This window comes from Symphalangus syndactylus, chromosome 2 (assembly GCF_028878055.3).
Source record: "Symphalangus syndactylus isolate Jambi chromosome 2, NHGRI_mSymSyn1-v2.1_pri, whole genome shotgun sequence".
Lineage (NCBI taxonomy): Eukaryota > Metazoa > Chordata > Mammalia > Primates > Hylobatidae > Symphalangus > Symphalangus syndactylus.
The window spans coordinates 105,389,139-106,283,788 of NC_072424.2; the positions used below are offsets into that span (position 1 = coordinate 105,389,139).

At 35.7% G+C, this 894,650-nt stretch overlaps 2 protein-coding genes and 1 pseudogene across 32 annotated transcripts; 1 reads left to right on the top strand and 2 right to left on the bottom strand.

Annotated features, from left to right (window-relative positions):
- Positions 1-43,406: 43,406 nt before the first annotated feature.
- LOC129462301 (F-box-like/WD repeat-containing protein TBL1XR1) lies at positions 43,407-43,917 on the top strand (annotated as a pseudogene).
- Positions 43,918-67,163: 23,246 nt separating this feature from the next.
- On the bottom strand, positions 67,164-278,317 carry THEMIS (thymocyte selection associated). Of its 21 annotated transcripts, XM_055263667.2 has the most exons (8): positions 278,150-278,298; positions 260,621-260,860; positions 215,117-215,275; positions 207,337-207,363; positions 194,176-194,634; positions 176,925-177,973; positions 78,670-78,805; positions 67,164-68,983 (listed from the first exon to the last, which is right to left on the bottom strand). In XM_055263667.2, exons 2-8 carry the CDS (start codon positions 260,709-260,711, stop codon positions 68,952-68,954), a joined length of 1,953 nt encoding a protein of 650 aa, XP_055119642.2. In that variant the 5' UTR covers positions 260,712-260,860; positions 278,150-278,298; the 3' UTR covers positions 67,164-68,951. The 21 variants fall into 21 exon arrangements, with proteins under 21 accessions (XP_055119642.2, XP_063477383.1, XP_055119632.2 ...); XM_063621313.1 differs by lacking the exon at positions 207,337-207,363 and having other exon boundaries at positions 278,150-278,317; XM_055263657.2 differs by lacking the exons at positions 207,337-207,363; positions 278,150-278,298 and adding an exon at positions 171,291-171,407 and having other exon boundaries at positions 260,621-261,186.
- A 55,613-nt stretch (positions 278,318-333,930) lies between these two features.
- On the bottom strand, positions 333,931-894,046 carry PTPRK (protein tyrosine phosphatase receptor type K). 11 transcript variants are annotated; one of them, XM_055263595.2, is made up of 34 exons: positions 893,322-894,043; positions 771,763-771,885; positions 694,219-694,490; positions 615,680-615,761; positions 613,196-613,311; positions 591,537-591,711; positions 552,739-553,032; positions 459,399-459,701; positions 453,430-453,539; positions 452,139-452,340; positions 448,510-448,615; positions 436,399-436,672; positions 434,384-434,420; positions 378,647-378,782; positions 377,567-377,608; positions 375,537-375,566; positions 370,268-370,428; positions 368,374-368,409; positions 363,894-364,078; positions 362,079-362,166; positions 360,578-360,654; positions 360,365-360,382; positions 357,767-357,803; positions 356,395-356,492; positions 355,866-355,982; positions 350,837-350,991; positions 348,360-348,495; positions 347,956-348,105; positions 346,252-346,425; positions 342,066-342,197; positions 341,803-341,928; positions 338,802-338,965; positions 338,160-338,295; positions 333,931-335,426 (listed from the first exon to the last, which is right to left on the bottom strand). In XM_055263595.2, the coding sequence occupies exons 1-34, from the start codon at positions 893,416-893,418 to the stop codon at positions 335,373-335,375; spliced, it is 4,443 nt and encodes a 1,480-aa protein (XP_055119570.1). In that variant the 5' UTR covers positions 893,419-894,043; the 3' UTR covers positions 333,931-335,372. The 11 variants fall into 11 exon arrangements, with proteins under 11 accessions (XP_055119570.1, XP_055119561.1, XP_063477301.1 ...); XM_055263586.2 differs by having other exon boundaries at positions 378,647-378,785; XM_063621231.1 differs by lacking the exon at positions 377,567-377,608 and having other exon boundaries at positions 378,647-378,785.
- Between the last annotated feature and the right edge of the window lie 604 nt (positions 894,047-894,650).

Below are 894,650 nucleotides of genomic sequence, written 5' to 3' on the forward strand. Positions count from 1 at the left end.
GATTGCTTCAGTTTTCTAAGTTCAGTCCATTCAGTTAGCTTGTTTTGCTTGATGTTCATGAACATTTTAGCTCTTCATGAGTCCTGTACATCTTTCCTTTATTCCAATGTCACAATTTCCAAAGTTATCAGAAACCTATATTTGAGAGCGCCTGTCAAATTTCTATAGGTTGTTATAAACCATCTTTTAAAAAGGATTAAAATAAGGCAACAATTGTCTGAATAACAGAATGTCCAAGGTAGTTACAGTTAGAAACACATTTGACAATGATGTTTGGTTATCTCTGTGATTTACAATAATTTAACATAACCACCTTAATTATGAGGGATAGCATATATTTTAGACATTAGAATTTTTGCAATTTTGGAACATATATTAGTATTATTCACAAAAAAAGAAGATTGAACACCATTTTGGCAATCCCATTTACCTGTATATGTACCTCCCTTTGAATACTCCAGGGCTGCTCTGAAGCCTCCAAAAGCCAGGCATCAGGAAAGACAATTTTGAAACTGAAGTTTCATTTTGGGAAGCCTGTTTAATATATTAGAGATTTAAAGCACAATGTTGTGATTCTCTGGGACCGACAGTCGGTTTTTTTCAGCCTTCAGGCTTTTTAGGCTTGAGGGTGGGGTTTCACCGGGGGATCCTTAGCTGCCTCCTGTCTCTATCACTATTGATTTTTCCCACATGTAGTAGGCATCCACAAAAAGCAGAAATTGTCATAATAATTGTGTTTAGATATGGATACCTGTTCTATTGGTGGAGCAGGAAAAGTATCTCTGATGAGCCAGGACCATGAGTAAATTTTGTTGAATTCACAAACACACAGATGATTTTCTATTAGCTGTAGATAATAGAGGCAGTGTAACAAACACTCTCCAAATGTTCCCAACCCATGTGAAATGTCTATACACAACTAAACCTTCATTATTACTTGAAGACAGACAATGCTGAAGCAGCAAATAACTTGGATTAAAAGGAGAAAAATCAACAAATACCAGTGCTCCAGTCCCATTGGCTTTCACTTCATCTTAGCAAGCAAGTGGGGACTGAGAAAAACTGCAGATGAGGACTCAGGAGAGAGAGACACTTGCAAAGTGGTCTGAGTGTGGGATGGAGTGAAAGATTAAATCCACCAGAAAGATTATTTCTAAACCACCAGAAATCCATTCTAAACATACTAACATATAATAGGCAGATCAGAGCACATCAGAGCACAATTGTAGAAGACAGATTTCAAAGTAGAGCATCTTAAAGGGCCAGACCTGTGACTTAAAGGGAGGAACTTTATTTAAAGGCACAAGTTTTATTTAAAGGGGAAGGCAATTTCAAATGACAGTTTTCCAAAAGCATAACTTCTATGAGAGGAGAAAGGCAAAAAGGAAGGGATGTAAGTGTAGAAAACAAAAAACAAAAAGCACAATATAAAAGTACTTGGAGAAAGTATGGGTGAATTCCTCTTTAACTTTTGTTGGAGCACAGGCCTTCTGAGGTTAAGTCAAAACCTATAGGCAATAAAAAATAATTGATTTGATCACAACAATGAAAAACTTTGCATCACAAAAACAGCATAAACAAAGACAGAATATAATTTATCTGGGATAAAATATTCAGAATATTCCAAACACAGACCATGTTTAAATGGCAAATATCTCTAATATATAAAGAACTCTGAAAGCTTGAAGAATAAGGCTGGGAGCAGTGGCTCATGCCAGTAATCTTAGTACTTTGGGAGACCAGAGTGGGTAGATTGCTTGAGCCTAGGAGTCTGAGACCAGCCTGGACAACATGGCGAAACCCCGTCTCTACAAAAAGTACACAATAGTTAGACACGTGCAGTGGCATGCACCTGTGGTCCCAGCTACTCAGGAGACTGAGGTAGAAGGATCACATGAGTTCAGGGGTAGAGGCTGCAGGTGAGCTGTGATCGTGGCACTGTACTCCAGCCTGGGTAACAGAGTAAGAGCCTGTCTCAAAAAAGAAAAACAAAACAAAACCAGAAACAAACAAACAAAACTTGAAGAACAAATGCTAAAAACCTGATAGAAAAACTGGGAAAAGACACAAACAGGCATTCACCAACAAGATACAACAATGATATAAAAGAAATTCAAAAAAGATTTTAAAAAAAGCCCTCATATGAATGTTTAAAATCACTCATAATTTTAGAAATACAAATTAAAATGTTGAGACACTATTTCTAAGCTATCAGTCTGATAAAAATTAGAATATGTGATAACCATGCCATTGGTGAAGCTGTGGGGAACCAGGTCTTATGATATATTGCTGGTGGGAATGTAATTTGGTACAACCCTTCAGTAAGGAAAGTTGACAAGACCTAGCAAAACCAAACATGCACTTATCATTTGACACAGCAATCATATTTCTAGGTATCGATCTTGAAGATACACCTACATCAATAACAAAATAGAAAGATATAAATTTATGTGTCATACCATTACTTGTAATTGCAAAATATTGATAGAAAAGTGGTTGCATTAAAAAAGGGAGTATTATGCACCTGTGAAAAAGAATGATGAAGATTGCTATGAACTATTATGGGATTATTTCCAGTTGAGAAAAAAAGCACTTCACTAAAAAAGAAAATAATCACCTTAAATAATGACCAAGCTAAATATCTTCAGTAAAAACACATTGACATTAAGAACCTCTTAATGGTGCACTGAGAAAGACACACAGCTTTTCTGTTGCATTCTTGTCAAAAATGGATAATTTTAGTTAATAAGTTATTATACCTGGGACCACATGCCAGCTTCTCTGTGTTTCTCTTTGACTATTTTCTTTGTTCATCTTTGGCTATCTCTGGTCTGTCATTCGTGCTGTAGTTACACCTGACTCATCATCACTGCTTTCAAAATGTATTCTAAACTGAGGAATTCATGTTATATATAAGGTCATACGTCTACAAGAATGTAGCCCACATGAGTAACCTACCTATGTCAAAATCTAAATTTACGTGATAGAATTGGTTGATCTGGAAGAAAACTATGAAATTGCTCTCCTATATCAATTGGCATCCTTTATCCAATCAGCTACATAACTTTGCTTAGAGGCCGCTGTTGTGCAGAGTGGGCAGATGTCAGACTCTGACATCTATCAGAGAGTATAGACTGAAAGATATCCAGTTTCATCTTTCACTAGCAGTTTCTGAGGAATATACTGCAGTACTAACCTCTTCCAATAAAGAATACTGGTAGAACTGGCAGAATGACTTATAGTGAACATTACATTTATTGAATTATGCAGGAAAATAATCAAGAACAGGTATGAAGAATAATTTTAAATGATATATATTCTGATATATAATCTTTAATGCAACTAATGAAGGAGAAGCAAACCTGAAGGGGAAATTAGAAAATCCTCATTGATCATCACATAATTGGGAGTTAAATGATGTCATTTAAACCTGTTAAACCAAATATGAGAAAGTTAAGTTGGAAAAGAGTTTACCAAAGGTATTCAAAGGGTGTTTTATAAATGTAACCACTAGAACATAAGATAGATAAGATTACATACCAAAAGATAAACATAAGCAGATGAGAAAGATGTGGGATGGAAAGTTGGAGTGGTTGCAGGTGGAGGGAGGAGGTGGGGAGAGAGAGAGAGAGTAAGATTACAAGATAAAAAATATTACAAAGTTAAAAACAAACATATAGGCATATCAATGAATGTTAAGAGACTTGACCCACCGTAAAATGAAGAAAGTTTATTAAATTGACTCACAGAGCAAAATCTAGCTCAATGATGCATACAATAGAAACATCTAAGCTCCACCAGACCATCTTAAAGGCAACTCTACCATGGAAAGGCAGGCTGGATTTTCTCTCTTGAAAAAATAGCCATCAAAACAATCTCCTTTCCTTTTCCTGAAAGAACAATAGTATATTTATCTAGATAAAGTTATAATATTTAATATATTTATGGTACTTCATAGTCCAATGTGGTTTTGATCTGTATTTCCTTGATAGTTAGTGATGTTGAGCACTTTTTAATATACCTGTTGGAAGAATTTGGCCGTGAATTCATCTGGTCCTGGGCTTTTTTTGGTTGGTAGGCTATTAATTACTGCCTCAATTTCAGAACTTGTTATTTGTCTATTCAGGGATTCGACTCCTTCCTGGTTTATTTAGTCTTGGGAGGGTGTATGTGTCCAGGAATTAATCCATTTCTTCTAGATTTTCTAGTTTATTTGAGTAGAAGTGTTTATACTATTCTTTAATTGTAGCTTGTATTTCTGTGGGGTTAGTGGTGATATCCCCTTTATCATTTTTACTGTGTCTGTTTGATTCTTCTCTCTTTTCTTCTTTATTAGTCTAGCTAGCAGTCTATTTTGTTAATTTTTTTAAAAAAGCAACCTTTTGGATTCATTGATTTTTTTGAAGGGTTTTTCATGTGTCTATCTCCTTCAATTCTGTCCTGATCTTAGTTATTTCTTGTCTTCCGCTAGCTTTTCGCTTTGCTTCTCTAGCTCTTTTAATTGTGATGTTAGGGTATCTACTTGAGATCTTTCTAGCTTTCTGATGTAAGCATTTAGTGATATAAATTTCCCTCTTAACACTGCTTTAGCTGCATACCAGAGATTCTGGAACGTTGTGTTTTTGTTCTCATTGGTTTCAAAGAACTTCTTGATTTCTGCCTTAATTTCATTATTTACCCAGGAGTCTTTCAGGAGCAGGTTTTCAATGTCCGCGTAGTTGTGTGGTTTTGAGTGAGTTTCTTAATCCTGAATTCTAATTTGATTGCACCATGATCTGAGAGACCATTTGTTATGATTTCCGTTCTTTTGCATTTGCTGAGGAGTGTTATATTTCCAATTATGTGGCTGATTTTAGAATAAGTGCCATGTGGCACTGAGAAGAATCAGGATATCCCTTGCCAGTCCAGCCTAGAACCTACCTAGAACCAACCTAGGTAAAAAACAAAGACCACTATGGAGATAGAAATCCATCACACTATCACATGTTTCCTCAGGTTTCAAGTCCTACAAGAAATTCCATCTGATATGGTTTGCCTGTGTCCCCACCCAAATTTCATCTTGAATTGTAGCTCCCATAATCCCCATGTGTCATGGGAGGGACCTGATGGGAGGTAATTGAATCATGGGGGCAGGTTTTTCCCATGCTATTCTCATGATAGTGAATAAGTCTCATGAGATCTGATGGTTTTATAAAGGGCAGTTACCCTGCACATAGTTTCTTGCCTACCACCATGTAAGAATTGCCTTTGCTCCTCCTTCACTTTCTGCCATGATTGTGAGGCCTCCCCAGCCATGTGGAACTGTGAGTCCATTAAACCTCTTTTTCTTTATATATATCTATAGATATATAGATATATAGAGATATATCTATAGATATATATCTCTCTCTATATATATATCTATATATATAAAGAATATAGATATATATATCTCTATATATAAAGAATATAGATATATATACCTATATATAAAGAATATAGATATATATATCTATATATATACCAGAATATATATATAGATAGATATATCTATATATGTATATATAAATGTATATATATACACACCTTTATAAATGTGTGTGTATGTGTATGTATATATATATATATACCTGTTGGCCATTTGTATTTCTTCTTTAGAGAAAAGACTATTCATGTCTTTTGCCCGTTATTTTAATTAGATAATAATAATGATAGTAATTATTATTGCTATTGAGTTGTGTGAGTTCTTTATAAATTCTGGATATTAATCCCTTGTCAGATGTATGATTTGCAAATATTTTCTCCTATTCTGTAGGTTGTTTCTTTATTGATTGTTTCCCTTGCTGTGCAGAAGCTTTTTAGTTTGATGTAGCCCCGTGTGTTTGTTTTTGCTTTTGTCACTCCTGCTTTTGATGTTTCATCTGAAAACTTCTTGCCCAGACTGATGTCGTGTAGCATTTCTCCTATGTTTTCTTCTAGTTATTTCATAATTTTGGGTTTTACAATAAAGTATTTAATCCATTTTTACTTGATTTTTTTAATATGGTGAGCGATAAGGGTCACATTTTATTTTATTTTATTATTCTGCATGTTGATATCTGATTTTCCCAGGGCCATTTATTGAAGAGTTTGTCTTTTCCTCATCTTGTGCTTGGCGACTTTATTGACAATCACATGGCTCTAAGTGTCCGAATTTATTTCTGGGCTTTCTGATGTGTTCCATTGGTTTATGTGTCTGTTTTTATGCCAATACCATGATGTTTTGATTATTACAGTTTTAGAGTCTATTTAAAAATCAGATAGTGTGATGCCTCCAGCTTTCTTCTTTTTGCTATATATTACTTTGGCTATTTGGAGTCTTTTGTGTTTTCATGTGAATTTTAGGATTGTTTTTTCATTTCTGTGAAAAATGACTTTGAAATTTTGATAAAGATTGGATTGAATTTGTACATTTCTTTGTGTAGCATGGACATTTTAATAATATTAATTTTTCCAATCATGAACGTGGAATATATTTCCATCTATTTGTATCCTCTTCACCCTTCTTTCAACAATGTTTCATACTTTTTATTGCACAAACTTTTCACATATCTTGGTCAAATTTATTTCCAAGTATTTTTTGTGGCTCCTGTAAATGGGATTGCTTTCTCGATTTCTTTCTTAGATAGTTCACTCTTAAGGTTTAGAAATGCTACTGATTTTTGTATGTTGATTTTGTTCCCTGCAACTTTACTGAATTTGTTTATTAGTTCTAACAGCTTTTTGGTGGAGTCCAATTTTTTTGTCTATATAAGATCATGTTGTCTCCAAACAGGGAAAATTTGGCTTTCTTCTTTCCAATATGGATGCCTTTTCTTTCTTTCTCTTGTCTAATTGCTCTGGTTAGGACTTCCAGTACTATGTTAAATAGTTGTGAAAGTGGGCATTCTTGTTTCAGATCTTAAAGGAGAAGGTATCTAATCCTCCATTCAGTATAATGTGGGATGTGGGTTGATCAAATACAGCCTTTATTATGTTGGGGTATGTTTCTTTTATACCTAATTTGTTAAGAGATTTTTATAATGAAGAGATACTGACTTTTGTCAAATGCTTTTTCTGCATCTTTTGAGATGATTATGTGTTTTGAATCCTTTGTTCCATTAATGTAATATATCACATTTATTGACTTGTGTATATTAAAGCATCCATGTATTTCTTGGATGAATCCCACTTGATCATGGTAAATCATCTTTTTAATGTGCAGTTGAATCCTGATTTCTAGTATTTTATCAAGGATTTTTTGCAGCTATGTTCATAGGAATATTGGTCTGTAGTTTAATTTTTTTGTTGTGTCCTGGTCTAGTTTTGGAATCAGGGCCATACTGGCCCATTAGAATGAGTTAGGAGAGTTTTCTCTTTTTCACTTATTTTGGAATCATTGCTGAAGTACTGATATTTGTTCTTCTTAAACATTTCGTAGAATTCAACAATGAAGCCATCACATCCTGAACTTTTCTTTGATGGGCAGATTTTCTAATTATTGCTTCAATCTTGTAACTTCCTGTTTGTCTGTTCAGATTTTCTATTTCTTTTTGATTCAGTCTTGATAGGTTTTATGTGTCCAGGAATTTATTCCTTTCTTCTAGTTTTTTCAAATTTCTGATGTATAATTGTTCATAGTAGTTTCTTATGATCTTTTGTATTTTTGTGGTATCAGTTGTAATACTTTCTTTTCCATCTCTTATTTTATCTATTTGAGACTTCTTTCATTTTTTCTTAGACTGGCTAAAGATTTGTTGATTTTGTTTATCTTTTCAAAAAAACAAATCTTTGCTTTATTAATATTTTATACTATTTGTCTCTATTTTACTTATCTGTGCTTTAATCTTTTTTTTTTTTTTTTTTTTGAGACGGAGTCTCGCTCTGTCACCCAGGCTGGAGAGCAGTGGTGCAATCTCGGCTCACTGCAAGCTCTGCCTCCCGAGTTCACACCATTCTCCTGCCTCAGCTTCCCGACTAGCTGGGACTACAGGCACCCGCCACCATGGCTAATTTTTTGTATTTTTAGTAGAGACGGGGTTTCACTGTGTTAGCCAGGATGGTCTCGATCTCCTGACCTACTGATCCACCTGCCTCAGCCTCCCAAAGTGCTGGGATCATAGCCGTGAGCCACCGAGCCTGGCCTGTGCTTTGATCTTTGTTTTTTTTTCCTCTACTAAATTTGGGCTTAGTTTGTTCTTGCTTTTTTAGTTTCTTGAGGTGTTCTGTTAGTTTATTTGAGACATTTCTTCTTTTTGGATGTAGATGTTTATTGCTATAATTTTCCCTCTAAAAACTAATTTTGCTATTTCCCTTAAGTTTTAGTATACTGTGTTTCCATTTTCATTTATCTCAAGAATATTTTAGAATTCTCCTTTAATTTCTTCATTGACCTATTGTTTTTTAGGAGCATGTGTAATTTCCTTGTATTTGTACAGTTTTCAAAGAAGTTCCTGTTGTTAATTTCTAGTTTTATACCACTATTGTCAGAAAAGATAATTGATATGATTTTGATTATTTTTTGAATTTGTTAAAACTTGTTTTACCGTGGCATAACATGTGATCTATCCTAGAGAATATTCCTTTTGCAGCTGAGAAGAATGTGAATTTCTATAGCTGTTGGATGTTCTGTAAATGTCTGTTAGGTCCATTTGATCTTGAGTGCAGTTTGAATCTGATATTCCTTTGCTGATTATCTGTCTAGATGATCTGTTTACTGCTAAAAGTTGAGTATTGAAGTTCCCTACTGTTACTGTATTGCTGTCTCCCTCTTTAGATCTATTAATGTTTGCTTTATATATTTAGGTGCCCCAATGTTAAGTGCATATATATAGTTATGATTGTTATACCTTCTTATTTGTATTGACCCCTTTATAACTATATAATGGACTTGTTTGTCTCTTCTTATAGTTTTGACTTGAGGTCTATTTTATCTGATATAGGTATAGCTAGTCCTGCTTTCTTTTGATTTCCATTTGCATGGAATATTTTTCTCCATCCTTTCATTTTCATTCTGTGCATTCACTTACAGGTAAAGTGCATCTCTGTAGGCAGCATGAAGTTGGGTCTTATTTTTTAATCCATTGAGCAATTATATGTCTTTTAATTGGATAATTTAATTCATTTACATTAAGGGTCATTATTGATGGGTGACGGCTTGCTTTTGTTATGTTGTTTTCTGGTTGTTTTGTAGAATCTTTGTTTCTTCCTTTTTCTCTTACTGTCTTCCTTTGTGATTAAGTGATTTTCTCTATTAGTATGTTTTGATCTGGCTTTCTATTTTTAGTGTATCTATTAAATGTTTTTGTTTTTTGATTAATGCAAGGCTTACTAAAGACATCTTATGGCTATAACAGGTTATTTTGAATTGACAGCAATTTAATATTGATATAAGAAGAAATCCACTTTACTTTTTAGTTCAATTGCCTCCTCACATTTTGCATTTTTGATGTCTTAATTTATATCTTTTTATATTGCTTATCTCTTAGCAAAGTTTTGTAATTATTATTTTCATTTGTTTTGTCTTTTTACCTTCCTGTGATGGATGTAAATGGTTTATATTCCACGATTGTTTTGTTAGAATATTCTGAATTTGCTTTATATCTTCACATGTTATTGTGCTAAACATTAGCATTTTTTGGCTTCAGTGTGAAGAACTTCATTTAGTATTTCTTATAAGGCAGGCCTGGTTGCAATAAATTTCCTCAGCTTGTTTGGGAATTTTTTTTATTTCTCTTACTTTTCTGAAATTTACTTTTGCTAAGCACAGTATTCTTGGTTGTATGTTTTGTGTGTGTTTTGTCAGCACTTTTTCTTCATCTAGTTTTCAATGTCTGAATTTGTGACCTTTCTATTTCAGTGTGCTTGTTGAGAAATTCTGAGCAAACTGTCTATTGTATTCTATTTAAGCACTAGAGGGCACCTGATGACTAGGTTAGAAACAAATCTCACAATGACTCCACCACTAAAGCTGTTCCAGCTGGATGGGCTGATAGATTTATGGAGGGCCCTCAGGGCCATGTGGGAGAGCCATTCAGGCTCTAGATTCCAGAGCATTTCTGGACTGTGCTTCCTACAGTGTGGCACCCATAAACAGCCTCTCTGGTGTGGGGTATCCTCTGGCAGGGATGGTGAGCCACTGCCAAGTTCCACTGCTGGCTGCCCCTAGCCCCACCCCTCCCTTTGACTCGAACTGACTTCTGGTGGTTCGGCCCTGCATCTGTACTTGTGATTCTCCCTGTGGGCTGATGCAGAGTGAATCTCTCACTGAAGAACCCAGGATAGTGAGGAAGCCTAGTGTTCACCTCCATCCAGCTCACTTTTTCACTGTAGAAACTGTGAGTCCAGGGGGATTTTCTGCATGTGTTTCCATAATGGCTTGCGGGGGACAAGCACCACCATCACAGAGAACCAGTTTACTATTCCACCACAATTTTATTCATCTTTGCAGTCCAGGGGGCTTCATAATCTCACTCACATGTTCAGGTTCCCTTAGCTCTTGTGAAGGTTCTTGTGGATGGTGGTTCAAATTGAAGTTCCTGTGGGAGTAAGATGGCTGGAGAGATCTACTCTGCCATTTTGCTTTGCCTGCCAGCCAGAAATAGCATTTTTGAAGAGAAAATAATTTGTGCAAAAGTGTGGAGATACAAAAGATGATAAATTATAAGAAGTATTTTGACATGTCTAAGTCTATGTGCAGAAATTGTTACAAATAAGACTGTTAAGGTGGTTGTTAACCAGATCATGAAAGCTGACATATAACTTGATGAGGAAAAGGGAAAAAGAGTAAGAGTTTTAGTGATGGGGCTGATATGAGCCAATAAAAGTATATGTTATACTTGGCCAATATATTGTAAATTTTATCTAGATCAGGGGATGGCAATCTATGGCCCTGGGCCAAATCCAGCCCACCACCTGTTCTCAAAAATAAAATTTTACTGAACCATACCATGCCCATTTACTTACATATTGTCTGTTGCTTTTTGCCCTACAAAAGCTGGGTAGATTAGTTGATAGAGACCTAATGGGCTACAAAACTTAAAACATTACTACTTGTAATTTTACTTAAATATTACAAAAAGTTGGATGCTCCCCAATGTAGATTAATAAGCCTGTACAAAAACCCAGGAAGTTTTTTTCTTAAAAACCCCCCCAAACCAGGATGGGGCTTCTCTAAACACATACTAAAATGTGTCATATAGCCACAATCTTTAGACATGCGAGCACTGAGTGATGCACAAGATGGACAGATTACTAGCTCATTGGAGCAGAATTTAAAAAACAGAATTTCTGAATGAAAAAATAATCTAGAGATAGATTTTTTGTTTTTTAAAAATGCTATATGATAAATGTACTTTGGAACAATGGGGGGAAAGGATTATTACATTTATGTAATTGGGTTCATTGACTAAATATTAGGAAAAAAAAGGTGTATCTTTTTCTCAACTGTATACCAAAATCAATTTCATAAACTGTATTCAGTCATTCCACTTTTGATAATATCATTTAAAGATGTAAAAACACCCATCGTATTACAGCTTACACAGGAAAGATATTTTGCAGCAACTTTACTGAATGTTCATTAATGAATTAATGGTTACATAAATAATGACATATTTATACGATGGAGCTTTATACAACAATTTTTAAAATGAAATAAATTGTAGATAAGTAGGTGATGATGCATAGACAGTTGATGGATAGTTAATAGATAGTTGATAGATCTAAAAAGGGAAGAACACGTTTATAATAAATCTCTTGGGAGCCTTCCAGACCTGGGAAGTAACTGCACCTTCCAGGGCTAGCGAATTTCTGAGAGTGTTAGACAGCTAGCCTGAAATGTGGCTTTCAAATGCAGACAGGCCATTTCAAGGCCATCCCCACTTATGTTCTGATGTGACTCTCAGGCACCAAGCCAATATTTTCCTGGCCCTAAATCCCTCTAAGGCCAGGTACTAGGCAACTAGAGAACATCCTTACAGTTCTGAGCTTGCCAGAATTGTTCAAACTGGCCAGTCCTACACTGTTCACTCTGCCTTTTCTGTGGAAATCCCACATAAAGACTCTGGCCTTTGCCTTCTCCTTGCTCCTGTCATCTGCCTCTTGACCATCCTCACATTTCCTTTGTGGCCCTGTTCCCTTCTCTCAGGTGTGGCATGATCCGTTCTCTCAGGAAATGTAAGTAATAAATTATTCTTTTAGTGCAACTGGACTTTCTGTATCATCACACAGATATACCTCTATAAATTAAATACTAGGTGTAATTTCAGGTCAGAGATGTCTGTGTAGAACCTATCCAGCCATTCTGGTTGGACAAGCCTGAATACCAAACAGATTCTAGCAGATGCCCGACATAGCGACAGAGGTATACATACCCAGGGAAGTAGGTAAGAGGTACAACGAGTGACTGAAATTAAACTGTCAAGTTGCACCTGCAGGAAGCAGGCCAAAAGCCTGTTTAAATTAGTCATAGCACAGTGAGGCCCAGAGGATTTAGGCTTGATGCACAGGAGATGGTTAATTCAGAACCTCTGCACTACAACCTGATTTGTGGGCCCAGCCCTTCCCTGGATGCCTGTGCTTTGTTTTTGTTCTGGTCACAATGAGTTTTCAGAAAACTCTGTCCAAGCTTCACACTTAATTCAACAGATATTTTTTGAGCAGTGACCTCATTCCTGGTGCTGCATCAGTACTGGCCTATGATGATGAACAAGGTGGAAAAGATCTCTGTCTTTGAGATGTTTAATAAAGGATGACTATAAAAATTTAATCTCTAATGAAAGCAAGTAATTTGAATATGTAATAGAAGAATTTTGTCCTCAAGTTGACTTCTTATTGTAATTTTAAAAATAATTACATAGAGAAGAACCAAACACATAAGCAATGCTAGAAACCACTAAAGAAGAATACACTATTTTAATGTCAGTAAACCCTGTCACTGGCATAAGGAGGGTTATGTTGTATTAGCAGGGCAGTGAAAAATTTGTTGTTTTTATCATCAGTTATCACATTTTTACTAATACTGACTTACAGCAGAAGTGGCAAACCTTTTTTGTAAAGGGCCAGATAGTAAATATTCTACTTTTGGTGGGCAACTCTATTATTGTATCCTAAAACCAGAAATAGACAAGATGTAAACTTATGGATGTGGCCAAGTTCCAATGAAACTTTATTTACAACATGGACAAGATTAGGGCCATAGCTTGCTGACCTGTGCCTTTGAAGTCTTTTAGACAATACTGACAACACTGATATTTAGAACTCAGCTTGGCCTATCTAAGAACACGTTATCCTATCATTCTAAATTCAATAGAAAGTTTCATTTTATTGTTCACTGCTCTTGGACATGATACATTGTATAACTTCTCATTTTTTTAAAAAACTGTTTACTGGGCCGGGCGTGGTGGCTCACGCTTGTAATCCCAGCACTTTGGGAGGCCGAGGCGGGCGGATCACAAGGTCAGGAGATTGAGACCACGGTGAAACCCCGTCTCTACTAAAAATACAAAAAATTAGCCGGGCGTGGTGGCGGGCGCCTGTAGTCCCAGCTACTCGGAGAGGCTGAGGCAGGAGAATGGCGTGAACCTGGGAGGCGGAGCTTGCAGTGAGCTGAGATTGCGCCACTGCATTCCAGCCTGGGCGACAGAGTGAGACTCCGTCTCAAAAAAAAAAAAAACTGTTTACTGAATATCTATTAAGCATAAAACTTATGTAATTATCATGAATAAATAAACATTTTCATTTTTAGGCAGATATTTTTAGAAAATATCTTAATATTCTTAGGGATATTTCCTTAAGAAAAGTATAGGTTACAAATTATCAAAGTTCAGATAAGACAGTGATATCTCTAGGTTTGGCATAGCAGCAGAATGAAGGGAAGATTTTATGAAGGATGTGGCATAAAGGTTGGAGCACATTTTTTATTTATACGCACAGCTGGTCTTTCTATGTAACTTGTTCTATGCCAAATACTGGTATTCAAGACGCACTTGGAAATGTATTGAAGGAAGACAACTGAAGCAATAGACACAGTCAGAGGCTGTAAAGTAATTGTTCCACAGAGAACAACTACTTCCAGCTCTTCTTATTGTCCTTTGAGCTCATTAATTTTATTTTTCCTATTTAAGTTTCACATTTCTGAGTTTTACATACCTAAAATAAAAGTTAATTTGTGTGGTATTTTTATTGAGTAAAGAAGTGCTTAGAAAATAATTCTCCAGGAATATTTTTGTTTCTTCACAGTCCAGAGGCAGTTGGTGTATCTATTAAAGGATGAATTAAAGACAAACATGACTTGGATGTTAGGTAGCACACTGCTCCAGAGAGTAGTTCAACTCTTATCCCTGCTGGAATCACTTGTTTACAGTACAGAGTAGCGATCACTCACCCCACCCTCTAGAGTAAAGGTAAGAAGGATGAGATGTCTCTCATTTTGTTTCTCTCTCTCTCCCACCTTTGTCTCTCGCATGCACACATGCAGAATAGAATGATACACCAGCTGCTCCATATATGTTCCAAGTCTTACTTTAGGGTTCATCTCCTGTGATGCAATGCTACTGCATGCGAGAGTGAACATCTGTCATTTATTGCATTACCCCATGAAAACTGAAGAATGGGTAGCTGATGCTAAGGCAATCTGTCAGTAATGAATGGTCTGTTCTCTGATCCAGAGGCATCTTCTTTCCTGCTAGAAATTACATATATATGAAACAATGATACTTGAAATTACATATATATGCATATGTAAGTATGAAATAATTTTTGTATATTATGAAGAAATTCTGTAAGAGGACAGAGGGCTGATGGGAATAGATAGCAGACAGATTGTCCAAACCTTATGGTCAATTGGGCAATATATGAGACTTCATTTCCTTTTCAACATTTCAAGGGATGCAATCACAGCTGCCAGGAGGTTATGAATCTTTCATGAAAGTACAAAGTTTGAGTTCACTCACCCTTCTCTAAATCATTGTAATAGAGTATTGTGGTTCCAAAACAATTAAAAAGCACAAATAAAAACCTATCAATAAATCACAGGTGCCCACTTAAATCCTCATACACAACAATGTTATCTCTCCTAAATGAGCTTTAACCTGTCAACTTCTCCCTTTCTAAGAGTGGTCCAGCATTTCCAAGTTTTCTAAAGGAATATCTATGGAATCCAGGACAAATATAGTGTTATCTTTCACCATAGAAGAAATGGTGATAAGTGGTTGTATTCTGGATATTTGAATGTAGTACCAACATAGTTTCTTTATGGATCAGGTATAGGGTAGAAAAGGAAGAAGGATGTTATAAGTGATTCCATGATAATTCTTTTTCTTCACTTCCCACTTTCCACTTCTTCACTTCTTTTTCTGAACAATTCAGTGAAAAATCTATTTGGTAGACAAAAGTAAAAAATTGTGGGAAGGGAGTCATGGTGACAAAACATGGAGATCCAGAGCCTAAGCAGGGTGAAGAAGTTGTGCTCACAAAAGGGGAGGCCATGTAGGAAAACAGAGTATAAACCTGGATAGGAAGGCATTGCCAGAGAGGGGAGGCCCAGCATGGGGAGTCAGAGGGCAAGCAGAGTGAAGAGGAAATTCAGCGATAGAGGCCATGTAGTATAAGATATTGGAGCCCAAACAGGGTGAGAAGGCATCCATACAGATGAGGAGGTTATGGCACAGATGATGCATGGATTTATATACAGAAAAATTAAACATGTGCATATTTAAAGCGGAAAGAATAATGCTAAAGAAGAAAGATTCAAACATTGAAAAGTGTGATAACTAAAGTAATTGCTGTGCTATTGTATTGGAATTAGCAATATTGGTGTGAACTCATAATCTGCAATATACATAGATTAGATAGATGATGGATTCTAAATACATAAATGGTAGACACATAGATAGATGGATATAGAGGTGAATATATGCATCTACTGAGAGCGATGCATGAATATGAGCAGGAATATTCCAAAAGTTGTAAACAAATCTACTACTCAGACCTTGACTTCTTCAAAATATTATTTTTCAATAAATGAAACAAAAGTGCCTTAGAGAAATGGATAATTCTAGGGATAAGACAGGTAAAGGATATAATAAGCTTAAGATACATTCTTGTGCCAGAAAGCAATAAAGTGTTCAAACATAGATGGATATATTGCCAAAGGGAGCTTCCACTGGCCAAGACTGAAACAATGGAGTATCAAAATAAATAATAAAGCATGGACATCCACTGAATAAAATGAAAAACATGAATAGAGAGATATAAATAAATAAATGAATGTTTTAAATTTTGATGAGAAACAGGATAGATTCAAAGTATCTTCCACATATACATTTACAATACATATTTATGCTATATAATGTATAAATACACATGCAAATACATCTATAATACATGTACATAAGATATAGAGTATAACAATACATGTATAACATATAAACATATTAAATATAAAGAAATATAACAAATACAAGTAACAAATATGGGACATAAGCAATAACAACAAATAATAATATACAATATTAATACAGATATAAATAAAACATACAGTATAACTGTAGTTAAAATATTGTCCTGCCATTACCTCTATAGTTCACTCTCAACAGAGAAGCTAGATTTGGTCACTCCTCTGCTCAAAAGCCTTCTCTATGTTCTCCATTCTATTCCAAGGTTGAAAAAAATGTTCTTACAATGGATTACAAGGGCTTACCCAAACCTATTGCTCTAATTACATCTCCTATTTATTTTTGCCTTGTTTAATGATCTTGCTGAAGAAGCCAGATCAAATCCTAATTTCCAACTGCTGTGCTTCCTCTTCCTCTTTGCCTCAAATAATCTTACTCTAGTTATCTTCCTGGCTCCTTCCCTCTCTTCCTTCACATCTCTGCTGAAATAAATATCCCTAGCAAGACCTCACTAACAAACCTTTTAAAATTGAAGGTGTTCAATATCTTCTAGTATTTCTTGTTGCTTTACTTTAAATTGTTTTTCCCTTAGCATCGTGTATTTACTAAGTCTTTCATGGGAGTATAACCTCAATGAGGTCACAGATTTCTATCTTTTTTTTTTTTTTCCTGGTACAGTATAACTAGGGCCTAAGACAGTGTGTCTCACAAAGGAAGTACAAATTAGTAGTTATTGAATAAGTAATGTTTTCCAGATTAAATGGGATAAAGTTTCTTATGTGTAAAATATATTCAAAATATTAAAAACAGCTTTCTGTCTTATCTCCTTTGTTTATTAAACTATAAACCAAGGGATCATGCATTATTCATTTGTTTTCCCCACAAAACCATTGTCATTAGAGTCACATTGTAGCATTCAATGAATATTTATTTTAATTGATCAATTAATAACTTCCTGAATTAATGACTTAATGAAAGGCAAGTCTGAATTCTGTAACATTTAATAAGGTTGCCTAGCTGTGTTTTCTTATTTAGTTCTTACCTCCCTGATACATGTGGTATCAGTGAGTGTCCAGAGATTTTTCCTGCAATTGACAGTTAATAATAATTTCATTGATACAAAAAATAAATCATTCTTTTTGCTTCCTTCCTTACTTCTTTCTTCCTTGCTTCTTTTTTAATTACTTTCTCTCTGCCTTATTTAATTTTCACTCCCTTAGATCCCTTTCTTAGATAGATTGTCTTCAACTTATGACGGCTTGATTTAAGATTTTTCAACTTTACGATCGTGCAAAAGAGATACATGTTCAATAGAAACCATACTTTGAATTTTGATATTTTCTTGGCTAGTGATATATGGTGCTATAGTCTCGCCTGATGGGGGTCAGTGGCAGCGAGCCTCAGTTCCCAGTCAGTCACACAATCACAAGGGTAAACAGCTGACATTCTACCATGTACTATGTTACCAGTATTCAGTTTATTAAATATTGTGTTCTGTTTTTGCATCCCATAATGTCTAGAAAATGCCCATCTGTGTATAGTATTCAATACTTTATTATCAAATAAACTTTGTGTTAGATTATTTTGCCCAGCTGTATGCTAATGTAAGTGTTCTGAGCATGTTTAAGGTAGGCTAGGCTAAGCTATGTTGTCAGGTAAGTTAGGTTAAATGCATTTTTGACTTACAATATTTTCAACTTATAATGGATTTCTTGGGACATAAGCATCTGTGCTAAGTAATTTGATTTATAAATTCTATTAATTTTTTTAGTCCGGTTCATTTTGGTTATGAAATAGAATAGGCAAATATGTTTTTATTCAGCCATATTAAAAACGGAAAATAAGTTAAAAATTTAAAATTTAAATTCTGAAAACATTTTGAGTTGAGTATTTTGGATTTATATACTGAGATGGAGTTCGGTGCACGATGTATTTATAGAGATTGACACCCTGGAAGGAAGAGGGGGAAAGAAGTATAATTGGACAAAGGCACAAGTTGAACTGTGATGCAGCCCTACAAGGCCTTAGCCAACTCAGCAGGGAGCTCTGGAGGGAATACTGCTGAGTGTGAGCTAGCATGAGGAAACAGCACGACAGAGCCACACACATAAAATCACTTCTTAAAATAATAGTAGAATGTTCTTCTCCATGGACCTTACTGGGTATTTGCTGGAAAGTTCATGGACATGTGGGGAACTAAAAAAGCTTCTTTCTTGGTGTATATGTGGAGGAAGAGAAAAAAGCTGAAACAGTGCACCCCACCTAGATAATTCTCCCCACATCTCCTCGATGGTACAAAGTATTTAAGCTGCTCATAATAAGGTGGCAAGTCCAGTTGCCCTACTTCATCTGGGAAAAGGGTACAGGAAAAGAAAAATCGTAACCCTGGTGGAGGGGCAGGAAGCCAAACAGAATTCAGATAATTAGAAATTCTGTACCTCCAGAAGGGAACACAGTCACTGATAAAGTCCTGGGTTGGAGAACTAGTGATATATAGAGCCTGATTATGACTGAGGATGAAGTAATAGAACTGAAGATGAACAAGAAAACAGAGGATGGCCCTGACTACCTACTCCAGGCCAGCAAGCATCAAATAACAAGTGACAACCTTCTAACACTGGGAGAAGAGGAAACACCATGGAGAGAGACCCTCACTGAGGCATAGGCTGATGCAGAAAATACTTGAAGCTGAGGGTGGAAAATGAGCGTTAGAACAATCCTCCAGCAAGCTAGATTTCACCCTAAGTGTCAAAGAACACAAGAGACAGATTAAGCTAGTGATGCACTGAGAGTAATAATAGCAGCAAAACACAAAGCCAGCTTCAATCTCCACACGATTTTCTCACCCCTTCCAAACTAAAAGCCCATCAGAATAAGACACCTGCCCCTTACAAGCATAAATGTTCTTTACCATGGTTTTTACTGTTCTACATGTGTTGGTTGGCTTTCAACCAAAAATTATGTGTCATATAAAAACGTTAAAAAATTAATAACCTACTGTCAAGAGACAAAAAAAAAATAGCAGAACCAAAGTCATATATGACCCAGATGTTGAAACTGTCTGGCAGGGAATTGAAATTAGCTATGATTAAAATATTAAAGGTTTTAGTGGAAAAGGTAGATAGCAGCATGAATAAATGGAAAATTTCAACAGAGATATAAAAACTATCAGAAAGAATCACAAAGAAATGTCAGAAATTAATAGTAAGACCCTCAAACAGTAATAGAGGTGAAAAATGTCTTTAATGAGCTCATCAGCAGACTCTACATAGCTGAGGAAAGATCAGTGAACTCAAAGATAGGTCAATAGAAATTATTCAAAATAAACCAAAGAGAAAAAAATAGTACAAAACCAGAACAGAGAACAAAGGATCTGTAAGATAATATCAAACAATTTAACATTTGTATAATTTAAATCTCAGAAGAAGAAAGGAGATAAAATAGGGCAGAAATATTAAGAAAAATTGATAAAGATACTTTTCTAAAAATAAGGAAAGATTCTAATCCCCCAGAGCTAGGAATCTTGGAGAACACCCATCAGGACAAATATCTTCTTCCAACATAGCTAGGTATATCATACTCAAACTGACATCATCTGAAGATAAAAATAAAGCATTAAAGGTTAACAAAAGGCAAGTTACACAAAATAAGTGATAGTGTTTCAACAGATATCTCATCAGAAACTATAGACAGGACTAGACTATAGAGTAAAACCTATGTACTAAAAAAAGAAGAAAGAAAAATTTAATGAGAAATACTTTTTCAGTGAAAAAACAATGCAAACACTACCACAACTGCTACCACGAACATCATCAATATCAAAAACAAAACAAATAATTTGCTTCTTGCATAAACATGTTACAAGAAAATGTTAGAATTTCTTCAGGAAGAAGAAATTTAGTACCAGACGACAACTGAAAAAGCCAAAGAATGCTAGATATAATAAAAAGCAAAGTAAATATAAAGCTCACATACTTATAATTTTAAAGGCCGTTGACTATGTAAAGCAAATATGATAGCAATATGTTTATTTCCTATGCAAAAGTAAAAGTAAAATGTTCCATATATAAAAGTAAAATGCTGCAATCCATAGACAACCAATATGTGTTTTTAAAGTGACCTGAATGACAGCAAGCTATTTAGATAAAAGGAAATAATAAAAAGTACTAATTGCAGAACAAGGCAAAAATAGAGAAGGCGACAATAAAGGGACATACCTCTTTGTTGTTGTTAGATTCAATCTAAACATATAAAATAAGATTAAATATAAATGACTTAAACATACAAGTTAAAGTCTGTGATTGTTTGGATAAAAAAATTAAGACTCAATTATATACTGTAAGCATAAGATAGCTATAAACATAAAGACAGGATAATTAGGAGATTAATTTTGTGAGAATTCCAGTCTCTAAAATTTTCTACTTAGAAATTTAATTTTCTGAAACTAATAGTTCAAATATGAGAACACAACACACATAAAAAGCATTTTTAAACTCATCTTTCATGGACTTTTAGGCTATATATCCTATAAACGTAACTCTCATTATAAAGTTTAAAAAATAATTTGTCCAAACAAATAATTCACTTCATAATTTTTCATTACTTGATTTGAACCTCAGGTATGGTTGGGCATCTGTGAACAGTTTGGACATAATTATTCAGTTTTCATATTCCGCCAGAAAACAGTCCATAGATTCTCTGAATAAAGTGGGGCATTACGGTCGATTTTTCTAGTCTGTGACTGTGTGAGTGTTAGTTCTTCTCCATAGCTCATTGGAGCCAGTGTGCACACCAAACATAGGGAAACTAATTCAGAGGCTACATTCTACCAGACCAAATGTATCTCCAGGGAATCTGTGTTTTGAAAAAGATGAGTCAGTTTTGGGCTGTGAGCCCATAACTTATAAACTGATGTGGACTCTAGAACTTTGGGCAGAAATGATGAATCACATGCACATAGAGCAAAGGAAGCCAATCTATATATATATATCAGGGAAAGAATAAACACAACGCACAGAGAGAAGTGAAAATGAATTTTCATGAAGCTCGAGAAATATAAAGAGTATTTTATTTTGGTTCCAATGATTTTTCAGCTTTTGGTTATAATATCCAGTGAAAACTGTTTGCTCTTTCATCCTGTTATTTCCATGCAATATTATTGTAATCTTCGCATAAATTCTCTCCTTTTGTTTCCGAATTTGCTTTACTTATTCACTTCATGAAACTAAATTACTGTAATCTTTAATTTAATTTAATTACTAATTTAGATACTGCCAACTGCCATTTCCAGTACAAAAAGAACAATTCCTATTGTCTTAAAGCCATAAGTAGAAAACACATACTGTTGACCTTGAACAACACGGGGTCAGGGTTGCTAGACCCCCTGCAGTCAAAACCTATGTATAACTTTTGACTCCCCCAAACTTAACTACTATAGCCTATTGTTGACCAGAAGCCTTATCAATAACATGATAAATATGAACACATATTTTGTATCTTATATGTATATGTTTTATATGTTGTATTTTTATAATAAAGTAAGCTGAAGAAAAAATGTTATTAAGAAAATCACAAAGAAGAGAAAATATATTTGCTATTCATTAAGTGGAAGTGGATCATCATTAAGGTCTTTTTCCTCATCGTCTTCATGTTGAGTAGGTTGAGGAGAAAGAGGAAGAAGAGGGGTTAGTCTTTCTGTCTCAGGTATGACTAAGGTGGAAGAAAATCTGCATACAAGTGAACCCATGCAGCTCAAACTTGTGTTGTTTAAGAGTCAACTGAATATTACTTTGTAATGAGACACTCAGAAATTTATCATATGTATTTTATTACAGTGCAAGTACTAAAGTACATTTTCTTATATCTATCCTTGAACATATACCAAGCAGAGGTAATCTTACGAATGGTTTGGCAGCAGCAATAATGGTCCCCTAAAGATATCCATGCCTAAATACCCAGAACACATGATACGTTAACTTACATAGCAAAAGAAACTTTGCAGATGTGATTAAGTTAAATATTGTAGTGGGAGATCATCCTGGATAATTTGGGTTGGCAAATTACAATCATGGTAGTCCTTATAAGTGAAAAATGAGAGGCAATGAAGTCAGAATTAGAGAAAAATCTGAAGATGTTTTCTACTGGCTTTGAGGAAAGGGATCATAAGCCAAAGAATGAGCATGGCCTCTAGAGGCCACAGAAAGCAAGAGAATTGATTCTCCTCTCAAGCCTCCAGAAGCATCTTAACCTCATCAACTTTTTGATTTTCATCCAGTGAACCCATTTCAGACTTGGGATCTCCAAAACTGTAATATATTGAATGTGTGTTGTTTTAAGCCTCCAAGTGAGTGTTAAGTTGTTATAGCAGTGAAAGGAAACTAATACAAATGTTTAAAAGTCATCAGGCTTCTATTAATAGTGAAGTTGCTATAATTTGATATGAATATGTTTCATGTTCTTTGATTCCTAGAGTTGAACGCTATAGTAATAACTGATTTTTGATTCAACACAGTTATCTTATTGGTATCTTGTTTATCAAACGTGTACTCTGTGTAACAATTACTATATAGTATGTGTTACATTGGATGCTCACTACCTTCTGATTATTGAACTAGTAATTTTTTGTAATCAAATCTTGTGGACTCTTCAATAATGTTAATTTTTTCAATAAGTATGTTGAACAGGCAAATTTTATAAGTTGCTTAAGTTTAACCAGCTGACACCAGGTGGAAAATGGCAGAACATTAATGCAAACTCGTCTTTCTGACATCAACACTTGTATTATTTTACTACACTATTTACCCTCAGGCTCAATTTACCCTTTTATTTTTTCCAAATAGTTTGTTAGTATATTTTGCTTCTGCTTAGGGCTCTCTGTAAACCTGTGTAAGCAAGCTTTGTAATAGCTATTGAAAGAAAGTTACCAAGAAGACAAGCAAGAGGAAGAGCTACCTTTTTGTCAGTGGACACTGTCTCTTCTTAATGGAGAGAAATTTTGCCCTCTGTGACTATGAAGTACTCCAAAAAATATGTGTTAAAAAAGCGGATATTCATAACATAATTTTTGGAACTTTGAGATAACTGATGATACAGGCAGAAGACAGCCAAACGCTGCCCAGGTCATTGTGCACAAGGGACCCGCCTAACATACCCATGGTGAAAAATTCCATCCCTTAACTTATGCTCAGTAAGGGAAATAAATCAATGTGGAGTGGCTTAGACTAAGGGCCCGCATATGCACTGGGAGAATAGGTGGAGCCACCAGGAATTCCTGCTTTATGCTGGGGAGGAGCTGGGCCTTTTCAGCTTGTGTGTGGTGTTCTGGTATTCAGTTTTGTGAGGTGGAAAACCTGCGTGCAGGACTCCTCTCTTTTTTGAGAGTTTTCCTTTAGCCTAATAAATCCACTCTCCTAACCCTTCAATGTGTGTGCGTGCCTAACTCTTCCTGGTCGTGAGACAAGAACCCAGGTTTTAGCTGGACTAAAGAGCAAAAAACCCTGCATCACTGACAAACTCACAAAATAGTGATAGATCGGGTGACAAGAACCCAGATTTTAGCTGAACTAAGGTGCAAAAACTCCTGTATCACTGACCATCTCTCAAAATATTGATAAATCAGTAGTATATTCTAAACTAACAGTTCATTGTTAAGTGTTTTAGAATCCAAGTTCATCATCCAAATTTTTATTTAAAATGTGCCTTTTGACTCATGACCATAAAATCTATTCCTCCAAATTTCATGAAATTAATTTAGGCAGAATAACACCCCAAGGCCCAATTAGGTTTTATGACTTTATTAATTTATCAGCACTTGTGAGTTATCCAATTGAATCAACATTTGATAGTAAGCATTTTATTTATTATTGATGTTAACCCAATAATTATTAATTTTGCAAATTAACAGCAACATCAGTTTTAATTTTAAAATACAGGCATAAATAATGACAAAATTACCTAGACATGAAAAGCCAAGGACAAATTTTTGTGAGTATTGTTCCTCAATAAATTACCTTTGTGGAGTTTTATTTCATTATAGATTTCTAAAAGTGTTTAGTTTAAAAAGTGAAGGATAAATTCCAAAATTGCTAGAAAATGTTTTCTTGCAACTGTTAACTCCATTAAAGTTTTCCATAGGTGAGAAACAATGTTGCTAGAAAAATGGTAAATTTATTTAAATGTTGTAGGAAAAATTTCTATTTTGATCCCAAATGTTGAAATTGTTTACAACAAAATTCAATGTAATTAGTATCAAATTAATATATATTCATATACATTCTGTAATAAAACATAAAATGTTTTGCTCTTTTAAATTATATATTATGCCTTAAAATTCAAATTGATAAGATTCACACATAACTAAAAGGAATAAAAGATGATACAGTGATGATTAAATAAAAGAAAACCTGTAAAAAATGAAATGCCTTTTTTCACATTTTAGATTGTTGCAAATTAAGATAACTGTGTGCAAATTAGTTTGCTAATACTAACATTTGATATCTATATAGAAGTATAAATCTTAATAAACAGTTTGCATTGTTTTGTCATTTGTTTTTGTTTTGTCAAGAACATAAACTATAGCATAGTCTTTAATTGCCACTTGGCAATACCTGATCCATGAACTCATTTTTAGTATTTTACTGTGTAATTATTCCAACAAGTTAAGCTAATAAATGTACACATTAAATGACAATTTCCATTGTCTCAAAGTGGAAAAACATAAGTCCATTCAATAGAAAGTTATGTATCATTTATGAGAATATGTGTAAATATTTGCCAGCTTACTAATATCCCAAAGATACATGGTTAATGAAAAAATTATAGCACAGAGCAGTGCCATATATATTATTTATTTTATGCAAGCACAGAAGTTTTTATCAAATTATTTATTCTGTTATTTACATTCATTAATGCATATAAGATTTTTTATACAAGTGAGCCCCAAACATAAAAAATATATATTAGTCAAGAATCAACATATGAAGGTTAGGAGGTGATGACGGAGATGGTAAGTTTTATTTGCATTTAATAATTTTCTGTAGCAATTAAGTTTGTGGTAACATATATAGAATATATTTTTGAAATAAGTAAACTTATAGTCACAAAATGAAATGTTATTAAAATATGGGGAAAAAGTATTTAGTAATGGTATGAATTTTGAGTAGAAGAAGTGAGGGTGGATTGATCAGTCAATCTGTAAGAAGGAAAGATACAGAATTCTTGAGCACTTCTGGTCCTGGGCCTTTAAAAGATGGGCTCCCTTCTTTAACCTCTCTAACTCCATTTACGTTTTGCAGGCGGCATGCAATAGTGAAGCTGTGAAGACTGATGGAACAACAAATAGAAGGGTCCCAGGTCCCAAAATTACCATGGAAGAAAGTCTCCTGCCAACTGGGTAAACATCGTGAATAATTATATGAGCCAGAAATAGAATCCTAATGAGTTATGCCATTAACATTTGAAGGTTTATTTATTAAAACAGCAAATTTTGCCCTAAGTAATACACACAACTGTTAAATTTAATGTACAATATATTCACTTTAATTTTGACTCGTACCTTATTTCCAAATTTTGCTTTAGGGAATAGAAATTATACACATGCACACATACCACATACACACACATATTTTATTCCCTCAATGGAGAAAGGGGTGAATGATATCTGGAGAATCTAATGAAAGTAACTTTCAAGTTTATTATTATGTTCTTTCTTTTGTGTTTTCTACAAATAATTTGTAAATTTTGGAGAAATGTAACCTTTTCTAAGACCAGAATTTTGAGGGTTTTTTATTTTTGTTTTTATGTGTGCAATCAGGAGAACTGGATGAGGAAAGTCACATAACAGAACTTATTGTGTGGTTCTGTTAGTCATGGGGAGTGTCATTGTTTTGCTTATTATATTTTTCATTTAAAAATAGGGAATGAAGTAGAATAAAATAAAATAAAACTTGTCCAAGAAAGAAGTAAAAATTCCCATTATCTCTTTGCCAAATTAACATGCTGTGATATTGATCAGCTGTATTTGCACAAGAACCCTGCAGAAAAGTACATGCCAAGTCAGGAAGGGTCCATAATATAAGCCCATTATATGAAACCTATCTTAAACCCGCAAGAATTATTGTTAAAACCTTGAAACAGATACCTATAGGAACTTAACATTTCCTTCTTTAGACAGCCTATCGTAATAATTTATAATTCTGATTCCAGGTCTGTCCCGTCAGCTAAGATATCAACACAACATATAGAATTTACAAAACATAAATTATCCGTGTCTCTTACCTGTATGCTTATGCATTTTGTATAGGAAATTTACAGCAAGCAAGACTATGTTCTGAAAGTTGGAAAGTCACCGATGAAGTGAGCTTTATCCCCACTAACAAGTATTCGTGGTGGCAGGTCCTTCTGGAATTCATTCATTCTAATCAAAGTTGTAGGAAAGCGTGTTGGAGCTAAATAATCCACAGATAAAACCCAGTTTCTTTCACAATCTGCTTCTTGCTTAAAATAATATTTTAACCTAATAAAAATGTAGGGTAAAAGTATGCATTTAAAATTAGTCTACTCAGAGTTTTGCCAATTCAATTTTCGAAACGGATAATCTGTCCAAAAGCTACCTTATTCTACTTTTTAGAATACAAATTGTATAAACTTGCTGTTGATTTTAGCCCCTAGATTTGAAAATGTGAAGAGACATTACTAGAATTTTAAACTTGGAAAGTACCATCCCAGAAATTTTGTAATTTTTAGCCAAATGTTTTTCCCTTTTCAAGCGTGTTATCCTTGCACGTATTCTGAAATGTGACCAAATATTATTTTAAAATGTGGAGATGAAGATCAAAAGTGATGAGGCAAAACTTCTGCTGGATTTGGACATCTCTTGAAGAACAGATGATTTTTATGTTAGGTGACCACTGAAGATGAAATTAAGATAGCTTTTCTTGATTTTTAGGTAGTTTGGTATTTTTTTCCTCATGAATTATGCTAGAAAGCAAACTCCTCTCATCTTACTGAGGAATAAATTTTAATTTTATGTTTGTAGTGAATAGTTTTATATCTATACAATCTGCACCACCTGTTCCAATCAATCTTCTGAGCATGTAAACAGCTTGCTGTTTTGCAGCATGCTTGTTCCCTCCAAAATGATTTCCACGTCTCATTTTGCTCATTATGTCCTATGTCCTTCAAGGCCTATTATGGAAATTATATGGTTTGTTAGACTTCCCTTGGTATTACTCTACGTATTACAGACATAGGGGGCTAGTTGTTATGGATTCAAAAAACAATTAGAACATATCCTCTTGTCAACACTGTGAAAGAAACACACCTGTATATATGTGGTTCCCATGGAGTTGTGGGAGTATAGAGTATGAAATTATGAAGCCTGTCCTGGATTACAGAAAAATTGGTTAGAACTTCACACTCTTATCAAAGCATCTAACCAATTCTTAGGTTTAAGAAAGAGAAGATTTGAGGAACAAAATATAAAAAATAAAAAGTTGTTAATGTCTGTCTTTTAAACTTCAGCCATTCTAGTGGTTGTAAAGTAGTAGCTCATTGTGGTTTTGATTTATATGTCCTTAATGATTAATGATTTCGACCAATGATTTTGAGTATCTATGTACTTACTAACCATTTGCATATCTTCTTTGGAGAAATATCTGTTCAAATCTCCTTTTCCTATTTAAATTTTTTTTATATCACTGAGTTGTAAGAGTTTTAAAATATATTTTAAATACAAGTCCCTTATCAGATATATGATTTGTAAATATTTTCTCCCATCCTGTGTACTATCCTTAACTTTTTCAATAGTAACATTTGCAGCACCAATTTTTTAAACACTATATGAAGTTCTATTCTGTTTTTGTCCTTTGTGCTTTTAGTGTCACATCTTAGAAAAAAACATGTCTAACCCTAAGTCAAAAAATTTATTCTAAAAGTTTTGTAGTTCTAGCTCTAACATTTAGGTTTATAATGCATTTTAAGTTAATTTTGTTGTGTCGTAGAAGACAAACTTCATTCATTAGCATATGGATTTTTAGAAGACTAATCCATTTCCATTGAAGACTAATCTCACTCACTGAATTGTCTTGCCCCCTTGTTAAAAATCAAGTGACCACAAATCTAAGGGTTTATATCTGGCCTCTCAATTTTATTCCATTCATCTATGTCTCTATTATTATGCCCTTACCACACTTGGTTACTTGTATGTCTTGATTACTGTAGTTTTGTACTAAGAGATTAATAGGGATTGCATAGAATCTGTGGATCAATTTAGGAAGAATTTCCAACTTAACAATATTAAGTCTTCCAATCCATGAACACAGGAAGTCTTCCACTTTAAATGGATCTGTAATTTCTTTCAACAATATCTCGTATTTTTTCAGGCTATCTAAGTTTCGAATTTCTTTCTGTTAAATTTATTCCTGTGATTTTTTTCCTCTTGATACTGTTATAAATGTATCTGTTTTCTTAGTTTTATTTTAGAGTTTTTTTTCATTGTAGTGTATAGAAATACAATTGATTTCTGTATGTTGATCTTTCATTCTGCTAGGTCAATGAACTCATTTATTAACTCCGGTAGTTTTTTAGTGGATTTCTTTGAGAAATAGAGTATTATTTTATCTTTTCCAATGTGGATGCTTTTTATATCTTTTCTTACCTAATCTCACTCAGTAGACCCTTCAGTACAATGCTGAGTTTCTACAGTGGAGAATCTTGTCTTGTTTCTCATCTTACAGGGGAAAAATTCAGTGTTGCACCCTTATCATATTAGCTGGGGCTTTCTACATGCCCTTTATCAAGGTGAGACACTGCTCTATTCCTACATTTTTGAGTGTTTTTGTTTTTTAATCATAAAAATGAGTTGGGTTTTGTCAAAGGCTTTTGCCGTGTCTATGTGATGATCATGATGATCATGTGGTTTTCGTGCTTTATTCTTTTAATACGTATACTATACAGATTATCAGATGCTAAACCAACATGCATTCTTGGAATGAATCCTATTGGTGATGGTTTATAATCATTTTTATATATGGTTTGATTCTGTTTACCAATATTGTGTTGAGAGTTTTTACATCTATATTCACAAGAAATGTAGGTCTGTGATTTTTTTTTCTTGTGATGGCTTTGTCTTATTTTGATACAATATTTGGTATAATATTACCATTTTGCTATTTGTTCTTGTGTCTTATGTCTTTGCTTCTATTTTCCTTTGTTACTGCCTTCTTTTGTGGTAAACAAATACTTTCTAGTGTAAGTTTTTAATTACCTTGTGGTTTATTTTACTACATACATTTTTAGTCTACTTTGCTATTGCTCTTAGCTGATGGGATTACAACTACCACCTCAACTTGAAACAACATACTTCAGATTAATACCAACTTCTTTCAGTAGTTTACATAAACCTTGCTGCAATATAGTACCACTCCTGTTTCTCTCTCTTGTGCTATTATTGTCATGCTAATTACATCGTTCTACATTATAAATGCATCAGAACAATTTTATAATTATTGCTTTATGCAGTTGTATTTCAAATAAAATAGAGAAGAAAAGTGACATGATACTATATATTTACAATCTATTTTAGATTTATCTATGTAACTCCTTCGTTAGTACTGTTTATTTCATCATGTGAATTTGAGTTACCATTTACCGTTCTTTCATTTCAGCCTGAAAAACATCTTTTATTATTTCTTGAAAGTATTTCTGCTAATAAATTCTTTCAGTATTTGTTCATCTGGAAATATCTTAATTTCTCCATTTTTAAAGAATAGTTTTACAGGATATATAATTCTTCATTGACAGTCTTTTCCTTACAGCACTTCCAATAGGTCTCCTGGCTTCCATGGTTTCTGATGAGAAATCAACTCCTAAACTTACTGAGGATTCCTTGTACATGAGGGTCATTTTTCTCTTTCTGCTTATCAGATTCACTCTTTGTCTTTGGACACTTTGACTACAGTTTGTCTAAGTGTGGCTCTTGTTGAGTTTATCTTATTTAGAGTTCACTGAGCTTCTTGGATATATAGATTAATGTTTCTAAATTAAGTTTGAAAAGTTTCTTGCTATTTTTTTTCAAGTATTATTTCTTCCCTTTTTTCTCTACCCTTACTTCTGGGAATCCCATCGTATATATCTCATATGCTTGATGATTTCTTATGGATCTGTGAAGCTCTGTTTATTTTTCATCATTCTTTTTTTCTTTCTGTTTCTCAAACTGTATAATCTCAATTTACCTTTATTCAAGTTCAGTGATTCTTTTCTCCTGCTAGCTTAAATCTGCTTTTGCATATCACCCCCTTGGATTATTCATTTAGCTATTACACTTTACAATTTCCGAATTTCTATTTTTTTCTATAGATTATATCTGTTTAATCATATTCTCTTTCTGGTAAGACATTGTTGTAAGTTTTCATGTTTTTTTTTTTTTTTAATTCCTTAGACGTGGTTTCTTTTCTTTCTTTCTTTTTTTTTTTTAATTTTTTAGACATGGTATCTTGTTATATTGCCCAGGTTGGCCTCAAACTCCTAGGCTTATGTGATTCTCCTGCCTCAGGCTCCTGAGGCAGGGATTACAGGCATGACCTATTACACCCAAGCTATTTCTATATGTATGTTCATAATAGCAAATTAAAAAATGTTATCTAGTAAGTCCATCATCTGGTCCCACTCAGGAAAACTTTCAATTGACTAGCGTGTGTGTGTGTGCGTGCATGCACACATACAAGTGTGCAAAATAGTTTTCCAGTTCTTCACGTTTCTTTTATCTTTTTCCCAACACTTCCCATTTCATTTCATTTCAGAAAATATAAAGTAGCAACTCTGAAAATAAGATGCTCTCACCAGGGTTTGTTGCTCGGTTCATTTGTCATTGTTTGCTTAGTAACTTAGCAACTTGCCTGGACTACTTCTACATATTCACTGTATATTCTCTGTAGTGAGTCATCATTGAAGTCCCTGCCCAGTAAGCTTAGTGGTCAGCTAATGATTGCTTAAAGATTTCCTTAAGTTCCTTGAACGCATCTTCAAGGTCTTCGGCATCTTTGCCTTAGCCTTTACTTTTCACTTGTTCAGGGCCTCAAGGTCAGCCAGAGGTGGGAGATTTGAGCCTTCTCAGTTCTTGCCTAGCTTTGTCTATAGTCCTGCTCATGTGAGTGGCCTTATAGATCCCCAGGAATATTTCAGAGCTTTCCAAGTTCTCTTTGGATATATTATATCACAGATCGCCCTTTTAAGCTTTTAGCTCAGCTCTTGTTTCCCCCAGCTGCTATGGCAGTCTCAGGTAGCTGAGGTTTTAAAAAAAAAATTGATGCTAATTGTATCTTTTTACAAATACCTTGGGTATAAGAGTTTTCCCACAGAATGAGTAGCTCAAATAACTACCACACCCTGAGAAGGAAATTTTTCCAGGTAGCTGTGAGACAGGTTAAAAAGTGACTCTAAATTGCTGTACAGATAGGGCTTTTAAAGAAGCTCCAAACACAAATATACCCTTTTAATGGCTGCAAAGCCACAGGAGTTGCAAGGAGCTGGTTTTCAACGCTATTGCAGAGCTGGGTAAAGTGGAATGAGATAAGCCAACTTAAAATACCACAGACCCTGTTCTTACCTACATTCATCATTTCTTTGAATAAATGTTTTTGACAGTTTTTGATTGATATAAACCATTGGCTAATTCCAATAATTCTTAAACTGTTTATTTTGATCATTTTTGTTAGTGCTTTGTTGCTTTTATGGAAGAGTGAATTTAGGGATATCCCTACTCTGCTATTATGGAAGCACCAACCAAATTAAAAAAAATATATTAATAGATGAAGAAATGGAATCACGAGAAACAATTACTCAATTTTCTATAATATGCCAATCCAGGATCTAAGACTAGATGTTCTGGTTCCAGAGTCTTATACTTAACTGCTACCTTATTTCCTCTTAAAATAATAGAAGCTATTTTGTATTGATTTCTTATTATACTGTAGGTGTTATGTTATAAATGCTATATATATTGCTCAAAACAACCTTAAAAGTTAGGTGCTGCTATTATTCCCATTTTACAAGTGGAAAACTAATAAGAGATTTCACACATCTGATAATTCAAGATTCATTATGCAGATTTGCCTGACCCTTAATGGAAATAATTTTAAATTCTATAAAATTATTTTATATCAAAGAATGATTAATATTTTAATAAATATCAATATGAGGCCTTCTAAGATTATAAACCACTATACTCATTATCAGGGTTTTGATATTTTTATAGTATTAACATGCAAAATACCTTCCTTCCATTAAGGGATGTGTTTGGAAGGATTCTCCTTGTCAGGACAACTGTTTTTCTGTGAGGTAAAATTCTGGTGATATTTTAAACAAAACTAATACTAAATAACTTCATACACTTATTCATGTTTCAAAAATATTACTATTAAATAAATTTTAGTATATATTCTTAAGTATAAAAATGAGAGAGGATCTTTCATGTAAAGCTGGGCATTTGAATACATGCACTTCTTTTTTCTCCCTTACCATATCAGAAGCAATAATACTGTGAGTACATTTGGAGAGGTAGCTACAACATTTTGGAAATCAAATGGATGAGTAGCAAAGGATTTAGCAGATCCAAGAAGTCTGAATCCTAAACTAGCAATGGGGAAAGCTAACACTATATACTGTGTAGAATTCTCCCAACAATTGTGTGTTTGGTTACAAGCACTTCTGGAAATTGGGGTGAAAGGTATATTCCTGAAAACGGGAACTGTTGCTTGAAAGGCTGATAAAGAAATAGGCAGATTCAAAGACTACCTCTGATCCTCCACACAGTGATGAGTTAATTATTGACAAGGCAAAGGAGTTTCTGAACTCTAGTAAACTGAGTGAAAATGAAGGCAACAGTACACCATGCTGAAAACAGAGATCTTAAGTGAAGACCTGCATACTGGATACTCAGAACTCCAATATTCTTCTCTCACTAGACTCTGAAAATGCTGCAAGCCGTGCCTTCTCTCTTGAAGCATAACATGGAAAATTTCTGGTAAATTAGACCAGCTAGTGAAGATAGGCATACACTTAATAAAACAGGAATTAACCAACTAAATTGCCCAGTCACGTGCTCTGCTGTACAGCGGTAAGCAAGCATTAGTCATACCCACAGAGTTTCAAATTAGCTCCTTACTGCCCCAATTTTAAATACCTATATATGACAAAGATTACAAGGTAGTTAAGAATGGTATCTTGAATAAGAGATACCATGAATAAGAAAAATTACACAAAACAAATGAAAAAGCCACTTAGAATATACTGTAGGATAAGCAACTGCGTTTAATATTCTAATACTGGCCGTGTGCAGTGGCTCATGCCTGTAATCCCAGCACTTTGGGAGGCCGAGGTGGGTGGATCACGAGGTCAGGAGTTCAAGACGAGCCTGGCCAAGATGGTGAAACCCCGTTTCTACTAAAAATACAAAAGTTACACTGCACTCCAGCATGGGTGACAGAGCGAGACTCTGTCTCAAAAAAAATGCTAATATTCACAGAGAGGTGAGAAAATGTATTGCAAAGAAAAAGCAGTAAGAAGATACAATAAGAGGATTCATTGAAGATCAACTTCGTTGATCTTAATGAAATCATAGAAATAGTATAGTAAGTAACCATCAGCAAAGAGATTAGAAGACAAAGTTGAGGAAATTAGATAGGAAGTGCAAAAAGCAAAAATGTGGAACATAAGAGAAATAAAAACCATTAAAATTAGATCTATTGTGTAGGAGATTCAACATAGAAATAATAGGAATTCCAATAATGAAACAGAGATAATGGAGTTTTAGATAGACTATGCGCTCCACAAAATGAATGAAAAATAACATAGTAAGTCACAACTGCTTGAAATTTAAGAAACTTTGTGGAAAAAAGCACCTTACAATATTTCAGAAAGATAAAAATTATACCCGAACATTTTGATCAACATGCACAATAATTCAGACTTTGGAGCTCAAAGAGACTGTCTCTGACTCTTTTGGTAGAAAGCAATAAATTCAGTGTTGACTTTTTATTTTATAAAACTAAAACAGTTTTATTATGGAAAAGCTGCTATTTTCTAAAGCAGTTTAGTTTTGCATATGACTGGGAAAATCCACAAATGAAAAAATAGTATTTTTGAAACTATTTTCTATGATTCTAATGACTTGCTCTCAGTTTCCGTCTTGATGTTGACAATTCTCACTCTACCAATAAGTTGTTATGATGATTATGATCCTAATTTATCTGACAGATATACCAAGGGGATGAACTGTTCCATCATCTCATAAAAATATCCGGCTTTGAAGCAACATAAAGAGAGAACACACGCAAGGCAATGTGTCTCCCGTCTCTGATTTATTCATCTCAATTGGAATGAGGTCAATGGGAAATATAACAGCAGATATTTAACAAGAACTCTTCAAAAATATAGGCCTGTGTTTATATATGTTTTAAAACCAGTCACCCATTCTTTCTTTCTTTCTACCCCATGTCTCACTCTGGATGGCAGAGTTGCATTTACATTTATTATAAAACACAGAGTATTTTGACATTATTTTTATCTAGCTGGCATAATAAAAAAGATGTGTCCTAAATATTTTCTTCCAAATATGTGGTAAACAAACCATATTCTTTGATAAAAATGATGCAGAGATCCTGTATTACTTGTCACTACATCCTTTTGGTTTACAGACATGCCAGTTCATGTTAAAATATCTCTTTAAAAAAACCCTCTCCTTGTTCTTTCGGTTAAATTTTGTTTGATTGTTTTTAATTTTGCTATGCTTTATGGTACAAACCTATTTTTCTTCACATTTTTACCTGCCTACTTACAAAATATGCTTTGAACTTTATCCAGTAAAAAGTTTTCTTGTCAGTCTTCCTTTTATCATAGTACTGCCCATGGTTGACATCTTGGTAAATAGGTAAATTGAAAAAGATTTCAATAAAAAACATAGTATATGATGGAAAGATTGTTACCACATTAAAACAAAATAACTTTGGATTTATTCTTACCTATTGTGAAAAATTTTATGAGCAGTCTTCAGGGATGAGACATGTGCAGTCCGTAAGTACTTCAACAGGTCGTCAGAGCTACTAGATGGTGACTTCACATGCTATCCAAGAAGGAAAATGTTATTAATATTAAACAATTATTACCATCTCTCTTCTTGAAAATCAATTGTATTTATAAATATAAATTTTTCAACATCCTAAATGAGAGGAGAAAATCTTAAGAGTTAGGATGTGAAGAATATAATGCCTAATGCTTCCTGGAGAGCTTAATATTAGTTATACTAATTACAAGTAACACTGAATGCATTTGAAAGGAATAAACCAAGTAATTTTTTGTTTTTGAAATACTCGTAATTTTATATTGTTCAGAACTAGAGCTTTAGTATTCCATTTGCTTATTTGTTTTTCTCCTGTCATGCAATGAGCTTTCTATAAAGCAGTAAGAGTCAGAAATGGGGACAGAAGAGGAGTGGGAAAAGTAACAAAATTTGATCTAACCATATGCAATATAGTGAGTAAATTCTCTAAAGGGAAACTTTATCTTTGGTCATTTACTCTTCCACCCATGACATTTGACTTTGAACATCAATATTTGATTCTGATTGTCAAATGATCATTTCAAGCAACTCATATGTAATTGCCTAAGAAGACAGTTGAAATAAATTGATCAAATTCATCACAATCTATTCTATAATTATATTTCTATATGTTATTAATCCATTGACCCAAAGTTAGGATTAACCAGAACATTTTCTACACCATTAAGCCATAATTTCTCTGTGTTCACATGTCTGTGTATAATTTATTTGATGTGAGAGGAGTGCATAGGACTGCTTCAATACATATTGGAAACAAAGGTGCTAATGAGATAGGACATCATGTGGCAATCTACTCATATTAATACTGCTAGCATCATAATACACATTTTCATATTAGGAATTATTTATTGGAACATATTGTTCAATGCTTTAAAATTATACATAAAGTATTATACAAAATTATCTGGCTACCTTCAAAGGTTATTAATAAAAATATTAGAGAAAAACTTGGTAAAATTCATGCCACATTTGTATTGTTTCTGGAAAGGATGAATGACAGCTAGAAACGTTATAACAAAAATTCATCTGATCCTTAGATGGTGGTAGAAGGATGACATTGTCTGATGATATCCCCGTTATGCCAGAGTCGATCACAGCAAGACATAGCAGAAAGATAATAAAGTCTGTATAAACAAAGTTATTATTAATATTATTACTATAGAAAAGAGGTTGTTTTTGAAGTAAAGAAATCTATCACAAAAGTAAACCCCACAGATTTAGAAACAGGTAGTAAAACTTAAGCAATAGCTCTGGGCACTTATCCTTCACAAATTAACACAGGAACAGAAAACCAAATACCACATGTCCTCACTTATAAGTGGGACCTAAATGATGAGAACACATGGACACACAGAGAGGAACAACACAACACACCCTGGGGCCTTTCAGAGGGTGGGAGGGGAGGAGGGAGAAGATTGGGAAAAGTAATTAATGGATGCTAGGCTTGATACCTGGGTGATGAAATGGTCTGTGCAACAAATTCCCATGACACAAGCTCACCTATGTAACAAACCTGCACTTGTACCCCTAAGGTGAAATAAAGGTTAAAAAAACATTTTGTTAGAAATTTCCTTGAGGATCATTTGGAACTCAAATATGCTTCTCTTAAAAACCCAACTTTCATAAAGCAAAATTGATTTATGTTGTAGATATATTATTTTAAAACATAGATAATAACTACACTGAAAATTTAAATACTAATTAAATTCCAAAGCACAAAATGTAAAAAGGAAAAAAAGTTAATAACTCTATAGAGTGCTATACTTTTCTTTTATCAGAAGGTATTTTTTCTAAATTTGAAAGTCTGATATGTCTTTAAAATATTTCTACTATTTATCTAGATGCTTTTCTTGTAAACAAAGTTTTATTTTATAATATGAGATAAATTTCTACTTCTGTCTTAAGCATCTAAAGCAAGGTTTGAGGTTACTAGTTTCTTTCAAATGGCATTTCAATAATTGGATACACTGATTAGTAGATTTTAAAAATATGTATCTAATAACATTTCAAAACATTTAGGCTTTAGGGTCAGAAGATTTAGGTCAAACAGATTGCTTTTGTAAAAGCACTAATTCCGGTTTTTGTTTTGGTTTTGAAAAATGGCATTTTAGACTGATTTAGTCATTTGTGAAAAGATAATCAATTCAAGGTTTATTATTACAGCATTAAACTCACCAGCCCACCAACTGTTCACGGAGATGCACAGATGATCCCCAGAGTCATGGCCACCATCTGTCGTTTGGGTGGGACCAGCTAATCTGCCTAGTAGAGAGAACATGCAGAGTCATAGTTATTAGGCCATTTCTAACCTGAATACACAAAAACTTAAGTAGATGTTTTTTTTCAAAAATAAGAAAATTCGTATTCTCTGAAAAATTATTTCTCATCACTTTCTTTCCTTCATGACTTTGGCTTCCCATCTGCAATTCTTATTCTTTCATTTCCTATAACATTCCTACTCTCTGCTCCCTCTTCTCGGCCTTAATTTGCTTAACCTCTGTAGCTGTTCTCTCCTTTTTTTTATTATTATACTTTAAGTTCTGGGGTACATGTGCAGAACGTGTAGTTTTGTTATGTAGGTATACACGTGCCATGGTGGTTTGCTGCACCCATCAACCTATCACCTACATTAGGTATTTCTCCTCATGCTATTCCTCCCCTAGCCCCCCACTCCCTGACAGCCCGTGGTGTGTGATGTCCCCCTCCCTGTGTTCATGTGTTATCATTGTTCAACTCCCACTTATGAGTAAGAACATGCGGTGTTTGGTTTTCTGTTCACTAACTCTTCCTCTCTTCATTGACTCAGAGTTAGGAGTCAATATTCATGCACGTTAAACAGGATCTATACTTTGCCTAAAATCAAATCCCTATTCATTACTTATCTATTGTGTGATGCTGGATAAGTAACTTCTGTTAAGCTTCAATTTTTTAATCTATGTACAAGGAATACTAAAAATAATTACCTCATAGAAGATCGGGAAGTGTTAAATGATGATAAACATGGAAAGTGGTTAGTGCAGTGAACACATACTCCATAAATATTAGTCATTATTCTATCTTATCCCCCTTTCTTTCTGAAATTCTCTCTTATCTCCTAGTTTCAAAACTTCCTTTCCTGGTTCATTCCATATACAACTCTGGTAACTTCTATGTATACTTCCCACATAGTATGTCCCTTCAGCTATCTTATGACCCTGTGCCCATCTCTCTCTCTCTGTCAACCATTTTCATACCTGGCATATTCTCTCTGCTCTTGCTACCCTCCTCTTTTCTCCAGCTCCCTGTAGTGTTTTGACTCTTCCTTTGCCCCTCCAGCCTCTCCTGTCTAGTCCTAACACACTGTCTGGGGACATTCCCTTCTTTTCTCCAAACCACCTTTTTCTGCAATATTCAAGCTTTCTTCCTTCTCATTCTCCTCCCTTACACTCGATGTTTCCTTTCTTTTCACCAGTCCACCTGTCTGTTCCTCATAATTCTATTTTGTTTCCCTTTTACTTTCTTACTTAAATTTCTCACTTGGTAATTCTTGGTGGCCAACAGTAAAGATATGGAGAAGTCTGTTAAAAGATTTACATTTCCCAAAATCAATATTCCTTTTTAAAGCTGTCATCATATTCAGTTATGTAAAGCATCCCTCTTTTAGTTCTTAGGTTTTGTCTCACTGAGAGTGTTTTGTATCTGCTTCTGAGACTCTCTCCTTTTAAAGCCACTCACGCTCTGAGAATGTTCACCCATTATACTCATCTAAGAACTGCTGTATGTTGCTGACTTCCATGTCTAATGCCTTGAGTCCTCACTGTGCTCCAGTTCCGTTTTTGTCAAATTCCCACAGAGCTCTTCTATTGGTGATTCCAAGCCATCTCCAACTGAGCATACCTGAGACTGAGCTCTTGATATTGATAGCCAAGCAAAGCTGCTTTATACACTTTCTGCTGTCTTTTCTTTTCCTGTTTCTTTGGCGAAAGGGTTTTATTACTCTTTTTGATATCTTCCGCACTTCTCCTTTACAGCTAACATGAACCTACCTTCTGTTGTCTTATTCTCAGAAGGTATTTTCTTGTCTTCCCATGGAAAACAATACATCTATCTCAATGAACTGTATCAAAAGCTGTATTTTGTCCTACTATTTTTGTCAAGAACATAATTTATGCTATATTTATTGCTATTAAAGCCTAAATTCTTGCCTTGAGTTTAACTTATTTTTTAATTATATTATTCTCTGGCATAAGTTACGTGTGACCATACCCCCAGCATTTCTTTCTCTCTTCCTGTCTTTTTCTCTCACACATGCCTTCTCAATTTCAAACTCTTCCCTTTAGTTCATTCTGTTTATTTCTTTATGGGTTGCTTTTATTTTAAAAAACTTTTCTGCTAAGCAATAAAAGGGAATGAACTATTGACTTATGCAATCGGATGGATGAATCTCAAAATAATTATGGCTACTGAAATGCACCAGAAAAAAAGAGCACACAGCTGTTGATATGAAAATTCTAGTTAATGCAGTCTAATTTGCAGTGATTAAAAAGCAGACATATGGTTGCCTGTGAAGCTAGGAAGTGGGGTGTGGTGAGTGGTCGGAGCAGTGTGGGAATGGTGGGGACAGGGGAAAATAGACAGAGGAGGTAGGGAAGTTCCTGAAGATGAGAATATAAAGAGAAAAAGAATACAAAGAGGAAGAGAAAAATTTTTTAATGTGTATATGGTTGTTACTGAGGTGATGTGTTCCAGGCCATATATATAATTAAAACGTACCAAATAATACGTTTTAAAATGTGCAGTTTATTATATGTTTATGACACATTAATAAAGCTTAAAAATAACCTCTTCTAAGGAGGCAAGAAGCAAACATTTAAGTTGCTTAAGTACCGTACAAGCAGCAGGCCCTTGCTGCTAAACCAAACCATATTGCCTAAGCACCCAGTCAAAACTCCTCAGTCTAACTTTGAAGATATCTCTTAAACTGGCCCTAAATGATTTTTTTCAAATTCACCATTCATTACTCTTTCACATTTTAATTCTCCTGCCAACCTGGCAACTTGTTGCCAATATACCCTGTTGCTATCGCCATCTTTGTAAATATTATTCTAGCAATGCCCCCAGCAAGCTCTTTGGCCCCACTCCCACCATTATCTCAGCTTATGGTTGTCACTCTTTTTTCTCAGCTATCTTTGTACTTATGGTATTTATCTTGTCTTTGAGTCTTAACACAGTGTTGAAAAATATTTTTGTGGATGATTTTCATAATTTTTAATGCTGTTTTGATTTTCTGTTTATGCCATAGAGGTCAACTCAGTTAAATATGAAATAAAATCAACCACTTAAAAAAGGGAAGCCCATGTATTGTGCTGTTGAATGATAATGAAATTTTGAAAATGTCCAAACTAACATTCCACCTTCCCATTTGCTCACCCCTGGGCCCAGGGTCAAAAACTCTCCTAGGAATGGGCAAGTGTCCTCTTTAGGGGAGTTATTTATTGTTCAAAGTGGACCTTATGTTTGGGCTTCTCCAGAATCATATCTAAGAACTTCAAATATTACTCTTCTCCATGCCAAGACAGCCTACAAATGGGAATTATACTGGGTGTCAGAGCATTCCCTTGATAGGCCCAGATGCAATGACAGCTCAGGTGTCCTCACAGGATCTCCTCCTCTATCTTTTCCACAACAGAACTCATTTTATCATTGGTTTCTTTCTTCTCGATACCATTTTTAGCTTTAGATTTATGATGTTTTTGTTCCAAGACAAATCTCTACTAATTCTTAAGTGTAGACACTATTTTCAAGAAGACTTGAAAGAAATGTTCCCCCACAGAGGTTTTTTTTTTCTCTTGTATCATTCCCATCTACATAATTATCAAATCACATTTAGAACTGTAGATATGTAAGCTAATCTTATACAACCTTGTATATTTAATGAATGTTTCCTAAACTGCAATTTTCAGTTCTAAGTTAATTGTTTTATAGAAATGGCTACATTCAGACTTTCCAAAATAGCCCTTTATGTTCATTAGGGCTCCTTGTTATACACCAGTTCCACAATTCTTAAAATAAAACTTTACTTCCTTGGCACTTGTATTGGGTAAAGACATTGGCTTTGGAAGGACTGGCTAATATTTATTGACCAACTCAATATATTTCTCAATATATAAAACCAAAACTACTTTGCTCCTTTTCACAATAGTGCACATTTTTACCATAATTTATTTATGGCTACAAAACATCAGATTTTTTTTTTTTTTTGAGATGGAGTCTCGCTCTGTCATCCAGGCTGGAGTGTAGTGGCGCGATCTTGGCTCACTGCAACGTCTGCCTCCCGGGTTCAAGCGATTATCCTGCCTCAGCCTCCTGAGTAGCTGAGATTACAGGCGCCCGCCACTGCACCTGGCTAATTTTTGTATTTTTGGTAGAGATGGTGTTTCACCATCTTGGCCAGGCTGGTCAAGAACTCCTGACCTCATGTGATCCACCCGCCTCGGCCTCCCAAAGTGCTGGGATTACAGGTATGAGCCACTGCGTCCAGCCAATTTTTTTAAAATGTATTTTCTCTATGGTAATTAAAAAAAACAACAACAACATTTTGTGCCCTTCTAGTCTTTAACTGGTAGAAATATGTCCCCAAAAAGAAACTATTGTATTTATGCCACATCACCAAAAAACAAAAAACAAACAAAAAACCAAAACCAACAGAACATAATACACCTTTGACTGATGTGTCTTACAGACTGACATGACCAAAGTCATGTTTTCATTTAATTTCCAATTTCCCCTTCCACAACATGCACCAATTGAATATATGCTCTGGGAGCCATAAAATGGACCAAACATCTACCTCTTCAAAAGAATGCATTAAAATATTTTAAAGAATTTTTTGTTGTTTAAAAGGTGAAAAAATATAAACAGAAACTGATTCATTCCCTTACTTCATGCATCCATAATCTAAACCAAAAACAAAATTTTAAAGCGAGAACAAACTACCACTGCAAGTTTTTGTGTCCATTTTCTCTGTACATACAAACTGCTCACTACCGAAGGGAAAAAAGAATATAATCCTTGGTGTCTGTGGATTCAAAGGGGAGAAACGAGGCTGTCATGTAGTATCCAAAAACTGGTACATGTATGTTCTGCTTTTATAATGTGTACTTTTCTCTCTTCTGTTTTTCATATCCAAAACTTCTAAATGCTATATTAGGGGCACAGTAGATTAGCTTCCAGCACTTGGTGAACAGAATTCACAAGCTGTGACAAAACTGTCATCTTCAGGGTGCAATTTTGTTTATATACATTGTATGTATATATTTCTTTCTTTCTTTCTGTTTTTCTTTTCTTTTCTTTTCTTTTTTTTTTTTGAGAAGGAGTCTCACTCTGTTGCCTAGTCTGGAGTGCAGTGGCACAATCTCTGCTCACTGCAACCTCCGCCTCCCGGGTTCAAGCGGTTCTCCTGCCTCAGCCTCCCGAGTAGCTGGGACTACAGGCACGCACCACCATGCCCGGCTAATTTTTGTATTTTTAGAAGAGACAGGGTTTCACCATATTGGCCAGGCTGGTCTCGAACATCTGACCCTTGATCCGCCTGCCTCAGTCTCCCAAAGTGCTGGGATTACAAGAGTGAACCTCCGCGCCCAGCCTATATTTCTTTTAGATTTGGCTGTAGTCGACTGGCCATGGTTCAAGTGGGACTATAGCAGTACGTGGGTCAGGGACAGTCATTTTGGCTATGTACACATTCATAGTTGGTCCACGGCTTCCAACTAGCAGCGCTATTTCTGAAAGTCTAATACACAAACTGAAACATCTGATGCACTGGCTCCAACTTTGTCTCCTGCTGCATTCCAGCAAACTTCAAAAATTCCATCTGTTCCCCTGTAGTGTGAACTAGAGCACCTGTCTGTGTGTTCCAGATGTGTACAGATTTGTCAAAAGAACTGCTGGCCAGATACCGGCCATCAGGACTGAAAGCTACACTGTACACAGGCTCTCATTCAGCATTTACCTTCGGTATAGAAAGCCGTATCAGTCAGTCCAATATAAATGGTGCCCTCGTCCCACCTGCTGCATTGATTTCTATCATCCAGAAAGGTCTACAGTATGTAGAAGCAGAAGTTAGTATTAATGAGGAAGGTACCTTGTTTGATGGTCGACCAATAGAGTCTGTCCCTGATAGATGCCTTAATGCCTGATGTAGTACAAACAAGACAACAAGCTTATAGCGATCAGCTTAAACAGCAACAGGCAGCAGCTGCCGCAGCCACAGCCAACAAACAAGGATCTGCAAAAAAAAAAAAAAAAAAAGGAGAAAACACAGCAAATGGGGAGAAGAATGGAGCACATATTATAGCAAATAATCATACTGATACAATGGAAGTGGATGGGGATGTCGAAATCCCTCCTAATAAAGCAGGACAAGGATAAGTTCATGTCCTTTGCAGGGACATGGATGAAGTCCTGTTGGACTCCATTTGATAGTATAAATTTCTTTATTACGTGCTTGCAAATCATGGACACAATTGTCTTGTTTCATACTTCATATCTTTAAAGTCATGTCACCAGAACAAGAGGCCAGGAGATTGCCAGTTGGGTCCCATTTGATAGCATTTACTTCATTCGTATGTCCCTGGAATGTTTTAATAGGTCTGTCTTGTGACCCAGTGATCCCATTACTCAGTATATACCCAAAGGATTATAAATCATGCTACTATAAAGACACATGCACATGTATGTTTATTGAGGCACGATTCACATTAGCAAAGACTTGGAACCAACCCAAATGTTCACCAATTAGGAAAATGTGGCACATATACACCATGGAATACTATGTGGCCATAAAAAAGGATAAGTTCATGTCCTTTGCAGGGACATGGATGAAGCTGGAAACCATCATTCTAAGCAATCTATCCCAAAGACAGAAAACCAAACACTGGACGTTCTCACTCATAGGCAGGAGTTGAACAACGAGAATGCATGGACACAGGGCGGGGAACATCACACACCAGGGCGTCTCGGGGGCTGGGGGTATGAGGCAGGGATAGCATAGGAGAAATACCTAATGTAAATGACGAGTTGATGGGTGCAGCAAACCAACATGGCACATGTATACCTATGTAACAAGCCTGCACGTTGTGCACATGTACCCTAGAAATTAAAGTATAATAAAAAAATAAACAGTTCTGATACAAAAAAAAAAAAAAGAAAATGAGACAATTGGTGTAGTGACAGAAGATTCTTTAGGAATATAAGTAATATTAAAACAATGATTGGTTTCTGCTTATACTGGACAAAGGTAGCCTATCAAAGTGATGTCTTAGACTGTGGGTGTGATCATTGAAACTCTCTCTTTACCCTAATGAAAAGGCCATCATTTTGGGACTGGCAGAGAGGACAGCTGGAGGTTGCATGGCTCCCAGAAGGTTGTGGAGCCAGGAGTGATGGCTGATTTTCTACATATGAGTTTTATCTGAGGGAGAAAAAATCTTCTATCTTGTTTAAAACATTGTTATTTTGAATCCCTCTTACAAACAGCTAAACCAGTTGCTTTTGGTGTTTTAGACTTGAAGTCCTTGCCCATGCCTATGTCCTCAATGGTGTTGCCTAGGTCTTCTTCTAGGGTTTTTATGGTTTCAGGTCTAACATTTAAGTCTTTAATCCATCTTGAATTAATTTTTGTATAAGGTGTAAGGAAGGGATGCAATTTCAGCTTTCTACATATGGCTAGCCAGTTTTCCCAGCACCATTTATTAAATAGGGAATCATTTCCCCATTTCTTGTATTTGTCAGGTTTGTCAAAGATCAGATCGTTGTAGATAGGTGGTATTATTTCTGAGGGCTCTGTTCTGTTCCATTGGTCTATATCTCTGTTTTGGTATCAGTACCATGCTATTTTGGTTACTGTAGCCTTGTAGTACAGTTTGAAGTCAGGTAGCATGATGCCTCCAGCTTTGTTCTTTTGGCTTAAGATTGACTTGGCAATGCGGGCTCTTTTTTGGTTCCGTATGAACTTTAAAGTAGTTGTTTCCAATGCTGTGAAGAAAGTCATTGGTAGATTGATGGGGATGGCATTGAATCTACAAATTACCTTGGGCAGTATGGCCATTTTCACGATATTGATTCTTCCTACACATGAGCATGGAATGTTCTTCCATTTGTTTGTATCCTGTTTTATTTCATTGAGCAGTGGTTTGTAGTTCTCCTTGAAGAGGTCCTTCACATCCCTTGTAAGTTGGATTCCTGGGTATTTTATTCTCTTTGAAGCAATTGTGAATGGGAGTTCACTCATGATTCGGCTCTCTGTTTGTCTGTTATTGGTGTATAAGAATGCTTGTGATTTTTGCACATTGATTTTGTATCCTGAGACTTTGCTGAAGTTGCTAATCAGCTTAAGGAGATTTTGGGCTGAGACGATGGGGTTTTCTAGATATACAATCATGTCATCTGCAAACAGGGACAATTTGACTTCCTCTTTTCCTGATTGAGTACCCTTTATTTCCTTCTCCTGCCCTGATTGCCCTGGCCAGAACTTCCAACACTATGTTGAATAGGAGTGGTGAGAGAGGGCATCCCTGTCTTGTGCCAGTTTTCAAAGGGAATACTTCCAATTTTTGCCCATTCAGTAAGATATTTGCTGGGGGTTTGTCATAGATAGCTCTTATTATTTTGAGATCTGTCCCATCAATACCTAATTTATTGAGAGTTTTTAGCATGAAGGGTTGTTGAATTTTGTCAAAGGCCTTTTTTGCGTCTATTGAGATAATCATATGGAATTTGTCGTTGGTTCTGCTTATATGCTGGATTACATTTATTGATTTTTATATGTTGAACCAGCCTTGCGTCCCAGGGATGAAGCCCACTTGATCATGGTGGATAAGCTTTCTGATGTGCTGCTGGATTTGCTTTGCCAGTCAGTATTTTATTGAGGATTTTCGCATCGATGTTCATCAGGGATATTGGTCTAAAATTCTCTTTTTTTGTTGTGTCTCTGCCAGGCTTTGGTATCAGGATGATGCTGGCCTCATAAGATGAGTTAGGGAGGATTCCCTCTTTTTCTATTGATTGGAATAGTTTCAGAAGGAATGGTACCAGTTCCTCCTTGTACCTGTGGTAGAATTCGTCTGTGAATCCATCTGGTCCTGGACTTTTTTTGGTTGGTAAGCTATTAATTATTGCCTGAATTTCAGAGCTTGTTATTGGTCTATTCAGAGATTCAACTTCTTCCTGGTTTAGTCTTGGGAGGGTGTATGTGTCGAGGAATTTATCCATTTCTTCTATATTTTCTAGTTTATTAGCATAGAGGTGTTTATAGTATTCTCTGATGGTAGTTTGTATTTCTGTGGGATCGGTGGTGATAACCCCTTTGTCATTTTTTATTGCGTCTATTTGATTTTTCTCTCTTTTCTTCTTTATTAGTCTTGCTAGCGGTCTGTCAATTTTGTTGATCTTTTCAAAAAACCAGCTCCTGGATTCCTTGATTTTTTGAAGGGTTTTTTGTGTCACTATTTCCTTCGGTTCTGCTCTGATCTTAGTTATTTCTTGCCTTCTGCTAGCTTTTGAATGTGTTTGCTCTTGCTTCTCTAGTTCTTTTTTTTCTTTTTTTTTTGAGACAGTCTCGCTGTAGCCCAGGCTGGAGTGCAGTGCCGCGATCTCGGCTCACTGCAGGCTCCGCCCCCCGGGGTTCACGCCATTTTCCTGCCTCAGTCTCCCGAGTAGCTGGGACTACAGGCGCCTGCCATCTCGCCCGGCTTATTTTTTGTATTTTTAGTAGAGATGGGGTTTCACTGTGTTAGCCAGGATGGTCTCGATCTCCTGACCTCGTGATCCGCCCGCCTCGGCCTCCCAAAGTGCTGGGATTACAGGCGTGAGCCACCGCGCCCGGCCTTCCTCTAGTTCTTTTAATTGTGGTGTTAGGGTGTCAATTTTAGATCTTTCCTGCTTTCTCTTGTGGGCATTTAGTGCTATAAATTTCCCTCTACACACTGCTTTAAATGTGTCCCAGAGTTTCTGGCGTGTTGTGTCTTTGTTCTCATTGGTTTCAAAGAACATCTTTATTTCTGCCTTCATTTCGTTATATACCCAGTAGTCATTCAGGAGCAGGTTGTTCAGTTTCCATGTAGTTGAGCGGTTTTGAGTGAGTTTCTTAATTCTGAATTCTAATTTGATTGCACTGTGGTCTGAGAGACAGTTTGTTATAATTTCTGTTCTTTTACATTTGCTGAGGAGTGCTTTACTTCAAACTATGTGGTCAATTTTTGAATGAGTGTGGTGTGGTGCTGAGAAGAATGTATATTCTGTTGATTTGGGGTGGAGAGTTCTGTAGATGTCTATTAGGTTTGCTTAGTGCGGAGCTGAGTTCAATTCCTGGATATCCTTGTTAACTTTCTGTCTCGTTGATCTGTCTAATGTTGACAGTGGGGTGTTAAAGTTTCCCATTATTATTGTGTGGGAGTCTAAGTCTCTTTGTAGGTCTGTAAGGACTTGCTTTATGAATCTGGGTGCTCCTGTATTGGGTGCATATATATTTAGGATAGTTAGCTCTTCTTGTTGAATTGATCCCTTTACCATTATGTAATGGCCTTCTTTGTCTCTTTTGATCTTTGCTGGTTTAAAGTCTGTTTTATCAGAGACTAGGATTGCAACCCCTGCCTTTTTCTTGTTAGATCTTCCTCCATTCCTTTATTTTGAGCCTATGTGTGTCTCTGCATGTGAGATGGGTTTCCTGAATACAGCACACTGATGGGTCTTGACTCTTTATCCAATTTGCCAGTCTGTGCCTTTTAATTGGAGCATTTAGCTCATTTACATTTAAGGTTAATAGTGTTATGTGTGAATTTGATCCTGTCATTATGATGTTAGCTGGTTATTATGCTCGTTAGTTGATGCAGTTTCTTCCTAGCCTTGATGGTCTTTACAATTTGGCATGTTTTTGCAGTGGCTGGTACCAGTTGTTCCTTTCCATGTTTAGTGTTTCCTTCAGGAGCTCTTTTAGGGCAGGCCTGGTGGTGACAAAATCTCTCAGCATTTGCTTGTCTGCAAAGGATTTTATTTCTCTTTCACTTATGAAGCTTAGTTTGGCTGGATATGAAATTCTGGGTTCAAATTCTGTAACCTGTAGTATGGTTTGAAGTCAGGTAACATTATGACTCCAGCTTTGTTCTTTTTGTTTATGATTGCCTTGACTATTCAGGCTCTTTTTTGGTTCCATATGAATTTTAAAATAGTTTTTCCTAGTTCTATGAAGAATGTCATTGATAGTTTGATAGGAATAGCACTGAATATATAAATTGCTTTGAGCAATATGCAGTTTTGGTAATATTGATTCATCCTATCCATGAGCATGGGATGCTTGTCTATTTCTTTGTCTTTTCTGATTCTTTGAGCCATGTTTTGTAATTCTCATTGTAGAGATCTTTTACCTTCCTGGTTACCTGTATTCCTAGGTATTTTACTCTTTTAGTGGCAATTGTGAATGGGATTGCCTTCCTTATTTACCTCTCAGCTTGGCTGTTCTTGGCCCCTTTAAGGTTGCTTTGCTGAACCTTTTTATAAGAAATATCAGATTTGGCTTTTAAAAGCCTCTCAAGGCTATAATGTCAAGCCAAGGACTCATCATCAAACTTTGCCTGCAATACTTATAGATTTTAGTGAATTCCTCTTGTCTTGGGCTCTTCAAAATATCCTGAGGTTCCTGGGCCTGCCAGCAAGTGAGAGCCACTATGAGGCTGAGAATCTTTGAAGCTAGATGTTCTTTGTATCTTCTCAAATATGGTATCCCAGTCAGAGTCTTAGTAATATAACCAGTATTTCCGATTGTGTCCTATTATAAAGAAAATAGAGTCTTATTGAACTTTTGCAATTCACCATATTGCCAAGAAATAAGAAAATCAACAAGTGGCTTTGTGAATTCTGGAAGAATCAGGTAGGGAGAAAAGGTAAACATTTTAATTCTGTTTACAAAAGTGTATGTTAGCAACATGCTATAGATAGCTTAAGAGAAAAAATTTTAAATTTCCTTAGTTCAGGAAAATAAAACATTTAAGAACCTCCAAAATTTTGAATAGAAAGTCAAAAAACATTATCCTCAGCAGAATGAACATCATGCAAAATGAACATCATGCAATTCTTGTTTTGCTTGATCTTGTTATAGCTGTTGCATGAAGCCATTAGGTTTTTCATTAGAGTTTTAAAAATTCTTACCCAGTCCAATGATAAGATCACAAAGTTATCAGCAGCAATCTGTATTTCGGAGTACCTGTCAGAGTCTTTTTCATGAATGTCCTTGACGATAAGGCAATTTTAAACTGTAGCTGATTACAAACACTTTCAGAGAAGAATCAAAGTAAAACAATTAACTGTCCATGAATGAAAAGAGTTAAATTGCCCATTGTTAAAAAATCTGATGACAGTTTATTATAACAATAATGTAATTACAAGGAGATTTGTTTTTTTTTGTGACATAACTATATTTTAGACTTGGATGTTACTACCTTTTAGGATGTAAAGAAAAAGAGATTGAGTGAAGTTAGAAGCAATTTTTTTAAACTTGAATATTACAAATGTTAACTTTCTATATGCTCCAACTTAACTGAACCTTAGAATTGAATTCTATATTGTGTTTAAAAAACACTGGTGAAAAAAAGGGAGAAGCAAGCTTTTGAGAAATGCAGCTGCTTAGATTTATAAACTAGACAACTAGCAGCATCTAGTGGTCATGCTCATGATCAACCCCGTCTTCATTTTCATTGTTGCTTGGAATTAACTTGCATTTCAAGGCTTGGCAGATATTTTGAATTAGGTAAAAACCACATGTGAAAAAAACAAAAAACTTAAACTAAACATCAGTTTCAATGTATATATGGTGTAAACATACAATTCATATACTGTTGTTTATAATTGTGCTCAATTTCTGATGAAATTTAATACATTGAATAAAACTTATCTTAGACAGTGTTCAGCTGCTTTATTTGTCTTAAGAAGCGTTGTGATTTTGCCACATTCAGGGGACTGGACTTAATTTTATCAATTTTAATATTAAATTTTCAGTTTACATTTTGGAACTATTATGGAAAACTGTATTATTTTAACTGATAATATTGGCACGGATTTTGAACAATTATTTATTGTATTCATTTGTTTGAAACTGAGTTATAAGCACAACAGTTTTCCATCCTTGAAAGCACATGACAGTGAGGTTTATACACATGGTTAAAAAATGATAATAGGTAATAATTACTTGGTGGCAAAAGAAAGGTAGCCGGGAGTTTTTATGATTCTTATGACCAATCTGCAAATAAATAATCAAAAGTTGAATACAGATTAAAAACTGTCAGGAAATGGTTGATTTCTACTAACATAATTCAAATGCTCTAAAAATTATCTATTTCACATGCTGATAGTATGTTATATGGATACTAAAAACACCAGGATTATAAGCAAAAAGGCAGGAGGGGAAATGGAAGAAAGAGACTAATGATGTTTATGCACCTTTCAAGTGCCAGGCACTGGGTTATGCTTCATGTGAATCCATCATTATCCTTCATCTCCATGACAATTCTACAGGCAGGTGTATTTGTCCCCCATTTAATAGATAATGGAATGGAGTCCTGTTCCTGTGATCACACAAGTAGTAAGTGACCAAGGTAAATTTGATTTTGACCAAATCTGACTACAAAATTGATGTTCTCAGAGTTTATCAACTCATTATATACACAAAATATATAATCTGGGAAAAAAAGTCTTTTTAAAATATCAGCATTTTTTTAGTCCTGTCATTGTTTTGCAAGCCCTGAAAAAACATAACTCAGAGTAAAGGAGTGAACAATGTGCCATCCCCAAATATGCCTAATTGGTATGTTGATTATTCTGAGTTAAAAACATTAGAGAAATAATTTCAGAAAGGCTGAGCTGACCTATCTCTTTCCACCTGCAGCAAATGATAAAGATTCCTCTGGAAGGGGTACTCTCTCCGTATCAGGGTGAGAAAATAGCCCTTATCACCAGAGACTTGGAATTGAAGGCTACGGTGGACCTAAATAAACATAATTCATGAAGTAATTCCCATCCTTCACCTGTTTTACACTTTCCTATGTATTTCCTAGTGACTCCCCTGGAAAACTTACCACTGTAGCCAGATTTTCTTTGTCCTATCATTTCTTCTCAAATCTATCACTCTATGTCTAAAAAGTATCAAGGCATCTTGCTTTGGCCACTTCTTTTGACTTCCCTCTCTTGTGAAGAACCCCATGTGCATGTAAAACTAATAAAATTTTATTGCTTTTCTCTTATCAACCTGCCTGGTGTCAATCTGGTTTCTGCATCCAGCTGAAGAACCTGTTAAGAGTTAAAAGGGGAGTTGGAGGTGACCTCTGGCTCCCTACAAGTGTCATTTGTTATCTTGAAAGATGCTCCACTGGTCAAGCATGACTCTTACTGATCAGTGAACAAACCTTTTCGTTTTACACATTTATTCAACTATTCTCTCAGGTACTTGTAGGAATGGAGAACAAAACAGGTAGGACATTGCTTTCATGGATCTTATGGCCTAGTTGGGAAAGGTATAACAGGCTTCAAAGGTAATACAGCTGTGCTAAACATGAAAGGAGCAAATACACAATGCTTGGAAATGTTTTGAAACCTCCACAATTAAAGATAGGGCTTAAGATAAAAATCTAAGTTAGAAGTGGTATTACAAAATAAATGTATATAGCATTAGAGATTTATTCATTCAAAAATCATACATTGTGCACCTACGATGTGGTGCTGTTGATATCAAACAGATGATACAAACAGCCTAAACACCAAGAACTCAGTAAAAATATATGCAAACCATTATTCACAATACTGAAGATACGCTAGTTTAAAATATATACTATAGTGGTAGAGGAGAAGAAGGAATGATGGTGTCTGCTTTGATGAAACTTGCAGAGTTCACAAAGGAGATGTTCAAACTCTGTTGGTTACTATCCAGATTAAGGTGGAACAGAAGATAATGACAGAGGAGTCCGCATAAAGGCAAGACAGAGATGGAGAGAAGTAGATGAATTTCAGATATATTTAAAGGCAATAATACATTAAAGGTAACGACTCCTCATGATGATAGAATAATACATCCTTCCAAGTAAGTAAGGAGAAGAAGCTGTTGGCTGTGTCTGGCACACTAACTGGTCTAAACTGACAGGTTCCCTTTCCTTGAATCCTTCTCAAATGGTCAATAATTATTCATTTCCTATTTTGGCAATACTGTTTAATATAGTTATAACACTGGTCCTTAGTTCTTTTTGAAAGTATATTTATTGTCAAAAAGTTAAACTATATATACCTCCATACTTTAGGCCCGCAACAAGAAAAGGCACTTTTATACTTTTTGGTACATAAAGTCATGCACACACACACACACACACACAGGCACTCACACACACACACTTAATAAATGAGAACATACTACTCACAACTCCACTGTCCCTCATTTATCCATCTGTCTGTTTGTTTGTCTGATAGTACCACATATCAATCGTTATTTAGATTGTTTGCAATTTTGCACTATTTAAAACAGTGCCCATCTGTGTTTATTTTTCATGGCCTAATTTATGATGATACCCTAGAATAAATTCCTGGAAATGAAATTGCTGAGTTAAAAGACAAATAATTTTTAATCGATATTGTCAAATTGCACTCAACCATTTTGTTTTACTTTATATTCTCGCCAAAAAACGCATTAAGTTCTTGTTTCTGCACACCCACACTCAGTTTAGGAAAGCTTTAAATCTGTGCTTCTATGATAGATGAAATATGATACTTAAATGTCAATTTGATTAACTTATGAGTTTGTGTACTTTACCCATTTTTTATTTTATTATTTTTGTTTCTCTCATTATTGTATATGTGTGCTTTGAAATTGAAAGTATAAAACAGTTTTAATTTCAAAACCCTTATCTACATTAAGTCCTATGTATAAATATTAACTTTTTATTTTAATTAAATTTAATTTGTTTAAAATTATTTTAAAACTTGACTATGTAGTTTAAATTTTAACCATCATTCATATGTATGTATGACTATATATTTACATATCTACATCATGTATCTTACAATACAGTGGAAGAATTGTCATACTCCTTTCTAAGTTTGTATCAGATGCCAACATTGTATCTTCCAATGATGTGAAATATCTGAGAGAGTTTCTTTCAAGTGAGGTATTTGTGCTGTTACCACCATCTTGTCTTCAACATCTTTGTCCTTTTTGTCAGAACCACTTTCCTTATGCAAGTCATTAAGTGGGAACTTCACTAAGTTCCTCTGGCTGTGTAATTAGAGTCTCTCAATAGCAGCTATTTTCCCATAACTCCATTCATGTTTGATTCACATTTCCCTGCTGGTGTTACAACATTTGTTTTTTTGCTGCACTTTTATGTATGTTGACTTCTTTAATTCCCTCTTTGGATTATTCACTTTTATAAAATGTCAGGTGGGTTTATCAGTAGGAGATCAGGAAGCAACATAACAAAATGCTTTGCTGTCTGTTGGAACTGAATTACAGATGTGCAGTGAACATTCACTAACAAACTTTAAAAGAAGTGACATCATTGGCCACTGGTCACAATGTATCCATGTTATTTACATAGGGATTTATGGTCTGAAGAGCTAGCAGCAACATTTGTACTTTGTTACTCCGTTAATATACTGCAAAAACTAAAATTTGAACTGTGTTGTTGGGGAATTATTATTACTTGGTATTATTTAACTAAATCATGGTAATTGAAATCTGTACATATTGGAACTGGGCAAGGAAGGACTATCTGTACACACATACATACAGCCTGAATCTATAGAACTCAAAAGTTATCAACTTACTACATGCAATGGTAGGGCTGGCATACAATAAACATCCCATTTCCAAAAGGGATAAATCAGAAAGAAGAAAGGGGTCAGAGGTCCCAGACAAGTCCAAAACCTACCAGGGCAAATTCCAGTATATTTTAAGGCTCAAGGATAATCCTTTTTATTTTAATTCTTTGTCTTCAGGACCCACTAGGGAGGTGACCCTGCCCCCCAGGGCATCTGGGCTGTCTGTTTTGCTCCCTTGGCCGTGGATAATGGCAGCCTGGCCTGCTGAAACCAAGGCGGTGGCCCCACCCTCTGAAACTGGAGAAGAGACAGCCCTGCCACCCAGGCCTGAGACTCTGAGCCCATGGTTAATAGTGGCAGTCCCACCTTTGGAGTTATTTTTCTCTTTTCTTGAAGAATAGCACAGATTTTCAGCCAGATACCCCAATTGGCCCATCCTGTGGAATCTCAGAAGTCTGGTGGCTTTCCTTCACTCTCTCTCATCGCTGTCCCTTTTACTCCAAGCTGGCAGTTTTCTGCTGATATAAAATTCTCAAAAATAACCTTGTTGACTTATAGGGATCCAAGCCATCAGACAAGAGTGCCCTCCATAGATCTTTCCTGGATAATCACATCTCTATTCTTGCCTTCTGCTGAGATCGTTGATTCAATCCATGTGTCACATTCATAATTTCTTTATGAAATGAATGACCAGTCACACCCTTGTCTTCTGTTCAGAACAAGCTTTCTCATTTTTTGGCCATATAAATAAACTGATAATTTTCTAAATCTCAAGTTCTGATTCCTTTTTCTTAATGATCCTTTGATGTATCTCTCTTCTCTTGCATTTTACCATAAGCATCAAAAAGAAACCTGGCTACACTTTCAAAAGTTTGCTTAGAAATCACCTCAGCTAAAGACCTGGGTTAATCACAAGTTCTACCTTTCATAAAACACTAGAGCACAATTCAGTCATGTTCTTTGCCACTGTATAATAGGTATTGCCTTTGCTCCAGTGTCCAAAACATATTTCTCATTTCCATCTAAGGTTTCACAGTAGCACTTTTTAAATTTTTTTTTTTTTTTTTGAGACAGAGTCTTGCTGTGTTGCCCAGGCTGGAGTGCAGTGGTGTGATCTCGGCTCACTGCAACTTCTACCTCCTGGTTCAAGCAATTATCCTGCCTGAAACTCCCGAGTAGCTGGGATCACAGGCATGTGCCACCATGCCCAGCTAATTTTTGTATTTTTAGTAGAAATAGGGTTTTGCCTTGTTGGCCAGTCTGGTCTTGAACTCTTGACCTCAAGAGAACTGCCCACCTTGGCCTCTTAAAGTGCTGGGATTACAGGTGTGAGCCACTGCACCCGGCCCCACAGTAGCAGTTTTAATGCCCATATTTCCACCAACAGTTTCTTTAAGGCAAGCTAAGCTTTTTCTAACATGGCCTCATCAGTTTTCCAGCCTCTACTCATTACCCATTTCCAAAGCCGCTTCCACATTTATTGTTATTTTTACAGTTGGCATCCCACTCTCAGTATCAAAATCTGTATTAGATTGCTAGGGCTATCATAACAAAAAACAAAATACCATTTACTGGAGGGTTTGAATAACAGAAATTTATTTTCTAAGAGTTCTGGAGGCAAGGAGTCTGAGATCACAGTGTCAGCAGAGTTTTGTGATTTGTTTTGTTTTGGTTTTTATTTTTTATTTTTTTAGACTGCCCTCCATAGATTGTAGATAGCTTTCTCTCTGTCTTTACATAGTCTTTCCTCTGTGCATGTGTATGTCTAATGTCCAAATTTCCTCCTCTTATAAAGACACCAATCTACTGGATTGTGCCCATCTTACCCTTTTTACCTTAATTACACCTATCCCAAATACAGTCACATTCTGAGGCACTGGGTGTCAAGGCTTCAATATAGGATTTTGGACAGGCACAGTTCAACTCAAAATATATGATAACACATGCACACACACACACATACATGTACATGTATACGTATACTACTATAAAATTTGTTTCTACAGCCTAGACCCCTCTCCCGACTCATATATGAAATTGTGTGAGGGCTAAAAGGCATACAAAAATTAATGTGTCCAAAACTGAGCCTCTGAGAATCATTCCCAAATCAGCACTTCCTGCACTATTCCTTATTATAGTCAATGGTAACTCCATTTGAATGGGCCAAAAATCTTCAGGTCATCCTTGACTCCTCTCTATTTCCCACAACTATATCGATGCCTTCGACAAATTCTAATAGCTCTATCTTTCCAAAATACGTACAAAATTTGATTCTCATTCTTACCACCTGGATTCCAGCAACTGTCATCTCTGGAGGATTGTTGCATTAGCCCCCTCACTGATACTACTGCTTCTGCTCTTCCTCACATATATTGTACCCTCAAGCAATAGCCATAACAGTTCTAGGAAAATAAGAAATCATCACTTTCTCAAAACCCTCCAGTGACTCCCGTCTCATTCAATGAAAAGCTAAATTCCTTAATGTTACCTCCAAAGCTCTCTATTTTCTGGTTTTCTTTACTTTTCTTACTTTTTTCCCTAGCTATTCTCCAATTCAAGAACCCCTTGGTCCCACTGAACATGTCATGTATGTTTTGACTTCAAGTCTTTTGCACTTGTTAATCTCAATGCCTTGGTACTCTCTCTCCAGATGTTCATATGACTAGTGTGATCACTTCCTCAGGATTTTATTGAAATGTTCATTTTCTTTGAGGCTTTTACTGCATATCTGATTAGCACTGCCACTTCTAGAGCCCCTTTCCTGTATTAATGTTTCTCCTTAAAAATTATCAATATCCCTTCTACTATATATTTGATAACTTATAAGTTATCAAGAAACAGTAGATTTAAAACTAATTTTGTCAAAATCAAGTTATTCCTCCATGTTTAGTATCCTGGGCTTATGCATGTTTGGTAGAATGCTATTATCTGACCTTTTACAATTTCAATTAATGTTGCTCTATACAACTTGCCAATTAATGATTTTGCTTTCATAATTGGTAATTACGTAGATTTTGTGAGATAATTATAAACTTCTGAGAAAAATTAAAAATTGCCATTCAACTTAATTGAATCATTTATGGTTGTTATTGATAACTTGATCTTATGAAATTTTTAATGATAGTCTTTGACAACCTATTGTGAATAGGCAAAACCTTTTAAAATAGTGTTCAGATGATTTTTTAACAATGTTTAGGTTTTGAAAACTTTTAATCTTGATATGGAAAATAGAGTACACCACCTGACTCACCAGACTTTTATAACATTAGTGCATATAATCTTTGAACTACATTATGGACAAGATAAGAATGTTGGTCCATACAGCTGTGAGGTCAAGGCCAGGTTTGCTGTCTTTTAGGAAGAATGTAAGGACAATAGGAGAATATGCCCTCTTTCGTTAATATCCATTGTCTCAGAGGCCATATTAAAATTGTAGTATATTACAGAAGTCTATAAGGAAGGTTACTCTTTCTGGCTGAAAAAAATCTGTGAGTTTTCTCCTCCTGTTATAATGTCTATCCTTAATTCAATTGACAATGAACAAGCAACAGCACATTCACTCAGATGAAACAATCATACAGGGCCTATTCTGCTGTTGTGGGTGTGGTTTGACATATTTCCTAGAAGCTATATACTACATACTGACTGAAAAGATACAACAAAATTCCTAATGGGTAGAACTCCCCACCCAGGCCCAGAAAATAGAAAGAAATTTCTCTACTAAGTTATTAATTTGGAAAAGTATTTCTTCATTTTGTGAGTTCCTAAACTGTATGGCTTAAAAAAAATCACGCCAGATAATTTTAAAAGTATTTTGACTAGTTGCTATACTGTTGTTAATTTTTCACTTTTATCTGGAGAATTAATTAAAATTTAAGGAGATAATTCTAGAGTCTAGAAATTCCACAGCCTTAAGTTTTGCAGCTGATACATTTTTTTTTAAAGGCCAAAGTTTGGTACAAACCTAGTATCTCCACTCTCTTCATATTTCTAGGTTATTCCTTCCTTATTATAATCCAGTAAAAAAGAGACTTCTCTTCTCACAGGATCAATAGGAAATCTAGTCTCTTTCAAGGTCTCCCTCCCCAAGTCTTTGGGAGGAGGGGGTGTCCTAAAAAGTGCCTATGAGATCCACAAATTTATCTAATTTATTTCTCATCACAGTAAATCTGTCTACTACTTCAGGTCTTCTACTGGTCACATTTTGTAGTGTCATAACCATCTTTTTTGGCTGTGTGTGATGTCTATGTTTGTATAACTTCTCACCAAGTGTAGGCTGCTTTTCTTCCATACATTATTTAATTAAGTAACATCTCAGATGTAATATTTCAATACACTTCATTGAAAGTTTTTGACAAAAGTAAATAATTAAAAGCTAGGGTGAAAAGTACATTGTACATACTAGATGATGTGGCTCCTGAATTTCACAGGACGTTCTTCCACTAAACATTCCCCACTCTCTTCACTCTTCTTTAGTCTAAAAAGTGCCACCATATTGCTAGAAAAGAGATTGATAGAACAGAGATAGCAGAAATAAACCGAACTGTACATGATTAATTGGATGTCAATCAACTTGCAAAAGCCATTCAATAGAAAAAAGAAGTCTGTTTAATGAATAGTGATGGAAAGCTTAAATATCTATTTGGGGGAAAAAGGAAGGAAAAAATAAATGCAGGAAGGAAGAAGAAAAAAGGCATCTTTACAACCATGCCTCCTCATACCATATATAAATATTAACTCAAACAGATCACATACCTAAATGTAAAATCTAAAAATTTTAGAAGAAAATACAATAGAAACTCTTCATGACTTGTGTTAGGCAAATATTTTTTTAAATATGACACACAAACATGATCCATAAAATAAAATTATAAATCAAATTCCATTAAAATTAAGAACTGTTTTAACAGACTATTTTAAGAAAATGAAAAGATAAACCACTGATCAAGTAAAAATATTTGCAAATCACATTTCTGATGAAGAACTTGTATTTAATATTTACATACATATTTATGACTCAAGTTTCAATCATAATAAAAATGAAAACCTATTCTAAATGAGAATTATTTAGACAAAGTTAATTATTTTCATGTAATGGGAGAAGGAAAACATTAAAGTAGTCTTCCTCTAATAGTGTGCTATTTAGTCTAATTAGCCTATGAGCACTATAAATAAATATTTTTGCTAGTATTTCGCTACTAATCTCTAATTTAGAAATAAGAGCTCTTCATGTACCTTTCCATGAATTGGAAATATTCAGCCCAGCTTGAGATTTCCTCAGAATGCACAAAAGCAAAAAAAAAAAAAAAATTAAATGTCAGGGTTATGTCTAAAAAAGTATAAATATCATATGCATTAAGTACCTCAAGTACTTCGGTAACACGGACTAAAGAGTTCAGATTTTACTTTGAATACTGCAAAAGATAAGAACTTGACATACAATGTAGAAAACATTTATTTTTAACAAAACGATTTGGGACATTTTAAGGAACATGCTGAAGAAAATGTACTTCTTATCTTTTATTAGCATGTGAGATAAATATAAGAAAATATTTATGAGATCATCCCAATGGAAAAAATGCATTCTAGCAAGATAGCAGAGCTAAAGTATGTGCCTAACAACATTACATTTGATGAAATAAACGGCACACAGGGGATTCTAATATGTATTTTATGGGAGGTTTGCTGAATATCTGTATTCTTTGTTGGCCAGATCGAATAGCAATGTTTCCCTTATGTCATTTTTCCTCCATTTATTTTTGTATATATAAAATATTTATATGTACAAAACATATACTACATATACAATCAGAAATATAACATTGTCAATACACTTTAAGTCCCTTAGGCTCTCATCCCTAATCTCTCCTCAACCTTTACCCCAGGGTAAGTACTATTTTCAAACTTGTGCTTACCGTTCTGTTGCTTTATTACACAAAGGCAGTGAAGTGCATAATTCTACAGTGCAAACCTTCATTAATTAAAACCTATGTATATTTTGATATAACCGTAACACAGATTAATATATGGAACATTCGCATCACCCCAGAGACCTCTTTTGTGCCTACCCAGCCAGTCATAACCAAACCAAATGCAAACATCATACTTCTTTCTATTACCATAGAGCACTGTTGCCTTTTCTTAATATTTATATAACCAGAATCATATAGTAAATACTATTTTGTGTCTAATTTTGATGAATCATATGGTAAATATTATTTTGTGTCTAATTTTGATGATTCATACAGTAAATACTATTTTGTGTCTAATTTTTATGATTCTGGTTTTTAAAAAACATCCATGCTCTTGCATTTTTGTGTACTTTATCCTTTTTCATTGCTACATCAGTTTCCATTGCACGGTTACACTACAATGTGTTTGCCTATTCCACTACTCCTGGGTATGGGTTGTTTCCAGTTTGAAACTACTTTGAATAAAGTTATTAGGAACATCATTGTGCATGTCTTATTGGTAGCTAAATTAGTTTACATTTAGTTTTGTTGGATTTACACAAATAGACATTCTGGGTCATAGGGTAGGTGTATGTTTAGCTTTAGGAGACAGTGCCAAACAGTTTTCCAAATAGATTTATCAATTTGAACTCCCACCAGTAATACGTGAGAGTCCTGGCTGCTCCATAGTTTCTTCAAAACATGCTCATTTTTTGAAAAAAACTTTTAGCCATCTGGTAGGTTTATAATGATATATCTTGCTGTAGTTTTAATTTGCATTTGCCTAAAGATTGCTGTGATTTTGAGCAGATTTTTATGTTCATTATCCTTTTGAATATCCTCTTTTATGAAGTGCCTGCTTAAGTTCTTTACCCTTTCTTAAAATTAGCTTGTCTGCATTTTACTTAATGATTTGAAGCAGCCTTTTATACATTCTGGATACCATTTTTTATTAGACATATATATTGTAAATATCTTCCAGTCTGTAATTATTTTTTAATATCCTACTCATTCTTGATTCTCAGATTTTTTTTTTGCTGGACTTATTTTCTTTCTTAGAGTATGCCCTTTGGATATCCTTTTACCAAGAATTTAATTGACTGTAAGCCCCTCTGTTTTTGTTTATCTATAAGAAGTATTTTATTCTTATTTTTGAAAATCTTTTAACTGGATTAACAGTTCTCACTGCAGAGCCTTTTCCCTTGGCACCCCATCTTCCAGCTGTTGTATTAGGCTTAGAAAAGTCAACTGTCCAATTGATGTCCCAGTCCTATTTTGTATCCTCCTTCTGAAATTTCACTATGAGTTGTAATGAAATTACTTCTTTATTCTTCTTGAAATATGCTGCTGTATTTCCTAAATCTGAAATTTTGTATTATTTGTTATTCCTGGAAAGGTCTCCGACACCATCTCTTTGAATATTACTTCACTTCTGCCTTGCATCACTCTCTGAATTTCTCGTGCTCTTACTCTAATTAAGTAAATATTCTGCCTTCTTAAACTCTTCTCAGTGTTTTTTTAACACCTCTTTTCCACTGTCTTGTCTTTTCTTGCTGCATTCTGGGTAATTAATTAAGGTCTACCATCTCAGCAAATTTCTCTTCTGTTGTGTCTAACCTGGATTTGTTTTTTTCTTTTTAGCTATCATATTCATCATTGTATTAGTCCATTTTCACTCTGCTGATAAAGACATACCCGAGACTGGGCAAGTTACAAAAGAAACTGGTTTATTGGATTTACAGTTCCATGTGGCTGAGGGGGCTTCACAATCATGGCAGAAGGTGAAAGGCACATCTCACATGGTGGCCGACAAGAGAAGAGAGCTTGTGCAGGGAAACTCCACTTTTTAAAACCATCAGATCTTGTGAGGCTTATTCACTCACAAGAACAGCATGGGAAAGACCTGCCCCCATGATTGAACACACATAACACGTGGGAATTCAAGATGAGATTTGGGTAGGGACACAGTCAAACCATATTCATCATTTCTGGCACTTTATTTTGTAATGTTGCAAAAACAAGACCTTTAGAATGAGTTTTAATTTCACATCGTCAATCAAAGATACAAGAAACAATAAGTACACCAAACACTAAGTTTACTTAGCTTTAATAAGGGTATGAAGCAGATAGCAAGTACTATGTGGGGCAAGAAAATCCTGGAGGGCTCAGACACCAAGCTGCAGCTTCCTATGTACCCAGTCATTGCACTGTTCTCAAGAAATGACAAGAATATGTTGAATGAGGGTCACATCAGCAAGCACAAACCACAGGGACTAGGGACCCATAGCTTAAGTAGCTTGATAGTCACCTAAAAGGGTATGTATCTAGCTCCCATTCTTCATTAACACTTTGGCACATTAATAACAGAATAAATAATAAACCAAACCTTGCAAAAATACAAGATGTGGCCATATGGATAAAAATTTTAAGATTCCAGTGAGCTAAGGAAGCTAGGATATCTCCTCAGACAAAGAACAGGTTATTGCACTATCTTTATTGGTTCTGGGCTGCTGTAACAAAATACCTTAGACTGGGTAATTTATAAAGAATAGAAATTTATTGCTCACCGTTATGGAGGCTAAGAAGTCTAAGATCAAGGTACCAGAAGATTTGAGGTCTGGTCAGGGCTTGCTTTGTTTCAAAGATGGCACCTTTTGCTGCATCCTTACATGGCAGGAGGGAGCAAGGACACTCCCTTACAAAAACTCTCTCTTTTGTAAGAGAACCAATCCTGTTCCTGAGAGTAGAGCCATCATGACTTAATTACTTCTTAAAAGGCCCATCTTTTAATATTATCACATTGGGTATTGGTTTCCAACATATGAATTTTGGAAGACACCGACATTTAGACCATGGCATGTCCTTTATACCTCTTTCCACTAAGACAGCATTTAGTACGGCTTTTGGGGTTGGATAGGCGCATATGCCACAATTGAGTGTACTGCTCTGAATCATGTATGAGGTAACACAAATGACTGACAGTTTTGTATGGGGCCCAGAGGAAGGAGGGCTGATATAGGAGGTCAAGTCTGTGGTTACAGCAGACTTGCGCCTCTGCCATGTTACTTGAAAGATCTGTGGTACTATGGGTATCTAGATATATAGCTGATGGGTATCTAATAGACAAAGATAGTGTATAAAATCTCTGGCAAGCTCCAATAGGAGAATTACTGTGCAATCCTTGGAACATGGCCATGACGTTTTATCATAGAACTATACAACATTTGAAAAGCTGCTGTCACCATGCTACTTTACCAAGTAGGAGACTGATATATGACAATAGAACATTGTATAATCATATAATTGAAACTGCCCTGTTGAGCTGGTTGCTATCAGACACAGGAATCCATAAGATCAAGTAAGCCCAGCAGCAGCACTTTGCAAGATAGAAGCAGCACATACAAGACCGGGGTGGAACAGGTCCAGATGATACAAATGAGCTGTGCCAATGAGTGACTGATGAGGCCCACAAGTCACTCACCCACCGTTGTTGTACCTGCACTTTTTATTTGGCTTGCACTTCCAGAGCTCATGGTGAGTTTCTCTGTAAACAACTAATAAAATGAAGTGGATCCATTCATGTATGGGTCAACTTGGTGTATTAGCAGAGGCCCAAATGGATTACTGTTGCACTAGAGCCTCACTTAGGAGTGGGTCTGAAAGACAGTGGTGAAGTGAAATCCTCCCAGTGGACAGAGTTGCATGCATCTGGTTGTCCACTTTGTGTGTAAAGGGAACAATGGCCCACAATCAGGATAAACATAAACTCCTTGGCAAGTGGCTTTAATAGCAAATGACTTAGCTGGTTAGTTAAATACTTGGATTCAGATAGAGTTGAATATGATGGATAAAAATATCTGCAGAAGAGGATGACTACACCTATGAAAATGGGGAAAAGGTGTGAAAATTTTATATAGCAAATTGGTGTTCATCAGAAGACATCTGTACTATAAAATCAATTAGACAGGTTGACTCAAGTAAATATCAAGTAGTCTCTGTCCTTATTCACCCCAGTACTTGCACAATGGACTCATGAGTGGAGTAACCATGATGGCAGATATTACTGTAAGTCATGGGCGAACAGCATGAACTGTTTCTCACAAAGGCTGATCTAGTTACTGTACTGTTGAAGCTTCAATTTGCCTGTCACAAGGACCAATGGTGTTTGGCCCTCTCCCTGATAAGTTACCATCCGTTGAAGAAACAACCTAGTCAGTTGGTAAGAATTTTATTACATTGAATCCCTTTCATCCAAGAAGAATCTATGCTTTCTCATAACTGAAATTGAAATATACTCCAGGTATCAGTTTACTTTTCCTTTCCACAGTGCCTCAGCCAGCACTGCCGCAGAGGGGTCACAGAATTTCTGTTCTCCCAACATGATATCCTGTGTAATATCATCTCAGACCAAGTGACACAATTTGTCACAAGGGAGACGCAACAGTGGGATATACCTATGGGACTCATTTGTCCTATCATTTGGTACACAATTTGGAACCTGCTGGCCTCTTGGATTTGGAAGAAATTTTCGAAGTTTCAGCTGAGGGATCAGCACAGTAGTATAATCCATGCTCCAGGGTACCCTTAGGATCAGGCTGGAAAGATTAGGTTGGAGTTCTTATGAAATCATGTATTTATCTAGATCCTTCTCCTATCCTGCTCACTTCTTCCACTTCCATACAGATTCCTCCTAAGAACACTCCAATAAACCACTGAACGAGTATCTTCCCCTTTAACCTGTGCTTCTAGGGAACCTGAGCTAAGATAACAAGGACTAGGTGAGTATTTGTCATGGCACATAAGAGTGGACGTGGGAAATAAAGAAAACTCAAAGAAGAAAAGATGCAAGACTCCAAAACTAAAAAGTCTTGATGTAATATTTTACATCTAATTTAGGACATATATATATTATAAAATAACAACACATAAATATATTGAGGACTTATTTTTTGCCAGACAAAGCTCCAAGCACTTTACATATGTACATTCATTAAATTATCACAACAACTCTACAATGTAGAGTCTATTTTAGTCCCTATTTTACATATATGTGGGAATTTGAAGCAGAAGGAGGCTCACAAACTTATCCAAGGCAACCCAGCAAACAGGGAGTCAGTATTCAGACCTGGGCAGTCTGGCCTGAGTTCTCATATTCCTAACTTTAATCAGTTATTCAGCAAACATATATTGAGTGCCAGATATATGCCAGACACTATTCTAAGTGTCTAGGTGTAGTGCATAAACCAATAAGAAATCCTGCCTTCAGGGGGTTTACAGTCTAGTGTAAAGGAGACAGAAAAGAAACAAGACATGTAAAAGACATAACTTGTTAGATAGAATAAACTATTATGGAGAAAATTAAGGCAGGGAAGGAGATAGAAAGACCAATAAGAGTTGAGGTTACAGTTTGAGATAGAGTGGCCAGAGCAGGCCACATTGAGAGGTAATATGTGGATAAAGCCTGAAGGAAGTAAGGGAGGGACCTGTGCGGAGAGGAGAACAAAATTGTTCCAGGCAGGGAGAACTGCAAATGCAAAGGCCTCAGGGTAGGACTAGGCCTGGCACGGTTGATGAATAATGATATATTAGTCCATTCTCACACTGCTAATAAAGATATACCCAAGACTGGGTAATTTGTAAAGGAAATACGTTTAATTGACTCACAGTTCAGCATGTCTGGGGAGGCCTCAGGAAATTTATAATCATGGCAGAAGGGGAAGCAAACACGTTCTTCTTCACATGGTGGCACCAAGAAGTGCCAAGCAAAAGTGGAAAAAGCCGTTATAAAAGCCGTCAGATCTCATGAGAACTCACTCACTATCAGGAGAACAGCATGAGGGAAACTGCCCCCATGACTCAATTACCTCCCACCAGGTCCCTCCCATGACACGTGGGGATTATGGGAACTACAATTCAAGACCAGAGTTAGATGGGGACACAGCCAAACCATATCAAATGGGAAGGTCACCATGACCTGAGCAAAACGAATAGGAAGAGTCCAGAGAGAGAATGGGAATATATTGTGCACACCTTTCTAGATCATTTTAGGAATTTTGGCTTTTACTCTGAATGAGGTAGGACATGACTGTGGTGTGTAATAATAGCACATATTTTAATGAGATCATTCTGGTTCTCACAATCAGAATAGATTGACAGGTAGCAAGGGCAGGAACAGGAAGAATTGTTACAGGGTTTTTGCAATAATCCAACAGAGATGACTGAAGCTTGGACCACAGCAGTAGAAGTAGAAGCAGTCAGAAATGTCACAATTGTGGAAATATTTTCATGGTAAAATTAAAAGAATATTTTTATTCTGTTGGATTTCATTTTTAGTATTCCAGCCTACCGGGGTTATAATTAGATCCTAATTCTGACTCTCCCCAGCGTTTTACATGTTATCTTCCTTTTACAGGCAACTTGAACCAAGAATCATTGGTTAAACACCTAAAAGTCTCATTACATGTTGACTCTAATCTTAAACAGTTTTTATATTAAAATCCTGTATGTAAGAGTTGAGCTAGCCCATCTCAACAATCACATTTTCCTCTTTCCATTTCTCACTCCTTTCTGACAGCCTTTTCCAAAACTGCTTGACTGATTCAATTAGGAAGAGGCCAGTATTAATAATTGGTAGTTTTGGCACCTATCTACGCAGCTTGGCCATGCTGTGAAATTTGGTCATTATGATTGAGCTCAGCACTGTAAGTCCATAAGGGATGGAGAGGGCAGGGAGGACAATCTCTCTCCTCATGGCTTTTTTAGCACAAGTGGCCCCCTCCTTAGTGAACAATTTATTTCAATTCTAATTAAAGAATATTTTAACTTAATCATTACAGGAAGATAGTTATTCTAGAATTAAACATGGTAGAGAACACATACAAATAAAAATTAGGAAGTTTATTTTCAACCTTCCCAAATCTCCAATAGGTGAGCACTTTTCAATATCATGACAACTGGAAATGCAGTATGTGAAAGGACTTATATTTAGAAATGTTATATATGATTTCTATCAGAAAGCCCTTGATGATTTACAACCAAAGTAAGATATGCATTCTCTTAATTTTCTAATCAAAGAATGGTACTTACTGAAAGTACAAATTTAATTGTTCTCAAATTCCAAACAAAAATATTAATTATTCACTACTATTTGAAAAATAACAAATTATATGATTCTAAAAACACCTGCGGTGCAGTTTGCCAAGGCTGTTAGGTTAAGATTTGCTGTGGCCTTCAATAACCAAATGTGGGTCTTAGAAAAGTTTCTGTTCTTATCTGCACAAACAGGCAAAATAAATAAAAGAAAAACTGTCCCATAAAATTTTAGACATTGTAGATAAGAAATGATATTACCACAATCAAATCACTAAGCAATTTTTAGCACATTAGAAATCAAGATTCATTGTTACTTAGAAAAAATGTAAGGTAAAGTAAGCTTAATCAGAATATAAACATTGAAAAGACTCTAAGTGTAACTTTTTTGTTCTAAAGTTGACTCACAATTTATTGTCTTCAGAAACACTTTGGTACAAAATCAACAAATTTCTCCACATAACATAAAATAATTATGAGATAGGATGTTAGCTAACAGATTTTGTACAGAGTATGATCTATGGATGAAGTTCAAGTGTTACTATCAAATTCCTATGTAACATTAACCAGATAGCCTGTCTCTTCATTTTGTTAGAGGAAAAATAATGTTGTTCCTGTATACTTAATACATAATGAGATAAATTATTAAAATGTGAGAGCCCTTAAAGTAATTTTGATAGATGATACAACTATAAGAGCATCATTCTAATGTATACTAATTAAGAATCACTTTGGTTTATTGTCAGCCAAATTTATTATATCTCATTACAATTTTATTGTCTTTTTCTTTCCATCAAATATTATGATTAACTAGATAATTTTCCTACAATCCTAAGAAACATTCATCTAAAGAATTATCTGCTATATAGTACATAGAATATTAAGGCATTGTCTCAGAAATCTGGTGAAATTTCAGTCATGAACTTGTTGTTGGGTCATAGAAGAGAAGGTTGCGGAAAATTCCTATGACTCTCAATGGCTTTGACTGTTGGAATTCAAACATATTTATGACACAGTGTATTTTGTAAATACACTGTGAATGTGAAGTCAGACTCTTTTCCATAGTTCCAAGGGATTTGGATAAGAAACCTGGACATTTTAAATCACTCAGATATAATTATTTTTCTGTAAGTTAGTCTTCTTAGGAATGATGATAGCACTAAAATATGGCAAAACAAATTCTGGAAAAAAAAGAAAGTATTTGGTGGGCTTTTATCCTATTTCAGACTGGTTTTACTCAGAAACTGAAATACAGAATTATTTCTCAATTACTTAGTTGCTGGTAGTAGAAATAAGAACCTGAAAAAATGTACAAGTTAAATAAATATGTCCTAAAGAACAACAAAACAATACCTACAGATTTAGACACAACATAATAGACTATATGAATTCTATATCGTAGGTTTCTGTAAGTTTTATCTGTTAAAAGTTTTAAGGTTGTTCTCTCCTTTGCAGCGATGAGTCAAGTTTCTTCTGGAGTCCATTGGGGAATACTTGTTTTTCAGCTAGAAGGCTAGCTTCTTTTTTCACTGCAACATTTATGTTTGCTGCCTAAGTGGCTTCTGTCACATCTTGTTATTTTTGATGTTTTTCATTTTTGAATGTTTCTATAAATAAAAAAAGAAGGGTTTATCAGAAATAAGTATTGAAAATAACCAGAAAGGAAACTGCCTGCTTTCAAATACTGTTGACACTCACATGCATATGGTTTTTGAGAAACGGTTGGAAGCAAAGCAGAAAGAGCCAACAACAAAAAAAAAGAAACAGAAGAAAGTAAGCTCTTCACTCTTCAGAAACAAGGTAGATACTTGTATGAGGTAGGAGATAATAGCTTACATGTATAAAGTATTTTTCCATGGACGAAATGCTTTTCTTTGTGTTTCAGTTCATCCTTATAACAACTCTATCATATGGGTAATGTAAGGTAGAAAACTGAGGCCTCAATGAAGTTGAGACCTGCCCAGCAGTCACATAGCTAGTAAGAAGATGAAGCTGATTGTGTCTAAAAATGTCTGTTTCCAGACTCAACAGTCTTTGGCTGTGGCACTATGCCTACTGAATAGAATGTAAGCCTATTGGTGTTCTAAGAACTACAGAGGAGGAAAAAGGTACCTAATAATTGTTAAATTGAGGAAAAATCAACAGGCCTCCAGCATCAGCTGTACTATCTAAAGCTCCTAGTTAACATATACACAGTCCTGGCATTAACACAACATCACGTCAGACTCTCACATAAAGCAAGCTACGCTACGAATAGGAATTGTGCCTATCTCCAGGCAAGACACTTTATTCCTTTCTACTATGGCTTTATGGAGTGCGATGGATGGGTAATTAAAAGAAGCCCTAAAAGTAAGCACTACAAGTGGTCAAGAGGAACAGAAAACCAGAAATCTCTCTGACCCTCCCCTGCCTCTATTGTACTAGAGGTTAGTTAAGTGCTAGCTGCCAGGACCTGGAGAGAAAGTCTCTGTTGGTCTTCCTTCTGAGCACTCAATAGCCTATAACTGCCTGCCTCCCTCCTTCCCTCCTTTCCTCCCTCCCTCCCTTCTTTCTCCCCTTCCTTCCTTCCTTCCTTCCTTCCTTCCTTCCTTCCTTCCTTCCTTCCTTCCTTCCTTCCTCCTTCCTTCCATTTGTTTTCCTCCCCTTCTTCCCCTCTCCCACTTTCCCTCACTTTCTTCTTTTTTTCTTCCTGCTTCCTTCTTGTTTGAATTATTTTTCTGTCACACCAGCTGTATAACCTAAAGTAATTTACTTTAGGTTACTAACCTTTATATGCCTCATTTTCTCATTTTTTTTAAAGGAGAAGGAGAAGGAGGAGAATAATGCTTATTGAATGGAATAGTTGCAAAGATAGAATATGTCAATAAATGTAAAAAGACTAAAATTATCTCACTATCTCAGTGATTTTCATGATGTGTGTGAAACACAGAAACAAAATATGCAGTTTCGTGGCTCCTGAGGAGGTCACAGACTAATTGAGAAAGAAGAAAGGTAATGTCAAAGGAGAAAGGAGAGATTTCTCCACATACCATGTTAATTCCCCTAGTCGTCTGAATTTACTTTCGTCTGTCAACATTTCCATCAATGTTAACTGGGACTGGGAGCTGGAGTGGTCAGTGGGTTGATGGTGAAGAGAACCTGTACTGCATACTCGCCTAGATTTCCTTCCCTGTCCTCATGATTCACTGTCCTCAAAGGCTGCCTTTAGCTTTTTAGATCTTCCTTATATGACAAACAGTAATAAAACCACACACTGTAGAATATACATTTTAGATATAAGAACACAAGATTTTTAGGCAGTATGCCCAGATTTAATTCCCACCTCTATCATTTACTATCTTTGTGACTTTATCTATAAAAAGGAATAACAGCAATATTTCTTCCTTACAGTGCTGCTTTTCTTAGGGAGCAGGGGGATGGGATGAAGGAAAATGAAATAAATGAATTGTAGTACAGAGAATTGGAATCTGAAGACCTAAGTCTGATTCCTGAGTCTACAACTTAACTGGCTGTGTATTTTGAGGAATCTCTGAATTCCATTTCCTTATCAGTGGATAAGTTTTCATTATAATAACTGAATCATAGAGAGTTGAGGAAATATCAGATGAAATAATGAGCTTGCAATTACTTTGTAAAATGTAAAGTGCTACAGAAATATTACTTGCCATTGCCATCTCAGAGTCACATAAAACTATTATAAGCATGCAGTTTGAAAGTTCAATCTGTCATCTTGACAGTTATTAGTCTAACTCTCACTTGCCAATAAGCTGATTTACGATAGTATGCAGTTAAGCAGAAAAATGGGAGTTGAGATAATTAAAATAATTAGATTATTTTCAAATAAAAAACTGGGATTTAAACAATCTTAGTTTTAGAAGAGACCTTATACGTCAGCTCACCCTGCCTGATCTAACCCAATCTTCACCCAGTGCAGTGGTCCTCTAAATTACATCTATGCTCTGGTGGCAAGCTCTAGTTGACAGAGCAGGAGATTCCACATTGAATAGAAACTGTGTTTCTTGCATACTACCTTTAAGGAATCTCAAAATGTGCAAGAACTGTTTTTTCTGACAATAATTTAGGTTTTAAAATCCAAATTGATTTAAAGTCTTTATCTTTTTGGCATTCACCTATTCCTTTTGGAAATATCACAAGTTCAATAAAGACGTGATGATTCTCATGTTGAAATGGATATTCACTGAACCAGTTACTCAGTTGATCAGATTAACTGAGGTATTTGGAATCATGTAGACAAGCTTCCTTGGAGATCAAGTAAACTATTTCATTCATAGAAGAGTAGACATAGGATGGAGTTTCATTTTGCTTTTCTTTCTCAAAAATACAGGCTAAAGAAGTGTCCTTCAATGGTCAGAATTACATCTTTTTAATAATAACTTACAAAATGGAGTTTTAAGTGTAAAATTACATGGGTAATTATTAGAATAAGAAGGTTAAAGTGAGAGAAAATTTCAGTTTCCTCATATTTTGGAGGAATCAAGCTGAAGTATGTCTAAAAGTAATTTACATTCTCTTATAAACCTGATGTTTCCTAAAGTGTTAATTTGAAGGAAAGCTATTCCCTTTTCACTTTTCTTTTGGGAAACTTTGAGTGCCAGTCCCCTGAAATTGCTCAATGTGATGGTGAACACTCAAACCTGCCATGAACCATCTACCTCTTTTAGGATGCAACTTAATTGTGGTTTCTTGGAGTCTCTTCTGAACAGTTTCAACTGGATTTTCATTCATGTTTTCATATGTGTACCCATCATTAATTCCCTTTCCTTTGTATCTTTTGTCATCAAATTGTTGGCTGAGACTGAACAAACAAATAATACAAGTTAATAGCTGCTTTATTTCCCCTCTCATTTGAAGTGATTAAGTGAGTATTGTATCACGTTTCAGAGATGAGTCTTCTATTTGTACTCCAGCAACTGTTTTTGCATACAGAAAATGTTTGATAGAATCCACACATAATCTGTCAAGCACAAGATAGGAGTCTGGGGTTCATTTTTGTATTCAAGAAATACTTACTGTGAACCTTTTATGAACCAGACACTTTCCTATAACCTAAGGATAGAGCAAACTGATAAAAATCCCTGCCTTCATAGTGACATTATGTGGAGTAGGTGACCAATAATCAAAATAAAAAGGACACTGCAAAATATGTTAGAGAGCACAAAGGAGGCAGATAGTGCCAGACAGAAGGGTTATAATTTTAAAATAAGGTGATCACTAAGAAGGTAACCATTGAATGAAGACCTAAAGGAAGTGAATCTGAAAGCCACTTGGATCTCTGGGGAAAGATTATGGCATTTAGATAAAATAGTCTGTGCCAGCCTTGAGGATGGAGCTCTCCTAGGGTTTTTGAGAAACAGCTATGAGGCCAACATATCCAGAGTAGTGAGAAAGGAGAAGTAGAGAGGCCACTGGAGGATATTGAAGAGAGGAGTTACACAATCTGACTTAAGATTATTATACACTTACTCTGGCTGTTGTGTTGGGAATGGACACTATGGGCCACGTGTAGGAGCAAATAGACTAGTGAGAAAGCAAGTGCAAGAATCTGGATGACAGACAGTGGTTGATAGCAGCAGATAGCTTAGACTTGGTTGGTAGCAGTAGCCATGGAAAGAAAAAATGGGCGTATTCCAGATGTTCTTTGAAGATAAAGCCAATCAGACTTTCTGGTAGAGTGGGTGTGATAAGTGAGAAGAAGCGAAAGGTTGTTCACAATTCTTCTAGTGCATTATTTTTCAAAGTGTGATCCATAGAACCCCTACAGCAGACTCACCTGAGATACATTGAAACACATCCCCGTGGTATACCTGAATCATACTTTTTCCCTAAAGGGCTAGACAGTAAATATCTGTTACCATTACTTGACCGTCCTGATAGAACGCTAAAGCAGTCATAGACAATGTTTAAATAAGTGTAGATGTGTTCCAATAAAACTTTATTCATGGACATTACAATTTGAATTTTATAAAATTTTCACATGTTAAAATACTATTTTTAAATATTCTTTAACATTTGAAAATGAAAAATCAAACATTCCCGGCTCCCCAGCCATAAAAAATCAGGCAATGGGACCTATTAATATTTTACCCATAGGCCATGATTGTTTTCCAACTCTGCTCTAGAGAATAGATCCCAAGAATATGTATTTTTAACATACACATTAAGCGATATTTTAAAGCACAAGAACTTTCTTGTAAGATAAGTATTTTTATTCTAATTTTAAAGATAAGAAAACAAAATCACAAACAAATGTGACATTCTTTGAATTAGAGCTTAGTCTTCGGTCCGTCTCATTGCAAAACTTGCACTTTCTACCATCCAGCACCTCATGGAATAGTTTCCCAGGGGTTAATATTTCTGTTCAATCATAGATGGAGCAGAGAGCAGAGTAAAAAGACAAGAAAAAGGTTGCTTTGCCTAGAGAACTGTTTTTCCCTCTCAATATGGCACACGGGTTTGCTTTCATAATTAGCATTCTGCTGATGAGATCTCCCATTGGTGAACGCTTACAAGTAAGATTTCCATGAAGAGCAAGCACTGCAGGAAATAAATTAATCTCTAGGGAAGAAGAGGGGCCAGGTTGTCAGTGCTCACACAACTTCCTAATAGGAAATGATATTTCAGAATTGTTCAAAGAATGAAATGACTGTGGGTTCTCCTTGCAGCACATTCTTAAACATTTAAATCTTCTGAGAAGAGGGAGATAGGTTGCTATAAAATGAAGAGCAATCTTATAACATTTTTCTTTAGGGTGTCAGTATTTCCAAACTAAAATAGCCTTATCTAGAAGTGTAAAATAAATTCTACTAATATCATTATTTTGTTTATATTATAAGAAATCTGCATTGATGTTAAATATAAAGATGAAAGGACAGATTTTTAAATCATCAGTTGAAAATTATACAATATTTTAAATAACAGGTTTTCTAGACTTCGGAATAAAAGTAATTTTTGCACTTAGAACACTACTTAGGATAACATTGAATTATTGAGGTGTTTCTTCATTAAAATTAAGAAACAACAATGTGTTTTATGATCTAAACTACCTACCTCTTGATCCCATATAATCAGCCTTTCAATTAAGGTCTTTAATATAGAACCTCTGACTTCTCTAATCCTCAAAGTGGTCCTGATAGGAAACTACTTATGTTTTATTTTCCACGATACAAATAGGATCTGAAGTTTACACTAAACATTTAGATCAAACTAAAGCTACAGAATCATTCTTTATTCTCTAGCTTCCACCTTGGCCTAAGAGGAGAGCTTTCCCAGGGAGTTTGTTTTTTTTCTGACCTGTTTAAATTCCCAAATTAGGTAGGATCTTAGATGGGGTGAATCACCTGTATGTGAGTCTCACTTAGAAATAAGACCGTTTGAGTCCAACAATTTCAATGCTCTAACTCAGAGTAAGCCATAGGATCACAGGCTTTCAGAACTGACAGGGCATACAGATTATCTGGTATACCCACTATTTTGATGGAGAAAGTCAAGCTCAGAGAAATGAAATGGCTTCTGAAAGGCTATGCATCCAGGTTGTGGCAGAACTGGGACTCAAACTTGGAGTGCCGTGGGTTTCATTTTCTAGCCCAGGGTTGTCTTACTACTTGACTAGTCTAATTTATGAAGGACAAGCAGTGACACAGATTTAGTGTAAAGTTGTAGGGAAAATTCAAAGAACATAGACAAAGCTACAATAGGAAGAAAATTACATTAGAAAATATGGATCAGGAGAGTATAACATTTGCTCATTAGAAAACATTTATGTTTACGTAGGACAAAAACGAATAAGCATATTTAAAAGGTCATCCTTCCTGGCAATGATTTGAGTTTCTAGAGAGACATAAGGAGGAATAAGGAAAATGGCCCCCTGTTTAGCCAGGAAGATAACCGGAAGCAATGGCAGCAATTAATGAGTGACCCACATAATAATCAGATCCTCCTCAGAACTAAATAATCATCCTCTTGTACCAAATGGCTGTGCCCTTGGCTGAAAAAAGCCACATTGCCCATAACCACAGACCCTTCTCAGGGACAGCTGCATCCAATGATTGTTTGATGCAGGGGGTATAAAGTCTGTTTCCCACCCCCTAATTCAGGACAACCCTAAAGAACCACGCCAGGTCCAGAGCTCCCTACGGGATCAGTTGAGGTCTTTGTTGTGACTGTATCGTGATTCAATTTTTCCCTCTGCTCAGACCTGCTTCTGGGACTCTGCCTCAAGTACTGTTCCTGAGAGCACTTCCCAATCAACTTTGCACATGTAAATCAACCCAGGGAACTGGATGCAACAAATAGTTCAATGAAAACATTTCCACTTAACACATGTTATTACTAAAAATAGACCTTAAGCTGAATAAACATTGAAGCCCTGTGCTCCTCCTTAGCTATTGCTGCTGAGGTAAGATGGGGAAAAAGTCCATTAGAGAGCGTCAGGGCATCCGTGTCTCTACAAAATTTGAGTGTTTCTTTTACTCTGTGGAATCAGTGACATTACCAAAGAGGGTTTCTCATCCCCTCCAATGTTCATAGCATTCACAAAGGCTATAACATTTCCAAGAGCATACTGCTCTCAAAGGCAAAAAATGCAGACAGAAACTCAGAGACTGAAAGATCCATAACATCAAGTGGCCACAGCCAGCAATTTACAGAGCATATCGTAGGAAAACAGTTTTCCTTAGCAATCAATTCATAAAGATTCAGTAGTTAATTATTATAGCTTGACTTCATTGTAGTTTACTATGTACTATACTAACTTTTACCTATTTGATCTAATATAATCTTCAAAAATAAAAAGCCCATGGTATAGCACTACTAGTAACTCAATTTTACAAATAAAGGAATAGTCTTAAATAACAAATCGCTCATGGTACATAGCTACCATCGGGGGAACCAAAACGTAAACCCAGAAATCTCAGTGCACCCTCTGAAGGTCTGCACTTTATCATTCTATCACTTAATCATCCTACTTTCAGAGAACTTTTTTTTAGTAATTTATGGATAAAATAACACGTAGAATTAATAATAATGTTCTTAAAATAAGGCATGGGCATCACTAAGCAACAAGAGTGAATCAAGGACCCACAGAAGAAGGTCATCTAGAATCTGGTGAAATGTTTTCATCCGTTTCTTAGTGAAGACATCAGTGGCTGGCAGCACTGATCCTGAGTGAGGGTTTACTGTACTCTTGGCTGGAATGGAGTCTTATTACACAATTCGTGTTCAGTCATTCACAGCAAAATTTCAGTTGTTGACATTGAATACCAAGATAACTAATTTCCTTAGTACAATTGTTAGATACATATTTGAAAATGTTCCACCCCATTTAACTGGGTATCCTGAAAGAGCAACATTAGAAAAGCAAAGCAGCACTCCATCTTAGTTAAGCTTTTTTTTTTTTTTTTTTTTTAAGTCGGTGATATGCTACAAAGTCTCTCCAACTGTTACTCTCGTCAAAGAGAATTTAGGAAATGACTGACTTATGTCTAAGCATTAGAAAGAGGAGAAAGCTCAGAAAAGGCCTACTCTACCCATCCTGAACTCAAAGAAGGCTACTACATATTCCATGAGCTGTCCATGTGAAGTGTGGTAAATGTTAAGTATGGCTCCATTGAGTCTTTTTTTTGGAAATGAAGAACATATACTATATTATATAAGATGAAAATTAAGTTTGAAAAATTATATTTTTGCTCTACTCTACTTTTGTATTTTTATATATAGAATTATCACACAATTACAATCCATAAGGAAGAAAGACTGTAATTATTGCATTTACAAATGGGAAAGCAAATAAAAATATTGCCAAGATGTTCATACTGGGTAATCTCTAAATAAATGCATGTTAAAATCAAATTGTTCTAAGAAAGGAGATTCCATTTTACTCTCTTGAATGAAGTTAGGGGGTCTCACTTGCCTAGAATCACTGCTTTAATTCCAGGTCATCTTTGTCCCTAAAATCATCACTTATAAGTAATATGTTCAAAGCAGGTGCTGCTCTGGTCTGTAACATACACTGTACTACTCACTCAAGGCACAAAGCTGGAACTACTGCTGTACCATCCCAGAAAGATTCACATACAAGAGAAGATTAGATAACGTTTCCCTCTGATTGAAACAAAAACTTTGATCTCAGGAATTGTGTTCTCTGGTACTTTTTAGAATCCACAATCTTAAAGAAAGAAAAAAAAAAAAACAAGTTCCAATGAATTAATAATGGCTTGAGACTCAATGCGCTGCAGCAATTTTCACTGCAGTGGTTGTTTCTCTTATAGTCATACTTGATTAGTATTAGAAATTTGGAGGAATTGCAATATGCATGATTTTCAAAGCCCTTTACAGAATTTCATTTTTCTCACTCGGAGAGAGTCAATGAAAAGGTAATAAGGAAAGCTCTATGGGACGTTTTTATAAGAGTGTCAGAAGCCAGTAAGCTAACTACATGAAAGAACCCAGATTGTGCAGACAGCGTTTGGAGCAGAAACACTTCAGAGACTTTATCTAGTATTTTGACTTTTATATGTCCTTGGTGAAGAAAGTGTGCTAGCTACAAAACCAAATAAGGAGGAGAAAGGAGCAAATCGAATGCTTAAGAATAATTACAGTTTCAATTTTTGTATGAACTAAATGTGAAGTTTCAAAGATAAAGTGTAATAGAAATTGAGGGGGTTTGGTGTGTCTAAAATATTGGCAAGAAACAAACTTCTTATTTCCCTTGCTAGCTCATCCCAAATTTCTGCCATATGGAAGTTAGTCTGGGTAGCTTAATTGAATGCTATCAACTCCTCCACAAGTCCGTTTGCTTTTGTTTTGCACTCAGTAGAGATGAAAAATATCAGATCACAATCTCTACAAACTAAACCATCATAATTCAAGCTTGCATTCAGTGACTTATCTGACACTTCTTTAAATTTAAAACATCTCATTTATTTTAACCTCTTTTCAAGACAGTAATTATTCTTGTTCATTGTTCTAGGAAAAATATCAAAATATTATTATCACAACAATACAAGCAATCTTGAAATATTTCATTGCCATGAAAACCATAAATGAGGTGAAAAATCTAATAATGGAAAACAATAAACATTACTATTATTATTGTGAGTGTTCAATATCATGCTTCACATAAAACTTCATTTCAGTGTGATTGGCAGAGCAGGGTGATCACTTGGGCTGAGTCATATATTCCAAATAAAATAATAGTAAGAATCTGTCCATTGCACCTTTGTCATGTGGACAGTTAAACCACCGTGGTTTAACTGACCTATAGTCACGTAAGTACCTGCTACTGCTGTGGCCCCACGGTTGCGCCTTTCTTTCTCTTCATTCACCAAATCATTCTGACTACCAACCAGTACTTTTGAATCCAGGCCAGCTTGATTTGGGTGAGGTTTCTTGGTTATGTCTACGTGATGACGCTGAAATGACATGGGTCAGAGTGATTGATTTCACAAGTAAATTATCAGTCCAAAATAAATGCTTCGCAGAGATATGAAAGATTTATCACATGACAATTCATTTCTGTATGTCTGAAACAGAACATTTGACATGTCAAAGCAAGCTACAAATTATACGTTCATCAATATATTTTGGAAACTGAGGTGTACAATTTTTGAAGCAATCTAAGTAACTAGAATAAGAAGTCATTTTAGGCATAGAAAACCATCTTCAAAGACCATTTGTGTATATTACTTTCTTCTTGTGAAGCTTATAAAACATTTTTCATTTAGAACATTTTTACTTAGTTTTTATTCTTATAGTTAACTAATCCAGCACTTCATTATATATTACATAATTACATATTATATAATCAAAAGCAGATTTCATTTCTGTATCATCTGTACTCTCTATATAAAACAAATCATAACATCTACCATAAATTAAACCACATTTTTTATCAGCATTATGCAAATTTGACAAAGCTCCTTTAGTCAATTTCAGAGTAATAATTCATCATAACAATGAATTATTAAGGCACAGCATCAATGGTCCCTGTAACTCATCTCACATGTAAGAGATGTCACAGCATTTGACATTATACTGACACACTGTATGCTTCAAAAGAATCATCAGATGGGAACAAAAAGTGAAGACTTCAATTGGAGATTAAGCTTCCAGCACTTAATTAATTCATACCCAAGTCCAGACTAGAAGTTTGTCAGTTTGAATAAGATTACAGAATATGGCTGGGCGCGGTGGCTCACGCTTGTAATCCCAGCACTTTGGGAGGCCGAGGCAGGCGGATCACGAGGTCAGGAGATCGAGACCACGATGAAACCCCGTCTCTACTAAAAATACAAAAAAATTAGCCGGGCGTGGTGGTGGGAGCCTGTAGTCCCAGCTACTCGGAGAGGCTGAGGCAGGAGAATGGCGTGAACCCGGGAGGCGGAGCTTGCAGTGAGCCGAGATTGCGCTACTGCACTCCAGCCTGGGCGACAGAGCGAGACTCAGTCTCAAAAAAAAAAAAAAAAAAAAAGATTACAGAATATGTGAAGATTCTCAGGGTCAATATTAGCTAATCAATTATGGCCATTCGGACTAGCCACGTTGGCTCACTAAAGGATAGTATAATGGACAACTTTCCTGTAAAATTTCTCCTGTAGACCATATATTGCATGAAATTCATTAAAAGCTTGAATTTATAAAATCAACCACTTTTAAAGCTTGAGAAAGGCCAATAAGGAAATTAGGCTTTAGAATGATTAAAGAATTCACTTGAGTTAACAAAATGAACAGTGCTGAGCCTTATGATATGAAACCTGAACCTTGGACAGTGTTCTTCATGATTGATTTCTTAAGATTTTTAATGTGGTGGACTGGATGTACGGATAGCCCTCACTCTTCACCCCTCTCTGTATCCATGTCCTTTCTATAGAATTTTGCAGTGCCCTCCTACTCTGACTTTTGGCCTATCAGTGTAGCTTCTTCTGGCCCAATAAGATATTGACACAGAGGCTTGAAAGAGGCTTGCACAATTGTTTTTGCTCATTCCTTAACTTCCACTATGCCATGAGGCTATGCCTAGACTAGCTGGCCGCAGATTGAACATCAGATGGGCAGAGTTAGGTCACCCCAGTTGTCCAAGCTGAAGCAACCAACAGCCAGAGGAGCCCCAGACGTTTGGGTGAAACCAGTCTAGATCATCTGAGACCAGCTCAAGTCAGCTGAATTCCACAGCTTCATGAGCAAAATCAATGTGATTTTGGTTGTATGCCATTATGTTTTTCCGGTGGTTATGCAGCATTGTATGCTGACAGATAACTGGTACATTCAACCACCATCTATCTATAGTATCCCAGATAATGGATGTGGTGTGAGAATACAAATATAACATGACATTCTCTCAGACTCCAAATTATTCAGACACAATTTCTTACATTGTTTATGCAGATAATTAAAATAGAGTGTGGTAAGTCATTTGTAGATATTTCTCAAATTCGTTTTCTAATGGAAAAGGAAGGGATCTTAGCAATACTACAAAAGACAGCTCAAAAGATCAGTTTGGATGTTGGTATTAACTAGAACTAAACCACCCTGCTTGTTTATTTTTAGCTCCTCCACAGCCCACAAAAATATAAGCCCATCACTGTAATTTTTAAAATTTATTGTCAGGCCTCTATTATCATGTAGTTTTTGGAAAGAAGCAGATTTCAGCATCCAACTACTTTCCTGATTCTGAATTACATACCTTTGAAAAGTATATTATTATTTCAAGTTGTGACATGAGTATTAAATCATAGTTTCTCAGAACTGAGAAATGCAATAGATTAAAGAAGGAATAAGCTTCATGTTTGTTCATACCAAATTCAATTGAAAATATTAAAACATTGAGGGAAAGTCAAGAATTCATGCAAGTTATGTATATTCTAATATATTCCAGACTGAAAATAAAAGAAATGCTGAGTTTATTTACTCAGGAAAGGATTGTTGTGAAAGCCTGAGAGAGAAAATAGCCCCTTGATCAGAATAGGTTCTGTATTATAAAGGTCCTGTGCTTCCTGGTGCAAACCTCTGGCACATTGGACATTTTATAAACATACTAGTGTTTCAGTAACTAAGAGCCTCATTTTCCTGAAAACAGTTTCCACAGTGGAGTCTCTTCTTAAGCAAGCCCTGTCAGATTTTCCAACTTCTCTTTTACGTTACATATTATAGCTAGGCTGCGGTTCCCAGGTCCTAACATAAAGGGAGGTAGGTGTCTCTTAAGTTACTGACCCTGCCACACTCCCTATTCCTTGTTTACTTAGCCCCTCCTTCTAGTTCCCTGGGTCTGCACATTATACCCTGGCATCTCTTTTCTGCTACAATAAAATTCCTACAGTGTTTCATTCTTAATTGCCCAACTGCCCTCCACTAACCCTCAATTCTCTCTCTTCCCTCTCCCCTTTCCTACCTCTCAAATTCTTCCACTGTGCCTTGATGACTTTGCTTTATGGTTTGCAAACTTCACTACCTGTTCAACTTCTTTTCTGAATATTGTCTCTACCTTCTTACTCTGACTAAAATCTCATTCTTCTTTGAAGACACCTCCTCTTCTGTGAATGATACTGGCTGCTTATTCTTCCTCATCCCTGTTACCCTTAAGTGGACTATCCCCTTCCTTGAGTGTTGTCCGTTGCAACCTTACCTCCTTGCAAAACATGTCTGCTACTTTGATATTCCCATCGTCTAGCTATGTGCCATTTCCCTTCTTGTTGGTATCATCTATCTACTAATATCCATGCATTTTTCATAAAAAGGCTTTGACACCTGGACTGTTGTCTTTTCTAGCCTCAGCATCACCATGATCTTGGACAATATCCGTATCTACATAAACATTCTATCCTATTCATCCCTGGATCTCCTTACTACAAATGAACTTCTCATTTTTTCTACCTCATGCTTTCAGTCCCAAGATCACATCTGAAGTCTATCATAAGCTGAAATGTTTCCACCTCTAATATTAAGTATGTTCCTCTTTCACTTCATCTCCTATCCTCAAGTTTATTCTCTCCACTCCAGCCAAATCTCCAAGACTGCTTTTTCCAGTTTCTGCCAAGGCTATTTGTGGACCTCACTGGGATCTGAGATCCACTGATCCCTCTACTTTCTCTATATCCATCACCCCCTTGCTCTTTTTCCTTTCTTCTCTATCCAGCATCCATTTCTGCTCAGAAACTTCAATCTGGCCAATAACCTGCCAGACTTCAACCTGTTTTACCTCTCAGCAGCATCTGACATATCTGGTCACCTCCTTCTTTTGGCTTCTGATGTTCCTCCTTCCACTCTGAGTGCTTATTCTTAATCTGCTTTGCTGGAGTATCCTTCTTTACCCAAACATTGAGTGTCAAGAGGTCTCAAGTTTCTGTTATTCTCCCAGTTTTCTTTTTCCATTCCTAGATAATTTCAGCAATCATGTGGCTTGATCTACCACCTGTATGTTTATGACTCCAGCGGGGAGGTAGAGATTTATGAAATGAGATGAGGTGTAGAGAGGCAGGAGCTTGCATGCCTTAGTAAGCACTCTGGACTCTAATTCTAATGTCCTTTCAGATCCACAATCTCATCACTCTTCCTTCCTATCTGAAGGCTTGTCTATTCTGTTTGCCTAGGACATTCTTAGTAAAATTTCTGCCTTAATATTATGAAGTCTTGGGTTCCTGCAAGTGTCACTCACTATATAAACCTTAGCCAGTGCCCTATTTTCTAGTCTTTGTGCATCTTGTACTTCTACTGTAATGCAATCTTTATAATTACAATCAAATAATAGCTGTTTTCATGTTTAATGTCTATCTCCCTGGCTAAAATAAAACTCCCTGAAAGTAAAAACTATGCATGCCCTGTTCACTGTCTTGAGCTCTTATCTCAGAGTTTTAAATATAGTAGGCATTAAATAACTACATATTAAATAAATAGGAAAATTCATGAATAAAACATGGCTTAATTTTTATGACTTTTTCTTTAGCCAGTTATCAATGTCCACTGTATAGTCACACTCACATGCATAAGCAAGTTTGTGTGTATCATCACTCCTAACAGTACTGCTTATCATTATATAGGTAGATAAAATGCAATTAAATTTTATCTTGTTTTATCCATAAAAAATATGTAATTCAAATCCTGTGCTTTTAAATAAACTCATTACTGAAATCATGCAGAACTGTATTCATACAGTATCCCATATAGCTCTGAATCAAATTACATCAGTCAACTGTCTATGGAAGTTATAAATCTGAGAATTCTTATGTTAGAGAAAGTGAGAATTGAGAACGAAGTTTCTAAACACAGTGGCCCCTATTACCCTAGGCATGAGAATGTGGCCTGACAACAGCTGGAGAAATAAAATCCTCTGTCAGGTCCTGCTTCTGTGATGTCATGTCTTCAACCTGAAGGTTGGGTCCAGAGGAAAATGGGAACATTAAAATGTTTGCAAAGAATGGAGAGGAACATAGATAAATTTGAACTGCCATGCATCAGGCCTCTGTGACCACGCTGTAGTTGTACTTTAAAAATAAGATTCTGTTTATTCTATGTAATTTTCATTTAACTTGTTATTAGAAATGAATCATTACAATCCTGTCTGCTAATTTGAAATGACTATTAAATTATTTTTATGTTATTCTTGGCTTCTATTTTGCATGTTGTTTTTAATGTTCCTGCTAAAGGTAATGATGCAATTATAATGTACTGAATATTTGTCTCACAAACAAAGGAGCAAATAAATATTACCAAAAATCTAACCAAGATGTTCACAAAAAAAAATTGGAAAGAGCTCTTCATATCTATCTTTCATCTCATACCTAAGGCCAAGCTGTTGAGTAAAATCATACTTTTTCAATTTATTGAGATTCCTAGTTCATGATTGTATTTATTTATGCCCCTTCTCCCCAAGGGCAAATGGGTTTGTTTTTCCTTAGAGAGCTACAAAGGACCTCTCTTAGCCAGGGACTAAACATCACTCATATTTAAAGCAACATGAAGTATCCTAGATAATGTACTTTACTTTTTATTTTGTAAAAAAATCAATCCTCTCCTGACTAAAAAAAGCAACCTCCCTCTCTGCTTATATAAACACTGCTACTTTCCACTGCCTATACTTTTTCACTTCAGAAAGTACACTTAAGTGAAGAAATTTCAAGTGATATTTGAGAAGAAATCTCTCATTAACTAACTTTTTTCCAGAGAATTAAATTCTACTTAAAATAAGAACAATGACAATAATTCAGAGACTATACATAAATAAAAGAGAATAAAAATCAAATCACATCAAATACAGGCTTGCTGGGGATATGCAAACTATCATTCTAGAAAAGCATTCTGTATGTAATCTGTCTCCTACTGCTTGTGTGTGTGTCTGTGAGTGTGTTCTCTTCTGTTTGTTATATAGTTGAATCACCATAAATAATTTAGAAGATGATCAAGTGTTTTTTATAAAAACTAATTAATTCATCATTGTGCGTTATAAAGGTCCATAATATAATAGAGGCAAATATTTTTTTAAAAAGCAAGAATATAAACTGTGAAAAATAATCTAAAACTGATCATCCATAGAGACAGTCATCTCTTTTGGGCAATATTCTGAGGTTTCCTACAATGATCCATACATACTCAAACTGCCCTTTCTGCACAGAATGTCTTCTTTATACCAATTCAAAAAGATGCTTCTGAGCTTGTTCAGCCCTATCCCAAAGACATGCTATCTTTTGACACTTTCCTGTCCCTTGCAGCCTTATGTTGTTTACAGAGGGTTTGCTCAAGTCTGTGTTTGGCAGGCCTTGGTTCATCAGCTCATCAGAAGCTCACTTCCCCTTTCCTGCTCCTCCTGGACCTTTAGGCTGTGACCTTCCCAGGTGAGAGTCCTTGCTGGCATCACTTACCCTCCTTGGCTAGTGCTCCTCCTCCCTGGACCATTCACACTCTCTTATTCAAATGTGACCTTGCTGGCTTGGTCTGGGCTGGCAGTTGATCAGGAACTTCACCAGCAGTCACAGGTGTTTGCGTGTGGCTTAACACTAAGACATTCTTGGGCCCAATAGTGGTTAACAAGAGGGACAGAATCTTTCTTCTGTGCTTATTCCGAGTACCTCCAGAAAGTCAGACATTTAAAATAGTTGGTGTCTACCTTGAACTTTTCTTGGGTCGGAGGACAGACAGTAGGCCTACGGAAAAGAAAGATGCCTGAATCTATTTCCCTAGTTGCTCTAATAAGAGAAGACAGCACCCCATCTCAATCCTACAAAGACCTCTTCTTCCTGGACTGGCTGGGACCAGACCCAAAAAAACCACCCTTGCTCTAACTGATTAGAAATCGTCTCACATATAATATATCAAAGATCTTACTGTGTCCTGTGGGAAAGAAATTCTTCATTACTATTAAGATTATTTTATACTTCACTTTCAAGTTATGTTTCAAGAATATATCAAGCATTAAAGAAAGAGATTAACAGTACTCATATTTGAGATATTGATTTCACTTGCATCTTCCTCTATTTTCCCTGATGAAAACTGGGATCTAGGTAATTTGATATCTAGAAGTCCCACCATCTTGATTTATGTTGATTTAATCACTCTCTTGGAAAAAATCAAATCCTAGTTCATGGATGCGGGAAGAACCCAATATAATCACACACTTTGATTGAAATGAGTTGAAGAATTTTCATCTACAATACTTAGGTGGAGAACCTCTTCACATACTTCCATCAAGCTCAAATCAATGTGCTTCTTGCTACTCTAATGTTCTGTGAATTTAGCCAAAGATGAAATGAAGATTTGAAGCAATGCTTAGCCAACACTTCTGACTTTAAAATGAGAACTGAATAGACAGCTAATCTGTACAATTACTATTCTTAAGGAGATAAACAAAAATTCCTTCTACCCTCAAAGATGTTAGCCTTGTCACTCCAGATATTGGACAATCATGCATGCAAAATAATTTGCGATTTTAGAGACGCTATGGCAAGTGCCTCCTCTTCAAAATGCCGAAGTTGGCTTACTCAAAATGCTGATGTAATGCACACTGGAGTAGCTCTTTGTGTAGAGATAAATCTTCTTCCTTATTTTGTCTTCCTGAAAATTTGGAAGTAATTAATTTGCATGATTATTGTCATAACTTTCATAGCTCCTATTTTAATGGGAAATCATAACTCTTAGAGTCTGTAAGTGTAATCTGTGGCCAAAGGGCAGGAAAATTAATCTTATTTTAAATTATGAAAACAGAAATTACAGTGGAATCAACTATGTGACACATTTTTTGTTAGATGAGCTTTTGGTGAAATTAGTTTTGAATTAGTGGACATATGAATAGCATTTGAACAGTGTCCAGCAGGGCGACAGTTGCTGCAGATGACAGATGGGAACTGTGGTGTACTTTATAATAGGTCTGTCTGTATCTAGGAAAATTATTTTCAATTCATTTCTTAAAAATTACCTTTGAAATCATCTTAGCCTTCTGGGTATTAAAATACAGGCTTTCACATGAGTCTTTAAAGGGTATTATGTCCTGGCAATCTGATTTAAAACATTGCTGTATTATTATTTGAGCTAGAAATGATTTTGATGAGTATGACTCATCTCACTATTTCTTCAAGCCTTCAAATTACTGTATATAAATTATCAAATGGCATTCTTGCTACCAAAGTGTTGCTAAAATATAAAATGCGTGCTGTGTTGTGAATAGGTGCTCCACATAGGATGTGGTCCTTGGAGCCTGCTTTCTATCTCCTCAGCTCAACTTAAGCCTGGCAACATTTCTTTGAAACCCCTTCCCATAAAGGCTGCTCTTCTGACCTCCTCCAATTCACAAGCCCTATTTCTGATCCCCCTTTTAAGGCATTGTCTGGCACCACCAACCAACACCTTTTCGAAATTTCTATAGACCCAGGCATGGCCCTTCATCTTCAGGATCCTTCTCCATTTTGCTCAGAATGGCCTCTAGCTCATGTTCTCTGGTTTGCTTTCCCTCTCCAAACATGACATCAACAGACCTTAATGTTCACACCACTGTTGAACTTCTTTTTAGTCTTTTTTAACCTCTTGAAAGTACAATCAGAACATGGACCTCATTGTTCGTCAGAATTTCTCCATCCTCACGATCTTGGATTCTAACACTCTCCTCTATGCTCTCACTTGCTGCTACTAACACTGCTCTTCCCTTTAGGTCTTATTTTTTGGGGGCATTGTTTTGGTTTTATTTTTCATCAAAGCAATACATTCACGTTGTAATAAATCAAACAGTGCAGAAGACTTAGAAGGGAAAGCAAAAGCCTCTTCTCCCAATATTTCCAGTCCCCCAAAGCAACTTCTTTCTTACTATTTCTGCTTTTTAGTTTTGCTGGAGGACTACATCTGTAACACTTACTTTGCACATCATGACTTATCTGCTTAAATTACTAGCTTTCAAATATTAACATAAAAGATAAAGATTTAGTTAATTTATACCAACTCATTCCCTTTCCATTGTTGTATGATAATTCATTCATTCAGCAAGTATACAATGACCAACAACTATGCAAAGGTAAAGGTATTGGGGATATGGTACTAAGAAAGAAGAGGCAAAGAATTCCCTGCCTTCCTTGCATTTACATCCTGTATGAGTGAGTTGGGATTGGGGGTGAGGTGGCAGGGAGGAAGAACCAATAACAAATACATCAGGAAAATACACAGAATGAGTTCAATGGGAAAAAATGAAACAGAGAAGTGGATAGACAAGGTAGAGTAGGGCAAGAGGGTTGCAATTTTAGATAGTTAGACATTTGAGCAAAGATTTGAATGAGAAGATTTTTCATTATATTTGAGCAAAGATCTGAATTAAAAACATCTTTTTATTTGATTATATTTGTATCTTCAAATACACTTGAAGCCCCTCTCACTTTTTCATTTATTTTTACCTATTGGCTTCTTCCTTGCCTCACTTGTTTCCCTACCCAAGAGGCTTTAAAACCTGCATATTATCAACTTTCTTACTGTGGCTATCAGAAAGCAGATCCTCAATTTCCATTCTACTCCCTTTGCCAATTTCTTCTCTCTCTCTCGATCTCTCTCACTCTCTCTCTCTTCACTCATCTCCAGAGGTAGCAAGCTCATTGCTGGTTTAAAAGAAAAAAAACCTTGAAATTTTCTATTTGTTTCTGACATACATTCATGTTACCTGGTGACATGTGGTTCCTCAGTGTTGCTCAGTTTTTCCAAGGATCTCTGCTTCTCTTCATTTCGAGGGGTCTATGGAAGATATTTCAAGCCTTTTTCTCTTTTATCAAAGCTCACAATGGAAATCCGGCATTCCTCATTTTAGAATGTTACTCAATCACTTAATTCATTGAGATGGTGGCCATCTGAAATCAATTCCCATAGCTCTCCTTCTCTTTCCTTAGAAACAACACTTGATTTGTTCTGTTTCTTACTGACTCACAAAATGTCCAGTCCTTTTTCCAATGTGAGTGCCTCCCCCTTGGAATATGACCCTTTCTTCTCCACTCTTCCCATGACATACTTAATCAATCATTCTTCCAACCTCTCATGTATTCTCTGACTCTCCTCCTCCATTGCCTCATTCATTTTTCTGCCAAACTTTAAAAAGAGCAATCTGCTTACTGTTCCTTTTGTTCCCTCTCACTCACTTATCTGGGTATTTACAGAGTAGAATCTGGTTTCTGTTCCCACAACTTGACCAACAATACTTTCACCAACAACTTTCTAGTCATCAGTCATAAATCCCAAAGTGCCTTTTCAGACCTGGTGGTTCGTAAGTTTTCTACTGCATATAACTCTGTTAACCACCTCATCATTTTTAAAAGACATTTTCCCCTCAGTCTCCAGTATTCTGTCTCTGGGATCCTTATGCATTCATCTCTCTTACTATCTTTTCTCTTTCTTCCCTAACAGCTTCTAAATTAGTGATCTCTAAACCGTTCCGATTGCATGTTATTAATAAAAATTTTAAGTGTAAAACATAAATATGATACATGTATATAAACATAAAGTTATACACATGTATTTATCTAACATATATGTAGTTGTATACATTTGCTTTACTAATATAGCATATGTATTATAAAACAAACTCAGAGTAGAAATTTCTGAGAGGTAAAGTTGAAACAAAATATTTTTTTTAATGCGAATATTTATTTTAAAATATTTAAGGCAAAAATTCATTTCATTTATTAATAATATATTGAGAAAATGATGGAATGGTTTTAATACTTTTTTAAGTTTTGATTTAACACTTTATGATACAGCAATTCAATTGTTTGCTTTATAATTAAGTTCACTTGTGTACTGAGTTTTCATGGCTGTCACCACTGAAAAGAAATGCCACAGAGATATGTGGATCCAAACAGGAAACGTATATTGTTAATCACTCTAAGTCATGATGCATATGTTTCAAAAATATCTACCAATTTTGCACAGATTTGTTAAAAATGGGTGGTACATTTTTATCTACCTTGATGTCAAATTATTTTTAAAAGATAAACTGGCTGAGCATGGTGGCTCATGTCTGTAATCCCTGCGCTTTGGTAAGTTGAGGCAGGAGAATCACTTCAGGCCAGGAGTTTGAGACAAGCCTGAGCGATATAGTGAGCCCCTGTTTCTAATAAATAAATAAAAAGCCAGGAGTGGTGGTGGGTGCCTGTAGTCCCAGCTACTCAGGAAGCTGAGGCCGGAGGATCGCTTTAGTCTAGGAGTTCAAGGCTGTAGTGAGCTATGATTGTGCCACTGCACTCCAGGCCTGGGCAACAGAGAGAGACGCTGTCTCTATAGGAAAGACAGAAAAGAAAAGAAAAGAAAAGAAAAGAAAAGAAAAGAAAAGAAAAGAAAAGAAAGAGAAGAGAAGAGAAGAGAAGAGAAAGAGAAAGAAAGAAAAGGAAGGAAGGAAGGAAAGAAGGGAAGGATGGAGGGAGGGCGGGAGGGAGGAAGAGAACGAAAGAAAGAGAGAGAGAGAAAGAAGAAAGAAAAGAAAGAAAGAGAGAAAGAAAGAAAGAAAAAGATATGAAGAAAAAGGAAGGAGGGAGGGTGGAAGGGAGGAAGGAAGGAAGGAACGAAGGAAGGCAGGCAGGAAGGAAGATTTGAGATAATATATTTAATCATTTAATATTTTTATTATTGAGTTTAAAATTCACTGCAATTCTTTGGAAGATTTTATCAAAATTTAGAAATTTTGCTTCCATGTTTTTAAGGTTTACAACATGAGAAGCTTCATAGGTTGCACACTGTTTTCAGCAATGAAAGCATATAACATCAAAAATATTCCAAAACAATCCATTTTCAAAATATTCTCCATAGAATGATTCTTTTATTAAAGTTATGTTTTTATCTTTTAACTAAAGGGCCAGCTCAAGTGTGTATGTGTGTGTTCCTGGCTACTAACAGGCACTTATCCTGGATGAGGTAGGCAAATTTGAATGCTCACCATTTTGTAAAATAAAACTTAATACTAGTACATCCCTAATTTTATAAAAAGTGTTCTTTCATGAGATTATTAGCAAATTTTTAGATGATGCAAAACAATGCCATAGTCATTCCCCTTCTCACAGAGTATCATGAGGGTGCCACCGTATTTTTAAAACATTACTTCTATAAATTAAGCATATTTAGTACATCCTGCAGAATTTGGTAAACCTCTGGTTATAATTTCTTTGCTGCAATAACACGTCTATAATGACACTGGGGATTTCATATGTGAATTTATTTCTCCAGGCTTTTTCAAGAAACACTTTAAAAATTCTGGACAATGCAGCTACTGTATCAGTGGTTGTACTTACTTAACTTATCCATAAAGAAATGCTTTCACTAAAGAAGTCATTAAGGGATAGAATAATGGCTTCTCCAATGCATAAAAAATGCTTCTTTGTGTATTTCATTATTGAAACACAGTCACATAAATATAATAAACAGATATGTCAGGGAAAAAAAAAACAGAACTCTCATGCAACTTATAGAAAAATCTCCCTCAACTGAGTCATTTGTTCATGCAAACTATAATAACAGCTAACATTTATTTTGTGCTTACTAAGTGTCAGGCATTATTCTAAGCTGTTACATGTATTAGCATATTGAAATCTTCGGCATTTTTTTTTTCTAAGCATTTGTCAAGGGCGTTTTCAGAAAAAAAAAGTTCTAATTTGTCACCATATTGTTATGTGATTTTCACCATATTTTGGAACAACCAGTGTACTTCCATAATATGTAGCTTTTTCTTTATTGCTACTTTTTTTTTTTTTTTTTTGAGATGGAGTCTCGCTCCGTTGCCCAGGCTAGAGTGCAGCGGCGCTATCTTGGCTCACTGCAACCTCTGCTAGCCAGGTTCAAGCAATTCTCCTGCCTCAGGTTCCCGAGTAGCTGGGATTACAGGTGCATGCCACCATGCTCGGCTAATTTTTTTTTTTTTTTTTTTAGTAGAGATGGGGTTTCACCTGTTAGCCAGGATGGTCTCGATCTCCCGACCTCATGATCTGACCGCCTCGGCCTCCCAAAGTGCTGGGATTACAACCGTGAGCCACCTCGCCCGGCCATTTTTTTTTTAAACTCGTAAGAGTTAACATTAATTTTGGTGAATCTTAAATGTTACTCAGTATTGGGTTGAGTATACCATAATTTTATACAGTGCTGAAAAACTATAGACAAGTATCTTCATATTCTCATTGCTTAGTTTTAAAATATATTGTTAATCATTATGGTTTCATTTCCCCAGTGGCTAATATCACATAACATGGCGAAGTTTTTTGTCACTATGAGTGTTTGTAAATTTTCATTTCAATCATTTTTATGATTTCAAATTTTTGCCTTACATTTTGATGGGTATGGTTCGTTCATCTGTTTTTTTTTTCCTCCGAATACCAGAAGTGTGAAAACTGTCAGGTTTTTTAAACGGTTCTCTTTTACTTATAAGTACAATATTTTATTTACAATAGTATATAATACTTTCATGAAATGCACAAATAATAAGGACACAGCTCAATGACTTGATATAAATCGAATGTACCATGCAACCATTACCCAGATCTGGAAATAGAATATTAGTAACCCCAGCAGCTCCTTCATGCCTCAACCTAGCCACATTTCCAGTGCCTTTCCCGCAAAGCTAATCCTCGTCCTGACACCTAGTATCGTAGTTTAATTTTCTCCCCTGTTTGGGAACTTTATATGCTTTGAATCATATAATATATTATTCTGTGTCTGGCTTCCTTCTTTATTTCCATAGCATCATTCCAGCATATGGAAAAACCAAAATGCATTTACTTACTCTACTACTGAAGAATATTTGAGTAATTTCCAAGTATTAGCTGTTACAAATAATGCTGTTGTGAATATTCCTGTTCATGTCTTTTTGTGCACATGTCACACATTTCTATTCGGTGCACATATGAATACGTTGCTGTAGACATGTCAGTGCTGGGTCACATGACAGCTTTAATAGAGCCTGCAAACAGTTTCCCAGAGTAATACACTCTCTACACGGGTACGTGAAGTAGCAGTTTCTCCATATTCTTGCTAAGACTTGGTACTTTCAGCCTATTTAACCATTCTAGTGGATTTGGTGGTGTTCGTGTTATCTCCTCATTGGTTTAATTTGCATTTCCCAGATGACTGATGAGATTAAATAACTTTTCAATGTTATATTGCTCATTGGAAGCACTTATTGTGAAATACCTAATTTGTGAAGTAACTATTTGAGTTTTTGCCCACTTTATTTATTGTGCTATTTGTATTTTTGTATTGACTGATAACATTTCTTTATATATTCTGAATAAAAATTTTTTTTGGTATCCCTTATCTATTTTGCAAATAGCTTCCTCTGCTTTGTAGCTTGCATTTTCACTTCCTTAATGTTGTCTCTAGTAATCTTTAATCCGCAGGTTTTCAGTAATTCTAAAAATTGCTTGTCCATCTTGTGAGATTTGGTTTTGTTTAAGCTAGTTAATACAATGTTCAAAGAACTTAACCATGTTCATTGAATCTGCAGCCTAACAATTCCCTGACATCAAGGGTGCCACTGTGTACTCCTAGGTGGGGGTTCCAGCCTCAGAGACACTCAGTCTCTGGAAACTAAAAACAAGATCCAGTAGCCACAACTGCCCATTAACTTTGAGTCAACAATGATTATAAACAGCTACCAGCTTTACGAGAAAGAAAGAAACAACCAGACTTTATGTAACTCCTGATGAAAATACATCACACTCTCTATGGAGTAATCTTCCTAAAATATCAAATCTGAACCTATCAAGCCTCAAGATTTAACTGTCAATTCTCAGGAAAATAAGACAGAAGAACATTTTGGGAGGAAGACCGCTCACAGACAAAACAATCCTAGAACACATGATGTCTAGAAAAGACTATATCTAGTATATATGACATGTAGTAAACAGAAAATAGACGGATAAATAAGAAAATCCTGTAAAGTGTAAGGAATCTAGTAATAGGAGATATTTGGAAAACAACAAAAGGCATTAAAATATCACCAGTTAATTCTAGTTTCTGCACGAGTGGCTGTATGTAACTGGCAAAAGGAAAATCATTTCTACTCCTGTTCACCTGTGTCCATAGGAATACAATCTGCAACATTCATGCTGTGGTAAACTCTATAAAACAAATACAGTTTCTCCAACAAATTGAGAAAAAAAAATAGGAGGAAACCTATAGATTAAAGAAGATTTTAAAAGATCAACAATTGCAACATATGCACCTTATGTAGATCCTGATTGAGACTGTAAGAAAACATTTATGAGACAACCATTCAAATTTGAATCTTTACTTGATAAGTTTTCAGGTGTGACACTATATTGTTTTAAATAATCCCTACATTTTAGAGTAGGGATTTGCTGAAGAATTTGCTGATTAAATTATGTGAAATGGTATTTGTTTTGTTTTGTTTTCCAAAAAATCCAGTGGGGGCAAAGAATGAGGAACATGCATGAAGCAAAATTGGTCCTGAGTTAACGGTTGATGAAGTCAGGTAATGAGTACCTGGAGGTTCATTATGCTATTCTCTTGCTTTTTGTGTATTCTTGAAATTTTTTGTAAGAAAACTTTTGGTCTAAGGCTTGAAATCAAGACAGTAATTTGCTTGTGTAAGACGTGAGGGTGCATAAAAAATGGAGGCTGAGCACCGTAGCTCACGCCTGTAATCCTAGCACTTTTGGAGGCCTAGGCAGGCCGATCACGAAGCCCGGAGATCAAGACCATCCTGGCTAACACGGTGAAACCCGCTCTCTACTAAAAATACAAAAAATTAGCCGGGTGTGGTGGCACACACCTGTAGTCCCAGCTACTCAGGAGACTGAGGCAGGAGAATCACTTGAACCTGAGAGGCTGAGGTTGCAATGAGCCGAGATTGCACCATTGCATTCCAGCCTGGGTGACAGAGCAAGACTCTGTCTCAAAATATATATATATGTGTGTGTGTGTGTGTGTGTGTGTGTGTGTGTATACTGGAGTTCAGGAATTAAGATATTGTTTCTTAAATAATCTCTCCCTTCTAAAGTCAAAATTGAAGATCATTACTAGATTAGGATGATATTGTTAGATCTATAGTCTCAGCAGACGAAAATTTTAGAGACTTGATTCTGTACTACTTTGGAAGCTAAAACAGAAGCTAGAGTTTAGACATTATTGCAAGGAACAGACAGGGACTAAGGTGGCAATCTAACAATGAGACTGAGCCAATGAATGCCGGGCGTTTAACCTTTGTAACTTGCTCTCAGAAACATCTGGATCGTTAAAGACTAAATCTGTTACAAATAGGGGCATGTGTGCATGTGTGTGTGTGTGTGTGTGTGTGTGTGTGTGTGTGTGTTGAGAGAAACCATTAGTCTGTATCTTTTGTAGCAACTTCAGCTTTCCTGAACTTCATACTATATCTGAAGGGAGCAATGGCTTTCAGTGAAAAGATAATCCATAGTTAGCACATGATTTGGATGCACGTGATTTTTATTTAATATTGATTGCATATTGGGGTTATATGTTTGGGATTCTTAGCCTTTAAATAGAGGATACATGGTGTTTTCAAAGTCAACATTGTGGATCATGAGAGGAACCTGGAAGAACAACTTCTGAAGCAGCTGACACTGCGATCAAGAAGCCCAGGTACTACAGACCAGGAACAATCTGCCATGTATGTTTACAACTTCAGAAAGCCCTGGAATGACAGTTGCCAGGGCAGTTCTTCTGAATTTGCAGGTCAGCATTAGTGGATGATGAATTTTTTTCACACATGGTCAACTCTGTGCCACCTGCTACAAGATGTTGGAACAGGTATATTTATTTAATAATGATCAATGATTCTTCCAAGGAACATCAGGGAAATCAGCTAGCATATGCTCTTTTTGAGGATTTTCAACTCCAAATCCTGAAAGCATTCATGAAACTACATAAATTATTTTTGTTAAGCAAATAATCATAAGTACATCCGGTCATATGAATCTGGAAGGATTTGCTGGTGGGCACTAACACTGACCACATGTTTCCGTGTGGCCAAGTTTACCATCCATCATGGATTTTGTGCTTGGTGAATTATAGGGAGTGAAAGAGAGAAGGATGTTTGGCCCAGTTGTCTTTTTTACCTATATCTGAAATTCTCACTTAGTCAAGAACAAAACATTAAGACATTTCATTTCTCTTTTGGGGTTTCTTTGATACGTGTTTAAAATTGTATCAATGAAAATTGAGAGAAAATTGTTTTTATTATATATAATTTATAAATTCAGTGGAGAGACAAATTTATACTGAGAAAATATTTAGTATGAAGTATAGTTGTCTCTCTCTCACACACAGACAAAACACAAACACATATACAGCATCTGAAACTCTGCAGAAAATATTTCAACCCACTCCCACATTCACTTTGAAGGGAGTGAAATTTAGTAAAGTAGGGAATAAAATTGATAATAGGGGATATTTAAGAGCTGAGTATTTATTGATATGGTTTTCTAACACCCAGATCTAGCCCCCGGATCACATAAGCACTTTAAGTACATTAAAATCTCTATTCAAGTATGTGATCTAGCATTATCATTTGCCAAGGTGACACCCAGCTCACAGAGGAACCATAAATCTATCAAGTACAAAAGGATTAAACAATATCCTCAAATGCAAATCAAACTGGAGTCCAGGCTAAAGACTCATCATTTTCAGATCTATGTTTGGATTCCTTTCATTATTTGCCGTTTAATTAATTTCTCTATATTCTTCTATCTCCTAATGTAGTCTGAGTTGTGCACCATATTGCCCTTTTTGTAACAAGAGGGATTATCCCAGTTTTGAAAACTATGACGTAAGTAAAGGAAAACCAAATGATCAAAAAAAAAGAAAGAAAAATATTTGTCAGCTTCTCCTTGACATGTCATAGAAAAGGTAAAATAACAAAATAATAGGATAAAACTTCTAAAACAATAATAACTATTAGTTATGAGTTAAAATGTTGTTCATTTGATGCCTGTAGTGTTTGGTTTAAATTTTCATTTCACTCTTGCCTTTAAAGTTAGACTGTAAACAAATACCTTAATAAAGCAACCAGGAGATTGTGACTTGTGTTTTGGTAGTAATTATATATTCCCACCAGATGGCAGTCTTCCCTGGCTCTTGGCAACTACCTTTCAGAGTGTAGCTGTTCCTCGCTGAGGAAGCAGTGTCATTGTATATATGCACTTAGTTTGAATATGGGAAATCTGCCAGGAATTCATGGCTTTAGGATTAAATGTCTGTCATTTGAAAAGAGACTTCCATGGGCAAAGGTTTTTATTTTTTCAAGTCATACATATATCTTCAGGACAAAGGCTATTCACATAAACTCCAGGCTTAAGTTGAGCCTCTCAAGATCACAGTTGGCACCTTTTCTTGATATTCAGGACTCCAAGAGGCTGGTAAATGCGCTAGTGAATGTTTCAGAGTATTGTGTTTCTTAAAGCAGAGCCAAGTAAGTATTCAAATGCCACCCATATCTCAAGTATTCTCATCTAATCTTAGCTCCTGGAATATTTACTTAAAACATTTTCATTTTCTTGGCAAAGAGCTATGTAAATACATTTAATTTTACCTTTTTTAATACATATTTCTCTGAGATCTTGCCTAATGTGTTAGATTTGAGGATTTTACTCACTAACTACATGGGCACAAATATATCATAAACTAATTCAAGAATAAAAGTTTTATCACAATGATGAGTGATATTTGCATTCAGGAGTCATAAACAACTGAGAATTAATCAACTCCCTCTTTACTACTAGAGAGAACCTTAATGTGTTTTTTAACTTACTTATTTTTAATTTTTACCTCTAACAAATTCATACCCCTGACATGGATCAGTATTAGTGGATGGCTTTTTCAAGACAGGAATTCACACAATCTTAGATACTGTTTATACTTTATACAAGGTGCTTGTGCAGGGAAAACGGTGGGGCTTTAGGGAAAGAGACTTCAAGGAAGGGCATGATGGTGACTCAGACAGATACATCTGAAGTGGGCCTCTATCCTTCTCACCTTGGTTTTGTTCTACTTACAACTAATAGAAGCATAAGCTATTGAACAAAGCTATGGGTAAATCCTACCCTGGCCTAAGGTCTCATTCTCTCCCCCTCACTCCCACTCAATAATATAGTATGCTGTAATTCTAGAGGATATAAGCCATTTTAATATGCATAATATAAAGCAAGAATTCAGTATAAATTTAAGTAAGAAATACTCTTTACCCAGAGCAAAATTCACTGTGATCCACAGAGAATCAGACTGTAATCCAATCGCCAAATAATGTAGCATATATGGATACAACCATGCAATAGAAAAGGAAAATTTTCTATGGCTGGAGAATTTGAGGCCAAATTATTTAGGCAAACAAAGCAACATGGAAAGGCCTTAGTGTGGTTTAGGGAAGTTGAAACTGAGGAAGTTCTATCTTATTTCAACAGCAAAGAGTTACAGGGTTTTTCATATACAATTAGAGTTGTCAATTTAACTTCTCTAACTCCTCTATAACTCCAGTTCTATTGCCTACACTGTAAATTCCAGACTACTACCTATGACCTTGACGATTATTCTGCAACCCTATTTCACCCCTCTCCTTCTATGCTTTGCTTTGTAATTGCCTAAGTAAGCCCTGACTTTGCTTATTTTCAAGTCTGTCCTGCTAGATGGTGTGCTCTTGGAAGTCTTTGTACTTGTTCACCTTGGAAATTTCCGTTGAGCCCTTGATACATATGTGGTGAATTAATCAGTTAAGTAACTCATGAGAGGTTTTCTGTCTAGGACATTTCTGTACAATTTCAAAATGCCTGGAATATATATAAATATTCATATTGATATGAACTGCTATGTTCATAGCTGATAATTCCAAGCTAATTCCTTGGTAAGTCCTGTGTATTATATTAGTTTCCTAGGGTTGTTATAGCCAATTACCACAAACAAGGTGGCCTGATTAAAAATATATATATTCTCTAAAAGTTCTAGAGGTCGGAAGTTTGATATTCCTTTGCTCATGGCTGCACCATTGCAAGCCCTGTCTTCATCTTCACATCGACTTTTCTGTGCTTGTGTGTGTCTAAACTCCCTCAGCCTCTCTCTTCTAAGAACACTGTGATGGCATTCACAGTCCACCCACCACTCCATGACAAACACCCCTTCTCAAGATCCTTAATCACATGTTTTGCCATATAAAAGAATATTCAAGAAGAGTTAAAAGAGAAGCATTTGGGAACTAGGTCAGAAAGTGAATAAGAAGCTCAAGATAAAAAATGAATTTCAATTCCACGGAACAAAAGAGTTGAGAGAGAGAGACAGAGAGTAAGAGTGAACAAATTATGGGAAAAAAATAAGAAATTATTTCCAGGCCGGGCGCAGTGGCTCACGCCTGTAATCCTAGCACTTTGGGAGGCCAAGGCAGGCGGATAACGAGGTCAGGAGATTGAGACCATCCTGGGTAAAGTAGACCATCCCTACTAAAAATACAAAAATTAGCCGGGCGTGGTAGTGGGCGCCTGTAGTCACAGCTGCTCGGGAGGCTGAGGCAGGAGAATGGCGTGAACCTGGGAGGCGGAGCTTGCAGTGAGCCGAGATAGCACCACTGCACTCTAGCCTGGGCGACAGAGCGAGACTCTGTCTCATAAAAAAAAAAAAAAAGAAAAAAGAAAGAAATTATTTCCAGCTGCCTTTGAGAGCTCAGAATAAATGAAGAACCAGCCAGCTGGGAGAAGGAGGTGATCATGTGAAAACAGAGGTGGCCTAGGTGGCCTATTTAATGCTGTACCATAAATCGTGGCAAGCATGTCACTTAAATTAGATTTGGTATGAATCAGCAATTTGCTACTTTTCTGATATTCCTGTCTAAGGTTCCACTATATGAACAGTCAAAAACACAGGGTGGTTCTTAATACCATTAACTGCGGGGCTGACATTCGCTGGTGTGCACTGTTGCAGAGCAGACATGCATCCATTCTCAATAACATGGGCTCTGATTGGCCAGTGCCCATGTCAGTTTTCTCCAGAATCATCTCCGGCTGTATCCAGGGGCATGTAAGGACAGGGTTGGAAAAGAGCCATTGGAGAAGAAAGCCCTGGACCTTGAGGTAGAAATAATTCTTCCCTGATTCCTCCAGGGAAAGAAGTAGGAAATTAATTAGAGCTGTGGCAACAGGAACCTAATTGATTTTTTTTTCCTGCTTTGTAGGTCTTTTCTGGGCAGATGGGAACAAAGGACATTTAAAATCATTTAAAATCCCTGTGAAATTAAGTGTTGGAAACTCACACACCTTCAGAGCCCATGAAGCAGGACTCAAGATAGAGAATGGAGAAAAAAGTAAGGATCATATTTGTGACTGATTCTATGGCTGAAGTCACCAGTTTGTGACCCCTGATAGATAGCCTCTAGTGGATTTGAGTGTTGCTAAAAAAAATCTTTATTGGATGTAAAATTCAAACTGTCCATAGTTGTATCCCAGTGATTATTTTTAACATGCAACAAACGTGATTTAATCGAACTCAACTGCATAGTCAATCCAACTGGTTTTCCTGAAAGTGGTTCTTAACTGGCCTGAAACTTCCCAATGTCATCAAAAAGGGTGACCATATATAAGTCCAGGCTTGTTTTGCTGGCATGCTTTGGACTACATGAGAACATAAATAACAGCCATATTTTTCTTTAGCTATCCGAAAATAAAGCTAGTATGTGCTTACAAATAGCTGTAGAGAAGAAGAGAATTTATATATTGAAGCAATCTGTGATGAACATAGCATTATACCTCCAGAGAGCATTTATGAGTTACTAGAACTCCACTATATAAACTATAAACCACTTGCTACTATCTTTTCTTTTCTTAAATACAAAGAAATAAAAATTTAGGGGACATTTTGTGACATATATTTTTTATATTACCAGCAAGTGCTCTAAAATTCAAAAAGCTTTTTAAAAATTTTGCTTTTGTAATAATGTTTGAAAATATTTCCACTTCTCTCTTACCCTCCATCATATACAGAGAAATGTTTGCACATTTGCTTCCCCACGCCTGAAAAGTACTTAAATTTTATAGATAACATCTATTAGAACCCAGTAAAACCCTACAAATACTGTAGCTCTGTAGGCAATTCTGTTTTAAATCTGCAAACATAGTACCCAACTTTACTATTTCTCAGCACATAGGTGGTTTATAGGCACAGAAGCAGCAAAAGCTAGCAGTTCACAACCTATAAGTTATAAACCTATGAGTAAGCTTACCATTTCCTTTAAACTTGCTGTTAAGTTTTCTGGTGCATTTTCAATACCTTTTAAGGGTCAAATAATGGTGTGTACATCATTTAAAATTAAATAATTATTTTTATTTTTCTTGATGTCTCTTCTGATCTTGAAAATAGCTGACAGAACAGCATTGTTTGATGTTGCTTATCAAATTTTATTTGCAATATTATAGACTTAGAATCATAGGAGGAAAAAATCGCTAGATATATTATGTGCCTCACTCCATAACAAAATAAAGATGCAAAAATAAACCGAAGGAGGAGAATAAGCCAACTAAGGATATATGACAGCTTCAGAATGAATTAAGATTTGAAGCACACAAAAATCCAGATGCACAGCAGAAAGTGTTCAACTAGGTATTTAGAAACTTTGATTTCTTCAGTTATCTAAGTGACCTGTGGAAGTCACTTATGGTTACACTGCCTTTCAGTTAATCCTTTGCTGCAACAGCTCATTCTCATAACAGAGATCAAATTAATTTCTTAATCTGCAATATAAGAGTAACAGTTACTGGCTGGCCAAAATAATGGGTCAAGGTTACATGAGGCTGCTCAGGCTAGATATAAGAGAAGGAACCATTAAAACCCATTAGGTGACAGTTGGTCCAAGCAACTGGCAGTAGCAAAAATGATAAAAGATGTTGCTACAGAACAAGTGAAAACAATTTAAACACGTTCTAGATGGGACAGTCAAGAGGATCACATGAAATACAGGGAGAGTGGGCAAGGAGGATATGAGCCATTGTGGAAAACAGTATGAAGGTCTGTCAAGAAATTAAACACAGAATCACCAGGCTGAGTATGGTGGCTCACACCTGTAATCCCAGCAATTTGAGAGGTTGAGGTAGGCAGATCACCTGATGTCAGGAGTTTGAGGACAGCCTGGCCAACATGGTGAAACCCCGTCTCTATCAAAAAATGCAAAAAGTTTAGCTGGGCATGGTGGTGTGTGCCTGTAGTCCCAGCTACTTGGGAGGCTGAGGCAAGAGAATCACTTGAACCCAGGAGGCAGAGGTTGCAGTGAGCCGAGATCACGCCACTGCGCTCCAGCCTGAGTGACAGAGTGAGACTCTGTTTCAAAAAAAAAAAAAAAAAAAAAGAACCCAAAACAAAACAAAGAATCACCAAATGATGCAGTAACTCTGCTTCTGCTTATGTATATTAAAAAAAAACTTGAAAGCAGAGACTCTAACAGATATTTGTAACTAATGTTTACAGTAGTATTATTCACAACAGCTAAAATGTGGAAGCAGCCCAAATGACCATTCACGGATGAATGGATAAACAAAATATTTTGCACAGATACAATGGAATATTATTCAGACTTAAAAAGGAACGTAATTCTAACACATGCTACAACATGAATGGACCCTAAAGACATTATAGTAAGTGAAATACACCAGACACAAAAGGTCAAAGATTGTTATGATGTCACTTACATGAGATACCTAGAGTAGTCAAATTCATAGAGATGGAAAGTAGAATGGTGGTTGTCAGGGGTTGGGGGTGGGGGAGAAATGAAAAGTTATTATTTAAGGGGTACAGATTTTAGTTTGGGAAAATAAAAATGTTCTGCAGATGGAGATGGTGGTGATGGTCCCATAACAATGTGAATGCCCTTAATACACTGAAACTGTATACCTTTAAGCATTGTTAAAATGGTAAAAATTTGTATTATGTATATTTTACCATGAATAAAAAAGAATATGAAGAAGACTCCTTCTTGGATCTTGCAAAAATCATTTATTAAAAAGACCAATATACAGAAGAACAAATTATTTTAGAAATAATATATAGCACATAAAAGGTGATTCATTAAAGAAAGGTGAGAGAGAAAATGGGCTATTCTCCTGAGGAGGGCAAGCAACCTAACAAGTAATTGGTCCAAAGAAGACTAAAAGGCAAAAACATCACTAGGTGACTGTCTTTTCCAGGTTAAAATAATGATATCTCAGATCCAGTGATGGTTTTACATTAGAGCCCCTTAATTTTATCACTTGACTGCTACTCTTCTGGGCATAAAACATGCCAGATACGACGCCTAAGCCTAGGAAAATGCCATCACCCTCAATTTTTCTCCCACCAAAAGCCAAGTTAAATAAAAAAGTCTGCTTGACATTTAGAAATTTATAGATGTGGATGAAATCGAGGGAAGAAGTTCATTTAGAAATATGACTGGTATTTAATGGGAGTAAGAGAATGAGATTTCTGGAAAAAGAGTAAGACAGAATGGTGATGTTCAGAGGATATACCATTCAGTCCTTAAATGTAATGGGAGTATAAAGGGTTTCTTAGGATAGAGTCTTTTAAGAAAAATGTACAAGTGTTTTTTTAGTTGCTATGGTATTAGCTTTGCAGGCAGATGCTGAATTCAAACAAAACTATAGACATCTTATTGTGCCCCAGGCTGCTTCACATATGTGTGATGATGAAAAGGATGATGATTAAAACAAATTCTTTTATAAATCTTATCCCAAATTCCTGAGGTACACAATGCATCATAAATGCAAATCATTTATTAGGAATTATTTCTGTTGAATACAATATATAAATAGTAAGAAGCAAGTCTGTTTTTCTACATTTTTCTAGTCATTTCTATATTATGACTACAGGTATTTCCCTAGGTTAAAGAGCGACTCACTAATTTTACTTTGAGCAATAAAATATATTATCCTTTAAAATGCTTTTGGTCCAGAAAAAGTAGATAGTAAAGACAAAAAACTGAAATCTGGAAATAAGACTTTTATTAAATATTGAATAAATGTTGACCAACTTTTCAACATCTGATATCAGGTACAAAGATCAGTGTTGACCCTGGGACAGACTGTTTATTGACTGCACCAGGAAATTATTCTCCAATGAGTTGCAGAAGCTTCAAGTGTCTTTATTGGGTTTACCAGAGTCTGGTCACTTTGTTCAGGATGTTAAAGAGGGGTTTATTCTTTGGAAATTTTTGGTGGAAACAGCATGTGTCTTTTATAGTCTCTTCTTGATCATTTTGTCTCTGTCAATTCCTCAGCCTCTCTTAATATCCTTATGTTACCCCCAGGCTCTTCATACTGCATCACCTCCAAGAAATGTACAATTGAAAATAATGAGAGTGAAGACTAACAGTGACATCTGCACTTCCATGTTCATTGCAGCATTATTCACAATAGCCAGACTGGGGGACAATCCATATATCCATCGACAGAAGAATTAAGAAAGAAAATGGGACATATTCATACAATGAAATATTATTCAGCCTTTAAAAAGAAGGAAACCTTATCATTTGTGACAACATGGATGGACCTGGAAGGCATCATACTTAATGAAATAAGTCAGTCACAGAAAGACAAATACTGCATGATTCCACTTATATGAGGTATTTAAAATGGTCAAACTTGTGAAAACAGGAAAAAGAATACCGATTGCAAGGGGATAAGAGGAGACATGAGGTGTTCTTGTTCAATGAATATAAAGTTACAGTCACGCAAGATGGGTAAATTCTAGATATATGCTGCACAATATAGTGCCTATGGTTAACAATACAATCCTGTGCATTTATAGATTTAAAAGGGTAGATCCCATGTCAAGTGTACTTACACACACACACACACACACAAGCAAAAAGATTCAAGGAGACTCTTGGAGGTGATGAATATGTTTATCACCTTGAGGTATAATTATAATATCAAAGGTGTTTACTTATGTATATCCAGACTCTTCAAATTGTATACCTTAAATATATACAGTTTTATTGTATATCAATTATGTCTCAAAAAAGCTGCCAAAAGAAAAGAGAAATGAAACAATGGAACTTATGTCAACATGGCTCCTGAGCTTAGAGCTATTTAAACAATACTCTCTTTAATGCCACAAAACAATCTGCCAAGTTGATACTAATCTAACTTTGAGGATCTTAAATTATTTCCCAACCCTTATAGAAAGCATTTTAAAAATGTGTTTCGAGGACTTTAAATATGACTGAACCCTTGACCAATAATTCTACTGGTGGAAAATATGCCTAAGCAATTAATCTTAAATCTAAAATGCTTTATAGAGAAAAATTAGAAACAATCATTCGATTGACAATCAAAATGCCCAAATAATGCAGAATAACTAGGGAAATTGTGGTGAATTCATAAGGTAGACACTTAAAGTCATCAAAAACTATGACATATGATGTTTATAAATATATTTATGCTATAATTTTACATGGAAAGAGCAAATAACAGTATGGATATGGCATTACAATGTACCTTTACTACGATATCAAACCACAAGTACTGGTCTGTTGCTATCAACGTAATATATTGGTATCATGCCCTGTGGGTGAACTTGGGGTCCAGTTCTATTTCAACATATTCAACTATGTTCTCTTTAGTGCTATGGAAAAAAATTAGTGAGACTACAGGTTGTCTCCTGACAGAAAGATGAGTGAAATAACATCCACACCAGTTCAATCTTCTATCGTTAGTCTTTATTTTTGTTTTTGTTTTAGTTCTATAGTTGTGGAACATAGATAATTAGCTAATTGCTATACATGTTCAAAAATTTGGTTACTCTACAGAATATGTGCACTCACAAAAGACCTGCTTGGTTTCTATTAAGGTGAGAATCATACCTGTGAATTCTCTTGCTTTGAAGAATTTAACACATTATGTTTACTTAAAGGGAAAAGTTTTTAACTTATTGTTTAAACCTATTCTCCTTGATTTATAGATATGAGTAGAATTCTCAAAGATTATTCATACTATTAGAATAAGCTTTAGAGGCATAAATTGTTTGATATTAATACGCATGTTTAGAACATTGAAACTATTTGTTTCCAACTCAGTTTATACCCAGCTATTTCTCCATATCTTCCCAAGTATTTCTTTGACTTGTTCTACTTCCAAGGAATAATTATCTATTAAATATCATTAAGTTTGAAAGAAAACCCAAAATAGTAATGGCTTAATGAAGATACTCAATTTCTGTTTCACTGAAAAATAGAATAGAGGTAAGCTGTCCAGGGTAGGCTGCAAGGGATGCTGTGAAAGATAGTATTTATGCTAGAAGCCATACCCTAAAAATCAGGGATTCTATACTACTAAAGAGGAAGCAAAGAACAATTAGGAAACTATTAGCAATCCGCCACACAGACACTGCTCTTTACTATATTCCTATAGTGTCTAGCACAGTGCTTTGCACAAAATAAGTGCACAAGAAATATTTGATTAATATTACCTTTAAAATTTAATTCAACTGAGTTAAGATTATTCAATCACAAATTTGGTAATATGATCTAGTTATTTATATCAAGTAACAAATCAACGATGTGCTAAAAGATTTAACAAGGGTACACTATATATTAAGTTATTGTTTTTAACACTAAAAAATTAAATTAGAAACTAAATGATGAACAAGATTGATTATATATATTAAATACATTATAGATTTATTATACATATAATGTATTTTATTTTATATTGTGGATATCTATAATTATATTAGATATAATTATATATAGATATCTATAATTATATTAGATATAATTATATATAGATATCTACAATTACAGATATTTATCATATCTGCATATTATATTATATGCACATTATATGCATTTATAGCTATCTATAATTATAGCTATCTCTATATTACATATAGAGATATCTATCTGTTAATGGTATATAATTATAAATATCTATATATAATATATAGATACAATTATAGATATATATTATATTATATATTATAGATATAGATTTATCATATATTATAGATGTAGATATAAACTATAGATATATTTACAACATATCTATAAAATTTATTATGCCTAGACAAGGTTAAATTTATATTAAAGTAATCAAAAGGAGTGAATTACAAATCAGATTGAGCAGAAGGAAAGAAACTGAAAGAAGATTCATCAAAATTATTAAGGTAATTAACCATCTATTGAATTACAGGGAAGTTTATGTTCATGTTTGTTTATCTCTTTTTAAAAAATCTTTTCCCATGATAATCATTTTTGCACAAAAGACTACTCATATGATAAAGTTATTTTTAAAAATGTATTGGGATAATATGTAATGTTAGCATCAAAAGAAGATAGTGTTCATAATTCACACTAAATATTTTTCAGAGGCCAGCCAAAGGATACTTAACTGACATAATAAATCTGTATCTTACTTTCATTTATTATGTGTGTTTCCCTGATTTTCTCCCATTCTCTTTTAGACACTTCTTTTTTCTGAAACGTCCTTACAACACACACATACACTTTTGCACGAAAAGCAAGTTAACTGTAAATGAAGAAAGGAATAAAGAGAATAAACTTCCACGGAAACCGTAACAACTGTTGAAAATGAAAGTGGTCTCAAAAAATGTTACATGTTATGCAGATAGCACATACAAGAAGACACTCAATTTTTCCACTTCGTTTTTTGCAATTAGCAATGATGCTGAAGTGGAGCTAATGGCTGGCAGAATCTGCTGCTGTTAGGACAATAGTTTGCCTCTGTTAGGTGGGTTACATCCATTTGAGTTTATTCACTTGAAGAATGCCATTTTCTGTTGCTATAACAGTACCTGAGACTGGATAATTTAGAAAGGAGAGAGTTTTATTCTGGCTCATGGTTCAGGAGTCTGGGAAGTCTAAGAATGAGTGGCTGCATCTGGTCAGCTTCTGGTGATGGCTTCATGCTGTGGCAAAACATGGAGAAGAAGTGGAAAGGGGGAAGTGGGCACTTGTGAAAAGGGGCAACACACCAGGGGTATTCTCACTTTATAACAACCCACTCTCACAGTAACTAATCCAATCCCATGAGAGCAAGAACTCACTCACTCTTAAGGAAAATAACCCAGTCCTGCAAGAGCAGTATTAATTCCTCTTAATGACCTAATCACCTCTTAAAGTCTCCACCTCCTAATACCATCACACCAGAGATGAAATTTCCAACACATGAATACTGGAGGAGACAGTTAAATCATAACAAAGGCTCTGCTTTACCAACACACATACTCAAGATCTGATAGCCAAATGGAGGTATCATGGATACTGCAGCAAAATGGGAATCAAAAAACAAGACTTTAAAGTTTTTAATCTCAGTTCTGTTACCACTACTACAGAACCTTGAGAAAGTCACAATCTCTCAGAAACTCAATTTCCAGGTTAACCTATAATAATATAATTACATACTATTTAGATGCTTTATTGAGTTAAAATTCGATATTCATACCTCAAATTATTTAATAGTGAAAGCAGCCCTGGTTGAAAGCCGGAAGATGTAAGCACCCATCTCAGTTCTATTCTGAACTTTTATTGATATTAGATTAGACAGTGTCAGGAACTCACAGTGTATCTATAAATGAGGGAGTGGGATAAGATGAACTTTAAGGTCTCACTCAGTTTAAAATTCCACAATTCTTCATGAATGGCCTCTATAACAATTTTGTATGCCAGAATATTGACTTTGGCAAAAATCTCATAGTAAAACTTGATTCAGCCATGAGGATATTATGCCTTTTGGATCTAGAGCTCTCTTTATGGTGAAAGCTATTTTTCTTTTATCCAAAAAAGCCCCTTATTGTTATGGCTATGCCCTTCAGAGTATAACTTCCTTTGTATACATTTTTCAAATCTGACAAGAGCATAAAGATACGTGGTGATTATAAACTGACTGTAAGCAAAGAAACTGAGCTCAGTATTTATTAAAACCCTATGATTGATGCTTTCTATGTTGCATTAGTGGGGAAGGAAAGTCTTCATGAAACCAGATACGAAGTATTGCACATCAGCAGCTTATTTTGAAAGAAAATTTGGAGCAGAAAAGAATGGTCATATTTATTTTTTAAAATGTTCTATCACATTTTCATTTTTCCCTTACAATTTTTGCTGTGTGTGCTATATGCCTTCATAGGATGTGGCATCCCTAATGTAACAGTAAAATTACAGGTAAGTCTGAAATAGATGCTATGACAGGGCCAGTGACTTTTTAGAGAATTTGTGAAAGGTGGTGAAGACCCCAGTTAAATAATCTTATTCTATAAGACCCTGACAAAGCATTACTGGGCCATAGGGTTAAGTGTTTCTGGACCTTACTAGATTGAAGATGAAGTTTAAGCCATAAAACAGGCCTTATCCCCTGGACATATAGCTGAACTGAAAGTTTATTAGAGTAAAATACATCCTACAGAATTACTGCTAGCTCCATTGACCACAAAAACACCATCTCATGAGTTTTATAGAATATAGGAGTAGATTAGGAGTTTTGAGTAGAACAAGGTATTAATAGACAGGCACTTTGCTAGATCTTCTCTCAGGCATTAATAAAAAGTCATTCCTAACCACTGCTCATTTCTGTATAGAATGGGGACATTGCATACTAGATCAATTAGAAAGGCTTGTCAGACATACTCTAACAAATTAAATGTTAATGGATTCGTTATAATCATTGTTATTACGGAGTTATTATCACAACTCTGTCCAGGTCTCAATCAATTGGACCTGGGTTGTAATAAGAAGGCTGTCCTTACAGAAGTGAGAAAAATTACTGATATTTCTACTCTAATTAGTAACATATTCTGGTCACCTGTGGCTGAGAAAAGATATTTTCCCTTGAGTATGAAAAAAAACAAGAAAATGATATGGTTTGCATTTCATTTTATTGAGTCAGGCATGGGTTTTTTTTTTTCTTCATAGTCTTGGCCTATAAGTAAAGTGTCCCCTCATGTGGACATTACAAGCACTGATTTTACTTATTTTTATACATACCTCATATAATATTTTGTATGATCAGTTTGAAAAAGAAAACACGAACCAACTCATTAATTATAGGCACAGTTTAATCCATGCCTGATCATAAATTTGAAGCCAGGAAGTCAATGCATTATTAATACAAGAGCTATTTTTTTAGTAAAGGTATGTATTTGGATTTCCATAACAATGGCACAAAACATAGTCAAAGGAGATCTTTTTACCTGATTTAAGACAGCAAAAATCTGCTTGTTCTAACATTGACTACATAATTGCTGATGCAATTTTAAATAATTAAAGTTTATGAGAACATTAAAATAGAATAAAGAAGCTGCTTAAACAAGGGAAAATCCTTGTGACATATGAAAGAACATTCGTATGACTATCACTGGATTTCTTAGCAGAAACCCTACAGGCCAGGAGAATAAGATTATATATTCAAAGTGCTGAAAACATTGTCAGCCAGGAATACTTCACTAGGCAAAGATGACCTTCAGGAAAAAAAAGAAATACTTTCCCAGGCAAACAAAAGTTGAGAGATCTTATCATCTCTCGACCTTACAAGACATACTGAAGGGAAGTATTCAAGGTGAAATGAAAGAATGCTAATTAGCAACATGAAAATATGACAGTATGAAACTCACCAGTAAAGGTAAGGGTATAGTCAAATCTAAAATACTTATGTTACAGTGGAGGTACATAAATAATTTTTAACTCTTGTATAAAAGTTAAAAAACAAAAGTATTAAAAGTAACTATAGCTATAATAAATTGTTAATAGAAACACAGAATGAAAGTAATAAATAGTGACATCAATAACATAAAATGTGTGTCGGGGAAGAAGTAAAAATGTAGAGTTTTTCTTTGTGATCAAAGTTCATTGTTATCAGCTTAAAATAGACTGTTATAACTACAACACGTTTTATGTAAGTCTCATAGTAATAACAAAGAAAAACCTTTAGCAGATACACAAAAATAAAGAGAAAGGAAAGAAAGCATCTCACTATAAAAATAATCAATCACAAAGAAAGACAGATCAAAGGAATAGAAGAACTCACTTCAGCTTTAAGGACAAAGTGAAGTAATCAAAGAAAGGTATTCCATGCAAACAGTAACCAAAAGAATGTAGAAGTTATGGCAATACTTTATATGAGACAAAATAGACTTTAAGTCAAAAATTATCACAGGAGACAAAGAAGACCATCAATAAAAAATAAGTGTAAATTTATTGAGAGATTATAACAATTGTAAATATATATGCACCCAACATCTGAGCACCTAACTATATAAAACAAATACTAACAGAACTGAAGGGATAAATAGACAGCGATACACTAATGTTAGGGGACTCCAATACTACACTTTCAACAATGGATTTATTATCCAGACAGAAAATCAGTAAAAGAATAGTGAACTGAAACAACTATAGACCAAAAGGGTCTAACAGTAATACTCAGAACCTTCCATCCAACAGTAGCAGAATATGTATTTTTCACAATCACACATGTATCATTCTCCAAAACAGGTCATATATTAGACCACAAAACAAGTCTTAATACATTTAAGAAGATTGACATTATATCAGTTATCTTCTTTAATCACAAAGGTATGAAATTAGAAACAAGAAGAAGATTAAATGGACCACTATTGAATAGCCAATAGGTCAGAAAAGAAATCAAAAGGGATATCAAAACATGTCTTGGGACAAACAAAAATGAAAACACAACATATCCAAACTTATAGGATGCAGCAAAAGCCATTCTAAAAGGAAAAGTTATCACAGTAAATACCTACATTTAAAAAAGAGAAAGATTTGAGTATACAACCTAAATTTACACCTCGAGGAACTAGAAAAGAAGAATAAGATAAGCCCAAAGTTAACAGAGGGGAGGAAATGAATTAGAACAGAAATAAATAAAATAGAGACTAAAAAAGTAGGAAAGAGTAATGAAACTAAGAGTTTTTTTTTTGGAAAAATAAACAAAATTAGCAAATCTTTAGCTAGAGTAACTAAGAAAAAAGAAGACTCAAATAAAAATAAATATAAATTAAACAGAGAGCATTACAAGTGATATCACAAAAATACAAAAGATCACAATGGACTATGATGAACAAATATACACCAACATATTGGTAAACCAAGAAGAAAGAGATTTATTCCTAGAAACATCAAGTGTATGGTTGCCCTCCTAGAAACATACAAACTACCCAAGACCCAATCATGAAGAAAATAGAAAACTTGAGCCAAACAATTATGAGTAAGAAGATTGAAGTAGTAATCAAAACCTCTCAACAAAGAAAAGTCTAGGACCTGATGGCTTTACTGGTGAATTCTACCAAACATTTAAAGAAAAATTAACACCAATTCTTCTCAAACTCTTCTAAAAAATTGAAGAGAAAGAAATATTTTCAAACTTATTTTACAAGACCAGTATTACTCTGTTACCAAAGTCAGAAAAGGACCCAAAAAATAGAAAACCACAGGCCAATATACCTGATGAATGCAGAAATTCTCAACAAAATATTAGCAAACTGAATTCAATAACATATTTTTAAAATCATTCACTATGAGCAAGATTTTCCCCTGGCATGCAAGGATGCTTCAACATATGCAAATCAATAAATATGATACACCACATTAATGGAATGATGATTAAAAATCACATAATCATCTCCACAGATTCAGAAAAGCATTTGCCAAAATCTAACATCCCATCATGACTTAAAAAACTCATTAATTAGGTGTAAAAGGAACATACCTCAATATAATACAGATCACATATGACAAGCCCACAGCCAACATCACACTCAAGAGTAAAAAGCTGAAAGCTTTTCTTCTAAGATCAAGAACAGGGACTGTAAAGACTCCACTAAAACACTGTTAGAACTAGTAAATAAATTCAGTAAATATGTGGATACAAAATCAATAAACAAAAATCAATCTCATTTCTATATACTAGCAATGAACTTTCTGAAATAGAAATTAATAAAACAATCCCTCTTACAATAGCATCAAAAATTATAAAAATACTTAATAAAATTAACCAAGTATGTGAAACATCTGTACACTAAAATCTATAAAGCATTATTGAAAGAAATTGATGAAGGCAAAAATAAATTAAATGATACGTACATTCATGTATTAGAAGAAATAGAAGAAAGTTTTCACAGAAATAGAAAAAAAGCAATCCTAAAATTTATCTGGAAGCACAAATGACCCTGAAAAGCTAAATCAATCTTGAAAAAGAAAAACAAAGCTGCTAACAAAACATTTTAACATATATGTTTTGGAATATAATAGAATATAGACTATAATAGAATGTTGATTGCCAGGGGCTGATGGGAGGGTGAAGTGGGGAGGTGGTGGTCAAAGGGTACAAAGTTTCATTTTGCAAGTTATGTTCTGAAGGTCTACTGTACAACATAGTGCCTATAGCTAACAACACTGTATTCTTATATTTAAAAATTTCTAAGAGGATAGATCTTATAATAATAATAACAACAATAAATGATGATGATGACGATGATAATAATAATAATATAGAGGCCAGAAGAAACTTTGGGAAGTGACAAATATATATCTATGGCCTTAATGATGGTGATGGGTTTATGGGTTTATACTTATCCTCAACTCATTGAGCTGTATACATTGAATATGTGCATATTTTTACATGTCAATCATACCTCAATAAATTATCTTAAAGAAGTTGCTTAATATTTATTTCGCATTTTTTAAATGCTTTACAAAACATACATTATACAAGTAGTCACAACTTACAAAAGGGTTGTATTTCTACATTTGGATAAAAGGCTTTTGAAGACTTTTTCTACAAAGCATTCTCAACCATGTGTCTAGGTTTCCAGCCTCTTCCACAATAGTTGCTTTAATGTAGCTGAGCTTTAACACAAATAATATTTTCAAACAAACTCATATTTAGTACATAATTCTTATGGTAAAATTGTGAAATATGTATACAGTTGAAACTCAGGCTGCTGTGGCCTAATGATGCTGTGATGGACCCAGATTCTTACTCTCTCACCACTCTGCCATTCTTGGCATGCCAGTTTTGTCCATTGGTCATTTCCTCTCATAGTCACAAGATTGCTACCAGAAACAGCTCAGCAAAATGCTTCTTTGATCATATATACACTGGAACACAGGGAAACTCTCCCTCGATGAAATAATATAATTTCCTCCATTTGGTCTCACAGGGCAAACTTGGATCATGTGCTCATCTTCAAACTAATAATAGTTGCTGGGGAATTGCCTTAAATTAACGAGAAAATAACCCTAAGAGTCATGATAGAGGTATAAAAAAGAGGAGTTAATGTAAGGAAAAAGGGGGACAACAATGTATTCTGGGTATCAGACTACAAAGAGATTTGGTGACAGCAGTGGAGACAATAAAAACAGATGAGCAAAGGGTGAATGGTGGCAACGGTTCAATTAGTAAACTGTCTATAAATTATCTATTGATCATTTAATAGATATTCATAATATTCACACAAAATATGTACGGTAGGTTGCATTTCTAGAAATTATTGCAACGCATTGGAGAACTTTCCCAAGAAATCAGACAAGAATTAGCATAAAGCTCCGTCACACTCATTCTTTTTTTTTTTTAAAACCCTCCTTTAAAAACTATTTGGCAGCTTATTATTAGGGTAAATTCTTTAAATAAAAATCTTGGTCTGCTGCATGCAAGGCATCTTTTTTTGAAAACCACCAGCATCTACAGAACACGTGTTCCAAAATAATGTCATGCTCTTGCACTATATCTAGCTTTAGTGTCATTATCATAGATTAGATTTGAAGACAAAATTGGTGGCTACAGCCCATGTTAGGCATTGAATCCCTGAATTTAAAAAATACTTAAATACTTTTAAATTAAAAGTTCTTGTTAGGGATTGGTTAGTTTGGCTTCCCAGCCTAAAGAAGCTTTGGATTTCTACTGAGAAAACAACAGAAGAGTCAATGAACAAGAATTGTGAAGCTTCCAATAAAATGCTTAACATTTCACATTTTGATCCAAAATACGCATTTTTTTAAATTACCCTACAGAATGCTTAAAGTAACCATCTGGCATATCAAGGCATCATTTTTAAAGATTTTTTTTATTTTGCTATCAATTTACTATAAGTTTTAATTCTGTGTTGTATAAACATTTTGCACAATTAAAGTAACAGTAGAAAATAACAACATTCTCATTCTCCATACTTTAGCAATTAATATTCAACCCTAACCCATTCAAGCACAGAAGAGGATCCATGTAATCAAAGTGTGTCATTTAGTAACTTTTTGTTTTTATAAAAAAGGGTTTATCATCATTGTCTTTAAAAAATTAGGAATTTCAGTTGAACGCAGCGGCTCACACTTGTAATACCAGCACTTTGGGAGGCGGGCAGATCACTTGAGATCAGGAGTTGAAGACCAGCCTGGCCAAAATGGAGAAACCCTGTCTCTACTAAAAATACAAAAATTAGCCCAGCATGGTGGTGCATGGCTGTACTCTCAGCTACTCAGGAGACTGAGAAAGAATTGCTTGAACCGAGGAGGCGGAAATTGCAGTCAGCTGAGATCACACCACCGCACTCCAGCCTGGGCCACAGAGACTCCATCTCAAAACAAAACAAAACAAAACAAAACAAAACAAAACAAAACAAAACACCCAAAACCAAAAAACCCAGAAATTTTATTTTAACACTGTTTAATTTTCTAAAAATCTACATATAAATGTATTGGTATGCAAGTAAGTACTTATTTGCATTATGTTACAAGTATAATTATACAAGGCTGTCAGGTAAAAACGGTAGGACACAAACATCTCCTTAATCTGTAGATCAATGCCACAAATGCAACTATAAAATCATGGTCCAATTTTACTATACCTAATGTCATTTCTAATCAATTTCACTTTTTTGCAGCAGCACAAAAGATGGAAACAATAGTTTGTATGACAGTCTCTAACAGAATGCTTCCATGACCAAATTCAATTTTATTCAAGGTGGCTGTATACATATTTCCTCTAAACGCTACTTTTGATAGGATAATAATAAACATAAAGTGATGAAAATGATCAATGTAAAAAACCATTACAGAAACCATTTTGGTACTTTGAACTGAAGCTTTTGTTTTTTTCCTCAAAGTCCTCTGTCACTCAGCTGCATCATCTATTATTTTTTCACTAATTATTAGCTGTTTACGAATATGACAGCTACTGTACATAGCTGAAGAAATACAGCCTAGAGGGATTACGTCTTTCTAGTATTTTAATATGCAGGTCAAATTAATTCCAAAAGTGAGTTTCATCAGAGTGGTTCATTGCTTAGCTTTTATGAGGCTGCAGTAACGTCAATTTGAACTCCAAAATGCAACTAGTTTGCCAACCAATTATTTATATCCTAATAAAAAATGCTACCACAATTAATCTGGGATTTTTTTCTGATAAATGGACAACTTATGATTTTTCTTTTCTTTTTTTTTTTTTTTTGAGACGGAGTCTCGCTCTTTCACCCAGGCTGGAGTGCAGTGGCGCAATCTCGGCTCACTGCAGGCTCCGCCCCCCGGGGTTCACGCCATTCTCCTGCCTCAGCCTCCCGCGTAGCTGGGACTACAGGCGCCCGCCATCTCGCCCGGCTAATTTTTTGTATTTTTAGTAGAGACAGGGTTTCACCATGTTAGCCAGGATGGTCTCGATGTCCTGACCTCGTGACCTGCCTGCCTCGGCCTCCCAAAGTGCTGGGATTACAGGCATGAGCCACCGTGCCCGGCCTATGACTTTTCAATTCATATATTTTCTCATTAGAACATTTCTGTCAATTTGTGATTTTGTGGCAAAAATAATAAATTAGTATTGTACATAATAAAAAATCACCTTATTTTAAAAAAAAGTAGAAAATCAAAAATATCTGTACTTCAGGTAAAAAAAAATTCTTTTATTCCATAATAAAGTTTTTCAATACAACTTTCTCTGATGATAAAAATGTTCTATATCTGTGTTCTCCATTACACTAGCCACATGTGGTCATTAAACTCTTGAAATGTAACTAGTTCAAATAAATAAATAAAATTTTAATTTTAGCTAATTTTAATGTTAAAAGCCCCAAGTGGCTAGTGGTCATATTAGTCATAATCTACAGCGTATTATGCCACGGATTTCTGCAAGTATTGTTGAAGTACTGACAATGTATCTAAGCCTTGGGTAAATATACAAATTTTTTCTTGAATAGACAAAAATGTACTAAAAATGTTATAATCTCTAGAGATACTAATATGTTTAAGTACTTTGTATGTGAAAAGAATTTAATTCACCCATGCATAGATAAGTGGCAGATAGCTATAGATGTAGAAATATATTTACATATATAAATATGTAAGTGAAAGTGACATATGTCACACATGTCACTTTTTTTTTTTTGAGACAGAATCTCGCTCTGTTGCCCAGGCTGGAGTGCAGTAGCCCTATCTCGGCTCACTGCAAGCTCTGCCTCCCGGGTTCACACCATTCTCCTGCCTCAGCCTCCTGATTAGCTGGGACTACAGGCACCCACCACCATGCCCAGCTAATTTTTCGTATTTTTTAGTAGAGACAGGGTTTCACCGTGTTAGCCAGGATGGTCTTGATCTCCTGACCTCGTGATTGGCCTGCCTCGGCCTCCCAAAGTGCTGGGATTACAGGTGTGAGCCACCGCGCCCTGCCCATATATCACATTTTATTGGCCAAGTCAAGTCATATAGACAAGTCTAATATCAGTATAGCTAAGAATATTATCTTCAGGAATTACCTGGTAGAGAGTGATCAGGTAATAAAGGGCAGTAAATATTTAGACAATAATTATTCTCTATAGATTGATAGGTACATACATACATAAATATAGATAGATAAATTATATTCACCTACAAATATGTATATGTACACACACCCACACACATAGATATATGTTATATATAAATACACATATATGTGTATAACAATATATATTTATATACTTATACATGTTCATAACAAAAGAGATTTGAACTGGTTAAAAATTATACGTAAAATTAACAGATTACAAAAATAAAGAATTAAGAATAAAATAAAAATAAGATGTAATTTAAAAGGAGGGAGTATACAAATATCAAATCATAAGATCTTTTATGGTTGATACAGTTGGATTGTACATTGGGTTCTGAACTTCCTAGTATTTCCCAAAAGAGGAAATACATAATCAATTTCTACACTTATATTAATCATAACCCACAAACAGATCAATTTCTTAGAGAAACATGGCTTAACTGGAAGAATTTATGAAAATACCTTGTAATAATGAAAAACCCATTTCTTAACAATTACCTTATAATAAATATATATTATATATATAACATATATAATATATATTATAAATATTTAATACCACAGTAAAAGAATAGCCCTAATGCCTCATAGGTGCCCAATACATATTTTTTGAATGAAATATGTCTTGAATGGAAAAAGAAAGGCAGAAATGTCAAATTCCCTATAGCAGAAAGATAAAAAAGTGACTTAATGTAAGCTAAAGGTGTAACATTAAAGTTGAAAAAAGTAAAAGATCTTTTACAAGAAGGCAACTATATAAATATGTGTATGCATATCAAGATTTCTAATTGTGTGATTTAATACAAAAATGTTTAGAGTATATAGAAGAATGAATGAACTACAGGTGATACAGGTAATCACTTATGAAAGAAAGAAAGAATTATTGGATCATTTTGTGAAAAAGAAACTGTTTCTCTGTTGGGCAAGTAACACAATCAGAATTATAATAAAAGTTTACAAGACTTTTGAGTCCAAAATTGTGTAATTTAAGCCAGTTACTTAGGTAATTGGTGCAGTATTATGTACAATTTATGAACTTACAAAATAGTTAACCAACATAACTCAATGCTAGACATGTCAAGAAGTCTGGAAAGAATTATATTACAAGACAGTCATATTAGATATTCTATTTTGAAATGGCTGTGTATTACATACAGAAATTGGTTGTGTTTTCAGAACTCAAGAAGAGTACCTTTATTTTAATTAGTAAAGAAGAGGAGTTTGCCATTTAAGCATAAATTTATACAGGGGAATGAAGTAATATTTTTAAATAAAGATGCTTGATTATAAGAAAATTTCATATACTAAACTTTTAGAACACAGCATTTTGTTTTCAAAATGTTAAGCAAATTAATCAATGAATAACATTTATAGGTAAATTTTGAGGTTTGCTCAGTCCATATTCACAAATATGTAGGCTGATGACACCAAAATCTACATCTCTGACTGTAACCTCTTCCCTAATCACTGGACTCATATAAATTGAATATATTCAACTACCCTCCAAGGGGTGAAGTTGGGTGTTCAAAGGGTATGAACGTTTAATTTCAAATTTAATATTTCCAAAACTTAATTATTCATTTCTCCTCAAACATACTTCCATACTAGTCTTCCCCATTGCAGTAAGTGGAAAATTTGTTCTTCCAGCTGCACATGTTAATAAACTTGGAGTCAACCTTAACACTTTATCTCACATATGTTCATCATTGAATTATGTTGACTCTGTCTTCAAACACATCCAGCATGTAACCACATCTCATCACATCTATCCCTACATCCCTGGTCCAAGTCACCACTCCCTCTTCACAGGATTATTTAAAAGGTTTTTCATATGTTGTTTCTTTTCCTTTCCTCCTTCCTTCCTTCCTTCCTTCCTTCCTTCCTTCCTTCCTTCCCTCCCTCCTTTCCTTCCCTCCTTTCCTCATTCCTTCCCTCCTTCCCTCTTTCCTTCCTTCCTTTTTCTCTTTCTCTCTCTTTCTTTCTTTCTTTCTTTCTTTCTTTCTTTCTTTCTTTCTTTCTTTCTTTCTTTCGATCCCTTTATAATCTCTTGTTCATAGGGTAACCAAAGGGATCATTTTGAAATGTAAATTAGATTATGTAGCTTCCCAACTGAAAACCCTATGATTTTTAGTGTTAAGTCTTATGTCTAAGTTTCTCATTCATTTTGAGCCGATACTGATGTATAGTATAAGCTAAGAATCGAATCTCTTTTTTTTTTGCATGTGGATTTCTAGTTTTCTCAACACTATTTGTTGAACAGATAATTCTTCCTTATTATGTATTCTTGTCATCCTTATCAAAGATATATTGACCATATATGTGCAGATTTACTTTTGGGCTTTGTATTCTGTTCCATTGGGCTATATATCTGCCTTTATGACAGGACCGTACTGTTTTGATTATTGTAGTTTTGTAATATATTTTGAAATCAGGAAATGTGTTGCCTCCAGCTTTATTCTTTCTCAATAGTGATTTGACTATTCATGGCCTTCATGGTTTCATATGACTTTTGGAATTATTTTTTCTATTTCTGTACAAACTCCCATTGAAATTTTGATAGGTATTACATTAAATCTGTATTTCATTTTGGGTAGTGTGAATATTTTAACAATTTAAAATCTTCCAAGCTCAGCATAGTGGCTCCACCTGAAATCCTAGCACTTTGGGAGGCTTGGGTGGGAGGATTACTTGAGGCTAGGAGTTCAAGAACAGCCAGGGAAACATAGCAATACTCTATCTCTACAAAAAATTAAAAACTAGCCAGGCATGGTGGTGTATCCCTATAGTCCTAGGTACTCGAGTGGCTGAGGCCCGGAGGATCATTTGGGCCCAGGAGTTAAAGGTTGCAGTGAACTATGATCATGACACTGCACTGCATGCTGTATAACAGAGTGAGACCCTGTCTCTTAAAAGAGAGGGAGAAAAAAAAGAAAATTCTTCTAGACATAAATGTAAGACCTGAAGCCATAAAACTCCTAGAATAAAACATGTTAGAAAAGCTTATTGACATTGATCTTAGCAATTATTTCATGTATATGACACCAAAAGTACAGGCAGCAAAAACAAAAATAAATGGGTCTACGTCAAACTAAAAAAGCTTCTGCAAAACAAAGGAAACAATTGACAAAATAATAAGACAACCTATAGAATGGAAGAAAATGTTTGCAAACCATATACTGATAAGGGTTAATATCCAAAAAAAAAACTGATTAAAAATGGACTAAGGACTTAAGGAGACATTTCTCCCAAGAAAACATACAAGGAAATGCAAATTATAACCACAATGAGATAACATCTCACACCTGTCAGGATGGTTATTACCAAAAAATCAAAAGACAAGTGTTGGCAAGGATGTGAAGAAAAGAGAACATTGGCACACTCTTGGTGGAAATGCAAAGGTACAGCTGAGACAGGCAAGCTCGCAGGCTTGATTTTGATGTAGTTTAGAGAAAAAGAAAAAACGCCTCTCACTCAAGCTATAGCTGACCTAACTTCTAGCCAATCATCAAATAAAGACCCAAGAAGCTATTAATTACGGGTTCCTGCTTTAGGGGGCTAGGGACTTCCCTGGGACTCCACATGTGAAGACAGACTTGAACTTCAACTCACAGTTACCCCTTCCTCATTTTGATGCTAAAAATCATACCCAGGGGTGGAGATTCAAACTGCATATGTTCCATGCAATGTATTAAGAAGTACATAAGGCCACTGAACAAACACTAGAGAAACCCCTGCTATACGGGACCTGATGAAACCCTTCCCTATAGAAAGGACCTATAAAACTAATGCACATACTACTCTCAGGGAGCAGCCCACCCTTTTCTTTTTGTAGTGCTGACTTCCTTGTGCACAAGTGAAATAAATCTTTCTCTTTCTCTTTGCTGCTGTGTCTAGTGATCTCTCTTTATTTCTATCCTGGGAGATTACAAGAACCCAGAGTGCCAATAGCACAGCCATTGTGGAAAACAGTATGGAGACTCTCAGAAAATTAAAAATAGAACTACCATATGATCCAGCAATCTTACTTCTGAGTTTTTTATCCAAAAGAACTGAAATCAGTATCTCAAATTGATAGGAGCACTTCTATGTTCGTTGCAGTTGTATTCACAATAATCAGGATGTGGAAACACCCTAAACGTCTACTGATTAATGAATGGATAAAGAAAATGTACTCTATATATACAAGGGGACACTATTCAGATTTTTTTTTTTTTTTTTTTTTTTTGAGACGGAGTCTCGCTCTGTCCCCCAGGCTGGAGTGCAGTGGCGCAATCTCGGCTCACTGCAAGCTCCGCCTCCCGGGTTCACGCCATTCTCCTGCCTCAGCCTCTCCGAGTAGCTGGGACTACAGGCGCCCGCCACCACGCCCGGCTAATTTTTTGTATTTTTAGTAGAGATGGGGTTTCACTGTGGTCTCGATCTCCTCACCTCGTGATCCGCCCGCCTCGGCCTCCCAAAGTGCTGGGATTACAAGCGTGAGCCACCGCACCCGGCCAGATTTTTTAAAAAAGAAGGAAATTCTGCAATATGTGACAACATGTATGAATTGGAAGACATTATGCTAATTGAAATATGCCAGTTATAGAAAGATAAATATATCATGATTCTATCATATGACGTATCTAAAACTAGGCAAATTCATAGACTCCAAGAAAGGGATGGTGGTTGTCAGGTGGGAAGACAGTGAAATGAGGAGTGACAAATTAAGTTTCAGTCAAGGAAGATGAATAAGCTCTAAAGATATTCTATATAATATTGTATCTATATTCAACAATATTACATTGTATAGGTAAAAATTTGTTACAATGGTAGATCTCATGCCTTCTTACCAGAACTGAAACAATAACAAATACAAAAATGAATCCTCTATTGGCATCCTGTCTTACTCAGAAAAGAAATCTAAAGCGCTTATCATTCCTTATGCACTCTGGCTCTCTGCCAGCTCTCAGATAAAATATACTACCACTCATCTCGATTCCAGCCATGACAAGAAAGTTATTACCTCAAGGCCTTTGCATTGTCAGTCCCCTCCACCTGGAAAGGTTCTTCTCTCAGAAGTAGACATGATTGTCTTGCTCACTTCATTCCCTGGCCACTCTAATTAATTAAAATAACTGTCACCATCCGCATTATTTCCTCTACTCAATCTAAACAGTTTTCAATACTCATAATGCACTGAAAACTATAATTAGCCTATGGAATTGGCCTTGACCTTGCTTTAATTTCTCATTTCTATCATCTCCCATGTATTACCTGTTTTTGCTGCCATTGTTCTAAGTATTTTTAGGCTATGTACACAGAAGTAATACATTCAGTGTTGTCTACCAAGTTACTAAATTTCATAAAAACCAAAGAAAGATTTAATCAGCTGTTTATCTGCACTGAAAAAAAGATAGCTAATTGGAGACCCATACAACCATTATATAAGTATGAAATAATTGGATTGGGGAAATAACAGGAAAGACAAAGGGAATGCTTTTAAGTATTCCCTTTGAAAAATTAATCCCAACCAGGGTTTATTCTCTTACCTATTAACTTGAGACCTAAGAGTTTAAGAAAGAAAAGAATGTGTCTGATTTCCATGAATAACTTGTATAGGGAAAGTCAATTTAGAAAGGAAAGGGAAAGCATCATATTTTAATTTAGGTGCACTCACCAATGAATTCTCTATGTGATTAAAATAGTCTTGATCCTCACTATGCATTTGTAGTGCTTTATAACTTACAGAATGCTTTTGTGTATATTATCTCATTGAACCATCAAAAATCAAGATTCGTGTTGTGGCTATGACTAGATTAATTAACTAACATCATCCTAGACACAAGTTAATTTTGAATACTCCAAAGAATTGACGGCTGTTTGAGACAGGTGTTTCTGCCCAACTCTAGACTTCTGCATAATAAAGTAGGTTATAATTAGAAGTGATTTAAAACAAAAACAAACCAAAAGAAAGGTCTTTGTCCTAGCTTTGCTACTCTCCTTACTTATCATGATCCAGAAAAAAGTTACCTTATCCACTTGCAAATGATTGAAAATACGTAACTAGAGATAATTTTCTTTATTGTAAACTTCATTTTCTCTTCATATAAAACTACACTGACCAGGTAGCTGTTGAATTATCGAAATGTGGATAGTCTGAACTGAGACGTGTATAATATAAGTACTAGATTTTTAAAATGTAAAAGTAAATTTTGTCTAATAATTTTACATTGATTACATGTAAATCAATGAAACTGATGATATTTTGTAAATATCATGCTAAAGTATATCACTCAAAGAAGTTTTTCCCTGTTTTTTTTTGCTTTTTTGATACAGTTACTAGGAAAATTTTAATTACATATATGACTCAAAATTGTGGCTCACATTATATTACTATTGAAGAGATCATTCAGAGATGCCATATAACTTATGGATTCCTAAAATCTGGTTTAATTAGATGTAATTAAGGAAGAAACAAATGAGAGTATCATGAAATTTATCCCAAGTTTAGAAAGAAAGACACAGGAAAGTGTGCAATATATTTTGTATCAGAAAATTGGTAATAGAAGGCTTTATGATTGGTAATATTTACTGAGTGTTTACTAGGTACCTGGCATTGCACATACTTTATCCCATTTAATACTTATAAAACCCCTATGAGGTAGAGACTAAATAAGGTGAAACCCATTTTCTGTATTTTTTGTCCACAGTCTTTTGCCAAAATTGAGCTTCTCTTTCTCTTTCATTTGGTTGAACTATATAATCTTGAGGTTTTTTTTTTTTTTACTCTAGAAACATCCATTTAATTTTGGTATAGAATTAATACTAAAGAAACATTAAAACATTAAAAAAGTGGTTATGAAATGCATGTCTGCAGCAGACTCCTATAATCAATAAGAATAAAATATAAAAGAAAATGTTTCTTAAGTTTATACAGAGATATCATAGCTGCAGAGAGGGCCTAAATGGGACACTAGGCCACAAACACCTCTCCTTATCCACTCCTTGACTATTTCAAGCCTTATTTCCTAAAATAATGCAGTTGGTAATAACATTGATCCAAGACAGGTGTTGCATGCTGGCATTACCCTAAAGCACTGGCAGTCATTGATAATCAGACTGTGGCTGAAGAACAGTTTGTGTATTATCCTCCCATTACTTTTTCCTATCTATCATTAGATTTTTGAGTATCTTTATTTTCTTATCTATTACTTAAAATATCTAGAAGTTATTTTAACTCTGCTTTTCCTGAAGATTAACATAAATGTTGTTATATGTTTTGCTCTCTCTCTCTCTCTCTCTCTTTCCACATTATCATGAAATTAGATCCCCCCAATTGCAGTAGGAGTTTATGCTTCATTTTGTTCTGACATCTTCATTTGTATGAGCCACCACCAGGGAAACCTCATTAACTGTGAATTTGAAGCTTCATATAAACTACAAGTGTCTCATAAATCTAATCTTGTTACAGGAGACCCTTACATTCTCCAGGGATACCCCTTGAGACTTTCAAGAATTCTCAAAGTCAAGAACACTATTATAGCACATAATTTCTTTCTTAAAAATTCAGTAATGCAGAATAAAAAAATATATAAGAGGTCTCTTCCGACTCTCAATGGTTCTAAAAACACAAAGCCAAAATTGTGTATAAAGCCATTTGAGAGATAAGAATTGCTATTTTTCTTCCACCTCTTTATTGCTCACCAACTGTATTGGTTGACTACTGTCTGTGAAGTATTTCACAATGCAACAAAGTTTTCATCGTGTCATGAATGTAGCTGCATGGAAGATGATAAAGAGAATAAAAGCCCAAATTGGGATGAATTTTCAACTAGAAAAAATGGATGAGGAAGCTGACACCAGGTCACTAGCTGTGAAGCATGGAGATTCAATTGCAGTTGTGGTAAATTATGAATTATTACCAGTTATTGCAAATGAAGATTGTTTATAAACAATGAAAAGTTTGTAAACATTAATGCCAAATGTAAGGAACTACTACTCGAGCTATTTAATCAAAATTGAACTGATCGGGTATACAGTCATGTGCCACATTACATTTCAAAGAACCACATATACAATGGTGATTCCATAAGATTATAACACTGTATTTTTAATGTGCTTTTTATGTTTAGATAAGTTTAGATACACAATACTTAACACTGTGTTACAATTGCCTCCAGTATTCAGTACAATAACATAATGTACAGGTTTGTAGCTTAGAAGCAATAGGTCATACCATATAGCCTAGATGTGTAGTAGGCTATACCATCTTAAGTTTGCTTAAGTACACTCTATAATATTTACACAACGAAATTGCCTAATGATGCATTTCTCAGAACATATCATAGTCAATAATTGGTGCCTAGATGTGTTTGAATGCTAGTTGATCAATACAACATTCCTTGGAAAAAATGTTCAATTATTCTTAAATTTTTATTGATTCTCAACCTAGAGCAATACTTTCTTGAGTGGCTAGTGGCTAATGCAGAAGCAAACAGATCAAAATTTAGCACCCCAAATTCAAAGCATCTGCATTCCTTTCAATTGACAGTATATATTTGAAATCGCTGTCTAATATTCTCTGTCCATGGTGCCTTAATATCACAATTCTAACAAACTCTCAATCATCATCAGTCAGGTCCATTATACTGCAGTCTTACCTCCTTTAATAGCTGCTTATATCTTTACATCTTTTAAATGTGTACCAGAAATCCCCAAAGTGAATTTCACACATTCCATGTATCCTTTTTGTCTGGTTGATGTTGTAACCAACAGTTTTGCTGAATGAAACATGAAGCATGAACTATTAAGTAGCATTTGAAAATCTTTGTTTTTTAAACATGTTTAATTTGATGATACTTTTGATACAAATAATGAGTTACCAGAGTTAGCTTCCTTTGTATTCTACTTCTATATAACACAATTTTCTTCCTCACGTAAGTAAAAATGTAAAATACAGTCACACATCACTGAATGACAGGAATACTTTCTGAGAAATGCATCGTTAGTCAATTTTGTCATTGTGCAAGCACCGCAGAGTACACTTACGGAAACATAGATGGTACAGCCTACTACACATCTAGGCTAAATGGGATAGCCTATTGTTCCTGGGCTATAAACCTGTATGTATAGTATGTTCCTGTACCGAATACTGTAGGCAGTGGTAACACAATGGTAAGTATTTTTGTAGTTAAACATATATAAACATGGAAAAGATACAGTAAAAATATGATATAAAAGATTAAAAATTGTACATCAATATGAGGCACTTACTATGAATGAAACTTGAAGGACTGGAAGTTGCTTTGGATGAGTCAGTGAGTGAATAGTGTGAGTGACTATGAAGGCCTGGGACATCACCGTATTCTACTGTAGGCTTCATAAACACTGTAAACTTTGGCTACATTCAGTGTATTAAAAAAATTTCTTTCTTCAATAATAAATTAAACTTAGCTTACTGTAACTTTATTACTTTATAAATGTTTTAATTTTTTGACTCTTTTGTTAATAACATAAAATGCAAATATGCTGTACAGATGTACAAAAATATTTTCTTTCTTTCTTTTTTTTTGGAGATGGAGTATCACTCTGTCACCCAGGCTGGAGTGCAGTGGCACGATCTTGACTCACTGCAAGCTCCACCTCCCAGGTTCAAGTGATTCTCCTGCCTCAACCTCCCAAGTAGCTGGGATTACAAGTGTGCACAACCACACTCGGCTAATTTTTTGTATTTTAGTAAAGACACTGTTTCACCATGTTGGCCAGTCTGGTCTCAAACCCCTGACCTCGAGTGACGTGCCGGCCTCAGCCTCCCAAAGTGCTGGGATTACAGACCTGAGCCACCACACCAGGCCAAATATTTTCTTTATATCCTTGTTCTATAAGCTTTTTTTTCAATGTTTAAAATTTTTATTTTTATTTTTACTTTTACTATTTAACTAAGACACAAGAGCACACATAAACATAGGCCTACACAGGGTCATGGTCATCAGTATCACTGTCTTCGACCTCCACATCTCGTCCCACTGGAAGGGATTCAGGGGTAGTTCACATGAAGTTGTCAGCTCCTTTGGTAACAATACCTTTGTCTGGAATACTTCCAAAAGGACCTACCTGAGATTGTTTTACAGTAAACTTTTTTTTTAATAAGTAGAAGGAATACGCTCTAGAGTAATGATAAAATGTGTATTATAAACCATTGATATTGTCATTTCTTATCATTATCAAGTTTTATATACTACATAATTGTATGTACTATACTTTTATACAACCACCAATGCAGTAGGTTTATTTACACCAGCACCACCACAACAAGTGAGTAATGTGTTGCACTGCAAAGTTTTGACAGCTACAACCTCACTAGGTGATACAAGTTTTTCAGCTTCATTATAATCTTATGAGACCACTGTATGTATGTAGTCCATAGTTGATCTGAAGTCCTTATGGGGCATGTTGACCATTTGTTCAGTGGGTCTGATACAATCTTTCGTGAGTAGCTATTGATGATTTATGATAGAGGCCCTCCAAAATATTCATTAGTACATGTTCCCCTTTCTTCTTACAATCACTTTCTCTGAACGATACACCCACATGCACACACACAATTTACTTCTGAGCCTAGATATTTAATAATTTTTAATTCACACAGATTATAAATTAATGAACAACACGATACTTCTTTAATTGAAGAAGTGTACTTTCAGAGTAAAATAAATGTTAACTAACCTTATTTGTATTTCAGGGATTCAGCTTCCCTCCCTTCTAACTAACTTAAATGCCACGCTGTGTTTCTGGATTCGTTAACAACTCCAAGCACATTTCCCTCCCCTTGCCTCTGTCAACCCTGCAAGCTGTTCCTTCTGACTTCAAAGTGCAAATATTTTTGCTTCATCATCAGTTTTCTAGTCTGAAGGGAGAGTTGGCTCACCTAAAAAGAAACAGTACTTCGCAACAAAAACAATAGAATAGAGATGCTAATCAAGGCTTCCTTTTAAAATATGTATGCCTTTTCCTCCAAAAATAAAAAAGGAAAATTTCTTTTATAAAAGAATAAAGGCAACGTGTGAAACAGACCTTCAAATATTATTAATCATATTTTTAAAATTCAAGTTATTGAAATCAGACAGCACAATTAGCTCAATTGTTTATGCATTCAGACAGTTATTTAGATCAGGTATTTAATATTTTGCAAAAATTAAAATGTTTGTAAACAAAAGTTCCCAAGTTACTCTCATCATTTGTTCCCAGTTACCTCGATGTAGCTGGATGATGTATGCAAAAGTATCACCTTTTAAATATTGGCTTTGCTTTCTATTAACAGGTTCTAATCCTTTTGGCATCCCTGTTCTTAGCTTTTAGTGCACATAGTCAATCTTTCCTGTTTATCCTGAAGATCAACACTGACGGTCTTACAACCTGAGACAATATAATGTTGAGCTTAATCTAAAATGCAAATGTTGCAGTGTTTCAAACACATCACCAAAAGACAATATTCATTTCCTATTTACTTTGCAAACTTCCTTTGCTAGCTGGCTGGCTGGATTCTGGTCAACTTTGGACTCTGCAGGAATATGAAACATTAATTATACTTGGGTCCATTTTTTCGATTTCTTAAATCCACACTTCTAATGAAAGACGTGAAGAAGAAACAGACTTCAATCAAACATTTTTAGGATGCCATTTAATTGTGTAAGTCATTTGAATTGGTTCTACTTGGTTTTCTTCACATTGTTCACATTGTTCTAGTCAGTCATTGAAGGAGTTGCTTTAAACTTCTAAGATTGTTGTATTTATTGTGAACAAACGAAAATAGACCAGTTTTTTTTTTTTTGTATCTTGCTTGGCAGTGTATTAAGCGTTGTCCTACAATATGTTCTTTGCTTTTTCCTGGGAACTTACTAAATACATTTCATCCCTCATTTTACAAGTGAAGAGAGAGTGGCACAGATGAAGCAACACACTAAAAGTCACAAAGCTTATGCAGTCAGACATTGTTCTCTACAGCCGGTCATGCTTGTTGTTCTGGATTATGAAAATTTTATTTCTGCTCCATTAGACAAAGGCCCTTAAAAATTACCTTTATATGCTTACATATATATATATATATATTTATACTTTAAATTCTAGGGTACATGTGCACAACGTGCAGGTTTGTTACATATGTATACATGTGCCATGTTGGTTTGCTGCATCCATTAACCTGTCATTTGCATTAGGTATTTCTCCTGACGCTACCCCTCCCCCATCCTCCCACCCCATGACAGTGTGTGATGTTCCCCGCCCTGTGTCCAAGTGTTCTCATTGTTCGATTCCCACCTATGAGTGAGAACATGTGGTGTTTGATTTTCTGTCCTTGTGATAGTTTGCTCAGAATGATGGTTTCCAGCTTCATCCATGTCCCTGCAAAGGACATGAACTCACCCTTTTTTATGGCTACATAGTATTCCATGGTGCATATTTGCCACATTTTCTTAATCCAGTCTGTCATTGATGGACATCTGGGTTGGCTCCAAGTCGTTGCTATTGTGAATAGTGCCACAATAAACATACGTGTGCATGTGTCTTTATAACAGCATGATTTATAATCCTTTGGGTATATACCCAGTAATGGGATGGCTGGGTCAAATGGTATTTCTAGTTCTAGATCCTTGAGGAATTGCCACACTGTCTTCCACAATGGTTGAACTAGTTTACACTCCCACCAACAGTGTGAAAGCATTCCTATTTCTCCACATTGTCTCCAGCACCTATTGTTTCCTGACTTTTTAATGACCATCATTCTAACTGGTGTGAGATGGTATCTCATTGTGGTGTTGGTTTGCATTTTTCTAATGACCAGTGATGATGAACATTTTTTCATGTGTCTGTTGGCTGCATAAATGTCTTCTTTTGAGAAGTGTCTGTTCATATCCTTTGCCTCCTTTTTGATGGGGTTGTTTGATTTTTTTCTTGTAAATTTGTTTAAGTTCTTTGTAGATTCTGGATATTAGCCCTTTGTCACATGGGTAGATTGCAAAAATTTTCTCTCATTCTGTAGGTTGCCTGTTCACTCTAATGATAGTTTCTTTTGCTGTGCAGAAGCTCTTTAATTAGATCCCATTTGTCAATTTTGGCTTCTGTTGCCATTGCTTTTGGTGTTTTACTCATGAAGTCCTTGCCCATGCCTATGTCCTGAATGGTATTGCCTAGGTTTTCTTCTATGGTTTTTATGGTTTTAGGTCTAACATTTAAGTCTTTAATCCATCTTGAATTAATTTTTGTATAAGGTATAAGGAAGGGATCTAGTTTCAGCTTTCTACATATGGCTAGCCAGTTTCCCCAGCACCATTTATTAAATAGGGAATCCTTTCCCCATTGCTTGTTTTTGTCAGGTTTGTCAAAGATCAGGTCAATCAGGCAAGAGAAAAAAATAAAGGGTATTCAGTTAGGAAAAGAGGAAGTCAAATTGTCCCTGTTTGTAGATGACATGATTGTATATTTAGAAAACCCCATCGTCTCACCCCAGAATCTCTTTATGCTGATAAGCAACTTCAGCAAAGTCTCAGGATACAAAATCACTGTGCAAAAATCACACGCATTCCTGTACTCCAATAACAGACAAACAGAGAGCCAAATCATGAGTGAACTCCCATTCACAATTGCTACAAAAAGAATAAAATACCTAGGGATCAAACTTACAAGGGATGTGAAGGACCTCTTCAAGGAGAGCTACAAACCACTGCTCAACGAAATAAAAGAGGACACAAACAAGTGGAAGAACATTCTATGCTCATGGATAGGAAGAATCAGTATCATGAAAATGGCCATAATGCTCAAGGTAATTTATAGATTCAATGCCATCCCCATCAAGCTACCAGTGATTTTCTTCACAGAACTGGAAAAAACTACTTTAAAGTTCATATGGAACCAAAAAAGAGCCCACATTGCCAAGGCAATCCTAAGCAAAAAGAAGAAAGCTGGAGGCATCACACTACCTGACGTCAAACTATACTACGAGGCTTCAGTAACCAAAACAGAGATATAGACCAATGGAACAGGACAGAGGCCTCAGAAATAACACCACACATCTACAACATTCTGATATTTGAAAAATTACCTTTATATTCTATAGCAAATACCAATGTCAAGTTGGAAGTTAGAACTATGAAAATCATTAATTACAATTCACTTAAGCGTGGATTATTTAAAACCAAAGATGGGATTATTTCAAGTTACACCACGAATTTTCCCCCATCCTTTTTACTTCTCCATAATTACAAAGTTATTATATGCATAGCCCTTACCCCACTATATCTTCCTCTTCCTTCCCCAAGGGTTACTGCAATCAGTATGGTACATGTACATCACACCATATACATATATCATAAGGCATATATGATCATATGGAAATGTATGATTTAGTTTTATGTTTTTAAAAAATGGAAGACCGTATTTTGTTTTGTAACTTGCTTTTTTACTTAATAATATATCTTGGGCACCTCTATTTCAGTATATTTAAATCTGTCTCTGCCGCATTCTTCTAAAATGCTTTATAGTATGGGTTTTTCTGATTTATTTAATCATCCTCCTATTAATAGATATCTAGATTTCTTCCATGTGTTAATTATGTGAGATAGTGCAACAATGATTATTCTCATGAGTGCACATATGGTTTTTTTTTAATAAGACAGATAATGTTAAGTGGAATTGCTAGGTCAAAAAGTACACATACAAGGCACAAGATAATTTTTTTCTCACACTCTCTGCTTAATTAAAATATTTTTTTCACTTTTGCCCCTGGTGAATTAAAATATCTCACTTTAAATTTTGAATATTCTTGAATTTTACTGAGATTAGGTAGGCCTTTGTGTATTTATTGGTCATTTAGATTTCTATAAATTTTCTATTTATTGTATGTTTCTCCTCAACATACAGTGGCGAAACAGGATCATTTGTCGACTTTTCAGAATCTTCATTTTTAAGGAAAAGTTCTAGTATCTGAGCTAAAAAAGCATTTCCTTTCAAATTTAATTGCTTAAAAATCAAGGTCTTGGTGTTATCCTCTGGAAAGAATTTGGATGTGATGCTTCATTTTTGTGCAGCCAGAATCACTCACATATCTTCTTGTTTCTGTCTTGCCAAAGACTACACACTCAACCTATTTAGTAGGCATGCTTGCCAACAGATTCTAATTCTGATGGCTCTTCCCTTAAAAGAAAAGTAATATCTCTCAAATCCGATAATATTATGATGTCTATACTTCCAGAGAAGTCTGAAAATGTAAGAAATTCTGGTGGATAATTTAGAGGTTTATTCTTTTCATTTTGAGGGCGTTTGGGGGGCAGCTCAGTCTTAAAAGAATTCTTACTCTATAGAAAGTAAACATTTGTTTATTAGACTTCTTTTGGCTCTGCCAGTCATGACCTACTTAGCATAAAAATGAAGTTATGTTAAATCAACTTGATAGAACTGGATAAGTTCCAGAATGCAATGTCTGTATGCATATAAAGATATGCTGACTCAAACTAAGTACCTAAAGCTTCTAAGTAACTTTTTGCATGATTTTGAGGATAGAAAAATAATTAAGAAGCTAGAGATAATCCCAAGATTTTGCTGATAAGAGAATAGAATTATGCCCTGGAATGTACTTCCTTGGGGAGTAAGACAAAGAACGTAGCTCTTTGTAACAGTCTCATATAATTAAACTGATATGGAAGCATTGAGACCTATCAGAAAGTTTTTAGTGTGCCAGCTTATTAAAGAATCACCATTTTGATCATCACAAAGACTCCAGATATATTACAGCATGGCTAATATGCCAAATTCTAATGCTAGAAACTTCCAAAAGAAGAATTTATATTTTTAGAGAGTATTTGAACCTTTTTATCCAATTTTTACCATTAAAATTAGAATGCTGTTAAAAATGTTTAGAAATCTAAAAAATACTTTATGTATTTAAAAAATTATGTTTTCCTATGACTGATAAGCCACTACATATCTAAACTTCTGCTAAAGGATTTTAAAAATATATTTTCATGACAACAAGAAGATTGTGGATATTTTCATCACTTATATGACATCTGGTATCTTCTTTGCCGCCAAGATCTATAAATGGCTTAAACTGTCACTTAACTTTGAAAAAAGCAACCTTAATAAACAAGCCAAAAAACCTAAAGTATAATAATCAATATAGCAACAACTGTACAAAGCTCTAATATTGGTGGCTACCGAAAATAAATTTATGTCAGAGAGAAAAATTTAAGGTTAACTAAAATTCAAAGTAAGAAAATAAAAATTAGCAAATTTATTCATTTGATTTAGTATAATCTTATGGTCTCATACAGTTAATGGCTTATATTAGAGGCCCAGTTATCTATTGCTGAATAACAAATCACCGCAAAACTTAGTAGCTTAAAATGACATCATTTTATTATCTCCACCATTCTGTGAATCAACTAGGCCCAGCTCCATGTGATGCCAACTGGGTCTGCTATATCCAAGATGGCTCACTACACGCCTGGCACTTTGGTGAAGAAAGCTGAGTATCTCAGCTCAGCTGTTGGGATGCTGTGACAACTGCATCTCCAAATCCACTCTCCAACAAAATAGCCAACATTTTTACATGGCAGCATGGAGCTATCCTAAAAAGCAAAGCAGAACCTACCAGGCCTTCTTAATTTTTAAATTTTTATTATTTTTTTTTGAGATGGAGTCTCGCTCTGTCGCCCAGGCTGGAGTGCAGTGGTGCCATCTCGGCTCACTGCAAGCTCAGCCTCCCGGGTTCACGCCATTCTCCTGCCTTAGCCTCCCAAGTGGCTGGGACTACAGGCGCCCGCCACCATGCCTGGCTAATTTTTTGTATTTTTAGTAGAGACGGGGTTTCACCGTGTTAGGCAGGATGGTCTCGATCTCCTGACCTCGTGATTCGCATGTCTCAGCCTCCCAAAGTGCTGGGATTACAGGTGTGAGCCACTGCGCCTGGCCTGAACCTGCCAGGCCTTCTATGGCTTACACCAGAAACTGGCCCAGAAACACTTGTACTACATCTAATTGCTTAAAGCAAATCACAGAGATAGCACATATGTACTATGGCAGAACTTAGACTAGGACAGCTGGTTCATTGGGGCCATTTTTGGTGAGTAGCTACCACACTTAGTCCTCTAGCCAAGGATGATGCATTTTCCTTTCACTTTCAAAATAACACTTACCAATCTCCCTAAACCCCCAAATCTCATCACCATCAGTATTATACTTTAAGTTCAGAATCTCATCATGTAAATCAAGTCAAGCTGCTGTATTTAGCAACTGGCTTCTAAAGCAAATAGATCGAGGCAAGTAGGGTGAGGGTGGAACTTCCTCTTGATCAGAAGACCATCAAATAAAGAAACCAGCTATAGGCCCCCACATTTCCACCTTTCAATGAGGAGACATGATCAAGAGAACCACAATACATACCTCCACTTAAAAAGAGGCAGGACAATGTGAGTGACATTGCAGTCACTGGGATGAGAAAATTCTGAGATCCAGTAGGAACAAGCTACCATTTCACCTTGCTCAAGAGGCAGGGCTTATGTTGATTAGGAACCATATATGTTCCCTGGGGTGGTTCTTCTTGACGCCTGGCCGCACACCATGAGCTCTTCAATGACATATGTTTGCAGCTGCATAGTGTTCTTAGCCTGCTTTCTGCCCATAAGAAGTTGGGGACGCAAGTGTTGTTATGTTTTGAGCAGTATCTGTTCCTTTCAGTCCAGGCTATTATAATTCCTTTTAAAATATGTGAACTTGTGTACAAATTATAATCGAATTCATTAGACAAAATTGACATCCACCTATTTCTCTGAGTGGAGTCTTTCTCTATTTGGGGTTACTTGTGAAGACCCTCACAGCAGAGAGGGTCAAAGAGTCTTGTCCTTAAAATTCTTAGAAGCAATTTCTACTGAGAGGAAAATGAGACACTCTTCCACAATTTCCTGAAATCTCAACCAAATTACAACCATAGCTTTGGTTTGATCGTGAGCCTGAGGCCACAGATTTTACTGGCAGCACCCTGGGTTTGACCTCATTCCCTGAATTTTTTCCCATAACCACCAAAAATTATTTCATGCTTTTCTTTTTTGCAGTGAATGTTCCCCACCCCTGGCAAAAAATGATCTTTTGTTTTGCCTTTCTATAATTTAATATAAATGAAATGATACAGTATTTACTCTTTAATATCTGGCTTCTTTGGCTAAGCATAATGCTTTTGAGAGTCATTTATGCTTTTTTGTAAAATGGTTGTTCAAACCTTTCTCTCTCTTTTTAATCGTTTATTTGTCTTATTGTCAAGCTGTCAAGGGTTTTTTTGGTGTATTACAAATACAAGCACTTTGCCAGATATATGTATCTCTAATATTTTCTCTCAGATTGGCACTTTTGTTTTCATTTTCAATAGAATGTTGTGTTTTCTTTTCAATTGGTTTAAATTGTTTTCTAATTTTCCTTGTGATTTTTGTCTTTGACCCATGTATTCTTTAAAAGTATACTGAACAAATGCCAAATAACGGGGTATTTTTTTCCGTATAACTTTTTGTTATTTATTTCTAATCAATTCATTCATCAATGAATGTACCTCCATAATTTGTCTACGCTTCTAAATTTGTCAAGACTTTTTTTTATGCTCCAGGATATATTCTGTGGTAGGCAGCTTTTAAGATGTTCCACCTGTAATCACTGGCTCCTGCATTTAGGTCCTTGTGTAACCCCGGACTTTGATTGTAGGCGGATTTAGCGACTAGCTCCTAGGAAATAGAATAAGGCAGATGTGATGGAATCTCACCTCTGAAATTAGGTTATAAAATGACTACAGCTTCTGTCTTAGATACTCTTTCTTGGACCTCTCATTCTGGGGGGAAGCCGGCTGCCATTTTGAGAGACAGTTCTGTGCAGAGGCTCATGTGACTGACCTGGATCAGAGCATCTGGGGCCTGCTCCAAGGCGGGTGAATTATTTTGAAAGCAGAACCCCTCTGAGTCAGCAATTTTGATGAATGTAGCCCCAGCTGACACATTGACTGCGGTAGCATCATAAAAGACCCATAGCTAGAACCACCCAGCTAAGCTGCTCCCAGATTCTTGACTCACAGAAACTGTGCAATAATGAATGTTTGTTGTTTATACTTATTAAGTTTTGGTAAAATTTGTTATGCAACAATAGATAACTAACATAGATATTGGTTATACTTCTTGGTGAATGTTCTGTTACTTGTAAGGAATGTGTATTTTTCATTCTTTTTGAGTGCATTGTTCCATAAAATCAATTAGGTCAATTCAGATAAAAGTTTGCTCAATTATTCTATATGCTAACTTCTGTTTTCTTTTACTTTCTTTTTCTGTCAATTACTGTTGTAATGTTGAAATTTTCAACTGTAATTGTGAATTTCCCTGTTTATTTGTTTACATTAATAGGTTTTTATTTCATGTATCATAACATTCTCTTATTAGCTGCCTACACATATAAGAAATGTGGTATCTTCTTGATGAATTGATCATTATTGTTGTAAAATTTCCACCTTTATATCTGGTAATATTCCTTGCCCTAAAGTCCATTTTATATGACCTCTCCAGCTTTCTTTTGAACAATGTTGCAATTATATATATATTTTCCCATTCTTTTAACTTTTCTGCATTTTTACATTTACAATACATTTTCTGTAGACAGCATACAGTTGAGTATTTTTATTCACGTTGAAAATTTCTGCTTTTAAATTGGAGTATTTACCCATTTACATTAAAGTGGTTATTGATGTGTTTGAGTTTAAATTTAACACCTTGGGGTTTTTTTTCTGTTTGTTTCATTTTTACATTTTTGCTTATTTCCTGCCTTACATTAATTGCAAATATTTTCAGATTTTGTTTTATCTACACAATTTCTTATTAGTGTTACCTCATTTATCTACTTTTAGAGGTTGCTTTAGGTTTACAATATTGATTTGTAATTTGTGGCACAGATGTTTCAAATAATATTATGCCACTTTGATATATAGGCCATTCTTCATAATAATATCCGAGACATTACATTCAGGAAAGCACATTTTTCAATGAAAATTTCCAGGGCTGAAAATACAAGACAGAGAAAAGATTTGTCATATGAATACATAGCCTAATAAGGACTAAGTCTTTATTCAAACAATTATATTGTTAATTAAAAAGACAATTTTGGCTATCTGGGAATAGCATGCTAATTACTCTTTTAGACTATGAAAATTATTTTTAGTGCTGGACTGAGAGCTGGAAAGCAAGGGCTGCTTACCAGATAATGGACAAACACCACTGTGCTCGGTTATCTTTACATTCTTCCAGGCTTCCATATTCAATTAATAATTATTTATATGATAAAAAGAGTGGTTATTTGTTTATTATTTTTAAAACACCATTTGGGTTCTCTGAATAGAATGATTTGCTAAAAGATTAGAGTACATGTGGAAAGGCCATAGACATCCAGAGTTCTATAATTGTTTCCAGAGGGGTGACTAGGTTCCCCAATATATGAATCACAAGAATCTACTCTTTGCACAATCAAGAGTGTAGGAATGCTATTCTACTTACTATTACAAAGCCTGGACCTTGACAAATGTACAAATGCAAAAACACTACTGGGTTGGTTTCCAGAATTTGGTTAATTGAGGATATACCTAAACTGAGTGTAGAAATCTCAATGCAGTCTCAGTGCTGAAGGAATTTTTGAGCAAATGCTGGAGGAATTATATGTGTGTGTATGTCTATTTCAAAACCAATGCTCAGAAGTAGCAAATCAGTCAGTACTATCTAACAAACAGAAGCAAATATAAAAAGAAAGATGCCTTCTGACAATCTTCCCTATAGCACAGAATATAGGAAATGAATTTGGAACTGAATTGGATTTTTTAAATGAGCTAGTTTTCCTCCTTCTCAATGGTAGATTTATATATAATCAACGAACATCTGTTTCCATTCTTTTACTATCAACATGTGTTTTTATAATTAAAATACATTATCTGTAGACAACATGTAGTTGGGTCTTAATTCCTTTTATTCAGTCTAACAATTTCTGCCTTTTATTGAAGTGCTTACCCATTTACATTTAATGTGATTATAGACGCCGCCTCTTTCAGGGAATCTACTTATTGGATAAATTTGAACATTTCTCATGTTTAACTCTTTTAAATTTGCCAGCCCATTTAGAGCAGGCAGACATCCTAAGGTATATCACGACAGTGATCTGATCTTTTTTGTCATATATAAGCCATGTCTTCATTAAAAGGAAGTTCCCAGGGCATAATGTTTCATTTTCCTTATGTGTGCAGTTTTGTATTTTATTTTTAGTAAGTTATACACGACAGTACTTCATCCAGTTCGACTATACTGAAGTGTTTATTAAAGTCTAGTCCTAAAAGTCACTCAAGTGGAATTTTTTCTTTTGCTAAAAAAATGGAAGGAATTGGAGAATAAAGAAATAATACCTATTGGGTTGCTTGAACCCAGGTTTTCATTTTATGATGCTAATTTTATTATACTGCACAGAAGCAGATTCATCTAATTCAGGAGCAAGTTCATGTGTTATATCTGCAGGATGTACATACTTAGTTATTACAACATTCTCTCTCTCCTGAGGAACATAGGCAAAGATTCCATGAAAGAAAATTTCTGCAGAAAACTGAAACTACAGACTGCCTACGTGTGATGATAAGTCAATCTGTCAAAAAGGCAGTTACTGAGCACATTAGGGGTTCAATGCATTCCTCTAAGTGCCTGATCTCACTTACTTTTGACTTTATCATCTTTCAGAAGGAATTAAAAACCCTTCTCCCTGACTGATCCTTCTTTGGGCATTAAACAATGATAAAATATATCTTTAAATAGAGTTTAACTTCAGATACCCCCCCTTTAACATCACACCCTCCTCAAATCTCTCAGTGGGTTAACATCGAGTTTGAATTTATGCATTATTTTCCAGAGACAGAGACATACAAGTAGGTTTTTCAAGTCAGTATTGGAGAAGAGATACTTAGATTAACATAGTCTTCTGGATTTGCCAATCATATAGAGTTAATCATCACTCATTACTTCCCTCATTTTATTTTGCTCGTTCATTTACCAAATAAAATTTTAAGTCACTGAAAAATATACTATATTGCACAGAATAAAACACTGTCTCTGAATTGAAGAGCGCCAATGACAAATAGTATTTCTAATGTGGTGTAGGAAGTGCTATAATATGGGTATGAATTGAAGCTCAAAATTCATTTTTATCAAAAATAGTGGAGCTTGTCAATCTGCAAATCAAATGAGTTAAAGCTGTGAAATATAGGAAAAATTTCATAACCTCTCTTGGCCTTTAGTTGCTCCACCAGTAAGAGACATTTAGAAGCGACCACCTGTAAAGCTTAATGTTCTAATTATACTGTTTTATATAGCTTCAATTTTCCTAATAGTTCAAAAATTTCTGTTTCATAAAGAGCAGCTCTAAAGGTATATTTCTTCCATAACTTTTTCTTTCAAAAATTTATCTCCCCTGCATATCCTTGTTAATTTTCTGTCTTGTCGATCTGACTAATATTGACAGCAGAGTGTTAAAGTCTCCCAATATTATTGTGTGGGAGTCTAAGTCTCTTTGTAGGTCTCTGAGAGCTTGCTTTATGAATCTGGGTGATCCTGTATTGGGTGCATATATATTTAGGATAGTAGCTCTTTTTGTTTCGTTGATCGCTTTACCATTATGTAATGCCTTTCTTTGTCTTTTTTGATCTTTGTTGGTTTAAAGTCTGTTTTATCAGAGACTATGTTTGCAGCCCTTGCTTTTTTTTTCGTTTGTTTGTTTCTCTTTGCTTGGTAAATATTCCTCCATCCCTTTTTTTTGAGCCTATCTGTCTTTGCACATGAGATGGGTCTCCTGAATACACCACACCGATGGGTCTTTACTCTACCCAATTTGCCAGTCTGTGTCTTTTAATTGGGGTATTTAGCCCATTTATATTTAAGGTTAATATTGTTATGTGCAAATTTGATCCTGTAATTATGATGCCAGCTAGTTATTTTGCCCATTAGTTGATGCAGTTTCTTCATAGTGTTGATGGTCTTTACAATTTGGTATGCTTTTGCAGTGGCTGGTACCAGTTTTTCCTTCCCATATTTAGTGCTTCCTTCAGGAGCTCTTGTAAGGCAGGCCTGGTGGTGACAAAATCTCTCAGCATTTGCTTTTCTGTAAAGGATTTTATTTCTCCTTCACTTATGAAGCTTAGTTTGGCTGGATGTGAAATTCTGGGTTGAAAATTCTTTTCTTTAAGAATGTTGAATATTGGCCCCTACTCTCTTCTGGCTTGTAGGGTTTCTGCAGAGAAATCCACTGTTAGTCTGATAGGCTTCTCTTTGTGGGTAACACAACCTTTCTTTCTGGTTGCTCTTCACATTTTTTCCTTCATTTCAACCTTGGTGAATCTGACAGTTATGTGTCTTGGGGTTGCTCTTCTCCAGGAGTATCTCTGTGGTGTTCTCTGTATTTCCTGAATTTGAATGTTGGCCTGTCTTGCTAGGTTGGGGAAGTTCTCCTGAATAATATCCTGAAGTGTGTTTTCCAACTTGGTTCCATTCTTCCTGTCACTTGTTTGGTCTTTTCACATAGTCCTATATTTCTTGGAGGCTTTGTTTGTTGCTTTTCATTCTTTTCTCTCTAATCTTATCTTCAAGCTTATTTCATTAAGTTAATCTTCAATCTCTGATATCCTTTCTTCCGCTTGATCGATTTGGTTATTGATACTTGTGTATGCTTCACAAAGTTCTTGTGCTGGTGTTTCAGCTCCATCAGGTCATCATGTTCTTCTCTAAACTGGTTATTCTAGTTAGTAATTCATCTAACCTTTTTTCAAGGTTCTTAGCTTCCTTGCATGGGGTTAAAACATGCTCCTTTAGCTTGGAGGAGTTTGTTATTACCCACCTTCCGAAGCCTACTTCTGTCAATTTGTCAAACTCATTCTCCATCCAGTTTTGTTCTCCCTTGCTGGTGAGGAGTTGTGATCTTTTGGAGAAGAAGAAGTGTTCTGGTTTTTGGAATTTTCAGCCTTTTTGTGCTGATTTCTCCCCATCTTTGTGGATTTATCTATCTTTTGTCTTTGATGTTGGTGACCTTCAGATGGGGTTTCTGTGTCTGGACATCCTTTTTTCTTGATGTTGATGCTATTCCTTTCTGCTTATTATTTTTCCTTCTAACAGTCAGGTCCCACTGCTGCAGGTCTGCTGGAGTTTGCCTGGGTATCACCAGTGGAGGCTGCAGAACAGCAAAGATTGCTGCCTGTTCCTTCCTCTGGAAGCTTTGTCCCAGAAGGGCACCCACCAGATGCCAGCTGGAGCTCTCTTGTATGAGGTGTCTGTCGACCCCTCCTGGGAGATGTCTCCCAGTCAGGTGGCACCGGGATCAGGGATCCACTTGACGAGGCAGTCTGTCCCTTAGCAGAGCTCAAGCGCTGTGCGGGGAGATTTGCTGCTCTCTTCAAAGCCAGCAGGCAGGAATGTTTAAGTCTGCTGAAGCTCTGCTCGAAGAGAAGCAATCTATAGAGGCAGTCTGGCTATGGCAGCTTTCCCAGGCTGCAGTGTACTCCACCCAATTTGAACTTCCTGGTGGCTTTGTTTACACTGTCAGGGGAAAACCACCTACTCAAGCCTTGGTAATGGTGGACAACTCTCCCTGCACCAAGCACAAGCATCCCAAGTCAACTTTAGCCTGCTGTGCTGGTAGCGAGAATTTCAAGCCAGTGGATGTTACCTTGCTAGGCTCCATGGGGGTGGGATCCACTGAGCTAGACCACTTGGCCCCCTGGCTTCAGCCCTCATTCCAGGGAAGCGAACAGTTCTGTCCCACTGGCATTCCAGGTGCCACTGTGGTACAAAAAAAAACTCCTGCAGCTAGCTTGGTGTCTGCCCAAACAGCTGCCCAGTTTTGTGCTTGAAACCCAGGGCCCTAGTGGTGTAGGCACCCAAGGGAATATCCTAGTCTGTGGGTTGCAAAGACCATGGGAAAAGCATAGTATCTGGGCCAGGATGCACCATTCCTCATGACACAGTCCCTCATGGCTTCCCTTGGCTAGGGGAGGGAGTTCCCTGACCCCTTGCACTTCCCTGGTGAGGTGATGCCCCGCCCTGCTTTAGCTTGCCCTCCATGGGCTGCACCCACTGTCTAACCAGCCCCAATGAGATGAGTGGGGTACCTCAGTTGGAAATGCAGAAATCACCCACCTTCTGCGTTGATCTCGCTGGGAGCTGCAGACTTGAGCTCTTCCTATTTGGCCACGCTCCACCTCCTCTTCCATGCTCATGGATAGGAAGAATCAATATCATAAAAATGGCCATACTGCCCAAAGTGATTTATAGACTCAATGCTACTCCCATCAAGCTACCATGGACTTTCTTCACAGAATTAGAAAAAACTACTTTAAATTTCATATGGAACCAAAAGAGAACCTACATAGCCAAAACAATCCTAAGCAAAAAGAGCAAAACTGGAGGTATGATGCTACCTGACTTCAAAGTATACTACAAGGCTATAGTAACCAAAACAGCATAGTACTAGGACCAAAACAGAGATATAGATCAATGGAACAGAACAGAGGCCTCAGAAATAATGCCACACATCTACAACCACCTGATCTTTGACAAACCTGACAAAAATAAGCAATGGAGAAAGGATTCTCTATTTAATAAATGGTGTTGGGAAAACTGGCTAGCCATATGCAGAAAATTGAAACTGGACCCCTTCCTTACGCTTCATACAAAAATTAACTCGACATGGATTAAAGACTTAAATATTAGACCTAAAACCATAAAAATGCCAGAAGAAAATTATTGCAATCCATCTGACAAAGAGCTAATATCCAGAATCTACAAGGAACTTAAACAAATTTACAAGAAAAATCAAACAACCCCATCAAAAAGTGGGTAAAGGATATGAACAGCTACTTCTCAAAAGAAGACATTTATGAGGCCAGAAAAACATGAACAAAAGCTCATCATGACTGGTCATTAGAGAAATGCACATCAAAACCACAATGAGATACCATCTCACACCAGTTAGAATGGCGATCATTAAAAAGTCAGGAAACAGCAGATGCTGGAGAGGATGTGGAGAAATACGAACACTGTTATACTTTTGTTGGGAATGTAAATTAGTTCAACCATTGTAGAAGACAGTGTGGTGATTCCTCAAGGATCTAGAACCTGAAATACCATTTGACCCAGCAATCCCATTACTGGGTATATACCCAAAGGATTATAAATCATTCTATTATAAAGGCACATGCACACATATGTTTATTGCAGCACTGTTCACAATAGCAAAGACTTGGAACCAACCCAAATGCCCATTGATGGTAGACTGGATGAAGAAAATGTGGCACATATATACCATGGAATACTATGTAGACATATAAAAGGATGAGTTCATGTCCTTTGCAGGGACATGGATGAAACTGGAAACCATCATTCTCAGCAAACTAACACAGGAAAAGAAAACCAAACACCGCATATTGTCACTCATAAGTGGGAGTTGAACAATGAGAACACATGGACAGACAGAGGGGAACATCACACACCGGGGCCTGTTGGTGAGTGGAGGGCTAGAGGAGGGATAGCATTAGGAGAATACCTAATGTAGATGATGGGCTGATGGGTGCAGCAGACCACCATGGCACGTGTATATCTATGTAACAAACCTGCATGTTCTGCAGATGTATCCCAGAACTTAAAGTATATGTAAAAAAAATTTATTTCCCCAAATTCCATTTCCCTTTTTTCCAGCAAAGTCCAGACTCTCATTTAGGCTATATCCCTCTTGCTTCTCAGTCTACCTGAACTGAATGAAGTACATACCTATCTCCAGAACAAATGTATAATCTTGACTGGTCCATCAGCACATTAAATCCTCTCACACACAATTCAGGGATTCATACATGACACAAAGCAGGCCAATCAGGGGAAACAAAACTCAGTTCTTTGGCTTCTGAGTCACTACTGAAGCAGAAATGTTTCTTTTGTTTTTTAGTGTCATGGCTCTGAAGATACTGAGCACTGTAATGGAACTGTGAATGGAACTACCCAGATGAGGTAGAGCTGAGATGGAGTCTGTGATGAGCTCTTTAATCCAGCACTTCTGAAAGAGCTCATCCCCTGGACTTCTCAGATTATATGTACACATGGGTACTTTTTAAAAAAACTTAGGCCTGTTTGAGAGGAGATTTCTATTTCTAACAACTGAAAGAGGCTTAAATTTCATAAGGTTTATCTATACAGGCATTCTAATTCCAAATTTTCAGATAGCAAACCCAGTCACTCTATCTATCTATCTATCTATCTATCTATCTATCTATCTATCTATCTATCATCTATCTATCAACCTATCTATCATCTGTCTACTTATCACCTATCTACCTGTCATCTATCTATCTGTCTGTCTTTCTATCTATCTGATATCCATGGTATACAGGAACAATTGCATAAAACTGAATTGAAATTTTGATCCTTAAGAAGCAATACTTTCTGCAGCACACTAACATGGCACATGTATACATATGTAACAAACCTGCACGTTGTGCACATTGTGCATGTGTACCCTAAAACTTAAAGTATAATAATAATAAAATTTAAAAAAAAGAAACAATACTTTCTCCAGATTGATACATTTAACTAGAGAGTTTTGTGTGGACTATATTTCTCTTCTTTAGATCTTATTTGGTTTAATCTTTACCATATAAAAGGATTATAAAAATATAATTGTTAAAATATCTCAGTTCACTTTTAAAGTTAAAGAACAACTGGTGAACCAGGTTAGCCATCTTTTCCTGCTTATTCAAAAATCAGAGCCTTAAGAATACTACAAATATAGACAAAACAACCTAAGAATATCTTTAATGAAGTGACTCATTATATAAGTACTATGCTTAATATTATCATAAATAATATTAATAGCATTTAGAAAAGAGGGCAAAAGACTACTTATTTTTCATAATTAATTATTGTTAAATATTTTGAATTAGCCATTGTAATTACATATTATACCAATTCATGAAATTCCCATTTTCTTTTTCTGACAGACTCAAGTTTGCTGACATTTAAGGCACTGAAAGTACCTCATCTTCTCATATGTACTCTATCTTAGTAGGAGATCTTTTTAGGAAGCAGCTTTATTTATTATTAAAAGTTTAAATATTTTATAAAACATTAATGACTTCGATAGCTCTAGGTATTCAATAAGATATTTTGCACTATTTGCACCCTGGGACAATCCTCTCAAAAAGTGAAATTTTATAAACCATATGGATAAAAGTACATAAATAAATGTGGCATTCTTATTTTTCTCAGGTAACAGAAAGCAAAATTACCCTGTTCTAGCCTACATATTTGAACAGTAAGTAGAATCATAATATCTTCAACAGCTTGGCCATCTGTTATTGTTCCAAAAAGCTTCAGGGAATTGTCTGTGTAATGGAATGTAAAACATTATCAACTGCTATGGTCTGAAATGTTGTGGAATAGAATCTGTAAAACTTTGTAGCCAGATGAATCAATTCAGAAAAATAAAAAGTGAGTATAAAACCAAAATTTGGGAAAAATAAAGGGTAGGTTTGTTTATATCTAAATTTAAGTATTTAAAATGAATATACTGATACTGACAGCCAGTGTTGGTTGAGTATTCATTACGTACCAAGTACTATTCTAAGTGCTTTTCTTGAATGAGCATTCTTAAGCCTCACAACAATTCTCTGAGGCATGTTACTATGCTTGTTTTATGAATTAGAAAATTGAGAAAAAGGGAGATTAAATAATTTGCCCAAGACCAACAGTTAGAAATGGCAGGCTAAGGACTTCTGAAAATCTATTTCAGCATAAAAGCAATGACCACTAGCAAAATTTGTCAGAATCAACTTTTGCAGAGCTCTAGAAATTAACTAAAAGGAAATCTTTTTTTAAAGAAAAGTGACTAAATCTTGATAAGAATGTGAGCTTTGTGACATTTTGAATTGTCCTATAGTAATTCTTCTCAGCTGCATGACAGCCTCGAAAACCAGCAGCCTTGCAATCACAGTAGCTGTGAGGAAAAGTAACTTTGCAACCACCGAAGAGGAGACACTTGGTTTGGAGCTCCTAAAAAAACTCGATTCCAAGAGCATTGCCACTATGTTAGCTGTTAGGAATCTCCCTGAAAAAGCACCCTTTCTAGGATTTGTCTTTACTAGAGCTGACTCCCTATTGTCCCCAGGAAAAGCCATATCAAAGAATCAGCAGCAATTATTAACCATTGCATCTTCCAGAGGCTGTGATACTAATTGTGGCAAACAGGAAGCAAGATATAGGTTTTTTAAAATATATTCTAAATTTTCCCAACTTTCCTGTTTATCTTTGTCTCTTTCCTGCACCCTAGCATGCACATGTGTGCACGCACACACACACACACACATACACAAACACATGCACACACCACCTTCTTCCTTTAGCCAGAAAACTTGCATGGATCTACTCATGCACATAAAAGGCCTCAGATATCACTAGTCCATTAGGTCTGCCAAGATGAATCTAGTCTGCTCCTAGCTGACACTCTGCTTTACCCATGTCACCACATTCTTTGCATGGCATCACCTTATCTTGATATGTTTCAAAGAAATTCAAACCTACCACTGGCACCAGGGAAATGCTTTTATCTCAACTGTCCTGCAAGTATGTGTGTGTAAAGAACTCCATACTGTAAACATATTATTACTGGGATCTGTTTTTTGAATGTATCATAGAGAACACATGATATACACAATGTCTTGACAATCAATACCATAAAATGATTCTCGTTTCTCATCATTACAAGCATCAGCATGGCATGTGGTTAATAAAGGAATGACATCTGTATTATCTAAAATTAAGTCTACCAACTATATTTATAAGCTAAAACATCAGCCTGCCACAGTGATAGATAGGTAGATAGGTAGATAGATAGATAGACAGATAGACAGATAGATAGATAGATATAGATATAGATAGATAGATGATAGATTAGATAGATAGATAGATAGATAGATAGATAGATAGATAGATAGATACTATTATGGTAACAAACACAAAGTCTCTAGATTAGAAAACAGATAGTTGAATATTCACAGAGCATCTTAGCACTGAGGAGGCTATGAGAGCCTAATGTTATCCTGCACAGACAGAGTAAGTATACCACCATGGACTCACAAAACTATGACACTTGGAGTTTGGCTGGCACATTGACCCACCCTTTCCTCAGGTGAGGGAGAGTCTTTTATTCTGCGATGTTAGCAAATGTTTACAGGGGAGATGTCTCTAAACCTCTCTGAAGCAACCTACTATTTCTATTTTCCAAGATGCATTTGCTATTCAACCACACTTTAACCAAGTTTGCCAGTGGTCTTTCCTCAAAAAGATTGGACTATGTGGTAATCTGAAAATATTTCATGGAGAATTGCCCCTCAACAATCAAATCCAGGGACTGACACCAGGCTAGTGACTTTCCCTGATTTACTCTACAGCTTTTGGTATTGAATAATGAAAGGTTGAGGGATGAACACAAAGGAAGCTTCTTATCCCACAGGAAAAAATTAAAATGCTTTATTTGCCAACATTGACATTTTCATTAAACAAATGAATGACATTCATAATTATTACCTTAATTCAAACTACCAGAACTTTTGAGAGTATTCATTTACTGACAGTAAGAAGGTACTCAATTATATTTTCAGATTATAGTACTCTATTTGAAAATAAGTTATTTTAACATTTTAGCCCCATATATTTTCTTAAAAAGGCACAACAAAAATGATCACATCAGCAGAAATTATTTCTTTCATCATTAGAAAGGCAATACATTATTTCAGTGAATAAATTCTACTCAGGCTATTTCACTTAATCCTCACTAACCCCACCCTACTCTCCAGGAAGACAAAATATTACATAAATACAATGAACTTTATTTACCTTAATATAGTCAAAGCATACCATAATCTCTGGGACACAGCTAAAGTAGTGTTTAGAGTGAAATTTATAGCACTAAATGCCCACAGGAGAAAGCAAGAAAGATGTGAAATCAACACCGTAACATCACAATTAAAAGAACTAGAGAAGCACGAGCAAACAAGTTCAAAAGCTAGCATAAGACAAGAAATAACTAAGATCAGAGCAGAACTGAAGGAGATAGAGACATGAAAAACCTTTCAAAAAATCAGTGAATACAGGAGCTGATTTTTTGAAAAGATTAACAAAATAGATGGGCTGCTAGCCAGACTAATAAAGAAGAAAAGAGAGAAGAATCAAATAGACACAATAAAAAATGATAAAGGGGATATCTCCACTTATCCCATAAAAATACAGACTACCATCAGAGAATACTATAAACATCTCTATGCAAATAAACTAGAAAATCTAGAAGAAATGGATAAATTCCTGGACACATACACCCTCCCAAGACTAAACCAGGAAGAAGTTGAATCCCTGAATAGATCGATAACAGGTTCTGAAATTAAGGCAGTAATTAATAGCTTACCAATCAAAAAAAGCCTACGACCAGACGGATTCACAGCTGAATTCTACTAGAGGTACAAAGAAGAGCTGGTACCATTCTTTCTGAAACTATTCCAAACAATAGAAAAAGAGGGACTCCTTCCTAACTCATTTTCAGAGACCAGCATCATCTTGATACCAAAACCTGGCAGAGAAACAACAAAAAAAGAAAATTTCAGGCCAATATTCCTGATGAACATCAATGCAAAAATCCTCAACATAATACTGGCAAACCAAATCCAGCAGCATATCAAAAAGCTTATCCACCATGATCAAGTCAGCTTCATCCCTGGGATGCAAGGCTGGTTCACCATATGCAAATCAATAAATGTAATCCATCACATAAACAGAACCAATGACAAAAAACACATGATTATCTCAGTAGATGCAAAAAAGGCCCTCGATATAACTCAACACCCCTTCATGCTAAAAACTCTCAATAAACTAGGTATTGATGGAACATATCTCAAAATAAAAAGAGCCATTTATGACAAACCCACAGCCAATATCATATTGCATAGGCAAAAGCTGGAAGCATTCCCTTTGAAAACCAGCACAGGACAAGGATGCCCTCTCTCACCACTCCTATCTAACATAGTATTGGAAGTTCTGGCCAGGGCAATTGGGCAAGAGAAAGAAATAAAAGTATTTAAATAGGAAGAGAGGAAGTCAAATTGTCTCTGATTGCAGATGGCATGATTGTATATTTAGAAAACCCGATCGTCTCAGCCCAAAACCCCTTGAAGCCGATAAGCAACTTCAGCAAAGTCCCAGGATACAAAATCAATGTGCAAAAATCACAAGCATTCCTATATACCAATTATAGACAAATAGTCAAATCATGAGTGAACTCCCATTCATAATTGCTACAAAGAGAATAAAATACCTAGGAATACAACTTACAAGTGATGTGAAGGTCCTTTTCAAGGAGAACTACAACCCACTGCTCAAGGAAATAAGAGAGGACACAAACAAATGGAAAAACATTACATGTTCATGGATAGGAAGAATCAGTATCATGAAAATGGCCGTACTGCCCAAAGTGATTTATAGATTCAATGCTATCCCCATAAAGCTACTTGTGACTTTCCTCACAGAATTAGAAAAAACAATTTTAAATTTCATGCGGAACCAAAAAAGAGCCCATATAACCAAGACAATACTAAGCAAAAAGAACAAAGCTAGAGGCTTACCTGACTTCAAAGTATACTACCAGGCTACAGTAACCAAAACAGCATGGTACTAGTACCAAAACAGATATATAGACCAATGGAACAGAACAGAGGCCTCAGGAATAACACCACACATCTACAGCCATCTGATCTGTGATAAGTCTGACAAAAACAAGCAATGGTGAAAAGATTCCCTATTTAATAAATGGTGTTGGGAAAACTGGCTAGCCATATGCAGCAAACTGAAACTGGACCCCTTCCTTACGCCTTATGTAAAAATTAACTCAAGATGGATTAAAAACTTAAATGTTAGACCTAAAACCATAAAAACCCAAGAAGAAAACCTAGGCAACACCATTGAGGACATAAGCATGGGCAAAGACTTCATGACTAAAACACAAAAAGCAATGGCAACAAAAGCCAAAATTGACAAATGAGATCTAATTAAACTAAAGAGCTTCTGCACAGCCAAAGAAACTATCATTAGAGTGAACAGGCAACCTACAGAATGGGAAAAAAGTGTTGCAATCTATCCATCTGACAAAGGGCTAATATCCAGAATCTACAAGGAACTTAAACAAATTTACAAGAAAAAAACAACCCCATCAAAAAGTGGGTAAAGGATATGAACAGGTACTTCTCAAAAGAAGACATGAGGCCAACCAATGCATGAACAAAAGCTCATCATCACTGGTCATCAGAGAAATGCAAATCAACACCACAATGACATACCATCTCATGCCGGTGAGAATGGTGATCATTAAAAAGTCAGGAAACAACAGATACTGGAGAGAATGTGGAGAAATAGGAACACTTTTACACTGCTGGTGGGAGTGTAAATTAGTTCAACCATTGTGGAAGACAGTGTGGCGATTCCTCAAGGATCTAGAACCTGAAATGCCATTTGACCCAGCAATCCCATTACTGGGTATACACCCAAAGGATTATAAATCATTCTACTATAAAGACACATGCACATATATGTTTGTCGGAGCACTGTTCGCAATAGCAAAAACGAGGAACCAACCCAAATGCCCATCAATGATAAGCTGGATAAAGAAAATGTGGCACATATACACCATGGAACACTATGCAGCCATAAAAAGGATGAGTTCATGTGCTTTACAAGGACACGGATGAAGCTGGAAACCATCATTCTCTGCAAACTAACACAGGAACAGAAAACCAAACAATGCATATTCTCACTCATAAATGGGAGTTGAGCAATGAGAACACATGGACACAGGGAAGGGAACATCACACACTGGGACCTGTTGGGGGGTGGGGAGGTAAGGGGAGGGATAGCATTAGGAGAAATACCTAATGTAGATGATGGGTTGATGGGTGCAGCAAACCACCATGGCAGGTGTATACCTATGTAACAAACCTGCACATTCTGCACATGTATCCCAGAACCTAAAGTATAATAAAAATGCATATATATATATTTTTTTCAGACAGATTTCAAAATCAAAACAAAATGGCCCTAATATTTAGATCACATTATAGAAACAAAGCTTCAGTATCGTAACCAACATGGATATTAGTCCTTTAGGACCCTTTTGGAGCCATAGTGATGCTTTTAAAATATAAATCATATCATGTCACATTTCTGCCCCAAGCCCTTTGATGGCTTTCCAAATCAGTCTAGAAAAAAATCAGAGTCCTTTCAGTGTCCCATAATATCCTACATGGCTTACATGTCCTGGGTAACAATTGGTGTTTCTGTTTGTTTTGTTTTATTACATCTACATATTCCAACCAACTGAAAGATCATTTGGTAAACAATTGAGTATGATTAGCATGCAGCTTAGAAGTAAGTCTTAAAGCTTTCTAGCTTTGCAGTGAAACTGGATGAATTCTGTATATAATTCAAATGTTTTCACTGGGATATTTGTCAAGTGTGAAAATTTGTTATCTTGTTCAACAGTAGACAAAGACTTATTGAGTATCCTTTGAGGATAGTCAGGCATGCATTGAAAACATAGTATGAGGTGTACTGAATATCCCAGTCTAGCAAGGAGATACGACATGAACATAATTATTAATATACCAAATAAAGCATCAAAAGAAATAATTAAATGCTAACAAATTCCATCCAATGGTGGTCAAGATCACTTGATCTAAACAGGAAAATTCTCATGAGTAAAATAAGGAATATGCAGAAACCTAAATCTGCTTAGAGGAAGATAGGGAAGATATGAGTTATGTTAATTTTATGAAATTAAAAAACAAGTTGATAGTAATGTCAACATAGAATCCAGATGTACTTGCTTAATGCACAGCCTTGGTTTAGCTGGTTAGCACACAGAACTATAGAGACAGCTAGGAAACTGGTATAAACCTCTGTCTCTCCAACAGTTTCAGCAACACAATTTTTGAATGAAAATAAAAATGCACTTGTTTCTAAACTGTTTATTGATGTACCTGATCACAATTCCTTTCACTTAGAAGAAACAACTTCATTTTAAATCATGACATATACATATGAAACACAAAAATTAAATTATCTTTTATGTGAGGTCATCTTAATTTTCTTTTGATGTATATTTTTTGACATATATTATTTCTGCCAATTTTGTCTTTACAAGCATTCTGTAAGGTAGATGCTCTTCTCATAGGATCCTTCAGGTGTCGCTTTTCTGTCCAGAAACCTCTGTGGCCGGTGGTGTCTTTGTCTGAATTTTGCTTTGGCCCACTGTACTTGATGTGCCCACTCAGCCTGGCAGCCTGCACTCAGCTTGCATGACAAACCTGGATCCCATGCCTGCCAAGGGTGAGCCAGGCACAGAGCAGTGAGGGTTGTGTGAGTGAGCAAGCATGGGGTCCAGCCACTGCCCACAGCCAGGTACTCTGGCTGCAGCAGGGCAGGCAGCACCAGGCACCAGCTCCCTACAAGACTGTGGCTGGATGAGTCATACTGCAAGTAGCTTCCATGGCTGGCACCACAGGGAATGTGGTGGCACCCAGAAACTTGGAGATGCCAGGAACCACAGAACCCCAAAAAGGGCGTCACAGCCCTGGCTCAGGTTGTTCCCAGGTCTGGGTTGTCTGAAGGGCTGAAGCTCTTCTCTCCTTCTTTCTTATTTTTTTCTTGTTGCCTGCAACATGGCAAGCAGGGGGTGTATTTCAGCCCTGTTTGTGTTACAGGTCTTTCAGCCCCACCATTCGGCAGGTCCCAAGTTCTTGTCCTGCATCCAGGAAGAATGAGGTATGCAAACAAGTAGAGGGTGAGCAAGGTGAAGAGATGCTTTATTGAGCAACAGAACAGCTCAGAGGAGACCCACAGTGGCTAGCTCCTCTCAGTAGGCAGGTCATCCCAATATCTGTTCAGCTCTCAGCAGAAAGGAGACCCACAGTGGGTAGCTCCTTTCCATAGGCTGATTGTCCCATTGTCCACTCAGCTCTCAGGAGAGAGGAGACCCACAATGGGTAGTTCCTTTCTGTAGGCAGGTCATCCCATCATCTGCCCAAGTCTGGCTGAGTCCAAGGTTTTTATGGGCTTAAGAGGGGAGAAAGTAGGTGCTGATCGGCCCATGAGCAGTGATGGGAGGCCCCAGAGCAAGCTCCGTTAAGTTCTCACTCCATGGCAGTCCTCCCGCAGGCTTCAGGCCACCCCTGGCCTGAAGATGGGGCTTTACTGGGGACCCGCTCCTTTCTGCCTAGGAGCCTGTTTGCGTCCTACCACCATTAACCTGCTGTCCATGGTGCCTATGGTGCCCTGGCTCTTTGTGCCAAGCAGTGCCTGCAAGACTGCGCCGAGCCACCCTTAGCCCCCACCTCACCCTCCCTCCCATGTTTGTGGGCACCCAAAATCTGGAGGGGGCTGAGGTGATAGGGTGCTGGTGTTTCAGTGCTGCCCCAAGCATGGCACACACCTGGCCAGGTCGTGAGAGCCCCCAGGCTTGGCCACAACTTTGCTCTGAAATTGGAGTGGGCACTGGGAGTGGGCAGAGGCCAGGCAGAGAGAGCAGGCACTTTTGAGCCTGAAGAGGCAATGGTGTTTCCTGGAGCCCTGAGAGTGCACAGATGCCTGGGTCCACAGCTGGCTGCTCTGCTACAGCTGCCCCTGGGAGGGCAGGGCTCCAGCTCCTCCAACTTGGAAGGGGGCATGTCTTCCACCTGTTGCCGGCTCCTACCAGTTCTCTGGAGCACTCAGCCCTGGCTGTGCCTCCCCCATTGTAGCCAGTGTCATGCAGCGGCCACTCAAGGTGGGCCACCGCTGCCATCAGTATTGCTCTGTCAATGATAGAAACAGTAAACATGGTGTTCACGTAAGGAAAAAAAGCACAGTGAAGTTGAAAAAGACACTCTTAAACAGCTTTTACAGCAGGCATCATGGGACCATAAGTACCCATGTTCTGTTGGCAAGAGACCAGAGAGACAGGATGGCCAAGACACTGTAAACCTTGGAAGTTTGGGTGAGTTTTCTCAGCTATAAAATGGTGATAATGATACCTATTTCACAGGGTTCTGTTACATGGGTCAAATAAGAAATACACAAAACCATTATTTTTTTATTATAGTTTCTGGGAAAGACATGTTTCTAAAATTTTGTAATATGGTTTACCAATAACCTGATGTTAGGAAAATTCTGAGAATCATCATTTGGGATTGTATTTCTGGCCTTCAAAATGCTCCTCATTTTTAACCATTCCCTGAAAAACTCATGTTGCCAATCAAATCTGAATTACTGCCTGCCTATACAGGCCACTCTCCACAAAACTGACTGCCTTTTAACCATGATTTGAGATTTAGTTTTCATAATAGGAAATAACAGTTTTGCAGCATGGTCTGGCAGGGCTTTAAAGAACAGCTCATTCAGGCTGACATGTGCTTTTACTAACCATATTTCCTGTAGCTGCACAGACAATGAGAAAGCACTTCTGTGAGCAGAACCAATTATAAGTGAACAGGTATACTTTTTCCCTAGCCTGGTCATGATGTCAAATGCTTAATTAGAAAAGTCTTGCGCTTTTAGCTAAATGGGGGTAGATTTCTTTCCATTTGCAAAAACAAGCCATTTCCACCTTTCATTCCACAGCTTCCCAACATCTATATTCTCATTTCTCAATGGCAAATAGAGTCACAAATGTAACCTTTTGAAACAGGGGAAACAATATTGTGATATTTGTTCGAAAACAAATTGAGTTAGTTTCAGGAAGGAATAGTCTGCACTATTGCACAGAATCAAAAGCATTGTGTGATCCTGGAGAGAACAGGGACAAGCTACATGCAGACAATGGGTCCCAGTTGAGGAAACATTGGGAGGGATTTGGCAGCCATGAAGAGTAATCTCAACAAGAGTGACAAATAAGGGAACAATTTAAGATCAAATGGATTAAAAAGCTAGTGGGGAACCTCCACGTGCATATCTAATGGAATGACACAACCACAATAAATCAGGTTTTGGAAGTGCAGGACTGAAGTGGAGGAGTTGTGATACTGAACAGAGGCAGCTCCTGAGAAAATCCTCCCAGAGAAGGTTAGAAAAGATGAAAACAGGAACCAAGTTTCTACTACATGCAGGATTAAGAAGAGAAAGCAGGCCCCATGAAATCAAGCATTACCGACAAGGACTCCTATTTGGGTGACAAGGACAAAGAAACTTACAGGGAATATCACCAAGAAGACTACCATCCCTCAAAATACCGCGGGCTCACTTGGGGTCTTTCCTGTTTCCTGTCTTTAAAATTTTTCAGCAATAACAAAGCAACCTGTTGATATTTCAAGGAACTCAACTGAAATTTTTTGTTTAAAATTTATTATTCAACTCTTAGCTGGCCGGTGCATAAGTACAGAATCACAGATTGGTAGAATATTTAGCTAGAAGAAATAGTACTGATCATTTACTCTAACCTCATTTTATAAGCAAGGACACTAAGATGATCCCAGACCACAGAGCAAACTATTTACAGAGCCAGGACGAGAACCATATTCTCCAAACTTCCAGATAAAGTTGTTGTTGGCTTTTCCACTATAGTTATCTAACTCCGGATTAAACTTTCAACATTTTCCCCCCAAAAAAGCATCATATTTAAAGCCTAAAAGAAAATCATTCTGTTAATAACAGAACCCAGGTAGAAATAAGCTGAATTTTAAGTCAGAATTGGAAAAGTAATAAAATGAAGATTACTTAATGAGAGTAAGAGGGAAAATGCAACCAGAAAGAAACACTTTTGGCTTTGCACTCAAAGCAGATGTAGAATTAACCATTTCTTATTATCTCCATTGCTATCCTTCTAGCCCATGGCAGTATCAAGATGGCAATGTTCTTCTAACTGGCCTTTCTGTTTCCATTCTTGCTCCACTAGTGTTTAACCTCAACACAAAAGCCAAAATGAGCCCTTTAAGATGTAAGTCAGTTTGTGTCATTTCTCCACTCAATTCTCTAATTGTTTCATCTTTCATGAAAAATTAAGCCAAGATTACTACAACAACCTCAAGGACCTACACAATCTGCTCCCCCAATTTACTCTCTGATGTCATCTCCTTTTATCCATTTCAGTCACAATATTTCAGCCTTCTGACCTGCTGGCTGAATCATTTTTATTTAATACAGGGTCTTAGTATGTTGTCCACACTGGTCTTCTACTTCAGCATCCTGAGTAGCTGGGACTGTGCCACTATGCCCTGCTCTGCCTGTCTTGAACACATTAGACACAGTCCTGCCTTAATGTGTTTACTATCTCTTTCCTCTGTCTGGAACATTTTCTCTCACTATGCATGTCTCATCTTACCCATTCATGTCTGTGTACAAATGTCATCTTCCCAGTAAGGTACACCTTGACATTCTTTCAAAAATTATTCTACACCCCTCAAACTCTTAGTCCTTCTCCTCTTGCTCTATTTTTATAGCACTCTTAATGCGCTAACATTTAACTGATCATTTAGCTGTATCATTTACTTCCAAGACAATGTAAACATTAAGAGGAGTATCAAACCATTTACTGAGGTGTTTTGTTACTGATGACAATGTAACACAAAAAAAGTGTGTAAAATATAATAACCAACAGATATTTGCAGAAAGAAAGACTTGACTGAAAGCAGATGCTCATCATGTTAAAATACATAATCTCTGGTTTTATTCAGATGTGAGAATATAAATTCTGTACCATAGACAGTTCCACAGCATTGAAAGTTCCTAATGCTCAAGGAAATGACCTGATATCTCCCACGAGTTTATAGATATGTCAGAAGTACACCAGAAATTGTTAGAAACATACACATGGCTTTCATGAGAAGATTTAGCTAAATAGAATACAAAACCATTTGCCAAGATTGGAAAACCAAATATCATAAAAATTCAAATTCTCCCAAATTAATATGCTTAATATAATTGCAATAAAAAATCTCACCAGATTTGTATTATTATTATTATCATTTGAGACGGAGTCTCGCTGTCTCAACCAGGCTGGAGTACAGTGGTGCAATCTCGGCTCACTGCAAGCTCTGCCTCATGGGTTCACGCCATTCTCCTGCCTCAGCCTCCTGAGTCACTGAGACTACAGGCGCCTGCCACCACCCCTGGCTAACTTTTTGTATTTTTAGTAGAGATGGGGTTTCACCCTGTTAGCCAGGATGGTCTCAATCTCCTGATCTCGTGATCCGCCCACCTCGGCCTCCCAAAGTGCTGGGATTACAGGCGTGAGCCACCGCGTCCAGCCACCAGATTTTTTTTAGAAGTTAATAAAGTGTTTTACAGGCTCATTTGAAAGAATAGGAAGCTGAGAATCCAAGTTATTACTGATAAGAAAAAGATGAATACCAAAGAGAAGAAGAAAAAAATTAAGTTGGTGCAAAAGTAATTGCAGTTCTTGCCATTGAAATTGCTTTTGCGCCAACCTAATACATATCCGTATCAGGATGAACTAGAAAGTCCTACATTGTAAGTAACTGATACTGGTTTAAGATAATTAGGTAAATCAAAGACACAGAGTAAAAAGTTGAGAAACTGCTTCCAGAAAAGACAGGTAAAGGATTGTTTAGTCAATATGTGGTACTGGGGAAATACATTAACCATTTGTGAAAACAGTTTGATCCTCATCTCATACTATATGCAAAATAAATTTTTTCACAGATTAAAAAGTTAAATAAGAAAATAAAAATTTAGAATATATTATAGTGGATCTGATTTCAAGGCAAGTAAGCCTTACTAAGATTAAAAGTACAGAACTAAATATGAGAATGAGCATTTTAATGCATTTGATTTATTATTATTATGAACATTATTAAGCAAAAAACCAATGTGGGTTGATCCTGGGTGGAAAAGCATTGATTTTGTGAGATGAAAAACCTTGAAGAGGGTTAAGGTGTAGAGGTAAGGGCCATCAGACATTAGGGATTAGAACTTTTACTTCCTGTTCCTAGCTATCATCACCAAACCTTCGCCAAATTTATGTTCACCTACAAGTGCGTTTTTAGTGGTTCCTTAAAAAATAAAAAAGGACAAATTTAACTGATAGTTTGAGCCACTAAAGGCCAGAGCAACCTTATGCAGTTGGAATGCCTGTATTGAAGTGATCCGAGGTGACTGAAAACTAAAGAAGAGTGAAGAGCAAGAAAGCAAAGGAGACAAAAGGAGAAAACATAAAGATCCCACATAACTTTTTGGAAATAATGGAGGAAGGATTGCCAAAATTATAAGAAATTGAGAGCTTATTTGATGTTATTTAGATATTAAAGCAAAATTTCACGTTCAAAGAATGACTGGAGATAATTGCATTGCACATACGTACACAGAAACACTAATATGTATAGACATACACACATAAATACATGGGTATATACAGTATATACCCATGTTCGATATGCAGAACACATATACATGCATACTCATCAGCAATTTATTGAGTAAGCTGAACTTGACAGTGTCTATACAAGAGCCACCTTGATTCTCACTGTTTTATATCCCTTCAAATCTCTGTGAACTAGTGGTTATTCTAACTGCATAAAATCATGGAGAAATCCCATAGTCTTTAGTGGGTACATGGTTCATAAAAATCCATTTGACTCCAGCTCAGTTTAGCATAATAACAAAGCTCAGAATCTTTCTCTAAGTCAAGGCTTCTTCCTGCTGTAGCTTAATCTCACTTGAGATTTTTAAGTCTATAGAAGAGAAGCAAGTATGTTTGGCTGCTTAATGATGTGCTCTCTTCAACTCCTGCATCCGTGCACTAACTTTTCTTTTTTGACTTCTCCAGCTTAGGGCCTTGGGAGAAAGTGGAATAAGAAGAAAGTATATACACTCTTGAATCACTAACATCTTTATAATGTTGAAATGGCAGGAGTCAAAAACTAACGCTGTTTTTCATAGGTCACTTCTTCAGATTAATGGGAAACCATCCCATTGAGAGCCACACAAGTTTCTTTGACTAAGGCTAATAATGTACCACTACCACCCTCAGTGCTTCTACTTCAGGAAATATATGCACTAGTCAAGGTCCCTTTCCATCTCTCAAGTTCACACCTTGTCTTCAGAGAACCCACACCTTCATTCTGCTATTGACAGAAGTGCAGTTTTCTTTCAAAATAACTTACCCCAGGCAAAGGGAAGCTCTAGTCACAGCCTCTTACCTTTAGATTTTGCAGATATGGGTCAAAGGCCAGCTCCTATTTTCTTCCAGCTCCTACAGCCCATTGGCAAGACCTCCAAATGGATCACTTGAAGATCCCATCACATAACTTGAAGTGAGGGAGAAGAACCCAACTTCTCTTACCCATAATGCCAGGGACTAAAAATTCACAGGATATGGTTAACAACCATCTGTAAAACAATCTTCTTTCTTTATTTTGCTAACTTCTCAATGTTTCTCTAATTTATCTGAGGTGACAAAAAAACACTTAAAGAACACTCACTCCTTGCTTCCAAGATGGGAGACTAGCTAGTACTGCTGGCATCAATTATAGGACCTTCACCTTCCAAGTCCTGCATACACAGTTCTGCAGCTCACTTTAAAATGTGGGGGTTCACAGGCATTTTGTTCTCAGGCTTTGGGTTCCCAGAGTCCCAGAGTCAATGAAACGATCTGTTAGACTACACACATGTGTACATACGCATATGTGTTCATATGTCACTTTATCATAGACACAGATGAATACAGAATCATGCACGTATGTGTGTCTGAGTCTATATGTGTATGAATAATGGAAATATAATATTGACAGCACAAAATATTAATATGATGAAATTGCTCCTGATTTTATTTTCCTCTTTCATTTTTTTCTCTTTTCTAAAATAGCATGCCTTACTCTTAAAACCACAAGTGTATATTTATATGCAAACACATAACAGTGGATCTTATTTTAAAGTTGTGATATTAGTTCAAAAAAAAAAGATCACAGAAAATGACTAAGTAGTTAAGAAACAGACTTTTATATAAAGAAATTTTTCATGTGATTAAAAAAGCATCAGAAAATTGAGAAGAATCATTTAATAAGTGATATTGAGATATTTTGGAATCACTTTCATAAATATCAGATGAGTTCAACAGTGTATAATACATACACACAAGTACACACATATACATACCCACATGCTCTACATGAATGTGTATATATGTATGCGTATGCCTATGTGTCTGCATGTATATATATGTGTGTGCATATATAGATAAATTATTTAAGAACTAGAAATAAATGTATGTGGTGCACATGTTATTCGTTGAAATGAAGATAAGTTTAAAAGCAATTTAGAAGCAAGCACAAGTGAAAAGTTGCACATAAATTTAATACTTCCATGTGCCTAAGTGGAAAAGATCCAGTTTTCTGGAAATATCCCAAAATGTGACAAATTTTCAGACTCTTTTTAATATATGGTCTGTGAAATAATTGAATTGGAAAAAAATAAAAGAAATTATAACGTTATTTCTTCTTCCTACAAACATTTACTGAGTGACTGCTATGTACCAGAAACTTTACAAAACGCTAAGGAAGCAAATGCAGCCATGTGCTTCATGACAACATTTCCATCAAGGACAAGACCACATATACCACTGTGGTCCCATAAGGTTATAAAGAAGCTGAAAAATTCCTGTAACTTAATGATGTCATAGCTGTCATAATGTCATGGAACTAACGCATTACTCACTGTTTTGTGGTGATGCTGGTGTAAACGAACCTACTGTGCTGCCAGTCGTATAAAAGTATAGCACATACAAGTATGTATAATGTTTGATCATGATAATAAATGACCGTTATTGGTTTATGTATTTACTCTACTATACTTTTTAATCACACTTAAGTGTACTTCTACTTATTGAAAAAAAAGAAGTTAACTGTAAAACAGTCTCAGGCAGGTCCTTGAGAATGTATTCCAGAAGAAGGCATTGTTATTACAGGAGATGACAGCATCATAGTGATTTTGCCCCTGAAAACCTTCCAGTGGGACAAGACATGGAGGTGGAAGACAGTGATATTGATGATCTTGACCCTGTGTAGGCTTAGGCTAGTGTGTGTGTGTTTGTGTCTTAGTTTTTAGCTTAAAAAGTAAAAAATTTAAAAAAAACCTTAGAAAAAAATTTATAGAATTAAAACAATTTTTATTTATATCTGTACAAGGGTTTGTTTTAAGCTAACTATTATCAAAAGCATCAAAAAGCTTAAAAAATTAAAAAGTTTATAAAGTAAAAATGTTACAGTAAACAAAGGTCAAGTTATTATTGAAGAAAGAACAAGTTTTTTATAAATTGAGTGTAGGCTAAGAGGATAGTATTTATAGTCTACAGTAGCATACAGTAATGTCCTAGGCCTTCACCTTCACTCACCACTCACTCACTGACTCACCCAGAGCAACTTCCAGCCCTGCAAGCTCCATTCATGGTAAGTGCCCTATACAGGTGTGTATTTTTACTGTATGTTTTCTATTTTTAGATACACAAGTACTACTATTGTGTTACGATTGCCTAGGATTGTACCATGTAACAGTATTCAGTAGAGGAACATGCTGTACAGGTTTGTAGCCTATAAGCCACACGCTATAACCTATAGCCTAGGTGTAGTACAGGTTATACCATCGAGGTTTTTGTAGGTATGCTACACTCTATAATGTTCAAATAACACCTAAAGATGCATATCTCTGAGGTATTCCCATCGTTAAGCAATGCGTGACTGTTTTGAATAGCCCATTATAACACTTTATAGTAAGAGCTATGGTAGTAATTTGTAAGGCCTGGAATGGAAACCCACATTAAGAACACCAAAATCAGACTTGCAAGCTATGGGTTGAGAGGCAGAAGAGCACCTGGGAAATTTCCTAGAACAAGTAACAACAAAGAGTGCTCTAAATAAAGGATAGTTTCAAATTCTAGCTCACACTGAGTAGTAGTTCTCTTTCCTCAGATCTTTCATGAACTGTGATCGCACATTTAAAATAAGATTCATAATTATTCTCTGAGCTTCAGTGTTCGTGTCTTGGGAATATTAATAACACTCATAGGGATATGGAAAGAATTGAATGAGAACTATTTAGTTACTTAAATGTTAGTGAGCTCTCAATAAATGGTTGTTTAAAAAAGTAACAAAATTCCAATTGAAAAATTAAAGACTCAGAAGAGAATAAAGTATTTGTAGGCTGCAAATGTTTAATATAGCCAAATACTAAATATATAAATGTGAGGCAAGGTATGGAGGTAGAAAGGCTTGAGAAATAAATAATAGACAGATGATAAACTATTGAAAAGAAAGCCACAACAGGTTCTCAGCAAGAGAGATACATGGTAAGATTTTCTTTTTAGAATGATCAAATTGTCAGTAATGTGGATAATAAATTTAAGTGTGGTGATCAAAAACAAAAAGACTAGTTAAGAGATGGTCTCAATAATCCAGATAAGAAATGATGAAGACCTGAAGTAAGGAGGTATATATATTCAAGAGATGTCAAAGAAATGGAATCTACAGGATTTGATGATTGACAAAATGGAAACAGGAATAAAAAAGGAAGGACTGTTCCTACATATTTGGTTTAGGCAAGTCAGTAGATGGTGGTGGCGTTTGCAAAGATAAGAAATAAGAGAAGGAAAATTACCATCCCATTGGTAATCCTTTCTTTCTTTCTTTCTTTCTTTCTTTCTTTCTTTCTTTCTTTCTTTCTTTCTTTCTTTCTTTCTTCTTTCCTTTCTTCCTTTCTTTCTTTTCTTTCTTTCTTTTTTCTTTCTTTCTTTCTCCTTCCTTCCTTCCTTCCTTCCTTCCTTCCTTCCTTCCTTCCTTCCTTCCTTCCTTCCTTCCTTCCCTCTCCCTCCCTCTCTTTCTTTCTTTCTTTCTCTTTCTTTCTTTCTTTCTTTCTTTCTTTCTTTCTTTCTTTCTTTCTTTCTTTTTTTTCTTTCTTCTTTCCTTCCTTCTTTCTTGCTGGACTGTGTAATAGTTCTTATATCGTTCACTAGTACCCAGTTTCCCTCTACTTTCAGGCTTAAGGGAAGGTTACACTTTCACACTCGAACATACACATGGACTATGATTTTCTCTTGCCAATTAAATAAGTGCAATTGATAGAGATAGAGATTTCACATTTGTGCATTATTTGTAGTTCTTGATTCTCTACCATCCTTTACCCATACCATGATAACAAGTCATATTCCAGAAGAAGGAGCCAATTGAGGATGATGTATTTCAGAAAATTTTTCTTTGACAAGTTATAGATCCATGAAATCTTAAGTGACCAATTTAGTCATAATGATGTTCACAATTTTTATTAGGAGAAAAAAAGCATCAATTAGCCATGGCTTGAATTTTGATTCTAAAATCACAAACGTTCTTCATAGTACTGAGTCCCTCAAAATGTTGTTCACTATTTATACCTGAAAAGCAATAATCCATACATGTGGTCTTGGAAAGTTATCTATTGTTGATGAGCTTTTTCTCATCTGTAAAATTGGGATAATAATAATTATGGAATTAATTTCACTAGTTTTGTATGAGGACTAAATGAGTTGATGCATATAGAAAACAGAATAGTGACTGATTCATTGTTATCACTCAGCCAATAAAGCCCTCTGGTTCTTATATTTTAGATTTTTTAATATATTTCCTTTGTTCCTTATATTTTGGACTTCCTCAGAAAAAAAATTCCATCTTCTTCTCTCATGGGCTACCCACTCTAGCTTCATCTCACCTTCTCAAAGGACATTATTTATCACATATTTGTTGACACTTGAATCATTGTCCTTAGCTTAGATTTCTTTCCTAAAGTACAGACCCATGGTAAACATCATACTAGGCATCTCAACTCAGAAATTTCAAACCAAACTAAACTGTAACCTTGCTTCTGTAAAACCATTTGCGATGGTTAATACCGAGTGTTAACTTGACTGGATTGAAGGACACAAAGTATTGATTTTGGGTGTGTCTGTGAGGGTGTTGCCAAAGGAGATTAACCTTTGAGTCAGTGGGCTGGGAAAGGCAGACCCACCCTTAATCTGAGTGGGCACAATCGAATCAGCTTAGAGTGCAGCAGAATACAAGGAGGCAGAAAAACGGGAAAGGGGAGACTGATCTAGCCTCCCAGCCTACATCTTTCTCCCATGCTGGATGCTTCCTGCCCTTGAACATCGGACTCCAAGTTCTTCAGTTTTGGAATTGGACTGGCTCTCCTTGCTTCTCAGCCTGAAGATGGCCTATTGTGGGACCTATATTCCGTTAGTTCTGTCCCTCTAGAGAACCCTGACTAATACAGATTTTGGTAACAGGAGTGGTTCTAGAGGAAGAGGAACAGAATATTAAGGATGGAGTTCTTTAGTTGGTTTTGGGGTTTCTGGAGTTGGCTGCATAATATGATTAGATCCAAAAATGCTAAGGACTCTACTTCTAATAGTGTGGAGAACACTGATAGTCCTTGGCATGAACTATTTAGAGAGTTATGCAAAATAAATGCATTTGACATTCCTGATACATGCTCATAAGAGGCAAGGAGTTTAGTGACTCTATACATAATACCTTTGACCGTATGTGGAGAACCAAGGAACCTTTAACCATACGTGGAGAATATAATGAAGCTCCTTGGTTGCTCCTAAGTTCAGTGGGCAAAGTGACGAATGAAATCTAGGATTCTGTCTCCCGGCTTCAGAAGTAGATACCAAGCCTCAAATCTGCTAAGATTGCCCTGAGTCTCCTGTACAGAAAGAGCTGAAATTGTGGAAAAACAGACACAAGCTCTTATCATGTGAGTGGCTGACCTACAACAAAAGGTACATGCACAGCCTTGCCAGGTGTCTACTGTTAAAGTGAGGATATTGACTGGAAAAGAATGGGACCCTGCAACTTAGAATGAGGACGAGTGGGAAGACCCTGAAGAAGCTGGAGACACTGAGTTTGTAAACTGTCATGAACCTTTTTTGCTTTTTTGCCAGAAGAAACAGCTTCCCCGTCCCCAGTAGTGACAACATCCCCTCCTCAACCCATGCTGCCATCAGCCTTTCCACCTTTGTCTGAGGAGATAAACCCTGCACTGCCTGAGGCAACAGTGATGGCCTCCCCTGAGGCAGTTGCCAGGCAAGATAATGTTGATTCTCCTCAGGAGCCACCCCCAACACCCCTGTTTGCTTCTAGACCTACAACTAGACTAAAGTCCTGGTGGGCCCCTAGAGGTGAGGTTGGGAGTGTGACCCATGAGGAGATGCACTACACTGGAAAAGAACTGCTTGAGTTCTCAATTTATATAAAGAAAAATCTGGAGAACAGGCATGGTAATGGATATTAAGGGTGTGGGATAATGGTGGAAGGAATATACAGTTGGATCAGCCTGAATTTGTTGATTTGGGCCCACTAAGTAGGAACTTTGCATTTAATGTTGCAGCTTGGGGAGTTAAAAAAGGTTCTAAGAGTTTATTTGCTTGGTTAGGTGAAATATAGATTAAAAGATGGCCCACTGTGAGCAAGTTGGAAATGCCTGATCTCCCTTGGTTTAATGTAAAGGAAAGGATCCAAAGGCTTAGGGAGATTGGGATGGTGGAGTGGATTAGTCACTTTAGACCTACTCATCCCAGCTGGGAGGGTCCAGGAGATATACTCTTGACCAATGCCTTGCAAAATAGATTTATGAGGGCAGCACCTGCATCTTGAAGAGCCCTGTAATTGCTCTTTTCTGTATGTCAGATCTAACGAGGGAACCACCATCACTCAACTACAAAATTTAAATGTAGTGGGAATAATCGGATCCTGAGGTGGCAGGGGCCAAGTGGCAGCACTCAACATCAAAGCAAAGGTGGGCGTAGCTACCATAATGGACAGCAGAGGCAAAGTGGCAATCAGAATAATCTGACATGTGTAGAGCTCTGGCATTGGCTAATTAATCACAGTGTTCCTAGAAGTGAAATTGATAGGAAGCCTACTGTATTCCTACTTAAATTATACAAACAGAAAACTTCTAGGTCCAATGGGCAAAAGACTAATTTGAATTATAAAAAATAGAGAATCATGGCCCCTCAATCAATTTCCAGACTTGAGCCAGTTTACAGACCCAGAACCCCTTGAATGAAGGGGAGACCAGCACTCCTTGAGGAAGGACCCCACTACATTACCGACAATTCATGCAGTGAATCTTTCTCCCATCCTTCCCCAAGGAGACCTCTAGCCTTTTACCAGGGTAACTGTGCATTGTGGAAAGGGAAATGTTCTGTCCCTCTAGAGAACCCTGAATAATATGCTATTCTTCTATCTATGTTCTGTGTTTTTTATTTTAATGAATTTTCTGAATGTGTTTTAATCAATTTCACCACCATCCATTCTGATGCTTATGTTAGAAATCTGGATACTTTCCTTATCTTGTACCTTTCTTATTTTCTACAATTTATCAACCATACAAGCTACACCTACCGTATGATAAAATTCTCTTGAATATGTGTCTTCCATTCACAGAGGCAGGCATCCTCTTATATTATTGTTTTAGCTTCCTAACTGGTCTCCCTGCCTCTGTTTGAATTGATTATCTAGGCTATAATTAGAATATTTTAATAGCTGTATTCAGGTATGATTGATGATTTTAAGTGTACAATGCTATGATTTTAATACATTTATAGATCTGTGCAACCATTATCATAATCCAGTTTTAGAACCTTTTCATCACCCAAAAATGTTCCTCTTGTTGTTTGTCATTCAGTAGGCAGTGTTATGCCTACTTGTCTCTCTAGGAAAACACTGATCTGCTTTCTCTTTTTTCTGAATCTTTCTTTGCTTATTATTAAAGTGTTCATTATTCTGTGCTCCTGAACACATTAACCCTTTATTAATCTTTTCCTGTTATACATCCCTATCTACTTTAATGAAGAGAAGACTGCATATTCTCTCTGGATCTTATATTATCACCTACTCAATATGATATTCAAATTAATAGTCCTAAGTTCTACTCCTATTCTTAGTTCTACTTCCTGAAACTTATTTCAGCTAAATCCTGAATTGTTACTAAAGAGTTTTTGCTGATGCCAAAGTTCATCAGCTAAAATTGTAATGTCTCATAGAGAGTTCAAGATATTCTCAACTTTCTTCTCATCACTGGATCAGGAAAGAAAAGTCCTAAGCATGATAAGCCTACATTCATAAGAATAGCATGTCAGCAGGAAGGCTGTTTCCTTACCTGATCACTTTCCCTGACCTTCGATCTCTTCCAGAGGTATAGTTGAAAACTGTAACTGCTACAGAACAGACATAGTGATACAGCTAGCATCTCCCAAGAGCTGAACTCTCCTTAAAAAATGACATTTACACATATTTAAGCAGATTTTAACAGAAAAATATGACACCATTTCTGGTTGCTTTCCTTAATGAATCCATATACATGAATAATTCTACTGACAGACATTTTATATGCATAAAATAAGAAATTTGTGAGTGTGGATAGGAATTTTAAAAGTAGGCATAGATAGAAAGGAGACCAAAGACTGAGCTCAAGGGCACTTGAACATTAAGAGTTAAGGGAGATCGGAGAAGAGCCACCAAAAAAGATGAGAGAAAAATACAACCACTATAGTATAAAGAAATCAGGAAGGCATAATATTCCAGAATTCTAAGAAAGGGTTTTAAAAAGTTGGTAGTGTTTAACTGTGCCACATACTACCTAGTATTCAAATAATATGAGGACTGAGGATTGACCATAAAATCTGGCAACCTGAGTATCATTGATAACCATGACACACCTTATATACCGCTTAGCCTAAATTACCTTATCTGCAAAATAGAGATGATCACAGCATCCATCTCATGGAGCAATGTGGAAGATTAAATAAGAGATTAATACATGTAAGCACCTGGTATAGTGCCAGCTCAGTAATGAGCAGCTGGTGTTTTTATTACAGAAGATTGAGATCAGTCTGGATCACAGACCTTTGGATATTTTATTATTGAACACAGGATGTCTGACAACCTTGTGAGAATTTGGTTGGAGCAGAGTCTAGTATGAATGGAAAATACAGAAATGATTTTACCTCAGGAGAAAAGCTGAAATCAGAACCAATGAAGAGAACAATATCTCGGATAGGGTGGTTCTCAGCCTTGGATAACAATTGAGAAAACAAGTCTTACATGACTTTGTGTTTTATCCTATTTCACAACTGGTAATTGCATACTTTTAAGACCTTAATTACAATTTTTAAAAGCATTTGATAACAACAACAAACTTTTATTAAGGACAAATGGTATGTAAAGTTAGTGATCTGAATGAGCATAATGTCACAAGTCAGAATAATATTGGTATCTTTTCAGTTACACTAAAAAAACAAATATTTATTCCTTTTATATAGTGTGTGACTTCACAATTTTATAATCAGCCTTTTTTGATTTTGTGTGCACCTTCATAAATAATAGTGGATTTATTATACATTTCTTGTGGTCTTTAATGTACAATTTGGTTCTTGTTTGGCTAATTTTGTAGTCAATAGCCTTCTGATTTTATAGAATTCCCTCTTATTTTGCTCTCATGAGATCTAGAATTGTCTGTGTAATTGGCTCATGGTAAATATCTCAAAGGAGACCAATGGTAAATATCTCAAATGAGAGCATTAGAGATATTTCAGCCTCTTACAAAGAGGCTAAAAGCAACTTGTCCTATTAGAAGTGTATCTTAATTAAGTATTGCTTAGAAAATTTCTAAGACATCATGATTATACTGAAGTTAGATTCTGGACAAAGTATATGAAAAAGTTTACGGCTATAAAAGGTTTGCTGAGAGTTTTTCCTTAAATAACGCATACATGAATCTTTTCTTTGTCTATGAATTTTTAGAGTATTTATGGGCCCTCTCGTCTCTTAAATTTAAAGTTCATTTTCACTTTCTACTCTCTTCTATTTCTAAGACAAATCTGTTTCTTCTTAGGTTTTTTACTTTTCAAAATTTGGGAAAAATACTGATTTTTGGAAGCCTATTTTTATGCATTCTTTCATAGCCATCTTGTGCTCATTTTCTGTCCTAATATTTATCCAGGAAAATTTGGTTTGGGAAGCAAAGCATTAATATATTTATTGATGTAGTTCTGATATCAATGAAAATATCACCGAAGATTAAAAGTAATGGTTAACTTGCAAGAAACTGGGGAATTGTAGCAAAACTTATTTGCTCAAATATATAGCTTATGTCTTATCAATTTATTTTTAGGCAAGGTTTTTATTCTAAAATAAATTCACAACTGACAAATATAGTAATGGAAAATTCAGATAAATCTGTTTCAAAACTGCATAGCCAACTGGAACTTATCTCCTCTACTTTTCTTCAACTGCTCTTTTGATTTTTTTTTTTAAAGAAAAACTGAAGGTAATAAGCTCAAAGAAAGGAACATAAATATCTAGTGAGCCCACACTCAACTTAGTGATTACAGGCACTAAAACTTCTATAGAGATTATAGGAAGTTGGCAATTCAAATGCTCTCACTTAATACATACTGTGCAATGAACTGATCATTTTTCCATTATTGCTATCATTTCAAACAGGAATTTCCATGTAGTGGACATTTAAGTAAATGAAAACTATTTAATTTTCTTAAAGGCCAGAAATCTAATGCAAAATAATTTAGTCCAAATTTTGCTCAAGCCTTTTGCTAATCTATTGAGAAAATAAATAAATTTTATAAATTCACATTTTTTTTCTGCTAAAAAAGTAATAGTAACACCGAAAATATGACATCACATATTTGGTGGTATTTTTGTTCTTGACACTATAGATAAGGAGTGGGGGTCAGTATTAGCTAATGTTTTTCATCATCGCCCCCCAGGTGAGAACATTCTCAGGTGTTAAAAAGTTCAGAGAGGGCCAAAATTTTAGTTTATTCAAATATTTCCAATTGAAAGTGTACTTCAATCATGCCATAATGAAAACCATGTTCTTTAGCCATAAATTATCCAGAGAAAATCAATATTTTATTATTAGTATGAAGATTTGTTCATTGTTTCTTGAAATTTCCCTAAAATCAGGTGATATTGAGAATATTTTAGCTTAACCAATTCTTTTTCATTTAAAACTCAATTATACCAATTCAGCTATCCAGATAGAAGTATCAACACAGTACATGTCATGCCTAGAGCAAAACTAAAATTCAGATCACTCCTCTCCCATTCCAGAAGCACAAAAAGAGCTTGTAAATATTCCGTACATGCCATTGGGCACAGATTTGTACCTTCAAGGTTTCAGCTATAACTCAAGTTTGGCTAACTTTCAACCCAGCACTTCCTTTATTCATCCTTTGCCCTCTTCTCCCGTCTTTTTCACTTGCTTAGTTGTCTGTTTATAGCCCATGCCATTTACTAGACGACAGACCTCAGGCAACTCAAAAACCATGATTTATTAATCTGTACATGTCTTACTCTAAGGAAAGCTCAAATAGCTACCAAAAAAATGCTAACATTGGCTGCGTGCAGTGGCTCATGCCTGTAATCCCAGCACTTTGGGAGGCCCAGGTGAGTGGATCACAAGGTCAGGAGTTCAAGACTGGCCTGGCCAAGATGGTGAAACCCCATCTCTACTAAAAATACAAAAATTACCCGGACTTGGTGGCGGGTGCCTGTAATCCCAGCTACTTGGGAGGCTGAGACAGAGAATTGCTTGAACCTGGGAGGCAGAGGTGGCAGTGAGCCAAGATGGTGCCATTGCACTCCAGCCTGGGCAACAGAGTGAGACTTCATTAAAAAAAAAAAAAAAAAAAAAAAAAAAAAAAAAAAAGCTAAAATTGTATCTCACAGTCAAAACAGCTACAATTGTATCTCACAGTCAAATTTTGTCAATTTTTTAAAGGAAGTTCAAAAGTTTCCTTTATTTTTCTTATTTTCAGATTCGAAAACCCAATATTTAAATATGTCCATATTCCATCTTCATTGTGTTGGGTCTTTGAAAAACTCTCTAACAGTAATCTTCCCTATTCAGAGGGAAATCAGTACTACAGCTTCCATGTTACACGAAAAGGACCTACCGTGAGTAGAAAGGTGTGAGTGTTCAGAAGCTCAGAGTCAGCTACACATTCAAACACTCTTAATGTATTTATATTACATCAGGTTAACAAAAACAAAAAGTCACATTGTTTGTGACCAAACCCTATCGATAACAAACAAGTGGGTATAATACTACTCTCTAATGATCTAGATTTAGCCCAGTAACGTGGGTTTCTCTAACACATTTCAGCCACTGTAACTGTCACACCAGATCAGAAGTGACAATTTAGCGCCAGCAGCAGCTGCTGAAGTGTTCTCTCTGCACTCCCCAGGAACCATTGCTTTCCTTCTGCCCTTTTCAGCCCTCACTCTAATTCTGGTGCAGGATTTTTTTCTGCTCATTTCACAGTACCTTGCCATTACTGCTTCCCTTGCTCTTTGCCTTAATGTCTCCTATGGGTGTTCTGGTCCGACAGAAATCTAGAAATTCAGGCAGCAAAGTGGACACTTGGGCATGAAATGGTCAAACAGAGTTAGTGAAATACAAGATTTCTGGTCCCAGCTGCAGTCTCTGAAGACATGGAATATCTCATCTTTCAACCAAAGGTTTGTTTTTCTGTCTGGTTATAGGCCCTTTCATCAGAATACAGAAGTTGCATTTCTCCTGTGTGGCACTCAGGAGTCATAGCCATATATATTCACGACAGGCAAAAACCCCAGTGAGTATACGTTCTTCTGAACTATCTGAAACCACTTCTAACATAGAAACCAACCTTCAAGGAAGGAGAATCTACCTGACAACATTTCTATTTAGAACACAATTTCAGGCCCAGCTTCATTTATTTAGTCAATTTATAATATTGTTTCCATCAGATTAAAAATTCAGATACACAGATCCTAAAGACATTATTTCTGCATTATGTCATAAACCTAAAGGAAATTTTGAGGATTCCCCTGGCCTATTCTCACTCCTTTGTTTAGATTCCATACATTATTCTTATAAACAGTTAACTAACACATTTAAAGAACAACTATAATATTATTTCACATAAAATCTCATAGGTCTTGAAGTAGGCTATAATCCTGTTGGTAACCATTGGTGTAGTTTCTACACCAATCTATTTTTTTTTTCTTTTAACGTATTGCTAAAGCTGGAGAACAGTTGCCAATCTTACCTTGGAAAACAATTCTTTCTATTTCTCCTAGTTCCTGTAACCTGTCCTCATATATTCTTAATTTCCAAACATTTTAGATGAGCTTGTAGTGTTCATAACCAACAGCAGATACCTGCTATAGGTTAATTTGGCTAATGCAGAGTGAATTTTAGATTCTTACTCTTAGATTGCCCATACATCTGTCTGTTACTTAATGCAAGAAATGGTTTAGTAAAGTTAACAGTCCATTGGGAAGGCAAAAGTAAATTCATATAATTAAGCATCTAGTACTCTTCTTTGTGCATGTAAAACTGCATTTTAATGAGCTAAATGAGTTTGAATATTTAAACTCTGAATAACCCTTACTATTTGTTATCCAAATTTAAAGCAATATTCCATATATAAGCCATAATCTTAGAGGCTGTTTTTTAATGGCTGATTCCTACCTACGAAGTATAAAAAATGTTCTTCAAAAGCACACATGATAGAAGAGACTTCATGTAAATATCAAAAGAAACATAAAAGGAATATATGAAAGGATGACTTTGTGAGAATAAGAAATAGTTGCAAAATTTTTGGAGTAGATTATGAAGAAACTGAAAGAGCTTCTGTTTACATTCTATAAACAATGTGTTAAGCAGATTCCTGCCTTCATGGTAAAAAATAATTGCTGAAAATAAGAAGGTTAGTAGGTCTAAATACAGGTGAATTATAGCATCCACTGACATTTTAGAGTGTTTTCAGAGAAAATATAATGCTTTATCTATCACACTAGAATTAAAGGAACTATTCATAAACAAAGAATTGTAGACTCTTCTCAACTGTCTGATAAATTCTCAACCAAAGCAGGGATTCCCTGACAATATCACTGACATGATTTCCTATCTTCTACCATAAACATTTTGGGGAGAAGAAACCTGTTCCAACATATTACACCAAATTTGTCCTCCCTTTAACTTTCACCCAGTGTTGAAGATGTTGTAATGGAATATGAGTCTGCACTCTGCCACAAAGCAAGTATTTAAATGTATAAAATAACTAATATCATCTAGTATCAAGTCTTCCAATTTTAGATTATCACTCAATGTTTTCAACTATTCCTCAAATGAAAATGGCTCCAGAACCTCTTAACATCTTTAACAGCTCTTTACATACTCCAGTTAATAGTCTCTAGAGTGGGACTCAGGATTGAACACCAAGACTCCATGTGGGGTCTGACCAGTAAAAAAACAGTTAGGAATTATTAAGTATCTGGAATCCCACATGTACGGGTTTAGTCAAAGATTGCATTCACTTCAGTTTAGTAATCTAGGCGTAATGTTGTTCTGTGAGTTTCTCTCCTAATAAAACACTTAGATCATTTTCATCTAATGCCTGGCAAAGAACAATTTTTAAAAATTTTAACCTTTTTTTTCCCTATGAGTGCTTTCTTTCTGATGGTCCTGGACATCTACTATTTGTATCTCCATATCTTCACATCCTGCAATTCTGTATTGCTAGATACTAGAGGCAACCACACCTCATTCTCCTCCCAACTGCTATGGTTTAAATGTTTTATTCCCTCCAAAATTTATATGCTGGAAACTTAATCACCAACAACAACATTGTTGGAAGGTGGGTCCTAATGAGATGTGTTTTTATTATGTGGGCAGAGCCCTCATTAATGGATTAATGTTGCTAAGAAAAGGGTTTGGGGAAAGAGTTCCTCCACTTCTGCTGTGTGACAACACAACATTCCTTCTCTCCAGTAAATGGAACAATAAGAGGCCATCTTGGAACCAGAGATGGAGCCTGCTGGCATTTTGATCTTGGACTTTCCAGCTTCCAGAACTCTAAAACAATAAATTTCTGTTATTTATGAATTACTGAGTCTGTGGTATTATGTTATAATAGCACAAACAGGTACCCTCCAATCGTGCATCTAGTTGGAGTAAGCAAAAAATTGGTTGAGTCAGGAGATGGGCATTAATCCATTCAAGGCCCTTTCATTTTTAAATTTTGAGCCAAAGAGATTATCTTCTTCTCTAGGGATGAAAAAATGAGATGTAAGATGCAGGAACTCTTAGCAGTAGGTTGGAAAAAAAAAAAAAAAAACTGAGAAAGTTTGCCTGGGAAAAGAAAGCCAATATGTAACGAAAAGTAAAAACAACTTAGGCTGTTTTCAAGATCCTGGTTCCAATTATTCCTGAAGCTTAGCTGTACCCTTAAGTGCTCTATGGGTACGTGTGCTAATAAATTCATTTAAAGCAAAAACGAACAAACAACAACAAAAAACCAACAACAACAACAACAACAAAAAAACCACGTTTCCAGCAAAACAGGTAGTGACTTGCATATAGATTTGACTGTCTATGGTTTTTAAGTATTCCTCCTTCTCAACTTGATGTTTTATATTATCTTTCTATTGTTACTATAATAAATTACTATCAACTTAGTGGCTTAAATAATACAAATTTATTATTTTATAGTCCTATAGGTTAGTAGCTGACGTGGGTCCCACTAGCTAAAACCAGTGTTGTCTGCTGCACTCCTTCCTGGAGACTCTGGGAAAGAATCTGATTCCTTGTCTTCTCTGGCTTCTAGAGGCCATTTGTGTTATTTAGCTCAGGATTCCTTTCCTCCATCTTCAAATGCAGCAATGTTGGATCTCTGACCGTTCTTACGTAGTTACAGTCCCTCTAACCCTGGTCTTTTCTGGGAAGGTTCTTGTAAGGACTCTTGTGATTAAATTGGACCCACCTGGATAATCCAAGATACTCTCATCTTGATGTCCTTAATTTTAAGCACAGGTGAAAAGTCTCTTTTGCCATGCAAAGTAACATATTCATAGGTTCTGGGAATTTAGGCATATAAATATTTGAGTGAGGGGGAAATTATTCTGCCTACCACTAAAAAACAAAGAAGGCATTTCACTTCTCATTTCGTTTCTCACTATTTAGTTCAGTAATAAAAATATGTTAAATGGGAGAAGCCAAAGATACCCTTCGAAATAATAGCAACACGTTAATCAACATTATTTGGAAATCATCGTATTATATCAAATGACTCTTTCCAAACTGTTTGTCTGGGAAGAAAATTTCTGCTGGTTTTATCTTTTTCTAAAGATGCTTTTGGATATCCTTAATGGATTTCCCTAGCTACAATCAGAATGCAATATCTGAGATGTAGAAATAAAAGTATTTCCATATCCATATACTTGGAGCCTAAGGCTGTTATTATGTCTAAGCATAGAGAGTAAACACAGCATCTCTTTGTTTTACTAATTGCTTTGTTTCCCTAAGCTGCAAGTACAACATCTGCCAGACCAGAATGCACTCCTTCCACACACCACAGAACCACGGCTGGATAAAGAACCTACGCATCATGGTGTAAGGGCAAGCGCTTTGCAGGCAGCCAGAGGGCAGTTTTCAAGAGGCAAAGACCTCAGGTGGAAATGAAGCTGAATCACCCTCCAAAATCTTTAGAGTGGTTATGGAGTTGTTGATTCTGTAATGATTTCATACTGTCTGCAATTTTATTGATTTTGTTTTTCAATAGAACTGTTAAAGATTACGATTCTAAGATAAGCAGAATGTGGGCAGATGCTCACATTCTCACACACTGTTCTGCCAAGATATTTTTACATTTTTCTGCACATAAAACAAAATGAAGACATGTGCTATATATGCATACTACCAGTAACCCCCCATCCCAAGAAGAAGAGAGTTTGCTGTATGTTAATTTCCTGGATGAGGTATTAAATTTTACTTAGAAAAAAATTAACAGAACTTCTAAAATAAAAGAGGTTTGCTTCTAAGGCACTTTATAAAATATTCTTAATTACCAAAACCCACTGAAAATGCAATTTGGGTCATCATATCCAAATGTCATCTCTGCTATTTCCAATTCAATATTAAACTTCATGCCACATCAAAATATAAAACGCTGCAACAGCTTACGCACTTTCGATGTTCATTCATCTACTGCACATCAGAAAAGCTCATTGCAAATATGGCATGAAAGAAAGAAAAGTAAGCAAAACACACTCAGAAAAGACTTGAAACAAATTGCCTCAAGGAACACACTCCAGAGGAAAGATTGCAAAACATAGCCTTACCTTGGGAGACTTGGGCAGGTCCACCGTCCTTTCTTCTGCTAAGGTTAGCAGGGTTAACTTTGTTTCTTCTACTGAGGGGTGTTTGGGAGGGCGAGGTGGGGGATGTGAGGCTGAGCTTTCATATCTCCGCATCATGTAATATTGCTCTTCAGTGATCTCTTCTACCAGAGTCCTGACTAGAAATGGTCCTGTATCCCTAGAGAAATTACTAACTAACTGAACAGTCATATTCAAGCGGCCCACAGGAATTTCCCAGCACTCCGTGGGGTTGGCAAAGTCACTTATGAGTAGGTAAGAGTCTGTGATGTCCTCCTCCAACTGCAGTCCTGGTGTGGCAGCCAACACGTCCTCTTCAATGGAAAGATCCCTGACAGACACCTTTACATTGAAGGGCAAGCGGAACTGCTTACAGAGCTCAGAAATCGGGTACTGTTTCTTATCATGAATCACCTCTACAAAACCTCCTTCCATGTACAAAGGGAGCAGCGCTGCCTCATAGGACTTTTTGAGGATTTTTTCACAGGCCAGAACATTCACCACTTTTTTTATTCCCTCACAGAGGACTTCAGTGGTCTCTGACTGATGTACCAGAAACTGGTCCCCAACAGATACGGATGACAGCTTGTCATGAGGGGAATGAAAGGCTTTGGTGGCCACCACGTGAAGAGGCTCCTTTTCACTCTTAGCGATCTCTAGGTCATAGGCTGTTGGGAACTCCCTCGGTCGCCGCTTGAACTTGCCTTTATAGCTAGTGGGGATCAAGAAGTGTCTTTTAGGAAAATTGCTTCTAATTTCTGAAGCTAAGATTCTTGATGCCAGGTACTTTTTGTGGATCACAATGGTTTTCCCAGGCTGTAAAATGCTTTGGGGCAGGTGATTTCCTTGAGGTGCTTCTATGACTTCAGTCACTATGGGGAACTCTTTACTAGTCATTTCAAAAAGATCTTCTGTTGATAACAGCTGAAGAAACCAGTTAGCATCGTAAGAATCAGTGATGTCTTTGACTTCGACATCTAGACTGGGGAGGATGCGGATTATATCTTTACGAACTGAAAAGAAAAAAAAATCACTATGATACTTTGTTCTTCAAAATGTTTGCTGTGAGATACTCTCCTGATGCCATAAATAAATTTCTTTTACAAAATAAAGAACTCAGATGATCATCATATATCATTTCTTATGTGCGATTTTCCTTTTTTCAAATTTTAAGATGAAAGAGATTGAATATAAAACCAATACCCATAAGCCCATACTCAGTTTAAGAAACAGACATCAGCCAGTACCTTGGAGCTCTAGGGAACCTACTCAAAATCATATCCTCACTTCTACTGACGTACAATCACTGTCCTGATTCTCATGTTAAATATTCCTGTGCTTATATTTACACTTTTATCATCCATAACATACATGAATATAGATATGTGTGTGAATATGTATGTAAATGTGTTCATAAATTTTATATGAAGGTTTATAAGTTATTAGGTCATTTTAAGTCATATTCTTGAGGGCCAGACTTTATATATCAAATTATCATAGAAGAAAGTTTTGACCCAAAACATACCTTTATACCAAATCATATCCTATGAGATGAAACAATATTACAAAATCATGAGATACAAGATACTTGAGATTAATATAAGAAAATAAATACCAAGATGCAATATTTTTCCAATGTCAAAGTTCTTTCTTTCTCCACTGGTATTATATTATACCTGCCTACCAAAGGAGTGGTGCAGAGTGGGTCACAATCAGGGGAGCCATCAAAGAGCCCTAGGTATGCTGGTGAGTGCTCACCAATGTATTCATTGCCTCATGCGTCACTGGGGTTAATGGATAGCTGTATTTTTTCCAACCATCCACTGTCTCACGAGTCTTCCTTTGAGACTACAGAGATGCTTAAAATATTGTCCTGCATTTATTTAACTGTTCCTCATATACTACCCAACATAGTATCATTATAAATGGTCCTGAATTAATAAACTTATGTATTAGCCAGGCACTGTGTCTCATGCCTATAATCCCAGCATTTTAGGAGGCTAAGCTGGGAGGACTGCTTCAGCCCAGGAGTTCGAGACTAGCGTCGGCAATATAGTGAGACCTTGTCTCTGTAGAAAAATTAGAAAAAATTAGCTGAACCTGGTGGCATGTCCCAGCTACTCAGGAGACTGAGGTGGGAAGATCGCTTGAGCCTGAGAAGCAAAGGTTGCAGTGAGCCATGATCATACCCACTACATTTCAGCTTGGGTGACAGAGACCCTGTCTCAAAACATAAAAATAAAAAAAAGATACTAAAGTTATGTGTTAATATTAACGGGGTATTATAATAGTCCATATTTTCTTGATAATTTACTAACATAAATTTTATAGCATTTTCATGATATGGCATTGATTTTCAATATCTGCAGCCACCCTTCCATCATTTTTTTCTTCCTTCCATGCTTTTAATAACGAACAATTTGGAAGATTTAGAAGACAGAATATCCTCTTATAAAACATTACACATATATTACTTTTAATATTATTAACTGTTTATGCAGCATCAAAAAACCTGTGTGATTTATGTAATATTACTTATATGTCCTGTGTAATTATAGAGTTTCTGAAGATGCAGCAATGAAAAAGTATTATTTTCTTGTAAAAAAAAAAATCAGTGGTTGCCTATAGGTTAAAGGTCTGCAAAATTGTAAAGATTTTTAATTTTTAGAAAAAAAAGGAGGGTTGAAAGAGCACTTCTTACATTAATAAATTATTTTATAAAGTTTAGCATACACTAACTTTTGACATTATACCTACTGGCTTCCCTGCACCTCAAGGTAAGTTTAGAAACTAAAATTCTGGTTGTTTGAATCAAAATGAGCTAGGTTTAAGAATTCTAGAGCTAGCTCTAGATAGGCTCATGCTATTCCTCAAGTCTAGGGAAGAGCTAGAGATTAGTAGAATAGATGCCATCAAGGACTTCCTGAGAACTCAGAATTGATCCACCAGAACATCAGTTTCAATGCAAGCTAGATCCCAATCTTTCTTTGTACATGGTGGGTGCTGTGGGCTAGGAATAGCTTTAATGCATTGGAGGACTTTATCGCTGCTGGAGAAATCCTACAGGCCGTGTTATTCAAACTCTTAAATTTTTTGTATTCAATTACTGACCTATCTTCAATACTTCTATGCCTAAATCCACTGAAATGATGCTAGCCTATCTTATTTTAGTTAAGATCTCAGCAGCATTTGACAAAGTAGATTAGATTCCCTCCTCTTTGGTACATTTTTCTCACTTATTTTCCTCTTACGTCACTTGTGATTCTTCTCAGTTTTGCTGGTTTCTTCTCCCTATTCACCACCCACCCCTCACACACACCTTTTAGGGTGTCTTGGTTCTCTTTTTCCCTCTATCTACACCCACGCCTACACTGATCTTAAGTGGTCTCATGTCTTTAAATATCATCTTTATGCTGATGACTACCCAAAGTATAGCTCCAGCCAAAACATTTTCCTGAAGGCAGTATGTCTACTTCAGATCTCCACTTGGACATCTAATAGATGTCTCAAAATTAACATGCTTAAACTGAAATCTAATCTTCCCCCAAAACCTAAGCTATATGCTCTCTTCCCAAACTCAGCTATTGGAAACTCTCTTCTTTCAGTTCAGTCCAGTCCATAAATCTCAGAGACATCCTTAGCTTTTCTCTTTCTTAACACCTGAAATATCTTACATCAGGACTATCCTGATCTAAGCCACATTGTCTCTTGCCTGGCTTGTCGCAGTGGCTTTCTTACCGGTATCCTTGCAGTCAAGTCTCAATAGGGAAAGCAAATATTATTTTTAAAATTCTAAATAAATCATGTCTGTCTTCCGTTTATAAGGCTATAGTGTCAGTCCTTTCACTTAGTATAAAAGCCAAAGTCCTTACCTGGCCCCTGGAACCACCTGGGTCTCATCTGCTAGTCCTTTGTCTCACTCTAACTCCCCACTGTCTCCCGGACCTCCTCATTGTCAGTCAGATCTTTGCACAGCCTGTTTCCTCTGCCTGTTACATGCTTCAGCCAGATATATTCACAGCCAGCTCCTCTTCTTCTTCAAGTCTGCTTAAATATCATCTTGGCAGTGAGACCTACTCTAAATGCTCTATTTAAAATTGCAAGCTTCTCTTCTATTTGTCCTTTTCTGTTTCTCTATTTCATGTCACCCTTCACTTTCTATCATTCCACATAACTTGCTAATTTATATTATGATCATTTTCTATTTTTGTTTCCCTAAACTGAAACATATGCCTTCCCAGAGGCGGAAGGCTTTCATGGTTTTCTTCATCAATGTCTAGAATGTCTAGAATGGCACCTGGCACATAGTAGATACTCAATAAATGAATTAATGCATAAAAAATAATTGCCAGAACAAAGTCCATGAGTGAGCACTAAAGGAAGCAATTCAGTAAATATATTCTACATAAAATTTCACTGGAAAAAAAAGTTTTCTATGTTAAAATTCCTGCTACTATTCATAGTAGCTATTGTATATTTTAAGACACGTCTCTTAAGGTTGCAGTTTAACTTAATCAATGGCCTGTTCAATGCAATAAATACTTGTATTTAATGTCTTCAACATAATAGAGAGATCAAGGTATAAATATATGAGCAAAGTAAAATATTTTCATCGAAGTTTTTTAATAAAAAAGATTAGGCAAAATCGTGATATAGATGCCTAAAGAGAAGATTCAATACAAGGAAATGGCACATGCAGTGAAAATCAACAAATCCTAGATTCACCAGAGAATTGAGGTCACAGGGCAAACCACCACCCCAAAAACTAGACAGGTGGGCAAATACAAACAGTCATAGCTCACTGGGGGCAAAACCACTGCTGGAGCCAGCACCTGGAAGAATACAAGGGTAACTGGGGACTAAAGGTAGAATCGTTTAAGAGATAAAACTCCCATGGTTGGGGAGCGTGTTTAGGAGGACCTCCCACACTTTTCTGAGTCTTACTTTTAGGGGCCCATTGAGGTTCTCAGGGTGAAAATGAGAAAAATTTCCTTGTGCTTCTGGCAGGGTGAGAGAAGAAGCAACCATTCTGAAATATACCCAGAGCATTCTGTTCTCCTTAAAAAATGCCTGTCCTCAAGGAAAACTATTTTAGCACAGCTTAACCAACTTGTGCTTTACCAGAGCCTAACTATCATGGGGGAAGGGAATTACCCAACCAAGCCACCTCTAATATTCTATGTGGGGAAAAAGCAATACCCAACTCCAAACTTCTCTGTGCTTCTACATAAAGGAAAGGGAACACCCAACTCAAGCCTCCACTAGCCATTCTGTCTCTCCCAAAGGGAACAAAAAAGCTGAGAAACACTTGTGAAGGTCACGGCCTAGAGACACAGGCTCACTAATAACTGAAACCTAATCATAAAATTATATAAATCCCTCCTCCATACCATAAGACCACATCAACAGTACTCCTGTATAATAACAGGAAACTACAACTCAAAGAATGGCATTTAAAACTGTACCTAAGAAGAAGTCTCTAGAGACTAAAGTCAACAGGGCAGACAGAAGAAAGAGCACTACATGAAAATGTAGCCTCTGACACCTATCATTATAGTAAACTATAAACACAGCCTAACTTCTAGATAGATAAACATAAAATATCAAGTTAAAAGAGAATTTATCACAGTTTCTTTTATCTAAAACATCATGTCTGGCTCTCCAAAAAAAAAACCAAATCTACAACATATATTATAAGGCAAAAAAGCACACTCTGAAGAGACAAATCAAGCATCAAAGCCAGATTCACATATAGCACATATTTGGGAATTATCAGATCAGGAACTTAAAATTTAATAATAATGCTAAGGAGTATAATGGAAAAAGGGGACAACATGTAGGGAAAGATAGGTGATGTAAACAGAGAGATGGAAACTCTAGGGGAAAACCGAAAGGCAATGATAGAAATTAAAAACACAGGACCAGGCGTGGTGGCTCACGCCTGTAATCCCAGGACTTTGGGAGGCTGAGGCAGGTGGATCATGAGGTCAGGAGATCAAGACCATCCTGGCTAACACAGTGCAACCCCATCTCTAATAAAAATACAAAAATTAGCCACGCGTGTGGTGGCATGGTCCCAGGTACTATGGAGGCTGAGGCAGGAGAATCGCCTGAACCCGGGGGCTGGAGATTGCAGTGATCCAGGATCACGCCACTGCACTCCAGCCTGGGTGACAGAGCGAGACTCTGTCTAAAAAAAAAAAAAAAGAAAGAAATTAAAAACACAGAAACGCAATAAAGTCTTTGGTGGGTTTCTTACTATACTGGGCACTGCTGAGGAAAGAATCAATGCACTTGAAGATATGTCAATTAAAAACTTCCCAAACCAAAAAAGAAAAAGAAATGAAAAAAATAGAACATAATATAATATCCAAGAAATGTGAGACAACTGCAAAAGATGTAACATGTATGTCCTGGATATACTAGAAGGAGGATACAGTGGTAAAAGAAACATTTGCAGTAACAAGACTGACAATTTTCCAAAATAAATGCAGCTGCAAAACATTAAGCAGGAAAAATACCAAAAAAAAATCTACATTGAAGAGTATCATATTCAGACTTCTTCAAATCAAAGACAAAGCAAAAACTTGAACCAGAGGAGTAAAAACACCTTACCTATAGAGGAAAAAGCACAACATTTACAGTGGACTTTTCTTTGGAAACCATGCAAGCAAGAAGAGAATGGAGTGACAAATTTAAAGAGTTGGAAAAAACCCACCAACCTAGAATTCTGCATCCAGTGAAATCATCCTTCAAAAGTAAAGGAGAAATAAAGACTTACTTATATGAGTAACAATTCAGGGAATTTGTCACCAGTTCACCTACCTTGCAAGAAATATTTTTAAAAAAATTCTTCAGAGAAAAGAAAAATGATAAAGGTAGGAAACTCAGATGTACACACAGAAAGGAAGAGTGTTGGAGAAGAAATAAATGAAGGCAGAATAAAACGTTTTATTTCTCTTATTCTTAATTGATCTAACAGAAAACAGTCTGTTAAAAATAATAATTGTAGCAATATTTTGGATGATTATAGCTCACAGATAAGTGAAATGAATGACAGTACTGTTTTAAGAGACAGGAAGGAAGAATGGGGAATACTTTCTTATAAGGTAACTGCAGTACTCATGACGTTATTCGTGCTATTTGAAAGTGACGTATATTAGTTGTAAATATATATTACAAACTCTAGGGTAACAACTAAAAATGTTTTTTTACAGTATAATTGTTATGTTAAGAGAAAAGAGAAGTGGAATAATATAAAAGCCTCAATTAAAATTACAGTAGGCAGAAAAAGAAGGGGAAAAGTAGTACATTTAATTTGACGATGAGGATAAAGACATTTTATGAAAGGCATGGCCACAACATGAGACTTTAAGAATGAAAAGAAATTACAGGCTAAGATAGAATAGAAGCGGGTATAATCCAGACGGCAAGGACACCATGATCAATGATAAGAAGGGAAATTGAGAATTGTCAGTAATTAAAAAGAAATCCGGCATCTCAGGATTTTAAATTAGAGCACAGGGACTGGACAGGAAACTCACTGAAAGAAACACTATGGAAATGAATTGACACTTTGAATGCCAGGCTATGTATAACTACTTCAGGAGGAAATCCAAAATATTTCAGATTAAGAAAGACCAAATTACAATTAGGAATTTGGCAGATTATCTGATAACCCAATGGGAGGAGAGATTGAAATCAGGGAGTCTACCTTTCTTTCTATACTAAGTGCCATGAAGCCCACAGACATCCAATTTACTGGCAACCCAATCTGCCTCATTACTTTTGCATGAACTTTGAATTTTTGTATTATTCTCTCATGTCTGTTAATACATTAAAATGGAAACTTTTTTATACTATTCTGTTGATTTTTGTATGTGTTTTAAGTTTTCCATAGTCAAAAGTTAAAATAAAAACTCATTATTTGCTTAAGGTTACCGACAATTTGGCAATGATGTCCTCAAGTTTTTAAACTGAAATGGTTTCATTAATTTTTATGGCAAATATTATATCTAAGAATCTCTCCTAGAGAAAGATAAAGACACCAACACTTATAGTGTTGTTTTTCTTATAAAACAAAACGTTGCCTGCTTTTATAGAAATATTTTAAAATATAAGAGAGGAAAAACAATTAGAATCTTTTATAGATTTATAAAATTTTAGATTACCGTTGCTTATGTTGTGGTATATATAGCACTTATCATGTGTATGTGTGTCTGTGTGTGTGTGTGTGTGTGAGAGAGAGATCAATTTTTTAAACAAGCATTTGTTATTTTACAATTGGGAAAATGGAATTTCCTCCCCCCAAAAAAGACCAAAGAGTACAAGCTAAATTAGAAAATGTCATTTTTCCAAAAAAGTTCTTTTTGACTCTAAAGTGTTAGATACGAAGGCAACACCTGAGAGCATGAGACTGAGAAACATTCCTGGAGGTTTGTATTACAAGTTTTTCTGCTCCAAACTAAACCAAAGTAAAAACACTATGTACTTATCAAACTTTAGTTTAGACTTCCCAGAATTTCTTTGTGAGTGAACATGAATTATCCTTGCTGGGTGTGTTTTCTCGTTATCCAAAGAGAGCTCCCGTGAAAAACAATTTCCATTCCATTTTATCTGAAAGGGTAACGGGTTACTTCTTTATGCTGCTGAGTTGTTTCACTAAGTTCTTTCGGGTAAAGTCCCTTCACAGGGTGAATGCTAATCATAATGTGGTGCTTTCCTATATTTGCCACTGTAACAACCCTTAACTAAGTTTGAATTTAGGGGACACCACTAAAATTGTCTTTAAAGAGAAAATAAAGAGTTACCTTTAAGCTTGGTTGGTGATGGGCAACATATGTTTCCCTGGATATTTAATATTCAATTCTAGAACACTCTCGGTCTCAACTCACTAAGTGAGAATCAATCCTTTGCGATTGGACCTAAATTAGTACAGGGATGGAAATCCGCTGAGACACTTTTATTCAAGACTTGAAGACAAGATGATTGTTTCTACATATTTTTCTCCAAAGAAATTTTATAAACTCTAGTGCTACAATTTCTCCCAACTTCTAGTTCCTCCTACATTATCATTTAATAATAATAATCCATATATTTGTTAGACATTTTTACTGTTTAACCTTTGTCATTTACTTTCTAAGACTACAGTTATTTTTCTCAAAAGTAGGAACTTCATCTTCATCTCTCACCCACTCAATGAATTGTTTAGTTACATATTTGCATTGCATTACAATCCTTATTATAGTGCAGTCATTAGATTTACTAATGATTTCTGAGCTCTGCCTTGTTCCAGATTTTTAAATTAAAATTTGCTTTACAGTTATTCATTTGATCTCAATTTTCTTTATGGATATTCTGTGAATTATTTTTTTAAATTTATTTAACTTCATTTCAACTTAAGAAAAGTTACACTGTGAATTTCTATTTTCTTAGCTGGTTCTCCTCTGGTTCATCTGTTGTCCATATTTCTAAACAAAGAGAGCCTTTTGAATGGCTCTGTAACTTTTATATTAGAAAAAATCACCATAACCCTCACTGAGAAATTGAGAGTTATTTAAAATGAATACACTTGCATTTGATATGAGTTTATTTGTAACACTACTTTGCCTTTTACATTTTAATTTAGTCCATAAAATCTAAGAAAAGCAAATAAACACTTTTTTAGACACTTTTAACATGTATTCCATTGATGTTTGTAATGGTTAGTTTTACATATCAACTTGCTTAGGCTATATTACCTAGTTATTTAATCAAACACTAACCTAGGTGATGCTGTGAAGGTATGTCATTCGTGTAGCTGTCATCTACAATCAGTTGACTTTAAGTAAAGGATGTTACCTTCCATGATTTAGGTGGGCCTCATCTAATCAGTTGGTGGTCTTCAGGGCAAAAACTGAGAATTCCCACAGAAAAGGAAATTCTCCCTCAAAACTGCAGCATTAACTTATGCCTGAGTTTTGAGCCTGTGCAGCCTGTCCTACAGATTTAGATCTTTTCAACTCCCATACTTGCATGAGCCAATTCCTTAAAATAAACAAATAACACTGTATATATTAATGTATAATTAGGTATTTTTAGCACACATATATATTCTGTTTCTCTGGAAAATCCTAATAAGGCATTAATAGTTGGTAGTGTAAAAAATAAATATATACATAATACCAAACAGGTACCTTCCTCTGCTAGCTGCATGATATTTTTTTTTTTTTTTTTTTTTGAGATGGAGTCTCACTGTCTCTGAGATTGTGGCATAATCTCGGCTCACTGCAAGCTCCGCCTCCCGGGTTCTCACCATTCTCCTGCCTCAGCCTCCCCAGTAGCTGGGACTACAGGTGCCCGCCACCACGCCCGGCTAAATTTTTGTATTTTTAGTGGAGACGGGGTTTCACCATGTTAGCCAGGATGGTCTCGATCTCCTGACCTCGTGATCCTCCCGCCTCGGCCTCCCAAAGTGCTGGGATTACAGGTGTGAGCTACCGCGCCCGGCTGTTGCATGATATTTCTATTAGCAATAAGACTGCAGCCTAAAGGAACAAAATGAAATGGGAGCTGACTAGAGTATCCACTGGTTATAAATATCATGTTGTCAAAGTATTTTCATGAACACATTACGAAAAGCATCACTAACAAAAATTGAACCTGTTATATGAATATAAATGATATAAACTTTGGTACCATGGAGTTCATATTTTCCTTAGCTATTGAACTCATAAATATGTCATCATAATAAATCAAATCTGGATATGGTGAGTGAGAAAACCCCCTTGTTACCTAAAGAGGAGCTTTGTACTGTGAAACATAAATATACATGCATAAACAATGTGTTACTTGCTTTATTCATTCTTTCATGTACTTGATTTATTGAATGTTTATGGAACATTTATTCTATCTCAAGCATTGAGAAGATACAAATACATACGTAAGAAATTAATGCGATTTTTAAAATAAAAATCAGTAATTTATATTACTGAAAATTGTGTTTTACTAAATATATTCAATTTATAAGTTATACTTATTATCATTTAGCAGGAGTAGCAACCAGTCCTTTGAGAGATTATAATAGATCCAGGCAAAACTCTGGGCTAGAAATAATTTAATTAGGTAGTGAGGTTTAGGGCTAAAATTATACCTTTTCAATCCTTTCTCCCATCAAATTTACCACAGGGGTAAAAAGTCAAAAAAGAAAGTTTTTTGGCCGGGCGCGGTGGCTCACGCTTGTAATCCCAGCACTTTGGGAGGCCGAGGCGGTCGGATCACGAGGTCAGGAGATCGAGACCACGGTGAAACCCCGTCTCTATTAAAAAATACAAAAAATTAGCCGGGCGCGGTGGCGGGCGCCTGTAGTCCCAGCTACTCGGAGGCTGAGGCAGGAGAATGGCGTGAACCCGGGAGGCGGAGCTTGCAGTGAGCCGAGATTGCGCCACTGCACTCCAGCCCGGGCGACAGAGCGAGACTCTGTCTCAAAAAAAAAAAAAAAAAAAAAAAAAAAAAAAAAAAAGAAAGTTTTTTTAAAAAGGTTAAATGAATCTAAAAGGTATCTGCAATCCTTAATCTAAATGAAGACAGAAATCAGAGGGAAGAATGATAAATTACTTGACAGAATAGAAAAAGGAACACCTATGTGCCTGAGGAGGCAAAATCCAAAGAAAAGTGAACTGTTGCTGGCCCATAAGACCTCCAAAGACAGAATTTGGAGACATAAGGCCCCTGGAAAGCAAGGTGAAGCCAGGGGGCTAAAAATACCGGGATTATTCAAATGTCTGAAGAATGGTTAAACCCAGGTCTCCACTCTAATCTAGGGAAGATAGGTGACCACCTCTTCCACCTCTCCCTCTGCAGGAAATAATATATACAGGATCTCAGAACCTCCGAAACCAGGCATAGGTGAGCAGGAGGGAAGCGTGGGACTGAAAGTGAAGGAGTTAATTATAAATCTGTAAGTGGGAGTGATGAGATCTTCAGCTCCGTTCCCACTTTGCTCCAATAGTCTCATAATCCCCAGAAGATACCACAAAGATTCTTCTCAGGTGAAACTGAACTCAAAAAGGAAAGTCTCACAAAACCTAAATTTGAGGAGTGCTGCAGTGAAAAAGCTGGTATGATAATATCTAAAATTCATAAACACAGAGCTTATATAGAAACAGTGCCTTACTTGTACATTTTTGTTTAAACTGACCCCTGTAAATATGAACATATTACAAGTAATCACAAAGCATTTGATAAAAAAATTTAACAAGAAATGATACATCAAAACTTAAAAAAAAAAAGAGCCCCAAAAGAGGGAGATATTTTGCAGTGAACTCTTGAAAACTTAAAAAAACTATCTAAGATATTTTTGGTAGAGACGGAGTTTCACCGTGTTAGCCAGGATGGTCTCTATCTCCTGACCTTGTGATCCGCCTGCCTCGGCCTCCCAAAGTGCTGGGATTACAGGCGTGAGCCACCGGCTGGCAGGTGCTTGTGGTCCCAGCTACTTGAGAGGCTGAGGCAGGAGAATGGCGTGAACCCAGGAGGCGGAGCTTGCAGTGAGCCGAGATTGCGCCACTACACTCCAGCCTGGGCAACAGAGGGAGACTCCATCTCAAACAAACAAACAAAAAAACAAAAAACTATCTAAAATATTCTCAGAGAGATAAGATGTTGTATTTTAAAAACAAGAACAGTGTAAAATATATAAAATGATGTAAGAAATAACTCTTGGAAATTAAAAATATGATAACTAAAATTAAAAATTCATTAAAACAGTTGGAAATGTAGTTACGAAAATTTTCCCTGGAGATAAAAGACCAAAACACATAAACTAGAAAAGAAAAAAGGCCCTAGAAGATCAATATGGGAATTTCAGTATGAGATTTGAAATTAAAGACAGAGAGAAGAGAAAATATAATTGAGTGGACATTATCAGAGAAATTGTTCCAAATATGAAGCACCTAAATATTCAGATTGAAAACTGTCATCACAAAGAAAGAACAGACCCACCCCAAGTCACATTACTGTGAAACTTCAGAATACCACATACAATATCTCCAAGACAATACAGGATAGTGGAAGATAAGGGAGTAACGTTTTCAAAATTCTGAGGGGAATTTATTCTCAACCTGGAATTCTGTAAGTAGCCAAACTATCAATCTTTTATGTGTATAGAATATTTTTCAAACATTCAGGCTAAGTACTTGATATTCCATGCACCGTTCTCAGGAAGCCCTGCATAAAAATTGGAAGAAAGTCAAGACAGAGGGAGTTAGTTATTTGATTTCAGAAATAGCTAGTCAACACAGACACAAGTCAACAGGGAATCACCAGGATGATGTTAAATGGAATTCCCAGGGCAGCACCTATGCAGTTGGTCTCAAGAATAAGCAATTCCAATTGGAACATGAGAATGAAGAGTTACAAAGGAATACATTCAGGAAAATAAATTATTAGAAAAGGTAGCCTTCCTGACAGTTTGGGTTCTTTGAAAAATTACACTGAGTGGCCTTTTTTTATAGAGTTGAAGAATGCTCTAAGACTTGGGATAAAATTGAAGAAAATCAAGCAAAGAAAACAATAAGGTCATCATCGCAGAAAAACAGTTATGGAGAAATGGAATTCTACTCATTATACATCACTTGGTTGAGCAGTGAATTGTCACAATATAACATAATATACTGAGAATATAGGGAAGGGGAAGTAGGAATATAAGATAATTAAGTCTTCATTGTCATATGTGAAAGTCAATAGTTACTATCTTAAAGTTGATGACTTGAAAAAGAGCAATATTCCTTTATTATTTAAAATGTGCCAGAAAGTAGGGGAAAAATATTTAAAGGCATTACCTCAGAAGAGCAGAATATGAGGAAAATTTGGCCCTCGTGTCAAGGGCATAAAGGTTTGCTGATAACATTGTTATAATTCTTTTTACTATTTGACTTTTTGGACTTTGATAAATATCAAAATTATTTTTAAAAATTAAATGAGAGAAAGAGGAAGTCTCAGTATTCTAAAGACCAAAGTGTTATTTTTCTGCTATTCATGTATCACTGATTATACAGTATGCAGATACAAACTTTCTGATACCACTTTTCACTTGTATGATTTCAGCCCTCTGCTTATAAAGTGAATTAATTTTTTTACATATCTGGGCTAAAACCATACCCTCAAAATTTGAGAGGCATTGAGGTTTTTTCAAAAAAGAAAGAGAGTTACACAACTCTGATGTTTTCATTTAGGGAAGAAATAATTATCAATCTAGATGTCAAAACATGACACTATTTTAAAAGTTTTAATGGTCAAGACCTCTTTCAGAGGCAAATTTAAATAGCTCACTCAATTTTTTCATTTGCAAATATTATGTATTCCATTTACTATGCTAATATGAATTTTATCTTCCTGAGAAAGGCACCATACATATCATGAAGTGACTTATATAAGACTAGTAGTTTGAAGTTTGCACTGTTCTGTGTATCTATTTTCCAAACAGGGATAATTTTTTCTAAATCATTAAATGTGTGATGAGGGTTAGGGGGGTTCAGACCTATTACAGAGATTTTGGCCAAGTTTCCAGAAACAAATACTTTACTTAAACACTTTCATTTTTTATGGAGCCCAAATTTTCACATTAATAATTAAAAACTAGTAATAGGAGTGGAATATCTTATATTCTCTTATCTCTATTAATTTGTTATGTTCTCTTTCAGCAAATCAATATTTCATGGCTCCCTATAGTTCTCAGTATTTTTCTTCTTGCTGTTTCCCCTAAGGTTTCTATAAAACTTCCAATTCCCTGCTCAGAACTACTCTTTTTCTTGTCACTTTGGAAAGGAAGCATTCTAGCCACGAAGGGTTTGGACTGTGCTTGACACTCAAGGCCTGTGGAAAGCAATTTAGTAACATTTCTTGACATCAAGTCAAATTTGAATCTTCAATTTAAGAAAGAATCATGTAAAACAAAACCACAATGGATTCAAAACATGGTCTACATTTTATATTCAGGGCAAAAATGCCTACAACAATAAAAATACTTTAAATTAGGTATTTGTGATAAGACACTCATCCTCTATTTCCAAGGAATATTCTGCAGTCAATACACATGCAATCCAGTCTCATGCAGTATCTGTCCTGAAATTTCTATACAATAAGAACTATGTTTAAAATAATCCCTATGAAATTAATGTTCCAGTATAATTAAAATGGGAATTTAATTTAAATAGCATTAAAGAATGGGAATTAGACTAAAACATTTTGTAAACGGTATTATTTCAGCCAAGGGCTTTCTTCTGGGTCTTGGTTAACATAAATTCACAGTTAAGTCCTACCTAAACAAATATGTTAATATCCCCTGATCTTCTGATGATTACATTCAACAGACTGTAGATCAATAGACTGTAGATTCCATTCAGTAGATCAAGCCACGAGGCTGGGAACAAGTTTGACTTCTTTCCCCTTCCAATAGATCTTCAATTTGCTCTCTGTACTTCTTAAATACCCATAAAGCCCAACTATGATTCTCTGTCTTTCCCATTGATGTCTCTACTGTATAAATTTCCTGTACCTGGCACTCAACTGGCCTCACTACTATCCTCTGTTCTTCTCTCCCTGCTTAAAGCCCTTTACTGATTTGCCCTTATGACACATTTTAGCCTCTCAGTATACACTTCAAGACCCTCCATGATTGATTCCACTCCCCATTGCATGTGTTCATATTTGTTGCAACCTGCTCTCTCCGTTTTTTCTCACACCAACTACACTAGAGCTCCCATCCCTTGCTCACCTGCTGCCCCCATACCACTCCTGCCTTCTCCAACCTTGTTCCTTTCTTCTTTGCCTGATTACCTCCTATGCATCCTTTGAGCCTTCCATTTAAATGCCATTTCCTTGGAGTAGTCTTTCTTGCTTCCTAATTTATTAAATGTTGTAACCACTTTATCCATGTGCTTAGGTTCTGGGTTTACCCTCATTTGTAACTATGCGATAGGCAGGAGATGCCAATAGTTTTAGAAAATAACAAATTTTAAAATGAGAAAATACTATTATTTATAAAAATCAAAGAAATCTCAATTACTCATCTCAACTGCACATTTAGGGATCGCTAACAGAACATTAATGTGGGGTCTACAATTTGCCATTGCCTCAATATTTTGTAATACTAAAAACTCAAAACTACTTTAAAAGGTAGGCAAAAGAATATCATCATTTGCTTTGCATAAACAGGGAGTTTAAATGGTGCACTGAAAACCAACACCTATTAAGTTATTGACCCAGAGTTAGAATCTAGGACTCCAAGTTCAGAACGCTTTACTATCCATCCTACTCCTGTCATAATCCTGAAAATTCAAGGTATTAACACCTTCGAAGTAACAATGCTCTCTCCAGATATTCCTATTTCAAAATGCAAATAATTCTATGAAGATTGCATATTAAAACATGTCGGGCTGGGCGCGGTGGCTCACGCCTGTAATCCCAGCACTTTGGGAGGCGAGGTGGGCCGATCATGAGGTCAAGAGATCGAGACCATCCTGGCCAACATGGTGAAACCCTGTCTCTACTAAAAATACAAAAAATTAGCTGAATGTGGTGGCAGGTGCCTGTAGTCCCAGCTACTTGGGAGGCTGAGGTAGGAGAATCACTGCACTCTAGCCTGGCAACAGAGCAAGACTCCATCTCAAAACAAAAAAACAAATAAACAAAAACACCACGCCTATGTGTGAATTAATTTATCATATCATTTTCCTTTAAGACAGAGGGGCTCTGGGATAGTAGAGATTTATAGCCAATAATGGATGGCTGGAAAAAGAAATAGACTGTCAGAAAAATAGAAGTAAGGGACGCATTAAGGAAACTCTGCATATTTACCTCTTTTGTTGACCACCTCCATACAAGAAAGCCTCATTCTAACTAAATATGTTCTATTTTTTAAAAGTAGCTCTTTTCTAGTCATATTTAACTGGCAGTAATAAAAATAAATTTGTAGTTTGATCTGTCTGTTCCTGATATTTATAGCACCTCACATGTGAATAGCACCATACAATTTACAACATACTTGTATATTCATTATTCAATTTGATCTTTGGAACAAATATATGGTTTGCTTATTGATTGATGAGGAATCTAACTCTCAGAGGCTCAATAGTTGAAATAAAGACAGACTCCCATTCTTCAGGCTCTAAAACCTTTCTTTCCCAAACCCCACAATGCTCATGCTCATAGAACATCATTCTCAGTGGATACTCACATTTCATCACACCTTGAATTTCATAAACAGGCTTGAGAATCAGGGTACCATAAAAGTCTTTAGGAAATGGATTCATTGAGTCCCACTTATTTGAAAAATCTGTAAGTTTTACAGTTCTTGTTCTGTTCTTAGGAATCTTCCATTCAACAATCTCCTTTAGAGTATAAATACGTTCATCTTCACACTCGTAGAATTCTCCTTCTTGTGACAAAGGCAAATTAAATGAGTGATTTTGATGATTCCTTACTACTGCACAGCTCACCATTATTTCTCCATCAATCTCTTCAACCGAGTTGAGCATGATTTGCTCACCCTGCTTTATGATGAGGTTCTCTAGTTTTATATCCTTCTGATGATAGAAGCAAGGATGCCCTAGTCTACTTGGTCCAATATGAATGGTCCTTGTGATTTCTTCCATGGTAAGGTATGGAGTTTTATCAGCCACAATCTTAAAAAGACCTAAGAACAGAATTACGTGAATTAAAAAGAGAGTTCTTACAATGAAAGTTCTCACAAGAAAATCACAAGGAGAGAGTTACAACACGAGTACTGTGTACATTTTTAAAGTGATATCTTTTTAAAGATTAGAGATGCTTGTTTTAATCCAGAGTTCTTCTAGGTAAAATTATGAAGTATTGCTTAGAGATCACTAGATCATAAGACCAGACAATACAAATGGAGACAAGGGGAAAATACCTTGAAATAGAAAAGAACCTGTTCTCGGAAATGGGAAATCTGGATGACACTGGCTCTGTTCCAACTAGTTTGTGATCTCAAGCAAGTCATCTTACTTCTCAGTCACATTTAAAATTTTTATTTTTAAAATGAGAAGATTGGATTTGGTCAGCTTTTTTATGAATATATTCTCTAGATGCACTAAAATTAAAAGATATTCCCAAAGGGAACTGATTTGTAGTCACATTCATGATTAACAAGCTATATAGCTGGGCCTGTAATCCCAGAACTTTGGGAGGCTGAGGTGGGAGGATCACTTGAGGCCAGGAGTTTGAGACCAACCTGGGCAACGTGGCAAAACCCCATCTATACAAAGAATACAAAAATTAGCTGGGTATATTGGCATGCACCTTCAGTCCCAGCTACTTGGGAGGCTGAGGTGACAGGATTGATTGAGGTCAGGAGGTAGAGGTTGTAGTGAGCCACGATCGCTCCACTGCACTCCAGCCTGGGCAACAGAGTGAGACTCTGTCTCTCCACAAAAAAAAAAAAAAAAAAAGCTATATAGCTTGGACTATATAGATAGTATTGATGGTTGCACAATATTCCAAATGTACTTAAAGCTACCAAACTGTACACTTTAAAATGGTAAAGTTAATGTTATGTGTATTTTACCGCAATGAAAAAGTATCTGCATAGGTCCAAATAATGTAAGACTTCTCAGAAACTTCAAATACACTGTGACTCTCAAGAGAAGAATATGAGATGCAGAATTTCCCAAATTTCTTTGATTATAAAACCCTTGTGGAAAACACACATTAATAAATCACAACATAATATATCACATAACCCTCCTTGAAAATACCAGGTTCTGTAGTTGTTCTGGACTGACTGCTCTTGACTATATGTCAATTGTTCTTCTCATTTTCTGTCGTTACTTCTCTAATTTTTCCATTAGAAAATTGCACTATTTTCACTATTTCATTGATGTCTATTTCACTAATTTCAGTATTTGAAATGTTTTCTCTATCGGGGTAAACAACTACTACAATAAAATTTTACTACTTAAGATATAGCTTTTTGTACATTGTATGTCTAAGTGGTTCTGTTTGATTTATTTTATTTTTATTTTATGGGCGCATCTGCTTTGTATCACTTTCAGAAATGCATTTATTGAATAGATTTTAATAAATTCCAGAGAAAATGAGGACAAAGAAGAAATTAGTTAATTGCTTTCTTAACCCAAAAGTAATTAATAATATTATATACTAGCATGCTCTGATAGTGTATTTTTAAAAACTTAGTAAAATTATATAGCTTCAAAAAGTCATTTATTATTTTGTCAACAAGTGTATTCCAATGAAATTCATCTATATATCAAATCATTTTTAGCCAATTATAGTGTCATTTTTGTATATTTTTGGTTACTGTTCAAAGATTATTTTAATCAGTTATTTTTGAAGTCATTTATACTCATGCAAACAAAAGGAATTTTGGTGATTTTTAGATATAAACTTCCTGAAAAACTGACTGATGCAATCTTGGCAGGAATGAGTAAGGTAGCAAATGCAACCTATCCTAAAAACTTTTAGAAATGGAATAGTGTTCACTCACTGTACGGTGTGCTTGACTAAAATAAGGGAAAGACACATTTACTTTGAAGGAATTTCTCATTTTATTATATCCTGTATCAGGGAGAATTCAATAAAATAGTGTTCTTGAATTCACCACAGTAAATGAATTTGTGTGTGTGTGCGTGCCTGTGTGTGTTTAATCTCATTTGTCTGTGTGTGAAGACATATTTCTAAGAGTCCACAGTCATTATCAGGGTATAGAAAATTCAGCAGTTTTTGTGAAGTAAGTTTTTTAAAAAAAACCTACCTAAAATCTCATAAAAGGTAGAGACACATAGTTTTATTTTTATCCTAGCTATATCGATGACATAAGTCACAGAAGAAGTAATTTGGCGTCATCTTTCTTGGGGAATAGAGCTCACCTAAGGTAATAACAGACCTAAAATATTATGAAGTAGGAAAAGGCTAAAACCGTAAGGGCCATCATTATTTCAGTTAATCACACTATTCAGAGCTGTCTTGCTGGATGTCTCTACTGCAAGAATAATGTGTCTGTGAATCTGTGTGCTTTTCCTTAAAAGATGATGTACACAGTTTAGCATACTAAACTGGCACAAAATAGGAAAAATATTTGATTAACTTATCTCTTCATATACTATTGCAGCCAATCCAAATCATTCCTTTTTAAAAACAGCCATTGGAAGCCATAAAAACTAGGACATGTTGTAGTTGTTGTTTTAATATGATGCCATATTGGAATTTCAGTTTCACAATGAAGAAAGTTAAATATAAACTAAAGCACCACTGGGACTGATTAGATCTAAATGTGACCAACTTTTTTTTCATCTTTTTCTCAAAGTGTACAATAGTTTTATACTGGGATAAATATGCTTTGTTATTCTTCCAAAGAAAGACAAGACACATTCCAAGACTTGAGTAATCAAGTTATTAAAATAAGCCAATATGCAACCTTTATAGAAGAAGTTAACAGATGAAAATAGATGTCTATTTCCACCTAGGATTGTCAGATCTCTTTTTGTTTGTTTGTTTGTTTGTTTGTTTGTTTTTTTGAGATGGAGTCTTGCTCTGTCTCCCAGGCTGGAGTGCAGTGGTACAATTTCGGCTCACTGCAACCTCCGACTCCCAGGTTCAAGCGGTTCTCCTGCCTCAGCCTCCCGAGTAGCTGGGATTACAGGTGTGCACCACCATACCTAGTTAGTTTTTGTATTTTTAATAGAGACAGGGTTTAGCCTGTTGGCCAGACTGGTCTTGAACTCCTGACCTCAGGTGATCTGCCCACCTCAGCCTTCCAAAGTGCTGGGATTACAGGTGTGAGCCATCACACCTGGCATGTTAGTTCTCAAAGGGAATTTTATTGTTATTTTTGAATTAGGAGACATTGTTCATTAAAAAAACACGTCACTTAACTAACAAAAATCATGGGAAATGCAATAGATTGAGCTGTTAAAAATTAATTAACAAATGAATGTAGTCTTTCAAGTCTTTTCCTTGAATCTTAGGTTTTGAGTGAGTTCATATTTTTAACCCATTCTTAATGATTTGCAGTTGTTATTAACAGTAATTGCAACAACTGAAATTTGTTTAGAAATTTACAAGTTTGAAAACTTTTCCATATGCATCATTTATCCTTACAATAATCTTCTGAGGACAATGAAAGAAATATTATTACTATAGGGGGATATGAAAATAGTTACAATTTTTACAACTGGTAGTCATAGCTCTGAAATCTCAATCTGAGCTTTGACATCCAAGTTTTGCATCCTGCCACCAAGCCAGTTTTGCCTCCCTGTTGCGTGTATGACTTACAAGGACATTGCTCATGAGAATAACATGTTTATGGGTCTCACTAGCCAGCCCTCTCTTTACATGGATCAGCCTTCCCTAGATGCCACGGTGTGAGAAGAACAATAATAATATCTGGTCCTACTTTGAAGGCTTTGATAGGTTATTTCATGCACACCATTTCAATCTAAAGATGAATAGAGATGAGCTAGAACTTCTAATGGAAACACTGGATTTGGGGTAGTCTTGAAAAAGACACATTTGTAGAATATACAAACCTAAAGCTTGTCTTGGGAATGTAACACAGTGATAGAAAACCCACAAGAAACATGTGAAATGAGAAACATATATGACAAATATATAATAACCAGGATGTTTAAGTCGGTATATTCTATAAATCTATCAAAGCAAAAAGTTCAAAATCCTCAAAGTATTGGACTATAAAATAATAATAGTCTGAACGGAGAAGAGTCTCCAGATTTTGGTGTCAATTATAGATCGTTGAACATCATCAACTAATGAGTGACTCCAACAATCTCCAAAGAAGAGTCTTCAAGAGCAGAAATAAGCAATGTGGGGGAAGTTAAAGTGTGAGATAAAGAAATGATACACAGTAATTTAACTGAGTATTTGGGAGGGCAGAGCATATGTCAAAGATGGTGAGGAAGTTTCTTAAAATGTTGAGGGAAACTAAGTGAGACTATAGAATACCTATGTTCAAATGTCTTTACATTAATAGTTGACTTGGGGCCAGGCGTGGTGAGTCAAGCCTGTAATCCCAGTACTTTGGGAGGCCAAGGGGGGGACAAATCATTTGAGGTCAGGAGTTCGAGGCCAGCCTGGCCAACATGATGAAACCCCGTCTTGACTAAAAATACAACAACAACAAAAAAAAATAGCTGGGCATGGTGGTGCACGCTTGTAGTCCCAGCTGCTAGGGAGGCTGAGGCACGAGAATTGCTTGAACCTAGGAGACGAAGGTTGCAGTGAGCCAAGTTCATGTCACTGCACTCCAGCCTGGGCAACAGAGTGAGACTCCATCACAAAACAATAATAGTAATAATAATAATAATTGAATTGAAACTGTCTGCAGTAGCTATTAATAGTTTTTCATATTTCTTTTACCTGCAGAGGTAAAAGAATATTTAATAAAATCTTTCAATTCACTTTTACCTCTTTGGTTCAACCATTGCATGGGGAAAACAAACAAACTTTCCCAGTAACATTTAAACTCCTTGAAAGGAGTGACTGCAAAACCTAACACATTTGGGATGCTTAACAAATTACATATTAATGATGTTAGCTCTTAAGATCAAATGATATAATCTGATATCTAGGCCTAAAGCTTTATTGTAATCGCAGCTTATTAATAAATGTGCCATACACTTGTTCATGTTAAAACTTTCTCTCTCCCAGGCAGCGAGAGTGAGTAATAGACCTACGATGAGGCGAGAGAATGTGAGAAATTGTTATTTTCATAACGTTGCTGGCAACACAGTTCCCTAGATGCTCATTAGTTCTGCAGAGCACTGCTCCTCGTGTTTTGAGAAGACACATAGAGGTATCAGGGCTAGAAAGAACCTCCACAGACCTTAGGCACCCCCAAACCTCTCACAAAGCACTGTTAAGAGGATCTTCACAATACCACATATTTGCTGTTCCTAGCCCTAGGTGATTTTAGGTAGAATTTTCAGGACTCTCGGTCCCTAGGTGATTTGGGGCAGTAGAACTTTCAGGATAAAGGGAACACAAATAGAGTGGGGTGGTTAAGATTATGGCTTGACAATTCCTATTAGCCTGGGTTTTAATTCTGGCCTCGGCCCCTTCCTTAATGTGTATACTTCAGAATTTAAAGTCTCACGGCTACAATTTCATTTTTCATAAAATGAGAAAAATTCTATCACCTACCACATAAAGTCATTGTGGTGATTAAATAAGCTAATACAGGTAACATGATTAGATAGTACTTAACACCTAGTAAGCACCAAATGATTAAAAACATAGTGGTTATTAAATCTCCTCATTTGCCTTTACTCTGGGATTCTAAGCCATTGTAGGATGGTTATAAGGTCAGAAAAATTAGTACCTATGTAAGTTCAGTGCCAGCGAGGACAAGCTAGATATTCTAGGCTGGATCAAAATCGAGATAACAAAATATATGGAATCTACAGCTCAGCATCTGGCACAGATTGAGCAAAAATTTCCAGCATTGATAATTTCCACAGATTTCACCAGCATGTTTGAATATGGAAATGAGCCTCAGGTGACCTCTTTAGGTGGACTGCCTTTGGAGAAATATTTCCGGGTTACTTTGAGGAGCTAGTCCGACCCCATGCTTTGATAAATTACTTAGAATTTAACCATCATAATTTTATGCCCATAATGAGCAGATTACAGGGAGAATAAAAGATGTAAGCACATGTTAAATGCAAATATTATGCTGCTCATTGTTATTCACAAGGCATACATTATACACAGTTACTGAAGTTCCCTTGAACAAAGGAAACAGCAAAATGCCAAGGCATTTTTGAAAAAGTGTTTTATTCATGACTCTGAAAGGTAGCTGAAGCCAGTTGAGGGAGGACTATACTCTCCCTCTATTTTAATGATCTTAATTTTGTTAATGGAATGTTAGTAGAAAGAGTTTGGGAGCCATGTGGAGCTGATTGTGTTGTTCAGTATCAATGTTGCCTGCAAATTAAATGTACCTAAGTAGCCACCTGTTTATGCTTATGATTATGTAAAGCCCCATATGTTTCTCTCTCTACACATGGGAGGTAAATATTGAAAAAATTATTCTGGTGTGAAGGGTGAAAACAGCAGCAATCCTTCTATAACTGTCAACATATGCTGTGGTGTTTCCTTGTAACATTGTGCTTTGTCTGACATACTTGCTGATTTTTATTGTGCAGTGTTCAAAAAAATCTGTTACCCGTGGTTATACAAAACAATTAAAAATCAGTTTACATTAAATTTAAATTAGAAAGAGGTATAATTTCCCAATGTAGCCATAAGTATTAAATGAACGTTAGGGCTTAGGATTTAAATAGATTTTGATTTGCACAATAAAGAAAACTGAACTTTTGTTTTTCTAAATTCACCAGTATATAAAAAGGAACATTTTCTCTCTAAGCACATTCTGTTGGTTCCATATTACTAGGCAATAAAACTAACTTCAATAGCATGAATTTGAAAATCCTGCCTAAAATCAGCACTGAGCTCATGAACTGGCTAACTCACAATTCTCCCAGTGGATCTGACTTGGACAGGAGCTTACTGGCCCCTGACGGTCCTCTCTGGAAGCTTTGACCTGGTACCTGGTCAGCGCAAACACCTGAACAGCTCTGAGATGAATTTCTTCAGAGCACTGGGGGATCTCGTGCAAGTAACTCCTATGGAACTGCCTCAAAACTATTCAGAGATTGGCCCAGACAGTCACTTCCAGGAAAGAGCACAGCATTTGGAACTGCTATTGTTGATCACTTTGGACACTGCAGATAAACAAATTGGGGTTTTCCAAGGTTTGTGTTTGATTAAGAGGGGTTTAAATGCTGGCTGTCTGGCAGCCCTGGACATGGCCGTCCCTGACCTTCCAATATAAGGTATACACAAAAAGACACAGAAAATGATAGAAAATGATGAAAACTTACCACATCATCAAAAACTAAGAATAATAGACCAACTACTGCAAAAAGCCAGAGGGAAGTTACTTCATAAGAAGAAAAATAGAGCTGCAATGAGAAAATTCAAGGCCTACCCATGCTGGGGCTCATGAAACAGAGGAGTCCCTCCAAATTTTTTTTTTTTTTTTTTTTTTTTTTTTTTTTTTTTGAGACGGAGTCTCGCTCTGTCGCCCAGGCTGGAGTGCAGTGGCGCGATCTCGGCTCACTGCAAGCTCCGCCTCCTGGGTTCACGCCATTCTCCTGCCTCAGCCTCTCCGAGTAGCTGGGACTACAGGCGCCCGCCACTACGCCCGGCTAATTTTTTTTTTGTATTTTTAGTAGAGACGGGGTTTCACTGTGGTCTCGATCTCCTGACCTCGTGATCCGCCTGCCTCGGCCTCCCAAAGTGCTGGGATTACAAGCGTGAGCCACCGCACCCGGCCTGCCCCTCCAAATTTTTAAAAGATAATAATAATGAGAAAAACAATATTGACACTGTTATTGGGTACATGTTATGTGCCATGATCTGTCGTAGGCTAATCTCCCCATTTAATTTATTTGATCCTCTGAAGAATTTTGTAAGATAAATGCTATTGATGTTTTTCCTACTTTATATAAGAGGAAATTGTTAAAGCAAAGCACTAAAACACACCAAGCAACCCAGCCTAAATTTTTATTTGTGTGTTTGTGTTTCTCTGTATGTGTGTGTAGTATGTGTATATATGTATGCATATATATATATTCTCAAAAAAAAATCTAACAAATTTAAAATAAAATTAAAATCACTCATTCTCACCGGACTGAAACAGCTGCTTTTACTGACATTTTTCAACTTGATATATATATATATAGAGAGAAAAATGTTTTAAACAATGTTGAAACTCTACTATAGACACTTCATTTGAATCCTACTTATCTCATTTAATACTGAACCATGAATAAAACCCATGCTTTACAATATTTTTCACAAATATAGTTGTTAATAGATGAATAATATGTTGTAACAAATGTATCATAATTTACCTGATTCCTCACTGTTGGGCATTTAAGTTGATTCTATCATTTTCCTATTACAAATAATTCTAAAATGATTATTTCTTTGGAGTTGATTCGACAAGTGGAAGCACTGAGTTAAAGCTTTAAACATTATAAAGGCTCTTTTCTCAGCAGAGTACTAGTTCCAGGATGGCAGAACCAAGACTAAATGTACCTGTGTCATCAATAATTATCTCTGTACATGCATAAGATGTAGATGGAATTCAAAATATATTACATGTATTTTCAAAGAAGCTACTCAATCTATTATAAAATTTATTTTCAGGAAGGATACACTCCTCAGTTAGGTTTAAGGGTAACCCTTTGACAATATTTTTCCCAGCTTCATAAATGCAAAAGCTTAGATAGCTATATAGGTGGAAAAGTTGTTATTGTGTTAGTACAAACTAATTTCTACACAATTATAAACCATTTGAATTTCTTCTAAGCTTTGTCCATTTTCCTATTAGTGTTCTACTAGAATTTTTATTGATTTTTCTGTTTGTCATTTCAGTGACATTTAGTCTTTTAAAAATTGAGTTATTTTCCTTTGCTATTAAACATTTCTTCATTTTTTTACTTTATGGCAGAAAGTTTCATTTTATGTATTCAAATATATTGTTTCCTTATGGTTGTCTATTACATTTGCAACTTGAAAGTTGTTTCAAATATAGACATAAGATAGTTTTCCTTAAAATGTAGTGTTTTCATCTATTTCAAATTTCTTTTGCTATGTGGTACAATGTTGATGATCCAATCTGATCTATTGTTGGCTACATTATTAACTATACTAGAACAATTTACTAAATAATTCCTCCCTTAAACCCAGATGTGCAGCAGTAAAAACTTTATCAAACAGAAAATAATACTCTACATTAAAGTCTGTTTCTGAGCTATAAACAAATGCTTAAGTGCATGGCACTAGAGTCAAATTAAAAACATTGCTGTGACGCTTCTATAACAACTAGTACCACTATTGTTAAAGTAATTTATTGATGCAGTTCTTTATTTTCTGTAAGCAACATATAGTACCATTTATTATAAGTTTGCATCAGGCATTAATGTTGGCAGGACAAGTACTCCCCCATTATCCTATTTTTAAAATATTTGCTTGAATATGTTCACTTGTTTATTCTCCCAAGTGATTTTTACAATTACTCCCTCAAGAGGCAACATAGTAATAATTATGATTATAATATGGAAATTTTATTCTGCATTATGTTGAATATAAATTAATTCATATGTAATTGATATATTTATAATATTCAGTTTTCTGATTCAAGCACATAAGTCTGTTTATTTTTAATAAATAAGTAAACTTGTATAATACTTTTTAAGTAAATAAATGAGTTAAAGTTATAAAATATGTTACCCCTATATATTCTAAGTGTTTATAAATGGAAAATTATAGCTATATGTATTCTTATATATAAGAATATATTCCTTTATGGACATAAAGTTGTTTTACATATTTGTTCATCTTGTCATCTTACCAAGTTTCAATATTTTGTCTCATTTGACACTCTGTTTTTCAGGGTAATGTTACTATTTGCAAATAATGATTATCATCTCTTTTTTTAATTTTCAATTTGTTTGAGATGGAGTCTTGCTTTCACCCAGGCTGGAGTGTAGTGGTGGAGTCACAGATCACTGCAGCCTGGAACTCCTGGGTTCATGCCTTCCTCCCACCTAAGCCTTTCAAAGAGCTGGGATCACAGGCATGAGCCACTATGCCCAGCCAATTAACAACTCATTTCTAAAAATTTTTTATTTCATTCATTTCTGGCCATGTTTACTTACTCACAATTCTAGAAAGAAGTTAAATAGGTCAAAACAAACACCCTTACAAGAACAACTCTTCCCTTGCATGACTCACCTAAGCACTGCACATCTTGGTTCCCCTACCTGACTACAGGGCATCATTGACAGTGTGACCCTCTGCCAGGTCTGTCAGGCCCTGCCATTTTCAAGGATGCTGAAGATTTAAAATTTCATGTTTCCAAAAAAATGGAGACAGGGATACTAAAAGCCATTTAACTGTATATTTTAAACAGGTGAATGTTGTTATGTGGAAATTGTTATAATGCTATTAACTCAAAAAATGAGATGGGAAGGACAAGTTAAGTCACACCCTTAAAAAAGCAGTTAGAGGCCGGGCGCGGTGGCTCACGCTTGTAATCCCAGCACTTTGGGAGGCCGAGGCAGGCGGATCACAAGGTCAGGAGATCGAGACCACGGTGAAACCCCGTTTCTACTAAAAATACAAAAAATTAGCCGGGCGTGGTGGCGGGCGCCTGTAGTCCCAGCTACTTGGAGAGGCTGAGGCAGGAGAATGGCGCGAACCCGGGAGGCGGAGCTTGCAGTGAGCCGAGATCGCGCCACTGCACTCCAGCCTCCGTCTCAAAAAAAAAAAAAAAAAAAAAAAAAGCAGTTAGATTGGCCTTCTCAAAAGTTCCTGGTTGGAATGCAGATTAGTAGAGCCTTTATGAAATGTGATTGACAATATGTATCAGATCTTTAAAAACATTTTACTTCTATGTATATAAAATTATTATAATAATCAGAAATGCAGACAAAATTTTAGTTTAAAAGGCTGTTCATCACAGTACAAATTGTATAAATGGCCATGTTCAGGATGGATTGAATACATTATGGAATATGCATGTGAGGGACTATTATCTAGAAAATACAAATTATGCTTTGAAGAATATTTAATGACACAGGCAAGTCCTCAGAATAAGAATTTTTCCCCTTATGCTAAAACATGTGTCTATATGTATGCATGTGTACAATGTACTGGAAAACAGCAGAAATAAATATATGTAATGTTAATGCTAGATGACTCTGGTGATGATATTATAGTGAGTTTTATTTACTTCCCTGCATTTTCTCCCATTTTCTAATTTTCTACAACGTGCATGTGTTACTCAAAAAACAGAAAAATAAATACACCTTATAGCTTTAAAAACTCGGGTTCTTTATCTTCACACAAAATCCTGCATATGAATGTTTATAGCAGCCTTATTCATAATTGCCAAGGCTTGGAAGTAGTAACGATGCCCTTCAGTAGGTGAATGGATAAACTGTGGCACATCCAGACAATGAAATATTACTCGGCACTAAAAAGAAATGACTTATTACACCATGAAAAGCCATGGAAGAACCTTAAATACATATTAGTAAGTGAAAGAAGTCAATCTTTAAAGTCTACACACTATATGATTCCAACTATATGACGCTCTGAAAAAGGCAAAATATGGAGACAGGAAAAGGATCAGTGGTTACCAGGGATTAGAGGAGAGAGGGGAATGAGAAGGTGGAGCACAAGGGATTTTTAGGGTGGTGAAACTATTCTGTATGATATATCAAAGTGGATACGTGTCATTCTACATTTATCAAAACCCATAGAATGTACAACACCAAAAGTGAACCCAAATATAAACGATGAACTTTGAGTGAAGATGATGTGACAATGAAGGTTCACTACTTGCAACAAATGTACCACCCTAGTGTTGTATGTTGATGGTGGGGGAGGCTGCCATATATGGTGTGTTGGGGGTCAGGAAGTATAGGGAAACTCTGCTTGCATTCCAATGGTAGAACCTCTAAATCCCAAAATGTAATTGTGTATAATTATAGAAATGTGCTCTACCAATGTTCAGTTAAGATGCAAGAAACAGAAGATCTAATTGTTTAAAGGCAATCTAGTTCCTCTCATGAGAGTCCTTCCCTGCTGGTACTGTTAAGGTAACATCATAAAAAGCTTTTAGAATTGTGCCTGTAAGAAAGAGGGATGGTAAGAATCAGGATTGATGACATAGATTTTAGAAGATGGAGATAAAACATTAATACTAGGAAAACTTATAGAACAGCACCAGCTGTGGAACAGCCTCCTTTAAAATGATCTTTCTGACAGAATTCTGATCTGATATTAAAATGCACATAGGTGAGTAACAGAATCATTTTAACCTAGAACTGTAAAATCTGTTTGTCTTTTGGCTAATATACATGGTAGTTATCGAAAGACCAAGGATGCAGAGAAAAATCTGGTCATGTACTAAAAAGCAAGAGAAAAAAAATAGGCCAAGAAATAGATCTTAAAATTACTTTAAAAGCCTGAATTTCTTTTGCACACTGATTAATTCACGTTTTCTTGCATAGTTTATACAAAATACCCCTTTTTGTCAAGGAAAAGATGTTGTAAGGTAGACACAGCTGACTTTACTTTGCTTAAGTGAGCACAGTGGGAAATAGGTACCTTAAGAGAAGTTGACCCAGAAAATTTGGAAAAATAGCCCCTGATTCCTTGGATAGTGAATTAGCTAAAAGGCAGGGAGCTCTATTTACGGCTGCTCTGAGTCATGTTTTATCATAACATCCAGATGGAAAAACAGTAGCAACTTCTGACTTACATTCTTTGCTTCTTTTAACAAAAGTCCCTAAAAAACAGAAAATTGAAAGGTTATTTAAAGCTAGCAAATGTATACTATTTTTTGCATAATAATTTTCCTATCAGGTCCTTTAGAAACATATTTTAGTCAAATAAAAAAATCAGCTACAATCATTAAATAGTTAAGGATGAAAGCTAGATCATTGCAATAGTAGATGAAAATACAATGAATGACGATTGAATGTAATACATATTTTCTGTTAATGGAGTATATAATTCTCCAAACAACAGTCATTGTTAATGTATTAGAATTAACAATGTTAGTGTATTACATATTTGGTACCCAGGCATGAAGGAGCAGATTTTATAAATTTTAGCCATTTAGTCTTAATTAATTTCTTACAGAAACAATTCTATTAATTCAATTTCTGTCATCAGTTATTTTAATATTTTTCTGAAGTTTTCACATGTATAATAAAAATGATTTTTTTTAAGTCTTATGGCTTAAGGGATATAATCATGTTGGAATTCCGAGAATTCTCCGTGGCATTTCTATATGCCTCGGGAGCTAGAGGTAGCAGGTTTCTTTTCAACTAGTATAAAAATGATATGAGAATGTCTCCCTCCCCAGAGACATTCTAGGATAGTAAAGTCTTTCTCCTCACCTCAAAGGAATTATTTTACATTCCAGGGTAATAAATATAATTTTTCATGGAGGGCAAAGGTTGGCAGTTCGCCAGCAACCCCTTATATGTTTGGGGTTTGTAAGCTCAGGGTTCCCCAATTATGTGTTCAGCAACCGCCTGTGTCACCCTGGGGATCTTGGGGGTCAAAGACAACCTCTGAGACATGAAGCTTATGCTGCCTGCTGTGCAACTTGGGCTCACTGTCTCCTTAGTGATATAATTCATGGAAGGGTGGTATCAGCCTAGTAGCTACCTGGCTACTTAAGAGTTTCTTGACAACTTGATAGATGAAATCCTCTTATCTGGTAGAAATTAATTTAAGTAGGAAGCATGGCCCAAAGCTTGTTTTTAATACATGGTTTAAATCCATGAAACATATGAAAGAAATTTTCTATTTAGTGAATTTAGTAAATTTTCTAACATTCATCTAAAAATTTCTGTTTCCTCTTGTTCTAGGAGTGATATTAGTTCAAATCTTTTTAACATTACAATGCTACTGCATATAGTAGAAAAATTCCTTATTATGGCATTAATGTTGATTGACTAAAATATCACCTTTTTTTTCTATGATTAAGCAAGAAGTGCTTCAGAACACAAATCTGGACCTATACATATTGTTCAGATCTGTTATTTCCAATAGAGTACCATTAACATAGCCATTGTGCTGAGCATTTGAAATGTGGCTACTTGAATTTGGACAGTCTAAATGGAGATGTACTATAAGTGGAAAACATATATCAGATTTTAAAGGGTTAGCATGAAAAGAATGTAAAATATCTCGATAATTTAATATTAATAAGTTGTTGAAAGTATAATATCCTAGATACACATTTTTAAATAAAACATACTAAAATTAATGTCACCTTTCTTTTTTAATTTTTAAAGAAAGATATGTGTGCTAGGTAGCCTCCAAGATGGTACCCAGTTATTTCTCCCTCCTGGTAGTCACACCCTTGTTCAGTCCCCTCCCAGATTGCACTAGCATTGATCTGTATGATCAAAAGAGTATGGTAGAAGTGATGGTATGTCACTTCTGAGATTAGGCCATAGAAGACTGGTTTCAGTCTTGGGCTTGCTCTCACTCTCAGATCACTAAGTCAGTGATAACCCTATGGAGAGGACCATGTGGTAAAGAACTGAAGCCTCCCAGAACAGCCATGTGAATGAACTTGGAACTGGATCTCCAAATCACAGTCAAATCTTCAGAGACTGCATTCCCTGGCTACGGCTTCAAGGCAACTCCATAAAAGACCCTAAGGCAGAACTATAGCATCTAAAGCACTCCTGATTCCTCAACCTCATAAATTATGTGAGAAATGTTCATTGTTTTAAGTTGCCGAATTTAGACACGACTTATTATGCAGATATATATAAGTAGGAAATGTGGATATTGAACATTTAAAATCACATATGAGGTTCATATTATATTTTTATTGGACAGTGCTAGGGCAGACTCAGCATAACCACTTGCTATGTGATTTGGGGAAAATTACTTGGTGATTCTGTTTTCTCATCTGTGAAGTTGAATTCAATTAGTAATTTATATACACATAAAAGTGTTTAGAAAAGTTTTATATGTAAAAATATTAAGAACAATGTCTGGTACATCATTGGTATCTTCATTTGGGTGTGTGTTATGGACAGGATAGGGTAAAGGGTAGTAGAGGATGTTCCATCTCAAACATTTCCTTCATGTCTGCTACCTCCTGAAACAAAATTCCTACACAGCAACAAAATTCATATAGTCTAAATATTAAAACAGAAAAATGTCTTTATCTGGTCTTATAATTTTAAGGGTGGTTTTATAGATGCAACTACAGTCTTCCTTCACCATATCATTTAGAGACAATGTGAACTTGCTGTTTGGGAAAAAAAAAAATCAATGTTCATCATAAAAATGGTATTGAAACACTCTCAGGCTATTTCTCATGACTAAGAGAATATATTTATTATTCATGCTTCATAACACTGAAAGAGGGACAAATCTTTCCAGGAGGTAATCCAGAAATTTGGAACTTCACTATAAACCACACATGACATGATTTACCAATCTGTGGAGACAATGCAATCAACTACCAAATAGGATATATTTTTGTTGTATTTGGCAAGATTGGCATGTTTTCTAGCTCATAAAATGATTTGGCTAGAAGGAGTGTTTTCTAAAAGAACAAATTGTGCTTCTAAAGCAGTATGTTTTGTTTCATTTATTGCTGAAATGATTGCTTATTATTTCTTTTAAAATAATTGAACATTTTTGAGGTGACAAAAGAGATATATGGAAATAAAATACTAATATAGGATGCAACCAGTGGTGTATATATTTGGAGTTTAGTTCCCCATTCAAATTTTAGTAAAAAAAAAAAAAAAAAAAAAGGCTCCAGTATGTCCCCTGAAAGTGTGCTTGTCAAACTCCGCAAACCTTTACCTTCTTGACTTTTTCTTGAGCTTGCATTTGCTGAAGCCACATACTAACAGTCAGGTGACGATCAACAAACCTCATCTCTACTAAAAATACAAAAATTAGCTGGTCGTGGTGGCAGGCGCCTGTAGTCCCAGCTACTCAGGAGGCTGAGGCAGGAGAATTGCTTGAACCCGGGAGGTGGAGGTTGCAGTGAGCCAAGATTGCACCACTGCATTCCAGCCTGGGCAACAGAGTGAGGCTCTGTCTCAAAAAAAAAAAAAATGTAATACCATTTACATTATCGTTATCACCCTCCCCAATAAAATACTTAGATATAAATCTAACAAAATATGTACAAGCTCAACATGAGGAAGACTAAAACATTCTGATGAGAAACATCAAAAACTGAAATAATGAAGAGATATTTTATGTTAATCAATAGAAAGACTCAACATTGTCAAGATGTTAGTTATTCCAAACTAGATCTATAGATTAAATACAATCCCAATAAAAATCCCAGCAAATTATTTTGTGGATATTAACAGATTACCTAATTTATATGGAGAGGCAAAAGACGCAGAATAGCCAACACCATTTAGAAGGAGAAAAATAAATTTAAAGGACTGGCACTACCTGATGTCAAGACTTACTACTAAGCAACAGTGATCAAGACAGGATGGTATTGGTGAAAGAATAAACAAATAGATCAATGCAACAGAATAGAGAGCCCAGGAATAGTCTCATGCAAATATGGTTAACTGATTCATGACAAAGGAAAAGGAAATATAATAGAAGTAAAGATACTATTTTGAACAGATGATACTGGAATAAGTGGATACCCATTTGAAAAGAAATGAATCCAGGCACCTATCTTATGCCCTTAATAAAAATTAACTCAAAATGAATCACAGTCCTAAATGTAAAATGCAGAATTCTTATACAATAATATAGGAGAAAACCTAGACTACCTTGGATTTAGTGGTGACTTTTAGATAAAACGCCAAAGGCACAATCCATGGAAGAAAGAATTGATAACCTAGACTTCATTAAAACTAAAAACATCTCTGCTAATGATACTCTCAAAAGAATAAGAAGACAAGCCACAGAATGGGAGAAAATATTTGCAAGAGTCAAATCTGATAAAGACTGTTACCCAAAATATGTAAAGAACTCTTAAAACATAACAAGAAAAACAAGAACTCAATTTTTAAAAAAATGAGCAAAAGACTTGAACAGTCACTTCACCAAAGAAGATGTACTGATAGCAAATAAGCATATGAAAAGCATATCCTGAATACATGCCATCAGGGCATTGCAAATTAAAACAATGATATACCATAGGCATCTACTTATAAAATGTCCAAAATCCAAAATACTGACAAAGCCAAATGCTGGTGAGGGTGTGGAAAAAAAGAAACTCTCATTTATTTTTTTGGGAATGAAAAATTGTACAGCTACTTTGGAATATAGTTTGGCAGTTTCTTTAAACTAAACATACTCTTACTATAGAGTCCAGTAATCACACTCCTTGGTATTTACCCAAAAGGGTTGAAAACAAAACCTACCTTAAATGTGCTCAGAACACTTACATTAGCCTGCAGTTAGTAAAAGAAAAATTCAAAATTTGATGTATGCTTTCTATGGAATGCATATTGCTTTTGCATCATTGTAAAGTTGAAAAATTATAATCATGTCATCATACATCGGGGACTGTCTGTAGTTTGAAAGTAAAAGAATAAAAGATGAGATACCTTGCAAATATTAACTGAAAGAAAACTGGAGTGACTATACTAATACCAGACAAAATAGACTTTAAAACAAAAATTGCTACTAGAGTCAAAGAATACTATATAATGATAAAAGGGTCACTCCATCAAGAAGAGATAACAATTACAAATACATACGCTCCTACCATCAGAGCCCACAAATGCATGAAGCAAAAGCTGACAGAATTGAAGGGAAAATAAACAATTCAGCAACAGTAGCTGGAAAAGTCAACACTTCACTTTCAATAATGACTAAAACTAGATAGAAGATACACAAAGAAATAGAAGACTTGAACAATACACATAAACCAACAGACATCTGTAGAACACTTACCCAACAAAAATAGAAAATACATTCTTCTCAAGTGAATACAGAACATTCTCTAGATCACATATTAGTCCAAAAAAACAAGTCTCAATAAATTTAAAAGGATTGAATCATACAAAGTATGTCATCTGACCATAATAGAATAAAATTAGAAATCAATAGCAAAAGGAAGTTTGGGAAATTTACAAATGAGGAAGAATGTTTTAAAATACCATTTGACTTTTTAAGTTGAAAATCTAATTGGGAACTTAAATAGTTTTAAATATAGTATAAATAAAGAGATGCTGCTATTAAAATTTTTGAATAACATTAGTGTCCTTGATTTCTCTCTTTCTCCCTAGTGCTGATGTAGAAGAATTATCTTTGTATCTGGATCCCTTTCATCAATGTCTAGGAGTTCTCTTTGAAAAAAGAAACTATACCCTGACCAGTGCCAATCACTTTACCTTTCCATTTTCACTCTGTTCTTTACAATAAAACTGTTTTATAAACATCATTTTCAAATTGTTACTTAATAGATGCAAGGTTATCATGCCAATTGGAAGTTCAAAAGAATATTCTAAATAGCAACTCCTCAAATTAAACTGTTAGCCAAAAACTGTTTTCACTATTCTAATAAGAAAAATTCCTTCTACCAAAAGATTCTAGTCATTTTAACTTACTAAATATTTATTATGTGCATGTTTTTCTAAATACCATGGGGATTATTGTAATAAATAAGATTCAGATTCTGCCCTCAGCAACCTTGTGATCTATTAGACAGATGGTGGTAGTCAGACAAGTACACAAATAGCCTCAATTACATGCAAAATGTGATAAATGCAATGATTAAGGCACGAAAAACTATAGTGATTTAAAAAGGGAATTGTTACATCTAATTAGAGTACTTAAGAGAGGCATCTTATAAAGTAATGGTTCTCAACACTGGCTGCTCGTTAGTATCACGCTGGGAGCTTTAAGAAACCTTGATGACCAGACTTTGCCACAGAGCAAACAAATCAGAGTATCTCATGTAAGTGGCCTGAACATCAGAACTTTTTAAAGCTCCCTAGGTGATTCTAATGTGCAGCCAAATTTGAGAATCATTGTTATAAAAGACGAGTCAGAAAGAAATAGAATTGAACAATGTGTAAAGTTTCATTTGAAAGGGGACTGGATACTAGAGCACTTGAAAAAATCCTCACTTCAATATAGCTAACATCTTTTCATTCTTCCAACTTCAGCTCAATTAAAACATGTCCTAAAGAGCTTTTCCTGACTCCTCCAATGATGGTAATAATATCTTAATAATGGTAATAAAAGCTGACACTTTTTAATGCACCTTGCTATATGCCATGCACCATTCTAAACACTAAATATATTTCAATACGTAGCCCTCCCAATAACACTAGGAGATAGATAGTATCATTATTCCCATTTTACATGAAAGGAGGATAACTTGTCAAAGTTATCCAGCTAAGAAGTGGCAGAGTTGGGATTCAAGTACAATGGCTGCAGAATCCCTCTTCTGAAACACAACCAACTATAGTCTGATATTCCTTTTCAAGCCCCACAAAGAACACAAGTATACTTCCATCAAACCATGAAACACATTATATTGTAAAGATTTATGAGATTTTTCTCTTCCACTAGTCATTCATTCATTCATTCAGTTAACAATTATTGAGCACACACTCCGTGCCAGAAATTGTGCTTTGTATCAGAAATACAAAGTCACATGTTCATATTTCATGTCCAGGAGTTTTAGTCTAGAGCAGAGGTCAGCAAACTACAGTTGATGAGTCACCTGTTTTTGTCACCTGTTTTTGTAAATAAAGTTTTATTGAGCCATAGCCATGCTCATTGGTTTATGTATTATCCAGAGCTGCTTTCGTGCTACCACATAAATAGCATAGAGAAATAGGTGTGACAGAGACCCTCTGGCCACAAAGCCTAAAAGATTTACTATTTGGCTTTTTATAGAAAAAGTTTGCCAACCCCTAGTGTAAAAAATATGGCAAACGAGAAAGTCATCAATGACTATCCAATGAGGTGTACGCTATGAGGCCCAAGATACTATGGGAACATAAAAGAGAAATCTAGATTAGGTTAGAAGGTCAGCAAAAGTCTTCTAGATGACATGATATTTGAGCTAGTTTTGGAGGGCTGAGTAGAGTCAATTAGATAAAAAAGACCGGGCCGACTTTTCAGTAATATTAGACAGGCAAGGTCAACGGTGATCCAAGGAGCTAGAGTAATGACAGTAGGAATAGCAAAGAGGGTAGATAGGCTTAAATGATGTTACTTAGTTCTACAGAATTTATGAAAATATATCTTTGATTTCTTGGTTCTCATTATTTAGCACACTGGTGGTGTGTATATAGTTGGAACTTCACTAAATGTTTGTTAACCAAAAAGATTAATTCTTAAGTACAAGATAAATATCTTTCACTTTAAAAAAGGAGAAAATAGTTGCCTTCCATTCGTTCTTAAAATGACCAAACTATAACAATTCTGGATTTTTCCCCCCCATTATCCTAGAGTGAAAAAAAGACCATTTTTTTCTTGTTTTTGGTTGTGTATATATACATATTATTAACAATATAGTTGTAGAAATGATAAGTGGTTGCAATGCGCTGTACCTGGAAAATTCATAGGCAGTTCAAATGGCTGTAGAGACTCACAACCTTCAATCTGCTCACAAATTTCAGCTATGATCTTCTTAATTTTGAGACCAGTAATTTTAATCACTTCTCCTGTTGAAAAACAGCATTCATTTCCAAACATTTCATAAATAGAGCCTAAAAGGAAAGAAAAGTTAAAACAGCTTTTTAAAAAGAAAACAGTAAGAACAAAGTAGACTCAAAAGCTTAATACAAAGTGTTTTAATTCAGTTCCTCTCTTAGCTACCTGCTAAACAGGAATTTAATCAAGCTTGGCAAAATGTACAGCATAGACCAGAAAAATATTAGATTTTCACTTTATCCACTGGGCCAAGTATAAATAAATCTTATTTTCTTTATTTTTGTAAATTGAATTTATGATTTCTTCAGCACCCTTAGCTCATCTTACCATGGTCAAACTACAAACGTATCTTCCACTACTGAGATTTATGATCTGTTTTTGCTGGGTCACAAAATTAAGCTTATATGATGCAACAATGATCTAAACAATGACTGCAAACAAGGTTGTCATACAATTGGGCATGAAAAAGAGGGTCTGCACACCAGGGCTTCATATTAAGAGGATCATATTTATTTATTAGATCTGGTTCTCTTCATTAGCATGAAAGTAAATCTTTTTGCCCGTTTTTATCTCTTGGCTTTTGACAAGCTAGAAACCATTCTGAATATCTTTGTGGCGATAGGGGGCAGACCAACCCAGATAAACTGAAAAGCTTCATTTTAGTCAGGATTTCAGTCTCTTCTTGACAAACCTTTTATCATAGATGCTACAGCTAAATTTTAATTCACTTATTTTCCTTTTATATTCCCTGATGGAAGGACAGTCAGGAGTAAAATAATCAGAAGATGAGCAACAGGCAAGAGCAAAGGCAAAAATTCTGGATAATCTACCCCCAGTGAAAAGGAAACAACCCAAAAACTATATCTCCGGCATATTATTGCTTTACAATTCAACACTAAACTTAAGGCTGATATAAATAAACATTAGAGAGCTGTGAGCTTTTATATATATCAATTTTTCCTGACCTCCAAGATGGTTTACGTTGCCTTTGCCATACTAAATGTAAAGTATATGAGCACAGAGTTATAGGTTTGCTTGTTTGTTTTCTGAATTTTTCTGTATTGAACCACCTCCTCATAGAATTGTTCCTGATATATAGCATGCATCTAGAATATTTTTATGGCATTAATGTTTGTCAGAAAAGTTATTAAGCCTGGCGTCCAATCTAGCTCTAAACAACAACTGAGGTCATATCAGAGTCCCAATAGGTGACAGGGCACACTCAAATTAGAATAATTTCAGGAGGTTTATCATAGGGGCCATATTTAAAAAGAGGCACAGCCAGTTCTAGGCAACTAAAGAAAATAAATGTCCTGACCTCACTCTTCTCCACAGGCATCCCATTAGCCAAATTCTGCCAGAAGCCAGAGGACAAGCGAGCTGCTAATGTTCCCACAGAAGTCAGCTTCCCAGGCAGAGTGGGTATGAAAATCCAGCACACCCACATTGCTGTCCATATCTGAGCAAGAAGCATTTTTGCAGACAAGAAGAATATGTCTAAAGAATACGTCTTAAGGATAGTCTATCCATTCCTCAAGCTTCTGGTACATATTTCCATAACCCTCTCCTTGTCTCATACTATTCCCTTAACTACGTATGTGCTCATATTTTCATTAATTTTAATGCATAGTGTTATCAGCAGGCTCAAGTCCTTTGTGGAACAAATTGAGGTATTAAAAATACTAATAAATCCACAGTGACATTTTTCCTCCAATTGACTCTGAATGGTTATTTGCTATGATCCTCATTTGGCAATTAATCACATACTAACATTTTGTATCTTTAGTATTATCTCACCCTGTACTTAATTTTTTATGGGTTTTAGTTTGTATGACTCCCAGTTCAATTTTAAACTTCATGAGAAGAAATATTGCATTACATTCTTGTATGACTACAACACATCAACTTCCCCTCTTCATTCATTCAGCAAACTTTGATTAAAAAAAAAAAACCTACCATGTTGGTGATTGGCAATAGGAACCAGAGACAAAATGCATTATTCCTTCCCCCCAGAAGCATTGTCTTTAAGGGAAAGAACAATTAAGCAGACAATTGCAACAGATTATGAGAAAGGTGTAATAAAGGAAATACAGGGCATTGTGGGAGTATACTGAAGGCATTTAATTATGCAATTACATGAAAAAGAGATTAGAGAAGGATTCCTGGAGGAGATGACAGCAGATTTGAGTTTTAAAGGAAGAGTCACAGGACACCAGGACAGGCAGAGAAAATAGTATTTGAAAAGGCACTGAAATGTGAAAGAGCCTGATACATTCTGGAAACTTCAAGTACTTTGTTATGTCTAAAATGTATGTAAGAAAGAGGAAGTGGTAAAAACAGAGACTAGAGAAGTAGAGGGAGTCCAGATGGTTCAGAGCATTCATTATTGATTTATTATCAATAAATAAAAAAGCAATTTAAAGTATGAAGCAACCTCAAAGTCAGAGAATCTACATTTCCAGTTATCATGGTCCAAAAACACATCTAAAGACAGGTCATTTGTACTGTGTTTGCTGTACAAACCTTGGTCCACCACATCACCTGAGAGCTTGTTAGAATCTTAGACCCCACACCTGCTGAATCAGAACCTGTGTTTTTAACAAGATCCCTAGATGATTTATAAGTACATTAAGGTTTGCAAACATTGGCCCAGGCAACAAGTGGATAACAATATAGTCTCTGTTTTGAAATTGTTGCAAAACTAACAGAGAGGGGAGAATGTGTTAAGCAGAGAAAGTACTGGGCATCATTGAGTTAGAGGATGTTATAAGTGGAGAGAGGGAAAGGGAAGGATTTTAAGTAAAGAAGCAAATAGTAAAATTTTTCTTTGTCACATTAAATGGAACATAATTTAACCTAGCCCATTTCAGCTGAAGTCTGTCGGGCTTAATTTCAGTGCAATGGTTATCTAATTGTAAATGTAATGTATATCAAATAGGCTGAGTTGGAATGTCATCTTTCTTTTAAAGATTCAACTGGAATTCAAAATAAAAAGATAAATTTGTGTGAGATTTCATATCAATTCACATGGAATAGAAGCCAGAGAATCCTACAAAAACAAATTTCATGAGTCTTGTCACCACAAGAAAAGCTTTTGACTCTTCAGGTCTTTTTCCAAGCAAGTTTTTCCTTTTGGAAGAAAAAAGCTCACTTCTTTCAGTCACATAAGGAAAAGAATATCATGTAAATGCTAATCTTTTATAATTTCTCTTTAATATTTTGTGACTTCCAATTTTCTTCAACCAAGAAAGCTGTTAATTCATTTTTAGTAAAGAAAGTGTTCAGAGACATCTAGCACTAGAAAGTTATGTCTATGATAGGTAACAGGGACATACAGCAAAGCTCAAGTTGCTAAAACTGGAAATCTTCTTGTATTTTGTTATCACCAATATAATGTGTCTTAAAATACGTTTTTTCTTCTTGATAAGTTAAAATGGTGAATTTTAAAAATAGCCAACTTTCAGTATCTTAAAACAAACACATAATATGTGTAATTGCTTTTAAAAAAATTGCTGAGATATGTGTCTGAAATATATCTGTGTATATATAGACATGCATATTAAAATGGTTTTCATTTCATTTTAACCATAAAATATGTATTTTGAATATGCAATTTTCAAATCTATTAAATCTTTACAGACTGATTCTATCCAAGTCAAAGCATATGTATTCAGGATAATGCCAAACATCAGAGAAAGCTGGAACAAAGCAGCCTGTTTTCAGTGATCAAACATTGCCCCTGAAGGCTGTGATGAAAGAGCCATGTGCCTTTGAAATCACCTTTTCTGTAATGCTACTTTGCTCAATAAAAACGACACATTAATATCCTTTTATGAGCTCATCCCTTGTTTGACAATCCATATAAGCAATACTGTGATCACATCAGAACAGCCAAAACAATTGGTTCAATAGATTTTCTTCCATCTTCCCTACAAAGTTAAAAACGTGTGACAATCAGCAAAGAGGAAACTACATTGGATGTTTCTCCCCTTTACTCAAATGCACTCTCCCTCCATTACTGCCTGCCCTCCCATCCCCTGACACTATACCAGGCCACCCATCCCTTTACATTCTTATCAACTTGTCAAAGTCCAACCAATTCCAAAGCTTCAACCCATATTCATCATTTTCTTCAAAGCCTTCCTTGATCCCTACACCTAAGTAAGAATTAATTCTCTCCTCTATGCTCTGATAGCACTTCATGTGTATCTCCATTATAGCCTTATGTGATTATTATCACTGCTTCCATTGGAGTGTTATGTATATTTTGGAATTTATTATGCTTTCCTAGAGAAGAGACATTATCTTAACTATATGTATACCTCCCCCACAGCTAGTAAAACAGTTTTTTATCACTTATTAGATGATTAGTGAATGTTGTTATAATTTTGTTTCATTGTAAAATGACAATTAATTGTTGTGAATATAATAGTGGTCCTTCTACATAAGCAGTTTAAAGCATGGTCAAGTCAAAGGTTTTTGCATGGGTTATGTCTTTATTTGGTATGTTTGATATCAAATACAAAAGTGAAGTATATACAAGCTGGCCACGTTGTGAATTCTCTAGACAAGGAGTAATGAGGGTAGTAGTTCTATAATACGAATCTCTACTTGTTAAGTTTGCATAAAGAGTGAGCTCATGTGATCATCTGAGATATATTTTTATAAGTTAGGAAATTATATCTGCAAAGTATGGCTGATAGTGTCTGATAGAACCATATCCACTGGGGTTGCCAGTGGAGATGCATCTTTGCTCATTATAAATAGGCGTGATTATTTTTTGCTTCAGGATAGCACAAATTATCAAGAAGGAGCATCCCTCTAAAGGAAATGTTTAAGTGTAAAAGTAAAACTATTTTATTGGCAATTGTGTACCTAGACATGGCAGTTGATGTGGCATTGAGACTATTATAGTGATAAATTCAATTTTCCAAATGAACCTCTAGATAGGCGACCACAGGAATGAAGTTCAAAAGAGGCCATGGTTGCAATAGACATTTATATGGCCAGTCTTCCATAAAGAGATGGTCTACATTTCCTGTAAGGCAGAGACAATGTCATTCCCACTCTATGAAGAATGTGCCTAAAAATAAGTGAGCGTGATATTTTAATGCAGGGCACATATAAGTAGACATGAAAAAGCAAGCTTTCAGCTTTACTAAGGGTGGATTCTCCCAGTTGGACACTAGATACAGCACTAAGAGGTACATCTGAGAAATGCTAGGAAATGATCTTTCCAGGCCGTAGAGACTCTCTCATCCCCAAAAGATCAGTATTAAGAAGGCAAAACATTGAGATTACATAATAAGAAAAGTTATGGCTGTGCTAAGAACTAAGGTAAAATCTCTCTAACCTCTAAGAATATAGGATTTTTCTTGTGAATTGGGGGTTTAAGTATTATCCAGGAAGTCAAGCCTAAAGACTGAAATATGCAAAAGACTCTAGGAAATGTTGGTGAGTCTTACTTAAAACATCTGAACATGGGGAAGCAATAAAAGTTCCTACAGATTGGAAATGCTGGGGCCTGAGAGCCAAAAATAAATAAATAAATAAATAAAATCAGATTAAATAAGTACTAGGGCTAAAACCCAGAAAAGCACAACATTTCAATCACTCTGAGTGATGTGCAAGAAATTCAAGTGACTAAGTTTCAGTGATAGAAGAATAAATCACTGTTTCATGCATTAGCTAAAAACGTGTTTGTTTAATGGTAAATTTATTAATTTAACAGATTAAATAAAATTGTACTAAGAGGGCTGACAAGTGGTTGTCATGATAGAAGTCATCATTGTGGTTCATTGAGTAAACATTATCAGAGCAAAGGGATTTGAGGGTGTGTGTATGAAATAAATATCCCTCCTGTGTATCCACAAAACATTTCTCTATGATTGTGGAACAAATCAGTGATTGTGCATCTTCTGATACTATTATTGATCAAATATTTCCCATATTTTACCCAAATTTTAACCCTCAAAATGACATAAATAATATCATAATTTCATGTATAAACAATATTGCATTGGGAGTTGGCTTATTGTTTTAGGAAGGACTTGGTTTCAAGCACATTTTATACACATCAACATCTGCCTACATTTTATATCTTAAATGTAAAATAAATTTAATATAGACATCTAGAGCCATTTAAAATCATAAACTTGTTCTCTATTTTCATTTAATGAATACAAATGTACTGATTGCATTGATTACACAGGGACCCTAATGGATTATAGTGTGTTTGCACAATACATACAAAATAAAGCTTCATGCTATTATCTATTTCCCTAACTTTGTTAGCATTAATTAAACACTCCATTAGCTATTCTGCTTGTGAATTATAGTTTAGAAATTGAGAGTAAAGACTGGGCACAGTGGCTCACGCCTGTAAGACCAGCACTTTGGGAGGCCGAGGTAGGTGGATCACCTGAGTTTAGGGGTTCAAGACCAGCCTGGTCAACATGGTGATACCCGTCTCTACTAAAAATACAAAAATTAGCCAGGCATGGTGGTGGGTGCCTGTAATACCAGCTACCTGGGGAGGCTGAGGCAGGAGAATCACTGGAACCCAGGAGGTGAAGGTTGCAGTGAGCTGAGATTGTACCACTGCACTCCAGCCTGGGTGACACAGTAAGACTCCATCTCAAAAAAAAAAAAAAAAAAAAAGAAACAAGAGAGAAAGAAAGAAAGAAAGGAAATTGAGAGTAAAGGCTTAAAATTTTTAATAAAATTTTGGAGGTCATTCATTGAAATTGTGCTTACATTGTGCATTTTTAATTTTATTTTTTATAACTCATTTTTATTGTATTTTATCAAAGTACTAATTCATGATGATCAGAAAAGGAAAATGAATTAACTCTTCACCACAGATAGTTTTGGAAGCACTTCCAGAAGGAATTAAGTGCAAACATATGACCACAGTCAAGGCAGGGAACGAGGATGTAGTCTCAAGGAGTTAGAAAGTTAGAGTAAAATTTAAACATCCTGAAAAAGGAAAGTTATAACCTAATACACAAAGTCTTAATCAGTATTATTAACTCATCTATCTCAATAACACAGCAGCCTGAGTGCCCTAGCTAAAAGACACAGGAATTTTAATCAACTTGACAGTAATAATTATAATTGCAAGTTATTGTACTGGCATTCTGATTTCTACCTTATATTCTTCTGAGTTGTATGAGTTAATGCTGATCCTAATTGACCATGGATGCTTTGAGTTGCTGGATCTACACAGCTCAGTTCCAAAGCCATAAGCAGGTGAAATCTCCTAGGAAGTATTTTTTTTTTTTCTCTGTTGCCCAGGCTGAAGTGCAGTGGTGCAATCTCAGTTCATTGCAACCTCCACCTCCTACATTCAAGTGATTCTCCTACTTCACCCTGCCAAGTAGCTGGGATTACAGGCACTCACCACCACGCCCAGATAATTTTTGTATTTTTAGTAGAGATAGGGTTTCACCTTGTTGGCCAGGCTAGTCTTGAACTCCTGACTTCAAGTGACCCACCCACCTCGGCCTCCCAAAGTGCTGGGATTACAGGTGTCAGCCACCCCACCCAGCCCCAGGAGATGAATTCTATGCATTCTACCTAAATAACATGCCAAGTAGTCTCCATGAGAGAGACAGCAAATATGTGCAGTATATTCTACCATTTGTCCCTCTCATCACTAATCATCCAAGGTATATTTTGAATTGAATCCAGATATGACCTAATAATCCTCAACATCAAGTTCTAGGTGACTATCCATCAGTTGAAAATGGCATGCCAGGTATTGACTATGTCCAGCCCAGTCTTTCACTATGACTTACCTTGCTTTATTTAAGCCCCCTTGGCTAATATTTTTAAAGATTTTAATCCTCAAATTGGGCTAATTTACTCCCAAAGGCTTAGTCAAATGAAATCTGGCAGAAGAATACAGAACCAGAACCCCTCATTCAATCATTTATTCCAAGTCAGCTGTCTGAATCGAGGCATAAAACTCTAACTTGATAGTAATCACAATTGTATATAACCCAGTGGCAGTTGTAGAATGAGTTTAAATTTCACTTACATCTCTAAGTGCTAGAAACTTTAATGATCTCTCGAATCATTGCATCTCAGACGGGAAAATTTAAATACTCTTTTATCCTATTAATGTATTATGATAACTGAGTCCCCATACACTATCTGTAGCAAGCAGGTGTCCAAATTTTATTTGAACATCTTCAGTGATGGAATTCCATTTACTTTAAGGTGATCTGCTTTACTTTTGAGCAGCTCTTACTGTTAAAAATTTCTTCATTTTATTAACCTTTATCTGTGCTTATCTGGGATATACACACTAGAACAGTTTTTTAGCCTTTGAAATTGTACAGAAAACAATTATTTTAACTCTTCTATGTAGAAGCCTTAACATATTTGAAGACAGCTGTTCTTTCTAACAAACAAAGCTGTCAAACAATTGGAGTATATTCAGGGCCACTGCTTACTGCATAGGTTGCCCATTATAAAACTACTTGAACCATAACTTACGTGGCATCCTTGGAGTTGTGGAACATGGAATCCTGCTTCTCAAAAACATGTGTACTTAAGTGTTCTAGGAAAGACTAAATAGTAGCTGTCAGAGATGTCCAAAGAAAGTTTCCTGCCAGAAAACTAAAAATCTTTGTGTGAGGAATAACCAGCCATTTCATGCTATCAACATTTGTCTTTGCCAACCAATGGTCAAAGTAATACCTACAGTAGAAAAAGTACAAATGTCTTAAATCTGAGCAGCAAATGCAGGGAAATAATACCTCATCAATAGCTGGATTCTTCCCCTGTGTCCTTTCTACCATTAAAGCCAAGACATAAGGATTATTTCCCCAGGGAAGAAAGGAAGTTTTAGTCATTGTTTAGCTCTGAGACTCAAAGACATTTTGAATACTTAGGGAGAAAATTGTCTTGACAAGACAGGCTTTACTAAAATTGAACAATATTTTCCACAATTGTCAAAATCTTTTCATATGAATATAAGAGTTAAATAATGAAAGATGATCTACAGTAGATTATAGACCAAGGGGGGCACAGTGCATGACATAAAGGAATTTACCACCCTGCTGAAAAAAATTGGGACTTTTTTTAGTACAAAGAGAAAAAATAAAGAATACTACGTTTTACTTCCAAAATCTACTCTGTGCCAGATCAGAAAAAAAAGTTTTAAAATCAAAGCTTTTGATTTACAAGAGCTGTTTCTTATTGAGAGAAGTAAAAGCCAGGTCTTGAGGAAGGTCATAGAATTTATGCTTTGCAGTTAGTTTGAAAGGGAATAAAAGAATCTTAGACTATCTTCTGGGAGAGTGCCAGGGAAGCAGAGAGGTGAGTTCAATAGAGAGGCATCTTGGAGAAGATGAGTTGGGCCTGATTTGAAGACATCATGTGCAGAAGTTCAGAGATTTCTATAAATAGCCTACTCAGCATCCCCTGTGATCAGATTCAGGAAGCAGTCACTGCAGATTATGACAAATGACCATCCTAACAAAAACTAAATCAACTTGAAGATACAAGATCAGTGTCTCAGCCTCTCAGTTCTGGTTGTTGAAGGCCTCCATCAACACTTACCTGAACGTCCAGCAAAATTATGTTTATCCATATGTATCAAAGGTCCGCATATCCACCCTCAGGTTAATGATTGATTAGGACTCATAGAAGTCAGAAAAGCTGTTATACCCATGGTTACAGTTTACTCAGAGAAAGAATACAGATTAAAATGAGCCAATGAAAAAGGTGCACAGGGCAGAGCCCAAGAGAAACCAGGCACAGGTTTCCAATTGTCCTCTCCCAGTGGAGTCACATGGACAGAGCATCATTCTCCCAGCAATCATGAGTGACAACATGTACAAACTGTTGCTAATAAGGAAAGTTTACCTGAGCCTTGGGGTCCTGGGATTTTACTGGAGGTTGATCACAAAGGCATGGAGTGCAAACACAACTGACCTTAACTGCTAAATATGCAGCACCCCCTCAGAGGTCAAACTCATACAGTGTGGCCAAGGACCTCAGGTGAAAAACAAAACAAACTAAACTAAAAAAAAGACATCCACCAAAAATCACCTTGTTAGCATGAGCTATCCATGCTAACAGATATTAGAGTGGCCAAAGGTCCAAAGTATACAAAACACTCATCCGGCAGGATGATCCAAGGTTTTATAAGGTATCTCTAAGGAGCCAGTAAGAGCAGTGCTTTCTTTGGAATGTACATAAAGTTTGAACACCCAAAGCCTGCTGAGTTAACCCTTTACTAAATATCATGTTTCAAGACTTTGTTAAAGCTTGTCAGGAAAAAAGTTGTCCAAGACTTGAAAAGTACAAAAAAGATTACTACATATCCTCTCAGTGGAGAGCTAGATATTGTCTAGCAGACCTTTTGGGAATTATCTGATTCTGCAGAGGTATACATCTCATACTGCCTTGTAGAAAATTAATAGAAATGTAAATTACTATTATCCATAGTAATATAAACAATTATTTTCCACTGTAATAAAATGATTTTTTCCAGTAGATATGTAATTGATCTATGCCTTGTAGAAAAGATACACTAACATTACATGTTTGAGGTTGATAATCAGGTTTGACTATACTGTAATTCATTTTGGCATTTCTGATTTTACTTATGCTTGTGTGTATGTATGTGTGTTTGAACTGGATTTAACACCTCAATGATTCCCTCACTTAATGAGCTAAAAATCATCTGCACATTCATTGCATGTTTATTTGGCAGTGAGATTTTTACTTAAGTGAAAGAATTGTATCAGTCTCATATTAGTTGCACAGCATTTGAATGTTCTTTTCAATAAGTTTAGTCGTTTGTAACAGAATGGAATCCTGGAGTCCCAGAAATGCATTGATAATATAAGGAAGATCTCCAATATTTACATTTGAGTGTAAATGCAGTGTTGTAACTCACACTCCTTATATTTGTAAAATATTGTAGTTGATTTATACTTTAGATTTTCTTCCTTATATCTTTTTTAGCTTTGCTTTTTCTTCCTTCGTTTTTTGATTTATTGAAGTCTTTAATTGAAAGAATAAAGATAGATTAATGATTTAGTTTGTTCTTAAAATACATTAAATTTTATCATATTCATTTATAAAGTGCACTATTCACTATAAGCTAGCTACATATAGTGTCTATAGTTTTATTCAATAACTAAAAATTCTAAAACAAATACTGACAAACATCATTGTATAGTTATGCTACTTAATAGTTTATTTTTGCAGTCAAATTTTCTCTTTGAATGCTTTTCTTAGCAGATCAAGTCCAAAACAGATAGAATTTCATTATCATTTACTTTGAAGAATGACAAATATTTTAAAACTTCATGCTCAAAAGGGTCACTGAGAAATTTTAAAATAAATAAATTCTAAAGATTCTAAAAAATTAAATTGCCCTTTGGTTGATGAGCTCATTCTCCCCATATTTCTGTATGTTTGAAACCAATGCATAAAGTTTCATAACAAATTGAACAGAAAGATATAATATTTAAAAATACTCAATAATCACTCTTATTGAACAATTTCTATCATCTACTGAGGATCTAATATCATCCAATTCAGAGCACAAAACCAGATATTATCAAAAGATATACACACAAAGAAATAACCAATAAAAGCCAAAAGATCCCTTTTCTTGAGAAACTTACATTCTAGGTAGCTGGAGACAGAAGGCACACACAAATATATAAAGAACAAAAACTAATAAGCTAGTAGACACTAATGCCAGGCACAAAGAGCTTTGGCTAAGGCTACTAAGATTTTTATTTTTATTTAATTTATTTATTATTTGTTTGTTTGTTTATTTATTTATTTATTTTACTTTTGATAGAACTCAGTAGCCAAGAAAGAAAAAAAAAGTTTTCTGTGCTATAGAAAAGGGGATGTAGGTACTCTTTTCTAAAGACTGTTCCTTTCTTTCTTCTAGGGGGAAAATCCTAAAGAATTCTTTTAGTTATATAAGCCATTGTATTCTTGGGAAAACTTCGAGACAATTGATTTGAATGCAGCTGTACTTAGGCAAGCAATTTCTCTGTAATATCAACTGATACGTTTGATTATTTGGGATACAAAGTAGTAGATAGAAGAGTTGCTTATGAACTCACCGCCACCAAAGAAAAACCTAGTTCCACTGCTAAAATAAATCCCCAAATAGTTGCTTAAACAACAAAAGAAAATGCTTATTTCTCTCTCTCAACCAGCAACCTAGTGAAAAGTAGTCAAGGTTTATATGGAATTATCATAGGATCTAGGACTTTTTATGTTGCTCTCTTCAACAGATCTCCCATCTTATGTGCTAAGATGACTGCTCTATCTCCTACCATCATGTCTGAATTTCAGCTAGTGAGAAAGAGAAATGGAGAAGAGAAAACATTCCATTCATTTTAGTAGCTGCAATAGATATTTGACACATCAAACACCTCACAACCCATTGGCCCAAACTTGATCAAGTGGCCACATTAAGGTTCAAGAAAGCTACACAATATCATCTTTAGCTGAAACTCTGATATTACAGAAGAAACGGAGAACAGATATAGTTAGGGAACAGCTAACAGTGCCTAACCTAAAAGGTGAGGGAAAGGCATGTATATTTCATTATTTAAATTAAACTATGCTATGCTTGTAAATTTTACATTGTCTTATCGAGGAAAAATCTATATTTTTATTTGAAACACCAAAGTTAAGAGGTCTGTTGCTGAGTCTGAGGCCGCAGAATGAAATTTCAAGACTGATGTTTATCTCCACTGAAGGAATTACTATTAAACACACACAGACACACACACACACACACAGACACACACACACACACACAATTTTCTTTCTTCAGTCATTCCTAGGCATTTAACTAGTTAAAAGTCACAGATGACAATGCCTTCTCTAGAATTAAGTTCAAATCCAGAATCTCCATTTAATAGATTTGTGACCTCAGGTAATTTCTTCACCTATAAAATAAAGATAGTGCCTCAACTTCGTTATCTTTAACATAAGAAAAATAATATTACCTCAAATGGCTTTTTTGAGGATCAAATAAAATTATTTTAAGTGCATAGCCCAGCCCCTGGCATCTATTTAGGGCTTAATAAATATCAACTATTATTATTTTACCATTATTGTTTTACATGATGTTTAAGACTGAATAATCCAGTATCATATGATACTATCATATGCTGGTGGGATTGTCTTGATCAAGATGTAGGGCAGTGTCCTCCTATGGATGGGGATTTGCCTTCCCTTAATAAAAATTGGTATTTTCTTTGCCAATAATTCTGAGCGAAAGAAAAAAGGAATGGAGGAGATGGACTTAGATTAGGGATAAAGACACCTTCAAGATCAATGTTTCCCAACCTTCCACGAATGAACTCTGGTGTGCCACAAATTGGTTATAGATGTGCCAACATATTGAACTTCTCATTGCTCAAAGTGACCAGCTCAGGTGGGTCTGGGATGACTGGTAGCTTTGGCTGGTGATATCTGGCTACAGGCTACCTTGTCTATTTATTCCCAGTGTGCCAAACAAATATTCATATTGTGTATAGATATATTTGTGATAATTTAAAGGGTTGAGAGGAATGGTTCAGGAGCACTCCTAATGGAGACGATAAGCTGTTGTTTTTCATACAGTGGTTGGCTGAGAAGTAACTATTATACCAGGCAAGGGTAGAATCTAGCTTTTCAGAGAGGACCCATGAAAAATACATAAACTTCATTTGTTTATGTGTTGACTTTTAAAAATCTTTGCAACTAATTAATTAAATATATGATATATACCAAACAGAATAACAGTGCTATGTACTACTGATATATTGGTGAGAAAATGATGTTTTCTGAACCTTTATGAAATTTTAATGTGTTAGAAGAAAATATATTAATCAAATAATTATACAAATATAAGATTGCAAAGTGATAATAACTATGAATGAATATTGCAAGACACTAAAAGAAAGGGTCTAAGCTTCTGGGTTCTGAAGTATATATGTATGATATTTATTAAGCTACTCAACAAGTATTGATATTTATTAAGCTAGTCAACAAGTATTGATGTTCCTCAACTTACCATAGGGTTACATCCCAATAAACCCATCATAAGTTAAAAATATCTTAAGTTGAAAACGCACTTAATAGATATAACCTATTGAACATCATAGCTTAGCCTAAACTACCTTAGACATGCTCAGAACGCGTAAAGCACCCCACAGTTGGGTAAAATCATCTAGGAACACAGTGCACTATAGAGTATCAGTTGTTTGCCTTCATGATCATGCAGCTGACTGGGAGTGGCAGCTCACTACCACTGCCCGACATCCAAAGAGAGTATCATACTACATATTGTGGGAGCAGGAAAAGACCAAAATTAAAAGTACATTTTCTACTAAATGCATTCTGCTTTTGCACCATCGTAAATCAAACTACTAAGTTGGGGGCTGTCTGTATTTGCGGAGTTCCAGGCATATTAATCTCAAACTTACAGTAAAGTTTTATTCAAAGGCTTCAGCTAGGACTTTCATTTCTGGGAAGATGGAGTAGATATACGTTCTCCTACAATCATATGTTCCAGATTTGAAGCTGAAAAAGCTGATAACCTGGAAATGCCAGTGGACACAGACCAAGAAAACCCTCAACAAAAGCCTGTTCTCTTTAGCCAAAGGGCTAGGAAAGGAACATCCTATACAACAACAACAGAAAACCTGTTAAGCAATAATCATTCTAATCTAGCCAAACATCACAGAAAAACAAAACAAAACAAAACACCATTGTCTCTATGCCCACCCACATCAGTAAAGGCTGAATAGAGAACTTAGGCTTCGTTCTTTGCCAGGCTGTAACAAGGCACTCCCCCATTTTTTGCTTGGGTGGTGTCAGAAAAGGCAGAGTAAAGAGCTGGGTCTTACATCTTTTCAAGGCAATAACAGTTCCCCAACCCCTGTCAGGGAAACCAGGAGGAGAGCCTGGACTTCCACTCCCATTCAGAAGCACTGATATGTCCTTTCTCCCTCCCACTGAGGTGATGTCAGAGGATGTCTACTGAAAAATCAGGGCCTGTGCCCAGCACAATCAGGCACTTCCCAGCTGCATGATGTAATTACTGGGCCAAGTGAGGCCAGTAATAAGGCAATGCTCGTACCCCTCCCAACATGGGTAGTGTCAATGAAGTCATAGTGAGGGGTCAGTACCCCCATTCACACAATAATAAGGATCCTCACTTCCTAAAGTGTCACAGAGCCCGAAAGAGAAACCTGGGATTTCTACCCCACTTGGCAATAATGAGACACTGCTTCCTGCTGTAGCAGTGTCAAAGAAACAAAAAACAGAGAACAAACAGAAAATGAAAAATAAAACACGAGAGGTAAGCCTTGCCATATCAATAGTTACATTAAATGTATATGATTTAAATACATTTTTTTAAAAACAGAGATTGGTAGAGTGGATTAAAAAACATAACCCAAAGACATGCTATGACTCACTTCAAATGAAATAGGCAGATTGAAAGAAGATGGATAGAAAATGATATATCATGTGAATATTTATCAACAGAAAGCAGCAGCAGCAATATTAATACCAAATAAAGTAAAAATTAGAGCAAATGAAATTACTAGAGTCAGAGAAAAACATTACATATGATAAAAGTGTCAATCTACCAGGAAGATAAGGAATCCCAAATATGTAAACACCAACAAAAGAACTAGGCTGAACAATATGTAAAACATAAACTGTTCTAACTAAAAGGAGAAATAGACAAATCCACAATTGCAGTTGGAGTCTTCAACACCCCTCTTTCAACAACTGATAGAAGAACTAGACAGATTACCTGTAAGAATATAGAAGAACTCCACAACATCATCAAACAACAGAATCGAATCTTCATTTATAGAACACTTTACCTAACAACAGCAAAATACACATTGGTTTCAAGTACCCACAATAACGTATACTGAGATATCCTGTGCCATAAAACAAATCTCAACAAATTTAAAATAATTGAATCATAATATTCTATGACCACAATGAATTAAACTAAAAATCAGTAACACAAAGATACCAAGAAATTCCCCAAACACTTGAAAATGAAACACAACACCTCCAAATAATCCATGAGGCAAAAATAAACTTGAAAAAAATTTTTATATGTGCATATAATTCATATTTATATCTATATGCATACACATGCACATACAGACATATATTTATATACACAGACACTGAACTTAATAAAATTGAAAATACAACATATCAAAATTGTAGGACATAGCTAAGGCAGTATTGAGAGGATAATTTTTAGCACTGAATGGTTATATTAGAAAAGAGCAATAGCCTCAAATCAGCAATCTAAGCTCATAATTCAAGAATATGGGAAAAGAAACAGAAAAAAATAAAGAAAATATATGAAGCAAAGAGAAGATTCTTTGAAAATATCAATAAAATCGACAAAATGCTAGCAACTCTGAAAAAGAAAAAAATGAGAAAAGACACAAGTTATCAATAAGAGGATATCACTACAGAACCTTCAGACACAGACATCAAAAACATAGTAAGGGAATCAACTTGACCACATAATTTGACAATTTAGTTGAAATAAACCAGTTCCTCCAAAAAAAAAACCCAACAAAATATACTACTTCTCATCCACTATGAAATAGATAACTTGTTCAGTCCAATAACTATTAAGGAAATTTAATTCATATTATAAAACTCCCAAAAAAGAAATCTCCAGGCCCTGATTGTTCCACTGGAAACCATCTGCCAAACTTCTAAGGAAATATTTTCAACAATTCTAGATGATCTCTTTCAGGACATAGAAGGGGGAATACTCACCAATTTAGCTAGTGAAGCTAGTATTGCCATTATACCCCAACCAGACAGACAGCACACATCAAAAAAATAAAAATAAAAAATAAAATAAAATAAAATAAATAAACCAATTCATTAATATAGACAAAAATCCTTCACAGAAATTTAGCAAATAGAATCTAGCAATATATAAAAAGAATTATACACCATGACCAAGGATGGTTAATGCCAGGAATACAAGCCTGGCTTAATATCAACAAAGCAATCAATGTAATCTACTATACTAACAGGCTAAAAAAGGCGTGGCAGGGGGGCGCAAATGATCATTTCAGTTGATGCAGAAAAATCATTTGACAAAATTTTACACCTATTTATTTAAAAAACAAAACTCTCACGCCGGGAGTGGTGGCTCATACCTGTAATCCCAGCACTTTGGGAGACCAAAGCCGGTGGATCACTTGAAGCCAAGAGTTTGAGACCAGCCTGGCCAACATGGTGAAACTCCATCTCTACTAAAAAGACAAAAATTAGCCGAGCACGGTGGCAGGCACCTGTAATCCCAGTTACTCAGGAAGCTGAGGCAGGAAACCCAGGAAGTGGAGGTTGCAGTGAGCTGAGATTGCACCACTGCACTCCAGCCTGGGTGACAGAGTGAGACTGTGTCTCAAAAAAAAAAAAAAAAAAAAAAAAGAAAGAAAAACTCTCAGAAAAACTAGGAGTACAGAGAAATTGCTCAAATTGGTAACAAGAATCTATAAAACCAACAAGCATAATAAAAACAAAAACTTTACAGAGAAAATTATACTTGGTGGTCAAAACCTGAATGTTTTCTCCCTAAGATCAGAAACAAGTCCAGGCTATCCGCTCTAACCACTCTTATGCAAATAGTCCTAGAAATTTTAGCCAGTGCTAAAGTAAGAAAATAAAATAAAAATCATACACCTTGGAAAGGAAAAAATAAAACATTTCCTATTTCTAAATGACATAATTATCTACACAGAAAATCCAAAGTAATCTAAAAACAAAACAAAACAAAACACTATTAGAACTATTAAGTGAGTTCACCAAAGTTGTAGGATACTAGAATAATATTCAAAAATCAGTTTTATTTCTAAAACTAGCTATGAACATGTGAACAATGAAATTCAAAATAAAATATTTGTTACTGCTCAAAAAATGAAATACTTAGTCGTCGATGTAATAAAACATGTACAGAACTTGTATGCTGAGAACTAAAAAATGTTGATGTGAGAAATTAACGATCTTTAACAAATGGAGAGACATACTGTTTTCATTCATTGAAAGTCTCACCAATGTAAAATGTCAATTTTCCTCAAATTTATATACAGGTTAATGCAATTCTTATCAACATTTTTGTAAATTTTTTGTAGATATAGACGAGATCATTATGAATTGCATATGGAAAGACAAAGGAACTAGACAAGATAAAACAATTTTGTAAAAGAAGACCAAAGGAGGTAGGAATTCAACTACCCAAGTCAAGTCTTATTATTTAACTACAGTAATCAGAACTGTATAGTTAGTGGCAGAGGAATAGATATACGTATCAAAGGAACAAAATGTTCTCCCCAAAAACGGAGCCACAGAAATAAGCCCATCTGATTTTTGACAAAGTTGCAAAAGCAATTCAAAGGCAAGCTTTTTAAAGAACAAAAAAGTACTGGAAAAATTGGATATCCATAAAATTAAAATAATTAACCTAGTACAGGTTACCCTTAAACAATGTAGGGGTTAAGGGCACTGGCCTTGTGTAGTCAAAAATCCATGTTACAATATTTGACTTTCCCAAAACTTAACTACTAATAAGCTACTGTTGACTAGAAGCATCCCCAATAACATAAAGTCAATTAACACATATTTTGTGTGTTACATGTATTACATACTGTATTTTTACAATAAAATAAGCTAGCAAAAAAAAATATCACTAAGAAAATCATAAGGAATAGAAAATGCATTCATAATATTGCATTTATTGATACCATAAATTTACATCATTTATTTATAAGATCTGTTTGAAATGGTGGGCAGCCATGGCTGCAGACCTCAATCTATGGTACATATCAAGGAATTCAACTTTTTCTTGCAATGTTATGACTTTACTTTTTGAGAGTACCAGTAGCATCACTAGTAGCACTTTGTAGGTCTCATGCTGTTTTCAAGGTTTATGGTATAGCACTGTGATGGAACGTACATGAGAATGAGCTCACTTTTTACTACAGTTCACAATTTGTAGGAGAGGATGAGTGCTCAAAAGGATATGATTAGTGTAACAGGGTGTTTTAATCGGATACTTCCAGCACTTGAGCTCACCACAATAGCAACAGAACAGGGCTACAAAATTATTATGGTAGAACAATATTACTATAGTTAATTTTATGTAGTTGTGATTTAACATTGCATCTGTTACATGTGTTTACCTTTCTCTCAACTGTGACTAGCACCATAAACAGTCTGTAAAGGCATGTGCAAGTTTTGAAAAATGTTAACTTTTTATAATAGATTTCTGTATATTTTATGGTAGTATATGATAAAATAGATTAGTAGCTACATATATTGTATAGATTCATGACATACCTAATTTTCTTAGTTTTTTATCTTAAATATTTCTAGGCTACATTGTGAGTTTTTTCAAATTGTTTCAAATCTCCAAAAAAACTCTAATATATTTATTTTTAAAAATCTGTATATAAGTGGACCCACAAAATTCAAACCTATTTTTTCAAGAGTCAAGTGTACTAAACTTCACATTATACACACACAAATATTGACTCAAAATGGGTTATGAACTTAAATTTGAAAGGAGTTAAGAAGAAGGTATGGCTATAAAAAAGCAATGTGAGTGATGTGATGATATAAATATTTTGTCCTTGACTGTCACAATGTCAATATCCTGGTTGTAATATTGTATTGTAGTTTTGTAAGACCTTACCATTGAGGGAAGTTGAGTAAAGCAGGGGTCTGCAAAGCGTGGGCCACAGACTGGTGCTGGCTGCACAGCAGGAGGTGAGCAGCTGAAGAGCCAGCAAAGCTGAGCTTCACCTTTTGTCAGATCAGTGGGCATTAGAGTCTCCTAGGAGCAGAAACCCCATTGTGAACTGTGCATGCAGGGGATCTAGGTTGTGTGCTCCTTATGAGAATCTAATAATCTGATGATAAATGTAGTGCGTACTTGAAACATCCCAAAAACCTCTGCCCTGCAATCAATGGAAAAATTGTCTTCCATGAAACCAGTCCCTGGTGCCAAAAATTTGGGAACCACTGGAGTAAAAGATACATGGGCTCTCTTTGTATTATTTCTTACAACTGCATATGAATGTGCATTCATCTCAAAATAGTTTATTTTATTTGTTTAAATTAACTTAAATAAATGTGTGTGTATGTGCAACTTTTGACACTAGTGACAGAGAAATTCTTTGTCAAACACAGAAGCATGTGCATACAAGGTGAAGTAGTAGAAGAAGCCTCAGCACAATGTAGAACCCCTCAAACTGCAGAAAGCCATTAGGGAAGTCAACATAGCAGAGAGAAAGGCAAGTAGGTTTTGTTGATATTGGAAATGTGAGTCTCTTCCCACCTTGAGACTTCCAGAGGGACTCCACAGTGGAACTGTCCAGTAAAACTGTCTGTGATGTTGGAAATATAATCCGAGCTGCCCAATACTGCAGCTAATAGCCACGTGAGGCTCTTGAGCACTTAAATGTAACTAATGTAATGGAGGAACTCAAGTTTTAAATGCATTTACTTTTACTTAATTTAAACTTAAACAGCCACGTATGACTAGTGACTGCTGTATTGAACAGCACAGTGCTATAAAAAGATTAAAAACAAAAATGACAGCTGCAGTTTTGCCATTGGTAGATTGTTTCAGAGCTTTGGTAATTTGGTCATCTATGTGTCATGTGTCACCTTGATTGTCCTCTCATGCCTATGAAGTTAGCAACAAACAAATCGAAGTATAATCCTCTACATAGTTGACATGTGATTATAGCTAAATGAGGTCAGTCTGGATGTCTGGTTATTAATATTGATAGAAAGGGCATTCCAGAAAGTAAAAATACCACTTTTAAGATTTATCAGTGGTTGGAGAAAACTCAAGAAGAATATATTGGAAATGCAGGCAATATAGCATTATTATTGTAAGAAATTTTTCCTGCGTTGTCACAGAGTGGCAAGAGACACTAGAGGCAATGAGATGTGTTACAAAGAACCAGGCACGCATAAGTGTCTAAATAAGATGACAGCTGCAAATATCAAAATGATCCACCACCAGGCACTGGCACTGGTGAATTTCAAGTGAAAAAACTAAGATCAAACTGACTTCCAGATTGAGGTGCTGGGGTATTAGGAGAATGATAGGGCACTAAGATTCATTGATGCAGAAAAATAGGGAAGGAAGCAAAGAGTTCATTTCTTGGTATATTGTTTCTTATATCAAATGGTCATCCTTAAACAGAGATGGTCCTGTCTAGTTCCTTTTCAACAATTGTTTGCATACAGACTGCCTTAGAAGCAATTGGGGAAAGTTTTAAAACACAGATTCTTGGGTTATCTTCCAAAATTCTCAACCAGATTCTCCATAGTGAAACCCACAAATATGTAGTATTTTAAAGTTCCTTAGTAAATTGCAAAGTTTGGTTAGGTTTGCAAATATTGCAGCATATTAAGCAGGTAAAGGAAAGTCAGGAGACAAATCAACTTGGAATAGCATATGGATTTAGGAGTTAGTTAAAGCCATAGTGTGAAAACAAAACGAAATGAAAGCAATTAACTATGGCTAGATCTGCCTCCACTCAGAGTGACAATAGAGCATCTTGGACATGGTGGAAATAAATGTTTAAGATTATTATAATACCCTTACAATTTACTTAAAATACTTCAGCTAGATAATGAAATACCTCCAGGCATATCTCAGAGATATTGCAGATTTGGTTCAAGACCACTGTAATAAATGAATATTACAATAAGGCAAGTCACACAAATTTTTTGGTTTCTCAGTGCATATAAAAATTATATTTACAGTATACTGTAGTCTATTAAGTATCCAGTAGAATTATGTCTAAAAAATAATGTATATACCTTAATTTAAAAACAATGTGTTGCTAAAAACTGCTAACAATCCTCTGAGTCTTCAGAGAGTCGTAATGTTTTTGCTGGTAGAGGGTCTTGCCTTGACGTTGACGGCCTTGATCTGAATTAGGATTTGGCTAACAGAATGTTGTGGCTGATGTGATCTTCTATTCACACCACTAAAACATTCTTCATATCAGCAATAAGGCTGTTTTTCTTTCTTATCATTCATGTATTCACTGGAGTAGTACATTTAATTTCCTTTAAGAACTTTTCCTTTATAACAACAGCTTGACTAACTGCTTGGCACAAGAAGCCTAGCCTTCAGCCTATATTGGCTTTCGACGTTCCTTCCACACTAAGCTTAATCATTTCTAGCTTTTGATTGAAAGTGAGAGAGTATGACTCTTCCTTTCACTTGAACACACATTTAAGAGGCCAGTGTAGGGATTAATTTGCCTAATTTCGATATTGTTTTGTCTCAGGGAATAGGCAGACAAAAGGAGAGGAAGAGATGGGGAAGAAATGCCTGGTTGAGGGAGCAGTTGGACACACAACATTTATTAAATTCTCCATCTTATATGCTCACGGTTTGTGGTGCCCCAAAACAATAACAACAGCAACATCAAAGATCATTGATTGCAGGTGATTACAACAAATATAATAATGAAAAAGTTTGAAATACTGCAAGAATTACCAAAATGTGACACAGAGACACAAAGGGAGAACACATTGTTGGAAAATGGTGCCAATAGAATTGCTCGATACAGGTGAGCCACAATCCTTCAATTTGTTAAAAAAAAAAAAAAAAAAGCAATATTTATTTGTGAAGCACAGAAGAAATGAAGTATGCCTGTATGTATCTGTTCAAGAGTTTTAACCACAGGAAAAGGATCAGGAAAATGCTAGTTCACATTTGAATAATCAGAAATAAAACCCAGGGTGGCTACACAACATTCAAAGACTAATCAGAGGTCCACGCTCTTAAAACAACTACCACAGATATCACATGCTTTTGTTTCCTATTAATACAGGCTTTGTTAATTAGAATAATGATTTTTAGTAAGGCTGGTGAAATCAGTGGTGTTCAAAATGTGTTCATTAGTTGCAAATATAGGCATTGCTGTTCTTGCAAAGTGATGTAAGAATCTTGTGAACCCAAAATGGGCCCTATGCTCTACAGTTCCAGCTCAGCAGCTGATTCAAAACAGTTTTGTTACCTGATTCTAACTAGAAGGGTAGCTGAATCCTGCTGCTGAAACACAGTTGCAGAAGTCTCTAATGAACTTTTCGGGCAAGGTACTGTCAGAGAGCTTCAAAAGACAGCTGGGACTACATCAAGCTGACACGTGGCCATATAGCTATTATGTCTATTTGCAAAAAAAAAAAATGCTTTTTACATTTGGCAAAATTTGATGTTCGACTTTTTTTGGTTGTACTAGGCCTTCAGGTTTATGGAGTAAGAGACTGATAGCTATCATCTGCTTTCAAGAACTGAAGGCTGTATCGACCAAAAATAACCAAATTAGGGTGAATGACAAAATGGATTCTGGTCAGTTGGGACCAAAAGTCGTTTTCTCCAGAAAGTTTGGCATGAATTTTTTTCTAGTGACTCTTAATAAATAAGATGAGATTAATACTCCTCAATAAATTACTTTAATAAATAGAAATTTCTGAATATTACTGAGCAGCGAGCCTGTGGTTTTCTAAAAACGTGATGTTTTCTTGAATAATTCTGCTTTGTCTTTCAAAGGGATCTGAATTAGAAAAGCAACTAGCATGAAGCCCAACAGTAAAAACAAAATGCTATGGGTCACTTGTCAGATGAATGGCATCTATCAGTAGTTAATTTCCACTGTCAGGTTTTTAAGGAATTGCTTATTGTTCCTAGTAAGAACAGAAAATTCTTAATGGCAGAAATTAAAAATTGTATTCTTGTTTATATCTTTGTGGATTAAAATGCTCATTTAAACGGTAAAGCCTCTGTTACAATAAGAAGTAATTTGCTAGATGTCAACTTAGGAAAAAAAAAATCTTTTTCAAAAGAATGCTATTTCTAATGCACGGAGGAAAATGTTCTCTGAGGTATATTACATGAAAATTTAGGTGATCTAATTATTGTTGACAGAAACAATATCAATCCAGGAATGATCCTCTAACCTGTTGAGCATATGTTAACAAATAGATATCTTAAAATGCCTTTATAACTCTTATGTCTAACTCTACAATGGAGGCTTGGACTTTTCTGATAGTTAGGGCCATGATGATTGTGTGATCTTTATTGCTCCAAATTCAGCATCTTGACAGGTATTAGGTAGCCACTCAAAGAGTGTCAGCTGGATAAATGAATATTCTTGGACATTCATTTACTCATTGATTATCTGTTTCCTTATATTTAAGTATCATGAAGAAAGATAATTGTTGATCCTGTTAATATGAAAAGAAAGTTTTATTCTTTTCTTTATTGATAATGGCTGAATGAAATAGTTTTCTAAAAATGTGTGTAAATGCCTCTGTAAAATGAGATTAGTTTCAGTGATCTAGAATGCTATGTCACTCTGGAAAAAAAAAAAGAGCAGATTTACTAGAAATGTAGAACATTACTTCAAAAAAAAAAAATGAGCAAATTATTTGCGGGCAGGGTGTAGAAAAAGAAAGAAAAAGAAAACAAGGACTTAGTGCAGTTGGGAAAGAGGGGTGGAGAAGCTGCTTCTGGCCTTCGGTGAGCTGGAGCTGCTGGACTGGCTCCTAACCCGAGGTTTTACTGAGCTGGTCTTCAACTATTTACAACCTGGCCTGCCTAGGTCACTTCCACAGTTTGGCATTTTCCCTACCAGCTCCGGGAAATGCACCCCCACCTCGGGCACCTGATTTCCTCCCAGATGCGAAGCCCACCCTGCCCAGACTCCTCCACCAGGTGTAGCCCAGTCACGCGGGTTACAGCCACCCCGTTTTCCTCAATTTTTAAGGCATGCAATGCATGTACAGTTGATCTGCCATTTTTTAGGTGCCATCTCTATTATTATCCTCTAATTATGTGTCTTTTCTTTGAATGAAAAATTTGATGGCTGGGGGTTTTATTTTATATGTTCCCCTTTTCCATGTATCATGTTTCACCACAGCATACAACAGGTGCTCAAAGTAAATTTGCGTCAAAGAGTACATTAAAATTATCCAATCTCATTTGTCTAAAGTAAAAAGGAGGATGGAAGGGAGGGAGAAATGGAGGGCAAGCCTGTATCTCATCTAAGATTAGTTCAAATTACCTTTATTTCAAAATTCCATAAATGCTTTGAGCAAGCCAAATAGTTGCTGATCTTTATTTAATTACTGGAATAAATATATATGCTGTGTTTAGATAGATGGGTTAGGACAACTGTTAGTAATTTTAAAAATCAGGGTGGTTTCTGCTAATGAACGGTTATTTCTGAACTCACATGATTTGATTTCAGGAGTCCTGAGGAAAAAAAAAAAAACTTTTTTGAATAAGTTTTGAGCTTTTCCTGATGCCAAAAGACAAGTTAAAAAAAAAAAAAAAAAGCACTTTGGTCTGCGGTTAGAAGGTTAGAATTCACACATTGTTTATGGGGCAGGTGTTCTTTCCTTAACTGACATAAATGCTGAATCACTAAAACCAACCCTTCTAATGTAGACAAAAAACCTCATGAGTCCTATCTATTTTTTGTAAGAACTAGAAAATCAGACAGCTAACCTATTTATGTAGAGTAGTTGAAAATTGCCTCCCAAAAAACTTGCCCTAAGAAGTTATTTTTAAAAATAACAACAAAAAAGTATTTTTAAGTAATGACTGACCATTTCCATGTAAAAAGCTTTATTTCCTGTGAAAAAGTCTTTCATTTAAAGACATTTCATTTCACAACTTTTGTTAAAATCTTTGTTTTAAAAGATGCGATGATTCCAAGTATTTATTGAGTGTGAAATAAATTAGATGTTCCAACTAAAATGTCAAGTTTTTAAATTCAAGAGCTTGAATATTGCATTAAAGCAGACATTTCTAAAATCCAAGTTTTATCATCTTTTTTTGCACACTAACTTGTAGTCACTTTCTTTCCCATCTCAACACTTATTCACTAGTCATTTAGCAGTGCCTAACAAAATCTACCAGTATAATATACAAAACCACAAAACTACTAATCTTAAAGCAAGCCTTGCTTTTTATTTTTTTAGTGAATGTTTTAATGTTAAATAATTGACCAATAATTTGTACTTGTTAAAAATGAATTTAGCCAATTAATATCTTTAACCAAAATTTTCATTTCACAGAATTTGAAAATCTAGCAGATAATAAAAAATAAAATTTTACTTAATCTCTTGCTCATTATTTGTTTATACTTACAAAATGAAGGAAGCACATATATAATCTATATTTATAGGATTATAGGAAAAAATATTTGCCAGTACTGCATTTTGTAACTTTGTATAGCATGGTCAAAATTGGTACTTAACAACAAAGAACTTAGGTATCTTTAAGTATGAACACTCTATTATAAATGTAAGTCATATACTCCATTGTACAAAAATGTCCACATTGTGGCACATCTTCACTTAAGTAAATAACACAGAGTATTCTGGCAGTTATTTTCCTCTGCAGCTTTTGAAAATAATACAACTGGAATTGCTTTTATCTAAGTTTATTTGCTTGTTTTTAATGCACCTGTTTTAGGGCTTTTTGCTACAATAAGGCCTGCTTAAGCTTAAGCTAAATTTTAGGGAGAAGTATGTTCCATTCAAGCACATAAACAAAAATGCACTAAACTTTTAAACTTCAAATTTACATTCTTAAACTTCACATTTTTATTTTTATTTTTAAAAATATAATGGCTACACTAAAAGGTTAACTTTTTATTGACTTCTACTGTATATTGCTTGAAGGCATTCCAGTGGAGAAGTTATATAGTAGCTGAAGTGTCGTCTAATACAGCAAAAAAAAATAGTTTCAAAGTTTTTAAAGAAAAAAAAATCTCTTCAAACAAGATTATCTTTTTAAGTAAGTAGCCAAAATTACCATCTTTGCATGTAACTGAAATTGAACATTTAAGGTTTCCAAATTCTATTCTGACAGTCATTTTAGTGTCCAACCATACAAAATTGACACAAATAGAGCAAATTTAAACTTATTTAAGTGTTATAAGTTTCAGGATATAATAAATTTTACATATGTTACAAGCTTAGATATAAAAAGTTTACAGTTTCCAACATGTGTGAGTTTAGGTAGTCCTGCCTATCTGCATGCAAACATGTAAAAAAATTCTACTTTAGAAACGTAATGTTTGTCTTCAATGAATCTTTACAAATACAAGCTCATGTAGAAAAATACTGATGCCCTCTTTTCATTTAGTTGAAATTATTTTTTTAAATGTGATAGGCCATATTTCATTAGACTTTAATTTCATTCCACTTGAGTCTATATGAAACAATATCAATGTTGTGGATTTTAAGAACTTAAAAAAAGCTTTTGTTTTGTCTAAGTATTTAAAACCTGTGAAATATGAATACATGCGAGTAGAATACAATACTGTGATTTTCCAATTTGCCCTGATTTTACTACCACATCACTGCTTGGTTTAATTGAGCCCAAAAAAATTAAATTCATTTAGCCATAAAATAATTATATGGGCATTAAAGTAGGCATGATTTTTGCTGTATGAACTCTCAGATGCATCAGATCCATAAGAGTCATGTTCATATAATACATAATTCACTAAGTATCATTATTCAATACACTTATTTAATCAGTTGTAGAGTTAATTTTTCAATGTCATATTTATCAAATTGCAATTAGTAATAAGTTATTAAAAGACAACACAGACGTAGTTACTACTAGTTATTTCTTATGCATGTTTATTTCAACAACTAAATTTGTGTAGCCAAATTGCCATCAATAAGTTGTCATAAAATATCTTACAAGACATTGTTGGTTCTATGATGATAGCATTTCCTATATGATTTCTCATTTAAACTCTTCAGTAGAGCAGAACAATAATAAAGTTTACTGTAAGTTTTATCCGTATGGCAGAGGTAGGTGATATGACAAACAGGAGACCCTAAAAAAATGCAAATAATATTAATAATCTCACAAGAGATCTTCAAGGGCTAAATAGCTTTATAAATAAAATTAATTAACTAATTTAAATAAAAGTAAATATATATGTCTACCTATATACATATGAACATTAAATTTACATGTAGCTTAACATACAAATTATTTAATTACATATGTTGCATTATATAGATATATATATTTACGTATAGACATACACATACAAAATATATATACAGACACTCCCATACTTGATCTGACTTAGCAATTTTTTGACTTTATGATGATGTGAAAGTAGTACCCACTCAGTAGAAACCATACTTCAAGTACCCAATACAGCCATTCTGTTTTTCATTTTCAGTACAGTATCAATGTGTTACATGAGATATTCAACATTTTATTATAAAATAAGATTTGTGCTCAATTATTTTGCCCAATTGTAGGCTAATGTGAGGGTTCTGAACACATTTAAGGTAGGCTAGGCTACGTTACAATGTTTAGTAGGTTAGGTGTGTTAAATGCAGTTTTGATTTATGATATTTTCAGTTTACAGTTACAGGACATATCATCATAAATTGAGGAGCATCTGTGTTTTATATATATATTATATGTGCTTACACACCCGAATTTATATAAAAAAAGAACATGGCACACTGCCCGGTCTATAGTCAGCCTTCAATGTATACAGCTTTAATAATCATTAATACCCTACTACAAATCACCTGGTAAAAGCAAACATTTATTCCTGACATTCTCTCAATCTGGTGCTCTATGCCATTTCTTTTCATCAACAAACTACCCCCTACTCTCTGCTGCCTCTCTTCCAACACGGAGACTGGTTGTTCTGTTTGTTTGTTTTGCTTTACAGGCTGCACTTTGTCCACACCTCCCATGTTAGTGTTCTTTGGGACCCAAGTATTTCTTCTGATGTGGCACATGGACAATAGGACAATTCGTAAAACCACAAGACTTCTTTCACTCATTTACAAATCCATAATGTCAGCCCTGACAACTCTACCATTCCTTTTGCTTTAGATGTGCATTTTCAGCTATCTAATGTTCTTTTGCATGTGAATGTCCTATAAAGGCCTCAAACTCATTGGAATATAACTGAATTATGCACCCCGTCTTTTAGTTACTCTTTCAATTAATGTTTTTGCCATCTACCATACTACTAGTCTAGACTCTTCAACTCCCCCTCTTGCTCACTGCCTTTCATAAGCTGTCAAGTTCAGAATATTCTACCCAAAAGGGACATGGCTTCTGTCTCCACAGCTGCTATTAACCCCTTGCTGATCTCTTTCTCATACACTTCTAGTAAACGTCTACTACAATGGATGTCTAATACACTCATCTGAGATGACTTTTTGGCTCATACTGCCATAAAAAAATACCATAGACTAGTTAGTTTAAATAATAGGAATTTATATTCTCATAATTCTGTAGAACAGAAGTTCAAGATCAAGGTTTTGGTTGATTCAGCTTCTGGTGAGGCCTCTCTTCCTGGCATGCATACTGACGCCTTCTCTCTGTGCTCACCTGGACTCACATGGCCTTTCCTCATTGTGTGTGCACACACACACACATATGTGCATGTTTACAGAGAGCTTTCTGTGTCTCTTCTTATAAGGACACTAATCCTATCAGATCAGGGCCTCACCTGTTTTACCTCCTTTAAACTAATCACTTCCTTAGAGGCCCCATCTCCTAATATAGTCACACTAGGGTTTCAACATATAAATTGGAGTGGGGGAGAATACATTCAGTACATAACACATATTATAAAAATAATGTATTTTTATAGTTGCCTATTGATTAGAAATTCAAAATCCTCATTATTATTCAAAAGCCATTTAAAATATGACCACAAATGACCTGATTTTCTACTATTCCCTGAGAAGTTTTTGAACCCCCTTTTGAGCTTTAAAACTTGCATAACCTTCTAAACAATTTTCTCTCATTCTGAAAGTTTCTTAGTTACCAGGTTATCTTCTATCTGGGCTTCAAGCCCTAGCAAAATTATCACTACTTCTTGTTAAGCTTTCTCTGACTTTTCTGAGTGGTGAGTTATACACTCTCCAGTGTTCTCAAACAGTTTATGACAGAGCACCTTTCACACTGTATTATAAATACTGATAAAAAATAAAAATAACTATCTACTTTTACTAGTCTTTGGAAGTTTTAAGGGTAAAGATCATGCTTTATTCATTTTCTAGAAGAAACTAAAGAGGGAAAGAAGAAGAAAGAAAAGAAGGAAGAAATGAAGGGAGATAGACAAACAATATTAGGGAATAATTTCCATGATTTTAACATATTTTTTGCAGGAACAAGAAATAGTATAACATTTAATACATCCAAAATACAGTACTTAAAAATCTTAACTCTGAAGAAGGGAATGACAACTTCTTGGCATTTACAAATTGTTACAAGAAACACTTTTGAGCATCATACTTTTGGGCTGAGTTAAACACAACTATGCTTTGACTCTTACAAATGTGTGTGTGGCTTCATCAACATTTTTCTTTTTGATAAACAGTAAAAATTAGTGGCTCATGCTCTCTAAATTCATAGTTAAGAAAAATGTTCTACCACTAGATTAGGTGGTTTTGGCTGATTTACTTTGGTATCTACAGTTTCCCCATTGGACATTGCAATGTCCAAAAGAGCCATATGTGGTTCTCCATCATTTTGTCTCTCATATCATTTCTGATCACTCTCCCCCTCCTTCCAGGCTCATTGGTTTCTCACTTTTCCTATAACATCACAACGCCTTCCTACCATAACGTTTTGCTAAAGAGGTTTCCCTCAACTTGAAACACCATTCACCCAGATATTTCTTTGGTTAACTCCCTCACTTCTCCCAAGTAGAGACAGCCTTTTCTACCTGAGTCATTCCCAGCATGCTTTGTAAATGGTTTCATAATTGGGTTTAGTTTTTCCATTAGTTGGATTTACAGATCAAGAAAATTCAGGCTAACTCAAAATGGATTATAGATCCAAAGATAAGAGATAAAACTCTCCCAAAATAAAACCATGCAGTAAAGGGTTAATTCCATGGACTTGGAGTACTCAACCCCCATATATTCCAAAGAAAGAGTTAGCTCTTGACAGTCCGTGGAACATAAAAGTGTTTTTGTGTATCTGGAACATTGGGCCACATCAGAAAGTTTATGCTAACAACATGACTTCTGGTAAATTCCTGTTTTTGTTCACTTGGGGTCCTGGACCACACTGTATAAGTCTGACCTTAGTAGGGGCTGGAGACTGAGAAGCTGAGGTCAGTCCCATGGGCACTCCATGTTTATGAGGATTTCCACACAAAAAACCTTGGACATGAAAGTATAGATGAACTTCTCTGGTTGAAACTACTTTGTACATGTTGTCACGCATCATTGTTAAGAGATTTAAGCACTGTCCACATGTCTCCACTGGGAGAGGATAACTGACAGCTCATGTTTGGTTTCTCCTGAACTCTGCCCTATGCTGCTGTTTTCCTTTGCTGACTATCTTTTCCCTGGAATAAATCGTAACCATGAGTATAATAGCTTATGTAGTTCGAGTCCTTCTAGAGAATTAGTGAGAGTCATCTTGGGGACCCCCAACAGAAAAACAGAGGAGAAAAGTTTTGTGCTCTCAGGTTAGGTAACATGATACCAAAAGCATGAGCCCTCCCTCGCCCACCCCCCAAAAAAATACATTGGATTTCATCAAAATGTAAAACTTTTTGCTTCAAAAGGCAACATAAACAAAATGAAACCACAAGCCACAAAGGAAAGAAAATATGTGCAAATTGTATATCTAACATATTTGTAAATCAAATATCCAGAATACAAAAAGAATTCTTATAACTCAATAAAAGGAAGACAATGCAATTAAAAATGGTTGAATGATTTGAAGAGACATGTGATCAAAGAGGACAAATAAACTGCTAATAAGCATAAGAAAAAGTGCTCAACATTAGTTGTCATTAAGGAAATGCAAATTAAAACTACAATGAGATACCACTGGCTATAAAAGGAGAAAATACCAAGTCTTAGTGTGGATGTTAAGAAACTGGGATCCTTCTACATGAATGGTAGAAATGTAAAATGACATATTATTCATAATACTTCCAATCATGAAACAATCTGAGTGTCCATCAACTGGTGTTAGATAAACAAAATGTGGTATATCCATACAATAAAATACTATTTACCAATAAAAAGGAACAAAATACTGATGTATGCTACAATACAGATGAACCACAAACACATACTAAGTGAGAGAAGCCAGATAAAAAAGACTGCATATTGTATGACTTACTTTATATAAAATGTCTACAGAAGGCAAATTTATAGACAGAAAGCAGATCAGTGGTTGCCTAGGGCTGGAAATGCCCATAGAGATTAATGGCAAAGAACCCAGGCTAATTCTTTAAGATGATGAAAATGGTCTTAAATTGATAGATTATACAACTCTATCAATTTACTTAAAACCATTCAGTTGTATACTTATAGTAGTTGAATTTTATGGTATATAAATTATACCTTGATAAAACTATAAGAAAAATCTAGTAAGAGAGGACATAAAAATATGCTATACCAAACTTATACATAAGAAAGAGCTAGGTGCTTCAGTACAGAGGAAAATGAAGACCAGAATATGGAAGACATGGAATCCAGGGAAAGGGGAGTAGAAAAATTGCAGGAATAAAGAGGTAGCTGGGGTAAACCTCATAGAGAAGAGAGTTAGTCAAGTTGATGTCCTGAAGAAGAGCTCTCCAGGTGAAAAGTGTGAACAAAGCTTTAAGGCAGGAGAATATCCCCAAATTTGAGGAACAGTGAAATGGCTAGTATGGCTAGGAGGAGAAGCAGATTAATAAGCAATAAACTCAGATAAATAATGCAACATGGAGACAATGTGGGGACTTATTACCCATATAAGGTTTTTATTTTGAGAAAAAATAGAGGGCTTTTAACAGAGGAGTGACATAATCTGACATCCATGATTCTAGATGCTATGTTGAGAATAGATTTTAGAAATGAAAGAAGGAAGAGCATTTAGGAGATTTTGACAATCCTAGCAGTAAATTTTGATGGCTTGAACTAAGGGAATAAGTGGAAGCTGTGGGAAATGATGAGGTTCCCTATAAAGCATGAGGAAAAGGAATTTGGGCATCAATTTTCTTTTCTTGAAAGTTAATTCATATTTTTATAAAAAGTACAAGAGAATACATCAAAATATTAACCATATTTCTCTCTGTTTGGTGGCATTATGGGTAATTTTGCGTTTCTGCATTTATAAAATTACCAACCATGCACATGTGTTTTTCTAAAGCAAAAAAAATTAATATCCAGCTCTTCAAAAAAGATCATAATGCAAACCAATTTTGTTTTTTGCTAAATTTTTAAATCAACACCAAAATGGCTACATGTACAAAGTCAACAGGGGTAAATGGTAATGTTAGCAACATCAAGAGTAGTTAAAGAAGCAACAGATGCTTCCTGAATAGAGTGCTAAAATCACTTTCTTATGAACATGTGGTAGCATTATTACCCAAGTAACTTCCCTGATATTATATGACTCTCTTTAGAATATGCCTGGTTTTGAATTTTTTGAAGTTGATAATAACTTCACTTCCAGTCATAATAAAAATAATTTATTGTACCAGTGAGAGAAGTGTAGCTTATATTAAGATAACAGCCTCAAAATCTCAGAGATTAAACAATAAAGTATATTTCTTATTTCACTACATGTCCAGTACAGGTGGGTGAGGACATAGTCTCTGCTAATTGTAGTCACTTAGCAACATAGGCTATTGAAGATTTCATTTTGACATAGTCTACCATGATGAAATATGTTTAATTATGAACTAGTTCTTAAAGCATCTGTACCAAATTATACACATTATTTTTGTTCTCAGTACATTCACCAATACAAGTCATGTAATCTTGTGACCACAAAAGGGTTGGGAAGTACAAGCATACCAGGTACTCAAAAGAGGTGGAAAAGTGGAATAAATGAACACCATTTTTTTTCCTCAAATTTGTTCTTTGGTTATAAACTGCTCAGTTACAGAACTGAAGAGGACAAGTTAGCACAAGCCAATTTATCTATGGCATATGTCATACATAACTATCCAGAGCTTTAATCTGAGAGGGACTCATAACAGCAATTGTGTTAGCTCCTTGCAGGGATCTCTAAATTGGGCCACATATTCCATAGAGTATTACAAGATATGAGGTTAAAGTGGAAAATATTAGAACTTCGTATTCATTTCCACATAAAACAAATATGAAAACTAAACTATACTAATATTTAACAGAAAGAGTCACTATTATTTAATTTCAAAGTTGCTAGTATTTAATATTAAAAATCCTAATTTATCTCTGCATCAAATAGTCATATGACATGTATGGTAAGTCACATACTAAGACAGATTGGGAATTTCAAAAAATGTAAGAATGTTATAATCTAATTTTATCTATACTCACTCTCACAAAATAGACATAACGTCACAAGATGCCAACACAGACATTTGAGAATTAAAGACTTCAGGCCCTATCAAGAAGAAAATGACAGAGTGACACGTCTTCTATTAGCACAATCTTGTCATTGTCTGCGTACAACTGCTATCTAATGAAACTGCCAAAATCAGATTTGGAAGATTATTTCATAACATGAAATTTATGAAGATTACTTCACATATAGAGTGATAGCCACAAATATTAATGATAAACCTGCTGTATGAGTAGATTACATATAATGTGTATTGGACCTTGATGAGGTATCTTCAATAGCTGTCATTCAAAACAAGCACTAAAATAAATTAATTAGAACCATTTGAATCACTGGGTCACATGATAATCAGCATTTTCCAAAACAGTATTCAGTAATCAAAATATGTAATATTTTCAATAATTTTCAGTAATATGACTTCTGCTAAAAATAGATTAATAGTTAATATGTTTTATTCTCATTCATATGTGGTAGCTAAAAATATTGATCTCATGGAGGGAAGAGAGTAGAATGGTGGTTACCAGAGGCTAGAAAGGGTAGAGGGGAGAAGGGGGTGAAGTGAGGTTGGTTAATGGATACAGAAATACAGTTAGATAGAAGGAATAAAGCCTAGTGTTCAATAGCACAGTAGGGTGACCACAGTGAATAATAACTTATTGTCTACTTCAAAATAACTGGAAGAAAAAATTTGGAATAGTCCCAAAACAAAGAAATGATCAATGTTTGATGTGAAAGGTATCCTAATTACTCTAACTTGATCACGCTGTATGCATGAATCAAAATATTACATGTACCCCATAAATATGTACAATTATTATATATTAATTTAAAAACTAGTTGTTACAATAGAGTTAACAGCTTTTGTGAGAAAAATAGTGGATATTATTAACAAAAATTAAAATTGTATAAGATATTATCAATTTTATCTTTCTTTTTTATAATTTTATTATTATGTATGCTTTGGAAGGAATATAAATATCAATAGAGAAATACACGTATGGAAAGCGGCATCCTCTTTTTTTAAATTGATGAGGTTTTTGATCAAATAAAGTCCTGATCAATTAGGTAATGGATAGGGCATTCCAACCACAAGCGTCCTCTGTGCCCAAGCTGGATTTTTAATTGCCTAACTTGAAATATCCACTTGGCTGAGTAGTAGATATTTATATTTAATATGTCCAAAACAGAATTTTTTTTTTTCTCACTAAAACCTCATCTTCCCCTGGGCTTCATGACTCTGTCAAATACCAAACATTTACCCAGTGGTTTACGCCAAAATCTTGAATTCATCCTTTAGTCTTTTCATTTTCTCACCTCAATTTCAAAACCATTAGAAAGTCCTGACATTTTGGCCAGGCGTGGTGGCTCACACCTGTAATCCCAGCAGTTTGGGAGGCCAAGGCAGATGGATCTCCTGAGGTCAGGAAATCAAGACCAGGCTGATCAATATGGTGAAACCCCGTCCCTACTAAAAATGCAAAAAAGTAATTAACCAGGCCTGGTGGCGAGCACCTGTAGTCCCAGCTACTCGCGAGACTGAGACAGGAGAATCGCTTGAATCCAGGAGGTGCAGGTTGCAGTGAGCCAAGATTGCGCCACTACACTCCAGTCTGGGTGACAGAAAGAGACTCCACCTCAAAAAAAAAAAAAAAAGAAGAAGAAGAAGAAAGAGAGAAAAAGAAAGTCCTGACATTTCTACCTCCAAAGCATTTCTTGAACTGTTCCTTTCTCTTCACACTAAATCAAGGCACCATCACCTCTCCTCTAGATTATTGCAGTCTCCTAATATATCATTCCAATTTTGCCTCCCTATTGCCTGTTCTCCCCAAAGTAGCCAGTGATCTTCCTCAAATGGCAATGAGGTCTTGTCAGTCTGCTGCTCAAACTGGTCATTGGCCTCTCATAAAACCCAAACTCCTTGAAATGCTCTTGCCCATTCCTTAAACCTCTTCTCATATGATCTTCTCCCTGCTTTATACATGCTCAAAATACAGGGATATGTTTTCTCTTCCTCAAACAGACAAAGTTCCTTTTGGTCACCAGATGTCTGCACTGTCTGTTCACTCTGGAACACTCCAGAACCTAGATCTTTCCTTGGCTGATTCCTTCTCAATATTCAAGTCTCTGCTCCAAAATCATTTCTTCAGAGTGGCCTTTCCTGACCACATTATCTTACAGGTCCTACGGGTTTCCCAGCCCCACTCTGTACCACATTCAGTGTCACTCTGGCCTTCAAGGCCTACAAGGTCTGGGCCTGCCCAAGCCCCAGTCTTTCTCCCACCAGCCTTCCCCCAATTCCTTGCCTTCAGCACCACTGGGCTGCTCCCTGTTTCTTATCCAGACAAAACAAGCTCTTCAGTAGTTTGCACTTGTTCTGTCCTCAGCAGGGATGTTTTTCGAGACGTGGGCAAGGCTTATTTCCTCAGTTTATTCAGGTCCCTGCTCAAATTTCATCAGAGATAATCTGCCCTGGTCACCCTATCAAAAGATCACCTTTCACCTCACCTTGCTTTACTCTCCAGTCAGTGCTTCATGACACTTGTATATATTCTAAATCTAGGTTTGTCATTTGTCCCATTTACTAGAATACAAGCTCCAAGAGGGGAGGGCTTTACTTTTTTTCCCAACTGTAATTCTAGACCCTTTGACAATGCCTGATAATGCATTATTAGGGTGTATGTAAGCTATTCCATTCTAGGCTTGCTTAACGTTTTTCTATAAAACATGCTTCTATGAGCATTCAAATACAATCATTATTTTGCTTTTTGTAATTGTATTTTAAAATTAATTTCTAGTGATTGGATGTTTGCAAACATTTTTCTCTGTAGATAAATAGTACCCAGTTGCAACCTAGAAAGTCTGTAACCGTTTACACATTACCAAGTGTGCCTCGGCTCCTTTCCACACATTCATGCCTACGATAACTTTTGTGAATCTTTTAATACCTATGACCTGAAAGAGAAATAATGATTTATTGTTTAATTAGCATTCTTGATAGTAGATTTGAATTTTTTAATATTAGTATGGTATGTGAACTGCCTTTTACATCTTTATGTTCACTTTTGTTTATTGTTATTTAGTAATTCCTTATACATTCAGGATATTTATAGTCTGTCTGCTCTATATTATGTAAATATTCCCCTAGTATAGAGTTAGTCTTTCTTCCACATTTATGTAGTTTGGGTTTTTTTTGGAATAAGGAAGCTTTTTATTTTATAAATTTAGTTTTTTCACTTTGTAAAGTTTCAGTTTCACATTTTTATGTGGTTTATTTAAATGGTTTTATTGTTAATGTTTTACCTTTTACTATTTTTCTTCATATTCAATTTATGTTGGTGTATGTAACAGTAGACAAATTCAAATCAGTTTTGTTTTAATTTTTGAAATAATTGACCAGTTTCTTTACAATATACCAGCATTAAGGTAATAATAATAATAGTTATGATTTACTGAAAGATTACTCTCAGCCAGTCATTTTGCTAAATTCTTTATATGCCATAGCTCAATTAATCTTCACATCATACCTCAGGGTTATGATAAAACCTATTTTTTGTAACAGAGGACAAATGTTCAATGTTTTAAGTTGACCATGGAATCACCTCTCATTTGTAACTTATCCAGGAGGCAGAGTCCTGAGTTTATAACCCACAATCCTGTGCTTCACTTCAATAGGGCATAAATGCGTCACATCAATAGGGCTCCTAAAATAATAAATGCTTGAGCAACATGTTCTTGTGAAGAACATTCTCCCTATTACCACTGTGGTTGTCAACGGGGAGTATGCAATCCAATACCACAGAACCTCACATGATTTGACATCAGCCTTTTTCAAATTCCCTTAAACCTCTCATCCCCCAAAATTTGTCAGAGTCATCATCACCACAGGACGGGTGGAACCTGGCTCCACTGCCTGAACTGAGACAAAAGGCAGAAAGAGGACAAAGAATATGTTTCCTTGCACATAAAACAAAAAATAGAACCCCAAAATATTGGAAACAAATGCTTAGAAAATGACATACCAAAAGAAAGCTGGAGTAGTAACATTGTCTAACAAAATAGATCCTAAAGAAAAAAAAATCATCAAGGAAAAAGGATGATAATACAGAAAAAAGATGTAACTCTCTAACATAGGCACATGGAGCAACTGAACCTCAAAAAAAATTTTGATGAAATAAAAGACAGAAATGAAGAGTGAACCAGATAGATGTACAACTGATAAAGTAAATGACAGATTAAGCATATGAAAAATAAGCAGTGAGAGAAATGATCTGGACAAAACAAATAAAAACTCAAGCTATTTGGCATATAAAGAGAGGTGTTATACCAAAAAACAAAGCATACATTTTTTGAGCACACAGGAAGCATTTCCAAAGTAGAACATGTTTCATACCACAAAGTAAAGGAAACCACAATCAATACCAAAGAAAGACTATCAATCTCCAACAAAATACAATAAAATTATTAATTAAAAGCAAAAGGATAGCAAACAAAGTCTTATATGATCACTAAAAAAAACAAAATTAATAGCTATTGGATTTAAAAAGAAATACATTATAATTAGATCCGAAGAATAATGAAAATGCTGCATGGCAAAAGTTATAGGAAACAGTTAAAAAATACTTAGAGAAAAATTGTAGTTTTAAACACATTTATCAAGAAGCAAACAAAGTATTAAACATGGCTGCCGATTCAACATAGGAGGCTGGAAAAGGAGCAAGAGACAAAACAGACAAACAAGAAAATAAGTGAGACTGAATCAGAAATAATAAAAGAAACAAAACATAGAGAATATTAACAAAACCAAATTCTAGCTTCTTTCCAAAAAAATTCCATGTTTAGTAGGTCATCCAGGAGCACTCTAACAAATTTTTAAGAAGATTGTTAAACCTGCTTTTAGAAAATTATCTCAGAAAACAGAAATAGCAAAATTTATGTAACTCATTTTCAGAAGCTAATGTTATCTGAAATCTAAAATGAATAAGTCTATTGGCTCATTTTAATTATGATTAAATGTAAAAATCCTAAATGTAATATCAAATTCCTACATTGTATTTCAAAAAGTATATTTATTTTTAAAATACATATATTTATATGAAAATATATATATTTATATATAATATGTATTTATATGAAAGGATCCTCTAACATTTGAAAAATCTTTAAAGTTAACTCACATAAACACACTAAAGAAAGTAAATCACATTATTATCTTAATCAATGATGGAATAACATTGATTAAGTTCAATACCTCTTTATTATGAAAACACCTAGAAAGCAAAGAATAGTTGGGAACTTCCTTCGCTGAGTAAAGGTTAAACACCAAAATTTGGTACACAATATATTAACAAGGAACTTTAAATGATTTTCTTTATGACTAGGAATAAGACAAGGATTTCCACTATTGCTTGATATAATACTGAAGGCTCTAGCCTATAATAAAAAGGTAAGAAAAAATATTTGTGGTAAGAAAGAGACACAACTTGATGTTTCTGACATTAATATCTATTTAAGAAAATCAGTGAAATAAAAAATACAAACTATTAGAATTAACAAGGGAATTTATAAATATTACTAATCATATTTAACTGCATTTCTTCACTTTAGAGACAACCAATGGGAAAACAGACAAAATATGATCTCAGTATAGCAATATATATATATATATACACACACACATGATGTAAGTGTGTGTGTGCATTCTAGGAACTAGCCTAGGATACATAAGAACTCTATAGAGACACTTTTTTAAACTGTGATAAATTATGTAGAAGATATTTTATCCTCTTGTTTAAATGAGAGATAAACTATGCTCATGGATGAAAAGACTTTACTATTAAAAAATTAAAGTCATAATTTAAAACATTTCTATATGAGAAATCTCAGCTCAGAAGGCCTCCACTGAAAATTCTACTAAATATTTAAATAAGCAATAACACCAAAGTTACATAAAATCTTTAGGAAAATAACAAAAGACTCTAACCAAGAAGTTCCATAAGTTCAACTAACTTGATAATAAAGCCTGGCTAGGATATTACAAAAAAATAAAAACTATAAGCCAATATCATTCCCTAAAAGAGATACAAACATTCTAACAAAAAAAAAAAAATAGTAGGTCAAATTCAGTGAAATATGACCCCATTGGTTGTATTCCACAATTAAAAGCATGTTTAACACTTTTTTAATGTAAAAAAAACCATGTAATTATCATAAAAGTTACAAAAAGAATATTTGATAAATGTCAAACATATATTCAAGTTTTTAAAACCTGTTAGAAAACTAGAACTAATTTAACCTAAAACAAACATAATGAATGGTGAATTACTGAAAATTGCTCTCAGTGGTCATGAACGAAATACAGAGATCTTTTTTTTATCATTACCTCTATTCAGTATTATAGTAGAAGCAAAATCCATCAATATTCACAGACAACGCAAATGTACACATAACATATCCAAAATAAGTTAAAGATATATTCTTAAAATTCAATAAGTACAACAAAGAGAAAATGATTTTAAAGATATCATTTAAAATGGCATAAAAAATCAAATAACTAAAAATAAATCCGAAAAAATACAAGATCTGTACAAAAAAATATAAAATGTTATTGACAGAAATAAAATAGACTTAAATAACTAGAGAGCTATACCAGATCAGTGGTCAGAAGACTTAATTTAAAATGATGCCGATTTTCTCCAAACCAACGCACAGCTAATCAAAATTCCAGGAGGACTTTTGAGGAAGTTGATAAGTTAATTCTAAAATGTATGTGAAAATTCAAAGTGCTAAACTTAAAGAGGAATAATAAATTGAGAGAACCTGTTCTAAAGTAGTAGTTATCAAATTTGGCTGTGTGTTATAATCATCAGGAAGATTTTCAAAAACCTGATGGTGACGCCTTACCTTTTACATAATTGAATCTTTACCTCTTGAGGAGAAACCTAGGCATTTATATTTTAAAATCAATCCAGGTATTTTTAATGCACAACCAAGTTTGAGAACCATGGCTCTGTAGCATATTATTATATATAATCTAATAGAAAGTATATATTAGATATTGCATATCCACATTATTTAAGACAGGAAAAATTGATGTAAGGATAGCAAGTAGATGAATAGAACAGCATAAAAGGGAAAAGACCCAGGCATGTATGGACACTATTTCTAAGTAAGGTTGACAGAGTAAGACGATAGAGAAAAGGCAGCTTTTCAATAAATGTCACTGCACCAATTGACTCTATGGAAGAGAAAAATAAATATTGCTCTCAACTTCAAACCATAAACAAAAACATAAACCCAGGTAAACTGCAGATCTAAAGGTGAGGGTAAACAATAGGATTTCTAGAAGATAATAGATATTTTCATGAACTTAGGGTAAAGAAAAAAATTGTTGACAATACAGAAAAAGGAAAATACAAATTGACTACACTATCACTAAAGTGGAAAACTTTCGTCCATTAAAATACACAATTTTGAAAATAAAATTTGAAGCTATAGACTAAGAAAGTAATTTGCAACACAGAAAACTGACAAAGAGTAAATATCCCAAATATATATATACACATAAACTCCATCAAATCAATAACAAAAGTGTATAAAATTCAACAGAAAAATGAGCAAGAAATATAAACCATCTCTGCGAAAAAGAGTAACTCCAAAAATCCAAGAAATACATGAAAAGTTGCTCAATCTTATTAGTCATCAGGGAGATGAAAACTAAAACCATGAGCTACCACTATACTCTTGCCAGAATGACTAAAATTAAGAAGACTGATAATATCGTGTTACTAAGCATATGAGTTAATTGGAACACACATATACTGCTTGTAGGAAAGTAAATTGGATTACTTAAGAAATTTGTTTTTCATTACCTTCCAAGGCTGAATGTACACATACAATATGACATAGCAATCCCACTTACTTTTATGCCCTACTTAATGCATATACATGTAGGCACACATGTACAAGAATTTTCATGACAAGATTACTGGAAACTCCAAGCCAGAAATAATCCAAATGCCTATTAGCAGTAGAATTAATATATAAATTGTAGTATATTCATCCAATGGAATAACATACACTGAAAACGAATGAACAATATAAAACAGCATGGATTAGTTTCACAAATATAATGTTAAACAGATATACCAACCAGAAAAGAATACATACTGTAATTTTCCATTTATGCAAGGGTCATAAATGGACAAAAGTCATGATAGTGGTTACACTTGAGGGAGATAGTAGAAAGCACAGGATAGGGCTTCTGGAATACTTGGAATTTTCTATTTCTGGACCAGGGTGGCAGTTACATGAATGTGTTTATATTGTGAAAATGATCAAGGTATTTAGTTTTTTTTCCCTCTTAATTGAAGTACAACATAGTAGTAAAATAATAAGGTATGAAGAAGATGGTCTGGACACATAGAGGGACATACTAAGTTCTTTCTTAAAACAGTATAAAATGTCAATTCTTTCCAACTGATCTCCCAAATCAATAAATCCAATAAAAATCCCAGTTAGATTTCTTATAGAATAAATTGATTTAATAAAAATTAATTTACAAAGTCATGAGATATTATCTCACTTCAGTTAAAATAGTTTTTATCAAAAAGATAAAAAATAATGGATGTTGGAGAGGATGTGGAGAAAAGGGAACGTTTATACTCGATGATGGGAATGTAAATCAGTACAGTCACTGTGAGAAACGGTGTGAAGTTTTCACACACACAAAAAAAAATAGAACTACATACAACCTAGTAACCCCACTGCTGGATATATATTCAAAAGAAAAGATATCAGTATATTAGAGATATCTGCATTCACATGTTTTTACAATAGCCAAAATATGAAATCAACTTAAATGTCCATCAACAGATGAATAGACAAATAAAATGTGGAATATTATTCAGCCATAAAAAAGAATGAAATCCTGTCATTTGCAACAACATGGACAGAACTGAAGGACATTAGGTTAAGTGAAATAAGCCAGGCACAGAAAGACAAATATCACATGTTCTCACTCATTTGTGGGAGCTAAAAAAAAAATTGATGCCATGGAGATAGAGAGTAGAATGATGGCTACCAGGTGCTGGGAAGGGTAGTGGGAGGGGGATAGAGAGGGGTTGGTTGATTAATGGGTACAAAAACACAGTTAAAAGGAATAAGATCTAGTGTTTGGTAGTACAATAGGGTGACTATAGCTAAAAATAATTTACTGTATATTTAAAAATAACTAGAGTAGTGGAATTGGAATGTTCCTAATATGAAGAAATGGTAAAAGTTGGAGGTGATGAATAATATCCCCATTACTCTGACTTGGTCATTACACACTGTATCAAAATATCACATGTATCCCATAAATATGTATATATATTATGTATCTATAAAAATATTTTCAAAGTCTATGAATATCCAAGCCAATTTAGGAAAAAAGGATTGAAAACAAGGGATTGGTCTATACATCATTTCTATATTAACACGTATTCCAAGGCCATAGTTACAAAAATAGTGTGTTTGGGGGCAATTAAGAAAAAAATAAACTAATGGAATAGAAGAGAAATTTTAGAGACAGACTGATACAGAGGTGAACATATAATATGATTTAAAGGATGCAACAAAAATCAACGGCAGAAAGATTGTCAGCTTAGCAAATGGTACCTGGAAATCAGGTGAACTGTATAGAGAAAACTAAAATTGGATCCCTGTACAATTCATAACATTGTCCTCCAAATAGACTAAAAACTAAATGCAAAATACGAAACTGTAAAGTTGATAAGAACAACATAGGAAAATATCTTTTTAAAGTAGACATAAAGAAAGACTTTTTACATAAGGCCTAAAAACACAAACCATGAGGCAAAAAATGATTTGGGGCTGGCTTAGAAATAGAGACATTGATAATATGATTATACATGGCAGAACATAGTCCGATTCCAAAAATCAACTTGCAAATTAGTTAAATAAAACTGTACACTAAGCTGATAACAGCCCATATCAATTAATCACCTGACCTGCAAGTATGTGTGTGTGTAGATATATATACATATATATAAAAAACTGGAGCTGACGTGTTAATCTTTCTTTTACTTTGCAACATAATATATAATACATTATTTTGTCTATGAACAAGAAAGGCCTGCCTACCAACAGTTAAGTTATTTTCCTGGTAGTTTTGTCTTGATCTGATTCTACAACTGCTTCACTTCTACCATTCTTGAGGCCAGAAATACACCTACAAAATTATTCATTGTATTCTATGTATTCAAACTAACCACGTAAAGATTCTAGGTTGTATATTGGAGGTTTTAATGTTCTTTTACCTGAATTAACATAGTGAGTTACACCAAAACTCACTATCTTATTATTCAATAAGTTTAATTGAACTCTGAGTTTTCAACATCAATTTTTTAAAAATTACCTTGTAGCAATAATTTCTATACCTTCAGATTAAAATTTTCATTATTTAAGGAATTCAGAGTTACGCCACTACAGAGTGAGAAAAACATTGGTATAAGCAACATTTAGAAGCTAAAAGTTTGGGAAATATTTGGAAATACTTCTTTCTAAACACTGTGCCTTTGACAGTTGCTTTTGTTTTAGCAAGCTAAATTTTATTTTTTATATTGTAGAAACATAAATATTGATAACTAAATTTATTATTCTTGATTACAACCAATTTCATAGCAAAGGCGGAAATAGCTCACCATTCAAGGCCTACAGAAAGCTCAAGAAGCTTCACTCAATTCCTTATTTCTGTCTGTCCCAGAGTCCTGTCTAGTTTCTCCCCTCTCCAACACCACTGGCTTTTGACCATTCATTCATTGGTCGGTTCATTACTTTCTCTCTTTTGTGGTCACCTTTCCCTTACCAGAACTCACATATTCGCTGTTAAAATTCCCCCCCTCCAATTTTCAAAAATGTATACTTTACAAGAATGTTCTAGCCAGTAAAGGTATTGGAGAGTGCTTACCTTCAAAATAGATGCCTGCCTGGATTTCTAGAACCCTGGGTAGGGTCCTGAGGTCAAGGGAGTGGACGAATTCTTCCAGTGATAATGCCATTGCTATGCCTTGGGTAGTTTGTAGACCTGGTGCTCACAGAAACTTGTGGCTTCTGGGTGACACTTGTCTGCAATTGCAGCTCCTGCTCACCATTTCTTCCTCAGGCAGGCAGGAATGTCACACTACAGCCAGAGTGGGGTGGAGTAGCTCTATGTGGGGAGGACAGTGAAGAGGGAGGAAGGAAGCAGGAGACAAAAAATGTTATAACTCTTTTTGTTCACATTGTGGCTTCATTTCCTTCTGACATTGAAGTTGAACAGGATGGGGGTGGGGTGAACAGACACTGCCCAAAAAATGAGACGTGCTAAGTAGCGCATTCTGTCCTTTGTTAATCCAGGTGTGCATCTACTGTGGTAGCAAAACTGAGGTCAGAGTTGCTTGTGGCTTGCCCACCAACAAAGAACAGGAACGTAGGACTGAAGTCTAATCTTAAAAATGGCACCGTGTGAATTCATTCTCTCTCTAGTTCATTTCTAAAGCTTGGCTTTGTGCCTTATTTGCATACTGTCAGTGCCTTTAAATTAAAATTGGTAATAAAAGTGCTTTGTGTCAGCTCTTTTTAGAATTCTGGTACTATACTCTGGAGAGAGTATTGAAACCACTTTTTATTCTTCCACATTAAATATTTTGCTGAATCTTAAAGGAGGGTAGGGTAGGGATAGAATATGCAAAATGATACAGTAAATTAACAAAGTACATTAAAATGAGTTTTCTAATCTCTACACTATAGTAGAAAGTATTAAAATTACTTGTCAGGAAACCTGGGTTTTCTGGGTTTAGTTGTGCTTTTGATTTACAGGCTAACGTCAGCCTTGTCTTCTCTGATTTTCATTTGTTTTATTTACTAAATGGAGATGAAGTAGAAGAGTCCAATAAATTTTATAATTTCTTACAAGTTCACAATTCCACAATTCTGATCTTGTTGTTGAAATTTAGGAGGGGAAATGATCAGCGTCAAAGGAAGCAGGAGAAACCTCATGAACATTGATCTCTTCAAAATCCTGCCCCTCTCTATTTTTTTGCATGTAACTGAAACTATTTAAAATATATACAATTAAAGGTGGTAGTTCCTAAGTCTCTTTAAGGTAAAGTAAAAGAATATTGGTTGAGGCTGGGTATGATGGCTCATACCTGTAGTCCCAGCACTTTAGGAGGCTGAGGTAGGAGAATTGCTTGAGCCCAAGAGTTCAAAACCAGCCTGGGCAACATAGTGAGACTTTGTCTCTACAAAAAAATTAAAAAATTAGCCAGGCATGGTGGCACATGCCTGTAGTCCCAGCTGTGAGGGGGCTGAGGAAGGAGGATCACTTGAGCCCAGGAGTTTGAGGCTACAGTGAGTTGTGAACATGCCACTGCATTCCAGGCTGAATGACAGAGCAAGACCCTGTCTCAAAAAAAAAAAAAAAAAGAATACTGGTTGGTATGTATACACTTGAAAGATGACAGGAATCTACACGTTTTCTTTAGTAACCAAACTCCAGGTGCTTATCTATTAACTGTTTTGGCCTTAGGTTGCAGAGAGCATAGCCAGATACAGAGGGTCAGGGGACATCTCAGTTCTACCATGGCCATCATGTAAATGACCTAAAAGATAAATACTGCCTAGTTTTGATATGGAGCTTATAAAACTGTTTCAACTCTTTGTAATCCTGTTTGACATTTTCAATGATCAGTCAAGCTTCATTTCTTTCTTTATAAAAGTAGAATTTACGATTGACCACATCAACAGGTTTACTATCATTAGATTCAAATTCCTCACTTGCAACTTTTTTGTCCAAAAAGTTCCTACCCTTAATCTGTCTGCCTTCCATACCCCTCCCCAAAATTTACAGCCTAGTAGTGTATTTCATGTGGATGAATATATGAAAGAGGCTTCTGTGGACTGCTCCTTAAAAATTATGAATCCGTTAGAATTGATGCCACGATAAATTTCATTTGATATCTAATGCAAGCTGGATTTCACTTTTTTTTTTTAATATTCCCAAGTCAAATTTCTATCCTACTAGCCAAACAGACATTTCGTATCACCAATCTCTTACAATTACCTAGGCTCCATCTGCTTCTGCTCTCGCGACAGATGATGCTCCCTCTGTGATAATCTTCTTTGTATTCTCAATCTTAATTAATGACACTACTATTCTCTTAGTTTCCCAAGCCGGAAGGCTTAGAATCATTTGAGATGCCATTTTTTTCTCTAGCCATTAAATCCATCAGGCCCTATAGATGGCAATATTCGGTACCACTCACTCTGTCTTTGCTCTATATCCCCACTGCTACTGCTTTAGGACAGATCGTAATCACTTCTGACATGCAGGCAAACAAATCCTGATGTGAGCAGCCAAGATAAAGTTGACAAAAAAGAGCAATGAGAAGGTACTTGAACCATCAGGTAGTAAAATGAATTATTGGAGTTCGGTCATTAGAACAGCATGTTATAGGTGTAATAATAGATTAACGAGAATTAAAAAAAAACTAGACTGTATATAATAATTTACTATTTGAAAAAGGTGAAATTCCAAGGCAGTGGGAAAGAATGTTTTATTCAACAAATGGTTGTTAAATAATTGGGGAGAAAATTTCTCTAACTTTCCATGCAATAAAATTAAAGTTAGATACATTTTAAAATTAAATTTTAATAAAAATAAACCAGACGGGAAAAATAGGAAAATGTCTGGAAAAGGGTAAGAAAATAACTGTTTCTGAGTAGTAATTGAAGCCTTAAAGGAAAAAACTAATAATATATGACAACTAACTTATGAAATACTCCTGTAAATCAAAAAGGAGTTTGAACGAAATAGAAAAAAAAAAAAGCACATCCTTCAAATAAACAATGGTTTAGGTGTGTAAAGGCCACTTATTAGTCAATATGCAAAATAAAAATATTCAAAGACTTCTTTTTCTGGCTATGAGCTTGTATCTGACCACATTTCCTACCAAAGGCACCTAGAAGAGCGGTATACTTTTTAAAAAAGCTGTTTTAGGAAACAAGAGAGCTGTCAGGGCGCAGAACATGAGAGGCCAAGATCCCGTAAAGCAGAGCAGAACCATTAGAGGAACTCCATATTCTGCACTTCTTTTCCCTCAAGGCTTTTATGGGTTAGTAACTGGCAGCAAGAGAGAGTCTGAGAAGCAGAGCAAAAACTGGTGGCTCAGGAGGAGAGAACCTGAGTTGAGTTTTTGGCAGTTTCACATAGCAAAAGAGACCAAAATAAATTGGACTTTGGGATGTCGCAAGTCCTCCAGGCAACGTCAGAGAAACGTGTTGCTCAGCAACACTCTTTCCCCTTAAAAATTTTTTGCTCGTTGAAAGCACTACAGGGTTGATTGTATGAGACACAAACAAGAGCATGATTGGTATGAAGCTGAAGAAGCCAAGGAGTGCTTTCAGCAGTCTTGCAGAACTGGAATGCCAGGGCCAGCCAAGGAGGGAGCAGGAGTCCCAACAAATGCCTGTGTTCTCAGTTGGGGCTCCTGAAGGCTGCTTCCTAAGAGAAAGAGTTGCCTATAAACAGAACTAGCTTTACAAAAACTGAAGCTTAGACTAAAATTAGCTCAATCCCTCATTGGATTAAAGTGGTCTGCCCCTATTCTTGCTGCCAGATAGAAGCAAATGTAAATCCTCCTGTTGAGGAAAAGCAGTCAGAACTTCTATAATATTTAAAAATACAACATCTATAATTAAGTATGAAATGAATAGGAATGCCAGAAGACAGGACAGAGAAAGACAGAGAGAAGGGAGACCACAGAAACAAACTCATGGGGTGATTCTGATATTGGAATTATTAGTCCTGCAATTTAAGATAATTTTGATAAACATGTTCAAAACTAGAAGACAAGAAGGAGAAAAGAACTGCCATCTGTAGAAAGTATTGGATGAAAATTCTAGAGTCAAAAAATACAGTAACTGAGATTAAAAATTCAATAATTGGTTTTAACAGCAAATGGGACATACAGTAAGAGAGGATTTTTGAACTGGAAATGGGAGCGTAGGAAAGATCTGCTCTCTCTCTCTCTCTATCTCTGTCTCTCTCCAGAGAGATATTTCAGCCATAGTGGAAAGATCTTATATGTAAACTGAGTCCCAACATGAGAGGAGAAATAATAGTGGGAGAAGAAATATTTTAAGAGAGAATAGCTGAAGATTTTCCAAAGCTGAAAAAGGCATCAATCCATAGATTCAAGCCTTGCCAACACCACCAACGAGGATAAATGCAAAAGAAGGCACACTAAGGAACATCATACTAAAACGTTAAAAAGCCAAAGTCAAAGAGAATATCTTAAATGCACTCTGAAGAAAAGAAATCGTCACTTTCAAAGGATCACCAATAAGATGATAGCTGACTTACTAACAAAAACAAATAAGGGTAGAACACAATGGAATAGCATCATTAAAATGCTGAAAGAAAATAACTACCAACTTGATATTCTAAATCCAGAGAAGCATGAAAGCAACAGCAAAATAAAGACATTTTCAGACAAACAAAAACTAAGAAAATTCATCACCAGTAAACTCTCACTAAAAGAAATATTATAAAGGGTGTTCTTCAGGCGAAGGTAAAATGATCTCAGACAGAAAGTCAAGACCACAGGAAGGAATGAAGAGGGTGAATATGTCAGTGAATTTAATATATTGAGTTCCCAAAACAATAATTAATGGCTTGTGGAGTTTTGAATATATTTGCACTATATATAGTTCATGCAATATATTGTAAAATATAGCAGTAATGCAAAAGCAAAACTGATAATGAAGTTAAAATGTTCTGAAGCACTAGGCTTCTAGAGAAGTTGCAATAGTAATGTTTAATATCAGAGTTAAATGAATAAAAACACATGTAATTTCTAGGAAAGCCACTAAAAATAGTTAATGGATGATAAAATTAATTAATCCAAAAAAGACAAGAAAGAAAAGAAAAAGAACCTCAAAATTGCTAGCAAATAGTATGATGGTACACATAAACTCAATTATACTCTTAAAATAATTTAAATGAAATAATATGCAAATAAAAATTAAATAGTTTAATAGTTCAAGTAATAAACTAATGTTGGCAGATAACATTTAAACACATAAATTTACTTAAAAATATATAATTTAATTATAAGTTTATAGAAAGTATAAAGATGAAAAAATGGGAAAATATATACCATAAGACATTAAGCAAAAGAAAGCTCATGAAACTACATCAATATTACATCAATTAGATTTGAAGACAAGAAAGATTATAAAAGATAATAAGGTTATTTGTTTAATAATGAAAGGGTGACCAATTCTTGAAGAAAATTCACAGCTTTCAATAATATAGCTTCAAAATATCTAAAGCAAAATTAACCAAATGAATGGAATCAGACTAAAAACAAACCTGACAGAAAAAGCAAATATTTAATTCATAAAATTCATACTGTTAGCAGTGCAATATTTAGTCACTCATATATATTACAAACTGTTGTGATCTATCTTGAAATCAATTTGATGTAGCAATTTCACATTTAGATATAATCAGATACACACAAAGATTTATTTATACCATCAACTGAAGCATTTATTACTTTAATGACCAAAAAAAGGAGGAGAAAAGAAAAGAAAATGCATTTCACATTACCCTAATAATTCAAACAGGGAAGTTCCTGTTGAAAAAAAATTCTCGTCCTCACACCAGGCTTGCTACTACTTAATACATCTTCTTAAAATTTCTGCTAAAGAACAGAGATGGACTTGGCTATGAAATGATGATTAAATTGTAGTTAGTATCATTATTGCCAGTGATTTCTATCCCAAGAGAAGTATTGTTGAAAAGAAAAAGAAAAGAAAAATGGCTCAAAGCAAACTTTACATAAGATACCAATTCGTTTGCTAAATTCTCTGTAGCTGCTTTCCTAAAAAGTAAGCAGAACTGGCTGAATGTTAAAAAAATAAAATTCGCAAGCAGAGAAATAAACTTCAACAGTAGAGGCTTAAAACTATATTATAATATTTCAGTGCAATGTAATATTTCTTTGAGTAAAGAATAAACCCTTATCTCCAAGTAGATAGTATCGGAAAAAAAAAAAAAAGAAGAAGAAATCTTAGAGTTTATTCTGACTGGTATCTAAATCATTCATTCTCTGAAACTTTCTTTTCATTGTTTATTTCTAAAGAAGAAAAAATTAGGCTTATAGGAATCATTCCTGTGATTTTGGATTAGCCAAAATGTGCCATTTATTGGTTGATCATTGAAAGGTTTACAGCATTTCTACCTACAAAATAAACTTGCTCTGGGGAATCATACAATATCATTAGGGCATTAGGCTCGGCTTTTTTTTTTTTTTTTTTTTTTTTTGCATGAGCAACATTTCAGGGATATCCTGCTGTTGTGTGACACCTGGCAGCTCAAGATTTGTATCTCATAGATTCAAGTGCAATGGAAGAGACTACCTTCTCCTGGTTATACTGGGAAAAGTCCCAGAATAAGCTCTGATTGATCCAACTTGGCTCACATGTATATGTCTCAGCTAATCATTATGACTAGAAAATGAAATATGCTAATTTCCCATAATTTCAGGTTCATGGGCTCTACTTTGGATTTTATTAGGCAGTTGTCTCAGCTAAATCACAAAAAGTGTTGGAAGAGGAGATATCTGAAAGGGAAATAAGTGAGCTAATTACCCAAAAGAGAAGGAATGGTGTGTGATAAACAAAATCATAGTACACCCACCATAAATGTTCCCAGTGCCATAAATGGCTTCCATTTGAAATACCTTGATCACCATTCTCTTCTGTCTCCAACCATATGTACATTCTTCTTCTTGTTGTTTTATTTTGTTTTATTTTATTTTATTTTATTTTATTTTTTTGAGATGGAGTCTTGCTCTGTTGCAGCACCCGGCTAATTTTTTATATTTTTAGTAAAGACGGGGTTTCATTCTTAATTTATAAGAATGAATATGAATGATTTTAATAACCTTGAAAGGAAATAAAATCCTACTATACACAGCAATTTGTTTTGTCAAAATGCAACATGCAAAATGCAACAGCCTATGAGTGTGTTCATTCATCACTACCTGGTTTTCAAAGAAGCTCCTGCCTCCCAGCACTTTTAGTTTCCTTTTGAATGAAACTCAGTGTAGGATTCATGTTTCTTCCCATGTAGGTTTCTTTTTTTGATCATCCTTTTTTCTAAATTAATGTCTAATTGTCCTTTCAGCAAACCACTGAACTCTTCCCCTATGCTTGTCATTACACAAGGCACTGAGAGTATAAGCCCTTAGAGACATTACAGTTTAGCCGACCATGCCCACAAGTTAAGAATCACAATCCAATGTATACAGTTCAGGAACTTCAAGAATTAGGAAGGGGTCTCCCCAGGAAGAGTGTTCCTCAGATTAATCTTAAAGGGTAAAAAGCAGTCAGGTAGATGAGCCTGCTCGCCATGAGGAGACTTGACTCAACTGAGTCGATCTGCATATTTTTTACACTCAGTTCTGCCTATTGCCCTGTGCCACAGAACAGGAGCACAGGTTGAAATGTCTTGCAAAGTGCAATGTGCATGTTGGTGTTACCGTATAAATTCTGCCCTGACATTTTCCCTTGCTGTAGGACTCAACCTTTCCTCAGAACCATGAAATAAAAAATGAAGCCCTTATATTCATAAGAGATTTTCCAGTTTTTCTCTTTAAATGGTGGAGGTCCTGTGATGTAACTCTAACATTTGCCTCTGACTTTTATATAGCATTTGTGAAAAGCTTAACTGCAATATGCCTGTAGAAAGGGTATGCCCACTTTTACAGCTCTTTTCTCTTTTCTTTTTTGTTGCACATTTGTTATCTCTTGTAACTGAGAGAAACTCAAAGATGCCATTTGCGTTTTGATGTGCTAACATTTTAGAGCCTGATAGAAACAATTCAGTCCTGCATTATTAAAAATAGAGCTTAAAACACTTAAAATAGTTATCTATTACAAATTAAGCACTGATAAGTTGCCACATGCTTACAAAAAAATCAAGTTTTCCTTTTAGATTTCAGACCTAAAAATTAAATAATGTATTAAGTATATATATTACAAAAATAAAATATTAAAATATGCATTAAATACAAATTATCTAGTTTAGTAAATTCAACTTAGGATATGTATTTATTTAACCCAAGTTAGTTTATTGGGCAACAGACCATTTGCTTAACCTGACAAATGTATACATGAAACTGTGAGTTACAAATAACTTTTTTTCACCCGGTGCCACTACACTGAGTCAGGGAAGTTACTCAGTGATATGGTTTGATTCTGTGTCCCCACCTAAGTCTCACCTTGAATTGTAATAATACCCACATGTCAAGGGTGGGACCAGGTAGAGACAATTGAATCATGGGGGCAGTTTCATCATGCTGTTCTCATGATAGTGAGTAAGTTCTCACGAGATCTGATGGTTTTATAAGGGGCTTCCTCCTTCAATTGGCACTCATTCTCCTTCATGCTGCCATGTGAAGAAGGACATGTTTGCTTTGCCTTCCATCATGATTGTAAGTTTCCTGAGGCTTCCCTAGCCCTGTGGAACTGTGAATCAATTAAACCTCTTTCCTTTATAAATTACCTAGTCTTGGGTATCCTTATAGCAGCCTGAGAACAGACTAATATACTTGGTAACCAAAGCTTTGTAATATTAACAGCATATTTAACAGTCCCAGTCAAATGGATTACTGGGAAAAGTAATAGAGATGGCAACAAAAACAAACACACAAGCATAAAACAACAACTATACACACACAAGGGAGAATGGTGATGGATGCAGGTTAGTCAGGATTCTTATTTCCAAAGTGTTTTAAAAACCTGAAAAACCTACTTTGTTTTCTGGATACATCAGCAATACATGGTTGAGGACATTTTGTTTCTCAAAAGTGCTTCTATTTTACAAACTAAGATAATGATACACAATTTGCCTGAGATAATTTTCAAAGTTGGAAAAGTCATAGATCCAGTAACAGAAAAACCTAGGCAGGAACTATTACACTTACCCACAAAATTTAATCTCTTGAGAAACTCTCAGTAAAAAAAAATCTCAAAGGGATTGAAAAGGTAGCAACAGAAGAGATTTATAGATTCACTTTACAGAAAAATAATAGCTTTAGCTTTCATTACTTTCTAGTGCATCTAATTTCCTTTTTAAATATATAAACTAGCTAAGACTAAATTAAGTAAAAGTCTTGTTATAGATGATTTTTTTTATAAAGAATTATAGTCATAGTTCAGACTACCTTCTCAGTGTCTCTGTTTTCCGATTAAACTCTGAGAGCATTGCAACAACCCTCATCATATTGTAAGCTCATTGTCTTAGAAGATGTATTTATTTCATTCTTAGGAATTACATATTTATCTTCAAGAATTTGTTATTAGGGAAGAAAATTCTTGCTATAAACAGTTACAATTTCATTACATAAATATTGTTTTCTGATAGCAAATATTCAAAAGTAATTGAATATTTTTATCCATTCCCACAATGTTATTTCCAGAATAAAGCTCTCTAAATAGAGCCAGGAAATGGAGAATCTGTTTCTACTATCACCATGCCTTAGGGAAGATAATTAGATGACTGACTGTACATTTGAAATGGAGTTTATAAAATACAGCAACCATAATTTTTTAAAATAATTATTTAATTTGAGGATAGGTTATAGAATCATAGAAAAGTTGCAGAGATAGTATAGAGATTTCCTGAATACCCATACAAACACCTGTTTCCTTTATTTTAACAATTTACATTATGATGGTGCATTTGTCACAACATAGAATCCAATATTGAGATATTATTATTATTAGCTAAACTTCATACTTCATTAAAATTTTATTAGATTTTGCTAATATCATTTTTCCTTTCTAGGATCCCATTCAGGATACCCCATTGCCTTTGGCCATTATGTCTCCCTAGGCTCCTGGGGACCGTGGCAGTTTCTCAGACATTCCTTGTTTCTGATGACCTTGACAATTTGAGGGATACTGGTCAGGTATTTTGTAGAATGTGCCTAAATTTCAGTTTGTCTGATGTTTTTCTCATGGTTCACCTTGGGTTATGGGTTTGGGAAGGAATACCACAGAGGTAAATTACAGTTCTCGTTCTGTCATATCAAAGTTATAGGCTATCAACATAATTTATCACTGATAATGTTAACTTTATTTGACTAAGGTAGTGCTTGCCAAGTTTCTCCACAGTATTGTTACCTTTCCCCTCCTTTCACACTGTTCTCCATGAAAACAAGTCATTAAGTGTAGCCTACACTTAAAGGGAGGAACTTACACTGTAGCTACTTGAGGGAGGAATATCTACATAAGTAATTTGGAGAATTTTGCAGGAGATATTTCTGTCTTCTCCTTCATTTATTTATTTATTTAATCATGAGTTTATTTATATCAGCATGGGTTTATGGATATATATTTTATATATATCCATGAATATTTTATATATATCCATGGATATATATTTTATACTTAAAGTTATAATCTAATACTACTTTTAAAACTTATTTTGTGCTCAAATTGTTTCAGCTTTGATCACTGTATACACCACATATAAATATTCCTACACGTATTCATCTGTATTTATATAAGAATGTAAACATAAGTTCATACTGATATTGCCTACTGTAATCCAATACTACGTGGTTCATTCTAGCCTTCCTCCTTGGCTTATTTCTATCCTTCCACTCCAGTTGTGGGGTTTGGGAACCTTTGCCTACATTTCAAAAGATGTATGGAAATGCCAGGATGTCCAGGCAGAAGTTTACCATGGAGGCAGAAGCCTTATGGAGAAACTTTGCTAGGGCAGGGCAGAAGGGAAATGTGGGGACGGAGCCCCTACACAGAGTCCCCACTGGGACACTGCCTAGTGGAGCTATAAGAAGGGGGCCATTATCCTTCAGACCCCAGAATTGTAGATCCATCAACAGCTTGCACCACACACCCAGAAAAGCCACAGACATTTTGTAGAATGTGCCTCAATTTCAGTTTGTCTGATGTTTTTCTCATGGTTAGCCTTGGGTTATGGGTTTGCAGCTGGTGAAAGCAGCCAGAAGATGGGAAGTACCCTGCAAAGTCATGGGGCAGAGCTACCCAAGATTACAGGAACCCACCTCTTGCATCAGCATGACCTGGATGTGAGACACGGTGTCAAAGGAAATCATTTTGGAACTTTAAGGTTTAATGACTGCCCTATTGGATTTCAGACTTGCATGAGACCTGTAACCCCTTTGTTTTGGCCAATTACTCCCATTTAAGATAGGTGTATTTACTCAATGTTTCTACCCCCATAGTATCTAGGAAGTAACTAAATTGCTTTTGATTTTACAGGCTCATAAGTGGAGGGAACTTGCCTTGTTTCAGATGAGGCTGAAACTGCTATTGCAAAATTGTAACTGAGACAGTGAAAGAGATTTGGCTAACTCCATCTTGCTTCTAACCTCCAATCTGTCCTTGTTCATTCCTGGGAGTAGGCTGAGTTAACTTTGGGAGGAAATTTGGAAGTCAATCTGCGTCTTACTCAAGTTCTGAGTCACATATGTACACTGAGATAATTGAAGAGCTGTGTAAGTTACCTTGTTATTTCCAAGCTTCCATATTATCTTAGACCCAGGGATGCCTTGTATCCAGAATTGGTCTGAGAAGTGCCACAAGAAACCCAAACCTGTCTTTGAGAATTCTCAAACCTCTTAATCTGGAATATGACCTACTTCTATGGCCTAACTTAAATTATTAATACACATAATACACAACTTAAAAAAGTTTAAAGATGTTAAGCAAATGTAAGAGGAAAATCTATAATCTTCCTGAAAATATGACAAATTTTATATACCTCTTTGTATTTTATAATAGTGCCTGTAGGCCAAATGCTGTTTGTTTTGCTTTACAAAGTCCAACTGCTTTAATGTTGAAGTTAAAACCTCCAGATCTTAGCCTGAATTCCAGTGCTTCTACCATGAATCTTCTTGTCTAAGCAAAGTGGATGACTTGCTCTTCCAGATCTGTATCCCTAATGCAGTGAGAAAAGATTGTTATGAATTACTTTTCTCAGGGGTCTGACTAGGATATTTTTCCATGCCTGAATGACATCAGTGGCCAAGTGAACACAATGCTCTGCTGGCCAGATTAGGTCACAAGACCATTATGACATTGGACATGAAATGCTTGGACACGGAGCGGAGCATCAAGTAATCCCTCATAAAAGGGGAAATAGATACTGGATGGAAAAAAAAGTCTCTTATACTCATCATTTAAGTTCTAGTTCTAGTTCCTTTAACTCCATGAAGCCTTTTCTAACCTTTAAATTATTTTCAAAATTCTCTCTTCCTTTTCAGAGTTTCCATTCGCTGAATATTTATTATGTGTCCATTTGTATGCTTTTTCCTCTGTTCCTGAATTCTGCATTTAGGGAAAGGAGATTTGGGTCTACTTTGGTTGGATGCACTCAATAGCTCCAAATACCTTCACCAGCACTATGCTAAGAAATGTTTTCAAAAAAAAAAAAAAAAGAAAAAAAAAAACAAATGAATGGACTTCACATATTTGTTGTATTTAATTGAATAATCTGAAACTAAACCAGGTTAAATTCTACCTACATTCTTACCTTCTCCTCCCCAAGATGACAGAATAGAGTCATGACGAGAGCTGGACACAGACTAATGCTAGAGTGTTTGTCTCACTGAGAGATTTCTCCGTTGAAGTAAACTGTAAATTCAGGCTTTTGATCACCAAAGCATTATTTAATCTGTATTTGAAGTAAATATCGACCTCATAAAGAAACTGAATATTTTTCTCTTGTATAACATTTTATAGTTCATGCATTAGAATTCAATCACAAGTACTCTATTTTAGAACACCAGTATTGATTGGAAATGATGATCAAGGACTGTGTGCTTGCTAGAACTTAATTGGGAGAAAATACTGCTCCTAAACTCTTTAGCAAACAGCACATAAAATGGTGGAGGCCAGGTCTTATACAGGTTGAGAATTTATCTGATATGCTTGGGACAAAAAATGTTTCAAATTCTTTTAAGATTTTGGAATATTTCCATATACATAATGAAATATCTTGGGGATGGGGCCCAAGTTTAAATACAAAGTTTATTTATGTTTTATAGACACCTTATATGCATAACTTGAATGTAATTTTATACAATATTTTTAATAATTTTGTGCATGAAACACAGTTTTGACTTCAACATGAGGTTAGACATGTAATTTTCCACTGTGTTGTCATGTTGGTGCTCAAAAAGTTTCAGATTTTGGAGCATTTTGGATTTTTGGATTTCCAGATCAGAAATGCTCAACCTGTGTATTGCTCTCCTGGAAATGCATGTCTGAGAAGATACTAAGAGAAACAAAGATTTTTTTTCTTGCCACTTTGTAAATTCCTAAGGGACGATTTCATTATGAAACATAGTCATGTGTCACTTAACGATGAGATATGTTCTGAGAAATGCATCCTCAGGCAATTTCATTGTTGCATGAATCATAGAGTGTGCTTACACAAACCTAGTTGTGTACTTTTACTTCACACCCAGGCCATCGGGTATAGCCTATTGCTCCTAGGCTACAGACCTCTATAGCATGTTAGTGTCTGAATGATGTAGGCAACTGTAACAGTGGTATTTTTGTGTCTAGACATATCTAAACATAGAAAAAGGCACAGTGTAAACATGGCATTATAATCTTAAGGGACTACCATCACATCTGTAGTCCATTGTTGACCAAACATTAATATAAGGAATGAAAGGAACTTTCAAATGTACGTAAATACCATTTGCCACCTTTGTTCCCACTTTATAGTAAAGTTACATGCTTTTCTACAGTAGAGCCAAGAGGTAACTATATAATCTTCATAAAGTTCTGTTTTGTTTGAAACAAAGTAATATTACAGATAAAGTGCCAAGTAAAATATTTTATGTGTACATGCTATGGTTATCACAACAGTAATTGACTAGAAACACACTTTGATCTGATTTTACATATTACTAGTGAATCTGAAAAGCTGCTAATTATTGATATTGAACCATTTTTAGAATCAAGTTTATGTAATTTTAATCTTACACAGATTGAGGTCTCATTGTAACAGTTCTTCATTGATGGATCCATTTTTGTCCTATTTTTAGGAAATTTACTTTTAGAAGAACCACAGAAAACACTTTTGAAGCTCTTATTGGGATGTGGAAGGAGGTTTACCATACTTCCCCTTTGGAAAAAAAACAAAATTGAAAACAGACATAGAAGCAAAATGATGACAGTATAGTACCATTTTGTTGTTGTTTGTTTGTTTGTTTTGGTACAACTAGGCTAAAGAACATGCATATAATCATGCGCTAAAGATCATATATGTAATCATGGGCTAAAATTGGAGCTTCCAACCACTATTCCCTAAGTTTGTGGCTTGGTATTGACAGCTGAAAGAGCTGAATTTCCAGATTCTACACTTAGGAACATTCACAGACTTCACAGGCCTTGTTCGGGCCTATTGCTATTGGGCCCTGATTTGGTCATGCTTACTAAGTAAAGGCAGGGCAAATAAAGATGATGGGCTCTGTACTCTGCTTGGGGCAGGAGGGGGCTAGGGGTGGGGAGAGAGAGGGTCAGAGAGAAAGAGGGAGAGAGAGAACTTGAGCTACACATAAACCCTTATACCAATCGTGCCAGTAAAGAAACTTCTCAGGTAGAAGCACATGAGAAAAAAGAATGAGCAGCTGGATGTGGTGGCTCATGCCTGTAATCCCAGCACTTCGGGAGGCCAAGCTGTGTGGATCACCAGAGGTCAGAAGTTTGAGACCAGCCTGCCCAACATGGTGAAACCTCGTCTCTACTAAAAATACAAAAATTAGCCGGGCATGGTGGCACACGCCTGTAATCCCAGCTACTTGGGAGGCTGAGGCAGGAGAATCGTTTGAACCCAGGAGGCAGAGGCTGAAGTGAGCCAAGATTGTGCCACTGCAATCCAGCCTGGGTGACAGAGCAACACTCTGTCTCAAAAATAATAATAAAAGAAAAAAGAATGAGCAAATTTGTTTTTTCCCCCTAAAACTAGATGTCAGAACTTTCTATTTTTTGGGCAATGTAAGTCTGCCCAAAGTTACAAAATTAGCTCTATATTTGTTTAACTAAAAATATGATTTTATATTATGAAACCTAGAGAAAGAGTTAGAAAAAGTTTAATTTTTTAATATTATAATTAAATACTTTTATGAAAAAAATAAACCTAGGGAATGAGTTAGAAATAATTATACAAATATGTATGTATATGTATATATGCACATATATGTTTATAATAAAATACTTTTATTGAAAACAATTATGGCTATATTACAATAAAAAATCACTGCCCACCCAGTCTCCACCACTGTCCTCCATCAAACCCCAATTTTTGTTTGTGGTTCCTCCTGTCATGGCGGAGAGGCAACTGGAATTCTGCCTGGGATAAGATGAAGATGAGTAATGGTGCCTTCCTATCCCAACCTCTGTTCACTGCAACGGTTGACACAGAGGTCCTTCCGCCTGGCTTAAGAGGGGCGTGATCAAAGCTAGAACCGTATCCTGTCTGTGGAAAACGTAAATGTTGAGTACAGTAAGACAAAGGAGTAAGAAAAATAAAATGGATAGAATTTATTCATTTCAATGGTTGACAATGTTCAGACAAAATAGTGAATTACTGCTTGCTGTGCTGTTAGATTCTAAATCTCATACCTCCACATTCTGGCAGAGCCAGTGAACTCTCTAATATCCATAAAATAAATTTGCTTTTTGCTTAAGCTGGAGTCGGTTTCTGTTGCTCGCAGCCAAGGACCTCAAATAATATACTACCAGGGAATTATTTCTGATTGCTTTGAGTCACAGGACAAGCTATTAGGCTGGTGCAAAAGTTGTTGTAGTTTTTAAAACACATTAAAAGTAATGGCAAAACTGCAATTACCTTTGCACCTACCTAATAGAAGCTGTTATGTTAATGGACAGTACACTTAGGCTCAAGTCCACTGATAAGCAACAAGGACTAGAATCAAAGAGTTTGCTTCTGCAAAAGCATTGATATTAAAATTTAGTCTATAAGGTCTAGGAAAAGGGAATGGAGAAAAACAAAACAAAAAAGCTTGTAAGAGTTGTATTTCCACAGAAAACTAACCTAGACAAAGTACTGGATTATTCAGTTGCTAAGATTTTCCCAAGTCTCACAAACTATAGGAGAAAGATTACAAAATGGGTTGGTCCCCAACACTATCTGAGATGTAGGTGGAAGTCAAAGACAGCAGAACGGAGTCAGTCCCCCAGTTACATTTTGGGTCTATAGGCAGGAATAGGTGCTTCTAGTAACAACTTCTGTATCAGTTAGGATCCTTTGGTTGCAAGCAACATAAACCAACAATAACTAAAGAAATATGGGGAATTTATTGGATGAATAAGATATATAGAATTGATAGGATGCTGAAAACAGGACAGGAACTGGGGCAGTAGAATCTGGAACGTGTGAGTACTGAAACTAGCCTTTCACATTAACTCCAAAATCAGTAGTGAGAAGTGCTTCCCTGTGTCAAAGTTCCTCTTGATGACCATTGTTTTAGGTACTTTTAATCTATCTGCCCAGCTCCTAGTCATGAGAATTCTCCTTCTCTTGGAGTAATCAACAGGGATGTCCCTTTCAGCCACAGTTATATCATCTGATCACTTTCAAGACCATGGTTAGTTGAAAAGAGACCAACACCTGAAACAAGCAGGGCCAATCACATTCTCTTCCCCAGAAATTTAAAATTTGAACTAAAAGATATACTGGAAATCAGAAATTGTGTCATTAAAGACAAAACTTCTGAAGAACTAGCCACAAATTCCTGCTTCTGAGGAAGCTGTTACTTTCCCTGACCTCCTCATTCTAAGAGTCTAGTGGTTCAGCATTTCCTTGGATTCCATGAGATATTATAATAGGTTTCTAATAAATTTATCCTGTCTACTTACATTTGCAGATGTCAGCTTATTTCACTCTTATCTAAGAGAGCCCTAATCAATACACTCTAGTGAAAGTCCTCATTGCAAGGATAAGTATTGATTTTTAAGAATCATGTACAATTAGAGTAAATTTGGAAGCCGTTCTTCTTTAGCTATATTCTTGGATAGGTCCTAATCCCAGCATAGAGAGTGGCCCATTAATAACTAAACACTGAAGGCTCCAACACTACTTGTTAATGTTGCAACACAGACTTGCAACATTAAAAATAAACAAACCCAGGCATAACGCATGCCTGTAATTAGCATTATAATCCTAAAGAAAGATAATTTAAGGATTATCACCTTGACCCTGCTGGTAACTAATATTTTTCAGAGAAATTTTCTTCTAGACTAAGTCTTTGTAACTGACCATTTAAAGCAAGAAAACCCTGAGAGTATATACATAATTAGAGATAACCCTGGCCCATAAAATCTTATGCAAGAGGTATTATCCCACAAAGAGCTGTACCTTTGATCAGAGAGGCTGATATTAATGATCATTATCTGCGTAAGAGCACTGGAGCATCCTAGGTGTTTTCCTCCTCTCCTGTAGAAAATAAGGGATCCAGGAAGAGCCTCTCACCCCTACCCACCAGCCAAAGAGACTAATGCAAATATAAATCTCGTAATTGTAAGTATAAACCTTGAGTCTGCAGAACACTTTGTGAACCTGTTGTGCCTACAAAGTGGGTGGGGATTCTAAATTTTGATGTGGTTAAACCCCTGTTGTACCAGATTCAGTATTTCCTGCTGTGCTAGCTGGAAATAACAGCAACCAATTCCAGTTATTTAACCTAAAGATTAAAATTATTACAAGAGTTCAGAATTGTTTAAAGGCAAGCATGCTGTTGTGGATCGGGTAAAAACTGGAACCACAAATTGAAAGCCTTCTGGAACTTGAAGTGTGTTTTCTCTATCTTTCTTTTTTGTTTTCTCTGTATGTCATGAAAGAGGCTAGGTAGCTCACCCACATTCACTCAGCTAGTTTGTAATAGAGCTGAAACTGAAATCCAAACCTTTTGACTTTAGTGTTGAGCAATTGCTACTTTCCTTTACTTTCCACCTTGAGGGCAACTATATAAAATCAGCTATGCAAATCTAACTCCTTCCATGTTTTACTAAATGGTAAATTGCTCCAAATAAATCGGTACTAAATGATGTTGATGAGTAGCTGCACAAAAGCTCACTAATTCCATTTTCCCTCCTGTCTGCTTGTTTTACAACACGGTATGTTGTAGTAGGTAGAGTCCTAGACGATGAAGCCATATAGTCCCAGCTCTGCACCTCACTAGGCAGACCCTCAGCAAGTCATTTAAACTCTCCAAGTCAGAACATTGTGCTAAGAGAAATAAGCCAGGCACAGAAAAACAAACACTGCATGATCTCATTTATATGTGGAATCTAAAAACGTTAATCTGGGGTGAGCGTGTGGGATGGGATAGGGAGAAGAGGATAGATGGGGAGGGAGGGATCACTACTAATGGTTATGGTGTTTCTTTTTCCTGTGATGAAAATATTCTCAAATTGATTGTGGTGATGCTTGCACAGCTCTGTGAACATAAGAAGAATCATTGATTATACACTTTAGATGGATGAATTGTGTGATACATGAATTATGTCTCAATAAAGCTGTTTTTACAAAGAATAAAATAATACTAATAAACTCTCAAGTCTTGGCTTTCTCCTCTTTAAAAAAAAAGATAATAATTGTTGTCCCCCAGGGGAGATACAATTTATGAATGAACATTTACAAATGCTTATGAATGCTGTGAGAGTTAAATGAGATAGCATACATCCATAGTGCACCAGTCCATGGTAAGCCTTTGCAGGGTAGTAGCTATCAGTATCACTAGTCTCATGTCAGTCCTCTAAACAACTCTGCCATCCCATCTCCAGTTCAAAACGCATACGCTATGGCTTTGAGGATTCTCAAAGCAGGGATCTTTATATTGATAAAAACAGTCTTCTAGTGCTTTTGTGGAGGAGGAGTTGAGGTAAACAGACAAATTGACATTCATTTTGCCTTAATCCAAGTGTCCAAGTCTGGCTTCCCAAAGAGAACGGCCAGTATTTTTGGGGCAGCTGTCAAGTCTTCCCAATTTACACAGATGCAACAGCACCTGCTGAATTAACCTGTGGCATTTACCAAAGCCAACCCCTGCCAAAAACAAATCTCTCTCCTCCTGGTATACTGAATAAGAGATAGGGATGCATTAAACATTTACGAAGACACTTCAAGAGCGTCTCAGGTAACAGGAAGTGTTCTGAGATTGATTTGCCATGCTTTGAGTGCACAGAAGACAGAGGGAGACACACAGGGAATGTTCCTGAGACTTTTTCTTTTCAATCATCCTCCTCTGCGACTTTTACCCTATAATTTATTTTTAAAGAGGCATCATAGTTTTCTAGGTGCCATAACAAAATCTAAAATAAATGTTTTCACCTAGATAAGCACTATTAAAAGGAAAGGATACTGAATTCATTTGAATACATTTGCAGAAGATTGATTTTCCCAAGGGAATGTACCTATCCTATTTCTTTAATTATTCTTGAAGTTTTGCCTATCAACTGACAATTTCTTACAGAAAGGAAGCAAAACAGCCTGGCTTTCCTGACAGCGAAGAATTATAATAATATTAGAATAAAAACGGGTTTGTCACTTTCCTTATCTCTTCTAATGTCTGAGTTACTGGGAGTCAGAAATGTAATAACTCCATCCCAGTAATACAGTTATTCGAATATGTTAAATCAAAAGGTAAATTCAAAGCCAAATTTCTCTAGTTTTTGAAGATCAGTATACTCATTCCTAACTACAAGCATCCAGTATGATTAGTTATACAACATTAGAGAAAACATGGTAATATTCACTTTATTTTTTCAACTGATTATCACCTGATTAGAGAGAAGACCATTTTGTTTCGCATGATTTACTCTCAGCAACAAAACTGTTTACTTAAGCACAGGAAGGCCAACTTTTGTACTAAAAGAGAACTGAGAAGTTTAAACAGCCCATGATCTTCATTGCTTTGGCCTCTGCTGCAAAGCGTCACTGTGAAAAATTGGTCCTGCTCCCAGCAACCAATGCTTTCCCACTGCACAGGGATGGCCTGGCGTCATTGTGCCATTGTGGCTGCTAAGAGCAGAGTTCCTTAGCAATGCATAATGGCCAGAATAAGCCCTCCTAAACCCTGCACTAAGGGCAGGCCCCCAGTCCCACATCGTTTCCCCATCTTATTCCAGTTTCTCTTTGGGAGCTGTGGTTTCTTTCTGTGGTTGAACATGGTTCAGCTCTTCCTGAACCTTGTCCTCCCCCAAAAATAATTATCTGTTGGAGAGTGGTGGTGGTTGGACAACGTTGTGAATATAAAATACCACTGAATTGTGCATTTAAATGGGAAAGTTTATGCTATGTATATTTTACTACAGAAATTATCTCTAATATGTATTCCCAGGTAGCAGAGAGGTTGTCTTCTCAGAGGACTCTGAGCTGCCTTTTTCAGCAGGTCCACCACCTCTGTATCTTTGAGTGCTAACAAAGGCTTGTTTTTTTTTTGTTTGTTTGTTTGTTTTGAGATGCAGTCTTGCTCTATCGCCCAGGCTGAAGGGCAGTGGCATGATCTCAGCTCACTGTAACCTCTGCCTCCCAGGTTCAGGCAACTCTCCTGCCTCAGCTTCCCGAGTAGCTGAGATTACAGGCACATACCAACACACCCAGCTAATTTTTGTATTTTTAGTAGAGACGGGGTTTCAACATGTTGGCCAGGCTTGTCTCGAACTCCTGACCTCAGGTGATCTACCCGCCTCAGCCTCCCAAAGTGCCGGGATTACAGGCATGAGCCACCGCGCCTGGCCAACAAAGACTTCCTGTGCTAATCACAGATAGACCAAATGAAACTGTCCCTTTCTGCCCTTTCCCTTCTCTGTCAAGGGATGAAATTATTTTCCTCTCCTTGAATCTATGTAGACTTATGACACACTTGACACCAATCAAATGTAGCAGATATGATGCTGGACAACTTCTGAGGCTCAATGATTACAAGCAATTAATTCATCTTCTTTCTCACTTGCTTGAACTCCCACATTGGATCTCTGAACTGCAATTGCAGCAGTTCAACTGCCCTGAAGCCACCATGCTGCAAGAAAGCCCGGACTAAAGCACACAAGGAGACCAATGGAGAAACACTAAGACTACATGAAGAGTCAGAGAGAGGTGCAGCCCTCTGTTCCAGCTTCCGTTGCCATCTGACTGCAACTTATAAAACCCACAGGTTGAACTACATAGTCAAATCCTTCCCCAATTCCAGACTGGCTGAAACCATGAGGTAATAAAATAATTGTTATCATTTTTTATGCATAAATTGTTATGCAAATATAGATAACTGGAACTGAAAGTGGAATGCCATAATATACATCAAAAATACATGACTTTGGCTTTGGGATCAGGCAAAAGCTGGAAGAACCCTGTGAACTATTAACGAAAGCCTAAAGGGCCTGGAGAAAAACTAAGCAGAATTTTAAAATGTCTCAAGGAGGCTGTCAGTCAAAACCTGGAGGAAAGTGAGAACATTATCAGAAGGTTAAGGAAAAGAGATCCTTTCATGTGGTGAGAGAAACCTAAGCACAGCTGTCATCTGAGGTAACATGGAAAATAGAAAATGTATCTAATGAATTGGGTGATCTATCTAAGGAGATTTCCAGGCAATGTTGAGATGGCTGCCTAGGTTCTTCCAGCCACCTACAATAAAATGAAAAGAAAGACATGAACTAAAAAACAAATTATTCAGAGTTTGAATTGAATTTGAAGAATTTGCAAAGATCCCAAAATTAGTCTTTTCAGCTCACAAAATTTTCCAAAATAAGAATGTCTCAGGCCAAAAATCAAATCCAAAATGTGACTATGAGATTATCAGAAAGAGTTAAAGCAGACCCTCAAAACACTTTTCAGACAGACAGAAAGGATCCAAAGGGCCTTAAGGGCATGCCTCATGGATCTTTTCAATTAAACAAAACGGTTTTTAAGAACCATAAAAGCATTGCCCCTCAGCAGCCTCACAGGTAAACCCAAAATATAAAACGGTGTATCTGAAAGAGATATGTGGGTATGGCTTTTGTCAAATGAGGTAAATCGTAAATTAATGCACAGCAAACCTATACAATTTTAAGAATTGTATTAGAGAAAATTCAAAATTAAAAGAGGCCATTGGACTCTGAAACTTCTAAAGGCAGAAAGCAGGAAGAGAAAACTAATCAACAGCAAACAAAAGAGACTTTAATTAGATGAGGAAAGATGACTCCAAAGATAGAAACAGGAGCCTAGGTAGAGGACCAAGTCACATAGAGAACAACTCACAGGAAGTAGAAATAAAATCTAATCGAAGAGCTGTAATTGTGTGTCTGGCTAGATTCCAGAATTGCCACGGATCAGTGACAGCTGTGTGCCTCCCTTTTGCCCCCTCTTTGAGTGGGAGTGTCCACTGCAGCTCTTGTACACCTGTTCCACCACTGTACATTGGGTCTATGTGGGGAAGAGAAGACCTCTCTAGCTCATAGGTTTTCACTGAGAGAGCAGTATTTAAGGACCAAATCCAAACACCTGACAACCTTTAATTGCCAGTGGACCTGATTTAAATGAAGAGATCCTGACTTTTGAGCCAAAGCTTGGTGCTGTAATGGGATGAGAATTTTGGTAGGTCTTGGGAGGTAGGATGAGTGTATTTTGCATGTAGGAGAGATGTAAATAGAGGTCAGAGGTCACTCTGTGGCAGACTATACTTTTCAAAGATGACTGCAAGGATATATTTCATTCCATTTGCTCTTATACAATCCTACCACTCTTCCATCAAGAGGAGAGGTCTGGTTTCCCTTCTTGTGAATCTAGGTGGGCTTGTAACTCACAAACTCACTTAAAACCAATAGAATGATGTAGAAATGACATCAATGACTTCTGAGTGTAGGTGATACAAGATTTTCAGCTTCAATCCTGTTCATTGAAGGCATAAACTGTTCTACAAAGCAGGTTGACTATACTAAGGTTGCCGTACTGGGAGGAAGTCCAAACTAGCCCACACAGAGATATCACATGGAGAATTCCTAAGGCCTTATGGAAAGAGAGAGAGAGAGCTAGTTAGTCTCAACTGCTTTAGCTCTAGCCACCATTTGACTGCATGCAACCACATGAAACGCTGAGCCAGGACATCCCCTTCAAGCCCTTCATGAATTTCTGTCCCACAGAAACAATGTGAGATAATAAAGTAGTAGGTGAAAGACACACTTTTTATAGCAACAGATACCTGACTACCCAGCCTTCCTTATCTCAACAACATTACCAACCAAGTTTTCTTCTTACTCCATATGCAAAGCATTAGAAAATACAGCCCATTCAACTTCTAAAATATAAACTGAAGCCTAATACTTCTCATTTTCTCTCCTACTTCCTTAGTCCATATCACTATGATCTTATCTCTGGCAAACTCCTATTATTCTCCCAGCTTCCATACTTGCCTCCATAAAATCTATTCTTCATACAGCCCACAGAGTAATCATTTAGAATGTAAGTTATGTCACTTATCTTCCTGCTTAAAACCTTCCAAGTTTTTGCCTTGCAGTTGAAATAAAATCTTAATTCTTTTTCTGGTCTAAAGGTGTTACATGATCTGGCTGTGAGTCACATTGTAACCCCATCTTATGTGGCTCTCTTCCTTGTTCACCCTTATCTAGCTTTACTCAACTACTTTGTGTTTTCTGAACAAACCAAGTGCTTCCCTAGCTTAGGGGTTTTCATTCATTTTTCCTTTGGAATGGAAATGTCTTCATGTAAATTCTCCTGTTGTTGACTTCTCCTTATCATTCAGTACTAAATTCAAAGGGTATCTTCTTAAAAAGACTTTCTCTGACTGCTCTTTAATGCCATCTGCTCATATCTCACATCCATCTCAGTCACTGTTTCATTACTGCATTTTATTTTCTTCATAGTGTGCTTGACAATTTGAAATTATTAATTTATTCACTTCATTTTTGGTCTCCTCCTAAATGAGATTATATGTGTCATGAAAGAATATTTTCTTTTCTACCTACCATTTAGAATATTGCCTAACATATAGCTGAGACACATTATTTGTTAAGTGAAGGAAGGAGTGAATGTTATTCCCATGACCTCCACTCTTTTAGAGTAACCGTAGTGGACACTGCTAATTGGCTGACCCTAAACCAATTAACAAAATCTTACTTCCCACCTATTTCTCAATGATTGCTCTGCAGGTAGCCATGTGACCCAACTCTAGACAATGTGAGGTAAGTGGATAATACCGCATGGCAATTCTTAGAAAACTTATTTAAGGATAAAATTTCTTTGACAAAAACTTTCTAGTTTTTCACTCCTTCTTGTTCTTGACAAGAATAAGTAATGTAAGACCAGGAAATGGAACAACCATCCCGCAGCCATAAATACAAACCCACGTGCTAAGGATGGCAAAAATGAATAATGATATAAAACAACCCTCACTGAAGGGGGCAAATGTACTGACCTAAATAACTTTGGAAATGAGTGGATTCTGTAAGACTAAAAGCGAAAGGAACTGAATATAAGCACTATATTTTTGAAGGTAAAGTTGTTTCTCATAGAGGTGTTGCTTAACAAATCTGTTATTGTTACATATGTATACTGGTATTGAACAATTAAGTAAATAGATGGCAGATGGTAGGAACCAGGTTTCTCAATGTTGGAGTAGGAAGCTAGAGATAAGCAAAGGGAGGAAACTATAATGATCCATTTGGTAATATCCTTACAGACTCATGTTTAGCTTAATATATGCAGATACACACAAAAATATTTATAAATGTGTGTGTGCATATGGGATGCTACATATGCATATATTATTTTTTGCCCTGACATCTGTAAAGGCCTACAAGCAAGAACGCCCCAGTAGAAATGAGTACATCTAGGCTTCAGATCTTGGTTACTAACACCACTCTCCAAAAGAAAAAGGGTTCCTTGGAGAAATGGTTGCTTTTAGGACTAGGATAAAAAATGTACAAGAAGCCTGGAGTATTCTGTAATGCCAGAAAGGAAATATTTGAAAAAACAAACAAAACAAAGCACACACAAACATTGATGGGGTATGTCAACAGTACATAGGACCCAACTGAAAGAGTCTCAGTGACCAAATCTGGAAACATTTGGAGCAAAAACTTAATAACATAGTATCAGATTATAACCCTATGTACAAAATATTCATGAATCCGGGGGTGGTTCCAAGATGGCTGAATAGGAACAGCTCCAGCCTACAGCTCTCAGCGTGAGCAATGCAGAAGATGGGTGATTTCTGCATTTCCAACTAAGGTACCGGGTTCATCTCACTGGGGCTTATCAGACAGTGGATGCAGGACAGTGGGTGCAGTGCACAGAGCATGAGCTGAAGCAGGGCAAGGCATCGCCTCACTCAGGAAGCACAAGGGGTCAGGGAATTCCCTTTCCTAGCCAAGCAAAGCTGTGACAGACAGCACCTGGAAAATTGGGTAACTCCCACCCTAATACTGCACTTTTCCAATGGTCTTAGCAAACGGCACACCAGGAGATTATATCCCGTGCCTGGCTCGGAGGGTCCCACGCCCACGGAGCCTCGCTCATTGCTAGCACAGCAGTCTGAGATCGAACTGCAAGGTGGCAGTGAGGCTGGAGAAGGGGCGCCCACCATTGCTAAGGCTTGAGTAGGTAAACAAAGTGGCCAGCAAGCTTGAACTGGGTGGAGCCCACCACAGCTCAAGGAGGCCTGCCTGCCTCAGTAGACTCCACCTCTGGGGGCAGGACATAGCCAAACAAAAGACAGCAGAAACCTCTGCAGACTTAAATGTCCCTGTCAGACAGCTTTGAAGAGAGTAGTGGTTCTCCTAGCACAGAGTTTGAGATCTGAGAATGGACAGACTGCCTTCTCAAGTGGGTCCCTGACCCCCAAGTAGCCTAACTGGGAGGCAACCCCTAGTAGGGGAAGACTGACACCTCACACGGCCAGGTACCCCTCTGAGATGAAACTTCCAGAGGAACAATCAGGCAGCAATATTGCTGTTCAGCAATATTCGCTGTTCTGCAGCCTCCACTGCTGATACCCAGGCAAACAGGGTCTGGAGTAGACCTCCAGCAAACTCCAACAGACCTGCAGCTGAGGGTCCTGACTGTTAGAAGGAAAACTAACAACAGAAAGGACATCCACTCCAAAACCCCACCTGTATATCACCATCATCAAAGACCAAAGGTAGACAAAACCACAAAGATGGGGAAAAAACAAAGCAGAAAAACTGAAAATTCTAAAAATCAGAGGGCCTCTCCTCCTCCAAAGGAACACAGCTCCTCACCAGCAACGGAGCAAAGCTGGACAGAGAATGACTCTGATGAGTTGAGAGAAGAAGGCTTCAGACAATCAAACTTCTCTGAGCTAAAGGAGGAAGTTCGAACCCATCGCAAAGAACTTAAAAAACCTTGAAAAAAGGTTAGACAAATGGCTAACTAGAACAACCAATGTAGAGAAGTCCTTAAATGATCTGATGGAGCTGAAAGCAATGGCACAAGAACTACATGATGAATGCACAAGCTTCAGTAGACAATTTGATCCCCTGGAAGAAAGTATCAGTGATTGAAGATCAAATGAATGAAATGAAGTGAGAAGAGAAGTTTAGAGAAAAAAGAATAAAAAGAAATGAACAAAGCCTCCAAGAAATATGGGACTATGTGAAAAGACCAAATCTGTGTCGATTGGTGTACCTGAAAGTGATGGGAAGAATGGAATCAAGTTGGAAAACACTCTGCAGGATATTATCCAGGAGAACTTCCCCAACCTAGCAAGGCAGGCCAACATTCAAATTCAGGAAACACAGAGAATGCCACAAAGATACTCCTCGAGAAGAGCAACTCCATGACACATAATTGTCAGATTCACCAAAGTTGAAACTAAGGAAAAAATGTTAAGGGCAGCCAGAGAGAGAGGTTGGGTTACCCACAAAGGGAAGCCCATCAGACTAACAGCGGATCTCTTGGTAGAAACTCTACAAGCCAGAAGAGAGTGGGGGCCAATATTCAACATTCTTAAAGAAAAGAATTTTCAACCCAGAATTTCACATCCAGCCAAACTAAGCTTCATAAGTGAAGGAGAAATAAAGTACTTTACAGACAAGCAAATGCTGGGAGATTTTGTCACCACCAGGCCTGCCCTAAAAGAGCTCCTGAAGGAAGCACTAAACATGGAAAATGGAAAGGAACAAATGGTACCAGCCCCTGCAAAAAGCTGCCAACTTGTAAAGACCATCAAGGCTAGGAAGAAACTGCATCAACTAACACGCAAAATAACCAGCTAACATCAAAATGACAGGATCAAATTCATGCATAACAATATTAACCTTAAAAGTAAATGGACTAAATGCTCCAATTAAAAGAAACAGACGGGCAAATTGGATAAAGAGTCAAGACCCATCAGTGTGCTGGGTTCAGGAAACCCATCTGACATGCAGAGACACACATGGGCTCAAAATAAAGGGATGGAGGAAGATCTACCAAGCAAATGGAAAACAAAAAAAGGCAGGGGTTGCAATCCTAGTCTCTGATAAAACAGACTTTAAACCAACAAAGATCAAAGGAGACAAAGAAGGCCATTACAGAATGGTAAAGGGATCAATTCAGCAAGAAGAGCTAACTATCCTAAATATATATGCACCCAGTACAGGAGCACCCAGATTCATAAAGCAAGGCCTTAGAGAGCTACAAAGAGACTTACACTCCCACACAACAATAATAGGAGACTTTAACACCCCACCATCAACATTACACAGGTCAACGAGACAGAAAGTCAATAAGGATTTCCAGGAATTGAACTCAGCTCTGCACCAAGCGGACCTAATAGACATCTACAGAACTCTCCACCCCAAATCAACAGAATATACATTCTTCTCAGCACCACACCACACTTATTCCAAAATTGACCACATAGTTGGAAGTAAAGCACTCCTCAGCAAATGTAAAAGAACAGAAATTATAACAAACTGTCTCTCAGACCACAGTGCAATCAAACTAGAACTCAGGATTAAGAAACTCACTCATAACTGCTCAACTACATGGAAACTGAACAACCTGCTCCTGAATGACTACTGGGTACATAACGAAATGAAGGCAGAAATAAAGATGTTTTTTGAAACCAATGAGAACAAAGAACACAACATACCAGAATCTCTGGGACACATTTAAAGCAGTGTGTAAAGGGAAATTTACAGCACTAAATGCCCACAGGAGAAAGCAAGAAAGATCTGAAATTGACACCCTAACACCACAATTAAAATAACTACAGAAGCAAGAGCAAACACATTCAAAAGCTAGCAGAAGGCAAGAAATAACTAAGATCAGAGCAGAACTGAAGGAAATAGAGACACAAAAAAACCCTTCAAAAAATCAATGAATCCAGGAGCTGGTTTTTTGAAAAGATCAACAAAACTGATAGACTGCTAGAAAAACTAATAAAGAAGAAAAGAGAGAAGAATCTGATAGACGCAATAAAAAATGATAAAGGGGATATCACCACCGATCCCACAGAAATACAAACTACTATCAGAGTATAGTATAAACACCTCTACGCAAATAAGCTAGAAAATCTAGAAGAAATGGATAAATTCCTTGACACAAACACCCTCCCAAGACTAAACCAGGAAGAAGTTGAATCTCTGAATAGATCAATAACAGGCTCTGAAATTCAGGCAATAATTAACAGCCTACCAACCAAAAAAGTCCAGGACCAGATGGATTCACAGCCAAATTCTACCAGAGGTACAAAGAGGAGCTGGTACCATTCCTTCTGAAACTATTCCAATCAATAGAAAAAGAGGGAATCCTCCCTAACTCATTTTATGAGGCCAGCATCATCCTGATACCAAAGCCTGGCAGAGACATAACCAAAAAAGAGAATTTCAGACCAATATCCTTGATGAACATTGATGCAAAAATCCTCAATAAAATACTGGCAAACCGAATCCAGCAGCACATCAAAAAACTTATCCACTATGATCAAGTGGGTTTCATCCCTGGGATGCAAGGCTGGTTCAATATATGCAAATGAATAAATGTAATCCAGCATATAAACAGAACCAAAGACAAAAACCACATGATTATCTCAATAGATGCAGAAAAGGCCTTTGACAAAATTCAACAGAACTTCATGCTAAAAACTCTCAATAAATTAGGTATTGATGGGATGTATCTCAAAATAATGATAATGTTATTTTATTAATATTAATAATTATTAACAAATTCAATAATATTGACTTTCTGTCTCGTTGATCTGTGTAATGTTGACGGTGGGGTGTTAAAGTCTCCTATTATTATGACAAACCCACAGCCAATATCATACTGAATGGGCAAAAACTGGAAGTATTCCCTTTGAAAACTGGCACAAGACAGGGGTGCCCTCTCTCACCACTCCTATTCAACACAGTGTTGGAAGTTCTGGCCAGGGCAATCAGGCAGGAGAAGGAAATAAAGGGTATTCAATTAGGAAAAGAGGAAGTCAAATTGTCCCTGTTTGCAGATGACATGATTGTATATCTAGAAAACCCCATTGTCTCAGCCCAAAATCTCCTTAAGCTGATAAGCAACTTCAGCAAAGTCTCAGGATACAAAATCAATGTGCAAAAATCACAAACATTCTTATACACCAAAAACAGACAGAGAGCCAAATCATGAGTGAACTCCTATTCACAATTGCTTCAAAGAGAATAAAATACCTAGGAATCCAACTTACAAGGGATGTGAAGGACATCTTCAAAGAGAACTACAAACCATTGCTCAAGGAAATAAGAGAGGACACAAACAAATAGAACATTCCATGCTCATGGATAGGAAGAATCAATGTCGTGAAAATGGCCATACTGCCCAAGGTAATTTATAGATTCAATGCCATCCCTATCAAGCTACCACTGACTTTCTTCACAGAATTGGAAAAAACTACTTTAAAGTTCATATGGAACCAAAAAAGAGCCCGCATTGCCAAGTCAATCCCAAGCCAAAAGAACAAAGCTGGAGGAATCACGCCACCTGACTGCAAACTATACTACAAGGCTACAGTAACCAAAACAGCATGGTACTGGTACCAAAACAGAGATATAGACCAATGGAACAGAACAGAGCCCTCAGAAATAATACCACACATCTACAACTATCTGATCTTTGACAAACCTGACAAAAACAAGAAATGGGGAAAGGATTCCCTATTTAATAAATGGTGCTGGGAAAACAGAATTGCCATATGTAGAAAGCTGAAACTGGATCCCTTCCTTACACCTTATACAAAAATTAATTCAAGATAGATTAAAGACTTACATGTTAGACCTAAAACCATAAAAACCATAGAAGAAAACCTAGGGAACACCATTGAGGACATAGGCATGGGCAAGGACTTCATGTCTAAAACACCAAAAGCAATGGCAACAAAAGCCAAAATTGACAAACGGGATCTAATTAAACTAAAGAGTTTCTGCACAGCAAAAGAAACTACCATCAGAGTGAACAGGCAACCTACAGAATGGGAGAAAATTTTTGCAATCTACTCATCTGACAAAGGGCTAATATCCAGAATTTACAAAGAGCTCAAACCAATTTACAAGAAAAAATCAAATAACCCCATCAAAAATTGGGCAAAGGATATGAACAGACACTTCTCAAAAGAAGACATTTATGCAGCCAACAGACACATGAAAAAATGCTCATCATCCCTGGCCATCAGAGAAATGCGAAATCAAAACCACAATGAGATACCATCTCACTCCGGTTGGAATGGTGATCATTAAAAAGTCAGGAAACAAAAGGTGCTGGAGAGGATGTGGAGAAATAGGAACACTTTTACACTGTTGATGGGACTGTAAACTAGTTCAACCACTGTGGAAGAGAGTGTGGCCATTCCTCAGCGATCTAGAACTAGAAATACCATTTGACACAGCCATCCCATTACTGGGTATATACCCAAAGGACTATAAATCATGCTGCTATAAAGACACATGCACACGTATGTTTATTGCAGCACTATTCACAATAGCAAAGACTTGGAACCAACCCAAATGTCCAACAATGATAGACTGGATTAAGAAAATGTGACACATATACACCATGGAATACTATGCAGCCATAAAAAATGATGAGTTCATGTCCTTTGTAGGGACATGGATGAAGCTGGAAACCATAATTCTCAGCAAACTATAGCAAGGACAAAAAACCAAACACTGCATGTTCTCACTCATAGGTGGGAATTGAACAAATTGAACACATGGACACAGGAAGGGGAACATCACACACTGGGGCCTGTTGTGGGGTGGGGGTAGGGGGAAGTGATAGCATTAGGAGATATACCTAATGTTAAATGACAAGTTAATGGGTGCAGCACAGCAACATGGCACATTATACATATGTAACAAACCTGCACGTTGTGCACATGTACTCTAAAACTTAGAGTATAATTTAAAAAAAAAAAAAGAAGAAGAAAATGTGGCACATATACACCATGGAATACTATGCAGCCATAAAAAATGATGAGTTCATGTCGTTTGTAAGGACATGGATGAAACTGGAAACCATCATTCTCAGCAAACTATAGCAAGGACAAAAAACCAAACACCACATGTTCTCACTTATAGGTGGGAACTGAACAATGAGAACACTTGGATACAGGAAGGGGAACATCACACACCAGGGCCTGTTGTGGGGTGGGGGGAGGGGGGAGTGATAGCATTAGGAGATATACCTAATGTAAATGACAAGTTAATGAGTGCAGCACACCAACATAGTGCATGTATACATAAATAACAAACCTGCACTTTGTGCACATGTACCCTAGAACTTAAAGTATGATAAAAAAAAATAAACAACACAAAATATTCATAAGTCCATACTGAGGTAAAGAAATGATTGAATAAATAAATAAATAAGGGAAAACAGACAAATATCTCAGGCAGGAGAATTCCAAATATTTTATGTAGATATTGACCCCTTCAAGGAGATGGACCATAATTCCTCACACTTTACGTGTGACATGTGCATAATGACTTCCTTCCAAAGGGTACAGTATGGAAAGGTGGGAAAAATTTAGCTTTCCAGTTGAGAAGCTTAGCAAACACTACCTTAATCAGGTAATCAAAGTCAACATCAAAAAGTGATAAGTCATGTGGATAGCATGTACCATTAATATTGACACAGGATTTTTCTTGGCCACTTTCCCTTCTGGAGACCTCCAGCTGGCAACACCTCTGCCCAGGCCCTCCTCGGGCCCAGTTTCATTGCTGGAGATGCCCAGTCTACTCAGGCCGCCGGGCTGCACCTGGCTTGCACTCTAATGCAAATCCCGTGGCCACTACAACTGCACACTCAGCCCCCTGCGTTTGATGGGTCCCAAGTTCTTGTCCCATGTCCAAGAAGAATAAGGTTACACTAGCAATTAAAGGGTGAGGAAGGTGGAGAATAGTTTTATTGAGCAGCAAAACAGCTCTCAGTGGAGAGAGGACACAAGGGTGCGCCCCAACCCAAGGTTGGGTGGTCTCACTCTCCTTGTGCCTGGGCCAGGGCTTTTATGGGCTCAGAATGGGAAGTGCATGCTGATTGGTTTGTGAGTACACAAAAAAGGCTAAAACAAAGGCGCCATTCAAAAGTGGCCATGGCAGTGTAAAAAACTAATTAGGGAAATGTAGGTATATGTAAAATAGGTGAAGGGTGAAGATCAATCAGAGGAAAGCAAGCCGAATGGGAAGAGAGTTTCTCAATCTGGTCTGTGGATTTGACTCATGGCTTGGTTTTCAGGCTTTAAACTGTCTTCAGCTTGAAGGTCAAGATTCACTGGGGACCCGCCCCTATCTGCCTACACATTTGTCTGCCTCCTGCCACTATGACTATGATATGATGTGAATAGCACTTTACCGCTGTAGTCTTCCTCCCAAAATTCCATAACTCCAGTCTAATAATGAGGAGAACATCAGACAAATCACAATTGAGGAACAATCTACAAAATTCCGGACCAGTGCTCCTCAAAACTTTCAAGATCATCAAAAATATTGTAAATCTAAAAAAAATGACAAAGTGAGTGTAATATGGTATCCTGGAACTCTAATAGGACATGAGGAAACAACTAAGATAATCCAAATACAATATAATAATAATAATGTATCAATTTTTTTTTAGTTGTGACAAATGTGCATACTAACATAATACATTAACAACAGGAGGAATTGGATGTGAAGTATATGAGCATCCTCTGTATTATCTTTGCAATTTTTCTGCAAAACTAAAACTATTCTAAAATTAAAAATGTATTTAAAAGAAAAGCAATTATGGAAGGAACTCAGTCCTGTTGACATCATAGAGTTGCTGTACCAATCCTGGGTTGCCTGTCGCTGTACTTCTTGCATCATGTGAATTCCTATGTTGTTAAACTACTTTGATAGAATATTCTAATTCTCCCTGTTAGAGCAAAGCAATGATAAATGAATATACTGAGTCTCAGAGGTGTGAGAAGTGAATGGCAGGACTGAAAAAAAGGAAGAGGCATAGAAAAAACAAAGTTTTTTCAGAAGCAAGGCCATTGTCTCATTTACCCAGATTCTAATGTCATAATTATGACTAAGGTACGTTTTTTTTTAAACTGAAAGAAGTAGTCACTTTCCACAGTTAAAGAAAAACTCTAATTGTTGTCTGTTGTATTATTAAACGTGATATGAAAAAACATGAAGATCAGAATCTAGAGATTCTAATTTGGAGGTAGCAAATGGGGTTTGCTGAATTATTCTTGTTTGTCAAGCTTGAAGCCCTTACTATCTGCAGAGCAAAAGGAGGTGATGAGCCCTCCTGTTTGTTTGCTTATCTTTGAGATATTATGCATCTCTAAACAGGAGCTACAGAGGCCCAGTTCATGAGTGGATGTCTCATGAGACTCCCCAGAAAGGGTCTAGGCCCCTCTTGCTAACTGTTTGGGTGGTTCAACCAAGGACAAGAATGCCACACTCAAATCATCACTTAAAGAAGCAAAGCAATGAGCTTAAGTTAGGAACAAGATACCTCTATCTGAAGGGAAGTATAATCAGCAAAAGAGAAACACAGTAAGATCAGAAGTAGAAAAGCAGAATGTGGTAACCAAGTGAAGCTCGAGGTAACCCCAGCAGTGAGGGTGTGGTGAAGCAGAGGGATCATGATTTTTGTTTCTGGGCAAATAAGGAAGAACACCCAAAACCAGATCCCGGCAAAGAGTTAGTATCTGTTTGCTTTCGGTTATACTTCACCTTCTAGAAGCCTGTGAAGATCATCCCCACATCATCCTCATAAGATTTTAAAGGGGTGGCTATGGAGGGGCAACTGTGGTCCAAAACTTTGATACCCTAGGAATGGAAGGGGTTCTAGAGACAAACTTTGTATTTTACTTCCTTTCTCAGAAAGCCCCATGGCTCATTTCATAAATTATAAACTTGGCATTATATATTTAATTGTAATTTCTTCCTCAGCCTGTGTAAAGTTCAATCTGAAACAATTTCAGAGTGTTTCATTTTAATGACTGAAATGTGTATTCAATTCCTATAAAAATCCAAAGCTCCATTCCAAATGTAGTTGACATTCTCCAGCACATCATTTAAATTTCTCTTAGTAATTTTGTGCCTTCTGTGAGACAGTGATATTACATTGCCTCAAGGCATTTTGCATATTTTGTTGATTTTAACATTTAAAGTCCTGGTGGTTTCTACGCTCTCATTATGCCCCTGTTCATGTCCCAAATTTCCCTCCACTCCTCACTAGGAAGCAGTGAGAAGGTTTAAATAATTTGTGTGATGTTTAAAAAGCAATTTCTCTGGGATAGGGACAAGTGAGAGTCTGAGATGGAAGCATTGATGAAGATATCAGAATTCAGGGAAACTTGTTCTGGTTATGATGGCTATGAGGAAAACTAATGGGATCATTCTACCTACGATGTAGATGTCCGAAAAATAAAATGGAAGCCGAAGACTACAATCACTTTGAGCATTTAGGGAAAGGAAAAAATTAAAAATTAACTTAAACTTTTCTCCACTGTTGAGTGGAGAATAAATATTTGGATGAAAACAGCTAACAAGAATATGCTAATTTGACCCAAAGGCAGTGCCAAGAGCCATTATGTCTATCAAATTTTTCTAGGGAGCTCTATTCCAATGTATTAGTCTGAAAAGCAAGGCCCTAGCTCATGTCTGCTTGTTACTTATACATATTTTACTTTATATATTTTATATTATAATATCTAGACTATGACTATAGTTATATGGTCTATAATATGTAGATTATGTTTCTAAATAGTACGTAGAGGGGAGACATTACGAGTGGGTTCAAATCCTATCCCATCTTCAATAAATAAAATATTTATCTAACTTAAGAAGTCACACTGAGAATGAAATGGATGATACATTTACACTCCTTAAGATGCACTGTTAAATAAATGCTAGTCATTATTAATGATTATTACCACTGGCCAGTAGAAGTCATACAGTTCAGGTAACATGCTAGTCATTTTTATATATTATTAATAAGCCATTTAAACCACCCTCAAGTGTAGTCGTTACCATTTCTAGAAAAAAAATTGAGCTTCAGAGAGTCAAATTACTTTTCCATTGCCACCTAGCAAATAACTGATAAAGTCAGATTTAACTCATATCTGGTTCATTCCAAACCTCATTCCCTTTCTACTATGTCATTGCTTCTTCAAAAACAATACAATTTAACATAAACAGAAAAAAGCACAAATATTCACCTTATTAGGGTGGGCAAATTTGGTAAGTAAAAATAAAAATTGTTGTCTGGGTGCAGTGGCCCACGTCTGTAATCCCAGCATTTTGGGAGGCCAAGGCAGGTGGATCACTTGAGGTCAGGAGTTCGAGACCAGCCTGGCCAACTTGGTGAAACCCCATTTCTATTAAAAATACAAAACAGCTGGACATGGTGGCGCATGCCTGTAGTCCCAGTTACTTGGGAAGCTGAGGCAGGAGAATGGCTTGAACCCAGGAGGTGGAGTTTGCAGTGAGCCGACACCGTGCCATTGCACTCCAGCCTGGGCAACAGAGTGAGACTCTGTCTCAAAAACAAAATTAAACAAAGTAAAATAAAAATTGTTCATTGTTTATATGAAATTCAAATTTAACTATATATATTGTATTTATTTGGCAACTTTACATCTCAAAATATTTTTAGCTGTTAAACCTAGATGCTTTTTTGCTAACTACTGAAAATCAGGGATCTCACTTTTCAGTATGTGTGTCTTCATTTGTTAGATGAAATTTAGTTAAAGGAGGGATCTTGTTCTTTACTAGACATCTCCCACCCATAGACTCACAGACTAATACCCAGACAGGTCAAAAGTGCTCCTTGGAGACTCTGCTTTATTCATGTTTGTGTCTCCCAACACTATATATAACATATACGGGCACCCAAAAAATGGCCATGGAATGAAAACAGCCGTCGAGTGTTCTTAGGAGTACTTGAGCAGGGAAGATTTGTGTGGCAAGAAAACATTTAGCACATGGTGTGTGCAGCAAATATGAAGCAACAAGAGCTTTGTGTAGCTCTTTGGCAACTTAGAAGTTAACACTTTTCTTTCTTCTACAACCAGAATAAACTTCAAATTCATCTATCCAAGCCCCATGTAATTATGTTTACTACTATTTTACTGAGTTACAGCTCAAAACAGAGAGAAGAGACTGATACTATTATATGTGGAATGTAAAATACTATGAATTGGTCCAAAACTCTATTGTAGCAGAAATCATCATCAACATCACCACCACCACCATCATCATCATCATCAGTATCATGTTACACCTAGTTGCTCACTGCATCATCTTCTGAATTCCATTCAGTGAGAAAATTATAAAATGAGAAAACCTTTTGGAAAAGGCAAAGGAAGCCCGGCTTAAGGTTTTGTCACAGGGAAGGGCAATCGAGTCTCTAAAATAAAATTATCACAAGAAACAGAAGCAGTGGTTTGGCTTGAAGGAAAAGAAAAGAAAATAGTTTTTGATCTGTGAACTGGAAAAACTGGAACAAGAGCTGACCAAGAACAGACTCGCGTTCTGGGAGAGTAAATGCACCTAAAGAGCTGTACCCCTCACAGCCCTGGCCAGTTTTTGCATGGAGTTCTTTGACAGACTGTCTCTGGAGGGGTGGGCTTATCCCTTCTTGTGATGCTGGAAATATCTGCACTAGCAGCCATCAGAATAGCGGAAATTGATTAATCCAACCGGACTCTCTGAACTTGACCATTAGCAATGCTAATTATTTACTATGAGCAATTCTTCTGCCTTCTATGTTCTTACACAATTTACTTAGCATCTCTGTGTCCCTATTTTCTCATCTGTAAAATGGGGTTAATAATGACTCCTGTGTCATGTCTGTTGCACAAGCTAAGGTACTCAAATACTCACTGTTACCATCACCTATTTTTCACTGTACATAACATATCACGCAATGACAGTGATTTAGTATTATAATTTTAAAAATGCTTTAGCCTTTTGAGCCTAAAACAGTTTTGGCCTTGAACTTCCCTAATTCCATACTGAGGAAGTGGGAGGGGATTTTTCTCTTTAAAGACCGATCTCTCCTGGGCTGTAGGAGGAAAGCCTTCCCTCTGTTTCTGACACCAATTCTCAGGCCTAGTGACCTAGAAAGTGCCAGAGCGCCTCAGAAACTGACAATGTGATGGGTGCAGGTCATTCCCCAACTTCAGGATATGCACTTGGGTGTTAGTACCAGCTCTGAGATCTGGGGGTGCACGGGATGGCTACACACAAAGATTCCTGGGCACACAGAGAGAGTTCTTGATGAGGGTAGGCACCTGCTAAACCATTAAGTTTTAATCACATCCCCATGTGTAATACCCCTCACCCAATGATGCAGGCACAGAAAAATAAATAGTAGCATTAAATATTTATTCCATAAGGAGCAGAGGTACTTTTTTATAAAGGGCAAAAAGAGGAGCATTGCCAAGGTCAAGAGAGGAAAACAACATATAATTTTCCTATGGACCACTGATAATGAATGTCTCCTATATGTAACATTTTGATCAAGGAAAAAAGGACAAAACCCCTACAAGTTCTTTTGCAGTACTAGATCCTTTTTTTCCCCTAAATTGTGAAACCTATAGATTATTTTATGTTTTAGTATAGCATGTTTTAAATTTTCAGCAACTCCTAATTATGGTTAGAGACAGGAACTTAATAATAGAATAGCAATGTGTGACATTTGATTTTTTTCAGAAATATAAACGATATCTTTGCCCTTTGAGTAGATTTTATTTGTTTAAATTCCGAAGTATTTGGAAAAATGTAAAACTAGAAAAACAAAAAATATCCTATATCTGTTCATTATTTCATTCCTCCTGACGAGTCATCTTGTTTTCATTTTGCTGACTCACTATTTCTGTGAGTGTTGTGATCCCAAGGCAACTAACTCTCATATCTTTTGGGTTTTGCTTTTTTTTTTTTTTTTTAACCCCACAGCCTCCTGGTTAAAGCACATTTACAGCTATTTATTTTCTTCTTTTCCCCCATCAGCTCTCAACACAAATACGGTAGTTACAATTCATAAAATCACAGTGTGTTCTGCTCTTTTCAACACTTTTGGAAATACATTTAGTGATATGTTTGTCGATGGCAAAACAATGTCAACGCATTTATCCATCTGCCTTTCTACTAAATTGTAGATGGACTCGGAGTGTTTGATGTATACTGTGGATTATAAGTGTGGTCCTTAACTCTTCTGAGAATGGGTTATACCAAAAGCTATAAGTATGAATTCATCATACTTTATTTACAGTGGGAAATCTACACATCTCGAATACCTTAATTCTATATTGATTCTACTTTAGAGGAAGTATAATCTTTGGAGATTGTTATGGCTAGAATTTTCTCTCTAAAAAACAAAGCAAACAAGATAATAGTAACCTCTTTCTTACAGAAAAGCCATTGTAAGTTTTCCTAGGAACAAATAAATAAAAGCTCATCAAATAAGACTTCCGTGTTCACTTCTGTCACATACACAAGCTGTGTGACAGCTCAGCTTAGGGCAAACCAGTTCTTCCACTGAGAACAACTAGAATCGTCTGGATTAAATAAATAAGTAAAATATTTTTTGAAGGCTCTGGAGAACTACTAAGACGCATAGAACTTGAGGATCTGAGATACTGAAAAGAAGGAAAACAGATATTTCTTTCGGGGCATTTGCCAAATTTGAGAGCACAATGAGAGGCCAACTGGGAGGGGGCAGAGAACCTAAAACATTTTTGAAAAGATCAAAGTGCTAGAGAAACAAAATTTGGAGTTCAGGAGTGCCCAGAACTAACACTTATAATTGACAGATTTCATTTTGCTGACTCTCTATTTCTGTGAGTGTTGTGATCCTAAGGCAACTAACTCATGTTTTATGGGTTTTGCTTTTTTTTTTTTTTTAACCCCATAGCCTCCTAGTTAAAGCACATTTACAGCTTTAAATGTAAGTTTTTCTTCTTAAAAACAGGTAAGTTTTTAATTGTATTGACTGCTTTTTCCACATCACAACGGCTAAACTGAAAAAGACACAATACCAAGTATTGGTGAGTGCGCAGGGTGACTGAAACTCATATGCTGCTCAGGGGTGTTTGAAGTATTACCGCCACTTTGCAAATCTGTTTGGCCTTCATTATTTACTAACGGCAAACATGTATATTCCACACCTAGGTATATACTCAGCATTACCCTTGGCAGAAATGACTACATACGCTTATGAAAAGGCGTGTACTCTAGTGCATAGCATATTATTCTTTTTTTTTTTTTTTTTTGAGACGGAGTCTTACTCTGTCGCCCAGGCTGGAGTGCAGTGGTGTGATCTCGGCTCACTGCAAGCTCCACCTCCTGGGTTCATGCCATTCTCCTGCCTCAGCCTCTGGAGTAGCTGGGACTACAGGCGCCCGCCACCACACCTGGCTAATTTTTTGAGCAATACTATTCTTAATAGACAAAAAACAAGAAACGATCCAAATGTTCATCACAATAGAATGGACAAATTACATTATATTTATCCAATGAAATCCTATGCAGTAATGAGGAGGAATGAACTACTGCAAGATGCAATAGCACAGCTTACCTTCACCAACATTATGTTGATTGAAAGAAGCCAGCAAAAAAGGAATGTTTCCTGTTTGATTTTATTTATATAAAGCTCAAAACAGGCAAAAGTAAGCTATGCTGTTAGAAATTAGGATAATAGTTACCTTGGAGAGGGTAATGACTAGAAATGCTCATGAATGAAGATCTGGGATGTTGCCAACATTCTACTTTTTCATCAGGTTGCTCGTTACATGTTTTTTTTTCTCTTCATGAAAATTTATTGAGCTATACATTTACCATTTCTAAATATCTGTATGTAAACTATACTTTAATTAATAATTACTTTACAACTAAGATCTTGCCCCTATAGTTTAATGGGTTTTACCTCCAGAAACCTTATGGGGTTTCTACAGTGAAGAGCCCAAAAATATCCCATCCTGGTTCTGATATGGGGAGGAAGAAATGTAACCATTAGAAATACACTTAGGGTATTCTTTTTAACAAAGACATACTCCCCACCAAAGGCAAAGACTTTCCCAGAGCCTTATCCCAGCTAAGAGAAAGGGAATTTATCTGACTCTAGCTCCTTCTAGTCTTCTTGTTCCATGTCAGTGGAAAAGAAGAAAGCCAGGAAACATTTGTGAAGGTCAAAGCCCAGGGACACAGTTTGAAAAACTGAGATTTAATCATAAGATTATAGTCCACCTCCCCTCGCTCACACCTTACTGCCACACCAACAGAACTTCAGTATGGTCACAACAGATTACAGCAGAAAGAGCTGCAATGTGCAGCTCCTATCTAAGGAAGCATTCTTAGGAAGGCTCAGAAACAACAGAAATATAAAAACAAGGACACAGGAGGAATCTAAAGGTGTGGCACCTGCAACTATAGCAAACATTAAACACAGCTCGACTCCTAGCCGGATTAACACAGAGCCTCACATTAAAGTCCTATTTCCCTCAGTTTCTATTACTTCATATTTGACTTTCAACAAGATATCACTCAGCATGCTAAGAAGCAAGAAAATTATGTTATGTATTGTTATGTTATGTGTTAACTTATGTATGTAGCATAAACCATGTCCTGAAAAACTGAATTAATTTAACCAACTTAAGATAATTTTTCTTCATTTGGTATAAGGCTTAGTTACCTGTTTAAGTTATAAATAGTACTTAACTTTCGGAGGCTGTACTACTGAATTTAATGAACATGTTTTCTGCTGACACGCTGAATAATATTATCTACCTCCCATCTCTGCTCAGATATCACCTCATCAGTGAGTTCTTCCATCACTTAAAATAGCAGCACATCTCCAAACTTTTAACCTACCCTCTCTGCTTTATTTTTCTCCATAGCATGTGTCTTTGTCTGATATATTATATTCTTACATTATGGTTTATTAGTTGACTCTCTCCTCTAAAATGTAAGCTTCAAGGAACTATCTCTTTAAATTCATTACTCCTCCCAAAGTTGTTACAACAGTTAAGTGTTTTATAAATCTATGTTAACTAGATTAATTAATATATATGTATATTTATCAAAAGTTATGTTTGGTTAAATAAATACACCATATTATATAATGGTAGCTAACACTGATTGAATTCTTACTATGTCATAAAAACTGTGCTAAATAGCTGTGGGTTTTGCATGGATTACTTTGTTTAAGCTTCACAACAACCATAGGTACTACTACTGTTCCTTTTTTAAAAACTGAGAAAATTAAAGAAAAAGATTAAATTATCCAATGTCCTCCACAGATAAACTGGACCTTTCTTGATTTCTCATAATTTTGGCTAAATTACCAATACAATTATCAAAGTTATAAACTATAAATGGTAGGAACCCACTCATTCCAAAGCAGGGCCAATATACACATCTCTGTAAAACTTTTTGGAAGGTATATCAGTCTTACCATCTTTATTAGTCCATTTCCACGCTGCTGATAAAGACATACCCTAGGCTGGGAAATTTACAAAAGAAAGAGGGTTAATGGACTTACAGTTCCACCTGGCTGGGGAGGCCTCATGATCATGGTGGAAGGCAAGGAGGAGCAAAAGTCACATCTTACATGGATGGAAACAGGCAAAGAGAGAGAGCTTGTGCAGGGAAACTCCCCTTTTTAAAACTATCAGATCTCGTGAGACTCATCACGATCACAAGAACAGCATGGAAAAGACTTGACCCTATGATTCAATTACCTTCCACCTGGCCCCTCCCATAACAAATGGGAATTCAAGATGAGATTTGGGTGGGGACACAGCCAAACCATATCACCATCATAAAACAAATACCTACATCCAAAGTATATAAAGGGAAGACTAGGAATTTGGAAAGTAAAGAGCTGTGTTGTCTTTTCAGGTAGTCAGTAGTAGATTGGTAAAGAGGAATGTGGCTTTTGCCTTTTCTCATCTTCCCTGTTCCTTCTCCCAACCCCCTTCCAAGGATTATGCTGCCCAAAAGAAAAATCCAGAGATGACCCATCTTTCTCTACACTTGCTGAGCTTCAGAAACTCACAGACAAGCTCTAGCTCACTGCACCAAGATGAAGTGCAGTGAGAGAATTCTCAGTAGCTTCACTGGTGTCCTCTGAAGTTTGGGAGCATGCATGACCATAGAACGAGACATCTGCCTCCCACTGCATAATGCTAGAGTTAAACTGATAGCTGAAGCGGCCCCTGATGGCAGAACTTGAAGACAGGGAGCCATACTTGGCTACCACTTTAAACAATTTGCCCTGACAGAGCCAGGATTAATCTATTTTGAAGGCCTCTCTTTATTAAGGTAGACTGCTGGGTCAATGGAAGGTCAGCAGGTAGAGACCACGGGAAAAACTCCCAGGGGCTGGATCTGAGTTAGGTATGACCAGAAGTCAGCCAGAGAAGACATCATCAATATCAGAAAACTGTGCTGTGCAGAAGTCCCCACAAGTCCTCCAAGGATCTAAATGTGCCAAAGCAGGCATTGACAGCCTATCGGCTGTTGGTAGCCAAGGCAAAATAAAATAGCAAGACCAAAGAAGTAAAAATAAATAAAACATTTACAATCTTGTTTCTAATCTCTTCTCTCTATTATGCTGCTTCAGATTTCCTTTAAGTCAGGTAGGAAGGAGGGAGGATAAATGAATGGACCTTCCACCAATGCAAGGCCACAAGCCCCACAGTCAGCATGAGGTGGGATAGAGAAGATAGTTGCTTTTAACTAGATTAATATTTAAATCAATTTGTTGCAGTCTCTTCTGAAAGGTATACAGCTCTTTTAAAAATTTCTTTTAATCGAAAGTTATCAGAAATCTATCTGTCTGTTCCAGATATTACATAATCAAGGGATGAAGAAGGCAAGATCAAAACAAACATGTTAAAAGCAGGCGGAAAAATTTTTCTCACTTTTACCCTAAGATTAAATTACCCTATAAACAAGTTATAACGATGATGCTCATACTATATATACTTTAATGCATTATAAAATAAATAATTACAAAGGAATATAAAATAATCCTCATGATCTTTATTTTATTATTTTTATTTTATTATTATTATACTTTAAGTTTTAGGGTACATGTGCACAATGTGCAGGTTTGTTACATATGTATCCATGTGCCATGTTGCTGTGCTGCACCCATTAACTCCTCATTTAGCTCCTAATGCTATCCCTCCCCCTTCCCCCCACCCCACAACAATCCCCGGAGTGTGATGTTCCCCTTCCTGTGTCCATGTGTTCTCATTGTTCAATTCCCACCTGTGAGTGAGAACATGCGGTATTTGGTTTTTTATCCTTGCCATAGTTTGCTGAGAATGATGGTTTCCAGTTTCATCCATGTCCCTACAAAGGACATGAACTCATCATTTTTTATGGCTGCATAGTATTCCATGGTGTATATGTGCCACGTTTTCTTAATCCAGTCTATCATTGTTGGAAATTTGGGTTAGTTCTTGTCTTTGCTATTGTGAATAGTGCCACAATAAACATACGTGTGCATGTGTCTTTATAGCAGCATGATTTATAATCCTTTGGGTATATACCTGGTAATGGGATGGCTGGGTCAAATGGTATTTCTAGTTCTAGATCCCTGAGGAATCGCCACAGTGACTTCCACAATGGTTGAACTAGTTTACAGTCCCACCAACAGTGTAAAAGTGTTCCTATTTCTCCACATCCTCTCCAGCACCTGTTGTTTCCTGACTTTTTAATGATGGCCATTCTAACTGGTGTGAGATGGTATCTCATTGTGGTTTTGATTTGCATTTCTCTGATGGCCAGTGATGATGAGCATTTCTTCATGTGTTTTTTGGCTGCATAAATGTCTTCTTTTGAGAAGTGTCTGTTCATATCCTTTGCCCACTTTTTGATGGAGTTGTTTGGTTTTTTCTTGTAAATTTGTTTGAGTTCATTGTAGATTCTGGATATCAGCCCTTTGTCAGATGAGTAGGTTGCGAAAATTTTCTCCCATTCTGTAGGTTGCCTGTTCACTCTGATGGTAGTTTCTTTTGCTGTGCAGAAGCTCTTTAGTTTAATTAGATCCCGTTTGTCAATTTTGGCTTTTGTTGCCATTGCTTTTGGTGTTTTAGACATGAAGTCCTTCCCATGCCTATGTCCTGAATGGTATTGCCTAGGTTTTCTTCTAGGGTTTTTATGGTTTTAGGTCTAACATGTAAGTCTTTAATCCATCTTGAATTAATTTTTGTATAAGGTGTAAGGGAGGGATCCAGTTTCAGCTTTCTACATATGGCTAGCCAGTTTTCCCAGCACCATGATCTTTTAAAACACTAATATACCTTAAAATCTGAGCTGGGAAGTCCAGTTTTCTAGCTTGATACCAAGGATCTAGATTTCTGGTGTCAGTCCTGGCACAAATGAACTATTTTGGACGCAGACTCCACAGTTAGTCTCAATTTTGCATCTGCTTCAATAGTTATATGTGAAATCTGAAATATACAGCAAAGAACAACTTAACAGAAGACACACTTAATAACATATGTATCTGCTAAGAGACCATAAGATCACCAAGATTGTATACGAAGGTACAGTAAAACATCTCCATAAATGCGAAATGATGACCACTATCATTGACTGAGCTATGCCAGTCTACTAAAAAAGTATTGTGGTTTACTTTTTAATTCTCACAACAAACTCATGAGGTAGGTTTATTATTATTCCTATTTTACGAAGAGGAGACTGAGGCATGAAAACATTAAGAAAATTGTTATCAGCTAGTAGGTGGCAGACAGGATTTACTCTATGCTTCCTCTTATATTTATGTAAATGAGATGTCTTAAGTGGCAAAACAAAACTAGCCCAAATTGTTCAAAAGTTGAGATGAAATTATAAGAGAGTTCCTCCCTTGTGTTTCCTTAAGAGCCCAAGACTCCTAATGCCAGAGGTGTCAGTTTTGAAAAATTTCCTCTGTCCAAAGTTGATTATAACATTATTATAAAATTCTCAATGCCTGTCTCTTCTGGGTTTTCAAACACAGTATGGTGGGCAGGGATTCCTTTAAAGTCAAATTTAGCTGGAGGGAAAATATTAATCATTAAAGTTGGACTGGCCCCAAAGATTTGGTGTTTCTGTTCTTTAATCTTTACACTTACTTCTTGTAATACTAATTTTACAAGAATACATATTTCTGCATATTTTTCTTATCCAAAAGCTTGAATATATATTCTGTCATGTTTTTGATTATTACTTTAGTAACACACCAGTTGATATAAATGTTAAGTGTTCAGAACTAACGCATTAGCTCCCTAAGCTGCTAGGAGTATTACTGCCAATGGCTCCCAGTTGAGTTTATCTCTAGGAATTGTCCTTGGTTGAAAGAAGTTGTCTCAGTCAAGATTAAGACACTTCCTTGAAGGCTGCTTGAATTTAATGAGTAGTCAGAGTTGTGGTACAAAGATCTTGATCCCCTGACTCAATAGAGACAATCATGAAGGGCTATCCCAGTTACAGGAAGCTCCACAGGATCAGTTGAAGCCTCTGGTGCAATTCATTGCAGTTCAATTTTATCTTCTGCCCAATCTTACTTCCCTCATCCCTTACTGGTGTTGGTCTCTAGTAAATGCACTGAAAATAAATCTGCACCTAAATCCCAGAGTCCTGGAGTCTGTTTTCTGGGGAATCCAACATAAGAGAGTTGGTTCTGGGAATGTTCATAGGAAGCAAACCCCATAATTGTGATTTTAGAGCTAGACTCGCTGTGGGTCGTATGGTAATAAGGACACCATCACTGGAGGTAGATGAACCACTCACAGCCCCTGGCTCGTATTTGCAGTACTAGTAAAACTTATACCAGTGATGAATGGGGATGAGATACTTATGAAACGTGATGCACTGGCAGGTGTAATATATTAGGATTTTTAGATACTTGGGGGAAGTAATAATTATAAGAATGATAGGATCAGATAGTTACTGATGAGACAAATGACATATTGGAAAAAGACAGTGGAAAGATGAAGGTGATTAATCACCAACATAAGGTAAAATGGTAAAGCCCAAGAGTTTCCTTGACATCACATAGAGGCTTTCATTTCCCTCAGCTACAGAGTACAAAAGGCTGAGCATGAGACCCAGGAATTAATTATAAGAGAACCTGCTCCAGAGTAGGTTGCATTCTCAACCTTGTCAGGTCTGATATGCCAAGGTCAAAGCACTGATTGAGAAACAGGGGGACCCTGAAACTTGGAATGGGAACTCCTGGGACAATGTACTAAAGGATCCTGAATTTCATTAATCCTCGGAACCCATAGACTGCAGAAACGTCTCACTTCTCACCCTTAATAACAATCACTCTCCCCTTATTTTGAAGACAATGTATAGATTTTTGATTGAAAGACACCAGTTTCTCTACTCAAGATATAACACCACTTTCTCTACTGATTGATAGAAAAATAACTGGGATTGGGTTATAACCCAATCCATAATCCCTAGCCATAACTAGGCCAAGAAAGTGCAAGGCCTTCTAAAGGAAGAAAGTCATTATATACCAAAGGTACCAAAGGACCTAGGCAACATGTATGGTTTGTAGTTGCAAGATTACATATGAGCCTGAATATTGAGAGCGCTATAACAAGAGGAATGGAAGGCAAAACTGGGCAAGGATGTGTTTATCATATGGGATCACTCTCCAACATAAGATTTAATACACTGGCAGGAACCCTGGAAGATGGTACTGTTATACTGCTAGACTGGCCCTAGGATGCTTGGAAAAAGTGATGACTCATACTGAGTGAAGTGGAAACTGTCAGAATGAATGGTGAAGGAAAGAATTAAAGAGCTAAAAAATACCATGTTAGAGTTCATAGTCAACCCTGATAACAAGTCACAATTCACTACTCAGTTTCCAGACCTAAGCTAGTTCTTAGATCTGAAATCACCGACTGAAGGAGAGGCTGACTGACCATGAGAAAGGAACCTGCAGCACCTTGGCAGGTATATAGATAATAGTTTCCCCAGTCCCTCTCCAAAGGGAACCACTACCATTTGCTCAAATACTTGTACATCAGAAAAATGGGAATACTCAAAATATTAGAGGACTGTAGGAAGTATCCACATTCCCTAACCTCATTAGATTGATGGGTATGGGAGTAAGATGTTAAGTGTAGTCCTGTCCTGGATCCAACTCACAGTGAGATCACTTATTCCATGGACACATCCTGTAGTCATTTCTCTAGTCTCCAAATGTCTGATTCAATGGATATCTTGGTGGCTGGAAAAAGCTCCACATTAGTTTCTTGATCTGTGAGATGAGGACTATGTGTAGTGGGGGAAATCAAGAGAGTAAGTCAAGACTAATATTGCCCAACTCAATGAGTGTACTAAAATACATTGAATTATGCAGTTTAAATAGGTGAATAGTATGATATGTTAATTATATCTCATTAAAGTGTTTAAAATTGCAATTTGGGGAAATGGCATAAAGTAATGTTACCTTTAGACACCTAGAAAATGCACCTTATCATATCTCTATTTCATTTACCAATCTGGCACCTAGAGAAACCAGATACATCCTCTTGGTAACAGTGGTTACTGCAAACTAATTAAGCAGCAACTCCAATTAAAATTGGCATTTCAGATATATTATCTTTACTAGCACAAATTAACATGGACTTGGGAACATGGTATATAGCCATTGACCTAGCAAATTTGTTCTTTTCATTTCTATCAGGGAAGAGGACCTAAAGTAGTTCACATTCACATGAGATAAGCAACAGCATATATCTGTGATCTTGCCCTGGAGCTGCAGTATTTCTGACACTCTGTTGTAATATAGTTGGAAGAAACCTGCACATTTGGACATTCCAAAAAAAAATGAATTCATTCAATTCGATGAAAAAATGCTAATTAGACCTGATGAACAAGAAATGGCAAATACATCGTAGGCTTTGGTAAGAAACAATCACTTCTGATGGCAGCAGAGAAACTCTACAAAGAATCAGTGACATGCCACATCAGTAAAGATTTTAAGAGTTTAAGAGGCAGGCCGGGTGCAGTGGCTCCCACCTGTAATCCCAGCAATTTGAGAGGCCGAGGCGGGTGGATCACGAGGTCAAGAGATCGAGACCATCCTGGCCAACATGGTGAAATGCTGTCTCTACTAAAAATACAAAAATTAGCCAGGCATGGTGGCGGATGCCTTTATTCCCAGCTACTTGGGAGGCTGAGGCAGGAGAATCACTTGAACCGGGGAGGTGGAGGTTGCAGTGAGCCAAGCAAGACTGCACCACTGCACTCCAGCCTGGCGATGGAGCCAGACACTGTCTCAAAAAAAAAAAAAAAAAAAAAAAAAAAAAAGAGGTAGGGATTGGTTGGAATCCTGTCATGACCATCATTTTGAAGAAAAAAAAAAAGAGTTTAGCGGTGGGTCAGACTGAGACATACAAATATAAAGAACAAAGAACTGTCCAAATTAGAGAACTAAGAATTGCATTTTGAGCTGCTAAAGTAGAAGGATGTGTAATGCCTAGCAGAACTCTCCCAATTCTGGAGGCAGTATATATGCCATACTTGGGAAAACTGTATCATCCCATTTACTGAAAAGGAAGGTTGCTGACTTTAAACGGGGTCCAGAGCAGGAAAGGGCACTGCAACAGTTCCAAGCTGCAGTGCGTACAAGCATTCCTGCTGCTTAGGCCCTGTGATCTGGCAGACCATCTTATGTTAAAGTTATCTGTGTTGGGAAAGATGCCATATGGCATTTAGGGTACCACCAAATAAAAGAATAAAAGTATGGGTTCTGGAGCAACAGTATGGGTTCTAAACATCTCCATATTGTCTGATGTTTAGATGATTGAGCATCATTCTAAAAATAGATGTTGGTTTTTGACTGCATCCTGGTAGAAATAGAGCATCTGAACCTGGATGCACAGTGACAGAACTACCCACGTTGAGTTGGGTTATCTCAGACCCACCAAGTCATAGGGTCAAGCAGACCTAGCAGTAATCAATCCATTGTAAAATGGAAGTGGTATCACTTGGAGCAAGCAACGGTAGTGAAGACAACTGCACAATCAAATAGTTCAGAAGTCTGTGCCATCCACTACTGTTGCACCAGTACCCTTCTCTCATCAAACAGCTATAGTAAATGAGAAGTCTCTTATGGCCAGCTGACACAAGAGGCAGAGAGCCAAGCAAAGTTCATAAATTGGTTAGTTCAGCACATGGGTGCACGTTGACAATAGATTGCTATTCTACTGCAGGTCCACTTAGTGGTGGCCTTGAAAGACAGTGGCTAAAAGAAATTATAGCACTCAGTAAAGTTTTGGGCAGTGCCTCTGGTCATGTACTTCTCAGGAAAATATAAGTAGCCATATATGCATCGGTTCATGGATAATGACCAGTGGCTTCGATCTTTGTTTGGGGCCCTGGAATGAAAAAAAATTGTAAGATTGCAGACAAGGAGATTTGGGGAAGATATATGTGGGTAGAATTATCAGAGAAAGCATATTGCATATTAATACTAGAGAATATCCACCAAAACGAAGTGGACAGAATTATATAGCTAATTGATGCTTACACAGCTTCTGTTCTTAGCCACTGCCAAATGGCTGGGGTGACAGACACTGACAGGTGGTTGCAAGTTCAGTACATTGGATTTCATCTATGCTAGAATAACCAGTGATTTATGTTGATTGGAATCAACAGTTATTCTGGGTATGGGTTACCTTTTCTGCTTGAAGGGCTTTAACCAGTAACATTCTCCAAAGGTTTATAGAGCTTTGATCCACCAGTACAGATCCCATGTAACAGTAAATAAAACCAAAGGAACCATTTTAAAGCAAAGGAAGTTCATCAGTAAGCTCATGGTCGTGGGATTCACTGGTCCTTTTACCTTCTATACTACACAGAAACCATCACATGATGGAGTGATAGAGTAGCTTATCAAAAGTACAGATGAAGCACCAGTTTGGATGTAAAGATGAGGCACCAGCTTGGATAATACGGCACTATCTTTCCTGATGAGACACTTAACACGTTGATATTCATTATATTGTGTTGTGCTCCCAATATGTAAATACACTGCAACAGGAACCAAGGGTGCAAGTAAGAGTGGCCTCAATGATCATCAAGCTGAGTGACTTACTTGGAAGTTTGTATTCTGTACCTTTAACTCTAGGCTCTTTTGGCTTTAGAGATTTAGGAACACTCCCTCCCACCAAGGGACAAAGTGAGAGTCCCATTAAACATTAAGTCAAAGTTGACCTCTGGTCACTTTAGTCTCTTTACACCCAGAGCTCGGTGGGAAAAGAACAATGTCAACAACATCCTTGCAGGTATAATTGATCCTGATCTTCAGGGGGAGACAAGGCTGATGGTATACAATGTGGGCAGGGAAGGATTCATTTGGCATCCAAGTGATGCACTGGAGTATCTGTTGGTGCCCACTATTAACAGGAAATAGTCAAGTATAGCAGCTGCACTTGAGAAATACATGGGGATTAGGAGCTCTCACTCCCCATGGATGAAGGTCTGCATCACTCCACCACGTGAGCCATCAAGACAAGCAGAGGAGCTAGTTAAGGGTGAAGCAAATTTAAAATGATAAATATCCTTGAAATTAGCCACAGCACCGGAGTTTGTAGTTTGTACTGTTAATCTTCCTCTTGTATGTTTCCCTGGTGGTAGAGACCAACCATAATCTTGTAGGAGCTGCCTCCAGACAGGGTGAATTCACTACATTATATGAAGTAAAAGATCCAGAGACACACAGGAGTGAACTGTAGTGAATGCTATAGCGTTACACACAGAACTTTCTTTAAGGCCATGCACCCATCATCCAGCTGCAGGAATTGTTGACTATTGACAGCACTTAGCTGAATGCCCCTTCAGATATCACCCATGGTTGGTGGAAGCTTCCTCATTTAAGGTTCTGTCCTTTGCCTCTGGGAAGGCTGCAGCCAATGACCAGTTCATGGAGCAATACAAAGGCCTGGCCTCTGCCTCAACGGAAGCAACCCTGAAGAGGCATCTGAGCCCTGTTAGAACTGCCTGGTGGTTAAACTCCTTCTGCTCAATCCTGCTTCCCTCAACCGGCACGTGAGTAGTTCTCAGGAACACTACCCAACACACCGCCTGCATGCTAATCTCCATTTCTGGTTCTCTTTTTGGGGAAGCTAACCGGCAACATTTGCCAACTCTGGTAGAATAATACTTCCTTTTTTTCTTACCTAGTCATTGTAAATGTATACGTGATGTTATTCTTTCTCGGACAATAAATAGTACTTTTAAACTTATGTTTAAATGATTCTTTCATGTCTCCTGAAGGCCTGGTGTCAAATTCCACCAAACCTTCTTTCCTTTGCCTTTTTCCTAAGATTGCCAGACTTGGGTACCTGCAGGCACAGCTGAGGAGACCTGGCATTTTCTCATCTACTGTTCAAAAGTGCCATGATCTAGTTCCTCTATTGCTACAGCAATGGCATAAAGACAAACCTTGCAATGGCCCCTTTTAATATGAAACAACTCAGTTTTTACTTTACCAAAGCCACCAGTTTCCTGTACTTTTAAGCCTTTGTCTCACTTCAAGAACCACAAAACAGAATCATTAACAAACGTCAACAGTATTTCTCAATCTTAATTCAAGTTTGATGTTTCAGTTTAAGTTCTATCACAGAAAAAAGTCTCCAGAAAAGTGCCCTTTTTGGTTGCCTGGATAACTTTTCATTGACAATAAAATAAAGTCCAAACTCCAGTCAATGTTAGGTCCTTCGTGCTTTATCTTTAAATGAATCTCCACTCTGATCCTGCTAAACTGATTGGCATACAATTTATATCTTGTCCATTTTTTGTAGTACTCTCCTCTCTCACGGCTCTTCCACCTATTAGTCAAGCCCCAACTCTTATGTCATCTGTGATGAAGTTTTGTATGACCAACAGAGAGAAAAACAGAGTGGTGGGCCCCCATTGCTTATGGGAGAAAGATCATAATCCCTCCCACAGCTTGGAAGGTCCTATATGGGACAGCTTCTCTGTCCAACTCCAGCTTTCTCTGGCACATTGCTTTCTGAGTTTCAGTCCCATTCACATTTTTCTCTTTGTAGTACTGACGTTCTTCCTGCCAAAGGGTTATTTGGATGCCTTTCCTCATACTTCTAACATTGCCTCTGTCCTGGAAGCTCTAGTCTTTTGCAAGAGCTTCCTCATATTCTTTCAGATCTAATATCAGTTTTCTTTTCCTCAGGGAAACTTTACCTTATTTCCCAGAATAGGTAAGAATTCCATTACGTGCTCTCACAGAACACATAATTCTGCTCCTAGCTGTAGCTATGTACTAATTACCCTGTATTTCTTATTTAATGCTTTTCTTATTAACTTAGTCAAGGTTTGGGTAGAAAATCAGAAATAGGCACTTTAGGCCAGGCATGGTGGCTCACATCTGTAATCCCAGCACTTTAGGAGGCCGAGGCAGATGGATCACTTGGACCCAGGAGTGTGAGACCAACCTGGGCAACACAGCAAAACCCCATCTGTACAAATAATACAAAAAATTAGTGGGGCATGGTGGCCTGTGCCTGTGGTCCCAGCTACTCAGGAGGCTGAGGTGGAGGATTGTTTAGCACAGGAGGTCGATGCTGCAGTGAGCCATGTTCATGCCACTGCACTCCAGCCTGGACAACAAAGTGAGACCATATCTCAAAAATAAATAAATAAATAAATAAATAAATAAATAAGACATACCCACTTTAGGCCAGGCGTGGTGGCTCACACCTGTAATCCCAGCACTTTGGGAGGCTGAGGCGGGTGGATCACGAGTTCAGCAGATCGAGCCCATCCTGGCCAACATGGTGAAACCCTCTCTACTAAAATACAAAAAATCAACTGGGTGTGGTGACGTGTGCTGGTAGTCTCAGCTACTTGGGAGGCTGAGGCAAGGGAATCGCTTGAACCCAGGAAGCGGAGGTTGCAGTGAGCCGAGATCTCACCACTGCACTCTAGCCTGGCAACAGAGCAAGACTCCTTCTGAAAAAAAAAAAAAAAAAAAAAAGACATACGCACTTTAGGTATGTTGAGGAGGAAGGGACTAAATATAGGAATGTAAGGCTTACACAAGACTTTGGAAGGGAGGAAAAGCAAAGCCTGGGAGGAAACTGACATCAGAATTCAGGAGCCCATAAAGTGCAGGAGTCACTTGTGATCTGGGCTGAGCCTCTGTGGTGAATTTGCAAGCTAAGGCCTAAAAGCTGCTGGCAAAACTTCCTATGAGCCATCTGCCAAAGCCCATGCAGTTCTCTTACACGCCGTAGGAGATCACTACCTTCTGCTTCTTTTCTTCCTTCTAAATCTCTTGCAAACCTCTCTCATTACCAGAATCTAATCTGCTGGTAAGCATTTTAGGCAATGTAGTTTGGCGGCTTCTAGAACAGGTTTGACAAACATTTCTATAAAAAGCCAGATAGTCAATATTTTAGGCTTTAGCTATTGTAATATAGATTGCACCCAAACTAAAATTTGAGTTTGGGATAATGATTACACATGACAAACTCCTAGTTTTCATTTGATTCTTCCCCAAAACCTTTTTCTTTTTTTGAGATGAAGTCTTTCTCTGTTGCCCAGGCTGGAGTGCAGAGGCATGATCTCGGCTCACTGCAACCTCCACCTCCCAGGTTCAAGCAATTCTCCTGTCTCAGCCTCCTGAGTAGCTGGGATTACAGGTGCCTGCAACCACGTCCGGCTAATTTTTTGTGTTTTTAGTAGAGATGGGGTTTCACCATATTGGCCAGACTGGTCTTGCACTCCTGACCTCAGGCAATCTACCCGCCTTGGCCTCCCAAAGTACTGGGATTACAGGTATGAGCCACTGCGCCTGGCCCCGCTAAACCATTTTAAAATGTAAAAATTATTCTTAATTTGTGAGCAGGACAAACAGGTGGCAGGTTAGATTTGGTCCATAGGCAGTTGTTTGACAACCCTTGGTCTAGACCCTGCAAAACATAACTAACAAAACTACAATTGTTTTAGCATCTCAGTGGTGTCATAGATGTGAGTTCAGGAAGAGGAGGTGAAGAGCAGGAACAGATGCTAGAGGATTCTGAGCCACCACTCCTGAAATATACTTGTGGTTTCTTGATCTTTTCAAATTCAGTCCTATATTCGTATATATCAATTACATTTAATCACGAAAAACTGCTGCACACATCCCACTTCGTAATTCTATGGGTCAGATAGCACTCAGTTCTTAATGGTAGCTCCATTCCTACATCACTGGTGTTCCATACCACCATTAGCTGCTTCTTTTCTACCAGGGCCAAGTAGCAAACTAAAAGCAGCCTTACCAAGGCAGGATAGTAGTTTGAAGAAGAGGAATTAGCCTTACTCTAAAACCTCAGCGGTCTGGTGATGTCATTGTTGCTGGCAACAGATTTTATCCGTTTCTGCCACAAATACTTCAAGTACAATTCACTTTGCTGGGTCACAGATCTAAGTGATGGGTCAGCTTGCGCAGAAGCCTGGACCTGCTGCATAACCCCACCTTGCTCTAAATATCCCTTGGAACAGGTAGCCATATAGGTTACCTGGTGGATGGGCCAGAGTAGTATATCCGAATATGGAATTCGTTGTGTCTCAGTTTCAATGAAACATACTGAATGCTAGAGCTCTTTCTTCTGTGGGCTGTGCAAAGTGAGACAACTTGTCTGTAATTTGAAAAGGAATATTCTGCCATTTTCACAGCATTGTCACACTAGAAACCTCATATGATCACAAGTCTATGAACTTTCACATGGTTTTTCTCCCTTCCTTGGTCATGTGTTTGTCTTCCTAAAGTATCAGGTTGTTAGTTTCTTCCTGATGACATGGTAAAATTAATATGCTCCAACATGGCATTCTACTGGGTATCAAGACAATCAAGCTCCCTCTAGACCAGGAAGCAGCTATTCAAAGTACGTGCCTGCAACAGTGAGGTAAGGAGCTTCCACCAGAAAACAAATCAATGCACTACTCCTTCATCAAAAAAGTCTTCTGAGAAAAAAATTGTCAGCTGAGCCAAACGGTGTGCTTAGTGGTATAGTTCACATTCTGGTGCAAACTTCCTAATTCATTGGGGATAAATAAGAAACATGGACCAGAAACCAGTTCACAGATGACACTTTGAGGATCACTGCTCTAGTCTAGACCTCAACATGACAGAGATCAGATATTGTCTTGGTAAAAGACAGCAAAGTTGTACTGCTGACCCTCTGGGCAAAGGTGAGGTGTTGTAGGTTATAGTTACTGATCGAAACTAAAAAGAAAGCATTTGCTAGGTCAGTAGGTTCATATTGCATTCCAGAGGCTGATGTGTTTTAGTAAAGGTACCAGCCATTTCTTGCCTCAGATTTCCAGGTTTCAATTTCCCCAGGGCAAAAAGTCTGTCTATGCAACTCATCAAATGTATAAGTGACTCAACTCCATATATGATTTGATGAACTGTGTTTTAGGGGAACTTCTGGAACCAATTACAGTATAAGTCAAGAGTTCAGCAGGAAATTGATGGTATACTCAAATAGTTAATTGAGGGATATGTTTATTTTTTTAAAAGACTATTTACAATAGTACCAATAAGGGTTGGTAAAGCACCCAGGAAGTAACAAAGCTGTAAGTTATTATCATCTCTGGGCCTGAATGGAGACAAGAATAAAGCAGTGTTACTGGAACCTGGAGAGCTGAAGCTATGGGGCAAATGCCTGCCTCCCAGGACATTGATAGAAGAATTGCAGCCATTATAAAAAATGTGGACCAGTATGGGGAATGTACCACCTCCCTTTCCTCTCACCAGCTGTTCTTTTTTTGGTATCTTGCCTTGGTCAAACCAACTCTAAGGCAGAGAGCAAGGGACCCTAGGCGATGCAGATCCAAGAGGTTAGCTTCCCATGACAGAGAGCCAAGTAGAGAAGGGCAGAGACTGATGCTTAAGAGGCAAATAGAGAATAACATTCATTCATCCATAGGAGAAAGTTTTTGATAAAACAGGTTATATCTCTACAATCAAATATCATACAGTAATTTTTAAAATGAACTAGATATCCAATGTAAATAAATCTCAAACACATATTAAGAGAAAAACAGTAAGCAGCAGCAGGGTACCCAAAGTCTAACATTTACATAACATTTAAAATCCAGTAAAACCATATTTTATGGATATATAAATATGGAGGAAAAAGATGTTCTTGCAGCTGAGAATGCAATTCTGTATACATTAGTGTTATGGGTTGAATATGTCTGAAAATATCCCCATTCTACCCTTACAACTTGAATAATTTGGCTGGGTGTGTTTTATATTGCTGTATGTTGTGGGTTGGGCTGTGTCTTCCAAAAATATATGTTGTCTGAATCCTCAGTACCTTAGAAGGTGACCTAATTCGGAAACAGAGTCATTCCATATACTACTAGTTAAGTTAAAACGAGGTGATACTATGTATGACTTATATCAGTATGCAGTATGACTAATATCATAAGAAGAGAAGAGACATTGGGAGAACAGGATGTGAAGATGGGGGCAGAGATTGGAATGACATGGCTACAAACCAGGAATGCCAAGGATTGGAAGCTAGGAAGAGGCAAGGAAAGATTCTCCCCCTACAGGTTTCAGAGGGAAAATGGCCTTGCCAATACCTTGATTTCAAACTTCTAGCTTCTAAGAACTGAAAAAATAAATTTATGTTGTTTTAAGCCACCCAGTCTGCAATACATTGTAATGGCAGTGCTGGAAGTCTAGTACATTCTCAGGACTCTTAACCCAAGATGAGTGACATGCTTCGAGGCTATCCAGCTCTGATGGGTACAGATGGATGACTCAGTCCATCTTGATCTTTCAGTCAAGGGCATCTATTTGTTTCCTGGCTGGTGTGCTTCAGGCCCCAGCTGTGCAGACACAGTTTGGCTCTATTCTCTGCCATCTTCTCTGGCACCCCCTAGGTCACACAGTTTCAGCCCCCGCTCACTGCTATGGCTTTCTCCATTTTTCTTTTTGGAAAAGCCTTTCTATTTCTGATTTATGAGATTTATCTTTCTAGTTTTCACAGTAGGCTCTATATTTATAAAATATGTTTGTGTGTTGCTATCATTTATGAGTTTGGACTGGAATGGAAGGAGATTTTGTTTATGTTCAATCTGTGATATTGAACTGGATGCATGCCATAGTCTCCTTAGGCCCAGATTTATTTTTTGTTTCTCATGGTCCTGAGTCAATTTACTTACTAAAGAGCTCATTGAATTCAGAAATACTGTAAATGAAGTGCCAAAGTACTTAGGGGAATGAGCTATCCAGTGTACTCAAAGGATAATCCTGGAAAGTTCCCAGGAGCCGACGCCTTGGGGTTTCATTTATTTGTCTGCTTTTTTAGAAGCAGAAACACTGTATGATGTAGTGGGGAAAACACAGGAGAAGAAGGAAGCATGGATTCTAGGCCTGGCTTAAACTATATCTAATAAACATTTATTGAAACTTACCATGTGCAATGCAATGCATTAAGCTCTGGATTATGCAGTGCGAGGATGTAGAGAATGGAAGAGAGTGATGAATAATATATTCAAAATCCTGTCTCTGGCTTGCAAAGCTCCGGGCACTGTGGACCACTTTCACTGACCTCATGTACCACTGTCAGTGTGCTCCAGCCTTACTAGCCACTTGCTCTTTCTTGTACACCTCCAACCTCTTACTATTTTCAGGCTGTGGATTGAAAGGATCCTTTCCCTTATTCTTTTAGGAGATCTAGGTCACTTGTCGAAACATCACCCTTTTTGAAATCACTCTGCTTAGCACATATCACTATCAAACATTTGTCTTGTTTATTTAAAGTATATATTTTGTTGGTCTTTCTGCTTTCCTTCTCTGGTTTTGTTTCCATGGGCATTGTTTTAGACAGCACAAGATTTTGATTTAAACACTGTTTCATATTCCCTTTCCTTTGCATACTTCTGTTAGGTTGGTGCAAATGTAATTGAGGTTTTTGCATCATTAGAATTTGCCATTTGATATTGGAATACATTCTTAAATAAATGTGGTTATGTCATACATCATTTTAATGGGCATTTCTGGCTTTATGTTTTTCTCTTTTTTTGCTAATGACTTGTTACTTGCTGTTTATTTTAGACTATGGAAATGATGTTAGACAAAAAGCAAATCTGAACGATTTTCGTATTTGAGTTCAATACTGGTCATAAGGCAGTGGAGACAACTTGCAACATCCACAACGCATTTGGTTCAGGCGCTGCTAATGAACGTACAGCACAGTGGGTGTTCAAGAAGTTTTGCCAAGGAGAAGGAAGCCTTGAAGATGAGGAGTGTAGTAGCTGGCCATTGGAAGTTGACATCCACCAATTGAGAGCAATCGCTGAAGCAGATCCTTTTACAACTGCAAGGGAAGTTGCTGAAGAACTCCATGTTGGCCATTCTACAGTCGTTCGGCATTTGAAGCAAATTGGAAAGGTGAAAAAGCTCAATAAGTGGGTGCCTCATGAGCTGAGTGAAAATAAAAAAAATCATCATTTTGAAGTGTCATCTTCTCTTATTCTATGCAACAACAATGAACCATTTCTTGATCAGATTGTGACATGTGATAAAAAGTGGATTGTATATGACAACTGGAGAAGACCAGCTCAGTGATTGGATCAAAAAGAAACTCCAAAGCTTCTTGCACCAAAAAAAGATCATGGGCAGCATTTGGTGGCCTGCTGCCAGTCTGATCCACTATAGCTTTCGGAATCCCAGCAAAACCATTACATCTAAGAAGTATGCTCAGTAAATCAATTAAAAGCACCGAAAACTGCAATGCCTGCAGCTGACATTGGTCAACAGAAAAGGCCAAATTCTCATGATAATGCCCAACCGCACATCACATTGGACTACGAAGTTTTGCCTCATCCGCCATATTCACCTGACCTCTTGCCAACTGACTACCTCTTCTTCAAACATCTCAACAACTTTATGCAGGGAAAACACTTCCACAACCAGCAGGAGGCAGAAAATGCTTTCCACTACAGATTTTTATACTACCAGAATAAACAAACTTATTTATCATTGGCAGAAATGTGTTGATTATAATGGTTCTGATTTTGATTAATAAAGATGTATTTGAGCCTAGTTATAATGATTTAAAATTCATGGTCCAAAACCACAATTACTTTTGCACTAAGCTAATACCCCAATAGTAAGAAAAGGACTATACTGCAAAAGGGTACTTTCTCCATTTGAAAAAGAGATTATGGACTCAGGGGTTAAAGGTTACATAATATTTTTTTTCTCTAGATTCAATACATGGGATTTATTTATTTGGATCATCTACCACTGGAAGGTGGTTCAAAAATTTTATAATTTTATGTTAGATATCATTGGATGATCTGGTGGGTCATACATGCAATGGGGCGTATCTTTGGAAATATGTTAGAAGCATGTACCCAAACATACAAACACACGTGCATGTGTATCCCTGGCTTCCTAGAAATGGTGGCTTCCTGGATCCAGATGGGTCCCTCACATGGCTGTACCTGTGCTTCCTGGCCCTGGTTGACTGGACCAGTGATACAGGCAGCTGAAACAAAGAGTGAAAGTAGGAGAGGTTCTTCTCAATATTACAGCCAATGAAGCAATCACAGTTTTCTGCTTTCCATCTCTGACATTTTGGCTTTATTGATCTTGGAATTTTATTTCTCAGAGGACCCAGTAATGGCTTCATTGAGCTGGATGTTGACTCTGCTGCCTGGGTTTCAAGGCTCCTTTTGAGTTAAACAATAGACATGGGAGTGGACAGGGGTGTCGGGTTTCTGTACTGATTGGGTGATTGGTACTGATTGTCAAATATATGGTTGCTGGGGCCAGGATAACTGTTTAGAATTCAAGGGCTTTTCTGGAGCACCTCTGTTGTGGCTTGAATGGTGCTCCCCACCCCTAACCCCGAAAAGATACAGCTATCTAGACCTGTGAATGTAATATTATTTGGAAAAAGGGGTTTTTTTTTTTTTGCACTTTTAATTAAAGTAAGGATCTTGAAATGAGATCATCCCAAATTATCAGGGTGAGCCCTAAATCTGATGACAGATGTCCTTGAAGAAGACATGGATCAGAAGAGGAGAAATGCAGAGGAGTAGTCCATGAGTAGGTGGAGGCATAGATTAGGGTGATATGTCTACAAGTCAAGAATGTTAAAGATCCAAGGAATGCCAAAGGTCACCGGCAGCCAAAGAGTCTTGGAGAGAACCATGGGACAGATTTTCCCTAGGAGCTTCAAAAAGGAATCAACTATGCCAATACCGTGATGTCTGATTTCTGGTCTCCAGAACTGTGAGAGGATCAAGTTTCATTGTTTGAAGCCACCAAGTTAGTGGTAACTTGTTATAGTAGTCACAGGAAACTGAAGAAACCTCTCTGTATTTTCATGTCCAGTACTAATGGTTAACAGGAAATAAAAGCAGCCCAATAAAAGTGGTTCTAGATGCTTCAGATATTAAGATTTGGGCTACCTCACTCTCAGGTGCTAGTTGAGGGCAATGGGGCAATGGGCCTGTATCCCATAAAAGGGGAACCATAAATACTAACTGCGGTCTCATGGCCCGTTACAGAAATGAGGATTATAGGAGCCATGTATATTTTCTTCATTGTTTGTAGTGTATATTTTTATATACATTAATTATATTTTTTCCACTTTCACTTCCAGAGACTTAAAAAACAATATACATATATGATCTCACACTTTCTGTGGATAGGAAGTCTAGGCATGCCTTAGCTGGGTCCTCTGCAAAGCTGCAATCTATGTGCTTTCCTGTCCAGATCTTGGAAGTCCAAAAGTGTTTCCTCCTCTTCTATTTTCTTGGAAAAGATTGTGTAGAATCAGTGCTAATTCTTTACATGTTTATTAGAAATTTCCAATGAAACAATCTAAGCTCAGATATTTCTTTTTTGAGATTTTATAATTATAAATTCAATTTCTTTAATGGTACTGCTTTTATTGGGTTGCTTTTATTTTCCATATTTTTCCAGAATATCAATTTTATCTTAGTTGAGTTTTAACAGTAGTGTTTCAGAAATTTGCCCTTTTTTTGTAAATTGTCCAATTTTTTAATATAAAGTTTTTTTGCAGTATTCTCTATCTTTTTTTAAATTTCGACTTCTACTTTAGATACAGTAGGTGTAAGCGCAGGTTTGTTAAATGGGAATATTGTGTGGTGCTGAAGTTTGGAGTACAGATCCTGTCACCCGAAAAGCGAGCATAGTACCTGATAGTTTTGTAATGCCCCGCCCCCCATTCTCTAGTACTCCACAGTGTCTATTGTTCCTGTATTTATGTCCATGTGTACTCTATGTTTAGCTCCCATTTATGAGTGAGAACATGCGGTATTTGGTCTTCTGTTCCTGCCTTAATTTGCTTAGAATTATGGCCTTCAGCTCCATTCATTTTGCTGCAAAGGACATAATTTCATCCTTTTTTTGTGGCTGCATGGTATTCCATCATGTGTATGTACCACATTTTCTTTATCCAAGCTATCATTGATGGACCCCTGGGTTGATTCCATGTCTTTGCTATTGTGAATAGTATAAGGATGAACATACAAGTGCATGTGTCTTTTTGGCAGAATGATTTATGTTCTTTTGGGCATAATGGAATTGCTGGCTCAACTATCTTTTTAATGTGTGCAGTATCTATAATGATGTTCTGTTTCAATCTTGATATTTATTTTTTTCTTTTAATTTTTGTCTGTCTTGTCAGAGATTTATCAATTTTATTAATATTTTTGGAATTTTTTATTGATATTCTCTAATGTTTTATTATTTTCATTGTCATTGATTTCTGCTCTTATCTTTATTATTTCCTTCCTTCTGTTTGCTTTTGTTTTCCTTCTCCTTTTAGTGCTTTCTTGAGATAGGTTCTTAGGTAATTGATTTGAGAGCTTCCATCACTTCAAATGTAAGCATTTAATGCTATAAATTTCCTGCTCAGGACTACTTCAGCTGTCTCTCAGAAATTTTGATACTACAGTTCTTCCAGTTCTGTTCTTAAAAAGTTTTCTTTGAAACTTTTTCCTTGACTCGTGAAATACTTGGTAGAGTATAGCTTAATTACCATGTGTTTAGAGACTTTCTACTGTCTTTCTGCTATTTAATTCTCGTTTGATATCTTTAGACCATACTCTACAGAATTATTTTAAATATGTTTTGTTGAGGTTTGTGTTATGGTCCATGATATAATTTATCTTGGTAAATGTTCCATAGGAACTTGAATAAAGTATATTCTGCTGTTGATGAGTATTCTATATTTCATCAATTAGATCTGGTGACTGATTGTATTGTAGATTTCTATATCTTTGTTGATTTTCTGTCTAGTAATTCTACCAGTTGCAGAAAGGGGGCATTTGAAGTTTCCAGCCATAATTGTAGATTTCTCTAATTTCATCTCTATCAATTTTTGATTCACGCATTTGGGGACTCCATGTTTTGGTATGTATAGTTAGCACTATTATGTCTGTCTTGTGGATTGATCCTTTTATCATTAGTTAATCACTCTCTATGTCTGCAGTAATTTTATTTTTGCATGAGTCTACTTTAGCAGATATTACTGTAGCTACTCATGATTTTTTCAATTCACTGTTTGCATGGTATACACCATTTTCCTTCCCTTTACTCTCAACTTACCCATTTCATTGAATATGAACTGATATTCTTTTTTTTTTTTTTTTTTTTTTTTTTTTTTTTTTTTTTTTTTTTTTTTTGAGACAGAGTCTCGCTCTGTCGCCCAGGCTGGAGTGCAGTGGTGCAATCTCGGCTCACTGCAAGCTCCGCCTCCCGGGTTCACGCCATTCTCCTGCCTCAGCCTCTCCGAGTAGCTGGGACGACAGGCGCCCGCCACCACGCCTGGCTAATTTTTTGTATTTTTAGTAGAGACGGGGTTTCACTGTGGTCTCGATCTTCTGACCTCGTGATCCGCCCGCCTCGGCCTCCTAAAATGCTGGGATTACAAGCGTGAACCACCGTGCCCGGCCTGATATTCTTATACATATCGTATGGTGGGTCATGTTCTTTGTAGTTGGCTTTTATGCAATCTGTAAAATTATATGTTTTATTGGCTTTTTAAAAAAAACTTTTAAAGTAATTAGATAGTTTAGCAATTGTCATTTATTTGTTTTCCATTTATTTTCTCTGGTTCTTATTCATCTGTTTCTCTTTCCTTACCTTCTTATGGGTTATGTGAACATGTCTTAGGATTCCATCTTCATTCATTTATTGTGCATTTGAGCATATTTTTCATATACTTTTCTCAGTAGTTTCTTTGGTGATTATACTGTAACATGTGATGTATTACAATATAGTGGTATCAATATTTTACCATGTCCAGTGAAGTATAAAAATCTTACTTCTCCTAACTAAAGAGCTTCTGCACAGCAAAAGAAACTACCATCAGAGTGAACAGGCAACCTACAGAATGGGAGAAAATTTTTGCAACCTACTCATCTGACAAAGGGCTGATATCCAGAATCTACAATGAACTCAAACAAATTTACAAGAAAAGAACAAGCAACCCCATCAGAAAGTGGGCAAAGGACATGAACAGACACTTCTCAAAAGAAGACATTTATGCAGCCAAAAAACACATGAAGAAATGCTCATCATCACTGGCCATCAGAGAAATGCAAATCAAAACCACAGTGAGATACAATCTCACACCAGTTAGAATGGCCATCATTAAAAAATCAGGAAACAACAGGTGCTGGAGAGGATGTGGAGAAATAGGAACACTTTTACACTGTTGGTGGGACTGTAAACTAGTTCAACCATTGTGGAAGTCAGTGTGGCGATTCCTCAGGGATCTAGAACTAGAAATACCATTTGACCCAGCCATCCCATTACTGGGTATATACCCAAAGGACTATAAATCATGCTGCTATAAAGACACATGCACACGTATGTTTATTGCGGCACTATTCACAATAGCAAAGACTTGGAACCAACCCAAATGTCCAACAACGATAGACTGGATTAAGAAAATGTGGCACATATACACCATGGAATACTATGCAGCCATAAAAAATGATGAGTTCATGTCCTTTGTAGGGACATGGATGAAACTGGAAAACATCATTCTCAGTAAACTATCGCAAGGACAAAAAACCAAACACCGCATGTTCTCACTCATAGGTGGGGATTGAACAATGAGAACTCATGGACACAGGAAGGGGAACATCACACTCCGGGGACTGTTGTGGGGTTGGGGGAGGGGGGAGGGACAGCATTAGGAGATATACCTAATGCTAAATGACGAGTTAATGGGTGCAGGAAATCAACATGGCACATGGATACATATGTAACAAACCTGCACATTGTGCACATGTACCCTAAAACCTAAAGTATAATACTAAAAAGAAAAAAAAGAAAAAAAAAAGAAAAAAAAATCTTACTTCTCCTTAGATGTCTTTCCTTTCCCACTTTTAACTATCATTTTATTGAGTTTCAGATGGTGTTGGAATTTTTTTGTTTCAATCATCAAAAATGACCCATGAGACAAATACATGTAAATAATGTTTTTGTAGGTACCCATAATTCTACTATCCATTGTTCTTTCTCCTTTCCTGATACTTGAAAATTCCTTCTTCTATCATTTACTTCCTGTTTGAAGACCTTCTTCAGCAAATCTTCAAGGGAAGGTCTCCTGGCAACAAGGTAACATAAGCCAATAGCCTGCAAAGCTTAAACTATTTACGGGATGGCCCTCTTCAGATAGACATATGACTTCACTAGGTTTTAATTTCTTAATCTTAACAACAAGGGCATGGGATTAGATAATTTCTAATGTCCCTCTAACATTCTATAATTTCATGAGAAAAATGTCAATCCTCTAATTTCTTATGAGAAAATGAGATTCTTTTTCCTCAATGATCACATTTGATCACAGGCAATAAAAAACTTGACACTGAAAAATAAGTAATTAATGAATACATACTTTATCACTCCAAGAATATAACATGAAGGTGAAGAGAAATCAATTTCGGTCTGCTGACTGTGCTTCAGGTAATTCGATGTATAGAACTAGAGTTCAGGTTCCCATCGTGAGCTGGCAAGAGCCCACACTGCTTTACACCTGCCATGGAAGTCAGCAGGCATCATCACAATCTGGAAATGCGATGCTTCCACAGATGCTATTCTGTACTTGTGACTAAAATTGTTCTGGCCATCCCACGGCTCACAGAACAACTGCTCCCCTTTTGAGTTCTCAGTATTATTATTTCCAGAAGAATTATCTCCTACTCATCATTTTGGGGAGTGATTACTAGGTAAAATGTGTGAATTATTTTCTGAAACATGCTCTTCTGAAGTTAGTCCAGGTACAAAGGAGCAGAAAGAGAAGCTGATCTTGTTTTAGTTATTGTTTTGTTTTTATCTTAGGCATCAAGATTCATCTACATGTATTTTTAAAACAGAAAAATATGTAAGGAAACAAGGCAAATAGGAAAAAAGAACATGTATGGAAAACAGTTATGATAGCTGTTTTAAGATAGCTAAAACTCATATTTCTTTTAAATGATTTAAAAAGGTTAAAACAGTAAAACCAGTTATTCCATAATAGAGGTCACAGACTGGGAGCCTGAAGCTCTTACACAACCACAGCAAGTGTAGCCTTCAGACAGGGTTTGTTTGTTCTGCACAGAATTGGGCCAGAGGTTTGTTTTCATCTATATTTCTAAACTTAATTGGTTACCAACATTCGAAAAATTTCTAAATTAATCTAAACATTTTGATTTCTACATTCTCTTGGGAAATGGGCCATGCTTAGGTCCATATTCCTGTGCAGCAAAGGCTGCTGGAAGGTAGTGCTGCTGCAGGTGTTGAATGTGCTTTCGAGTCCCAGTGGGGGCAGCCCTCCCCACATTGCTCCCTTTTGTCCCCATGTCAAACAGCAGGTACCATTAATTATCACTCACTTTTTTTTGTGTTTCTTACAGTATAGCTGAATATGGCAGAATATCTAGTATCCATTTTTGAATCAACAGTGGGAAAATGCAAGATTAATCAATAGGAACATGTGTTTTAATAAAACTAGGAGGCAGAATTTTTTTGTAGAGATGAAAAATATTCCTATTAGGAAACACACAAGCTAAGGACATTCGTTGTAATAATATGACCTGAGTGAACATTCTTAAATATACATGGCTCACTTCCCACATGCATGGTCCCTGCTGGTCTTGCAGGCATGAATTTCCAACTCCTTTCTCAACAAATAGTAGGTGGATGCCATGACATTCATATTTTTCTCTACTTTCTCAGTTAGATTTTGTCTCCCCAACCATGCAGCACTGTCTAAATGCATGGACTTTGCCTATCTGTACATTCTAATTTCTATTTAAGAAAAGAGGCTAGGCATGGTGGCTCATGCCTGTAATCCCAGCACTTTGGGAGGCTGAGGCGGGTGGATCACGAGGTCAGGAGTTTGAGACCAGCCTGGCCAACAAGGTGAAACCCCGTCTCTACTAAAAATACAAAAATTAGCCAGGTGTGGTGGCGGGAGCCTGTAGTCCCAGCTACTCGGGAGGCTGAGGCAGGAGAATCACTTGAACTCAGGAGGCAGAGGTTGCAGTGAGCCGAGATCATGCCACTGCACTCCAGCCTGGGAGATGGAGTGAGACTTTGTCTCAAGAAATAAAATAAAATAAAATAAAATAAAATAAAATAAAATAAAATAAAATAACATAAAATAAAATAATAAAATAAAATAAATATAAAAATAAGAAAAGAAGTCATTGGTGACTCAATTTAGACATTCCTGTCCTTCATATTCTATATCTGAATAGACTGCGTAGATTATATCTAAGTACTGAGAGTTGCATTCTTATGGCCTCAGTGCTACATATTCCTGACTGAATCAAGACTAATATATCCTAAGACTAATCAAATCTGCCCAGAGAACGTGAGAAGGAAGGCGTTTTATGACAGATGACATCTCATGATGATGGACTTGCCAATTGTATTAAATGATCAACAATACTTAACATCTAACACAGAAAATTGAGTGCTGATTTATTCTGATGTAGTTGATTAGTTTCAACATAGTCTAAACATTAAAGAGGGAGCTTTCAGATATTCCATAGCGACCTACATTTGCTTCAATGGTTTAGAAACTCTCCGTTGGTGTCTTTCCGGATTTGATAACAACAGGGTCTCTGTGTTGTTCGTTATCTTCCAGGTTAGCATTTCAATTCACTTTGGAGGAAGCTGGAAGTTCAGAAGTGTCATATATATCTACCACATTTCCACTGATTTTTGGCCAATTTATATTCCAAAAGCCACTTATAGCTACTTAAAGTAGATCCCAAGACAGAGTTTTTCCTTTTAGTTTCAGAGAGATATAATAATACTCGAATACTCTGCAGACTGCTTGAATAGACTGGAGTTGTGAACAAATTCAGGTATCTCTTCTACTCCAAACCTCTCTAAGCTGTGAGACTATGAAATAATATGTAAGTAGAAATGATTGAGGGAGGCACAGCCAGCTGCCTTCTATCTTCGCTTAGTGTTGAATGAAATGGCACACAGACTCTACACTAAATAGGGGTGTTTACTAAAACACTGAAATAAGTCTAGGAAGGATGTGGAGTCTCTGCCTATGGAAACATTTTATAGGGTAAATATTACATATTATACCCTGGGTACGTGATGGATTATTGATTTCTGGCTATTTTGTTATTAAAAAGAATGCTTGCCAAAGTGCACAGAAATTAAATATAAATGCTCAATTGTCACTCCCCTATGAAAGTTAGGCAAATCTCTGGGCATGGTGGCTTACACCTGTAATCCCAGCACTTTGGGAGGCCGAGGCGGGTGGATCCCCTGATGTCAGGAGTTCAAGACCAGCCTGGCCAACATGGCAAACCCCCGTCTCTGCTAAAAATACAAAAATTAGTGGGGCGCTGTGGCAGGTGCCTGTAATCCCAGCTACTTGGGAGGTTGGGGGAGGAGAATTGCCTGAACCTGGGAGGTGGAAGTTGCAGTGAGCCAAGATTGGACCATTGCACTCCAGCCTGGGCAACAAGAGAGAAACTCCATCTCAAAAAAAAAAAAAAAAAAAAAAAAGGCAAATCTCAAAGGTGGTCTTCCAAAGCTAGTAGACTGCCCACCTCATATTTTCAGCTGAGCTACAACCAGCCCCTGCTCTTCTGCATTTTAGTATTTACTGGTATCTATTAAGTTCAGATGCCCAAGAACCTCTTCCTTTACACCATTTTCTGGGAAGAGAGTAGATATGAGAAGAAGCAGCCGTTGGTTTCTGACTTCCAAGTTTACGATATGAATGCCTGGAACTCAAGAGATTCTTGTGGTAAGATGAATACTGAATGAGCACATCAGCACATCAGTGTGGAGATAAACATGTGGCCTCTCCACGTCCAGGCAAAAAATATCTCCCCTTTTGTTTATCTTTCAAAGTCAGAGATCATTTGGCTGCAACACAGCAACACCTTTATCTAAAGACTCTGATGGTTAATACTGAGTGTCAACTAGATTGGATTGAAGGATACAAAGTATTAATCCTGGGTGTGTCTATGTGTGTATGCCAAAAGAGATTAACATTTGAATCAGTGGGCTGGGGAAGGCAGATCCACCCTTAATCTGGTGGGGACAATCTCATCAGCTGCCAGCAAATATAAAGCAGGCAGAAAAACGTGAAAAGACAAGATTGGCCTAATCTCCCTGCCTACATCTTTCGCCTGTGCTGGATGCTTCCTGCCCTTGAACATCAGACTCCAAGTTCTTCCGTTTTGAGACTCAGACTGGCTCTCCTGCTCCTCAAGCTTGCAGACAGCCTATTGTGGGACCTTGTGATCATGTAAGTTAATACTTAATAAACTCCTTTATATATTTATCCTATAAGTTCTGTCTCTCTAGAGAATCCTGACTAATACAGACTCCAAAGCTTAAGTATTAGAAAAGGCTAGGAGACAGCTCTAAGAGAGATAACACTTATTTCCAAGAATGGTTTTAAAACTCAAAAATTCCCAGTTGCTGGTGTGCCTCTGGCCCACACACTTCCAACATCTCCTTAGTGATAGTTATAGAAAGGGGGTCTGTAAAATTCAACGACATGACAGCCATTTAAGGAATAACTCAATTAGGAATAGGAAGCCCTGAACTATGAAAAGCATGTAGAGCTCTGCCAGTGGAAGAGGACCCTACCCCCAGCCAGCACCATGACATCTGCCCAGAGGGACACGGCTGAGGGTGTCCCAGAACCTAGTCATGCACAAGACTACTTAGGGAGCCCTTAAGGGTATAAGATACGAGCTTTTGAATATGAGTTTTGAGAGCAACAGGCAACCCCTCTCCCATTGTCTCCTGATAAAGTGGCTTCTGTGGTGCCCAAACAAAGCAAGCATGATAGTTCAATTTCCTGTCACAAAGAAAGAGAACTCTTGTTCTTTGAATTTCAGAGGCTGCACAGACCTTGGAGCTTTGTGGACAGTTGTGCTCATGATAATTTTGCTGGTGTGTGGTGCAATTATGAGCAGAAATGAAGTCAGGGTCACACAGTGAAACAGAATTCTATAGGATAACATAATAAACATTACTGGGTAAAAAAAATATTGGGCGAGTTTGTGGATTTTTTTGTTAAATGCCTCCATGTTTAAATGAAATTCAGCTTTCCTAGGAAAAGGTTGCTTTATCTGAATTTTTTTAAAAGTCACACATTTTCTAATAAAGTACAAAGCAAATGGGAGATTGAAGATGTCCATGATGATAATAATACTTTAAGAGAAAATTGATTAATGAGGAACAATAGAAATGAAATTCTAAATTTTTTTGTCTATCTTTGTGACATTTGGGAAACAATGTGTTTAGTGGTAAGACATAGCTGCTAAGTAAGAATGAATCTGTTGACAAATCATGTACCTTCTCATTAGCTTCCATTTCATCATCTGTAAAATAGAGATCATAAGTACCATTTGTCATGTTGGTTACAAGAAAAAAGTAAGATATGTATTACATAAATGGATAGCGACATACATAAATGGAAAATGTGTATTACATACATGGATAAATATAGAAACCAACAAACAAAAAATGATGTCAATCTCCTGGCCTTTTCCATCTCCACCTACTGGACATTTTGGCATTCAATTAAGAAAATAAAAATAAAAGAAACTAGAGGTTGGATGAATCCAGCAGCACATCAAAAAGCTTATCCACCATGATCAAGTGGGTTTCATCCCTGGGATGCAAGGCTGGTTCAACATACGCAAATCAATAAATGTAATCCAGCATATAAACAGAACCAAAGACAAAAACCACATGATTATCTCAACAGATGCAGAAAAGGCCTTTGACAAAATTCAACAACCCTTCATGCTAAAAACTCTCAATAAATTAGGTATCGATGGGACGTATCTCGAAATAATAAGAGCTATCTATGACAAACCCACAGCCAATATCATACTGAATGGGCAAAAACTGGAAGCATTCCCTTTGAAAACTGGCACAAGACAGGGATGCCCTCTCTCACCACTCCTATTCAACATAGTGCTGTAAGTTCTGGCCAGGGCAATCAGGCAGGAGAAGGAAATAAAGGGTATTCAATTAGGAAAAAAGGAAGTCAAATTGTCCCTGTTTGCAGATGACATGATTGTATATCTAGAAAACCCCATCGTCTCAGCCCAAAATCTCCTTAAGCTGATTAGCAACTTCAGCAAAGTCTCAGGATACAAAATCAATGTACAAAAATCACAAGCATTCTTGTACAACAATCACAGACAAACAGAGAGCCAAATCATGAGTGAACTCCCATGCACAATTTGCTTCAAAGAGAATAAAATACCTAGGAATCCAACGTACAAGGGATGTGAAGGACCTCTTCAAGGAGAACTACAAACCACTGCTCAAGGAAATAAAAGAGGATACAAACAAATGGAAGAACATTCCATGCTCATGGGTTGGAAGAATCAATATCGTGAAAATGGCCATACTGCCCAAGGTAATTTATAGATTCAATGCCATCCCCAACAAGCTACCAATGACTTTCTTCAAAGAATTGGAAAAAACTACTTTAAAGTTCATATGGAACCAAAAAAGAGCCCGCATCACCAAGTCAATCCTAAGCCAAAAGAACAAAGCTGGAGGCATCACGCTACCTGACTTCAAACTATACTACAAGGCTACAGTAACCAAAACAGCATGGTACTGGTACCACAACAGAGACATAGATCAATGGAACAGAACAGAGCCCTCAGAAATAATGCTGCATATCTACAACTACCTGATCTTTGACAAACCTGACAAAAACAAGCAATGGGGAAAGGATTCCCTATTTAATAAATGGTGCTGGGAAAACTGGCTAGCCATATGTAGAAAGCTGAAACTGGATCCCTTCCTTACACCTTATACAAAAATTAATTCAAGATGGATTAAAGACTTACATGTTAGACCTAAAACCATAAAAACCCTAGAAGAAAGCCTAGGCAATACCATTCAGGCCATAGGCGTGGGCAAGGACTTCATGTCTAAAACACCAAAAGCAATGGCAACAAAAGCCAAAATTGACAAATGGGATCTAATTAAACTAAAGAGCTTCTGCACAGCAAAAGAAACTACCATCAGAGTGAACAGGCAACCTACAGAATGGGAGAAAATTTTTGCAACTTACTCATCTGACAAAGGGCTAATATCCAGAATCTACAATGAACTCAAACAAATTTACAAGAAAAAAACAAACAACCCCATAAAAAGTGGGCGAAGGACATGAACAGACACTTCTCAAAAGAAGACATTTATGCAGCCAAAAAACACATGAAAAAATGCTCATCATCACTGGCCATCAGAGAAATGCAAATCAAAACCACAATGAGATACCATCTCACACCAGTTAGAATGACGATCATTAAAAAGTCAGGAAACAACAGGTGCTGGAGAGGATGTGGAGAAATAGGAACACTTTTACACTGTTGGTGGGACTGTAAACTAGTTCAATCATTGTGGAAGTCAGTGTGGCGATTCCTCAGGGATCTAGAACTAGAAATACCATTTGACCCAGCCATCCCATTACTGGGTATATACCCAAAGGACTATAAATCATGCTGCTATAAAGACACATGCACACGTATGTTTGTTGCGGCACTATTCACAATAGCAAAGACTTGGAACCAACCCAAATGTCCAACAACGATAGACTGGATTAAGAAAATGTGGCACATATACACCATGGAACACTATGCAGCCATAAAAAATGATGAGTTCATGTCCTTTGTAGGGACATTGATGAAACTGGAAAACATCATTCTCAGTAAACTATCGCAAGGACAAAAAACCAAACACCGCATGTTCTCACTCATAGGTGGGAATTGAACAATGAGAACTCATGGACACAGGAAGGGGAACATCACACTCCGGGGACCGTTGTGGGGTGGGGGGAGGGAGGAGGGACAGCATTAGGAGATATACCTAATGCTAAATGACGAGTTAATGGGTGCAGCAAACCAACACGGCACATGGATACATATGTAACAAACCTGCACATTGTGCACATGTACCCTAAAACCTAAAGTATAAAAAAAAAAAAAATTAAACTCATAGAAAAAAAAAAGAAACTAGAGGTTGGAAATTAGTTTCACTTTGAACAGAGTTTTTGTGGCCTACTTGTATCAACAAGTATAGGAGTAAGCTACTCATTTAGTAGTGAATGCATGAACATTAAGAGGAAAAAATGATGTGCAAACAATAACTGTTTTAATTATAAAAACTTTATTTCATTCTTACTTTAATTAAATCTTTATAAGCACCATGTCATGAGCTGGCAATCTAGAAAGAGGATACTGGAATGCTTTAGTCAATTACAACCTGCAAGCTGATGATGTGAAGTTACAGCTACGTGGAGCATGTGAACAAGACCACATTTAGAAAGGTTCACTTAAGAATCCCATGACAATGCTCAAAACAGGAATCTGGCATTGATTTGTTCACACTTTATATAGTCAGAACCCAAAGCTTGTGCATGTAAACATCAGGAGAAACGTTTTATCACCCTGACAGTTTACAGTTTGCTAAAATTTGACCCTGAAGGCATATATGTTGCCATCTTGTTTTCTTGACCAGTGCTGGGCCACAGGCTGAAAAACTCAATTCCTTTAAAATTTAAATGATGCTTAAAGGCTACGTTCAACATTGTGCAAGTTGTCAGCAAGGCCTTTTAATGTGTACATTTCTCATGTATGATCACCAAACCATTATTTATCTAATGAAATTGTGAAAAACTATACATTTTCAGCAAAATGTTTTAATTTGGTCCTATATTAAAAGACCCAATTGCCAAGGGATTTTACACAAATTTAATCCACAAGCATGTACACAAGAGAATCACTATAAAGAACATTGCTTCCTGGTTTATGAATAAAAAGTTTATCCTCTACTTACACTAAAACATACAAAAAATAATCTACAAAAATCGTTTACAATTGATTTTAGCTAAAGAAAAGCTTTCTTCAGGAAAAAAAAGATGATTGTGTGGTGGTAGTATTTTAGCCATCAAAAAAGGAATGTAAGTAACCAATAAATATAATGTGCTTTCTCCATATAGACATATTTACACTTGAGTCTTTGGCTTATGTTATTTTCTAAAAAGAACTTTAAATGATCCAGCCATCATTGCACATTAAAAGAAAATAAGCCAGTTATATATATTTATATATTTATATAGAGATCTGCTACACTGGAAACATATTAAAAATGAACTTTACTATGATTTGCACAGTTTTTCCTTTCTTCTTCCTTTTAAGATTCATCAGCTTTCATTTTAGAATGGGAGAAAAATGCCACATAGAAAGTATGAACTCATGCAACATGTGGTAGCTGCTCTACTGAAACCATGAGAAAAAACGTGGCATGTTCACTGTACAAACACCAATACGTTCTCATTTCAATCTGGTTCTTATTAAATATAATTTATGTGGCATGAAATGTTGATGCTTTAATATAGTAATAAAAACTAATTCAGTCCTTTTTATTAAGATACACAACTTCATAAGAAAAATACTTTTACCTCTCAAATGTAAAAGTCTCCCACCCCCCACATTAAAATCTTTCTGCACAAGTGTAACAGGTACAACAGCTGCTGGCTCAATAGGTGAACAGGTTTCTTCATGGATGCACTTTAAAGAGTCTCACCCAACTAAGATGATTCCAGGTACTCCAAAGCTACATCATAGCAGAAACGGTATTGCTCCTGAAAGATGTCAAAACACAAAAAGTGAGAAAACTTAAGAAAGAGACTAATGTTGAATAACAGTTACCAAATGAAACTTGACAACCAATTTAGATTACTCAAGGATTACAATTTATTTTTTCTATATATGAGATTAATATCTAGGCATACATATTTTATACTTGAGTCTAATGATCCATTGAAGAAAAAGGAAATTTATCTTAAAAAGACATTTTATCCTTGCCGCATATTTTCTATCAATGTTTTAAATGTCTAGAATTTTTTATCTGTTTATAATAGTCAAACTTGATCATTACAGAACAATTCTGTACAAATATAAAGAATATACAAATTCTGAACAAATATAAAGAATGAGAAAAAGAGCTATAATTCTATCATCAGAGGAAATTGTTAACATATCACCTGTTTGCCTCAGTTCTTTTTGTGCATGGCTGAAATAATTATCTTAGAATAAATATAACTATGTATATCTCAAAATATAATTTTAAATGTAACTTTTAAAATTTAACGTTGTTACAATTCTTTTTCCATGTTATTTAACATCTTTTAATACCACATAAAAATCAAACATAAGTATTGTTTGACTATTAAGTTGCTTTTTTTTCCTCTATTTTATAATGCTACAATGATAAACTGCAAATGTTTTTTCTCCATATATTTCAGATGATTTCCTTGAGAAAAAAGAAGCCAGCCATTTTAAATAGCCATTTATATAATTTCAAGTTCTTAATTTTTGACACTGTTTTTATCCATCAGAGTATTTAAGCAAATTTTTCAAGAATGGTTAGTGATCCTTAAATTTTGAGCCTACTTTTACCTGAAGATTTATTTCTGCTGTCTTTATATGTTTAAGACGACATATTGGCAATAAAATTTTTGAGTTAAAACTGCCTTTCCTCTAAGCCCATCTATGGACTTGCTCCATAATAAGAATTTAGAAAAATTCAGAGACCATATCATAAACTATTACTTATAATATGCAATTCATTTATAAATTCCCAACTCAGTTCATTCAAGTGGGTAAAATTCAGGCTGGAGAACAGTCTAAAATACATATTATTTTGGAAGAGAGGTTCGAGGTGTCTCCAGCAATAAACTAGGGTAATAAAACTTTCCTTAAGAGGTCTTTATCATTCCAACACTATTCGCCAAGTAGGTATGATTCAAATTCACCTACCACTGTGGCGAGTGCATTCAAGGAACCAAAATATGCCTAGAAATAGTTATGTCTCTTTAAGCAGTCTCCAGCAATTTTGCCTTCACTCTAAATCTCACCAAACTCCTCAGCTCAACTCCACAGCTCACTAAACTAATCATCAACACTGATTAAACACAAATCAGAGGGCAGGGTGTTCAGGATTCATGGGACATGAATGTAAAGGAAAATAGTAACTTTTTGTAAGGTTCCAGAATGGCAGAGTTTAACAATAGATTATTTTTTAGTTAAAAAATGTGGGAAATCAGTTAACTTTGAAGGTAAAAGTTGAATTCTGAAGTCAGAAGTGATCCCACTGATGATTTTAAGACTTGTTCTGAAAAATGGAGGCAGAGTTTACATCAAGGCATCTTCAAATGGCAAAGAGTTTAGAGACATAACCACTATTCATTTAGTCGCTAAGACGATCTGAGAGTTCCTCCTTAAAAATCCCTCCGATTCATCCCCCCTTTCTCATCTCCACAGCCAGCACCCCAATCAAAACCAATGTAATCTCGTGTAGACAGCTGCAACAACCCAGGGAAATGAGGTGGCGTAGAGGAGTTTGAGGGCACCTGTAGAAAGGGTGGAAGTCTGGTACCGCTTGTAAATGTGAAACAGTACAAAGCTAAGTCTTCAGATTTTGTCTCAGGAAGCAACGCAACTCTTGTGCGAACAATCCATGAGCAGGAAGTGGTGAAATACTTTAAAGGTTTATTGAATTGCTCATTCTAGTTATCTGATCATCTTGATAAATGTAGGGCAAGCAACAATGATGCCTTGGTTTTTCTGGTTTACTTTTCTGTGAGCATACACTACACAGCTGCTCCCAACCTGATCCCACCATGCACATACATATGTGTAACCCACAGATATCTCTCGTTAGAAGTAAAATGTGTTAGATAAGTGTAACTTTCTTTCTTACTCTGCATACAGCTTCACCTAGATGAACTGTCACACACACACATACCTATCAGCTCTTATTTTGTAAGCTATGTTCTGACTTTACGAGCCTTGACAAGCTCAAGTAGCATGATATGAACTGCCCTCTACAGTTGGTAAAAGCTGAAAATTTAACCATGAGAGTTTAACCATTTATAATTTGATCAGAAAATGAATAATTATAGATAATGACAAAACTAAATTTCAGTTGCCCTTTAAAAATACCGGGTGTTTGAGGTACCGATGAAACCTATATCCCTTAGACATACAGCCTTGATACAGGATTTATTCTTCTTATAGGACCATTTGCCAAAGATTACTACAGCAAATATTTTTTGGCTATAACAGAAAAAAAATCCTACAAATTTCCCAAATTAAATGAAAATAGTTTCATGATTAGCAGTTTATGTGATATGTGATTAAGTGTCTGTGGGTAGAGGGGGATGCTCAGCAATGTATTAATTAGGCAGGAAAGTCCCCACAACGTCTCATTTTCACATCTGATTCCCTATGTGTGTATGAAGTCAAATCAATAAGTAGGTATATGACTAACTAATCTCTAAGATGCCTTCCAAGTCTAAGATTCTGTGACTCACCGGGGCTTCCACCATGTTTGGCTTGCTGTTCCTTAGTGTCTTTACCGCATGGAAAACATCGACAACATTTTGCCGTTTCACCATTTCAACAACGATGCCTATAGCACAGAACATGCCACTTCGCCCGCCACCATTTCTGAAAACAAAGAAAGCAAAGGCATTTTAGATAGCAGCACCAAGTGACCACAGGTCACACCATCATATATGTTTGGGAAAATAAGACATTGTAGTTTTAATTGTTTTCCATTTGTGTCTTAATTTTGCTTTATATGTGTACAAGACAGAGAGGAGGAAACTTGAGGATGAAATTAGATCAGTAGCTCATACTTAGGAAAATGCTATAGGCATAGATTGCTGCAATCTAGACTTTGAGATTCTGATATATTTGTAAACTGTGTAAATCAGAAGTTGTTACGAGTAGTGTTCCAAAGAGTTTAAATAATATAGCTATGTAATAATCAATATTTAGAAAATATACAAAATAAACTTAGTAGTTAGTTATAGGCTCATGAGACAGGAAGACTGTTTAAAAATAACATCCATGGGAGGGCCATAAGATGCAAGCCAGATAGTCTTTAACATTGAAAATGAGAAAATAAGCACCAAGTCCCCATGAATGACAGGCTGAGCTGCCCCACTCACAGGCAGTGGATAATCGTCCGGCCTTCCCCTTCCTCGCATTCCTCTTGCCACTTTTCCACCTGCAGTATCAGTTTCAAGAATGACCTTTTGGATCCAGGCACTTCTCGATGAGAAGCCCATCCTAGGTACTGAAACTGTTGCACCATCAGATAACCTTCCTGTGGCTGTAGAGGGAAGTGTTTTTATGTAAATATGCTGGGACTACAATTTTTACTAAAAAGTAAAAGGTGCATATAATTTACAATACAAATGGCATCTACACTGGATTGAGTCTAGCTGATATAAATCCTCAATATGTACATGCTAGTAAAAAAACATTCTAAGTGACAACAGCAGGAAACATGTCAATCATCCATTATACCTGTTTCTCCCTCGCACTATGTATCCAGTAATTCATTACTATGATTACATTTCCTAAATAACTTTCAGATTCATTGCCTTCTCTTTATCACCACTGACATCAATACACTACTACCAGTCACAGGTTCTGATAATTACCTCCTAGCTCCCTGACTAAACTTTGATCTCCTTCCAGTCCATTCTTACTATAGGCATCGTGATTATTTTGAACTGCAAATGCAATCTTGTCATTTCCTGCTTTAATGATTTTCAAATGATCTTAGCATAAAATCCAAATTGTTGTCATGGCTTAAAAAAATTTATGTGATCTGGCTCCACCCCCTTCTTCACCTTTCTCTTTGTCTTCTTTTAATCCATTTATCAAGTCACTTCTTGCCTTGGGGACTTGGCATATACTGTATGTACCCTTTGCCTTGAATACTTCTTTCTTGCTTGCTCTTCTCAATCCCAAACAGAATGACCAACTTGTTCCAGGTTGCCCTGGGGCTACTCTGGTCTTAGCACTGCAGGCTGTGTGTCTTGGGAAAGCTCCTGCCCTGGGCAAACCAGGATGGTGGGTTACCACAACCCCCAACTAATTTCTATTGATTCATTAAATTTTGGCTTAAATACTACTATCTCAAAGAAGTCATCTCTGATCACACAGTTATGCCAGATCACCCAGTTAAACACTCTACATTCTTTACTCTTTGACTGTAAAACGCATCACTTTTATACAAAAAGGATTATGCAATTTTCATGTAATGCTTTTCTTCCTGAAAAAAAATAAAGATTCCTTAAGTACACGGAAATCTTTTATTCCTACACTCTTTATCAGTAGAACTTTGCGTAATACTTCCCCAAAAGTAGTACTGTTGAAAGAATGAATCAAAACCTTAAACCTTGAAATACAAATATCGGGAAGAATACGTAATATATGAGTAAATCATATCAGATTGGCAAGATCCCATGCATCTTTTGGTAGTTTACAAGCCCTACATAGTACTCTACAAACTTGTTGTTGGTACATGTTAAATATTTGATGCAGTGAAATATATTAAATATATTAAATGATGAGAGTGAGAACAGAAAAAAAATCATGTACTAATAAGGACCAGAATACCAAATACAGAGGCAGTTCAATAAGTAAGCAAACAAATAAATAAATATGCTGACAAAAATGTAACATTTCAGTTCCTGTTCCTAGAATATTTTTCACATAAACAGCTCAATTAACAGACAAGCCTTACTGTCTTCAGCAGTTCTGTTTTTTTCCAACTAAAATATTACTAGAACCATAATGTAACAGATGTGCAGACATAATGAGATTCCATTTAAATTAACATCTAAGATATGCATGAATATTATGAGATGATTGAAGTTACCCTTTTTTTCTCCACTGAAATGAGCAATAGGAGTCGATATGATTCCAGTCCCTGCTCATAGTTATATACATATAGACTTATTAACCAGACACACACGTAGTCATTTCGATATGAGAGACACTGAAACATGACAATCCTAATCACACACTTAAAATACACAGCCACAGAGCTGGTGCTTTAAAAAACAGAGTAATGTTTCTCTCTAAAAAGAGCTTAATTCCATGAAAGTTACTAATATTTTCTTTTCCAATTCTGCTTGTTATTTGGTTACATAATCTAAATCGCTTTTATTAATACCTTTTTTTTTGGGGGACGAAGTCTCGCTCTATACAGGCTGGGGTACAGTGGCGTGATCTCGGTTCAATACAACTTCTGCCTCCCGGGTTCAAACGATTCTGCTGCCTCAGCCTCCCCAGTAGCTGGGACTACAGGCATGCCGCCACCACACCCAGCTAATTTTTGTATTTTTAGTAGAGATGGGGTTTCACCACGTTGGCCAGGCTGGTCTTGAACTCCTGACCTTATGATCTGCCCGCCTTGGCCTCCCAAAGTGCTGGGATTACAGGCGTGAGGCACTGTGCCTGGTCTTTATTAGCACTTTTTTTTTTTTTGAAGATCTTCCTCACCCATATTGAATTTGTCATGTAGTGGAAAGCAGATGAGGAGTCAGAGAAAGACGATACAGTTACTACTTTGCTGCTGGGAAAAGGCATGGTGGTAGCAGCACTGATTCTACCTTTAGATCTGGGTAGAGCCATAGGTTGAGACATTTAGGAAGATGAAATTGCAGGTAGGATAATCAATAATGAACTTGGAACAGTGACATGGAACCCTTCTATAATGGTTGATCCAACATGTCTCTTTCCTCCTGCAGTACAGCTTCTCTGTCATTATTGTTATTGCAATGTTCTTATTTTTTTATCACATGCCATTTCTGGGCTGGATGTCAATACTAATAAAACATGCAGTCATCCTTAAGATAAGTCTACATATACTCAGAGGCGAGGCCTAGGCTGTTCAACTTGACTGAGCCAGTGCATCTGTATTTCCTGAGGGAATATGTTAGTCTAGTGACTGACCAAAAAACCTAGCTTCCAGCGTTTCTGCTTTCCTGTATTTTTATTCTAGTACTAAGGCATAAGATGGTTACTAGCTTTGAGGTGGATGATATAGTGCTTATTAATTCTAGTCTCCCTGTTGTCTGAATAAAATTATACCACATCTTGGTTATGATTGACCTATTCTAGATCAGCTCAAAGGATCCGATAGTGACTTACTCTTGTTAGATTGCATATCCTAAAAATCCGGTTGATCACATCACAATCCATTGAACAAGACATACATTCCACTTGGATGGGGCCATATCGTAGCATCCCTTCCTCTGGCCAGTACTGAGGGCAGCCCTAAATGATGAACGTTTTGAAAGAAAAAAAAGAGTATTATTTTTTCTAGTTAGGATAGTATAAAGCAGATTTTAGCATTTCATTACTACTCTATTAAGTTGTACATAAGTACACAAAAGCAACCCATAGCCATTAACCTGGGACAAGTCGACTTCGTTTAACATCACAATGGAGGTACAGCCATAATCATACACTAATCTCCAGAAGTCTTTTACAGTGTTTGGCAGAGGGTATTGTGTGACGATGAAAGCAGCTGGTTGCCTGTAGCTCTGTGAAGAAACAAGGTAGATGGTGAAACATAAAAACTTAAAACGCATGATCAGTTGTACAAACAGATACAATACACTTCAATGTAGGACCAGTAAGATGCAATAGCTTCACATGCAGAGGGAGCCAGAGTGATGCTTAAACCATGGAATAAGAGATTCAGACCACTGGAATGAACTGAATTAGTACAGTAATGAATCAATTTGGTGGAAGATTTCAATGCCTCCAAAGCAATTCAAGTCAATAACTGAATTTTTACTTTACTGAAAGATGTAAATACAGGACAAATACAAAAGAAGAAACTAAAGAGCTTCTGAGGTTAACATCCTCTGTAAGGTACCTGTTGGGCTGTTTCAATTTTCCAAACGTAATCAGTCTCTGAGAGGCTGAAGGCAAAGTAAGCACAAAACCCCTGGTATGTCTATCAATCATCTGGGTATGTGTATAGTGTGTGTGTGTGCAAGTAAGATTGTTTTATTCTTCTCTACTCCAAATAAGAAAAACCAGAAGTAGCTTAAACACTTGCGCTTTTACATTATGTGGACACTATCAGGATATTCTGCACATCCTGCAGACAACCCACTTTCCACAGCTTCCTGGGCATTTCTAACATATATCAAAGGTCGTAATGACAGTCTCAACCATTTAAGATCCTGAAGCACCAAAGAGTAACAGCAATATACTTCCTGTCCCCACATAAGTGGGGAGATAGCTCCTTGTTTACCAAGTCCTCCTTGATTAGAACACAAGATATTATCTCTTTCCAAAGAGAGTAGTAAAAACAACATTTATCTGGACTGGACAATTGCCATTTGATTTAAACTAATTGTTTGCAATAATAATAATAATTAGTAGATTATAGAGTTCCCTAATGCTGACAAAAATTTTCAATGATCTTGTAACTCATTTGTATCATACTACTATTTAAGTCCTTCAAGAATCTTAACATCAGCACAGGAACTGGTTCTTGGACTACAGTGATGCTACCACCATTTGGGAAATGCTGCTAACCATGGCATTCAGCATTGGCTGAAGACTGCAGGATAAATCTGAGTAGATGACAATAATAATTTACCTGGCTACTTCCAAATGACCTCAAAACCTTACCAAGTTACATGTGCAGCTGGGATGAGTGTCTCCTAAGAAAGGCACGAAGGTTCATGAGTAATATTGTTTGGCTCTGTGTCCCCACCCAAATCTCACCTAGAATTGTGATAATCCCCACATGTCAAGGGTGGGACCAGGTGGAGATAATTGAATCATGGGGGCAGTTTCCCCCATGCTGTTCTCCAGATAGTGAGTTCTCATGAGATCTGATGGTTTTATAAGGGGCTTCCCCCTTTGCTTGGCACTCCTTCCCCTTCCTGCCACCATGAGAAGAAGGACGGGTTTGCTTCCCTTTCTGCCATAATTGCAGGGATCCTGAGGCCTCTCCAGCCCTGTGGAACTGTGAGTCAATTAAACCTCTTTCCTTTATAAATTACCCAGTCTCAGGTATGTTTTTATTAGCAGTGTGAGAATGAACTAATACAATGAGAAAAGTTAGAAGAAAGTAAGCTCTTTTTCCAATCAAATGTCTGCTCCATGCAAAGGTAAGTCAAAGCAGACTGATGGCTATCTACTCATTTTTTGAGCCACAGGGGAGGGGATATGCATGAGGAGGAGCTGATAAGAGAGAATAAGACTGAAGATTTCCTATTCTTTTTCCCTCTAAATGTAGGAACATATGTAAGGCTTTGAAATTACAGAATCCTTGGCCTTAGCTCCTAATCCCTCATAGACCTGGCAAAAGGGTATCACACTAACGATGGGGATAAAGGGTAGGGAGAAAGAGGTGAACAATAAACCCTGTTCTTGTAAATCAAACCAGCTTTACTTCTCCAAAGGTTCATTTGCACTACTAAATCCCCAGAACAGCTTTAACTATGAAATGTCTTTTTTTGAATCACAGGGGATTAAGTAGACAGTAAGAGCAGGTGGATTACAAGGTTCAAACTTCATACACAAAAGAAGAGAAGCTTGGACAAGAAAGCAAGACCCCATCTTTACAAAATAATAATAATAAAAAAATTAGCTGGGCATGGTAGCATACATCTTAGTTTTAGCTACTTGGTAGGCTGAGGTGGGAGGATCACTTGAGCCCAGGAGATTGAGGCTGCAGTCATCTGTGATCATGCACGACACTCCAGCCTGTGCTACAGAGTGAGACCTTGTCTCAAAAAGAAAAAAAAAAGAAGAAAAGAAAAGGAGACAATCTGGACATTGAGAAAAATTTGACAAAGATGCCGATGGCAAAAAATTCAAAGGCATCAATGCTTTTCTAAATATTATTATTTTTTCCTTTTCTTGTTCACACATACTTTTTTTCATTCCATATTTAGATGCAGAAATGAAAAAGTATTGTATGCCATCTCTGTATTTAGTATATTTGCCTTTTCAGACACCTAATATAAAAAGAAAAGGTATAATTAGGATTTAATGTGATTTCAGTGGATGTGATTAATGGCCAGGCAAGACTCCGATCACAGCAAGGATGAGAGCTTTTCACAGGCAAAAGCGACCACAGCAAGGATGAGAGCCCGCCTTTAGACCATTCTGCTTTGCAGCACCAAAAAGAGTAAAGTAACTAAAGACTACTCATAGAAACAGAATGTGGGCTTAATAGGAACAATAACTTAGAAAGCCTGATTATAGTCAGAAAGAAATGAACCGTGGCTTCTAATTTCTCCTCGCTATGGTTTCATAGGAGAAAGGGCAAAAGCTAGAAATGAAGGCAGTAAACTGTTTAAAAAGATTCTAAACCTTGATAGCTTTCTTGCTTCTTTCCAAGGTAATCAAAGTAAAGTGGCCAAAGTCATAATTTAAAACTTTCTTTCCTTGGGAGGCCAAGGTGGGCAGATCATGAGGTCAGGAGTTTGAGACCAGCCTGGCCAATGTGGTGAAATCTCATCTCTACTAAAAATACAAAGAAGGACCGGCACGGTGGCTTACGCCTGTAATCCCAGTACTTTGGGGGGCCGAGGTAGGTGGATCACCTGAGGTCAGGAGTTCGATGCCAATCTGACCAACATGGTGAAACCCCGTCTCTACTAAATACAAAAAATTAGCCGTGCACGGTAGTGCATGCCTGTAGTCCCAGCTACTTGGGAGGCAAAGGCAGGAGAATCACTTGAACCTGGGAAGCGGAGGTTGCAGTGAGCCCAGATCGTGCCATTGCACTCCAGCCTGGGCAACAAGAACGAACTCTGTCTCAAAAACAACAACAATAACAAACAAACAAAATAAGCTGGGTGTGGTAGCACGCTCCTGTATTCCAAGTTACTCGAGAGTCTGAGGCAGGAGAATTGCTTGAACCTGGGAGGCGGAGGTTGCAGTGAGCTGAGATCATGCCACTGCACTCCAGCCTGGGCAACAGAGCGAGACTCTGTCTAAAAAAAAACAAAAACAAAAACTAAAACAGAAAACTTCCTTTCCATATTGTTCTGTCTATGGGCTATATAACACCCTGCAATTTAAGATTTTAGAATGGGGCAAGATTGTTCTTTCATTATGATGGATGTGTTAACATAATACCATCCATCCCTTCTCTAGTCACTTATAATAGTCTGTATTGATTAATGGCCAACAAATTAATTGTAAATTATTGAAACATTAAATGTCAGAAATAAAAATTTCCCAAATTAACACAATTTTTGTAGGATTTGGCATTCTGTGATTTAAAAAATTCATTTCTAATTATATTCAAAATAGATAAGGCATGATTTTCTTTTCTGGAAATAATTAAGATGAAATTTATAACTTGCAATATTTACTACATGAATATAATAACTGACAATCAAGCTCCAAATCTACAATAAAGCTATCAAAATGACAGTTCTTAAGAATCTCTATAGGGAAAATCTAAAATCATTTTCCAAAAAAATGTGTTTCAGTAAAAGTTTCCACTTTTCCTTTTTAGGTTATTTTAATTTCCTCGAAAAGAAAACTAGCCAGTGTTCAGTTGCATTATGTAGCTTTTCACAGCACTCTACACTAACAAAGAGGGCAGTCTCTTACATCCATAAGAGCAGCATTGATGTAGTTACTGCTCTCCCCATCAATTGTAATTAAAAAAGGCAGACATCTGTCAGGTGGCAGCATGTCCATGAAACGGTTCTTGTCATGGTTCCTTGGCAGGCACGCTATACTGCAGTCTTCAGCTTGTAGTCGAGGGGTGACTGAATTCAGAGTCTAAAAAGAAAAGAGAACCCAGGTTAAAAGACAGTGTGACCCATTTAACAGTATAACACAGATCCATCAGGAATTTAGAAGGCCAAGTAGAAAGTGAAGGATTTGTGCGAGGCAATGGCATTTGCTACTATGACAGGCTGATAGACTTTGTAGTTAAAGCTAATGAAGCCTGAGAAGTGACAAAGAAACAAGACCCACATGGTTCAGGGCTCCTCTTCTTAAAAGGAAAAGGTACGCTAAACAACACTGCTACCTGCAAAATGCATCGCCTTAACCAAAGAAAATACAATTGGGCAGTCCATTATGATGATGACCCTTCATCACAGTGGGAAACGGTATCATTTGTACTAACATCTGGGCTTGCCATATTTGAAGATAAGCTGTGGCATGTTGGAAAGAGCACTCGATCAACAATCAAATAATTTGGTCTCTGCCCTTGATTTTATTTTCACCCACCTTCAGGGATGTTTTAAGGGCAGTGAAAACATTTAGGGCTATTTTGAAATAATATGTACTACAAACTTCATTTATTATTATTATTATTATTATTATTATTATTTTTTGAGACAGGGTCTTGCTCTGTTGCCCAGGTTGGAGTGCAGTGGCGATATCTTGGCTCACCACAGCCTTCCAGGGTTAAGCAGTCTTCCAGGGTCAAGCAACCCTCCCATCTCAACCTCCTAAGTAGCTGGGACTACAGGCATGCATCACCATGCCCGGCTATTTTTTATATTTTTTGTAGAGATGAGGTTTTGCCATGTTGGCCAGGCTGGTCTTGAACTGCTGACCTCAAGATCTGCCTGCCTTGGCATCCCAAAGTGCTAGGATTATAGGTGTGAGCCACTACTGAACCCAGACTCAGTTATAACTAATGTGCTTGATCTCATCACATTGTGAGTGACCCAGGTCAAAATCTGTATGACTGCATGAAAAAAAGGCCACAAATACACACTAAATACACACAAATCACCACTAATTTTGACTTTTTTTTCAGACAGAGTCTCGATCTGTTGCCCAAGCTGGAGTGCAGTGGCGCGATCTCGGCTCACTGAAAGCTCCACCTCCCAGGGTCACGCCATTCTCCTGCCTCAGCCTCCCAAGTAGCTGGGACTACAGGCACCCGCCACCAGGCCCGGCTAATTTTTTTTGTATTTTTAGTACAGACGGGGTTTCACCGTGTTAGCCAGGATGGTCTCGATCTCCTGCCCTCGTGATCCACCCGCCTGGGCCTCCCAAAGTGCTGGGATTACAGGCGTGAACCACTGCACCTGGCCTAATTTTTGACTTTTATGATACCTTTCCCCTTTGCTCTTCCCTAAGTCTAACTCATTTGTCATTTTGGTTATAGTAGATACAAATTCATCAATAGAAAAGTGACTATATAATATGTATAATGAAAGAGATACGTATTGTATTTAAAACAGGATCAAACGTTGTAAATTTGACTTGAAAGACCTTCCTTGAAAGGATTCCTAGTGCCCAGAACAAATGGTAGTAAGTCATAAAAGAGGTTTTAGAAATAGTTAATACCTGAAATTCATCCTTGAGATGCGAAGAGTTAGTCTGGGAGTCTATTCTAATCATATCAAAATATGCAGCTTTAAATTCACAGACAGGTATGGCAGTTTCTCCACATAAGCAGGCTTCTAAAATGGCATCATGAATAAAAATGTATTGTTCCTACCAAAAGAATGAAAAAGAAAATTTTGTACTAGTTTTAGTATCACTTTTCTGTCATCAAAGTTAAGGAATACAGAAAATTTTCTCTATATGGAAATATGAATTAAAACACCAATATTTTTCTATATGATTCAGCTAATATTGATTCCACATGAAAAACATCTACTCTTTCGGCTGAGTAGAGTGTATATGAGAGACATCTACACTTTGTTTGCAAAAAAAAAAAAAAGTCCACTACAGGTAAATCTACATACCTCTGTCTGGACCATATTAATACGTCGAGATCTTAAGGCTTTGACACAATTGTAGATATCAACAACACCCTCTCTTTCAGCCATGTCCAGCATGATGTCAATCACAATGTAGCAGCCAGTTCGTCCAGCACCAGCACTGAAAAACAATTAAATTTAATGAATTGTAAGAAGCATGTTAGTCTTCATAACCTTAAATAAGGACTTTTTCCACTGTCAGATAGGTAGAATCAAATTGATTTAACAAACTGCAAGGCACAACACTTGTCCCTGCTGTGTAAAAGCTTATTAATGTACAAATAGCTTCATGCAGAGTATCTGCTTTGGTATAAACTAAAGATTGGAACAAGAGTTCTAAATTATTTTCAAATTGAAAATAACGCTGTTTAAGTTCCATACCTCTCTCACAATTTTCATTTTATGTAAATTTAATACACATAATTTCAAGTTCATAGAATTGATCAAGTGGCAGATTCACGCTTCAAAATTTAACTGCAGATTGAATATTTTTAGATTCATCTAGTTGTGTGTCCTCTCGCAACAATGTGAGAATATTGGCTCACTCACTGTCTTCACCTCTTGTAAATACCAACGCAAAAGAAAATTAATTCCCAAAACTTTAAATGGGAAATCTGAGGAGCCACACTTCATAGGAAATGCAAATGTTGGGGGTGGGCAAGAGAATGATGGTTATCAAAGGGGAGGAGAGTAACAGTGTAAAGACTATTAGAATCATGATCTGAAGAGAAAGATAAAGGAATTATTAGGTGTAGAATACGATTCCCAGCAAGTCACAAGGCTAGCGACTATCTTACTATATTTAATTCTAAAGTTAATTTTTAAAAATACTTTAAAAAATTATATTTTAGTCTTTAATTGGCAAATAATAATGTATATATTCTTGGGTACATAGTGATATTTTAATACATATAATGTAGAGTGATCAGAAAAGGGTGATTGGCATATGCATCCTCTCAAACATGTATCATTTATGTTGTGAACATTCAGTATCTTCCTTCTAGCTCTCTCAAACTAAACATTATCATTTACTAGACTCATCCTACAGTGGTATAGAACACTAAAATGTATTCCTCTATCTCACCATATTTTGTATCCTTTAATTATAATACACTGTGATTATTTTGCCCCTGCGGAATGTTTCTCCAATTTTATATATAGAAGTCATTGGGGAAAACAAAATAAGGATTTTTTGGGGGGAGTGGGGAATTCACTTTGTAGTCCAGAGATGCTTCAGTGTTAAGTGGAAAATGACACTTCTGTTTCAAGAGAGTATCTGAGAATCTTGGAGCACTTTTGAAGCAAGCAATTCATAAGAAAGTAAACCTCTCTGATAAATCAAGAAATCCTTAAGTTGAAAACCTATTTATCTCATTTTCTAAGTGCTTAGATAGGCTAGTAACATTATTTCCTTGTTATCCAGATTTGGTCACTTCTCTTAAGCTCACTGTCCTTTTAGAAATTTAAGCAAAAGTTATTGTGGCTATCTCTATTTATTTTTGTCCCCTACCATCTTCTCAATCACTGTTCCCAGAGTTGGAGACAGGAATGTAATTTAAGAGTACATCAGATTTCATGAGGAGGACCGAAAGGAAATTTTTTTTTTGTTTTCAGGGTACATAGTATATGATCCTATGGGATATTTTACCTTTATTTCATTCTTTGCTTTTTTTCCCCTCTTTTATACATGGTTATTTAAATCCTGAATAGGTTGGATTTTCAGAAAGCAAAAAATGCTTAGGTACAACCTATTATGTAGCTTGGAGGGAAGAGCGTATGAGAATGGTGTGCAGCATCATTTAGGAAATGCTTTTCAGATTCAGTACTTATTTTTCTGGTCACACCTCAAAATGAGGCCATGTAATTTGCTTTTAGTATCCTAAATGCTTGTTTTAGAGAAGTTTCTAATTAGAAGGAAGTCTGGATATAATGCTTGTGTTTTTTGGCATATATTTGCTGAATGTCACTGATGCAGTTTTCAAGGTTCTCTAATGTGAAGTCTCTAAAAAATTTTTTTAAATAGCTGTTTTGCAGCACAAATCCTTGCAATTTAGGCCATTTAGTAACTCTGTATGTCTGAAATTTAGTTTTAAAGCTGGAATTCTATTGGGAATTTTCTAGATTGGCAAGAAATGTCTATTTCAACCTAGCATTCTATACAATACGGGATTTGCAAAAGTGATAAAAACAAAACACAGATGTTGCCACTAAAAGGCAGAGTTTCTATACTTTTAATGGTGGATAACACTACACACATTAGGATGAATGTATGCATTTCTTAAGTTCCTGTTTTATAGACTACTTATAGCCAACTTTTATTTTATTGCTGTTTTACTTTATCTATAATACAAGCAAGCTGGAACTTTGTAAGCACACATTAGTTTTTGTGCTCATAAGCCTTGTCTTGATACTCTAAAAAAAGCTGATTACATACAGTCAACACCATTTGGACCACCACTTACCTGCAATGTACAACGATGGGGCCGGCACTGGGAGGGTTGGATAACTTGACTCGCCGGATAAAGGAAAGCAGTCCTGTAGCATGGTAGGGCACTCCATGGTCAGGCCAGCCCGTGAAATGGAACTGTTTAACTTCACGGATTTCATTGTATCCCCTCTGTGCAAAGATGGAAAGAAATGTTTTCAAAAGCCATTTTAATGGCCAAAATAAAGCCATTAAACACAATTATGGGTACAGACCCAACTGACAATGATAACAATAAAACCTTTACCAAAGACTATGCCTTTTCTTAAAAAAAAAAAATAAATAAATAAAATGAAGGCCTAACATGGACTAGGAGCTTACCTTTATTGTCAGACAACTGCCAAAGAAAGAAAATTATAAGTTCTTGCTCAGTTCTAAAAGTCTGGGTAAATTTTATTTACTTTGACAGCTTGTTTCTTGCTGGGAGTGACAACACATTAAATTATTAGGGGAAAAGAAGGAAATGGGAAAGCTAAAATGCTGCCCTATTGACCCAATGCATTGAGTTCTCAAGTAGTGTATAAAAGCAACTTTCCAGCTTCTCACCCCACAAAGAGATTTTAATGCCTTGCTTAATCATGTTGAAAATGGTTTTGAAGCATAGCATGTAGAGATTTTCCAGGACAATGCTGCTCTAGATTGGCTTGTGAAAATATACAGGCAGCTAAACTGTTCTTTGGGCAAACTATTTTTCTTAGCTCTGTGAAATAATTCAGCACAGTATTATTTATAGTAACAAAAATACAAAATGAAAGAAGTGAAGCATCTGCTGTTGTGCTGCTCTTCTATTGGGTTAATTTAAGAGAACCCTATAAACGCACATTTCAAAGCTTTTTCCTTCCTTTCTTTAGAAGAAGTCTGTAGATTGAGGTAGCACAGCTTGGAAGGTATAGATGAAATATTGCAGAATTTATTTTTAAGAACTCACATTTGTAGCAAAAGGAAAAAAATCCCACTATAATCTATATAATTCAAATTCTACTGTGAACTATCTGTGAACTCTCAATCTCACTTGTTCAATCAGAAGAGGTAGACACATTACATGAAATAAACAAAATTGAGAAAAACAGTTTATCTTTAGATTCAGTCTTATACAGACCAATACCACCAAAACCTTGGAAGTTGTGATCATTTCTTAAAGGTTTTCTTAATTCCAATTCCAATTCCTAGCACAATACCCTACACAAAGCAGGGATCAATAAATAATTCTAACAATCACAATGATAAGCATCACCATGGAATCACCCCAGTGGAAAATCACCTTTTGCTACTTTTCAACTCTAGTGAGGAAGGTCAAAAATTGTTTCAAGGCCTGATTTTAGGTAATTACTTTACTCCTTCTATATTAATTCTTTTATTAGAGTTGCTGAATACGCCTTGCTCCCTTTATCTTTCTATTACATGTATAGGATTTGCTCTTTTTAGTACATTTTCATATGTCAGCACCTATTCCCTGGATTTTTTTAAACATTTTTCTGAATGATTTTCAAATACATGGTTAAAAAAACAACCCCCACCCCCAATTTTCTTGTTTTAAATAACAAGAAAAAAAATCCAATGACTTTCCAAATAGGATTGTATTAAATCCATACAGTGATATTAATATCAAGTACTCCCATATTCTGGAACATGGTGCATGTCTCCACTCATTCACATATTATGTGTATCCATAAGTATACTTTTGTGTTTTTATTCAATCAGGAACTATATCATTCTTATTAAATATATTCTGAGATATTTTGGCACTTCGTATTTTTAAAGATTATTTAGTAATATTTTCTTATTTCTGTTTATCACTAATATAAAGAAAAGCTATAACTTATGAATATTTATGCAGATTTAGTTATTTAAATAAATGTTTATACATCCCATTTAAAAATATTACCCATACTTTTCTTGGTATAAATCCTTTAATCTGAAAATAATTTGTCTTTTCTAGTAGTTACACAGTTTATTCCTCTTGCTGCCTTATTTCATTTGCTAAAACTTACAAAAATGTTTAAATATTAGTGAAACTGATTATCCACATAACATTCCTGATTGTAGAAGCAGTAATATAATCTTTATACTAGTTTTTAATGATAAATGAATAGTCTTTAGTTCTTCATTCCTTAACATGGCTGCTACTAAGTATTGTTGAATCACCTTTATCATGTTTAGGATGCCTCTTAATTTCCCTAATTAGAGTATTACTATAAATATTTTGAAAATAAAATTAAATGCATTAAGCTATTAATAAAGTCATACAGTTTTGGTACTTTAATGTACTGACATAATGAAATATCCTGTTAGATTTCCCACTACAGTTGAAATATTCCTGCATTCTTAGGGAAAAAATAATAGGTCATGTAGTGATATTTTCTTAATTCACTATTAGATCCAAATTTTCAATATTTTATTTTGAATTTTTTCATGTTCTTGAATGAAATTGGTCTGCAATATGTGTGTGCATGGGGAAGAGAGGAAGAGAGAGAAGGAAGAGATCATGAAAGAGGGAATGAGAGCTCCAGAGAATGCTATCTTTATCTGATTCTGTTATCATCATACTAAGCTTTTTTTTTTTTTTTTGAGACCCTGTCTCCCTCTGTCGCCCAGGCTGGAGTGCAGTGGCGCCATCTTGGCTCACTGCAACCTCTGCCTTCTGGGCTCAAATGATTCTCTCGCCTCAGCCTTCCAAGTACATTATGCTAACTTTTAAAACATAGACATTAGCTATTCCTTAAAGTATAAAGGAACTTTAACTTTAAAACCATAGTGCAATTTTAATGATAAAGTTTAACAATCATTCTATTTTTTTCTACCATCTATTCATGCTTCTAACTCTTCGTGACCTAATTTTTGAGAATTAGCATTTGCCAGAAAATCCGTGTCCTAGACTAAAAGTTATATTTTTAAGTTTATACATAATATTTTCTATAGCTTTTCTAATAGCAAGTATAATGGCTATGTCCCTCTGTGTTTCCTAATATTGTATATTTTGTTTTCATTGTACCTCATTTAGAATTAATAGTGGTTTAATTACTTTATTGATCTTTTCAATAAACAAGCTTTTTCTTTTTTCTCGTTTGTTTCCTTTTTATATTTAATTTTTCCTTTGTTCTAGTCTACTTTTTCTGATTTTCCAATGTTAGAATTTTTCACATGATTTCAGAGCACATTTCAAAACAGAAATCACTTGTGAGTATAAATTTTTCTTATAGAATAATGAGGTAAATTTTGATGTAAAACTGTTGGTCTATACAATATAATCTTAGTTTTGAGGAAATCTATTCAGCAGAGGATTTGGTGACTTCTAATAGGCTAATTTCTGGGGTCATTGGTCAGCGGTTTGTTACCGCTTTCTATTGGATTTTGGCAATATCTCAACTTTTTGTTATGTATTCAGGTTTTCCTTATTACTAAGTTCATCATTGATTTTTACAAGACTTGTATGAACTTAAGAGACTGCATATTCCACATTTCCCTTTTAATAATATGAGCTAGTTATTCATTAAATCAAGCTTAATGGTTCTTTCTGAAATCTCCCATATCAATTGCTTATTTTATTCTACTTGATTTGTCTAAGAAATTTTCATACATATTTTACAGTTATAATAATCATGATTATTTTGTTCTGTATAATGCTATTTTCAACTTAATATTTTGCCTAGTTTTTTCATGTTGGTAGGATAACTCACAAATATTTTTATAAAATACTATTCAATTATTTATTGTTGGAGATGTATGGTTATCTATAAGTTTTTAATACTATAAATGAAGTCATTGTATTTTAAATAAATTCCTTAGGAAAGATTCATGAAAGTTAACTTCTCAAAGGACAAAAATATTTTAAAGCTCTGGAGATATACTGTTTTACTGATTTAAAGAAGGTTTTTAGCGATTTAACTATGATCAGTAATGTATAGAAATATGTTTCAACATACTCTAACAATCAATGAGGATTATTCTTTTTTAAAGTTCTTGCTGATTTGAAAGGACAAAATGGTATATAAGTACACTAGGTTAAACATTTTTAATAGGCATGTTAACAATTGTGTTTCTTCAGAGATTCTAGTGTTTTTTTTTTTTTCTTCTACTGGTATTAACATTATAAATTAAGGACATTAATAAATAATCGCAAGGTTCTTTTGTGTGTATGTAACTTTGATATTTTTTGTGCCACAGGTAATTTCACAATTTTGTGTGGTCAAATCTACCAAGCTTTACCACAAAACGTATTTCACTGTTACTATATTCCACTTTAGTCTACGACACCAGCCACCTTACATTATTCTTTGCAATGTAACACTTGGAGTGATCCTTTTAAAAATAAAATTCAGACCATGTTATCCCTGGGCTCACAAACCCTACAATGGCAGCCTAACTCAATTTTAGTATGAACTAAAATCATCATGGCCTACAAGGCACCACTTATCCAATTTTGTGATTTCTCTGCCTTCATTTTGTATTTCTTTCCCCTTCACTTAGGGATCTCTGCACATCTTGGCCTGCTGACTATCTGGCATTCTAACAGCTTTACACATGCCTCCAGGCTTCTGAAATGACTCTCCCCTCTGTCAGAAACATTATTGCCCTGGACATAACCCGTCACTCCCTCACTTACTTCAGGTCTCTACTCATTACTTTCTCAACAATGAGTTTTTCTTTGATCATCCTTTCAGAATTGTAAACCATTTCTTCCCCTGCCTCAATAATATTCCCTACTTCCTTCCCCAACATTATTTTTCTCTATAGCACTTGTCATGATGTATGATATATTAGTTGATTTATTTATTTTTATTGCTGTCTTAATTCAATCGGCTATAAGATCCACACGAGGAGATTTTAACATGTGTCCCAGGTTTAGAAACATGTCTGGCACATAGTAAACTCTCAAATAAACATTTGTGGAATGAATACATGAATGAATGGATTTTATAGCATCATCAAAACAGAACTTGACAAAGGTTTTAAGAGAAAAAGCAGTTTTGATATAACTTTTTAAAATAGAATTTTAGAGTACTTACCCTTTCCAGGGTGAATGTCCTAACTACATATTCAGCAAGTGGTTCCATTTCTACACAAGTTACTTTGAAGTCACCATAAACTTCAGTATCATCAGGCCAATATTTATAGCATTTAACCTAAGTGACAAAAAGAATATATAGACAGACCTGAATATATAATACTAATTAGCCAAGGTGATTTAATTCCAGCAATAACTCTTTAGGTCACAATTAAAACTCAGTTTAAAAATCTATAAATGAGAAAAAAAAATCTATTATACAATAAACAGAGTTTATATAGTCTCACAAAAAATATACAAGCCTGATAATGCAGTTAGATTCTAGTACAAAATTAAAGCTTATTTTGTTACTCAATGAGAAATCAAATAATTTTTCAGCCATTCAAGGTCTACTTAGAAGTACTCAGTTAAAATGCTGTGCTTATAATTTTTTTTAAACAATCGGATGATATTCTATTTTGAGTGTCTTATATGTTGCTTCTCAACTATATTCATTTTTATGACAAAAAAATTCTTTTTCTTCCTCTTACCCGGCCAACCTCAACTAAATTTGTAACCATCACAATGCAAGCAGATTGTTCTTGCCAAATCATCCTCCAGAAATCATATACTGTTTCATGAACGGGACCTACGAAGAAATTAATTTGAATATTATGTTATCAAAGGAATTTTGTAGTTAGTAAGAAGTTTAGCTAAGATAAGAAGCAGGGTAAACTAAGTAATTCCAAAAAAGGTCTAACACAAAATGTCACTGAAAATACTTAAATTCAGTGCACATCTAAATTCCCACAATAGGCAAAAACACAGGCATATATATAATTTTTTTTTTTTTTTTCAATTTGCCCTCTACACTTCCCAATTTAGAAGAAACTATCACTAGTTTCTTGGGTATTTTATATTTGTCATTAAGTCACTTTAATGTGTCTTCAAATATATGTAAAACATAGAACTCTTATGCCACCATCAACCAGACAGCATATATTACCAATTAAATAAGTGCCCACTATTTATAAATAGTGCATGTTTAGGGATCAATAAAAACATATCCTTACACGTAAGGGCATATCCTAATCTTATCATAATATCTCCAAATGCAAAAGCATGTGCTGGGCTATTCTCTACTGCATACCATAAAACTGAATATTGTTCACCACTATGGTTGATCTTTCTAACTTTAAAGAGTATACAGCTGAATTCAATTACTCCAAAGGTATGTGAAAACACAGAAAAATGACCCCTGTCAAAAGAGTAAACCTAGCTTTTGTTTTACTTTCTTTTACATAAAAAAGATGTACAGGTTTCTCTTCTGAGGGCCAGTAGTCAATTTAGAGAGATAACTACAGATGCTTTTTTGTTGTCGTTGTTATTTGGATACTTTCACTCCCCAGTGTACCACTATAACAAGATCTCTCTACTTTCTTATTATTTTCCATGAAGAATTAACTTGACTAAGTTCCATCTCTTTGTTTTGTTTCAGTCTTGACTTGTCAAAACATTGCTCAGTATAACAACTCATTATAACGATATTGGTCTTGGGTGCTATTAACAAACTTGCTGCAAGAAGACAGGCCTCTGACATGAGACTTCTTTTTCCTTTCCTCAAAAATGAGTAATTCCTCTGGCTGGCACTATTGACTAGTGCTCTGACCTATCTGTATAACAAGGATCAAATCCTAATAACCACTACCAGCTTTTCTTTTACTTTTAATTAAAAGTAAATCAAGCTTAAATTTATAGAAGCTTTACGCACACAATAAATTTGTACTATACAAATGAGTAAGGAGCAGTGTTAATCAGAAGGGCTGATTTTTCTGTTACTAAGACAAAAAAAAATAAAAACCACCATATAGATGAATAAGCAAGTTTGTTTTTTCTATAACATTTAACAAGGCAAAGTTTTACCTTGGGTTGCAATGTAATGACTTGGTCTCTGGTAGCCCTAAAATAAGAGAACAAATTAGTTATCATTTTACATCAATATCAGAAATAAATGAATGAAGGCATAAAAAGATGAAGACAACCACCTGTTAAGATTAAGTTATAATAAAAAGTCCAGAAATGAGTAGTGAACACATAGTTCACTTCTCAAACCTACGTTATCTGAAAGGTAAACATAAAACAAAAATGAAGTATTTTAAAGGCTCTGATTAGAATATATAGTATAATTAATTTTTGTTTGCCATGGAATAACCTCATAGATTTTGTTTGGTTTCACTAAAATGTTTATGCCTTCATGTTAATGTTTAGTCATTCATTCCTGGTAAAATAGTGTTTAAAAATATTAATTCTCATTTTATCATCCAAAAGTACAACACACTGCATTACAAATGGACGAGGACATATTAGAACCATAAAAAAAATAACAGAACATTCCAATGTTAGAGCTGGACAATGCATGTGTGCATCCAATCAAAGTCCTGCTGAGATTTTTAGAGAATATTCCTGTTCTATAATACATTCAGGGATATGCAAAAACTATTTTGTGCGTGCTCACAATGTTAATTTACACACACATAATTATAGATACACACATATATATATATGGAAAAGAAGAGTTTTTAAAAATGCATCTTATCTTGAGTAAAAATTTAGTATTTTTTTTTTCAGTGTGCTAAAAGTTCTGTTGAGGAGGAATAGATTTTTAGTTGCTCTCAATTGGTTTGAATAACAGCAGAGCATAAGTTGTAAAAATGTTGATGATACGATCCTAAGTTCTGAATTTGTTGCATATTTACCAATGAGCCTTAGTAAAAGTCTATGGTACAATTTGTCCACATACTGGTGTGGGCAACTCAATACACATATAAGTACATGTGAACTGAGATCTCCAACCTAAAATTTAATAGCATGAGTATTACACTGTTGCAAATTTGGAAGATTTCAAATTTTTAATATACCACATTGTTTTATAGAAAATAGCACAATGTTTTATGGAAACATTTTTTTCCAAGCTTTATAAGTATTTCATTTCCACTTCTTAAAAAAAATACCAATTGCAGAAGTATGTACTTATATCTTTTACATATAATGAACTAATGGGAGAGGGAAAATTATGAAATTGTCTAGAAATAGACCAAAATACACTGGGGTCTTAACAGAAAGACTGGATAACGAGTCTTATTTAAAATACAGTTCTACCACATGAACCATGAAATAGTTTTATAACAAGGCTCCAGTGTACATATCCTGGCAGAAAACCCAGGTTAAACTAAATAGGTAAGAACAATTACAAATTTGTCATAGAACTGTTGATCTTTTTATTCTAAAAATTAGACCATTAGCTTAGTTTTACATAATGATGTTTGATAAATTTATATAATGAATAAGAGTAAGATTATGATTAGAAATTGAACCCACATACTCATATACTATGCTTTATAAAACATATTAGTTCAACTAAATACATAATTACAATTCATAACTCTAAAATGTGAACTTAATAAATGTGACGAAAATTATTTTCTATTTATGGAAATTATAAAATGTTGGGTCCTAGATTTCATATCTTTTATGTCTATAAAAGTATACATATGCTGCAATACTTAATACCTCCACCTTTTGTCTTATAATTATACATATTATGAATCAATTTAATTACAGCACACCTAGATTTTAATTGTAAAAAAAATAGTTGGAGTTTAATGAGTGCTAAATATGTGCTAGGCATTGGGCAAAATGCTCAACATGCATTACTTCATTGAATTCTCACAGCAAAGTGATGAGATTAGTACTATTATTATTATCCCCACTGCAAAGATAAGGAAACTGAGATACAGGAGAGAAGTAACATTCCCAAGATCTCCAGGGTGATTATGAACCAGGTGGTATCACAAAGAGCCTGTCCTCCTTATAGGTAATGTAATATATTGCCCTTTAAGAGTATATTATATTTTGTTTGATAATTACTTCCTTTAAATAAAGAATTTCCATGTAGATATGTATGTAATCAAAATTTAACAGTGAAATATATGATCAAAGCAAACTTTTTCATTTCTGTGATTCGATATATATGTGTGATAAGTGTATTTTACAATTGAAATTTAGTAATTATTTTGCCTGAGTAATTTTATTACTTTAAAAGCCAATACAACACATCACAAAATAGTCTCCCTACTCATTTTAACGTCAGAAGTCAAATGTAAAAAGTAAAATTTCAGTAACACTAATACACATCATACTATCCAGCTTCTCACATATGCTTAGGGAAGGGTAAGAATAAAAGCCAGAAACAGAAATCATCAACAAATAAAACTCGAGTACATAATAAACTGTCAAAGCTAAAAGTGGTCCTGTTTTTCTACACAAGAAAAGGGAAGGAGGTAAAATAGATCTTTACGCATGTGAAAGAATTACAAAAAAACGAACAGAGATATATTGTATGAAGCTAATTAGGTGAAGCATGCAGAAATAACTAGTAGTAAGAGAGCATTAGTAGTAACTGTAATTAAGAATGTTTGTATTTATAATAGGGTGCTGTTATTTACATATAGTGGTACTTACATCCCTGTACAGCCAAATCTACAGCCCAAACCAAAGTCAGGTGTGAAAGAAAGCACAACAACGTCAGTAAGTACTAGGACGCAGAACAAGGAAAAGTGTACAGTTTGTACTTTTATATTTTAAAAAGCTAGCAATCACTTTATAGGTAATAAGCAAAAAGGTTCATATATATAAGCCAATAAAGTAGACATACTTAACTATAGAAATACTTACGTCAATATAGTTGGCATTAATATAATCTGAGGAAGGATCATCCTCTACGGGTTGCAAAATTACTCTGGAGTGATCATCTAAAATTTTTAAATAATAAATATAAGCTGTTAAATTTTCCCCCTGTTCTGAGGCAATGTCATTGGTAGAGACTAAAAAATTCAGTGGTTGCCCATAGTCTGTCCATAGTATACTACTACCAAATCAGTCCTTTGAAGAAATATAAGAATGTTAGTGAGCCTTGCTATTACACTTACAATATTGTGTGACTTAAGTTTCACTGACTTGAACCTTCATAGTTAGTGTTTAGGAGACATGAAATTGTCTGGTAAGTAATCATTTGAGTCATAGAATTGTCTACATAACTGAACTAGACGTAACTTCTAATTTTGCTTTTTCGTCATGACTTTAAATGGGCTGGATCCTTTTCTTCTGCACTTTACAGCAAATAAGCCACAGAATTAAAAAGTGAATTTTGAATTCCCGCTCTCAGTTTCTTAATCCCTGAGAATCAAGGTTAGATTTTGAGCTATTCATAAGATACTTTAAAATAATTTAAATTCAGAATAGAGTGGTCTAGGTAAATCAGCAGCTAGTTACAAGTTAAACTATCTGCTACTTTCTTTACTGATCCTTTGGTTTTGTCTGATAATGACTTATTATCCCGTGTATATCTTGAGGACGTACTCAGGAGGAAGTCCCTAATGATAAATAATATCGAACAACTGGATTTTAGACAGTGGCTCCAAGTAAGAATTAAAGGCATGTGGAAAGAATAACACCCCAATTTTGAATATGTTTGATGGGAGTGTTAAAACAATTTATAACTGAAAAGATCTTACTTTTTCATTATCCTGATAGTCTTAGCTGTTCAGTAACACCCCATGCATTTATGTAGAAACATGAAATCAAACAGCAAGTTATCTCCACAGGGTGAAATGGCTGAGTCAATTTAATTAATGAGGATGATGATAATTTCAGAATCACTGCTAATAGCCAATGTTTTTTTTTTAATATATTTTTTTAAATTATAATTATACTTTAAGTTTTAGGGTACATGTGCACAATGTGCAGGTTTGTTGTTTTTTGAGACGGAGTCTTGCTTTGTCGCCCAGGCTGGAGTGCTGTAACACAGTCTCTGCTCACTGCTACCTCCACCTCCCGGGTTCAAGCAATTCAATTCTTTTTCCTTAGCATCTTGATTAGCCAGGATTACAGGTGCGTGCCACCAAGCCAGCTAATTTTTGTATTTTTAGTAGAAATAGGGTTTTGCCATGTTGGCCAGGCTGGTTTCAACCTCCTGACCTCAGGTGATCCGCCTGCCTTGGCCTCCCACAGTGCTGGGATTACATGTGTGAGCCCCCAAGCCTGATTGTAAATGCCGTTTTAATATTAAATAGATTACTTCATAAACAGACACACCATTCTCTGGGATTTTTCTTAAAGTTTAGAACCATATAAGCATATAATATTTACATTCACCAAGAACTGTATAGGAACTTACATGCTATAATGTTTCCATATCGGTTTTTTGCTCTATTTTGATCTTTTTTAGCTACATCCCAAGATGCTGACTGTCCTTCAAAAAAGCTCTGGGAAAACAAAATGAATAAGCAGACTGAATTTAATTCCTTTTTAAAAATCAGGTTTATCTGTTCTGAAGCCCCAAATAGTAAAAACCACTTTCTCAGAGAGGAAAGGAGTCCTACAGCAGTAACCAAGTTTCATTCTCAGACCTCAAAGCCGCTTTGTTGGATTCATACTTGTTCATCTTAAATTGGATTCAGGTCAAATTAAAGACAAAAAAATAACTTTAGAGAAAAAAAATGGACCTTGAAAGTATTTTAAATTTAAGATCACTATAACGGAGGTAGAAGTAGAAAAGTATCATTCTTTTCAAAACGTATTGAACGATAATGCATCAAAACTGCAAAAAAACTTTTAATGAGTATCTTTCAAATGTGCATAATTAGCATTTATAACAGTAGAAAGAAAACCTGCTTCCCTCCACAATTATTCATTAAATTGTGTGCAATACATGACATTTGAGTTTCTTTGAAGATCATGAAAAAGAGTGAGTCTTTACAACAAGGGACCATAAAAAAATTAAAATAGAGTCCCCTTCTTCAAGAATCTGGGAACAGATGAATTTGTTGACTAGTTTAATTACTATATGCAGCAATTTAAAACGGGTGTAAATTTCATTTTGCAAAAGAACTTAAACTTTGCTCAACACAGGAAATGGGGTCTTCAAAGAGCCAGTGGTCTTTGAAGGAAGGTACACAGGAATACACATGAAATGAACAAAAAGAACCAGCTCTGGCAGAATAGTCTAATTCCTTGTACTTATTTTGTTACCACGGCATGGTGTTTCTGGCATATATCTAAAATCAACTTTCAAAATTCAGAGATAATTAACACGCCTAATTTAAGGTATACAAGTAATCCATAGATAAAATATGGAGTTTAAAAGATTCTTCATGAAATTGGATGTATTTTGGATGGTCTTTTCAAAGCAAAATATTACTTGGATTCTTTCACTTTAAATGTGTGCGTACTGTGATGTGTTCATGGGTAGTGGACTGGCTTCCTTCCATGCCCCAGATTGGTATTTCTCAGTAAGTGAAGGGTGGCAAAGGAACTATTTCCCTTTTGCTACATTATGTTTGTTTGGAATGTTTGGTTTTAAATCATTGCCTTTGTGAGATAAGTCCTGGTATTTTGGTTTGAGTAGGAAGGGGAAATAAGGTTGGAAGAAAAATTTCCCACTGTCTTCTTTTGGCTTCTCAGTGTTGTTTACTAGATTTGCAGTGCTCTATTTTTTTCTCAGCCACCCTCAACCAATAATCCATAAAATTAAACTGAGAGTGGCAAGTAGTACATTTAGAGCACAAAGCTTCATCTGATTTCTCAATCATAAGGTCAACAAAAAAAGGGGCAGAGAAGTACCTGCTACTTGATTCATTCAAATGATAGAATCTGTAATGGAACAATGGGACCCAAAGTGTATTGCTACTTGATTTTTTCATGGGGAGATACACAAAGTGTTTTTTAATACCATGGTAAAACAAATTATGGAATCCAACATTAAAGATTCTTGTAATAAATTTAGACTCAGATATATCTCTGGGAAGTTCTTTTTTCCCCATTCCCTTCCCATTCCCATGTACACACACTTGGTTGTACACTCATAAACACTAGATTAGAGAGCCTACAGAGCAATCCCCTCCTTGTTGTGTTAAAGAGAGGGAAAAATGTTAAATTCCACTGAGTATCATAGTTCAAAATCAGATTCAATACAGTATCGAAACTTATTCACCTCATATTCCTCTTTGAACCCATAGCTGTCTGATGTCTTCATGAGATTAATGTGCTGCAGTAAATCCGCTACCCTGATGGCTGGATGCAGCTGTCCTGTCTGGTAAGGGGATTCTGTCCCCTCACAGAGGTAGCGAGGTACGTCTAGAAGGCGACTGGACTCTGCTGTAGCACTGTGGTTCTCATCTGGCATTTTTCAGATTTCAGAAGATTAAAAAACAGACAAAGTTATCTGGTTTAATATATGTATCTATGCAATGAAGATTTTAAGACCTTAAGATCTTTCTGATAACAAGAGGAATTCTGGGAAAGAAATATACAGTATAGGCCTAGGCAGTATCCCCAAAGACAAAGCTCAAGGTTTCAGGTGAGAGTATATTATGTGTGTATCAGCAAGACAACAGATGCTGTGAGATGCAGGGAGACATCTGATAGACCTTTTAAAAGCTTAAGTGGGAAATTTTGCTGAGTTGTTTTTCTTGCATCTGCAGTCATAGCAGTATAGAGTGGGACCAGAGGACCCAGCTGTCAAGTGGAGGTGTTTTCATGGTCTATTAAGTTGACCACACTCCTTTCCACCCATATCCCAACCTCCCTCAGAGATACCTGATCTATGTGACCCATCCCCAAAGGGCTGCTCTTCTTGTTCTTGTGGCCCTATTCTCTGGGGCTTTTTACCACAACACAGTCTGCACTGGGAAACATGGGCATTCCACATGATCACCCCCTGATGTCACTCTGTCTGCTAGCCAGACTACATGTGCATTTATATTCAACCTCTGCCACCTTGACTTATTACTATTATTGTTTTTATTGCAAATGTATTTTGAGTCTCCTGGCCATGCTGCGAGAGAAATCAGGGTGTGCTTCTGGAGCAAAATGTGGGTTCCTCCCCTGGAAGTCTTTTCTGGCCCCTCCAGGTTGAGTTACAAAGCTCCTTCTTTATGTTCCCATGACCTCTTATTCATTTTTACATGTCATTTCACTTGCTCTATATTTTAATCATTTATTTACTTGGCTATTTTCCTCACTAAATTCCAAACACAGAGTACAGAGACAGAATATTTTTCTTTCTTTTCCTAGTGCCTGATGCATAACAGTCACTCAATAAATATTCCAATGAATGAATTAAAAAGTCAACTGAATCCCTGACCACCCACAATTAAGCGTAAGTCCCTTCCCAATTGTCTTATTAGCTTAAAAAGAAAACAAACTTTAAATTCTTTTTCTGTCATAAGAAGGAGGAAAAGAACAAGAACATTTTTGCCTATGAAGAATAAACAGTATTTTAATGACCGAAGTACTAAACATTACAACGAGAAGCATGCTCATATTTATCACATTTAAACTTACCACTTAAAAAAAAAAAACATGTTTTAAGGGGTGTTACTTTGAAAAGCATTACACCATCATACTCATTAACAGAAGAGAAAATACAGTCTTAGGGGAACTTTTTATTTAATGATAATGCATACTGTAGAGAACGATATTTAATTAACAGTTAAACATATTTGAAGTGCTAGTACATTTGCCTGTTCTATCACCAACTCTACAAATAGGATATGGCAAAAAATGAATTGTTGTCCCCATGATAAACATTTTTTCTTCCTGGAGAAGGGAGAAAAAAAAAAAAGAACCCTACAATCAGATTTGTGTGCCTCTGTAATTTAGCTTGATTGCATTTATCTTTACTCCCTCTTATTAAGCTGAATGCTATTTTTTTGCATTCATTCCTAAAAATACCACATTGAATCAAAAAATCCCTGATAAATTCTGTTGTGACCTAACCACTCAAGTGAATTCATGTCTTTTACTCAGATTTTGCCCACCCCTCTACACAAAAACATTGGCTAGCAAACATGATTCATGAGAGTTTCCTGTTCTCACTATAAGACCAAAGTCAATGGATCTACTTCTACTAAAATATTACAATCAACAGACCGACATAAAGAACAAATACATCTCCCCAGAAAAATTAAATTCAGAAGCAATTGATCTGGGCACTGCCACAGAATATACAGTTAAGGATGAGAAGTAAAGAGAACAGATAATGTCAGAGAGACAAAATGCAATCACTCAAGCTGGAAGAAGGTAGCCAGGGCTCAGTGGAGCAGCCCCAGAGCTCACTTTTACCTGCTGGAGTAGCAGAATATTTACAATTGAAAAAGGCTCAGTGAGAAACACAGAATTCACCCATATTCCAAATCTTACAGACGATTGTGTCCTAATATAAAATAGACAGTGCCTTTTGTTTTGCATTAAGCTTTAATACAGTAGTACAATGAGCAGTAAGGTCTTTAAAATAATCACATATGCATTATTAATCTCAATACATTTCCACCTCATTAAACCACCTAATAATGTGACTAGTAGTGAGGGTACATGTACTAATCATTATCCTAATTATACATTTAAGAATAATAACTTGAAATACATCCTTGATTGAAAGGTTTTCTAGAGTTCTTTGCAATACACTTACCTGTTATAGGAACTTAAACCCAATGAAGCAGTAAAACACAAAAACCAAAAATACGAATCAATATGAAAAGTTTCTAAATCAGTAAGTATTAGCATTTAATAAATCAGTAAGTATTTTTTAAATCAGTAAGTATTAGCATTAAGCAATATTTGAAGTGATTTCAGAAACTGCATTATAAATACAAAAACGATTGGATGCAAAACTCTGAAGACCACAATCCTAAGAATGATGAAAAATACAACAAATCATTTCTACATCAAATATGATTAATGAGATATTTAGCTTTTAAAGAATGACAATATGTTTCTAAAACCAGCTTGACTTTCAAAATTAAATAAAATGTGTAATGAATGTTTATATAACTAGACTTTATGACTCTACTGTGTTAAATCTAGCTTTCCTTAAACATGAATATCCTTTTTCACAGGGAAAATTACTATGATAATTATTACAGTTTATAAAACTCATACACATCATCTAATTTTCTCTTTATAATAAAACTCCGTGAAAAAGGTATGGTAGGAATTATTATACTGTTTTACAGATGGGAAAACAAAGATGTAAGGTATTTTTATGAGTTCATATTGTAAATCCACAGGAGGACTGAGACTTGGACTTTACATATGTGTAAAAAATTATTGTAACGAAACTTTTAACATTTAGGCAACTAATTTTTTTCCAATTAGTTATCAATATTTTAATTGAAATTTATTTATTAACTTTATACTGACAGCATTCTACAGTGCTTAGCAGAAGATGACATTTTCAGAGGCATCTGATGTCTCCTTAATGATCCCCAGTGATCATGATTTATGGCTCCTCCCTGTGTGATCAGACCACTCCCTGGGGCAAGTCCCCAGTTCACTTCCTAACCATTATTGGTGGACATTAAAGGGAGACTGCAAGTAGAGATGAAGAACATTGACTTTTCAGATTATTTTAGAATATATAATTATAATTTTAAATATTTATTTTAGTAAATAAGAGATATATTTTACATAACTGAGTTAGTTGTGTTGTTCCAAAATATTTTAAAAATGCAATTGAACATTGATTGTATGTATAACAAAAATACAAGCATAAAATATAAGTTAAAGCTTTATGTTCACAAGAAATATTAAATATAAATAACAAACGTGACATTTGGGAATTTACAAGATATATTTATTTGATAATTTCCATATTTCTTTGGTTAAAGCTTAACTAGAAACACTGGTAAAATTGATATGGAACCTGTGAACATACAGGCAAGCTGATTACTAATCATTGGTGTATAATTAGTCAAGGAATAGGGTACAAAGTGAAATGAAACCCATTCCATTCTTAAGTATACAGGTAGGTTTAAAAATTAATATAATTTTACATCTGTAAAAGCCTTGTCATTAGCAATGGCATTGTCTTAGATGTTATATAGTGGTAACCCAAGTAGCTTGTTCTAAATTTCTTGAAAGATAACACTACTTATCAGGTAAGGTTCATGTAGAATGTCAAACCCCACATCAAGATTTTAGCAACTTTACCTACATTAAAACATTCTTAATAAAGACAAAAGCTAAAGCAAATGCACATAATCTTAATGTTCACTTGTAAATTTCTTTTGTGGTTATAAATTAGGGGGATTTAGAAACATCCCTTTCCATTAGGTAGACTTTTACATATAAACTAGTTATTCAGGCAACACTGCACCCTGAGATGTATGCATTTGGCTTCATTCTACTAATTTTGACACATTAATATTAGTCAGACATTCAGGGCCATTGTACTTTTGCTCCAAATCTAACAACCAAGAATTGAAGAATACATTAAATAGCATGCCTTGCTAATTTGAAATCCACTAGATCTGATATTGGGTTGAACACAGTTGCTCTCTTTGATAATACCATGTCTATCTATTTTCAAAATCAAGCTGCCTCCTGCACTGTAAATAATCTCTATGTGGGCAAACCCATGCAAGGAGGTGTGATCCATGCAATGAAAAGATGATAAAGATTTAGGGCCTCACCTAACACAGCGGTCGGTACAAGTGGATCATTGGGCACTGCAGGAAAACAAAGCTCATGAAGGAATATATTGCTCTAAAATTGTTTTTTAAAATCTTTTTTCTTTAAAATAGATTTATGCTTTCTTAAGAAATATAATTATTAAACTTTCTCAGATTACTGTATTCTGCAAATGTAAAATTTTCTCTCTCAACTTGGGTTATGTCTAAACATCAAGAGAGGTGTATCTATAATTATAGTTCAGAACTCTGTTTAATTTAAGAAGCCAGAAGATTCAACTTGACATTAAAAAAATTAAGAAAAAAAAACCCATGTATCTTAGATCTATCAAGTGTAAGGTATTTAAAGAAATAATTATCTCATATTCATTCCAAATAATTTTTTTTTCAGTTATCTGTGGGAAATAGATTTAATCCTTTCTCTAAGTTCATAAGTGGATATTTATAGTTACACTGCCGAATTCAAACTTTCAAATAAGGTCCTAACATAGGCAATAGATAGACAAGTTTGGGAGGCATGAATGCTTTGAAACCCTTAATTGATTAAATATTAAATTAAGTAGTTAAAGAGATGATACATCTTTATTTTCCGCAAAACTTACTTTCAACAGTAATAGTATTTTATGTTTTTCTCCATCATTTATCTATAGTGAAATAAAAATAAAATAGATCTGAAAGGCCCTGTCATGATTATAACTAAATTCCAAAATGACTCATGTATAGCATTCCTAACTACTAATTTGGTATACATATATACATAGAAAATTATGGGCTTCATTTTAGATCCAATAGTTACTGAAAAATTTCTCCAAGCTGAACAATTCAGAAAAAAACTTCCCTCTCAGAAAAGACATATAAGCATACAACCTACAAATACTTTGTTTTCAATCTTACTATTACATATGTTCATAGTTTCTACAGGAGATAATACTTATATTGTTTCTTTGCTTATACCCATGTTTTCCAAACCGGGGTGAGCATATCTCTGGGATCTGAGCCAAATGCCATAAGACCCAAGTTATACAAGGCCAGTATACTCAAGAGATATACCTGATTTGCCTGCCTCAAGCATCAGTTTTACTTGAGGATTTGAAGAAACAAAGTTAGGCAATTTCACTTAAATTTAATTAACTTAAACAGATGCACTATAGAACAGAATATAACATTCCTATGAAATTTGAAAATAAACAGTAATATTGATTCTGGGGTAATTATTAAAATCATCTGCTTTTAAATGGTACTTTAGTGGAAATATTTGAAAAGCCTTGCCTTCATAGACCAACATTAGGAATTTTCAAGACAGATGGATGGATGAATTTCACTATTCCTTGCAAATCCCCCAATTCAAGTATACTTTTGGACTTCACACCAGATACTTAAAAGCATGTAGACTAATGTTTCCCTGAGTTGAGTTTTTGGTATTGCAATTCTCCAGGAGTCTACAATATACACTTTAATGGAATGATTTTACCTATGTCAGTAATTCCCAGAAAGAATTACTGTTTCCTCTTATAGCAAAAGAGACTTTCATCTTACACAAAGGAAGATGCAAATGGAAAAAGAATTATAAATTCTGACATGAACTAACTTTTTGTAGGCAATCGTGTATTTCCACTTGAAGCAATGACATGTGCTATAGACTAAGTGGTATATGTTTGGAATATCCCTTGTGATACAGTAATAAAATTCACAGAGTTTGAAGTTAAACTAAATCTAGTATCAATCCTGATGAGAATCCTTCTTGTAAATTCCATAATATCCTCCATCTCTTTCTCTTCTTTCTAGCTGCTTCTCCCCTCACTTTCCTACTCTCTCTCATTATTCAAAAGGTAACGTGTAGAATTCAAAGTGAATTGAGTCGTAACATCATTTATTAAAATTTTAATGAAAAACTTACATCTTGGACTAAAGTTATGTTGGTCCATGAAGGTGATGGAAAGAGGATCTTCTGCATGCAGAGTGCTCTGATCAGCATAACTTCGATCCATTGCATTCACCATGTGAGTCATCTCCTGCCGGGTATTCCCCATGGCATCTTTGCGTTTTTTAGCAAGTTTGCTGCCAAGGCAAATACAAAAGGGAATCCTTAGTGTTTGAGGCTTGCAGGAGGGTTAACACCAGCAATAAGTAGTTCAGGTGAGCCCAAGGATAATGTTACGAACATGGTTTAGAAACCCCAAGCACTGGTCACAATTTCAGGAATTAAGTTTGACATTCAAACAATTATATTTGTTCCTTGCTATAAAAGTATTTTGTCAGATGCATATTTCAATATTCAAGCTGTCAACCCAAATCTCTCATCATTTCCTGTTCCCTTAAATATCATAAAATATAATTGTATTTATTAAAAGCAAAATAAATACCTCCTTACTAGAGTAATTCAATAAATATTCAAGCTAAAGCCAAGTTTTTATATTCCTCCTGGGTAATTAATTCTTTTGATCAACTTTTAGTTCCTTTTAGAAATAACATGACTAACTTTTCAAGTCTGTTTTACTGTAGCCACCAAATTAAAACAGACAAAGACATGTCCCATTCTTCATTCTCTGTGCTATTATTAAGTAAAAATGCAATGTGTAGCATTAACATATTTAGCAATATATTTATAACATTAACCAGAAGCTAATTTGAGGACTTTTAGAATAAGCCACTGCTAGAAAATTTCAAGTACACATGAATATATGGGATTAAATCATATACTGTGTAAGAAAAGTACTGAGAAAAGTTTTAAAATATGGTATGGAAAGACATGAAAATCATCATCTTGGAATATTCACATGGTCAAATATTAAAAATGTGTTTTCTAATTAGAACCACATGGCATACTATCAACTAACTACAGCAATGCTTTATAAATGCAGAAAGGCATATGATTTAAGGGATTGGCTATTAACAGCATTAGAATTATGAACTACTCAAATATTGGCATGTTTATCTTACATATCATGGATGTAAAATATATTTTAGTTCTTTGTGAATGTTACACATGAAACATCCAAGAAAAAGGGCTATTAAAGGCACATAAAATATTTAAATCACACTAACAAGAAAATCTATATATAAATAAAGGCCCTCTAAAAGCCTGTAATAGGCAAATTATGTTACTAAGTTTATGGCAGCAATTTATATTGCCTTGGAAATATTCTTTAGTTGTTTTAAGAACACCATTCCTCCACTAGATTATAAGCTAAGCCATTCTCTTTTGATCCTTATTAATATCCAAACCAGAGTAAATGTACTACAAATACTACAAAGGCTCATTTAAAAGATTGAGTTTATGTATAAAGGCTTTTCCTTTACAACCTTAATCTAGCAGTTGGAGGACTGCTCCAGTGTAGGATATTTTTTCTCTGAGAATTACAGTACTTGGCCTCAGGGCGGTACATACACAACACACACGACACATGTACACAGCAGATCTGACACTATGTTGTTTAAGATGGTCGGTCATAAGCTAAGATTCGAGGATAGAGATGGCTATTTTAGAAATAATAAATAATGATAATCACAGAATCACAGTATTAGTAATAAGAAAACAATGACAAAGTGTAACAAGAACTATTACCACCACCAACATAACTACCACTACACCATCACCACCATCATTTATTAGCATCATTTGTGCTATACATTCAAAGAGCTATTAATCTTTTTCTAGGCTTGAGGGTAAAAATCCTTTATGAATATGTAGGTTTCAGACAGGTAATATAAATGAGTGCTGCTGTCAGTGGCAAGATACCATAAGGAAGGGTAATGGCTATGAAGAACTGGAAAGCAGTTTAGGGGCAACTTGCCTAAGTGACTACTGGCATTTGATCCCAGTGTTGAACTTTTTTCTGGCTTAATTTTTTTTTTTTTTTTTTTTAAAGACAAGCCACGAATCTGATTGATGTTAATTTTCTTGATTTTTTCAAGTGTTTTTATTTTTTGAAACAGTGTATGGGCCACATGAAACATCATAAGGTCACATTTAGCCTATGGACTTTCACTTTCCAAACTTCTCACTAGGCCATCATACAAGCTGTTTGTTCTTTAACCTGCAACATTTTTTTGCCTGTAATATCTGGCTAAAATCTATCTGTTCTGTCTCATTGTAATAGACACTTCATCAGGGAGGCTTTATATGACTGACTCCAAAGCAACCTTTCTCAAGTTAGGCTAGGTATTTTCTATACTACCACATTCTTCCCCTGTAATGAGTGTTATTGATTGATAGGTGCAAATATCTTTCAATTGTTTTCCCCACTATGTGCTCCACAAAGAGAAGGATAATCTGCACAGCCTTGGCACTTGATGCAGTGTCTGGCACATAGCAGGTTTCAATAAATACTTGTTGAATAGATGAATTAGGCCTGTTATATACTTGGCACTTTTCATTTGTTAACTCAATTCTCAGATCAGTCTGCTGAAAAAGGCACAAGGATTCTAATTGTATAGATAAGTTCAATGAGGCTCAGGGGAGTTAAATAACTTGCTCAAGGTTATTTACCTAATAAGCAATGAAGAATGACCTGGTTCTAAAGGCTAAGCTCTTACACTATATGTGGTTGCTTACACTTTTTAAATTGACACATTTCAAAGTGGCACTACTTACTCTAGTAGTTGAACACTAGTTAATATACACCAGTATTTACTCTAGCAGTTGAACACTAGTCGTTATAAATTTCGGCAAAATATATAGAATAAATATTTTGCCATTTGTAAATTTTAAAACAGCAAAAATTGCTTTAGGAAATAACTTTCAATCTTTGTTTCTGGGATAAGAAGAATAAATTCGTTTCTCAAAAAATATGAGAGACTGAATTGAATAAAAATAGCACAAACTGAAATTTGGATTCAGAACAATGTTAAAATTTTGAAGATGAGCAGTTCAAAGCCAATAGAAAAGAAAAATTTAAACCCTGAGGGTTTACTTTAAAATATGTGTAATTTATATGTAGTTCATGATTGGAGAAAAAAAAAGAAGTAATGAATTTGTCAAATGCATGACAGGTTAAAATTTTCATGCAATGAAGGACTTTAACTTTGCAGATTCACAAACCTAGATTAGTTGACAAATTATGGGGAAATATGACCTTTGTTAATATCTGCCAGCTATGAATTATCAGCTTGGTTTTTATACCTCAATCCTCACAACAACCCTGTGAGGTAGGCTTTCATTGAAGTGCTTCTAAAACAAAGAAAAATTGACATCAGTGTTAAGTGTTTTGATCAAAAACAGATAGTTACTATGACAATGCCAATGAATATTAGCTCAAAGATCACATCTGGTTTTCTTTTAAGCTCTTCTGTAATTTATATCTATTTCTATTTTTAAAACCGGGGACTGTTGTGGGGTTGGGGGAGGGGGGAGGGACAGCATTAGGAGATATACCTAATCCTAAATGACGAGTTAATGGGTGCAGGAAATCAACGTGGCACATGGATACATATGTAACAAACCTGCACATTGTGCACATGTACCCTAAAACCTAAAGTATAATAAAAAAAAACAAACCAAAAAAACCCCTCTAATCCAGATAAGCATCACTAGGTATGGTTAAGCAGCCTTTAAAAGCATATCTCTGTGATAATCTCTGTAGTTATGATTAAAATTACCAGTAGCCCTATGTACTATAATAATATTAGTATAACCTGTTACATTGTCTGGAACACAGAAATGTTGTCTATCCACCAAAAACGGGAATCCCATTTTAACATCAGAGCTACATCAATGGTTAATGTTAAGCTTATTGACAGTCTCATAATTAAATACTTAGTGATTCCAGTATGTTTGATGCTTTGCCTCCTCCTGAGCAACTAGCATACATAATGTGCACTTCAGAACAGTTAAGCAATTTATTTTGCAACTACTTTGAGTTTGACAGATGTGCAAATGACTTTCATTATCAAAGCAGCCAACAGCACAAACTTCTGCAGGTGGATGTATGGGTGGGCCATAAAGGGGGAAAGTGCTCCATCATTGTATGAAATGGTACAGTTGATTATCTCTGGCTTCATCAAACATAATTTAACAAGGATATTATGATCCATCACAATAAGTTAGGAGCACTGTTAGTGTACAGCTGCTTGGTTTAGCAGATTTTAGGAAGCAAAACGTTTATAATATTTAAAATGTTGGCAGAATTGTGTTATAGTCATGGAAAATGGAGACTCTTATAAAGGTTTTGTTGTAAAGCTAGCTTGAATTTACCTAGTGATTTAAATGCTGTGGGATATGTGCCCCAAACATACTTAATTTCAATCTTTAAACCTTCAGAGGTGGTGGATCAAATACTGGTCAAGCAAAGTCCAAGAATGCTTTGCTGTAATGTTCCTTTGATTTGGATGAAAAACTACTCTGGCATAGAAGGTGATAAGCTGAAAAAATGACTCAGGAAATAGAATGGACCATCAGGAACATACCATGCTTGAGTTTCGGAAGAGTTACAGACTCTGGAAGAGAAAAGGAGCATGTGATGCCTATATCTGTTCCTAGTTGATGAAGGTTTTCTTGGCCGTAGTTTTAGAAAACATTTGTCCTACTTAAGTTACAATAAACTCATTTTTTCCTCTAAAAAGAATTTTTATTTCTTCGTTGCTGCAACACCATGATTTTTCTACTTTTTTTTCTTTAACAAAAGCACAATGATTGCCTTAATGGCCGGACCAAAGATGTTCTGAAGTTATAACCCATCCTGGATTCCTAGAAATACGGAGAAAGATGTTATCACATGCAGACCTGAACTAATTTGCATCCTATAAAGGCATTTTGAGTGTTCCATAAATACACCACTTGTCTCATTTTGTCAGACATAAGGATGCTACACAAAGATAGTGATCTGTGAGTTACAACCACTATCTCTTCTTTACCAGATGAATGAAGTGCCATATTGCTAAGATAAGGTACAGGTTTAACTTTAGTAAATAAATTATGTTTTTGGCTCTAGACTAAAGCTACTTATGGAAAATTATAACTAAATTAAAAGTAGCTGGACATACAGAAATACAATATCCCTTTTTAAAAAGATTGGCAAAATAGGTAATAGATAAAGTTTAAGTTTTAGAGTCTGAAAAAACTTTTTTTTGAAATGTCACCAAAATTGCAAGCATTCCGTTTTGTTTTTGAAAAGGGATACTGCATCCTTAATACATGTAAAGTTGTACATCACCCATTTTCTACTTACAGGTAGTAGGAGTAAGAATAGTAGCTCCTCCTGGCAAGCAAATCACAGACAGTGGAAAAAGAGAAGCAATGGTGAATGAAAAGCGTGACTCTGTCACATTCAATAAAGCAGAAAAATGTGCGTTAAAAAATAAAATAAAATAAAATAAAATTCATGTTTTTTTTGCTTTGCATTTCAATTTGCTCATGCATTGTTAGTTTTTTTTTTTGCCATGCAATTAAACAGACAGATATGCAATATAAAAATAAAATTTAAAATACATAATTTGGAAAAAATAACATGCTGATATTTCTTATTGCCAAAAAATTGAAAAATTAAATGGATTGTGTATTTTCAACATGCAGTTAAGCATAATATCATCCATTACCATCTAAATATGACAGATGGAACAGCTGTACATAGAACTTGTGTACTATATAGATTATTTTTCTTTAGATACAAAACATAAAGATCTATTATGTTAATATATCATATATACAGAATAACACCTAAATTTCTACAAACAAGTTATCATATCTTAATGGTACATAGGTATATACATATGTTATGTGAATATACATATATACCATATACTATATATACACAAAGATACTTCTACAGTAGATGCATGTGAACATGATATCATACACAAACATTTACTGTATTGAAACATAATTTCAAATTTATGTTTGAGTTATTAATGTGTTCATGCTGTGCATGTAAAATATAATACACAACCAATGAAAAAATGGCATACATTTGGAAATAATTGAATAGCGATTAAATTAAAAAATGACATTGCGTTTTGAAAGATGCAATATCCCTTTTCTTAGCCTAAAAACTTACTTTATACATATCCTTAGCTGTAAAACTTTACTCAATTGAATTTCACACCATTCTTTTGCAAAACAACCAAAAAGACATGGAACTGTTTTCCACATAAGAAATGTATCTACATGTATTCATCCCAGTGAGGGATAAAGTCAAACTTAACAATTTCCCACTAAAATGTAGATAAGAGGCTAAAGTAATTTCCTTTTCCATTATTTTTATTATAAATTTATATATTAAAAGGGAAACATTTTATATTAATAGTTTTAAGCTATATTTGATGATAATATCCAATGCAATGCTGCTATATCTATACTTTTTTATATGTATGATAAACATACTTGTCATTAAAGCCTACATGGTACATGTGTGACACACGCTACATATGAGTAAAAGTCATTACAAAATTGCTTTGGTAAGTAAGAAATTCAAGTAATGTAGATCTAAATACTATATATTAGAAGGTAACATATCTAAATAATGAAACCTGATCTATCTATAAAAGTGCAGCTTTTCCTGGATATAAAGGTGATGGTGAGGAACAGAAGCAAAAGCCCTAGCATACTTTCTATCAAAAGACAACCAAAGCACAATTATGAAAGCTCAAATGTTAAATATTTTAATAGAGAGGCTCATTAACTTAACCATTTAATATATGAACCAGAAAATCAAGTTGTCATACTGCACAATTTTAGAGAGCTGTCAGAGCATTTTACCTTCCCCCAAAATCTTGCTTAGTGATGGTTTTAGCATACTTTAGGAAGTTAATTATTCAATTTTTTTATTATTGCTAAATCAGAGGCCTGGATAGCGAGAGTTATCAAGACAAATGAATGTTTTCAAATAAATAACAAATAAAACTGAATAGTTTAGCCCAATTCTAGCTGAATGAGGACATAATCAGAAGCCACTTTCATGTTTATATCCAATCTGAAGTGACCAGAACATTGTGAAGCAATGTTTAGTTAACTTTACTCTCTAAACTGTTTACTTAAGTCTCCAAATACAAATTTAAACTAAACAGAGACATAACGTCTGAAGGTTACATTTGGTGATTTTTATTGATCTTTACTGGCAAATTTTTATTGCTAAAATACTTAAAACTTTTGCCTCACATATGATGTATTTTCCAACCACAGAGGGAGACAACAGCAAGAGAAAGCACTATTTGGGGAAAGCACGTATGTAGCTAATTTAACACAAAACACTATAATGCATACCTAATGTTTCTAATGCAGATGTGTCTTCTCCAACATATATATCTCCAGGGGATAATCGTAAAGAGGCAATATATTAAAATAAACTCTGACGGAATCATTAAAACATGTAGTATGAGTCTTATCTATAATGTTAATGCTTTATTTCAAGTATAAAATAACTATAATAGTAAACTAGATAATTTAATGTAATATAAGCAACATCATTTATTATAATTTTCAATAGAATTCACTGATCACAACCACTTCTATACACCAAACTATTTTAGGACTGTACTTTTGCTTATAAATTTTTTTTTAAAATTCCTTCCAAATTGCAGCATTATCCCAAATACATGATGGGAAGGATTAGAGTGCTATATTAGTTTCCAAGACAATGCCTTACAGATTTATGGCATTTTATATAAAGTACAAAAGCTCAAATTATAAAAACTGTGTACTTTGAAATGCTTTTCATCAGGAATGTACTTTGGTCTCCAGAGCAAAGCTCAGTTTAAATTCCAGTAGGTCTTAGTATCATCAAGTAACTTCAGAAGATGGTGATGTTAGTTGATATAGTATAAAAAATTAATGTTCAATTAAAACAATTTACTCTATTTTAAAAGGCTAAAATTTTTAGTCAATGAATATTTAATATACAATTTTACTAAATAATGTTTATATTCTTCCCATATCTTATTTGTAGCCAAGAGGTAGAAAAATACAGAAAAAGAGCACAAAATAATTCCTAGACCACAGCCCAAGTATCACAATAAATCCATATTTTGCCATTGTTAATAATAACACTTCAAATATAAGATAAATATCTCAAGTACCTTTGCATTTGAGACATTTAAATTCAGACATTAATTTCTAGGTCAACTTAACAAAAAGCATATGTTTATATCCAAAATTAAACTGCAAATAACCAAATAAGAATTTATTAGAAAGCATGTCCAATAGACTCAGATGCTGACAACACTGTTAACATTAAAATTTTCTTCCTGTTGTTTGTTCTAATTTAAAGGATCTTGAGAAAAATAGGTTTTTAAAACCAGTGACATAAATGGTAAGTGAGCGGGATAGGACAATATTAGGCCTTACCTCTTTTTTACAATTAATATGACAACTAGGAGAAGGAGGATGAACACCAAAATTCCAGCACTAATTCCTGCTATTTTCACCACTCTGTCTGTCTGCTTGGCGGGATCTGGGATCACTTCTGGTTCTTCTGTTGCTGCTGCTAAATGAATAAAAAAAAAAATCAGTTACTGAAAAAAGCTAATAATCACAGAAAAAAAATTATTCCCAGTAATTACCTCCAATAAACACAACTTGTTTATTGTATATTAATAAAAATAATCCCACAACGTAAATACAGAAGCATGCTAAAATACAATATGAGATTTAGGGTCGAGGTAAGGAAGTCTTTCTGACAAGAGGTTTTGTTAACACAAAAAATAAAACAAACCTCCAAAATAAGTATCAAAGAGAATGATGAACTAGTTTTCCCCAAGTGTCCTTGAAAGTCAGAACATAAGGTTTTCTAGCAACTAGTGCATTGGAAAGAGATGGGGTCAGATTTAGAGGTTTATCAGTCAATTCAGCAAATGCTTCTTGACTCAAATGCCAGGTGGTATGCTTGGTGCTTTAAGGCAGTATTAATGGTACTTGTCTGGACAGAAGGGATTAGGTTAAATAAATGCCTAATATAACTGCTAGAAGCATGTGTCTATGATTTAATATATATAATTTGAGATGAATAGTTGAGTTGGCACAAGAGAAGAATAGGCAAAGAAGAACAGACACATCAAGAAATATTTCAAATTCTTTTATTAAATAAAACCTGGATAATAAACTTGGGAAACAACTTTGAGAAGATGATTATTTTTAAAAACTTCTTTGTATGCCCTAACTTCCTTTTTTTCTCAAAACCATCTGACTACTCATCATACACACAATCAATTAAAATTATAAACTTTAACTCCTTCACAAGCCCCAGTAACTCTCTAAGGACATTTTCCTTTTACCTCATTTACCTTGAAAATTGACAAGGAAAGTATTATTACCTACACTTTATCGATAAAGGAACTGAGGCTTAGAAAGATAAGGATAGTTTATAAATCGCTCAAGAGCAAAGAAAAAATCTACTATATCTTCTGTCTTTTAACACAAAATTTCTCAATGTCTCCAGATCCATGGCTCCCACTGCTAAAAATTGGTGTAACAAGAGTCCAGGTGATTCTCAGGATTAGACACATTTGGGAAATTGCCTTGAAGCTTGGAGTCAAGAGATGGTGTCCACATGAACATATACAAAAAGAAATCTCTAAACCTAATGTCATATCTTTCCAGTGGACAATTTGTTAATTAGCTCTTAAAAATGAATCATTTGTCTACATTCTGATCATTTCTTCTTTACCTTCTTCTCTTGGCTTCTCTACCCCGCTCCCCGCAACCCATAGTTCTATACATCCAAGTATCTGCTCCACTTTTCCCAACAGCCACAGATTCTGCCAAAAGGAGACTGTTGAGGTTAATTATTAATTTCTCAAAGTAAGAAACCTGGAAGAATAAATATATCTAATGTAGATATCATTATATAAAATGGTAATTTAAAGCTAAACCTGTGAGAAAGACATAGTTCAAATAAAAGCGTCAGAACAGTTAACTCTGTAAAACAATTCACTATAACTGTCTTAATTTACCTTATTTCAATTGCATAAAAACTTCTCCATAGACTAGTTTCAGTAACTATTATTCTCAAGCAGAAAAAGCAAGCCCTTGCCTGGTGTATTTTGGGAAACTAAGGGAGATTCCCTTTCTGACTTGACACTTTCCATATATTCCGGCTGTAGGGAATTTCTAACCTCATAATTATGAACAGAGATACCTCAAGGCTTTCAAATTATTTTATGGTTGAATTTACCAAAACATGTAGTAAATATGTTAGAGGTCTTTTCCTTTCCAGGGCGACGTTAGAAATATATACATATATCTATATCTCTATATATGTAGATATTGAAAACAGGTGGAATATATTACAAAGTTGAATGAAAAAACCTAAAAGGAACATAGTCATTGCTTGTAACTCAAATTACATTTGTTTGGCACAGATACTACTTCAAATAGGAAGAGAAACAGAAGTTTGATGTAGAAATCCCTAGAAAAAAAGCTTTAGTCCGTGCAACAAATCATCATTATTCACTACTTTCTTCAGGTTCTATGAGACACTTGGCTTGCAGGGGCTAACGATAATGATCCCTTAGTGATTTTCTGACATATCTGAGTTATAGGATCAAATATTTCTGAAAATTCTCTGGAAGAGCAGTTCTTGCTTAATGAGGTCAGTATTTTTCATAACAGTTTAATTAAATAAAATACATGCTATTATGGTATAATTTTCTAAATATATTATACTATGAGTCGCATATGCTACATTTTACAAAAATCTTCAGAGCCGCTAATCCCCACCAGAAGCAGATAATGTATACGGGCACAAATATAATATATATAATGTATGTAGGTGCAAATATAAACTATCATCATGAAGTAAGAACAGCAGCTTTAATACTGTTACCTAGGTTTAGTAATAAAATAACAGAACTGACGTGAGGGTGATGGGTAAAACAATTTCAAACTCAGGGGATGAAGAAATTTTTAAGATCTTACAAGTAATATAGATAGGTTAATGAATTCATGTAAACATATTTCCAGAAATAAAAAGCCAAATCTGAAAGTAACTTTTTTTTAACATAGATAGAAACTAAAACGCTTGCAGGTGTATCAAGAGTACAAAGCATTGAGACTTTCATAATCTATTATGTAAATCAGAGATATTAAAGTCATAGTCTATATGTCTTTGTTAAAGACTGGACTTCAATTCACATTTACCAAGTGGTTAATAAAGAAAAAAAAAAGCCCATTAAGTTATTTATTTGAGTTGGGTAAGGCTACCTGTCTGTCATGACAATTCTTGTCCCAAGAGTTGTTCACTAATCTTCAACATAATTATTAAACTTAAGTATAGAAGTCTAATCAAATTCTCCAAATACATGTGATTTGGTGGTTGTTTTCCTTGACTGTGAATTCTCCTCAAAGTCTTTAGCTGTGGCATTTATTATTATCATTACTATTACTACCATGAACAGTAGATTTTACTAAATATGTCTGTATAAATTTATTAGTTTGGATATTTTAATCACATGTATCTTTTTAAGTTCTTGGCCTGCTATAACCGAGGAACATAAATATTCTATTTAAAATCATTCAAGCTTAGAAGATTCATTAAAGGAAATACAAGCAGTAGCCCTTAAGTGAGCATTTTCCATTTTCTTCAAAGAGAGCAAAAAGCTATTACAGTGGTGGTACCCTTGAGTTCTGTTTATAATTTATGCACATACACAAAGTCAGTGTGGAGCACCTTTTTCAGAAATGCTTTCCTTGGCCATAAATCTTTACCATTATTTTATCTGCCAAAGAACATATAAGGGATCCCCAGTGTTCAGAAGCCAAGAGCAGCATAATTCTTTGTACTGTGAGAAAAAAAACTAAGGCACAATTTTATTTTTATTGGGCAAATTTCTAGGATGCATTTTGGGGGGTAAAAATAGCTAAAGTGACTTGATCAATTGTGTCCTTGCTCCCACTACTTAAAAATGAAATAGCTTTAAAGTCACACAAATTTACCTAAAAAATTAAAACTATCTTAATAGCTGTGATTAGACAAATTCATTCTTCTACTTTCATAATGGACATTAGAGATAGAAGCCTCTAAGTACAATGTATTAAGCAATCTTATGGTGTCTTCAGAGACATTATTGTCACTCAAATTCTGCAAATCCTCCCGGTATTTCATTAGTGCTTTCTTCCTTTTTCAGTTACAGATCTGAGAAACTGTTCCCACTCATGTCCCAATCATTCTTGAAAATCCTACCAGCAGCCTTATGTCTCCCATCCACACCAAGCCACCATAACAATGTTTCTAACGACTTGCAAGTTTCTGAATTCAATGTGTACTTTTCTAGTCTTATTTTACGTGACCTATTAATAGCATGTGACATTCCTGTCTACTCCCTCTTTCTTGCAACACCCTTTTCCTGGGACTTCCATGAACTTGGGTACCTCCTAGTTTTCTTAGGACTCTGATCTCTCCTTTCCAGATTTTTGTTTGCTCATCCCTTAGAAATAGGTGCCACTTTGAGTTCCTCAGGGACCTATACCTCTTGACACTGTGTTCCATACTTTCTGGCTTGGTGATCTTATCCATTTTCATCTCTTTAGTTACCATCCTGATAACTGATCACTCTCTAATTGATATATTTCTGACCAAAAGTTGCAACCCGAATTCCTGACTCATGGAGTCATGTGATTAATATGTCTTCACGTCAGTATATGACAGTCACCTTAAGCACACCATGTCCAACCTGAACTCATAATCTTATCTCATGCCAGTTCTTTTCCTAGTGTATCCCCTTTCAGTGAATGGCAAAACTATCCATATAGTTCTTCAAGCCAGAAACCTATGCACCATTCTTGAATCCTCCACTTCCCTTATCTCTAGGATTAACATTTATCATCCAAATTTGGATGCTTTTGAAGGAAAACAAAAACTGGAATTATCTTGGGCAAACTGGAATGCACTGTCACTTTCTCACACAATTAGTTACAAAACTACTACTTCCTAAATATTCTTTGTCATCACTTTTCTCATCCCCACTGCTATTACCTTCATTCAGATCAGTATCATCTCAGCCAGATCACACAGCAGCCACCTATGTTAAATCTCTGAATGTACTGTCTGCCTGTTCCACCTCAAAACCCACATTGTAGCACACGGTATTTTCTAGGATTTCAACTGTATCATATCACTCCGCTGATTAGAGCCCTCCAATAGCTTCCCATTGCTGTTAAGGTAAAGCCCATGAAAGCAGAAACCATATTTATTTTGCTCACCATTGAATTTCTAGTAGGACCTAAAAAGGAGCAACACAACAGAAAATATTAGTTGAATAAATGAAAGAACGCCACTAGGCCTGCCTAAGCTAGGTTGCATTGGCATATAGAAAATCAGTTATCTCCTTAAAAAACACAAGGATGTCTCTGACCAGACATATCTCTTACTGTTGTGGATATTAACATAGGATGAACTTGATACAAACATTTCTGAGTTGTCTCTGGAAATTTCAAGCCCCTTTGTTACATTCCTTTATAGAGCTAACCGTTTCCACCATCTGTCACCACCTATCACCAAACCAATGTGCAAGAAAAGTCCAGTGTCACCGAAAGCACAAGGGATTGGATCAGCAAGACCCTGTTTTAATACTTAGCTTGTTCTCTTATCTGTTGTGTGACAATGAGCAAGTGAGAATCTTTTAGAGTGAATGCTTTCATCTATAAAATAAAATTAATAACATTACCCATCTTGTGTAGCTTTTAGGAATACCAAGTAACATAATGGTGTGAAAGGTTTTTGTAAACTAAAACACATGTGATAGTAGAAATAGTAGTAGATGCTGCTGCTCTAGGTAGAGATAATCTAGATGTCAGTTCTTTGGGTCCATTACATAGAAATGAAAAACTATGAATAGGAAAAATGAAATTACTGAAAAACAGCTTTTAAAAAATCTTAGCTGCCTATTATATAAATATACAATGACAGGTTTTGTAAAGCACATGTTATTTATTACACAGGCTGCCACACTGGACGCCTAAACCTTATGGGCGTCTTGAAGTATGTATTATTTAACTCAATGATCTTTTGAAGTAATTTGGCTTCCTCATTGCATGTGATCTTATGAAACTTGCCCAGTATTAGATCACTGACTAAGACAGGGTCTACCAGAGATTTTACTGGTGAGAAAAGAGAGCAGCTAAATGCCACGTGCTTTAACAGTAGTTGGAAAATAATTTATTCTCCTTTAATAATGATATGGGTGTGATCCAAAGATTTCTGATGTGGAAAATAATGCAAAAGTCTATGAAGACTTTGAACAACTAAGAAATAAAATTACAGATTAATATTGCAGATATTGAACATTAATTTTACACTGCTTAAGGCATCTCCTTCTAGTCTTAGAGTCTCTAAATTTGTTTTGGTTTTAAAAACACAGTTCAAAACGCTGTACAAAATTCTGAAGTGACAGAAATACTTTTTAAGAAAGCAATAAAATAAGTACATTTTAGGAATGTATATAATGGTAAAAAAAGTAAAATATTATTTTGTTTCATAGTAATGAAGAAGAAATGTTTTAATTTGCATATTAATTTTTCATCAAGCTTCCCACTAAATTCATTCAATTAGGTAAAATAGAGCATTAGTGTACTGTCTTACTTCTTAAACACAATTGAGTCTATCTGCTTAGTTCTCTCTGAAACTAGTTCTGAATTCTCCACCCCACCTTCAACTGCCTTCAAGACCCAATCTTGTTTTTTCACTAGTCCTCCTGCTTCCCATGTTGGCTACGTCAGATTTATCCTATATATTGCTAGTTGGATGAGTTTTCTAAAAGGTAAATGTGAAGAAATGACTTCATTGCTTTACATTCAAGAGGAAAAGGCAAAAGTTATGACACATACGGCTTTTCACAAGCAGGTGCCAATCAACATTTTCAACCTCATCTTCTGAGACACTTCCATTCATATACTCTTATCATTAAAATCCTTTCACCATTTCTCAAATACTCTTTATTTTAGGAGTTGGCAAACTGTGGTCCTTGAGTTGTATCCAGCCCATTTTGATAAAACAAAGATTGTAAATATTCAGCTTTACAAGATAATAACCAAACTATTACCGATTTACATACCCACCAGCAGTGTATGCCAACCCCATTTAAATTATATCTTACCACTTTGTATTATCAGCCTTCTTGATTTTTGTCACTTGAGCAGTAGAAAATGATATGTAATACATATTTGATTACTACTAAAATGACCTTTTGAGATACCTGAAATATCTCTACCTGTTTTTTTCTCTGAAATGCTCAGTATATAGCTTTGATTGAAATTTGTATTACAAATATCTTCTCATATCAGACTGTATAAGGGATGAAAACCATCCTTTCAAGATGTTAAAAGTTCATGGCTAGGACGCTTATTACAAAAGACAGATTAAGAAGAGAAAAATACAAATTTATTAATATAAGTTTTACAAGACATGGTAGACTTCATAAGGAAATGAAGAACTAATGCAACAGTTAAAACAGTGTTTTTATAGCAGGTTTGATGAAGGGTGATGTTACAAAGGACTATGATAGGGCGAAGAATATGAGCTAAGTATAGTAAACTGCAGAAAGCTTAGCAAGGCCTGTTTGTTCAGATTCTTCTCTGTGTCCCTTATCTTCGGAAAGAAGGGTGCTTTTTATTTCCCCCCCTAGCTATAAGGAGGACACTTCTCATATGAGGGTCTTATGATCTGCTTCAAGGGAAGGTCAGAGAGATCTTCCTGTTTTTGTCACTTTCTCAAATTTTTTTCAGGTTAAAATATTCAGTATGCCAAGGTGCCATATTTTGGGATAATGTGTCCTGAAAGCCATCAGTTGCTTTTCTTCTTACTTTACTTACGGTATGAATAACAGTTATTAATTTTAATGAAGTCAAATATATCAATCTTTTTTTTACGGTTAGGGCCTATTGTTTAAGAAGCCTCCTTCAAACCTGAGTTTTTAAAAAATCCTCTTTTTTATTCGAAAGTTTTAAAAGAGTCCAAGATGTATAGTAGAAAGTTGTTTCAGGTCCTCCTCCCTCCCCACATATATATCCATTTACCTATGCATAACTTTTGAATTGATCCAATGATCTACACAGCCACTTCTGTCCTATATCAAAATTACATAAGTACATGGGTCACTTTCTGGATTTTCCATTTTATTCTTAGAGGAAACATATTATTCTGTGCTGACAGTACATGATTTCAACTACTATAGTTCTGTAACATATTGTATATATGATGGAGATATTCCCAGGCCTCGTTCTCTTCTTGAGCATCTTAGTGCTTTTTTAGGTTTTGTTCTGGGTAACTTCTTCAGATTTAAACTCTAGCTCATAAATTATCTCTTTATTTTGTCAAATCTGCTACTAAGTCCATCCAAAGAGTTATTTTTAAATTTGAACAATTATGCTTTCCCTTCCTACAAGTTCCATTTGGTTCTTGGTAAATGGATCTTTGTGTAGTTATTCCTGATAGCATCTTGTTAATCTTTATGATTGGCACTTTATTTCTTTAGAGGTTTTGTACAAGGCTATTTGTATTTGACAATCCCAACACCTGCAGTTTTTTTGAGGATTTACATCTGTTGTTTCTGCTAACTCTCACAGTGAGTTACTTTCAAGAATCCTTGGTGACCTTTGATTGTGAGTTAATTGCTTTATGTTAGTCTGTGGGAACCCTGCAGGCCTAAATTGATCATGCTTTCATCTCAAAGATAACTTACATCTCCTACCAGTAGCTATGAGGTGTCTCAGACCTCAGGCCACCTCTGCCAGCTCCATATGGGAGTCCCAGGCTAGGCAACACTCTTATTACCAGTCTGAAGATAAAAGTCTCAAGGGCAATATAGTTTTAGCATCCCCCTTCAGGGATTACCAACCTCTCTTTCTGCCTGTTGCTCACTGTTTTCAGCTCGCTCTCACTCTCTCTCTCTCTCTCTCTACATATATATATGATATATAAATGTATATATACATATATAAATAAATATATATAAATATATAAATAAATATATGTGTATATATAAATATTTGGCAGAATAGTGAGTCCTGAGATATCTCCACCAGCCACTGTAAGTCCAGCAATGTATCCACAGATGTGTCCTAGCCAGGGTAGGACTGTTCTGCAGAGGTCCTCTGAGAACCTAATTTGCCAGGCTTCCAAAATGGGAAGTGGGATCATGGGCTTTTATGTTCTTTAGTGTTCCTAACACCTTTCCCTTAACTACCCTCCCACCTCTAAACACCAGTTAATCATTTTCCCATAACCCAAATAAAAATTGTATCGCATATATTTCTCAGCAAGTCTACAACTCACACTAGGTCTGGAGCGAATCGAGGGCAAAGATATAATCTCATTCATGTCTTTATGGTTAATGATTTTTACATAGTTACCAACACATTATAAACTTTAATATATATTTGCCCAATGAATAGGTAACATATTAAAAATGCTCATAATTTTGTCAAGGTGTGTTACTTATATAAGAGCATTTATCAACTGTAATATACTGTTTAAAGTTTTAAACTTTTTTTTAAACAAATATATTAATGCTAGGGTTAACTGAACTAATTTATAAAATCTAAAACATTCTTTAAGAGAAAAATTCTGCTTTTCATAGCATCAATTGGTAAAGATTTTCAACATATCTGGAAAAACACTAATAGTGAACATTCTCGTCAGGTGGCCTTAATTTTTTTTTTGATTAAAAAAACCCATTAATCAGAGTTTGAATTCCAGCTTTGCCACAAGTTGACCTTAGGTAAGTTAACCACTGCTCCTCACTTCTTATTGGTAAAATAGAGATTGAGTCTACCTTCTAGATTGACTCAAAGATTAAATGTATTTAAATATGTAAAGTGCTAAGGACAATATCTGGTACTTCATAACGCCTCAGTAAGTATTAGGGAATGTATAAACAGATTCGAATAAAGTTCTCTTTCTAAATCTAGATTTCTGCACCATAAATATTATTGCATCACAGAAGCAGCATTAGATGGAGGGAAGTCTATTTTCTAAAAAATACAGAGATAAAAATCTGTTATTGTTTATCATTTAGTAGGTATTTGTTGAATATCTGATGGGTACAAAACACTGTACTAGGCTAAAAAACCAGAAAGATGAAAAAGTGTTCTTCCTTTAGAGAGTGTATAAACTAGAAGAAGAATATGGTAAGTACTCAAATGACTGTACTTATTAGCAGCATACTGCAATGCATACCATGGCTACTGGTATTACAGAAGAGGCACAGTTAAGGCTCCTCCACAGGCGGATGAATTTGTATCTGATTTCTTGACATCCTAAAACATTTCTTAGAATCATTCAACAAAAAAAGTCCAGCTCTGGGTTTCTTTTCTTTTTTTTTTTTTTTTTTTTTTTTTTTTGAGACAGAGTCTCGCTGTCGCCCAGGCTGGAGTGCAGTGGCAACGATCTCGGATCACTGCAGGCTCTGCCCCCCGGGGTTCACGCCATTCTCCTGCCTCAGCCTCCCGACTAGCTGGGACTACAGGCGCCCGCCACCTCGCCGGGCTAATTTTTTGTATTTTTAGTAGAGACGGGGTTTCACTGTGTTAGCCAGGATGGTCTCGATCTCCTGACCTCGTGATCCGCCCGCCTCGGCCTCCCAAAGTGCTGGGATTAGAGGCGTGAGCCACCGCGCCCGGCCCCAACTTTGGTTTTCAAATAAAGAAAGACAAGCTCAGGAGCGGAAAGTGGCTTTTTTATAGTTCTAGTATTAACTTCTGACATAATTAAAAATACAGCTCATGCTTCCTGACTCCCATCTGGCACTTTCACTTGGGAGAAATGTGATTAGCCGCCTATATTAGGAGTGATGTTTAACATTGCCTTTTCAAAACACGGGAGTGAGGTGGGGGATACAATAGAGGCATCAACCTCAACTACCACCTAACAAAAAGAAAGGAAAAGTTGGGGAGATATAAATACACACAAATTGGCAGTCAGTCACATCACATCCTTCTGGGGAGAAATAAAAGAAGACTTAAATGGATAGACAAATGAATGGAATCTGGGAGAGTTCTGAGAGGATGCCTTAGAAGCAAAAAGAAAAAAAAATGCATGTTCCATGTCCCATCTTAAACCCACAAAGAAAACATTTACTTTTTCGTTTCCTTCGTTTCATTAATTAAATAAATTATTTGCTGTCCCTGGCATGTGCCTGGCACACTTCTAGGGTCTGAAGAATCATCGCTGAACAAAACAGAGAATATCTCCACTCTCGTGCAGTTTACATCCCTGTGTTGTCTAGTAAACGATAGAGAAGTAAACAAGGATCACCTGATAGTGAGGACTTCTATACTGAGAATTAAAATAGAAGGACAAGGTGGAGTGCCTTGGTGACTGTGTTACATTTGGAGCTGAGAGATGACCTTTCTGAAGAAGACATGGAGGTAGATGGTGTGGATTTTTTTAATAAGTTGAGGAACTGTATCATCTCAAAAGCAAAAATGCTTTAAGTGCCTTGTCTATGTAGTAGGTGCAAAAAGGAGTTCAGTGATTATGGAGTTGTTTAATTGACAAATAAGACTTTTTTGCCCACCTGAAATAATAAAAATCAGAGAATAACAATAGGATGAAATTAAAATTTAATTTGGGGAAGTAAAAAAAGAAATACCCTGGAAAGTAATGAGCTGGTTCACATTTATGCCAAAGGTAAAGGAAGGAAAGGAGTGTAAATCACAAGAAACTACACCTTCCACATACTGATTATTACATGTGTGACATCCAAGTGGTAATGGCCTATGAAGAGTAAAACAAGCTGAGCTGGACATTAATGGGAAATAAGAGAAAGAAGTTCAAATAAACAGTGCGGAATTATATATCTAAACATAGTGTTTATAGCAAAGTAGGCTACAGAACAACTAAACCTGACCCAAAATGAAATTGTTCTGAAATGATAAATGTGGATATATGGAGATGTTAGGGAGAAAAAGCTTCATGATAATGTCAGTGATATTTTTTTCCCTCCCACAAACTACAGGACCAGAAAAGTCTCTTCTTCAGGGAAAAATCTAAAATATTAAAATCCAGGCACTGTATGTAATTAAAAGGCAAATGCACTTGACATTTTTAGTGGCACAATCTCAGAATGCCAGATCTGGGCCAGTCATCCAAACATGCCATTCAAAGCACAAACAGGAACAAAATCACATTTGAATATTAGAGAAAGAAATATAAAACAAATAAAACCTTTACTAGTGCTCAAATTATAAGAATGTGATGTGATCTAAAATAGTAAAGATGGTCTACCTTTTAACCTATTCCCACTGTTCTTATTTACGAAATGAAGGGTTCAGACTAGCTGTTTTTTGGGATGCTTTTAGTTATGAATCCCATTTTCATTTTGAGCAGGTCATTTTCCACCCAGGCTTCGATAATTCCTTAATCTGGCATATCTCAGGAGAACACATAACATGGTTTAAATCATATTAATAGAGGTTGCACTGCAATTTTCAGAGGTGTTTATTTACTAAATTAGAGACTGCCTTAATATTAAACAGATGAACCAGATTTTAAAAATGATTTTAGTTGAGCTCTAGCTTTTCCAAGATAATTTAGTATAAAGTCTAAATTATTAATAAATATTTTAGAGTTTGAGATTGGCGTTTAATCCTAAAATATTTTTTGGCCTTCAGTGAATAAAAAGATGGGAGCTTTATTTTTAAATGGTTCTTGGCTGTCTGAAATTATCTAATAACTACATTTCACAATTTCTAATTCTCAAAGTATCTAACACTTACATCCAAAATACTTCAATGGGCTATAGATTGTCCAATTCTAGATAATCAACCTTTTTATACTCAACATCTTCCCTTGTCTAAATTGGACCCTTTCAGTAAGAAAGTTTCATCTCTTCGGCCGGGCGCAGTGGCTCACGCCTGTAATCCCAGCACTTTGGGAGGCCGAGGCGGGTGGATCACGAGGTCAGGAGATTGAGACCATTCTGGCTAACACGGTGAAACCCCGTCTCTACTAAAAACACAAAAAATTAGCCGGGTGTGGTGGCGGGAGCCTGTAGTCCCAGCTACTCGGGAGGCTGAGGCAGGAGAATGGCGTGAACCCGGGAGGAGGAGCTTGCAGTGAGCAGAGATTGCGCCACCGCACTCCAGCCTGGGTATCAGAGCGAGACTCTGTCTCAAAAAAAAAAAAAGAAAGTTTCATCTCTTCCACAAAGCCTTTTCCAGCCCTCAATCCACCAAGGGTCTTCAGAATTTCTCTGCACTTGTTGGCTGTGTTTCTCATTTGAACTTTAAATCACAGCCTAATAGAGGTAGGCTGGAGTTTTAGAAGGAGCAAGGCTTTCTGAAGTGACCATTCACCAATGTATAGACTTGGGGAAGTTACATAACTTGAATCTCAGTTTCTTTGTCTATAAAATGTAGTAGTAATATTCTTTTATATATATTCTAAGGATTATATGAGATAATATTGAAGAAAGCTTATAAAGGTTTGTTTCCTGTGTGTGTTTTCCATTTATTTCTTCTTGGAGGGTACATACCAGCACCTATCTTGACTCTCTAGCAAAGAGTAAGAATTCAGGAAATATTTGATCCCCAAATCCCTCGCTTACATTAGAGATTTGACCACCAACATTCTGTACGCCACGGTTTGGAAAACAGAGTTTTACAATGTAAATGCAAATTGGCTTTTGCTTGCTATTTCAAAAGCTAGAGTAGTTGGTATAAATTAGTTCTCAGAAGAAATTAAGTGCCTGTTAGTGGCACAGTTGGATCTTTCATACTCCTTTCTTCTTTATGGCTGCTTCAGATTCTCCTGCGACCACTTTATAAAACACTGCGTGTGTTGGTAGCGGGGCTGGAAGGTCGGGGACAGAGGGGTGCTTGTTTTGTCTTTTTGCCATGAAAACTTTTGGTCCCTTACGTTTCTTCTCTTAAAATCTAATACTCAGCAGCCTTTAAGCAAGTGACTTCATTTTTTCTTGACCTTTAGTATATTTACTTTTTCGATTATTTTCAAATCCACTGAATCCAAGTGGTTCATATATTCCATGTAGAGTTTTGAATTCCTAAAAGCCAGTTTCTATGCACCTCACTCCAAATGAGTCCAACTACTGTCAATGACCCCTAGCTTATGGAGTAAAGGAAAAATCTTCATTGATTTTGAAGGGATCGCTGAGGCACCGTCCTCCAGTATTGCCAGATCAAACAGCTGGCTGGGGGTCCTCAGTATTTCCTGGAACACCTAACCCACCTGGATGATCCAAGTTATTCCTCTTCCATCTGCCTCACTCTGAGTTTGCTCTTTCCATGGATATCACTGAATTTATATTTTATGAACGTATTTCTTTCACAATCTGCCCCCAGTATGTTTTCACAATTTGGGAGACTAGAGAGCTAAGATATTTAAAGGAAAATTGTGTTCTCTATCAAGTTTACACATACTTAGTAGGTTAAGATACTGGAGCCTGCCTCATCTCAGCTACTTGGGATCCCTGCATGAACCAAAATGCTCAGATACAGGGATTAAAAACTTAAATTACAAAATCCCATCCTCACCGCATTTTCTGCTTTAAAAATATTGAACAGTTCTCTGACCTGTAGTGAACTCAGTAGTGGAGCTGGAGCAGCCAAGAAAAATGGGCAAAAGAAGAGTCAAACCAAGGGCTAAAATCTGTAAAACCAAGTATAATTTGAGAAACAGGATTCATAAAGCTATCCAATAAATTGTTAATAACATCACATGTGACTATTAACAGTTTTCCCCAAATCTTAGCTGAAGAGTGATTTCTAATTTTCTTGAAATTAGAAACTTCAAGCTGAAGTTACAAGAATCAGGTGAAACGACAGACCTTACTCTGTTTTTCTTATTAGTTTTTTGCAAGATAATAATTCCTTCAGATTTGCAAGCATAAAGATTAGTCTTCTAGGCAACATGCCTCAGAAGTAATAAAAGTTTTTTGCTCATTCTGCACAGCTGAGTGAAAAGACCCAGTTCTGGGCAAGAGCAAAATGGGTGCCTAGCCATAATCGTGTTCCAATTTAGAATGGAAAGAAGGCAAAGCTCCTCTATCTGCGATCAGTGGTTACAGTGGTTACCAGTCTCTTGGGAATTTGGGTGACCTAAACAAGATGTGGTAACCAGCACCCTTTTTTAGAGGGCAGCAGACCTCAGACACCACTCCTCTGTTTTTAAGATGTAAAATCCTTTTCTACGCATAACTCACTTTTGACCTTAAATTCACAACTCCCTAAAGTCAAATTTTCTTCATCAAACCTCTCTGGATGCTAGATTGGCAGTGTCAGCCCCTCCTAACTTTCTCAACTCTCCTTCTGCCCTGGAGCTAGTGTTGCCTCCCTTTTCTTCTTAATATTCAGATTATCTTCACCACTGAATTTGCCCCCAGCATGTTCCTTATTTTGGTATGGTTTCCCAGTAAAACTCTACTGGGAAGTATTCTTTTAAACAATATGATTAAAACAAAAAAACAAACTATCATTTTTCACCTAGATGATTTTAAAACAGAACTATTCGATCTCTTATTTTATTTTATTTTTTTGAGACAGGGTCTCGCTCTGTCTCCCGGGCTAGAGTGCAATGGAGCTATCTTGGCTCAGTGCAGCCTCACCCACCTGGGCTCAAGCAATCCTCCCAGCTTAGCCTCTGGAGTAGCTGGGACTATAGGGACGTGCCACTATGCCTGGCTAATGTTTTCTTTCTTTCTTTTTTTTTTTTGGTAGAGATGAGGTGCCTCCATGTTGGCCAGGTTGGTCTTGAACTCCTGGGTTCAAGCAATCCGCCTGCCTTGGCCTCCCAAAGTGCTGGGATTACAGGCATGAGCCACCACACCCAGCCAGTCTCTTATTTTTAACTCAGATAGAGACATCTCTAGGGCAATCAGATAATTCACATATTTTAATCTCTGTTCACTCATATTATTTTTCTTTCCCAAACAGGCATTTAACATACTCGCACAATTCAAAACTACTTAAATATTCCAAGTCATCACAGTAACTCAATCCTTTAAGCACATAACATTTCAACCCAGATGAACACACTAAAATAATTTAGAAACAGACTAAAATAATTCCTTCTAAGAGCTTTGTAAACATCTGGACAAATCTTATTCTATAATATCACAATGTACTTTAATAACTAAGTCTATTGTAAGCACATTGCCACAACTACTTGCATTGTAACAGATGATGTTCTCAATATAAGATTATGTTGCTATGGCATCAACAAACCATGATCTTACGAATCAATTCTCTTATTTACCAGGATCATTTTTAAGGAAAATAAAAAATTACTGGTTCTCTATTACATGTTTACATTTATGATAAATGTAAATTTAGCACTAAGTATGAACATTAGTAATTTGACATTTTCTTAGTGTACAAAATCAGACCTATGGCCAGGCATGGTAGCTCATGCCTGTAATCCCAGCACTTTGAGAGGCTGAGACAGGCAGATCACTTGAGGTCAGGAGTTCAAGACCAGCCTGGCCAACACGGTGAAACCCCATCTCTACTAAAAATACAAAAAATTAGCTGGGCGTGGTGGCAGGCACCTATAATCCCAGCTACCTGGGAGGCTGAGACAGGAGAATTGCAACCTCCCGGGAGGCAGAGATTGCAGTGAGCCGAGATCGTGCCACTGCACTCCAGCCTGAGCGACAGAGCAAGATTCCTTCTCAAAAACAACAACAACAACAAACCAGGCCTATATTTTAATCACTGATAATTGCTAGAATTTATCATTAGATTTTTCAGGATCAGCAATACAGTTTTACAATTTATTAACATGTACCAAAAGAATGAATATGAGAGAATAGAATGTAAATTGTAATATTTACCTTTTCAACTAAGATCACACAGTACTAGTTTATTTTGCAGTACAACAAGTTTGTCTTTGACATATGTGGAATAAATTCCACAAAGCTGAAAGAATTTGCCAGTCCTTTTAAATTAAGATTATCTCAAGCTATTTCCAAATCCTCAACAAACTGAAACATGGTTTTTGCATTCTGCATGTAGGACTGTGGCTGACAACAAAGATTTGCATAAGACACTTCACTCTCTCCCTGTGAGGCCAAGTTTTGTATTCCTTCATTAGTTTGTATGAATTCATATTCCGAAGTCTCCGGCTCAGATTGTTTTCTCTAACTTTTGTTATATCAAGATTATTTCAGCTGAACCTGAAAGGAGACACACATTCTTATACATCTTTTGCAAAATTGTCCTACTTTATAGAGGAAGAATAAGTAAACACATTTAAATCAAGATGAAAATCAACAGTTTGTAGATTAGAAAACCCTGGTTCTATCCAGCTCAAATAAGATCAAATGCTGACTTAACAACTGCATCTAAAAGAAAACGTCTTAAAATAATTTTCTATGTCTGTATTAGTTTCTCAAGGCCACTGCAGAAAACCGCCACACACTTGAGGGCTAAAAACCACACATATTTACTCTCTTACAGTTCTGGGAACTAGAGGGCCCCAAAGCAGTATCACTAGGCCAAATCAAGGTGTCAGTAGGGTCACCCTCGCTGCTGAGGCTCTAGAAGAGAACTCATTCCTTGCCTTTTCCAGCTACCAGTGCTGCTGGCCTTCCTTGACTTGGGGTTACATAACTCCAGTCTCTGCCTCTGTGGTCACATTGACTTCTCTGTGTGTCAAATCTTCCTCTGCTTTGCTCTTATAAGAATACATGTAACTGGATTTAGGGCCCACACTGTTAATCTAGTATAATCTACCTTGTCAAGATCCTTTACTTAATCACATTTGCAAAGACCGCTTTCCCTAAAAGATAACATTTACAGCTTATTGGGATTAGGACCTGGTATCTTCCAGTAGCCATTATTCAGCCTACTAAAATCTATATGCTTTCCAATGTATTTTTTAAACAGAATTTTTCAAGGTATAGGCTTTAAAAAATTAAGAGAACCCCAAGAGATCTAAATGGTAAGAGAGAGAGGCCTAAGTGATGATATTGAGTGGTATTGAACAAAATAAGACAAAGGAGATCATTTGACAGATGTTGGTAGACAACATCTCTTCATGTTCCGTTGTTTGTTATTTGTTTTTACTGCTACCAGAACCTCTTATAATTCTCTACTCACTCATGTAAATACTAGCTGCAGAAGGTCTGGCAACTTTCTGCTATTTGTATATGTGTAAAGTGGTCTTTCCCTTACATCAAGTTAAAGAAAAAATACAGTTGTAATAGCTACTTCCCAATGGCCGAAGGGTTGTACTTGAAAGAGGGATTAAAATCACTCCAGGTACCAAGAAAAACTACTGTGTGATCTGAGACAAGTTATCTGCTTTTTTTGAGACCCACTTTTCTCATCTTTACAATGAAATAACTAAATTCTGCTCTCTAGGCTTGTTCTGAAGATTACTGAATATACGTTTAAAGTACCTAGAAGTATTTGACTTATAGCAGGAACTTAATATACAATTACTGGCATGACTATTAGGGATTAAGAAAGCACTGGTATGCAACATATTATATATTTGACAAGATTACATCATCTTGAAAAAATATAAGAAGGATTCTTTTTGTATAGTACTTTAAGGAGGCTATTATTCATTTTATATCATTTTCCTTCTCACTGTGATATGTAGAATATATCACACCGAAATTGTGGTTGACCCAACACTCCAACCAGTGTTCTATTTTATTCACTCTGTATTTCTTAATCTATTCAATAAATATTACTAAATCCACTTGCTGTGCTAGATGCTGAGGGAGGTGTAAGTGTGATACAGCCTGTAGTCTAGTAGGGGAGGTAGGCATTAAATAAATAATTAACTCCAGTCAATTTCAGTGCTATATATGAAAAAGACAATTCACTCCTTTTTATGACTTGACTTATAGCTCTCAGTGCCCAGAAAACTGGGATTCTTGATAGAACGCACCACATATCTCCTAATTAGCAACAATCACTAGTTTGGCCCCATAGTGTACATACCTAACACACACTTTCACTGGCAAGAGAAGAAAATACCTATCACCATCTTATGATTAAAGTATTTTTACTTCCTTATTATTTCTTAGAATACTGCATATAGCAATTCCTTTAAAAGCAGACTCTACTAGCATGTTTCCCACTGAACAGAATTGTTTGTCCATTTAACCAAAAGGTATTTATTGCCTGGGAATTCATTAGTTCATTATTTGAAGGAATATGTATATTGGGCAAGAATGTAAATCAGGCAGTTTAGTTATCACATGAAAATGCATAAAACAGTACCCACATTCAGAGAGTTCAAAGGGTCCTTCAGGAAATCAGGTGCCTAAAAGTCAAACTGACCTTTAAAAAAAACATGTTCATAGCTTCCTCTGTTAAATGAATGATGATTTCAGAGCTTTGTAAATGCCAAACTCTTTTAATATATTATTTCAATTAGCTTTCACAAACACCTGTGAGGCTTGTTGTATGTTTTTTTTTTTTTTCTTTGAGACAGAGTCTCGCTCTGTCACTGAGTCTGGAGTGCAGTGGAGCGATCTCAGGTTACTGCAACCTTCTCCTGGGTTCAAGCAATTCTCCTACCTCGACCACCCAGGTAGCTGGGACTACAGGCATGTGCCACTGTGCCTGACTAATTTTTGTTTTTAGTAGAGATGGGGTTTCACTCTGTTGGCCAAGCTGGTGTAGTACTCCTGGCCTCAAGTGATCCGCCCACCTTGGCCTCCCAGAGTGCTGGGATTACAGGCATAAGCCACTGCACCCAGCTGTATCTTCTTTTACAGATGAGGACACTGACAGGTTGGTATCACCTCTTTCCTAGTCTATATTTCAGCCTTTCCCTTATTGAAGTTTCTGACTCCAAGTTCTACTCATCCTAATCTACCTGCAGCTTTTAAGGTGTCATTTTTCTAAAACTTAAATATGATCCTATCATTGTTCTGCTTAACAGCCTACAAGGATTTCAGGGAAAATGAAAATGAGGAATACAAATTATAGTGCACATACTATAATAATATTTAGCCACTTAAAATTAAAACACACAAAAATGTGGGTAAAGCTCATGGTAAAATAGTAACTACAAATAATTACAAGTCACAATCTTTGCAATTACGAGAAATGTTTAAGTAAGCACTTGATAAAAGAAAGGAAAAAGCAAAAGTGATAACAGTAGCTTAGAATATTGTTTCAGAACACCTTTTAAGGTTTCTACACTGTTTTAATTTTTAAAGTAGAAGAGAAAGTGCTTTAGCACTGTCGATAGCTGCCACCCTGCTCTCAAGATAAAGTGAATCTTGAGTCTTACAGCCCTTTCTCATATCTGTATCAACATACATTTCAGCCTAATTTCTTACTAACTCCTCAATATATTCTTGAACACTGCATTAACTTTCATGTCTAACTGCAAACCTCTGCCCATGCTGTTACCAGTGTGGATATGGTCTCTGGTTTTTCTACCCATTTAAAATGTCACTTTGTATGGAATTCTATTTCATATTTAGGCACACTGCATGAAATTATTACTTCATCTATCAGGCTCTTTCACAATTCACAACTTCTTGAGAGCATGGAACATATCCTACATATTTTTAGTATTTTCTCAATGCCTAGCGTAGGACATATGGCAGAGAGTAAGTGTGCAACAAAATTGTGTTAATATTCATATTTTTCATAAGTGAAAACAATTTTTTTATTTGATATGATGCTTTGATGGTTTCTGATTTAAGGTTAGAATGTTAAACGGACTCTATTTTTACATGACCATAATTCTACTCCCCAATTCTGTTCCTAAATCTTTAGTGAGCTAAGAATTCAGATTCATGGTAAGGTTAGAATTGTGCTGGACTGCTTGTGACTTCAACTATCCGTCTTCTATGGTCAGTTCTTGATCAACTGATATAGTTTGGGCGTTTGTCCCCTCCAAATCTCATGCTGAGATGTATTTCCCGATGCTGGAGATGGGACTTGGTGGGAGGTTTTTGGTTTTGGGGGTTGGCTCTCTCATGAATGCCTTGGTGCCATCCTCACAGTAATGAGTGTTCTTGTGAGATCTGGTTGTTTAAAGAGTGTGGACCTTCCCTCTCTTGTCTCCCTCTCTTGCCATGTGATACATGGCTCCCCTTCACTTTCTGCCATGATTGTAAGCTCCCTGAGGCCCTCACCAGAAGCAGATGCTAGCACTACACTTCCTCTACAGCCTGCAGACCGATGAACCATTTAAACCTCTTTTCTTTATAAATTACCCAGTCTCTGACTGCGTGCAGTGGCTCACACCTGTAATCCCAGCACTCTGGGAGGCCGAGGCAGGTGGATCACTTGAGGTCAGGAGTTCAAGACTAGCTTGGCTAACATGGTGAAACCTGATCTCTACTAAAAATACAAAAATTAGCTGGGCGTGGTGGCACGCACCTGTAATCCCAGCTACTGGGGAGGCGAGGCAGAAAAATCACTTGAACCTAAGAAGCAGAGGTTGTAGTGCCACTGCACTCCAGCCTGGGTGACAGAGTGAGATTCCATCTCAAAAATAATAATAATAATAATTATCCAGCCTCACATATTAATTTATAGCAATGCAAGGACAAACTAACACACCAAATGAAGGCCAAATTTCTTACTTTGCTTACTCTTCAAAATACTTGTAAAGCATCATGATCCAGATGTGCTGGAGATTGAGGATGAAAGACAAAAGAATGAAGAATCTATGCTCTCAAAAATATCACTGTCTTAGGTTAGGCTCCCTAGAAGCAGAGCCTAAGATAAGGATTTGGATGCACATGATTTATTAAGGGAGTGTTGTCAGATGAAAAGGGGAGAGGAAAGTAGGGTAGAAAAGGGAAAGCAGTTAAGTGAGAATGTGGTATTAGTGTAAGTCTAACTTCAGCCTGATGTCATGGGGAGCTGTAGAGCATGAATTGCCCCAGAGTTGACCTAATCATGAAGTGAGGGCACTGGCCTTTTGTATTCCCCATGTCAGTTAGTCATCAGATATGAGCTGATAGTGCTGGGAGGTGGGCGCATAAGGTTTGGGCAAAGTAAATGTTTTTCAGCTACAAGTGATTCTGAAGAGAAGTGGGGGCTGTGAGCCATTAGCAGCTAACACTGACGGAAACTGGGCATTTTACAGCCTTGGTAAAAGGGATCTGGCCAGGGCACCAAAGGTGACTAAAGTCACAGGAAAGCACAACCTCCAAGTGACAACATACTTGGCTCTTTTAAAAAAACATAAAGCAGCAAGGAAAGAGGCATTTTGAAGGGTAAAAATAATAAGATTTGTAACTTAACCAGCAGTGTTTCTAGCTCAATGAGCAGTTGCTCATATTTATCTGTACATCCTGACATTACCTATAGATGGTCCTTAAAACCTGATTCTTCCCTTAGCTATAGTCCTGTAAGATATGAATATTTCTTAGCTCTTGTTTCTAGCTGTGCATCTTGAAATTGCATTCTTGGATTATTTTAATCTTATCAAAGCCTTTATATGCGTGACTGCGACTGAAAATGGAGGGCTTCTTCATTTCCACAGAACAAGTCCTACCTGGCCGATCAGATAGCAGCTGGATTATTCCTTTAAAAGCAGTTGATTCCCTGTATAAAGCTTGTGCACATCAGGCTTGCTTTTTTTCCCCCAAGTCAGAAATCAAGTTCAAGAAGAATTTCAAGCTGACATAAAAATAATTCCCCTCAAAAGTCTAAAATATCATTCTCTACAGCCTATACTAAACTTTTCACATGGAAATGGTTACGAACATCTGAATATTGCATGATTGAACCATAGCATTCATTTTTTTCCCCAACAAATATTTATTAGACACTAACTAGGTTCAAAAAATACACTAAATGACATGATAGATAAAATGATTAAATCAAATGAAGCTTCAGGTTTGAAAGAAATACTGGACACCATCACATCTGTGAAACTTTTATCAGCAGTAGAAATTTAAAAAGTAAAATCATACGTAGGGACCCAATATATGAAACACTGAAAGCACAGACACAGTAGCTGAAACAGAAATAAGATACCACAGCCTTGAATGCTCTGACTTCATTTTGCCCCACATTCTTGGAAAATCACTCATTCAAGTGCATTTATAGTTTGGGCAACCTAGATTTGAACAGGTGATTTGGCTAAGGGTACACGACTGCTTTGTAGAACCCAGGTCATCCAACACCAAGCTTGGTACATTTTCTTTCAAACTGCAGCTAAAGATATACTTCCTGTCCTCTGGCACTTTGCACTTTGTTTGAAAAGAAAATAAATGTTCAATAATGATAGAAATTGCATGACACTAATGCTATATAAATGTTGCAGACTAATTTACATAAGACTGGGAAATGTGAAATGAATCATTCACAGAAGAAACTGATGAAGTAATTTCAATGTCTACGTAAAATTTCTCAGTGTTTCATGTAAGAACAGACTATGATAATTATCTTTTGTTGTTATTGTTGGGGAGGAAAGTAACTAATGAGTAAATGACAAATAACCAAACTCCAAATCCATTTTAAAAAATCAACTACGCTCCTTTCCCCTGACAACCCAAATACTTCCAAATGTTTCTACAATCAAAACTGCTTGAGCTGGGCTTTATTTATCCTCCCTTCTTTAGTTTTCAATTTGTAGATCTTGAACTAATTTAGAACAGTTTAAAGAACACTAAAAGTTAAGTGACAAAGACAAAGAGATGCACTGCCTCCTACACTCTTTCCCTGTAAGAAAAACATTGGAATGGACCAGTGACCTGTCTGAGTCAGCATCTTCAATCTCATGTCCTGTCTTTCCTGCACCCTCACCCGGTGTCAGGGTCCTCCGGCTGTGATAAGCTCCCAAACTGCAAGCGTCACAGGCTTCAGTGGACCAGTGTATTCGCAGTCACAACAGCAAGGACTTGCTGTGGAAGGAAGGTGCTATTTGAACAGTTCAAGTGCTTCTAGTTTGCTGTGTCTGCTCTGATTGCAAAATTCTATCTGATTTTGACCTGCGACCTATCTCTAATGTCCAGCTTCTTGTACAATGCAGACTCCTGTGGAGTCCTCAGGCTGCCGCCTCTCACCTTCAGACGCCCTCTGAGCCCTGCCTCCTGACTTAATCTTCCCTTCCAATCACTGCTGGTTGGTTTCTGCCCCACCTTACCCTCTTACTTCTGGGCTCTATGCTGTGTTTTTCAGCCCCTTTGTGGTTTTCTTCTTTCTGGCATCTGGTTCTGTGTGAAGAATCATGCTGCCTGCACTAGTTTAGCCAGCTACGTGGTTCAGATCAGCAACAGGAGATGGGTTATTCTGTTAAAGGATTGTAAAGGCCACAGCTCTAATAGCTTCAGCTCGCCACACTTCTAGGAGAGTAATTCTCGATTCTGATTATAGATAATCCAGGAAATTTTTAATCAAATATATGAGTCATTATTTATTATGTGTTAACAGCCTATACGTTTATTGTAACTAGATATAAAAAGTCAAGTAAACATCGCATATGAACAATCAACTGTAAGAGTGAAAACATTCCCCTCTTTAAGAAGAATGAAAAGATGCAATAATTCCAGCTTCCAAGGATGAAAGGCCTCCAAGGTTTCGTAGATTCTACGTTTAAAAAAATATTTTAGATCAATAACATGAAGAAAGGAGTCAGTAGCACCTGTCACAGACTTAGACATGGTTACTGAAGCAGTATCAGCTTAGTGCATATTATATCATATGTTACTGCGGGAATATCAGCCACATGAAGAAGAAAAGCACCTTCAGGACAATACTGCCTGGACCTGACCCCAGATCTTATTTTCTTGAACGACAGATATTTTTAAAAAATCATTTTTGGTAACCCAGAGGTATACCCCAAGCCAGTTCTAAATTATGTAATCTTCCCAGGAAGAAAGCAGTTGTTTTTATGTCTGAATAGCTGATAGGAAGGTAGGTGAAGATACAGGGCTCTTTGGAAAGTTGGTAGGGATAGATGTAGGAAATCTAGGAGAACATGCTTGTAGTATTTCTAAATGTTTTTCCAGTTGGTTATACTCCCTGAGTAATAACTTGGAAAAAGCACTACTGATTTTGGAATATAAGGGTAGCACTTGGGGTCTGGCACAAATGACAGAACTAAGCTTTTGACAGTGGATTTTGTTGGGGAACATCAGGAGATACTGAGGTATAATGGATACATCTTGGCAGAAAGTGAAAGTTGTTCAAGTCAGATTTAGAGCATGAAAATCCAGCTGACAAATCTCTCATTCCAAAGAGTTTAGGACTATATTCAAACTTCATGAGATCATAACTATCTTCACAGTTTCCACTGCCAGATTTCTGAGGATTTTAGAACAGCATATGTCTGCTATTATTGCATTCAAATAAATTTTTGTTTTATTTTACTGATACATGGATTTGGAAGTCAAATGAAACAGTGGCTTTACATTTAATGAAAGCTTTTGTGTTTAAAAGGTAAAATTGGGGTAGCTGAGCACAGTGGCGCACGCCTGTGATCCCAGCACTTTGAGAGGCCAGGGTGAGAGGACTGCTTGACACCAGGAGTTTGAGATCAGCCTGGGCTACATGGAGAGATCTAGTTTCTACAAAAAATAAAATTATTTAATTAGCTGAGTGTGGTGGCTTGTGTCTGTGGTTCCAGCTACCTGAGAGACTGAGGGGGGAGTATTGCTTGAGCCCAGGTAGAAGCTGTAGTTAGCTATAACAGTGCCACTGCCCTCTAGCCTGGGTAACAGAATGAGACCTTGTCTCAAAAATAAAAAAAAAAAGTTAAAGTAGGGGATAAAAGACGAATTTCACAAGTCAGGAAGAGTTTAGTACACAACATTGGGTTTGATTAGAGTCCTCTGAGGGCCAAAGAGGATGTGGACACCTCAGATACCACTCATATTTCTATTCTTTGTATCTTCATATGAAAAGATATACTTCTGTACACTTAAGACCATCTTCTTGAATCCAAACTGGTCCTCCAGTAAAAGCTGTACCTCTTGTCAATAACTGTGTAGACTAAACCATTCTCAAACTTACATTATTATCATTATTATGCTTTTTATACAAAGGGCAATACACTCTTTTCACCAGAAACATCTATGTGCACAGTTAGAGGGATTAAAGTCTAAATGCCTCTCACTATAGAAAAAGGCAGCTAAGGCAGCCCAATCAACTTCTCCCTTGTGTTTTCAGAAATAAACCAACAACATGATTGAAAAGCTATAAGATGTATTCAAATCGATGACCAATTTTTGATTAGCAGCATTTCAACCATCATAATGTTTAATACAGCTTCCCTTTGCTAAGGAAAAAGAATCCGTAAACTCTTCTTTGAAGAAATATACTTGCATGTTTAAAAGCTGTATTCATTCACACATTTATATCTTCATGCAGTCAGTACAAAATTATTAAATATATGCAGTACTGTAAATGTTTTGGTTTAGGGACTGATACAGGGGAAAAAAAATCAAAAGCAAGCACTCCAAGGTTGTAAACCTATAGTCCCTTTAGATTTATTAAGTAGGCCATCAAAGAAAAAATAGGACTGTTAAAGTTTTATAATTTACAACTTCTCTTTGGAGAATGGAGTAGTTGTATGAGACAGTCGTTTTCATTTGTTTTGTTGTTAATTTGAAAAAGAAGGGTTGGTCAATCAGAAGTAGGTGTTCACGATTTGATGACTGAAACAACAATTGGTGTTATGTCAAGTACGTAAGTCCTTAATAAATACTTGTGGATTGTGTGAAATGTTTAAACTGAAAAGTGAAAAATCTGTTGAAGATACACATTTTAAGTAATATTAAATGTTTCACAGCAATGTCAGAAAACATATTACCAAGGAGAAAGATAAAAGTGAAACAGACATGAAAATTTGCAAACTACTTAGTTTACATCCATTTATGCTGGTTAAAGAAAATTTAGACAGTGGTCATTTTCTGATGTTTAAAATGTCTTTCTATTCAAAAGATGTTGCGTATTAAAAACAATTACATTGGCTGGGCACGGTGGCTCATGCCTGGCAGCCCTTTGAGAGGCTGAGGCGGGCATATCACTTGAGGTCAGGAGTTCAAGACCAGCCTGGCCAACATGTTGAAATCCCGGCTCTACAAAAAATACAAAATTATTCGGGCGTGGTAGTGTGTGCCTGTAATCCCAGCTACTCAGGAGGCTGAGGTGGGAGAATCACTTGAAACTGGGAGGCAGAGGTTGCAGTGAGCTGAGATTGCGCCATTGCACTCCAGCCTGGGTGACAAGAATGAAACTCTGTCTCAAAATAAATAAATAAATAAATAAATAATTACATTAATGCTCTTTTTATCAAAACATTACTGAATCCTTCACTGCTTACTGCCAACGTCATCTGGACAGAAAACGACAACATGGTAATGATACAATATAAGGCAAGCTGGGATTTCACATTATGATCTGCCACTTGAAGATATACTCATAAAAATATATCATATTCCCAAGCGTGGACATATCTGTGTTCTATTTTAGGAAACAGAAAAAAATATTCCAAGTTTCTGTGTGCTCATGGAAGATTGAGAGCAAAATCTTCTTCAGAGCCACCAGGGACAGATGTTGCAAATAAGAAGTGGTATCGAAGGTAAAGTTCTCTAGCAATGGTTCTCAGTATAGCAGATAGTGCCTTCTGGAGGCATCTAGGAAATGTGTAGGGATACTTGGGTCTCCCAGTTAAATTAAGGCTCTATAGTATTTAGTGGGAAAGGGCAGGGCTGATAGACATCCTGAGATCTGAAGGACAGTCTGCATAATTAGTAGTTGCATTTGGTGATTCTCAGAATAGTGGCAAACATCAGAGTATTCTTTATGTCTTCTAATGTGGTTGCATTCAACAGTTTAGGCAATAAGCATATATTTTATTTCCTTTAGCTCTTTTTAATATTAAAGTTAGGTAAATTTGGTTATCTTTTGAAATTATGTATGTTGGTAAATGGAATGGAATGGATTTTTGCTTTTTCATAGTACAGAGGGTCTTACGATCAGTTGTTATATTTGGGGTCTGATAGGGTTGGGAAACCTCTGTTCCATAAGCATGCGTCAAAATACGAGAAAGAGACACAGGCAACCAAGGCCTCTCCCAGGGCTGTGAGAGAATGAGCCCAATAAGACTATTGAGTTTTATATGGATTCATATTCCATTGTAGCTATATCATCTTCATGGGAGCAGCTATACCCAGGAGATGTTTTAGAGACAAAATTTGATCTTATGGATAACCAAATTGTAAGACGGTTGCTAGCAACAGAGCTGTACAGAGAATAGTAACTTTGTAGGTAAGAAATGATAACAACAACAATAAAATAATTTGTTAAGAGAAAAAGTGATAATTATTAGCCAAGAGCAAGAGAGAAGATAACCTTCATCAATGGAAAAAGGTAAAAAAAGGAACATGGACAAGTACTATGATGTGAGTGTCCTAAAATTAATACACATATCTTACTCATATTTCTATTCTTCAGTCTATGTTTAATAACATTGCAAGTACTTAATAAACTAAAATACTGAAATAAAGAAAATAAAGAGTTGATAAAAAAATAGATACATCAAAAATCGTAAAGGAACCTACCACTCATCCTTGATCATTTTGGAAATAAATGAAGTGATTTCTTTCTGTCTCCTCCCTCCTTTTTTTTTTTTTTTTTTTTTTTTTTTTTTTTTTTTTAAGATGGAGTTTCACTCTTGTCGCCCAGGCTGGAGTGCAATGGCGCAGTCTCGGCTGCAACCTCCACCTCCTGGGTTGAATCGATTTTCCTGCCTCAGTCTCTCGAGTAGCTGGGATTATTAGCACGCACCACCATGCCCGGCTAATTTTTGTATCTTTAGTACAGACGGGGTTTCACCACATTGGCCAGAATGCTCTTCAACTCCTGACCTCAGGTGATCTGCCTGCCTTGGCCTCCCAAAGTACTGGGATTACAGCCATGAGCCGCTGTACCCAGCCCTCCCTGACTCATTCTTTTAGTTGTGCTTGGGTGCAAATCTGTTCACTATGCTGCCACCTCCCTCGCCTTTCTCCTTTGGATTAATCAGATTTTTCTGCCTCTTCTCAGTCAACAGGACTATATACTTGATCTCTAGACTTAGGCCTCTGTCACTGAGAGACTCTCTTTTAGAGAAACAAGAGACATTATATACTAAGTCATTTAAGTCATCCCAGATTAAGACTGAATCAATTTAAGTCTCAGGGGGAATTTAAAACTGGATTCTCCTATCCTGAGATTCCTCTACTTCCTGCAGAAAAGTTAATTTAGGTCATTTAATATTACCCTGCATGATGGGCAACTGTGCCTGTGAATGAAACCAAACAAAAGCATGATGCAAATATATGCAAATATGGAGCAGGTCAGTCCTCTGAGAGAGTTACCTAGAACATCTGCCTATTAAGATTTAAGAATTCATATCTTAAAATAATATTTACAAAATCAGATTTGGAGTTTATTATTCACTTAACATAAGACATTTGGGAAATAAGTCTAGCATTATTAGAATTTTACTATGTATTTATTTCACTGAAGTCTTGATTAGCAAAAGAAAAATGGAGCGAAACCCAGTCAGATTTGGAGTATCTGTAGAAAACCTCTTAGCATCATGTCAGTAAATAAATTTCGTGCTCATGACAACAGATCAGAGAGATGTACACATTACTGGTTATTTGGTTAAATCTAAAACTGAATTCTTCTAAAACTAAAAAAAGGAAGTAATCCTGAGTTGAGCAATGTATAACATTCTTTTATTTGTCTCTGTAATAAACTCCTTAGACAGCTGTACATATCATCATGAAATTTAACATTTTTTTTTAAAGATTTTAAAAACAATTATTATATTGAGAGTAAAACTGAATTTTTCGCTTTAAAAATTTTCATGTGGTTTTAACACTGATTTTCAAAACCATATGTTATTTATCAAAAAACAGGATATATAGCTGATATTTCACAGCAGTGTGAGAAACAGGCATCATAGTGAACACTGAAAAAGACTTCTATCAAAACATCTGGTAAGCAGAAGTCAAACTGAACTCAACTGGTAATATGCATATTTATCTAACTTTTTTTTTCTAACTTGGTTATATATCTTGGAAGAGATGTAGCAATTTTTTTTTCTAGGAGAAATTTAAAATACTAATGTACTTTATATACATTTTTTATGATTGTGATGACATTTGTCTTACTGTCATTCTTCAAAGCATTATGCAAATTTTAAAAATAGCAACTTTAAGTTAACATTTTTTAAAAAAATTATCTAAGTAGTGAATTTAAAAATATTCTTCACATTTGCCTCTACCAACTAGCTTATCTAATGAATCTCAATTTATTTTGTATGGCTACTTATGCTTTCTTCCACTTCGATTATTTTGACACACTTTACTTTTTATTAAGAGCAAAAAGTACAATTCTTATAACTTCTAGAGATACCGCTCCACTTAATGACAATGTCTGCGGAATTCTGAAATCAGAGACTGTCAGTGATTACAAAAAAGCCTATCTTAAATCAAGATGATTTAAAATCTACTGCAGCTCAGGAAATGCGACAGGACCACTATGCACTTAAAGACATTCCAAAGCAAACTAAAATATTTCCAGGCTTTTCTTAAGGAGCAGCCATCAATAAAAAATCTTTATATGTTTGACTTTTTTCATTTTTCAAAGTGCAACAAAATGCACCACACAAGTTGAATAGTTAACTGCATTTGTCTCTTCATTCTTCATGCAACAATTTTACAATGATCTCTTCATTCTTCATGCAACAATTTTACAACAAGCAGTGTTATCATTAACTGAATCATGTTATGATGAAACATCACAAAATGTTAACCATATCTGCCCATCACATAAGCAAAACTTTTAAAGACTGGCACTAATTAGTAGTGATAAGGATATGGAGAAATAAGTATTCTAACATATTGTTTGGAATGTAAATTTGTATAATTATTCTGAGGGTGATTTGGCTGTAATTATTTAAAATATATACATATTATATGACCTACAATATTGCTTCTAGGAATTTATCCTGTAACAGAGAATGTAAAGATCTTAGCCAAGGATGTTTATTGCATAATTGCATGTAATCCCAAGAAATTTGAATAAACTAAACGTTCATCAATATAGGAAGGATTAAACATACACTCATGCTATGGAATACTTATATTTTCTTACTTGAAAATAAGTCCAAGACACTATTTTAAGTTCAAAAATGCAAGCTTCAGACCACTATTTTAGGATAACAATTTAAAAAACAGTGTATTTTTCTATATTCAGGTAGATGTAGAAATATAGATAGGGTCTACGACCATAAATAAGTCTGAAAAGAGATGCCCACATTAAGTAAATATATAATGAATGCCAACTGAAATTACATACAGAAAAGTTTCTATTTAAAACACAACATTGGATTAGCGATTTGTTCTATAAAACTGGAATCAAAAAAGCCTATATACATTTTGGATAATCATATACTTGTTTAAAGGAAGTGTTAGTAAATTCTAAATTATAGGATATCTATTACTTGGACTGTAAATATTCTACCCAAATGAAAAGTGAAGCAACTTCTTCCAAAGAACGTATCTTGGCAGAGCTGGGGAACTGTCATGAGAAGGGTCACAGCTCATGATTGAACACAGATGTGGCCAATGTCTATTTTTATCCCAAGCCTGCTCTGCATAGTAACTGCACACAGGTGTGATGCCTTCCCTCCCACAACCCTCTTCTTTGGAGCACAATATCTGATTTAGTGCATTACAGACAGGAAGCACATAATACTTTCCGAATGGATGGCCAATAGTCCCAATATTTAGCACCTGGTGGAAGAGTTAGGTGTAGCAAATTAAGCAACTAACAAAGCTATATTCAAGCAATTACAAGCTTGCTTGAATTGAAAATATGGAAGGCACACCTGCACACATGAACATCTCTCAGGAAGAGTAACATTGTTAACTAAAAGATAATCTGTATTTGTACATAAGGTTTAGTAATACTCATACTGTAAACCTCTTCCTGCCACTACTAACGATATACAAAATGTGATGAGGATCACTTTGTCACCTCTACCATCATATTTGCAAGCACCTGGATTTCTACATTTTGTTAAACAATGAAGAATATAGAGTGAATACATAAACCAAGCAGAAATGATAACCTCTTTACCAGTTAATATAGAATGAGCTCTTGAATACAGAATAGGAAATATAAGAACTGGAACAAGATTCCAAAATTAGAAGCTTAGTTGAGATCTGTGTCAAAAACAGAAGGTGGCAAATCTAGAACTATGCAGATGTTTGGGGTAAAATTCATTTTCTCTGCCTGCAAACTAAAAACGCAATAAACTACACATGTGTTCCAGTATGTGGCATTTTTTATAACCCATTTTTACAAAATTTAAGATATTTTTATTTTAAAATGAATTAAAATTTCTCCATGATTTTTGTAAGTTCAATAGGGGTTACATAATTTATTTGAGAAAACTGATCACACAAAAATTAATTTTCTAACCTAGAAGTTTTAAATACATAAAACAAACTCAAAGAATATCATATTCTATCTTTCCCTCCTATCAATCACACATAGTGGTCACCATTCATTCAAAAAAGATCCAATTAACTTTCTACTCTAATGCATTTATTAAATCAGATAGATAATCTTTGAAGTAATCCACATTTCATTAAAAACTGAACGGAATTCATAATTTCCGTCACTACACTGATAAAGGATAAAGAATACTTTGTTTGTCTATAATAGGGCAATAATCATAAATCAATGCTCTATAACAGTCTGCAAATGTGCTTCAATGTGGCCAAACTGGATTTTAATACTTTTTCCCTGCAATTGGATAAATACAGAAAAAAGAGAGGCAGAAATCATGTTACCATAATACTGCAATGAAACTAATGTAATCCTTTTCATGTAGAGATTCAATATAAAGGCCTGTTTTTAATTGCTAAGTATAAAAATACTTCAGACTTTTCTGTAGCATTTGCTACTCCATAATCAAAGTGAAGGTTGAACTGCCACTACATAAAGATGATAGTATCAACAAATTATATATTATATATATGTTGAACTGCCACTACATAAAGATGATAGTATCAACAAATTATATATTATATATATGTTGAACTGCCACTACATAAAGATGATAATATCAACAAATTATGTATTATATATATGTGTATATATATGTGTGTATATGTGTGAATGTGTATGTGTATATATACAGTTTTATATATCTATAGTTTTACAAAAGTGTATATATATGTAATACACATTTGTGTGTTAATGTCTGTGTATACACAGCTATATATATAGTTTTATAAAAGTGTGTATATATAATATAGATTTGTATGTGTGTCTGGAAAGGCTACACCTTCAACATTGCTTGGAAATCGCCTTACCTCATATCCAAATTCATAATTTATAATTTGGCTTTCCCCAGAACTGCACAATTCAGCTAAATTTCTGCCACCTAAGAAGAATCCCCTCTCCTCCAGTTTCCAATATGTTCTTTATTTTCTTCTGCACCTTTGCCACACAGACTTTAACATTCGTATTTCTAACAGTCTGTTGAAGGCAACCTAGGCCATGTATCATATGCCTCAAAATTCTTCCAAGCTTCTGCCTACTGTCTGATTCCAAAGTCATTTTCATGTTTTTAGATATCAATTACAGAAAGACCACACTTGCAGGTGCCAGAATTTGTATTCATTAGGCATAAGTGCTATAACAAGTTACAGCAAATTTGTAAGTTAAAACAACACAAATTTATATTTTATATATCTGAGAGATCAGAAGTCATAAATGAGTCTTATGGGACTAAAATCAAAGTGTTGGCAAGGCTTTCTTTTTCTACAGACTGAAGGGAGAGAATCTGTTTTCTTGATTTTTCCAGTTTCTAGAGGCTGCCTGCATTCCTTGGCTCATGGCCCCAGTCTTCTTCAAAGCAGGTCATTCCCACTTTTGCTTCTGTCATCACATCTCTTCTCTGCCTTTGATTCTGCTACCTCACATGTACCAGCACTCTTGTGATTACACTCGATCCACCTGGAAACTGCAGAATAACTTTTCCATCTCAAGATCCTTAACTTAAGGACAATAACAAATTCTCTTTTTCCATGGAAATTAACATCTTTACAGCATCTGGGGATTAGATGTAGACATCTTTGTGGGGGGACATTATTCAGCCTATTGCAGAGGCCCCAACCAAGAATTATCATGATTACAAATAACTTATCTATTTGATAAAATATGATTCTCTAGAAATGGTAACTGGCTCAGTTTTGATCGACAGCATTAAAATAAAGGTTGTGTAGGGGGGATAATCTCATTATCAAGTATTTTGCCATCTTTGCTGTGACATAAATGTCTATGAAGGTGTTACATGGGCAATAGTTATTTCTGTTTCATTAGTCACTTAATGCGACATTCCTAGAATTAAAGGCAATAAGTAATTTAGACTTTACTGTTGATATTATTTGAAAAAAACTCTAAATTATAAAATTCTCCCTAATAAACAAATGGCATCCTCAGTTTGATGCTATCAGTATACTCTATCAGATAAAAATCTCTGGCTTGTTCTTTAATCACATTAGAGAAATTATTATGATAGACCTCTGGTAATTATATACTCATATTATTCTTGTTGACATGAAAATAGGGATTGAACATATATGATCATTTTAACTGATGATTCTACATGGACAGTGTGAAATAAATGTGGTGCATTGAAAAAGGTAGAGGGAATTGATTTCTGTTCCCACACTTTCAACTGTCTGTCCTGCCTCAGAAAATCAAATCATCAATGAACACCAGTCTTCTCATCCATAGGAAGAGGGCATCGACTTAGGTCAAGGATTCCAAACTTTTTAGTATGAAATCATTTTGAAAAAGAAATATGACATGGAGTATAACTATTTTATTAATAAGTTTGTAAGTTTAAATTCACTTATGACCAATATCATTTGCATTTCCTACTATAAAGCCAATCAGTGAAAAGAAGTGTTCTAAATTTGAAACCAATGGTTAAGAAAGATGGTTGCATAGGGTTAAAAATAACACATTTTGTTTCTTGAAGGGGCAAAAAAAAAGAGAAAGATAGATGTCATATTATAGAAACTATTTAATATTCTATTTGTTTGCATGTTATCAATATATGGAATCTGAATGTTATTACATACTATCATCTCAGTAACTAACATTGCAATTTCAAGTTATACATATAAAAGAGTTAGAAGAAAACTTTTTTTTTTACATGTGTTCAGGCATAAAGAAACTTTATGGCAAAATTTAAGGGACCATATTTTTTAGTATTCTGTATATGACAGATTTGTATATTTAAGAACTGTTTTTCAATTTTAAAAATAGTTTATTACAAAAGTAGGGCAAATGCTCTTGAAATCCCTAAAATGCCTACAAAAGAAACTAGGAAAATATTTGGAATATATAATGCTAAGTAACTCAAATTGGAAAATTCGATAATTCTATTTTCTAATGACAATAGATTTTTCTACTATATCAAATCCAACATTTTCAATCCTCATCCTATCTGAGAAAGAATAGATTTCAACTTACTTAGATTTCAAAGAGCTTATTTTTTGCACAATGTCACAAACCCAAATAAAACAGCAAATTCATCCACTTAGTCGCACATGCCAAAAACCTATCGTTCTTCATTTTATTTTCCTTCCTATATTACATTTAATCTATCAACAAGTACTATGTATCTGTATCTAAAAGTATTAAATACGCCCATTTCTCTCTCATGCCACTGCCACTCCCTTAGTCCTAGCTACCATTGTAGCAGTATGTGCTCTAAACACAATCTGATGAGCTTACAATCTCTTCTCCATGGCGTATCCAGAGTGATCCTTAAAAGCACAAAACAAATCATGATTCCCTGTGTATATGCTCCAGTGCTCTCCTTCACACTTAAAACACAAATTCTCTACCATGGTTTACCAGGCCTTCATGATCCTTTCTATTCCTTGAATATCCAAAGTTTGTTCCTACATCAAGGCCTTTGCATCTGCTGTTCCTTCTCCTTGGTAAGCTCTTCTGGCAACTTATAAGACAGGCTAATTTTTTTTTTTTTTTTTTTTTCATTTAAGTCTCAGCTGAAACATCAACTCAGTGAGGATTTATCCGAAATCCTTTCAAAATTAGTTTTACTCAGGAAACTCACTCAAAATCACATTATACTGCTCTTTTTTTCTTCACTGAATTATGTATCAAAACTTCAAAACTATCTTGATTACTTAATTTGTATATATGCGTGTGTGTATATATATATAGTATACATATAGTTGGTTTCCCCATCCGAAATATAAGCTCCTTGAAGTGATATGTCCTGTTTACCATTTTAATGCTGTCATCTAGAATCATGCCTGGTACACAGGGAGTGTTTAAATATTTTTTGTTGAATAAATGAATAAATTTGTTGGGGAAAATCCTCATATAGCTTGTCCGTCACAACTTTTCTGCCTCTGCTTATACCCAGTCCCAGTTGAAAGTTCAACTGACTTCTTAAGATGCAGATGAGAATTAATGACTTCTCAGAAATTTTCCACAAGTCATCATTGCTGTTCTTGAAAACTTCCTATCTCTTTAGTAGAATACTTACATATAGTATACATACTTATATTACACACACACATTTTTGAGGTGTTTTATCTAGACTTTACTTTTTTTCAGATCTGTTTATGTGTCATGAGTTGGACCATAAACTTCTTGAAGTCATGGGCTTCTATGTCATTTCTTTCCTCTATTTACAGTAATGACAATACTCTCCATCTAGTAGGTGGAGGCAAGGTAAAAAATGAACTACTTTTTAAACCTATTTTTCTCACAAAAAGGTGAAAATTAATATAAGATGTAATAAAATTAAGAACTCAGGTAAAAGTTTTCTTCCTGTATTTTGTCCATTCTAAGAGGGTATGTGGGGACAGAAGCAAAAGCAAAGGCAGAACTTCTATTTATAAACACTTCTCTTATTCTGTATTAGATTAAAAGAAAAATGACCACTCCACATTGTTTCTAAATTATGTCAATAAAATTAAAATATAGCAGAAAAAAACACTGATATATCTTCAGGGCATTGAAAAGAATAATTATGAATTATTGTACTAAATAATATTCTGAATAACAATATTAATTCAGCCATTCCAAAGAGATTAATACATATCTTTTAAATATCAGGCACCGACAATTATAAGGAGGCTGATACCCATACCCTCATGAACTTTACAGTCCATCCAGATAGTTCTTCATTTCAATAAGAAATTTCTGAATAATTAACAATTTGACCACTCGTTAGCCTTTAAATCCACTGTGGTAATATAACATTTATATTCTACTTGAGTTTTTCAAAGGCAAAGAGAGACTTCAGCCTTGCAAACAGGTTGAAAATAATCTATTAGCTGTTAATTTTTTAGTACCTTTATATTTAAACGAAAAAGAATTTACAATGATAAGGATGTTGACAGAAAAGCAAGAAATATTAGTGCCTAACAGAAGTCAGTTCTAAGTCATGAACCATTGATTTAAATTTCATTAAAATTGTACTTGTTCGTGCCTTGGCTTCACTTAGATATGCTTTCATTTCCCTCAGGCTGTAGTCTATTACTCTATTACTAATATACTTTTCTGTAATTTCCTCCCTTCTGAGTTTAGGAAAAGAAAAACCTTAAATCAGATTAATTTTTGACAACTTGTGCATAGATCCAACAGGCAGGGAGAATGATACACACTTGTTCCCTTGCAGGAGAAAAGAGTGTGATTATCAGCAAGAGTGCTTAGGCACTCAGAGGAAAAACTACAAAATTCTGCTCACTGATTACAAGTTTTCAGAAGGGCTAGCAGCTTTCCCCAGGCTAATTCCATCCTAGGGACCAAGAAAAGCCACATCCCTGCCCAAAGTTTCTGAATGGCTAGGCGAAATCTACCACAGCTGATCCTAACTTCCTTCCCTTTAAAAAAAAGTGGTAAAAAAAGTATCTGAAAATTTATTGCTAATGCTTTCCTATTTCCTTCAACGTGCAGCAGGCTAAAAATAAAGCATCTTAGTACAATTTAAGAAATTAAGACTAGGATTTCAGGCCCTGAAGCCCATTTAAATATAGATTTTTTTTAACTCTTAATTTAAACCACCCTCCACTTTTGTAAATTCTGTGAGGGATGAAACACAAGAGTGCAATTTAAGAGTGGAGACTGTGGAGTTGTTCAAGTTCACCAGTGGTGACTTTGATGGAAATGAATTCAAACAGTTTCTAAACACATGGAGTACAACCAAATGCAGCTTCCACAGTTTTACTGTAACTTCTTGACAGATAAACTGTTCTTTTTCTTCTCATGTTTGTTATTTTTGAATGTCTGTCACTTATAAAAGCATTTCATCCATCTGCACAGAGAAAAGGGCACCAATGAAAGATTTGACAAAGGCAGCATCAGACAAAATTAAGATTATGAAGAAAATGCTTTTAAAAAAACAAATTCTTCATCAAGTAATTAGTGAATAGACCACAAAAGAAAGAAGAGTGAAGAAATTAGACAAAACATGATCAGTGCTGGTATGTCTTATGTATTTGGATTTTGGATAAAATCTTGCATGTACTTCTACTCTTTTGTAACAAGTGATTGTTTCTTAATATTGGAATACATGTTTAAAGTGCAAGCTAGCACTGAAGTCAAAGATTTTTAGAGGGAGTGAGGAAGGACTTATATCATCATTGCTTACCATAAGTAATATTCTGAGTAAATAATAATCTGACTTAGACATTCCCAGGATATAAATATACAAAATGAAGAGGTAAACTCCAGAGTATATGAATCTTTAGTAATTATACATCCACTTTAGGTTTCTCAAACAAATGAAAAATGAATGCACATATGTATGCCTTAGCTTTTGGAATTTTTTTCTTTCCATGGCTTCTCGGGGTACTGTCTGTGTTACTGATTTCCAGCTATATCTGGTGCCAGTGAAGATAAGTTCCACCAAAGTACCTATGGCAAGGCAGCCAAAGTGTTTCTGGTATTCTAGACTGACACCAAGAAGGAGATTCACTATTTAAAAAATATCATGGTAATGATTAGGTTACATGAACTTTAAGTGCTTTCTTGCAATCATTTGTGAAATACCTGAAACTTTACACTTCATATCGGAAACTAGCCACTATTTTTATTAAAATTCCTAAGGGAAAATAAAAACCTAATATCAGTTCAGACATTATATGGTGCAAATAACAGATTACATACTAGTAGTGATTTCCATAATGACTTTTTTTTTTTTTTTCAAATACAGATATCTAAAATTAAGGAAGTCCAGCAATGGATATCTCAGAACCTCATGGTTGTTAGGGCTCTGAGTTGGCTAATTTGTTTAGACAATATGGCTCAACTTCCTGAACACCATATCCTGATAAAACAATGCCCCTAGGTAATAGGGACGAGTTGGGGGCTGTTCTTACCACCTCTCTGTTTATAAATCAGGAAGGAAAACATTTTTTGAAGGCCTACATTCTAAGAAGATGTAGCCTTAGATCTCTCATGCCAAGGCAGGATTACATCTACAACGCTAAACCAATCACTGGCAGAGGGTGAATGGGACTTGCTTAGACCAGTTGTTGACCTGACCAGCAGTGTCAGGGGTAAACTTGTTAGAAATGCAAATTCTTGGGCCTCTTCCCAGGCCCAGTGATTTAGAAAGTGTGGAGTTGAGGCCCAGCAATCTGCTTAACAAGCCCTCAAGTGATTCTGACTTAAGCTTAACTTTAAGAAGAGCTGATTTAGAACATTCTAGCTCGTCCCCTGGATTTGACCCACCTTCTCTGAGCAGATAAGGAAAAATTCTCCTCAAGGTTCCGCATATGTTCCCTCTGCCTCCAATGCTCCTCCCCTACATGGGTGATGCCCTCATTCCCTCCAGGTTTCTGCTCAAACATTACCTCACCAACGAGACTTTCTCTGATAACTGTATATAAAGTAGTCATGCCCTAGACACATTCTTCCAGTATTTCCTATCCCCTAACCCTTTATTTTTCTTCAAAGGATTTATCACCATTTACCATGCCACATGCAGTCAGCCGTCTGCATTCATGGGTTCTGCATCCAAAGAGTCAAACAACCACAGACTCACATTGTATTTGGTATTATAAGTAATCTAGAGATTAAGTATACAGAAGGATGTACATAGGTTATAGGCAAACACTATGCCTTTTCACATCAGGGACTTGAGCATCCCTGATTTTCGTATCCTCAGGGTCCCAGAACCAGTTCCTCCTTGCATACTAAGGAATGACTGTACTTATTTGTTTGTGTTTGGTCTATTTCTTTCAACTAGAATTTAAGTTCCATAAAAGCAAAGGCTTTACTCTATTTATTCACTTTTCTATCCCCAGGGCCTACAACATTGTCTGGTATACTATGGACATAAATATTTGCTATAGAAATATTGATATCCAAATGAAATTAGAAATCAAAAAATGGTTCATGAATAGACAAGCAACATTATTGAATTAAAAAAAAAAAACCTCTTTCACCATAAATACTATGTTCAAATAAATTTACCTGTATTAGAAATTTTTCCATTCTATCAGATTTCATAGCTTTTATTTATGGAAATGTCAGGTTTTTTAAGAAATAGATTTGACTAACATACAAACTTCTGCCAAAACTAAATGCTAAGTAACAAGGTTTGTTCTAAAAAATCCAGAAATTCACAGGATGGGAAAATTAGATACGACCAAAGTAGTTTCAAAATATAAACTACTTACATAAACAGATTACAATACTTGCAATTTCCCATGCCATTGGTTTTCTTTCTTAGTTTTAGTTTAAGGATTATTCAGCATCTTGATTTCTTATCAATGCTCGCTTGCTTTACTTTAAGAATAATTTTATGTAAATAAGTACATGGTTCCACAAATAACTATTTATATATTGAGAAACTTTTAAATGACATAATATGCTAAATATTATTAAATAACATAAAATAAAAATTCAATTGAAATGCCTCTTTTGTTAGTTTGATATGGATAAAGCATATTTCTAGTGAAATACTTTTAAAGATCCTTTAAGTAAATTTTAATATAATTTATATATTTGCATGATCCAGCACATTTAAATCTAACCATAAAAATGTTACTTGTTAAGATAGTTTCCATAAGAAAAAAATAATCGCAGTATAAATTCTTGATGGCATCATGACACAAAATTCTTAGCTGCTAATTTACAAATACTTGTGTGTGTGCATGAGTGTATAATGAATTAGGGCACTTTATAAATTACATATACAAAGATAGGCCGGGTGCGGTGGCTCATGCCTGTAATCCCAGCACTTTGGGAGGCCAAAGCGGGTGGATCACCTGAGGTCGTGAGTTCAAGACCAGCCTGACCAACCTGGAGAAACCCCATCTCTACTAAAAATAGAAAATTAGTCGGGCGTGGTGGCGCATGCCTGTAATTCCCAGCTACTTCAGAGGCTGAGGCAGGAGAATTGCTTGAACCCAGGAGGTGGAGGTTGTGGTGAGCCGAGATCATGCCATTGTACTCCAGCCTGGGCAACAACAGTGAAATTCCATCTCAAGGAAAAAAAAAAATAGAGCAAATCAATATCAAACAATCTCAAACAGTATTTTTTCAGTAGAGAGAACTGAACCTAAAGACAAAGAGCATGCAAGTTACACAATGATCCTGTCTCATTGTACAAGTGACTCTCTAGTGTTGCTCCATGTTCTTAATGTATCACAAACACCTTTCTTGAGACGTATTCTCCTTTTTGCTTTCAAATATACAGCTAACCGAATTCCCTTTCATATGTTAGAACAATTGTGGTTTTGAATAGGCTATTTTATAAATGGAAAGGCTTTCTCGATTTCTAGTACAGTTTAGATAAACTCTTCCACTCCATTCGTGAAGCATATCTTCTCAGTGACTTCTTGCCTCAAGGAGTCAACAGGCAGAACCATTTGTCTCAACTGCAATGAACATAACTCCCAGGATATCTCTTCTCTTGCATCATAATATGGAACCACATGACAATTTATTTTAAACACTATGATGCTGATTATTTAATTCATATGTTTAATAGTCAAGCCAATGTCTTTATTCTCTTTATGTGCTGGCTGCCACCAGAGATATAAGGCAGGAAACAAACTATTACACGAAGCATTTTTAATTTTTAATTTAAGTTTTTATAGAAATAGGTCTTGTTATATTGCCCAGGCTGGTCTTGAACGCCTGGGCTCAAGCAACCCTCCTTCCTCTGCCTCCCAAAGTGTTGGGATTACAGGCACGAGTCATGGCATACAGCCTATACTGGGAATTTTTTAGAATGATTCTCACACGCTGAAAAATTTTCAAAATGATGTTATTTCAGTATGTATGCTAATAGTTCTTAGATTTAAATTCTTTCACGTTGTCCTTCAAGAATTTTCAAACTTTTAAAAATTTCCTGGTCTCTTGTTCCACATCTGATACTTGTACTCTCTGCACAGGACTTCATTTAATTTGTTTAAATGGATAATCTAATACACTTCTCAATTTTTTCTGTTGGTGTCACTTGTCCATTTGCCCTCACAGGTTCAATTATTCCCTATTGTTTTAAAAGATATGTTTCTGCATTTGTTCAATTATATCACTGCCTACTTCCTCTAGAAATGTATTCTTTCTTATATATATTCAATATTTTTTGCTCCATTGGTAGGTTTCCTCTGATAAATAAAATATGCTCAAGTCTCTACCATGCTTAATAATTCTTTCCTAAATTAAAATCCTAGTAATCTCCTTTTTATCAGTAATGCATTTCTGGAAAAGAAAGTCTCCCCAACCACTTTATTTTCTCAGCTCCTGTTCATGCTAAAGTCTTGCTTCTATTCGCTATCTTTTTGCCCAGTCACTCTAATTGGGTGCTCCCTTTTCTAAACTCAACCATAGACATCCCGGTTTGCAAACCCAGTTGCCTCTTCTCATCCTGTTTTATTTGAGCTTTCTATGCTGCTTAAAATACTAACTACTGTTTATAAGCCCCTTCTTGGTATATCTTCCTTTCCTCAGTGTTGTGACAAGGCACTCCACTGGTTATGCACCTTTCAATCCAGTTGCTTCTATTCTAGCTTCTCTCCTACCTCACTTTCTTCCTCCTACTGTCTCAACATGGGTATCCTGCAAGGAGCTCTCCTCGTCTTTCTATATTATCTTGTTCATATGTTTTTACCACTCCCAAGTTCTAAGTTCTCTAGTTCCAGACATTCTCCACACTTTTATTTATAGTTTTTCCAATTACATTTATGTTAGGTATTTTTTGGTACCCTACACCTGGCTTTTCCAAAATGGAATAAATCTTTTTTTTTTAATCTCAGCCTTTGTTTGCAGACTTTTCTGTCTCTGTGACTGACATCACATCTTCCTAGTGTGGTTGGCTCAGGACAGAAGTTCAGCATCATATTTAAGTCTTCAGCTTCCTTGTTCCCAGCTGATACACACCAAGACATGTTAACTTATACTCCACCATCATATCCTCCATATCCTTATTTCTTATTCTTTAATGTAATCACTCATCTGCTCCCCATATTTTAGTACAACAGCTTTAAAATTCACTTGTATGTTGGAAAAACACACAAACTTACAAAAAATTTGCAAATACACTACTCCCTTGTTTTCGCTTTACTAAGCATGAAGGGTACGTTACTGCTCTAATGCCTCCATTATCCAGAATACTTTAGTATTTCCCATAAACAAGGACATTTTCCTACAGATCACAAAATGACGTTAAAACTTAAGAAAATTAACTACTGTCTAAACTTCGGATCCCATTCAAAATTTGCAATTGTCCTAATGATGTTCTTCGTATCTAAATGATCTAATCAGAATCATGTACTATATTTAGTTGCTATATCTCTTTGGTCCCCTTCAGCCTGCACAGTTCAGCCTTCCCTTCACTTTCAAGGCCTTACAGTTTTGAAAATTATAGCTCAGTTATGTTGTAGAATGTCCTGAATTTGGATTTGTCTCATTTTTTAAATGTTTAGATTAAGGATATACATCTTTGGTTGGAATATCACAAAAGTGATGCTGTGCTTTTCTTGCATCCTAGTGGGAAACCATAATGTCTTTCCCAACATGGATACTGTTCACCTTCATCATTTGGTCAAAGCATCTGCTAGGCTCTTCCAATGTGAGGTTTATCTGTACCCTTTTATAATTATTAAGTTTTGGGGAGCTACTTTGAAACTATATAAATACCTGGTTTCTCATCCATCTTTCTCTCTATATTTATTTATATCAGTAAGGACTTGTGCTTTCCTATTTTATTCAGTGTTATAATCAATCACCATCTTTATTTTCATTCTCAAGTAATAGGCCTCTGGTTCAGCCAATGAGGGGCCCCCTTGAGGTTGGCAATTGTGTCCTCTTGCTATGCCCTCATTATTTTTTTAGCACTTTCTGGCAAATAATAATAACAATAACAATAATAATAATAATAATCTAGCTTCATGTTGTACTTTCCTTGTTCCAGCCCTGGAATAAGCCATTTATCCAAAGAGCCCCAGGTACTTTTATTGGATAATGGTATTTCGACACCAACATCTGGATATTAGGCATATTTTCCATCAGTATGTTGTTGCTCCCAGGCTCTCTCAGTGGACTATGTGTATGGAACACATACACACACACAGACACCTATACACACAGTTTCACCTGTGTTTTTTCTTTAACTTTCTCCCCCCACCCCCACCCCGCCACACATGTAATCTCTGCCATCTCTGCTGTCACCTCCTTCCCTGTGCGGCTGTGCTTCTCACTCCATGCAGACTCAGGCACCCTGCACATGACCAACCTCTGCCTGGAAGTTCACGCACCTGATAAGGCTCTGACACACTGCATGGGCCACCCTCTTGCATGGACACCCTCTTAACCTCCCTCAGAGTCTGACTCCCCACCCTCAAGCTTTTCATCTGGTTTGGACTCTGACACCTCACACCATGCTATGCGTCCCTGACAGGTCCCCTTTTCACCACACTTGGGCTCTCATTTCCCAAGGTGGATTGCCTACTGTGTTGATATTCTACTCACCTTAGTTGGGCTCTAAAACCCCAGCAGTTCACCTCCACATGTGGACACTCTCCTCCCTGCTCAAGCTCTGACTTCCCACACGGGGTCGTGCCACCCACCGTCCCCATGAAGACAAGCTTCTGAATCTGACTGACTTCTGAAATGCCACACGAGGCTGATACTCTGTGAGACTGCCTCTTCCATCCGGCTCAGGCTATGACAAGGTCTGTGGGGCCACTGCTGCTTCTTTCCTCTCCCACTGGTGTGGGTCCTACCATGCTCTGCCCCACCCCAATTGTTGTGAGATGAATTGTTAAGGAAAAAAGGGAAGAAAAGAGAAAAGGCTGAGAACAAAGAGCTATACCAGGCTTTCAGCTTGTTTCTTCACCTCGACTATTTTACTGCATCAATCTAACATATATGCTATTGAGATTTTGTTTAACCCAAAATGTTACATATAGCTGGGATTCACTTCAAAAACTTTCAGTGATTTGCTGTTGCCTTTGCAATGCAGTTTGAATTCAAGGTGCTGTCCAATATGAACATAAACTTTCCAGCTTTTATTTCCCTGCATTGATATGAATGAGACAGAAAACTTTTATTCTTTAGATGTAAAGCATGTTTTCCAGTCCTATAGCTTTTGTTCTACCTAATTACTTCTAATTGGATCATCTTCCCTTTCATTTCCAACTGTCAAAATAATGTCCATCTTGAAAAGTAAGATTTAATGTTGATTCCTCCATAAAATTCTTCTCTTAGCTTCTCCACCATAAGCAATTATGAATAATAGTAATAATAGCAATGAATTATAAGTATGTATTAAAAATGTCTCACATGTACTTTACTAGAAATTTCACATCTATTATCTCTGCTCTTCTGTTAGTTCTGAAAATTAATAATTTTCAACTCCAATTCCATTTTATATACAATAAGAAAACATCAGCACAGAGAGTTCAGATGACTTGTTCAAATCCTAATAGCCAATAAATAGCAGAGGGGGAATTTGAATCTAGAATCTAGTCTGAATCCACGGCTAATGCCATTTGCAGTGGGACACAAGCATTGCTCCCTACACTTTTCCAGCCACTTTGTCTTTTTTCTTTTGAACATAGCACATTTGTATCATACTACTTAAGTTTCACATATTACTTAAAATAATAAAAACTCTTTGAAGACAGATTCATTTATGTTCAATTTCATATCCCTACCATCAGAGAGCCTTGACCATGGAGAACATTTAGCACAGAGAAGAATGAATCATGGACTAGGGGTCAGGAGGACCAGCTTATAATCCTGCTTTGCCACAGGTCATGAGGATATGAAATGATACTTTAAACAGACACTTAACTTCCCTGATCCTAGGATTCCATGTTTCTAAAAGGCTGTGGTGGTGAGACTGTATGACTTTTATTTCTATCCAAATTAAACCCCTGAGTTGTTTGATTTAACAAAGAAATAAATAACTTTAAACATGAGAGTAAAAAAATGTCCTATCACATCCATCTTTCTCTTTCCATATATTCGAAAGTTTTTTGGCACTTTCAATTTTAAGAAACTATTTCATTAAAACGTCAAATTTGATCATTATCTTTAGAGAACTGAAAAGTTACAAAGTTTATTTTGGCAAAGAGCAATTTGAATTCACTTTTTCCAGTAAACAGCCCTCAAAGCACTTTCTAAAGGACTCAAAGAATAAGAAAAACATACTAAAATAATAGCAAAAATTAAAAAGGGGTAGTTTAAACTGAAAATGATCTACAACCAATATATATAAATGAACTGGCCCTGTGATACTTGGTTTCATATTTATAATTTAAATATGGCTTAAGACCTAAGTAATGGTGTAGAGTTGGATATATTTTTTATATTAGATTATAACCATTCATGAATTTGGGGTTACTAAATTCCTTAGCAGTGTCCTTTTCCATTTATACATTTTTTTTCCTATCTCCTCTTCATTTTCTTAATGTCTTTGTATTTGCCATGATTGTTGCCTAAACATTTCCTGCATTGATTATTGTTTTTTGTTTTGTTTTGTTTTACAGACAGGGTCTTGCTCTGTTGCCCAAGCTGGAGTGCAGTGGAGTGATCATGGCTCACTGCTGCCTCGAACTCCCGGGCTCAAATGATCATCCTGCTTCAGCCTCCCAAGTAGTTGTTACTATAGATGTGTGCCACCATGCCCGGCTAATTTTAAAAGTTATTTTGTAGAGACTGGGTCTCCCTGTGTTGCACAGGTTGATCTCAAACTCCTGGCCTGAAGGGATCTCTTGCCTCAGCTTCCCAAAGCACTGGGGATTACAGGCATGAGCCACCATGTCTGGCCATGCTTAAAGTGTCTTTAAATTTTTTCTGGCTCCTTTACCAGAAGTGTCCATTATTCAGGAAATAAGCCCCCCCGCCTTTTTTTTTAATCTTGGAATTAGGCTTGTGTAAGCACCGGCAATGTGGCCTTTCTTTTCCTTTCTTCTCCTTTTCTTCATTTAGATTGTTGCTAATAGTGAGCATAATACCATGGTTTTGGAATGACCTGTGAATACCTCTGTGAAGCTTCCACTTTGTTTTCCCCTCCCTCTTTCCTCTTTAATTTCTCTGGTTTCCCAGCTTTTATTCAGCACATAGCTAATGGTTAAGGAGTAGTCAATGAGAGGGGCCTAAGGTCAGGTTTTTAAGGGGCCTAAGGTCAGATTTCTGTACTTTCTTAAACTTCTGTTCAATGCTGTATCTACTTATCACCACAATTCACAGACTTTATGTCATCATGTATTTTTATTTCTTAATCTTTCTGTTGTTTTCTTTATCCATACCTGAACATATCTGAAATATGCTTTTTTTTTTTTTTTTTTGAGATGGAGTCTCACACTATCGCTCGGGCTGGAGTGCAGTGGCACGATCTTGGCTCACTGCAACCTCCGCCTCCCAGGTTCAAGCTCTTCTCCTGTCTCAGCCTCCCAAGTAGCTGGGATTACAGGTGCCCACCACCACACCCAGCTAATTTTTTGTATTTTTATTAGAGACGGGGGTTCACTATGTTGGCCAGGCTGGTCTCGAACTCCTGAACTTGTGATCCGCCTGCCTCGGCCTCCCAAAGTGCTGGGATTACAGGTGTGAGCCACGGCACCTAGCCAGAAATATGCTTTTAAATACCTGTTCTTATTTACTCAAGTAAGAGTTTGAAAATCTGAACTGCATACATATTGGGTATAAAAAGATAGTAAAAGTATGAATGGGTAATGGATAAACATAATTTTTAGGATTGTTCAGCAAATAATTAATGAATCAAGGCATTATATGAGCTGGTATACAATCTGAATGGCAAATAACTAAATGAGCTGTCATTTCTTAGAATGTTCTAAAGAGTGTTTTCAAGAAATACTTTTCAGAAGTGTTTCAAATAAAGTAGGCCCATATTCTCTACTTAGAGAAGGATTTGGGGGAGATACAGGCTATGGGTGACTTTATCCTATGTCATAACTCTTTATCTAAAGGAGGTCCTTAAATCATTCCTCAGATTTCTCTCTTAGTGTCAATAATGATTAATTTTCTAATTATTTTTCATACATCCAATTTTCTACCTCCTTAATTGTATGTATAATTTTTGGGATTTTCTCTAATTTCTTCAAATATTCTTTTAACTAGCCCTTTAGACACTTGATATAGTTATTGTACAGAAAAGAGTTAACGTAGCAGGACTAAGACTGAAATTATTGGAATGGGCTGCTTGCAAAGTTGACCTTGGACTGATGTCCGGGAACTCGGATTTGGGAGGGTTCCCATCCACCCTGAGAAGAGTGGTTCATTGTGCCTAAATTGTACAAATAATGTGCTTTATGCTAAAAGTCTAGTTTCCTTCTGGGAGTAGGGAATCTTCGCAGATGCTAGCAAGAAGGGGTCCATGTGACCAGTTCCCACTAAAAACCTTAGGAACTGAGTCTCTAATAAGCTTCCTTGATACAAAACATTTCACATGTGCTGTCCCAATTCTGTCCTGGAGAAATTAAGCATGTCTTGTGTGATTTCATAGGAAGAGGCTCTTGGAAGCTTGCACATGGCTTCCTCTGAATTTTGTCCATGTGACTTCTCCCTGTCCTTATTCTGCTTTGTATCCTTTCACTGTAATAAGTCACAGCCATGAGAACAGGACAACTCACAGGATGACTGAGTCCTCCTTGTGAATCACCAAATCTGAGGGTAGTCTCAGGAACCCCTGTGACAGATACATATCCAGATAATATAATATCTAAATCATAATACATCTATATAAGTATTGCATATACCTTTTAACTTTTATTAGTTATTTTATCTCTTTTTTATGAATTAAACAATACAGTGTATATTCTTTGTTGTCTGGCTTTCACTCAAATAATGTTTGTTACACTTATGTATATTACTTTGTGTAGTCATAGTTTGCATTCTTTGCTTTAGAGCATGGCATTATGTGAATATACCCAACTTACTTATCCAATCTACTCCTGGTTGTTGCTGGGTTATTTCCAGTTTGTTGCTTTTATAAATAGTGCTGCTATAAATTTTGTATTACATGTTTTTGGGTGTATTAACATACATATTTCTTTGGTGAGTATCCCAGGAATGGAATTGTTGGGACGTAGGTTTACTTTCAGTCCATGTTGCTAGACAGTTTTCCAAAGTGGTTGTGCAAATGTATGCCCCCACCAGCAGGATGGTAGGAGATTTCCAGTTATTTTACATCCTTCTTAAGACTTGGTATTTTCTACACTTTTTCATTTTACTAATTTTGGTGTAGGTATAGTGGAATCACATTGTGGTTTCAATTTGTATTTTCCTGTTGAGCACCATTTCATAGGTTAATTGATCATTTTGTATTTCCTTTTCTCTTAAGTGTCTGCTCAAGTGTTTTCTCCATTTTCTAGTGGATTGTCTCTTGTCTCCTTACTAGTTTTAATAGTTTTTAAATATGTTTCCGATATGCCCTATTTCAGATATATGTATTACAAGTATCTTTTCTCCTCTGTAAATTCTATTTTACTATCATAATAGCATCTTTTGACAGGAAAGAGGTTTTAAGTAGAATTTATCATTTATTCCTTTTTGTTTAGCATATTTCTATCTCCTGTCTAAGAAATCCTTGCCTATTATTTTTTGAAAAAATTGTTTAAATTTTTATTTTTTTTCTGGTGGAGGATGGTGGAGTCAATCTTTGACTATTGTAACATCATAAAATATGTTCTATATTCTTCTAAAAACTATATTGTTATAACTCTTATATGTAGCTGTATATTTTTTATATAGTGTGAGTTGGGGTCAAGATATAATGTATAGATATGGAAAAACTATCATTTATTGAAAACAGTATCCTTTCCCCTCTTCCCTACAGTTTTACCTTTGTCATAAAAAATGGTGAATGTGTGTGTGTGCATCTATTACTGGAGTTTCTCTTTCACTGGTCAGAATTTTTATTCTTGTGCTATTACCACACTGTCTTCGTCACTATAACTTTATATTGGCCTTGATAACATCCAGGAACTGTATTTTAAGAGTAGCCTTGCATATTCTTATTCTTTTGCATTTCCATTTTGTCTTTAGAATCAGATTGTTAATTTTTTTAACAAAATTGGGATTTTGATTGCTTTAAATCTACACATTAATGTAGGAGCACTGACATTTTACCAATATTGAATCTTCTAATCCATGAACATGGTGTGTCTTCCCATTAATTTAGGTATTGTTTAATTTCTCTCAGTAAGATTTTGTAGTGTTCAGTGTAGAGGTGTAATCTATCTTTCGCCAGATATATTCCTACTCTAATTTTTAAAGATACATTATAAATGACATCATCTTAAAATACTGTTTTGTTGCTGCTATGCTATTGATTTTTGAATATTGATGATATAACCACCTAGCTTCATGAATTTTTTTCTGAAATGGATTATAAGTTAGTTCCCTTAGGTTGTACCAATTTATGTTTTTCCAGTCTCTTCTAAGTATGTGATTACAGCATTAATAAATTAGGTTAGAAACTCTATCCTTTCCACGGTTAACAGTGACAGTTTGATCAGTTTATGAATGAATGTTATCACTTCTCTCCTGTAGACGTGGCCATAAATGTAAGGTACCTGCAACAGGCTTCTCAGGAAAGAGAGGGTAATAGGTCAGAAATCTTCTCATAAAACAGTTTAATTTCCATAAAAGCAAAATGCTTGAATCATCTTCAGGTTGGTTCTATTTTTTTCCATTTCTCTCTATATCCTAGCATCCCAGTTTTCATTCTGTCAAAAATTATTAGACTAGTAATACTCCATATGCAAACAATAATAGTTTGTTACTTTTAAAGCAAAGAAATATTTAACTTCCATCTAACTTGGGGTTGGGATGAAAACAGTGATCATGCACCTTCGAAGGTCCTCAACTCATATCTTTTCTGTTTCGGTGACTTGGCTATTTCTCTAGGAACATGGTGGAGAAGAGTCTACTTATATTAGCAACGAGAGCAGAAAGAGGGGTTCCGGGATCCAATTTGAAGTGAATTAAGATGAAAACAGTTAGACACAGAGTATTCCAGATATACAGCAGTAATGGGTGAACTGTCACCAACTTTAAGAATAATTCAAGATATTGGGAAAAGACGAATGTTGAAAATTGTATGTGTTACTCCTTTTTAATTTCTAGTTCTGATCTTATGCTTGAGAACTATAAAAATATTCAGAACTATTATTTCTACTTTGACTGTAAAATTTACAGACATCCACCAATGAAGTCAGAGTTTCTCATTAGCAAAACATGGTACATTCTTATGCCACTTAGTTATGTCCATCCTTATGACACTTGATAGAATTTTAATCTCTCATCATAATGTCCTGCATCCCGAATTTAAGTAATAAGAGGTAATAATAGCTAGATTCTCTTTGGACTCTGTGCTCTAATATATCAACTCATTCATTCTGGTTAATTCACTTGAATAGGTCCTTCACATTGAAATGTGAGTACCAGGAAAGCAAAGAAGCTATAGAATATGGTCATAAGAATAGCAGTGATCACAATGAAAAGACAATTTGAGCTAAACTGTCTTCCTATCACAGAATTCAGCTGAAGCAAACTCATTTGAATACAACTGATATAGACACAGACTAGGATTAAATTTAATTTAATTCACATTAGTTTATAGATTATATTTTTAACTGACTGCTTTGTTACTAAAATAAAGTCTTAGCTTTGGCAAAAGTATTCTATATTAGAATATGAAATATATATTACAATATAAATGCACGGTTAAAGAAATAAAAACAACTCTAGTTATTTAATAAATTTGTCTTAACTCACATATTGCTCTGATACTTTTCAAAATTGCAGACAGTACTGTAACTTGTTTGATTAAACATGAAAGCTGAAGTATCTACCTTACGTTTTGTTCAAATTCAATTACCAACTCAACAAATATTTATTGTATCTAATATGACTCTCACTCTACTTGTCCCTGGCATACAGTGATGTATAAGACTATTAAATCAGAGTTTCAAACTTGGCTGAATATTTTTTTTTTTGTTTTAGTAAAATGTTTTATTTTCTATTTAAATATAATACTTACATGTAACAATGAACTCTGGCTTCTCCATACAAAATACAACTTTTTCTAAAATAAAGGGGATGGAAAAACAATTTCCAGAGAAAGAGAGAGTGAGTGAGAGAAACACACACTTTGTTCAAGGTACTTTGTCCAAGGCTACATTTGGAATGTTTAAAGTTTTCAAAAAAATGAGAAAAAAAACAACAGACTCTTGCATATGGCCTGAACAGAAAATTTGTGTGGTAAAAGGTCACACTACAAACTGGAATGTCTTATGGAGGGACACCAGATTTTCCAGAGAACTAAGTTCTTTTCAGCAAAATTGATCTAAATACAAAGGATATTAGGAAAGCAAGGTTCTAGCTCTTCAGTACTCACAACTGACACTGGAAAGGGGATGGGGGTGGGGGGACAGTGGAGGGTCTGGCTGTGGGACAGGTGGAACACAAGACTTGCCCATAGGAGTCATCCAGGACTAAGAAAAGTCCTTTCTAGACCCTTTTCATTCAGCCCAGGGATTCCTGGGCAGGGTTGTCCTTCTCACTGAAAGTGGCTTATGTACTGAAAATGCACCTCATCCGATAGAAGGAAACCTTTACTGAAGATAGCAAGGGGAGCCTTTCGAACTCCAGAGACTCCTCTATAATATACTCAGTGCTATTTCTAACTCTGGTCACGCAATTTTTAATGTATAATTCATTTTTTTATATTGGGAAATACTTTACCTATCTACCTACATATCCACACAGAAATTTATAAGAGTAAAGTACACACATTTTAAATGTACAGTTCGACAGATTTTTACCTACATATGCACCTGTGAAATACTGAACCACTCCTTCACCAGAAGGTTCCTTCATGCCTCTTCCCAGTCATATGATTATGCCATTTTGACTATTAAATGTTTCTTCAAAATGCCCTGTCAGAAAACTTTTTATTTTCATATTGAAAAATTTCACACCAAAGCTGACCATACTTGCATGTTAGTTTAAAATGTAGTCAGGCAATAAGTTGATGTTACTTTAATAAATGTGGTAGTTTTTCTTTTTCATTTCATTTCTTTTCTTTTTTTTTCTTTTGACACAGAGTCTCACTCTGTCACCCAGGCTGGAGTGCAGTGGTACAATCATAGCTCACTGCAGCCTCAAATTCCTAGGCTGAAGCAATCTTCCCATCTTCCAAGTAGCTGGAGCTACAGGCACATGTCACCACGCCTGGCTAATTTTTTTTTAGTTTTTGTAGAAACAGGGCTAGCTTTTCATATGTGGAAAAAATGCTAAATGTTCAGAGAAGAAAATATATTAGACCTGGGCAGAAACATTAAAAAACAAGCAAACAAAAAACCCTTAGTTTCTCCCCTGTCCTAGCAATCTTGATCCCGAAAATTTAGTTTTGTTTTTATATATATTTCATTCATAACTGTGTAACATAAATTATGTCCCTCTTAAGTACAAAATTATTAGTATAATGATAAGATAGTTAACACATGTACTGTTTATAATATGTTAAGCACTATTTAAGCACTTCATATATATTTTATTTTATTATTTTAGAGACAGGGTCTCAGTCTGTCACCCAGGTTGGAGTACAGTGGCATGATCATAGCTGTCACTCCAGGTTGGAGTACAGTGGCACGGGAACTTCTGGGCTTAAGCGATGTTCTCCCTTCAGCCTCCCAAGTACCTGGGACCACAGGCGAGCTCCATCAAGCCTGGCTAATTTTTTTTTTTTTAAATTTTCAGTAGAAACAGGGTCTTGCTATTTTGCCCAAGCTGATATCAAACTCTTGGCCTCAAGCTATCCTCCCACTTTGGCATTGCAAAGTGCCAGGAGCCACCGTGTCTGGCCTATATATATTTTAATCCTTACGACAATAAGAAGGTGTAAGTACTCTATTATTTAATTTTTGGAATGAGGGTTTACATAATTTTCTCAATACTAAAAAATTCCTAAGGGACGCAGTCAATATTTGAACTCAGATAGTATAAGGCCAGAGTCCTTTCTCTTACTCACTACACCACGCTACACTGCATTCCTGAGATCCAGAAGTGTAGCAGAGCTAGATTATTACACAAATAATGGACTATTTTTTTTACCACTTCAAAGTTTCTGTCAATTATTCTATGCCACATGGTAAGACTGTTTCCAGGATCTCAATCCTCCTATAGTTTAAATATCATGTGATATTTGTCATTTTTAAAATTTGTATCGAGAGAGAGATAAAAGGACACAAACATCTCAGGCAAGAGCAAATAATGAAATAACTGAATAAAAAAAGTTAGGATAATATATAGCTATCATTTCTCAGTTACAGAAGCATAGCATGACATGTCTAAAGAACTTCAGAGGTCAATGTGGGACTCTTTTACAATTTTGGTTCTACTTTAAATCTGGAAAAACACAGGTGATATAGACCTAAATGCCTTCTTCTATTATCTTTTAAAAATTTCAACTCTCGTTCCTGATCCATAAGCTAAATTTTTAAAATAAAATCCTTATACATCATATGTATCTGTGTATATTTTCTCTTTAACAATTGCTTTTTTAAATAAAAACTATCAAAAGGAATCTTCATATGTGAATTGAAAAAGTATGTTTTTTTCTCTTCCATAAAGCTTCTTTATTATTCACAAGAGTCAAGGAGAAAGTCTTTCTTTATTGCCTTACAAATCAGGAGTAAAGCACAAATGCTGATTGGGCAGACTGATGATTAGATGGAGAAAACTGATGAAAGGAAAGATGCCAGTACAAACAGAATATGGCCATTCATTTTTACCCCAAATGAATCAACTACTGGACACAAATGTGGGTCTGCTACTAATTCCGGCAGCAAACCACCCAAAGAACCAACCCTTTGAGGAGGCCCACGTCTGCATGCAGACAGCTTTTTCATGTTTCTCTTGCTAGAATACACCAAGTAGCAATTTCTCCTTTGTTGGCACAATCAAGTAACTCTTAAATAAAGAATTAAAAACACAGAGAATGTAGGAGACTTTCCCCCACTTGGAACTCTAAATATTCATTCAAAGATGCAAATGTTTTCTCTTGTCAAAAGAAACTAGGCAGCTAAACCATAATATGCCAGGTCAGCAGGAATTGCCCTGGCTCTTAGCTAATCATCACAGATCTGATTTCTCAGAATAAGTTTTTAAAAAAGTAAATGATCTTCAATCTAACTGAACTACTGATGAAGATATGGACCAATCTCTATCCCTATAATCTTACATAAACATGAATTAGCTTGGTTCTTTTTATGTTTGATTGTCTACGACGGAAAGTAATAGAGGTTTTTAAACAAGCAACTTGCTATTTTCATCTGCGATTGCTGACCTTTTCCTAAGATATTGGTGGATCAGCAGCATAAGACCTTTCAGACACTAACTGGCAGAAATAAGTCCTTCTAGGGTTTTCTAGATCTTTCCTATTATCATAACAAGATTCCTTCAGTCAAGTACTAGAGGATGGGAAGTAGCACCCCATTACTTGTTAAAGACACCCAAGTGAGTCACAGAACTAACTATAACAGAAATGTCATATTTAGCCCTGAAGCAGGGAACAAAGTCCTTCCATTTTAGAAAGGGGGTGAGTGTACTTAAAGCAAGCAAAAAAAGCAAACCTCTTACCTTTTGTAGCAATGCGTACACACTGGGTTTTAGTTTCCTGATAGAGTAAAAATGAAAAAAAAAGAGTCAATGTACAGATAATGTTTCCTGTTTCATAAACTATAATTATTATGAAGATCCATCTGGGGTCATAAAAAGAGATTATAAACAACAGAATTTTAATATTAAGAGAACTTTAAAAAATATGCCTCCCTAGGGATACTTAAAAATCTAAAATAAGAACTTTGAAAAATATTTTAGTTTTTATAGAGATGTAAATATTTGTTTTTACCTTGCAATGAAACAGGTTAGTTTGTGACAAGTAGCATAGCATTCTATTTTCATGCACAGTACTTCGCAAACTATCAGAAAAATGTATTTGCAAAGCTAATAAAAATCAGGCCCAAATATAAATTTAATTTTCATCTGAGAACTGCAAACTCAGACCAAAGCTGAACATTACATACTTTCATTTGGATCCTAGCATGACTAAAAGGCTAAATGATAGCAGTTAGAAAGATCATCAAAACATTACATCATAGTTGTGGTGTAATTTATCTCTTCTTTCTTTCTTTTAATTTAGCTATTAGGAGTTAAATGTTTCTCAGCATAGATAATTTTCCTCCTCTTGCTAGACAGAGCGGGTATACAAAGTAGAAGCAGTAGGAAAGGACAAGAAAAAAATATGATTATTTTTAATGCTGTCAGGTGGCAGTAGGAGACACATGTCCCTGCCAGCTACTTTTGGCCCCACTCTTCCTCCTCTAGGACTTAATTGAGTCAGTGTACATCCCTGAATACACAATCTTTAAAGGTAAACGAGAAGAGCATCTTCAACCATGAGCAGCCTCTGACTTTGGAGCACATCTTAGAAGATGCTGTGGCCTTTTTATTTGCTACCTACAAGCCAACCATATAGGCAAGCAAACAACAAAGCTTTGATTCAAAAGCAGCTAATCAATACCCAAAGCTCTCACGGCCCCTGCAGAAATGCAAAAGGATTGTTATGTCTTCCAATTAAACTCTTCTAAGATATAATATGACTGATGCAATTGTATATCACGTATCACTCCCAGGTGCTCACCTTAGGGACTCAATTGCATAAACCCAGCAATTTCCTATATGGCTTTAAGTCCATTAAAATGTCATCATTCTATTGGATTTCAAATTGTGAAAATTTCTATCCTCAACATTTGTCTTCCCTCCTATCTCTGTCTGCCAATAAATAAATAAATAAATAAATAAATAAATAAAAATAAGTTTTAGGAAAGAAAATCTTCCAAAGAGAACAGCATGAGGCATGAAAGGCCAGGTTGTTTTCTCACATATGGAACTGCCAGTCGTTTCTAATGTCCTGTTGTGTTTTCCTCTTCAATATTCATTTGGGATCAGCGGCAGTGTTCAAAAACTACTGTGTCCAAAATGGGAAAAGGAGGGGCAACCAGGGAAACAGAGAGCAGCCTTCTGTAATGGCTCAGCAGCCAGTCATCGCCAGGCTGCCTTTTGTCTAGGTTCAGTCAGATATACCACAGGCGCCCTATTACATTGTAATCAGAGGATTGTTACTTGTTATTTACTATTTGGCTTGAAAACCCTGAAAAGTTTATAAGGTTTTATTAGCCTGCTGTGGAACACACATTCTGTTTATCCTGCAGTAAATTTAATCTCTCAAAGTGTGCCACCACTGAGCAAGGAAAAGACAGAACAATGCCTGATCGTTACTGAGGGTGGAGTCCCGGCAGCAGCACACCCACCTTTTCAAATCATTTTACTCTCAATTGCTATTGTGGGCTTTCCTGAGGACGGCTCGAGTAGAAGCAGTTAATAGGAAACAGGAACCCTGTGAAAGGGAACTGGCGTGCGGCCTCAGCCCTACTGTAGCCCCAAAACTGCACACTGTTGAGAACAGAACCCCCTACACGCAAATTTTCTTTTTCTTTTTTTTTTTTCCTTGACAGATGCTACTGAGTATTTATAAAATTTGACTTCAGCTTTTCTTCAAAGCAGGGAAAAAGCAAATCCTGGAGGAAGCTCACCTTCTCCACACTGCTCATCGCCTGGAAATAGATGTTGTATCCTTTGCGCGGAGCCAAAGGAGGGTTCCAAAAGCCTTGGTAGGTCCGATTGTCACCCACAGTGAATGGGGCAGGCTCAGGTAGGTTTCCCGGGGGGAGTTCTGCAGCAAAGTAATAGGGTGCACCCCCACTCATGGCATTTTGGTATGTGACAGGAACCTGGTAGCATTCCATGGCTCCGGCTTCTCTCTTGGTTCGGTGTGGGTGCAGTTCTTCCACAACAATCTGATAAGCACTTTGGGGAAAAGAAAAAAAAAAAAAAACACACATATATATACAGACATATTTAGAGATTTGAGATACTAAGATTTTTTTTTAAGGGGTTGACTGTTAACACACCACATTTCAAAGTATTTAAAGTTAGTCTTAACCTGGTACACTCTTTTCAGCTATTTCGCAATAAAATGAAAAATCCACATAGATGCTGCTGTCCCTAACATCACCATAGTTACAAAGAAACTGATAAGAAGAACAATCACCTTAGGACTTTCAACATTTTTAAATGTTGAGGAATGAACCATCCTATTAAGGATGCTGACATTAACCAGAGACACATCATAGATTCAGTTCTTTGTCTGATATTTTTAAATGTTTAAAGTTAACATTTTCCCTTGAAATGTTATTACAGAAAGTCCAGCTCCAAGGTCTAACAGAATGACTGCCTCAGGGCGGTGCTAGAAGCACCCATTTGTGGTTGTCACAGCCTCAGAGACAGAATGTACTGACAGTCTTCTCCACCTCTTGACCTTGCCACAGCATCTACATTGGCTCAGAGCTATGTAGATCTAAAATACAAGTGACATGCGGCAACACGGGCACAGATGGACAGAAATCTGTCCTCACAACCGAAATAGACCGCCTCCTTCTTCTGGAGTTGTTAATAATAAAATGTTACAAATTGTAGAAACAGATGGCATTTGGCCTATTAAAGCTCTAACCTAAACCTTCTGATATCTTTAAGTCTTAAAACTTTTCTATAATTGCAATTACTTTACAAAGGAGAGAAAAAAAAAAAAAAAAGGCAAATTTAAATAAAGATCCCCCTGATGGCTAACAATATTTTTTAACAACTCTGAAACTGGTATATTAACAATATTCTTTTTTAGTAGAAAATTCTTTATGTTAAAATTTTTTCAGGTAAAATATTACCATGAAAGTTGACATTATTATTATAATATATTTTAAAATGTTTTAAAATTCCTAAAAATTCTGGACAAATATATGTGGTATCTTATGTAAGTTGAACATAAATTGTATGTAGGGCTGCATATTGATATTCAATGGACCTCCAGGAGGAATAGAATACATTCTTTAAAAGACTTCCATGAAAAAGAAAGAGGTGGGTAAGTAGAGGGGAGAGTGGAGGAGAGGGGGAAGGAGAAAGAGAGAGAGAGAGAAGGAGAGAGAGAGAGATACACTGAACATGCATCTATGAAAATTAAAACAGTTTAGACTCTGGTATAAAATTCTAATTTAATATAAACTCTTATACCTACAAATAAAAGATCTTCATAGATTAAACAAAAGGACATCAGAAGAAAGAGTTAAATCATAATTTAATTGATAAATTGCAGATTTTCTTTTCTTCCTAATTATTCAAGCTCCCATTTTCCATTAAAGTATTGCTAAGAAATCAGTAGGTTGGTATTCATCTCATTTCCTCTTAAAAGATAACAGAACTTGTATTAATGTCAGAAATTGTGATTTGAGCAAGCAAGGCAGAAGTCTATGTTATTTCAAATTATATGTGCTGCATCATTCCCTATACCTCTGCCAAGTTGGGTTGCTAAGCTTCTAAGAATGCTACTGACAAGATGCATGGTCTCTGAGGCATCCATGGAGCAGGCACTTGTCAATTTTAAGATATAGAAAATACATACGTATAGCCCTGGAGAAAGACGAGAATGATCATAGCTGACATATGCTATGTTTTATTTTAAATTTATAATTCATATTTGTATATTATACATTTGCATGTTCTGTGGATACATCCACATATGCATATAAACTCCCTCATACATGCTCTCCAAACAAATGTAACCTTATATTCTTGCCCTAAAGAATAATAATAATTACCTATCCTTGTTAATCATTAATCTAATCCTTAAAAACAGATTCCTCATTAATTATCCCACATCTCTAGAAAAAAAAAACAGAAAATCTAGTGAACATTCAATCTTAACTAATTCTATTCATTGACAGAGATTCTACATTACAAATTAAGCATACTTCATGCAAGACAGCTTGTCTATCCAGATCTATGAGGAGCAAAGTAAATTGCCAGTGTTGGAGAAAAGTAAAGGAAGAAAAGGTGCAATAGGCTCCTTTGGAAAGGCCTTCAGTATGGTCCCACAGAAAATAAAAATCAACGCCTTGGGTTGAACTTTCAGAGTTGGCCCTACTCTCAAGTAAGTGAAAGATAAATTATTTCAATTTTATAAGTTCTAAAATACAAGTGACATGCTTGTTTCATAAAGAATTAAGAAAATGATTTCCACATAATTTATATACAAATATAAATTACAGTGCCATGCACTTTAATCTTATATATCTTTTCTCTACCAATATTATTCACTTATTCTTTGAATGGTCATTACAGAAATGAAGTATTATATTTTTGTTACTACTGAAACAGAGGCAGAAAAATTGAGCTCCCCTTAAAACTTAAACCAGAAGCCTCACTTGTTCATTCTCTACTTTATACTATAGTGCTACCAACTGAATATTTGTGCCCCGCCCCCAAAATTCATGTTAAAATCCTAATTCTCAAAGTGATAGTGTTTGGAGATGGGGCCTTTGGAAACTAATTAGGTTTAGAAGAGGGGCCCTCACCAAGAATCAAACCCGAGAGCACCTGGATCCTGGACTTCCCAGCCTCCAGAACTGTGAGAAATATTTCTTGTTTAAGCCACCTAGTATTTTGTAATAGCAGCCTGAGCAGACTAAGACACATACATACAAAAAGACTTCCGAGAACTGGCTTCCAAGCATATTTTCTAAAACATTCTTTGTGCAATGAGTGACATTAGATGGAAAGCTAGTTGGAGATAACCTGGTCACTACACTCTATAACCCTCCCACTCTACCACCACTCATACCAGGAGAAATGTCTTCATGATACAACATTCACCTCAGTTTCTAGATATTTTTTAACCCCAAATATGTTTAACTCCAAAAGCTGATACAATAGCCATTACATTTTCACATATTATACTTACTTAAACGCCCATTATCATATTTGAAACCACACTGGAATATGTGGTTTCAAATAGGATAACGGATGTTTAAGTATTTGTGAAATGAATACATTGCTTTTGCCTTTTCTGTTGATATTTTTGCTTAGGACATATCCAAGATACTCTTTTTCTTTCTCCATGAAAGTACATTTTTCATCTGAAAAATCTTGAACATTATTTGAAGAGTAAGAATTTTCTCATTTACCTTTCTTCCTGTGACATTGTATCCATTAATTCATTTTCATTCAACTGTTATATATTTAACAGCTATCATGCAGGCTCTGAGGATAGAGAGGTTAAAAAAAAACCTGGCTTTCATGGACCTTATATTCACTTTTATTTATTGAAATTTCTAGTGTTCTACCATCTTTAGAATGCTTTCTGCCCCTCTCAAGTTTGATACAGTTTAAAACAACAACAAAACTAAAACATATACTTTCTTCTAAACTCTATCCACTTAGGAATGTGTGACTGTCCATGGTAAGCATTTAAAATGACTGAGACAGCTACCCAGAAGTAGATCTTCAGAGTCTTTTAAAGTCATCTCTCATACTCCCTTTTGCTTTTACACCCAAACGAAACTGAAATTTTACTACTTTTCTATAACATCACCCAGAAATACCCCTTTCAGTTTAAAATCTTGATATACACCTGTCTGCTGTACTGCTATCTTTCTGTTCTGGACCTCCTCAGCATGCTACCTTTTGAAGATACTGAAAATATGAAAAGTATCTTTCCTTGTACCAGCATCCTTCAAAATCCTCTAGTGGCATTTTACTCTCCTTAGTTGGGCTCAGTCTTTAGTCAGTGTCTTTCTGGATGCATCACTTTGTACATCTATTTCTACCTTTTTCATGCCCATTGAAGAGGCGTTTTTATAACTCACACAGAGGTCAATTGTAATCATGGTGAGTCTTTAAGAAGTATTTCCATTTAGTGAAAAACAGCTATAAAAATAACAAAAAGTCACAATAGTCCATGTTTAAAAGAAATTATCTTTCCTTCATTGTTCAATCTGAGAGGCTGTTCTCTAACCACATTTCCAATTTTTAAATCTGTTTCTGCCCTTGGTATTTTCTTATTTATCAATACAAATTAATTAAAAGACGAAATAAGAAATGAGAAATCGCATTAGAAGTGAGTTGACTAATTACACGAAATGGGCTTGTGCTTCTTCATTCTTCTGGTTGTCTAATTACCTAATGGTACTAAACTCTAGCTAGACCTAAATATTATGTGAGCTCAGTATTTTAGCAATTAAAAATATTCCAAAGTCATCATAATATTTTTAATCACTCTACCCATAGTTCATATATTCCCCATTCCTTTTAATAAACTTCAAAAATATTTCTGTAATTAGGTTAAATCAATATACTGGTATCATTAATCTTCATTCAATACACAAAATGTGACTTCCTTATTTTAAAAAAAACTAAAATGACATATTTTACTACATTATATGGATGTTTCTCAACTTATGATGGGGTTATGTCCCAATAAACCCATTACAAGTTGAAAATATTATAAATTGAAATGAATATAATACACCTAACCTACTGAACATCTAGCTTAGCCTAGCCTACCTTCAATGTGCTCAGAACATTTACATTAGCTTATAGTTGGCAAAATCAGCTAATACAAAACCTGTTTTATAATAAACTGTTTAATATCTCATGTATTACATATCGCTAGTCCAGGATAATAGCAACATTAAAATTTGAAGTACATTCAAATTTCAATGGTTTTGCACCATCATTTTAAAGATAAATAATAGATTGAACCATCAAAAGTTGAGGAGCATTTGTAATCTAATTTGATTAAACATTGGTATGTAGTCATTTTTTTGGTTTTAGAGAGGCCAAATAATGACTTCTCATCATATAATTTCCCCTTGTAAGACTAAGAAAGAAAATGCATAAGGGGATTTTGCCATTTACTTAAAAAGAGACTATGTGATACACATGGTAGATAGTATTCTTAATTTAATGCTTACAAAGTTTGGGGCTGAACCCAAAATTACCTATAATGGCCTGCCATAGATTTCTTTAAAAGCCCATTACTAAGTAAATACTCTGAACATGGTTATACTTTTAGCTTGCACAACCTCTTGGTGATAGCAAAATAACAAGTTATACAGTGGTATATAAACAACCTCAAATTTAATTTAAAATGTCTGCTTAAGGCTTTAGGAGAAATTATCTCACTCCAATATTTTACTATTTCTCTTATAAACAGTCTTCCCAATGTCCCAAAGCTGTGGTTGCTCATACTGCCAATATTTTAGTGCTCCAGGGGGTAAAGATTTAACTATCATCCCTGGTTATCTCTCCAATCCCTGTTCTTTACCTTTACACACCTGAAACACATAAGCTACTTCTCTCCTGACTAATCTCCCTGTAAAAGAAACTAACAGTTACCAAATAAACACAGCTCAAAATCCTGGCATTAACTTTAATAATTCCTATCTTTAACCAAGTTCTATCTCCCTGTAATTTTTCTTAATAATGCCTTCTAAAATACTGTTTCACTCTATCCTCATTTCTTCCATTCCTTCATAAGTCAAACTCTGTACATTTTACACTGGGGTTGATAAATTACCACATTCCTTACCTTATATCTCCATTCTTGTTTTATCTCCTGATATTTATTTTCCATTTGAAGCTGGTAAGACCATTGTTACCCAAATATACTAAACATACAGTCAAGAATTTCTGCCTTCTTGTCTAGTTTTTCTACTTCTGCCATGAAGCCTTCTTGAACTATCTTCGTTCCTCAGTACTCTGTCTTCTAAAGGCAATGGAGTAATTTTTAAGGTGAGGATGATTGAAGGATGACATGGGGGTAGAAGTCATAATCACATGGATGCATGTTTAATCCAGTTCCTAACCCACTGACAACAATTATAATGCCAAAGATTCATTGATCAGAACCGTAAATGGTATTCTCAAAAACTCTAGGGTGGATAAAACAAAAGACCTAGCATTGCTGTCTTCTAATATTTATTGCTTATATGATACATCAGTATGTGGCCATGGCACATTACATGTACCAACATGGTACATTACAAATATGATTTGATATTATACTGTTAAAAATAGTTTTTTAGGTATATGTCTTTTCTTTAGCAGATGATAAGCTTACTACAGAATGTGGCTGTTATATTTTTAGCTCCAGTTCATTTGTTCACCAATATTTATTGAGTATCTGTTACATGTCATGCATTATTTTAAGTACTGGGGTTAAAATAATGAAGATAGTAGCAAAAGTCTGTTCTCATGCAGTTTACATTCTAGTGGGGAGATACAAATAAAAAAAATAAATTCAGAAAACCAACACATATTAAGAAGGGATAAGTGCTCTAGAGAAAGATAAAGCAGGCTAAGGGAAAGAGGGAATGATGGGAATACAGAGTGCTATTTTATATGGGTTGGTCAAGAAATCCCTATGTGATAAAAGTATCCGTTGGGCAGAAATCTGAAGACAGAGAAGATTTATACTACTTGGGTACATGTATAATCTCTTCCTGCATAACATATTACCCTAAAATTCTGTAGCTCAAAGCAACAAACATTATCTCACAGCTTCAGTGGGTCAGGAATTCGAGAGTTGCTAAGCTAAGACGGGTCTGGCTCAGGGCTTCTCATAAGGTCATAAGCAAGCTGTGGGATGGGACTATGGTATTCTAGAGGCTGGAAAGAAGATTTAACAAGAAGGGCATACTTCCTCCTATTTTTGGTTAGAAAAATTATAACAATTCTACATACTATGATTCTAGAGAATAAACATAAAATTAAAATAACATCTATTTGATCTAATTGGACCACATGACCTTTATGCCCATAAAATAGGGCAAAATGATTATTTCCATCTCTAGTTAAATTTCAAGATGGTTTTATTTGGAATTCAAGTAAGCTCTAGGTCAGGATAGTGGTTAGGAAAATTAGAACTATTTGATATCTTTAAATTTATGTAATGAAACAGACTATTCTGCAGGTGCATGAGGATAGCCCCAAATTTTAAAGCTATGTGACCCAAGAAAGACATATAACCCTAACATACATTTGTCTGTTAAGCTATCAGTGAACTTAGAACATCAGACAATTTCTTTTCCTAATTTAACTGTGGAAGAAATGGTGGTTTTGACTTTATTTCATGACTATATTTTTATTATCAAACTAAATAGGTGGTGCTTAATGTTATGAAATGCAAATTAGATGTTCTCCACAAAACAAAGTAACCTTAGAATGGGTAGCTTCCTGCAGCACAAAATGGGTAGAGTTTCTATTTGGAAAATGCTGAAATAAAGTACATATTCATTTATTAACTTTACAATAAACAGTCTCACCACAGAGAAACTATTTTGTGTTTTTACAACATGCTGCTGTTATTTTCATTCTTTGAAAACACAGCTACATTGGGTCAATCTTTTAATAAATGGGACATTCTATGCATTATAATTTGTAATCATATATTCCCAGGTTAGAGTTTTAATTCATTTATGAAGAAACCTTTTAGAAAGAAAAGAAAAGGGATTATGTATTCTAAGGAATTGATTCTAAATGTAGACAATATTCATTTTGAATACAGTAATGATTGTCAAGTGATGACAGTTGTAAGGATAGATTTTAAAAAGTTGGTAAGGAGATTCAAAGTTCTACTTAAGTCAGGCAACAATGTTCAGTTTTTAGAATGATTATAAAATCAAAAATTAATTTCGTCAAAGAACCACACTTGCCAGCACTGCATCGCACATGTTCTACATTAGCATAGGGAAGCAGTAATGGGTAACAGAAGGACAATGTGGTTGGTGAAACTTAGTGCTGCATTATGCAGAATGGGATTTTTCACCGTGGTCATTACTTCTTATGTAAACACAACACCATGATGTCTTAGAGATTAAAACTTGGTGAAAATATTCGTAAGGTAGGCAAAATATACAAAATAACTCCTCTTTTCATAGAGAGAGCATTAGTTTTTTGATTTGGGGTAGCAATACTAAAAATATTTATCACTTAATAACCTCAAAAAACAAAACCTTGAATTCTGAGATGTCTTTTTGCTCTGCTACCACTTCAAATATAAAAGCTACCATTTTCTCTCACCTAAAGTCTCCACTCAAATCCCCTTCCCACGAAGCTTTACACATCCTACTGATCTAAAACCTTATGTAGGAGACACAGCCTTGCCTGCATTTCTATTGCTACTTTCTTAATACAGCCCATTAGCACTTCTCACACAGACTACTCCAGCCTTCTGGATTTTCCCCAGTCCATTCTCTATGTTTCTATCACAGTGATCTTTCTAAAAATGTAAAACTGCCCATGGTAACTTCTGCTTACAGTCCTTTTGTGCCCACCTTCAGTTTTGGGGCTGGCACTAAACAGCCTCTCCCTTTGCTCCCTGCTTTGTCTCTCCAGCTTCAGCTGCTGTCACTTCTCCCACAGACCCTTCACTCTCAATGACCTAGGCTGTTTGCAATTCGTAAATGCATCGTGACCTTTGTTCATGCTCATTTCTACCTCTCCTCACAAATTCAGCTCTAGCACCACATTTTCTAGCTGTTATTATTGCACTTATCACACAGCATTGTTACCAGTCATTAATTTAGGAGTCTACCACTCACATGGGTGCACATACTAATCGCCTTAAGTAGATTTCTATTTCAAGTATGCAGCTCAGCTCTTGGCACACATAGAATGTTATTGAGTCAACAAATTTATAGAATCCATTGGCGATTTTAGCTTTCCTAATAAAACTAAACACGAAAACTCTATATAACAAGATTTCCTAGTTGTTACGACAGAGGATTGTAGAACTGGAGTTTGTTTGATATTAGGAAGACCAAGCAGAAAGAATACATATTTCCACTGGAGGTGGGATGAACAGACGTTGAAATGCAAAATGGCAAAGGCTAGTAATGCCATAATTAGGGAAGGACAGAACCCAGTATTTAGGGTCTATGACAGCCAGCAAACTAACTCCTGGATGCTCTCAGAAGATTTAGTTGGGTAATATGTAGTTCTGGTTTATTTGGGAAGGTGACGGGGTGGCAGGGGGAAGGGTCACAGAGTAGAATGGCATCAAGCATTAGCAGAGAAGAGATTTTGATAGACTGACATAAACAAAGAAAAAATTGAGTGGAAAGTAAAATTTCTTCAAGTACATTTGAAGTGAGTGATGGGAATCCAATCAAAGATTTGAGATACCAGACCGTAAACTCAATGGTAAGGAAAAATGATTACATTAAATTGAATCTTCATTTTCAAAAAATTAAGGCACTGGATCAGATAAGCCTCACGATAAGCCTACAGTTGCTGATAGGGAGACTAAAAGTAGGAATGTGGTCAGAGGAAAGAAAGACAGCACAAAGGATTCAGAGGGTAAAGGAGGCAGGGCTCATCTGAAGTCAGATTACTTGACTAGACCAGTCTGGTCCCACCACCTGGCACCCATCTGTAGGTGAACTGGGTAAGTCATTACAAAAACTAAAGATGGACTTGGTGGGATTAGCATATCAGTTAGAAAGCAGATTTTATTTTCCTGGTAGTAACATTCACTTCAAAAAAAATCTGTTGTTTATATTAATTATTAAATTACTTCTTCTTGTAATATTCCAGGATTTAAATTTATTTTTCTGAGCACTAATCTCCAACAATGTATAATTTGAAGTTCTCAGCCTCTGGCTCAATTCTAGAAAAGGTCAAAAATCTTGCCAACAAATACAAAGATGAGTGTTTCTAATTGGTCATTAGAAATTATATAAAGGTAATAAAGTAAAAGACTTTAAATTTGAAAATGTATATCAATAACATACTGAGTTAACAAAATTCCTGAACACCAGCTATGAGCAAAGGATTTACAAGGCTGCAGGCACCTCTGATGGTCTATGACAAACCTGGGCAAAGATTCTGTGTTTTGTTGTAGTCATTTTATCTTTGATTTACAACACCTTGCACAGTGACTGGCATAATAAATGATCAATCAATGTTTGTGGAAAAAATTGATTAAGTGAATAAAGAGTTAATGTAAGTTGCATTATATAGTACAGTTATGCAAAAATAATAAAAATATGCTGTGTTTGCAACTTACGTAAAATAAAGTTGAATTCACCCAAATATCTAACTCTTAAAAGACAAATGCAAGTAGCTGGTAGCTGATTTAAGCACCAGTAACAGAAATGAACACCTAAAAAGTAAATTTTATCACAGGTAGGAACATGTGAATGACCTTGATTACTTGTCAATAGGAAAAGATGTTGAGTGCAGGCATTTTCTCTTTCTACTTTGGATCAGCAATCAGATTCACTCACAGATCATTGATTCATGAACAGCACTATATACTTACTTTGAATTTTCAAGTAGCCAGTGTTTCATAAGTGTTTATATTCCAAGTACACCCTCAGCCATCTCTTTTTCTCTGGTATAGTGTTCTCATGATTTTTAGCCAGACAAGACTCAAGAGTTTCCTTTATGATTTGTATTCTTTTATCAATACATTTTTTAAATTAAGAAAAAATATTTCTTCATTTCCAGTGATATAGGATTATTTATGGTAATTTGGATGGCTAATATGTGCTCATGAAGTCAAATGTATTCCTTTTACACAAACAACAAATATTAGTTTTATTTTTAGCTGAATATGTAAATGACTTGACATAAACCAACTATGAAGTGCCTACATGGATTTCTGTGCCTTCATTTATTTCTCATTAGAAGTTTGATAACAAAATGTCCACAAAATCACGTTTCAAATGGAAACTTGTTTAAGTTTTGGATATTCATCTAATTACAAATGTGCAGAAATTAAAATGGTTGTAACAATTTGACTCAGTTCCTAACAATCACACGGCTCACAATTTTCTGAAAGATGGGGATGTTAGATAATATGAGACTTTACTGTTGAAAAGATAAAGAAAATGGCAAACTGAATATTCAATTTACTATGGAATACTTGATAAGGAACAATTCGGGAATTAAAAGGTCAAATAGGCTTCATGTGTTATAACTATTCTGCTTTTATTTCCTCAAAGCTTCTTATTTTTCAATCATTCATATGAAATTATTCATAACTGATTTACTGCATTGGACAGGAGTTATTTTCTCATCCTATTTCTGACAAATATCTTCAAAGCTCTTATAACATAGATACCAAGAGAGGAAGTGAAATGAAATGAGACTTGGGGGGGGAAAAAGGCCAATGCTCTTAAGTCAAACCGCACAGAGAGGTGAATGGTTCAGTGCATGAATATCTCAAAAATGCCCTTAGAATTTTGCTCCTAACTACAAGTCTGTCTGCAGGCTTTGTCCAAATGAAAAACTAACAAACCAAAGCAAACCAAACTAAACTAAACAAAAATAAAACTTTCCTGACAGAAATTCTCCAATGAATGTCTCTTTGAAATGAACCACTTTATTAGCTGCTAAGCAACCTTCTGGCTCCTTTTTCTTTAATTCCTACATAAAAGAAAAAGTACCCCCCAACCCTGCCTACCTAGTTTCTTATATCTCAGTTTCAGTTACCCATGTTTCAATTACCCACCATCAAACTCATCCAAAAATAGGTGAGCACAGTATAATAAGGTATTTTGAGAGAGAACATAATCACCTTTTATTAAAATATATAGTTGTTCTATTTTATTATTAGTTATTGATTGTTGTGAATCTCTTACTGTGCCTAATTTATAAGTTAAACTTTATCATAGGTTTGCATATATAGAAAAAAACATAGTACAGTCTGTATAGGGTTTGTTATTTTCTCTGGTTTTAGGCATACTTGGGCATCTTAGGATGTACATACCTGTGGATAAAGCAGAACTATTGTAGTTTTCTCCTCTTACCTGATAGGAGCACCTTTGGCTTGTGCTGGTCTCAACAATACAGTTATTGTGGTGGCAGTTTCATTGAGAGAGGCATCAACTCCTTCATAGTCAGGTAAAGTTGGAGCTGATGAGTGATTGATGAGATAAAAAAAGGTTCAATTAATTTACAGTAATATATCATAGGTCAGAATGAATAGATGATCTTAAGTTAGGAAAAAGAATTCACCTAATTATCTACAATGTATTTTGTTTTATAGCGTAACATCTCCAAATGAATTTCAACACTGGGAACTTAAAATATCAAAAGCTAGAAAACCAAGATTTGCTGTGGAAATTTAAATAATCGTCTGGCAATTTATGACACACATTTCAAATGTTTTGTGAACACGCTTTCCTTTTAGTTTCCTGAGACCTTCAAGTGAGTAATGATGGGAGGAAGGGAAGGTAGTAACTGAGAAGACCGGGCAGTAGTGCTTATGGAGTCACATATGGAGATGAGGAGCTATGAATAGCAAGAGCTGAGGTCAAGGGCTGCCTGGTGAAACAGTGTCGTTTCTGATCTTATAATGTAGAAAGACACAATATTCTTATCCTAATGTTTTTCACAACTCTGGTCACAAGAGAAACATATCAAGAAGTGTGGTGAATGACAATGGAAATCTTAGTTTTTGTTCATCAGGGACATTAGTTGCCAGATTCTTAAAAAGAATAAATTTATAAGTTTTTTAAATATTTGATAATGCTTAATTGGGGACTAGGATCTTGAGGGGGAGAAAGAGTTACCTCAAATAGCTTTGGGTGACTTCCATGTAGAAAGCTGTTTAAGGAGTATATACTCAATGAAATGTGTGCATTATCTCTATCCATTCGTTGAACATTTACTGAATATATACTATGTGCCAAGTTTTATGAGAAATGCTATGAATATAAAGACAAAGCGTGGTCTCTGATATTTATAGAATTAAAAGTAGGAATTCACATTTTATGAAAAGTAAGAGTCTTATAAACAAAAAATTATAGCAAAATGTTGGTGGCCAAAAGTGGAAGACCATTTGCCAAAACAGTGGTTCTCAAACTTGTAAGATCAGAATCACCTGGAGGGCTTTCTAACACACAGATTATAGCCCCTCTACCCTAGAGTTTCTGATTCAGTATTTCTGAGGAGGGACCTGACAATGTTTATTTCTAGACAGTTCCCAGGTGATGTTGATGATGATGGTCTGGGGGTGGGGATCACACTTTTTTCATTAGCATTGGCAGTGGGATGATGAAACCAGAAGGCTCAGGGTGTCTAATGATGTTTAAGCCAAATATTAAGAAAAGGGTAAAAACTCATCAGGAAGAGAAAGGATGAACTAAAATTCTGAGAAAGGAAACAGAATATCTGAAGATAACAAAATATGAAAGGGCATGGTACGTTTTAACAGCTATAAGCCGTTGGCTGTGCCGGGAACTTTGGGTTCACGGAGAGAAGTGGAGGATGGGAGGAGTCATGCAAAGAAGGACCCTGAACGCCAACAACAAGTGGATCTTTAGACTTCATCCTGCTGATTATAAGACACAAGACTGTGAAAATATTTAAGAAGGAAATATCTGTGGATTAAAGATAGATAGAGAAATACAGTGAAGCTGGGTAAGTCTGAAGGTAGGGATACCACTTAGAAAGATATTTCAATAATCTGTTTAAAATATTGTCTAGATGGAAGAAAAGGAGCAGTGACATTAGAAGACTAATTATTATCTGAGAGTTTTTTAGGAAGCAGAAACAACAAATATTAATTTAATACATGCACAATATGTAGTATGTATGTGTGTATATACATGTATGTGAATGTATGTGTGTGTATAAATAATTCCCCCAATGGTTATGCCTCCAATAACTTGATTTCACTGTTATTTAAATTATTTTTTTTAAATGCTAAGAAATGTAATTACTGGACTCAGGGAATAAATTTGACAATAAATTATCTGAAAAGTTCAAGTAATGCTGAGAACCACACTAACCATAAATTTATTAATCTTAGATGTGATTAATAATTGTTCTCAACATAAAGTGATTGCAACCAAGTTTTTCAAGTACAATCAAGTACTCATTGCACTTAGGTTAATACAAGTAAAAGTGAAGTTGAATAATTAAAAGAAAAAACCAGATGGATGTTCTGGTCCTTTTTATAAACTTTATGTTCAACACAAACACAGTATCTGAGCCTTGAGAGACATACACACACACGCACACACACAAACACATTTATGGCTCTCAAAAATTTACATTTGTTCAATGTTCTCAGTTTTGTAAGTTTATATAAATTTTGTAGCTGTCTCTCTTGATAGATCTTACTCAATTATAGCACTACTGCTAATTCCAGAGGGTAGAAAACCTATCTCAGTGCATCGTAACATCACCAAGTCTTAGTTTCTGGTAAAGTGATTCAATACATATTTTAAATTCATGATTTGTAATTGTTCTCAGGAAAGAAAACTGCAATTTTAAAACGTTATTATTTTATAATATAATGGATGATACTTTAATTTTTTATTGGAATATTAAGATAAATCAAATGCTCTTCCAAGGAATTATAGCTCATAATGGAATAGCTAATTTTATTCATGATACAAATTTTTAAAGTTTGTATTATATTTAACACGTTTGCAAGTAACATTTTAGACTCAAAATAATTTGGAAAGTACATGTCTTCCTTTTAATGCAAATGGTATAGTTTAAAAAAAGAAGGACATATTTTATGGGTATTAATGATGTATCACTAATATTTGCCATGTAGAATTATAATAAAAATGAACACAAATGAACAAAAAGAATTTACAAAGTCAAAATTTGTGCTTTACTACATTGTGTGGTTGACCTTTAAATAATTTATTTTTCAAATTTAACTCTTCATTTACATATACAATATGTATTTATTTTAGTAACCTTAAATAAGAAAAAACATTATATAAACTTTAGTAGATTTAGAGCATACTACAAAGCTAACTCCTTGCAAGAATTTAATCAGGTTTAACTGATGATCTGACTGAAGGAGAAATAAGCTCTGTAAACAATCTAGTCAAATACAAACTATGCAACTGTGAATACAATAGAATGTAAAGTTTAATTTCTTTATCAACCTAAAATTCTCCTGTACGTTCCCATTCTAAAACTTATATGTATTTATGTAAGATTTTCAAGTGTGAAAGAAAAGCCCATATTTGTTTGAAATTATCATAATGTCAGGGAAAATGAAACAGAAACAAGCTATGTAGTACTATAATACTAGAGAAAGGATCTTCTACCATTTTTATGATAACATTCATTTAGAGTAAAGGTCTGACACCATAATAATTATCAACTCTTCAAAAGTATCATAAGATCTATTAGGATTTATAATGAATTTTGAAAGATTTTTAATAAAGATTTAGTATACTTTTTTTAAGACCACTGTCAATCGAGAGTGACTATTTCAGATGTGTTTTGGTTTGGACATATAATTCATATTCAAATAATTCTTTAAAGTGTTTTCATTTATGCATAACTATATTAAAGGTTCAACAAGCAAGATGAACTACACTTGGTTTATATGTGATTCTCCAGGACATGCCATTACAAACCAATGGTATAATCAATCCTATTTGTAATTCATTCATTTGCATACCTGAGATATTGGTGGTGACATTGATGGCTGTGGCTGGACCAAAGCCTTTGACTGTGCTGGCTCTTATGAAAAACTGGTACGTGGTTCCAGGGTGGAGATGCATAAAGACATGGTGTGTACTGTTCCATAAATTTGATACAGTCTGGGGAGGTCCAGCCACTGGAACTGCAGGATCAAATGATCTTATACTGCTATAGCTGATCTGTTTTAAGAAATACATTTATTACATATCTGGTATCCATCATAAGAAATTGTAAATAAACTCTTTATAAATAAGGTAGTATGCAAGGGCATCCATGTGGAGTCAATGGTAATTTTTTTCTTCTTTTCTTTCTCATGTTGATATTGTTATTTTTGTCATTCTGAAGTTCTATCTATATGTCAATCAATCATCTACCTCTACAGATACACCTGGAGTTATATCTGACCAAACCAATATACATCTATTTTCTTCCATCAAAAGAAAACCACAATAAATTATGCATATATAAAAAAATCTTATAGCTATATACTTTAATGCATATGAAACACAGAAAGTGTTTCAACAAATTTTTATTATTATTAACATATTCTATACTTTGTTCAAGTTATATAACAAATTTCATGTAAATAGTATTCAAATACGAGAACACAGTTTCAAAATATAACTTTGTACTAGTGATTCTCATTTCCATAATTCACTCTGTAGCCATTAGAAATTTAAGCATTTATGATCTAATCAACGCTATGTAGGAACAGAACTACACATTTGTGTAATTTAAATGATTCTTTCATTTATTCTTTTTTAGTTTCTCATATTTGAAAAGATAATGATTTACATTCAAAGTTGAAATGAAGCTCTGGAAAAGTCAGCTTTATAATCTGTTTTGCTTTTCGAGTATTATTCCTCACTCTGAAACAACTGAAATTCAATGGCTTCTCCTAAATCACAGTATGATAGGAGTTTCTTAATTTTATAAAAAGGAAAATGAGGGTTTTTTAATATGTGATTATTTATTACTATAACCATCGTAAGTCTGATAATGACTATCCTGCTTCCCTAAATCAACAAAACAGCAACAAAAAACATGCATTTTTTAAGAATTTGAAAATTCTAGATGCCATACAAAATATTTATTTTGATGCTTAATTTTGGAATCAAAGAATCTGTAAATTAAAACAAAGGAGAATAATGATTTTAATCCCCTGATCCTCATTTACGTCTTTTCCATATTTCCCTCTAACTTTTCCTTTCTTCTCCCTTTTATTCCTTCAATCCACATTTCAATTAAATTCCTTGTTCTCCCAGTACCTCATATTGAGTGATGATTCCATTTGGATCCAAAGGTTCCTTCCAGTTCAAGAAGATCTTATTTTCAAAGGATGTTCCTTGAAGAGATTTTACTGGTACTGGACCAGGCACTACAAAACACATGAATTTTTTGTTATGAAAATGCTTACATTAGAAACAGAAAAAGTAAATCAGATAAGCTAGATAAACAGGATTAAAAATAAATATAAAGAAAAATAAATAAAAATGTGTCCTTAAAAACAAAATAAACTATATGACTAGTTCTCTGATTTTACTTTGATATATGGGAATTTAAAGCAAGTCTATAAGGTTCTGATGCAGAAAATGTAGAAATGCAAAGTTATTTTTATTCAAAAGAATATTCTATCACCTTAGAGAGATGCATAAATTATGTAGTCTAGTTTTCTCTGTTGTATACCTCTAATAACATGAGGATCTTATTTGTAATTTGTTTCAAGAACAGAGCTGTATTTCCCTGAAAGATTTTTTTGAAGATTATGCAAATCCCCCAAAGAGTCTCCATAAACAAAGCTGATAAAATAATAAATTACGATAATAATTAACACTCTTTGGTCTGGAAAACCGAATCCCATAGCAATGAATTGAAATGTCCATTAATAGCCAACCTTACTTTTACAGCTATACTTATTAAATGTTCTGTAATTTTAAAAAGGCAGTGTTGATTATTACCATATTTAAAGGGTTATTACAGATGGATAGGTTCAAATGTCACTGCTTCAGCCTTTTAAAGAAAATTCACTTTTTCAAAGCTAAGAATCAAACTAGTTTATAATGTCAGACTTGTTTAGAACTCAGCGATCTGCACAACTACTTTGGAAGTGTCCTCAGCTATGACCATATTTGAAGAGCCTTTGCTTCAGTCCTTATTTGCAAACGTCATATAACTGGTCATACACAATAGCAACACGGAATGACGCACCAGCTTCTATTGACGAAATATCAGGTAAAAAATTCTTTCATTATTGTGTATTTTCCTTTTATATATTTTATTTAAATACTTAGCTGCTACTTATCACATGAATATCCAATTTCTAGTTCTGATAATATTTTAAAATATATACTCTCTATCCTACTTGGCTCAAAAATGTGTTTCTTTTTGAAAATATCAACTGAATATTGGGCAAGCATAGTTTTTAATTAATATTTTCCCTTAATCTAACGTTTCAGTGAACTTCACACATGACATTATCTAGAAATGTAGTTCCAAAGTATATAGCAATTTTGTGAGGATTGAAATAAATTAAAAATCACTGGATCAAGGGAAATACATTGCATTGTGGCTAGGAGCATCAAGAAATTCTGAATGATATGTCACGAGAGCAGGATTTATTTCCATCTACAAGGAGACTATGAATGATATTATGACCTCTGAGACAGGCAAGATAATTTGATACATTGAAGAAAGAAACCCACAGTAAACAGAAAAGATGCCAGCACTAAACTTCAGAAGATATGTTCAAGCTATTGTCAGCTGAAGACTCAGAGAGAAGTTAACTGAAGGCACCCGCTCCCTCCCTGCTCCACAGTATCAGCAAGTCTGTGCAGCTGATCCAGACAGAGGGCCAGTGAGAGCCTCTCTGCACATCTGTGGCTACTGCTAAGGCTGCCATGGGCATTGGTTTGTCTTGCAAGAGTACCTGTTGTTTCCATTGCATGCAAATGACATATAGTTATGATTATATCGAAGGAAAAGATATTTCTTCATCCTTACATATCTCTCATAGAAGGTGGCTAACGGTGGGGGGGAAAAGGGAGCAAAATATCCAATTAATGATGAAATGTTGATTTGATGGCATTGTAATGATAATAACTGCCTATGTTTACCTAATACAATTTAGCCTACAAATACTATAAAATGGCATGGATTTATTTTATCGAACACCATTCAATAATAGGGATGGTTTAAAATATTTGTATAATTCTACATTGAAAAAGGGGTAGAATTGGAAAGTACCTTCCCTAAAAGTTTTGTATTTCTATGCTCTTACACTTTTTCTGTTTTGACAATAGAATTCACTACAAGTACCTATAGGTTGTATTTGTAAGAGAAAAGTTTGTGGGAAAGTTGTGGACAAGAGAGTGTCATACTACTTGTCATGTACTTGGATGATCACAGTGGATGAGAGAAGGAATTACACTTAGATGAACTAAAAGACACACATAAGCAGGAGAGGTGAGGTGTAAGCACAAACAAATTAGATTCGATAACTTTCTACATTTGAAGGAAGATCATGTGTACAATTATAGACAGAAAATGTCTCTCTGTACCTATGATTTGTGTAAATACTATATGAAGTTACTAAAATCATTATCACGGCAGTCTACTGATTGCAGGAAATGTCACTTCACATTTCCACATCAACAACTTTTAATGGAAACAGAATGCTGACTTTTGTTCCCCTGCCTGAGATTTATATGACAGCTATTTCAGCTACTTTCTTTGAAAGTCCTTTATAATGTAACTCTCAAAATGGAAAAGAGAGTGGAAATAAAATATGGGTGGGGCAACATTATATTGGAAAAGCATTATAGCCTTTAAAATGTAGTAAATGTACTTTTAAAAATAGCTTTGTAGTCTCAAAAAAATGTCCCCAAACCAGGCTTTTCTGCTGAGCTAACTTCATAATATTGATTTTTATGAATGCTGGAATAAAAAATGAAAACAAAACCTCATACAGAAAATTCTGTTCATGCATTAAAAAAAATGTATGCAATAAATTAAATATAAATTCTACCTTAGGGTTCTGGTGGGAAATGGTTCTACCTTTGCTCTCATGATTTATGGATGTCCCCAGAATTCTTTTTATAAAATTATGTCCTTTTATTAGGTGGTTGATAATTTATTCTATTTCTATGTATATAGGGCAGCAATAATTTAGTAACACTGACTTAATCAGATCATCATAATTCATCGATCTTTGCAAAAACAGACTATGATTTAGGTATTCTTTCCCTGTTCAGGAACATTAAGACACATCAAGTATTCTATGTAGAAAGTGAAGCTCACATGCTGATTTGAAGACGGAGTTACTTGCAAATACTTCACGGAAGAGTTTACATATCAATCATTAAATATTATATATAAAACAAAAAGAAAAAATTACGCTTATAGTAGAAGGGATTAGTTTGTGACAATACTATGAAATAATATGAAACTTAACATCATTAAAATTGATAAAAATTATTTAAGCAGAGATTAAAATAAAACTAGGATTGAAAATGACATTAAAATTAGAATTTAAAATTTTTTGAAAAATAATTAATGTCATTGTATTTTTACAAAACTATTTTAGATAAAATAAACAGTACAGTCATGAGTTTGATCAATGTAGGGCATAATTTAAAATTCCAAAGCAACTCATTCCTTGATTATTAGTCTAGTCATACGTATACTGAAAAATACATTTAAAAATTTAATGCAATATGAAAAAGATTACATAAGCCTGGCTGCATTCTTTTGCTTGTGGGAAAGAAGGGCAAACTAACAAACTATATCCAAAAATACCATCAAAATGAATTGTATTACTACAGAGTGACTGGCTAAAGCAGCACAAAACTATGTAACTGAGTCTACCATTACCAATTAGGACATGATTTTTTTTTAAGGGTAGGCAATAAAACATGTGAATATACTTTAATAAGTGAAAACATGGGCTACAAAGTGCCTAGTGTGACACAGACCTTGTAACATTTATCTCATTTTAAAAGAAAAGATAGAGATTTTTTGGAGCTTTTTGATTCTGTATGTAGACTTCTCATTTTTATCATGTGCCTATGAAACAATTACCCCAATCATTCTTTCTTGCAGAAATATGCATTGAGTTGTGTGCGTGTGGCAGGGGTAAGATATAAGGATGTTTGTGTGTTTATTAATTAGGAAAGGGGGTGTTGTTTAAATGCTGTTGCTGCTTCAATTAGGTGCCAGTTCAAACATGATAGCTAAAGTAATCATTTTGGTTACCTCAAACATGACAAAAGTACATTCATCATAAATAAGTCTTAGGTTTATTCTCAGAAATTTTAGGAACATGAGTAACTCCATGTATAGTTTCCAAACTATATTGTTTCCTTCAAATTTTGAGCTAAATGTGGTTAAAGGGCTCTCACTTCTCTGATTACAACAAAAACTTCAAGGCAAATGAAATGATGGTCATTTCCACTTTCAGAGTGGGAGAGTTTGAAATTATAAGTATTTGTAAAAACTATGGCATAATAACCTATTTTATGGCAAGCTAATAGTAGGTAGGCACCAAAAGACACACCTGATCTAAAATTCAGAACTTGAGGGAACTTGGGAACACGTGGTTATAAAATACGTCCTATTTTATGAAACTCAAATAAAAATGTAGCCCAGCTGGGCATGGTGGCTCATGCCTGTAATCCCAGCACTTTGGGAGGCCGAGGTGGGCGGATCACTTGAGGTCAGGAGTTTAAGACCAGCCTGTCCAAGATGGCGAAACCCCATCTCTACTAAAAATACAAAAGTTAGCAGGGCATGGTGGTGGGTGCCTGTAATCCCAGCTACTTGGAAGGCTGAAGCAGGAGAATTGCTTGAACCTGGGAGGTGGAGGTTGCAGTGAGCTGAGTCGAGCCACTGCACTCCAGCCTGGATGACAGAGTAAGACTGTCTCAAAAAATAAATAAATAAATAAATAAATAAAAGAAAAAAAATGTAGCCCTACTGTCAAGCTACTTAAGGAGAAGTTTAGAAGGGGGTGGAACCTCAGAGATCACTTAATTTAAGCCCTTCATTTAAAAATGAGAACCGACTCCTAATTTAGCTTTGCGTCAGTTCACCATATGGCACACTTTTTTTTCTACACACCTTAATTCATAAAAGGAAATTGTGAAAGGAAATATCTTACATCCAAAGAGTGACTTATTGTTATTACATTATCATTTGCAGACATTTTTATATGTTTTTGCTAAATTAGGAAATATATTCTCATTCAAATTATACTATAGTGCTATAACAGGTATGTGAACATTAAAATACTAATATAAATATGTTCATATTTATTAAGAAGTAACACACAGAAATTAGACAAAGTACAGTTTAGTTACTTGGATGGCAACAAGATATATAAAGAACAGTTTGCTAATGTCTAATAAAGGCCATTATAATAGACTTACAGATATGAACTGTTGCTTTCTTTTATATTTAGACTCACATAAAACCATCTAAAATGAATAGAAAGAGTAAACAGTATGAACAGTGTTGTTTTCTTTTTTTCTTTGAGACAGAGTTTTGCTCTTGTTGCCCAGGCTGGAGTGCAATGGTGCGATCTCAGCTCTCTGTAACCTCTGTCCCCGGGTTCAGGTGATTCTCCTGCCTTGACCTCCTGAGTAGCTGGGATTGGCAGGTACCCACCGCCACACCCAGGTAATTTGTTTGTATTTTTAATAGAAACGGGATTTCATCATGTTGGCCAGGCTGGTCTTGAACTCTTGACCTCAGGTGATCCACCTGCCTCGGCCTCCCAAAGTGCTGGGATTATAGGCATGAGCCACTACACCCAGCCCAACAGTGTTGTTTTCAAATGTGAGAAAAATAAAAACAGCTATTATTGGTTTATAAAATACAAAAACCCTAAGTTTTTTATCAAGTGCATTTTACCAATAGGCAATTGATACAGTGCCCTGGATAGTAAAAATTATTTTTGAATATTTGATTTAAAAAACCCCTTCATTTACGTTTTTAGTGTAGTTGCCATTTCTGTATAAGAAGAGAGGACAACAGAAGCACATTTCATTTAGTATTTGGATGCTTGTCTGAAGAATATTAGGTTTTGTAAAAGGCAATTTTTTTCCAAAGTTAACCTCATTAATAACATTTAGATGATTTCAGAATCCAATTCAGTATTGGACAATCTTAGGAAAATCGTAAAGCAATCACATTTTTCTTGTTAGAGAATTCCCCCCTTTTAAACAGCAATGTATGAGCATACCATCTTCATCAGTTTGAATAATTGTCTCTTCACTCTCCTTCCTTCCCTCTGGATTGGTTAGGATCATCTTGAGGCTGACATTTGTATAAGGTGGCAGATGGTTCACAACATGCTGAGGGGCTTTGGGGTCCATGTCCAAACAGTCTGCCTTGCTCTCGTTATGACCACGGAAGTAATGGTAGCAGATAGTGACATTAAAAGTGTGGCAACGCGTAATGTTGTAACCCAAGGATTCCCAGTCCACAGCTATCCGTCTTGCCTGTATTTCAGCAATCTTTAATGTCTTTGGGGTTCGCATAGGTTCTGAAAAATAAATCAGAGTTGTAGACAGCTGTCAGTTATATCATGAATAATCTTGGAAAAATAAAACACCAAGTATACTATAGCATATGCAAATCTAGAAAATGTGGAAGTCATGTTTTATTTTCATTTGCTTTATTTATTCATGATCCTATTCTTGAAGGTTTCAATCAGGGACTAAGATTAAACAACAGGAAAAGAAAAGAAATATAAAATGTCAACAACCCACAGTACTCAGGAACTTGGCAGAAAAATAAAAACCTGAAAATGTAGCCACCATGCATTTATAGTTGTTGCTGTTGTTACTGCCCAATTCTCTGCCTTTCTTTTGTCTTGATTGAGCAAGTGAATTAGCTAATACATCAAAATGGATAAGAGTCAACATATTCTACTCTGTGATTTATCATGTCACTAAGCTATGCTGTATACTAATTATTCTAATAGTAACAATAATATACTACCATTTACAAGAAATGACACAGATATTAATTAACATTAATTATGTCCATAATGATGTTGTTCATCAAAGCAAAAAACAATGGAGAAAAATTACAAGAACATATGTAGATATTCACACTGTCTTCTTTCCTTGCTGATCTCTTTCTGTCTTTTTCTAGAAAACATTCAGGTCTAACAATCCATTCACTGTCACCCAAACCAAACTGGGAGATGAATTTTCCATTCAGCTGGAAAATACTGGCAGAACTAAACACTCCAAAGACTAGAATCCATCCTTCACTGCTTCCCAAGTGTATTCTTTCCTCATTCAAGACTAACCTGAATCATCTAACTTAATCAACATAATTACTCTATGAAACTCATGGCCATGGCAACATCTACACAGTAAAGAAACTAATATACAACAAAAACTTTAATTCATTGATTTGATAAAAAGAAAAAAGTGAAGGCATTTCCGATGCCTCTCTTAACTCATTGAAGATAGTCAAATTCTTGCTAAATGGAAATCAGTAGGGAAAATAATACAAAAAGTCTGACTTGGGGGCTTTCATAAATTTTTGTTTTTGAGATTGAAATCACAGTTCTGTAAAAACAATCAGCATGCTAAACAGATGGCAAGCCTAAACTGGGATTCTAGTTCAATATATTTAATGTGCAATCTGAAATGAACTCTGGTGGCCATTTAATTTAAAATCTTAGATTACAAAAATCTACATATATGCAAATTAATCTTCCGTAGAATCTAATGCTTAGGTTTTAAATGTTATTTGCCAGTGTTATGACTATTCACAGTATCCAGCCTCCCAACTTTACCACTTTCATTTCAGACGTTACCTGAAGTCCACAGGCTGGAAGAAAGATGCTGCTTTCTAATTATTTTAAAAATCGATTTATATGTTTAGCTCTATGCTAAGATTTTCCCCACCAGACACAAGAGTAAAGTGATGATACTTTCAATTTAGTCTAGTTAGACTGAAAACACAGTCTTTGCTATGACTGCCCACCAGCTAACCAGGCAATGAGAACTAGGGTCACCCTAAAAATTCCCAGATAAACTGTGATTTTGCTGCCTCCTAGGTAGCAACTAGATACTATTTCGTAGCCATGGCAAGATTCAGCCATATCTTGTTCTAAAATTGTACAGAATGAGAAAGTAAGGTTTCCCATGAAAATACCTAAAGTATATGAACAAACAATGCCTATACATCAATGAGAGAAACACCACAAATATTTAACCCGTTAATTCTTTAATTTTTAATTTTTTTTAGGTCTAGCACTTATACACTTGTTTTAACACACCCCTCATTTTAAATCTGACATTTTCCCCTTGTATAATCTTCTCTATTTCTAAGTCATCACTCTCTCACGCCAGTTCTTTTTATTTTGTCTATTTAGTCTGCACTTACTCTGCATTTTAATACCATTTTGAAAGCATACCTAGACATCTTACATACTGTAAAGAAGACAGAGTAGCTCTGCATCCTCAATTCTTACACATCTAAGAGTGGGCAAATGATTTATTTTTTATCTGTTACGCAGAAAATGGATAGGGTTTACTTTAAGTGAGAATTTTATTTTGGTGTCTTTAAATGCTGCTTACTTTGGCACTCATTGTATTAAAAATTCATTTAAAATCGGGATAGAGTAGCTTTATTAGCCCTACACAATGTATATAAAGAACAATCATAATTTCAGTGACCAATACTTTATTAACTGATATGGAAAAACAAAGAGTTGTGGAAAGAAATAGCTTTCTAAGAATTGACAAAGTCAATGTTATTTTAAATTGACATTTTTTCCCACAGTTTCAATGTACGCTTTAAAGGGCCCTGATGTTGATAAAATAGTGACTTAGACATAATTTTGCACTCACTTTAGGATAGTACTCAGAAACATATAAACAATCAAAGTAAACACACATACACACACACACACACACACAGAGACTAAAAATCAAAACTTGATTGTTTTGAGCTGCGTGGAATTAATAACTCAGAGGGAGTTACTGTATAACTGTATTTTTTTCTTAATTGGCATGCACCTTAAATTTTTTCAGTTTTTATTGAGGTGGGAACTTCTCAGGGTTGTGTGTATAGATACGCACATATATATATACACACGTATTCAGTACATACATGTACATCTATATGTGTGTATATACACATACATGTGAAAGGTGCTATAGCATACAAACTTCTCTGAATACTATTCACTTAGACATGGGCTGATAACTATATGCACATGCATTTTTATATTAGAATATTTATAAACAGCAGTGATTTGAGATGGTTCTACTACTATAAAATCCATTCAAAGAAATTTTTCTCAAAGAATCCAACAATAAAGTTGCCTAAATTATTGACCTTAATCCATTATTTCTCATACCTAACCAACAACTAACTGCATTGTATTTCTGAGGTATAACTACATCAATAAAAATTTAACACTTAAAATCAAAATAATTACTTGAATTGCCATAGAATAACTGAAAGCAAAAAGATATTGTTTGGAAACCACTGATATTTACGAGCTGGCCATAAGAGCTACTATAAGTATTAAATAACTTCAAGATATGACCTACAGGGTCAGTCACTCATAGAGGTACGATAGTAAATCGTAGTTATAACAAATAAAAAACCACAATGGTGGTGAAACAATGGAGAGCACATTCATGAATTCATTATCTGTCAATCGTTTTGGAATATGCTATATGTTCTTTCCCCTCCTCAATTTTTTGACTTTCTTTTTTTCAAATCTTTATTGGGTATTCCATATATTGTAATTTTATGTAACATTTCTATTATTTTTTTTTTGCATTTCTAGTAAAAAGAAAGAATTGGAAAATGCTGTAGTCAAAAATTTTATCAGAAACTTGGAAGGAAACAAAGTAATGCTGGGCGTGGTGGCTCACCCCCGTAATCCTAGCAGTTTGGGAGGCCAAGGTGGGCAGATGGCCTGAGCTCAGGAGTTCGAGACCAGCCTGAGCAACATGGTGAAACCCCATCTCTACTAAAAATACAAAAAATTAGCCAGGTGTAGTGGTGGATGCCTGTAGTCCTGGTTACTTGGGAGGCTGGGGCAGAAGAATCACTTGAACCCTGGAGGCAGAGTTTGCAGTGAGCCAAGATCGCACCACTGCACTCCAGCCTGGGTGACAGAGCAAGAGACTCTCTCTCTCAAAAAAAAAAAAAAAAAAAAAGGAAAAAAGAAACACAGCAATTGAGTGATCTTCATGCAATGAGTGGTTATATTTAAATGTTTAGATCAAGTCATCCATCTATAATGAAACATAAAGAAATTTTATTTTCTTTATGGATAAGTACAGTGTACGATCCTAAGTATTCTAGAAGGTACTAAAGTGAATAAAGCATAATATTAGACCTCAAGGAGCTTCCATTTGTTTATTAAAGATGATAAGCTAAGAAAAAAGATAAACAATATATTTATAAGTGGCATATAAGTACAATAAAATGCTATAGGAATTCAAGAGGGAGAAATAACTTCCACCTTTCAAATGGAGTAGACATTTGTGTTAGGTCTTAATGGATAGAAGCAAGATCTTTAGACCTCATTTAGCTAAATAATACAAAAAATGGAAGAAACGAGATGAATAAAAACGTAGAACACAGTTGGAGAAAATTTGTAATCCCACTTGGTTGCTGTACAAGTATCATATAGGAGATAATGCAGGAAAGGTTGGTTGGGAAAAGATGGGGCAAACTTTAGATGTCATGGTAAGAGGCTGAACTTACCTAACAGGCCATGAGAAGTCACTGAGGGTTTCTGAGCAGGAAGTTAACATAGTAAAATAACATTAATAAGATTAATTTGGAGGCTGTGTCAATTGTGGAGACATTGAATGTAGAGAAATCAAAAGAATGTGATGTGTTAGCAGACAGATTGGGGCTAAGTAAGGAGGGAGACAGCAAGAACACGCAGGATAGGGGCTACTGATGTGGAAGGACAACTGAAAAACTTGGTGGTTACTTGGATTTGAGTTATGTGAATGGATACAATATAGCTAATGTGTTCATACCAAATGACAAAGAAAATTAAGGTGCTCTTAAATGAACAGAGAAAGTTCAAGAAGAGACAGATTGGGGGGGTAAAATGATCCAATAATTTCTTACTGCTTATTTATTGCTTTCTGTTGGCCAAAAAGTATACTAGAAACTAAGGAGGCAAAGATCAATTTGACAATATCCCTAGCTGGGAAGCAAGGCATACAAGAAATATTTGAACTGATTTCTGTGTTTTAGATAATTGGAGAGCATTAAGAAGAGAAAGAGGTCTAAGTGGAGGCATCAGTCTACCTAAGTCAGGAGTTGGGGTACTCCCATCCTTTCAGAGATAAGAGAAAGAACAAGAGAGAAGGTAATAGATAAGGATAGGGTGAGAGAAAAGAGAGAAGAAGAAAAAGGAGAGGGCAAAGGAGAAATGGAGAGAAGAGGATGCTCTGAGAGAGAGGGAGAAAGAGGGAAACAGAACAGAAACAGAGATGAGCAGGTGTTAGTGGGCATGACAGGGGCAGGTGAGCTTGAAGGGAAGGTGGTGTTAAGCACATATTTACAAATTCATTCACAAGAGAGGCCAAAGAGAATTGCATAAAATCTAGTGTCTGCCCCATTTTTCAGATATAAAAAAAAAGAATTGGAATGAAAGAAAGCTGACTTTTCTAAAAAGACCCACTAAGTCAAAAGTAGAGAAACCAGATCTCACCACACAAAATATTAAGTGTTTGAGGTGATGGATAAGTAGCTTCACTTCACTATTCCCTGTTGTATTCATAAATTATAACACACTTTGTATCCCATACATTTATACATTTATAAATTATCAACTTATAACTTTAGAAACACCATGATGTCACTTTCTCAGGTCATTCTACTTTTCTTTTTTGAAATTTGTGTTCAGTGTACTCAACCTTATCCAACCTACCCCATTTTGTTGTTGTTCTATTGTTTTGCTTTAGGCTTTTGGCAGCCTGAAGCCATGGTTTCTTAGTTTCTGTTTCTAGTGATAAGTGGAAAAGAGGGAAGAGGAAGGGGTTCATTGGCTCAACCAGAAACAGAAACTAAGAACCTATGACATGACTGTTTATTTCCCTTGGACACCCCATCAATCAGGGAGTTCAGGCTAGGAAAAAGCTATGACACAGGACTGAGCAGAGGAATTAAGAAGGCTGAAGGTCCTGTGTGTTTTCATATACTTGAAGAACAAAGTCAGGGGCTATGGGGAGCGCAGAACATTAAGAAGCTGGTAAAAGGACTGGAACTAGAAGTAAAATCCAGTGCTCTTCCCATTCTACTCTTTAGCTGATGAATCTTGACTTATTTTATTATACGCTCTTACCTATAAACAAAGGCATAAAGCTCTCTTCCATTATTTCATTTCCAGTAAGTCCAAGGAAAACAGTTAACTATTAAATTAAAAATACATATATTCAATAGGAACTGTCAACATTACCTGGTTTTCTTTATCTTCCCTGCCAAACGTTGATCAGCAAGGTTTACTAACTTTTCCCACTTCTTTTTTTGCCTTTTATTGTGCACCTAATTCTTAATTGTTACAGTAAGAAAGGCTACATTAAATCAGGATGAAATATAAAGAAATGGCAGAAAATTTATATATTAAATCTTCAGTATTACATACTTAGTAGGTAAATAAAGAAGTAACATATCACTGCCCCCACTTAAATTCTAAATAGATCAAGTATGGTATTTATGCCTGTAATAATTTATATGTAACATGTTTAACCCAACTTCATAGGCTAAAATGAAGAACTACTTAATAATTCTCTAAAGGTTAATAAAAGTAAAGACAACATGAACAAACAGAACCTGTTGACTTTGAGTCACCTCTCAAGAGCAAGATGATTTAACACATGGTTCTAGATAACAGATAAAAGGGAATTTAATTTTGTTTTTGGCACTTGCTAAACAACTCAGGACATGACATGTCAATATCCCTGTCTTTTTGTAGCGATAATTTCTAGTTATCCTGAAAGAGTTGTGAAAACAAAAGCTTTAGCATCTATAAGAGAATGGAAGGCAGGGATCATATTTCCCTAGAATCAGTTTTTAATGATAAAACTTATTATGCAGCTGTCAGTCAGAGAAAAATAGAAGATGTCCCAAAGCTCGTGCCAAGGAAAAAAAAAAAGAAAGTTCTTGTCAAAGATGTACACAAACTAAGAATGCTGAAGCATGACAGGAGCTTCGTGCTCCTGGCTGCCTTTTCATTAGAAATCTTAGAAGCTGACTGCAAAACAGAACTTTCATTCCATTTATCAAAACAAATACAAGAAAAGTGAATTTTCTGACTGCCAGAGAAAATATTTGTTAGTGTAAATAAAAAAGAATTGAGATGAAGTTTCTGGACAAAGGTGAAATACAAAAATAAAAATAAAAGCAAAGAAAACAGTGCTGCACCTTGGGGAAAGAAAACTTAGGGTCTTTGAAAGACATTGTCTTTCACTCTTACCTTTAGGTGCTTTGTAATTTTTATTCTTTTCCTCACGGTAAAGGTTGAGGATAATCAAGGTTTTACATTTCACATCTTTTCAATGTTACAGCATCATTAGTCTTGCCAAAAAGATTTCATCTCTGCTCCCATGGGTCAAATTGAGTTAATGATAAGTCGGTGAGATGACTTGATTAGTACTGTAACATGAGGGAGCCTCAGGTCCAGGAATAATCACAAGCCAACTGTCAGCTCTTTAGGCTTTCTGGCTGTGTTGCTGAAATGACATGCTTGGACTCGAGGGATATAAAGTGACAGAGGGTGGATGGCTCACTCAGCTGTCCTGCAGAATCACAGCAATATTTACCCAACGCCATCAGAACCACACTAAGCATATCATCAGTTTAAAACAAAACAAGTCATCACCACTGCTCTCAACATTCTTACTGAAGTTTATCAGATAATTCTAATAAAATTAACACTTGGATCCTCTCTGCATTAATGCCAAGGAAATTGTTTGATTTTAAAGGACAGTACTACCCAAGTGACATGGAAAAAAAGGCAAAGATAACTATTTTACCAATAGATAGATAAAGCCCACTAAATGTCTTATCATCAGACCTAATTCCCAAAATGAGGGTGACTGAAAATTTGGAGACCCTTTAATGTTTTTCACTTAACATTTTTTGGTAATGTTATTAGACTGTTGAAAAATATGTAACTACAATCAATGAATCCAGTTTGATTCATCTCTGATATTGCACATCACATATTCATATGTTATTTAAATAAAACTTAAAATAGGTAACTCTATACTTGGAAAAACTATGTTTTCTTAATTTATAGAAGAAAATAAGAGAATAATCTACTTCTGTAGGATCAAGCTTTATTTTTCATAAAATTTTTTAGCAATAGTATAAATCATAGACACAAAAAGGTAGAGTGATTTGTGTACAACCCTAAAAAAGTGTAATATTGAAAGCACTGCTTCATAATATACAGTGTAAAAAGTAAGGTGACTTTAGAGGAGCTGTACATAGCAATGAAAAAATTCTAAGGGGGATTTTCAATGCCTCCTTTATCCCTAAAAGAAGATAAATTACCTACCTCTTCGGTTGTTCTGAAAAATAAGGTAATATTTTGCATGCCAAATACAGTGGTTGAACCATAGTATATGGTTGGAAATTTTTATTTTTTGAACCATAAAGCAGGTAGTTTCAATATGTTTCAAGCTTAAAAGCTAATGAAAATGAAACCTAAAAACCCAGTTCTCAGTGGCAGTTGAAATAACTCCAATTATTCATTTCTTCTTCTTGTCACACTGTTTGCCATGTGACTTTGCGATTGCTCACACCAAATGTGGTCTGCTTCCCCATGCTTTGATTTTGGCCTTGCTGTGTGACTTGTTTTGATCAGCAGAATAAGGCAAAAGTGTGGGTGTGCTAGTTGTCAGCCTATATCTCAAAAAGTCCTCTGTTCTCCTGCTTCCTCATACCTCTTCTAGAATATGAGATACATGTGGAACAGAGCCAAGTTACCCGAGTCGTACCAGCAGAAGCCAACCTATATCAGCCAACAGCCAGTCCATCAGTGGATCTGTAAGCCAGCCAAGATCATAAAAGACTACTAGTCAATCATCCCATAAGTATAATTAATACGTGTCTGCTCTGTGCCACTGACGAGAGTTTGTGGTTAATTGTTATTCAGCATTTTGAAACAGGCATTATTTCTAATATCTTCATTTGGTAAATTACCTTAATATTTATGTGAAGATTCTATCAGTGATATCCACAATAAAATCGTACAGTAACTTAAGAATTGCATTTCTCTACTAATGTGTTGTGCTGAACTTAAATAGTATCCTATTTTTAATAATAGAAAATACTTATTAAGTGCTTAAATGTCCCAGATACCATGGTAGTATGGTATATGCCTTAAAACAACTTTTAATGGATATATTTTTGTCTTCGCTTGCTGTATGCTGTTTGAGGAGGGGTTAATTTCTTCACTATGCTCCCACAGAGAATAATAAACTAAATATTGGAATAATAATAATTCTATAAATAATAAGACATATCAATACTTTATTACAAACTGTAGTAGGTTACCAGTAACTTACCCCTCCAGCACTGCAACATAACATTGATTAAATTTAATTTTTTATGTCAATATGATTTTGTAGGTATGTATAAGAGAATCTGTTAGTTGGAATTTCGTTACTCTTGAATGAATAGGACTGACAGAAAATAATACATTTATATATATATATATATAAAATATATATATATATATATATTTTTTATCCAAATCCCTCTAATACTGCTTAGGTGCATAAATAGTACATGTTTTTCTCAACTACATAACTCCCTTGCAAATATTTTATATCTCCCCTTGAATTGATCAATCAATTCAGTCCAGGAATATCATCATGAAATATACTAGTTAATAAAATGCTAAGGGGCCCAGTTTTAAGTGAGACTATCTCATGACATGGAGCTCCTCTCCCCACCCCCAAATAAACCATTACAATTACATTATAATGATATTCCAAGTATGTACTTCTCATTTTGTTCCTTAGAAAGATTATGATTTTAATACATCAACTTAGGTCCTTTTTTCCTTCCACAAACTTATTAAAGAGACTAATTTGCTTTCGATCACACATCTGGAAGATAAAGAGAACAATTCTAAATTATAATAGAAACAGGATATAGTATACAAAAGTCAGCATGACTACTGATACACACTTTAACACCTCATTTGATTTTATAAAATGTAAGTGTCTGGTAACATGCTTGCTTCAGGGAATACAGAGACAGATAAGGACTGCAGGGTTGACGATTATTTGTCCATTTCCTTTTCTGAAGCCACCATTTATTTTATGCCTTCATGCATGATTAACAGCTTGCAGATCCTTCACATATAATCAATAGTTGTGAAGTCTTATATTAGGCTTAGAGATCAGACAGCCTTGATTATAAATTTTATCGATTTGTACAGCTTAGCTGCAGAAATCCCTGTACATTTTTCAGAGATTAAATTAAAAGGAGATATATGGCCTGCACATACTAGAAATGCTAGTGTGATTATAAGGTGTGACCTCTTTATACTCATTCCTCTAGATGAATAAAACCTATCTAGTGCACTAAAACATGAATCAGCATGTCAACAAGCATCAAGCTGAGATAGTAAACACAGTGAAAATGTGACAAAAAGAATTACAAAACTGCAAATAAACCTGCCTTAGACTATAATTAATACAGGTGACTTGCAAGGATTAATTGCTTCAGCTCATTTGTAAATTAGGAAATTGACAGAGATAAGAATAATGAACTCCTTAACTTCTACCTGGAAAATCTGAGCACATATTAAAATGGAAGATTCATGATCTCTTTTGGGATAATGGAATGAAGACGAATTTTTTAAATTACTAGAATAAATATGGTCATTTGAAAGTTAGCAAATAACTTAGGGACTATTAAAATCATAGCAAACTCAGCCTTTTGAATATTCTCACTTTAAAAGCTTTTACAGTACTGCTATATATTTTATGTCCAATAATTTTAAGGTCTGAGGTTGTCCAGAAAAATTTTAATAAACATCCGTACACTGAAACATTAGGGGAGCCTAATATTTTCCAGTGTCAAAATCTCACCTTTCCCTTTTCATGTTTGTAATTTTTTGAACATTAGTTGACCTTTGTTCCTTATGAAATCTTTCATTATTCTAATTAATTATATCTCTGAGCTGAATAACTCCTATATATGAAGACATACAAAATATAAATAAATAAAAGGAAATTCCTCTTGATATATACCTAAATAATTCATTTATTGACTTTTGAAAAGGTATTCAAAAATAACTGTTAGAGCATGAACTGGCTTGAGCCAGTCTATACGGTCAGTCAAATGTCCCAGTGTGTTTTATATAGGCCTTAAAAGAAAATAAAATCTCCTTAAATTGTGTAAGTAAAAAAGTAATTTATGTACCAAATACTTTATGCAAGGTATTTAATGAAGATATTTTCTATTAAAATCTACTACTATCTTCAAAGGGTTCCATTCCACAGGAAATCATAAAATGTTAACAACACATAGAAATGACAACCTAGAAGACTGGTTTCCTTTGTTTCCTTAACTATGTCCTGGTAGGGCTACATTTTGAAGTATTATGTAGAAGGTTCTAATCTGTATAAATATTCACAGAAGAATAGTAAACAAAGAAGTGTGTAAAAGTGTAAAAGAACTGGGGGATTATTTCAATGTTTGTTCTGTGAATATACTAACTTAGTATTCACATTTTTTTCTACATCCAAATCTAAATTACCAGTTCCAACCTAGCTCTTGAATTCTGGCTCTGAATTTCAAACTGTCTGTGGATTTCCATCTGGATGCCAATATAATGTTTAAAACAAGATTCATCATCATCTTTCACAAGCACCTCATTCTAACCTTCCTGCTTCTATTAAGGATGTTAGTTTCCAGATTAAAACCTTAAAGACATCATTGGCTCTTCTGTTTCCCACATAGTCCCTCATCTGTTACCAAATCTACTTAATACATCATTTAATATAATAGCTAGCAATTCTATGTCTTTTTCGTTAATTCAGGTCCTAACTTTCTCTCACCTGAACTATTAGGAAATCTTGCTACCACTGATATTTGTAGTGTATTTTTCATCTAGACCTTTGAAAGTACAGTTCTAATTACATAACCTGTTCACATCCAAATAATTGTTAGAGACTTCCTAGGATGAACAAAATACAGTAGAATGCCTTTGCCCTAGAGCCCAAAGATCTTCTAACACACAGTGCCGCTTTATCTCATGTGTTCTCCCAATGCCCTATACTCCTGCCAATGTATTCATCTGCTACGAAAACTAATGTAGCACTGTCCAACATATGTACCATTATCTATTTCATTCCATCTAATCAGAATACATTCCCCACTATTGATCTCCCTATCGAAACACTTCAATGTACAGTTGGAATATACAGTTCTTTCAGTGAAAGCTTGGTCAGGAAGTCTGACAAAGTAACAATGTGATAAACAATGTTTTAATCTGTACATCTATTAAAGCATTTAATGCATCATGTCTTCCATTCATTTGGGTGTTTGGGCTTCCTATATTAACATGTATGCCCTCTCTAGAGATAAATCGTTGATGTAAACTGAGTCTTGAAGAAATAGAGCTCAGTAAATGTTAAAACAAGCAACTAATATGTTTGCAATATATAGATTTTAAAAATAGAGAATAAACTCCAAGATCAGTTGCCTAGTAGCCATTTAAATGTCAAGAACAAGTATCTTTATCAAATAATTAGCAGAAATTACAGAGGCCAGATCACTTGCTTAGAATTCAAAGATGAATAAGACATGACTCCTTTTCTTATATAACTCACTATGTGATAAAAGTGAAGGCCCACAGGCAGGTAAATTGTATTTTAATGTAATAAAGTCAAAGCACTGTTGGAAAAAAGAGGTAAACAAAATTTTAAAAGACTTAAGACAGGAAAAATAGGGCATTTCCCCACAGGAGTTACAAATGTGCTCTTTTCCAAAACATGACTACATGCTTTCATTGTAAAGTGAGGGGGTATGAAGGACCTTCAGAAATAATAGGGTTGCAGGAAATCCTCCTTGCCATTTTAGACAGGAAAGAACTTCTATTCAAATTGCCGTATTTATCTACTACTATATTCATTCATCCCAAGTGGAAGAAAGTGTGCATGGGGAAGGAAAATACTTTTGAAGGTTAATCTCCAGCTAAACCTCTTCTTGAACTCCAGACTCATGTATTCAATTACCTACCAAATATTTCAACTTAATTTTCTAATGGTATCTCAAACAAAATCTCCAAATCCGAGCTAATGTGATTCCATAGCATGTTCCCTGGCCAGGCTTTCCTATCTCAGTAAAATCACTCCAGTTCAGTTCAAAAACCTGAGAATCATCCAAAGGCCTTCCTTTATCTTGATATAGACAAGAGGCAGGGAAATACTGCGTAGAAGAGGGCAGTTCCCCAGCAAAGGCCCCACGCTCAAGCCTGGAAACACGTGGCCCTAAATGGAAACACATATTCCTGTTTTTGCACCCAAATGTTGCCTTTTGGCCTGCCATGCCACCCTATCCTGTTCCCATATTAACACCAAACCCCAGGTTCCTTGAGCAGATGAGCAGACGAACAGATGAGCAGAAGAACAGAGGAACAGAAGAGTGGAGCGGCAGAGAAGGAGAGAAGACAAGGAGTGTCTAAATGTTGAGGAGTTTGGCTGGGGAAGGCTGGAGAGGAGATCAGCCGTGAAACAGCCAAACTCCAGGGGAAGATAATCCTCCCACTCCACCCCCTTTCCAGCTCCCCATACATCGCGCTGAGAGCCACTACCACTCAATAAAACCCCCTCATTCACCATCCTTCAAGTCCTTGTGTGACCTGATTCTTCCTGGACACCAGACAAAGACCCGGGTACCAAGAAGGCACTGAGCTGGTTAACACTTAAGCCGTCTGCAGATGGCAGAGCTAAAGGAGCACTGTAACATACCCACTGGGGCTTCAGGAGTCACAGGCACCCACCCCTAGTTGCTACTGTGGGGCTGGAGCCCAAAAGTGCTCGCCCTGGTTCCTGCACCTGCCCATCTGCATGTTCCCCATCCAGTAAGGGGTTTCAGCTGAACAGCTGAGCCGCACCCCTATTGAACATCCTGAGATAGGTGTCAGAGAACTCTCCCATTTCAATCTGACACATCATATCCTTTTCATCAGTCAGTTCTTTTCTTCCCCCTGCATGATGTTTAGATTAGAATCTGTCCTCTTGATCATGACTTTCACCAATGCTATTTATTTCATCTTAGCCATTATCACCTGGGGCTGCAATCAGTGAAACTCTCCATACCATATCAAATGAACCCTGCTTCCTCTTTGACCTGTCTTACCACAGTTTGTTACAGGGATCCTGAAAAAGCCCCCAGTCACTTCCCATCTGAATCACAGTAGGAGTGGAAGACCAGGTCCTGCAGATTGTGTCTCCCCATCCCATCTCACCTTCACTGACCTCAGCACCTACTACTCAGCCTTGCTTGCTCCATTCAAACATGCCAGCTATACTTCTTGCCCCAAGCAGGGCCTTTGTACCTGCTTTTCTCTCTGCCTAGAATGTTATTCTACCAGATATTCATGTGTCTCCTTTCCTCGCCTCCTGTAAGGCTTTATTCAAATGTCACCTTCTTAATGAAGCTTTCCTTGATATCCATTTACTTCTCCATTTTTCTCCCAAGCAATTATTGCCATCTAAAATCATTTATATTTTACTTAACTTCATTATATTCTGTCTTTCCTTTTCTTTTTTTAAGACGGAGTCTCACTCTTTCACCCAGGCTGGAGTGCAGTGGCGCGATCTCGGCTCACTGCAAGTTCCGCCTCCCAGGTTCACGCCATTCTCCTGCCTCAGCCTCCCGAGTAAGCTGGGACTACAGGCGCCGGCCACTGCGCCTGGCTTTTTGTATTTTTAGTAGAGAAGGGGTTTCACCGTGTTAGCCAGGATGGTCTCGAACTCCTAACCTCGTGATCCGCCTGCCTCGGCCTCCCAAAGTGCTGGGATTACAGGCGTAAGCCACCACGCCTGGCCTATATTCTGTCTTTCCATACTAAAATACTTGGTACATAATCATTGCTCAACATATATTTGGGCTGATAAATAACTGACTGAATAAATAGAATGGATCATTGTGTATTCTTCAGTCAGTAAGTTCCTGGCATATAAGTGACCTACACGTTTTTACTGATTGAAGGTTACTCTTCGGTAACAGAAAAGCCATCAATAAAAGCTTATGTCTGAATGTCGTTATAAAATGAGATTTAAACAACTGATCAGGGTAATGCTCTAGAAAAAGCCTTAACATGGTTTAATGCTAAAGAAGCAAAGTAAAAATATTAATTAGAATAACAAAAACGTCAAATTACTTGGTGAAATCAACTGAGAGGAGAGGAAAAGGTCACTGTGAAACTGAAATGTTCCAAAGGTGAAAAATCTTGGACAGAAGAAAGTGTAAACATAAAGATGGCCGGGTGCGGTGGTTCACGCCTGTAATCCCAGCACTTTGGAAGGCCGAGGCGGATGAATCACGAGGTCCGGAGATCGAGACCATCCTGGCTAACACGGTGAAACCCCGTCTCTACTAAAAATACAAAAAATTAGCCGGGCATGGTGGTGGGCGCCTGTAGTCCCAGCTACTCGGGAGACTGAGGCAGGAGAAAGGCGTGAACCCGGGGGGTGGAGCTTGCAGTGAGCCGAGATCGTGCCACTGCACTCCAGCCTGGGAGACAGAGCAAGACTCCGTCTCAAAAAAACAAAAAAAAAAACAACAACAACAACAACAAAAAACCATAAAGATGAAAATTTGAAGAGTACTTAAAACATTTTATCTATCATGAATATCAAACTAGTTTAATGATATTCGTTTTTAATTGCCTTTTATTGTTTCTTGATCTTTCATATACGTTTCTTGTTTTCTCAACTAGAGAGCAAGTTTCTCTAGGGCAAGAAACATATTACCTCACTTCTTTTTTTTTTTTTTTGAGACGGAGTCTCGCTCTGTCGCCTGGGCTGGAGTGCAGTGGTGTAATCTCGGCTCACTGCAAGCTCCGCCTCCCGGGTTCAGGCTATTCTGCTGCCTCAGCCTCCGGAGTAGCTGGGACTACAGGCGCCCGCCACCACGCCCTGCTAATTTTTTGTATTTTTAGTAGAGACCGGGTTTCACCGTGTTAGCCACGATGGTCTTGAATTCCTGACCTCGTGATCCGCCCACCTCAGCCTCCCAAAGTGCTGGCATTACAGGCGTGAGCCACCGCGCCCGGCCTTACCTCACTTGTTTCTTATTCAGTGCCAAGTGTAGAGTATGAAAGCAATGACTATATTAACTTTAAACAATTTTACCCTAAAGGAGGTGTTATGAAATCGAAGGGCTTTGAGTGTAAAATATCAAAATAAAACTCATGAAGACAGAGAAAGAAAATTATTGAAATCAATGGATGTTACTTTCACAGCATAGGAAGAACAGATCTTTGGTGTCTTAGATTACTTGATATTCCCATTTAAAAATTAGATGTCCTGCACAAATTAAGTTTAATTCATAAACAACTGATTTTGTTTCAGGTTACACTGTAGAACAGATACTGCCATTAAATGCATATTAAACATCTTTTTCATTCACATGGAGACCTAAGGAGTTAGTTCTTTAGAGCCTGCATCATTACCATTTACCTTGAGTTTAATGCCACTTATGTTCTATGATTCTGGAGATCAAGTCCCATTGTACACTGTTTTTAATTTTACCAACCTGATTATGATAATAGCCTAGAACAAGTTTCACAAGAGTATTTCCTGGCTTCTATGTGTTTTCCTCCATTGCGGAAAAGGTCATACATGTATATGAAATGCCTTGGTGAATAGGCTGTGGAATCAGACTACAGGTAACTTAGTGCAAGTTACTTAACATCCACAGACATCCTTCCCAAATCTATGAAATGAGAAAAACAAAAAACTAGTATCTACCTTATAGAGTTGAATTAAGGATAAAATAAGATGCTACAATACAGAGTACATAGAAAATTACCTGGCAAACTTTATGAATAAAATGTGCTTATTAACTTTGTTGTAGCTGTATATTAGTGGTAGTATAATTAGCATTATCACTTATAAAAATAAAACCCTGGAGAGTTTTGGAAAGAACTGTTTAGTTTTGTTGTTGTTTCTTTTTCTTTCCCCAAACCCAATTAAGTGTCTGGCTACTTACCCATCTTCTACTCCCTCTGTAGGAAATAAAAGCATTGAGCTTTAATTTTCAAAATGTCAAGCTGAATAATTTTGGGAAAAAAGCATGATTTCTGGATTACTTTGTCCATTTTCAGGTGCTTGAAAAATGTGTGTGTAAGGTGCTAGGAAAAACATCTAACTTGAAAAAAAAAAACAGCACTAAAATCTAACAGAAGTCTGACATATAGAAAACTATACAAAAGAACAGACAATGCTGCTAAACACAAAGCTTTTCCTCTAAACCAAATCCCTCGGGCCTACCCACTCATTATTATACATGAATGCAAACTGTCTTTTTATCTACAAGTGAAATTCTCAATATATCATTAAACATTAGTACTGAATATTTCAATAATTCTTTTGAATGTAAAACTATGGGGAGAATAGCTTAAAAAGTTTAGTTGTTTATTTATCTTCAATATAAATGAGAGCTCAAGCACATTTCTAGCACCCAAATGTCATGATCAAACTGTAGCTGTTCATAACATTCCAATATACTTTAATTCTTTCTTGGAATATTTTAGTACTTTTTTGTAAAGGTAAATAAAAAAGAATTTGGTAAGTATAAATGATCTGAGGGCCTAACAGAGGTACTTTACTATAAATTCTTCAAAACTGGGTTTAAAGAAGTAGCCACATGGCTAATTTTTGGATTGTTCTGAAATTATAATGATTTGTCTTAAATACGGGACAACATAACTAGACATTTACTAATACATTCTGACAAATAACCAAAATTAAGCAATCCATGTAATTATACTTCAACAATTGAGACTACTCACAACTTGCTAGTATATGTTTATCTCATATAGTATTATATAATATATAAGTATATAAATTGTCTGTTTTTAGAAAAAATTTATAGCATAAATGGAGGGCCTTAAGAAAATCATGAAAATGTAGTACTCGACAATTACAGTATGACAGTTTCATCTCTTTTCCTTTTCTTCTTTTACATGCTTTGATAATACATTTTTTGTATACATTTTCTAAGGAAAACTATAATTCAATTCTCTGATTCACCAAGGAATAATGTATACCAGAAATATATATATTAAAAATATTTTGAAACACTTCCCCTAAAGCAGAATAATGTATTAATTCCTCTAGCCCAAAGCTGTATAATGTAAAAAGTGATGGAGAAATAAATTGTATTTCTTCAAGGTCTTTAAAATTATTTGTATTCGAGTAAAAAATATATAATTTTAGGTAAAAGAATGATCAGTTATTTCATCAAAGTTAAAACAAAGAAAAAGTGTTCGTATATCAATTTGCCTTAATACTTACATACTATGTCATCAAACTTCTTTTAAAAATGTAACAAAAATATCTGTATTAAATCATAATACTTGTGACAATTCGAGAGATGAGGATTTTCAAGTGTCTCTAATAGAAAACCTGACTCTCTCAGTGTGGATCTGCATCATTGGACAAGGATTCACATGGAGAGGCATAATTGAGATGGCACCTCCTGATGAGCAAGACAGCAATCCCCTACATGGGCACATGCCAAGGACTGTGTCACGAGAGGCCTCTATTTTCTCCTTGACATAATCATATTTCTTTTCATTTGTCAACCATCTCATCATTGCAATTTGCTTTTAATTTTACATGGATCACAAAGTGATCTCTCAACCATTTGATTATGTCCCAGGCCATGCCAAAAAACAAACCAAATCCCTAAATAGCAAACACACACACACACACACACACACACACAAATTTCACTCAGAATTAGTTATTCCTAAAGCACATTCTTTAAGTGCCAACATTGTTTTAGTGTCTGTGTTGACTTTTTAAAAATTGTACTAAGTTTAGTGTTTCCCTCATATGAAGCTAAAATAACAAGCTAATACAGTCATTTTAGTGAATAAAAAATAGCTAAGACACTGTCAATGAAAATGCAATAAAATAACAAAAGAAGAAAAAATTTGACTTTTGATTGCACCTAGTGCAGAAAAAGAGTAGAGACAACAAGGTATGTACTATGTGCCATGGAAAAAGCCTTATATATATTATTTCATTTAATGCCCATAAGAACTCTAAATGGCAGATTTCCCTTGCTAAATTTTACAAAAGAGGAAGTTGAATAACTTACTGATAGGGGATTGAATAATATCTTGATAGTACCTCTGGTGAGGTACCTTGCCATAACCTGTCTTCACCTGGCCAGAATTCAAATGCAGTTTTGACAGATGCAAAAACAATATTCTCTTTAACATTGTACAGAGTTTACATTTAAAAACCTGGAAAATGTAAGTAATGATATATAAAGAAATTTCCAGTGTCTTAGTCTGCTTGGGCTTCCATAAACTATCATAGTCTGGGTGGTTTCCAGAGCAGAAATGTATTTCTCACAGTTCTGGAGGCTGGGAATCTGAGATTGGGGTGATAGCAAGGGCAGGTTCTGATGAGGTACCTCTTCCAGGTTACAGACAGCTGCCTTCTATTTTTGTCCTTACACGACAGAGAATGAGCTAGTTCACATCTCTTTCTCTGATAAGGACACTGATATCACAGGTGCTGCATCCTTATACTACATTTAAACCTAACTGCTTCCCCAAACTCTGACCTCCTAATGCCATCTCAATGGAGTAGACGGCTTCAACATATGGATTTTGGGGAACACAAACATTTAGCTCATAATACACAGAACAGAATGATAATTTCCAAGAACATTTTAAAAAAACAACTACTATGTGTCAATGATTATATTTAATTTATATTGTTAAAACAATAGCTTTTAAAACAATATTAGAGTAACAAAATGCAATGAACAGTCTCATCAGCCTTCTAAATGAGTCCCACGCTTGTCATACTTGCTCTTTTACAAATTCAAAAGTTTGAAATGTAAGATTAATTATGATTTTCAATGTAACCCACATACATTATTAATAACTGTTACATTATTAATGGCTCACACCTGCACAAGGATTGTTCTGGTCCAGTTGTCTTATCTATCTTATTTTTAAGTTGTATTTATTATTTACATATGTTAAATGTTTTTTAAACTTAATACTCTTTTCTTGCTATATGACGACAATTTAAAAAGGTATCAATGTCTCAGAATTGGTTCATTGAGACTAACAATGGTAATGAACATGTGCTAGCTCCTTACCATAATGACAGAGTCCAGTGTCAAAATATAATGTGAATTTCTTTGTGCTAGAACAAGCAGTGATAGAAACACAAGAAAGGAAGCACAACTGAAATACTTGAAAACTTGGATTTTCTTATACTGGTGATCCATTCATACCTAGAGCTCAGTGAACTGTTTGTAATAAAATATTTTGAAATAGTGGGTTAAATCTATTGACTTTTTCACCATTTTCAAAACAAGCCCAGTAACCTCTGTAGTAAAGCAAACAACTGTTTATAGAACAAGAACAAAATATTTTCCATGATATAATTGATAATTTTATTCCCCCAAAAGGAGAAAGGATGAAAAACAGAGACTTCAATTGATTCTCTCATAAGTAAAGCAAGTGTATACACACTCTTTTTTTTTTTTTTTTTTGAGAGACAGGTTCTTGCTCTGTTGCCCTAGCTGGAAATCAGTGGCTCAATCATAGCTCACCTTAATCTAGAACTACTGGGCTTAAGCAATCCTCCTGCCTCAGCCTCGGGAGTGTCTAATACTACAGGTATGCACCACCATGCCAATTTGTTTTATTTTTTTGGGCTACTTATTTTTATTTTTGTGGAGACAGGGTCTCACTATCTTGTCCAGACTGGTCTTAAACTTCTGGCCTCGAGCAATCCTCCCACCTTGGCCTCCAAAAATGCTAGGATTACAGGTGTGAGCCACCATGCCCAACCTATCAACACTACTTTTGAGTTGGCCCCTGATAAAATTAATGATAAATGTTATGCACTCAAAGAATCAGGACATGTTATTGACAAAATGTCTACATCAATGAACAATGCTAGACATTGTCTAATGTCAAGGTGGAGGAGCCATACAATGTGGAAAAGTAATCAATCCCTGTCTTTTGGAAGTAGTAGTCGACATTTCATTTAACAGTTGAACAAGCCACTGATATGCAGAGGATATGCTCTTGATAGATGTGCAGAATCAGCATCAGGGCAAAAGGCTCCATATTTTTTGGTACCAGTCATCCCATAGAACTAGGACTACATATGCAGGTGGATTCAACACCAGAGGAGCACAGATATTTATGCAGAAGGGAAAGTTGGCACTTTGAAGATAGAATTAAGTAAAAAAAAAAATGTCAATACAGATATTTCATTCATTTGAGAAGAGCCAAGAGTCAAGCAGAGTACTATCTGATCTTGATTCAGTGTTGAAGGAAATGATCAAAAACAGTGAATATAACCATATATTTTCAGTGTATTGAATGAAAAAATGAGCAATGAATGCAAGACTGCCTTGCCAAACTGAAGTATGCTGACTCTCAAGGGGAAACAAGCTCACATGGGTTTTCAAAATGAAGGTTGAGATTAACACATTTCTTGCTGACACAAATGCTATTTAAGACCATTTGAATTATTTCAGGTGGTGTGCCCACATAGTCCAATTCAGCAATCTTTTCAATTTACTGAATGTCAGGACCTATATATCACCACATTTGATGTGAGGATCGGCAGTTCAAATGACACAATTGTTGCAAGTTTAACTCTAATCTACAAGGACATCACAATAGTTTTCTATATTTTTGAGAAAGCAAGTGATGTCCTATTGCTAGGCATATTTAAAAATGCATCCACTGCTATAACCAAAAATGAAAAAAATTTCAACTCCTGAATACAACCAAAGACCATGTAAAAATCTATTTATCGTTATATCCTAAGTTAATACATTTAACCCTCTAGCTTTTGAGTCAGACATGCTTGCCAACTTAGACGCTGACAGTTTGCCAAAAGTACTTTCCAGTAAAACATCTCTTCACTATTTCTGGTTTAACCCTAGATCCAAACATCCAGAACTGCCAGTAACTAAATACCTGCTAGAGATCATTCTTATTGACCTGTAATTATGGAAGTATTTACTAAGTTAGAGGAAATAAAGAATACGAGAAAAAACAGACTAGCTGTAGAACTTAAAGTGTATCTCAGAATATTCCTCTTAAATCTGCATACAAATGACAGTAAAAGTTGCTATTTTACATCATTTTTCTGATATGAAACAAATATCATTTTTATCATGAAATATAGTTTTATGTTTACTTAAAATGTCCCTATAACTGGGTTTTCTAAGTTATAGGAACACACCTCCCTCCATGAGAGTCTCTCTCTCTCACCCAACTACCCCATCTGGCTAACTCTTCTTAATTATCCTTTAATATCACTCAGCTCAGGTGCTCTCCAGGATTCTTTATTTGATTCCATATCTTCTCCATGCTCAGTTAGATGCCTTTACAATGCTTTGTGATATGGGTATGGATCTTGCACTTTTAGATGATCAGTTTATATGCTTGTCTCTACTACTGGAGTGAGGGCACTTCTCATTTCTTCTCTATTTTTATATCTCCAGTACCTAGCATGATATCTAACACATAACAGGTGTATCTGTGAATGACTTATGATTGAACGAATGCTCAATTTTACCTGTGAAGATGGAGGAGAGGGTGCTGAAAAAGGTTTTACAGCTTTCATGAACTTATTCTTCTAATGTTATTACCACTCTTACTATCCATGTCTGAGCATGAACAGCGAAGTAAATCTTGATAAGACAGAGAGCTGGTTGTGAGGGCTAGGTACAGATTTGCTCAACAAATATGTTAATTTTAGAAATTGACTTTTACTTAGTATCCAAACTTTTTACTATAGTATTCTTAATGTGTATTTTATTTTAATGACACTAAGCATTTACTTCAGCAATTAGTTTGACTCACACTGAAGAGAAATTTAGTAAAGACAATGGAAAATACAGGTAAAAATATGTAAAAACTGCATGCATGGCTAGTACATATGATATAGTTTCTTTAAGTGGATATTATAACTTTCTTGGATGGAAAGACATTAAAAATAAAAATGAGGTATTGAATCATTAGTACTTTTTATGTTAATATCAGATCTCAGCATTTGATTTTAAGATGGAGAGAACACAATTTAGTAAATTACAATGAATTCTTATTTGCTCAGCAAAGGGAAAACACTTATGAAAACTGTGGTACAATAAAAGCATGTGACAGAGGAAACACAAATCTAAGTGGATCACAGGTTCAGAGCTCTGGAAGAGCTCTTGACAGGTTATCTGGGCTGGCAATTGCCCTGCCTTGGCAAGTTCATTTTCAAAACACAGCAGACAAATGCTTGTGTGTACTTACAAAATATCTCCAGGGGAAGAGGAGTCATAATCCCCCTTAATAATTCACTAAGCCTTCCGAACATGGAAGCTAAATATAGTTTAGCACATAGAGTTCAGAGGCCATATTCTTTTGCTTTCACTTCGTTGGTGAATTAGAATAGCCTGGGTAACTGGGTAAATGCAGTTTGATTTCTTACAGGCAACTCAAACTCATGTCGGTAACTGAATTCATCTTTCCTATCTCTTTTTCCAAAGGATTCTTCCTCCTACAGTCATCTACTCACTTACTCAAACCTGAGAGTCATCCTGCATATGCTAGTTGTTCCCCTCTTCCATACACTTATATCAAATGAAACTCCAAATCTTGCCATTTGTTACTCCGAAATCATCCATCCTCACGATTCTGAGACCTCATCAAGAGGAATGACATAGCCTCCTAACTAATCTCTTCGCCTCCAGTTCTATCAGCCTTCCCTTTGTTTCTAATTACACCAGAAAACTCTCAGTATATTAGTTATACAAAGATGGACACAAAATGTATCTATGGTATTAAGCCAAGTAACTATATACAGATAGAATACACATATGTACACAGACAGAAGAAAAATCTTGAAAGAATTACACCAGTGTTAACAGTGTTAGTTGTTGCTTTATGCACATACATAATTTCTAATATAAGCATGTATTATAAATTACATAAATATATATAAGAAATTATATATATAAAATAACATATATATAGTCAGCTCTTAATATCTGCAGGTTCTGCATCTACAGATTCAACCAACCATGGGTTGAAAATATTTGGAACAAAATTTAAAAATACAAATAAAAATACAGTATAACAACCATTTACATAGCATTTACATTTTATAAGTATTATAAATAATGTAGAGAAAATTTAAAGTATATAGGAAGATATGCTCAGGTTATATGAAAATATTACACCATTTTGTGTAAGAGACTTGAGCATCTGCAGATTTTGTTATCCATGGGGGTCCTAGAACTAATTCCTTGTGTGTATTGAAAGACAGTTGTAAATATAAATACTAATTCTCCTGCCCTGGCAAGATCATTTTCAAATCCCAGTAAACAAATGCTTCTGTGTACTTAAAAAATACCTCACAGGGAAGAAGTCACAGTCCCCTAAATACATACAAAGTATACACACACGGACACATGTATACATAAGTGCATACACATATATATACTATCCTTAATAACAGAATGTACCTTTATGGCATCTGACAGTGTTTGAGTAAAACTGTGATTAATGTTATAAAAGAAAACTGTAAGGAACTATGACAACATATAACAAGAAAGCCTTGATTGATAATAAGTCATCAAGTAAGGCTTCCTTGAAGAAAGACCATTTGAGTTGCATTTTGAAGGCTAACAGGCAGGAGTTGATTACTTAGAGGTTTGTGGGGTGTGTTCCAGGTTGTATTAGTACTTTTTCACACAGCTATAAAGAACTACCTTAGACTAGGTAGTTTATGAAGAAAAAAGGTTTAACTGACTCACAGTGCTGCATGGGTGGGAAGGCCTCAGGAAACTTACAATTATGGCAGAAGGTAAAGGGGAGGCAAGGCATGTATTACATGGCAGCAGGAGAGAGAGAGCAAGTGATGGGAGAAGTGCCACACTTTAAAACCATCAGCTCGGCCAGGCGTGGTGGCTCATGCCTGTAATCTCAGCACTTTCGGAGGCCGAGGCAGGCGGATCACCTAAGGTCAGGAGTTCAAAACCAGCCTAACCAACATGGTGAAATCCTGTCTCTAGTAAAAATACAAAACAATTAGCCAGACATGTTGGCATGCACTTGTAATCCCAGCTACTTGGAAGAATGAGGCAAGAGAATTGCTTGAACCAGGGAAGAGGTGGAGGTTGCAATGAGCCAAGGTCGCGCCACTGCACTCCAGCCTGGGTGACAGAGTAAGACTCAGTCTCAAAAAAAAAAAAAAAAAAAAAAATAGCTCTAGCAAGAACTCACTTACTATCACAAGAACAGCCTGGAGGAAACCACCCCCATGAACTAATCACCTCCCACCAGGTCCCTCCTCAACATATTCGGATTACGATTCAAGATGAGATTTGGGTGGGGACACAGAGCAAAACATATTACAGGTATACAGCTCAGAGTAAAGACCCAGAGGCAGAGCAGACCCAGAGGGGCCACTGAAATAAAGGCATGCCAGGAGCAAAAAGAAAGGCAGGTATAAGTGGCATTTATGTCAACTTGTGCTATATATGTAAGTATCACAGACTTTGTTTTTCTTCAGTCATTCCTCTGTTTATACATGTGTTTTATTTTGTAATTTAAAAAAAAATTAAACCAAAACACAGTCCCCCAGAGAGATATTCCTAAAATGCAATCCCATTATGTCACTCCTCTACTCTCTGTCACATTCAAGATAATGTCAATCATCCCAGGACATATATCAAGCACTCGGCATTCTGGCCAACTTCCAGCTACTGGACTGCACCCAGCACCATACCCCACAATCATACAGGTCTCCAGCCAGCCTGAACAGCTCAGCGTCCCGGATTGGACACAGTCATTTACTCTTGGTTTCTAAGTCAAACACACCTGTCCCCTAGGATCCTCTGGCTCATACATGTAGGACATTCAGAACCAATGTCCCACTTCTTGTAGCAAGTGTTCTAGGAAATGTACCTTCTATAGTCACATATAAAATTGGAAATGCTCACCCTTTCTCCACTTTCCCACACGTCTCCTTGGCACAACTGAAACAGACACTTACGTAAAAATGTACAGAATGCCAAAAACATATAGACAGGAATACAGCCACAAGAGTAATGATTTTATTTTAAAAAGCTGATCATAAAAATAAAATTAGGAAGCACCTGGTATATAATAAAAGCCACATAAGAATAATTAAAGGAGTGAAGAGATAAATTTCACACTAAAGTTTTATAGATGCTTTTTTCCACCATTAAAATGGGAATGCTAATCCCTATATTACAAGCTTTCAAGGTTAAAATGACTTAGAATAACAGATATAAAAGGGATTTCAAAAAGTAATATATGATATACATTTTATTATTAGTTTATAACTTATAATTAAAATCTGAATGTTAATGTTTACATGGTATTACAGTGAACAAGTCTTATTTCAAGATAGTCAGATACAGACGGAAAATAAGTGAATTTCCTATTAAATACATCCTTCTTTTACTCTCCCATATTTAATGCATACTAGTCACTAACTTGAAAATGTGTTTTTTATCTGCAAAATCAACACACAGAGCTGTATACATTCACAAGTAAACACCCTCTCCACTTCACCCTGAATCCTCACTAAAGCCCTCCTTAACATTCCTCCCCAAAACTAATCACAGACTATTGCTAATATATGTGAAAATCACAGCTTGTCTCAATCATTTGTTACATTTTACAAGATTTCTTCTACTTCTGTTACACCTGATACTCCTAATTATATCTTCTATACTTGATGGTCTAATCTGTCTTTTACTTACAATATCAGTTCTGGTCAGGGGTGGATTAAGGTTAACAGGGACACAGTATTATCTAAATTTAGATTTAGGACCTACAACCTCTTAGAAATGAATTTTCTATGCTTTTTATCTTTATTTAATTTAGAATTAACTAGTTTTATCTATCCTTAATCTTTGAAATGTAGTACAGATATAATCTGACCCTTATTTGAAATATCAGGCCATTTGATTTATTCTTGGATTATGAAAACGTCGTGCTACAGATACATGTGAATATATTGATAGCTATGTATCTCTGGAAAAATCAGATGTCTTCACAAAATCTTTTAAACAGATAAGACGTGTCACAACCAAAGAGGGACAGATAAGATTTGGCAGATAAGATATGGTGCAACCAAAGAGGCAAGAATCCAAAGCTTGGGTAAAAATAATTTATTCTTTCTAAGGAAATCCACATCTCTATACCTATAGCAGCAATCAACAATATGGTGCAATGGATAAGAGGAGAGTTGTGGAATTTGTTAGATTCCAATCTGTATCCACGAATAACCAGGTGAACACTGGCAAGATATGTAATCTTTCTAAGCCTCAATTCATTTATCTGTAAAATGCAGGTAGAGAAAAGATCTTGTGTTGAGCAATCATTTATGAAGAGACTAAATTGTCATTACTGAAACCTAATTTCAAAATATTCCCATTAATATATAAACTAATAGGCTGGGCACGGTGGCTTATGCCTGTAATCCCAACACTTTGGGAGGCTGAGGCAGGCGGATCACGAGGTCAGGAGATCAAGACCATCCTGGCTAATATGGTGAAACCCTGTCTCTATTAAAAATACAAAAAATTAGCAGGGCATGGTGGCGGGCGCCTGTAGTCCTAGCTGCTCTGGAGGCTGAGGCAGGAGAATGGCATGAACCCAGGAGGTGGAGGTTGCAGTGAGCTGAGATCATGCCACTGCACTCCAGCCTGGGAGACAGAGCAAGACACCGTCAAAAATAAATAAATAAATAAATAAATAATTTTAAAAAAACTAATTAATGGGAATAGCAAAGCTATGCTGAAGAACAAGGATATGTCAATTCCAGATTTATGGATTACAGCATTCAATATCCCCTAAAGCTCCTCTAGGAAGAAATAAGTTCTGTAAAACCCAGTCTGAAAAGCATTTTCCTATGTTAGTGTTAGAGAGATTGTAATTTGGAGTGCTAACCAATATATCTTCAATAACAATGGGGCAAATCAAATTGATTAGGTAATGCTTCCACAAGGAGTATAACATTTATAACCGCACGACATAAACTTTAGAAGAATCTGAAATTAGTAAGTTTGAATCCATTGGCAACAGAAATAGTTGTTCCCCTAATATAGCATTTTATAATCTGCTATATTTAAATGCTGCAGTTTTCTGTATTTTTTAGTCTCCAGCTTAACTAATTTTTATCAATTAAGATTTGCACAGCTTTTGTTTTATGCAATCTAGTTTTCAGGATATAAATATTCATATTATTTATGTATTTATGAGATGGAGTCTTACTCTGTCGCCACCCAGACTGGAGTGCAGTGGCATGATCTTGGCTCACTGCAACCTCTGCCTTCTGGGTTCAAGTGATTCTCCCGCCTCAGCCTCCCAAGTAGCTAGGATTAGCGGCGCCCGCCACCATGCCCAGCTAAGTTTTGAATTTTTAGTAGAGATGGGGTTTTACCATGTTGGCTAGGCTGGTCTCGAACTGCCGACCTCAGGCGATCCACCCATGTCGGCCAAAGTGTTGGGATTACAGGCTTGAGCCACTGTGCCCGGACCATATTATGTTAAAAATTCTTGTATTTTATAATTTATTCATTTGTGACGGGGTAAACATGATCCAAGAACCAATAAATGCACAAACTCAATAAGAAGTCATCCTTATTATGGAAAACACAAGAAACCCACTCATCATGCAAAGATTCTTTGATTATGAAATGCTCATAGGCAAACAACAGTAATATCAATACATAATAGTCATAGTGACTATGATTCAAATAACTTCATTTGCTCTTCTATCCATCAGAGTTTTTGGTAAAGGGATCTATAGCCTGATTTGCACCTAATGGGAACAAAGCTAGGTTACCATGGACTTACATGGTGGCCTGTCTGTGTTGCACAAATACCCTGGCACCTGCCCTAGCCATCCAATCCCAATTTTGGAAGAAACTATGCATGCACATATTTTTTTCTCTAATATGGTCACTTCTGCTGACAAATACAGGACATAGAATTCAGAAAAGCAGGAAGAATGCTGAATTTCACACACCACTTTTTATATTAACAATAAAACTAAAGAAGTTTTCCCTTATCAATTTCCTTTGAACCATGAACACAGGAAAGCCACATGTTTGGAAAGGACTGTTTTGAGTTTGATGTTTATAATGACCTCTGAATTTAAAAAAAAATGTGGTTTTTCTTTTAGCCATGTTCTTAATCTATCCTTGTTATTGGTATGCAAGACAAAATGATGACATCAGCAAAATATCTCCAGCTTGCCTTCTGACTCATTAATAGATTTCATGCTACCAGTATTAAAATTGATCCTGAGGGCAACCCCAACATTAACCTCTTTCCACTTGAGAAATCTGCCACACATTTCTCAGCTGCTTCCTATTTATTCTATGGTTTTAATCTGAGAAGAAAATTTTCCTCTTAATCCTTGGTCATTGGCTTTTCTTAGCTTTATCTTGTAAAAAACTTTTTCGGAAGTTCTGAACACTGGAAGTCTAAACTGCAATAGCATTTTCTTTCCCATAGAACATCTGCCAATTGACTTCATTTACTGCATTTCTCTCAGCTGAGGTTCCATTTAGTCATGAAAAGAACAGTCAGAAACATTATTTAAATACTCTAATAGCATAAATTAGCTGGTTCTGAAAAGCCAGGTGAAGATAGTAAGTGACATGCGTAAATTTAAATTTCACCTATTGGCTAAATAACATATCATCTAGTAATTAAATGGAATCTAAGCTAGTAAAGTATATTTACAGGGTCTTGATTCTCTCCAGTAATAAAAACATACTTAAAAACATAAGTAAAAAAAAAAAACTTAAACATAACTAAACAAGTAACAAACAACACAAGCCATGGATGTGTTTTTTTTTTTTTAAACTTACATTCCTTTGATTCCTGTTTCTTTACATTAAATTTCAAAGATCAAAATGAATTGTTTTAGATATTGTTACTTAAGTTCCAATTTTACTCTCCAATGAAGAATGCAAACATCTCCTAAAATATAAAACGTTTTGAATATTAACATTCTTGCTAAAATATATTTCACAAACTTCTTTAGGTGTAATGAAAAATTCAAAATTATATAATAGAAGCTTGAAAATATTTTCTCAAAGGATTTATTTCTAATAGTGCTGCTGACCTTGGCAGTTATTTCCAGGAATAAGCTAAAGTTGTCTCTGATAAAATAATAACTAAAAAAATAAATTTACTCAAGGACCAAATCGACTTTGTCCCAAAAGAGAAAGACTTCTGCTGTATATAGGTTTCTCAATCATGGTTACTTCTCCTTTCACATTAACTCCAGGATATCATGACAAGGTTAAGTATAATGGAAAACCAGTAACTGCAATGCTTATGAGAACAGCTTCAAAAATATTTATGCTAGATATTCTCTTTTTTCAAATGAACCGATGGACGTATTTTAAAAATTAAGGAAAATTTGGATGTATTCAGCAACAGCTATATACCAGCAATTATTTAGGTGCTTTATGTGTCATTTTCTTTGGTTCCTACAACAACCACACAAAAATAGTTCCTATCCTTCTCTTTGTATTAAAAATAAGGTTAAATGTTTTTTCCAGTCTCAGTGTTTCAGGAAGAAGTCCGATTCTTCAGTATCCCATTGTAATCCAATGAAATCTGAAAAAAAGTTAACTGAAAGAGATGTTGTTAACTAATTTCCCTGTAACTTTTCAATTTGGTAATATTTTGTTATCATTATATAATTTTACACTTAATCCTACTTTCAAGCATGACTAATATTAATTTTTTGCATGTCAATTCTAGTTTTTCCTATGCAAATCTATTCTTATAGACATGGTTAGAACTGATACTATATTACTAATAATTTTGGTGTTTCAAATAATACATAAAAATTGTATTCTTAAAGGTATTCTATGTAGGACAGCTTTCTTCTTTTAACAATTCCCACCTCAGAAACTTCTGAATGTTTCCAATCTAAAATGAGAGTATCATGAAACATAAATGTTTATCTCTATTTGAGGCTCTTTATTTTGAATATAGTAATCCCACTACTGGAAATCTATCAAAAAGACAGCATACACACTGCCACGTGGCAATTTGTGACAAACGTTAAATGCTAAGGAATTACCAAACTCATAAACCAGAAACCAGGGAAGATTAAAAGTGTTTCCTGATGGTTGTATTTTATGTATGTATTGCTTATGGAAAAATTTCTTTACTTATTGAATATTAATCATGATAAAGGCAGAAAGGTATAATATTCTTAACTGCACAAGAAAAAGAAGAAAATGAAACATCAGGTTTGTTGGAGAATATCTTAGACAAAGAAGTCAAAACTTAAACTCCAGTTTAAATTTTTTTAAGAAAGTATTTCAACATGTACTTAATTTCAATTGTTATAGGGAATATAATGCTAAAGGAAAATTATGGCATATTTCACTAAAATGACATTTCTACTACTAAAAACCTAACTTTTCATTACGGGGAAAATAGGACTATAGCACAATAAACATGTTTCCCCATAACAATCCGCTTCTGTATATTATCTTTTTTTCCTTCAGAATTGGAAGAGAAAAAAACATTTAGAAAATAGTTATTTGAAATAGGTTTTTATTAATCAAAATATTTATTAATAACTATTATTCAGCAATAAATAAGATATTTGAGAAGAGGCATGCTTATCTTCAAGAACTTTACAAAATAGTTGTAAAACTATTACTATGTAAAACAATAAAATCAAAAACTTTGAAAACATAACTTAAAAAATAAAGGTAACATAAATTAGCCTTAAATTATAGTGCTGAGTATAGCTCAAATTCAGAGATTTAGAGATGACTCCAATGTAGAACAGAAGGGAGGAAATTTACAGTTTTAATCAGACAATATCACTCCCAGAAGGGACTGATAATCATTTAATATTTCCCTAGACAGATAGCTGCAAGTGATACAAATGTTAAACGGAAGTGACAAATATTTACTGTTCATAGGAGAAAACAAAAGTAAAATGACAACACTTGAATGACATAATGTGTGTGTGTGTGTGTGTGTGTGTGTGTGAGGCTATCCAGGTTTTCAAATATTTCTGATCAAATTATTGAAACATTATAAACTGTAACATTAAAATTATATTTTATCCTCATTCTAGTATAATAATCTAAAGGCTATAAAGAAACATAAGTACAAACTTATCTGCACAGAAAACTTTTTTTTGAAAAAAGCATGTTAATACTATTTTGCATATGAAACTAAGGTAATTTAAAGAAACTCAAAGGAATAAGTCATAACAGCTGCTTCCTTCTCTCTAAATGATTGCCTTTTTGGACTTTGTACCTTCCAAATGTTGAGTGAATTTTAAACGTCTTTTAATGTGCGGGTTTTTTTTTTTTTTTTTCCCCATCCCAGCAATCAACTTGAAGATTACACCACACCTGCTCTCCTGTTTAAGTTTCACTTTTTCTGAACTTAGCACTATACTCCAAAAACTGAATTTAGCTTTCTGATTCTTGTCTAAAAAATGAGTCAATATAGAATTTTTACTAATTTGTGACCATCAGTCATTTAGCCATGTTTCTCTAGTGTTCAGAGATGTCTCATTCCATAAAGGGCAGTTAACACCTGTAAGGTAATTATATCTACCAAATGCTTTTGGCCAGGAATATGAATATATAATTGTTGCTGCCATCTGTTAATTGTTCTATTTGAATCACTTACTTCATCATATACATTTACCTGACATCTACATATTTTTAATAGCCTCGAGAAATGTTACATCTGCTTGTAGCAGAGTTCATAAGTTTTTACATTTTTAAGAAGGAATTTTTAAGTCTTTGGGGGAAGACACAAGTTAAATGGATAAAATAGCACGTGTGTGCATGTATAGGGGTGGGGTAGAGTTTGGGGTTATTCTACTGAGGAGGAAGCCTGAATAAGAAGGTAAATCATTTTCAGAGAGAAATATTTAATAGAGAAGATAAGAGTATATTAGAAGATAGCTGGATAACGGAGGTGGAATCTTACCTGAAATCCTATAAATTGAAAAAGCACTATTGAGTTCTATCATAAGAACCCTTCAGCAAAAGAGACTGATAAAACTTCATACCAAGAAGCTGAAAAATCTTTCAATGTAAACCTCTCTCTCATGACTTTAAACCTTAAAGTAGAATCCTCAGGTTCCATAGAAGGATTCAGAATTTCTGCAAATGTTTGATATACATTTTATTTGCAGTTTTAATGGCAATAAATGCTATTAACACTGGGAGGAAATTTACCAGCTGTATGACTTTAGGCGAGTTTCTTCACTACTCAGTGCTTTGGTTTTATCACCTACAAATGAAGGATAACTGCAGCATGAAAATTAAAAGAGAATATATGTAGAGCATGCTTATCAGTGTATACCATATAGTAAGAGTTCAATAATTATTACCTATTATTATAATCATTAAGAAAATTCTAACACTTGGCAGACTAATAATATACTCAATTGTACTGTAGATTATTTTTCTGCAGGCTTCTTTTGCCCAGTTCATGCAGATGGTTGAACACTTTATGGATATGGCATGGTGTAAGTGGGTGGAAGAATGGGTCCCGAAACAGATGTCAACACCTGGAACTTCAAAATGGGACTTTATTTGGAATAAGCCTCTTTGCAGAGGTAATTAAGGATTTTAAGATCATACTAGATTTGGGTGGGCCCTAAATTCAATGATGAATATCCTTTAAAGAATCTGAAAAGGAGAAAACAGGAACACAGGAAAGATGAACATGAGAAGATGAAAGCAGAGATTGGAGAGATGCATCTGGAAGCCCAAAAATGCCAAGGAAAGCCAGGAGCCATCAGAGGCTGAAAAAGGCAAGGAAGCATTGTCCCTAGAACCTTCAGAGAGAGCATGGCACTGCAGACACATTGATTTTTGAGCTTCTGGTCTCTAGAACTGTGAGAGAACAAGCTTAGGTTGTTTCAATTCACCCAGTTTGTGGTACTTTGATGAACAGTTGTAGGAAACTAATACACAACATAGGAGGAAATTTGTACTTTTTTTTTTCTTTTAAAGGTCAGGCCTGCACGGACATAACAATAACATTGCTCTTGTAAAAATAAATTTTTAGAATAATTATGCATTTACAGGAAATTTCCAAAGATAGTACAAAGTTCCCATATATCCATATAGCATTTCCTCTTACTAGCATTTTACATTAACATGGTATCTTTGTCAAAATTAATGAACCAATATTGGTACATTATTACTAACTAAACTCCTCATTTTGCTCAGACTTATTTAGATTTACTTAGTTTTTACTTAATGTCCTTTTTCTGTTCCAGGTTCCCAACCAAGAAAATTAATTACATCATATCTCCCTCATCTTCTCAGTTCTGTGAGTTTACCAGACTTTCCATGTTTATAGGACCTTAACAGTTTTGATAAGAAATAGTCATTAGGTATTCTGCAGAATGTCCCTCTATTGGAATTTGTCTGAATTTTTTTCATGATTATAAACTGAGTCTATGAGTTTTGGGGAGGGAAACCAGAGAGGTAAAGTGCCATTTTCATCATACCACAGGAAGAGCATATACTAACAACATGACTTATCACTGTGGATGCTGACCTTCATTACCTGGCTGAAGTAGTCTTTTAGAGCCCACCTAGATAGTTCCAAATAATCCCTTCATTAAAACTTTTTTTTTTCCTTGAGACACAATCTCACTCTGTTGCCCAGGCTGAAGTTCAGTGGCACCATCACAGCTCACTGCAACCTCCGCCTCCCAGGTTCAGCAATTCTCTTGTCTCAGCTTCCCCAGTAGCTGGCATTACAGGCATGCACCACCACACCAAGCTAATTTTTGTATTTTTAGTAGAGACAGGGTTTCGCCATGTTGACCAGGCTGGTCTCAAACACCTGATCTACCTCAGGTGATCCACCCACCATGGCCTCCCAAAGTGCTGGGATTACAGGTCTGAGCCACCATGCCAGGCCCTATTCATTAATTCTTAATCACATCTGTCCTTAGTCCTTAATCATATAAACATATCTGTTTAACACATTAGATATTACATAAGGTGACATTCACATTTCTGCCATGTAACATAATCACATTATCTAGGAATTAGGATGTGGACACATTCTTTTGGGGGGTCATCAGTCAATCCACTACACCACAATTACAGTATCATTGTTTCATGGCCCTTAAAAAACTCTCAGTGCCTCACCTATTCAAACCTCTTCTCCTCCACAAACCTCAGGCAACCACTGATCCCTTTATCTTCTGGGATGGTTATTATTTTTTTTTCTGTCAACTTAAAAGTTGTTTGTGGATGATATTAACATTTAAAATATGCTTAAGTAATCATTTTGCCCTCCATAATGTGGGTAGGCCTTATCCAATCAGCTGGAGACCTGAATAGAACAAAAAGACCAGCCTCCGGGAGCAAAAAAGAAATTCTCCAGCAGACTGCCTTCAGATTTTATCTGCAACATTTGCCCTTAAAAATTCATTTGCAACACTGGCTCCTCCATGAGTCATGAGTCTGCTGGCCTTTGAACTGAAACTGCACCATCAGCTCTCCTGGGTCTCCAGGCTGCCAGCCTTCTAACTAGAACTACCATTGACTCTCCTGGTTCTCAAACCTGCTAAACTGCAGATTTTGGATTCACCAGCAGACATAATTTCATGAGCTGCTTTCTATAATTAATCCCTTTCCACAAATAGACACATTCTATTGTTTAAAATTTTCTGTACAATCCTAACTCATACATTGTCTCTATAGTTTTGCCTTTTAAAAAATGTCACATAATTCTTCAGACTTGGTGATATAGCTTGAATCTGTGTCCCCACCCAAATTTCATGTTAAATGGTAATCCCCTATGTTGGAGGTGGGACTTGGTGGGAGGGGACTGGATTATGGTGGTGGTTTCTCAGGAATAGTTTAGCACCATACCCTGTGATACTGTCCTCATGATAGTGAATTCTCATGAGATCTGGTTGTTTAAAAGTGTATAGCACCTTCCCCCAACCTGCTCCTGCTCCTGCCATGTAAGACGCCTGCCTCCCCTTTGCCTTCTGCCATGATTGGAAACTTCCTGAGGCCTCCCCAAAAGCAGAAGCCACTATACTTCCAGTACAGCCTGTGGAACTGGGAGCCAATTAAACCTTTTTTTCATTATAAATTACCCAGTCTTGAGTATTTCTTTATAGCAGTGCAAGAACAGACTAATAGACTAATACACTGGCCTTTGGGCTTTTTTTTTTTTTTTTTTTTTTTTTTTGATGAAGTCTTGCTGTGTCCCTTAGGCTGGAGTGCAGTGGCTCGATCTTGGCTCACTGCAATCTCCGCCTCCCAGGTTCAAGCAATTCTTCTGCCTCAGCCTCCTGAGTAGCTGTGATAACAGGGATGCACCACCATGCCTGGCTAATTTTTGTATTTTTAGTAGAGACGGGGTTTCACCATGCTGGCCAGGCTGGTCTCCAACTCCTGACCTCGTGATCCACCCACTTGGGCCTCCCAAAGTGCTGGGATTACAGGCCTGAGCCACTGTGCCCAGCCACCTTTGGGGTTTTAAAAAGTAGTTATATAATTTGAATCATACAATATTTAGCATTTTCAGACTGACTCCTTTCACCGAACAATATATATTTAAGACTCAAGCATGTTTATGTATAGCGTGATAGCCATTTCTTTTTTTCCTATTTTAAGGCTTTTTTTTTTTTTTTTTTACTTTAAGTTCTGGGATACATGTGCAGAACATGTAGGTTTGTTACATAGGTATACATGTGCCATGGTGGTTGGCTGCACCTATCAACCCGTCATCTAGGTTTTAAGCCCTGCACGCATGAGGTATTTGTCCTAATGCTCTCCCTCTCTTTGCCCCCCACTTTCTGACAGGCCCCGGTGTATGATGTTCCCCTCCCTGTGTCTATATGTTTTCATTGTTCATTTATGAGTGAGACAAGCGACAGCTCATTTCTTTTTATTCCTTTTTATTATTGAATAGTATTCCACTGTGTGCATATACCATTTCTTTATTCATTTGCCTACCAAAGGGCAATTGGGTTGCTTCCAGTTTTTGGTGATTTTATATAAAGCTGCTTATACATATTTGTATGCAGGTTTTTCTGCAGAAATAAGTGTTTTTGTTTTTGTTTTTCTTGATATGGAGTCTCCCTCTGTGGCCTAGGCTAGAGTGCAATGGCATGATTATGGCTCACTGCAGCCTCAGCTGCCCGGGTTCAAGCAATCCTCCCACCTCAGCCTCCCAAGTAGCTGGAACCATATGTGTGCAGCTCCACACTTGGCTAATTAAATAAAAAAATCTGGAGAGTCAGTGTCTCATTATACTGCCCAAGCTGGTCTCAAACTTCTGGGCTCAAGCAATGCTCCCATCTTGGCCTCCCAAAGTGCTGAGGTTATAGGGGTGACCTATGGCACTCAGCCCAGAAATAAGATTTTGAATCGATTAGGTAAGAATGTGATTGCTGGATAGTATCTTAAGACTATGTTTAATTTTGTAAGAAATGTCAAAGTAACTGTACCAACTTGTGCTGCCACTAGCAATAAATGAAAATTCCTGTTTGTGTCACACCCATGTTAGCAACTGGTACTTTCATTTTTTTTGGTGGATATTAGTCATTCTAATAGGTTTAGAGTGGTATGATGTTTTGCTAATTTGCAATGTTGAAAAGACATTACTTTCTTCATGGGATCATCTTTGTGTCTTTGTTACAGAGCAGTAAACTATATTTGTATATGTCTATTCTGGGTTTTCTGATACATTTCATTGATCTATATGTCTAGTATTTCTCCAATACCACATTATCTTGACTACTGTAGCTTAATAGTTATTCCTGAAATTGGCTAACCATAGTACTCCAACTTTTTGTTTTCCTTCTTCAGTCCTACTATGTTGGCTATTATAGGTCTTTTGCCTTTCTATATAAACTTTAGAATCAATTTATTGATTATCTACAAAATAGACACTGGGACTTAGATTGAGATTTTGTTGAATCTTAAGATCAAGTTAGGAAGAACTGACATCTTAACAATATTGAATCTTCTATTCCATGAACATTCTTCTTTAGAATCTCATCCCACCCTCCAGCCTCACTGCTTATACAAGCATAGGTACTGTGCTTCAGCTTGGAAGACCCTCCTCTTTTTCCTCCTTGGTTTACCAAAACCACTCCTATCCAAATTGCCCTTTAAATGGACACAGGTACAGCCATCAATTCTCTTCCCTTGATTCCCAGAACACTTTGAGTGAACATCATTTTGGCACATCATGGCAAATTCATTGAGAGCAAAATCTGCACAATACTGTGCTTCTCAAAAGAGAGTACTTGTGTATTCACAGGAGAAAGGAGAAACCACAAGAAAACTTTGGTGAACCTCTTCTGGATTCTAAAGAGTTAAGGTAGAAATCACAATAAGATGCCAGAAGAAAGAATACAGAATTCCAACAAAATTTTAAGATAGAGTAAAAACTTTTGAGGAATTTTTCTGTTGCAGATGAAGAAATCAAGCTATACACACAACTCTCCAGAGGCAGTCATTCTTTTCTAATGCTAGAGTTACTTGATGAGAAGGAGACTTTTGTACGTTCACAAGCTAATATGAAGTACCAAAAAGATGCATTTGAAACAGATGATAAATGAGTGCTGCACAGAAATGACATGAACCAATACTTCAATGTACTGCAACAAGAATTCTTTCTATCAAAGATGTTACTAGTGCCCATTTTGAAAAGTAAGGCCAAAACGGGCCTATTGATTTCATCAGGACATATATCCACTAATCGCACATACTGCTTATGTGAACCACGATTTGTACAGATAGAGATCTTGATGTATTCTAGGTCTTCTTTCTTGCTTTGAATATTATACAATTTGCCTCGACTTATCAATTATCTAAGTTGGCTTGTAATTCTGACTACATGTATTTATTTCTTTTCATTCTGATTATTACACACTTAAGCTCAATAATCTTCTCAACTGATTTTTCTGTACCTCTCAGAGCAAGCCATCTCATCACTGCTATTCAAGAAAGAGGTAATATTCCAATGTTACTCATGTATGGTGCATGTTTTCATTAATTATGTGGCTTGTCTGAAAAATAAAATTATGTCTTACCTTACTGCACCAGATTCTACTGTTATTCCATGATAGTGCTAGACTTTTTTTTCATTAGATCACCAATTAGCCTTGATCACCAGGAATTATGTATTCACTTAAATTTCATTGATGTTCTCAGGTTCTTTTTGTTACATTCATATTAGAAACATATTGCACACTACCTTCAACAACAACAAAATACTCAGTAAATGTCTGCTAAATAGAACTGAAGAGAATAAGAAATGCCATCACTTTTCTGAGATACAAGAGTCAAGCAAAAGTGAGGTGATATATCACTCCTAATAAAAACAGTGTATACAGACGAATGTATAAACATAATGGCATATGCAACACATTTACAAGTTGAACATCATTACCTTCATAACAATCTCAAACTAATAGTATTTAGAAAAAAATTAAGGTATTGCATTTTATTAGGCATGCCCCTACTCCCATTTTGTATATACTTTATTGACATTTCACGGCTAGATGTGTCATCATGTCAGTTGAGAACATTAATCTTGCTTAGGCTGAAAGGAAAAAATGCCATCCAAGGAAAGCAATGAAGCATTTCTCTATATCTTTTATGTTTAAAGGCTTTCTGAGTGTCATCAGATAATGTCACATTCAGACAATCATCTTGCCAGTTCTGAATGTACTACTCTGCTTGTATTGCTTGGCAAAAAGATATAAGAATACAGTTAGAGTTATGATATGGTATATTTTCTCTAAGTTATAGAATGTTTTCAGATGACAATATTGCAGACATTAAATAATTGCTTAAGTCTAAACAGTAAGGTGTCTTGATGTGGAATGTAATTTGTTCTAATTATTCTGGTTATAATTTTTCTATCTCACATTTTAAAGTTTCATTTATTTACATAGCTAGAATATCAAATCTATTTCTGCAAACATTATATTTTCTCAAAGGGCAGGCTCTCAATAATAAATCTTGCAATGAACAGAAAGCCTGCCTTTCTTCAAATCAAGAATACGAGACATACTTTGTTGCCAGGGCATATATGAAAGTCCTAAAAAAATACTCCAGTGTCTCATTTCAGTGAATTGTCTCATTTCAGTGAATGGTCCCACTGAGTTACGACCTAGAAATCTAGAAGCCTTGCTCACCTAACCCTATATTCCTCTCTTACCAAGTCCTACAATTTTTTTCCTTTACCTTTTGAATCTGTACAATCCTCTATCTACACATTAATCCAAGGTCGTGAGATAAAAATAGGTATCATGGAATAAAAGGGTTTTATTTAGGAAATGCTGGTTAAACAATTTAATCCTGATCACCGTAAGACTTGGGAGCCTTGAACAAGTTTTATTGTAACTCTCCAAGGTACATTTTGAAAATTCATTTGGCAATTACATTAAACACTCAGGGATTATTTGACCAGAAAATGGAATGGTGTTGGCATAGAAATGGAGAGATTTCACCTCTGATTTAGATATCCAAGACTCTGAAAACAAGACACATTAAGGAATAAGGAAGTACTGATATTAAAAAAAAATTGAATAAGTGAATTACAGTCTAAGGAATTTGGTCTGAATACTGCAAAGTTCTGGGCTAGCTCCTCCACTACAGAATTACATAATTTATTGTTGCATGAATGAGTAATGTTTGTCTTGTGTCTTATATCTTCCATCCATTTCATATCCTTATGGATTTACACATGTCTACTTTTTGCTGTGTTTTTCAGACACCTTGCGCACCATATTCTTTCTCTTTTCCATTTTAAGGAGAGAGAATTGAAAGGGGTGTGGTACATTAAAAAGAAAAATCAATTCCCAAGAAGCAATAAAAAGTATAGCTGAAATAAAGGACTACAGATTGTGCAGAGACAGAGCTTTGAGCATTCTATTCATGCCATGGCTTTCTTTCAAAGTCACTGGAAGATAAAGAAGCAATTGTGACTTTGGAAATCTTCCAAATACAAGCTATGTGTTGCTTGAAAAACTACTTCTCTGGTAGCAAAACGTGGGTGATCAGTTCCAGGGGTGGGGGGGGCTACACAAACCATGCCTGACTTAATAAAAATCTATGCAGAACCACATCAGATGAGCGACCACTATGAATGCTCTAGTCTGCATCTACTTGGGGTGGTAGTGGTGGGGGATGGCAGATGCATATTTGGAAATAGGTAGCCTATTAACTACTTTTCAACAGTAAAATTAGCTCTTTTCTGTTTCCAGGCATCTGAGCATCTCAACATATAATAAAAATTCATCTCTCACTGCAGTTCTGGCTGAAAATCTTCCAGTGTCCCTCTGACCAGAAGTAAAATTAGGATGCCTGCAGAACAATATGCCCTCCTTCAAGTCAAGTACAGTTGTATCATGGTGCTTGTTTTAAATTAACGAGGCGTTCCGGGGACTGTTGTGGGGTGGGGGGAGGGGGGAGGGACAGCATTAGGAGATACACCTAATGCTAAATGACGAGTTAATGGGTGCAGGAAATCAACATGGCACATGGATACATATGTAACAAACCTGCACATTGTGCACATGTACCCTAAAACCCTAAAGTATAATAAAAAAAAAAAAATTAACGAGGCTCAGTTTTAAAAGGGGTATCTCCAAACCACCATCTCTCTGTTAATAAGAAAGCATGAATAACTTTTCAAAGATTGTTTTTTCACTGTGTTTATTTAATGTCAACTTAGAGCCAATGAATGCTGTGATAATGTTTTGTAACATAAATTGAAAGTTGAAAAATGAGTCATCACTTTTTTGTTATTGTTCTTGGCTGTGATCTCTTGAAGAAAAATATCATACTGGCTAATAGTTTGTTTATAAACTATTTAAAAAATTCGTCCCATTGATGCACAAAAACTATGTCTTTAAAGGTCAAATCAATTTTTTCAGACAAATAATTACAAACCACTTTGCTCCTAAAATTTCCACATTTGTACCTAAAGTTATGAAATAAAATGCTCAGTAAAATGAAATAAAATGAAATAAAAGCACACTAAAATACTATATAAGACAAAAGGTCAAATAGTTACAGGCTGTGTGTTTTATTTTTTAATTTTAATTTTAATTTTTTGAGACGGAGTCTCACTCTGTCACCCAGGCTGGAGTGCAGTGGCGCGATCTTGGCTCACTGCAAACTGCACCTGCGGGTTCATGCCATTCTCTTGCCTCAGCCTCCTGAGTAGCTGGGACTACAGGCGCCCGCCACCTCGCCTGGCTAATTTTTTTGTATTTTTAGTACAGATGGGGTTTCACCATTAGCCAGGATGGCCTTGATCTCCTGACCTCGTGATCCACCCGCCTCAGCCTCCCAAAGTGCTGGAATTACTGGCGTGAGCCAGTGCGCCCAGCCCAGGCTGTGTGTTTTAAAAATGAAAACTAGTGCCATCAGTAATAGTCTCTTCCTCTGATTCTCCCTTTCCTCAGCCGGGGCCCACACTAGATAACAATAGTCATTGTGGGCTGTACTGTAAATCTTTCCTGTATTACACTGATGACACCACTACTATGTGAACAAAACATAAGTGACATTAGTTAAATTTATGGCATACTTGACTTTCATTTAGCATGTGACTATCATACTCATAATATCCTCCAGAAAATTATTCCCACCATACACAACCTGTGTTCTACATATGCTACTGGAAGTCTAATAGATAAAATGGCAAAAACTAATGGATATGACAAGCCATCCTTCATGTCCTTTTATAATGCCTTATTGCCCATATAAAATACAAAATTGTCCTGATTTTTTTCCATCAGCCCCATTTGAACATCTAGGTGTCAGCATCTTCCATTCTAGTAAGAGAACAACTTTCTACAGAAAGACACTCAAAAATTACTGAGACTGACTCACATGAACACCTCAACTATAAAATGAAGTAGAACTGATACATTTCTAACAAAAACTCATTAGTCAAAAATTCCACCATAAAAAAGATGCGTGCATGCTGACAATTTCTGCTCAGGGTATTTATACAGAAAGAGATTAATAACATCTATTTAAAATTGTATGTTGAAAAACAGAACTTTGACATTTAATTTATAGTTTGATTTTTTTCTTGGGCAATGCTATATAACAATATTAGTTTAGACAAGATGAATAGAATGATGTGACTTATAAGATATAATCCTGACAACGTATCTCTAAGGTTTATTTCAAGTTTAAAATTTGTATTATTTTGATATCTAAAGTAAATATCAAGAAGAACACATTTTCATATATGACATACATAAATGATGAAATAAATTTGAGAATATAAGGAATCTTGGTATTTCTCATTTTTATGGACAAAATTTTAAAAGTAGTGTGCAGATATTTTAGATTTCATTTTTTACCTTGAAATATACATATGAAGTGGTTACATTCAACTTAAGTGTATGTGTTAACCATTTATGATCAAAATTACGTCTGAGCTAATATTTTTAAATTTTTTGGAAGATAAGAAACACCAGACTTATATTTTGATAAAACACATTTCACAAAGCCAAAATTAAAATTGGATTTTTTGTGTGGTAGAAAACAGAAAAGCTACAAGCAAGCAAAAACCAAAAATACTTTCATAACTATCTGAATGAAATAATAACTAAAGAGAGGCTTTTTTTTTTTCCCCCAAGACAGGGTCTCACTATGTTGCTCAGGCTGGTCTCAAACTCTTGGGCTCAAGTGATCTCGTCTTGCTTTCCAAAGTGCTAGGATTACAGGCATCAGCCACCACACCTACCTAAAGAACGATTTTAAACAACAAGAAATACATTGATGTTGTGGGCCCTCACATATTTATGGCAACTCCTTATCTTTTATTCCCATCAAATTTATAATAAGAACAATATAAAATTCCAATATTTTAAGATTCAAATTCTGCCCCTTGCAACCAAAGTGACAAAACAGTTTTGACAACCTATGAGCTTTTTTTTATTGGCCCTAAGTGAGTCTAATAATACTATTATTGCAATATCAAATAAATATATTTACCAATAATTACCAATAAACTATATTTGTGTGAGGAAGGATATATTTCCATTTCCATAGTCAAATGCAACTATATAATACAAAACAACCATACTTGTATATTTATAGCTTTTCTTAGGACATGCGTATATCTAAAAATTATTCCTGAGTTTGAACTGCTCCTTGGTCTGTCTTATCTCTTGTCTCAGAGCCTGTATTTTTTGAATTCTACTGATGATATAAAAATGATCTTTTCTAGAGACATTTGTTAAACATCTTGTTCTGCTCTGCCTTGTGATAACTATATTTTTCAAAACTTAAATTTCAGAACATTTTATAGTCACCTGTGATAGTTAGTTTTATGTGTCAACTTGGCTAGGCTATGGTGCCCATGGTTTGGTCAAACATTAGACTGGGTGTGCAGTGAAAGTATTTCACAGATGTGATTAACACTTAAGCAGAGACAGGCACAGTGGCTTATCATGTCTGTAATCCCAGCACTTACGGAGGCTGAGGCAGGCTGACCACTTGAGCTCAGAGGTTCAAGACCAGCCTGAGCAATGTGACAAAATCCCATCTCTACAAAAAATACCAACATTAGCCAAGCATGGTGGGGCACACCTCTAGTCCCAGCTATTCGAGAGGCTGAAGTGGGTGGAGTGCTTGAGCCCAAGAGGTCAAGGCCGCAGTGAGCCGTGATTGTACCACTGCACTCCAGCCTGGGTGACAGAGTAAGACCCTATCTTAAAACCAACCAACAAATAAACAAATCAATCACTTAATCAGTAGATTTGAGTTAACAGATTTCCCTCCATAATGTGGGTGAACCTCATCCAATAAGTTGAAGGCCTTAAGAGAAAAGACGAATGCCCCCAGTAGAGGAAGAAATCTGCCTCTAGACTGCCTTCAGACTCAAGATGGCAACATCCACTATTGCAAGAATTTCCGGCACGCCCTGCAGATTTCAGACTTACCAGCTTTCACAATCTTGTGAACCAACTTAAAATTAATCATTCAATCACATACACACACACACACACACTCCTGCTAATAATTTAGTTCTATTTCTCTGGAGGACCCTAATATATCACCACATTTTGTTTTCTTCTCTATTTAGTCTCAGATAAGGCAAGGTCTAACCATGATTGATGTGTGTTCACAAAAAATATGTGGGTTTCCTTTTTTCCACTCTCACTGTTCCTTGAACTACTGTTGAACTCTGTTTCTTGACCAGCTGGGGGACTGGTTGAAGGAGAGGGCTGGATCCAAGAGCAGTGGTGCTCTTCCCTTGTGGTTTGGTAAAGCCACTGTGCCATGGTCCACCTTTCACTTTGGCTCCCTTAGATATAAGGAGTTGCTGTGTCTATGCAACTTTATGCTGCCTGTACAACAGAAATGTCTGTTCACTTTTGGCTTGTTATCACAGGTATATGAAACTTGGAGATTCCCAGAACTGTTTTTCAATGTGGTTGAGATTCAGCCTAGGGAGTGAGCCTGAAAGGTGTATAGCCAGCCTGCTCCACTGCATTCTCATGCACTTTGCTCCATTCACTCTGTTTTAGAAACAAGGCCTTCTTAGCTAAATCCTGCACTAGGATATCCCTATGTCCTCTGAGCCTCAAAATGCTGCTAATTCCAAATGCTGTTGATTTATAACAGTGAAACTAAGTCTATGAGATATGCACTGGGTTTACCCTGAGTGCCACAATCACGTTTACATTTAGATGTTGGCCACTGTGATCAAGTACTCCAAAAAAAAAAAAAAAAAATAGTATCTGGTAGAGTTTTAAGAAGTCATCAGATATACCAATGAATATGATGTTATGAGCTGAACTGTCTCCCAAAAATTCATAAGTTGAAGCTGTAACCTAACTCCTAGTACCTCCAGATGTGACTTCATTTGGAGATATTAAAGTTAAATGAGGTTTTTAGGGTGGGGTCCTATTCCAGTATCTCTGGTGTCCCATAAGAAGAGAAAGAGATATCTGGGATGTGAATACGCTTAGGAAAGAACACTGTGAGGACACAGTGATAAAGTGACCATCTGCAAGCCAAGGAGAGAGGCCTAAGAGGAACCAAACCTGCTGACACTTTGATTTCAGACTTCCAGCCTCCAGAACCATGGTGTTCAAGCCACCCAGTTTGTACTATTTTGTTATGGCATCCTAGGCAGACAAATACATATAGTATCAAAAAATGAAGAAATAAAACATCTGAGAAAAGCATTACATATAGGGATTAAGGTGCTTCCCTGAGCTGCACTATTTACTGATCAAACACACATCCCATCTAAGTTTTTGTGATCTAGGATTGGAATGTGTAAGGGAAGATGCATAATTCATTTAATAAAATGGCATCCTTAGGCTCTTACTTTTGATTCAAGTATTTTTTTATGAAGTTGTATAAGGGTATATTTCCTCAACTTTAGCTTTTTAAAAAATGCCTTTTTGTTGCCTTCTCATGTGAAGACTTATTTAATCTGGTATAAAATTCTTGGCTAGGTACCTGTCTGCAAAACACCGTAGATGCAGTTGTATTTTCATTAGGATTTTACTGTTGTAGCGTAATTCTGAAGTATTTTTATTTTTTTAAAACCCCTATCTTATTTCTTTCTGTTTATGTATTTCTGGAAAAGGGTGGAGCTATACTTAACTTGGGTGATAGCCAACAAAGAAAGTGCATTCTTCGCTCTTTGGCCCACTCATACGCCCATCTGTAATGGCTGAATCCATTGCTCAGAGCTAAATGGCTAGTCCACGTACATGGTTTCTATCCAAACCCCAGAATCTATCCTCTAGGGATCTTCCACAGTTCTGAAGTGGACCTTATTGTTCTCCAATAGCCCAGTGCACTAATGTTCAGAACTGCTGGAATGTGTACAAAACTAGACACTGCTGCATAAACCACTACCTAGCCTCTTCTTATCTGTTTTGCTTGTAGGGTTCCACTTGTGAGAGCTATACTCTACAGGGGACAAAATATAACCATGTCCCCTCCTCCCTATTTCTCATTTAATTACTTTCTGAATACATACTAAAACAGATATGTACTTGCAGAAGGGGTTTGCTTTGAAAAGCAAAATTCATACAATATATGAGTAGCTTCCAGTTCCTACTTTAAAGAAACCTTTTATTTTGAGCCATGCAGCTTTTTACTTATTGCCTTAGGGCAAACTTAGCTCTATTTCCAAAAGTGTACATAGGTAAGCCACCAATTGCACTTGAAAATCTAGTTCCATCAATGGAGTGGGGGATAAGCATGTAGAATAAAATGGTAATAGTAACATACAGGAGGTGGGTACACAAGTGTCCACTATAAGATGATCTTAATTGCTATAGTTTTGAAATTTTACGTAACTAAATGTAGGAAAACAATTCCAGAATTCCTCCCAAATTCTAGCAGTAAGCGACAATCAGTCTATATTTTCCATACTATGAACAGATATCTCTTTGTGTGTCTTCATAGTCAATTTACTGGAAATTTTTGGAAGGCTGTGTCCAGGGCTGCTAGCCAGACACCACTTAAAATAGAAATCTCAGTGTACCTTCGCAGTAATACATAGTTATTTACTGAACCCAAACAGCATCCAAGATAGTCTTTTAGAAGTAATGGGAGGTTCATAATGTAATAAAGAATAGCCAAAGTAATTATGCTAAATGTTCCCACTAGCTAAAATAATATAGTAATGCAAAATTTAGTAGGTCCTATGAGACACTCCAAGCAGTAAAGGTAGAGCTTATATAGCTCTTACGAATTATTTCAAATAATGGCAAGTAATAATACAAATGAATAAATGAAGTTCACCCCACAAAACTGGTATATCCCACAACAGGTATTTTCTTTGCCATTTGAAATGTAAACACCAGACACATATTTAGAAAGACACAGATATTTGACTTACACAATATACAGCTTTATAAAAATAAAGACATTATTATCAAGGAAGGATGTGTATTTGGACCTGTGCCAAATGACATTTCCTTAAAAGAGCTAATATATACCTGGTCCCCAAATTAAAGATGGAACTAATCCACGTGTTCTTGTTTAGATATTATGAAACAAAAGAGATACTGAACATGTATTTTCACTATAAATACTGGAGAATGGTCAGAATAATTTCATCATGCCTAGTAGAGATGGCTTTCTGGCCAGCCCCAGATGAATATAAAATAGTTTTACAAACCATATTATTAAGTTACAAATCTGATTATTTCCCTTTTTAATTATTAATTATTTCCTGTCTCACAATGGGAAAAAATAGATGTGCAACCTGGCTTACTGAGCATTGATCAACAAGGATGGGGTAATCCTCATGAACTCTGATTTATGTGTGTGACAATTCCATAATTTCATTCCTTATTCAAGAAGGTTCAATGTTTCTGCTACACCTTAAAGATTATTGTCCTGTGGACTTATCTAAACCTTCCTCTGAAAGTCTCCTTGGTCTGTTCACCACATCGATTTTTTATTCTTATTTTTAAAAAACAGGTCTGATTTTTCTAATCTCTTCTTCAATTAAGTTAAATCACCCTCACTTGTCTTTATTTCTATTTAATTTGCTAATCAATTTCACTTTTTTATACAAAAACTATTTCTATCAATTATCTCGGACTTCAAGCAACTAGGTGTCCTGTCTTTATAGCATCAGCAATACTGAGCCTTTCACAGCCTCTGTTTAGTTTTCAGAGTGGCAGAATAGGAGATAAAGAGTCTTCTGTTTGGGAAACTTAATGGACATGTTCTATAATCACTTGAGTGCTCTCTCTGCAGACAGCACTCCTCATCATACAAGTCACATGGGACATACAAAGGAAAATGACAAGGCCTATGCACCCCCAAGAGGGGTGAATAAAATGAGGTATGGTGTATAGGCAATTAAGGAATACACACAGTGGAATCTATCAGTCAAAGTTCAGAGAAGGTGGGAATAATGTGAGCTAAAGCAGCCTAGAGAAAAATAGCATGAAGTCAGAGGACAGTGAGGAATGAAAGAGAATATATCTAGAAGGAGTTTATGATCTGGTCAGAAAACAATGGGAGGCAAAATTAGATGGACAGAGAACAACAACATTATGGAGAATCTTAAACATTGGGTGAAGAATTTGAACTTCCTGCAAGCAGTGGTAAACCTTTGCAGGTTCTGAGTACAGGAATCAAGAATGTTAAAAACAGTATTAAAAAAGTAGCTGCAATAGTCCATCTGTGAAGTGATGAGAGCCCAATAGCTAAAAGCTATCTCAGACATTTTAAGAATAAAATGTCACACACACAAAGTCACTAATATAAAATGAGTGAAATTTCATGAAACTATAGTTTAAAGGGCTCCTCTCTTCTTTTTGCTTAAAGGTACCCCACTGAGAACCCACATACGAAAACAGGTTTTAACACGAACAAAGAAGTGTGAAACTTTGAGGAAGGTCTTTTGAATGATCAGAGTTCCTTTTAATTACAGTCAATGAAGTCAATAAATCTCTTCTCTCCTTTCCCCTTTTCTCTCCATCAATCTCTGCCTCTCTCTTTCTAACACTAATCTGAATGTACAAACATATCTAAATCCAGGTTGCCCTTCATTGCCAGTTTCTGATGAGTCGTCTGGACTTCAGAATCAACATCCAGGAGCTCTGAGTAAACCATGCAGTACTGAAGAGTCCATGAGAATAGACTCTGTTCTACTTCTCCAAATCTAAATGGTGTCAGATACTAGTAACTTGGTTTCAATTCTATACTTAACAGTGCCAAGATTTCGTTTTTATTTCGCTAGCAACATTTTTTTAAATCCAAATCACTGGCACTGATTAATTAAAAAGAAAATTGAGACACCAGAAAGCAGGGCGCCAACAAATGCTGGGAACACTCTTGGACTACTCAGACACTGTCATTCCATCTCCTCCTCTGCAATGGAGAAAGATGTTTTCCCACCTCCTGTATAAAATGCTATTGCACCCCTATCTTGCATCCAGATACACAAGTTGCAACATTGCTTCCAGACTCCTTAGCACTCATTGTTTAGAATTCATTCTATACCTGGCAACGTACATGAATAACATTTATGACAGCTAAACATGTTATTTTACGTTACTCTGAAGAATAACCCAAAGCATAAGGCATTATTTACAGTCAGATCAACAAATTGAGGAGAATATATTTAAAATCCTATAGGGGTAAAAGAGAATTTGTACAAGTGGCCTTTGAACATTAAAAAATATATAAACAATAATTTTTCCCTTTAATCTGAAGCATTACCTTTCAAATAAATACCTCAAAGTATGCTTTTTAGTAGTCAAATATCTCATAATAAATGTCAGGAGCTTGTCTACAACACCTCTACTTTACCAGGTCCATCCCTAGCTTGAATTGTTATAGTGTCTTTAGTTTCCTGATTCTTGCAACAAAATTGATTTGAATACATTGACCACTGATTTATACATAGGTAATTTCCTAAAAATTTATAGAAAAATATTTTTTTTCAAGAAAGAGTGAATTATTTGAGCTACTAGATTTATACTCAGAATTATCATCATTATCATTGTTGTCATCAGGATGCCCATTTTACAGATAAACATTTTCAGAAGAAAAGGCCAGATCAAAATAAATAAGGTAGATAGAAGCAGTTGACTTTTCAGACTTAATTTTTCCTCAGTTTTCACACTAGACAGTACTTTTAAATTCACACAAAGGCTTAGTTTTCATTTTAAATAAATAGTTTTTTGTTGGCAGGAATGATCTAATATCCCTTAAATGTGGAGGATTCGTTATCCAAAGATGAAGGAGGACTACAGTATTTTGCTTTTACGCAAAAGCAGAAGACTTTGTTCAGTACCATGTATAAGGCAGAATTATTTCTATGGCTTCAAGACTATCTCTGTGTCTCTCTTTTCTTCTAGTAAACCTAATAACTTGCACCTTTATACATAATGAATTTTGACTACCTATTAAACACAACTTGATTTCTTGATTGGTGAGAAAAATTTATGCACAGGAAGAGTTGATTCTTGATGGAACTAAAGTACAGAGGAAGATCTAGATTATTTTATTTTGCTTGATATTTTATTAAATAGTGTTCAAAATTATTGTACTGTAAATGAAACCTTGAAAATGTATAACTAAAAATGTATTCTGTTATAGTAATACAAATTTCCTTAAAGGTCAGGGGAACAGTCTTGACCAATAAACATAAAATTTCAGTACAAATTATTGACAAATATATTTTAACAAACACTAGAAAAAATATAGATTGACACGGAATGAATCATTATATCTTTACCTTCATAAAAGTTACAAAGAACACTGTGAAATAAGCTCTTCTAAAAGACATAAATATGTGAGGAGATTTTAGAATACTTTAGTCATTCACATATAACGGAAAGAAAAATAAAAGCATAAACAAAACAAAACAAAACTCCTCACCTAAAATCTTGTTGAGATTTGGAGTATGGAGTCCTCCAACAGCAAAAGCAATATTAAAAAAAAATGATCTGAGTGCAAACCTGAGGTATAGCATTTTGACTATCTTTTAAACAGCTTCACTATGTGTTAAAGCAACTGTTTTGAGCAGCTAGAGATGTATTAACTCAACTTTGATAGCAAGAGCATTTTATGTTTATTTACTTTGTTTATAAAATTGTTCCATTTCCTCTTGGGCTTGGGTTTCTCAAACTGCCCTTTTTGACCCATTGGGATGAATTCAGCAATGTGTTCAATCCTCACATCATATAGAAGCCAGAAGAATATTTAAATTATTTTCTGGTTTTGCTTTCAATTTTATAAGACTGTTCATTCTATAGCAGATGGTACAAATATTGCCCCATCTAAATTAAGATAAATCTTTCTTCCTTCCAAACATCAAATTATTTCTGATAATCAACAACCAGCTCTCCTCTCTTACGCCTTAAACACATATTACACATTAATGTATATGTGCATTTAGTTATATATTCACTATGTGCATATATATACATATATACATATGTATATGTAAAGTATATGCATATATATGTGTATATATGCATAGACCACATAGACACAATACAGCTATTGTAAATGACAATCTATGACCTTGCTTTCTCTAGTTATCACCCTAGAATCAGAGAACAGAAGTCTTTCAGAACAAAGTCTCAACAAGCAACACAAATTTATTCATTTTTACTTAAAATTCAAATTGAGAGGCCTGCAAAGAAACTGACAAGCTGTCTGGTAGAGTATAAAGTCTACCACAGGCCATAAGATCTTGCACAGATAGATTAAGTGTAATGAAGTAAAGGGAATACATATCATCTAGGATGAAGAAATCCATCATAGCTTTCAGCTAGACAAGTCAAACACTGGAAGTACCCTATAGCATTCCATTGGAAGTTAAGAAAACAAATACTCCCGTGTGTGTGTGTGTATGTGTGTGTGTGTGTGTGTATAAAATATATGTGTATATATAAAATATATATAATATATATATACACACACACACGTGTCTCCCCCAAATGCAAACATATTTCTTACAGATAAAAATTTAAAGCAAAAATTTGAAGTTTTTTAAATAAAGTAGTAGACTCAAGAAAATTAGACTGTGTAAAGAAAAAAATACCAGTAAGTCTTACATTCAACAAAAATAAAGATTAATTTTAATAAGGAGTGACTGTCCTTCTATTCATGCAATGTCTTATCATCTAAGTATCCTGGTGTCATGCATATAAAATGCATTTCTAAACACAAAAGAAAGCTTTGGTACTATCATATATAGGGCATGCTATATTTTAAACCAAAACTAAGTAGAGACAATTTGGTACATTGTTTCTTCACACAATTTCAAATTATGGTAATATAACTAAGATATTTATGGTCTTTGATCGAAAATATTGACTTATTTCTCAAATATTTTTAAAAATTCATCCACGTTAAAGGAATTGAAATATTCAACAGTTTGTCTAAAGTTGATTGGTCCTGAAACTTATTACACTTCTCCCCTTTCTCTTCTATAATGTAGATCTCTCCATAAATGCCTTCTTTTCACCTGCCAGGCAGAAGAGAGGCTAAGGGCAACAGCAAGAGATTGACATTGAACTATAAGACAGCAGACACTAATATAATAACTCAGCAACTCGCCACCCTTTCCATTCTCCCTGTACTTTGACTTATCTCCATATATTCCTCTCCAAATAAGTTCACCTCTCACCATATACAGAAAAGGAAGGGAACTATACATTCACTTAAGAAAAACACTTGAAAACCTTTGTATTAACTGATTTGAAATGCTAAATATCATAATACATGAATGTTTTATTTCTGGTGGTAACTGATTTCATCTAAAACGTGGTACTATAATACTACTACTCTGACCTGCATGAGTCTGAAAATGAGGCTTTCTATTAGTGTTTTAGAATATTACCACGAGATGACTTCTTTTCCATCCCAGTCATTACCAATAATTGCACCATTTCCAAACACCAATTTGGGCATCCCTTTCACAGAGTTATTGCCCTTACCTTTCAGTTCATGGGCTCTAGTGCTCCCATTCAGGGATTCACTGGTCTCACTGGCACTTCTAGTCTGCTGGCCTTTCATTGGTCATCCCCTGTCCTCACTTCACTCTTTACCCAGCTTAGATTCCAAGCGAATCATTCTAATCACATCCTTTTATAAACTCTCAGCTATTTTTTCCCTCTTAATATTTTGCTAGAGAATCCCGAATCTGAGTTAAATTTTATCCTCTGCCTACTCTGCACTTGTAGTAAAACAGCTGAAACTGGCTGGATTTAACAACAATGACAAACGTGTAACTATAATGACTAGTTCACATTCAATTTTTGACTACAAACCTGAGGTGGGTGCTCCCCACAGTCAGGAAACTCTACTTCCTTGAACTATTTACTCTATATCTCCTCTCTTAATTATTTTTCATCCCATTCTCACTCTTAGCAGCCCAGCTTGATTCTTTTTGCATTCAGAAGAGAATATCCTCATTGTCCCACCACAGCTAAGTGAACCAAGGTCTTCTCTTTCCTAACTCACCCAGGTGGCCCTCTTCTCTTCCTCAAACATGATGCTTCTCAGATTATCTATAGTGAAGGACAAGCCCCCTCCCTGAATTGAGTGTGAGCCTAAACTTTTGTAAAATACAATAAAAATAACTTACCAAATAATGAAATAAAAAAGTAAGACATGCAACTCATATCAATTGCCAGTTCAATGTATTCAAATATTACATTATATTGCTTTAAATCTTGTTGTATATTTGCAATAAATGATCAACATGGTGAGCACACTTCGAGTAGCCTTGCCTTACTGCATCAAATATTGCCCATGGCAGATCTAATGCATGTCGTTTACTCTGCTGGAACATTCCTCCCCTAGAGAGTCACATGGCTTCTTTCTTATCTTTTTCACTTCAGTAATCACCTCAGAGAGGACTGATTTTTCTGACCACTTTATCTTCTTTCTCAAAACAAGATCTTGCCATCATTTTCCATTCCCTCACCTAGCACTATTTTTCTCAATAGCACTTAAAATTCACATGGCATTCTTATATAATTATTGTGTAGTGCTTGTTCTCCAATATACAATTCTATGAAGACAAGGACTTTGTTTACTATTGAGTTCTCAGTATTTAAATTATACTTGCCACAAAGTAGGTATTTAATAGTACTGAATAAATGCATATATTGCACCAAAAACATAACCAAAGATAACTAGAATGTTATTATCACAGGTTTCTGGAGAACTGCAAAAGGTTTCTATAGTTTCATAAATATCCATGTGTGGATTTTGTCACAATAACATATGTTCAATGCTTCTCTAGCATGTGTCCCAAAATTAGGGGGGAAATCAACAACAAATCTCTCTCAGGAAGGGCAATACTGTGGTGGTAGGGGCTAAATTTTAACTGTCAGATGTGCTGTTTAAAATAAAGTTGACTTCCCAACAGCTACACAATAACAAGATTTTTCAATTGTTTTAGGCTGCTTAGGGGAAAATCAATCAGAATAAGCTTTTAGACAGAAGAAACTCCTAACGAAATGAAGGCATAAACAATTAAAAGGCACTGCCTTTCAAGAAAGCTAGAGGTGAATTTGTAATATTACTGTTCCTTAAAAATTTGTTAAGAGGGTAGTTCTTATGAGGCCGGGCGCAGTGGCTCACACCTGTAATCCCAGCACTTTGGGAGGCCGAGGTGGGCGGATCACCTGAGGTTGGGAGTTCGAGACCAGCCTGACTAACATGGAGAAACCTCATCTCTACTAAAAATACAAAATTAGCTGGGCGTGGTGGTGCGTGCCTGTAATCCCAGCTTCTCAGGGGGCTGAGGCAGGAGAATCGCTTGAACCTGGGAGGCGGAGGTTGCGGTGAGCCGAGATTGTGCCGTTGCACTCCAGCCTGGGCAACAAGAGCAAAACTCCATCTCAAAAAAACAAAACAAAACAAAACAAAAAAACAAAACAGGGTAGTTCTTACGTTCCTATCACACACACACACACACACACACACACACACACGTAATAATAATAATAATGTGGATGGTAAGAGAAAACTTGTGGAGCTGATGGAGAGATTTATGGTATAGACTGTGGTGATGGGTACATGAGTATATTCTTATGTCCAAAATCATAAAGTTGTGTATATTAAAAATGTACAGGTTTTACATGTCAATCTTGCCTCAATAACGTGGTTTAATAAAAACGTTAATGCTCCTTCATTTACAAAGGGATCTGAGTTTATTTTAATTTAGTTTAAAACTGAATTATTGTGTACTCCCCCATTAAAAAACAAATATATATAGGTGAAATTCAGAATATGAAGAAAACAAATTGAAGAAATAATTGAGTTCTTATTCCTGAGATTTAAAAAAAACCAGAGTGCAAAGTGTATTGTTTTGAGGAGTTAAAAATGATCAAAAAAGATTACCCTTATTAAAAAAATTAACTGTAAGCTTTTTCAGATTATATTTATGCCTTGAATATTTTCTATTACATTAGGTATAATGTGTATTCTATTATCTTACAACATACGTATCTTACAGTTAGCATATTAAGAAGTCGTTTCTATCTTAAAAAATGATTTTTAACTATCTCACTGAAAGTTATTAACTGACTTTTATCAAATTACTATAATGTGGGCACCCATTACTTCATTTTCCCAGCACTCCAAGTCTCTGCTTAGGGAATAGCAGCTATATTCTGGAAAATGCTTCTTCCTCCATTTGGTTTGATGGCAGCTCCATCTTTCCCTGTACAAATGCAATCTCACTTGCAGCTGGGTCAGGTGTGGTACCCTAGCCAGCTAAGTGAGGTTGAAGGGTCTAGAAGCAGCCCTTTCCCTAGATCAGCCAAATCAGGACCTTCCAGCAGATCCAGGGTTAGTGCTTCAATCCCTTTCTGGCAGTGGCACTGCAGGATGGGAGAGAAAAAGGCTAGTGACATTGATATTTGACTACAAAGGGACATGAAGGAATATTTTTGGGGGTAATGAAAATGTTCTGTATTTATGAAAACTCATTTATACACTAACATGATCAATTTTACTCAATATATTTCAATAAACCTGATTTTAAAATTCAAAACTCCAATGTACTTCTTTACCTAATTTGTTGCTTGTTGGTATTGTATTTTACCACACTGTTTGTGTGTGTGTTTTGTGATGGAGTCTCGCTCTGTCGCCAGGCTGGAGTGCTGTGGCATGATCTTGGCTCACTGCAACCTCTGCCTCCTGGGTTCAAGCGATTCTCCTGCCTCAGCCTCCCAAGTAGCTGGGATTACAGGCACACACCACCACACCCAGCTAATTTTTGTAGTTTTAGTAGAGATGGGGTTTCACCATGTTGGCCAGGATGGTCTTGATCTCCTGGCCTCGTGATCTGCCCACATCAACCTCCCAAAGTGCTGGGATTACAGGCGTGAGCCACTGTGACCAGCCTATGATACTGTTTTAAAACTTTTATATATATATATACATACCAATTTGGCAAAACTGTATTGTTTGCATTCTAATCTGCAAATATCACATAAGACACCATACCAAGGTACAAAATTAATACTTTAAAATCATTCTGTGGAGCAGTGTATAATACTCAACAATTTCACATCTTGTTTGCAAAATCTATAAGTATCATATAATTGCTTCACTTAGAAACATATTTTAATACAAATGAATAGCCTGTAAAACAGGCACTGGAGAACTAAAGTGAGAACATTTCTCTTATTCCAATCTAATTAGCTCGTTCTTCTACCTCAGTTTGCTCTCCTGTTATCTTCTGAGATATGGTCTTTGTATAAAATGAATATTGCATTCATTTCTAACTGTGTTCTAAGTAGTAAATATTATTAGTTACCATATATAAATACATGCTGTATAGTATGTGAAATTTATACAGAGATTATATGAACAGATATTGGAAACATTTATGAATAAAGATGACAATATTTAGAAATGCTTAAATATTCTGGTAAAATAATAATCTGCTTAAAGCTAAATGGCTACAATAACATTTTACAGAGTGTTTTTTACTTGGAATTAGAAGAAACCGGGAGCATTTTATGGTTTCAGAAAAACTATTCATCATCCTTTGGTACTAAATAGCAAAACTTTAATTCTTCTTTCAGGATAGACCATCAGATATTCATATTCAAACTCATTCATCAGTGTCTCTCTTCCATGGATGTAGCTATTTCCAAATATTTATATATTTTTTTACCCTTAAAATTGTAAAATAGAAAAAAAACATTAAAAATAAGAATCAAATCATGTAAATAAAATGAATTCAATAAGTAAATCTCAGTGTTTTCAATACTCATACAGAGACTTCTTCCTATCAGCAGCATGTCGTTGATGTGAGGGTTGGCCACAGATTGCTGCAAATGTTTTCAAAACTCTATCATACAAATACATATGAGGATACCCTGGCTCAACAATAGATCATACGAAAACAACACAGGATAAAACAAAACAATAAAAACTGAGAAGTGAGGAAGTGCTCTGCAAAATAAAATATCTGATGGATCAAAAATGATTAATATAAGTTTACAAGTGTCTCTTTTCCTTCTCTCCAACCAATAAAGCAAAGGCTTTTCTGCCTGCTCTATTTTCTCCCGTTTCAGTAATCTTAAAATGTACAGATTCTTTCTTATTGTGGAGAAGGTTAAAAGGTAAATTTCTATGATAGTAATGTGATGAAGAAAAAAAAAAAAACAGAAGAATTTGAGTTGACTGCTAAACTTGAGCTAAGATAAGGCTGCCAAGAATATAATCTTAGTGACCAGATAAAGGGAGGTGAAAACCACAGAATGTGAAGTTCACTTGTCCATGTCATATATTAAGAGGGGCACTGATGAACTTATTTGAATGATGAGTATGTGCTGGGCCATCATGGTAGAAGAATCAGAGTTTTGCTATTTGGTACCAGAAGGATGAGGAGAATACATTTTACATAAGTAGGTAGATGCTGCCTAAAAATAAAAAGGGTTGCTTTGTGAGGTAGAGAATTCCTGATTATTGGAATTTTAAAATATTGATTGAAAAATGTCTTTAGTATAGATTATGTAAAATGCTATGCAAAGCATTATGAAATTCCAGTAGTAATAATAATAATACATACTTCTTCCTTCAAAGAATGTCTACTACGGCATGAATTTGGAAGGTATAATTAATGGCTGTGTTGGGATTACTGTAGAAAGTGATCCTCTTTTGACAGGGAAAGGACAGAAATGTTCCTCTATAATCCTTTCCAATTCAAATGGTTAATGCTTATCATTAGCATTTTATTATTCCTTTCCTGAAGAGATTTGATATTCCTTAACAGGTTACAGATATACTATTAGCATTTCTTCAATATACCAATCAGAGCAGAAACCAAGGATTGGCTGATTGCACAAAAAGAATACATTAGCCTTTCGTTTCTTACCTTTGCAAACTTTTAAAACATTTTAGAGTTATCAAAATACAAAAATAAAAAAAGTTCTGCTTAAAAATGATATGTCCAGCTACAATGATTTACTTAGTTAAAACAATCACTAGTGTATAGAAAATTTATTTGCATGTTAATTAGCTTTGGAGGAATGAGACTTGCTTTATGCTAGGATAATATTATGCCTTTCCAGGAAAAGAACAAAGCCAAAGTTTGGGAAAATGACAGAATTTAATTACCTGTTTCCATGATTTCAAGGGGACTCCATCGACCATATCTTACATAAATGACTGATACATTTTAATCAAAGAGAACCATGAACAAAATCAGTCTGCTTGATATAATGGTGTAGACTTGTCACTGAGTAAGAAAATCTTTATGAGAACACTTGGACACAGGGTGGTGAACATCACACACCAGGGCCTGTCATGGGGTGGGGGGAGGGGGAAGGGAGAGCCCTAATGTAAATGACCAGTTAACAGGTGCAGCACACCAACCTGGCACATGTATACATATGTAACAAATCTGCACATTGTGCACATGTACCCTAGAACTTAAAGTATAATAATAATAATAAAAATGAAAATCTTTATGGCATATCATGGTTAATGAAATAATAATAATATTGGTAATAATTCTAAAGCAGAATAAATATATTAAACCTGAAATATACTAAAATGGTGTTTTAGATTTGTCTGACATAAAAATATTTTAACTTTTGAATAGTTGTTATACTGCAGTCACAATGTAATGTTGCTAACATGCAGTAGACAGCTTTGGAATTAGATAGGCATATAGTCCAGTTCTAATCTAGTAGTCACTGTGTGACACCTAATCTTGCTAAGGTTATTTCTTCATTTATTTTCAACGGGCTTAATAATACATACATCACAGGGTAGTTGTGAGAATTAGAATAGATAAGGTCTGCATGCAGAGTACTTGGTAAAGAAGCTAGCACTTGGTAAGGTCTCAATAAATGGAAGCTGTATATAATGTTTGTAATATAACTTTCTATTTTGATATATGGAAGCCCATTCATATTGCTCTCATCACTCCTCTCTTCCTCCTTGTTCCTGCCAAACTAAATCAGCATTGGATTTATGTGCATGTAAATGATAGGTAAGAAAAGAGGCAGTCGTTGCTGAAGGTCTTTAGAACTGAGATTACTTCCAACTAATTGTAGATGTTCACTATGGGGAATAGCATTCTGGGAGTTATAACATGCCAGGATTTCATTACAATTATGGAATCTTCCTCGATAACCCTAAGTAAATCTTATTCTACTGGATGATGAAACAGACATAACGTTTGCTCATGAGCTGGAAGCACAATGTAGTCTTAAGACATTCATTAGTATCAATTTGGGTTAAAAGGAATGCCAAGAAATTTAGTGGATTTGGCTGTGATTTTAGCTACAATCAATATAGCAGTAAGCCAAAGAGTCAAAACTCCAGGGGTAAGAGTGGGGGTGGGGTCACAGATCTATAATTACTGCACTGGGCTTAGTGTTGCTTTTTAAAGCTTTTAATATCACATAAAATCATTTCTGATTTTATTCCTTTTGACTTACACAAATACATAGTAGGCAATAGGCTAAATAAATGAACAGTTCCAACAAAACTGGATTCAAGAGAGGAGCTATATAACTCTACCATTGTTTACGAAGCAAACAAGTAAAACCTAATAAATTGGTATATGTCCTACATTCTAGCCTCAGCAGACCCTGAAGGGCCCACACTTTGAAATCACTGTTCCCTCACTCAGGAATATGCCACCTTTTCCCTCCCCGGCCTTCCCTGCTCATCTTTCTAGAGGCATTCCAAATGTTATGCCTTCTGTCAAGACTTCTCTGGTTCCTTGACACTTTCAAACAGCTGACTGCTATTCCTGCTTTGAAAATGTGCCCTGTTATAATATTATATAAACATCTGTTTATCCTTTTCCTCCCAGATATCGCATTTTCATTGAGGAGTCCCAAGCGTCTAAGTATAAAACTACCGAAGAAGGGAAGGGCAACGCTATGAAAAAGACAGATTTAATGTCAAATCCTGGCTCTATCTACAGACCTGGGGAAATTTATTTACACTTTCTGTGTTTACTCATCATTATAGGAGGATGAAAATGTTCTTTTTTGGGTTTTATGTTTTTATAAAAGATTAGTCAAAGTATGTAAGGTGATTTGCATGCATAGTATTTGGCAAAGACAATTATGGTTTAAAATGACAGTTGTTATTATTGACAATAACTCAAATATAGCATATCATGTTACAAGGGGATTGTAGGACAAAAACAAAATATTAAAGGAATATAAGGTAAAAAAGTAATTTTGATTGAGATGTCAGGCTGTGAAGCCTTACTGAACTCAACCAATGTTTGTTAAATTGACTTGAATTTCTAGATCTGTTGCAAATTAAACCAGAATTTCAAGATAAATAAAAAATTTAAAAATTCAAAAAAGGGAGGAGGAGTTTTTTTTTTTATCCCATTTTATGGATTTCAGCCTTCCTTTAGTCCATTAGTAATGTACTTGGGACTATATTTAAAAATCCTATATGATTGTTCTATCAGATTTTACTTTATGAATGCATATAGCCACAAGAAATTAAGTCAAGGGTAGGAGAGAAAGGGGGAGAAAAATTAAGGCATCCTTAAAGACAGTCCTTAATCTTTATCTATATAGCTTTAAATCTCTTTAGTAGATTATTACTAAATATGAGGCAATATAAATGGTAAGAGATCCCATACATAGTTAAACATACAACTGTAAGAAGTAGTAGGAAAGACCATAAATTCTTCATAGATGAAAACTGCAGATCAGATAGTTCTTTTTTAAAAAAAGGCGCGCACACACACATAAACACGCCTATTTGTCAGAAGGTAGCATAAATAAATATAAGCAACATTCAAATAAATTAGATTCTATAAATCTATGTTTCTTTTACGTTACACAAAGGTTTCCACTGTAGAGAAGGTGATATCTTAGAAAAATTAGATTTGACTACTAGAAGGTTATTACAGACTTCTAAAAAAGAAGTTTGAATGAAGCGATCAAGGAAACAGAATAACAGATGATTAATGAGTAAATACTATAGAGGCAAGAATGATAAAAAGGCAATTCTTTGAAACTTGCATTAATGAAGAAAAAATAAAATAGAGTATAATCAGGGAAAACTGGGGTCAAATTAAAGGTTTTTTTTTTTCCCTTGATGAGATTTAAGAATATGAATATTTGTGGCTGCTTTAATGAAGAGAAATATCTAAGATGAATTGTTTGATGGAAAAGGTCCCTGCAAAGACCACAGCACCAAAGATTAAGGAGACCTAGGAAGGGGCTATTATCTCTGAAAAGGCATAGGATGTAAGTGCCACAAGGTCAGGAAGAAGGTAGAAGGGAGGACATTCTAAAAAATGTTTTGTTGAGGAAAGAAACAGTTATTGTGGAGTTGACATTAAATGCCTTTGTTTTTCTCACTAAAATCAAAGGGAAGATTTGTAGCTGAGAGTTAAGAGAATGGTTAGATGTTTTAAAGAATGGGACATCGTCAGAGCCACCAGCTGCTCTCAGAAATAAGAAGTGGAAAGAGACGAATCAAAGCACTGATGGTAAACTAGATGTCTACTAGAACCAATCAGCACAGTGACAGGACTTCAGATCACATTGATTGTGGGATTTATTCAATGAAGTCTGACAAAAGGAGGGATATCATGGGAGAGGCACCCTAGCTGGAGTGAGTACACTGGTGAAATAGTCCAAGAACAGATCCTGACAGGGTAGGGAAAGGAGAAAAACTTAGAGAGACTGAGGAATTGGGTTTTGCAATGAGGCCGGGTAGGGAAAAAAAAAAAAAATCAATGTAGTGAGGAGGAAGAGGTTGAATTGTTAAGTTTAATGCTAGAAATCAAAGGGTCTGAGCAGTGTGTGGGTGCTCATGGAAACAGAAAAATAAGGAAATGGGTTATCCATTTGGCTACTTAAGTCCGCTAAGACGGTGATAAAGTGAAAAGTAATGAGAAAAAGCAGACCCACGTGGCAAAAGGGTGATTAAAAAAATAAAAGGTCTGCTTAGAGTGGACAGATCGTGACAGAGAAAGTATTAAAATAATATCATTTATATGATGTGACTCACAAAGGGGGAGCAATTTGTGGAAGAAGAGTGACAGAATTATCAGGGGACATCATCTAAGTCTAGAGGCAGTACCTGGTGACCTGCCTGGAAGGGTCTGGAACGCAAAACATCTGTAGGACTGACTCTGTAACACCTCTTTTTTTAAATTACAGAATTCAGTTAAACTGGAATTTGTCACGTGTCTTCCATCTCTCTACAACTGAGAACCATGAGGAAAATGATCCAGAACCTAGGACACTTTTTGCCTTCAAGTTGAACAAAAATATGTTTGGGAAGAAAAATAAAATATGTGAAGAAATTAGTTTATTAATAAGATAAAATATAAATAACTGATATGTATGATATGTGAAATCAAAATCAAAGAAAGACTAGACACATGAGAAAACCAGGATTTCACTAAGTTAGAATGATAATGGTAAAAAATGGCAAGATAGTGAAGACTGATTAAAAACAAAACAAAACAACAAAAAACAGGCAATTTCCTCAGTAAGGTATAGCACAGTGTGCTGCAGCCACTGGGACATGGTTGAGAAAGCTATTAATGCATAGTATAAGAAAAGTAATTTAATCTATTTGATCATGTTCATCATTCTCCAGCATGTGGATTTTCCTATTAAGGCATATTACATATATGCTATCAAAACAAAAAAAAAGTGTTTTCCAGAATTTGATTTAAATTACTTGGGTGTAAAACTGTACTATCAGAAGGTGTCTGGGCTTTTCAAAGTACAATTAGCATTATATTTATCATGGCAGCTCTACAGTTTGAAATCCATCTTTCAAATTAACAATGAATGTAAGCAAATATACTGTCCCCTTCAAGAATCAGCTAGTTTATAAAGAATTTAAGATAAAGGCATTATAACACTGTTCTGACAGACAATGACAACGTTTTAGATACAATACCTGCTAAATAAAAAACATGAAATTCGGCAAGATTTTGTTAATCATTTCATTTTATGGAAATTTATTCATTCAATTTTCCCAAGACAAAATGGTCTTTTCCCCTGAAATATTAAAATAGCTAAAAAGGCTTTTATATTATCCAGTATATAAAAGTATAGTTCGGACCTCCATTTATCAAAATGTGCTTCGCTCTCCATGGTCCCAAGAAAAAAGTAAAAGTCCACAAATACTGTCAATAATAATGATGGAAGCTTAGGAATTCAGAAGCATGTATTCTTTAGCTAAGAATTGATTTATGAGTAGAGCAGGCCATGATTGTGACAGAAAAATTAAAGAAGGATAGAAAAAGCTAAGACAAGTTTATTTCCTAAGACTTAACATTAAGAGTCATAATTGCTATGAATAATGTAGTGATCTCAGTTGCATGTCACATCTTATCTATTTGCTAATAAATAATTGATATATATTAATAATTAAAATTGAGAATTTGTATATTGACAAAAGAGAAAATCCAATTCATAATGAAGGCATAACAAATATAAATCTCTACTGAAGCATATAGCATCAGAATGTCAATAGCAAAAAATATTAGGAAAAAAATTGAGCAAAATTCAGTTTTATTGATGTCAGCCATTAGTATCTCTAAAAAAATCAGTGCAACCTAAAATGATCTCGCTGACTTTAGCAATATAATGACAAAGAAGGTTTAATGATGATAAACAACCATATTTTAGATAAAAATTTCTTCTTTAATGGTCTATATATCTTTGTAAACAACAACAACAAAATCAACATTAATCTGGTTAGTGAGGATTAAAAATTTTCAAAAACGCACAAATTACACTACCTCATTTTCTGATCACATGTAATACAACAATCAAAACCAATGGGAGATTTTTCTTAACGGCTCACCTAAGGAATTACTTCATCAAGGAGGAAATAAAATGCAATTACAGACAATTTCAAAAATAATGAAAATGATAACCCAATTTCCAGCTGTTATAAATTCTCATAATTTGTTACTTACATAGTGATGAAAGATGAAAACACAGGTAGAGGTACAAAGCTATATTCCATTTTTATGTTTATTTTGGAAAATGTTAAACATACAGAAAAGTAGATAGAAGAATGTAACAAACCCACACGTACCTATATTCATTAACTGTATTAGTTGATTTGGTCAAATTTGCATCTGAATAATGTCCATACATTGTGTTTTGGTTGACAAGCCTTTTAAGTCTCCTTACTCTGTAAGTCCTTTCTCTCCTCTCCCATTCTCATACAGCACTTTAGTGATTAAAGAAACCTGAATATTAGTACCAGAGTATTAGTACATCCTAGCAATATTTATACATTATATAATAGAGAGTCCTACACTCTAGATTTCTTTGCTTAGTATTATTTACACACCTCTCAGTGCCCAGAATATCCTGTAAACTGGTAGTTATACTAGAAGTTTGACAAGATTCAGGCTTGAATATTTTTGGCAAAAATATTTCGTAGGTGTTGTATACTTCTATTAGGAGGCTCAGAATATTCAGTGCTCCATTTTTTGGAATATTTACAGCCATTAATGATCATCACCTAAATCCATTTTATTAAGTTTTGCATAGTGGAAATATTATAATTCTACCATTTTGTCTTTATTCATTAGTTGGAATAAATAAAGGGAGGCTTCGCTCTTCAGCTATTTAGTTATCTTGAGTTACGGTTAATTTAGAAAAGTCATGTTAAATATTTCTTTCCCTATAGGTTTCAGAATATGTTGGTTTCCTACTATCATCCAAAGATTCTCAGCTATATCAATTTTATAATCTATAGGTTGGTGCAAAAGCAATTGCAGGTTTTGCCATTAATTTCAGTGGCATGTATATATACATGCGTGTCTGTCATACTGGCAGTATAGCATCATGTTTAAGAACACGATTTGTAAAGTCAGACTGCCTGAGTCCTTTCAATAACTGTGTGACCCAAAAGAAGTTACCTAACTCCTTTTTCTTTGGGTTTCTATGCCTTTAAAATGGGTATAATAATAACTTATCATAAGAATGCAAATGAGTTACTACAGATCCATCATGATTTGTCCAACATCAGAAAAAAAGCTCTGAAAACCAAAAGTTTATTCAAATTCTGAACTATGATGAGGTAGTTTATAGTATTTAATAATCCCTCTTGCTTTTGCTTCAGGGATACTAATGTGTCTGATCATAGGAAGTTGTTCTAGACTCCACTAGAGAATTAATAAGCTTCCATGTCTGAGCATAGGCTACTGATTTTTCATAAACTGTCTTTCAACACTACTGCATCCTTTCAATACTTGCTTCTCCTTTTTTCTTAAATGGGAAGGATACTTTAAGACTCTCAGGATTATCTCATTTCTTAAAACATATACATGAGATTATTTTTACTATCTTTTTAATATATATTTACATCAGTATTATGAAGCACATCACAGTTGACTAAATAAACCACAAACCTATAAAGAATAACATTTCTCTAACAACTGAAGTGACTTGATATTTGTTTTGGATTATTATGGATTATTATACAGCTTGTGAATGCTTAAAAACATTCCACAGTCATTTACATTTCTAACTTTATTTCTTTTCCAACTGCATTAAATATAAAGAAAAATAATATTTGAAGTATCTATAAGGATCGCCATTCTAACTGGTGTGAGATGATATCTCATTGTGGTTTTGATTTGCATTTCTCTGATGGCCAGTGATGATGAGCATTTTTTCATGTGTCTATTGGCTGCATAAATGTCTTCTTTAGAGAAGTGTCTGTTCCTATCCTTCGCCCACTTTTTGATGGGGTGGTTTGATTTTTTTCTTGTAAATTTGTTTAAGTTCTTTGTAGATTCTGGACATTAGCCCTTTGTCAGATGGGTAGATTGCAAAAAGTTTCTCCCATTCTGTAGGTTGCCTGTTCACTCTGATGGTAGTTTCTTTTGCTGTGCAGAAGCTCTTTAGTTTAATTAGATCCCATTTGTCAATTTTGGCTTTTGTTGCCATTGCTTTTGGTGTTTTAGACATGAAGTCCTTGCCCATGCCTATGTCCTGAGTGGGATTGCCTAGGTTTTCTTCTAGGGTTTTTATGGTTTTAGGTCTAACATTTAAGTCTTTAATCCATCTTGAATTAATTTTTGTATAACGTGTAAGGAAGGGATCCAGTTTCAGCTTTCTACATCGCAAGGACAGAAAACCAAACACCGCAAGTTCTCACTCATAGGTGGGAATTGAACAATGAGAACACTCGGACACAGGGAGGGGAACATCACACACTGGGGCCTGTTGTGGGGTGGGGGAAGAGGTGAGGGAAGGCATTAGGAGAAATACCTAATGTAAAAGATGAGTTAATGGGTGCAGCACACCAACATGGCACATGTATACATATGTAACAAACCCGCACGCTGTGCACAAGTACCCTAGAACTTAAAGTATAATAAAAAAAAAAGAAAATAAAAAGAAAGTATCTATAAGGAAATGACAACTTTTTAAGTGAACAGCTTCTCCCTCTAGTTCCTACTGACTGAGCTGTATGTACCCTGGAAAGGGAACAAGACACACATTTAATAGAGGAGGGTCAAGAGCACTGGAAGAAAGTCTGAATGCTTGCTTCATCCACAATACACAGACACTTCAAAACAAAATAAATCATTGAAGAGTTAATTTATGTAGGTCTACATAAGCTTCTGGTTTCTGTTTCCTATTTTTCATTTTTTCCTTCATATAAAAACCACAGGAAGCATTACCGCTGTCAAATACTTGACCCGTTAAGTCACTCAAACCATGTCTGCACAGTGGCCACTTCACATTTCCTTTCAAAACCTTCATCAAATAGTTAATGCTTACAGCTTTTTAAAAAATCTTCATTTGAATAGGAGGCTTGTTTGATTCCTCTACTTTACTCCTATATACAGTATCGTTCTTTTCTGTATATACGTGAAAATGTGATGGTTGTCACGGGCTCCCTCACAGGTAATAATTTTTGAAGTTCTTACCTCTTCAAGACTAATACAGATCCAAGTCATTGTAGGGGCAAAAATCCTTCACTTAATTGACTATACTGAAATTATTTTAATTTCTGAACATATATGGGGTAGTCAATGAAATCAAAATTAGTTTTGAGTGACAAGAGACAGTACAGAAATGCCTCTTTTATATCTGAAGGGTTGTAAAATTCAGTATAAAACAACAACAACATAAAACTTCATGAAAAAAAGAACTGGAACCATTACAGAAAAAAAGAAATTCTGAAACCTAAATGATCAGTTTCATCTACGTGAATAATTCAATATTAGGTGTAATTCCAAAAGGATATAGCGAGTTTCAAGATTCAATTTATCATGTTTTTGATCCAACGAAGTAGATCAAAGCCCCAGACTAGGAACTTTCTACAAACTACATATAAAAGTGCCAAGTGATTTTCATCATCTTCTGGTTTCTTTCCCAGTAGAAGAACCTATCAATGAGGTTTCATTTCTAACTGCTGTATTTTTGCATAACATGACAAAGCTGAATATGTTCCATTACCACAGTTCCTACTCACGGGTTGTAAACTTATTTTATATTTAAAGTATGAAAGTTGTGGAAAACCCATTATTTGAATATTTTAGAAAGAATCATAATCAAATATGGTTTTTGAATGGAAATTACAGAATGAGAAGCAAGTCTTCACACTTTCTAAAGTACAAATTTGCAACTCTTGTATTTAAAAAAAAATAAAGATGGACGTAAACTTGTACAGGGTCTTTAAAAGTCTGCTGGTGCTGGTACCAATAAAGTCTGTTTCTTCCAGACAGTCTCTTTATGAATCTGCTCTGAAGACATGAAGATAAATGTAAGCTATCAATCACTTCCATGGCAATAGATTGTGATGTCAAAACAGAGAGGAATACAGATTTATAGTAAGATGGGATATCTTTGGATAAACAAAAAAATTAGCAAATGGTCTGAAAACAGGTAAAATAGGCAGGATTATATTTACTTACATCCTGAGGTTTTTTTAGTAGCACAAATTATATATTGTTATAAAAGAATTAAACTTCATTTATATCTTGATATCTATAAACTTCTCCAAAATTATTCTCATTTCAGGGCATTGGAAAGCTCACGTAACTTAAAAAGAGGACAATTACTGTTGATATTTTAATATTTTCATACACTAACAAATTAACATTTCATATTAAGTAAAACTAACTGTGTACTTATGCAATCAAAAAGGTACAGTAATAGTGATACACTACATTCATTCTAAAAGGGAGCAATATCAGTACCAATGGGGTAACTGATTCTTAGAGGGGACAAAAAATATTACTCTTTTTACACACATACATAAACAGATACACAGCATATATGTGGTATTAAAAATTTCATCAGAAGAGATTGGGAAACAAATTCTAAAATGGTTGGTATGGATGATAATGAACAAAAGTTTCAAAAACATGAGATATATTCCCATTAGCTGAGAAAGAGGACTATAAGATGATACAAAGTGGATGAACAACAAAGCGACGGAAATTTTGCCCTAAGAGAGAAGGAGTTTGTACTCTAACACTGAGGAGGTAGATCAGTAGGAAAAAGTTTAGTCCAGAAATTTAAGTTATAGCAACTCTTTTCATTAGCCATGTGCTTGGCCACATTACTTAACTTTCCTTACTCTTGCTTTCCTAAATCTGTAATGGAGACAACAAAACCTAAGCTCATGAGGTTGTTGAATTGAATGCAATAATGGAGGTGAATCCTTAGCATAGTGCACTGAAAATAATAAATAATATGTTAGAAATAAGTATTAATATGTATTTTAATATAAATTTATCTCGACAAACACATTAAGGCTAATCTTCCAAAGCCTAAAACATGTTACAAGATGAACTTAATACTAAAATAATCTGAATATAAAATAGGATCCTTTAATGCTTTAATGACCAAATTCAAGAATAAGATATTGAATGAAACTGTAGAACCTACATTTTTATAAAATTTTAGGTGAGTACACCTCCATCTGCTCAAGATGATTTATACATTTATAAGCCTTAAGGAGAGGGGCTAGACCAGATGGTCTTGTATTCTCTTCCACCTCTGTTATTTTAAAACCTCAAATAATTTCGGTTAAACAAATATGCTCACTCAAAATCATATAACAGAAAAGATAAAACTTCTTAGCCCATGTTTAAGAAAACAATAGCTTATATTTTGAAACAATTTGTTTTGCATGTGAATTTGGTCAAAAATAACAAATGATAACTGCATTCATAATTAACAGTTCTGTGGCTTTCTTGAATATAAATCAGAAAGAAACAATATTTGATTAATGCATTACTGAAAGTTCATGTTCTAGTAGCCCTATGTGAATTGTCAGTGTGTATTCCATAGCTCGTTATGATTTATCTTCATCACCCACAGGCCAAAATTACCAGACTCCAATTACTTTGCTTCCTAGATTCAAGAAACAGAGAGAGAGAAATTATGTCAATCCTACCACAGGAAATGGTTTAAAATGCCTGAGGTAAAGAAAGTAATCTACTGTTCTCTGACATTGACTGCCTGAAAGTCATTCACATTAACAACCATTCAAACTTGTTTAGTGCAAGCCAATTGCTTCTATTTCCCTCTTGTCAGTTACATTAGCTCCAACTCAAATTTAACTCTTATAAAATTAAAAAAATAAAACTCTCTCAAAGCCAGACAAGGGTATATGTGGGTCCTGACAGAATATAATGCTTCTGAATTCACCAACTTTAAAAAGATAAATTTCAAAGTTTGATTTTCAAGAAGTACACTGTACGCTTATATTCTTATATTTGTTCTCTTTTCTAACCCTCATAAACTTGGGTGTAATGAATGGGCAAATAAACATATTTGTCAATTTAAAACAAAAAAATAAAAATTATCATTTATACTACGGACAGCACCAGCAGAAAAAAACCAAAAGTCCCTAATTTCAACCAAGACTATGTCATTACTTATGATTATGAGGTGGAGATCAAGTTACATTTCAAACTGCATAATATAATCTAATATTCTTTCACTAAGAACTATTAAACTCATATAACAGACCATTAACTTCCAGACAATTTAGAGCTTACAAGGTTAACATCAGCACTACAAAAAGGAAATGGGGATGATATTTAAATAACAGTAAGTGCCAATATACCATTATAGAACCTAATGAGGATACTAGTTTTGATATTTATCTATTATGTTGAACTATAAGACTTATGTTTTACAAGCAGATGAACTTTTTTTAATATTATTCAAGACATAAATCTTACATGTGTGGCTAAAAATGTATGATATATAATACAGCTACCAGTGAACTGAATCTTACATTTTTTAAAATCTAAATTTACTCCATTTTATCTTGTTTTGTCCTCTGTGTCTTTGCATGTGTTTATACATTTGTGCATGAAAGAGAAAATGAGAGGACCCTGATCTCTTTTTGGGCCTTCCCATGTCTGTATGTGTTGGGAAAGCCAGAATGCGGGTATAGCTCGTGCACTCCCTAAAACTGTCTTAACACTTTTCATATATACAAAAAGAGCCTGAGGTGAAAGCAATAAATCCAAATATATTTAGAAAAAATTGATTGAATTGCTTGTCAAATCCTTGCTGAAGGCAGTATTTCAACTTAAGAATGAGTCACATACTTCATGTGATCAATTAATGAAAGAAAGAGCAGACATACTTAGTTAAATCTATTAGGGAGAGGTCCATTAATTGTGAACTTTGAGTAGTAAAACAAATTTCAGGAAGCTACAAATATTGATAAGATCTGTACAGAATATTGCTCAGAGATGGTAGTCAAATCCTCGGAAAACAGCAATGTGGACATCAACACTGACAGGCTTTTGTGCCTTCTGGTTTTCTGTTTTTCTATGTGATTAGCACAATTCTATGTGCTACTTATTATTTGAACACTGTGCCAGTTGTTACTCTTAAATTATGAAGATCAAAATGAAACCTAACTTTCTACTTATTATGTTTAATATGTTAATGTTTTATATATAATACTTAATGTTAATATGTTTAATATTCATTATTAAAATGAATAACATTATGCTTAACATGTTTCTATTTATTAGAATAAAATACTTTTTTCCTACCAAGAAATACTTGTAAATGCAGTTATCATTCTACCTTTACTTCATTGAGATGTTTCAACTGGTTTTGGACTGGGATGGGCTTAAATTAGTTAACAATTTTTCATTTTTCCCATTCTGTTGGATAGATTTATTCTATAAAAATACAAATGCATGATTAAACAGCTTGGTAGAAAAATATTTTTCAACTTCCCTTATAACTTTACGCATGACGGCAGATAAAATGGAGAAATGTCACATTTGGAATAGAATAAAGGTTAATAAAAAGCTGAATTAGCTTACTTCTTACAGCTAGGGTTTTATATTTTTTATGCCATGGATCCCTTTGGCAGTCTACTGAAGCTTAGTCCCTTTGTGAGAATAAGGTTAAAAAATGCTTAAAATAAAATGCAGAGAATTCCAAGAGAAACTATAATACATAACTGTATTACTTTACCAATGCATTAGAGGAAAGTCTAATAAATATTGTAATTTCAAAGTAGTGAACAATAAATCAAATTCCAAGCTATCTGAAACATCTGTAATGTGATATAAGAATATCTGCAATGTTTGTTGGAGATGAAGTCATTGTTGCTACTAACACTATTGTAGTTTGTGGACTCTTTGCAATTAAAGGAAATGCTAAATTACAGAGTAGTGAAATGGGATATATTTTATTTTCTTGTACAAGTTATCCTATGGCCTAAATACAATTCATGGACATGCATGTTAAGAATTCTCATTTTAGAAGAATTCTTTCAAGCCCTCTCCATTATCTTCCTTTGACACACCCAAATCCCTCACTCCTCATTTTCTTCTAGAAGATACCCCATCACCAACTCTAATTACATATCTCCAATTAATGGCTAAATGGAAACTATTACATAGCAACTATTCTGTTTACACATAAATATCTATACAAAGATGAAGATATTTCAAAAGGAATATGAATGATGAATCTGTGATAAAGGTAACACTGAGACAATCATTCAAGTTCAGAAGTATAGCTTAGCTCACTATAGAGAAAGCATGTCTACTATTCATGAATAAAGCATGGCCCTATAATCCTAGTTCTTAAAATTTATGACCCTATGCTCATTTTCAGATGCTTTATTAAAAAAATAAAATCTTTACCTACTGGTTGTATAGGATTATTAATTGAGCTATTGTATATGACATTATTATTAAATTGTCCGGTTCTATTATGATTTACTTTGGTAAAACTTTAACCCTCCAACGCCTCTAACTTATGATAAGGAACAAACAATATAAGTTTGCTTCAATACTAGTAATACAAGATTAATATCTTCATCTTTAAAAAGGTTTTAAAATATACATAAGCAAATCTTAAATTAATTTCTCCTTTTCAATCTTTAGCTGGCATAAACTGGTTTGCTGAAGTGCATATAACCAATACTGCTTTAAAATGCACAAAATTAAATTACAGGTTGGGGGGTAGATTAAAAACATTTAATAAATTATTGGAGGGTAGAAGAAAGGCCAGAGGAAAAGAACATTTGAAAAATTGCAGAAAATATACATTATATGGAATGTAATATACATTAGAATGTATGCATATATTAGCATGAAATTAGCTGAAAAGAAAACAGGGAAATAGTAAAATATTTTCCACATCTTCAAACACATTTCAGAAAATAAAAGCTATCTAAATTATCACAATGGAAGTACAAAGACCTCATCGACTAAAGTGGTCTCCCCATATTATAGCAAACATTGAACAGTCCTTCATACAAATTTTACAGTTCAAAGTTTATATGTTTGCATGAAATTATATCTCCTGTGAATTCTATGTGTGTAAATTATGCTAAAACTACTACCAAATCACCCAAGACTTTGGCCTACAGCATTAAAAAAAACCTAAATCAAGGGAGAAACAAAAGAAATGACAGAAACACATGTGATGGGAAAGTTTTACCTAATCAACAGTAATAATTTCAGTTTTACCTTAGTTTCCAATTTTGTAATATAAAAAAGAAGTAATTTTTATTAGGAAGTACTACATATAAAGTATATTGTGTACATTTATTTTATCCAACCATTAATTCTTCCCCTTTTTCCTCTTTACATACAGTACACACACAGGAAGAGATGTATGAATTTCACCGAAAGTTAATAATTTTTTTTTTTTGCATGAGAAAGATTTTGGTTAATTTATTTTCCTTTACTTTTTATATGGGGAGGAGGAAAATCATTCTATCCTATGATGAGATCTCAGTCTTTTGGTAAGCCTGTGTCCCTGGATTATGAAGTTAACCATGGCTTCGCATTATTCCTATACAAATATATAATAGATGTTTATATGAATATATAAATACCAATATAAACATAAATAAATATAAAGTAGACCCAAAGGTACACACTATTAGGGAAGTAAAATTATGGAGCTGTTCATAAGATGATTTTTTTCCTCATTACAAATTTTCAAATATGTCTCTGCCTGAATAAATCTGTAATAAATTTATCATAAATTCATAAGGTACTATGAATACTCAAGCATTTATGAAAAATTAATGAAACTAAAGCCAAATCTATATTGTTTGTAAGAGTTTATATCACAGAACAACTGTAGTTCAATAGTTCAGTGAAAGATGATATAAAAGTAAAACATATACGTAAAAAACATTTAAAACTAAAAATAGCATTAGACGTTTATCAAAATTCTGCATGACAGAAGAATTTCTAGATTTAGCTCTCAGTTACAAGAGTATTTCTTCTAGATATATGTAAGGATAAAGTTACTATAATTCTGAACAGTAAGTCTTCCCCTTGGCTTTAGTATTAACTGTTCATCGGAGACACAGCTTTTAGAAAGTCAATTTGCTCATAGCCTTAAGACAAATAATTTGGTAACGACAAAGAGCAAAGAGATATTCACAAGGATTGTCTGAAGGTTTTGCATTATGGACATTCCCCTAGTAGTCTCCATTTTATCCTTGAACCAAGCATAATCCCCACAGAAAATTTTTTTTCTTATCCTTAGAATTAAGACAAGATATGCTTTTCTGATTTATTAATATTTTATCCCCTTAAAAATTTTTATTCTGTGAATAAGAGCATAGATTTTGGACTCTGACTTCCTAGCTCAACCAGCTAATAGCTGTGTGATCTCAGGAAAGGCATTTAATTTCTTTGAGATTCTGTTTCTGCAAATGTAAAATATAACAACATCAGGACTTCTCAGCGTCTTTGCAATAATTAAATAAGATAATCATATCAAATGCTGGGCAACGTTTTTAAAATGTTATGAGTGGCTGGTAAGCATTAGCTGCTATATTATAAATAATAAATACTGTAGTAACTGATACAGATTTTGCTTTTACTAGTAAATTTAGCATCAAATCTCTGGTGTCTTCTAATAACATAAGACTCTCCTCTAGTAACAAAACTCTAAAAACATGAATTTTTATTTACTCTCATTATCCCCCAAGTTCATTTATTTTACCTTTAATATCACTTTTTTCCCAAAATTACTTATCAACTTAGTATTCTTCTGTTAAATCTTTTTGTGTTGTAGTAAATAACTTAGAATTATTCTTGAAATTAGGAAGGATATAAATTACACATATATCCCTATGCAAATATGTAAATAAAATAAAGGCTAGTTGAATAACATTTTATATTCTATAAAATTAACATTGATATTATGTTTTCTGTTACCTAGGGTTCCTAGATTTATCAATATCATCTGGAAAGTATTAGTAATAAAGTATAGCACTTCTGGAAAAATATTCAACTTCCCTCAAAAAGATTAAAAATGATAGAAATAAAAATAAACCTCCTTAAAATCAGTCCAATGTTTTACTTGAAACACAGCCTGTGCTATGACTTATACATAAATATAAATGAAAAACAGACATGAACAGAAAAAAATATTTTAACTAGTTGATGAGAAAGCAAAATGACAGAAATATGTACACAGCCAGAAAAAAAAATCCAATTTTAATAGTTAAGATTACATTAACACAGCGTTTGCTGGCAAGCACTCTAAACAAACAAAATAAATCTTAAACATACAAGTTTAAATTAAAAATAATCTCAGAAGTTAAAAAGGTTAATTGCATTAATATTTGCCATGCAAGATATCTGTAATGACTTACTTCTAAATTGAACAAAAAGAATGTATAAAATTGTTTTCTTATACATTATTCTAGTTTTTTTCATCTGAGATATATTGGGATAAACTTTGTAAAATGTCAATTTTAGTATCTCCATACTACTTCCCTCCATTAACAGGGTTAAATTACAGTTTGAATTACTTGGTTGCTACTCACAAGTAATATAGTTCATATAACTAGGTGGATTATAGCAAAATTTCCTATAAAAATAATTCCTAGATAATTTTAAGTTAAAATGCATTACCAGGCAGAGTCCAACCACAGTAAGGTTCCCTACAACTAAGTACTCTAGTAGGGCAAGATTGTAAAGTTGAATAGACATTTCATGAACTCAATTCTTGCAATTACCACATGTTGTATTTATTAGTAATAGTTCTATCATATAACTGATGATTCACCTTCTTAATATTACTTTTACTTATATGCCTTCCTCAAATTCAATTTAGGACCAATTTTACCTCCTGCACCTGACCTAGTAGCATTTTATTAACCATTAAGTAAAAACTTGTCAAAACATTTACTATTACTAAAAACCTACTTTTAAATAAAAATTTAACTGAGTTCTAGTCTGAGGTAAAATGTTTTCAGTTTTGAGAAACTTTAAAAATCTTATTTAAAACATTATCCTAAAAGCAGAGCAAAATAAGAGTACTACTCAAAAGTTAAAATCTCCAAATGAAGTCACTGGAATGAAAATGCTTCTGGATCAACAGCAAATGCCAGAAAATGTGTTCTTCTCACAAACTCTTAGGAAGTAAATCTTGTGACATCTCCCAAATAAGCAGCAGCTCAACTTAATTATTTCATGCATTTTGATTGAAATGAAAGTGAAAAAGGATTTTGCTCAAAATATAAACAGCCCTAAGTGTTGGTGAGGTGGGAGAGAAAAGGAACCCTTGTTCTCTTTTGGAGGTGGAAATGTAAATTGATACAACCATTATAAAAACAGCATGGATGTGCTACAAAAAATGAAAAGTATAACTATCATATGACTCAGCAATTGGCACCTTGTGGAGATATCTGTACTCCCACGTTCACTACAGCAGAGGTCCCCAAACCCCTAGTGACAGACTGGTACTGGTCCACAGCCTGTTAGAAACTGGGTTGCACAGCAGGAGGTGAGCGGAAGGCAAGGGAGAATCACCACTTGAGCACCAGCTCCTGCCAGATAAGCGGCGGCATTAGATTCTCATAGGAGCGCAAACCCTATTGTGAACTGTGCATAATGTTTCAAACAGGCTGTGTGCTCCTTATGAGAATCTAACTAATGCCTGATGATCTGAGGTAGAAGTGTCGCACCCTGAAACCATCCCACACCACCTCCTCAGTCCATGGAAATACTTTCTTCCATGAAACTGGTCCCTGGTGCCAATAACCGCTGCGCTACAGCATTATTCACAGTAGCCAAGATACGAAAACAAGCTAAATGTCCATCAGTGGGCAAATGGATAAAGAAATTGTGACATATATCTATATAATTCTTCCCTAAAAAAGGCAACCTGCCATTTGTGACATCGTGGGTAAACCTGGAGGACACTATGCAAAGTGAAATAAGCTAGACACAGGCAGAAAACACTGTGACCTCACTTAAATGTGAAATATTTTTTTCTTGAAGTCAAAAAAATAGAAACAGAGAGTAGGGAGGAGGAGAGAATCTGGAGAAATCGGTTACAGGCTATACATTTGCAGTTAGGTAGGAACATTAAATGGAGAGAAAAAAATGTATAGCATGAAGACTATAGCTAATAATATCCTATTGTAAACTGAAAGCACTGCAAAAAGAGTAGATTTCAGGTGCTCTGACACCCTACAAAAGGATAACTATGGAAGGTGATCTATATGTAAATTTGCTTAACTATAGTAATTATTTCAGCATCTACACGTATGTCAAAACACATTGTATATTTTAACATATACAATAAAAAATAAACAGCCCCAAGCCTAAGTTAGAAAAACCTATCTTTAAAAGAAAAAAACAAAGAAAGCTTAAGTAAGCCATGTGTTAGTTAAATTCATGCTTATTGCTATAGATCAATCTCTTTATTTTCTTTCTGGTAAATTTTCTCCTTTAAAAGTATTTATTTTTACCAATGAAATGACTTGAAATAAAGTTAATAGGTGAGAAAATTATCCATACAATTATTTCCTGATCTCCACAAGTATCACATAGGGTATTTTTTATTGTTATTTCATCATACCTTGATTCTCTCATTTAACATTGTATTATGTTCATTATTGGATTAAGACGTTACACAAATAACTTTAATGGCTAAAAAATGCTTAATACATAGACATAACATAATTTATAAAACCATCTCGTTATTGTTAAGCATTTCTTTCCAATTCCCACTTAAATATGTTATTTTTAAAAATGTGTGTGTGTGTGTGTGTGTGTGTGTATTATTTTAAGGCCACTATTACAATGGAGACAAATAATATATATAATTTTATGATAAACACCAGGCACTTTCCGGAACAACATGGGATAATACATTTTACTTTTTATTTGAAAAACAAAATGAATTAATGGTGACAAAATAAATGTTGAAATGTTAGTGAATGAATATCTTCAAATTATAGCAGGCATCTTCCTTTTTGCTTTTACTCAAATTTTATTTAGACTGTGAGCAAGTTTTAATAATGGCAATATGATTTCCTAAATTATTAGTTGGACTATCACATGTAAAATTTTAATTTTGTATAACACAAAGCCTAATAAGAAACTTCATGCAACAAACACCACAAAACAGACCAAGGCAGATCCTGAATACTGCCTGTAGGAGCCTGAGTGTTGGGGATGAGTTAAAACTCCCCTGCAGGCCACAAATAAGTGACTGGGAAGATAGCTACATCTTTGTCTCTACATCTGCACTTAATTTATACCTATCCATTATACTTATCCATCAATAGATAAGTCTATTTCTTTGTTTTTACTCAGCAAAGCCTACTTTACTAGTAGAGAATGATTAAAACAACAAGAACAACAAAAAACTCATGACATGGGTAATTCCTTTATAATCTTATTTGGGGGGTTAAAAAAAACTATTGATTTGAACCTGCACTTTCTAAAGGTAATATTTCCTAAATCAATCACTTTATTTAAAATGCAAACAGATCTCACCTGGCATATTATTTACTTGAGAAATGACCTCTTTCTTAAGAGTGCCACCTTGGGAGCTAGCACTGAGAATTCATGGTCATCTCTTAAATTAACAATTGTTGTTACCTTTCATTTTTTTCCATAATAGATGCATACGTTGTCACTAAAGAAGAAGAAATGAAAACGACAATTCCTTCCAAACCACACAGAATTGCAGAGAACATTTAAGCAGTACAAAATTTATCACTAAAATAATGAAAGTAAAAAGGCAGACTGTTTATGTTTCACATCAATCGACAGATTATGAATGACTTTAAAATGCTAGGGTTATAGATATTGCAAACTAGCATTTTTAGACATAAGCCCTAGTAAGAAAGCAAAAAAAAAAAAAAAAAAAAAAAAAAAACTGTTAACACTTAGATTGTGCAGTGATGCATATGGATACACATGCAAATACACAGTTGAGAAAACAATAAAAGAATTACACATTTCCATGAAAAGCTTCCTTCAGTTTCACTATAAGACATTTCTCCCATATAATGTATAATGATGTACCTTACAAAGGAAGTAGGATGAATCTAAACTCAGGGAAGGAGTGAAGTCTAGGTGGAGTAGAGAGAAGAGTGAGAAATGGAAAGAAGAAACACTTCAAGTAAAATTTTACTTTCTTCACTACAGTGGATCCAAAGTCATTTCAGCCAGCATGTCACCACCTACTTACACATCAACTAGGTTTGAGTGACAAAAATTGGCCAAGCCAGAAATGATGCAGTATTTGTCAAAAAGATTGAACTGCACTTTCATGTTAGTACAAAAAACCGACAGTGCATGATTATTGCCACAAGCATGAGGTTGTTTAGGGGATAATGTGAGCACCTTAACAGTAGGTAGTAATGGAAAATGTCTAACTCTCTTTCTTCCCTTTCAAGGCAGGCACTTGTAATATGCCTTGTTATCCTGCCAAACCATTTCTCACTCCAAACTCTTTAAGTACCACCTGTCCAAGCTGAGAATATATTTTTAACTGAAGACATATACAATATTCCTCACTAAAAACCACAATATAACAAATGCATTACTAGTCCCATGAAAATTAAACTATCATGTACTGTTTGTAATAAGGGAGCAGCTCTGTTTTGCTGCATGAAGTAGACATCGATTTCTCTATTATTTAGAGACTTCTGAAGATTTGTGGATTAAAGGGCTGTAAGTATGCCCTATTGTTTTATAGAAGAATATTTTTAATTCTGGATGAATTTCTTCATTAGATCAATTCTTGACATTAAATTTAAGATAAAGGTAACATTTACCCCATTTTAAATTTATTATTACTTTATTATTTAACTTTATTATATGTATACACGTTTCTGTCAAAAATATGCTTCTAAAAGCTTAGATTTCCAAATTTGACTCTCTTAGAGCCATTTTCATAATTGAGGCACTTCTAAATCATCTTCTTAAAAAATAAGGGATTGATCAACCAACTCTGGAGTATGTTTTGAAAATCTTTTCACTACACAACTAATAACTGATTTGACTAAGCAGAGCTTTAAAAATGGGCTTACTGGTTATTTACAAAATTATAATTATAAAAATGTTATCACTGAGATAAAAGGAGATCAGCTAAAAGAGTAGAAATCAAATTAACTACCCAGGATAATTAGTATCATACTTAAGGACTGGAACAGCTTAGGGAATGAATCACTAACAATTCTCCCTACCTTTGTTTTAATAATAGGCAATTGTACAGTCATCTTCTTCAGATGATATTTATACTGCTGTTCTTAATAAAACAACTCAGTCTTGCTGACCTACTTTTTAGTTTATAATAACATTCCAGTAAAATCTGAAAGGGTAGAAACATTTATTTTCTTCTCTTCACTGAAAGAGAGATAGGTGCTTTATCTCCCCTGTGCTACTGAAAATCCTTGAAAGTCTAAATATTTAAGTTTGTCCTACAAAGGCGTCTGACTTGAGGGTTTAAAAAATCAGGGTAATTATTTTTGCTCATTGCCAAAACACTCAAGTGTAGAACTTGTTAAAAAAAGTTTAAAAATAAGTTGTTCTAATTGGATGTTGTAGTAAGATATCAAGGTAATACTGATATGTAGATATATATATATAGTGTGTGTATATATATATACACACACTATAGATATATGCATATCAATGTATATATACTAGATATATATGTATGTATATGATATGCACATACATATGCACATATGTACATGTAAGTATGTGACATGTACATATATGTGGGTACATATGTGTGTATATGACATATATTCTATATCTAGCATATATACATATATATATATTCACACACACACACACTATAGGTATATCAATATATTCCAAAGAATGGGCACACCAGCACTGCTAATCATTGGGCCATATGCTCAGGTCCTTCTCCTGTCATCCTGTGGAGGCATCTGAAGGGTGCATATACAGCATATGAGCACCAGGAACCACTGGGGTGAGGGACAATGAGAAGTAAGAGAGCAATAAAGGGAAGAATATAGAAATATGCTCAACACACATTAGCTTACTTTCAAGTATGCCTGGGATTTACTGATGAAAACCAACAGTAAACTACATTTGATTCTGCCCTTAGCATAATGCTCTGAGCTACCCATTCTGGGGAACAATTAAAACGCAGCTACAGAAATCACAATTCAACAAACTGATCACACTTCGTAAATCACATATTGAACAAATTTAAATACTTGTGAACACAAAACAATCTGCCACATATTTTTAAGTTATCTCCATGTAAAATAATTACCAGTTTCTGCCCTTGAGCAGGGAGGCTTGAGTAATCAGAATAGTTCATGCAATAAGATACTAACATATACAGTGTAATTTTTCCTACAAGAGTATAATTTCTAAAAATGTGGCTGAAAGAAACTTACTTCAATTTCCAATTCAAGGAAATTATAATATACTCATGACTCTCACAAGAGGAATTAAATGGTGATGACACTTAAATCTGTATATCCTGCTCTCTGCCCTCTCTATGAACCATAAACCCAGAAAAATAACTGCCTAACCCAATGCCTCATTTCTAAAAATAAGCACAGATTTGCCTTCTAAAACTTTCCCCAATGTTTGAGCCCTTCAAGTTAAAACCTGTCACTATACCTTAATGTTCCAAGCCAGAATTCCCTTCCAATGTGTCACCAAGTTCTACTGATTCTACCTATCAAATCTCTTTCAACACCTGTCTCCTCATTGGAATTCTTATCTCCTCTGCTTCAGTTCAAGCACTGATCAATTTTTGCTTAGACTGAAGTGGCAGCCTTCTAATCTCTCTGAAATCTCCTTTCAGTCCTTTTCTTAAACTATCATTAGAGAAATCCTTAGAAAACACAAATTATTCTAAGCATTCTAATAAACATTCAAACAATTTATTCTCTAAAAAATGTATTCCCTTACATAAAATATTTTAATGTATTAATTAAGAATTAAGATGAACTGATGGATGAATAAAAAGATGTAAAGGTAGATCAACATGTGATATAGCAAATACAGCAAAGGTAAATTATAGTGGTGGACATATGAGTGTTCACTGTATAATTCCTTCAGATTTCTGCATGTTTGTAGTTTTTAAAATATTAGAGGAAAAATATCTTTAATGAAATGACTTTTAATGTAGTAATGGCTAATATTTACTAGGGACTTCTTATGTGTCATAAGTAAGCACTCTGCAGGAGTCATCTCCACTGATGTGAAGGAAAAATGTTTAATATTGTAAACATGTTTGTGGCTATCCAGAAAGAAGAGGGAGTGGGGAGGGAAAAAGAAACCCTCATTTATAGCACTCAAAATTTCAGTGCTGTAATGTTGCCACTACGGTAAAAACTAGGAAGAGGTGAGCATTAGAAGATCATTATATAGTATTTCCAACATACAGATAAAATAAACATAAATAACCTCAAGAATAGAAATAATAGTATAATATATTAAAATAACTAGGAGGCTTAAGTGCATGTTCCTTTGTTTAAAATATACTTGTAAATATATATAAATTTATTTCAAAATAATCATTTCACAACCAGCTGGCAAAATTCCTGCAAATTCAATAAATTGATTGTTAGCTTTAGTACATGCCCAAATAGCTCAAAAATATCAAATTGGGCAGGTTCAGTTACTGATTTTTATTTTATAGATGAAGAAGTGAAACATTACATTAAATTACTTGCACATTAGTAAGGATTACAGCAAGATTTGAACCTAGACTTTACTGGCTCTCAAACCTTAAGATAACCACCTATTTTACTGATTGGCTGCTTGATGAAATTATACTCACATTTTAGAGATGTTTTGTGCACTCGCAGAGCCTAAAAGCACATCTATTATACAGCTTATTGGTTTAATTATTAACCTGCATGTCTACCTTCTAACCATTCTGGGCAGCTCAACACAGAAATGCATTCAGGCAGCCTCAGTTTGCATTTATGAGTTTACACTAGGGCCTGACACATAGCAAGTACTCAGTACTTGTGAGCTACTGTAATCATAATTCTCTAGACTTTGAGTAGCTAGAGAACAGAGTTTTTATCTTAGAATATCCAGTAATTTAGACAGAGTCTGGAATGCAGGAGATACTCATGTAAAAGAAAAGCTTAAAAAGTCTTGGTTTTTCTCCTACAATAGCTGTTTGATATTGATCAAATCACTTCCCTGTTGAGACTAAATGCCCAGAGTGGTGATTAATAAAGGAGTTGGACTTGATTAATTATAAAGCACTTTGTTGCACTAAAACCATGTGATTGGCCTTGATGGTGTCAGTAAAGCACATTGATACAATACTTTCAAAAAGTAGTTGAATAGTATTTGTCAAGAACTTTTCAGTTATGTGGAAAAAAGGTACATTCATGATCTTCACTGCGGTGTTTACAATGGCCAATCATGGGAGTTAGTCCAAACTTTCAGTAACATAAGAATGGTTACATACATTCTTTATACATATATCCAACAGAATATTAAGCAGTCATTTAAAGTGATCGTGATAATGTTCTGTAGAAACAAAGGAAATGGGTTGGAATGATGGCAATTACAATAAGCAGAATATAGAACTGTATATACTTTGTACTTTACAACTAAAATACTCCCAGGCACAGATAAAAATAATAGTGCATTGACAAAAATGACAATAGTTTTGTAAACATTCTAAAATAATGAGTTGTTTTCTAAATTCTAGTTGCAACATTTGATGTGTTATTTTAATATATACATAATTTAAAAAAATAATTTGGGTACATAAGCTCTATGCAGTCTTTACAGAATATGGGACTTCCAGCAAGGGCCCTCCAAAGAGATCAAGCTTAAGGATAGCTAGTTCACCCAGGTCACATTTTCTCCACCTAAACAGAAAGGAGTTGGCTGTTGTAGAAAGAAAACTCTAAATCAGTATCTGCCCCCCACCCCAAATAAAAGCACAACATCCAAACATGCACAATGCACACACATGCATGAAATGCAAAATTAGCTGGAGGAGAGAGATGGAGAAGCAAGAAAGAGGACTCTGGGAACAATGACTCTGCTTTAATATTCTTCACTAATATAATTTTTAAGGTGGTATCTAAATTTTTAAAATTAATTACTCTTAAAAGGAGAGTGTGTACATATATATATATGCATATGTGTGTGTATATTCCTTGTATTAGCAAAATATATTATAGGTTCATATGTAACAAAAATATGATTTTTAGTAAATTTTGGGTAGGTTGAATAACAAGACAGAATATAGCAACTGCTTAAAATAATTTAATAAACAGGTAATAATAAACTGTTTCATGATTTCTTATTATTATTTTGTTGTAGTGAGGGACTATGTAGAAGTGGGAAATAATAACATAGCCAAAGAATGAAAGATGAGTTCTTTAAACTCAACTTCACTGGGACGATTTTGCTGAGACAATTAAAATGGACATCACTCAATGATTTCTAGGCCATATCATATGTAGTGACAGCTGAATTTGCACAGATCTTGCTTAGGGTGACATAAAATACATTAATTTCTGCCCTTTGAAGTTCATTTTTTACCGGGTTCACAACGTTTACTATAAATTAGAAGACTTGAGATTAGAATTCACTCATTTGCTTTTTCCTTTGAATACGTTTTTTTTCCCTCTGAAGTTTACATTCAGGTTGGTGGAAAGGAAAGAGAATTGAAGTTATCCTCCAGCAATTATTAGCTATGATAAGGCCATACCTTGCAGGAAGACAATGAAGACCAGAAAGTGAGATCCTAAGCTGATGAGTCCATGTAGTAATGAGTCAAATTAAATGATGAAAATAATGACATTCATCCATATGTCATTTTTTTCCATCAAGAAATTGCACAGAATGACCAACACTCCCTCAAAATGCTAATTATACCTAGGATGGGTATCGATAAGTAAGACCAAAAAGTAATTAAGAAGCTGTCCTCCTCCCCCAACAACCTCTACCAAGAAAATGTGACTGCATTTTATTTCTGTCAGAACCTGATGTAGAGATTTCTTTCATATTTCAAAACAAAGAAAAGAAATCACAATTCAACAAAAGATATGAATAGGGAGTAAGAATTGAAGACAGAAGTAAATTCTCTAGGTAAAGAGAAAGAAAATCGAGAGCAAGTCTATACCTCATAGTGACCCCAATAGCACCATCAAAGAAAAGTCTCAAACTCACAGGCTAGATCTCTTGAACCTGTCTTTGTGACTAACACATCCCTTAGAGTTTGATGCCTGGATCTATATCTTTAAAATTCTATCTAGGTCATTTTCTTCATCATATCCTCCTGATGTTATCATCATTTAAGACATTATAAATACACCATTTTACTTTTAAAGCCATTTCTACTTCCTAATATCAAATAAAAAACCTAGGACTTGAGGGGAAAGAACATTTCATGAGACTGATGCTGTTATTCAAATCATTTCTACCTGAAGATTTATTGTAGTTATGCAAAATTCAATAAAAACAAATGAAGCCAATAAAAAGAGTACTTAATGATACAGTTAACAGACTCAACATGTGGTAAAGTACTATGAATAAATAAATAAAATGCCTTTCACCAACAAGTCAGTCAGATGACACAATTTTAAGCTGGAAACAACCCAACTCTATTAGAAAAGTTAATTACATTGCTACTGATGATACCACCTATAAGGAAATGTGCCATGAATTGGGATGTATGATTAACTGTACAACCTGCTCCTGAGGTAAAACCCAAAAGGTACTGGGCAAGGCTATTTCATATTTGTTCAACTTTCATGACTCTTATGCTGGGAACTCCTAACATAATAAACCATTAGCAGAATGTATAGGTGTTGATTACCTTATAAGTCAGTCTGTCTCTGTCTCTCCATTTCCATAGAAATTTAGAATAACATTCCTATATTCCCATGAACCCCAGAGGTTTAAAAAACCACAAACAACTTTGATGATATATATTAAAATATGAACTATATCTTTCATTTTAATACCTCCATCTGTCCATATAGATTTCCTATATCTGAGTAGAAAGGAAAGAGGGAAGGCAAACCATCTTTATGGTGACTACTGGCTAGACATTGTTTTATGCATTATTTCACAAGTAAGGAATTATGGATAAGGCCATGGCTTTGTTCAATGGAAGCATTAAACCAACTCTGTTTAGAAAAATTAATAGTGTTTGGGAAAAATTATTTTTGGTCAGATATTATCCCTCTCTTCTTTGGATTACTGAAGTAGGTTATATTTTTATTGTATCGTTTGTTATATTTTTATTATGGTTATAACACTAGCCTGTCGATTCCTTAAGAGTAGGAATGTTGTCTTCTCAATGTTTTATCTTCTGCAGTCCTGCGTGTGGCAATGAGTACAACTTGGGCGCTCAGTAAAATTTGTGAAATAATTAAACATCTCATCAAATACACAGTAGCTCTTGAATTTGTCTCCAATCTCTCATGATTTTCCCCTCTAATACAATGTATTATACCATTTTATTCGTGTGTATTAATATTGGACAATGCACATATTTGAAAAAGAAAAGTAATTCAAACAATAAAGTTATTCACTTATAACATATCTTTAAAATCCCCTTATAAAAGCGACCTTCCTGATTATTATGAATGATGATATTTTCCAGGAATTTATGGATTTCCTATTGCCGATTTGAAATGAGAAAGATGCTGTAGAGAAGACAACTATCTATCTATCTAGCTAGCTAGTTAGCTAGCTGTAGAGAAGACATCTAATTATCTATCTATCTATCTATCTATCTATCTATCTATCTATCATCTATCTATCTATCTATCTGCATGTTTTCATGATCTCTCTGCTTCTAGTCCTTCCTTAGCTTCCAGAGATGGGATGATCCTTTCACAAACAAATCTAGTAATGTCAGTCTGTATCATACAAACAACTAGGTAATCATGTTAGATTATGTTATTATCCATAATATATTCTCTTTCTTTTCTAATAACAGAGCAAGATTAGTAGACATTCCTGATGAAATAGTAACCACGGTTTCTCTCAAATTTGCAGTCTACCTGAAAATTAGCAGAATGTATAGGTGTTGATTACCTATACATTATCCATTAGAGGTGGATCATGTTAGACTTAGCTGCAGCTCACCTGCCAGCCTCAGTTCTACCAAAAGCCCAGAGTTAGTCAGTGATCCACCTGAACCTATCTATTTTCAGAAACCCAAAAATATCATCAATGTTTACAAGGAGGTAAAAACATGCACTTTGCTCTCATTTTATTCATTTCATTTTGCATTTATTCTTTTTATAGGTCTGGTCCCTAGTGACTTCTAGGAGCTTAAGTGTGAGACACTGGTTGTATAACTTTGAAGACCTATTAATTAACACAGCACTGTTAACAAGGAAAGAAGCCAACAGAAGTTTTTTTCTGAATAAATATTTTTCAAACAGAAGTATTCTCTATAGAATCTAAAAACCAAAAATTAGGTTATTATTCACAAAAAGTAAATCTAAAATGAAATTTTAGATTCCCAAGAAAATTGAAGAACTGCTTCCATTACTTTTCTTATGGCTTTATACCTTTAGTTTTTTTTATTTCAATAATAATAATAGTACTGCCTTTTAAATTTCTTGCTCAAAAACAATACAAAGCCATGTAAAAATCATATATAAGAAGCTCATACATTTCAAAAAATTTAAAGCAAGCATTGATATAAGCCAACAATTTAAATCAAATAGTAAGTCATCCTTATATTTTGAAACCGAACCAATTCTTAGAAGAGTTGTTTATTTTGTTTTAACCTCTAGGCTGAGTGTTAACGGTTACTAGTCTTTGTGACTGATAACTATCTTAAACCATAGTAAAAATCAATATATGGTACCATTTTGCTGATGATGCTATAGACTAAAGGCTAAAATTTAACTTTTCACTTTGTGGTTTCTGGTATATGCCTGAGTATTATTTTGTTTTGTTTTTCCTTCCATTTTGGATTTGGGACAAGAAAAAAATCCATTTTTAGTAAATGCTTACTTTTAAAATAAGACAGTCTCCTTTTCACTGCTTCACAGATCTGTTTCACTGAAAATGGCCAAGAGCATTGAACTTCAATATAAGAGTAGAGAGTAGTTTTCCCAACTGCATAAATGTATTATGCTCTGGACACTCTGAACTATTGACCTTCCCTATGAGAGAGATGCTGCTAAAATGTCAGTTAATCATAAAGCAGTTCCACAATGGGTTACCCAGAAGCAGAAGGCAATTTAAAAGAGCAATTTTAACATGCAATTGTCAAAGCATGCAACACAGACAATTTCTGATGATGGCATATTTTATTTCCATTTAATAAGGGAAAGAGAAACTGTATTTGCCTAGCTTCTATACCAGATGGTATACCCAGAGGAAACAGACACACAGAAAAGAAAAGCAAGCATACTTTCTCTCATTGTTCACTGGAGTTTCTGAATTACTTCCCTTTTAAGACAAATTAAAAATTTATGAAGTACCTGAAGAAACATTACGTAAACAATAGCATAGGTCAGAGTATAAAGTAACAGTGAAATAATCATACCCCTCAGGTTCCTAGAGAAGCATGAGGTAGGCCTCAGTGGCTTCAGCCACCGTAGGCTGTAATTACCACCTCTCCTAAGTCAGAGATCCTGAAGCAACTAATTGCAGTTACCAAATGATTATAATTCACTTTGGAAGGAAAACAAACAAACAAACAAAGAAAAAGTTTTGGCAACCAGACAGGACATTTTCAGAAAAGGATAAAATAAAATACTTTTACACTTCAACTGTTTAAAGTATTTAAAACACAGCATATGTTGGAGAGTTAAGCACTAATCAATTGGGCTTTCAATAAATGTGAAGTTGCAAATATTAACCTATGTTTTCTCAGAGAATAAGTTAGCCACGCAGACTCTATTTTTTAAAATGTACATCTCTTCCAGACTTTACTTGTTGTGCTTTTATTTACTCATGCTATACTATTATAAGAGGAAGAAAAATCACCTATGATAGGAATAAGAGGAATAAGTATTAAGGCCGTTAAAGTCTGAGAAAAGGAGTTGAGGTCCATCTGTCTGATATTGGACAAGTCACTGTTTTGTTTTTGTTTCTTGAGTCTTAAATTCACCAACTAATAAGTGAGAAAACAATATATCTCACAGGATTGGTGTGAAAATAAAATACCATGATACATTCACTTCATATGTTGATTCTACAGTAGCATTAATCCATACTTGGCCACAAAAAAACCTACATTTTCTTTTGAAAATGTAAAATTTATTTATTAATATAAATAGGGAAAAACCTTTGTATTGACTTGCTGGAAAATTAAATAATTTTTCAAATTAAATAATAATTTGACAGATTTAAATAATAATTTGACAGATTTCCATCAAATAAACAACATTTACTATTATCAGAAATAAAAGGTCAATGCCTCAAATACCTTAAAACGGAATTTTAAAAACAGTAAATTGTAAGTAACTTACTTTTTGATTGGTACTTATTTTTAAAGCCACCTAGTCTAATATGCAGGGATTATTAAAATAGCTACTTCAAAATTATCAACATTTATCTAATCAGATCATATTAATGGCAAATTCTACAACTGTAACATGGAATAGTCCCAGTCCTAATTAAAAAAGAATGGTTTATAAATCTAGTATTCAGTTCCTCTTATAGAACCAGTATTTAGGCATGCAGAATTTAACAGAATTAGATGGTAACTTCCTCCAAAGGTTATTTTTGGAGTCTCAAAGGTATTTCCCAAGATTATGAAGCATTTATAAGTTTTTGCACTCTGTACTAAAATTCAGTTAATATCATAGTTAACATAAACTGTGTTCTATTTTGTTGATATGAACTTCTGGGCTGAGGCCAGTAGTGGTATTCGTAATTTCAAGTCTGGGGGACCTGAAATTTGGGGAAAGGTAAATGGATCTTAAAGAAGGGAAGTGGATGGACATACATCATAATTCTAACTAACACTGACTCTGTATTTAATTATACTATATATCAATTATGTTCCATTTCTTTTTATAGACTGTTTAAAAATTAATACAATATATGCTTCCATAAGCTTCTGTTTCTTTTCTAATAACAGAGCAAGATTAGTAGACATTCCTGATGAAATAATAACCATGGTTTCTCTCAAATTTGCAGTCTACCTGAAAATCTAGTCTATAGGTACTTCCCTCCCCAAAAATCTTGCAGACATACCTTATGAGGACATTAATTAGCTATAATAAACATGTGTGATAAAGATTCATTACATGTGAAAGATAGTTTTAAAAACAAATAAACTTAATACTGTTGGGAGTAAAAGTACAAGGGATTGAGCCTGAAAGCATTTTATGCTACAAAGAATACAAAAATTAAATGTTTCTCAGAAAAAGAATCAGATAAAAAGACAGTATAATTCCAAAATATCAAGACATTTTTAAGTTAGAAAGCAGCTATGGGCCAGGCACGGTAGCTCACGGCTGTAATTCAAGCACTTTGGTAGGCCGAGGCAGGCAGATCACTTGAGTTCAGGAGTTCGAGACCAGCTCGGCCAACATGGTGAAACCCATCTCTACAAAAATACAAAAATTAGCTGGCCATGGTAACGCGTGCCTATAATCCCAGCTACTCGGGAAGTTGAGACAGGAGAATTGCTTGAACGCAGGAGGCAGAGGTTGCCGTGAGCCAAGATCGCACCACTGCACTCTAGCCTGGACAATAGAGCAAGACAAGAAAGCAGCTACGAGTGTAAGTTAACTGTCCTCGTCCCCTCTCACATAGATAAGGCTATTCTCAGAATAAAACACTTCAAAGCACTTTATAGTAATATTTTTACTTAAACAGTCCAAAGTCCACTCAGAACATAAGCATAGGGATAAATCACTATTCATTAACATGTTTTTATCCACTTAACACAGTATAACTGGCTTTAAAACACAATATTATTTACATGCAAGCTCCATGGCTTTCACATCTGGAACCAATTTCAAATAATTCCTAATGTGGTAATGCTAATTTTTTAAAGACCTATTTTGACGAAAATAAAAAAATAAAGCAGGTGAGATACTTAAAGTAGTTTGGGCGCAGGAAGTCAAGAGGGAAATCACTGGAATATCAAATTGTCAAAATTGTTACAATTTATATATACATTATAAATGTATGTACATGTAGAAAAGTGTAATTTTATTAGAAAACATATGTATGCAATATTCTTAGTAAAATGGACTCCATTGTTATTTTTCACATTAGCATGGGATATTAATTTTGGAATAGAGAGTGAACTAACTTTTAGTTTCCAAATTGCTTCCTCTTTAAATGATTTCTCTGACTAGTTGAGATTATGGGGTCAACTTGCCTCTCCCTCAGAAAGTTTATCTTCTATCACAGAAACAATTTGTCACGTGACCCTTTCATAGACATACAGAATATTTGAAAAGCACATAGACATACAGAATATTTGAAAAGCAAATTGTATGATTTAGGCTGGGCCATGGAAATTTACCCAACATCTTCTAGCTTAAGCTCCTTTTCAACCACCAGATAAATGTACACGGCAATCAGCAAATTATTGGACTCTCTATCATCTAAGTCTCAGGCTAATAGTTGAGAAGTTAAATGTCCTATTAGTGAACATCTTTCAGCAGGAACTTTTGATATATAAATATTATGCTGGATTTAAAAATATGTGTTGCAATACATCAGGTAACTGAATGGGTTTTGCTTGGATTGTAGCTCAGTACTCCTGGTGGGTAGCCCAACAATACTGTCAATGATAAACAGATGCTCAAGTATCAAAAGACAAAATAAACACTACACTAAAAATGCACTCAAGTAACTTAGATATTTAAACTTTTTATTGGCTTTTAATTAATAGCTAACAATTCCTCCCATTATAACATGGTCAAGAACCAGGATGTCTGGTTATATATAATTTTTGAATTTTTATTTTTTGTGTTTTCTCCATATGCTATTATTTTCACTACTCAGTTTTAGTCATGAGGAAGGCAATAGAAAGGCTTAAAATGTAAGGAAAATCTCTCTGTGTTCTGCAGCTGGGTGTCAAGCTCCTGAGGTAATCCTCAACAACAGCACATTCTGAAGAAAATAGTTATCTCACCGAGGCATTGTCCAGAGTAACTTTTCTTATCCATATTGTAAGATGTGGCCTTTACACTGACTGTAACAAAATTACTGAGGGAGAGAATTTCCACGTGGTAAAAAATTATTCGGTATTTGCTTGAACTAAAATGATCTTTTCTCTCAATACTACTTTCAATTACAGCTATCAGAAATCTTTGGACTGAATATGTAGCAGGCTCACCAAAATTACCATGCCAAAAAAGGACTCTAGATTCATAATAATAATGGATTGAGAATAGAGAAGCACTCCCATGTCCTCAAATCAGTCAAATTATGACATAAGGTGATGATTTACCTAATTCATTGGAACTCTTAATAGTGCGACTATATCATATATCAAATAATGAGAACCTTCAACACTGCATGTATTAATGTGTCTTATGCTAGATTCCTTCACAAAGTAGAATGGCCTGCTACCCAGTCTTACCTGCGCATTTTGTTCTGGTGATTAGTGGAGGTCCTGGGAGCCCTGTTCCACCTTCACCAGGTCTTGTAAGTAGAACTCGGATCTCATATTCGGTATCTGGATCTAAATGCCATAATTTGTAAGTTGGAGCATTGACTGCGTGGGTTTCTGTCCAGGATCCTGATGTCATTCGGTACTCTACTTCTTTCAGGATGATAGGACCATCGCCAATAATTGAGTTGGCATTTAGTTGGATCAGCAAATATGTAGGACCAACACCAAGCAGCTGAGGAGGAGCAATGGGTCTTGGCGGTTCTAGGAGAGATGAGTGTGCACTTCAATTAGTAAGATTTAAAACAATACATAGATGTATTAGTGTCTAATAAGGCCTAAATGCTTAATGGATCATTTATAAGATATGCATAATAAATACTTTATTTTATTTTATTTTATTTTTTTGAGACGGAGTCTCGCTCTGTCGCCCAGGCTGGAGTGCAGTGGCGCAATCTCGGCTCACTGCAAGCTCCGCCTCCCGGGTTCACGCCATTCTCCTGCCTCAGCCTCTCTGAGTAGCTGGGACTACAGGCGCCCACCACCGCGCCCGGCTAATTTTTTGTATTTTTAGTAGAGACAGGGTTTCACCGTGGTCTCGATCTCCTGACCTCGTGATCCGCCCGCCTCGGCCTCCCAAAGTGCTGGGATTACAAGCGTGAGCCACCGCGCCCGGCCCCATAATAAATACTTTAAAGAAAACTAGAAGATGCATGATCTGACAACTGTACTTTTAAAGAATATATCATTTTGCAGGTGCATATGACCATTTTAATATAATTTTTCCTGCATTGAAAACACATTTTTTCAGGAGATCACCTTGAAAAGTCACAGTATACAAAGGAAATAAAAAAGAAAATATTTAGATATGGATAGATCTAATGAGCTACTAAGAGAGTAGAGTTGATCTTTGACAATTTATTTCATTCACAAACTATGCCCAAGAGGTATTTTTCTTTTTGCTTTCCTTGTTACTTCTTCACAGTTTCTACAGATGAGTAAAGGAAGAAAGAATAACATAACTGAACTCAGAAACTGATGCCAGGTGCTAACTTGCTTCTACAAACCTGCCTCACAGTATGACAAATTTAAATTTACACCTAGGCACAATCACAAATCATTAAACATCACTACTCTTTGGGAGCAGCATAAGGTAAGGCAATTCACCAACTATTAAACTCAAATGTCAAAGGTGCATTATAATTTAATCTTGGATATCTTAAGATATTTTGCTTGAAACTTTGGAAAACATTATTTCAATGTTTGGATTTACAGAAATGATGAATGATATATTAAGGCACTTTTTTTTTCTTTCATTAGAACAATGTCACTGAAATGAGACACCGAACTTCATGAAGGACTCAACAGCTATAGCTCTGTTCATATGGTCTTTCCACAAGGGATAACTCATGAAGCTCTTTGAATTCCTGGAACACTTCTCACTTTTCTCAGGAAAGTCAAAAGACCTAAAGAAAGTGTTAATCTTAATAAAGTAGTAATTGCTCAAAAATTGATTTAAAAGTTTTTTTTAAGAGTTGGAGCGAATCACATAAACTATTAAACACAACCACAAAATGCTCCCTCACCCCAACCCACTACAGGTATGGGGTGGACTGAAGAAGGCGCAAATAGAGGGAAGTCATGAGCACATAATCAATATATTTCTAGTTGGATTTTTTATTTCAATAGCAATGCATTGCATGAAAAAAATACAATGCAAACAAGGCCTGTAGATAGGTTTTACTTTCTTATGCAGGTTTAAATGAAACAAGAATGTTCAGGTGCAGACCAGGATTTTCTTTTTAACCCTAATTGTATAAAAGTATAGTTTCTAGCTTAAAAGCCTCTGAATTACAAACAACCTTAAAATTAGGAATAAGATTACCTGGTCTGTACAGCTACACATGCTAAAGTAATTTTCAAGAAGATTCTTTCAAAATTCATATGATAAATATTAATTGAGTAGCTATTAATTGTTAGGCTGTCCTACACATTGGGTATCCATATAACATTGTAGGGGAGACATAGTAAAAAGAAATCAATGAATTCATTATTTTATTTTTTTTTTTATTATACTTTAGGTTTTAGGGTACATGTGCACAATGTGCAGGTCTGTTACATATGTATCCATGTGCCATGTTGATTTCCTGCACCCATTAACTCGTCATTTAGCATTAGGTATATCTCCTAATGCTGTCCCTCCCCCCTCCCCCCACCCCACAACAGTCGCTGGAATGTGATGTTCCCCTTCCTGTGTCCATGAGTTCTCATTGTTCAATTCCCACCTGTGAGTGAGAACATGCGGTGTTTGGTTTTTTGTCCTTGCGATAGTTTACTGAGAATGATGTTTTCCAGTTTCATCCATGTCCCTACAAAGGACATGAACTCATCATTTTTATGGCTGCATAGTATTCCATGGTGTATATGTGCCACATTTTCTTAATCCAGTCTATCGTTGTTGGACATTTGGGTTGGTTCCAACACTTTGCTATTGTGAATAGTGCTGCAATAAACATACGTGTGCATGTGTCTTTATAGCAGCATGATTTATAGTCCTTTGGGTATATACCCAGTAATGGGATGGCTGGGTCAAATGGTATTTCTAGTTCTAGATCCCTGAGGAATCGCCACACTGACTTCCACAATGGTTGAACTAGTTTACAGTCCCACCAACAGTGTAAAAGTGTTCCTATTTCTCCACATCCTCTCCAGCACCTGTTGTTTCCTGATTTTTTAATGATGGCCATTCTAACTGGTGTGAGATGGTATCTCACTGTGGTTTTGATTTGCATTTCTCTGATGGCCAGTGATGATGAGCATTTCTTCATGTGTTTTTTGGCTGCATAAATGTCTTCTTTTGAGAAGTGTCTGTTCATGTCCTTTGCCCACTTCTTGATGGGGTTGTTTGTTTTTTTCTTGTAAATTTGTTTGAGTTCATTGTAGATTCTGGATATTAGCCCTTTGTCAGATGAGTAGGTTGCAAAAATTTTCTCCCATTCTGTAGGTTTCCTGTTCACTCTGATGGTAGTTTCTTTTGCTGTGCAGAAGCTCTTTAGTTTAATTAGATCCCATTTGTCAATTTTGGCTTTTGTTGCCATTGCTTTTGGTGTTTTAGACATGAAGTCCTTGCCCACACCTATGGCCTGAATGGTATTGCCTAGGTTTTCTTGTAGGATTTTAATGGTTTTAGGTCTAACATGTAAGTCTTTAATCCATCTTGAATTAATTTTTGTATAAGGTGTAAGGAAGGGATCCAGTTGCAGCTTTCTACATATGGCTAGCCAGTTTTCCCAGCACCATTTATTAAATAGGGAATCCTTTCCCCATTGCTTGTTTTTGTCAGGTTTGTCAAAGATCAGATAGTTGTAGATATGCGGCATCATTTCTGAGGGCTCTGTTCTGTTCCATTGATCTATATCTCTGTTGTGGTACCAGTACCATGCTGTTTTGGTTACTGTAGCCTTGTAGTATAGTTTGAAATCAGGTAGCGTGATGCCTCCAGCTTTGTTCTTTTGGCTTAGGATTGACTTGGTGATGCGGGCTCTTTTTTGGTTCCATATGAACTTTAAAGTAGTTTTTTCCAATTCTGTGAAGAAAGTCATTGGTAGCTTGATGGGGATGGCATTGAATCTATAAATTACTTTGGGCAGTATGGCCATTTTCACGATATTGATTCTTCCAACCCATGAGCATGGAATGTTCTTCCATTTGTTTGTATCCTCTTTTATTTCATTGAGCAGTGGTTTGTAGTTCTCCTTGAAGAGGTCCTTCACATCCCTTGTAAGTTGGATTCCTAGGTATTTTATTCTCTTTGAAGCAATTGTGAATGGGAGTTCACTCATGATTTGGCTCTCTGTTTGCCTGTGATTGGTGTACAACAATGCTTGTGATTTTTGTACATTGATTTTGAATTGACCACATAGTTGGAAGTAAAGCTCTCCTCAGCAAATGTAAAAGAACAGAAATTATAACAAACTGTCTCTCAGACCACAGTGCAATCAAACTAGAACTCAGGATTAAAAAACTCACTCAAAACCGCTCAACTACATGGAAACTGAACAACCTGCTCCTGAATGACTATTGGGTACATAATGAAATGAAGGCAGAAATAAAGATGTTCTTTGAAACCAATGAGAACAAAGACACAACATACCAGAATCTCTGGGACACATTCAAAGCAGTGTGTAGAGGGAAATTTATAGCACTAAATGCCCACAAGAGAAAGCAAGAGAGATCCAAAATTGACACCCTAACATCACAATTAAAAGAACTAGAAAAGCAAGAGCAAACACATTCAAAAGCTAGCAGAAGGCTAGAAATAACTAAAATCAGAGCAGAACTGAAGGAAATAGAGACACAAAAAACCCTACAAAAAATTAATGAATCCAGGAGCTGGTTTTTTGAGAAGATCAACAAAATTGATAGACCGCTAGCAAGACTAATAAAGAAAAAAAGAGAGAAGAATCAAATAGATGCAATAAAAAATGAAAAAGGGGATATCACCACCGATCCCACAGAAATACAATCTACCATCAGAGAATACTACAAACACCTCTATGCAAATAAACTAGAAAATCTAGAAGAAATGGATAAATTCCTCGACAAATACACCCTCCCAAGACTAAATCAGGAAGAAGTCGAATCTCTGAATAGACCAATAACAGGTTCTGAAATTGTGGCAATAATCAACAGCTTACCAACCAAAAAGAGTCCAGGACCTGATGGATTCACAGCTGAATTCTACCAGAGGTACAAGAAGGAACTGGTACCATTCCTTCTGAAACTATTCCAATCGATAGAAAAAGAGGGAATCCTCCCTAACACATTTTATGAAGCCAGCATTGTCCTGATACCAAAGCCAGGCAGAAACACAACCAAAAAAGAGAATTTTAGACCAATATCCCTGATGAACATTGATGCAAAAATCCTCAATAAAATACTGGCAAACCGAATCCAGCAGCACATCAAAAAGCTTATCCACCATGATCAAGTGGGCTTCATCCCTGGGATGCAAGGCTGGTTCAACATACGCAAATCAATAAAGGTAATCCAGCATATAAACAGAACCAAAGACAAAAACCACATGATTATCTCAATAGATGCAGAAAAGGCCTTTGACAAAATTCAACAACCCTTCATGCTAAAAACTCTCAATAAATTAGGTATTGATGGGATGTATCTCAAAATAATAAGAGCTATCTACGACAAACCCACAGCCAATATCATACTGAATGGGCAAAAACTGGAAGCATTCCCTCTGAAAACTGGCACAAGACAGGGATGCCCTCTCTCACCACTCCTATTCAACATAGTGCTGGAAGTTCTGGCCAGAGCAATCAGGCAGGAGAAGGAAATAAAGGGTATTCAATTAGGAAAAGAGGAAGTCAAACTGTCCCTGTTTGCAGATGACATGATTGTATATCTAGAAAATCCCATTGTCTCAGCCCAAAATCTCCTTAAGCTGATTAGCAACTTCAGCAAAGTCTCAGGATACAAAATGAATTCATTATTTTAAACTGAAATTTATATGGGAAACAAAAAGAAGACTCTGATAAATAATGAATGTAATATCAATATTTTTCTGTCCAAAATCACTTGAAGGACATAAGTAACTCTTCGCACGTATTCACGGCTCATTATGGCAATAACTTTTAAACTAATTATTGGTAGAACCACATGACCTTGGGATTCACTGGGCTCATGTTTAAAACAAAAACAAAACTAAGATCAAAGATGATAACATATGCTATATGAAGTGTAAACATTTATAATTTCAATACAAAAGTAGTTAACACACGATTTATAAACTTTAACTACAACGTCCATTCCTGACAATTTGCAAATTGTTTCAACAATATGTAGTCAAAATTGCACAGTAGGTGAACTCTTCCCAATTTCATGACTGAATTCAACGGAGAAGTTATTCACAGAAGAAAAAAGTTTGAATAAAATAAACACAGTTTAGAATTTTCATTTATCAACTACGAAAGATAGAGCTAGACATTTCATACCATGAAATTTTACCAACTGCTCTAACAACTTTTATACTCAGAGTTTTAAAAAGTTTTTGTAGACAGGGAGAAAGTTGATATATTCTCAAACCCTAAACTAAAATAAAACTGAATTGAGAAATGAACATAATAGAAAAAATGTAAATGTCTTCCGAGATTACCTAAATGCTGCACATATTTTAAGAAGCAGTCTGTATTTTGTGAATAAACTGAGTTGCCTCATATGTGCAATGTTTGTTTTCATTCCAGATGGCTCATATACTAACTAATTTAAGTAGGAAAGAATGTTAAATTCACAGCTCACTGGGGTTCTACCCCAGTGTAGGATAGAATAAACAGGAAAAATATGCCAAGTGAATTATACATAACAAACCTTGGTTAATCATAAATTTATAGATATTCTGAAACCTGAACTTATGTGTGTATATCAAATGTTAAATCTCACCAATCAAATCTCTGCACACTCTTGCTATGGAAAATAAGGAGAAAACCTAAGAGGAGAGCAGAAGATGAGAGAGGAAGGAAAGAAAAAAATAGCCATACCACAACATAAGAAACAAGTGAAAGAAAGAAGAGAAATAAGTGAAAAAGTAAAGGATAACATTAATTCCAACATTTCTATCTTTAAGGAAGTGACATATAAAAGAAAACAAAAATTTGTAGTCTGGAAACCTAATATGAAAAAAATGCTTACACGTTAATAGCTGTGTAATCTTAAATATGTTATTCAACTTTTTCATATTTTAATTTCTTCATTCGTGCACTAGGCATTATTTGAAGAAGTTTTGAAGACTCAACTCCTAAACACACCAACAAGCCCTGTGTGATGCTAGGTTGCTTTGTTCTGTTTTGCCATATAGCATATACATTTTAACACTGAAAATTAATATTCAACACTAGTGTTGTTTGTATATGAAGAAATGAGTTTGATGTAATCAGTCAAGACTTGGTCAGAAGGGTAGTAGTTCACCCTGGCCAGTTTTACATCTCACTTGCCATGGTCAGGCCAAAAATGGGGGCAGTCCTGCATCAAAGCAATTGCTCAAATTTGGAAATGTGGCAATGTTAAAAGAGGCTTAAAAGCATATATATTGATTAACAGCAAGATTTTAAGATGTAAAATCTAACATTAATGAGGCTAATATACCACTACATATTAAATTTTTATTTTGGAGGTAAAAAGTAGCTTTATATTCGCATATGTATTTTGTTTTCAGGCCCTTGAGAACAATGGGGCTTATTTAGAAAATCTCTATTCATTTCAAAAAATTATGCATGAATTTTAATCAGTTCACAAATGAACAAATAATTGTTCTGCAGCAATATTAATATTCTTCATAACGGTACACAACCAGACCCAGAAGTGAGGTGTGAATAAACCCCAGTTGTACAGGAGGTATCAACTGAAGCATGCAATCCCCAAAATATAAGATAAACTTTGCCGATGCTACCAATTAACTTTCAATTAATGACTAACATTCATTATTCTAGAACTGAACCTATGATAAAACCCCAATTATATATTCAAATTGTTTTGTTTTTATTTCAAATAATTTTTAAAAGTGTCTTGAAATCAAGCAAATCATTATGGAAAAAATACTCCCATTCAGTTATTCCTATTATAATGCTATTTTACAAACACATGTATCACTTAGCAAAATTCAGTTAACTAATAAAATGCAGAATAAGAAATAGAAGCCACAAATCCAGGAAAAGTCAGCAACAAAGTAAATGTCAAGGCAAAAAATACTTCTAGATTTAATTTCCCAATTAGATAAATTAAATACCTCTCAATCCTACCTCCTTCCTAAGGGTTTTATTTGTCAATGGGGCCTTGACATAAAGTATCCTAGGATTAGTCCTACCACTATAGAAGGAGGCAATGATACTACATTATTCTCCTATGGCTGCTGCAACAAATTACTACAGACTTGGTGGCTTAAAACAACAGAAATTCTCTCCAAGTCCTGGAAGCCACAAATCTGAAATCAGTACCACTTGGTCAAAATCTAGCTGTCAGAAGGCCGTACTTCCTATAAAGCCTCTAGGAAAAAATCAGTTGATTGAGTCTTCTAACTTTTGGTGGCGCTGGTATTCCTCTCTTGTGGCCACATCCCTCCAAATTCCTTTCATTTGTTCACATTGCCTTCTCCCTCCTGTCTGTAGTCAAGTCTCCCTCTGCCTTCCATATGGATATGGATGCTTGTGATTGCAGTTAGGGCCCATATGTATAATCCAGGATCTTCTCACCATTTCAACATCCTTAACTTAATCACACCTGCAAACATCATTTTTCCATATAAGGAACATTACAGGTTCCAAGGATTAGAATCTATTTCGGGGGCAATATTCAGCCTACCACAGACATGGACTATGATCTCATCCTTCCTCCTGCCAGATATTTCAACTCCACTTTTTCTCCAGTTGGTAGGAAGCTTGTGAGCAGAAAACACTTCACCTACAAAAGTTTCTTAGCTGGGTCCAGAGTAGCAGAGTATTTAAAAGTTAAGAATTTATATATATCATATTTTTCTCTTTTTTTTTTTTTTTTTTTTTTTTTTTTTGAGACAGAGTCTCATCTGTTACCCAGGCTGGAGAGCAATGGAGCAGTCTCGGCTCACTGCAAACTCCGCCTCCTGGGTTCAAGCTATTCTCCTGCCTCAGCCTCCCAAATAGCTGGGACTACAGGTGCATGCCACCACACCCGGCTAATTTTTGTATTTTTTAGTAGAGACGGGGTTTCACTATATTGGCCAGGCTGGTCTCAAACTCCTGACCTCGTGACCCACCCACCTCAGCCTCCCAAAGTGCTGGGATTACAGGTGTGAGCCACCATACCCGGCCCATATTTTTCTTTTTACTATTTATTGTAAAAGGGATAAACAGAGATGATGAAAATTATGTTTTACAGGAGTCCACTGCTCTATTAACACATTCAACATTAGAATGCCTGCCTTGCAGACGGAATTTTTTTATTTGTTACCATTTGTTTACTTAAATGAAAGAATCACTTTGAAGTCAGTTTTACTCTGTTTCTTTATAATTTCCCTCACTAAAATTTTTTTTTTTTTTTTTTTTTTTGAGACGGAGTCTCGCTCCATCGCCCAGGCTGGAGTGCAGTGGCACAATCTCGGCTCACTGCAAGCTCCGCCTCCCGGGTTCACGCCATTCTCCTGCCTCAGCCTGAGTAGCTGGGACTACAGGCGTCCGCCACCATGCCCAGCTAATTTTTTTGTATTTTTTAGTAGAGATGGGGTTTCACCGTGGTCTCGATCTCCTGACCTCGTGATCCGCCCGCCTCGGCCTCCCAAAGTTCTGGGATTACAAGTGTGAGCCACCGCGCCCGGCCTCCCTCACTAAAATTTTTATCCAGTTCTGGTTCCTGTTAGACAACAAATTCACAATGCTTCCCATTGTTTAATTTTCTTCCCTATCACCTACTAGAAGTGCAAGTAAATGGACATGAGAGAGGCTAAGGGGAAGAAGAATGACATCATTGGACCATCTAATTCAGGCATTTATCAGCTATCCTACAGTAATTTTTAAATGATTTTAAATTATGTCAACAAGTTGGTAACATAATTTAATAAATTCTTGAGCATTTCAAGAAACTTAATATTACTGATGAATAGAAAGATGACCTTTGCTCCCGTAACAAACGGAAAGCAGGTTATTCGTATTTAGAAGCAATTTATTTGGATATTTAATATCATATGTATAACAACACAATTTAACTTTTCCTTAGATGTTAAAATAAGAAGTGTACATTTGAAAATTTTAGATTTAATAAGGTTTCTCCTACACTGCCAGTTTAAAAACTGCAACCCAGATATATTTATGAGAATTCTTTCATGATTTCACACTGTTATTTTTCTGATACTTCAAATTTTCAGTTCTCACAAGTTCCTTAGGCAGCCAAACAACTCATCATAAATTTAGCTCATATTTTAGCTCACAATGTAGTCAGCAAATTCTATAAATTTTTTAATCTAAATTACTATTAAGTTTTATTTACTTTGTACACTGATAGAATTGAGTTAAATTTGTTTTTATTATGTTAAAATCTATTCTTAAGCCCATCAATTCAAGTGATAGATATCTTTTTTTTTTTTGACAGAGTCTCGCTCTGTTATCCAGGCTGGAGTGCAGTGGTGTGATCTTGGCTCACCACAACCTTGTCCTCCCAGAGTCAAGCAATTCTCCTGCCTCAGCCTCCCAAGTAGCTGGGATTACAGATACATGCCACCATGCCTGGCTAATTTTTGTATTTTTAGTAGAGATGGGCCAGGCTGGTCTGAAACTCCTGACCGCAGGTGATATGCCCACCTCGGCCTCCCAGAGTGCTGGGATTACAGTTGTGAGCCACCAGGCCTGGCCTGGAGACCTTTTTCAAATCATATTTCTCAGGTGGCTCATAAGCTTTACTGGTCAAATAAAGTTAATGCTAAGACACCACAAAGTTTGGGTGTTGGCTGATCTGAGGCCCCTATGTCAGTACCTATGTAGGTATCAGTCAGAAGGAGCTACCACTATCTATTACCATCTCTATGAAAATTCAACAGGTGTCTGCCTATAGCTATGATGAACTAAAGAAAGAGTGTGTACTGTGCCTCACTGCCTATGCTTACAATATTTCACACACGAGTAACTTCTGAGAACCATGAAATAAGCACACATGATTTCACAGTGGTAAGTAGGTAGAAAACTTTAGATAAAAGGGGAAAAAAGAATTACAAATAATAAAGTGTCTATTTAATGGGATATTATATGTTTGTTTATACTATATTTTTATTACTGTTAATTATATTCAGCTAAACAGAGTTTCTTCATTCTCTCCCAGTGGCTCCCTACTGGGGGCAATTATTCAAAAGCCAGGCATAGAAAGACAAATACTGCATGATCTCACTTATATGTGAAATCTAAAAAACTTGAACTCATAGAAGCAGAGAGTAGAATGGTGGTTACCAGGGGCACCGGGGCAGGGCAGGGAGGGGAGTTTGTAGGGAAATGGAGAGATGTTCAAAGTGTACAGAATTTGTTCAGACGAATAAGTTTTGGAGATCTACTATAACTATAATATAGATAAGTATAATTAATACTAATGTATTATATACTTCAACATTTCTACGAGAGTAGATATTAAATATTCTCACCACAAATAAATGGTGAGATGATAAATATATGTTAATTAGCTTGATAATTATTTCAAATTGTATACATATACCAAAAGACCACATTGTACAACTTAAATATATTCAATTTTATTTGTTAATTATAACTTAATAAATCTGAAGCGGAAAAAAAATCTCTAGTCCAAAACAATAATAGGTTCCTCTGGAACAGCTCAACAATGTAGAAAATAATTTTAACAATGCTGAAAACAATAAATTCACCACTTATCCCTACCTAAAACTGTATCACTTATATTTCCATTTTTCCAAAGGGCAATGGAGCAGAATTTTGAGGAGGAGAGTGCAAGCTCTGTGGCTGTGGCAGTGATCATTTATTCACACCGGCTTGACTGTGGCCAGGGAAACACAGGGAAATGGGCACGTGAGTACACGAATTGCTCATAGGCAAGTGAACTGATAACAATACTTTTGGAAAATAATTTATGCATCAAGAAATAAATATGTGTAAAGTAACAACACTTTGGGAAATTTATCATAAGGAGATACTTTCAGTCTTTGCTTAAAAGTAAAGTAAAAATTTGATCAAAATAATCAATGATGGGAAAATGGGAGGTAAATCATGGTGTAACTTCTCAACAGACCAGAAGTCATAAAGATTATTAGTTTTCACTTTCAAAAGTAAAAAGCATATCCCTGAAAAAACAAAATCAGCAACCACCAAAAACAGAAGAAAATATACCAAAAAGTTAATAGCAGTGACCAGGGAACTCCAGGACCATGAGTGACTTAGCTTTTTCTTTTATCCTTGTTTTTCAATACAATTTATTATGTGCTCACAAAACATTCTCATCATTACATTCCCAGTGTTGCTTTCAGCACCTGACAAAGTTCAATACTATTATTATAGAATGAATGATTGCCTTAACAATGCCCCAAAGAAAAAAAGTTACCCATACCACCGTAAGAAAAACTTATCAGCTGGGAGCAGTGGCTCATGCCTGTAATCCTAGCATTTTAGGAGGCTGAGGAGGGCAAATCGCTTGAGCCCAGGAGTTTGAGACCAGGCTGCGCGACATGGTGAAATCCCATCTCCACAAAAAGTAGAGAAATCAGCCAGGTGTGGTGGCAGCTGTGGTCCCAGCTACTCGGGAGGCTGAGATGGGAAGATCACCTGAGCCTGGGAAAGTTGAGGCTGCAGTGAACCAGGATCATGCTACTGCACTCCAGCGTGGGCAACAGAATGAGACCCTATATCAGAAAAAGGGAAGGGAAGGGGAGTGGAGGGGAGGGGAGGGGAGGGCAGGGAGGAAGCGGGGAGGGAAGGGGAGGGGAGGGAGGAAGGGAGGAAGGGAAGAATGGAAGAAGGGAGGAAAGGAGGAAGGGAGGAAGGGAGGAAGGGAGGAAAGGAGGAAGGGAGGAAGGGAGGAAGGGAGGAAGGGAAGAAGGGAGGAAGGGAGGAAGGGAAGAAGGGAAGAAGGGAGGAAGAGAGGAAGGGAAGAAGGAAGGAAGAGAAGAAGGGAGAGGGGGAAGGAGGGAAGGAGGGAAGGAAGGAAGGAAAAAACTACGTAAATTCTACCTATTCCATATTTTAAAATGTACACTTCAATGTAAGAATCGACACTTGGAGAACACAATACCCAACTTTATTTATTTACTTATTTAATTTTCAGGTGTTAACATTAAGCCCTTAAAAAGTAAGATTTAACATCTCACGCTCTGAACAATGTAGCAAGCCAAATGCCCTGACACTGATACATAGCACCTACAAATTGTTACTCTTTAATTAAAAGAGTTAGTTGACCAGAACAAAAGAACACATTCTAAGCAACTGCTTAGTGACCTAGTGGAATCAAATGATTTATCCAGCTTGTAAAAAAAAATAAAAAATAAAAAAAAGGCACAGCTACAATTCTAGCATTAATTTTTTTTGCCTTTTTGACAAATCACATCAATTAAAATGTTTTAAGTATTTTCCATGTGAAGAAAACACTCCGATTTATATATTTTAAAACTAATTTGAATATACAAGATCAATAAGAAATTGTATATAATTGTACTAATACTTGTGTGTGCGTGTGTGTGTGTGTGTGTGTCCCTTGAACAAAAATTTAATTCAGGGTAGGAGAACATTCTGATGCTAAATATGCTGCTTTTCATATTCAACAATGATTTTGTCTCTCAAGTCGCTGTGTGACATGTATTCAGTTTTTGAAGTGCCAGATCTGTAGAATTACAGTATTTAATGTCTATGACATGGCTCTTTCCTGCTGCCTAAAGTGCTGAAATAAGAAGAATCATTTCAGCAATGAAACTGCAAATTTTGCATACTGAATTTTATATCCTATGCATTACCATGGCATTTTATTCACCTTGATTTAAAAACATTGCTGCAATAACTTTATTACCTGCTTGAAATAAGGCACAACTGCAGCATACTGTTTCAGATGTCAGCAGAAACTAAAACAAGGTTAGGTTCATATTTAGGGTGGATGAAAAGGTGATAGAATTTTAAAAAGTGAAGTACGTGTCCTTTAGCTCATAATCAAACTATAGGGAAACTAAAAAATAGTGTCTCATTTTGTCCAAAACTACTCTCTTCATTAATATCCATGTAGTGAATTGGTTTAGAATGATAAATTATCGCAATAATATATATATATATTATTATTATTATTATTTTTTGGAAACAGAGTCTTGCTCTGTCGCCCAGGCTAGCGTGCAGTGGCGCAATCTCGGCTCACTGCAAGCTCCACCTCCCGGGTTCATGCCATTCTCCTGCCTCAGCCTCCCGAGTAGCTGGGATTACAGGCGTGTGCCACCATGCCCGGCTAATTTTTCTGTATTTTTAGTAGAGATGGGGTTTCACCGTGTTAGCCAGGATGGTCTTGATCTCCTGACCTCGTGATCCACCCACCTCAGCCTCCCAAATTGCTGGGATTACAGGCATGAGCCACCGCACCCGGCCAATTACCGCAATAATTTTAACAACTTTACAAAAGCCTCTCTCAGTACTACAGTCAACATGGTGGCAAACCATGTTATGATGAAAGCTATGAATTCCTATGAATGACTCATAAGCTAATAAATACAGAAGATTTTTCTCATGGTCATTTAATACCTCATTTCAGCTTTGTCAGAGATCAAACTGTTCATAGTATTTCAAGAAAACAACATTCAGTTGATTGCAGGAATAACAATCAAGTCAGCAATAAACCTAGGAAATCCTTTAACTCTGTTCAGTTCACCGAAGTCTAGGGCCATAAACAGGTGATCACCTCACCATATCACCAGTCACCTTTAAGAGCTAGGAGACTTTTTAAAAAATACATGGTTGGAGAAAGGAAGGGAACTGTGTTTGTCAATGGCAATATATGTCCCAGTTACTTGTTGAATATGCCTAGATTATATAGTACTGGCTATTATTACATTCTAGATTATAGGCAAAAGGACTTGGAGTACAATAACACTATTCACATTCATTTTATGTTAATACATATTAAGACACAATGGCTGAATCCAGTAAACAAGGAGATATAATTTTAAAAAAATCTACTGCAAAATCTCTATAATGAGAATATAATCTCTATTTATAGATGTGTGTGTGTAGTATACATATATACAGACACATACACATATATAAATATATGTGATATGTATATATAATTTAAAAAATTATTATTTAAAATATCCTGAATCTTCCACATCTAGAATATAAATACATTTGTAAAATGTCATCAGCCTAAATTCCAAATTTTAAGAAATTTTAAAACTATGTAATTAGAAGATTTTTGTGACACTGAGTTGTAACGAAACATAATCTAAGTTTGCCAACTTACTCCCCAGGTCTAAACACTCCATTGTGATGAGTCTTTGTAACATACAATGTACAAGCATACGTTCATTATAAATACATACATTATAATCATTTCAAGTCAATACCAAATAACGAAGTCAATATTAAGTACATGAAACCAACAACTGATGACCATTTTAAAATGTAATTACTCAGACCTGCAATAAATCAGGAGACACTACTTGCATCCTCCACTCAATGACCCTGGTTTCCAGTCAGGTAAAATGCAAGACTTTATTTACCCTAAGTTAATCAGGGGAATTATTATTTACCTATTATTTATACATTTCTATGTAGGGTACAGAGACATGATGACTTGTCTAGGCATATCCCTGTATGTACTACTAATATATTTACTTTTTTTATGAAAAAGGAATTGTGATGACATAGTAAAACTAATGGAACAAGACCTCAGTCACATATAAAATTCCAGTAGATAACAGGATTGATGTATGTACTACTAACTTCAGAGCAGTCATAATTAGAAGCCTCTCTTTGGAGCAAAAAAATATAAATTTTCAGAGACTTATTTAAAGATCTTCATAGCAAAGAAAATTTGTCATTAGGTTATATATATCCAACTAAGTTTTATAACCTAAAAATTCCCAATATATATTTATTCAGGGACAACAAATGATATAAATTAGCAATTGTTGAAAATAGCCTCAATTTTGGAATTAAGCAAAAAACAATCGTGTCTTATTGGATTAAGAGATAGAGAACTTTTAAGGAAAAATGAGTTCACTATATGGAGTCACTGACTTTAGGTAAGCTATCCTGATGTCAATGATATAAAAAAGTCAAGTAGACTTGACCTGGGAACCAGAGGACAGGTTATTATGTACTTCTAATAAGTCTTTCAACTAAGAAAGGCAGGTTTTCATGGGCAATTGGAGATTATATAGGCTTAATGATGGGGAAAAAAAGAGAATGCAGTAAAAGCAGATCTATCAATATGGTTACTATAAAGACTTCTGAAAAAATATTTTAATCATCTAATTCCATTAGGTTTTCTTTAGGGGCCAAAATACCTGTCCTCAATAGTCACAGTGCTATCAAAATCACCACACCTAGTTTTATAAATAGATGGAAGCTGAAGGTAGGCAATAATTATAGACTCATCTGATAAAATAACAAGTTAATAATATTTTTAAGATGCTTAACCATGTAAATTAATTTTACACCAGTGTGACAGCTGAGCCAGCAAAAGACCTTTTATTTCAGCTCCCCTTGAACACACTCACTTTCACACCTTAATGGGGCATCCGACATTCATAATATCAAAATAAGTCATATCATCCAAAATATGAAATACTGGAAGGCAGTCCTAGTTCTATAATCCATTTTGCACAGCAAGAGAAAGTTTCTAGACTAGTAAAATAGTTTCTAGAGCACAAGTAATGCAATTACACAGCTAAGGAGTTGGGATCTTCCTTCACAGCTCCTGTTCCTAAGTAACAAAAGAGATTCCTAGTCTACTTTGATGAATACCATGCCTTTAAAAAATAGGTACATAAAATGGCTACCAATCCAGACTATTCATATATTCTTTTCTGTGAATTTCAAATTCCCTATCCTTCTCCACACTCAGCCAGATCAGCTGAAAATTTGCTGGAAAAAAGAACCATAAGACATAAAATGGCACCAATATTTTCATAGATATTGAAGATTCTTGAAAATATTACCTCAATCAGTGGATGTAAGATGAACAAAGAATTGAGAAAGGAAGGCTACTATTGTAAATATTGTAGAAAAAAGAAGGTACCATGTTTCTTTGGTATGAAATTTTGTAAAATGATGCACTAATGTAAGTTGATAGCTGAGAGATCTCCATATTGTAATTGAAGGGTATCAATTCCTGCTCCAGCGCCATACAATTACATTTTTAAATCTTTTTTTTTTGTTTTTTGGCTTAAAAAAATTTACTTTAAGTTCAGGATACATATGCAGAACGTGCAGGTTTGTTACAAAGGTATACATGTGCCATGGTGGTTTGCTGCACCTGTCAACCTGTCATCTGGGTTTTAAGCCCTTCATGCACTAACTATCTTTAAATGTCTATGTCCAGGTTTTAAATTAAAAGTCTGACATTGAACAAATGTCAAGACACTAAACTTGGAAATTAATCAGAGAAGTATACCAGATGCATCATTACTATATGGCATAATAATTTGCTTAAACTATAAAGGCACTAATTTGTACCTGGATATTTTAAAATCTACTTTCAAAAGTTATTTTATTTTAATATATAAATGCAAACTATGTTAAAGAGAGATATAAATATACTCGTTGTATATTTTCTTCTTTATAAAACCAATGTCAATTATGTGACGAAAAAGAGATCAATGGTTAAGACTGTGCTCTCTAAACCAAGGTGTCCCCTAGGTGATATTCAAATTACAGTCAGAATGGCTGAGGAGGGGGGACAATCAAACTATATTAGAAAGATTTTTGTGACTATTACAATAAATAATAAAAAGAACATGAAATAAAGGCACAAAATAAGATTAGTCACTGCAATACACTGAAAATTTGCTACAAATTCTCTGGTAGCACTCGCATTGAGAGGCTGGATCCCCTTCAATTCAGAGAGACCTCATGCCTGCCTCAACAAGTAGAGTGCAGAGGAAGTGATGTAATGAGACCTCTGAGGCTAGTCAAAAAAAACATGTAACTTTCCCTTTGTTCACTGGAACCTAGAACACTTGTTCTAGGTGCCACCATTTCCAATTTTCAATTAGCCAGCGGCATTATCCCAATTCAAGTGCCAGACTTGTGCCAGACGATTCTAGCCTCCAGGAGTTTAAATCACCTTTAGCTGTTCGATTTGAGACTTCTCAGCTCGGGACCCAAATATCTTACTGGAGTGATATACACATATCACCCAAATTTATAGCCCACAGAAGCTGTGAGCATTATAAAATGGTTATTGTTTTATGCCACTACGTTTTATGGTGTTTTATCATGCAGCAGGTGATAAATGGAACTCTATGTCTTATTAAGACAGCTGAAGGTAAACTTCCAAGAAAGATGCAAACTTCCTAAAATAAAATGCACTGCCCTTTCATGATCTGTCCCCTGCTCATCTGTCCAGCCTCATGTGTTAGCACTCTTCAAGTCCAATTATATGTTCATATTTAACAACTTGTGTTTTTCATGGGAAATTCCTCTCTTAAAATCATCCCACCTTGAGTTGAACAATGAGAACACATGGACACAGGGAGGGGAACATCACACACCGGGGCCTGTTGTGGGGGTAGGGGGATAGGAGAGGGGTAGCATTAGGAAAAATACCTAATGTAGGTGATGGGTTGATGGGTGCAGCAAACCACCATGGCACGTGTACACCTATGTAACAAAACTGCACATTCTGCACAAGTACCCCAGATCTTAAAGTATAATAATCATAAAAAAATCACCCCACCTTTACCCTATACTTCCTAGAGTGTCTTTTTTTCCATATATACACTTAGCAAAATTATCTATCTTCAAATCTCAGTTCAGTTATTACTGCCTCTGAAAACCTTTCTCACCACACTCTCTTCAGCCTAAAATAAATGTACTTTTTCTGGTGAGAGATTTACCTATATTTTTTGCCTCTCTTTTCAGTTACTGATTTTCTTGAAGGCAAGGACTGTATATTGTTTGCCTTTGAATTACATTTATGTCTTCAGTGCAATCAACATTTGTTGAATGAATGCACTTATGAATAAATAAAAGAAGTAACATAAGGAGATAATTAGAAATGGAAAGTAGGATAATGTCAACTGTTGGTGAAGATGTGAAACTTTATGCTTGCAAGGTGGAGTATAAATTGTATGAGAAATTGAGAAAATGTTTTTGCCAGTACCTCCTTGAGCTGAAAATCAGCATACCCTATGACCTAGCAATTCTGCTTTCAGGTACATGCTACCCCAAAATGAGCCCATATGTTCCTGAAAAGTCATATACTAGTATATTCAAATACTGCTATTGTAAATAGCTCAAGGTGAAAAAGAACCAAATGTCTATCATCAGAAAAATGAATAAATTGTGGCATAGTCACATAACAGATTTCATAACAATGAAGTTCTATGATGCATAGCTACCTGCAGCAATACGGATTTCACAAACTTAATGCTGAATGAGAGAAACCAGATAAGAGTATAAACTATTCATATGTAAGATGCCATATACCTGTTACTTATTAATGTTATAAGCCAAGAACAGTGGTTACTCTGGGGGAAGAGGTTATTAACTAGAATGGAATGAGGTAGCACTTCTGGGGTGCTGGTAATATTCAACAAGCTCTACATTTATCAAACTATATGTTTAATATACACTTTTCCATATGCCTACAATATACCGAGGGAGGGAGGGAGGGAGGGAAAGGGTAGGGAAAGGAAGGAAACAAACTAAACTCTTAACCAGAAAATCCACCAACCCCCACAAGGGCCAACCCCCACAAGGGCCACTAAGTACAAGTGGAATCTCATCCTGAGATTTAACATTTAAACTCAGCATGTATGGCAAAATCTAATTCCTTCAAAATTTCTCTTGAAAATTCCTAAATCAATCACAAACATGGGCATCTATGTTTTTCCTTAAATGCTTCAATGCACCAGATCTTTTGACTTCTAAAGCAAGAGAATCCCCGAAATCAAAAGAAACATGAAGAATAGCCATCAGCAAAAGTTTAGGCATTCAAATGTTTCTGCCTATAAGATGGATCAAGTATAGGTTAGAAGGAGCAGTGGAGTTCTACAGCCATCTTTGTATGTTACATATATTGTGATGTGATTATACTACATAAAGGCATCAAGTAAACTTTTTTCTGCTTTCTAACTACAAGTTCTTTAGAATTACTTATTTGAATTCACCTATATATGATAGTTCATATATTTCCCAGAGCATCTATTATGAGAATATATTTCCTTTATGTAACATTATACTGAAATCATGCCAAGTTAGGTCTTTAATGTCTTGATATTATTTGTACTCTGATTGCATTGCCACTGTTAGTTCAGAGAAAAATTCTGAACTCATCTAATAACATCTCTCTAGGTAAGGTAAGCAAATGTAGAAATGGAGCTACTCTGCAAATGAGTCATTTGAAAAGGGGATTTAACTCATGATTTGACTTTTATCATGAAGAGATATTTAGATTACATCCCTACTTAAGATACAAAAATAGAGTAAACTTCCTCCACAGCATACATTTAAAGGTTTCTAGGCCAGGCAGAGGGCTCATGCCTATAATCATAGCAATTTGAGAGTCTGAGGCAGGAGGATCACTTAAGGCCAGGCATTCAAGACCAGCCTTGGGAACACAGCAAGACTCCTGACTCTACGAAATATAAAGATAAAATTAAAAATAGCCAGTGTGGGGGTGCTCAGCTATAGTCTTAGCTACTTGGGAGGCTAAGGTGAGATTGCTTGTATCTGGGAGGCTGAGGCTGTAGCGAACTAGTCTAGGTGACAGAGACCCTGTCAAAAATAAAATAAAATAAATAAATAAATAAATAAATAAATAAATAAATAAATAAAAGTTCTCTAATGCTATTTTATCAAGCTGAAAATGAGAAGTCAATAGAGTGGTCTGAAAAAGAAAAAAGAAAGAAAGAAAGAGAGAGAAAGAAGAAGAAGAAGAAGAAGAAAAAGAAGAAGAAGAAGAAGAAGGAGGAGGAGGAGGAGGAGGAGGAGGAGGAGGAGGAGGAGGAGGATAGAAGAAGAAGAAGAAGACGAAGAAGAAGAGATGAAGAATAATAAGAAGAAGAAGACGAAGAAAACGAAGACGAAGACGAAGAAGACGAAGACGAAGAAGAAGAAGAAAGGAGGAGGAGGAGGAGGAGGAAGGGAGGAAGGAAGAGAGGGAGGGAGGGGAAGGGAAGGGACAGAAAATCCAAAATTTTCACTGGACTTAATCAGAGATGATTGGGACATTAAAAGATCCTACCTTACTGAGCCTACCCTGGAAGGGGTTTTTAATTTTCATATTAAATTAAAAATAGGTGCTTATGGACTTTCTTTGATTACTAAACACTGACTTTAAAAGAGGATAGGCTATTAAAATCTATGTAATTTATTTTTTCTACAAACAGGGAAGTGTTGAAACTCAAAGAATCTCATGATATTATTAAAGACATTGAAAATACTTCCAAAATTTTCTTAGAGCTACAAACGCAATTCACAATTCTTGACATAAAATCCAAGAAAAATGTTCAGGGAAGAGGAGAAGAAAAATGCAAGAGGAATAGCAGAATAATTTCTTAACTTTTCATAAACTACACTTATGCCAGGCTCTGCCTAGATTCTAACAAAGCCATGCTGAAATCAAGGTTGAGTGCACATCCATGCACATGTAGGTATGCATGAGTGTGTGCACATGTTTATAGTAGTACATCAGAATCTAAGAAAAGGACATGTGTGGTAGTCCTAAATAGTTTCAAATATAAACTACATTTGATTTAGAAAGGAACACACGTCTCCTGTTCCTGTATTGAGAATCTGCTATAAAATTATAGGTTTGGCCAGGCGTGACTGCTCATGCCTGTAATCTCAGCACTTTGGGAGGCTGAGATGGGAGGATTGCTTGAAGCCAGGATTTCAAGAATAGCTTGGGAAACATAGCGAGACCTTGTCTCTATTAAAAAATATATATATATATATATTTTACTAAATTAAATTTTAAAAATTAAAAATATTAAATAAAATAGTAGGTAATAACTATCATGCTACTTGTTGGGGCAGGAATCAGTTAAAAATAGCAGCCAAGCAACTTAAAGCAAATGCATTGTTTCTAAAGAGACAAGATAATGATCCCAGTAACACAGTAGTAAGAATCATTGAAATTTAAGGGGTAAATCTCACAAATCTGTTTCTTATTCATATTTATATAAAACTTGCTTCAAGCAGCAAGACTAGTATTAATAAAATTAATAATAATCTTATTAGTTGGAGTATCACTACCAATGAGTATGGAAAGTGAAGAAATTGATATATAGGCCCTGGAAAATGGACAAATAAAAGCAGATGCCATCTGTGGCACTTAAGGAGAGGAACGAAGGCAGAGAGCGAATTCAGCACCTTCCACTGAAATATCCAGGTTCTCACACTGGGACTGACTAGGCAAACAGCTCAACCCATGGAGAATGAAGAAAAGCAGGGTGGGGCGATGACCCACTTGGGGGAGACATGAAGCCAAAGGAAGCCCCACTCCCAGCCAGGGGAAGTGGTGAGGAATTATGTAACCCTGCCCAGGAAACCACGCTTCTCCCGTAAATATTTGCAACCCGCAGATCAGGAGATCCCCTTGTAAGTTCAGGCCACTAGGGCCTTGGGTCCAATACACAGGGCTGTGTGATGTCCCAGCAGAGCAGCCACTTAAGTACACAAAGAGACTCAGGAGTTTTGTATACTCTGGATCCAGGATTCCCAGGGAGGTTCACTACATACTCCTAGGAGCGGGGCTGAATACAGGGAGCCAAGCAGTGTTGTTCTGCAGGCCCCACTTCCAGGGCACTTCACAAGTTAAGACTAACTGGCTTGAAATTCCAGCCAGACAGTGCTGACAGGCTGGAGTCCACCTAAGAAGGACGGAGTTCCCCAGGGAAGGGGTGGTTGCCATCTCTGTGGTTCAGTCAACTCAATTTGAATTTGAAATAGAATCCCTGGATAGACCAATAACAAATTCTGAAATTGAGGCAGTAATAAATAGCCTACCAACCAAAATAAAGCCCAGGATCAGATGGATTGACAGCTGAATTCTACCAGAGGTACAAAGAAGAGCTGGTACCATTTCTACAGAAAATAATCCAAAAAACTGAAAAGGAGAGATTCTTCCCTACCTCTTTCTATAAAGCCAGCATCATCCTAAATACCAAAACTTGACAGAGATACAACAGACAAAAGAAAACTTCAGGCCAACACCCTTAATGAACATTGATGCAAAAATCCTCAACAAAATACTGTTAAATCAAATCCAGCAGCATATCGAAAAGCTTATCCACCATGATCAAGTTGGCTTCTTCCCTGGGATGCAAGGTTGGTTCAACATACACAAATAAATAAATGTGATTCATCACATAAACAGAAGTAAAGAAAACAAAAACATAATTATCGCAATAGATGCAGAAAAGGACTTCAATGGAATTCAATATCTCTTCAGGTTAAAAACTCTCAATAAACTAATGGAAAAGACTTCAAAATAGTAAGAGCCATATATGACAAACCCACAGGCAAAATCGGCAATATCATGCTGATTGGGCAAAAGCTGGAAGCATTCCCCTTGAAAACCAGTACACGCCATCTCTCACCACTCCTATTCAACATAATATTGAAAGTTCTGGCCAGGGCAATCAGGCAAGACAAAGAATAGGAAGAGAAGAAGTCAAATTATCTTTATTTGCAGATGACATGATCCTGTACCTAGAAAACCCCATCGTCTCAGCCTAAAAGCTTCATAAGCTGATAAGCAACTTCAGCAATGTCTCAGGATAATCAATGTGATAAAACTGCTAGCATTCCTATACCCTAACAACAGGCAAACACAGAGCCAAATTCTGATTAAACTCCTATTCACAATTGCTACAAAGAGAATAAAATGCCTAGAAATACAGCTAACAAGGGAAGTGAAAGACCTCTTCAAGGAAAACTAAAAACCACTCCTCTAAGAAATCAGAGAGGACACAAACAAATGGGAAACAATCCATGCTCATGGACAGGAAGAATCAATGTCATGAAAATGGCCATACTGCCTAAAGTAATTTATAGATTCAATAGTATTACCATTAGACTACTATTGATGTTCCTCACAAAATTAGAAAAAAAAACTATTTTAAAATTCATATGGAACCAAAAAAGATCCTAAATAGTCAAGACAATCCAAAGCAAAATGAACAAAGCTGGAGGCATCATACTACCCAATTTCTAACTATGGTATAAGGCTACAGTAACCAAAACAGCATAGTATTGATACAAGAACAAACACATAGACCAGTGGAACAGAATAGAGAATTCAAAAATAAGACCATCCACCTATAACCATATGATCTTTGATAAACCTGAAAAAACAAGCAATGGGGAGAGGATTCCCTATTTAATAAATGGTGCTAGGAGAACTGGCTAGCCAAATGCAGAAAATTGAAACTGGACCCCTTCCTTACAACATATACAAAAATTAACTCAAGATGATTAAAGACTTAAAATGTAAAACTCAAAACTATAAAAAGCCTGGAAGGAAATCTAGGCAATACCATTCAGGACATAGGCATGGACAAAGATTTCATCATGAAGACACCAAAAGAAATCTCAACAAAAGCAAAAATTGACAAATGGGATCTAATGAAAGAACTTCTGCACAGCAAAAGAAATTATCAGAGTGAACAAACAACCTACAAAATGGGATAAAATGTTTGCAATCTATCCATCTGACAAAAGTCTAATATCCAGAGTTTATAAGGAACTTAAGCGAATTTACAAGAAGAAAACAACCCCATTAAAAAGTAGGCAAAGGACATGAACAGACATTTCTCAAAAGAAGACATATATGCAGCCAGCAAACATGAAAAAAAAAAAGATCAACATCACTGATCATTAGAGTAATGCAAATCAAAACCACAAAGAGATACCATCTCACATCAGTCAGAATGGTGATTATCGAAAAGTCAAAAACAACAGATGCTGGCAAGGTTGTGGAGAAAAAGGAATGCTTATAAACTGTTGGAATGTAAATTAGCTCAACCCTTGTGGAAGACAGTGTGGCAATTCCTCAGAGACCTAGACGCAGAAATGCCATTTGACCCAGAAATCCCTCTACTGGGTATATACCCAATAGAATGGAATCATTCTTTTATAAAGATACATGCATGTGTGTATTCATTGCAGCACTATTCACAATAGCAAAGACATGCAATCAACCTAGATGCCCACAAATGACCCACTGGATAAAGAAAACGTGGTACATATGTACCATGGAATACTATGCAACCATACGAAGGAACTGGATCATGTCCTTTGCATGGACATGGAGAGACTTGGAAGCGATTATCCTCAGCAAACTAATGCAAGAACAGAAAACCAAACGCCACATTCCTCACTTAAAAGTGAGAGCTGAATAATGAGAACACATGGATACATGGAGGGGAACAACGCACACTGGGGCCTGTTGGACGGAGGTATGTGGGGGAGGAGAGCATCGGGAAGAATAGCTAATGGATTCTGGGCTTTATACCTAGGTGATGGGACAGTCTGTGCAGCAAACCACCATGGTACACATTTATGTATGTAACAAACCTGCACATCCTGCACATGTACCCTTGAACTTAAAAGTTGAAGAAAAACAAAAGGAAAGAAAGTGAAGAAATTTCAAGCAAAGGCCAGGCGTGGTGGCTTACATCTGTAATCCCAGCATTTTGGGAGGCCAAGACGGGTGGATCACCTGAGGTCAGGAGTTTGAGACCAGCCATGGCCAACATGGCGAAACCCCATCTCTATTAAAAATACACAAAAATTAGCCACGCGTGGTGGGGGGGCACCTGTAATCCCAGCTACTTGAGAGGTGGAGGCAGGAGAACTGCTTGAACCCGGGAGGCAGACATTGCAGTGAGTTGAGATTGTGCCACTGCACTCTAGCCTGGGCAACAGAGTGAGACTCTCTGTCACAGAAAAAAAAAAAAAAAGAAAGAAAGAAAGAAAGAAATTTCAAGTTAAAAAATAAGAGGGGGAAAAATGTCCCTAGGGACATGTCCTACTTATTGACATATTTCATTCAAAAGAGAAGTCACATTTCCAGATAACTTCTTATTTTCCATATAGTTGTTAGTAACTGAATCTGGAATAGACTTTCTTAGTCAGAAATATAAAAACATAAACAGAAGCTTTATTTGCTACTTGGACCCTCATGAAAAGAGCCTGGTGGAGAAAAAAGAAATTATGTTATAATTTTAAAACTAGATATTACCATAGTTACATATGGCACTATAACCCCCTAAAGAATGTGTATCTTAGTCGTTTTATTAGCAATAAACCCAATAATTAATGCATGGTGATCCTCAAATATGTTAATCAAATCAATGAATATATAGGGTTTTTATGTTTATAATAAAATAATATTATTTAAAGTGACTTAAAGAGAAGGTAAAGAGAAAAAAGTCTGGTGATATTTAAAACAAACTCTTTCATTTTGGTATATCAGAAACATAAGAATCAAAGAGAACACACACATTCAGCAAGAAGGCACACTTCCATCACCCGGCAGAAAGATATATGCTGCTAATAATAAACGGTGTTCATAAAATAAAATAAAAAATTCAGAGTGTCTTACACTGTTCCTAAGCCATTCAGTCAAGGTATTGGTAACAACAAAACACTTTATTCTCAGTATAAAAAAAGGATTATCAGTATTAATTGTTAAAACTTGCTGTAGATAAACTAGATACTTCAAAATATATAGGCAGATAAGGCAAGAAAATAGAAAATTTAAGTGTTAGAGATTACTCTTTAAAAAGAATTATGATACATTTTTTGTGATCATCTCAAAAGTAGCTTCATATAATACCATAGGCTCAAAATGATGAAAGGTCACTGATGTATTGCCAACTCATTTTTATGAGATAAATTCAATTATAATTGCTGTGACTATTCCAGCCACAATGTAGACATAGAATCCAATTATCCATTTCATTTTCATTTATACCTCATGGGCTAGATCATTTATCATGTTTCATGATAATGATCAGAAGACACATGGAAAGTGATTTCTGGAGGTAACAAATTACCTTCCATATTAGCATAGCTTACAAGTTCCTGTCAACAACTACTATGCATAAATATGAGGTAATTAAATTTACAATGTGCAGGAGTGTTTGATATGCCACTTGCTTCCTTCACAGCTGCCAAAAATCTGGGTTGCTAAGTGCAGCAAAACCCTTTGGTTGCAAATCAGGAATCATTATGCCCCAGAACCCCAAAAGGTAGACGGTGTGCTCGGGCTCAAGGTGCTGAGATGCATCTTTCATTATCTGGTATTATTACTTCTTGCCACCAAGCCATCCATCATTACTGCTGAGACAGCTTGAAATGATTGTCCTGGACTCTCACATTACTGCTCCTTGAACTCTGTCTCATCCATCTTTTGCATCATTCCTGATTCACAGCTAAGTACCCTCTCCCCGCTACAAAACCAAGTGTGAACTATAGTGCCTTTCACCTACAGTGCTTCTCTGATAGTGATTGACTTACTAGTCAGAAAAGACTATCCATGATTGCTGATGGTTGATTTTTAAAAAACCAGATGTACAGAATTTCAATAGTTGTAGGAAAATGCACTCTTTTACATGCAAGTTAGGCTTCAAAATTGCATTAGTATTTCTATTTGAATATTTATCTATAAACCTCAGCAGCACAAACATAGACAAAGACAGATACAGATGCCTCTGAGTGTACAGATATACACAAAAAGAAAAGATAGCCTGTACCATATATACAAAAGCAGTGTTTCAATCTGAAAATTATTAATCAGAATTTCAAAAATGTTTCACAGTAAAATTCAAAACTTTAAGGTATCTAATATGTTAAAATTATAAAATATGTTTAACAGTGACACAATGCAAACAAAAGAGGGATTTAAAGTTAAATGCAAGAATATAAGTGAAAACTTCCTTTAAAATAAGTATCTTACCCACTCATTTTTTCCCCTTTTCACTGATGCTAAGAGAACCTTCAAAATGATACCAGTAACACAGTGGTTGGTGTCCCATAAACTATCCAATACTAAAGGTTTTAATTCAGCTCCATCTGAATGCTGTTGTAAAAGTTTAATAAATCAAAATGATCAAAATGTTCTCGGTGGCAGATTGGGATTCAGTTTCCAATTCAAATTCTCTTTAATATATGGCTTCTCTGACATCTCGCATTTCTACCATCCATGTTGAATTCCAAACACCCTGCTTTACATCATTACCATGCATCAACCAGTCTGGTCATGGTAACTGCCTTTTAGGAATCCTGCACAGTACACAGAAATGCCAAATTGAGTGGGGATTTTAACACAGGAAGATTATGTCAGGTGGGAACTCTTTATCTACCCTTAAGTAAATATTTTCAAACCACCCACTACAGTGAATGACATTCTTTGAGAATGAGAAATGCTGTTAGCCAAAAGTCCTACCCCCTCAAAAAAAAAAAAAATTCCCTCTCCCCAACTCTTTAAAACATTGATGTAGGAAAAAGGTCTAGGAGCATTATTATCAGGAGCAATAAAATTCTGAAGAGAAAGTAGAGAAGCCTGTAGAGAGTTTGCTTTATTTCTATGAAGTAAAAAGTTTTACAAAGAAGAGGAAAAAGATTTCCACTTAACCGACAACCACAAATACAGTCAGGAATCTACATGAAGCAGTGGGGGAAATATTTACACATGATATATCTTACATGTGTTTTTATATGCAGATAATGTCAACAATAAAAAAAACATCATATTTAACTGCCCGGTTTCTCTTTCTAAATTTTCCATTTAGTTAAAAACCTCTGCTTTCATCCAAAGTTTAACAACATGAAAAATTCCAATAATATAGGCTAAAGGATATGAAATAGAAGCTTAGGAAATACAAACAATTTCTATGCACTAAGCACCTATTGTTCAATTCATCATGTATTGAGTCTTTACTTAATGTCCTATGATTAGTTTAAGGCTTACCCACATTCCTAAAGATTTTAAAACTGGATATGTTCCTAGCACCCCGATTCGAAAGTTTACAATTAAACTTATCATCTATGCTCTCAAATGAGTTCTTCCATAAGGCTTCCAAATCTCTGACCATAATACCACATTTTATCCAATATCCCAAACAAAAATCTAGAAGTCTCCTTTGACTCCTCCTCCTCCTGTCATTCCACAATGCTTTAACAACATTGCTGCCTAATCTGTCATCCTTGACTCTTCTTTCTACCATAACCACCACCCCCCGCCAGGAACACTTACCACTTATCATCTCAAGTTTTCAAAATTGTAAGAGCCCCCTTAACTTACTCCCTAAAAACGCACCGTTTTCCACATCATCTGCTATCCTGGTTTTCTGAGACAGATAACATGTAAGTAACCTACTTCAAAACTCCTAAATGTTCCCAAATTAAATAACACAACGCCTTTATATTTCTTAGTCTGGCACTCAAATTGTTCCACAGTAAGGACTCAAAGTACAATTTCAGGATCATCTCAGATGTTTTCAGTGGAAAACACTGTGTTACAGTCAATATTTACTGATAGTCCACAAGAACATGCTTTCCAGTGCCAGTCCCTGTGCCCAGGATGCCCTTTACTTATCTTCCACTATCCAAATGCTACCCACCCATCAAGAATCCGATGGAACTTCTCATCCTCCTCAGCACATCCCCTGACCATTGAAAGGCAGCCACGAGGCTGCCCTCCTCATTCTACACATTAAATTCATGTCATTCATATGGCACTTTATATCTCACTATTTTTGTTTTTTTGACAATATTTGATGAGATCTGCTAGACTTTGATCATGGTATTGGCTACAGAGATCCAGTCATGAGCGAGCAAAAGGAAAGGGTCCCTAAGTACATCAGTCTCATGGAGGAGACAGATGTTATGAATGCAGTTATATTTTGAAGGAGCAGGGCAATTAGAAAAAGCCAAGACCCTAAGGCACGAGAGATCATGGTATGTTCAAGCAAGTGAAAGAAAACCAGTGTTGCTAGAGTTTGGTGAGCAAAGGAGAGTCTTATGAAGGACTGAAGGGGGTGAGAACAGCTAAAAGCCTAGGAGCAAGCAGGGCCTTGGAGCTGTGATGAGGCAGCTGGAATTTATAGCGCATGAACAGGAAGCTGCTGGTGCCAGGGGGAGCATACGGTCTGACTTACTGTGTCATACAGTCACTCTGGCTTCTGTGTGAAGACTGCCTTGGAGAAGGTAAGGGCTCATGGAGGGAGATCAATAAGGAGGTTTTTTATAGAAGTACATGAAACAGAAGATGGTGACAGAGACAAGTGATGGCAGTGAGAATAAAGAAAAGTGCTGGGCACTCAAAGGCTGTGCAATAAAATATGAATAAAGGAATCTTTCTATATAAATATTACAAACAAATTTCAGGCATACAGATTTCTATTCACTGCATTTCCAACAGCACAAAAATCTTTGAGACCATTGTCTTGTTCTGCATATACTTAACGATAGTAGTCATTACATAAAGATCTTTCAAAAACTTTGACCTAAATAACTCTGGAGAAAAAAAAAAATGGTAAAACAAAATCAATGAATTCTCTTCTGTACTAGAAAATAATTGCCATTTGGCCTTTAGCTCTTTTTGGGGAGGGGACGGGGTGGGGAATGAGAAGAAAGCTGAAAGGAATAAGAATGTAAAAGCATGCATCTATTCAAGAAAAAACACACGAAGGTGGAAAGAGCAGGAAGTGTAATGCCCAGAGACAGAAGTATACTCGGAAGAGCTGGCTTTGCCTGCTGTGGATCAAGGAAGGAGGTGAGTGATAAAGAACAAATTTGGAGTGGCAGCCAGGGGATATTTCATTTAAGGCCACTTAGAACAGGAAAGGACTGTGATTTCCCCCTCCTCCTTAATGTGAAGGGTAGCTGCTGGAGGAGGTAGCATGGCAACATGAGAGTAGCCATGGTACCTCCATATGTGTAAAAAAGACTAATGAAAATCCAGGGGCAATCAGCAATATGTAAATAACCAATGGGTAAAATTTCTTCCTAACAAAGGTACAAGTAATTACCCATTTGTTGTTTTGTTAATACAAGGACAAATTCTGTGTCATCATAGCTAAATCTATGACTCCAAATCAAGCAACAACAAAGAAAAACAACAAAATATTTTCTCAATTTAGGGCTCGGAAAACAGAAACTGGGGAGCAAAAGAAAGTTATATGCCTATAACTAGGATAAATTATATCCTAAAGTGTAAAAGTCACTGTATTTATATAGCTTGTAAGAGATGAGAACACATCTATAGGCCATAATTTCTCTAAAAACAAATATCAGAGCTAAAGTAAAGCCTGTACAAGAAGAGATGGTTGTATATTTATATTTGAGGAAAGCCGCCATATTTTCTGCCGTATTATTTAATTTCTGTCCAGCTCTCTGTCCCCAAATTCTCACTTTTAATACTGAAATGTTACAATATTTCCTTTTTTTTCTAAAAATTAATAATCATGAACTAAACACAATCCATGCTGAGGAGTGACAAAGTATTATTTATCTGTATTCATTTGTATTGACCTTATACTTGGTTTTAATTCTTGTCAGATTATTTCCTAGAAAGAGGGAAAACATCATTTATCTTAACCCAAATGGGAAAGCAAGCAATTTCTGTGGTACTATCGTAAACTTTGAACAAGCCGGTTTTGATCGACACATTAATAAATAATTACATATTATTATTTGCTTTATTTGCAAGGCTTCCACATAACATTTTATGCATTTTTTTTGTTTTCTATATATTTCCATGTTTGTACTCTTAGTAACAGTCACGTTCCTGATCATGCTTTACTGGTCAGCAGAATGTATATTAGCTAGCTTTTTAAAAGATGCACTGCTTAAGTGGCAAATAATTTATGCTAACTGCAAAGCTAAACACAAAAACTCACCTGTAAGTCATATACTGGTAGAGAACCCTGCTATTAATGACTCTCTTGAAGATGAAGTGGAGGGGAGAGTGGGAGAGACTCAAGAACTTAAACTAATGAAGTAATCTCACACTACAACACTTCTATTGCCATCCTTACTCATTATACCACTAAACACTCTGATTTATCTCCCTGCCCTCACTGATTGATTCCAATTTGTCAACTATAGAGCTTCTGTTCAATTAACATTCTATAAGACTCCCCCAGTGTAACTTTTTTAAGCCAAATTAGTGCTTAATAAGGGGTTTCAGTGAAATAGTTGCTATTTCATTGCAGTTAGAAAACAGGTAGACTATTTTTTATTTGTTAGGAAACACTTTTTATTCTTATAGAGTTTAAAATCAAAACCTAAGTTAAAATTCTGTGCCATGACACTCAATAATTCTACATTTCCTATAGAATTAAATTATGAGATTCTTAAGCACTGAGACTATGTATGCGATTTCTTTGGCATTTGTCTTTATTGAATACTTAACATCATAATATGCACTTGCCTATTACCTCATTAAGAACTCAATAAAGGCTGCTAGCTGATTTTTCAATGAAGTTGCAAATAAACCCAGAAAGACTAAAAAATCTTAGTTCAAATGGACACTGTTGCTTTATTTTTGGTTTGGGGTAAGAGAAAGAAAAATGATTAACAGATAGGGGAATATAAACTACGAAGACACTCAGGCCATGTAGTAGATAGGAGTCCCTTGGTAGACAGAAATGGGTCCAAATTACATTTATCACAAACTCCCAGAGAAGAGAATTGAAACTTAAAAAACATGTACAGGCCTACCGTCAACAATCTGAAATAAAATTCCCTTGAGTTCAGCAGAAATAATTATTAACTATGCAAATGATTCTGCTTCCTCTTTGATCCTTTTCAAATTCTTAAGATGAAAGCTTCATCAAAAGCAAACCCCCAATATTTACTCCAAAGAGCAGTGACCAGTACCCTACCCACTCAACCCATGAATTGCCTAGGAAAATAAACTGAGAAACCTTTAGGGAAAGAACTCTCATCGCATTTTTATTTTAAAAACAAACTGAAAGAAAATAAATAAAATGAAAAAAATCACTCTGACAAAAACAACTGCTGCACTTTACCATCCTTATGGAGTAGCTATAAGGAAACTCAGAAAAGGAGAAAATTAATAGAAAAAAGTATTTGGCATAATGGTGTACAGAAGTGGATCAAGTAGAGTTTCAGTAATTATATGAAGTCCCAGTCAATATTCATATTAGATTTAAAAGCCATAATTTTTCTACTACTCTTAAATAAACATAGATACTATCTTTTTTTTATGCTTTTCAGCTTTGAAAATGTATGTTTAATGGACTATATGAACAATTCAAATGAGTATCCAGTTTCTGGTTGTACCACAATATACTATCTGAAATAAGAACATCTAGCACTCTTTTGCTCATTTAGAATTTAAATATGTACCAGACATCTTGAACACGAAATCACCTGAATTACAAGTAGGTAATATGAATGAGAGGAGACTCCAAATGTTTCTTTTATCATACTCAAGGGGAGCAAAGTAAAATTTTTAAATATGAGAGATTTGGAGACTCCTCCAAATTTGACACATTTGGTATCCACTGGCTGCACGGGCTTTTTTAAATATTTAGGGGTTTTGGGGGGTAAAATTAGTATGTGATTCAGTGTGTTCTGAAATGTTCATTATATTTCAGTTTTTAGAAAACATAGCTGTTTAAATTACATTCTCCAAGATAATTCCAAACTTCCTGTCAAGATGACCAGTTTTCACAAGAGAAGAAAAGGGATCTCAAGTCACCATTAAGAAAAAGGATCTTTATATGAATTCATGAGCCTGAAAGCTGTGCTAGGAAAACTAGTTAAAAATCAATACTGCATGGTATTAAACAGCTTGCTAAAGGTCTCAAGCTAGAAATTCCATGGCCTTTAGTCACCAACTAGCAAAAGTACTCATAAAATATTTTCCATTTCCCAAATGACCTTGCTTCCTATATAAAAACACCAAAAAAATTCAGATTTAATTTTATGTACAAAAAGATTAGAGTACCGGAATAGAATACTGGTCAAATCAATATTATTTTTCAAGTGAAAAATATTTACACTAAACTGAAAAGTCACCCTTAATAGTCCACTTGAGAAAGGAAAGAGTCTGGTTTAGACACTACAATTGTCATCATCACTTCCTTTATGCCAGCAAACTTGACTCCATCTGTAGGTGAGAAGAAATATGTGGTTCATCGCTCATCCCCTACATATGCCAGGGTCAGTCCCACTCCTCTGGTTTCAGCTAAACAATTTTATTTGTTGATTTTGAGAAAAGTACTGAATTTCTTCATGTAAATATTGTTCTAGGTGCTGAAGCAAACAAAGATGAACAAGACAGGCTCTGATAGGACATAAACTACAATTATAGTAAAAGCAAAATCTGAAAAGCTCTAATAGGTTTTGAATGCTTTCCTTCTTCATATGCATAGTAAATAACTGACATAAAGCAAGTGATTCCATGAACAGTTCACCATTGACCAAATAAGCTATGATCCTACTGATTACCTATGACTCATACTGTTACTTGACTTAGTATGGTAACACCCTTCTCCAATAGTACCATATTCCAAACTCTGTATGTCCTTCAAGATTAAGTTGTACCTTCTCTTGACATTATTTCCTCAGTTACTATCTTATCTGAATAAAATAAAGAACTAACCCTGAGTAACACTGTTTATGCTCTGGAGTCCTCTGTACAAAAGCTCTCTACTGGACATACTAGTTGTTTATCCAATAACCAGTGATGCATTATTATTATTATTATTTTGATAGTTGTGGTAGGTACTGCCCTCTTTATCCCTAACTGGATAAGACCAAGGAAGCATGTAGTCATATTTCTCTCCTAAGACTAGGAGGTGGGCCTGGCTTAGGATAGAAGCCAAAATCATAGACTACAAAGTGAAGAATTGGAAAGAACGTGGATCTTTAATGACTTGATCAACAAATCCTGAAGCCTATCCTGTACTACCCAGTCACAAAAGTTAGTAAATATTCTTATGTATAAGCTAGTTTATATTGTCTTACAACAGAAAGTAATGACATCTGTCTGAATTTCTTATGATGTTAAACAACAACTCTGAATAAGGTTGGGTAACTACCCTGAGTAAAGTTAGGTAAAGTGATTGATACTAACCCCCATTTATAGCTAGAGGTCACTATTATTCATTAGGAACAGACTAAAATATTAACTAAATACTTTTGTGTCCGGAGCATTTTGATAATGACTAGTAATTGACACTAAAATTTAAAACTCAAGCCATTAACAATGACAAACCAAAAACTGTGCTTTCAAACTGAAGTACTTAAAATGTAATTGTAGTTTCACAGGTAAAAACGATAGATATAAAAATATAACAATTTGGAATAGAAATTGAGTGCGAGGTGTAGGAATCAGAGAATTTTATAGAAGTTTACTCTCGTCAGCTGGTTCAAGATGTAAGTGGGTCTTCGGTTTAGACAGACGGAAACAGACTGAGGAGATCACAGCTGAGGTGAGGAATGGCAAAATAATCTGTAGCATAATTAGATTACAAAGTTGGTGCTTTTCAGTTTGAAGCTTGGTGCTTTCAGTTTGAAGCTTATAAACACTACTTCAACTTGTATTTCAAATTTTTTACACTTCAATTTTGTAAAACACTGAGCAAAAGTATCTGCTCTTCATCTCATCTCTATAAAAACTTCTTAGTCAATAAAGATTGGTCTCCATAAGCTGAATACATTATCATTATTCAAAATGATCAGGAAGCAATTCTAAAGTCATAGCAAAGTAAATTCTGTTTCTCCGTACTTTTTTTTATTCGTCTGGCTGTGGGAAAACATAGATCAATACTCTTCAGCATGAAAATTTTGCAGTGAAATTTTCATTTGTAACAAACAGCAACAAAAAAGCCTTAAGCATGCCCTGTCACTTTCAGTTTAGGAGAAAATGCACTAATAAACTCTTACCCTTGGGTCATCTTTGACAACAGGCAATACCATGCCAGCTCTTATTAAAGACTATTCATATCACTGCCCCAAAAATTTCCTTTAAAATTACCATCTTTTGTATCCATGTAACAGGATGTCAGCTTTAAAAGTGCCAGTGAGAGACAGGACCTGTCAGCACAGTTAATTCTCAGCACTGTTTCAACACCAGGACAGCTGACCCTCGAGAGTATGTTTTTGGTTAGTAATATTTATTTGGTGGTTATCTCTACAAACAAAAAAACTTATTCCTCTGTATTGGTTTTCAAATAAAACTGCAAGCAAAGTATCACCTGTAAGTATTAAATATAGAACAACCTAAAATGTGTTGAAAGAAAAATAAAATTGCCAAAACTATCAAAATATATTTCTAAAATGATAGCAGACTCTGGATAACAAATTCAAAATGCCATCATCTTTCAACTCAACCTTTCCAACATAAAAATCACAAAACTTATGGCAGGACTTTCTTTAAAAAAAGGAAAAATAAGGCCGGGAGTGGTGGCTCATGCCTGTAATCCCAGCACTTTGGGAGGCTGAGACGGATGGATCACCAAGTCAGGAGTTCAAGACCAGTCTGGCCAACATGGAGAAACCCCCTCTCTACTAAAAATACAAAAGTTAGCTGGGTGTGGTGGCACACACCTGTAGTCTCAGCTACTTGGGAGGTTGAGGCACGAGAATCTCTTGAACCCGGGAGGCAGAGGGGGCAGTAAGCCGAGATCGTGCCACCGCATTGCAGCCTGGGTGACAGAGCGAGATTCTGTCTCAAAAAAAAAAGGTCAAATTTTTCAATGAAATTTAAGGATCCTCTTTCTTATAAATTTTATTGAAATAATTATTAATGTAACAAGTAATACTGCTGGAACAGCCTTGTAATGTAGTTGTCTCCAGGTAAGGAAAACTAGGCTTTGATAAAATAATAAAATCTACTTATCAATTAAGAGAAACAAAAGAGATCTAGTAATGACAAAATGATTCTCTTTTAAAATAAACGGGCAGAAAATGTTCGCACGAAAGAAGGAACTAGACATGTAAAGGGAGCACCTGGATAAAAGCATCAACAGGTCTTCTAAAGTCTTTTGAGAAATACATCAAGAGTGACTTTTCTGGGAAAAAATGTATAGATAACCATATAGAACATACATAACTATGTATTATACATCACTGTTATTCAAAAGCATTCTAGGTACACTATTAAGATATCATCTCCTTCACTGGTTGCAAATTGTGAATGCATATATGATAAAGAAGATCCAGTGAGCGTGATAATTCAATAGCACACCTACATTCCTGTATCCATAGCATATTAATCACCCTGAATATTACCCAAGGACACCTTCAGGCTTTCAAAATTAGGCTCAGGTGAGAGAGATGCTGGAATGGGACTTAACAAAGATGCATGCATGAACATGTGATAAACCGTTTCTCTGCCTAAATACGGAAGTCAAATACTATCATATTTTCTTAATTGAAACTGTGATCTCATGAACTTGTGCAGGTAATATGAGCTGACTATAGAGACATCAGAGAAGTTACACTGAAAATAGTCATATTTAATCTATAAAGTTTTTTTTAAAAAATGAGCCATAGAGTCTTCCAAGACTAAAGTTTACAAGAGGTTGACAGCACCATCCAATAATGGTAATGCGAGGGAAAACTGTAGTGGAAAAGAATGAGCTCACCATTAAGAATCAAGAAACAATGGGTTCTATTCTGGCTGTCAATCATTAGGTTTAATTTGCTCTGGGTAAATTATCATAAAGTCTGAATTTCAAATTTCTTTTCGTTAAAAATATCAAAGGTTAAAGTATTAAAAACAAGACAATATTGAATAATATATGTAAAGATATTTGACGCCAAGCATTATAAAATATGGACATATCTCATATTCTCCTTCCAGCCCGTAGGCCTCGGCATGTGCTGTGTTCTCTGCTTGCTGGTGTTTCTTTCTCTTGCCCCTGACCCTACATCCATACGCCTACTTGGGCAACTTTCTCTCAACCTTCAGATCCTCACTCAAAGAAAACTCACTTGCAAATGCCTTCCATTATACGTTTACAGTCTCAGCCCCAGTTTAGATAATTTTGCTAAAGTCTCTCACACTTCTCCTTGAAGAGACTTAAACAGGTTACGATTATTTTCATTTGTGTCAATATTGATTGATGCTTGATATCCTACTCAACGGAGCTGCTTTACCTCTATATTTTCATACGGCTGAAGTCTCTATTTTTATTTTTAAGCTTTCAGCTCAGTTGTTACCTTCTCAGAGTGGCTATCCAGAACATCTTAACTAAAACATCAACTTCCACCGTTTTGTGTCTATTTTTCCTTCATAGCACATACCATGACTTGATACTACGTTTTTAACACCTGTCTATATAGTCTGCCTAACATAACTCAATATGATGCTCCATGTGGGTAGGGACATTGTATTACATTTACAATTGTATCTCTAATATCTACAACCTAGAACAGTGCTTACAATATAAGAGGGACTCTATACATCTTAAATGAATATAATATGTGTTTTGCACTTGTATTTTTCCAGTATTCACTACAAATATGTACTGATATGTCATAATCCCTGACATTCTTCTAGTAACTTTAGTATCCAAGAATATTAGTGAGGACCGTTTGGTAGTTCTAACTTTCTAAGCTTCTATAAGAGATATGCATCAGTGAAGATTCACCATTGGGTTTTGATATCAGTAAAATTTGTAGGACTACATGGAAATAGAAACTTGGACCTTGACTTCATTGCCACAATGCTTCAAAGAAAAGTAGTATCCGCAGAACTGTTTTAAACGGGAAGAACCAGATCTAAAGTCAAAATACAAACGAGGTGATGACAATGTGGAGTAAGGTATTTGATATATTTAGTCCACTTAGAGCATTATAAAATAGCTTTCTTTCAACGGCAAACACTTACTAGAAACTTCAAAAACTTTACAAACTACAGTCTTAATTTCACCTTCACACATTCTGGGAAATTGTATAATGATATATTTTTATAGTGACTTGACATCAGAAACACTATAGTTTAAAAATCAATCAAAATATCTACGGAGTTGCTTTTGTTCTAATAAAGTCATGCAATTTTGTGAAGTGAAAACAATTTTACCTTACCTCTCACAATAAGTTGAGCAAAATTGGACACACCAGAACCTCGTTCTGACTGAGTTACACAGCGATACAAATCCTGGTCAGTTTTTGTCACTTCTTGCAATCTGAAGGAAGCGGCAAACCTTCTATGATTGATGTTCTTAGTCTGGGCTACTGGTATATCTTCTCCATTTCGTCTCTGCAAACAGAAACCAATCTTTAAAAACAGGTTCTTACCCTTTTCATAAATCTATAAAACATCTTAGCAAGCAATATCTGTGATAAATTATTCTTGTTGCAAAAGATCCACAAATTTTTTCCATTGTCATTCAATCAGGAAAAGGATGTAAGTAAATACTGGTATCCTCAAAAGCAGTGGTCCTTAACCTTTTTGGCACAAGGGACCAGTTTCCTGGAAGACAATTTTTCTACGGAACAGTGAGGGGATTATTTTGGGATGAAACTGTTCCACCTCAAATCATCAGGCATTAGATTCTCACAAGGCGCTCACAGCCTAGATCCCTTGCATTCACAGTTCACAGTAGAGTTCGCGCTCCTATGAGAATCTAATGCCACAGCTGATCTGATAGGAGGCAGAACTCAGGTGGCAATGCTTGCTCACCCACTGCTCACCTCCTGCTGTGTGGCCCTATTCTTGACAGGCCACAGACCAGTACCAGTTTGCAGCCCAGGGGTTGGGGACCCCTGCTCTAAAAGGTGTAGGGCTGAGACACTATGGTAGTAATCTCAGTTCTCCATAAATTGCTACTACGCCAGAGTAAATGAATTAACAGGACAGTTAATGGGTCCAAGGCAAATGATTCATTGCCCCCATGCTCTCAGAGTAATATATACAAGCTTCTTTTAGCCCTTATGCTGTACTGCCTGTGCTGTGGTATGTTTGTCCCCAACAGAAGAGTAAGAGCATTGCCTGTGCATCTCTGTATTCCAAATGTGTAGCATGTGCTGGCCACAGAATGATAATAAACTAATGATGAATAATTTAGAGTCAAACCAAAATCTGTACTCTTTGCAAACAACTCTCTCTTTGGCATTAATGACAGCCAATTTATACATTTTAGAGAATTAGTCAAAAGAGCCTCAACTTTAAAAGCATACCTGTCAAATTTCAAAATGGAATATTGGAAGCCACATTTATGATATCAGCATTTCCCAGACAAGAGTAATAAGCATAAACTAATAGGAAATGACTGAAAAAATTCAACTATAAAAAATTTATAACTTCTGTATGTTCAAATACATCACATATAAAGGGGAAAAAAAAAGCAGTCACAAATAGTGATAAGTTATTTGTCAAGGAAATACCCATCAAGGAATAAATAGCCAGAATACGTAAAGATCTTCTATATGCAATTAGAAAAAAGATAATCAAGTGAACAGGGTATCAAAAAGAGAAAATGTATACGTCTAACAACCAGGAAATGAGATTGCCAATCTAAATTTTAAAACTTCCATATGTCAAAGACAGCAAAAAGGACAAAGAAAACCCACAACCCTGAGAAAGAATTGGTCATGATCCACGACCTCACTTCTTGTTGGTGAAATTCTAACTACCCCTGGTATCTTTCATACTACTTGAAATATCATTTCATAGGGCTATATATGGGAAACAAAAATGATAACAATCCTGTTGGAAGTGTAAACTGCTAGAGTGACTTTAGAAAATGATTTGTTACTATCTAGTAAAGTTGAGGATGCATAAACCTCAGGACCCGGCAATTCTACTTCTAGGTTTCCACATTTGAACCACCAGTGTATATGGGATCAAGGAGATATGCACAAGATGTTGAACTCTAAATTATCTGTTATTGTGAAATATGGAAAATGTCCAAATATTCCTGAGTAGCAAATAAATAAACTGAATTTTATTCATTCAGTAAAATACGATGGGACAGTTAAACTAGGCAAAGAAAAACCAGCAATGTATTGGTAAAATTTGGAACTGTTAGTTCTCCAACAAGAAACATAAAACGCCATCTTGTAGTATTTGTCCATTTCTGCGGTGTAAATACTCCACTATAGCAACTTCAGTTTATCAGTGTGATATCATTCAAAGTTCCTGAAAACTTAACAAATTCCTGGCACTCATTGGTTCCAGCATTCCACTGATTAGTACTACATGTATGCATGTTTAAATGTTAATTTAAAAATTCCTTAAGAATAAGATGACATGAGACAATAATATAAACTGGTAACTTCTATTAAATTAGGGTGGTGGTACATTAATGGCTATTTTATTGTTTTCTATGATTTTTTGTACATTTGAAATTATTTATATTTTTAGAATAAATAATAAAGAGGATACTCTATTGCTTTAATAATTTTCTAAATCCTGGCCAGGCCGGTGGCTCACACCTGTAATCCCAGCACTTTGGGAGGGCAAGGCAGGTGGGTCACGAGGTCAGGAGATCGAGACCATCCTGGGTAACATGGTGAAACCCCGTCTCTACTAAAAATACAAAAAATTAGCTGGGCGCGGTGGCAGGTGCCTGTAGTCCCAGCTACTTGGGAGGCTGAAGCAGGAGAATGGCATGAACGCAGGAGGCGGAGTTTGCAGTGAGCCGAGATCATGCAACTGCACTCCAGCCTGGGCAATAGAGCGAGACTCCATCTCAAAATAATAATAATAATAATAATAATAATAATAATAATAATAATAATTTTCTAAATCCTAAATACATTGTATCTTTAAATACCTTTCTCCATATCTTAAATCATGTCTATGCATATTATGTAGTAAATACATATATGTTTCTGTATATGCATACAAAAATACCTAAGGACATCAAATCCAAATCAGGATTTTGCTACTTTTTATTCATTGCTTTTGTTAATTTTTCTCTGTTTACCAACCTATTTCATGATTTTTGCAGCAAGATCACCCACTCATTCCCTTGGATAATAAGGAACTGAAAAAGCAGCTTATATCCAAAAATACACATCCATAAAATCAGCCAAAACTCTTTCCCTACAAACCACACAAACCAAAAAAAAATCATTATACATGCAAACCTCAGACTGCGTTTTTTTTTTCAATTAGCACATCATTTCCATACAATCTTCCTAATTGGAAGGCCCACCATGACTCCCTGCTCCTTACTTTTGTTATACAACCTCATCTGGGCTTCCTCTAGCTTATCTTTCCAGGTGTGTTCTCAAACTGTCTCCTTGCTCCCTGCCATGTGTATTTCTCAGTTCTTCTGCACGACTAGCCAATTCCCACTGCCTGTACTGACTTCTAAATTCTCTTGCACATGTCCACACCCACTCAAGTCTTTTCACACTATGCCTTTCAAAATCCTTCTCTTGTGAAGAGATTCTGAGTATCCTTAATATTTCCTTCTCAATAATCATTATTCCATCTTTTCACCTTAATTGGCATTCCTCTCACAACACTACTATCTCAAAGGAGGGTACATTTTATGGTACCTTACACCCTCTTTCAGGGACAGCTACCATTTTCCTGGTTCCTAACTTGAAGACAACTCTTCCACTTTCCCACTCAATCACCTCTCAACTTTTGGAATTCCCAGCATGCCCACATATCATTCCCATTACTGGGAATATTCACAGACCAAATTATCCTCCCTAACCCTGTCCTGTGAATATTGCCATTGATCCTCAAACTCACTTTGGCCTCAGTGATACCCAACAGCCTCCTTTACCACCTTACAACATCCAAGTTCCTGTGCTGTGATAGTTTCCTCTTGAATCACAACGGCCCGTGCAATTCAGTCTCTCACTCCTTCAATCCTCTACATTGGCAGTGAGACCTCATTTTGTGACCCTTATCTTTACAGGAGCCATTTCAAAGAGACATTCCCTAGCCTGAAAGGGCTCCATATTCTTTCAACTTTCTATTGTTTATGCATTGCCAATATTGAATTTGCACTATCTTATCAAGTATTCTAAAACTACTGACATTTGCAGAAATCGGTCATTTGTTCTTATGAAAAATGTCTGTGTTATCCAAAAATGGAGATTAAAAACTTGCAGACATTCCTACTTGATTTCCACAGTGACCTGATCTATGGTATCTAGCTCCTTCCCCTCTGCCTCAAGTTCACATTCCATCAGCTCATATATACTCTTTCCTTTCTACTCCTGCTGACAGGGTCATGGATACTGCCTCAAAAACTCTATAAAAGATTATAAAAACTTATTAACTGGCTTTTCTATCTTAAATCTTTTCTACTATGATATATTTATAAATGTCTTTTCATCTGTTTGTATACTGAAATCACTCTGAAGGTAGGGTTTCATGTCTCATTTATATATATTTTTTCCTCCATAATATTTAATATATATTATCTTTAGTGGGTGGCTCAAGTACTCTGTTAAAATGAATTAAATTCACTGAACATTTTAGAGACAAGAGTCACATAAATCCTCCTTAGGCTTTTATAAGTTATAATAAAATACATATTAATCATCAATCCAAATTAATAATAAAGGGAGGTTACAAAAATATTGAATTTCAAAGACACCAAGAGATCACTGACACCAAGCTATTTCAGAAGTAATTATACCACAACTCAGAGAGGCTGAGGGGTATAGTTAAGCTCATCCAGTCAAGATATCACCAAGCTGATATATTACATGATGCTTATGTGTGTGTATTAATATACTAATATAACTATAAATACATATGATTATATAGAATGTATATTATATAATTAATGAGTACAAAAGACATGTGATATTTATTTCTTGAAATAAATAAACAAAATTAACAGTCATAATATTCAGGTTTATCTTCAATAATCATTTAATAAGCACCTCCATGAACCTTATATTATGTTAGCTGTTACTGGTTCTGTGGCTTCTCTCTCTTATGAACTTTTGTGATACAGTCATATCCAATTAAAGTTCAGAAAGATTAGAAATGTGATGCACAGCCTGTTAGCAGGACTAAAATTCAAAACTAGGTTTGATGACCTAAAATCCAGCAGACTTTCTCTTAAACTAAACCAAAGCTGTTATGTTCATTTTGGTTACAGTTCCTATCCAACAAATTGATTATTTGGTATTGAGGTTTAATCAAGGCATCGTTCCAATGGGCTAATACAATCTATATTAGACATTGCTTTCTTTACTTGGCTTCCAATGATTCATCAGAGCTAAAGGTAACAATTTAAAACATGTAAATTCTAGAAGTCAAAAATAATAAATTTTCTTTTTAAAATCCAAAATAATAGGTCTTTACCTGATTACACACCATCAATTTATCAGACTAGGCAGTGCCAGTGAAGGATGATGTAAGAAGTAATGGTAAATTTCTCTCTTATGAAGCAACGTTTGCATATAATTCTCTGCCTTTGTTATGTTTTTCAGTTATAGGCTCTTAATTCTGCTTTGAGTTTTTACATATGATTTCTCCGTTGCAAATGTATACCCACCTCTGAGAAGTACTGAAAAAATGAATCACACAAATATGTGATCTGAGGGATTATAACCTAGCACTACTTTTTTTCCCTGCTTCCCACCCCACCCCCCAATCCATCTCAGGCTTCTGTATTTATTTTGTCTCCAATACAAGTTGCTGGATAAAACTTGTCACTTACCAAGTAACCCTGGGCAAGTCACCGTAATCCTCAATGTTATCACTCCTCTCCTCTACTATACTAAGTAAGCTTCATCATGCACAGTGCATGCAGTGTTCATTTGAGAAGTTCCATTCCTAGTGGAATACAGTGGTAAAAATGGTTGATTCTCCAATATCGATTTCAACCAGCCAGGCTATTAACCAAACACCTTGCCATGTGGTCTACAGACCAGTAGTATCAGCAACAACTGGCAGACTGTTACAAATGCAGAGTCAAGAGATCACTTTAGATATACTGTATCAACATCTGCACTTTAACAAGATCCCTAGGTTATGCATCAAGATATTACACGTGGAGACACACTAGGCCATTAACACTAGGTTAACGTGAGTCTTCTTTCCATTAACAGTGACATGTTTTAAAAATGGGGTGTGGGTCCATATTCTGGCCAAGGAGATATGATAGGAATTGGTCAAGTTATTTCTAAAAAGGTTTCCTCACTTCTAAGGAGACATAAGAAAATGGGTTCCCTTTGCTTTTTCTTACTGTCATGCCTAAACCTGGAAGAGCTGATGCATCACCATAAGGCAGTCCAATCTAAGGGAAATGCTGATGCACTCAGGATGGCATATCAGCTAGAGAGACAGAGTAAATTACTGACCAAATCTCTGAAATGACACCAGCAATTACTAGAGCCCACTTCTCTTTGGACTTTTTGTTAAATGAAATAATACATTTGGTTTTCTATTACTTTCAGCTTGAAAGTATCCTAAAAGAAATACAGTATAATTAAAATATATTATACTTTACTTCAGAGTCTCTTTTCAAAGTTTGAGGAATAAAATCAATCCAGTTTCATTTCAGACTAAAAAGAGCCACACCGACAATACGTGTCGAGATTATTTCAAGCCTACTGACTTGAAAATAATCAAATTACATTTATTTATATATTTATTTCTTCATTGACTTTCCTCAGAACATAATGATATATGATTCTCTCATCTTCTTAAAATTGTAGGACTTAGAAAGAGCCTATTTTCTTATGTTTGATATTTAGGTCCCTGTGAACAGCATCAAGAAGACTGCCTATGAGTTGTCAAAATGAATTCCAAAGTGAATTTGCACAACTACGACCAAGTGAGGCTGACGTGAAATTTACAACATTCCAGCCAAATTAATCCCAAGGAACTGAGAGTTCCTTACTAGAGCTTGTCTGCTCTATAAGATTTGTATGAAATTTTTTCAGTCTCACAGGATGATAAAGATATTATCATCATCACAATCACTATTATTTGAAGAACAAAATAATTCTATAATTCTAAAAACATGAAATCATTTTAAAGACAATTTTAAAGACATGAAAGGATTTCACAGAAAACTTAAATTTAGAAATTTCTAAAATTAAAAAATACTATGTTATTATTTTGAGAGAAGCACTTTTTCTCATTTACGGCCATAGAACTTAATATACTTATTTCATTAGAGTAAGTAAATAGTGTTCTCCTAGAAAAAAATTTGCTGAAATGACAATAAATTCAAAGTATTGACTATCTGGCAATGGAAGGATAGAAGAAGGTAAATGGTATTTGACAGAGAGAGAAAGAGGTGGTGAATATTATAATTCTGAAATAAAGCAGGGTAAAGATGTGCTGGAGATAGCAAATACTAGAATCAGATTAATCAAGTGTAACAAAATATAAAGTCAGCTATTCAACAAGAAAAGGAGTTTCACCCTAGGAAGCATGAGTATCTTTGCAATGGAGAGAAAAGGTGACCAATAAGAGGAGCCACACAGACAGAGCAGGTCAAAGTGACAGAACCATGTCTGCTGGGGATGATACCCAGCTTCTAGCCCTGAAGCAACTATTTGTGAGCTGAACAATTTCTCATTACTTCTCAAATCTCTACCTTTTCATCTAACATCGGATATATGTATTTGTACCCGCTTATTCAACAGAGATGATGAGAATACTCTGTGAGATTACTGTGCAAAAGTATTCATAGCAAATTCTGATCATCACAATATTATGAAGATGATAATCCAAACAAATCTAAGCAAATAATCTGTTTGCTAACTATGTCAGTCTTTTGATGTGTGATCTTGCCTATGCTACAATCTGCAGTTATTTCATTAAACACTAAACTAGGTGACCCTGTGAAGGCATTTTGTGAATGGACTTAAAATCCATAATCTAGTAAATAAGATTACCCTAGATAATCTGAGTGGACTGGATTGAATCAGTTGAAAGGCTTTAAGACCAGGGGTGAGGCTTCTCCAAAGTAGAAGAAATTCTACTAGTGAACAACAGCTTCAGTCTGTGCATGCATGTTTTAGCCTGCCCTCCCCAAGGGCTTGCCCTACAGACTTCAGACTTGCCTAGCAAATCTGCACAAGCACATAAACCAATTCGTTGCAGTAAACCTCTCCAATTTTGTAAATAAAATCCTGCTATATGTAATCTTATAATTATATAGAAATATATATATATATTTCAATAAAATCATATCTATCTCCTACTGGTTCTGCTTTACTTTCTTAAAGCCTGAGGGATGGAGATGATTTTAGGACCAGAAGTGCTTCTAGAGAATCAGATTGTTATGGATGAACTTTCTGATTTGGTTCTGATTCTGGGTTTACTGAAATTTATTTTTCAATCTGATTAGATTTAAAGGTACCTATAACCTCTCTTGTCAGTGGCAAAGAAGACACTACTAGTCCATGACATGATGCAGCAGTAGAGGCATGTAAAATGTCACTATTAGATATACTCCAAATCAAGTATCTATGGAAGGCAAAGTTTTGGTAACCATGTATTTGCTACCTTAGAACATTTTAGTCAAACAAAGAAACAACAAACAAAGAAACATAATGAGATTGGCTGGTTGCTTCAAACTGCACTGTAGAAAGCAGAAATGTGATGCGCATGAGTCCACAACTATAAAACCATGCAATTTAGAGTGAGAGGGAAGATGGGTGAAGTCAGAAGACAAATGCAATGAAACCATCAGATCTGAGGGATTCTGGGAAGCTGATGGCAGTAGCATGGTTTTTTAATCTTTCTGAACCTGCCACATAAAAACAGACAGACTAATAAGAGAGTACAGAAATAGAAGGACTAGACAAAAGTGGGGAAATCCCAGAAATCCCAAAAGGCAAGCTGACGTATTTTAAAACATAACTCAAAGCAACAGAAGAGGGAAATCTGTAAAATCAGGTAAAGTTTCCTGAACCCCACCTCATTTTAAAACTTCAGGAGAACTTATTTCACATAAAAATGAATAACTTAAAAGTATCAAGATCAAACCCCACATACAGATTTTGTAAGATTAAAAGAAAATAAGGAAAATAGTATAATCCTTAGTGTCAATGAAAGTCAGTCAGAAAAATATGTCCGTAAAATAGATCAAAACAACAACATAATATTTCAAGATAAGCTAAAACATATTAAGGAAATGATTCATGAGATGAAACGATATAAACTTAAACAATAAAACTCAGAAATGAAATGACAATTCATGAAAATTAGAAATTAAAGAAATATCATTATTAATTATTAGAAATTATGAGTTCTCACTCGTAAGTGGGAGATGAACAATGACAACAGGTGGACATAGGGAAGGGAACATCACACACTGGGGCCTGTCAGGGGGTAGGGGGCTAGGGGAGAGAGAACATTAGGAGAAATACCTAATGTAGGTGATGGGTTGATGAGTGCAGCAAACCACCATGGCACGTGTATATCTATGTAACAAACCTGCATGTTCTGCACATGTACCCCTGAACTTAAAGTATAATTAAAAAAAAAAAAAAGAAAGAAATACAGAGGGAAAAAAAGAAATTATAAGTAACTACAATAAAGTCAACAGATGATTCCTGAATAATGAGTGAAAAAGGGGTAATTTTTAATGTTTACAATAAGGAGAATAAAAATATTTGAAAGTGATCAATGATGACAGGCAAAGATCAAACACAGAGAAAACAGAAGTCTCTACAGGATCAAGGGTACAGATAAAGTACTACAAATTATAATTTTTAAAAAAATTTCTGGGTGCAGTGGTTCACGCCTGTAATCCCAGCACTTTGGGAGGCAGAGGCGGGTGGATCACGAGGTCAGGAGATCGAGACCATCCTGGCGAACACGGTGAAACCCCGTCTCTACTAAAAATACACACACACAAAAAAATTAGCCGGGCATGATGGCGGGCGCCTGTAGTCCCAGCTACTCGGGAGGCTGAGGCAGGAGAATGGCGTGAACCCAGGACGTGGAGCTTGCAGTGAGCGGAGATCGCGCCACTACACTCCAGCCTGGGTGACAGAGTGAGACTCCGTCTCAAAAAAAAAAAAAAAAAAAAAGCGAAAAAACCAAAAACAACAACAACAACTTCTAAAATAAAATAAAAAGTTTATAAACTACATAATGAAAGAAAATACCACATACCTATGATAATATCTCAGAGTGACCTACTGTGATACATATTCTGGTAAGATTAATTAGAAACAAAAATTATTTGCGTATCTAGAAAAAATAGGTACAGACAGTCACCAAGGCTTTAGAGTGACTGACTGTACCTATTCTGTCTGTGAAAGAAAATGAAGTAACATTATTTAAGTTAATAAAAGAAAATGTAAATGAAAGATGTCATGTACTGTAAAACTGACTTAAGGATCAAGGGCACAAAAAAACTATTATCAACATCTAAGAACTCAGGGAATACTATTCCCATGAGCAGTTCCTAAGGAATTTGAAATGCAAAAAAGGTGTTTCTGACATACGAAATTGCTAGATATGATAGGTGGGCTAATATTGAATATTATAAACATAGTTACATTTAGAAGACTAAATAAGAGCTAAGTAGAAGACAGTATATTATCCATGCAATAGCTATATGCTGACAATGGAGCTTTAGTACAAGTTTCAAAATAAAATGAGATAAAACCAATGTATAATTATGATATATTCTAAATCCATCTTCCTTGTGTCACTGACAACCAAGAATATCGGTGTGGAAATAAAATGTAACTGAAAAGTTGTAATAGGATAAACGTTGAGTAAAAACCTTTAGGCTTCAACTTGAAATATCCCTATGAACTCATTAGGTATTTTATCATTAAATATAGGTGTATGTATTTTTTAGCTCTATTCACTGAAATGATCTAGAAATGAGTATCTCTCAGAACCCACATCATTATCTGGAAATATGATTTCTTACTAAAACTAAACAGGGCATCATTGAAAAATGACTGATCTCACATCTAGAGGAGAAAGTGAAACATCTCACAGTACCAGGTAGCAAGGAAGCTCTCAAAGCCACTATAATCATATCAAAAAGAATCAGGAGCAAATTTGGAGAGGTGCCCACTAAGCAAACATGAGACAATTTAAGATTTAATAGAAATAATAATTGCAACAAATTAAACTCCATTAAATATGTTTAAATCCATGAGTTTATAATGATATTAAAAGAAAAAAGAATAAGTCATCTTTGCAGGATGATAGGGAACCAACTCATTTTAAACTAGTAAATATAGCACAGATTGGAGCATGTATTTTCCCTTTCCTTAATGAATTGTGTTATTGGGTAACCAAACAGTAGATTATGGGGAGTATGTATCTTTTCATCAACTAAACAAATACAAAAGAAATAAGAAACAAACAAACAAAAATGATAGAATATCACAGTTTTCTACCCCCAGGAATAAATATAGGCATTAATCTTCAGAGACTGCCAAGATCACAAAAAGAAAGATGACACATTTTGTTCCTCCTGTTATTATACCAAACACCACCTATGGCATTGCCAAAGGATCAAACTTGACCCTGGATCTGGCTGCCAATTTGCAGGAAATAGAGAGGAAAGAGGGACATGTGGAACTGAAGACGGCATTAGTATGCAATCAGCAAAATGTGGACAGCGGAAGCTAGAAGTCAAACATTCTAGGCTCAACAGATAAATTGTGAGGAAAGCAATAAAGGACAAACCTACAGATTAAAAGTGACTTAAAAAGATGTCTAATTTTAAAAATTCGTAAGACTATGGTGTCTAGGGATGCATACATAACTGCAAAAAAACTACAAGGGTTAAAATTCATGAGAGTGGTTATTTGTCGAGGCAGGGAGACAGCTCTGTTATGCCTGGCACAGAGCACATGGAAGGTGCCTCTGGGATGGCTGGCAAGCTCTCTTTCTTGTCCTGTGTGATGTTTACCCAATATTGAGTCATAATAGTCTTTATTTTTGTGTGGTTTTCTATACCTACATTTTATTTTACAATAAAATAATGTTGTAAATTTTAGATCTTTCTAGCAGACTACTTTTCATAAAGAAGAAACCAGGCCTGCCAATGCTCCATGTTGTAATACTGATCCCAGGAGCTCAATGGGAAAGTTGCAAAGTGCTTGACGTGACACACCTAGAAACACACTGAAGGGGCAGCTCTGCAAACAGTAGGAGAGCATATTGTTCTTGCACAGAAAGAGAAGTAAATTATTTCTAGATATCGATAAAAAGCAATCCTTGAACTTCTATGACTGTCAGGCTTGTATAGTCCTGTTCCAAGAATAGATAAGGAAGGTAAAGAATATTATACACATTATGTATTTATGATCAATTATGTAATCTGTAAACGTTAAATTCAGAGTTTATAAATTATTAAAGAAGGAAAAGAAAGCTTTATATCTGCAAGACATTGATCTCTTTATGGTAGGAAGGCACATAAAATCAACCAAAATGACCTCAGGAGTATTTAACAATCCTAAAAATTAAATATGATTAAACTTTCTGATGCTCATCATTACATATCCAAAATGCCAGAAAGCGGAAGAAAAACCTCATAATCCATGATATGAGATCAGTGACTTTATCTCAAGACCTATAAGCAGAATTATTTATATAAAGCTATGCAGAAAGAAGATAATGCTGTGAATTAGAATATACCAATGGCCCAATGAAAAGTAGGACTGCCAAGACTGTTGGCTCTTAGCTACGAAAGAGAACATGGTCTCTTAAGTGGATCAGAATTAACTGTAAACCAGTATATACATGGCAAAATCACTACTGCTTAGACAAAAGCAGAGAAAATTAGAATTAAATAGCAAGCTAGTATTCATCTGTCAGCTACAGTTTACAGCAGGTGACAAGAAACTAGGAAAGCACAAGGGATGTGGTTTGCACTCCTCACACTCCTGTCTTGTGAGCCAGAAGTTACGGAAGCAGCCAAGGCTGAAGGCACCAACAGTTTTCCCATAGATTAATTCTCCACAGTGACACCTGGGCCACTCAGAGGTTTAAGTTGGCCACAAGCTTCAAATTGTCTTGGTAAACTTTTATTAAAGCTAGAAAGAGTCAAAAGGAATTGAAATGTCTCCTCATTTTTCACTTCTACTGAGGAACACTTACATGAAATTATGAAGGTAGAAAGAGGTATAAAGTAAAACAATGGTTCTAATAGAGAAATGAGCTCCAAAACTAGAAATTGAAAAAACAAACTCATTGACTATCTTTTAAAAATAAACTCTGAGAAAACGTACAAAGCTGTCTATATTATTTCACTCTCACATCTTCCCAAATTTTATAAAATGGTGCAAACCAGGCCCAAAACCGTTTTGTTTCTTTTTTTTTTTTTTTTTTTTTATTTATTTATTTTTTTTTATTATACTTTAGGGTTTTAGGGTACATGTGCACAATGTGCAGGTTTGTTACATATGTATCCATGTGCCATGTTGATTTCCTGCACCCATTAACTCGTCATTTAGCATTAGGTGTATCTCCTAATGCTGTCCCTCCCCCCTCCCCCCACCCCACAACAGTCCCCGGAGCGTGATGTTCCCCTTCCTGTGTCCATGAGTTCTCATTGTTCAATTCCCACCTATGAGTGAGAACATGCGGTGTTTGGCTTTTTGTCCTTGCGTTAGTTTACTGAGAATGATGTTTTCCAGTTTCATCCATGTGCCTACAAAGGACACGAACTCATCATTTTTTATGGCTGCATAGTATTCCATGGTGTATTGTTTCTTAATTTGTCCTCTCCTTTGCTACTCATGGATTTTCCAATGCCAGTGGCACTGTCCAGAATCAGGCCCTCGTTCCCTGACGACTGTAGTGAGAACAGAAGCCTCTTCCTCTTCCAGCAGTCTCCACCGTGGTCTAGTACCAACTTTTCCATAAATTCTATTTACCTCCACTCCTCATGGTGAACCTTCCACTTCAGTAAGTTCCTTCTCCTTCGGTTCCTATCCCACGTCCCCACACATACACATGACATGCTTTGTGCCTTCTGAATCTGCAGTAGTAACCATGCCCACTTTTGCTTATTCAAATACTATGTACACTTCAAGGTTTCAATCAAGTCTTCTCTAATGATTTCACCAAACACTCCAGTCTGCATTGCTCACGCTCATCTCTGAAGTAGTACAGTCCTTAGATTCTATACAGACTTCCCACACGCAGTTATAGAATCACGTGTCAGGGCAAAAGTATCTTAAAAAGTAGTTAACCTCAGGCTTGAATGTCTTCTACATCTCTAGCATGTGCTTATCCAGATTATGCTTGGATACTTGGACTAATTGTAATTTTACTACCTCCTGGAGCAGCTCATTGTAGCTTTCAACAGCCCTACAATTACAAAGTTCTCCCTTATAATCAGCTTATAGCTCTCACCATAAGCTTCAAATCATGTCATTATTATACTTTAGGATCTATAAGGAGGAAATTAAATCCATTTGTATATTCCTTACATTACAAGGTAGTAAATAAGTCACTTATCTAGTCTTCTACAAATCTCAAGATATATTTGTGCCATGTGCCTTTAGCAATTCTGACATCATTCTTCAAGTTTACTCACTGTCTTCGTAATTATATGCTACCCTTTGTTATTTTAATATTTCAGAAGTGTGTCAGCCATTCTTAAAGTCTTTTACCTAGAAAATGTCAGAACTTTGACTACGTCCAGACATTAGAGCAACTTTTACTATATTGCATTGCATTGTTTTTTCTTTATGCAAGTTACCTAGCGTGAGCTGATCATATATTATGTATTTAATCAAGTTGACTTTAAAAACCTCCTCTCAAATTAGTTTCCGAAGAATTGCCCACTGTAAACTGCAGTTCCTAAGCATGCAGTAATTTCTTCAGGAAGCTTACCTTCATTATAATAAGTGGAAAATTATCATTTTTTTCCTAAAATAAATAGTGTCAGGATAGTAAAGTCTCTTGCAGAAATTAAATATGCTACAAACATCTGGGCTTGCCAAATGGCAATATAAATAAGCACAGAAAACTGCTATAGCCTGGAGGCATCAGAAAGAGCACTGTGAGCCATAACTACTAGGCCTCTGAAATGGTGTAGTGCTATGTTTTCATCAGCTAAAATTTTTGTGCTTCCCAATTAACTCAATTGTTTAGAAATCATGCTTTAGGTTCCCACTACTATGTGGTGATGTTTGCATGGAGTACAGGAACAAGGCTTTGGAATTTGCCCAGACAGGTAACGCACTATGTGGTCAGAAGTTTTAGACCAACCGCTTTCACTGCCCCTTCACTGACAACGGTTGGTACAGTAGGGGGTCAGCCTCTCTCTGGTTGTTTTTGAGAGCAATTTGCATCTCATTTTACTGATTTCACTCTCCAATTAGTACTCTCAAGCCATTGCTTAAATTATGTGTTGCTCCATAAGGAATGACATTTCCTTTGGCTGAGCAACTAGCTGTATCACACTATTCTAGCAATGATGAGCCTCACCAAGGGCGAAGCGGCGGCTGACTCTCCTGTTTTGGCAGGCCCACGGAGGAGGCACAGTGCCAGCACCTGCGGCGATTAATGACAGTTTGGCCCAATTGCCACAGCTTTGATGGCAATCTGCATAGGATTACCAGTCACACATTAAACAGCCTCATTTCAATTCACCAAAACAAATGGTGCCACCAAATCTACCCACACAATTCCCTACTTTCAATAACTCCACTGTTGAATTTCTCTGCCCAATTCAGTGATGCATGCCTGCCAAGCGCTGTAATGATGGATGGAGTCATTAGTATTTTAGTTTCTACACTGAACCTGAAGCCAAAGCATATGGTCTGACAGATGTTGCAGCAATAGGCTGTATTTGATTTACCATGTAGGTGTCTACTTATACTGGACCTTCATAACAGAATACTAATGCATAACTTTCAGTCCAACCCCAGTTACAACCCTTTCTTATCCTCAAGTTACAAGGTGTTCTTAAAGCAGAAACTCAGAACATGTTTATTTCAAGTTAGACTAATGATTACAAATTACCTTTGAATGTAATCAAATCACTTGAAATGGACAAGATGGACAAAAACGCAAGTAATGCCTGTAGGCTATTACCATCTATGGCTTGATTAGCACTGCCAGTAAGTTCGTTATTTGATAAAATGTGTCACTTATTCACTTTTTCCTCATTCGTGTCTTATTCAGGTAAAAATTATATATATATATATATATATATAGTAAATTGGACAGATCTTAATCTTTGACAAATGTATGTACACTCACAGATCAAGACCCCAGTCAATATATATGACATTAACATTACCCTAGAGAATTTCCCCCTGCTCACATCCAATTAATCCTTATTCCCCACAGGCAACAAGTGTTCCGATTTCTATCACCATAGGTTAGTTTTGTTTCTTATGAAACTTAATGTAAATGAAATCATAAAGGATATAAGCTTTTTGTGTCTGTCCTCTTTCCAAAACCTAATGTTGCTGAGATCCATTCATGCTATTGCATTATCAGCAGTTCATTCTTTTATTGCTAAGCAGTATTCCATTGTTTGAATGAGCCACAAATTGTCTATTATCCTGTTCATGGACATTTAGGTTTTTTCTAATTATCACTTATTATGAATAAAGCTGTTATAGGCATCCTTGTACAAGTCTTTTTGTGGGCACATGTCTTAATTTCTCTTGGGTAAATACTTAGGAATGGAACTGCTACACCATATGTTCATTTGTTGCTTATATATTCACTTTTTCCTGCAATCACTTTATCCAGTGTTCATAATAGTAAGAGTTACAATCTAGTGTTCAGTAGCACCATAGGGTGACTATAGTTAGCAATTTATTGTATATTTCAAAATAACTTTAAAAGTGGAATTGGAATGTCCTTAACACAAAGAAATAATAAATACTCAAGGTTACGGATATCTCAGTTACCCTAATTGGATCATTACACATTATATGCTTGTTCCAAAAACATCACATGTACCCCATAAATATGTACAACTAGTATGTATTGATAATAATTTGATATTAAAAAATAAAATTCAAGAATATTAAGAATATTCAAATACTGGAATATTTGAATATTTTTTAAAAGTTTTGAATTTTAAATATTTTCAATATTGAAAACAAATAATTCAAAAAATTCAAAATTTAAAAATAAATAACCAACATTTCTAACCTATAAAAGTGTACAATCTAATTTTTATTTTTCCGTAAGAAAATTATTTGACACTTCTCAAGAATATAACCAAATGCTTTTATTATTTCATTTCAGTATAAATTATATGTTACAATTTCACTTTTGATCTTATTTCCCATAAGTAGAGCTTTATCATAGCTTCAAGTTATGAATCACAAATTCCGTATCATTGAAAGTTCCTGAGGAATACAGAAATCCTTCCTTATCCAAGGTCACACTTTGGGCAGTTGCAGTTACCTTCTGTCAATCACAGTCTGAAAATCTTAAATGAAAAATTTCAGAAATAAACCATTCACAGGTTTTAAGTTGCACTCCACTCTGAGTGGCGTAATGAAATCTTGTGCCACCCCTCACTTGTTAGTCATCGACATTGTGTGTTTCTGACATCCCAACCACCGAAATCATCATGGCTCAATGATCTAGGATAGCCCCAAGCAGTTGAACCTCCTTCTGACATATTGTCAGAAGGTCAGTAGTAGCCTAATGCTACATCACACTGCCTATGTCATTCACCTTATTCTCATTATGTGAGTTATTTTATCATTTCACGTCATCCTAAGAAGGGTGAGTAAAGTACAAAGATACGCTATGAGAGATCACATTCATATAACTTTTATTACAGTATATTGTTATAATTGCTCTATTTTATTAGTTATTGTTGTTAATCTCTTACTGTGTCTAATTTATTAATTAAACTTGATCATAGGTATGTATATGTAGGAAAAAAACATTATATGTGGGGTTTGGTACTGTGTGGTTTCGGGCATCCACTGGGCTTTTTGGAATGTATCCCCCAAGGATAGGAGAACACTATTACAAAATTAAAATGGCTTAGTTCTAAAACTTAGAAGATTTAAAAAATGTCTGTTCATGTGGAAAAAATTCACAAATCACTAACCAAATAATGTGTTTATATCCAGAATACATGCTACTTCACTGCGCTCTCAATTGAAAAATAATCTGGAAGTTCTCTCAGCATGACTAAAGACTTTATTCTAAATTTCTTTTTTTTTTTTTTTTTTTTTTGAGACACATTCTCGCTCTGTCACCTAGGCTGGAGTGCAGTGGTGTGATCTCGGCTCACTGCAACCTCCGCCTCCCAGGTTCAAGCGATTCTTCTGCCTCAGCCTGCCGAGTAGCTGGGATTACAGGTGTGCACCACCACGCCTGGCTAATTTTTATATTTTTAGTAGAGACAGGGTTTCACTATATTGGCCAGGCTGGTCTCCAACTCCTGACCTCATGATCCACCTACCTTGGCTTCCCAAAGTGCTGGGATTACAGGTGTGAGCCATTGCGCCAGACCCTAAATTTCTTTTAGTGCATAAATGTACTACATGACATAGTTTTAAAAACTACTTTCCAGAAAACCTCATGATTTCACCATGTTTTTAGTCTACTGACACTCAGACTTATAAAAACATTCGATGTTGTTTTATGTATCATTAGTTCATTTAGCATGTACAAGAAGGTTGATCTACTTCGAATACTCCATAATTATATAATCCAATTCTTACAAGAAAGATCATTCCCTGTAAATACTTTCAGAACTACCATGATATGCATTATGAAATTATCCTAGATTAACTCAGGCAACTCATTGTTTGCGTTTTTCCCTGCATTTTTCAATTTACTCAATTTGTATATCATTTTAGACAACAAAAACGACTGATATATTAATTATAACCTAGAAAGAATACAGAAATGAGAGAAATTATTCAGTTTTTCCAGAACAAATTATTTAAAATATCAAATATGATCAAGCATTATGTTCTGTGTACCTTTCACAGAGTTATACTGTATCATTTTTCCTTTGAAATAGAAAATTGGCTGTTTTTCTAGTCTTTGTTACTTTAGCCCATATTTAGACAACATTTTGTCAATTGAAGCTCAATACTACATAATGTAAGTTATTTGGAGGACATACAAAGTTGATTGCCATTTGGTATTTTACCTGACCATGGCAGGTATAACAACTGTTGTATTATTCCATTACCTCTGTGATAGACTGCAGTGACCTTTCATTGAGTGCTTCAAGTACATTCATTCTCAGTACTAGCAGCAGATATTTTGAGCATTTGTTCTCACAATGATACTTAATTTAAGGTACCATTTTTCCCCCATGCAAAACGAATAACAAGACTTTTTCATTCTTCCACACAAAAGGGTTATCAAGGCCATGTTTCAAGCCACCAAAAATAACATAAAGACCTAGTTTAGCATCTTACAGCTGGAAGGGATTTTAGTGTCTATTCAGAATCTCCTTTTATAAATAAGCAAATTGAGGCCCAGAACACATAAGTGAAACCTCTAAGGCCACTGCAATTAACTGGGTTAAAAGGTTTAGGAGGGTTAGAGTAAAAGTTAGAATTCAGAACTGGGCTTCCTGAACTCTAGGCTGTTATTCTACATGAAATGAAAATAATCTGACATCTGTTTGCATGAGTTAGCTGGTAGATTCACTTTGGAACCAGAATTCTTCCTGCTTTATTATGTTTTTTTACTTTCGGCAAAAGGTGGGCAAGTTTTTTAAGTCACTGCCACCTTCTAATTGATTGATATATAGATAATGATCAATCTTATCTGGTGCATTTTTACACAATTTCATAATAAAAGTTTTCATTTTAATTTGAAAACACCTTAAGTAAGTAATTAATAGATTTCAATATTTCTTGTACATGGAGAAGAGTGATGTAAGCGAATAAGTTAATTGATGTGGTGTTACTGAAAAAGGTAAAATAGCTTTTGAATAAATTAAGGTGAATATGTACACTACTGAAGAAAGAGGCAATGTCCATGTCAAAGTGGAAGAGAAATACACAAATTCACCATTCTGTAGCAAACGCAAAAAAAAAAAAAAAAAAAAAAAAAAAAAGAGAGAGGTGAGGTAGGGGAGAAAGCAACATAGAAGTTTCATAGAATATTTTACCTCTCATCTTTGTTACAAAAATGGCAGGAGGAAAATTTTTTAAAACCATCATGAAATGGACTATCTACAAAATAGAAAGCAAACAACAACAAAAAAATGAGCAGTATTTGGACTACCACCCACTCAGACCAGCAGGGTCCAGAAAGTCTTTGTTGCCACAAGGCAGCTGGTGACTGAGGATACAAAACCCTTTTTATTTCAATGTCACATTAAATCCTGAGGCATAAAACCAAGGGCAGACCTACAGAGCCTCTAGAGCTCCAAGAAAAGACTATATAGCTCACAACTAAAGCCAAATGCCAGCTAACGTTCCCATCTAAATGAAAAAATCACTATCAAAACTATTAGAACATATATCTAAAATTATTTTAAACTATTATTTAGGCATAGGAAGAGAAATAAGAAAACTGACTTGACATTTATTTGATAAAACAGGTTGCACATTATACAACATGCTTTCCAGGAAAAATTATCCTATTTTTCAATCTTTGTAGGAGAAATTACCATAATCATAGAAAAAAACGACCCTCATTTCCTTTTCATATTTGGACACAAAATATGGTATCCTGACACTTGAAAATCAAATAAGCTATAAAAGTAGTAATAATTAGATTAATATGAAGTACACCTGTTGTAACCTCCAATTGGAATGCTGGAAGAACTTGATGAAATAACACAAATATAACACCCAGCATATCAGTCATTATACAAGGTATTATTTCAATATTCATTTATTAGAACCTTTATTACAACCACCTGCAAACTAATAGTTATCCCCAACACTACCTTCACCTATATAAAGGATGTAGTAAAAAAAAAAATCATGATGCCTATGTTGAAGAAACTAAGCTCATCTTGTTTTTTTGGTCTCTATTGGCATTCTCATGAATTTAAAATTCACAACTTATTAAATCTCTTTCCTCATTCTGATGCAGAGAACCTAAAAAATAATAATAGAGGTGCTCAGAAAATATTATTACTTACATATCATCTAGCTTCAAATATTTCGCTCAATAGCCATCAGTTTTAGGTCCAGCTTCCTGGCTTTAGAGCTTCTTTCATCTCCTCCCAGCCCCCAGCACCCTAGCACTGACAGATAGACTTTCTATAAATTCTCTGAAGGCAAGGCATATTTCTTAGTCTATAGTTTTCTCTCAGATTCTTTTAAATCTGTTTATATGCACCATTTACAGTTCCCCAACATGTATGTTAAATCATAATTAAATACAAATGTATTAAGAATTAATATGTGCAAGACAAATGTCTTCACCTCAGATCTGTGATTAAACTTCAAACTCAAAAATTTAATTGGCTCTCTTCCAATTAATATTCCCTGAAATATTCCCAACGGTTTCTTAAAATACTTTAAAAAATTTATCAGAGTATGACAGCTCCTACTTAACTCTTGTAAATTCAGTTTTAAAAATATTATTAAATAAGAAAAAATCTCATTCATATTTTAAATGGATCTACAGAATTTTTTGCAGTTTGAATATAACAGAGAGAATTATTGTGTTTCACTAGATCCTAACAAAAATACTTATTATTTGCCCATGTATTTTATTTCAGAAAAGGAAATCTCTAACATGAATCTGCAATTAAACTCACGCAGACAGCCTGTCCCACTACATGCGCGTGCACACACACACACACACTCAAAAGGATGAGACAACAAACAGTCCTGTTGCAATTTTTTTAAAACATAAAGTATACTCTTTAGCTCAGCTGCCAACTTGGCCTTACCTGGAGCCATAACTTGTTATGCACAGCATCTCTCCCTGTGGCAATGCACTGAAATGTAGCATTTTGCCCTGCATTCACTTCTACATCCCCTAGACGGAGGAAATGAGGAGATTTATCTGTGAAGGGAGAAAAAAAATGTATTTGTTTTCACATGAAGAAAATATGCCACGTTACTTCTCTCCAGCTGAATATTATCGTTACTGTTTTTACCTTCGGGCAAGACTAACATCAGAAAGAAGAAAACTGAGGGGCTTTTTTGTGCCGGAAGACACCATTTCCTCTGTGACTCTCATAGTTCTCTTTTTCTCAATAGCTCTATTACTTACTGTTCCATAATTGCTGGAGTATTGTTCTCTAGAGTGAGCACTCAACAATTGCTGCTGAACTGCTGCCATAGCATGTTGCATATGGATGATAATAAAACAGTTACAAACTTACAAAGTCAAAGCAACCAAGAGATTAAATTGACATGAAATCAGAGCCTAATATAAAGATATAATGAAAACATATAATGATTTCTAAACTACTGACAGTGACACAGCCATTGAACTTATTAGGCCACATTTTAAGCAGTTAGATCTTTTTTAAAAAAACATCAATAGTTATAATCCTCTATAGCACTTCAAAGAACAAGGGAATATTTTTGATTCTCGCAAAAAGAACACCAACTAAACTGGTAAACTTCTTTCCTATTCCATTATAACCATAGTATAGTAATCCAAAATAAATACTCATATTAGACTAACAAAAATAATGACTGCAGTCAAAATATAAGTAAGATTTATGACTGACAAGTATTCTCTGAAACTACCTTTTAAAACTGAAGCCTCATCCATGTTTCCCATTGAAAGGAAATTTATATAAACAGCAAAAGCTAAGGCTCATGAGTAAAAAGAAAAGTTCACGGAGGGCCATATCACCCTAAAACTGCTGTTGTGCTCAATCCACCATTTTCTATGTACTTATGAAAGCCTTTCCTTAACACCTATCATTCAAGAAGTGAAAAATAAACAGTAGATAAAAACACAGTTCTCTTAAACTACAGATTGAAAGAACTTAGTAAGCCAGCTTGAACTTTAAATGAGATGATTTTGTTCTCTCTTTTCTTAGAATTTACCAACCACCACATGGTGTATATAATCTGACCCTTACTGGCTACATCTTTCTCTAGTGCCTTACCTCTCAGGAAGAGATTTAAAATAAGGAATTCTTGAGTTAGAACATGAGCTAAAGCAGCAGTTCTCAATTTAGGAACTCTAGACCAGCAAGATCAGCTGCACTGGAATCAGAAATGCAAATTGTCAGGCCCCACCCCAGACCTATTCAATCAGAACCAGGGGAAGAGCCAAGCAATCTGTGATTTACCACAGCTGTAGGTAATTCTGAAGCACACTCGAGTTTGACAACCACTCAGCAGGAGCACAGGTCTTGGCCCTCACAAGAGGCCCCAGCCTGCTGCTTACAATGTGTTAGAGATGCTTCTCAGGGAGGATTGCTGAACAGATAACCCAGAATTCACGGGCCCTATAAAATGCTGCTTTTGGGAAATATAGGCAAAGTCTGAATTTATGCCAACTGTTTTTTGCCTGGCTCTATTGAATGCATGCAGTAATTGTTTTTCATGGACTGTGATGTATACACAAATTTAGGTACACGATCTGAAAACCAATCAATGTGCATCTAAGGGCATAACAAAACTGTGTATTAATAAACTGAGTTTCTTGTTTGCTTTCTTTTTTTTTTTTTTTTTTTTTTTTTGAGATGGAGTCTTGCTCTGGTTGCCCAGGCTGGAGTGCAGTAGTGCAGTCTCAGCTCACAGCAACCTCCACCTCCCAGGTTCAAGTGATTTTCCTGCCTCAGCCTCCTGAGTAGCTGGGATTACAGGTGTGCACCACCACGCCTGGCTAGTTTTTTTTTTTTTTTTTTTTTTTTCAGTAGAGATGGGGTTTCACCATTTTGGCCAGACTGGTCTCAAACTCCTGACCTCATGAGTTAGCCAGATATTTATTATGACAGAGGAAAAAAAAAAGGAGTCCTAAATTTGGAATAAGGTGAACTAATTATTTCTCTTCATTTCACCCCAGCCCTCAACTCAGCAGATCAAATAACTTCATGAGGCTTCTTTATATTTTCCTTTCTGTTGAACTCTGATTTGCTGTTCTTCTGTTTTTCTAGACAATTTAATAATGCCAAAAAAATGAACAAGTGCCACTGACAGCTGCCTTTGCATGTATATTTTGTTCTCAGTAATGAAATAATTTAAAAGAATCTCCTGATAGGTATACAATTAGTTACAAGTTGAAAAATATTTGATTCAAAAACTCTAGAAATATATCAGTTTTCTTTTAAAACTCAGTAGAAGGCTAGGACTAACAATAACAAGAGAGACAGCAATAACCAAGTGATAAACAATCAATAGTCACTGCCAATATAAGGCAAGTGTTGAAAGGACATAGAAAAATACAATTCTTAATCACAACCTACCACAAGGATAACTCAGTACTTGGATGTCATCAATGGCAATATAACCAGTTCTCCCTCCTGAGACTTCAGCTTCAAATATTACCTGTCAAAAAGAAACAGAAAATATTTACAACAATCATTTTCAAGGAATGTCTACAGTGGAGGGGAATAGCTAAATATATGCCAAAGTAAGTCTAATTTTTGTTCAGTAAGAATTAAAAATTTAACCTTATAATGTAAGTAATTTCCTAACTCTTGTACCAGTAAACAAATCAAAAAACAAAATTTGAAGAACAATTACAGAGGTTAAGCAGCTTACATTTTTTAAGTTACAGAGGTTAAGCAGCTTAAATTTTTTAAGCAGTTATTACCAAGTATTGTTATATATCCCGAATAGGCAATATATAGGCAGACATAGAAAATCTCTTTAAAGGTAAACTTTCGCCTATTGATTTTTTCCGATTTTGTTGTTTACTTAACATACGTGGAGCACCTACTATGTGCCAAGCAGTATGTGAACCACTGAACACATTAATAAGATAATCTGAGTTTTAAACAGCTGAATTTTCAAGGATGGGTGTCAACCGACAGATTATTGGTGTTCCAGGCCAAAGGAACAAATACAATGAAAAAGATTGGGATGGCATGTTTGGAAAACTAAATAAATATAATGACTATGACTACAAAGGCTCAAAAGGGAAGAAATGAGATTAGAGACATAGGCATGGAAGGCCTTAAATACCATGAGGGTGAGGTCAGGAGTACAGCACTCAATAGTTTTATATCTAAGAATGTTAGGAAAAAAAAAAAAGTTTCTATATTTAAATATAAGCTCATTTTACAGTTTTGCAGTTATAGTCAATAGCAAAGCTTCATATGGCCTTTCTTTTAATGTGTGCTGTGGCTGGGTGCAGCAACTCACACCTATAATCCTAACACTTTGGGAGGCTGAGGCAGGAGGGGCACTTGAGCCCAGAAGTTCAAGACCAGCCTGGGGAACATAGTGAGAGCCTGTCTCTTAAAAAAAAAAAAAAAAAAAAAAAAAAAGATTAGCTGGGTGTGGTGGCACATGCCTATAGTATCAGTTACTTCAGAAACTAAGAGACTAAGGTGGGAGAATTGCTTGAACCCAGGAGTTCAAGGCTACAGTGAGCTAGGATGACACCACTGCACTCCAGCCTGAGCAACAGAGTAAGACCCTGACTCTAAAAAAACCATAACAATAATAATGTGTGCTGTGACTTTCAAGAGAAAACAGATTTAGCATTCAGCACTTCAGTGTTGTATTTGATTCCTTTATTCATGGGCATACATACATTATTTTGGAGTATTTGCAAAGCATTTTTAAAAATGTAATGAAAATTGATGTTTAAAGTAAGAATAGAATATAATCAAATGGGTCTAATAGAAACATATTTGGCTATAAAGTGAAGGATGATCAGGAGAGAAAAAATAAGTCAATATGCTAGAAGTAGTGGGAATGGTGAGATGAAAAGAAAAAGGAAAGATAAAAATAATACTAAGGAAGCAGAGAAGGTAGAACTTACTGACTCAGTTGTGAAATATAGGACAACTCAATGATTTCTGGCTTAGACTACTAAGTGAATGATGTTGTCAGGATTCCTTGTCAGGACTAGTGATACAGAAAAGGAAACAAATTGAGGGAGAAAATAATGAAGTATGTTTTGAACATTTCAAATTTGATTTGCCTATGATACACACAGGGGAAAATGCTTAAGTAATAACTAGATAGATAGAATTGGAAGAGAAGATTATCAGGGTAAAATAAAGGTATAAATTTCAAAGTTATGTGACGAAGGATATCAGATAACTCCATGGAAGGGAATAAGCGACTAATTTGAAAGTTAAAGTGATTGGTGAGTAAGATGGCATAAGAAGATAAATAAGAGAAGAAAACTACTGGAAATGAAAGGTCAAGACTGAAAAGGCCACCAGCGGATATAAAGCCAACATCGAATGGTTAAGAAAGAAGGGTGGTACCAGGAGGTTTCAAGCAGGTCAACACTCCTAATAAAAGGATTAGAAAAGGCCAGGCATATTACAATAACAATAATTTAAAGATTTCAGATATGTGTGTAAACAGTGGCATCTAGATGCACACACATTTTAGGAGGTGAGAGCCTCTCTGATGTTATCTAATAATCTCCAGCCATTTTATTCTTTCCCGTGGGAGTATCTGCCAATTCTGAGATCAGGCTATGGTTCTAGCTTAGTACAGACTGAAAACCTCTAGTAGGAGGAGGTGAAAACCTCTATTAGGAGGAGGTGAAAACTGTGATGAAAGCTTGGTGCAGTTGTGCAGAAATAGAACAACAACTTGAAAATCTGGGAGGCTGACTTTTCCAAAAAGACATAGGTAAAGGCAAATGATATCTAACATAAGAAAGAGGTCAAGAGAAACTGAAACTAATAAGCATCACTTGGGGTTAGCTCTTAGGTATTTGGTAAACTCTGCCAGGACATTTTTACTCTGGTGGAGGAGGAGAAGCTTGATTGACTGGGCTGATAATAAGTAACATTTGTCAAGCACTTACTATATAAAGTAGACTGTCCCAAGCTATACACAATCACACACATACACACACATAAATTGATTTAATCCTCATTACAATCATACGAGGTAGGTATTATTTTCATGCTCATTTTAAAGAAAAGTAATTGAACCAAGGCATAAAAGCTAACAAGTGGTGAAGCTGGGAATGGCCTGAGCCATCCCGCCTCTAGGTTGCTTTTGAAAACTTTACTACATTGCCTCTCAAGAAAAAGAAGAAGACACAGAGTATTTAATTTAAGTAGACTTTAGAGTTTAAATTTCTTTTAAAAGTCTAAAATGTTAAGTAAATTTTAAATTTAAAAAATGAATTACATCTTAACTAGCACACTGACTAGACATTATATTGACAAGATAGCAGTATGGTTCCATTAAACCCTTTCCATTCTCACACTACAACCACCCCAAAGTCAATTACAATGAGATAAGGTAAGCTGCTGGAATGGATGGCTCATCTGCCTCCCATCTGTCCCAGTCATAAACCACCTGCATTACTTCTTTTCTACTCCAAGTTTGCCCTTTGTGACAATTGATTTTACTGGAATAAGCTGAAAGTGAGATGGAGGATGGGGTCTTTGTGGTAAGCAGAATGCTTCATGATGGAAGGGTGGCCATCTATGAACACAGGAGGGTGGGCAATAGGTGCGTGCATATGATTTACATTTCACATAAATGTATTTGGTGGGACTATAATTCTCATGTCATTTTCTAAATACTAGAAAAAGGGCTTAGCAAGAAATAGAAAATAGGATAAAAAACTTTAAATAATGTATAACTTGAGACAACTCTGGTACAGACCACGTTCTCAGGGGTGAAAAAAAACCTGTATTATACTCCAAGCCCTCCTGTTTACAAATTCTTGAGGATTCACATAAATTTGAGATTTGAAACTTTTAGAGCTAAGTCTTAACCCCATAATATGAATATAATACAGCTTTCAAAAAAAGTTTTCTAAGGATTAAATAGTAGCATATAGAAAAGTGCTATCTAAACTAAAAGGTGTGATTGTCAACAGTGTTGTCTGTACAAATGTATCCTAGGAAAATAAGTTTTATTTGCTTGATTGTGGTTTAAGGAAAGAGAAGTTACAGAAAAAAAAGTTTTTAATTATTTTTTGGAAACAATTACATTCTAATGAATAAGTACACATCATTGTTTATTTCAGTTTTGTTGTCAGTATTTATTAAATTATTGTAACTTCTAGGTCTATCTTAGCTTCACTTTCTTGAATTGTTTAACTTCTTGTACTTTAAACAAGATTACTACACCCCTGAGAAAAGTTTCATATGTGTTCATTTAAACTGAGCTTTAGTCAGGACAATAAATTGAGGCCTTGATTTAAAAGGAGGCAAAATAATTGGTTCTTTATTAAAAAAAAAGTTCCTCTTTTTAGTGACCTCATTTTCCCTGCTAAATGTTGTCTTTGCCTCATTAACGAGAGCTAGAAGAAATTTCTAAGATCAGATTCCTTTACTGTTAAAGATCTAATCAGCTTTATCACTTCAACAGAGCCCTCACCTTGTAGGGCTCTTCTGTCCAGTCAGGGGAAACAAATCTCAGTAGCTTAATTACGCAAAGCGTGCTTGGGCTAATGCTCAGGTCAGATCTAATGCTTGATGTCAAGTAGTCAACCAGGCTTCCCAGAAGAAGAGAGTAATGAAAGCCATACCAGATGTCAACTTTAAACCTTCCAGGAGGCCAGCCTGGGAGGAGAATGAACAGGCTCTGCTTTCTAAGCCATTTTTACTCCACTCCATTACCTGAAACACTGATGGTGATGATTCTAATCAAATTTTTGCTACTCCAGCAACAGTCCTGGATTATTAACTAAATAAGTGAAATAAAGTTGAATTAAACTTGGGGGGGATGGGAAACCCTAAAGAACAAGGACAACTTTTTCCTCCAGCAAACTGAATGAATCCACAGGAAGTGTCTCCTATAATGGAAAGCTGAACTGGGTGCCTGGAAGCCTGGGATCTGGTTGTTGGTCTACTATCACGTGTAACCCAAGCAAGTTATTAATATTTAACTCGGGTCTTTGTAGTCTCATCTTGACAACACTGCCTTTCCCTATATCACGGGTTTCTTGTGAAGACTGAATGGCATATGTGAAATGATTAAATAATATATGAAATATGTAATACAAGATAGTACAGATACTAGAAAAATCTGAAAAAAATTTCCCCTTAATATTCTTTCAATATATCATAGTGTTAAGAGCCCAGGCTCCAAAGTCAGATATATATTTAACTCATATTCTTTTTCTTTTTTTTAATGAGACAGATTCTTGGTCTGTCACACAGGCTGGAGTGCAGTGGCATGATCTGGGCTCACCCTAACCTCTGCCTCCCAGGTTCAAACAATTCTTGTGCTTCAGTCTCCCCAGTAGTTGGAATTATAGGCACATGCCACCATGCCTGGCTAATTTTTGTATTTTTGTAGAGACGGGGTTTCAACATGTTGGCTAGGCTGGTCTCGAACTCCTAGCCTCAAGTGATCTGCCTGCCTCAGCCTGCCAAAGTGCTGGGATTACAGGCATGAGCTACCACACCTGGCCTAGTTCATACCCTTAAATGTAACTTTAACTTATGTAAAATGAAAACTTCAATTTCTTCTTCTATAAAGGAAAGTTTATAGGGAAGATTAAATGAGATAATGCACATAAAACATTTAGCACATCTCCTGCCACACAGTAACCATGCTATGTTAAGTGGCACCACTCTTACGAGCAGAAAATAGCCATAAAAGACACATGTACTAAAATTGTACTTCTTCCATTCCCTTCTCCCTCCACTAAAAACCTAACCCCCCAATCCCAGTTTGGAAAAACATGAATAAACTAGTATTTGGTTCCTATAAACCTCCTCAAATTCATGTTTTTTATTTTAATATTTAAACATTAAATTTTGCTAACATTCAGAATAAATCACACACCTGCCTTCAAAGAACAAATGTGCCCAAATCAAAACCTATTTCTAAATATTTATGCCCAAATTTCAGTAACGAATAAAATAGGCATCTGTAACACAAAGATAGAATAACGCTGCAGATCCAACTCTATGAGTACCAGTAAAGCACATGTATCTTCATCTCTCATGACAAGGTGTGACCTCCAACTTAGGAACTGTAGTTAACTTTGTGTCCTCAAAGCTCAAATACTGTCTATCACAAAGCAGACATTCAATAAATGATAACAAGACTATATACGTGTGTGTGTATATATGTGTGTGTGTATACACATTACACAGATGTGCATATATATAAAACATCATGACATAAAATTGAATTCTACCACGTGAACCTTAAACACTGTAGTTCCACAAGATGTGTCCTCAGTCTTTCACTTTCTTTGCCCTATATTTTCAACTCTGATAAGATTGAGGAAGATGAGGCTACAATGAGGACAGAGGGAAATGAAAAAAATGCATTTAAGTATATAGAACTACAAAAGGAAAATAGAAGTACATGGCATCACAAAAGCTAATAAAAGAGTATCTAAAGGAGAAGAGATGTCAGGAACCCAATACTGGCCAAATGCTACACAAAATGGTTATTGGAAATGCTCCTTATTTGTGCCATTGAGATCAGAAGTGCCCAAAGAAAGAGCGGTCTGTATGAAGAATGGAAGTGGAAACCATACTGGGCAATGAAGAACACAGTGAAGGCACAGAGACACCAAGGTTAAGAATGCTTACAGGAAGTCTGTCAGAATGGATAAAGAAAAATTTGACTAACGATAGAAGAAGAGATGGGATCAACGAAAGGTTCAATTTTTTTTTAAATTTTTCTTATTACTTTTAAGGTAAGAAACACTTAAACTTGTTTAAATATTGATGAGGATAATTCAATTTGGTAGTGAATATTTGCATATACACATGAAAAAAGTGATAACTGTTAGTGTGAAACAGGATAAAATCCAAATCACGGGCTGTAAGACAGGCTCTCTCTGCCTTTTTTATAGTAAGAGAAAATGAGAAGATGCATAAATATGTAATTTCTAGGACTGGTAGCCAAAGAAGTTTCCATTATACGGCTACAATTTTCTTAGCTATTAGTAATAGGCTGGTGAAAAGAAGGAGTGGTTGAAGTCTGGAGAAAATTGAAAGGAGTTGAAATACAGAGTAGAAGAACAAAGAGAACCGAACAGAAAAATATAGTAGTAGAATTTCCAGTTATATTTGGACCCAGCTGAAACTGACAACCCTGAATTTCTAGTGATCAAAATCTATCATGTGGTGTGATTAAAAAAAAAAAAAAAAAAAAAGTTTTTTTTTTTTTTTTTTTTTTTTTAATTTAAGCCCAGAAAAAGTGGATAGAATGAAAGTCAGGAAAGAGTTTATGGAAACAGCAATTGTATAACAAAAGTTATCACAATGAAATCAAATTTTGATTTCATCTGATGATAAGCAAGTTGGTGAACTAGCTAAAGACAAATGGTTTGATGGATTGGAGCTCTCCATGAAGTTACTGGATGATCTAAGCAAAATGAGTATAGTAGAAGAAGATAGGTTTATGCTTGGGAAGTATGATACATATGCATAAAGTTAGAACAGTTGTGAGACATTACAACATCCATGTAACCAGAGTAGTAAACAGAGGGGTGATCTTTGGAAGTGGTGAGGTGAAAAAACTATCCAGGCACTTTCCACACATACACCGATGTCCTCAGGAAGACGATGAGCCTTGAAAGTGGAGAGAGCAACTCTAAATTATGCTGGTACCCAAGTTCATGATGAGTAGAACAAAATGATTTCAGGTCCAGTGGAAGGTAATAATAAGGATGATGACATGGTTGAAAGAAAAAAAACCTCAAAGGTGCAAAGACGTTTCCCACATGATATGGTTTGGCTGCGCCCCCACCCAAATCTCATCTTGCATTGTAGCTCCCGTAATTCCCACATGTTGTGGGAGGGATGCAGTGAAAGGTAACTGAATCATGAAGGCAGTTTCTCCCATCCTGTTCTCATGGTAGTGAATAAGTCTCAGGAGATCTGATGGTTTTCAGGAGATTTGAGGTTTCCATTTTCGCTTGATTCTCATTCTGTCTTGCCAAGGCACATAAGAAGTGCCTTTCACCTTCCACCATGATTATGAGGCCTTTAGCTACATGTAACTGTGAATCTATCAAACCTATTTTTCTTCCCAGTCTCAGGTATGTCTTTATCAGCAGCGTGAAAATGAACTAATACACCACCCATTGACCTAAGTTACTTGGGAATTAATGTCTTCTCTCTTAGAGAATATTTGGGAAAAAGTGTCTGTAGGCTATAGCCATGAACAGATGATGATTATAATTACATAATTAACTCTAAGTAAACATTTGATGTTTATCTCCTCTACTAAAATATAAACTCATTGAGGGCAATGGCTTGTCATGTTCCTCACAACATCATTGAACCACATGAATCCTGTTGACAGTCAGGGCTCAAAGAGTCCCAATATGTCACAGAAAACAACAATGCAGTATCAGTGGATTAACTGTTTTGCCTAAAAGGGAAATACGGGAATAGACATTTAGCTCATTTTTACTGAACTTACAAAATTGTGTTGAAATAATACAACGACACTCGTTTGAGAAAGTTCTAGATAATTTTCCCAAGCCACATTAGAAATCATGAAAACATAAACCTCCCCTGAACAGCTAAATAATGCTATAAGGCATAAATTTCTGCTGATAGGCCCCAGAAGATTTTCTACAGAGTAAGTCCAGTATCTACATGAAAACTTAAAATTCTAGAATCTAGTTATTTTTCAAATGTATTCTATTTTCATCCATACATAAAGATGAAGATACACATAACTGACAGGTGATACCAAAAGTGCAATGTACAACTAGCAGTTACTGTCACTCACTGTAGCTCCTCTCATAGACACTGTTAATTTGGAATTGTGGTTTCTCAACTAAGAATCAGCAGCAAATATTGGAGAAAAGGAGCTTCTCTTCGTCAGATCCCTGCAAGACAGGCTGGTTTGCCTATTGACTCATGTAACAGTCCACTTCTAAGAGTCTAAAGTGTGAAAAGGCCTTTAGTCAAGGCCTTGAGAATCTGAAACTGATGAATTCTTATCAACCATTTCCTATTGATTGTTTACTTGTTTATTTAGTTCCTGAAGGAGATATATACCTGCAATCACAAAAAGATACATAGATAAAATATGTAAACAAGGGAAATATTTGTATAGTCTTTGCTTTAGAGTTGCTACAGTCAACTATTTGACTATTTGTAAACTCTTTGATTTTCGAGTTGCTTGAGAAAGTAATGAGGGGGTTCTAATTATATGCCAACTAAATATGGAAGGCAATTAAGACATATAATCAAGCCCAAATCGATTCTTCATCTAACCCTTAAGAAATTTCAGATTTTAGCTATCCTTAGCACTTCCACGACTCATAGATGCATAATTTTCCTTAAGATGTCCTGAGATGAAAAATGGCTGGTTCCTTAGAAAGACTAGTACTATCAAGACTTCACATCAGGATTTTACTGTCTACAGGGAGTAATTAGGGCTCCAGAGAGTCTAATAACCAACATTCTCTTACCTGAATACACACAGGACTTTTGCATAGTTACAGCATCTGCCACTTAGCAGAAGCTACAGTATAGGTTTAAATGTTCTTTCACTTTCATATATATACGCACACATATATATGTACACGTGCCCACATAATTCTATGTATCCATATATCAATGTAATTAATATTGCAGTGACAAGTTAATTTTAGAAAGTTAATACTATTTATAATGTTACCAGGTATTCTTTAATAAAACATCAATGTATCCAATTACAAGGGCTTTGATTACAAAAATATCCTGAGGTTTAGCATTACCAATTGCCTACATGATGAGAAGGACTACCACATTATCTAACAGGGATGACATCAGGTATAACTAGAGTGCAGTTGCATGAAAAGCAGCTAGAGCATCCATCAACTGCAACCCTTTCAAGAATGATACTGTGTTTTGCCTAAAAAACAACAGAACATCAGTCAAAGCACATGGCACTGTCCAGGTAACTGTAAAAAGTCAGGACCACAGATCAGAAGGAGAAAATAAAAGCTAACAGACTTCATACCAAAGTAGGCTGTGTAAAAGAAAAGCCCAAAGAAGGAGATTTTCACAGGGTTCCATACTGAAATGAATATGCAAGCATACTACATTCCTATGTTTCAAATTAGCCCAGGGAGTTGGCTATCCCTAATGCAATCACTAAAAGTATCTAGAAAATCTAAATAAATGAATGAACAATAATCATTTCAGAGCATATGCTAGTATGTTGAAGTTATAATAATAATCCACTAGTTATTTAAATTAATTCTGCATTCCTGAAATCTTGCACTTGTAAACGATTATCAGTGGTGTTTTTAATTAGAATAGATGTTGATGCAGGTTTATATGTATCAAAAACACATGACTTCTTAGTCTTAAAGTGACTAAGACAGACTTCTCATTTCTGAAAACAAACCCAAAACCTGAACTGAGAATGAACAACTTTAACAAAATAAACCCACAAAAAGTTCTTGTGTTCTCTGCATATTCTCTGTATCATTAAAATGGCTCTGGGGGTAGAAGGGATTATATACTTGCTTTCTCAAAAAGGTTTTGACATAGACCCTCAAGGTAAGACAGAGACACACACAAGCACACCCACTCAACATAGTGCACACCAGAGTTCCCAGCAGCAGAGCCCCAACTCTGAGCCCCAGACCTCAACTCAGGTCCAAGTTCCAACCGCATGAGGCCACTGTAAAGATTAAAAGATATTATACACAAATTAGGAGGTTTCTCATAAACGTTAGCCCCTTTCCTGACCTTTGCCATCGTAGGTACACCTTTTAGCTCTTCTGTGCTACAAAAACAGCACCACAAACTCACTACCTTGCTCATTCCTAATGTCTGACACCCCTATCACTAAAGCCCCTTTCCGTGATTCCTTTCACAGTTCAGTTCAGGGCCTAAGTGTGGTGAAGCTGCCTGAGACTAGAGACCACAGTATAAAGTATGCCAACCCCTTGCTCTCTTCTGAGGCTTCCCAATTCCAATATAGGCAGACAGACAGGCAGAGCATAATAATACATCCCAAATGCCTTAAACATGAAACTCAGAAATAAAATTGAAATAGGACCCACTATTCATGGCTCAGTCTAATTTATATGAGAATATGAGTTTAGCAAAAAGAGAGGAAAAACCAAAAAGGCAATTAAAAGAGGAAAATAAAAGTTTACTGAAATAATCCAAGATCTAAAAATGCCCTTAAACACATTTTTCATCCTATGGATCTGTCCTTAGATACATAAGCAAGCAACCTACACCATAAAAGATCTGGTATAAAACTGAAAGTGGGGAAGCAAAGAGTAGCAGAAAATTCATCAGCAAAATGTCATTTCTGTATCTTTACTATCATAGCTCCACCATCTGGGTTATATTTTATAGTTAGTTGTCTGGTACAAAAATAAAAGATGACTGGTTAAGGTTTCTATTTCTATCAACATGACACTGAATTACAGTACTATTTCTCCTCGCTTCTAGAGATGTGCCATTTGTCTTCCTACAATCCACAAGCAGAACCTTTTAAATTTCAGCACCAACAGTCCAATCTTACACATAGCAGAAGCAGATCACTTCACCTGCACAACTATATTTGAAAAATAATGCTTTCAAACTAACACAGTAAGTCTGTTCTTAACAAATTTAAACAACTCTCAATAGCTTTAATTTATACTTATGAAACTCAAGAAAATTAAAATCAGTAGTTCAGCCTACATGTACCATCATACTAAATATCTATTAACAGATGAAATCTGATGACAGTATGCACTTACAAAGAAAAGCAACCTTTAAGTAAACCAGATGATTAATTTTGAGTGAAGAGATAAATGGATGAGCCTACATACAGGCAAAGTTCAGCCAGATGCTAAACTTGAGTTTTCACATCACAAATTCAGATATATTAATAAGTAATTGTTTTGTTTAAACCTCTTGTAAAAAGAATTCTCTACTTACATAATATTGATTTAAGAATTAAGTAATTTCAAAAGTACAGTGAACTTTCCCTATTGAAAAAAATAGTTACGGTTGGAGGGGAGAGGGGAAAGGTTTTGAAATAAAGTTTGTAAGAGTAACTAGTTTGTGTACTCTTAGTTGAATTTAGGGATAGAAAGCCTGTGAACTTTTATTTTCTGTTTTATTTTATAAGACAAATAGTCAAGAACAGTGATATAATTAGCTATATAACGTTTAAATAGCACAAATATAATTACATATTATTATATAATTTATGATGTTAGTGCTTTTAGCTAGTAAAAGCCCAGCTGAAATTGAAAAATATTTACGAAGAGATGTAACAATATGTTTGACGGTCAGGTTCAACAGGAGAAAATAATAGGGAACTTTAGAAGATATCCCAGAGCGACTAAAAATAATGGGTGCAAACACAAAAATATGCATATCTATATTTGTCTTGACTTTTTTCTTAAAACATATATTTAAAATGAAGACATTAAAACTAAATGGTTCACTTGATTCTTTGCAGAAGATGAACTCAAATTTTTGACGATATGCTTAAGAAAATATTCATGTGTCATAAATCAGCAAAAGATGAAGTCTATAAGACTAAGAATCTTGCTAAAAATTTTAAGGCAAAATATTTTTATCTAGAATACTCAGATTATTCAGAAGTTAGTCAAAAAAAAACGAAATGACATCCTTTTCATATCACAAAATTTTTGAAGAATACCTATGACCTCTCTGGGTGTCCTACAATCAATAAAAATGGGTTGAAGCAGAGAACTTAAATACTAGGGAGAAATAAATCCTTGGAACTTTTTGTACAATTATAAGGGCTTGAAACTCTACTTTTAAAATGGGCCTGATTCATAGACCAATGTTGTTACTGATATAAAACAAAATAAGTGGAATAAAATCAGGGTTTTGTTTTGTTTTTCTTGAGCTGGTGTCTTGCTCTATCGCCCAGGCTGGAGTGCAGTGACGCAATCTCAGCTCACCACAACCTCCACCTCCCAGGTTCAAGTGATTCTCCTGCCTCAGCCTCCTGTGTAGCTGGGACTACAGGTGCCTGCCACCATGCCCAGCCAATTTTTGTACTTTTAGTAGAGACGGGGTTTCACCATGTTGGCCAGGATGGGCTCGATCTCCTGACCTCATGATCCACCTGCCTCAGCCTCCCAAAGTGCTGGGATTACAGGCGTGAGCCACCACGCCAGGCCCTAAATCAGGTTTTAAGGATAGATGGAGAGAGATAAACTCATCTTCATTGAGAACACAATATGGGAGATGGTGAAAAAGACGAGGGAAAGCATTAATTTTATTGGCAGCATTTAGTCATAAGTGAGGGAAAGCACTAGACATTATAATGACCAAGTGCCTCCTTTAATAAAGAGTGTATAGAATAGAAACTAACATAAAGTGATTTAGGAGGCCTGAAAGAGCCACTCAAATGATTTTAGATGTTGTCTATGAAAACAGAAGGCCTTTGCCAAAGACATCAGGAGATATTTAACCTGTTTAAACCTTTGCACTGACTCCACATGTTGGCATTAAAGTATGAACAATTATCAAGATGCTGAAGGCTGAAAAATACTGGTAAGACAGATCAGGTCCAAAGTTATCAAAACATGGTCCTGGCACCAAAAGCATCAACAACACCTGGAAACTTCTTAGAAACTCTGTGGGTGGGACCCACTGATCCATGGTTTCACAGCTCCTGCAGCTGATACTGATGCAGGCTAAAATGTGAGCACCACTCATCTAGGCTGATCTCCAAGCTGAGCTAAAAGTTACATGACGGTTTCCATCCTATAGGTTTTCTTCCTTCAGAATTTTTTCCTTTTCAAGAAAAAAACTCTGTAAGTAGATTCAGAGGTTTTCTCTATCAGATAGGCAGCTAAAACAAAAATATAAGCCTGTATAAAATACCAATTTTTAAAAATTTGAACATTTAGCCATGTGTTTATTCTACAAAAAGAAATTTATTGAGTGTCTAATATTTGCTGGACTAATATCTGACAGAAGAAATACCTAATTTTTGGTCCCTGTCCTCAAGAGAGTCACAATGTGGCAGAAGAGATAAGCATGGTAGGAAATAACTATAGCACAGTTATTTGTGATAAAGCAGAGTTAGAACGCTAAGAGAGTTCAGGGGAGAGAGAAAATTACTCCACCTGGGAAAACAGCAAGACTTCAGAGAAAGCGACCTTTGAAACATCCTTCATTCACCCAGCACTTAGTGAGCACACGCTAAATATTCTAGCCGCTAGGGATACGAAGATGGATAAAAGGCAGAGCCACACCTTTTAGAAGGTAAACCTCTATGACATATGTAGAGCAATAATGAAGAACAAGGGAAAGAGTAGGCAAACTATGTTTTTTTTTTGTTTTGTTTTTGTTTTTGTTTTTGTTTTGAGACGGAGTCTCGTTCTATCGCCAGGTTGGAGTGCAGTGGCGATCTTGGCTCACTGCAACCTCCAAATCCTGGGTTCAAGCACTTCTGCCTCAGCCTTCCGAGTAGCTGGAATTACAGGTGCATGCCACCACACCCGGCTAACTTTTGTATTTTCAGTAGAGACGGGGTTTCACCATGTTGGCCAGGATAGTCTCGATCTCCTGACCTCATGATCCACCCGCCTTGGCCTCCCAAAGTGCTGGGATTACAGGCGTGAGCAACCGTGCCCAGGGGTAGGCAAACTATTTTCTATCTGGCAAAGCAGACAATGATTCAAAAAAAAAATTATTCCAAGCAGTTTTAAAACACTGCAAAAAAAGAGGGCATTACAGACCAAATAAGGTGTATTTGCAAAAGATTGACAAGAGAAAACATAATGAGCTATTGGCACAAGCAATTTTGTAGAACATCTAGTTAGGAAGAACAGAACGGAAGAGTGGCTCATGCCTGTAATCCCAGCACTTTGGAAGGCCGAGGCGGGAGGATCACATGAGGTCAGGAGTTCGAGACCAGACTGACCAACAAGGAGAAACCCTGTCTCTACTAAAAATACAAAATTAGCCAGGCGTGGTGGCACATGCCTGTAATCCCAGCTCGTCGGGAGGCTGAGGCAGGAGAATTGCTTGAACCTGGGAGGTGGAGGTTGTGGTGAGCCCAGATCACACCATTGCACTCCAGCCTGGGAGACAGAGAGAAACTCCATCCAAAAAAAAAAAAAAAAAAAGACACCTGGGAGATAGGAAGCTGGGACCTTATCTTGCATGGACTTCTATGCCACAAAAAAGAGTCTGCCTTTTTCTTTTTATTTTTTATTTTTTGAAGGTGTTGTAATGCCTTTAAAGGGTTCTACATGAGGGATAATGTGATTTGCACCTTAAAAAGGTCAGTGTGGTTGCAACAACCAGATCCAAGAATTGGAATCTCATCAGAAAGACCTAAACATGTAATAGTATGCCTAAATATGCTTGGATATTAGTCAACCAATCAAGAAATATTTATTGCATACCTACTTGTACAATAATGTGGAAAGATTTAGATTTTAGTGCTATATTAACATACATATTTATGGAGAGATCAAACACATTATATATTCAGGAAAACAAATGTGTGTATGTAATTTTTTAATCCAAAATGCAATAACAAAACAAGTGTTTAAAATAAATAAAAGTCTCAGGCTTCACTTAAATTTAATTTCAGACTTAAAATAATGTCATAAACATTGTCTTCACTCTAAGATTTATAAGCGAAATGATGTAATAAAATGCTAACTTTTCACCCCTTTCAATTTAAGCTAAATTCAGTTTTCACAGATAGTAGTGATGGAAATTCATTTTTAATTTTCTCTATACTGCGTGTCACCAAAAAAACCAACATGACATATTCAACTAATCTAGTTCAAAGTTCCAGTTCTCAAAAATATGAAGGTTCTCTGATTTGTAAATAGACCTAAACTTTATTGTCATGGCTCATAATAAAGCCTGGGAGGAAGAAAAATGGCCAGAATATATTTTATTCAGAAATCAATTAGGACCACTGAGAATTATTTAAATGTGATAATTTGAGGGGATGCACATGGGGAGGAAAGTGAGAATAAAATCATTTTCTTTATACATAAACTAAATTTTATTCTTTTTAAGAAATAAGGCCTTTAAGAAAATCACCATTCTGCTTGTCCCTATATTCTTCTATAATAGTGGTTATGTGAAATTCCCTAAAATTTCTATAATAAAGACCATAATATAATGTTAAATCAAGCAAGTATTACAAATCCATTTGACTATGTTAAAAAGATCAAAATATGTTACACACTCCCTGATATGACAGAGTAATCATGCATGGTTTAACTGGCTAATATCTCTCCCTTACCTCTTCCTGAAGTGCTCATGCTAACACTAGAGATAATTGACCAGAAAAATCCAAGGCACTGGGAAAATGAAATAAAGGAAACAAATACGGAATAAAAATGTTAGTTTCACTACGTACTTTTTTCATTGTATATGTACTTTTTCCTTAGATAACTATTTCTCGAGCACCTGATATGTACAAGAGATGAACAACATAAAACAAAGTTGATTCCTTCATGGAGAACAGGCTAGTATGGAAGAAAAACACTAAACAAGCATATGGAACAGTGACCAAAGTGCTAAGGCAAGGAGGCAAAGGAGTTAACGAACAGACGGGTAGAGATGGGGTAATTAGGTCAGGCTCTGAGAAGGTAAAATATGAGTAGAGGCCAGAATGGGAAGATGGAGGTAATGCCATTCCAGGCGGAGGGAATGACAGGCACAAAGACTTTGAGACACGAACGATCTTGGAGCATTCCACAATCAGAAAGCTGAATGAGGGAGGCAGAGAGCAGAAGACAATTTAACATGGAGCTAGCCAATAATTGGATTTGGATTTTATTGACTCCATTGAGAAGCCAGTGGAGGATATAGGGTAGAATTCCTAAGTGCCTGATATCTGACATGTGTTTTTAAAAGATCAGTCTGCTGTGAGGAAAAGAGCCTCAGAGAGGTAGTAAGGGAAGCTGGGAAAAGTGTGGGGAAGTCCATGTTTGAGGAGGGAGACTGCGAAAGCATGGATTTTTAGCAGTGCTTCCCACATGCTTTTATATTATGAAAAACAAACAGGAAATGACCACATCTGTGTGGCACCTTGAAGTAAGCAGACAACTGTTCATAGGTTCAGGCTCCACCCTATAAGCTAGGTTATCACACTACAAATTTTTCAATACCTGCAATACCACCGTCAGGGAACACCAGTATGCCATAGCTGCTCAAAACCACTAAACTAAGAGTGAGAAGTGGTCAGATTGGGACAGGTTGGTTAAAAATAGAATACGAAGAGGAAAGCTCTTCACAATAAGCTAATTAAAGAAACCAAAACATTATGTATTATGATTCCATTGAATATCAAGTTTAATATGCACATGCATACACACATATATGCATGTACATATATGCACATGCATACATGCATATGTATGTTCCACCTGTCAAAATATTAGGAGTCATCTCTAGAAAGCAGAGGGTGAGATTATGGATTACTTTCATTTTCTGTGTATTTCTTCAATGATTTCATTACTTATAGTAAGTTTGCACTGGTTTAGTAACATGAATAGAGAAAGGCAAAAAATTTCAAGTATGTTTTAGAAGTATAATTCAGTGTGTGTTCAAGTTTCATTCTTTTATGTGAAAATCATAAATCCCTAGGAAAGGGCCATAAAAATTCTAAGTATACTACTTTTCTAGCAGTTGAAGATATAACTTAAAACATTCTTTCCTTTTCATTTAAAGAAAGTTAAAAGGAAACTTTAAAAAGTGACTTCCTTCTGTAAGATAAGAACCCCTCCACACAATTGCTTTCATTTTCCAGTCCATAACATATGTAAAGCAAACGTACAACATGGATGTAATTTCACAGGAAAGGCCTTAAACTATATAGAACCAATTAACAGTAGTTATCTTGGGGGAGAAATTGAATGAAATGGGTGAAATGAGTTTCACTTTTCATTTTACTGATGTCTGTATTTGAATATTTATAAGTATTTATCAAAATATAGTTGCATAATTTAGAAAATCTTTTTTTTAGACCTAGAGAGTATATTATTCTCTGGATTACACTTCTGATGACATGGCTTCCTAAAATATATATTTTTTAATTCTATTTTTTAAAAGATTGGATTTCATTCTAAATGTAATAGAACAGGCTTATAGCAGAGTGACATAATCTGAATTATGATCTGAAGAAGTTTGTTTTGATGACTGTGAGAAGTGGTTTGTGGGAGAGCAAGATCCAGAAGCAGAGACAATGTTAAGGAGACCACTGCAGTTGTTGAAGGAAATGATGATGGCATTAACCATGGGAATGCCCAAAAATAAGATGGAGAAAATGGGCTTTATCATTGCTACCCACAATATCTAGCATAGCAAATGGCATGTAGTAAGCCTCCTATAAAGAGGTATTCGAGCAAGAAAGTTAGGAAGAGAGGCCAGCCATCCAGAAGGCTGGGATGGAGATTACTGCTTTTCTAATTGGAGCTGGAGAAGCGAAACATTTTTCTTGAAGATGCTTGTATAATGTCCATTTATGAAAGGAGTTCCCCAATCTCCTAATAAATTAAAGACTCATATAACCACTACCACAACAAATTTGGAAGCAGGGACAACAAAAATTATTTCAAAACAAACTTAGTTCTCAGTTCAACTCCAGTATTAAAGCATGTGGTCACTGAACTTTCATGTACATTCACTGAACTTTCACGTACATTAGAAGATGCTGCAAAAATATATGAAGTTGTAGTAAGTTACTTTAAAGACAGCTAAAAAATACTGCTTTAGTAAGCTTAACATTTAGTGATATAGTTGTCCTCTAAGATCTGAAAATAAAAATTTAAATTGCAAAACTAATTTGTATTTTCTTAGTTTTTCTATCTCTTTTTAGGTATAGGCTGAGGTCTCCACTTAGTATTTCATCCTGAGCTTATATAGCAATAGTTTCTTTTTTAAGCCCTCTTGATCTGTCAATCTGTCAAGCCTCTAAACTTCATTTTCTATTTTACCCATCCAAATTTAAATTCCACGTTGTCTTTATTTATTTTATATTCCAAGCTCAGTGCTCCAAATAAAACTTTCAAAAAAGAAAAACCCTTCAATTTTTGTTCAAACATATTAGATGATTCATTGTTGTATTTCTTTTGGCTCATATGATTAAAGACGTAAAAGCAGAAATCAATACTCATACAGATTTTTCAATAGTTATATGGATTTAAAATTTGAGAATAATGTTCTAGAGGGCAAAAGATGTTAAAAACACTATAACAAAAAACAGCAAATTTTCCAAGCTAGCACTTAAGATATTTTATTACATAATAGGGCGAAACACTACATTGTACATTGACACGTATATTTTATTATAATCTCTTTATGAACTCCATTGTCTCTAAATTTGAATTAGCAAAATGTTTGTAACACAGTAAAAACTAGCCAGATGTCTATAGTTATTACAGGGGAAGTACTGTGTGCAGAGCTTCTGTCTAGAGCAAAACTGTCTGCCACAAGAAAAATGTTCTGTATCTGTCTATATGGTAGCCACTAACCAGCTACCTGCAGGCATCAAGCACTTGAAATGTGGATAGTGCAAATGAATAAATACATTTTAAATTTAAATTTAAATAATTGCATCTGGCTAGTGACTAGCTCATTGAACAGCAGAAATTTTAAATATGAATTTTGACAAATTTGGGCAATAGCTTTTGGAGATATATAAACAGTTAAATCAAAAGCAAAAAGAAGCAACTGGTGGGTCAAGCAAACTTTCACATAAGACATAAATTCCACAAGAATCAAGAATATAGGCTCTACTCTAAAGCACAGCATCAAGTTGGGCCCTTACATGGTGGGCTAATTATTTCATGGCACCAACAAGCAAGAATGACATGATTATGCCTAGAATCCAATACCAGGAGTTACTCAGCCTGAGAAAACTCTCTCCACATGTGCAAATGACAAAACTGATCAAATGTGCTTTATGTGGATCAGGCAATGCTGTATGGCTTGGTATTACAGTCAAATATTACTTTCCAGGTTTGGATTCATCCCAATTTTATGGATGACAAATTAAGCAGCATAGTGAAAGTTAAACTGCAACTCAAAACTGTTGATACACCAATTTTATGTAGTTTCCAACCTGTTTTCTCCCTAGGTTTAAAATGTGAGACAGCCTCAACATTAAATTATTGAAACCAAATAAGTTCATGGAAGTGAAAATATATTATGAACTCTCTTAAAAAAGGATTTTCTATCTCAAGAGAATTACACTGAGAGACTTAATATGTAATCATTGATCATCAATATCTGTTATCCTACATTTTTGGCCTTTTTGTTTTCTAGAAATGAGTTATTTTAAAGAGTGTTAGACTCCCCACATTCTAAAACAACACTAACTTCCCAAAGAAAAGAACAGAGTGTTTACTTACTTTATATTTCATATAGGTAAACCGTAAACTAGACCCAACTACAGAGCTATGGAGGGGGCAAGGCAAAGAAGGAGGGAGAGGGAGAGAATGACAGACACTGTCTCCAAAACCAACTAAACTCTCAGTTGCTTTGGAAAATCAGTTTAGGACTAGAGACTTAGACATCAGGAATTCCTACCTTTCTGTTTACTATGATGCATTTATATGAAAAGTCTGTTTTGTGAAATAAATTTTGTAAATGAAATACCCTTTCAGTCTTTTTTATAATACAAAGTTAAAGGCCGGGCGCGGTGGCTCACGCTTGTAATCCCAGCATTTTGGGAGGCTGAGGCGGGCGGATCACGAGGTCAGGAGATCGAGACCACAGTGAAACCCCGTCTCTACTAAAAATACAAAAAATTAGCCGGGCGTGGTGGCGGGCACCTGTAGTCCCAGCTACTCGGAGAGGCTGAGGCAGGAGAATGGCGTGAACCCGGGAGGCAGAGCTTGCAGTGAGCCGAGATCGCGCCACTGCACTCCAGCCTGGGTGACAGAGCGAGACTCCGTCTCAAAAAAAAAAAAAAAAAAAAAAATACAAAGTTAAATGGTACTTCTTTTTTTTCCCCCCAAGAATTTTTAGGTAGGTCCAAAACCAATGACACACACACACACACACACACAAGTCTAAGTGCTTTACATTCTAGATAATTCATAAAAAAACTAGGCCAATCTTCCTTGAGTGTTTGCTGGGAGGTGGCAGACCCAGGCCTACCATAGTCTTTCACCTTCATACACCCAGCTGATCTGAACTGAGCCCTGAGAACCAGGCAGAGAAGTCCAGTACTGATAGTGATGAGCTTCCTTGCCTTCATGAAGTAAGAGAAGTGAGTGCTCACCCCACAGGAACGTTCCCTGGGCCAAACACAATGAAAACTCTAGAGGAATCAGTCAAGACTAGGGTGCCTATGAGAAGAGGAGGCTGCCAACTGACTTCTGGATAAATGCTTCATGACAGAGTTCTTGGGAGAAGTTGGTAAAAAGTCCTAAGAAGGAAGAAGCAATTTCTTTCTAATTATAGAGACTATTAATGAGGGAACACTTGCTGTTGTAGCCTGTAGCAGTAGAACCAAAAGAGACCAGAATACAGCGAGCCCAGTGGTCTGCTGGTAAATGTTCAACAAATGGCAGGGAATGATAGATCATGGTTTGTGGCACTTGTTGATTTCAGAGGTAGAAATGCTCTCACCATGGCCAGTTTCAAGCTACTAGTGTGAAGTTAAAGAATGTGGAGTGGGGAGAGATGTGTAGTAGCACACCACTGTACAGTATTATCTACCATAAAAATACAGCAGATATAAAGCAATATCAAGAGCACAGGTAATTACAAAATGCAACAAAATAATAAAGTGATTTTTAAATATTTAGTACAGTTTCTGAAATAATCTATTTGTTTAATCACTTACATAATATAATTAGTAATGATTGTGTTAACAACAAGATCACAACTTCCTAAAAACTTAACAGTTAGCATTTGAGAGTCCGTACAAGCCGCTCTTGCACACCACTGGTGTGGCTGATAAGTGGATGGGAGGTTTTCTGCTCTCATGAGGACACAGAAGAGGTTCTCCTGTCTTCACATGAAGGAGCACCTTGTGGAGGTGGCACTGGGACCCTAACGGCTTCCCAGGCAGCATCTAAGTGAGAGACCACCACCGCTGGAAAGGCCAGAGGAGTGAATTACTTTGCTCTGGAAGAAGCACAGCTGTTTCTTTCCAAGGAGGTCCTTGAGGATAGAGGAGGTTGGTATGAAGCAGACTACTACATCAAGCAAACTACCCTGCCAACAATAAGAAAAAAACCATACCCATCATGGAGATTTGCAGCAAAGCTAAAACATTACAAAAGAAGAAAAGCCAAAGGGGGACCACATCTAATGTATGTCCACTTAAGGAAGAAGATACCTGCCTCCCTTATGTCTGTTCCAAACTCAGGAGTGATATTATTTGGAGTATTGTACTAAGCACCCACTGCTGACAAGGAAATTAAAAATAAGCAAAGATAAGTTTTTCTTTAAAGAAAAACAGTCCGCTCTTTTAAATATTGATATCAGCTAAAGAGTGATACATGTAGTTCTGTTACATCTATGTAAGCATTTTCCCATCATAGATTTACAGCAAATGCAAAGAACTGTATGTACAGTGCATTAAATACATAAATCATCATTATTAAGAATATATTTACTTTGGATAGGTCTTTATAGTTTATAAAGTATTTTTATTTTTACTATTTTTTTAGAGACAGGGTCTTGCTATGTTGTCCAGGCTGGAGTGCAGTGGCTATTCACAGGCATGATCATAGTGCACTACAAACTTAAACTCCTAGGCTCAAGCAATCCTCCCACTTCAGTGAATAACTGGGACTACAGGCATGCACCACCATACCTGGCTCACAGAGTATATTCGTGAACATTACTTCATTTGATCCCCATAAAACACTTGCTAGGTGTTAATATGGTTCGGTTGTGTCCTCACCCAAATCTCATCTTGAGTTGTAACTCCCACAATTCCCATGTGTCCTGGGAGGAACCTGATGGGAGATAATTGAATCATGGGGGCAGGTATTACTGGTGCTGTTCTTGTGATAGTGAATAAGTCTCATGAGATCTGATGATTTTAAAAATGGAAATTTCCCTGCACAAGCTCTCTCTTTGCCTGCTGCCGTCCATGTAAGATGTGACTTGTTCCTCCTTGCCTTCTGCCATGATTGTGAGATTTCTCCAGCCAATTGGAACTGTAAGTCCATTAAAGCATTTTCTTTTGTAAATTACCCAGTCTCAGGTGTGTCTTTGTCAGCAGTGTGAAAACAGACTAATACATGTGTGTAGAACAACTTTTAATAGTCACATCTTATAGACACTAAAAATGGAGCTGAAAGAAACGAAGTGACAAGTTCACTTAAAAGCCAAACTTTGAATACACTCAAAGATCTACACAATTACCCGATATACTTTGTCCTACTCTGTATATCATCATATCACCACAAAAACTACGTGATTTAGGACTGATTTGATTGTTATAAATGAGGTGGCAAATATACATATATTCTGCTAAGATAAACAATTAATTTTTGAAACTTAGACTCATCTTTCAATGTAAAGAAAATTTACTATAAATATAAATAACTTTTTAATTAGTCATTTACTAACAAACACATAGATAATACTGCTCATGTACTAGAAGCTCTTCCAACTGCTTTAAATATTAATTCATTTGGTTCTCATAACAACCCTGTGAGGTAGGGGCCAATATTACTGATGAAGACACAGAAGCAAAGAAAGGTAAGTATCTCTCCCAAGGTCACACAGCTATTCAGTGGCAGCACCAGATTCTAACCCAGATAGTCTGGTGCCACAGTTCTTGCACTTTGCTTACTATGCAGTGTGATACATAAGTGAACTCATCAAATGGAATTACCTTTCAAAATTTTGCCCTGAACTACAAATTTAAATTTGAAAGTACTTGAATCTCTAAGGTGGTACAACATTTAATTAATTAATGTTTTGTGTATTTTAGAGACATTAAAAATTTAAAAATTCATACATGTCATCGTCCAATATCTGTGTCACTCCAAAATTCTTTCACTGAAATTCGAATCCCCAAAACGATGGTATTAGGAAATGAGGTTTCTGGGAGGTGATCGGGTCATGAGGGCTCCACCTTCGTGAATGGGATTAGTGCCCTTATTCATGAGAGACCCTTGCCTCTTCTGCACTGTGAGAACACAGTGAGAAGGCACTGTCTATGAAGGAGAAAATGGACCCTCATTAGACACCAAGTCTGTTGGTGCCTTGATTTTGGACTCCCCATCCTCCAGGACAGTGAGAAATCAATTTCTGTAGTTTATAAGCCATCCAGTTTATGGCATTTTGTTATAGCAGACTGAAGTGACTAAGCTAGCACACACATTTTCTTGCAGAAAGGACAGCAGTAGGTTGTCGATACAGAGCAAGAATCAAACAAGGCTAAAGCTACTAGAAGAGCAAACGGTCTTGAGGCTGGGAAAGGACACAGAAGTAAGTGCTATTGCTTGAATTTTTGACAATATCACTAAACGTTGCACAGTGGCACATAGCAAATGTCTACCAAATGTATGTTTCCCTTCACTTTCCAGTGGTCTCACAGTAATTGGGGACCCAGAGAGATGGGTTAATGAGGGTCAGTATACCAATGTGGAAAAAGTCTGAAAACCACTGGATTACGCAGTTTTAAAAGAGTAAGGTTACATGCAATTTGCTAAGGAACACTGAATTTAGAGGTCAAGCCTGAGTTTGAATCTTGATTATGCTACTTACTCTCTCCAGACCACAATTCCTTCTTCTATGAATTTTTATCCTTGGACCACAAAATCTAAGGTCTTTCCTAGAATAGAATCACGAGACTATAACACCAACATGGAAAGCAACATGTCCAAAAGTGCAGGATACTGAATACACATCTAAGCACACACAATGCCAAAGGGAAGAATCCAAGCAAAGCTCACAGGGAGTCAGAAATAAAACAAACTTGTGCTGAACTAGCTTTCAACTCAGAAGCTTTTGTGTGCTTCCTGAAAACAATGTTTTCAAGCTAGCCTAACCAGCGGGGCTTGGGCATGGAAGTGAAGACCAAAACTGAAGTGGGATGTGAAGGAGGAATATAGCAAAGAGTAATTTCTGAAAAACAAAAATTCTAAACAATCTGAGTGAAAATTATATCTCACTTTATTCTAGAAATCATCAACTGTAAGGAAACATTTATTACACTGAACATTGTTATTAATCTCATAAAAATCTTATGAAATCACATAGCTAATTCAATGCTAATTCGATATTTAAGTTTTTCGCAAATAAGCAGAAACAAAAAGGCCCACATATTAATGCTGATTTGTTATTTTTCTAGGTGTGCATCAGTGATGAGTCAGTATAAAGTAAATGGAAAAAAGGATAAAGTCTGTGATTTATCTACCTGCCATAAATGCATCTTTTAACAGGCGAAAATGTAACTCATTTTTTCAACCAATTTACCAAGAAGAGAAATCACTAGATGAGTCAACAAAATATGAATTATTTTATATCTTCTCATTTCTTCTGTCTTATTTATTATTTCACCAAAACCTATTGACTGCTGTATCATTTAAAACCTATGTATTCCATGGGGGGAAATATCTCTCTTTTATTTTTGTACCTTATAGCCATAATAAAAATAGAGAATAAAAACATGTGGACACATATATGTAAAATATACTAACCAAAAATAGCCCCAATTATATAACTTGGTAAACATGATATTATCTTCTAACATGATTAAAGTTGACTTTGTAAAGGAAGACTGGGTTTCTTACTTAGTTTATCATTCATCCTTGACCCACCTGGGCTGAGACCCGGGGTCTTCACTTAATGTATGACTCTAAGAACACTGCTTAGGCCTCCTACAGCCCCTCTTCATTCTCTGAAACACAGGGCTATTCAGAGGAGGTCATGTGGTAACAAGTGATCTGTTCTATCATGGAGTAGTCATACAATAAATTCTTATCTATTAAGTCCCTGTTACGAAGGTCATATCTTTAGTAAGGGTTCCTACACATGACAGCTCTCAAAGACTTTCAGTCTATTGAAAAGAAACACTTATACTGACCTAGCTAAGGAAATTTTAGTTGCTCCTATTATTCCGAGAATTTAGAAGCAAAGCCTGGGTGTCCTTATTCCTATTTCTTATAGAAAGATATTAATAACCGCCTCTACTTCACCCATCCACCCAACACACATACTCCAACAAAATTTAAGAACACAATAGCAAACATGAGAATGAAAAAACAAACTACTACTATTTATTGAGCACTTATCTGCCAGACATGACCTTAGGCACTTTTGAACAAAGTTGAGTCCCAGAAACAATAAATAAGCTGTACAAGGAAAGAGATGGCAAGTGATTCCACTGGGATTTTATTTTAACTGGATTTGATCCTAAAGCCAATGCTCTTTAAAACTGTGTAACTCCTTCTCCAATAGTTGGCTATTACCAATAATTCCCAAAAACCTTCCTCAAAAAAAGTTTATATTGAGTAATTGACTAAACAAGCCACAAGACACCACAGTTCACTATAACAACAAATACAATCCCTTGTCTCCAATCTTGGAACTGTGGCTATGTAACAGTACTTGAAATATTGAGTACAATGTTAACTATTAGCTTAAATATTCAAAAATAGTAAAAACCTACAAACACATGAATGTACATCAAAATTGTAAGTAGCAGCAGAATATGAGTTTAAATTGGAGACTTCTGGAAAAAGGAGATCTGATAAGTTTTATTGGGAAAGGCACGAGCAAAAGACTTCAAGATATATCTCTTTTCACTATTACATCAACTACTGGGGCTAAGAGATCATTCTTATTTTCTAGTGATTATAAGAAAAGGTACAGTTCAGCTAAAATATATATGGAACCATCATAAAACTACCAGCATCATATTTCAGCACACAAGAAAAATTATATTATTCCTCTCCCAGACTAACAGAATAGGGAGGAATGGGATAGTGGTGGTGGGGAAGGCTGAAATGGAAGCATTCAGTTATTATGAAATAATCATTATGTCAAATTAATAGATACATTTACCTGAACTTTTCCCATTCTCATGCCCTAGAGGTGTGTGATTATCTTATAATCATTGCTGTTTTCCAGAGAAACACATTTTGCTTCATGATACAATTTTTTAAAAGTGAAAAACGTATTACCAGAGGTGCTTGTTAAATTGATGGTGATGACTTAAATTAACCCACATTTGTCACTAAACTCCAAGGGTCATCAATTATTGAACACAGAAAGACATATTTTCTACGTGAGAGGAAACATAAAATGCAGAAAAAGTGAGAGAACCATTAATTAAACTTTATATGAAAGAAGACAGAGCTATTAGAAAGGCTTATGATTTCAGCCTTTCTTGGGAATGGGGTCCATATTCAGAAACACAAAGCATCAAAGACAGACGAAAAATGTAAAACGGTTTACTTATATTTGCCCAACTGCCTTGCCAACAAAAAGTCATTATTCTGTAATAATCATTGTGCCCCAGTGAACAGTAAAATTATTTTTAACAATTCATTTGTTTTACAATCTCTAAAACAGAATGGCTCTAGTAAAATTACTGTACAGTCACCTGATCACCTACCTTTAAATCAGTCCTTTATCTGGAGTACTAAGTCCCCTTTAAATATAGCCATCTAAAGTAAAATACTTTCAATATATTGAATGCATTCTTACGATTTTACTCTTTGCTAGCTATATATTCTCTTAAGATAAACTGAGATAACTAAAATGTTTCTTGATGAGTTTACCAACAAACACAGAGGATTTAAATATTCAATTGAGAGATACTTTTCAAGCTTTTTTCTTACCTTGGTAGGAAATCAGAAACTGTATGGTTAACATTCCTGAAGGGAATAATTATTAGTCTTATCATTGTCTTTCCACCAATATTGTAAATATGAACTCTTAATGAAGATGACTTGTGACTGTTCATCTATTATGTGATTTTATTCAATCATTTCCTGTACTATTACTCCCATCAAAAGAAACGATCCAGGTGAAATAATGTGCAATAAGCTATCACTCTGATGTCACATACAGAAAGGGAGATCACATCAATCAGTAATATCCTTGTCAAGTAAAAATCAGGAGAGAACAACCTGGTAATAAGTGTCTCATATCTCACATGCTTAGGGCTAATTAGTTCTAGCAAAGTCCCAGAGAGCAGGAATTTATTCTCTTCAATAAAATAAAGACAGTTTAATGAAATGGTTTCTAAAATTAATCTCTAAAACTCCAGAGCTTATCAATCTTATATGAAAAAAGAGTTACTATCTATATGTCCTGCAAAAAATATAACTATTTCAATCATTATATTTATTAATGCTTCTATTATTAGAATAGGGATTAAATTGCCTAATTGTACACCAAAAACTACAAGTAAATGCTGTAAATCTGTCAGTGAAAAACATGAAGAAATAATAAGTTTTTGCAATTACATTTACAAGAAATGGTTATAGGATATTTTAAGCAATAATACTGATAATTAAACAGGTAAATATTCATGAAACAAAAAACAACACATAGCATAAATCAAGAATACCTAAGTACTTAAATTATGATAAGGGTTTAAGGGGCAATTCTTAACTTTAGCACCAAATTTTATGCCCAATACTGTGCAAGGCAGTGTGTAGAAGGCAGGATAGAGTAGAATACATGGATCCTGTCATCAAGAGAAGATAAATTCTCTTAGAAAGCATCTGTAATATGTCAGGCACTGCTGCAGGGCAATGGGTTACAAAGCTAAAATAAAGACAATTCCAGCAGCCAAAAAGCCAGAGACTAGAGAAAATAAAGGTAGTTACAAGAGGACATCATATGATCTATGACAGAGATACCTACATAAATCTGCTGAAACACAGAGGGGAGACTGTCAGGTGAAGCTGGAGGGCCTCTCCAAGAGGGTGGTATCTTAACTAACAGGATGGTTAAAACAATAAATTTTTAAAAAAAAGGTATAATTAGAGAGGCTTTAAAATCAGGCAAAAGATTTTGATTCTCCAAAGTCAGTTAAAGCGTATAAAGAAAATGCATTTAATGTCAGCTTGCAGGGTGCCCTACATTTGGATGTCGATGACAGGGGAGGGCACTTAATGGCGAGAATGCCATATAGAAATCCATATGCTGGTGGAAATAGAGAAGGTTACTGGATATGAAACACATTACAAAGACAATGTAATTCATCAACTGATTTTAATATGAAAAAAAGGAGGTGAGAGAGATTGTGATGAAAGTTGAGTCAATTCCAATTACAAAGTTTCCAGCTAATTCCAACAACAACGTTTCCTAAAATCACTGGTTAGTCTGTAAAAGGTATTATAGTCTCCCAAAGCAACTCCTCTTATATAATGTGCTGCAGTTTTTCTATAGAGAAAAACAAAATCAATTTAGCATTTTCTGTGACTGCAAGAAAGTCTTTAAACCAAGTAAATTCACTTTCCTTTCTGCTGATTGTACCTGCTAGTCAATTATCCTTATCCCATGATAGGCAGTTCTGGCTTTTGGGCTAAGATCGTTTCCTGGAAACCACTTCATAAAACAAGACAACTGTAAAGGGGATTATACTTTCTCATAGTTATATTATAATTTTGGTAGAGTTTTTGACATCAATAAATTACAACAATATCAACCATGTATTATTAAAATAAAAGAAAAAGGTAAATAGGTAATCAGCATAAATATAATCATTTTGAGCAGTAAGATTATATTCTAAGTCCTCTCCTAGGATTTTCCTACTGAGGAAACCTTAGAAAGTATCTAAAATGGATCAACATATTTTCTGGGATGAGAAAAGTGACACATATAGCTTAAATAGAATTCCGAATGCTTCATTAAATTAGAGACAAATAAAAATTTAACTGAGTTCTACTGGTTCAAAGGTCAAGGTATTTTACAATCTATTATACTTCAACCCCTAACATTACAAAGACACATACAGTGACCATAAATAATTAGTACACATTGAATATAAAAGGAGAGTCAATGTATTACAAAGTAAGCATATTCCATTAAAACTGCAATTCCACCATATTCAATTCCAAGCATTTTCCATATACAATACAGATACTAGCAATGTCAGAAACATCAATTATATATGCGTCTTTAGAGAATGTACAATAAGCAGCACACAGTAGTCTTAACTTTTAGAATGTATTTTTGCAAATGTTTCAGATAGTACACATTTCTTCAAAATGCTATTCAGAAAATTTTAATTTATTTCTCAGCCAAAACCATCCCAGGAATCATTCTGTTTAAATATACCAAGCATACCATTTGGTTATGGAGAAATCAGTGTACCAATCAGGCATTAAGAGACCAATGCTTTGTTTTTTAGCTGCACATATGCTGTATAAAAGGAGAGGGCAGTACTGGATTGCTAAGGTCTTAAAAAAAAAAAAAAGCTATGACTCTGACTACTTCAACTGTCCACTTTGGGCAAGTAAGATTTGTTTTATTTAGGTCCTTAACATCAAGAGTAGCCTTGAAGGTATGAAAAAAAGAAGGATAGACAAAAGGCTATATGTGTTCTGTCATCTACCTAGGGAGGGGATAGAGGCTGCAACTGTTTGCCTTCATAACAGTGGGAGAAATACAAACCTCAAAAAAATCTTCTGTAGTCAATCCAAGGTAACTGAGATGGCTGGCAGAGGACCAGGTGCTGAAGGAACCACAGAAGTTGCCAAGTCAAAAGCAAAGGAAACATGGTAGCTGACTACTCCAGAGTCAGAGCAGTGATTACTAGTTAAGTGCTTTAAACTCTGACAGGGATGGAGAGGGGAACGACTAGGTGTCCACTGTAGACATGGTCCTCCTTGGTTCTTAAATCAAGATGAAAGCACTGCAGGGAGGTTGAAGCAGATGATTTGATTCACCCCTATCCTGTTATCAGCTTTATAAGAGCTGTAGCTGGAAAACGGCTGATAAAACCAACGTACTAATCTCCCCTGCTATTCTTTGATCTGGTTTTCTGGCAGAAGCAGCTATTAAGTACTCAAAAAAAAAGAAAGGTCTGATCAGGTGCAAATCCCTACTGGCAGCCTGGCCTAAGCTCAGAAGACCCCCTTCTCAATCAAAGTTTAAAGCATTCACAAAACCCTAGCAGCAAACTGGTGTTCTCAACTTTGAAGGAGTCATTAGTCAGACTTGGCAAATTGTGATTATAGTATCTTTGGTTGTCCTCCAAGACTATAGATGCATAATCTCTGGCCAATGCTTCTGCTTGTGCCTTTAGCACATTTGACTGGTTTATTTACTTTACTTCGAAGAGTTGGAACAAGTAGATTTAAAATTAACATTGAACTGAAAGGTTTAATGTGTAGTTTATCAAGAAAATCAAAAGAATTATCATATTAATAGTACTCATTAATATAGTAATAATTCAATTTCCTAAAGCAAAGATCTTAGTGTTAACTATAATGAAGTTTTGCACGAGTGATTGTAATGGATTTATCCACATATGCGTTAGTCATTAAAATATAGGTTAAAATCAATACAACCATCTGATCTTTGACAAACCTGACAAAAACAAGACATGGGGAAAGGATTCCCTATTTAATAAATGGTGCTGGGAAAACTGGCTAGCCATATGGAGAAAGCTGAAACTGGATCCCTTCCTTACACCTTATACAAAAATTAATTCAAGATGGATTAAAGACTTACATGTTAGACCTAAAACCATAAAAACCCTAGAAGAAAACCTAGGCAATACCATTCAGGACATAGGCATGGGCAAGGACCTCATGACTAAAACACCAAAAGCAATGGCAACAAAAGCCAAAATAGACAAATGGGATCTAATTAAACTAAAGAGCTTCTAAACAGCAAAAGAAACTACCATCAAAGTGAACAGGCAACCTACAGAATGGGAAAAAATTTTTACAATCTACCCATCTGACAAAGGGCTAATATCCAGAATCCACAAAGAACTTAAACAAATTTACAAGAAAAAAAATCAAACAATCTCATCAAAAAGTGGGCAAAGGATATGAACAGACACTTCTCAAAAGAAGACATTTATGCAGCCAACAGACATATGAAAAAATGCTCATCATCACCGGCCATCAGAGAAATGCAAATCAAAACCTCAATGAGATACCATCTCACACCAGTTAGAATGGCAATCATTAAAAAGTCAGGAAACAACAGGTGCTGGAGAGGATGTAGAGAAATAGGAATGCTTTTACACTGTTGGTGGGAGTGTAAACTAGTTCAACCATTGTGGAAGACAGTGTGGCGATCCTCAAGGATCTAGAACTAGAAATACCATTTGACCCAGCCATCCCATTACTGAGCATATACCCAAAGGATTATAAATCATGCTGCTATAAAGACATATGGACACGTATGTTTATTGTGGCACTATTCACAATAGCAAAGACTTGGAACCAACCCAAATGTCTATCAGTGATAGACTGGATTAAGAAAATGTGGCACATATACACCATGGAATACTATGCAGCCATAAAAAAGGATGAGTTCATGTCCTTTGCAGGGACATGGATGAAGCTAGAAACCATCATTCTGACTATCGCAAGGAAAGAAAACCAAACACTGCATGTTCTCACTCATAGGTGGGAATTGAACAATGAGAACACTTGGACACAGGGTGGGGAACAGCACACACCAGGGTCTGTCCTGTCGTGGGGTGGGGGGAGTGGGGAGGGATAGCATTAGGAGAAATACCTAATGTAAATGACGAGTTAATGGGTGCAGCACACCAATATGACACATGTATATATATGTAACAAATCTGCACTTTGTGCACATGTACCCTAAAACTTAAAGTACAGTAAAAAAAGAAAAAAAAAGATGGACTTTATTTTGTATAACTATCAACTGTTTACAGAAAGCAGTGACACTTAATCTTTGCAAAGTCCTATACTCATTCTGTGAAAAGCATCTATCCTCCTTCCTATGTAAAATTGAGTTTACAAGCCTTTGAAGCTCAAAACTAAACAAACTACTGAGATCCATTGTCCCCACGTTATGAACCCGAATCTCTAAAACTCCATCAGACATACAGTCTAAGATGCAACATCTTCTGCTACAATCACCTCAAGATTGAACTCCAGACCAAAATATGTCTAAGTGTCCTGGGCCAAGAGTCCTTCCATTTGAGATTCAGGAATGAAATGTCTAGGGTTATCTCCATTGAGTACACTCATGGACTTCCTAATAAGAAACATTCCAGTCAAGGATACACGGAAAATTAGTCAATGCATAAGTCGCAATTTATCATTATAATGTCTCAAAAGCACCTGAATAGTATGAATTTTACATGCTTTCTCCTCACTATCAAAATCAAAGAGTTGTTCAGCAAGCAAAATAAAAACTCTCATAAAGTTATACTCCCCCTTTTCACCAAATACATACATATAGAGATAAGCGATGTGCCTTTTTATTATTAATGAACATATTTCATTGAATTTACTAATATAGTAAGAGTGAAAACAACAGAATCTACTAGACTAACAGTCCTAAAGGATCAAGACTCTGTTATGCAAGGTACAGATTTTTCCTCTTCAAAATATTTAAATTATACCTTTACAATATGATTAAAATGAATATTCGCCAATAGAATAGCAAGTCTAAATAACGAACCACCACTTCAAATAAACAATAGGTTTTAAAATTATAACACTAAATTGCTGTTGTTTTGTTGTTACTGCCTTAAATTTTCCTGGAAGAACTGCATTCCTACAACACAGAATACAGGGTTTACTTGCTCTGCCTAGAATTTTTCCCTGACAAACTAAATTCCATTTTCCAGTACTTAAAAACCCTCACGTTCTCTAAAATTCAGAAAACTACGACTATAAACCAGTGTTTTGCTAAGTCTATTATGGGCCTATGAAGACAACTTAGTAATTATTAAAAACATACTGTGAAAATACTATTGAGGGCATTTTAAAATTTACTATGCATCTAATAATAAACTACTTCCTGGGATCTACAATTTCATGAATTAAATTTAAAATTATATCACAGCTCCTTGAGCAAATGATCTACGGAAGTAATCATCAGCATTCACACCCAGATTTAAAAACTGAGGTTGTTCCATTGATCAGTATATAAATAAACTTAAAAGTATTTTTGCTACTCGGAGAGGCTGAGGCAGGAGAATGGCGTGAACCCCGGGAGGCGGAGCTTGCAGTGAGCCAAGATTGCGCCACTGCACTCCAGCCTGGGCGACAGAGCGAGACTCCATGTCAAAAAAAAAAAAAAAGTATTTTTACTCTGTATCCAAACAAATGGTTTAGAAATGCCTCCAAAAAGTGACAAGTATGTTGTCTCAATATTAAATTTGTAGGCCAGATTACAGGAGAGTATAAACTGAAATGGCAAAAATCTGGCTAAAATTAATGTCTGTTTGAACCATTTTAGATTATCAAGAAAAAATTCAGAAGACAAATTTCCGGCCTCAGCTAACCAAAAAAAACAATATAAATTAAAATGGCCTTTTTGGTGCTGGTGAGGTCTGATAACTAAAATCATTCGATAGAATCCTGTTTGAAAACACCTTATAATAATATAATTCAATTATAGGATAAGCAAGTTATGTTCCTGTTTCCAAAGAGAAGAAAATAAATCTGTGCGATTGCAATACACCAAATGCTAGAATGAATACTTATCATGCATATTTCCTTAAACTTCACTAGCACCGTACAACACACACTTTCATTTTAATCATAACAAAACACTTATGACATAGGTATCATCCCTATTTTACAGATAAAGACACAAAGCTACAGTTACTGACTCACTTGACCAAGCTTACAGGAAATGACAGAGAATGAGGATTTGAACTCAAAGGATTCTGACTCAAGCTCTTATGTTATACACAATGCTGCAAATATTACTTATCTATGTTTGTTTACCTTTTTCTATGTGAAGCTGAGTGTTCAGAGCCCTGATATGTTAATCTATTTACATTTATTTGTTTGGTTCTGTATTTGTTTATTTATCTATTTATAACCAACGGGCAAACTCCATAATGTTACATGAAAAGAGTAAAAGAAAGAGTTCAACGGCCTGTGCCAAGATTTTCATTTTGGGTCTATTTGGCTGCAAAGAAAAAAGAGCTAATCAATTGCTAACTGAAGACAGTACAGTTTAGTTTTAATAATGGTTTCAGTAATGAGAGGTTAAAAGGGTCAAAACACTGAACCAGGTGTTAAAGTTCTTAATGGTAGTATTTGGGAATATACATTAGACTACTCAACTCTATTTGAAGTTATACAGGGGATAAATATGGTTTCATTGAGTAGGGATTCTAATATTTGTTTGAATGTCCTAAAATTGGTTGTTTTCACTCATAAAATCAGAAGGCTGGACAAAATACTTTCTAAGGTCCCTTTCAGTATTAATATTTCATAAAACTAAAAGGCAAACTGTACTTGATGAATTATGTCTGCCTCATAATGTTCTTTCAAAATTTAATGTCTTATTTTTCTTTGCCACATGATATATTTTTTGCCTTTTGTTTTTTGGCAAGTCATAACCCAACCACGCCTTTTAAATGGGTGTAATATATAAACCTTGCCTACTTTATAGAATTTTCCCATCAGTATGATGATATATGTAAACTTTAAAAAAAATTTAAGTATGCACATAAGGTAACATTAACTATTTAATTAAATATTAAGTGATTCACTATTAAAATCATGTTAAAATAGGATGTCTTAACTATAAATGCCAATATACTAAATTATTCAACAACAAGAGCATAAGATTCTACTTGAGGCAACATATATAAAGTTTTATGGTATCTGTAAGTAATTTAAATACAAATTTCTTTATTTGTCTACTAATAGCATTTACCAGGCCATTTTATTTAAGAAAGCAGACATATTGTCTTTGACCACAGAACAAAAGTTCAAAGAAAAAATCATTTTTTTCTCATTATCCTTTTCTACTACAGATGTTTTGTATTTGTTTATTTAAATTCTGCCTCCATTCTAGAAAAGACTAAAGGAAGCTGAAAGGATATATTAACCACAAGAAAATTCCAGAAGTGTAAAACTGGACAGAAAGAAGAAAGAAAAATGGGAATAAAGTCATCAATTAGAGCCAGAAATAAAGCTCAAACATGTTTACCATAAACATTTATATACTTCTTATTAGAGAGCCATAAACTGGCTTTAAGCTTTCTGGCAATAAATGCAGCAAGCAGCTCCCAGTGTAATGTGATTCAGTAAAACAATTCCATTGGGAGGTAAACTGATGTCTTCCTTGTGCCAGTCTCTGCAGATCTGGCTTGATTTGGGGATAGATTTTTAGATAATGAAGAAACATAGAAGGAGTTGCATATCTTTCAAATAATCTTCTCCAAATATTATTTCTCTAAGTTGAGGGCATCGATGAGTTCAAGACTATTCCCTGAAAAAGTATACAGCATAAAATTACTCAACAGTGGCATTTAAATTTTTTCCATGTGTGTCAACAAACCCTAAATTTTAAGTAACTGTGAACATGAGATATATATACTCTTTAAAAAATTGAGGATTTGATCTTTAAAAAGACTTGACCATGTCCCAAAGGGCCTCCCCACTTTGTAGCATGCAATACCACAGGAGCACTAGCTTAGAAAAGTTTTTCTAAATCTCTAACTGAAAGACAATGAGTGACCTCTGCCTGAAGAGTCTACTCCTTATAGCTTGGCACAACAGTGTCAGTCTGAAAGAAAAAAAAAAAAGTCTCACTAACGTGAAAACAGCTATCTACTCAAGTTCGTATAGAAAGTAATTCAATAAAACAAACATTGAACGTTTAACTTGGAGCTAAGCTTATAAAAACCACCTATAAAGTAAAAACCAAGGTAATTTGCAGAACGGGTCTTTTAAATAAAAGTCTGTCATAGTACATTGAACCAAATAAAATAACATTACTTGTACAAGTAGTTGTCAATTCATGCCGCTGTTAGTTTGAGATAAAATACGAAACTGACATAAGAAAATGATTGTCTTTTGTCCTCTATTAGGGAACAGGCATGCAAGAGCTCTGTCAAAACACCAAGAATTAAGTTAAAGAGAAGAGAGGTCAGAAAATAATCATATGTTACTCTAATGCAATATGTGACCTGTTCTCTCAAAACAATATTCCTGCTGACCTTGACTCTCGAAATAGTAATACAGAGGCAGATTCTGAAAGGAGATCAATACCTGGGGTGGGAAGTCCATGTTGAGCTTTGGTCTCCTGGCCAAAGAAGTGAAGGTTGGGGAAAGGACGCATATTAATTTATGTGAGGTTAGACTAACATTTTAACATGATTTATGAATCGACCTAAGTGAATGGCTTAAGTTTGAATTAGTAGCTGTCTTGAATTAATTCTAGTCTTCTAGTTCAAACAAAGAATATCCTAAAGTATGGAGAAAATTTGCAGAAGTACCTGGCCCATCTGAGGTACTTAAAACTGTTTGTTGAATGAGGGGCTGAATAACCTAATTTGCTATTTGCTAATACTGACAAAAATGGGCATGATACGAGAACATGAGAACAAATACAATCAATATTTTTTAAATGGAATAAATTGAATTTGTTTTAAAAGAAAAAATCTACAAATCAGTGTTTCCAAATTATCGGTGAAATTCTATTGACATTTTAAATGAATACTTTCTGGCTCTTTTCCCAAAAAAGCTAGTAGTACCATAATAATAGGTAAAGGAAACAATGCAGGTGTTTCTGTGGTTTTTTGTTTTGTTTTGTTTTTGAGACGAAGTCTCGCACTGTACCCTGGGCTGGAGTACAATGGCATGATCTTAGCTTCCCGCAACCTCCACTTTCTGGGTTCATGTGATTCTCCTGCCTCAGCCTCCCAAGTAGCTGGGATTACAGGTGCACACCACCACGCCCAGCTAATTTTTTGTATTTTTAGTCGAGACAGGGTTTCACTATGTTGGCCAGACTGGTCTTGAACTCCTGACTTCGTGATCTGCTTGCCTTGGCCTCCCAAAGTGCTGGGATTACAGGAGTGAGCTACTGCACCTGGCCAGGTCTTAATATGTCTACATTTCAATAAAGCATTTGAAAGAATCTCTCACCCTCCACTTATGGGCAAGGTGCAGAAATGAGAGCTGGATAATAACAAAGTAATGTCACTTTATGACTAGTCTAACCTCTATACTGGAAAAAAATTGACTAATGCATTGTTATCAACCAGAAAGATGCCATCCTGCACAAGGCCACTGGGCTTGGTCTTTAGATTTAGTCTACTTATTATTTAATATTATTATCAAACACTTGAAAGAGAACAAACTAACTAATACTTCTCAAACACACAAGACTATAAAAGACATCTAATGCACTGGCTGAAAAACTTAGTATAAAAAATTCTTAACAGGTTATGATAATGAGATATATCCAATAAGATAAAATGTATTAGAGACAATGTTCAAGTTCGGTTCAAATACCAACCTCCTCATTTCAGGTCAGTGCTCTTGTTACACTCCAGCACATTCAGACATCAAAAGAGAGATGACTTTTAATCAGTAAAAACAGTCCAGGATGGGGTCCTGAGCAAAGAGGCCAGGGATGGGGGTAGAATCCAGGCTGGTTTGATCTGGTCTTTAGTTCACAAAGTGCTGTGTGTTTAGCTTTCCTACTCAGTCATTAATCACTCTGAGATACAGCCTAAGCACTCATGTAGAGGCTCAGACTGTGAGCCATTAGAAGTTGACTATAACAGAGCTGGAAATCATACAAATCCCTGGGGGAACAAGTCCCCCAAATTTCTACTGAGGGTAAATTAAAAAAAAAAAAAAAGATGCCTGGAAAAATTGTTTAGCATGTATGCCTGTTCTGTGAATGTGTTACAGCTTGATTCTAATTAACAACAAAAAATTAACATAAGTCAGCCCCTAGATTAAGAGAAGTTTAAAAAAAATATTGATTTGTGATGTTTAAGAAAATGGAAAAACAACAGGCACTCCAGCTTTAGATACCTTTAATTAAAAACACAAACTGGACTGATTCCCCAATGAATGGCTTTCCTCAGCTAACTGCAGAATTGCTTATCAGGTAAATCTGTTATGGCAACAGCCACTTCAACAGGGATCAATGAAGTTGGAAGCCAAGTAGACATATACTCCAGACGTTAACCAAAGAACCATTCTTTTTTCCCTTTTTAAACTTGAAGCCACTGGAAGAAAATACTTACCAAGTGTCTTTTGAAGCATTATTTCAGAAAGCTAGGCATAATGGGGAATGCAAAACATGCATCCCCAAAATGAAGATTAAAATATTATCTATTTTAATTTTGACAAAAATGGCCATACAATTTTTGCTACATGTTTACCTCCAAAATTTTAATGTACAGAGTGGAAGAAAGTATTCGTGGATCATAGCTAATGCCTTTATTATTAGCAACTCCTCACATTCCATCCCAAGCCATTTCCCATCTCAATGACAGCATATTTATAAATAATAGTTACCATCAGCCTGGAAAAGCCCATCATCAGGCAGTAAAGTCTTTGTTAATCACTGACTTACTAGAACAGACCCATTGGACATGCATATGTGTATATGAATTGTGTTAAGGGTCTTTGATGTTTTCCTTTATTAGCATCAATTTTTTAAATTCATGCATGTACGAATAATATCAACAGAAACAAAATTAACCTCTTCCCCATCTCCTAAACCTGAAAACACAGCTTGAGTTAAACTACTCTATTTCCTTATCAAATTTAATATCTCCTCCTCCAGCTCTCAACTCAAAACTCCAGGACAGCACTTAGCAAGCTTCTTGGTAACCAGGTATCCTACGCCAGAGTCTCCTCAGGACCTGTAAAGTTAGGGACAGAGTTCTGCATACTCATCCCTGGGAGGCTGGCACTTAACACAATAATGAGCTCCTAGTAGCTTCTCAAGGTCAGTGAATACATTTTAAAATACTGTTCCTATATGATCTCAGTAGCAAGAAAATTATCACCATCCTTCTCCTCCTTGTGACTATCATGTCAGGAAATTTTATCAAAGAAAATACTATTATCTAATAACACAGGAGCTTAAAAGATAACTTGTAGTGGCATGATGCTTTCAGAAGGCAACTTAACAATACAGCCCATTGGCCATACTTTCTGTGTTCAAAATGCACCTTTGGGAAATTAAGTTTATGGAAATAATATAAAATGTGTTTTTAAAGATATATGTAAAATTTAAGAGAAACAATATGGAATCATTAGGAGAATAACTTGGTCAACTATAATAATTTCTCAAGCATATGTTCCAGGCTTTGAAAATTATGATCACAAAAACAATATCAAAATAAGGCAGGAAAACATTATCCAATTAAAACATTTAAATTTTCAAACAGAATACGTTAGAGCACACACAGTATGTGAAACATATATTTAGAAAAGTCTGGAACATGCTAATAAATTAATTGTAGTTATATTAGATGTTTGGGACTTCAAATATTTTTAAAGTCTATTTTTATACTTTTTGTAGCATATTCTTTGAGTAATTATTTTAAAAAAAATACTTTCCCAGTTAATTGAATCAAACTTTTTAGGAAAAAAAAATCTAGGTGATAGTGATTTCTTATTTTGACCCTTTAAGAAGATTATAGAAGGAAAAAGAAATATGTATTTGCAAACATTGGGTCACATTATATCACAAAGCAGTAACTATTTCTCTACATCCGTACAGAAAGGCAGTTTGATATCCTGCTGACCCCCGTAACATGATCCACTCTGCTGAACCTTGCAGAGCTGGTCAGGAATCAAAGGGCAGGCCAAGACCAAGCAGGCAAGGCCAGTATCTCAGAACAGGGCCAGCCAGATGTGGACTTCTCCAAATAAAGCGAAGGCAGGAGGTGCTGATTGAGCTTTAGGGTCTAATGGTAAAGAAAACAATCTTTAGGTTTCCTTATCCAAAAATGATCTGTATCTTAGGCATATTTTATGAAGAATATAATTATTCTTCCCCCACTCCTTTTTCTCCCCTCAAATATTCCTCCAAATGAATGTGAAAGGGGCAAAGGCTGAAGGAAGAGAGTTCAGGAGCCAACCAGAGAGTTTAAGTTAAGTTAGTTTTCCCTTTGTTTCACTTTTATCACCCTATTCTCTGTCTTGGAAACCTCCAGGAACACCTCTATGCCTGGCACTTCAGTAGTCTAGAATCAGGGACTGTATATATATTTTGTTACTTTCCACAAGTCCTTCCCTGGAAGCAGCACTGTACTTGGGTGATTAGAGAACTTCCTATCTTCCTGGAGCCCCTATGCCTAGAAATGAAAACCCCCTATCTCTGCACTTACCATCCCACCAATTCCAAACCCACTCTACATCCCCCTCTCGGAATCCTAATAGAAGGCAGAGAGGTGCAGGCCAGTGGCCATATACTTATACACAAACTCAAGTTTCTTTCAACTTCCAAGAATCCCTATCAGAATTGATCTATCTTTGAGTATTTAGCTGAAATAGGAGTCCATCAGCAGCTGCAGTTTTCGACATGTTCAATAGCTAAAAGAAATTAAAGGGAAGGTAAAGAGAGAAAAGCAACATGGACTCATTGAGAGAAAAAAAAAAAGAAGGAAGTGATAGCATAAAATTAGCAAAGAACTGATTCTCTAGCTTTTCTTTTCTGCTGCCTGGTTTATTTGTGTTTTTCCCCAGTGAGTTCATATGCTACAGTGGGGGAAACACTACTAAAGCATCTTAGGACTATACATGGCTGTCGACTGACTGAGCAGAGTGAAGCTCCCTCCCTAAAGGAGACGACTCTTCAGGGTGTTTGCTTTTGTAGAAAAGGTAATGCAGCTAATCCACATCAAACTCTGCAAAAGCATAAAATACCTGATTAGGTTTCCACAAATATTATCAGTATATAAACATAAAAATACTAATTATATAAGTCAATCAAGCTATTATATACATGTAGATGAGTCACAGACAAGCCAGAGGAGCTTGCTATACTTTTTAAATAATGCTATCAAGAATCTGAGTTTGTCACTTGCTGAAATCCCAGAAGTTCAGTAGCTCATTGCTCCCTGTCACTCCCCAAGAGGCAAGATAACGAAAACAAGCTATTCAACAGAGGTTTAATGTGCAGATCTGGAATAATTCTTTAAACACCAGAAGCTGATAAAACCTGCTTTACAATTCCAATTTTATGCTACAGGCATGTTCATATTTTTGCCAAGGGATTCGGTTTACATCAATCTCTACAAATTTATGTATTCAGTGTATAAACATTTTAACATAATAATAATCCTTTATCGTAATAGAGAGACAGCATGGTCTAGTGAATTGTGTGCTGAATACCCTGTCCAGCCCTATCTATCTCATAGGGATTCTGTAAAGATTAATTAGTAGATACCCCCAGAAAGCACTGTGAGCTTTTTTGCAAAAACAGTGTACAAACATCACTTATTTATCATACCACAACTTGTGAGATAAAGAAAGAGGCAATAATATAGCTGTAAGTGTAAAAAACTGAATGGTAGTTGGGATGAAAATGAATGAGATGGCTGCGGAAAGAGACTAGAGGGCAGAATAAGCATAAAAAGTATGAATATATGAGTCCTACGTGGAAAACAAGAAAGGGTGGTGCCTTCCCGCAGCAGTATTGCAACAAAACACCCCCACCACAAAGGGTTAAAACAGGTTATGCTTTCCCGCAGCAAAGTGTCCTGATTTCTCCAAGAAGGTGAGGACAGGAAGAACCCAGCTTGCGTTTGACTTGTGCTCACCCCCAAGGCTCACTCCTTACCTGCCCTGCCTACAGAGTCCTTGGTGCACACTTGTCCTTCACAGACTATTTCCTCCAAGGGTGCCCCAATCAATTTAGAAAATGACAAGGTGACACAGAAACAAAAAACAGAAGCTCTGAAATAGAGTCCATTCTAGTCAACAAACAAGACTCAGAAATATATATTAACCAAGGAGCAAAAGTGATTTAGGAGAGCTCAAAATACAATTAGTACATTTTTGATTTATGAGAAGAATTTCTCAGTTATAAAGCCACATAGAAAGTAATTCTTCCATCTCATATCTCAGAAGTCATAATGCTGGGGGAAAGAGAGGGCGTTTTAGAAAGCATGCACTTTTATGTGTAAGTCATTACCACTATAAATTCCTAAACATTGTCTGGTAAATTAAATAATTTTCAATGGCCCAATCTATGAAATATGACCATTCCTAAACTATCATTTTCAGATACAAGTATATAGACTGAAAAATAATATAAATAGAAGCAATGCACACATTCACACTAAAATTAAAATCAAGAGCATTTATTATATTAAGAAAATAAGTTTAGTAGTTAGAAATAAACTGCCCTTGAAAGAAGCCACAAAGCAGCAATTTAGCCAAATATCCACTCAATTTGTAGTATGGTATCACCAGTTCCCAAGAATATTTCTGGTATCTATTCTTCATTTTTCTTTTGCATTGTATTTCACTTTTAGGCCATTAGCTCACTATACCTAGACTACCACAATGACCCACTAATAAGTCTGCCTGACTCCATGTGGCCTACATACGGCAAAAAATTAAATTTCCCTGAAGCAAGACTCTGAAGGTATTTATTGCAGGTTAAAATTTGAGGTTCTCTCTGTTTCTCTCTCTCTTTTTCAAAAACTGGATACAGCTCAAACTTATTAGGCTGGCATTCACAGCTCTTCACAATCTGGCTCCATTCAGCCTCTTATGTTCTCAATTTCTGTTCCAAAACAAAGCCCAACTCCTACTTAATTTGGACTTGTGTAATTCACAGAAAATGCCCATCTCTCAATTCCCAAAGCACCTTTTAAATGCCAATGCCTGTGACTATGATGTCTCTCTCCTGCTGTCACCAGGGTAAGTACTAACAATTCAAATGCCTTTCATCCTGGCCATCTTTTCCACATTATGTAGATTTGATTTCCACCTCCATGCTCAGCACCTTGGCCCCACCCACCCTTTACAATCAGGGCACATATCCTGGACTAATCACATGATACTTTTCACATACTGATTTGTTTATAGATACTGACCCATGTGTGTTTGTTCTGAGAGGACAGAAATTCTCTCTTCTACAACTCGATCTCATGTGGTACCCTGCTTCAAATGTTCACTCAATGAAAAGTGTCCAATGCAAGAATGAATGTTTCTACTTTGCATCAAAACTCCTAAAGGTTATTCTCTATTTCACTAGAGTTTGGAAAGACAAAAACAAGATGACCTCCTTTTTAAAATCTGCATGATATTTACAGAAAAAATGCATTTATAGGACATTTTTTAAAGTACATGATGTTTTATAATTAATGTTCATAATGCATACGAAGTAGGTCAGAAGCATCACCTTCCCTGTAAAGCTAAGGAAACTAGAGTGCAAATTTCTGTAGGGCTCTACTATACAATTATTTAATAAAACTTCATGCCATTCTTACTATGCTTGACTGGGAAGTATGTGGGGTCTGTTGTCAACTTTAAAAACTTTAATTTGTTTCTGGTATTAAAGAACTGCTACCAATTAAAACTGAGTATAGAGAAGTTCATTAAATACCTTAAGTCTCAAGTTATGGGCTAGGCATTATGTTACACAAAAAGAATATAAAGCTGAATGAAACAAATGGAGACCTTATTATTTCTTGGTTTACATTCCAATACTCTCCTATACATACACAATATACTAAGAGGAATAGTGTTGTCTTCTTACCCAAATTACACAAGAACAGATAAAAACTGACTTTTGCCATCCCTGTGCAAATGTTGTAGCAAATACTAATGTTCTCAGGCCACGCTGGTCATGATCTGAGAATCTGAGCCAGTTATATTGAAATGTCATAGGAGGCCAGGCATGGTGGCCTGCGCCTGTAATTCCAGCACTTTGGGAGGCCAAGGCGGGTGGATCACCTGAGGTCAGGAGTTTGAGACCAGCCTGGCCAACATGGTGAAACCCTGTCTCTACTAAAAATACAAAAATTAGCCAGGCATGGTCACAGGCGCTTGTAATCCCAGCTACTTGGGAGGCTGAAACAGGAGAATCGCTTGAACCTGGGAGGTGGAGGTTGCAGTGAGCTGAGATTGCACCACTGCACTCCAGTCTGGGTGACAGAGCAAGACTCTGTCTAAAAAAAAAAAAAAAAAAAAGGCTGGGCGCAGTGGCTCATGCCTGTAATCCCAGCACTTTGGGAGACCAAGGCAGGTGGATCACAAGGTCAGGAGGTGGAGACAAGCCTGGCTTGGTGAAACCCCATCTTTACTAAAAATACAAAAATTAGCTGAGCATGGTGGCGTGTGCCTGTCGTCCCAGCTGCTTGGGAGGCTAAGATAGGAGAATTGTTGAACCCGGGAGGCTTACAGTGAGCCTAGATCGTGACACTGCACTGTTGCCTGGGCAACAGAGTAGTATGCTGTCTCAAAAAAAAGTCTCCAAAAAAAAAAAGAAGAAAGAAATGTCATAGGAAAGTTAGAAATACTGAGGTCATTCTTTATGACCTCAATCCTTAATCCTAGGCACCAGAAAGTTCTACTTAATCTTATGACTCCTTTCCCTGCCTTGTTCGAACCCTGATTCACATGCCCTCTGGAAGATCCTACTGTTGTTACATCCTTTTTCATATGGGACTCAGAGTCACCTACTTTTAAAAGCTGTTATCTCTGTAAACCAAACCCAGGGTAAAGACTGGGCTCCTGCCCTGCCTCTATTATGCACCTTCCCTCCCCACAGCAGTGAGTGGTGACCCTTGTCTTTTTTCTCTAACTGCTTTTAAACTTTTCTCCTAACACCAGTATTCAGCCACTTTACTAGGTGATGTCATGGTGTTGTTTTCTTCACATTTACTCTGCCTGGTGTTCATCGTGCTCTTCGATCTGTGCGTTTATAGTTTTCATCAAATTTAGAAAATATTTGGCAATTACTTTTCCAAATATTTTTGTTCCCCTTCTGTTTTGCTGTGAAACCTAATTACACGTCAGATTACTTGATACTGCCCCACAGTGCACTGAGATTATATTAATCTTTTTTCACCTTTTTTTCTGTTTGTGTTTCATTTTCAATAATTTCTATTGCTATGACTTGTATAGGAACTATCTCTAGAGGTTCCATTCGGTTCATTTGTGTACCTTCCATTTCTCTCCTTATTATGTTCATATTTTCCTCTCTCTTGAGCACAGGGCACATATTTTTAATAGCTGTTTAACACCTTTGCTAATCCGGTCATCTCCACCTTTCGCAGGTATGTTTCCATTGATTGTTGCCCACTACTAGTTACAGTTCATGTTATTCTGCTTCTTCGCATGCAGATTTTATACTGTTTGATGCTGGATATTGTTGTATTCCTTTAAAGAATATCAAGCTTTTGAAGGGTGCACACTGTTATGTGTAAATTAATGTAATTCTCACAAAGATTAATTTAAAGCTTTGTTAGTGTGGCCTTCAGAGTAAAGCCAATTTAGTCCCACTAATAAGGCAATATCTTTTTGAACACTCTATCCAATACTTTGTGTATTATGAAGGTTTTCTAGCGTGGCTGATGGGAGTGCCAACTAGTTTCCAGATCTGGGTGAATTTTGAGAATTGTTTGTCCTACTGCTTTTCAGTGGATTTCTATCCTGCCTCTTAAAGTTTTACCTGACATATATTCCAATTTGAAATGACCCCTCTGTTAATTTCTGGAGGTCTTTCTTTCTGTGCATCTTCCTTCTCTCCAGTTCCTTGCCCTACAATGTCTCACTGCCTCAGCTTCCCCAGCTCTGATCTCAGTCTCCTCCCATCAAGTGAAAGCGTTAGATCCTATTTAGGTTCCTCTCCCTCTGCCAGGCCCAGATACTACCAAAAGGCTGTAAATTGGAATAAACATAGGGGGCACCTCATTTGTTTCTCATCTATCAGGAATAGCAGTACTGTCTTTCCTGAAGACCACATCCGAAAACTCTTGCTCAGAAAGACAACTGCAGCAGTTAATCTTTCATGAGCAAAAGCAGAGTTTCTCCCAAGCATGATAATCCAAAACCTCCTTTCACTGTCTGCTCTTTCACCTCAGAGGGACTTCCAAACTTTTATCTACCTTCAACCCCACAGTTGATCATCTAAATTCCTCTTACCTGTAAACTCAACATCACAAACCACAGTATAGCCACTTTCTTGTTTCAAATTTTATCAAGACAAATCATCAAAAGTAGACACCATTGCCCTTAACTTCTTGTCACCAAGCTAAAAACTTCTGTGCATCCTCTCTATTGTTACCTCCTTTCCGTCATTCTTGGAAGATGAGCTGACATTAGTTGTTCATGGCCAACTCTATGCATTTGACTATTTGCTTTTCCTGGATTTCATTCCATCTGTCATCAATTTCTTCTGTATCTTTAACATCCCCTTTCTTTTTACTCCTTTCCATTAGCCTTTTATAAATATGCTCAAGTAGTTTTTCATTTTTTAAAAAACGTTCTGATCATGATTATCCTGCGGCTACTGTCCAAACATTCTCTTCTTATCCAAATTTCTACTCCCTACCTAGTTTCTATTTTTTATCATCTCCAACTGACTTGTCTTCCCACTGAGATATGGCTTCTTCACTCAAATCTCTACTGGAGGCTTTCTCATTGAAGCAGACTGTATAATTGAATACAAAGATTATTCTTCAGATTTCTGGCTCTGTGATAGCTTGCTTCTTGACACTTGACTACACTAACTTTCACAAAACTGAAAGTTATTTCATTGTATACTCATTGGCTGTTCTCATTTTGGGGGTTCTTTGTATTTCTTTCATAAATATGGATGCTATCCAAGATTCATTTCTTGTCATACACACATGCCTTTCAGCACATTAAATACTAAATTTTCTATCGGTTAATTGACAGATTTATTTTTGAAGTCTACATCTATACACTTTGGATATAATAATACAAAAGTTAATCTAGATTATTTCCCCATTTCATGTGAAAATGTCTCTATCTGCATGTTCAATTTTGTATTGAGAACTTTCTAAAATAATCATTTTCAATTTGTGTGCTGAAGAATCCTAGAATTTCCATAGTGATGCTTTAAGAATGCTCTACTTTAGAAGAGTGTGGAATACATGAAACAGGATAAAAGGGCATGGGATTCAGCTCCATTAGAAACCAAACCAAAGATTTTAGACATCTGGTTCTGCTTTTGATGTTAGAATTACAAGTAAGATATCCCTCAAATAAAGATGATGAAACCAGAACATTTGAAACCTACTATATTACATTACAAATACTTTTAGGAAAAAACTGTTTATCATCTTCATATTCTTGAAATACTCTCCCCCTTCACACTCTATAGTCAGTTAAGTATATGTTACATAATTTAGTGGAACCTAGCTTTGAAAACTGAGAATTCCTTAAACATTAGCAGATACCACTTTAGCACTTTTAAATTTAAAAGTATGAAATACCTTCTCTTGGTGTAATCATTTCCTTAAGCTCTTGACCTTTCTTCTTTCTTATTATTGTGTTGGCTTTCTTCCATTTTCCGTCTGAATCCCACGTTCAGCAATCCATCCTTACTCCCACCAAACCTATGGTCACTATGGCTACAGTGGGCACCAGTGCTTCTTGAAGTGGAGTCTCTGAACTACTTGCATTAGACCCATCTAAACTATGTGTTATACATTAACACTTCTAAGTTCTACTAAAGACATGGAAAGTCATCATTTCTGAATGGTAGGGCCCTCGGACTTGCATGTTTGAAAAGCACACCAGGTGATTCTTAAAGACTCTGACATTATAAACCACTAGAATGGACTTGAAATTCTTGTTCACAGCAAAGTTTTAGAAGCAGTGTCTATTTCAGGGTTCAGAAATGTCCAATTATATTGTCTTACTAAGATTTCAATCATTATTAACACTACACCAAATGCAATTTGTTATATGTGCTATTCTTCCAGAAAATGAGCCACAAATCAAATTTATAAAATCTAAGTACAGTCTTAGTTCAAAGTATTGAAATAGAATGTCTGACTTACAGTTTAAATGACCTAAATGTCAAATTTCTTTAACAATGTATTTGATTCTCTATTGTTGTTCAATCAATACAATGACATTAAACCTCTTTAAAAAATAATATTTTTAATAAAGAGCAATCGATCCTGTGGGATACCTTTTAAATAACATACTTGAAGGTTTTAGTGAAACATCTCTGGGCTCTTTTTCCTCCTTTTAAAGTCTTAGCCTCTTAACACATAGATAAATACAGAAAAATTTGACCTTTGCCACCATAATATAGTTTATGGAGATGAAATAAGTTTCGGAAACTTATTCTAGGTTCCTATATCAAAGCAATCTGAGTTTAAACATGACACAAATTGTTAGGTATTTCATACTACCATAATTCAAGGACAATTTCAAGGATGTGTCAAACAACATTATTAACACTTTATTTTTCATGCCTTATATAACAATGAAGTATCTTTGCACTGCATAAATGTCATGTGGCAAAAAATGGCACTACATTTAGTAACTTCAAGACAGTATTATTAAAAGACATTTGATTTGTGAAGCAGTAACACAAGCAGATGGAAAACCATTCCATTTTTACAATTTTCAAAATTGAAAAATAGCCAGCTAAACTGACTGAACAAAGATGGGAAACAACCAAAATCTCCCTATGAATCTTGTTCAGATGTGCTTCTTTGGCTAGAAAGGGACACAAGTTTTGATATCTACTCTATGGTTACAATTTGCTTCACTTCAAATAACAGTGCTTTTGAGGATAGATTTGCATTCTGGGATAAAGAAAAATGTTTACGCATTACCACTTAAAACTAACATTTTCTACCACTAAGCAGACTTTGTCAGTATTTGGAGAGCTAGCATCCAAAAAAAGAAACACAAAGATACAAAGATACGCTTAACTGCACATGTGAAGAAAGCCAAATTAACCCCATTATTTCTATAGCACTGGTTCTCAAACTGTGGTCACAGACCAAAGCCATCAGTATCCACTGATGACATACACTGATGACTTGTTAAAAATGCAAATTCTCAGGTCTTTCCCCAGTCCTACCAAGTCAGAAATCCTTGGTATGGGGCACGGAGATTTCACTTTACCAAGTACTCCAGGTATTCATCAGAATACTTCCTCAGGCTTGGGAAACCCTGGTGTAGAGATTAGGGGAAAAGGGGCCAGTTCTCTAGGATAGAGAACTGGAGCTGCTTTAAAGGATTCTACATGTTAGCAATTTAATTTTTTAAGCTTATTTAAACTTATACCCTGTATGTTTATTAGTGTAAAAGCAACATACTGAATGAAACTCTTAATCATTGAAAAATATCTGAGGATTGATTTTAAAAATAGAGGATAACTATAAGCCAAAAACTAAGGGTGTAATAGGAAAAGCAATGCAGGAAACAACATCAGATAATACTTATTGAATTCTGACTATATACCAGGTATTAAACAAGGCATTTAATATACTTTACCTTTTTTTGCTGTTAATCTTCAGAACAGTCTCATTTTATAAATAAGGAAACAAATTAAAAGATAATGTAGTAGACAAAATCGCTTCTTGAAAAATGCCTACATATGAATCTCCAGAATGTTGGAATGCTGTTACATGGCAAAGAGGAATTAAGGTTACCAATCAGGTGACCTTGAAATGTGACAATAACCTTGGATTACCCAGGTGGGTCCAATGTAATCATAAGAGTCTTTAAAAGTAAAAGAGAAAAATGAAACTCAGAAGCAATGTAGCTACAGAAGAGGTCAGAGGGATTCAATGGGAGAAGGGCTGAACCCTGCTGTTGCTGGTCTTGAAGAAAGAAGGGGAAGGGGCCATAAGCTAAGAAAGGTGGGTAGATGGCCTTCTGAGGCTACAAAAGCCAAGATTCTTTCCTGGAGCCTCTAAAAGGGAACACATTCCTGCCAACACCTTGATTTTAGACCAATGAGACCCATGTCAGGCTACTGACCTAGAACTGTAAGACGATAAACGTGGTAATTTTAAGCCACTAAGTTTTTGGCAATTTGTTATGGGATAAATTAGAAAACTAATACTATAAGTTACGTGTCCAAGATCACAATACTAGTAAGGAACTGAGTTATAATTTGAACTCAGATTCAAAATCCCTGTACTTTCATTGGTCCATGTTCTTTTGCGATCAATACCCATTGATACCAAATAATTTAGCAGCTCTTACAGCACAGTGATATTTCTCCCACTGCTGTGGTTATAATGAGCAGTCTCTTCAGGAGTACTATACCCTTTCTCAACTGGGATCGCCTCCATCAGTCCTTTACCTGCATCAAGCTTGCAGATGCAAGCTTATGTTGTGTTTGTTTGGCATGGTGTTTTAACACAATACATTCTCAATTTCTCTTGCTCTGCCATTTTCTGTGTTCTTACAGTCGTCCTTGTTCACATATTTATGCTACAGTGTGGCCCTGGTAGGCATTTGTTTTTAACTACTCTTGTTGCAGAAAAAGGGCAAAGTTCTCTCACCATAACTTTTAACTCCTTCAACCACTTGAAGAAAAACCTAGTTTTAGAAGTTCACGCTAATGCAATATATCATGAAAGAGAAATAAAATATGCCACTGTTAGAAATAAAAAGATAAATATGGCATTCTTTGCAGAAGGTATCATCAGCAACCAATAAAAAACTTAAAAAAAACTATTTTAATTAAATAAATCCATAGGTTTCAATAAGTTAGATTACTATATATCACATGGACTTGTAAAAAGCAATTGATGATACCCAAAGAAAAATTATTTTGCTCATAGAAAAATAAAACGAATATCAGTAAAACTTACATGAATAAGTTTTAGATAATTCTGTATTGCTGACTTCCTGATTGTATTCCACACATTTCTCATGGAAATTATGCCATATATTGTAAACATAAATCTTCTCATAGTATTTATTTAGAAAAGTCCAAATGCATTTTTAAAAAGACTGAAGAATACTGACCTAGATGAACATTTTTAAAATATATTAAATAGCAATCCCATTGCTATTCTAATTGCAATTTTATCAAAACTAAAAATTAATATGTGAATAAATTAGAGCTTAACGTATTTTCCCTTTGGAAATACTGGTTTCTATTTCAGATATTATTTTACATTTATTTTCCCCAGGCACCAGACACAAAGAAATATAACTCCCAGAACATTTCTTTCACAACTCGGTGGATTTATATGTGTTATTTTCTCTGTCGTGACCTTCTTCCTCTTTTCCTAAAAACAGGATGCAGTTCATAAGGCATCTGTCCTATGAATTCTTTCTTTTCCAGTCTCAGGTAATAGATAATCCTACCTTGTGTTAACTAGTACATTGACATATATCCATTATAGCATTTGAATTTTAATGTAATTATTTATTGACTAATTCTTTATAATTATTTTCACCCCCTACAAGACAGAAGCTCGACAAGGGCAACAGCTGTGGGTAATTTATATTTTTATTCCAACACCTAAATGAATGCCTATCTTGCAAACAGACATTCCATAACCTTTGTTAAAGAAAAAAAAAGTGTCTTCGTGGTCAAAGAATAGCCAAATAGTGAAATGGTGTGGGGTTCAACAGCCAACTGGTGTTTATTAGCTTTGTGACCCCGGTTAAGAAAGTTTCACCAAGCCTTTTAGTTTTTTTCTTTATAAAATGAACATATTTCACTTCATACAATTGTTATGAAAGTCAAAATACATAATGCAATAAATATATCAGTATAGAATAAGTGGAGGTAGCCATTGCTTTGTCATAGTTCATTTTATGCTGCTACAACAAAATACCTGAGACTGGGTAATTTAAAACAAATTTATTTCTCACAGTTCTAGAAGCTGGGAAAGTCCAAAATCAAGGCACTAGCAGGTTTGGTTGTCTGGTGAAGGCTGCTCTCTGCTTCCAAGATGGTGACTTGTTGCTGCATCCTCAGAGAGGAGAAATGCTGTGTTTTCACATGGTGAATGGCAAAACAAAACAAAACCCTACAAGCCAACACCTTTTGTAAGGGCTTTAAACCCATTTGTGTAGGCAGATGCCCTCATGACTTAATCATCTCTTAAAGGTCCTCCCTCTTAATACTATCACATTGGCAACACTAGAATTTTGGACAGGATACATTCAAACCATAGCACTAGTGATCCTCTACTGCAGACCTCCATAAACCTGTACTCCCTTATTGTTTAATTGGACCGGGATTTCTAAGACCTTATCAGAAATACCAAACATCACTTACTGGTATCTCATGAAAGAAGTAAAGCATGTAATAAAATTTTAGAGAATGCAAAGCTCAGACTTATTCCAAACCAATATGCCCGATCAAAATACTTTTCCAGGAATTATCTGAATTACAGGTTCTTAGGTTTACTACAATTAAATAACAATAACAATAAAACTATCTGAGGAAAAGAGGTACAATTCATTTCAAACTTGTTTTGCAACTCTCTAGTACAGACGACTCAGGTGCAAAAAGCACAAAAGAGACACACAATCATATCATAGACTTGTTTCCTTGCACATACATTGTGATCAGATGGACTCAAGCAGACAATAATGCATATGACAGAATCTAAGGGAAACCTGCTTGATATCCCTGTGATGGAGCCTTTGTGCTTATAGCTGTAAATGATTCTTTTTTTCTTTTAATCTTTGCTTTTTATATACTTCCCCATCTCCATCATATTACATATTTTTCCACAAGGACAATTAAAAATGTTTATGTTTGATACATTGGTAAACAAAGTACATTATTTAAATGTACACTGTAATTATGGTTTTTTTCAGTAAATTTGATCATATAAACAAATATTCTTAAAAAGAAGAAATCAATGTTTGCTGTGCCTTCTATGAGCAGATTATTTTGTTATTCCTAACCCTGCTAAGAATCAGTCTTTCTAAGGTGTCCATTATTGATTAAATCACAGCCTTTCCTCCAAACACAGTTTTCTTCTCCCTATTTCTCTCGGAATGATGCATAAAGAAGTCCTTCTTTTTTCTTTCTCCAGTGTACCCTGAAGTAGAAATGCTGTTTAATGTCTATTTCTCTTCTGTCACTTGAATTACCAAGCTGGTCTTCTTTAGAGTCCTCTTGGGTTTCACAGACTCTAGCATCTTGTTTCCATTTATAATTAGTGAAGTCTGGAAATGCTTACTTGCATCTTGCATACTAAATTTTTATTAAGTTAATTTACCACATTACAGTTTTGGGACAAGATACAAAGTTTATTGCATTTCATCTCTATCATTTTGGTAGAGGGTATATCTGATAGTAACTAAAAATGTATCTGCAATAACCAACAAAAGTTAAAGATTTACCTAAATTTCACATTGGCTAAGAAGCCAATTTTTGCTTTTTTATCCACTATAATGGCTTAAGGCATGCTAAGTGCAAAGTTTCCATAATATGTGTATAATATACATTCTACTTCTGCTTTATCATAAATTCAAATAAGTTTTATTAAATAGCTTATGAATGTAGACATAATGATACATTTGTAAATATGAGTAAAGAACACAGGGCGGACCAACTCAAAAAGAAACCATAGACTTTTGGGAGCAAAGACAGAGTAATTAAGAAAGACATATGGTTAGAATTACACTATGAAACAGGAAACAGATAAACATATCTGTTTCCACATAAACAGATACATAATTGTACATGTGATTCTATTATACAGTTTGGAAATCCTTAAGTCAGTAATATGTGATTCTCTTTCAAAATTTAACTATATGATTAATTTACATTTGAAATACAAACTATGCAATAAACTATGTGTCAACCTATGAATACTTTCAAACTATTGTCCTTCAAATTTAAAATAATTTTTAAACAACTTGATAGTACTGGGCTGTTCTGTTAAAAAGGAAAAAAAAAGCTTCCCTAGACTAAGGAAGAGATCACTCAGAAAATTAAAATGTAAAATGTTATTAATGTGACTAACCATCGTTTGTATAAAACAGGAAGGTTTCTTCAAAGACGCCTAAGTCACAGGATAAACAAGAGCGTAAAGTAGATTTTATGTAGGAAGGAAAGATTGGAAAAGGGAGAATGGATATTTTTATATTCAAATACATTCAGATATATGTTGAGTATAATATATAATCAGAATAAATTTCTAAGATTCAATATGCTGGGACTAGATTCACTACTTGGACTAGACTTCTGTAAGGTTCATTCAGCAACAACCCCTTTGACCTTCTTCCTTCAAAATCAATGAATTACAATAGGTTGGGACACGATAAGCTAAGATAGACAAGAAGTTTCAGAAAGCCCACGTTAGGGCAGTGCTCAGTGTGCATCAGGTAGGATCTGCATCATCTGTGAATCGAAGTTTGGTAGCATGCAGTGTCTCAGGCCCCATCCTATATTGATGAAATCAGAATATCTGGAAGTGATGCCTAGGAATGTGAGTTTTAACACGTCTCCTGGGCAATTCTATGCATAGTAAAGTTTGAGAAGCATTGCTCTAGGACAATTGTGGTTGACAAACGTTTTCCTAAGAAGCCTAATAGAAAATCGTTAAGGCTTTTCAGGCCATATGCTGTCTGTCACAAATACCAAGTTCTGCCATTGTAGCCCGACAGCACCACAAACAACACAAACAATAGGTAAAGGAATGAGCATGGCTATGTGCCAATAAAACCTTATTTATGAACACCAAAATTAGATTTTATATAATTTTAATGGGTCATAAAGTATGATTCTTCTCTTTTCCACCCTTCCAACCACTTAAAAGTGTAAAAACCATTATTTGATCATGAGACGGACACAAACAAGCCACAAGACAGATTTGGCCTGCTGGTGGTAATTTGCCAAACTCTGTTACAGGATACGGAAAAAGCGTAGGCTGGTAATGGATTACGAGTATTTCTCAGGTGAGTACAAAGCAAGATTTTTTTTTTTAATTGGTACTAAGAAGGAAAAGGAGGATGGATTTTTTTACGTAGTAATTAAAAAGTAACACTAAGTAGTAAAAGCAATGATCTACTCACACTTGGCCAAAGAAATGTGTAAAAGATGCAGCAATGTCATTTAAGTGGGGGAAACTGAGCCTAGAGTGGTACAAAATAAGTAAAGCACCAAATACAAATCTGATCACGGTTGATACTTTTTGGTTCTTGCTTCTCATTTTCATTTATAGTCAGGAGACCTAAACCCTAATTCTAGCTCTGGTAAATCCGGTTCAATAACCCTAGGCAAGTTAGTTTTCCACATCTACATATTAAGGTGATTATTTTAAATAACCTTGATTCTCCAAAATTAAATTTTTAAGATTCTGGAAACAGGACATATGCAGAGCTAATATACCTTAAACTTCAGGACACTATAAAGTCACATAGCAATTCTATTCATGGCCAGTAGGCTACACTGTAACTGTTATGTATAGCTTACCATTGTAAAGGCTAAGAAAGAAAAGTTTAGATTTACATCCTTACAGAGTGTGCTCTAAAGAACATAAAAAACGATTAACATCACTGAAATCAAGTTCCTAGCAAGTTTCTCTACTCAAAAGCTTCTAATGACTCTCCATGGCCTCTGAGTCAAGGACAAGTCCTTCGAGGCAAAACAAGTTTCTAAAGTGACCTGGCTCAATTCCCTCCCTGACTTAACCTCCTTCTTCTCTTTCTCCTCTCCCCTTCTTGCTCACTGCCATCTAGCCACAGTGATTCCTTGCAACCCATGGACAGGCATGCTTCCACTACAGGGCCTTTGCCCTGGCTCTTCTAGTAGATATCTATTCAGAATATACCCTCGTCTTCTTTACATCTTTGCTGAAGAATCAACTCAATGAAGCCCACTCAGACTACTCAATTTAAAATTACAATCTGTCCTTACCTCCCAGATTTCAACATACACACCCCACCCCCACCACACTGCTCTATCTTCTTTCCCATAGCTATACTACCATCTAGTCTTACTTATAATGTTAGCTGCTCTTTGTTTGTAACCACCTTCCCCAACAGAAGAGCTTTTTCAGAGTCAAGACTTGTTTCTTTGATCCATTGTTATATTTTAAGTACTGAAAATAGTGCCTGGCATGAAGAAGACACTTCAAAAATATTTCTTGAATAAATAAGTGAATGTTTCCCTTAATGGAGGGTGGATATCACTATTTCTATTTTTAATAAAGCCACAAAAATACAGCAATTTGTCCAACTGTAAAAAATTTCAGCATTTCTTTTAATATAATTCATTTTTCCCAAAATAACATTTTTACTCATACATTATCTATTTTAAATCTTAAAATTAGAAATTTTATTTCATTTGCTCAAATGCTTAAACCAAAATGATAATTTTTCAATACTCTCTTAATTTTTTAAAAAAAAATAGGTAAAAGTATGTATCACATTGGAGTGTTGGTAAATTTTGAACTATACTTGTTAATTGCTTTAAAATATAAGATAACATGTAAGAAGCTGAGAGAACTGTTAAGTATATGCATTCATATTATTAGTTACAATAATAATAATAATATTAATCACTAACATTTGATTTCACACTATGATCCAATCAATTTTTAAAAGTACATTAAAACTTCAGGCACATAGTATCTTCATTTTTAAAATAACATTAATTTATTTACATTATAAAAAGAGTCTTTTTGCCTTTTCAGAAGAAAGTAATTCTATAAATGCACATCTAATTATCACATATACTAAATGAATATATGGTTTTAATTCATCTGAATATACACACTGTTTGAGTTTACTTTAGAGTTGGAGATCATCATTGCTGATATATTATTTGATAACTAGACTGCCTTTCTTCCAAGCTGGAAGACTATATTACTTTACTTTTCCTTTTAGGATGAGGATATTATCTCAGTGATTTATGTTCTGGATCTATATAAGCAAAAATAAAATGATTTATATTATCTTGCCTGCTTTAGGTAGATTATTTTGTAGCACATTCAAAAACTGGCCTTCTGTTAAGAATAGCAGATAATACAGATAACTTTATCGTAAGTTCCCGAGACTAAATTACAAATAAAGAAACAAAAAAGCTAACCAAAGACAAACCAGAAGAACACATCATTTTCATAAAAAGCCAGGAAAGGGGCCCGGTGAGGTGGCTCACGTCTGTAATCTCAACACTTTGGGAGGCTGGGGTGGGCGGATCACGAGGTCAGGAGATCGAGACCATCCTGGCTAAGATGGTGAAACCCCGTCTCTACTAAAAATACAGAAACAAAATTAGCTGGGTGTGGTGGCGGGCGCCTGTAGTCCCAGCTACTCGGGAGGCTGTGGCATAAGAAAGGTGTGAACCCAGGAGGTGGAGCTTGCAGTGAGCCAAGATCGCACCACTGTACTCCAGCCTGGGCGACAGAGGAAGACGCCAATTCCAAAAAAAAAAAAAAAAAAGCCAGGAAAGAAACAGAATGTCATGTGCGTCAGAACTATCCATACTTCCATTGCCTTGTTTATTTACTCAAAACATGCATTTGGAAGAAGTTAAAACCAGTCTTCTAGGCTAAAGTAAATAAATCTTTTTAATTTTAACTTCTCTGAGATTTCTGTAGGATTTGTCAGTCTTACGTGTTCCTTTCTTGAAACATTCTCTTCTTTTAAATTTCCTGCCACTCAATACTGTGGTTTGTACTTAACTCGTTATATCTTGCTTCTCTGGCCCCTTTTACAGGCTCAATTTTCTGGCTCTTCTATAGACTATCATAAACATTGGTATTCATGAGCCCTTTTCATACTCTGTTTATTCTTCCTGGGCAATATTAGCTCCTTCTCACTTCTATCAGTATCTTTATGCTAATGGCTCCTTAGTTAGGATCTTTCACCTAACCCTTAAATATTCAAACTTTGAGTCAACGGCACATGGCTGGCCCACAGTCACCTAAACCAGCATCTTCAACTCCACAACTCACAGTGTACACATACACACACACACACACACACACACAAAACATACACACTCATAATCTGCCTCCTCTCAAATAACTCATGTATCAATAAATGGCATCATGAGTCACTACACTTGTACAATTAGAAAACCAGGTAACATCTCTGCCTTCCTTCCCTAAACTCACATGCCAATAACCTTCTACTCCTATCAGTTCCATCTCCAAGCCATTTCTGAAATCAATTGACTTCACTCAATCTACATCACCAGTATTTCAGGTCTTCCATCCCCATCTCTGCCCTATAGTCGCTAAATCAGCAGGTTAACTCCAGTTCTGCCTATTGTCTCCCCATTCCTAACTACAGCTTCCAAAGCTGGTCATCCTTTTTGTTCCACTAAACTCTACTCCCTAGATTCGCTGGGAGGTTTTCCTATGAATCCATATTACTGGCATTGCTTTAAGGAGTTGAGGTCTCTGTCAGTCTATAAGAAGCCCTTAGGGAGTGAAAGCGGCCCTATGGGTGAGAAGCAAGACAGAATAAACACTTGGAGATCATATCCGTTAGTGTATTAGTCCTACTATATTTCTCATCAGTTCTCTTCCATGCTACAGCCTAGGTTATATTTGTAATAAAATGATTTCATATGGGTTGATGCTGTTCAATATTAGTGCGTGGTATTCTGTTATAAATCATACATTCTCTAAGTAGATAGGACTCTTTGCTACCTCAATATCTTAAAATAGTATCTGCTATAGTTGATTATCTTAAGCTGGAAGACTTGTTAAAGCTGTGGAATGAAGATTCGTTGCTTAATTTTATTGCATTAAAATAAGTTGTTCAAGCACATTTCTGTTTTTAAAATGAAACTTTTTTCTTTAAAACACTTAATCTATTTTTACATAGAATTTAAAGAGCATGCAATTTTCACAATGATTGCAGTTCCAAGGGCTGATTATTTCAATTACAACACTCATTTAACAATTATTTCAGTCTGTATACCTGTTGAAACAACAGAGTTTACCCTACGAAGAAAAAAGCAACACTGCAGTCAGTCAGACTGAAACACAATCATGGAAGATGGTTGTGTCACAGCCCCACGACTTATGCAATTTTGGAGCCCAGGACTTATGCAATTTTGGAGCATTAACATTATTCTGAAATGTGCTCCATATTTTGCCTGTGGTTTACCTAAAAAGACCAAGAGAGCCACATCAGTGCCTTCTGCTCTTCACTGCTAAGCTGGGGTGACATAAGACCTCTTTCCACATAGTCTTGCCAAGCAAAACCTAAGTATGCTAGTTAGAAGGAGAAACACAACTTCTTTATGAGAGAAAGTATTTTAGAATAACTCACAAATTAACAAGTTTTCTTTAATTAATGTCACTACTGAAGGTGGTAGCAATTAACATCAGGGAGGCCCAACTTTACCAACTATATTTTAGCTTAAATAAGTACCCATGTTTCATTATATCATACAGAACAGGTAATTTCGATGGATGTAAATGATAAAAATATACAAAACATCCCTTTGGTTGGACTTTAAGAGAAAAAGTTATTTGTAAAATGCATAAAACATTTAAGTTTTTTTAAAGTAGTTGAATGGAAGGCTCACTAAGAACCCTTTCTGTGTGTGACATGTGCAAATCAAGTGGCTTCTTATGAGTCTCTAAAATCTGGTTGTTGGAGAAAATAATCATTAAAGCCCTTGAGATTAAAACACATATAACTCTACCAATTGCTAAGTTTAATAACCATGATTACCTCTTTAAAGAAATGCAACTGTGCACAAAGAAAAGCATCTCCAGATTTATTTGTTCAAGAGAATTCAGTAGAACGCTAAATTCCCAAAGAGTTCATTTTCACATACAATCAGCACATGCTCCCTAGTCCTGCTAGGAAGACAGTAACAGACTGATAAAATCTAGAAGAGAGAAGAAGACAAGAAACTATTTTTTTTAATAAAACTCGTGAGAAACAAGGCACTCTAACTCACCATGGCAGTTTAAGAAATGGATTATATACCACTGTGCTGCTCAAAAAGCAGTGGCAAATGGCAGTTCTCTGCCATGCCTATTTTGTTACTTCCATATTTCTTAATTTTTTTCTGAAGATAAAATAGCTCTTTATTCTACTCAAGTATTCTTTTCTTGAATGCTATAAAGATTACCTAAACAGTAAGTTTGAAAAAGAAGACAAGAAAGAGTCGATATGCTTTTTACTAGATTTTTGAAGAATTCCCTTTTCAAAGTCATCATTTCATTGGTTTATCACTGTCATTTTAGTGCAGACTAATATCTGGAATAAAGTTGGCTAATAGAGGTGGCTTCAACCAGATTTTTCTCCTTCCTTTATTTTTCTTCTTTACGTGAATCACCAAATAATAATGGATTATCCTTCTACATCATTAGTAGCTTAGAGGATTTAAAGTTTCCTTTTTTCCACAAAGAGCCCATAAACATATCAGGCTTGAATAGTTAGTCTAGGTACATTTACTATGACTCGCCTTGTTTATACAAAATAGAAATGTAAGAAAACAAGTCTACTAGAATCTAAATGTATTATTGCTATGGTAGCAATACTTTTCTCTGGCTGAGAAAGTCAAGAAACACACAAAAAGAAAAGAAATCAAGAAAACAAATAGAAATGAAACATTTACAGTTAACATTTAAAAAACAAGTAATTTAGGAAAGAAAGGCTCTCCATGCAGGTTGAAAATTGGGTCTTTCAGAAAAATATAGAATCTGTCAATTATTCTAAGTAAAACTCAAATGTTTCATTTTTGCCATAATAAAATTAATAGCATCTCTTAAACTCTAACTACACAAATGAATTGTTATTAAAAGAATTCACCCAGAAGAACCCAAACACAATTTCATAGAATAAGACCAGTATCCTTCTACTAATCAATCCCTCAGTATTTATTAATTATCTGTTACATGCTAGCTATTATGATGGATCCTATAGTGAATGCATTAGTTTGTTCTCACACTGCTATGAAGAAATACGTGAGACTGGGTAATTTACAATCATGGCAGAAGGCAAAGGCGAAGCAGATATCTTCTTCACAGGGCGGCAGGACAGAGTGAAGGGGGAAGCCTCTTATAAAACCATTAGATCTCCTGAGAACTCACTATCACAAGAACAGCGTGGGGGAAACCGTCCCCATGATTCAGTTATCTTCACCTGTTCTGCCCTGAGCACGTGGAGATTATGGGGATTACAATTCAAGATGAGAATTGGGTGGTGACACAGAGCCTAACTATATCAGGGAATAAAGGAAAATACAAGAATCCGTACCTTTATTTCAACAAAAACATTCAAGAAGGTTACAACTCAGTGAATCATGAATGCCAAAAGAATGATAGAATGGATTGGATTTCTATTTGCCACGAAGTAGAGCAATGGATACAATGGAATGAGCTAATAAGTGAAAACAAAAACGCAAGATAATTTAAAGAGAAACTAAGTTAGAAGACAGATGTTATAAAACAGAACTGGGGCTAGACAAGAAACAGAAAGAGCCTTAGGGACCAGCCACTTTACTACGACAAAGAGGAGTCAATGTTACTTTCATTCGAGAGAATCGGCCAGGTGTGGTGGCTCATGCATGTAACCCCAACACTTCGGGAGGCTGAAGCCAGAGTATAGCTTGAGGCCAGGAGTACAAGGCTAGCCTGGTCCACATAGGCAGACACCATCTCTGCAAAAAAAATTTTAAAATTAGCCGGGTGTGGTGGCATGTGCCTGTAGTCCCAGCCACTCGAGAGGCTGAGGCAGGGAGGATCACTTGAGCTCAGGAGTTAGAGACTGAAGTGAGCTATGACTGCAGCACTGCATTCCAGCCTGGGCAACAGAGTGATACTTTGTCTCAAAAGAAAAAAATTAAGAGAATCAAAATTTTACTTTAGAAAAAAAATTTTTTTTGGTATACAGTTATTTTATTTTCTTTTTTTTTATTAATATACTTTAGGTTTTAGGGTACATGTGCACAATGTGCAAGTTTGTTACATATGTACCCATGTGCCATGTTGTTTTGCTGCACCCATTAACTCGTCATTTAGCATTAGGTATATCTCCTAATGCTGTCCCTCCCCCCTCCACCCACCCCACAACAGTCCCTGGAGTGTATGTTCCCCTTCCTCTGTCCATGACTTCTCATTGTTCAGTTCCCACCTATGAGTGAGAACATGTGGTGTTTGGTTTTTTGTCCTTGTGATAGTTTACTGAGAATAATGGTTTCCAGCTTCATCCATGTCCCTACAAAGGACATGAACTGATCATTTTTTATGGCTGCATAGTATTCCATGGTGTATATGTGCCACATTTTCTTAATCCAGTCTATCATTGTTGGACATTTGGGTTGGTTCCAACTCTTTGCTATTGTGAATAGTGCCGCAATAAACACACGTGTGCATGTCTTTATAGCAGCATGATTTATAGTCCTTTGGGTATATACCCAGTAATGGGATGGCTGAGTCAAATGGTATTTCTAGTTCTAGATCCCTGAGGAATCGCCAAAGTCTCAGGATACAAAATCAATGTACAAAAATCACAAGCATTCTTGTACAGCAATCACAGACAAACAGAGAGCCAAATCATGAGTGAACTCCCATTCACAATTGCTTCAAAGAGAATAAAATATCTAGGAAGCCAACTTACAAAGGGATGTGAAGGACCTCTTCAAGGAGAACTACAAACCACTGCTCAACGAAATAAAAGAGGATACAAACAAATGGAAGAACATTCCATGCTCATGGGTTGGAAGAATCAATATTGTGAAAATGGCCATACTGCCCAAGGTAATTTACAGATTCAATGCCATCCCCATCAAGCTACCAATGACTTTCTTCACAGAATTGGAAAAAACTACTTTAAAGTTCATATGGCACCAAAAAAGAGCCTACATCGCCAAGTCAATCCTAAGCCAAAAAAACAAAGCTGGAGGCATCACGCTACCTGACTTCAAACTATACTACAAGGCTACAGTAACCAAAACAGCATGGTACTGGTACCACAACAGAGACATAGATCAATGGAACAGAACAGAGCCCTCAGAAATAATGCCACATATCTACAACTATCTGATCTTTGACAAACCTGTCAAAAACAAGAAACGGGGAAAGGATTCCCTATTTAATAAATGGTGCTGGGAAAACTGGCTAGCCATATGTAGAAAGCTGAAACTGGATCCCTTCCTTACACCTTATACAAAAATTAATACTAATATGGTGTCAGCTGCACATGATCTGTGTGGGGAAAACAGAGATTCAAGAGGTATACTTGAAACGTTTCAGAGGTCTGAGGTTCAGGTCACATGGCATGAAATAGGGTGGAATAAAAACTGTCAGATAAAAACTCATTTCAAAGGACATGTTTAAAGGATCTAGATGCCAGTTAGACGTAGGGAGAGTAAGAAAGTGTGAGAAACTTGTTCCATTTTAGATATGATGAGTTTAAGGTGGTGTACATCAACACGGAAATTTCTAGCAGGCAGATAGAGGGCTCAGAGCTCAGAAGAAAAAAAAATATATATATATATGGATATATGCATATACACACACACGCACACATAGACACACATACAAGACAAACACAGAGAAACAAAGAAAAAGACACAGAAAAAAATGTATGTGCATGAATCCAGCACTAAGGAAGAGTATCATAAATATCCTACTTTATGCTATATATAAAATCAAACCCAAAGTCATCAAATATTTAAATTGGAAAGGCAAATCACAAAATTTTTAGAAGAAATATAGAATAAAATAACCTCAGTGCTAGGAAGAGCTTCTTAACAAAGTCATTCTTTTTTTATTTGTAAAGTGAAAAAAAAAACAATTAAAATAATCAACATTAAAATTAAGGCTTTTTGTCCAAAGAACTATAAGTGAAAAAAATAAACCCAAGCCAAGACAAGCATGTATTACTGTCAAATGATTACTATCTAGACTAGAAAAGAAGGCTTCCCAATTGATAAGAAACAGATAAACCAACAGATAACTGAGCAAAAGACACAAAGGAAAACATGAAAGGAACAGAAACACAAGATAACAAATATTTGAAAACATGCTCAACCTCAATGGTAGTCAGAAAAATTCAAATTTGGACCACAATATTATCTTTACCTAATAGGAAAAATAACCTGAAAATGTGCAAGTAAATACCAAGGGATACTCAGCATATGCATCAATAGAAATGCATAGTGCCAGTTGGAATGCCAATTGTTCAATCATTTTGGTGAACAGCTTAGAGTCAATTTATCAAGTTGAAGACATAAAACACATGACTTAGCAATATCACTACTTAGCAATAGCATACACATGTACATGAATGCTCATAACAACATTTTAAAAAATATTACTACTAGAAAACCAGAAAACAACCCAACTATCCATAGACAAGTGACTGAATAATCCATTTCAGCTTATTCAAAAATAGAATGCTATATAACACTGAAAAAAATGATTACCACTACATAAACCTGGATATTGACTGGGAAAAAAAATCGAGTCGCCAAAAAATATACAAATCATGATACCATTTATAAAACATTTGTTAACTGTATAAAACAAAATATTTGTTTAAAGTAAATTAAAGAAAAAAGAAACAAAATGATGAATAAACAATTCAAAATACTACATTCCTTGGAATAGAAGGAAAGTTTTAATGGAGAGAAACTTTTAGGAAGCTCTGGTGAGATTAAGTTGATTTCCATAAAACATAAATATATTATTATTATTTATATTTCCTGATTAGTCATGTATAAAATATTTCACCAAAAGTAAATATTAATAAAAGAAAATTAAATACATGAACTGCTTGCATTTAGAGGAATTTTTTTAAGAAAAGGAGAAAAAAGAAAAAATGATCAAAAAAAGTTTACCAAAAAATAAAGGATAGTATAGTCTTTTATATCTAAGGAAGGAAGGAGAGTCCAATAATCTCAAATATTACATGGAAGTCAAGGGGAATAAGGACTTGGGAAAAGTCAGAGATATCTCATCAGAAGACAGTAATTTTCAGATGCATGAAAGGAATAGCAACCAAGTTACAAGTTATGAGACAATAATTTGAAAGGAACTAGAGGCATTAAGTAAAAAACACCCTATGAAGTCCAGCTATGAAGAACACATGTCCAGAAAGACAGGGCAAAGTTTTTCACTGTCCTTCTGGACATCAATTCTTCATAAGTTTCATAAACTTTCACCAAGCTTTGCAGCGGAATGAAGCCTTTACATATTTGCAGAGAGACAGGTAGGCATCAGTGGGCATGTGGTGTACACCGGAGTAGGCCTGGAGAAAAGAATCAAAGATTCAGGAGAAGGCAGATCATTGTTAAGGTTACATGCCACTTTTAAGTAAATAATATTATAATCTTGGGTACTAAAAAATGATAGGGTTGCTATTCTCTATATTAAATGTCTCACCACTCAACAGTCAAGTCAATAGGTTATCAATTACAACCCTGCTAGAGAACAACTTCTTAATTCAAAGATTTAATATTTCTCATTCTTTTTTCACTTACCACACAGTCTAATCCAACTGAACATTCACTAGACCTTTTTAAAAATTGAGACCAACTAAAGGACATGATACAGGCATCCCCTCTCCTACTCTCCAATTCTCTTAACCCCTGGTGCAAGGACAAAATCTTTTCCTAATAAGGACATGGTTCCTCTTGGAAGAGGAGGGGGAAGTGAAAGTTAGGGTGTAAATGGGGCTTCCTGGAACAAAGCTGAAGGCAGAGAGGGGTGGGAGAGCCTAGAGTCCAGGAGTAATCAGAAATCAATTCAGATCATCTAGATAGTAGGGAATCATTAGAGACCAGACGCAGGAGTCCTGGTCTGCAACCAAGGTTCGGACCTTACACAACGCAATGGCCATGCTGAAGTGTAGTAGCTGCTACATAAAGCAGCTTGCTGACCTCCCCGCACTGGAGTTACTGCCGCCAAAGTCTGTTACATCAGCAGCTGAAATAACTTCTCATCAGCCTCTTTGTTTTATATTATAGAAGGAGAGAACCTTACAAACACTTAAGAATTAAATAATGTTGTGTGGCCAGCTTGTAATAAGTACAAATGTCACTCTAATTCATATTTTCCAAACCATTCCCTCTGAGTTAAGATATTCTGATTTTTTTATTTCTCCTTCTTCTCATGGTTAATAAATTAACACCATTTTTATAGAAAATTTCCAATTCTCACTGGTACCAGTTCACTCCCCCGCAACAATATGATCACAAATAATGGTTTAAGTTATCTCTCTTATCCACTGTCTTTCTAGTAGAGGTAATAAGATTGAAAACTAATATGGAAAGTTCCAGTCTCGGTGCCTACAAAAAAAAAATGTCATCCACTTATATGTAGGCTAATCAGAAATTCAAAGGTACTGGACAATGAACAGCCTTTCTCTTATCTTTCTTTTGTAAGCTTAGTGAGCTACTCTGTCTTCACCCAACAAGCACATGCTTTATTAAGTTAGTTATAGATGACCAAGCTTTTACTTGGACAACAGGGGAAGTAGATTGTGCCTTCTTTCTCTCTGATTTCTGGTCACTCCATAAGATAGCTGATACATGGTCTCACTGGGTGTAGAGATGATTTGTTAAGAGGATTTATTGGCTGAGGTGAGAGGATTGTGTCTGGAACACGAGCTCTCTCTGAGCTGAAACTCAATACAGGGCATATAACCTCTTGACAAGGGTAGTCCACTGAATTTCAGTTAACACAGTGATAACTAAGAAGCAGAGGATAACGTTGCCTTCTGTATCCTTTGCTTGATGTCTTTCCAAAAAAAAAACTCTGAACAGAAAGATACAAAAACAAACTCGTTTAAAAATGCTGTAACTTACACAACTCAGGCTCATAACTAAATAACTTAACTGGCTCCAAACTGGGAAGCAAATGGCAATGAAAAGCAGAAGGACCTTTTGCTGCACTGTGAAGGCAGCCCACTGACAATTCCCAGAGGCAAGTGGCACCGCAAAAGGAACTCTCAACATGAACAAGGAGCTTCCTGCCGCCAATCAATGGGGTACTCTTGGCTGTATGCTGAGTGAATGCCACTTATTAACTGGGCTGCATTAAAACCAGCAGGTCCATTTATGACCAGCAACCCACTTTATTTTCCAGGAGATCTTGGGAGTAGCATGCCCTTCTATGGCACAATGAATCTTACTTGTCATATTGGACACAGAACTTGTCCGACTTGGAACCACTTGGTACTTAAAGCAAATAAAGGATTAGAACATCCAGGTGTAGGAGATTAAGGACTTAACAGGCAGATGGAGGAGAAGAGCATAATCTGGTCATCCTCCAGCCTTTATTATAAGGGAAAGTTCCCCCGGGATCCCAGCAGAAAGAACAAACTTAAATGAACAAAATTTAGCAATTCTGTTGACAAAAGGGTATTTGAATAGACTTTTAAAAAATATGAGTTTGTAAGCCAAAAACCTGATTACCTTTCATAACAAATAAATAAATCTCTACCCAAGAGAAAGAGAACTAAGTAACAAAAATATGCCTTGCCCTCCACAGGTCATCATCTAAAAATGTGAACAACACAACTTCATGAGTCTAGTTTGGACAGATGCGGCTTGAATTGTATAGTGTGTGGATGTCCAGTAAGTGCTGTGTTATGGGGCTCCTTTGATCTGCTGAATTCAGTCATAAGATTGACTTGTAAAAATCATCACTGTCATCATATTGTTCTGCTGATTAGCCTCTTCCGAGTGGTCCAAGCACCGAGGGGCCAAACAGACAAATCTCCCACCCTGGATTTGGAAACTTCTCAATAAGGTATAACTTTTTCAACATACTCCTTCCCTCCTCATTTCAAGACCCTCCATGTGGGCCAGAGAGAGCAGTAAGGCTGTCCCCTTACACAGTATGATCATTCTCATTTCTGACCACCTGAGACTGCTATCTATGCCTTATAATTGGGAAAACTCAAGTGCCTTTTACTCCTGCCTTTACACACCCACCATATTTATGCCCACCATAGTAGCTCAATTTTTTAAGAGACAGGGTCTTGCTATGTTTGTTGCTCAGGCTGGATTAGAACTCCTGGGTTCAAGCGATCCTCCTGCCTAAGCCTCTCAAGTACCAGATCAATTTTTATCGGACCCCAGAGCCTATGTGTTTCTTCCTTCTTGAAGCTCCTTTATTAGTACTGTTTTCTCCACAACACTAATATTTTGGTCCTTTTCCTTCCCATTTAAGGGTCATGACCAACACTCCTATCACAAAAAACAGGTTAACAGGAGAAAAACATAACAAATTTATTTGATCATAGTTTACACGACACAAGAGCCTTCAGAAGGAAGCCTCAATGATATGGCAAAAAAAATCCATTTTTATGCTTAGGTTCAATGATGTATGGACACCTATGTAGAAATACGATTCCACATAAAAAAGTATGATCTAATTAATGTTAGTAGACTGAGGTGGGGAAACCCAGCAAGGCCTGTCTGTTCAAATTCTTCTTGGCCACTTTGTGCAGCATTTCTTCCTCCTGGGTACCGGGCAGGACCCTTTCTAGTATTTAGGTCTTTTGACCTACATGCAAGCAAGATAGGTAAGATAATTTCTTCGTGGCCAGTTATTTCACAGAAAGGCAGGGGAAAGTTAGAGAAATTGTTTTTAGGTGTTATGGCTGGCTTTGAAGAAAAAGAGAGGTTCTGGTACCTATGCCCTGCCATGGGGAAGAGGTTCCTGTAGAAGCCAACTGTAGTTTCAGTGGCTAGCCTTGGGGGAGTAGGAGAAGTGAGAGACAGGAGGGAAGGAGAAGGTCAGAGAGAAACTTTTATTTCTGAAACTGCTTCAGAGGCCTTCATTTTGGAGATTGTTTTCTGAGCCCTAACAACTCTTTGGACATTTAATGAAACAAAATACAAGGCTGCCAATGAGGATGTTTTATCTCTCTCAGAAGACTTTCTTCCCCTCGTTGTTTAATTATGGCAATTTCAAACATATATAGAGTTAGTGATAATAGTATAACCAAGTCTCATTTAACCATCATTTTCCATTAAAAATTATGGATGTATGCGCAATTGTCTTAGTGGACTTTACATTCTCTAAGGAAAAGTATAAAATTGTTTTCAAATTTTTTTGCTGGTTTTGTCCCTAAACACAGACTAGTGCTAAGCATGTACTAAAAACTCAGCACTTGGTTGTGGAAATGAATTGAACTTCAGTTCACCAAAGTTCTGAGCATTCCATGAAGTATTCAGCTTCAACCAATCAATTCTTGGATACACAACCCATGAAACTTTTCAGTGTTTTTAAAGAAACATTAACAAATAATATTAAAGAATAAGTCCCCTGAGAAAGTGTATGGATATAAAATAATTCTAACTTTACTCTTGTACCATCACTGAATACTTAATCAGCAAGCCAATTTTCTTTTGACACCAAGACTGGAAAATCATCTCCAATATACAGCCTGGCACAGGAGAGAGGGACTAGAATTTCACAGGAGAGAGGAGAGCTAGCTCTATTCTCACTAGAAACGACCTAAAACAAGTCGCTTATCCTCTCTCAGCCCTTATCTCTAAAATAAAAATAGTTATACTTTTCCCAGTGACCCCATAATGCTATTGTGAGAATGATTTTTTAAAATTTGTACAATTGCTTTCTGAAATACAAAGCACCTAAATGTTATATTGCCTTTATGGGACACCCTGACCTTTTTAAAAGAGGGCCTATAATACTATGGGAGGAAAAATATCTGAAATACATATAACAAGCAAAATGTCTAATGAGCAACGCAGGCAACACACATCCAAGGAGAAGGAAGTGTCCACTGAGTGCGGAGGTATTAAGCAAAGGCTACATGATAGAAGTGGACATAAAGTTGGGTCTTAAAGGACAAACAGAACTTGGACAAGGAAAAGGAAGAAACAAAGCCATTTCAGGACATACATATATTACATCCTAAAAAAAAAGAATGATAGAAAGATTGGAGTAGTTGCCTCAGGCTAAATGATGAAGGACCTCAAATAAAGGCTGAGTGTTTTGACTTTAAAGGAAACACTGGCAAAATCTGAGGAGCTCAATATAAGCAAATTAGCATCCCCCAACAAGTAATTGACTTATAATAGATTTCAAGGTGAGAGAAAATAGGAAATTACCATTATCAAGACCAGACACAATCAGAGCCGTAAGTAAACAGTAAAAAAGACTAAAGAAAAATATAAATGGGAAGCACGTAGAAGATGAGACTAAGAATGAGTAAATAGGGTCCCTTGATAAAAATTATCTGAAAGCATTAGGATTCTTTCCTCAGACTGCAAAGCTCATATAACTGAAATCTACCCATCTCATCTTGAAAAAGGTAATCTTTGACCTCTGTATCTGTCTCTGTTCCTCTGCAATGCCAATTTCCTTCCATATTTAGGTCCTTGGTTTTTGTCCATCTCTAACGTATTTCCCCTGATCTCTGCATGCCTCGTTCGTTTTTGTCATTCAGATCTCCAGGTGACAGTTCTTCCTAGAGCACCTGGTCTAATGCAGTTTCTAAGACTTCTGCTCTCATATTTTTTTAAATTTTAATTATTTCTTTAGAACTTACTATATTCTAATCTTTTTCTCATTTATTTATCCGGATTTTCTCCCCCACTGGCTCTGACCCCTAGAGTAGAATTCCTGGGACTATAGGAACCTTGAGACTTATTCGGCACTGTCCAACCCCAGCACCCAGAAGGGTGCCTGGCATGGATTAAGTTGCTCAATAACCACTCACCAAATGGATAAAATAAATAAGTCAGTACAGCAGTCCTTCAGAGAGAAAGTGTTTCTGTTTTCTTCAGATCTAATTGGGTCCTATGCCTTCTTCAGGCTGGGAATTCCATTTCCCTTAAATGCTGTGGGTGATTCCCAGATCTTTTCAATTCTGTCTCTTTTCTACTTAACTAGCTCTACTTGGTGTCTGTTATTTTTAAATAAGAGCTTTAAATAGACAACTTTGTGAACCTAATAAATCACAGTAGACTAGCTATCATCCCATATTGCAGGGACTGAAACTCAAGAAGTCCCACAACATAGTCACTCAATGAGCAAGGAGGCCTTGACAGAATGGACATGAGCACATGATAATGGGTATTAAACACAGGTCAAACGACAACTAATCCAAACCTTTATCCAATATACAAAATGGCCTCTACTTTTTTCTCCACCACCATTAAAAAAAAAAAAAAAAAAAAAAAAGGAGACCTTCTACTTCTAATTCTCACACATCATGTCACAATGTCTAATATACGCACCAGAAAAACAATTATTTGGTTCTCTTTATTGTTCTGCTTACAATGGGTCTCACTCTACCCCCCCAAGACATAGAAAGAGGGGGTTAAATGAAAGAAAAAAACAAACAAAGAAACAACAACCAAAAACAAAACACAGAAATTCATCCTGGTATTTATGGAGCTAGACTGACTTCATCCCTTTGTAAGCCTTATATTACTAAAGTTTACAACCAAACCAAAAGTGTCTTTTAATAAATATAAGCTCAGAGAACCATGGTATCTGTTTCTAATTATTATATTTGTAATGTTGTTGAAAAATGCCAGGATCAAAAGATATTTAAGCTTGAACCAAACTTTGTCTCTAGGTACTAGACAATTTTCACTTTATTATTTTATTGAATTATTACTTGGTATAAATTTGACTATAGACCTTATTTTTAAACATATAATGAGAATTGATTTGCTGCTTCTAGAGGGCTGAGAAGAATGATTTTTTAACAGATCATTCAAAGAATATTAAGAATCTAATTCTCATAAGGTAATTCCAGTGGTGTGTGCAATGATTATTTATAACTAAATGCAGAAATAACATGTAGTAGCTAGTTTTATAATGACAGTTTTAAGAAAACCTTTTGAAAATCAAGACAGCTAAAATTAACTATAAATTGTCCACTAGATCATATGAGTAAAATTTAGTGTCCAAAGTTTGTTTTCCTCTATATTCCAACCCCACTAACAACAGAATAATTAGATTCTATGTAATATTATGTAAAGAATAATAAAATTGAAAAGACTACAAATGTCTGACATTTGCTGTATAGTTCCTTCTTCCCACATTCTCTCAAATGAAAAACGTATTTGTTTTCTAAGAATTGAAACTGAAATCACCACAGCACAAAAGTTAAATTTTAGATAAAAAACATATTCGTTTTTGTTTGTCGCTTATAACACCAATATTTTGTTCACATATTATATACAGACTGAAGTAAAGAAAAATCAGTCTTTGAAATTAAAATGGACAGAGTTCACACAGAAATTCTAGTTGTTCAAAAACTGGAAAGCCCTAAAAACTAGACCAATTCCAATGAACTATCAAAGTCTGCAGACAACATAATTGAAGAAAAAAATAATTTTAAATTGTTATCCACTTGTCATGTATTATATGAAACAGTATAGCCTTGTCAGAAACATCATGAAACTGATTAGAAGGAAAGGGTTCTCACATTTATCTGTCTGCTCAATGTACGCTAAATAATTAATAAAGAAGTATGCAAAACAAGAAATCAGAAATGTATTTTTTCAGATTCAGCAAACCAAAGTGAGTGCTACTTGAGTACATAAGCAAAGAGCTGGCATCTCTTCCACTGCTCCTTTCAGCATCTGTCTTCCTCATTCCCCTTAGACAAAACAAAGTCCGAAGTAAGAAAAAATCATGCATTGAACAAACAATGCTTATTTCTCCTGACCGCTCATTATTTTTCAATCAGTTACTGAAAGGGAATTGAACTAATTTATGGAAGTATTTCTCAAAAGAAACAATGAAGGGTACTGTGGCAGCTCCCACCACCCTACATAAAAGCAGGTATGACTGAGCAGAATAAAAAGAGGCTTGTCACATGTTTACATTAATTATTCTGTTAACTAGCAGCACTCTTTTGTTCATCTGTTAAAATTTATTTACACAACCATAAGTTTCATCAATGAATCAACAACAACTATTTAAAGTCAAAGTAGAGCAGACATTTTGTACTAAAAGCAAATCACCATCAGGAACCAGAGAGAAGTCACCTTCACAGGGTTCTAAGCTTTAAGAAAACAATAATAATTGACTATAATAATATGAGGGCCTTTCCAACACATTTGGGGTACTCTGTTTGCAACAAAGAGAATCGTGAAGATTAAAAAGCAGCAGCAAAGATGCTTTGTTAATAGCCTATCAAATAAAAGGTATTTTGCCAGTGTAAAAATAAGCCACAATGACCATGTTAGGTAAATCCTGTTGCCGTAACTAAAATAAGTCTATCTAGTTGTGGCTAACTTCAGAAGTCACTGATACAGCTAAAGACCAAACTCATAAAAATCATACTATTTTACTAAAGACAAAAAGTGGGAGATAATATTGCTCCACCACTAAATAAGAACAACTTCAACTCTGCATGAAGGTAAGAAACATTTACTTAGCACACATTCAAATATTAATACAAATAAAAGATGACAAACATGAAAGTATCCAGCCTAGTATCCCACACACAGTAGATACCCAATAGATCATCTTTCCTTCCTTCCTGTCTAGTCGCTTTAGTCAGTGATTCACTGTCTTACAGCCCGGTTTATGTCTTCTCTCTCCAACTAGATTGAAAAATAAAAACTGCTTCATTCATTGGTAGATATATATTTTTTAAATTCTGCCATATGTCTTATATGTGCTATCCACAAATAGTATGTGCTCATAGGTAGTATTGCTTGAAAGCTTAAGACACAACATGATGTATAACAATGCTTTTGGCTGCACAGGAGAATAGTCATCTAAAAATTCTTTAAATAATAGTTTTATTATTATTATTTTGAGAATAGGACCCAGGCTCCTTGAATGCCTTCTTCTGTCACCCTCAGTTTGTCAGCTATTTCCTTCCTCGCAATTACAAAATGACCACAATGGCACCAAGAGCCATGTTCTCATACAGCAACACTCTCTTTATTATCAGGGAGGAACATCTTTCCCAGAAGTTTCCTGGCAGACTTTCCTTCCTAACTAATTGACCAGAACTGTGTCACATATAGCCATCCTTACCTACAAAGAAGCTGGGAAAGCAAGTAAGCTGGTTGGAACTCCTGCCACTATGGAAGAAAGCTAGGAGAATAACTAATAAATAGACAACAAACAATATCCACAACACTGCTATGCAAGATCATGAGCAGAGTCACTTACAGTGCTTATGCAGGAAGTTACCTCTATATGATATATCTAGAGAAAAAAAATCCTGCTGCTTGCCTTTCTAAAGTGGGTCTCTATATGGATGAATGCAGATCAGCAAAAAAACTGGAAGAGTTCTGAGAGCTATGACAGAGGAGGGACATCCCCTCTTTTTACTCTTTGCATGGATGGTTCATGAGTATGTTCTTCTTACACAGGCCACTGTGCCTGAAGATCAATCTTTTAGAGGCTTTTTATTCAAGTAAAAACGGTCACTTGGTTTAAGCCCCAATCTTTTCAGATCCAAAGCCAGTGGAATCTCTGGAGTATAACAATCTTTCTACTGCCAAAATATCAATATAATATACATTAATATAACCCTTTTAAAAGGAGACAAAAACAGAAAATCTCATGCCTGTCAATTCTTACATTTTTTTTCAAACCAATGGAAAATGTTAAGAAGAAAATGCATTGCAAAAGTTGTGTTTGTTTCTCCATGTATTGGGGGAGAAAAAGGCACTTTCTGCTATATTATCACATTCCAATTTCTGGCCAAACCCCTGTAGTTTTCATCACGCATCATTTTTGTGATTAATGATGTGCACCCAGTTAATGGAAAACAGCAGATTAGGTTTCCACTAATAGTTTTGCAAGTTACGTACGTCTGCCTGCCTCATTTAGTAACAACCTCACTGTTCAGTAAGAAAGTAATGGATTTAATCCCAAAGCAGAACTTAGTTTTATGAATACAAGACAGGTCAGATTTCCAAGTGGAGAAAATTACGCTTTTAGAGGGATGCTGATCTTCGGCTGAAATTTAACATGGAGATGACACCTGAGGATTTGCGGGGTTTTCCCTATTTACTTCTATTTAGCAATCAATTTAAGAATCTACAGTACTTATTTGTGGCCTATAAAATACATAGAATAGCATCTTTCAACCATAGCAAATAAAACAAATTTAATACGATAATTTCTATAATTAGTATACTAAGCTGAAAAGGCATCGATTGTTCTGAACACATAGGTGAAAAACAGTTTGTTCCTTATATGTTAGTGGATCACTGCAATGATTATGTCAAAAAGCAAAATTTACATTTGCTGGCTGTAAGTAAGTGTGATTTAAGAAAAATACACAGTACAGTGGAAAGCATCTAGGAATAGAGGAATCGACAGAAAAGAATTCTAGTCTCATTTATACTTCAAATTACTTTAGAAACTAAACCATCTTTTGTTTTTGCTTTCCTCACTGCATTTTATATTTACCTCTCTTATGTCATTTAACCATCACTATGGTATTTCAAGTTATATCTATGTATATCTCACATTTCCCATCTGGACTAGCCTCCTTAAGAGCAGAGAAAACATCTGATTCACATTTTTATGTTCTACAGTGCAAAGCTAGACTGCGAACTTCATGAGAAAAGGGACTTTGCCTGTGTATCCCCAGGAATTAGCATGATGTGACCTCACAGTATGTGTCTAATAGTAGATGTTACAATAAATAAAAAACTTGAAAAGAATGTCATGCTTTCAAAATAAAAGAAAATGGGGATATTCTTTAAGAACCTGATGAAATCTCAAAACTGGCCTCCAATATCTGGTATTTAAAGCAGTTGAGTTTCTCTTTAAATATTGACACATCGGCACCTAAAACATCCATCAAAAAATTCCACCATGTTTTGCCAGCAAACCAGCACTTACCAAACACTTGACAGGTATTTATTTGACTTTGAAAGCTACCAAAATGTATGGGAGATTTAATGTTTTTCATGTTACTTTCCAAGAGAAAGAAGGCATACAAATATAGTTTATGTTATGTTGGTTGTTTCTAATAACGAATGTACAGATACAACTAATAATCTAAATGATTAAATTGATGAAAACATCAAGTAATTTACTGAGCACTAAGCACATGAATAAAAAGTACTCTGTTGTTTGCTGTCATTGATTAAATTTTGTAGGTTAAGGAAAAAGACGTGAGAGCAAAATAATCACTTAAGAAATTATCTATGGCTCAAATTTTAATCTACAACAATGAGACATTTACCCATAGGTTCCATATATTTATTTAGTCATCATTTTCTCTGACAAAACATCTCCAAAATGATGTCATTGGCCAGGCTGAAACTCACCCAGGCACTTTTTGTACTTCTTGCTTAAATATACCACAAGCACATATAACGAAGGGAGTTTTGTCATACAAAATGAGACTGAACAAAGAATTACTAATCCAGTTCAAATTACTGTAACTTAACGGTAGAATTAACACCACAGTAATCTGTGCCATGAGAAAATGTTATTAACATCAATGATTCAAAGATAGATCTTTAACAACTTAGAAAAAATAACTACATGTATGTTATTTCTTAGTTACGAGGAAAAAGAAATATGTCATAGATATATTACTCGCTGGATTTATCAACAGTTATTCTATGTTGTTGTTGTTTTAAAGCACAACTGACAGTCTGATTCCTTAAAGAACTATCTACACAGGAAACAAGTTGTGAACAGGGTTGAATACAGGCAATCTGACTTCAAAACCCATATTTTTAAGGAGTGTGCTAGATTGATTTTTATTGGGGGTTTTAATTTTTTTGTGGAGGCTGACTGTTGAATCAGAACTTCCTTCCAATGCTACGTTAAGCTCCTATGACAGATTCGCATGAAATCAGTACAACAATAATGCATTGTGAGAGTGACCTGGCAGATGACAGCCGTCAACCCACTTTTGTCAGAGTTGAGCCCACTGATCTTGCAACAAGTGCTCTAGCCTTAGTTTCACACACTCCCATCCGCCTACCTATCATATCATAGATGCAGCCCTCCTGGGGCTGTGGACCCTGAAAAAGCAGATGGCTCTCCCTGACTGAAGAGAAACATCCTTATGCTCTGGAATAATAGAATCAACTAGTACCTAATGAAAATCCATTGAAAACTCAATAAACATATAACCTTGAACTGAAAATCTTACCTGTGCAACCATGCCTACAATGTAGGAGGCTTTAATGAAACAGAAAACTCAACTCAAGACAAAGCAATTAAAGCAAAGCATTTCTTTTTTCCCCTTCAAGAATAAAGAAAAACCTAACTTAAAGAAATAATTCATATTTAAAAGGCAGAAATAAAACTATTAGTTTATATACTGTTTGCTGACCATCATAAAATATAATTTTACATAAATGTATTCTCATTAGGCTTTATAATAAACTACAAATAAGCAAGTCCTTTAAAAGTTTAAATCTCAAGGTCTAACACGAAATTGACCTTTTAAAGAAATAACAATATCCAGGGACTGAACCTCATAGTGAGGGTTACTGAACAAACTCTCCAAACTAGTAAATGAACCTTTTGTTTGTTAAGAGCATATAAACTCAGTCATAGAAACATAAAGTAGGTACTGACACTATTGATTGTCTGATTTAATCATAATTCAATGAATCATTTCTAAAATAAACATCCAAAGCTTTGTGAATAACTTATCCTTTTTGGCTTATTTTTATATGTCATTTAATTGACAAAATTTAATTAATTATTCAATTAATCAAAATTAAAATAATTAATGAAAATGCCTCCCCCTTAACATAGTTCATGAAACTCTATATCACGTTTATTTCCCAAATGTTACTTTCAAAAAGTCGGTAAATCAGTCCAGTCTGAAGATTACAATAAACTCAAAAAGGCTATTTCTTCCTGAACAAAGCTGTAGAAAAGAATCTGTCCATAAGCAGCTCTTTATCAAACCACCAACAAATTGCGGACCTAAACTTGATTTTTTTAACATGTAGAAATATTTTCTCTAGTTTGAAGGTTTTGTGCCAATGTCTCCAAACACTTCCTCATCAACAGGGTGGGGTAGAAAGAGGGGCAATCTCTCATTGCCATGGGATGCATATTTATATCTACGTATGACACTTCCCCAACAATGGGGGTGGGGGAGGCAAGAGGGCAATCTCTCATTACCATGAGGTGCATATTTACATCTATGTATTACACATATAGTGAGATCTGATGACATCAAAACATACACCAGAAAAGTACAGGTGATTACCTGATATTCATTGGGCCAAAAGGTGCTCACTGCCAGCTCAGCCCGAAGCCAATCTCTACCCGTGAATCCAGTCACATTCCAAATTGGATTGGCAAGAGGTCCTTTATTCACCCTAACTAATATGTTCAAAGTGCCAGGATTCAGTCCTTTCTGGCTATATAATAGGTAACTGAAATCAATGCAGTGAGTGTCGTTCTCCTTCATTGTAGGCAGCTGAAGTCTGGCTTTCTCTCCAGGGTCGTGATCTGAAGAGTCCACTATCATATAGGAACCTGAAATGACATTACAAATAATAACGCTAAAGAGATATATAAGCAAAGGGAACATACAACAATAAAAATATGCCAATCCATTCTGAACATTAAATTTAAGTTAAAAAGACTGTTTTCCAGAACACAGCCATAGAAATACATCAATCAAATAAGTAGATGAACTGAATTTTTACTAGGTAACAGACAGTGTTCAAAGTACACATTATGTATTAATTCATTTCGTCTCCACAACAACCTGTTATTATCTTATTTTACAAATTAGGAAATTGAGGCACAATTAGTAACACTCAAAGCTGGGTTCAAATCCAGATCTCACTCTAAATCTCTGGTATTACTGGACACAAGTCTATATATATATATATATATATATATATATATATATATATATATACACACACACACACACACACACACACAAAAGCGATACATCATTGGCCTGGTTTACATAAAGGGTACACCTTTCTTTTTCACTATCCAGAATATTATTGCAGGGAGATGTGCTTAGAGTGCAATGGAACCATTTCTAATTTCATATTGGAAGATCATCATTTATACAAGTTATGTGATCATTTGTAACACACTAACTTTGAACCTCAGTTCAGGGAATGAGGACACTTTGTAGTGTCAGTATGAGGGCTAAAGTTAAAAATGCCTAGAGCTGAGGATCAGGACACAGCAGATTTCCCCAGTTGGAGTCTCTCACCCACTAAGGTGTCAGCTAATCACCACTGCTACTGGCCCCAGTTCTGTAAAAGTCCCTAAACTCTTATAGAGCTACAAGAAACCCAGTTTAAAATCACCAATCTACTCCATTCCCTTTGACTTAGTAAGTGTTCATTGGTTATCTATCATGCGGAGGCACAAGACATCAAGAGTCCCACTCTCATAGCTCACATATAGACTTTCCATTGCAGACAAAGGCCACACAGGGACTAAGTACAAAAATGAGACTTGAACAACGGGCTGCTGCTTTTAGTCCCGGAAAACTCCAGTAAAACAACCAATTGTTCTCATGTCATTGTGGATTTTAACAAAGACACATATCACAAAAATGCAAATATGCCTATTTATTACACAGAAGATGGAACACAAATTTTATCGTAAAATATCTTTTTTCTTTGCTGGCATGTAATTTTAACCAAAATATATCAGATGTAGTGTTACAGAACTCAGTGTTATAAGAGTTGCACTTGACCCTTTCTTCCTGACAACATGTAAAAGTAATCAATCTTCTGCATTCTCTCCCCAAAATTTGTACCCATGACACATTAAACACTCAATAACTACTAGTCTAACTTGTTCAGTTAACCCTCAACAACAGATGCAAATCATGGCAGAGAGGATGGTGTCAACTATCTGAGAAGCCAAATTTCAAATGTGACCAATTGCCACTGAGTGGTAGGTGCCCTCTGGTTGAGAGCTTTTGGGAAGATTTCTGTAACACTTCAGTATAATCGAAGTACAGAATAAACAGATCATAGTGATAGTGGCTGATATTATTGTTCACTTCTTTTTCCTAGTTATCATCTTCTCTTATAAGCTAGGATTCTTTTTTTTTTTCTCTTTCTTTCTTTCTGAGTCTCACAGATGGCACATTAATAGAATAAACTGTCCGTGTGTATTTTGGAGAAATTGTGTCTTTATTGTTAAACAGGATATCCAATTTATAGAAGCAGGATGTTTCTATTCTTTATTATATTCACATTCTGAAGTCAATGGTTGATTTGGCAAGGTGTCTTTCAGATTCGCCACTGCATAGCAGACCAATTATTCCTTTCAACGAGGACCAGCCCTGAGATCTTGGATAAGTTACTTAGTGTTTGTTACTGGGCCTCAGCATCTTCACAAACCTGTAGCCTATTTCTCCACTACTATAACAGTTCCACCCCCCGCCCCCAGTGGAATATTATGGCAGTAGTGCATTTAAATTATTTTTAGAGGTCTGTATCAATTATGGCTTCTGAATGTCAACTTTAAAGTAGTAATCTCTAAATGATTTATTGGCTTTCTAATAGTCATTTTCTCCTATTTATAAAATAAACTTTGGAGTAAAAATACGCTTTCTGTCACATTTTAATTATACAGCATAATATTTACTATAAAGACCATTTAAGAATTTTCAGTCAGTTGTACTCTTAAGATACAATAATTATTTTTCTTACTAAGGAAACAGGATGGGTAAAGTATATTCATTTGTAGGCATTATCAATTTGATCACTAGGAAAACAAAAGTCACAAAATAAAAGCTTTTCTACACTATTTCAGCATTTCAAGCAAGTTAAATAATAAAGAAAAATAGTGTTGATAATTTGTCTCTATAGAATGTTTCTGCTAAATGGCCCTCTTTCAATAATGCCTAATTACTGCCAAATTCTCCAAGTGCTCTGGAATAATAATGCATTTATTGCACAGTTCCAGAAAGGAAGAAGCAAGCACTAGCACCAAAAAGCCATCTAAATCCTTCTGCCTACTGACTTGATATAATGGCAATTTACCCAGTATGCACTAGGGAGGGAGCTGCCTGTCTGAAGCAAGATTCCTTCCATCATCCCAAACACGGAAGTTACTGTGCTATTCTTATCAACATCTAAAAATTACTTCTGTAGTCTCTCAGGATAACTGGCTCCCAATCCTTACACTTGGGAAATTATAAAATATGTACTCCTCTCATACTTTATAAGTTAAGCTTATTTACAATTGTTCTGTTACCAACTAACTAATTCCTCAGATTTCTAACAAGAGTTTAGTTATCTCAAGGCTTAATAAAACATCTACGTTCCCACACATACAATGTACTAGCTTTTAATTAAAACTTCTTTAAAGTGGCCTTACAAATATTCCTTACAGTCTCATGATCAATAGAGTTCTCAAATATATCATTCAAGACAGAGAAAACTATATAAGCTTTTTGTTTGTTTGTTTTAAGTGCAACCTTTGTAGACAGCAATTTGACATCAAAGACCTTTAAGAGATATTCATGAATAAAACACCAACAGCAATTGCAACAAAACCCAAAATTGACAAATGGGATCTAATTAAACTAAAGAGCTTCTGCACAGCAAAAGAAACTACCATCAGAGTGAACAGGCAACCTACAGAATGGGAAAAAATTTTTACAATCTATCCATTTGACAAGGGACTAATATTCAGAATCTACAAGGAACTTAAACAAATTTACAAGAAAAAAACAAACCCATCAAAAAGTGGGTGAAAGATATGAACAGACACTTTTCAAAAGAAGACATTTATGCAGACAACAAACATGAAAAAAAGGTCATCATCACTGGTCATTAGAGAAATGCAAATCAAAACCACAATGAGATACCATCTCACGCCAGTTAGAATGATGATCATTAAAAAGTCAAGAAAAAACAGATGCTGGAGAGGATATGGAGAAATAGGAATGTTTTTACACTGTTGGTGGGAGTGTAAATTAGTTCAACCATTGTGGAAGACAGTGTGGTGATTCCTCAAGGATCTAGAACTAGAAATACCATTTGACCTGGCAATCCCATTACTACGTATATACCCAAAGATTATGAATCATTCTGCTACAAAGACACAGGCACACGTATGTTTACTGCAGCACTATTCACAATAGCAAAGACTTGGAACCAACCCAAATGCCCATCAATGGTAGACTGGATAAAGAAAATGTGGCACATATACACCATGGAATACTGTGCAGCCATAAAAAAGGATGAGTTCATGTCCTTTGCAGGGACATGGATGAAGCTGAAAACCATAATTCTCAGCAAACTATCACAAGAACAGAAAACCAAACACCACATTTTCTCACTCATAAGTGGGAATTGAACAATGAGAACACATGGACACAGAGAGGGGAACATAACACACCAGGGCCTGTTGGGAGGCAAGGGGAGGGAGAGCATAAGGAGAAATACCTAATGTAGATGACGGGTTGATGAGTGCAGGAAACCACCATGGCACATGTATACTTATGTAACGAACCTGCACATTCTGCATATGTATCTCAGAACTTAAAGTATATTTAAAAAAAAGAGATACATACTTTCTGATCTGGGAATTCCATGTCTACAAATGTATACTAGATAAACCATCAGGTATGTATAAAAGATACAGCTTTAAAAGATGCCTAACTCATTACACTATTTAAAACGGAGAAAAATTAAGTATTCTCAATATTCAATAATCAGTAATTTGCAAAATTATGGCAAATCAATTTAATGAACAATAATGCAGTCATTAAGAATAATATTATTTTAAAACATTTTATGGAAGGTATTTACAATATGTTAAGTAAAATATGCAGGTTATAAAATATTAAACCCATTTATGAAAAATACACATTTGTGTTAAATAATTATATCTCTGTAAATGTGTGTATATTCACATATGCACACACATACACTTGTACATATGACTGGAAAAATATGTAGAAAAATCTTAACGGTATATTATCTGGTGGGCTATAATTGTCTTCTAGGTTTTCAAAATAGTTTTTGCATATGTACAGTTTCTGAGAGTTCTATAATGAATAGGCACTAGATTTGCACTTTTTTTTTTTTTTTTTTTTTTTTTTTGAGACAGAGTCTCGCTCTGTCGCCCAGGCTGGAGTGCAGTGGCGCAGTCTCAGCTCACTGCAAGCTCCGCCTCCCGGGTTCACGCCATTCTCCTGCCTCAGCCTCTCCGAGTAGCTGGGACTACAGGCGCTCGCCACCACGCCTGGCTAATTTTTTTTTTTTTTTTGTATTTGTAGTAGAGACGGGGTTTCACCGTGGTCTCGATCTCCTGACCTCGTGATCTGCCCGCCTCGGCCTCCCAAAGTGCTGGGATTACAAGCGTGAGCCACCGTGCCCGGCCCCGATTTGCACTTTTTTATTAAAACAGAGACTACATGAATACTATCTTACTAGAGGAAAATCAAATGAATAATGATAAATACTTAGTAAATAAACAAAAGCGGGATTTTTTAATCTTTTAAAAATAAATCCTATTTGTATTTATAGGATCCTATAAATAATTAAATATTTCAAAAAACACAATACAAAAATTGAGTACTTCTTATTCCAATTCATTAAAAAAGAGAAAGGCAGAGAAGACTTAAAACAAATGACAGTTTTTACTAAAAAGAATGGCCATGGAAAATAACATAATCTACTATATAGATGAATATGTAATGCCCTATGGATTTTATGCATTAATTATTTTTTATCTTTAAGCTACACTTCTATGAATAAGATATTTACATGGGAAACTGGATTAATAGCAAAGAAAATAATTAATGATAAATAGATTTCCATACTTTCTTCTAAAACTCCTTTATATATGTATGTGTTGGTATACTTTAGTACACTAACATAGCATTTGTATTGTCAGTTCTTATTCAAAATCTGTTGAATGTGCCCTATAAACTAAAAGCAAAATTTCAATTTCTTTGCTTAGTATTCACAACTTTCCATGATCTTATCCCAAAGTAACTGGTCATTTTACCTCCCACTTCTCTTCACAAACCACCTTCTCCAGTCTGACAGACCCCTCACTATTTTCTCAACACATCATGCCAGTTTTCTTTCCTCAAACTGTCTCACAGTTTCTAAATGTCTGATTCCGGCCCCCAATTATATACTGCTTTTGTGCCAATTTTAATTTACTGGGATATCATTTGTCAACCTCAGAAGGGCAGTTATGTTCTCTTAGCACCTGACTTATTCAGAGTCCAATCAGAAGAGAGAAGCCACATAGTGAATTTAACAGTGAAAATGTAATATAAAGAATTACTACCTATAAGAAGGTAGAAACTTTAAAGCTGTGAAGAAAACCTTAAAGAATAATCAAAGTACCCAAGAAAGAAACCAACATAGACAGGGGAGGTTGCTGAGAATCAGATTTCCTTAGGGAAGGTACAGTTGCTGCTCACAGGATGGTAAAGTCTGCTGGGTCACTCAGGCCAGAGCCGGTCCTGCTCTAGGGAAGCAAGGGAAACAGGACACATTCTCCCTGCAGGAGAGTGGCATGAGGCCTGGGGTATGTGTGTGCCACAGCAAGGCAGTCACCAGTCCAGGTTTGGTGCTACAAGCTCACTGAGGGACTACGTCTGCTACATGCACACAGCTCTGTCCACTGTGCAGTACCACTAAGAAAAAACAAACTTAGGATCACAATTCAACCAAGAATAGATGATCCTTCTTTCTTAAGTGTCTCTCCAGTGCCCTCTACTGACAAAGCTTAACACTGTGCCAGCTGTAAAGCAGAACCGCTTAAAGGGTCAAGTGCTACTATCACAGAGCAGGTAATAAAGGACAAATTTTAAGCTCCGGGGCAATAAATTGATAACTAGCACCCTATCTAACAAAGGCTTTGCATACAGTAGAAGTCTAATAAATACCTGTTACTTGATTAGTTAGATTACCAATTGAATGAGGAGACAAAGACACTAGTTAATAACATGAACAATTGAGGCAGCACTAGCTCTAACTATATGTGAGATAAATTACCAGAAAATGTCAAAACAACAACAAAAAGAAAACCAAATGAAACTAGTTTATGCTGCTTCCAAACATAAGGATTTAATGAAAGAGTGTAATGTTTGGAAGTACATATTTAATGTATTTGTCAGAGTCACGCTGGTATATATAAGAAACCTTCTATTAGAACAAAGGTTCTCGAATGTTTTAGTCTCAGGACCCCTTTATACTTGTGATATTAAGGATATCAAGCAGCTTTTGTTTCTGAGTTATGTCAATATTGGCCATATTAGAAATTAAAATGGAAAAATTTCAAAAATAATAACTTAAGATTGGCAATGATCTCATAATTTACTATCATATTTTCATGAAAAATAACCATTTCCCAAAATAAACAAAAAGACAGTAAGAAGTAATAAGCATTGTTTTACTTTTTACAAATCTCTTTAGTACCTGTCTCAATAGAAGACAATTAGATTCTCATTTTTACTTCATCTTTCAATCTGTTGTATTATCATACATCATGTAACCTCTGAGAAATTCTTCTATTTATTCATGAGAAAATGAAAGAGAAAAAAGGAAAACTATATCTCAGTGTTATTGATAAACAATTTTGACCTCACGGATCACCTGAAAGAGTATGAGGGTCTACAGAGATCTTTGGATCACATGTAGAGAACCCTATATTTTAATATACATAAATCTTTTTATCGCTCTGCTCTAATGAGAACATTATTAGTGCTTTTATTTATGTCGAGTCTACTTCACTCATTCAGTCTCTGCAGGGTATAAAGATGTACTCTATAAAATCAGTTAGAAAACAAAATCCTTCACCAGAGTGTTGGATGTCTGAAGAATGAAGATGAAAAAAGTTGAAATTTTCTACCCTAGTACAAAGGATATATTAGTCAGGGTTCTCCAGAAAAAAGGAATATATAGATAAACACACACACACACACACACACACACACACACACACACACACAAAATATTATAAGGAATAGGCTCATATGATTGTGGAAGCTGAGAAGTCCAGACTCAGGACAGGAGAGCTGATGGTATAATTCCAATCTGAGCCCAAAAGCCTGAGAAACAGGAAAGTCAATGGTATAAATTCCAGTTCAAATCCAAGTCTGAGTCCAATAACCAGGAGAGCCATTGGTGTAAGTTCCAATCTGAGTCCAAGTCCAAAGGCAGGAGACTGATGTCCCAGCTTGTAAACAGTCAGACACAGGGGGAATTCTTACTCCTTATTCAACTCAGTACTTCAAGCGATTGGATGAGGCCCACCCACATTGGGGAGGGCTATCTGCTTTATTCAGTGTACCATTTCAAATGTTAATCACATCTAGAAACACACACACACACACACACACACACACCCCTAGAAATAATGTTTAACCTAATATCTGGGCACCCTATCGCTGAGTCTAATTGACACATAAAATTAACCGTCACAAAGGGTTTTCTTCCACTCTAGTCTCCCACCATCAGAGAATCAGATTGTTATGTATGAGCAGAAGAGTACAGAGGACTAAGTAATATTCTATCCTCATAAGAAAAGTATTTTTATGTGTTCTGAAGACCATCTTGAATAGCTACCAAAGCACCAATGCACTGTGCCAAACAGCTAGCTCTTGGCATTGAGTGAGATTTTCCCAGTAGTAACAAAGAACATGCCAGAAACTGTTGGTGTAAAAAAACTAAAGACACTATACAATAATATTGCTCCATGCCCAGACAGCTTAAGAAGAAATAATCAGGATCTCTAAGTAGAAAGAAGAGTGACAAGTGAAATCATGATTTGGGTCTCAGCCCATCTGGGGTATTTTTTTTCTTTGTTATAAAATTAATCTCTCTAAGTATTTCCGTTGCTATTACCTTTGTGCCGAAGGCAATGCCATTACCCTCCTTTTCATATCTTTCATCTTTTCATTTCCTTTTTTCAAGCCTCTTCTCCCACCACCATATTTTTTCATCTGATTAAGTGGCAACAAATATAACCAATTATTAAAACTAAGGACTCAGTAATCAAACTAGGAATCAGTTTGATTTTTCCCCTTCCTTCACTTCCCTCTTTTAATTAGCTAGCAATTCTCATTGTCTCTACTTTCAAGTTCTCTCCTCAATCCATTCATGTCTCTTCATATTCACTAGTTTTACCAAACTCCTATTACCTCTCAGGTAATTTGTCCAAATAGAATGGAATCCTAGTAAGTTTTATGATTTCCACACTAGCAGCCCTACAATCGTTTCTGATAGGCAGCCAGGTTAATTTTTTTAAATCTTTCTCATACTCACATTGCATTGAGAATAAAATCCAAACTCTTTAGCCCCACCCCTCAGCTTCAATATGATCTGGTGCCTGCCTTCCTCTCCAACATTATTTCTTACACCTCTCTTCCCTTACATAAGATATTTCAGATACAATGGGCTTTTTTCTGAAGGAAAAAAAAAAAAAAAAACCTAAGCTTATGCTTGTCTCAGTCTCCTTGCACTGGACCTTCCTCTGTTTGAAATGCTCTGTCCTCAGCTGGCTGATTTTCATCATTCATCTATTGGTGAAGCATTCCTAGGTCTGTTAAATAAAGTAGTTCCTTCCAGGGTTCTTTCTAACATATCACTTTTTATTATTTCCTTTATAGCATTTTCCACTTACTGAATTTATTTGTTTACTTAATTGAAAAACTCCATGAAATGTTGGGATTTCATGTATGTTGTTCATCCAAAAATGTAGAACAAGGTCTGGAGTATTCAGTTTGAAATTGGATATTTTATAAAAAAGTCGGACAACTATCTATTTGTGTTTCCTGCCCTGCATCCCCATAGCACTTACATAATGCTCTTTTATGCACAAAATATACCATATCTGTCTGTGCATCCCCAAAAACCTATTGCAAGCTTTTTAAGATTAGAAATCTCTTTGGCCTCGCCAGCCCCTAACAGAGGGACTGTGTAACCTGTAAACTTGGCAAGCTCTACTGAAGGTAAGCAAAAATATTTTTTTAAGTATTGTTTTTTTTTTTTCAAAGATAGTCAAAGAGAAAAAAAAGAGTAAAATTTGAAATAATAATAAGCAAAATTTTCAATCTTGAGAATAATCCTAAAATATTCCATTAATTTGGTTAGACGGACATCAGTGCCATCACTTTTTGTACAATCTATTTTTAATTCTTCGAGCTTTTACATTCTATTATTTCTTAAGATGGATGTTTCTCTTCTAATGAAGTCTATCCCCTACATCATGAAGTTTGTTTCTAAGACAGTATGAGGCAAATATTACAAAATGTCAGAAAAAGTCAGAAAAAGTAAACTTGTCCCCCAAACTCCAAAACAAATGAACTGAATTTGCATCTTTGCAGGAGTCTACTTCCAACAACTTTAGTCTCCCTAACATGTCCCTCCCATTGCCTTGTAAAAATATAAACCTTTTTCCTTCACAGTCCGAAGGACAAAATTTCTCTTGATCTCTGAGGAAGTGCTTTGTATTTGTTCTAGGTAGCCAGTTTACATTTGAAAATAGAAAAATGTATGGATTTCAGATAATAGCTTCTAAAAACCTTCAGGCAACATAAAAAAACTAAAATGAAAGTTTCAGTAGAAAGTAGCACATTTCTCCTTCTTAGGAAGTGGGTGTCCTCGTGGAATTTACCTGCTATGCTACACATTAAGATTTGGAAACCTGGCCAAGAATTGTTCTATAGTTCAATCCCCTTCCCCTACTACAACTTAAGGAGACAAAAAGCAAGTACTTGGCCATTACTTTGATGAACAAAATTTCCAGTTTCATCTTTGTGACATAGGAAACCTATGTCATAAATTGTTAAAAGGATTAGTGCCATCTGTTTCCTATTTAAAAGTGGCTAATTTTATAATAGGTTTTGATTTCCTTTCCAGTACCTTCCAGGACTCCAATTTTCCCTACTTCCTACACATCTATTTACTTGTCTATCCTGGGCAAATAATTTAACCCCTTTCTGTCTTGTTTCCTCATCTTGAAGTGCCCACCCCACTGAGGTCCGGTGTGCGGACTAAATGAGACTACCTCCATGATGTGCGAAGGCACACTGACGAGAGGAATAGATGGGTCCTCAATACTTGTTCCTTTAGACATACTCATTCCTTCTTCCACCAAACAGTAAAGAAAATAAAAGTAGAAAATGTATGAAGAGAATACTTTCGAAGTTTAAAAATGAGATGACAATGTTAAAGGTGGGTACACTTAAAAACTTCCGACTTAATGGCACTTAACCTTCATAACCTTTCTTAACCCTTCCCTTCACAACTCTACCTATCCCTTTCATCCCAATGTGAGTCAGGCCTCTTTCTCAGTCCTATCCTTCCTATTCCTCTTTAACCCTCCCTCTCACTCTTTCTTTGAAATCTGAAGTAAATTTAAGGTATTGTTGCCTCAGCGCCCACTCCAAGAAACACACACACTTACTTCACCAACAATTTCAAAGGACTCATAGATCTAAGTTTAAGAACTCTTGTTTTAAGATTTTTCCAATTTCTGAAATCATGGCACTCTCCTACAGCTATCCAACCTGCATAGCTTTTATGTTACATAGTAGTGAAAAGTTTTGAGAAGTAGATGCTAAAAAGAAAAGCAACTTAAGAGAAAATAATCAGTTACATGACCCAAAAGGCAATAAAGTTTTTGTCTTGTGGCCAATTTTGTAATCATCACTCACCCTTTCAAATGATCCAAGATTGAAATGAACAATTAAAGGTAAGAGGAGGTAGTGTGGCCTGTATTCCCTGGAAATTGCCTGAAGACTAAAAATCATGCTAACATCCCACCTGTTGTCTGGATATACTTCAACACTGTTAAACATTAAAGACCGGAACTGAAGGTCTAAAGAGAATGAGTGCACAACACGTCTATGATTTCCATGTAAATGAATATTCTCAAAGTCAAAACATTCTACTCGGTAGTCACATTATATCTGAAGGTACCAAATTTTTATTTTTTGTTTCCCACTGTATATTAAAGTTATATTTACACAATACTGTAGTCTATTAAGCGTGCAATAGCATCATGTCTAAAAAAAGGTATATAAGGTATATAAAATATATACCTTAATTTTAGAATCGTTTATTGCTTAAAAAAAAAAAAAATGCTAACAATCATCTGAGCCTTCGGCAAGTTGTTATCTTTTTGCTGGTAGAGGGTCTTGCCTCTGGATTAGGCTTTGGCTTAAGGGAATGCTGTGGCTGGTTTAATCTCCTATCTAGACTACTAAAACTTTCTCCATGTCAGCAATAAGGCTGTTTCACTTTCTTACCATTTGGGTATTCACTGGAGTAGCACTTCCAATTTCCTTCAAGAGCTTTTCCTTTGCATTCGAAACCTGGCTAACAGGCACAAGAGGCCCAGCTATCGTCCTATCTCAGCTTTGATATGCCTTCCTCACTAAGCTTAATCATTTTTAGCTTTTGATTTAAAGTGAGAGACCTGCAGTTATTCCTTTAAGTTGATCATTAAAGGGCCACCGTAGGGTTATTAATTGGCTTAATTTCAATATTGTTGTGTCTCAGAGAACAGGGAGGGCTGAGGAGAGGAAGAAAGATGGGAACAGCCGGTAGGTGGAACAGTCAGAATACATACAACATTTATCAATTAAGCTCACCATCTTATACGGGAGCTGTTCGTGGTGCATGAAAAAATTACAACAGTAACATCAAAGATCACTGATCACAGATCACCATAACAGATATAATTAATAATAATAAAGTATGAAATATTGTGAGAATTACCAAAATGTTACATTTTGTTACACAAAATGAAATACTGTGAGAGTTACCAAAATGTTATATTTTGTTACACAAAATGAAATACTGTGAGAATTTCCAAAATGTTCAATTTGTAAAACATGCAATATCTGCAAAGTACAATGAGGCAAAGCACAATAAAACAAGGTATGCCTGTAGCTGTACTGAATGATGTAAGTTTCCTTCCAACTCAACTAGTCTATTATTCTGAAAGTTCCCACCTTTCAGACAACTATAACCTAGAAAAACTAAAGTACTTTTAGTACAAGAAGTACATGAAGAACAACTAGACCTTACTGTGACTCAAAACTAATAACAATTACAAGGATTCAGTTTTATAACTGTAACAATGGTCACTGCTCCTGAGTAAGTAAATGGCAAGTAATGATCAATTAGAGAAGAATTCAGATTGAACAAAGTTTTTCAACTCAGTTCTCAGGAACAAGGATAATCAGGTCACAGGGGCAATTCAACTGGCCACCAAAGAAGTTTCTTCCTTTATTAAACTTTAAGTCCACTAAAGTTCTTAATACAATAAAAGACACTTCATGAAATATTCAAAAGGAAGGAAAAATATAATATCTCCCATCACCCAAATAAAAGCATATTCCTGTTTATGAAATGGTTAAGGCTGGGCGCGGTGGCTCACGCCTGTAATTCCCGGACTTTGGGGGCAGAGGAGGACTGTTCATGTGGTCAGGAGTTCAAGACCAGCCTGGCCAACATGGTGAAACCCTGTCTCTACTAAAAATACAAAAATTAGCCAGGCGTGGTGGCGGGCACCTGTAATCCCAGCTACTCGGGAGGCTGAGGCAGGAGAATTGCTTGAACCTGGGAGACAGAGGTTGCAGTGAGCCAAAGCCATGCCACTGTACTTCAGCCTGGGCGACAGAGTGAGACACTGTCTCAAAAACAGAAAACAAACAAACAAAAGAAATGGTTAAGAATTCATGCTCTGAAGTCAGAGGCCTAAATTAACAGCCACATTCTGTCACTTTCCACCATGTCTCCTCTCTACTATTTTACTGATGAAAATCTGAGGCCTGGAACAGATAAATGTCTAGATATAATAAAAGCACTGTTTGAGAGGATTGTTGAGAGGATTACAGAAGTGGGAACTGTCAAAGGAAAAACATCTTTTCATTTTTTTTATTTACAAAGTACTATCACCTAAACCAAAAATCGGTCTGCTTGTTTGAAACAGTTCTCCCTTAGAGGTTCTAAGACAAGAAAAGGAAAATAAAAGCAAAAGGGAATGATAACAACAACAAAAAAATGAGAGACTAGGCATAGCAAAATGAAGAAAAGAGCTCAAGTAGTAGAAGGAAAAAAAGATGAAATAAGTTCTTACACTTTAAAATGTTAAGTTCTGGGAAGATGAGAGAAAAGAGAGGAAAACAGGGTGGTAGAGAAAATAGGGTTATTTTATTTTTCATCTCACCAGTAGCTTCATAAACCATACAAATATAATAAAAGAAACTGAGATCCTAGGATATAAAAAAGTAAAAGCTAATGGTGTCATCTCCTCAAATTCTGAGACTGTTGCTTTTGGTCACAAGATCATCAACTATAGCTCAAGGTTCTGGTATAAAATATATACTTAAAGGAAAAAAAAACTTGAAACCCTTGTATAGTCCCCTGAGTCGATATTAACTTAAGGCAGCTTTAATGGAATTAGTGGTCCCCAATAATTGAGCAAAGTATAATATTAAATCATATCCCAGGTCTCTGGGATAGTCTATTCTACTTCCAGTGCTAGCAATGCAGTTATTTTGAAAAACAAAATTTAAAAAATAGCCAAAACACATGTGGTCAATTATGAAATGCCACACTGACCAACGGTGAGGAAAGGAAGAGCAAGCAAATACTTCTCTGATTGTAGCATATAATTAATTCAACTTTGTCTTAGCAAATACAATCACCCAAAGATATTCCTTCAACAAAACATTCCTTTTAAACATAACCAGAAAAGCTGCATGATGCAAGTGACCTCCATTCCAACAGTGTGTTTTTTGTTTTTTGTGTTTTTTTGCCCTGAGAGCAGCTGAGAATTGTACTTTAATGTTTTCATAAATGCTAACTTAAGGCTCAATGGGTAAACACAAACATTGAGAAATTGTAGAGTTTTAGTTCCCACACTAATTTTTTAAAGCTTCCCTCTGGGGTGTACTGTAGAAACTAAAATAAAAAATAACTTCAGCCAAAACAAGTAACAGTTAGATTTCAGACCAAAAATCAAGCACAGGTGTCCTTCCCCCACCCCAAGGCACTGGGAAAATGGGAGGTAATTTTTCTCTTACAGGAGAGAATAAACTCAATAGTTTCAAAAATTTCACTGTCACATCGTTCAATCTACTGCTGTGATATACTTTCAGGTTTTCATTAACATTCATAAGCTAAATGGATGCAACTCAAGCATACAGACAGGATCAAATTTCTCTCCCTTGAGAATAACCATACGCAAGAATATATCTCAAACATTTTCTTCTTCTAACTACAATATTATCAAGTATCTCCCTAAGAACTGTTTCTGTAACTAAACAAACAAATAAACAAAAACTTCTTTTCCTTTACAATGATCCTACAAGCAGCGATTAAACTCTGCAAACACCATCAACTAGTAGTGATTGCTTCAGTGATGGTGACACACATTCACCAGTAACAACACAATTCTCTTGGCTGAAGCAATTAACTGCATGCTCAAGCACAAGCAAGAATCATACATTCCATCTGGCGCTCAAAAATCCTCCCAAACTTGGTCCATAAAAACCTTGCCATGCTAACTTGCCATGAACCACCAGCATGAACTCATAGCTCATTAACAGTTCGTGGTTCATAATAATAATAAAATAAGCATTTTTGCCTGGTGTGCCCCTTCTTCTTGCAAAGCTTGTATTCTCTTTTCTCCCCTAAGAACCTTTATTCCTACCTTCTTCGTTAGCTCTTATGTCTGATTATACAACTTTTTAGTTAATAAACAAACTTACATTGCCCACTTTGTATTTGTTAGAATGTGTAGAATTTTCCAAGCTCAGCAGTAAACTTCTTAAGGGCTATTACCTTCCATTAGGCCTTTCTGCATAGTGATCTACAGAAAGCTGATACTCCATCAATGGAAGTGTTGGTGGTGACTTACTGGCATATAAATAATTAAAAGAATAGCTTAAGACAGTAAAAATATTTAATTCACCCAATCCTCCAGTGAGAAAGTTACTGAATATGTAAAGTGCTAAATATTGTACAGGAAAACATGAAGTGGAGAAGGGTTAAGTAACCTGCTCAGATCTCAATTTGAATCTAACATTAAACTTATCTTCCTTAGCTCCTATATTATGCCACCTATCAAAATGAACAGGAAGTTTATTGGCAAAAGGATCATGTGATGTAAATATTGTTTAAATTGCACTGAAAACCCATGAGGATGAATCTGAAGTACTCTAACAGATACCATTTCAGTACTTTTCCTTCATGGGGCTTCTTCTGCATGGATGCAGCATCACACGAGTAATCAAAGCATCAACAAAATGTGTGTCAAATGAAACTGTGATGACCTCTACACAAGACAGTCTGGCTATGAAATCATGTAATGGGGAGATATGACCTTATCAGGAAGGTGAGAAAGTCTCTCTGAAAAAGTGATGTCTGAGCTGTGACCTGAAGAATGAAAGAGAGTTATTAGGAAGATCATTTTCAAGCAAAATAAACCACTTGTGCAAAGGACCTAGAAGAGGGCCAAGTATAATGAATAAAAGAGACTGAAAGTTTGGCTGCAGAGGAGAAAATGGGGAAGATGACAATGGAGATGAAAGAGGTAAACAGACCAAGCAGGACTTGCAGGCAAAGATGAACAGTTTTGTCTTTATCTTAAATGTTATAGTTAAACACAGAAAAGATTTAAGCTGAATGAGAAGAAGGTTGCTATCATATGTCAGATTTTCTTTTTGGCAAATAACTCTGGCCACAATGTATAAAACATATGAGTGATAGGGTGGTAAGCAAAATAGGTATGGGAGACCAGGAAGATAGTAGCTGCGGCAGTCAATAGAGGAAAAATGTTTTTAATTATAGTAATAGATGATGGAGGTGATGTGAAGCAGCCAATCAAGACCTATACAGGAGGTAAAAACAGCAAAATTGGTGATGCATAGCATATACAAGAGACAGATATCCAGAATATTCAACTATATTTCTTGTTACTACACCCAAATATATAGCAGTGCCATTCCCTGAGCCATGGTACACTGAATGAAGATCAAGGCTGGCAGAAAGATCAGTTCAACTTCTTCAATGTAAAGAGCAGAATCCATGGTATCACTTTCAACAAAAACAACCAGAAAAAAGTATTAAAGAACATTAGGAAGCCCGAATAATAACACAAGTATATCCACCAGTGATGTATAATAATAACACAAGTATATCTGCACCTACTGCTGGGTGCAGACAACATTCTCCCAACACTCAGGCTGGGTCCTGCGCTTTCCTGCCCCTGGAAGTCTATGCTTCCCCTCTCTGCAGAAGGAAATCTTTATGATGCCTCCTCCTACTCAACAGCTTCCTAATCAATGTTCTTACAGGTATTCTGAATTGTGATTTGGTCACCTGTTGATGTCCTAGTTAAGGATGGCTGAAAAGGTGAGTGTTTTACTTCTTTCTGGGGCCATAAAAACTCATAAGGCAAGAGATTCACCAAATATAGGAAAAACTGCCACAAACAAAAATAACAAATACTATCTAATGAAGGGAAGGCATTAATTTTGTTGAGACATCCCAGCAAAGATGCAACAAACATACTTGTAAATCATCTACATATGCATTTACACATATAAATCCCATAATGCTACTATGTTTTTTGCTTTTGAAAAGTTTTCAAAAAAATCTTAAATATTTTATAAATAAAATATAACCGAGTAAATTTACTTTATCAAAATAGTGCTGCTCTGTATTTTATTATGGAGCATGGAATGTAGCAATCTGATTACAAACCTTTTTTCACTAAAATACTACAGAGGACAAGGGAAATGAAATTCATTCTAAACTTCTAACTTACACAGCTAACTTTTACAATTATAAATTTTCTTATTTTTTACCAATATTGTTATTTCAATAGTGATTAACAATTTGGATGACTTCTAGGAACCCACAACAGACTCTATTGGCAGTCAAATTAAAGCCATTTAATCTTGCACTAACAAGCCCATGTAACTAATTCAGGTATCTGAAGCATATTCACCTCTTGACCCTCACTAAACACATCTTGAATCTGAGTAGCCATCTACTAATGTATTTTTCCCAAATATAAGACCAAAATTCCCCTTTGAGTGTGTTATATATTTATCCTGATCAGCATTCAATTTAAAAGACAGTGTGTTTTGGGGAAGAAAAAAACTGACAAGCTGCTACAACACACATATGTATCTGGAGAGGCAAAATTGGAACTAATTGTGATTGAAACACAATCATAATTTTCCTCTCCACAGTAGCTTTGGCAAAAATTGCTTCCTGGAACACAGAAAAAAATATCCTTCTGTACCTAAGAAAATGAACATAAGTAAATAAATGAGTGTCTAACAAGTAAGTTCATGGTGACAAATTGCTGCAGATAAACTTTCTGCCAGGCTTCCAGAAACAGCTTGACCCTAAGGACTTATTTAGACTTAGAAAAGGTCCCACAAAGGACATCAATAATACCACAGGACATCTGATTCTTCTTTTATAAGTAGCAGTAGTCCCACAACCAAGTTTCTTAGGGTGAGTAAGAGAGGTAGTTTTGGCCACTGTTCTAGTTGCCCAGAATCAATATTTGGACTAAAATCCGAAGGTCAAAATTACTACCATCACCCTACCCCTATCCAAAATAAAACCAGTAAAAGAGAGTGGTGGTGAAAGAGGGTCAAGCTGTTAAGGAGCTAAGCAAAAAGAAGATGCAGAAATCTAAGGAATCTGATTCTTAGACAAACTAAAAAGATTTACTGAGAACTTCAAGAAGCATTGGAGTTCTCCAGTGGCTAAAACAGCCTCCTAAAATAAGTCATTTTGTCTAAGTGTAAACCATTTCTTGGATCTCTATCAAATTTTTTTAAATAGCTAAGAGTTCACTGGTTCAAACTCTCAGAATATAACCATATGGCCCACAGCATAAACATGGCAACCAGACAGGGCTTCAAGACTTTCTCTGTTGAGGAAGATTTCTTTCAGACACCAGTCTCAGTAAACTGATTTCCTTATGGAATCCCCCCATTCTAGCAGACCCAGCAACTGGGTAAGCTTTAACAACCTCTAAATGTACAAGAAAGCATGCTCTGTTAATTCCCTATGGGCATGAAAGAGTTTAGAGTTTAAGGGTAAACTCCTAATTCAATGTTTCTCAAACATGAGTAAAATCCCAAGCTTTGAAAAAGAAAACTTTCTCACAGACCTCAGTGTTAAGTTGAACTCTGCACAGATAAATATCTGAGTATTAACATACCATAAGTTTACTCATAAAACAAATGTATAAAATCAATACAGTTTAAATTAACATCATTTGTTATTTAATATAAAATGGTGTTTTGTGGAACCAAAAATGCAAATAGATTTAAGAATGGCAAATAGGTACTTCTTCGTTTTATATTTTACATTTCACTTTTAGGTTTGATTCTTTTGGTTTTGATCATAATGAAACATCACTTGAGTTAATGTCATCATAATTTTTGTTATTTTTCTTTAATATTAACTTTTAGCCACTGATCCATGCTTTTGATAGAATAAATTTAATAGTACATTCCAAAATAACAGGAAAAGTTTAAATCTGCTTAATAAAAACAGTTCTCTGTATATTTGCTATATTTATTGTTAGTAAGCTTTTCCAATTTAATATGTACAAAATCAGGAACTGCACAATATCTGTGCTTTAAAAACATCAATATGATGTCAACTAGTATTTCACAGCTTATTATAAATTTTGCTTGCTTATGGTATGTGTTATTTGCCACGTTTGTTTTTTTTTCTATATGTACTCTAAAATGTGATACAATTCGTCCTTTCACTTAGCAGAAGTAACATAAACACAAATGCAAATAATGCTTCTGAATTATTTCTCAATGATTAAGAAATAATTATCTTAAGTATATGTATATTAATTTTAGACTTAGAAAGTTAAAAATATGTAATTTTTTCAAAAAGCCTCATATAACTCAGATAATTCTGCATTCACACTGTAGTTTGAAAAGCACTTCCTTCACTCACTTAGTAATAAACTCAGACTCAAAGAGAATTTGTCACACACAATACCAATAACTGTAGATTAAGAAAAGACTAAGTCCAAAAGGTACATTGGAATAAAATCATGTCTACACAGGCCTAGATTAATTTTTGTGAAAGAAAATCCATAATTTTCTTTAATTTTTCTGAAGAAAAACATATTTTCAAAAAGATGCTTCAAGATATTCACCCCCTTAAAACATGTAAAGAACCATCACTTTATTTTCTATGCCTTTGTCTTTGCCTGCAGCTTTAGAACTTGATGCTAGGAAAGGCTTTCCTGCCCTTAAAAAAGTAAAGTGAAAATTAAATAATTAATTATATGATTCCTTTTCAAGTTGATTACCAGGAAGCTTAGTATCTCATTTAAGGTTCAACTAGAACAGCAACGTAGGCCTTACTGCCTGGAGAATACAGGTTTATTTGTCATGGACTTGATTTTTTAATTTTATTTGCATTCCTACAGCTCAACAGTCATTTTTCCTTATTTCTCTTTGCTATGTGGCCAATTATCTTAGTGATAAGTAACTTCAAATTATTTGCATAACAATGGAAGGCATAAGAAGCTATATACGGCCAGGCGCAGTAGCTCACGCCTGTAATCCCAGCACTTTAAGAGGCCAAGGCTGGCGGATCACCTGAGGTCAGGAGTTCGAGACCAGCCTGGACAACATGGTGAAACCCCATCTCTACTAAAAATACAAAAATTAGCTGGGCATGGTGGCACATGCTGGTAATCCCAGCTACTCAGGAGGCTGAGGCAGAAGAATTGTCTGAGCCCGGGAGGCAGAGGTTGCAGTGAGCCAAGATCTCACCACTGCACTCAAGCCTGGGCGACAGAGTGAGACTCCATCTCAAAAAAGAGAAGAGAAGAGAAGAGAAAATAGATCCCAGGTTTCAGCACCAAAAAAAATTTTTTTAAGTTACAGAAATTAAATAATAATTAGTAACATGAAGGCAGCTTCTACTTGTTACAAAGACCAAGGTTTCTATAAGTGCCTACTCTACCTCACCAAAGCCCCAAAAGCCAATTCTATAAAAAATTGTGAATAGAGACGGTCAATTGTAATTGCCTACTAAGCCAGATCCAAGGAGGATTAAAGCCAGGTACTGGTTATTTATCTCAGTATTGAAGTATTTAAACTAAACACAGTTATGACAAAAAAAAAAAAAAGGCTCATTATGTAGTTATACCTCTGTCCCATCACCACCCTGAATAGCAGTGTGCTGGATCTCTAATACGTTTTCATAAATTATATAAAAGTGTATTGTAAATTGATTCTCACTTTTAAAACAAAATAGAAATCTAAATTGTGAACAAAATTAAAATGGTAGAGCCAAGGGAAAAAGTATTATAAATTCAAAAGAAATATCTACAAATTATTTTTGTTTAAAGAACAGATTTAAGCCATGCATAGTAGCACATACCTGTAGTCTCAGCTACTTAAGAGCCTGAGGTAGGAGGATCACTTGAGCCCAGGAGTTTGAATACAGCCTGGGCAACATAGCAAGGCCTCATTTCTAAAAAAAAAATTTAAAAATTAAAGAACAGGTTTATTACAGAAAATTTTCAAAGAAGAAACTTTTTTGGGTGGGGTGGGTAGAGACTGCCTGAATTAAATCTTTCTTATTCTGAAAAAGTACAGCTACCAAAACCTGTATTAGTCAACATTTTCATTGGTGAAAATTCACAAGCATTTCTTTTAGAATCAAGAACGTACAAAAGATGTCTACTATCTTTTTATTTAATGTTGTTCTGGATATCATAATACAGTAAGCAGATGATATATATACGGCTATATGAGAATAAAAAAGATTCAGCCGGGCATGGTGGCTCACGCCTATCCCAGCACTTTAGGAGGCCAAGGCAGGTGGATCACCCGAGGTCAGGAGTTCAAGACCAGCCTGGCCAACATGGTGAGACGCTGTTTCTACTAAAAATACAAAAATTAGCTGGGCGTGGCAGTGGGTGCCTGTAATCCCAGCTACTCTGGAGGCTGAGGCAGGAGAATCACTTGAACCCGGAAGGTGGAGGTTGCGGTGAGCCAAGATCGCATCATTGCACTCCAGTCTGGGCAACAAGAGTGAAACTCCATCTCAAAAAAAAAAAAAAAAAAAAAAAAAGAAAGAAAAGAAAAGAAAAAAGAATCAATAGATAGTTTGTTACCATTAATAAGAGTATCACAAGGCTTTCTAGCATTTAAAGACAAAAAATAAAATAAAGAGCTAGAAGATGAATGCATTTAAATAAAACAAATTCATAAAGGTTAACTCTATAGCACCGTTAAAGTTCTATTAACTCCATTCGAATGAGGAATTTAAATAGAAAGTCAGCTGTTAAATGCTTTATCCAAAAACATTTCATAAATTACGTGAAACAGAGTTGTTTGCATTTTTAGCTGCTTGACAAAATATACAAAGCCAAAGTCCTTATATCTCCCAAGTCCAGCTGAAATAAACACGACAGATCTTAAGCTAAGAAACATCTGCAATTTTGTATGTTTTTCTAAGCCTATAGCTAAGAGAGTGAACTCTGGGGTCAGATCAACCTTGGTTCAAATCCTGGCATCATAACTTATAAGTTAAGTGATTTTCATAACGCTTCCCTCTTTATAGACTTGGGCTCTTTATTTGTAAAAGAGAGATAATACTATCTGCCTTATAGGAATGTTGGGGCCTTACATAGAACATGTTTATTCTATCAGATGTTCCAAACATCTGATAGAATGTGCTTTGGCTTCTAATATCTCAGCAATACTGCCTTGGTCTTCTCACCCAAAACGAAGCTAAACTTCCTCACACGGATTCTCTATTCTAAATGGGTAAATGACTATATCCTGATCAATAGCACCAAGGTGAATATGTTTCTTATGCCATCCTCTCACCATCCACCTAATACTGCTCTCACTCTCAGAAACCCTCGCATCACCATTTTGTCAGTGAAATCACACTCATCTTTCAAAAGTCAACTCAAGTTACATCAGGATTCTTATGCTGAATTCGCTAACAATTGGAGATCTGTGTTTATCAAAATAATGTAAAACATAAGATGATACCCTACAATGTAGGCTGTATGCAGCCTGATTCAACAAAATTAGACTATGATTATTCAGTCTTCTATCCACCCCCTCTAATCCCACCTCATGATTTTTTTTTTAAAGGTCTCCCTCTGTTGTCCTGGCAGATCATGGTGATCATGGCTCACTGCAGCCCTGACCTCCCAGGTTCAGGTGATCGTCCCAACTCAGTCTCCCAAGTAGCTGGGACTACAGGCACACACCATCAAATTGACAATTTTTTTTGTATTTTTGGAAAAGATGGGGTTTTGTCATTTGCCCAGGCTGGTTTGGAACTCCTAGGCTAAAGTCATCTGCCTGCCTCAGCCTCCCAAAGTGCTGAGATTACAGGCATAAGCCACTGTGCCTGGCCCACCCCTCACTTCTAAAGAGGACTTTTGTCTGCACTGCTCAGCTTTTGTTGGTACCTCTGTAGACAGAAGAAAAAATGGTGGGAATTGTTTTAATTAATCTAGAGAAAACAATTTGATTATATGATAAAGGGTAAAAAGTTACTTGAGGAACAGAAGAAAATTATCCTGAATGTAGGAGAATGGGGGGAAAAAGTAGGTCTCAATATAAGCCAGGTGTTTTTTTTTTTTTTTTTTTTTTTGGAGGAGATGCACAAAAATCAGAGTAACTACTATGTGGCGTAGAAATTTAAGAAGTCAGAGAGTTTTTTTTAAGCAAGTTTTTCCACTTATATATCATACATACATTCAAACATAAATTCATACACATAGATCTGAGGGAGTCTTCAGTGAATGCTATTTTAAGCACTTTTTAATATGGAATATATATCCTTTTTTTGGTTTGACACCAAAGAGAATTACACATTTAGATACAGGCAAAAAGATGCACTTTTGTTCCCACTACATATATTAAACAAAATCTCTGAGAGTGGCATAATGTAAGTATCAAATAAACAGTAGCTGCTCTCATCCTGTCATCTGTTTAATTATTCTGAGTATGTTCACGATCTCCTCAAGAAGACAAGTCATCTTGCTGATGGCAATACCCTGTACTGCTTCAAACCACAGCATCTAGCATTGTACTAAAGATGGGGTCAGGGATCAATAAGTATCGGCTAATTGAATCACTGACATTTGAGAAAATCCCAACATCTGAGACACAAATAATTAGGTTATGATGCAAAGCTTAGCTTCAGGAGAAGCAAGAATGTTTTTCAATTTATTTCTCCTCCAATGCAGTCCAGAATTCCTCTTCAGTACATAACTCAGGCTGGAGAGAGAATATACGTGCTAATCACCATACAAGGAGAATATACACTACATGCATTTGTATCCCTTCTCACTGATACATCTGGTTTCCCATTAAGGTGTTTAATGAAACCTTGCCTGTTATACCAAAGGCTGTGAGATAATGAAACTAAATGTATAAGCCTTATTTCCATTAAAATTAAATATGTCTAATCCTCAAAATAGAAGCACTCAATCTTCTTTAACTGCGGAAACTGGTAGGTATTTTTTCTTAATACCTCTTATATCAATTTCTTAAGTTATATTTTAAAAGGTATATATTTCAGGCTGTAAATGTCTTATTTATCTTGCAAGAAAGAAACTCCTTTCATCTTGGTATACAGTTGCTTTCTGAAAAAATTTCCAATGAATAACAATCAGAAGCAGGAAACAAAAGAAGGATACAAGGATATTATATTACTGATGTCTTCCCTGCCATGCTCTGAGTGGCCACAATCTCATAGAATTCTATGATTTTTAGGGACCTGGGAGATCATTTGATTGTGCCATGTATTTTATAGATTAAAAATCTGAAAATCACAGAATTTAAGTGACATGTAGAAAAAATATTAATATTCAAAGAAGGTAAATTTAAAGAAGGAAACAGATAAAGATGAAAACAGAGAAGCAGTCTTTTTTGTGTGATCTTAAGTAATCCTGTCATTTTTAAAAGTTGAACTTTTCTATAGTATGATAAAATTTTTCTATTGTATAATATATAGCCAATTTTCTATAGTATAATAAAACTTTACTAATAGTCTGATATAAAGTCCGAATCTATTTTATACATTACATGAAATAGAATTGCTTTATTTTTTAGTTGCCTAACAATCCAGTGAAAATTCTATTTCTCTCAGTAAACAGACAGATCTTAAAGAAAGATAAAACATTTATATAGCCTGTAAATGTTCCCTTCAATACAAATGGAGTAAGACCAAACCAGTTTAATTACTGGAACCTTCCTTGTCAAATGTGCACTCTTGAACAAATTGTTTCCCCTTTCTGAAAGAAAGCCCCTTCATCTGTCAAACAGAGATAATACAGCCTGCCTCATAGGATTACCATGAGGAATATATTGGAAAACATCAGCAAAGCACTAAACATAAGGCTTGACACATAGGAAGTCTACAACAAATGACAATCTCATGCTTGCTATCCCTATAAAAATAGGAAAGGAATGAAAACATTAATTTACATGCAACAAAAGTCTCATCTTAAGTGACAATACTTTAACTGATTAAAATGCTAAAAACACTAAGATTTGCCTGTTTACTGGGATACATGGAATCTGCGTTGTATTGTCAGCAAAAGAAAAGGAAAACCATTCTATTTCATATAGCGTATAAAATGTTTTTGGATTGAGATCCTACATCAGTAAATAAAGCTCCCAATAAATGAATAATATAATGTTATCTCACTAGAAACAACAATACAAATTTATATTTTAACCTTGATGTCTGACTGCAAAAGAAATCTGTGTGATTCACCAGCAAGCTTGATGGGATCAGAGGGAACAAGCGGAAGAGAAGTGAGAAGAGGGGCCTGTAAATATGCTGTAAACATGCATGTAAACATGCTGACTCAGGGAACTTCTATCCCTTTGTGACCATGAGAATGATTTCATCATAGGACTATGTACACCTTCTCTCTTATCATATGGCATCACAAAAATCCTGCTAATTCAGGCAAATGAAAGAACTGACTAAATTAATTGCAGGACCTTAGGGTCCTCTAAACTTGCAGAAACTGGAGATGAATTTACCGTGAAGAAGGGTCAATGTGATATGTTGATTTTTTTTCATTTGTTTGTTTATATGTTTTTAAGAAGCAGGAAAGTCAAACCTATACCAGGGACCTTTATGGTTTTCATTTAAACTGTAAAAGCCCCCGTGTGAGTATGTGTATGAGGGGAAGGGGACAGTAGATATATACAAGGTAAAGCAATCTCATCTCTCAGATCTTTTTTAAGCTCACTTACTGTTCTTTTCTTCGTGTAAAATATGGTTTTAAAAGAGAGAAATACACTAATATCCGACCCATTACAAACTGAGCTACTAAGTTACATTATCAGGAAATAAACTTTTTAAGAAATCTAAAAATTTCCCACATTTTATTTGTTTATAACACTGCAATGTCTACATTGTAATTAAAATTTAAAAGTACAACCATAATAATATTCCATAAAATAGCAACATTAATACGTTGATTTTATTTTTGTTCATAAAGTTTATTCTAAGTTCTTGAAATCTTGCTTTATCAGAAATACAATACCTATGGGAATTAGATTATGTCAAATACCCCAAGGATATGACAAAAAAAGTTAAGATATGGCTTTCAAGTGTAGATCATCTATTGTAGCTTTGACACAACACATATACTTTTATAAAAAGCTGTGAAGAATAAAAATATTCAAGAGTCATTATAGCATTATTATTATAGAAACACGAAATGAGGCTACATTATTTCCAAGTATGTACTTATTTATATAAAACACAAATAAATTTTCCAATTAATCAATTCAGTATATGAAAGAATGCAATATTAAGGAACAAATCTGATTAAGCAAAGCCCCCAAATGTAAATATCTGCCAAAAATAAGCTATTTTAGTCAAATCCAGATGGAGACTACTAGATGAAGTTTTGAATTCAATATCTACCATCTCTAGTCCAATAAAAAAGTGTCTTTCACTTGCAAATAAAATGGTTGTTAGATATATTAAAAGAATTTCTTTTCATTATATTAACATAACAAAAACCCTTCCCCAAATCTTTAAAATATATTTGTACTTAGAAACTATGTTTATTGTATTTTATTCATAGTGAATATTAACTCCATAAGTTTACAAAAAAATTCTGTAAGAATGACAATCCAAGTTTCCTTTTGTAAACTGAAATATTTTAATTTGTTAACAAACGTATGATCGATTTTTATTTTTCCCTATTTCCATTCTCTGAGAAGTTTTACTGGAAATGTAATCCAATATAATGGTCAAATTGAAGAGAATTACTTTTCAGTTACTTATTAAGTATTTTTAGCTATTACATGTATGAAAACCTGAAAGCTCTATAACAATTTGTTTAACTTCTAAATTGGAGGTGGAGTAAATCAAACTTCCTGTTGAACACTGATAAGAAAAATAATCACTAATTTGGCTACCGATAAATAAAAATATGTAGGCACCACAGCATAGAAATGACTGTGTCCTTGTTAAATAAGAAAGCAAATAAAAATCCACCTATCTAAGAATGTTAGTAATTGCTAAGGGCTTTTGCAAACAGAGATTTCCATACTATACTTGCCCTCCCTTATTCCACATAAGAAGGCAATTACCGGAAAAGAAATGAAGGTAAAATCATGAAAAGAAGTATGAATAAGGCATAAGACAAAATACCCAAGAGAAACCTAAAGAACTCAAATCTGAAGTCCAGAAACATGAACAACACTTCATTGTCAACCTAGAGCAATGGAAAATAAACTATAGCAAACCTAAAATCATGGAGTGTTACTATTCCTCACATCTCTTCTGCATATTCATTTAATCAAGTGTAAGCAGGAAATAAAACACTGAAATATATTTGCCCATAAATATTCCCTAGTAGATTTTTTTCAAGAACTAAATCTCCCTGGATAGTGGTTTATAATTGAATGTACAATTGCAGATGAATGAGAGATTATATCAACAGGAAAATACAGAAATTCATTGTAGTTTAATGCTTTCATGATCTCTGCCTTATCTTCTCTTTTATTGTACCAAATATAAATAATTGAACAAATGAAATGTGAGGTGACAGGTGCCCACTGCAACATTTTAGGTAAAGAGCTGCTGCTGTTTTAGTTAAAAAACAAGCCAGCATATCCTCAGAAGCTGATTCTGCTATAAGGGAGAGAAAGACAGAAATATATTCACACCGTTCAAAAAAAAAAAAAAAAAAAAAAGAATAAAAAAATCATTGTGTCATAGGCTTTATTTGTAAAATACATGAAAAATTTTGATGAAAAGAAGTGCTGTTGAAAGGGAATAGGCATTATAGTCTATTTGTTCTGATTTACTTGGGTAATAAGGAAATTTTAAGCATTTAAAGTCTATTTAAGCATTGGGATTTGGGCAAGGTTGCCAACTGTGGAAACTCTTTAATGATTATAGAAGACTCATGGGTCAGGTGACTACAAAAGTCTTCCTCCAAAGCAAAACACAGAGTTTTGCACAGAGAAATAGGGTACTATTAATAAATATTCCCAGGCTACAGGTATGAATCATTACTGTCCCAGGAAGATTAGCACATAAGGGCAACCCTCCCACTAGTTTTAGAATGTGGAGCAGCACTGAGAGGCAATCATGTACTAACAAAACTATGTACTAAGTCCATGTCTATGGACTGATACTTGCATTCACTTGATGGGGATGGCAGAAGGGGAGAAATAAAAACTCCAAATAACAGTATGGGAGCCAGAAATAACATGCCAGAAAAAGGAGTTGGAGGATCAAAGACACTAGATTTTTACAGGGCACCCATAGGCTAGCTCACAGCAAGGTAGAAGGTATTAAAGTAGCAATCAGGGTCAGATATAAAAGTGTTCTTAATTTTAAAGCCTTCAGTGTTTTGTAAGAAGCAATCAGCAGGTATTATATATGTTGGAGTGCAAAAGTAGAAGTAGAGGAAGGTAATTTTGTTAAAATTCAAGAACAAGAGACTTACCAACAGCAACAAATGCCCTTAAACGAAAAGGGAAAAGAAAACAGAAGGTAGAGGCAGTGCACAGAAAGGTATTCATCAATCCAACAACCACTGATAGAATCCAGTAATGAGTATGCTAGATAGATGAAAGGTGCAATCTGTCCCCAGAAATGTTTTGTTTGACATACACAGTGCTTTGTAAATATTTAAGCCAATGTTTTTAAAGAAAAATTCAACATAACAATTGGCATTTCTAGTTACTCTAGAATAACTTAAAGTAATGCAAACACTGGGCCTATACTTCCATGAGGCAAAGTACGTGGGATTTGAACACACTTTAATATTTACTCTTAAAATGAAAAGTTATCACCAAGCAAGCTTATATTACCTGTTAGCTAATAGATCTTTAAATGTGCAAACCATATTAACTCCTTTAGAGCCAGTAAATGAGTCTTTTATCTCCAGTTTAATGTCATACTCTTAGCCCTCTAACCTAAAAGAAGCTAAGCAAAAAAAAAAGAGTGACAAAAGTTTACTTCAACTCTTCTTCAGTTTCTAAGTACCTCTACAAACAAGTATGTCTGATACTTGGCTAGGTGAGGATGAATCATAACAGTGAGGCAAAGCCTGAAATTAGCCAGGAATCTAAAAGAAGACAGCCCGGAAGACTCAGGTGAAACATGACTCATTAAATCTTGGAGTTATAACTTCTACCATCTACTCTTTGAAGTGCAAGGGCTTGATGAATGAGATTTTTAAACCTAATCTTAGCACTTTAAGTAAATAAAAGGTGGCATTACTGTGCCAAAATAAGTGGTGGTGATATAAATAAAAGAAAAGGACATCTGCAAATCCACATCAACAGTATTCTTATTTTATAGAGGCAGAGAGGTTAGTGTGTATTATGTGGTACAAAATGAACTGCGAATTTAAACAGGACATGTTCAAACAAAAAGGAGAGAGAAAATCATCACTATAATTCCTTAAATATCTGAAGGAACATTTGATAGATAACTGAAAAGGTTAAAGAACTTCAGCTTCAAAAATAAAGAAAAAATATCATAAAGTATAGATCAGCTTCTCACGTAATTTTCACAAGTAAATTGATTAAATGAATGTTCCTGGTAGTTCATTTTTTCACCTAGTTCTTACTAAAAATGTACCCCAGAGTTTAAAGTTCCCCTTCTTGTAATTAGAATTTACCAGTCTGAACTCCCAAAACCCTAAGGGCAAAAACTTTCAAACATTTTGTTCATGGAGAATCTTTTCAAAAATGAATCGTGCAATGAAACTTACATGAAACAAATAAAAGCTAAATGTCACAGTCGAAATGACAAAGGGTCTCCTTGCAGTCCACTCCAGCCTGCCAGGAACACTGTAGTAGGGGTTTAGAGAGATGGGGTCAAGGTCTGGTTGGATGTTGAAAGAGGGAATCGGATTTCTGGGGTCCAGATTATCCATCTCAATTTTCTTCAATGTAGCTCAACTTCAGTCAGTTTTACATTTTTGTATTGGGCCTTCTGATTAGTATATAATCATTTGAAATATTCCATTAGTAGGCCTGGCGTGGTGGCTCAATTCTGTAATCCCAGCACTTTGGGAGGCAGAGGCAGGTGGATCATGAGGTCAGGAGTTCGAGACCAGCCTGGCCAACATGGTGAAACCTGTCTCTACTAAAAATACAAAAATTAGCCTGGCATGGTGGCGCACACCTGTAATCCCAGCTACTAAGGAGGCTGGGCAGGAGAATTGCTTGAACCCAGGAAGCGAAGGTTGCAGTGAGCAGAGATCGCACCACTGCACTCCAGCCTGGGTGACAGTGCGAGACTCCATCTCAAAAAAAAAAAAGAAATATTCCATTAGTAAAAAACACAGAAACCCTAAAACAAACATAAACACTAAAACAACTTTAAATGTAAAACATTACTATAAAATATTAAGTGCTTTAGTTACACTATCCTATAATTTATTTTCCATTCTGCAGCTAGAGGGATCACTGTACGGTCCAGATTTGATTGCCTCTTCCTTGGCCCTAGTATAAAGATAAGGTATTTAACATAGATTATGTCTTTATGACCTGCCCCTTCTATCTTCAAAGCTTATCTACTGCCCTTCTTTGTCTATGCTGCAGCCATACTGAATTTTTTTATTTCCTCTAAAGTGCCACGTACTCTCATTCCTCCAGGTCTTTGCATATGCAGTTCCCTCTGCATGGAGGACCACTCTCCCCTCTGTCTCTGCCTGGAGAACTCTTATTCATAGACAGATCCCAACTGAGACATAAAATTCTCAAAGGCTATGAGTTTCCACAGTAGTATCCCCTAACAAAACACATATAGCATCTTATAATGACTGCAAACAGTCTTCACTTTGCTCAGTAGTGTAGGAATATGAAAATGATATGCTAGTTGAAACTGTGCAAATAAATCTTTGTAATAAGTAATGAAATATTGTTCAATGTCCTTTGAAAATTTTTGTCACAACACTAAAAACTGTCACATTTTACAATGTATACAGAAATGAGGTAAATAGTCAAACTCACAGTTATTTACCATACTAAATACAGAACATTAAAAATCTTGAAAACCGTCAATAAAAGAACACTCAACAGTTAAAAAAAACTATTTATTTAGCAAATGCAGACAATTCACTGAAGACATTTTGCAGTTGGTTAGCAAGCACATGAAAACATATTTGATATTATTAGCCATTAGAGAAATGCAAACTAAAATTTCAATGAGATCACTAAACAACTATTGGAACAGCTAAAATAAAACACAGTGCTAGCACCAAATGCTGGTGAAGATGCCGAGAATATGGATTACTCATACACTGCTAATGGGAATGTAAAATCGTACAGCCATTATGAAAAATAGCTTGACAGTATTTTATGAAACTAAACATGTATTTACCATGCTAGATAGCAATTGTACTCTTGTGCATTTATTGCAAAGAAATAAAAATTTATGTTCAGACAAAAACACGCAGATGAGTGTTCATAGCTTTATTTGTAACAGCCAAAAAGAAAACAACAAAAATGTCCCTCAATGGAAAACAATTAAACAAATAATGGCATACAGTGGAATACTATTCAGCAGAATAAAGGAACTATTAATATGCATAACAACTTGCATGGATCCTAAGGGAATATCTAGATTGAAAAAACTGAACCCAAAAGGTACATAGTACATACATACAGTGTACATACATACATATACACACATATTCCATTTATACAAAAATCTTAAATTGTGACATTACAGAGAAGTAATGATGATGGTTCTGAAGGAACAAGGGGAGGGGGCTCTACGAAAAGGTAGCCCAAGAGATCCTTTAGGTGACAAAAAAAATTCTATTATATATCTTGATCGTGGTGGTAGTTACTATAAATCTACACATGATAAAACTGTAAATAACCTCATACACATACACATATGACTGTGTATAAAACTGGTAAATTCTGAATAAGGTCAGGTTTTATCAATATCAATTTCCAAGTTGTGATAATGTACTACAGTTGATGCAAAATGTAAAATAATATATTTGAGGGAAAATGGATAAAGGCACACAAAAACTCCCTGTATTCTTTCTTATAACTGCATGTGAATTTATAATTATCTCAGAAATAAAAGTTGAATTTAAAAATTAAGAGTAATTTGAATAATGCTACCCTTGTTTTCTTGGTTAAATATACCGTAAGGAAGCCAGCATATATTTTATACCTCAGAAAATTGTCATATTCCTTACTAAGTTGGAATAAGCCTCTAGCATTTAATCCTTTACATTTTTTTTTTTTTTTTTTGAGATGGAGTCTCACCCTGTCACCCAGGCTGGAGTGCAGTGCCACCATCTTGGCTCACTGCAAGCTCCGCCTCCCGGGTTCATGCCATTCTCCTGCCTCAGCCTCCCAAGTAGCTGGAACTACAGGTGTCTGCCACCACGCCCGGCTAATTTTTTATATTTTTAGTAGAGATGGGGTTTCACCATGTTAGCCAGGATGGTCTCGATCTCCTGACCACGAGGTGATCTGCCCACCTCGGCCTCCCAAAGTGCTGGGATTACAGGCGAGAACCACCGCACCCGGCCTCCATTACATGTTTAATGTTAGGAAATATCTCCACAGGTTAATTTGAATATTTTACTAGTGCTGCTTCTTCTGGGACATCTTTTTTCCTTTTTTGTCACAACCGCTTTCCTTCTTTATGTGAATAAGTTCACCTTCACTAAGTTTCTCTGGCCACATACATACAGTCTCTTGAATGGCAGGATAGTCAACATTTCCATAGTCAGCATATTCTTCTGTAACTCCATTTATGTGGATTCAAATTTTACCTCCGAAGTTATCACTTGTGTTTTTTTGCTTCACTTTCATCTTTGTCAACCAATTCCTTTATAAATTACCCATATTTACAAAATTTCATGTAAGCTTACCACTGAGAGACATAGAGGCAACACAAGTAAATGCTTGCTGTCTGCGCCTGACCCGAACAACAAATGAGGAGTGACCACTCACTAACAGACTTCAGGAAGTTATGTGATTAGTCACTGATCATGATGTACATCTATTATTTATGTAGTGATTTCTGGGCTGAAGACCAACAATAAGGTAGTCCTTCATGCAATTACTCACAATTAACATATCATGGTAACTAAAATTTGGACTGTGTTGTTAGGGGACTGGTATGGCTCAATGAAACAGTACAAGTGAAGAACACGTGTGTGTCCTTATTTCATATACTGACTAGTATATGATCTCTTGATTTTCTGGGGTATCACATATTAGTACATATCAACATTCATAGGAAAAAGTTCTTCCTCCTACCCTACCTATTTCCTCCTATGTAAATATCTAGAGAGACTTTGATGAGTGTTTGTGATATATTTGCACTTCCATAACCAGGCACGGTGGCTCACACCTGTAATCCTAGCACTTTGGGAGGCCGAGCTGGGCAGATCACGAGGTCAGGAGATCCAGATCATCCTGTCTAACATGGTGAAACCCTGTCTCTACTAAAAATACAAAAAATTAGCAGGGCGTGGTGGCGGGCACCTGTAGTCCCAGCTACTTGGGAGGCTGAGTCAGAACGGCATGAACCTGGGAGGCAGAGCTTGCAGAGAGCAGAAATCGCGCCACTGCACCCCAGCCTGGGCAACAGAGCAAGACTCCATCTCAAAATAAATAAATAAACAAATAAACAAACAAACAAATAAATAAATAAATATAAAAATAAGCCTGAAAATAACATAATCACACTGGTATTAATAATAATGTTAATACTGAACTATAGTGAAAAAACACTATACAAATAAATCCTGGAGTTTAAAATCATTCCATGATTATCTATGGTTAATAACAAAAGAACAGCAAAGAAAAAAAAACCCTCCTGAAATAATTTCATTTATACATGCTGTGGTTTTTTTTATGTTTTTTATTTTATTCTTCTTTATTCAGCAATTTCCATGCTAAAATTCTGGCTTTCATTCCTTGAACAGATACCTACAGATATCAGGATGAGCCACCTCAAAATTGTATTGCAGGGTGGCAAAAAATGTTATAGTAAAAGAATGCTATCTCAGGATGTAAAATCTGCTAAGAGTGCCCATTTAATTACTATGCTCATTGATTAAATCCAGAAACTGTTTCAGTTTCTTAGAAGGGAATTGCATATGAAATGTAAAAAGACCTATACTTCTAACTTTGCTTTTAGTGTCCAAATATTTCATATGTGGGAAGATCTGTATCATTTTATAACATTCGATACATATGTTTAACAAGGGTAATATGCATTCCTTATAGAAAACACAAAAAACGCAAAAATACCATAAGAAAATTAAAAGCATTCATAATCACATCACCCAGAGATAAAATGTTTATATTTTAACATATTTATTTTTTCTATATATGGAAATACTCTTTTCCCCACAAACAAAATTGTATTCCTATAATACTCATTCTTGCATTTCTTTACAAAACACATTCTAAAATTGTTGTATTTTTATTCATGTCTCTTTTACCACCTAACATAAGCATAACTGGCAATAAGAATGGTTAACATGATTAGAAAGAGTAAAGCAATGTGCTGAGCATTTTATAAGTATTAACTCATCCAATTCTTATGACAGTATGAGGGCACTAGTATTATTCCTGTTTTACATGGACTATGAAGCCTAGGAATTTAAACTAACTTGCTTAAGATTACACAGCTAACACATGATGAAGCTCACATTCAAGCCTAGGCCACTTTCATCTAGACTAACTTTTAATCACACATGCTTTCAGCCTCCAATGGTCAGCCCTTATCTGTTCAAGGTCAGGCTGAACTAATTACATGCAAATTATAGCATGTTTTTAAAGGAAATTATTTCATCAGCAAATATTTTACAGAAATCAGAACTCAACTAGTAAAAGTTTTAATGAATGTTAACACTTTACTGGAGAGTTACAATTATGTTCACAGAAACAAAAAAGCTGGTTTCCCTTATGGTAACAGCTAACTCTACAATTCTTAAGGGTATATTGACTTCACTGTTTTACAGCACTTAAACATTCTTTAAATGTTGTTTACAATCCAAATATTCTGATGTGAAGATGAAAGTTTTCTTACATCTATATGCAGAACAACTGAGTTCAGTAATTATGCAATGTCCAAAAGTGAGAATAAAGGGTAAAGCTGCCTAGCAAACCATTTTATCAAAGATTACCAAAAAATAAATTTCTATCCATGCTATCTAAATTATTTGAAATTTAAAATAGTAGAATAAAAATACTTAAGATTTGACATTAAGTCAGTCCTTTAATTTCCCTTTCCTTCCTTACCCAGAGAAAAAAATATTTTTTGTGCCTTTAACACACATTCAATACATATTTGTAGAGGGCCTATTGTGTGTAAAATAGCCTCTCTACCGAATAATAATAATATACACACACATGCATGTGGGTATATGTGCACGTATCATAGACATTGTAAAATTCTAAAAACTTGGGAAAGAAGAAGATTCAAGTAAATTTTTTTAACATATTCTTTACCAAAGTTCCCAATTTTTCTACACATAAACATATTTTCTACTAGAATTTCACAATTTAAGAATGCTGCTGAGTGCAGTTTTCCCTTTGTCATTTTCAACCCATCCTTCTCTGAAATTGTTAAAAATCAGTGAGACAACTAAAGGCAAATAGCTTTGGGAAAAGTAAGTAAATGGATAATCAGTCTATACACAATATATTTAACTTAGCTAAACAGAGAAATGTCTAGGTCCCAGGTGTTGCTTGTCCTGTTCAAGGCTAACCCTTCTATTTGCAAGGTCTCATTTCCTTTTATCTTCTTCCAGTCCCTCTCCCCACATCAATTATCCCGTTTCTCCTGTTTCTTTAGTCTACCCCCTTGACTAATCTGGTCCCTGCATAGAATCTCCTCCATCTTAACAACAACAGCAACAACAACAATTCAAGTCCAGATCTACTCTGTCTCCTTTCTTTAATCGAGCTTATTGACGGTATAATCAGCGGACTTCCTCATTTGCATGGCGAGCTCACTTCATTGCAACTTTATTCTTGCCCCTTTTGGTAGCTGAAATTAGTTTCACCAAAGTCACCAATGAGCCCTTAATTAATGAATCTATTAGGCATTTTTCATTTCTCATCTTACTGTATCTTTCCAAAGCAAAGAGAACTATTGGCAATTCTTCTGCCTTCTTGAAACCTTCCCCCATGCCCTTCACAAAACAGCTACTGTTCTTTTTCCTGCTACTTCTCTGATGATCCTCTTCAATTTTCTTATTAATGTCTCTTTCTCTGTCCATCCTTCAAGTAATGGCTTTCATTTAGGTTTCTTTTCTTTCTCATATCATAAATTGCAATGTTTCATGGACAATTTTTCACACCCCATGGCTTCACCATCAATTCATCCTGATGATGCATAAATTTACATTTCTACTTCAGATGGCTTTCCAAATTAGTATGAACAACAGGGGTCTGGAACTATTTTATTCATTCTATGTCACTCAGACAACCAGGATCAGAGTTGAAATTGTAAGCCATGCCCCTGAGTCCAATTTTAGTCCTATGCTTTTTCTAACATAGAATATAGCTTCTCTAGTTCTACAATTGTATCAATGCTGTTTCAAAGAAGTAGCAGAAGAAATACAAATTCCAAAACTTTACACAAAGGCAGAACTCCATGGTGGAGCTGGGGCTTGAATACTGGAGAAGCTTAAGAGAGGTAGAAAAGATAATTTCTAGACACAATTTAAGAAGGAGGATGGAGGCTGGAAGTCCATTAAGATGAGACAGGGCACAGGGATCCATCCTTCCTAAACCAAGAAAGAGATAAAATTTTTCTCTTTCACATTTTCTTTTGCCTGTACTTTCAATTACCTAATGAAGCAATGAAATTTAGCTACTATTATGCTTATATTAAATCTAGGTTTCAAGTCAGCTCACTCAGTAGGTATATCTCAGTAACTGTTTAATCAGCTATGGATCAGAGTTCAGATTTTAATAGTTTCATATGATATCACAATATTAAGCACAGAAAAGAAACAAAGACAGAGATCACAGACCTCTGATTACCAACTGCCTTTTATAAGTTGTATAACATGATGTAGGAAATAGTCACTTCCCTGAGAGGGTAAGAAAGGCAGGAGCAGGAGAGAGATATGGGGAGGAGACTTACATTTCAGGCCTAGGCGGGGACCCCAGATCCTAGACATCTAGCTCCACTCTAAGTCTTAAGGATTCAGCATTTCTGGCCACTGTCACTGTACACGCTGTTCCCAGCCTCAGTCTATTTATATTTATAGACTAGTTAGCTCTTTGTAGCCAGAAGACATCAACACCACCAAAATAATTATAAATATTCATAGTCAAGAGCAACTGTCTTTGTTTTTCAAAATGATAGAAATATGAAAGCTACAGTGTTTCCATTCCTAGCACCTTACAATTACCTTATTGCTGATTATGCTGATATTGTAACTATTTATTTATAAAATCTCTGTCCAAATTAACTGTAACCATTACTTTTATCAGTGCAACCTTTGTAAATAGATAATGTGCTGCTGTATTTTAACAGTAAGTGGTAGTGATGTTATACAGACATTACATCATTCAATCACCCATTTTGCCATCCCTACTCACACAGCAAATTTCCATGAAAAACGTTAGCATCTACCCAGGATAGGCCCACTCAGTGAAGCCATATCAATGACAATTTTACTTCAGATCTGTGAGCTTATCCCAGAGTTAAATTCAATATAGTTTTATAACTTTAATACTAAAATACATCAAAATTGGCTACCTCCTTCACAAGTTAGAGTGGTCAGAACAGCCAAATGAAATTCAAAACAATTATGATAAACTAGAGACCCAATTCCATTTGACTTATAATAACCACAATTTACTATAATGGTCCTCGGCCCTGAAGGAGATGGCATATTCAGGCCAGGCTCTATAATCCCATTCAGACACCATCAGTGGTGAGGGGTGGCAGTGCTCCTGCACTCCCTTCTGCATAAAGACCCTTGCTTTCAGTTCACCATGGGTCATGGGGTTTGTGGCAGTTGAAGAGTTCAATACCTGCTACCTATTCAGAGTAACCCAACAGTGTGCAGCTGAATGAAAACACTGCTCCAACCACAGTGAAATTTTAATAGATGGGGTCATGCATCCCAAAGTTTCAGACACGGTACAATAAGAAGAAAAACATGAAAAGAAGAATCTTGAGCAGAGCTCTGGGTATTTTCCAAATACTGGGAGGTTTCGTCTAACAGAAATTTTCACTGGACAGTACAGTTCAATAACTCAATAATGCAGTGCCATCTTCAGTAGCAGAATACCTAGAAGTGAGATGTCTTTCTAAGTCTGCTGTTTCAAAGCAAATAATTATCTTGATAAATCATGCAAATAGAACCCTTGCTCGGCTGAATGACAAAAATATCCAGTGCATTATCTAAGCACACGGATTGGTAGAAAGATAATATGAAATGAAAGGCTTGTTTCAATTTTTAAGTATCTGCAGGCAGCAGCTGGAAAGCAGCAATATATTTCAGTTAGGAAGAGCAGCTCCTAAAATTATAATAGACTGCTCAGATTTGAAGGCAGAAGGAGAAAAGTGGGGAGAATGATATACATGGAGATAACAGCTTTTACTTATGTGATACTTATTGCTCCCGGTTTCTATCATGACAGCCAGTTATATAGAATGCATACTGTAGACAATACTCTATTTGCCCTTGCTTTCACTAAGATACAGACTCCTCCAGGATACTGGAACTCAAATGTAGCATAGGATCTCACTGGAGGGCAACCATACAACCCAATGGTTGACTGTTACAAAGGATTATTTCCACTGGGTATGGTGGCCCACGCCTGTAATCCCAGCACTTTGTGAGGCCAAGGTGGGTGGATCACCTGAGGTCAGGAGTTCAAGACAAGCCTGGCCAACATGGCAGAACCCCATGTGGGATTACAGGCATGAGCCACCACGTCCAGCCAAGGCAGTATTTTCTATCTTTGAGTATAACATAAAGTTATTCTCTGTATAGTGGTATACTTCCATTTTCCCTAAAGAATAAAGTTTGACAACATTTAATAGTAATCCAAAAATGAAAATCATCTTTTTGTTTTTGTAGTTCAATAAAAAGGTCCAGGGACAGACGCAGTGGCTCACGCCTGTAATCTCAGCACTTTGGGAGGCCGAGGCAGGTGGATCACCTAAGGTCAGGAGTTCGGGACCAGCCTAACCAATATGATGAAACCCCACCTCTACTAGAAATACAAAAAGTAGCCAGGTGTGGTGGCAAGCGCCTATAATCCCAGCTACTTGGGAGGCTGAGACAGGAGAATCACTTGAACCTGGGAGGCAGAGGTTGCAGTGAGCTGAGATCGCACCGTTGCACTCCAGCCTGGGCAACAAGAGCAAAACTCGGTCTCAAAAATAAAAAAAAAAATCTATAAAATAAAATAAAAATAATCCATAACACATCTGTGAAAGAGCGTTTGCCTACTAGCTCAATTAATAAGTGAAGAATTAGCCATATAGTGCATGGCAGTAATTCAGTAGTTTGCTCAGGTGGTATTATCCTTTAGTCTAGAGTCAAAGGAATTCTTGTCTTTTTCACAGGCATTTTCCACTGTATTAGTTCAATTCACTGCTTCTTGAGTGGTGCAACTTAGAAGGTCTTCTTCATCAATAAACATCCATTTCAAAATAAAAACTAGTTATCTTTATAGGCAATTTTGTATTTGTTGTTGCTCAGAGTTGAATTTTACCAAGCTTTTATAACAGAAGAAAGCACAACTCATGATCTTCTGAGAATGACAGCGCTTAAGAGATCTTTTAATAAAATCACAACATTCTAACAAAAATTTATCAAAGTTTAAGAAATTTTAACTCCTCCTATTTCCCGGGACCTGTTCGCTTTAAGTGAGAAAAACAAGTAACAATTGACCTAATATTTATAAGGCCAGAGTACTAAAACCTTGACACATTATCATTTCGCTTAATCCTCATTTAATCTCGCATTTCAGAGGAGACACTAACGTTTTTAAAATCATGGGCCAGTAAGGGGCGCAGATTTCCAACACTTTTCCCTACTCAACGCCATCTCTTTGAAATTTCATCAACTGGAGCCAAAAAGTCGTCACAAAACATTGAGATGTGATGACAGCTGCTATTATATAATGTCAAGGTAAATCACTAATTAGCATTTGAGAAACATATAAAGAGTATTAACCTAATAAGTATGGTGAATATGAAGCCAGTAATTCACCTCCAAACCCATTCTTCTACGTCTTCTACTTTCCATAGCAGAATTCCTAGACTAATTCTGCAAAATGTTCATAATCCAGGACCCAATGTGTGACTCCCTTCATGCTGATATGAGCATCAGTTAAACTTTTATATGCTTTTAAATAAACATTGATGAAATTAATAGTTAGGAAACTAAAAAGGGTGGGGTGGCAATGTTATTCCACGCCCTATACAACCAAAACTAGTCTTAGTTTGTTTTCAACACTGCACCGTCGGGATTAAAATTCCTTTTAGCTTCACTTCTGTAAATACTACCAAACAGAGCTCCTGAGTAACATGAAATAACCTGTCATAATTCAGAAATAATATAATTTCAATTATATAATTTTTTTGAAATACTGAAAATGGGATATAGGTCTCCCACTGCCCCATTATAGCTTTCTTACATTTAAGAATTCAGAGCAAATTAAGAATCATTAACTACTTGAAATAAATCTGTCTAAGTATTGAGTATCTAAATTTACAAGGACTAGCTTTCCAGCCATTTAGAATGTTTCATATTTAGCATAGTTTATGGGGATTCCAGAAATTACTGCAACCATTCCATTTACAAACTCTATACTTGGGTAGTCCCTGGGCAAAACCATACATATAAAACTACTATCTCAGGAAAGAAAAATATTCACCTATGAAAGAATCTGTTCTCCTCATTTTCAGTTTGTGCCCATGAATAGTTACCTGTTTTCTTCAGTGTAACTAAACTTCCCTTTCTATATTTAAAAAACAAACAGTATTCAGTTACTTTTTGTTATTTTGTTTATAATTTTTCATAGCACAGGTGTGACTCTATGCAAGCACACTGGATGATCCTTTAAATTATAAAATGTATAAATTTCAGTTAATACAAATAAATGCATATATGTCCCGAGTTGCCCAATGATGAGGATAGCTTCTAAGAATGTCCCTGTAGTTGTGCAAACATCATAGGGTGTTAATTACATAAACATCATAGAGTGTTACTCACACAAACCTATACAATAGATATAGTTTATTACATATGATATAGTCTATTGCTCCTACAATATAAACCTGTACAGCATGGTGCTGTACTGAATACTTTAGGCAGCTGCATTACAATGGTATTTTTATATCTAAATATATCTAAAAATAGAAAAGGTACCATAAAAATATAGTAGTATAATCTTACGGGATTGTATATATGCAGTCTATCATTGACTGAAACATCATTATGTGTCAAATGACTACATTTAAACAATAAAAAGTTCTTTAGTTCATCTAAATAAAGGCATTTTTGTCAATCAAATGTTGTGCAAATAGCACATTCCATAGTTTCCAGCTCATTCTCACCCAATCATATACTATCTCAACAAGTTAACAGAGTTATGATACAAACCAGATTTGCGCTGATATAAATTTGTCTTTCATATCTTAGAGCACAAAAAGGAACACTTTATGTGTTAGGCCATTCTTGCATTACTATAAAGAAATACCTGAATCTGGGTAATTTTTAAAGAAAAGGGGTTTAACTGGTTCACAGTACTGCAAGCAATACCGGAAGCATGGTGCTGAGCATGTCTGCTGGGCTTCTGGGGAGGCCTCAGAGAGCTTTTACTCATGGCAGAAAGTAAAGGGGGAGCGGGCATTTTACATGATGAAAATGGGAGCAAGGGAGGAAGGAGGAAGATGCTACATATTTTTAAACTCTCTTACAATTGTGAGGACAGCACCAAGGGAATTGTATTAAACCCTTCATGAGAGATCTTTGTCCATGAACAATCACCTCCCACCCAGCCCCCATCACCAAGACTGGGGATTACAATTCAACAGGTTTAGCAGGGATATATATCCAAATTATATCAATTTGTGTACTCAACTTGTCTTTAAATCTATGATGGGCACACAGACATAGTAAGATCATTTTACGTATATACTATTCTATAGAGGATTTCAAAACAAGGATCTAAATTATGCTCTTAAAGTGATTTATAAATGTAACCCTTGATTCCTCATTTACCAACAAATAAGAGAATTATTGGCTGTCCAGCTTTTTGCTAAAGGACAAAAGAAATCCTAGTTTTCACCTTTAAAAAGACAGATGGGGCCCCTGAATTTCCAGTTTGCTGAAATGAAATTTAATTGTTAGATTAAAATTTGAAAAGGGCTCATATAAAATAAAATAGCATTGGTGAATGGAGGCATAAATCACCTTTAATAACAAAATTCCAAAGAGAAAAAATTACAGAATATAAATATAAATATGTGTAAATTTTCTCAACAAAGAGAGCCCGGTACAAATACTTTCCCCAAAAGAGAGATGTCTATGTGCCAATGACACAGTATAAATTAGAATTTGATGTATTTTTGACTATTATGAAATAGGTCCTCATGAACTGAAGTTCTACCAAAACAGAGAAGCCAAGGTAGGAAGAAAAAGAATCACTGGGAATACAGTAATGTAAGTCATATTTGCTTTAATTACCTTAACTCTATAAACTTAAAATTGTAGAATGAGGTAGGAAACCCTCTTCTGCAACATTTGTTTTGTGTTACACATGATGATGCACATCAAGCACTCGTCTGCTGCCCACATTTCTCATCCTGCTTTCAGTTAGATGGTATAATGTCACTTGTGACCAATGGGCTGTGACATGTGTTACTTCCTGAATAAGGCTTCGGAACACCCATGAAGGTTCTCCAGTCACTGTCTTTTCTTGCCACTAAGATATAGTTCTGTGTCCCAAATGGTGCAACCACAAAATGTAGAGCCTCCGTCAGCATGAGGTTGTGGGTGAGTACACAGTACAAATCCCCCAATGACTTGCTATGCACATAACATAAATAATAAATAAATTGCCATTGTCCCTGAATGCCATGGCTAATTAGGAACTACAATATAATCTAAGTTGACTTGAATACCTTTCAAAATCAAGGAGTTGGTCATATCAATGGTCTGTTCTAAACTACTTGATAAAACAGTACCTGCTTCCATTCCTATTGCATGTCTGGAAACCTCCTTCACACCCCTATGTCTTGGCTCATAAACTGCATTCTCACTGGAAACAGACATAAACATCATTTCTCTTTCATCTGGGAATCAGTTTGCTGAACACTCATTTCTATCTACTAGGTTTACCACTAATGACTAACCAAATCATTTTAGCAAAGTAAAAATATTCTCAAAACAACTCAAAAAGTTTTTTTAAACCCATCAAAAAGGAAGGTCCTCCTTTGTAAATCTATGTGGAGAATTTTCTGTCTTTACTTTCAGGCCCAGACTTTAGATTTAAAGCACTCTCTTTTTACTTGTTGCTTTTGACAGAAGACGCCCTTCCAAATGGCATTTCTATATGTACATTCACAGTTAGTTACCATATCAGTCGATGCTACATTTCAAAAGTAGAAGGAATAGATATTTAACTGTCTCATTTTTTTATAGATGAGAGAACCAAAACTACAAGAGTTAGTAATTAGCAGAGCCAAAACCTGAACCTGAACTTTTAGGTGTTATTATTAAAACTCTATATTACATAGCCGTTTATCCAAAAAAAAAAAAAAAAAAAAATAGATCATACTCAAATTTTATCATTCAATTTTTATAAAATTACCCAACATGAAAACTTTTTTTAACCCTGTGATATATAACAAAATTCTAACAAAATTGTGATTCTGAGTCATGATGAGTTTCTTCAAGGCATAATTTTTCTTATACATTCTCAACTTTAAGTTTCAAATTTTAATATATTTCTTAAAAGCAAACAGCATTCAAACAATTTTTTTTTATCTTGTCCTATTATGGGGGACATATTATCCCTACCTAAACTTGTCAGTTAGTTACAGAAGTTTGCATTACATTTACTGAATACTTTTTACATATAAAAACATACTTAGAAACATATAATTGATTTGAAACCTGAATGCAAACATTTCAGTTTATTGTCATGAATATCTCCCAAGTCTTGCTAAGCTTTTGGTAACATTCACAAAGGAAAGCAGAGGCCTTAATAAGGCATTGTTAAGTAAGCTTCATTATCAGTAATGATGATTGACTTCTTCCAAACAAATTAAACAGACAAATTAATAAATAAATAACCTCCTCCTAAGCAGCAATGATTGGGTATTTTAAAGTATATGGATAATTATTAATCTCACCTATGATTTTACATATATAAACACAGCCTAAACTTGTACATTTTTAAGAAAAATATAGTAATGAATACTCACAACCTTTGTCCTGCACACTGGTTTTCCTATTAGCATAACCCAAAGGCCCATGAAGTCTTTAATATTGTGAATCAAGTTTTTAACACTTTCCTTTTCCTGTCATCTTGTCTATCTAAATCTGAGCTTATTAAACAGTGCTGCTATAAACAGTGCTGTAATAGAATCAATGACTTCATCTTTTTCCCAGTTATGGTATGAGTTTGATAAGCTATATTTCTGTATTATTCATGGTAAATTTAAGAATAGGTTTGTAAAGTAGACTGTATCTGCATATATCTGCATAGATATATTTTGAAAATGGCAAAGAATGTCTAATGAGCACTGTGATTCAACCTCTTCTGATTTCTTGGAAGTGTCCTACAGAATCTAGCACAATATACAACACAAAGTAGATGTGAATAAACACTTGTAAACTTGTAAACATCATAGGCCAAATTCAGACTTGTTAGGGGTACTGTCTGTATATTCAATTTTCCTAGCAATCTTATGCATATCTTTATAGTCATAAACAATCAAAGTCGTTTGGTCAGTTTAAAAGTTATTTCTGAGTTTAAAGTTTAAGTGCCTGAAATGTCATTTGAGATTTGATATCATTTGAATAGAGATAAGAGAAAGAAAGGCTGAGGTAATATTTAACTGAAAAGAAATGAAGTGGTAAAATAAAAATACTTCCAGAGAATAAAAACTTAGATTATAAAAGGACTTCCAAAGTCTTTTATAATTGATATGAAGTGGAGGTGGGATTTTTTTTTCTAGTCAAGTGACCATTCATACTAACATGCCATAAGTTCCTCAATCTTAAATGCCCACCAGCCATGGTGTGCATAGCTTCAGCTAATGATAGCATTTTGAGCTGTATTTATGAGTTTGTTACGTAATTTGTTATCAATATTAGTCTTGTCTTTGTACTTTTAGAACACAGAGAACAGGTACCTCTCCTGGCTGGACAGTTGAATGGTTTCCAAGCCAATGATCTTATGCAATGTTTAAGTTAAATCAGTAACAAGGAAAACCTGATAAGATTGGTTTAAAACCTAATCAGGTTTGATATCCAAATGCTAAGGTATTCTTGACTATTCTCATTAAATGCTCCCAGAAGTGCTATGGATGTAATACTTGTGACACAGTCTCAAGCAACACAGACTCATGTTTTACTAATCTCTGAATCTTTCTGCAAACATTAGGTGACAACTGAGCCAGATTTCCTCTAAATTCACATCAGTCACAGGGAATGAACTATTTTAGTAGAAGACAGATAAGCCTTTCCATAGAATATTCCTGATGAACTAGTCTTTACCATTAGGAAAACTTGCCAGTAAAGGGTCACACGAAGCTCAAGGTAAGCACAAAAATGAAGCGAGCCTTAGATACTTTTGGGAGTACTATGCCACTCTAACTAGCTCTTTAGGTACTAAACTGTAGGTGTTAGATGATACTTTTGGAAAAGAGCAAAACAGAAAACTTGGATCACTTATGGAAAAACACTGTAGTTATCCAAGAAAGTTTCAAGTAATACAACAGATGTAATTAAAACCTTTAAACTCTAAATGAAAGAATGTACATAAATATGTTTCACATCTCTTCTATTGTAGTACGTTAAAGTTTTAATTTCCCTATTTCTCAATTTTAAGTATTAAATAAAAATTGTGGCTCTTCCTATACTAACAAAAACATCTCCATTTACTAAGCATCTATTTGTACCAAGTACTGGACTAAAGGGGTTACACATCTCAAACATGCAAAAGACTACTACAAAATGGATATCACAGTATCCATTTTATGGCTGAGTAAATAAACGCTTAAGTTTAAGGTAATTTATCCACCTCGGGATACAGAGTTGAGAAATGAATCAAGTCTATGATCCCAGAGACTGTGACAACAATGCCTTACATATTTACAGTATTAATAACACATAATGAGGATGTGGAGGCATGTCAAGTGTGCATTGAACATATATAAAACCAACTGTGTGGGTTCATGAAACAGAAAAGAGAGTGAATTAAAATCATGGTGACACTTTGCCTGCTTTTAGACTTAATGAGCACGCAAGTCAGATTGCAAACACAAATCTGCTATTCCCTTCATCATGTTACTTCCCTCCTACCTCTCACAGTATTAGCTTCTTTGGATTCAGAGGATTACTCCAGTGTTAGAAGATAGATGGCTTCATAGAAATAGGCTCCCAACACCAAGCAAACTTCTCATTTGATGCTCAGCAGCCCCAGCGCCACGGGGAAGCTAGCTGGGTTGGACCTACTATATTATAGTACCTTGGTCTCTATGTGCCACCTTCTTTAAGGATGTAAACTCCATAAGGGAAGAATATTCTACTACTCTGTTGACTTTTCTAACCCCATGCCTGGTATATGGTAGGCCCTTAATAAATATCTGTTGATGTATGGTTAATTTAAATGCAGTTCTACTATATTCTGCATGCTGGTTTTCCAACACTGACAACTGGCGATCCTGAATTATCCAGGACTCCATCCCAAACCCTCCCCATTTAATTCTAACCAGTTTGTCAGCATTTACTTAAAGAGAGATTTCCAATATCACAGGATTCTAGAATCCAAGGAATATGTAAAACCAGCCATTAGAATACCTGAGCGCAAAGTAGTAAAAGCCTCAAAACCAATTAATGACAAATTCAGTGACTTAACCTAATGTATCCAATATTATCCAACCTGACATAACTTGCAGCACTTTTAAAAACACCAATACCCTGGCTCTCATTTAAATTTAAGTGGTCTCACGGCAGGCATGGCACAGTTTGTTTTCTTAGCCTCCAAAAGAATCTAAACCGTCAAGTATGATCGCCTCTGACCTTTGACTAATCTCCAAGTCAAGTGTTGGCACAAGGTCAATACTACAATAAAAGATAATATTAAGTATTGTGATAGCATTTCTCCTTCTAAATTGTTTCATATATAAATCAAACCACTAACTTGGGCATCATTAATACTAGGTCCCCACATCAAACACAGGTTTCTTAGCACATAATAGCAGTACTGAAATGGAAACCATTAACTACTATAAAAATTACAGAGTAATGTCCTACTTGAGAGTTTGAGAGAGCCTTCGGGAAAAAATATTCTGACTTTAATGATTTACAATGTTAGTTCAATTTTATAAAGCAATTAAATGAAGCAAATCCAGTACTTAACTTTTGAAATTTGACTCTCTAATGTGCATACATAACCTTCCCATGTTCACAATAAAAAATAATGCAAAATGCACAGATGTCCTCTCATTCCAAAATTGCTGAGTTTATTTTGTAAGTCACTGGATTTAAATCTACAGGTGTCAGAAAATTAACAGGTCCCAATTTCACTGAAATATAGACATGAAAAGCAAAGGCTCACACACAGGGACAACAGAAAGCAGAGACTAAATTTAATGAATAAATTTAGGGTGACAGAGAGCAGAGAATATAAACTGAAGGAGGAACTAAGATGAAAAGAAAGGGATAGAGCCATGATCAGCACTCACTCTATTTAAACAAACAAAACAAAATCAATTCATGTAAGAGGAATTCTAATAAAAGGAGAGATGTCTTAACAATAAACTATTCTGTTGAAAAAGAAAAAAACATCAAAGTGCAGACAAATCCGTGACAAGGCCAATGACCAAGATCCTGCTTTTACCAGTTGCTTCCTCTGACTAGTTGGAGCTTCCTTTGAGTAATCCTAATTTTCCCCCAATGAAGCTTTATCATTCCTGTCAACTCACTTCCAATTTATTTTTAACAAAACATAAATGCTACTAACTCAAGATTACTACTAACTGGAATGAGAAGTATCTGAGTCAGAAATTATTTTCCTTTAATTCTTTAGGACCACAAAACCTAGAGTGAGCGGTGAGCCATGACAACTGTCACCTTAACTCCAAGTAGCTACGTGCCCTTCACCAAGCAAGTACTGCTACTTCTCTGCAACTAAGTTTCCATGTCTGTAAAGTAAGGCATTTGGACTAGGTTTCTACAGTGCTCTCTAGTTCCAAAGTACAATACAATTATAGACTACAATAATGGTCTTTAAAATTCAGGCACCAGGAAGTCTTTCCATTATTCAGAGGCTATAGAAGAATAAAACTCTTCACTCTATTAAAAAAAAAAAAAAAAAAAAAAAAAAAAAAAAAACAGCAATAACAACAAAAAAATCACCCAAGAGCTAAACTACATAGTTGACTTAATTCACGTTCTTTTAAAGAGCCTTGGCTTTGCATGCAAGTTAAATTCTACCATCACTTCACAAGTCAAGTTTCCTGCCTTTAAAAGATATACTACACATTTTACCAAGGGAAAGAAGTTATCCTGAAAGTACATTTATATACTGATATTTCCCCATTACTGTCCCATCACTCTTTCCTTGAAGTTTTACTGAATCATTTCCCACTTCTATATTCCTGAAGAAAAGGCAGCAGTTTTGAGAAGTGCAGTAATGATTATAGAGAGTGAGCTCTTTTCCAAAGTACAGTTTAACTTTGAAGAGCTTTGAAGAGAAAAATGAAAATATTCCATATGTAAATAATTTCTAAAGGCAGGAAACGCTAGGTAAAACCTCAGATATAAGAACAATATAGATAGAGATTTTACAAGAACAATATAGATATTTTACAAGACATTCAAAATATATCAGATCCTGGTCTGATAAATAGGAGTTTAAGTTAGGCTTTTACTTGGTAAAACAAAATACTGCATGTGAAAAATGATTATTCTTTATTCTTAAATTCTTGACATACAAAAGAATATTTAAAGAAATTTAACTGTATTCTATGTTTAAAGAATTATATTTAGTAGGTTAAATGTTAATAAATTTATAGAAATTACTGTCTTCCAAACTCACATGTATTGAGAAGCTGGATAGATTATGAAAGTTTAGCAATTTTTTAAAAAGCTTTAGAAATTTATTTAATTTGTAATCTTTCTCTCATATTTTAGTAAATGCTCTTATGGCATATGCCACAAAGATGTGGATGCCATGTTTCTGAAGAATATTTTGTAGCTATGCTAGTGAGGAAATCTATTCCAGAACTGAGCACTTTGTTCCAATGATGGGAGGTAAGAGGATAGTAGCAAACAGAAGTTCCTTTCTCCTAAAGCGGATAGTCTTGTAAGAGAAAAAAACCATTCAAACTTTGAAACCATTCAAAACTTGAAACCATTCAAAATATTTATGGTCTAAATAAACATTTGTTAATTTTTTACCATGTAGAAGATTAAAAGCAAAGCTTGAATGGACAGGATACAATAATGAGCAAGAAATGAAAGCTGCATTTCAGAGGCTTAGAGTTTACAGAAAGGACATATCATTTGTTCCCTTGCACAAAACAGAATCAAAATAAATATTTTTAAAATAAGTATTAAAACAAAAAGTGGTTTGATGATAACAGCTTGTGTTCATATTGTAGTACTTGCCTTCCATCCACCCACAGAGCTTAATGTACTAAATTATAAACATCATCATCCACCAGGGCATCCCTGTTATTGATGTAGCTGGAAAGTATTAGTCATTCCTTACTCAAATGAGGAAAAGATTTTGGAAGGTTAAATTAGTTGCTCACAGCTACAGAATAAACAGTAAAATAGGGAATAGAACTCAGGGTTCCCTAAGCTATTGCCCCGATATATATTTTTTCATTTCCTAAATAAAATATTTCTCCTTTATAGGCCTTTAGGGTCTCAAATATTTTTTCATAGTAATATTATTCATGAAGCAGTGCCTTTTTAACATCAAGATAATTCATCATATCATCTTAGCATTTTTTTACTTTAAAATCTACTTAAATGGGCATTACTTTTCTCATAAAAAATTTCTACCAGTAAAACTGTTAGGTTTTAAATTCAGGATTATCACACAATAATTCAAATTTTTATATAAAAGTCCTATCAAAAATCATCATTTGTAAATATGTTTTAGACTTTTGTTACTACCATTTTTTAAAGTCAATTCACCTCACAAAAAAGCACGCTTAGCTTATTACTTCAAAGATTAAAAGATTCCCTTCAATGATTTATTACCAAAATTCATCATTAAAGTGAAATCTGTTTGCCTTGCAAATAATTTTAAATATTTGGTTCCAAGCAATAGCACCAACACTACTAAATACAAATCATGTTTTCCCTTTTTGTCCTTTGTTAACATCAGCAATAAGTTTACCATGTCTTGTGGCTATTGTTTCACTATAATTGAATTCTTAGAAGATTTCATTTGCCTCAAAACATCTCAAGAGAACAATATGAACAACTCAATTACAATCAGACAACTCAGTGAAATGAAACTGAATACACAGAAATACTAGGATTTGTCTATGAATTATACCACGCTTTCCCACGCTCTTCCACTGTCACCACCCAATCAGCAAAAAAACTCAAAAAACACTTTCTTTGTCTTCGATTCTTTCCCCTTACAATTATTATACTGTCGATTTATTTTATTAGTTACATCTGTTTCATCAGTTTGGACTCTATCTGTACCATAATGTGAAGTTAGTATAAAACAAACGGCTACTTCAATATCAATCAAATGAAACAACACTTTTATTGACAAGCATTTCTAACTCAAATTGATAGCTTGTTAGCAGCATATGTTAATTTTACGTATTCTCATAAAAAGGTTTAAGGCAATCTAGATTTAGTATTTTGACTACAGTTCCAATGTTGTCATTACAGATTTGAACTATAGTTCTACTATTAGTTACTATTAAAACCTGGAACACTTCAAAATCCATTACAATCTGCTGCTGTCATTCTCATACTTCATCAGCATATTTCAACTGTAGTTCATATCTTGGTTAAAGAGCCTCCTTCCTTCCAACTGTGGTTGTGGAGTCAACTCTAAGATACTGAAAGAACCCTAACTACTAACTCACCCAAACAATCACCATCTTTATCTTTCCTGAAAAAGAAATAAGTGCAATAATCTCAAGAAAGAAAGGCCAAACGCAGCCAGGCACCATGATGCACACCTGTAGTTCCAGCTACTGGGGGAAGGAGAGGCAGGAGGATTGCTTAAACCTAGGAGGTCGAGGCTGCAGTGATCCGAGATCGTGCCACTGCACTCCAGCCCTGGTGACAGAGTAGGACCCTGTCTCAAAAAAAAAAGAGAGAGAGAGAAGCCATTCCAGATTTCATTCTTCATCACCAATTTCTCAGCTTTTTAATTACTCTGCTTAAGCTATAAACTCAATGGCATTTTACTACAAGAAAAGCTGCTTAGAGATTAGGACCTCTGAGGCACACAACTGCATGACATGACATTTGCCTAGTTGACCTGTATTTGTCCATTATTTTGGTCCTTTCCAGTTAGTGCTTTTTCTCTCACATCAACTTAGTGATTCCCCTAGCTGTAGCCCCAAATTCTCATTCTGTTTCCAAGTTCTGACTCTAAGACTTTTATTTTAAATTGTCAAATAGAGTTTTTCAGAAATAGGTCTGCTAGCAGTTGCCTATAGCCTAACAAAGGAACGGACTTCAAAAGCATGGCACAAGAATACCAGGAAATGGTGATAAAAATAAATTAGAAGTGAAGAAGCAGAATTCAGGGAGAATCTGTAGAAAGGAAATGATTTTTTTTAACGCTTTGGGTGTGGTAATTAAAATCATGTTCATCCACAAGAACACTCAGGAACAAAAGAATAAGTCAAAAATTAGGATTCAGTTTATTCCAACATTCAATGTATCAGGAAACCAAAGATAAAGTGACAGAGGTACATTAGGCACATTGTATACACTGTTCATTTAATCCTCAAAGAGAATTTCCAAAGAGTTGAAAAGCAGGCCAGAAACCTAAGGGTAAATAAGGTCTATACCTGTAGTTGGTCTTTCCTATTAATACTTGATTTTAGGTTACTGAGGACAGATAATGATAATAAGGAGAGCTGATTTTCATTATGTTGTATTTTAAGTGCCCACACATGATACTCTGACAGTCATGAATGGCTACTCCATAATACATGGAGAGGACCCCTACCTGGCTCTCAGAAAAGTGTCTAACTTTTCGGCACATCACAAACACATTTCCGGTAAGTCAGTGTCCTGAGTTTTTTCACTATAGCCTCCCAAATTTTGAAGAGAAAAATAGAATGAGGAAATGAACAGAACAGACTACTCTGGTATACATGAGTATGTGTGTGTATATGTGAATGCACCATACACTGTAATGCTGGGAACTAATGAGGGAGGTAATTTAAAAAAAAAAATGGTGCCCTAAGACTGGAAACATTCCAATATATTTTTTTAGTTAGCATTTCCCAGTAAAAGCACAAAGTCTATGTGGCAAATGTAAGGGCCTATCAAAGATATTGTGCTAAAACTGCTAACCAACCAATTAGAATTATTCCTAGTGGTCACATATTCTTTTTAGAATTTTTCTATATACTATTTAAATACAATAGCAAGGCTTAGTCTTTGGACTTGACTCTTTGCAAAGCTGCGTTAGTTCACATTTTGATGTGCAGCACACAGATATCAATTAGGCACAGATGCATATGGAATAATCTACAAACAAAATCAGGATAACCTATTGCAACACAAAGTGCTACAAATGGTAGACACAAAACACACACATCCTCACACAAAACGCCTTGGCTTCCATTACATTGATGTTTATCATTTGTTGTATATTAAAATCACCTAGGGGACTTTAAATACTAGTCCTAACTCAAACCAAATATACAGAAGTTTCTGGGAGTGTGGCATTAATCCTTTATAAAGAAAGTCTGGTTTTTCTAAAATGCAGCCAGCTTCGAGAACCAGTGTTTCATAACTGTTTTACAACACTGCCTCGATGTTGCTTGAAATTATCTTTTCTTCTAGGCCTAGTATCCTGATTTTTCACTCTGCTAATACTAACAGATAACATTACAAAGTGCTAAAGGTAACTATACGATCAATATGCACCTATGCACAGTGGTCTAGAATGCAGGCTTCTCCATCATTCATTCACCCTTGTGGTAGTGATCACTCCAAATTTCTGTTTATGACACAAATCTTTGCCTGCCCATGAATACCCTTTAGTCTCAGTACTAGCAGTAGTTATCATTCTCTTGAGCAACAAAATTGTTTCTATTAATATTTAATTATACTTTATCTTACATTGCAATTAATTGTATTCCATTTCTTACTCCATAAAACAAGAAAGGGTAAAAAGGCTTCAGAAATACAGATGTAGCCCCCATCCTCGGATTTTCCAGTACCTTTCCAGTATACATTTTAACATTAATCTCACACCTTGTTTGTTATTTATTTTCCTTCTTTCATGGATAAAGATAGAAAGGTAAACAGATGTTTAATCATTCTACTCTAAGTTCACCAGAATCATTCTCAGAATTTATTGATGTATTTGTCAATATAGTGCATATTCCTCTGATGGCACAGTCCACTACTGCTTAGTTTCCTTTGTATATTTCTCTAAATCTTTGAACTCTAAACACTGGAGTAATGCATGTGTCGGTCCTTGCAACTCTTCTGCTCTCTACTTGTACCTATACCATTGTGATTTCATCCAGTCTCACGGTTTCAAAGACCATCTATACGATAAAGACTCCCCAGTGTGTATACCCAGTATAGTCCTCTCCCCTGATAATCAGACATGCCTATCAATTAAGTATTTCAAACTTAACATCTCTAAAACCTAACTCCTGTTCTTCCCAAACATCTGCCCCTCTCACATTCATCCTCATCTCAGTTCATGACTATTGTGTCCTTCCAAGTGCTCAGGCTAAAACAATATTTACTCATCCATGACTCCTATCTTTCTCTCACACCAGAAATCCAATCCGTCAGCAAATTCAATTTACCCTAATATTTAAAATCATCTCTGATTATATCCTGGGCCCCAAGTTATAATCTTCTCTGACTTGGATTATCACAACTGCCTAATAGCTAGTATCCCTGATTCCACCCTTGCCCCATCCCAATGTCTACTCTCCACATCCCACACTCAGTATGACCCTGTCAAGATAAAATCATGTCACTCCATTTAGAACTTTGTGAAGTACTGATAATAGCCACATACAATCAGTCCCCTATTACTACTCTGACTTTATCTCCTATAACAATGCCTTCCACTCTTTCTTTAAACCAAATTGGTCATCTTATTCTTCCTCAAATGTCAGGCACGCTCCTAGTTCAGGGACTTTCCACTTGCTGATCCCTACGCCTGGAATGCTTTTCCCCTAGATAACTGCATGGATACTCCTCCACATCTTTTAGGTCTTTAATTTTCTCCATGGTACTTAGAAACACTGCATTCTTATTATTATTATCATCTTCTTCCCCATCAAGGTATAAGCTTCTTCAGGGCAAAGAATTTTGTCTATTTTGTTCATGGATTTAGCCCAAGTGCCTGGAAGAATACCTGGCACACATACTGTATTAGTTTGTTTTCATGCTGCTGATAAAGACACACCTGAGGCTGGGTAAATTATGCAGGAAAAGGGGTTCAATGGACATACAGTTCCACGTGGCTAGGGAGGCCTCATAATAATGGCAGAAGGCAAGGAGGAGCAAATCATGTCTTACATGGATGGCAGCAGGCAAAGAGAGCTTGTGCAGGGAAACAACCTTTTAAAAAAAAAATCATCAGATCTCGTGAGACCCATTCACTATCATGAGAATAGCATGGGAAAGACCTGCCCCCTGCTTCAATCATCCACTGGGTCCCTCCCACAACATGTGGGAACTATGGGAGCTACAAGATGAGATTTTGGTGGGGACACAGCCAGATCATAACATTCCATCCCTGGCCCCTCCCAAATCTCATAACTTCATATTCCAAGCCAACCATGCCTCCCAAATAGTCCCCCAAAGTCTCAGCTCATTTCGGCATTAACTCAAAAGTCCACAGTCCAAAGTCTCATCTGAGACAAGGAAAGTTCCTTCCACCTATGAGCCTGTAAAATCAAAAGCAAGTTAGTTACTTCCTAGATACAGTGGGAGTACAGGCATTGGTAAATACAGCCCTTCCAAATAGGAGAAATTGGCCAAAACAAAGGGACTACAGGACCTATAAAAGTCCAAAATCCAGCAGGGCAGTCAAATCTTAAAATTCCAAAATGAGCTCTTTTGACTTCATGTCTCACATCCAGGTCATGTTGATGCAAGAGATGGGTTCCCATGGTCTTGGGCAGTTCCACCTCTGTGGCTTTACATGCTATAGCCCCTCTCCTGTCTGCTTTCATGGGTTGGCATTGAGTGTCTGTGGCTTTTCCAGGCACACAATGCAAGCTGTCAGTGGATCTACCATTCTGGTGTCTGAAGAACAGTGGCCCTCTTCTCACTGCTCCACTAGGTGGTGCCCCAGTAAGGTACTCATTGTGGGGGCACCAACCCCACATTTCCCTTCCACACTTCCCTAGCAGAGGTTCTCCATGAGGGCCCCGCCCCGGCAGCAAACTTCTTCTTGGGTAACCAGGCATTTCCACACAGCCTCTGAAATCTAACCGGAGGTTCCCAAACTTTAACTCTTGACTTTCATGTACCTGCAGGCTCAACACCATGTGGAAGATGCCAACGTTTGGGGTTTCCACCCTCTAAGGCAACAGCCAGAGCTACCTTTCAGCCATGGCTGGCATGACTGAAACACAGGGTACCAGGTCCCTAGGCTGCACAGAGCAGGGAAGCCTTGGGTCCGACTCACAAAACCATCTTTTTCTCCTAGCCCTCTGAGCCTGTGATGGGAGGGGCTGTCATGAAGACATCTAGCATATCCTCAGACATTTTCCCCATTGTCTTGGTGACTAACATTTGGCTCCTCATTACTTATGCAAATTTCTGCAGCAGGCTTGAATTTCTACTCAGAAAATAGGATTTTCTTTTCTATCACATTGTCAGGCTGCAAATTTTCCAAACTTTTATGCTCTGTTTCCCTTTTTAAACTGAACACCTTTAACAGCACCCAAGTCACTCTTGAATGCTTTGCTGCTCAGAAATTTCTTTCACCAGATAACCTAAGTCACCTCTCTCAAGTTCAAACTTCCACAAATCTCTAGGGCAGGGGCATAATGCCACCAATCTTTTGCTCATGCATAACAAGAGTCACCTTTGCTCCAGTTCCCAACAAGTTCCTCATCTCCATCTGAGACCACTTCAGTCTGGATTTCATTGTCGATATCATTATCAGCATTTTGGTCAAAGCCAAAGTCAACATGTCTCTAGGGAGTTCCACACTTTCCCACATTTTCCTGTCTTCTTCTGATCCCTCTAAACTGTTCCAACCTCTGCCTGTTACCCAGTTCCAAATCGTTTCCACATTTTTGGGTATCTTTTCACAGCACCTCTCTCCTGGTGCCAATTTACTGTATTAGTCCATTTTCACACTGCTGATAAAGATGTAACATACCCAACGTTGGGTAATTTATGCAGGAAAAAGGGTTTAATGGACTTACAGTTCCACATAGCTGGGGAGGCCTCACAATCATGGTGGAAGGCAAGGAGGAGCAAGTCACATCTTACATGGATGGCAGCAGGCAAAGAGAACTTATGCAGAGAAACTCTCTCTTTTTTAAAACCATCAGATCTCGTAAGACCCATTCACTATCACAAGAATAGCATGGGAAAGACCTACTCCCTTGATTCAATAATCTCCCACCAGGTCCCTCTCACAACACATGAAAATTATGGGAGCTACAAGATGAGATTCGGGTGGGGACACAGAGCCAAACCATATCATGTACCATTAAATATATATTTGTTAAATGAATATATGACTGACTTGTAAGTACTAGACAACTGGAACTGCCTAAATTTTCTTCATCATCGTACTTTGATTTGTATTTAAAAATCATATTCAGCATCTTGAGAAAAGTTAAAAGGGATATGAAAGTGATCAACTTCATTAAAGCAAGAAGCAACCAAAAAAAAAAAAAAAGAAAAAAAACCCAGAATCAAAGTTTACTAGATAAAGAAAATGTTCTTAACTACAAAATAAATGAAAAAAAAAATGTCCTAATTAAAATGGAAGGTCAACTAAAATGAGAACTACATGTAATTTTCACTTACTCTACAGACTTTAATCAACTTCCAAACTGTTACAAGCATATAAATTAGGTTGAATTTTAAACACATTAAAATTCTTTCTTTCTTAATGTTGAAAAAGAGCACATGTTTCTTTGCTCTGCTTAACTCCACTATAGTCAAGAATTATATCAGAAGTAATCTGTGATCATGGTTTGCTTTTTAGGCTGTGTTTCACAAATCTTTACAAAAATAGAATGAATTTAACCACAAATATTAAGGTGAAAGTTATGTTTCAATAAATATAAACCATAAGTTACTTTCATCTCTATATGTAATTAAGAAATTATTACATTTATGAATTAGAAAACAAATATAATTAAGTAAAACATAAGTTAGGCCTTGCTTCTGGACAAAACTGAGTAGTTCCTATTGAACCAATCTTCCCAAAGATAACAATTACAAATAACAGAATTTTTGGATATTTGTTGCAGCATTAATTTTGAAAGCAAAACAAAAAATGTACATGCTATCTGGTCATGATTTCGTATGTAAATATACACAGACACACACAGAGATGTACATACAAACAACAATGCACACAAACATAGACTTAGAGGTAACAAAAAATGACATCAAAAGATTGATGGTGATTTTCTCTTGGTTATGAGACTTATGTATAATTTCCATGTTTTCTAATCATTTTCATTTCATTCATATACATGTACAAATGTTAAAATAAGAAAATAAGCATGAAAAAATTTTCCACTGAAAATACAAATAGTCTTGAGAAAAATACCTTTCAGGAATCTGACTACAAAAATTAGATTCTAAAATAATTACTGCTAATGTATATGCATAATCGTTCAAAGAAGTCCAAAGAATACCATGTGAAATATGCCATATAACTGAAAATATATACATATCTCACTTTTGGAGAAATTTTACAGAGCAGAATTTTGTCACTTCCTGCTTTCATCTATTTTCTTTTTATAAATGCTCTTTTCACCTATGCATAAATATCTTCTAGTTTTATCTCCACTCCAATATAATTGTTACCCTGTGCAAAGTTCAAGTAAGATTGAAAATAACAGAGTAATGAGTTACTTGCTATAGTTAAAATGACCTTAGAGATTAAACTTTAAGAAGCTATTTTAATTACTGAATGTCTATCACAGTAAAGTACTATTCAAGGCACTATTAAGAAAGAAAGAATATAATATAGTACCTGATTATTTGCCACTTGCCTCATCTTCCTGATATCTTTCTACTAGTCTGTCTAGTTTCTGACTAATTGTTCTACTCTCTGTTCTTTTTGGAAACTGGTGACTCCAATTTCAGCTACTTTATTTGAACATACTCCAGTTTACCGGTTCTTCCTTTCTACTCTCTCTATCTCTATACTCTGCCATTACTACCTATAGTCATGGGATAAAATACCACGAATCGAATAAATGCTATATGATGCACTGCCATGAACCATGTGATTGAGTCTCATTCTTTGAGGCATTGACTAGTAAAATGACATGGAATAATTAAAGATCCAATATCAATCCATTTACATTACCAACACAATACACTTGTTACTTTGTGAGATTATAAAAATATACTTTAACTGTTTTCAAAGTATGTTCACAATCATGTATTATTTTGGTTCTTACAACTACTTTCTGGGAAAAGAAGGACAAATAGGAAAGTCTTGATTTTACCTTTAAGAAAGAGAGGACAATCTGTCCATGTCATGTGGTGTAAGTGCTAGAGTCTAGCCTCAGCCTTCCAAGATGAGAAGTTCTTCGGCAGAAATGCCTCAGTTGCTTTCTTTTTTTTTTTTTTTTTTTTTTTTGCTTTCTTTTACTTCATAAGGTATTGAAGAAAAGGAACAATTTTTTATATTCCTGAAAATATCAAATCCTTTACAGCTGTAGAAATTCTCATACTCTTACGAAACATTTGGTAAGTCACATGTTCCTTTCTAACACTAGTTGGCTAGACAGAGGGAAAAAGCCTTGACCTTCCAGGGCATTCACTTTAGGAATGGATGGCAAACTCTCTGTTTATTTTGTTATTTCATAATATTTGCTATCTAATATTTTGTTGTTTAATAATATTTGTGTGCTCGTTGGTTTGTTTTTACTTATGGCTTTACTTGTAATAATCAACATTAAATTGCATGAAATGAAAAAAACAATGCTCAAAGTAATTTATCTAAGCATTCCCATGGACAATAGGTTAAGTATACGGAAGAAAAAGGATGAAGGGGATTTTCCAAATCCTGTTCAGCCTGGATGTAAACCCTAGCAAATGGGCTTTCATCCCAATAGTATAGCAAAAGGGACATAAAAAAGATGTGTTCATCAATAACAGAAAAAACCTACAGATATTAGTCTCAGGAAAGAAAAAAAATTCACACAATAATTCTTTGAGAATAAAGAATTTTACATCCTTTAAATTCTAGATATAGCTAACTCTCCTTGAAAGGATGAAAATAAAATTAAAAGGGTGCAAAGGAGACTCTGTAGAAAAAAGTATCAACTTTGATTGCATCAGCACAAGACACCAGACTTGGAGATGAGCAAAGTGGGAGTTTTGTTTGCCATTATAAATGCAATCTTCCCCAAGGGCTGTGCCTTAAAGACCTGTTCAGTGTTGTACTCTATAGAATTCTGCTACTATTCTGTGTGATTATTCTGATATTCTGTGTCTAATATATTCTTGGAAAATCACATACCTTCCTACACACAGACATATACACACACATATGTGTGTGTGTGTATATATATATGTGTGTGTGTAAATGTGTGTGTGTGTGTATATATATACAATATTACAATTTTAAAGGGTTTATAAACCCCCTAAACACATCTATGGAGCTGCAGGTTTAAAGGAATCTGCATTTGACATAAAAAGTAACTGAAAATGCATTAATTATCATATCATGTAAAAGAGACCTACAAAGAGCAGAGAGAATTTTTCCTTCTCTCATTCTTCAAGAGACGTAACCAAGGCATAGGTAAGACAGCCATCCTATCAGATTTCTCATTTTAGAACAAGATTTCATAGCTAACAATCTGGGCACAGCCCAAACATCTGAAAACAGGTTAAAAAATAAATCAAATATGTAGAATCCAAGTAAGTATCCTTATAAGTTCTACTGTAAGCCATAAAACCAAAATCTGTGCAATAGAATATCCAGATTTTTAAACATATGACAATAAACTCTATCAGACATTTTTAAACCCATTTTTTTTCAAATCTAGATATTTGCTGGTGCTTGCTTGTGTTTTTGCAGTGTGAGATACTTTTAACAATTTTTCCAGTGTCTCAGCTTTAAATGTTGTTGCATAACTTCTTCCTCGGCCTTATGACATTATAGGCTGCAGCTGCTGTCAACATTAAGTAAAATTCAAAGTAAAAGGGTGTATTTCATTAGAAAATTTTTTAATTAGAATGATCACAAAGCAATTCAATAACCCACGTGGAATAACTACATAAAAACAGTCTTAAGACTTGAGAAATAATAAACCTTTTCCCAAACTATTTCCATACCTCATTATTCTATCTTTGTTATAAAAATCATTTCTAGATACCATTATGTGTCAGAGTGCAAAGCAACTGTATTCAGTGGGCAATTATATAACAAAGGTAATTTTCAGAATTGGATATAAAATAATTGCTAATGAGCTACTGAAAAATTGTGATGAGAAAATGCAATTTATTCCTTGCTTTAAAAAAAAAAATAAGTGAAAGAAATTCAAACCAATTTCTTATAGATTAATGAGATTACTAACTGGCCATGTCACCTTGGGCCAGAGGGAAGGAGGCAAATGGTATTCATTCACCATCAGCTACATCCCAGATACTACCAGATGCTGCACACTGTATTTCATTTCACTGGTACAACAACATTTACAGAGAGAGAGAGAGAGAGAGAGAGAGAGAGAAATGTTATTATTCCTAAATTACTGATGGGAAAATGGAAGCTCAGAAAGGTTATATGTCATGACCAAATCTCAAGCAATAAAACCTAGATTTAAATTCAGGTTACGCAGCTTCCTGTGTCAGTTTGCCTATTTCTACACAATTCTTTATTTGTAAAACCAAAGTTTAGACTAGAGATAATCTCTAGGGTCTCTTTCAGATTTAACAGAAATTAATTTCAGGCCAGGCATGGTGGCTCATGCCTGTAATCCCAGAACCTTGGGAGGCTGAGGTGGATCACTTGAGCCCAGGAGTTTGAAACCAGCTTGGGCAACTGGCAAAATCCCATCTCTACAAAAAAATACAAGAATTAGCCAGGTGTGGTGGCACACACCTGTAGTCCCACCTGCTAGGAAGGCTGAGGTGGGAGGACTGCCATGACTGTGACACTGCACTCAAGCCTGAGCAACAGAGCAATACCCTATCTCAAAAAAAAAAAAAAGAAAAAAAATCAGTTTCAATAATGTTGAAAGTATTATAATGGTGCTAGTACCAAAATGGTTTATATGATATGCTGAGTTTGAAGATTTTGTGTGTAAAAATACTAGGAAAATTGAGCACAAAGAACTATGACTTCTATTGTAGAATACTATCTTTTCAACTATATGTAATCATGTGTCCATTTAAAAATGGACAATAAATATTTAAAAGCAGCATAAAGAAAACCTATATGAAAATTCTTTTTTTTTTTTTTTTTAATGGAGTCTCACTCTGTCACCCAGACTGGAGTGCAGTGGCGTGATCTCAGCTAACTGCAACCTCTGCCTCCCAGGTTCAAGAGATTCTCCTGCCTCAGCCTCCCAAGTAACTGGGATTACAGGCACGCACCACCATGCCTGGCTAATTTTTTGTTTGTTTGTTTGTTGTTTTTGTTTTTGTTTGTATTTTTAGTAGAGATGGGGTTTTACTATGTTGGCCAGGCTGGTCTTGAACTCCTAGCCTCAAGTGATCCTCCCGCCTCAGCCTCCCAAAGTGCTGGAATTACAGGTGTTAGCCACCACACCCAGCTAAAAATTATAAATTGTTTTTATTGACCATCCATTTCTCTTTATTTCTTCCACTCTAATGATTTCTTGGGACCTATAGGTATCCACTTCCTAAACATAGATGTAGAGCATTTGAAATTTCAAAACAACTTTTGTACCACTGCTACTGGTTCAGTAAAAGAACTGCTCAGCTTGCGAAAATAAGAAAGTAACATAAATGTCATCCTAGTTTTTAAAGGATTTATATAAATTTTATTACTAGGGAGAAACTTAGACTTTATCATAAGGAATGTGACATATGGCAACAATCAGCTCTTCCCACTGGCTTTTCTTCATTGACTTCAATTTTGAGTCAAAGAGAACAGAAGAAATAGTCACCACTACTAAGCTAAGAAGAGTCTGTTTCTTGGTTCCAATGGCAATGAATATACCTGAATAATCCAGTTTAAAAAATCAAAATCAGTGCCTATTACATAAAGCAAGACGTTCTTGTCACAATAACATCCTTAATAGCAAAGTTTAACTATAAGACATAACATGAAAAATATAATCTTCCAATACTGGGGCAAAGATCTAAACTTCCAAAGATTTCATATAACATGCAGAAAAAAACATAAACACCATCAGTAGAATATTATTATAGTGTTATACAGGGCTGGAATTAAACCCACTCAGACAATCCTCTTGACCAGATCCATCCCATTCATTCATCTACATTAAAAAGCTTCAAAAGGCCATTTTGCAATAGTATAGTGCATTAACAACAGTTAACTTCAAATCATTTTCTAAAATATTCCCCTTTTTCCTTTGTGTAAATTTATCATTCCATTTATGTATTCATTCAAAAATAATTTGAGTTCCAACATAGTTAAGATATGTTTTCCAGAAGAAAGTTGAGAAATCATGTTTATATTTTTAAGCTTTTGAGCTATTCATAAAACAGTTATTTATCACAGGTCTATGTGCCAAACACAGTGCTAAACTGCACAACACTGAACGGTGGTATTGTTTCACCTTATTCTTAATTTTAAGTATCAATTTCTTAATTCTATTGTCAAGAACAGTGTGGTTTTATGAACAATAGCATATCTTTAACATTGTTTTAAGTATCACTGTAGCCACAAAAGTAATAAGTCAAAGTCATTAGTAGATTACATTCAGAAAAAATATTTTGACAGTTTAAACACATTTTTATTTTCTATAAAACATTAAGTTAAATTATTTCTTAGTCCCATAGAAAGTAAAGCAATATACTAGAAACATGAGAAAAATTAAATACCCAAATGCTTTATACAGCTATTATTGAATTTATTTCTTAAACTTTTCAGAGAAGGATAATCTTTTTGTTGCTTTAGCTGCTAGTTTAGGAAATAAATTCCTACCCTTTTAGGCTTGCTCATTACCAACAATTACATCAAAAATACAATTTCAAATTAACTTTTCCCTTCCTAATAGATATTCTTTCTCATTCAAGACTCACTTTGACAACTGGTTGAAGGTGGACTTCTAGTTGATATGTTCCACACACACAATAGCCCACAAAATGTTGCCTTTGTCCATATTTTTATCAATAGAAACCTTTTCTTGGTTTAAAAACCAAATTTAATGGAGATATTTCTCAATATATAACTTAATAGAGATATCTCTCAATACAAAGATTTTTGGACAATACTTCTATTTTTTTTTCCTGAGAAAGTATTTTTACTTATGACTCAAAAACTCAATATAATATGTAAATCAGGGGTGTCCAATCTTTTGGCTTCGCTAGGCCACACTGGTGTTAGGCCACATTCAAAGCTATCCTGGGCCACATGTGGCTGGTGGGCCATGGGTTGGACAAGCTTGATGTAAATAAAACTACTAGTGGAAAGAGTTTGTTGTGAGTTACATTCAAATACAACAGTTAGTAAAACATCAGAATAGTATAGATATTAATGAAAAGTTTAGAGTGACTACAAATGGAATGTGTGCAGAACATAATGAATTTAAAGAAATACATTGAATACAAGGCAATCGTGAAATAAATTATTTGGTGACCAGAAAAAATTTTTAATTTTTTTTAAAGGTTTCACTGTCAAGTATTATATTAATGCCAGACTGGAATTAGGTTTTATCTCTGTTAAAATAACAAATTGATCTTAGTATTTTCAGTCTCCTCGTAAAAAGAGGTTACAAAAGTTATTCCCAATTTCTGTTTAATCTGAGGAAAGATTGGGTATCTCTCCAGGATAATATTATACACATTAAGCTTATTTTATTATGGTTTTGATGATTAAAAACTACAACTTTATTTCTTGGAAGAGCTGAGTTTCCTTATCATTGTGTTACCTTCTATTTTATTTTTAATATCAAAATTACTATATTAATATAATTAATATTATCATAAATATTAATATTAATAATTTTAAAATACTGGTATTATTCCTTATTTTTAGGCACCTGTCTTAATCAAGTGACCAATCTCCTGTGATAACACTTCTGATTCTTCCTTGCATGATAAAACAATAAATTCAGAAAAAATAAAAATTTCAAGAGGTCTTTTCTTCTAATCTGCCTTTGTGATTTCCTATAGGTCTTTGGACAACCGCAGGAATTCACTTCCTTGCCTTATAAGATTAGGAACAATAAAAATAATTAAATTTGTTTGGTATGTTCCATATTTTTTAATTAGTTCAACACCATTATAAGGCTTGCATAAAAAAGAGCTTCAAATCAGAGAAGTTCAACTTTCTGTGCATTATTTTTTTTCAGGTAATAAAAAATGTGTCCAAAATAATTCCAATTTACGGGAAGAACATGGCAAGCTGTTAATACAGTCACTGTCCATATATTCTTACTTTCAGAGGAGCTGTTAACAAATACTTATTAAATAGTAAGTCTTATACCCTGATGGAGAATTTTTCTCTTTTCTAGTGTGATACGGTTGGTTACTATAATAAATTAATCACAAGCATTCAGTCATTCAGCAGGTGGTTTCTGCATTCCTCCCATACTTGCCTGAAGGCTCTGCTATTCACTATAGGCTCCACAAATTAAGTCCTCAAATACTGGCCTCAATAGAAAGTCAAAGATCAGGTACATCTAACTGTTACGTCTTCAAGGACCAGCCTCAAGGGTACAAGCTTCAGAGCTGATATCACCTACACATCAGCCAGACTATACCAGGTTACTAAGCCAGAGTTTCTGGGATTGATGACTTCATGAAATAAACTATAATCCCCAAATTCAAGAGATAAATAATTAAATATAACTTAACTCATGCGGTGAATCAATTTGGGAGATTTTCAATATATTTTTAATGTTCTGTTTTTTTGATTGGTATATATAATAATAAAGCTTTTTATTTATCTTGATTTAATTTTAATCCTTGACTTAATAAAGGTTCTTTAATTGATATCTGCTTCTAACTGACATCTAAGATATTCAGTAATACATTTTTTCTACTTTACTTCCAATGGCAGTTAACTGGATAAATAACTAAGAATCGGCCTTTTTTTTAACCAGAATATAGTTTGACAAATCAACTGTACAAATTGTTTGATTAAGAAGAACTTTTTTACTAAAACACATACAGTAAGCTCACCAAAGAGACAAAGGCTGTATATTTCATATGTGGAAACAATGAATACCTATAGAGCCCTCCCAGTAACAGGGTCTGTTACCTAGTCTGAGTGTATAGGGTTCCGGCCTGAGAGGAAATAGTTAATCCCTGGCAAGCAAGGAAGCTCAGCTCATTTGGGAGACATAAAAGAGGAAGGAATTCACCCACATTTATAAGTACTTCAAGTGAAATACTCCTAATGGAGATGGTTATTTTGAGTTGGTTCCTAAGCTTCTGAAAAGAAGAAGAAACCAAGATTTGTTTTTTAAAATACTCTGAAGTAATAAAGGCTACTGAAAACACAATTCTAGATTTCTAATGAAATCTTCCAATTGATGTTAATTTTCCACTCTTACTAATTGTTTAATATTGTGTGGCACTGAATATTTCAATCCTACTACAAGGCTCATGTCAATAAACACTTCTTGCTGCACCTACCTAAAGGAAACAGGCTGGGTGCAGTGGCTCACGCCTGTAATCCCAGCACTTTGGGAGGCCAAGGCAGGCAGATCACATAAGATCAGGAGTTTGAGACCAGCCTGGCCAACATGGTTAAACTCCATCTCTACTAAAAATACAAAAATTAGCTGGGCATGGTGGTGCATGCCTGTAATCCTAGCTACTCAGGTGGCTGAGGCAGGAGAATCGCTTGAACCCAGGAGGCGAAGGTTGCAGTGAGCCGAGATCGCACCACTGCACTCCAGCCTGGGTGACACAGCAAGACTCTAAATAAATAAATAAATAAATAAATCAGACAAAAACAAAAGGAGACCACCTTTTTGTTGTTTTTAACAAGAATCATCCTTGGATAATATTTATGATCCTAAGGGGGAAGTTTTAAGAAAAAATGTTCAAACTTGGGACCCAGCACAAGAATGACTGTATATCCTTCACCAAAGGATTAGCTAATTATTTAAAAGTATGTCGCTTCATCTGAGTCACTAATTACTACTGATTAAGATATTTTACAACTCTATGAGAAAAGACTTAGCTTGTAGAACATTTATAGCAAATGATACTCATATTATAATAATGCAAACAAATTTTGCCTAGTACAGAGGAAAATGATTTGTCTGTTAGTAAAGATAGCCTCATGGTTTCACTTTGATTGTCTTATTGGACATTTAGTATAAAATTTAGGAATCGTATTCCACCATTCTTTCTTTCATTGATTATAAATGTTTCCCTTATTCCTATAATCTTTTGACCCAGTCTTACTATCCTGCTGGTTCCCCCAATAATATATTAATCTATCTTTAGCATATACTCACATACACACTGTGTAACACTTGACTCTTCATTTTGGAGGTTTTTTTTTTAATAAAGTATGTTCCCTTATTTATTCCACATCATAAAAATCATAGGGAAAATAAGACAGAAAGAAAAATTCTTGTGAGTAACAATGGTAGGTTAGAAAGGTAAGGTAAGCTTACTAGGGGTAGGAAGATACTGCATATGTAATATATGCATGAAATTAAGGGAAACCTGATGCTAGGCTGAACAACGCATTAGAGCAGGGGCATCCAATCTTTTGGCTTGCCTGGGCCACCCTGGAAGAAGAAGAATACCCTAACACTAACGATAGCTGATGAGCTAACAAAAAGAAAAAAAAATCTCATAATGTTTGAAGAAAGTTTACAAATTTGTGTTTGGCCATATGCAAAGCCATCCTGGGCAGCACATGGTCCACAGGTTAGACAAGCTTGCATTAGAGAATACAATGCTGTTCTAATAAATGCTTTATTTGTGCATTCTTCTAAATCCCATAGCTTTGAAATTCTACCTACAGATCTATACTACCATGTCTGTATCAAAGAGTATCCTAGAAAAGTTTTTTGTGTTTATTTATTGATACATATAAGACATAAGGAGGAGACAACTAAGAACCTCTTTTTCTTCAGGATACTCTTGTATCTGAATTTTGTACCTGGAATAGCCGTAGATTTTAGACCTTTAAAGAGAGATAGCCTGAGGTAAAAAGATGACCTACTGGAATGGAGAAGCAAAGAGATAAGAAAAAATCTGAATTCTTGATGAAATCACTGAGCCACTGAATCAGCCAACCCTGGACTTTTTGTTATGTGAAAGTAGCCTTCTTTATGGTTTAAACACATTTCTAGTTGTGCTTCCCATTACTTGCACTGGAAAAAGCATAAGAGATACAACTTCTGCCACACCTCCAAGTCAGCCCTGAAGCTTTTTGCTGCAGTCTCTAAAGCAAGATTTCTACATATACTTGTTTTATAAAGTTCAAAGGTTAAATCCTTATCCTATATCTCTACATACCTGGATTCCTAGCCTTGCCTTTCCCAAGACATAAAACCTTTGATAATTTACTTAGGCTCGCCTGACTTCAGTTCCTTCATATACAGAATGATGTAAATACATATTCCAAAGGCATTTTGGGAGAATTAAGTGAAATGACATATTTTAAATGCTTGGGATTAGCCAGAAGGAGTCAGAGAATTATTTTTTAAGTATCCAGTAAGTCTGACCTAACATGGATAAAAATCACACACCCAAAACATAACTTTTGAAAAGTCAAAATTGGCACCCTACTTTCCTATTTAATCTCCAACTCTTAAATAACTGAGGTGGGAGGAACATACAGAAATACATAACCAGCTTGATGAAGTTTGTAAAACTGTCCTATTTAATTTTATTCTCATAAACCTAGAAAAAGTAAGCCAGCATCTTTTTAATCAGCATTGCTAGGTGGAGATTTCATGATGCTGTGAGCATTTCTAAGTTGTCATATGCTCTAAATTCAGAAAATGTTCACTTTTCATTGAAAAATGTATCTCAGCCAATAACTTCCTCTTTGGGGAGGGAGTAGAGGTCTTTACAACATACCATAGTACTCTTGGCAGAAACTAGGTTGGAAAACTAACATTCTTCCAAGATTTTAAAGCATTTTTTATATGTAATGATAATCTAATACATAATCATAACTCCATATTTTTCACATTAACCATATGAGATAATTAATATCATATATATTTTTAATAATTCCTAGTTACTTACCTTTTCTTGTGTGCTCTTTTGTGTGTGTGTGTGTGTGTGTGTGTGCGCGCGCGTATGTATTTCCCTGGCATTCTTCTTGTGTTTGAAAGATTATAAGCTTTTAAACTGAGATAGTACCTACCTATCTTGAGTCAAGTTTATTTTTGGAGAGGAGAAGTATAAGGTCATAACTGTATTTTCGGTCACACTCCTACAAAGGACAAGTAATTTTGAGTCTTTGGACTATGTATTGACTTTAAGATATATGTTAAAGGTGACTATATAGTCTTTGAAATTGCTGTGTATTCTTATCTTAATTCATCTAGGAGGTTGGAAGTTCTCTAGCACTGACACCTATATTCATTTTTTTTTCCTTTTTTTTAATACTAGGCTATTCTTTTCCCCTGAAATATATTAGGATATATCTAACTTAGATGCATTATGTACCTGAAATATCAGGAAAAAATTCCAGTCTCAGCATGCCATTTCTGTCCACTGTAATTTAGACATTTTTCATGTTGCATTTATGTCCGCAAGGGTAATAGTCCTTACATTAAAAACCAGCCTTCATTAAGTGGCTCACCCTTCAAGTAGTCCATTACAGCCTTTCACTCTCTCACCTTGTACTGCTTCCAACTCCCACTGTTTTTAATAAGCAACTCAAATGCGGCAAAGTATCTTCTCTGTGCAGAGGGCAAAAGCATCAATAGACAGATGATAACATGGTTTGGAAGAGCACATTGAAATAAGCCCATAATTCTCATCCTAAAATACTTCACTGCAAACAAAGACTTAAAATTATTTTCAAACCCTAGACTTTAGTCTGATTCCTTTCATCCACGATTTTTTCTTTTACCATACATGCTCTAATGAGACAGCAGATAATATATATGTTTCTAAAGGTTTGCTTAAACAGACTTGCAGCAAGTGTTTATCAAATAACTAAAAATAACATACAGGAAAATCAAAGGAAGGGCAAAGCGTCTCCCCAAGAGATGAGAATATCATAGAGAAAATCCTGCAAGTTTGGCAGCAATTCCAAACAACAGTGAATCTCAGATTCCATTTCCCACAAAGGGTAAGAAACAGTCATTTAAAGCTTTCAAATTGTGGAAAGAAGTATTTTAAATGAAGTGGTAGAAGATCATTCTGGATTAAATCAAATAAATTATATAGCTCATTATATAGTGGATTTAAATAAATGCCCATGCCCAAGTCAAGGAAATTTGTCAACTCAACTACAATGATGAAGCACTGTGGTACTGGAACAAGAGTAACTTTTATATTAGACAGACAGATCTAAGTTCCAATTCTGTCCCTGGGTGACAATTATTCTATCACTCTCTGCCATGTTTTGTCTCTGGTAGATATGCTATTAAGATATTCACTCCACTTATCTCTGAAATATCACCAATTTTATAAGGCTCTTGTGAAGATTATAAGATACATGTCACATCCCTAGTATAGTAAAACTCAGTAAGTGACCAGTAAGTGGTAGCTAATAGTAGTAAGCACTTTCATCTCAGAGATGCTTATCTAAAAGTGCTTGAGTTTGCAACATCATTGTTTTCAAACTGCCCTTTGGAGCCATATGTCTCTAGGTGTTTTTCAGAGAAGCCATCTTGATGGAGCCAGGGTGGTAGAGACAAAGGGGTAGATGGTGAGAATGTAGGGGATTATAAAACAGATTAAGTTCCAGGACCATTCATTCCTTGTCATTGATTTTAAATATTAAAGTGATAGAAAATATTATTTTTTAAAAAAAGAATTCTATTACTTAAAAAAAAAGCTGAAAATCATTGAATGACGCATAACCTTCCAGCTTTAAACCTCTGAAGTTTTCACGCTCCTTAGAATCTAACACCTATATCCAGTACTTTTTGAGGTTTTCCCATCTATGTTAATGGTCTCATGTTAAGCCCTTCCTCTCCTCACTACCACCAAATCTCTCAGTTCCCCTTAGGACAACTGCACATGTTCACACACACACTCTCTTTGGTTGTGTTAACAGACAATGCTAAGTAGATGACAAAAAGAAAGCAAACCAACATTTTGGCCTGATTTTCTCCATCTTCTAATACAAAACTAGCCATAATATTCCAAGCCAATATTCATTGCCAACACTATATGCACAAAACTGTATTCTACCACTCTCTGCCATGTTTCGTCTCCGGAAGATACACTGTCAAATAATTCTGTTAATTCAACTGTGTGCGATTTTTAGCAGTTATGACTTTGTAAAAAAAAAAATATGCTTTTTTATTAATCATCTATAATAGGGGGATGAAAATATTAGTCAAAGTGATCCACTACTTTTAGTAACTGATCACTGTTCCCAGAGAGAAAGAAAGCATAAGTTAACATAAGAACTTTCTTGAAATTTTTTCTCAGATGTATTAAAATGTGTTCCATGGCATATATAACATTATTTTAATAAATTATTACTAAATTAAATTATTACTAGATCTTCTCTTATAAAACTAAGAGACTCATATCATTACTTAGGAAACTTAGCTGAAATCATGTTACCTATATCTTTTATTGTATGCATCAAATTATGGACACCAATGTCTTATTTAATTTTTCACTTCATCACACTATCAGAAGAAAGCCAGGTACAAAATCATGTGACCCATGCATGCTCCCCACTGAATAAAACAGCACAACAAATCTCTCCAAATGAATAATTTAAGAATGGTCCTGGAATTATCTGTTTTATAATCCCCTACATTCTCACCCCTACCCCTTTCTCTATACCACCTGGCTCCATCAAGGTGGCTTCTCTGAAAAACACTTGGAGACATATGGCCTTAAACTACTGAATCAGACCTCACTAAGTTTTATAAAGGAGGAGGAATGGTTCCTTACTTCAATCTTCAGAGTTATTTAACGACAAAGGGCTTTCGTTTTTTACTATATATACAGTGTGTGCATTTTAAATAAAGAACTCTGTACAGTTATTTTCATTATTATCAGTGAAAATTATTATTTTCATTATTGTCAGTGAAAGAACTCTGTACAGTTATTTTCATTATTATCAGTGAAAACACTAGACTGAAGGTGGGATACAATTCAGTCATAATTTTAAATACTATCAAATAAGTTCTCTAGAGACTCTAAACGAAAATTCAATTAGCCATTTTACAAAAACCTGTTAAAATTAAAAAGAAGTTATAATTACAGTCAAAGATAAATGTATTGAGTTGTCAATCACAATCCCTACTCTCAGATCTAGGACAGAACATATAGTAAAATGGTCAAATAAATTTGTTTCATAAGGTCATAAGCATAAAAAAATTGACAAAAGAATGTCAAAAACACACGTCTTTGAGATCAAAGAATGATTTCTAGTTCCATGTAACAGCTCTCATTCTCTATAGGTTCTGAAAATATATCTACAATAGATTTTTGAGGAACAGAAGATCGGAATTTGACAAGCAAAAGTCAAAAAGAAAAAGAGAGAAAGAAATCTGAAAAGAATACACTTTTTTGGTAAAATTAACAACATTTAAGTGTATCCAATATAGATAAGTAATATTTATAAAGACAAAGGTCAAATCTTAATAATTACGTAAAGGTCTAATCACATAAAAATCTCAACTCAATATAATGTTTGGTAAATGGGGTATTTTTGAATTCAATTAATTTTCTAACAAAAGGAAAAACCTCTTGTTTAATTCTTGACAAAAATATTTTAAAACTTACATTACAGAAGTTGGCATTTTTGTCTAAGAAAATAGACAAAAGAAAAACATTTCTCATTATTTTTGAGAAATAAAAGACAAAAAAATATGGTCTATGTTCAAAAGGACTTTTTTTTTTTTTTTTTTTTAAGACAGAGTCTCGCTCTGTCACCCAGGCTGGAGTGCAGTGGCCTGATCTCGGCTCACTGAAACCTCCGCCTCCCGGTTCAAGTAATTCTCCTGCCTCAGCCTCCTGAGTAGCTGGGATTACAGGCGCCTGCCACCATGCCCGACTAATTTTTCTATTTTTAGTAGAGACGGGGTTTCACCATGTTGCTTGGGCTGGTCTCGAACTCCTAACCTCGTGATCCACCCACCTCGGTCTCCCAAAGTGCTGGGATTACAGGCGTGAGCCACCATGCCCAGCCATTCATAAGGACCATATTATAGTCTAATGGACAGAAGGACAGATAAGAAATATACTATAAAAATAGCTACAATTTAAGTAGTACATAGTACAGTGGGCCGCATCTTCCGATATGAGGATAGAAGAAATAGAGTTTCAAGCCAGTCAGGAAAATCTTCTCAAAGCAGGTAGAACGTGAGAAGACACAGTAAAAATGGGTAAGAGATTGATGAATGGATAAGTAGACAAATAAATATTTCAGCAGAGGGAAAAGAACAATACAAGGCCCATACAAAGATATCAGCGAACACAGTATTTTTTAGTAGGGAGGAGAGAATCCAGTATGGTAAGAAAACTAGCAGTTTGGACCCATTTGAGGATATCTATTTTATATCTTTTGTTCTAATCCATGACATTTTATTTATTATTTTAGTTTCCCAGCCTTGTGTGCATTGGTTTTATTTATTTTTTGTCAATTTACATTGACATATCAGATACGTAAAGAAAAGTACACAACTCATCATTGCACAGCTCAATGACTTTTTACAGATTTCAGCACACCTCAAACTGTAAAACGCCATCCAGATTAAGAAACAGACTATCACCAGCATCTGGAAGACTCCTTCATGCCACCTGACAAGCACTAACCATCATTTACCCAAACCCTCCTTCAAGTAAATAATATGCTGATTTCTAATATCATTGATTAGTTTTGCCTGTTTCTGAAACTTACATAATTTATATAAATGTATATAATATATACCCTCTTGCATCTGGTTTCTTTCCCTTAAGATAGTGTTTGTGAAATTCATTCATGTTATTGTATAAAGCAATGGTTCTTTCATTTATTTGCAGTACAATATTCCACTTTATGAATATGCCACCATTTATTTATACATTGCACTGCTGACAGACATTTGGGTTGTTTTCAGCTTAGAACTATTATGAATGCTGATGCTATCAACATTCTTGCACATGTCTTTTGGTACACATGTATACTCACTCCTGCTGGGCTTATACCCACGAATGGATTTCCTGGTCATAAGGTTGTACAGATTTATGCTCCAACAGTAGTATTAGAGGGTTTTACTTGCTCTACATTTTTGCCAACACTTGGAATTAAAATTTTCATTTTTCCACTGATTGTACAGTAATTTCTCACTGTGTTTTAAATATGCATTTTGTTGATGACTAAGTAGGTGTTCATAATTTCATATGATTTGGGGACATTAGAACTGTCTTATGAAGTACTCATTCTTTTGCATGCTGTTTTTTATTCTATTTGGCAGACCTTTCAGTCATCATCATTGTAAGTATGTGGAACTGTGTAGTAAGTAGTAAGTAGGAACTGCTGCAGAACATTTTAAGCAATGATTGATGGTACTGTATCTCTGCATGAATAGAAACAATTTTCTTTTTTTCTATTATTCTCTACTATCCATCTTCAGTCTTCTTTCATTCTAATCTATTTATTCATCCTTTTTTCTCTCACTCTTGGCTTTCAGTCCAAAAAGGTTAATAAACAGAAGCCAGTTAACAGCACCAAGTATCACACAGTTCAGTAACAAGTTAGGTTTGGAGAGCCAGCTTTTATAGAGTTCCCAAACATTTGGGGTTTTTTGTTTGTTTTGTTTTGTTTTCATTTGTGTGTGTTTTTAAAGTACATAAAGAAAATAGGCATGCTTGCTAATTTATGTGACAATAAAAAGATCATAACATTTTAGTATGAAAAATCTAAATGTCTCCTTTATGCCAATTTATGAGCAAGGAATATTCAGTCAGCACTTTAAAGGAATATCAGAAGGAAAATGAAAAACAATAGTATCTATTATAAAAAGAGATGACTAAAAGAATAATATACCTGAGTGCCTTCTCTCACCTCTCTGAAGACTAAACACAGTTTCACTCGGCAAAGTGGCCATGACCTTTTTCCCTCCTCTGCATGATTAATTACTTAATGTCCTATTAATTGGAAGATATGGCTGAATTTCAAATGCTTTCATTTTCTGTGCATATCATCCTGTACTGTAACCACCGATTAAGCTGTTCATCAAAGGTGAGCCAACAAGGTCATCTGAGCAGTAATTCTTCAACTATTCATTACCCACCATCAGTGGTAATTAGCAATGGTAACATTTCCATAAATCAACATCTTTCTTATTATCCTATGATGATAAACATACAAAATGTGTGCATCCCAGCCCACCCACCCCCTTTAATTTTATATGAAAAGTTTAGTCTAAATATACCACAGAGAAAATTCAGGTGAAAAATTACAGTAGTTTAATTAAAATGCACCAGGAAAATAAGGTTACACACCTTTGAAAGAAAAAATACAAATCTATGCACAAAATTAAATGAGTCTGCTGACAAAGTAGGGGTCAAATATAAGAAGCAAGAAGTGTCAACCACACAGTTCCAATTTTCCCTCTGCAAAGGAAATTATGGCTCAGTTCAGCCTCAAAAATAACCATTTGCCTACTCAATCACGGAAAGTGACAATTCAGAGTAAAAAGCAAATTCAATTCATTCTATTATAAAAGTACACATCACCGGGGAACCAATAAAATTTTTTCAAGGAAATATTTACCATATTCATTTACAAACCGAAAATTACATTTAGAAATGTAACTTTTAGGTTTTATTTACTTTGCGTGCTTGTGATAAATTGTTTATTGTTGACGTTTTCACTTTTTGTTTTTTTAAATCATATTAATCAGCAAGTTCAGGGATGCTGCTGATAGAATTTTCTCTCTTCAATAAGCAGAATTGACATTTTCACTTCTAATGGCTATGTCTAAAATTGTCATATCTAAAATTCACACTCAAGAAGGACTTACTCATTTTGTAGAAAAATTAATTCCAAACCATTTTTAATCATAATAAAAATACTAAAATATACTTTGAAACCTAAATTATTAGTACTAAGCAATCAGTACATTAATTATATTATATATTATAATAGCATAATGATATATATTATATGTATATGGCTATATATTATATATAATTATGTACTATTTTTGTTTCTTTCTAAATATTGAAAAGGAAAGAGTTTGTTCTCTTTCATGTTGTATTTTTAAATTCCTGTTTACATTTTCAATGTTACAATTTAATGTTCTTGCTAAGCATATATGCACAGAACTTGGAATTTGCTCCAGATTAATATGCAGAATTGAAAGCACAACTATTAGTCCAATATTGTATGAATGGTATGTAAATATTGACATCCTATGTTAATATGTTTTCCTAAGTAAGATGAAACACAATGCACACTGGTTTAAACAATTATAAATTATATTATCTCACAAAACCCAAAATCAAAGGATATAACAAAGTAAGGTAAAAAACGAAAAGATGCTGGGCATGGTGGCTCACACTTGTAATCCCAGCAGTTTGGGAGGCCGAGGCAGGCGGACCACGAGGTCAGGAGTTCGAGACCAGCCTGACCAACATGGTGAAACCCCGCCTCTACTAAAAATACAAAAAATGGCTGGGCATGGTGGTGCACACCTGTAGTCCCAGCTACTCAGGAGGCTGAGGCAAGGGAATCACTTGAACCTGGGAGGCAGAGATTGCAGTGAGCTGAGATCAGGCCACCGCACTCTAGCCTGAGCGACAGAGTGAGACTCCATATCAAAAAACAACAACAACAACAAAAGAACAGATTTGGCCCTATTTCTCTACAATTCTCAGATAAAAGATCTCCATTTGACACTTTTGTCTCCATGCTGCCTCCACTCAGAGTCACTGGCATGCTCATGACCACTGGGAGAAAGACACAAACTCTCTCCCTACAATGTAATAAAATTCTTTCCCTTCAGTCTGATTGGATCCAACCTATATAATTTAATTGAATAATTACAAAAAGAGCGGATCCCACATTTAAGTTTTTTTGGAAAGGATTTTTTTTTTGTTTATTCTGTTTTTTTTTTATTTTTTGATTTTTGGTTTGTCACTTGGGTTTTTATTAAATAGAAAAAAAAACACTAATACTTATCTTTTTTTTTTCAAAGACAAATAACAAGGAATACAGAATTACAGAAAGTTATTAAGGCAAAGGCAAAGAATACTTTAAGGTTCTTAGATGTGATCCAGTAGCACAATAATTTAGTTTATTATAACCATTAAATTATTGTTGTTACACCTTAAATAAGAAAATCATAGATACTGCAAAACTATTCCCCCAACACTGACTAAACAGAGTGACTCTCACCTTGGGGCATCTCGGGTGGTAGATAATGAGGCTCTTGAGCACTAACATGCACCCATTCAAAGTCATCATACAGATCCTGGTGGTAATCACAGGCCCCTGGACCATCATCGAAAGTACAGCCACCTAGGAGAAAAGAAGACTACTGTTACATTCTAAACAGATTTTCCAAACATAACGAAAGTTCTGGGGAAGGAAATGTTATATTGATATATATAATGTTACTCACAATCTTAATAATAAATGGTACTCCTGTTTATCACTATTCTTTTTAAATTTTCACAGAAAAATAAATTTCTATCAGTACTTTCTGTTTGAAAAAGAAGCCCATTTGAGCCCCAGAAGGGAGACTGAGGCACAGATTTTGAACTATTAAAAATAATAGAAGATACATGCATAAGTCAGGCTTTCTTGAAATATACAAAGTGTTACTGGTAGAGGACCTTGACTGCAAGTTGTCCAGGTTCTTGGCGTCTTGAACGAAGAATTGGACAAAACCCACACCAAAGCGAGGAAAGAATGAAGTAACGAAAGCAGAGATTTACTGAAAAGGAAAGTACACTCCACACCGTGGGAGTGCGCGAGCAGCGGGTCAAGGGCCCAATACGGAATCTTCTGGGGTCCAAATACCTCCCTAGAGGTTTCCGATTGGCCACTTGGTGCTCACCTCATGTAAATGAAGTGGTGGCCTGCAATCAACACTTTACAGTACTTTCTGCAACCAATCAGAGGTACTTTCAATTTTCCATCACCACTCAGAAAACGAGGAAGTTTGCAAAGGGAGTAGCCTGTGGTCCTTTTGTTACTAAGGCCTGGAAAGTTGGGGTTTTCCTTTCTATTTAGTTCTAGGATGTCAGGTGAATCAGCCTTAGGTTCCCTGCCTCCAGACCCTATTCTGCTGCCTCACAAACCACCTAGAGTCTAAATCATTTTTAGTAACTTTAGTGGTGAGAAGTAGAGGAAGAATAAGAGTGAAAGTTGTCTTCCTCTACAATGCAAGTTCAAGAAGGTGAAATAATTTAAGTTTTACCAACATCTTTGCTTTAAAAGAACTCTTTGAAATCTCATAATAGCCAATGAAACATAAAGCTTTTTAGGGTCTAAAGTGTTTGAGGTCTGTGATATCTTTCATGCTTTATTTAGATTACTTTCATACACAATTATGATTTAAAAGGTTGGGGGTGACTCAAGCATAAAACCAATCAGATTAGCCTATAATCACTTTCACCGCTCCTACTTTATTTAATAACTTCGTCTTTTTAAATGGGGGTAGCATTCCCCCTTCGCATCAGTCATGGTTTTTCTGGCTTAATTTTCAGGGGTAATCGTATTGCAAAAGTAGAAGGATTATTTTTGCTTCTTAGCTGATGTGTACAGGCACACACGACTCAACATATTTAGTTTATTCAAATCATGAAAATAAGAACTGGCCTATATGTCTCATCTTGAAAGAAAATGCATTAGAACTAATGAAAATCCAGCAGTGGGTTTAATGAGAAAAACCAATAACCTGTCTCCTTTCAAATAGCTTATTTGTTCAGTTTCCATAGGGATCTCTGTGAAGAAACTCAGTGAATTCTCTAACCAAGCAACAGACTAAGGAGTAGTAAACTCCAGTGCTATAAATTCTTCTCTGTAAAAAAAGGAATTTACTTTCCTCATCAAAAGTTTGGCAATCGGAGTATAAGTGAAAGTTACACTGCTTACCAATGACAGGGAGGGGTCAGTGTCACAGGCAAAGCACGAGACATCAGAGATGTCATGGCAGCACTATAAGCTCTAAAATCTTTTCCAAAAGGAGAATATGTTGAGCGTATTCTTGAATCACTCTTATGACTACAGCAATCCTATAAAACAACCAAACTTGAGGACTCGAAACCTTAATACTGTCTTTTAAATATGCTTAAAATAGACCTTTTATAAATGCTCTCATTAAAAAAGATGTACTTTTTAATTCAAAATTAATCAATGAAAATAGGTTGCTAGGAAATGTATCTTCACATAGGAAGAGGAATGTTTTTCTCAAAATATAATTTGCTATCAAACTCTAAAATAATTTACTGCTTTGTAACACAGGCCTTCAGGGCCCCCATTACCCTTTATAATACTGTGAGTGCCCTCTGTATATAAATTTAAACTACCAGCGGGACCCACATTGACTCATTTGAAAGACAAATGGCCTTAATTGCTCTCCTTCATAGCCACTGTTAATTTTAGACTACAGGATTCTGATTAGCAATAACAACTAGGAGTAGCTGTACAAAATAAGTGGGTCAACCCTTGCTATTTGTTGCGCATCCTTTCCCTATCTGAAATTTGTCAAAGGAGTCTTGAAAATCATTACTGGTCTACTTGACATGGGTAATAAGAAAGCTTTTTAAATAATTTTTAATTTCTAATTTACAACAAGGTCTAATCCAAGAGGTATAAAATATAGCATACTAATAAATCTTTTACAAATCTTTTTGTAAAGAATTTTGTATTTCAAGGTTAAGGGCAAATACAGTATACTGGAGTAATGATAGGAAATGCAAAAATAATAATACTGGACTGATAAATGAGACAAACTATGGGAGACATATATATTAAAATAAATACAATGTGTTATGTGGGATAATAATATGATGAAAACTCCAAAGAACATAAAAGAACTGGCTACCCACACCAGGGTTGGTTAGGGAAGGTTTCAATGAGTTACTTGTAGTGAATATGAGGAAGGATATACCAAACAGAGCAAAGCCAGAATGGAAATTGGAATAAAAGTAGAGGAAAAGCAAGAGCAAAGGCATATAAGTCTAAGGGAACATCATATGTTGTGAAATTTCAAATAATTCTGTATAATGAGCATCCAGAATACATAGGAAACTAGGAAGAAATGAAAGTAAATACGAAAAGTTTTAGATGTCAGAAAAAGGAGTTTAGAGTTTGTTCTACAGCTGTATTAAAATCTTTAAAAGATTTTATCCAAGAGTATGAGGCAATTCAAGCCACATTAAAAAAATGGTAATAACCCATGTAGAGTTAAAAGAAGAATAGAGGGAAACAGAGGAAAATACTTTGTTTCAACCTTGTAACAGACAGCGCATAATATATCCTGAACTAATTCCATCATGTACAGTTCCTATTGACCATTTAGGACTCACTAGAAAGGCCTAAACACCAAGTCCTCTATTATACACAGTCCTCGATACACGTTCTTGAGTTCAAGACAGCTTTATGTATAGTATTACATAATTTATTACATAAATCTATTTAAAAAGAGAAATGTCATAACAAGGTCCTAATTCATAAATTAAAACATACCTTATGAATTTAAAGTTTCACTGAGCTGGATGGCAGATGGCAGAACAGAAAGAGGTAATACCAAACTGGTGTTCAAAATTTAGTTAGGCAGAGGGAAATAATGAGCAAGGAAACATTCCATTTCAGCTGCTGCATATGCTACTGGTGATAAGGCTACAATGAGTAGCTGCAAATCATGCCAGAGAAATGGTGACCACAGTTCCTTGACCTTTGGAGGAAAATTACTTCTGAAGAGCATTTCACAGATTGCTAATTCCTCTACGCCAATCAATCAACTAAGGGACAGCTCTATCACCAAAATGGTCTGCTTCTATGATAGCAAGCCACTTAAGGGGTTGGCAACCTGTTCATCTGAAAATAAAAATCAAGCTGATATGAACTTGCCAGAATATCTTTTTATTCCTAAACTGCTCGGTGAAAAATGTGGAACTAAGTAGTATTAGACACCAAAAAGATTAAACGTAAAAAGGAAAGAAAAGTAAGTACTCCTGACCCCAAAACTATATTGCCTAAATATCTAGCATTTAGATTCTTGAGTGCTTATTTAAACAGAGGGTAAAAGCTCTATGAGAGAACATGGAACCACAGACATTTTCTGTAGAATCAGGAAAAAAATGAATACCAAATTTAAGTCCTTTCCGAAGTCAAACTTTTCAATAAAACCTGGGGTCACGTTAATTTAAACAAGTTGAACTGAAGAAAAATGAAAAGTCAGTAGATCACCGGAGAGCTGTGAAGGACATTCTTTTAAAAGATTATTGTCCTAGGATCTTCCACACTCTCCCCTCCACGGCACCTCTAAATTCTTAATTTTCTGACTGAGTACGGTAGCAAGAAACAAAATAGAATTATCTTTCATGGTTCTTTACTGTTTGTAAAGAATAAGGTTTATTTAGCTGAAGATATGAAGCATTTTCTTAAATTTTTTGAATATATATAGTTTTTTCAAGTAAAAAGAAAGTCCAAGACAAAATATGTTGGAAAATACAGTATCCTTAGTAAAGTTGCTTGATGATCCTCAAAAATGGACAAATTAACCTTCTCCAATTGTGAATTAAGCTGTGATACATAACTTTGCTCATGTAAGTGATTATCAACTTGGAATGATCTTTCTTCCCTTTAGGACACAGAGAAAGATTAATACATGTCACATTAGGACACATGCAATACTGAGTTAAACTAACTTTGTCATCTATCTATGCTAATCAGAAACCATCATATAAATTTGTTGGTATGATCTCCAAAATTCATTACAAAAAAGCCAATATATTTCACAAAAATTTTAAAAAGAACAAAAATTACTAAATATCTTAAATATCTTAAATGCAGTCCTATTGATAATCTGAGTAATACAGTTTATTACCAGAAAAACCTTACAGAAGTATAGAAATTAATGGTTTTGTTTGTTTGTTTTTGTTTTTGTTTTGAGACGGAGTCTCACTCTGTCACCTAGGCTGGAGTGCAGTGGCGCGATCTCGGCTCACGGGAACCTCTGCCTTCCAGGTTTAAGCGATCCTCCTGCCTCAGCCTCCCCCGAGTAGCTGGGACTCATGCCACCATGCCCATCTAATTTTTGTATTTTTAGTAGAGACGGAGTTTCACCATGTGGGGCCAGGATGGTCTCAATCTCTTGACCTCGTGATCCACCCTTCTTGGCCTCCCAGTGTGCTGGGATTACAGGCGTGAGCCACTGTGCCCAGCCAGAAATTAATGCTTTTAAATAAAGTTCCTATTTCCTCTGAAATATACTGGGATATCTGAATCATTTTTTTTCCTTTTAACGCTACACTTCTGGGAATACTGAAGGTACAAAATAAAAACTGGCATACTGTAATAAATATTTAGGTACTTTATACCTGCTCTAATGATAAGCAACACTTTTGTTTTCCAATTTAAGCACTGAAATTAAAATAGGAAAAATTCCAAGTAGATACAAATAACAAATGGTTTTAAGGGCATATTTATGAGTCACTGGTCATAATATATTGCTCTGGTTCATTACCAAAGAGGATCTACTAGAAGAAAACAGAAAATTTATGAATAGGAGTTCTTTAAATAATAATCACTTGAGATCCTGAAAGTATCCTTTGCCCTGCTTGTAGTTAATTAGGGTGTGAAAATATTATTTAGGTCTAACTCCTTCATTAAGGAAAAAGAACTAGAGACACATTTCAGGAAATCCAAACCCATTTATTGATAGGTAGAAATAACTCTTAATGATGACAGAAGAACTTCAGACACGATCGTTACTTATCTAATTGTTCATCCCTAGAGTTCCATCTCTAGCCAAGAATATATGTTCATATAATCCAAGATTATTTAGCTAGTAAGACTTCTATTCAAATTGTATATTATTCGAAGCAGATGCTCCACTCCAACTAAATAAACAATCTGCAATAAGACTGAATTAACCAGAATGGAATAACAAGTTCAGTTCCATCCCTTTCATCTTTACAGAGAAACAACATTAAAATCCCTTATACATCTATGAATAAAGCTTAAGAATTTTAAGTATGGGCCATACATCATCCACGCAGGTAATAGAAGAGAGACAATACATCTAGACACAGCCTGGAGTAATGGCTAAATACATACATAGCTTTCATATTTTACCTCTTTTAGCTTCAGTTTCCTCCCCAGTACGATCAAAATAATAACAGTTATAGCACAGTGGTGTTAGGATTAGTCATAATGCATGTCAAGCTCCTAACACCCAACACAGTTTTTTTTTTGGTTAAAAAAGCATCCTTATTTTATCATGTTTTATTCTTCACAGTTTATTCTGTATATGCTATACAGATGCACATATTTAACAGCTAAGCCCTTAACAAAAAGAGAAATATGGTTTCCATCTAATATACATAGAAAGACTAAAGATAGTTTATATAAAGGCAATATTACCATATTGCCAAAACCAGTTTTACCTGAACACTCATCATATATACTTTCAAACAGTCAGGAAATACTTTCCTTTAGCGTAGGAGTCAGCAAACTTCATGTACAAAAAGCAAGTTAGTAAATGTTTCCAGTTTTGTGGGCCATGCCATTTTTGTCATAACTACAAAACTCTTGTCATAGTATCAAGAAGCCACAAAGAATACCTAACAAATGGGCATAGCTATGGCTGTACTTGAATAAAATTCTATTCACAAAACAGGCCACAGTCTGAATTTAGCCCAAAGTTCACCAACCCCTGGTTTAGATCACTCTGATCTTAAACCATAGGCAGAACATAGTCTGGTTAAAAGCTTAAAACCAAGAATCTTTAACTTCTGCATCACCTCCATATTTTCTTTCTCACATATTAAGAGGAGTAGCCGTGAGCCACAGCCAAGCAACTGAATCAGAAATGGAGAATGATAGTGCTGCATCTGAAACCAAATCAGTTGTCTGGCTGGCAAGCAGTATGAGTAATAAAGTGAGACTAGAAAAGGTGAGAACTAAAGACACTTTCAAGGGCTTCCAGTCCAAATGCCTCAAGCTTGTAAGACCACAATGGGAAATACCTCATGCCCTAGCATATACATGCATACATGCGTGCAAGTTATCTCCTACTATGCTTCACTAGTTCAGTGCTCTTTCCATAAATGAAATAAAATGAAGAATAGGTAAATCAAGGAAGCAGCTATTAAAAGGAAAAAGGTCAGCAGTCCTTTGTTTTAAATACAAGTAACCGCATGTCCATTGTAGCAGGGGATCCCAAAGTGTGATCAATCCAAATCTTACCTAATTTTTAGGTCTCAGGTACAAGTTGGAATTCAAAAATAAGCCTCTGAGACCTGGGTAGCTCTGCCAATAAGTATGTGACTTCATCCAACCTCATTATGGAGCTAATGGGTAAGTAATTACATGCCAAATACCCATAGAAATGATTTCACAGATGAAAAGAGGTTTTGAAAATGTAAAAGGAACATGTTAGTGAAAAGTACCCCAAAGAAGAAAAAAATAAAACTTGCCAAGAGTCACAGAGCAAGAAAGTACCAGAGCCAGGGGCTGAACCTAGGCACTATGGGTTCTTTACCCTTAAACACTACATTAAGTGTCTCCTGAAAGTGAGGCAGGATTAGCCATTTTCAGAATTATCCAGTACAGCTGCCTCCAATGGGCACAACCTCAAGAGAAGGTATTCCCCATTCCACCCATTTGGTAGCATGGTGATGCTGCATCCTATGAGAATAAACATGTGGTAAACTTTGAACCATATAATATGTCACCGTCTCTCAGGCATCCCTGATATCACTGACAGGAAAGGGTCTTTATTAGAAAAGCTATAAAAGTCTAGCTAATTAACTAAAATTTCTACAAATAATTTTATTTAAATACGGTGACTTAAGGCTGAAAATTTATATGATCATTAACACTATCCTATCACTCTTGCTTGGCAACCTTCACTTTTCACCTCACCTCCCCCTAAAGCATGTATAAACCAGTGAATTTTCTATCTTTGAAAACATTAAAAGCAATTTTGTTTGGACTATTTTTGCAGTAGCCCTTGCACAAACTGTAGGATAATAAACCAGGTGTTTTCCCAAAGATCATTAGTGAGTATATTTACCCAAGTTTCTTTTCCTATTTTTTATACTTTTAACTATTCCAGTAAAAGGTCTTTTTCACTTAGTGTTAGATACACAATCTAGAGAAACTCATCGAACAAAGTAATAGAGAGTAAATGTAGTGAAAAATAAAATTCTCAACTGAAGCCATATTTACATTTTGGTAAAATTGGAAACCACCCAAGCTCATATTTAAACATATCTTTGTTTTGTTTTGTTTTGTTTCTCCTGGAAAGATTACTGATTACTGGTGGGCTCCACTTCACCCATATGAGACACACACTGGCTTATTTCAGCAGTTGCTCCTGACTTAGCTAAAGCATGATAGGAGATAGATCATTTCTCTTTTATGAAGGGATGTAAAACAGAATTCCGTGACCCAACCTCCTAGAGGAAGGGCAAAGACCTGCTTTGAGGGTTTGAATTTAAAGTTTTACTTCAGATTGGCAAAGGAAATTTAAATACACTCAACTACATTTTAAGGAGGTCAACAATTAAGTTTTGTAGGACTTTGAAATACACTTCAAGAAAATAGATAACCAATTAATTTATGTAAATAATTAAAATGCATCTTGAAGTCAAAAAACGAAAAAAAAGAACACTTTTTTAAGGAGGATCACTTGAGCCCAGAGTTGGAGACTACCCTGGGCAACATAGGGAGACCCCACCTCTACAAAAAATAAATCGAAAAAAATTAGCCAAGCATGGAGCATGACTATAGTCTCAGCTACCCAAGAGGCTGATTACTTGAGCCTCGGAGGTCAAGGCTGCAGTAAGCCATGATCGCACCACTGCACTCCAGCCTGGGCGGCAGAGTGAGACCCCATCTCAAAAATAATAATAATAATTATATATATACATATATATATAACTTTATCTTCCTATATTTTTCATTAATATTAAACCCCTTGCGTATCAAAATGTTTCTAGACTAGGTTAACATAAAAGGTATATGGGCCAATGTTTGGGTTTTTCAAACTTCTTAAAACACAGTTCTTAAGAATGATGTTTTTTTTTCTGTCATTTCCTTCGGTTAGAATAGATAATTGGATATCATCCTCATTACAACCAGTATATTAACTATTGCTATTGGATACATTAACCAGTTCTTCTCATTCTAAGCATAATTTAATGTCAGTTTAGCCTTCTGTCTGGTCCAGAGCAAACAAGCCACTCACACAAACACAAGCAAATCATTTTGTTAATGTTGACTGACATCAGAACCCTGGATGTCGGGGACCTTTGCTCCCTTTCTCATAAAGACAGCACTCTGGGCTTTAAGGGAAGTTTTAGTGAAACTTTTAAGATAATCTTTAAAAGTGTCAACTTCTGACCAAATCAATGCTGAAACCTGAATCACAGTAACTTTCTCCTCAAATTTCCTCCCTCAGTTGAGTGCATATGGTTACCATTTTGTGGAATCACCACATAAAGATTTCCCAAGCAGCAAAAAGCACTGCTTTGCACAGACATTAAGTGACATGTAAGTCAATGGCCATTCTAACCTAACAAAGACAGCGTTAAAGGAGGGAATAGTGAATAAAATTTTACACTGGGTCTCACCAAGATTCAGGTTTGTGTATGTTTTCATTTCTATACCAACAAAGAAACTATTTGGACTCACCCTCCAATTTCTACTTTCAACTACTACTTAGAAACGTGTGCCAATTAATTTGAAAATTTCTCCACAATATCCTATGATATTAGAAGCTAAGTGCTGTGTACATTTACATCATCATTAGTTAGTATTTTAGTTAGGAAAACATCTAGATCAAGCTTGTCCAACCCACAGGCAATAATTTAATGGAGATAAGAAGTTAACCTTCTTTTGCTTCAAACTCTAGTATATCAGAAGTTCATGGTTCCTAAGAACAGTACGTATGAAAACATCTCCAAACTTGAAATATCCTGATCTCATCAGAGTTAGATGATTGGGGCCAGGCACAGTGGCTCACACCAGTAATCCCAGCACTTTGGGAAGACAGAGGGGTTAGATTTCTTGAGCCTAAGAGTTCAAGACCAGCCTGGGCAACAAAGTGAGATCTCCATGTCTACAAAAATTTTTTAAAATTAGCCAGGAGAAGTGGCATACACCTGTAGTCCCAGCTACTTGGGAGGCTGAGGCAGGAAGATCTCTTGAGCCCAGGAATTTGAGACTGCAGTGAGCTATTGTGCCACTGTACTCCAGCCTAATTGACAGAGCAAGACCCTGTCCAAAAAAATAAAGAAGAAAGAAAAAAATGATTCACTAAAGTATTATAAAACTCATTTATTCAACATTCTTTCAATTTTCCCTCCAGCCCTTGCTCTAAAACATAATGACCAAGTTTAAATCTATCAAATTATAAGGTTTATTGAAAAAGGTGAACACAGTTCTTCAGAATAAAATATAAAAACCAAGAAGATTTTAAATTTCGAGTATGGGGGAGGAAAGCTCGCAAATAAGATTTGCATAATAGATTAAAGCACTAGCAGTATGAAGATAGCATTTGAAGTCTGGTATCTTCTCTGTAGTATTATAGCTTTCATGACTCACTTCTCATCTCAAGCCATACCTTATACTTTGAAATATTCAAGTCACTAAAAATAGATAAAATAAATTATTACAATGTGCTTCTGACAAGGAAATCCTGGCAAGTAATTATTAAAAATAAAACTGCCCCAGCCAGGCGCAGTGGCTCACACCTGTAATCCCAGCACTTTGAGAGGCCGAGGCAGATGGATCACCTGGGGTCAGGAGTTCGAGACCAGCCTGGCCAACATGGTAAAACCCCATATCTACTAAAAATACAAGAATTAGCTGGGCATGGTGGCGGGCACCTGTAATCCCAGCTACTCAGGAGGCTGAGGCAGGAGAATAGTTTGAACCCAGGAGGTGGAGGTTGCAGTGAGCCGAGATCGTGCCATTGCACTCCAGCCTGAGCAACAGAGCAAGACTCTCTTAAACAAACAAAAAAAACTACCCCTAATTCATGTTCCAATAAATGTAGGAAAAATCTCTCAACTTCATCACTCGAGTAAGGGCAAACTGCAACAAAAATGAAGAGTTTGTCTGTATCATTTGCAAAAAAGCAAAGGATTGATAATATGTAGTATTGATCATAGAGGAGATAACAACAGAAGGACAACTGGTACTTTGAGGGCAACTTGGTTTCATTTACCAAAGTTGTTAATATACTTGCCTATAATCCAGCATTTTCACTTCTACCCTACATAAATATTGGCATATGTTTAGTCCTGAGTCCTACAAATACAAGCTAAGGCTACCAATACTGCAAGAAGCAAAAGCAAAATGTCTATGGGTCTTTTTAGATGAACTCAATGGCTGGAGGGAAAAATTTAAAGAACAGACTTGAAAGGCACTGAGAGCAAAATGGCTTGCAAATAAATATACCCTCAAACTTTGGACTAATGAATAATAGAAAGATATCATGATAGTCAATTCATGTCGAGAATCTAAATATTCAACATTGATAATTGATTAAGACAAAGCATATTTTAAGAAACAACATAGGATCTAGCAATTATTTGGCCAAATGCTGACAGAATAAAAAGATCCAAATATGTAAGAGAGGCAAAGAGATGTTGAATCAATTACAAAAATGGAAAGAAGAAAGTGTCATAGGAGATCTGTGACATAAAAGTATCCCTTCCTAGCCACGAGCTGTTTCAGCTAGCAATTTAGTGGATTAAGAAAATAAACACAGGGAAACTACTTATGAGAAGCAACATTTTATGATAAGCTATCCAAGAAAAGATTGATTACACCAATAGCATTTTAAGTCAGCCAACAATAAACTTATCTAAAAAATGGCTATAACTTCCTAGTATTCTCCTGACATCTAATTACATAACTTACCTCCTTTTCACTTATCATTTCAGTAACTGCAGGCCTTTTCTGAAGATAAAATCAGAATGCAAAATAGATTAGGTTTAATAGAGGTAGACACATCATAAGTATTTCCGATGCTGCTTTATCTGGAAGGGATGGGTTTATAACTTTGCCAGAAGACATAAATATATATTTTTTCATTATGAAATGCTTGAACTACGACTGTGACTACCTACCCAGCTACTATTACTCATAACATTATTTAATTTAACATTTTTACTCTTAGCCTGGCATTAGTAAAATAAAATCTGTTCCTAGAAATAGCATTTTCAATTAGTGGTCTACAATACAATCAACTTGTAAAGTTACATGTTGATATGGTTTGGCTGTGTCCCCAACTAAATCTCATCTTGAATTCCCAGGTGTTGTGGGAGGGAGCCGATGGGAGGTAATTGAATCATGGAGGCAGGAGTTTCCCATGCTGTTGTAGTGATAGTGAGTAAGTCTCATGTGATCTGGTCATTATTAAAAGGGGGCGTTTTCCTGCACAAGCTCTTTTTGCCCACTGCCATTCCACGTAAGATGTGACTTGCTCCTCCTTGCCTTACGCCATGATTATGAGGCCTCCCCAGCCACGTGCAACTGTAAGTCCATTAAACCTCTTTCTTTTGTAAATTGCCCAGTCTCAGGTATGTCTTTATCAGCAGCATGAAAATGGACTAATACACATGTTAAACGTGCTAAGAAAAATAAGAAAATACCACCCAGGGTCAAGTCCTTTCTTAACCCCCCTTTTAGCTCTCACCATTATGATTAATTTTAGTCTACGATTTGGTTATTACCATAAATTTTACTCAGACCAAGAAGGTACATGGAGGAAGTCAGGCTGGAGGAAGTAAGACATGAAAATCATGGTATAGAGGAAGCAATTAGCTGATATTCCAAGTAATTGTATTTGTCTAAGATTCTTTCATGAAATGCATTCAGGTTATTTTTCAACAGCTTTTAACCTCCAACCAGTGAAGGACTGCTGTATCTAGAAGGAAATATGTGCACCCTCTCCCTGCTGCGATCAGGTCAACAAGTAAATATACCCGCAAAACAAGAATCATCCAATTGATAGGATTCTGCAGTTCACCCTCAGTCCCCTTTAACAATCTATAAAAAGGATTGACTATGTTTCATATGAAGATTTGTTTTTCATATATTCTGAGCATATTGTAAAAGAGAAAAAAACTACTTTTTGCTGGGCTGATATTAGCAATAACATAGTCATGTTTTCAAGAAATATTATTTCTACCAAAACATTAAAAATCACTATGAATGATTTGTCATGTGGCCTTGCATCGGGCTGTGGTAACCTCCACAACAGGCAGTCCTAAATTGGAGTATCTGTGATTTCTTTAAAGACCCTAACAGCACAGTGAGTGAAAGTCTACTGAATCTGATTCAACGGCATCAACTGCATCTCCAAGGGTGAAGTGAGAACTGTGTGAGTCAAAGAAAACTTTATAGTACTATAAAATACTGGTGTAGAAGTCACAGGGGAGGGGAACTGCAGGGTAAGTGAGGGTGAGAGCTGACTTCCTGCCCAGTCACTAACTTGGCTGAGGCTGGGCCTTCAGTGGCAAAACTTCCTTACCAGCCTTAAGTTTGTTTATTTTCTTTTTGAGATGAGGTCTTGGTTCTGTCGCCCAGACTGAAGTGCAGTGGCACGATCTTGGCTCACTGCAGCCTCAACCTCTGGAGCTCAAGTGATCCTCCTGCCTCAGACTCCTGAGTACCTGGGACTATAGGTGCGTGCCATGACGCCTGGCTAATTTTTGTATTTTTTTGTAGAGACAGGGTGCTGCCATGCTGCCCAGGCTAGTCTCGAACTTCTGAGCTCATGCGATCCACTCACCTCAGCCTCTCAAAGTACTGGAATTACAGGCATGAACCACCACACCCAGCCTACCAGCCTTAAGTTTATAATCATAATCACAACCACAGCAAATGAACACATTCCTCTTCTTAAGCATTTCGGACACAAAGTTAAGCTCTCCAAAAACTCAGGATGCCAGCCATATGGTACTTTTTCTAAATCTCAATGTTACCTGGAAGAAAAGTTAGATGTAAACTAGTCAACATTACTATCTACATTAAATACAGAAAATATAAACACACACAGAAAATAGAAACATCTTTTCCCACAGAGAAAGTAGGTGGGGCCTTAAAATTTTTCACTCCTAAATTGAGAGCAGTTTTACTTCAGTTCTATGATCAAATCTATTCTCTACATATTGACAGCTTCGAGCAGACATAAGCAGCAGCAAATTACAATACATGCCATTTGGAATGCAGTTTTACAATTATAATCTTTAGCTGCATTACATTCACAAAACTCAGAAAGGCTTTATGGATCTCAAAGGGGATTAATGAAAATATTTGGTCAGAACACAAATGAAGTGTAAAGCCAATAGTTATTTTTAAAATACAAAAATTATTTAACACAGTTCACAGCACACAGTAAGTACTAAGTAAACAATAGGGCTTTTTAAATTTATTTAAAAGATCACATATATTCCCAAAAACCAGAAGTAGTAAGTGCTAATATTTTGGTTATATTTATTTCTAGCCTTTCCCACATAATACTTTCTTATAATTTATCGATGATATTTGGAAAAGTCACCTCTTTTTGAAAATTTGCAGTCTCGAATCATTTTGCTAATGATCTAAATCTAGTAATTTTACAATTGATGCTACTGGGCCTTCTAAGTATAAATTCATAATGTCTAAATAATACTCTTTGTTTTCCTCTGTATGTGTGTAAAATTATTTAAATCCATAAAAATGTCTAAAACAATACTAGTAATGGTGATATGGAGCAGATCTTAATTTATCAGTGCTCTTCCTATGAGACAGACTGTTAATTTGTTGGTAAATTAATATCTCTTTCCAATCATCTTCAATGCTACTTCCAATACAGGATATTCAGCAGCCATTTATGGCAGAGTGGCGATAAGCCAGGCAATGTTCTAAGCAATCTGAACAATTCATTTAATCCCCACACCTTGGTGGGGGGTACATTAATATGAAACAATTTATTTAATCCCCACAACAACCTAAAAGTTGGGCATTATTATCATTCCCATTTTATTGATGCGGAAACTAAGGTAGAGAGAGCTTGAGTAATTTGTTCAAGGTCTCATTGCTAGTAAGGCACCAAGCCATAGTTCAAATCCAAGCAAAGCTGGCAATTCCAAACTTCTTTTCAAATACATACTACGAGGGGAAGAGAAACATCACACTTCAGGAGAAAGCCAACACGCCAGCCAGGTATCACCAAGTCAAAAATGCAAACTAGAATGGTAGGCCAGCAGCCTCATATGATAGGCCAGAGAATACTAGCATTCCTGCAATACAGGAAAGATCTCTGGAGAAAGAAGATACATTTTTGTACAAACTATGGCCAATGATAAGAGTTCTCTAAGGAAAGGCAGATTTCATGCTTCAGACACTCCACATCGTAGAGTAATGGCTTCCTGTTGGCCCAGAAATCTCATAGACTTCTCAAGCCAGTGAATTTTAAGTAAGCTGTTGGCACTAATTCTCTTTCACTCCTTTCTCCCTATTTCTTCCCTTCATGAGCGGGAGGGAGGCATGGTCTCATTTCAGCAGCTGTGACTCAGCTGTCTACTCTACATGCCCACACTAGGAATTTGGACAACCCTTTAGAGATGCCATTTACAAGTGAGAAACTGTTGGGAGAACAAGGATGTGTGTCTCTTTCAGTTAGCATCTCTTTTGTATAATAAATATTTTTAACCTAGTTTATTTCAGCATCTACAACCCATATATTTCCTCAGGAAGGGCATTTAGTTTACTAGAACCAGCTATTTGAGAATGATATCTGTATTTAAGCCCGCCTACATATCCCTAAATCAGGACAAGGCAATGATATTCTAAACTGTCTCCTACAGAGTTCAAAGCAATCCCATAAAGGAAGAGAAAGGAAATATCAAGGGTATCTGTCAAGTGTCTGTCTGCATAGAGTACTGCACAGACCAGGGCATAAGAAAATATTCGCTGGTCCCTTTCATGAATTCCATCCTAGTTTTCAAGGAAAACGCAGAGCTCTACTTATTCTAAATGATCATTTATTTAAAATGAAAAAAAAAAATCAAACGTGAGGAGTTGTGAAAGATTCCCAAGCCCACTTAGTACAATTCTCCACCCAGTATAGGAATGTCCTCTACAGTCTCAAGACAGATGGCCTCTCTGCATCTGCTTGGATATTTTTCATACTCTTCATCTTAAGAAAGGGCAGGACTTCTGTGATATCAATGGTATTCCTCCGCGGTGTCTTTGAAATCACTGGACTATTCAGATGGAATGGCACAGCACATTTGAGAAATTAGATCTTTCCAAAGGCTACACCCTATTGAATGTAACATAACCACTGGAAATCGGAATTGAGAATGACTTTAAGAATCATTTAAGCACAGGTCACCACAATCTAGGTCAGTTTAGTAAGAAGTCCATGGGAGTATATATGTGATGCCCACCTAGAATGATCACTTTGTAAGGATTACCTTCCTATACTGACCCAACTTTTCAAAACATGGTTTTATTTCTGTTGCCCTTTTCTTACTCAAACCAATGTCTACTTAAGTTTTCTCTTTCTTTACTATTTAGTTGACCTTAATAACCCTATTAACAAAAGTCTAACAGTAGTTAATAAATCACTAAAAGAAAAGAGAAACTATAGTACTGGGATTCTGATAGCTCATGGGTCACAATTGGGAGAAAAATAAAAGTAGATTCATTCAGCCCTTAAGAAGGACTGAGTAGAGTAACAAATTCCCTGTGATACTCCCCAAACTCTAAGGCACAATCCTATTCATCCTAAATATAATTATAATAGTAAATAAATAGATACTCACAGAAAAAGTCCACATTTTCTCCAACTCCTAGTATTAGAGTTTCAGAACCAGAAGGAATGTCAAGATTTTACCTGAATCAGCTCCCTATCTCCAGGTAGGAAAGGTATCATAGCCTCCTTTCACACCCCAGATTCTCTAAGGTTAACTAAGTTTCTCAGACTCACAGTAAATGATGAGTGTCTCCATCGCAGGACCCCTTCTTCCTAGTGCAGCAGTTCTTTCCCTGTTGCACACCACCCTGCAATGTTTAATTATTCAAGTTGCCTCTGTCAGCCGATTTGATTTTTTAAATATTTTTTTGGTAGTATGCACAAATGAAATAACCTCAGAGTGAAAAAAATTTAAAGAGAAGCTATTGTATAACATTCACCTAATTTTTTAAAAAAATAAATCAAATAGGTGAGAAGTTGGATTGCCTTCCCACTACTTATTTGTAAAACCTTATCTTCTGGAGGAGATTTGTTCTTTTATTGTTCTGTCCAGTTGATCTAATGTAACAATGCCATTTCTAAGCTTTACTAAGTGTCGTATACAGAATATGTGAAACCAAACACTTACTTCATAAAGTAACCTAAACGGTTTTATTAAGTCACATATTATGTGTTCAGACTGTAGGTGGTACTTTCACTTAATATTTACAAATGTTTCATTTAAGTTTTATATTATTTAATATTTATGAATATTAATTTCCATTTTTTCACTTGATATAAAATGTTAACATTTTATTTACTATAAACATTCAATTTCATGTAATATTTACAAACAAGGTCAATGAAAAAGTTCTCATTTTACACCTCAGAAAACTGCTTTAAAGAACAGTTCATTGATTTGGCCAAGGTCAGATAGCTATTAATTGGCGAACTGAAATGTGTTATCCGATTCCAAAGCTTGTATACTTTTCAAATAAAAGCAACAGGGGTCTTGATGACATCGCGGAATGAAGAAATGGCAGGGACTGTTCAGAAGCATACAGTCTAGACTAGGGAAATATTACAAAATCAGGTAATTTTGTTTTTTCTTTGATAAAATTTCTTTAATTTGCACTCACTTGCTCATATGATTCAAGGTTTGGCACAACCTGGCAGAAAACACAGACAGTCAAGGGCTATTGTCTACAGATCACCGTACAAAGCTCCTCCCAACGATCTCAGAATTGTCCAACGGCAAGAATTCTATGTGAAAATTGAAAGAAAAAAATGTTTTTCTCTAGGAATCTTAGTTTTTAATCTTGAGAGAAATCTGGATGAAGAATCATATAAAAATTTAACTTGTTCTTAATATCCAAGGCCACAAAACCATTGCCACAATTAAGAATGCTTTTTCTTTTAATGAATAAGTTAGCTATTATTTTTAATAAACACAAAAGAACTGTCTTCTTATTTTCAGTGGTGAAAAACATGCCATTTGAGATATGCAGTGAGAAAAAAAAAATTATTGTCACAAATCACTTCCACAAAGCCCTCTGGCAGAGATGACTCTTGAGGATAATGTCCATTTGTTAAGTTCTCCTCTCTTCAGAGAGAACAGGCTGGATCCACTGAGCAGCACCTGAACCCAAGAGGCAGTAGATGAGCCTGTTGAAGATAATGGCATGATAAACAAACCTTAATCCAACCAGCGTTAAGATTACAATAATATTAAATCCCTCTATAAAAGATTCTTGATGTTTATTCACTCAATCACAGTAATCTGTTTGAAACCAGCAGGGTCCATGACACATAGGAAGGCTTAAATAAATTACTATTCAAAATAACTGAAAATTTAAAAAAAATTCCATTCCTATATATATGACAAAAATGGTGGTTCTGCTAAATTTTTGATGGTTGAGATTAAATGTTTGGGGCTGATAATATATTTGTAGGTGACATCAGAGCTCACTAAATCTAGTTAACAGTAAAGAATTTAATTCAATAAACATGTAGTGAAGTATCAGTACTACACTCAATTTGGGGAATACAGAGATGAAAAGTGCCTGTCCAAAACAGGACTACAGAAATATAAGTAAATAATTACAGTATGAGAAATATACGCCATGTATACAGGCAGCAATTGGATACATGGTTAATAAGTACTTATACTTGGGTGGATGGTCAAAAAATACTTCACAGAAGATCTGACACATTAACTAATTTTTGCAAGAAGAATGACGACCACCAAAAAAAAAACAAAATAGTACAAAAGCAGCATGATTAATGATTAATGCAGCATTAACTTTGTTGATGGGCAGGATCAAGTTGAAGGTGGAATACTAAGATAAGAACTGGAGAGGTGGCCGGGCGCGGTGGCTCACGCCTGTAATCCCAACACTTTGGGAGGCGGAGGTGGGCGGATCACGAGGTCAGGAGATTGAGACCATCCTGGCTAACACGGTGAAACCCGGTCTCTACTAAAAATAAAAAAAAAATAAAAATAAAAAAATCAGCCGGGCGTGGTGGCTGGTGCCTGTAGTCCCAACTACTCGGGAGGCTGAGGCAGGAGAATGGCGTGAACCCGGGAGGCAGAGCTTGCAGTGAGCAGAGATCGCGCCACTGCAGTACAGCCTGGGCGAAAGAGCTGGAAAAAAGAACTGGAGAGGTAAACAGTACTCAATAACAACTGGCTTTTATTCCATGCTGAGTATGCTGTATTGCCTTGTAATGAGGTACATCAGTGAGATCTGTGTTTTAACACATTAACAATAGTATACAGGATAGATTGTACAAGCCCATCCACAGAGACAAAAACAAAATTTGAAGATGTGATAGCAATAGTCTGGGTAAGAGTTGGTGAAGATCTAAACTAACTCAGGTTTAAAACCAGATCTACTGTTGGTGTTGTGCTATACACATAATTATGGATATAATAATTATATATAATAAAATTACATAGATATAATAATTATATAATTATAATTATATAGGCAATATCACCATATAATTATAGTTATCTCAGATAATTATTATAATTTTATGTATATATATATATACTGTAAAGTAGGACATTTTATCTAAAATCTGTGTTTTCCCCTTTTTTTGTATAGTACTCTGACATGCCTTGGAAAGTAATTCCTTTTTTTTGTTGAGCTAACATTTACATTTTCAAAACAATCTCATTAGTTTTAACAAGTGGTCAAGTATTAAAGATACACGGTATGTGTGAGGAATAAGACAGCCAAGAAGTTAAAATACCAGGACAAGATAAGCCACTCTGAAAGTCATGCCTAGGAAGACAATAGAGTACTAATTTTAATTTCAAAATTGCTCTACGGATCATAATATTCTCCCTGCAACCTTTCCCAAGAATAGGCCATTAAATATCAGCACCTCCAAAGAGAAGTTTATACACTATTTGTACATAGAAAAAATATAATGGTTAATAATGCAAATTCAAAAGCAATCATGTTAGAATGGAAAGCATGGGAGTCATTTAATAATGTCAACAGGTACAGATCACTTTAATACAAGAAAACTAATGTGTTGGCTTATCATTAAAGGTTCTTTCTGGGTCTATCACTATTATAAATCATTCTGACTTCACTAACATGTAATAATTAGGCAATAAAGCTGGGCCTTCCATTTTGATTTGCTTAATAACAAGAAAATTTGTTTGATCATCATGGTATTTTTGTCACTCAGTATCTCTTCCTTAATTTTCTCGTAGCTAATAATATTGCCAGGAACTCATGGTTTGCTTTTCCTCCCTGAGGAACAAGCAGAATTCCACAGGGAATCTTACTTACATGGTATGAGTAGAAAAAGGAACGTGGTCCTTTTCGTGTCTAATTCCCAGACACATTCTTGGCAACCACTTTGTGTGTGTTCCTCTCACACTCTTGACATTCTGGGCAATGTATCACATTAATTCCCACCCATATACAGAGAGATGAAAGAGAAAGTAAAAATGCCTAGGTGCAAGTGAATTTATTTGTTTTTAAATTATTTTTAGATGCAAAGATGGACGCTAACATTCTATTAGACACTGTATCGCGTCAAAAAAAATTGATATGTATTTTTACCAATGCTAGGCTTTATGAATTCCATTTATTACAAAGGTCTAACCATCTAAAATCTATTAGGTGTTAATTTTTAACATAATCACAGTTCCTTCAAACCACCCCCACCCTCGCACTCCTCAAAATTCCAAATACTCCAAATAAAATGTTACCTTTAGGAAAAATGTGGTTTGACCTAGAGGTCCCAGTTCTCATTACAAACTTGTTCTGCATGTCCTAAATCAGGGGTCCCCAACCCCCAGGTCATGGACCGATACATGTCTGTGGCTTGTTAGGAACCGGGCTGCACAGCAGGAGGTGAGCCCTGGCCAAATGAGCATTACTGCCTGAGCTCTGCCTCGTGTGTCAGATCGGCTGAGGCATTAGATTCTGATAGAAGTGTGAACCCTATTATGAAGTGCACATGTGAGGGATCTAGACTGCGAGCTCCTTATGAGAATCTAACTAATGCCTGCTGACCTGAGGTGGAAGGGTGTCCTCCCTATACCAGCCCCCCAATCCCTCACCCTCATCCAGGGAAAAAATTGTCTTCCATGAAACCAGTTCCTGGTGCCAGAAAGGTTGTGGACCACTGTCCTAAAGCATCTACCATAAGCATATGTCCACTGTATCCAGATCCTGAGCCTCCTCCTCAGCACCAGAACACTACTAAAAGCAGCAAGGGGGAAACTGAGGAACAAATCACACCTCTGCCAAATTTTAAGTGTTGCCTAGGGTGTCTCTGACTTTATCTCAACCACCTTCTTGTCTATATCATTGTTTTGTTCCATCCCTATTTTTGATGCCTATCCCTGCTCAGAAATACTTCACTGTAATGATCCCCTCTAGCTCTGTAAAGCACTCTATTATGTCACCAATCCACACTACTCCCCAATATACTCAGTCACCTAAGAGCTATGCCTTCCTTTTCTGAAAATTCTTATCAGGACTTTATGGAGAAACCTCCAAATGTCTACAAAGAACTAGTATCCAGTAATTCAAATGAAGTATAAATGGTAACGCCAAAGCTATTCTGTTTTGTTTGGTTTCTGAATGTTTTTAATGTTTTTGTTTTACTACATGATGTCTACAGAGCTGTAAGGAAAACACTTGGGGCATGGGGCCATTATTTGAAATATTGGAGTCTACTACATCTGTGCACTACAGACCAAGGAAAGATTAAAATGGAGACTAAAAGGGGTAAGTGTGGCCTTGAGCTGCCTCTTTTCAATATTAGAAAGTGAAAAGACAGAGAATGGGGTCGGGCGCGGTGGCTCACGCCTGTAATCCCAACACTTTGGGAGGCCAAGGCAGGCGGATCACGAGGTCAGGAGATCGAGACCGTCCTAGCTAACACGGTGAAACCCCATCTCTACTAAAAATACAAAAAATTAGCCAGGCATGGTGGCGGGCACCTGTAGTCCCAGCTGAGGCTGAGGCAGGAGAATGGCGTTAACCTGCGAGGCGGAGCTTGCAGTGAGCAGAGATTGCGCCACTGAACTCCAGCCTGGGCAACAGAGCGAGACTCCATCTCAAAAAATAAATAAATAAATAAAAGAAAGAAAAGACAGAGATTGGAAATTCAATAGGAAACCAATCTGAGAACGTGTTTAAAACTTAAATTTCCAATAATCTTGCTGTTCTGGGAACCTCTCATTGCCAGTGTTGTGGAGCCAGGGCAAGACTGATTCTGGGGTTGAAGAGGATCATATGCTCTTTATGTTCCCAACAAAAAAAACTGTTAAGCAATAATAGCGAGAAGAGTATCTGTTCCTCTAAAGTCTTCCCTCCAAAAAGTAAGGTAACAAAGGATCCAAAAGCTGTGCTTCCAAACTTCCCAAGATCAACTCTTTCTTCTTGGGGAAGATCATGGGGTTGGTTTAGTTAGGTAGGAAATCCTTCATAATAGCTCTCTAGTACTAAAGCCCAATTAGCACCTAGCAAATGAATAATCATGAGTAATACCGAATGTGTATAAGATCTACTATGTTGTGAGTTTATACCACTACATTTCCAAACTTTTTTCGAGTGTATTCAGCCTACCTTGCACTTTGCTTAAAATGTAGCTACCTGTTCTCCCCCAAAAAGGAATGGGAACATTGTCTTTGTCGATAGTGTGTTGAGAAAAATAGTCATCCCAAATAACGGAATCAAATTGAAAGAAAAAATATAAATTGCCTCAATGAGGTTAAAATTCTTGGAATGATCCTTTTTTCTATGCATAGGGAAATTAATCAATAAAATAAACACAAGGCTCTAAACTGAATTATTTGCACAATTTTGCCTGAAATTCTTGCAAGCAGAAAACTAAAATATCTATTTTTCCTTCTTTTATCTGTGAATCAACTGTTGTTTTTTAATCAACAAGTGTTTAATTACTACCCACTAAATCCCAGACCTTACTTTAGGTATATGGAACATGTTTTGATGAATGAGACTTTCCATTGCCCTCAGAATGCTTAGAGCTCCCTGGAGAAGCCCGGGCATAGAAACAAATAATGACAACCCAAGAAACTCGTGGTAATTATTAATACAACAGAAAGTACCAGCAAAGTGATGTGAGCATTTAGAGAGCAGCAGGAATTTTACATTTGCCATTTACAGTCAGGAAGAACTTATGAAAATAACAGCACTAAGAATAAATCATGAAAGATTTTGTCAACTAAAGCTGAAGAAGGACATTCTAGTGGTGGGGACAATATAGACAAAAAGCCACACAGTGTATCTGGAGAACAGTGTAACATGTAGCTTAGATTTGAACCAAAAAACAGTGGCAGAGATAAAGATAGAAATTAAGTGGTTATTCTCAGTATAATAAATTTCAACTCTTGATAAAATGACGAAATTCAATTTTGGTATTTGGAAGAGACCTTCTGTGCCCAGGTAAAATAGCCTACTTGATATTTATATGTTATTGTTTGCCAGCATGTCTTAAATATCAATATCATCTTTCCTACATTAGCTTCTAGCTGCTTATAAAAAACACAATCATTCTTTTCCATATTGTTGTTTAAAATCAACATTGATTAATCTGACAGATATATTTTTCCTAATGTCATTTATAAACAAGTAAAAATTCACTGTATTTTTAGTACATCAAATGGTAAAGAAAAGTATTAGAATATTTTATCTTAAAATTATAAAGCAATAAAGTTTTGGGGGAAAATAAATCTTACCACATGGAATAAAACTGGAAAATATAATTTGGGAGTTTATGAGTTTGGAAAGATGGGAGCAAAAAGGGATATGAAAACAAAATAGGGCTGGTTGACAAAAGCAGTCCCATAAATATTTTTAAGAACACTGGTGTTTGTGGCAGAAGATATTAGTCAGTCTCTTTTCCTAAAAATGAGAATAAGAGAATGGGGAGTTTTTTTTTAAGTGTTTATTATTTGTCTATTTTCCTTTTTTTCAATCTAATGGTAATACTCCTCTAACAAAGATTTGAAACTCGTTGAATATAAGAATAGGATTTTTTACAAATCATTCAAGACGACTCTTCATGAGTATTCACTTTTCCAGAATTACAATTCATTTCAGGAAGGAAGGACTCAGTAACTACATAAGAGAGCACCTCTCCACTTCCCACCTTACATGATACACCCAAAATGTACTGCTGTTCTCTTCCCAGAATTACAAGGATCAGCGTACAAACAGCAGAGAGGAGTTGATTATAAATGACGAAATTATCATGAAATAATATTTCTTCAAGCTCCGCAATCAATCTAAAAGAAGCAAAAATTGTGTTCTTAAAATCCTTCTGGTGTAAAAAGCGTTTGGGTTTCGTTAATGTTTTGGTTCGGCTTATAAGAACACCTTGCTCTTATAAACTAACAATTCATGATTCATGAGGCTAGGCCCATTCAAGTAAGAAACACACATTGCTAAACAACATACAAAGGCTCATCCACCTAAGAGGCCTGGCCAGCAACCAGGAGCCAACAGAGCTGCTTTGTATTTCTTCAGGGAGATCCCTCTGCCTACAACTGTATTTTTGTGTTGTGTATTTTCAAAGTGTGTTGTTGAAAGGTTATGTTTAATTTTTCACGATGCATTATTTTTCCTCATGCACACATTTTTAGTATGTTATTTTTGTTGTTATTTCAGGAATGAATTTAATATTTTAGTCTCTGCATGTGTGCACATGCATGGGTATATGTAAATTGATTTCGTTATCTTTAATCGGTAAAAACTCACTCTCCCCCACCTTCTTCCAACAAATATAACTCTACTGTGAAAGCTGAATCACCGGGAAACTCAATGGTCATACTACTGCATGGAGAAAAAGAAGAAAAAAAATGAAGCCAACACACAAAGAGAAATAGGTAAGTGAGATGAAGATATCATTGGGGTCTGTGTCGCATTTCTAGTTGTTCCAGAGGTCAGACTGCATTCCTGAGCTCTCCATGGCTTCTTGTTTATTATTCACTTCATCTTTGGACTTCATTAGATTCCCATGTACTTTCCAATATATTCCTTTTTCCCTTCCAAATAGTCTGATCTTTGTTTGTAATCAAAAGGTTCACATTATTGGTTCCATTTGTTACAGCATGGGAGAATGCTTTTTTCCCAAAGAACTCAAAATAGTTTTTAACATTTCACAGATACAAAAAAAAAAAAAAAAAAAAAAAAAAAAAAACCTGAGCATTTCCGAAGTTTAGAAATATTAAAAAATAGAAGAGGTTGAAATGTCTAACATAATAACCTGGTCAGTTTCTGGTACATACTGAGCTAACACTAAAATTTTCAAAATGACTCCTCTTCATTCCCTAATCTATGTGGTTCAAACTCAAAATGCACATACAGTCATCTTAAAATAGGTTCAGCTATCTCTAGCAATTATAAATTCTTTCCATGAATAAACTTTTTCTAAGCACCTAAAATCACATGAATATATCTGCCTGACAAAAATCTGGAAAGTCCAGCATCTCTGATTTAAAAAGAAGGAACTATTTGTAATTTTAGTCTCTTGTTCTTAATGCAGGATCTGACCATTGGTTAGTAATGCAACAGCTGTGATTAACAACAAATAAAAACTATTTTCAGAGTCTTCTCATGACCTAGCCACATTAGCAATCTAAAAATAAAAAAGGAAAAGTTTTTAAAAGCTTAACCTTTTATAAAGTGACTAAACTTCATCAAGCCATCACAAACAGATTTCTAGGACTTTTTTTGAGAAGAAGAAAATAGGATCATTAGTTTAATGACAGTAACATTTGTGCGGGTATACAAACAACATATATGTCAGAACAATTTAATAATTATATACTGAATATGCTTTATGGCTTTTTATAGTATTTTGTTGAATCTATATTTGCTTTGGGGAGTTTTGTTTTAGGTTCTATGTGTGAGTGTGAGTGTGTGTGTGTGTTCTCGATTTTAAAACTATTTCTTGAGTTCTTTAGACCATAAGAACATAATGTATAATAGTAAACACATATTTCAATTTATTTGAATCTTTTTTGAAAACAAACATAGATTGGCCAGGTGCAGTGGCTGACGCCTGTAGTCCCAGCACTTTGGGAGGCAGAGGCGGGTGGATCACAAGGTCAGGAGTTCGAGACCAACCTGACCAAGATAGTGAAACCCCATCTCTACTAAAAATACAATACTTAGCCAGGAGGGGTGGCACATGCCTGTAATCCCAGCTACTAGGGAGGCTGAGGCAGGAGAATCACTTGAACCCAGGAGGCGGAGGCTGCAGTGAGCCAAGATCATGCCACTGCACTCCAGCCTGGGTGACAGAGCAAGAGTCTGTCTCAAAAAAGAAATAAATAAAATACAATATGTAAAAAATAAAAAATAACATGGATTAATTGACGCTTAAGAGAACTATAGCAAATAATATGTGGTGCAAAAAAAGGTTTATTATGGCTGGGTGTGGCAGCTTACACCTGTAATCCCAGCACTTTCAGAGACCAAGGCAGGGAGACTGCTTGAGGCCAGGAGTTCAAGATCAGCCTGGTCAACACAGAGAGACATCTAGTTCCCTACAAAAAGTAAAAAAAAAAAAAAAAATTAGCCAGGCATGCTGTCAGGTGCCTGTAGTCCCAGTTACTTGGGAGGCTGAGGTGGGTGGATCACTTGAGCCCTGGAGTTCAAGGCTGCAGTGAGCTATGATCACAACACTATGCTCCAGACTGGGTGATAGAGTGAGACCCTCTCTCTTAAAACATTAATAAATAAATAAAAGTTTTAAAGGTTAATTTTTACAGCTACAGACAAAGATATAGTACAGAGAAAGAATAGTGGCTGCAGAAAAGTCATTTTGAGACAGGGAGTTCAGGCTTGCTTATCTGGTCAAGTTAATATCTGGAAGATGAAGGCTGAAGCCCACATCTCTCAAGAAAGTAAGATCTTGCTTAAAATTACACTATTCACAGCCATATAAAATCAGGCTAGTAAGTAAATAAGTGTGATGTGGAAGTTCAGAAGGATTCCTTCTCCTTTACTGACAGGTCAAAAAGCCTATGAAGAACAGCAGAAGTCATGAGGGAATTCTGGCTCTATGTTCATTCACCCATTTTCTCTGATCCAAATCAGAATCTCCTTTGGCCCAAAGGCTGGAGGATACTCTTCTAGTGTCACTTCTCTTCCAGAAAAGGGAAGAGCTTACTGTTAGAAACTGCTAAGCCCCAAGTCACTCTCAGGCTACTGTATTGCTTTACCTCAAAAACATCCTTAACAACAGTATTTCAGTAAATCTGACTTTATGCACCATTAAGAATGAAGGACGCTGACAGTCAGTAATGCTAAGAAACTTCCTGATTTTAGATATGTTAAAATGTGAAAAAAAATGCATTTAAGAATCTAAAAACCATGTATCAGCCACGTCCAACTAACATCAAAGAACTGCCAGCTATACTCCTTTCCTTTTTTCTTTTTTTTTTATTTTAATAGGTTTTTGGGGGAATAGGTGGTGTTTGATTACATGAATAAGTTCTTTAGTGGTGATTTCTGAGACTGGTGCAGTCATTACCTAAGCAGTGTACACTGTACCCAATGTGTAGTCTTTTTTTTTTTTTTTTTTTTGAGATGGAGTCTCGCTCTGTCACCAGGCTGGAGTGCAGTGGCGTGATCTCAGCTCACTGCAACCTCCGCCTCCCGGGTTCAAGCGATTCTCCTGTCTCTGCCTCCTGAGTAGCTGGGACTATAGGCACACGTCACCACACCCAGCTAATTATTTGTATTTTTAGTAGAGTCGGGGTTTCACCATGTTAGCCAGGATGGTCTCGATCTCCTGACCTGGTGATCTGCCTGCCTCAGCCTCCCAAAGTGCTGGGATTACAGGGGTGAGCCAGCGCGCCTGGCCCCAGTGTGTAGTCTTTTATCCCTCACAAACCCTCACCCTTTTCCCTGAGTCCCCAAAGGTTAATGTATCATTCTTATGCCTTTGCATCCTAATAGTTTAGCTCCCACATATGAATCAGAACATATGATGTTTGGTTTTCCATTCCTGAGTTACTTCACTTAGAACAATAGTCCCCAATTCCATCTACTCCTTTCCTTTCATAACTTTTCTTCTACTACTACCACAACTATCCCAGGTTAGACCAACATTACTTCAGGCTTAGTCTGAAGTAAAGACTTACTATTGGATGCATCCCTACAAATCTCCTCCAGTTCTCTGATCCATCCTATCTCACATACAGTCTCCAGATCATGGCTCATCCACGTATCTGGGAAGCTTTCATGAGAAAGCTTCCATAGATCCACTCACTGACTCTTCACTCTGACGTTCAGGCACTCTACCACCTTGACTCCATCTACATTTACGCTGGCAAAAAATTGTTTCATAGCATTTTTATGTATTTTGCTTAAAAAAGTGTTTCATAATTAAATAAACTAGCATAAATAACATTAAATACTTTTTTTTACACGAAGACTGCTCAGAATCTTTAATATGTAATGTTTGAAAAATTTCCAGGAGGCAGATATAGTACCCAATGTTTTCAAAACTAATTTCACCATAGAAACCTCTGTGTGCATGCTATCTCTTGGGACTAGTATTCTTGGTGAAATAAACTATGACTTTCTGCTTCCCATAATTATTCTTCTGATTTCTTCCCATAATTATTGCTCTGATTTCTAGTCCTTGCACATTCAAGTCACTTTGTTGAGGATGCCTTTCCCTTATGTGCCTCCAATGCGTATCAGTATTTATCAACTTCACTTTTTTTCTAGGCCTAGTTCAAATATCAGTTCACTTTTAAAGCTCCCCTTGAGGTCTCTAGCTGCAAGTAACATCTCCCAGAGAACACTGTTTCTATTTTTCTTTCATTATCTAACACTTTCTACTTTTCTATTAAAGCTATTTTTACAGTGTTTTATTCAATCCTTATAATCCCTTTGAAAGCATAATCTGGACCTTATCATTGTATTCTTCTCAGCACCCAACAGAAAAATTCAAATATAGCTTAATCCTTATAACTTCTTTTAACTCTCTCAGGACCAAGCTCCTTCAACTGCTCTTCACTTTGAAAACAATGAATGAAACATTTAAAATCTTTAAAATCATATAGGAACAAGATGTAACATTTTCAAAGAAAAACATTGCAGTTCTAACATTTTACTGAACATCTGGTCACTTATCTTGTCATTTGTAATTAAAATGGCTTTTCTATAACCCATGTTGTGGCGGGAAAAGTGAAACAAAAACATTTGTTTCTGCATAAGGTCGACTTATAAAGCTTTTTTTCCTGATTTGCCTGAAAGTAAATATATAATGTCCCTACTGCAAGTAAAAACTATCAAGGAACACTTGTTAAATAAACTGATAAGACTTAAGATTTCAGGGCCTTGACTTTTCCTGGTACTCCTCAATTTCAGTCTTTTGATAATGGAATCTTCCACACAGCCAACACTGCAACTGGTGAGACATAAGTTCTCTTTTCAAAACATAACACACGAATAAGTTTAAAGATTATGATCTTCCTTTAATGTAGTTCTCCATCATGTGTTCTAACGTGCATTAGTACTGAATAGGCACATGTTAAAGGTGTAGAGCTAGCATTGATTTATTAATAACAGTAATAGCTAACACTCAGTGCCACTCTATGCACCAGAGAGTGCTTATGTGCTTTGTGTGCATTATCTCTTAACCCTCACAATTCTTTAAAGAAAGTACTATTATTACCTCCACAAATAAGAATACTTTAAGAGGTGTTATGTAATTTAGCCAAGTTCACACAGCCAGTAATGATTGTTCCAAGATTTTAATCCAGGCAGTCTGACTCCAGAGCCCAAACTCTAAGCCACACCACTCCCTTGCCTGCCTTCTATTTAGGTACACAGGAACTACTGTGCAGTTACAGTCATGGCTGAAGAGCCACTCCTATCAACCCTATCAATAAGCACACTTCTTTGTGCCATTACTGACAATCAGAAGATATGTCACAATATCAGAAAGCAATAATGTCTGTGCTCCTTCCCAGACAAATGAAGTATGTCCTCCTGGAGAAAGACAATGTAACATATGAACATGATTTTTACTTTTTTATGATTCAATTAATCCATTCATTAAATACATTTAATAAATTTATTACTTCTGTATTCCCCAAAGTAAAGCTAGATATGGTCTTCAATTCCTGGATGATTGCCACACCAGAAGTAGTCCCTTCTCCTTAAGCCCTCCCTCCACATAGCCGCCACACAGCCAGGACCAACCACAACCATCAGCTAGCAAGACAATATAAAACAAAATGTTTGGGCCAGGCACGGTGGCTCACGCCTGTAATCCCAGCACTATGGGAGGCCGAGGCGGCCAGATCACGAGGTCGGGAGATCGAGACCATCCTGGCCAACATGGTGAAACCTCGTCTCTACTAAAAAATACAAAAAATTAGCCGGGCATGGTGATGGGTGCCTGTAGTCCCAGCTACTTGGGAGGCTGAGGCAGGAGAATCACTTGAACCCAGGAGGCAGAGATTGCAGTGAGCCGAGATCACGCCACTGCACTCCAGCCTGGTGACAGAGACTCTGTCTCAAAAAAAAAGAAAAAAAAAGTTTGACATCATCCTTTCCATGTACAGTGAAATGAGAAATCATATGAGAATCTGTGGACACTGTGAAATGACAAATCTGCTTCCTAAGAATTCAATGGAGTTACTCACTCAGCAATAAGACTGAGTCCATTCTTCAACTGAATAATTAGCTGCTCAGAATTATAGCAGGATTTCCATCGCTAAGTATTGTACTCCAGCTTAGGAGAAAGCAATTATAGCAATCTAAAGATGCACATCATTAGTAGACTACTAAGGTCTAAAACCTATCGTTATCTATTCTTTCAACTTGTTCAGTAAATATATATTAAATGTAGACACTGTTCTAAGCATACTGAGATCAGCAAAGACAACGAAATGTTCATGGAGTCGACGTTTAACAAGCAATGGCAGTTAGATCTAGGAATGTCATACAGAGTGCTAGAGGGGATACCTCCCTGAGGAGGAACTAGGATGACTGGAAGAAAGATGTCAATGTGAAGATCTGTGGTAAATAGTCATTCCAGACAAACTAACAGCAAGTACAAATTACATCAACAAGTTAACTAACCTACAAACAACTGAATACTCAGAATGAATTTCAATTACCTATGCTGACTAAAGTATAGAGGGGGTCCCCAACCTATGATGGATTGACTTGCAATTTTTCTGTTTAACAATGGTGCAAAGGTCATATACATTCAGTATAAACTGTCCTTAGAGTACCCATACAGCTATCCTGTTTTTCACTTTCAATACAGTATTCAATACACTGCATGAGATATTCAACACTTTATTATAAATAGGCTTTGTGTCAGATGACTTTGCCCAACTGTAGGCTAATGTAAATGTTCTGAAAATATTTAAGGTGGACTAAGCTAGGTTGTAATTTTCATTAGGTTAGGTGTATTAAATGTATTTCAACTTACAATATTTTTCATTTATGATAGGTTTATTGGGATGTAATCCCTTCGTAAATCAAGAAGTATCTGCACATTTGTTAAGAAAATGTAAGGCCTTAAATCCAAGCGATGCTACTAGTAAACTAGGGTAAGTCACTTAGCTTTTGTGCATGTCAATTTCATCATCCTTAAAAGGAGGGACAGGAACACATGACCCTAAGGTACCTTCCAACGAAATTCTTAGAATTCTATGGTCATGAAGTCTAAACTTCAAGTTGCTTTTTCAAAGTAGATAATTAATGTGTACTTCCACCATTATAGCCTTGCCCTACCTTCCTGGTGAAAGAGCTGACAGGGGCTATGTCAAAGATGGGCTCCAGAAAGGACTAAAGCTGTGGTCCACCAGGTGATAAGCCTATGACCTCCAGGTGACTAATACATTATTCCAAGCAACTGAGCTAATGGCCAATATAAAAACCTTCTTGGTTTTTTGATAAAAATAAAGATTCATACTTCCTCGTCCCGTCCTACTAATTAGACTACAATAAAACAAAGGTAATAGTTCCACTTCCAAAGTTATAGCAAAGTAAAATCTTACAACTGAAAACTAAATATATAACTAAAATATAAATATACAACTAAAATAGAAAGTTAATTTTAAACTATAGGCATTTTATCATTTTTGAATTCACTTATTAGGTATGAAATTTTATTTATAAAAGATCAGAATGAAAATTTCAGTAGTTTGTAAGAGATTTTACATGGAATTGTGATGATGAAAAGGTTCCCTGTGGGAATAATAGAATCACCTTGATGGATGAGTATTGAATGACTATGTTTATATAATATGAGGAATTTAAGGGAAGAAACTTAGTTTTGAAAATTGTACACTCCACCAAGTCACTTAGCAATGAGTTAAGAAAGAAATGACTCTAAAACCATGGAAATTCAAACTCTCAGGAAGCAGCTTAATACAGCTTTGACAGGAGACAGCTAGGGAGAAAGTTTAATTCTGTACTTTTAACTCCTTAGTTTCCTCGACTGTAAATAGAAATAGTGTCTTCTTTCTCCCAAGATTGTTTAAAAGATTATATGGGCATTGAATTCTGAAGTAACTAATGAAGATATTAACATATTTTACAAAATCGATATATGCTAGTGGTCCTCCCAAGTCATCTTTTGAAGTCTTTGACTTTACTTGATTGAACAAGCATTTATCAAGTGTTCATTCTATATCAGAGAGTATATTAAGTACTAATGATACGATGAGACTAAAATATATTACCTACCTTTAATATAGCAGAAAAGAGAGGACATGATAACTAATGAAGCAGCTTATGCACTTGCATGAGAGTGTATAAAACAGACATACAAAAATTTAATTCTGCTTTAAAAAAATAATAAACAAGAAAAGTCACAAAAGGGTGACTTTAAGATTTGACGTTGAAATATAAGCAAGAATTTGTCACAGCAAAAAACAAGCCACATAAGGAAAAATGAGACATTAATTTAGGAAAATTTGGATTAGGAAGCCTACTGTGTGCTAGATTCTGAACTGGCACCAAGCACCCCTGGGGAGAAACCTGGAGACGTGAACATACCTAGTGTCTTCCAAAAAGAACAAGCACATCCCACACACAAACATTTAAAGAAATCTTTATTAGTCAACGTGTGATTTTTAATTTTTTTCTTTTTTTTTTTTTTTTTGAGATGGAGTCTTGCTGTGTCACCCAGGCTGGAGTGCAATGGTGTGATCTCGGCTCACTGCAACCTCTACCTCTCAGGTTCAAGCAATTGTCCTGCCTCAGCCTCCCAAGTAGCTGGGATTACAGGCACCCACCACCATACCCGGCTAATTTTTGTGTTTTTAGTAGAGACGAGGTTTCACCATGTTGGCCAGTCTGGTCTCTAACTCCAGACCTCAAGTGATCCACGCGCCTCGGCCTCCTAAAGTGCTGGAATTACAAGCATGAGCGAGCCATCGTGCTCGGCCAAATATTCTTAATTATTGTGCAAATGTGCACACTTTGTATTGTGTTGGGAATGTTTTCCAGGGTTCTCTATAAATTTTAAATAAATATGCAGCCTTAAAAACACAAGCATCCATGATAAATAAAGTATATTTTGAAAAAGAATACAAAATATCTTTGTGAGCTAAGCAGTCTGAAAATGTCTTTTTTAATAAATAAAACACCAGATTCCAATCTCTTCGGCTCAACTGGTGGTCATAGCTGATGATGTAGGAATGAAATCAATTTAAAAAAAATATATGGTTTAGAATTTGGCAGATGTCACCAATAATGTCAAGAGTATATCAACCGAAATGAAATGCCATTTTAGTTAGGGCAAGCCTCATTATGAACTGAAAATGCTCAAGACATGGTCATGTTAAACTCAAAAATCCTAGCATTTCGCTGGATCTAATTGTTTGTTTTTCTTTCTTCCTTTCTTAATGAAGCAATGGTCTTTTACAAAACCTCCTTTAAGCGCATCCAAGGCAATAAAAGCTCAACATGAGATCTCCTTCTCAATCATAAGTACCTAACACTAAAACTGTTTCCAGATGTAAAGCCAAGAGAGAATCCAAATGAATAATGGTTTGCCTACTAAGCAGAGCTATGTGGCAGGCTGACATTTTCATGGAAAATGTACTGTTCTCCACCTCCAACTCTTTTAGACATAGTGGAAAGATGTAACGTTATTTATGTTCTTACCCCAGTGCAAAAAGGAAGAAAGGAAGGATGGAAGAGGAAGAAAAAAAGGGAGGGTAGAGAAAGGAAGGAAGGAAGAGAAAAAGCACGGTTGAAAACACAGCTCCTTAGAGTTTTCTAAAACAATTTGTTAAAATTGTCATAAACCATTGTGATCACCAACTACTATTTTCAAAGGATTTTGTTTTAAATGCTCAAAACAGAAAAATCAAAAACCCCAATGAAAAATAAACACTGCTCCTCATTTACAAAATAGGCAGACTGTGATAACTTCTTATTGTACAAATACTTGGATACATTTTAAATAAGATTCCATTTTTAAGTTAAAAAACCTGATATAAATTAAATCTTTTAGGAATTACTACTGCAGTATATAAACCAAACTGCATCTTTGGTGCCTTTGCAAATGCAATAATGTAATAATAGAGAGAACTTCCTAGGAGACAATGGCTAAACAAATGTACATTTTTCTTTATAAAACTCTGTCCATTTATAGTTATGTAGTAATGAGCCTTGATAATTTAACATGCTTTATATAAAACTCTAGAATCATTTAGGCCCTTTACAAACCATTAAGATTATCAGCTCTGATGTGAATCATACAAAAATATGCCTATGTCTCTGTTTCAGTCCCTAGATAAAACTATTTTAAGTGAGTCATCAATTCCAGATTTTCAAAGTCAAAATATCCTCACAAAGGGCTCAGCTGAGTCTTTTGAATACAGGTATGAAGTACAAAATGAATGTAAACCAATGTTACCCCTACCATATAGGTATGTTGTATTCACAAATACACACACACAGACCCTAACTCAATGTAGTTTATTCAACTTTATTTTTACATTTTTATTATTAATTTTTATTCAGTATTTTTGTTATTTTAAATTTTATTTCCTCAATCCAGGTATAGTCATTTAACTGTCTTATGATGTTGCAGCTATAGTTTATTTTACCCTGATTTTAATATTATTTTAAATATTTTATCCTTTATTCTTTATTATTCAATTTCCATCGTATTTCCTTTAACTATTTGTATCAATACATAAGGTTTGTACATATTTATGTGGTACATGTAATATTTAGATACATGTATACAATATGTATTGATCAAATCAAAGTATTTAGGATATGTACTCAAATATTTATCATTTATTTGTGCTAGGAAGATTTCAAATCTTCTACCTATTTTGAAATATACAATATATTGTTGTTAACTATAGTCACCCTACTGTGCTATCAAACATGAGAACGTATTCCTTCTATCTAACTGTATGTTTGTACCCATCAACCAACCTCTCTTCATCCCCGCTCTCCACACCCCAACCCACACACATCCTTCCCAGCCTCTGGTAATTATCATTCTACTCTCTAATTCCATGAGATCAACTTTTGAAACTCCTCCATGTGAATGAGAACATGTGATATTGTCTTTCTGTGCCTGGCATATTTCACTTACCATAGTGAACTCCACGTCCATCCCTGCTGTTGCAAATGACAGGATTTCATTCTTTTTATTCCAGGGCATTTCTAATAGGTTTTTTGTGTTTTGTTTGTTTGTTTGTTTTTGAGGCAGGGTTTTGCTCTGTCACCCAGGCTAGACTGCAGTGGCTCAATCTCAGATTTCAGCTCATGGCAACCTCTGCCTCCCAGGCTCAAGTGATCCTCCCACCTCAGCCACCCGAGTAGCTGGGATCACAGGTGCACACCATCACACTCGGTTAATTTTTTGTATTTTTGATAGAGACGGGGTTTCGCCATGTTGCCCAGGCTGGTCTTGAACCCCTGAGCTCAAACAATCCTCCTGCCTCGGCCTCCCAAAGTACTGAGATTACAGGGGTGAGCTACCATGCCCAGCCTCTAAGAGTTTTTTTTTTTTTTTTTTTTTTTTACAGACATTTATAAGTAACTTTTACTTATAGATACTAAGAAGATACTTGAGCACAGCAGAGAAAGTTATAGATACACAGTCCAAAAGCCATAAAGAAAAGACAGAAAGAAATCTTTGAATGATTTTGTATTAAATCACCCCAAATCCCAAGTCAGAGATTTCTTAGGCTAATACGAGATAAGATACTTTATCCTTTAGGCTTTAACCATCAATAGGCAACGGTGGCTGACAAACCCATCTTGATTCCATTTAGACAACAGTCTAGGAACTACATGGATAAAATTATTCCTGCAGGAAGGTGACAAACTAGCCTCCAAAATAGCCCAGGTGAATGGAAACAAAAAGATTATCTTGTCTCTGGGACAATTCACAACCTCTCTGATGAGGCAGGTAGATATACAAATAACATGACCTCTGAGTACAATTGTATAATTGTGGACTTTTCTCCTGAGCAAACCAGCCATAGACAGACAAGAAGGCATATGGAACTTTCCTAAATGAGTCTTTCTACTCAGTTTCAAAATGACTCATAATACAAATAACTGAATACTTCTGAACCTCCCTTTCAATGTTTTTGGAAAGATACACAACACCTGGGACAATTGAATATAGCTGTGAACAATAGCAGAGCAGATCCCAACACTAAATCGCCATATGACTTGGAACAAACTGCTTACCCTCCTGAAATTTCAGTTTACTTACTCACTATACGACTCAGTCATAGAATTCACCTCATATATTATCGTCGAAGTGCTAAATGAGACCACAAATGTGGAGTGTGTCTGGCACTCAAATAACTCAATAAATATAATTAGTTAAAAAAAACTAAGCATCCAAATTAAAGTACTGGAATCTTTTTTATGCTGGTCCATTCCAGAATAAACTTGAATAAATAGAGTTATTTCACTTCAGGAAAGGAATTTAGCTGGGTACAGTGGCTTACGCCAGCACTTTAAAAGGCCAAGGTGGGAGGATCACTTGAGGCCAGGAGTTCAACACCAGCCTTGGCAAAATAGCAAGAACCTGTCTCTACAAAAAAATAAGAAAAAAAAAAAAAAAGTTGAGCATGGTAGTACATATGTGTAGTCCCCACTACTCAGGAGGCTGAGGGAGGAGGATCACTTGAGCCCGGGAGGTCAAGGTTGCAGGCAGGCAGGTAGGCAGGCAGAAAAGGAAGGCAGGATGGAAGGAAGGAAGGAAGGAAGGAAGGAAGGAAGGAAGGAAGGAAGGAAGGAAGGAAGGCAGGCAGGCAGGCAGGCAGGCAGGCAGGCAGGCAGGCAGGCAGGCAGGCAGGCTGGCTTAAATATTCCTCATATGTGAGCCTCCCCAGTGTACTCTCTTTATAACAAAAATCAAGAAAATGCTATGTTGGATATGCTCCCAAATAAGTTCTACAATTTTTTAAAACAATTTCAAACTTTATAATTTTCAAAATCTTAGTTTGCAACGGACATCCTGACAAGGTCTAAAATTGTAAGTCAAATGAATGTGTAATTAAACGGCTTCCCCTAAACTAGTCGGTCTTTTGAGGATGACATATATAATGTGGAATTAATTTTTTAATTTAAAAAAGAAACTTTTTTATTGATATGGAATTCATCTCAACATAACTAGCCAGTGATTTACAATTGAATTTACTACAGCACTGAGGAAGAGGCTGGGCAAAGACCAAGAGTCACACAGAACAATGTGGGTCAGCTGAAGAAAGGAGAAGAAAGTGATAGTTTTCTATCTTCTGGTGTATGGTTTTAAAGCAGTTCCTTATCTGTTACTTGAAAGAGAAATGCTAACCCAAAGAACTGTTAGAGACTTCTCTTAAGGGACCAGTCACAAAGAGATGATGAATAAAGGGCGGGAGAGCAAGGCATGACTGTAACAGCTTGGCCCCTGGGTGAAGCTGGACAAAAAATTTCAGAAAAGCCCCAACTCAAAAATTACAATGAAAGTAAGTTGTTGTGTGCTTTCTAGTCATCAAAAGTGTTTTAATAAAAAATGAGTTCTCAAATAAACCATACTAGAAATAAACATTTTGTCATTAAAACAGGATGTAGTTTAATTAAATAAGTCAACTAATTGACCAAATCATTCAGTCAACTGGCCAAAATGAGAAAGAGGAAAAAAAAAAAAAAATATATATATATATATATATAGCAACAATTTTACCTCTTAAAAGTTTGTGAGAGTCCCAGGTAAAGCAACAAAAGATATGAAAAAAATCAATCCCTTTTTTCAATCCAAAAAGATAATTTGTTGCTCTTTGGGTCTCAACCAACATTTTTCCAAAGCACTGTTTTAAAATCTCAAGATAGTCCCCAAAAGACTGGTAGATAGTTTAAATTTCATTTTAAATTACAGTTTTAAATATTTGTATTAAGATTGGAAAATAATAAATTAACCATACTAGCAATTAAAACTATACTAACAAGTAAAATAATCCAACTGAAGGAAACTTTCACAATATATTTCACCTACTGGAGCTTAAAGAAAATCAGATTTGAAAGTTTTGTGGAGGAGGAATATTCAGACACATACAGTTTCTAAAGACAACTTTTGACATTGTTGCTTACTTTAGAAATTGGTGTAAAGCTACTTTCTCTAAAATGACTTTTCTTTTCCATGCTTTGAGTATATACTGACACTAATTTCATCAATTGAGATTATTTATGGGACTTAAATAAAAAGGTGCAGTGGCAGCTAAATAATAAGAGCTAACAATCACTGTTGAGTGATTTTTTTTATATAAAATGATATGCTGAGAACTTCACATGCATTATTTTATTTTAGCCTCCCACTTTATAGGAAACAAAGGCACAGAGTACCAGGTAACTTGCCAAGATCACCAGATAGGAAAGGGATTAAAACCCAGGCAGTATTTGTCCTTCTGTGACTGATATGATTTTGCTTTGAGTTATCTAAATTAGTCAAACTCATAGCAACAGAAAATAGAATGGTGACTGCCAGGGTCTGAAGAGAAGGGGAAACAAGAGTTGCTGTTCAATGGGTATAAAGCCTCAGTTACGCAGGATGAATAAGGCCCAGAGATCTGCTGTACAACGTTGTGCCTATAGTTAACGATACTGTATGGTGCACTTAGAAATTGTTTAAGAGGGAAATCTTGTGTTTTTAATTTATGATGGTTAAGTATTCCTACCATCAGAGGCGTCCTAACCAGAGTGACTCCAACTTGAATAAAGGTGAGAAAAAGTCAAATCTGCTGGGTTACTTTCCCTGGGGTTCGGCACTCTTGGTCACAAGAGCAGTAACACTCTAAACCATAATAATTCTACTGTAAGTTTCTTCTTTGAAATGGCAATCGCCAGCAGGGAATTCTGTAAGAAGAATCTACTCTATCACTGCCAGGGCACACAGAATTTTGAATTAAGGAAACAGCTGGCTGCTTGCCACAGGCAGGAAATGGAGAAGAGAAGAGCCAGTCAGCATTCATCTCTCTACTTCTGTCCAACTAACTACTTCTAGCTCTCTTCATCTGCCTTCATCTTACCTCTTTTGATTTGGGGATCGAATCAAAGAGCTGTTATGCACCTCAGATGCAATGGAGTATCAACTTACAAAAAGATACAAACAGTGAACTAGGGCTGCCTCAGGTGCCAAGTTAGGCTGAGAAAAGCCTAAAGACAAAGGAGTTCAGGCTGCAAGACTGAAACCTGAACACACTGCCGAATACAGTACCACTACTTAAGCTCTTACTGATCAGCTGCTTCTGAATTAATCACCAAATAATGGTCAGCATTTACAGAGAGCTCCTAGGATTCCTGGTACACAAAAGATACTTCCAATAGTTGCATCAACTCTAGGAAGTAGTTTTGCTTTCCCATTGAAACAGAAGTTTAGAGAAAAAAAAAAAAGACCATATAATTATTCAGTGATGGATCAGTATTCCAATCAGAACTCCAAACTTACGTTCTTTCCGTTAAACAGTGGAATAATACCAGGGAAACACTGAAATTTGCTTAGAAAGTACTTTGGATTGATCAAAGAATTGTTTTTAAAAAAACAGAAAAATTTCTTAGAAGATCAGGATTCCACTAAATGGTCGTAAGTTCTTTTTTAGATGGGAATCAAACATTTAGGAGCAAAATTGATTGAACAGTTATGCATTTTCCCTTCCCCTTCCTGCTTCACATATTTTACAATGAAATTACTAAACTGGTGGGGTGGGGGGATATGAATGAGCACAGTAGATAACACCTGTATCCAAAAAGACTACAAATAACACAATGAGTGCAGAAACTTTGATTCACCATTGAATCCCCAGTCAAGAACAGAGTCTGGCCGGGCGCGGTGGCTCACGCTTGTAATCTCAGCACTTTGGGAGGCCGAGGCGGGCGGATTACGAGGTCAGGAGATCGAGACCACGGTGAAACCCCGTCTCTACTAAAAATACAAAAAAATTAGCCGGGCGTGGTGGCGGGCGCCTGTAGTCCCAGCTACTCAGAGAGGCTGAGGCAGGAGAATGGCGTGAACCCGGGAGGCGGAGCTTGCAGTGAGCCGAGATTGCGCCACTGCACTCCAGCCTGGGCGACAGAGCGAGACTCCGTCTCAAAAAAAAAAAAAAAAAAAACAGAGTCTGGCCAATATATTTTTTAATAAAATAATTCATTAAGAAAAATGGAAAACTATTCCCTTAATGTAATTTGAAACAATAATCCTTAGTACATAGAACTAATTCAAGCTTGAAAAAATTACAGTAGGTTTCAGATAATAGAATCTCCTTCAAAATGCTTTATTCATGATTTCTGCTATGGTTTAAGAATTCAAAAACCTGTGCTTTGGGGTAAAGAGAAAGTATCACGAAAACAGTCCAAACACCAAGGAGTAAAGCCTACTGATTACAATGAATGACAATCTGTGACCTTGAGGATAATTATATGCTGTCCCTAATTAGTCTTCCGAAAGTTTGAGAATTCATCTGCTGAAAGTGAAAATGCAGTTGCAAATAGATAGATAGACTTCTAAACATCTGAATGGTTCCCAGAGTAGACAATTAAATATATTTGGTCTGTAATGGACCTCAACCATGTGCTAATTCCAAGCTACTACTTTACATTCACATTCTGATTGTGATTTACATTCTGACTCATACTAGAAGCAGAAGAATAGACAAGAAAGAAGAATAACCCACCCTATCTTTTCCTTTTCTTTGAGTTAGCTGCCTGTAGAAAATATTCAAAGTACCACTGAGCCTTGAACAACAGAGATGGAACTGCACAGGTCCAAATACGTAGATGTTTTTTCAACCAAACCAGAGAGAAAATACAGTATTTGTGAGACTCAAAACCTGCATATCCAGAGGGCCAACTGTTCATACATGTGAATTTCATGGGGCCGACTGTAGGACTTGAGTATACATGGATTTTGGTATAGGCAAGGGGGTTCTGGAAGAAATCCCCATATTTACCCAGAGACAACTGTGGTATAAATTAGCCTTTGGCATCCTTTCACCTCCATTTTCTTGCAAAGCTCCTGCTACTTAATTTCTTATCTCTCAAGGGTTCCAAACTGTCTTCATGGTAGGTTATGGATGAGAGCTTGCCTCAGCTAAGGATTCAATGCTATGCAATTGCTTAGATCCTCTTTCTTTCTCAATCAAAACTCTTTCCCCCTGATTTCAGATGAGTGTTAGAAAGGAAACAATGTAATTAACTCATGCTAAAGTATGATTTTTAAATTTAATTTTAAAAATATATTTGTATGTTTCAAAAAATTGTTTTAACATACTAAATGCAATATTGTGAAACTTTCCCATTCTGCAAGTAACTGCTGCCATTAGTATCTTGTGAATCCATCCTTAATTTCTATGTATATCTGTAGGCATGTATGTATGTATACAAGCAAGAAGAAATATATGTCATTTCTCTCCTTCTTAATAGAAGGTAGTACACTATATGTGCTGTCAGACACCTTTATTTTTTATCTTTAATAAAATGCCTTGACCTTTCCATATCAGTATATAAAGAAAGAACTGCCTCATTATTTTAATTTTTTTAATAGCTGGAGAGTATTCAACTGTATAAATGGACTCCAATTGATTTAAGTAGTTCCATGCTGATGGACATTTGGTGGCTTTTCAACTTTTGCTACTAAAAAAAAATACCACAATGAACATCTTGTACATAGACATTTTGGTTTTTTGTTTGTTTGTTTGTTTGTTTTTTACAGCCCAGAGGTCCTTCATTATTTTTTTTTTTAACACGTATTATGCCATGAATTCATAGGGAATAGGTTCCAGCAGCTCAGGCTCCTTCCCATTGGTTCTCACAAAGTGTGCTTCTCTGGGTGGAGCAGGCTGGCGCTTTAGTTGAACCCAGGTACCTCTCTTTGGCTTCTTTCTTTTTCTGATCATTTTCCTTCACGCGTTTCAGGAAGCTATCTTGGCTCTTAGAGTGCTCAATGTGCTCAATATGCACATTAATTCTCTTGGCAAGAATCTTGCCCTTAACTTGTTTGTTTACAACAGTGCCAACAGCATGCTGGGTAACATTGTAGACTCTTCCGGTTTTGCCATGGTAACACTTGTGGGGCATTCCTTTTTGAACAGTACCCATTCACTTGATGTCTACAATATCACCTTTCTTATAGATTCGCATATACGTGGCCAAAGGAACAACGCCATGATTTCTAAAAGGCCTAGAGAACATATATCGGGTGCTTCTCCTCTTTCCCTTTGTGTTTGTCATTTTGGTGAATTACTGGAAGATGGCGGTTCCGGCCGAAAGGCGTACGTAGATATTTTGAATAAATGCTCAGGGAAGGTGTTGTTAGATACACCCATCTGTATTTGATGGATGCTGCTAAATTACCCCCTACGTTGTGTGTTCCAATTTACACACCAAACAACAGCATATAAGAATTGCTGTTTCCAAAACCTATGCTAATATAGGGCCACATCAAATTTCTGGATATTTGACAATCTTAGAGGTGAAAAAAATGACATTTCTTATAATTTTAATTTGCATTTCTCTGTTATAAGGATTATTGAGCCTCATTTAAAAAATCTGCTTAAAGGTTTATATTTCCTTTTCTGTAAATGGTTCATATCTTACCAACACTATGAATTTTGGGTAGCCACTTAAACCTCTGAAAAGCATTCCATGTTTTCTAAGGAGACTTAATCACCCAAATTAGTCTGTAAACGGTGCTATTTGAAAAAACATGAAGTGAAATGGAAACTTCAGGCAGTTGTGGGGAGAACATTCTACTGGGCAAAAGTAAGCAACAAAGAGATAGTTTAGCCTTGTCTAAATGTCTTTGAAGTGCTCTTTTATTAATAAAAAAAAAAAAAGAAAAAGATTAGAAAATTAAAACAATTGGCAAACAGCATTGGTTTTCGTGTCAAGGACCAGAGCCCGCCCTCAAGTCCCCTCTCCCCTAGGCCTTACATTAAGGCCTTTCATTCTTGCCCAGCTAGTCACTCCTCTAGATAGTGTAGAAAAAGGCTAATATACATAAGCTTGGGAGTCAGATCTCTCTTCCATGAAACTAACAAAAGTATAACACAGTCCACAAACAAGGATTCACAAGAGGGATTCACTTCTAAGAGTCAACCACAAGATTAGTAATTTAAGACGATATATACAGAATGGTTTACACATGAAAGAGAGCTAGACAGCTGGTTTTGGTCACTACTGCAGTAATAACAAAAGATTACCAAAGCACAAATGGTCTGTACTATCATTCTAAAGAGAAGCCATCAGAAAAGAAAGCTTAGAAAAATGGTTCAGAAGAGACCACAGTGGACACCAACACTCAGTAGCTATAAGCCCAACATGTAAATAACAAGCAAAACTAAATCTCCAGAGATCTCTGACTTCCAAACTCAGACCGATCTAGGAGTCATCAAAAGTCAGATCTCAAGTGTTAACTCCATATTTGAATAAATATCAGAAAAGACAAGTGAAGATGAATACTGCTAGACATGTCTTCAAAATACTTCACAATGTTCTTTACAAAATTTAAAGTTTAAATATACAAAAGATAGTTCTGGAATGAAGTAAAGCAGGTAGACTTTCCTCCCTGAATTCCCTCCACTCTGTCAGGTTAAATCCTTCTAGCCCTGGGACCACAGTCACCTCATTTTTCAATACATTGCCTACCTCCTTTTGCAGCTCCCTCTTTCATCATTTTATCTCCGTCCACCTTCTTTTCCTTCAATGGTGGTGGGATCAGCATTGACTAGGGATCTGTAGTCCAACATCTAACCTCCTCCTAGACCCCATACTCACCTCAAGTAAACTATTTTTCAAATAGGTAAACATTTGCATGTTATCAAATGCAGCTTCTAAACAAGTCCACAGCCCTCCCACCTACAACTATATGGCCACCCATAAGCCCTCCTACATAGGAAACTGGCCACCAGTGCCCATAAAATATACCTAATTATTTCTGGCCCTGTATACTTGTACTCTACCAAACACCTATCTCGTTTCTCCCACACAGTGGTGAGCTTCCAAAGAATAAAAGTGCGTCCTCATACATAATGAAAAGTATCTTCAAACTAAACTTGTGCAAAAATGGTAGTACAATCTGTACTATTCAGCCTCTACTATATCCTGAGCAGAACAACTGAGGATAGTCAGAGGCATATAAAGGGTTAAGGGAAAAAGTCTAATTCATTCACCAATGGACCCCTGCATCTTCATGGCTCTAATTAACATAGCCAGTACATTAATATAGTATCAGTTAAAGAATAATCAGGAAACTTAATGACTAATTGAGAAGAAAAACTAAGATTTATTGTAAAAGGAATCTGAATTTGTATAGCATTGGTGAAGCGCAAACATATGTGTACTTTTATCAGAACTGTAAAGTTCAGAACTTTAGTAACTGGTTACCATCTTAAAATAAAGCTGACAAATCAAGTTAAAATAACAAGATAACATAGTACACTTCACAACAAAAAAATACCAAAAACAATAAGATTAATTATTTAAAATGGTAGCAGACAGGAACATTGAGGTCATTCTGAAAAACAGAATTTTCTTGGAATTTCACATGGTTATCAGTACACCATCTTTAAATATGCTCAGTCTAAATCAGTAATAAGCACCACACCACAGATTACTGAAACACACATCTTTATGATTCTATCTGCAAGGTACCTGGAGGAGGGAGAGGTAAGAAGGAGATGAGGGAAGAGGGGTGAGGAAGTGAATTGAGAAGAAGAAAAGAAGGAGGGAATAAGGGATGCGGAGACTAAAAAATAGAGGAGGAAAGAAGAGAGGAAAGGGGAAAGAGGAGGAGAAACGAACTGGGAAAAGAAAAGTAAAATTATCATAATTATAATCCAAAGGTACAAGTTGTCTGGATCCTGGATTTGAGGGAACACTAGATTAGGGAGCAAGTATAGTCATCCAAGTGGCATAGACCAAAACGGTGAGGTTGGGGTGAAATGCAATAAAGTAGAAAGATCTGTTATTAAACTAAACAGAGCTTAATACTTGAAGGTGAGGCAGAGAGAGGGAAGGAATTATGACTCCCAGGTTTCTGATATTAATCACTAACTGAGTCAAAGCTAGTAGGGAAGGCTGGAGGAAGAAAATACAGATTTGTACAGGAATGTAATGATTTCAGTTTGCTATGCCTGGGAAATAAGCAAATAGAGATACGGAAAGAGTGAAAGATTCTAGGGCTTGACAGAGACACTCTCCTAGACCAGATTTTTTTTTTCTTTGGTTTTTGAGATGGAGTCTCACTCTGTTGCCCAAGCTGGCGTGCAATGGCACAGTCTTGGCTCACTGCAACCTCCGCCTCCCAGGTTCAAGCAATTCTCCTGCCTCAGACTCACGAGTAGCTGGGACTACAGGCACATGCCACCACACCCGGCTGATTTTAGTACTTTTTGTAGAGACAGGGTTTCACCATGTTGGCCAGGCTGTTCTTGAACTCCTGACCTTGTGATCCACCTGCCTCGGCCTCCCAAAGTGCTGGGATTACAGGCGTGAGCCAGCACTCCTGGCCTTCCTAGACCAGAATTTATTCAGGCTCTTCTAAGCCCATTTCTCAAATAGGCCCCAAGTATGCCAGATCTGAATAGCCCAATGTTAGCAAAATCCTGCTTATCTATCAGTTTAGTGAGAATCCTCCAACCTATTATATATCTGATCTAATTCCTCATTCCCCCGATTCCCATCCCCAGGTGATATATCTCATCACCCTGGCTTGCCTTTAGCAAGAATCCTGTTGGGTCTGTCTAACCAGAATCCCCTTTTCCTCTGAGATTTCCTCTTAGTAATTTTCCATTCACTGACCCCCAACCCTGCTTCTGTGGCTATAAATCCCCACTTGTCCATGCTTACTTATTCAGAAGTAAGCCCAGTTTTATGCTGAGCCCTCTTTCCCTCTATTACAATAGTTCCTGAATAAAATCTGTTTTTTGTTGCTTTAACTACTGTCCAGCTCTGGTTTTCTTTAACAGGCTCAAAGAGAGGTCAGGACTGGAGTAACGAATTTAGAGTAATGAATGAGTTTATAGATGGTAAGTAAGAGATAATGATTTCCCAGGTTGAGTCAAGCAAAATGTCCAGAAAAGTAGAAGAAAAAACAGAAATGAAATTATGAAGAAAAGGGAAGTAGTTTCCTAAGGAGCTTGTTGCCAAAAGAGTATTTACTGTCCATTCAAAGAACAATAGATCTTCCTCCAAAGCCAGGATTTTCACACGCCATTTATATGAGCAGGTGAAATTATTGAGGGAAAAGATAAGAATTCGAGTCTCAACTCTTCATGTATAAAATAATTCATTGGACTGCTAGGAAAATTAATGTACATATATTCCACATTTATATACAATACCCTAAATATACTTACATATAAAGTATGTGTGTAGAGTATATATATAATTTCTGGCACACACTGATGCTCAAAAAAATGAGAGCTCCTTTCTATTATAGAATAAAAGGGCCAGGTGCGGTAGCTCATGCCCGTAATCCCAGCACTTTGGTGGGAGGAAAGCTTGAGCCCAGGAGTTGGAGACCAGCTGGGCAAAATAGCAAGACCCCGTCTCTACTATTTTATTTATATATATATATAATTTATATATATAACATATATAATAGTATATTATATAAATACTATATAATAGTATTTATTCTCATCCTTTCTTTTATATATATGAAAGTATATATACACTTACATATGAAGTATATTTGTATAATATGCTTATATAGCTGCTTCGTGACTTTTCAGCTTCGGGCATCATCTACTGTATTAGTCCCTTTTCACACTGCTTTAAAGAACTTCCCTGAGACTGGGTAATTTATACAAAGTATATATATATATACACACACATATACTTGATATGTGTGTGTATATATACTTACATATATATATATGAAAGGATGAGAATAAAAATGAATTAAATGCATGTAGTTCTAATTACAGTATACATTTTTCTTCCTAATATTTGACCAACTTTTAGAAGCAAAGCAATGGCAATTATATATTTGATTTTTAAAAATGCTTTGAGTTTTCTTGTTTTGCCTTAGGAATGTATAGTGATATTTACATTATCATTATAGCTGTATGACAAGATAAACCATATTAACAATAAGACTGCTTATTGTCATTGGTGGAGTCCACCAAATAATGACTACTGGATGGGTAACAAACTGCTCACGATGCTGAATTCTTTCACCTGTTTTCTTTTGTTTTTGAAACTGAGCAACAATTAACCTCGATAGGGTTGCTAGAAAATTCCATGTATATAGGCCTAACATGTTCCATCTTGTATGGGTTAAGACTGGGCCAGTTTTTTTCACTTAGAATCCTACACTGGCCTCCCACCAAAAGGAACGTTAACTGCAGAATCAGATCCAAGAGAAAAAGAAAAAAAAAATCTACCATTCTCTAAGTAATGGGGATGAACTCACCTATGACTTTGCAACCTGCACTTCTCACTAATGTTCTGAGATGTCTGGCTGGATAAGCGATTTCCAGATAAACAAGAGAAGGGGTAAAACCTCTTTCAGAAAACTCCCTCAATTAGCAATCACCTTCATTTAGCAGCAGCACCTCTACCATGCCAGCTGCAGGGGGAATTAATTAAATTTAATAGAAGCCACGGGGGAAGTAATTAAATTTAATAGAAGTCATGGATTCCAAATGAAGATAAACTGTATTTGTAATCAGACCTACTGTGTCACTTACTCCCAGGTCTGTAAAAGCAGGAGCCAAGTACTGTACAAACCACTTTCCACAGAAACACCAAGTTTCTGGATCACTCTCTCATTCTCACTTCAAAATGTAGAATAATTGATACGGCATGCTATGGAAAGCATTCCTAATTTTTTAAAAATTCTTTCTGCAAAATAAAAAGTCTGTGACACTGTTACATGTCAATTATGTGTAAACGAGCAGATCTGAATAGCACAGAAGCCGTAGCACAGACAAGAAGTAATGAGAGGTTGGCATGTTTGCTTTGGGAAGGAAAACTAGCAGCCCATTCATCTAAATGCAGTTATGTTTCAATTTAACTAAATTACAAGGTTTGAAATTAGCAATGCTTCAAGTGCTCTGGGCTACCGCTCCCACCGAACACTTCATCTTTAATACCTGCTCCAGCTTGCAAATAAAACTAAGGAAAACAGTAGGGGAAAAATGCTCAAAACAGCTTTTCTAACAACTGCAATCTTGTATTTTTTACCCCTCAGAATATCTAAAGCTTAAATAAGACAAAGTTAAGTAATACTTTTTCTTTTCAAAACTATACAGTATATTCTACTGCATAGTTACTTAAATTTTTATCTTATTTATCATAATAAAGTGTAAGTTTCTTAAGGACAAGGATGATCCCAGTTTCAAGTTTCCTATTTCTAAAATACTTAGCACAGTGCTTTGCACATGGTGAGGGGGTAAGAAAATGTTTATCATCCCACTTTAATGAAAAAAAGATAGCATCACTCTCTATGAAATCATTACCAACACTAAAAGCAGCTACTGGTTTGAATAAGCAAGCTGTTATCTTGGTTGGTAGTGAAGAGCCCTGCCAGAATGCCAAGATTTCTACCTGACCTGTGAAATAAGAAAAATCCTATTTTGGAGTTATTTTGAGGATTAAATTATATGCAGTTTATTAAAGTACTTTAAGAGAAAATAATAATAGCTAACATATAACAAGTCTCCACCATATGTCAGGCACCATGCTGAGCACTTTACATAGATCATCTCATTAAATGCTCACAAAACCACTAGGAGTTGGCTCCTTTTTTTTTTATCTCTAACTTACAGTAGAAGAAAGTAAGATTTAGAGATGTTACATAACTGATCTAGAGATCCACTAAATAATTAGTGGTCAGACCCAATAACTAATGAGTGGTGAGATCTGACCCATGCTTAATCTATTATGAGTGCTTAAAGTAGCGGGAAAGCTGTGGCCATTTTTGAGTGTGCAGATTCAAAACCATGCCTTTTTTGTTTTTTTTAGATGGAGTCTCACTCTGTCACCCAGGCTGGAGTGCAATGGCGTGATCTTGGCTCACTGTAACCTCCGCCTACCGGGTTCAAGCAATTCTCCTGCCTCAGCCTCCTGAGTAGCTGGGACTACACGCGTGTGCCACCAAACCCAGCTAATTTTTGTATTTTTAGTAGGGATGGGGTTTCACCATATTGGTCAGGCTGGTCTCGAACTCCTCACCTTGTGATCCGCCTGCCTTGACCTCTCAAAGTGCTGGGATTACAGGTGTGAGCCACCGCGCCCGGCCCATGCCTCCTAAAGATAAGAAATGCCTGTAGCACAAAAGCAAAGGCCTCTTTTTATTTGGAAACATTGGGGCCAAATAAACATAATAAAATACTCCATGACTCAGAAATATCCTTCTTTATGCTGTGGCAAACACAAATGTCTTGTTCACATGGCCAGCCACCAGCCATGTTGGATGCCCCTTTATGCATTTCACCTCTAACGCATGTACACGCTATACTGACTCTCCCAGTAGACGATGGCCCACTATTCATGCCAGTGTCTTTAGGGCCTGCCATGTTACAGATGCTATAGATACTTCACAAACGCTTCTGATCTAAATAAAGAACTATTCATTTTTTATAACCTTGGTTCTGGAGTTCTGGAGAGATAATAAATGATGGCTATTTATAATTATTAACTCATCTGAGTATGTAATTCCAACTGTTTAGCTGTTCTGCAAAGAATGTTTGGTCTTTCCATTTCACACCCTCTCTCAATTAAGCTGAGCTGTAACCAAGTTCCCCTATACATATTCCTATTATAGAACTCATAACATTTTTCTGCCCACTCACATCCTCCTCTGCTAAACTATAAAGATCTTACCTTATTCCTCTTTTATCCTCAGCACTCAGCACAAAGCATGCCACATTAGGCACTAAATAATTACTGGAAATAATTTATGCACAAGGCTTTGTATTAATAAGATGCTAGCTCCTTACCAACGGGTATCAAAGATTTTCTAATCTGTTTGGGATGAGACACAGACAAGAAATTATGAATACCATGTACAACTTAAGCTCTAAACACTGACCAAGCACAAAAAGTACTAGCCAAGCAGAGCATTTAAGAGGAGTTATCTAACAAGATATTTTTCCTTCTCTAAGTGGCAAAGATGACATCAGCTTCTTATGTGTTACTGTCCAATGCCATGCCAGTTTTGTTTGTTTGTCTGTTTTTATTTTTGTTTTTTTGAGATGGAGTCTCGCTTTGTCACCCAGGCTGGAGTGCAATGGCGTGATCTCGGTTCATTGCAACCTCCGCCTCTTGAGTTCAAGCAATTCTCCTGCCTCAGCCTCCTGAGTAGCTGGGACTACAGGCACCCACCACCACGCCTGGCTAATTTTCCCCCACTCCAAGTAGAGACGGGGGTTTCACCATGTTGGTCAGGCTGGTCTCAAACTCCTGACCTTGTGATCCACCCACCTCAGCCTCCCGAAGTGCTGGGATTACAGGCATGAGCCACCGTGCCCGACCCGCCAGTTCTATAAAATGTGTTTAAATGTTTGCACTCGAGTGATTTTTTAAACATAGCAAACACACATGCATCTGGAAAGGGCTTCACAAATCTCATACTGTACACCATTGAAAAACAGACTTATTTAAAACCCTTTTAACATTTTCTTCCTTCATCCGTATCACCTGATATTATTTAAAAGAGCTCAATACCTATACTCATGTATTATTTTATGAGAATTTACTATTTTGCTCACTCATGGTATCTGATATCAACCTCTATAACCATTCTTAACACACCTAGAAGGACAGTTTTTTTCAGGGCTCTACCTCATTCTTAAATGTTGCTTTTTTCTCCAGAAGGGAAACCTGGATAAAAAAAAATGAAGGAGAAAAAACAGTAGAAAATCCTAGAAGAAATTCTAATAAAATAATCTCATCTCTGCTCTCTAGGTAAAAACAATGATTTTTTTTCCTAAGGTGCAATTTTTTTTAATTGACTCTCAACCAAGGGTAGGAATAAATATATAATACTTGCATGTGAATTGGGTGCTATGTTAACTTAGTAACTGAAAAGTCTAACACATTCACACTTAGGCTATTTTTGCCCATATGCTTACTTTGTGAGATAAAACTATAGTAGTACAAAAATCAGACAGAGAACTCTACAAGCTGGTTGGGTGTGGTGGCTCATGCCTGTAATTCCAGCACTTTGGGAGGCCGAGGCAGAAGAATTACTTGAGGCCAGGAGTTTGAGACCAGCCTGGCCAACATGGTGAAACCCCGTCTTTAATAAAAATGCAAAAAAAAAAAAAAAATTGCCAGGCATAATGGCACACGCCTGTTATTTCAGCTATTTGGGAGGCTGAGGCACCAGAATCACTTGAACCCAGGTTGGGGGCGGGAGCGGAGGTTGCAGTGAGCTGAGATCACGCCATTTCACTCCAGCCTGGGTGACAAAGCAAGACTGCATCTCAACAAAAAAAAAAAAAAAAAAAAAAAAAGAAAAGAGAACTGTATAAGCAGAGAAATGATATTAATACTTTGACAGTGGAGAAAAGTATGCCACCTGCTTAAACCATATTTGTGTCTAAGGATGTACACACAGTTATGACAATGAGCAAGATCACTATTAAGAAATTCACTGTGAAGCATTATTGTACTCAATTTATTTGAAAATTAAAAACAAATTATCTTCTTCTCTGTAATAGCAATTTAATTTATCCAAGCTGTTAATGAACCAATTAAACAAAACCACTTGTTCTAATGCATGGAAGAAATTCTCCTCTTAGAAATATATACCAAAAGAACTTTTACATATTGGTATAATTGCTTTATCGTACACAATAACCTTCCCTGCCCCAAACCAACGATACTCAAAGTGAGTGTTTTTCAGGGCCCTCCTGGGGTCTGTGAGGTCAAAACTATTTCCATGTCATATTAAGGCATTACTTACCTTTTCCACTGATGGTGCAATGAAACTCTTGGTTGGTAAAACTATTGATTCCTTTAGCAAGAACCAAGGCAGGGGCAACAAATTTTACTGGCAGTCATTTTACTCTTCACTGACATGCAATCATAGTAAATAGAATGCAGTTTCACTTGACAATATCTTCGATAAACATGTAAAATTAATTTTTAAAATCACAATTGTTGAGCATGTCATTTTAATATTCTGTATGTTGAAGGAAAATATACATAAAGCATTTCTGTTGCATATCAAAATAAGATGGGTTGGTTATCTCAAGGAAAGCACTTATGAGACTGAGACACGAGCTGAACTAGCCACTCTTTTCATGAAACGCCATTTTTACTTGACTGATTCACTGAAGACAAACTCTTCCCAAGTGGTCATGACCAACATTTAAAATGAGAAAAGGAGTAAGCCTGTCACCTCAAGAAAAATAACTGACAATGTCTGTTGCCAATGACAAAATTTGAGCTCTTAAGCCAAAACAGTGTACTAAAAAATTTAATCCACCATCCTGAGCTTGACAGCTTTCCAACTCTTAAAATACTTTGATATTAAAAATCTGATTGTTTGATACATAATGAAATATGCCAACGTGGGGAACATCTAAATAACTTAGCAACTTGATATTTTCCAATTGACCAATACATGATGTTACTAAATCATGCATAGGTAAAAGATCCACCCAAACTACAAAACACACCAATGTATTTTAACAAAACAGAGTACAAATTGCTCACTGATAAAGTTTTAGATTCTGATTCAAACTCTTAAGAAACTATAATCTGCAGACTTTTGGTATAGTATCAAAGAAGGATATACACAATTATTTGAAAAGTCTATAAAACACACCTCCTGTTTCCAACCACATATCTGTGTGGGGTGAGTTTTTTTTAATACATTCAAACAAAACAAAATATTATGAGATTGAATGCAGAGGAGGTACAAAAATTTAGTCTTCTAATAAGCTAGAAACTGAAGATTTGCAAAATATGTTTAAAAAAAGCCTCGGTAACTTTTTTTTTGTTTGTTGTTTATTTTGGAAATGTAGGGGTTTTATTTCCTGCAAAAATACATTTTATGCTAACATGTAATGGGTTTTTAATTATTGGTTTTCTAATCTCTCGGTTTTAATTTCTTATACGGTAAATATTGATAGACATAATCCACATAAACATACGTTATTTTAGACTGTCAGTAATAATTTTAGGAGCATAAATGGGTACTTGGACTAAAAAGTTTGGAAACCACCGAACTAGGTCTAGCTATCTACATTATAGCATGGTTTTCAATAGAATTTTTACCACAATCCTCTAATAAGATGAAACTATGCTTTTCATATATACACATAAAGAAAACCTACCAAATGCCAAGCACCATGTTTATTCTTCAGGATGCAAGATAAATATACTTTATTTTTGCCCTCAAGTTGCTTATAGTTTTGTAAAAAGATATGCTAGTCATTCTAGAACTATTTGAGGACAGGCCACGTGGCAGCTTGGGCCCTCTCCTACAGTCTCCAGCACTGTTCTACTTGTTCAAATGCTTCTTACAGTTCTAGTGCCACCTTTCATCTCTGCTTATCTTATTTCATGTGTTTTCATTTTGGTCCCCTTTCACTTTCTCTGTATTTCCCAACTCGCATATAACAGGTCATCCTTCCCCTTAACTAAACATGGTCATCCGAGTCCTCTCTTCTTTTCACTTAAAATATACACAAGAGCATTTGGTACTTTTTCCCCAGTTAATAAGTTGCTGGTTGTTGACTGTGTCTTCACTTCCAAACAGGCTTTTAGGGATGCATTACATTCTCTTTATAAGCTTTCAATAATCAAATATTTTGATACGGTAAAATTATATACCTATACAACCTAAGCTTCAGTCGCTGGGGAAAATAATCCAAGCTTACTTTTCTTAAATTCACATCCCACAAGTATAATGAGGCAAACCATGCAAGACACAACAAGCTCTTTAATTGAGTGCTCATTTCCAAATAATGAGCAACACCCACTGAAAAATCACAGCAAAATTCCAAACTGATCATGATTAGTCAATACCTTATTCCTTCACTGTCCAACACCAGGGAGGAACTGAAAAATGAAAACAAGCACACTATAGATATATGACCATATTTTCATATTGAGGTAATTAATTGGGCCATATTCTATACAATTTGTGTTGTTATTGCTATATAGGTCTCCTGTTTTGGATGGAAAACAACCTTAAATTGGCTTCCGGAAATGGCTACTCTCCAACCACTCTTAATTCCTATTAACTCTTCCTCTGCCTAGTCAGCATAATGTGATTAAGAATAAAGATCTACATAGCCAGAGGAACTTTGGTTCCAACTTCACTGTGTCACATTGAGCACTCAATTTCCTTAAGCCTATTTCCTCAGAGTTAATAACAGCTGACCTGCAGATTTAGTGATTAAATGCTATCATAAAGGTACGTAAATAACATTGTGTCAATCACCTTATAACCACTTTGAAAATGCTAGCTATATTGGTCTAATCAAAATACCACTACTGTAGACAACTGTATATATTTCCATTTTCCTATGGCAGAATCTGAATGTTACAAACAGTCATTCCATTTCTGAATGGAAATAGACAAATCTACAGGGGGGATGGGATGAGACATGTGAAATATCCTACTCTGAGAAGAGCAGAGAATTGGGACTCAACTGCATAGGCTCTGGATCTCCCAACATCTGCACCCCTTAGCTCCAGCCCAACCCTTTGCTGGACCCATAACTTTGGACAAGTAGATAAATTTTAGCTTGTGTTGCCTTAGGAATTAGATTACCTACCTCATGAGGTGTTACGAGGGCAAATAAGCTAACGATTGTAAAGGGCCAAGCTCAAAGCTTGGCACAAAATAAATCCTGAAGAAATGTTAACATTATTTTTGGTTGCCTTTGGAGTGTTTCTTCTACAATTCATTTACCTTAGTTTGTAGATGAACAAATTTAAGGAAGCACCTCCAAAAACACTCCTATAGAAATGCTTCGAAAGAAATCCATATACTCTGATAAAGTTTGGCAAGAGGATATATAATGTGGCAAAAACAAAATAGCCACCTTGTAAATGTGCTTTTATAATAAGTAATACAACTTTGGAATTTGGGATGTATCCAAGCTCTATACTGGTGCTACTCTACCCAAGCTGCATGTAAGAATCACATGGAGAAACTGAAAACTATGATGCATGCAGGGCACCAACTTAGTATGCTGAAAACTGATACATAAGGAAGAAAATTGTTCCACCTTGCCATTATAAACTGTGGTTCCAGGTAATCAAATAGCCCTGGCAGGTAAAGCAAAGTTCTTCCATAGAACATAATTCCAGATACTCTAGGATAAGGAAAAACAAGACACAAAACACAATAATGTATGGATATATAATAAGAAAATCCCCATTTTGCAGCCCTTAATGGAATAAAGCAACAGCAATGGTCTTCAATGAAGGGCAAAACCTTTAGTTTTAAGAGACCTCTGTCCCTTGCCCCTTCAGCCAAGTGAAGACATAGCCAGAAGACAGCTTCTATGAACCACAAAAAGGGCCCTCACCAGACACCAAATCTACTGGCACCTTGACTTTGGATCTCCCAGCCTCCAGAACTGTGAGAAATACATTTCTTTTGTTGATCAGCTACCCAGCCTCTGGTATTCTGTTATAGCAGCCTGAGCAGACCAAGACAGTTCAGATGCTGCTAGGCAAACTTTGATGATAATTTAAAAAGAGTTATCTAAATAGCAAAGATTTGTGATGTAATAATGAAACATCTCAAATACACAGGCTTTAGGCCAGGATAATGCTAACCAGCCATCTTTTTGCTTTATCAATACCTTATTTAAAAACATTTGTTATTTATTTGTATTGCAATATGATTTACATACCATAAAATTCATCATTTTCAAATGTACAATGCAGTGGACTTTAGTGGATTTACAACCATCATTATTGTCTAACTCCAGAGCATTTTCTGGAAGGAACCCCCATACCTGTCAGGAGTCACTAATTATCCTTTAAAGAGATATACCTAATAAAAAATGTTATATTTACTAATATAGGTATCTCAGCACTATTCTTTTGTGTAGATCCATACTTTCACCTGGTATCATTTACCTTCTGCCTGAAGGAAATCCTTGAATATTTCTTGTAATGTGGGTCTGCTCATGATAAGTTTACTCAGCTATTTTGCTTTACTTTTTGAAAGCTATATTAACTTCATACAGAATTATATAACCAGCCATCTGGTACTGAAGAAATTATTTTACGGTTCTCCTTTTACTCCAAATTGACTAATCTGAAAAATAAGGATTCCTGTGGGGATTAAATGTAGGGCTGTATATAAAAGCCTTTTGCAAAGAGTCAGTCTCTAAGTAGAAAATATTAAATATTTTAAAAGGCAATTAATAGCACATAAAACAAACTATTCTAAGTAACTCAGAAGCTTAGTTTTTCTAGCTCCTAAATGATGTTAATTATATATCAGAAAAATAATAAAACTTATTTTATATAAAATTATTACGTGATTCAGACTTTCAGTTAATTCAAACAGGTGTTGCCCACAAGTCATCTAAATTAGCAAGTTTTTACTGCAATGCTATTAAGTTGCATAGAAAAAAAATTAAATAGATCCAAAATGGGTATATTTGCTGATTTGAAATCTCATTATAAATTCTTATCATTAAATACACGCATTTTCTTCTTAGTTCATGTTAATTCTCTGCTTTCTGGACCTTGAAAGCAGGTATACTGCAGGTAGAAAACTACCATTCCCACTTAGGGGCTACAGTAAGATATTCTCTGAATTTGGAAAGAAGCTCCCCTTTTAATACTGAAAACAGTTAAAATTAAAGCATAAGCAGCATATCCTACTTCAAAAATGATCTATCAATCTATATATGAGCTCAGAAGCAAGTGACCTGACTCCAGAATCAGATTCAAATCCCAGCTCCTCCACTTATTTCAGAGTGTGATTTGAAGAAAGTTAGTGCACATTTCTCTACCTCTCCTTCCCTCTTGTTTTAATAGGGAGACCAACAGTCATACATTTGTAATATTCACACTCTAATGTCTTAAGTAATAATTAATGGGAGGGTGAAGATATACAAGTCATTTTAGAAGAGAGAGAAACATAATTTTTGGTGGTATTTGTCCAGCACAGTTAAGAGTTAGAAAACACTTTCCTCCTAGAGATGGCTATCAGGTACCTGGATAGAAAATATGTCCAGAGACAATTTATACAGCAACCACAATACTTTTGAACACCTAATTTAGGAACACCTAATCCAGGGCTGGTTCATTAGACCCATATAATCTACAATGTGATCCCCCAGCGTGAAATCAGTCATCAAAAGAAGTTAATAGACAGAATCAGGGAATTATCACAATTATTCATGATAAGTCGGTCTCTTTTCAGTTTGTTTTATCATGAATCAGGCTCCTTAAACAGATAAATCAAAATGTTAACCCTGCAAAATTCAAGATCCAGCAGCGGAATGGGGTGACATCATTGATACTCTGAAAATCTGCCCTGACAAACTCTTGTTATGAGATCATAACTATTTTTCAACAAACAGACTTAAAGTACTCACTATGTGCCAGGCACTATGAGTATAATAAAGACACAATTCCTGCCTTCACATTCCAGCCAGGGAGGCAGAAGCCCAAATGCACTTGAATATGAAACCGGCCTTATGACAAGTTACAAACCAAGGGTTACAGAACAAAAAGGTATCAGAAATATTTATAGATTCAACAAAATTTGTTAGTAGGAATCAAATGTAATTGTTTACCCTGAGTAAAAAAAGAAAATGAGTAAAACCATATCAGGAGTAACTAATAAAATACTAGATACTCTTTAATGCAGCACAAAAATGACATAAAAAAAGGAAGGCAAAGTACCAAAACACTCTGAAGTTATGCAGTCCCTCAAGTATGGAAGATAACTATAATTACCATATTCTAAACAAAAGACACAGAGATTACATAATTTAAGGTTGAAGTACCATATACTTTTATTTATATATATTACTAAACTAAAAGTATGATAGTTCTGAACTTGGACTACGGACAACTGCCTGGGTCTTTTCAGTTTTTAAGCAAACATTAGATGAGATTCAAAGTTCTACTTGCAACTGTCACAGAGAAAGAAAATATCCTTCATTGTCTTTTTACATATAGAAAGAGAGAAGAGCATTCATTTATTCACTTCATGTGTGGTTTTATAATTTCCTCTTTAAAGGTAAGTCTAAATTTGAAAAATACATTTCCCAAGATGTTTCTATGTCCCTTTCTTAAAGACCTGTGTTTCAATAACAACTCCCAACCCACCCCTGTAATCCAAATCCTATTTGGTCCTGCAGTGAAGTCAAATGTAGGATCCTGACATCAATTTGTTGCCATGGAAATAATTGAGATGTCAATGTTTCTGCATTATGACTGTACCATAGGAGCAGATGGGTTGACAAGAGGGAAACTCTGCAAATATCTCTCTAATAATTAGCCAAAATATGAGGTAATATTCAAAATTTACATTATTATAAAAATCTGAGTCATATCTATCTAAATAGCACAGAATACAACCAATTTCAACTTCCAAATTTACTACGGAAAATACTTTCAAAGTATACAAACAGGAAGGTTTACCATATTCTTTTATTCACTTGATTATGTTTTCTTGCTTGTTGCATCACTTTTTGTGCTGCATCTATGATCAAGTTCTGTATAAATCAGATTTGACAAAAGCAAACCTCATTCCACATAGAAAAGTAGGTAACAATATTGAGTAAGTTGAAGAGACAGACAGACTTAGTCCATCAACTCCTTTCTCTGTCTTACTAAAAATATTTCCCTTGTGAAGAATACTGTACTTGGCTAAGTAATCATATAGCTAATGCAACAAATTTTTGCCAGGTCCTATATTTGCCATTGTGCTTATGAATTTGTCCCAGAAAACTGACTACTTGAATACAAAAACCAAATTCTTTTCCACATCCTCCACAATACTTAGCCACGTCTCCCAGACTAAGCTGAATTAATAGTCATTTACGAATTCACATACAGATAATTTTTTCCTAAAAATGACAAGTTTGTTTACTTAGATAAAAATAGGTCTAGAGATTATACATATGTGCACGTATGCACAGATATGTGCCTAAATCATGAAAACTGTCACTCGCCTGATCTTCATAAGGTACTGTCATTTGGAACCTCTTATTCTACCACCTACAGTGTGCCCTTTTTATCCAAACACGAAAACATTGTTCTTCCCCATTGCGGGCTAATTACACCATCTGTTTAACCACAGTACTATTAATGTTAACTCCTTAACATTTCCACATGTACTGCCCTCAAACACCTTACACTGTCAAATATACAAATAGTAGAGAAGGCAAGAAAATCAGTCTCCCAATTTGTATTCTCAACTGTCTCTACTGGGTCAACACTATGGTCTCCATAGGGACTTGAGCACTCAGAAAATTTCTCTCCATCTCTTACTTTAGTGGTACAAACTGTCAAGATGAATAGCAATAAGAAAATCGATCTCCCCACCTCCATCCAAACTAAAAATCAGGAAATATGTAAATGTTCTGGGCAAAAAAAGGAAACAGGGCCAGGACACAGAGAGCAGATGAAGAGTCAATCATCTGACAGGGATTGCTTATTCTTAAGATTAAGCCAGCTGTTTTATTCACTTTATTATAAAATAAGTTAATAAAAAGATGACACTCTCTTTACAGATATGAGTATGCAGCCATAAATCCAGAATATATGGAAGATAACTCTACACTAAAAAATTTAAAATATAATCTCAGAATGAGTATAAACTACACATTTGTATATTATGACTTGAAATAAATGTTTACCACATTTAATTGCTTATAATAAGAAACCATGCCATCTGAAGCAGATTTTAAGTGTCCTTTTTATGTGCGCATGTGCACACGCACACACTCGCACACACACACTCAAAATGGCAACTGTGTGGTGAACGGTCTATTAATTTGATTGTAGAAATCCCTACACAATGTATATATGCATTAAATCATGATGTTGTACATCTTGACTATATGCAATTTGTATTGGTCAATTAAAATTCAATAAAACTAGAGGAATAAAAAAGAAACCGTACCATTTGAGAGAACCACAGAGCATTTTTCAGTGTATTTGTTTGCTTACATATGTGAAAGAAATCCATTATGCTCTTCTCCTTACACTCATCTCTGTCACCAATGAAAAGGCACACACACAAAACGATTAACATTTCTCACGGTCATTTAAATATTCCTTCTATTATTAAAGCTCACAGAAGTTTGGAAATACATGCATTGACATTAAAATTATATATACACTTAAAAAGCCATCCTCATGGCTTGAAAATTGGAATGTTTAAATATGAGCAGTACAGGTTAAAAGTATCGGGAATCTATTGCAAAGGAAGAAAAAGATTAATGGTAAGTGTGTTGGGAATCTTAGGCAGGCTCCTCATTTGGAAAATGAGTAGGATAAATTTCATTATCCCTATGTTACTTCAAGTTTTAATATCCAAAAAATCAAAAACATCTTCTTATAGTTACATGATCAAACTAAATTAATTTATCAGGCTCCTATAATGGTCAGGGCATGGCACCAAAACTTGGCAAAGTTCATTATAGCCCATAGCTTTTATGCCCACTACTTACAACGGGATAAAAGAAAAAAGGAAGACAGGCAAGAAACCCACAACCACCAGGAAATCTTGTTCCACCTCACCAAGTTTCACCTTGAAAGCAATTCTCCCACCACCTGGATCTCTGTGGATCACCTATGAATTCTGAAGTGATGGCTTTGACAGCTTTATACCCAAAGCTGCTAATAAAACACAGACACCCACAGCAACCACAAATGGAGTCATTTGAACCAGTGAAATAGCACAGGCCAGAAGTCTGGCCCTGTCCTCTATAGACTGCAACAAGATGCTCATAGTCTGTTGCTATCATTCTTTAAGTTCCTCCAAGTAAGAAACCTTCATGGGCTGCCATTTCTAATAAACAAGGCAATCACAGTACTTATCTATCAGAATAATAACATTACACTGAAGATAACAGTTGTGTATAATTAATTGAAAAAGATTCAAAAAGGTTGTATTAGTCTGCTCTTGCATTGCTATAAAGAAATACCTGAAACTGGGTAATTTATAAAGAAAAGAGGTTTAATTGGCTAAGGATTCCACAAGTTGTACAGGCAGCATGGTAGCATCTGCTTCTGGAGAGGGCTCAGGGAGTTTTCAATCACGCAGAAGGCAAAGGGGGAGCACAGCGTCTCACATGGCAGGAGCAGCACCAAGAGAAAGAAGTGGGGAGGTACCACACAATTTTAACAATCAGATCTCATGAGAACTCTACCAGAACAGCACTAGGGGGATGGTGCTAAACCATTCATGAGAAAACTCCCCCATGATCCAATCACTGCCCACCAGGCCCCACCTCCAGCACTGGGGATTACATTTGAACATGAGATTTGGGTGGGGACACCGATCAAAACCATATCAACAGTGGAGAGTAATAATACATTATTGATTATAAATTCATTGCATGTCCCAGCTGTGGTTTGAAAATCATCAAGAATGCCTTTTCCAGCTGGGCATGGGGACTCACACCTGTAATCCCAGCACTTTGGAAGGTCAAGGTGGGAGGATTGCTTGAGCTCAGGAAGTGGAGACCAGCCTAGCAACACAGTGAGATCTCGTCTCTACTAAAAATAAAAATACAAAATTAGCAGGGCATGGTGGTGCATGCCTGAAGTCCCAGCTATTCAAGAGGCTGAGGTGGGAGGATCGCTTGAGCCCAGGAGGTTGAGGCTGCAGTGAGCAGCTGTAATCATACCACTACACTCCAGCCTAGGCAACAAAGTGAGACCTGTCTTTAAAAAAAAAAGAAAGAATGCCCTTTTCCTTCCAAAAGAAGTAATCATTAAAGACAAATAGAGTTGCCAATTTGGGGGTGATCCTTCCCTATTAAGTCACTGACACAAGTCAAGTGTCTAGAAAATTATTTACTTTGGAGAATCAAAGCACACCTAATTTAATGGAGACACAACTGCTGTCCCAGTGTAGCTGATGGAGCAGATGAAAGCAAAAAGCTTCTCCCCATTTTAAGACGTTAAACTTCTGTAAGAAACTTTCATTTCTCCACTATTTGCTTAGTTAAGGTCAAGCTGATCAAAGTTTATATTAGTTTTACATTGGTTTATTTAAATATTTATTTTGAAGGTTAAAATTAGCCATCTCAAAATGAAGGGCAGATATAAAATAATGAACACTTAGAGGTGTAAATATAGAAATAATATTAACAAGATATTCCAGTTTACAGCCATCTTTAAGGAAGAACAGTAAAAGAAAAAAGTGAAGCTGGAAAGAAATTATTTTTTAAAATATTCCTTTACATTCATCTTTTTTCATTTCTTATAATGGACCAATTTAATAAAAGTGTTTCTCTTCAGCACACCAACCTATGTATTGTCAAGATATGTTAGAAAAAAAAAAACATATTTATACATTTGTAGTATAGATATGTATAACCACCTTGTGAAAAATGTTGTTATTCGTGTGTGTGTGTGTGTGTGTGTGTGTGTGTGTATGTGTGTGTGTGTGAAATCCAGATGTCCTAATGAAAAGCCACAATTCGGCCGGGCGCGGTGGCTCACGCTTGTAATCCCAGCACTTTGGGAGGCCGAGGCGGGCGGATCACGAGGTCAGGAGATCGAGACCACGGTGAAACCCCGTCTCTACTAAAAAATACAAAAAATTAGCTGGGCGTGGTGGCGGGCGCCTGTAGTCCCAGCTACTCGGAGAGGCTGAGGCAGGAGAATGGCGTGAACCCGGGAGGCAGAGCTTGCAGTGAGCCGAGATGGCGCCACTGCACTCCAGCCTGGGCGACAGAGCGAGACTCCGTCTCAAAAAAAAAAAAAAAAAAGGCCACAATTCATCAGATGTGGGAACATCACTGTGGTATAAAGGAATAAACTGAAGCTATAAAATGCATGAAAAGGACACTTAAATACATTTGCCTAACAAGTCCCCCTGGGGGAAAAACTGCATTAAAATAAATTTTGCACACACACCAATTTTAAAAAGGAATTAACTGCTTACAAAAGTTCCAGCACACATTGACCTGTTTTTTTTTTTCACTTTTTAAAATGAAAGCATCTGGCCACTATTGACATTAACAAAAACATACACTTAAATTCTAGGAAAGTTAAGTTGATTTTAATAAAGGATAAGGCAAATTTGTTTTAACTGCTGTTAAGATATAATTCACATACCACAAAATTCATCCTTTTAAAATGTACAATTCAGAGGCTTTTAACATAGTCAGAGTTGTGCAACAATCACCACTCTCTGATTTTACCTTTCTCTCTCCTAAAAGAAACCTAGTGCCTACTAGCAGTCATTCCTCACTTCCTCCTCCCTGCTCTCCTAGGCAACCACTTCCCATTTCTACAGATTTACCTGTTCTACACATTTCATATGTCACTGGAATTATATAGAACAAGGTCTATTTTGACTTGTTTATTTTGGCATAATGTTAGTGATTGCATTTATCAGTGCATCATTGATGAATAATATTACATCTAACATTTTTAAAGACAAGTTTCAGAAGACTTGTTGGTATTTTTTTTCTTTTCTTTGTTTTTTAAGAGACAGGGTCTTGCGATGTTGCCCAGGCTATACTCCAATTCCTGTGCTCAAGCAATGCTCCTGCCTCAGCCTCCCAAGTAGCCAAGGCTATAGGTGTGGGCCACTGTGCTTGGCTAGATTTGTCAGTCTTCTAATTTCAGGCCCCCATGAAAATATTTTTTGAGCAGAAGAGATTAGGCAAAAAGGTGTCTTAAGAGAGTTAGTAGAATAAAATCAATAAAAGACTCTAGAGCAGCATTCTCCAATAAAAATATAATTAAATCTACATACATAATTTTAAATTTGCTAGTAAATTGTATTTTAGAAAGGAAAAATCACATGTAGTTTATTTTAATACTTATGTAATCCAGTATAGCCAAAATATTATCTTCAATATGTAAATAATATAAAAATTAATGAGATAGTAACACTCTTTTGTTCTTATCATACCCATGATGTAACTTAGCATTTATTACAGATCTCAATTCAGACTACCCACATTTTAATGGCTCAAAATAGATCTAGAGAGTGGGGGGACATCAGAGAAAGGTAAGAATGGCTAGAAAGGATGAGGAACATGAAGTGAAAAGAGTGGAAAATGGAAGGCTATCAGGAAAAAAATAGGTACATTTTATTTATTTATTTATTTGAGATGGAGTTTTGCTCTTGTTGCCCAGGCTGGAATGCAATGGCACGATCTTGGCTCACTGCAACCTCCACCTCCAGGGTTCAAGCGATTCTCCTGTCTCAGCCTCCCAAGCAGCTGGGATTACATGCGCCTGCCACCACACCCAGCTAATTTTTGTATTTTTAGTAGAGACAGGGTTTCACCCTATCAGCCAGGCTGGTGTCGAACTCCTGACCTTGGGTGATCCACCCGCCTTGGCCTCCTAAAGTGCTGGGATTACAGACGTGGGAGCCACTGTGCCCAGTCAAAAATAGGTAAATGTTAATTTCTACATTAAATACTTTTTAGTCCCACATCTAGCTGCACCTAGAACACCTATCACACCGTGCTTGACACTTGGAAAATTAATTAATTAGGTTATCAAGGGGACTATAAGAAAGGAACAATATATGCCTGTCCTCAATAAACATATCATCACAAAAGGTAAAACATTTAAAAAACTGTACATTAGAAAGCGATGCCCCCTATATGACAAATGCAGATAAACTGTGGAAGAAAAGGTTCAGAACTTATCCACAACTAGAAAAGTCAAGCACTGCCCTTCCAAGTTTGTCCTATATTCTCTCTGCTTGTTTATACAATCCATTGTCTCTCTTACAACAGTTAGAATTAAGTCTGTTTGATGCTAGTGTTTGGATCACCTGGCAGCCTCCAATGTGCTATTCCCAGTGTTAATAACCAGTTTAGAACTGGAGGGTCTCTGCTTACACATGTTGAATGCCTGTGATGTACATTCATTTCTTCAAACTACAAAGGCTTCAATTTACCTGTGAAATGCACCTTGATGCCACATCTATCCAACGTTTACCAACCATTCAAGGCCCCCATCAGCATTTAGCTCTATAACATTGGTATTTTATCTTAAATAGTTTTATATAAAACAAGTTTATACTTTAAACATACGCACCTTTCCAGATAACAACATAAAATTAATATAGCTATTAGGAAGTGAGAAATTGAAGTATTTTATTCAAATTTTATTTAGTTTCTGCAAAATAATTCAGCCTTCTCTATAAAAGTCAATCTTTACTTTTTTTTTTTTTTTTTTTGAGATGGAGTTTCGCTCTTGTCACCCAGGCTGGAGTGCAGTCACACAATCTTGGCTCTCTGCAACCTCCGCCTCCAGGGTTCAAGCAATTCTCCTGCCTCAGCCTCCCGAGTAGCTGGGATTACAGGTGCCTGCCACCACACTCGGCTAATTTTTTTTATTTTTTTAGTAGAGACGGGGTTTCACCATGTTGGCCAGTCTGGTCTCGAACTCCTGACTTCAAGTGATCCGCCTGCCTCGGCGTCCCAAAATACTAGGATTACAGGCATGAGCCACCACACCCAGCCAAACTTTACTTTTAAATAAATGATTCCTCCATGAATTACATGACAAACTTTTAGATACTAAAACTAAATTACTCCTGGAATGCAAAGCACCTACTCACTATTGCATAATATTTTAGGCAATGAGCCAAATTATTAAAAATACACAGAAAAAAATCTCTTTATATAGCTAAACCGTTGCTTCAACTGAAGTCAAGTAAAAAGTCATAAATTCAACTATTAAGTCAAACAGGCAGTCTAGTCTCTAGATGGAAAGAAAATATGAAGATATAAACTAGATGAAAGCTGGCACAGAAGGCAAAGTAAATTACTTAAGGTCCCTAGGACTTTTGAGTAAGAAAAGAGTGCATTAACAACCCAAAATATCCATTTGTGTGATCTGCCTTAGGAGATATAAAAGGAAGGAAAAAGTTAATTTGGAAAAAATCAACAGAGCAGATCTCTGAAATCTGCTGTGCGGATAGAACCCTACATCAAAAGTAATAAATTAAGAATTTTTAACATGTTATTATATATTTCACCAGGAGCCCTTTAAAGCCTTTATTTTAGTTTAAAAAATATATACGCAACAGATGGTCACACAACAGCTCCAGCACATTCCCCAGTGAGTACCTGTAACACCAGCATAGCCAACTCTTCCAACTTGTGACAAAGGAGAAAATTCGAGCCATAACACCAATGTTATTTTTTGAAGAAAATAAGATCACTGAGATTTTTAAAAAAAGACAATAACACACAACAAAAACACTGCAGGTCTACAGGAGTGGGAGTAACAGAGGTCACAAAGGCTATGGATGGAAAGATTAAAGACAATTTGTTCTCTCTCCCTTGGCTTTGTTTTTTGCTCTGTAAAAAGGTTTGGGATTTTGCCAAGGACAACCCTCCCTACACTACTCTGATGTATTAAAAGTCCTCATGCAAAGCAAATATGTCCTAAAATAAAGCAGTCAAATAAAATTTATAATTTCCAACAAGAGCAGTTTGGTAAGTTAAACCAATTGAGGGTAAAGGCAAGGCTGAAATGAACATGGGGCCCAGGGAAAGGTAGTGAAAATATAGAAAAGCTTTATGTAAAAAAAGTCTTCACATACTAAATTATGAAATAAAATGAAAATTTTAAAAGATCATGAAGAATTTTAATTAAACAAGTTGCTTTTGTTTCAACAATTTCAGGGTAAAAATAATTGTAGAACTTTGATATTAATTTTGCAAATCCATATTTTAAATTCAAATTCCTTTTGTTACTACTATAAGGCTATAAATAGCTCAATTTGAAACAATTTAATCTGTGGAAAGACAATTCTTATTATAAAATATTTGGGAATTCCTTAGGGTTCTAAGTACAACCAAATCTATTCATATACCATGTTAAAAAAAATGTAAAAATTATGGAAACCAATCAATACGTTCCAAAGGTGAAGTTTGTTTCCAGGCACTAGTTCACTATTAACAATTGTCAGGGCCCACTTTATCACTTGTCCAGAACAAAATGAAAATGCAGGCCTTTTATTCAAACATCAAGAAAAAGAATTCCTTTATCTTTCTTCCCAGGTATCTCTCTCAACTTGTCACATTATTTTTTATTTGCTATTGAATGACAAGCTCTTTTGGGCATGGGACTATCCATGAGGTGATTTTAGACCCTCACAGGTACCTGGGTCCCTGTATCATAACTCAGTAAACACTTACCAAACTCAACCATCCCCACATATGTGCCCAAGCTCCCACTAGGGGCAGAGGGTAGACAGTCCCTGGGCTGGGTGGGGGCAGGAGAGTAGGTAGCCAAGAACCCACCCCAGGAAGGCAAGAGGCATGGGAGGCAAGAGGCATGGGAGGCAAGAGGCATGGGAGGCAAGAGGCATGGGAGGCAGACCATATGTAAGCAGAGGGTCCAAACCTCATGCTCTTGGCCCATTGTCTCATGAGGCTTCATTTATAAAACCAAAATCAAAGATGAAATTAATAAAAATTTCAAGACAGCAATAACAGGATATTAAACCCCATCCGTGGACCCTCTTTTGAATTTGGGATCCTGCACTGGTTGCCTGCCTATGAAGCAAGTCCTGACAGTTGTTACTCAGACTAAGGGAAAAAATTATTAAATGATTTTTCCTGAATGTTTTCTTGCAGCAACTACTGTCAGTTTACTTGGCTGAATCAGTCTTCATAGTATCTACTGCCAAGTCTTTGTCAGTGTCACAATTACAGGTAAAGAAATCTAATAGAAGAAAAAACACGCTGGATATACAATATTTTATCTGTTAATTCAAGTGTCAGACAATCCATACTAAGTGCAAAGCAAATTAGTTCTGAAGCTTAAATAAGACAATAGCATAGGCAAGAATGTCAAAGATGAATATTCTAACAAATAGATTTTCTTAATCTAGAAAATAAAGCAATTATAGTTGAGGCACTTTCTATGCATAATGTACAAGAGCATCCTACAGGCACAGGGTAACAACTGTGAGTAGATGCATTTCAGGTCTTTGAAATGTCAGAATCTAGAAACACAAGACAATTAGGTTCCTAATAACTAGCAAGGGGGATAGTAGGCATGGCCGGATATTTAAACATTTAAAAATAAATTATTTTAATTTGGGATAAAAAACTGATTTTGTGAGTACTCATTTTACAATATACAATATTGCACACAATATACAATATGGCTCATTTTAATTGAATATACAATGAAAATGAATCAACAGAAAAGGCAGAGTACACTTCAAAGCAAAGCACACAATATTTTTCAGCTAAGGCATTTAATATACATAAATTACAAATGAAATGTAAGACAAGAATAATATACAAATGAATAAATCCTTAAAAAATATCAGAGAGACAAGTTGAGAATCAACTAAAACTGAATGATACTAAAAATAACAAAAGAAGCTTTTACTATTATATTTTGGACATGAGGATTAAAGAAAATTATGCTCATATCACGGCAGACAATGAACTGCATTTTGTTTGTTTGAGGCAGAGTCTCACTCTGTCTTCCAGGCTCTGCAGTGGCGCAGTCACAGATCACTGCGGAGCCTTGACATCCCAGGGTGATCCTCCCACCTCAGTCTCCCAAGTAGCTGTGACTACAGCTGAGCACCACAGCACCCGGCTAACTTTTTTGTATTTTTTGTATAGACGGTATTTTGCCACATTGCCCAGGCTGGTCTCAAACTTCTTGCCTCAGCCACCCAAAGTGCTAAAATTATAAGCAGGAGCCATTGAACTGGCCCAGTGCAGTGTTAACAATGGCAAATCCTATTTTGCTAATGTCAGTCAGTTTGATGTTGAGAGGGTAAGATAAATATCACATACAAAAAGAAGAAAGTAAACCCTGCACATAGATGAGAATCCTACAAAATAGCAAATGTTCACTTCCAGTGAGTTTAGATATCCACTCCCAGAAGAACTACATCCTAACCGTAAGAAAACTTACAGATCTGTGTCATTGAAACCACTTTGTCTAAGGTCACTGATGACTTTCATATCACCAACGCGATGCATGTTTGCAGCCCTCACTCTTCTTGATATTTCAGCAAAATTCAATACCGGTGATCACTTACTTCTCTTCATGTTCTTGGCTTCTATTATGTAAACCTACTAGTTTCTTCCAATCTTTCTGGCCACTCGTAGGTTTCCTTTGCAAATTCACAGTCCTCTCATTGACCATTAAATGTCGGAATTTTTCCTTAGTATCAATAGCTTCAATTACAAGCAAATGTAACTGTCCCATTAAAATTATTAAAATTCCATAATCTAGACATAATCCTTTGCCCTCTACACCTACATATCCAACTACCTAATTGATTTCTTGACTTGTGTGTCACTATAAACTCCGTGAGGTCAAGGACCACATTTGCTTATATTCAGTATCCTGCATCTAACATCTAGCATATGCGTGGCAATTAGTGGACACGCAAATTCTTATCAAATAAATAAATAAAGACTATTCTTATTAGAGAAATCTTAGTTGATGATGGAGAGGGCAACACTTTAACTGCTGATTGAGCCACCAGTACAAACGAATTTGAGGCTCACATTTTGTAGGAATATTAACAGGCTGATATGCATATGTTACTAAACGTGTATGCATATACACACACACAATCTTAGACCAAATTTCAGTCTGGCAGCATCACACAAATCCTGAATTTCAAGTTTTTAGTTAACTAAACTCTTCAATGGAAGTTTATTAGGGCCTTCATTTAAGAGCCTGACAATACAATAACATTTCTTATCAGTAATGTTTACGTTCAAGGAATTTGCCTCTGTTTGGACTTTTTCTGTTCTCAAGTTTATATTACTGTTAAATATTATCTTTGATATAAATTTTCATGAGTAGAAAACTTTTTCTAAAATAGATTTGCAGAAAAGAATTTCCCACCAAAACCTCCAGCAATTCCATGATTTCTGTGGACAACATCCAAACCTCCGTGTTGGTAATTCATATTTAGACATGTCCACCCACCCAAGAAGCAAATTTCTATTGGTTCTGTTTTATTTTCTCCTAAATTATCTCTAACCTAACTAGTATTTGGCACTTTGCTTTAGTCAGAGATTTCTCTAACTCTTTGACAAATTCCAATGTTTCTATTTCAATCAGAAATAATTTCCTAAAATCTCTGTACCAAATGAAAACACTGCCCCAAGCCAGGGAAATTCAATATACACATTAAACACCTTTTCAAAAAAAAAAAAATCTTAATGTATTCAATTTCACCAACATGGGGTAAGTTTCTTTTCCACAGAAGTTCTCATTGATAAAGAAATCTCACAACTTTTTGAAACAAATTATATAGGTGATAGCAATGATAAATGTAATTTTCACATTTGTAGGAAAAAAAGATCACTATATCCATGGCGAGATGAGCCAAAGCAAACCAGTATCTAACCTTGAAGAAACAGAAATGACTACTATAAGGAAGTGCTTTCCTCCATTTATTTTATCTAGCTAGAAAGCATATAATAAGCCATCTATCAAGAAACAAAAGGTTATCTTGTGTACTTAGCTGTAGATGTATGCCAAGGGAAGCTGCTGTTACAAATTAATAAAGTAAGAATGCACATAAAGAGTGCTTGATGCACTCAGCTTCCAATAACCTAAAAATACCTCCAAAATAATGTATATTCCAACACAGAAATCCATTTCAAATCCAATGAAACAAAATGCTGGCCATTTTTTATATTATTGTTATTTACTAACACCCTGGAGTAGCTTTAAAGAGATGTTCTAGCACAAGGGTTGAGGATAGGAGAAGAAACAGAAGAGTAAAACAATCAAGTTAGCTCGATATCTATGCCTCCAAACAAATAAGACTTTGGCTGCTCCAAGTCATGTTTTTATTTTAATGTGAATATTTAGATTAGACTTGCGGTAGGCTGAATAATGCCCCCCCCCAGCACACGCAAGGGTCTATATCGTAATCACTGAGACTGTGAATATGTTAGGTTATCTGGCAAAGAGGAATTAAGGTTGATAATCAGCTGATGTTGAGATGGGGAGAGTGTCCTGGATTACCAAGGTGTACCCAATACAATCACAAGTGTCTTTAAATGTGGAAGAGGGAGGCAGCAAAGAAAAGAGATGACAGTGTGGGCTTTAAAGAGAGAGAAAAAGGGCCATGAGCCAAGGAAGACTGGCGACTTCTAGAAACTAGAAAAGGCAAGGAAATGGATCTTCGCCTAGAGACTCCGGAAGGAACCTAGCCCTGCAGACCATTTCATGGGCCCAGTGAGACTCCTGACTTCTGAACTCCAGAAATGTAAGAGAATAAATTTGTGTTGTTTTACGCCACTCTGTTGCAATTTGTTGCAGCAGCCATAGAAAACTAGTATAATACATACTTCAACAACTAACAAAACAACAAACTAACAATGAAAACATTATACATCCTGTTATTCCTAAGCAGAATAATAAACTAACCATCTTATATAACTTGTAGTTTGGGGAACTCATGGTCTATTTCAGACCCCATTAAAACAATTAGTTATTCATCCTTGGGTCTCAGTTTTCATATACATATATACGAGTTTATTGGAATGTTCTAAGGTTTTTTAGAGTTCTCAAGTGTTTTTGTGTCCTGAATGCTAATTATGAAGTGTTGTTTGAGCTTTGACTTTTTCTATGAAATCGTTTTCTTAACCTCTAATGGTTTTTTTTTTAAACAAAAGTAGTCATGTTAAAATCAATCCAATGTAAGTTCACAAAATTATTCATAATAGCCTAGTGCCTTTCACTTTAGGTCTCTAACAAAGTCTCTGCTTTACTATAGCACTACTGTCGTCTTTCAAAAACGCTAAGTTCAAGTAAGAGAACTTGGTGTTGAAACTTAGAGAATGTTTCAGTTAATACTTGCCTGCAGCTTTTTTCTATGTCAGAAGAGGCAAGACAAAAAAGGAAATCAATATTGTGCAGAATTTTTCCTTTAAATAATTCTTAACATACAGACTTTACAGATTCAATGAGGCATTATCTAGAAGAAGAAACTATATATATATATATATATTTTAATGGCTAAGAAGCCTTTCCTGTAAACTATTACAAGTCTGGGCTACACAGCTTAACATCTACAGTTAAAAAGAAAGGGAAAAAAGAGAAACTATAGTACACGTTTTCACTGCATTTAACCATGTAGTGAATTTCTTTCTTTTTTTTTTTTTTTTTAAAGAAGAGAGTAAGTCACCAAACTGAAAATAAACAAGACAAGGAAAGTTAAAATCACATTACATTAAGAGTTAGGTTGCCTTCTATAAGTTAGAGAATCAAAATATTCTTAGAATATATGATAATGCCTTCAATAAATATCACTGAAGGATATCATTTAAAAGCAAATTTTATGCAACAATGTTCTCTGGGCTTTAAATGAATTTAATATTCCTGGGAGTAAATGATAGTCATGGCCAATAGTTGAAAACGATCAGAGAATACATATATTCAACATTTTCCCAACCACTGTTATAAATATGCCACATGTCAAGGTATTTTACAGGGCATCCAGTTTTCTGATATAAGTACTGTGAGATTCTTTTTACATTTTACTCAACAAAATAAAATTTTACTTTTCAAGACATTTGGAAGTAGAAACTGAGGCAGGAAATGAATGGGGGGAAAGTGAATGGGCAGAAGATTCTAGCTATTAGGGAAGACGAGAAGAAAAGGCTGAGACAATCCTGTTCCAGAAAAAAATCAATAATGATAGAAACTTCCCAAGAAGAGCTTGGGGCAATAGAGATGTAGAGGGATAATATTACAGAGGATAAAAGAGAAGCCTTAAAGGAAAGCAATTATAAATTACTGAAAAATTTAAATCAGAAATGCATTCACTAGATACAAAACAACATAAAAAAAAAAAAACAAAAAAAAAACCCCACAACAAAAGCAGGTCAATCAATAAGGAGAATGTGGCCTGGCTGTGAAATGGACCAGGCAAATGGACTCACTGATAAAATGCATTCCTTTTTAACTACAAACTAGTGGCCCAACAGGTGTATGTAGTGTGTGTATGAGGTTAACAATGGGTATTTTCACGCTGTATTTTGGGCTGGGTTTCAAATGAGTTGAATATCGTCATGCTGATTATGGTTTCTCTTCAATTATTTTAACTGAGCTAATGTATAATAAGAACATAGCAGAAGCAAATAAGTCTGTGTGCCAGCTTATGAGCGGGCAATAAAATGTAGCCAAAGAAAATAAGAAGACTGAAAAAAGGCAGTTGCAGAAACAAAAGAGAGAGAGAGAGGAAAAGAGAGGGGGAGAAGGAGAAGGTGGAGAATGGGGAGCTTGAAGGAGACAGTTCAAGAGGGCAAAGTAGAAGTTGACAGCAACACAGCCACACCTTGCCGTCTCTCCAAGGCTGCTTCTTCCTTCCAGAGAGGATAAAGCCAAGTGAAATCAGGTGATTCTGCTGAGCTTTTGCTTCTAATTCTGTTCTTTGTTTCTCTGAGGCTTTCTCCTCATGAATTCTGTGTTTTATTTGAATAGTGCCTCAGAAGCCCGGTTGTGTTGCTTCTGTTTATTCATATGGTTCCTTATGTCACAGGTGGTGCACCCGAGCTACATGCGGCAAGTGGGTGTGTGCACATGTGTGTTGCTTGTTTTGTTTTTTGACACCCTCCCCAATTTAGTTTAGGGAACTCCCTGAATTTTTGATACCCCCTCCCCATTTAGCTTAGGAAACTCCCTGAATTTGTTTTTATGTTTTTATTTTGGAATAATTTCAAACTTATAGAAAAGTTGCAAGACTAATACAAAGAACTCCTGAATATCCCTTACCCAAGTTCACCAATATTCAACATCTTCTACTATGTATTTCCCATCTTTACATCTATTTACCATTTATTATATATAATTCTACATATTAATATTTTTAAAACAACTTGAGAGTGGTTGCATACAACTTGCTCTTTAACTCCAATATCTCAATAATATATATTTCCAAACCGTAACAATATTCTCATATAATCACAATATTGATGCCAAATTAAGAAAACTTAACATTGATACACTACGGTTATATAATCCAGAGTTTGGCAAACCTGTGAACCAAATCTAGTCTGCCACCTGATTTCATCTATTCAGTTTTACTGGGACAAAATCATGCCCCTTCTTTTCTGCATTATTTGTGGCAACAGTGTGAACAACAGCAGAATTGAGTAGTTGTTGCATGAGACAACAGTATTGCCTGCAAATTGTAAAATATGTGTTCTTTTATTTTAAAATTTTTCATACACCTAATTCACAGTCCATATTCAATTGCCAATTTTCTCCATAATGTCCTTTTTAAGTATAATTTCCAGTCTAGGATTCAACCCAGGATCTTAAATGGCATTTAGCTTCAATTCACATCTCTAAATCTCCTTTAATGCCAAACAGTTCTTCAGCCTTTTTTGTCTTTCATGACACTGCCATCTTGAAGAATATAGGCCAGATATATTTTTAGACAATTTCTCTATTTGGATGTCTGATATTTCCTCATGATGAGATTCAGGTAATGCATTCTTCATCAGAATGCTACAAAAGTGGTTTTGTGCTCTTATGGTATCATACCTGAAAGCACATGATATCTATCTGCCTCCCCTCAGTGATATTAATTTTGACATTCCACTATATGGTCACTATTTTTTTTTTTTTGCCTTGCAATTAACAAAATGTCTGTAGGTAAGTGCTTTAAGACCATGCAAATATCCTGCCCTCTGTCAAATTTCTACTAATTCCAATTTAGTATCCAAGGATTATTCTTTCCCAAATCAATATTTACTATTATGGCTGCAAAATGGTAATTTTCCTAATTCATTTTTACGATCAGAAATCAGATGTTCAGAAATATTAAATGACTCACCTCCTAGTTATTTTTCAAGGAGCCTTTAGAGAACTTGAGAACTTTCAAAACTCTTAATTTCCATGATCTTAAAGTCTCTCAGAGTACAGAATGCCTGAACGAATGTTCTCAAGACTCAGATAACCAGAATCTCCTGCTGATCAGCATACAAAACCTATCTTGTAAAGCTACTACTGGGTTAAAAAGGTACATTTTTGAAACTCCATTATTTTCATTCTAGAATGAGCATCCATTTCTATAATACAAAGTAGAAAACAAACATTAAAGACAAAGCAAAACAAAAACAAAACCTGACATATTTTGTATAATCTGAATTTTTAGTCTGTTCATGAATCACACCTTTCCATTTAACCCAAGAGGGCCACAGATCATCATGGAATAACCACTGTCTTAGGCTAGAGAAATAATAAAACAAAGTGTAGGGACTGATAACTAAATTCTTTGTAAGATCACTGCCAGTGTTTTGCTAGGTAACACTAAACCATATTCAATTATACCCTTGAGTCTCCTAATTCAAAGGGAGAGCAGAATGGTGGGGGAAGAAAACAAACAAACAAATAAACCAACCCTGAAAGTCATGTTGTAAGAGAAACATGAATGTTTATTTAAAGCAGAGGTGACATCACAGGACATGAGGGCTGTCATCAAATAGATGAAGCGTTCTCATATGAAAGAAACATTAGAAACTGACTTAAGACATTCACAAAAGTTTGAACTGTGTCCTAGAAAACACTACATTCTTCAATGGAAAAAAAAATGATATTCCTAACTCACCTGATCCTAGGAGAAAAACCAATGACCTCAGAAAATAAAATAAACGCTTAGAACAAGCTGTGGACTGAATAAATGGCAAGGAGTTGGCAACATAAGGCTATATAAATATCTGTAAACTCCTTTTCTCAAATCAAACTTGACTTTAAGAAAGAAAGTTTTCAATGGCTCTGTCCATCAAAATATAAAAGTTGTCAGAACTTCTGCAACAACTGAAAACTCACAACTGCCTCAGGCAGAAGCAAGAAGGGAAATAACTTCATACCAATGCTCACTGTCATTATCTTTTTCTCTGCAGCAAAATGTATGCCCCAAACTGTCAACAACACAAGGGCAGGAAAAGATGCTGCTAAAAGGAAAAGATCATGTATGAGTGTTGCGAATGCATTTACAAACACCCAATGTCTCAACTAAAACTGATGCCATACAATGTAATAAATAGCTTAAGAACCATTAGTACTTGTACCAACTCAGGGGATAAGAACTACAGCCTTTCAGCATGAAGTTTATACCATAAAATGTGAAACAATCTCCTTTACACAATGTGGCAAGGCAGGCCGCATTCATTGGTATAGGATGATATAAAACAGGCCCATCCTCTCTTGGTTCACTTTGAAATTCAAACCCTGCCTTTGTGGGAAGCTAAGAAATTAGAGGTATCATTGCATAGTATTTACACACAGGGCATCTATCATCAGACTGCTCGGGCCAAATCCTGGCCCTGTTATTATCAGCTACGTGACCTTGGGCCAGGTACTTATTTTCTCTGTATTTGTTTCCTCATTTATAAAATGGTGATAATAAAGGTAAGTACATCATTTAGTTGCTGTTTGGATTATACAATATATTTTTAAAGAGTGCCTTGTGCATAGAAAACATTTAAGAGGTAAAGCTACTTCTGTTGGCAATAGGGAGGCAGTGAACATTTAAGACAGGACACCCATGATTAGATTTTTATTTCAGATAGATCACTTTGAGAGAACAGCGAAAGATAGATTGGTTAGGGGATGTTATCTGTGCAACTAAAGCAGAAGACAGGAGACTACTGCCACGGTCTAGGAATGATACTCTGAAGGTCTTAACTACAGCAGTACTGGAATGTGCAGAAGGCATAGGTATGAGAGCTTTTAAGGAGACAGTGCAAGATTTGATGTAAGGAAGGTAGGAAGAACCAAGGCCAACTGGCAAGTTTCAGGTTTAGGTAATTAAAACTCTGCAAAATTCATAAGAAACAAGCTTGGGCACAAATAATACAATTGCTTTTAAGTATGCTGAGATTGAGGTACTCCTGGGCATCACTGTGGGTTATGGTCTTAGGTAAATCTGAAGCATAGGCTGGGCTGAAGCACAGAGGACTGGGCTGGGATATTTATTTGAGAGCCATCATTTCACTAATGAGAAAAATATGTTGTTTATTTTGGAGAAAAAACACAAAGCACTTCCTTTAAAAAGACAGTATATGGCCATATCCATTATACACGATGTTCAGTGTCAAGTATTTGTGCAGTATTTAATACTGACACTAAAATCTTCCTATCAATAGCATTCTACTAAGTCTTTGAAGTCAGCACTTAGAATTCTTTTTCTTAAAAAAAATTTAGAAAGGATATGTTACCAAAACAAGTTTCCCATTACAGTTCAGCCATCATGTCATTCTGTAATTCTCCAAAGAGGACATTCACTGTACAGATTTACTTCTGCCACCCAAGAACTACACCCTCACCCCATGAGGCAGTCTTTGTGTTTACAGCACTTTTCCCCTCACATCAAGAGCCTATATCCATCATTTTTACTGGGGTCATAAAATCAGACCCTCAACAATATCTTGGGACACACACACACACACAAATGGTAACTCTGGATGAAGATAGATATGTTAATTGATTTGATTGTGGAGATCATTAGACAGGTATATGTATATCAAATCATCATATTAGTACCTTGAATATATATTCTTTTATTTGTTGGTTAAATATTTAAGAAAACAAACAAAACATCTTGGGTAGCATCTTGCTCATGATATGTTCGGAATGTCTTGGGTGCTAGAAACCATCCTTGTTGTCTGAGGTCAACCAATCCAAAAATACGTAAGCAGTATGAATTATCAGGTAAGCATGAATCTTTAGAAAGAATGTGTATAAACAATACACTGGAGAATCATAAAGTCATTTTAATAAAGCAGGCTTAGTTCAATAAGTGTACACCATATATATATTTAGTTTTATTTCAACACTCTTTTTACTGTGGCTGAGTAGTGTTTTAAAATTATTTAGTCTCATTCATAGTTAAGAAAATAATTTCATTTTGGTTTGATGCAGCAAATGCATTCATAGTTTTCAGGTTTAGCACATATTTAAGTCCAGGAAATCTGCAAATAATTAGTGGGGAACTTAGGATATGTGATATTAAGGTCTAGATGATGACAAATTTCAACAAGTATGGGTACTTTCTAAACTGCTTTTCTAAAAAGAAAAATCAATCTTGAGAGTGAAAAAGAATAAAATCTTACTAGGATGTTACCACAGTATGTAAAATAAAAAGGCTTCCATGTGTTTTCCAAGCACTTAATAAAGAGGCAATAAAAAGTTAAAACGTGATTTCCAAATTTTATGAAGTCAGAGCAATCATGAAAGCCAAGGATAAAAATGTTTACCCATTTTGGTGTGAAATTGCCCTGAACTAAATTTTAGAAAAAGTAACAAACTTGTGGCAAATAAAGCAAGCTGATTTTAGTTCAGGAACCTAACAAATTCTATTAAAGAAAATATACACAGTTACACTTAGTAACTAGCAGATGTACTATAGCTAGGCAAGAGATCTTGAAAAAAGGTAACATTATTTTCATGGTTGCATTCAACATTTACCACAAAGTTGCAATCTCTTTTCTGTACCCTATACACAGTTACACTTAGTAACTAGCAGATGTATTATAGCTAGGCAAGAGATCTTGAAAAAAGGTAACATTGTTTTCATAGTTGCGTTCAACATTTACCACAAAGTTGCAATCTCTTTTCTGTACACCTTAGAATAAATTAAATTCTAAAAGCTAAACTTCAAGAATAACTGCCATGTTTCAACTATTTAAAAGCACCAAGGAAAAGACTACTTATTTCATTCAAAAAGACTAAGAAATGAAAAACTGTGTAACATGTTAGCTGATATTTGTGATAAAAAAAAATGTAGAGAGAAAACATTCAAATATACAATTTAAACACTGACTTTTTTTTCACTAGTAAAAAACCAACCTGATTTTAAAAAGATCATAATTAAAATCCATCTTTTTTCATAGGATAGAAATAAGAAACAATGTTCAATTCTGAGGCATTTGGGGATAATTTAACAGCTCCTCCAGCCATCACTCTCCATATGCCATTGCCACTGCCACCAAAATGAAGAGGCCTAGAATAGGAACTGCACAATATGTGTAAAGATACAATTTAAGTATCACCTTACTTAGGGCAAATGTGTGGAACATCATTTAAACTCATTGAAAGACAGGGTGTGGTATTCCTGCCTACTTGGGAATTAATTAATTCAGACAATCTTTGGAGATAGTGTTCTGATATCTACCACTCAGTGGGAAAAAAAGCAGAACAAAGATCAAAGAGTTTAAAAATTGATGTGATTTTGCTTATGGCTTATGGACTCCTTCATGCATTACTTACGCTCTCCTTCCTAACTCTTGTTTTCTGATAGAATACCAGCAAATACACGAGACCTTCCTTTTTTGCCTTCTCACTGGATCCATTCTGGACCCATCACTGTGCCTAAGTATTGGTGGCTGCAAAGGTTTGCAGCTGACCACACCTCAAGTACTGCTTGGTACTTTTATTTGATGTGCTAGTTCTGGAACAGCTCTAACCTTTGGTCTTCTCTCCACACTGGAGAGCGCAATACAGATATTCAGGTAGCCCTAACATGACCTTCATGCTGACAAATGCAAACAAAATAATGTTACAAAACAAGACTATGGGCACAGGCCATTTTGGATTTTTATGATACTCTGCCACTCTCAGAAAGAGATGATTTCAAATACATGTGAGTTTTGGGGGTTTTCTGTTTGTTTTTTAGCAAAAGTAAAGATGACCATGCCTTGGGTGTTTGCTACTCAGCAGAACATTTTCAGTTACTTTCCTTTTCACTTGCCCATATCAGAGAAAAGCAGTATTATGGATACAAAAATAAAATTGGTAAGACAATATTAAAGTTTTGCTAATTTACAGGCAAATAAAGAAGCGTCTCCAGTTATAGGTTAAGATATATTGCTAGGAAATAAAATTCCTAAGATACAAAATTCCTTATAGTACTTCCTCTTCCTGGACTCACAGGTGAGTTGAGCAACCAGCTGCATACCAACTTCACCTTAGCCATCCAGCTGGCTGACTCTTCCTCAGCCAGTGCACCCAGGCTCCCACTCCTCCCTAGAGAGCTATAAAGCAAGCCAAATGTTCTCAGTGGGCAGGGGGATAGATTTGAAGCTGGAATAAAGCCTCAGCAAACACTGACTCTACTAGAGTGTAGCTGGTATTGTTCCAGTTGAAAAAAGGGTGCTTAATGACTAGCCCAGAAAACTTCTTGTCCTGACACAAAGTTTATGGTGTGTTCAATGGCCCAGTTCACTACGGCTTTACTTCCCCAGCATCAATGAAACTGTATGATTCTGGTGCAAAGTTATTGCAACTAATTCAATGTCTCAGATGGAAAAAAAATCTGCATTATATTTCTGAAATGATTATGACACTAAAAATTAGGGGGAGGGGAACCCAGTAATTTTGGCCATCCTCATGTAGATCACTGCGAGCTTGCTTTAAGCCCATATGAACTAAACGGAGTTATAAAATTCTATGTTGGCTCAATCCCAGTCAATGTCCAAATTTAACTGTAACAAAATCCATCTTAATTCACACATAGTGTTTACAGATGGTGGTGATGACACCATGCTGGCATAGGGCCTCTTTGTAGTAAACAGGTTGGGAGGGGGTACATTTTTAATTGCAATAGGAGTATTAAGGAGGAGGTTTCACACATAGGTTTTCACTCTCTGCCTTCCTAGGAGAGAGAGATGCTTCACTTGGATAGATGGTAAAGCAGTATAGGCAGAATTTGAAAGAGAAATTATTAGAGGGGATAGTCAATTGCTCATTGAAAGCAGAATTAAAAAGGGGAAAAAACCTTTTCTTTTCTCACAGCAAACAAATTAAGTGTCTTGAATTTTACTTAACACTATTTTCCTACTTGCTAGAATGTCTAACTTCTGGTTAGACATTCTTATAATCTTCATTTCCTCCACAAAATTATTTCTTTCACTTCATTATTCAAGAAATAGCTCAAGGCTCAAGACAGTTGCCCAGAATCCACTTACTATATCCCATAACCAAACTCAGTGGCTTTCTGAACATCTCAGACGCCCTTTGCCTTTCCCATTTCTCTGTTTGCCCTTGACTTCCAACTTCCATATGTGTTGGCTCTGAATTACACGAAAGTGTTGCCCCCACTCCCACTCCAATATCACACCTTAGGCCAATGTTCTTTTTTCTGATTTCTTCCTCAATAAGCTCATTGATCTCATTCACTTTCTGTTCTAATGACAGCCTGACTGTGGCTGAAACCCAGGAGCCATTACCAGGCTTGACCTCTCTCATTCCCCTTTCACGCTTGTTCTTCCAGATGCCTGCAGGACATCTCACTCACATGTCAACTAAAATTGGATATGTGAAAACCTGAGCTCTTCTTCCCCCAACAATAAGCAAGTGTTCCTAAATTCCCTGTAACCTTCAGTGTTACTTTTGTCCTCCCAAACCCCTAGGCTCATAAATTTAAAGTTATTTGTGACTCTTTCTCTTCTTTATCAACATTCACCCTGTCTAACAAACTACCATTTCCACCTCCACCATATCTCCCTGCTCTATCCATTTCTCTTCAATTTTAGATGTGGTTCCAGCTCATGTCCTTATTCCTCACATATGAATTAGTTAATCCCTAGCTCATCCACACACCTTCAGTTTCTTCTCAGTACTGAATTGACAGAATAACCTCACAGAACAGGTAAGGCATCTTACAGAGCAGTTTAACACCCTCATTTTCCTGATGAAAAGCTAAGGCTCAAAAAGGTGAATTAACTTCCACAAGTTCACATACATAGTTGGATGTGAAGCCAAGGCTACAAAACCCAGGGTTCATGACTTCCAGTCCAGTGTTCTGCCCACTTTATCAGAATGCTTCCAATACCACATCAGCCACCCATGGCCAAGGCCCACTCTGAGTCTTCATACATCACAGGGAACAAAACCTAAAATCTTACACTGTACTATTCAAGCCATTAAAAATACTTTACTGCTTCTGCAAATTCACTTCTCATTACTCAGTGCTATAATCCTGCTTCCCTAAGTCATTCTCTTTGTCACACTCTTACCAACATAACTTAACTCCACTACGAGATTGGTACACATACCATACCCTGGACAGTCCTTTACTTTTATACACATTACAGCCCTGAGAACAACTGTAAGACCCATAAAGAGTCAAATAGGTTTGCATTTTCAATTCTAAATTCAGAGAGAAAAAAAAAAAAACTAAAAGCTCAAATTACACCTTATCTTCTGAAGTAATTTTGAAAATGTATTTTCTTCATTCATACATAGTCTTTAATTTTATTCAGCTGTTAACATGAAATACGTAGCCAATTATTTAGGTTCAACTGTTAACTGGCCACTTCCCTTACCTCATTGCCAAGATTTAGAATATGAAATTCTATATCTTTTTTCATATTTGCAATTTTGCATACCAAATGCTCTGCATTTTAGTTACTTTACATTGATGGATGTTTACAACTTGCAAAACTCCCCGATAGACTAACCAATGCAGATTTCAAAATGATGAACAAAGATTAGATAAATGAATGGAAACTCACTCTTTAAGTGACCAGCTAATTCATTTTTTTCCTACCATAATGATGTCTGTTTCCCCATGTGATACTGTAACACTGTATTGCAGAGATTGCGGTATCAAGACCTCCTTTATTAAGAATCCCTTCCACATCTTTTTCTCCTCTAGTTGTAAATCTACCTCCCTCTTTCTTGACCTGATTCAGTATCATTCCTCAGTTGCCTTGGAGATATTCTGATTGAAAATATTATAATTATAATTATAATGTTGTTGACTCGTTGATAGGTATTCTTCATCCTCTACCAAGAATTTTCGTGAATATACATTTTAAGAGTATCCAACAAGACTTACATACTTCAAAGAATTGGGTCTTATAGGTCTTTTATCTTTTCCAGGACTATATAGATAACATTTTGCAGAAAACAAGCACACTACAAAGGCTTGCTAACTAAATGAAGGAGGGTTCTAAAATGAACTGTTTGGCTACCGTACATTTTCTTCTCAGAACTGAATTTTGTTCTAACCAAATATGCTATCCCAAAAATAAATAAATAAGAACTAATGAATGAATCCTGCTTGCATGGATTTCAGGCAGTAACACGAATTAGCAATTTACACTGTTTCTTTGCTGTTGTTTGTTTTTAGGACTTGCCCCTAGCAGTTCAAACAAGAAAATTGACTCTGCCGGCCCTAATGAGGCCTAGAACTGTGCTGAATGATGTTGGAAAACATTCCCCAGATCTTTTAACACGTGAAGTATAAGTGAAACAGTCAGGGCTGTAATATCCACCCAAGCCTACACTGAATTTGGAAATACATTTCAGAGTTGCATCTCTGTTTACATTTTCTCATAGTTCATATTGCACTGTAATATATTTGTTCTTAGCCACAATGTATTGCTTAAGCTACTCTGAAATGGGAGCGGCCTTAAAGAAAACCCTGCCTGTGAATGAAATGTGGTCATGAGACATGGGAGGAAAAGGGGTGGAGACAGAAAAGAAGGACTAGAAACAGAGACCTGTTTAAAATAAAATTTATACACCAGAAGAGGTGACTAGAAACACACTTTAGGAAACAGACTCAATGGAAAGGCTAAAATTAAACTAGCAATGCGGACATCTTAGATAGTGAGCAGTTAACTCAAAGTAGTAACAGCCAAATCACAGAAAAGTGCCTCAAAAGCCACCCACGTACCACTTCAGTTCGTCGGTCAGTGAACAGTTTCTACTACGGATGAACACACACCAACCAAATAGCAAGGTGCTAGGAAATACAGAGAATTCCCTCTTCTACTGTTTGCAATCAACAAGACACCAATTGTTCTTGGTTGAATGGCTTATTCTGGGAATTCTTCTGACAGGAGGGATCAGATAGCATCTGTCTCTTACAAGCAAAGGCATTAAGCCAATGAAGAGTTATTATTCCAGACAACAACAAATGAAGTCAGAGCACGGAACCAGGTGGTATCCTGCTCATAAAACCACTTGATGCACCAACATTGTCCTTTTTTCTTAGCTGGGCCAACTAATGGCTAACTTCCTTAGCTGCATGATTCTTAATAAAATAAAATTATACTAATATGAATGTCTCTTAAATATTTAGACATAAGCGCTCAACAGTGTAGTAATGCCACCAATACTGGGCCCAGCAATTTATCTATTTATTTTCAAAAGTTTGAGCAAAGTAGTACCTTATTACATTATCAAGGCCTAAAAAAGTTGTGTTTTTTCTACAACATTTTTTAATCCAACAAATTCATTTACATCTTGTTTCTACCACTCCAAATGTTCAAAAGCAAAAAAGCAGCATATCTTTCATTAAAATACTTTAATTCAATAATATAATTCTGATTTTACTTCCTATGAGAGGTTTTTTTTCTAGCAACTTGCTTTATCCTATTAATTCATTTACATCTGCTACTTTGTGTGTTTAAAAGCAAAAAGCAGCATGTTTCTTATAAAATAATTTAATTCAAAAATAATATTAATTTTGATTTTTCATTTCCTTTTCATCTTCTTCTCCCTCTGATATTATAAATCTGCATAGGTTAAGTGTAGTAATATTGAACCTGACTCTCTTTCTGAGTAACTATGTATTAATTAAGGTGAACAAGGGAAGGTACAAAACATAGTAATGGAACTCTGTGACTAAAGGAACTCACACGTTTCCCTAATCTCAGGTCACAGACATTACACAATGCATTCAATGTTATTTTGCACCCAGTCACAGCTATCCCTTGATATGATGAACCAACCTGTCCCAAATAAAATCTCTGCACTCCCTCATCAGATAGTCAGTGCCTGCAACTAGTTTAGAATTATACTATAATTAAACTGAAACTCTAATTAAAAGTACGAGGCTAACGTGATATGAAATGTTCACAGCCCAATTATGTCGGCTTGCCATTGTCCTCTGGTGTGTATAGATGATATCTTTTTATAAAAATAATGGAGCACAGATTTAGTAATGACATCCTGGGCAGGATGTCCTAATAATTTCCAGGGTCAGTCATTTCCTTTCCCATGTATTTTCCCCTCTTCGTGGTTCTGTTATGCATCCCTGGTTTCCCTTAATTCCTCAGAAACATATCCTACCTACCAAAGTGCCCTTCAAATATAATTAACTGATAAATCCTAGATAGACACCTTATGGTTACCATGTGTATCAAATAAAACAAACAGAAATCCCCCATTTTTTTCTCATTTGGTATTAATGGACTTATTTGTCACCCTTGGTCCTAAATTATGCTGAAGACAGACTAAAGTACAGTGATCTTTTAGCAAACCTATGTTTTCTCAAAAATATAGGTTTCAGTACCACTAACCCTTCTTTTTACTTCCTTCTCTAGAAGCCTTAATGATAAATGCTTGGCAAGATTTTAAACCCCTAACAGTAAAATTATAACTATTTTGAAAACATAATGCTTGCTACAGGTTAATTTCAATCCTGTTTATAATCTTAAATTTTAAAGTAAATTATTAACCTTCAACAAATTTCTACCTAGAGGCTTTAAACTAGCTTCAACAAATTTGAATAAGTCTGAGTTTGTGATGCTAATTTCATTGTTGTTGAGCCAGTTATCAAGTGATAATACTTACATATATTTGTTCCCATGGTTACAAGTAAACTAGGGAAGAAACTATTTCCTGACTAATCTTTTATAAAGTAAACTTTTAAAACACAAATAAGTCACTTGTAAATTTTGTTAATGCTTTATTTTAAAAACAAAGTGTTGAGAAAATGTTGAATTATACTTCTGAAATACAAAATGAGGCAATGGAAAATTGCACCAATTTATATTTTTTCTGCTAATAGTGTCCTCGAAAATAAATTTAATTAGCATAGTTTGTTCAAATCAAATCACATTTTTAAACTCAATAGTTTCCTTTCCTTTCAGAAAATGCAAATCAAATCCACAACTCTAACTACTATCATTTTAATTTGCTTCAAAACACATACAAACATCATAAAAATTAAATTTCCATTTTAATAAGCAGACAGGCTCAACAGGAGGCACATGGGATCAAATGCATTAGACTGAGGTCTCTGAACCCACAATGAAAAGGAAGAATGAGGTCCATATACCAAATGTAAATTATATGAAGTTTTAATGCTACCCACAAATAAATACAAGCTATATAATTACAATTCAACTGTATGATTAGGAAAATTATCAGAAATACCTAGTTGTCTATAAAAATGTTAACCTATGACTTTGTGGCAATCAACCCATAATCACTTTTAAAATCACTTAAGTAATGACATTCTAAATTTAGAACAATTGGTTTTATTAGTACACATCACAAATTTATCATCAGGTTCTAAGTAAGTAACCAGCTATTGTGCTATTTAGTCTTCACGTAGTTCTGCTGCCATCAGATTTTCAACCATTTCTTTCACTGGGAAGAAAACAGAGTGAATGGAAAAATTTCCATACAAATGTAACCTTACATAGATCTATATCATTAAAATGTTTTACCTAGAAAGTCATTCATTGAAAATGCATGCACACACACACAGATAATGCCTAATATATAACAATCATTGTTATTACAAAGGCAAGTTCCCAGTCATGAAGAGACACAGAGATAATGTGTCTCATGTGTGTTGCTATGATAAATAAAATGAAGTAAATAAAAGAAGACAATTTTGCACATTTGCTGTCCCCATGAGGAATGCTAGTGAATGAAGGAAGAGCCTGTGGAAGAACGAAGAAGTAGCTCTTCTAAGGGGACCAAGATTGAAAGTAATCATCACCAAAGAAAGGATTTCAAAGCAGAAGAGGGATGGTGACAAGTTCCAAGAATAAACAGAATGGTGCTTCTGCTGGAAATACGTTATTAAGTAATAAATTAATAATAATCAGACAAGCAATGTCTTATTCTACGAAAAATAATTGTAGAAACAAAGAATAATCGCCGTCTTTCTTGAGTGATAAATACACTTTTTAAAATCTACATATCATCTTTTCATTTTTATAAGAAAGTCAGAAGACAAACTATCCTTATTTTGATCAAGAAGCGAACAATTGTTTAATTAATGCCACTTAAGTAGTGACTGGCAGAGTTTACATTTGTGTTCAATTTTAGTTGAATTCTAAAATGTATGTTCATTAAATAGTTTCGTCTTTTCTCAATAATCCAGCTGTTAAAAATTAACCCAAAGAATACTACTAAAAATGCACAAAATTCTGTTATTTTTAATTGTTTTTTTTTAAAAAAACTAATAAAAAGGGGTGACAGTTTTTTAGATAGTCTAGCTTAAAAAACTAATAAAAAGGGCATGCTTGTCTGATTATTATTAATGTCTTACTTAATAACATAGTTCCAGCAGAAGCACCATTCTGTTTATTCTTGGACCTTGTCAACATCCCTCTTCTGCTTCAAAATCCCAAGTGTTTATTAGTAACATGGGTAAAGTGGTAAACTAACTATGACACCAATTAATATATAGTTTTTATGACAAACATAAAAAGTTTAGGGAAAAAAATCATGTTACTTCAAAAGGGCAGAAAACAAAATTATATCTATACTCTGATTATAATTATTGAGATAATTTATGAATATGGCCAGGCAAGGTGGTTCATGCCTGTAATCCCAGGACTTTGGGAGGCCAAGACTGAAGGATTGCTTGAGCTCAGGAGTTCAAGTCCAGCCTGGGCAACATGTTCAACATGTCCTGAGCTTGAGCTCAGGAGTTCAAGACCAGCCTGTCTACAAAAAACTACAAAAATTAGCCAGGCATGGAGGCATGTGCCTGTAGCATCCAGCTACTGCGGAGGCCGAAGTGGAGGTGCCAGTGAGCTGAGATCGTGCCACTGCACTTCAGCCTGGGTGACAGAGCCAGATCCTGTTGAAAGAAAGAAAGACAGGAAGGAAGGAAGGAAGGAAGGAAGGAAGGAAGGAAGGAAGGAAGGAAGGAAGGAAGGAAGGAAAGAAGGGAGGATTTATGAAAATGAACACAGAAAAAATATTTAATTGACATAGATATCTCTTTGGTTGTGACAGAAATTCAACTCAAACTAGCTCAGAAAAAAGAAAAAATGTATTGACTGGTGGAATCAAAGGAAATGTTGAATAGTTAAACCACAGGATACACAAGAAAGAAGCTAGCTCTCAACAACTGAATCAGGTAATTTTAACATGGCAAAGTACCTCCAGTTCCTCTCCCTAATTCTCTTCTACTGCTTGCTTCACATGGCAGGAAAGCTGCATGTCGTGAGCACTGACATTTTAAATTTTACAATGTTCACTACCTGTGAGAGGATGGCTTTCTGAAGCAGGACTCATCTTTTCCTGGTGTAGCTCAGGAACCCACCTCCTGGATAAAGGAAGGCAGGACACCTTGACTTTAAGTCCCTCCAGGACTCTGTTGGTCTTCGGAAAATGACACAGAAGTATGGCACTGTGGCACGCTGGGAAACTGGGAAGGCCTCAAAAACAGCCTCAGAAGCAAAGCCTTGTTCTGACTATCTCCCACCCTTCTGTCTCCTATCCCTCTATCTCCCCTGAAGCAAGTCATAGAAAACAAAATTTGTTTTCCCCAAGGCAACTCCTCTCCTCCAAAACAGGCCATAAAACCTAGAAAGGTCACCCTCTCCCTTCTCCATCCTTCCCTAAAGAGCCTCATTCCAGGGCGGGTCCAGCAGCATACCCAAGAGAAAGCAATACTACAGAAAGGCCAAGAAGAATAAACAGACAGATGTTCACAAAAGGGAATGATCTAATAGTAACAGAGTGATGGGGGAGTGTCCATTCTTCATCAATCCTAAGAATAAAAATAGAGTTTTCCCTGGGTCTTTGGGTCTTCATTTCAGAAGACTCTCAGGTCATTTAAAACTTGATTAAATAAATTTGCTAAGCTTCTCTCTTGTTAACCTGTCTTTTGTAATAGGAGTGGTCAGATGATAGCCTTATCACCAGTAAGAAAAGGTATCAAACCTTTCTGCCCCCAAAACTGCATTCAATGAGGTGTAGATTCCTGTATTAGTCAGGGTTCTCTAGAGGGACAGAAATAATAGGATAGTTGTATACGTGAAGAGGAATTTACTAAGGAGTATTGACTCACACAGTCACAATGTGAAGTTCCACAATAGGCCGTCTACAAGCTGAGAAGTAAGGAAGCCAGTCCAAGTCCCAAAACCTCAAGAGTAGGGAAGCTGACAATGCAGCCTTCAGTCTGTGGCCACAGATCTGAGAGCCCCCGGCAAATCACTGGTGTAGGTCCAAGAGTCCAAAAGCTGAAGAACTTGGAGTCTGATGTTCAAGGGCAGGAAGCATTCAGCACAGGAGAAAGATGAAGGCCAGAAGATTCAGCAACTCTGTTAATTCCACTTTCTTCTGCCTGCTTTATTCTAGCTGCCCTGGCAGCTGATTAGATGGTGTCCACCCAGATATAGGGTCTGCCTCTCCCAGTCCACTGACTCAAATGTTAATATGATTTGGCAACACCCTCAAAGACACACCCAGGAACAATACTTCATATCCTTCAATCCGATCAAGTTGTCACTAGATATTAACCATCAAAATTCCCAAAGCAAAATCTGGATGCTGTTATCAGAATGGAGAATAGATACTGGGCATCCACAAGCCAGATGCCTACTCCCTAGGAGCCAATAGAATATGTGATTTCTAACATAAACAAACGCAGATAATTTTCTTTGAAATAAGGGTTCCACCTCACTTTTCTTGTTGAATATGCTGCATAATTATATACTAAAATTGCTCACTGGAGTGCTCAGAGCAAAACCTCCATAGCATTTTTGCCAGTAGGTAGAAAAGGCATATGGTTCAAGAAGAAAAGCATCATATATAAGTTGGCATAATGGTACTGAAGTTTTGCAATAAATAAATTTAAATGTCATTTAATTCTTTGAAATCTAAAGGGAATTCTTAAAATAAATTTCAACTATGAAGAAAATGCAATAAATATTTTTTCAGCTTGTGCCAACAAATAGAGTGTTTTAAAAGTAGGATAAGTTTACTTACAAAAAAAAAAAAAAAAAAAAAAAACTACACTAGGCTATAAAGCCACTGATCTCTAATGGAAAGAAAACAACTCTACCATATATTAAAATAATCTCTTTTTCTGATAATTTACATTTCTTTATTTTTACCATGAATAGGAGAAAAAAAGCATACTTTAAAAAATAATTAATAATTCATGTGATTCTCTAGTACACTTTCCACAAATCATAATCATAAACTTGAGTTCTGAAAATATTTCCACAGCAATGAATATTAGTGCCATAAGTTGAGGAGTGCACCTTCCAGTATTAAATAAAGTAATATATAAAGAGAAATATTTTATTTTGAATATGGAACATATTTTTACTGATATGCAGAAAAAGATAACAAATTGGTTCCATGATGGAAAAAAACTGCATAAATTGTTCCAAAGGCAGTTTATGTTTATTTTCACAGTTTAGAGTAAAGCTCAATGCACTCTCCTGTTTCTTCTTATCCTGGTAAGAGTCCTGCACACAGAGCAGATAATGGGTTGATCCACGAGCTGGAACAAACTTCACTTGGAAATGATGCATATGCTCAGGCCTGAATCATAATAACTAAAGTGATAGTAACATGGTTTCAGAAATTAAACAATACTTGTCATATAACTCTCTTAGTCATATAAAATTAAGGAAAATATAAAATCAATAAAATCTAATTTTATTCTTTTCATATGTGGCCATGTATCTGTATTAAATTACACTATATGAAAGGCACGTGGCCATGTACACATTGTCTGCTCTTCATTTAATTACCCCATTAAAAGGAGGATCAGGAAAAGAGTCCATGTATTCATTATAAGTTTTGTTTTCCTATACAACTAACTCAATTTTAAATTTGTAGGAAATGTTTAATGAGCTCAGAAATAAACTTTTTATAATTTCCCAGATCAACACCAATGTAGATATGTATACAGTATAATACATTCTGCATCTGCATTTTCAGGAAGCTTCCCATACTTACTCACCCGCGATGGTCATTGTACTGCATTTACACAAATGTATCATTTCTTCAGGTATGCTGAAGCTTAAGTGTCTACCAAAAAATGCTACTACATTTTAAGGACTATTTTAAAACATGTAACATACTAAACATATTTCAGTAATTAAAAAGTACTCAATTCATCAGACCAATCATAGGTGCTAACATGGTCACCTTAATTCAAACAACTGCTCTTCTCTCCTCTTTTCTTCTTCCTGTCCTTTCACAAAAAAAAACCTTTTCCAAAAGATGACAGTCAAGAATAGACTACAAAAGCATTCTTTAACTGAATCAATGAGACTAAAGCTGGGGGAAAAAACGAAGCTGAGTTTTGCTGTTATTTGAAAAGTTAATTCATGACAAGAAAAATGTTAACAGTGCTTGCTGACCCTACTCATTCTGAGCCATGAAATTGCTCAAACCAGAGCAAACTGCCAACCACGACGAGAGTAAAGGACTCTGCAGATGCATCATTCCTACATAGTATAGCCCAAGGTGAACAATCCATGAGTATTATACACTAGAACGCAGAGGGCTGGGTACAGAAAATAAGGGGAGGAAAAATGCCAGAGGCAGTATATGGTCATACCGCCCAGGCCCCAATACTAGGAAGTTCTGTCTTCATGAGAAGCAGTACAGCATGGTGATTAATAGCATTGATTTGACAATAACACTCCCCACGTGTAAATCCTAGTTCTGTCATTTTCTAGCCGTGTGACCTTGGGCCAGTCACTTAACCTCTCTGTGCCTTCATTTTCCCACATAGTAAAATGTGTATGTATTAGTATACTCAGGCCAACATAGCAAAATACCACAGACTTGAAGGCTTAAATAACTAATTAATTTTCTCATAGTCCCAGAGGCTGGAAGTCCAAGATCAAGATACCAATAAGGCTGGTTCTCCTGAGAACTCTCCTTGATTTCTGGATAGCCACCTTCTGGTCTTCTGTCTTTATTTCTGTGAACACACATTCTTGGAGTCTCTTCCTCTTTTTATAAGGACATCAGTTATAGTAGATTAGGGCCCACTCTTATGACATCATTTAACCTTAATGACTTCTTTAAAGGCCCTATCTCCAAATACAATCACTTTGGGGGTTAGGGCTTCAACATATGAATTTTGGGGAATACAATTCAGTGTATAACACACAGTATAAAACAATAATAGCTACCTCACATGACTGTGGTGATGATTAGATGTATTAATATACATCAAGTGCCAGGCACATGGGAAGTTCTATATAAATGCTTACTATTAGGCAAAGCCCCATTAAATTTACATGTCTAGCAAGTATCCACAAATCACAGCATCAAGTGGATGAAAACAGACATTTGCAGTCTGTCTTTAAGATTTCTTGTATTGGGACAGTGATATCTTTGGGGATAAATGGAGGACACATCTTGCTGATAACATCTATCTCAATTCAAAACGTGGGTAGTTAATATATAGAAATGTTAGTGGTTCCTAACAGGAGCAAAACCAATAGATAGTTTTGATTTTCTCACGTTCCCAGTGGGACACAAAGGCTTTTTGTGTCTCAGGATTATGTGCTGATAAAGAATGTGGAAAGAATGTTTATGAGGAAGCAGACAAAAGCAGCCCGGCTCCCGTGTATCCACACTTGGCAGCTGTAATGCAGTTTCGGCTACACCAATAATTTCCAATTATTTTTACCTGTGGTCAATTCTCGAGCTAGAAGACTGTGGTGAGAATATGAGATTAATTTAGACAGGCTCAGGCACTCATGTGAACACCAAAATATGCCACTAAAACAAACATCAGGTTTACATTAATCTATCATTTTTTTTCTCTTGTTACCTTCTCAATTGCCCTTCATGATCCTGGCCAGGGTTCTATGTGCATGATAGATGGAGACTGGAATGGCAGACAGCAGCAGAACAACAGCAGCAAAAGTTACCGACCACAAGCACAGACACTAAAAACGAAAGCGGCTTGGTAACTAACAGGCTAATCTTCACGGCAGGAAGAATACTTGGCAATGAAACTTCCCCTGGGAATTGATTCACTACTGTTCACATTTGTTTAAATGAATTTAACATAATCTTCTAATTGTGGAAGTCTGATCCTATCACTCCCCTGCCTATCTGCCTAAAACTCTTCCATATCATCAGTTTGCCTCCAAGATAGTCATCATTCCCTTGCATAACACCCAAGGGTTTCATGATCTAGCCCCAACAAATTGCCACATTCATCTCTATTACAGAATCTTCAAAGACACCAGTAGCAGTTCCTAGTGCTGCACTTCTGGGCCCTTCACATGCTGCCCTCTCTACCAAGAAAACCCTCCTCATTGGCTCTGATAACTGCTGTATGTCTTTGGTCTCAATGCTGATATCCCCTCCTTGGCAAATTCCATCCATCCACCCCCAACTGAGTAGTTTGCCTCTTCAGCATGTTCCCAGAATATCCCAAATCTAACACTATTATGGGATTTATCATACTGTTACATTGTACATATTTAAGCAACTGCCTACTCAAAATTTTCAAGAGAATCTTGTAGCCTAACTATCCAAAAATGAAAATTCCAATATATTATGGCGGTTGAGATCAAGTATTTCTGTATTAGACAGACCTGAATTTGAAACTTACTCATCTTTTATTACTCATGTGGCCCCAAGAGAAGCTGTAACATGGAGACACAATAATATTTATTTTACAGGATTTTTGAAGCATTTAATAAGTAAATACACTTGCCGCAGCACCTGGCATGAGGACAAGTTCATAGCTGTTATTTTCATGCTCAGTATCTAATTCATCTCCTACTAATCTATTGAATATAACCCACTCTTCAAGTTGGACTGTTTGGCCTGAAAACAGTCTTAAGTTTTCTCTTCAGCTGAAATGCCCCATTTCCCAATCTTTGCATATGGAAACTCTTGCCTTCCAAAAACCCCTTGCTAGTGCCGCACTTTCCACCTAGCCTTTCCAAGCCTAGACCTGCTTTCCCCCTTCTCTTGGATAGCCCCCTTGTGCTTTTTGGAGAGGGCAGGAGAGACTGATGTTTGCTAATTTTTGTGGCAACCCTTACCCCAAATTTTCCCCCAATTCAGAGTGTGGTGTCCCATGTGCCACCAAAATGTAGGTATTTTAAAAGCCAGAATATATATTTTTATTGCTCTCTAACAGTATCTGGCACATGGTAGGCACTCAATAATATATGTTAAATGAATGAGTGAGTTGGCTGTTTCTATTGCAAAAGAAAGCCAGCATTCACCTCCTTTACTTTTTCCCAAGAACAAATTCTATTGACCAAACTTCACTAAAAACTGGAAATTAAAACTGCAATTTTTTAAAATTTAATACATTCGAACGTCTCAAGCCTAGTTAAAAGTACCCCCCGCCCCCTACACACACACACACACACACACAACTATACTTACACTGTGGTCAATTCATAGAACTAGAAGAGAGTTTAGAAATCACCAAATGCAAATGCTTTATTTTAACCACGTGGTAAACAAGCACAATGGGTGACTTGGTGTCATCAAGGGCACTTTTCCTCCATCTCTTCATCTGGAAACTCCAAAGGTAACTGTCCCCTCACCTATGATGCTTTATCCAGCTTCTCCAGATACAGCCAGTAACTCTGTCATCTGTCTTCCCTAAGCACTTCATTCCTACATGAGTTATAACATTTATCTACATGTCCATTTCTCCAAACAGACTGAAGCTCCTAGAGGGCAAAACCTAAACAAAGCCTAACATAGTGCCTGGTACACACTAGTGGTTTACCACATTTGTTAATGTTAAATATAAAGAGTAGTTACTAGAACAGGTGTCTGTGGTCCAACTACTTGGGAGGCTGAGGCAGGAGGATTGCTTGAGCCCAGGAGTTTGAGGCTGCAATGAGCCAATGACCTCAACTGTGAATAGCCACTGCACTCCAGCCTGGGCAATGTAGCAAGACCCTGTATCTTTAAAAAAAAAAAAAGTGTAGTTACTTGAACCTGCTAATTGATAAATTTGCTTTAGTTTCTATAAGATTACATGTTATACTGACATTCACCATCACCATTTTTTAAGGATATAATGATTTAGCTAAATTAGATTTTAAATTTAAAAGATAAAATAAGCTACATTATAGTAAATTTTGACAAGAATTTTCCTTCTAAATATATCCCTGAAATTAGTATATTGTGTTTCAGATAAGATGTAGGAAGCTTTGTGATCAGCCAGACTTGCAGTGTGTAAATAGGGAACAACTTTGAAACTGCTGCCCAACAGCTGGAGTACTCAGCAGGAGCACTGAAGTTAAAAAAAAAAAACACTTTTGTTTCCCTGGGGGCAAAAGGCTAGAGCCAAACACAATAGTACAACCAAAACAACAAAAGGAGAAAAAATGTTTACAGGATTTATCTTGACTCTTTGGGAAGGAAAATAAAATATTACAAGACTTCAATGGAAGTGGCACCACGCCGTCATGCAATCCAAAAGCATTTTAAAATCTGCCCATGATGTTTTTTCTAGTAAACATTTCCAAAAGAGCCTGAAACTTGATTTATGTGTGTGAAAGAGAATTACAGTATACCTCCCTACATTTTACAACTCACATTAAAACTGTCATAACGCCCTGAAAGTATAGGGGAGAAAGTAAGAGCTGAATTGCTATTTTTCTGACATTAGTAAGCAGTCACATTGTAAAGCCTTTGCTATTCTCACAAAAAAAAAATAAATAAAATAAATAAAAATCTCAGTTCTCAACTCTCCAGTATGTGTTCATTTTCTAAGACAAACCATTAAAGAAAATATAAGAATTTTAAAAATATTTCTTCCTTTCTTCATGTTATTATACATCAACTCTGTGCAATTTAAAACAAACTGTGTGGGTGAGTGTGTGTATCTATCCATTCATACACAGTCTAAAGAAGAGAAAGTGAATAGGCAAAGAACTTCCAAAATAGCAAAGCTTATCACTCAAGGAAGTTACAGGAGAATCAATACAGAAAGGTGCCTGGGGTAAGGACCCAGTTGTTTAGAACTGAATTTTAAATGACTACATTTTAAACAAATGCATATGTACATAGACACATACTTCAAATCGTAATATAAAGAGAAGTAATTTTAGGGAAAAGATAAAAGAATATATAGCCATGTTGCCTAAAAAAGGAATTATGTGAACTGTAAGGAAAAGGTAACACGCAAATTTGTTTTAAAATCCTCGTGGAGGCAAGGGCCTAAAAAAAATGTTCCTTAAATGTTACAGTTCAAACCAAATACTCAGGCAGCATCTCTCATCCTTCCCTCTCCCTAAGTCCCCACAAATCTACTAGCAAGCTCCATCACTCCCACCTTCAAAATACCTTTACCTGTACACTTCTCTCACCCTACAATCACTTAGACTGCAACAATGTCCTCCTAACTGGTCTCACCAAAATCCACGTGGCCCCTCCAAACCCTTTATCACACTATGCTGAGGGTGATACTTACGAAAATTTGATCATGTCTTTTCCTTAAAGTCGTCACCGTTACTTATAAGGTCCTGCATGCTCTGGCTTTTACCTGAAGCTTTGGCCACTCTCACCAGACTCTCCTTCACAGCCTCTTCCCCAACCATGGTGGGTGGGCTTCTCTCAGTTGCTGCAATGCACCGCATTCTCTCCAGTGCACCGCATTCTCTCCAGTCTCCATGTCTTCACACAGGTGGGACTCTTTGTTTGTATCTCCTGCCTAGCTTTCCTAATGTCAAAATTCCTATGCACTCCTTGGGTAAGACACATTCTTCTAAACCCCCTATATTTTTTTCTGGACTTTCCAAACTTAGGATTACATATTGACAAGTATACATTTCACATCCATCTACCCCAGACTGTAAAAGTCCAGGATGAAAAGTCCACAATAAAAGGACTATGACCTCAGTCCCTAAAGCATGCCACGGTGAAGGTGCTCAATATACAGCTGAAGACTGAGAGTGTCTTTCAAAATCTTGAGAAAAAAAGCAAACTTGATGAGGAAGTCCATCTTAGATTCCAGCAATGTGATTATCGGAAAAAACATTCCCCTAAATCTTAAGGCAGAAAAGTAGAGCCGGGATAGGGGCTAGTCCTAAAACCCAGTCCAGTAGTAAAGTAGAGAATAGAGAATATTAATTGTAAAATTCCACCTCTGATTATTATATATTATATCTAAGGAATTTGTCATATACTTTGTAACCCTATGGTTCCTCGCAGAATGTTGTAAATATGGTTAGCATTTAATGAATATTTGATGAATAACCATTTTTAAGATAAAATATTAAACCAAAGTGAAGTGACAACTTTAAGACCTTGAGATGTGAGATCAGGTCCAGATGTTATCCTTACATGGTCCTGTCCTGAACGATCAGAAAGACAGTCATGTTTGAAATAATATAATTTCTTTCAGTTTGATCATTAGTAACAACATATGCAGCTTTTTATATTATTAGCATCCTGTAAGATTTATTATCTTCCAAACAAATATTGTATAAGCCAACTCTAACTGCTTCTTGGTTTATGAAAAGCAAAAGTGTTACACAAGGTATAATAAACTAATGATGTTGTAATGTGACATTTTCAGGTATGGCTTTTAGAATTACTCTCATAACACAATTATTTATAAACCAAGAAGACTATAATTTTTCTCACAAAATCTTACTCAAAATATAATTGTGCATGGCACTACAATAAACCAAAGAAGGCCAAGTGGTTCTGGAAACAGTAAAACATTACAGGTAACAAACATAAGGTTACTTATAAAATAAAAATGGTAACATCCAAAAAGTACACCAAAATAACTCTAAGCCAAAACCCTCCTACATGCACAATAGTATGTGATTAATCACTTATAAAATTGCCTTATGTCAACTGTCAGAATTGAAGATGACTATATTCTATACTACCAGCAAGTGTTCACATTAGAGAGAAATAATAAAAATGTATGTTCCAGTCAGTAGCAGAACACTAATTTTAACATTAATCATTTTATGATCCCAGGAAGAGGAGGAAAAAAATAACATTAAACTCACTTTTAAACTATATTTAATTTAATTATGCCTGGCTATATATACTTAAAAAATAACCATTTTATGCTGAGCTTGATGGTTCACACCTGTAATACCAGCTACTCTGGAGGCTGAGGCAGGGTGATCCCTTGAGCCCAGGAGTTTGAGACCAGCCTGGGCAACATAGGGAGACCCTGTCTTTAATAATAATAATAATGTGAACACAAACTAGACTGAAAATAGGTTGCTGTAAATACTTGAGATTTTTATCTTGGTTTGAAATGAGTAAATAGAAAATGTCAAATTTCAATCAGATAAACATCAAAGTGAGAGGGTCACCCATTTAAACACCTTGGCTTCCTTGTTTCGATTGAATTCATCCTATTTCCCCTCTTTTAAAATTTCTCGCTCTGTCATTCTTATACCTTCTCTCCCATTATTACACATCCCAGTGTTAATACATCCGTATTTTGATGAGCTCTGTTCTCTTAATTTGGATCCAAATTTTTAAGTAATTATCACCTATCAAAAATGTTGTTTTTTTTTTTCCTTTCTATTAGATGTAGCTAACAAATAAACAGTAAAATCTCATTAACTGGAGGTGGGGTGAGATGACGACGAATCACTTTAAAATCTGAATTACAGAACACTTTAAAAGAATATGTTGTGTATATTATGAAGTATTTTTAACAATAAGTAGTTTTAACAACAGGTTGACTAATATGCATCCTTAAAGAATTTTTCTCATGAGTATATTTAGATATTTTGCTATTAGCATAATATGTCTGAGTTGTAAAAAAACAAAAAAACAAAAACAAAAACAAAAAAACAACAATCAATTTTCTTAGGAGCTGTAAATAAATCCCCTGAAACTGTAGTCATCCTGCTTCCTTAACACTTTTTTCTGTCAAGAATATTAAAAAGACAAATCACAGCCTAGCTTCCATACCAAGCATTCTCCCATCCAAACTAAGGACAGTTTCCAGTTTCAAAACAGAACCCTTCCCAACCTGGGCTCCTGGTTACTGAGGGGACTTTTCAGGCTTGCCCCTCGTTGATGCAGCCCAGAGAATCTACATTTGGAATATTTATTTAAGAAACCTCATTACTTGGAAGAATACTGGCTTTTCTTGCCCACTTAAACGAACCAGCTCCCTCCAACCCATGGGGGAGACGTTTACTCAGTTCAATAAACAGCACTTGGCAAAGAGCCCTTCCTCTACTTTATTTGCATCCCAATATCCTCCTCTGCTTTTAGCAAGATGAGGCTAAGGGAATGCTGGAGAACAGTGGCATCAATGCTCCTCTGTCCAGATAACTGTCTGATCCTCTAAAGGTTGAGAAATATGTCTAAGTATGACAATGTGCATAACTCAAAGTCTTCAGAATATATACTGAATTATAAGGTTATGCCACACTGATACATAAAATGTAAAATATTTATTTTTATGATTATATTCTGGATTAGGCCACGGAATAAATATGGAATAAAAACATATATCTTGACAAAAAAATTCAGCTGGATACCCACATAGGTAGACAAATAGAATGAATGGCAGAGAGAGAGAAGACAGACAGTGGACAGCTACTCTGCTAGTTATTTTCAATTACTGAGATAATTGAAAATATTTCAATATTTTCAGTTATTTCAAAACAAGTTTTACAGTTGATTGGAGGTTTTGTGTATCTTTTTTGTTTCTTTGTTGTTGCTGTTTTTAAGTCCTGGATATATTTTTATTGGTCAAAATTATTTCAATGTCCCATTGAGTATCACAATAGGTATTTCAACATAAATTTTAATCGAGTTTTATTTACATAGTGTTATTTTGTTTTAAAATCAAAATGCAGCTTTATTTGAAGACAAATGTGAACAATGAGTTCATACAGGTATGTCCAAAGTACATTTGCCTTCCGTTGCTTTTGTCAAGAGTAATACCAAAATAGGAAAAGTAAATTAAAAAAAAAAAACCTTAGCTTTATTCACAACATCCTGTCATAAAGAAGAAACAAAAGACTGTGTAAAAAGTACTCAACAGGACTGATCTCTACAAGTGAAAACATTGAATTGTAAATCTTCAGGTTTGAAAAATATTTTAAAAGACAATCCAGTCTTCCCAAGTCAAACCCAGTAGTCAATTAGTATTTGAAGAGCCAAAGGGAAAGGCATTACAATCATAGTAACTTACATATGTGTAGCTCAATTTAGAAAACAATATCCAACATAAGTTACCCAGTTTGATTTTCACAACCCTGTAAATATCTAGAAATTGTACATGAATTGAGGATAAGGAAACAGACCATATAAGTTAAATTACTCATTTACCAAATTACGCAAACTCTATGCTCTTTGCACTGTACCAGGAAGTGCCACGACATAATAGTTAAGAGAATAAACTTGGAGCTTATAAAGTTGTGTGAATAGGATTTATAGCGAACATTGTATGAAAGAAATATAGTAGCTTTCCCATATTTTTGGCCAGACCCACAGTTAGAAATTCTTTTGCATTGTGACTCAGTACACAGACACATAAAGATACATAAATCTATTCCATTAAAACAAAAGTTTCATGAAACAATACTTCTCTCTTCCTCTACAAAATGTATGATTACCTTTGTTATTGTTTTTGTTATATTCTATTTCATGGTTGGTATGGTTTTTTGCTTTAAGCTGGTTGCTACCTACTGAATTGAATTCAGTACCCACCAAATGGGTGGTTACATACAATTTGAAAATAATGAGCTGATACTTAGCTCAATGCTAGGACCAGTAAACACTAAAATGTTAGTTATTGAAAATAATTTTTAAAGTTATGTCCCTATAGGTTGGTGGACTCAAAACATTCCAAAGGGATATAATGTTTACCTCTGAAATACTCAGGCAAGACATGTAAACGGCCCAGAGAAACATATACCAATGGCTTCAGTTTCTGATGCAGAGGCAGGTAAAATCCTGATGCTCATGTATTGTTGTCATTATGTCATCAGGCTGCAGTGAAGGAGTGGCTAAATATAGTGAGAAATGAACTAAAAATATTTATCAGGCCCTGCTGAATAAACAGAATGTTGAAATACAGAGTAATACAAATTAGAAGTTGTCTGTCAAAAACAGATGCTCTAAAATGGGTCATCCTAGTTAATACAATCATGTGATTAACTGAAAATTTGGGGGGGATGTAGAAAGGGGAGTCTCATTTCAATCACTGTGGCCACTACTGGTAAGCTTTCCAGCCTTATGAATTACAATTTACTTAGCATAATTACATCTTTGATTATGCTTAGCTAATTCAGCCATCACTCTGAATATCAATTAATTGTTAAAGTGTTATAGGCATAAAGGTAAGAGATTGAGTTTAATGTCTACTGATCGCAGGTCATACAGAAGAGCTTGCTTTTTAAAAATAAATCCCTGAGAGTTTATATGAACATATGTCTTTTTCCTATTATATAACCATTTAAGTACAGGAAACAATCAACTTAGTGCTACCCCTTTATTAATTCTGAATATTACTTGTCTCTATGTCTTCTCCCACTTGGTTTCCTCAAGGAGAGAGAGTACTAACTGAGAAGAGTTAAAAATCTACATTTTGTTTTGCACAGTCTGAGGAATCTTTGTTATGAAATCTATACTCTGTTGCCCGGGCTAAGTGCAATGGCATAATCTCGGCTCACTGCAACCTCCACCTTCTGGGCTCAAGCGATCCCCCTGCCTCAGCCTCCCAGGTAGGCTGGGACTACCCGGGGCTAAGTGCAGTGGCATAATCTCAGCTCACTGCAACCTCTGCCTCTAGGGCTCAAGCAATCCTCCTGCCTCAGCCTCCCAGGTAGGCTGGGACTACAGGTGCGTGCAACCACACCCAGCTAATTTTTGTATTTTTAATAGAGACAGGGTTTTACCACGTTGGCCAGGCTGGTCTCAAACTCCTGACCTCAAATGATCGACCTGCCTCAGCCTCCCAAAGTGCTGGGATTACAGGCATGAGCCACCATGCCCAGCCTGAAATCTATGTTTAAACTGTAAAGTTTGGAATGCTTCCAAATTCTTGAAATTGTTCATATATAAGGGAAAGTAAATTTTTTTTCCAGCTACAAGATAAAAGATTTTATATAAGATATACAAAGAGAAATCATACAGAGAAAATCCATTTTCCCAAAATAAGTCATAAGTCACTTGGGGACTGTCAGCACTTTGTCATATGTTACTAAACTGAAATCACACACACACACACACACACACACACACCCCTCCTATTAAAAGGGAAAAAAAATACATATACAACATATTCGCAATCTGCCAATTTCAAGAACTTTCTTACAATAGACCTTAAATTGTGAATATCTTAGTTTTAGACACCAGGTTTTTTGTGGGCGGAGCCTAACAAAGGCATGTGGAGCATAGGAATTTCCATACTTAGCACTACATTAATCTTAAATGACATTTTTTGGAACATGAAATATTTTTGTCCTACATAAACAAATATTACAAAAGCATATGTTAAAACAACATTCCACTTTTCTAACACTGATAGAGATTAAATAATGAAAGAATTTTAACACTCAAGTGAAATAATCAAAAGTAACTTTAGCTAACAAATAGTAATAACTGCTTAAAAGTAACTGATAATTCAGTAGAAAATAATGATAAAAGACCATTAAATCACAAGCCCAAATGCAGTACTAAGATGAAAAAACATGCTTTATATTTAATAATGTATATTTTGTAGATGTTAACAATTTCACATACATATACCCAAAATTAAAATCCATCAAAGTGGCAGTGTATAGCAGAATTGGATGAAAATCTACCACTTTTACGGACATGTTGATCCTTCCAATATTTCTGAATAACTTAAATATTGAGTGCTCTTGTGAGCCACAGGAGGTTTGTTAGTATGAAGATTATGTAGTAATTTAGAAGCTACATTTGCTGAAAACCCACTACTTACTGTGTGGTATTTGGGAAAGATGGTGTTTAGCATGAAACATGTCCATAATTCAAAGACATTGAGAAGTTTATCTTTTACATAGTCCTAGCAGTGCTCTAAGTTAACAGGCCTTAAAGAGAGCTTGAATAGTCATATCAGCACCTGAGACCAAAGATAGTCAATCCTGTACAGTGGGGAAACTTGAGTTAAACAGAAAAACAGTCTTCTTCATGGGGATTTATTCCTGAGGCAGTGGAGGCACCAAAGCCTTCTAACATCAACATTTTGTATCAGTGAACCTAAAGTTTCTTGATAACTAAACCCCTGCCAGGGAGTTTCAAAATGGACCAGGTTTTCTTACACTAAACTGTTCAATTAGGAAAGTGTTATAGAAAGATCCCATAATTAAAGAGGATTATCTCACTAGATTCGTCACATCCATGTCCCAAATTATAAGCCATGGAGTAGTGGGCTGAAAACAGCCTATACCAGCTCCTGAAAGTCAGTTGCTAAAATGTTCAGGAATTTTGTGGGCCAGTTATTAGTCACAACCATTATTTAAAATTAAATTATATAAACTTACAGCTAAATGAATTTTATTAAAAACAGAGGTAATAAATCAAAACATCACTTTCTAATTATTTTATTATTAATTATATTTGCAGTATATTTACTTCTGTTGTATCTGTATGGTGGAAGTACTAAATAAGGGTGTGTTACTATGCATCTCTTCCTAATTTTGTGTTCAGTGATGTCACATTGGTCCTTTGAATTCAGCCACAGTGGCAGTATTTATACCATGGAAACTGGCAAGTGCTAAAACCTGAACTTTGGCTGGGCATGGTGGCTCACATCTGTAACCTCAGCAGTTTGGGAGGCCGAGGCAGGCAGATCACGAGGTCAGGAGTTCAAGACCAGCCTGGCCAACATGGTGAAACCCCGTCTCTACTAAAAATACAAAAATTAGCTGGGCGTAATGGCATATGTCTGTAATCTCAGTTACTAAGGAGGCTGAAGCAGGAGACTCACTTGAAGCCAGGAGGCAGAGGTTACAGTGAGCTGAGATCACGCCACTGCACTTCAGCCGGGGCAACAGAGCAAGACTCCGTCTCAAAACAAACAAACAAATAAAACCTGAACTTTTTGGCTTGAGAACTGATTATTAAACATTTGCCACCATCACTCATTTTCCCAAGTACATTTTGTGCCCATTCATAAGGATTTTGCCAGTTGATGGCCTGATCCGAGAAACCTAACTAATCACCCAGGAGTGAGTGACTGTACTTTCTCCAGGTCCTGATGGCACTTTTTGTACCTCCCACTCTTAATTATATCTTACTTATTTCTAGATCTTCTAAATAGTCTGTAAGGTGATTAAGTGCAGGGACTTAGTCAACTAAATCATTTTGCCTTCTGTGCTATATACACTGCCTGGCACAGAATGAACATGCATTTACTATTTGATTAACTTAACCAAACTAACATGAAAGAAATCAGACAAACTCTGTCATACATACCTTGTTAAATGAAGCGACCACTAGCTCACCAGCCTAACTTTATGTATTTTGTTTTAGACACAAGGTCTTGCTCCGTTGCCCAGGCTAGAGTGCAGTGCCCAATCATCACTCACTGCAGCCTTTAACTACCGAGCTCAAGCAATCCTCTGGCCTCAGCCTCCAAAATAGCTGGGACTAAAAGCATGCACCACTATGCCTGGTTATTATTTTGTGTGTGTGTGTGTAGAGATAAGGTCTTGCTATTTTGCCTATCAGACTAACTTTATTAGGGATAGTAATCAATCCTATAAATGCACAAATCAATGGTTCCCGCCCCAATAAGGTGTTGCCAACAAGACCATATTAAGAACTCAGACTGATATTACCTGTTTTAACAAGCTTTGAAGGATATTATATTTGACAAAAATGTACAGAATAGATATATCCTTTTTGTCATTGCTCACATAAAAGACAACATGTGATGTAACTGTAATGCCAACAAATCAGGTGACAAGAACAATAAGAGTCTTGACCTAAAAGGACCCCTCTTATTCTTTCAAAGCATTAGCCTCTGGAAAGGTAAATGCTGATATGACATCCTGCCCCTTCTCTGTCCCCTGCCCTTTACTTGACTACATGTGAAAGCAACAGGAAAAACTCTTAACAAAATTATACGCTTTTCTAAAATGTGTTGGCAACTGGAAGCAGCCTGTAGTATAACTGTCAGTGAGCAAGGAGCAAGGATAGAGTACTTTCAGCCAATGGTGTGCCAAATTGTGAACAAACTGTAGAGAGAGTCCAGGAAAGATCTCAAGTGGATACTTCAGTGAATAGTAGGTAACTGAGAAATTCAAAGGATTGCCCTACAGACTCCTGAACCTAAATTAAAGGTAAAAACAACAGCCCTCAAAGCAATTAGCAGGCTTCATCTGGGATCTGTATTCCTGATAAGAATTAGCCGGGAAAGGGCACAATGTACCTTGCAAAATCTGAAACGTTCCCTAAGGAGTAAGCAATCCGAGCACCTGGGTTCTTCTGGCAATATCTGCGCTCACCTTTCCTGGTTGTGGGTTTGTCCGATACTCTAGTGCAAATAGATTGAAAGCCAGAGCCTGAATCACACTGGTTAAAATTTATGGTTTCTCATGTACATTATCATATTTAAGTATACTACTATCTAGTGTTTTCATTATAGAGATCTCCCATTCTCAGTTACTCATTTTCTGATTCAGTATCCTTTAGGTATTATTGTGACAAACATATGTAGCAGTCTGCCTTCCAAATAATAAGCGAGTCACAATTCTGGGGTCCAGGACAAGCAAGTATACATCCCTGCTTTTAGAACTGTTTCATATTTAAATTTAGATGTGCCATAGAAGTTTTGAAGTTTTGTTAATGCTCCTTTTACTAAGACTGAATCTGGTCAAACAGTATACCAAAACGATAACTTAAGAAATTAACTGTTTTTTTTTTTTTTTGAGACAGAGTCTCGCTGTGTCACCAGGCTGGAGTGCAGTGGCGCAATCTCGGCTCACTGCAACTTCTGCCTCCCGGGTTCATGCGATTCTCCTGCCTCAGCCTCTTGAGTAGCTGGGACTACAGGCTTGACCATCAGGAAGAAACCCCATCTCTACTAAAAATAGAAAATTAGCCATGCATGGTGGCAAATGCCTGCAATCCCAGTTACTCAGGAGGCTGAGACAGGAGAATCACTTGAACCTGGGAGGTGGAGGTTGCAGTGAGCCGAGATCGTGCCATTGCACTCCAGCCTAGGCAACAAGAGCGAAACTCTGTCTCAAAAAAAAAAAAATAAATAAATACATAAAATAAAAAATAAATGAAGATGAGTTTATGAAGACAGCTGCTGCCACCACAATCACAAAGAAGACCTAGGTTAGTACAAGCATCCAGTCAGAACACAAAGTTGCAAATATTATAAGGACATTATCTCAGTGAGATTCAAGCCTGCAGTGCAAAGAGCTTCTCCAGTAAGAAAGTTAACAGGGATTTCTAACATCTGGAGTGCACAAGTGTTACACAAGATAAAGAGAAGTTTGTGTCAATTAAAGCTAGAAAAGATAGTGTTAAAAAGTTGGAAAAATAAAAGAAATCTAAAGCTCGAGTCAAACATAAAATCCTTCTCAAAGTTTAGAAAAGCTTTCCTCTGTGTTGACAGGTCAAAGAGCAACTCTGCAAATGAGCTAATAATTGTCAAAACTTTAGCCAGACCTTTCCACCATGTGCCAGGACTAAGTGGCTTTACCCAGAGGACAGCAGCTTGAAAAAGTCTTGGGGTTCAAATAGATTTGAAACTACCTCATTGATTTGTGAACTAAGGAAAATTAAATAGCTAGGCAACCTTCAAAAAGAAAAAGAAAAACGTTATATAGAACTCATAAACATGTTCTAAAAGCCAGTGCATTTGTTTAGCATATGTGTCAAATGCAAACAGAAGCAATAGTGATATTCCTTTCTCATTCTATAACCATTGGGGAAACAATATACCAACATTCTTAGGCATTAAAGAGATCCCTCTTATCATTGATTAATTCTAATTCTCTCATTCTAATTCTGAGTGCTACTCCCAGATAGAACATAATACTTACTAGGATGGACACTGCTTGGAGTGGCAGAGATTTCATTCCTCCACTTTCTGGTCAATTCTTATTTTAACCTTATTCTCAATTTAGAATTTTCATATTTTATCATCTGAGATTAAATCGTTCTAGAAGGTAAGCAATTCTTTGTAGGCCAAAAACTTCCCACCTCCCTCAACCTATCTAGAGAATTTTAAATGCATTTTCCAAAGATGTTGGGTAGGTTTTTATACATGGCAAGACCCTGATCTCTACAAAAAAAATTTTTTTAAATTAGCCAGGTATGGTGGCGCACACCTGTGGTCCCAGCAACTCTGAAAGCGGAGGCAGGAGTTTTGCTTGAGCCCAGGAGGTTGAGGCCACAGAGAGCTATGTTCACACCACTGTATTCCAGCCTGAATGACAGAGTAAAACTCTGTCTCCAAAAAAAAAAAGATTATTATAAGTCACTGTAACCTCTAACATAAAAAAAGAATAAATTTGTCTCTTGTTTTCATAAACACTGGATTATATTCTATAAAGTGATGCTTGTGGTCTTTGTTAATCAGCATATTGAGTTGATTTACTTCAGGCATCCTATTATTTATTCTCTGGTGGTTTTATTTTAAAGTAAAAGATAATGTAGTTAGAGATTTTAAGAGATAACGGCATGAGATTAGATATTCTGCAAACATTGGCAATTTCATTAACAATAATAACTAAAATGGACAAATTTTATTAGTGTGCCAGGCACTCATTTAAGCACTGTAACTCAATATTTCTCAAAACTTACATCTGGAATGGGTACTTTCCCATTTTGAATATGTGGAAACTGAAGGAAAGTGGTCAGATCATGTAGTAATGACATGTTGGAATGTATATTCTCACTCAAGCAGTCAAGTTCCAATGTCCGCACTCTTAAACACTATGCTGTATACTATGTGTGGAGATCAGCAGTTGATGAGTATTCTTTTGCTTTAACATAAAACGGGCATAAAATATCAGTGACTCAACTAACACAAAATAGTTTCTTAAATTTCTATTTTTGAACCTTGGGTATATGTAATTTGGTAATTGTAATTTGGCTTAGGAGAAATTTACACTTCTCCAAAATTGCTTTTCTCTCCTTAATTCACGCACTAGAGGCCATGTGGGCCTCCTTTAAGACAGAAGTTCAAAATCCCCATTTCCTGGTAAGACCGTGAGTGTATTTAAATAACTACTGTTGTCCCCTTCATGATGAATGACCAAAAAGTGCCTTATGGGATGCAGGTGCCAGGGCAATTAGGTGATGGTTACAGCCCACCCTCATTCCTGGCTGATAGGACTCTGCCAGCCACTGGTCTCCCTCTCTTGTGGCTGCCCACTGCACAGGCCAATGGGCTACAGAAGCAATAGCAGAGAGAGGGCTGATCAAAGTCCAGGCAACAGAGGCAGTTCATAAGCAGCTGAAGGTCAGAACAAATAGGATTCTGCAGCCAAACAACCAAGGATTCTGCATGTGAATGTTCAGGTTGTAAATGCACATTGACATACACTGTAGTCTAAGAGGCTGTCCACCAATCTTCCTGATCCTGCTTCCAGAGGGAGAGTTAGTGACAGCAAACCTCCAGAAAACAAATGTGCTCTCTCCTCTGCCTGACTTTGTTTACATTTTGGATTACTCAACTTTTGGGAAATTCCACTTGGCGGAATTTTACTATCATTGTGGCAATATTTTTGTAATTCTTTTTTGGTAGGATTTTGTTTGGGTAGTTTCAAGACTGTGGAAAGACGACTGATGGACTGGAATTATCCTAGGCAAGTTCTGAAGTGAATCAGCAAACTGTGAGACAGACAGAACTTTGACACTTGCCACATCTCAGGAGTATGGTCAGTTACAAAATATATGGTCAGTGACCAAAAAAGCCCCAAGCTTTACTTGTGAATCACTAGATGTGGGCAGCGATGCAAATATTACCATGCCTTAATAGTCATTAACATTATAAATGCTGCACAGGCACTGGGACAAGTTACTGCTGGCTTACTTGCCAGCATACCCAAAACCTGGCACAGCATGGGCACATAGTAAGGTGCTCAAAGATACATGGAGTGAAAGAATAAATGAAAGGATATAAACCTCATCAGAATCATGCTCTTAAAAACCAGGCAGAACAGCTCAGATGGCAAGAGCATGTTCTAGCTCATCATGAAAATTTTTAAAAGGAAAAAAGTATACAAATAACTTTCTATATATGATATATATAAGTATTTAAAACACATTAACATTTCTTTAATAACTTATTTTATAATCACATAATCTACATTGAGTATCTGGAGGAAATACAAATACAGTAGGACTCCCTTACCCACAGTTTCACTTTCTGTGGTTTCAGTTGCCCTTGGCCAACTGTGGTCCAAAAATATTAAATGAAAAATTTCAAGCAGGGCTGTGTGGCTCACACCTGTAATCCCTCACTTTGGGAGGCTGAGGCGGCGGGTCACCTGAGGTCAGGAGTTCAAGAACAGCCTGGCCAACATGGCAAAACCCTGTCTCTACTAAAAACACAAAAATTAGCCGGGCATGGCGGAGGCAGGTGCCTTTAATCCCAGCTACTTGGGAGGCTGAGGCAGGAGAATCGATTGAACCTAGGAGGCGGAGGTTGCGGTGAGCCAAGTTCCTGCCACTGCACTCCAGCCTGAGCAATAAGAGCTAAACTCCATCTCAAAAAAAAAAAAAAAAAAAAAAGAGAAAAAAGAAAAGAAAAGAAAACGAAAAAATTTCATAAATACACAACTTTTAAATTATACACCCTTCTGAGTGGCGTGATGAAATCACATGCTGTCTCACTCCGTCCTACCCGGGACATGAATCATCCCTTTGTCTAGTGTGTCCATATTGTACAGCCCACTTGCCTGTTAGTCACTCAGTAGCCATTTCCATTATCAGATTGAAACAACATGGTATAGTATATTTAAGGGTGGGTTCCATACGAGTTTCAGACGTCTACCAGGCACCTTGGAATGTATCCCCCAGAGATATGGGAGGGCTACTGAACTACCTGGTAGCATTAAAGTTTATTTATACATACATAGGAAACACATATATGTGAAAAAAGTTGGGGGGGACTGCTCTTTATGATACATGAATGCAGAATCACCCATTATTCACAAGAACCATGCTCATTCTTCTTTATTATACCACTTTCCCCAACATTGAGAGGCAATGTATCACTTAAACATGCAAATATATGAAGCATTTATTGTTTTCATTTCCCTTCTTCAGCATATACACTTTTTGTGCCTTCAGCAATACTTTCCTTATCATCAAAGTTTCTATTCCTAACAAAATTTACATTTTTATGGTAGTTTACAAATATAAAACTACTTTCACATATATTATTCATTTTCACCTTAAAAGTGTCTGGTTCAGTAGACTAGACAAGACATTAAAATCATTCTTCATTGTAATATTCTCATTTTGGTGATAAAGAAATTAGAGATCAAGCAGAAAGGACTGCTCCCAAATCTCAGAAAGTGACAGAGCTTAAGACTGGAACACAAGTCCTCCTGTAGCAAGGCCAGTGCTCTGTGCATTAAACAGCCTACTGCATAGATCTCCAAAGGCATTGGCTCTGAGGTAGGTTGCTGCCAGCCCCTTCACCTTATTCATAGATTTCCTGAGCATTTAAGTGTTAGTTTAGATAAAGGGGCATAATAAGTCAACACCAGATAGCAATCTGCTCCAACCGACCAGGTGGTTAGGGCAAATTATTACAAACTTCATCCTTTAGGACTGACATCCATCACATAAGGATATAAATAAGACAGAAAAAGAGTCATAAGTTATTTATGATAATAGACAAAAGTGTATGAAAACAAGCCTCCAGTGACAGAGGGAAGCATGATGAACTCATGCTTCCACAACCACTGTCTACACTCCTATGTGCCAGGCTAACTGCCCTGGCCATTGAAGGTCCATTATGGACCATTAAAGTGCCTGGGGACTATCCCCTGGCCTCAACTGGCACAGCCATGGTCCTCAGTCAAATCCACTAGCACTAACATGTGATTAAGACAGCCTGGGTAAATCTCTCATTAGGAGAAGAGGTAGCTAGGCAAACAGCTGCTACTTCTCTACATTTTATTCATTATTCAGTACCCCAAGATATTTCTTATAACAACTCTTCCTAATATCCCATGTTGCTCAGATATACATAATAAAGTTAGGCAGCAGAGGTTAGAGGATCAAAATTAAAAATAAAATCACCATCATCTCTTGAGGTTTTCAAAAATAGTAGTTAGTAGGTTTTGTCTGTGTCAATATCATTTACCATAGCTTACTTTACCCTTTGCTTTCTATTAAAAATAAATAAATGCATACATGCAAACACCTATACATGCACACATGTATAAATTCTGTCATGATATCTGAAAACCAAGCAGTTACCTAAGATGGTCTCTTGCATTCACAGACATATTATCACCTTATATTCAGATTGCTATTCTAATCAAATCCAATCACTAAGTCAGGTTTATATTTGGAAATATTGTTTCAGAAATTTGGAATACAAAACAAAATTTTTTTAATCTTAAATAATAATTATATAGATTACTGTCAAGGAAAATTATATATATAGTATACATTAATATATGATATATATATATTGTAAGAACACTAACCTATACATTAAAATCTTTAATTTGAGCTCAAGTTCTTCCTACCTGTGTGACTTTGGGCAAGTTATCTCAAATGAAGGGGTCATTAATTTCTAAGGTCTTTTTTAACACCAAATTCTACAAATTTTTAATGTTAGACTAATTCAAAACTGAGGCAAGGAAAATAAAATAATGGAAATAATATAAATTCATGCTTTAAAGTAGTCCTTAAAGGGAAAGCCAATAAATAAACACTCTCAGATTAAAAACAGGTGATCTGTAAATGTATACAAGCCTGCCAGACACAAATTGCCTCCTTCCTCTCTTTCTCTTCCACCCTTTCCCACTTAGAGATCACCTAGTGGTCCACAACAGAGAACCATCTGATCCCACTGTCTCTTCCCCATCATCTCCCATCTTCTTTCTTCCCCATCAGAAAAATTATAAACCCTGGGCTAAGCCAGTCAGCACACTAACTTCCCCTCAGTCAGAGCCTTAGATTCAATGGTTGGAAACAAGATCAATGGATTCAAGCACTGTAAACCTTAGAGCCTTATCAAGTGCAACCAGCAGATAATTCACATTTCCTTAAGGGACTTGAACCTGGGATCTTGTTCGGTGGGAGCTGCCACAGCCATCATGCCTCTATATGGAGTCTAAGTAGCTCCTGGAATACCCTAGAACTAAACTGAGCAGGCAGAGAAACATCATGTCTCAGTGGAATTATGTAAACTTCTAAATCAAGCTCCACCTGAATTGTAGTTAAGAGAGAAATAAATTCACCTTTTGTTGCAACCAGTCTGGGTTACATTTTCTGCCAAGATGCAACCAAAGAAATGTCTAATCTTTAAACATTTGTGTACATTCATTAACGAATCTTGACTCTACCAGTGACTCATATAGCCACTTGGGACAAGTTATTACTTAACCCCTCTAGGCCTTAGTTTGTAAAATGGAGATGATCCTCATCTTAAAGGATATTGTGAGGATTTAAAATTATGTAAAACACTGATCACAGGCCCTAGCAGGTCATGGGCTCTCAGTAAATGGCAGCTCATATTGTTATTTTTGCAATTGCTTTGGGAAAAGCTCTCTTCTCCAACATATAAGAAAATAAATGAACCTAATTATTGCTCATAAGAATAAAAGCAGGACTAGGAAAAAAGACAAGTTCCAGAATTTGCAGTAAAATTAGAAAAAGTAACTGTAAAGTTCTTGAAGATATATGAAAGTGCCTTCTCAGAGTCTCTCCATCACTACTTCTCCTCTAACAGTGATCGGTCTCCTATTAAATCTTTCTTTAAACATTAGTGTCTAAATTAAGTACATATGGAAATATACTGATTTACATTTCATCAATTCAATAAATTATATATTTTATATTTAAGCCAATATAGGTTAGGCGAGCTTTTATTTACAGTATCAAAAATATAGAGAACATTGCTATTATCCCAAACTCCCGCTTCTGATTTCATGATACAGCCAACTGTAATGGGTGAACATTAATTTTTGCTTCCTGTTTTTTATTAGTCTCTGCCATAACCATGTCATTATGCCAGTATTTTCTGAATCACTAGTGAATGGCAAAAACAAATATAGCAGTTATGATTTAATCAGAGACAACACTGCTGAAACAGCTAGCACAAGTAGACACATTTAGAATAGTAAATGGATAACAAAAAACACTTACAGGCTCATTAATAAGAAGGCAATTAGGTCTTCTGGGAAAATTCATTTTCTAAAAGAATGCTAAAGCAAACTATAAAATGCAAGTAAAATTGTGTTTTGACATGAGTAGTGTACACTGTCTATTACATCATAATTTTTCTCTTGAGAAAACTGACAAGAATCTCTGTTCTTAAATATGAGCACAAAAGATAATAAAAAGAACACCAGTTATATTTAAAGCATTCTACCTACCAACTCCCATTCATTAAATTTGACTGTCCTATAAATGAGCTCCTTATTACAAAGATCTTAAATTATACTTAGATGAAAAAGAGAATTATAAAGAGACTGCTACTAGTAATATCAGAGGGAATAGTATTTCTTGTATCAACATAACATTATGCTAAAAATGATTTGCATATAGCATGTTTGGTTCCTTAAAGAGTATGTTTATCTTTAAATATTCTTATACAAAATATTCATAATCAAAACTAGTCTTATTTTTAGTCTCTTATGAAGTTTTTTTTTCAAAATCGTCTGAGCATTCTTTTAAAAAGCTTGTATAGTACTGTTGTTTTGATGTGTCTGGAATATTAAATAATAATCAAGTAAATATTGATCAGAAATATAACTCCAGGGGCCGGGCAAGATGGCTCACACCTGTAATCCCAGCATTTTGGAAGGCTGAAACAGGAATATCACTTCAGCTCAGGAGTTCGTGACCAGCCTGGGCAACATGGTAAAACCCCATCTCTACTAAAAATACAAAAATCAGCTGGGCATGGTGGCACATCTACAATCCCAGCTACTTGGAAGTCTGAAGCAGGAGAATCTCTTGAACCCAGGAGGCAGAAGTTGCAGTGAGACGACATCGTGCCACTGCACTCCAGCTTGGGTAACAGGGCGAGACTCCATCTCCACAAAAAAAAAAAAAAAAAGAAAGAAGGAAAAAGAAATATAAATCCAAGGAAATTATTTCAGGTTATAATTAATCCTTTTGCAATACTCTTGAAATTCTATGGTAAAGTTCATGTGACAATCTTTTTAAACTGAGCTTTCTTTGTCCTAGAGCAGTGTTTCTCAGAATTAAATGTTCCATCAAATCACCTGGGGATTTCAACAAAATGCAGATTCTGATTCAGTAGATCTGGGGTGGCTCTGATGATCACAGATCATCACAAATTTCCAGATGATGCTAATTATATTGGTCCATGAACCACAAAATCCCAGGACACCTTGCAGTGAGGAATCCAATGACCATGAAGCAATCAGTCATCAATCCCTGGGTGGGTAGTGAGGACCCTAGAAAGCCTTCCTCTCTACTCTTGAATTTACTGAATGACCTAAGAAAAATCACATCAAGGAACTGTTGCCAGTCTGCCACTTAAACAGCTGCTAGGTCACCTCCACTATCCAACAAGGATTAGGGGAATTTCTGTGGCTGGTCAGCTGCTGCCTTGAACAGCGCTTGGAGAATTGGCCTGTGAGCAGCTGGTTAAGGAACAGGCTGCACTGGGAAGGGTTTATATTAATAGATACCAATCTGGAGAAGGATTTATTATTTTATTCTTAAAAGTATAACAGTATAGTATAGTATACAGTACAGATTATATACAGCTTATTTTCCACTTGTTTCTACATCTATGAAATAATGATCTATTTTGACTACTCTTTCCAAAAATGTAAGTATGGAGTTTTGATACCATCTCTAGATGCCCTTACCTTCTTTCTAACCTAAATGTTTATTCAACTAAATCCTAGCATTGTTAAGATGTGTGTGTATGTGTGTGTGTGTGTGTGTGTGTGTGTATTCACACAGAGGACTACATACTTGCATCTTTCACATTTCCCAACAAAATAAATACAAACAATAACTCCACTATACACTATTTTATTTCGCCTTGTTTCTGAATTCCCCTTATTAAAACAATTCCTAGAATGACGCCTGTTGGAGGATTCAGTTGGCACTGCCCTGTTCATCATTTTCATTATCAGAGCTCAATAATCATATCAAGTGGAAACACAGATTATTCCATTTAGGACAACTTAATCTGATCCTAAAACAACTGTAAGTGACAAAATAAGCCACTTGTAATTTTTATGGATTATCAACACACGAAGGAGAATGCCAAAAAATTCAACCAGAGTTAAGTGGGGAAATGGCAATGTTCCACGAGAGGATCAATGTGATCCTTAGATCCCAGGCCCAGTGTTTTCCCAGAACCTCAACAATCTAAAAAAACCTCACAAAACTAAGTTTTAAAATTACATACACTTAGTTTTCATTATTAAAATATTAAATACAGATCAATAGAATTCCCACAAGAATACAAAAGGAAAATAAACATACTTCCCACAACAGAATCTTCATGAAACTTTAAAAACATTTTATGTGAAACTACGTTTCTTCAGGAGTATTTTCACAAAACACATTTGCACTAATGTGGAGTGTGAAGTTTATAAACTATTCAGAGTTCACACTGATATCAAACATCATAACATTTTTTAAGTTTTCCAAAGCATAGTTGTATGTAACTTATCTCAAAATATCAAGCAATGTGGTTCTGAAATTGTCTATCCCCATTTATAAAAGGGAACTTAAAGACTTCAGAGACAGCAACAAATAAATGTTCTGTGACATTAAAAGATTAGTTCATGGATATGCAAGTTTGCTTTTTGCTTCAATTGAAATAAAAAATAGCCTGATTAATGTATTATTCACTTCCTTTGTTATCAAATACTGTTTTAAGACCTATCATGAATTGGTGTCTTGTACTTTTTTTTTCAGTACTATGACAAACAGCATGAGTTTTGATTAAAAAAGCAAGTCATGTTCAAAAGCAATTACAACCTTTTTAGGCAAAAAGAAACATCATTTGAAGAAGGAACTCAGACCAGATACATATGATCAAAGTGTAAAGACTGAGAGGAATATAGACAGGGAAATTTTTACATTGACAGAACTAGAAATAAATGTGTCTGGGCAAAGGCAAAGGCTGATTTCAATAAACAAGTCAAAAATAGGACTTTTTTCCTCTTCTAAAAATTAAGTAAAAGATCAAAGACACATACACACACACGCACACACACACGTGCACACACACAGAATCCCTGTGTTCTTTGTTTTGTCTTTAAGAACAATTTGTAAACTCTCTTGATGCTTCCTGCTCTCAATCTTCCAGCATCTCTCTTCCTGCACTCCATGAAAAGCAAGTAGGGGAAATGGGAGCAGCATAGATCCCTATTTAGCATGATGTTCACTGTCTTTAATACCAGTTTAAGTAGACCTGGTATACTGCACTTTAAAAATATTAGTAGCCAACACACATTTTCTATATGGAATCTTATCACATGAATTAAATATTACCGTAAAGGCCAGAAAAACCTGTAACAAACCATCATTGCTAGAAATATGAGATTTGGTGGGAATGTTGGCATTAGCTTTGGTTAGTGGATGAGTCATATTTCCAGTTCTTAAGGACATGTACAGCACTAAAATATATTTGGCAAAAACAAAAGGGCTGTGATCTTGTGTGTACGTATGTGGGGCTCTGTTTTTGCTAGAGAAGAGGAGGAGGGAGTGTGGGAGGGGGCAGAGTGGCAGAGGGGTTGATTTATTTTTGAAATTCACTTTTATGAGCACAAAGAGAAGAGCTGTCAGCAGCACACATGCCAATGTCCAAACAGCAGCCAGACTCTTCTCTTTCCGTCTGGGTAGGCCAGACACAAAACTACATCTCACGATCTAGGAAAATCAAGAGTCAGATGTAAGGGGAATAGAGAGAGAAAAAACAGTCCTGGAAATGTCCAGCTACATATGATTGCTAGTGATTAGAACGTGGAGTTTTAATGAATTGAGGGGCCGAGGGATATTTAGCCAATCAAAACCAAAAAAACTAACAGGCAAACCTTAAAGCAAGCTGGCTCCAATATATCTTCCTAGCAGGTAATAAGTATAAGAGAAATTAATCTCACATAAAGAGACAACAAGGAGTCAGATACTGCTCAGGTGCTGCTTAGATGAGTTACAGGACCCTAAGGATCAAGTGAGTGCACACCAACAGGGTAACACGTCAGGAACTATAGACAAAGCAGGATCTCGAGCTGTATTTCCAGGCTCCTATCATACAAGAGAGACAATAGTCCCTCTCTAGGTCATTGATAAGACTGCATCTAAAAAGCTACATATTATTCTCAACACAGAGTTGAAAAGCTGAACCAACAGTTAAACAAACAGCTAAAGAAACTGGCTAAAAATATTTTTTTCTGTAGTTAGAAATACCTGGAGTGTTAATAGTGACTCTTCCATGGGTCTAACTCAAGTAAGGATTTATACGAGTTAAGTTAAAAAAATTAAGGATAATCGATCATTGTGCTGACAAAATTATGGTCTGGCCAATCTAGTATGTTTATGTTTAACAATAATTATGTTTAACAATAATTAAAATGAAAGACTGGCTGAGTGAAAACACACACACACGTATACACACATGCGCGCGCACAGACACACTCACACACAAATCCTGAACAGCCTGCACTTACTGGAGAGAGAATTTGGAAGCAGTAAAAAGCCGAAACTAAGGCACTTAATGATGATTACACCCCAGATAGCTGCAGAGTGCTTTACGATTTACAGTGCTAGTTCCCATAAATTACTTCATTTAATCATAAAAACCATGTGGAAAGGTCAAGTTGGGTATTATTATCCCCATTTTACAGATGAGACAGCTGAGTTTCCAAGTCACCTTACCTGCATCTGGTTTCATCAGTCATCTAAGTCCTTCTGCAGAAAACTTTCTTACATTATATCAAGAGATCACAGCTATACAAACCAGTGAATAAACTTTAATACTTCTTTATTCTTCTATGCCTCGGTTTCCTCAGATATGACATGGGTGTCATTTTAAGTCAGAGGTGAAACTGAAAGAATATATGAGTTGAGATTTACAGAAAGTTCTGGTTTTAAAGATGCTCGCAGTACAGCAGTTTTACACTTTAACTGCAAAAGCTAAGAAAAAAAGTCACAATAATGAAAACACTCTTACATTTTTAGTTTAAACAAAGAAAACTGAATAAGTATATGACACATCAAAGTCCCAACAATGCTCAGCCTTTCAAAATTTCCTTTTGAAGTTTACTACATTAGGAACCACATGATATCGGAAAGTAAACTGATCTTAATGAGTACGATTTGAAAGACATACTTAAGATATTTTTAAATTCTCAACATGAATTTGTCTTGGACTTTTAAAGTGGGTTTATTTAAATTTCTCAAAAGGAATAAAAGTTCACTATTTAAAGTAAAACATAAGAAAAATCAGCAATATAGAATACACCTCCAATCTTCAATACATCTCTAATCTGTCTGCAACAAATCTGACTGCCATAGAATTTTATGACAATAAAATATCAAATGATTTATGGTAGCCAGAAAAAAAGGTAGCCAGAAAAAAAGGAAGTATTTACAAAACAAACTTATAATTTGTGGAGAAAGGCAAATCCACAATCTGACTTTAAACTCTGAGAATAAAAGACATTCATTTCTGGGCATACATTCCTAAAGGGCAAAATCTTGAGATGCAATCCTGTGATTACTGTACTTTTTAGGAATGCACATTATATTAATTAAATATACAACATCATGTCAAATGTTATGCTTTGTCACTAAAGAAAAGCCAGGCATATTTAGTTAAAGTACTTAGAACTAGATATCTAAGAACACAATTGTTTATTGTACATATCTAAACTCCAGGTATCAGAAAAGCTCATTTTCACATTCAGCTGGAGGAAATGTAATATTTACTTGTTAATTAAAGGGTAAATAACATTAAAAAAGAGAAGAAAAAAAGTTTCTCTACTGCTGAAAATATATCCATCAGCTGTTGAGACATTAATAGTTGCAACTCTTGAATACATGTAAGTTCAATCATGCAACTGGTAGAGTTCAAACTTTCAATTAACAAACTACAAGCCTTTTCAAGCGTAGGCTTTCCGTGCAGTGACAAACGCTGTGCAGAAATCAATACTCACTCCAACTTGCCTGCATATAATGAGTTACATCAAGCACGGTTTCAATGCTAACGGGCATTATATGTCAGAAATGCATGCAGTAATGCTTACTCCAGAAAGAATTCATTTAAACCATCGGATCATTTTTTGCATAGAGCTGTTACCCTCTGCGTACATCAATTATATACAGGGCTTTTCCTCTGCGTGCTGCCATTTCATAATCTCTGTCTGAATGTACGACACATGCTGCCACCTGAATCTGTTGTTTAACTCCCTTTATAGAGTTCTAAAGGGGGCGGGGGTAGGAGGGCAATAGAAAGGAAATAAACGATTATTCCAGAAAACAACAATTTGAGTTTATTTTCAGGAAACAGGGCCTCCAAAACAACGTGAGAAACTGTCCGGTACAAAGTAAGTTATTTGCGTCCTGCGGCTTCAGCCAGGAGCGTGGCTGTCGCTTTTCCTGTCTTCTCCATCACCCTCTGGCCACCTCTGCGTCTCCATCTGCACCGCGAACCCCAGCAGCAGATGCGCTCGCCAGCCAAGCGAAGCTGGGTAGGTTGGCCAGAAAAGTTGTCAGGACTGGCGGGAGGTAGACAAGTGCTCGGGAGCCCGCTCCCCAGCGTCCACCTGGTGAAACTTCAGAGCCCCCAGAGGAGAGAACGAAAGAAGCAACCAACCTACACGAAGGATAACAAAACTGGAGGGGAACAGAGGGCGGGACCGGGAGAGCCGGGGTTCACGGACTTCTCTGAGCGGCTTGACCGAGAACCCCCAGGGCTACAGCGAGACGCTCCACTTGTCTCCTTTTGGGTTCCCCCGCCAGAAGTCAGTCATTTACAGTCCGCTTCCAGCCCCAGGCCGGATCCGGGGGGCGCGGGGCCAGCCTGGCGGTGGTTTTGCCCGAGGAGCGGGCTCCCACGCGCGAGTCAGCCTTCCTCCACCAGGCGCCCAGACCTCGATGCCCATGAACGCTCAGAGTGGGTCCTTAGAACCGCATTTCAACGCATCTTACAGGGCTCCGCCAACACACACGCAGAACATGCTCCAAGCAGTGCCCGAGCGCACAGGGCAAGCCCGGGAGCAACCCAGCGCTGGGGGGAGGAGAAAGGGGACTCCGGGAGGGACGGGGAAGTAGTTAGACAATAGTCAGGGGAGGTTATTCCCGGGACAAAAAGCACCTGGCAAAGCGCGCCGAGGTCAGTCCCTTCGAATCTCCACATTTCTGACAATGGCTTCCCGGGGAATTTGTTTAAACACCCAAGTGGCAGAGAGCCACGAGCCCGCACCACAAGCAACAGAGTGCCGTCACCGGAGTCGTAACTACTTTTTCTTTCTCTCTTCCCCACTACCCCGGCGCAGGCCACGCGAGACGCCGAAGCCAGCAGGTCCCCACACTCTCCGGCTCGACCGTGCCAGCCTGCGCCCCGAGCAAGCTTAGGAGAGGAACAATGGGTGCCCCGCGTCCCACCTGGCACGAACTCTGGGGACAGCCCTCCCTCTACCCTGTGTCCCACATCCCCGGACCGCGAGAGCTCCCCACGATCCTTGTCCCCAGCCCTGGCGGGGACCTGGCTCACCCCTCGTGAGCCCAGGACTCCGGGCGTTCGTCGGGGACGCCCCCCGGCCACTCACCTGCGGAGAACTGGCCTTGGGCCGATCCCAGGAGAGGCCAAGGAGAGAGGAGCAAGAGCGCCACAAAAGCAGGCAGCGCCGCCGCCGCCGTATCCATGCCGAGTTTGGGAGAAGTTTCAAGCAGCTTTGCAAAGAGCTGCCGGGGGGAACGCCGCGAAATCCACGACGGAGGCGCGGGCCGGGCCTCACGGGGTGAGGACGGTGAGAGGACAGCCGCCCGCCCGCACTTTTTCCTTCTTCGCAGTCGCCAAACTACCTCGCGGGCGAAAGCGTCGCCAGCGTCGCCGGCCGGCCGCGGCGGCAGCTCTCCATGCTCGGCGGAGGCTGCTCCTGTTAGTCAAGAGTTACTTTGCTCGAGGAGGGACGGGGGCGGAGCCGGGGGTGACGTCGCCCCGCGGGCTCCGGGCGCTTCTGAGGAATGCGGGCTCGGGCGCGGCGCCGCCGCCGCCTCCTGCCGGAGAGACGCGCGCCAGCCCCGGCCGCGCGCCCCGCGCCCAGCGCCCCGCGCCGCCTTTGTTCGCAGCCTGGGCCCCGCCGCCAGCCGCTGCTCCAGAGGAACGAGCGGGAAAGGGGACCCGGCGCAGCTCGCTGCCCTGTTCCAGAAATCAGAGTTTGAGAGGCGAGAGTTCGGTAAGCCGTGCGACCGGACGACCGAGGACGCGCGCAGAGAAACCCCCGCCGTCCGAGGAGAGGCGTCCTGGGGTTCCCTCCCCAAGGTGGAGGTCCCCCCGAGCGGTTGCTGATAGAAAGGGGAGTGTGGAAGCGCCCAGAGGAAACACCCGCCCGCCTTGAAAACTCCCCGTTCCTTATTCTTGTAATAAGGAATAAGACACCCCACCCCCATCGAAAACTTGTCCCTTATTCATAGAATAAATAAAACTTGAACCAGAATTAACGATCGGTAACTTTCCAGCGTGAACAGCTGGCGTGTCTCCTTTCTGGTTTATTTGTCATTTGCCAAGTATTTGGATTTACTCTGCTTCACTGACTTTGCTTGTTGTTCTGGAACCTTCCGGCTTCTTTCCACTTCTCACCTAAGAACTGCATCAGGGCTTATTATCCCTTCTTTGCACCTAGGTCTGGTGTGTGTGTGGTTTTATTTTTTTTAGTATCTAGTAGCTAGTTAAGACGTAAGTATTTAACAAAAGGACTTCTACACTGACCATGAAAACAGCTTCTTTGGAATGATTCATCTGGCAGAAAATAATGCTATATTATGACAGTAAAATATTTCACTGTTAACTACTTCAGCAGCTTGAAGTGGTTTCGCCATATGCCACCCTGCCTTACTTCTGTGGTAAGACTGTATGGTGCATCCTTTATTCATTC

What these genes read in the sequence shown, in the direction of transcription:
- THEMIS (XM_055263657.2), bottom strand. Translation starts at nt 260,711, where the DNA reads ATGGCATTATCACTGGAAGAATTCGTCCACTCCCTTGACCTCAGGACC. An exon ending in ACTGCCTATGAATTTTCCAG is followed by an intron (nt 194,635 to 215,116) that starts GTACAGCGCATT and finishes TTCTGTTCTTAG; the next exon opens with GTCTTTTTAAGATTGTGGCT. An exon ending in AATTCAAGGTGTGATGAAAT is followed by an intron (nt 177,974 to 194,175) that starts GTGAGTATCCAC and finishes TTTTCTTTTCAG; the next exon opens with TTCGTAAAGATATAATCCGC.
- PTPRK (XM_055263586.2), bottom strand. Translation starts at nt 893,418, where the DNA reads ATGGATACGGCGGCGGCGGCGCTGCCTGCTTTTGTGGCGCTCTTGCTC. An exon ending in ATAACAAGTTATGGCTCCAG is followed by an intron (nt 591,712 to 613,195) that starts GTAAGGCCAAGT and finishes TTCTGTTTGCAG; the next exon opens with AGACGAAATGGAGAAGATAT. An exon ending in TGTCACCACCAATATCTCAG is followed by an intron (nt 448,616 to 452,138) that starts GTATGCAAATGA and finishes ATCACTCATCAG; the next exon opens with CTCCAACTTTACCTGACTAT.